The sequence below is a fragment of the Motacilla alba genome, chromosome 1A (genome assembly GCF_015832195.1).
Source record: "Motacilla alba alba isolate MOTALB_02 chromosome 1A, Motacilla_alba_V1.0_pri, whole genome shotgun sequence".
NCBI lineage: Eukaryota > Metazoa > Chordata > Aves > Passeriformes > Motacillidae > Motacilla > Motacilla alba.
In genome coordinates, this window is record NC_052031.1 from 26,269,753 (window position 1) to 27,423,185 (window position 1,153,433).

The 1,153,433-nt window shown below is 36.5% G+C and overlaps 4 protein-coding genes and 1 long non-coding RNA gene across 14 annotated transcripts; 3 read left to right on the forward strand and 2 right to left on the reverse strand.

Annotated features, from left to right (window-relative positions):
* Window positions 1-20,609: 20,609 nt before the first annotated feature.
* ZNF277 (zinc finger protein 277) lies at window positions 20,610-62,866 on the reverse strand. Of its 2 annotated transcripts, XM_038154592.1 has the most exons (13): window positions 62,807-62,866; window positions 44,858-45,056; window positions 41,729-41,817; window positions 39,949-40,031; window positions 35,221-35,312; window positions 33,741-33,851; window positions 31,760-31,892; window positions 30,330-30,410; window positions 25,914-25,981; window positions 24,642-24,738; window positions 24,090-24,132; window positions 21,751-21,925; window positions 20,610-20,953 (listed from the first exon to the last, which is right to left on the reverse strand). In XM_038154592.1, exons 1-13 carry the CDS (start codon window positions 62,847-62,849, stop codon window positions 20,761-20,763), a joined length of 1,407 nt encoding a protein of 468 aa, XP_038010520.1. In that variant the 5' UTR covers window positions 62,850-62,866; the 3' UTR covers window positions 20,610-20,760. The 2 variants fall into 2 exon arrangements, with proteins under 2 accessions (XP_038010520.1, XP_038010521.1); XM_038154593.1 differs by lacking the exon at window positions 30,330-30,410.
* Window positions 62,867-62,977: 111 nt separating this feature from the next.
* DOCK4 (dedicator of cytokinesis 4) lies at window positions 62,978-285,830 on the forward strand. 4 transcript variants are annotated; one of them, XM_038154588.1, is made up of 54 exons: window positions 62,978-63,238; window positions 142,192-142,275; window positions 143,297-143,337; window positions 145,652-145,707; window positions 147,358-147,454; window positions 149,110-149,258; window positions 150,599-150,683; window positions 152,355-152,506; window positions 173,100-173,181; window positions 173,784-173,844; window positions 175,755-175,887; window positions 177,400-177,488; window positions 189,976-190,101; window positions 203,052-203,176; window positions 204,499-204,661; window positions 205,181-205,287; window positions 205,870-206,026; window positions 211,624-211,721; window positions 211,821-211,904; window positions 212,003-212,103; window positions 213,751-213,832; window positions 214,633-214,803; window positions 216,149-216,341; window positions 219,634-219,761; window positions 221,948-222,082; window positions 226,076-226,174; window positions 232,321-232,415; window positions 239,672-239,747; window positions 241,299-241,399; window positions 242,011-242,069; window positions 244,184-244,332; window positions 245,911-245,996; window positions 251,173-251,199; window positions 251,366-251,461; window positions 252,665-252,725; window positions 254,422-254,515; window positions 258,187-258,335; window positions 259,361-259,447; window positions 261,120-261,224; window positions 263,037-263,178; window positions 263,788-263,954; window positions 265,177-265,263; window positions 266,690-266,866; window positions 268,824-268,907; window positions 270,655-270,774; window positions 271,152-271,273; window positions 271,535-271,655; window positions 272,175-272,256; window positions 272,475-272,584; window positions 273,749-273,916; window positions 276,055-276,127; window positions 278,599-278,712; window positions 279,622-279,683; window positions 282,726-285,830. In XM_038154588.1, exons 1-54 carry the CDS (start codon window positions 63,202-63,204, stop codon window positions 283,149-283,151), a joined length of 6,075 nt encoding a protein of 2,024 aa, XP_038010516.1. In that variant the 5' UTR covers window positions 62,978-63,201; the 3' UTR covers window positions 283,152-285,830. The 4 variants fall into 4 exon arrangements, with proteins under 4 accessions (XP_038010516.1, XP_038010518.1, XP_038010517.1 ...); XM_038154590.1 differs by lacking the exon at window positions 273,749-273,916; XM_038154589.1 differs by lacking the exon at window positions 251,173-251,199.
* Window positions 285,831-298,475: 12,645 nt separating this feature from the next.
* On the forward strand, window positions 298,476-709,268 carry IMMP2L (inner mitochondrial membrane peptidase subunit 2). Of its 5 annotated transcripts, XM_038153829.1 has the most exons (6): window positions 298,476-298,601; window positions 307,487-307,624; window positions 314,160-314,263; window positions 565,987-566,052; window positions 612,623-612,725; window positions 704,812-709,268. In XM_038153829.1, the coding sequence occupies exons 2-6, from the start codon at window positions 307,490-307,492 to the stop codon at window positions 704,929-704,931; spliced, it is 528 nt and encodes a 175-aa protein (XP_038009757.1). In that variant the 5' UTR covers window positions 298,476-298,601; window positions 307,487-307,489; the 3' UTR covers window positions 704,932-709,268. The 5 variants fall into 5 exon arrangements, with proteins under 5 accessions (XP_038009757.1, XP_038009758.1, XP_038009759.1 ...); XM_038153830.1 differs by lacking the exon at window positions 565,987-566,052; XM_038153831.1 differs by lacking the exons at window positions 565,987-566,052; window positions 612,623-612,725; window positions 704,812-709,268 and adding an exon at window positions 424,931-431,455.
* On the reverse strand, window positions 460,444-492,328 carry LRRN3 (leucine rich repeat neuronal 3). The gene is made up of 2 exons (XM_038153828.1): window positions 491,842-492,328; window positions 460,444-463,413 (listed from the first exon to the last, which is right to left on the reverse strand). The coding sequence occupies exon 2, from the start codon at window positions 463,060-463,062 to the stop codon at window positions 460,936-460,938; it is 2,127 nt and encodes a 708-aa protein (XP_038009756.1). The 5' UTR covers window positions 463,063-463,413; window positions 491,842-492,328; the 3' UTR covers window positions 460,444-460,935.
* A 180,514-nt stretch (window positions 709,269-889,782) lies between the features above and the next one.
* LOC119708423 lies at window positions 889,783-935,658 on the forward strand. 2 transcript variants are annotated; one of them, XR_005259075.1, is made up of 5 exons: window positions 889,783-890,117; window positions 890,936-890,989; window positions 909,465-909,590; window positions 911,712-911,836; window positions 926,525-935,658. It is a non-coding gene; the product is annotated as an uncharacterized LOC119708423 (long non-coding RNA). The 2 variants fall into 2 exon arrangements; XR_005259074.1 differs by lacking the exon at window positions 926,525-935,658 and having other exon boundaries at window positions 911,712-912,862.
* Window positions 935,659-1,153,433: the final 217,775 nt, after the last annotated feature.

A 1,153,433-nucleotide genomic window follows, 5' to 3' on the forward strand; every position in this document is an offset into this window, starting at 1 on the left:
TCATTCAGGCCAAGACTGATTAAAGAAAATGCCAGGCAGAACCAGGACCTCTCTGTACATGGGAGGATGGCCAGTAGCATGGGAGCAAGCAAGGACATGTCAACTGCTGGCTGATCTCTGCATTCCCTGGGAAGTCCCCTCCAAGAAGGTGGTGGCACAACACAGGTAACCTGTGGGAATGGATGAAGAGAGAACTGTTAAGACCAATGACATATGTGAAGCTACAGTCTTGTGTGAGCATTGAGTCAGTGGTTCAACAGGATGAGTTGATTTTGCAGGCTGCTTGGGCAAAGGCTGCCCGATGAGTGTGCACTGTTCCTTGGCTCAGCCATGAAACACTGCTAATGGCATAGGAGCATAGGACCAAATAATCAGCAGGGTGCACGGGCAAGGCTTCTCTGCAGAGGAGTGTCCTAACCAAGGATCTGCCTCTGAACCTCTCTGCCTGGCTTGATTTATAAGATGTATGTCCCTAATCCTGCTGTGTACTTCATGATGCATTGTGACTGCATATACATGCTGCCTCCTACGGCCTGCCAGACCCTTGGCACTTGTGTCCTTTGCCTTGGCCCCCTTCCAGTATGTTTGCTCTTCCTCCTCTGTTGGGAGGCCGCCTTGATGTCAGCTTTCTGAGATGGAAAGAGTTCAGTAGCCATGTACTCAGGAAATAAGGCTGAGTCAGGCACATCCTCCATTACCTTTTCTGGAATTTGAGTTTTGGCACCAAGTTCCCAAAATGTTATTGTCCTGAACTCACTCTTTTGTAGACATCTGAACCACGTGAGCCACACTTTTGAGTCACTCTTCTAATGATTTAAAACATCCTTCTTGCTTCCCTATAAGTAACATGAGAACCTGCTTTCTTTTTCCTCACTTGCTGATTATTTTTTGTTGCTTCCACACACTGACTAGTGAGAGAGAACACTTCAATCACAGCTGCTTTTCTAACACAACTTTTTCTTCTCACTTTTGTAGGTCACACTCTCTATGCCAGGATGAGTTTCTTTTTTTATCCCACCTGTCCCTATGTTGCATTTGGAACCAGCTTTCCTGAAATAAGGGTATAATATAAAAGAAATTGCCTTACATTGTACTGAGAATGCAATTGGGTTTTCATAACACCACAGACCAACAGGGTGCAGTACCACACTGCACGCTGATCCTCGCAGACACAGCACATACATTGGCTTATTATATGGGCAGAAAGTAATTTTCCAGTTACAAAACATGAAATTCACTTGGTTCTCCCCAGCTTAACAGCCATTTCTCAAGCACATGCTTGCATTCTTAGCTAAATGAATTTGAGTTGGGCATATGTAAGAGTGGGCAGATGAAAAAATGGCTTCTTTTGTAAAGGCACTTAAATACTTTTTACCCGTTCAGTCAAAACCCTCAGAGCAGCAATTACCCACAGTGTGTTTTCCTGGCTATACAGCCTCAGCAAATAGGCATGAGTCTTGACATACACATACTGACTGCAAAGGGGATTTAAAGTGATCTCTTATAAATACTTAATACAGGGTAAATGGAGTATAAAGAAAAAGAATTGCTAAGCAGGAGAAAGAGAATGGTGTCTTACTTATGCATGGCACTTGAAGTCAGCCACAGTACACTAATTTCACTCATGGCTTGCCATTTCAATCTTCCAGGTCGGCTAATACCTTGCTCCTCTAAAATTAGAGGAGCTGCAAGCCCATGTTTGCCATTTGCATCACAACATTCTGGGGAGCAGGGAATTGGGCTGCTGTGGAATGGCATGGGTCCACAGAAAAGCAGAGAAAACCTCTCTGGCAAGGCACTGCTCTCTGTTTATGGTCACGCCATAACCTGCTTGGCATGGCCAGATTCTTTAGTTTTCAGTCTGGAGGTATTTTAATTTCCCTTGACAATGAGAACAAAGAGCCCAACAAGCCAGTGTGTGAGCTATCTAGAAACTAACTCCCAGGATATTTTTTTTCCATCTTCCAAACTCTGAAGGCTAAAGCTATCTATAAATCCCCTGCAAGTATATACAGAAATACCATGTATTTGGTGGTTTCCCTTTCAAGGGGACCACTCCTTATTTCTGGGGCAAGCAGAGAGCCCTCCAGCAGCAGGAGCAGCAAGGCTGGCACACACTGGCTGCTGCCTCTGGGAGCAGAGCTCCTGGCTACAGATCCTGCATGGAGGAGCTCTTCCATCAGCAGCTGGTGCATTTGGGCTGTGCACACCTGCTGAAGTTCAGCCTCCCCTTGCACAGCCCACTCCTGTCTCTGCTCACACCCACAGAGAGGCTTGGGTAACAGCTTGGGTGCAGCCACGCAGGTACCTGCACAGCCAAAGCAAGCTGCAGGAACTGAGTCCTGAGCAAACTGTCCTGCGTCAGTGGCTTCCATCCTGCTTTTGGCAGAGCCTGAAATGCATCTCCTTTGTGTGGAGGCAGTCCTAGTTAAATGACTGCTCTGCAATGAGTACTTACTGCTAGTTTTAAACAACCACAAGAAATCAACCTTCCTCAGATATTTCTGTCATTTTCAGGTAGGGCTAAGCAGATATTTTTGAAAACCTCTTAATGAATAAGGAAAATGATGATTCCTACTAGCATTCTCAGATATTTGCAAATAACATTATCTCCCTAAAATTGTTTTGTTGTTTCCTTCCTGGCTTCCATGTGCCAACATTGGTAACAAGTAGAAAACAAAGGACGAGGAAGTGAGAGTTCAGTTGTTCAAATATGAGATCATCCCCAAGGAGAAACAGCCTTTATTTTTGTAATCTCCTTCCTTTTCTCCTCTAACTTATCTTCAGCTTCCCGTTTGTTCAGTCACAGTGCACTGCCTGAAGCAGAAAGAAGCTTTTTAGTGGAGTGACTGTTGTGTCCTTCTATCTCTTGGAGTTCCTGACCTTTCCCACCATTTTTTGCCCTACTGTTAACATAAACTACAGTCAGCAAAACTTGCTGTGGGACCAAAAGGGGAAATAAAAGCACTTTATAAAAAAAACCCAAACAACTGTTAGGCAGTTCCACATTGGCAGTATTAGGAAGTTTTAAAATAAAATTTTATAGTGTAGGTACAGGTAGCAGTGAGCATTGTCCAGGCAGATACCAAAGGGGAGAGAGAAGGAGTGGGGAGACCAAAACCTACTGGAAAAATTACTGGGAAATTCTAATGATTCAAAAAGCTAAGACAAAAAAAAAAACCAAGCCTGTTGCTCATACGTCTCTCCCCTGTTGAGCAAACCTCCAGGATTTGGCAGAGAATCTGCCCAAAGATGTGGGCAACACTGTGGTAGCTGTTGGAAGGAGAAGTGCCACAGAGCTCTCCCGAGAGCACCAGTGATGTCTTTGATGCTGAGGAAGTATTTAATTGAGGAAGATTGTCAGAATACCAAAGTAGGATTAAAAGGTTCTGAAAACCTTTTGAAAGCCTTTGTACTGTTTCTAAAAAATATTTTTTCTTTCTGTGCTGTCAAACCAACCTTTCAAAAGTCATAGTCATGGAGTAGAAGTAGACTAAAATGCTACTTAAAGTCCATTCTGTTTTCTGTTAACTTTTGCTTAATTTATGTCTTACTCAGGTGCATCCGTGTTATGTTTTTATGCTTTTGGTCCCTAACACAGAGTGTAAAGTTACCCTCACAAAAAAGAAGATTTTAATTGCAAAATGTGCCACATTGAGACATGAGCAGAATATTTTCAAAATTTGTTAAGGCAATGGAAGATTGTGTTGCTTTGTCCTTTAATATAATGCACTCCTGCCTACCCTTGTGTCAGCTCCCTTTTTGCCCATGGTGAGAGGGAAGGCCAGTGGCAGGGCCCAGCTCATACCATGCTTTGCTGTACCCATGTAAGACAGTATTTCCCCTGGCTTTTAACCCAGCACACAGAACAGTACCCCCAGAAAGACTCTGCCTTGCAACTTACTCATTTCTCCATAAACTGTGCACTGAATTTCACAACGAGACACAGAGGCTGGCAAATATAATTTTTAAGGTACAGTTACATTTTCTTCATTACCTGTGGTTTTTTTCATGCCTTGCAACCAGACACCAGCTTTTGTAAGTAGAGGGTAGCCCTGGCTTGCTGTACCCCCAGCAAGCCCTGCAGCATCCTAGTTGCTGATGACAAACCACTCTGATCTCCTCTTTTTGCAGGATTCTACTCAAAATCTGTAAAAATGTGATGGGGACTTTCAGGCCATCAATGGAAGAGAGTGACTGCAGTAGCGATACAAATGTTTAGGCAGGGTAGGCAAAAATTGGTGAGGTACCAAAAAGTACCAAGCTGCAATATTATATCTTTTCTGCTTCTTCTTCTTCTTCTTCTTCTTCTTCTTCTTCTTCTTCTTCTACTTCTACTTCTTCTTCTTCCTCTTCTCTTTGATGTAAACTTGGCTCCTGTCTAAACAGTGCCTGCAGCACTGACATCTCCAGCCTGAAGGATTGTAATTCAGAAACACATAATTCATGAAACACTGTGCTGTATTTGCTAAATCTTGCCTGTATCAAGGTATGTCACTCATGCTACATACCAAGTAACCTGGATAAAACATGGAAGCAGTGTCTTGAAAGATATTTCCATTGGAAATAAAATACATGAAACAAGGATGAGCTTGTCACAGCAGAGAGATAATAAATTCTGCAGTATTCTGGATTTCCTGTATGAATCATTTTGTGTGGCTGTGTGTTCCTCTTTGGATGATGATACGACAGAACAGAAGGAATGAGTTGCACATATTTAAAGCTGGTTTGAATTCTGCTCTGGGTTTCCATCAGCATTACAGTTTCTGCAGTTTAGTTATTCAAGTGACAGTGGTTTGCATGGAGGATTGGATTTTTTTCTTTGATTTTAAGCTTTCTCAAATGGCCTGTCCAGCATAAGGAAGTATTTGTGTCAGCAGAGAAATAGATAGATTGTGGTCTTTTGATTTATTCTAATGGTAATTTTAGTGGTAATGAAATGATGCTGCAGACATGAAAACCATGATCTGTCGTTTGTGTGACCCTGTCCATGACCAGGGTTAAACTACCTCATATTACAAAAAAATTGGACCACCTGAAAGGGCAGAACACACAGGAACTAGATTGTTAAAAATACCATAGCAGATTATTAGATCTGTCTTGTAATTGTTCACTCAAAGGGGAAATAATTTGGAACCACCTCTGCAGACACACAGACATCTTTTAAACCAGTTATCACTGTCCTGTCTTCTGAAGCTTGTACCAAGGAACAGAGATGATACCGGCTTCTCCCTTGTTACAGCCTGAGAAGACTTGGTTTAACATGCCTAAATCTGAGCTGTCTCTGATTCTCTGCAGTTATGATGTGTTTATTTCATTTCACTGTCTATGTGTTTTTGCTGCCTGTCATGGTTCGACGCTGGCCCAATGCCAGTGCCCCCATGAAAACCTATTCTTCCCTGGTGTCTGCTGTGAGATGCGATCAGAGACAGAGCAAAGCAGGCCTCCACTTGTAAACAAGACAGAAAAAACTTTATTATCATAGAACTACAATAAAATTAACACACAGAGCAGAATGGAAACCTTTTAAACATTTCTCCTCCCCCCACTCAATTTTCACAGAATGACACAAAACCTTAGATCTCTTCCCAGTCCATCACCCTTCAGATAATCAACTCAGTCCATCTCTACCCTTCCGACAATCACTTCTCATTTCATCGAGGAGAGAAGAGCCCCTCTTGTGCTACCACAGGCAAATCCCCATCACTCAGCAACTACACGTCGTGACTTCTTCCTTCCATGTTCAGTGCTCTCACCACTGCACATGGACCAGAGCTGCTTTTAGGATTTCCCCTTTCAAGGATGCCTTGCCCAGTTCCAGAAGAGAATGACAGTCTCTCACCTTTTCGGGACACCAGTCCCCCCCAATATTTCACCCCCTAGGGCCGAGGGGTCTCACCATCACTTCATCACCTGTTGTCTCCGCTCACATCACTCCTTTGGCACCGCCTCCCCCTAAAATGCAGTCTCTGTATTACAGGAAAGGTTCTGTCCATGGCTATACAAGAAAAGTCCAGCCAAAAGCCACTCCATCATCTCCTCCACTTAGGATTTTCTCAACATCTCTCAGTCGTTCTTCACTTGCACAGCTCTCATCACACTTGCACATTTCCTCTTATCCGTCTCTCTCCTCCCTCAGCTCCCGGAGGATCAGCATTTATAAGGTTTCCATCGTCCCACAGAAGGGTTAAAATCACAGTCTCTGCTCATTTCGAACTCCCACACTAGCTCACCGGGCACTCTTCCCTTGTCGGCCCCCCCTTCTCTTCCTCGGCCAGGCCGGTGCTTATCAAGTTTTAAGATAGCACTGGCACCTCTCTCTTTCTCTCTCTCTCCTGAGGAGGGGGGGGCTGCCCGCCACCTTTCTGAGTTCTTCCACCCTTCCATCTCTGTGGGGAACTCACTCTTATCTAAACCATCGCCTCCCATCCTCTGCCCAAGGCTCCGGCCCACCTCCCTCGGCCGCGTGGCTTTCCCCTCCCCCGCCCAGCCCGAAGCCGGGCAGGTGAGGTCTGAACTCCTCCATCCACCGGAACCAAGAGAGCGATCCCCTGGGAGCTCCTCGCTTTTAACCCCTGTGTTCTCAGAGGCGTATCCATATCCTCAGTGGTCAAACCAGGTGCCAATATCCACATCTGGGCACCTATTGGTTTGACCACTACCACCTCCCAAAAACTCATTTCCTCTCAAACCACGACACTGCCAAATTCCCAGAGATCTCCATGATACAGAGAAGTTTGCAGCAGCTTTGGTCCTGGAGCCTTGGTCAGGTTGCTTCATGCACTTGTGTGTGTGCAGCCTTCATCCTGAGATTCAGCTTTGAGCTGAGGAAGATGCTGGGGCAGTGGTCTCTGCTTGGCCATGAAGGACCATGTTCTCCTCCTCATCTTCTTCACAAAGCTCTTCCCCAGACATGACTTCCTGTGATTGCTGTGTTGGGAAATCTTCGTTTTGCACCTACCACTCATGGCAGTTGCAGGACCTTCCACTTTCCATGCAGTTTTCAACTCCTGAAAATGTGCTACAAAATACATACTAATTCCAAAGAAAGACACTTCTTTTGGTGTATAGTCTACTAAAGATGTATAGTCTTTTTTGAACATTAGATATCTGAAAACACAAGCATCTTAGCACACAGCCGTGGCTGCAGACAACCGGATTCAGATGGTGCATCTTCCACTCTGCTAGCTGGGGAGTGTCAGACTCTTCTTCTGGAGAAAACAAAGGAAAGCTCAAAGCTAGGCTTGGCTTTGGCACAGCCCTGGACGAGGCCTTTTGTACTCTGTGTGGAAAAGCCCATGACAGGGACTGGAAAGGTTCCCACCCTTTGGTGCTACAAGGAGGATGACCTGATGCAGGGAGCTGCTTGGGACAGCTGGCAGCGGCGGGTGGCTCTGTCTGGGCTGGCCAGTGGCACAGCGTGGTGCTCTCCAGAGGGGGAATTAGCTGAAGAAAGATTTTGATTTCTTTTTCTTTTCCTGGTGTGGATGTACAGCCTGAGACATGACAAGTTACTATTAAAAAAAAAAAAAAAAAAGTGCCTCCTTCTAACACTAATGTGGGCACTTGGCTGCTTTGGGCTGTAACTTGAAGCATGAATGGGCAAGGTTAGGCTGTGTAACAGGGCTGTACATCACAGTGTTTTTCCAACAGTTTACCTGATTGATATTTCAGATTTAAATTTCTGTAACTGCCTGTGGAGAATCTATTTTAGGCTTATCTATTCAACCAGCTCAGCAAGTGTTTCAGAGCTTTCTTAGGTGTTATCAAGCTTGGATCCTATTTTTTAAGGAAAAATGAGAACAATGTCTTTCCATCTTTTTAATGAAATTAGGTCCCAATTGTTACATAGGTTTCAAAGTAATTGCCTTCTCTTCCAGATATAGATGATGCCTCTAACACTCAAAGAAACTGGGAACTGGCAAACCCACTGCTGCCAGCAGGGACTGAGGTTGTAAGGGGTTTGAATATGTGTGAAGATTCAAAAGCAAATGAAGTAAGAGGCCTGAACTCTGGATTCTTGAGCTACAAATATGGTTGTTGGTGTTTTGGGTTTTTTTTGGTTTTTTTTTTTTTTGGTTGGTTTTTGGTTTTTTTTTCTTTGCTGGTGCTGGCATGGCTCTGCTTCCCCGTGAAGCAAGAACGCAATGTTCCAAGAAAAAAAAATCTTCAGAAGAGGTAGAGGTAGACAGTGGACTCAAATCTGAAATGGAAACATCATAGAAAAGAAGAAGCTGGCGTGGAGCCTATTTCCAACAGAAGGGTTTCACAAGCAGTCAGCCAGGCTGCCCCTTGCCTCATTTGTTTTCCTGACTTACTTCTAGCCTTGTAGAGCCTGATTTGCAAAACAGCCGTCTGCAAAAGGCTGTGCAGAGCCCCTAACTTGCATGTCTGATAGCTGGAAATGCCAGATTTTCAGGGCATTCACAGTAACTGAGGATTTAACTGAGCCCTGCTGTTGTACATGAACTTTTGAGTGCAGCCCTGGGCAGTTATCAGGGCTTTTTCTCATGTCTGGGGATAATTTTGTGTCTCCAACCATAGCAGACTGCTCAATGGGATTAGTATATGAATGATTCTTAAAAAGGACTTGACAAGTTAGGGTTTAACCTCTACCTCCCTGTCTGTAGGCAGAGATCAGAGGCAGTATTTCTGGAATGGCCCTTTCACACCCTCTTACTGTGAGTGAGGATTTAAAGCAAGGCTGTTTAGTCAGCACAAACTTCTAGCAGGCCTTATCTTGGCCTTTTCCTAACACAGACATCATTTAATGGCAGTCCCAGTTTTAATATGCACAATTTTTGTAACATGCAGGCACCATGAAACAATTGGCACAGCTTGAGGATTGTCTGCAAGGCATAATAGCATACCCAAAAGCTCTTATGTGGAGGTGGCGTGGTGTTTCTTTACTGAATTGCCTCATGCTGGACATGTACTCCCATGTGTTTTGAGTTGGAAAGGTTTCCAAATTAAACTCAAAGCAGACCCAGGTCAAGTCAGAAAAAAAATGTTTGGCTAAAGAGCCTAAAAATATAGCCATAGTTTCACAGCTCTCCTTGCAGAATAGCACAACTATTGTAAAGTAGCAAGGATTTTTCCTCCACAGATAATGGAAGATTCATATAAGACCCCATGTGTTTCAAAGGCATATAGAAATTGCAGAGGGAAGATTAGAAATGATTCCTCATTCCCACTGGGTAACTGGGTTTTCATTCAAATTCCTCTGCTCCTGTTGAGCAATACCTCTATTTGGAAGAGGCTATTCAGCACCTAGTTAGTAACAACTGCAGAGTATTATCCCATGTGAATGCAAATGAATGTGTATTGGAAATAGAAAAGGGTTTTCAGGATAATATCCTAAAATAATCGCTGCAAGCAGACACACAGTGGGCAAAGATGGAGAGCAGGTTCCACCTGATCCTGAAGGTGTGCCTGGGAGTCTTGCATGATAGTGCACAGTGTCTTTCCCTCTTGCCCAAAGCTTATTACCATATACCTATGGTGTGTATTGCTCTACTGTCACTATATTTGAGTATTTTAGCATATTTAATTCAAAGAGCTGAAGAAATGCAGTGTAATGCTTAGAAATGCTTTTCATCCTCACAACCAGCACTGTTGCCTCAGCTCTTAGATGGACCCAAGCACAAGTGCTGGAAACTGTGGGAACAATGATTGCCTCCCTCTCCAATTAACAGCCTTAATGACAAGTGCCTTTTTGACTTCCAAGTAATTCTGGAGAACAACTTTTCCTACAGGGGCATAAGTTTGCACTTGACCCCTGCATTTAAGGGTTACACCTTCATGTTACAGTTACAAAATTTGCTCTGCAAGAAAACATTCTTGGCAAATTGTTCCAATGCAGGAAGTACAGTCATAGTGATAAATGAAGACACTACAGTGGACGGGGAACTGAAGTCCAGCATCTTTCTGTAAACTGTCCAGAAAACACCACAATGTTTCTTAGGCTGCTTTTGCCCTCTTGTTTGCAATTTTATCTAATACAACTGCATTTCCGTCTCCCTTTTCCCCCCCCAGTTTTTCACTAAAAAAAGCCAAGTGCTAACACAGAAGTTTTGGGTAGCAAACTTCAAGGCTGGAATAAACTGCCTTTCTAATACAAAGGCACAAATATAATGAGAAATTTTCAATTCCCTTCAATTTCCCAGAAGAGCAAATGCAGCTGCTTGGCCTTGTATGCTCTTCTGAGATTGCCTGACCTACGTTAAATTGCATTGCACTCAAGCAAGTTGGAGAGAGACTGTCTGACATGTGTCCTCACAAAAATGAGCTGGAGCTGAGTGTTCCATGAGGCTGTTGAAGGAAAAAGAACTACCAGCAGATAATAATGTATGTGCTTGATTTGCTACACTGAGTACAAATACAAATATTTGCTAAAAGCATTCTCAAACCCTCAAACTGATTTCCTGTAAGAAAACCTTTTGGAACGTCAGAGAGGCTAGAATTTATTCCCAGGAAATTAATTGCAAAATATAAAAATGCTAGACACTTAGGGGAGCAGGGATGAGGGCACAAGCTCCAAACACCTCCCCCAGTAAGCCTACACTTGTGGTGAACCCCTACATACTCTCTCTGCATTTATTGCCTGTAGAAACCTTTGGGGTGGGGGTAGCTCATCACCTCCTGGATGTTAGCAGATCACTGAAAAGCAGTGAGTATGCACATGTTTAACATTTTGAAATTAATCTGCTGGAAGCCAGGAGATGCCTCCAGACCAACTGTCAGTTGTTACAAACTTTCAGCTCCTGAATGCAATTTAACTCCCTTTGAGCAAACAAGCAAAAGAGACAATCAATAATGCACAGAAAATAATGAATAAGAGATCATCAGATGTATCAGTGGTTCAAAATAATTTGAGCTCTTCTTTAGTATTACTGGGCTGAAGTGCTTGCAGAATGATTTGAGTTCAGTGACCCAGATTGGTATCTCTGAACATTTACTTCATTGAAGAAAGCAATGCAGCAGGAATGGTGAGATGAAGCACTGCACAGCTGGCTACAGGGGTTTCAGCCCCACAGCTCTTCCTGTCCTTTCACCTCTGCCATTTACCTATTGTAGTCTATAGGAAACTTTTATATGACTGAACATATTTTGGCACAAAACCTGCTAATTCTCATTAACCAGAAACTGGGACACACTCAGTCCTTTCATTTCTTCTGAGTTTTTCCTGCGGTTTCCAACCAGATGCTCCAGTGGCTGCTTCCAAAATGACTGGGAAGAGCAAATACATATCCTTCATGTAGGACTCTGTGTGTGCCACAAGTTTCTAAGCTGTCTGTGCCCCCTGAACAGGGTGGAATATTCCTGCTCTGTACTATTCCTGTCAGCCCAGGAAGCTGGCACATTTCAAGTTTTCTACTTCAGTGACAGTGGTTTTGCCTGTCTCAGGTAGAACTTGCCTTGCATGCTAAGCAATATTAGCTGTCAAAACATCACATCTGATTTTTTCAGAGGAAGTTTGTAGCATGTTGCATGGAAGCAGATGTTCCTACATTTCTCTCAATGTGTTAAGTGACAGTAATGGATGCAGAGCCTAAAGCGGTCAGCTTTCTAAAGGTGAGGTATGTGGAGGACCGACAGAGGTAGTTTGCAATCTGTCACTGGTGACAAAACCAATTTCAAGTAAGAACAGCAACGCTACACAGAAAAGGACAGGAGGGACCTTAGCAGCTTGTTAATCCAATAATGGCAAACTTGTGTCACTTTTTACTTATGCAGCAACTACCTGCAGGACCTGGAGAAGTTAAACAGCGCTGAAAAAAAATATGCCTTGAGCCCCAGACTGAGGCTTATGAACTCACCGTGTAGTGCCCCAGAGAGCCAGAGCAGGTGAGCCCTGGTCACTGCTCTGTGCCGCAGCGTCCCCACGCTGGCGCACCCTTCTTCCACTCTGCTCAGGTGCGGGGCTGCAGGGCCCTCACCAACAGCTCAGATGCTGTGCAGTAACTCTTAGGTACCTGCCTTTGCCACAAAATACAGAACTCCAGCTGCTACCTGCATTCCCTGCCCAGTCCGTGGCAACAAGCACACTAAAACAAAGCCCAAACCAGTCAGCAAAGGGAGCCAGCAGAAAAGATGTTTGCATCCACGGTCTCTAGCATATAGTTACCTGTATGAGGGCTGAAGAAATTCCATCTAGGTGAGATATGGAGCTCACAGTCTTCCCTGGAGGTTGTTTTCATCTGGTTTTAAATTATTGAAATGTGTTCTTTGCTTGCTTTCATGCTGTGGGAGGAATTGCTACGTAGGAGCCAAGGTAGTACAGATGCACAGGGAGTGGGGACTTGGTCTGGTACCTTCCTCTGCCTAAAAATGTTTAAAGGGTTTTTTGCAGAGGCAGCCTTATCTTAAACATTTTCAAGTCTCATGGATGTTTTGCCACAAAAGAGATGCAAGAAGAATATGGCACCAAAACAGGCACAGGTCTAAACCCCCATGCTGAGGGCAGTTGGCCTAGAGGGACAATTCCTGCTTCAGAGAATAGCATAAAATCCAGACAAACAGTCACTGGAGTAAAACCCAATAATTTGAACCTTGCTTAGCTCAGTTTTAAAGCACCCAAAACCTTACTTGGATATAACCATGAAATTCAGAGATTTCACTGAAAATAATCTGTGCATATGCATAAACTTCCGTATCAGCAGTCATTAGGCAAAAAAATATCAGTAAGTAGTGCTCTAGTTGTGTTTTTAGCTGGCATATTAGCTATTGCCCTCAAGAGAAAGGAGGGATTAAAGAAATCTGGAGCCTGACAGTGAACCATCTGCCTGCAACCCCCTACACCACCTGATGAGGCAGGGATAAAAATGTGTGTTCTGCCTCAAAACAGAGAAGGGCGACTATAAACAGTGTGCTCTTGGAAGAAGAAATCAGGAGGGTTTCTCATTCTTCTGGCTGTCCTTGGATGATGGGGAGGTCATTGCCTTCCACCACCACAGGAAAAGGTGCATTTTGGAGAAGGCAAGTTGCCAGTTGGCTGCAGAACAGGACAGAAATGGTGTTACTCCCCTGCTGGAGATGTGAGGGGAGAAAATTAGTGTCTTTCCCTTCCTTGGTGTCTTTGCAAGCACTTTGTCATATATACAGGTACTGCTCCCTAGAAAACTATCTTATAGTGTGACATATTGCAGTTCCTGGCTGCAGCAGTCTGCAAAGGGAGTGAATACACTGGGTGACTGAATGTGAGAGCTACTCCTGGCAACTCCCATTGAAACCATGGGAAACCAAGGGCCCTCAAAATCTTCAAAGGTTTAAGAGATCAGGACTAATTAGGAGGGTGGGAAGGGAAGGGAAGGGAAGGAAAATTTCTAGGAAGTATTCATGAGGTCCGGAAGGTTTTACTTCTGGTGGTCTGGCTATTCCTTGGTTCAAGTGTATAAACAAGCTACATCTACTTCCTAAATAGGCATGACAATAATTTCTGTATGCTAAGTATTCTCAATGTCTCACATTCCTGAGAATTAAAGTTTGATTTCAGAAAACAAAAACTTAATTTCAGATTTTTGCAAGACTTCTGGAAAAAAAAAAAAAAGCATTTATTGGCACGCCTTTGACTTCAGAAATCCTGCATCTCAAGCTGTACCACTATTACATGGCTTCTGCCTTTTTTAAATTTATATTTCCAGGTTCCAAGCCTCCTCTCTTCCACATTATGTGATACAAAAATAAAGTAAATGAAAAAATAATTAATAAAAAATTAATAAAATGAGAGGAGCTAAAGATAAAGGGTATTTTAATTCAGTCATTGAAAATGAGATTTACTGGACCCCTTTTTAAACAGATGGCTGCCTTATCACCATGTGTCTCATCAAGGACCACTTCAATTTCTATCAAAATTCAGAGGGGCAATCAGTGTTTACCCTAAATACCTGGACAAAAAGTTCAAATCTCTGGAATGGATATAGCCTTCTCAAAGGAAGACATAAAATACTATTTGATTCTTTGAAATTAGAAAAAAAACCCTAAAATCCAGATTTCTTTTCCTATTTGTAGTATATGCTCTCACCAGAGCATCAATTTACAGCCTGCACAACAGATGACACCAGTCATCTGCTTATATTATGCTCAAATATTTTGTCCAATAGATTAGTACATATTGTATCATTATTGATTTAATAAAAACCCTTTTGCAAGACAAGTAGTGTTAACTACTGCTTTTTACACAGATTATCCCATGCACATGCAGAAAACATGCTCTTGCCTTTTACTTCATGACTAGAGAACACCAAAATATTTAACCCATCAAACTTCCACTGCCTCTGCAAAGCCCTTAGTCTGCATAGGAGTCTTTCTGCACATGTATGAAGATCTAAACTAAATCCTTAGCTTGGAATACTACTGGAATAAGATTTAGTCTAGCTTTCAGAGGAAAGACTGCAAGGTAAACCTGACTGAGGAGTGGGAGGTAGCCAGTGGTAATGGGAGGGATGGTGGCAGAGGAAGAGATGAGGAATAGAACAGTAGAAACAAGAGAGGGCAGACTCTAGAACTGTACTATTTTTAATCAGAACAAAGGTCCAAAAATCTAGTAGATAGACACTGTTATATATATTAAGGAATATTATTTGTTGTTTTTTTTTTTTTTCCAGCCAGAAACAAAACTAAACAGCAGGAAATCTTTGCTTGACAGGATGCTAACATTCATTTTAGGTATTGATTGGAATCCTATCTAACTGGTTTCAAATCAGTCATTAGGGGCATTTAAACAACTTTCCCAGTGTTGCCAAAGTCTAGGAGGCAGAAGGAATAACGTCTCCTTCATCTTGAAAGATCCCTAGGGACAATCCAGCATCAATGGGAAAATGGTCCACACTGTTGCATTGAAACGTGCATCCCAGCATCAGTTCTTCCAGAGATTGCTAACTAGATATGTAACTATTTGTCTGAGTGGCTCAAGGCAAATTAAAAAACTCAAGCCTCTGGTAAAGATGACAATATGAACAAAAGTACCATTGCAGCAACTTCTGAGAAGAAAATATCCAAGTATCAGCTCTAATAGGGAAAAGAAGTCCTGTCTTAATCAGAGACTTTCCTGCAGTGAAGGAAAGGCAAGGCATATTGTTACATGCAATAACAAGCTTAAGTGAATCTGAGGAATCTTACCTACCTCACATGTATACTTTTTGAGAAAAATACTAAACCTTCACTTGAAACCCTCTTAAAGAGCTAGGATTTTAAATAGAGACTGCTCATAAAGCAATGGATCAATTAAATGAATCAAGGGATGCACAGCATTTTGCAATATATTTTCTTTCTTTAATCTCAGCAAACTCATGAGTTTATACCTTTTAAGGCCAGAGCAGACTAGCACGGACATCTTCTCTCATCTGTGCCAACCATGGGTACTCTACACTATGCAGTCATATTTTTCTAAGAGGAAAACAATTTTCCTTAGGATGCAATTGAACACTTGGAAGATCTGTAACATGAATAAAAGCAGAGGATCTTCTACAAAATACACATTATCTTCTTGAAAACCTCAGTTGAAGGCAAACCATAAATATTCTGAAAATCTGACTCAGAAGCTAACCCTTCTTTTAAAAAAATGTCATTTTCAAAATGTTCACCATGTGTTTCCTTATGGGAATGTAATCCCAATATTAAGTTTCTTCTTCTTGAATGAGTAAACCTTTTGACTGTGATCTAGTCACCTTCTGAACTAAATATTTCAAATTTGAAAGCCCAACTAATGCACATAAGCTGCATGCATACATTGGAATCCTATCTTCTATGTGTGGTTTTCTTCCTAAAAGTTGTTATCATATAATCACAATCTTGCTGTTTAGGAAACCGAGGCCATGGGACATAACAATATTTGTCAAAGAATGCATAGTAAATCACTGTTTGTAAAAATGCAGGAGACAAGCATTGTCACATGTTCACGATCCTTCTTCACAAATGTTAAGCTTCAGCCTTGCTTATCTGCTCCTCATTTCACCTAGAAACTAACAAAACCCAGTTCATTGCAACAGGTCAAATATTTGTGAAGATCCATAGCAATATTTCCACTAGTGGTGTAAAGACACAGATTTGCATCAGAAAGTAACAAAATTACCTCAGTACAACTGGAAGCCCAAATTTCAAACCACCTAAAGGTTAAAGCAGTGCTTGGCTCTGCAAAGCTGTACAATCACTTTACAAAGACAGACTCCCTAATGAGCAATTAGCAATTCCTGCATTATTTATTCCTAGATTGTGCTGCTATTTCCAGAAAGCATAGAAATAAAAAGTAAATCTCCTGACAGTCAATGAAGCTGTGGCTGGAGGTGATACCAAAGATCTGCCTGTGGTTATTCTGAGGGATTTCACTACACACTCATGAGATGTGATGTGATGGACAAATGCTTTGTATCACCCCCTCAAAATGTGAAATTTTGAAACATTTGTTTATACTGAGAATTACAACTGAAGCATATCAGTGTTCCAGCAGTAACACTAGAAATCTGCCACTGGCGCTGCTTTAGGGTGAGCTGAAGGATGCTAGGATCCACAGACTACATTTATTGATGATAATGCAAGGTTAGACATTAGACCCATATGTAATCTACACATAGCCAGCTTTTCATTCTCAAGATCATAAACCAGATAGAGGGAATTGTGTTCAAAGGTACATTTGTGGAAGAAAAACACTTTTATTTTTATCTAAATTTATGCAAACAAAACTGATATATTTTTTAGTTGTAAATATCCTTAATTCCCCTGCTCTTCTTATGGAGAGAGTGAATTTATCAGGGATTTAAAATATCAAAGGTGAATTCAACTAAAGGGTTACATGTTATTCACTGAAATAGTTACTTTGTCTGCATCTTCATGAGCAAGGGTTTGGCAAAAGATGTAAAATCCAATTCAAGAAGCAATGAAAAATTTCTTCCTGGTGGAAGAAGTCAAATTCAGAACAGCTTAGTAGGAGAAAACTTCCTACAGAAAGAAAAAAAAAAAAACCTGCACTCAGAAGAACAGCACATTGAATGCTCATGAAGGGATTAATTTTACATGCAACCACTGCTGCATCTATTTCTACAGCAAGTGATTTTAATGACCACCGCACGGAAGCAGTAATTCTGCTAGGGCTATAAATTACCTCTTGCATGTGACAATTGTTATCTAACCAAGTTGACATACCTGGCAGAAGTAGACGAGGACATAATTTGATAATTTGACCAACAGATGCTCCAGTTGTTGTATTGTTACTAAGCCTCAGAAAGCATCCTGACTTAACAAAACCTCCTGGGGAAACAAACTATTTTTCATGTTGCCAATGTGAAATACAGCTTTTCTCCAGGGATCTTTGATTCTCTTTGGCCTCTGTATACATCTAAGTAAAATGAAAATAATGCAAGACCATTTAATACAGCATCAAGTCATGAGCAAAGCCAGGAAATTTGCTGCTGTTCATTGGCAGTAGACAGTAGGCCTATGTCTACTATCTGCTCTGGACTTGAATTTGAGAATGGACACTGGTAACCCTGTTTACATCCAATCAAAGTTCAGTGTTCCATGTCAGATTTAGGTCAAATACTCGGTTAAATGGATGAAGGAGAGAGAGAGAGAGAGAGACTGTAACAAACACTGCAGTCACAAGTAGAGATCTGACTGGAATTCAGAGGCAGCGATGACCCTGAGAAAGGACAACAGCAGAGAGACTTTTCAGAGACTTAGTCTGGTGTTTCTCACATCAGGTACCATTTAGCCAGCTAAGAGAAGACACTGACAGCTCTCACAGGATGCCAGACAAATGTAAACAGAAACAGAAAACAGTGTCTTAAATGGAAGCCAACAACCATTACTCCTTAAGTCAGATTAAGTCTGCACAGACTTGTCAGACTAAACTGAGTGTGGAGAAACATCAAAGACATAATTAAGATATTTGTAAAAAGGGCAGAAAGGATTACCAATCACCTGGACACAAGCATTTTTCTTCCTTTAACTCAGGTCCTTTTAAACATGGCTTTAGACATAGAAAAGTGAGTGTGTATAAGGAGTCCAGGTCTAGGCTAGTAAGAATTATTGTAAGAAATGTTCACTGGAGTTAAACTAGTATAGATTTTTTAATACCGAGTAGAAGTACTCATTCTTGTGATCTGACTCTCTCAAGAGCATTTGCCAACCTGAACTCTGTCCACTCCAAGAATTAAGGCATTATTATATTATTTTTGTTGCAATGCTTCCAAAAATACTCTTTTTTTATAAGACCATATTTGCCTCTAATAACTGTATCAGTTATTACTGTGTCCTCTATTTGTGACAAAAAATAGCTTCAGTTTTGAAACAATAAGAGGACAAGAATGCCTAGGGAAAATTGTGGGCATTATATGAACAAATAAGTATGCTCCAGCAAAATGGCAAGCATCATTGTGCTAAAACAAAATGCTTGATTTTTACTCTAGAATCCATAAACAACCCTCTCTGTGAACCTACAAAAGACTTAAACCTACTTTGTTGCCTGTTCATAACTGAAGTATCAAGCTCAACCATAATCTGATTCCTCATGTTCCTGATATTTCCAATGAACAGTTACACACTGCTTATGAATTCTTTCTAAGTCCTTTTTCCTCTTTACTCAAAATAGACAACCAGTCTGTGTTATATATACAATTTCTCTCTAGATAGTCTCTTAATTCTACACTGAAACTTTGCTTTTTCAAATTTCTCTTAGAACCAGAAGAGCAGTCATTTCATACTGCTGACATCATTCTCATTTTGTAGGGATTTGAAGGACTCAGCACCACATTCCTTATGATTAGGAAATGTTTTGCAATTTCATTTTATTATATATCACTAAAATTTTATTATGTTTCCCTTAATGTGCCCTCTTGAGATGGGCTTGCCATAAAACTCATTCGTGTGCTGCTGCCATAGTTCTTTTGCTGATTTTTTCCATTGCTCAACACACATCACTAATGTAAGCCCCATTAACTCTTATTCCCTCAGCTAAGAATCTGACTAAAAAGCAAAGACTAAAATCAATTTCTAACTTAGGACGAAAATAACTGCTTGGAGAAAATTAGGGGGCAAAAAAAGCAGCAACAGCCATTGCAATTGCTGTATGAAATTAAGAATTTTACAAATGCAAGAAGTACAGATTATAGCTTATTTAACATGGTCAGGACATTTTAGTTCAAAAATATTGGGCTTGTGCTTGCTTCTCCTAGATTTTTGTACCAATGAAAACTTATGACTACAACTGTCCCCTTTTTCTGTGTGTATTCTCAGGACCTGCTGCACTTCTACCCCATTTCCTCTTGACAGAGTCAGATTCCTCTTCTGCCTCTGTTTCACCCTGCAGTTATGTGGCTGATCTGTCTTACTCAGTGCATTTTCAGTATCCTGTTGGTCTAATTTGTTTCCAGAACACCTGGGCCTAAGAAAAACATACGAAAGAGAAAGCAAAGAGAGGTGCTAGAGGATTATGTGTAATGGCAGGAGAAAAACAGTCCAATGCAAATGAACCTGCAAATTTGAAAAGAAAATGCAAAAAAAGATTGCAGGGTGAATTAGGGGGGACATAGAAGCTTAGCAGAACATGGCTGAAGATTTGCACTTTAGCCCCTGCTCCCAGGGAGTGCTTTATAATTCACTATCACCACATAAAGACAAACAACAACAACTCTTATTGATAGCAAGGAATTTCAGGTAATGAGGGCTGTGCAAAGGCAAAGCTGCAGCTTTGAATCTTCTCAGGCAGGGAAGGGCACTGAGCCAAGACTTCAATTCTTTCAGTCAGTGCTCTAACACTGACCTGAAGAAGAAAAAAGAATGTACTAACACTTTTGAAAGAGGTTATACATATTGTGGAAAGCTAAACCTGAGTTCTGGAACTACTTAACATTTCAGGAATACTTGGTTTGGATCATCCTAGCAGGACCTATGCTCTGAGCAGCTTTACCCTATCAAGATTGAGATTCTTTCTGGACATGCTGAAGACCTTCTGCCGCTTTGAGAACTGAAAAAGGAAATACGGCAACTTTTCTGGACTTGAGATTTTTAGGATTTAATTTGGATCATGTGTCTGCAATTCCCTAAGTCATTCTTTAACATCTCAGTTCATAACCATATGAGAAATATGCTTTAAATTATTTGGATTTTTGATGCAGCCAATATTGCAATTATTCCTATATTAATTAGACTTTAGATTGGCAACTTATCATGCAGTCAGATATTGATGGGGCAGGCAGAGCTTTACTGATGTTTCTGAGCTAGTTTCGAGAACAGACACCATATGTCTTAAATACTGATGATTAATGATAGAGATATACAGATTTATTTTTATTTTCCAAAAGTTCTAAGGTAAAAAATGAGCAAGGTTTCCTTCACACGCCAGACCAAGAATTAAATTTTCTGTCTGCTCTCTACCAGCAAGAACACACAGAAGATTTACTCACTGGCTTTACACATTGTCTCAGTTGTTCCCACCTTTTACAAGGTGGCCTTAACATAGAACTCATATTCTGATTCATTCAGGAAAAATTAAAAAAAGATGAAAAATTTGTAAGTAACACTAACACACTAAGGGTATTTGAAGATCCTAGCAGAAAATCAAGCATTCAATTTTAAAATTAAGCTAAAATTTAAAGGAAGATATACCAACAAAGTTAACATCTAATTTTTTATTTAGCATTCACTTTTTAATATTTGTCCCATGATGATAACATTTGTGACTTTAACTGTATTCCAATAATATTGATTTTTTTTTTTTTTTTGTCTTGCAGAAAAAGCACAAAGAACAGCCACTGTCCTTCCAGGTCAAAATTTCTCCTGACTCTTGTTCTCTTTACACAGAAGCTGGTTTAAAACACTACTCTGTTTGAGAGCTTTTAGAGTGGATATATCTTCACCTACAACAGGCACTTCTTCACTTTGATCCTCAGCTTTTGCATCTTCACTGTCTGACAGTGCACAAAGGAGTGTATCATTTTCATAGGTAGGAAAATAATACCTGAAAGCAACAAAACATGATTACTAGACAGTCGCATTTTGTTTGAGAGGCTGAGAAAAAAAATTTAAAAAGCAAACATGAGCAAGTCTGGTTGTTTGGAATGACAGTAAACAGCACACCCAAAAAATCAACTGCACAGTGCAGGTATGCACAGTGTAGAAGAATCATAGAGAAGAGCTGACAACAGATAAGCCCTTTCTCCTATTTCTTCAACCATATGATATTACAAAAGAGACTACAGATCCATATTTGTCCCTCAACAAAGGCTGAACTGAGGTGTTTGAGTCAGAACATTCCCTCTGCTCTACCACTTGGTAGAGAGCATCATTCCCTGGACCCTACAGCCTGCTTAGAGTCTGAACCAGTGTTTTGTTATACTGTCTCTCTATTTGCCATGGAAAAATCTATGGGTAAACAACCAACTTGTTTTGATGCCTAAAGTTAGGTAGACATCATGCATATATCTACATTAGACATGCAAAAGAAGGGGTTTGACTTGGTTCTAGAAAATTTTGGAACAACAAACTTCTCTAGGATAGTGACTTGAAAGTGCAGATCCCATGTACAGGAACACTGCATCCTGGATGCAACTAGAAGAGCAGTACCCTATGTTCATTTTATCTTCAGACTGCATAGAGATTTCTAGTTCTGAGACCATTTATTATTTTAGCTGGGCCACTAGAGTTAGGGAGCTCAGGGCACTGTTGCATTTGCAAATCCCAGAACTTTCAACTTACTGTTTCACAGAAATTATCAAGTAAAAGTATAAATGCTGGAAGGAAGGTATTTGCCCTTACTGTGGTTGATCCCATGTAGACCTGGGTGGCAGGAATGCAATGTGTTTGGTCTCTTCCATATGACTTATCAATCCTCCTTTGGATTCAAATTTCTCCTGGCAGTTGTAACAACGACAATGATGGATTTCTCTTCTGATGAAATTCACTAGCTTTACTTGCTGATAGAAGTTCAGACCTGGGAGAGATGGGAGTCAACAAGCACTTGGGCAACATAAATCTTAATTTAAAAATGCTTTCTTGGATTAAGCATAAAGAATGATAAGAGTTTACTGAAGACAGCACTGCATGCTGTACCTTAGCAAATCAACTGAATAAGTGTTTATTCCTAGCTGCTGGGAAACCAACCCTTCTTTTAGTGCAAAAACTGCAAACATTTTGCTTCCTCTCAGTCTGTCTTTAGGCTTAGTGACAGAGGTTCGGGAGGATGCAAGTAGGTTGAAGAATCTTGGGACATGAGAGAGAGGGACTGACTATTGGCATGGTACCCTGGCTTCCCTGGGACAGGCCCAGCAGGCAGACAGGATGCACAGGCTGGAGGATTCCCTGTCCTCCCTCTGCCTGCCTAAGCACAGTGACTTAAGGGACAGAGGCAGTCCCTTACAGCAGACCTGTCTCCTCTGGGACTGCCCCACTCTCCAGGTGTAACAGGCGTGAGCCCCTGCAAGTGGAACCCACAGCGACAGGGACAATGGTTCACCCAGCACAGAGGTGCCACTGGGGTTAAGTCAGCCTATGCCCTGCAAAAAAGCTGCTCCCATAAAGAAAAAAATACAGGTCATTGTCACAGAAAGTTCCCTGCTGGAGGGAATAAAGGCCAAAATGCCAACCAGACTCCCTTTTAGGGGAAGTCTGCTGCCTCCTTGGGGCTCAGGTTCAATGTGTGATGAGAAACCTTCCTGTCCTCATGGGTAATTTTCTGTTAGTGATTTTTCAGGAGGGCAGTGATGAAGTTGCAACAAGAAGTCCCAGGGCAGTCAAGAGAGACTACAGGGCCTTGAGAAGACTGGTTAAGGGATCAGGAGCACAAGCAGTGTTTTCCTCTGTCCTTCCAGTTGCAAGGAATAATGAGGGAAAAACAGGAAGAGCCAGCAGATCAATACCCGGTTCCAAGCCTGGTGTCACTGGAAGAATTTGGGGTATTTGGATCATGGGTGTGTCAACACGACCCCAGGCCTGCTGGTGACAGATGAGGTACACCTGTCTCAGAGGGGGAAAGGGATCCTTGCACAGGAATTAGCAGGGCTCCTGGAGACAGTTTCAACCTAGATTTGAAGGGGGTAAGGGATAAAACCTGTCTGAAGACCTTTAGAGATGAGCCTGGGTCAGGATGTCAATGTATTGTGTTTGACAAAGTGAACTGCTGGGTCCTGAAACTGGTCACACAGCCCATGCAGTGCTGCAGGCTGGGGGAAGCTGCACAGCAGAAAAGGACCTGGGCTGCTGGTGACAGCAGCTGAACATGAGCAGCTGTGCCCAGGGGGCCAAGAAGGCTAATGGCACCTGGCCTGGATCAGCAATAGTGTGGCCAGCAGGAGCAGAGCAGGGATTGCCCCCCTGTTTAGCCTGGAGAAAAGGGGGCTCTAGACTGACTTAATCGCTCTCTACAGCTACCGGAAAGGAGGCTGTGCCCAGGTAGGGATCAGTCTCTTCTTCCAGGTAAAAAGTGATAGGGGGAGACTGAAGTTGGATATTAAGAAAAAGTTCTTCACCAAAAGGCTTGTCAAGCCTTGGTACAGGCTGCTCAGAGAAGTAGAGTCACAATGCCTAGAGGTCTTTAAAATACGTGTAGATGTGGCATGCAGGGACATGGTTTAGTGGTGGACTTGGCAGTGCTGGGTTAATAGCTGGCCTCAAGGATCTTAAAGGTTTCCACAACCTAAATTATTCTATTTGATAGCAGAAAGCAAACATTGGCCAAACAAAGCTCCTAGCTTGCAAGCAAGCATAAACAGGCATAATAATAATAATAACTAGATATATATAGGTATATAACTGAATATATATAGATATATAACAACAAGAATAATAAAAATAATAATACTTCCAAGTCTCCAGCAGCCAGACCTTGAACTCATAGAGCAGGTATCTGTAGAAGCTACTCTGCAAAAGAATCCAGTGGGTCTAAAGAAAACAGCACGCATCCTTGGCAGTAACAACAGTTCCATAAAAATAAAGTGTTCTTGGCTTGCTTTTTTAAGCTGGCAGAAACAGTTTCCATTATGGAAAAGTTAGATGTATCTACAAAAATAAAACCAATAAACTTGTTTTCCACTATTCTTATGATGTGGTTTTCTCCACGCTAGTGGCAAATGCTGACAATTACTGCCCCTCTTACTCACCATGCTCTGACTTTATTTTAGGAAAGTGAAATCCATGTGATTTCTGGAGGAAAAAAAAAAGTAAGAAAAAAAATCTTATTTCCACTACTTCTACTATTCCAAGTTAAAAACAGCTCAGCTTTTCATGGGCTGACACAGACATACACATATAGACACACAAACATGAATGCATGAAACAAACTCCAGAAGTTTTGTTTCATCAGAAACTTTTGCATTCATATTTAATACTGTTAAATATTTTATTAAAACTGAAACACAGATGCTAACCATAAAATATATTAAATCATGAAACCACTGTGATATCAAGGATGCTGTTTCTTCACTGCCTGTAGCAGTGTGTACACTCACAAGTAATAGCTAGTCATACTCATTGTAAAGCTTGACTTCTCTGCATGTTTTAAAGAACAGATGCTGGAGGTGCATGCAGTGCTTCAGTTCAGTGCTGAAGAGGGCATTTTAATGCAGCACCTGATTTGAACTTAATAAAGACGTTACAAACACAAGTTTTAATTCCACAGTGATGAAAAAGCTGTTGTTTAAAAGAAGTCTTACCTGCATGTGAAGATACAGTTTTTCTGTGGTGTCTGCTTGTTGTTCACAAAACAGGCAAACTGCACATACAGGATGCTCTTCCCAGTCAGACCAATCTCTTATAAATAAAAGTCAAAGAGATTCATTTAGTTGTGGAAAGAGAAGAGACATTTTGAGAAAGGGCAATTCAGATTCTGCTTTCACAACACCAGAAATAAATGCAGAGAAACTGAATATTTTAAGGGGTGGAAAAGACAGTGTGGATTTATAGCTGGATACATGATTACAGTCTGGTGTAGAGTCTAAAAAATTAAAAATTTGAGAAAGACTGAGCAGTTAATATTGGGTAATTTCTATGCAGACAACCATTTAATCCTACTTGAAACTGTCTGCACTAATAAACAGAATCACTTTAATTTCTATCCAGTTTGGCAAGTCATTAAATATTGCTTTCAGTATTTATTTTTCTAAGGTCTTTTAAAATTCTTGTATACATTTCTAATCTTTCAATACACCAGACAAAGTCATAATCATCAGGCAGAGCTAACTCTAAGTGTTATTTACTTATGAAATATTAATTACTCACTTATGCTACATTTAGACAAGTACACAGAGAATACTTTACCAAAACATCCATTTAAATCCTAATCTTGCTGAGAGATAGAACAATTACTGCAACCAGGTAGAGTCAAGTAAAATTGACCTCAAGTCACAGAGAGAACCAGGAAGATCTGGGACCTTGATACCCATAAATTACTTCCTGCTTATTCAATTTTCTATAGCCAAGGAAATCACCTCTGCAGTGATCTGAGGGCCTGGACCACAGAAGAATGCAGAGGAGGTGGATGTTGCCCCCAATCAGCACTGCTGAGAAGCTTCCTTTGAAATCCTTCTTTTATCTCTAGTTATTAGCTTTTAATCAAATTTTTAAATACAATTTCTTCTTCATACTGACACTTTTGATGCTTACTTTGAATTTTTAAATTTGAGTAAAATCTGTTCGACTGTTTTCTGGTGCAAAACTAAACAATAATGCATTTTGTCTACATCATTACAAACCCAGAAGACTCTTGTTTGAGCTCTAGGGAAACAAAAAACAGGCTTGTGGTTGAAATATGAAGTTTACAGCTCTCATTGCTGAGAAGTGTTTTTAATGAGGACAATTTGGAGTTGATTTGATTGGCTTCAATGAATTTAAACTGGGTGCTAACTGTGCACAGCATTTTCCCTGCAACTACTTCAAAAAAGAATGGTCCTGCGAGTCTGTGTAATGGGTACATAAGTAACTCTTACTCTTCTAGGTTATCTAGTAATTCCCGGTCATCCTCTGACTGCACTTCCTCCCAGGACTTTCCAAATTCCTGGGGGGGAAAAAGAAAAGAAAAGAAAAAAACATTTCCTGATTCTCATCACACATTGTCACTGAACTGAATGAACATCTCAGAAGTCACAATCAATATCTTATTTTGGATCACTTCAGTATTGCTGAGAGTAAAAGGCAGTCATACAACACTGCTTTAGTAAGAATTTTTAAACTAAGAATTATTTTCATCTTTTAACAGGGTGCTTCCCACACTATAGCTGAGAGGAAGATGATTTGGCACAGGGTTCTCAAGAAAACCAGTGGTGCAACACTTCCAAAGTGTTCCTGGGGCAGGTATGCCACCACTACCTCAAGCCTGCCCTCACACTTGCTCAGTCCAGAGTGCCAGTGCTTTTCCAGCAGCAGGTGCTGCTCAGTGCAGCTGTCCCACTGAGGCTTTGCTGCACCCCTCAGTGCCTGTGCCTTGCTCAGGGCAGTGCCAGAAAACATGGGCTCAGCCGAGCTAGAGAGCTGCAGAAAGCACTGAGAGCCAGGCACACCTCCCAGACTCCACTTTGGCACATCTATTCATGGGGTTCTGTTCCTCCTTTTGCTTTTTGTGTTGTTTATTTATACCTTAAAGACCTTCAGCATGAAGTGTATCACAATACATTTGTGCAGCCTTCAGCACAATGGCAAGCACTCTCAACATGACTGAGATATAAATAACAGGCAATGAAAAGCTGAAGGGCTCCACTCAAATACCAGCAGTGATCTTCAGCTAGTGTTTTTCTTTCCTGGGATTCTTCTTGTCTTTAAAAATAAACCCAAGCAAACTAACTAGTAATCAGAATAGTATTTTTGAACCTGATGGCTGTGGAGGATTCACAAAGATTAGTTGATGATCTTGTCCCCATAAAAATAAATAGGATAGTTGATGAAAAGATAATTCTTTAGTTGATTTTATTAAAATATTCCTACTAATAAACATATTTAATAACATCCTTAATAACAAGTATGACTATTGCCTTTATGGGTGTGTGGAAAAAGAAGGAAAATATATCCATCATTTAACAATTTAATGAGAATTTTTAAAGTTGTTAGTGTCTATCAGGAAAATGATAAACAATTGTCCCTAGACAGCTCTAAACATAATGTCATCATATATTACAGAATGAAAATTCTGTAATTAATTCAGTGATACTACATGGCGGTGTGTAAGCTCTCTGAGTGAGAGGGGGGACTCATTAATGTCCCCATTACTGTGAGACATCATGAAGCCATTAACACCTCTCACCACATGTTCTCCCAGCTGCACACTGGGATGTCCGCTAATGTTAACACCTTAATGAGCAGATAGCGGCTCACAAGCACTGCAAAATGAAGAGGAATGCTCACCGTTTTCCCCTCACCAGCCCAAAGTCTATCAGCATAACAGAGTCTGTTCAAAACAGCAGTCTTAAGCTTCACCTTTTAATTGAAGGTGAAAGGGAAACACCATGCCTGAGCTTTGTTATTGCTGATGTCTTTTATGGTGTTTCTGTGAAGAAAGCAGAGAGGGAGCTTGTAAGATGTCTCTGCTTCCCTCATCTATTTATATTCAGAGGAAAAAGAAAAAAAAGGAAAAAGTGAAAAGCTAACCAGGTCTTGTATCACTGGAAAATTGCATGGTGAATGGATAACTAGGAACACTGTGATGAAAGTGCCAAGAGACTGAATTTGAGCAATTGGGTGGAAAAGAGTTCTTTGAAACATTCTTAAAAATCCTTCAGGTTTTTTCTATTTTTTTTAACACTTCTTCAGTTCTCCAGCTTGATGGGCATCTGGGACCAAGGGTGCCTTTGTTAAGTATTCAATTTTCTTTGCTTTTTCATCCAAGATGCAAGAGCTGCCAGGAATGATCTCTAGAGATTCCCAAGAAATTCTTAACAAAACCAGAGAAAAAATGAGACTTGACATTGTTAATAGTTCAAACACTAGAAAATGCATAATTAAAAAAACCCTGAAGGCCTTGCTATATATTCAAGAAAAAACCAACTTTTTCTTTTAAACACCTTCTGTGTACCTCACAGAGAGGATGATGCTGTAGAAAAATAAGAACATGCAAATGTGTGTGGTTTGATTATTTCCTCTTCCAAAATGTAGTCTAAATGCACAGGGATGAAATGCCTCACTGGCAATTTACCTTTGCAGCTTGTGTGCAGTTCTACAGAAGAAAGTCTGTGTGCCTCACTGAGGCAACACAGCCCAGCTTGAAAAAGGTGCAGAGATGGGAGAAACCAGAACCAGCAGCTGGTATCTCAAGCAGTGTTCCCTAAAGAGCAGCTCCCAAACCACATGCAAATGGAGATCCAGGCCTGTGCAGCTCACAAACTCCAAACATATGTTGATTTCCCCTGCAAATTTTCTCTTGCCCTTCTTCTCACCTGCCTTGCTGTGATCATCTGAGTTGTGCTGTCTGTTTTATATTGCTGCACAACTCAAGATGGTCCATGAGGAAGAAGAGATGGCCTTACCCCAATGTTAGCTAATCCACATTGGCTGAATTTCTATATGAAGCATTCCCCAGTTGGGGGATTTTATTAAATCCTGAATCGTCACCAACTTATGAAGGGTTTCCCTTTACTATTTTACAAAATACACAGTGTAAATCAAAAGAGGTTAAATATAAGAAGTGATTCCCATAATAAAATATTCTTCCCCTGCCCCGCAACAGATAATAGTGACGACCTAGAGCTTGGCAACAAGGAGAAAACATCTTTTTGTTTTTGAGGAAAATAAAGGCTTTATGAAACAAGTTTTCTAGTAAGTAGCAGGTACCATTTCTCAGCTGCCTAGTTTAGTTATAAGTGTATTAATTCACTGATGCTACATACTGTAGACACATGCCATTAGTCAATTTGAAAATAAACATCTGGGCTTCCTACAAAGGATAGAGCTAAAAGTGCTGCTGGTAACAAGCAGGTGGATACAGAAAGGAAGGCCCTGTCAGTCTGGGTTTGCCTCAGTTGCTTTGGGAATAAGACAGTTTTAATACTGCCTTCTGTTCTTTCGTGGCCTCCAGCAGGCACCACATTACAAAGTTCTCTCTCCATTTTTACTTGGCTTTTTGTGCAAGGTGTGCCATGGGACCACAGGATAATACACACAGAGAAACAAGGAAATTAGGGTTTTTTTGAAGAAAAGAAAAATAAGGAATTCTACATCTATATATCGTGGATACATTGTTGCTTGGTTCTTTGCAGTCCAGTACCAGTTCATCTCTCTGAATTAACACTTCAAGCCATTCTGTAGGATTGGTATATTCTTCCACAATTACACAATACAAACAAAAGACCTCCAAATCCTCTGGGGAATCATTTCAGATGTATGCCATGGTTGTGCCTTTGAAACTGTATAATCCCCTGGACATTTAGAGCAATGTGAAGTACAGACTTCTAACACTCATTGGTAAAAACGAGTAAATCTTGATAGTGCACATTAAAAAAAAAAATCCAGTAACTTGTGAGGTGTTAGGGGAGAGGAAGCGAAATCACTACATGGAGCCATTACAAAAAGCAGATCTTGTACAACATCTAGAATTTACTGAATATAGACTCAGCTTGAAAAAATCCATCCTATCACATTTATTATAATCTACCTGAGAGCATGCTTGTGCTCTACAAAATATTTCCTCCTTAAGATGTAAAGGCCAATCTACTGACCTCCTAGTGAAGAAACTGAGGTTCTTCCTTTTAGTCTTGTCTCTGTGTAGAAAAAAAGGGGTTGTCAAAGGCTGTTTGGAAAGCAAACACTTTCCATTATGTAGGAACATTCCAAAAAATTTCCCGTGTGCAAACATAGATTTTATAGTGAACTATGTCATAAGTGTTTAAGACAAGAGTTTTTAGTCTGTTTTAAATTTTAAAAAAAAAATTCTTTATTTAAAAGAAGAAATGTCAGAAATTCTGATGTGAGTATAGTTTGAAGGATCAGAAAGGCTGAGTAGAAACAATCCCCTAAGTAGACTGTAGTGTAGACAACTGAAAATGTGTGGAAAGATAACATGGCTGTAGCAGAGCATGTAGAGCCACACAAAGAATTGTGATCATTCAATATGTCCCAGGAGATGTACTGGCACAGATCTTGCATATCCACTACCCACTGCCCAATTTGAAACATTTTGGTGTCTGATGTAGCTTATCTGAGTTATATTTACTATTGTCTGTAATATAAGAACCTGGAGGAATACATGTCTGAGTGATGCTACTCAGTGACCATACCTGAGCTGGTTCAGGCTGGCCCATGAAGGCACCCTGCCAAGTCCTGGCAGAATCCCAGCTGCAGGCAGAGGGGACGAGGCAGTGATGGGAAACAGTTTGCATGGTCACAAAAGCAGGCACGCAACAGCACCACTCAGACCCCACCTGCACACGGGTCAGGAAGCACACAGACCACAGACCATTCCCAGGAGATAGCCATGGGCAAGGCCACCAGTTTTGGAGCAACTGGAGAAAAGAGGTTAGGTATGTGAATATTAGCCTTGCTGTTATATTTACATTGGCATATCCTGCTTATTAACATGACACAGCCATTGTGTCTGTATTCATGTCATGACCTCCCTGCATGTCTCTCCAATTTCTCAAGTAGTGCGTCATGGTTCTCAGAGATACTGGGTAGTCATCTAGCTTAATTTCCTGATCTAAGATGGAACAGATTAAAATGTGAACAATGAATGCAAATGAGAGACAAAATAAAATTTCAAAAGATGCCAAGATCTGAAAACATAATATTACATGCAGGACAAAAAGAGAAGAAATAAACTATTAAAATCACTTAAAACAATTACATGAAATTAAAATCTGTTAACTTCCAAAGGAGAAGTAAATGCCCAGTTCTGTTGAGGACCTAAGAACATCTACTCTACAGAGCTTCACAACTTTTTCCTCACTGTGCAGCAAATACAGGTCAGTTTTCAATACTGTGAAATTTGAATATCTAGGAAAGAAAACCCCAGGTCTCAGATCATTGATATTTGGAAGAAAAATATAAAATATCACCAAGGGAACTCATTCTATCTTGGGTAGAAGGGACTTGGCAGAGCATTAAACATACAAATTTTTGTTCTCAGTATTAAAGTAACACCCATGGAGAGAAATTGAAAGGAAAGAGTAGGAAAACAGTCATGAATGCCTATTTATAACCTGGATATTAGCACATGTAGAAGGCACAAAGACTACTTCAGGTGAACTATAGTTATTTCTGGGACAGAACATAGCAGCTTTTGAAGCAGCTCCTGTATTCATAAGTTGAAGGCAGCAAATGAAAATCTGTTACATACACATGCACACACTCTCAGAGGTCTGAGATAAAAAAATATTTAGCAGCATACACCTACCTGGAGGCTAAAAACTAACTGTTTTTCTTTCATCTTTATGTCTTTCGTTTTCCTCATCTTTGCATTTAATTTATCCTCTGAAGAGCACTTCCAGCTTAAGGTTTGTGGAAAACGAGCTCAAAGCCAACTTGCTGTATGTTAGAACTCCATTTACTTAATTGCCCTATCTCACCTTCCCTTCTGTTTTTAAAGCAGACTGAGCACTAATGACATGATGATTAGTGTCTCTTCAAGCTACACTCTAGCATCTCTCAAAATCAAACCTCAACAAAAAATGTTTTCTAGTGCTTAGTTTGACAATTATCCAGAATATCACACCATAAATGAGCATACTTCTTAAGAATCCTTCACTTGATTTTTGACCTTTATACTAATTGCTAGTTTGGATTTATTCACTTGTAACTAGATAATGTCTGTATGTCTTTAGTCAATTTGCTAATTATTCACAGAACTACTTACCAAGTAATTAATGATATAAAATTTGTCGTATTCTTTATTTTTAGCATTGATTCTGCGATGCTGCTTCTTTCTCATGTGATCTTTAAGTGTGTTTTTGTCTCTGAAGACTTTTTCACAGTATAAACACTGCAAGCTAAGATAAAAAGGTAAACAGGTCAGCATGTTAAACTGAAATTAGTACAAAATAATGAACTTAAATAAGCTGGAGTTATATATAGTAAGATTCACCTAAGCATGTCAGAGCAAACTAAAAGGAACAGAAAGCTTATTTGAAAAACAAAATTACAAGATAATGTTAGATCACAGTAAAGTCAATCAAACAGAAATAACAATGAAAAAAAAAGAAAATTATGGGTAACAAAAAATTTGACTGTTTGCCCCATATTTGCAAAGTGGGATTTTGGTCTGATTACCCAAAGTAGGCACAGAAAGGCTGCTGATTGTTCACTGTGTGAGCTCTGTAACTCAGCATGGACTTGCACTGACATCCAATCTATCTGTAATTGTTTCTTTGTAATTCAGATTGAAAAAAACAAAAAACAAAAAACAAACTGTGAACATACTACTTTTCTTTTGAAACAATTCAAATTAGCTAAACAGAAAGTTTTTATAGCTCTACCTCCACAGGGAGGGTAAATGAAAGTTTGCCAGAGTGGTCGATGGGTTTTGAAATCCTAAGAAGTAAAATGCTGTAAGTAAATTCATATCCACACACACAGAGAAGTATATATAATTCACAGATAGACATACATACACATAGGTACATGCATATATGTACATAGACAGAAAATATTATTTAGGTGTATATACACATTACTTGAGAAGGTGAAAACATTCATTAACAAATGAGAATTTTACCACAGTATGTCTTCCAGAGCAATTCAAACAAACAAAAGTATATGCATTGCCTTAAATCATCATCATATAACTGTTTTGGTTCCAGATTCCCCTCAGATGTTTTGTGTGGAGCAGGAATTCAGGATTCTCAGTATCATTCTGCCTTTCAAGACATTTAAGATGCTTGCAGACTTCAAATCAAGACTGCCTTGCTGGTGAATCACAGGTCTGATGCCAGAAGACATCTATGAATTTTAATATCTGCTTTGCTCCACCTGCTAACAGCAAAGTGTTTGCTCTACTTGAGAAAGGCATTCCCATGAAGAGTACAGAAGGCTTTCTGTCAGCATACATAATGTAGTCTTATTTGCCTGAAACCAGACTTTTCTCCTCTAGTAATTTATTCTCAGGTACTATTCTAGTAGCATAGCCATATGTCTATCCTGTCTGTCCATACAGTCTATCCTTAGCCATAAGGGAGTGGCCTTTCACTACTCTAGACACCATTTCAGCATGTGCATTAACTAGAGAGAGGATCAGCTTTGAGAAGCTTTCCCTCAACCTGAAAGCCTCAGGTGCTACTGATAAACAGCGGAGCTGCAAATTATCAGTGAGCAAATTATCACTGAATGGTAATTCAGTGCATCAGGCAACACCAGTGATAAAAGAAAAGGCATTCTTAATATGTCTGCTTTTCTGGGAAAGTTAACATGTATCTATCCCCTTCTGCTCTGGGTTTGCTCTGTAAGCAGTACAGAAGGGAGAGACCAAACATCCCACAGTAATGGTACACGGAGGCAAATGAGGACTGACACCAGGACTCTGTATTCAGCTATTAAAGAGATGTTGAGCAAAAATTTTGTCATGATGAGAAAGAACATTAATGCTAACAGTTATGGGAAAAAGGCATGTGGTACTACTGATGTCAAACTGAAACACAGCACTTGACTTCATACTATTAACTGTAAGGAATCAGCTTTCAATACGGCAACAAAAAGATTTCTAAGAGGACTCACAATAAACTTACATGCTCTCTTTGCTTCTTCTTAACTAGCCACAAATGTGGAATTCATTTTTACCTACTATTTCCAAGTTAAAAGAAATACAACCCAAGTTTATTGAAAACAAACAAAACTCTACTTACTTGTCAAGCTTCCCCTGTAATACAGCCAAAAACTCGTAGCAGTTCACAATGTTATCTGGCAGCCCAATGTTAAAGGCATGCTCTCTTGCCATATGATTGAGAAGAACAGATCTACAAAAGACATTCAAACAGAATGTTACATATTTTTGCATATATATAAGAATTATTCAATTGCTGATTTAAAATACACCAATGGCTCTAAAACTGCATAAAAGCCAATGTTAAATAAACAGTAATAGTCTTGCTGCTACTGCTAGGAAATAAAGAATGTAATTTTATTGAAACAGGAAGTTTTTAATTTTCAGCTCTGCTGAATGTTCAGTAACATTTCAACTGCTCCATCCACACGCATGAAATATAATCCTTCAAATGAAAATTACAGTACAGTTTATTTTGACCCTCACTGGTAGCAAAGCTTGTTCATTACCCTGTACAAGCAAATCACATTTCAAACAACCCTCTTGAGAAACATTCTAAAAAGCCCTTTGTCAGACTTCTCTCTGCTGGTTAGCAGAGCAGAAATTTTTGGATGCAATGTGCTTTTACATCAATATTGCTTCACACAGCACCAGCAACATGAATGGCACTCAAAAGTGTACACAAATGAACATAATGGATGTTCAAATAAGATATTCTTCTGACAGAGATATACTGGTGAATTCCTTAGGTGCCCAACCTCTCTACATGCCTCAGCTTCTGCTTTTGGGGACTAAAGAAATATCCAAATATTGACACTTGCTTTTGCCATTGTCCAGGCATGATTTTCAAACATGCACCCTGCCTGTCAGACTCAGGAGGAAGCAGAGGATGAAGTTCCTCTGCTGTCACAAGGCAGTAGAGAGGGACACTCACAGAACACTGGGATGACCTGCAGGAATATGACCCCTGGTGCTTCTGCCCTTCCAGATTACCAGAACTACCCATGCAAACAGACTCAGCCTCTCCAACTGAAACTGATTTACACTGAATAAACACAGTTTCTTTGGAGCATGCACTTCAGTGCAATTCCTGCTCACACTTGACTGATCTGTAAAGCCCTCTGCTCTCACCCTAATTTTCCTCTCCTCTTTTTCATTTGATATTCACATTCATACTAGTTAGGTGAGCTTTAAACAAGAAAATATACAACTGGATAAAAAACTTCTTTAACCATCACACTGGCTTACACAGCTGTCCTTGTCCCTAAAACAGTTGCCAAAAACCAGTGTCTCTTTAAACTGGTTTGTTCCCAACTCCAGCATACTGTGTAGTAGAAATAATTGCACTGGAATAAATAAAAAAGTTTGAGAAGTAGGACAGGCTCTATTCAAAATGCCACTTCAGTTGAAAGAAATACATAAACTTAAATACCTTAAAGTTAATTCTACCTTCTGAGTCCTACCATTATGCATTAACTGGTTCAATGACATTGAAAACATAAACAAAGATGCTGAGTAGGTATCAAAAAATAAAACAAAAGCAAACAGGGCAATAAACAAACCTGTTTCCTGTGAATTCTTGATCACAGAACATACACATACTATGAAAACTTGTGTCATATCTCTCTTGTTGTTGCTGTTCTAGAATTTCTCTCTATGAAAAGGAACAGATATAGTTATTCAGACAAAATCATAATCATAAAATTCCATCACGTAAGTTTATAATACATATTTATCCTTACCTGTAACAATGAACATATAAAATTCAAATGTGCTGCTGGCACAAACCAGCAGCATGTTAGTATGTTTTGAGTGTGGGTTCTCACAGAAATTGCAAGTTTTTCCAAAGACAGTATGTGTCTCAGTTAAGTTCCAGTAAAATTCCCTTAACTTTATATACATGGCACATGGAAAGAAATACAATCCACAGTGAGATCTTATCTTATGCAACTATTTAAGTAATTTTGTATAAAATGTATCAGTTTAATGTTTCTACCTCTGATTCATCTTTAGCTCTGGTGCCAATGAGCAAGTTCATGGGTAACCACCTAATGCCCATGGAGTAGCATTCTATCCTACATGGCTAATTGCAGACAACCTAGAGGGCTTTTTCCTAACATAGGACACAGCCCTGGCAGTTTCTTCTTACTGGGGACACAGCCCCCAGTAAGAAGCTGGGGCACATAGCACAAACACTTCTGATGCTGCATTACACTAAACTGGACTAACATCTCCATCCCTTCCAGCGTCTGTCTTCAACCTCCTGAACCTTGTCTCAGCTTAAGATTGTGACAAACTGGGGATCACACACACAGCTCTTCCTGGGAAGCTGGTACAGCTTGCAGTCTTGGTGAAGACTCCTCTCTGGGGTCTTTACTTACTGGGAGAAAGAGAAGCCCCTTCACCTAAAACTACCAGTCAGATGATGGGTGAATAGCTGTATGCATGACAGCCAGACAAGGTCAGTGCTGTTGTAGGAAGTACGTATTTTCAAAAAAATAGGTCTGGGGATGTTACTTTTTTATTTAAAGGAAACACCCAGGTGCTTTATACTGACACTGCCTCTCCATGTATCTCTAGTTTTGCTGCCAGGACTTCCTTGCCTGATAGTGCTTCAGAACTATGAAATCTTTGTCAAGGCTCTGTTTTTCCAAAAGACTGTATCTGTTTTGTACTTCACAGCCTTGTCAGCTATTTCAGCAAGCTGTGCTCTCTAACCTACTTCAGGCTTGTTCCTTGGCCTCTCTCAATACATCACAATCACCATTATGTCTCTGCATGACATCCACCTTGGCTAGCTCCCTGCTGCAATACAGCCTGAAATATTCCTAAACTGGAGTTTCAAAACTAGAGAATTAAATGCTTCAGGCAGCACATTTTAAAGACAGCATTTGTCCTTGTTTGGGCTTGCTGTTGGAGACAGCAGTTAGGATTCAAAAGATGCAGAAAAATCACCAAAAGTTGTATGGTTCTGGTCTTTATTCTACGCAACTCACATGAGCCCATTTGCCAGCTCACTCTTAATTGCTGGACTTGTCTGGAGGTAAAAGGCTTTACAAAGCAAAATATCTATTTAACTTGCAAGTCAACACTCAGATTGCAGCAAAAGGAAATGAAAAAATAAACAGACTTTTTTGCTGTAACTAAAGCAGTGACTCCATTAGCCCCAGCTACAGCTGCAACTCGATTTCACAAAATCCTTCTGTAAAAACTGAGGATACAATTCTGATATTCAAAACAGTGATAACTACAAACTATTTTGTACCATAATAAAAATGCATATTTCTTTCTTTCCTAATTAAATTATTCTGTAAACAAAACCAGCATTTGCTTTGGGTTAAATTCTCCACTCATTCCAGAGTTTGAGGAAATGTCTACTTGCAGAGCAGATGAGATTGCTCACCTGCCAACAGACTCCTCATGCCCTTGGCACTGCAGTGGAGAGAAGGCTTACTTGGTACAGAACTGCATAGTAAAAAACACCACAAAATCAGAAACAAATGCCCTTTAAAAACAAAAAAGTACAGTCCAATTTATAGCAGCCAGGAGGTATTATTTGTAATAAGATGGCTCTATGAAAACATCAGCTGCATGCTGCATCACAACCCTTTTTCCTCCCTCAAAGCCACAAACATGATATACACTTGGGAAACAGATATCACTATGCCACTGCATGCCCACATGCAAAATGCAAGGTGTCTTTCACAAACCCAAAAGGATTGCTGAAAACTGTAAAAGATACAGAGAAGTGCAGTAATGATGCACTGTGAAGAACCACCAAACAGCATTCCTCAACCTCAAATCACCTAATCATTTAGGTTGCAAAGGACCTATTGAGAGCAACAAGTCCACCCCCTGTGCCCAAGCAAGGTCACCTCTACCTGGCTACCCAGGAGTGTGCTGAGTTTTCTTTTGACTGTCTGCAGAGAGGAAGAGTTTACAGCCTCTCTGGGTAACTTGCTCTAGTGTTTGACCACCCTCACAGTAAAAAAATGTGTTTATTTGTTTTCAGGGGGAATTTCCTGATTTTAAATTCACGTCCATTACCTCTTATCCTGTTGGTGGGCTCAGCTGAGAAGAATCTGACTCCTTTTTCATTCATCAAGTATTTATATACATCACTAAGTTCCCTCATGAGCCTTGTCTTCCAGACTTAACAGCCCAAGCTGTCTCAGTCTCTCCTTGTATGTAGGATGTCACAGTCCCTTCAGCATCTTTGTGACCCTGCACCAAAGTTGCTCAAGGAAGTCCATATCTTACTTGTACTGGGGAGCCCTGAGCTGGACCCAGCACCCCAGATGTGCTCTCAGCAGTGCTGAGTAGAGGGAAGGACAATCTCCCTTGACCTGACTGCACCACTCTTCCTAAACCAGCCCGGGATGTTGTTTGCCATGAGTGTGCACTCCACCACAGGACTGATGAAAGGACAACGGAAGGCAGATAAATCAAGAGACAGATGATGAATGGCTTGGATAATAATAAAGACAAATTTTTCACTACTCTTCTAATACAAAAACCTGCCAGGTGTGACATGACAGGTTCAAAAGGACCAAATAGATGGCTCTCTCCCATTGTGTGGTCAAGCTGCACAACTCACTCCTGCAGGCAGTGGGGATCCTGGAAGTTTTTGTAGGTTCAGAGTTTTTTTGTAGGTTCAGAGGCTCATATTGCTGAATTCAGACATTTTTGAGCACCCAATCACAGGAGAATAAGTGAGTATTTTGGGAAAGGATCACCACTAGATCAGAAGACAGCAAATACCAGAGACACTTAGCTGCTGTCAAGGGTAAAATTCTGATCTAGACAAAACTTTTTTACTGATCCCAGATAGCTTTAGAAGGGAAGCATGTTAGGCACGAGTGTATCAGCTGTTTTTTTGAGTCCATGCCAATCCAGTGGGCCTATATAGGAAGGCAGGTTTCATCTCAGACAACTCTAACTCCATGGGAAATCCCCAGTGGAAGAACTACCACATTTCTCCTTTGCAGGAGCTGGGATCCTATGAAAAGCTGTGTAAGACTTGAACATATTCCTCTAATTCTGGGGATTCACTAGTCATGTACTTCCAGCTGAAGAATATTACTGTTGCCAGCAAACAGAAATAGCACTCACAGAGTAGCTAAACCAACTGGATTTTGCCTGCCAATCCCAATTTCCCTAGGACTCGAATTTGGGTTTTGTAAGGTTCTCCTTCATTCTGAATGGACATCACTTACTGTGTCTTTATTTGCATGCTGTGTATGTACAAACTTGTAATATAAACATACCAGAAGAAACAGCCCAACAAAGGGTTAAAAGGCCTGTGTTGACAATTCTCAGGACATGGCTGCCAACACTAAACTGAGGAATGTATTCATGTAAAGATCCCGAGGCCTGCACTCTAACATCTTACAGTACAGACACAGGGTACTCTGCATCTCCAGTGGAATTCCCTGCATCCTAACATGAGGAGATTGTCAACAAGGCTGCTAGGTACCAGGTAACATTCATTTCTAAATTAGCCCAACAGCAAAACCAGACTCCAGGTGTGTATTTCAAACAAGAAACCAGAAAAAAACCCACTGGCCAACAATCTGGACTAAGACTCCTGGGAGCTGGTCAGCATGAGTTGAACTTGAAGGACCATCCATTCAGAACTGACAATGCCTAAAAGTTCAGCAAGGTCCGTCCACAGTACCAGGCTGCCATCAGGCAAGAAGAACCAGAAGGGTTCATGTGGACCCAAGAGCTGGCATTTCATGTCCTTTGCATCTCACAGAAACAATACTGGCCAGTTACACACCACTAACATACTTCCTCCACTCACAGACCATGGTGCTTGTGAGTATGAGACTGAATTAATGGAATCTGGGAGAGGGAGTGAGGATGCACAAAACAGCTCGCTCACAGATTTTGTAGATAAGTATCACCCGCTCTGCTCACAGTATCACACACCGAGTTCTAGCTTGCTAACTTCCCTAGATGTGTATTATTACATGAAAGATAGTGTGTCAATGCATTGCAGATCCTTGCAAGCAGAAAAATGTTCAGCACACTCAACCTTTTTCAGTGTTGTGGGTGTATTCTCCACTTGTATGGAACACTGACACACAACCTGTACATTTATCCCAAGGAAAAATCTATAAACAGGGGTTTATAGATTTGTGTATGGTTGTGCAGCAGCTAGGGAAATGAGCTTAAAAAAAATTCAGAATTTTGCCATCTTGCAAAAAATGCTTTAACTTGAAAATGTCTGCTAAGTTACTATATATTATTCTATTGGAGTGTTTACCTTAAAAAAAAAATCTTACCAGTCTCTTTTGCTGAAGCTGTTCTCGAAGTAATCTGTCTTCTGGTAAAACATCACATAAAAGAAAATAATTGTCCTGTTCCTCTGTTAAGAGATTAAAAAGTCTGAGTAAGGAATGGGAAGTTGCAGCTGCTTTGAATATTACTGGCAGATAATTTGCTAAGACTTTAGAATATATTAACAATGTAAGAATGTGCTTTTTAACCTATAAAAGTCAGTTACTTTAATTTCATAATCTAATTAAACATGTTAAAATATTTGTGCATGTTTATATTGAAGTATGAAGGCAAGAGTCTTGCATAATTTTTCTTTACTACCAGCTTTATTCATTTTTGTGATGGTTCTACTGGACACATAAAACAATTAGCATTTACATTGGTTACAGATTAAAGTCAGCATGAAAGAAATATGAAATCACCTTCAATTTTATCTTACCAGTTATTTCCCCAAGTAACTGTTAGTTTTCAGTAGCTATCATAATTTGGTTTATCCTCTCCTTGCTCTGATCTATCACATCACCTTTTACCACCAAATGTTTTTCCACCAGTGGATATACACACTGTTAAGTACCGTACATTGAGACTTGCCTAATTTACATTTCTACTTATCTGTTTTACACATATTTTATCTTTAGTAACTTTTTCCTATGGTCATATCCAATTGAAGAAGGCAACAAATTTTATTCAGAGGAATTACAATTATTCAGCATGTAGGAAAATACTAAAGATAATGGGTTAAGATAAGAACAATTTTCTGGAGGGGGAGGGAGGGGTGATGAGGGAGGGAGCAGGAGAAAGAGAGAGAGAGGGAAGAGTCAGTGATATTTCATAATTCTGATCTTCAGGTGCTTGATTTGCAGTTTTCAAACTGAGTGGTAAGTGTTTGTAAGAGAAACAGAATTATGATTTTTGAATGATTTTCATCTTTTCCAGGGCTATTTTTCTTAAAATTGCTTTGAATAATTAAAAAAAAATTACTTTCATCCATTTTTACCCAGTTTTCACTTTCTAACCATCTCTGACACCAGCTGTATACATTGTTTCCCCTCTTTTAAGGTCTCTATTGAGAATCAAAGATGCAGAAAAGCCCTAAAGTTCTTATCTATTTTAGGCAAACCGTGTTTTTCTGTTAGAAAAGGAAAGCCAAAGTAATGCATCAGCTGCTTCTGAGAAAAACACTTCCTTCACACAGTCAGCACTGTCCCAGTGATGGACTGTGCCACCCCACCAATGCAGCAGAACAGTGAGCTGTGGTTTCAGACTTGTGTGGAGCCCAGAACTGTACGGCTCCTGTGCAGATGTCATCTCCTGACACTCCTGGGGCAGGGAGCATGTGGCAGGGGAAAGGAAGGGGCCTGTGGCCCTGATGTCCAAGAAGAATTAGCAGCACCAGTGCAGGTGGTGGGCAGGGTGAAGTCAGACAAGGCAGCTCACTGGGAATGTTTCTCATCATTTTGGAGGGACCATCACTGATTTTTTATGCAGTGGGTACCAACATCTCCCCAGGCAGGATGTGAGCAGCTCTGCTTCCAGGACTTGATTTGCAACAGGCCCCAGCTCACAGCACATTTAAGCTGTATTGATCTCATCCTCACTCAGCACAGTGCTGAAGTATGTGTTGTAATCCTTGGAAAAGGTAAGTTTAAATATGTGCTTAAGAGTTAAACATGACTTCTGTGGTTTTCTGACCTAGTGTCAGACACACGTGGCTGATCAGAGCAGTGGTATATGCCAGAAATTACCACATGATCTGCCCATCAGAGTGACAAGCAGCATACTTACCTAGTGGAGCTTTTGAATTTGTTCTTATCACGCTACAAAAGTCTGTGATAGGCTGTTCTGCAAACCTCCTCTTCCAGTACAGGATGTAGCTTTAAATATAAGGGGGAGATGATCAGTGAAAAACAAAACACTGAAAACCTTGTAATGAAAAATGGATTAGCTCTTGTTTTTTAACGCTCTAAATTCTTATGTGGTTTTGTTTCTTTTTTTTTTAACTCCTGTGTCCTTTTTTTCTTCCTTCATATTAGTTTTTAATTTTATGAAATTAATTCAGTTTCACTTAAACTGGGTTTAACCATGCTGTCAAAGTGAAGAACTCAATAAGCAGATTTGCACCAGGCTTTGCATAAACACTGTGACCTGTTCACATCTACAGACAGAAGTGCCACTCAGATGCATCTTTACTGAAAAGATATGTTACAGAGCATTCTTAAATTCCCAAAATATCGTGCTCTGTGTTCAGCAAGATGCAGTCAGGAAGCTGAAACTCAATAAAAACACCAACTTGACAGAAGTGAGGTTTTGGCAGGTCTCCTGTGGAGTTACAGTGAAAGCTGTAGCATGGCAGACAACGAGAAAGACAGAAAAATGAAGTCCCTGAACACCTGGGGGTAAGACTGCAGACAGAATGAAAGACCTAGACACATCTTGAAAGTTTAACCCATCAACTACAGTTGTTTAAAACCATTATGTACTACCTTTGTTGGTATTACAGCTGCATCAACAGAACACAACTGAGATTAGATTTCCACTGAATTAGGAAGATACTGTCTAACCAAGAAGAAATCATCACTTCATTTATATGATGAAGGGAACCCAGCAACTCATGTGCTAATTATTCAGAATTTTACTATAAAAAGTAATCTGAAAATGCTTAAGTGCTGGCTTAAATTTATACTTATGTGCGATATAAATCATGTGAGAGTTGGTAAGGTAAAGGCTATTCAATGATTTCTTCTTATTTTGTGCCACCAAATTAGGAAATGGATAATTAAAAAATTAGATATCATTATTATGAGAGCATTTTTAAGTATCTGCAGCTTTTAATACTTGTGCAATCTGTAAGTTTACTTGCCACAGCTATCACATCCCACAGTGGCTCACACTGCCTCTACCATTCTCACCTAATATATTTGAGGACTTCAACTGCAGCAGCCAAGGAATCAGCACATCTTTCTGCTAGCTCTGACATGGAGAGGACTAACCTTGGTGCAGCAGACAGCTGAGCACAGTGAAGCCAGCACACGTGGCTCAGGCTCATCCAGCAGCACCATCAGATGTCAGTAAGTGAGAGGTGAGCCTTTAGCTCTCCCCCTGCCTGCTCCACTGCTTGCAATGCTCATTGAATGAGTTGCTAAACAGAACTGTTTAGCAACTGAGAGAAATGAACACTGGTACAAACTCACCTGCCCGTAACTGTCTGTGTCACAGAAATTACAGTTAAGGGATCTCATATCACAAGACTTAACCCAAATAATCAATGACCAGATGAAATCAATGCCTTGTGATACTTCCAGGGAGACAGAAGGATGATCATGTTGAGTCATGAAGAAGAAGCTTATTTCCCTTATCTCTTCCCTCTGCCCTTATGGCAGCTTATCTTTATTCTTTAAAGTTAAAAAGAAAAGAAAAAAAATTTCCATTAGCATTGGTCTTTTCTGGATTATCCACTTCTTGCAGTTCTGTCAAGAAATGTATTCCTAAGACTGGCTGTAACTCATTGCTAAATATAAAAATAATACTATCTATACAGAGTTGATCCCTGTATTTTCTACAACTCAGTTCAACACTTCAGAATATATTCTCTTTTTTGTGCATAGTATTAGACTATTTTACCAATGCAGCAAATCAGAGAAAGCAGACTTCAGAGCAACAATTCCATCATTTCATGTCCTGGGGCCACTTTCTGTAAGATTTGGCTACCTTCCAATTGCATTAGCAGCAAAAAGAATCTAAATGGGCCCTTTTTGAAGGGGTGATTTTAAAATACACTTCTATTAATGCAAAATAATTCCCCCAAGCACGCTTAGACTGGTGGTCCATGACTGAGCAGCTCTGAATCCTTTACTTACCCAAAGATACTAGCACTATCTCCAAAGAACAGTACATTCCCCTTCTGCCTGCCTTCAGCAGAAAAGCAAACAAAAACTACCATCAGTTTTCAATTTTAAGCAACGTTAAGCTCATACATTTGATTAAGGATTTATATGGCTTACATTTATCTTCCTAAATTATATTGTATTATTTCTTTTCTTTTTTTGAGTCTTGATGGACCCAAGGTCTTGATTTTGACTTAGTAACTAGTGACAGAAGACCTACTAGAAAACTCATTTTAGTTGAGAATTTATCCATCTACACTTAAATACTACAGCAAAACTATCTAGAGACTGGCAGGTACTGTCTAGCCTTCCTCCTGGCCCATATCTTACTGTGGAAAGCAAAATGCCAAGCAAGTACCTTGTCTCTGAAGCTACAATCCAGCTGGGGCCATGCCAGCTACTGGAGGAAGTTAAGGGAGAGAAAGCCAAATGTGACCCTGGTGAGATGATCAATGACACAGCTGCAGAAGGAGTCACAGTTGTATGTAGATTACAGAACTGTAAAGCACAGTTAAGGATTAAATGTGATTTTGAAGGGGGAATACTGTCCTTAAAGTAGCACAAACAAATTTCATCCCAGAATGTGAGAGATCCTGTGCTGAGCAGCTTCTGTACAATACACAGCTTTACGACACTGTACAGGGATAGAAATTGTTTTGCCCTACACAAATAAAACCTCAAATTAGGAAAGCTGATTGTCTGGAATGAGCTTTGCTAAAAACCCGCTTTCTAGTTTGCACACAACTTGTGTGACAGGACCTAAGAAGACCCTAGGATGTATAAAAAAATGTCAAACACAGGAATTGCCATGTATTCTAAAACTGAGCTCCCTAGTCCCAGCAACATCTAGGCACTAGGGAGAGGGAAGGAAATAGGAAAACAACCTTACAGCCCAGCAGCAAATTGCTCATAAGAAAAGTTAGCAGAAATCCTCCCACTATGTCTTTTTAAAAAGATGATCTCTACTTTTCCAAAGCTTTCAATAACACCTGCACACACACACACTCATTTTAAATGACATAACTCTTACCTTCTAAAATCTGCCACCAGTTTCACATCTGCTATGACGAGCTTGTGTTCAATAATCATGTGCTTCAGGAGCTGGTTTTGTTCTGCTAAGACATAGCATTCTTTGCAGAAAATACAAGGCACATCGGGAGAACTTTCTACTGCATCAACACCACCTGGACTTTCTGGCAGAGACAGAGGCTCCAAAATACACTCAGTATCTAAAATAAGAATAAAAATAATAATGATTACTTTTGACTTAAGTAAATTAATGTGCATCTCCTGGAGTACTTCTAGGTAGTACATGCAAAACCTGTTTGAGTCTTGGTTTTGTTGCATGGATCACTTGAGAAGCAAGATCCTTGTAAGCAGGTTGACTGCATTGATTCTAAGAAGGACAGTGGGAGGTCAGCACAGGACAGTTCTCAGGTGTCTTTCTCAAATGAAACTCCCAGCTGACACCAAGTCAGTCACACACAAGTGCTCTGCTTACTACTAAAGAAATTTTATGATGGGAAACCTACTTTTCTTCTTCTCACTATCTAATCTGCCTGTTGATATAAATGAAACTACTCTCTTTGTGGCTCCCTGAGCCACATTGCTCAGAGTATCAGGAAGGATTTAGACTGTATAGCACAAACTGTTTTGCATATTAATTTTCCTAGTTATACTTTTATTTATTGCAGAATACTTCTATAATTTTCTGATTGACTCTTGAAGATACGCATTTGTCTTGCCTTTTTTTCCCATTAACATCTAATTTGCTGTTCTATGACAAAAGACTATCCTTGATGAAGATTACTGCCTCTGGATGGTCATGCCCACTGGAACACTTTCTAACTGTACAGGTGATGAGGAATGGGCAGCCATGCTCCATGTGGAAAGGTGAATGGGCCATGTTTGCACCATACTGTACCAGGCAGACACAGGTTCCCCAAGTGACACCACACAGACGTGAGTCACTGCCGCATGCTGTCCCGGGGTTACACACTAGTCTACATTCATAAGCTCTTCCGTTGGCATAAATTAGCATAATTCATTAAGAAACACTGACCAAGGGAGTTAAACAGTTGGCCCCATTAGCCTAACCAAATTCCAGCTGTCCAGAAGTAAACTGTGGTGTTCATTTTCCAAATTAATCCTAAATCAGTCTTGAGTTAGGGTTTATCCTGGAAGCAAATGCCAATTTCAATATGTATCTTCAATTTTAGATACGTCAATTTTGGATAGCAAACAGAAAAAAGCTCCCCACGTTCCTGCCCTCTTGAAACTGAAAACTGGAAACACGGGTGTTCTGGACTCCTGTATTATGAAGTTAGCTTGTGCAGCAGGAGAATAAACTCTGTGTCTCTGGACTACTGCAGTGACATGAACATCTCTGTAGAAAAATGAAATTTCACAAAATGACAGAATGGATGAGAGTGGAAGGGACCTCTGGAGGTCATCTGCTCAAGCAGGACTCTCACACAGGACCATATGCAAATGGCTTTGACTCCACAACCTCCCTGGGCAACCTGTGCCAATGTTCAGACACCCTTAGAGTGCAAAACCATCTCCTGATACTCTGAGGAAACATCCTGGGTTCAGTTTCTGAAGATATCTGAGGAATTAAGAAGAAGGCCTTCTCTCAAGTCTGTTATTCTGTCACACATGAATTTTAAAATACAAAAGGTTAAAGGAATCCTAATTCATATTTACCAGATAGAAGAAGCAACTTTCACCCTACAGAAATCACATATATATGTTATACATTGGCAAGTATACTAAATCTGACAGTCTGGTAACTTGCTCACATGGAAAATTTGAAAAATAATTTTAAAAATCACAATAATTCAGCTTTTTTTCCTAGAAGAATATATTAATGTATCAATGCTCTACCCCACCTTCTACCAAGACTCTGAAATAACCCAAGCAAGGCTGGAGAATCCCATTGAGAGGCAGACCTGGGAAGCCCCTATGAGTTGTGTGACAAATCTGTGTTCAGGCAGAGGAACAGGCACACAGAGCTCCACAGCAGCCACAGCACAGGCAATGGCTCCCTGGTGGGGGAGCCCCAGGGCACTGAGGGTAAGCTGCAGCTCCTGGGAGCCACAGGTGGTAAAGGGTATAAAACCATAGGAAACACAGCTTTATCAGCTCTATGCTGCTCCTGGAACAACATATATATGTCCTGTACAACTGTTGAGGCTTCTACTTTGGACTTCTGAAAAACAGAACTTCCTGGAAAGGCACTGCCTTGACTGAAGATGGATGGCTGGGTTACACTGAGTCCAGTTTATCACACAGAACCAAGCACTGTGGGACGATGGCAGCACACAGAGCATGGTATTACCTGGAGCAATGCAGCTGCTGTGCACAGTCTAACGCTTTTCTTCTCATAATTTTATCTACACTTCAGCTCATTCTCTTCCCTTAGAAATTTCTTTATTAAACTGGCATTGCAGAAATTGTTCCATTTTGTCCTATTTTAAGAACAGCAGTGACTACACCGTGTGCTAGAGCAATCCTCACCAAAGGGTCAAATCTCCCAAGCAAAACTGGTGGTACCTGCAAAAATCCAGCTTTGTCCATTCTTACAGTCAGTTCTGTTGCCTGAAGAAGCATAACACCACGTTTACTGAGAAAAGTAGAACTTAATTTCCTTTGCAATTGCTGATGCCAAGTGAACTAAGAAGATACTCTGTCAGCCAGTACAGCTTAACCCACAAAACAGCAACACTGCTTTTTGTTCATTTTTGGTATAGGTCTCTTGCAGTGACCTAGTTAAACCTTTAGAAATCCAAATAAATAAGCACCTATCTGCCTCAAGAAATCAACTTTCAACAGATAGGTGTGTGCAGCAGGAACTGGTACAAAACTTAGACAAGGAGCCTTGTTTAGTAAGGGTACTTGTGAATAGCAACCTCTTGGGCTGGAAAACCAGAACTGCTAAGTCTAACTGTAGTCATGAGTTGATGAAATGAATAAACTGGGGTGAAGGCTTTTTTTTCTGCCTAAACAGAGTAGCTAATACTGAAAGAGAATAACTTTAGGCTATCGGAGCAGTTTGGCAAATGCAGAAGCTTATGCAATTTCTTTCGAAGGCACTTAAAAGAAGAGGCAAAGGAAAAAGGAATCCATGTAAATATCTTTTTACTCATCTGCTACAAAAACCACTGAACAAGAGAATAAATGCACAGAGCTGAACAAATGCACAGCCTTTAGCATAGCCCTTACTGGACTAATGTAGCACAAGCCTCAAAACAGTACAAATAAATCCAAGCATAATATTGAAATCTCTGCAAAAGCAGCTAATTTTGTTTCTATATTTGGAGCAGAGTGGCTACAGGTACTGAATAAAAGCTGTTAACTATAGCACAGCTCAGGGCTAACAGGGAAGTAAAAACTCTCAGATGTATTCTCAGGCTCCAAGACTACTACATGCAGAGACATTTGAAAATGAGGGAAAAGTAGCAAACTTTTCTCTTAGAATCCACTGCAACAAGAATAACTTCACAGAGACTGATTAAACACCCCTCTGGTGCATGTGTCGTGGCTGGCAAAGGTGAGAAGCAATTACCTAGGAATGGTATAAAAATAGGGCAAACAAACAGTAATCATACAAATAGAATAGTCTTCCAGAAGTCTGAGTATGGAGAGTTTAAGTCAAAGACTATATGGGCCTCTCAGATAAGCAGATTTTATTTTTTTCTCCACTGACTTTTTTTTTTGCACTATTTGAAATTCTTGGTCTTTTAACACCTACAAAAACTTGCATCAACTTTTATTATTTTTGTAATGATTTTATGAAATTTTTCCCTTATTCCTTGATGTCCTGGTTCAACTCGAGGCTAGTTCTACTCTACCCTTCATGTGATGTGGTAAGAGGTAGCTTGAAAATATCCAAGAGTGGAAGGAAATATGTTTCAAAATCAGCACAGATGTTTTTCTTTTTCAATCTCTCTTCTATTTACTTTTTATTTCTGGTTTTTCACTTGCTTTTAGGATCATTGAATTAAGCACTGAATTCTCTTCAATGATTCAAAGTCTCCTAAGCTGTGAATCAGGTGTTAATGCACAAGACAGTGGTTATATTCTTTGTGTGTTCACTCCTGTGTATTACTCTGCATTTGTTAACATTGAATAGCACTTTTTTGGGTAAAATTTGCTCAAATAACTTGAGATTTCCTTCAATGCTTCAGCTGGCCCTCCTGCTTACCACTTAGGGAAAAAAAAAGTGTATTAACAGAAAATATATCACCTTTGCTTATTGTGTCTGTGATGAACAGCACAGGAGTCATGAGACTCCCTATGAGAAGAGAGCCTTATAAAACCCATCCATTAAATTTTGGATGAATCATGTTGTTGCCCCTGAGTTTTTCTTCTCTGCCTAATAGAAAAGCAGCATGACTGTTATGCAAAGAGACATCCCAAAGGCTTCACGGAAAGCCCTCTGAACTCAGAAAATAAGAAAATCCCTTTCTCAGTCACAGAACTGGCAACTGACACCATGGTGTTCAACCTTTAACAGGACAGATAAAACTATGGTCTTCAACAGCTAATTCAGAGCTAAAAAAGGTAGATTAGTAGAATGAAGAGAACAGAGGACTACGTTCTTTGAAAACAAAAACTAAGAAGAATACACCATTCTTCAGGGGAAAATAAAATAAATACTTTAAGGTATTTGAGAATGAGCTGGTATAGAAAACAATTCACCTTCAAAACTAGATTAAGCACTGTTTTTTTTATAAGCATCCACAGGATACCCAGTACAATGGATTTCTGATCCCTGCATAGGGACTGTACACACCATCACAACAGTGAGGAAAAAAAAGAGTAAATTAAAAAAGGCTGCCTGTTATAGAAATTATATGGCTTAATTTTATTTTAAGAATTCTTATAATATAGACTAGTTAATCTTCACAGCTAGTGAAGAAACAAGATGAATATGGATTTGTTTTTCTTACTGGAACATTTTTACTTTTGAATGCAATTATTCTAAGCTCCAAACCAATGTTCGTTGGCACAATTAATTAAACGTTGCACCCACACAGTTATAACACAGCCTACAGCAGAGCAGGCAATGCACTGCACCTGCACAATCACACTGCAACTATCACAAAGCAATACGCCATGCAATGCTACGGCCAGTACAACAGATATTATTATCAGGAAGAAAAGAAAGGAAAGATTTGGCTTTTGAATGGGAGTTTTGAAAGGCAAGGTCCCCAGAGATGGTCCCCAGTGTAACCACTTGCTGCCACCAAGAAGCACAGGGATGTCTCATTATCCTGACTTTCTCCACCTTATCTCACCACTACCATTGCCCTTTTCCTTGTGCTGGCTCCCAGGCTTGCCAAATCCTTTGATGAGTCAATCCAGCTCTTTACCATTAAGAACCATTCCTTCCTTTCTTTTTGCTCAAGAATGTTGAAGATGCTGACACAAGAGCCACCAAGGACAAGAGCAAACTAAGGAGTGCATGGTGAGAAGCAGTAAGGTGAAACAGAACCTTCCTCTCAGCCTCCTCTCTCCTCAGCTTTACAGCCTCAGCTGTCTCACACAATTTTAGCATTAGTCTGTCACAGTGTGCAAGGTTTCTTTAAAGGCATTACACACAGGAAAAGAAGCCACTAAGAGTTTATCACTGCTTCCTAACAAGGACACTCAGCACTCGTTTCAGTCAGCAGAATCCACTGTTGTCAGCATGGGTACACCTAACACACTGAATGCACACTAAGTGCAGTGTGCAGCTCTTGCACTCCATTCCACTTGGCTGCACAGCTGAACTATCTGCTCTGACTAGCTCTGGGGACAAACTGAACCCTGCTGCATGAATCACATCTCTGACGAGAAAGTGGAGGTACGTGGGCTCAGATAAATGAAGTAACCTCAGTGTTAGAACTCTTCAGTCACACAGCTTGGCCCTGAGGTGGGACCTGCAGCTGTGCCTCAAGTGCCAGAGCTCAGGGAGCAGCAGACTCTTGCAGCAGGCAAGCAGCAAGCTGAGGGAGGAGATCCATAAACTGGTCTGCAGGCAATGCTGAGGGCAGGGACACTCACATCCTTCTTTGTGAAGCTTTGCCACTAGATAAAAATGAATGAGAGTCACAAGACTAGAGGAAAAGGAGGTAAGTCCAAAGACAACGGGTTTTAACTAGGGAAAAAGAAATCAAACTATTTTAAAACAAATTAATTAACAAATTAAACAGATTTATTATTAAATGAAGTATACTTTGAAAATTCAAGGCATTGCAAAGTCTGAGAATTGAAATGATGAAAAAGGAATTAATACAATTTTGCTTAAGACATATTTATGGGTTTCCTGTCATTTTTTGTAGTCTATGGCACAGCAACAAGGCCTTAGGCTGAGGACTTTATGATGTAAATATCCCACTGTTGGTAACACAAGGATAATGAAACAAAATAAGAACATCTGCTGGAATGTTAAGTGTCTTTCTAATTAAATCCAATAGTTGAATGGATCAATTCATTACCAACAAATCTGGTTTATTATCTCATTAATACAGCTGGTTAATATTATGAGGAGATTAGCACAAGAACTTGAAATGATCCTACAACAAAAATGAACACAACAAAGACATACTGGTGAATACAGGAGCCCAAATAACGAGCAAAAGACAGGTTTTAATACACGTAAAGAACAAAGGGAAGAAAGAATGACAGGAAAACAAAGGACACCTAGCAAACCTGGCACTCCACACTAGCAGCCCAACAGATGCCAAATAAAAAAGGATGAGCACCCTCCCCCCCAGGCTCTCACTGATTACATGGCAAAACCATTTAGTTGCCAAAATGACCAAACCCCACTGGAGAGCAGATTGGGGAACCAACCTGTATTCCTATAGGTAATTCTGCACAAAAGAGTGCTGCATTTAAAATTCTTCAGGAAAAGAGCAGTTTTAAAGCTTTGTCTTGGAATCAATTGTTTTTGAGATGATGCAAGAGTATTGAGAAGGATTGGCTTGACACTCGAAATACATTCATGACAGCTGCCCTGTTTTGCAGCCTTGGCACTGCAGCATCTATTTGTTGGCACAGCAGCATTCCCTAATTTGTGGTCATATTCTTGGGAGCAATTTTACACTGATTACAGGATTTTTCCTTTGTTTTCCAGAGCAAAAAAGATGGATGACTAATGGCTTGCCAAATAAACAGTATTCAAAACCAAAACTCAGAATAATGAAAATAAAACACCCGTGTCATGGTCCTCACCAACACTACATGCAAATATGTTTCCTAGTGAAAGAAGGATCAATGTACATAATGATTTCCTACCTCAATATATTAAAGCCTTCAAGTACTTCTATTAAGTTGAATTAAGTCTGAGTTCATGAGGAATTATTTACCTATTACTTCTGCCTGTTAACACACTATGAATGATATTTAGTTAAAATGTCCACGTGCTCTAGGGGATAACACATCCTGTAGCTTCCTCCAAGATCAATCAGTCCCAACCCTGCCTGTTTTTTCATTGAATGCAAATGAGCACTTCAAAAGAACACTTAATCCTACAGCTAAAGCTTGTCAGTTTTACAGACACTGTACATATTCTGTAGCATTTGCTGTCTAGGAATATGAGAATTTGATTCCAGTTAAATGACAGCTTCAAAAAAAGCTGTAAGTTACCGAATCCTAATAACTCAGAACAGAGTTTCTATAGAGCAGGTGTCTGCTGGGAGCTGGAACTAACAGAAATACAACTGTGCCTAATAGCCATATTTAACAGGGCTGCTCTGTCGGGGAGCTTGGGATGTTGCAGTTTCATTAGCATTAACAAGTGTTGCTATGGGTACCGCAGCACAGGCATCAGAACTCAACTGAATAGGACTGCAAAAGTGATTAATAAAAATGTGAAGTGCTGGAATTTTAATAAAACAAAACCAATGCGCTTGCCAATAAGATCATGTTTAAATAATAGACTAGATTATTGCCCAGTTCAGCAGCAGATACATACCACTGCCTGTTGTCTTTCTGCTGGAGCCCAGACAAACCCCCACATCTGTAAAGACTAGAGCAAATCTACTGTTCTCACACAGAGGGACACACATGCCCACACACACTCTAATGAAAGTGACCCCAGTAAGTATTCATAACAATATTTAATGCTAATATTAATATGCAATTCATAAATATTTAACACACAGCAGTACTTAATATTTCAGGTTCTACTGCAAGCTCAGAGCTGTAAAAGGCCTCATCCCTGGGTAAATGACACAGACATACATAAGGGTAACTAAATTCAGGGTTTGATATTTTGGTCACAAATATGAAGCAATATTTATCTTCTTCAGCATTATACACTGAATAATTTTATTACACCTTTTAGAGCTTCTGTGGTTTCTTATGGCTATTGTTAAACAAAATTCCTGTTTACCTTTCCTTGTTTAGTGTGATCACATGACTTGGTAGACATGGAGATCTGAGATCCATATTATCTACTAAAATAAGGGATTAGAAGCAATGATTAAACCCTAGACTATTATCTGGAAAGATTAACAAAGTAATTATGTAGCCTGAAACTCAGAATGTTGAGTTACAAGGAAGAGGAAGAAAATATCCAACAGAAGAATCTGAAATGGAAGGACAAAAGGGACCATCTAGGTCCTTCTTTTGCACTTATCACCCAAATCTATCTAACAAAAATCAGAAGCTTTTTTTCTGTTAAACTTGCTATTTAGTAAAAAGGCATATGAAAGACATCATAATAAAGCATAAACAATACTGTTTAAATTTAAGGTATAAAGATTGAATTTCTGCTATTTTCATATGAAAACTCCCGGGGAAACAAAGAAGAAAAAAAAAAAAAGTGTACAATTTTGTGTCAAGGTGATCTAGACCATAATTTTTAAATGTTAAAAAAATACATACTGGAAGGCATCACAAGTAAAAAAAAATGTATATGCAAATGTAGTACTTGTGTATGTTACCACTGCCACTGTTCTTAACCCTCTGCAAAGAGCAGCAAGCTGGAAAAAGGAATGTCTTACTTTACATATTCTGTGTCTGTGACCTTAGCTCTCCCAGAAAGGAGGGTCTTAACAATGTGTTTAATATGGATAGTAATACTTCATTGCTATAATTTGTCTTTGCAGTGCCCCTAACAAATACTGTACTGAGCCTAGTGACTTCTATGCCAGCACTGCTATGTGAAGCAGGTTAATTACTTTACTCTCTGCTTTTTATCATGATCATTTAGTACTGATCAATAATGCTTTATTACAAGGATTTTCCTTTTCTTGTCACATGTTCTTTTCCTCCAACAGGATTCAATTTCCAAGCACATTTTATTCTTTTGATGTTAAAAGAATTGCCTCGTGGTCTTCTCAAACAATTGGTTTACTCTCTGTAACTCCAGGAAAGGCTGTGTGATTTGCCTTAAAAACATAAAGCCTGCTTTAGCAGCTCCTGACACCCCATATCGCTATGATGGGAATTTCTAGCATACTCCTAACTAAAACATTTGCATTGCAGGGCTTACAATTTTTCCACTGGTAGACTTCCCTTGAAAAAGGCAACTACGTGAAAAAAAACAACTGCAAATAGTGTGAAACTTTTATTTTAAATAGCACTTAAATTTTTTCAGACTCACACAAATTAGAACTAACCTCAAAATGCATCCTGAGAGGTCTTGTTTCTGGCATCCTTGTGTGTGTGGGTGTCACACTGACAGAACAGGCTGAAATCCTTTCAGATATTCTGTCTGAGCTTCCTGACACACAGAGAGCCTTCAAGGCTGAATTAAGTGAATTTTATACTTAATGAAAATCGGTATGAAAAAGAGCCCCAGTGATGTTAGAATCTCTGTGGTCTGTTGCTGCTTTCTCAGTGAACTGCAGCTTTTCCAGATGGAAAGTAGCAAAATAAGTTGTTTCTACTTTTAGAATCAAACCTCCATAAACTGGTATTCAAACTGGAAAAACAGTAGCTCAAAGGGAAAGTTCATTATATTGTGCAGTGATGTGAATCAACATACTTCAGCTGATATCATGATTCAGAAAAACAAAGCTTTGATTGTACTTCCAATAATCCACTATTTATACTCTTTACACATACATTCCTGAAAATTATTTTGAGAGGAAAGTATTTTTAAGTCAGGGCTCAAATAATTATGTCTCATAGATCCCCGAGACAGCTCCCAGCATGCTGTATGAAATTTCTATGAGCGTATTCTGACTTTGTACCAGAGTTTGAAATAAATGTTTTTGTGATACTGTCCTCTGTGCATTCATTAAACATATAACACAGATCTAGACTTCCTAAGTATGATATATGCTTACTGATACTACCAATGGAGCTCGTGGACATGGATGGTAAAATAATTGAAATTAATTTCATCAAGAAACAGAATTAGTATGTTTGAATTTACTATATATAAAAATACAAACACACAAGTTGTTTATATTTTTCAGTCAACATTTTGCTAACTGTATAAATACATGCAGGCTCCTGAACACTAAATCAGTACAGTAATAATAATAAAAATACAGCACAGACTGCATGTTTTCATTCAGTATAACACAAAATCAAATTAAAACCGCCAGCAGGATGGGTTTTTTACATACTGGTCTTTAGAGAAAAGGCTCTACCTCATTTATTCATGCATTATGGAGCCATAACAAAATTTGGTGCTGGCACACCGGTCAGGACAAATGCTAGCAAAACGCTCCTCTGCCAGCAGCATCACTTAGACCTGCACACATTTGTTTCACAACCATTGCTGTTTCTATACTGTGAGCCTTGTGAACTTCCACCATGGGACTCAGGCCTACCCTGGGGCCCATGACATGAACTTGGCAGGAGGTTCTGGATGGGAGGGTGCTGTGCCAAGCTTCCCTGTGCTGCCCACCAGCCCTGTCTCTCCTCCTGCACCTCAGCTCAGCTCTGACCCTCACAGGAGTCCTGCAGCCCCCAGTCACTCTCCAGATGCTTTGTGCATTGGCTACCAGTTTCAGAGCATGTGAGCAGGATTTGTTTGGAGCCCAGGTATATGAAAAACGCATCCCAACCCTTAACAGAAATGCCTGGGTCTAAACCAAGGGGCTGTTCAGTGTGGAACACTCACTTCATGTGAGCAGAAATACCAAACCATGCAGTACAGTTGCAGGGACTGTGACACCTTTATTTACTGTGCCTTATTATTTGTTCAGGTAACTGAGCCACAGCATACCACAAAAAATCATGAGGTTGAAACAGATGGCATGTCAAGTTATAGAGCTTCTAGACCAGAGGGATAAAGAGGAGGCATTTATCCTGCTACAACTACACAGGGCAAGTGGCTACTCCCTGGGTACAGAGTCTCCAAAGACAAATGAGAGGATGACATCTCAACGGGCAAGACTCAAACAAAAACAGCTGGGCCATTTCACACTGGTCACTCACTGCCTGTGAGTCTTAAAAATATCAGAGAAAAATACACAAAATTTTAAAAAAGATCAATTGGAAGATAGTGTCCAGTGAAAGGCCCAGTGAAAACAAGAGGCAAAAAAATCAAAAGGAAAGTTTCAAGAAACAACAATTGAAATGTACTACAAAGAACAGACAGGCACCTGTGGACCACTGCAGCTACTGACAAAACACCTGCCACTAATTTCTAACTTAAAGATTTACTACAGCAGAATATTAGGACAGAATGGCAAACAAGCATTGGTCATGGAAACACCTGCTGGAAAATCATGTCTTGGGATCAATGATTGGACTATATTGATATTGCAGCTATACCATTTCCTATGGAAACATTAGAAGTTAATGTACTGCTATTGTTTGGGTTTGAAGGGACCTAAAAGAGCACCTAGTTCCAACCTGCCTGCTGCCATAGGAAGAGATGCTGCAGCACAACTTCAGTCTGGTTATGTGGCTTTAGTGGTACTGACTAATGCATTATTTAATACAACAATCACCAGGTCATTGAACACTAGTCTTTTCCCATTCAAGTGACTGTGATTAAGTACTGTAGACAATAACCCTGCAAAGAACTCAAACTTACAAACACATTTCCCTGACTTCAGTGAGGCACTGGTCAGGATGATGTGCCTAGCTCTTCAGAGGCACAGACTGCTTTAAAGTTGTACAAAACTCGCCACATTTTTTTTCTCCCGCTTCTTGAATGTCATGTTCTTTCCTCCATTGTGTGAGGCTTTTATTGATGCAATATTTAAAGCTACTTTAAAAAGCCCACAGAAAGACATTTGAATGCTTTCAGGCTTTTCTCCCAGATTCAGCCTGCTGGGAGTTAGTGGATGAGAATGTGAAGCAAAAACCTCAGACAGAGACTGGGAACAACTGCAGTTTTAGGATATAAATGGTCACACAAAGTTGCAGAGTTCTAGCAGAGGTTTCAAGGCAGGACATGTTGGAAGGAAGCCCACAGGGCTGAGAAAGGTTATGAAGGCTGTTTGGATAGACAAATTCACCCTACACTGAAGTTAAAATACTTAATGCTTGTAATTTCATAACACTTAAGTTTTTTACTTCCTTTCATACTGTTCATATACACAACCATATGCTAGTTTAAACCCTATATCCCTTCATCAAGAAAGCTGGCTAAAGTCTCAAAGGGTGAACTCTAAGACCTGTTTATTTGACAGGCACACCCTGTGGCAGTCATCATTGCTGACAAGAATCTACAACTTCGGTGCTCTTCCAGAAAACCTGTACTCCCCAGTAAAAACAAAGCAGTGAACAAGGTGTTTCAAGAGGCATAACAAATTATCCTGGCATCTGTGTTACACTCAGAACATTCAAAACACTTGAAGTACCTCTCTGGCCTATACCTCTACCTCTAAGTAAAGCATGTCCATATCTATTATTTGTTCAAGTGATGAGAAACACTTTTTTGGGTAAGAATCAGATAGTTGCCAATACAGAAACAGTTTAAAGGTCTTCATCAGTCTGTGTGGTGTTACATTTTAGTTAAATGGTATGCTCTGTCTCACCCCTCAAAAAGGTACGGTTTATTCCAAGCTGTGATCCTCCCCTGCAGCATCATGTATCTCTAATCCCTTCGGCCCAAGTCTTATTCCGCGCCCACTTTGAATCTCCCTGTTAAGCTGTGCAAGAGAGACCAGACTCCCTCTTGGCCCTTTTTCTCCCTAGGCTCTCCCTCTCTCCCCTTCCCCCCTTCTCCCTCAGAAACCATGCTGCCCCCCGGGGTGGGACCCCCAATAAACCCTCATCTAATCAGCACCCTCAGAAGCCGTGTGGAGTCTCCTTGCCTGCCTGCTGCTACCAGCGAACATACAGCTTAGGGGGCCCCCGGGCACTCCCCAAACAAACTGCATCAGGTCTGAGGACTGATGAAACACCACTCATCCTTGCTCCACTGCAGGGAACATCAATACTGAGCAGAGGTTTCAAAGAACTTGAAGGTTTTTAGCACACAAACAAGTTGCCATGTTTGAGCCTTGTACCTCCTGACCAGGCAGTCTGCAGCAGCTCACTTCCAAACGAGCTCTGGTTAGAGAATAGAGGGGCTGATACCATGTAGTTTGCTCATGGATCAAAGCCTTTCCTTGCTACTGAGAGGGCAAGAAGTGGCTCAGTATACTGGAATGAAGCACAAAGATAAAGGCCATTCATCTTTGCTTTTAAGCCATGAAAGTTTTCTGAATTCAGAGAAAACCAAATAGCAAGCCTTTATTGGGTATTTTTGGGGAACACAACATATCCTGTGCCTTGTGCTAACAGAAATTAAGCATTCGTGCAGAGGTGTGGGGATGCCCCTTGTCTTCAGATAAAATACACTGCACATTTACAATACAATTATTTGTAAAATTATGGCAGGAATCATGGGCACTTCAGATCTCTATTACCAACCAATACAATCCATCACTTATTTTATTAAGCTATTATGACCTGTTTAATGAAATATTTAGTTTCACTTGTATATTCTTCCATCGTCAGTTATTTAAGAAATGTGATGTGAAGGCTAAAACCTCTAAAATATTACTGTAACAGGTACATGAAAGGATTCTGCCTTTTCAATTTTCAAACAGAGAAGCACATAAAAGGTGATTTTACAACAATAATTTAGTAATTTCCAGTCCTCCAAAAGATCCACTTGCTTATCAGGTCAATGCTTAAAATGACTCTGAGATTGGATTTTTAATTAAAAATCACAAAAAAGGCTCTTTAAACATTTTTAAATAATACTGCTTTAGGAGATCCATTCTGGTAATCATATTAAAATAAATTGTGTTGCACTTCCAGAATTAATTAGTGAACCTGTCCTCTAGGTGTAATTGCTAATTGTTCACAATGATTAATCTGCATCCTTTACAGAGCTTATAATGCCTACTAGTAAAAGGACTCTCTTCTCTCTCTGTCCAAAATTTGTAGCATGGTGGAAGCCTCGGGTTTTGAAATCCTCTACTGCACACAAACATTTAACCTGAGAAACAGATCACTGGTGGTATTCTGGATTCTTGAAGGTGCCCTGTAGGAAAACAACTGAGGATGCAAGCATATGTGTGATCATTTGGAACAGGTGGGGGTTTTTAAGGAAGGGTACTGAGAGGATCTCAACCTCTAAACCCATGAAACAGACACGGGCAGATACACGTGGGCTGCTCATCAGGCTGAGGTCTGAGGATCGCTGGAGAATGAGATGAGCAGAGGCAGCTGTGTGCTCGGGGCAGTGGCTGCCCTGTCACCTTGCTGGAGCTTTCACCCATGGACACAAGCAGCCAGCAGCTCCCCATTCACCACCATGCATGCTGTGGATATTTTAGAGAGGAAAGAAGCAAAGCACTCAGTCTGATCTCAATAGGAGTGGTAGTATAAGGAAGCAGGGGCTGGGAAGGCATCTAGTCCACCAGTAATTTGGTTAAGTACCATCCAATATAAAAGAAACAACAAATAACAAGGGAAATGGTAGCTTGCACACAAATGTTAATGAGCAGGTGAAAGCAGAGACAGTAAGTTGTCTTTGCCAATATGGGAACTAATGGCATTAAAGGAACTACTCACGTATACTTGAACAGGGTCAAGATGAACTTATGTTACTGATAGCAAAGGGGAAACACATGACTATCATATGTACTATGGTATTTTTGAGGGTGTTTATGCATGGGATCAGAAGGTGATAATGGAATTTTGTATACTTTGTGAAATGGACTTAAACAGACTTAAGAATCCACACTGATACACGAAGCGGCCTGTGAACATGGGAGTGCTTGTGAATCTAATGAGGAATGCATCCATTAACCTGTATGGAGAAATCTTTTGGGTCTGAGAGTACATGGGACTTTCAGTGACCAGGAAAGTCACTGCATTCCAGGAAAGGACCTGCATTCCAGAGCCCACTGTGTTGAGCAGCTCTAATAGCATCCTTAACAGAACTTAAAGAGTTGTGCAAAAGAAGTATGGCTGTACTATCAGGAACAAACCAGCTTTCACTGGAGTATCCTCTAGGTAGAAAAAAAAAAAAGTAGTCAAAAAAGTAGTCATGTGCAAGACCAGTCAAACTTTTGTTTTCCAGAGTAAACTGATTATTCTTGAAAACAGGGTATGAGAGACATGGAAGGAATCAGACATGTTGTGCTTGGACATGGTGCACCCCAGCAGCATGTGTTCAAAAGCACTTGAGCACAAGAAGACCTTGAGTAGGAAACTATAACTGTCAGACTACTGATGTAACAATGAAAGACACACTTCCAGAAAAAATACTCATTTTAAAATCCTTTGACAGATGCTGTAAGAAGTGTTGATATTCAGACTGAACAAACTGTACTGTGGACAGCGATGTATTTATTAAAAGCCACTTGGTGAATGCTGCTGGGAGGAATTAATTAGAAAGCAACACTGTCCTGGATTAGAATATAAAACTACAGGCTTTCCTGTAAATAGAACCAGCAAACCAGGAAATAGTATATTATTTAATTTTCCTATATGCTCCCTCCAAGTAAGTGGCACACCTCAGGTGCACATGCAAGTACAAGATGTTGCTAGAGAGAATAGTTTTGTAGAAGTTAAACCTCTGAATGGATAAAGATTTTGTTCAGAGGCAAGAAATAATAAATATTAGGGTGGGGTATTTATTTGCCCATAGAAAATGTGATTTATACTCTTAAGAACTCTTGACCCTAAGTAACTGTGTTGCAAACAAGTAATTTTGAAAAGGCTGCTTGAGCTATTGGACACTCCTGCCTTTGTCCAAGGGAAGATTGTTAATGCTGAAGTCAGTCATGGTTACCATGAGAGACAGCAGTTACAAGGCTGGGGCAAAATTTTATGACTCCCAGCCAGCATGCTGGCAGACCTGTCTTATGGGGAGATGATGTACACGGAAGTCTACAGGCTGACATAAAAGTTAATTTAGCCTGATATCTATTATTTTGATCTTCAACAGTGATTTTTACATATTTCATTACCTAGAGACTCCAAATGATCTGCTAGGAAATGCAAAGTGAGTTTGGGAGCAATGTCAGAGTAAGTCCACTGATCAATTCAATGAGTGTTTGTGCTCAGTAAAAGGAAAACAGCATAGGCCTCTGAATTTCCATTTTCCTCAAAAAAAAATTCCTTTTTTTTCTTGGAACTGGTGCCAGTATCTTTACAAGAGTTATCTGAAAAAACCTCAGGGTAACCTCATCCTCTCTAGTAGTCCACAGACCTATGTATACACATAAGAGTTGCACAGACTCAGGCACGCGCTCTTTCTAATAGTTAGAACAGCAGAGCTCTGCCTCTGGGTGCAATTACACCAGTGTGGAAATGCTCTAAAAGGGTCTGGCTTTTCACGGATGAGGTCCATGCCAACATACTGTGACAAAGAAATCAGGCAAGAGTGCTGCTCTAACTACTAGCATAAATTTATATTACTTTCATGAATAGAATAAGGGCACATACTAGACAAACAACACAAATGTCACTTAAAAGACCACTCACTATCAAAGGCCCAAACACAGAATAAAAGTGCTCTAACTCTAGGTTTGAAACCACCTGCTTGTACATGACTTCCTTTCATTGTGTCCTTCACACTATTAATGACTTGACAGTAGAAGTTAAAGTCAACCTAAACTGAAAGCAACTCTCTACTCTTAAATGTGAAAACATTAAACTATTTTTTTCATTTGGATCAAACTAAAGAAACCCATAAAATCTCTAGATACCACTTCAGAATATTGATTTCATTGGAGAACACTTTTCTAAAACCAGACATACTCAGAGAAAGCTTGTACCTGGTAAGGCCTGCAAAGCAGCATCATTATCATTGGTTTTCTCCCTTTATTCTGTTTGTGCCTTTCCACAGGACCAGAAGATATAACCTAGGCTGTTGCTCCTGCCTCAAAACACGCAGGTTTCTTTTAGAAGGACCAGTGTAGCCTGAGGATTTCTTGCAGTTTACCTACGGTGAGCTCTAGCTAAGCTCCTTCCAGGAGGGTGCAGACATACAGACCTCTCGACAAGGACACAAACCCTGCTGTTCTTGCTACTTACGGCACCTGGCTTATCCCTGCAGTAATTCCCCGCGGTCCATTTGTGCTCCTCGCTGTGCAGCGCCTGCTTTGCACTATCTCTGTGTATGCACGCGTTGACAAACAGATTTATGTGAGGAGCCAAAATGCTCTCCGGACCACCAGCCCCACGTCCCACCGCTGTGGCGCGCTGCCGGAATCAACTCACTCTCGACTCCGACTCGCTGTTGGAAACTCTCCCTGTCCCCGCAGCTCCGTGCGCCAAACGTGGAACGACTGGCACCAGCAGCACCAGAGCGACTCACGTCCCTGAGACCAGCGGGAGGAGGGCACGGGGCTGTCCGCGGCTCTCCGCGGAACCCCGCTCCGACGGGCGACAAGCGAGCCCCACCGCGCCGGGCCCCGGCGCTCCCGGCTGCCGCACACGTGTCCGCCGCTCCCCGTCCCAGGGACGGCCGCGCCAGCCCCGCGCCACCGTCCGAGCCGGGATCGCGGCACGGAGGGGAGTGGGAGAGCGCAGCGTGAGACCCGCCCGCCTCCCGCAGCGCACTCACCTCCCCGCGCCGCCGCTCCCGCGGCCCCGCGGGCCACGGCCATGCCACCGCCGCCGCTGCCGCTGCCGCTGCTGCTCCGCCCCGCTCCGCTCCGCCCCGCCAGGAGCGCAGCGCCAGACGGGGCTCGTAGTCTCTGCCGCGGCCGCGGGCGACGAGGGGCGCGGCCGCACCGAGGCACTACGTTCCCCGGCGTGCAGCGGGACGGGGAATATAAGTGGCTGGCGGCGAGCGCGCTTCAGTCAGTCCGCCCGCCCGCCCGAACAATGCCTTCGCCGCTGGGGCCGGGCAGCCGCGGCTGAGCGCGGCGGGAGCCCCGGGCAGCGGACGCGCTTGCCAGCCACCGCCGCTCCCGGCGGAGGGGCTGGCGGGGGAACGGGCGCTCGCACGCCGCGAGCATGTGGATACCCACGGAGCACGAGAAGTACGGCGTGGGTGAGTGAGAGAGAAGGCGAGCGGGGCAGCGTGGGGGCGAGGAGCGGCGCTGCCGGCGGGGAGCGCATCCCGGGCAGAGCGGGCTCGCCCCGCGGGGCGCTGCTGCCGTTTCCCGCTGGAGCGAAGGCAGCGCCCAGCGTGGGTGAGCGCTGCCCTGGGAGCCGAGGTCCCGTCGGGACACGGGGGAGCGGCCCCTTCCCCGGGGGCACAACAAAGGGCGGCCGATGCCCGAGCCGCGGCTCCGGCGTCTCCCGCTGCTGCCAGGGGATGGGGCAGGGGCCGGTCCCCAGTCTCCGAGTGGGCGCTCGGTTCTCCGCGCCGGGTGAAAAGGCTGGCGTTTCACGGGGAACAAAGCAGCCTAAAAACGTCGCTGGGAGCGGCGACCCGGTGGGAGACGCTGTCCGCCGGCGGCCCGGCGAGGAGCGGCACGGGGCCGCGGGCATTGTTCGCGCGTCGGGGGTTTTGTCGCTGCTTCTCTGGAAACCAGACAAAGTGTCGCTTGTGGGAGCCGCGCTGCCTCGTCTGTTTGTTCCCTCTGCCCGGTGCAGGGCTCTGGAGCCCGCGGGTTTGACTTGCGGAGCGATCGGAGAGACTCGCAGTGATTTTATTTTTCTTGGCACCGCCTACGCCAACACCCGGTGAGCGCCGGCCGCTCGTCCCGGACAATAGCCCCCTGTGACACGGGTGTAGCTGAACTGTTGGACAGACCTGCCGGCGTAGTAGGCAGCTCTCCGTGTGTTTACGTCGCATTTGAACGCGGAGTTGTTCATATCGGAGAAAAGCGGGAGGAGCGCGGAGCCCTCCTTTGTGTGTGTGTGTGTGTATGGCAGCGCTGTGGCGAGCCGAGAGCGCGGGGCCGCTCCGTCCCATCTGGAGTTGAGCCCAGATGTTGCCGCCTTCCCAATGCTAAATGACACAGATCATCGATGGGATGTTTTTTCTTGACTTCTTTATTTGTCAGGTCACAGCTGAGTTGCAAGATATTGATTAATCCTGCCACCCGCCTTTCTTTACAAGGGTGGGCAAGAGGCTTAAAAACTACTCTGGGACTCTCTGGAATGGCATGCTGGATATTAGCAGTCAAGTATTCCAAGCTGCAGCCCTCCTCTCCGTCTATTTGTTGTTTATTTTTATTTTTGATCCTAGTGTGCTATTTCGCAACTGGAAGCGTTCTCCCCCTACCCCCCATATACGAGCTAAAAATCACTATCTTTCTTATACTGAAAAAAAGCAGATTAAACTGTTCCTCCTATTTGAATAACTATCCCATCGTTGCTAAACAATTAAGAGATATCCCTTAAGTAAGCTTTTCTACGTTAGGTAACCCTTTTCATGTACTTAGAGGTGAATTGCTCTTCAGCTCTGCCTTGCTTACCAGAGCCAGTGTCGCTGAAATCTTACTCCTGCTAAAGAGATACAGTTGCAATTTCTCAATAGAGCGCTTCCTTTGGATCAACCAGAAAATGTGGTCCACTACAAAGATTGTCTTTATTTGTGCAAATATAATATAGTCACCAAAACGATGCGTATTCTTATTTAAATTCATTTCCTGGTTTTCTGTGATTTGGCTTCCAAAGGCTATTCAAGATAGTAACAAAAAGCCACTGTTCAAATTGGTTTCTCTGTATCCCTAGGAAGGGAATGATATTATAGTTCAATATGACTATTGCAAAATGTTGAAATACTAACCTAAAGTAATGTAATTTTTCTCTTGGACTGCTTCTTATGCTATGTGCTCACTCATCTGCATGAAGAGTGCTGTCTGCAAAATCTTCACACCCAATTACCCTGTAAGCCATTGTAGTACATAGCTGTGGAGGGGAGGCAGGAGAAAGGGTTGTATCTTGCTGTATAATTGTTTAAACTTTATATGAAGTGAACCTCATAAATCTAACTTGCATTTTGCACCATAGACCAACTTATGTGTTTTCTTTTTACTTTTTAGGATTATTCAATTTCCAAACAGCTATTTTAATACTTGTATGTTTGTCTGCTCTGGAAAAATGGGTGTGTTGGGAAACCACTTTGAGAATCCTGATTAGCTGTAGTTGTACCAAGCACATGTATCCTTTATGCGAAGAGCTCAGGACTTGCATCAACATCAGACCTCATCTGCATTTTCAGTCTGAATTCTGCAGCACATGCTGTGTGCTGCACATTTCTACTGTGGTGCCAAAATGGATGAATAAGCAGACAACAGCCACCTGGTTGCACTGAAGGGTTGCTGGTGACCAGGTGGCTGCTGCTCACTTACACAGCCTGACTGATCCCACTTTGAGGGGTAGGTAATACAAGTCAGTCTTCTCTTCTATACATTTTTTAACTTCTGCCTACTAGCTGTTGATGATATCTGGTTGATTTTTTTTGACTGAGCATGTTGCTTAACTCGGAGTTCACTTACTAACAGGCAGACACACTGCTTGTTCACCTCATGGTATACATTCATGCTGTTATGAGGAGAACACTACTGCATTTTTATGTGCCGCCTTTTGTACTACAGTTGGGTGTTTTTATTTCAAGGCTACAGATTTTGTCAGTTATGTTGTATTATCCATCAGGATCCTAGAAGTGAAATAGGAATAGTTCTCCAATATTGAGAACTTGCTTTGTCTGGGTTTTGATATCTGTATTTTCAGAACAGAAGTTTAAGCTTGTGTATTTCACTTTGAAATTGCATATGTTTTGAATCACACCTTCAGCTGTGGTGGCATTGTAGGAAGGATCCTGTGGTCAGTTATGTGGAGTATTTAGCACAAAGTATGCTGATGAAAGGGTAGGAGAGGTAAGATTATTTTTTGCTGTTAATAATGTTTAAATCTGGTAGCTCTCAAATAGAGTTGACTTATGTAAATATTGTGTGCTGATCTATGTGAATTCAGAACCCAAGAGAATGATAGATTCATTTAGGTTGGAAAATCCCTCCAACATCATAGAGTCCAGCCAATGACCAATATTGTTTAGAACAATAATCTAATGCTTTGTTAAAATGAATAATTTAAGATTGCCTAGCTTTGGATGCTCTGCAGGCAGCAAAGCAGTAAGTGTAGCTTTCAAAAGTGACTCTTACTGGTTAGTGTATACTGGAAAATTTTAGCTGGAATAAATAAATCATGGGACTAAATTACCTTGTAGCTGCTGTTTGGAGTAAAGATGGAAGTTCTGTTTCATCCTCTATATTCAGGATATCTGTTTTTCTTTTTGTCTCACCTCATCTGCGTATTGCCATATCATCTGATTTCTTTGATTTACCTGAATCTGTAAGGGTGCAGTTGTGTTTTCTGCAAAGTAGGTGAATTTATCCCTTTTCACTGAGCACCAAGTCTCTCAGCATTTCTCTGGAAGGCATTTTTTGGATTAGGTTGGAAAGATTAATTAAGGAGAATAATTAAAAACAGTTGCTGAATGTATCACCTGATTTATAAGCAGAATAGTATTCCAGATGCTGAAGTCATTCTGTACAGCAAAATATACCAATTTAACTCTGCCAAGCTGAAATAGTGATGGATAGTTTTAGTGTGGTTAAGCCATGAATGTGACTTTCTGAGGGGGCCATGAAGTTTGGGCATCTCCTAGTTTAAAATGGAGAAGTGTAAGGTTCAAATGGCTTTGTACTGTAAGCTGAGGTTCAAAGGAGGAAAGACAGGGACCTATTAGTTGATCACAGGAGCAGTATTGACTTGCACATAGACAAAAGCCACATCAATTGGCTTGTGTCCTGTTCTGAGTTGCAGCCAAACTAGTCTTGCTAGCAGTCCTGTTGGAAGATAGCAAAGATATCCTTATCTCCATGCTGCAATCCCCTTTTTGACTGCAACTAACTTTACTGTAAATGAACTTGGTTTGTTTAGCTCAACAGTAGCTCTGTCAGCAGTATGGTATAATGTGTTTTGTTAAACATAAACACTTCATTTGCTTTTCCTGTGTGCCCCTTCAAACAGTACAAATAAAGTCTTCAATCAAGCCTTATTTCCTCCATTCCCCTCCATTAATTTTGCCTCACATTTCTATGTGAAATTCACTTTGTATATTTTTGTCTTAGACTAATATAGTCACTGAAAATGAGCTTTTCCCAAAACTTCTATCAATCTGTCTAAATAACTATTGAGAGTTGAGGCAGGGAAAAATGTAATGTATTTGTGAGTTCATTTAACTAAGGGGCAGTTGAAAGATGATTTTTGCTTTCTAGTTACAGCTTGTAACTGTTTGTATGGCTGGTCACTTGAAAGCAAGTGGAGGTGAGGTGCCATGGGGCTCCAAGAATGAGGCTGACAGGATACCAGTGCTCCCTTTGCCTCACTGGGACAGTGGGAATCCATTATGAAATATCCCCCCAGTTCCAGCTATCTGAGATCACAAAGACCCACACATTTTCTATAGGAACATTTTTGACACATGACACATTTGTCATGGAGGCTTTTATATCAATTTAGTATGTCAGTCAAATAAAGGTGGTATTTTTTCTAGTCTTTTGTATAAGCAGAAACTTTCAATGTCATTTAAAAATGGAATTATCTCAACTTGCAGCTTTTGGACCAAAAAAAATGCTGACTGGTTGGAGTACAGAACTTGAGGTTGAGATTCTTAAGTAATTTTCGGTCATAAGAATAGTCTTAGACTAAACAAATTAGGTGGTGAAATAAGGCTAAATCAAGATTTTAAAACTAATTTTAAAAAGCTGCCTCCAAAAATCTGTCTACTTCCTTATGGGTTTGCAATGTTTTGAATGCCTTCACTATTTCCTAAGGACAGCTCAGAGCTGGCTGGCTTGTTAACCTATTATATAGTGGCCTTCAGAGACCCAATTTTTTTTCTATTCTCTAGATATCTGGAGCTACTGAGGAAAATTTCTGGTGGTTTTTTTCGTGGTTAGCTGTATACTGATGTCACTCTTTCTTCCTCTTTCGCTGTATCGAGGGCTTTTGACCACCATTCTTACTGTTGGACTTGTGAGGCTACTAGCTGGGCTGGATTTATCCAAAACCTGATTGAACAATGGTGAATCAAATGACATAAGCCATGAAGGTGAGAATGTGTTCTCCCTGTGGAAAAGGAGATTCTGTTTTTTTTTAATCTAACATAGGCTAATGTAGTCTGTGATTGTTTCTGCACGCTCAGGCAGCATGAGATGGAGTCACTAACTTCTCTGTCAAGGAAGCTATAATTGGTTACTGGACTCCTACCATGCAGATCTCAGCAGCTTTTTGCACTGCTGCAAGAGTGTCTGCCATTGACTCATCTCTCTGCTTCCCTAACCTGCACCCCAGAAAGGAAACTTGAGAATAGAATTTGGTTTCGTGCTTGCAGCCTGGTACAATGTTTTCTATGATGTTCCATAGTTCCCAGCTCATTTCTGAGTGTAATTCAGTATGTAGGTTTCGTTCTATAAAATTCTCTGTAGTTTGAGTTTTGGGATTGGGGAAAATCCTGAGGAGAGCTTTTGACTGCTTGGATCATTTGTGACACTTGAATGTGTTCAGCAACTGAGACTAGGCACTTTGAGCAGACAGTTTGCACCCTTGGGAAATGTGTTACTTCATTTCTTTAGTTTTTAGAGACTTTGTGTTGTGGGGAATTTTTTTTTTGTGGGTTTTTTTTTAAACTGGATTTGTTGGTTCTGTGAAGGTACAGGGGAACAAACTTGATAACCCATCAAAGCCTGGTTACTCACAGAAGGGTTGAAGTGGCAAAGTTTTGCTTCAATGTCATGGAATTTCTTTTATTACTGTGGGATTTTTTTGCATGTACCTGTACATCATTGAGTAACCTTTTATTTTGCTTTTCTTCATTTTCTTGCTATCTGTTTGTGAGGAGCTGGGCAGAATGACTTTGAGGTGACCATCATCCACTTCCCAGTGATTGGGAAGCCAGGTGGCTAACCTGGTGGGAAATGTCTGGTTTTTATTTATTTGTCACATGCATTTAATTTGTCTTAAATGTCTTTAGCATTATGTAATAGAGGATTGCCTATTAAATTTTCTTTTCCTAAAGATGATCAATAGAAATATAGAAAAAAGTTTAGGAAGAGTTTTGAGAGATTTAATCTGTACTGCTATCTCAAGACCAGGTTAACTCTAGCTGTCACTTATGAAGCATATTTGCCAATATGTTTTTTAAAATGCTGATAGCAGAGCATCTACAGCTTCTGTAGTCATTGCTCAGCAATTTCACTACCTAGTAAGTGTTGAGCACTGGACCAGTTTTCCTCTTGAAAGCATAATGATGTATATATGAAGGCTTGCCAGGACATTTCCTTGTACGAAGTAGCTCCAGTTACTTTATTCTGTCCTTGTAAATGATATGTTCTTATCTATGACCAGTTGATCCATGTTCAAAACTGGGTAGGGAAACTTTATCAGCTAAAGCATGAGCATCTTAGTGTGTGCTTCAGGTGATGTCTCTTGGCTGCCTGTCATTGCTGGTGTGCCATTTGTTCCTTTTGCAGTCGCCTTGCACTGACTCACGTTCAGTCGGGAACTGCTAATCAATCCCTCAGATCCTTTTCCGGAACAGGGCTGTCTAGACAGTCCTCCTTCCATCCTGTGTCTGTCAGCTGATGATTTCTGCTTGTGTGTCTTTACTGAATGGCACTTCGTTTTGATGCTATTTATTCCATTTGTCAGCCACACTGACTCCCAAATTTCCGTTTTCTGACGTGCTTGTTGGAAGCACCCTGTTTGACAGGTTTGAGAGATGAAATTTAGGAACTGTAGTCACTAGCAGAAGTAGATCTTTTTTTGAGAAGCAGGGCATGATAAGCAACCAAAGATGCTTGGATGCCACAATGATGTGCCATTAGTTTGCATTTGTATATTTAAAGGAATGTGTTTTTCAGATCTTTACAGTGACAAGAGATCAAAGTCAGCTGCTTGCAGTTTTTCTTCATAATGCATTTTCCTGGTTACTCAGAATTTATGTTCCCAGTTATACAGTTTAAAGATGATACAGTAACTTGTCAACTTTGCATTTTTGGGCACCTGAAATGTTTTGTTTAAAAATAATGCTGATCTAACTTCCAGATGCTCATGGGTGAATAGGAGAGCTGCAAACAGTGTAGCTGTGAAAGTCACCTCTGCTATATGGACAAAGAAACAAGTTTGGCTTTTGCAATCTGTCATGCATTGTGCTTGCTCTTTTTTGTTGTTTAGAGTAAGAAAGTAGGATAAAAATTAGATTTGCAGTATTAAAAAAAAAAATCAAAAGTCATATTGTAGGAAAAAAACCCCCCTTACTCATACTGATTGCACCTTTCACCTTTCTCCAGTTAAGGAACCAAGTCAACTTATTTTTTTGGAGACACATGCAATTATTTATCTACTTAAATAGTAACTACTGAAGTGCCTTCAACTAAGAGTGAGTAAGGCGTGTTTACTCAGTACAATGAATTTTGTTTTCTTGATAGTTCTTGTGTGGAAAACCACGCTAGTAGATGAAGTAATAAAACTGAAAATTGAGTTGTTAATTACCGAGACTCACTTAAGGTGTTTGAAGAATAGATTTATTTCAGTTCTGCTTTTTGCGTTACTGGATTTCAAGTGTGTGTTTTTGTGCTTTCAAGGCTCTGGAAGGAGGTGGTGGCTGGTCTAATGCAGTCAGTAGCTAAATCATGTGCTTGTTCAGTCCTTTCTGCAGCAGAGAAGAAATGTGCTGCCCTTTGAAAATTGTTGCTTGGGATTTCTTGATTTGAATTTTATTGTTGTTTGTACTGAAATTGATTTCTGAGTTTTATTTAGAAATGTAAAATGAGTCCTTAACTACAAGGGTGTATACTGATGCATTTTCATGAATACTTATCATGGAGTAAGTGAGAATCTACATACACTGTGGACAAGACATTATAACTGCATCATAGGGGCTCCTTCATGATAGAAATTATGGATTTCTCCGTTGTTGTTTTTAGAGCAAGGCATTTTCTTTTATTATCAAAAATCATTTACTACATAATAGGAAAATGTTTTAGTCTTTTGCCACTCTTAAATTACAGGTTACAGTGCAGAAATTAAATGATTACTCCATAAAGTCTTATTTTAACTTTTCTCCTGAGTAGTGTAGTGAGGTGAGTATGTACAAGATGTTGGGCAGGTTGGGACAGGATACACCAGTACTTCTGATGCTTTGTTTTATTTCATGGCCTGAGTGCAAATTTCCATTATTTCATTATTTTTTTTATAGAAACCTTATGGGTAACAGCTTGATCCTTGATCAAGCAGGAGTTATGTTATAGACTATATAACTGTGCAGTAGTTGTACTTTTATGAGGTGGCATTCACACTTCTGTAGGTGATGTTACCCATAAAATAAAGACTGTTACATTTTTTTTTCTGGGAAAAGCCCTGTGTGAATATGGCTATTGGGTTGGGTTTAAGTGCACTATCATATCTTTTGGAGAAAAATATAGCATGGGGTAGCTTAAATGTCAGCAGAAGTATCACTATGAACCACTGACTCCACAGTTACAACTATGAGGAGCACTCTCAGACTTCTAGGTGTAGCTCTGAGGCATGCTGCTTGAAACTAAGCAGGATAGAGATGGGCCACAGGCTGTAAATGCTATTTTTTGCGAAGTGATAGTGGTAATTTTTGTAAGAAATAAAGTTGGATAGTATTTTGTATCTTCAAGGAATGTGCCTCTTTTCCTAGGCTCTATGGTTCCTTTCTTCACATCTGTACTAGGCCTGTCAGTACATAGAGAGTACAGAGCTTGACATGCAGTACAGAGAATACTGAGTTTGATGTGCAGTTGGTGTCTTTGTGTGGGATTTAGAAGTGCTCCTTCTGGTGTTAGGATTGTTTCCTCTTACTCTAATAAAGGAGAAATATGAGTCTGTATTTCTGAAACAATTTCATGGACAACAGTTGGCAGAGCTGCTCTGTTATTCATGGTTAATAGAGGAAACTTCTTAAACCTTCTTTACTTATCTGTTTCTTCCCTATTCCTCTTCATTCACCCCCTGCCCCCAGCTTCCTTCCTTTTTTTTTGGTCTGTAAAACTTAGGACAAAAAAAGAGGAAATCCTAAGGTGGAAACCAGAAGATGCCTGTTCTTCTGCTTCAGCCTGAGGTTCACTATTGTGTTCCTAACCTCTATTCTCCCACCTACCCCTATCAGGAAAAAAAAAATTGCTAGCTGATTGTAAGTCAAGCCAAAATGATATTGATATCCTCTTTTCCATTTAGAGTAAGAAGACCTGAATGCTTTTTCCTGTTGGGCCATTAGTTCAAAGTTCTCAGCTGTGCTGAACAAATGGGCTTATTCCTATTGCTTGCCAGGTTAAATGGGTGAAGTAAGGGCAGACGTATCTGCCTGCACATATTTTGCCATTTTATTTGTCTTGGTGAAATACGCCAGTGGTAATAGTAAGCGTGTCAAATTACAGATTATCTGGTTGTTTCCATTACTGGAAAGCTCAATTAAATCACTTAAATTTTGATTATTTTTTTTCAGATTGAATTGGAATACAGAAGACTTGTATGTGAAAAAGACAAGAGACAAGTTAGGTTTTTCGTAATGATATAATTATCCAAAGACAGTTGCTTTTCACCAAATAATTAAAGAAGCATTGTAAGAGATGCTGAAAGTATGTAAAATACCAAAATAATATGTGTTTTTTCAGGCAAATGTGTGGTGTTCTTGCATGAGAGACAGCTGTTGGTTTTAGAGTTTAATCTTTGGAGATAGTGTTTGGAAATGTAACATGGTAAGCAATATTCTGAGGAATCTGAGGTGATGGATTCTCCAGCCTCAGACATGGTGACATGGAAATCACTTATTCCATAATTGCCTGCAGTGTTACTTCTTTTAAGCTGCTGTCAGTGGTTGCTTCTAGAAAACACTATTGTTTTATTGATTTCTTTTTTAAAAATATGAATAGTAGCTTTATCTCAACCTGAGAAATTATTATGTGCTTTAAGAAGCAATACATAAAACTTGTTCCTGGATGACAAGTCTTGGCTTCCTGGTGGCATGAAGGATGAGTGGTGCCAGTTGTGCTGCTCCTACCTCTCTGCTGCTCAGTGTTGGACTGAATCTATTGCTTTTGTATCTTCAAGCTTAAGTGTACTCTTGCTTGTTTACATTCAGAAAATTCCTGGGGAAGCCTTTAAGACTGAAAATTGTTGATCTTTAATGTGTTTGCATGCAAAGAAAAGTATTTCTTTGTTTCACTTCTGCAAAGACTCGGCTCTGCCAAATCGGCCGGGGCTTGAATAGCAGAGGCTCTAAAATGTGTATTTAATAGGTGTATCAAATGGCACCGGTTTTAATGGCTGAGATAAAGTGTATCTGTTAAGCAGGCACAAATTATGTTGGTCCCTGTTTTCCCAATCTAATCTGAAAAATGTAGCCTAGTAAATAGGAGAAGTGCAGCTCCAACATTAGAAAAATTGCATTGGTTTTCATCACGATTCTTACAAAGATATGTTGGGATTTATATTGATAAATATTGCCTCTAGCCCTTTTTGAGCGGCCAGTTAACAGCATCATAATTGGCATGCAAATATGGTTGTACAGATGATAGGAATCTGTGGTCTTTATCAGTGTGCTTTGCCTCTTTTTGAGTTCTCCAAAAAATAATGGCCAAGTAGAAAGGGACTGGACTGATGAGGAGGTGCTTCTTTCAGAGAGGCAAAGGTCCAGAATAAACCTATTTAGCTGATATGTACTGAATGGACTCTTAAACTAGCAAGTTAGGATCTTTTGGTTAGTCTGTGAAGCAGATTTATTGTTTGCAGAGCCATCATAAGTTTGGCTTGTTAATGACCTCTGTAAAATACCATTTATGTTTTTATGTGCCTTATGCAAAACCTTAAAAAAAAAGCACTCTGCAGGCTACAAATAGCAGGTTTGGTGTAGGATATGAATATGCACAGCTACCCTACCAAATGTTAAAGTAATGCAGGAGACTGAGAATAGCATTTTGTCTGGATTATGTGTGTGGTAAGACTTAGTTGAGCAGAATGTAATTGTCTGGGGAGCAGCATGACCATGGCCAGGCCAGCTCTGGGGCTCACCCAGCTCTGGCCATGTGCTTCCCCCTGTGCTTTTGTAGCAGCTTCTCTGATGAGCAATTGAGAGAGCTGGTCTGGCTGAGAACTAATCACTTTTTTTGGCAGGGAGGTATTTGCACTGCATCAGCACCTCGAGCTGGGTTTGGATTGCCTGCCAAAGTAAGTGTGCCAGTGCTGGGGGAGTGAGGGAGTGCAGAGGATGGCAGGACCCCAGCGCTCTGCTGGTGCCTGCAGGCACATCAGATGAGGTGTGACAGAAAGCTACAGCCTAAAGAGAAATTTAGTTGGCCTATCAAGAATATATGACGCTTTTCATGGGGCAGGAGCAAATAACAAACTGATAGATAAACTGTATATCATCTTAACCAGCTGTTAGGTCTGGATTAGTGTGTGTTTTGTTTGCACAATCTACTGTTAGTTATAAAATTCTTACACATTTTAAGTTAGTGCCAAGCACAGTAAGTGCTTTCTTATTCCAGAGCCTACTTTGTGAACAATTACCTCTTATTTCAATCCCAAATGTGGTCTTCCTTGCAACAAGCAGAACTGTCCAAGCACATGTTTTGGACATGAAGTTGAGATTGATTTTTTTGAGCCCTGAGCAGGCTGCTAAAATAGAGTTTTTATTTTCTGATCTTGTGAAACTAAAGATGTAATTTCAATTTTGTGGATGTAAAAGTAGTCAAATTATGGCATAGAGCAGAACTTATGGAAAAAGGTAGAAAGTGACAGAACTGAGAACTGGTGAGTGTGCATCAGGAGTCCTGTGAGATGTAAATAATACTGTAAAATAAGATGAGCACAGATATCATACTTTAACATAGTTATGAGAAGTCTTTGTCCTACTGCTGCATTCAGAACTTAAACAGGTAACCATAAGGTACTTTCAAAATCAAAATATGCAAAAGAAAAAATGAACAGTTCAGTTCTGCCTGATACACTAAAAATATTTTATATTTGACAACTTCACAATAGAATTTTTCATGTTATATTAATACTTTATAATAATTATTTTATAATGATGACATATAATAATGTGACTGTTATAAGAATTTGAATGAAAACTACTTCTCCAGAATGATGGCTCTTAAGCATTGCCATTGCCTCTTCAGTCAGCATAGATTGGGGAATAAATTTGAGGAAGGGCCTTGGCAGTTTCTCCTTCCAACTATCTCTACTAGTCTTGTCCCATTTCTTCTTTGCTGTGGCTATTTCTGTGTTAGCTCTCCTGGAAACCATCAGTGGAGTGCCTGAGCCACAGTCGTGTTCCCTTCTGGCTCTTATCTGCTGTCACTGAGCTCATTTGTCTCACTTCTGGCTGTCAGTTTTTTAGGCCTGAAAACGACGACTCAAGCTTAGAAAAACCACTCTTTAGTTAATTATGCATTGTTTGTTTTGTGCCAAAATAAGTTTTGGATACATAACAAGAACCTTCAGCACAGGAGGAATTGTTGGATTTGGCTATGATCTATGGGGTACCAGACTTTTCAGTGTCTGTGAAATACAAAACAGCATCCTTATGACTTTTCTAGTATGGTAGCTATAAAGCTGGGGCATCACATATGTAATGCCATACTGGAGGCATTTTCTTCAGTGTCTTCTCCCCTTCTAAATTAGTCTAGTTATGAACTGACTTCTACTGTGTTCAATGCATTTTTAAAATCTGAAACACCCTCTGGGAGTGGGTGTGTTTAATGTACAGAAATGTATGAGAATAGGAACTGGAATGCGATACACAAACTGTGGATATTTTTTTTCTCAGTTTCCTCAAATTGTCACTCCCCTTGCTTGTGATACTTGAATTACTAAGTGTGATTTTGACCAGTTGTAACACGAGGTTTTGAATTTGTGTGTCCCTGCTGTTCAGCCCTACCACAGTGAACTGGGAGGTGAGGAAGAGAAAAAAGGAGCTATCATATGTCTGATAATTGTTGTTTGGCTCATATCCAAGGTTCTGTTTATAAAGAGTTCTATAGTGTGATCTTAAAATATGTAACTTGTCTGAAAATGTCAATATTTACTGTTCTCTTGAAGTCTTGATTTGTTGAAGTACCTTTAAAATTTTAGGGCCAAATAGTTATCAGGCATCCGTGTTCCTTTTGCTTTTTGGAAAGAAAGTTTAGATAACCCTTAGCCTTTTCATCTGTATGCATGTTATTTTTTTTTTTTTTTTTTTTTTTTTTTTTTTTTTTAAACAACTCTGCCCCATCAGTTTGCAAAAGGAAGTGTTTGGTGGGTATCTAATCTTTATGGAAGATTAGATACAAAGATAACTTCATGATGAAATACAGAAGTGGCTTTGAAAGGAGTAGCTTGGTCTCCTCAGATCTATATTTAATAGGAAAGCTGTTTGGGCAGGTCTGGTTTGGCTTCTTTTTAGTTACAAAGGTTGGATACTGTGTAATTCCACGATGCAGTCATTTTTCTTCCTCTCTAGAGAACTTCACCTCCAGAAATTCATCAGTGCGTAGTTCAGCCATAAAATACTTCTACTTTTTCCTGGTATTAGTTATTTTGTATTAGCTACAAAGAAATTTGTGTTCTGTATGGATGTTGACTCAATGAACATATGAGGCATTCCTGCAGCCTGTGGTATGTCACGGGGCCCTGGGGAGATGAGAGGAATGCTGGGGCTTCAGACGCGGCACTGAAACGCTGACGCTGCTGCTGTGAAATGTTGCAGCACACAAACAGCGTGGCATACCTGATTTAAATACCTCGAATTCCCCAAGCTTAGAGATGGAGCAGAATTTCATAGAATTTGCTTTGTAATCTCATGTCAAGCTCTCTTCAAGGCAGCATTATACACTCGTGCGTGAGTGGGTGAATAGCACTTGGCAGGCTTTGCTGGCACTTGGCTCTTCTAACATCTCCTACAATAATGACTTAGAAGCAAAGCTTCTACCCTTCCCCCTGCTTCATTTACCCATGTGCTTCTCCCAAATATGTTTTTTGTACTTTCTGTACAATGTCAATTTCGGGCAAAGTTAGCTTAATCTTCTCATAACATGAAAAAGAAATTTACCTGCACAGCTGTGTGGAGATATAGACAAAGACCTAATGCTAATTGTTTTGTGTTTACTTGCAAACTGTGTTTTACCTAGAAACCTTTTGCATGTTAATCTTGCAAAGGTGGACTGCTATAATTCATGAAGTATGTGACCAGAAAACACTTATGTTAAGTATGTATTTTATTTGTATTTTTTGGGGGGGATTTTGGGTAAATATGGACACAGGTTATTGTAGCAGTATCAATTGGAAATGAAGGGAGACTCGGACACATGTGCCTACAAATTTAGGCTTGGCAGACCCAGAAGAAAATGGAAGGTACTGGGTTTCGGAAGAGACTGGATGAGAGATTATGGAGTGCAAGTGAAATGACAGGCAGGGGCAGAGAGGTCAGAACTGCCATGTGGTTTTATCAGGGTTCACTAATGAACTTAAAGGGAAAAAGCTGGTAGTCAGACACAGAGTAAGGAGGAGTTATAACTATAGTGAAAGGCAGAAAAATTTATTAAAGTGTGGCAAAGTTTGTAAGTTTGTTTTTTTATGTTCCACTGATGGCCTGTTTTGTGGCATCTGCTGCCTGCCTTTCCAGTAGGGAAGCTGTAATAAAGGTTTGCTGCAAAACTTGCAGAATAAAGACAGTGGGCAAAACAGATCTGGGAAGTGTTTCTGGATGATGTGCTTGTCAGGGATTATGGTTTGGAAACCATATACGTAAGATTACTTCTGGTGCTAACTGGATGCTACTAAAGTACACTTCAGAAACAAGACAATGTCAAGATTTTGCAGTACTTGATTCAGCTTGAATTTTCATGGAATCATGTTAGCTGTGTGGTTTTAGGTAGGGACCTCAGATTTGAGCTTTCTGTAATCAGTTGTCTTTATCTTAGTTTGTAGGTCATGCAGGTTTTAGTTTGCTAGATAACGACTCTGAGAGATTCTTGAATGTTGCTAATGAGCTTTGGGCTAATCAAAAGTCCTCGTCCTCTGGCTCAGGGCTCCCAGCTATCTGAACAAACTGTTCCTGAAAATACACAGTTTCCCATTTCCAGAAGGCTGCTTGGAAACTTGTGGCTCAATACTTAATTGTGACCAAAGAAGTGACTGAATTGAGAGCTGATGGGGTAATGCTGTTTGCTGTATTGTGTGCGCCAGCCACCGAGGTGCAAGTGAATTTGCTAGGAACAGGCAGCATTCAGCTGCAACTTGAGGATTCAGTCACTGTGTGACCTACAAATGACACAGGCAGTGGTAGATGTTGAAAGAATTAGACACTGCAGATCTTATCTGTAAGATGTTCATGCTTTTTTACCAAGGTAGTGGATTCTGTCAGTGTCCTGTGTCTGCTGGGAATCAAGTTTGAATTAATTTGTAAGTATGGTTTCACCACTTGGAAGTTATCTTGATTAAATGACATGTTCACTTGGCTTTAAAAGAAATGCTTTGTTTGCTGTATAATACACTAGCATTCCCTGTATTGTCACCTTACTTCACCTCAGTAAAATACAGACTAGTAGAACTTGTGTACTAAAAAACACTATTTATTAAATAGAATGAAGAGTATGTATTTGTTCAGAAGTGTAGGAAGTGATGAGTGACTGTTAGTTTAACTAAGGTTGACTGCAGGATTTGTTTTTTTCTTTCAAATAATTTTTTAAAATTTTAATAGGCTTCTGTGTAGAGTAAACCTTCAGCCTGCTGGCAGGCACTCTTAGTTAGAAAACACGGCAAACATGTGTGAGTACATGTGCACCAGTACTGCTCAAAATATCATCACAAAGGGCTGTGGCAGAGAGTGATAGGAGTTGAGTCTGTATCATCATGAACTGTGCAGCAGAAGTGTGATGAAAGCCTATAGTGTTTGTCTGATGGCCTTTTTGTTGAAAATAATACATGTTTTGTAATAAATTAATAATTGTAGTTGAATGTTTTAAATGTCTCTTCCTACATAGTTCACTTCTGAAATCCTAAATATGTGTTTGAAAGTACTTTCTGTTTTCTTATCACAAATATGGTTTAAATTTTCAAGTAATGCAGCTGTGTGTGTAGTGGAGGACACTGGTGACCTTACTGAAGACCGAATTCAGGCCATTCGGCTGCCATCCAAATGCTCTGCCAGCTTAGCTATTTGACCACCTGCCTCTGTTTTTCCAGTCCCTTTGCAAATGTAGGTTTTGTTCGTTTTCTGGCATCTCATCATTGCCTTTCATAATCAAATTGTGAGGATAAGGTCTGTACTGTAGACCACTTGGGTGTCTTTGTGACCCTTGTAGTCATTTGAGTTTTCATCAGCCATTCAAGCTTGGGCTTGTTGGAAAAGAGCAGAGGATGATGCCTTCTGCACCTCCAAGCTTGCTTTCCCCAGCCATGCTCCTACACTTTGGATTCAAGGCTCAGTGGCAGCTGGTGGCTGACCTCAGTGAAAACATCCAGGTAGTGTTGATGTGCTGTTGGAGTCTGTGGATATTCCTTTAACTGTCAAAACAGGCAGCTTTAATACTTTGTTCATGTCTTTTCAATATGTAAAACTGGAAAAAAGGAAACACTGGTCATAAATATATATTTGAGACTGAATGGTAAATGCTTTTGAGCATGAACCCCTTAATAGCCCTATGTAACTGGAGTGCTGAATGGGGGATCTTCAGGAGTGAGTTACGTTCCCACATATACTGATCTGCTCATTGGCTGCAGCCAAATTACATTACCTCAGTGCCTGGTTTGTAAAGCAGCACTCTGAAAAGCAGCTAGCACTGCTGACTGAAAGCTTGTGTACTTGTTTCATCTGACATAGCTGAGATAGTTCAGGAGTTACGTCTGTGGTTGGTTGATGAAAACTGAAGGAAAAATGGGTGGCTGTTCTGTGGCTTCTCATGCGTTAAATGCTGCTGTTGGTTTCTAAAGTTTTTGTCCCATTTTTGTCAAGACATATAACCATGATTTTTCAACTAGAAAACTCATAAATTACTTCTGGTTTCCATATAAATGCCAATGGATTGTTTTTATCTTGCACTTTAAAAATGCATCAGTCATGGAAACAAGTTGTCTCCTGCTTTTTTCTATTGCATCTGAAGGCTGCATTTGGTGTTCCCACAGGCTTGGTCTAGTGGAGTGGATAGAGTGAAATAGGAAGGTACTGCAGAAGCTGTGAAAATGCTTGATGAACTCTCACTTTTATTTTTGGTGTTTCCATTGCATTCTGTAACACCTGCAATAGATGTCGTTTTTCAAAAGGTGGCTTGAGTACCTGGGCTGTCTTTTGCTTGTGATTTAGGCAGGAGAAAAGAGTGAACTGAGCAGGCACTGGCTGTGAATCTGATCTAAGTATAGTCAGATATGCACATACTTGGAGCATTGTCTGAATGAGTGTGATTTTTGTAATCTGGCAGTATTACTTGTTAGACAGATTAGTCACCTGGCAATGCTGAAGTAGAATCTGTGGTCTGGGAGGCACAGAGCCTGGGTTGGAAAGTCTACATGTTCTACCATTTGAGAAGGTATTGGGTGTGTTAAGATGAGGGGATTTGGCATCAGGATGTGGTTGTGCAGACTCTCCTGTGAGATGTCAAGGATCTGCATGAGCTCTGTGTAGGTGTGGGGCTGGGACGTTTGCTGGATTGCCATTGTAGTGTCTGCAGGTCCCTCTTGACATCCTAGAGGATTGTCATGAGGTCCCATGACTCCCATAAGGTGAGTCAGTGTTGTCAAGAAACTTAACTTCCTCTAGGCTGTCATGCTACAGTGGCTCAACAGAAATATTAAGAATTCTTTGAGCATATCTTACTGGTTTTGATAATTTATTTAACCAAAGTAGAATAATTGAGCTCCCGCTCTTAAGCTTTCTACAGTAAATATTTATATTCTCTTTTGATTTTTATCCCTTGGGTACCAAAGATGAACTTCAGAGACAGTGTTCATTCATTTCTTTGCTTTCCTGTCTTTCTTTATAAAAGAATCTACCATGGAACAAGTAAAGCAACATGATAAAACTTTGTAAAAAAAACTAACAAACAAACAAAACCCAAACAAAAAACACCAAAAAACACCAAAAGCAAATCCAAACCAAAACTCCACAAAAGATTCCTACAACAAAATACAAACCAGTTTAACATTTACCAGTTAGTATCTAGTATTCTGCTTTCAGCATATTAGAAAGACAGACAGTGCAATTAAACAATACACATGGGAACAATTTTCTTCAGTTGCTTGTAAGCATTCAGAACCAAGGAGAACCAAGTATACTAATGCCTAGCTTGGTGTCATCTGATACAGGGGAAGATTTCTGTGCATCCTGTTAATAGAGTTTTTGCTGCAGCCCATGGAGGTCCGCGGTGGAGCAGAGATCCACCTGCAGCCCATGCTGGAACAGGGGAAGTGTGTGAGGGTCTTCTCCCTGAGGAGGAAGGACCAGCAGAGACGGCATGTGGTGAACTGACTGCAGCCTCCTTTCCCAGGCTTAGTAAGCTGCTGGGGGAATGGATAGAGAAAACTGGGAGTGAAATTGAGCCTGGGAAGAGTGGGGAGGAAGGTGTTTAAGATTTAGTTTTGTTTCTTGTTACTCTACTCTGATTTGATTTCTAATAAATTAAATGAATTTTTCTCCTAGTCAAGTCTGTTTTGCCTGTGATGGTAATTGATGAGTGATTTCTCCCTGTCCTTACTCTGACCTACAAACCTTTTGTTTTATTTTCTCTGCACTGTCCAGCTGAGAAGAGGAATGATGGAATGGCTTAGGTGGGCACTTGGCCTCCAGCCAGGGTTGACCCATCTCAGAGGGGAAGAGGGGCTGATATGTTTGGAAATATTATTACAAAAAAAAAAAAAAGAAGGACATGATGCTGTCAGGTCATTTATTTTGGGTCCATATTTAAGTTTCTATAACATGTGGACTTAGAAAGGTCTTGCTAACAAAGGCAGACTTCATGACAGACAGATCTGTAGTTCCTAAAAGGAACCAAGCTTTGATTACCCATTGCTATCAGTCAGACTAGAAGCTTGTCAGCTGCTGGGAGGGGAGCAAGCAGACAGTAAGGAAAAATGGACAAGGTCAAAATTGGAATTTCTTCAAAAATGTCCACTTATTCTAAGGTATATTTAAAATGTGTTTATATCCTAATGGTATTTCTGCTTGATATGAAGATTTTGATTGTATCAGTAATGCAGGATTGGGACTAACATTTCAGCAAGACCAGAGTTATTTCCTGACAACAATACTGCCATATATTTCTAGATTTGTTACGGTAATCGTAGAATCCTTTGTATGCTCAATGAGGTATATATCCCCTGCAGAAACACCTGCTTTTGCAAGAGTAATAGTTTACTTTAAATATTTTTTAAAATTGCATACTTTCCTTGGTTTTTTTTGGTTTTTTTTTTTTTTTTTTTAGGTACTAACACTATCCTGTGTTTCAGATAGCACTGAGATTGTGTCCTTAAGCGTTAATATGAAAAACCTGGTAGTTCTCCCATTTGACTTGGAAATTAGAGATTTTTCCCTGTAGTTACAGAACACACAAAGTCTGTTGGTTTTGAGCAACACTCAACAGTTATCTCTAACATGAAACAGTTGTTTCTGAAGGTGATAGATAAATGGAGCCCTTGAAGTCCAGCACTGTTGAAGCTCAGGTGTTTCACCTCCCTTGAGACTTTTTTTTTTAGCTACATCCATTACTTAGTCATACTCTGCACATATTTTGGACATACAAAACAGCAACAGACAGAAGATGAGAAATGGTGGAAGAAACCTGAATTTGGTAGGATGAAGCCAGAGCACAGACATGTAAGAATGGGAGCTTGAAACTGTCAGGGAAAGTATTTGAGAGAGAAGACCTGGGGGCCACAGAAGTAGGATTTGTGGGGAAGGACTGACTATAGGGAGCTTTCTGCTTTTGGCTGTTTTCTAACTCTGCCTAAGCCCAAGGATGTAGGAAGATAATTGAATTAGGAACGTCGCCTGTTTGTGGTTTATCAGAAGCCTTATTATTAGCTATTTTAAAGTAGGGGACAGTGGGGATGAGATTCTGTGCAGCTGGCACTGCCAGGCTGAGAATGTGGGTGCTCTGGTTTGTACTCTGTGCAGGCATGTTGTGTTCTGCTGATGTCCTGGATTGCCACTGCCTTTTGCAGCCTGAGCTAAGCAGGTGTGCTTAGCTCTTTTCTAACATCTTCCTCAGCTGATCCCCAACTTATGTCCTTGTTTCCAACTCTCCTCTTTAAGCTCTTCCTGCATGCCTTGCAGCAGGTTGCTGTGGGGAGAGCTGGTGACAAGAAGACAGTGAGACTGATTTGAGGAAGTCAAAGCTTGGAATGACAAAAAACAGAACCATCTTGGGCTGAAGCTTCAGGAGAGGAAGTGAGAACAGACTAATGGGCAGATGCCTGCCTATGACTCCTTGTTCTAACCTGTTTGGTTATTTTTCATCCACATACTCTCATCCCTCTGGTGCATGTACAGCAGCCCAGGTCTGATGGAGACAGACTACTGTTCCTTCTCTTAAGTTTCTGATTGCCTGGCAAGTGCTGAGGCATAGATGTACCTCTTGTCCCTCAGACCCTCTCAGTACCAGCTTGGAAGGTGGTGGAAAGCAGCTGCAAAGACAGTTTTTCCTAATACCTGCATGTACTAAGAAAAGCGTTTGCAATATCCTTTGATGCAAAAGTGGAGAAGGCTTCAAATTATTAAGTATAGCATATTATTTTCACGTCATAGTTTTTAGAGTTCTGACAGGACAATAGTGGTGGCTTAAAAACTCATGAAATACATTTAGTACCTAGCATGCTGAAGTACCAAGGACTTCAGGCTCCGTTATGATAGAAGTAATGGCCTTTATTGTGGTCTTGAGGTCTCCACTCCCATTCATACCCAGTTTTTATGCCTTAAAATGACCACACTTGTCTTCAGTATGAATTCCTTTTACCTGCAGTCACAACACATTAGTGGATTGGTGTAAAGTGTACTTTGAGAGCTATTTGAGCTCTGTTGAGCAGTGGATAGCCCGAGGCTGCACCAGGTAATTGCTGAGAATAAGTTCAGAAATGCAAACCTCCCAAGTCGTGATGTGAGCACTCTAGACTTGGACTTGAGAACGCTTTGAATATGCCATCAAAGCACTTTTATAAACCAAATAATTGATTCTAGATTAACATTTGCTGCATACTTGACTAGACAATGCCCATGTATATGAGCTGAGGTTTTTGTGCGTCATGCAGTGTAAAATTTTGGAAGACTGCTATCCTGGGCTAGTGGGGAGTTTAGTAGGTTAGTGCCTTTGTCAAGCCTCAAGGCTGTCTGGCACATGAGGACAGAAAAGCTTTCCAAGGGGCTGTCTCACTCTTGTGAGAAGTGGTGATCTTTCCATGTTTCACATAACACCAAAGACTGTGACAGTTTTCAGCTAGTCTCAATGCATTTGGGTGTGGAAGTGGTGGAGTGAATATTGTTCTTTAATGTCAGCCTGAAATAATACTAGTGAAGATACTTGACCTTACCTAAGCCAGAGTAAAAGAGGGAAGAACTTGTCTTTTTTCCATAGACACAATCCCAAGTACTTTTATTTTCATAAGCAATTGATTATTTTTAATAATTCATAGATGGAAATGTATAGTAACTGGATCCTTGGAAAAATTATTGGTGTAATTTCAAGTAGATATATTATTTTAACAAGTAGTTTTGATGAAGTGTTATAATTTAATTGGCAGCTTCTTGTAATTAGCAGACAATTTCATTCCTGCCTAAATAGATTTTTTTAATATATTAATGAATGTAATGTTAATCAAAAACACTTTAACTCATAAAAGCAAGCTAGTGAAAAGAAATAATTACTGCAAGCTACAAAGACTCAAGCTTCTCAGTTAATTTTAATGACTGCTTCTAAACATCCTGGAAGAGGAGTTTGGAGATTTTTTTTTATCATTAAACTGTCTCCATCTCTCTCCATACAGAGAATAAGCAGCTATGTGATAGTTTTCAAAACCAGTTGTAGTGAATTTTTTTCCAATGTGTCTAGCATTTCTTGCTGTGTCAATGTACATATAGTACAGCCATTGTTTTTGTACTGGACTTGTTTGTGCTCATGATGATTGAAATGATTGACAAAATGAAGTAGGGCCTTTGTATTTTAAGAAGAGGAATTGTGATAGATGAGACTTGTTAAAGATCTATCCTGTCTGGATTTATTAATCTGTGCCAATGTTTCTGTGAGATATCAGTGTGCCTTTATCTTACGGAGGAATAAATGCCAGTCTCTTTTTCTACAAGTTCTTTGCAGGGAAAATTGTTCTTTTAGAGTAGACAGTGCTTAATGTAATAATCTAAAACTCTTCTTATGAAGGGTGGAAGTGGTCTTAAATTTTTGATCTACTCTAGAAGCAAAGCGATATTTTCTTACCTTTTTTCCAGAATCATAGTAGAACTTAAATGTTTAAGGTATCCATTCACCTTAGCAAATATATTCTATATAATTGAAGAAAAATTGCTGCCTTGTACAGATTAAGAGAAGACAGAGCAGCCCAAAAGAGAGGCACTTGGGATTCTCATGGCTAAAAATCTCAGATGAGCTAGCAGTGTGTGCTCAGAGCCCAGAAGGCCAAATGCATCCTGGGCTGCATCAAAAGCATTGTGGGCAGCAGGTCAAGGGAGGGGATGCAGATGTTCTTCTCTGCTCTGCTGAGACCCCACCTGAAGTGCTGCAGCCAGCTTTGGGGTCTGCAGCCCCAGACAGACCTGTTAGAGTGGGTCCAGAGGAGGGCCATGAATATGGATAGAGGCTGGAGCACCTCTCCTGCAAAGACAGGTAGAGAGAGCTGGGGTTGTTCAGCCTGGAGAAGACGAGGCTTTGGGGTCACTTCCACTACCTAAAGGGGGCTTATTAAAATGAGGGAGTGACTTTTTACACAAGCAGATGTGGGGGAATGGCGTAAAGTGGTAAGAGGTTTAGATTAGATGTTTAAAATAATTTTTTTACTAAGAAAGTAGTGAGGCACTGGAACAGGTTGGGTAGTGAATTTGTGGATTCCCCATCCCTGGAAAGTGTCCAAGGCCCAGTTGGAGGGGACTTTGAGCAATCTGGTCTAGTGGGTGGCATGCCTACCTATGCTCTTGGAGTTGGAACTGTATGGTCTTTAAGGTCCCTTCCAACCCAAGGAAGCTGGGTTCTGCTTCTATTATCGTATATTTTCTCCCTGCCACTTTCTGCAAAGAAGTTCCAGCATAGGTTGGACTTCAGCAGACTTTCTCTTTTCTTTCCTTTATTACGTGTCATAAAAAGTTTTATGCTTAATGAATATTGACAAGCATGTAATTATGCAAAGTTGTTAAAACATGCAGTTACCACACCTTGCTTACTAGCATTTTGCAAGCAAGTTTTCTTCAACTCTGCATTGCAGCCCTTTCATCACCTTTGTGACCTTTTGTTGGTCAAATGTGTTCATGTCTGTTGCCCTGTGGAGCTCAGAAGTAGGTACAGTTCATTTGTTTCATGTGTTGCCACCCCCAGTGCTGAATAGAAGGGAAGATCATTGCTCTTGCTGGCAATATTTTGCAGCTCAGGGTACCACTGTGCCCACAAGGGCACACTGCTGGTGCATGTTCAGCTTGGTGTCCACTGAGACTCCCAGATACTTCTCTGCCAAGCTGCTTTCCAGGTAGTTGTCACCACTCCCTGAGTTTGCTCTCTCCCAGGTGCAGGGCTTTGCAATTCCCATGTCTGAGTTTCAGGATGTTCCCATCAGCCCATTTCTGCAGCCTGTTGAGCCTCCCTCCCCCCAGATGCACTCCCTGCAGTTTTGTGTCCTCAGCCACCTTGCTGGGAGTACAGGGTTGAACAGGGTTCTATGGAGTGTTGGCTCCTGGGATACACCTCTAGTTAGCAGCCGGCTTTGTGCCACTGGTCACCCCTGACCACAACCCCTGGGCCCGGCCACCCACACAGTTTTCATCCACCTTGCCATTGGCTCATCCTGCACTTCATCAGCTTCTCTGGGACAGTCTTACAAGACATAATATCAAAAGTCTTACTGAAGTCCAGGGGGACGATACCCACTGCTCTCCTCTTGACTACCAGGCCAGTCACTGGACTGTAGCAGGGTGTTGTGTAGGTTTGTGCCTGTAGACGTGTGTGTTTGTTTAACTTTTAGCTCTTGAAGCATTGCTCTTACTACGTTTGTTTCAGAATCTGTGCTGTATAGACCATAAATCACTTCCTGGGCTTCTGCACTTGAAGCTATTAACTCTACTAGCTAAGATAAATGACTAATGCTATGCTAAATGGGAATAAATATATTTTCTTAAATGTGGAGTGCCTTAATGATAAATGTTAAGCTTTGGAACATCTTCAACTGTTTAAAATTATTTTTTTAAGAAATCATGAGACGTACCTAAGGAGTGATCTGCCACAGCTATTCTTCCTTAGTCTTATCATACGTGATTAAGCTGATTTTAACAAGCCTTACACTGTTCAATTAAAATATAAAATTTTAAAAAGTTCTACCACAGATTTCTGCCTGAAGGCTTAATATTAGCAAATCTGAAATGAAACTGAATCTTGAGAACAGCATTATATTTTTTCCCATCTGTTAAAAACAAATAACCTCCCCCCCAAAGCATCCCACAGTTGCTATGTTGCCATGGAAACTAACTTCTTACTGTAGGGCTTCAGAAATGGATGTGTTTTATGTACACACTTGAACTGATTTACCTGCAGCAAAAGTAATGGTAAATAGACTGTATGAAGATAACCTTAAACCTCTTGCTTGCTTACTTTTTGTGTCAGTCTTTACAATAACAGAGTTTGTGCAATAATATTGTACATTATATGCATTGTATGCATTTCTGTTGTACTTGTCATAAAGAACAAGGGTTTCTGCTCTGGGGAATGGCTACCTGCTTTTTCTGAAGTTGTAGAAATTAATGACAGAAAGAAGTCATTGTAGGTGAGATTGCCCTTCTGTTTCTTCTGTGGCCCTTGACAGTGTTTGAAGCAATTAAGTCTCTTACAATCTCTTCCTTTGCTGTCATTTAGCTCAGTTTTGGTTTTTTTATCCAGTAGTGTTTTAACTGAATTTTTTGGGTAATTTGTTGTTATGGGCTTTATTTGAAGGCATTTGTGTGTTTCCTCACTGAATTTGCAGAATTTTAGTAAAACTAAAGAAAATTTTGTAAACTAAGTACTTTTAGTTTAAAGTATTTTAGGTAAGGTATCTTCACTTTGCCATGGTAGTGAGTTACTGAATTTATAAATAAATAGGAGTATGTCAGGCATGTCTGAAAGGCATGAGAAAATCTGGAATATTTGCATTACTGTGTAGAAATGAATGCCCTTTACAATTGTAGGGAGTTTGCCAAACTGCAATTCATGGTCTGTGGCACAGGGTTACATCTTCCACAGCAGAGATACAGAACCTTCCCTAAAGTCCTGCTTGTCTGCTCTTGGACCCTAGAGGTGGCCATCAGGCACATGGGCATGTCAGGTTGGGATACGTCTCCCCACACTGGCTTGTCCCCAAGCTTTGAGTGTGTCTGTGGAAGGTGATCACTGAATGTCTGATATTCCTGATTGCACACAAGGAAATAAAGACCAGATTTTTAATTCAGTCACTGATGAACTTCAATGCCTTTTTATCTGTTGGCACACTCAGCAAATAATACAGACTTAGTAGAGTAAAGAAGCTGTCCTTTGTAGCATCAGATTCAGAAGGCATCAAAAATTTTCCATATTTATAAACAGTGATGTAAAGGTTACTTTCATGTTGAAGTGGGGGAAGCATCTCTTTTTATCTTTGCCATAATGTCTTCAGTAGGTGCTGCAGCCCAGCAGTCGTGGTGCAGAAGATGTGCTGGGCCAGCTGCTTGCTTCAGTTCTGCTTTGGCTGATGTTGGCTGGCTTGCAGGAGAGCCCTGGACAGCTTGCTCCTTCCTGAGTGCTCACATCTGTGCTGGGTGATGGGCTGAGAGCATGACTTCACTATGTTTCATTCCCAGACCTCCTAAAAAACAGCTCTGAGGAAAGGCTTTGGACAGGACCCTGTCAGATGTTATTGTAGCTGAAACAAAGCTCCAGGAATGGTGAGGGCTGGTGTGTCTGTGTCTAATATTGGTACAATATTTAATGTGCAGGTTTTTCAGGGGATTGGAATATTTCCCCTCTACAAATGAAATGTTTGCATAGAATTGATTTGGGGGAGATTCTTAGAGTTGCTTTGGGACACCTGATAACTGTAGACCAAGTATAGAATAAGATTGTTTATGATTAATATTTAAACCTTCAAGTCTTTATCACAGGCTTCTTATTTCAGTATTTAATGGAGACAAAACCTCTAGTTGAGCTTTTCAATTTTGATAAAACCCAAACAAATTTCTTTAGGGATTGAAAAAGGTATTTTAAGGACTTCTACTGTGGGATTTGCATTGTTCATTTATGTCCTTTAATTACTGTCTGGCTGCTGTCAGCCACAAATTGCTTGCAGTATAGTTTTAGCCATAGTAATTATGCCATAATGTACAGGGCCTGGGGTGAGAATAAGGAAACTGTGTTCTATTTCTATCTGTTCCTCAGTTTGGTTTTATGACACACAGGATATCACCAGATCTCTTTGTATACTCATTTGTAAGCCTAGGAAAAAAATTCTATCCTTACATTTGTGAAATATTAAAAGTTACTTTAGTTAATTGATATATACTGTGTGTATTTTTTTACTCCTTCCAAATACCTGTTTCTATTAAATAAACTTTGTTTCAGAGGAAAGTAATAAATTAAACCCCTAATTTTTATGTTTTTGTTGAAAGGGGGTTTCTGGATGTCATGATTGACATAAATATACGTGGTATGGATAAATAATACATGGTATGGAGTTTTGAAATGCAATTGTGTGTAAAAGTACCTGCTTGCTAAATAATCAAAGCAGTAAACAACATTTGGTATATTTTAGTTGTGTTCTTCTTTTCCCTTTTTACGATGTATAAGTAGAAAAATTTTATCCCGGTATTAAGCTTGTGTAACTGTATACACTTACATCCATATTTTTGGAATGTCTAGAAACAACATGCCTCCAAATAAAAATGAAATGTGATAGCTTGTTAAATCATAATTAATAAAATATATATATATTTGACAAAATATGTTGTATTCCCAAGATCAGTTGTAATTATTTTGAGTCAAACTGCTAAATCTAGGGCTTTCTCTAATTTTTTATTAACTTTAGAGGATACTTGGGCCAAATGGAAGGAGGGAAAAAGAGTGATTCTTTGTTATTCAGTCCTATTTTAAGTGTACTTAGTCACTTTCAGTGCAAGGCTTTAATTGGGCTTTTGCTCGGAAGAAAGTGAATTATTTTGGTCAGAACAAGAGGAGAAGATTTGTGATGCCATGGAACCTGACTCACAGGGATGAGCTCCCTTCTGTCAGAAGTACTTCATCACTGCATAAGATAGACCATGTCAATGTTTACCCTGGGAGTCTATTATTTTGAAATGATTGCCATGAACAAACCCCAGCTGTGTGTGGATAGCAAGGAGCCATTGTATTTACATGGCAATTGTTTTTTCTGAAGGCTTATTTTGATATAGCAGAGTTAATGGAGGTCAACCGCTTGGCTGCTGTATACAGGCACAGTTCCATTAACTTGAGCTTCTCTTCTGGTAAACTTACCCTTGGATGATAAAAATTTATGGCCCTAAGGCTTTTTGTTTTTTAAAAGGATTGAGCAGTGACATTGACATATGCTTCTTTGCATAGAGCAAGGAATTTTCTTTCTTATTTGGAGCTGTTTGGCCGTTGTTTGATGAATGGAGTGGTGGGGAGAATTCTTAATGTGGTCGCTTACGTCACAGGTAGACGCATTTTAATTTATTAGCTGAGTACATTCTGCCTGACCTAGTCAGGCTTCACTGCCAGCCTCCATTTTTCTGTGGTGTACCCTTAAATGTGAAGAAGAATTAGACCATTTTCTCAGTGCTCAATAGCTTTTTTGTATTTCCTGAGTCCTCAACAAGAAGTAGGGTTGAGGAGATCTCTGAATTTGAACTAATAGTGCCTGTGGCTTGACTGAGTGGCAGATCTGTAGCTCCTCACAGGGTGGGCTGAGGCTGGGCAATACTTCCTTGGCTCCACAAAGAAAAAACAGCTATTTCAGTGGGGTGTTGGTGGCTAAGTCCTGAACAGTGGCTGAATGTTTATTCATGTTAAAACAAATACATTTTATGCAGAGTATGAAATCAGACATTTGTAGTAGAATAAAGCAGGGAGGGAGAAAAGAATAAATCTTGCATTTTTATTGAATGGTATGCCATTAAATGTTTAAAAATTTCACTAGATCTGATAAGTCAGCATGTAAAAGTTATAAATGTACTGTTTAAAGGTGTATCTCCACTCTCGATACCTGCTTCTGCTGGCAAAGGAAAATGAGATGAAGGACAGAATGATGGATTCTTTAAAATACTATATAACTTCAGGTGATAATATTTAAGCCATCTAGCAAACTTACCCATTCTATTTTTATTGTGCCTAGTTTTATTCTTTGAACAAAGCAATTGTTGAATCCTTTTGTAATGTTTTTTGGAAAAAAAGTTAGGGATTTTGACTAAATTTCAGTACTTGGGCTAGTCCTGTCTGAAAAGAACAGCAGGAACTGTCAAGTGATAAGAAAACTTATCACTTAATAAGTACAGGAAATATCACAATTACTTTTATCCATATTTAGCTGTGTTGGAAGCTATTTCCTTATTTCTGTAATGAATTTATTATATTCAGCAGAATTTTAGATTTTTTGAGTAAGTTTCAATAGGTCAGGATGTAAGTAGGTTGATATCAGTTGAATTCCTAGTACAGTTTCTGTCCCTGAATTTTTAATTAATTTAGAAAGAAGTACATGGCATTATTTTCCTTTACTTTGTACTTTAAAGGTTTTTATGTGCTACTTGGGTACAACTTAGGTGCCTTACCTAGCCATTTAGGTTTCATTTTGTCCTTTGAAAATGAGAAATGCCTTTTTCCTAAGAAGGCTTTAATTTCAAATGTGGAAATTAGCATTTAGATAAACTTACTTAGGTTTATAACATATGTAGAACATATGTTAGGTTTAGAACACACTTAAGAACATACTTAGACTTATAACTAATGTAGAACATTAAAACTTCCTTTAGAATTGTAATAATTGTGTGTTTTATGGTCTGGTCTTAAAGATCTGTTGTCTTCTTTGTAACATCAAATGTTTGGTGGTGATAATGAGTTGAAAATGGAGGGAGGGAAGTATTACTTCTTGGTTTTTCTTTTGTTGTTTTTTCTTTTAAGAATTGCTGTGGAAGATGTTCTTGGAAGGAAGATATTTTCGGGTTTTGTCACTGCGCAATTTTTGGGATATTGAGTAAGAGTAGAAGAAAACATTCGATCTTTTGGCGTGTTATAATGCAAAGAAAAACAATACCAGAATAGAAGAAAATACTGAAAGGAGATTTAAATATGTGATTTCATGCAAAGTGTGTGAACTAGGATGTGCTTTTTCAAAAGCTGCCAAACTTAATTATAAGAAGTAACTTGGTAGACTAAGGCCCTTTGGAAAGTTATCCACTGCTTTTTTTGTATGACTCTTCTGGGTGACACCTCACTCTTTTGTTCCCATTATACTTATGTTTCCATGATTAAGCAATCACTTTGCATACAACTTCTTTAATGTAGGTTTGCTTTTGCGTTCACACACTCTGCACGCAAGGAAAACAAAACAAATATCAAAGACTATAAACAGTAGCAGAAAGCTGAGGGGAATTACTGAAGTGTTGTTGCCATCTAGAACAGTGGCTCTCAAATTAAGTTTCAGAGGCCTTACTGTTCTACTTCTCTATCAATGCAGAGTCTGCATGTCAAACTGAACAAATTCAAACTCTGAATTCTGCAATAGTGAGATATTCTCAATGACACTACTTAAGGTGGCAAATTCTCTGAATCATTGGGTGATCTGGGAATAATGGAGCTGGTTTTACTGTTTGTCATAGAAACTATGGAGTTGGTGTCCATTAGGATGGCATTTTTGAGTAAGAGCAGAATTTTCTTTTTACTTCCTTTAGAGTTTTTCTTGAGTGTCTGTTTGTGAATGCAGCTCTTCTAGTATTTTTTTATTTTTCCTGACAATTGGTTGTGTTTAATGTATAAAAACAGACATTAAAAAAGCAGTTTGCAAGATGACAAGCCACACAATAAAAATATAAGGATTGAAATCTGTGGAGTGAATAGCTGGTATTATTCATGGTGTTTTGAGATATAGGAAGTGAAAAATTCATATTATGAATTCTGATGAAACTGATGGCCATGACAATGGTGGCTAATACAGACTAAACTGCAATATAATAAATGGTAAAACATATTGAGGAAGCAGTTTTCTGGGGGTTATTTCAAATTTTTGCCACTGAACAGTTTGAGTTGTGTCACTTGAGATACGGAATTCTTGGTTTTATGAAAACAATAACTTAGTGTAGTGCATAATAAATGAATCTCAGCACAAAGCTCTGCCAAAGTAATTTCTTCTTTAAACATTCCTGCTGCTCAATTGAATGTCTTTCAACTGTTCAGTTTTTCTGTTTGATACAAGGACCTTGACCTTACCATATGCAACAATCCCTTCCCCTGTGTTCCTGCAGCTCAGTGAAATGTTGTGTGTGATCACTTTGAACTGTTCCCCATACCTACTTTGTGTGCTGTTCTTGGGCTAGAGATTTGGCTATTGGAACAGCAGTAAATTGCTTTAAATTAACTGAAATCAGGAATGATCAAGTAGGGTGTAGTAGGAGCTCAGGAAAGTAATTTTCCATCAGAGTTTTACAGAGAGACTGCTTCACTTCTATATGTTAACATGTACAAAACTCAAAATGCTTCCATTTGTGACCTGAACATCAAGAGTATAAGGCTGAAAACTTAGAGGGATTGACTTGTTCAGCTGTGTTTATTCTCTTTTTCAGTCTCCCTGAAAGTTTGCAAGGCTATTGATGAAACCACATTGCAAGTTAAATTAATAAATTATATAGGTATGGCAGTGTTCACTTTTAATTAAATGAAGGTATATGGAATAGCCAGCAACTTTTCTTTTTATTGTGACCCCCACCACCAAAATAATAATCTATAATTAGAAAAAAATTGACTAAGCCACCACCAAAAATAAAACAAAATTCTCAACCTAGGTGCTGACAAGAAATGGAAATTGAAAAGTTGAGGTAGAATGTGTATATGACAAAATTCTTTATCATGGTTAATACCGTTATGGACTGGAAGAAAACGGCCTCTATTTCAGACATGCTAAAAACAAATGAGCTTTTTTCTTTTTTGCATACAAGAAAATTTTAATATGAAAAATTATTTCTTACAGATTGATCATGTAGACTTTCTTTTAAGTATACAGAAACTGCATTTTTAATTGAAAGAGTGTTTAATTTCCAATAAGCCAGGGTCTGTTTCAGTGGGAGGTGTGAAGAGAACTCCTTGGGAGGAGGCTCAGAACCTGCCAGTGGGGAAGGGCTCCTTGCTTGTTACAGGGTGATGGTTATCACCTAGAGCCTGGGGGTTTGTGTTCTTTCAAAATACTCCTCATTTTAAATATTACATCTTATGCTGTTGAGGATCCTTGCAAATATCCAATTTTTTGGGGGCGGTTTTACTAAGTGTTTGCCTTCTGTTTCTTGTAATTAGAATAATTATTGTATAAACAAGTATTTCTATAGGAAGAGGTTTTTTTTTTTTTTTCTGTTACCAGTATTAATTTAGTTGCATTGTCTACTTCTGATTTAATGAGAAATGTTGAATAGATGTTCCTGACCTACTTTTTCTGTGCTGTTTATTATACTGTATATCTGTACCATGCTGCATCTTTAGGGACTTTATTTTTCAATGGGAACAACTCCTTCTCTACCCCTTGATTGGAATACATTTCTACTGCTCTAATCTAAAATTTGCTTTGGCTAAACTCAGAAGCTGTGGTCTCCATATTGTCAGTCCTCAGAGAACATTATTTTCCCTTTTTGGCTACTGGTAAGAAAGCTTTTGCAAGGAGATATTTTCTCCAGGGAAATATACTCTTCTGCTTTTTTCATATTTCACTGATAAAACATGCTGCTGTTACGAGTGGGAATACCTTGCTGTAGGTGGATTCTCTTACTTCTAGATACTTTACCACTATTTCTCTTGCCCTCTGGCAAGATAAAGATTTTTTCCTGGATAGAGGAATGAGCTTTCCTGTATTTAGATTCTGAATTACATGTGTGCAATTTTCCTTCTGGCCTCAAGGTAAGATCAGTCATAGCTAAAAATCACAGCATGCTGTGACTTTATTACTATTTTCCTTATTTCACGAGTTCACTTCAGTAGAAGACTTGTGGACTTTTTTCTGCCTCTTCAGAGAGTTTGCTCTCAGCTAGGAAAGCTGGCACTCAGATTGGTCTAAGCAGTGGCTGGTGTTGAGTTTGGGGGCTCATCTGGAGTGACTATTTACTATGCTATTTCAGTGCTACTTCAGATCTCTAGGCAAACTCTTTTCTGGTAATGGCTTTCCTTTCCTGCTGATGCATCAGAATATATGGATTGTACTCATTCACTGACTCACTCTAACTCAAGGCACCGTTTCAGTGGATGTTTGGTTGGTATCTCAAATTCACATGACACATTTTTCTGCTGTCTCTTCTTTGTGATAGACAGTAGTTACTCTTTGCTACACATGGCATAGTGGGGGCTGGTATGGGCGATAATGCTTTAATGCCATAATCCCCACTGGCAGTGTGGGATTTCTTTTGGCTTTTGTGTAAATTCATTGTTCAGGACAAAACTTACTTATGGTCACAGGAATAGGCATGGATACAATTAGGAAATGGGACTTCTCTTTGTGTTTCTGTGTATTGGGAAACTAAACTAATCATGTGGGTAATCTTTGCCTGGTAATGGATTGGACCTGCTCATCTCCCAAAGTCTCAATATATGAGTTTATAGATGTTAGATTAGTTTAAAAATTCAAGAATGAAATTTAAATATAAAAGCAAGCTACATGCTTTTCAAAAGACAGTCTATAACAGGGAAAAATGGATTTAACTTCCTATTCAGAAAATATTTAGAAAAGAGAGGGAGCAAGATAGCCACTATACCTTAGTTTAACTCCTTAATTATTTTCTGGCTGGCTTCATGTGTGAGATAAAATCAAAATAGATGCTCAAGAAAATAGACCAAGAAATACTTCCAAAATACCATCTCTCTAGAGGTCCTTCTGGGAAGCCATGGAGAAATAGCTTCCTGTCAGTCATCAGGTAGTTTTACATTTCTAAAACCAAAGTCTAGGATCAAGAAGAATATTATGCTATTTAAAATTGCTGCCTGGAACAGATATTGTGAGATGGCAACATGTCTGTAAGCAGAGTGCAGCAGCTGCTGCATTACTTGGAAGTCATCAGGCCATGAGACAGGGCAGCACCACAGGGGCAGGAGCCCAGCAGTACTCACTGCATGTCTGTGTGTGTTAGTGTTGGCTGCCTGGCTTGGAGAGTCACAGCCATAGCTGTGGAGAGAAGTAGAGGGACCATAGGTCTCTTGTAACCTTTCCTGCCTGGTGGTGCTGCACTTGCATGTACGCAAAGATTGGCCTGGAAGCAGCTGATTGCACTTGCTTTAGCAGCACAGTAATTGCAAGCCCTGAAAAACTATCTTCCAAACAGCAATTACTGATGGCCTCTGAGTAGCAGCCATGTTCCTTGTCCCAGCTCATGTATGGGTCTGTGTGTTACCAGGTTCAGTGAAAAGTTTTGTGTCTTGGGCCCATGGCAAATGGTAATGGTGAGCATCTCACCCTGGGAGGACAGAGACACAATAGAACCCCATCATGGTATGAGAGACTGCAAGACAATGTAAGTTGCCCATAATCATGGTGGGAGCTCAGAAATGAGATGTCATATTGAAGAAATCTAGTTTGAAGTCAGGTGAAATGTGAATTTCAGCTGTAGAGAATGCATCTATAGGGCTGTCATTTCAATATAGTTCCATGGGAGAGCAGCGAAGTTGATGATGCAGCTCAGCCCCCAGCTGTAATGAGCTTCTGTAATGATTATGAAATACTTCTTCTGTCTTCCTACTCCCTCACAGGGAGTGATACTGACAGTGCTGGTTCCTTTTTTCCCATCATGGAACATTTTGAAACCAAAGTATTTTTAGAAACCATTTTTCTCTTGTTTTCTTCATCAATGTAGCCTGTCCCTTTTGGAACATGTAACCATGTTCATATGCACTGGAGTCCTTTGGTTTTTTTTTTGAAAGGGCTGTGGAAAATGAACTCTAAAGGGGGGGAAAGTAGAAAAAAAGTGGATTGCTTTAATTTTTGTAAACATTATTTTACTGTCTTCATTTTGTTTCCTGCAGAAGACAGGCTCTGAAATCTGAGAAAGCTGAAGCTGTTGGGACAGAACTCATTCTCCCACTACCAGGGTTGGTTTTTGCAATAAGGTTTATATGAATATACAATTCAGAATAAATGTGCATATGAAGAAGAAACAAGGCAAGATGTTAAGAGTGTGTAGATAAGCACTAAATCAGTCCACAGCTGAGTCAGTGGCTACAGTCTGAAGAAAATCTCAGAAAAATTATTTTGTTTACTCCTTCCATGCAGGTAACATGGAAGTACAGGAGATAACAAGGTTGTTCAAGTTCATTATGCCTATGATACTTCCTCTCTGTCCCCTTTAATGTTAATTTTCTCACTTAATATGGAGTTACTGTTACCACAGTGGTTATAGTATTCCCAAAACAAATGCTAGTGAAGCTTAAAATACAGAATGTCTGTGCACTTTCTCCATTGTCTGTCTAGAATCCACCAGTCTCATTCATGAAACATTTTTTTTCTGTATTTTCTGAGATATGTTGGTGATGAGCTGTGTATTTGAGCATCAGTGGCCTTGTTGATGTGCCAGTTGGTGAGCAGTCAACAATGTGTGCAGCTCAAAGCAGCTCTGAACATTGTGCAAGGGGCAACACTGACATAATTGAGAAATCTGGTTGAGTGTTCTCTGACATACTTGGTTTCAGTCTCAGAGTTTTGTTTGTTTTCTCCTTGAGTACTAATTTCATTTCATGGATTCCAGAACTTAGTTCCTTCTGACCAGTTTCTGCTTATTCAGGAATGGGGGAAAGGCCAAACTAATTATTAGCAAGTGCAAAATGAGTTAAAATTTCTAATGTGGCCAACTGGAGACATAAGACTTGGAGATGAACATATTAGTAAAAATTGCTCTTGAGAAGAATTACAGAAATTGATTCAAAGAATTGATGAGATATAGACAGAACTCTGGCTTGAAGTCAAGTATTTGTTACTACACTTCAGCTAAATATAAATGCAAAGGAGAGATACTTCATCTGATGTGGGAAGATAATTGAATAAAGATTTTGGAAAGAAAATGCCCCACAAACTTCTGGAATTACTGTTTTTTTTTCAAATATCAAAGTACTGAATGAAATGTGTGAGAAACATCTACTGTTTTTATGAAGAAATGTCAAAGTTATCAGTTATGCTCTAGAAATTAGAAGATGAGTTTATAAGGTTGAAAAATACCGGGAAGACTTTCCTTGGCTTGAAGCTTCATTTGAGAATTAGGATATGTGTTCCACACTACTGCACTCTTGATGACATCAAGTGTCAGGTGGAAGATACCCTAAACAGAAACTGCTCTGGTAGAAAAGGAGGAGCAAACAAAAAGACCAACTATGAAACAACACTTCCTATGATGCATACTTACTGCAATTCACTGTTTTTCAGTTGTTTCCAATTTTTCCAATGTGTTTCAGTTGTTTCCAGTGTTTCTAGAATCTTCCTTTAAAAATAGATTGTAGGACTTTATGCTGATCTTGCTCTCCTCCAAGCAGGCAAAGAATGTGTGTGCATCAGGAACAATCATAAATGCGCAGCTACTTCCAAAAGGTTATTAAGGAATTGCCTGAATATATTATTGTTTTGAATCAATTTCCTCAGTAAGTAGTGGGTATGATTCTCACTGGAACCTCTTTTAAATCTAAAATAGTGGTTTTGGAAATGAAAGCAGCCATTGGTGGAAAATGTCTACTTGGTTATAAAAGTGAAGTAAGTGTTGTTACACTTCATGTATGGCTATCCAAAAGCACCTCCTCTATTTTCTGTCACGGTATTAACATTATGAAAGGACTAAATACCTCTTGATGTGTTTATTGTAAACAAATTTCTTTTATTAAATCTTGAAAAGACCTTCTTCCTGCTCTCCAGCTAGATTGAGGAATAAGGTATTAGGAATGCATTGGAAGGAAGCTTGGCTTCAAAGAAAAAAATTTAAGAAATAAAGAAAACACTGAACCACACACTTTTTCTTCTGCAAATGTTACACTTTATATAGTGTTCTTCTGTCTTTTGCAGTTTGTCTCTCTAAATGAAACAATCTTCTGCACAAGTATTTTCTCTTGCTTGATGTGTGCGTGAATGCACATGTACCCAAAATCCCTGTTTCCCTGTCTCTTCTGCCTTTGTCTGAGAGTGTGGTTGTCTTGTGTGTCACAAGCACATGGGATGCTCAGGAGAAGATGCTGGCCAGATAAAGGCCAAAAAACTGCTTGATGTGAAGGATTACTGAGACATTGAAAATGGTAATTTCAGAGAAGAAATGAGTCTCTAACTATACTGGATGTGTGCGTGTGTATAAGAAAAGATTTGGTCTTTATCATAAAGTTCTGTACCAGTTTGAGCTAAAAGGATTTAAATGACTATTTAGTCATGGCTAACTTGGCTAAACTGACTGTTCAACATAATTTCCATAATGGAGAAATAATTCAAGAAAAGATCATTTGAGGTAAATAGCTTCTCTAAGTATTTTAGGTGTACATTAAGTTCTATAAAAAGGTTAAATGATGGGTGCGTTGAGTTGGATGCCCATTACAATTCAAAATTGTTACTCTGCAGTAGGAAAATATTAAGAAAATCTTTGTTCTATGTATATAGCAGATAAAAGCAGCTAAAAACCGGTTCAGGTAGGTCATACAGAGGAATTAGTATTTCAAGAAAACTGGTACTCATGATATATTGGTGTGGTGGATTGAGCATGGATGGGTGCTGGATCCTACCCAGCTGCTCTCACTCTTTCTCTCAGGCAGGCCCTGAGCAATGTCAGATGCAAAAGCTTTTGGGTGAAGGCAAAGGGGTCACTTCAGAATTACTGTTACAGGCACAACAGGGTTGACTTGGAGAAAGCTACTTTATTGCTTATTGAAAATAGACTATGATAATGAGAAGCAGAGGCAAAAGCTGTACCACCTCTTGGCAGTTGTCCCTCTTTCCTTCCTGGGCTCAGCTGCATTCCTTCCTTCCCAACTCCTGCATCTCCCCAAGCAGTGCAGGGCAGTTGCTAACTGAGTAAGTCCATAACAGCTCCTTCCACATTTTCTGTGTTCCATTACGGGTTCCCCCCCCAGGGTACAGTCCTTCAAGAACTGCTCCAGTGTGGCTCCTTGTCCCTGACTATGGACAACCTGCTCCTGTGTGGTTTCTGCATGGGTAGAAGCTTCATTCAGGACATGTCTGCCTGCTCCAGTGTGGGAATTCTCCATGGGCTGCAGAGGTACAGCCTGCCTTACCGTGGTCTTCTGCAGGCCAATGTCTGCCCTGGTGTCTGGAGCGCCTCCTTCACGGACTGGGGTGCTTCTTTCCTCCTCTTTACTTGCCCTCTCCTCTGTCCCTCAGGCATTTGGCCCTTTCTGTGATGGTTTCCCTGAGGCACCAGGACCTTGGCCACACCTTGCCCCGGTGTGTTGGAGCTATCCATGTCTGCGCAGCCCAGGCCTTTCCTGGCTGAGGCTGCCCAGCAGCCAGCCCTCACCTCGGGCACCCTTGGGGCTCTTGGATGTCTCAAAAACTGCAGATTGCTTGGAAAAAACACCAAATAAGCAACTATCTCTGGTATGTTTAGCAAAGCCTACAGATGCCCTGCTGGGGCTTTTTAGGACACCTTGCTGGGCAGATGGGGCAGCTCTGGATTAAGGAATAGTGAAAGCTGGGTATGGAACCTATCAGTGCATGTACTTAGATTTAAAACTCTAAGTGCTTAGTGTTCTTCATCTAGCTTTTTCAATTTTGATGAAAAAACCTCCTTAATGTGATTTAATAAGTAATAATTTTAGAGAGACCTTGCCTTGAAGAAGTGTGAAATATTTATGGCCATGTACTTGGTTTCATGAGGATATAAACTCTGAGCTTTTAACCCGCCTTTCCCTAGCAGACTGCAATTGTGTTGTATATTGAAACATGAGGAAGACAGAGAACACCAAAAGGAGTAGAATTCATCACCCTCTGTCACCAACTTAAAAACCTGTCAAATTCTTATCTTCACCCAAGATAGGATTTGGACTTTGGAGTCTGTGTAGAGAGTCATTAAATTTGGGCTCTTGCTGATCAAAAATGGCATTAATTCAGGGGCAGATTTTCTGTTAGGAAAAGGCCTGTGGACAGCCCACACAGAACACAATTATGAGCCAGTGCTTGGGCTTGAGTGACTCTGCTGAGTGTCTTTTGCAAAGCATGCAAGAAAAGGATTTTTTTAAAAAATCTTTTTAGAGTTAAATACGATTTGTGGTAGGTACTTTAAAATGCAGGGTCCTAAAAGAAAGACCATGCAATTGCAACTATTTACATTTCAATCTGAATCAGCTTTCCAGCGATGTAGGTACATGATGTCCCTTCCTCTTCTTTGAAATATTAACGTAGGACTTGGTGGATCTGTTAGCTTCAAATATTCTAGAGTGCTCTGTCTACCCTGGGAACTATCTCAAAAATGATTGCTATTTCTTGTTCCTCATATAAATATTTGGAACTATACAAGAAGCAGAAACTTATTGTGGAAAATCCACCTTTTTTTTTTTTTTTTTCTCAAAGCTGTTTCTCTCTATGCTTTCTGGAATCCAGTCTGTCGATTCTGTGTGGGTAACTGTTGAGCTGCTTAAATGCTTACTGTGTTGCAATGAATACTTCATTGTTACCTGGTAGTGTGTGTCTGCAGTAGACTGTTTCAATGGAAGAGCAAAAGTTATTGGAGAAATATTTCCCTGAATGCATATGTATTATTTCTCACTATTTGCATAATCATCTTCTTTGCTGATATGTGTAAATCTGGAGCAGATGTTGCAGTATGGTTATATAGATATAGACTAATGGAGACTAATTCTGCCTAGGCCCTTTGGACACTAATTCTTCTACATGCTCATGTCTACAGCTGATAGGAAAGGCTTGAAAAGGAAAACTTTTCTTAGACTTCTAATATATTGGATATGAAAAATCAAATCGTATTAATTTTCTTTCTAGCTGAAACTTTTAATTTGAATCTAACATGTCGTGATGAAGACATTTTCTCAGTGTCAGAAGTTGTTATTGAAGTGTATTGTAAATAACAATTTAAAAAAAAACCTCAAACCCAATGGTTTAATATGTTAAAGTATGTTAAAGATTGTTCCTTCACTTCATCTTTGAGGCAGGCCGGGTGTTGTAGCCCGTGACTATGGAAGGAAAGTTGCCCAACAGCTGCAATTGTTACATGTTGAGGGCAGGCTGTGAAATGAGGTGGGCTAATTAGCTGTGACTTCAGCTGAAAGATGCCACCTTCAGGAGGCTAACCCTGGACCTTGCCCTGAGATACTATTGTTCCTCCTTAGTGAAGTCTCCAGTCTGACCGTGTTTCTGTAGCTGTTTATTTCAACTGGCCTGTGTAAAATGGGTGCACCCCAAAGAAGCTGAGAAACTAGGGAGTGCTAGGAACCTAGTACAGAAACACTTCAGTGACTCTGCAATATTTGCCTCACGTTTAACAGGATTTATTCACCACCATTAACTACCCAGGACCTGAAGTGACTTTCAAACCAAACAAGTGCTGCTGCAGTGCTCAGGTTCTGCACGGGCGCTGCAGGGACAGCAGGGACCTGTCACAGTGCCCTGGCGAGCAAAGCTGTGCTGGAACTGGAGTGCCTGGGAGTTCACACGCCTTGGCTATGCTTGGGCAGACCTTGAGAACTCAGGCATTCTGCAGCCTGTAGCCCACAGCAGCTGCAATTCAAGGATTATGTTCTTAACACGCCTGAGCTGGTTCTGCATAAAACTAGCTCAGCCCTATAGTCCAAGTGGGTAGTAAATTTTCTAGATCCATGCTGGTACTAGAAGTGATACAGCTGTTAATCCAGGCCTGTGATCATTCTTCTCTCTGTCCCCCTTGCCATTTTTACTTTGTAACAGGGAAGCTAACTAGGATGCTTGAAAGCTGGCTGTGTCTTTGAAAATGTTCTCTAGGTCATCTATCAGCTTTCTTCTATAATTTAAGAAGAAAATGTTGAAATCATAAATGTCTCATCTTGCTGTTTAGTTGTTCATAGTGAATCCTATGTAATTCAGCCTTATTTTTTCTGGTTTGCTTTCTGATGCTTTTTCTTTAAAATAATTGTTCACACTTGTCTTAAAATCCGAGAGAATTAGAATTGCGTTCTCTAAATTCCATAAATGGCTGTTCTGCCACAAGAGCCTGTTAGAGCTTCCCACTATGTCCATGGAATTTGAACTTGAATTTAAAAGAGGAATCTTATTCTGTGCTAAATTAAGAGCAAAATACAAATTAAAACTTTAAACTGTCACTTGTGTCCTGTCATTTTCCATGTATTGAAACCTCAGTGATTAAAAAGCAGTCCTAATAAACAGCTATGGTAATACATTCAAATCAGGTATTAAACCCTCCCTTCAAACATCTATGCTTAGTGTTTAAAATAAAAATGGAGAGAACCCAGCCAAAACTAAGAGAAGACCTGTAAGAAGTAGTCACTGGCTGTACCTCTTTTCTTTCATGCCCACTGCTTCCCAGTTGCTGCCATTGTAAGGTAATTCTCTTCAGGATTTTCTACTTACTCCAGCAATTCATTATTCACTGCCTTTTTTTATTCTCTTTTTTTTTTTCTTCTTGTCTCTTTTCTCTGTGCTTTCCCATCCCACTCCTTGTTTTGTTCACAAAGTATTTAATTGTGTAGACTATCAGAAGCACTCATATTTTAGACCAAATTCTTCTTCCCTACAGGCTCAATCATATTTCATCAAATCTCAACATCTAAGGATGTGTGGTTTTTATGGTTAGTTATGCAAGTTGTGTGGATTGTACCCCTGACCTTTCATCTGTAATTGCAGCTTTTAGAGACATGATTTGGCACAGCATTTAAATAGTACTGGTACTCTTAAGGGCTTTGCTGAATTTTGGCATAAAACAGAAACCACAAACATGAGTGAATGAGGGACAAAAGCTGCAATTCCAACCTTGGAAACGTAGACAGATAACCTGGAAAACCCTAGTCTGGGTGTATTTTATGTTCCCTGCAAAAGGCTTTTTTTGGTGATGGAGTGCTTTGCAAGGATTTAGGTATTTATGATAGGGCTGTACTAGATGTGGTCTTCTTTTTCCACTTACCAGCTGGTTCTGTTTATTTTGAAGGTACACTTTTGACACTAAAAGATATTCTTTTTAAACATGTAAGAAGCTTAATGGAAGCAATCAGCCTGGATTGGAAGCAATAAAGCCACTTCTTCCATTATAGTTTACTTTTCAAAAGCTATCTAGTTTTCAGTACAGGTCTAAGTTAACAGGCTTTTCAGTTTCTTCTAAGACAAACTGGAGTCTTATCAATATGTATTTGCGTGTTTTCCCTTTCTCAGTTATGTGAGAGCTGTAGGACTGGCCTCTGCCATTGTCAGTTCTTTGTTAGAAACGAAGAAGCAGTTGATGTTGTATATTGGGTATAATTCCACCTTTTCTATGACAACACTTAAGCTACTGTGTTGATAGTAAAATATGTGGCTGTATTGCCATTATTTATATTTTGAGCAAAGGGACGAAGAAATACCATGTCAAATTTGTTCATTCTTTTAAGAATTGGTCTTGTTTTCTGTGATCACAGCTGTAGCTGCATCTCTGCATGTGATGATGCACATAAAAACAAATCTTGTGGCATACTATGAAACATTTAGAGAAAGTCATCTGGATCTCATTTGCTTGTTGAATTGCTGTTCCAGCCTGTGGTTCCTACTGTGAACTTCTCTACTGTGAAGATGGATAAGAAGCAAAACAAAACAGTAATTTGTATGTCATCCAGAAGGAACACTAAAAACAAATAGTTAAAGCATGCAATCTTTCACATGTGGCTGATGTAAAAATCCTGCTGAATTAGCTCTTTGTTACAGTTGGGAGTCTGGATATAGCAATTTGTTGTATTTCTGTGAAGACATACAGTGTTATCTGCAGTAGCTGATGCACTTAGTGTGTGTGTTTCATGTTCAGAAAAACTCATAGTAAATTATTTTATTGTTTTCTTCAGCAAATAGCAACTTAAGCCTCAATTAATTTCCTTTTTATGGCATTTCTTTATATCTGAATTTGTCCTTGATGCAGTTTCCAAGTCTTTAAAGATTGAAAGATTTATGTAAAACCACTAGATACTAAAATATCTAAATTCTTTAATAGTGCATTCAGGTCATGTTTTAATTCTATGAGAAGTTCTAGCAAGGCTGACAGCATAAACTGGACTGAAAGGGTCTAAGTTAAAGTTATAAAAGGAAGAAATGTTTGGTTCTATTTTACATCCATATTAAGATGGCTTGTACCAATAGTATGAAGAAATACAGACATCTGGCTTGATATATTATGCTTTCCTGGAATTGTATGTATTTTATTAAATAGCTCTACTGCTTTAGTTCAGTCTGGAGGATCGTAAGTAACATTAACAAAATTATTTCAAGTAAATGCAGTTTCGAAAGCTACTGCTATTAAGCAGTGGGTTTTTTTCTGGTCGTGGTTTTTATGTGCTGAAAACTTTTGAGCCACCATCTCAGTCTCTTATTTTGAGATCTGGGCAGGATGGTTTAAAATGTGACAAATCTGCTTTTAGCTGTTTCTTGAAGCATCTTTTACAAGTCTTGTGCAAGAGTTCTTAGGGAACAGAATTATTGGGTTACTTGTTAATGCAGCTGTGAATGTCTTGATGTCACACATTATTATGAGGTGAATGGTGATTAAATGTCATGTCTGGGACTAGTACTTACATAATAAATATCAGATGTTGATATAACTTCTTTGATGTTAAAACAATCATTATTGTTTATAGGATGTTGAGCTAGTAGAAGATTTTCTGAGTTAATAAAAGAGAGAGATTGCAGAGGAATTATAATCCATTTATTAGTGCAGCATTTTGAAGATTATCATAGAATGCTTTTAATAGCTGCCCACAGCTTTGCTTGGAATTGTTGTTAGAATTGCAATCAGCAGTTCCCAACATTGTTTTGTGTAGCTCTTGAGGTGTTCAAAGCCTGCTAATGAGAATTGAGACTACTGTTTTCCCTCTAATAATTTCAACTTTGGTTACATCAGTCTGAGGAAAAATGATCAGTTTTCCTTAAATATCAGGGCCTGCATTTGTGATAACATTTCATTCAAAGCACTTTTAAAAAATTTTGAGTTGTTTATGCCTACCAGTCTCTGTTAGTTATGCTCTACCCTCGGCTTTTACTGTTCTCATCTTCCTACTTGTCCCTTTCTGTTAAACCTCCAGAAATCATTCAAGTTCAATTCTCATGAAGTAAGGAGAATTTATTTTTTCTTCTCCATCTCCCTGCACAACCTGCCTTTATGAATTCCATTAATGCTTGATGTAACACTTCCAGATGTTTAAACTGAATAAAATGTTTCCAGTTTAATACAAAAAAAAAGGTTAAATTACAGTTGAGAGGTGGAACCTCAACTTTAAATTTGCTGATGGCTGCATTGCTCTTGTAAAGATCTTCTGTTTATGACTAACTTCAAGTCAGCTTCATTGGATGCAATGAGCAGCCCAGCTACTGGCTCGTTTAAGTTTTGTTTTCTTGATTGCCAGCGATAAGTAAACTTGTGCTTAGATGGGATTATAAGAAGGAACTACCAAAACATCTTTAAATGCTAGATAAAGCCTTTGTTTGAAAATGGATATAATAACTTTGATCTGGCTGCCATAAACACAAACATGCACCCATGGAATTTAAACAACTGGTGGGAGAGTGTTGAATTTATTCATGTTGGAACACCATCAGAACTGTTAAGACTTAATTATATCTGCCTGTAACTTAATTTCTACACCTTCGAAGACCGTTCTAACTGATTCATCCTGCTAAATCTTAATTTTTGGCATGCTGATATAAAGGAAGAAAAATGCAGAGAGAAATTAATGGGAAAAGGGTATTTCCTGCGAAGCAAAATATAGTAGTATAAATAATTCTGTTGCATTCTTTGAACTAGTCTTTAAACCCACCCTCACTTTTAATTGAACTAGTTCTCCCTGACTTCTTTAAAGGCTTTCATATGAATTTTTTTTTTGCTCCTGTAGGTTGCCAGTCTAATTGAAATCTCAACATTACTCTGTTTTGTTTTTCCTTACTCTGTTGTTGCAGAGGGAGCTGCAATCCTGAGCTGTGCTGGCACAGTAGATTAGCTGTAACACGACTGCTGTGCTGTCTTCTTGTCTCTCAGAGCAGCACAATCTTTGCCAGCTCCTCTCAGAAAGGCTTACCAAGAAAATGCTTTCATCTTGCTGACTTGTGTTCTTTCTGGTCATATTCATAGAGAGAAAATGTTGCTTGGGTCTGTCTCTTGGACCCAGACTGGGTGCAGCAAAACTGATCAACTCAGATCCTTGTGTCTAATCAATACTTGACTTCCCTTAGGAATCTCGAAGACAGTGTAGCCACATATAACAGTACTCTGCTTTAGCCCTGATGGAGGTTAAAGCTGGGATCATGGAAAATAAAACATGCTTGCTACTGTAGGAGACCTTTCAGCACAAAACAGTGTTAGAGAGTGCTGTGGTCCACTTTTGTAGTGGAGTGGTACAATGGTACAGCTTGTGGAATAAGGTTCTATTTTGTGTGATATTGTGGTGTAACAATATTTGTCATGGATATGTTGTTGTATGCTAAACTAAATTTTGTTTCAGCTTATAGTGTTAGAACATGCTGGTATGCCATGTAAGATATGTAGTGCCAGTAAGCAATAGATTATCAATAGAATGAGATGGTGCTTCCATCTATCCCAGGCTGAAATGTGGTATGGAATTGTACTCCTGCCTCTGTGGTTTGAGCGGGGCCAGGGGTCCAGAGCTGGATTGGACCCCAGAGGTGCAGAGATCAATCTTACACCTCTGGTCCATGGCAGTGAGAAGCAAATCAGTTCTGGATTGCTCTGCAGCATGTGGCTGCAGTCACTTTGGACACTTGGTACTTGTCTTTGGATGGCTTCTGGGCCAACAGTGGGACTCGCTGTTCCCTGTTTACTAGAGGTGGATCTTTATTCTGGAAAAACTTAGCATGTTGTTTTGGGATTTTTTTTTTTTTGTTCCTCTTCCTGTATTTTTAAAAACATCAGTAAGTTTATAAATCTGATTCAATATAATTTAATTTGCTGCAAATACTTGCAAAATAAATGTAGAGGGTTTTGGGCTTGGATGTTGTTGTTGCTTTTATGTTTGATGCTTTATTTTTTGAAAAGAGCTTTCCTTTTCTGCAGAAGAGAATTCTACATTTATAATTTTTCATCTCTAGCTTTCCTATTTACTATGACACTGGAACACACGTTGCTGCTGCTGTGTTTGAGAAGCTCTCTGGTGCTTTAAAATTTAGAATTAGAAGTTACTCTTATGTTAAATTTCTTTTGTGCATCCCAGACTAATTAAGAATCCATTAACTTGAACTGCTTTTGACCACGACCACTTTTTAGTGGTCATAGGCCTAGAGGTATAGAATAAAACCCTAAAAATGTATTTCACCTTCTAAATAGAGTCTTTAGGAAATAATAATTTCTGAAGTAATATTCCAATAATGGTAGTGCAGCACTTGGAGGTTGGGTAAACACACATTTCAATGTATTGTAAAAATGTCCGAACTCTGCATTAATGTGTTTACTTCTACTTTGACCCCATGCTCTGGGTGTTTATACTTGTATAAAGGCTTGTTCTTACTAGGTGTGGCTTTCACTTGTTCATTTTGCAGACATCTGGAAACAAAAGATTCTTGATGTTTTTGGTCCTCACTCAGTGTTGTAAAAGGAAGAAAAAAATCTGCAAGTTCCACATGGAAAATACCCGTAAATATAATCTAATTACTATATTCTGCAAGATATTAAAAATGTGCCTGTAACATAACCAGTTAGGGAAAATGGAAGTGATGTAGAAGGTGTGCTTTCTGCCCTTCTTACTGCATTATTACAGTAATGCTCAGCATTCCTTGATACAATGTACATGTAGGTAAAGAGCCCTGAGCCTTATGAGGCTTTTCAGTCAGTGTGGATTTGCATAGCAGTATAGATAGGGTGTTCCTTTAGCATCAGGCTGAAAATCCCATAAATCCTTGAAGAAAATAAATTACTTCCATTAATTTTTCAATTTTTGGACACTTAAGCAATTGAGATAGAGATCAGACATGAGATTAGTTTCAGAGAACTGATTGTTGTGTTAGACAATCAATGTATCATTTTGACAAGTATTTTACTTTATTTAAGCTGAAATCAGCTGAGTTCTTAGAGTTCTTGAAGCTTTTTAGTCAGATTTGAGGACAGGCTTTGTTCCTCCTGGATGCTTCCTGCTGTAGTAGAAGACATTCTTTTGTTAAATGCCAGAATTGCACTAACATACTGCAGCCATAAAGACTGGATGCTCTTTTGTAGCCGAACCTAACCTCACCCCCCACAAACAAAAAACCAAAAACCCCTCCCTCAGAAAAAAGGCCAACAAACCCCCACAAACCTGAAGTAATTTATTGCTTTAAAGAAGCTGAAGCAACATCTGCAATGTAGGAATCATTGAAGAAATGTTTAGATACACATAGTAAATTTAGTTTCTGGACATCATCCATTGATTGTAATTGAGCATAACGGACATACTTTCCAATGACCTTCTTGTCTCCTATTTTTAGATTACTTTCCATTAAGTGATCTACTTTTTTTCCTCACCTGAAGTGTATGTGTTTAATAAGTTGGTATTTCTCGTTTGAGATATTTGATAGTATTGTGTATGGGTTCAATATGGATTATGGATTGAAAGGTTCCCAGAGCTGTGGGGTCAAGGCAGGAGGTGATCAGGATGCCATGGCTCCCCAGCCAGACCCATCACAGTGAGTGGGAAAAGAGAGGATGCTCTGTTGTCCCTGGGGCACCTCAGTCCCTGCCTGAGGCTGCACAGTCAGGTGCTGTGGGCACCTTGTCCTGTGAAGCTCCTCCTGGAGTGAGCCCACTCTCTTTCACAGAACTTAGTGACACTTTTGCACTTGCCTAATATTTGATACTCCAACTCACCACAGATTTCTGGGTTTTTTTGCCAACTGAGCCAGACTTCTGTGGATGGGGGAGGAAACTTGAAAAGGGGGCTTGCATTGACCACATGGCCTGTGACTGGTCATTGTGCTTTGGAAATATGCAGTTTTTCAGAAGCTGATAGGTACTGTCAGCAGTATTGAGTGTCCCCTTTTTGTTACACTTATGGCTTCTTTTTCTTCAATAAAAACTCATGCCCATTGAAATTTATTGGACTCCACTACCCTCATTTTCCCTCCCCTTCCATTTGTTTGCACTACCTTTTCTCATTTTCATTCATTTGCTCCCTGGCTCTGCAGATTGTGCCTTACTTTGCCTTCCCAGTAGAGCTTTTCCTTTTATAGAGCAGGGTCTGGAGCAATCCTTGCTGCGGACTCCTGGGGGCAAAACCATAATGAACAGGATCATAAGCCTCCTGTTTGAAATGGGAATGAAGGGCTTTTCCCTCCTCTTACCCTTTCTGGAGGGAGAGGAGGGAAACAAAGAAAGGAGATGGCTGCCATGGCCCCAGCTGCTACTGCTGCTGTCATGATCATTTAATTGCTGCAGCCACTCTCACTGCGAGCACATGGGAGAAATTACCACTGATCAAAAAAGTGAAGTACACCCCATATCTCCATACACAAGGAGATGTGAAGTACACCCCATTTACATATCTCCATGCACAGGCAGTAAATCAAAATGAGAACTTGCTGCTCTTGGCTTAGTTCTTGGAATGACAAGCTTGGGTGGTTTTTTGTTTGTTTTCAAGCATTAATTGATAATTGAATGCATCATATATTGTATTACTACAGAAGTAAATTATTAATGTAAACAAAGCCCTCAGCTGCTTGTAAAGCATCTCTCATACAACTGCACTGCTGGCTCTAAAGGCCAGTGAAGATACACTAATTCTACAACAAATTACTCTAATTTATAGAACTGTTGAATGATATCAAAGATCCAGTCAGAAGCCATCATTGTTCTGTAGTCCAATGTTAATATATCTGTTTTTCCATTAAATGCGTAATGACTGTTAACTTGATCTACAACAGATCAATGGTAGTGAACTATGGAGTATGTTATTTCTATTGAGTAGTAAGTGAATGGGGTGTTTGAACTAGCTTAGTGTTCTGTTGAAAAGAACAGCAATTGATTGATGTGGAAAATATGAGAGTAGCACTACAGAACATGTGCAGTTTTTTTTAATGCCCTTTCTATGATTTTCTGAATTTTCATTAAAGCTATGGGTACCTGTAGGTCTCATGCAGAGGTCTGTGAAATCATCCCTGTCAATCTACAAAAATTAGATGCTGTTTGCTATTTTTTAAAAGTGTGACATTTCCTCTGCTCTACTCTTGTGACCAGCTCCTCCCTTGTCCTGTACAGAAAAAAAAATGTAATTATCTTCCTATGACTCAAAATGCCAAGTAGCAAGAAGTTAGCTGAAAAATCCATTTAATTGAACTGGAGCTTAGTTGTTTGAGCAGCCAGTTTACAGGTTTAGTTTCAGACCCTTAGAATTCTTTTTTTCCCTGTGATTCCTTTTCTTTTAGGTTTTCTAAGGAACCTTAGCACTAAAAATGCAAACAGTCTGAGATTAGGCATGGGATTTAAGGACTTTCCAAGAAAAGTTGCAGCTGATGTGTCCACTTCCTCCTTCTGTCAGAAGATAACTACTGCTTTGCACTTGAAAATTAAAAATTACTTTATAGCACATCATCACCTAGACTACATGTGGTACTTAATGTAATGGAGTTTTGAATGTCTTCCAACATCTGTGCTAAAGAATTTTTTGTTTTATTCTGTTAAAATACTGCTTTTTCTTCTTAAAGGGGGGGGGGGTTTAGAGAAATTTACTGAGATTCCTGATCTAGAGCTGCTGAGCAGGAGTTGGTGGTTAGGAGGGAGCAGGGAGCCTCTTCCACAAAGCCTGGGTGGAGTTCCTGTGATAGTGATGGTGTCTGTGAGGGAGCAGCTCCAGTGTACCTGGCTGGCCAGAGAGCAGCCCAGACTGCCAGCTGCTTTTTGGTGTGAAGCAGCAGTAAGGTACAACAGTTCAAGGGTTGAAAAATATCTGTGGCATCTTTATATCTAAACTTGACCTCTTCAGCTGCCAACAGAAATTTTGATAAAGGGAGGTACAAGAACACAATATGTGGGATTTTTGCAGGCAATCCCAATAAGGGAAGAGATGAGAATCTTGACTCCATGTTTCAGAAGGCTGATGTATTATTATATGATATATTTATATTAAAAATGCTATACTAAAACTGTACTAAAAGAATAGAGAGAAAGATGCATCAGAAGGCTAGGAAGGAATAGAAAGGAATGCTAACAAAAGCTCGTGACTGCTCAGAGCCTTGACACAGCTGGACCAATGATTGGTCATTAATTAGAAACAACCAGCATGGACCAATCAAAGATGCACCTGTCGCATTCCACAGCAACACAGCAGCAGATAATTATTGGTTTTCTTTTCCTCTGAGGCTCCTCAGCTTTTCAGGAGAAAAAATCCTGGCAAAGAGATTTTCATAAAATATCATGCTGACAACAACATTCTTTTGACTAGTGTTGCTACAGTAGTTGTTCGTCAATTTTGTCTTTCTTTTTTCAAGTGACTTGAACATTGAAGGAACACAAATGGTTACCAGTCTGAGAAAGTAGAAAGAATATGTAGGATATAGGCCATGACTGAAATATTTTGCTGTTTTGTTTTATAAAAGTTTTTACTAAATTTATAGAAATGTTTGTAGAAGACCTGATACTCTTTTAATATTTTTGAAATATGGATGTAATAGGAGTACAGAAGTCTTAGAGTATGCTTATTTTAGTAAGGTAATATTCTTTAAAACTGTCTGAAAGCCTGCATGCTTTGTTCTCAGAATTCACTGATTGTCAAATGTTATTGCTTTAAATTGGGCTCTTTTATAATTAAGAGGTTGATGTAAGACAAGCAGCCTTTATACTGTTAAGAAGGTTTTCAAGAATTCTGGAACTACTAATTGTCATTGGCTGTATAAGGAGCATCTGAAGTCTTGAGTAAGAATTGCTATCACTCATTGCTAAGCAGTGGAAGCTGGTGCTAGTAAGGCACTGAAAATGCAGGTGCATCACACTACAGTAATAGGATGCATTTAACAAATGATTTTGATGTTAACTTGAATTAAAAAATATTAAGCTCCCACTGGCTTCTAGTTACTTATTCAGCCTACTTGCTTTTGTCCTCCTTTGCCTTTCTGCCTTAATGTGGTGAGAGAGAGAATATAACAGCTTTCTGTGAAAAGCTTCTCAAAACAATAGGTTGGTTGATGCTTACAGTGTAGTAGGTTTGGAAAAGCCCCCATGATATCCCGTCCACAGTTAATGGAACATTGCCTTGCTATTTCTGACTTTGTTTTCTGTGGTTTTGAAACACTGAGCAGAGGCAGAACACTGCTGACCTTTTGTAACTGTACAAAAGGTGTAGGGAAAGGAGAGAATGAAGTTCATTGGTATTGTCACTAGACCCAGGAGCACTGATTAGTGGGGCTGGTAGGGGCAGCCTTCCAACTTATGTTTCAGATATCAAGCCCCTTCAGGACAGAAGAAAACTTGTAGGACTGTCTTGCTTTTTTTTTTGTGGCAGTATAGCTGAATTTGTGCTTATTCTGTGGTTAATCACTTAATCACAGGTTTCCTTGGTCAAGAAATGTTCTTACTAACTGAAACTGAGGCTGAACAGCTATTCTGTTTGTCTAAAAAGTATTCTTTCTTGAAAATAGGGTTTGTTCAAATTTTGAACCTGTGATAGCTGTACATTCTACTGTGGTTAGTACTTCAGGTTGATAGACCTTATGTCAACCGAAAGAGATCATCTTTCCCTAGCTAGGGCTCTGATTGTATCAAAAGAATGGTATCTTTAGGAGATACCATGCTGTGAATCCTGTAGCTTTGACTTGGATTCTTGTTATGCCATGATTAAATAAAATTGTAGCCTGCCATTTCCTTCCAATGTCTTATTGTTCATTGCACTCATAGCAAAGTCACTCACGTTTATCTGGTTTTTGTTTGGTTTTGAATGGTAAAAGGAGCCTGTCTGTACAGATGTGTACAGCTTTCTGACTCATAGCTGTGCTTTCTTCAAAGATCACAGAGTCACAGGAAAGCAAATGCTGGAAGACACCTGCAGATCATCTTGTCCAATTGCTCTGCTCAAAGGAGGCTCAGCTATGGCCTGCTGCTCAGGACTGCAGGCAGTTTGGTTTAAAAAGCATCAGTACTAGTTCAGATTGGGGTTTTTTTGTGAGCAGAATTGCAAATTGTATTTCAGTCATGGTGAGATTTGAAGATTGAGGGAAGGCAGTTCATTAATGCTTGTTGTTGCCAGTACCTGGTTTGGGGTAACACTTCACCAGCATTCCAGGAGCCGACAACTTTCTACTCTAGTAAAAGCTTTCTCTAATATAAAAAAAAAATTACAGATTTTAAAGTAATTTTCCCTTTTGTGTCCGATATACATTTATTGAAATGAATTATTAAACAATAAATGTGTTTTGTGCGACTCAATCTTTGCATTGGCATTGCATGTTACTACTCTTGCTTAGGAGGATGCTTCAAAATGCTGTTCAAGTATTCTCATAAAATGGTAGCAATATGAGTCATAGTATTAAAAATACTATTTTGATATAGGTAATTTCTATAACTTATGGAATTCTGTCTTGGCTTTTAAGCGCTGAAGACAGGTGAGGACCCTTTTGTGTGCCAAGCAGTCTCCCCAGAAGGGCCCAATGGTTTTGCTGACAGCTGAGCTAACCTACTTTAGCTGGAAAGTGGGACAGGGTTCAGTGGTGCAGATCGTTTCTCACACTGAGTTATTGACTGCATTCATCTCCTCTTCTCTGGGAGGTTTCACATGAAACAGAATCAAGTGTATATGCAGTGTCCAAAACCCAATAAAATCTGAAAAGTACCCGAGGTCTCAAAGTTTTGTTAAATATTGAGAAATAAAGTGGTAGCCAAATAATTTCAATACTAGATTTCCCATACTAATTTTGATTACCATTCCTCAACTGCAGGAAACAATCTAATATCCACTAGAAATAGTATGTTTAAATGTTAGTAATCAATGCATTTATTTGCAATGCTCTACCAGTTTATCTGTTTATTGTTTTCCTAGGTATTTTGGAAGTTTATTCCATTTCTGTTTTCTGGGGACTGAAATAAATGAACATTTTATTTCATTGTGCACAGGGCAAGTGAAATTGCTTTCTCTCTAATACAGGCCTTCATGATAGGCATGTCTTATGTGGGGAAGCTCCCTGGGAATACAGAGAGCTTACTTGATCTATATATATTTAATGGCTGGAAACAGAATTTCTTAGTGACACAAGCTCCCCCAAACATTGAAGAAGTCTGTGTTGCTAGGATTTTAATGTCATGGGGATAGAAAGGCATTCTCTGTTCAGAGAAGCACTGATTTATTTTTTTTTGACTTACTGTGACAGGAAATTTTTTTAGTAGACTTTATATTTCTTCCTAGGGAGAACTTTTTCCATCAAGTTTGTTCACATAAGGATGTGCCGTTAGAAGTAAGAATGGCTTTTCTTTTTATTTTGGGCCGGGTAGGCTAAGTAGTCCAGAAACAAATACTAGGGATGTCTTCTGCTTGTGGCATTTGTTCAGACAGGACCAAGAGGAAGAGAAGAGCTTTCATTACTTAGTGACTTGGGGACTATTAGCAGCTGAAGATTCAGGTTCCATTCAGCTAAATGCTGTAACAGTACACAGAAATATATAACTGCAGTTAAGTAATCCCTTTCCACTCCACACTCTCTTGTCTTTACTTTTTTATTTCTTTTCTATGAGATAATGTCTGGGAATGTTAGACTTGCAATTCTGTGAAGCAATTGTAATTGGTACATTGGGGCTTACTGCACAAGAAAAATGAAATAAAAATGATTTGCTGCACAGATATTAATGTTAGCTATGAAAACCCTCTCCACAGAAGTGTCTCTGAGGCGGGTGGCCATTAATAATGCTGAGTTTTGTGATGATTTGAAGAGAGCCTTTTCTCTGCCTGCCAGGGGAGACAGCATGAGGATTAAAGCATAAGTGCCAAATGTTTCATAGCTTTTCTCCCTCAGATTTTATGCAAATTCCATAATGGATCAATTTGCATGTTCCCAGGTAGTTTGCCTATCTTGTTTAAATGTGTGGGTTTGTTCTGAAAGTTAAGCTTGGTGAATTAGGTTTATTGTTTCAAAGTGAGATAGGGATTGGACAAGTCTATTACTCTGCTCATACCTCACCTTGATCCCAAGGACATGGGCTCTTTTTTGAGCAAGCTGACAATTTGGGCTTTCATTATCTGGTTTATTTTTTACAGTTCTGCTAAGCACTAGATGCTGCATGGAGTTTATGTGGTGGCAGTCATCTCTGAAATAATTTGCTTAGGAGGTGCCACCAAGCACACAAACGACATCAACACTACCACTCACAACACACTGATGTGTGTGGGCCTGAGTAAGTGTTCAGTTGAAAGAAGTGACACTGTAGCAATAAAAATGCAAGTTAAGAATGGAGATCCACCTTCCCTGTCAACTGAGTTCAAAGCAGAGTCTGCTGCAGGTCTGAAACTGTGGCTCAGCAGCTGCTTTTGGTTTATGGGGAAGAGCAGTCTGGTAGAAACTCAGCACAGCCACAGAAGCGTTGATGCACAGGTGATAAAATCCTGTGAGTCGAAGGTATGGAGAGGGTGTGGGTAGTATTTATCTGAGCTATGTTTACATGAGCCTTTTCAGGATTTATTATGAAGTTTGTAAACCCTGTTTTATTTTATCGTGAGTTTTGTTTGATTTTCTGTCTTGTCGCTGAGGGCTCCTGAGCTATTTGTTATCCCAGCTTTACATGCTGTTTTCTCCCCATAATTGCTTGTAACTGGTGTTACCAGTCTCCCCAAGATTCCTTAGTCCCATGAAATGATTGCCCCCAGAATCTTCCCTTGCATTCATTATCTGTATTGAATTGGTATTGGACAGAGCTGCTGTAGTGAAGTGGTGCATGAGCTGAGCAGCTTTTATCAGCCCTGCCTCAATATACATAGTGAGAGAAAAAAAATGGGATGAGGGAATTTCACCTGAGGGATTGTGCAGGTTGATGGAAGATGGCTGGCAGTGCAAAGCAGGAAGATACTACAAAGAACAAAAGTCACAGATGGAAATTTTCCCCTGTCACTGGTGACTAGAAATTAAATACACAATATTTGGATTAAAGAGCACAGCTTTTTCCGATGGGGTATATGCAATCAATCATCCCTGGAAAGTGCTATTGACTGGTGTCTAAATTAGATTGAATAAAACGTTGTGTACTGTAAGATACAATTTTTTCATTGGTAGAGGAATCCACTAGTGACCCCATAGATAACTTTTCTTCCTAACTATTGTTCACTTAAAATAGAGATGTAAAATGTAAATTCTTCATTGAGGAGTAATTTGGGTAGAAGAGAAAGTAAGATTTGCTTTTTTTCTCTCCCTCCAACTTGACTTGTGGGCAATGTAACAGCCCACTCTGTGTAGAACTGTAGGAATTTCAGATGTAAAGTTCAAACACGTTCATCTCCTCAATATCCAGCCTTTTGGGGAAATGTCTTGTTACTATCTTTGATTTTTGTTTGTATGCTTTCATTGATACAACTTGATGATTGTGTGGTGGTGGTGGTGGGGTTATTGGGAATTGGAGTGGTTTTTCATGTTTGGGTTTGGTTGTTCTAAAGGGAGTCAAACTTGAATGCAACGTGTTACTTAATGGGCCTAGTTTTCATCAGTCTCCTAGTGAATAATTTTGTTGTCTTACTGTCTCAGTTTTCCAGAGTCAGCCCATTACCAAAATTCTACATATATTTGTTTGTTGCTTATAAGTGCAAAAGTGAAGGACCTTCTGCTTTTCAGGCATTGTATATATTTGATACTTTGTTCTGTTGATGGATTTTGAGGGATAGGTGTTCTTTTAATGCACTTTCTCCCATCCTCCCCTTTGAGGTAATAGATGCAGTCTCTCCTTTTGTTACTTTTATTTTAGTACACTTTTAACTACAGTAAAGTGAGGTGAAAGGTGGTTCTGTTTGGTTGTCATGAAAAACTGAAATACAAAGTCCAGATGTCTGGTTCTAGCTGTACTTGTTGGAATTTGTCATTCACTGTTCTACTTTTAATATAGCAGTGATTTTATCCACTCCTCTGGTTTTTAGGGACTGCTTTTTTTCCACAATAGGACTGTGCTTCTGCTTGTTTTATGCTAATTCAGGATGTACCATACTTTCCAAAAATGTAGTTGTCACTATTTATTATTATAATTTTTATTTACACCTTCCTAATTTGGTGTTTAATGTATGTATATATATATTTTGCAGTATGTGCAGTAAAATGCAGATCCAAATAGCTTGTATGTTGTCTTTCACTCTTTCCCTCTGCAAACCATTTATATTTTGATTTTACATGGAGGGGAAGGTGTTGTGTATTGCTTTGGACATACCTTTAAGATTTCCGAGGTGGCCTTCAGTAGTTAGACTGTTGTTACATCTTTGTCATTTTGGATATCAATTCTCTTACTAACAGCAGTGTTTACAACTCAGATAGATGTGCAGGAGCAAGACCTGGGAGTGCTGTTGATTCTAGTAGTTCATCAGAAATTCCCCTTTCCCTCTTTGACAGCAGGGCTCAGGCAAACCACTGCTCTGAAGAGCTTCAGGCTTTATCTAGACAAGTTTGTCTTCTTTAAAGTACAAGTTATATTCACTGTAGTCTCATCTGAGCTGGGTACAAAATGTACAATAACATAGCTTTTAAAGGAAACAGGATTTTGTGGGAATACTGAATAACAGTTTTTTCTTCCTTTTTTTTGAAGATCAAGCAGATTACCCTTAATGTTGCTTCTGAACATGACAACAGGCTGGAAGGCTGTAATCATAGTAAAAGGGTTCTTCAGAATTTACTTGCTTGTTTGTTTCGGGTTTCTTTTATCCTGTTCATGCATGATTTAGAAATGTATTCACAAACTAAGCTTGGGAGCTCAGAATAAATTGCAGCATATTCAGGGTGGAAGGAACCTCAGAAAGTCTCTAGTCCCTGTTTCTGCTTGAAGCAGCATCAGTTGTGAGATGAGAGCAGGTTACTCAGCACGCTATCTCATTGGTACCCTTGAAAACTTACAGGATGGGAGACTGCACAACCTTCCTGAGCAGCCTCTTGCACTGCTGTACTGTCTTATTGTGACACTTTTTCCTTATATCCTTTCAAAAGCCTGATATAAAGATTTTAGAATTTCAAAAGGAGAAGGAATCTATCTCATGTTTCCTATCTCCATTCTTCTCCTTTGTAACCTTTCCCCTCTTTAGCTTCTATTTTAACCTCCCCTCTCCTGCTGTCACTGATGTGATATATCCATAACCTTTGAATTTCCCACAAGCACTACTTTTAAAAAGTTTGTAGAGATGATGACAAAAGTAACCAGAAAAGGAAACTAAGGCAAAGAATGCTTTAATGATTGCATTATGTATAAAACCATAAAGCTTCTTTGACACTCAAATCCTGGTACGAATGGAAAGCAAAGGAATATACAGTGGTTATTTTGTAGTTCTTTTCTGTTTAAGGATAGAATAACATGAGTTAAAAGTGTATTGGAAAGACTGTGCTGACTTCTTCAGCTCTTTTGAAAACAGGCAAAAATGTGGAAAATATATCCATTGACATGGTGATTTGCCTTCAGCCAGAGTAGTGTTGAATTCTAATGTCTCAACATAGACTGGAGCAGGGTTGATCAGTGGATTGGATCTGTTTTTTTGTCAGAAATCAAGTTAAAATGGTCGTTTATAATCTTATTATTGGACAATATGAAATGATAGATAAGCCAAGAACTAATTGGGAACTGAGAAGTAGTTTTGTTACCCAGATGTGTAGATGATGCTTCAGACAAGATGAAATTTGGACATTATCCAGAAATATTGAAAAAAATAAATTGGAAACCAGGTCATGTAATGTCATTCATCTCCAGGAATAATTTGAATTTCTTGTGAGAAGTGATTGGATAAATTAAAAAAGATTTTTAAAGTCCTTCAAAATAAATAAGCTGCCAGGTGAATTCATACAGTTTAATGCACTATAGAAATTATTGTAACTGGTCTTGTAAAAGGCAAATTTAGTAAGTAACCTGGAGTCTTCATCATAATGTAGTAAATTGTGAGCAAATCTGTTATATGAATATAATTTTTTCTTTTCTATTTTTTTCTTTCTTACCAATCTGTCCACATAAAGAATAGCTGCTTTCAAGCTTTTTATCCTGAGCAAAGGCCATTTCTAGGAATAAATGTGCTTTTCTTGATAAATGTGACCTACAGAAATTGGATGAGAGCTCTAGGCTTTGTTTTGAGGGTAACAGTATTTAATACAGATAAAAATCTTTCTGAGGGTGCATAGCTTATTAAAATTAGAGTAACCATACATTTTTTATAGATAAAAAGTACTGAACTCTAGAATAGGAAAAAGTTTTCATCAGAAAGCCAGAGTGTTAGTGGAAAAAATGCATGCAACCCTGCTTATCAACACCTGACATAGTTAATAAAATCAGAGTGGAGGTGTCAAGCTGTTTAAAAAAGAAATCTTTTGTTCTAAGCTGATACTTGTATGTTTGAGCTGCAGATAAACATTTGCTGATCTGTATTTCTAGTTTTGTAACAGATTGTGCTGTGTATGCAGTGAGTTCTGAGGTTTGAGCTAATGTGCTTATCCTCATTGCTATTTTGCAGAAGCCTTTAATAAATTTTAAGAAGTGAAGAAAGTCCCTTTGTACTTCCATGTACTTTTGTGTTTTAAATAGGCAATGTCTGCTTTTGTTCCTTTGTTAATTGTTTATAGTAATTGTACAGTCTGATCTTCTACTTTTGGAACTCTTGCTTTCTACCTCAGTGTTGTTTCTTTATTCCTGTGGGTGTGTTTGATAGGTGTTTGTACTGCTTGTTTGTGTAGGTCTTGTGATAATCAAGATCAGCATGTGGAATGGATTGTGTGGTTTACAGGATACATCATAGTTGCTGAATTTCATGCAATTATGATGTTTGTTAGTGACTCTTAATGGTGTTTTCTTGCCAGATCCCAAATCTCTGTATTTTGCTGGAGGACTTCAAGATCTCAAATCCTTAATACATTGAAATAGTCAGGTTTATATCCACGTTTGATTTCTTGGTACTTTGTTATGTAGTGGGTGAACTCTGTTTCATGAATAAGGTAGTTATTAAGTGAAGGATTCCCCATGTTTTTGGTCCTGAGAGCATTAAATGGATTGTTATCTCAATATTTGCAGCCTCATTTGCTAGTAACTAAAGGGGGTATAAGATATTTAAGTAGGAACTTGCCAGGAATACTAATGTCAGTTTAGTAAGGAAGGATAAAAAGAGGCTTAATTAAAGTTGTGTTTTATAGGAGCTTTACTTCTGCAACATGTGAGCAGCAGTGGCTGCAATGCCAAGCATGCCCCAGCTCTGTCCCTTCCCAAGTCCTTGTGCACTCCCAGCTTCAAGACCTTGATTCTGTGTAAGCTCTGCTCAGCAATTGCTAAAACATCCCTCTGTTACCCACACAGTTTCCAGCACTAATCCAAGACACTGCCCCATACGAGCTGCTATGAAGAAAATTAACTTTGTCCCAGTCAAAACCAGCGCAAGATATAAGCAAATAACTTGCTAACTTCTCTTTATTAGTGTGGAGGCTCACTTTCCATATTTCACTTGGATCTGCAGACTTGGAAGGTTGGTCCTGGACATGGTATAAATATTGAATTGAGTGACTAACAGTATGCCACAGCTGGAAATTAGGAAGCAAAATAACTTGTTTTGCCTATGGTCTCCTCATGTTTCTGTCTCTTGTATTAAATTATTTGGCAAACTCCCAGAATGTTTGTTTGAAAGTAATACAGCTGGGTGAAAAACTGTAGCCAAAACCATCATGTATACCTAAGCAGTAGTTATAAGAAAAAATACTGGTAAACTAATTCAGGAATACTAAATGCTTTATCAATTTGCCACTTGGTAGCTGGATCTCACTAAGGCTGCTTTGCCTGTGACATGTGACCATGCCTTCTGTTTGTTCCAGGTATGGTGACTCAGAACGATGCTTTGTTGCAGGTCTGTCAGGTGAATGAAACAATATTAATTTTAGAGACTCACAATTTTGACTAGCTGTTCAAACACTGAATTTTAGGATAAGCAAACACTTTGAGCTCAATTGAGGTTAATGAGCAGCCACTCCTGAGTTTGCTTCAAATTCCTGCTTTTCCTTCCTGAACTTTTAAAGCTGTCTCATAATTAATCTCTTTAATGTCTTTTAATTTATCTGTTTTATATCTTTTTAAAACAGAACCAATTCTCTCTGGACTCCTGTGCTATGCACATTGAGCTGTTGACTAGGGCCTTCTAGATGTTAGAACCATTTCTTTGGGCTTGTCTTAACTGAAGGCTTGTTGCATAATAAATACTTTTGTAAGTGTTAGTTGATGTCCTTTTGTACTTTAAAGTGAAGTAGTTAAATGTTTTGTAATTGCTACTTCAGATTTTGCTGGAATGTTTATTCTGGGATGTAGATATTTGCAATTCACTTTGGCATGTGTGTCCTGATCTCTAGGATAAACTGCAATTTTTTTTCAGTTTGGAAAAAAAAGCAGTTTGGAATTGCCTGACTTAGACAGCTATATTTATGGCAGTATAATTTGTTCAGTCATCTTGAGTTTAAAATATAGTGTAATGTGACAAACTTTTTTTAACACATGCTTATAAAAGGGTATGGGGGAGGTAATTGAAGAAATGAATTGTCATCCTTTAGGACTGAGATACTAATGCAAATCTTGTGGGAAGGGTTGTGTTGGTTGCTGGGGTTTGTGGGGATTTTTTTGTGTGTGTGTGTGTGTGTGTGTGTAGGTTTGGGTTGTTTGGGGGGGTTGTTGTTTTGTTTAGTTTTATTTTGTTGTTGTTATTACTTCCTTGTATCCTAAAACTGTGTAATGGCCTTTTAAATCACAGTTGCCTAGGCTGTCTTTCTGAAATACTTGATTTGCCTTGTTTTTTACTTGCCTGTTTTGAAAGGAGATGCTCAAGTGCCACCACCAGTGTTAAAGCAGGACCAAGAACCCTGCTGGAGATGAGGGCATGAGGTTCATCGTGGTGGGCTTAAGCCATCAGAGTGAAGCCTTGTCCTGCCTCTGGGCAGTTGTCCCGTGTGCTCAGAAAGCAGGAATTCACAGGGGTCAGCAAGTGCTTCCCTGCTCACGGAGAGGAGGACCTTAGCTGCAACTTTTCTTCACATTTCTCACGGTATTGCTTAGGTTTTCCTCCAAAAGAGCACTTCTGTTGCAGCTGTGCTGGGAAGATGGGTCTCTGGGGTTTGAGGATGCATCCTCGGTGGGGTTTGTGCCCGTAGCAGCACGCAGGGGCAGCGACGGGGCTGCAGTGCTGCTCTGCTCAGCCCTCTGCAGCGCTGCTGCTCGGCACACTGACCTAGAATGCTGCCCTAGATCTGCTGCAGAGCATTCCTTTCCTTTTCCCCTTCTAGCTTGTCAGAAACCCCCTCAGGATGGTAGGTAGCTGCAATAATAAATTAGCTGCTAATTAGTTTTCTTCTAGAAACACTATTCCTTACCTTTTAAACATTTTTTCTTCCCTTCACATCTTGACACTTTCACTGACACATCATAATGTTAATTAATCTCCTTAATTCATCTATTTGTGTAAATACAGATCCTTTAGGTTAGTTTGTTGCTCTCTATTAAATTTTAGCTTTGTACAACTGTAAGCCAACAAGTTCATTGCCTACTAGGAGTTTCAGGCTTTTGCAGTGTCCCTTCATCACTAATTTTTTGTTTATTGCAGAGCTTTTGTCGTGATAAATTGCAACACTGAGGCTTTCGTGCGCAGTAATTACTGTCAAATCTCTTCATACTGAAATCTGTCAAATATGAAATGGTGACTGTATTTTATTTTGGCCTCTGCCTAAATAAGAGACAATAAATAATGTTTTTTGTAATAGGAAGGGATGCTGGTGCCTAGTCAGAAGGGCCATTCACCTTTAAAATGGTCAATGTAATCCAGAAATCATAACAATCTGCTCCTTGTTTAATGGCTTACATGGAATGATTCTTCTGGTCTTAGTCCCATTCTCTGAGAACAAATGACAATATTATAAAAAAAACCAAAACAAGACCCCCCAAAACTCCCCAAACAGCATGAACACTTGCTGATTTTCACTGGGGCAAAAAGTCTGAGAAGCCAAAACCTAAATGCTTTTTTTTCAGCATTTCTGAATTCGGCACTCCTCTTTCTTTTCAGATTTAGGGTCCTTTGCAGTTTCCTTTATGGCAGCAGTTAACCTTCTGCCTGAATAAATACCAAAATCCAACTGTGTGAGAGCTGTAGGCTTGTGTTGACATTATTGGGTGTCACTTCAGAATGACAGCCTTAGATTTTCTGAGGTTACGGTAGATCCATCCAGTGTTCCAGCTGCACTTGCCTGGTGTGGGTTATCTGTATTCAACTTTTTCATGAAAGCAGGTCCTGGAGCCATCTCTGATTTGATGGAGCACTTGCATTCTCAGAAGAATTCTGTCCTGAGAAGATGCTGGTCTAACCATTCTGTTGGCACTGAATGTTCACAGTTGCCTCTCTAGGCAAATGTTCTATTGAAAGGATACTAACAATATTTAACAATATGTATGTTCCCAAAAGATTTCTCACATAATTTTTCCATTTCTCACAGGTGAAATATTTTAACATTTCCTCCCTGCCTCAGTTTTCTAACTTCTCTGATGCTGGCTTTCTTTGGCCTGCCTTGGAGTGTTTGAAAACCTCATGCCTACAAGCATCCATCATTCTCTCTCCTGCAGAACTTTTCTGCAACTTCTTCAGATTGCTCAATTCTTCCACTTCCTTTTGTGGCTTCTTCCAAATCTCTCCACCTTGGCTCACCTGAGGCCAAGATTTAGAAGAACTTGCATTAGTAATTTACAAAATTTAGTCTGTCTTGGTGTATTTTCTCTTTACAAGAGACATAGTCCGGTTTTGACAGAAGTCATTGAAGTTTAATGATTCTTGATTCCCATTGGCCACCCAAAGGTCAGTTTGCAGACACATGTCACCGACCTCTTAGCAACAGGGAAACTACCTGTGATATCACCTGGACAGGGATAGACAGATACTCTAAACTGTGGCAGTTGATTTACTGAATGTTTAAAGTCTCATTAAATGATTTTAGGAAGTTCTATTCCAGCTCCTTAAGTAAAATTTGGGTTTGAAAGATTTTCTTAAATACAACTACCTTGATTACAAAGCAGACATTTGAAAACATGACTGTATATTGACAATAAATGCAAGTATTGTACTGAGGTGCTTAAAATCTAGGAACAAAACTCAAATTTTAACACACATGGTTTCACCTGGTCACTGTATTGTATCCAGCATAATTTTCCCTACTACAACCACTTATGTTTTGTCTTTTTTCTGTCAAAACCCTTCAAGTGTAAAGTACTGAAAAAGTCTAAAGTCTAAAAATGTTTTTAAAACAGGGTGTAAAGAAATAAAGAAAAAAGCATTGTTGGCAGGGGTTAGATTATTTCTTGGGTATAATAATGTAAAATAAGATCGATATGCTGTGTTGAATGCAGAGTTGGTGCAGTAGCATTTCACTGTTAACTAAATAGATCATGAGTGCAATGCTTAATTCCCAGGGTGAAATCTGAAACTTGGAGCTGGAAACGAAATCTCTAGCTGCTAGTTGTCTGTCAGAATATGTCTTTCAGATTGAATAATGTGATTTTGGAGCTGCTTATAGGAATTTTACTTATAGTGGAGAAGTTTATTGTCAAGCATTGACCTTTCCTTGGACCAAAGAAACCTGTTTTGAGCTTCTGATATCCTAAATTTAGTTCAAGTTAACTTCTTGGACATAGGGAGGAGACAAATATCACTTAATTACTAAGTGTTACTAAGTGTTAAGCATATTAAGCGCCGAAAATAATGATTACAGAATGTAATGAAGCCAAACACTTCTTAGACATTTTTCATTCTTGTTTCATTTTTCTCTTGTTTTACCAAAAAATATAATTTTCAGGATGTGCTGAATGTTAAGATAAATTTGGTTGCACAATGTTTACTTAAAATTGTTGCTCTAAAAGAAATAACTGTTGTTTTCCTCTTCACTTTTCACCAGTACATAATTTAATTGAAGTTTTTTCTAACATACTTCTGTGCAAAAGTAAGACTAAATTCTCCTGAGTTGTGAGAGTAAAATTTTGTGGGGGGAAAAGAAAAGTTTTTAGAATTTTGTGTATATTTTCAGCTAGGATTTCTGTATCATGTGGCTGGTCTTATTAATACCTTCTAATCACAACATATAAGATAACACTGACTAGATGTAAATCAGTAATTAGGGAAAAATAATTACTGAAGGAATTCTATATCAATTAGACATGGTCTAAAAGCACATGATTTATCATTAGTACATGTTTTTAATGGTGTGTTCATAAATATTTTTCTGTTTTCAGAGACAATGGATCCTTTTGTATTTGAGGCTTTGTCAAAATCAAGGGGGGAGGGGGAAGAAATATCAACTTTGCAAAGAAGGTGATTTGCATACTATTACCCCTTATTCTTTGCTTTCTGTCAATTTTTAAGCTTGCTGTGACCTACTTTAGAGTCTTATGATGAGATTAGGAATTTCAGTGAATTCCCTGTTGCAGGATACAGTAGTTTCAGCACTTGTGTTTATGTTACCACTTTGTTTTACTGGCAATAATACACAGTTTGTCATCATGAGCCTCTGATGAATTCCTTGATACCTTTCCCTTGATTTTATTTTGATTTTCTTTGATTTTTTGATTCTCCTTAATTTTTTTGATTCTTGGTTTTTCATTTGTTTGTTGTTGTTTGAGGGTTGTTTTTTATAATTTTTTTATTGTTTATTATGTAAGAGAATACTGTCTTGTTTTCATGATTTTAGGATTCTAACTTCTATCAGACAAAATATAGCAGCTACAGTTTTTGTACTCTCCTCCCAGTGTCAGCCTTATGAATTCCTGGGCAAACTCAACTGGAAACATTTGTCCTGTGCCAAGATGCTGTAGGTGATTGCCAGAATATTATTCTTGTCACCACAGCTTTGTCAAAGTCTGGTAGCTGTTTTTTTTTTTTTTTGTCATCTTAGGTACACTGGAAAGATAAGAAGAGTAAAACCCACATACATGAGCCATAGCCACTCTGGCATTTGGATATTTGTGACTGTATGGAAGAGTGTAGTGTCTTGCAGAGACACCAAAATTACTCTGCAAGAACTTTCTTGATAACAAATTTAAGATTAGATACTTTTGTGTGATAAGTAGGTGGGAGTTAATGAGCCTGCTGAGAAATGGGTGCAGTACAGTGTGTATGGATGCATTGTAGTGTATTTTATGTTTGGACTCCATCCTAAGGGTCCCTTTCAAACTAAGTGATCCTGTGACTCTATTGGTGGCTGTTTTGCCACTGGTGCTGCTATTGCAAGCTACTTCAGTAGGAATCAGAATATTATGATTCTGCATGGGTCCTGTCTCGTAGTTTATGAATAATTCATAGTTTTGAAAAGCATAAATTATTTGTTCCTTTTCATTAGCAATTCTATAGTAAAAAAAAAAAAAAGTATGAAGTGCTAAATTGCAAAAGATAGGCTTCCAAAGGTGGAAAGCAGGGTTTTAATAAGGGGGGAGACAAAACTGGAGAGCTTTTTTCTCATTTACTACTACCCTAAATTAATGAGGGAAGAGATATAGCACATCTATCTGAACTGTTCCAGTTTTTGCTCTGCTATACTTTGGGTTAGCTTTTGTATTGCTAAAACCGGAGACCTTTTCTTTTTCAATAATTTTGGAACAAATTAGATATATTTTAAGATTTGCTGAAGGAGAAAAACCTACCCCAAACCAGAAAACTCAGAACACCCTTGATCTGTCACCCAATTCTACTTCCTAGTCCTAGACAGACAAGTTTTAAATAGTTTTTAAACTTTGATGAAACCAGGTCGGCTCTGAATATTTAATGTACATCCCTAGTCCTGATGGAGTATGTTCAAAAACGGAACGGTTTGGGCAAAGCAAGTTGGAAGGTTAAATGGTGAAGATGGTATTTTAGTCTTTGGCAGGTACTTGCCCTACATTACAATAATTCCATTGATCAGTTTATTATTTGTAGTGGTGATCAGTCTTCACACTTAAGGTCACATCCTTTCTGTGTCCCAGGTAGTACTGTGCTGCTTTTACAAAGGCACAAATTAAAGATGTCATCAATTTAATTTAATTCTAATTTGTACGTCACTACTTCATCACTCTATGTGCCAGTGCTGGTGGCTTTTTCAGTCCTTAAAATGACAAAGGAAGGGTAAGGAATTGAAACAGTAAAATAGAAATGATAGAGTTAAGATGAAAATAAACTTTCAGAAAAGGTGAAACATTGGTAGGGGTATTCTCAAATAATATTCATAGTGTTTGTTCTCACTTCTAATCCAGCTGAAAAGCAAAGGCTGCAAATTCCACAAGATGTACTTGAGCAAGAATATTCTGTTTTGGCTCACTTGACATCTGCTATCCTTTTTGGAGACTGAAAGTGTTAAATCATCTAATTTCCATGCATTTTAGAAAACAAGTATGAAAAGTCATAACACTTCATTGATTTTGCTCATATTTAATTTTCTTTCTGTGGCACCTCTGTGGTTTATATGCCAGCCTTCAAGGATTAGGTAGGATTATGCTGGTCACATAATGGTATCTCTTTCTGGCACAACAAGTAACCAAATCACCAATGACTGTAATTATCACAGCCATTAACATTACTGCTGGCTGGAAATAATGAATTTCAGTCCGAGCACAGCAGTGATTGTTGGCTAACCTTTCAAGCAATCCTAGTGAAGTGGAAGAGGGGTTTCTTTTAATTTGGATGTTAATTTTGAAGTTAATAAATAGCATATTTTTAATAAGTGAGTTGAAATTGTCTAAGGAAGTTAAAAGCAAATTGATGTGCCTCTTACTTTCCTTTTCCTCCTCAAGTTTTACTGTGTAGTGTGCTGCAAATCCCTTCCTGCTCTTTTTACTCCTATTTTCTTTCTGCAAGGAAAAATGACATTTTTCTTTCATTTGGTCCTTTCAGTTTGCATTTAGGAACAGTAAGCCCATTGCAGGCTAGGTCTGTTGTTGATTGTTTACACACCTGTAATTGTTTTAATTAGTGACTGAAATTATGATATGGATCAAATCCAACTCTTGAATCAAATCCAAACAGTGTTTGTTCATGTATGGTGCTCCAGGGATTCAATATTTCACAGAATCACAGAATGTTAAGGATTGGAATGGACTTTAAAGATCAGGACCCACAGATGAATGCCCTTGGGTCCCACGAACTTGTGCACAGTCTAGATGACTCTATCCATCTATCCATCTGTCTATCTCTTGACTAAAATTCAGAGTTCTTGGGCAAAAGATTTTTTGAGAGAGGGGAAGAGAATAATGCAGAAATACCAAATCATACAGTTGTTCTAAAGTCAGCTATGACTAAGTAAAGTTACTGTTTTTAAATGTTTGTGCTTAACCATATTCAGTTTCTCCATTTGATTTCCCTCTCAGCAAATCATTTTTTTCAGTGCCTTTGAAAGTCTTCTCTTTAAAAAGAAGAATTCTCTGTATAGTAGACATGCCACATAATGTTCATCTCATCAGTCCTAAGGGCTTGTTTCACTCCCTTTCAAAACCAGCCTTTCAGTAAACTGTCTAATTTACTAGTGTTCAAGACCTGTGTTTTGCTACTGAAGATGAGATCAGAAACTGCTTGGTGGAGTACAAACACTGAAAAACTATCAACCTGGATCAAGACACTAATGACTGCATGAATTTCATAGTCTTGTTTCAGAAGGTCTTTTCAAGCGTGGGAGAAAAATACAGTTCTGTCTTTTCATTACTTTAGCTCCTGGATAAATCCTATGAGGTCTGTGTTATTCTATTTGGAGGCTATTAATTGTAGGGAAAACCCCAGAGTATTTATGAAAATTCATGATTTAAAATCAACGTATTCATTCTGTCAGGTGTGTGTGATGTGGTGTGATGGCTCTCTGTGGCCCTGTGGCCAAGTGTAGCCCTGGGGCTGCAGTTTGTTTGTGTCCCTCCCTGGGAATGCTCCCTCCTAGGGAGCTCTGCTCTTCCTTGCTGAAGGGCTTGCCTTGACTTTTCATTTCCCTTCATTCCCTGCCTTCTCCATGCCACATTCAAAGAAGTTTGGCACTGGCTTTTTCTTTAACTCCATGAGTTTTGTAGCTTGATTCAGTGCAAAACAAGCACGAGGCATCTGGCTTTAATGGTGTGGACAGTGGCCAAGTGGATAGATTGCAAATCTCCTTAATTTGTGTTAGCTTATTTCAGCATTGTTCCTAACCTGCTGGCAGACACTGCATTGACACAAAAATCTTTTTACCTGTCTTTGCCAATTTTTCTTAGGTACAAAAGAGTTTTTGTGTTTAAGTTTCAGGAGAGAGTCCTGTATGTTCTTTCAGCTGGAGAAGGGTTGAAAAATACCTTAAAGACGAGAAGTCCCTGTGTCTGGTTTGCCTGGCACTGCCCAGTTTGTTGTCAAAACCATGATTAGTTTCACTCAGGAGGTATTTTATGGTTCCAGATGACAGTGTGTGTCTCACAGTACTAATTTCTTAGAACAACATCATTGTTTTTCATGTTTTTTTCTGCACTTGTGGTATCTGAATGTATTCCTAGGCTTCTGTGCCATGTCTAGAGAAGGTTAGAACTCTTACAGTGGCAGGGATTTTTAGTGACTCTTCCAAGGTGTTAAAAACCAAAGGAACTATCTTGAAAAAAAAAAAGGATAAAAGTTCAGATTAATCAACGAGTCACAATATAAACCTTTAAAAAGGACTGTTGGCTCATTAACTTCCTTCCCCCATGGCATCAAACAATCTCCCCCTTGTCAGCAATCTTCATTATCTTGATTGGTTGCATATACTTTTCAGATACATTTTTCTCATGCTCTTTTGTGCGTTTATAAACAGTTGCCAACTGAACCTAATTTCTCTTCACCCTTAATTTTGGAATAATAGGTACTATTCTTAAGCAAGAATGAGCAGAAAGTGAAGGTTCTGACTTTCCAAGAAGACACTACACTTGGATTTTTGAAAGTGCACCGTGCCACTGAAACACTGTTAAAATACATCCAGGTAGTGTTTTTGGAACTTTGAGTAAGGAAAAAAGTGTATGCACTTGTTATATTTCTATTTGGTCACACATTTTAAAATAATTGTAGGATTTCTTTAAATATCCCTGAAGTTTTAACTTTACAGAGATTATGGATTAGTGATGAAACCCTGCAGGGCTAAATACACTGAATTCTGCTGGCTCAGCTGTTGAAATCAGGCTGAAAAGTGCAGTGGTTATTTCCAACCATTAAACCTAATAAACCAGCTTAAAGCCAGAGTGGGATGTTTAAACTTACATTCAGCTGTCTCTGAGGATTTTCACAGGAGGAAGTAGTTTTGCTTTACTAGTCCTGATAGCTGTGTTCCTGTGTATTTGAAATGCCTCTCAATTACACTGGATCAAGAAAGTTCTGCCTCATTTAAGATAATAAAGCATATGCCAGGGTACTTGTAAGTGATTTGTAATCATCTTCCTTAGTTGCACTTAATTCCACACCTTGTGAAATTTTCCTTTCTTTAAGGAGATTTTCTGGTATTTTTATTGAAAAAAATTGGCTGATCTGTGGGACAGGCTACAGAAGCTCACAATTCCAGTTTATTTTTTGGGTTAGCTAAATTTCACAATTTGCATAGTGCTTAAGTTTGTAAGGTTTTTTGTTTCATTTCTGAAAATTACCATATTGCAATAACTTTTGAAGTGCAGCAAAAATCATATTTAATAAGTGTTCTTTGTCAGTAGCAATGTGGTTAAGGGTCATAGCTTAGAAAAGCAGAATAATTTATTTAGCTGTAAAATGCCATAGAGAACATTGCGTAAAGGCTAAAGTCAAAGTAAACAGAAGTCTTATTGGTAAAAAAAAAGTACTTGAAATACATTTATAATTATATGGTTGAATATCAGAGAAATATAGCTTAGCAGTAGGCTAAAACTCATATGAAATACAATACCAGACAAGCTGAAAAACAATGCCATTGAAAATTGCAGGCTGTGTTGATTTTTTGTATGTTTAGTGTTTGGTTTTGTGTGTTTGAGTTTTCTAGTGAGTTTGGTTTTGGTTTTATTTGTCTTCCACTGATGGCAGGTCAAATACAGAATTAAACCCTGCTCTTCCAAAGGAAATACAAGGCAGCATACAATACATGGAAAATGTTTAATCTCTATGGTCAATTGACAGACCCAACTTTGTTGTGGAGGAAGGGTGTGCTGTCTCTTGTATTAGTGAAGAAAATTTATGTTCTGTTTTTCTTGGCTTCCTGGAATGCTAGTTATTATGTGAATGGGAGCAAACAGTGCAATTTTGAGGGGAAGACAGTGTCATTTACCAAAGTCTTTGATAGCAAGCATGTGGGGTTTTTGAGCTACTGCACTGTTGTCTACCTGTATTCCTCTTGGGTGCCTCTCTGTTGGTGAAGAGTAATATTCTTGCAGCTTGCACAGTGGTTGACTTTTTTTTTTTTTTTTTTGTTGTCCATAAGATTACAGCTCTTTTGAGCTTGAGTTTGCATGGTGCTACCTAAAGTTTGTTCAGGGCTCTGAAATTATGTCCCCCAAGTTCAGAGAAGCATGTTGTGTTATAATGCTTTTGGGGAGGAAAGAGGAGAATAGAGAAATGTCTAGTTATTAGACTTTGGACCATACCCACTGCTCTGACATTATTATTCAGCATTCAATTGTAAGCACATACTCTTGTATTCAAGGCCTTCTTTGAAGTAATTGTCATCCTATTATTCTGGAAAAATTTAACTGTTTTCTGGAAGGTAACTCCTGTGTTTATAATCATGTGAGGCTTTCAATTTTCTGCTCCAGTTTCTGCTGGCTTTGTAGGGATATGACATGTAGCCAGCAAACCTTCTAGTAGATACACAATTACACCATAGATCTGTATTTGAAACAATGCACAACTTTGTGACTCTTAAGTTTTCGGAGGTTTTGGTGAGCTTTAATGAAGTACAAAATGTACTGAGGAGGTGCTGTGAGATCTGGCATTTGCAGCTTTGTTGGCTTTGGTCAGTCTCAGATGATGCACTTGTGCTGTGGATGCATCACAGAATCATTTTGGTTGGAAAAGATCTCTAAGATTATCAAGTCCAACCTTGGATCAATCACCCTCCTGTCGACTAGATCAGAGCAGTATGTGCTATGCCCAGTAGTCTCTTGAATACCTCTAGATATGGTGACTCCACCACCTCCCTGGGCAGTCATTTTCAATGTTTAACAACACTTTCTGTGAAGAAATTGCTCTTGAATTCTAACTTGAACCTCCCCTAATACAGCTTGTGGCTATGTTCTCTCAGCATCTCTTCTCTATCATACCTGACACTTACAGAATGTTAGAAAACCCCTTGCTGGTTTATCTGATTTTGCTCAGAAACTGTTTCCCCAGAGCTACGAATGAAACATAAATACTTTTCCAAGTAAATAGCTGTAACTCTTTTCCTTGGTCATGATATTAATAATTAAGGCAATTCCTTAACAAAGTTTAAAAGTTATTAGAACTTTGGAAGTACTTAGTCTTAATAAAAGACACCGTTATTTTTAGCCAAAAGAGGTGGTTGTTACAGATAATGTCATCTGAACATAACCTACTTTTTTCACTTCTTTCTACTAGCTGGATTTTTAAGTTGTTGATGTTTCCAAGTAAGAAAGGAAAATTCACATTTAATCCTTCCTGTTTAACATGGCAGTCTTAATGCATCTCTAGCTCTACAGTAAAGAATTAAAATGAGACCAACTGGTTGAAGTGGCTGCAGACTAATTCCTTTGTCATAATTTGATTAAATACATGAAGCCTACATCTGTTTGTATGGAGTCCACCTTGCCTTCTTCCATGATGTTTCTGGTGGGTTTTACATTGACATTCCTTCTCTGTGAAGGACATTCCTGACCAAGTTCATGGGAAGAATTGTGCCATTTATTCATAAACTCTTAAGTTGTACTAGATTTTCTGGACTTCTGAAGACTTTTTTGTTTTATTTTCTTTTTAATTTTAAATTCTGTGTTCCAGAACTAATGCATATCAAGAAAATGCTCTTAGCAGAGACAAGATGTAGACATAAAAATATATCAAGCAGAATTTCAAGGAATATAAAGGGCTTAACTAGATATTTGATAGAAGAAAATAATTAATGAAATCTCATACCTGCAAGGACAAGGACACTGGTGGTGCATGCTGAATTATTGCAGTTTTGGTGTTCTAGATGGACAGCGATTCTCAACAGCAAATAGGTATCATCATCCCTTGTTACTTTTAGTGCCCTGTTTTAATATATAGTCCTAATACCTAAGGTACCCAGAGCAAAGACTGAACAAAATCATTTGCAGATATTGGGAGAACCAATCAAGCTGTCATCAAAGAGATTATAACATTCCTGCCTGTAGCTGGGATGCAGGATGAGGAAAGCTTGACACCCATTCAGACATTCACACTAAACTGATTATCTGTGTTAGAATTGTCCTATGGTTTTTGGCAGCATTGTAATCAGGGATTTGAAAGTGATTACCTTGCTGAATTCAAATGTTGAGCCAGGCACAGGAGGGAATACAATCTGCTGCAGCTCCATGTCCTTTGTGTATTTCAGACTTGGTATTTGCCTCATCTGTACAGGCAGTAAGTGCTGTTAGCAGTAGGAATTCCAGAGTTTTGTTTTACAGGCAACTGAAGACTAGTTTTCTATAGCTATTCTGCTATATATAGTATTTTCAATGCTTGGACATTGATGCAAAGTTTTTTGATTATTTTTTATGTGCCTTATGTGACGTATTTTCATGAATAGCTGTTCAGTAAATATCCGTGTTAGGAAAATTCCGTGCAAGCTCTCATCCCTTTAAGAAAACTGACTGCTGCGTGTGAGCAGCACTTGAGATATTCAAAACTCACACTGAGCTGTCATTATCTGAACTATGCATTTGATCCTTTTAATTGTGGTGTACACACACAAGAGAACTCACAATCTTTTATTTCAGTAGAAATTTGAAAGTGTTTATCCTTGGTAATCTGCAAGAGATTTAAGGATCACTGCTGTTATTGAAACTAACATTTGTATACATTGTGTTTATTGAAAGGAGATTAGATCGATTCCGCACCCCGCTCCCTCTCTTTTCTGTCTCTGGCTGCATTAGCTGGTTGCTGGTTTGCAGGAGGCCTCCTGGGGTGGCTGTGGGCAGCACCATGCATTATGAACAGATGCCCGAGTTAACTCGTGTGTTAGAAGCATGAGCATGTAGCTGTGCTGTCGTTCTGCTCCATCCAGATCAATTCGTGTGTAGGCAGAGCTCCATGCACGTGATAGCCTTTTACAGTCAGCTCTGGCCATTTGGCATGAGGAAAGCTGCATGCCTCCATGTGTTTCTGCTGCTAGTAATCCTACCTGTTTTGAAACCTGAAAAGGTTCTTCAGCTTCTTTTGAGGAGGAAAAGGCTTCATCCTGAAAAAAGCATAGCAGAGGGAGGAGGAAAGAGATTTTGCCACAAGAACACGGGCACAGTAAATTGCACTGTGAAATGAAGGGAAGGCTTTTTGTTGCATGAGCATACTTAAACTGGAAAGCTTACTGTGAGTTTGTGGACACTGGTATTATGATGCATTTAAATTCTAGTTAGGAAAATTCATAGAAGAAAAAGGCATCCATGGTTGTTAAACACAGAAATACCATGTATGGCTCAGGAGACCCCTGTGCCACAAAATGCTGAGAGTTGTACTGCTGTTTGCCAGTGGCTAGCAGCTTCAGGCATGAACTTACAAACAGTATGCTCGGGAGAGTTGTTGTTGGCAGATTTTTATTCTTTTTGAATGATGGCTGTTGTGAAGATGATGTTGCACTTTCTGCAGCTGCTCACAGTGCCAGATGTCTGTTGTATTTACTATGCATAAGGCTGTATCAAAGGACAGTTTTACATTTCTGCAGAAAGACCACTGAATTAGAAGCTTCCTCAAAGGTAATATATACATGTCATTACTCATTAAAAAACTAAAAACCTGTATAAAAGCAAGTTCAGTTTTCCGTCATCAAGTCAAAATGCAATATTGACTGTTTTAACCAATATAATAACTTCATAATGTTAGAAATGTCCCAATTTCATTTGTTACAGACTTTTTTCTTTTCTTTTTTCAACTGTTGAACAGAAGCAAAACCCCTTGAAATAGTTGTTCCTGAAAGTCTCAATCTCTTAAGAGAGTGGCACTTTTAAGTCCAGAATAAAAACTTTAAAAATTGTTTTTGCTACCAAGAGGACCTGATTTCAATTATAGCAGATAATATCTGGAATCAATAATAGCTTCTGGCCATCTGTTAGGAGGAAAAGAGCAACAGTGTCTGCCTCATTAGTTCTTATATGCAGATCTCCAGTTATTTCAGGCATAAAAATTTTAAGAATATAACCCCAAGCAAAACTTTGAAGTGGGCCAACCACCCCTGTTGCCAGCTAATCAATTCCTTTTCTATCAGAGCATCTTGTTCCCTGTCAAAGCCAGTCCCTCTGATACAGTGTTCCCATCCTCCAAATCTGATCATCTAGTGTGTACTTACCACATTTCTGTGTGCTTTGTGTGCCTCTCTTAATTGGGGCATCATGACTTAGGGCATTGAACTAGAGTCTATTTTTTTATGCAAGTATTTTGCATGCAAATATGGCCAAGCAATAATTAATTATTAAAGTAATTTTTGGTCTTCTACCTCACATCTTTTCCCCACTCTCCTCTTCAGCTGAAGGACTGTTTTTTTATTATGTGAAACCCAAATATGCTTTTGTCATACAAGTGCTCATTTTTGAGCATCGAGCAGTTGCTGTAGATATGACTTCTTTTCATCCCTTTATACATGAGGGTGTATGTCCTGCTGCACAACCCAGAACTGAATGTAATGTGTGCCTCTTTTTGTGGTGTTGACCTTAATTCTAGCTTGCGAGGAGGTCATCTTGAGCACCATGTCATGTCTGCACCCTTTGTGGGGAGACATTTTCATCTTGTAAATATAAGTCAAGCCAGCCTTGAAACCAGCTTGCTCTGGGTGTCTCAAATCCTCTTTATCATGTTGACTTGCAGGTAAGGCTTTTATACACTAATTGCAAGCAGAAAAACATCTTGTTTCCGTTTTTAGAGCAGCAGTGCTATCAGCACTCTAAATGAGCAGAAGCTGCACCAAAACCCCCCACTTACTTTAGGCTTTAGTCAGGACCTTGGGCTTGGACAGATCTTTTCACACACCAGGCACTTTCATAGGTAAAACTGTCCAACAAGTGAGCACATTCAACCAGAGATTTTGAATGAGAGCACAAAGATGAATTTTGTTTTGGGAAGCTGAACTTAGGAGCAAACCAAAACTGAAGTTGCTTTAATATTGCATGTCACTATAGTTCTCACTGTATGATTTCACCTTCTGTATGTATTAGGTTTTTGTATCCTGTATTGTTGTCTTGTTTTCTTATTCTCTGAGCACCCTTTGGCAGCCAGAAAATATTTAATAATGCCAACTGGATGGAGTATTTGAACACAGTTTCTAAAATATTTCTGAGGACATAGCCTGCTACAAACTTTTATTGTGAAGTTCCAAGTTTCTCTTGTGGCCAAAACGTGATTGAAGAGGACATCAATCACTGTTCCTGTGCTTGAAAAGGACATTTAAATGACCTTCAGCTACTACAATGACAAAAAACATATCTAGATGTGGTTTTGATATATAGCTTCCTGGGGACATGGGTGTGACTGTCCATCTGCAAAGACTGCAGGTATTGGTAAATGATCTGTACTCAGAGTAGATTTTTCTTCTCCTGTCCATCTTCTTTTTCAAGGTCTGTGGTATATATTTGCAATGAAGAGAGAGAAAGTGATAGTCACAGCAGCTCTTGTTGTTAAAGCAATTTAAATGGGACGTATATGATGCATATGGGAGAGTGAATGCTCTGTCTAAAAGAGTCTGGTTCTTTGAGTATGATAAATATGTATTGCTCCTAAGTTAGGTTGAGAACACCTTGAGCCATGGTCACTGCAGAGTGATTAATTATATAATTACTGCTACTAGAAGAAAGAATTAAGGAGCATCTGCTTTTGCAGAACAATGTGGTCATTGGAGAAAAGAGTGAGACATTTAGGACATGAAATTTATATTATGGCTTGCTCAAGAAATCCGTGTCCTAGCTGAACCCTGGGATCTTATCTGGTGGAACTGCAGCTACCTCCTTCCATGCCTTAATTTTTGTCCTCCCTGTAGTCTACTTAGGTATCTACAGCACACATAAACTAAAAAGACGTGACTCATAGAACAGATGAATCTATAGATTCTCTAGAGTTCTATAGGACACCTTCGCTAAACCGAGTTGCTCAGAGCTCAACCCAAAACCTTGTCTTAAGTGTTCACAGGAATCCACATCCACAACTTCTCCGGGCAACCTGTTTCAGTGCCTCACCACCCTCAGTAAAGAATTTTTTTTCTATTATGAACTAAACCTACCCTGCTTCAGTTTGAAGCCATTCCCCATTGTCCTATGGCTGCCTGCTCTTGTATCTCATGTGTCTCCTGAGAGGCAGATGAGATACTCATCTCTTGTAGCTCATCGGTTGCTGTTTAAGACCAAGGCAAAAAAGTTTTTGGGTACTTGGGCCCTCATCTGTTGTTACCAGTTGTTGTAACAGCTGCTGTGATGGCCACCTCTGTCTGGGTCCCAGTTCAGTAGCATGATTTGGTTATTACAAAGTTATCCGAGTCAACATTTGTGAGGTAATTTTGTCTGTGGGTTCCTGTGTTTTTCATTAAATCCTCTGCGGCTCTGCAATGCCCTTTACTTTACTTTGATTGACACTGCTAAACACCACAGGCTACCTGTTTTGAGCCTGACCTTCCACCATGAGAATCCAGGGAGTGTTTTTCAAGTGTATCAGGTGAATGTGCTTAGAGGTAAAGATGATGCCCTCCTTTCTTTCTTTCTTTTTCTGGTACTCTGCAGGCCATCTTTCTAGAAGATATTTCAGGGTATAATTTTGTTCTTCTATACATGCTCTAAAATGATTTTTAGCTATTTTCTACACTGTGTCAGATTTCAATCTCGTTTGTCCTGAGAGTTTTTTTTAACTTAAAAAAGAGAAAAAGAAAAAGATCTTTAACATCTCTAGTAACTAAGTAATAAAAACTGAATGTCACAGAAAAGTCAAATCATAACAATGTGACAGGATATATTGGCTCATAAGGAGAAAATTACTGTCTTTTTTATTTCATGGAGTTTAAAAATAAGACATCTCACAACTGTAATAACAGATGAGGGTTTGGTTTGTTTTGCATACTTCTTCAGTTAATTCCCTAATTTTATTTTGGTTGCTGTACATGCTATTTTGGCAGGCTTCATATTTAAATTTTGAGTCTTTCAAACTAGAAAGGTGACCAGAATGACTTCTGTCATTCCAGTGCCACAGCTGAATTTGTATTACATTGCATTTATATTCAGGGAGTTTGCGTCTTATTTTTATTTCTTCATAGTTAATAAACTGTTTTAATTTTCAGATCTTTGTAAAAAAATTAATTGAAAAATTCTTGTTTTTTTTATCTCTTAGACAAATTTTCTCACTGTGCTAATGCTGTCTTGCTACTAAGCTGCTTTAAATATGGTGCACTTGAACATGGTGTGGAACCAAAGTAGCTTTTTATTTCCTGCTGCATATCTCTCAGTATTCAGTTCAGTGTAAAAAACTTGGAGAGTGGGAGTAGCACCAAGACAAATAGGGATTGATTCAATAGACATTCTTGAGGAGGAGCAATACTATAAATACTGGTCTCAAGTTGTATCAAACTTTTAGGGACTGTCCAGGGATATAATCTTGCAGGATTTTTTCAGGGATAAAGACTGTGGGTTAATCACAGTGATGATTTTCTCATGATTTTCTCATGAGTGAAATGATGAGGGAATATGATGAATTTTGAAGTCTTCAAATTCTGAAGAAGGATTTGGCAAAAAAGTACTTTTTGTGCATTTTTAAATGTGCCATCCTATACCATAAACCATATCCTGTAGGTTTATTCCTAAAATCTGGAACTTTCTTCTGAAGATTCACAAATAAATTTCAGTTTCTGTGGTTGCTGGCAGCTAACCTCTCCTGCTGCCTTTGATGAGCAGTGTGGCAGGCACAGATGGTGGATGACAGGTTATGTTGTGTTTGAGTGTAGTGTCTGCTTGTGGCAGGGTAGACCTCCAACAGCAGGCAAGAGCCTATATATGTCCTTGTATATATGCATACCCTCTTGGCTTTTATATGTGAAGTTTTCTTGTCATGCCTCTCAGTTAGTGGGGTTTGTTTTTTTGCTATGAGATTTGGGGTTTCCTGTCTTGATGGGTAGATATTTGACAGCAGTATGACTGCTCTTAGGCTGCAGTCTTTTTGTGCATCGTGCCCTGGTGGATAGGCTGTTTTCCTCTTCCACTTCAAAATTCAGCTCTGAAAGACGATTACAGTACAGAAAATCAAAAGCACTGTTGCTTGGTCTCATGGCCTGTATTAGGCAATATTTTAATTCAGCATTTCAAGTACAGAAAGAATAGGACTGAATAGCTGAATTGCTATCTAGCATGATAATGGATTTTTAGCATTTGTAGGAGTGAGCTCTTTGAGTGGCTTTTAGGTATTCTGTTTTGATTCAGAGCGAAAAAATAGCTGTCTATTGTTTTAGAATTACCAATATAAGAGTTAATATTTGGCCATTGTAAGTGTTTGGGAACATCACTGCTCTGGTGGATGTTTTGTTTCTGAAGCATGTTTTATCTCCAGCTCTATTTCTGTTGCTCTTGTCCCAGCCTGAGCTCGTGACCCCCCTTCAATGGCCTTGGTGAAGCTGCAGGGAGAGCTCAGTGTGCACTTGATGTATTGGAGTGAACAACATGCTTCAGTGGTCTCCACCCCCTAACCATTTCCTCACATTCGGGATTTTATGGAGTGCTGGGTCTATAGCATCCATTAAGCAAATGTGAAATAAGGTTTTCTTTTCATGGCGTTTGAGTGGTATGGATGGCAACAAAAATATTGGCACATATTGGCACTTTCAGCTCACAAAATTCTGAGTCTGATGCGTGTTAGTGTAAGCATTTGGAATAAAACACTTTCTGTCCTTCGGGGTACTTCTACTAGCTAGTCGTGTTCTCCAGTACAAGCTCTCCATTCATGTGTCATAAGGCTGTGTTTAGGTTTATTTCTGAGTCCTGTGTTTTGAATTTTCTGCTCATAAAAGTGGCTTAGTGATTCTTTCTTTTCACTTTTTTTCACAGCTTATTAAATTTGAGTAAGCCTGTTCATTCTAACATGTAACTTCTCATGGTAATATACTATTTTGTTAACAATAGGAATAATTTATATTTTAATGTTGTGAATAATTGCAGCATATTATATTTTTCAGTAATTGCTGGTTTTCGAGGGACAGTCCCACATGGCCTCTCACTGGAGATTGGAGACACCGTTCAAATATTAGAGAAATGCGATGGTGAGTTGACAGGTGATTCCAGTGATAATTCAGTTTTGTGTATTGGTGGTTTGAACCCCATTAATATTCATTTATTTTCTTAAGTAACACACTTTGAAGTCAATAATACAATATATTTTGGCCTCTTAATTTTTTTTCCACAGTTCCAATGAGCTCTAATCTCTATAATAATTAATTTGCAGTACATTAATTTTTATTTAATCTCTCTGTTTAATAAACATTTGCAGAGGATAGGAGTTATAACAGAAAGGAAGGCTCATGATTCTTCTGCTTTCTTGGTATTTCTGAGAGAAACCTGGCTGCCATAAAGACATTTTCAAATTAATTCAAAGTCACAACTTAAAATCTTAAAGCTGTGAAAGCATTCTCTGCTGCTTTGCATTAGAGAATGCAAATATAACTTTAGCAAATGTTTAGTAAATGTCTGTTGCTAGTGTCAGAGAAATAAAGTTGCATTTTCTTTTCATAATCTGCCTCCCTGACATCTGAAAATCAACACATTGATTTTTTTTTTTATCATTTAGGATCATATGGGGTTTGTTTTTTTGTTGGTTTTTTTTTGTAATATCGTAGCAGGATTATATATGGTTAACCATGTAAGAAATGTTCTTTTAGAAGGCATAGGATCTATTCTGTTGAATCAGGTATATTACGAGTTTTATATAGCTTTATGGTTGATAGATGTAGAACCTCAAGTCCAGAAATTATTTGTAAATGATTTGAGTTAGTAAGAAACTATTTCTGTTTTGACTGTTGTAGTGTCCAATGCAGAATTTACCTAGGTTACATTGTTAGAAACATTTAGGGTTAAAGAGTAATTCCTGAAATTGTGTGAATGAAGTCATCCAAATATGAACTGGTTTAAATGAAATACCTTTCACTGTATGGAAAATCTTTTAAATTAATATAGCCTGACAGCACTATGGAATTGTCATATCAGTCCAAAAGGGAAAGATGTAATCTGTTTTACATATGTAAATGATTTGCACTCTTTAAAAAGCAAAATGTGCTTTCTTCACAGGGTGGTACAGAGGATTTGCCTTAAAAAACCCCAATCTTAAGGTAAAGGTCAATTGCAGTTTTGCATTCTTGGGCAAAAATATATATTTACTTTTTAAAAGTTAACAATCTGCTTGTAAGTGTATGATATTTACTCTTAAAAGAAAACCATAGCTTAGTTAAAGTATATTATTGGTACTACTTTAATTAGATTTGGACATGGATTACCCTTTTGAAATGCTTCTATGTATTAGGATAATACACTTCACAAATCCAGCGCTGTGGTGAATTTTCTTTCATTTCCAAATTTTAGATTTTCCACTCAGAGGAAGCGGAGTTGAAGGGAAAAGACTACTGAGAATAATAATTGTAAAAACTGTTGGAAAAGTTGGTTAAACTGTGCCTGTTTTTCTGGAAGCTATGAATTAATTTAGAGCAGCCAGTGGAGACAGCTACTTTATAGGAGCCCCATGCAGAGTATCAATTGAATAAAACATATGTGCTGCCATGTAAAATATATGGTTCATTTTGGTTTTCTTTGATGTGTACTCTTTGGTTTCCATAGTAGCATAGTATTCTAAACCAGTCTTCACTGATTTATTTCTTCTGCATTCAGACATGAAAAATTATTGAAATTTATATTTCAGTTGTGTGTTCATGTTGTATGTTTAAGCTTTACTTGTCTTTTTTGACTTTCTATTTTCTTAACCTCTCCTGTTGTCTTGCCTCTGGGATTGTGCAAATTTTGTTTTTCATGGGAAAGAAAGATCTTAAATTATCTGTTCATTCTTCAACCTGCATTGTAAGCTTTGCTCTTCTTTTTTCTGTCCTCATTTCCAAGATTCTTCAGCTGCAAAAAGGCACATACACAATAATTTTGAAAAGTTTCTAGGGGCTCATATTAAGGCAATGGCCTTTGTGCCAAGGCTTGTGGTCTCTAATCACATACATTTCCTTCCTTTATAGGGATTCAAACAATAAATTTAGCCACAGAGTCTAATTTGATGTTTACTACTTTGACCTCATTGATGTATATTACAGTTTGATTTATAAGACATGACCAGTTGTGGTTTTTTATTGCATCTTCTGTGTCTTTTGTGGCAATTCTCACCACATGCTTGCTGTCAGTCTTGCTTTGTGGTCTGTCAAATGTGTGATGGAAGTTATGAATAGGTTTTCTAAAGATGACTTGATGTGTGAAGAGATGAGATATATATTCTCTGTTTTCCTAGTGAGAATGCAAACAGCTTTCTGATTTGGATTTTTGAAGGGAGTCTCTCCAAAAATAAAATCATAAGAGCACCTTGTACCTCCTCTTGTTATTGGTATTGCTCTGTCAAGAGTCTTCCCTTGTTATTCTGCAGCTTTGACACTGGAAGAAGCAATCTGTGGCAGCTGGTGTGCAGTGAGGGTGCATCTGCATCCTGACACCTTGTTGCACCTGCAGGGCTGTGTGTCCTACTGTCCTTGGGAGATGCTCCCTCAACTGCTTTGCATTACAGAGGAGTAGGAGCATTTTAAAGGGTAGTTGCCTCTACACAGTAGATTTGGTTTTGTTGAAGGTTTAATGGTTGTGTGGAAAGAAAATGGAACACCATCATCACAAAGGGAAGCTGCATGCAGCGGTGCTTATTATGAGGAGACCGTATATGTATTTGCTCTCCCTGCATGAGCTGCAGTGTATTATCTTCCCAGCCTGAGGCTTGGAGCTGACTTGCTTCATTTTGCTTGTTCCGATTTGTGCGGGCCAGTGCTGTAAGAGCAGTGGGACTGTTGCAGCAATGCTGAGTGCTCACCAGGATGGTGGGGAACCTTAAACAGCTGGCAAGGGCTGCTCCTGGCAGACACAGGCTCTGTGATGGGCATCCACCACAACTTCCCTGTGCACTGCAGGCAGAGTAGCCACCAAATCAGACTCTATTCTGATTTCTTTTGTTTACTTGACTTTATTGTTATTGAATATTGTTAACTTCATTTATTCTGCTTAATTTTAAAAATCCCTGTCTGAAAATCCTTATTTTAAAGATGTGGTTGATAAGACAGTATCCCCCACAGCTGGTCTGTTTCTTATCATGGTGGAAATAATGAATAAAACTGCCAGCCATAAGGCAGGTCTCAAACAATCTTCTGCATGTTCTATGTGAGTTTTTCTTCTAATTTTCTGAAGTGTTGAAGATTTTAAACTCTACTGAATATGGCATTTAATTTCTGTTAGAGCTGTACTGAGTATTTATTGCATTCTTTCCTTGTGTGTGTTTTTTGTTAACTGTTTGGAGGACTTTGAATTCAGCATGCGTTTACATATTGAATTATACTAAATGGAATGCCAAACTCGCGTAAGGGGACTTTTTACCTAAACTTATTTTTTATTTTTTAGGGCATATTTCCATCTAACTACATTCACTTGAAGAATGCATGTGTTAAGAACAAAGGGTATGTGTGAAATGTTCTGATTTCAAATATTTAAACATGGTCAGTTACTTGTACCAAAAATCTTTTGCTTATAAAGTAAATAATTTAGTAATGTTATGATATCTTCAGCTTACTGCCAGAGGACTTGAAATGGTTGTCTTTAGCTAACCTGATACTCCTGAATGCTCATAAAATTGGCATGTTGTATCCAGAAAAGACACTGAAGGCAGTTGGGAATATCATTCTGTATTGTCTAGAGAAAAGGGGAAACAATTATGGCAAGTTTGGCTTGAAAATGGCGTTGCCTTTATTTCAAGAAATTATTCTGTACCTAAGCTGTCTTTTAACTTGCTGTTTAAGATTAGCTGTTTTCTTTGAGGGCAGTAGCTCTACCAGTTGCCATTTTACAAAAAAAGCATTAAAAATGTATCAGTTCAATTGCAAAAAATTTTTCTAAACCTATAAAAGAATAGAGAAACGTTTTCCTTTTCTAAAGGTGATGGAGAGCCAGTATTTATTTTTGACAACAGCTGATGTTTTCTCCCATTTAGAAGAGTTGATAAAAACCAGAGCCATTGGTTAATATTAGGTTTTAGATTTTGTTTTGGAATTCAAGTTGTCTGACTTTAAAAAAACACTGATTTTATTTTTTTTTCTTATGTATAAAACTTGATACCTTGATGGTATCACTTTTAAAAATTTAAAACTTAACTTAAAAAATTGTCAGTGATCTTAACAGTTTTTTCACAGTTTTACTTAATTTTTAAGTGTTCATATTTTATCCTTTATTTGGATTTATTAGTAGAGAACTGATACAAAACAGTTTGAAAACTGTTTAAGTAAGGACATTTCTCACAATAGATGGATGCCTGAACATGAAGTGTTGTTTTGGGAGCATAAATGAGTGTGTTGGAGATCCATTATTCATGATGGGCAGAAATAACGATGAAGACTGTAATAACACTATAACAAGTTTCATTCTCACAGGTGAAAATGTCCCCACGTTACTGTTCAACTCCCTGTTGTCCACTATGAAGTTACAGCCACATGTGGTTTGTCATGCCCTAGGATCCTTTTTTACTTTTAAAGTTGTAGCTAAAACTGAAGGTTCAGTGAAATAAAATTGTAAGCCATCACAATAAAATAAAGTTTAAAGGCAGAATAATTTTTGTTAGTGAACACCATGACAGTATTTGCATGGATTTCAATCTTTGTTGCATCTATTTCCTTTGTTAGTTAGTTTCCCATTTAGGCCATGTTCTCTGCTGCACATCATGGCCAAGAGCTGTCACATTGTTATGTTAATTTAGTAAGAGAGACAAGATATCATGAAAAAGTAATCCAGGCATGAAAAGCTGAAGTGTCAAGATCCCTTTGGAAACTATGGGATTTATTCTGCTGTGAAAGTCAGTTTTATATATGCTTATCTCATAGTAAAAAAAACTCACCTTGTCTTCTTTAGGACCAAGATTTGCATGGGGATTAAAATATTTTCACCCAAGTTTTTCCATGGGGATTCAATAAATCTACAAATAAAAAGTGTCATGGTCTGAAGGAGCACTCATGTACGTTGACAGACATCACTGTTGGCAGTAGGAAGTCTACATATTAGTAACTGCAATGGGATTGGTAATGCTTGTGCAATATCATGTGTTCTTCTGCATGTTACAGACAATTTGAAATGGTTATTCCAACAGAAGATTCTGTTATTACAGAAATGACATCAACTCTAAGAGACTGGGGAACAATGTGGAAACAACTCTATGTGGTAAGTACCCTAAATAATATTGCTTTGACTTTGTCATCTCAAAAGGGGCCCTGCCGTTTAGATGGTCTGGTTTAGTTGAAGTATATATTTCAGAAAAAAACCCAAAACATTCAGTTTGTTTTTTAATTGTTTTACTAATATCTTGAAATTTTATTTTAGTGTTGTTAGTGTGTCCCTTGTAGTCACATGAATAATAATAATAAACTTCAGTGGAACTTCAGATACCAGGACCAAAGATGCACCTGAATTACTGTTTATTCAATTTGGTTTTTTAACTGCAGAAATGAAAGTTCTATATACTAGTGTCTGATGGAAAATTGTGGAAACGTACTGTCAGTATGGCTCTCTATAATGTTCCTACAAAGTCCTTTTTATCTCTTGTTTCTGATTCTATGACCTTTTTTCCCTTGGTTTTCTTTTACTTATAACGTTCATATTTCCCTCTTTTTGTTACTGTAGTTGTTTTTCTTTTTGGCAGCATTTTTCTTGACTGCTGTTGTTATTGCATGTTCAAAATTACCCTGCTTTTCTTCCTTTCCAGACAGAAAGCCAAGACAAACAATAAATTAATGCCCTTTTAGTGAGCTTATGAAGTGAATGAATGTGAAGTAAAAAGAGCAGATTTATCAAATTGCAATTTTTTAGAGTGCTTGGAATATAAAAGTTGTTGATGGAGAGTAATGGTACTTATAGGTGAATTTTAGGTTTAACTTATGCAGCAGAACTAGCTGAACTTTATTTTTATGCCTTTTATTCATAGGAAGAAGGAAAAGGGAAATGAACTTAGGGTATTTGGCGAGAAGAAATCTTAACAGAAGTGTTTTTTGAACTGTGCGTGATGAATCACTTAGATGAAGGTTGTAGTAATTTTCTCAAGCTAAAGGTTCTCAAGAAACCAATGTACAACTACTTAGAATTAGTGAAGGAAGAGTTAATAGATTTTTCCAGAACAGAGGTTCATTTATGGGAAATTGTTATGCCCATAGCTGGTATATAATTATGAGTAGGAGGATGTGGTTTCAAAGCAGTCATATTCACATAATTTCTCCTACTTCACAGTTAGATAAAGAAGAACTGTTTGCACAAGATTCTGTCTACATGGTACTATTTATTTATGATTAGGTGGTAGTATGTAAAGTTATATCAATGCAAGAGAAAGTTAAAACAATTTAACACTGTGGTTCAGAGTTTGAATGCTCAGAGCTATTGCTTTTTCTATCCCTTATGTGTATGAGTTCAAATAGTCTTGAAATACAGATTATATATTCAGTTTGGATGAGACAGCAGCACAGAGTGAACATACTCTTGGAATAAAACTGCTGTGTTGTGCAACACATGAACATTTTTTGAATTTTTGTCATACCTGTCATATAGATTATATTAGGTTAATGTGAGAGAGACAGAAGGAGTTGGACTGGAATGTTGGGATGGTTGTGGTGCCACAGACCTGTGGCAAGGTCTGATATTATTTTGTATGCACACACTCACATGCAGGTAAAATGGTCACAGTGTGATGGGGAATAAAAGACTAAGTAAGGAGAAAAATGGGTTTTCCTAATTTTCTCATCATGTATATATTTATCAGGATTATCAGTTTATAAGCTGATATCCTGATTATCAGGTGAGGCAGAGGCAATCATATTTTTGTCTGACAGAGGAATGAGGGGGATCTCTTTCACCGGCTGTGGCACATAATGAATGAAATCCTGGACCTGCGGAGGCAGGTCCTCGTTGGCCACCTCACCCACGACCGGATGAGGGACGTCAAGCGACACATCACTGCTCGTCTGGACTGGGGCAACGAGTAAGTCAATAGAAACCAGTCACATGTACTAAAACTGTAAAGCCAGCTCTTTAGGCTGACTGTAGGATGTTGAAATAAAGAACTAACTTCTTACAAGTGTTACCTTTCTTTCCAATGGACTTTCTCCCTCATTGTTTTTCTGCCCACAGTGAAAAGTGCCTTATTGTGTCATTCTGCTTTTTTATATCAGTATAATTATGTAGCAGTAGTACTGACTATAAGATAGTATTATTCCAATTGCATTGGAATATCTGAAGCAGCATTTTATATCTTTTTAGTACACATGATGCCTGGATGATGCATTTAGCATAGCTTTGTGTTCCAACTGAAGCTGTGTTGGTTGACATTGCTTCTTTTTTAACTTGGTCACACAATTTAATTCCTACTTGGGCATCTCTAACATACATCCAGCTACTGCACTCTGCATCTTTCTTTAATCTGAATAACTGAAACGAGCTTACAAAAATTGTATTATCTTACTTTTTTTTAAGTAAGAAAAGGGTTAAAGCACCCTCTGTTTCCAGTGTCTCTTCTTTAGCATATATTTATACAGATAAATGCTAAGTAAAGGAAGCAATGTTCAGTAGTAGAATTAACTGAATTTCCAGGGTTTCTACGCCTGTCTGAAAGCATAAATACCTAACAGCGTGAAAGGGTTGTGACTAAATCTGACCTGTCTGCTTAGAATTTTGCAGTAACTGAAAGGAATTAATTGTGAATGTTTTTGACATGGAGAGTTCCTGCTCTTTAAAACATATTTTTGAAAAACTTTATTATCTTTTGAATTTTCCTAAATTCAGCATGACTGCCTTCGTGTCCTTATGCATTCTTAAACACTATTGCTTGCTGCTGTGCTGGAAATAAATTGTATTCCTGTTGATTCAAGCTCATTTCCTTATTTTGTTCAGGGGATACAGGCAAGTGTCTTTGATACCATCCACTCCAAACTGAAAATAAGCTGATGTTTTGGCATTTGATGGATTTTCTTTTTATCTTCCTTTCCATGGTTGTTATTCAAATTGACAGTACTAGTGCATTCACACTGAAATGCTCACAGTAGTACGCAGGACAATGTCCATTGCACATTGTCCACTCTGTGAAACAGATTTACAAATTGTGGGAAAACATTGTATTAATGTTGCAAAGTGGAGAAAAGGGAATGAGTCAAATGTGAATGGTGATTACAGCCAAAATACATAAAAATAAAACCAAAGTCAACTAATTCTAGAGTACCAATTAACATGGGCATTGTTTATTGGAATAAACAACAAACACATGCAGAGCTAATTTGTTTCTTTTCAAAGTAGAAGCTACTTACTCTTATTCCATTTCTCATACAGACAACTGGGACTTGACTTAGTTCCAAGAAAAGAATATGCTATGGTGGATCCTGAAGAGATCAGCATTACAGAGCTCTACAGGCTGGTAGGTGAATGTAATATTGTACTTTTGCTATCAAATTACATACTGAGAGTTTCATGGCCATTCTTCTATTCAGCCAAAAGTACGTTTTTTGATCCAATAAATTGGCATTCCATGATGTAATGAGTTTTACTATAAGGAAAGAATTTTTTTGAACAGCTATGTCATCTCTACATCTGTATGAAATTCTTTGTTTTGATATCAAATTTGTCTGTACACACATGCTTAGCTTAATTGTTATTTGTTAAAAGTTTTGGTTTCTGATATACCTTTAATATTATGTTAATATGAATTTAATCATCAATAAAAGCTTATGGGACTTTTTATCATTAGAGCTTTACCTGGCTTATGAGCCTGTCTAGATAAGCTTTGTGGAAATATAATAATGGTACAATATTGTCACAATTAATCATACTGGGCTCTTGGTACTTTCTAATATATTAATGTAAATAGCAGTTAAATTGCATAAGAAAGCTTTCCTTTGGGTGTAAAAGCCCATCTTGATCTACTAAAACCAGCACTGATATTTCTTATTCTGATTAAATCTCCAGCGAGGTCTAAGAAAACTTGCCAATTCATTTATGTAGGCTTTAGCAGTATTGAAATACTGCAGCTGTTACAGATACACAGTTCTGAGCCTTATGTGCTTAAGACTAAGCTTGTATTTAAGCTGAATTTTATTTATTATAACTTTTGTATTTAAGTACAAGCCCCCCAAAACCATCATTGCTACAATTTTTTGTGGCTCTGAAATAATAATGTATTTTTGTAATAATTTTTAGGATGTATTTTACTTGTATTGTTGACTTGTAGTGTCAAGCCTAATAGTAAATTCTTAGTGCTAGAATCAGTATAACTTTGAGTAATTTCAAAGTAATATGTAATATTATGGAATCCTGTTGAAGCACTAGGTGAAATACAGTGAGGAACCATTAATTGTAAGGAGAAATATACAGAGGAAAAATAACTCAGAAAACTAGTAATGGCACTCATGGACTGTACTTTGAAAAATAAAAACGGGGGGAAAAGATAACCTCAGTATGAAGACTATGTAGCTTAGAAAGATTGCTGTTTAAAATTATTTTTGTTACAATGTAAGAGAGGGATATTACAACTTAATATTGTCCTTCTCTTAATGGGTGACTAAAATGCAGAAGGTATAAACTGTGATGTCAAATCAAGACAATTTATTAGCTTGTATAAAGCAGTTTGCCAGAGATCATAAATTGCGGGGATGATTGCTTTTCCCCAGTTGAAAATACTGGTATTTAGTCTTCTGTAAAAACATTTTTTTATGAGTTTGAATAGTGGAATATCAGATCACTACCGGTTTAAACCAGCTAAAAAATACTGTGGTGTTAAAGCAAAATGCTTTTAAGTGTCTTGACACTTTCAGAGTAAAAAAAACCAAAACTTCTAGAGATTACTGTTTTTCACCTAGATAACTATAATGAAGTGTAACACTAGGAAAGCAAAATCCCTGTGTCTTCTTTCTCAGATGCAAAAGAAAAAAAGAGAAAGGGAAAAATACAAGTTAGTATTAAATTACAAAAAAAATTTCTAAGTTACTAATTTGGAGTAAGAAAGTAGTTCTACATTACATATTTTACCTCTTTTTGTTTTGAGAATTTTGTAATTGACTCAAACTGGTCACTGTTTTTGTGGTATTTTTAGATGGAACATCGCCATCGAAAAAAAGACACACCAGTGCCAGCTAGCAGCCACCATCTTTTTGTTCAGATGAAGAGTTTAATGTGCTCCAATCTGGGAGAGGAACTGGAAGTAATCTTTTCACTCTTTGATAGTAAAGAAAATCGACCCATCAGGTACCATATGATTTCTATTTAAACACTGATTTTACAAAATTTTATAGTAAATACTGTGTATTTTGGTCCAGGTAACAAATTCCACATTTAGAAACAAGGGCAAGGTGTTATTGTTTCATGAGAATATCTTGCTTCCTTCTGAAATTTAGTTGTTACGTCTAATGATTTGTAGTGTCATTTAAGGTTTACAAAAATGTGTACATCTGTCTTGTTTATTTATTTAAACTTTCAGTTGTTTTTTTGTATAGAAGTATATATACATGTATGCATACAGAATGCTAATTTTTAATATCCCTATTTTCATCTCTCCTAGTCAGTGCACATTTAAAACTTCGAACTTTTGCTTTCTCTGTGATACTTATAAGAGGAATTCACCTTGGTGCATGAGATTGGAGGGCTGCCCTTAGCCAGTGACCTAAGCATATTTTTTATAAAAGTAGCCTTTGCTTCTATGAGAAAGTGCTGGCTCTTCAGTGAAACTGTCAAAATCAATCTGTCCTAGAGTTTAAATTCTGTGAGAGACCTGATAACCTTTGATTTTTAAAATATTCAGTAGCCACATCTATTTTCAGAATTCTGGCTGAGAGAGAGAACTTGGGAGTGACTAGTAGTGAAGCCACTGTGCATTTGATAAATATGAGCACAGGAGGAGAGTGCAGTTGGTGCAAGAGCCCAGTGAGTTCCGTTTGAGGAATGCGCCAGGAAGTCTGAAGCATTAAATGGCTGTGCAGTGGTGATGGGTGTGGTGGGTTGACCCTGGCCTCCAGCCAGCCACAGCCACCCTGTCACTCCCCTCCTCATCTGGACAGGGGACAGAAAATAGAACAAAAGGCTCACAGGTCAAGATAAGGACAGGGAGAAATCACTCACCAATTACCGTCACAAATAAAACAGACTTGACATGGGGAAAATTAATTTATTACCAATCGTATCATAGTAGGATTATGAGAAATAAACCCAAACCTTCAAACATCTTCCATCCCACTTCTCCCTTCTTCCTGTGCTCAGCTTCATTCCTGATTTTCTCTCCTACATCCACCCTGGCAGTACAGAGGACTAAAAATTGGAGCTGTGGTCAGTTGGTCACTCATTCTCTGCCACTCCCTCCTCCTCCTCACACTCTTCCTCTGCTCCAGCCTGGGGGCCCTCCCACAGGAGGCAATTTTCCATGAATTTCTCCAGCCTGAATCCTTTCCACAGCTGTTATCTTAAATATGACAATAGGAGTTTGTGGAAGAATGTGGAAGTTGGGCTGAATTTGACAAAATTATGTCTGTGCTTTGCAGTGCAGGCAAAATAAGTAACCAGTACTTTAAAGGAAGAGTATATTGAGTACATTAATTTTTACAGTTAGTGAGATCATGTATACACAGCTAGTGTTAACAGTGTTGGCTGTTAAATACTGACATTTCATTATGGCCTGCACTTCAGACAGTTGTCACGAAAATTCAGTTTCCTGTAGTTTCTGAGAATTAAAGTGCATCAGGACATGTTGTTTGTGTTCACTCCAATGAATGCCACAGCAGGTGATAGATTTACGAGAGAGCTGCAGACCTTGACAGAAAACAATTTGGGGTGATATGGATTGCTGAAAACAAGGTTAAGGCAGTGGTGGTGGTGTGAAAGCAAATGGATTTGGTTTCATGTTACATGAAAGCACAAATTCTAGAGTTGTTTCTCGCGTGCTTGCTGTGATCTGACCTTTAGCTATTGATTCCTGACTCCAGTGTCTGTTTTCAGCTGCTGTGAACTTCCTCATCCCATTACTGGCAATTCTTGAAGAAATGTGTTGTTACAAATCCAAACTGCCTTCTAGGGTATGGGGGAAATGACAGGATAAGCTTTGTGAAGGTAGTTTGCACCATCTGCAATTCAAACAAACATACCATACTGTAACAAAAAAACCCCAACAAACACAACAAAAAACCCTCCCAAGAAACAAACAAACTTCTCAACATCCTGGAAAAGCTAAACCTAAGGGAGCTTTCACAAGAACAAATTAAATGCATAGTAAATCTGTATCCCAGAATGAACTCTGGAATGCAGAGTTGTCCAAGATGGATCCTTATCTGGTCTGTCTGGACTGGATGTGGAAGTGACTTAAGTGGTTTATTACAGACTTAAACCAAAGCTGGCTGGTTGTGGTGCACAACAGTGTGGTACAATGTATATTTTTTATTCAATACAAATGGGTGGGATATTTCAGAGTTCTTTAGGCCCTTGCTGATGCACGCTTGATATGGACACTCTCCCTCAGAAGGATGATGATGAGGAGGAGGTAGAGTCCCCAGCCCCCACATTTCACGCCCTGCAGTGATGCCAAAGCCCATGGGCAGCAGGGGAGTTGAGGAGCTTGGATATGCAGACTCTTGTGCTCATTTCTAGCAACAGTGCTGGTCAAAAGCTGTGTGTACTGTAGTACAGATCCTTACACCTTAGGATGTAGGACCTCACACTCTGAAGCCAGTTGTGTCATCTGTCCATTGATTTCCCAAGTCATTGTTTTTGGTCCTGTGGAATAATGTAATGAGAAGAACCAATGAAACTTGTTACTAGCACAGGTAAAGATAGAAGTATATGAATATAAATGACTTAAAATGTATTTCTCTAAACCATTGCTTATGTTGTTAGAATTTTTTGGACTTTATTTCTTTGGACTTTGCTGCTTTATATGTTGAATTTGGCAAGCACTGTGTGTCTACCAAGCTTTCCTAGGTGGGTAATCCTGTTTATTTTAACGAGACTGTTAAAATGCATAATAGAGTGTTCATTGTCTAGCTCATACAAATTGATATAAAACAAGTCAGCTCTGTAGCATAGCTTCTTCTCAGGTGGGCCTGCAGTTGTAACATCTCTCTATATCAATATATCGGTCTCTAATAAATCTATTTTATTTTTTCTAATCTCAGGTATATGCAATTAAAATAGCAGCTTTAAAAGATGGTTGGAGGACTAGAAGCAACATTGTCTGTTTATTTCTTTAATTGATTGAATATCTTTTTCCCCAGCTTTTTTTTTTTGTTGTTTTTATGTTATCAGTATCATACATTCAACTGTTTGAACAGCAGTATTTGTTCAAATATCACAGTAAACAGAATAGCAATTGTAGATACTGAGGTGAGGAAAGTCTGTCTAAAAAGGAATAGTATTTCCAGTCCAGACTAGTGCAAGAAAAGTCCATGCTTTCCTGTGGAAAAGTCGATGCATTGGAAAGTAAGGTAAAAGGAATGTAATTCATAACATAGGGAATGTATGGTTAGATAGCTGAGCTTTGTATTATAGTGCAAGAATAGGGTTTTCACTAGCCCATTTTAAACTACAGTTTTCTTGTGCAATAATAAGAAATTATCAGACTTAGGAAAATATCCACTGAGCAATGAAAGATAGTGGAACTTTCTCTTGTTGCACAGTTATAGGTTCTCCCTGAAAAAAAGCATTCTGTAACGACTGAGGCAAACCGAGGTATGAGGAGAGAGGACAGTGTGTTAACAGTTCTTGCATTGGCTTAGTGGGACCAGGATTGAGTGTCTAATAAGGAAATATAGTATCATTGCATGCTAAGAACAGATTAAAAGAATACAGATATATAAAGTAGAAAAAAGACTAGATATCAAATTGAAAGCTATGCGCCTGAATGCCAGCACAAAACTTCTCTCTAATTCTTGTGACCCACATGTTTTGCCACTCACATTTAGTAAGTGTTTTTGGCAGAAGTGGATTCTAACATGATGCAATGTAGGTACTGTTTGTCTTTGTAGAGACAAGCAGATGAGGAAAAGTAGAACAGTAGTCATTTTAATTGCTTTTACACTTTATAAAATATATTAATGTAGATTGCTGTGGCTTAAGAGACAGTTCAGATTCTTTGGCAGATAGGATAAGTTTGAATATTCAAAGGCAGAGAGAGAAATTGGTCTTTTTTCTCTTAGAGAAAAAACCATACCTACTGATATAAATCTATTCTTCACCTACACTGCACTCTTGTTCCTCTTTATTTAAATATAAATTTTGGAGAATCCCCAAAGTGCTTTATATTTAAATTCAGAATTTGCTCCTCTTCATCATCTTTTGTTTCTCTGAGTAGTTGTGCCTCACTAGACATGAATTAGTCCTGAAATTAAGTACAAGTATGTCTTCAGGTGGATGGCAGGGGGAGGAGCAGACCACCAGCATCACCTCTGGAATCTGTGTAGATGGATGTATCTTTCTGCAGTCACAAGTAAGATGCCAATATTAAGACATAGACCAATGCTTTCCTTTTTGTCTGATTTCAGAAGGTTTCATGATGAATCAGTGGACTTCAGGATTGGAATCCAGATCCAAAGACATCTAAACTTAAGATCTTTGTGTGAATTGCAAGTCCAGTAACTAGTTGCTAGTTAAAGTCAGCAAAACCTAGAAAGCAATTCAGCTGGTGAATGTCTGCATCTTCTTTAGGGCATTTTGGATAGCTCCTTAGGATCCATAGATGGGATTGATTAAGGAGCTGCTCAGTGTACCCTGAAGTCATTTTGATCTGAATCTATCCTGTTTCTTTTTTGTTTTCTGCTTCACTACTTTAGAACTCAGTAAAATTTGAGGCTTCAAGTTCAGAAAGAGTTGATATTGAAATCATATAGGATATAAATTCTCAATATTAGTTCTCTGAGTTTTTGACATCCACCCTTAAGCGTGAAATCTATAGGAAAAAAACACTCTGAATTTGCTCTTAAATATTTGCTAAGGATTTAGGGTAGTCAGATCAAAATTACCTGATAAATAGATAAATGTACAAATTTACTGGTTTTCACTATGTGTTGATTTTTTTTTTTAGTTTAAATAGAGCAGATATGTTGTGGTAGGCAATGTATTGGTTAAGGAATATTCTCCTAATTAAACATAAACATTGGTGCTCTCATTGTGGGACCTACCAGTGCATTTTTAGGATAGCACCTTTTAAAATAAGTAAAGAGATGGAAACTAAAGCCATAAAATCATTTAACAATTATTCTGGTTTTGATAATGTATCTTAGTATTCCTGTAGTGTTTTGAATAGGACATCGTTAGATGATTTTTAAGGTGTGCTGCAACCCAAACCATTTTATGATTCTACGAATAAAAGAAAAATTAAGTATATTTATAGCTAGACTACTCTCAAATATTTTTTTTGTCTTTAACAGCATGTATAAATGCTCATAATTTTTCCGACATATACTAAGAATTAGATAATAGGTTTTTCATGAGATGTGAAAAACTGATTTTGAAAGGCATTAGTAACTTCCCCAGAGCAGAAATCTGGTATCAGATAGTGACAGAAAAAAATCAGTGATGCTTCAAGATTTTTTTGTTTTCACACTTTCTAACTAAAGATTTCTCTGGATTGGTAAGGGCTGTTATGCCTCGCTTACACCTAACTTAGTGAGATCAGCACCCACTTTGGGCAATAGGAATGGTTTTCTACCAACTTCACTAATCTAGAGGTAAATACTCTTTTGGGATAATTTTCCATTTGTTTGGGACAGGATGAGATTGTACTTTCCTCCAGAATGTTCTTTTGTTGTTGGAAATTGCTGTTAAAAATAACTGTTTCAAAATATGTTGGCATCCACAATAATGGCAGTCCTGTTGTATTAAGTTAGGGGTAATAATAAAATACAGGCTTATCTGTGACTTTATTGTTGCTGTTAATAAGCAATAATAATAAATATTATTTTCCAGACTGTGCCTATATAAAAATAATTGTCTAATATGTGCCTTCCCACTCTAAAAGGCTTTTTCTGAATGTGAATATTCTACTTCCAAGGAAGCACAAAAACTGTCAGTATTTAAGTCAAGTAGTTAAATCTGAGTCATGATAGGCTTATTCTTATTAAGGCTACAGTTGTAAGTCATTCATTTTCTACTTAATTGGTGCATGCTAATTTCACTTGCTCTGTATGCATATGTATATATCCATATTTTCTGACTAAACTAGCTGCTAGGAATAATTTTTGCTATCGCCTAAATTAACAATAAACAGCTGAAGTCAGCCCCTGATTGTTCCTGGAGTTTTCCCTGGTGTTTTTGCATTGTGTTCCATTTGTCTCCCCTTCCTTCTGCTTTGCAGTTTCCTTTCCTAGAACAGTAATAGCCCCTGAGTGGGGTAGAGCAAGTGTGAGTGGCAGTGCTTTAACATGATACAGCCATATGGCTTGTTCCAGTACAATTCTTTGGTTTATGTGCTCTTATGTCTTCTAACCGTATGTTTATGTTCCTCTTTTATTTCTGTTAAGGTCAGAAGCCCAGTTTGTGTGTTCCTTGGGTATTTTTGGTTCTTTAAGAAAATAAAATACTATAATGATGACACTTAAATTTTAGAACTAATTTCACTAGTATAGAATCCGAAAGGATGCCTTTTAGCATATGCAGTTGTAGAGAGGTGCTGTTACTGTAGCTGGAAAATGAAAGAGGTCCATGGTCACAACTCATGAGATTTGTTTGTCTTTTAGTTCAATCCTATTTTTCTGGCCGCTGCTGAGCTTTTACTGTCTACTTGGAGTTGTTCCTAAAGTGTATGAGCTCGAACACACTCTATCTCGATCTGTACTGGTATTTCACGTTGTTAAAGAAATGTTTTTATAAAATCTGTTCTGGAATCTGGCATGTTGCACAAATGTTTGAGAAAAGCAAAATCAGAAGGACTTACCAATTTGGTAAAGAGCCTTGAAGATTTGTTTCTATAAAATATAATTTTGTTGTCAGCAAATCAAGAGTTTGAAAGTCTAAGACTGCTGTTTACTTATGCAAGTAGTCCCAGCCAGCAGGAGTGGATTTGTAGAGCAGCAGCTCATGCTAGACCCAATGTTCATGTGTAAATGCTTTAAGGCTTTCACTGCGTGCTAAATCTGTGGCTGTGTGGACTGAGTGGCAGCAGCATATGTTCTAGTCTGGATTCATAGCTCTGGCTTGTGAATCAAAATGTGGAGATGATCAGAAGATTGTCTTCAAAAGTACCTAATTCAACTTGATCATGTAGATCATAAAATAGTCCATGTAAGATGGATATTACAGGATCATAGTTTGGATGGGAGAAAGTTCTGTAAAAAGAGTAACTCAGCTGTGCTTTGGGACATAATTGTTTCTACTACAATCACATTGCAAAAACAATTTCAGAGTTCAAAGGGATTATAGAACCCTGAGTGCAATTGATTTAATGTGGGAAACAGTAGGTAAGAGGCCCTTGTTACAGATCCAAACGAAATCTGGAAAGGTGTGTTTGCAACATTTCAGCACACTGCAGCAATCCTGTGTTCTGATGTTCTTTACTAGCTGCTTTATAAATCAGTTGTAATGGGTGGGGTTTTTTTGTAGTGTGTGAAGTTTTAGAAGTTCTTCTATTCCTTGGAATATGAAGGTGATTATATAGAGTCTCAGCATTTAGAGTGTGAGTGTGGTGATGATTGTTAGCTTTGAGGATATCTTTTTCTCTTACCCAAACAGAAGTTAGTGACACAAACTTTTCTTTCAGCAGTGAGATCACACTTAAAAAGCCAATGATAAGTACTTCATGGGGTTACACAGTTACAAATTTTGCATTGGCACTTTTTCAGAGAAATCAAAGATGATGATGGCAGTCTGTGCTTTCTGTTTACATGTACAAATATCAGCTACTCAATACAGCATTTTTTTCAACAGTGATGACCTTAGTATAGCCAGGGGGCATATTTACACTGGAGCTCTAAGAACACCAATCATTTAATCAAAAATATATTGGTTTTTTTTTCCTATCAGATCCTGGAAAGATCACACTTATTAGATTTAATAGAATCAGTTTAACAAGTGGCAAGGGACAAAATAAGAGCTTAGCTGTTTTCTAGGCAATGTACATTATTCACTGAGGCTATTAACTTTTTTTGTTGCTATATGAATATTCTGCTTCTATTAAAAAAAAAAAAAAAACAAAGCAAAAAAGTCCAAGGAAAACATTTGCCAGATGACTGTGTTCAAAAAATCAAGTTATCCCCATGTCCTCTGAAATTCCTACCTTTCCAGTGTAGATGCCATAAGACTGTATTAATATATGTAGCACATTACCATCTAGCGATCTCGCCTGGTTTTTTTTTTTCAGGAGAATTTTGAAAATACCAGCAACACTGGGTAGTGTATTACAAAAAAGGGAATGGAGGGTGTTAAGGCTGCTGCCTACATTTGTTCAGTTCAGACTGGGGCCCCTGTTCTTGGCATTGATGAGTGTGTATAAAAATGTTGCATTGTCTCCTGCTCAGAGTCCCATTGGCTTTGCATTTGTGTAGAGTTTGTGCCTCTATCTTATGCCAACATATTGCTGCAAAAATTCTTAAATCTGTAAAATGACCCATAGTTCTTGTGTAGCCTTCTAAACCATTTTCCTTTTCTCTAAGTAGCAGTGCTAGTAGTGGGAAAATTTCAAGGCAGCACTTCAGTAAGATGGAGCCTGTTGAGATTTTCTTTCATTGACACAGACACATTTTGTGTCTGTGTCAATATGATATGAACATCTTATCAGAAATGATTGATGCCTCTGGCCCCATCTGTGTGGGGAGCAGAGATAAGTTGGCATGCTAATCCTCCTTTTACTATCACCTTGAACAACCTTGTTTGTAACTATCATATTGCCCTCAAATGAGAAGAGATTCTTAAACAGCACAAAGAGAATAGGCTGTTTATCCAAGGCCAGTGAAAGCAAACTGCAATTTTTGTAAGCTTTTGATTATATCCTTAATGATTGTGTAAACTCCAGACCATACCAAAGGATAAGATTAACCTTCCTTTGTTGTACTCTCAATGTCACCTTTTAGCGGCATTCACATCAGCAATCTTTTTATTTCTTTCTTATTTCAGTTTTGTTATTCATTTAATTCAGTGAAATCAGTTGCCAAAAGCTGAAATCCACATTAATTAGTCAAAATATTCACTACTACTTGGTGTTTTAGTTTTTAAAACAACATAACACTACTGTTTTTAAAACAACATAACACTGCTGTTTTTTCAACAGTTTTTGAAAAAACATACTGTCAATTTTTCCCGCTTATTCTACAACAATGTTAAAAGGATTTTGGTATAGTAAGAGAATGTTTAAAGACATATTTTGCAACCTCCATCAGCATCTTCAAACCAGAGAACTGCTCATCTCAAAGAACCGTACTTTTAGCCATCACTCCAAGTAAAGTTTACTCAACTCACCCTTACTGTTAACAACAGCAAGGAAGGGCTTGGATTCCTCTAGAATCAAGCTAATAATACATTTTCTCTACCCTGAAGGTTCACTACTGACAACCCAAGATGTCTTTTTTCTAATATATCCCTATGGTCTCTCTTGTATTGGAGCTCAAAGACTCATATTATTTTAAGCACAGAAATGAGTTACACTTGACTTTCAATATCTAGTTTACTTAGAAGCAGTACTCCAGACATCAGCACTCTAAATGCAGGAGACTCAAATAAATTCTTCGTTGCTTCCAAGTCATGTTGAGCTCTAGACCATAAAGGAGATGGAGATTATATTTCTGAAGCTGTAGCCTTGCAACTTCAGTGCAAGTTGATAAAAAGGTGCAGTACTTTCAACCTTGACCCTCTGGCTCACAAGAAACATGTCACATGTTGTTGTGAGGGATAGTTCATTAATTATAGTCATTTGGAACTTCTGGGGAAGCAAGCAAGTGGCATAATGTTGCATCATGACAGTTACTAACTTTCAGAGGTGGAAGATGGAAGAGACTGTAAAAAATCATATTTCCATGAAGACCCAAGTGACCTTGCTGTCTGTCTGGGCTGCCTGTATGTGGTACTTACACATAAGCACAAAATCATGGAATGGTTGAGCTGATAAGAAAGTCCAGAAATCATCTGGTCTAACTACTCTAGAGCAGGTTCCCCAGAATCTTGTCCAGATGGCTCTTGAATATCTCCAAGGATGGAGATTTACAATCTCCCTGGGCAACCTGTGCCAGTGCTCAGACACCTCTGTCAGTAAAGAATTTGTTCCCTGGTGCTTAGTGGGAACCTCCTGTGCTTCAGTTTATGTCCATTGTCTCACTGGGAACGACTGAAATTTGCTTGACTGTCTTCTTTGCACCTTTTCTCCAGATATATTCCAATTTATTAATAAGATCCCCTCTGAGCTTTCCCTTCTCCAAGCTAAACAGTCCCAGCTGTAGAGCATTCTATCCAGTCCCTTAATCATGTCCAAGTGTGATATAACCAGTGCTGAGTAGAGAGGAAAAGGATCACTTCCCTTATCCTGCTGGCAATGCTCTGTCTAATGCATCCCAGGATATCATTGGCCTCCTGTACTGCAAGGGCACATTTCTAGTTTATGTTTGACTTGGTGTCTATCAGATGCCCAGGTCTACAATGTGTGAGTCTGTTATTACTTTCCATCTTCTTTTCTTACTCTTGTTTCTTTATTTTATTCTGACATGAGAGATGAAAACAAATTAGGTTTGGAAAATAATTCTGAGGACATTTTAAATCCAGATTTGGAAATAATTTCAAATGGTGCAATGTATCTCAAGTACAAAAGCTGGAGAGAGATGGTGAAAATAATTTTATATATGAGCATACGTGCATACACATTAGTTGGTATTAAGATTTTCTGCTTTGCATATGGTTTCTTTTTCTATATTTGATTGTTTGATATTTAAGTCCTGCGTAGATGCAGCACCATGTTGCGTCTCTGAATGTCATGGAAATTCAGGGCTCTATTAATAAATAACCCTGCATAAAGACAGGGGTTTGTTTCTAACATTATCTATGAGAATTAGTATCATTCTGGGGGGAAAAAAAGTGTATGTGGTATTTTTTTGTTTAAAGATGTGTTTTAACTGTGCCTCAGACGTAATGACCTGGTACCAATAGCACAGAATTTCTGGGAGGTGTGAGCAATGACTAAAGGCAGAGGTCAGACTGGACTTTGTTGTACTTTTTCAGCAATGTGAATTATTTATATTAGGAGCACAATCCAGGTGCTCCCTAGAATTTTTAATCTATTGTTAGGTGATAACCTACTCCACCTATTTCCCATAAAATACTATTTTTAGTGTGTTTAACCTTCACCTCACTGATACTGTTCCTTGGAAATTATTGCTCAGATACCTCCACATTATCCATGGATGCTTTTTGTCTTGAGGTACTCTTGAATCCTGACTTTTTCCATGCAGATGTGCCTGCTAAGCAGTGCAGGGATTTAAGATAAAGGAGCTAGAAACTGTTCTGATAAAGGGAACAACCCATGGGAACCTGAGCCATGAATTAGCTCAGGGCTACTTTTCTGTTACAGTATTTCCACAAAAGCATGATTGCACTCATAGTGGATCACAGCTTAGGGTAGTTCAGTGTTGTTTTCAATTTCCTGTGCTGTGTTCACAAAAATATCTAATCTTGCACAGTATTAAAACTGTGCTACAGTGAATTACACAAAATCAATGCATGTATCTGTTTTTATATATGTATGTATGCCTCATAGATGCAGGAGAGATGAAGCATCTTGGTTTTTCTGGCTAGCAGACGCTTAAAGGAGTCCTTCATTCTAGTTTAGTCAGTAACTGCCCTGTCACTTTGCTACTCCTTAGAAGCAAAAATTAAACAAAACCAGCCTAGCTTTATTTACGTCCTGTGAATTCAAGAGTTAGTCCTAATTTTAGCAGGAAGGTTGAAACACCTCAAGAAAACGTAAAGGTCACTTTGACAAGAGAGCAGCCACTACTCTTGTAGCAATCTTTTATGCATTTGGAATAAAAATACCTCTTTAGAGGGCTGACTTGGTATATACATTTCTGACTGTGGTTACTATTTTTTTAAATTATGTCATCCTATATATTGATATATGTTTATATACACACAGTATATAAACAGGCTTAATTATTTCATTGCTAGCTCTAAGATACATGCTAATTTTCACATCATTTTGGACAAGAAAATATTAGTACAGCTGTCATTTGGCTTACAAAAAGCACCTTAAAAAAGAAGCCTGAAGTTCCAGAAACTTAAAAAGCTTCCCCTTAAAAAATGTGCATAATTTTTTTCCAATTACTCATTGTGAGCAGTAAGATTCCTATGTGCAGGAATATAGTCAGGTCATATAGAGGCTCTTAGGCTGTTAGCCTTTTCTTGGGAGGAATAGTGCAGCAGTGAAAGTCTTTCTGCTTGGATCCTAAATGTGGAGATATTTTGGAGTGGGAGTTGTCAGTGGAGATCAGCTAAAAGAGTATTTCATGGTCCCAGTCAAACCAGGAAAGTGAAGGATGTGCCTCAATTGAATTCTGCTTCTTTGCTTGAGAATTGAACTTGAACTGCCTGCTGTGGGGTTCCTCCAGAGGCGAGAGCATGGGAGCACCGCCAAGTCAGTCAGTGTGCCCTCTTTAGTACATTGTCATTTGGTTTTTTACATGTTCTACATATTGTTTTACATGTTTACATTTGTTGTTTTACATGTTTTACAAAACAGTTACTTGCTGTAGCTATTATACTGACCTGTAATCTAATCAGCATTCCATAATCAAACACAGGACTTGAGCCTCTTAGGTATCCCATGGGTATTCAAGCTTGCTTGACTTTTCTGTTCTTTCCCTAAGTCTGATTTCAGGTTTCGACCTGAAATCTGTTTTGGATTTAGAAACTCTTCACAGGAATGTACCAGGACTAATGAGAAATTTCAAAATCAGTGCGTTGGTATGTTACAAATATTTCTACAGGTCTGTCCTGTCTCTCCTTTGTACTTATTGATATTTTAACTTTTTTAGTTTTCAGATACCATGCAATCATGGTTTGATTGGAAGGGTATCCAGAAGATTATCTAGTTCCATCCTCCCTGCCATGGGCAGGGATACCAATATCAGTAGCAAATATATATGCTATTTCTCCCTCAGAATTGACTAATTCTACTCATAGCTCAGTTTTACATATTCATCAACAACAAGAGTATAAACAGATAGGAGTCATCTAGTGGGAAGAAGGTGTCTGAAAGCATGTTTGACACAACTGTGTCCTCCGGCCTAATGTTTGGCTTTATGGTAGTTTCTGTAAGAAGATATTTTCTACAGATTAAGATTAGCCTTCATTGCTGGGTATTTTGGTTTTAGACAATTTAAGGAGGTGTACACTCTAAAATGAGTTAACTCCCCTGAGTTTCAACCAATCCCTTTCCACCAATAAGGAAGAAATGTGAGTAGGGATCAGTGAAAAAATGACAGTTTACTAACAAGTGGAACAGCAACAGGCAAAAAAAAAACAACCAGTAAATAATCACTAGTTACCAAATTGCTGAATCTCAGGAAGGGGGAATAATGGGGGAATGAACCCAAATTGGCAGGGTATCACCCTCTCCTGAGATGGTGGCCCCCACCAGTGACAATGTAGGGACACAAAGGTAAAATGCCATCTGAGGCTTTCCGAGATGGTGCCCAGCACAGGAATGCAATGATAGTTTGGGTTACCCACAGCACCAGGAGATCAAAACACTTCATCCTGCTTTGTAAGAGGTTCTAGTAGTTTCAGTAATACATCTGTTTTGTGCTGGTTTTGGCTGAAGTGGTGTTCATTGTCATTACAGTAGCTGGCATGGGGCTGTGCTTCGGATTGGTTCTGAGGACAGTGCTGGTAGCACAGGGATGTTTTACTATTCTCAACAGAATTTATACAGGGTTAGTCCTTTTCTGCTCCTCACCCTGCCAGTGAGGAGGCTGGGGGTGCACAAGGAGTTGGAAAGGGATACAATCAGGACAGCTGACCCCAACTGCCCCAACGCCAGGGATGGGTATCTCACACCATTGGACATCATGCTCAGTATAGAATGCTGGAGCAAGGAGAGAAGGAAAGGCAGGGGAGTAATGGCATTCATCTTCCTAACTCACTGTTACCTCTCATGGAGCCCTGTTTTTCTGGGAATGGCTGGACACTTGCCGGCTCATGGGAAGTGGTGAATGTCTGTGTGGCTTCTTCTTTGTGTAGACTCCCTTTACATTAACCCACAAGCTTTCTGACTTTTACCCTTCTGATTCTCTCCCCCACCCCACTGTGGGAGAGTGGGCTGGTGACTGAGCTACCAACTGGGGTTAAACCACAGCACTTTTACAAATCATTTATTTTGTCTGACTTTTTGCAATGCTTTATTATTAATGAGACAGTTTTGACGAATTGCCCTTTAAATACTGGCCATTCTTGAATTGCAAGAGAACTAACATTTTCATTCAGGCTAGTTCAAGTATTTTTTGAGGAATTGATGCTTCTTTGGCCTGATGGCTTAGACTGTCCTATTCAGCCTGTGTGTGGGAGCTGCTGGATGTGATTTTACAACAAGTTGCATTTGTGAATAAGTAAAATGAGGTAGATATGAGGAATGAGCTCCTAAAAAAAAAAGGGCACAATTGTAGTCTAGCAAGAAAATGCTTCTGAGAATGTTTGGGTTTGTATTTTAGGGTAGACAGAGCTTCATTTAATTTTACCTTTCATAAGCCCTCCCAGGAATGAGGGTGTGTTAGAAATTAGTTGTATTTCATGATGTAGTTCAGTTCCTCTCACAAAGAGCCATTTTCAGTGAAACAAATCCACCCTCTTATCCACTGTTTAAAGATTCTTCCTCAAATATCTTCTACTTGCTGTAGTTGGACTAAGGGTGCTAGCTTATATAGATCTTTGATCTGAGCTTGTATAGATGAACACGTTTTTAAAGTAGACAAACCAACCCAAGAGGAACCTGTGGTATCAATTATGCTGCTCATATGCCTTTACAAATAACCTTCTTACTGATTCTATTGTAAAAATTGAAAACTGACAGGAGAAATAACTGGTTTTAAATGTGATGGTGAAAACACTGGAAGAGGTGACCTGTCATGTGGCTGGTGGGGCTTACACAACATTCAGAAATAAATGCAGTGTTGGAGTAGGAGTATGTGAACCAGACATGACATGTATGCACCAGATTTAGGTGACTGTGGGCTATATTGAAGTGTGTGTATGTATATATGTGTGTATATATATATATATATATATATATATATAGTTGGTTTACAGATCATCTCATGAGAGCCATATTGCAGTCACACTGGCTACCAGCAAAAGGCATGTTAGGATTGACACAAAATACAGGCTTGCTGCTTGTAAACCTCCAAGGTTTAGGAGGCCAGGGGATGTTGGAGGAAGGGGAATTTTCTTAAATGCTATTGTTTCCCTTCACTCTACCAACTTCTCCTGCTCCCTTCAGGTTTAATCTTTGGGGGAAGATACTGCAAATCTGCTTGTATCCATGCTGTTAGCTCAGTCATTGACTAGGATAATAATCAAGACTGTAATTCAGCTTAAAGGATCTGTAGGTCTGTGTGCTGGTAATGCTGTGATGCAAAATGTTTATCCCTGGTAGCAGACTAAGATCAGTGAAGGCTTCAGCTTCTGGTCTATGTTTTTTCTTTAGTTGTAAATACATGCTGATAGATTCCTAAAAACAGTATTCTCTTTTTAAACTGTCATCTTCCTCTGGCTCTTGGTACGTCATGAAAAGTAATTTAAAATTAATGCTTTCTAGCTCTTTTAAGAAATGTATGATGCCATCTTTCATTTAAAATACAGGTGAAAATATCTAAAATAATATGGGTTATGTTCATAAAATCTGTAATAAAAACTGCTTTCTCTAGGCTATCTTCAGTTAATAAAGAGGTAAAAGAGGATGAGAGCAGGAGCTTGATTTAGCTATGTAAATCTGTTTTGCTTTTCCTCCAATCCCCTTTTCTGCTTTTTTTTTCCTTGTTGACTGTACAGCTAACCTAGGGAAATTTGGCTCCACTGCATAAATCTATGAACACTCTTTGAATGCTTTTTTTCTTCTTCCCTCATGTTGTCAGCATGGCTAGGGGACAGAAAGATAAGCTTCGATGTGCCATAATGAGATTGTTTTGTGGTTTTTTGTTAGTATTTTTGCTTTGATCTTTATCTGAAATTGGCTGACATTTTTATAGTACTCATTCTTCCTTTTCTGTCCCCCTTTGCTTATTGCCTTGTATTTTACAGTTAGAAAATTGGGACTGTTTTTTAAGTACATAACAGATGCAATCCAGGACCTGACTTACTGTGAATCAGCTAGTACTGTTAAGTCATGTTGGCACATTATCATTCAGTTATTCTCTGGTTAAAGATATACTTGAAGGCTTTTATGATCCTTCAGTAACTTATGATGTGTTGTTCAACACTCCTCTGTATTCCACCACTAAGTGTGAGGGTAACATTTTGTGTCTGATCTGGGTTTTACGAAACCACTGAGCCTTCAGCTGTAAATGAAGTCAATTCAGATTCAGGTTCCTACTGAACATCCATTGACAGTGTTCTGGAATGTAATAAACTTGAGGTGGTGAATTATGTGGCAGAATTCTCTTATTGCTCCTCATTGTTTGCTTTGGAAATCACTGTAACCTATTTTCAAGTAGAGAGCATTTATAAAGATGTCTGAAAGTGGAGCTGTACTGAGAATTATGACTATTAGATGTCATAGTTTTGCCACAAGAATATGCCATGTGGTATAAATCTGGCCAGATTTTTTTTTTTTTTTGATAGTGTGTTTATAAATCATAGAGCAAGCAATCTGTCTAGACTGGTACCATGTGACTGGTAATATTTTCCTGCTAATACTAAGGAAATAGGGGTCACATATGAAAATAGAACAGTTTTTAACCATGTTCCTTTAAAATGCATCTGTTAAGCCTGCAGATTTGGAACATGTTGTTACTCTGCTAATGCATGAGAAGTTACAGTACAAAAATCCCTTGTTGACCTTCTTAAATTAATCTCTCCAGCATTAGTTATTTCCTTATTTTCAGTAGGAAGCCAGCTGAGTTTAAATGTGTACGACGTGTTTAAGTGGCGAGATTGGTGCTCATGAAAAGTTTGTTGTAGTCTAAACTAAAATCAAGTTGTCTTAACACAAAGAAGAGGTATTTCTGCTTTGTGGTACTGCTGTGTATATTTGCTGTATCTATGTACGTGTAGCTGACTGCTGAGAAGACTGCTGTGCAGTAAGATACTAGCTCTAGGTTTAACCCTCTGAGATTTTTACTGCTGTTTGAAGCCAAACTTTCAGATCTTGGGAAGTCTGTCTTTATTTTGTTTTATGAAGGCTATTTACTTTCCCTAACACTTTTTCCAACCTGCTGGTCTCTACAGAAATCCTTTGAAATGGTATATAAATGCCCATGCTCTATGTATGTAGATATAACAATGCCATTTTGGTCTTGTAATCTCACAAGTCCAACTGCTTGCATTTGCTCCCTGGAAATGTTCAAAGATAACCATTTTAGTCTGAGGTGTAACTGGTTCTGTCATGTTTCTAGTGAAAAAAAAGGCTATCATAAAGCACCAAGCAAGGATAAAGATTTTTTTTGTTGTTGTTATTGTTTTTGGTTTGCTTTTTTCATTGCCACTGAGTCCTGTGCTTCAGTGAAAGAAAATTTCAAATGCAGATGAGGAAAGTAGATCTGCATAGCCATTACATATCTGTTGCAATCAGTATATTTCTTTGTGGCATCACAGAAGTCTTTGGCTTTTAGTTGTGTTGTGAATCGTAATCTCATGATCTGTGAGTTTAAGCAGAGCTTGAAAATTTCATATTGTAGTGGACAGTGAATAGGAAGCCTTCAAAAGATATGCCTTTGTTTGTGTGGAATATAAACTTAATTAAATACAGAATACACTTCCAATTTCCCAGTTAACAGGTAAACTATGAAGATATCTTATGAATGGTATTTTTCTTTGAACCAACATATCTAGCATTTGTATTAAAGACAAAAACATAGTGAGATGTGATGTGTATGTATGTAGGTATTGCTTTCAAATTGTTATACAGACTGAAGATAATGTGGTGAAGTTCAGAATCATCTTTACTGGCCAAATTTTTATTGACACATACCAAGTGCACAGAAGCTCTGTTACTTCTGGAACAGACTTTTTCATTTGTATCCAGTTTGGAGAGGTGCCACACATAATGTGGTCCTAAAACTTTAGCTACTTTGGTAATATAATAAATATAATATAAAATAATTCTTATTCAATGTACAGTAATTTTGTGTGAGACCTATAAACAAAGCTCTGCACTTTTTTTTACTGTATTTTCCAATATTGCAAATTAGCTCAATTCTAAATGAAAAGGCATAATTATTTTGAAACCAGTTGTAAATCAAACAGCAAAATACCAGCTTGTTTCTCTGTAAAAATACACTTACATAAACAGTCTTTAAAACTCAATTTTATTGTTCTTATGGAGACCTAAGCTGCAGAAGTTTGCTGTATCATAAAAAGTGAATGAGAAAAATAAAATAGCATTTTGTTGAAGAAATAACATTTTCATGTACTTTGACATGTGAGCTCCACTCTACTGTTACTTAGGTTCTGCCTTTTATGGTCTCTGATAAAAAAGCTGTACAGCTGAAGATTGCATGATTTTTTTCAAAGAATCTCATTAAGAAAGTCTTAAATATTTAGTTGTTCAGCCTGGAAAGCTGGCACATAAAAGCATAGAGCTTTCTCCAGAAATAGCTCTCAAGAAGTGTGCTCTAGAGTGTTACAGCATCCTGGGTTCTGTCAACAAGAATGCAGCCAGTTCCTTATGGGAAGTGATCGTCCCCTGCTCAGCACTGGTCACACCATGCCAGTTTTGGGTCCTTCAAGACCAATATCAATGAGCCAAAGTGAGTTCAGCAGATTGCCTCACATTGTTTGTGGACAGGTGCTCCTGCACTGGGAGGTCAGGTTGAATCAGTGGAGCTTGCTCAGACTGGAGAAGAAGCAGTTTTGAGGGGAGCTAAATCACATAATAATCACAGATGCGTAGAATGTTTTGGGTCAGAAGGGACCTTTAAAGTCATCTAATTCAGCCCCTCTGCAACGAGCTGAGGCATGGTCACAGAGTCATTAAGGTTGGAAAAGTCCTCCGGGATCATAGAGTCTTGGAGTCTTGCTGGTCAGAACCCTGTCCAACATGACTGAGTATTTCCATGGTGGGGCATCTATTGCCTCACTGAAAAACTTGTACCAGTGTTTTACCACTGCCATTGTAAAAAAATTCTTTCTTATTTCTAGTCTGAATCAATCGTCTTTTAGTTTATAGTCATTTTCCCTTGTCCTATGGCAACAGTCCCCAGTAAAAGTTTGTCCCCATTTACCTACAAGAAGATCAATGATATCAGTGGTGGAACAGTGAGAGACCAGGGACACAGACTGAAGCAAGATATGCATCTGGAGGTGAAGAAAAATTGAGGACAGTCAGACATTGGAATGGGTTTTTGAGAGAGAGCCTTTGTGGTTTCCATAGCTGAAGGTTTTCATGACCCAAGTGGCTAAAGCTCTGAGCAAGCTAATCTGACCTGATAGCTGACCCCACACTGAGCAGGAGTTTGGATATAGAGGCCCTTTGAGGTCCCTTTTAATGTGAATGACTGATTCTGTGAGTGATCAATGCAGATTTTCTACAAGGCAAATGCTGGTGCAATAAAGATTTAATTAGTCTCTATTGAGATGGATCTTATCCAACATATTCCTAGTGATTTTCCAGCTGCATTTTGAAAATCTATGCTTGATATTGAGCAGTGGTAAACCATGTTTAGCTTCTGGAATAAGGAGAAGATGTGGATACAGCTGAGAAAAAAAAAATAGGTGTACTTATGAAAGTTTATTTCTGATTGAGTATTACAGGACATCCAGACTCATGTGTCTGGCCAGCTGGGGCTGGGGGTGAGAGGGTGAAGGGAAATGTCTGTAACACTTATTTGCCTTTTCCATCTTCCACATCTTTCACTACAGAAATATGATTGTGACATTTCTTATGAGGCTGTGTCTCAGAGAAAATTATCCAAAGCATGGAAGGTTGGCTTGTTCATACTATTACCATGCAAGAATTGCCAGGTTTGCATAGAGTTTATCCATAAATACTACTATCTAATGGAAATACTTGAAAAAATAATTTCGCTTCCAGTGTATTCTTGTGCCCTCTTCCATTTGGAAATAAGAATTCTCTGCATCTCCCTACTATCAGTGTTAAAACTTGCATCAACTGTAGCACTTAACACCCCACAGTAGATTGCAAAACAGGATTTCAAAAATGAAATTTGCCCTGCTGGAACTTTCAAGACTCTTACAAAACTGCTAAACCAGTGTACTGTAGTAAGAGGTTTTAACGGAGTTGTGTAAGAAAAATGTCTTCTACAATCACCATCCTACGTATGAAAAAGAATATTGGTTGAATACAAACATGTTGATGTTGACATTTGTTTAGCAAGAATCAATACCAACTTACTACACATCTAATTTTAGTTCTAGGATAAATGGATTTTGTTGCTTGTGTTTCTCTGTGCACTAGGATGTACAATATCATTCTTTCAAACAACAATCAGTCATTTCTATTTTGTATTGAGTTTTTCGCAGTTTTCTTAGGTGATTAGGTTAATCACCACCCTTCACTAGCATCTCCCTTTTTTTTTATTCATACATCTGAGACTTTCAGAAAGAAATTATTTCATTTGTTTTTATCTTGAGAAAGGTTGCATCTGGAAATAAGATCAAAATGAGATCTACTTTTGCTGTAGTGTTGTTCAACATATCTGTCATACTTGTTTTCTTACAGTGAAAGATTTTTTTTAAGACTGAATAGAAATGGTTTGCCAAAATGTCCAGAAAAGCCTGAAAGACACTGTTCTCTCTTTGTGGTGAGTTCTTCCTAATCTCAATCTTTTTTTTTTTTTTGTGCTGAATGTTGAGAATAGAAGTTGGATTAAATTGTTGTTGTGTGGTTGACTCAGAGCTGCTCCCTAAGCTTGTACATTGCTATGAACATCAACTCAACAGGCTGGTTTGAGGGGCTGAAGGGTCTGGGTGAACCCCTAATTTGAATGGTTTATGGCAGTATGTGGACACTCATTGAACTTCCATGTAGTCATATGTACCAGTCATTCTCTCTGCAACAGAGACCAGTTATGTTTCCTCCTTGTACTTTTTACACCAAACAATTATTTGTGCAGCACTTTCTGGACTTCCAGAATATTTGGAATTGCACAAATGCATCACTGCTGCCTAAGGCACGCAGCAAGTCTGTGTGCCCTCCCACTGATTTTGCTCCATTACAGCAAATTCTAACCAGGATGTTTTAGGACACTCACTTGGAGTGCATGGCTGCCAATTTAGAGTGTTGAAGGGATTTGTCAATGTTGTATAAATGAACTCACTGGCAGTGAAAGCAGTGTGTACAGCTCTCTTTAAATGTTGCATTTTGATCGGGAGTCATAAATAATGAGGTTCTGATCTTGTGCAGGATTTGGGTAGCAGTGAACTCAGGAAGGACATCTATATCACTGTGCACATTATCCGAATTGGTAGGTATAATGTTTTATTTGTTAGACATTTGGCAGCAGATAAAAGAAAACTGCTTGGGGCTAGCTTTTGGATTTGCTATAATAGCTAGATTTTGGAATAAACTTTTCGAAAAGAAAATGCCTGGTTTTTGTTGGAAAAATTACTTGGATTTCTCAGCATTGTTTTGTGTTTTTTATCAAGTATACTGCTAACTGAGTTTAGATGCAGGATACTTTGTCACTATCACAAAACAAAATGAAAGTGTCCAAGATGAACTGTGTTAAGATGATGCAGTTGTCATTGGGGAGTCCATTCTTGTTCTGAAGTTGAATTTCAAGCATCCTTTGAACATAGAAAAGCTTGTATGGCCATTTAGTTTACCTCATTTGTATCTAATATCTGATGTAGGTTTGATATTGTTCAGATAAATTTTGTCTTCTTCCTGGCTCCTTTGAAAAGGAGGAGAAGTGAAAATAATGGACAATATTTCATAAAAATTTTAATCTCTGATGCTATAGACAGCTATCAAGTCCTCTAGAAAAAAAAAGTGGAGGAGAAGAAAAGTGTATGTTTGTGTACTTTTTTTCTCTGGGCTGTACTGATGTGAAACAATAATCTTTGGGTCGGCTTCTGACCTCTTTAGATGTATTGTTTTCTTTGTAAACTGCCTTTTGTTGCATCAGTGCAGTTCTAAATATAATTTTTCTTGCTATTTTTGAAAGGCATTTTGGTTTGAAGTGTAGTCACTGTAACTTATGCTGAGTTCAGAAACAATTTGTTACAAACTAACAAATTGTTACTGAATTGTTTCTTTATTTTACAGCCGTGAGAAATAATTTTCGGTGCATTTTTATACTAATTTGATGTTTCATCAAAATACAGTGTTGTGGTTTTTTGGCAAGATTTTAGAAAAGATATGATAAATTCTGATGTAAGTACAATTAGAAGAATAAATGTTTTAAAGATACTGAAGAGTAGGATTTTTCCAGTTGTATGAGTTTCAAATACATTCACAGTCAAGTTTATATGTGAACCACTGAAATATTAAAAAGCTAAAACAATATTTATCTGCTTTGTGGTGTAAAAATGAACAATTACTCTTCAAACTGCTGTGATGCATAGGGATATTTGGAGGAGATGTTGCCCTGTAGCAGCTGCAGCCATAGGTTTTTTTGGACAGAAATTAAGACTTGGTGGAAAAGATACATAACTGCTAGTGCACAATTGAATAAAACTGATAGAAAGAGGGCAATTTGAAATGTCAGGAACACAGTGGGAAGATTGATAAATTGTATTTAAATCAAATAGAAAAGGCTAGAAAAAATATTTTGTTTCAAATCTCTTTTCCTTGATTGCCTTCTTTCCTTCCTTACCATAAATTGTTCTTCTGCCCTGTGTCATCTTTTCTCCCTGTGTTTCATATCTTCTTTATTTCTCTGTAACTGGTCAATTATCCCCATGCTTTCCAGTTGCCTATAAGGAAATAGCATTTGATTACCAAATTGTAATGGTTCAATCACACCTCACATAAATGATGGGTCACAACAGCCACAGTAAAATTGTTCTTACCAGACAGCAATTGTTGAACACTCTGTCATGTCCGAACTCTAAATTTAATGTGATAGTGTCATGAGGATTGGGTGTTAGTTGGGATAGTGTCTGGACTGGGTGTTACAGAGTGGTGTTTGCTGAGTGAGGGTCACTAGAGGATGAGCAGAACTTCTGGTCTGAGACCTTTCAGGATCACCACATACTTAGTGGACTTGCTGTACCATCTGCTGTCTGAATGTAGCACAAAGATGGACCAGGTAGGCTCCCAGTGGGAGTGCACTTGGCGTTGTGTGAGCTGGATTGCTTGCTGCCTCCCTTCTGTGGTGTGGAGAGACACAGTTCCATGGATGATGCATCAAATGTGTGTTTTGTTTGGCAGGACGAATGGGAGCTGGAGAAAAGAAAAACGCCTGCAATGTGCAGTACAGACGGCCCTTTGGCTGTGCAGTGCTCAGCATTGCAGATTTGCTGGCAGGAGATTCAAAGGATGACCTTGTCTTAAAAGTCTACATGTAAGAAATTATTTTTTTTTCTTAATTTTTGAAAGTCCTTGGAGTCATTTGCATCAGAATCAGTGGTGTTAAATGCAGTGTGACTAAATAGCTGTATCTCCTTTCTTTTCCTAAAATGCACAGTAACTGAGTTTTTTGGCTTTTTTTATCACAGTGTGGAAATTTTGGCTAGTTCTACAGGTGTGTTTATAAAGTGGGGTAATATTAAAGGTAAAGGCCACATCCTTTGAGGGATTTGTGTATGTATCAGCATTTTTCACATTATTCTGGAGCTCTTATTATACAGCATAAAGTGCTTTTTGGACTTCAAGTGCCTTGTGCTGCCAAGGCACCTAGTGGAAGTACTTTGTAGCTACAGAAAAAAAAGCAGGCAGAGTATCTTTTTGTGAAATAAAGCAACTACATAATGGGAATAACAAAAATATAGAAGGCAGTTAGTGCTGGAGAATGAAAAATCAAAAGTAGGTTTAAAAATGAGTGCTTGATTAGATAGTGGATTTTGGCCGATAGCAATTGGCAGAAAGTTCAATTTTCTAGTAGCAATTCAATGCATGCAATTTCCTGCTGATCTTGGACGTTATAATAAGAACTGTTCTGTGGAGTGGTCTGGTCTAATTACATATACCTGGGACACATATTGTCATGTATATGATAAAGTTCTGCCCTTCCCAGGGGTAGCACTCAAACCTTGAAGGCATGGGTGTCTTTCCTGTCTCCATCTGTGGTGAATTAGAACTGCTGGAATCAGTGCTGCAGAAAAGCAGCTTAGTGTAACAGTGGGCAGGTGGGCTGGCTCTTATTTAAACTCCCAGGACATTAAAGTCAGATAAATGTTCACTCTTGGTTAACAAATTGTTAGTTTTGTCTACCTAGTATATTTTGGGTTTTTCAAAAAATTTGCCTGTTTAAGATAACAAATACAATGGAAGAAGGATCACTAGAAATCAGATTTAATACTCAGACTAATTCAAGTCTAGACTTTGAAAAGTGATCATTAGAGTCAGGTTTTCATCACAGTCAGGTTTTCCTTATGGAAAACCAGCTATTTTCTTAATGTATACTGAAATGTAATTTGCTCTTTCATTGACTACCTCCTGAAGACAACAACTTTTAAAGTAACTTTGAAGTGTACAGCACAGATTTTTCTGTTTACTAAGACCGGCTCTGAGTTCTGTGTCCTCTTTGGAGTGTCACAAGATAGATTTCTGTGTGGGTTAGCCCTGAAGGATAGATCTATACAGAAATGAACTTGGTCATGGCTGAGTTCCTCAGCATAGTTGTTCCTTTCTTTTTCCCATCCTTTGGCACACGAAGCAGGTGTTTCATGGTGCCTCTCTCAAATGGCAAGGGCACTGTTTCCATTGAGACAGGCAGTTTGATTGGGGCTTTGTTAGCTCCTATTGTGTTATTTGTTTCATGAGCCAAAGAGGATTTATTTAGGGATGTGTTGTGAAGTTGGTCTAATAAACTTGTGTTCCCATTTCAGAATTTAAAAAGTTATAATTTTTCTAGGTGCAACACAGAGAGTGACTGGTATCAGATCCATGAAAATATCATTAAAAAGCTGAATGCACGTTACAACTTGACAGGCTCCAATGCAGGTGAGTAATTTGCTGCCTTTCTGTTTACATTCTTAGGGGTTTCTTAGTTTGCAGATGAAGCAGCTCTATTGTAGAAAGACTAACATCTATGAAAGGAACATTTTTGCACATAGAGAAAAATAGTTCAGATGAAAATGTACAATACTGCTGTTCGTGTGCACATTTAAAAATAAAATAAAAAAAACACTAAATTTTTTTTCAAGGAACTATATATTATAAACTTTTATTCCGTGCTGAGGAGTTACAATTTGCTGAACTGATCAAATTATTGATTGATATTGCTTGACATTTCTGCTTCACATTTTCACCGGGAATATAAAATTTGCCATGGATTACTGTTGTGTTTTAGGATCGGTATTCCCTGGTTTAGTACTCACACTAATAAGAAAACCCTGAGCCGCTCTCCTGCCCCCTCTGGTGGGATATGCAAAAGGCAGAGATAAGAAAAAGAAACAGCAGCAATATTACTAACAAAAGTGTACAAAAGAGGGTGATTCACATGCAAATGCTCACTGAGGTCTTGGTGACAATCAGCAATGATGGATGAGTTTCCCCTCCCTCCAGGCTCTCTCTTGACCTGAAGCCCCACCTCTCCTTCCTGGAAGCCAGAGTTCCTCACTTCCACACCATCCATGCTGTAGCTGCTATGGAATAGCAACGTAGACAAGCCCACATGGCTCCAGACCTCACCCCTCATGGCCAAAACCAGAGCAATTATATAGTGCACTTCAGAAAAAAATGGAAGTACAATCTGCATTCCTGCTGGTAGCTTTGCATTCCAGCTGAGCAAGATGCAGAGTCGTAATTTCAGAACTTACCAATAGTCCTCACGGTCACCTGTATGTCCCTGGAACTGCCTGAGATAAATTTGTGTGTGAGACTTAAGGAATGGGACACAACTGACCTTTGTTATTATGAGATGGTGGTTTGACTCACAGAAGATGTTGAATTTGCATTTTTTGTTTTCTTTTTTTAATATCAACTTTCTAACTTTTTCTGAATTCTGTCATTCAAAGGGAGCATCAAACTTGAAATGAAACCTGAAATGGAGGCTTATGAGTCTGTTGTCCCTGTGTTCAAATGTTGGTTTTCCCTGTGAAATGTCAATTAGTTGAAATGTGACCATAGAAAAATCTCATTTTCAAGGTTCCAGTATATTGTATTTGTAATGCCTTTCATGTAGCAGACTTCATGCTTATTTAACTATATAGTACATTGCAGGCTTCTTCAACTTGGCTACAAGCACAATGTTTATCTTGAAAATGTATGTTTAACTATCTTTAGTGGATAACCAAGAAGCACATTAAAGATCATTTATCAAGACTGAAGTTATATATTTAACCATTTCTAATTTGATTATTTTCTCATATAGAATCTATAAGGTTTATTTCTTTAAATCTAATATTTAAGGTTTAGAATATCATGGATCTTATTGGGCAATAAGTATAAAAATCGTGGACTGAAAATAGAAAGATACATTACTGAGTAAGTTTAATGTTTGGCTTCTTAAATGCATCATATTCATCAAGAAAAACTTATTCTCGGTCGTTCTGACTGTCCATATAATATGTGCTTTCTCTGTGAAACGTTGCTAATCCTATTCTTCTCTCATGAAATAAAGTTCACAGTTAAATATGCAGTTCTTAGGAGACATTGGATAAATTTGGATACTCTTAATTATGTGAATATTCAACATGAAAGACGTGGCATATGAATTTTTTTACATGTTGCAGGAGGCTGGAAACTAAAGGCAGCAAATGGAAGAATAGCTGCTTGTGGAAAAGGATTGTCAGGTTTAGGGAGGGAAAGAGAGAAGAGCAGCACAGAATTCCAGCAGTGGATGTAAAGGCTGGAGAGAGAAAGAGGAAGTGAGCAATAATGCCACTTGGAGCACCAAGCTAGTGAAAAATCAACTATGGAAGGTTATTTATAGCACACACATGAAATTCATTCTCCTGTGACTCCTTAGCAGCCTCAAAAAGCACTTGCAGGGTTTTAGCAATATGTTCAGATACTTCTGCTGACACCTCATGGAAAATATTGCTGTTACACTACTTTTTATTTTTCATTTGCTGTCTTTTTCTGTGATAGTGTTCTGTGGCTGGTTCTGAAGCCTCATTAGCTTTGGCTGCCACCTTGTTGTTGTCAAAAAAGGGTAACTCCTTGCATTACAGGAGAGAGAAATCTTTTCTCTCCCTTAGGAACTGTTGTAGGTGTGAGCCAGATGTAGGAAAACTTGATTTTTTGGTTTATATCACACTTGCCCTTTTCAAATCACCTTGAATACTTAGAAAATACTTAGAAAGGAAGCATGGTAAGAACAACAGCAAAGATGTTTCAGACTATTGTCTGTTCTCTAAGCTTGTTCCCTCTTCATATTCCTGTACAGTTTCTTTCAAGTCAGGAGATTTTGCATGCTTTAGTTCCCACAAATTATTGTATCCCCCTGCTAAAATAGTTTATCAGATAGTTTATAATATTCTTCAAGAAAAAAAAATCTTCCTGTTTTTGTGGCAATCTAAAAAGTCTAAAAAGGAACTCTAAATGTACTTTGGGTGTCTTGCCTGTAAAATGCATAGTGACATACTATAGCATTTGTATTTGCCACTCATTCCCCCCCTGTCAAAAATTTACCTTTTCTGCTTCAACTCATGACAGTTCTTAAGTGCAGAATCCTCTTGCATCTTATTCTCAGCTTGTGTCTAAAAAGGATCAAATAAAGGCAAATGACTGTCATTGGTTTACAAAGCCCAGAAAGGAGCAGGGCACAGATGTTCATCCCCTTTCCTCTTCTCAGTGGTGCAGGAATGGAAGGAAGGATGTACTCTCATGGATAATTTAGTATACTTTGCTGAAGAGGGAACTGGAATGTGCTTTCTGTAAGGATTTCCAATCTAACAGAGTGGAGTAGCAGGTATGGATGCAATTCCCTTTCACCACTGGTCTTTGCAGCTGGTGTAAGGTATCAGGTTACTGGAAAACTCCTGGTTGTCTTGTGTAAGAGATCAATGGATATTGCAAAGGCCAAATTGTAGAACCTTTGCTGCATTTAGTAGCTTTGTTATTTCTTACATAGAGTTTCTGGTATTTGTGGAATGTCATTATTACACAAACCAGATTTCAGTAATATCTGGACAGAGTTGGCTGTAAAATCTATGTTTTGTATATTTTTTTTTTCTTAGAATTAGAAGCTGGTTACTTTGTTTTAAATGTTAAATGCAAAAAGCAGTGGAAAACCTTATATTCCTGCATAGACATCACACTTAATTGCATCAATTTTATGAGGAAAATAGCACATTTCTATTTTTGTATCTGTAGAATCAGAGATCTGATTTGGAAAAGGATTTTCTGTCAGTCTTGCATGTCCCAGATGAGCATGCTAATTGCTTGGCTTCTCCAACTTCCCTGCAGCAACTATTCAACTTGGTATATGATCTGAAAATATTCATGATACCATGGGGAAAGTGAAAGTGGCTCTAAAGCCTTCTGAGTAGCACATAATTTTCTTAAGTGGGATCTATATTCATGTCCTCTTACCAATTTCTCACAGGAGAGATGTAAGCCTGGATCTCATGATATATATGAATGTTCTCCCCAGTGAGTTACCTGATAAAAATCATATTTAAATGTCGATGAAATGCGCTACAAAATTCTTTTTCTTCACATTCCAGTGAAAAGAAAGACTGAGTGACTTACTTTTAAGGGGATGCAAGACATTCTGTTTTACTCTGCTTTTCCCTTTAGGCTCCTAATAGTCTCAAGTGTAAGCTTTTCTGTAAATGCTGATTAGGATTTCCTTATAACAAGTCTTGAATAGTTGCATGTGCCTCATGCAGTAATTCTTGGAAGCTGAGGAAGGGGTACCTGTGCTTTTCAGTTGTGACAGCAAAGGAGGTAAAAATCCTTTCATGTCCTATAGAGATTAAATTACTGATGTAAGAAATTATAAACACCTCTAGCTGGTCTGTAGCTTTGAACTCATGTGGAGTCCATGAAATAACTAATGTAGTGGGAAAGTCTTTCCCTGTGCCATTATCTTGGAATGTTCTAATGAACTAGACAAGAGTGATGTAACCTAATAGCATTTATACTGAGGGCACTGTGGTTTATTCTGTGGTACCAATGCCAAACTTACTTTGCACCTCCACTGGGAACACTGTTAATTATACATTGACTTTAATTGATGTGAGTGCTTGAAACTAGAACTCCTTGGTTGAAGCATGGAGGACTTGAAGCCCATGTGTTGACAGATGTTTGCTAACACTACCACCATGAGGAAGGACAATCTGTCATCTTAAGGAGGAAAGTTATTCATCAGACCACACAGTAAGCTGGGCTGGAAGGGTCCTCAGGAAGTGATGTTCTCCAACACCAGCGGGAAGAGGAACCCACCTCAAAGTGAGAGAGAACTTTTTTGAAGTTCAGTGAGGTTGCTCATTCAAAGGCAAATAATTTTGACTTTAATTCAACTGACCTAAAATAAGTTTCATAGACCATCCTTTGGTTTAGGGAACTATTTTGCCTCATGTGTGGGACTTTTTTTCCACAGTATACCTGTCACTTGCTGCTAAGTCTCAGTCTGGCTCAATGGTCATATAAGGCTTGGTCAGAGAAGACATGAGGTAGACCAGCCCACTGCATGAACTCATCTGGCAAGATGTAAGTTCTGGGACAGGTATGACAATGGAGACAGTTGGTTAGAAACAGTGATTTGTGCTTTGGGGCTTTCTCAGGCCTGTTTACCTGCATTCAGCAGCCCCTTGGCACTCTGATGGTATCCTTTCTCCATGGTTACTGTCAGACACTGAGAAATTTAAGGGAACAAATACTTTGTTTCATTTCCTCTTCCACAAAAAGTAAGCTTTGGCTTACAAATTCCTTGGTTTGGAGCAGGAAGCCTGTTAGAGTCATTATTTACCTTGCAGGGGAGAAACTGCAGAGGCCCCTTAATCAGGGAGCATCATTTTTTCACACTTGAAATGAAGAGCTGAAATGAAGAGCTACAAGAAAGCAAATGCAGCAGGGAATTGGTAGCTCAGTACAAGTCTACAATAAATAAATAAAAAATACATACAATGCATATAAAATAATATATATTTTTATTTATATAGATGTATAATTAAAATAAAATGCATATAAAATATAATCAATATATTTTTTTTAAAAAAGGGTAGAGCTGTGGTAACTTGGAGTATTTTCTGGACACCAGAAGGAACGTGACTGTGTTTACATGACACTACCCCAGCAGCTCACAGCGTTACCACACTCAGAGTTGTTGCAAGGAGAGCTTTTTCCTGTGAACCAGCACAAGAAATCTCAAAAGGGAAACTAAATGTTCACTCTCTGCTAGAAACAGCTCTGAGTTTTAGCTAAAAAGAAAGCAAAGGCTTACAGTGGAGAGTTGACTGGAGCAATGACTGGGGAACATTGAGGAGGAATAACAGCAGGAGAATGATAACATGAACTTCACTGAGAATGTAAAACAGAATGAAATATGTAACTTCTAGGTAACTCCTGGGCACATAATTAATCACAGAAAAGATTTCTGATGTTTGCATTTTATCAACAAGATTCTCAGGTGTGAGCGTTGCTTTGAAATGCATTTTCTATCTTCACATCACTAACATTTAAACAGCAAGTGCATTTGCTTAGTTACTCTAGTTCTAGGACAATTTATAAGTCTGTCATGTTTAATCTTTGTTTTGTGACAAGGAGATTATGTGTATTCCAGTTTGATGTGTTTAAGAATTAGTTGTCACTGAAGGCTGCTGTTTGGAATACATTTAAAATAAGAATACTGCTCTTATGTGCTTCACTAAGTGTACAATGAATTAAGGCATGCTTTTTTGTTCTCAAAAAATGCTAAAGCCAAAAGATTACCCATATAAAGAATTTTTCACATGAATTGTTGATCCAAGATTATTTGGCCCTGAAGAGATAAGGGTGTAATAGAATCAAATTCATGTTGTTCTCTTAAGTGTTCCTAAAAGTTTTGTTTTCAGAGAAGAATGAAAAATGTGCCATTGTGATACTGCCAGGGATATCTTCTATTCAGTAGAAACTATGATTTTTTGTTCAAGTCAGTACTGCAATGATAGAATCATAGGATTGTTTAGGCTGAGAAAGGCCTTTAAGATCATGGAGCCCAACCTTTAACCCAGGGCTGCCAAGTGGGTCTTTTTAATATCTCCAGGGGTAGTGAGCCAAGCATGCAGCTTGTAACCTGAGAATGGAGATGGACCCCATCTCAGTGCAGTCTCCTTTCTGGTAGCTCTGGTACAGAGCTCTGGTACAGAGGGATAAGGTCTCCCCTCATCTTCCTTTCCTCCAGATTAAACAGCCCCAGCTCCCCCAGCTGCTTCTCATAAAAATCGTGCTCCAAGATGCTTCACCAGCTCTGCTGCCCTTCTCTGGACATGCTTCAGCACCTTAGTTTCCTTCCTGTGGTGAAGACCTCAGAACTGAGCACAGGATTTGAGCTGTGGCCTCACCAGTGCTGGGGACAGGGGAACAAACATTGCCCTGGTCCTGCTGGACACGCTGCTGCTCCATGTGATTCAAGTGGCACTCAATTTAAACCCAGAAATTCCTACCAAAGGCTGCAGAATACCAATAGCTGGTTCATATTTCTATCTTGGAGTTGCATTATGTTTTTATAAGCCTTTTCCAAAAATTTGTTCTAATTGTTGGATAGTGTTGACTTCCTTCATTTCATCTACTAAAAGAATACAAAGTCTTAACACTATTTCAAATAATTAATGTAGAACACATACACATGATTTTAACTTCTTCAAAGAATATATTTATAAGTTCTTTACAATTGTTACCTAGGTTCTTATGTTGGTGGGGATTTGATTGTTAACATTTTATTCCAGTACCTATTAAACATCTGTTTCTTTTGAAATAAGACACATAATTGGAATGCGAATAGCTAAGTTTGGAATACAATTCTGTTTGCATGAAGAACTAGACTTCATGAAGGAGAAAATAACAAGTGTTTCCTTGGAACCTTTTGTCTGTTATTTGCACTAGAAGCAATAGAAACCACTTATAATTGCAGAACTGTGTATTTTGCACACTCGATAATATTCTAGCTAACCATCTAGTTTGTAAAAATGTAATTTAAAAAAGTTTTGTGCAAGATGGTTCACCTTTGCAGTATAACATTGTAGTGTGAAAATGGGTGCTGACATGCCCAGTGACTTGCTAACAGAAAAGAGCAGCAGTGGCCCTGCTAAGGCAAGAACTGCGGACATTATTTCTGAAATTTTTATTGTCTTTACATGGTAGTTAGACTAGATGCTCATAATAGTAACTTAGCCTTTTGGTCCTTTATCCTTCATCCTGTGGTAAGTCTGGCAAGAAATACTTGGGGTTCTATCATCTACCCTGTAAAGAAATTCCAAGCCAGTTTTCCTATGACAGCTAAAGCTCATTTGCATTTAAGTGTTTCTGTTCCATTTGAGGAAGAAAAACATTCCTGCTTTATACACTTGAGGCCATTTCTGACAAAAGTCTTGACGAAAGAGCTCCAGCAAAGCTGTCAAAGTGTTGCAATGGCATTCATGCATTCTTTTTTAGTGAACTAAACCCCAGAATTTAAAGCTGGGGAAAAGAGGAGTTTGGAGTTTAATTTGATAATTCAAATTAATCAGAATGAAGTCTTCAAAAAGGCCATCGAGGACTGAATCTACCTCTCCTTTTTTATCTCTCTATTCCCAGACTGTAATTTGTGGGATTTTCTACATACATTTTCTGTGGCCAAGATTTATACAACTGTTTGTCCCAGATCACATTAAATCCGTAAACCATATGTTTGTGCAAATCTGGTTTTACCATTACCTTTTTACCTTTGCACTTAAAAAACTACTGGAAATAGGAACACCTGTAAGCCCTCAGAAAGCTTTAACATCTTTAGGCAGCTTTATTTGGACAGATGCCTTATTTTATTACTTTTCTTATAATACAAACAGTGCTGAATAACATTCTGTCTGAGGTTTGTTTTTTTTTCTTCTATCAGTTTTCTGAGCAGCTGCTAGGCATTTTCTTCTTAATATGATCTAGGATTCTCTGCTGCCAGTAGACAGAAGCTGACTGTAAATTATTTCCCCTGCCCCCAGAAGCCCAAATGCAAATAAAGGGTCTGTAAGCATAATGAACAGATGCCTGTTGTCATAACTAAGTGCAGAAATCAATAATGCTGTACAAAAGCTGTTTGAAGGTAAAATGATAAATCTAACAAAAATCTGGGATGCTTATTCAGCAGATTAACAATTTTCTGCATTGTCTTTCATCTGAATAATAAAAATAATCTGTCTTGTTGAAATTTAGTACAAGTTAATAGTAAAAAATTTTGTGTGCTTGCAAAAGAAATAAAAGCATATCTATTTGTAGTTCCTTACAGAGTATTGTTGTAGTGGTTTCAAAACTGGGGTAAATAAAGAATAATAGCTAACAGAAGAGGTTTTAATTATCACTGGGGAGGTAATTGAAGCTTTTTTCTGAGGGGACAAAGCTAGACTACATACCTTATTAAAAAAATGTGCCAGTCCTTCAGAGACTGGATAATCATTTTTGTTGTTATGCTTTAGCTCCTAATGTTCTAGAAATGGAAAATGTAGAGTTATGAAGTTTTTGATGGCTCCCAGGTGCAATAAGTGGTGTAGTGGTCCTATCAGCCACAGTCAGATGGAGTGTATGGTGACATGCTGCAGATATCTATTTTGCTTTGTCTGTGACCAGCGGTCCCATCACAAAGTGCTCTATTTTTTTTCTAAAACTAATAATTTTGCTGTGTGCAGTCCCCTGCTGTTGGCAGGGATGCAACCCACTAGATCAGATTGCCCAGAGCTCAGTTTAACCTGGCCTAGAACACTTCCAGGAACGGGACATCCACAATTTCTCTAGGCATCTTTTTTTCAGAGACTCACCACCCTCGCCATAAGGAATTTCCTCCTAACATTTGGTCTCAAGCTCCTCTCATTCAGTTTAATGGTGATGTGTTTCAGCTTATGAGTTCCTCTTCAATCTACTTTGTTTGCAGTGTGCCTGAGGGAGTCCCTCTTAGGCTGGATCTGCACCCTTCTGAAAAGCTGAATGCAGTGTGTCAGTATGTTTTAAATTATGTTAGTTAATGCCTATTGATATTCCAGTAGCTCAATTTATAATAAGCATACAAACACTAGACCCTTGCAAAATGTGAATGATTCCATCTTTTAAATTACCTCTTCCCAATGATTTTTATTAATTTGCGTGGTTCCTCAGTCATGGTGGGTGTCTGCTTTATTTGGCAAGTGAATGGCATTTTTATAAACCCATGAATATGGGATTGCTGTGGCTTGCAGCTGGCCACAGGCTTTGTGTTTAGCTGGCAACAAGGTCCTCTTTACCTATCTGGCTTTGGCTGGCTGGACTTGTCTTACCCTGCATTGTTCTGACAGGAGATTTATTCTGAGTTGCAAAAGCAAATATTTAATGACAAAATAATAAACTTTATCTACCTTATTGTGGCTCTTGCTTAGTTTTGTGCAGTCATGTGGTGTATGTATGCTTTGTATTTAACAAATAGCTATGACATGTAGTACTCAGTGTAGAGTTAACTAGATAGAACCCTAGACTAAAATGGAACACAGAAGAGTAAAGACATGTGACCATAACACATCTTGAAAGCACTGGCATAGGATGGCACTACAGGCCTGTGAACAGCTCACCAGTGGCCAGTTGTTGGTCATCAAATAGTGTGAGCTTGAGAGCAGAGTGAAAGCAGTTCTAGGGGCAACCCTTTGCTATACAGTGTGTTCCTTTTGCCCATCTCAACATCCTGAATGGAACAAATCGTGCGGAATTCAGGCAACCCGTTCTGTAATGTGGGTATCACACCTTAGTAACAGAATGCCTCTCATGATTTTAGGCCCTTAATGGGGGGTAGCCTGGGTGTCTTGCAAAATTAGTGGAGCTTTGACAGAGCAATGTGAATGCTTACCTAGGAATTGTGTTCTTTTCATTGATTATGTAAAGCATGTGTGCTCCCAGCTTTAGCATTTCACCGGATTTATCAGTTCTACTTCTCGTCGATTCCCTTTTGTTTGACAGCTGGGTCCTCAGTGGCAAAACTGTTAACTTGAAGATTTGATTTTTGGAGGTCCTTCAGATTTGCTTCTCTGTGCATCATTGCTTTGTTTCCATTTTGGTTGACTTTCACTCTTTCCTATTTACTGGCCTCTTTACACCATTTAACATTTTAAAGTAACTTTGCTATCTGTAATCCAGTGTTCTTCATTTTTCTGAAAAGATGGGGATTGCATGCCGTTTATATTCCAAAGATGTATTTAAACTATTGGTGAAATGACTAACCTGTCTTTCAGGGGTGTTCACTGAGAGATTTCTTGATGCTTTTGGATGTATAAAGATGACTCTTCATTCTCTGACAATGAATGCCATGAAATACAGAGCTCTGTATCTTTCTTGCCTCGGATGAGCAAGTGCTTCAAATCCTTGACAGATAGCTTTTTTTCTCAAGTTAAAACTGTTTAGCCATTGATGAGGTTTTTTTTGACATCTGATTTTAAAGTTAAATAAAATTCTTCGAGGGAATCTGTGAAATTTGTACTGAAAGAAAATTGAATTTGGAGTCTTCAACCTTTGTTTGGAAAACACAATAACTTTACACCAGGTGGTGTACAATATCTGATTAATGCTGTTGTGGTTGATGTGATCTCTAACAATAGCAAATGGGTTTTTCAGGTTTCCAAGGCAACAGTGCAATGGGGGCTTATGAGGGCATTATTTTACATGTGTATGTATAATAATTTCTTAAAATATAAAAGTAGCAAGATTGGGGGTGGGCTAAATATCCATATTTATCAGGGGGCTATACCCATCCTCGCTCTTCCCATAGAGCAATGAAAAACCTTTCACCTGCTCTAACAGAGCCTGAGTTTTGCTTTGTACCAAGCTTCTGTACTGTCAGCTAGCTGTGGCGTGGTTTGTTTTCTCACCTGCCCAAACAATTATTGTCACTTCTTCCTAAAGGTCGTTCACTGTATAACCATAGAACAAATTCCCCTACAGAAATAATTAATATCTATGGTATTAAATACAGTCCTTTAAATAGAAAAGACTTCACTGAATGCTTTTCCTTGTAAGATTTGTTTATGTACCCAGTTGGAGATGTGTGGGCGAGCTGTTTTTCATGAGAAGGAAAGTTTGGTCAGAGTATCACATTCTCTGGAGTTGCCAAAATAAGAAAATGTAAGTGTAGGTAAGGGGAAAAATATAAAAGTTGTCATGATAATTATATATCTGATCTGCAGGAGCCTGGACTGGCAGTATATAGTACAGAGCTTTGAGCCCTGATTTTAGGAACTGCCAGACTTCAAGTGAATTTATTCAGTTAAACAGTAATATGGTTGTAGGGAAAATTTCTTTCAAAGCCGAAGGGACCGCTGACCTTGTTGTTCAGTCTGTGTTGTACATGTTATTTGCTTCAGCTCAATCTCAAGTTCATAATGACTCTTCTTCTGAGTTGTCTGTTTATCTCCAGTTGTTGAGTGCATACAAGGAGTTTGCTTTTATCTTCTCCTTGATCTGTGTGTTGACACAGGATGTGCTGTAGTAATGCTGAAGGTCAGGCAAGATTAATTTTTACAAGCTGTATCATTCTGACACTTGCCTCAGTGATTAACCAAAAGGCATGCCTGTTGCTTTTGTTAATCTCAACTGTAATGAAGTATTTTCTTTGCAATTTATTTGTATACTGCAGATGTAGTAGAAGTAGTTATGCTTCTTTGGTTCTAGAGCAATAAAAATTTGAAAATTATTATATGGCCACCCTTGCATTTTGCATGTCTTCTAGCAAACATAAGAAAAAGTGTGACTGATTAAATCTGATAAATGCTGAACAAAAATTGTAATTTCAGTAATTATGAAATTACTGTTCTAAGAATACCAATTATGCTACATTAGCTTACTAGCATTTTTTTCTTCAGATTTTGGCTTAATAAATTGTATAACTCTATATGAGGTGATATAAAATGTTACACTGTGATGAGACTTCTGTTTCACCCGTAGCTCAGGACCGCTGTACATGCACTTTTTCTTGCATGCCAATAAAGGCAGGATTGTGTTGAAGGAAGTGAAAAATTAAAATGGTAGCAAATAACTCCAATTGAAATTTCTCCAAATTGATCTCTTTCTAGTTTAAGCATTAGTCTGTCCCTACTGACATAATTTTCATTAATGTCATTGTGGTTCAATTACACCTCAGTAATAATTTGGTCATGTTTTCATAGGTAGTTTTCAAGTCTTTACTGATTTTTTTGATGTCGATACCCTTCACAAATACACTTCAGAATTGAAGTGGGTTGGCTTCCTCTGAATTTCGTGTTCTCAAGAATGCATATATACTTGCAAATATAAAAAAATTTTGAGTACTGGTAATAATCTGTTTGAATGTCTATTTTTTCATTGTTTTTCTCTTCTTTTTCAGGTCTGGCAGTTTCTCTTCAGTTGCTTCATGGAGACATAGAACAAATAAGGAGGGAGTATACATCCAGATTTACCCATGGAGTATCTATAACAAGGAAACTAGGTTTTTCCAATATTATAATGCCTGGTAAGTTAAAGAGAAAACTATCCTGATAAGCAGTAAAAGAAAGAACTTATGAGAAATTACTTGATTTTCAAACGAATACTGTATTCTGAAACTTCTTAAACAGTTCCCGAGACTTTTATATTACCTTTTTTTCCATAAAGATAGAAGAAAACTGTGTCCCAGTGGCCCCATTGCATTATACTGTACCGTTGCTATGCCAGTGTCAAAAGGCTTATGGCTATAGCAGCCTTTTTGGAGAGATGGAAACCCACTTTATAGAAGTAAAGATGACTGAATGCAAGACTGCTGAGCTCTATGCAGGTAGAAAGATAACAGCAGAACCAATGCATAGGAAATGGTAGCTTTTTAAATAAAGACTCACAGAATTTCACTAGTACTGTACAGCTTCTGCTTTCATGAGGTTTGTGTCTCCAATACTGGAAATGACTGGAAATTGATAACAATATAGATGTAGAGACTTCATTTTGTGTATATTATATGACAAAATAGGCAAATACTTAAACCAGTGCTAAGGAAGGTGGAAAGATTGTGTCAATGTGATTGTGAGGAAGCAAATATGGGAAGAAGATTGCAGAACAATTTATAGCTAGATCCCTGGAATGAAATTTTGTAAACATTCAGAAGGTTGCTGAAAATTAGGAAGCAAATGTCTATTTAAAGGAAAAGCATGCTTTCAAGCAGATCAGTTTGGCATGATTATGGTGTTATGTTGTTGCTGAGAAATGTTGCAGGGAGGAGCTCACCTCTTAGTTTCAGCTGAGTCCACGCACACAGTCTTGACTTTCTCAAATGTAAATCATCCCCATGACTTTCAGATTTCTAATAGGGACTATCTTCTTCATATAAAGATCTGTCTTTGCATTCCTGTGGACCTAAATCAGAAGTAAACTAGGGTTCTGAGGCAAGATTAAATAAACTTTCATACTTCACTAATCGAGGAGGTCTTAAACAGACATTTGAAACTCAGTAATGAGGCTCAGCTTTAGCTGTGGGCATGTATTTCTCTTGAACTTCTGCCTGGAACTTGACAACTGAGAATTCACTCTTGTGTGCTTACTGCCAATTAAACATCTGTCCTTCTGCATCCTTGATCAGCGCTATTGGTCACTTAAAACATGCACATAACACAAGTTAATAAAACAGCTTCAGCACTACAATGAAAATGGTATAACTGCAGTATTTAGGATAATGAAATGCATTAGTCAGGTGCCAGTTAAATTGAAGTTGGTTTATATATATATGCCTAATGGAAGCAATTCAATTGACATTTTATGGCTTATTAGCTAGGCTTTATTTGTTGTCTTACTGTTGGATTTGGAATTTGAATAAAATGGGTGTTGTAGATAGTCTGGCAGATAGCAGTGGAAGCAGTTTTACTGAGCACACTGTAACTCCCATTAGGAATCATTTCCCCAGTTATCTGTGATTTAGTGACCTGCTGCTCTGTGTTATCAAATTTGCTAAATTCTATAAATAGATCTCTTATCCCTTCATTTTCCACTTGAGAAATAATGCAATGTACTAAACTGCAAGAAACATGTTATAGCAGAGTACAGTGTGATCAGCTGCTGGGGGGGGAGTATCTTGACTCAGTTTCAAAGAATTATGCAGGTTCACTTTGTCACTGTTTTAGTTTAAAAAATAATAGATGGGTTCTGGTATACTGCTTTCTCAGTCCAATTGTATGCATGCATGAGTTTAAATAATTTACAACTTCTGTTTGCTGGCATAGAAGGGATTTCTCCTAAAGAGAAATAATCATCTCAGTCTTGCAATGATGAGTTTCAAGGACTAAACAGAGTAGTATGCCCTAGGCCCTGAAATGCCCTCAGCAATCTAGCCTTTGAAATGCTTTTTTAATTTAAAGCTCCCCTTTCATTCTATTTATCTTCTGGGTTTTTTTTTCCCACAGATAAATTAGAGAACTTCATCTTTTGCCACTAGAAATGGTCATTAATTAGATCTTATTTTATATTTTTGTTGAAAGGGTGTTGCTGTGGCTAATTAGCACTTAGTGTTGTGAATAAGAGTCTCTTGAATTATTCAATAAGAAATGCTTCATGCTGCTAAACTGCAGTATCTCTCTTAGAAATGCTGTATTTTAAGTCCCTCTCCTATTCTGGTGTATGTAAACTCTCTCTGACCTTTTTTTTTTTTTTTGTCATACCAATCCTTTTCTCTGTGGAGGTTTTGCTGTGAAAAGTAACTGGGATCAGCATACGTGCCAAACCAAAACTGACAATACTAGTGCATGTTTTTATAGAGTAATGCTTTTTTGTGTCAATGCAGTTTGACAGGCTGAAGCCACAAAATACACTATCCAGGACCCTTGGAATTTCTTAATGAAGAGCTCCAAGTGTTTTAGGAAATGAAGTAGATGGCTGGAAAAAAGTAGATGTCTATGATTCAAAAAGGCTGTGAAATAGGTAACTCACTTTATTCTTGCCAACAAAAGAAGGGCAGGCAGTGAAAGTGACAACTTGTGAAGATAATCAATATGCATTTTCTAGGTTTGACCTCGATTTCAGGGCAGACTCCACGCAAGCATTGGTAAATTCTATTCCAGCATTCTAGTGTGGTTGTCTGCAGATATACAGCCAATATTCTCAGGAAGCTTTGTACAACATTGAAGGACACGTGTGCTTGCACACTGAGTTTCTGTGTTCACCATTTCCTGACAACTGCATCATTACTTAGTATAGAAAATTCAGCATTTGATATTTACAAATGTAGTATACTTTTGAGGAGCACCTAAGTTAAATTTACGTACATGATAGGTAATGAAATGTGAAAGCCCTTTCTCTGTGCATACTTCTACCAGCTTTTTTGCTATTTTATGTAGTTCAGTATTATGGAATCTCTCTCCACATTTGACTTAGAGCACCTGTATCAGTGCATGCCTTCGGTGCTGTTCGTGCTCATGTGTTATACATGTGCATGTACATGCTCTTTGGCACCGCTCTGGAAAATATCTAATTCTGTAAATAAGCCTGATCACTCATATGTGTTGCCTGGATGTTATAGAATTGGAATAAACCCTAGCATAGCTTTTTGTCTAAATGAGGATTTTACTGACTTCACTAGATGCCCACTTTGCCTCTGAGTTGTAAACAGACTGAACTTTTGTTTGGTAAGCATTCATAAAGGTGCATGTGTTCCTTTGCTGTGCATTCCAGATCAGAACTGCATCTGCTTTACTTCACTGAAGCTACACTGTTCTTAACAGTGCTAAGTCTGTTGCTGGTAGTTTACTGGTAGTTGTTGTCTTAATTACTTGGTACATTCAAAGACAAAATCCATTCAGTGTGATACATAAGCACTTAAAATAATCTCATCATCTTCCTGTAGAATACTTTTTTCACTAAGCAATGCAGTGAGGTCCAAGCCTTCCTTATTGGGATTTTACCTACAAACTTCCTCTATGCAGCTTTGTCTATAGTAATATAACAAGATAATTCTGACTTAAAAGAGCTATGGATTTGATTTTGAAAGGTAGAGACAGCAGCTCAAAATGTCTTTATCCATGAAATATATTTTTTGGTGTGTAAACAATTGGCCTGTTGGCTGACATCTCAAAAGAATTTCTCAGGTGGATATCAGTTAGATATCCTTTTTTCAGCTTATGATCTGAACTGGTGCCATTACCACTGCTGCTAGCTGATCACAATGTGCTTTAATTTAAGGATAAGAGTTAATGTTTCTTCCTGTCCATCCAAATTATTAAACTGATATGATATTAGAAGAGATTGAAGAATTGGTGCATCCCTACAACAGTTCTGCATTGACCAGTGCTTACCTTGCATGCAAGCTTAGTGTGGTATCTGTACTAGTATCTAGATCTGGGCTAGTCAGTCCTGACTGGAGAAGTCTTGGCTTGTAATACTTAAAACTTTGGTCCTTTTCTATTTCTGCAATAAATATTGACAAATATCGTTGCTAAAAATTCTACATACAGCTGCACTATTAATTTTTGTAGAAGAATTTTCATTCTTTCAAACTTACTTGTCCAAGATTAAAAGCTGCATTTTGTTTCAACATTGTCTTTTTCTTTTTTGCAGTTTCTGCTCATTTAGCAGATAAAATGAGGTGCCCAGGATATTGCCGTGCTTTTGAGTTTCCTACCTTAAGCTTTCATATGCTCAATTTAGTAAAAGTAACTGAATTTCTTTACCATCACATCTGCATTGCTTTATGTTTGTCACCTTTTAACTTCATTAGATGTCCTTTTGCTGTCCAGTTAAATCTCATCAAATTCTGTCCTTCAAAGCTACTGAATGTACTAATCATGCTTTCATCTGGATTATTAAAAGGTCTTTTCATGTCCAAGTACACACTCACCAACCTTTCTTACTATTTTCAGAAGCTTTTTAAAATAAAACTAGATATAGAATCTTTGGCCTTTCATACAAATGGTCTCACAAAATGCTATCTTTGTGATAACATTCATTATCAATATTATGTGATTTTTGACTAGAGGCATTCATTCTTTCAAAGCATAGAAAAAGATTCTGCAGAAATGTAAAGGAAGCTATGGAATATGTTGTCCTCAGAATGGTAAGTGTCTGTATCTGCCAGCGAGCTTGGAGTTAGTAAAGAGCTGTTGATTCTAGGAGAAGAAATCTATGTCTGACACACTTCAACCTTTTTTCTCCCTTAAGAAGTGGAGTGAATTTTTCCAAACTTTTCTTTGTTCTATATGAAGTACAAACATTTTCAATTTGACTTCTGCCACTGGATGTATTAGTTACACAAAATATGTTTGAGCAATATGGTGGAGTAAAGACACACCCTGCATTTTGACCTTTCATGAAACTGTAGTACTCTAGGGGGAATATCGTCTGCATCCTATTTTAATGCTTTTTGAAAACTTTAATCTTATCTTTTGAAGGAATTAACATTTCTACAAGTCCTGGAGAAAAGAAGGATATGATGTATTTGGTTAGACAAGTGAAAGGAACTTGTGTATTGTTTTCCTTCTCCTTTCCATCTCCTCTGTCTTGTTGTTTTGGTTCATTAGAAACTGAAGGAAAAAAATAGAAGAAAACTATGGAAAGGGAAGACAAGCCAGAATTTAATTGTACTTCCCTTGATTTAAAATCTCTGGAAATGAAGAATAGGGAAAAGGGTCTTGTGCAGTTTATAGTATTTGAAGAATAAGCTGGCTTTCTACTGAGGATAGAATAAGTAGCAGTGATGAATGGGAGGTGTATGCAAGGATAGGTATGGCTTGGAAGTTTTTCTTTGATAAACCAGGTAAGGAACACTGGCAAACTAACAAATGAATGCTTTGGCTCTGTTAAAGCAAACAGTCTTTCAAAATTCTGTTGGAAATATTTTTTTTTTTTATTTTGAAGGTAGACAAAATCAACAGGTCAAAGTTTTCTGTTGAAAAAAGTTCACAAGTCTTTTATTCCTTGCTTGTTTAAAACAGCTTATTTTACATCTCACTGTTAGAAGGAAGAGAAAAAAGTCACAGAACAATTGGGTGTTACGTGGCAAATGTACAATCCATTTGAAATCTGAAAATATTTGTTTGAGAATTCCTTGTGAAGGGCATTTCATTTGCTTAATCAGATGTTTTCTGTTGAGTGTGTCTTAGAGCTCGTTGAATGTTTCTGCAGTAAAGGTGAAAATGCAGATAATTTTTTATTAGAAAAAGAAAGTAAAGTAACTGAGGAGAGTACTAAAAAATCAGTTTATTCATCTGTGATTTAAATGCCCAAGTCTGATTAATCCAATAATAAAAAGGCAGTGGTGTTTTCAAAGTGACCAATGCTCCCAAAATCGTAACATATGCAGAGTTGTTTTAATTAAATTTCCCATATATAAACAAGAATACCAGTTGTAATATGTAAAGTAGCTGCTAGTATATAAATAGTAGAAATTGCCTTAATTTTTTCTGCCTATCCCCTATAATATACTTAAATACAGGCACACAACCTGCCCCAAATAATTCTTTGTCAAGTGTGACCCAGAAGGTCTCAGTCTGAGTTTTTCTTTGTATGTGTATATTTAAGCACGAAATAAAGCAGTTTCTCATTCTTGAGTCATGTGCATATATTATTCAAAAATATTGTGAATGTGTGCAGAATTTGCTTGGTTGTTCTTTGCCTCAGTGATGGAAAAGGGAAGGTATGCTCTGTGGGGAAAAAGCACTGGACAGACAGCTGACTGGTGGTTGTCACAGTTGTTCACTGGCAGCTTCAAGCATGTCAATGAGATTTGCCCCCCTTTTTGAAAGTGCTGAATATATTCCCTGATAAGCAGTCAGTCAGTCTTTCAATATCTTCTAAAATGCAAAACAAAAAGGAAATTGTTTCAGTAATAGGATTTCATTTCCTACAGTGATGAAATTCTTTGTGAAATGCAGCATGCCTGTGTGTCTTCCTGAGCTGCTGTCCTTAAGAATGCTCTTCTCTCAGATAACATTCTTCTGTATTATAATTTTCACAAATGATCCTAGATTGCTCAACTTGAATTTTTAAAATTAATTTTTATTTTTAAATTAAATGTGTAAGAAATCAGGAAGGGAAGGCAAGAGAAAAGAATAGTTGAGTGAAGACATGCTGGTCAAACTAAAAGACAACAGGGAAATGCAGAAGCAGTGAAAGTACAAACAGGTATGCTGGGAAGAATATTGGGATGTTGCCCAGTTGTGTAGTGATGGGGTCAGGAAGGCTAAGACAAAGTTGGAGCTGAAATCAGCAATGGAATGCAAAGAAAAATAAGAACTTCTGTAGGTATTTCAGCCAGAAAAGAAAACCATTCTCCTTGTGATCAACATGACTGGTAAGCTAGTCTCAGCAGATGAGAGGAAAAGGCTGAGGTACTCAGCAATACTTTTGCCTCAGTCTTCACTGTAAGTCTCTCTTCTCAACCTCTCAGATCTGTGGATCTCAAGGCAGGGACTGAAGGGAGCACAGTTCCTCCCTCTGTAGGAAAACAGTAATCACCCGAGGAATCTGAGCATACTTAAGTCTGTGTGACCTGGCAAGATGCATCCCATGGTCCCTTGGCTGATGTAGTTGCCAAGCCACTCTCCATGATATTTGAAAAGTCATGGCAGTCACATGGAGTACCCAGTGACTGTAAAAAGGGAAACATTGCACCAGTTTTTTTAAAAAGGGTTGAAATGCCAACACAGGGTGCCCAGAGAGAGTGTAGATATCCTATCTCTGGCAACATTTAAGGACAAATTAGAGAGGGCTCTGAGCAGCCTGCTCTACTTGAAGATGTCCCAGTTCATTGCGTTGAAGTTGGACGATGAAATCATCAAAGTTCAACTGCCAGAAGGGGGTTAGCAAGACGGAAAGCTTTACTAAGCTTCCTTAGCACTCTCCTCAAGTTAAAAGTTAAAATCACCTTCTGCTGCTTTTTTTTTTATTAGATTTTTTTTTAATAGCCTCCCACTGGCAGTTGCTACCCAACTCTTTTCCCATTCTACAAAGTATTCTAAGGATCTTTTCTCTAGAATGTTTTCATCCACAAGGTTTTCATTCTGGGTTAATACCATTTTGTCTGTGCCACATCCAGAGATTTTCAGTGCCTACAACTGAAATTTTTTTAAGAGCTGTTCAAGAGAGCTCTTACAGTATAAAGCATCTCATTAGCTTGTATTTTATATAGATGTAGATGAACAGGAACTTCCTTTAAACAAAATTAGGTTTTTTTGCTCTTTTGCAATTCATGATTCTAAAGGTCCTACAGTTCTGAGCAAAGCTTTCAAAAAAAGCAGTTCCAAACAAAAGCTCCTAGTGAGGTCTGTATACTTACTTTTAAATTAGTGGCCACTGTCAGGACAGCAGTAACTATCAGAGATGCTTGTTCAAATATAGTCATGCTGTGTTTTGTTACCCTGCTAAACAATGAAATTGGAATTTATTTCACTAGAGAGCTTTTTGAGGATAACTGGCAAACTAAACTCCTGTTTCTAACAAAGATATTACCTTTGATCATTGACAGCTATCTTCTGCTTGAAAACCTGGTTTCATATTAATATGCTACAAGAGATTCTGAAGTTCTAAATACGTTAGAAATATGACAAAAGTCTTGTTATAATATACATTTTGCAGTTGCAACTCACAGCTTTGTCACTGGAAGTTTAAAAACAATTTTGTGATGAAAGATCATTGCTTTGATGCTTAGGTTAGGTGCAAATGTTTCTATAAAAATAACAGTACAAATGGTACATTTATACAAAGGCTCTCCTGAGGCTTGTACTGATCTGACCTTCTCCTTACTAGTGATTACCTGTGTTGTTCCTGTCACCTGAAGTTCAGTGGATGCAGTTAAGCCTCTCTGAGCTGGGGGCACTTTACACACAGCTCCAACTTGGAAGCAGCAGGAGACCAGTGCTTGTACACAGGTCCTAGATAGTGATGATGGAGCCTCCAAACTGTGAGGGAAAGGGAGCCTGCAGAGGCATCCCATAATAAAAGTCTGCAGTGGCATAGTAGGTCCTTGAGCGTACATTGTCGTCTCCAGCCTGGAAATTACTCCTGGCTCTTTTCTCTTTACTGCTTATTTAATATTTGTAGTTTATAGTTGGCAGGTTGAGGAGGGCTGACCCCCATTAACTGCATCCCCCAGCAGTCTTCTTGTGGTTGTTTTTGACTTTACTTGGCCTTTCCTCCTGTTCCTAATATTAGACTTTTGCATGTAATTGATGCTGATCAGATGTCTGTCCCTCGCCCCCATTCTGCCCTTGTACAGTTCATTGCGAGTTGCATTGAAGTCATGAAGCTTTTGCTTCTTTGTAGGTCACAGTTCTTGGGCTATGATGTATCTGGTAATGTGTCATGTCCCACCTACAGCTGGGACAGGAGGGGTTTGGAGTTTTTCCTCTCCTAGCCCATGGAGAGTGCTTTCAAGATAATTTTGCCAGCTCAAAGCTACAATGCATTGGCAAGACCGTACCATGAGGCAGGTACTGCCAGTGCTGTGCTGTACACATTTCTCTTTAGCAACTCAGACATTTCAATTCAACACCTTTCATTTACAATTAAATTCACATACCAGAGTGGCTGTCCATGCAGAATGTGCACTGAAAGCTTGTGCTACGTCAAAATGTCATGTCTGTATTCACACCCCTGCAGCTTGACTTTGTTGTTGTTGTTAAATTCCGTGGAATTTCAGTTTCCATATGGCTTTAACCCTCACTTAACATTAGAAACTCTTGCAGGAATTTGTCAGCCTGCTTTTGGTGAAAAGGTGAAATCATAGGGTGCTAACTAAGAAGTCCTAAAGTGTTGGGCTCATTGGGTCACTTGTGTAATTAGGACAGAATATAACCCTTTTCAACACATTCAATTGCATGATTGTCAGATGAACAAACAGCTTCCCTAGATACACTCTTTGATCCTCACAGTTCTGTTTTTTTTCCAAGAAACAGCTTATTACTTCCCACTCTCATAGGGACCAACACCATCTTTTTTATTTCTTCTTTGTTCTTTACCATCTCACACTCGATGTACAGCAATTCTGTCTTACCTATGCTGGTTGTAACATGTTGACCTCATTTTTTCTTGAAATAGTGTCTAGAAAGTAGCTTTACCAAGATAAACAGCTTTTTAAGCAGTGAAATCATTCAAATAACACAGAAATGCAACACAAGACTTCTTTAATTTGCTTTTCTCCAGCTTCTGTTGACTCAGCTCATAACCTACATGAAGTATCTTTGACTTCTAAGGAGACCCTGGGCTTCACAGAAAATGTTTAATGATTTTAAATGTGTGTGATTCACTATTTGATAGTCGTTTCTTTCCCAGAAAACTGACAGTCCTAGGCAAAGCTGATTTACAGTGGGATTTGACTCTGGCTAAGAATGTTACTAACTGGATGTTGCTCTCTGCATGTTCATTTCACAGTCTGGATGCCCTAAATTCAGAAAGGTGAAAGTGAGCTGTCATAACAGGGGCCAGGGAATGGAATGCTCCATGAGAGCAGGGAGAAATGAGCTGCCCTTTCTTTTGAAGCAAATGCTTTCAAGTGGTCTAGATCTTTCATACCACTCACTATCATTATAGGTGGAGGTAGGTTTGTCACTTCAAAAGCTGAGCACAATTTTTGGTATTGTTTTCAGTTGTTTATTCCTGTACCAAACTTCATGTTGAAAACAGCCACTGGATGTTTTCTCTGAAACAAGCTTGGAGAAGGAGACACTATTTCTCAACACAGAAATGGGCTGGAATTAGTGTGTTGCTTTTTTCATCTCATCTAAAGCCTCTTGTCTGATAGAGATTTAATTCTGTAGGTATTTTTCAGCCAGTAATTAAAATCTGATGTATTATGCTGCTTGAAATGTGCCCTTCCTATTTCTGTGCCGATTCCTCACATTTGGTGAAGTGTAACACTGTAAAGTCTCAGCACACATACACCTGTAAGATTTATTTGAGTAATGCTGAAGATTCCATTTGTACTCACCAAAGTCTGCCTCAGAGCTCAGACATTCAGCAGGACTTGGCCTTTCAGTGCTACTTATGGTTGTAATTGACTACCTCAGTGACAAGGAGTTCATTTAATCTGTCTAGTGTACTGGTGAAGGCAAAGATCCCACAGAAAAATGATCCATATTCTTATAATCAAATGTGTAGTTATATTTGCCATAAATAAGAAAGATCCTTAGAGGAATATAGATAGATTCAGCAATTTGCTGATGTTTGAATGCTTTATAGAGGTTTTCGAATGTTTTTTTTTATGGGAAGTGGTTTTTTATTCTTCACAAAAGAATGCCCTAACTTAATTTAAACAGATAATCTCAAATTTTGGAGTGAGAATTTCTGTTAAGGAAGATGGAGAAATGGCATTTTTATAAAAGCTGAGTCTGCACATAAGAGTATGGTAATTGCCCCCTGATGCTCTCCCAGCCTCCAGCTATTTTCAACTCAAGGGATTTCCTGAGTCCTTACGATTGCTGTTTTCATATCCTGTAGCTGATCTTTTTTCCACAATTTCTCCATCCTTTCCTTTTATCCTTTTACATTACTTACATTCACAACATCCTTTGGAAAGTTTTGGGATTGTGTTTGGGTTTTGTTTTGAGATTGCTTTTGTGTTTGGTTTTTGGTTTGTTTTTTTTTTTCTTACAAGTCCATCACATGAATAACCATCACCTTTTGATTATTTTCAACCTGTTTCCCACCGGGAAACTAGAGACTGATCTGGTGGTTGCTCTTACTTACTAGTAATTTAGCTCTCTCATCCTTGACTTCATGAATATTGTCTAGTGTTGGTTCTGTTGATTCTGTCCTGCTGTATTCTAGCCTCTGCCCATGATTGTTTCAGCAGGTAACTGATAATAAGTTAATACAATAGCAGATTTCCCCCCTTGTTATGGGCGTGGGTCTTGAGGGATTTGTGATATGGCAGTTTCTTCTTTAACTCTTTTTATCATTTAGATTGGGCTTCAGGGGAATAATTTAATTATTTTGCATGTAATAATGTAATAATATTATAAAAATATTAGATGACTATAGCAAGATCATGGTTTCTGTTACTTAAAAATCTCGGGAGAGTTGCATGCAGTAAAATGCAAGGAATGTGAAATATGAGAGTATTGTGGAAAGCTCAAGCAAGTCAAATTCTACTTGCAAATTAAAATGAAGCTAGAAATTGAAGATGCATGAATTATTTCTGTTACATATATTATAATTAGTTTTACCCACAATACAAGTACACATCCCATGGTTGCCTTCCAAGTCGCACACCTGTAAATATACTAAACAATCACACTTTCAGCAATGCTGAGTGAAAATCTGCCTTACTAAAAGATGATATTCCCTTTTCACTAAACTTGCATTTCTCTGGATGAAAACATATATTCTCAATTTCTGTTTCAACAAAGTCCAGAAATAAGAATTTTAGAAAATTTTCCTAATTATGATGCTATTCATCCTTCATTGTTCTGCCTTTCATAAGGAAAGTCCAACTGCTTCAAAAGTAGTTCTGGTAATGTTTGTCAAGAGCTGGATTAGTTTAGACTCTTCACAAATAGGTTCAGCATCTTTAAACAGAACAAGGGCTTCCCTACTAGGGCACTTCAGCCACCACCAGTACTGCTTTTCCCCCTGTCCTGTCCGCACTGCAACCACTCTTTCCCCTTTTCATCAAACTTGGCAATTTGTGTCAACTGAAACCAAAATAAAATTACTATTGATCTAGTCCACATGATCTGTTTATATTCTGACAGACTACTTAGTGTGATACTGCATGAACGTGCAAAGAATTTAAATTTAGATATGCTAGCAGTACTTGTACATACCATATGGTACTTGGGTAGTGTCTGTATTAGGTTTGTAGTTTAAATGTCCTGATGAAGAGTGTAATTTCTCAGAAGCCTTTCCAACAAGCTAAAAATAAGCTAACTAAGCAAACTTTTTCCTCAAAAGCTTTGGAACACCCTATTAATGTAAAATATATTGAGATTTTTTAGATTACAAATGGTAATGCTCACAATCTGGGATGACTGCCCTTCTAATGGAAAGAACACCAACCTCTTGGTTTTTCCTTTTGCAAAATAATACACTTCCTGTTAAGATTAAGCAGAAAAAAAGTTGTAATCAGTTAAACAGAGAACTATAACAATTACAGGTGAAAGGAAGCACATTACTATTGCCTTAGATTAGAAGAAGAATTAAAGGAGGTGGAGCTAGACCCTGGCTTCAGTATAGCTCAAGGGGCCAATGAAGAAACAAACAGACCCAACAGATGAGTAGAAGCCCGTAGAATTGGTTTAGTATGGCAAATAACCTTTGGATTTTGAGAGGTATGAAGATCTTTTGCTTTTCCTGGTTTATGAAACAATTATTGTTTAAAATCCAAAAATACTGATAAATTGTGGGTGTAGCACTAATCTTTGTAAGAGAAAATGAAAATCTACTGAAGTACTGAAAGCAAAAGTAAGCAAGTTGGACTGACTTTTGGACATATTGTTCTGTTTGTTTTTTTGATAGGTGAAATGAGGAATGATTTATATATCACTGTAGAAAGAGGAGAATTTGAGAAAGGAGGGAAAAGTGTGGCCAGAAATGTGGAAGTGACTATGCATGTGGTGGACAGCAGTGGTCAAATTTTAAAGGTATCTTTGTTTTATGTTTTTCCTTGCTGTAGTTAATTTTGATACACTTTTTCATATTTGAGTCTTCTTTTGTGGCACTGATTGAAGAATACAAAAATGCTTTGGAAAAGCCACGTTTTTCTTTTTCTGTTTTTAGGTATTCAAAGTGTTTCCACTTTGCTTAAAACATTTTTAAAATGTCTATATAAAACCTTAGTATATGTTTGTTTTATTTCTGTGATGAATTACATGATTGGGATAAACCCATAAAATTGCCAACCAAATAACTGATGATTCCATTAAGATGTTGGAAAATGTTGAAGTGAGATCAAGTTTCAGAAAATTTTTATTTCCTAAGAATTCTTCTTAGAAATATGCAATTTTTTTATGTTGCACAGAACAACTTTTCTTGATGATTGTGAATTTTGTGTCTGATTTTAATATATTAGGGATTCTTGCTGCAGAAGTCAGCACCATGTATCAGTAAAAAAAAAAAAAATAATGTTCCTTCTCATCTTCAAATTTTATTGTATGCTACTGGTGACAGCATACAAACAGGCAATGGTTTAAATTTTAATTATCAATAGATGACTGTTTCTCAAAAATTTTCTGTACCAAAAAGATTACTGTTCACATTCAAACTTTTCCTCACATATTTTTATATGGTTTTTGTTTTGTTTTAAATTTGAAAGTGGTATTTTCATAAGTGAAATTGTGCATATCGATCCATGGCATCCAATATAGATACACTTTATTTATATATGTATATATTTATTTATTTTTATATATATATAACCATAAGTATGTGTGTATATATTAAACAAAAACATGACATGGAGATTATAATTGCAAAAGCTACACTTTACTTTTCCCACAGAGGATTAATAGATATCCCCAAGTCAGGACTTTAGACAAAACCATTTGTCTACTTTGCTATGGGGAGTCCATCATGGGTATTGTAAAGGCAGCCAACACTTTGCTTCTTCCTGATCACAGAATCCACATTTATTTTCTAATGCTGGGACATACCACTAATAGTGCCAGGGTTACAGGCTTACTTCAGATGACTGAAGATCTGAGCCTGGGCTGTTCTGATCTCATTCCATTCTTTGTTGCTGGGGCATGAAATTGGCAGGGCCGTGTTGTGTCATGGGAATCCACAACATGCGTGTTGCTTAAGCCTCCCTGATCACCCAGTACCCCCTGATAAACACTTCTCTTCTAAATTATGTGAATGATTCTTGACATTTCTGATCTTCTAATTGCAAGTTTAAAAAAAAAAAAGTGCTGCTGTTTTTGAGGGTTATAAGATACTGTCCTTAATCATATTTTTTCTTCATTAGGATTTTATCTCATTTGGCTCCGGAGAGCCACCAGCCAGCGAGTACCATTCTTTTGTGCTTTATCACAACAATGGCCCCAGATGGGCTGAGCTGCTGAAACTTCCTATTCCTGTGGATAAGTTCAGAGGAGCTCACATCCGCTGTGAATTTCGGCACTGTTCCAGTGAGTGGTGCTCATGGCTTCTGCTAGTCCCCCCGTTGCAGCACACGAGTTTCCATAACACCCCAGAGAAAAGACAGCTGCATGACCTTTCTCTGTAATGCTTTTTTTACTTACAAAATTCTAAAATTTTTCAAATGTTATGAAACATTTTAGAGATGATTTTGAGGTAAAAATTTCTGACTGGTTCCACATTCTGTGTTCCCACAGAATGAGAGAGGCATGAGAGACAGGTTTCACAGAGGAGGATAGACTTCTCTATGTTGCTAAGATTGCATATTTGGTGGCTTACGTTATTTGTTGTTAATATATACTAAATTATTTCAGAATACTCCCTTCTGATTTAAAGTGAGAGAAAAAAGAACATTACAGGAGACAATGTGCAAATTGGAACAGCAATTCAAGATAATCTTTGACTAGCTGCAGCTCCAGTATACTTTCTTATGTTGCATTGTGTACATTTATTTTGTCTAAAAAGTATACTATTATCTTTAACTGCTGCTATTTATATATCCATTTCAGCAAAAGAAAAGGGTGAGAAGAAGTTGTTTGGCTTTTCTTTTGTGCCCCTGATGCAGGAAAATGGGAGGACTCTGCCAGATGGCACCCATGAACTAATTGTACACAAGGTAATTTGAATTAGCAGTCATTAGCAGTAATGATTCCACTGGAACTTACTTTAAATGCCCAGAGACATTAGGTTGAGAAAGTCTGTATTGATTATCAAATGAGTGATAATCTTGTCACCATTAAAATATCCATTGCTGATTGTTTAATACTCACCTTCCTAAAAGGTGAATATACCTATAAACTGCAATTGAATCTAGGCATGTGGTTCTGTGCATTGGTTTTCCTAAGTCTTGCTATTATATCACATTGTGTTATAATGGATTTCACAAAGGTAAGTAATTTTAACTTTGTAGAATTCTCTTTCCACATGTAACAGTTGTCACTTTGTTCAGAGGATTTTATGTGCTCCCAGATAAAGTTTCATTTTCGACGTGAAGATTTGTAGCTATTCATTTAATGCAGCCTGTGCAAATTTGTTAAACTTCAATGTCAATATATGGTGCTATGTTCTAAAACCAAAGTTGCAACAGGCATAGTGGAAATTCTTCAGTTTCTGACAGAGAAACAATGATTAATATAATTTAGAGATTTGGTCAATTGTTTTCTGCAGTACAGTTATTTTAACTGGTTTGTTTCCACAGTGTGAAGAAAATGCAAACCTTCAGGATTCTGGTCGCTACCTCAAACTCCCCTTTTCAAAGGGAATATCCCTAGGAAACAACAGCCAAGCAGTAAAAACCACTAAAGAGTCCTTTTGGATTACATCCTTTCTCTGCTCCACCAAACTCACACAAAATGGTAGGATATGTTGATTATTTAAAATATGATGAGCTGAAATGAGTGTGATAGCTAGTCTTTTCCATGCTAAGCAAGCATGGATGTACTCAAAACTAGCTTATGTTCCATCTATGTTGTGAACTGGTTTTCTTCATAATTTTTTTATATCCAGATGGGAACAAATGGATCATGATGAACCACTGTTTTTAAGTAGTTCAGGAATGCTTTTTAGATGACCGTGATATTGGAATCAAACGCAGCACTTCTGGAATCAACTATCAAAACCCAGCTGCTTTATAAAACCTCTTAATCTGTTTGTTGTAGATATTTATGAAATACTTATTGTCAGCCCTAGCAGTTTGTTTCTATTTAGGCATATATTGCTTTTTTGTTTCTCTTCAAACCAACAAACATTTATTACTACTTAAAACAGTTTATACACTGGCTATAAGGAGCAGCAGATTTAAATACATGTGTGTGCACTCTCTACCAGTGCTCTGTGTAAAGTTCTTAACCAGTGTTATGTAAAAAGTTCTTGAGGTTCTCATTTACCTGCCATAACTGAACTACCTGTAACTGAAACAAAAAACTGTGGAACAGTTTTCCAAAAATTTCTAAATACTGTGTATTTGCTTGGTAAAGTGTTTCTGACCATTCTTTGATAGAGCCACAATTTTATATTATTACTTTGATCTCTCTTTTGTGTGAATATCTGTGACTTTACCCATCTTCTGTGTATGATAAAATTGCTAACTGCTTGCAAATTGGTTATAGTTGTTTAACAAAAACTAGAGCAGCTTTTTAAGTTGAAATAGTGCTCTTAATTTTCACCCTTTGTTAGCAAGTGTGCAACATAGAACTGTGTGCAACCAGTAAGTGGCTTGTTTCCTTGCACACACCCATTTTGTATTTTCATAGCAATTACCTTAGTAATGAAAGATTTTCCCAAAGGTAGCTAATAGGGAATCAGAGACTAAATTTGCTTCAGTTAAAGGCCTTGATTTAGGAAATTAGAATAATCTACTGGTACTTACACATGCATAAAAGTGCTGCCTGGAACTTACAAGTGTCTCACTGATAAATAAAACTTAAAACTTAGAAGTGTCTCACTTGCCCTGTTGTCTGGGGTTCTAATACTAATTTTTATTTACAGTACAGGAGTTATTTTGTACTTATTGTAAATAGATGTGTGACATAGGGCATAAAATTTCCTCCTATTTTTAACCATATTCTGAGTAAGAGGGTGTAGAATATCTGAATAATATTGATCCCCTTTTCAGCTCTGAAAGAGTTAACAATTATTTCAGCAGTACTTCAGAGGGTGGAAATATTTTCAATAGACAGGCTCATATTTTCTCCAAGGATCTTCTTTGGGAAGTTCATCTTGGTGAGTTTCCAAATCCCCATTCTTTTAAACAAAAATTTGCCAAAATCTATTGCATGCTCAGAAAATGAACATAGAGCAAAGCATGTGGATATTTGGTCATGTGAGCATTACTTCAGTTATCCCTGAGAGAATGTAGCTTATGTATTAAAAAATACAGGATTAAAAAGATCTGTGTATTTAATTTCTTTAGTAAACATTTGTATTGGTATTTTTGAAAATTGCTGGTTATTTTTTAATTTGTTTTTAAGTTTGAAGATTTTTTCTGAATGTCTCAGAGATTCACCCGTTGTTTACAAACAACGATGTCCAGTCTGAAAAGGAATTAAAAATTACTTTGTTGTCTGGCTATGGGGTGGGCAAGGGCCCCAAACCAGACTTGTAAAGGGTGTGACTGAATTAGGCTGCAGCTTTGCTCACTTGCTGGGAAATTTTACTCAGCTGTCATTCTCTCATTGATTGTTCCCACGTGCCATCAGCTCTCATGCATATTAAAATTATGGGGACTGGGGGACGGAGGCTGACTCCTAGTTGTTTGGATCCATAACTTCCTTACCCTGCGTACTTTGGAGGGGTTATTAGGATTATTTCCAAACAATTTTTAGAGCCCTTCTAACCAGGGGAGTCTCTGCGTTCATCATGGCTGAGAACGCATCCTTATCTCATCTTTCTGCTATTTAGTTTTTCCTTCTCTTTTCCTTTTGATCCCGGATAGTTAGCAAAAACTGTACTAGCTTTTTTTCTATTATATTCTTAGATGGGTAGATATTTTTCATTACTCTATAAAACCCCAAAAGAGCAATTGAGAGCACAGTATTTTTCTACTGAGTAGTTACCAAAACAGTCTTCGTTTTTGACATATAGCAGGGATCACTGGCTGCAAGAGAGTCAGGATCCTGCCAGTAAGTCTGAATATTTTAGCTGTTGGCATCCACTCATTTCTCAGTACTGATTGGGGCATCCCTGGTCAGTAGCTGTTCAGTAGCACAGCAACACACCATACAGCATGGCAGAGGTGTAATCCTTCTAGCTGCATTAAAAAAAACCCACAGGGAATCAATAAAACAAAAGTAGCACTGGGCAGCTTTCCAAATAACTCTGCTTATGGAGGAAGTGTTGGTGACCACAGAGGCAGCCTGTTGGAAGAGACATGCTGACTGCCAGTTTGTAAATTCAATCTTTTTCTCCCGAAGTGTAGTAGTGTCATAACAAGTCAATTTCTGACATCTCAAGACTTATATGAGGGAGATGGAAAATCATCCCAAACCACTTCCTTAAACTCATGATTCTAAATTTTCTGTTAAACCGAGCTCTTTGGATTTAAATTGCATGCTTTGAGAAGGGACGTGTTTTGTTTGGTAGGGATAACAGGTCAGGTGCAGCCTATTTAAAATATACAGGCCTTGATTATTTTGAAGATAATGCACTGGAAATATTTTTATTCTTCAGCAAAATTACTCATCACCAGTGACTTTTTCCTTTTTCCAAAACTATGGTTTCCTAGTGGGCCTATTTCTGGGGACAATTTTTTATTCTCATGTCTCTTAACTACATGACCCACTGCTTTCTGTTCCCCTTGTGATTCACATGTCAGATTTTCTATTCATGTCATTTATGCTTGGGCTATTTGCTAATGTTATCTTAGAATGTCTTTCCTCCTTAGCACTTCCCTTGAAATAAGTCCTTTGAAGTGAGTGTCTTACATTTGCTTTCTTTTTCTTTTTAAATCCCCCAACAAATCCCTAATATTGAGTGTTAACTATTTTCTACCAAGTTCCTACAGCAAACCTGTAAAGAAGTGTTTTTCCTGCTCTGAACTTACAGCTTCAGCTAATCTTGCTACTTGTCAGCTTGAGCTGAGGCTTGAAGTGTGGAAGTACATTTAATTATCCAAAAGACAAATGTAGTTCACTGGATTTGTAAATCTTATTTCTTAAAAATTCCTGACAGAAAGAATAATAAGAGCTATAATTTGTCCTTGACCTTTGGGATGTGTCTCTGATGCATGTGTGGGACTCTTCATCACTCTTCATCAGTGCAGCTCAAGGATCTTTTTTTTCCATGCCAACACAGCTTGAAGCAAAACAAAAATGTAGCACATAAATGCATCAAAACAATCTGTGTCCATCAAAAGCAATTAAGGCAGCAAAATATTTGTGGAATCTTATATTGGTTTTTTTACCATTAACATCTGTGGCAAAATTTGAATATAGGTGGAGATTTATTTAGTGTTAATAAAGTAAAAAAGTAAATTACTTCATTTTTTTGTGGGATAGAGGAACTTCCCTGGAGCAAACCAGGAAAGAGATGACACAAAGATGGGTGTTGTTCAAGTATTACTTGAGTGTGAAAACAGTCTGTGGTTGAAAGCAGCCAAAAAGATGCTGAACCAGGAGGAAAACTTGCTATTAACTTCTTACTTTAATAACTACTGAGAGCACTTCAGAAGCCCCGGCTCCTTCTAACATAGAGCAGGGCAGTGATCAGCCAGACTGCAGTTTAGCTTAAACTGATGGAAGGGTTGGATGGTGATTAAGGTTTTCTGCTTCAGACCACTAGGCATTGAGAATTTCTGAAAAGCTGGTCAGTGAAGCGTGGCAGTAGTAAACTTGAATATAAAAGGGATTTGGAATTTATTTAATTTAACAGTCAAAAATATGTGTAGCTTTTACTGAATACAGCTTGAAAGGAGCTCTGCAGATGCAGAGGAAAAACTGCTGAAAAACCAAGCCAAGTTTGCAAAACTATTTTAGGATATTGAATGGTATGGAACAAGAAATTCTCAATCTTATAGCAAGGTGGGCTTTTTAGTACATCTGTGAAGCAATAACATGTGTTCAAAGACTATTAAATGTAGAACTTACATGTAAGATATATGGAAGGGCCATCTTGGGCCACATTCATTGGGCCATCTTTCCATGATGAATTTTATGGAAGTATTTACAAGAAATCATGGATGAAAAAGTCAACATGTAACTGATTCAGATGTGCTGTAAGATGAGTTTATCAAAGACAAATCATGCCAGAATAAGCTTCTTAATCTTTCTTTTCATTTTTTTTTAATTTACTATCAAGAGGAAATGCAGCAGTTCAGCAATGCGGCACATAAGAAAACATACAGATTAGAAATAAGAATTTTCAAATAGGCAAATAAAAGTTAAAATGGAAGTGGAAGGTTGCACTATAATGAAAGGAATTTCCTTCCTGAGGAGATGGAAAATACTACTAGATATGAAGAAATCTCTGGGATTGATCTCTGTTTTAAAGGACTGGGAGGGTGTGGAGATGAGAGTAACTTCCCCAAAATCTGAGACAATTTTCTGCTGATATGTTGTTGAAAGGTCTCATCAGTTGAGAGGGACAAAATCAAAATATGATACAGCAAAGCATTGTAACTTTGATTTAAATAATTAATAAGAAAGAATAGAAATTAGATTGACTTTAATGGTAGAAAAGGCAGGATATCCTAGTGAAGGTTCCTGGGGGTTCTTCTATATCCAGGGAGCTGAATAGTGTTAAACAGGAGAAGCATCATATTGGTGACATAAATATGTCTAAAAGACATTCAAGTTCTAGAACATAGATATCAGGTGTTTACAAGAGGTGCCTGAGCTTGCTAATGATGTAGAAAACTATGTAATGATGAAGAAAATCATGTAATCTTATCTGTAATGTAGTTATCATTTTGGTTAAGAAAGCTGAAGGACAAAGAATTAAAACAGGTGAAAGTTTGGACTTACTCAGGTATTTTTTAGCTCAGAATAGTTCATTTTCCAGAAGAGATTTTTTACTTGGTAATCAAGTGGGATCTTAGAGGCATCGTGTTGGATCTCTAAAAAGACATAGAAACATGAGTGCTTCAAATACATTCAAGCTAGCAATTAGGAGATTGTTTCTGGCTGTCAGAGAGTAACCTGGAAGGCATCCTTCAATGGCATGAGAGAGGGCAAATAATTGCTTTATTTAAGATAGTATCTGAATGAGATTGCATGATAGAGTGGCCCCAGGAGAGTGGCTTTAGTGACCCAGAACCATGTTCTTATGTTTGTATTGGTGGAACGATTACGGAATGGAATGAAAATGTGTTCTTGGGAAGATCATATTGTAGCAAATCTGAAGGTGTTTTCTTTTGTTTTAATGATGCCAAATTTTGCTGAGTGGACTGTAATAGTAAAATTGAAAATATGAAATGCTGCTTTGCTTCAAACTTTAATCTTGCATCTTGTTTTTGCAGGAGATATGCTTGACCTTCTGAAGTGGAGAACCCACCCAGACAAAATTGCAGGTTGCCTCTCAAAATTAAAAGAAATTGATGGTTCAGAAATAGTGAAGGTATATACCTTTTCATCCGTTTAGATGATATGAAGGAAATAATGTATTTCTATGTCACAGAAGTATCTTGTTAATAACACTCTTATTCTCTCCCAAAAGTTTCTTCAAGATACACTAGACACTTTATTTGGTATTTTAGATGAAAATTCTCAAAAATATGGATCAAAAGTATTTGATTGCTTGGTAAGTTTCATTTTGTGATCATGCTTAGCACTAGCTAAAAGCCAAGTAAAACAACAAAAAAAAGTGTTGGGTTTTTTTTCTTTTTCTCTCACATTTAGGTTCACATAATAAATTTGCTGCAGGACAGCAAGTTTCACCACTTTAAGCCAGTAATGGACACTTACATTGAAAGTCATTTTGCAGGAGCCCTTGCATACAGGTGAAGTCTGTACTTTTTCTATCTGACTTAATACTGACAGGTTTTACTATGCTAAAAGAATCAATCATTAGGTTAAGGAAATGGTGTATCCCTGTTAAAATCATTCTACTGCATATTTAATGCTGCTATTATTGGCCATTCATCAGAGATCTATTAGGTGCTCTTCAGCAGACTTAAAACTAAGTGTACTATTGAGTCTGCGGCGATCAGTAAAATCTAGCGTCCTGGTTTGAAAAGGAAATGAGTTCTTTGGGAGGCTGTGGTCAAACCAGTGGGTGCTCAGATGTGAATATTGGCACCTGGTGTGGCCACTGAGGACATGGATACGCCTCTGAGCACACAGGGGTTAAAGCAGAGGACTCCCAGAGGAAAGCTCTCTGGGTTCTGGTAGGTGAAGAGGTCAGACTCCCCTGCGGGCTGGCCGGAGCCTTGCACAGAGAAGGGGGGTGAAGGCCGCTGCAGGATGGAAGGGTGGACGAGCAATGAGAGGCATCGGGCAGCCCCCCCGGGGGAGAGAGAGAGAGACTGTGCCTGTGCTTTGGCCACCTTGAAATTTGATATCTTGTGCCAGCAGCACAGCCGAAGGAGCACAGCTGAAGGAGAAGGGGGGGGTGCGGCGAGAAGATGCCCGGCAGCCAGCAGCCATGGGAGTTCTGGGCAGACAGAGCCCGAGCTTCTAACCCTTAATAATGGAAACCTTACAAACACTGATCCTCCTGGATCTGAAGGGGAAAAGAGATAGAGATGAAATAGAGAAAGATAGGCAAGGGTGACAAAAGTTCATGCAAGTGAAGGATGTCAGAAGACCTTGAGAAGAATCCTAGGTGGGAGGAGATGATGGAGTGGCCTGTGGCTGGACTCTTTTCTTGTATAGTCATGGACAGACCCATTTTCTTCCTGTGACACGGAGACTGCATTTCAGGGGAGGCAATGGCTTGGAGCCAAGAGAGGGCAGTGAAGGAGTGGTGTGAACAGAGATGGAGAGGAAGATCTCTGTTCTCAAGACCCCTCGGCCCCAGGGGGTGAAATTGGGGGGGACTGGTGTCCCGAAACGGAGAGACTGTCACTTTTTTGGAACTGACCAAAGCATCCTTAAAAGAGGAACCCTAAAAGCAGTTCTGGTCCATGCACAGTGGTGAGAGCACTGGACATGGAAGGAAGAGGTCACGATATGGTACAAGAGGGACTCCTCTCACCTTGATGAAATGAGAGTTGATTACCTGAAGGGTGGTGATGGACTGAGAATTGAATATCTGAGAGGTGGTAACCTGACTGGAAGTCCAAGGTTTTCTCACTGTACTGTGTTGGGAATTTGAGTGGGGGGAGGAGAAATGTTTTGGAAGGTTTTCATTTTGAATTCTGTGTGTTCATTTTATTATAGTTGTAAGTTAATAAAGTTTTTTTTCCTTTATTCCTAAGCTAGAGCCTGCTTTGCTCTATTTCTGGTCACATCTCACAGCAGACACCAGGGAGAATACATTTTCATGGGGGCATTGGCATTGTGCCAGCGCCAAACCATGACATCTAGTGATCTATTTTTTATTTTGCCAGTGTATCTCATATGACAGCTATTGGTTTGCATTTTATGTGCAAAGTTAACCCTTCTCCCACTTCTGTGTTGTAATACTTTCTGATGTGCTGTTATAGAGATCTTATAAAAGTACTGAAGTGGCATATTGATCGAGTCACTGAGGTGGAGCTTCATGATCACATACAGGAAGTACTAAAGGTAATAAAAATTATTGAATTATATATTTGAATGATGTATTCATATAGTACACATGGGTTTAACTTAGGGAATGAAGCAGAATATATATAATTGATGGAACTGTAGAACTGATTCTAGGGAGCTGCAGACTTTCAGTGCAGTCAGTTTATTCCTTATTCCCTTTTGTCAATAAGTTGACCATTAGTCTGTGGAGCTCTATGTTCCTTACTGAATGAGGCAGAGGAATCAAATATAGATTACACTGGTGGAATTAACATCCATGACATGAATCTAAATGCTGACCTAGTGGTTCAGTCCTGACACCAGGGAATTCTATTGATTGTGGTGGTTGTGGTTGTTCTTGTTGCCCTGGTTTGTACCATCAGAAGAGCACAACATGCCATCAGGCTGAGTTATACAACACAATAATACCGTTTGTGACATGTGCTACAATTTGGAAATAAAATATCAGTGTGGTACCCTTGTGTGTTTTTCTATGCTGCTGTGAACTTTGGTGTCTTGCCACTAAGAGAGGACTGTGTTTTGAATTTTTCATTCCAACAGTTTTGCAACTTAATTTAAGCTTTTTTTTGGAGGGGGGGGTCTTGGGAGGAGAAAGTGCTATTGAGTTTTTGCTTGTTTGTTTTGTTTTGATTTTTTCTAAATTTTGTTGGTGTTCCAATAGAGAGATTTACCAAAATTAACTAATGGGCTCCTGTTTCAGACTCTTCTTTATTTGAATGATATAATCATTGCATGTGCTGTGTTTGGAGATAAGCATGTTCATTTTTGTGAGTTATCTCTGATTTGGGCATTTATAGGCACAAGAATATATCTTTAAATACATAGTTCAGTCTCGAAGATTATTCTCTATTGCTACTGGTGGACAAAATGAGGAGGAATTTCGCTGCTGTATTCAAGAGCTCCTTATGTCAGTACGCTTCTTCCTGTCCCAAGAGAGCAAAGGAACTAGTGCTTTATCCCAGCTACAAGTAAGTTTTGTGGCTTGTTGGCATTTTCCACATCCAGTATAAAAAATGTTCAGAATAAACAGGAACAGTATAAATGCCTGTTCAGAAAGGAAACACATTTTTGCTAGAGCAAAGTGGCATTTTCAACTTTCCATTCTACAGTGTGAAATTTTCATATCAGCACCTTCTAAATACGCTTGGAATAATCCTAAAGCTGGTATAATAATTATGTTGATGGATACAAATAAAACAATTTCTCTGGTTTGGTCTTTTTACTGCTTAGTTTAACCACACTGACACTGAAGAATTTGAGCCATACAAAAGACTACTCTCAGAGTTTTCATGCTTCACAGAAAAATTTTAAGTCTTGATGAACCATATGGTTTAATACTCAGATGATATCTTTATTTCATTTGAGACTACAAAAATGGGCTAGTGCTGAAGTGTAGAGGAAAAACACAGGAGACAGCACTCTATGTTAAATGTTCATAAATATACCATCCTCTTCCTATGTTTCTGTAAACAGAGATGGTTAAGATCCTGTTAAGAATTAATGTTTTCCAAATTTCTGTAGAAAACTGTTCCACCAAGAAAATGGCAAATCAGAGAGAACAGAGTTAGAAAGGTAGTTCTTCCATCTCATATCCTGTAAGCAGCTGGAGTCAAAAGACAGCAAAAGGAGGATACAAGCCACATTTAGAATTCTTTTTCAGTATTTTTAACTCATGTTAGCCTGTTCTGCCACCAATGTGAGTGTGTAAGTTTTCACAATCAGCAGGATTTAGAGAAGAAAAAGGGAATGTCAGTGTTAGCTTCTTTTCTCTGGTGTTGTTCTCCTTATTTTTACAGTGTTTTGTTTTCATATTCATCAATGACTTTCTAAGCCATTTTAAAGATTGTTGAAGGGAACCGAGACTACCAGTGCTGCCTCACTCCAAAATAAAAATATTCAGTATTTGAAAAATGGAAGATACAGAGGCTGTTACACTACTTACTTTAAACAAAGTAAACCGAACTACACAAATATTTTTTGTATCATATCAGCTAGATTCTGCCATCCTTTTAAAAATTTTGTCTCATAGAGGCATAAATGTATTTAAAGAATAAATATTTTTGTTCTGAGTTGAACTTTCACTTTGTCCTGGGAGAAAGTAACAATCATTTGATATTACTTGAAGGAAATAGTCACAAGTGTAAGTCTGTTAATGAATGTGAGTCTATTCATTCTGAAAATAAGACCATTTTTAAAGCTATTACTTACCTTGGAAGCCAGGCATTTCTCTAGAGTTACTTAAATTTCTATAGTTTATTAAATTCTATAAATGTCAAAACTGTTCTGACTGTCCATTTTTACCTGTTCCTCTAGGCTGTGTTTCTCAGCTCATTCCCATCAGTGTACTCAGAACTTCTGAAGCTCTTTGATGTGAGAGAAGTGGCAAATTTGGTTCACGATGCGTTGGGCAGCTTGCCAACAGTCATGCACGGGGATGAGTCCCTGCAAGCTGTTAAACTGCAGAGCATTGGGAAAACTGTGGAGAGTCACCTGTACACTAACCCAGGTAAGGTCACTCTGGGCTGCCTGCAGATGAGGAGCTCAGACTGTGCTTTCTACCTGGCCAGCAGGTGCTGAAGGGAATAGTGTTCAATTTTTCCAAGGAGACTGAAGCTTTGACCATCTGTTTAGATACAGTAATTGAAATTAATATCATTCTTCTGAAAGTAATCTTTAAAATATACTAGACTGAAGAAAGTATGTCTCTGCAGAGGCATTACCACTATATGGAAATTAGGGAGGAAAGATGTGCTGCGTATTAAATGTTAATGTTGCATAGGAAAGTCACAAGGATTGCCCAGAGTCTAAGATTGCCCTCTTTCTAATTATGCCAAGCACATACTTGAAAAACTCTGTGTCATGATATTTTTCTTGTCTTTCTGTATAATATTTGTAAAGGGCAAATATTAGCATTTAAAACAGTCAGCTAATTTGACTTCCTGCATAGGAGAAAAATTAGGACAGTGACTGATGGCTCAGAGTTCTGAATATTGCACCATTCCTTGCACTCATTAATTTTTCTATATCCAGTGGCGGGCACTGCAGCTGACAATTAGCAGGAAAAAGAGTAACCTCAGACAAATATTCTCCAAACTTTCTCACCTAGTCCTTGGTGAATCCAGGGGTGAATGAGCCAACTCTTTTTCTATAATACCACTACATCTCTCCACCTTAACAGATCAAGAGAGAGGGGTATTTAGATTCTGGGCTTGTAAGGAATATATCTAAAACTGTGATATATGTGGTGGTGGTTTGAATAACTGGCACTATTGCCTCCTGTATATAGTTGCATGTCATTGTAAGATGCTTTTTGGTAGTCCATTTGGTCTGGTCAAACAGAGTTTCTGATCATTTTATGAAGCTTTTGCAAAAATGGAATACTTGAAACAGTTGCATGAGGATACTTCGTTTTGCCTGAGATGCCTCAGGCCATGTTGTGTGTAAGAATTGGCTATTTACAAGTCGAGTGTTGCTACATGTAGATTTTTGGTCTTCAAAATGTAGTTCATGGTGCTGCACTCGTGTGTAAGCAGCACAAAGAGTAGATGGCACCTCAGGTGAGGTGCCAAATGCGGTGTGGGCTCATCAGGAAGCTATCTAGAGTTAACCAAGAAGAAACACCTTGGCACAGTGCTCCTGGTTTCTTCTGACCTTCTGGACTGAGGGATTTGAGTTGTAGCTGCAAGAGAGGACCTGTGGCCCAAACAATAATGCTCATACATGGAATGTGTGAAAGAGCTACTATTGCTGCTCTGTGATAGCTGTGGAGTTGAGTAGTGTTTGGATTGAGCTTTCTACCACCTGCTTGCCAGCATGTACCCCACCCACAGAATCACAGGCAGGTTTACACAGTGAACCCTTCATCTTGGCTCTTGATGATGGATTGCCAGATAGTCAAGAATTCAATACATGTAAGGCCTGAGACAATGCAGGGAAAAGGAGCCATCCCCTGTAATCAAGAGGCTAAGTCTTTTGTATACAAATAGAAAAGTCCTGCTCTTTTGCTTTAGCTAAAGGCATTAGCTCTGTTTTTTCATCCAGCAGGAATCAATAAGCAGATTTAGCAGTGGGGATCAGAAGGTGGCACTTTTCTAACCACAGGTCTGCACGTTGGCAATTTCCCTGCCCAATTACCCTTTGACCCTAGAAGCCTTGCAGTGGATGTGTCAGTGGCAGTTGTGCACACTTGACATCTCAGAACACGGGACAACCCTTGGCTAAGCCAGGCTCTGAGGCAGAGGAAGAGAATAAGCTGCCTTGGTTTCTTTGAGAAACTTCCCCCCATTTGAGGTGCTAGATAGGAACTCTCAGGGCAGGCCCGATGGAAACCTACTGAGGCACTTGTAGAATAAGCAGTCCCTGGAGAAAGGCTATTTATTGCCCAGAGTTGGGGTTCTGTACCACTGGTTTTAAACTGATTGATGGTCATTTGCCTACTGCCTTACAGCCTTTGTTTATTTTTTTCTTTAGTAGGAAGATACAGAGGTACACCTGAATAAATAACAAGCATGAAACGCCCATTTAGAAAGAGCAAGCAAGCTTTTATTTTAAAAATACGAATATACTTAAATAGTGTGTGCAAATGGGCTTGTCCATATGATTTGTCTTTTATTATACAGATGACTAGACAATGAAAACAAGGGGATAGTAAAGCATAAAAAGATTAGTGCTGTGTCTCAGTAAGCAAAAGAAACATTAAACAAATAAAATCTCAGAATAAATATATCTTACTCCTCATCGAAAAAGTAGAGGAAATAATTGAGGGGGGAAAGTGTTTCTAGAAAGTGTAATCCACAAACAATAGCTCCATGGCAAAATTGTTTTAAAAGAGTAATTTTCAAGCTAGAGAAATCAATTTTTAGCATATAATTGCATTAATGAACAAAGGGAGTAGATGAATATATTTCTCTAATGCAGCTTATAATCAAAGAAATTTTAATAGAAGAAATTATTCAAGTACATTTCTATGGGAATATAATTTCTCAATTATGGAAAAGATTTTAAAACAACAACAAAATGAAAACAGGTAATAGCCTTCCCATTTATCAAGTTGTGAATAGGTGTTTAAAGTGTTATCACAAGTGTAAGTATTAGGGTTCTTCCCATTTAATATTTTCTTTAATTGTAATAAAAAGAAGCAGAAAAAAGTAGCATGTTAATTATGTTCTTGCATAATTTTCAGCAAAACCAGGACTGCAAATAACACCAAAGAGCTGTGTTTAGAAAATGAAAGCGTGGAAAGGCAAATTATTTTATGTAGAAATCAATAGTCTAAGTTGCTCATACTGAGTAGGACTGAGGGATCTGAAAAAGTAAAAATCCTGAAAGATATCTGAAAATGCTGCTGCTGGCCTGTAAAGTAGAACTTTTTTGTACAATAACATAAGTTCCTGTCAGACCTTTGGCATATAAGTGGATGCTGTCACATGGCAGGAACACTAGAGCATAATTTCTCATTGTTATGAATACAGACATTACCGTTCTACTTTCTTTTTATTAATTGTGGATGACAGTTCAAGAAATACTTAAACTTTCTTTTATATGTAGCATATTCCACACAGTGGTGGTTTTATTCATCCATGGTATAACATAGTGACTTTCATCATGTTCCTTACTCTCCAAACATTTGCCCATGATTGTGGAATAAAAGCTTCTGCTTATCAAAAATTTTTGTTAAAGCTAGCAAAAGCTTCTGTTTATCAGAAATGGTTTTGGACTGAAGACATATTTTATAGATGTATTAAAATTAAATTACTCTACGAGAAGCTCCTACTCATTAAATTTTTCATTTTTTCCAGATTCTCGATGCATTCTTCTTCCAGTAGTTTTACATCATCTCCACATGCATTTACAAGAGCAGAAGGACCTTATAATGTGTGCCCGTATCCTCAGCAACATATTTTGCCTCATCAAGAAGAACAGCTCAGTGAGTAAACACCATGTCACATCCACTTGAACTTCTTTATATAGCTCAGTGACATTCAATGACACAAGCTGGACCTTGCCCAAGAGCATTTTAAGGAGTTCTCTGTGTAATGAATCTGTATAAACATGCCATTTTGATTTTTACATGACCCTTTTCTTTCCATGCATGACAATTTTAATTGCATCACATTGTGTTCTGACAAGCTTTTGCACTTCTTGAGCATTCTGTTGGAAAGAAAGAAATCACTACTTTCTTTTAGGGGCATTTTTTATTGTGGGCTGTGTATTCTTAGGGAACAAAGGGCTGATCTAGATCAAGAGATTGATATGAGTATTGCAGAGGGGATTGCACTTGGTTGCTAGTTGATAAACTTTGTGGCCAGTTTCTTATGTTTGTGAATTAATGTGTGAAAGCTGCATATGAGAGCTCTCTTAGACAGGTGTATTGCAAATGGGAAGATGATGATAGGTTCTGACAGACAACAGGATATAATTGAATTAAAACCAAGCCTTGCCTGCAATTAGTGCAATACATGCAGGTCAAGGCCAGCATACGTTACCTTGTAATGCATTAGTGAGAACTCCTTTATGTCCTTCATTTCATACCACTTTCAGCAATTAAAGTTGCTCAGTCAGTGATTTGATATGGATGTGGCTTGCACCTTTGGCACTGCAACAACGTATTCCTTCCAGCTGCTCCTGGATAAGTACAAAATCTCATCACAAGACAATGTGATAGATACTAAAGCAGAGCTGTGGTTTTGGCCTGGGAGAAAGCTTTACATATCTGGTCTGAATTTCAGGAGATCTTCCATGTGGAGTCACCAAGCCAGAGATGTACACAATTACAAGTGGATATCTACATAAAACTCTCCCAAATGTTCAGGATATGCAGAATACTATTTTTAGTATTCTTTGAGTAATTGAGACTATTAACAACTTGGTGACTTTGGCATGTTTTTCCTGGTACCTCAGTACAGAATTTCAGTCCTTCCATTATAACTAAGATGATTTGGAGATTGAGGGAACGAGTGAATTTGAAGTAAGGCAGCTTTAAAAATTAAGGCTGTTACTCATTCCAGAAGTAGTTTGTAGTAGTAAAGAGAAGGATCCTTGTGGTAGATGCAGTTCCTAAATACACTGTGTACTGTCTGTTTTCATAGAAGCCAGTTTAACATTCTTTGAGGCTAGATAAAGCGAGAGAGAGAACATGGCTTAACACTAGATTCAACTGAAGTCCAAAAAGGAATTTTGAGTTTTTTTACAAATCATATGCTTTAGGGTGTCTAGGAAGTAAAATGAAACAAAAGAAAAAACCCAAATCACTCCTCAATGTCAGCAAAGTTCATCTATTTGTTTGTCAGTTGAGCTTTAGCTTGGTCGGGTGCATTTGATTATCAAGTGTTTCTTTCTGTGAAGAAGGGCCATGTGAAACAATGGATAAAATTGCTCAGATTAAGATGGTGGTTTCTGCTGCAGTGGAGACTTACAGCAGTCTTGAAGCAAGGAAAACATATTTCCATCTGAATTAAAAAGGAGAAGTAACTACAACTTGACTTTATGCGGTGTTTTCATGCTGGTAACTGAGGTAGTCACGGTCTGTTTTGGCAGTGAGCACTTTGATTCCTTTGTTTTGATGCTGTGTACAAGCAGTTGTGGGCTCACATAAATGACTAATTTGTTTGTGCTGCTCAGCTGCTGGGAAGCAGTGTAGCTGGGCCTTGCTGATGAAGCATGTCCTGAAGGTTGAGCACCATCTGCTTATTTCTGGTGATAGTTTCAAAGTGTAAAACAGGATTTTGCTTTTTAGATTTTAAACCTTTCTTGGCAATTTCCCCAGAAGATATATGAGTGTTACCTATAAAAATCTTGCCTGAGAAGTTTTTGTATATTATTTACTGCTTTCTTCTAAACATCAAGTGAAAATAGAGCTATGGTAATTTGATGAACATTTACATATTCAAAGTCATCCCTGTAACTGTCCTCTGTGATGTAATTAATGGAAAACTGTTAGGAAAAAAATGAATAGAATTAAACAATATCTGAATTAGATAATAGTTCTTGTTTCTTTAATGTAGCATTCATAGTGAAAGTGTAATTGTTTTCTAAAACTGCATCAGAGGAATTATACTTGCAGTCAGTCATATTTCTGCTTTGAAATCTTTAATATTTTATTTATTATTTAAGGAAAAATCAGTCCTGGAAGAAATTGATGTGATTGTGAACAGTCTGCTAGATATTCTATTGAGGACCATACTAGAGATCACCAGCCGACCACAGCCATCAGGCTCTGCCATGCGCCTCCAGTTCCAGGACGTGACTGTAAGTTTCTTGCAGTGAAAGAGCTCACAATTGTCACTGATTGGACTACTAGACTTGTGAATATATTGTCTTTGTATTGTAATTCACAGTGTTAGATTTTGTGTATAAAAACAGGATGAGGAGGACAATGAAAACCTTTCATGCGTTCCACTAATTTTTAGTGGAAATAGTAATTTTTTTTCATTAAGTTTATTTATAGACTGGGACCAAAAAACCCAAAACAAAGCAAAAAAAAACCAAGCCAAAAATTTCATTTCTTTTGAGACTTTCAGGTTAGTAATGATTTCAATATATTCCTTTTGTTTGCAATATAATAGCTTTCTGAAACTCTCCTTCAGTTTGAATTCCTGAAAATGGAAGAGTATCAATCAATAATAGTTCCTAAATAACATATTTTTTCATGATGAAACAACTCTAAAGATGCCTGCAGAATCTGTGATAACTTGTACTAATCTAAATTTATTACTTGAGAGGCATTTTGTTGTCCTCTGGGCTGAGCATCTGAGCTTTGTTTTTGTCACATGAAGCTGAGCATGCAGGATAGATTTAGAAGATTAGCAAATGATGTTTTGGTGAACCTGCTGTAACAACTCATGGAAATTAGAAAGTTGAAATACAGGCATTTACAGAAAAGTCTGTGATGAGCGTTGATCAAATAAAATGAAGTGTTATTTTGCTTTGTTTGCAGAAAGGTTTTCACTTTGCTTTTTAAGAGCAAATTGGTTCTAATATAGCTGGGGATGTTACCTCAAGAAGATGTGACGGGTTAGCATTTAGTGCAGAAAATGTACTATGCTGAGTGATTTACCATCTCATTATACATTTATTAATTAATTGCTCAGTGTTTACACTGTAATAGTCTTTGTTAATGAATAGAGGGTTGCTTTTCAAACGAGAATTTCCTTTGAGATCAAACATTTCAAGAACATTTAATAGCTGCAGAAAAAAAACGTGTTGCCATGGGGTTTTTTTTTGCTTGTTTTCATTTTTACTTTAGCCCCATGAAGAACAAACTGTATATGGAGTATTTTATGGAGCTGACCAAGCTCTGTAATAAGATAACATTATTCTTAATCACTGTGGTTCAACAGCAATATGCATCTAAGAGTTTGGGAGTTTTTTTTCTTTAAATTACAAAATTGCAAATGTATGCCGTGTGGCATATCAGGCCACCACAAGAAAATCTAAGCAAAAGAAAGGGTGGTAGTGTTAGACTGTTACTGTAGCAAAGCTCTGATTTTATTGGCTTGTTATGAGATATCCCCTTGCTTGCAGATGAAGTTTTCATTAAACGCCATGACAGCCTAATTCTTTTACACCATCATAAAATTAGACTCTGAAAGTGCTTTCAAGTTGCAGAGTTTTCTTTTATGCATCAGAAAAGCCATGTTATTGTCACTGCAAGATCTCAAAGAATACTTAATGTGGAAGTGACTCACAGCACAGCATAAGGCAATTATATACATTTATGTAGAAATACCATGCAGTATGGGCTTCTGGCAGCACACGCAGCCAGATTCTTGGAACTATTTGTAGAGCACGTATGATAAAGTACTCGATGTGGGTACAGCAGTAGAGTCTGTTCCGGTGTGTTGCCATTATTTCAAACTGCATGTGTCATAAAATATTCTTTGTGAGACGTGCCATGGGAGCGCACTTAATAAAATTCTCTCATAGTTTTGAATGAGACATAGTCTTCCTTGTGGAAGTAGTCCCAAACCCATCTGAGTGTGGTCTCCTAGGCCCATGTGTCCCTGTTTTTATTCACCAAGAAACAGCATCAAATCAGGCAGCACTGGGCTTTGTGCTGCTGTGACTCCACCATTTCTGTCAAGCAGCTTTGCTAGCTGGATACCATTTATTTTTCAGTCAGCAGCCTTGTTCAATGGTAACCTGCAAGATGGGTGTGGCGCTTTAAACTGAGCATGAAGCAGACGCAGCTTCAGGGTGGCAGTGTTATGGATATGGCACTGGCAAATGTGGCATTTAATGCAATGGTGAAAGTGAAATTTCTGCTTTGGTCTGTCACTGAATTAGACCTTTGGACTTCCTTCAGAAAAATTGCATTTGCATATAAAGAATTGGCAGAAAGCAGTCCAATTAAAGTGAACTTTAATTGATTTTAGATCTTGAAAGTTCAGTCCGTCAGAACCTAAATGAGCTGCAATTTAATTGAAAGCTCCATGGTTTTTAATAATTGTTCTCCTGAAATAAGACATAAAAAATTACTTAAGGAATCTACCTAAGTGATTTTAGTATACTGCTTGGCTTGACTTTTGACATTGAAATTGGACCCAGAGTGTTTTTTAGCAAGGTTGTTATGTGTGTGGAATTTGCTTTTGTGCATGATTTGAAAGTTAATCTGTGGCCAACACTGTCAGAAATCCTACAACGTATATTTTTATGTTGAGTTCAACAAATGAGGCTGAATGTGCACTGCTATTTTAAAAACCAGCCTGTATAGCTACCTACATTCAAATTAAAAGCTCAGATTTAGAAGTCAGTTAACAATTAGCTTAAGTTGATACTTTTATAACACTAACCTGTCTGTCAACTATAATAGTACAGCTCTCTATAATAGGTTGTGATTTTTAATATACTACTATATAAGTTGAAACAAATGTGGGAACATAGAAGAAAGGTGACTAAAAAGGACTGCTTAAAATGCCTAGGCAGGGAAGGAATTTTGTAGCTGAAGCTAGCAATTGGATATACAGATTTTTACAAGACAGCAGCTGTAACCTTTATGTTTATGCCCAGAGCATGAATGTTAAGAGATTTTGTAGCCTTAGGATATTGTTTTGAGATTGTGATTCTATGTTTCTATGAATGCTATGTTTGCTGTAAAACAAGGGGAAGTAAGAAATTTTGAATCATTACTTCAGTGTAGAAATATCACCATGTTGCCAGTGAAAGTCATCACCTCACACATGATCAAGTGTACCAGGTATAATCACTAATGAATTAGGCCTTCCAATGTAAAATCTAGAACAGCCATTAGTGTGAAAACTTACTGCTTCTTTTTAATCTTCTTTTCTATTTTTAATGAAAGATGGAGGAAAATCTTCCCAAAATTTCACTTGGTAAATTAATGAAAGACAGAATTTTAAAGTACTGTTATCACCTGTCTGTTCTCTCAGTCTCATTCTCCATTCCTGGTAGAGCAAAAATATATTTCCCATTTTTTAGCAAGCTTGTGAAGTTTCAGAATTGTTCTTTCTTAGCATTAGGATGTAAACCAAACCTTTGACTCTTCCCTGTCCTCATCAATTCTGCAGTCAGACCTGACTGATACCACTCAGTGTTTCTTCTCAGTCCAAAACTGAATAAGCAGAGGAAAGGGTGAATGGAAGAACCTGTTCCTTCCTATAATATCTTGGTGGTTTGACTGCTCACGGGAGATTCCCAGTGCAGTTCTCTGCTCTTTCAATGAGAAATTCTTCTGTAAGCCCAAAGAAATTTGTGATCAAAACATTTTTGAAGTTTGTTCAGTCCTACAAATGAGTTTTCATTTTGACAAATCTTGGCATTTTGAGATGACAGAATGTTTTTAATGATTCCCAGCTAATTCCGTTCATTTCTTCCCTAAAGGAAAACAATAGCATTCTTCCCAGAATTCTTGCAAAATATGTTTGTTTATATTTGTTTCAAAGCTGAGTTGACTAAAGAGGTTGTAATTTTAGCAATCTAAGTAATTTGTTTAAAAACAAATACAAGGAAAACAAATAACAAATAAAAATTTTACTGGTTTAGCCCTGCTGGAACTAATTAAGATAGATTTTTCTAAGCAAATAAACTCCATTTAGGGAAAAATATTTCCTTAAATGGGAAGGAAGTGCAATAAATGTATTTTCACAAAATGTGGAGTTGAAGCCTAATTGTAGATTAATTTCCTTTGCATTTATTAATTATTTTCAAGTGCTCATAATATAAGAGTTTAAGCTCAAGTGCAGAAAACATCATAATATTTCTTCTCTTGGCTTATCTGAACAGGGGGAATTTGTCTCCTGTTTACTGTCACTGTTGCGACAAATGACTGATAGACATTATCAACAGCTTCTTGAGAGCTTCAACACAAAGGAAGATCTGAGGGTGAGTAACAGAATTGTGTGTCCACTTGCTTAGGCCTTTTTATTTCTCTTTTTGATTTATCTCCCTTTAAGATGTCCCTGTGCTTTGATGAATCACTTCAGTATTTAAATGCAATGTGTTTTACAGATTAGCTAACTATTGCACAGCTTTTCTTGGGAGCTTGAGTCCATTCCCACAGCAGGGCAAGGCTGTTACTGCTTCTACAATGACAGCAGAGAGAGTATGGATAGAGGGAACTATAAATTTTCTTTAAAGCCATGAACTTAGCCACTAAACCTCTTTTAAAGATTGTGTCTGTCTAAGGTTACACTGCTCTTGTTAGATTCTTTCAGGCAATTGGGGGATTTTATGTTTGGCTTATTATACTTGCTTATTTTTTTCATTCATTAAATTATGTATGGCAACAGCAAGCATGCAGCTTGAGAAATACATAATCAACTAACTCTTCCTTTTTCTTAGCTGTGCAGCATGTCCATTGGCAGGAGGATGTGTCAGACTTCCAATGTCTGTCTGCTCATTTCCATCATAGAAAACAGTAACTGTGGAGGTCTCTTAAGGCAACTTCTTCCAGTTTCATGAATTGAGTTACTGGGTTTGTGGAGACAAAACATTTTTAATTCCATTATGGATGAGGGGCAGGATTAAAAATTTTTTTCTTCAAGTTAAGATTTCCTGCATAAACATATACACTAAGATTTCTACTATACTGAACCCTGGAAAGTAATATAGTACCAAATTTGATCCACACAATCTTGACTAATCATTTATCTCATTATTCAGCCAGTTATCATTTCCGAATGTGATAATATATTTTAGGCATTACTCCTTAATTACCATTCAATATACTTAAGTGCTGCCCTGGAAAGGGGAGTCTAGTCATGGTGTAATTTCAGATTTACTTACATTGCTGATAGCTGCTCAGAGCTGAAGAGAGCATGTCATTTGTGAGGGCCTTTGAGTGAGGTGGTCATATAGAGCTTGACAGATAGAAAATGCTTCTAAGAAGTTACCAGAAATCAAGAGCACTACCTAGAAGGTGTATAGGGTGAATTATTTTTATATAAGCAATACAGCATCTGTTTTCACCTAGCATAGTTGCTATCCTTAGGCAATTTTTTAGTAAATATTGTGGAACCCAGGCATTTTTTAGTGGAAATATTTTATCTTTTGTGTGAGTTCAGAACCTCTAGGTATTCCTAGAGGTTTCAGGCTTTATTTCTGTTTGATATATCTGTGAAATACAGTGTTGAGTTTATTCAGACTTTTCTTCCTTTTAGAAAATGAAAAATCTGTGGAATTAATGCTTGAATGGTGTTTATTTGACACATTTAAATTCCCCCCACGCACATACCCTACTATTACGCAGAGATATGGAAAGCAGCTGTAGCTGGTGCCATCAGCTGTCACAACAGAGGCCTTAAGAACTCAAGTCCAGAGTTTGTTATTTCCATTCAGATCTCATTGAATCAGCATCAGCTCAACCAGTGATTCAGTGGCAGTAGTCTGATCACCATCAATGCAGCATTCCTTCTGCTCTGAATCTTAAATAATATATTGTTTTTTCCCCTCACTTGGAAATATCAAATATCACTGAGAGCAAGAGGGAAAGATGAGAGCTAGTGTGTGAGACCACCACTGCTGTTAATCATGAGGTGATTGTGTATGACTAAGCTATCAAAACCATCTTGCTACTTCCCTTTTTACTTTTCTGCTTTGATTGCCACGTGTGGAATTTTCTTTGCTTTGAGATATCTTAGGAAATGATATCAGTATGGATAAATGAAAATCCAAAAGGTGTTAATATCAGTGATAAGACATTTTTTTCCTTGAGATGCTTTAGAAGCTACAATCAGTTGATCTAGTGGCTAGTTGGGATTAAAACTTCAATGAAAACTACCATCAGCCTGCTGTATTTCTGACTACTCATTTTGTCCCTAGTCAGAAGTATAAAGTGAGTTGGGTCTTCCTGAACAAACATTATGAGTTACAATCTGATAGGAGGTTTCTAAGGAAAACTTAATCTTATTTACAAGGGAGTGTAACCTAGGCTTTTGAATTGCTTTGTGCTCTGCTTTTTGGCTTTAGCTGCCTCTGGTTATAATAACCATCTATACTGAATGGTTAGGCACTGGTACCATATGGCATTTCATCTTTCTTCCAGACTAGTTCTCAAGGTGACTATGTCAGTAATTGCATGAATGTATGTTTGCACAGCATTTGTGATACAGTTAATAAAAATAGCCCCACCAAATGACTCATGAAGGTACTTGCAAAGAAGGAAAGAAGGTTTTGCAGTTCTCTCTTTTTTTTTTTAGTAGTGTATACCAAACTTAAAGCAAAGTGGAGACTTTGAAGGAATGACATGTACACATATTTATATGGCGTGCATCTGAGTGATGCCTTAAACGAGTGGTTGCTTATGCAAATATTCTGTTTATTTTGTAAATATATTTATCTTAAGTAATTGACATGGTGTCTGTTTTTTTGAGTTTCTTAAGAGAGGTTTTTTCCACTCAAAGCAGAAGAAAGGGAATACATTTTATATTTGAAACCATGCAAATGAAGTACAAAAGAACTGACAGGGGTTTCATGACTGAGTGGTAGAACCAGGCACTGTACTTCACTCACTTTTTTGAAACCCTGACTTTACCAAGATAGCAATTTTAAATGCTTCCTTTTATCTTTCAATATTATTTTAAAGGTATGCTCTTTTTTCTTACCACAAAATGCTTTCTACTCCTAGTAAATATATTTTACAGTAATGTGTAGAACTGAGGCAACCTTCGAGGCAGATATTTGCTGCTGTGGAAAATCTCAAATATGATTTATGACAAAAGGTAACAGTGGGAGTTAGGAATAGGAAGAGCTCAGTGGGAAAGTGAATGCAAAAACTTATGTTAGCACAATGCAGCTTTGACCAAAGCAAAGTGGCTTTGATCATTATGTTTGGGGTTTTTAATTAATAGATTAAAAGAAGACAAAACAAGTAAGCACCTACCAGAAGGCCTAGTTTTTATTCATTGGCAGTGTACTCTACATAATGTGACAGACTAGAGATTTGATGAAGGAAAAGATAATATTTCATAGGGATGGGTGTAAATCTTACTAGTTCTGTCACCTCTCTCTTCCAGCTCCAGGGCCTGAACAGGGTAAGGTGGGTGCCATACCCCAACACCAAGTGGAGTTTATTCCACTGCTTTTTAATGGCCCCTGGGACACAGGCTGTGAGAGGTCCCTGGGCATGGGCAGTGTCTCTGGTGGAGAAGCTCTGTTCTAGCCACCATTCTTCCCCTGCTCTGCAGGGACATCCACTCACATATGGGACTTGTGAAAGGACGAGTTTTGGGGCAGAGGGGTAGTTCTAAAGCCACTCATTTAGGTGGCCTCTGATGTAGATTAAGAAAGCAGTGAGGCAAAGAAGATCTTGGAAAGGAACTGGCCAAGGGATGAATGAGTTACCCAGGAACTAACAGCTCACTGTGGAACCATCCTCTCTGTTATTAGCATTTGGCACTCTGGATGCTCTACAAAACCTTGATACCATGTAGCCTGGTAATCCTACAGCATGAATCAAAGCAGTGGAACATCATGCAATTAGCTTCAAAGTGGACTGTTGACTTTATAGGTGTCATATATAGGTATAATGCTTTATAGGTGTACCCCAAGAGATCCAATAAAGCCTCAGAGCTGGATGCAGCATTCCAGGTGGGGTCTCACCAGACAGGAGAAGGGGCAAAATCCCCTCCCTTGACCAGCTGGCCACGCTGCTCTTGATGCAGCCCAGGATACAATTGGCTTTCTGGGCTGGGAGGGCACTGTGCCTGCTCATGTGCAGCCTCTCATGCACCCCAAGTCCTTCGTGGCAGGGCTGCTCTGCATCTGTTCCTCCCCCAGCCTGTGGTGATACAGGGGTTGCCCTGACCCAGCTGCAGCACCTTGCCCTTGGTCCTGTTAAAACTCATGGCATTTCCACCAGCTCTCTTCTTGAACTTGTCCAGGTCCCTCTGGATGCCATCCCATCCTTCAGGTGTGAAGTTGTTTAAGTGGTGGGAATTAGTACTAAACCTTATAGTTTAGTACTACTAATAAGATAATATCTAGTATTATCTTACAAATAGGACTATGTGCACTAAGTAGAAATATTAAGAGATGGTATTTAGAGTATGTAAAAGACAAAATACTTCCTTTTTGTCTTTTAAGATAGAAGACATATGAGACATTAGTTCTATCTGTACTTAACCAACCAAATGTTAGCTCACTTATACTGCCGGCAAAAATGTTTTTTAAATGTTAAAATCTGTTACTAAATCTATGTTTTGCAGCTAATATTGCTACATTGATGACACAATTTTCTATTTTTTTCAGTGAAAATTAGAAATAATTAGCCTGGTATTAATGATTCAAAATGTAATGCCAGTGTCTACATTTGCTTTGTTTTAAAGTTGGCTTGGAATAGAAGATGTAGTCTGATTCTAGCCTAGTTACCCAATGAAATGAAGTGCATATGATCTTTCTGACTGTTATTCTATGTTACTTTTGAACAAACTATCTCAAAGGCACTATGTTTCCACCTCACACAGCCCTTGGGTTTTATAGCTTCATACCACTACATGGTTTTATGGTTTCCCAATAACAGCCATTTGACCTCTTCAGTTCAGCAGTCCACTGGTGAGATCCCTAATGGCAGAAGCATGTATTGTGTCTGGACAGGAGATAAAAAGAGAATATTGAAGAATCTGGGATGTTCTTGTGAGGTGATATGCAGCAACGTTCGAGGTATTGCCATACTGTTGGGATTATGGCACAGAGCTGTGGGATTACTCACAGGGGAGGGAGGTAACCTCTGCAAAATAAAAAGGCACTGAAGTATAAGGTGCAAACCTATAGAAAAATGGTCTGGCATAGCTGTGTTGTTTGTAAAGGTAGGTACTTGTTTATCTGTAAAGCTGGTCACCTGCATTCAAACAGTACGCTATCTGCAGGGAGTATTATTTATACTCCTTAATACAGATAATTTTTTGGCATCTTGCTCAGAAAACAGGTTGTCTCTTTTATGTAATCTTCTCTGATGGGTGGGTGTGGGGATCTCATCTGCCTTACCCAGTGCCTGTGTTCGTCCCCCTTTACAGTGATTCTCTAATGAAAGACATCTGTTGTGCAATGCCTGTCATCTACACTTTGATAAATGCACTTGAGAATATATTTTGGTGTTCAAAATTGTTTGTATCTTCATCTCATCTGTGTTTCGGGGTAACTCTCTACAAATGATGTGGGCAGAATGAATACCAAACATTTCAAGGTCAGGTACTGCACTGATTCTGTTGGATGTGTTTATATCACTTGCCTCATGCTCTTCATGTTGTCAACAGCTCGATTTTCATACTAAAAGAATACTGGCAGTACCATAGATAATCAAGATGGTCCCTTGTTGTTAGTTTTATTTGTGAAAATAAAAACTGAAAAAAAAACCATGTGCTGAGAGGAATAGTTTCGTTATTTATTAGTGAGTTACATGACACAGGAGGTGAAAATGCTAAAAGCTTTCAGTCAGTGCTTTCTACAATCAGAGTAGTTCACAGGTGTTGACTGTTTTTTTAGATCCAGCAAATGAAGCAGAAAGGTTAAGTGACCTGCACACAGCCAGCCAGCTGCACTACCCCTTATGGGGCCTGGGCATCTCTACTGGAGTCGCTGGTCTTTGTTAAGTCAATGACAAAATTGTCCTTACACTCTCTCTGCTGCTTTTAGAATGAATCTCGAAAGTGATGAAAACCTGACATGATTAAGGAGATATTCTGAACTCTCTGGTGTTTGTAAAGTGCTTTTTTGATTTGCAAATTGTTCTCAACATTGCATTTGTGGAAGTGTATGGGTGGAAACCAAATGCATCTTTGACATTTCTTTTATGCATTGCTGTCAATCAAATGGCACATTAGATTTTCATCATTTTAAGAAGAAAGGATTAAATCACTATTTGAAAATTTTTGGGAAGTAATAAAAAAAGCATTCAGAGGTTTATGGTGAAAATAAGTGAAATTCTGCTGTTTCTATAATGACTTTTTTTCCTCTCTGATTAAAATATTTTTAAAGCTCACTGCTCTTTTTAAAGCAGCAAAGACATATGACTACTTCTTTTCCTTCCAAAGGATTTCCTGCTGCAGATTTTCACAGTATTTCGGATACTAATACGACCAGAGATGTTTCCAAAAGACTGGACAGTGATGCGTTTGGTTGCAAACAAGTAAGGCATTTTTAATGTTATTAAAAAGTACTGGTAGTATTCACAGATCGTGATAAAAATAAAGTTATATGATGTATGTAATAAAAATTCAATGTATTTTTTGTAATGCTGGCTGCAGTTTTTCTTTCATTAATTTAAGATTTTAAATCTCTGCACTTCTTTTATACCACAAATTTATGATAATCTGTACCACTCTCTGTTCTGAATTTTAGTAAGCACATATAAATGGAAACTCAGAAACACTTTTACAGAATAAAGCTACAAAGCATCAACAGGTTTATTTTCCAAGTTACAAATGACAAGTCTCTAAGGAACTTCTTTTCAAATCTGTTTCTTGAAATTCTGAGTTGGTAAAGATCTGTTTGCTCTCAAGAAGAAATTATCAACTGTAATATTGTTAAAGATGCTTCTGCATGCTTTTTTTGTTTAGTGTTTGTCAGAAGAATCACAAATCAGGAAGTGAGGTACAGCACAAGGCAGCAGTCACGTAAGGCTCTAGGCACTGCTGAGTGAGGCTTTCAGATGAAACTGGCTCATCAGTCATTCTTTCTCTGCTCAAGCCTTATTTTTAAAGAAATAGGTTCCTTAGAAGTAGCATTTCTAAGAAGTTACTAAAACAGGTCTGAAACAATGTATTAAGTTTTATTTCACCTCTATCACCATCTGTCCTTTTTGCAGCCTTAGCTTTAGATCAGATAACCCAGCTGAGCAGTCAGCACAGTTACACAAGCATCAGTGTCAGCAGAGGAGGGGTGTTGTGTTGGGCAGACCTAGGAATCCAGAATGCAGGATTGACTTAAACTTTCATGACACATATTGCAATGCCTGATTGAAATTCAGTTTTAGTCTGCATTGTTCCTGCTAGCTTCAAGGACAATTTAAATTTGTGATGCTGTACATACTACTGGTAGCAATACAATTGGTACAATTAAATTTAAAAACACTTGGGTTTATGATCTGTATTTGTTATGTGTGTGTATGGATATTTAAGCATAATAGTACTTGTTCAAACTTTGTCATGACTTGAAACAATTTTTTGTTGATTTTTATTACCTCAGTGCTGCTAATCTTTTCAAGTTTGAATTCCAGAAAAAAATATTATTTAAAGAATGGATATGATCATTTGTTTCTGTGTATGATAATAAATAAGATGTGGTTGATACCGGCCTGCATTCGGTAATTATGCTTAAGAAATAAACAGTGAAGCACAAGAAAGAAGGAAAAAAAAATAGGAACTTTTATACAAAATAAATCTAAAAATTTTTTATATATTCCAGTAACAGCTGACATGTACAGAACTAAGGTTTAGGAACGACCTTGGCACGTGTTACGTGGCTGGTGATACTCAGATGATACCAAGTTCTGCAAAAGGAACAATTTTCTTCCCCAGTATTTTAGTAACCATCACACATCTCCCTTTATTTATGCATGTCATGTTGTTTCTGACAGTCTAGGAGGTGAGTCTCTGCCCAGTTCTGTCAGGCAAAGAAGACAGGCAGAAGCTGACAATAACTGCTGGTAGAAATTGGCCAAGAGGAGCTCATCAGCCCAGCTAACTGATCCTGATAACACAATTGCATAAGCACTTCTACCCACTATAGCAAGTGGGCTATAAGCACATCTTTACCAATTCAGCTTTCAATAATTGCTTGGCTAGGAGTTTGTTCCTCTGTGGAGGAAGTGCTAGTTTGCTGTTAAACAGGGGGTTGACCAGGTGTACTTAAATGTGTGGTGAAGCCTGAAGCCTCATTATTCCTGGGTTCCTATTCTGTTCCTTTTTGAGGCAGCCGAAAGGAAAATCTGCTTCTGTTCTCTCATCAGCTGCAGGGAAGTAGTTTTTCCAGAGCTGTTTCTGAATGGGAGCTTCTTCCTTTACCTCGTGTCCCTCACTGCAATGGCAGTGACTGCCTTCGTTCAGCTTCCTCAAGGTGTTCAAAAGCACAGGGTAGTAGCTTTGCTAGAATTGTTCCAGCCCAAAATCTTTAAGTGCAAACGAAAGAGCCTAAAGGCAGGATTTGAAATTAGGGCACTGCTTGCCCCACAGAGAGAAGTGAGCTGTTCTTCCTGAGTTTCACTTCATCAGCCAAGCACTTCCAGGGATCTGAGACTCTTCAGAACTGAAGGCAAAACTTCTCGAACTCTCTGCTCTACTCATGTCTAAAAGAAAAAGCCAGAAGGTCTAGCCCATCTTTTTAAGAGGAGAGTTAAGTGATCCAATAACAGTCTGGGTCTTCTCAAACTTCTGCTTCCCAGGAATAAATCAGGTGCTGTATTTCCTGTATCCCATGGTTGCCTTCTGATCTGCCTGGCCTTTCACTTGTGAGACTGTAGCTCACCTGAAGGCAGTGTGTGTGTGATCACATCACCCATCACTGCCATCCCATCAACAGCAGCACTGCTTTCCTCCCTGTCCATAGACTGATATAAGAATTCAAGCTGATATTGATATCTACAGGAAGAGAGACTTAGCCTGTCTGAGCCTAGGGAAGAAATAAACCTTAGCAAGGTTATAATCAAGGAATAATTTCTCCCTTTCCTGAGGGAGAAATTACTTTCTTTCTCTCTTACTTAGGTATGCAGAACTTGAATTACCCAAAATATTTCTAAGTATTAAAATGCCGTGATTCTTACAATATTTACATATGAAAATCTCACTGCCCCCTGGCTCCTAGAGTTGCTTTCCTAGTAGCTTTCTAGTTGCAATGTTTTCAGTAATTATGTAGCATCTGATACTCGGATGCTGTCTGGGAAATTTAAAAAACCCACCAAACTCAGAAGATACTATGAGCTCAAGAAGTCAAATCTGTACCTGTCCAGAAAAGAAGTGTTTCAAGATGACACATGTATGATGTACAGTTCTGAATGTTCTGATGCCCAGTGTGTGAAGGTATTAATGGCTAGCATTATAAACTGCCAATTGACTTCTAATATTTGAGAAATAAAGTAACATTTAAAAAGGCAAACTTAGCACTAAAGCAGAGAAATGGATTTTTTAAATTGTATTTTGTAATGGAAAGAGAACATGCAAAAGCATCCTTAGCTTCTAACAGTTGAGCAAAGAGACAGAAATAACTCTGTTTAAAGCTTCACAATTGTGTAATATCTGAGCTAATCAATATGCATGCAGGAAAGCAAAATAATTACTTATGGTCATTTAATATTTCTAAACGGATGTCACTACTGAGTGACAAATATAGCTTTATGTTTACTATGGTAGTAATTATTTTCTTTCATTCTAGAGGTAGAATTTCTTTCTACATCAACTAGGTAGTATCTAGCTTCTATTTGTAACTGCAGAGGAGCACCACATAATATAGGAAGATGTCTGAATCAGTTGCCTAGTGCCAGAGAGAAATACTACATTTTATAGCAAAAAATGCCTGACCAAAATTGAAGCTTCTGGAGAAGACCTTCACAGTTTCAACTGGAAATCACTGTGTAATGGTCACTGGCTTCAGTTACCTTAATGTTAGGAGAAAAATGACCTGTCTAATACTTTATTTGCTTGGCATCTTTTGAGAGCAGTTAACAGACTCAGCTGAACTTTTCAGGTATGTCACATTATTAACATTTGAGGAGGGACTTGGAGAGCAAAGGAGCTTCAACTACTTGCTGAGCAAATCTTTGATATTCATAATATACTATGCCTATGTATCATAGGCAAAGACACAAAGAACAAAGAACTAATTTTCTGCTTCTTGGTTTACAAGAAGCTTTAATTTTCAAGATCTCTGTGTAATTAACTATGTATAGCCTTTCAGCATTCTGCTTAATGGTAGAGATGCTAGGTCATCCAATCCTAAATTTGAGTATTATAAGCATACAAATAGATGTAAAAATAGTATTATTCATAGTAAAATAATTTATCTGTAAGTAAGGTTTACATAATATGTTGCTTACACTGAAATTTCAAATGTATCTACTGACAGTTGGGCATAAGTACTTTAAGCAGAGAATCATTTTGGTTATAAAATTCAGTAATGGCTGGAATACATTATTATTAATATTACTGTTGTTATAAAAGTAACTCAAATGGAAAACACAGTAAGGGAAAGTATCAAATCAGCATTAGTATCATCATAATGGCTGCTCTAAAGAATCCTGTTAGCTCCCATGGTGTGGGAGTCTGAGACTCCTACAATGAACAAAAATTCTTGCTTTTATGTAATACATAGTGTTGCTAACAAATTTTTGCTTTTATGTAATGCAAAATGTTGCTAGCAACTGAACCTGGCATTCAGTCCTTCACAAAAAACATATATACATAGGCATGCATATATAAATAAGCTCATAAACCCATAACAATAGATACATACACAAATATATGATTCAAGGTTTATTCCATTTCTTTATGAAATATGAAAGAATGTATTTTTTCTGTTTGAATACCTCTGTGCTTGGGATTATTTCACTCTGAAATAGTAAAGAATGGAATGAGAAGCTAATGGTATACATTTGTTCTGTATCAGCATGGAAAAGGAAAGCTTTCATTTTCTGCCACTGGCTGCCCAGGCAAAAGCCAAATTGTCAGAGCATTGCCCAGGCAGTAAACAGTTGTTGAACTTCTGGATTTTTCAAACAGCTTATTGCAGAAAGGTTTGCTCTGAAAATTTGATGGAAAAGCCATTCCATCAACAATGGCCTTACCAGACACTGGGTTAGCATCCTGTGTATGAGTCCAGAATAACTTAGTAGCTAAAAGTAGAGGGTTTTCTCCTGTAAAACAGGCATTCTGACAAAATATGTGGCAGGTGGTAAGAGAAAGAGAAGCAAGTCTCGGTAGTTTATAGTTTGATACTCAGATGGATTTCAAATGTTGTTGTTGTTTGGCAATCACTGGCTGGGAATCAACTTGGAATGTGAGCACTGTACCGAATCAGGCAGCTGTCTTCTGGCTGCTGCCTCTGCTTTGTGCATTTTTGCTTTTTTTGTATACGAGCATCCCTAGCCCTAGCTTGTTTTCTGCTCTACCTGATTTTAGACTGTTGTAGATTCAGAATAACAGACGGTAGGTCAAAAACAATGTCTTCAACTTTGTGTGTTGCATCTGGTGTTTTGAGGTTTTTTTTATCTACAACATATCCTCTCATGTTAGAGACCCACATTTTTTCAACTAATCCATATCATATCTTTGGCTTACCAAATAAATGAAACCTGAGCTAAGTTACCTGCAGGAAGAAATACTTGCATTGCAACTATTCTGTTATCTCAGGAAAATTCTTCCAAAAATACTCTAAAAGTTGCATTTGTCTACTTTATTCACCTCATAAGAATTGAAGCAGATCTTTCTCTTCAATTTCACCTGCCATGGGAGGAATGTAGCAAGAAAGGAATTGTCTCAGACATAAATAGGACTATGTAATGTAAACTTGCCAGTATGGTTATGGATCTTGTGGAATTTTCTCTTGAGTACTATTTTCAGGGATTTATTACCTTGGACTTAGGTGGAAATTTCATATAGCAAAAATTTTGATAAACTGACTTTTTCTACCAGAATGTCTTCCTGAAATACACAAACTATTTCCATTCTGTGAAGCATATGGACCTTGAATTAAATCATGCACACCAACAAGAATGACAAGGCTCTGTTCTTATCCATGCCTCGATTATTAACTTTGCTTATACTGCATTTTACTAACATTTCACTTTGTGTTCCATGCTGCAATAGCAAGTGCCGTGCACAGGCTGTAACTCTCTGTTGGTGAAAAAGTGGGGTTATCTTACTGATGAGTGCTAAGCATGGAAGACTGTTTGTTTGGATAGAAAAGTTACAGTGTAATGCTTGAGAAAGTAATATGTATGAAAATACACTTGAGCAATGAATAGGAATAAATGAAACTTGAGACTCTAGACCTGTTCTAAAAACAGTCTCAGACCTGGCTAGTGCAGGTGTTCAGGCACATCAAACATGAAGGTGAAGTTCGGCAGGGACAGTAATTTTAAAAGTAGAAGGATGAAAGTAAACATTTGAACTACTAATATGTTAAATTATAGATAGCCAGTTTTTATTTATAAACGTGAAAACTGTCCAAAGTGCTAGAAGAAAAATATAGTTTATATCCTAGGTGGGTTGGCTAACATTTAATTCTCTAGTGTTGCAAAAATGAAAAATATTGTAACCTTGAAATATATAGTGCTGTTATTATTCTTAAGTCTTTTTGTCTCGAATGCATTGCAAAAAATAGTTAAAAAATGAAATCCAAAATATAGAAAGGGAAACATATTTTAGCATTGTAACAACATGCAGGTCAAGAACTATGTTCAAAGAAGAACTAAACGTATTAATAATAGACAGATGGTAATTAAATGAAATGTGTAGATATAACCTTTTTTCTCAAATGATCTTTAAACTGTTGATCATTGCAAAATACATAACAGCAAAAAGATCATTCTGTGTTTATCTTTTTTTCTCTCCATAAGTATTAATTTCTGACTATTTTCAAATATAATGTTTTACATGGATTTCTAGTTTGACTAAATATGTTGGAAGACAAGAGTGCTGCAGAGGTTAGTTTAAGGTTTGAACCACTGAAATTAGGTGTATTTAAATAATCTCAAAGAATGTTCTATTTCTGTAGATTACCAGAGTTGGTTGCTACAATAAACAAAGCCATCATTGATCTCTGGGGACAACCTCTGTGAGAGGACCTTGGTCATATATAGTTATTTAAGATAGATTATTATAATTCATGTGGGTGTAAATGTAGGGTAATGTATGACTTTTTACAACATACAGCATAGAGATCTTTAGAAGCAGATCCTTCTCTCAGAGCTTACACAGTTTTGCATTTATCTGTTGTCATTAAAAAGACTTTTTGTCCATAGGGGTGTTAATGTTGAATATTGGCATTTTTTAGATATTTTATATTTATAAGCTATATGCACATATTTTCAATACCAAGAAAGCTGAAAGCAAATTGTACAACTGTGTGTATTAATGCTACTAAGATAAGGTATACAATAAATCTGAAATCATAATTATTTTCGGAACAAAGTTCATGATTGGTCTTGATCAAGTATGTTCTATATAGAATGTCTGTTTCAGTGCACCTTCTTTCAGCATTCATTATCTTAATGAGCATGTTTTCTGTCAATAGATGTTGTTAGGTATTTATATGGTATGTTGAAAATGTTGTATTTAATGCCACCAGACACGCTACATCTATTTCCTCACTGGAAATTGCCCAGTATTTGAGTATTAAATATGAATTTCCACATAATGAAAACTCCTGTCTTTTTCATTCTTTTCTTCCCAGTGTGATCATTACTACAGTCTTGTACCTTTCGGATGCCCTTCGTAAAAACTTCTTAAATGAAAACTTTGATTACAAGGTAAGCGATAGATGCAATAGCTGCTACATCATCTTGTGGCTTGGTGCTTATTACACTTAGCTCCTGCATCTAAATGGCTAGAATATGCACAAAATCAGCAATTTCAACTGCTTAGAGATGTTTTTTTCTTAAATACAGGACCATCTTATAAATGAGTGCTGTGAGGTTTTTTTAATTTCATATTATTTTTCATTTTGTTACTTGAGCCTCTTTGTTAGACTACTTATTTAGGTTTTTTGCATTGCAATTTTTTGGATCATAAAAACTAATTAAATTATTTAGCTGGGTCTTTCAGTTATTGCAGAAAGAGAAAGTATTTCAAATTTTTAATCAATGCAGATTTATATAAAATGCAGATTTTATATTTTTGTAATTTCTCTCAGACCAATTAGCATGCCACATAATTAAAACAAGAAAATTATGACACTGTGTGGTGAATGTAGTTAAAGATTTTAGTGCATACCTCATACAGTGAGATACTGCATGTATAATAAATTGTGAATTACAGATTATGCTTTTAGGATTCAGATGAGAAGATCTAGGAATGTGTCTGAAAAGATACATTTCCATGGAAACAAACCTGACTGAATATTCTGCCCAACCAAGGGATGTTAGTCCAACTGCTGCATCATGAAAAGTGCAGAATGTCCTTCCTAGAGAGACCTTGATCTCCTGTTGACTTCCAGCAGGGTTGTGGGTGCTTCTCTGAAAATCCAGACTCCTGTTAGATATATTTGCAGGAATGCAGATTTATCTACTTAACTCAACATGAGGAAGCTTATTCTTTATGAATTTATGTAAGTTCGGAGGCTAAAACTGATAAAAGAATTTCCTGTAGACAAGGCCTCTATGTTCCTTAGACTTTATTAGCAATTTTATTGCTGTCCTGCAAAAAAGGGTCTACAAAAGGGCTCTCTTTACATTTCCAGTCATGGAGCATCTATAATTGGGTTATAGTAATTAATATTTCATTTTATCTTTAATTTTATCTCTAACTCTTCTAAGTAGCATAGTCAACATCTATTTCATAAAGCACGAGCACAAAACAATCTGTATATTTGCAATATCTTAAGAAAACTTGGCTTTAGTTTTGTCCAGTGAATCTTGCAGCAAGTGAGGCTTGCAAATAGTATTATAAAATGTGATGGACGGAGAATGTCAGTCCTGTTATATGATAACTTTGGAGGTGTCAGAATTTTTTGGGTTTTAGACTTAAGGGCATATCTTTTGTAGTTTTCTATTTGAATATACCCAAAAGAAACTTTCCAAAAGTAAGGCTTTTTGATTTGGAGGGATGAAAAAACCCAATCTGTAACTTAGAAACTTTTGCATTTTGATATGTAGGATATGTAAACAGATGTATTTCTGCTGAACATCTTGGGGTTGGTGAAAAGTATATTTCGAGTCAAAGAAATTTAGTCTAAAGCAAGTTGAGTAATTTAGCAGTTGAGACTGAAACAAGGGCTGTGATTGGAAATTTTTTTTGCATTTTTGGTAATCATAGATTGTACAGAGAAAATGAAATAACCACATGCCATATGTTTATTGTAGATATGGGACTCCTACTTTTTTCTTGCTGTCATTTTTATAAACCAGTTATGTCTGCAACTGGAGATGTTCACACCTTCCAAGAAGAAAAAGGTTTTAGAAAAGTAAGTATTGCTATCATCTTGTAGAAAACTGTAATAGATGTAACATTTCTTAAAATGCAACACATTGGAGGTTGCAAAAGGACCCACCAAAAGCAAAACATAATGGTATGTCCACTGACTAGAACAAGAGTTGGTTCTGGCCCTTTGTACAGGTCTTGAGAGCCAGTAACCTTCATGAGTGCCTAAAGTGCTTCAGACACTGGGAGGAAAAGAGCCATCCATTGCCAGTGAAAGTACTCATCACTCAAACTTGTTCAGGTGTTTCTGCCATGCTATTGTCTGTATGAATTAATTGTATTTCTTTAAGCTAGAGCAAAACTATTTGCTCTCAGAGAGAGAGCTGGAGCATGTTACGGCAAAAATAGGTTTTGCTTCACAGCTGTGTTAGTGATGTGTAGCATTTTGACAATATTTCAAATAAACCTGGGTTTAGGAATCCAGCTGGGTACAATTAAAAGAGCAAAACACTTGGGAGAAACCCGCACTTTCAAAGGTTTTTTTTGTCAACTACAAATGAGACATTTCATTTAATAATGTCACAGAAGGGCATATGAACTTGATTTTCTTAAATTATCTTTCCCTTTCTTGCTTTATTTTTTAATACACTGCAGATACGGTGACATGCGGGTAACAATGGGATGTGAAATCTTCAGTATGTGGCAAAATTTAGGTAAGTGATTACATCATCAGTAACTCTTAAAATGAAAGCAAATCATTAGTTCTTTGCCTATTATATTTACTTCTCAGTGATAGATGAGTTGTTGATAATTACGTTCAAGACATGAAGTCTTGATTCAAGTTTAGGAAAAAGTTTTTCATTTGTAGTTCCCTTCTTCATAGCTAAACTCAGCTTTCTGTGCCTTGATACTGTAGCTGACCCATCCTCTTTTCTTCACTGACAACTGACAAAATAGCATCAGAGGAAATAAGGAAAGAAAGTATTACTCCTTTTGGGAAGAATTATTATGCCTTGAAATATACTTAAATTCTTATTTTTAGTCCTGTTGTCAAATTGTTTAAGGACAAGATATGTTTAATTCTGAAGGTCTCCTGAGATCCTGGATTTGCATCAAGTCTTCTCTGAAGTCTTGGTTGCACTAAAATATAAAGGCATAAACAAGTCAGTGACTAATGTATAAATGAGATTTGAACAACAGAAAAAATACATGCTTGAATATAAACTTAGGAACACATTTATATTTTTAAGCAATAATTAGGCAAAGTGTTTGAAATTATGAGTGTCAGAGAAATACAGTCAAATGTTGTTCGGGAAAAAAATAAAAAGTGAGTAGAAGATTTGGACACTACATTTGTCATCTTTATATTTCAGTTATTCAATATTCACTTCATCAGAGGTCTTATTAAAGATACAGTAACCATCATCAGTGATTTTTGAGATACTGTCATTTCAGTTCTATCAATCTTTTCCCCAGCAGGATATGAAGTTGCAAAAAACTGGCCTTTGAACCTGACCTGTACTAGAGAGACATGTTCAAAATATGAAATATTTTCTTATTAATATCTTGTTAATATCTGATAAGTGACATGTTTTACTTATTTACAATATTTGGTATTGCTGACTCACTAAGACATCCCTCTACATTACATGGACACAGGATGGGTATTTCAGAACTGGGGTATCAAGGTGCTATCTCCTTCCTGCATGTGCACCTTAGTGTGCATCACCTCCCCACTCATGCTGTTCTCTGCTCAGTAGAGCCTTGGGATGCAGGCAAATGATGCCTTTCAGCAGGGGTGAGTTTTGTGGGACGCAATAAGGAGCTCATCTGGTATATGTCCAACTAAATGCTAGGATATTTATTTCATTGGTGTTACGCTGGTCAGCATTTTACAGTTCTTGTAGCAGTCAGAGTCATCATATCCTAAGCCTTGATCCTGGTACAGTCACCTTGCTTTCATAGGGATAAACATTCTAGGATGTTTCCAGAAAAGGGTGTTCTTGTTTTCCTTTGCACAAACTCAGACACTGAACACAGCAGCAAGTAGGGGTGAATGCCCACTGGAATATCCAGAGGTAGGCTGGATGTAAATGAATTCCTAGCTTGGAAAAATCAGTGCATCCTGGTTCATAATCCCTTAGTTTCGAGGATATCAGAAGTCTTGTGGAAAACTGAAACTAAATGGTCAGTGTTTACTGTATGCCATTTCTGCCATTTCTAGCTTTTCTGACAAGAACTTAATTTTCTTTTAAGTGGAATGTGGTGAGATTATAGATGTTTTAGAACTGATTTGAAAGTGAGTTTTTTTGAGAACAGCTGTGTCATATTTTCATTTTCCTGCAATAGAAACACATATTTCCATTTCTGTACTTGCAAAACTAAAGATAGGTAAAAATCAAAGTATTTACCTCTTTTTGATGAGCACAGAATAGCAGACAGTTAACCATTTTGTAAACACAAGGATGTCGTGCTTAGAAACCAAATTATTCCCGTGAAATAGAAATGAAATGCAGAGAGACTGCTTTGTCTGTCTGTGTTATCTTGCTGGAGGATTAACTTCAGATACAGCTAACCCACTGTCACTTCTGAACTCAGTAGTGCATAATAAAATTTGATAAATTATGTTTGCTTTATATTCTTCATTTGTCTATAGCTTTCACTTTTTGGGCTTAAGAAATAGCCCATGCTGTGATAGATGTGTGATTAAAAAAAGCCTATAGGCATTTAAAATGCTATTTTTTCACTCTTCAGACAGCATTTGGATTGCTTGATAACTCACAGGACACCCAATTCACATTCAAGTTTATGTTCATTTTCATTTTAGGGGAACACAAGCTTCACTTTATTCCAGCATTGATTGGCCCTTTCCTGGAAGTGACCTTGATCCCTCAGCCAGACCTAAGGAATGTAATGATTCCTATTTTCCATGACATGATGGATTGGGAGCAAAGGCGAAGTGGCAACTTTAAACAGGTACTTTGTGTGAAGCTCTTGATAAAACAGGACTTATATAAAGCACTTCACAGAGTCCTAGCAGACTTGAACCTGGAGTTCCATTGGTGGTTCAGGGTGGAGAAGGTACCCACAACTCTGCCTGTTGGAGAGGGATTACAAGGGCTTTCCCTTTTTTCTCTTTGCAGGGCTAGTAAGATTCCCCAGTTAATACTATCATGTTAGTTATGTGAGATGAGGAATAAAATCCATGGCCTGCTGAAGTGAAGAACTTTTTTTTGAGCTGCTTTCAATGAGGTTGTTGTGCTGGTTTTTCACCTCTGCCTTACAGTGGTACAGACTGCTGGTTAGATAGGATTCAGTCAGCTTCCCTTTTGGTTACTATGGAAAAAGACCAGATGTTCTTCAGTAAAGATCCAAGTATGCTTGTTGCTCAAACACATTCTTAATGGGCTAGGAAGGAGCGACCAAGAATGCCATCTGCTCCCTCAGCTCCCACTCAGTTCTTTCAGACTGCCTCAAACCATTCTCAGTGCCCTCCTTCGTGCTGCTTCAAAATGAAGGAAAGTAAAAGTATTTTAATTACTCCCAAGCAGTCATAATGCTTAGGGTAGGAGCTGCGTCTAAAGCACAAACCAAACTATTAAAAACAAGAGTGGTGCAGGTGATGTAAGTAGGTAGCTTTTCACAATATATAAGCTTATTGTTAAAAATTACCACAGAAATGTTAACAAGGAGTGAGAACGAAGAAAATCCACTTGTTCTGCTACTCTGTCTTTTAAGCTTGGTTTTAAGTGTAAATTGTAATATATTTATTCCATAATAAAATACTTACAACAGCTTGAGTTCTCCCCTAGACTTGTGATTGTTAATATATTACTGATAAAAAGGAGGTTTGAAATATAAATACACAGAGTAGCATCAGCTCTATATTTTTTTTTTTATAATCAATGCACTTAAAAACATGCATTGGAGGAATCAATGGCCACCAGATTTTCTTAACCACCAAGTTTCTTTGATAGCTAATATGTAAGTACAGGAAATTTGCTTTCTAATGAAATACACTGGCAGGTAAGAGTGTTGGGAGAGTCTGAGCTCCCACGTATTCTGAACAGTGCAGACATTTATGTATATTAAATTATAAAGAATGGGATGCAGGTAGGAAAAGATAATATTTTTACTTCAGTCTAAGAAAATAGCTTGTGCTTACATCCTTGCAGTGAGAATTCAGGCAATTTATTTAGGCTGTGTGCTTTTCCTCTGACTCCATAAATAGCTAGCTGCCTTAGCAGCAGCAAATGCTACTCAGCCTGTAGTTTTAAAGTCACGTTGCTCAATTTAAATTAGCTCCCTCCCTCCAAAAAAAAAAAAAAAAACAACCAAAAAGCCACCACCACCAAAAAAAAAAAAAAGAAAGCCCTACAAACCTCGGGAATTATAACAGCTTCAAAGAGATGAACTGACTTATCACATGATTGACCAATAATTCTAAAATATGCATTTAGCAAAGTCTCTTACATAAAACCAGATCTTCCCTCCGTTTTCTCTAATCTCATTAAAGGAAAAAGAAGCTGTTTACACCACACTTATATGTTGCAGGTGGAAGCAAAGCTGATTGACAAACTGGACAGCCTAATGTCAGAAGGTAAAGGTGATGAAACATACCGAGAGCTCTTCAACAGTATGTGAGTAACATGTTTATCTTCTAATTCCTAGAGTTCAGTTGGTTGTATCAGATGCTAATGTCATTGTAGAGAAGTAATGCTTAAACCAGTTGTGATGCTAATTTTTTATTTTTCTTTTTTTGTTTCCTTAAAATCTGAAGAATAAAATGTTTCATGGTGTTGTATAGCATCTGTAAAGTCTGGCAGTACTTCTTGCATACAGCTATAATTGGGAAAGGCTAAATCTGTTATATCACAGAACATTCTCTTTCTCTACCTACTAATTTTAAAATCAGAAAAGCAAGAAATGCTTCATAATTGCATAGGGTGCAGGTAGAGCTCAGATGGAGCATTTTGAAAACAAGGGATGGCAATTCAACAAAGCATTTAATAAGTGATTTTTCTGTTGCTACGAACTTGTAGTCCTCTCAGTAATGTCACTTGTTGATTTCTTGTTTGATGTAAACAATTGTGTTTATTCTGATAAGATTATTTCTTTCTAATTTTTTTGATAAATTACTGGCTAAGCTTTTAGTGCTTTTTAATAAATGACATGTCACTTAAATCTAATAGGAAAAGATGATGATAATGCTGAAGTCCCTAAAGTTGTGCATAAATGGTTCCACTGACTGAAATAAATGATTGTCACTGAGTACAGGTGCAAAATAACTAACTGGGCTCTGTCTCTGTTGTTCCTCAGAGCTCAATTCCACCAATGTGAAAGATTTCACTTATTTCCGATATGTTTATTTTAGTAGGAGATGTATTGTTCCTCTTCAGGATTCCAAGCTGCTGTGTTTTCTTCAGCTCTACTAAATGCATGATTTTTTTCCCTGTTTATATGGTTTCTTAATCACTCTTTCTTCTTTAAGTATTATTTTTAGCTCTCTTGTCTTTGATTAAAGAACAAGAGTCAGGTTTTGGTGTCTGGAAATAGCAAACACTTATTAATCTGTAATTTTACTGAGTTAAAAAAATAGAGTTTTAAAATATTTATCATGTATAGAAGCAAAGGTGAAAATTAGGCAGAATAGCATGGAATTGAATGAATAATAGTGAACAGCAGTACAGTGTGCTTAAGCAGAACTTTCCTGTAATTATTCATGACATTTTCATAATCTGAGTAAAGATAATAAAAGGTAAGATGTTTTCAATATTTTAGTAATACAGTATTCTAACTGTAAAATTAAGTCATTTAAGGAAAAGCTCTAATTATAAAATGAAGCCTATATAAAATACATCTGTGTGTCTATCACTGAAATAGCTTAAAATTCTATAAGAAAGCACATGAGGATCAAATACATTTTATAATTTTTTCTGGTTTTGAGTTAGATTTCAACTGGGGAATGTTAAACATGATACAGTGAAAAATGCTGAGAGCCTTTTATAAATCTAAATGCTGAAAACATAGTCATGGTAATTTAAATTGCAAAATGTCTCACAGCATCAGTATACTTGTGGTTTCTGTCATGGTATAACAGAAGTTAAAACTAAACTCTGGGAAATTTCAGAGTAAGTGCTCAAGTTCACTCCCAGCTAATGAAAAAGGTAGTATTTATGATTAGAGTTTTGGTTTTGTTTTTTCCCCCTTTGGTTGTCTGTATGCATTACCACCTCTCAAGAGAAGAGCCTGTAGAAGATACTAATCTGAAATGGAGGATGACACATTGTTCTAGGGCATGTGAAGAAAAATGATGAAAATCAGAGGGACAGTTTGGGGAGTTGCCTGCAAAAGACAGAGTTGGTTAGCCTGGGATTTTGGGGTTTCTTTATTTATTCCATGGGTAATTTAAGCTAAGCAATATTAGGGTGTCTTTACACAGTGCAAGAAAACAGACTTGTTTAGGCTGAAGTGCAGAGATGTCGCAGGTACCCAAAAGCTGGAATAGTAGTACAGTTTTGCAGCAAGCAGTGGTTTCCTAGTCTTCAATGAAAGAAAATGCTACAATATTACCTGATCTTTCTGAAGATTAGGCGTGGTTACTTTTGATAGGTATCACTGGGAACCAAGGGGATGCACACACCGACTTTGAATACAGCCGGGGAACTGCAGTGGGTGGGAGGCTTGCAGGTTTGGCCATGCTGTTTATTTTGTCTGAATTGGAAAATGAATTTAAATCTCTTAACTCCCACATTAACTGCTTTTTTTTTTTTTTTTCCCGGAGACAATCACTGCATCTTTCCTTTGAACATCTATTTTCAAGGTTAAATTATAAGCATCTCTGGAGATAGCTGAGATATTATGTGCTTAGAATTTGTTGCCTACCATGGAATTATCTATATCAAATAACAAGACAGAGAAAGTAGGGGGAAGGTGACTGCTGTTTGTTTTGAATCAATGTCTTTCTAGGGACTTGAATGTGACCATTCACTGATTAGCTCCTGATGTCATTTGAAGGATCTGCAAAGCATGAAGTAGTGAACATTTTGTTATCATGAGAAACTAGATGTTGCATTTGCTATCCATTGTAATTATGGTATGAAAGCTGTTCTGATCTACATTTACACTGTAATACTGCAATTGAATTCCCGAATTAATTAGCACAGGGAAAAGAATGATTTTACTTTATTGAACAGTTGGTGGTTAAAATAAAATCCTCAGATGCCAAGGTATATACTCAAGTAGGTCTTTCTTCTGAATCAGATGGATGCTGGCAGTTTTTTACTTCTGTAGCTGTATTTCAGTTTGGCCTAAGACAAGGCATTTCAGATTTGGAAGTTAGGTGACCCCACCGAAGCACAAAACCTGGACTAATGACTTCTGCTGGGGGCCTGGCAATGAGGCTTCTCTTTGAAGAGATTGTAGCTGACATTCAGCTGAGCAGGCATTTATAACGGAGTTCTGCCAGTTTCTGGGTGATTTCTTCAACCATGAATCTATTATATAAAAAGTGATGGCTGCTACCTGTCCTCTGCTGTCTTCCGTCATCTTAATTTCTTCTCCAAATGCATGACTGAATTCATCACTGCCCAGTCCATTAGACTCTGTCCAGAGTGAGTCTTTTGAGAGCCTTTAGGACTCGTTCAGGGAACCTCTGGCTATAGTGAGGTCTTTGAACTCCAACAGAGGCATCCAGATGTTTTAAAGCGCCTCTAGGATTAGCTGCCTGTCAGCTAAAAGTCTGGCTAATGCTGTGCTTTAGACATACAAAATCCATTTACTACATGATTGAGTTAGCCTGAACATTGTTCTAAGCCTGCTGTTTGTCCCTGGAGAACTCTGGTCCTCTGGATCACTATTCTTGTACTCCTGGGGTACCCAAGATGAAAAATAATTAAATACACCCCCTTTTCTCCCCACCAAACAAAACAAAGCAATCCATAATTGTTCAGGTGACTTCAGGTGTTAGGCTATATTAGCATGGATAGACAGAAACATTTTTATAGTTTCCCTTTGTTGTTTAACCCCCTTAGTGCTTTGTATAAATAGTCAAGCGTCTTGGCTATGCTTTGGGATCTGTAAGAACAGGGATTCAATTCTCCCCTAGATTTAGCCAGAATATATTTGAGTAGCTTTTTCATTCTGACTGTTCTGTGCATTGTGCTGGAAATGTGTGGGGGGGAGAGGGAGGCATGTATCAGAAGGCAAGTCTTTCATTTTTGTAACCAACCGCATTGATGTCAGTTTGTATAAGTGCTTTGAATGTATCAGCTCAACTCATTATTAGAAATTATGTGTTTATAATGAATGTAACAATGCAATTTTAAAGGAAATGCATAAATCAAACACAGATAAGAACAATCTGTTTTGAAAGAGAAGTCATACTTCTGTTGTTTTTCTAGAGGAGCTATCAGTAATTATTTTGTTGAATCTAGGTTGAAATGTTCCTTTTTAACATAGGGTTAAAACAAAGTAGAAATGAAAAATCCCTGCGGTAATCAAGGTTCAATGATGGGACAGCCTCTACTCTTATTTCTTACTACATACAAGAACTTCCATTAGAAGGAAAATAAGGGGTTCTCAAGTGAATAAAGGTAGCCTGTATATTCTGTATGGAAAACAGAGGTGCCAGCTTAGTGCTTCAGCATTTTCTGGTTAAGGATAGCCTTATCATCTGTCTGCTAGCAATGAAAAAGAGTCAGCCTCTGATTGTGAGGGAAAGACATCTGACTGCCTTGTTAAGAGAAGAAGTGAGTTTAAGATTGGTATAAGGGTGCAGGATGAAGATCAGGATTTGCTCCTCAGTTCCAGCAGAGCACAGCTTCATTAAGATCAAATTTGCTTGGAGAATTGCATCTGTGACATGCCTGAGCCTGTAAGGAGCAGAGCTGGGGTGAATAGCTGTGCAGTTGGCATGTAGGAGTTCCTGAGCACTGCTACAGGTTTGAGATTTGATGTAGGAGGTTTTAGGGACTGAGCACGCTCAGGGTGGATGAAGGTCAGTGGAGCTGACAGACAGAAGGTTCAGAGGTGCTCTGAAAGCTCTAAGGATATGGATGTGGGAATTTTCAGAGCTTTCTAAATAAACCATAACTGAGTACATTTTCAGGGAGACTGCTGAAATATCTCCATGGACATGTCATCCACCTAAGCTCCTGCACCAAAGTATAAATGTAACACAGCTCTGTAGATAAATATTTCCTTGCTCACTCCTACAGAGAAAATGTGGAAATTCATGCCTAAGGGATAAATATTTGATAAACTTAAGCAATGAAAAACAGAGGCCTGTAGCAAAATTATATAAAGAATAATAATAATAAAGACAATTATATTGTACAGTTTTATTGACTTACATTAACATTTTGAAATCTTTCCACTTCAATGCATAGTATGCATTTACATTGGCACAACAGTTTTTAATAAAATAATCTTATGACACTTCAAGCTAGTGGAATTGCACATGTGCATGATAGTATGTTCTCAGAAAGAAATATTATTTGAAGAGGGGGAATCATCTTGTTAAAACCCCTCTTCTATTCTTAAATATCATGCTTACTGAAATATTAGAGAGAAGAAAAAGAAAGATATTTTTTAAAAATTAAGGTATATTGAGCTGATGAATATTCTTTTCTAGGAACACCTTTAAATTCCTCACTTTCTGGTGTATCAGCATGAAGTGAATATAAAAATTTTATGGAAGAGTTGTGTTAAGTCTTTGGGATATTAATATGTTCTGAAAATTAGGTACTTGACATATTTTTGATGTGATGCAGCTAATATAAAAATCGTTTGTTTTGTCAATGCTTCCTGGACTAGAATTCCACTTTTTGGTCCTTATCCTAGGTAAGACATTGTTTGCAAATTGCACTTCTTGGGAGGGTGTTTGTGAAAAAAAATGTAACTATCAAAGATGTTGCTAAGGTATTAAGGTACTGGTAAAAGCAGAGAGGTTGTCATAGTGACAGTTAAAAATAAACAGTGACATTTCTCTGGCTTGTTTTTTTTTCAGTCTGCTGAAGAAAATTGAGCGGGAAACATGGAGGGAAAGTGGTGTTTCATTAATTGCCACTGTGACTCGCCTCATGGAGAGGCTCCTGGACTACAGGTGAGTGGTTATCACAATTTAGAGGGAGGGTTGTCATCTTTGAAATATCAGGAAGCAAATACAGTTATCTTGCTCAAACGGTGACTGCACGTGGATGCATGGATACAGCAGCTGTAAGTGCTTAGGATCTCTGACAGCAGCTGCTTAGTCAACAGGAAAATGCAACTGGCAGGATGGAAACAACCAAGTAGGTTCCCCATGGTGTAAAAAAATCCAGTGGCGTGCTTGAGTTTGCTGTCAGGGAATGTAGTAACTTTTGGCAGTAGGTTGGTGACTCAAGTCTGTCTGAAGACACAGAGCTCAGTACTAATCACCTGACAGTTGTTTTACACAATATGTAAAACTCTTATTACTGTGTCAATCATGCTTAGTTGTGGTGTCAGCTGGCACAGTAAGTGTGTATACAAAGACATGATCTCTGGATGAACACCTCACATCTGACTGTACCGTGTGATCAAAGGAGAGAGAAATGAGAGGCATGTACTCTCTTTCAGGAGTGCAAGACTAAAAGCGATTTTCCCAGTCAATTGTGAGCCTGTGTAGAGGCTTCACATTGCAGCTTGGTCCTCCTTATTGCCACCAACTGTAGCACTGTCCAGAGCTTAATTGTAAGGTTTTCTCCCTCATTCCATTGGGACACATGGTGAGACCTAGTACTGTGCTTGCTGTCATCACTGATAGCTTGAAAAGAAAACTATTTCATCAACAAAGAGACTGAACTCTTAATTTCTAGAAGCATGGCACTGCTATTTCTCTTCAGGGACCAGCTGGATTACAACCTCTAGGACTCCTAGTCTTTCAAAACAGTGTTGTGCTGTTAGGTATGAGGGTATTTGGGGCAATTGTTTAGCTCATGTGTGCAAGAATGTTTTAAAGTTATGTTAAATTTCTTTTAGTGATTATGTGGTGATGTCTGCCTGTTATTCTTTTATTTCAGCATGGTTATATTGGCTACTTTTTTCCCTGTGTGATAAAAAAAGGTGACATAGTAATGACAGAGCCAGAAAGAAAACATTGACTTTCTTGACAATTGAGGTAGTACAAAAGGAGGAATGAAATCTCTTAGCTACTTGGGTCAGCTGTTCAGCTAAACGCCATGCTTTCAGTCAGCTTGCCAAGTGAAATATGTCTGTTTTCTGAGGTGTACTTCACTGTAAGAGGATAAACAGCATTCCTTTTGACTTTTATTACTTTCTGCTTTAGGGACTGCATGAAAATGGGAGAAGTGGATGGCAAAAAGATTGGCTGCACTGTTAGCCTTTTGGTTGGTATAATACTTTCTCTTTCCCTTTTCGATTTCAGTTGAGCAAGTACACATTTGAATACGACATACTTTGCTTCTTGTTGAAATTTGAGTGGAGTTTGACAGACTAACACTACACTTATGATCACTGGTTATTTTTTCCAGGCTAAGATCAGTATAGTAGGGAGATAGCCTTCCTTGGCATTTCATAGCTTGGTTCTGAAAGGTCTCCAAAACTGCATTATTCAGTTTCACGTCTTGTCCTAGTGGATAAACTTCACCAAAGTACTTTCCAAGTTTAATTAGTCTCTGAGTTTGTAGAAACAAACATGCCTTTCCTCCTCTCCGAAACCCAACAAAACCTATGTGATTTCTCTTGTTTCTTTTCTTCCAGTAACTGATGCAAGTTGGTTCTTGCAGCATATAGTATGGGATATCTTGTGAATACTGGAGGCTGACTATTCTCTCCCCAGTGGAAGAGACAGAAATGCTGCTCAAGACCTCCTGTTGTCATGCTATCATTATTACCACAAACCAACAGTGCTAAACCATAGTATGAAAAAGATGTCATTTTTGTTTACAAGATGCATTTTGATTCTAGGCCAGTTTCCACTGACAAGTTTGTTGACTTCTGTTAACCTTGGAAAGTTTCCATTTTCCTGGTGAATCTTTTGAAAAGCTGTATTTTTAGCCAGAGGGGGAAAAACCAAAATAAGCTGACTTGTAGTTCTGCATTTTTGACGTCAGTGAAACAATTTGGTATCACTTCTAAGTAGCAGTTATACATAAGAGAACAAAGGATTTCTTCACTAGGAAAATAGTGCTCTAAATAGGGATGATATTTACTATGAAGCCATAAAGCAGCTGGCTTGCTGTCAAAATATCTGGCATGATCTGAATTCTGTAAAGCACCTGGATTATTTTCATCCCTAAGAAGGTTTTAATCTATTATTAGCATAGCATCCAAGATTTGTATAAAAAGAAAATGAAAATATTTCAAAATCCCAAAACACCATATTACTTTTTAAGGGGATTTTCAATGACTGATACGGGCTAATTTGGATTTCATATCCTAATAATTTTCAAAGAAATTTTTAATACTCTTGCAAAACATAGAGACAATGAATGCTAAATTTTCTCAAATCAGTTAAAAATATTTTCTCTATAAAGTTGTTTTTTTTAATGTTTTCATAGTGTTCCTCCCACCTTTTTCCTTGATAATAACTCAATTTAGGAAACAGTGGCACAGAATATGAATGCTGTACATTAGAAGAAAAACTGCGTAGTTTAAAATAGCGATTTGAATAATAAAACAGAAATTGTTAATTGCTAATGAGAAGCAGTGCTTAGACTTTTCTAGCCTATAAATTTTTATTAACCAAAGCAGATTATCCTGACCATGAAGTATGTCTAGCAGGAGGATTTAAGCTGCATGTCCATTGTGAACGTGGCAGTGCTTGTAAACAGGCTTGCACTCCTCTTCCTGTAACTTTGTCATACTTTGCTTTAGGGCTTGTAAATAAAGAATGTTGTGAACTAAGAATTATGATATTGCAGTCCACATTTTATCCATGTAACAACAAATAGCAGTTTTATGTTCAGAGATGTAATCTATGCATGTATTTCTAGAAGATTATGTTTGAAATCTTTTATCTGCAACCATTATCATAAATTTATTAACTACTGTGTTTTATTACAAAATTCAATTTTATTTCAGAATTTTTACAAGACTGAACTGAACAAGGAAGAGATGTATATTCGCTATATTCATAAGCTCTATGACCTACATCTGAAAGCACAAAACTTCACAGGTAACTGAATACAAACTAGAAAAAGGTATTTAGGACTGGTCTGTGGTTTGCAGTCTTTTGCAACCCTGTAAGCTGTATCCTCAGTGCAGAACATACCAACCCAGACAACAGCTGAGTTTCCTTGCCTAATTGATGTCTCAAAATGCTGCCTTTTTCAGCCCCACAGCACTATTATTTGCTGAGCCATGGTTAATGTAAATTACTTCTGTTGATGCCCACTAGCAATAAATGTGTGATACAGTCATTTTTCACCCAAATGGAGTAAAGTTTGGAGGAAGTTTTTATGAGTTCATTTAGTGGTATCTGAGCCTATGCATTTTTTGTAGTGCTCCTGGCTATCTGTTTGGTGAAGTGTTTCAACACAGCTGTGTTTCAGAACCTCATTTTTGGTTTAAAAAAAGAAATAAAAGAAAGGAAGACCCATATAATGTACCCATGATGAGGTAGATATCCTAAAACCTGTGACAAGTATTGCAATTTCATGATGTCTTTCTAAACCATCACATACCACATTTGCAGTACTACTGTCCAAGATCTCTAATTTTGTGCCAAGGATGTTTATCTTTTACATGAAGAAATAAGAAGATATTGTGCATGGCTGTTTATACAGCTAAACACACACTTCATTTGGGGAACTACATGCCATCAGTAAGTGCTGGAGAAGATAAAATCACTATCCTTTTAAATCACACTATCTTTGCCAGAATATTTTACTGACCTTGTAATACCTCCAGCTTTTCCCCAGTCCTTGCAATTGCAAATTTCCAGATTTTGATTTTTCTTAGAAGCAGATTAGTTGGCTGGGGGTCTCCAGTAAATAGCTGACAGGTACCTGGTGTCACAGCAGCTTTCCTTACGCTTTACTGCTGTCCATAAGAAACATTGTTCACTTGGAATTTCCACACTCACTTTGCAGTTCGTGGATTTAAATGTGGACTAGATAGCAGGATATGTTAAGGAGAGATTTTAGTTTCCTCATGTGACCTGGCAATAGTGAGTCACAAGAGAATTTTCATTATCCAGAAGTCTCTTTGCCACAGCTGGCTTTTGTATAAAGCTATTATTTTGCATAGTAGATCTTAGTAACTCTTTGAGCAGTATTGAGTTCCCTTTTTGCACTGGGTACTATTATGTGTCCAGTTTACCTTCAACTGTGATATGAACCTAATTCTTTTAGGCAATTGGATGGCAATTGTTTTGCCATCCATTCTGATTTTAAACGGTATTTTGATCAAAATTTATTTCCAGAACTTTGTTGTATTTCCCATGTGTTTGTTATCAATCTGTGTGATTTTTGCATTCTTTGCTTTGGTAGATTTCACTGCTTCCTTGTTTTAAAATTTATTATTATTTTTAAGTTTTTGCTGTAAGAGCCTTTATAAGACTTGTCTCACACCCATAATTAGAAAACAGACTTGTGTAGTCCATTGCCTTGCCTTATTAGAGACAAAGCAGACTTTTGTAAATCAGCTGGCCTAGAGAATTTGGGATTAGGAAAATGAGTTTGATCCTTCAGCAGCATTCCTACATGTTGCAGCATTAGTTTGCTAATGGCATCGTTTCATCCTAGGGATGAAATGGTTTTTCTCTCCTTTCTGTAGTATGATTTACTGGACTGTTTCTAAAAATGCTGTGTTAAAAAAAAGAAAAGTAATTTTTATACAAAACATTACTTCAAATCTTTCTTTACACCGCACTCAGTTACAGCTATAAATATACCTCTCTTGAGGCTGAATCACATAAATGCACTGATTCCTTGTGTCCCCTCAGTCACCTGAGACCTGTAATGAGACTTTTTACCTATCCACCTTAGAAATATCTAGTGTTTTGAATATTTGCTGTATAAATTGAATTTTCCACATCATGAGTCAACTCTATTTATCTCTCCTTAGTGCTTTGATGCAAATCAGTAGTTACAGACCTCTCCCTGAGGTACCAGTATTTTATTTGTTGTGTTGGCCACTGCCAGACATAGGATGCTGGGTGGAGGAACCCTTCAGACTTGTAATCCAGTATGGTCATTCTTATTTTAGAAACCTTCTGTATAAATTTATTACAATTTAAGAAAGATACACTGTTATGGCAGACAAAATTTTGTTAAGGACTTAGATGCCAAGTTTAGAAAGGAAAGGTCACAGTGAGCTATCCTGAGCAACTACTTACGTTCTGCTATCTTTTGCTTCCTTACGATTTTGAATAATTTATTATCAGCTTCATGGATTTTCAAAATTGTCATATAGATGTGCTTCATGTCTTGAGTACAAAAATGTAGCTTGAAACAATGACAAAGGTGGTTACCAGTCAAGCAGCCTGAGAGCTGCTGAGTGTGATGCCAGGACTAAGGCTGTCTCTGGAACTGGAGCTGCTTTTCCTTGCATGGGTGTATCACAGCGCAGCACCAGTTTGTACCATGCTTAGCATTTGGCAACACTGGGGTTCAAGTCACTCTCTCACACAAACATCTGCTGCAGTGATTTTTTTTCATCCACAGGTTCTTAGTTGGATGTGTAGAGGAACACTACTGCTAGAAAAAAATACTGTAAAATTTGGCTTAAGTCGCCTGTCTTACGGGAGCTCATATGGCAGAAGTAGGATATGGTTGTCTGGGGCAAACTTAGCTCAGCACAAAAAGTACTTTAGTACTTTATTGCTATTTTTTTGCCTTATATACAACCTATAAAATCTGCAATAAAATAAGTCCAGTAGGGAACTTCTTTCTCCAATGAAGTACACCAGAACATGGCCCATCTTTGTGCTGACTCACTCATGCAAAGTGGTCCTGTGAGTGGCAACACAAACTGTGAATATTAGCTTCGAAATCAATAATACATATGCTCAGTTAGCCAAAGTGAATTGTTGTAGCCAGTAGTAATTCTGGTGTTTTGTAATTTCCCAAAGTCTGAGTTTCCAATAAAAAGAATAATTTTATATTATATTATTGTACTGTTTCTGAGGAGTTCCTGAAATCAAAGTAAAAAAAAAAAAAATTTTATACTCCCAGATAATTTATACTGATTAATGTAAAGATTACTACACAACTTTTTGAGTAGAGACCAACAACCGGTTTGATTCCTGCCAAACCAAAAACTAAATAAAATTTTTAAAATTAAAAAGAGAAAAACATTGCGCTTCTAAATTGCTTGTTATGGCCAGCTGGTAAGGCTCAGCTATCAGGAATTTATTTCTCTATGGAAGGAGTGGATTCTATTAAGCACACATCTGCCTCCCTGTTTTCCTCCTAGCCCTCTCTTTTGGACTGTGTCCACAGTCTTGTTGTCTTTCCTCTTTCACCAGTGATGTTCCTCATCCTCCAGTCCTTGTTCCTTTTTTCAGACAGCAGAGTCATTGAGGGTTTCTCCTTAGCAGTAGGCAAGACTGGGGCTAAGCAGGAAATGGTTACTTAATTTCTGTCTCCTTTGTATTTTCAGACTCCAGGAGAAGTGTCCCAGTGACTCCACTTTAAATAGTGTGTGAAAATTTTAAGCTCTTTTTGTTATAGCTGTAATAGTAACTCTGTCCAAACCACCACTACCATCTGCCTAATACTAAAAATAAATCAATTACCCATTAGAAAGGTGCCTCTCAGGAAAAGCATTCACTCTCTGTGTACTTTCTTTGTCTGTTTCATGTGTTTGGTGGTGGTGAGTGGCATGCTGTAATTTGCCTTGCAGAGGCTGCCTACACGCTGCTGCTGTACGACGAGCTGCTGGAGTGGTCCGATCGGCCGCTCAGGGAGTTTCTCACCTACCCCATGCAGACAGAGTGGCAGCGGAAGGAGTGTCTCCACCTGACCATCATTCAAAACTTTGATAGGGGAAAGGTAAAATCGTCCTGTTTTACTGAGTGGATCTGGGAAGGGTAGTTTATCCATTTTAGGATATTAGTTCCAGGGTTGCGCTCTCTTCTTGTATTGAGGCAAAGTGGTTGTCCTTGCTCAATTAAGCAGTTACTTAGCCATGCAGTACGTTTCTTCTAATCCCGTGGTGGTATCCTAGAAATCCCCCACTTACATATGAAAATATTTTTTCACCTGCATAGCAGTTGGCTTTGTAACTGTCAGATCACTTTATAAAAGGTGGTATCATTTTTCCCCATTTTAAAGGTGGTGAAAATGAGCCTTATAAAGCTAATGAAATTCACTTAGTGACCAAGTGAGGATTGTAAAGGCTATGTTTACACCTTACAATACCATGTTGTATCTCTTAAAAACTAAAAATGAATTTGTTTGGGGGATCACAGTTCACTGTCATTACTGCAAATGCCTGTTCTGAATTAAGCAAGTGTAATTATCCTGTAGTCTAAAATTTTATATATACATAGTGCTCTGATTCGTCTTACTGACAAACAAGCAATGCATTACAATTTTATGTAGCTAGTGTAAAATCCATGTAAGCATAATAAATGTAATCAAATGGATGTTGATCATGATGTTTTTCAAACAATTCTGTAATTTTATTATATAGTTTAACTTACATGGTGCAATGAAGTACTGTACAACCTAAAAAAATTAAGGAAGATGTAGTAAAAGTAAAATTTTAAAATGGAAAAATCATACTGTGTTGAATCTATCTCATGTAGCATCAAAAGAGTTTTCCGTCACTCTTGCAATGATTTACATTTTGTGCATGGTGTAAAAAGAATAATTAATTAAATTAGTCTCTAAATATATTTTTAATTCTTTAAAGAATTCATCGGTATTACTCAGGAGCTATCAGCATGTTTAGTGGACAGTGTGTTCAAATATTTTCAGTAAGAAGACTTAGAATAGATTGAACAGACCACTAATAAATCACAAATTGTCAAGCAGTTGCTTTGAATTACTGAACACCTTTTATTTGCTTGCAGTGTTGGGAAAATGGCATTATCTTATGCAGGAAAATTGCAGAACAATATGAGAGCTACTATGACTACAGAAACCTCAGCAAGATGAGGGTAATGTACTTGAATACTTTTCATCAATCTGGAATCCAAAAGCTTTTTAATGTAGGTTATAAAATATTAGTGAGGAAATTAAATTTACCACAGAATGGTCCTTAGGTTTGGTTTTCAAATTTTTTACCCTGAGGCATTTTTTCTACAAAAAGGATTATAAAAAAGGAGTGTGAGCTTTTTGAAGAAAAATGAGAAAATCCTAACTTCATAGAGCAGTTTGGGTTGGAAGCCTTAAAGATGATCTGGTTCCAGTCCCCCTGCTAGAAACCTTCCACTCGACGGGGTTGCTTTATTTTATTATAAAATTAATGTTCTTACAATATTTGTACCTGTACAGCGTCCTTTTTGTGTGCATGCCTATGCAGAAAAAACAACTCACTTTCATTAGTTTCCTACAGCTTATCCAGGAAATGTGTCATGTGCAGTCCTTCACTGGGAGCAGCAGCATGTCTTTGCAGTTGTAATTGCAAGCAAAGCCACAGGCAATGCACTCGTTTACACTTTTTTTAATTTACTTTTTAAAAATATGGTCTGTTTAATATTACATAGTAAGAATGAATCTTTCTTGGTGCTTCTCATTGTTTCTTTCATTTTAGAACTCTAAACATTGTTTCTCATTTATTCAAATAGTGTATTTTAAAAATTATTGAGTCTTCTTTTCTTTGCTGCTTCTGATGGATTCAATTTTATATTACAACTCGCCTTTTAAATTTCCTGTACATGCAGGATGCTTGCTGCTAGGACAGAGTGAAGTCCCTTTAATTCAGAGCTGCTTAACAACATTATGCAAAAATATGCAAGGTGGCAGGACTCTCTGTTATCTGCTTATTCCATATATATTTTGATATGTCAGTGGCAGAATCCTATAAGCAAAAGCAAACTGACTATCATCATGTGAATAAAATGATTAGTTTATGCATGTTTAATTAATTTTACTGAATGTATTTTGTGTTTGAAATATTCTTTTGCTGTATCTGTGCCACCAATGTTAATCCAAAAACGGAGGTGTGGGGATTTCTCATAGCAGTATAATTAGGCAGCTATTGATATCATATGCATACTAAGTAGCTGTCTGTGATACCTAAAATATGGCTAAGACTGTGTTTGGGTTTTTCCACAGTATTGAAAACTTTGCTGAAAATATCATCAGAAAAAGGGAATTTTGGTATTAAGATCCCCTTGTGTCAGTGTTATGAGTGAAATAAAAACCAGAGGTATTGATCAAAAATTATGCTAATTGCTATTGGGACTTTTAAAATGAGCTCATATTTGATGCTTAAATCATTGGAATCTGGTGTGATTTGGACACAACTGCCTTGAATATGGAAATCAGACTTTGCTGATTTAACTGACCACATCACTGCCATGTGTTTGGGTGATTAGCAGATTACTGGGTCATATGTTTCAAACTGTCTTTCTATTTTACCCTTTTAATATCAGTACTTCATATTTTAAAGGATTTATTTTTTAATTCTTGGAAACTTTCAGATCCCTAAGAGGTATAATTACTTAATCTGATGTATTCAGAAACTTCTGGATGTCCTAGTTGTTGCTCAGAGATATATTGTAGTTCCCTTACTCCAGAGGTGAAAAACGCTCCCTTTTGTGACAGCTTATGGTAAAAATACACTTTCAAAAAAGACTAATTGCATTTCTTCTCAATCTCACACAGATGATGGAAGCATCTCTGTATGACAAAATTATGGATCAACAGCGCTTGGAGCCAGAATTTTTCAGAGTCGGTTTCTATGGGAAAAAGTTCCCATTCTTCTTGAGGGTAAGTGAAATGAAAATAAACAGAATGAAGTAATGCTGTCATTAATAATCACTTTCAATGTGTTAAAATTTGTTCATACCATATGCAAGTTCTTATCCTGTGAGAAATTCTTTACCTTCATGTTTTGTGGTTAAGAAAAGGTCCTGACTAATAAAAAGACAAATTCTAGGCTTCTAGAGTCCCAGAGAAACACAATATTCATGTTTATATTGGAAACCGTGCACCTACACTGTTCCACAGACCAATGGTTCATGGTAGCTTGTTCCCTTTCTCCTGTTCTGCTCCTGCAGGTGGGTGCTCATGAAAGGCTGTCAGAAGGTAGTATCCATCGGTGGTGGGATAATCAGCAATTCAGCATTTAAGCAATTACATTCCCAAGTTACTTTCTTTTTTTTTTATGACTTAAAAATTCCACATGCTGAATTTCATTGATTATTAATGTACTAAAACTGACAAATAATAAGGTTATTACTCTTGATCATTAATCTGGAATTCTGAAGTTACTGAAGTGCCCTTGAAAATGTTGGTGGTGTCTACACTGTGTCCCTCTTCCACAGTCTGCAGTAGTTGAGCTGCATTGACTGTCACCTTGGGAAGAGGACAGAATTCATCTTATTCATGGAGCAGCTGCATTCATAATCCAGGTTCCTCTTCCTGTGGTAATTACAATAAGTGATGAAGGAGCTTCCTATGTGGTGGAGGCCTAAAAAGTCTGATTTGTCTTTGCCTTAGGGGTGGGGGAAAATGACTAGTTCTAACTAGTAAATATAGCATGAAACTCTCCCTTTTCAAAGTAATGCTCAAAAAGAGTCTGATGGGAAGATACTTCTTGAGATGACCTAATATTCATCTGAATATAACTTCTGTATAAACCAATTTGAAATATTAATCAGAAAGAGTTTAACTGATGGAGTAAAAGTAATGGAAGGAGTTGCACAACAGTGCAGTACTTTCAAACCTTAGGTCTTTCACTGCTTATGCATCTTCTTATGAATTTTTCAAGTTAAACATACACAGCATGTATTTATGCTTGCAACACCAACAAGGGCAGACATAATAAGTTTGATTTAAATTTTTTATGGCAAAGCAGTTTGTAAATCTGGCTGTGTTTGCTTTAGAAGAAATAAAGACTAAACTTCATAATAAAGCTACTGCATATTAATTTATAGTTGAAGAATAATATGGTTACAAGGGTTTTTCTGTAGCAATTCCCATGAAAGTCTTGATTCTCAGAATTCAATGCCAGGAGCATTCTTTTGCTTTGTGTTGTAAAAACTGGATCATTTTAATTTTCCAGCCAGATAATTGATCAACATTTACATGGTAAGGCAAATTGAATGCCTTTATAATTTTCTTACGCAATGTTTTTCTTCAGAATTATGTAACATCAGAACAGAGTTTCTTAGTTCCTCATGGAATTGACTTCGAACCCATTTCATTGTCTTAACTGTTCATTAGGTTATATTTCTGTTACATATTTTATACAGTCTGATATATCATGTTAATTGCATACTTTGATCCACTAAGAAAAATTTCTCCCTTCAGGTTTTTATTAAATTTTGAAGTGCAATTATTACATTTTTCCAGACTTTTGAATAAAACATAACTTATATGATAAAATGTCCTTCTTTTAAGTAACCTATTCTTTCTATATTCCTTGTTTTTATTCTTGTCTTTTGTTTCTTTTTTTCCCCCCCTTCTTTAAATGATGCAAAAGTTGCCTGGAAAATCTATATTTAAGTGTGTGTGTGTTTGGATCCCACTTATTTTCATGCAACTTGCTCTTGCTTTTTGTTTTCTTATTCCGCTCAGAATAAGGAATTTGTTTGCCGAGGACACGACTATGAACGGCTGGAGGCGTTCCAGCAGCGAATGTTGAATGAGTTCCCACATGCCATCGCTATGCAACATGCTAATCAGCCAGATGAGACCATCTTTCAGGCAGAAGCACAGTGTATCCACATAATCACAAAACCATGCTCTGCACTTACATTTTCTGTGCTTTTAAAACACGTAGGTACACCTATAGCCAATTTCCATCACACGGTGCCTCCGCTGAAATAAATGGTAGGTGAGAATTCCCCTGCATTTTGTCCCAGTTCACTCTATTATGTTTAGGAGTTCCTTGTGTAATTTTGGTTCTATTTAAGAATGCCTTGACTTGTTATTGACATTGTTTCTTTAGCTAAAAATACCTGTAGAACTATCACCACTGTGATAATGGTGTAGCAGTTCAAGGTACAGTAATTTAACTTCTTACAATGCGACATTATGTTAGCTTGGCATGACATATTGTGTAAGAATATATTTAATTAAAACCCTTTATGTACTATTCCATGTAAGTAGCTCTATTTCAAAAATAAAGATGAAGTTTTCAACAAAATAGAACAAAGAAATCTTAAACAATCAAAAAATATCTCTGGCTCCTTTCCCAAACCATTAATAGTATAAAAGCATTTCATGAGGCACACTTTTTAAAGAATTTTTCTTCTATAATGCTTCAGGAGTCAATATGCTTTGATTACTTGAATAAAGTGGGATAGCCTTAACTCTTTACATACAGATTTGCAGATTTATGCAGTGACACCAATTCCAGAAAACCAGGAAGTTTTGCAGAGAGATGGCATTCCTGATAATATCAAGAGCTTTTACAAAGTAAATCACATCTGGCGATTCCGATATGACAGACCATTTCACAAAGGGACCAAGGACAAGGAAAATGAATTCAAGGTAAAGAATCATGCCCCTTTCCTGATCTACTGAACTTATGGATATGTCTGTAACATCAACAAAAGCTGCCTTATTGAAATATCATCTGCATTTGCATTATTCAGCTGATTGTGGTCCATCACATTCTCTAGAGGAGATGGTATCTCAGGTTTGACTATTTCACTTCTTATTTTTAATAAAATAGTATCAGAATTTTTTTTTTTTTTTTATCTTGATATATAGAAGGCAGAACTGGACAGAGCAGACTCAGAAAAGTTTCTTAGGCAGATGGGAAAACATTTTTAAGGAGGTAGTCTGGAGTATGGATAGGATTGCCTAAAGCTATCTCTCTCTAAAGGGAGAGACAGTTTTGACTGAACTGCAGCATAATGACCTGTTTCTGCGATTTCAAGACTAAAAACTACCTCTGAACTTAGAGATTGTCTCAGAGAAAAGCAATAGTTCCTTCTCTAATAGGTAAATCCCTTCTGTTCCTTCTACTAAAAATATCACAGTGAAAATTCAACTTTTGGTGTAATTTTAATTTTTACCCACTAGAAGCACATCCTGATATTGAATACATTCTGGTATTCAGACAGACAAAAAGAGTTATCCCATAATAATTTTGTTATAGATTTAGAAGAAAAAACTACAAGGATAAAAAATTAGCTAAATTGAGTCACTGTTGTCTTCTGATGTATGTTTGAGCTTTGTTTTAACTGTACAGCTTACGTGTATTTTGTGCAAGCACTATCCTGTGTGTTGATTTGTCATTTTACAAACTTCTTGCACAAAGTGTTTACCAGTAGCATATTTGAGTATCCCATCAGCTATGCATTCTGGAATCATTGAATCTGGAATAGGGCTTCTCAAAGGAGACCTGATCATGCTCTCTGATCTGTAAGTTGTTCTGCTTCATAACTCTTGTTCTTCTCAGATGTTAGATCAGAAAAGAAATATTAAAATACCAACGCAGTTGTGAGTGACTTTTGGAGATTTAGGGACAACATATAATAAAGAGTGAAGAATCAGTAGAAATTACTGCTTAGTAGTAGGACCTAGGAAGTAAGGAGAAAAGTGAGTGTGATTGACTTATGGGATAGACATTTCAGTAGGAATTTGGATGTTAGTATTTCTTTAATGTATACTCTTACTTTAGTGAAGATGTTCATAAAGGAAACTGGTAATAATTAAGGAAGATACAAAGTCAAATAAGGAAATAAATTGCTTTTATATATTTTAGAGTCTATGGGTAGAGAGAACCACACTGATCTTGGTGCAGAGCTTACCTGGAATATCTCGTTGGTTTGAAGTAGAAAAACGTGAAGTGGTGAGTATGAGTATTATTACACATATGTAATTTCTTTGACCAGGGTCTCAAGGTGGCTACAACAAAATTATTTACAAAGTATATCAAGTTGGCTGATTTCTCTTGTCTTGGAAAGTATTTTTAAGAACCATCATTAGAATTCATTTAAACAGCTGAGGAAAAAAGTTGAGAACAATAATGGACACCCAAAGGCATCATTTAATGTCAGTAAATTACTTCCTTAAAACTCAGCAAATGTGCCAGTCTGTTACTGACACACTGGAATTTCCTCTCCTGGCTTGTTCTATTACTTAAAAAATCCTTAAATAGATTCTAGATGCATTTGGAGGAGTGCTCCTCCTAAAAAGATCTCTAAATAATTGGTCAATTGCTGAACCCTGGAGTATACATAGCATCTGTAATTCTCTTCATTCTTGTCAAAGCTAGTCTTACAATAATCCCATTAAATATAAGGATACCATAGCACAGTTGATTTTGTCTAAAACTCTGCTGTGTTTTTCTTTTATAAGAGAAGGAAAATATCACTGTCTTGATATTCTCCTTTGTAGAAAAACAAAGGTGGAGTTTAGTAAAATCAAAATGTGTGTGACATGAGAAATTTTGTTAGTTGATTCCTGCTGAATCCCTACTAGCTTAAGATAACCACTGATACAAAGACCTTCCATTTACTAGCATTTTACCATTACAGTCACCATTTCCAAAAGTAAACTGTAATTAATTTTCCGGGGCATGACATGGATTTTGCTTGTATATTTTGGTAAATTATAGCAGCTGCAAGCCTGGGATCTTCCCATCACTCAGCTTTTCGTTTTTCTGGCAGTTCACACTACCTGTCAAAGAACTTCCCCACCCTTGAGAGTTGAGAGGCACATCCTTCTCAAGGCTGCCTTTGACTATAACTTGATTATCATTTTAGCTCAAAGCTTGCATTCAAATTCCTGATCCATAAATTCTCGTTGTTGACTTCACTTTGGATGGGGAAACACATTCACAATACTTCAGCTCTGCTCTGTATCCTTAAACTGATGAAGCTCCCTAACCACAAGCCCATTTTTGGTAATTGCCAAGGTAATTACCAAGTACCAATTAATTGCCAAGGTAATTACCAAGTACCAATTAATTACAGTTAATCCTGAATTCTAAGATTCCTACCACTGGCTGAAAGTATGTTAATGTTTTGCAGCAAGGGCTGGGTCATGTCTCAAGGTCAGAAAATGAATCTACAAAAGAGTGATAGTTGTTTATTTTGATCATTGATTACATGAAAAATCAAATCAAATCTCTCCCGCAGCTGAGAAGTACTTTGTCTCTCAAACTACTCTAGAATAATATTGGTTTATGTTAAGAAATCAAAAATTACCTGCAATATATTTAATCTTCCAACTGAAGATTAAGTTGTTTGCAATGTTTCTCACTCATGTTTTAGGTGGAAATGAGTCCTCTTGAGAATGCTATTGAAGTTTTAGAAAATAAGAACCAGCAGTTAAGAACTCTGATTAGTCAGTGTCAAACTCGACAGATGCAGAACATTAACCCTCTCACAATGTGTCTGAACGGGGTCATTGATGCAGCAGTTAATGGTGGAGTTGCTAGATACCAAGAGGTAAGCAATTTACTTTGTGTTTATTAAAAATCCAATTTCTTTCCCTGTACAGATGCAGCTCCTCTGTATGAATTAAGGACACAAAGTGCTGTATGAATAATCATTTTAATTATACCTATATTGCAGTTTTGGGTTAGGTAATGTTAACGACCTGGTTTATTGAAATAACCATTTTGCTGCAGATAGTTCCATAAACTTACTCCAGTGATGACTCAATTCACAATTACCCTGCATTCTTCAGTGATTTGTTTGGAAGTTTTCAATTACCTGGTTAATTGTAAGTAAATTATTATAATACATTGCCAGTTCTGGGATAGGAGATACTTCTGGGTAACCAGCAAATTTACTTTTTTTGTGCTGACCTTCTAGTTTTTATATGCATGTATATATATCTTTTTATATCTTTTTATATATATATATACACACACACATAAATTCTTAACAAGAAGTTCATTATCTTAAAAAATCATAATTTTCTAGATTCTTCTTGTATTTCTTTTCCAAGTTTTAAGAAAAGATATTTTGGGGGGAGGGGAGAAAGGCATTTAAAAATTAATACATTTTAGAAATGTCTAACACTGGATTTGTTGCTAACAGTTGTTCCTCATTAATATCATTTCTGAATCACCTTAGGAAAACCTTAAATGTTTGGGATGCTGTATTTATACAAATTCTGTGGAATTACAAAACTTCAGTAAAAAGAAAGAGTTGGGGCTTTTTTGCAGCCCAACTTGATTTTTCTCTTTCTCCTAACAGTCTCATGAGATACTTGAGTCTGCTGGTTTTTCCTTTGAAAATGTCAATTTGAATAACATTCTGTCCACTTGTCTCAAAGGCTGAGAGATTCAGTGTTCACTCAACAGTGTTAAATTTGGTAAAACTGCATCTTAATTAAACTACAAGAAATTGAGTCCAGTATAGTTTTAGAATCTGTCATCAAAACTGCAGTGTTATGAAAATTGTGAGACTGAAGCAAAGCAGTAACATTTTTTGTTTCCTAACTGCCTTTAAACAACAAAACTGTTTAGCATAGTGAAGCACGATGAAGGGAGTCCCTGGAGAAATACAGTCATGTCAGAACTATGTCTGGTTTGAATTAGCAATGTCAGAGCTAACTCAGTGTCTCTGCACAGCTTCCATCCCTCACAAGCATATCAAAGATTCTAGCTTGCTCCTTTATTATTGTCCTTGGCTGCAATTCTTGATCTCTTAGACAGTGTTCATGTTTTGATTCCCTTCTGCCCTCTGTCTCTCACTGTATTAAAATAGGACTTTTCTACAATTCATTTTGTAAACATCAAAACTATTAGCAATAATTGTGAGACTTTTTTTTCTTCAATTTCTCTCTAATTCTTCTCTTTGCATGTCCATTTTTCAGTCTTTATATGTCTATCTGTTGTTTTGCTAGTTGTTATAGTCTACTTTTCCTGCTATCCTGTTTTCTGCAAATGCTTTTCTGTTTCACTTGCTTTTCCCTTCTGCCCTGTACAAAGCTCAAAGTTCAGTCACTCTTGGAGCATTTGGTCTTGAGTGACCATGTCTTTTACCATTATCTTCCTTCCCTACAGGTAACTTCCAAGTTTTAAGAAGCGTCCTTTGACCATCTGCTGTCTTCTTGATTCTGTCTTCCTTCTTCCCTCTTTTTCCTCTTTAAATTATTTCCTGTATTTTTTTTCTTTTCTGATGGGGAAGAAGCTATCTCTAATTATTCAGCACCTTCATATTTCAAGTGTTAAACCTATCCATTCACTAGTGGCTACATTTTTTTGCCTATGGTCTCCACCAATGACTATATGATTAATTACTTATTTAACATGTATTATCAATTTTTACAGTTCAAAGGAACTTAGAAAACATTTGAAAATGTTATTTAGAAACTTGTTTTTAAAAAAAGATAAATAAAAGTGGTGTGTTTTTACTCACTTTGTTTTACTTTTTGTAATTTTGTTCTGTTTAGGCATTCTTTGTCAAAGAATACATCTTGAACCATCCAGAAGATGGAGAGAAGATCACACGCTTAAGAGAACTTACGCTCGAGCAGGTAAAGTGGGGAAAGGACTGACAAGATGGCCTGTTCAGCTGTTCTAGCTAAAAATGTCCCCAGATAAAATTAAAAATATCAGAGGTTAATAATTGCCCTGTGGTCTTCAGTGTGTTCTGAGTTAGATTCCAAGGGGAGAGTAACTTTCTATACAAGCAGGTGTCTGGGCCATGCTAATATATTTTCCCGAGTCCTTTCCATCATCAACTTAGTCACTTCAAACTGGTTTATGTAAAATAAAGGTTGAGAGAGAGGCCTGTCTTGTCATGCTCATATACAAAAATTTGCACAAAATATTTTATCACTACAACAGAATAAACATTATTTCATTGAAACATTTGATGGCTTTGGCATATATTTGTATTTTACCAATATTACAGAAAGTATTTTCACTACAAGGTTTGCTATAAAAGCAAAAAAAGCATTCAAAATCTTATTTCAATGAAAGATATCTAGTAGTAATTGGCAAAGTAGGTAGGCAGTAAAATAAACACAAAGTGATCAAATTAAGCGTATGAGTATTCTATGCATTTTTTTTGCATTATTTCTCCATTCCTTTATAAACCAATGACCTACCAGCCTCAAATATGAAGTGTTTCCATTTGAAAATGCTGATTATTTTTAATCAAAGATCTTACTAATATTTCAGCTTTTTAACTGGCATTTATCTATTTTTGTTCTATGCAGCATGTTGAAGTTTCACATTTTATTGCCAGCTTAGACTGTGGCACGATGGAAATTCCATTTTTCATCAGCCTTGTGGGATCTTTTGGTCAGATCAGCCAAGTGACAGGTCCTCAGACTGTATAAATCAGAATAAATTCACTGAGCTCACTTTAATTTCACTGAGACAGTGTATAGTAATTGACATTATAATTTAATTTTTTCAAGCTATAGTTAATCTCACTGATGTTTACAATGTAAAACTGGAGTTAATAACTTCTTGTAACAAAAATGTAGGTTCCAAGCAATAGCAGCTGAACCCTCTGTGGCACCCACAGCTGATTGAACGCAGAGCATTTGGCAGAGCTGGCATGGCTGTGTGTGTGGATGGAGGTGCTGCAGTGCTGACCCCAGGTCAGGGATGCTGTACAGCTGCGTGCCTGATCGCAGGCTGCCTGGAAACATCAGCCAGGAGCTCTCATCCAAAGATATTACAGCACACCCTAGCTATTTTGTTTTTAAATCTGAGTTTATCCAATTCCTCCTGTAACCAATTCAATATTTTGAATGCATGTGACCAAATTTGAGCGAGATTAAAGTTTTAGCACTGTAATTCGGAAGCATGTCATGCCTTGTGTCAAGGATATACATCGGGCCACCACTTATGGAGATCTCTGGGGAGTGGAAATAAGATAGGGGACCGTGGACTTCATTGCCAATATATTACAGGGTCTCTGGTGGATTTGACCATTGCTGTTGTTTCATGCTTTTTATAACTGTTCTTGTAGAAAATGGCTTTTATTTAGGGTTTAGAACTGCTCCTTTCTAATGTTCCCATTAAGTCATTTTTCACTATGTTATCCATAGTGTTTTTTAATATTACAGTTGAATTTGCATAGGTGAAACCTTCAGGAAAGTTGAGCGGGAAGAGGCAGTAAATGCTTTTGGTCCTAGCCCTTTTTTGGTTACAGGTCTTTGGTCTTTTAGAGATTTAGATAGGTGTTGGATTTTTTTTTTTTGGTATCCTAATTGATGATGAGAGCTTAAAGAAAATGGATCAAAAATATTTTTTATTTTTCTGCAGGCCCAGATTCTAGAGTTTGGCTTGGCGGTGCACGAGAAGGTGGTGCCACAGGACATGAGGCCGTTGCACAAAAAGCTGGTGGATCAGTTCTTTGTGATGAAGTCAAGCTTGGGAATACAGGTACTCATGTGAGCAGGTGAAAGGATAGAACAGAAGACTGTTCAGCTGCATTAAGGGTTGGTGCATTTTCCCAAGCAACAAACAGTGACATCTTTTGGTTGTTTGTTCCCATTACAGCTTGTAGCCTTTTTGCAGTGCCACAAAGCAAAGAAAAACAAAAACTTCCCAACTTATGCAGAGAAAAGTAGTCATGTTTTACTAATAATAACGTTTTACTATCATTAGTGAAAAGTTAAAATATTTTTCTTATTAATGATGAAGCTGATCCAAAATACCATGTAACTACATTTATATGTAGTTATCTACATATCTGTATCTTATGAAATGCTTAAGATATTATGCTAATTTTAATTAATCTTCTTTTAATAACTCACCAGGAATTTTCTGCCTGTGTACAAGCTAGCCCTGTTCATTTCCCAAATGGAAGTCCTCGTGGATGCCGGAATTCCATACCTGTTTCCATGAGCCCTGATGCTGCCAGGGTAATACCACGACGCAGGCAAGTTAAATATTAGTAAAGACATATTTTTGCTACCCATGGAAGATGACCCATAAATATTTCTATTATGTGCATGCTTTCTTGTATGGTCTGGCTGAAGTGTGTTCAGCCTTGAATAGCTGGTTATATGTATTCTCTCTCCTTATTTCTCTTTCTTTTCCTCCCCCAATTAAAGATTAATAAACATGTGCTGTTCTCACATGAGAAATTATGACTGACAATTAGAGTTAACCATTTTATATTTAATTATTCTTATAATAGCCCCTTGAGTTACCCAGCTGTCAATCGGTATTCTTCCTCATCACTGTCATCCCAAGCTTCTGCTGAAGTCAGCAACATCACTGGGCAGTCAGAAAGCTCAGATGAAGTTTTTAACATGCAGGTATAATTTATTGTCATTCCTCAAATTGTACAGAATCTTTCTTACAAGGCTATTTACTAAATTAATTCTTCTATTATTTCATTCAGAAATCACATAACTATTGCTTATGTTTCTTTTGAAAAACAAATCTTTAAATGAGATGTTAAACTCATTCACTTAGAAATATTTTCTTATGTAACTGTTTTCGCTTGTTTAAATTAGAGCATTAATTTTTGCAAATGTAATAAGTAGCACTGAACTATGGTACAAAGTGATCTGACACTGCATAGACTTTTCTGTCCAGCTATCACATTGAGATAATTATTTTACTGTATTAATTACATTTCTATTTATTTAGTATTTGGTTACATCTTTGTGTAGCTAGATTAATGCTTTTTATACTGATTTGCTATTTTGAATTACTGATAAACTACTCTAAGAAGTTAAAGTTCTTTGTTCTAGTGCAAAGTATGCTATAAATTTTTGTTTTCTAAACCAGTAAATGTGATCTGGTAACAACAGCATCTCTTCTGTGCACAGCCTAGTCCATCTACCTCAAGCCTGAGTTCTACTCATTCTGCTTCACCTAACGTGACCAGTTCTGCTCCATCCAGTGCCAGAGGTCAGTGCTTCTCTGCTGTGGTAAACCATATTAAATGACTTTTGATATGTTACACAGCTGAATTTCTGCATGATGTCACTGGTCAGACATCATATTTAGCCAATTACTTGGGGAATCTGAATTATTAGAGACAGAGGATTTTTTTGTCATAAACAAAGAATTGAAATGTCTTGAGTTTCACGGCATGAATTTAATCACTAGGCACATTTATATTCTAGCTTCTCCTCTGTTATCTGACAAACATAAGCATTCCCGAGAGAACTCTTGCCTGTCTCCCAGAGAGAGGCCCTGCAGTGCCATCTACCCGACTCCTCTGGAAACTTCTCAGGTAAGAAGTTTGCTGGGAATCCTCGGAGCACAAATAGCTAAGAAGACAATAAAGGCATATGTTGAACTTTGAGCAGATTTGGTGCATGTTCACTGCTGTGATTTCTCAAGGGGTTTTTTATGGTTTTATAAGCAAATACTGTAAAATATCTTAGATGTAAGAGATGTGAATAGAGTACATAGTGCTTGGTCACATTTCTGCTTAATTTTTTTAGGTGTAGGTCTGTTTTGTTATGTTTACTTACTGAATTGAGAGAGAGATGCAGACACTTACCAGATGACACAGCCTGCTTGTGTGAAACAACAAGCATTTGTTCAATCTAGAGAAAAAGACAAAGGATGAAAAACTCTTACATTGAAAAACTCTTACGTGTCGGTTGTCCTTGCTGAGCTCCCCTTTCTTTCCTTCTGAGAAAGCTAATCCTAGCCACTGTGAGATAACCCATTCCATGTGGCAATTCCTATTTTCCAATGTAGTTTCCAAAAAATTATAGACATTTTGCTACATCAGAGAAAACAACGTATTGTGTTCTTGCCTTAAAATACTGTTTGACAAGTCTGTATGAAATGTGTATTTTTTGAGTATTCTGAAATTCAACATGAGCTTGGTAAGCTGGCCAATACTGAGTCCTTATTTCATCTTTTCTTCTTAATGGACCTATTTTCCCAAAGTGCTTTTCTTTAACACAGCTGCTGTTTTAATCCTTGCCATCATACAATGCACCTCTTGCTGAAGCTGAGAAAGATGAGAACATACATACAGTGTTAAAAGCTGTCCTTTCAACACTCTCATGTCTTTCAGAAGTTTTACTGCTGATAAAAGCCAGCTCCAGGATTCTTTATTTTAGAAATTATTTATTGATTTCTAACTAGCTCTTTTCTTGTCCCTTGTTTCTTAGGTTATTGAATTGGCTCTTGATTTAATCTTTAATCTCTTTTCTGTTTAAGTCCTCATGCTATTACCTGAGGGCTTAAGAAGTAATACTGAAGCTTAGCCAGACTTAAGGACAGTTCTCAGGAACTACTTAGAGCAGATAGATCTACTGGGCACTTCGTCAGTGCTAGTGGAGCCAAAACAACAGACAGGAAAGATCAGGAGATGCTCTTTAAATAAAGCGGTTTTACAGTTTGCCGCAAAGAAAAATTATCCCATTTTTGCTCCCAGACTACAAACTCTTGCTTTGCCAAGTGGAATGCGACTTCTGTCCCCCACTCTATCCGAGATTGCATAAGGGAGGCTGAGGAGCTCGTAGGCCCAGTCTCCGCTCTCCCTGAGACTCGCCCACCAGGAAAGTCTCCCAATCTGTCTCTACCCTCAGTGTCCCATGAGAGGGTAAGTAGAAAATTAACTTGCTCATATAGTGAAGTTTATTTCAAAGATGAGAAGGTCTGACGGTTTCTATCTGCCCTTATAACCGTAAATAAGGATCTATCTTTCTGGGGAAAGGTGAAATTTCTTTCTCTGCTGTTCCCTCAGCATTAAAAGTAGACTGTGATCAGAAACAAAATTCTGACTCTCTGTCTTCTGATCAAGAAAGGGAAAAGAATTCCTTAGGACAATTGTAAGGAGATACCTTAGAGATACCTACAACTCTCATTTAGATGTAGCTGCTCGCACTGTTCCTTGTCCTTTTTCCTTTCATTCTAACACCACTTCAACAGTGTTGGTTGGAGCTTCATACTGAGAGGGGAAGGACCGCCCATTTATGAATTTCTTTGTTACATACAGCTTGATGAAAGCAATTTTCACATTAGTGTTTTGGCTGGGAGAGGTGAGATTCACAGGCAAATTCCTGAACTTCAAGTCTTTCAAGCCATAGCTACCTTATTTAAGGAAGTTTGATGGACTTCACAGAACAAGACCACAGCAGTACTTCATCCGCTTCCTCATTGAAATTGATGCTCAAGGTTATGTACAGCTGTTTTTAGTCAACATCCATTTGTGCTTGCTTTGTGATCTCTGCCTGAATGGTTGTACAGTGTCTCTCCAGCTCTTCCCATACTCTGAAGAGGAATGGCTGCTGTCATTGATTGGTCAACAAGCCTCCTTAATTTTTTTGCGCTATTATTCTTCCTATTGAAGCTTTTTGAATTTCACATTTTTGGGGTTTTTATTTGTGTGTCATTAAACATCCTGTGATTGCTCTTGTTCTTCCATATGATTTTATATCTCATTCTTTTTAGTATGTCTTTGTTTCTCTGTATTTCATTCAGTTTTTGTCTCTTTATCTCCTCCAATTTCAGTTGCTTTTTCAGCCGTTGCTCTTTACCTTTGCAACAGAAAATGGACTTCAACACTTGTCCATCACATCCTGCTGCACTGCAGACTCACTAGGCAGTGAACACTCACTCCAGACCAGGCAGGAACATATGGTCACACTCTCTGTCACATCAGAGTACATACGTAGGTTTAACACCTCAGTTTAATGGTAACTCCAGGAAAACAGATATTACCTGACCCAGAATGACTCTCATATGACAGACAGCACACCTACTGTAGCTCAAAGTGTACCAAAAGCATTCTGTCTCTCAGATGTTTAAAGTGAAGTTGAATTGAGCTAAAGTATTTGTTCCTCACGTTGTAACACAAAGCTGCACCATGTTGGATCAATGATGATCGCTTTGCAGCTGGGTTTGCCATCCTGTAGAACCCCAGCATAGTGCTTCACCAACTTGGCTCAGTGCTCTGTGAACACTGAAAAGAGACACAATAAGTGGTTTTTATTTGGATTTCACTGATCATCTGATCTTGCTTTTAAAGGATAAAGAAAGTAAGAAAAAACCCCACATTTATCTGTTCCTATTTCCTCTGGAAAGTATGTCTGAATTACTTGTAGGATTAACTGTATACTGTTTATATATGTTTTCAAGACAAACTAGTGACACATGGATTATTTGAATGCCATCAAATTAAATAAATGGTAGAATTTTTTTTCATACATTTACTGTGATTTGTAAACAAAATGGATTTTAAGAAAATTAAATACAAACATGCTTTATGAGTCAGCTCTTATCCACAAGAGAAGTAAAAAGATTGCTACCAAAAAAGTCAGGGTTGGAAAACAATACACAATGCTTTTCTTAGGTAACAGCCATAACTTGAATATTATCTTGTTCAGATCCTGATTCTGTAATGAAATTATTGCAATTATTTTAAGTAATCTATTAAGATATCTCTTTAGGAATGAGCTTTTTTATGTTTTTTAAGGTGCTGGAAACTGTCAGAACTCAGTACATAATAATGCTTCCTCCAATTTCTGTGTGTACAATTTTCAGAAAACTAGTCTATTCCCTATCTGTATACACATAATTTTAATTAAACTGTTTATGTTCTAATGTGATGTTTATCACTCTTCCTCCTAAGCAGACTTGGGCATGAGGGGGGATAATAACAAAAATATATTTGTTTTGTTAGAGGCTACTGAAATACAACAGGAGCTGTGTGTAAACCATGCTATTCTCAATTTACAGAGAATGCTGTTTAATCACATTGGAGATGGTGCTTTGCCACGAAGTGATTCCAATCTGCCCGGCTCTGACAAAGGTAAGCTGACATGCTACAATATGCCAATCTCTGAAGAATGAAAACTTAATTACTCAATCATGTTCCAGCGGAATGCCAGTTCTTTTGAGTGCATGCTGTCATCTCCCAGTGTCAAAACATTTTAACTGACTAAATAAATTATGCTAACAAATCTAAGTGTCAAAACACTTTGCCAAAAAGGGGAGAACTGAATTTTGCACTAAAATAAGGCCCGGAAGTTTGCAGGAGGGGGTGATGGAGCAGCAGGTTTCATCAGACTGCCTGTGAGACTTGTCCTTTCTGCTTCTCAAGAGAGACATGTGTGGGGAAAAGCCAACTTCTGGAGAATGGGGCAAAGAGAAGGTAAAGAAATGGACAAAGTCCTAAAGTTTGGTACCTGCAAGTCCCGTTTATCAGCTATAACTCAGTGTGCTTCTGATGATATTTGGATTGAAAACACCAGTTTGTGTTTTCTTACATTTTGGTGGTTTTGTTTTTAATTAGCGTAAATGAGCAATGTATGTATTTCCATAGAAAAAATATTGCCTCCTATAATTTTGCATAGGGGGAAAACCAATATTGTTATCATAGTAATTGTTTACCATGATTTCATTATGTGCCTCCCATCAATAATATGCTCCATCATTTCATTTGGGTATCTTTGTGGTATGCTGAATAAAGGATACAGTAAAATAAATGTATAGAAACTATTTTAATAATATACTGTAATAAGTACTGACCAGGAATCAGATTTTTTTTAATAAAAGCTGTGTATTGTAGGTATTTTTGTGTTTACATTTTTATGAAAACACAGGTGGAATTTTTTCACCTGGCTGAAAAACATATGAAATAATTTAACATGGAAATGGCAAAACTTTCCCACTGGCCCATGCAGCCAAGTACATTACAGAATTGTTAAAATGAAGTAGTCTCTCCTGAAGGCTTTAGCCTTTAGTCCAAAAAACTGACTGCTTTGATGACTTAAAAGAAAAAAAATTGGCTTGTCAAGAGATTCAGGCATTTTAAGTACCTATGTCTGGTGCCAGGTGATTTTTAGGATGAAGGCAAAGCCATGCTGTTGGGTGAAAGCTTACAATAAAAAGCAAATACTGTATTGCATATTTTGGCAATAAAAAAGCAAAATGATCCTCTAGAAAACAGTTTATTCTGTTCATTGATCCCAGGGTCAACTAAAGTGTAATTATACTGTAATAATATTGTTTCAGATATGAGACCAGTGTTATTTTTACTGTACTCATTGTATTAAGTCTGGTGTGTAGTGGGGTTGCAGTCCTGAGAGCTCTCAGAGTTGCTACAATAGTGCTAATTGATGCCATCAGTGAGCAACAATACTTTGCTTTTTCATTTCATCTTTGTAAATAAACACAGGGTCCTTGCATGTGATTCTCTACTCACAATTGAAACAAGTAAACATGAAGGAAACTGTCATGGCAAAGCAAGAGGTTTGAGGCTTTTAAGGTGGGGGATTTTTTTGTGGAGTATTTGGGAAATGAATGGAAAGTTTGAAGTGGTTATTTTCAACTCCTTTTTTTTGTTTTTAAGAAGTGTAATGGGAGTAATATTTTTCAAATTAGCTTTTGTCCTGCCCATGTTAAATGCCCTCTCTTTCTGTCTGTCTGACTTCTTTCCAATATTGGTGACATCTTGATGACATGAGATAATCCAGTTCTGTCAAGGAAGATGTTCCAGACTTTATGGGATCATTCAGTTAAAATCATAGAATCTGATCAGGGTAACAGACAAAGAAAACAGCCACTTGTATGCATGTCAAGGTGGTAGTCAATTTACATAATCAAGCAGAGATCCTTGACCACAGATACGAAGTGTACAGAAATTTTCTAAGTCCGTAACAATTTCTTAATTTGATATTTTTTGCTGTCAGACACTTTTAATTTCTTCCAGTTTTTACTCCCTACATTTTGCACCCTTCTTTCCACCTTCTCTCAATTCTCGATTTGTAGTCTATGCAGGCAACAAAAGGAATGTTAGCACAGAAGGCTTTGTGAAGGAGGTCGATAGGAATTTGGAGAGTTCCTTTCTCTAGTCCCTTCTGTATATAAAATGAGTTAATGGGAACAGTTTATGAATAGTCTATTCCGTTCTGCCTGGAAACCTCTAACTAGGAGTCTGGTGCAAAGATAAACTGATTATAAGAAAAGGCTTCAAGCTTATCTCCCTTTGCACTGGATTTGCAGTGCACCAGAGTGCAATCTTAGCTGCGGCTCCTGCTGATGGCTGACACTGCTGGTCACAAACTGACCTGAGGGCCAGGTGCATCCATCAGGCATTCATGAGATTGGTGGCTGCTGTTTAAGAGCTTTGCAAGTGCAGATGTAATCACAAGAGCTTTTCAGACATGCTTATTAAGTTGTTAGGCATTTTCATTCTGTCTGTGTTTACACTCGTGGATAAAAGCAAGTCAGAGAACTGGAAGTGTTGATGCCTATGACAGTTTTTCCTTTCTCTTCCAGCTGTAAACACCACCCCCAGCAGCTGGAGCCTGGACAGTGGGAAGGAAGCCAGAAACACATCAGAAAGTGGAAAGCTTATATCTCCTCCTGTACCACCAAGACCTGCACAGACTGGTGAGTTAATGGACATCTCAGGTAAAGCTCCAGTACTTGAGGGCTTAGATTCTTTCCACTCTGATGTTTAACTTCTTGGGCAGTTTAACTTATTATTTGATTTCTTACATGAAAGACTGTAGAACTGCCTCTGTGGGTATTTTCATCTCGTTAATGTTCTCTGCAGTTTCCAATACTCTGCCCCTTCACTAATGAATGAGCAGTTTCAGACAGTTCATGTTAGTATGAGGAGGGATGATCAAATTTAGTCTTTTGATTTTATGATAATTGGAGGTTAGCGATCAGAAATGATCATTAACCACAAAGAATCTTACTGGCCAGAAAATGCCCAGCATTCATGAAGGTACATCAGTTCTGTTACTATAAGCATTTTGCCTTTCAAAAGGTTAATTTCCTTTTAAAGGAAAGGCTGTTCAAGTGATACTATAAATATAATTGCTCTCAAAGGAGTGAGTAAACATTTTGTTATTATACTTTGTCCAGTCATGTTTCTAAATATTTGGAGGTAAATGTTTGATATAAGTATATTATGTATTTTCTGTTTTCCTTATTTGACTTACAAATACAAAATATATTTCTTAAGAACAAAAAGGGGGAATTGTTACACTGACTCTTTTTTTAACTCGTTATCATTTCGTAGAATATAAATCAATTTAAAGTGATACAAAATTTGTCAGAAAAAGCAGATGCAGAAATTTTTTATACTTGGTTGCACTGCAAGATAATCCAGAGAACAAAGCAAAATAAACAAAATCTCTAAAACTATTTACAGCCATAGAGAACTATGGCCATCAGCCAAAAGAACTAGAGATAATGTTTATGTATCTAATTATCTCCTATCCACTTAAAAAGATTTCTTAGTGAAAATTGTAATGCCACAAGTGGACTGAAATCTTTCTGCCTTTACAGCATCACCAGCAAGACACATAGCCTCCATTTCCCCTTCTCCTGCTGGAAGATCACCAATGAAGGTACTGTCTTATTGCAGGGAATCGCCTTTGTGAGACAGATCTCATGTGTTGTGGGGTAGATGGTACATATTTAATGTGCATTATTTGGGATTATATTGTGTTTTGTTTTTCTTATCACATACTGTACAAAAACCAGTATTCTGTCTCCAGCATGGAAGAAGGGGAGGTGCCAGGAAAACCTGTTGTACAACCCATTTGTTTTATTCTTCCAGCATTCAGAGCTGTTAGATTAGAGGGTCCATTAGAGAGTATTTCCTGCTTTAATCATTTTAATACCCATTTACCTCTGCAGGATGATCCAGGGTGGTTGTAAGAAGATGTGAGTAGTTTGACACCTGCCAGTAGGACACATTAAGCATAGGCTGTGAATAAGCACTGGTTCTTCTCTGGTAGTGAAACATCCAAAGTAATTTAAGATCCAGGCTAAACTGAGCAGGTTTCATTTCTATTTCAAGATGTTTGTGTGTGTTGGTACGCACATACTGGTACCTGCTTTTTTTCTGGGAAACTTGATTGGGAAATCTGTGTTTTCTGCAGCATTGGAGCACACAAACATGCAGCCTGCTTATTCCAGGCAAACCCTGGTGCTGGCAGAGTGTGTGTCATTGGTCTTGGGGATAGCCTCTGCCACCTCACTGAAGCAGAGATGATTATGTAGGTAGAAATATAAGAGTCAACAACATGGAAGGAGAGCAGATAGAAAGGAGCATGACTGGTGTTTTGGTCACTCAGATGCAAGGAGAGAGGGAAGCAGCCCTGCCAAAGTAACCCCTCAGCAACCCAATGCCTTACTAATACTGCAGAGATACACATTGCTTGAGGAGAAGAACAGCACCCCAAAGTATTTCCTTTCCCCTTGAGGTCCCTAATTACAAGTCCACACTCATTATCCTGTTTGCCTTCCCTTAAGCCTGTAACATTACTACCTGTTTCTGAACAATGGTCCAAATTCATAACAAAGCATTTCTGCTGACCATTAGAGTGCCCCATAGTCCTATTACCACTCTGCTGAAGTGAGCACCAACCCCAAGTTTTGCCCTAATTGCTTACTAGGAAGCTCTTTAGAACATTAGGATCTTGTCCAAAGATGAGTGACCCTTCCTTTTCCTCCTTAATGGACACATACTGGCGTGACCACTAATGATTCTTAGGGATGTTTGAAGCTTGTCCTAACATTCTTCTTCTACAGGTCTGGACAGAATTTAAGCATTTTACAAAGTCTGGATTGCTGCTTGGAAGAGCAATGCTGGCCCAAAATACTTCTGAGAACTGCTGGATCTCGCTTTGAGCATCCATGAATTTCCAGACTGTTTTGGTGCCTAGACTGTTACTTGCTACTGGTAAAAGTAGTCTATGCTTTTTTACCGGAACCAAGTGGTTACCCGTGCAGGCTTTACATATTTGCCATAGTTCTAAATGACAAAAGCAAATGCCCTAAATCTTATATATGGTCACTTACTCCAAGTGTCCAGTGTTCTTGGAACTGGAGCCAAATAATTTATTTGAAAACCTTGACCGTGGGTGTTTGTGGGAGTAGGAGTGCAGTTGCAGCCTCCTCACATACAGAAGAATGGAACATGAAACAAGTAGTTAAACAGGCTCCTGAGAAAGTCTGAAATTTCTTCACCAGGTGTTGAGCTTTAAATAAAACTCACTTTGCTTTTCCACAGCCATATACAGGGCTCAGATTTTAGCCTTTCTTCTAACAGTGTGCTACCAGAGAAAACCATCTTAATACAAAACCCACTGATGTAAATGAAGATTTTTTTTTCCTCCATTGATTTCAGTGCTCTGTGGATGCAGTCCTAGATGGATAACTAAAATTGTCTCAACAGCATAAAGTCAGTGCAGCCAGCTCTGTACACCCCTGCCCCTCTCCTCCTCCACTCCCATCCTTTGTTGCATGGCTCCCACTCTCACGTCAAGCTGAGCAACTGAGCATCAACCAGTCTAACAAGAACGGGAAATTTGTCTTTATTTTGATTTCTCCATCCCTTTTTTAGCCTGAGGCTTGAGGCCAATAAATTGGGATTGTCTCAGATTACTCCAGTCATAATTAGATATGTTGCAAAAAAATTTTAACTGGGAAAGCGTGGGCTAACCTTTCACAGTTTTCAGTTGAAGTTGCTTCACTGGACTAGAACTGCTCAGTGGTTTTAGGTAGGCCTTTATTGTCCGTGCCTTTTATGTGTCATCAGCACTGTTGTTGCTGCTTGGGCCCTCAGCTCCTGGTCCCTCACCATCCCTCACTGACCTGTGAGGCTGCTGGTGCAGCCTCTGGCCACCCGTGTCCTCCATAGGGCCCTTGTCCCTGAGGCACACGTGGTGTGTTGTGTTTGTATGTCTAAGGAACACCTGGGAGATGGGGGAGAGGAAGGGTGGTGATGCTGTCATCTCCTGCCATTCTGCTGCTGCCCCAAATGGGAGCAGGAACAGCAGAGAAGGGGGCTGGCACCCAGCAGTGGCTCTTACCTTGACACCTGCTTTGTGCTACTCCCCCAACACTGGTTTTATGGTACACTCAGAAACGATGCCATGATATAAGTGCACTTTTCACTGCACGGCAATGCACTAAAAGCTGTGAGGAAAAGCTTTGAAAACTGAATTTGGAATATGAGAGCCTGCAGTAGCAGCAGTGGCTGGGCTTTGGCATTAGGGGGCAGGATACCCCCAGGTATGCCCTGGGCCCAGTGATGTATTCCACTTCCAGCTGGAAAAAGTAAGGGTGTATTCTAAAGACTTCCAGATTTTTCCAGGGTATTATGATAGTAAGATAACATTTAAAAGCAGTTTTATTTCCATTTATATGAATTACTGGCATATCCACTATCTAAGGTGTACTCAGGCACTACTGAAATTAGCTTTTTTTCAGTTTCTTACCAGGTCTTGGTTAAACAGGGACACAACCATTTCTGTTTATCAAAGCTCAGAATTATGTGCACTGTATCCACGTATGTTTTCAGTCTGAGCACAGAAACACTCTCTGTGGGACTCCCTTCTATATGCCAGGTGAATTGTCCTTCTGCCCTTTCTTTTGAGCAGGGCTCTGTGCAATCATTCACACCGTCTCCAGTGGAGTACCATTCCTCGGGGCTCATATCCAACTCCCCGGCGCTGTCAGGGAGTTACAGCAGCGGCATCTCCTCGCTCAGCCGATGTAGCACATCAGAAACATCAGGCTTTGAAAGCCAAGGCAGCGAACCAGCAGTGACTGTGCCAAGCTACAGCATTTCTGAGGAGCCTGTGAGGAAAGAAAGCAAAACCCCGCCACCTTACAGCGTGTACGAGCGGACTCTGAAACGCCCCGTTCCTCTACCTCACAGCCTGTCCATCCCGCCCGCCGCAGAGCCCCCGGCGCTGCCGCCCAAGCCGCAGCTGCCTCGGCCAAACCACCTGGAAAACAGCAGCAGGAGGACTGAGCAGGCTCCCCGGCCCAGGCCTCTGCCCCGCAAAGTCTCTCAGCTATGAGAAGCCACTTTTATATTTAATTGCAGCACATTCTTTACTCTTTAAGAAATAATATTTTTTAAAAATGGTAAAACTCATTTAGTTAGGCACTTTAATATTTTGTCCACCTTTTCTTTTGAGTAATTTCAAAATGCTTATTAATATTATGTTGCACATTTGAAATGAAATTACTAATTTAGGTTGCCAGATATTGCAGGAAGCATGAATGAGAGGATTTTTTTTAATTTCATGGTGGTGAATACTGATAAATGCTTTTATTTGTACTTTATTTTTATTTGAAAAATCTAAAACCCTACAACTCTCATCTGAGTTAGCTGAATGCTTCTTACAAAATGCAGAATATACTGACTGGATCTTTACTACTAGAGATAAATGCACGCTTTCTAACAAAGTAGTCCGTAGACTAGGATGTTTCTGCAAGTAGGCTGAAAGTTGTTTCTCTTACCTGATGAACAGGCTGGTCATTTCAAATGTATGTGGCAAAACTGAGACTAAATGCAAGTTATACAGCAGAGGACTGTTGTAAGAATGTGGTTTGGAATTTTTGAAACACACACTTGGCTTATGTTATTTTTAAGACGGAAAAATACCTGTATTTCATTCAGCGTACAGCACCATTCTGGTGAATCCTGGAAAGGTTTTGTGCCATTCGTGTATGTACCTGACACATCCTTTTTATTTTTGAGGTGCAATTTACTTTTATTCTTCCAGTTAATGTATTTTTTTTGTTTTAGTTTTGGGGTTTTTTTTTAAAGCTAGGAGTTTTCTAGTGAATGCTCTCTGCTGTTCTTGAAAGTTCACCATAAAATACAATCTGTGTATGAAATAGGTACAACTCAATTGTTCCTTTAACTTGTGTACAAGAGTCAGTACTATTATCAAGGCAATTCACTAAACGAGCCAATTTTTGGCTCACATGTAAACATACAAATGGCTGGTTTACAATCCGTATATTTCAAAAGCTAATTGCGCAGGTCATTAATAATTTTGTAAAAATCTAGCAAAAATTCTGAACAGTTCTTTGGATGTGTATGAGCCATTGGAGCCAAGCTTTTGATTTGCTTTGTAGCTTGAGTTCATCACCATCATCTTTATTGTTGAGAATGGTGTTCGGCCTTAGGTTGTATTTTAGTGACTGGCATCTGAAGAGCTCTGGAAAGCTAATGCCAAGACATAGGAATGTGGAGGAAAAAGAAGAAAAAAGCACCTTCTGTATGTATGTTTTGTATCCTCTTTCTTTTATTGACTGTTTAAATGTGCTTGGGAACAGATGCGTGAACTGCATTTTAAATCATATTGTTAAAAATATTCTCCCTCTTTTGTTGGGAAGCTCATGTTGATCTTAGCTGTGTTTGATTTGTTGATAGTTTAACTGGAAGAAAGTGACCACTTTTTTATATTCTCTCAATTAAACCTTCAGCAGTTACAAGCTGTTGACAGTAGTTATAGAAGTTTTCTATAATAAATGTTCAAGTATTTTTGTACATAATTGGTAAATTTTAATAAGGAGTGTACCATTATGTGAAAAAGAAGCAAACAGTTGTGTATGCAGTAAGATTGTTATAATTATGCCAAATACTTTATGTATGGAAAAAAGAATATTTGTAAATATGTGCTTTTAACAATAATTCTGCCATATTGACTTTACAATTTTGAATGTCAGAAAAAATAATATATGTTAAAATATTTATGTTTTAGTGAAAGTATTCATAACTTGAAAAGGAACATATGAATTTTAGCTTTGTATCTTGCTGATTTCAAAGTCTGGAATTCCTTGAACTAGCTCTTGCTTTCTACTATAACATTTTTATGTCTGTAACCACATCATAAAACCTGTAGAAGGCTACATATTTATGCTGATATAAAGAAGTAATGCCTGAAATTTAAATAAGGTGTCACAAGTAAGATAACAAAGCTGCTCTGGATTTTTTTCCCACCCATGTAATTTAATAGATTTTGTTGACCAGTGCTTGAGCACAGTACAGTATGGATCAGTGTTATTTGCTCCTGAAGCCTTTTTTTTATTTCTGGCAATAAGCAGAGTTGATGACTTTATCATTTTTGTGCATTACTGGTCAGCTTTGCAGCAAAACATTTCACAAAGTCTCTGTTTACCTAGACACTCATATTGGTTGCTGCATAATGTTAGTATGAAATAAAAGAACTTGCTTAATCTTTACAGTACAACTTGTTTTCTACAGAATGAGAGATTCTAATTCAGTGAGCCACAGAATGAAAGTTCTGACTCCTTGTCTTGCTAAATCTTTTTTTTTTTTTTTTTTTTTTTTTTATCTCCTGATCGAGTTTTCTCCCTATTTGGACTCGTAATTGCTTTGTGAGACAAGGTGGGGGGGAAGAGTATTGACATGCTCTTCTAAACAAGTGAAGAAGATAAAATTTACTAGAGAGTTCACTGTAAATTAACCTGCATGAGCATTCTGTTTTTATAACCAGGACATCAGAAATACTCTGAACGATAGAAGATGATGTAAAATTGACAGAGTACTCTTAAGCTGAGTTAACACATTTTCTGCTTAGCCAGTTTTGACAAATTGATTCTGTAGATCAGTTTTTCAACCTGTTTACCTATAAAAAAATGTAGTATGAAATTTTGTTATGTATGTTGCTACACCCACTGCTTGAAAACCTAATGTAAATAAAGGTCTTGTTTGAATTTTATGTAGTAGTCATAAATATAATTTTACCACTTTCTGGATGATGGTGAGTAATTCAGAAGCTCATACAGGAAGACCAATGGGAAGAAGTTCCTCTTACTTTTCAATAGGTTGAACGTTAGCCAATGTGTCCAAAATAGGTGACATAATCTTGTATTCAAATACCATATTTGAGATGCTGGAGTCTCTGGGATGCCAGAGAAACATCCTCAAACTCAGCTGGCTGGCTTTGAAATGACACAGTTCACACTGGTTCTCCTGATGGCATAACAGCTCTGTAGAGTGAGTGAACTCAGTTATGATGTCCCAGGTCAGATGCTGTGTCCGGCCAATTGCTGTGCCCTGAAAGAAGCACAAAAGCTGAAGTCATGCCTCTTAGTAAAGGTTTCAGGGCAGTGCAGTTTTGGCCCTGCTCACATGGAACAGGGTATAGTGAAAGTCTTCTATATGAAAGTGACACCTTGCCCACCTGCCTGACCATTCTTCCTGTTCACTGACGATCCAACAGCACCTGCAGAAAGAACAGTGACAGAGCAAAAACATACCAATAGGCAGGAGTCAGTGCCTGAGGTATAAATGATGAAAAGCATATTGTTTTGAATGTAACTGTGCTCAGTGAGGCATGTAGCAGCATTGTCTCAGTAAACCCAGGTGCTGACAGATTCAGATCTTTGCTCCAGAACTCTGCTGGTTGCGGGAATTTCTGATGATTAGGCAGAGCCCTGACATTTGCTGGCCAAAGGGCAAAGTCCTGTCTGGTGGGATATTGTGGAAGGATGCCACTGGATCCCTTGAGAGTCTGACCTTGAACTAGATTATGTGGGAGAAAGCCCTTTTTGTATTAATTTGTCTTTTCCTTCTCTTTGACATTTTAATTCAGCTTTTGACATATACTTCATAGAAGAAACTAGAATGATTAGTTTGGATAACATTAACAGAAAAAAAACCCAAAACATTGGGAATTAAACAGCTAAACTATTCAAATCTCAGGAATAGCAAAGGTGTAGAGCTGCATATCTTATGTGTGCAATAAGCACCAGGTTAGGGACTCTTCCTGGGTGGTAAAATAAGGCTGCTGAAAAAAGAACATTTTTTTTTTTTTTTTTAATGATTGCTCAGTAAGGAGCTTGGTGTGTCTGCTTTGACAGGCTGAAGGCTGTCAGATTTCAGTGGGGATGCAGCCTTCCAGGCACAGCTGGGCAAACTTAACTAGGTTAGAACTTGTGTTAAGGACACAGTTCAGATCTCCTCTTTAATTGAGAGATATTCATCCCAGGAAGACTGTTAGAAAAAGGGAAAAGAAAGTCAACAGTTGGAAAAAAAAAAAAAGTGCTAATAAAATTTAGGCAAAACCCTTGATGGCCTGACAAGTATCCAAGTGTGTTTTGACTCAGCCACTAGATGTGATGGGAGAAACTGACATGTTACCTGAAACGGAAGCACTGAGTACATGTCTTTAGGCTATTTTGTAGAGTGATGCTATATCAGCTTAACTACTGGTTGAGCTGAAGGGAATGGAAGGGAAGCTGGAAGTCCTGACAAAACAGAGGATGTTTTTATTTTGCAAAGGCCTTGTGGTGGGGGTTTTTCTCTTTTGCTGTGGCTAACCAGAGGATAGAGAAGACTGTCATGAGTTGCAAAAGCAAAGAGTTTCTAAATAGCAAAGCCTTACAAAATATTCAAATATCTCCCTGCTAAACAGTTACTTTCTTAACCCATGGTGTGTAACTGATGCAGTGCATTTTGCAATTAACATCTCAGTATTTTAGGGAGCAAATTAATGTCAAAATTTCATAGTAAATAGCTTCTCTGGTAGCTCATCAGCTGCTGAAATTTTGGTAAATATTTAAATGTTTTACATCATTGATTTGCTATGGGAACTACATCCACTTCTGTATTCCAATTTATTTTACTTCTGGAAAATTCTGCAGAAAAACTCTCTGCATCACATTCTTGTTTATTTGTGAGACTACTATTGCTGCTGGTTTTTGTTGACCTCACTGACTTCCCTTGAAGTGTTTCCTCTTGCTTTTCAAAAGAAAGACCATCAGCAAGGACCTACTTCTGACTTTCCTGTGGGGAACATTTCAAAAGCACAGCCTGAATGGGATGCAGCACAGCAACTGTTCCCAGGGGGGACTTATAAGCAAGGGCTTTGGGAACAAAAGCTGTGGGGGAAGTTTACCCATAAAGCTATTCCTGTAGGAGTTTGTGTTCACATATAGAGCAATAGCTCAAGGACAGGCACTAAATTAATTTACTAAAATAAGGAGGTGGGATGTAGGTAATGTCCAACAGGCTTTGCTAAAGGGGGAGGCTCAGTCCCAGCAGGTCCTATAAATGGGAATCCTTTGCCTTATTTCCTGATCTTTTCATGGAGAAAGTAATGCCAGGTAGACAGACAGGGTGGAGGGAGGGTGTAAGTTTTATTTTAGGGTTACTGAGCATGGGTAGGGGCAGGGAAGAAATACTGAATCTACACTTTAAGCCTAAGTTAATTTGAGAGATCATTCCTCTGGGTCTTTGGGCCACATTACATTCAAGGGATGTAACTTGTGCAATGATTTGCCCTTATATGTGGTTGTGTTCGAGGGTCCCCAGGATGAGGGAAGAGATGAGAATCTTGACTCCATGTTTCAGAAGGCTGATTTATTATATTATTATATATTTATATTAAAAATGCTGTACTAAACCCATACTAAATAATATAGAGAAAGGATTCATCAGAAGTCTGGAAAAGAATGGAATGAATAACAAAAGCTCGTGACTCTCAGAGCCTCGACACAGCTGGCCCAATGACTGGTCATCAAGTAGAAACAACTCACATGGACCAATCAAAGATGCACCTGTTGCATTCCACAGCAGCAGATAATTATTGTTTTTCTTTTCCTCTGAGGCTTCTCAGCTTTTCAGGAGAAAAAATCCTGGCAAAGAGATTTTCATAAAATATCATGGTGACGCTTATACTCTGAATGTGCCCTGGAAAGCCAGCTGTCCATCTGAACTCCCATGCCAGTCTCTTTTTGCCTTGTGTTGTGAGAGGAGGCCCTGCTTGCAGGTGTGCTGGAGCAGAGTCAGATGTGGCCTGATGTCTGTGCTTCTTTTTGAGATATTAAGTTCACCTTTGTAAGTACATGCTGTGGTAAATCCAAGGATGTGATACAACACCCAGTAGAATTAATCTAAAGATTCATACCAAGCTTTTAGAAATGGCATGTGTCCAGGAGGAGTTGGGTGAAAGCAGCTGGTACCTAATGAATTTGGTTCCATCTGAAAAAAAACAAAACCACCAACTTTCTAACATGAGCACAAAACACTTTACAAGGAAAAAAACATATCAATAAACTCAACTTTTTTTTTCAGCTAGTGTATTAGGAGTTGAAGCAACAAAATATTACTGTGCTGTGGTCTTCTCAGGCCATTAAGTTCAGCAAGGGAAGATTGTGCACACTGGACGGAGGCTTTTTATGTTGCCAAGGAGAGTTTTCCTGCATCTACAGTTCCCCCTCCAAGCTCTATCTCAGAACTAAAGCACATCATGTCAATGCCCCTGAAGCTATAATTCAGTGGACTTTTTATAGCTGTAAAACCTGAGCTGCATGATGATAAGCTAGCAAAATCAAAGCAAGTCATAACCTGCTACTTTGAACATGCAGACAGGGGCTACAGGGGAGCAAGCAGGGAGAAAAAAAAGAGAGAAAATTGGTTTTCAAGCCATAAAGATCAATTTTGACTTCTGGAATCTTTGCTGCATTTTGAGAAGTACTGTATTTTCACTGCATACTTTACTGGGTTTTTCCCTCTGTGTGAGATAATGCTGGGAAATGGTTTTCTCTGGTGTTTGTGTAGATTTGAATTACGGTATTTGTCTTGTACCCAAAGAAAATGGTTTTTAGGGTTTTGTTTTTCTTCAGTCCTGTGACAGGGTAGGACAGCAGAAATAAGACAAGAGTGGTCAGTGCATCACCAGAGGTGGTCATGGACAAGGAGCAATGGCGTCCAACTGAAAAAGAGTAGGTTTAGATTACATGTCAGGAAGAAATTCTTTACTGTGAGTGTGGTGAGGCACTAGAACAGATTTCTCAAAGAATTTGTGGATTCCCCACCCCTGGAAGTGTTCAAGGCCAGGTTGGATGGGGCTTAGAGAAACGTGACCTAGTGAAAGGTGTCCCTGCCCACATGGGAGGTTGTAACAAGGTGATTACGGTCCCTTTCAACCCAGGCCATTCTATGGTCCCATGTTCAGAGAATAACATTTATATTCTCCAGGTAGTTCTTGAACTCATACCTTCAAAGGCTGAAGTTCAGTTCACTGTGGGCCCCTCACACCCATGCACAAGAACAAAAAATGGGTGAGTTCCATCTTGCTGTGGGAAGTGTGATTCTGTGTGTGCCTCAGTCATGGTGAGGTATGGGCATGGATGGGCACCATGGAATGCCGCCCTCTCTTTGGTGTCCCTATTGCTGCAGCAGTGATGTACTTGTGCTACACTGAGTAACTAGCTGTCACAGTAGGGCTCACAGTTGTCTCACCTGCAACAGCCGTTTCTGTGTAAAATACACAGAAACAATCAAAATTGAAAGACAAAATTGCTATTTATCATTCTCACCCACTCAACACTTATTTATCTTGATAACTGGGAAACTTGGTGAATTTTGCAAATTCTCTCAGTGAGCCTTTTCTGGTTCAGTGCTATTTTTACTGAAGATAACACCAGCCCATCTTGCAAGTGAAGCTTTCAGCAGTCGTGCTATATGAAACCAGGCAAAGCATGAATGACAAATCTTCAACACTGTGTGGGCTCATTAGAAAGATTTGTATTCCATGCTGAGCTGAAGGAGAAGGAGTGACCTGGGAGACTCTGAGCAGGCACTAAACCATGGAAGCAGCAGCAGAAATGACAGCAGACGGCAGGGTCAGCTCATTAACTGCATTTATCTAATGGGAGACTTCCCATATATTGTCAAGCAACAATAAAAAAAAAAATCTGTCAGAAATTCCACCTGGTCATAATTGATCATTTTTAATAAATCTGTTCCAGAACAGGCTGCCAAAATCTCAGCTGTGATTGTGTAACTGAAACTAATCAGCAAATGATAATTGCTGAGGTGAGTTGCTTTGATTAGGTGACAAAAGGAGTCAAAGCTGTGCCTGCTGGCAAAATAGAAAGCTGCTCTGTGAAGGTAAGCTGGGCTGACAAAACATCTGGCAAGTCTGCTGTTTTGGTCTAGCTCTGTGTGTTGTGAAACATAGGATTGCAACTCTTTATTCTAGAAACACTGATTATACATAAATGAATAAATATTGCAGCTATATTAACACAAATTTGCCCTGTAAACCACAGGTTTATTCCTGATTTCTACCTTGATCTCTAAAAAAAAAAAAAAAAAAAAAAGTCAAGAGACAGGAGTCTACCTGAACTAGAGAAAAAAAACTTCATTTGAATCATATTATGAATTTATTGTTGACATAATGCTGACAAGTTTCAAACTATAACTTAAGCTGGTATGTAGTTATCCATGCAGCACTCCTGAAGGGAGGCTCAGGGTGGGCCCAGGTCCCAACCCGAGCAGGTGGGGGCCACTGGAAGTCTGATAATCACTCCAAGGCTGCTGTGCTGGACTTCCAGGGCAATTCCCCAGCTATTCTGTCTTGCCTCTTTGGAAGACCAGCCCCCTCACCCCCCCATGCCATCGGAACTGTTTGCACCTGCTACTATGCCAGATGCCAAAATGGACTTTCTGTTCTGCTGCTCCAGCAGTCAACCGGCAGCACAGAGCACAGTACAAGCATGCTTTAAAATACATCTCGTCCAGTTTGTCCCAGGTACCAGCACCACCGCCTCAGACAGGCCTGGTCGCTGCGGGCAGCCGTGCGGCACAGCCAGCCCTGGACCTTCTCACTGAGCCCCGAGGTGTTGTTGGTGGCAGCGCAGGGCTGCCCTGAAGGGCTGCTGCGGCACCTGGCAGGCTGCTGGGCCCTGGTGTGGGTGAGTGTGAGAACCAGGGCCAGGGCAAGAGAAACAAAGATGACGACAGGCGCTCGGCCTAACCCAAAGCTGAAGCTTTACCGTAAGCCTAACCCTGTCCCTCAGCCTAAACTTAATCCCAACAATAAACCCAAATAAACCCTAACTCTAACCCTAACCATAACCCTAAGTTTAACCCTAACCCTAAGCCTAAGCCTAAACCTAACCTTAACCCTAACCCTAAACCTAACTTAATCCTAAACCTAAGCCTACCTTAACCCTAACCCTAATCCTAGCCCTAACCCTAGCCCTAACCCTAGCCCTAACCCCAACCCTCACCCCTGTGCAGAGCTTACCCAGCATAAAGGTGCTTTCTCCTTCTCTGCCAATCCCATGCATGGGGAGGCTGTGGGTGGTGCACAAGGATTTGGGAGGGGACACAGCCAGGACACTTACCCCAGTTGATCCAAGGGATATTCTTTTCCATATGGTGTCATGCTCAGTACAAAGAGGTGGGGGAAGAAGAAAGAAGGAAGGACATCCAGAGGTACAGCATTTTGTCTGTCCAATTAACTGTCCCACATGATTGCTGCTTTCCTGGGAATGGCTGAACACCTGCCTGCCTATGGGAAGTGTCCTTGTTTTGTTTCGTTGGCATGTGCAGCTTTTGCTTTACCTTTTAAATTGTCTTCAGCTCAACCCACAGGTGTTCTCACTTTTTGTCTTCTGGTTCTCTCCCCCATCCCACCAAGTGATGACAAATGGGGACACTTAGCAAGCAGCTGCCTGGGGCTTAGCTGCCAGCTGGAGTTAAACCACAATAATTTTCCTGATGGCTCAGATCTGTCAGAAGGGGAAAGGGTGCTGGGTGCAATGAGGCACAGCTTGCTCCACAAGTGTGCCAGTGCTCCTTACAACTGCATAAACACATTTGTCTAGTTTCCTAAATATGGCTCTAGGTTTAGTACTGCAGTCAGTCTGCTGCAGAAGTTAAAGACATCTTCTGTGCCCTGGCAGGGCACCTCAGTTTCACACCCTTTTCTCTGGAGATGTAACTCCCATTCTCAAACTCTGGAAAAGACTGAGAGTTCCCACTGCACAGCTCTAGTCCCTAGGTCCCTTCCTCTTGCATTGTTCCTGCTGTAGCACACAGTCAATTAAGCCATCAGATTTCATAAGCAGGCACACAAGAGGGGTAATGTCAGTGACACATTTACTGCCTTCTTGCCTATTTTGTAGACAGTAAGCAGAGAACAGAAGCAATACACGTGTAAATGCCCAGGTAGTGCAGTTCCAGTTTTGCTTTACACACAAAAGGCAAGAAAGAGGATAGTGTGTCCACTATCCAGCCTGTTCCACCTCATTCTGGAATCCTGTGCTTGCTAAAGTGTGGAGAATTGCAAGGTTATGCAAGGGTGAAGTTGGTGGCCAAGTTCTTCATTTTCATGTGATTAGGCTGCCCTGAAAAAAGTTGTCTGAGCATGCTGAGAGTACCCCACAGAAGAAGGGGGTTTATTCATTTAAAGTCCTCTATGTTAATATTTGGCATTGAGTGCAGGGAAGAATGAAGTTTATTTAAGGGTAGTAGCAGGGACTATGGGAGGACTTCAGCGTAAAATAATAGACCACATCAACTTACTGCTTCACATTTCAGAAGGTGTAATGGCTTGAATGTGACCGAATTGAGCCTTTGACATAATATTCTCTTTGTCCACTTAAATTCATGGAAAGTCTAATAGTTCAATTTTATAGTTTGGTAGTTTTAAATTAAAATATACTTCAGGCTTTTGTTCAGTAACACTACCATAAAATCCTGGCAGCATTGCAAAATTAGCATCCACAGTAATTGGCAGCTTAAACCAACTAGTTAGAATGCCTTCTAACTAACTTTATAATATATAATAACTTCATAATAACTTCTAACTAACTAACTAACTAACTAACTAACTAACTAACTAACTAACTAACTAAGTTCTAACTAACTTCTAACTTCAGCATTACTGCTTCCTTCACATAAGATTATATTTTGAAGATTCTTTGCATAAAAAAAAGCATGACAGTCCCACTATCATCTTGCTCAGGTAGCAATGTTATTTCAAATACATTGTCAGTACTTTCTTCTCAAGAGAGAAATTGAAACTAATTGTAGTACTGAACCCAATCATAAATATCAAATGACCTAACCTGAAGACTTTTTTTTTGCATTTTGCAAGTACCTATTTTTGAAACTAAATAAAACCCCCAGTTATTTGTGGTTAAAAATATCTGATTACTATTAAACTGTTGAAACATTTTCATATTCAGCAGGTAATTTCCATTAAAAGTTTTAATTACATCGGGCAACTTAATATTTCAAGTTGATTTTGTAAGTCAAATCAGTGAGAATAGGTTTTGCTAATGCTAGATGAAAAAGTCTAGAATAAAGACCACTTCCCCATTGCTTTTAACTTTTATATCGATAAATATTACCTGTCCAGAGGGAAGGGAGGTGTCACTGGGCCTGGGATTTGTGTCTGTAGTTCTTTTTCCTGAGGGCAATAGATAGGAAGAGATTAACTTTAGCAAGTAATTATTGGAGTGCGAAGAATTGTAAGAGCTAAATTTGCATCATCTTATGACAAGGCCTAGCCTTTTCTCTCTTTAGATTGGAATTCCACAAGAATTGTGGAATTCGTTAATTATCTGAGATGTTTTAAAGAAAGCATAAAAGATTCTTCTAAGTTAAAATTCTTGATAATTTTCACAAAAGAAGCTGTAGAAGCACACATGTGCACATAAAACAATCAAACAAAACACCTAGAGACTGTAAGATCTACACCAAGATTCTGAAGGTTTTTCATCCAAGATTGGTCATAAAGAACATTTTCTTGGTCATGCTAGGATAAACCATAGCTCAACTAGACACCTGAGCTATGGTTTTAAAAGGCTTTAACTAAACTGAGGATGATCCAGACAGAAATAATTTCTGCTCATTAACAATTATATCCATAAATACTTACCTAGGATATAACGCTGGTAGAATCTAATTGTGTGGATGATAGAGACTCTTTCTGGCAAGATAGTGACAGTAAATGAGCATAAGATCATTTGATGTCATGCAACAAAGTTTTATTGCTGTTCTTAGCGCTCAAGAAGTTAATGATTCCATATGACATGGGTTCAGTTCCCAAATAAAAAGATGTCATTCCACATCAGAAAGTCCACAACAGCTGCAGTCTTGTTAGCCATATCTCACATATTTTATTACTCTTTCACACTTTCCATAAGACACAAAAATGACTGGTTTTACACATAATCCTGTGTCAGCTCTCTTGGTTTATTAGATGTCACCATTGTTGTTAAAAGCGTGCTGCAATTGTCACAGAGTCAGCCCAGCATTTCTCAGAGCTGGATGGGAAACATTCATCCTTTCCAGCTCCCAGCTCTGTGTGGCAGAATGCCAATACAACAGGGTCAGGGAAAGTCAGATGTATAAATCTGTGAGAAATGCTGCCTGGTTCCCTGAAATAGTTCTTTGAACTTAAAAAAAAGCTCTAGAATTTCAAAACTGATTGGCTGCAAGAAAATTTGGGGCTTGGCATGTCAGAATCAAGTCTTAAAACAATTTTTATATATAGATGTGTGTGAAAACATCACTTTCACTTTCCAAGGAGAGCTGCTACATCTTGCTCACTGCTATTGCACCTACCTGAGGTCAAGAAACTAACAAGCCACTGTCTAGAAAAACTGATAGTGTAGTTGAGGCAATATCAATGGAAGAGATATTGAAAAAATTATTGGGTCATGCCAATCTGTTAGTATGTGGAAGAAAACCAAAGCCGGACTTAGTCCCACATGACAAACATACCTCCAAAATTCCCTACAGTGGGGTCAGAAAAGCATATTGCATCTGCTGTGGACTGATTAGTCTGTGAATTAGAACTTCCAGTAGTGTGTTTGACACACAAATGTTAGGAGTGAAGAGGCAAATGAAAACAAACCCCTATTTTATTTCAGTGAAGGCACAATTCTGCGGGAGACAGTTTATATGAGAAGAGAATTGGAGAAACCATGAGCCCAGTGTTCTGGTGGCAACCAAAAATTATTTCATATCAGCCAAATTCAGTAGCATCATTAAAGCACGGATTCCAGGCATGTATTATTGCTTTTCATAAAACTGTTGAGATCCAATTTACCATGAATTTTAATGATCGTGCCTGCATGCACAAGGAAAAGTATCTCCCTTTGCAAATCTTAGCTACTCTTGCTCTTCATGGACTGTTCACAAATTCATGAATTTTATCTTTCTTAGCATTTAATTATATCTTACCATCTTTTTGCAACAGTAAGTACGGGTTATTTATCAGGCATCTTGGTTTGACATACTCCTGTGTGGCGACTCCACACTTCTTACATATTCCTCCAGAAAAAGTAAACTCTTTAAAATGGAAAAGAGATTTTAACTCTTAGGAGTGCGGAATGCAATACTATTCCAGAAAGGGCCAGGTGGTAATCACCACCAAAAACCATAAGACATCATCATGCTTTTCTCAAGTAAAGCAATGTATTATTCTGAAAATCAAAGGGAAGCTGGTTTCATTTAATATTTGCATAGGCAGGGCTACAATGGTATAAAGGAATACACGGGTTTAAGGAATACATCTAAACTCAATGTAGAAAACACAGATATTAAATTTATGTGCCTGAAAAGACAACATCAAAATGATTTGGCTTTAAATGTACACTGTATGATGTTCTTTGATTAGCCTAAACTTAACTTGAGGAAGCTTTATATTTCTCATCATTTTCTTGTATTAATTTTCCTAAGACAGTGACAGTATTTAATTGTAAGAATCTCAACATTAAAAAATCCCCAAACTATTTGCTGCCTGCCAAATGTGTTAATGTTTGCCCACCTTTTGAGCTTCTATCTTAAATCTGTTCTGGGACTGGTTATGAGTAAATATATTCTATGCTTGCACAAGTGGAGAAAATAGATTCCCTGATCTCTGACTTCTGTGATTAATTGATACCTTTAGGGAAAGTAAATATATTTATCACCTTTAGACTGCAAGACTCCTACGAGAAATTGTCGTACCATTATAACGGATCAGAGACTGTACACTTAGTACTCTGTGCTCTGATGTCAAAAACCATCAGGAAAAAGTAAGGGAGGGAAGATTAATCTAAGACTACCAGCTAAAGGAAGAGGAACAGCTAGAAGTACTGCACGCCTACCTGCTCACCTTAGTGGCACACTCTCACCATTCCCTTTTCCCAACAATATTTAGGAGGGTGTACCCTCCACCATTTGAATACCAACAGTGACAGCAAAAAAAACCCACTTATTTTCCAAAGTATTTCAGGGAAAAAATGAAAATCAAACACAAAAACCTTGATGTTTTAATAGGAGTCAAATTATAACTGACCAGAAGAAAATCTTTCTGTATGTACCCTTAATTAATGCAGTTAATTTATAGAAATTTCCAGCATTTGGAATTTTACCAACATTTAATATTCAAAAAACACCAAGGAAGATAAAGCCAGACAGATGTTTCACATACTTATCTAATAAAAAATAATTCTCTTACTTCAGCATTGCTAAGCTAATGACCATGTCATGTGTTTGATGTGTGAATGTACATATTACACAAGAACTCCTCTGACCCTACTTAGATATCTGAGGAGTAGATGTCTAAATGCATCACCTTATACCCTGCAATTTCCAGGAAAAAATAAAAAAAGTTAAATGTCCCCCACCTCCCAGGGCAATTTATTACATCTAAAATGCTTATCTAAGACAAGTCAGGTGGCTCGTCCTCCCAGGATATCCACATCTCTCCATTTGTTACAAGAGGAGTGTAGGATGACACATTAAGGCTTTTCACAGAGCTTTCAACAACCAAAGGTGACTGAGGTGAAATCCATTCTCAAAGCTTTGTACTACACACATTTTCCTTACAGCAACACAAATCTGAGAACAGGCATGCACTGGAATGCATTGATCCCGTGACTGGCAGCCATGCTTCCAGAACCACTTTCCATGGTCCTGCTCAGCTTCACACAACCAAGCATTTTAACAGCTGAATGGAAAACAGTTAAACTGTTATTTAGTGGAACAGGCTGTGATATAATGTCATCATAAAATGCTTTGCAGAAGGAAAAATCCTTATTTGTCTCTTGAATTTAAACAAATTTAACAACTAATCACTGAATGAAAACACAAGCCCTAGTGTATCCACCTGCACCAGCCAGGAAAACCCAGCCACCATCCATGAAGCCGGTACAATGCAGCCAGCTCTATATACAGCAAATGTGGCTGACATCGGTCCCGATCACATCTGGTGTGCTCTAGGGGAAGTCATCGGCTGGACAAAAATCCTGCACTTTTGTGTGGATTACACGATATGCAAGGCGTACTTTTGTGTAGGTTACACTATTTGCAAAGAACAGCTTTGTACTGAAATATTAACAACTCCCAATATTATATATGAATATCCAAAGAGATTGTTGTCCAATTGCCAAAAAAATGGCCACCAGAGTATACTCCTTGTATATGAGTACCTATCCTCACTGAAGGAAAACAGCCACTGCAATGCAGCATCCCCTTTTAGGGGACTCAAACTGTAACGACAGGGGCTGAAAAAGGATCAGGCCAAGCACCTCATTCCGTGCAGGGCCTGCCTTGCCCTGTGTGCGGCACCAGGCGATCCCGCCCGGCTGGGCCGGAGGCGCGGCGCAGCGCGGCCGCTCCGGGAGCACCGCGTGCCCCGCGCCTCACGTGACGCGGCCGGCTGCGGCCCGCCCCCCGCGGCACGGAGCAGAGGGTAAGCGCCGGGAGAGGCCGGGAGCCGGGCGGAGCCACGGGTGCCGGGCGGGCTCGGAGAGCCGGGGCGGGGAAGGGGCCGGGGAGCTCGCTGGTGGAGGAGGGAGCGGGGACGGGCGTGAGCAGAGGTGGGGGGGGCTCCAGCTGCGGCGGAAGGGACAGCCGGGACCCTCGCAGCGGGCCCGGCCGCCAGCTCGCGCCCGCAGCCGGTGCCGCCCCCGGCCCGCCCCGGCCCGCCCCGTCCCGTCCCCGGCCGGCGCCTCCCCCGGGGCGGGTCCCGGTGGGGCCGGCGGAAGCGCCGCTCGCGCATGGCTGCCGCCGCTGCTGCTCGCCGCTAGTCGCGAGTGCCGTTCCTCCCTTCTTCGCCCCGCAGATAACCGAGATAGCTATTTCCCGTGGGAGGGGATTGCATTAGACAGGACCGGCCGAGTCAGTAGCGGGAAGCACTGCGGCTCTGTGCGTTCTCCGCCTGGCAGAGGCGGTGCGGCAGGCGGTCGTGCCCTGCTGCCGGTGGAAGGCGGCGTGCTTGGGCGGGGGAATGGACTTGGAACCGACTCCGGGGTTTTGCTGTCGTTCCTTGGCATCATGTGTGCCGCTGGGACCTGTGCTGTGCACTGCGCTTAGTCCTGGACTAAATGCAGTTCTTACTTAACCTATTTTTCTGCTTTATTAAACTTCTATCACATCTTGTATTTGTCCTATGAGGGCTACTGTTAACGGCTGTTCCCCAGTATCCTGATAGAGTGGCTTTCCTGCTACCCTACAACCGGGACATCTCAAAGAGAAATTTTTGTTGTTGTTGTGTTTCTTGTTTGTTTGTTTATAATGATATAACTTGTCCTAAAGTGGCTGCTTTTCCACGTCTGATGCTTGTCCCGCAGTCTGTTCTTAGTTAAATGCTTCTGTGTATAAAGGCTGCAATGCTTGAAGCTGAAGAGATTCAGCCAGTTCCTAGACATGTCTCTCTGGTGTTTGTACTTTTATAAAGGCAAATCTTCTTGGAAGTTGGCAAAAACCTTAGATAGAAAAAGTGCAGCTGGAGAACAAGTAGACTCTAACCTTGTAAAATCTTTTAATTAGCCAGTATTCCATTGCAGAAGTTTTACATTTTTTTATGTATTACCATTCTGTTTCTGTTGAACTGGAATTCATTAAGCACACCAAGATGCTACAATAGGCAGAGCTGCTTTACATATCCCTCTAAATAACTTTCTTGTACCACTAAGTTTTTATTTTATTTTTCTCCCCTGAATGCATATGCCACACATACTTGTTCACTGTTCATCTAGGAAGAAAATTGAAATGGTCAGCAAAATATAGTAGGAAGACAGAACTTCTTGAGGATTTTCAGGTTAAATGAAATAATTCCTCTAGAAAACTTCAGAATTAGGCTTGCTTTTTCCAGTATGCAGCTTTGTAACTGAATACACATGCATTTTGTAAAAAAAAAAAACTTAACATTTTTAACTACTGTATTTGGAAGATTTTCCAGGGGTGTTTAATTTAATTTACTTTTAAAATTACATGTTCTTTTATTTAACTTATATGTTATTACCAAAATAAATTTTCTCCTGGAACTGGTGGTAAATGACTATACACATGGTATAGTAGGGGGTGATATCCAGATCCCTGAAAATAATATTTTAAGCATGCTAGCAATAATTTGAAGATTCAAATATTTCACAGTCACAGTTGTAATTTTGTGGTGAGATCTTTATAAGATGACTAGGGTGCCAGAGATTTCATCTGTTTCTGGAAATCCATATTCTTATGCTGGTTAAGCTGTTTTGCTTATTCTTGGGACCTGAGAACCTTACATGGCAGTTGAAGTTATCAAAAATCCCAGACTCAAAATCAATATGGTGGGGAGTGATGGAGTACACTAGGTCTGCTCTTAAAAACTCCCACAGTGACCTCTAGAGTTCAAGGATAAAAGATGAGTTGTTAAAATAAAGGCAATTATTTTTGAAGGCATCATTTTCTGTATTAGTTTATACATTTAGTTTATCGCTATCACCCAGACAGTAGATAGTAAGTAGTTGGTTCATTAAGTTTTACTGCTGGGTTTCATGGAATGTTCTGTCAAGGAGTCAGTCCCAATTTCCCTGCTTTGAACAAGGATACACAAAGCTGCTTTTACAGTAGTTGAGGGAAAACTAGTTATTTTTGTGAAGTATGCTGAAAATGGAAAATACCTTTCAAATAGTAAAAGAATTTTTTATTCTTTCTCTTGGCAACATATTTTCATACCATAATAAATATTATTTTCAGTCATTATTCTGTCCTCGTGTACGCAGTGCATACTGGCATGCTTTAAAGATTCATAGCTGAGAATAGCATTGTTTCCTCTCTTAATTTGTTTTTGTATTCATTTGACTTTCTGTTAGGCTAGAAGAAACTTCCGTGTTCCATATGAAACTTAGTTCTTTTTAATCCAAAAGCAAAACCTTTTAGAAGAATTTGTTTCTGATGATATTAGTGTCTGAAGCTGAGTGCTGTTATTCCTACTTTTAGGCTGTTCATTGAATGTTATCTGAATACTTAAAGTTATATATTTTGGTGAAAACGGAATATTTTCTTTTTTTGTTGTCTTTGTTTTTGCCTAAATTTGGTTCTGGATAACCACAACTAACATTACAGTTCAATGGTGCTTGAAAGAATCCAGAGAGTTGACTCGATGAATGCACAAATTCATTGACATTCAAAGGTTATGCTTTTGTTTACTGTAAATATAATTTACAAATTATATATATATATGTATATATATAATTTATATATTATATATACAAATTATATATATGTATCAGTAAGTTTCAAAGCAACTCCTCATTTATGCAGTCTACTTGAGAGCAAAACACAGCAGCAGCTGGTAGTTATTTGCATAGGACACTTTAATTTAAACAATTAACTTTGGTTGCAGGCATTGAATCCTTAGGCTGAAAGCAGCACAGAACTTTCAGTTGTAAGAAGCTGAACATGTGTTACATTGCTCTCTTAAGTGAGTTCTAAAAATCGATGTAATTTAGTACTTTCTTTTATCTACAGTATTTATTACTGATCTTTAGTTTCTTTGAAGGTGCAGGAACATGAATAAACCCAAATATTGTAACTTGTGTGTTAGAAGGACTGGTACTCTGCCAGTCGCCTGTGTGCTAGTACTTGGAAGATACTTCATTACATCTGAAGTTTTAAGTGCTGGGAACAAAATCTGATTTGTAACAATTACTAATGTTTTTAACTGTAATTCCTATCCTTGATGCTTGTGTGTATAAAATGGAATCCTGAATAACTTGTCAGAGCTGAGGGATGGCTGGTTACTTGTCATCTTAAGCTAGTTGTTAATTTGGTTGCTGAGAGTAACTTTGATCTACAGCTGTGCTTTCTTCAAGTTTTGCTTATATTTGAAGAGTAAAATGTTCTGTTTGGAAATACAAGATTGTCCATTAGGGTAAAATTTGTGTACTTGAAACACAAAATTAATTTCTAAGAATAAGCAATATGAATTTCTTTCCAGTTACAGGCAACACATCAACTAATCCTTTGTAGATGACATAGATCCCAGTGATGGGATATAGTAATATTATATTAAAAGAAGAATTAGTTCCACTTTAGACTGATTTTTTTCCCCCAGCAATAATTCTGTGACTTATTATGTTGATGATTGTTGTGTTTTAAGCTTTTCTATTTGGTTTGTGAGCTGAAAGCTCATTATGGTTGATCTGGTTTTGTCTGCATCTGGGAACTTCTCTGTATGTTACAGCACTGAGAAGATTAGAAAAATGGATTTTTGTTATTGTTTTTCTTTATTGTGGTATACTGGAAAAAAATTCTACATATTTCACAGGCCTGGGAGCTATTACATGGAAATTGTAATTGCTTGAATCCAAGCAAAGGCATAAGAAAATGGTAGGAAATGGAGTTGAAACTAAAAAAAATCTGCTGCTTTGTATTTGGAACAAGCAAAACATCTGAGTGTCAGAACAAAAAAGACTAATTTAGAGAAAAGAAAAAAGAACAGCAGAGCATAGTGTGCAGTTGCTGAAACTGCAGATTAGGTTATGATTTTCTTCTTCAGTGACACAACAATTGTTTCCATGACCTGAGATATTTCCAAACTCAAAATAGAGGGGTGTTCTTTCATGTCTGTATGCTAGGGGATAGAGAGAGAGTAGTATGATGGAGGAATAGGATGAGTAAAACCTGTGCAGAGTATAAATACATTAATTGAATAGACATGTTACCACTATAGTGGAATGATACCAGGATAGAGTTGGCTTTATTGAATGATACATGAGAGCTTCTTCTGGAACTAGATAGGGTTTTTAAATGAAAACTTCAATGCACTGATCTGTATCGATTATTTTAACCGAAAACGTATGGGCTAGTCTATTTTGATTCTTCTGTGGCATTCGTCACCATCATGTCCAACCCTGTACTTAGATAAATATATGTGAGCTAAATCAGCCTACTAAAAACTCTGCATACTTGTACCCTTACAGTAATCACTGTAATATAAAAGTTATGGAAATGTAAAACTAAAATGGGAAATTAGACTCAGGCTGCATGGCAGTATTTAGCTTTGGCCTTGTATCCTGAAAGATTGTAGAAAAAGAGTGTGTTAAAAAGATCACACAAATTCTTATACTGATCATTATCCTGTTAACCATGGTTGTTAAGCCAGGTATTGCCTCATCTTCAAGTTAGACTGGTCTTAAAACAAAAACTTTTGTCCTCAGTGTTATGTTTTATAGCACACAATAAAATTTGGCTTATTAATGTCTTGTGGAGTTTTTGTTATGAAAGTCTTCTTTATTTTGAAACCATATATCCTGAATTCTAGCATGGTGCCACTGATTTATAGAAAAATGCATATTTTGATTGACAGAGGAGCTGGTTGTTTCAATGGATTCTTGAACCACGTATCACATATTTACTAATTCCTGAACAAGATCAAATGGGTAATTTCACACTAATGTAGCAGTCTTGGTGGGGTAGTTGCTTTGCATATAGGTTGTAATTCCTGTTCCCTCACGTCTTCTTGTAGAAGCCCATCAGGGGCCATTCTATTTCCTTTGTGGATGACTGCTAATGCCTTGTTTTTACAGCTATTTTTCCTATCATACTTCTGTGGGTAATTTTTAAGTACCTAGGTTTGCAAATATATTGTAACCTGGGGCTTTCTGAATTACTTGATGATTTTCTGCAGGCTGTGTGATAAACAGTGTCTTCTAATGTGCAGGCAAGTGTAAGAAAAAATAAACATTTTATACATAGAGAGCTATCTAAATAGCATCTCTGCTCCATATGTTGTAGTACCCACGAGAGGCTCATTATAATCCCTGGACCTTTTGTGCACCAAATACTTCAGTCCGGATAATGCTGTGCTCCATCTGCCTTAATCTCTGAGCTGCACAATGTGAAATTCTTAATGCTTCGACCTGCTATGCTAGCATTTTTGATCTTGGATTTTTCTTGTCTGTGTTTCTGTTTCAAACAAGTTTTCAAGGTTGTTGGTTTGAAGTTTGTCAGTTCTACTGAGTTGTTCTGTGGGTTTGTTTCCCCTAAACCAACTGTAATTTACAGGTGCTAAAAAGCATATGCATCTCTAAAATATTTTATTCTGTTTTTTATTGTATTTTGTTTTGTTTCTTCTTTTTTTCCCCGTATCTTCTAAGTGTTGAAATTTGTTGATCTTACTCAAGGTGTCAAATTGGTCAGAGATCCAGAAATATATGTTAGGGAAATTATTTTTTTTCAGCAAACAATACTTGGCTTGCCTCACTGACATGCATTTAAACCTGTTATCATAAACCAGGCACTGTATTGTATTTCAGAATTTCACTCCAGAAATATGGTGATTTTAAAATCTACAGATGTTTTAGAAATCTCTAAGAGCAGAATATTATCTTCAGGAATGATGGCTATCTTATATTTTCTTTTTTTAAAAAAAACTCCAACAGAATTTTTTCTTTTAATGGCCATTTTTGTGTCTACCCTTTACCGCCCTAAATTCTCGCTTGTGACTGCAGTAAATGCTTACCATTACTTTTCCCCCTTCTTTTCCCCTATGACTATCAAAGTTTAAGAAAAGATAACACTGAACATTTTAATCCAGCAGTATTCATCAGTTGAGGATTACCCATTCACATATCCAGTTACTGGTAGAAGGTAATGCTGCAAACTGCCTTTCTGCTGCCTGTGTTCCAGCCTGTGGCAGTGCAACACAACTTGAAGCCCCTTGTATGGAAAGAGTGAGGAGAAACTTCCCATTTACTGGCAGTTGGGAGGTGAACTATTTTGTCTACAGTTGTATGGGAACTCTGCATGTGCATTTACTCATTTGTGCTTTTTCGAGGGGAAAGTTTATGAAGCAGACCTGGCAAAAATGTGTGCACTGTTAAGTCAGATACTGACATGAAGCAACCTAGCTATGTGTTGAAAATGTTTTGCTATATGAAAGGACTTAAGGTTATAGATGGATTGTTTTTAAATAGTTCTTCTCAAATTGTTTGAGATGTGTGTGCAAATGTTTGCTGTCTTTTGGGAAGAAAGGCTTCTGCTGAGCGGCTCAGTTTGTGTTATGGGGAAAAGCTGTCCTTTGCTGTGGGAGGTGGGGAACAAGGAAAACTTCAGAATGCAGCTCATCATTATAAATGAAGGACTCATCATTTTGGCATACAAGGAAGATGAAGCCAGTGGTTTGATCCATTACCAAGAGGAGAACAGAAAATTCAGGACAAGTAGAGAAGTCCTTGAGCGCATAAGCTGGTGTTGGTTTTGGTGGCTTTGCAAATTGATTGCTTGGAGGGGTGCTGCTGGTGCTTTTCCCCTCATGTTTTTTTATATTGTGCCATGTAATACTACATGTGTTCAAACCCACAAAAGTAAGACTTTAATTCCAAGTGTTGTCCACAGCTGCTTAATACTGCTGGTGTTGCCTTGTCCAAGTGGTGTACTGAGAATGAAGCATTTTGTCTTGGCAGTTTTAACCTGACTGCTAGATTCTCCGTCACTATTAATTAGCTTGTAGTTCTAGGAAGCATATGGTTGGTCTCCTGTGGATTGTCGTACCAATTACTTCTCTTCAGGTTCTGGATTTTTCTGTAGATACTAGCGTGGGGCTTCTGCACAAAGTTTATAACAATATCTGCCCATGGATTCAGTAGACAGAATGTGATGAATATTCACGTTTCATTATTGTTGTGGTGTGTTGTTTGGTTTTATGTATTGTTCATGTTCACCATGGTATGTTCTGTATTCCCCCTGCTGTTTTGGTTCTGCCCTGGTTCTCCCTTCCCGCCCAGAGACGTGTCAATCCCCCCATCTCCTCCCCGTTATTGTCCATTTTTGGTAAGTCACTCCCTTGATCCCTCCCTGGCTCCCTGTCCATCACTCGGCAGCCTCTCCCTTTCTTCTGGAACCTTCTGACCTTGCCGTCAAGTGATTGGTTCAGGAGTCAGGGTCCCTCCTCCCGGTTGACCCCATTGGTCCGTCCCCATGTCAGTCCCTCCCTTTTCCACACCCCCTGCTTTCCAATTGGCTCTCATGTCAGCTCCGCCCCAGTTCTCCTTCCCCTTTATAAACCCCTGCACTCCGTGTCTCTCGGCTTCGTCTGGTTGGCTCCCCTGGAGTTTGTTGGATGTGAGCTCTGCTCCTAGACAGAGTTGCCCTCTTTATTTTCTTGCTGCTGCTGCCGCTGATTGCTGTTCCAGCCAGGCGCCCTCTGGATACCACCGCGTTTCTGGAGAGTGCCCCCTGGTGCTGGCTGTGTTGGAGCTAGCCGCCGCCAATCCTGCTCCTCCGGCTAGGAGCAGAAGGACACAGCGCAGCATGTTATTAATGAAAAAGATGTATGACTCTGTGGAATTTTAAGATAAGTGAAGTTTCATTTCTGAATTTTTAAAAACTATTCTTAAATCAGCCATATGGTGATATTTGTGTTAGACAATGTTTTGCTGGTCTAGGTTACTCTATAGAACATGGTGAATATATTTGAATGTAAGGTCTCGAAATGTTGTGTAAATTAGGCTTGCATCTATGCAGCAGTACGTGGATATTCAGCTTGCTTTTTGGACGTATGACTAATACAAACAAACAGGTGATGTTTCATTGCACTTTGTAGGTATTTTCCAAGCATGTTCAGGGCTAAATGAAGGAGATGAGAGATAGTATAATACATGGAGTTGGAGTGGAGTCATCCCATGTGTCATTATGTAGCTGCCTAGTCTGCCAGCATGCTTTTAACTTTATGATGGAATGGTGAACAAGGAGTCATCATATTACGGTGTGTCCGTATGATACGTGTGACAATTTGAATTGATTTTATGTTTGCAGTTACCACCAGTGTTGAAATGACGTATTTGTGCATTTTCATTTGTGAAAATACTTAATAAAGAAAAGGTGATGTGTTGCAAATAGCTTTCATTTGCTTAGCACAGTCTGCCTTTGGGGGTGAAAAATGAGTAAATACCAGTGTGTGGAGAGAAAATTATTTGCATTGCTCCTTTTTTTCCAATATGCATTATTAAATTTTGTCTGCTTGCATCACCTTGCTTCTTGCTTACCTGCCACCTCAAATAATTTTTATCAAGTACTTCTGCTAGCACAGGATCATGAGAAATGTTCAAGTTAGCTAAAGGATAAATGTGAAGTATCAAGCTGTATTCTGTAGATCAGACATTTAAAATCTGATGAAGATTTCTGGTTTGTTGGTTTGGATTTTTTTCCATTCTCGTGTGCGCATTCTTTTTTTTTTTCACTCTGAATATTGTGAACCTCTAACAGATAATAAATTTATTCTTAATTATTCTGTGTTGAATTGCTACATGTTGATGTTACTTCACATTTTTTCTATAATGACTTTTTTCTTTCCTTCATGTTTTTCAGATTATGGCACAGGCTCAGGGTTTGGGGAGGAGATACATTAGAGCCTTTTTTAAAGGTTTCTTTGTTGCCGTTCCTGTAACTGTGACTTTTCTGGATAGAGTTGCCTGTGTCGCAAGGGTGGAAGGAGCATCAATGCAGGTAATGCTGGAAATATCTTTTGTCTGTCAGGAAATTAAAAGGTGGCTCTCCACTAATAATAGCAAGGTGAAAAAAATCTTTTTCTCAGTTGTTATTAGATGACATTCTAGTATGGAATAGTTTAATTTCAACTTTGTTAAATATTTTGTGATGTGAAAGAAAAGATTTTGAGAACAAAACTTCACAAAATTCTGTGTCAGTAAAAAGAAAATATATGGAGAAATAGTGATAGATTGTTTTGATATCTTTCTAGGCATTTAGAAATATTTGGAGCAATTATTAATTTTTAGTAGCTACATTATTGTAACTATGGTGAAACTGTTTCTTGCTGTGCTTGTTCTTACTATTGAACATATGTGGCACAATTGCAGGGAAGAACACTGAAAGTGGCATGAACCTACTATCATTGCTTATGTTTATTAGGAAACAGGTATCAGTTCGCTGTTTTTACTTTGATTATATTGAATGCTTATACAGCATAAATAAATAAATATAAATAGAATGTAACATTTAGATGTGAATTAAATACTCATGAATACTATTTTTTTCACAATTTATTTGGTGTTGAAAAAGCTATATTTTAATGTAGACAGAAAATTTCCATGTTCTTACTTTGCATTTTAAATCATATGCACTGCACATTGGTATGCATCACCACTGATAACTATGATGTATTTGGTTCCAATGTTGCAATGTTCCAATTAGTAGAGAGTAAGGATTTGATTTTTGGATGTCAAGCTCTCTTTTCTGATTGTCTTAATAAGAACCTTGAAGAGAGATTTCACAGCAATCAAGACCAGCTGCTGGTGTTTGAATTATGCAGAATTTACGCATGGGCTAGAAAACTTAGACTTGATCCTGCCCTTGGCTGATTTATGTTTAATGTTCTAAAAAGCATGTAGTGGGGAGGAGGGAATGGCAAGGTGGCATTGTGTCTTTTGTGGCAGTCTGTAATCTGATGTTTAAACTGTGTCAAGAAGCCTCAGCAGGCAGCTCTCACATCAAGAACAGAGATGAAAATAAAATCGTGTTACTCTAGTAATTCTACAATCCAAGCCCAAAAGCTAGGTGTAACAAGTTATTATTGACCTTTTCACTGATGTTTTTCTGAATATTGTTGATGACCAGTGAAAGTGAGGACAATCTGAGGGCTTGCAGTTGCAGAGCCAGAAATTAGCACTAAAAAGGAGAGGAAGGGAAAACTGTGAAAAAATCTGTTTTGTTATCTTTTTACTATCTTCAGGCAGGAGGACTTCAAATATATAGCACAGCATCTGGAGATGTACAAAATTAGCCAGATGAGTACAACTCCTCTGTTTTCCATCTTCCCATTTTTTACCTCTGTGGCAGGTCTAGTGCCACATGAAATGTTTTAAGATGCACATTCAGGTTGGATTTTCCGGTTTTGACTTTCTGCCTTTGTTTGTTTCTGTTTTTTTGTTTTTTTGTTGTTGTTTTTTTTTTTTTTTTTTTGCTATTGATGGATGTGACCTGAGCATTTAAATTTTGAGGTATTGGTTTTTTTAGCACACCACATTGCCATTTATTGTTTGATCTTTTTCTGCCTCTGCTGTAGTGTTCTGTTTGACATCCATTATTGCTCAATAGTTTTGCTTCAGTGGCTGGAAAGAAATTTCTTAGATTTCCCCCTCCACAAGTCTGTTGTGCCCCTCTGGTTAGTACCTCAGTTTTATGTTTTCTTTGAAGTCAGTTCCAAATGTTTGAGAGTGCTCTGGTATTGCTTTGGAGTGTTGCTTTGCTACTCACTTGAAGAGCACATAGTTGACTGTGGTTTATCCATGGAAGATTTGAAGAACACTACAGTCATTTGCTTAGATTTATTCAACCTGACAAAGGGAAAGCAATATATATTCACTGGTTGTTAAAATTGAAGCATTTCCCTTGCTGTATCTGTTAACTAAACTTTGCCTCTGTTGATTAAAAAATGGGTAGCCTGACAGCTGACATTTATAATTTTGACACCTCAGTGTTTGTAAAACTCTCTGGTTTTATTTTGAAACAGAACTGAAACAGAGGTTTGTTTTAAACTTCTATGCATATGGCCATTTTTCAGATTGAAAAAAAAAAATCCCAGTGTTTTTAATAAGATACTAATTTCCTTGCCAAGATTTATTAGACATCTAAGCAAGTCTGACAGGGACACAATTATAAGGAATATATCCCTCTCTTTAAGAGTAGCTTGAGGGGGTACTGGTCATGTTGCAATTCTGTCTGTTAACTGTGTTCTTTGGAGAGTGATCTATGTCAAATATATCTTAAAGCCATAAGTATGAGGAAGACTGAGGTTCAGTCAGTTTGAAGTCAGATTCTATCCTTCGATCACATGCTTCCAGTGATACCTTATTGTCTCAATTTGATATCATGATAAGATTCCCAAGAATCTGTTTGTAATAGACCTCTAAAATGTCTAGCTGGCTTTGTGTACTCATAATTCTGACTCCTCATGAGCCTGAAATTAGAAGTTTTTACAAGAAGCAAGAAATAAATTTCTCTGTGTCATGCTTGCTCTCCTACTCTTGTTCTCTGCTGTGCGCTTTCTCTCCCCCCCAGAACTTTAGTTCTGAACCAGCCTTACTGCTGCTTTATAGTTACTGATGATGGGAACACTTTTTGACACCCTGGCAAGTATATGAATTAAGCTTCTAATGAAAATAAAAATTTTCTGACCCAACCAATTAAGACAGACTTCATGCATTGTATTATCTCCAGCTGATTTTGTATTTTTCAGTGCTTTCATCTACCTGTCGTAATTTCACTTGTGCTGACTTCCATGCATATGCATATTAACTCTAACCTATAAGGAATAACTGTGAGTTATTGCAGTTTATAATTTTAACAGTTTTAATAGTTTCATTACTTTCTCTTTTATTTCCAAATTTGCTGGGTTTTTTTAATCACCACAAGGTAGTTTTGTTGCTTAGGATTTTAGATTGATGTGCTCATCTAGCATTCTACTAATAGTGTGTTTCTAGTGAGTTATAATCTGTTTACAACATTAAGTGTAAGTCAAAAAAATAACTGGTAGTAAGACTTCTTAATTGACTGTTGCGAATTTTTTTTTGTGTGACTTCTTGTAGTGTCTTTAAAATGTTTGTTGTCATAGGGACACATTGATATACGTTATTTTTTTATTGAGTTTCACTGATTGTCCAGTATTACAGACTCTTCATACATAAAGATGTGGAAAAGGAACCCCTCATGGATAAATAAATTTGTAAATTCATTGCATCAAATGGACTGTTTTCAAGTGGGATAGAGAATGACAGCATATGTGCAGATTTATGTGTGAGTTCTATTGCAAACAGTTCAATACCAAGGATTATAGGAAGTGGCCTGAGCAGTGATCTCTGATGAAGCACTCATGTTTCTGCAGCAAACATTATTGAATGTTTTATTCCATTATGCATAATAGCAGTTGTAATTATTCTGTGGCAGTTTCTCCTAACTTTATTATTAGGATTACTGTACCTAAGCCTGTAATCTCATGTGAATATTCTTTGTGTTCCCCAAGCTACAAGCAAATAAGTTGTGACCTTCACTAGCAGCATAACAACTATCAATTTAATCATTATTTATAGCAAAAGGGCATGTTTTCACCCTCCTACTTATGGAACCTCATGTCCTATGAGGCTTCATCATATGGCTGGGGATCTCAATTTGCATGCTTTTAGCATTAGATTAGTTAGTAATTAGAAAGAGTAATGTTTTGTGGCTTCTGCACCACAGTTTGAATTAAGACCTTTGTGCCTTATTTGTAGCAAGCTTTTATGTCAAAAACTTGAGTAAAGAAGTTATAATGCTTCAGACTGGAAGGAAGAATTCTCTGTGTCATTTTGTTTCTTATGAAAAGCCCTTGTTACCCTATTTGTTGACTCCTTTTGCAGAAGCTGTATTTTGATTTTACTAGACCTGAAGCCTTACTACTAGTTAAAATATCATGAGGAATGAGTTGCATTGTTTCTATACTTGTTTGTTGTGGAATCTCAATTAGTGTCATTTACAATAGAGGAAGGCCTGCTGAAGTATGTAGCCTTTTATTTTTTTAATAGACAACAGTGATGATGTAAATGAATAGTTATCTCCTAGTTTTCCTTCAGTTTCCTTTAACAAAGTAGTATTATTGTCTGCACGTTTGTCAGGTTTTTCTTGTGAGAGAGAGGAAAAAAGCCTACACCGTATTTTTCTCAAAAACAATTCTACTGTATAATGAGCTGAATATCCACTCTGTATGTCAAAATGAGGTCAGGTATTGTTAAAAATGCATTTAAAGTGCTTTAAGTTAAAAAAGCTTATACACTATGTAAATGTAAAGTCTAAGGTATTGCCTTTGTTTAAATGCAGAAAAAAATAGGAGTCAACTGGGATTGTGCAACTAGGGCGGTACTGTAACTACCTGGTGTATTTCTCTGTAAGATGTAGTTGATGTAAGTTTATGTGATACAAGAAGTTTGTGAAGATTTATTTAGGTATATTCAGAGTAACAGCTGTGAGGTACCTTATCTTTTGGAGCAATGGTTTTAAGGTTTCTATTAAAGGTTTCATCCTCCTCTTTTGGCTTTTTAAGGCAGATTCCTTTGAGTACTAAAGAGTTTACTTTGTGAGAATGTGTCATATGTATGATTCCTGCTTTGTAAGATTGGCCTCTGCCTTATACTTAGTAGTGTTGAAAGCTTCTGGCCCCTATGTGTCTGCATTTGGCAAAGTGAGTATGACTGATTTGTTTGTGAGTTTGTATGTAAGTCACTTGTATGTAAATATTTGATCCTTCAGTGGAAAATGCTGTAAAGGTGATAAATAAAAACCAGGAGCTAATTAGCAGTTATTTTATTAGTAGTTTTTAATCAAGATTTCTAGAATTATTTATCTGGTTCTTGCAGTGCATTGAGTCTAGTAAATAAAACAGCAATGAGTATTAATATAGTTATCACTTGGATTCAGACCATATCTCTATGGATGTTAAAGTGATCTGCTTTGGATCCCCTGATTTGCCTTACTGGAAATTTGCCTGTAGCCCAATATGTAACCAGCCTCGTTTGCTCTTTAACTAAACATGTGATATTGTGTCCCTCCCCCTCTCCCTACCATGTTTATTCTTTTGACCTAGCTTGTTGCTTACTGTTCATTTAATTACACCTACTAAGGACCCTGCCACATGACTTCCTCTTGCACCTTGAAAAACTAATTTTTCACAATCCCACTTGAAGTATGTCTTTTTCAACCAATCTATTTAGCAATGATGAATGAAGAAACTGCAATAAAGAGAAATTGCTTTTGAAGTTAAAAATAAATACTAAATAACCATTTTATTTGAGAGCAGTTTACTGAATAACGATAGAATGAAATTTGACACTGTGCAATTACTAGGGTTGAGAAGAGTTAAGTTCAGTTCTCCTGTTGGTTTACTCATCAAAGCTAATGTCAGTTTTAGAGGGGACTATCAGCAGTTGAAGTCCAGTGGTTTATGTGGTGGTTCAAGTTATGCTATAAGTGCCTTTTCTACAAAAACAACAACAGCAACAACAACAAAATTTTTAGCTAATATTGCAGTTACCATACAAAGGAGGGGTAGCTTACTTTCAACACTATGTGCTTTATTGCATATATCACCTAACTCTAGAATACACATTAGCAATTATCTCTTGGCCAACTTGGGAGATACTGTAATTTTGTTTGAAGGCCCTAAAAAGCTTTCTGAGAAATAAACTATTAGAAATCTTCAGTCTGGAATACTCTTAAATAATTTCTGTCTGGTAAAAGGAGTCTCTGTTTTAAAGTAAGCCTTGCAAAAATGAATAAAGTGATGGGCTTCTTCCTCTGCCCTTTCCCAAGAGTTAACTCAGAGGCAGCATTGATCAGGTACCCTAGTTTTGTATCATATCACACAAAATAATTTTGGGGGATTTGATATACCTCCTAATTATGCATTAATTAATTGGTTATTTTGATTCATGCCCTTTTGTGTCCTGTTGTGGAAGCCCACATTTATTGTCAGTGTTGGTGTGTGCTGTAGGTCTAGGGCTTGTTTTTCCCCTTTGCAAAGGATGCTGAGATTAGTATTGCTACAAGTACATATTTCATTTTTATTGCATGATGCTTTTATAAATAGTAAGATGCCTGCAAAAAGCTTGTTTGTTTTTTTTTTCCTTGGGAATTAGTGTACTTGGTTCTCCTTTGATTTTAATATTAAATGATAAGGAGTAACAGCAATCCCTTCTTTTCATCAGGTTTGCCATAAGTATGTAGCCTATGTAATCTGATTTGCATACAGTAGTGCATTGAAAGATATGAACTAGAGTTTGTCATAAATTAATAATATTTAATGTGTCATTTAATAAAGAAGTGTATTTCAAATGTATTTCCTATATACAACAGATTCTTGGCCTCTTACAATAAGTGGGTATGTTTTTAACCAGTTTTAATGGGTTTCACCTGTTGATGGAAGGATAATTAGGGGGAAGATTGATAAAGGAAATGTAGATCTAAATGTAGATCTGTTTTTCTCCCCTTCTCTCAGCCTTCTTTGAATCCTGGGGGAAGACAAGCATCTGATGTAGTACTCTTGAACCACTGGAGCATTAGAAATTACGATGTACAACGAGGGGACATTGTGTCACTTGTGTAAGTAATTTTGCATATATTTCAATACATGCTTATGTAGATGTTGAACTATGGGTGTTTTGTCGACAATAATGTAGCTATATACATGGGCAAGGAACCATTTTAAATAATGCATTATTGTTACTTCTATTGTCTGTATTCAAAGCTCAGATGTTCAAAGAATGCATTACCAGGTTTTTACTTGAAAGGAATGGAATGCAGGCTATCATGTGATACAGTGTGTATGTGTACCAAAACTGCCAAGAATAAAGAGTTGTGAGATAGAAAATAGATAAAACATTGTGTGGCCTAAAGGAGTATAGTTTTGAGTTGCTTGGTTATGTACTTATGAGGAAAATTTTCCTTATCGACTGGTACTGTATGTTTTTCTTCCTGGTGAAATATGTCTACTGAATAAAATTTTAGATAAGATCTCAAGGATTCAACCACCTCCATAAAGGACAAATGGAGCAAAATATAGAATTCTACATTTAAAATTGGGAAGTCTCTGTATCAAGCCAAAAGGTGGCAGTGTTTCATTGTTCAAAATACTCAAAACTAACAGAGGACAGAAACTCCATTTCAGCCTTAATATAATATAGAAATAGAATGTCAAAGTGCTCGTAACTGACGCAGGGATATAATACATACTCATATGCTTGGAGAGTTTAAGCTTAAGGTTTTAGTTTTGTAAGTAAAATGCACAATATGTAAATTGTAACAAAAATGTCTTTGGAAGCCATATTATCTAACTCACTTTTTGTCATATATCTTTTTTAATTGTCCCATTTTTTTGCCTTCCTCTTTACTGTAGTGCTAATTTGTTAGACAATTTTCTTCTTTTGCTAGCCATTAAAATTTGCACTGTGATCTGTCTCATTTTCTGTCATGTAAAATTTTCCGTAAATAGTCTAGTTACAGATATGACTTTATTCATAATTGCTACAGATAATATTGCAAAAGGGCTTCAATTTCAGGTCACTTAATGAGTGCTATAAAATGTGATTCTGCCTGTGTGTGCATCCTTCTGCCCAAGTCATGCTCTAGTGATTGTTTAAAAGAGTATAGTAATTAATAATTAGTAATTAATAGACTAGTAGTAGATTAGTAACTAATACACTGAACAGAAAATGAGCACGTTGTCTGATCAGTAAACAAAATTAATATTCTTTCTTATTATACCCCTTGAACGTTTGTGATTCTGTCTGAGCCATCTGACTTGGTTATTTTCACTTTGCTGTATGTTTGAGCAGGATAACTAGTATTTTAGATGCTGTGGAGGTTTTTGTATGTTTGGAAACTTTTCCCACATCTTTTATGTAGACCCACATAGAAGAAGTTGTATTTATGCACTGCATGGAAGCTTTTCTTAGTCTTTGGGAAGTTCACTGGATAATCAGATCAGAGTATTCCCAAAGCACTTTAAGATCAATACAAAGGAAGTTAAACAATGTAAAAATAATTTATTGGATAGTTTTAGTATAAAATATCATTCAATTTTTACATTTTCAGTAACAACTTTTAAGTGCCTCATGATGCGGGTTTGTTAGAAGCAGTTTTGGCCTGCTTCTTTATTGTATTGTTAAGTTTTTAACTGTGTGGCAAAGTCTTGCAGATATAGTATCTGGATGTGATTTTGTACTTGTCAGTTTGAGAATTTTCCTATACAATGCTTCTGTTGTGTAAATGGGTTAATACTTTTATCTTTTTCATTTTGATTGTTGACTTATGATTTCTATAACTCACATATATGCGTGAATGTTACTTGCTGGTCCTCAGGTCCTGATTTAGGTAAGGCATGAACAGGGAAGGCCGATGTCCCATCGGGTGCTACTTTACTGATCCTCTCAGAAATTCAGTTGAGAAAGTATTGTTGTGACTGAGATAGGCAAATGGGTGTGTACACCTTTTTTTTTTTATCCTTGTTGGCTGCTTTACATTTGTCCACTGTCTCCTCTTTGCCAAGTTGGAGCAGAAGATATTTTAGGGGTTCTGGAAGGGTGGTCATTTGTAAAACAAGAGCTGAGGAAGAATATTTCTTCATGGCAGCATGACCAGGGTCATTCAAACTCATCTCTTTGCTCCAAGTTTTGGCTGTTGACCTTCTACTTAAAACGTACTTTGCTAGCTGGGATTTTAACAATCCCTTTAGGAATTGAAACAGCAGCCATCCAGAATGACATGGCATCTCTGATGGTATGAACAGAGCGAAGAGGTGAGTCAGTCTTGGTGGTTCTGGATGCCCCAGAGGAGAATCAGTGAGCCTGTAGTCATGATTCTGATACTGCTTGCAGATCTAAAGGTTTTTCCTCTAGTGTCCAATCTAGTTCTTGATAAACATATATATACACATATACATATATATATTTATTTTATGACTGATTACAAATGAACACCCAAGTGCTCAAGTACTTGGTGGTGTTTATACATAGTAAAGATACTCAATGAAGACTGCTTGTCTCGCTGTGATCTTGGTCTCTGTATCTGATGTAGGTGAACCACTCATCTCAATCATAGATGTGAAATTAGCCACTGTATGCACACATGTGCATTTACCTTGTTTTTGACGAAATATTTAAAATAGCATTAGCCTTTAAAAATATTAATTTAGAGTCTGGTAAAACCAATGGAGATAATAAGTTGGTAGCAAAAAATTCTTTCTTCATTTGCAGTTTGGTGTTTTATAGATGGTTATATCTTACCTCAGCCTTTAGAATATTTTTTCCCTTTAGTTTGAACTCATTTTTATTGATAGCAGAATTAGGAGAGCTCAATGTTACACGCTATAACTTTTGAACTCACACTTTTAGGTTGATTCAGAAGGGAGCAAAATGTTACCGTTCTTGACTTGATCACTTGCTCGATGCCTAATTTAGGTACTGCTGTGTTACCGGGACTTAATACACTGAAAATCAAAAGAGGAATAATTTTTAAATAAGTGAAGTAATTTCAGTTATTCTGTGTTCCAGAATACTATCTTTCTATCTCTTAAATGGATTTTAAAAAATTTAAAAATGTGTTATATTTTTAGTTTGGAAAATGCATTTTTTTGTCTTCAAAGAGGAAAAATAGTCATGTAGCACAGGATGTCATCTTTCAAAGACAAATGCTTGTTTTGGCCAGGCACATCTTGATTTTTCAGTAACTTTTGTGTTGAAACAGGCATCTATTTTGTAAGAGCTTAGTTGAGGTAGATCTCAACAGTTGTGTAGAACTTTATTAGGTATTGCAGAATGAGTTACAAGATGTGTCGTGTTCCCTCAGCTGGTTTCACTCTGTAAAGTTGGAGTGCCAGCAGCATTGTAGCTGGAGCTGTATGTGTCACAGTGGGGGTTGTACAGTTCCCTGGGAATGCATGCTGCAGCTGCACTTCCCAGCACTTACAGAGATAGTGCTCTTCTGCTGCAGATTAAGGGATATTTTTGCCAACATTACTTGCATGTAATTTGTTTTTTACTGTTTACAAATGCAGACATCATTATAATAAGATGTTGCCCAAAGAGTGATTTCTTGGTCTGGAATTCATTTTGGTTGCCTTTATGGAAACCCTCCTGTCCTGATTTATACAATCACACTGTCTTTTTATTCCAAAATTCCTGTCTTAATGTTGAAAAAAGTTGGTGCTTAAATTTTCAAATGATGATAAGTTAAAGTTCTAAATATTCACAGACACTAATTTTAACCTTGAGGTCAAAAATTAGAGGTTAGTTTAAAGGTTGTGCTGTGTCTGTAACAAAGAGAACACCTACTCCAATATTTGTCTGACGGCAAGAACTTATTTGCTGGATAGGTTGCCAGGTGTCCCTCCATTGCTAATTTAGAATGTGTTCTTATGTGTGAAATAAAAATAGCTATGCTAAATTAATCTGAGGGAGAAAAAAAGGGAACCATGCTGTTTGTTCTGTACATCCTGAATGGTAACATGCTTTTAAAAGTATGAACTATAATAGCTAAATGGGCAGTATGTTTAAAAACATGTTTTAAAAGGTCACCTATAAAAATAAGGAAATAAGTGTTGTATATTTTGTCAGCTTCTTTTGATTTCTCATATAGGAGCATAATTGCTTTAAATACAAACCCAACTTTCTACACAGAAAATTCTTAGACATTAAAAAAACCCCAAATCATACTTCCTGTCCTTCTTATCCTTATGAGGGATATTGAGTGGCTTCTGTCACTTCTTCATCTGAGTCTAAGATTATAGTCAGACCTTTCAGTAAACTCCTTTATTTTGGGAAAACTGATGAGCATTTATATGAGCTTTATCTTCAAAAAAATCCTGTGCAGATCATCATTCTGGAGGAAGAATCAAAGTACTGCATTTGAGGTTGTTTCTACCGCTGTGTCCTTCACTGACATCTGTTCAGAAATGAGAACTGGAAAAGATAATTGCGGTGATGTTTTTATGTGATGGTTCAACAAGTTTCAGCCTTTACAACCAAATCTGAATAATGCAATTTTTGAAGGAATGTAGTCTTGTTTAGCTGATGAAAACAAAAGAGTTCTCAAATGGTGCAAACTGAATATGTGCTATTCATAGACGATCACTAATTGGAATTTCATTATTGAGACTTGCTTAGTAAAATAAATATCAGTAAGAAGGTACTTACTGAAGGAATTTGAATTGCTTACTGCCTTGAATTTGAATTAGTTGTAATTATGAAAAGATTTTTTACTAAATTCTGATAAATGTAAGGTGAATGGATATGTAATGGTTCTTGCATTACATTTAAGGAAGCTTCTTTCTGACTAAAATACTGGACAACCTTTTACAAACACCTCTGCTTGGCCTTCTTAAGTCTTCCAATTTCTGTTCTATTTTTGTTTGTACTTAGGTCTCTGTACCAAGTCATCTGTCTTCTGGCAGGTAGGACACTGTAAAGGAGGTTGTGCTGACACAGAAGCTAAATAATCACTTTAGTTTCTGTGCCTCAGTGACCTCAGAAAATCTTTTCCTATTCTGTTCTTTTAGCTGAGGAAAAAAAAAAAACCCAAATAAAACCTCTCATGTCTTTTCTTGATAAAAATCAAATATGTAGTTCTACTTTTACTGTCTGTGTTATGATCTGTTCTTAGTGTGGGTATCATACTATATATAAGTGTGTTAATACTGTCGGTGGAAGAAAGCCTTGCGTCTTCTATTTATAAAGTAAAATCCTTTTTCTAAGGAAACTTTTCAGATACTGTACATGGTCCTTGGTTGTATTATGAAGTGCTCAGGAGGGGTTTAATAGGCAGTGATTGCATTACTGTGGAAAATGAGCAGTTGTGGAGGAAAGAAGCTGTTGCAGTTAAAGGTATGGTTGTTGGACTTAAAGTCTGTGGATATGACTGGGAAGTTGACAAGACTAGATTGCAAGAATCACAGATGGAAAGAATTTGGCTAGACTCTTTAGGCCAAGAAGTCACATAAATGAATGCTGTAGCTTACAGATTGTTTAGTGATTTAATTGAAAGTTGGAGATTTAAAAATAACAATATTTATTTTTAAAAAGGTATTGATGGGGAAGTCAGATGGCCTTTGCTGTTTGTGAAAGAGGTGTTGATTGATTGAGAAGACTACTATAGTATTGTAAGTGGTGCTGTGCAAACTTCATATTCTGGTTGATTTTGATTTTATTGGACTTTCTATTGAATTAAGTATCTTGCTGTTGAATTAAGAAACAAATTGTTGCTTGCTGAACATTTATTAGAGTATCTATTAGAATACTTTATTGGAAGTTTACAAAATCCACTTCATTGATTACCCAGTTGTTTTAGGTTTTGGGTTTGGTTTCTTTGTTAGTTTGTTTTAGGTTTTCCTGCATATAATATAGTCTGTGTTTAATTTAAAATGCAGCATTCAGAGACTTGACAAAAATAACTAAAGTCAGATGCACAGTCTGTGGTATTGTCCTGGTTTGAAAAATACAGGTGTCTGCTAAGGAAGGCAGGAGCCTCCCCTGAAATGGAAAATGTAAACTCCCTCCCTCTGAATTGTTATAATTTTGAAATTAAGTGGGCTCTCAGGTAAAGATATGGGAGCAGGAATAACAGTTCTTTATTAAGGAAGAAAATTAAAAAAACCCCTCCAAAACAATGCAGTAATACAAAACAACACTGACAAGTCAGAATATGACCTGTGGGTCAGGTTGTTGGGGGCTGCAGCCCTCCTGGAGTGACAGGTGTGGTTCTGTTGAAACAATGATCCTGTAGAAGGGTGTAGTCATTCTCTGAAGATCCAGTGGTGATGTAGATGGGCCTGGGTTTCCTCTAGGGATCCAGTGGGAAAAGGTTGCTTCTCTGGGAATCCAGTGGAAAAGGCTGGCTGTGGTCTTCCAAATCTCTGATTATATGCAGTTAGGAATGCTTGGCTCCTCCCTCTGGGCAGAGCATCTCACAATGGGATAATATAATTTTATCAGCCATGCAGTGACACTCAATGGCCCATTAACAGAAGGCATCTCCCCAGGTGGAGGATTGGTTGTGGAAGAGAGAAAGAAAACTGCCCACTTAGCAGAAGATAACTGTCCCTTCAGATAGGAATAGAATACACACACCCATTTCCATCCTAAGACATTAAGACAGGTATTTGGTTGAATTTATTTCTGAGGTAAATAGCATAAAATTTCTTTAAGAACCATTGTAGTGAAAGTGGAGGGATAGTACAGTCTTGCCCACCTCAGAAGCAAAATACTTAAAAATACAGATCTGTAGATTATCCTGTGTAGAACAGCTTTAATTTAGATGAAACTGAATTGGTACTGTATGTACTGGTGAGTATATTGACTTATCTGTGTTTACACTGGAAGAACTGTGAGTTGAAGGAGTGTTGCAACTCAGCTAGATTAGGATATAAATAATAAAAACAAGTTAATTTGTAGTTACACAAAAATACATGACTGATTCTTTGGCAAGTGAGAAAGGTGTGAGGAAAAAATGGTTATGTTGTGATCTTCAGATTGTAGGATGATCAGGTGTTAGCAGCTAATTGTTACATAAAGAGGCCCTATATTCTGCTGTTGGATGAGTGTTAACAGTAATTTTCAATCTCAAAATTAACTGATTTATTAATTGAATTTAATTATTTTTACTTCACTTTTTAGTGACCAGGCAAATGAAGAAGAGGAAAAAACCTATTTTATCAAATGACACAATTTTTACCTTTTCAATAAAAATTAAAGAAAGTGGAACAGTATAGAATAGTTTTTTATACTCTTTTAGATGATGAGCAGTCACAGTGTGTTGGAGGTCCTAGGTCTAAGTTGCCAGCTGCCTGGAATGTTGCAGAAATTGCAGCAATGGTTTGGTTGGCTGGAAAGCTGTCTCTGACCCTGTAACTCTGTCTTGCAGAAGGATGGCTAACTGTCCTGTGAAGGTCATGGTGAGCAAAAGGAGCTTGAAGCCTGCCTTGGTTTAGAAAAATGTCACTTTTACCTTTTTAAATAGCTATAATTTAGATATTAGGAATGTGATTTGCTGTAGCAGAATCTGCTGCCATGTATGTACAGAAAGGTATCAGTATATGTTTCCTGAATGTTTTTTCCTTGAACCTTAAGAAACTTTGACAATGCTTATAGGAAAATATTTGATACCTTTTTTTCTCTGTACATTTCCAACTGCTGCAAAGTAATTGCTGGTTATTTATGACTGGCATTGCTTGTAGGTACTTGGAACTAGGAAAGGTTTTACAAGTCAGTGAAATAAGCTACACAATTTCATTGCTGGAAGTGGCAGGCAATATGATTGTTTCAGCAACTAATGTGAAATTCCAGTGCTCATTCTCTTCAGGGTATTCAGATTAGACACCTCCTTCTTATGTAAATTCAGGCTGAAAATCTGTCATGATATGGGATAAAAAAATTAATGGGTATTCATATGGTTTTTCTTGCACTTTAGATCAAGTGTATTTTTGATTATGATAAATATAGATGGACTATAATTTTTAAATATATGCTCTGAATACATACTCTGTTTAATCTGATGATCAGATACCTTGACACTTTAGAGGATTATTAAACTGATACTTTGTTGAAAGTAATTTCCTTCTCTTGAAAGTGAAGCCAATGTTCCGACTGATTCCTAGAGAAGATAACAAATCAAAGTACTTAATGTTAGGTTCCACTGCACTTGTGAAATGCTGAATGCTGAATTAATGAGATGCTAGATTCAGTTTAAGATAAACTCATTATTTTAAGTGTTTACCTTTCTATTTTTTTACTTGAATTGTGCACAGTACACATTTTGGACCTAAAGATGGTATATCCCCTATTATGAAGAAGTTGTTGCATACTTATGAGGAGATGGAGTAATGTATTTTTTTTTCCTAGAATAACTCTGGAAATCAGTTTACTCTCTCTTTTCCATATGAAACAATTATCTTTCAAAGAGATGTAGTTCCTTGGCATCAAGGCTTTCATATTCCAATACTAAGTTCTGCTATCTGCAGCAGTATGAAACCTCTAACAGAGAAATATATGTAGGATGGTACAGTATGATTCAGCAGTTCTTGAATCCTAGAATACAGTAATTTTTTCTTAAGAAATAAGCCTGATTATTTATTTTATAAATTCTGGATGTAAGCAATTAACCAAATGAAATTGGTTCTTTGTATGCAAAACGATACCCAAGTACATTTTATCCTTTTTTTTTTTTTGATAGTTAGCCTGTTTTCATTTTGTGTACAATTTGGGAAATACTGAGATGATATTTTGTTTTCCAGGATATTTCAAACATTGTGTTCTTGGACAAATTATAGATTAAATATTGCCACAGCTGACTTGGTATCTTTCAGTAATAACTTCCCTTAAGCCAGTTTAGTCAGTTGTATTATGAGCAACCATAAATATTAGCTACAGAATGTTTCTTCTAGGAATCTTTCAATTAACTACACATATGCTGACAAAGTGAATTTTGCTTACACATGAAAAATATTTATTTCCTATCTAATTGGTGAAGTTGGAAGAAAAACCATGGGTCTTGACCTTTGCTGAGTATATTGTGGACATTAATATTTTTGCATGTAATAGGCAGTCTTGGCCTTGTTTTCTGTTTTTTCAACCTGTTAGCAAAGACAAAGGCAAGGGAATGGCAAATTGTCAGGTTTAAAATGATAATTAACCTTATAATCACTGTATTTTCTAGGGAAATTATATTGATGAAAGTAACATTAGTTTTTATGCGCAATCGGCTGTTCCTGAAAAGTCCAATTGAACAGCATTTAGTTTTAAAAATAAGCATATGTATTTGTATTTGGGACTTATTGTTATTGCCAACTGTCTATCTGATGATTAGCTACGGAGAAAAGTCCTTCTCAGAGATGCACAGCAGAAGGACACAACAGGGGCCACAATTGCAGCAGGGGGCATTCTGACTATACACATGGGGAAAAAAAAAAGAAGGATTAGAATCACCTCATAGCCAGAGAGGCTATGAAACCTCCAGCCTTAGCTGAAACTGGACTAGCAAAAACCCAAGCATCCTCATCTGCCTTTCCAGTTGCATCCGTTTTGGCCATAAGCTGGAGTAGATAACTTCCAGAGGTTCTTTCCAATCTGAATTATTCTGTTTGTTTACATCAAATGGAATTTCAGCAGTGGAACTTTTAAGATGTGAGCCATAATAGCTGTACAATTTATAAAAAGCTATACAATAGCTTTACATTACTAATTAATGTTTACAATAAGCATTATGATGTTTTTAGTTTGTTTTATAGCATGGAAGTGGAGTTTCTAAAAACTTCCTTTTCTGTGTATGTAGTTGTGATATTTGTCTTATAACTGCTTCTACAAGACCCAGCCATGCATTGAAAACCTGTTTTGTTAATAGCTGAACCATACAGAGAATGGTCAGATTGCATTTAGGTTTTATAACTAGATTGTAAATTCTCTGAAGGAGAAACAACGTGTAGGTTCGGGCAGATGTGTGTGGTGTAGCAATCAGTGGGGTGGGTGGAAGGCTGCAAGCAGATGTCCGGAGACTGGGACATGTTTGAACATACTACAGTAAAGAGAAATGGTTTGACAATATGTGAGGGCAGTGGTTCCCAAGTGAGAAGTGGAGCCTGCTAAAGCAGTTGTCTGCTCACTTGTTAAATTTTCAGTGAAGTCTTACTGAGTTCATTCATAAAGGACTGAAAATCAGAGAAAAATGTGTCAGGAATGAAGTATAAAAGGCACCTAAAATGAAGGCGAAAAAGTTCATTTGATAGAACACTGGAAGAGAAGACAAGGGTTACCTACAAATTTTCATGTCATGTCTGTAATTTAATGACACTATGTAGGAAGAATTGAAAAAAATATTTTTCATTTATTTCATAAATAAAACTTAAATTGATTTGAACTTGACCTGTGTCTTCTGCCAGTATGGAGAACACCCTAGCCAGCCTATTCTCATTGCCACTGAGCTCTGATTTTCCCTGCTATTTTAGGTATCTTTTTTATTGCTATCTTTGTGAAATGTAAAAAATTAGTGTATAAAGAAAATTTTGGACTAGGGAAGGGAAAAGATAGGAGTAAAAACTTAAAATTATTGTTCTCATAAATCCATCATCTATAACATAATGTCATTTAGAGTTTCAGTAATTAATAGTGTGTATCTTAAGGCAAAAAAGAGAGAGCTAGTGAGCATATTTCTTGTGTTATGTATTGTTTTATATGTTTGCTTTAAGGGATAAATTAGTGGCATTCTCAGAACAATAACTTTTGATGTTTCCAGAACTAGGGCAACTGTAATGACAGAAGTGTGGTCTTGCCATATAAAGGGAAGTATGTTGTCAGCAAGCAAAGGATAATAGCATCCTGTACGCCCAGAAGGCCTGCTGTGATGTTTGCGTCTGCATAAGATCCCCTTCGCCCTCAGAACAGGCTATTTTTAAACTGGTGCTGAGTTTGACCTTAGTAAAGAAATACTGTTGTAAGATTTTTAAATGCGTCTTCATGCACAGTGTGTTCCTCAGTCATGTAGGACGCTGACGATAGTACTTTTTTCACAAAAAACTTCTTTTAGTTTCTACTTTGATTGAATTCAAAGGCTTACCTGTTTAACATTACCAGGGAAAATCTGATTACAAATTATTTTCTGTATCCTTAATTGATATAGCTTACCTGAGTCCATGAGACAGAATTAGAGATTTAAATTCATTGTTCTCTGCAGCTTATGATGAGATTGTCACATTTCTGATTAAAATCGAAATAGCTTTCCATAGACTGTGTTGTTAACTACATTTTCCTCACTATGAGTGGTGATGTCATTGTAAAACTTGTGAAGAATATTAATTGTTCCAGGTGAATACTACTACTACTATTTCATAGGAGTGTGCATACCTTTGATAACTGAAGGAGAGTGTTGGTATACTTGACATGCATTTATTGTAACATCTTTTAAATACCTTGCAATGCCAGGAAATTTTCATGGGCCTTCTAAGACCCTTATGTTATTGCATGATGTCTAGAGACAGATTTAAAACTGACAGTGATGGGAAAGTGCAATATTGGAGTGATTCCTTACTGGGAGAAATTTATGATGTGAGTATATGTTAACTAACATTAAGTTAAACCTGACTTAGCAAAACAAAGACCTTAAAGTGTGTGAACACAAATTTAGCAGAAAAAAGTGCATCTTAATATCTGAAACTTTTTCTAAATGCTTCTTAGTTTTTATAATTGAAACAGGTGAGCATGTTAATATAGAATATTTTCTCCTCTTTATTTCCCTCTTTGCCTGTCCTTTTTGAGAAATTATCGCAGTGATTATCTTTGAGAGAGTTTTGAGTAGCTGGCCTTCCCATTTTCCTTTTTTTCACTTCTCTTTTGTATCCTGTGGCCATTTGTGGTGTTGAAAAGACTACAGAGTTTGTGAATGCATAGAGTAGGTTGCGTTTATATAAGTATTTACAGTAAGTCTGTAAGTCTGCAGCTTTGGAGCTGTTTTCTCCCACTCTACTAAAGTCTGCTGCTGTTTTTTCAGCTAGTTCTAAGTTACACTTTTCTCCTTTAAAATACTTAGAAGTTTTTTGTGCATGTTTCTTATGTATGTTTTAATCAGTATGTTTTATGTTTTAAACCTGTGGTTTGTGAACAGCTATAGCATACTATAACTCTAATAGATGTGTGATTGAATTGATACATTTGAAAATACTTAAAGATTGCAAAGACTCTTTGTTGTATTTCACATTTCAGTGGTGTAACTACATGTGAGACAGCTCAGCGAGGTTTTCCACTTCACAAGATTTGCTAATGCAGCAGGAGTTAAGCACCAAGGGAAATTTAGATTTGAAGGGACTCTTCATGTCCTGGTTTGTAAAAGCCCTCCTGGGCTATTCTAGAAGTTTCTGCTAGCAACTACATTTAGCTCTTCTGTGTGACTTGTTTCAATTCCTGTGTGCAGCTGTATATACAATTTGCTGAAGCTCACGAGGTGTGACATGGCAGCCACAAGTACATTCTCTAGGTGATTGCAGCAGGGCTGGCAAACGTGTCAGCTCCTGGTGTACAGAGAACATGAGCAGAGCATTTGCTCTTATTAGCACAGAGCATTACTTCAGGCTATAATAATCAATCTTGGTGTATCTAATCTACCAGTTATACTCCTGCTTTATAATATATTAACAGTAATATGACTGATAATGGAATGGGCTGAATAAAGGTTTTATTATTTTGCTGTTTTTTCCCTTTGTCTCATATTTGCAGTTGATAAAGTGAACAAATAAAACACATCAATACTGCTTTTATCATGAGCTTCATCTGCAGGAAGCTAAAAGTTATACAGTATTTATTGTTATCTCATGAAGAACCCTTTTGAACACAACAGGGTTATGATGGCTGTATTCACATATTGCTGGTTGGTCTCCCATGTGTTTTCTAAGAATAAATGGATTTGGAGATTGCTATGGAAATTTGATCCAAGTACAAAAGGTGAGCTAACATAGACTCGTATGACTAGCTGATATTCAAAATGATCTTTGACTTAGGAAGAAAAGAAACCACACTCAGAATTTGAGAACTGTTATAGCAAGAATTTCAACAAATATGAATTGGTGAGATTATATATTTTAAAAAGTATCTCTGATAGACAAACTGGCAAATAAGGCTCTTGCATAATAATTCAATAATTATTATTATGTGTATGTAATACTTGTAGAACGATTTCAGATTACATGATTGATTTGGGAAGTATCCTTTATGGACACATAGAGGTCAAATTTTGAAGCAGTTGGCATGCAGTAGCAGAATGACCCCAGCATATTACTCACACACCCTGCAAAAGTTCTTAAATGTGTATGTGCTTTGTGAAAATCAGTAATTTTTCCTTTCCCCCAGCAACCTGGAACAAAAGCAATGGTTGGTGCTGCTGCGATCCCAGAATCGGAAAGGATTTGTAATTCTTTAGAGTGAATGATGTTCGTATTGCCTGTGAGAAGAGAGACTGTAATCCCTGTTTTGCTCTTGCAAGTCCAGAATATATTGACAACTTTTTCTCCTTAGGATCCAAACCCAGTATATATTTTAAAACAGTTCAGAAAATCAGAAGACTTAAAACAGAGCAAAAGGGAAAATTTTAAATGGATGTGTTTTACACCTTATTAAAAAATCAAATAGATAACATTGTATTTACATTCTTCTAATATATTAATTTATGGATGTGGTTATAGTCTATATAAATGTGTTAGATCCTAGATCTAACACAGTGTTTTATTTGAAAACAAAATCCATATTCATCAGTTTGTATGGAGTGTGTATGCAGCAGCTGAAGGTCCTCTCCCGAGAATGGTAATCCTCTAGTGGGACATAGGGATAATTCACCATCTCAGTCATGTATATAATATATCCATGTAGGGATTTGTTCTATTTAGGACCCATTAAAAAAAAACCAAAAAAAAAACCAATCAAATCCATTTTGACCTGTGTATTCCTGCCCATGGCAGAATGGACGGTCGTGTTGGACTACGTGACCTTTCAAGGTCTCCTTCAACCCAACCCCTTGCATGGCAATAAGATCCCTTCCTGAAGTTGTTTTCTTGCTGGTTTTGGGTTGTTATATTCAGGTTCGTACTTATAAGCTGAAGGGAATTTTTATCATCTCAGCCAATGTAACTGGGATTTAATGGAGGTTGTATGCTAAAGAAACACATGTTTAGGTTTGTCTCCAGGGGTTTTGATGCTTAGATTGCTATCTGTATCCGAGGTCACGCCCAAGCCATAGATAATATGCTACTGAAAAATGAACTGTTTTGCATCCCCCACTTCATTTGGGATGTCAATTGTGTCTCTTTCAACCAGTTGTAATAAATACATTCAGAGACATCAGAGAGCAAACAAGGAAGCTGAGGACAGGCCTGTGATGAAGGAGAAGTTATATGATTGACACTGTTATTTTCTGTTGTTGATCCTAGCTGCACTTTAGTGGAGTGTCCAATCAGTAGCAATTCTAGAGAGAAAATTGTGACAACTTTATTTTACTACTTGTTTGTTTTGCTTTATCATTGCAGACTTCCTTAAACAGATTACAACGGGCTAGTTCATCTGTTAAAGTTTGGCCAGTGAGCAAGCCTGTTTCTGTCCTTCAGAGCATCTTATGTTTTGTTTGTGTTTCAGAAGTCTCTAATGGAAGGCTTGAGGATGAAGCCTCTAACTTATTATTTTATTCTTATTTATATTGTCATGCATAGGGATGCTGATTTTTGACAAAAGCATCATTATTCATGAAAATCTACATAGATTTCTTTGTCGCCTCGAGGGAGGTTTCTGCATTAAACTTACTCCAATTATCTCTATTGTTGTAATAGTTAGATATCATAAATCAAGCCTACTCACCACAATTTCTCTCTAGTCAGTGGAGAAAAACGAGCACTTACAGAAATGAGTTTTATCAATTATCCATAGACATTTTATGTTAAATGATGGGCCAAATAAATGACATGTAATTTAATTAGAATAAAAACAAATTTCTATATAAATTTTCCACTTTTGTCCCTAATCTAGGTGATCAAATAGTAATGAAATTATTTTAGTATGTTTCACCATATAGTTTTAAGGATTATTTACATGCAATTTACTACTGCCCAGAAAAAAGTATTTTCCATGTTATATCTTAAATTTCAGGGTGACATTTCCTACTTTTCACTATACCTATTTGGACTCTCCTTTTGGGAGACTGTGATAGCTGACCAACAAGGGCCTTCAGTTTTACAGTCAAAGCTGAACAGTCAAAAGTTTTTCATCCTGTTGAGATTAAGCACCTGTTAAATGAAGTATAGGTGCAGATAACTAAATAATATTGGGGAGCTTCCATACTGTTCTTGTGTTTACAATATTATTTTCTTTGTTCCCTTCCTTCCTCTCTGTCGCTTAAGCCACACAGAAGAAATAAGGTCATAATTTAATGAATGACCCCTTGGATCACAGATGCTGACAAAATGAAGCCTGAACATTTTAAATTGGCTGGCTGCTGTTATCCTAACAGAGCCCATTAAAGCCACACAAGAGAGCATAACTTATTATGTAGTGAAACTGTGACTTTTTCATGGTTTCTTTGTAAATGTGACAAAATTTATGGATGGCATTAGTGATACTAAGTTGACAGAATTAAAACCACTGTTTATGGACACAGTTCAGTAACTTGATTTAATTAGATTCTCACTGCATTGATCTAAGAGGATTTTCAGGCAGTATTTTATGGTGAGGGTTTGAAAGAGAATGCTGAAGCTCTCACAAAAATGAAGAATTATAAGCAATATTTTCATTTAAATACATACATATTTAGCTAATTACTTAATTAGAGTCTTGCACTTTGAAACAGTGGACAGTGTTTTGTATAGGGGCTTCAGCCACCCCCTAGCCTGAAAATTCATCTTAAGCTAATGTTTACTGCACTAAGATTTGCTCAGTTGGATAGAGTATGATGCTGATAACACCAAGGTTGTGAGTTTGATCCCTGTGTGGGCCACTCACTTGATGATCCTTGTGGGTTGCTTACAACTCAGAAGATTCTGTGATTCTGTAAATATAAGGCTACTTACTGTAACTCTCTGACAAAGAAAACATTTACTTCACAATCTCTTTTCAAAACTGGCAAAAGAAGGTGTGAATTGTCAGTTGGATTCTCTCCCAATGTAGTTCAACAGCATTGAGAGATATCGGATATGTTTCTTTCCATTAAATAGTACCTGAATCTCTACAGCATCAATCTCTACAAATTCCAGGACAGTTGATCTGTAAACTGCTAAATATTACTTCCTCTACAACTTCTTGTGGCAACAAACAGCAAAAATTATCAGGTATTTTTTGTTCTTCATTTGTTCTTCATCCAGGGAATGTCAAACCCATACATCATTTTACTAATTTAATTTCAGATTTAGTTGAAAATAGTGCCAGTATTGCAACTCTCAGTAGCTCTTTATGTAAAATTCAGGATGGGTTGGATGGGAGTCTGAACAGAGTCTTCAGAGCATTTTTAGAAATGAAGAATCTCTTCAGCTTGACTTTTCTCTGTGTATTTCTTACTCATATTTCACCTTCCTTTGCATCAATATTGTAAAAAATGAAAAATACTGAAAGATGATCTCAGTTTCAGTACTTTATGTACTGTAGGAAGGTATCCATAGACCAGGTGTCCAGTCCTGACATTAACATCGCGTCTTCCATTATTATTACCTCAAAGCTAGTATTAAATTTGTATCATAGTGATGTCAAGATGCATATGAAGAAGTATTTCTGGAACAGGAAAATGAATGCCATCACAATTTTTCTTTATATCCATGATTATTTAGTGATGGCCATCTTAAAATGACATATGTTTATTTAACTTTTATTTACTGTACTTCTGCCATGTTTTTCATACTGCTAACTTGTATCTGTGAAATTCACTTGGATTGTGAAATTTGATGCAATATAAGAAGGCAGGGGAAAGGTTCACATAACTCCAAAATTAAACTTCACTGCTATATTATAGTGAGGAATATGCCTGTAGACAAATGCATTGGCTAGATGTAGGTTTTTTTCATGATAATTTCAAATTCCGCTATGAAACGTCAAAGTTTACTATGAAATCTTCACAAAATATCTTTTCCCAAAGGACAACAAAAACCAAAAAGAACATCACCTGTGCTCTTCTTTTATTTTTTTTTAAATTTTTTTAATTCTTTTTAATTTCTAATACTAATGATTCAGAATCTAATAGCTTTATTTGTTGTTTCAAAAAATGCTGCTTTGATACCTTCCTGATGTCTATTAAATTTAGCGGAAGCAGTAATGGTTCTGGGAAAAGACCAAGGTGTATTGAAGAAAATGGTAGTTTTTAAAGTTAAGTAAATCTGTTTTTTTATTTTTTATTGCACATTGGATTTCTCTTTTTACAGCTACTGGTTTAACTTTAGAAACTCTCAGCCTCTCAAATATTTTCCTTTTACTGAAAAAAGAGTGTCATGACAATAGTTAAGGCTGCTGAACAAGACGAACAAAGATTTTGTTTTGCTAAATATACCCAGCTGGCCAACATTGACATACTCACTTCACTGCTTTTTAGTTGAGTTGAAAAACAACCCAACTTCCTTCTTTGAAAGGATTATTCTAGGGAACATTTGCTATACAAAGAATAAAATATATTTGGTGTTACTACATTTGACAGAACACACGCACAATTCTTATCCTGTATTTACTATGATGTTCTTTCTTTATTACTAGAATTCAGAGATTATTTTCTTAGAATGATATAAACCTATTCCTTAAGGAATGTCATGGTAAATTTTAGAAATACTTTCTTTTTATAGTGTTCTTCATACTAAAATAATGGAATCTCTAAGGCATAATGGAAGGTGTATTGGAAGAACTGCTACTGCAATGAAAACCAGTGAAGTTTGAGGGGATTATACAGTAAAAAAGGCTAATTTAAGAAAACACAGCTATAATATTGCTGAATGTTTTTACTTTCATGCATTTTACAGAATGTTGATGTAGACAATAAAAGGGCAAATTCATCAAAATATTTAATTTAATTTAAACACCCCCCACCCCTCTCCACCCCACCACTCCCCAACTCAGTTTAAGCATACTCAGTTTAAGCATACTCAGATTAAGTACTCAGATTTGACATGATGGTGAAGAAAAGAACCCTTAGGACATGTAAAATTTATGAGGAGTCTTGAGATTTCATTTGTTATAATGACAGTATTCACAGCTTCTTTTCAAAATGGATTGGACCAAAAAAAAGGTGAGCAGACGTGGTTGAAAGACTTCTTCCCGTAGCGTGTGCTGAATTATGTGAGTTACTGCTGCTCGTGCGTTACCCCGGAGGACTGCTTAATGTGCTTGCTTATATAGAGCAGCAAATTTTTAGCTGTGGGCTGGTATCCATATTGAGCCATAAATTTATAGTTGATCTATTGCTTTCTGGGCAGACCAGTCATACTCACATGGAATTAGGGCAGTAATTGATTTCCTGCTAAATAAGACTCATATCAGGTTAAGATATAAAAAAGGAAAACTAGAGTCTCTATATGAAGCAAATATATATTCTAAATATTGCTTGTAGATATGAAAACCTTTTCATAATTATAAATTTGCATATAGATCTGTAAAGATGCCTTCTGAATGGAAAGCAGTATCTATAATTTTTTACTATTTGAATTTTGATTGACAAAAATATTTCTGCCAAGAAATCTTTTGCTGCTGTGGCTATATCTTTATCCTAACAATATACCATACTAACAGAATGTATTTTAGCTTGTTTTTAGCTTGTGTTAAGTATACCAAGGTGAATATTGCATGAGTTAGGGGTTTCATCTACTCATATGTACCATAACAAAAACTGCTTTATAGAAAAAAAAATTAAGTAGTGATTGCTTTTCAGCTGTGTCTTTGTGAAATTTAGAACGAGGCTGATTCAATGAGATGCAGAGCAAAATATTTATTAACTGAAGCTGTCTTTTTCTGATCAGCAATTAAGCTGCCAAGTAAGTCTGCTTAATTTCACTTCCATCCTGTGAAAATCAGCTGCTGTTTTCATAATACTGGTATAACAAGTAAGGGAGGAAAGAAATTACCTCCATTGACATAATAAGGAAAACTTTGCTGTGTTATTTCAATTTAATTTATATTTGGAATTGCATACTGCTTCAGAATTTAAAAAAACATCGGTCTCCCTTTCCCCCCTCTCTTCTCTCTCCATGTACTCTTTTTCTCTTTTTTTCTCTCTACTTTCTCTGCCTTGTTTTTGCAGCGAAGAATGTGCTGTGTAGAGTTGAATCAATTTGGATTGTTTCTCATCAGAGAGACATTTATCTTGGAGGATATCAGCCAACATTTTCCCTTTACTATAAACTTTTTCAGTTGACATGAAGTCATCTGTATCCTTTGTGAGGATAAAAGTTTTTCTTTAAATAATATTTCCCAATTGGAGTATAATTTTGTGTTGAAGCTGTTTTGCTATCTAAAAGAAAAACCTCTTCGATCTAGTTTTTATTTTCCAGGTGAGTTCTTTGTTTAATTAGTTTGTTGTTGTATACACATATGGAAGAAATTGCATATTAAATCTGAAGCAAAAGAAGCAGTGTCCACATTACAGTGTTTTGGCTACTTGGTTAAAGATAAATGCCCATTGTTTTTCTAGCAAATGCTAGAAAATGTATTTGGGCTTTTTGAGGAAGAATTTCCTTCACTATAGCTTTGAAAATTATTCCAGTTCTCCCCTTTTTCCTAGCCAGTGTTTCGTTTCTATGGGCAGATAAATAGTTTTTTCTTTGGCAGTTGAAGTTTAGGAGGAAGAAGCTTCCTCTTGTCTCTACTGGTTTTCTTTTCTAAAGCCTTGGTCCTTGTACCCTGACTGCTCCTTGTGCTAACCTGAGCCTGCTCTGGAAGAAGGAGGGGCTGTGTCTCTGCAGCTCTTGTGACTCATTGCTCAGGCCTTTCTCAGCTCTCGTATTTCCCAGAGCAACACTATGCATTGAGGATGATGCCTTGAGAAGTCTGCCCTAGAGCAGAGGCTAGGCAGAGTTAAAGAATAAAACATGTATTTATTAAAAGGCCTCCATGGATACACCTTGGGCAGTAAAAGAGCCCAGCCAGGGCCACACCCCAGATGAACTCAAAATGGTCACAAAATGGACAACCGGTCATGAGGGCTCTCACTTTTATAAGTTCTGGTCCATTTGCATATTGGAGTTAACTGTCCACTCATAGCTTCAGGTTATGAAGTTGCATTCTCTCTTCAATTCACCATTGTTTATGATCTTGGGCCTGAAATTTGGATCAGTTGTCCTTGGACCCCAGCTAGAGAAGGAATTGTTTCGTGTAGCTACTCTATGAAGAGAGCTTACCAACACTTAATACGAAGCTCAGAACTACACATTAAAGCACCACAGAATCTGAAAAATATAAAATCTAAAATTTAAGCCATCAGGGACAGCCCAGCCTGGGTTAATGGAAGAAGGAAGGACAATGGAAGAAGAGATTGTAGTTTCTACTCATAGTTGCATTCTATACATTGATTAAAATACTTAGAACATTACTCTTCTGGAAAGAGAAGACAGAATTGTTCTGAAGCTCTTCTCATAGCATTCAACTCATCTTGATACAATTAATTCCAGTTTACCCTCCCTTTCTTGAGCTGGAAGTAGTAGAGGGTGTAATACTTTTTTTGTGAGAGCATATTTTAGAAATAAAGGGTCATTATACTCTTGATATTTCAGTACAGTTTTCTACTTCTATATTTTTCTGTATTTTTATTAAACAAGATTTAAAACTTTCAGATTTCCGAAAGACTGTATTACTACTGTTGGTCATGACAGTTAAAAAAAGAAAAGAAAAACTTGTATAGTTTTGGTTTTGCCACCTTAGTTTGGAGTTATCTAAGACTTAAAATGGCTTGTTACTCTAAGCTCTCAATTTTAGTTGTCTTCTGTATCAAGCTTTGAGTCTACTAATTTTTAAAGCATTTTCCAGAAGTGACATTTTTCTAAGATTGTCTAAATTCAACTCTGAATTCACAAAGCTTTCTCTTTTTGAAGAGGTACCACTTTCCAGGTTGGATCTTATAAATGTGACCTCTAAGCAGGCTTGCAGTGCTGTGTCTCCTGCTTTTTAAACACACTCTACATCCATCTGCTTGCTAGATTTGACTTTTTTTCATTTTACTCTGAGTTGGCTGGTCTTGGCTGCATTGCCTGCAGTGTATGTTTAGCAAATACTGTGCATGGCACGTGCTCGTCTTATACTATTTCTAGCAGTATTTCTTTTGTAAGGGTTTTCCTAAACTTTTACTTTGTATTCTTTAATTTTTTTTATTTTATTCTGTCCCCAAAGTAAGTTTGTTTGTTTGTTTGTTTTCCCCTTCCTTTTCTTTTGGGCAGTTTAATTTTGTCCTGAGGGATTTCTGCAGCCTTCCATATCACATACAACTCTTCTCCAAGCTTTTGTTAGTTACTTGTGTCTTGCCCTCCACCCTGCAGCTTTGGCTGACTGAACTGAGCTAGTATCTGTCTGCTATAATGAAATCTGCCAACTGCCTTAATTATAGGTCTGACTCATTAGTTTAAAATTTTTAAAAGATTCTTCAAGGAATTCTTTCACATTTTTGAGTTTCATTTGCAATCTTTCAAAAGTGTCTCTTTTTTTCAGCATTACTGCAATTTCAGTTCAGAGCTTGCACTTTCAATCTTGCTCTCTAAACTGGTTTTCATCAGTAGGTGCAAGTTCAGCAAAAATAAAAATGTAGTTATTAGTAAAATTTATGTTTCACTTAATGTGGATTCTAGCTTTGCTCCTACAGATGTCAGATACTTACTTGATTTGCTTCTTACAATCCATAAGTGTAAGATTAATTTCAGCTTGTTAGTGGCTGTTAGTTCCTGCATAGCTGTTATTCCCTCTCTCTCATTCTTAGGTGTCTGTCTTTCTTATTTCTCTGATAATCATAAAGTAGTTTAGTTCCTAACTATGCATGTACAGCCTTACAACTTTGGAGTCCAAACACATGCCTAAAGTAGCGCTAATGTTAGATCAGGTTGTGAAGGCACTTATACAGGCATTTTGTGTATCTCCAGTGCTGAAGTCTTGTGTGAGTTCCAGTTCTGTATTACACAGCACTGAGGAGGACAAAAAGGTATAAAAAGAGCAAGTATTACTGAAGTTCAGGCACTATATTTGAGAGTCTGCAATGCAGGGAGATCCTAATTTTCTTGACGATTTGCGCAAGAAATTTTAGTACTTACTTCTGAAGGTGCTTACACTGATGTCACTATAGAGAACGTGACAGTAATTCTGATGGAACTCTGACTGTGGCTGATGAGTGAAACAAACTCTACAACCAGAACCTGACCATTAAGTAAAGAACATATTTAAAAAACCCAAAAAATGAAAACCAAAAGCAAACCAAATCAAAACAAACCACCAAACTCCCCACAAACTAATCCTGTGCAGGAACTTAATCTGTTTATATTATTTTTGTCTTACTATATTATTAGATTTCGCTTTAAATTCTTTGTTCTGTGATAGTGGCCATCGTGCTGTGTTTGCTTGTATATTAAAATATTTTCATGTTACTGAGAATGTAATTTTTCAGATTATCAGTCAGATGTTATTTATTTGACTGAAAGAATATTAGTGTTATGCAGAGATGTGTTGTGCAGTGGCAAAAGCTTCTAGTTTTAAAAGTTTATTGTAGTCCAGAAGAAACATGGAGAATAGTACCTGAGAGGGGAAGTTTTGTAGTTACTTGCTTGGGGAAGAAAATATTATATTTATCCAGTGCTGAGTATGGAGATTTAATAAATGCTCTGTAGAAATTGAAAATAATTCCTGTTCACTATTTGAAATATTTTTAGTACTATTTGGAAACAGAAACTATCCCTGAAGGACAGATGGCAATTAATTGCATGAGAAGCACATGCTGAACTGTTGTCTCAGATTCCATGAAAAAATAGGAAATTCAACAATATATACTGTATTATCCTTCAATGAATCATAATCACTTCTTGCAGTTTTCTTCTGTAGGTACTTCATGTTAAATAGGTAGTTCAGATGTAAACTATTGTGCTTTTGTAACAAAACTCAATGGTTCTTGTCTGTGTCATTTAAATGCTTGAGAGCAGCTTCATAAGCAGGATTTTGAAGTTAAAAGTAGAAACTTTTTTCCTTAAATTTGAGTAGTGACTACTCTGCTTCTATCTTCATGTGACTATAATATTTTGTTTTCTTTGTAAATGTTTAATATATTGAATATTCTATTATTTGAGTGTATTATAATAGTATGTGTATCTCATCCTCGCTTACAATATGCTGTTTTCATATACAGTGATATCTAAACCCTAATTTTGATAACTCTATCCCAATTTAACTCTCTGTTATTGATAAACCAAACTCATGTGCACTGTATAACATGCTTCCTGAAACAATGGGAATAAGTTGAAAAAAGCTGTTTCTAAAGACAGCTTGTACTTACTACAGCAAACTGTGGAAAATGATATGCAGCCCTGTGCAGGTTCATTTACACAAACCGTTCAGTGAACTGCTGCTCTGACATTTCACTGACATGTAAGATCAGAAGAGGGACTGCTGATATAATTAGATATTTAGCCTTTTTAGATGGGGCCTTCTCCCCTAAAGTCCTGCTTATGGTTGCAAATTTTCTTTATAGTGACTAAAAATGATCTGTGCAAGCACATCTAAGACCTACCATGACATAGTTTTCTGAAGATTTGCAAAATTTCCATAAGCTCTGAATGTCTCACCAGGTCAATAATGTAGCTGGCTGGGCATATACTGCCAAAAATTATTATTCCTTTTCTGTTTTAAATATTAACCACACTGCATGCAGATCCTTTTCATATATTCAGTTTTTCCTTGCTCTTATATTACAAACACTCACCAGAAGACACTAAGTTAGAAGAAGCAATTCAACAATATTTTTGTTTGCCTTTATAAAGCTTTGGCTCTCTAAATTAATTCAGAACTTCCCACATTGCCTACTGACAAATATTATGCATAAGAAACTCATATTATTGTAGGTCACTGAATTAATTTTTAAAATGCCAATTGACATGATTCCCTTAGGGACTTGTAAGTTGCTGCTATATATTATGTTCCCACACAAATGTAGAAATTCAGAGTTTTAGAAGGGGAACCATTTGTAGTACAGAAACAGCTTAACATTAATCAGGTAGTGCCTTTCTAACATTTAAATTCTAATAAATAGAAATAGACAGACTTTCTAGAGATTTTTCCATGTCATTGCATGTTTAGCTTTCCAGAAATTGAGATTGGTGTCCTTTCTTCTGGCACCAAACTTCACAACCTCACTGTATTTTGCATAACCAAAAATACGAGTTACAAGTGCAAATAATGGTTACAGCTGGGTTCAGTCCATAGGGATACCAAATGCTGGAAGTGAAATAACTAAAGAAAGATAAGCTAGCCAGAGCTATTTGACTGAGTGATTTTTGATTGAAAAAGGTCTTGGAGATTGTACTAGTATTTTTTATATCTTGCTGATGTATAATGTGTGTTCCGTTTTTGCCAAGAGTCAAAAATAGAATGCTGTAGATGAGAGATGGTAATGAACCAATAAAAAGTTTTTTCACTTAAATATAACATTGCTCACTAGCAGTGCTACACTAAATGGCTTGCCATCTGGTTTGGTGTTTCCCTTGTGCACTGAAATTTATAAACATGGTAATTTTGATTTTGTAGAATTCTGAAATGTGATATTCAGTATATGCCAGTGAAAGCAGGGTTGCTGCCTTTGGCCCATCTTCCATTACATAAACTCCCTATCACAATCCTGTCAATGTGAAAATTAAAAATTGTTTGGGACTAGTACAAATTGACCAGAATTTCTGAATCACTTACTATAAAAATACTGTAAGTTTCTACAAGCACATATATGCCAGCATATATTTCTCATCTTTTCAATATAAAGAATTTTTTTACCTTTAAGTCTGCTTTTCTGTTTACAGTAGGACTTTTTTTTCCACTTGAAATAGTAGTGATTTTGAACTTCTGAAATTTGTCAGTGATGATTTTGAGCCATGACTTTTGAATTGGAAATCCTCACCTTAATCATAGGAAAAACACTAAGAAAACATTTAATCTACTTTGAACTGTCTAGAATAAAATGATGGGTAGTACATGGTGTAGAACAATTTTTTTGGCAATGGGAAGAAAGGCTTAATGGGTAATTTTCCAGTTAATGTCTCTTGTATAATTGTGTCCTTGAATAAGTAGAATTCTTTTTGGTATTGTCCACTGAGCATGAACAGATATATTAACAGATGTATGTGTCTTTGACTTTAATTTTTCATTGTGTAAAAGAGATAATTCAATATTTTTAATAATTTTTTGGTTTCATAGCTTTCATTTTCATGCCAAGTTTTTAATGGCACCATAGCATGCCGAGATACCATAAACTACTTTATGCTGATCTTTAGCAAATGCTTTAGATTATTTTTTTGGGTTACATGGCTAATGAAGGGTTAAAACCTAACACCAGCTGAAGGAAGAAGAGGCAGGAGGAAAATGCTTTCTTTGTATTGTTAAGAGAGAACTGTGAATTTACATGAGAATTTTATCAGCATTCTTAGTGATATGCCTACTCTGAATGAATTCCCCACAGATGCTTTTTTTTTTGGACTGACTTCTTTATTCTATCTTTCTTCTTTTGAGATACTAGCTTAAAAGGATGTATCTGCCTTTTATGTCCAGAGAACGAAGCCTTGAGATTTACTTGCCATATACTTCAGACAGCCTGTCTAGTTGTTGGAAGTAAAGAGCAATTTTGCAAATAGGTTTGACTTGTACCAGGGGTGAGGTCAAAGCAAAGAATTAGGGAGGGCAGCCACTTCTTTGGCCATCATTTTTACTACAGTTAGTGGAAATTATTCAAAATCTTCTGCGCTTGGCTACCTGTGTATAAGAAATGTAAAAAATCTGGACATTTTTTATAGACAAGTGTACATGTCTTTGTTTCTTCACTAAACAGGGAGACATAGATCATAGGATCACAACCCTAATCATAGGGTAATTGAGGTTGTGACCTCAGGGGGTTCAATCTCTTACTCGAAGAGCCAGCTATGACGTCAGATCAGATTCTGCTAGGCTTTAACCCGTTGAGTCTTGAAGGCTTTCAAACACAGAGACTGTGTAACCTCTCAGGGCAGCTCTATGCAGTACTCCATTTATTGCTGGCTCCCAGGCAGAGAGCCATCCATGAACCAGTCAGTACCCTTTGAGCCTGATCATACAGCCTTTTTATTTTTCATGTTTGATTTTCCATCCATGTCCTGCAGTGTCCTGATACAGATACAAGAATATTGTGAGAGGCAGTGTTCCTTGTGAGAATCAAGAAAAAACGCATGATTATGATCAGCTGTCATTCTCCTTTTCCAAGTTGGAAAAAAATCAGTTAATATTATTGTAGTTAGACTTGCAGGTATAATGCAATAGCTGAACAAATTCTGTAGTGCAATAATTTAGCTCTCCTGTGTAGATTACTAAGTTCCAAGTCATTAATGTGAACTCAGTTAACTCAAATAGAGAAAAACTGCTGCTTTGACTCAGATACTTGTATTTGTTAATTTATTTTCATTATAGATCTTTGCTTAAATTTTCAACTCTTAGCCGAAGATTTTTAACGAGAATTTTTTAGAAAATTGATGCTTGCAGATCTGGCGAAAAGCAAAACTGAAAAATGTGTTTATTTAAAATGAGATTTAGATCAAGAAAGAAGACTTGAAAGACTGGTAATGGGTGCATAATGCAATAGTGTGGTGTTATTTGTTTTTCTAAATTGAGAACAGTTATCTATTCTACTTAAAAGTTGTTAATCAGTATCTATATGGATCTTCGCTGTTTTTGATGTGAGTAGAACACAGGACTCTCTACATAACTTTGACTAATTAGTGGCATGGGGTTTTTTCCCAGCATGTCAGAAAGACAGAATCAAATGATTGCATTAGGATGCAATGGCATGAATCTTATTTGGTGGTTTATTTTTTTTTTTTTTTGTGTTTTTGTTGGTGGGTTGTTTTGTTTTGTTTTGGTTTTAAGTTTTAGTTTTGTGGTTTTCTTCTTTTCTCCTTCAGATGGAACTACTGTAGGAGGTAGCATGATTTTGTGGCTTGATTAATTTTGTTCTTTTTGGAGGAAATGCTGAGGACTACATTAGGAGGTGTAGAAGTCATCTTGTATAATGTTATGAAATCTGAAGCCTGACATTTTTAAGGTATGAGGTTGATCAGCAAAATCTACAAAAAGAGTGATTCTGCTGGATGTAGCCTGGAATTTTATGCATTACCTAGTGCTTCACAAAAAAAAAAAAAAAAATCATGGTTTGCCAATCTAAGTGAAAAATGACTATTACTTGAAGTCAGCGGAGTGTCAGATAGCTCTTGCACTATTACATGGTACTTGGAGTTCTTAGGCTAGGGCATAGTAGTGAGAAGTATTGGGAAATTACATCTTTATTACGAAAAAGAGGCTGGTGTTTTCTTACTTCAAGTTTCAGCATCATGAGAATGACCTAGGGCTTCTCTCTGTTTTGATAAATTATAGAAGTTGCAACTTGGTACATTTTGTCTCTTTTTTTTTTGTTATAGAAATGGCACCAGAAGGGTGTCAAAATGACACCAGGAGGACTATTATGGGCAAGAACATCAAAATGAAAATGCTAAATAATTAATTATTTTAGGGTGTAGTTAGCATATGTTATCATGGGCCTAGAATATAACCTGCAGATTTGGGTCTTGAAGTTAGTTTTGATTGTGCATATCATATACAAAGAGATCTCCTATGGAAAGGTCCCCATGCTGGATCAGGGGAGAAGTGGGAGGAGTCCTCTCCCAGTGACAGAGACATCTGATGAACTGACCACAAGCCCCTTCCCTGTCCCTTGTGCCAGTGGGGAGGAGGTGGTAGAGAAAATCAGGAGGGAAGTTGAACACAGGAAGAAGGGAAGGGTGGGGAAAAAATGTGTTTTTAAGTTTGGGTTTATTTGTCATTATCCAGCTCAGCTCTTATTAGTAGTAAATTTATTTTATTTTTCCCCATGTTCAGTTTGCTTTGCTTGTGGCAGTAAGTGGTGAGTGTTCTCACCCTGTCCTTATCCCAACCCACAAATCTTTCATTCTGTTTTCTCTCCCTTGTCCAGCCAAGGAGGGGAATAATAGAGTGGCTTTGGGGGGCAGCTGGTGTTCAGCCAGGGTCAACCCTCCACAAGTGTGTTATAAGGAGTCTCATCAGTACAAAGTTTCATCCTTTTTTGAAGAATGTCATACCTGACAGATTGGGTTCAAGGCTGTTGGGTCTGAGTTTTGTAAACTTGTCCTGGGTTGAGTTCACTTTCTTTCCTCCTGTACTTCCTTCTTTACTTCTTCTAGAAATTATTAAAATAAAGGTTTATCACAGGCTAAAGGGAGATGTGATATCCAGATTTGATTATGATCATTAAAACCATAATCCTTCTCTCTTATGCTCTTTGACACTGACATATACATTGTTAAAATATTCAGTAGCTATTGAACATAAATTGTTACAGAAGATCACCTACTGATGCAATTAATTGGGTATTTTATATTTTTGCTTTGTCACTGTAACAAACAAGAAATGTAACATTTTGACATGCCTTTTGAAACACCTGCTTTTGTTTATGAAAATTAATATAAATTCCTTTGCTGGGCTTTGCATTTCTGCCTTTGTTCTTTGGATTCTGTCCTCTAACCAAGGCATCTTAAAAGTAGTCACTATTCTGCTTATTATAACAGGTTTAATTCCTTTTACTGTCTTTCCATACTTATGTTTAAAAAACACCAGCAAACATCTGTTTGCAATGGTAATGATGGCAACTCTTCTGTCAATATGTTGAAGAACAGTTAAAGAAATTACATTTCAGTAAACTCAAATTTAGAAAAGGGGGAAAAAGCTTATTTCAAGAATAGTTCACTCTTATTTTTTGTAACGGGATTCTTATTTAATTCTTTGACATATAATCCTGTCAAAGAATCATATCATGCTCTGGGTTGAAGAGACCTTAAAGATAATTTACTCCAACCCCCCTGTCATAGGTAGGGAACCTTCCACTAGACCAGGTTGCTCCGACCCCCATCCAACCTGACGCAGAACATGGATGGAGCATCTGTGTCCCTGGGCAACCTGTTCAAGTGCTTCACCACCCTCACAGTTAACAATTTCTTTCTAAAATCCAATCTAAACCTCCCCTCTTTCAGTGTAAAACCACTTTCTCTTGTCCCCTCTAAAAAGTACCTCCCCACATTTTTCTCAGGCCTCCTTTAGTTACTGGAAGGCTGCTCAAAGGTCTCCCCAGAGCCTTTTCTTCTTCACATTGAACAACCACAGCTCTCTCGGCTTGTCTTCATCAGAGAGATGCTTCTGCCTTCTCATTCTTTTCCCAGCCCTCTTGGGCAGGTCCATGTCTCTCTTGTGCTGGGAGCCCCAGAGCTGGATGCAATGCTTCAGGTGGGGTCTCACCAGAGTGGAGTAGAGGGGTAGAGTCGCCTCCCCTGACCTGCTGGCCATGATGCTTTTGATGCAGCCCAGGATACAGACAGCTTTCTGGACTGCCAGTGCCAGTTCCTAGCTATAATTCGGTTTTACATGCACCACCACCTTCAAGTCCTTCTCTGCCTGGCTTTTGCCCTCCAGTCATTGCCCAGCCTCTATTAATGTTTGGGATTTTCCCAACCCAGGTGCAGGACCTTGCACTTGGCTTTGTTGAATTTCCCAATGTTTGTACATCATTCAGTGGGAGCTCACCAAAATACCTTGGTTGCAGCCTGACACACAGTTACTCCTTAGCTGCAAAGACACATCAGAAACCAAGGGACTAACTTTCCTAACAGTTTATGTCATTCTTATGGTGTATTTATTAAGCATTCTATTCATTGCATGAACAACAAACCCTTTTACAGTTTAAAGTAATTTCAATTAGTATTTTGTATGAGGAGGCAATTTAGCTGACTTTTCAGAAAATTTTAATATTTTCTCTGATTTGTCCAATTCTTTGCTGCTTATACATTTTAGCCTGAAATTACAGTTTGGGATATGTTATGTAATTTTGTCAGTGGGGAACACATTTAAAGTTAGCATTTTATATCAATATTCATCCTTAAATCACTTGAATCCCTTGCGTTCTGCATGAAAGATGAAGTGTTGGGTTTGCTGAGTTGTATTTCATTCAGATTTCTAAGCAGATAGAGTTTTACAGTGTGACTGTTTCAGGTTCTCTATGTGAAACATTTCTTCTGGGTGCTGAACATTTGGAGTGGAATCCTTGGCAGCACATCCAAAATTTGCTCCCATTTTACTTAAAAAGAAACAGAAGAATGGCTGCAGATAAATACCTTACATGAGGAGAAAGCAATTTGCTAGAACTCTCACTGTCTCCCCTTTCCCTCTCCCTCTGTATTCAGCCATGATTAAGGAACCATACCTCATTCTCGATATGGTGTATCCATGGCTTAGGTTTTTGAGGAGACTTCTATGTCAATAAAACTGAGATAATGTCTACAGAGTAGAATGATGCAAGCTAAGGAGGGCAAAATAAGAGATGTGGGTTTTGGTTTTGAGATGAAAATAAGCAATAGCACCAGTTAGAAAACAGTAGCATGAAAAATCATACAAACCTAAAACAAAAAATGGGTTGTTTCCACACACCACTGAAAGATAGCCCTTTCCAATGTGAATGATAACACTTAAGACTCTCTGTGTCTTGACTGGATGGTGATAATACTAATGCTTACTTGCCTAAAAACTGATGGTCCATTTTGTGGGCATTAGGCAATAAATAGTTTTACATATCATATTTATTGTTCAATAAATGCTGTCTGCTAATGGTATTCTAAGATTTATTCTGTTTTCAGTGACCTTTTGCATATAGCTAATGATACTTTAAAAAAGTGACTCAAAGAAGGAGGGCTGCAAACCTTGCTAAAGAATTAAAATGAGTTTTTCTTCAAAATATGAACCTCTTTTTTGCAGCCAGTATTGTATGCCATCTGAGCTGACTGGGGAGTTTGTGTTCATAAAGCTTTCTATAAATCATTCTGCCAGTTTTAAAAATTTAATAAATTAGAGTTGTATAATTTACTATGCTTTTTTTTTCTCCTAGTGGTAATTTGCTGTCTATTATTGGGTAATGTATATTGTTCTAGTTTAGTCCCCATCTTGAAAACTGCTTTATTAGCCATTTCGTAAGCAATAGCGTACATTAAAGTGAAATTGAGTCATAATATTACTGCATTATCACGGTAATGTGATCATATTCTTTCTACAGTAGGAGGTAGACATAAATCTGTCAATAGCAAAACCTGAAAAATAAAAATCCACACCATTGTATTGATGTGTTTTTTAAGATCTCAGGTCTATCAACCATCTAGCCTGCATATATTGAACTTATCTTTGCTGCAGCAATGAAGAAATCAATTCTGTAGCTTTGCACATAAGTGTCATAAAAATCAGATCTAGGATGCATTGTGCTCATTTAGAAAGAACAGATTTATTATTTACATTGAACTTGAAAAAATATATGAATGTAAAAACCAGTTGAAGTCTTGAAGAAGATAATTCGGAATTCCACAAAGCCATGTGGACATGGTCCAGGACAACTGAGTGTAAGTTGCCCTGCTTGAGTAGGGTTGTTGTATCAGATGCCCTCCAGATGTCCCTTCCAAACATTCTGATTCTGTAAATGTAGACGAAACCAAGGTGCCTCCTATCATTACAAATGGAGAATTGATTTACTTTTTTATCATCCTTGCACGTGTTTTATTAAGGATGTGGGAAACTAATACTATGTAACATTGCTAGACTGAAGAGATTTTGGAGGAACAAAAGGAAAAACCATTTTTGTTTTTTAAACCATGTTTGTTTTTTTTTTAAAAAAGCCTTTTGAAGCAAGATAGAAACCCTGAGTTTAAGTGTCAAGGAAATAAAGAAGATGAGGAAAAAACATAGAATTCTTGATGTAAAGAGTAAATTAGATAAAGTTCTGCCAGGAATAAATCAAATATTATTGATTACACCTCAGTGCAAAAAGACTTGACTGTATCATTTCCCTCTTTTTCAGACCTGATTTTAACTCCTTGCCTTGCTCTTCTGTACAAAAGAAGTGCATCATTGTTAAAGATCAAAACTGATTTCTGACAATAGAGCCTTAAATCTTGCTCTTGTTAATGATAATAGTTCCCCTAAATTAATGTGGAGATTAGCAGCTGGGCACAAGTGCGTGTAGGTTGCCGCATTATAGGTTTCTGTCACTGCTGATATCTAGTATCAGTACATCTGTAATCTATTTCTGTGCTACTGATGTGACATATATTGTCTTACTACTGTCACTACTAATATGGAGCAGGGTGTCTCATAAAGTCATTGTGGCTGTATTTTCTTACTGAATCCTCCAAAGCATTCTACTTCCTGCTCAGTCTTTATTTTCCAGACAGAAATGTATATTGCTTAAAAAAAGCGATTTAATGATTAAATAAAAATAGTGATGCTAATTACACAGCAACAGTTTTCTTTCATTACAGATTTCTTTTGTTTTTCATCTTTAGTCTTAAATTTATTATTGCCAGAAGTGTTCTATCTTTTCATCACAGACTTGAGAGGAGGCAAGAAAAAGCAGTATTTGTGAGTTCAGTAGGCATAGCAGAACATAAGTTTATTACTGTTTTTTCTTGCTGTGTTTGCCTGATAAATATCAGGTTTAAATAAAACTTTTGTATTTGCTATTTTTGTTTGAACAGATTAGTTTCCTTTTAAAAGGCCTGAATATACTTATTATGATTTTTATTCTAAATACATTTGATAAGGACAAAGCTTCTAATGTATGGAAACACAAACAGGTGGTTAAACCAACATTGAAATCTGTTTTCCTTGCATTTACTTCAGAGTCAAAGTTTTGGGTTTTTACAGCCTGAGTTGTTTCAATTCCCAAGAAAATTTACTGTGCTGGTATTGGCCCACCACACAATCCAAACCCAAGGGATGATATTTGTGTGCAGGTCTAGAAATGCATTTTTTTTTCCCAGCACATACTGCTCTGTATGTATTTCTTAGAATACTCCTTAGCATTTGCTGTGAACTGCACTTCTGATTCTCACTTAAATAAGATTATAAACATGAATGCATAGAATAAGCACTAAAATCCAGCAGAATTCTTTTGCATGTCAGCAATCATACTTAGCTATGAAGTTTTTTAATATTCAGCTAACTAATATGTTTATTAAGTCATTTCTTAGCTTTCTCATAGTTGCATTCTAGGCAAACCTAATAATAATGGAATTTTGCCAGCGTAGCAGTGCACAGTCATTGTAGAAGAGCAGCAAACCAGCTAAAGGTGCTGTGCAGACACTTCTAGTCTGAATTCTGCTCTGTTGACAGCAAATACTGTTTTTTGGCCTAGTCTGTGTCATTCTGCAGAGGTGATGTAACTGTACTATCAGAAATGATCCTGTGGCCATGTCATGGCTGGATTATGGCTTATTTAAGTGTATCTGTCTCAAAATGAGATTTTTAACAGAGCATAGTCACTTAGACTTCCTTTATAATTTACTAGGCAAGCAGGCACCCCAAGAGAGCAGTATATCCCATTTTAAAAGACATCTGATATAGATGGAATGAATTGTCTTCTTTTCATGCTTGTCTCTTTGGATGAAATGGATAAAGGATCTGGGTGATTAGACTAGACAAACCTATGTTTCAGATTGGTGAAGTTAAGCATGATAAATTTGATGTGGAGAATGCCATACAAGCAGACAAACTTGCAGTGAATAGCTGCGAGTCGATCTGATGGATAATAATTGCACCACTAATAAATTTTTTAAAACAAAGTAATGAATTCAGTTATTAGTTAGAAAATAGGAGTGAGCTGTATGTAGGCAGTTGTATGCAAATTCCATGTAGACAGTTGCATGGAAAATAGATTAGGCATTTCAGAAAAAAATAATGAAAATGTAAGAATGACCTATCAACTTGAAGGGACTTGTTGATTTCTTTCATATTAAGGTATACAAGGAAGGAACATTTGAATTGCTGGTGTGTAGCAAAGAAAAAACAAGCATCTCTCCTGGATCATAGCTTCTAGTCATTTTTAGAACAGTAACTTTAAGTAGGCTTGACTGTTTTTAGGAATAATGTAACTATGTCGAATGTAAGTAATTAAATCTAATGAGGGATTATTAGTGGGAGAAGAGAATCAGAAATTCTTTAAGCCCTCATTTAATTTTAATGAGAAGGGATGAAAATTTTAAACAGAGCAGATGACCTCATCTGGCAGTATTACTACACCATGACCTTTTAGTCTGTTGTGATCAATTTTATTGTGCATTATGTTTGCACAGATTTGAGCTATATACCAGTTTACAAACAACTGTAATAGTGTACAGTTCATCTGTTTTTGTGTCACCTTTTAATGATTAAGTATTTAGTCTGCTTAGTACAAGGTGATTGAGTTAACAGGTTGGCAAAAATTTCTGTTTCAGAACAATCTTTAGTTGGTTTTGGTGATAGATTGGTTTGAGTTTCATGCAATGGGTCAGGTCTGTTCAATCTGTGGAACATATATAGAACAGATAAATGAGGAAAAGGAGCAGAGTTAGATGATTTTTTTTCTTGCTTAATCTCAAGCTTATATTATCATCCTAAAATCATAGAAAGTTTTGGACTGGAGGAGACTTGGAAGATTACCTAGTTCCAATTCCACTGCAATAGGCAAGGCCACCTTCCACTAGACCAGGTTGCTCAATGCCCCGTTCAACATGACCTTGAACACTCCCGGGGATGTTTTTTTATAGCTATTGATATTTGACTTCCTTATATAAGATCAAGAAATAATAGAATGCATTTCTGTAAAAGTTGATCCATTAATAATTTTGCAGCATTACTAGTCAATTCATTGGTATCTGTAGTCTTTATAAACCAAATAAATCCAAATAAAATAATAATAGGAAAAATGAAACTAGGCTACAGAGGTTCACTGTTGTGCTGACTTCTAGTTTTTGTCAATATTTCTGTGTTCATTCATATTTGTATTTTAAGCATTCTACTTCTACTGCAGTATTGATTTCTTTTGCCTGCTGGAATGGCTTAATATCTTTGTAGAGGTCTATAAGAAGATAGGTTTCTGCCTTGTGTTACTGCAAATGAGTAAGATGGAAAATTATGCAAGGAAAAGAAGAAGCAGATGGACAATAAAAATGGAAGGTGAGAAAGCATAGTAAAAGGGGAAAAAAAGAATAATGAAGCTGTATGGGAATAGAACGTGTATTGATGGTAAAAGGCAATGACTAAACCCTTCCCATTACACATATTGTTTCTTAGTGATAAATTGTGAGTAAGCCAAATGCAGTGTTTCTATTAAGGTTCATTGCTTACTGTAATGATTTTTTAAGGTGTAGGTAGGGAAGACTTGGTAATTAGTTCATAAGGCTATGCCTTGGCTGTATACAAAGGAATATTAAACAGGTGGGAGGAAAGTATACATGAGTCTCTAGATTTGTTATACACATATACTTTTCAAAAACCTTATTTGAATGAGAAGGGAGAAAATAGGTTAATAAAAGTTTATGCCCTGGAAATTCTTAGCCTACCCTTTCAGATACCTACTAATTTCTGTACTTTCACCTACTTATCATAGGTGAGGTATAGTACACCTCAAACTATTTAATGGAATAGTAATTTTTGTCTGCAGAGTATCCCACACTTAGAAAATTTTTCAGTGACACATCTAATGTGGGCTTGAAATTTGAGCGGATGAGAGCTGTCATACCTTTCATTATGTTTTACTAAACGTACTGTCTTCTTTTGTGTTTCACTACTGTTTTCTTATGTTGGTCCCACTGTACACAGTGGGGTCAGACACAGATTTAGGGTCAGACATCCTGCATGTTTTAACTGCTTCCTGCTTCATTTTTTCAGACAGTTTCAGAGGAAACAGCATAAAGAACAGAATGCTCTGCAGGTTGCATCCATTTTCAGTCTTTGACTCTACTTAGAGTCTTAAAACTTGAAAGTTGTCTACAGCTATTTTTGTGTTTTGTTTTCATGGTCTCTAATCTTGTTTCTTGAGTTTAAATTTATAAAACCTTTTCACCTCTCAATTTCATGTGCTCTGTTGCCTAAGATCTGTATTTCTCTAGCTCATTTATTCATATAGTGTCAGGGGAGGTTTGGTTTAGATATCAGGAAACCCAGAGGGTTGTTGGGCACTGGAACAGGCTCCCCGGGGAAGTGGTTGCAGCATCAGCCTGACAAGAGTTCAAGAAGCGTTTGGACAATGCCCTCAGGTACATGGTGTGATTGTTGTGGCTGTCCTGTACAGGGCCAGGAGTTGAACTTTGATGATCCTTGTGGGTCCCTTCTAACTCAGGATAATTCTATGATTATCAGACTGCAGCTTCCAAACATTTTGATATTTTCAAAGATGATATTTGCCTTTGTGAGTTTCCTCCTCCATTTTCTTCAAGAGTGTATAAATACATGTATCTATGCCTCATTTAAGAGGGGCTTAGGGGTGAGTTCTTGGTCTTGCTCAGATTTTTTTCACTTCCTTATTAGTTAAATAGTTTGACTCTTGACTTGTCTGTGTCAGAATGCTATAAAGATTAATATCTGCATTAACTTTGACCCTAATTGTCAGCTGTTTAAACTTTCTGTTGTCTTCTATTAACTTTAAGAGAAATTTTGTACAGCCTTCTTGGCAGATAACCCAGCACTTTGAATATTGTCAATATTAAACTTTTGTATTGGGTGAAAAGCCTAAAAATAGTTTCCTTGGTCTGAGAGGAAATACGTCTGAAATAAGACAGAGTTAGTAAAAATAAGGCTAGGAGTTAGCAAAACAGTTTGCTTATTTTCTTTTAAGTAGTAGATGTATTATTAGAGCAAGATATCTTGGAAGATATTTTTAGAACATAATTTCTTCATGAGAAAGCAAACATGGGCTTTAGTGAAATGATGCAGGAGCTTTCTAGCTTTCTGAGCTGAATATATGACAAAGATATTACAAGATACATTACAGTCATTTCATGCTTTTACATTGGCAACATCATTTTCATGTGGCACAAGTTTAAGGTGATAATTGAATTAATGGTACAGGAATGTGGGGAAGAAATGCAGGTAGTTTTCTGGAAGACTGGTTATAAAAAAGCATACTTAGGCAAAGTAGAGTACATAAAGGTAGAAGTGGCCTACCTTCATATAAAGCTTTCCTCAAATGTGGGTTGTTGTTTTTTTTTTTTTTTTTTTTTTTTAACATAGTCAGAGTCTACTTCACTATGAGGAGAATGTCAGCTTCTATAATTGCATGGGTTTGTTTCTTTATAGTCTGAATACTTGTTCCTGCAATATTGTTAATTGTATCTGCTGGTAAAATAAAATTGTTAGTGATGTTGTTTCTGGAACTGGTCTCCAGCCAGGCTTCTCTAATTTCCATGGTGAGTTGATTTAATCACTCAGATGAATTCACTGAAGTGGCTGTTATACTATGACAGTGACAATGAGAGTCAAGAGAACTAATTAAAGTGAGGAAAATCAGACATTTCTGGTAGTAGTCCATCTTTTACATCATAGAAAATTCCTAGACTAACTTCAAAGAAACTACCAAATATCTTTCTTGTCAGAATGTTATCTCAGAGTTACTACTGGTGCTGGCAATCATTTATAGTTTAGGCAAAACCTGGGTTTTTTTAATTCTGTAATTAAAGATTAGAATTCTGTTGAGAGGTTGATGGTTACGTTTAAGTGCCCACTTTGGGGGTATCTAGGATATCAGTTGTTTAAAGTCCTGTCATGTACAGCAGAGGTCTAGTTAAAATCATCAGTAGAGGCTGGAAAGCAAATGGATTCTTACATGTTAACAGCTGAAAATGGCTTTCTGAACTCAGCTGAAATGTCCTAGTCCTTCTCTCAAAAAATGCCTGTGCCAAATATCATTATTGTTTTGTTGAAAAGTCATGCAGTATGTAATTGAATTTGTCTTTGAGAGAGGATGTTGGACCTTCTTCTTGTATTACAGTACTGCCAAACTTGCTAACTTAAATGTATTCTGACAGCTGTGTTTCAAGAGAGATTGTCTGAGTTTTCTGTAACACTTCCTGTTTATGCAGCTGTAATCCAAAATGACTGGACAACAAGTTGAAGAGAGAATATCTGTGGTTACTTAAACAATTTTCATTTATATCAATAGAGCTCAAGAGCAACAAAAGGAATATTACTTCATAATGTGAAGTGCAAAGGAATGGAAATTATATCAAATGTAAGGACTGTTGAGTGATGGGGAAAATATGTATTTTTAATATTTTGTTTATCTTTGTGTACTAAACATGGTTCTAGGGTTGACCGGGATTTTATTTTCAGTGAGAGAGCTCATAGTACTCATAGTAAATTCTTTGTTTTTTTTTTTTTTTCCCCACTTTAATGTGTTGAGGGTGGAGAAAGCTACATAGCCTTCCATTTTCTTGTTTAATCTGCAAGGCCTCCATGCCATTTTGGAAAGTCATGTATTTACAACATCAATAAAACCAGCCTTCTTACTTTGCACTGTTCCAAGTATTTTTGTTTATAGATACGGGTATAATGTTTTTTTAATCCAAAACTATCTACATCATCTTTTTTCAGTTAAAATCCCCTAAAATTAATCCGCTTAGCTTCAAATAATTTTTATTCAGAATATTTTTTTTTTTCTGTTTCAAGAACTTTATATATTTATGTAGAAAGTGGTGAGTGAAGCAGGAACTGCTAGCACATGATACACTGCCATGCCATATCTGTGCAGTAGATAGTACTTTGCAGAAGAGTCAGCTCTGTGGCTTGTTACTCATAACGCTGCAGTTTCCCAAACATTCAACATTGCAGATGCAAGAGGCATCCATCCTCTGCTCACTGCACATGAAACGCACCCAGTAAATTATACTGAACTGGTTAACTGGTAGCCATTTGGAATGGTTTGTATTGTTTATTTTGTGTTCTTTGTTGGTTTTGTTTCTTCTCAGAGAGCATTGTAAACCAGATCATTTCAGGTTTTGGGGAGCTCTACAAATGCTCTGTCACAGTTGGAATGGGATGTTCAAGATATAAAGGTGAAGGCAAAGGGTTGCAGGATGAGAATACTGTCTTCATTTGATGCAGTGCTTGGTTATGTTAGGGTAGTTTGTTCTTGAAAGGACAGAACAAGTCAATGGATTTTGGCATTTAGCATTCATGTACACAAATGTGTGTGTGTTTGAAGGATTGGTGCTTGCAGAGAATCTGGAGTTTCCTGCACATACCTATTTCTGTTAAGGCTTTTCCAACACAGTAGGAAATTATTTTAATTTTGCAGTGAAATCTTCAGCTTGACATATTCTTTTGGGTTTGAATTTTACTCCATAGCTCTGCTAGACATTGGTATGTATAAGTCTACTAACAAAACGTATTGGTGTATATATATATATATATATGTGTGTGTGTGTGTGTGTGTTTATATATATGTGTATATCTATATATATGTGTGTGTGTGTATATATGTACTGGATTTCTTGCCTGAGATTTTTCGATATTAATTACAACAAATGCAATGGATTATCTTCTAGAAAATATTCCTCATTCTCTCTCTGTGATTAACTTGGATTAGCATTTAATCTTTCTTCTGGGGAATACATCCTGCAGTTTAAACATGGTTCACGTGACTCAGTATCTAAAAATTTCCACCTTGATTTATGTTGCCAGTAAAGTTTTTGAAAGTTTTTTCCTTTAAAAACATCATCTTACTGTATTTCCCAATTAGAAACCCTTTCCTCTTTGAGTTTTTGTAATTTACAGGGTATTAAATAACAAATGATAAGCTGTAGAAATTAATTTTCCCCTACTATTAACAGAGAGATGAGAAGTACACTAACAAAATACATACAGAATTGTTAATGCTTTTAGTAAAGTATTAATTTCAGGAAGGTTGGAAACTGTATCTCTGATATTTTGAACCTTACTATCTTATAGATTTTTTTCCCAGCTGAAGTATTTATTTTGCTGTTTTATCATCAATTTATAAGAAAAAATTGATCTTTTCCAGTGTATTTCTTCCAATGTAATGTCAAGGTTTCTGCTCTCACTGTAATTTTTACTTTAGACTTACTGAATTTGATTTCAATTTTTGTATCATGTTGCATTCAGTTTTTGAAACTTCTCTTGTCAGATAACCTGCTTTTTTTAACAGTTTTTTTGCCTTGGTTTTTTGGGGGTTTTTTTTGTCTTTTGTGAAGATAAATTTTTTTTTTTTTTTTTTTTTTTGAACATTCATGAACTGAAGAGCTGATATACTTAGCTCTTTTCCTTTTGGTTCATGATTAATTGCTCTGTCTCATGGCCAGTAACAATAATTAAAATTTCCTAGTGCCTGTGGTGGGTCCTTGGGAAAGAGGTGACATTTTACATGCTTTTTACTGTCATGGGTAGTACTCATTTTCATTAGGAATATTTCTGCTCTCTGTGTTAACATTACAGGAAAGTAAAAGGTAAAGGGATGATCTTGCTTAAAGACATCTGGAGAAATAGGAGTTGAAGAATAAAGTTATCTGGTGAAAAAAAAGGAGACAAAGTAGGTTATTTTTATAATCTCTGTGTGCAAGTAGGGGCCAAAAATTTCATGAGTTTCATTTCTCTCAAAAAATGTTTGGTTAGAGTACCCTGAATTAAACTGTTGATGATGAGCACAACAATACTAACTTAAGCTTTCATTTCTTTTATTTATTATGAAAGGTTAGGATAGACTATGTAACTTTATCAGGATTTATATTTTTGGGAGACATATATCAGAACATTTGAACAATCAGTAGTGAAATAAAACTAAGAATATATTAAAGTTCAAAATAGGACAAAGTGATGAAAGTATCTACAGTAATAATTGAATGGGATTTATGTGAGATTTCTCATGCTTTTTTCTGGACTGAGTGCTACTAATCACCCTGTGAGAAGGGATTCGAGCTGGGCAAGGCACAGCTACTTAAATGCTGGCTACAAGACACTCTGCACATGAAAAGTACAAGTCTTTGTACATTTAAGGTACATATTTACACTAAATAAATTTTAGCAGAACTGCTCCTATGCAGAAATGTGACTTTTTAAGCTGGATTTATGGTCATTCCTAATTCAGTGGAATAGTCAGAACACTAAATTTTATTTAGCACTATATGTTTGTTTTGCTCCTCACAATAGCTCAGGGGCATGCTAAAAGAAAACACATAATTCATCTTGGTGGCAAACACTTGGTAGGACTTGATTATGCAAATTGATTTAAATTTTGTAGTGCAAGTGTACAAATGAGCCTCTGGTACTAAACTGTTTAACTCTCTCACAGATAAAATGTATTTTAAAAACAAGTTTTGAGAAAATGGACTTAAATAGATAAGTTGTTTTTTTGTGTTGTTCTGTCTGAAGGGAATGCATTTTACTGTTCTAATGTTTCAATTAAACATGGTTAGAAGCTACATAAATTACCAAGTTTTTAATGGCACTTATGGTCATCACAGTTCAATATGGATGACTGAATTTTACTGTCAAATATGGAGACATAGTTCTGTATTGTTGTTTACTAGGAATTGATGCTTCATGCTGTGTCAGTTTTTGGTTTTTTCTGAAATAAATTAATAATTCCCTAAAAATACTATAAACAAATGGCAGAGCTTCTTCAAAGGAAATTGCCCAAGTAGTCTCTGTGCAGGACAGAGTTAAAAATTAGTCTGTTTTGCCAGAAATCAGTTTTTCAAAGAGTTTAAACACTTTTTGGTAATTTTCAGTGACATATCAAGGTAATATATGCTAAGTCTTAGAATTTATTCATTTTCTAATGTCTTTTTGCATTATTTAAATAAATGCAGGATGTGCTATACTTTTTGTTTTCCATTTCTGTTATTTTCTAGGTAGACATCTTACCCTTTATAGCCTGTTATTCAACCCCTTACTTTAATGCAGAAAACTTGAAAATACATTTCTCAAATGTGTATCGTATTATCTCTAGGTTCTATGCCAGGATTCAGTAAATTTGGCTTTCTTCTTCAAAAAGCATCTCTTCGCATTAGTGTGCTTACCACATATGTATGACCATACATGTTAGCTGAGTTTGCAGTAGCAATTCAAGCCTGAACTTTGCAGAATACATTATGTTGCTATTCCTCTGCATTTAAATTTGTCATAGCTCAATTACAGAAAGTCATCAGAATGTCGAGAATTACGGATTACTCTCTAAACTTACCTAAGAACAAATTTTTTTTTTTCTACTCACAGTAGTCACAATTACTGTTGTGACAGTTTTCTATTGGGGGTTGGTTGGTTGTTGGCTGTTTGGTGGTTTTTTTGGTGGGTTTTTGTTTGTTGATTTGTTTTGTTTCTTATTGCAGCAGAATTGTTAATTGTTTCTTTATCAAAAAGCCATATGTGGTGGTTGAAAAAGAAATCAATAGCAAATACAAAGAGCTATAAGGAGCCTTAGGTGAAGCTCAGAGTGCATAGATACTGTATTACCTCAGGGTAATAGGAGACAGAACAAAGTCCTTACTTAGAGGCTCTCCCAGGATAATCATCTGCTACAGATTTTGGAGATTAATTTATACACATTGACTGAGGGATAGCTCCAGGAATGGAATATTTATTAAGGGTTTGGGAGATTCATGAGCATTAAGAGAACTAGCTTTTCTCAAGAGAGGTGATATGGGATATGCCTACCTGAAAATACAGAAACAAGAAACAGCACAGTGAGTGATGTTGCCATCCATTCCATTATAGAAGTTCCATAAAATTGCATTCCATTCTAGTATGAGCAATTAATCCTTTTATATAAATGTTGGTCTTCTGTGGTTCCACTTAATATCCTGAAATGTTAGCAGCATTTTGAATACTGTGGAGATTTGTTAACAATTACCCATGATTGGCATTTCTCCTCAGATGAGAGTCAAAGGTCCCATTCGATATGACAATTCTGGTTGAACCAAAATCTCATAAAAGCCTTAGAAGGTTGGCTAAAAGCAATTCAGAAGGGCAGATTTAACCACCAGGTTGAAGCAATAGCTCACCCTTAGTCAGAAAATAAGTAAACAGCATTTTAATGTGTGCTCTTTAGTCTGTAAACAAGCTGCAAATTCTTAGTGGCTCTAAAACACAGGCTTGGGTGACAAAGAGAGTGAGCAGGTGAAGTGGTCCATATCTGATTTTTGGTTGTCTTGTTCCATGGAAATAATTAAAACAATTTTATTTATATCTCCTGAATACTTAGGAGAGGGCCAGGAGATGGCTTTATACAGACAGACATTTACATTGGCAGGAGGAGTAACAAGGAACAGGCACACGCCTGTCAGAACTGCCATTTTAGCTAACAAACTCCGTTCACATGCCTACAAAAATAATATTTCCATCCTCAACTACTATGAGTTATCCTTCATCTATTTGCTATAGTCATGCTGATATATTTGTATATGTTTTCAAAGGTTTTCAGTCTGCCACATTTAAATGAATTTATCTTGCCTCGAACAAGGCAGGACTCTCCTGTCTTGCCAGTGACTAAGGTGGACTGTGAACATCACTCCAAGATCAGAGATTCCCTTACTTTCTTACAAAACACAGTCTTTGCAGGACCTTTTTCCCATGTATTCCTGCTGAAAGACTTAATTTTCTTATTTATACTCCTCTTACATTTATTTCAATGTAACTCTATAGTCATAAAGTGAATTCCATGCTTAATTTACTTTTTTTTTCCTAAAGAAAATAACGATTTTAGAATAGCCAACATACATTGTTTTGCTTTTTACATAGCTAGTGGTCTACAATGCATAACAGTAAGACACACAGTGTAATACTTCCTTCTTGATATAGTTTTAGTCTGTAGCAAATATTGGGTATAGTTAAAGATGCATGGATAAAAATAGACTTTTGCATTATTTTCTGTGTGTTATCTCACACATTCTGTGTTTTGCCACTGTATTAAATTTGCTCATTAAGAACCAATGTCCTGTAAATCCCAGGAGGCAAATTTAATGTTATCCATAGCATAGGGTGTATTCAAACATCTGTTTATTGCAGAGCAGTGGACCACAGAATATGCTTCTGATGTCCAAATATAAAATGATCCTCACTAGGCTGAAACATGCTTCAGTCTGAACTTGACTTTAAATGAGCTGCAACCAAAATACTTTTATAGTTGGTCTCATCAGTGCTTTCTTTTTATGCCTGTGTATACAAATTATTTATGTTATGGTTACAATTACTGTCAGCTGTGCCAAGCTGTGATTAAATCCTGAGTATTCCTTAATTTTTGCATTTATTTTGATCAACTATTGAAAAATAGAACTGCTTCAGATTTTATTTTCAGATGGAAACTGCTAATTTTATGTCAAGTTAATGCTAAATAAAGCTGTTAATTCTTGCAATTAAAATCCTCACTCATTACACGAAAATTGCTGTTGAGAATATACAGAAACACCATCAGCAAATAACCTTTTTCATTTCACTGGTTGTTAGATTTAAGACAGAGAAAGTATTCCATCCTCTGAGATTGAGGATGAAGTCAAGTGTGACAAAACATCAGTGTGATGAAACACTAGACTTGGTTTGTATTTTACACTAAATGGAATTCTAGGAAAACAACACCAGGCTACAAATTTCATTGAGATAAAGAAATAGTTGGAGGCTGGGGAAATATGGGGTCAAGGGAGAAGGAAGCATGATACAGGCTTTTCCTGTCTTAAACACTTTTGAAGGCAGGTCTTTTTCTTACTGGTGTCAGAGATGAGATGCAAAGATAGATGAGATCTTTGATCAAATTCAGCATGACCATCCTTATGTTTTAAAGTATTTAGGAGAAAAAAAAGATTGTTTGAAGAATTCCTTCAAACAACAACACCTTCCTTGTTTTACTTATGTGCTAAAAAAGAGGTCTTATTTTGTGTATTTTAAAGATGCTGGACAACATGCACTGAAACAGTTACATTCCAGACAGGAAAATCGCTTATCTAATCTTGTGTTTAGGCAGTGTATCCTTGTACAACTTGTCTGTAGAATGGAGTTATTACTTCTAGTCAGGTATTGGGGGGGGAAGAAAAAAGTCTTATTGCCACTATTCAGTTCGTTACAGCATGGCAAGACAATGGGTTCAATGGGGTGCCCTTGTTTCAGTGGGTAATTCCTGTCAGAGGAAATGCAAATGAAAAGGGTCAGAAAATGGCTTGTATTCACTTCCTGATTTGAAATGTAAATGTACTGCTGAAAATCTACCACTGGAGACAGGAATCAAACAGCTTTATGAAGTGCAGGCTAACAGCACAAAGTATCTTTTGAGAGACTGATTTGTATACTGGAAATGCTGTTTGAGAGCAACAGGCAAATGCAGTCTGTCTTCTTTGGAACTGTATGGCATGGTGAGTCAGCTAAAAAGGGATCTACAAACTTGTAAAGAAGTGCAAAAGTTAAGGTTAAATATCATCTGTTATCTTAATCCTTTTTTCTTTTTGTTGTATTGGAAATATAAAAGTAGTGTTTTAAATCCACACCTGTTCTTTGTCACAGCCTTTTGAAAGCATGGATATGCCCTGGAATGGAGTTGGAGGGGTTGGAAATTAGTTAATTCAGTGAATAGGGATGTTACCACCTGGGAGTTCAGACTCTCTGCAAAGAGGGATAGAGCAAAATAGTTCCTATGGAAAGCCTGAAAGGAGAATGGGCAGTGTGGGTTGCTTCAGAACTGTAACAAATGCCAACCCATAAGCAAACTCCAGGATGGACTGTGCATTATGTTTCTTTCTTTTCTTTCAACCATTCATCTACAGAGTTTCAAACTAAAATTTAAAATAAATTATAATATAAAAACTTTGATCTTTTGCTGTAAACATACCTTAACATTATAGGTTTTAAAATTAATGTGGGAGTTGTCCAGAGATTTTTTAATAGCTCTTTAAAATGTAGTCTTATCAATACAATGCAGTAACATAGAAGATGTTCAGCACAACAAAATTCAACCAGAAGGTTTTGTAGCAAGTTATATGATTTGTGTGTAATCTGTACACTAGCATACAATATCTGTATACTTCTTTGAAAGGAGTATACACTACATGCTGTTTTAAAAGGTCAGCCATAAAGAGACAAGAAAATAAAGATGAATATCATGAATGTGGATACATGAGCCATTAGTCACTCTGACTGATAGAAACAGTGAAAAGATATTGTAATCTATAAATATAATTTATTTTCTTAATCTCTTTCAATTTTGTTATGGTACACCTGTACTGTAGTCATATTTATAATAACAGACTAAAATTTCTAACTACAAGTTCTCATCATCCTCACTCCTTAGGTTGGTGACTATGTATTGATTTGGGATTTGCCTTTCAAGGAACTGACAAATTTTGTCATTCCATCCTATGCCCCTTTTCTGAGTCCTTAGAATGTACTCACTATCTCTTGTCTCCTTACCCAGGTCATTCAACCCTGTGCTTTACCTTTCTGTAGATCTTTGATTTATCTGCAGTACACTGTTCCCCCTTTTAGCTTGTTCTTTTAGCTTGTTTTTCTAATTGGCATGTGCTATGAAGATGTGGGGCCTTTCAGGCTGATTAATGTAATTTTCACTAGTATATCCATTTATATAGGCCTTTTGTAATTCCTTTTTGTTATTTCCTTCCCCTCCCCTGTATTCCCATTTATTCTGCAGTCATGTCAGTATTAACATTTCTGTTACAAATCTCTGCAGCTCTGTGTTTTCCTAGGTGTGTGTTTACTTTAACTATTTTTATACCACTGTACCTGTAACTACCAGGATACTAAAATTTAGGAAATGAGATTGCAGCTGGGGGTGAATGGCTCAGCTGTTAATATAACTGAAATGCTGCCATAGTGGGTCAATCAATGTGATAGTTTCTCTAAGGCAAATATTTTGGGTCATCGGTACCTGTAAAATCAATGAAATTATGAAGAAAAAAAATAAGAGAAAATATTCCCATCTCCCAAAAAAGGTGTGTAATATAATGGCACATCAGTTTTAGAATGATACTAAAACAGTCCTATTTTTTTATCTGTAACAAACTTCCTTTTGATCCTTGATGAATCTTTGGGTCTTCATTAGGATGGAAAGATACTCTGAATCTCTGAATGTTTTTGTTTTTTCTCCACTTCTGCCAGTGTATGAAACTAGTCCTCCATGATAAGACTGTTGAAAAGATAAAATTTCTTTGGTTGTGAATTGCTCCAGGAACTGATAGGCTCATCCAGGGATTCCTGAATGGAATGGGTCTCAAAACCATGTCCCCCTCTTGGTGGGTGATGAATGTGTCCTTGCAGGAATAGCTGTGCTTTGAAGCATTGATTCATCATAATCTCATGCAGCTGGCTCTGCTGCTGGCAATACAGAAACAAGTGGTTAGGATAGAGGGCAAGGCAGGTGCTCTTTACTTGGAGTCCCTGGCTTTTCTGTTTGAAGGTGCAAAAACAGGCACGTGCTTAATCAGCGTAAAACCTTTTCAGCCTAACAGATGGGATGTGGAAAGGAGGAGTATGCCTTTTCAGTTACATTTTCATCTTTTAGACAAAATTAAGGTGGTTTCAATTTGGAACAGCAATTGCTGCCAATTTTTTTTCTTAGATAATACTCTGATTGACTTATTATTCTCTTTTGTAAAAGATACCATAGACTACTGAAAGTATTGAACTCATCTGCATTAGCAGATCTGTTTTAATAGTAAGCATATTACATACTTGTCATGTTTCTTAATTTTAAATAGAGGCAAGAAGAAGAAGAAATCTGGATTTTCATCTGGATTGAGCAGACTGCCTGACGAAAAGTCTGGATTAAAAAGTGCAGACTTCTGTGACTTGAACTTCAGTGGAGGGGTGACATTTTCCCCCAATTTCCACTCCACTAGTTGAATGTGTCCACAAAGAGCGACATTTTTTTGTTGTTGTTGTTTAGCTTCTAATCTTCAATTGCCTATCATCAGATCCTGGATTCTGTTTGCTGACCTACCTGCAACCACTCAACACACTGTAAACTAATAACCTTGAAAATAGTTGCATGGGTACAGGGGACATAAGCAATTTTATGTTACTGAACTGCAGCAAAGTAGATCTGTTTAAGGGAAGCTATTGAATTGGTGATTCAGAGTGCAGGAAGTTTTGAATTTAAGGATTGATTACTGCATGAACTGCTACCACTTTTTTAACTTCAAAGTATATCCAAGAAAAAAATTAGTTACTCAATATTATCCCTGTAAAGCACAGAATTGAGAGGCAATGTTAGAACCTCTGAATCAGTTCTTTGAAGCAGTAGTGTTATTTTCTTTCATAATTTACCCATGTGTAGCATTATGTAAAGCTATGCAATAAGAAGTATGCAATAAGAATGCAATAAGAGGTATTATATATATATATATATACATACATACATATATTTGTGAATATATAGCATATAATTATTCAGTTGTCTGGAAAGAAGCATTTTTATAACAGTTTTTTACCTCTTTTTCATCATTGTCATTGCCTGCTAAGAATGGATAAAGGTGGCAAATCTTCATAACTTCAAAGCTTTTACTTGACCAATCCAGAAGATGTTTTTCAGCTTGGAAACTATAAGATACCCTGTATTAATCTCAGAAATTTATACCACAGGGTTTTTTATAGTTTAGTGTTAATTTATCTCAAAAATTCACTGTTACATTTTAGAAAATATTGAATAGATTAATGTGAAGTGGTTGTGTACATTTCTTGCAGTTCATATTTTCCATAAAAAATAATACTAAATAACTTTTGCAATTATGTCATAGTAATAATTATTTGTTGAATTGTAAAATTCTTCTTTCAATATGCTCAGTTTCCAGAAAATACCTGCATTTCTAGAATTTTTTTTGCATAACTTATCAATATGTCCTTTCAGGTAATAAAGTAAACTAAAAATATAGCTATTTAGATGTTTCTGGAGTTAGGTATTTGCTTCATATAATCAACTGGTTCACAATTACGGATATGCATCAGTGAAGACATACACATAATGAAGATAAAGAATGGCTTTGAAGGCTTCCCAATCCTAATATGAAATAATTAATTAAATTAACCCAAATATAGGAAGCTCTGGCAGTTATTAAAAGGCTTGTAAATCTGAGCAGACTTTTGTATACTGATGGCCTCAAGGGGCTTGCAATTTTGTATGACATATTACAGCTGCTTTCAGATTTTTTACAGAAGGTTTGGATATACAATTCAGCAGATCAGCTGCTATCAATCAAATATATTGATGCATGTTTGAAGAAAATATTTTTCCTTCAACTTCCAGCCACAAGGAGGCTTTGTGAAGAAAGGCTACCCCATTGGTATATTAATAGATTTTTAGCAAAATATAACTGGGGAGACTGTGAGAGAAGATGTAATTAAGCTTTACTGACACTGTGAGTCCAAAGGACTCCTTATACATTGAGCTGTGTACACTGATGAGACATAATGGGTACTTATTCTTTATGAAAGAGAGATAGAAGAAAAAATAAGAATCTATGGACAGAGATTGCTCTAGAAGCTGTGGTGCCTGACGCAATATTGGAGAAAGGATCTGGAATGAAACTGGGGAGTAGAACTAGTAATTTCTCACTGGATGGTGTAGGGAGTGGCAAATGATATAAGGTCATAATGTGAAGTGATGAGATGGAACAATACAAGGTGATCTGACCTGGCCAGTGTTTATGCTGCTTTGTAAACTACTGTTTTAAATTACTTTGAAAAATTCACTATTTTGATGACCCCTTAGGTACCTAGGCATGCTGTTTCAAACCTTATTTCTTGCTACAAATATGGATTTTTTTGTTATTTTCTTGTCTGTTGTACACTGATGCCATTTCAGCCCATTGCCTTTAATCCTGTCTACAGTAGACACGAAGAACTGTTTATTGCCTTCCTCTTTACAGTTCCTTTGTGTTTATTTAAAGACTTCAAGAGTTTAAGTCTTCACTTCAATCATCTTGTTTTATTGTACAAAATCTACTGACTATATTTTTTCTGTAGACCTTTATATTTTCCCTGTATTTATGGACTGCTGTTTGTACTTTCTGCTCTTCTCTAGTCTTCTGGATCCTCTGCAGTTTGTAAATTTTTTCCAGAATATTAGCATCCTAAATAGGACAGAATATTTTACCTAAGAATAGTACTTGCTAGTGCTGAATACAATAGAAAAATTGCTTAATGCACTATAGAATTATTGAATGATTTGGCTGCTGGAAGGGACATGAAAGATAAACTACTTTCCAGAGTTTAAATGAGAATGGTACCTTCATTCTAACAAGCATGACACAATGTCTAACAAGAACGTTACAGCGTAGTGTATTCTGGAGAGGTTTCTTCACTTCTTTCTTTGATTGTCACTATCTTCCTTGACATTTCACATGGTTTACCCCTTTATTCAGGATGCCTGTCACTTTTGTAGGCAATTAGATCCCAGGATCTTGTTTTTCCCCAGTGTCTCAAAATATCCCTGTTAGGAGATCAAACATACTTCTTTTGAAAAATCACATTGCAGTGCTGACTCATGTTCAGTTCATAGATCTCTTTGCCACAAATACCTTTTTCCCATTGTGGAGAGGAAAAATATCTCTATTCAAATGGAATATCTCTAATCTCTGATGGTAGGCACCCACTCCTTTATAAGTGGAATTTCACATTTGTACAATAACATAATGAAGAAGAGATACAGATATCAAAGTATGATTCTTTCAGAAGGTATGGTCTGAAAGAAACAAAGACATAAACATATTTCTTACAATGTAAATTGTGTGTTTCCAGACATTATCAGGAGCACAAGTTAAATCGTTTTGTTATCCTATTTACCAAGTCTTTTTAGAGCAGGTCTTGCCAGTGGCAGTCAGTATTCAAATAATGAGAAGTTTGTCTTAGCTGATGTATTAGAGGCAATGGTATTCTGATCATAAAAGATGAGATCCATTGTGGCTTGCTCTAGACATGTAGACATGTTATCATGGCTCCTGTAATACTCAACAGGTAGAAAACACTATCTTCAGGGCTTGGTTCAACACTCTGTAAGATTGTTAAGTAAAACTTCATGAATAATTTCAAAGGTATTTTTCTTTTTCTTCACTGACTGAAGAGGGGATTTAGATCTCTAGCATAAACTATGCTTTGACTTCAAATGCTTAAGGTCAGTTGATGTAAATCCCCATGTGGTTTATAAATAGTTGTTTACAAAATATCCATGAAGCCAGAGTAACTATAGTATAAACATTTATATTGTGATGAAGTTTATATTAATTTCTTTTGTAAGAGAGATTATGCATTTATATGGATATAGTAATGTTAAATGCAAATAGAGTCTCTAAATATTTTTGTTTACTGATACCATTTAAGTGTAAACTTCCAAAGAATATGCATTTTTGTATGTGCATGTTTGAGGATAATTTCAATATCATCTCTATATATTTGGGAAGTATTCTGACCATGAATGTTTTGAGTATTTGTTCACAAAATTCTCCACAACTAAAGAATATTATTATATCCAGTTTTATACGTGCATCAGCTGATACTATTTTTTTCAGGAATTCATTGTGGTAAACAAGAAATTATAATGGATTTGAAATAAACTGTTCTTCAGATATGCTTCTAACAATTAAACCAGCAATCAGAAAAGAAAATAATAAAAGCATAAAAGAAAATTTCAGATAGGCTTATTCTGTAGCCAGTGCATGTTCATTCTAGAGAACTTCTTACACATAATGAGGAAGGAAAGAAATAGGAACTTGGACTCAAGGGAACTTAGGAGGAGGTGATTCTTGTTTACTATTGCTCCTACCATGATATCTTTTATCTTCTTCAGCTGCTTTGCTTGTCAGTAGGGAGTGATAATGAAGGCTGTTTTAAGTGCTTACTGCACACCTTGAAAAGTGTGAGGATAAAAGATTGCAGATAGAACCAGTACATTAGTCCTTCTGTAAATGCACTCTGCTTATTATCTTATGAGCATTATGAAATGGAAATCACTGAAAATTAAATTAGTCATAGCTAAACATTTACTAGAGCCAAGATGTGAATCAGTATGTTTTACAGTTCTATTTCTGGCCAACACACCAAATCCTTCCCATGGTTCTGTTTAAAATATCACCTGGGTTATAATTTTGACTAGATTTGTGCTGCTTCATAAGCAGGACATGAAACAAATTGTGCATCTCAAGTTAGTAGAAAAAAAATACAGATTTATTTTGTTTAAAAAAGAGACTGAAAATATAATGTGCCTTATTGCCGTAGGAAATGAAGGATTTTTGTACCTGCTGGCTTCCTTTCACAATAATCTCTATTTTAATGTTTGTAACACATTGGGTAATTTCTAAACTTCTTTCTGCTATCCAGTTGAGATATAGCCTGCTCTACCACTTGAAACACCTCTGAATCTGTCAGGCAGAATCAGTGGCTACATTTTTGTTCACCATTTTATTTCACTGTGGAGAGTTCATCTTGAATAAATATAGAAGTAAAACAAGTTGGAAAGGTATGCTGAAGATGCATATGAGACAGATGTGGGAATTTGTTGCAGTAATTTCTCCACTGTTTAATGATAAGCAGTTACACACATCACTTCCCAAACTATATATCTTGTTCTGGCCATTCAGTATTGTATACAAGTCATTCCCCACAGACATTAATTCTGTCCAAAATCGAAATATTACCTGATCCAAGAAGCAATGTACTTCTAATTTGTCTGTATCGATTCAAGTCACAGGTCATAGATACATGCAATATTGCTTGTAGTTTTATTTGGGTTTTTGTTTGCTTAGCATTTTAGGGATGGCTGGGGGTAGGGAAGACTTTGCCTTGTCCTCGAAGCCTTGAGTTTTGAATTACTTTTGAGACATGTAAATGCTTCAGCAATTTTCCTGCTTGAGATAGGAGGCTCAATCTGGGACTCCAACATGTCAGAAAAACCGTGAGGTATTACTTTCTGATTAGTATTTTAGGTTAATTATCTAGTCAGTGGTGTAAGGTGTAAAAATGTGCATTGTGATTAGACTCTATTTCAATAGAATATTTCAGATATATTTTTTAAAAGGCCAGAGGAGCATGCCAACAAAAAAAAGAGAATAGAATATATTTTCAAATCTGTATTGAGACCCTTTTGTCACATTCAGACAATGATAGAAGCATTATAATGTGCATTTAAGTTACAATATTTAGTTACCCTCTGCTAAGTGAAATTAGCTTTGCCTCTTTCATATACAGTGCATGTGAAGAAGGGCCAGGATTGAGATACAAAGTTCTGGCAGGGTAGTTAGGGTGTGAATTTAAATTTGTCAGTACTGGCTTTTAATTCCTGGGAATTCAGGTATCTAGTCCAAAACAACAAGGCAGTATCTAAAATGCTAAAATTCAGCCTCGGATTTTTTTTTAAAGTCCACCTTTCAAAAATGGAAGAAGGATGAGTAAAGAGGGAGTGAAGTAGTACATCTTTTCTTTTTCAGCAGTGGCCCCTGCCCTGGGGATCACCTTTCCCCTGCCAGAGGAAATTTGTCACCTAGGACCACACCATGACAGTGCTGACATAGGGTGTGCTGAGGTGAAGGTTTCTTTTTTTTAGCAAACTTTAGGTATGGAATTTAAGCACTGAGTCAACTGAGATGCCTGCTGGGCTTTGAGAACCTCAGAAATGTTTAAATATTGTATTTTAAATTATTGAGGTGCCTGGTCTTCTGTGTTCTTCCTTGAAATTTTCCCCCCTCTAAGTACACAAGGAAACATGAAATTACATACATATAAATTGCTGTTAGTTAAAAAACAATTGCATTTTTATATTGTTCCATTTTGATGTTCTTAGAAGTAATTAGTATATTACCTTTAATCTGTAGATTTTAGAACCTTAGTACTTGAACTAATTTTTCAGATCTGTATACTTACAGTGAAAATCTACCATTACAAATGCTATGTTGGAGTAAAGTCCCTTGTCATCTGTTCTGAGAACTGGTTATATGTCAAAAACTAAAGCTTGAAAACCTTAATAGATTTGTGTCAGACTGTCAGGTTATTCAAATCAGCCTATTATCACTGAAATTAATGGAGCTGTACTGCTTCATACAAGCTGTAGATTTGGTTTATTGCTTCCAGGTATATCAAGGATATGGTAAATTGTGTCCACAAATGCTCTCTTCCTCTTGTCCAAATTGCTGATGCACTAGGTAGTGCTCTTTGAACTATATTCCTGAATATGAATTTCCTTTTTAATTTGCTGAATGTTCTCTTTAAATTACATTTGGAGTCAGAAAGTCACAGGTAAAATATTTTAAGTTACACACACTGTTAAGATCCCTACTAGCTAGAAAAGGTTAGTGCTGCCATTGATTAGAGCAAAAGAGATCCTTTTGTCCTCTTGATTCTAGAAAACTAAGCTCTGTCTCAAGAACCTTTCATGATATGATAGTTTCTTGAAAATGATAGTTTCTTCATTTGCTTTCTCTTGCTTTATCCAGGAGTTACCAGAAAGAGGTGATCATGTTGAATCTTATGAAAAAAATTATCTAACAATTACTAACACTTAAAGAATTTGTCCTATAGTTTCTTCAAAACTTGTTATTCCTTTGTTTTTCTATTAGAAATAAGAATGTTTTCCTAATAAATATAACATACTAGGGAACAAAGAAAACTTAAAATATTTTATAATTTTTTAAATACAATGTTTTTAACATAAGACTTTTATTTTAGGTATAGCTTGGTTGAGATACAATTGTGTTGATATAGCTAAAGAAAGTGACTGAGAAATGAGAAATTCCAGCAGTTTTTGTCTTTGGAGGTACTGGAATGTAATTGAAAATGTCTACTCCTTTTGCTTGGTCTATATTCAGATGATGAAGAAAACACATTTAAGACTGAACTATTATCTTGCTTTGATTCTTGTTGAAAACTGCATGGATTTTCTATTTAAATATTTAATTTCCTGAGAAAAAATACTTTTTTAATCCACATACTTAAAAAAGCATTATAGAGCTTTGTTTGAAACTACCCATTATCTCTTAATGGGGTAATGCCATATATAATTAATCAAATCCATTAAAATTGTTTTTTAATTTGTAGACCACCTAAAAAGAAACCAAACCACATTCAAATTGTATGGTCCCTGATAGAAATTTAAACAAAACCTGTACTGTAACTAGTAGTCTTCAATAATGTATAAAATATGGTTAGAAAGTCTTAGGGAAATCAGCCTTTTTAAAACGGCAGCTTTGAAATACTGCTGCTGGAAGAATGTTTCTTTTGGAAAAGCAAATTGTTTTTTTACCCAGTAAGTATATTGTGACTAAGTACTAAGTGTTGCTGGATTTCAATTTTCAGCTTTCCTCTAATGGCTAAAAGCAGAAATTCAGATAAATATTTTTGATATTCTGCAAAATATTTGGAATGTCAGGATCATTGTTACCACAGCCTTGGATAGATCCTGGTATTATAATCTCTGTTCTTTTGACATATGCAAAACAACTGCTGATTATTTACAGAGGAGAAAAGGGCTGTGTGAAGGCTGTGTGAGGTACTGTGCTGGGTGTAATTTGAAGGGAAGGAGTAGGGAATTGTTGGAGAAGGACGGAGCCTTAGCTGCCCTTTGCAGCTGTGAGACTCTTTTGTAGCTCAGGATGATGTGAGGCTTCCAGAAGTGACTGTATATACCTTATGCCTCTTCTGTGCTAACTTTGGTGGACTCTGGGCTTAAACATAATTAGAAAATTACCTTGCATCTATTCTGTAAGTTTGTAATAGGAAAACCCAAACAACTTGAAAATCATGTGGTAGAGATCTCTTACATGAAAACCAGACAGTTTAGTAAGCTTGGTTTTTAATTGGTCCTGTCCTTGTAAACTATCGAATGAAAATTATTAATGTATAAAAAAAACATTGCTTGCTTGTATAATAAAATAAGTGTAGTGTGAGTTTAGTATCCCTATGCAAAACTACAAACATTATTAACAAGCTAATTTCATAGTTTTTTACCGTACTTGCTTACTAAGAGCTTGGCTTGCTGACTTAATGAAAGCAAGTACGGAAACCAGTAACAGATCACATTTCTAAAATGCAGTTCTCCTTCTAAAGGAACCACGGTAAGAGTTGCTTCCATACCTTTATAATGTGTAATTTACATACATATGTAAATTACAGCTAATAATTGCATAACTCTCAGTATACTTCCTGTGCTTGTTAAATGCTGGTTAACATAATTTTTATACTGCTGTACCCATAAGTTTCAGCACATTTAAAATTAAATTTGCAGCTGCATAAAAGGACGCTGCTTGAATTTTTTATAGGGTAAACCGCTGTTAAAACATTATTATGCTTAGTTTGAAAACATTCCAAATCTAATATTTAACTTACCACAAAAGTAATTGCTTTTGTTACTGCAGTAAGAGGCATGCATGCTTTCCCTTAAATTAAACTAGTAGATAATTATCTTAATTTTATGTGCAGCATAGAATAATTTTTCTGCTGTAGACAAAAGAACATTGTAATCAGGTTTCTTGAAGCTCTACATGGTTTGGCTTATTTATCTCTGTTAACATGAGCACTTGAAAGTCTTTATGTTAACAAAAATACTTTAATACACTCATAGCATTGTAATTGTGATTATTTAAGGAATAAAAGCTTTACAGATTTTGTAAGGAGATGGTAATATCCTAGAATTATTGCAATAATTGGAAAAAAATGCCTCCTTTTGACCATGTGAGCCTCTTAAAATCTGTAATAGCAGGAGAGGTCTCGAAGAACAATTGTAAATTGTTATGAGTTTGACCTGTTCACTTACCTGCATCATTTGAAAGAAAAAAATAGTGTACATCTGTGGAGTGGGGGCAGAGGAAGGAGAAAGGATGTTATCCGGAGAAGACACAGGAGAGTTATTAAGTCCTTTCAGGCACGGAGATAGAGATGAATTTGGAGTTTTTTGTTAGGGATGAGTGGAATTTTAAAGCATTAGAATCCTAGTGTTCTCTGTTGCATTGCTTAGCATCCTTTGAAGTTTATGTTTTAGCTCTCAGAATCATCTGGGTTTTCCTCAGAGTCAGAACTGAGAGGTTTAGAGGACTTGGGGAACATTTGATGGATTTCTGTAGAGTGGTGTGTTTATTTAGTTAAGGGTCTGAGATTGCTGAGCAGGGCATTGTGAGAGCATGATGCACAATGGATGTTAGTGGTGTCTGAGGGCTTTCTGTATATTACAGCTTTCTAGGGGTATTTCAAGAAGCATCTGCTTTATAATGATGTATATGATACTTTGCATGTTTTTCATGTATAGTAGTTTGCATGCTTTCTGTTTTATGTTGAGCAGAGTGGCTAATAATAGGATACTGCTGGAGGTGTATTTGAAATGCATTTTGATGTAGAAATAGTGATTATGAAATTTTACCATAGTAATTTGAGGGAGTCCAGAAGATAAGAATGTTATCTGTGCTTTTTACATGAATAGTAAAATTGTGCTGTATTTTGTATTTCATTTGTAACTTGCCATGCTGTAGGTCGGTCAGTACTGGCAGATAAGGTAGTTGTGAGTGAGAATGGAATCAATTTGGGTTTAGGCAGGAAATCTGAGTATTAGACTTGTTCTTACTGAAGGCAGACAGTGATTTGTGTTTTGAATTGGCCAAGGTGATGGTGGCTGTGGAAGAAATCCATTGCATTTCCCAGAAAATTAAACTCCTGAACAACTGGAGGCTAGATGGTTTTTCTAAATTCCACTGATTCTTCAGAGAGAGTACTCCCTAGCCTGTAGTATACATGTGGTAGGATTTTCTTCCTTTTGTTTTCTTTAATTTGCTTGGTCTGTGAGTGACAGAACAGATTGTACTTTATTTTTAGGAGGTAGTGAGGATGGGGTTTGCTGTCATTGAAAATATTTTGAAGCAGGATGCAGAGTCTCTTTTAAGGCCTGGTGCCAGCTGGGGTTAATTGATCATTACTGCAGCTTGTGGTATAATATCACGTATTTCTTTTGACTTAGACAGAAGAATGGATGATGGAAGTCATGAGCAAAAACAGCCATCACTACAACTTTTCTCCCACTGAAAAAAATCTATAAAGTCCTTGGCTGTGGTTCTTAAATCAGCAGAGAAAATATAAGCTTAGAAGAAGAGGGATCAAATATGAAGATGGACTTGTGTATTTGAAAGATTAGTTGTTCATCTCATAACATTATAAGATTCCAGCTGAGAGGGAAAGAAAGTGTGAGACTGAGCAAACTAAGTAATTAATGAGATTGATTTTATTTTCTTTCCTCATCCCTTTCCTTTCTGTGAAGAAGGATAACTTTTGAATTACATTTCAGAAAATTATAGAGGGAACTTTTACAAGCTGTGATACTTTAAATGAAAAGTATGTACAGATTATTGAAAGCAAAATTGGCTGGTGACTACAGAATGAGGACTAGAAGGGTTCTTGAGAAAGAGCTGACATTAAAGATCCTTCTACTTTTTCGTGAAATAACTCCATTTTGTGCAGCCTGTGCTTCACCTACCAGGTATCCCTGGTAGGTCAGTTTTGGAAACATAAGACAGCTAGGTGTGGCAGCAAGTCTACAGATGCCCCTTTCCGGAGTTAAAGCATCTTAGACTCACAGCAGTCAATACCCATCATGATTGCTCCTCTGTAAAGACTGCCGATATCTGCGCTCTTAACTCTGGCTGCTATTGACTATCAGTAGTTAGAGAGTGCAGAGCTAATGAACTGCTAGCCGGTGCTGTGAAAACAGTCAAATGTTCACACAATACTTGGGGAAGGTTTAGCAGATTTCTGTGCTTGAGTTATCATTTTAGCTGTGTGTTGACTGAGACGGGAATGCATGTGTTTATTTCTTTTCAGTAGAAAGCAATTTTTCAGCATATGGAGAATCATGCAATGCTTATGGAATTTCAGAGGCAGCAGATTTACAAGAACCATGATGAGTGGGTCTTTACATGGATTCCTGCAGTGACAAACAGAATTTTTCTGTGAGGCACGGCAGTACTATCACTATTCCTCTGAGCATTTCAAGAATTGATTCATTCCCCTTTTCTGGCCTATAAAATCTGTTGTTCCATCTTTGGACAGGAGGAAAAGAAAAGTTTAACCTGACATAGTAAAAAGGAAATGTTTCTCTCAAAGACCTGAATTTAGGAGGAGATATCCAATATGTAGGTTGAGTGTTGTTGAGGAATGTGTGTCTCCTGACAATTACTTACTATATTTTGCAAAACTTAGGATAGACAAATTACAGTTACAGACATGAACAGAAGGTTTCATCTCAGAACAACTGGAGGATATGATTCTAACATTACAGTTACTCAGGAGGAAAGAACAAAGTTATGTATTACATTCCTTTAATGCCAAGGTTAAGGCAAAACAGAGCCTCCTGCAGTAGTTCTTACTTTTTATAACTGACACCTTAATGCAGGTCTATGGGCATGTAATGGTTGCTTAATTTATATGTTTATTTAATATTAGGAAAAATACAGCAATTTTAAAAGTCTCTGCATGAAACAGGTAGCTTTCTAAATAACAAGTAGTTGGAAATGTTTTAGGAGGCAAAAAACAGATGATGTTTTAACTATAAAATATATCTCTTGAAAAAGACTAAAAAGAAAAAAGATTCCTTTAGTAAATCAGTGCAAAGAAACCTATGGAGATGTTATTTCCATAGAAGTGATATAAATAAATGAACTGTAGCCGTTCCATCTAAGAGACACTTATTTCTGTACATGCTTCTTTAGGTTATATCTTAATTTGTTTCTTTGCTAGTCAGATAAAGTAATTTCAGGGCTCTGATTTACAAAATCATGCCAATTCACAAAGTATAATTACCCAGTAATCAGTTATAATTAAAATAACAGGGACAACAAAATCTCTTGCAAGATGATACTGAAATCCTAATAGTGTATGAGCATGTTCACTGCAATGTGCCATTGAATCAGTGACCTTGGAGCAGACAGGTGTTCTGGTAGTCAGCAGAGCTGCAGGGGATGCTGACAGGAGCATCTGACAAGTGTGAAAGATTTGTTGCTGGTTGGGAATGTATTCTTCATTGTGTCATGTTTAAACAAATCTGATCAAATCGTCTCTTTCCCTGCCCCCAAATCCCCATTTCAAAGCATTCCCATTTCTTCATTCAAATGCTTGGTGATACATGAAAACTCGTTTTGTTTATGGATACATTTCTGTATGTGAAAGAGACTGAAATGTGTAGGGGTAAAACTGCACCATAGGCACTCCTAGATAAATACTTAGTATTTATGCCTTAGTAAAAAACATTTAAGCCACAGTAATGAAACAATCCTGTTGCTTAACAAAATTGTATTTTGCAAACTAATGAACTTGATAGTGCATCCCACCAGCAAATAGGTCATATCAAAACATTTAGAATCACACTGGGGGAAAACCCCACTTTACAATGCTGTCAATAATTGAAAATAAAACCTTTTAATATAAATATTTTTAACCTTCATATTTTTGTCCTTTTAAAATTAGTTCTTCATAACTGAGTAAATGTTTTGTTCTATCTTTTCTGTTGTACCTCCTCTTTTCTTTCTGAAGAATGTTAACATGTTATTTTCAATATTTTCTTGAGAAACATTTTGATAGTATCATGTTATTTGGATACCTGTTTTACATCTAGAAAACTAGAGGATATTAAGGCCAAGATTGTGCAAAGCATTTGCCTTATTTGCATCCAGATATTAAAGTGTTGAATGGTAAGGAATTTTATTATTTCTTTTTTTGCTGCTATTTTCCAAAACTTGGTATTGAAGCTTTAACCGTCAAGCTGGCCAATGTGTTGATAAACCTTCTTGTTCAGATTTGGATGTGATTTATTCCTTTTTTCTTCAACTTGAGTTCTATGCATCATAAAACCCTTGTATTAACAAGAAGAAGATTTGTATTTGTTTCAACAAAATAATTGTGAGCAATATTTACTTCACTGAGAACTCCAAAAGCTTTTTTCCCCCTCTTCCAGTAATTTGCTTTCATTGCTGTCCATAAATGTTTTAAAAGGAAATATCTAAGTGCCTTCTCTTTTTTTTTTGCACTGTAGGTTATATATCTTCACACAGGCAAAATGCCTGGTATGTATTATATAAATTAAACTCCAAGCCATTCATGTATAGTACTGCTCTGCACAAAATACTTTTAAAGCAAAATTCAATAAATGTAGAATTCTCCATGGAGTGGCAGTTGAAAACCTCATAAATTTAGATTACACAGTCATGTCAGTGGAGTCAAATTAATGAAATGGATTCCTACACAAGTACTACAGTAATTTACATATTAATTTCTGCTAATTTTTTATGGCTGTAACAGACTTGTACTAGTCACATTCTATAAAATACAACAGATTGTGAAACAACAAACAGTGAGCAGTTGGGCATGATTTATCTGTTGTTCCATTGGATCTTCATTTTCCCAGGAAAATGCTCTGTCTACATTATTAATGTCTGACAATTTTCTTGTATTCATGCCCTGAAGCAGAATATGTCTGTTAATTTTGTGTAATGGCTGCTTTCCTAACAAATAGTATTTGTTTTTCATATTATGACAATACTAATAAATAGAAAATAAAGCTAGCTTTGTGGAGTTGGGCACCAAATGTGTAACACAGTTCTGTGTGTACATGTGTTTATTTTCAGTTACAGAGATGTTAATATATTCTTGGATGGATTTTGTGTGCTTTCATTCTATACCATCATCCCTACTTTGATGTTGGATGTTTCCTTCTTCTCTCTTTTTTTTTTTTTTTTTTTTTTTTTTGATTGTGTCCTACACATGTGGGCAAAGTACTTGCTGTTGCAGAAAGTCCTAGCAAGAGTCTTCTCTCCAGAAGACTGCCTGTGCCAGGGCAGTTGGAGTGAACTTCTCCAGAACTCAGGTTTCTCATCCCAAGGTTTTCTTGTATTCACTGTCTTAACCTGCCCTCTGATTGTGTGGCAGTGTGGAGCAGGATACATTGTGGGTGAAGGGAGTACTGTTTTTGGAAATTTTAGCACTACACTGGCTATCTAGTGGGTAAAGTCACATACAAGGTCTCTAGAAAATCTCAAAATCTTCTACTAGATTGAAAAACTAAAACATGTCGTTAATTTAAATGGTATCTAAATATCAGGTAACTTAGAAATCAATCTTTCATTCCTTATATTATTAACATTACATAACTAGTCAAAGATATAATGAAATGTATTCCATTACTCTTGTAGCAAAGAGAAAATGCCTCAGGTGGTAGGGATTATGCATGTTAGCAATATCATAGCAGTAAATCAAATAATATTAATTGATAACATTTTACAGACTTCTGGCTAAGTGGTGGAGAGAGTTGCTAAGTGACCTGTTGTTTCTAAGACATTTCTTAGGAATATAGTTTGAATTACTATGCAATGGTAAAACTTACTTGCTTACCTTGTCAGTAGTTAAATAACAAATCTGTATTTAGTGATAGATTTTCTTAAAAATCAGGTTTTCAATTTGTCCATGAAGTAACCCATTTATGAGATAATATTAAAAAATGTTTTGAAAGAATTGTTTTAGTTGTCTCAAAGAACAATTTTCATAATGTCTATTCTTATAGAATCAATCGATGTTGAATAACAAAAGTGGGCAAGAAATTGGACCTTAGGGATCTGTAATGTCTGTCTTTCCTTGGATGTTGTAATCCAGAAACAGGTTGTTTTATGGGATGTTTAGAATTCTTTGAACCTTCATACCAGTGAAGTGTGTGGATAGTTGTTTTGACTATCAAAGTTATGCTGGTGATCCTAATATGAGATATTATAGATTCTCAGAAAAAATTAGAGGGGTTTTAATGACTGGAGGTATTCCTGCAGCTGTGCAAATGATTCACAACATATATTTGTACAAAGATTAGATTAGATTTACAGAATTGTCAGTAAACAGAGAACCTAATTTTATGCAAATGTATTAAAAAAATACATCCTTTAAATGTGTGCTTTCTAGTGTAATGTTTTGCTTGCTATTCTAATATGAATATTTGCTATTTGTTACTTGCAAGTTTTATCTAATGGCTTTTTCTTTGGGTGGATAAACTAAGCTTTTCAAAGTGGATGTGCACCTGAAAAATTTAAATAGTGCTTATATCTTTCTGACAACTAAGTGAAGCATTTCATAATCTGGGTTTTTTTTCCACAAAAATAGACAGAAGGAGGGAGAGAATGGGAGAAGAGGGAAAGGGGCAAAAGAAATAGAGAAAAAGAGAGTGGGGGCAAGAGACCAGAAAGCAAGAAGTCCTAGAAATATTTGAAATTCTCAGTTTTAGCTTTTTTTTTCCCCCTGGACTTTTTAAGCTTTTTTTCTTTTAAGATCTGTACAGTGGTTTACTGTGCAGTGTACATATTACCCCTTAATCAGTGCATCTGTATGTTTGTTATAATTTTCTGAGGGTCTTTTTTTCCTTTTTTTTTTTTTCTGCATAGGAACTGGAATTAGAGTAAAACCTTCCTTTTCTTTCAGTCTAGCACTGGTCAGCTGGATTTCTAGCCCTTCGCTCACAGAACATTTTCTCAGAGGATCCCTCTGTGTTATCAGGCTTGTTATTTGCCAAAACACTTTTCCAAAGAGACAAAACTCTTTTCTTTCACTTTCTTGTATTTATGAATCTTTTCCTTTTGCCTGTGGAAAAGGTAGAAGAGAGAAGGTAGAGTAATATCTTCTCCTCTTCCCTTATTCTTTGGATAAAACCTGAGAGACAGAAGTCTCTGGGGAAGTAAAACCTATGTATGAAGATAAACTATTTCTTCCAAGTTCATTCTTATCTATAAAATGTATTCTGGGGTGGGCTTGGTACTGCACGAACAATCAAAATGTGGTCCAGGACAAATGGGCCCTGACATGATACACTAGACCTCCCAGTAAAGCCCATGTTCTCAGAAAGTTTGAAATATGAGCATGGAGATCAGATAAGAGGCAGCATATAAATGTTGCTTTGTATGGATCAAGGAATATGGAATTATTGGTATGGAAGCTCATGCAAAGGCTATTCTGCAGCTTGAGGCAAAATTCTTTTTGAAGCTTTCAAGTTTTATGTACTTCGTAAAGTGTATTTTCATTTTTAATCTTAATGCAACATGGAAAAAGGACATACTTTTGTTTTTGGGAGAGTCAGTACAATTCTGTGCAGTTTCAAATCTGTCAGTGTTCATTTTACAAACTGTTTTTCTGATGCTAAAAATTCTATGTTGTCTTTACTAATTTATTCATATTTAAATACAAGCACTGATGTGCAATTATGATAGCAAATAATTACCAACTTCTGGATTTGGAACAAGACTTGACACGTATCAGTGATGTGTCTGGTGAGCTGTAGTGAGACAGATGGGGGAAAAAAAGACTCTCCTGTGTCTGTTATGAATTTTGTGGCTTTGAAGCATTAAGTGCAGGTTCTAACACACCACGTGAGTTAGTAGGTTGTGTTTATTTTATGTATGGTTGGCTAGGGCAGCGCATGACACCCCTGAACTTCAGCACAAAAGCATGTCTGTGATTATAAGTTTAATTCTCATTTGATAGTAATTTGCTGTCCCAGATAGCAAGAAACATTTTGAAACATTTCTGAAACATTACAAAATATACTGCTCTGAAGTTGCAGCATCTGTAAAAACCTTTTACAATTAAAATAGCAGCACCCTCTAGTGTGGATTCAGTTATACTGGTTAAAATCCTCCACTTAAGTGTAGGTTTTTGAAGGAACAATAAATCCCTATAGCACAAAGAATTTTATACTAGCATAAATATGTTGAAAGTAGAGGTTGTATTGTAGAAATGTAGCTCTGCTGAGAGAGATGTACAAACACCTGGTGGGTAGTCACATCTCAAACACATAAAGCTATTTGGAAAGTTGATCCTTGTCTTTGCCCTTCTAGAGATACTAAACTCTAGGTCAGAGAAAAAAAAACTGATTGATTTGAGTAATTTTAAAGTTAAGCAATTACATTAAGACAATGCAAAATGACACCATATTATGATTGAATTGAAAAGCTCTTTACTTTATTTACCGTGATTGTTTCTCATAAAAACGAATTTATTTTTCAAAAGGTTAAAGAAGGATGATAAATTGGCTTGCACTTTCCTGTGTCATTAAGCTGCACTTTTAAGCGAAAGAACATATGGACATTTATGAGAACTGATGGAGATCTGAAAGTAGTGCTGACAATTAGTGCTTCAATAAATGTTCATCCAAATGAATCCAGCAGGAAGGCCTATTCATTAAAAAGTATTTTGTGATATTTAAAGTTTATTGCAAAGCTTTTGAGTAAAAACTTTTATAAATTTTGAATATATTGTTGTCCTACAGTTGTGAGATAGTACTCAAAGCCTGTCACCTGGTTGAGGAATTGATCCAATTAATTCTGCATGTCTTGTGTGCCATCATGTTTATTTCCAACTGCTGTAATCCAAATCTTCATTCTTTAAATACAATAACAAAAACCAACAATTGTTCTACTTCTGAACAATTTTTTCAGCTTCCCAACCTTGTAAGGATCTCAACCTTGCCCTTGTAAGTGATCCGCTTATATTTTTTCTTAGGAGCTCCTGTGACCTTCACAAGCTTTTATTTAAATCCTGTGCTGGCCCCCAAAATGTCCATGGAATAATTATGTTTCTAGGAATAATTATGCTATTTGAATTTTCTCCTTGCTCCCAATTTAACATTTTTTGTGGTTTACATTTTTTCATTTTTTTTAATTTTAAAAAGTCTTTTTTTTTCTTTTTCCTTGAGCTACAGAACACCAGATTTGGACAAACAGAAAATAATTTTCTGAATTTTATTTTTTCCCCTTTCAAAAGGTTAACTTCTTTCTGTTAACTTTTTTTTTGGAAGTTTAATATTTATGCTTTTTGTGATGGAGGTGTTAATTCTGTACTTTTGGTAGGTACTGTTCTGCTAGACTTAGTATATTAGTATATTAGTTGTGTATATACAACTGTGTATATACTTAGTATATTAGTTGTGTATATATACACAGTGAATGTTACAAATTGGAAATATTTTTTAATATTTTCCTTGAATATTTTGGGGTTAAATTTAAGAGAATCTCATAAATAACCTTGGAATTACAATCTAAGATGATTTGCAGCTAGAACTAGAATCAGCTGTAAAATTAACAATGCACCCATTTATAATCAGTTAACTCAAGCATAAGGATTCCAGTTAGGGATTTCTGACTTGCTTTTCAAATGTATATTTAGAGAAGAGTGAGGGATTTTTCGGTTGGATATTAGGGAGGACAAACAATGACACGAGACAACCAATTTTGACAATAAGGTAAAAAGCACTGGTTTATATTGCCTAAAGAAGTTGCAGATCTTCAGACTTTGGTTGGTGCAAGGAAGATACCTGAAAAGCAACTAGTGTGCAGCAGAAGGACAAATTTGGAGACCCCTAGTTCTGTTCAAGAATTAGGCTTTCTCTGGAATGATGTTTCATAGTCCTTACAAAACAAATTAAGGATATATTTCATAAGAGTACTTTGTAGTAGTATTGAAGAACTCTGTAAAGTTCTTTTAAGAAATGATAATATGATGTGTGGTGTTAATGATGTTTTTTTCTCATGACTACTGAGTAATTTTCTCTCTTTGTGGGATGATATTATAAGAAGATTAGTTGGGAGAAATCAGAAGTTGTTCATTCATTCTCCATGCTGATGATGCATAGTATTAGGTTTTTGCACAGAGGATATGATCAAGACAGAGAATATTTCAAACTCTTTTCATGTGTTCTTTAACAAATCCTTTGCCTTTCTTTACAGTTAAACATAAAATTTTATCTTTTTTGCCTCTAGTGTTTAATTTTCTATAATGTTTGTTAGAATTCCATGTGTTGGAGTTTAGCTTGGGGAAAAAGAGGTTATAAGTGAAGTTTCATTCTCATAGAATTTATATTCATGAGTAATGAAATACTAAAAAAAAATATTTTTTTTAAATTTATTTTTTCATCTCAAAGGATCTTATTGTATGAAAAAATATTTGAAACAATTGACTGCAGAAGCTTCAAACTGCTTCCAATGAAAAGTGCACCATTCTGAAATGGTACTTTTGAGCCCTGTTACTGTCTTTTATTTCTGGCCAAACAGGAGAATGTAAGCTCAAAGAACATTGGTTATGTGAGAGACGAGGAGAGAATTTTGATTTTTATTGCTTTTTTTTCTTTTGCTTTCTCTACTAAAATTTTATCTGCTATATAGAGATTTTGCCAGGAGTTCTGGTGTTAAAAATCTGCAGAACTCCAGAATGCTCTGGGCCATGTTTCTGCCAAAAACATAATTAGATTCTGGAAAAATATATCTTCAAATTGAAAGAGAGTATAAATATAGAAGAGTTGACATTTGGATGCTAAAATTCAGATTCAGACATTTGGACTAAATTCAGATTTACAGAATTTTTGACCTATAAATCATTGGCTTTCCTTTTGTCTAAATTTGGAAGAGTATTTTGATTATTGTAAAACAGCAGTCAAGAATTTTGAACCTAAAGGTAAGTAATTTTTCTGTCTCCAGAGATGACATTGACCCTCCTATGTGGTAAGTTTGAGTTTGGTTCTTTTTTAATATGAGGCTTTGGAGTGCCAGCCATGCTACATTAGGTCTTATAAAACATCAAACACAAGTGATTCGCCTCTGTGTAAATTGTTCTTTGTGAGAAGCAATTTTTTTTTATGTGATTCTGTTTAGATGATAATCTTAGGAAACAGATGTCAAGTCTGCATGCTGCCCTACACCAACTGAATGATTAAGATGCTGTGATAATTTAAAAATTTTTTTTGTAGTCAATAACCAGTCTAGGTGTTGTCAGGGTATAAGTCCTTGAAGTTGATTTTTGCTATTACTTTACAATTCTAATTTTAAAAGTTAGGGAAATATTTTATTCAGCAAATGAAATAGAAGCATTTCAGAATGACATATTTCCTAATGTTTAAAGCTTTAAGAATTTATATTTACCTTTCAGATTTTAAAGCATTGTTTCATTTTGAGTCTTTGGTGTATGATGATGGATATGGACTCCCTGAATGAAATAAATAGACCTTATTTCTACATGCACTTCTTCCATAGGCTATATTTTTTTCTGTTTCCTCCAGGAAAAAAAATTCTACTTCTAGTGAATCTGGGTCTCTGATTTCACTTGGAATTTTCTTTTATATTTCTTAAATTAGAGAGTAAGTGATTTTATAGTCAACATTTCCAATGCCATTTTTAAACTTTCTTTTAAAAAAAGTTTTTTTACTTGAAAGTTTACTTTGTTGAAAAGTGCTTTTGATATTTTCATTTTTACTCATTCAAAATATGACATGTTTTTCTTGACTTATCCTGCTGAGATTTAGAATTGAAGGAGTTGTCTCTTAGTTTTCTGCTGGAAAGGATACAGTTAGTAAGACCACTTCAGCCAGTACCTTTCCATTATTACAAACTGTCACATCATATAATATTTTTTATAAGTTTCTGTACCCAATTTAATTGGAAGATTGTTTCAGCACATCTTATTGCAAGATCAAATACTAACATTTTCACAGACTTTACTGATGATTGGTTGAATATAATATATACATGCATAGAGTATGTTTATATTTTTTATTTTTTTGTTTTGCTGTTACTACTGTCTTTCACCTGAAATAGTTCTTCATTCTTTGTATATTCCTTCTTAATACATTTTAACATGCCGTGAAATCCTTCCCATTCTGCATTTGATGAGAACCAAAGGTCTTACAATTAACATGTAAGACTAACAATGTGATAGATTGCTGCATTTTGTTTTTTTAAATATCGTAGAAGTTGTAGGACAATGAGCAGTTGTCAGCAATATAGAAGCATCATTCCAGTTTCTGGGGATTAATGCCAATCTCAAATTTGGCTGAAGTCTGTAAAAATAAAAGATGTCTTTGTATCCTCACAAAGAAGAAACTGACTTTGTCTATGTTCTTTTAAAAAATAGTGTGGAGAAAATTAATTGTATGGTTCTTTATAATAACCTTCTTAAAAGGAAATAGTTGCAAGGAAAAACTTTGTTGAAGAGTTACTTTCCACTTCTTTGTTTGAGCTCAGTCATACACAGTTTTCTGCCTGACAGCTAAATCTGCATTTTGCCAGCTGCTTTGTCACATGAACTGTGGGGTTTTTCATTTATTGGAAAACTGAAGAAGCCACAGAAAGGTTTTGTGTTAATCTGGTCCCGCTGGATTCAATAACTTGTTAGGCTTTTTCTGCAGTGTGGTATTTAGTTTTAGTCTACATTTCCAAAATAATACTAATACAAAATTTAGTACCTGTTACTTAAAGCGTATTGATAAAATAATTCAGATTGAAATATCACAGCTTGTTGTTGTCAAATATTTCAAATTAATTTTTATATGCAGCATGTGTTTTGCAGAGGTATTGAAATACAGAAATGACCATGCTAATCACGTAGATATCAAAGTAAGAAATGCCCTTGTAAGAGGGGAAACACCTTAAACTGCCTTTGTGGTAGTTTGGATGAGAAGGATACAATTTACAGTAACTACTGCCCAAATTCATTGAAGTTGGTAGAAGAAAGCAATAAAATATGAAGATGCCTCCAGGGTGGTAGGCAGCTTTTCCTTTGCTGCTTTTTGCTATCTGAAATAAAACTTTGTCCTTTCAAGAATGATAATGAGCAGCAAGCTGGAATAGCCTCTCTGTATTTACATCCCTCATCTCCGTGTAGGTAGATAAAAACATGACACTTTATCTTGTCAGTTTCAAAATACCAAACTCTTTACACAGATTTAACTTCATGCCTTTCTATTAGGTCAATATTTGAAGATTATTCAAAACCAGGACTAGATTATTCCTTGCTTATTACTTTTATTGATGCTTTTGTAATTGGTATAGTGGTTTGAAATAGGGAAGCATTTTGAAATGGAAAAATAACCTGTGCATTATTCAGATCTTTCTTTTTAATTTAAAATACAATTCTATGAGATAGCTGTGATAATTTCTGTGTTCTATAACTTAATAAGATAAAGGCTATATTTCTTCTGCAGTTGCTTTCTCTTCATTTTTGAAATGAAGTACTGTCTCTTAAAGTCAGAAGCCAGGAGGGGATTTTCTAGGATGACATGCAGAAGTTCTGATTTTGAAACTGTATGTCTTTTTCTGGGAGAATTGATTGCCATAATATTTTTTTTCTTGAAAGACAATAATTTTTGAGCACAATAAACAATTACACAGCATATTAGATACACAGTCAAGAACTAAGTTCCTTTACTTGTAATTAAAATGGAAAAATTCACTCATTGGCTCCCTGGTGAGTAGAACTCCTTATTCAATAAATGCTACTTAAGAAATAAATAACTCCTTTTGCAATAATTTTTTTTTTCTTGTGAAGGATATCTACTGATATCTTCAGCTGATTTAACAGCTGATGTCGCTATTTTCTCTCTGCAAAGGTATTTTATAATGATGAAATTAAATAATTATTTAAAATATTATAAATATAACTGCGACAATGGCAATGTACTTCTAAAAGGTAACACTAAATATGTTGTCTTTATCAAACTACATTCATCAGCTTAACTTCGGTCATGTACAATCTTAAGTGAGGTCTATGATCTGAATCAACAGGTTATTTTTAGAAATGCTTGATCATCACAGGTCCCTCCATTCACTGGTGAATAGATTCTGCTTTTGCTTTGTGAGCTGTTTCTACTGCATATTTGTCTTGCTATGCATATTTTCAATTTTATGCAAAATGTCATGCTGTTACATAACAAAGATGTTACTCGCTCTGTGAGTGCTATATTTGCTCTATATTCATAGACAGGGGATGAGAACATTTCCCAGAATTAGGAAAGATTACAAGACAAATTGCCAAAAAGCATATTTCTTAGTTCTTAGGGATTTTCTTTATTTTGATTCTGATTTGATTTTGATAAAAACCAAACAATAAAACAACAACGAGAAGAGAAGCCAAAAAGCTGTTACCAATTTGCATCTTTTCCTTTTAGAGAAAATGAATAAAAAGTTTAAATTTATTTAAACTGAAGTCTTAAATGCAGCATTGAATTTGGTTCACCAGTGCTGCATTTGGTCATTCAGGAAAACAGGAGATGTAACAAAGAAGTTAAAAACCACACACATATAACCAAACCAAATGTTTAACTACAAAAAGAAATTACACAAAAAACCACTTGAGTCAAACACATTATCTTCAAGAATGAGTTTATTTTCAAAATTATTAAAGGACAGTGATCTAGGATCACTTGTTATTTTAAAACAAGTTACAAATAATTTTATGGATATGAAGAAGTGATTTTAGCTTTTGAAAATAATATGAAAGAAGATGATAGAGACAGTAGAAAAGTTAGATAGTTGGCTAGTAGTAATTACGTTCTTCTTACTCTTTTACAACAACAGAAAACACTGCAATATCCTGACTCAGTGTGGGACTAAATTCTCAAAAGTAGGATGCTTTTGGCCATATATGACAGAAGGTCTCAGTTTAAAAAGTGAAATTACTTTTTAATCTTACCATTTTTGTTCACTCTTATCCATAAACCTTGATCCTGCTATGTGCTTGGCAAACCTTCTAATTTGTTAATTTAATTATTACTCTTCTGCAGTGCTTCTCAGTATTAAAAGATATGCACATATTTCGCAAGCTACAACAATTCTATTTATCTCAGAGGAGCTACTCTATTGTATAATTAATACTGGCATATTCAAAGTAAGAATTTCTTTTGTATGTCACTAGAGCCCATTCCTACTCTACATGCTATAAAGGGACATGACTGCTTACAGAAACCAGGTCTGCAAAATAGTTCTGTTAGATTTTACTCATCTATTTGCTTGGTGCTAGAGCCAGGCACCCATCATGTTTTTTATAGTTAAATACACACTTTTTTAAAATAAATGAGAAAACCTCAGGGATTCAAAATATATTAAATTACAAAATCATTATATCATAAATGAAACTTTTGAAACAGTAAATTATTCTGAGTGATAAAGTGCCATGAGTGTATTGTATCTGAAAAACATATTGCCTCAGACTTTTTTTTTTCTTCTCTGTCTGCAAAATACTTCCTACCAGCTTCTTTATTTTAGTTGCATAGTTTCCATTTTGTTTTGTAACTTCTTTTTAGCAAAACCAAGCAGCCCTCAATACTTGCTCTTCTGAATGCCATAATTTTCTAGGCATTCATTCTCAAGGTTAGCATTTATTTATTAGTGCTAATGTTCCATATCTTACCTCCTACTCAATTGGACATTCCTTTCTCAGTCTATCTGCAAAGCATTTTTGTTCTGTACTTTAAATTCCTTTCTGTAAATTTTCTCCCACATATAAAAAAAATTACTAAATTGACACACGTGGGTATAAATTTTAGGTCCATTTGTGTGTCTGAATTGGCATGCCTTTGTATTCTTTCCTTCACTATGAATACTGTCTGTTATTAGGCTGGCAGATTTTAGGTATTTTTCAGCCAGTAAAATACCAGGTATACCAATGATATTTAAATAATAACTATTTCATAAGTCTTTGTGGAGAAATATTTTCTATGCCCACCACGATTTTTAAAAAAGGCAGCAAAGGGACCAGTTTTTCCTAATCTTCAGTCTTTGTTTAACAAGTACTTTTCATTCCTTCTAAACAACAGCCAGGAATCACATTCAGATGTGTGCCTCTAGTTTGTCAAAATTTCCAAAACTAAGCTTCTCTTCAGAACTATGCTCTTGTTTTGATCTTTTTTCCATATCAGTAAGACAAGATTTACAGAGAGTGATAGTGATTTTTATCCATTCAGAAGAAAAAACAAAAAAACCCCACATGTTTTTGGGAACACAGGCCCCATACAAGACCTTAATTGCAGGCAGTCCAGCTGTATGACTTAATTAAATAAAAGATAGTACTACTTCTTCCAAATCTTGACTTATCTCCTTAAATCCTCACAGCTATAACAACACTGTGGCTTTTGAGCCTACTGGCATTAATCTGGCCAACAGAGTAACCCCATATAGGCCACAGCACATGTGAGGATATTTATCAAATTCTCTTTTCAGCTCTGAAAAATTAAGATTCTGCTTGAGAGTGGTAATAAAGAATATGTTAGCAATGACTAATACTGCTTATGTAAAACCATGATGAGATTAGTCCTTGTCCTGGAGATGGTTACATTTATATTTCAATAGTTTACAAAGCATTCTTAAAAATATTCACCCTCTCCTTAAATTCTGGAACTGTAGGCAGATTCCAAATCTTCATGTCTTCTTTTGAACTTTTTTCCCAGTTTTAAACATGCATGCTGTATCTTAGTTAGTTAGTAGGAATCAGTCCAAGCAAGAGAATTTTTTTGCTATATGCAGGTTTGAGTGGTGAGAAAGACTTAACGCCTATTCCAAGAAAAATCAAGCTGTTCTGTAATAATTAAGGTGTCAATAGTATTTCTTATATTTACTGCTATAATAGGTGGAAAAATACCACAAAGAAAACATTAAATCTGTTCCAAAATAAACTGGAAAGAAGATGAGGAAATTTACCTGAAGCATATGTGTTGCTTTCATTTACTATTTTTCCAGCTTTTCTATAGAAAAGCCTAGGAAAAACAAAAGATATTAAAGAAGAAGGCAGGTTTCTCAAATGGAGTGTCTGACAGAAGGCAAATAGTCAGTATGTGTGTTCAGGTTTTATATTAATAGTGCAGTGTACTTCAGTTCTTTGCTAGGACTCATGTTAGCACTTAATGTGCTATTATTAGCTGGAAAATGGAAGATGAACAGAGAAGCAGCACATTTTGCAGAAGACACAACACTATTTCAGCAACTTAAATGGGGAGGATTGTGAAGTGCTCTAGCAGACTGACTTGGTGAGTTGAGTTGCGTTGCATGGCATGATTGCAATAGAATTTCATCCAGATAGCTGCAGGGCAAGACATCAGTGGCAATTATTAGAAATGTCTCTAAGTCCTAAAGTTACAACCACTCAAACAAAGTGTTTGACTCAGACTACACTCAGGAATGAGTACTAATACATGAAACTGGCTAGCTATAATTACACAATGTTGTATATCTTAATTCATGTTGTTGTAGTTTTTTTTTCCCTTCTGTGAGCCAATCTGTAGTTCTAAAAACAAACAAACAAAAAACCTAAAGAAAATGTAAGATATAACACTTACTGATATTGAACAATGAGAAACACTAGAGGAAATCAAAATTGGAACCACCACATGACATTAAATTAAAAATAACTTATCATAAGAAAGGCAGAGACTTTGGAAAGAGAGTGGCAGGAAATTACAGAAAGCTGATGAGTTTTGAAAATGTTGAGCAAGTTTACTTCATGTGGAGATCATTATCACTGGATGATATAACTTTATTTTGCAAAGACCATTAAATCTGTGATAATATGTAGCTGGAGGATTAGGTCATTTCTACTTCAGCATAGCAGGGTATTAATTTGTATAGTTGCCCTGGGGGCAAACTACTTTAGCCAAAGTGGCTTTGTGTAGTTCACCCCAGTGCTCTAAGCACCATTTTGAATCAAAGAATCCTTTTTCTGAGCTATGAAACTGCCATTGGGTGCTCAGTGCAAGATTGCTGCCTGCAGAATCAATCAAGCAATCTGCAGCTTTGTGTCCAGTGTGATGAGCAGAGGAATCAAAACTCCTTGTTCACTGGGTGTTTCCATTGGTCATACACACCCACACGTGCACACATACACATTAATGCATGTCTGCTGGATTTTGACTTCCTGTCTACAGTGATAGCCTCTTGCCCACGTGTCTCTCAGATGTTTCTCCACGTAAAATTAACACACTGTCAGGATTGGTTTAACCAATCCTTAAAAACTTCTAGTGATAGGGACTCTGTAGGCTCCCGGAGCAGTGTGTTTTCTTTTTGATGACTGTAATATGATATGGTATTTGTAAAAGTAGATAAATTTCAATATTTTGTTCTTGTAACAGTGGAAGCACTGGAATGCTCTGATTTGATCCTGCCATCATAGTATTGGCCAACATAAATTAATTTTCATCTCAAATTTCTGGAATACCACCAAATGAAGTGCCTCTGATATGAGCAGTAGTTGTTCCTACTCCGAGATCTGATTACTGTTTTCCTTGTAACAGGAAACAACCTCCCATCAATCAAAGCTGCAAGCTAGAAAGTGAGATAGTGTGATCTTTCCAAGATAGTAAAATCCCTTACAGGTGATGTGTGTACTTAGTTTTATGGCCGTGGATTAATCTTGACATGCCGTCATCCTATACAGATACATCCTGAGAACGTAGGTCCTGAAATAGCCTAGGAACAAATGTAAAGGGAAATGGTTACAGATGTGGGAAAACTTACTCAAGCAATGAAACTTCTGGGGCAGTGCTTTTTTCAGTAACCAAGGACTTCTGAATTGATGGAGAGATATAAGATATTATGAAAAGACATAAGTTTCAAATTGGTCTGGGGAAGAAACAAAGAAAGATGAATCCTGATCCAGAAACTGGCATTTTCGCAAAGATGGGTGCTGTCTAAGATTAAAATGAGCTGAATATGGTTAAGAAAGAGACTCAAAATAACAATACTTTCATTATTTAAGACACACATGAACAATACATTCTTCTAAAAGAATTATGTTAATATGATAGTTGTCTAAACAGAAAGTCCAATCAAATTGACATTAGTGTTTGAAATAATGGAAAGGTACTGTGGTGCTTTTATTTCATTTATTTTCAGACCACAGTTGAATATTAAGAAGAGCAAAATAACCATTGAAATTAAAGCTGACTTTTCTCACCAAAAAAAGTTACTGTTTATGAAAGAAATACTGAAAACCAAGAGGTATACACAAATATAAGCCTGTGTTTTAGTTGCTGTCTATTATTGTGTTAAAAGAATATCAAGCAACTCTAGTAGTTGCAAGCTAGTGTTGGGCTGTATAAGCAACAGTGTGGAAAGATGAGGCATTAACTTTGGTAGTGACTTTTGCTAGTAAGTGTTGTCATAGGACTAGTTTTCATACTTGGCAAACCCAAGTTGTGTCCTGAAAAAGAGTATGTGGACTTGTGAAGACAATTTTCTGTGTCTTTCCATGTTGTTTTTATGTTGTGTCCCCACCTTTGCCCCAGGTTATTATCTGGTCTTCTTCTGTCTCCAGCTCCCAGCAAGCTACTGTTACTTTCTCTGACTTTCCTAGGTGCCTTTGGTAAAGCAAAGGCAGGAGAGACGTTCCCCTTGATTTTGCTTCTCATGGTGAACCTCTGCATCATCAAATGCCTGGCATGGGGAGCAATTGCACAAACAAGATGGAATGCTTGATAGCCCTGAAGTGGATCATGATGCTAATAACCTAGCATGATACACATAGTCTTCAGTGTATTATTTACAGAAAATATTGGATCAAGAACTGGTTTCTGGCATGATTAGTCTAATTTGGAGAGTCAATAAAGCTGGTAAACATGCCCAGTTTTCCTTTGGGAGTAGAAGAACCATGCTGGCTCTACATGGGAATTGAATGTGTTCAATATAAACAAAGTTAGGGTAAAGTAGGTGATCTCAACAGAGTATAAGCAAAAAGCAGTCTGTAAAGGTTTGATACTTTGCAGGATATAAATAGGGTCTTGTGAGCTCAGAAGACATTATAAATTTATAGCAATTTAATCTCTGGACAGATTTGAACATCTGGTTCAAAAGAAAGGGTCATTTAAATTTCTCAGTGAAATCATTGTAAGAACATCATAGTATTGGCAGAATAATATATTCCACCTCTACCTGGTTTCCAATAATAGTTGAGCAATTTTAATTGGAAAGTTAAAGAAAAAATCAGCTTTTAATAGATGATCAGCCAGAAAATTCTAGTCTGAATAGCAGGCACTGTAAAAGCTGACTCTTACAACTAAGGTGTCACTGTACATGCTGTCTGTAATGATCCCAAGGAAAAAGTAATTTAGGTATCAAAACAGGAAAGAAATATCTTCAGATGACCTGTTTTTTGTAGAGGGTAATCAAACAAATTAAAACAATTTACAAGTTAATTATAGTCCTTTCACAGCAGCAAATTTTACTATGGTAGTGCTTCAGATAGCTCCTCTCATTAGTTTGGAGCAGGATATTTAAAAGAGACAGTGACAATTCTAAGTTGAACTAACTGTGGTTAATCACATGCCTGCTGGACTTGAGGATTATCAACCACACATACATTTGGAAAGAGTTTGGGACACAGTTCAAACAAATATTTGATTCATGTTAGTCTGCTTTATAGAATCAGGGCTGAAATACCTTCACTGATTCTGATTCACTTCAGAATTGCTGAATTGACTTCACTGATTGCTGAAGTCAACCAATTTGACTTCAGCATTTCAGGAAACTAGCACACGATATTTAAAGCCCCTTTAATTGAGAGTGCTTCTTACCAATCTAAATACTTCCTTTGTTTCTGTTATTCTCTAGATTTTGTTTGCAAAGAATAATATAATTTGCATTGTAAGCTCTCTGGGCAGAGACAGATCTGCCATTGTTTAGAGTTTTGCACAGTATCCATTTGGAGCCTGGTCCTGCTCATTATCATTATCCTTCTATTCGTGCAATTTGATATATTGAGAAAAGCTATCACAAATACATCAGGTCTATTTTACTCCCTTCTCTGGAAATGTAACATTATAAATCCTATGTAATACGAATTGACATTTGACCTTTATTTTATTAAATAGATTAATTTTTAAAACGGTTTAGAGTGAGTACTATTTCTAAATGAAATATTTTAAGTCATCATCCTTCTGAATTGCATTTGAATTTGCTGGCCAAATGGATAAAGACAGATGATGTGGAAGAGGATGTTTTACTGTGGCCTTGTCTATTGACCTATTTGATGTCTCTGAAATAGGTATAGGCCCAGTTTAGAAATATGCTATGCAACATTCATTTCATGAGTGTGGGTTAGAGAGTTTTGTTCAGGACAGTATGGTGCCTGTAAAACCTGCTTCAAATATGTCAGGGAGTGAGATCATAGTTTTTTATATGTCTGTATGCCTATGCAATGAAATATAAGACTTTCTTTTATAAAAAATAAAATTTTTAAGCCTGTTGATTGTAGTACAAGCTACTATTGCTATTTGAGAAGGAGAAATAGATGAATATAAATGTGGTGTTTGTGATTCCCTTACTTTCTATTGTGACTCATGTTGTCTTGTAATTAGAAAATTAAAGTGATAGAAAGTTTTAGAATTCATCAGAACCAAATATCAGAATAAGTATCAATTTTAGTAAACACAGAAACTTGTTTTTTGAACTAAAGTCAGTGATACTGATATGTACTTGTGTTTGTGTGATCTCTAAATGTGACTTAGGTATTATATCGTCCTGCTTTCTAATCTGCACCTGCTTGTGTTCACCCACCTGACTAGGTGCAAGGTGCTGAAATTTATGGCTGTACCAAATATAGCTGATGTTCAACACATGTTTGTGCCCTTCTGTGGGTCTCTGCTTAGTCATATTTTTCTACCATATGTCTTAGTCTTCAATGAAAAAGCACATTACCAGTTTGTTGATTTTTTTTTTAACAACTAATAGATTAAAACTTTGATAATGGTTACATGAAGAATGAACCTTCTTTCCCTGAGCTTTCCAGTTCCTGCTTATCTTTCAACTTATCTATATTAAATTTTCTGTTTCTCCTAATTTTATCATCTGTAACCACAATTTTTATAACCTCTGAATTTATATAATTAGAAGTGAGTCAAGACTTTTGAGAGAAAGAAATTTCAGTTTCCTAATCATTACCGTGTGCATTTTGGACAGGAGAAAGAGAGCTAGGAAGGATAATTTAAGGAGGTTCAGGGTACAAGAGAGGCTGTAGATTCTAAAGGTCTGGGAGTAGCCCTAATTTTTTCTGGCTTCCCGTCTTTCCTGCTGCTGAAATTAATTTGTCTTGCTCAGTCTTCATTCCTGGTCTGCGTCAGAAGAAGCATGACCAGCAGGTTGAGGGAGGTGATTTTGTCCCTCTCTTCTGCTCTGGTGAGACCTCACCCGAAGTGCTGCATCCAGCGCTGGTGCACCCCGTGTAAGATGGACGTGTAATTGTTGGAGTGAGCTCTGAGGAGGGCCTCAAAGATGATCAGATGGCTGGAGCTGTTCTCCTGTGAAGACAGTCTGAAAGAGTTCAGGTCAGAGCTTGGACAAAGCTCCTGGGAGACCTTATTGCAGCTTTTCAATACCTAAAGGGGATCTTTTAAGATGAGAACAAACCTTTTAGCAGAGCGTATTACAATAGGGTGAGATGTAACAATTTTTAACTCAAGGGTGTTGATTTAGATTAGACATAAGAAGGAAGTTTTTTTTTACAATGAGGCTGATGAAACACTTGCACAGGTTCAGAGGTGAACCTTATCACAGAGAGGTGATAAATGGTTAATCCCTGGAAACATTCAGGGTCAGTCTGGGTGGGCTCTGATCTGATCTGAAGATGTCCCTACTCATTGTGGGGCGATGGGACTGGAAGAACTTTTGGTCCCCTCCAACTCAAACTACTCTGTGATTCTATGATCTTTTTGGTGTTGAGAATCTTTGACACTCCCTGTGTTGTTTTCAGCAATATTCATTAAGTAATAGCATTTTATTGCTCGTTCCAAGGACATAGGTTGTTTTGCTAGTCTGCTGTAGTGGGTGATAAGGAGAAAGAAATGGAAAGGCCAAGTCATGTTCTTTCTCTGTAGAGTCACTTGGTCAAAGAAGCTACTGAGCTAATACAGTAGCCTGATTATCTTGTCCACTTTGTCAAGTGGGTGTTTTCAAAAGGAGAAAACCTGTCAGTTATGGCAGTGCAAGATTAAAGGTGACTGACTAAAGATGTACATAAAACTTCACTACTTCTACTGACCAAGTGCTCCTTTCTGCCTTTAATTACAAATATTTTTACCATAAATCTGATTATATTTGGCATGCTTTTGAGTGGATTCATTCGAGAGATTAATGTGAACAGATGGTAAGGTGAGCATCACAGCAAGTGCCTAAAATATGGACCATGGCTTCAAGGTCTCTTTTGTGCCAGTAAAGGACAATACTAGTTCTGGATAACTGTGATACAAAACACAATAGTATGCAGATTTCTTTAGAAAAGGAAAAATCCGGGTTTGTGCAGCTGTTTATAGTTGAATGGCTGTGTTGGAAATTAGTTTAATTTACATAATTATTTCATAGGCTAAAATATTAGCAGTCTTATAAATGACTGAAATGTCTGTTAATTATTGCAGACCATTTATGCAGTTGTTACAAATGTCTAACATAATCTTTAGACAGAAATACAGACAGAAGAAATTGTGTGTGAAAATAAAGCACTTTTTGATGTAACTGTGGTGTTTCTGTTATTCAAAGGAAAACATTCAATTGCCTCCATCATTTTGTGTAATTGATCATTGCAAAACAAAAACTCTTCATATTACCATCTAAATGCATTTGAAGTCATGATTTTTCCTTTTCATTATTGATTATTGAGTGGATAATAGAATTAATGAATGAATGGGTAAATATCATATGCTTTTGGACAAGCAAATGTGGCTGTTGTAAAAGGAAAATTTTCGTTTTGGATATATGGTGCTGCTTAGAGACAACTGGCTGTTATATGCATCCTGTTAACTAATACATTTGGCCAGAATTTATAAAATATATTAACTCTAGTACTTTACCAGATGTTATAAAAGAAAATAAATAGTTATTGTATTTAAGTTTGCAAGGATGAATACTTGATTAAAATGTATGCTGCTTTGATCAGTGAAGAATGGTTTCCCATGAAGTTTGCAGTGTCTTTCTTGAACATATGCTTTTGAATATACTAATAAATAATATGGAAAAAACCCAGTAAGCCGTGATATGTTTCAATTTGGTGTTGACTTCCTAGCTTACTCTGGGTAGGTAAGGTAGCACCAACATTGAAAATTTGCCAGGGGACTTTACTGAATCAAGTGTATGGCAAATAGAATGAAAATCGGTATAGTTAAATTTAAGGTGGTGCACATGGAAGAAAAAAAGGAATCCTGGCTCAGTATCTAAAATTATGGCTTTCAGTTGACAGTTCTCACATGGTAATGAAAGCATGATATTATGATGTGCAATTCTTTGAAAACTAGATGTTAACTAGTAAACAAAAAGAAAAGCAGCTGGTATGAATTCACAAGAAAATAAAAAAGTATAAATCAGAGTATATGATATTGTATGTATCTATATATATATATCCATATTCCTACACTTTGATAGATGCCTGTGGCTTTAGGCACTGTATTCAAAAGGTTGTGGTAAAATATCTAAAATGCTCATGTTGGGTTAGACTAGTGGCCAAAAGCATATCGGCATGAATTATGTTTCTCTTTTTCTTACAGTTTTGTATAAGCCCCTAAGGAAACAATGCTCCAGATACTTTTTTGGTGCTAGTCAAGCAATGTGAAGTGAGTGGGATCTGCCAAGAATACTTCAGGCTTAGGCTGTTAGCAAATTGTACCAATCAGGCAGTCTAAAAGGAGTGAAAGTTTATTGTAAATGCCTGTCACAGGATTTTAGTAGAAATCTGTTGAAAATTAAGGGAGAACTTTGGGAGTAAGACAGTCTTTTTTGACCACAAAAACTACTGCTTGTTTTACAAAGATTTTTATCTCTCTAGTGCCTAATACAGTTGTATGAAAGATCCAAATGTACATAGACTCATAGAATGGTTCAGATTTTAAGGGACCTTAAGGAAACTCAAGTTCCAATCCCCCTGCCATGGGAAGGGACACCAGGCTGCTCAAAACCCCATCCAGCCTGGCCTTGAAACTTCCAAACGTTCATAATTTCCCTGGACAACTTGTTCCAGTGTCTCACCATCCTCACAGTGAAAGACTTCCTCCTCGTAGTTGCTCTGATCTCTCAGTTTAAAGCCATTAACCCTTGTCCTGTCACTGCAGGCCTTCAGAAAAAGTTTCTCTCCAGCTTTCTGTAGGCCCCCCCAGGTACTGGAAAGCACAAGATCTCCCCCAAGTCTTCTCTTCTCCAAGGTGAACAACCTCTCAGCCTGTCCTCATAGGAGAGCTGCTGCAGATCTCTGGTCATCCTTGTAGCCCTTCTCTGGAACCGCTCCAACAGTGACAAAGGTACTTTGTACAGTACTGGCAACACTATTGTAAGTGCAGTAGTATGATTTAGATATTATAGCAAAGAATTTCTTGGCCAAATTTTATTGTAAACTTAGTTTCTGTCACATATAGAAATTTTTCCAAACTTCACAGTCTTGGGCTGTAAATCATAGTGCTTCAAAACAAAGTTTACTAACAGACAAATAGTTTATTCATTAGAATTGCATCTTTTAAGGAAATGATACTATGTGTGAATGTTTTTGTAAGAGGTTCTGAAAAAATTAAACACTTGGAAAATGAAACATTTAGATTTTTGTATCCAAACAATTTAGCTAAAATTACTCTAAGTGTAAAAACAAGTCCAAATTAAACCCATCAGCCAATCTTCACTTTCCTGCACTCTACAAATTACTCAGCTCTCTAGATGCCAGACATAAACATTCATGTTAATTCCTTCATTATTCTATTTTCTTTCCAAAGAAAAGAAATAATGGGTAGAAATCCTATTTCTAATTGTGAATAGTCTGAGCTCAACATTGCAGTAGATTTTTATCTGTTGATCTTGATGGGAGGCAATAAAAAGATTCATTCTAACCTTTTGCATCTTGCCAAATAATTTCAAATGAGACCAGAATCTCTTGATCTCTGATGGCTGTATTCCTGGAATATTCAGTTTGTCAAAAATACATAGTTAACAACACATGCCTAAAATACTTTGCTGTGTCATATTTGATTCTGAAGGATAAGGGGATGTGTTCTGTCAGTGTGAGTAATGACTAATTAGACACTCTTATAAGTGAGTAGAGTACAATTATAGTTAAAGATTGACAAGGTCTTTTAGTACTACATATGTTGGGTTTTGAGAAAATTAAGTTTATGCTTCTCATTAGGCACATTGCACTGTAGCCTGTAAATGTTCATAATGGTTTTTCCATCTTGACGAATTTTCCATAGCATAAGAAGCAATTAAATTATGAAGAAATGTAAAGAAATTCTCTAGAAAACTAGAGCATAGAACATCAAATTTTAGCTCATGTAGTCTAAATTCTTTTAGACTTCAAAAGTCTTTTACATTTTTTCTTCACAGGACAGTTGCATTGATTTTTCTTCAAAAGTCTTTTACATTTTTTGTTCACAGGACAGTTGCATTACGTAGATAAATGTGAGCTTTACTGCTTTTTGAATGTACTGCCTTCTCAGTGCTGGGACCATATTTACTTTTTGGAAGGTGCTTAGCAGGACTGTATAGGTACATGCAAGTGTCTGTTCCTTGGAAAATAAAAAGATAATGTAATGCTCCTTGATACTTTCGTATATACTGTGAGTCTTTGAAAGATCTGGCAGTTTTGGAACCAAAATCACCTTCATTAGTTTCTCAAGAAGGAATTGCAGAATAGGAAGTGCTGCATGCATGCTTTTCTTATGACTGCCAGTGGGTAAGTGGGCAGTTACAGCTTCCAATGCCTGCTTTATTTTTATGCCTGTAATTTACCAAGGGTTTGGCTAATGGATGTAGTAGTGCTCACATCCTCTTTTTCTGTCTCATCATTTCCATAGTCATCTGCCTGCAAACATGGTTGATTTTGGATGTGCCTCTTTCACCTTGCTTGCCTTCTTCATGCACAAAATGCCATCTTAAAGCCATTAAATGGCATTAAAGTAAAATATGTTTAAGTTCACTGAAATTTGTGAATGTTTTCCAAACAACTTTTTCAGGCAGGGAAGCCCTGTGATATTGCACAAGTGGTACTGAGATATGGGAGTGGAAAAAAATTCCTAGGTTACAAAAGAGGCAAGTTTGAGACAGCTCTCAAAGTCCACCTGGAATCCCAGCATAACTAGCACCCTTACTTATGGGCTCTAATTACCTAGTTTCAATGACAGATGAACTGTCATTGTATGAATGACCAAATTCTGTCTAACCTCTCATTGGAATATGCCTGAAAAGTTATATATATAAATCAGAATATTAGAGATTGGTAATGATGGTAGTTAAAGCTGCTGACATTATACTGGTGTGAATAGGTTATCACAGTCATTCTGTCAGGTTTATTTCTGCATGCAAGGATTATGTACCTTCTGGACCTGTACTGCTGAGTCTCTCTACAGGGAAGCTGAACTTTTTTTTCCAGGAAATCTGAGTGTTGTCTTTAATAAACTTCATGATAGGAACTTACCCATGAAGAAAATAATATAGTCCGTTCCTTCCACTTGCTGTCACTTTGTAGTCAAGTAAGGTAGCAGCAGAAATAATGTAGATAAAGTAGGTTTGAAATATAATGCTCTAAGTATGGAAAAAAGCTATCAGATGATTTGCTCCATACAACATGAAATCAATGCAGTTTGCTTATTATATCTGTGCAGGTAATGTAATTGTAAGTACTAAGTGTCTGATCTTCCAAAGGGGATTTGTCAAAGCATGTAAATGAAAAATATCAATGTCTTTGTTTGTGAGCTTCCTCAAAAAGTTTTCATATGCAGTCAGAAATATTTTTTGACCTTGGATAGTGAATTTTGTTGCTGACAAATAAGTTGGAGAGATAGCTTTGATTCTTGTGAGAATTACTGGGAGGCTAAAACCTGAGCAGATTTTCTCTAGTGCGACCAGATTCAAATAAACTGGAAGAATGCCAGGTTTATGTCTGATGTACCTCAAATTTAGAATATCAACACACAAGAAGAACAATTTTGTCACTTGGTTTTTGTGTATGAAACTAAAAGTCAAGCAAAGCTACAAATGATACAGTGCAAGTGGTTTATATATTGATGGAGTCTTTAATGTGTCTCTGAAGAATTAATACTTTAAACAATAAGTGGCTGTAGTGCTTCTTTTGGGAATCAAGAAAGAAAAACCTTTCTGTTTTGTTCCTAGGCCTTGAATTAAATATTTGTTTATTTTAAAACTGTGTTTTGACTCCAGTGTTTTTGAAGTATTGTTAAGTAAATGAGAGCTGTGGTGTACTTGAACAACCTCATCTTGGGTTACTGAGACATAGCTGTATCAGTGACTTATTTCTGTTTGTAAATTGCAACATAACAGCAGTTTTAATTAAAACTGCTTGTTTGTAACAATCTGTCAGTCCTTTGAGGGACAGTAGATTATCTGTGTCCTCCAAAGGGATTAGCAAATGCTATTCTGGGAATTAAATGATTGTTTTAGTGTAAATAAGTCCAAAAGAAACCTGTCAAAAATCCAAAATAGGTTAGAAATATGGAAATAAATCCAAAGCAGCTGCTTTTGGCTATTAGCTCTGCTCATCAACTCAGTGTTTAAAACTCAGAAGCTCATATGTAAAGGTTTTTAACATTTTTTGGAAGAAACATTATGTGAAGGACTTTTCCAGCTAAAGAGCACCAATATAAGAGAGAGTAAGCTCACTTAGAACCGAACTGTTGACACTTAACATCAAGAAGATTGCAAGAAAATTTTTAAATTGAGGAGCTGTAAGAAAGCTGTGAAGTATAGAAGACAGTGTGGTTTAACATGACATCCTTATGGTTGAAGACTGAAATTATCCTAAGCACAGTATAGCTCAGAGAATGAAAGTAATTAAAAAGGAAATAGAACCTAATGGGTTGCCCTTTAAAAAGGGCATCAAAAAAACCCCAGACCAACGCATGGAATCAATGGAACACCAACTTCCATACAAATTTAGGAAACTGAAAAAATGAGGGCAAACGGCTAGCTCTAGATCTACCCAAATTTTAGTGTAATCTAAGCTACATGGCGCTGTAATAACAGAATCAAAAACATACATACAAGAGAAAGCAAACCATGGCACTGTTGGAATAATGCTATCTTTTACAGAGTTCACAAGCAAATTGTCAGTGACTGGCTCAGGGAGTAGCACAGTGGAACTTTGTCAGGAAACAAGGTTTTATTATACAGGACTTAAAAGCAAAAGGCCCATTGGGCATGTGAAATAGAGATTGTATCTGGAAGGAATATAAGCCTGGGTTTCATCTGGCCAAATTAAGGTGTCTAAATTTAGGTTCATTGTTTAGACTTCTCTCCTTTTCAGTCAGTGGAGATAAATGAGCATTCTCAGTTGAGTAAACCATCTCATTTTGAAAGAGACATCTAAAATAAGTTACATAAATTGGGTACTAAAAGTGACCAGTTGCTCTCTATTTGCTATAGAACATAAGGGAACTAGCTGAGATGCAGACACCCCAAAATGGATGAGATGAATCCTTCCTGAAATGGCAGTGAAAGTAGGCCATGCAGATCTCAAAGTCTTCTTAAGTGCCAGGAGAAAACTAAGGACAAAACAAATTGACAGGAAACTAAGGACAAAACAAATTGACAGGAAACAAAAGCAAGTTTATTTTGCTTTTCAGGTCTTATTTTATTTTGTGTTGTGGGTTTTGGTGGGGTTTGTTTGTTTGTTTGTTTGTTTTGTTTCTTTGTTCATTTTCTTCTCTTTTAAGTTTAGAAAAAGTTATATGAGCAAATGAAGAATTTTTAAGAAACTGAAAACTGGGAAGTAGTTTCTGTTCCAGATTTTTAAAGGATTATTCTGTTCAGTCTTTTTTATTACTTGATGCATATTACAGCTGAAGCAGTCCATTCACTCACATTATTTTAAATATTTGAAGTTTTTTAATATGTTAGAAAAATTGAGGGAAAGTGCAGTTTCAATAACAGGAAGATGATCTTAAAAAACAAGTATTCATGCTTTTTTCCTTTTTTTTTCTTGCTGTATTAATTCAGTGTTTTGTGGAAATATTTAATACAGACTTGCATAAAAAGACATAAAGAGGTTTTAATTTAGATTGAAGTTAATCACTGGGCTGAAAAAGAGATACAAAGCTTGAAAGAATTTGCCTTACAGAAAAACTTGAGAATTGCTTCAGTAAAATCCCCAGTTGAACAAGCTTTTGTTGGACAAAAGATTGTGATTATATTAAAATTGAGTATTTCTTCACCCTTTGAAATCCATGCTGCTTGAACTATTGTTCAGTAAGGCACTAGCTTATTTAAATTGGCATTATTACATGTAGTGAGACACTGTGAAAGAGAAATGTGTAATTTACACATAACTTAAATCAGTCTATTTTGCAAAATGACAAGTCCTTTTTTTTTTCTTTACATGATAAGAATTTACTGCTTTTTATAGTGAGCAAATTCCTTTCACTTTATTTTGTTCAGTGAAAAAACTGCACGTCTCACTGAGTATTAGTTTGATTTATTAGGTCATGCTTGTGTAATCATGAGAAGAGTTTTTAAACCTTCCTGTCATTGCTGGAAACTTTTCTGATTACTGCAAAGTAATAGAACCGCTTTACAGTTAACAACAGCAGTTGATGTGAGAGCTCACATCAGCCTGAGCTTTCCTCGCTCACTGATGCCTTCTTTGTGTGTAGGCCACAGCTTTGGCCATAATGAGGCCATTTTCTTACACTACAACTACTTTTATCCGTTCTTGTCAATAAGATGAGCTGTTTAGAGAAGAGCTTTTTAAGTAAGTGGTAGTAGGAAAGACAGACATATTGACTAATTTTGAACTTTCATATCAAATTGAGGCATATTTCTTTTACAAAACTGTTGAAAAAAATGTCACTTCGATTATTTTTGCTTTTCATTGAATGGAAGGTGAATCTTCTTATTTGAAGAATCCACAACAAATTTCGAAAACACCAGATGAGATGAGAGCTCCTCATTGATACAGAACTAGGCAATTTCTAGAGAAGCATAGTGAGTGATTTGCGTGGTTGCAACACAGTGTCAATATGTGAGACTCATCCCTTATTTAGCCAGTAAGTTACTGTGTATTCTGACAGTCCTCCATAAAGACTTAGAGACAGATTTGTTTTACTTTGATACAATAAGTTGTTTCCATAACTGTTACTTCAGAGAAATTTGTCATGTAGTCATTTTTTCATGTACTTTTTGCTGTATATTTCCTGATTCAAACTGCATAGAAGACACAATTAATAAGACTATTAAAAACTGAATATGTGTATGAAGAAAAAATTAAAGTCTTATAAGTTGTGGTTTCCAAAAGAAGTATTTTCTATACTGTAGTACAATGTTCTGAGCCCTTTAAATGTTTTGACCTGAAAAGATGCTAAAAGCAGTCTATCAGAAAATTCAGTGAAACACTGTCGTAATATGACACAAAAAGATGACACGGACACTGCTGCTCTCCAGGTGAACAAAAAAAGGGACCTTTATTTTCTGACTCCAGCATTTATAGTTTTCCAAAAGTGACAGTGGATTGGAGGGTGACAGTGCCACCTCTCCAATGACACTGGACAGACCAAGAGTCCATCAATTCTCTCCTCCTCCATGAAAGAATGCAAAACATAAGTTGTTTACAGAACTGTGTGTGAGAAAGTTCGTTACAAGAATGCAAACATCAGAAGGCTTAGCAAAGTCTTAGAAAATCAGGGTGACAAAACACTGATTCTACAATATCCTGTTCAATGCTGTCCTGCAGTAAATTTCATCTGTACGTGCATTTGGTCTGCAGTAATGGGTGCAAATATGAACTAAAGAGAAAATATTTAGACTAACCTTTAAATCCCCTCTTCTCCCTGCTTTGTTAAATATTATTTCAGGGTAAAATATTTGTTGTTGATCTGACATAGCAGTCCTATGAGAAAAGATAACCTTATATAACCTCTACCTTAAAGGTAGAGGCAGGAGATAAAAACCCTAAATGTATTTAGTCATATACATCTACATGATTCCAGATCTGCTAACTACTACAAATTGTGGGATTTTTGTTAAAGCTATGGGGTTTTATGTACATGTTTTAATTTTTTTAAATTAGGGTTGCTGAAAGATGTTACATACTGCAAATTTTTATTTGTGATATAATTTTTATTCTTCTGTTGTATTATGTCAGCTGTATGAGTGCTACCAAAGCTAAAATAAATCCTGAGATTAGCAGTCCAGAGACTGACTTGAATCTGCACAGATAATGGCTAGAAATGAACTTTCTTGGGAAATAGCTCAGACCCAGCACATTTGATGCACCAAGAAAAAAACAAGGACAATGAATTAGGTGTGTCATAAATGCAGCTGAAGAACAAACAATCATGGTTAAAAGTAAATGAAAAGTGGAGTAAAAGGCTTTTGTGGGTTAGATGAACATGGATCAAAACCAGAATTGTTTGATTGTACCTTCATGCTATTTCCTTGGGTCCTGTCAGTGGTCAGGAAAAGTGACCAGTGAAAGGGAAAGAGAGTAAAAAGATTGGTACCTGCCTCCCCCCCTCTTACCTTTGAGGAAGTTGTAACTGCAGTGAGGTCTCCCCTCAGTCTCCTTTTCTCCAGGCTGAACAGACCAAGCCACTCCTCAAAAGGCTTCCCCTCAAGGTCCTTTACCATCTTGGTTGCCTCCTTTGGACACTCTCATAGCTTTATGTCTCCCTTAAATTGGAGCACCCAAACCAGCCCCCAGCACTGGAGGTGAGGCTGCCCCAGAGCAGAGCAGGACAATGCCCTCCCTTGCTGGGCTGGTGATGCTGTGCCTGATGCACCCCAGGACAGGGTTGGTGCTCCTGGCTGCCAGGGCACTGCTGACTCCCATCCAACTGGCCATCAGCCAGGACCCCAGGTCCCTTTCCACAGCACTGCTCTTCAGCTTGTTCCTCAGTGTGTTCATTCATCCAGGGTGGCCCCATCCTAGGAGAAGAATCTGGCACTTCCTCCTGTTGAATTTCGTATGGTTGGTGAGCTCCTTCCAGTTTTGTGTCATCTGTGAACTTGCTCAGTATCCCCTCCTGTACAATGTCCAAGTCGTGTATGAGGTTGTTGAAGAGCACAGGGCCAAGGATGGAGCCCTGTGGAGCCCCACTAGTGACAGGTCACCAGTCTGATGCCGCCCTATTCACTGTAATCCTTTGTGCCTGACCCATGAGCCCGCTGCTCACTCATCATGTAACACAGTTGTTCAGATGAGTACTGGGCATTTTCTCCAGAAGGAAGCAAGTTCTTCCAAGTATTAATCAATATGTATAGTAGGAAGATTCAAAACAATATACGCTAAGTTTCTACACATTTTAAAACAGAGCTTTTTTGAAAAGTGTCCTGTTTTAGCTAAATTCAAACCCTAAACAAGGTTTCGTTTCTTCAGTATTTATGTAAATTATATACTGTAGTGTATGACAACTTTAATTCTTTAACTGAAATCCTCCAGTGAGTCTCACATTACTTATTAGACATGTGTACATAAACCAATGGCAAATATACATTGTTTTGGCAAATATATTCCTCCATTTAATCTGTCCTGACACATCTGTTGACATTTTCACTGCAGCTAATATATATTGCTTATCAGTCTATAGTGTGTCTGGGAAATCCCATTTCATACATAATTTCTTACAATAATCACAGAGTCAAAAATTTTTGCATAATTGGTGAAATAAGAAATTCTTAAGTTAAACTATCTTCTGTAGTGTTACTAAAATTGGTCAGGTTCTTCTCCTTTACTTTTCTGACATTAGCTGCTCCAGTTTACATACTTTTGCACTTAGTTAAATTTAGTGGTGTTAGTACCGCTGATTTTATTTGCATAATATATAAAGCAGATATTTTTCAAAGCATCAAAGTAAAATATTAGGTGGCTATTTGAAAACATAGATATATGTTTCTCATATGCAACTTATGCCAGTCTTAGGATTTCCATCTCTCTCCTTTGGCTTCATTAAATGCATTCTTTCCACACAGTTTTCTGCGTTCAGAAGATGCTGTTTCATTAGCATGGAAAATTCCTTCCCTTTTGCATAGTTCAGTTATCTTTCTATGTCTTTTAAAATTTTGAAGTTCTCAATTAAAAATGCAATGCACGTCTTGTAATTCTCTTATAGAATTTTTTTTAATGCTTGATGTAGGCTCTTCTTTTTATCTTCAGTTTTTGGACAAGCAGTTTGGTTACTCCCTTTTAATGTTTTGTTTATGGTGGGTTTGTTTTGTAAATAATGCTGCACTATTCTTCAGTAGGTGCTCATTTATTCTATTTCAAATACACACTCTTTAAATTGTTTTGTTCTCTAGTCTTGGCCTTTTGCCTTCCTTCTGTTTGAGTGTTTACAATAGCTGTTGTCTCTTCTGCTTGGAAATACTGAATTATATTCTCTTGAATTATATTCTCAGTAGTTTTGGGGATTTTTTTTTTATTTAAGAAGTAATTTTTCAGTACCTGAAAAGCAAATGTAACTTTTCAAAAGCATTGTTGCTTTGCTATTTTTGTTAGTATTTTTTTAGAACCGGAATTTGCACGTTTGCTTTTAACTAGTGGACAATGGCTATTTTCTCTCCTCATTTTCTTTGGCCCTGTGGGGTTTTTCTGGAACCACTGGTTACTGTGTTTGAACAATTTCAGGTTTTTCCTACTCTAATTCCAAGTCTGAAGCAATGCCTCTCTTGTAATCTTGTCCAGTCTGTCCCTGAATATTTTTGTTCACTATTTGATATGCACTCATTTTTGTTGACTAGGTTCTTGCTTATATGATCTTTGCCTGGAGAAATTAAAAGTGTTGCTCTATATACAGACAAGACAAGGGGCAGAAATTGACCCAAAATTGTAATTAGTGACCAAAATTCCTTTCCAGGTTTTAATTTTCAGTGAACGTACTTAATGTTAATTTTTAATAAAATCAAGCCAAGTGATAACATATTGATTGATATGTTAGCCAATGTTACATGATTTTAATGTTTTCACAGTAAATCAAATTTAGAATGTAATAGACTGCTTTAAAATAACACACATAATAAAAGTTAAAAATGAATAATTAGAAAAGGACCTTTCCAGGGAGGTGCCTTGATACAAGAGCTGCCTCAGCTGCTCCCTGGATGCTTCCTGGCCAGAGATAGCAGGAAAAACCCTGGGCTACCAGGATCGATACCAGGCTTACCTGTAGAAGCCCCCACTGCTTCTGGTATCCTTGCCCACAGGAAGCTGCTAGGTCACACTGTGCTCTGGTACTTTAAAAAATTTAATCTTAGAGTGTGTTTTACTTTTATATAAAACAAGAATCATGCTAGTTCTCTGAGTTCAACAAAATTTGCAATTTAAACATGTGAAGTAAATTGTGGAACGGTAATATATAATGAGACAAAGTATGGATTCTAAGCCAACAAGTATATATTTATAAATCTGAAATAAAAAGTGCTCACTTTACAGATGTGATTTGAAGGCCTTCTCTCTCATAGAGTTCTCTGCTTTCAAAAATTGCTTTATCAATCATTTCTGTAAGTTAGCCTGTAAATCGGTGTGTAAATGAAGTGTGGTATCTGTTTCTCTCTTTTGTTTTCTTTTATATCCTGAATGAATCCTCTACAAGGCAGATTCATTTGTTGTTTAGTTGCAATGGAATGACTACAATTCCACAAACAAATTGGACCTTAGTTAGCTGCACTTTGTCATAAATAATCTCTGAGGAGATTGGATTCCTCTCCTTGCTGAGGTACTTCAGCTGTACATTAAGCTTAGAGCTTCTTAAAGGGACTGAGTTATTGCTCAGTTGAACACCCACCAAGGAGCCCACACTTGTCCTTATTCTCCTGTGTTGTAGCTGTCTCTATTTCCCTAAAGCATATTCAGGAAGGTTTATGGTAAAGAAACTGCTAGTCCATTTTTTTTGTTCTTTGTCCCATTTTTTTCTTATTCTACTCCATGATACACGGCTCTTTCAGTGTATATTTCTTCATGATCTGGAGAGAAAAGCCATTTCCTAGATTGGTTAAGGACATTTTCCATGCTCCGGTCACCTAATACTCATATTTCACATTCAGCACTAGGCTCTTTAAAATTTAACGTGATGTCTGTACCAGCTGCAGGAAATGTCCTTTACATTTTCGTTTATAAATTTTACAGTTATTTCTTTTGCTTTGTTGTAGTAATACCCTCTTGATTTCAGTGTAGGCTTTTCACTATTTTTTAAAAAACAGATTGAAGCTCTATGGTTCTGTGGTGGAGATTACTGAGGTACTGACGGCATGGTAATGTAATTTCTGCCTCTTCCCAAGCTACCTTCTGCAGGTTGTGTAGTGGGTTGAGCAACATCTGCAGAAGTATGGTAGTTTTGTTCTAGATCTGTGTCATTTCTGTACACAGCAAGTCATACTGAGCAGTCAGAACAAGACTGTATTTAGATGGGATTATATAACTATCCCAATGATAAAAATTGAACTGAATTATTCCCACAGTGTAGCAACCTCTAAATCTTTTCATATAAGTAGGGAATTGTGCATGTTTGATAGATAGCATGTTGATATTTTGAGTTGCTTTGTATTTGATCTATTTTTCATTGGGAAAAAATTCCAAACAATATATAGAAGGATAGGAGACAATAGTATGCAGTCTAATTCTTACAAAATATCATAGAGTAATGGAATAGCAGAACCCTCTGTTGATGAATGAGCTAATGTTTGGTGTATATAATGAGCGTGGGGATCATTTAGAAGACAGATGAGACTCCGTTCTTGTCTCAAATCTGATTAGGTGAACAGATGCAAGTGTGGGGACAATATCAAATATCTTCACAGCAGAACAGCATTTAGGAAAAAAGAATTGAGAAAGCCATTAATTTTTTTAAGCTGAGGATGAGTATCAGATGTAGCAGACAGAGTAGTATCTACTTAGACCAAATAGTCCTTTAAGCATGTTACCCAGTGATCATAGGCATTACTTATTAGCTGTACCCAGTTTATAATACAGTATTTCAGTAGTTCAGAAGCAATGAAATTCTGTCATGCATCATATAGGAACATGTTGAACATGGGTACAAGAGTGAACAAACACTATAATCCCTGCAAACTGTATGAATGTACTGTAAATGAGCTAAAAAGAGCAGTATCTATGAGTTTCTTTTTCTTTCTTCTGCCATATTGCTGTTCATATAGCTCAGGTTGCATTCCTGCTATAAACCAGGTCAGCAGCCATGTCAGATGGCACATGGGTGTGAGTAAGCAGAGCTGGATGTAATGCATATACTTTTCAGAATGAATCACCTGGCTGGTTTTATGAAGGTAGGTGTTAGCAGAAGAGGCCTTTGATGGAGGAGCTTAACAAAAGGGATTTGAAGAATATGTGGACAACCTATGGTGGACTGGATGGCGAGGAACTGGGCTCAGGAAAGCAGACTAAACACAGTGTTTTCAAAAATTTTATGACAGTGTTCTTAATCTAAATTTTGGAATGGCAGCAGAGAAAGTCTCACCATAAAGAGTCAAAGCCATGTGGTTTGAAAACAATGTCCTTGCATAAAAATTGTTACCAAGACAGGATTGGTGAGAGAACAGCTCAGGGCCAGAACAAGGCCCTATTAATAGAAGTGATGAGTTAGTGAATGTCAGTGCTAGCTGAAATGTGTATGGAAATAAAATGATAGGTACTAGGGAGATATTTTTGGATTACTAATGAGGGGAGAGAGAAGAAAAAATATAGTCTACAGTCTTGAAAGATTAATATAATAATAGTTGTAATAAAATAAGTAATAGTGAAGGGAAAAAGGGCAGAAAAATTGAAAGTGAAGATGGGAGACTCATGTGTTTAAAGTGACAGTGGCATGCCTAAGGAGAGATATGAGCCAGGTATAGGAGATCAGTTGGTGCCACAAGTAGGTTTTTGAGTCCTCAGTAGATAACTTTATAAGCTCTGTGTGCAGGAAAGTGTTTGCAGTCACTGCAAAGTGAGAAGAGCAAGGTTTAGGGACCAGGCTCTAATTTATCATCATCCTATCAGAAGAAAAAATATTTTTTGTAACAGAGTACCAATAACTTTTCTGTATTTATGGCTCCCTTACTGAAGCATGTGTCTTCTGGTTTGAAGCATGAGAGGAAACAGATGGGGATTTCTTTTATCTAAGCCCACATACGCTTCTCTTTCTTCAGTGGTAGTATAAGAAATGTTATAAATTAAGTTTCTTTCTTCTTAATTGAAGAGTGTCTTTTAAAGTTGCTCTTATTAGATGTTTGAATTGATCCAGAGCTCTACAAAATACAAAATTATTGAATTATTCCTTCCTGAAAAGTGGACCAAGAGTAATGATGAGTTCCAGTCAGGGTGCTTTAGAGAAATTAGCAAGCAGCCATAGCTTGTCTGGCAGTGGGATGTAAAATTTAAATAGAAAATATACAGTCCAATGTAGAGGATTTCAGAGGAATTGTGTCATGGATTTTTCATAGACTCACAGCATGCTCCTTTTTATTAATAAAGCAAATATGTCACATAGAGAAAAATCTATTATTGTGAATAAAGAAGTAGAATGTTTTTAAAAAACCTACTATGAACTTTTAAAATGAAATTGCTCTGTTATTCATGTGGTAAAAAAGGGGTTTTTCCTATTTAAATTACACATTGCAGATATTATTTTAATTTTAGTAGTTTTAATATCTTGCAAAATATTTATATGTGATTATGAATAATCATTATGTTTATTAACAAATCAGGAATTCATTCTGAATATTATATACTCCTATTTTATCCATGCAGTCTGTGATTTGCATGGTGCTCATTGAAGGTAACAATTATTTACTTTCTACTGAATATAACAGATACTAAATATCCATGATATTTAGGTATCAGACTTCTTATGTGCATGGTTTTAAAATGTATTTTTATATGCAGTAAAGGTATTTGTCTCTTATATGGCAAGATGAGATGGGCAGAATGATCTGGTGGAGCAGGGTTTGAGATGAGCAAGTTCTGAATGTTGGTTTTCCTTTCTTGCTTAATGTCATTATGAAACTCCATACACAACTCATATTTTTCTTCAGTTTTTTCACTGTGCAATATGGATAGTGACAGCTGAGTAAGAGCAACCTAATTTTAATAGGCCTTTGAATCTGTTGATGTGAAAAGTTTACTATCTTTTCTCAAATTTATATTATTATACTTTTTTAAGTTTCCTGATGTTAAAAAAAGGGCAGGGGCATACTGATTTCTCTTGCTGTGATATGGGACTTTGGTGTGATTACTGCTCTCTTTTATCATATGTATCTCTTTTAGAGAGTACTTGTTGACAGAAAAAAAAAAAAAAAGATTACCTGGGATCACTTCTGTAGATTTCTCCTATTTAATTAGTGAGAATGCAAAATTTAGTTCTGAAGTTTCTGACAGTGAATTCTTTAGGATTGTATTTTCTTTGTACCATGGAATATAACTTATATGTTGTCTAGCCACCCTAACTTTCTGCTCTATAGTTCTCTAGCAATTATATGTAAGATAAGTTCAAACATATTTGGAAAATTCTCAGTTCTTTTTCCATTATTTTAATTTTTCTTGGTTTTTTTTCCTAGACTCCTATAGGGAGTTAATATAAATTGACAGATGAAGAATTCACACTGTGTACATTTTTTAAAAATGCAGCTTCAGTCTTGTAATAATTTTGTAAGAATGTGAACAGTGGAGACCCATGGTTATTTAAGCATTAATGTTACTATAATGGTAGGATTTTTCTTCTCAGTACGGTTAAGTAAAGAAATATGGAAATAGTGGCAATAATTCTTTGACTATCTCACACAAAACTTGTGTTAGTGAATAGGTTTATGGTGACACTAATAGCATTCTTATATTTATTTATTGTCATAAATACATTCTTGAACTGTACCGTAATGTTACATATAATTCCACTATATTTGAGGCATGTTTATGTTTTTTACATGGGGATCTGTATTCTTTGCTTTAGTACAAATTTAAACTCAGATTTTTGAAATTGTCTGGTAACCACAGTGGGGCCACAATTATGGAAACTTCATCATCTGTCTAATTTTCTAAGCCCAGTTACAAAACCAGTCAGGCCTGGAAAGTTTCTAGAGAAATCACCATTATAAATGCTTCTCACTGCCCGTGTAACCTCTCAATACAGTGACTGGTGCTCATCAGCTAAACTCAACATCCAAGTGTTTCATCTTTTTAGCCATTTGGAGGCTTCCAAAGTGTGTAACACAGACCAAATTGAACTTTGGGAATGTCTTAGGCTCACACTTGGCCATTTAAGACTTTTCATGCCTATATCTGAATTAGGTACATGGCTACATTATGCAAATGTGCTGAATGTTTTAAAGAGCCGTTTCCTTAATTCCCTTAGTTATTGTGAAAATTTATTCAAGGTCATAATTATTAGACTTCTATAATCACAGCAAAAACTGATCCATGAGACCTCTTAATAGCTTGTTGACTATTTCTTGTCTCAGTTGATTCCCATGATACCTTATATTTTGTAGATAATATAAGTAATCTCCTGGATCCTATATTAGTAATATTTAAATATTGCACCAATAATACAGTGATATAGGTTACGAACCTGTCTGTGCAGCTTTCTGTCTGAGAGTCCACATAAGGTTTCTCCTTGTGTGTAACTTCAATTAGTGCTGATTTCTGTCCTCCATGGGGGACCAGTTTGAGGTTTTTTTTTTCATCTAGAGCTCTTACAGTTCACCATATGTGGTTTCTGTTTATAATAGAAAGTATTATATAATGTCAATGTCAGACATGCACAATTAGTTGAATTCATCTCTTTTGATGATATTATTAAAGCCATTGTTAAACAGAAAACAACTGAACAGGAGAGAATATATTTTGTTTGTGCCTGTAGTTGCATGGATTTCTGAATATTTTTTTTGATTTTATGTCTGTAAACTTTAGCATTTAAACTAAAATAAATAATAACATCATATGCTGGAACAACCATTGCAAAAATAGTACGTTCTCAGATAGAAAGATAATGAAATGTCTTAATCTTGAAGCATTTTTTTAATCTATATTATATTATTTTGGAAGAATAGCACTTTTACATAGTATAACCTTTTGGAGTTTCAATTTCAAAGTTTTGTCTTGACTTTTCATGCACCTTTTCCTTTTTAATAGTTTAGTTTTGATTTTTGCATATTAGGAAACATAACATGAATATATTTCAAGATAGAAAAAAATCCAAGAAACTTCTTTCTTTTCTGTGTTATTATCACTTTTAAAGAACAGGAGTGAACTGCTTTCTAGGCTTTACAAGCAGGTTGAATTTTCTCTGGTGTGTGGGTGTTATTCGTATTTTTAACAGTCTCAACAGTTACTAGAGTTGTTTTAATGCAACAGAACAAGGCTTGTTAGACTCCTACATTACTATGAAATAAGCTGTAAAAATGTCTGGATTACTTAGAAAAATTACAAGTGCATAGGCAGAGCTTAACATTTATTTGCCTGCAGTCTTTCTGGTTTTGATAAAATTTCCAGTATGATTTTTAATGTCTAAATTATGCAGATTCAAACTCTGATATTACTGTAGTACCAGGAAACATCTTATTTGGGAACATTCTCTAGCATTTCAGTTTCTGAAAACGAATTTTTGTTGAGTATTCCTTTATCTTGCCATGCTGCTTGTCATTGTGTGAGGAGGTGCTGCTGCAAGTTTGCTGCCTTCTGCTGTAACTTTAGTGTCTCCAAGGCAGTACCATTTGGCCTTTGTGTTCACTTTTAGAGTTCTTCCTGTTCTGCCACATCACCCATGTAGAGGCCAAATGCATTTGACTTTCTAATAAATCTGACTGGATTGCTTAAAACAGAAGGAGATGTGCTTCAGTGGCTATATAAGAAGCCTGGGATACACATGCAAAATGTATATAAAGTAGGTGGTGTGAATGATCCCCAGATTGAAATATTCAGTTTCCAAAGGTCAAACCCTTAGTATGTTGTCACATTCAATTAAAATACATACTGATGTGTTGAAACAACAGTAACACAGCATGCTATTGTTTTCAAAGATAAAATGTAGCAGTTTGTGGTTCTTTTAAGTTTTGAGTGAAACCACCAGTCCTTCATGAGTATTTTCTTTTGCAATGCACAGTAGGAGAATCTGTAGTTGTGTATCTGGAGAGACAAGTGAGATGTATGGCTCTGATTTTCAAGATTCTGCTGGAAATCAATTGCTGCTGATTTTCGTCTAGCATCTTGCCCTTGCCTCTCTCAAGGAGGTCCCAAATGATCCATCAGGACAATCCCAGATGATCCATCAGGACAATCCATCAGGAGAGTGTTTGTGGTGGTTGTCTGTTTGCAGTGGTGACACAAATAGCCCACAGCTTGTAGATAACCTCAGTGAGGTAGATAAGGACAATCTCTGTGAGATACAAAGTTTACAGAAGCACAAACAGCATGGAAAAAAGCTGTCAATTAGTTGTGACTGCTTTGACTAATAGGAGGGAGTGGGATAATTGGATATTTCATGTGGATTTAATGAAAATGGAGCAAATCACTGAATTACAATGGCAAGTTTTTATTAAAGACTTTGTACTGAAAGTGATAAGGGGAGAAAAATTGATAAAAATATTGGACAACTCCAACCATTTGTTTTGTGGTTTAATGAGTTGTAGGTTATATGGCAACCTCAAACATTGCTTGAACTTGGTTGTGGGGGTGCATATCCAGTATAACTCTAAACTGATGCATAAATGTAAACACGTGATGCATCCCACTGAAAATATATACTTTCTTTTGGTTAATGGTCAAAGTAGGCCACCTTAGCCATCTAAAGAGAGCCCCGTGGGGTGAGTTGGAAGCCATGAATGAGCTGCAGCCATCTCAAGGGCAGACAAGGGAGGACCCCCACTGCTGCAGGACCCATAGTGACACAGAGTCCATCAGAGCTGGCTGTGTCCATGGACGTGCTTCTGGAGGATCACACCCATATGAAGGAGATAGGGGTAGCAAGAACCTGTGAGTTTGCTTGAGGGGCCTTGTTGCTTGTCTGGCCTTTTAACAAAGATAGCTTACTTTTATCAGTAGCCAAATAATTCTGTCATATCCATTCCTTTTCCAGTCGAATATGTACTTTGGTCACCAAAGTAGTCTAGGAAAATCATCCTGGTTTGCTTTAAAAAGAGGCAGGATTCACTCAAAGGTCAGTTTATCTCATCCTGGAATAGATAGTTAACATAGGTGGTTTTAAAGCCACTGTGATGTACTGCCTTTCCCAGTTCAATTTGTCAAGAAGAAAACCATACATAGCTGTAAAAAGAGCTAGCTTTCAGTCACAGGATTCTCATCAGTCCAGGCAAAGCCACGATTAACTGTGGCATTTGTATTCTCTCCAGATGTTTCAGTTAACTGTAGTTTATCTTTAGGAACAAAATAATCTCTTAACTGCGCATTGCATAGACATTGTACAATGAGATTTGGAAAAATAATTCAGGAAATTTTATTTTTGTGTTCATATATCTTTTGAATACTTATTTAAAAGTATGAACTAAAAAAGACATTTCTTAATTTTCAATCTTCTGTCTCTCTCTATATGAACACAACTTAGAAAGTTAAATTAAAATAAACACATCTAATCTTGCATTCACATCTCATACAGCTAAGAAAGGACTTTAGTTTTCTGTTCCATGCACCCAGGCCAGCGAAATTTGAAAGTTTTCAGGCATTTATGGTAGAAGATTTTAACTCCAAATGAAATTGTTCAATTATAGTTTTTTCTCCTCCTTCATGAGTTGGAATGTGTATTGCAAGTCTAGCTGAATAGAGATACAGTGATTTGTTAATTGTTGTAGGATTTTGCAAAAAAACAAAGCTTTCCATTTTGTTTTCAAAAGGGAGTTACTTTTCAAGTTCTAATAACTATTGATGTGTTGATGGAAGAATCACCTCTCATTGTTTCCAGAAAATAGGAAGTTCCTTAGGAAATAGAGTGGAAACATAAGCCTTACAGATGCAGCCTCAACAGATCTGCATTCCTCTCTCATGAGGAATACATTTATTTTCATGAAGCACACTGACAGGTAGATGGATTGAATGTGGATGGATGTGCATATAAGAACTTCTGTCTCAGCTGGGCAATTAAAACATAAGACAGAATATTGGATTCTTTAAAATTCTTTATTAAAATAGAGAAGCGACAGAACATTGACGAATGTTTGCTTTTGATTGCTTTTGATTTCATTAAGAGATGAAACTGTGGAGACCAAAACTTTTGGAATACTTGGTTTGTTTCCTTATCTGGAGTAAATATCACTGAATTTTTTTTTTCTGGTGATACTGCCTACAACCAAGGCTCTTTAGAAAATGTAGTTCGCTACTGATTTTATTTTGTTTTTCTGTTTGAAAATCCAGAGACAGAATGTGTCAACAACTTGTTCCTGCTACATCCAAACAACCTCTTTTTGAAGATATTGTCAAATCAAGAAAAGACTTGTAAATTCATGGAATAGGTCCAGATTAGATTTTCAGGTGTTATGATAAATTGGTGAGGAAGTGTTTTTATTGATTGCTCTAATACTTTGAAATGCTCTGCATGTTTGCCCATCTTATTGCTTTAACTTAATATAAAAATTGCATAAGTAACATACAAGAATCATATTTCTTAAGTATCTTTTGTCATTTTGACTTGCTTTACTTGATTCTCAGTTGCAATTTACCAAAATTACTGGAGCTTTATACAAATAATAATGGCAGAAGATTGGACCCTTTTAAGGTAAAAATACATATATTTCTATTAAAATAACAAACCAGAAAATCGTATCACTTCATGGACTCCATATGTATTTTCAGATTTCCTTTTTAAGTATTTGGGTATCAGATGTTTCAATTAAGCCTTTTGAAGTTGAATTATCTTGTCCTCTGAGTAACTTTTTTCTGATATGCCTTTTTAAAATGTCAGATGTTCTTTGATTACGGTGAAATGTTTGCTTTCATTTATGTAGAATATATATAATGAGTAAAATTGAATTTGGTAGAGAAGGCATTTATAGTAAAGGTGTATTTTAGTGGTATTTTAAAATCAGCTACATTATAAGCTGTCTGTTCACAAGTCACAATTCTGTCTCTTACTTCTAGTGCTGTTACATATCAGCTAATAAAACTTGGATTATTTTTCTGTTCTCAGAGTTAAATTTCAGAAATATAGCATATAAGACATTATTAGGCAATAATTTTTTTGCTTATGGTCTTCCAAACCTGATAGTACTGAGATTTTTGGGATATGTCTTTTGGACCAGATGTTTCCTGGGGAGGGCCTTCTACTAGAACAGCCGGTAAAGAAAAAGTTCTTACTTAGTTCTGATTACCAGCATCTTGGAGTTGTAAGGTTTATCTGGTACCCTCTATAGTTCTTAAAATATGCTGTTAGCATCAAGGCACAAGAGTGGTGCAGGTATGAAATATAAAATGCAGACGAGGCAGTTTTATTGAAAAATAATGGAGATTTCAGAATCAAGAATGAAGTCTGTCAAAATTGTGGGAATGGGGAAGTAATGGTCATTAGGAGGATTTGATGAAAACCAAAGAAATAAGAAAAAAAGACAAATCTTTTGTGAGCAAAGTTCAAGTCTGATATGAGAGTGATCTGAGAAGAAAAAAAAAGTCTGTCCTAAAATATCTGTTACTTAGGAAGATTTGCCTAGTTTTATCTACCAGTTAAGAGAAAGTACTTTTTAAACCAAAGCTAATTCTCATTTGGATGACATTTTAATAAAAATAGTTATAGTGAATCTAATTATTAAACTTAAATAATAATATTTAAATGATTCAAGCCTCTATTGGTATCTCAGTTCCAACAATATTTAAAATTTATGAAAAAGCCCCCTAGAAATAGATTTAAAACAGAAAAATTATCATGCTGTGTAAAATTATAGGATCATAAAAATATTATTTGATGTACTCTTTAAAAAGAGAAATGGACTATTAAGCTACCTTTTTGAATATATTTGTTTGTTTTCTTGGTTTGAAACATATGCCAGCTGCATGTTAATCAACAGAAAACAATGTATGTACCTAAAATGTTAAGTCTCCATCAAGCTAAATGAGGCTATTTAAAACTTGACCTCTTAGGAGATGAGGTCCTATGAAGATCTGATTGCTGCACTGATGAACAAATTTTGTTTAGGCTTTCCTGGATCTGCTGAAAGTAGCAATATTAATAAAAACATGCTGGCACATGTTTTGGTTTTGGCCAGCATCCTTGCTGGGTACTGAGTCTGCAGCAGTCTTGCTGCTAATGTGTTCTGCATTTTCACTGCTGATACCCTTTGATGGCTCTTCTATCTCACACTGCAGCCCAGCAGTCTTTTGCCTGGGGAGATATACCAACAATTCTAAAAAACTGCTAAAAGTCTTTAAAAGAAGTGGTTTTGCTGAAGGACTGCTTCATTAAATATAAGACAAATCTCAAAAGACAAATCCATTCATTAACAGTTTTATAGCTCAGTCATTTACTGAAGAGGTGGTGTTATGCTAGGCTTTAAGAGTCAGGCGTAGACAGTGTAAATTGCATAAACTGAAAAAAAGAGCTATTTTAAAAATATCTAATTTAAATTGACAAGCTGGTTTATTTCTTTAAGCCTTATGAAGTCTTGAAAGAAAAACAGACTTAAAATTGTGGCATTCAGCATTCTGACATTTTCCGTTCACACTTATTCTTCAGTGCATAACAGTAACTTTATTTTCGTGCAGAGAGTATAAACTGAGGCATAGCCCCCAGTAGTAAGGCAATGAATGTTTACAGCATTTATGAATAAAACTACATCAAAGGGTAATTAGGTGATTATAATGGTACTTTCTTTTAGAGAGCTAATTTAAAAAACTCCATTGCTCCCAAACTTAATTATTTTAGTAATACTAACATGTTAGCAACTTCAAATTTGTTGCAGCCAGCTACGCCTAAAAAAAAAAAAAGTATGAAATTTGAGATTTCTATGTCACATCCAAAAGGAAGCTTTACTAAATTTTGTCTTAATAATTTTCTTTTTTATGTACTTTTTAGCTCATAATCAGATATTTTGATTTTTTAAAATGATTATCTGCTCTTGTGCCATATGTGAATGCCAGAGTATTTTGATGTGTTGTATGGCAGTTGCACAAGCTGCTGCTCACTGTTATTTATTTCAGAGGTGACAGGCAGTGATGTATCAGCTTCCATTGACAAACTCTGTTATAACTTCTGTATTTGTGAAGGCAGCTCTTATTTTTGTCTTTAGCTAGCCAGTCCATGGCCACCTCAGTGCTGCAGAAATAGAGGCATGCATGCAGTTGTTGAAAGTTGACATTTCTTTGTGACATCATCCCTTTAGTTATAACTAAATGAATAAAATAAGTTTTTGTTTATTTTTTTACAGCTGAAGGTTAAGCTCTTTGTAGACATTTCTTCATCTTAATATAAACACTTTCCTGTTATCAGGTCACTCTGATAAACAGGAAAGTGCAAGAGCAAAAAAAGTTTTCATGGTTACTATACCAGGACGGTTTTGTCATCTTTACCTCATCTAGATAAAAAGTAGAATTTTAGGTTGCCAATCTACTTTGGTCAATTTTTGTTGGTGTTGCCAGAATTTCATTACTTATTAAAGATTTCTCATGGTTCTATAAACACTGATCTTTTCTTGGTTTCCCAGTCACAGATAAAATTGGAGAAGAGCAAAGCACAGTTTTGTGATATCAGAGTATGTCTTTCCTGTCTGCTCTAAAACTGTGAAAAAAAAAAATAGACAGCATTTCAGGAATAAAATTTTAAATATCTCATGCTTCACTGTTTAAGCCATGGTGAAAAAAAAAAAAGCATAGAACAGAAGATTAATTTTTTTTTCCCCCTTGAAATCAGTATCAGCCTCTTGGATCACCTAACAGAAAAATGTTGATGTCCCATCTTTCCATTCTGTGATCTGATGCTAACACTCTCACTGATGTCAGTTAGGGCCATGATATTAATATGTAGAGAACATATGTGTATTATTTTTCCATGAAAATTCAAGGAGTAAGAGAAGCACTGAAATCAGTGTTTAACAGTATGTATTACTTAACTCAATGTGATCACTGATAACCATTTTATAATGCTTACATTCATCCATTCTCAAACATGCTGTCAGCTGTATCAGCCTAGAAAAGTGATTCTTTTTTTTATTTTCCTGTAATTTTCATAATCCTAGATTGTATATATCAGTGGAAAGGACTTAATATCTTTATTAAAACCTTTGTATCTGCATTATTTATAATGTTAGAAACATAACATTGAAACCTACAAGTTGTGAAGGATAAAAAGTCATGTTTAAATAGAAAAACTAAATTACTCCTTCGAAGAGCCAATAAAATTGAGAAACATTCACTGTAAAAGTAATAAAAACTTATGAGTCCCATTTTATTAAAACTACTATCCTCTTTCCTGATGGAACTGGATTACTTAAAGAATAGATTAGTGACATTTTATGTCTTGCAAGGGGTTTATGTCTAAAGTGAGTCTCCTGAAATTAATATAGTCATTAATACCACTAGCTGAATTAATCCATTGAATATTTTTAACTCTTTGAGTACTCACGTACCTTGACTGAGCTATAATGAAGATGTGTTGACAGACAAGGAAAGAAACAGGATATTGATGGGTAGGTGGACACTGATTTAGATGGAATGGAAAAGAGTCAACCATTGTTTACAAACTGCCCACTATTGTTATGAATGGAAGAAGGATGAGGTCCAGAGAACAAACGTTTCTCTTGGTTTGAAGGAGAGAAAAGCACAGGAAGTTAAGAATAAAAGTATGTGTCATCTGACACCAGTAAGAGTTCTTTTGTCAAAAACCAGTGATCAGACACCTACCACTGAATTGAGTTTGCATGAGCAGGTTTTGGTAGCAGGGGGCTACAGGGATAGCTTCTGAGAAAAGGTGCAAGAAGCTTCCCCCATGTCCAACAGGGCCAATGCCAGCTGACTCCAAGATGGGCCTGTTTGCTGGCAGGGGCTGAGCCCATCCATGGTGGTGATAGTGCTTCTGGGATAACAGGTTTAAGGGGAAAAAACTTCAGCTAGAGAAAGTTGCAAGATTGTGTGAGAGAAGCAACTTTGCAGACACCCAGTTAAGTGAAGAAGGAGGAGGTGCTCAGGGAGTCAGAGCAGAGGTTCCCCTGCAGCTCATGGTGCAGACCCTGGTGAGTCAGGCTGTTCCTCTGCAGCCCGTGGAAGTCCATGGTGGAGCAGAGATCCACCTGCAGCCCATGGAGGACCCCCCCACTGGAGCAGGTGTATGCCTGAAGGAGTCTTTGACCCTCTGGGAAGCCTGTGCTGGAGGAGGCTCCTGGTTAGATCCATGGAGAGGAGCCCATGCCAGATCAGGTGTTCTGGGAGGCCTTGTGACCCAGTGGGGTGCCCACAGTGGAGCAGTGTGTTCCTGAAGGACTACACCCCATGGAAGGGACACACAGTACTGCAGGGGAAGAGTATGAGGAGTCATCTCCCTGAAGAGCAAGGAGTGGCAGAGACAATGTCTGATAAACTGACTGCAGCCTCCTTTTGTGGTCCCCCTGCACCACTGGAGAGGAGTTGATAGCGAATACGGGCCCAGGAAGTTGATAGAGTGTCTAGGAAGATGGGAGAGGTAGGAGAAAGGTGTTTTAAGATTTGGTTTTACTTCTCATTATTCTACTTTGATTTGATTGGTAACAAAAGAAACTGATTTCCCCAGGCTGAGTCTGTTTTGCCTGTGATGGTATTTGGTCAGTGATCTCTCCCTGCCCTTATCTCAACCCCTGAGCCTTTTGTTGTGTTTTCTTTCCCCTGTTCAGCTGAGGAGGAGAGTGATAGGGTGGCTCTTGTGACCACCTGGCAATTTGGCCATGGTCAGCCCAACAAAACTGCTTGAGTAGTCAGAAGTCTTCTCTCTCAGGCATTCAAGTAATGTCATTGAAAACTACACATTATAAAATATTCTGGTGTATATAAAATGACCAAAGGAAAACTGCAAAATTCTTTTTGATCTTCTTGTGTACCACATAACATGAAAAGCAGAAAGGGTCCATTTTTCCAATGAATAGAACTGCATCACCGATTTTCCTTCAATGGGGCTTTATTCTTTGGCTTTGGTATTTATGATTGTAAAACATACAGGCACCTTCTTTTAAAAACTCTTGTTATCTGTAAATAGCAAAAAAGGGAGACAAACTCTAAGAAAACTGTGTTCTGAATGTGCAGTAACTACTCAGAAACTGGAAGTTTGGACTATTAGTTAGCCTATATTGAATTTCTTTGCTGTTCATTATGAAATCTAGTAAATAGCTGTCTATGATATACATATTGTTTTTGAATAAAATTGCTTTTCTTTTAATACAGCAAGAAAGCATACAAAAGAGAGGTATCATTTAAAAACAACCAGATGATGGCTTGAATTATGTAAAGGTGTTTTTTTTATTTGGGTAAAGGTGAAGAAAAATCTCATCAAAAATCTGGTAAATTGTTGAGTCTCTTATCATTGATTAGTACAGGATTCATTTTGTATTATCAGAAGATCTTAGAAGCTGTCTTCTGTGTCTTCTAACATGTAAAAACATGATGTCATGAAATTAATCTTTAGAATCAGTTGGTTTTCTGTCAGCCCAGTTTGTACAGGTGAGCAGTAGGAACTGTCAGATAAAAGTCAGAGTTCCAGAATGCAGCAGATATTCCATAGGTAATAATGAGATTTCAGTTCCTCCTGTCTGTATCACTTAAAATCACAGTAAATAAGCTCAGACAGTTGAAGGAAAAGCACCTTTGATATGCATGTCATAGCAAGTTTAAAATTTTGAATTATTTACTCTGTGTGTTTAAAAATATTTTAACCCATGAAAAATATTAAATGCTGTTTCGTTTTCAGAAGTATTGGCTAGGAAATTAGCATCTTTCTGATAAAAGAAAATGTATATTTAAATTATTTCAATACTCAAATACTCATGGTTCATTAAATAGGAAGCAAAGATATCTAAAATTTACCATCTGTATCTATTGAACCTCAAAAAATTTGTGACTAAAGTCAGATTTCTTTTCCTAATGTGGGTCATTAGATGTGTCATCATGAAATCTGTGATAATATTTAATGTTATTATGTAAAATTCACAAGCATTTTCATTAGCTGATATTCAAAATTTGAGAAATATTGGAACACACAGCTTTGTGATTACTACTAAAGTCCTTTAGGTATAATACTATGAATAGGTCAAAATACAACTTATGAGTACTTAAAAGCAAAATAAGTATCTCATTAGGTACAGAATATAATTTAAGAAGTGAGAAATTTGAGATAATGTTTTCATGTTATGAAGGATTATGGGCATGCTTCCCTATAAAAGCAGCATTTTCTGAAAATTGAGCACCTTTAAGGGGAGTCAGATTATAGTCTCAAAATTCTGGCTTTCTTGGCTTTTGGGTATATGCTGCTAATGGTAAAAACCCACCACAGTTTGAAGTGGTTCACAAAATTACATATTAAAAAGAACAGTGCAGTGACTTATGGCTTAATACTTTGTTTGTTCTCCTGATGAATTTAAAGATCAGTACAGGTTGGCATGAAAAGAAATAGCAGGCTGAAAACAATGGTCAAAATGTAAAAATCAAATGGAACAGTTAAGGCTACAAGGTATGGAATCAAATGTTGGTTAAGAAGCTACAGCAATAGTGACAGGGCTATGGATAGTATACCTACAGCATAGTATGAAGAGAAATTGAGACATTTGTAGAGCTGGAAAATATTGTATGTTGTTAGGGATTCTGTCCACATCTAAGGGACAAGACCTCCTATGGTAATGATAGCAAAGTTTGATTCTTTGTGTCTTAAGAGACAGGATGAATATCCTTTCTTCCAAGGTGCTTTTTCTAGTAATTGATTGTCTGTTTCTTATCCTGTTTTTTATGAATGCTCTAGAAAAAGCACCGTAACATGCATAACTTTCTGTTTGTCAAAGCAGGAGGTCTGTGCTCTCTTTTTTTCAGCTGTAAGCCTCTCATGCCTTTGACAAGCAATTCCCATCAAGGAGTTTCTATCCAAATTCTGAATTTTGGAGTGAACAACATTTTTTGCTTCTACTTCCACCTTGGGTTTCCCAGGTTCTCTATAGTACTGGAAGCTGGCAATGAATATGTCCCAGCATGTTCTGGCAGTATGTAGGAGCCACACAGTTTCCAGGAGTGGGCAGAAGAGCTCTGTAGGGCTACAGCTGTGTTTTATGCTGGGGAAGACAGGAAGCTGTTGAACAACATAATATGGGGGAAAATAGTCCTATTAGCTGGTATTTAAGGCTTTTGAGATTTCTTTGGTTATTCTGAAAATTTTCAGGAAGTAGGGCTAAAACTTGAACAATTTGCCTTTTAAATACTTTTTCATCTACTTAAATTTGTGGACCTTTTGGTCAAATACTAGAGGAATGTGTCTTTCAAACTGTCTTACTGTGTAGACCTGCCTTCTCCATTTTGCCGTTGCTACATTGTATTTTGCTGCCCTTCCCTTCTTTCAACACTGATTTCTTCTACTTTTCCACTTGGAACTAAATGGAAGATCTTTGGGGTTGTTTGCACTCAGATGTCGCACAGGGCTAGAAGCCAGGTTCCTGCTAAGTTACAATATACCCCTCTAGGCATCTCAGCTTCCTCCCTGGTTTCCCACATTATCCTTCTCCACGGTGGTATTCTAAATTTTTTTCTTTGCCATCTCCCACAGCAGCAACTCCATGTCTTTCCCTGGTTGCCACTGCTTGGTAACCACTATAATACTTCTAGTTTTCACCTAACACATTGTCTAATACCCACCACCATTCTGGGAGTTCCAGCCTAAGGGAAGGAGCTATGACATGGCTCCTCTGGCCCCTGCAAAATCCATGTGAAACATAGAATGATTCTAGTTATTCTATAGTCTTCTCCCATTAGGGTATTTAATTGCAGTGTCTCCACTGCTGCTGATTTTCCTACATTTGCAAAAGCTTAACACTGTGAAACTTAATACATTGACATTTCATACTCCTCTGCTAAATTAGGTGAAAATTGTTCAACAAATTAAAAAAAAAAATTTCAGACAGGTAGATCTCTGATGGTAGGCAATGCAGTCATATAAGAGTTGATTCCTTTTTTACTTCATTAGTCCAATGCTATCTATCTTCTATTGGTATGTCATTTTTGGCTTAGGTTTCTTCAGACTGAAAATTGCCCAAAGGTACAAAAACTTTTGAGGATAATTTGACTACACAGCTACCCTGTTACGCTTTTCAATAAACACTTTTGGCTGTTGTTGGGCAGGATGCTAGTTTAGGTGAACAATCCTTATTTGCTTAAGCTAAACTACAATGGAATTCCTAGGACATTTTTTTTCCTTACAAATCTGATAGGGGACTGGTGACAGATAGGGAAAAAATCATGTAATTGTGTGATAACTTACTCTCTTAGACCTGCACCCCAAATCAGCTGAATTAAAGAACTATTAGGAAGATACAAGGATAAGAGGGATGTAAAACAATCAGGACTGGAGCCAAAATCTACAGATAAATCATGAGGCTGACCACAAAACTAGAAGGTCTGGTCATCTGACCAGAGAGCCTTCAAAACTATTTTGTTATTTCAGTCTGTTAAAAGCATTTTAATAACTATAAATTTATAGGCAGCTGTTTTTCAATTTTGAGCATTTTGTGAACAATAAACACAGTTCGCAAAACTTTGGTATGATAGGTAAATTGTTCCCTTTTTTAGCACTTTGTACCATTAATGGAAATTATGGGGAAAAATTATTTGTCCTTCTAACTTATGGAGTAGAGAAGTATTCTTCAGAAGTAATTTTTAGAGCTTTTTTTTTATGGTTCTAGTTCTCAGTCGTTTCATCTGACAAAAACCATTTATTCTATCTGTGTTCATTCACTTTATTTTATTTTTTGACATTGGTCTCTGTTTTGATTCATGTGTGCATATTCTTAGATTTCCTTTGTGCCTAAATATAGTGATACTGCCTGTTCTTAACCTATTTTCCCAGGTTGTGCCCTTGTAGATTCACTTTGAAGATTCCTAGAGTAAACTCTTCCTTTAGAGCTAAGAAGTTGACCTGTACTCCTACTTTGCTCTAGTTATCCAGTGAACACAGACAGGTATACTTTATAGTACTTTTGAGGTGCTGTCATTTGCTGTATAATTTTCAGTGGTATGTGTAGGTGACTGTTGCCTCTCTCTTTGGCTTTCAAGTGGCATTTGTATTATGTCTTCTCCAGATGAATGCTGTCTTGTCTGGGAAGAGTAATCATAATCTTACTCATAGTAATAACTTTTTTATAATACTTCATTTGAATATAATAGAAATTTGGACGAATATATGTTATCTTTTCTTGTCATTCAGCTACAATCCAATCAATCAGATAGAGACATAATCTCTACTGGACAAATTCTGCACAAAGAGAAAATTTAATATAAACTGAAAGTCATGCTCCCTGGTAAGTAGCTGACACAAATATTAGGTATCAAATAAATTAAATAAGTCTTTTCTCATCTACCTCAATACTTATACAGACTGTAAAATTATATATTTTTCTAAATCCCTATATAAAGCACATCTCCATAAATTGTGTAAATCTATTAACTTTAAATCTACAAAAAGTATAAAAATATAATATTGAAATATTAATACAATGAGGTAAAATTGATGTAGAATTCTAGTGAGCACTTGTGCTTCCCTGAAGAGGCAAGAGCTTTGAAGAGAATCTGCCTTGACCTTCTCCTTATGAGGTGCTCCTGAAAAAGACCAAAAGGTTTTTAAACTCAGAAATCCAGCATATAGTGGGTAATTATTTTATTGATAGAGAAAAAAATAACCCGAACACACCACATAGCTAGCTTAGGCAAAACAATATAAACAAGGTCTCAATGTTACTCTTTCCACGTGGAGCAAGTAGGTCCTTCATTCATGGTTGGTTTCAATACTCCTTGACTTTCTGGGATTAAGAAAATTTTGAATCAATATCTCTGATGCTTACTAATTTTCTTTCTTCTCTGATGCCTGGTTGCATGTGCCCTGCTCTGCCTTGGGACCTTCTGTCCCTTAATGCTCACTCGGCCACTGTGGTGGCACACTCTTCTCCTAGCTCTGTATAATTTTATCTGGCTCACTCTACTTGAAGAGACAAAGTAGACAATTAAGAACGCACAATATATTAGGTTATAGCCATCACAGAAGCCATAATTTAAATGAAAAGTAATTTAAAAGTATGAACTTTATATTATATACCTGGAGTAAAGTCCTGAGAAACTCATCCCTATAGGTTTTCTTGGAACACAAAAAATATAGTTCCATAGACATTAAATAGATATATAGTTTAGCATAAAGTTGCTGATTCTAGTGTAATTATTTATTTTGGCATATTAGCAATAAGTGAGTTCAAATAAATTCAGTGGCAATTACAAGGAAAAAAAAATATCAGCACATACATCACTGAAAGTTGATATTTAGAAATGTCCATTATATGACCTAATGATTCATGCATATGACTTGACATATTGAGATTAATCTACCACAGCAGTTTATATCTCTGCAAAATTTGGGTTGAGAGCAGCAGCCTTTGATGTTTGAGTATAATTCTTTGAAACAATGTTACAACAGATGAAGAGCCCCAGTGCCTTTGGTGTCACAATATGTGGAACATTATTTACTGAATCTGTTACAAGGGAAAAAAGTCTTCTGCTAGCAGAATGCCCCTTTTATTTGTACCATATCACTAACTATCAGTGAAAACCCAACATAAAATAACCAGAAAGCATTGCAGATGTTGCATGGGGTTTACTTTTTTTTTTCCCCGCATATAAATGAATTTTAAGAAATAAGGAGATTTTTTTAACAGAATAAAGACATAAACAGTATTTAAGAACAAAAAAAAAAAAAAAAATCCACATCAATCTGCCCAACTGTAACATATGGAAGAAGCATCGTGTGTTTCTTCCCTTGGAGAATCTCACTTCCAAGAGACAGGCTTTCAGGGACTGAGTCACAAGTTACATTTGTATTGTTTTGTTTAATACCTCCAAATAATTCATTATCCACCCTCCAACAATTCTGGTGACCACTTTACTGCCTCTGAAGACTTTTGGTCTATAAAACATCCTGAGGCAATGAGCTTCTCCTGGTAATAACAGTTCTACTACTGATGTTGACAGTAGTTCAAAGTTGTTTTGAAGTGTAAGTTTGTAGCAGACATGTCTAAATTTAAATATTGTGAGTTTTTTTTTTCCCTTGACTTTGCTGGGTATTTGTATTTTCTGTCCTCTGGATCAGGTTGGTTTTAAATTTTATTTATTGGTTTAGTCAAATGTCTATGCAGCACAGTAGAAAAGCAATAAGCAGAACTCAGAAAATAGCTATGTTCTTTTTAGTAAGTGTTAGTGCAATTTTCCTTGTCCTTAGTGTTGAGCTAATTTCCTGTCTGGCAGGCACTAGCAATATTTCACTTTTTCATTAAAAATAGAGAGAAGGAGAGAGAGAGATATAAAAAAAAAAAAAGTAAGTGAGGGAGATGTAGTAGATGATATAGATTCGAATACTAATTGATGCAGTGTTGTAACATGCCACTGGGATAGTGTATAAAGCCTTCTACCTTGGAAAACTGCAGTTCAGCTACTGCTGTTTGGGCATATGAGCAGTGATAGAATTTACTTTTTTCATAAGTTATTTGATGGAATTAAGATGAGAGGAAAGGATCTTTCATGCTCACTGAAACTACGAAATGCCAGTATGTGATTCCTTCCTCGTGATTTTCCACTATAAAACTGGAAGCAAAATGAATTCTAGTCTTAGGTGGAAATCCATGATGCTCCTCCCAGTCCTACTCCCTTCCAGGAAGTCACATTTATAAATCATTCATCTCATATTAATTGCTATTCTCAAGTTTTTCCATCATGATGTTTTGGTTTTAGGAAGAGCTATTAATGAGGTGCATTTCTTCTTTTTGTGTTATGTGTTTGCATAAGTGTTTCTGAAGTAATTTTGTTTGAGGATTAAAATTTCATGTAAAGCCAGTGATTTTTCACATCTATGAAAATGAGATGTGCTCAGGAAGTGCATTTCATTGTGTAAATAAGTGTTGTAGTGGTCAAACCCCTATAACTGCTGGCCACTGCCTTCCTTCACCCTAACCACGCACTACTCTCTTTCAAATGCTTCAGTTCACATCAGATGCTGAATGAGCTCTTGCAGCACACTAAGGCATCAGGAAGCTAACCTGGTCACCCAAATAAAAGTGCCTTTGATAACTTAGTAGGCTGAAATTTCTCAGTAATGGGCCTGATGGGCATCAAAACCAGAAAAAGAGTAAGAGAGGCCATGACTAACCTCCAGCAAAGCTGGCTTTGAGGCTTATCTTTGATATGTATTTTCTATGTTCAGTTTAGATCTGCAGCCAAAATGCAGATCTTGGCCTCATCCAGGAGGTAGTACTATTAAAAAATCTTTTTACTGGCAATGGATAGCACTCTTAAAAAAAAAAAATCATTGATAAGGTATGACCTGCCTGAATCAGTTTATGGTAATGGGAAACCCAAGAGTTAGTTTGCCTCATCAGAAGAAAAAATGCGACTGAGAATGGATGACCCACAGCAAGCTTGTACCAAAAATCAGTGTTCATTTTTTGGAAGGATTTGGTCTTTTTTGAAGAAATTAATCTCATTTCTTGGTATTTATTTAAATTGCCTGGAAACTTCTCAGTACCTGGAACAGAAAAATCACTTAGAACTGGGATCAGAGTGCAAGATAGCCATCAGGTATGCTATTGCTTCGTGTTCCTGTCACTAAATTTAGATAATAGTGAATTTGGCATTATGAAATAACATTCTTTCACTTGAAAATTTATCAAGTATCAAGGGCTCACTGATCCTACTCATGTCTTTACCCATAGGTTGGCTATTCAGAAATGAAATAGAGATGAGGGACTTCCTACCAAAAGTTTTAAGACCTTCACTGTTTGGTGAAGCTGTCCTTGGCTGAAGTCCGGTGCCTGGCTTGGAAACTTGCTTGTGTGAGATACTGGTTAATGACAGTTGCCTCGTGCTGGCAGTTGTTAACCAGGACTTTACAGGTATCCATGTTGAGAATTTGAATTTTTCCACAATTTGATTTAAATAAATGTTACAAAAGATAAGTGGCAACTTGGAAATATACTGTATAAAATTTGTGTGTTTCCTTCATGCCAGATTGCTTTCATGACAGACTTTGGTCAGATAGCCATTCTGTTCCAAGTGCCTAAGTATCTTGAATACAGCCAGTTTTTGTAATTAATAATTCCTGTAAGTGTGTTTTCTTCTATCAGGAAAACCATATGTTTAGGGACAGTTTTGTAGTCTTGAAAACTGTACGTGTTCTCCAAGTGCTTCTGGACCCTGGGCATGATTATCGAAGCATTTATGTCTGGTGATAAGTTTTCTGTTGTCAACCCCTTTCTAGCTAACAGTTGTATATCAGTAAATGGGGGTAGTATTTGCATTATTCTACCTCTTTTGCTTCTACTTACTGAATTCAAGAAGTATAGATTTGAAAAGGTGAATTATAGGTGATTGCTTTTATGTATTAATGCTGCCTATGAAGGGTCTCATTAACACTCACAGCATGGAAAATTCCTGCAGCTACCCTACAGAGCACTGGAAAACATGACTGCTGAGCAGGCTTTATTGTTTATGCCTCATTTCTAATTTATTCTCTTAAAGAGTATTTTTGCAACCTCCATATGACAAATAAGATACCATATGGGAAAAAGAAGAGCTGGACAAAGGCAGCAGGAATACTTTTTCTTCTATTTATCACAGGGTTGTTTTTTTATGATTTATTTTGGGAGTGAGGGTTTCATTTTAATTGTATTCTTGTGAATATTTAATTTCCAAGCTGGCATTTGGTACATTATTAGAGCAGCAATCAGTGATAAAACATCTTGTTGCAAAACTTGCACTTGGGAAACTGAATTATATATGTGCAATGAATATATATATATATTGTTGCAGAATTGTTTTTTTTAAATTATAGTATGTTTTATACATGTTCTTGTGAAGTTATTAAACTAAATCTAATTCTACTACTTCTTTTGAAGTATTTGAGGGCAATTTTTAAAATTTAAACTACTTTAATTAAAAATTATTCCTTTTTAGAACAAGAAGGAAAAATACTTTTACACTAAAAAAAGGGCTTACTTCCTTCTCCTATCGGTAAGAAGCAGGATGTGCCCTGCAGTTCAGTGGTTCAGTGTGTATACATTAAGTGGCAAGGAAATGATTTTCTTCAGTACATATCAGTGCCTTGGATTGTTATCTGTGATAGTGTCTACCCCTTTCTGTCTTGCAATTGCACTCCTTGATGTTTACCTAGAAGAGCTAAATGGTTTTCTTGTGCTAGAAGTGGAACTTTTGTTGCCCTGTGAAACAGCCAGCTCGGTGGTACAGCAGTGTTTGGGCACACATTGCCCTGGAGGCATCAGAGCTCTGAGGCACTCCCAGTGCATCCCTTGGTGAACTGGGCAGCTGCAGCTGGCAGCTGAGCCTGTGGCTGGCATGCCATGCCATCAGCCACAGCTCTTTACCTAGGCTGCTGAAAAGCTCTGTGGTGTAACATACACTGACTTCAGCTGTAACCTTATATTTTATAAAGACTTACTACTAGAATATATTGGGACTTTTTGAGTAGGAGTTTATTTTTTTTTTGTAAGACAAGGGACAGCTATGTCCTTGGAGATGGTCATATTCCCTCTCCAGAAAACTGGAAAGTCTTGTGTTGACTCTTGCTTAAATCTTTCTTATTTTATTTTCATATTGGAATTTTCTGTTTTAAATTCTGATATTTGCATTTATACTTGTGTCTGTCTCAAAAACGTCCTCTTTTCCAGCTTGTGAAATATACCAGTTGTTTAACTCATTGCTTTTCCCTCCATGCATTTAATAAAACAACGTAACTAAATTGTTTGTGAATAGTTCCTTGTGAAGGTTGTGTATTCAGTGTTCAATATCATGATTGTGCAGATATATTGTTACTGGATAAAGTCACAGGACCTTTACTGATTGAATGCATGTGTGCTTCTGTAAATAATTATGTGTCTTCATACATTTACAGTTAATATCTTTACCTGTGATCTTTGCTTTGATTTTTTAAAATGCCACGTTGTTTGGCTTAAAAAAAAGTAAAATAACTCCTCTAATTTCATAGAAGTGAGAATTTGGAAACTAGATGTTGCCATCTGTTGTTGATACCATGAAAATGTATGTGAGGAGCCTTTTGATTCCAGGTATTCCCATTGCACTGACTCTTAATGTTCCATCTTGTATGTCTTGAATATTTTAAGGGAGAGGGCATATCAGAGAAAGATCTGCCAGAATTTTTAAATTCTGTAACTTCTGACTGTGGTACAATGAAGATGAGTCCATGGACTTAACATCCTCTGGGAAATTAAAACATCTGTCTCTGTCTGTTCAAGAACAGTACAAAACCAAAGGTTTTCTGTGCCCCAATCACAAAAAAAAAAAAAAAAAGAAAAAAAGAAAAAAACAACTCAGACGGGTTTCCTGAGTCCTCCAGTCCTCTTTGTTCTTACTATTTTACAGCTAGCAGCACTTGGAATGGATCATTGTGCTTGTCATAAGCCCTGTTTTCAGCAGAGAGCAATTAAAAGATAAGGTTCCATGGTCTCTAATGAAGAGAAGAGACTGGGAAAGATGTGACACTTGCAAATGATCCCTGTCATTGATCAGGACCTTCCAGGAATATTTTAAATATTCATTGCTTTAGGAAACAGGCATTTTGGTGCTTCTTATTTAGAAAAGACTTTCTTAAAGTCCTGTTTTGTGGTTAGAGAAAAGGTGTAAAGGAATTCTAAAGAAAAATTCTATCCCTTTCAAAAAGTGTATCATATATTTTATGGGTTTTTTAGTTTTTTGCTGGTTTTATTTTCTAGCCTATATTGGTATCCACAGAGCAATGACTGTAGTTTCTCTCTTTATATCTCGCTATATCTGATGTAAAACTAGCAAGCTATAAAGCCCAAAGCAATATACACTAAAATGAAGGTGGGTTGCTGCCCTAAATACCTAAAATACATTTGATTAATATATTTTTAATTGATTCTGCCATAATTGTTCCTTTATTGGTCTGATGCAATTAAACACCCTCTTATTTTGATTCTTGTGGAAATACTACTTTTTTGTAATCTAATTTACTGAATATATTTCTAATATTTGTGATAAATGCTGAGAATACCATACATCAAAAATATTTATTTCACTCACTTCAAACAGATGTTTACTGGTGTGAATTTAATGGAGATTTTATAGGTCTGTAATTATGCAGTGATACAAAGTATCACTAACCAAGTGTAGATAATGTGGTTTTTAAAAAATGCAGCAGTTTTCTTGACTTCATTAGTTTAGGTGGGCCACATCTTAGAGCTACTCAGCAGTGTTGGAAGAATTGAATTTTGCACCCTTGAGAGCAAAGATAAAATGCTTTCTTTTTTGCATTCATCTAATGAATTGTAAAATTTTGCTGAAGCAGAACAGCTGCTGCTCCCTGTCCTCCCTCCCCTACCCACTGGCACAATGGCCTCTTTTGTGTGAACTCACTGCCCCAGCAGCAAGCCAGCTGTGCTCGCCAGTATCCCAGCCTCTGCAAGTGTCAGATGTTTGTACCCCACACCTTTGCACAATGTGAGGACATTGATAAGAAAATAACATAACAGGTGCTTCACTTTGTCCCTGATCACCAGGCAACTCACTGGCTGCTCAGCATCTCTCTGCTGACTGTGGACAGACTAGAGGAAAACAGCTACAAAAGCCTGTGCCCATGGTGTGCCAGCCCATTTCATTACACAGCGCTGTGCTCTTGTCAGGGAGGGTGATGTTTCCATGCTCTCCTCCTCCACGTTTTGTTGGCTTTACTAGCCTGACTGTGCAAGTAATGGCCTTCTTTGATGATAGCTTAAAATCACTCTGGGAAAATATACAGCTCCACTTTGATTCCCTTAGAATTTATTGAAAACATAGCAAGTCTGGATCCTTATTTTTAATTTGAATTAAATTCCTCAGTTTTACATTTGCCAGGACAATGTTTTTCATGGCTATGTGGATAATTTACTACTACCTTAAGTTAGACAAATTTCACTCTTAGTAGACATATTCCTATTTTGCTTCTTTCATATTTAGATTTAGATCAGAATCAATTTTGTGATTTCTAATGAAGAAATAGTGTGTTTATTTTTTTTTTTTAATGATCTAAGGTTTGTGTGAGATCAGTTTTAAAATACAAATTTAGACTTATTTGGTGTGGTGTGGGTTGGCTCTTTTAGGAAGACGATGCCAGTTAGGGCTTGGAAGAGTGAGGTTGGAGAGTGTGAAGAATTGGCCTGGTTTGGGAAAAGAGATACAGTTTGGCAGTTTTGGCAGAGTAAGGCAAGTATTTCAGACATTTTTACTGATGGCTTGGCTAGGAGGCATGTCTAGCAGAGAATGGTAGCCAAAGGGGAATTGATCTTTGTGTAGAACTTGGGCTACCTAACCAGTGAACTGTATATTCCTCTAATGTTAATTTTTCAGGATGAAATGCTGTCCCACTGAAGTCACTGAAAAATGTTGACCTAGTAGAATTTTTTTTTTCTTACATATTGTTAAGATCTTCCATGGAAGACTGTGATCTCACCTGAGTGTACCTTTGATATTTTACTGTTTCTGTCTAGCTGCTTAGTTTCCAGCTGTGTGTCTTGGACTTCTTGAACCATGCAAGGATTAAATATACTGCTTGAATAGCAAAAGTGCATAGAGAGGACCCTGAATAAAATTGCATGCTATCCTTCTCATCAATAGTGAAAGACATTTCATCTTCTGTGGAATTCATGCTTCAGTCATATGTAAGTAACCCTGATTTTAGTGTAGTGAAGCACACACTCACCCATGTAGCTTATTTCTACCTGGGAGAGTCATTCCTTATTGATGTTTCCCAGCATTAGGTCTGAAAAATGAGTCGGAGAAATAAAGGCATATATTCCAAAATGTTAATTAAATTTAGAACTTCATTAAATATTTTTAGCAATTTACTTGGACTATTTTTTTTTTGAATGTGTGTTTTCATTCTTTATCCAGACAGTTTTAAAGGAACTATATCAATTCTTGGATTCATTAATCATTAATTACTTTGTAATTTTTGGGCAGTAAGTATGGTCTCTTAATTTTTTTCATATCTGCTAAATAAAAAAAAAAAAGACAAGATATTATAGGTGAAATAGTTCTAGAATTTGCATTTAACAGGACTTATGAAATGAATTGATTCTTGGAACATTCTGATTTGCAACCATAGCTACTAGTTCCGAGTGTGTCTCCCAGTATTAATGAACAAAAATAATATGATGCCATAAATACCAAAGGCTCTTGTTTCCTTCAACTAACTATATATGTCTTAAAAATACAACTTAAAAAATGAAGAAGTCTGAATTTCGGATAAGAATAGTGAATGCCTGAGAAAACCTTGGAGTACCTTCTTCCTGGAGCTTGAGATAAAAACCCAAGCCCTTCAGGTAGGCGAAATCTGTGAAGCCTAGTGGATGTGTGTATTAAAAATGTCTATGCTACACTGACAAGTTAAAAGAGCCTTTAATGGCATAGAAGTTTTACTTTTATCTTTATAGACTGAAGTCTTTCAGTGATGCAGAACTGGAAATGAAGTTTCATGTGATGTTGAGGTCTTGAGCATAGAAACCCAGGAGCATCAGTCAGTATTTAATGGCTGTACATTCTCTCTGCTACCCTTCTGCTTCCATTTGTTTACTAGAAAGATTAGATGCTTTTTAGAGATTCTTAACTAAGTTAGAAGCCTTTTAGGCTTTTATCTACTCTGTTTCCTCAGTGATGGTGCCACTCAGTCTGCTTTTATGTAGGCTGAAATCTACATGGCAACAGCTTTCAGAACCACTCAGTCCAAGCCAGCAGTGCTCGGTGAGGGTGGCAACTCTTGTAAAACAGCCTAATGCTTTCAGGCCAAAAGAGTTCTTTAAGCTATGTGATATCATTATTCTTTCATTCTCCCACCCCTTTTCCTGCATTTTCACTAAATATAAATTATCCACTGTAGGCTCAGCTATGAGAGGAAAAGGTTACATTTTTTAATTTAAAAAAATGTGAGAAAGAAAATGGCATCCTGTTGTCAGATCTCACATCTGTGCCTATTGCATATGATAGTACTGTTTGTTATGATATTCAGTGGTCCTCTGATCAACAAATTTAGTTACAGATATTCTGTAAAGAGAGCTTGAAATACCACCATTATCTTTTGAATCTGTGGCAGGCATTCTATACCTGCAGGCTGCTTGCTCATGTGAAAGCGAGCACATTTTACATTTAAAAGCACTTCAGCTTTTTGCCTGGAGTGAGTTTCTCTAGCAGCTGGCAAAGTCAGGAAGACCTCAAGGCTTTAGGAATAAATATGTTTGCAATGTTTTCATTTTACTAAGTATGGAAATTGATAAACATAAAAATTGTCTTCTAAAACTAAAACACCAAATATGCCCTGAAATGAAAACGACCACAGATTAAAAATAACTCCTGTCTGATACGCCATCTTTATAATATCATGTAGCATATATAATGTTTTAAAAATCTAATTTATGCTTATAAAACATGGTTGCAAGTCTCCAACTGTTAACTCAGCTTAATTTCTCTGTTTTTTAAGAGCTGTATTTATAAGCAAAAGCACTCTGGCGTGGGTTTATCCTCTCATGGATGCATGGCCAGCATTTGTTAGGTTAAGATTTTAATCTGGCCTGTTGTGAAGAGGACCAAGAAAAAATTTAACTGTTCAGTCAGCAGTGAGTGGTGTTTGTGTAGTGAAGTTTGCTACTTTGTTAGGCAGACACAGTAATCAAATCATTGTTTTTTCTTGATTTGATTATGATTGATGGAGGAAATGTCAAAAAATGTAATTAAGGAAGAGAAGCTGTTACATTCTTGAGAACATGAAGCACAGTGTTAATGTAGTTATCTTTTCCAACAAAAGAATGTGTATTATAGATTCTTTGTCTTTAAATTTCCATTAAATTTTTTGTAGCATCTTTATGAAGTTTTTAGAAGAGATAAGGTCATCAATGTAATTGTGTTGCATAAAACTTGTATTTCATTCAAATATTTTTAGTGTGTTGTTTTTGTTTGAATGCATTTTCAGTCTTCCTGTCTATTTTTTTAATAATAAATTGTGGCTTGATTAAAAGTGTGTAATGATTTTAAACTTTCACAAAGACCATTTTAGAAATCTGAGCTACATAGTAATTCAATTACTTCTGATATTGATTAGGTGAGTGTGTTTGACTGTTAGAAAGTTGTTTTTCCTCTAAATTCTACTGATTTAGGCAGCAAACCCTAGACAGTAGCAGTGGACTCCAGTTAGTGCTGCGACATGTAAAGATTCTCATGTATTATGCTTTATTAAATTATATTTTACTTATTAACCTTTTTATCTAGAAAAAATATTGGGTTTTATTTATATGAGTCTAAATCATATTCCTTCCTGTCTTCTTGGATTTGAAATGGGACTGCCTCTTTGAGACAACCTTCTTCTTTCTTTAGGTTCATATAGCTTATAAAAAATAATTTCTAAATATTCCACTATCTTCAAAAATATATTACAGCTAGTGGTCTGAAGTACATTATGCAGTGGCTGTGCTAACATGACTGTGCTATCTCAGCAACAGAGCACATTTAGAACTGTTTTAGGCACTGTCAGAAGAAAATTACTTGCAGAAAATAAATGTTACAGGTTTCGTTTATCCGTATTAAATATGTACCAAAAAAGTAGACTGTGTATCTACAGAAAGGAGTTAATTACTTATTCATTGCTATTGTTTTCAACAATTCATAGATTTCTCAGGCTATTCATGTTCTGATTAAATGGACTGCCTCAGTATAACTTCAAACTTCTGTTCATGAATTCATGTTTATGAATTTTTGTTTTGTTTTTGTTTGTCTGGTTTTCTTAATTCAGGAAAAGTAGAGACAAGAATATTAATGAAACAAGAAAGTGTCTCTGTGAACTTAAAAAAATTGTCAAGAAAATAGCCAAATTGATTGTTTAATATAATTTAGTCAGTTAAAAATATGAATTAACAAAACATTGGAGGTCAGGTTTAAGAAGATATTTCTGTGCCTAAATGCATGAATAGGAAAGCAACATCTGGTTCAGTTCTACACAGGCACCTGTCTTTTGTTTGCATATGAACTTTTTTCTGGTTCCACTTTGTCCAGGGATGACCTACTCCACGTCTAGGCTTAAGAGCAAAGCCTTCATCATTCCTGTAAGACATGAATTAATGCAAGCATGTTCCTGTGTCTGCTGTCAGGGAGAAGCAAGAGTGGAGCAGATTTTTGAGGGGGACAAGCTGAGAGCACCCCGTGCCCTCACTGAGAGGTTTGAACGTGGGGCAGAGCCAAGATCAGGTATCGTGGTCTGTTAACAGCACCAACACAGCAAGTGATGAGCCAGGGCCAGAGTCCATCAGAGTCCTGTCAGCAGCAAAAGCAAGCCAGGCTGCAGTGGGAGTGTCCACAGCCTGTGCTTTGGGAGGGCTTGGGACATGTGTCCCCTGCATGGCTGGGGCAGGGACTGCAGTAAAACGAGCCTGGGACTGAGTAAGGGGAAAACTTGGGAAGTCAGGCAGGGAAACAGAGACTGTTGTGTGGCCTCAGTGCCCAGATATTTGTCTACAAAAAAAAGGCAATTCACCACTAACAGTCTGATTGTTGTATTTTTTAAGTGTACATTTAGAGCCAAATGGCATCTTGCTTTTTTATCTCAACATGTAAATTAGGTTTCTTAACAAAATTCCCATGAAACTAGCAAATGTGAGATACCAGTTTTTGCCCTTCAGTGTAAAATTTTGCTAGTCATTCTGAGGCATATATACAGAATTTAGTAGTATCTAGTACCTAATCTTTGTCTTTTGAACACAAATTATAATGCCAAGTTTTTAAAAGCAGTTGAAAACAGGTTGTTATTCCCAGCAGGCTTTTTTTAAGCACTCAGGATTTTGGAAAAGGGGGGTTCTTTAATGAGCCCTTCTGGCATCTTTGTTTATGTACATAGATTAGATGGATTTAGAAATTTGCTTGAGTAGAATCAGAGAGAGATCATGAGCTATTCTGCTGATCTTGTTTCCAAAATAGCCCAAATAACACACAGAAATTGTAAAAGTAGAAGCGTATGTTTCCATCTTACTTGTTCAAGTCAAAACAGATATACACCAGAGATTTTAAATAATGCTGATAGCTTTGTCTGATAACATTTTTGTTCAGGAGTTGACAAGACAACTAGATAAATTCTAAACCTTCTTTCAAGACTATAGTAATGTTATTACAATCAATTTCTTTGCTTCAAATTTTTTGCACTTCTGGAGAAGTAAATGTATATGGAGAATTGTGTTAAGGCTGAAAAAACTGTGCAAGGACCATTAAATTTGGAAATACAGAAGATTATCTAGGGCTTAATTGGAAAAATGTCACTATTTTCCTTTCACCTGATAGTGAAGAGAAATCTGGCATTAGTGTTGCTGCTTAGATCTCTGTATCTTTGGCAGTGGTGATCTTTCAGCTTGTGCATTTCCATTTCTTATACCAAAATCCATTTTTCATTTTCTTGTACATGAAACATAAAGGTTGGGGATTATTTATGTAGTTGTGTTACCATAAAAGTGAAATTTTACTGCTAATGAAAGAATAAGTACATAGTAGCTCAGGAACTGATTGATATCACGAGTGTTCTGCTTTCTCAATGACTTTTTATCACTATTATTCATTCCAATAATATATATTTTAAAACAATCCCTGTGCCTATAAAATTCACAGAGGAAATGTTTTTATTTCGCTCTGCTTCACTTTCTTTGCATTGTGCAAGTGCATTGGTGCACTTCTTCAGCTCAGAAGTGCACCAATGTCAAACTACTAACTAAAGAGACCCAAACGTGTTCATCCCCAAGCTATGCATTTTTCTTGTGGATCTTCATTCATTTTGCAATTTCATTGTGCTGATTTCACTGCTGTGTTTCCAGCCTGTAAAAACAATGATATGAAAACGTTCTTGTTTTTGGGGTCGTGTTTATTTCGTAGAATCATAGATTCATAGAATGGTTTGGGTTGGAAGGGTCTTTAAAGATCATCAAGTTCCAACTGCCCCACCATAGGCAGGGAACTTTCCACTTCCATTTATTTCTGAACTTATTAACTGGAGCAGCAGGTCTTCCACAGGGTAATGCAGTGCGGTCACATCAGCAGGACTGTGCAGTTTGCTATTCTCAGCTAGAGTTCTGTGATTGAATTAATGTAAAGATCACACTGAAGGGCTTATATGCTCATTTTCAAGATAATGCTACATTACAGAAAAGATACAATACTTTAGTCAAAGACAAGGAACCTTCCTGAATCAGATAATATGATAGCTGGGTAGTTTTGTGTGAATAGTCTAGTTTTTCTTATAGTTGTTACAACAAAGAAAGGGAAAAAATACTGCTTCCTTAAGTTAAAGTTCTCTTTTATGTATATGTGCTCTTTGAATTTGTAAGATAAAGGTTTGTCCCATGGTAATTGTAGATCTCTAACATGGCTATGACCGTTATTTCTAAACATGGGATAAGATAGCATTAAAACATTAAATAAGTGGAGAATTTACCCTTCTAGTATATGGAAAAGTACTATCCTTGTCAATGCCTTTGATTTGGAAATACCCATTATTGAAAAGGTGTAGTATGAATGACTGCCTTCTCAGAGAAAAGAAAGAATATCAGTAGCAATGGTTGCAGTTTGCAAGACTAGTTTCTACTCTAATGATGTGAAGGTTTACAGTGTAGTGACCTATAAAACTGGCTCCCATCCAAACCTCCTGTTTCATAGTTGCTACTGGACTGTTTGCCTAGCAACATACTTAATGGACCCGTAGGGAATTTAGACTTACAGCTAAATGAGTGTAGAATGCTGAAGAGAAAGACCAATAGTTTAGGTATAGGAAAAAGGAAGAGAAGAAAGCATTTTGTCTGACAAAATCCTGAAACTGAGTAATTTTGTACAGAAACATCTCCTTTCTCTTGCTTTCTAGATATATATTAAAAAGTTTTTACTATAAGGGTAGGAAGGTAAGCATCTCTTAATTTTATTATCCTAAAGTCTTTATTTTATTTTTCTTATATTTTATTTTTTATCCCCCCTTATCCTCTGAAATTTAATGAAGTCTTGGATGAAAAGAACATTTGAAAGTAAAATGAGTGAGACAAAAAAGATTAATAAAGCCTGGCAGAAATAAGCAAGGATATTTCTGTTGATAATGGATGTCCTTGATTCTGTTTGTCAGTCTTTCAAGAAAACTGCTATCTAATAAAGGTTTTCTAGGAGCCTGACCACTATATTAAAAAGGAAGAAAAATGTCTTTAAATGTTTTATGTGGTGTCTTAGGTGATGTCTTAAGATACAAATCAAAATGAAAAGCAATTATTTATATGGGGAGGTAGTACTTTTAGACAGTTGAAATCTAAATTAAGTTTTAGTTAATCTTTTTTCTAAATCTCCCTCTTAGATACAAATCTCACTTTGTTTTTCAAAAGGCATGATCTCTAATTTTTTTTAAACTTATTACATGAGAGGTTTTGCAGAGTTTCAAGTGACAGATAGTGGCAGATGTTGTTTGGAGGTCATTTGCATTGTTGTTTTTTTATAACTTACATTATTCAGTAAAACTAAAAATACAACACCTATTTTATTGTGACCCTTTGACATGGCGTTAGAACATTGAAACAAAAGGTTCTCCATATTTTATTTTTAATTAAAAAACACTGTACTGTTTGAACTATATGCTGTAGTTCAATAGTAATTTGAGCTCAGGGACTGAAGCTGTGTGATTTGTAGGATGTGAGACTAGATTATGGCAGTAACTTAGTCTCACTTTGCAAATCTATTAGTACTGTTGCAAGATAATCATCAAGCTCATTCCATGCAGAAACAACTCAGACACAGAGCGATATTATTTTACATGCAGTGCTGAAAAAACATGTATGTAGTACTTCAAAGTTTTGCTTGGATCTGAAAATGTAATGCTTTCATTAGGCATGGAGGCAAAAGGTAAAAATGCCTACCCTTCTTGTATCTTAGTGTCCTCTCTACAGGTTCTATTCACTGCCGTTTTTAATACCTAGATTTTCTTATGTGGAAGCTGGAATGAATAAGTGGGGAATTTGAGCAGATTATCCAGATTAGATTATAGATTATCCAATTTTTCTTTTTTTTTTAATGGATAGTTGAGAACTGACTATGATTGAGAAAAGTTTGTTCCTCAAGAGTTATTCCCAGCACTTTTGGATCCTGGGTATCATAAATGTGAAATTTATCCCTTAGATTTGGCTTGTTTTATTTGTCCCCCTGCACCCTCTCACCAAAAGTTTGCCATGTTTGTTTCTATTGATTTGTCTTTACATGAAGCTAAAGTGGAGCTCATAAACACTCTCTTGGTTTCAGTATTTTAATTACTATTATCTGAGAAGGGTTACCTAATTTAGTATCAAGAATATACCTACTGTTGAATCTATTTAGCTAAAATGTCTTTCTAGACAGAAAACATTCCCTGAAATAGTAGAATCATTAACCTAGCACTGACAAGTTCATCACTAAACCATGACTCTAAGTGCAACATCCACGTGTTTTATGTGTTTTATGCATACCCTCAGGGATGCTGACTCAACCACCATTCTGGTTTCCAATGCTTGACAATCCTTTCAGTAAAAAAAATTTTTTCCCAGTACCCAATTTAAACCTTTCCTGGTGCTACTTGAGACCACTTCTTCTTTTCCTATCACTTGTTGTTTGGTAGAAGAAACCAACACCCACATTGCTGCAACCTCCTCTCAGAGCTGTAAAGTCTGTTCTGAGCCTCCTTTTTTGCGTGCTAAACAACTCTCAGCTGTTCTCATAAGACTTGAGCTCCAGACCATTCACCACTTTTACTGCCCTTCTCTGGACACGCTCCAGCACCTCAATGTCCTTCTTGCACTGAGGGGCCCAGAACTGGACACTGCACTGGAGTGTGGCCTCACCAGTGCTGAGTACAGGGGGACAATCCCTGCCCTGCTCCTGCTGGCCACACTACTCCTGATCCAGGCTAGGTGCCATTGGCCTCCTTGGCCCCCTGGGCACAGCTGGCTCATGTCCAGCTGCTGGCTCGTGCTGGCTGTCAAACAGCCCTCCCAGATCCTTTTCCATTGGGCAGCAATCCAGCCATCTGCCCCCAGCCTGTAGCACTGCCTGGCGTTGTTGTGACCCAAGGGCAGGACCCGGCATTTGGCCTTGTTGAACCTCATGCTATTGGCCTTGGTCCATCGATCCAGCCTGTCCAGATCCTCTGCAGGGCCTTCCTTCCAGCAGATCAATGCTCCCACCCAGCTTGGTGCTATCTGCAAACTCACTGAGGGTGCACTTGATCACCTTGTCCAGATCATTGATAAAGGTGGTGTTGAGAGATTCATTATTACAATACCTACGTTAATTTTCAGCATTTGATGACCTAAATAAATAAATAAATATTTCCTCTGCTCTTTTGAAAAGTTTGTCAATGCTTTCTGATATTTTTATATTGTCAGCATCACAGAGAAAAATCCTTTTTTGTTTTCTATAAACATTCGCAACTAGCAATATACTTTGGAAAAATGTACACTGAATTCTGAATTTTCTGATATTTGCAAACAGAAAGAGGTTTCATATCCATGTGCAGAAAAATGTGTTAGTGTGACTGACAGTTTAGTGTGTCTCTAATTGTTTTCCTCAGAACAATGTATGTTAAAGAATCAATTTGTAGGCTGGTACAATACAGAAAAGTGCCATGATTGATGGTCCAAGGTAGTCTGAATAATTTTTTAAAAATTATTAATTTATTGTGTTACATGTCCTTGAAATCTTTATGTCCATTTTTAGAGTTGTTCTCGGGAAGGCCAAGAGAAGCCTGGTCAAGCTATGAAGTTAATTAGAGCAGGATGATTCCACAAGTATCTACAAATCAAAATTATCCTGTGATTAATTTCCAGTAAGTTTATATTAAAAAAAAAAATATGGATTTTGTTTCTCTAAGGCAACATCCATTTTAGTGATTGAATTTATTTGTATTTAGGTTAATTTACCCGTACATAATTCCATAAGAAAAATAGGTCATTCATGAAAAATTTGCAGGAAATTAAGCTAGAAAATTTCTACAAGAGTTGGAATTTAGTAGCATGCAGAAAGGTTTTTTGCATATTTTGGCTCAACCAAAATGAGACAGATGTAAACTGGGATCACCTTTTGCTTCTGTTGTTGGTCGGTCTGCTTAGTAATAAAATACTTCATGGAAACAGATTGTTTTCTCACAAGAATTTCACATGTGATTTATTTCGTTCATCAGATGCCTTTTCTCATTTAGCTGTTCTATAAAATACAAGAGATATATAAATAAATTACCGTTCTAAAATTTATTGCTCTAATCATGACACTGGTGTATGACAATACATCATCTTATTTTGTATTATAAATTGCTGTGCCCAGGAGCTACAGAATAGAACCATAGTGATGGCTTTAGTTTATGATCTCAGCACTAATTTCATGTTACTGTTGCAGAATAGTTTTTGTCATAATTTCTTGTTTCTTTTTCATAAACTTTTCTTCTTTTGATATTCTAAATCTACTTTCTTGTTAAAAGGACCAAACAGGTTCTTTGAATAACTGCAGTAGTCGTTGGGACAGAAAAACAAGATTTGGCCTTTTGCCAGATGCAGCTAGGAGGCCAGCACAAATTGTACGAGTACAAACATTTCAAATATTTAAAATTATGACATTTTGAAGATTATGAGAACAGTTCAAATGAAGAAAAAATAATTAATGCAAATTTTATTATCACAGAAGAGTCAGAGAAGATCTAAATTTTTACATTATTTAAGAAAAAACCCATACTCATTGCTAGAGTAAGATTTTTCTCAAGACGAAGTGACACCTTAATTATTCCTAAGGAAATGTGACAGGCTCCATTAAAATTGCCTTATTGCTGTTGGTTTTGTACAGATGTTACACATATACTGGGATAGTAATTCTAAGATTAGACTGAAGATTTCAGATAAATGAATGAATAAGTTTGAGAGATCTTTTACTTAGCATTGAAATTCAGTATGTAAATTAATGACTTATTATAATGTCAGTTTGGGCTGTATAGGAATGACACTATTGAAGAAGAGAAAACATTTATATGTAATATAAAATTATTTTAATGAGAAGGTGTTGTGGAAGATGGAAGAACTCCAGAAAAACAGCCAAGCTGAATAAGCAGACTAATGGAATGTAAAAATTAATTAGTAACAGATGAATAAAGAAGTAGTAAGCTGAGTTACTCTATGACTTCCTAACTGAATTAGTTAAATTTATTATTGCCATATAGTCAGGTAGAATGATGAATACAGAGAGAGATTTTCTTGAGAAGAGAGATTAAAAAACTGCAACTATTTCATTTGGTCAGTAGATGAATAAAAATGTGCTCTGGAGAAGTGTTAAAAATAATGATGGTTACACAGAAGGTAATGGAATTGTGCTGCTTGTTACTTCTGGAAACACAAGAGGAAATATAACTTTGAGAAATTCAAAAGCCACAAAATTCTAAACTCCATAATTAATTAATTAATTTGTCTTTTCACATGTGTTCTTGACTTCTGGAATACAGGGCATCACTGATACTGAGGAGAATTACTCAAATATAAAGTACTATCTTTATTTGGTTATTCTACCTGCCTTCTGTTCCAGGACAAATTCTGTCAAGTGCAGATATACTGGCAACTGGAAATAAGTGGCATTTAGCAGACATGTTGTGCCTGTGTGGCTCCCTGGTCAATTTGAAGCTGTATCTGAGTCTGTGTGTGCTTAACCATACACAGGAGTAATTGATAAAAATACATTTAATACAGCATAAATGCCATTCCTTAGAGGAAAGCAAGAGCAAATAAAATGTGTATTAGGTGGTAAATATGGGGGTGTTTAGCATGTGCTGTTTATTAATATAACTACTTAACAATAGCTTTTGCTTTTAAAAAGTGATTTAAAATAAAATATTTTGATCTGATTGGATAGAAATTAGAATAATTTTCCTTGTACAAAAGGTAGTAATTTGATTTAATGGTAAGAGTAGTGTTTATGTAGTCATTCTGCACTAAAGTAGTAATTTTGTGAATGTAAATAAATTAAACACATGCTAAAGATGCAGAGGGATAATTAAGACCCATTCCAAAGATGAAAACCAAGTATTGCCATCTTTTTATGTCATTTTGATAATAGTGGACACCAGGGGTTTTGAAGTTTTCCTAAACCTCTGTTGTCTTATGTAGCATGTCACTTTATCAGAATAAGAGAGAAAAGATTGAGGGAGATTTATAAAACACTGCTGGGCTTGAGTCTCATTCTTTTTAAAGTAATATCTTCCTCTGGATTAGTTAATTTTAATTCATAGTCTGAAAAAGTTTCATGAAATTTCTAGTTCATTTTTTAATATGTCTGTGTTGCTTAGCTTGCATATTGATAGCTAAACTGATACCACTGAATTCATACCTTTGTGGAGTTAAATTTCAGTGAAATAATTTCCAAAGGGTAATTCCATTTTTGTAGCATCCTTGTAGGTGGTCTAGAGTGTAAAGCTTTTTGAGGCATCAATTTTAGGCTAGTAATTAAAGCAGTTATTACTGTAAGCCGTGTTACTAACCTTTTCACACTCTGTAATCTAAAAAAAATATCAATTCTTCAATGTAATTAAAGTTATTTGATTTCTAATATGGCCATTTTTACCTTTTCTGCTCTTTGTCTCTTGCTTGTAGAAAAATCTTCTGACATGCTACGATATTATTTCCTTGGGAAAAAAAAAAAGGTGTTGCATGGCAGCTTAACTGACTGTAAATCTAAGAGCTATTATTTTTTCAGTGCTAATATTGAATGTAGTGATCCATGTGGAATAAATACTTGCATATTGCCCAAAATGCTTTTCCAATCTGAGCATAGTTCATAAGACACTTCTAGCCAAAGTACATCAGTGTTTTTTGGTGAGTGTGAAATTTACCATTTCTTGATTTTTAGGAATAAGAAATGTATTTAGTAAGGTTTTCCATCAATAATGCTGCTTGTGCATTTATGTACTCAGAATCTTTTGAACACTTGACTCTTTCATGTTGAATGTAGTGGTGCTTGATTTCTGCTCTGAATAGAAGTTGATGGAGCAAATGATGCAGCCACCACAGCACTCCAGTTCTGAGTTTATAGGCACTTACATGCCCAAGTGTGTGCTAAATTTTAGTCTAGTATCTAGTCTTAAAGTCAGTGGTTGCTAGATTTAAAAAGTGTGAACATGTCCTTACATATATTAACCTTATAAGCATAATTTAAAGGTCGATCTTTGTTGATTTTGTTGTTTAAAATGAGGGAATCAAAACAGTAACTTCTATTGTTTGTAGTAGTTACTGGTTATTGTAAGTAACAATATGTATGCTACAGGAAATATGCATCTGTAATTTTTCATATGTAATAAGTAGGGACGAGTGAATAGGAATGACTCATTCTCCTATGAAATGATCAGGAATCAATCCTTTGGCTTTAACTAAAAAGGAAGAAAGACAAGTATGAGCTAACTAGTAGCTCATAAAAATTGAGAGAACTGTTTAGTGTAACATCTTGAGGCAATTAAAGAAATGAAATATCTAGTACACAAAATTTGAATGAGCAGTAGAAAATATGGATCTCTCTCTCCTGTTTTTAACTAGATACACTATATTGCGTTGCACCCAAGGGAAAAATATCCATCTACTTTATAAAGCAGTAATTCATGCTGAGTGGATATGAGCAGTCATTCAGTGAACAATTGATTTTACAGAAACTGGGTTGGAAACTTGGGCATTCATTGCACTATACACAATTAAGATTTGTATATAAAGTTCACATTAAAGTGGCTGTTTTATTAGGAAAATATTTTCAAAGTGACACTAGACCATCTTAACTGGGGAAGAGGTTCTTTTAACAGTATCTACAAATCAGTTGAAATGTGAAATCAGTGTAAGAGTGAAGTATATAGAAAAATAATTTTTAAAAATTACAAAATATTTTGACTTCCTGTGTTTACATAATTTGTTAAGAACTATGAAAAATATTTAAAAGCTTTGATATTTCCTAAAGTAATGTGAAACATTTTAAGAAGTATTCTTTATAGTTGTTATTTTGACCATAATATCAAAGTCTCAAGCTTTCATAGCGTTAAAAGAAAAATTTAGAAGAGTTTTGGTTTGAAGGGAGATTTAAAGGACATTAAGTTTAAACCCTCTGCAATGAGCAGGGACATCTTTAACTAGATTAGGCTGCTCAGAGCAATGAAATTACATTAAATAAGTTGAACTTACTGGTCTGACTAATATGGACCAGGAAGAGCCTGAATCTGCAAGAGAGTGGAGATTTCCTTGTCACTTACCTATCTGATACTTTATTGTGGAATCAAAAAGTAGATTCTGTGGAGGAGAATACACAAGTCAAAGGTTTGGAATAAACATGGACTTAAATATTACGAGTTCTTCCGTCATTAGCAATTTGACAAAAGGAAGGAATCATGCTGCTGTAGCATGATTCATTTGTTAGTTTGAGGAACAAGGAATAATGGAGACCTATATGACTCAAGATGCTCTAAATATAATTAAATCATTGCCTCTCATATTTTCCATTCAGTTTCTGAGGTATTTCTGAAGAAAATACCAGGAGCAGAGAGTTTAGACTGTCTGTAACTGTTTAAAATTTGGCAAGTGCTTTTGGAAAGAATGTCAAGATCATGGGCATCAGCTGTATATGTAGGCTACAGAAGCAGTCAAACAAACTTACTAAGTAACTGGCTTTTTGTGAGAGGAGGATACCAAACTAAAGTCAATGTGCTTAATTAGTTTCAAATGAAAAAGCATATTAATATCAGAAGGTAAAATGAAAATAGCTGCTATTTTAAAAAGCTAATTAAGGTGTGGCTCTCCTGAATTGGGTCCTTAGGACATTTTGATCCTGGGTGGTGCTGTCAACTTTAATGATTATTAGGATTAAAGGTAGAAGCACAGGTTGTTCACTTTAATGATAGTCAGTTCTTTTGCCTGTGGTCAAAAAGCAAATGATTTCAGTGATGTAGTGTGTTTGAAGTCCTAGAGAAAACTAGTTAAAGTGTTTGTCAGCATACATCAGATCCAATAATCCTACCCCTGATCAATTCTTATTGCCTGCAGTGGTGATGTTGTGGTGAGAGTTTATTTTGTGCTGTACAGGGGAAAAAATGTGAATAAGTTTGGGAAAGTTCTCTAATGAGATATTTTTAACTAGAAGCTATTTTCAAACTAGAAAAGCACTTATTTACATATGTAGTGACTGTTGGATTAAACCAGTCATCACCTCAGATATTGCTGCTTCATAGGATAACCTTAGAAATTGTGTCAGAGATGCTGGATCCTCTGAACTCTGTGTTGCTGGCAGGATTTTTTTATTTAGTCTGCTAGTACCAACTTTGGTGCATGTTTGACTCATGGAGGTTCCTGTCCTGATGCCATAAATGTTGCTGTGGTTCTGTCTGCCAGGGTCCAGCCAGTGGTTGATGCTAAGCATACATCCTGCACAGGCAGAAACACACACCATGCAGTACACACCTTTAACTGACCACACAGATCACACAGAGAGAAAACAGTTTCTGTATCAGCACCAGCATAAGCACAGAAACATGAACAGCATGGATAGCCAGCTGATGAGGGCTAGAGTTTGTTACTGCTCACATTCAGACTCATTCACAACATTTGGGTTTTATACAAATTATTCTACCCAGAATTGTGTCTCAGTGTCTTACAGTTACTGGCAGTAAGAGCTATGTGTCCCCCAGATCTGCAGTCCCTCTGGAATGTCTCATCCAACAGAGGCTTCAGTTCAGCCTGGTGTTCTGTAGTAGATTTTGCACACACACACACACACACACGCGCGCGCGCACACAGATTAGACAGCATACTTACACATAAAATAGTTGAGACTAGAGTTTAGTAAAACAGACAGATTGTGGTGGTCAGATACAACATTTTGCCAGGCAAATGTACTGACCAGCCACTGGCTTACATGTGAGTGGCTCCTTTTTTCCTCATGTTTTCCTTACTTAGAATCATAAAATGGTTCAAGTCAGAAGGGATATTTAGTTCAATTCCTGTGGTCAGGGTTTCACTAGATTAGGCTGCCCAAAGCACTATCCAACTTCACTTCATTTGTTTCCAAAGATGGACAATAGAGAACTTGTCCAGGCAACATTTTCCACATAACTTTTTGAGCCAGGTAAGGGACAGCCCTAGCAGAGGCAATGTGTTCCTGGATCTGATGGTCACCCACTAGCACAAGCTAAGTGGGACATGAAGGTTGGAGGCAGCCTGAGTGGCAGTGATTATGCATTGATATAGTAGTCAATTTGTAGTCCTGAGGGATATGGATCAGGTATACAGTACAGTTAGGCCCCTGAACTTTAGGAAAGCAAACTTCCAGCTCTTCAAGAAGATAGTCAATAGGATCCCCTGGGAGACTGACCTCTGGGACAGTGGGGCAGATCAGAGCTGGCAGGTCTTTAAGACAGTCTTCCATAGAGCACAAGAGGTAGAAATGCCCAGGAGCATGAAATAGGGAAGGAAGGCAAAACACTGGCATGGCTGAGTAGGGACCTGCTGTCAAACTAAAGGCAAAGAAGCAAATCCACAGGCAGTGGAAACAAGGACAGGTAGCCTGAGAAGAGCACAGAGGTTGAGGTCGCTTGTGCAGGGATGGGATGAGGAAGGCCAAGGAGAAGCTGGAACTGAACAAGGTACACAAAGAATAACAAGAAGGGTTCCTACAGGTATGTTAACCAGAAAAGGAAGGTCCAAGAAGGTGTAAACCCCCTGATAAACAGTGCTGATAAACTGGTAACAACAGAGCAAGAGAAGGCTGAGGTACTCAACAACTCAGTCTTCAATAACAGCCTGTCTTCCCATGCTTCTGGAGTGGATGGACAGTGGGCTGGGGAAGCAAAGTCGCTCTCTGTAAGTAACGAGCAGGTCCATGTCCACCTGAAGAACCTGAATGTGCATAAGTCTATAGGACCATATGAAATGCATCCCAGAGTCCTGAGGGAATTGGCTGATGTGGCTTGTGAAAGCCACAAAGGATTCTATGATGGTATGGAACAAAACCCCAAAGAAATGAAATTTCATAATTGACAGTGCATGAGGAAAGATTTTCTGTTTCATAAGTTTCATGCTTTTTTTGGAAGAGAGATTAGATTGATTGGTTAGAGCATGGTACTTGGAATGGTAAGGTCATGGTTTCAATTCCTGCATGCAACATTCAAGTTGGACTTGGTGATCCTTGTGGGTCCCATCCAACTCTGAATATTTTTTGGCTTTGTGAATTTGAATATTTTTCTCATGTTCATGGATTTATTCTAAATTTTTTGCATTTCAGAAAAATATATTCTAGTTATAGCTGGTTACTCATGTCTGTGTTGCTAAAAAAAGAAGGAAAAACTTATATATTCAGTTTCACCGTCTGCTGCTCTCCATTTATGCAAAATCATGCCATTTAGATATGTCAAAGAGCATCATAATGAAAATGGTAGAGCATGAGAAAAGGCATGTAAGAAATTCCTAAGGATTTTGTTCAAAAAAGTAGAGTGAATATATTTGAAATAAAGTATGGCTACATCTTGAAAGAGTATGGAAATAGCTGTCTGCATTAGGAATATGTTTTAAAATCTGGGCATTTAAGAGGCCTAAACACCTACTGAAATTGTAGCATCTCTTTAAGAACTCTTGGAATAATTTAAAAAACAGTGAGAGGATATTCCTGTGCAAACTTTGGAGTAATTTCAGCTAAATTTTTTTTTTGCTTTTCTGAAGAGGTTACATTGCATGTGTAGTCTCTGGGGATAAAGTTCCTCTGCAGAATGATTCAGCTTGGAAGATAAGTCATCTATTCAACATCATGCTCAAAACATGGTCAGTTATGAATCAGATAATTTTGCTTATAATTGTGTACTGTATCTCTGCAACCTATTTCCGAGATTTTTTTTCCTCATAATCAATTATTTTTGCTATATCTAGTTAAATCCCATTCCCCCTAACTTCCAGTTTAGGTGGTTGTCACTCATTTTGCTGCGATGCACCTCAGTAATGAGCCTGATTCTGTCTTCTCAGTAGCCACCTCTTACGTACGGGAAGGTTGCTACTTATTCATCTCAAACCTTCTTTTTTCCCAGGTTGAACAAGCCCAGATGCCTCAGAATTTCTTCTTGGAAGTAGAGCTCTGGCTCTTGACATCTTGAGAACCTCCTGCTAAGCTTGCTACAGTTGATCAATGTCTCATGTGGGGCTGGGCAATTAGGGATCCAAAATTAGACACAGTACTACAGAGGTAGTCTAACAAGTGCTGAATGAAGGGGCATTCTTTTCCTCACTCTTCTGTTAGTTTCATGTTAATACATCCCAGTATCCTGTTAGCCAGCTGTGCTTAGGGGCCCCAGGTCATTTTCAGGAGAGCTGCTGTCCAGTGGGGCAGTGACAAGTTGGTACTCATCCAGGTGTCACTCTAGGAGCAGGACTTTACATGTGTCCTTGCTGAATTTCACATCAGCTTGTTGGCCCAATTCTCCAGCATTTTTAGATTCCTCTAAACAGCAGCCCTAGGCTGCCACCAGCAGTGGTTAAATGTATTGACTGCATTCTCCAAATTAATATTGTCAGATTGATAAGGATTTTGTCTCCTCCTCCAGGTCATTAATAAGCAAGTTAAATCCCAGAGTAAAACCCTGAGGAAGACCACTTCCAACTGGTCTCAAACCAGTACAAATCATTGACCTGTACCGCTTGAGTGTGGAGTGGTGTTGTCCAGACTACCTTGGCTACTACTGTGTATTTTAGCACCTTTGTGTATACAGTCTACATGGGAGTGATATTAGTGTGCCTTTCTGTCAAACTAAAAATTCCTAATGCACTTGGAGCTGAGCTAGAAAACCCTTGAAGGGCTTCACAGCACTGTATGGACTTCATAATTCAAATCTCTCCAAATTGAATCAGAGAGGCAGCTTTACTTGTAAATATATCATCAGAGATACAGCAGATCAGCTCTGTTTTGGATACAGACACCTAGTTGGCTTATTCAGTCTCTCTTCCACAAATTCACTGATTTTTCAATTAGTTTGCCAAGAGTTATAAAAGGAGTCTTAAAAAATTCTTTTAAAAAATTTAGGTTTCTGTTACTGTATTCTTTTTGCATCAATCATTATTTTAGTATGCAACTTAAATATATTAACTTGACTTTTATAACCTAATTTTAAACAGTGTCATTCTTCTCTTCACTCTTTTCTACTGTTAATTTAATTGATTTTGTTTTCTTTGTTTTCCCCCCTACTCTTCCCCCCTTGCCCCCCTTGCCTTTTATTTTTCTTCAAGCTTTTATTCTATGTAACAATGATTGGCTTCTTTTTGCTGGAATGCGCTTGCTTTCAACATCATTTAAAACAAACTCAAATACCTTCTAGTGTCTTTAATTTTGCCTTTAAATGGATTTTGTAGTTAATCCTTCAGAATTAATTATTTTTAAATAACTTTGAGGCTTCTTAAAAGCAATATTTGATATTGCTTTGGCTCTGGTAATATTTAGAAAAATCACAAACCTTAATTGGTTATTAGTAGCATTATAATTGATACTGTTAAGCAGCTCCTGGACCTTGAGCTCTCTCTTTAATTAGAGGCAGTAGTGTCTCCTTCCCTCTGAGATTTCCTTATGAAAGTGTTTTGCTTAATAATACAGGGTTATCAGCTTCCAGTTGTCTTCTGAATGAAACCTCCCAAATGAGACTACCTGTCACTGCCTTCTGCATATTAGCCAGAATTCCCCAAAATGCTCTTTGTCATTGCTTAAGCACTTTTTTTCAATTTCGAATAAATATTTTTGCTCATGTTTTACAATTAGTATCGTAAATTTTCCCTTGACATATGATCATAAGGTGTGGAAGTTATAGTTTGTCTCCTTAGCATTGTTTCAGAATAATCTGAAATATATTTGAAAATAAAACAACAACAACAACAACAACAACAAAATTTAAAAAAAGCTAAATCTTCTTTACAGCTTTTTTGAGGTACTAAATATTTTTTTGGCCAAATCAAAAGCACATAGGCCTTCTGTATTATTTTTCTTCCCCATTTTTTTAGGTCTTGTCTTAATTTGAAACTTTTATATATATATTTCATGGTATCTTCAAGCTCACTTGTTTTCTTTGAGTCTTTCTTTATGTCCTTATTATTAATTTTTCCTAACTTCTGATAATCCTGTCTGATAATTCTTCTTGTTTAAAATTTGCTTGACTACTGACTAGTCTATTGCTACATTTAATTATTGTATTTCTATGATGGGCTGTTAGACACAGTGCCTTCACTTTTTCATTTTCTTTCTTACACCTTTTGTTCATCCTATTTTTCTCCTTCACTGTCTTTAAAACTACTTGTAGCACTTCTTTGTTCATTCAACTTATTTTTTCTCTTATTTATTGATTTGATCATGTTGCAAACTTGTTCTTTTAGCAGTTTTGGCCCCTTTGGCCAGAGTTTTACAGCTATTTTCTGGTTTATTCTAAAGTATTTGTTCCCTCTTATGTTACAATTGGTTTTAACTGTTCACTTAGCTCCCTTTGAGCATCTAAAGTTTCTGATTTTTTTCCTCACTTTTAACTGTAATACTTACATGGTCCGCACTTTATTTTTCAGCAACATATGAAGGTTTCTAATTTACTGGTTTTTGTTTTAAGTATTTTTTTCTTTCTTATATTTTGCCAATTTTCTGAATATTTTTGAGAAAGTTTTCACATGCTTGTTTAAGGTAAACCCCTACTAACCATATAGTCATCACATTATTCATAAAATTTATCATTTAAATGTAAGTATTCTAGCAAGAAGCATTTAAATTATTTATACACAACCGGGGTGATGGAATATAAATTTTGGCAAGAGAAAAGTAGAGTTCTTTGCTAGAATGATAAAAAAAGAAATGCTGATAGTGGGATCACAGTGTTGCATGACATACAAGGACAATTTTCATGTGTAAAATGCTTGAAGCAAAAAAAAAATTTCAAATTAAGGAGATAAAAGGAAGAAGAAGACAAGTTGGAGCCCAAGAAATTCTGTAGGATGAAAAGTTATAGTTATAGATGAATAGCAGGAGCAGACTCTTGAAAACCTTTTAGGTCAAGAGGAGTAAGAATCCCAGGTAAGCATATATATTGTTTGTATCTTAAAGTGCAGTCATTTAGAATATATTGTATGGCATATTATTTTGTTTGCACTAAATAATATCTGAACATATAGAGGATTTCTTTGCTGATGTTTAATTTTCCTCACTCTCCAGAATTCCTTTGATGGATATTGAATTATTTAATCCTAAAACAGATGCTCTCCACAAAATATTTTATTCTAACCATTTTAAATAAGTAATATTGTTCTTTTCCCATTTTGTAATAATTAAAAATATATGTAATGTTTTCAGTTAAATGAATGATGTATATTGCATTTATACTGTCTTTAGTAGAGCTGTGCAGATGAAAATTCTTGATGGCTCTCAGTCAGGTGGACAGGTTGATATGGCCAGGCTTTTGGTCATCCAGGAGCGTACTTTGTAATGCCCAAACTACCTTAACAGGTTGGAGACTAGTATCTGTTAAATTCAGTGGAAATTACACACCTAGATGCTTTGAATATATGAGGAAGTACTGGTGGGTAGTTGTCTACTTCTGAACATGGTAGAGAAAAGATTTATAACCCTTTGACAACACCTTTCTATTTCTTTTGTTCTAAACCTTTAGTTAATTGCAGAGGTCTTTAATCCTTGGTGTATGTGCTTTGGTGTGATGTGTTTATTGGAATATACTTATAAATTGTTGTATGCTTTTAAAAGGCTGGATGAATAATAAGATTATTCTCTTTCTGTTTTTTTTTTTTAATAGTCCAGATATGGCAAAAGCTACAAATAACTTCAAATTACTGTACCTGTAGTAGGCATTCTCCATTTTAGTCAGCTTTCCTAAGACCAAGGGGAAGAAAGGGAGCTTTAGCTGCCATAATACTATTAAAGCAGAGCTGGCTGCTGAAGTAGGTTGGGGAATAGACTGCAGAGTTTTCAGGATTACAATTTTCCTCTGGCTACACTTGAAATTTGCGTTCAAATCCATAGAGCAATTCAGCTTTTTTCTTATTGTTGTTTTTTGGAACTTTTTTCTCCCATGTCATTGAGAATTACAAAACGATAACAAATGTCATTGAGAAGAATACTCTAGAAGTAGTGTAGGAAGTAGGATATTCTGGAAGTAGTCTAGTTCATAGGAAGCTGGGAAAAATGAAGTATTAATGTAGTAGAAAATGGCTAAAAAGGAGGGCTGCTGTTGGTGTAATTTTATGTAAGCAAACAGTAGATGATTGCTGAGTGAAGGAATGAAATGTGAAGGTACAAGAGAGGTTGAATTTCTTGGAAGATAGAAAAGGAAGTAATTTTAAATTGGACTTCAACAGCCTGAAAGGCTGAATTGCACATGATAGATTTATAAGTGTTGTGACATTGGTCTGTATGATTGTGAACTTGTCAAACGAAAAGTCTGGAAGCCCTGGGGATACAGTTCATCCTAGTTGAGTAAAGAAATCTTTCTAAATTCCTGTAAAATAAATGGAATTGGGATAGTGGTGTGCACGTGCAATATATTTTAAGAATTGATAATTTAAATTGTGCAAGTGGGTATTTTAGGAGAAAGCATTATTTCATATTTTGGAATACGTGGTATAGCACATGAATATTCAGTATAGCCCTTAGTTTGCTAAAAATGGGCATGTACTTATCATGAATCCCTTCAGAGCATTTATGAAATAAATTATGTAAGAATTTAACATCCCCTTTTTATATTAATTGTTAAGGTAAGATTAATCTAAGAGGCTATAATTAATAGTAACAATTTAACTTAATCCTTTTATTACCTGGTACATAAAGAAAAACATAGGTGATTACTTCTAATTTAATTATGTTTGTTGCTTTACTATAGTGAGACTAACTCTAAATGGTTGAGATTTTTTATTTGGCATGGTTATTGGGCACTTTGCATTTAATTGAAAGTGATAATTCTGACTCTTTTTTTTAGCCCCTGTATATTCCATTTAAATGTTGGATATTTAGGAATAGATGATTTTCATAATCTCTTTCTGGGTCCTATGAAATCATTCCACCATTCTGTCTAAAGCATGTTTTAGCTGTCTTTAGTAGACTTCAGACAGTAACTCACTTTCTCTGGTGTTGTAAAGTATTCAGCTGTATGTTTTTAAGTTTAGCTGACATTCACACTAGAGATAAAAACAAAAAGAAGTTATTAACAGCACAGAGTAAAATTCCATAGAAAAAAATAAGAATGTATGACAAGATTCTGCCCTCAAAAGTTATTCTCAACAGCTGTCTCACGGACTCTGACTTGTGCTCACATGCTAAATGACAAAACTGTAAACAATTTGACCTGTGAAGTGTAGTATATGAATGCTGAAAGGCTTTTTTTTATAGAATCTAGGTATATGAATTCTGAAAGGCTTTCTTTATAGAATCTAGGTCTGGTCTGTAAGAAATGTGTATAGATGAAGACACCAGCACTGATTTTGATGTACTTTTGTGATTCACAAAAGCATTATGGCTAGTTGGAGCACAGTGTGAAATTGTCATTAACGTGGATAACAAACAATAGCTATGTAAGGGTGAGGCAGATGGGGTTGTTTTCCACTTATTTAAACTATAGTGTTAAAAAGAACATCAGCTATTTTAGGATCAGGAATAGGCCATCTGCCCAAATTGCGTGCCCTTCCAGCTTTATCTAACTCTCATATTAATATTTTCATTGGAATGTTGTTACATTATTTCTGCTTTTTGTTTCCTTGAGAGATGCTTAATCTGATTACCTGATCTGCTTTATAACTAGGTTTTTCTCTAAAAATGCCAGGTCTTTTATTAATAATTGTATTTCTCTATTAACATATTTTGCCTCCAACTATTATGTTTCATTGATAATTTTTTTAATAAGTCAGACAACATCTGTCCTTTCTGGGAAGTGTTGGAAATGATGTGACAGTCTGGCTACAGTAGTAGCATGAAATAAGCAAAGAACCCACAGGGAGCATGGAAGGGAACAGAGAATTTGCAACAAGGTAAAGAAAAGGGCTTTGGGAAAAAGGGTCTAAAAATAATTGAAGCTGAGAGACAGAAAGATAGGTGAGAGACATTTGTAAAAAGCATTTTTTAGCTGAAAGAGGAATTTAATTTGTAGTTTTCAGCTTTTTCTGAAGGAAGGAAGGAATGACTTAATAAAAGATTCTGTTGCTTTGAAGGTACTTCAATATATCTGCAGCTTTATATCTGTCTGAGAATATTGTAGTTGAGTAGGTAGATGTGCAACACATTTATTTAAAGTTTTTCTTGATTATTCAAAAGAACAAGTGTTATAAGCATGATGTCCAATTGGTTTAGCCTTCTATCCCTTTATAGTCACCCCAGCTGTAGAAATGAAACATTACTTAATATAGCCAGAAAAATAACATAACCATATTCAGTTGCACACCATAGGGTCTGTTTTCATTGTTCATTACCAGTTTTACTGTATGCCTGTGTTATTTACAAAGGCTGCTTGTACATTTTGTCTCAGAATACTGAAGTGCAGCTAAACATGGACAGAATATAGTTTGGTACTTCATTTTCACACTGCCCTATAATGGAAACATTGAAGAGGATGCAACTCCTTTAGAATTTTTATTGAAGGTGAAGTGAATAGCTCAAGTCTGAGTTTCAAAGCACAGTTCTGACTAGACAGGTTATGATTGTGTATTTTAACATTCCAATCATGCAAAGCCTGCCAAGTTTCAGTAATATATTGAATTTATCCATATAAATGAGTAATTGCAATTCTCTTGTTAGATATCTAACTTATCTAACGTATATAGTTGTCATATGAGGAAATGAAGTTTGGTGGTTTTTTTCCTTTAATTTTCACAAACTTTGTTATCTGTCTTAATTTTTGTTCTCTGTCTTGATTTCTTGTTTACTGAATGTTTAGATTATCTTTCTCTTGTTTTGATAATCCTTCTCTTTTTTGCTGTTGTTGTTTAGCATTTTCCCTGAGTATCTATGTAGTCTTTTCCTGAGAAAATTGGTTGTAATTATTTCCAATGATATTGAAGGAAAAGCTTTACAAATTACACATTTGGAACATCAGTCAACTTACCAAACAAAACACTAGGTTTGGAAGGTCAACCTGTATTCAGAAAGATGTGGGGGTTTTTTCCTACCTAGCAGGCAATACCAGATTTTTTTTACTCTGGATATATTTCTAGTCATCTGTTTTATGATTTCTACAAAAGATGCATATTTTTTCAAGTATGTTTTCAAATCTTTAGCATGAGATGAACTTTCAGTCTTTTTGGCTCTTTTGGGTTGTGTTCAATGGCTGTCTCCTCTATTCCATTTAGCTATTTCCTTCAAAATGTCTTCTGAAGTTTTAATAATGAACTTTTCATACTGACTCTATACTTCCTTCCATGTAAAATTTCTTTTTTTGTCAGTGCCACACATCCACGCTATTCAGTTCAATAATAAGATTTTTTTTTCCTTTTATCTGACACAGTGTTGCTTTTCAATTTTTTTTTTTTCTCGCAGCTCTTCTAGAATTGTCTGGTATGTGAACTTATTTTCTGTACGATATAGCAACATTTTTCAGACAAGTCTCTTCTGGCTCTAGATAAAAAAAAAGACATAAGATTTTTGTTGATCATTGTGTCTTACTGGCGAGAACAACATCATGGGAAGAATCCCAATTTCTATTTTAAGTTATCTTGAGGTCATTACTTCAGGATACACAAGCAGAATAAGTTTTATTAGAGAATTTCGGAATGGAAATTTCTTTTTACGATATAAATCATCATATTTTTCTCCAATCTCTTTTCTTGGTTTTTTGGGTACTTTTTGGAGTTATGATTTCACAGCATTTTAGCTAAACTTGAAACTGAAATGTTCCTATATAAGATAGCATGTGACTTTGTTAGCCAATGAAATATTGCAATTTATTTTTTTTAAATGGCAGCAAATTTTTTACCAAGAAGTAAATGCTTCATCTTTTTATGAATAAAACATTATCTTTCAGTCTAGTAACGGATAGAAAAAAGTAATATAAATTAATTATTTTTTCAGTATTGTATTGTGGGTGTTTCCTAGCCAGATATTTCAAATATTTATGTTTGCCTTCTCTCTTTTATTAGTGGTACATTTCAGAATCAGGTTTGCTGTCAAATGCCAAGGAAAAATTAATGTATTTCTGCTCTTCTGGTTTGAATAGCCAGTAACTGCTTTTAATGCTTTAAAGCATTTTAATGCATCCCTGAAAGAAAACTGTGAAATAAATGGAAGCACAAGTGTGTAACAATACTTTTCTGTTTCTGAGGAAATTAAATATGGTTCCTTATCAGTTTCTTCCTCCATTAAAGAGAGCAGACATCCCAATTAATGAAATACTTGAAAATTTTAGCCCTATGCCTTTTGTAGAAAAAACAACCTTCGTATAAATGAGGAGATTATGAAAAAGCATACTTCAGCACAACTAAGTTATTTCTATGATTTTTAACAGATTTTACTTTGCTGAAAAAACTGCTGTTACTTTTCCCTTTTTTTTTGCATGTTTGTGCAAAAATGCAAGTTAATATGTATTATGCTATTAAAGCTACAAGGTGAATTTATTACTTTCTAAGGACTTCTGGATATCTGTGGAAGGAAGAGCTGTCTATTTTTATATACAGCTACAAAAGAATTCCACTGCTCACCTGTTGCTTCTGTGGGGATTTTTACATAAAGAATGTCTTTGGTCATGGATAATGCCTCATACCATGGAGATGTTTCTGTGTAGGGATTAAAGGTGTTATGTTTCTGGATGGTGGTTGACAGTACTGCCATGGAAAACATTGCCATGTATTCTAGAAGAGACTACTTACGTGTAATAAAAAAATGATGTAATACAGATATAATGAAATAAAGATCTGCAGGCTCACATGTTACTAAGAGTACAGAAGTATTTCAGACAGATACATAAAAGTTTATAAAGTAAAAGGATCAAAGAACTATTAATTAACCAATATCCTTGCTGAAATCTAATTTGAGTGGGTTTAAGTGGCCTCATCTCCAACGTCCCTTTTGCCTTTATAATGTTCTTAGAGTAAATAAAATTTGATAAAAAAACTATCACTAAACTTAGTGATATGAGTTTAGACTCACAGATTTATGAAAGTCTAAACTTTCATAGAAAAATATGTAAAGAGATATTTTATCAGACTTTGGATTGTGTTTGTTTATTGTCAGACAAGAACTCCCAGAAGGGTGAGGTGTTTTCTTTAGAAACAAACAAGACAAAAAGTATTTTGATTTTAATCAAAAATGTATTTTCTCATTAAAAAAAATTCACATACTCACTGTGTCTATTCTACAGAATTTGTCCATTTCATTACACCATATGTCAATCCTAGTATATCTGTTCACTGCAAAAACTCGTGGCTATTTTGTGTAATACAGCACAGGAGGAGGTATTGCTCAGTTCCACTACTCTTATATAATAATTTAAAAAAAAATACAGAAAATGTTCTTGGCTACTTCCACTGTATTCCAGACTTAAAAGTCCCATGAAAGTTCTAGAATATGAAGTTAATTTTATTTGGTTGGTAGAATACCCTTAGAAGCCAGTTAATTAAAATTCTTCTGTCGTACTGAGTCATATATATTCCATTTGTTGGCAGCAATAAAGTCCTGGCATCTAGTTCCTAAGAGAAATATGCTTTTCTTGTTGCCTTTTTATTCAGCACAAAAACAGTCATGTGCTTTTTATTTCAGAAAGTAAGTGATACACTGACATATTTATGACATATTTGTTGGTACACCTATTACAGTTGCTTTTACTTCCATTGCTGTGCTTTTTTCTTTGCCCATGTCCCAAAGAGTGATTAGAGGAGGATAAAGTTCATTGAGTGAAAAGGATTGTTTCTTCAGGTAATTCCTTAGATAGCTGTGTCCAATGCCATAGTTCATATCTTGAGAGATGCAGCTGTAGAGATATATCACAGATATGATTCCCAAAAGAGCACCAAGGCTGGCAAGGAATCCTATTATGTTGTTCTTTTCATAGCCTTTCACTTCCAAGTCTAGTCCTTTTGTGGTTACATTGATACATTGTTTCCTCTTCTGAGAATAGATAGTAGGAATGTCTATACAAATTTTGTATTCAGTTGATGGATTTAGATGTGTAAGGTTATATACTTTTATATCAGATGGTATTCGAGCACTCAGTGCAGCCCGAGAGTCTTCGGCTTTCGGAAAGGCTGTCCATCTAACACTGGACTTCAGAATTTTAGAACTTGCTTTCCATGAAACCAAAACAGAATTAGATTTTATGTCTTTTATTTTAATATTTAAAGATCCATTGTGTTCCTGAGGGAAAGAGCCATCCACTTTAATCATGACTGACTTTAGGTCTGCCCCAACTAAATTCGTTGCTATACATGTGTATAAGCCGCTTTCTCTTTGTGTTACATCACTTATGTCTAGCGTTCCTTCGGAATGAATGTAGTACTTATCAGAGATAGTATTAGGCAAAAGCTTGTGTCCTGATGGTGTTATCCAGTAGATTTCAGGTTCTGGTTCTGCTGTTGCTCTGCAGTGCAAAGAAATATGGCTGCCAGCTTTTAAATCCAATGTGGATGGAAAACTTTCAGGAGCTATCAGAGGAAGACAGATTTCCATCATTTCCCGAAAGTGTACCTGTCTCACATTCTGACCTTGGAATTCAGGAGGGTCTACACAAAACAGGGACTCCGGCTCCATGAAGCGGATGTTTGTTTTATTCATGTTGATCCAGCGGATGACACAGTCACACCTGATGGGGTTGCTGTGTATGCTGACTTCCCTGAGGCTGGGCAGGGATTCCACTGTGCTGCGGTACAGCGCACTCAGCGCGTTGCTGTTGAGCATGAGCGATTCCAGCTTGGGAAGTCTGTAGAATGCATTGGGGTGAATGTATGATAATCTGGGGTTGTTGGTTGCTTCTATTTTTCTTAAATCTGGCAAATTATCAACAGCAAGACTATCTATAGAAATCAGTTCAGGCATGTTATTAATTCCTAACTCTTTTAGGTGCAGCATATTGCTAAAATCTCCTCGTCGTATTCTGTTAATGGGATTCTTATTTAGATCTAGAAATTTAAGATTTGTAGCCTTTTGAAGAGCGATGTGGGGCACTCTAACAAACCTGTTGTCATAAAAGGAAATGCTTTCTAAGTTGTCAAGGCCAGCCAAAGCATTATCTGGTATTTCAGTGAGATTTATACCTGCTAAAACTAGGCTGCGCAGATTGCTAAGAGGCTTGAAGTTCATGTCTTCAATTCTGATTATTGGATTTTCTCCAATCATGAGAATTTCAAGATTAGGAGTAGCTTCAAACCACTTTCTGTTGATCACTTGCAGACCATTTGAATTGAGATGAAGTCTGAGAAGATTATTGAGGCCTATGAAAGCTCCTGGTGCAATCACAGAAAGCAGATTATGATTAATATAAAGCTCTTGTAAATTGGTAAGTCCAGAGAGACATTCTTCAGGGAGCTCAGTAAGTTTATTTTCTTCAAGGTACACTGACAGTAACTGTGGTATCTTTCTAAGATTAATACTGGTCACTGAGGATAAATTGTTCTGAGATAAATCTAGACCAGTTAAATTCACTGGGAAGTCTACTGGGTGTTCAATTTTTGCAATATTATTAGTTTGTAGAAGTAGAACTTGTGTGTCAGCAGGCAGCGTGGCTGGAAAATGAAAAAGGCCTAAATCATTACAGTCCACTGTTGGAGCTTCCATGTAGACAGACCTGGGGGTGAACCATGGTCTGATTTCACATATACATGACTCCGGGCAGTCTGCTTTTCTTCCTACGGCTTGTAGTAGAACAGTGGTAACTAGACCAAACAGTAAATTAATTTTGAGTTGCAGGTCCTTCATCTTAGCCCAAATGTTCAGGAAAGGGACAGACCCTTTAGTATTCCACAATTACGGTCTTGGAATTCAGTATGACCTGGTCAATTAATACAGCACAATCTTGCATTTATCAAATGACGATCGTAAAGGACCTCCTTCCTGAGGATAAGTGATAAATTTGTAACCAGCTTGTCCAGTAGTAAGAAGCATTTTGTGGAAATGAAGGTCACTTTGTCCTTGATGACATAAAATTGATGAGCTTTGTGAAGATGAAGTATGTATAGATGGTCATAGGAGATTAAATAATTCATTTATTTAGTAGTATTAACTTCAAATCCCATGATTGATTAGTGTTTGCAGGAATGACAAGATGACCTAAAATACAAGAAGAGGAAATAATTAGTATAAGAAGCTATAAAGTTATAAATTAATTTAGCCATCTTTGCTCTCCACTCTTAATTATTGCAAGTAAGAAAGGAAAATGATTGTGGTGTCTGGAGTATTATAGTGGTATCCAGATAGCATAAATTAAGTTAATATAGTAATATGTCTTTAGACTTTTAGCTTGTCATATATCCAGGAGAGCATTGTTCTACAGAAAGATGAAGATCCACAGAGTATAAAGTAAAATATATCAGTGAGATTTTTCTATGTATTTTATCCTGCTTTAAAATATTTTCTTTTCTCTTTCAGTTATCTTAAAAGCAGACTAATTTCTGTTGGCTTTGAAAATGTAAGCACTGAGAAAATGTAAACACAGAGCAGGAATATTTAACTTTTTTACATAAAGTTTGTAACTATAAAAAATGTAATTTATCTATAATGAAAAGGAAATTGAATGGTTGGATTAATACACATTCCTAATGACATTCTTAGGCAAGCCTGTGAGATATTTATACAGAAATATATGAAACTGAAAATCCACAGGTTTTATAATTTTAATACTTTTTGTAGCTGCTGTCTAGATAGAAAACTTTTTTTTTCTTTTCTTTAAAATGTTATTTAGAAGGAAATATGTACCTTATAATAAATAGCTTGTCAACTTGGCAAATTCTTGGCTAATCACTGACTTTCTTATTCTGACTTCAATAACCTCAATTGCAAGGAATATTAACAAAAAAGTGTCTTCAGAATGATAAGTGAAAAAAAAAATTTACACTAGCAATAGCTTCTTTGTCCTGTAGCTCTGCAAGAATCTGAAGCCTGTAGACTGCCTTCAGGTCCCAAGTTATAGTAAGGACTGAAACCTTGTGGCATCAATGCCACTTGAGGCATCAAATGTGTGCTTTCCAGATTTTGGTATGTACTTTCTTTTTGTGGAGTAAAACAAATCTGACTTTGAGTGTACATTTTGTTCCAACGCGTGTAATACAAAAGCATCTGTGTTTTCTTCTATAAAGTAGTACACATTCACTGCTTAATTTACTTCAGAATATAGACTTTACACTTAAGTTCACCCAGACTTTGTTTCTGAAGATTGTTGTGCAATACACATTTATACCCTTTCTCCCCTTGCCTTTAGTGTTAAAATTCACATTGACATGGTTTACAAACCTTAAGATCAATGCTTAATTGACATTGATAAATAACTTTGAAGGGGTTGGTGCTATAGATAGACAGAATTGCAAAAGGTAAGTGTCAGGCATTTGAATTTATGTGTCCTTTCCAGGCCCAGGAGGGTTTTGCATAGTGACCACCCATGCATTCCATAACAGCGTGGAGGAAAGGTGTTGGACTGTGTAAAGTAATATGAGCATTGGGACAATTAGAAGTACATTTGGCAAGACTTTGAGGCTGTTCTTTGTGTTATATGCATTTAAGGACATTTAATATTTTATTTCAACATGTAAGTTTATTAATAGAGTGAACAGACAATGTGTGAGATAAACATACAGAAAACATTCTGCTGTTTTGAGGATCACTAGTATGTTTTTATGCACATGGCCCAGTTTATACTAAAATACTAAGACATACTGACTGAAATAGTAAAAATATAATCTGTTCCTTTGTTCTGGGAAATGAGATGAACTTGAGGCTTGCAGAAAAATAAAGGTTTGTGTTGAAAAGTTAATGCCTGCAACTTAATTTTGCTACCAGGAGGCAAGGCGATATCCCTATGTGGAGTACTGTCACATTTACTAAAGATCTTAGTAGAAATCCTTCTATGCCAAATGCACAGATGTAACTTCCTGTGTAAGGGGAAAAGAGGATGGCCATGCGGTGTAGAATTTTTTAGTCATATTCTTTATACATACTCTTGTAACACATTTCGTGCTGACTGTTGTATTTTCATTTGGATTGTGTATTAAAAATGTATTTCTAGCATGACAAATACAAAATGTATGTTTCAAATAATTGAAAGATCATTGAAAATCTCACCTGAATTGTAAATTAACTGAGATTCAACAGAATGCTACTGCTGATGTCTTATCTCAGCCTTTTGATCCCACTGTGATGTTCAGGGACTTCTGCTCAGTAGAGGTACTTGTGAAAGCATTCTGGGGAAGCATAACAATCAGCTGACCTGATTTTCTGTCCCTCCCTGGAAATTTGCTATTGGCCACTATGGAACATAAAATATGGGCCAAGATGGAGTTTTCATGAGTGTCCCAGGCACCTGAGAGGCTGTACCATTTAAAGTACATGAACTACATTTTTGTATTCTTTTGAGCCAATATGCTTCTGTATTTGCATTTATACACCTGATTTTATATGCTAGTATCTATGGGATTCTCAAACCCAAAGTAAGGGCACCAGTGGATATTTCCATGTCATATATGTTAGGGTTTCTGCAAAAGGCAGCAGAAAAAAAGAAGGGCTGAGATACAGGTTGAAATTCTGTTTCGTTATGATTTAATCTGATGTCCTTTCTCTTTCTGGTGAATGCTTTAGCTAATAAGTCACCAGCCCAAACTCATATGGTGTTCCAGCATAAATCTTTCTTATTTCTTTGGTTAAAGTGCTTCTGTCTTGTGTAAAATATTCACTGAGGTTGAGAGGCTTGAATAACAGATTGTAGAATAATTTTGACACTTCCAGCCTGCAGTCATCATTACAAAATACACTGTTTCAATTGAGAAAGATTTTTTGTTTAAATAGTGGCATATCTATGTATTGTTTTATATTAAAATTATTTGGTTTTAACTGTCATTCAAGATGTGGAATAAAATAATGTTTCTGGAGTAGGATGGACATCCATGGTGGCTTATGAGATCATACAATCATAGAGTAGAATATGTCAAGCTGAAAGGGACCCATAAGGATCCCCTGCTTCTGGCAGGACAACCTAAAACTAAATCCTATGACAGTGGTACTCTTCACACGATAGAATACACCAAAAAGTGATACTTACAACAGCAAAAATTTTATATAATGCTTTGAGTGGAAAATTTTTTTGGGTCTTTTTTTATAGCAGTATTATAATGTGACTCCAATATACATCTTGACTAAGAGTATGAAAAAACATGGATTGCTGATGTAAGTTTTACAATCCCACTTGAAGTGATCAAGTTAAACTGCCTAACTGGTTGCATTGATTATGGAGGGTGTCTGTGTGTATGTAACTAATTTCCTACCTCGAGATGCCTTCAAATCATTTTGAAGTGAAAAGTGAGCTGTCATTCACTGTAACAAAATAAACCTCATGTAAATTGCACTCAGCAACATAAACTGTATCTGAAGTTCAGTTTCCTTGAAGAATGTGGTGTCACAGAGATAAATGTTTGTATTAGAAAAAAAAAAGCATTTAACTTCATGTTACTTTCCACTCTGGAGCACATTGATTCCTTTTCTTCATTAATGTACTAGTAATAGTAAATACTAAATAAAATTGAATGTAAGTACTCTTATTAGCTGTGATTTTCAGAGTTTTTTAAAATGTGTTCTGGTGCTTTAAAGCTGAGTGCTTTGTACAACTTACAGTTTTATGTGAAAGTTTTGTAATTTGAATGTCCAGTTTTAAAGATTCTATTATATGAAGGGCACAGAGAACCTGAAAGTTATTTGTTCTGTTTCTTTGAGTAGTATTTAATGTAACTGAGGTTTACATATATAAAAGTTTTGGTGCCAAGAAACCATTTTCTTGTTTGAAAAATGAAGTTTTTTCAAATAATCCAAGTATGTCAGCATTAACTCTTTGTTAGTGGATTTTGGTGACCTCTCAAGATTATTGATGTGATGTTCTAAGCAATTCTTAGAATTGTACTATTCTTAGGACTTTCTCACAGCAGAGAAGCTTGTACAGGTAAGGCTCCACAGCAGATTACCACCAGTAAGCTGAGGTGCAGGATAGATGTTTCCACACAAGCAGCAAGAACTGTGCATCATAGTTTTGGAGTCTTTGATGTAATTCTTTACCCCGCTGCACTTATGAATCTTTGTGGGTAATTTGATTGCACTTGTATTTCCTCATCCAGATGAAATAGTGTGCTTCCTAATGTCTGCAAATAGAAGGGCTAAATATTTTATATCTAACAAATTAGTATTCCTTTGGTGCTTTAGGATTTTTGTTATTGTTTTGTGCACTAGAACTTGTGTACTAAAACTGCTTAAATCTTTGTGAACTGATTATCTGTTTTTTTTGTTTTTTTTTTTTTTTCTGGAGATCCATCCCTGTTGCAGCCCATACTTGGTGTCTTAGTAAATGTGCTGTGTCTCTTCCTTTTTAAGGGATTGTCTCTTGCTTTTAGAAAAATGTACCCTGATGTGTGTGATTTTTGCAGCCTAATTATTTCTTGTGGAAACAATGATTGTTATGTCTTAATTAGGTTTCTCTGATTTACCACTATTGACAGCTGGAAACTTGATTTACAGGAGGATATCACCGTTATTTGAGCTGGAAAAGACATTCAGTGCATGAATAAACTGAGCAACATTTGTCATCACTGGAGCAACAGACAGCTAAGAACCAAGTCAGAGTGGGCAGAAAGGAAAAGAAACACGTCAGATTTTGGCAATCATTCTTTTCCACTTCAGCAGTTAGAGAGACAGCGATAAAAACTAAAAATGCAGCAGTTACAGTGCAATGTGCCCTGCTGGCAATAAGGCAAACAGTGCACTTCACAAGGACCAATTTAGAGGTGGCAAGCATTTTGAAAACACAGCTGTTCATACAAAGCTACCTTTCAAACACATCAACTCAGAGAGCACTTCTCAGTTCTTGTTATTATAACCACTTAGAGCAGTTCTATGGACAGAAATCTGGAAATGTCACTAACCAAATATTGGGTGTGAGATATTCCATAATTTACGTGATTTTAGTTATGGAACACAGGGATTTTTTGGGTTTTGTAAATGTTGATTATGAAAACATACAGACTGAAGTTTGAACATTTAATATCTTTCTGATGATTTTGTAAGGATTTTTTCCTTGTTTGTTTCATGGTCAAAACAAAAAAAAAATGCTTCCTTGGGGACTTTGTTATTACACTACAATTAATATTAAAGATGCAACTTATATATTTGGCATATTTCATTAAAGCACAAAAAGTTAGTGTAGTAGATATAATAGATTTTCATAACAGAATTGGTCTTGAAATAATATGTATAGCAGTAAGCTATACTAGCTGACCTGAGAGGATTCCTGAAAATTATATAGGCAGTGTAAAAATGGAAAGCATTTCTGCTAGCCTATGCAGTCTTGCTTTCATTCCACTCTCTGGAGCAAAGTGTTTCATTCTGTTTCTCTTTACAGAAGAGAATATGCTCACTGTAATATGCTCTTAATAATTTATATTCCTACATGTAGCTAAGATATAGCCTCATGTTGAAAGACAAATGAAGGTTTTCTAGAAATTTTGTATTTCTGAGGTGTTCAACTTGGGCAGCTGAGAGTGTCAAATGTCTTAAGTTGAACATCTCAGAGGTGAGTGCCTGAAATATCTGGACATCTGTGAAAAATTTGGGTAGGATTCTGTTGAGACCTTGACCAGTTTTGGAAATCCACTTTTTTTCCTAATGTTTGATTTCTAGAACTTCAGACTGGCCCTGAACAGCATTACATGCAAGATGTAAAAGAAATGGCAAAGCTGGTATTCAACCCTAGAAGCAATTGGAACTATCTGAATAACCATTTCAGCATATGTGTTTATATTTATTTTGTGAACTTGTTAGAACTCCTTTTAATTTTTCTCCTTAAGTGGAATATATTTGCCTGAGGGAAAACCACAATCTTGGAATGTTTAATATGCTTGTAAAGCAGGACATGTTCTCATACCTTAGACCATTGCAAGAATGACAACGTTTTATAAATAATGAAATTTTTTTTATATCAATGGACACTCTGTGATTTGAGGTGAATTTAATCTACAAATACGGATAGGGTCAGAAAAACATTATTATCAGCTATATTTACATGATATTTAACCTTTGTCTCTCACTAATTGAGTCTGGCTTACTATTCTTTTGTTCTTGTTTATGGTCTCTTAGTGGAGTTTAGCAGATATAAGAAGAATTATCACCACATACAATTCATTAAGATCTTACTATAGTTCTCATTCCTGTATCAATCAAAAATTACATTTCAGTATTTTGAAAAATATTGCAATATATTGAATCTTACAGCTTAGAAAATACAGTATTCAAAGTAGATGTAATGAAAGCAAAAGGTTAAATGAAATCCAAAGGAATATGTATATATATTAATTTATTGTATATGCTATTCTAGAATAACTTTTCAATGGATTTAAATGAACATTTACTAAAATATTTTTTTTAAAAATGGAAGATAGAAAAATATTAGGATGTTTACTAGCCTGTTTTAAATGGGATTACCATCACTGACCATGGGATGGCAGACAACTTTGGGAGTACCTGTATGTGCAATAAGATATTTGTCAATCAAATTCAAATTTGTATTTTTGTTACTATTGTTAGTATGGTGTCAACACCATCATTGTGCATTGGAGCTAAAGCAGTGGACCAGGATCATCACTTTGTGTTTTCACTTGCTGCTAAACAAAACCCTGATCTTTACTCCATGGAGGTTAAAAATGAAATGCAAAATAAGGAACAACTGATAATACAGATGGGTAGGGAAAAAAAGTCACTGTGGCAATTTCTGAATATCCTTGGGTATATTCTTCTCCTTTAGCTGTAGTCTACTAGTTTACTATCATGATCCTGCATTACTTTTCTAGTCTTTAATTTTAGATTTTCCTTCTATTGTTCTGTCTCTCACATGCTTTTAACTTTTAATCATACACTACCTAGCCATAGAATACATCTCTCCTTTCCACAAATGTCACAGCAAAAGGTGATGAAAAGTTACTTTGATCTCACAAAAGAATTAATCATTTCAGTAATTACAGTTACCACCTGTTTTTTACCTCTCTTAATTTAAAGTGCACAAAATAATTTTTTTTGGTGAGCAGAGTTTTTAGAAAATTGTATTTATATGACAAGAGAATGAATTTCAATGGGAGCCACACATTTCTTCACCATTTGCATTTTAACTTATCATTTATGTTCTAATTTGTTTAATATGGCTTTAGAAATCCTCTTGCAATATAGTTAATGTTTGTCCATTAAACTATGCATAATTTTATTTACTTGGATCAAGAAAAAGCAACTAAAAAGAACCTGAACTGGTTTTAATTTTATTTCTTCTTCCTGAATCAGATATTGCATGTGTAATTCTGATGTTTTTTATATAGAGATGTAACACATTGAGAGTATTACATATATATTTTCTAGTTGTCAGAGAAAACAGACTAAAATGTTACCAAAACTCTTCAAAATACTTAGATCCTTGGTATCCTTGCTGTAATTGTTAGCCTTAGACAGATTTCACTGTGTGACTTATTTATCATTGCCATTATTGAGCAATTATGTACAAAAATGATGGCTGTAACTTAGGAAAGTAATGTGTTATTTTAATTTAGATTTATTGGTACATGTTCAGCTTCCTTTTGGCAGTTGTCATGCTAGCAGTGGAGAAGCACAGATTGACAGTTACCTAGGCACATAGTTGGCAAGAGAGCAGTCACGTTCTGGATGTGGGTGCCTGTACCCAGCTACCAGATGCTTCTAGCAGATGGCCAGAACTAAAGATTTCAGACCACTTTTGGCTTGATTTTCTAGAAAGCTACCATACAGATTCTGCAAGTCTGTAGTACATTTGACTAGTAAAAAAGCCTAGCCAAAATCCAGCAAAGCTACTGGCAAAATCTGCATATGTTTTCCCTCTGGGGCTCTTAAAATGTAAATATTAAATATGCCTAAACCATAGAAATAGGTGTGTTCAGATATCTGTAATAAAGGCAGAAGCAGGTAATGGCTGTACTTAGCATATGATATTTTCCTTGGGAATTGATTTGTCTTTTTTTTTTTTTTTTAAATCTTTTTTTTTTATCATAGGGAAAAAGATCATTGTAATAAATTAGCATAACGATAAACATGATAACTTTAGGAGTTACAATTTCTATTCTATAATTTGTCAATAACAGAAATTCAGGCTTGGAAGACCTGGAAGACCTAAATTACTTTAAACTGTCAGTCTTTATTGGCAGCCTCTGAATATTTAGTGAATTCACCTATTCACCTTTTAGTTCATTGATATATTTACGGTTTGTTTGGGACATAGTCACATCAAGGTAAATGCTCTAATAATAATAGTAATAATAATAATAATAGTAATAATAATAATAATAAATATCCACTGTGCATTGCATTGACTATCAACTGTAATAATCCAAAAATTTAAATGGGTTTAATGAATGCACCTATATCAGCAACCGTCTGCTACAATCACAGCCAGTAATTGATGTATATTTAGAACATATTACATGAATTTTGGTTTGAGATACATGATGGAAAAGCATTCATTGCTTATCATTATAGTAAACAAAAACTAAAAACCAAAAAATGGTTTATTTTTGAGCAGCCACTAGTGGATGAGATATTTATTATGTCATGAATATTCCTATCAAATTAGGCTGACTTGCTTTTTTATAATTGTGACTACATTGGGTGATTACTTTCATTCAGAGCCACCTGGGGAACCAGGTTCACAATGTATTGTTCAATAAAAATTGATACTTTTTTTGTGATTTTTGGTAATTTTTGGTAGTTTTTTTAGTAATATTTTGTAATTTTCTTGTAATTTTTTTGTAATTTTTTTTGCTTGAGGCAGTTTGTAGAAATGGATTGCTAAGAAATAATACTTCAGGATGCAAGAAGTGACAGTGCATAAGCCAGGATATTATTGTAAAGATCAGAAAATAAAAATTCTCTTTTCTGCTGTGTTTTATAACAGTTGGAGTAATTTAGGCATACTCATAACTCATAGAGATACTGTCATGTACTGTTTTGATTGCAGAAAGTATTTGGGTTTTTATTTAGTTTTAATTACAGTTTTTGCTCAACTGAGCATGTAATTATTAATATTACATGTTAAGTTTTTTTTATGTGATTCTTAAAACTAGTGTTATATTTAGACCTAAAATTATGGGGGTTTTTGGCTTTTATAACCTATTTGTTTGCTCTAATCCACACTATATGTTTACCATGGTTCACTTTTTATTTCCCCAGAAATACATACATAAAAATGATGATATAATCTTCTCAAGATTTTCTTATTAAAGTAAGACCAGAAGAAAGATGATAAACAGCAATACTTACAGTTAAGTATCATATTCCTTCTACAGTGTGTGTCACTACAGCAAAAAAAACCTTATAGTTCCTGGAACAGTAACTGAATTCTCTTTCAAGTGTTTTTGATTTCCTTTCAAAATTGGAAGTTCATTTAGACCTTTTCAGCATGTGTAGATACAATACCCACCAATCTCACTCTGTTATTTCCCAATGTAGAACTCTTCAGGTGTTTTACTGTTATTTAAAAATATTCTTTTAAATTTTGTCTGAAGTGAAAGAATGACTCCATTCCTTAATGTTAGATGATTTGGCTCATTAGCATTGAACAGGATTACTTCAATTATGAAACTTACATTATATAGCCACAGCTTGATTTTGTATTTCTTTCTTAGCTTTCCAGAATCTATCATCTTTGCATCCCCTTTCTAAATTTTGGATGCCAAATTTGACATCAGCACAAAATCTGAATTTTGACCAGTATTTATTGTTCAAGAATTCATACCAATCACCCAGATTGCAATCACTGTAATCAAAAGTTTGCATTAGATTTTCCTTGACATGCATTTTTTCTCTTGCATTTTTTTTGTGCTTGCTACTCATGGTTCCAAGACTTTGGACAGACATATCTGCTGTAGGTGCTTATGTAGAGGCATGTAGGAACACTACCTCATGCATCATGATCAGAATGATGGAGTTGCACAGATAAAATTGTGCAATGAAATGCCTCTTGCTATGGAAAAACTGCTCTTCAGCCTGAAGAAAAGGCAAGTTTGAATTAAGATACTGAAAAGATGCTATTAGTGGTGATTATGGAACAGCTTTTTTATCACACATATTAAAGTGGGACAGATAAACCATTTCAAACTATCCTTCCAATTTTTCCTTCCAAAGATTGGATTGGATTCCAAAGAAGGCATAATTTTGTAATGACGGTTTGCAAAGCAACCTGCATCTTTATTCTAAGACATGTTTTTAAGCCTGACATTAGCCTTTGTGCTTTCAGATAATGGCATGGTACTCTTTTTCAGCAGTAAATCAACTTGAATAAGTAAAGATGGATCTTACAATAGTGTGATATTTCAACAATGGTGTGATATTTCAACAATGTAATGTAAAATGACAAGTTATGCTTTCAGGGTCTAGTAGTAATTTCTGATTCAAAGCTGGAAGTCATCAGAGTGATTACCAGAAGTAAGGAGAAAGACATGTTATGCTTCCTTACTCATAGGGGGACCACTGGCACCAGAATGCCTGTGAAACAAAAATGATGAATCCAGCAGATGCCAAAAATCATGTTAGCTTATTGGCTACAGGTAAGAACCCTCACAAAATGCTGTATATGGTGCTGATCATTGAGGTTCAATACAACAAATTGGAATTAGGGCAGAATCAGTTGGTATGAGGAAAATTATAATAAATTTTTTGAAAGAGGATGAAGGTTTCTTCTTCTGTAAAATAGTTTTAGTTTTGTTTACAACAGAGGAGAAAGAGTTGTTAGCTCTTTGTACAAAATTTAGTACAGTGACAAATCATTTACAGCTAGATAAGGAGTAGTTATATTTATTGAATAAATGTGGAGTCGTTTTTCTCCCAGTATGTGCATTATAATTCTAGAAAAATATGTTAGCAATGAAGGGCCATATGAAGATTAGTTGCTGGTGGTCTTTGTTGAATTAATAAATGGTTCTCCCCAGTTAACTAGGAGTATATACGGAAACTAACTGGAGCTAATTGAATATACATACTGCCATGTATGGAAAATAATTAGGAGTATATATAGAGAAAACATCAAGGGCAAACATAATGGAAGAGTACTTAGTGTCCTAGGTAAATTGTTTAAAAGCATTGAACATACATAGGAAATCTCTGGATGCATGCTGAAGGTGATGACTTAGGTATTGGTTTTGAATCCTACATGCAATATGCAGTATTTATATATGCTGCTATTGTTGAGAAGAAAAATACGCATATACCGTGGAAGAGTTGAAGAGAGTGAACACAGATATTTGGAAGGGTTTATTGACTTAACTTGTCCATCCTTAGCTAGTATGTTAAAACCAGGCAGACCATCTGAAACGAGATTAAGATGTGAAGGTGTTTCTCTAAAAATATTAATTGGTCTTCTGTGTTGCAGCAGTGCATAACAGGTAGTGCACATACTTTGAAAATAATTCACTTGATGGAGTTAGCTGATGCAGTACACAAACCAACAGCAATAAAAGGGAATTGAGGGTTAATATGGTTAATCACAACATAAACAAGTAAATGAGGATAATTCAGCTTTGGTGTGTGACTTTGTTCTGCTAGTTCTTATACATGTGAACTAAATATATAGTTTAAGTTCTCTTGTAGTGTAATTATCCTTCCTTCAGGCAATAGTTGTCACCTTGTTTGATATTATAATGATGGAAATTATAAACCACCTGTCTGTCTCCTTGAAAATGACTTTGTGTCCTCTATTAATGAGCTAGGAAATGTCACCTCAAGTTGCTTTAACATTCCCAATACAAAGAAAATAAAACATGGAAAGGATTTTAAGATCAAAATCCATAGCGGTCCTTAGGTTTGTTTACGTATACTTCAAACTGTCCTTATCATCCCATCCTGTTGTATGTGGGGAATGCAAATTTTGAAAGTAAATCCAGATTTGGAAAATCGAGTGCAGAACACTGACTTTTCTAATTCCTATATTTTCAAACCTTGACCAATCAGGTTCACTTTCCACTTCTGGTTGTGGGGAATGATCCCAATGCGTTTCTGAAATTTCAGTTCTCAATCTCTGGGAATCCAGTAACCTTATTAAAGGTTGAGATTATTCTGTGATTAAATGAATAGGCAAAGCATCACATCTGAATGGCTAAGAACTTGAAAAGTCCTGAAAACATTCCCTTGAAGATGAAGAATGTTTTTTCTGTCTCTTGGTATTCATGAGCAATGATGTGAGCAACATCCAGGGAAGATGAAATAGCATTTGAAACTTACAGAAGTAATGAGTAGAAAGTTGAGTAGTTATGAGGTGGAATAGCTTTGTTTGGCAGTCCTTCAGGAGCAGGCTTTTAGGACTTGCATTTCAAGCAGTAAGGAAAATACCCTAAAGGCCGTAAAAATGTTTGGCTTCAAATTTGGGTTTTAGTTTCATTATAATTCCCAGGTTGCTGTCAAAAATTAGATTTGAATGTAAATTGATAAGATACAAAGAATTTTGCTGCTTAGTTGCCTTTTTTTCTACAAATACTTATTTTTCAAGCATCAGTTTTAAAAACATTTTAAATATTTTTTGTTATTAATAGAAGCCTATTTCAGAACAAAAATACTGAAGATTTATTGAGATGTGTTCTCTCCAAAGGCAGGATGTCTCAATCCTTTTTAATCTACTTGTAGTTTATAGTCATCTGATATTCACTAGCCTAATGTTTTAATGAAAGATCGCATTTCTACTGCAGGTGGAGACATGGATACTTAGTAACAAACAAACCCCTGTAATTATCTTGAAAGAAATAAAAATGGAAGACTACAGTTACATGTTGACAAAGATAAGGCAAAACTTAGTATTCCTTTGAACATTGTTGTGTAGCAATCTGCACCAGTCCAAAAAATTTAAGCAGGTCATGTTCTTAGTAGCTTGATCTATTACCAAACCCTTTTTTTATCAAGGGAACTCATGCTTTGAAGTAAATTTTTGTTTTGTTGACAGTTAGCAAAACATCTGAATGTTTCTCCAGAAGGATTAGATATCCTTTTCCTTATCGTGACTGTCCAGGATGATAACCTAATAAATAAGATGGTACCAAGGATGTTTTGTTTATAGCTAATGCTCAGTGTTTGTGAATCAAAAGGCTAACTATTAGCTATGCTTAATTGATAAGCATTCATAGTTGTTTTTTTTTCTTACGCTGAATAATCTCATTTTAATGCTGTGTAGCTACCAAACCAATAACTAAGGAAATGGTAAAATGAAGAAGTCTTGATAAGCTTCATTTTTTTCTTTCTGGTCTTTCTGGTTTTCCAGAAGCTATTTTTAGGGTTTTAATTCTTTCAGGAATTGCTATTAGACTTCCCCTATGTCAGAGAAGTAAGAATTCTATTCTGTTAAAGCAGAAATGCTGCTATTAATGTCCCCAAATACTTCCCTATACATAAACTCAATTTCTAGAACTGTTTAGGGGAAGGAGCAACATTTCTCTCCAATAAATTTGTAATAGAATGTAAAAGAAACTTGGAGCAAACTATTTTTGATGAATGGGAAAGTTTTTCTTTATTTATTTTGTTTTACTCTATAAATAAAGTAGTAGATTATACACAACTGTGATCCTTGAAATCCAATGGAAAGATAAATCAGCACATTCTGTGAAAAAAATCTTTCTGGTTCATTTGCTTAATTGTGAAATAACATACTTTTCAAGCTGTTATTAAGGTTTAAAATTATTAGCCTTCATTAGTTTGGTAATTAGTTTAGGCAGATTGTTTTGGAACAAGTTCATTCCTATCTTACTGCTATTGAGTCCGTCATACTTTTGTAGTGAAAGTCGCTCTTGGTGAATTTTTCACCATGGTTTTAATTGCTTTCTCTTTTAAAAATAATAATAGCTAAGCAGCATGAAAGAGAATTTGTTTCACTGGAAGAAAAATCCTTAGTTCCAGAGGCTACGCGTGCTAGTTTGATATTTTAATGTTTACAAGTGTTAGCTTTTCATTCTGTGTGTTAGAGAAAGAACTTGCCAGGGTTACAAAACAATACCAGACAGGTACAGGTAATTCTTTGGGTCTAGCAGGCAACATATGTCTAATGCAACAGCTCCAATAGTCTTTATTATATATCCTTTTTAAATTTACATATTCAAAATTGTTAGCATCAGATTTCAGTGACTTCTGTCTGATGTGACAGTATTCATGGGGGCATTGACACTTGCTGCAAAACTGCATCTATTCCTTCATAAAGTAGGCACTGTCAGTTGAGTTAAAAATAAAATTTCAATGTCTGGCTGCAGGAAAGGAGGATACAGACAGAGCTTTCTGCAGTATGGGCATGTGTCAGAATCCAGCTGAGGTTAATTGTGGTCTCATTTAATTTTGTACCTGCAAAATATTCGTAATACTTATTGACTGGAAATCAACTTAAAGTAGCTCCATGCCTTTCACATCCTGATTTGTGAGATGCTGCTATGCACCATTCATTATATTCACAGTCTTCTTGCCTGCCAGGTTCAGAGTTTAAAAGAAATACATTTGGTAAAAAAGTTTGTCAAAGTATTCAGAATGACTATGATTTTCTTTAATATATTTTTTTTAATTTGATCATCCCAGTTGCACCTTATGTTTGTAAATGATTACATTTAATTGTTGATTTATGCTGAAAGGATTAGGTAGAAACAGGTTTTGTCTGCTAGAGGCAGATGGGAGAGTAAGATGAGGACAAGGAGAAGTGTTGGGTTTTTTTCCTACTTTCCATTATCTTAGTCTTTGGAAGCTAACTGAGTTAGAAGTGAAACCAAATTGATGTTAAGTTAATTCTAATTCTGCTCGATGCAGTGATTGCTAGCACTTCTCATAAAAAGAAAAAAAAAATTTCAACAATCATTGCTTTGTCCTTTGAGGGCTTTTTTTCCACTCAGACCAAGGCTCTCTTCCTGATGGCTGTTTGGGGACCCATGTGGCAAGAATTAGACTTCTCAGTCCTTTAGGCCTAAAAGAGATGAATGAAACCAGCATTCACAATTCCATCACCTGTTATGAGAGCTCAGTGTTTATCACATATAATCTGAAAAGTCTCAAGTTCTAGGCCAAGCTCCATGTCTGTTTGGATTATTGGTGTTTCCTACCTTCTGCAGTGTGCTGTCATGTGTACTAGATTTCATGTACCAGTTCTTGATTACAGTAGTTAACTCTGTGATTTTTTAACACTTTTTCTTTTTTTCCATGTAACCAGTCTGAAAAAGACACAATAATTCATATTTGTTATTTGATATTCTGAGTTTACTGTAACCTCTGTGTAATACTTTATGTTGAGGTACTTTCAAAGCAAATGACTCACTTTTCATAAACTGTTGCTTATGAACTTTGTTGAATCCAAGCCAGAATATGCTTTACAGCTGAACAATTTCAAGTAATAGACTCAGAATTCATTTTGCACAGCTTTTTGTGTGAACACAGATTTATTCCTGCAAACAAATTTGAAAAGCAGAAAAAAAAACAAGCATGATTCAGAATGTCTGGATTCTGAATGCAATGTCACTTTTGCAAAAATGCTTCGCAATTTTTTAGATGTTTTATTTCTGTGTTATAGACATAAGTTCTAAATATACCAAGAATACTTCTGGAACTACTTGTAAACTATTTACTGAGTTCTTAAATACAAGGAATTTGAACAGAATGATCCAGTGCATAGTGTTTTCTTTCTGCTGAGGGATGCTTTTTATGCCACTTAGGAAAGTCCATTAATTCCTGAGGGCTCAATTGTGTCTGGTTAGGCATAGATTGTAGAATTGTGTGGTGATGAGCTTCGTTTTCTAAGATAACCACATGGACATAGAGTGCCTCTGGGGCTTAGGCTTGTACAGTCACAAAAACCTTATCTTTCTGAGATAACCACATTGACCTGCAATGCCTCTGGCTGTGGAAATGGTGGATTTGAGGACAGGAACTTCAAAAAGGAGGTCTCAAACCTCATTAATGGTATGAAAGGCAAAAATCATCAGAAGCCACTTTTTTCCATCAATGCAATAAGATTTCTGACTGCTCTCTCCTCTCTGCCTTCTGTCAGAGATCTAGTCAACAACCAGGTCAAATTTGCATCAGTTTTGTTTCTAGTGTTAAAAATAAAAATGAATTTCTATTAAACCAAAGCATATTATAATAAAGAGCCTACTCTGTGATGTTTCATTGATAAGAAAAGTATTGCACAGACAAATCATCAGGAGGGTTCATTATAGACACAAAATAGTTGCTCTCTCATCTTGAAACAACAAGCCTGTGGCCCTGACATTTAATCAGAGGAAGAATGGCATTTATTGAATCTCACATTCACTGAATCTTGAATTAAGATGACTTACTTATTAAGGCAAATAAAGTGCAAAATACTATTTTTTTATATAATTTTCTTTTATTAGTTTCTTTGCTTGTGCTTTCACACGAAGGTGTGCTTTGGGACTTTAACTGTAGAGTGACTTTAAAAAAAATTATTTCTGTCCCTTTATCGCATATATTTAAAATACTTATTTTATCTGTTTATCTACCTAGACCAGTATAAGACAAACCAAATGCAGGATTTTGTTTAAAAATAAAGAGAGTTATTTTTAGACTTATACCATTAATAACTTAGTACTTGTTTCTCTTGAAAGTGTCCTTAGAGCAGGTATTGTTTATATAAGACGTAAAGTAAGTAACAGATGGAGAGGTAGCACTGACTCAAATGCTTACATACAGATGTGATGTTGAGTGGCTTTGCATATCTCTACCCAGTGTTCCTAAATGTGATGAAGTGTTTGTAAGTTCTCATAAGTTGATGGAAGATTTGATGCATTCAGAAAACTAATCTGAATATTTCTTGGTAGAAATTAAATTTTATCTAGTATTTTGACTCTACTTTTACTTGTAATAGAGGTATAGATTACAGTTTATTGGTATTTACATCCTTGATAATTGTTTTGCATCTCACTATAAAAAACAAGGTTGAATACATGCATAACATATTAGAATTGCCATTAAGCAAATTATTCCGAATTAATGTTTTGCCTCTCTCTGCTATGCAAAACGAATTTCCCCCAATTAATTTACAATTGATTACACTATAGTATGTCCCAAGGGAATGCAAAAAAAGGTCTGTTTATATGTTCCCTGCTATTGTGTTTCTGTAGTTTGATTAACCCAAACATCACAAGAATCCAAAGGGAAGCATATGCTCATAGCAGTAATGTCTGAGGCACTTTTAGTTTGAATGCTTCCCAAAGCCTAAATACAGAATTAGCCTCTCTTAGTTTACCCTTCCAATCCAAGAGGATGCTGCCAGATCTGTTCAAAACTTCTAACCTGTTCAGGAGTTATACATGTGCTCTTGTTTTGCTTGTCAATCTAAGGCTATAATTTGTAGTTTTAGCTACATGCCAAAATCCTCATCCCTGATAACCATAGGAAAAATGTACCTGGGCTTATTTTCTTCTGCTAAGATGTTCCTTAGCTTTTTTATTCTTTCCAGGTATGCGATGATATAGAAGTCAGCGGAGATAAGTAAAACAGACAGAGCAGCATTTACTTGTTAGAGCTTGTGAAAATAGCTCGCAGGAAGAATATTCAAACATACAAATGCTTATGTAAATCCAAAGACTTTTTAATTTTTGATTATTCTGTTTCAAGTACAAATTTAGAAGTATTTTTAGTATCTTAATGGGCAAAGTTGTGTATTTGGAATGAGAAGTGAGAATGTAACCGAGTGTTTTCCTCTAGTCTAGTGTAAAATATTTTTGTGTGAAAACCAGAAAAAAAATCACTGGAAGATGGGAAAAAATGCTTAACATTGACCTATAAACTCTAAATTATGAGTCGTGGCTTGGTTCCTGTGCAGACTGCTTAGATAAAGGCCTGTCTCTGGGACCAGAGGCTATGGATCTCCCGTGGACACAGAGACTCCTTTCCAGGTTTCAAAAGTAAAAGGGTGACAGAGTTTTCCTTAAGATATGTTCATTAGTGGCTAACTTCAGTTGACTCCCTTTTTATTATTCTGATTATTTTGTACTACATTGCACGACATCTCCTCATAAATTATATAGGGCCTAGACATGTAACAAAGAGTTCTGCATTTTGGGGAGGGAGGGCATATAATTAATGAGCAACTGCAAAATCTTTTAATTCTTACTTAACTAAATCTTAACCTTTAACAGGTTATGAGAATTTGAGATCTTCATAATGATTGTCATAGAGTTATCACAGAATCTTAGAATAATTTGGGTTTAAAGGTACATTAAAGATCATCTTATTTCCGATCCCTCCCACCATGGGCAGAGACACCTTCCACCATACCAGGTTGCTCAGGTCCCTATTAGACTTTGGAAGATGATATCCTATAAATCATTTAAGAAGTTTAGAAGTCTTTACTTATTTGTTATAGATGTCTACTAAAATTGTACTAAAAAAAGTATGCAGAAAAAAACTGTCAGGTTGGACAGAGTATACATTTTTCTCCATATATCTCCTAATCTTTGTTTTTAATTTGCACATAAACCATAAAGGAATGAGTTAAAAAAAAAAAACATACAATACTCTTTCTTTAATATGCTTTCTTTAAACTTTCAGAAGATACATGGACATGCTGGCACATGAAGTTCTGAATTCTCTGTGGTGCTGAGAGATCCTAATAAAAGTGCACAATATTATTCTTTTATAGGCTGCTCTGTACCTCAGAAATAAACTGAGTAACATGTGGCAGTTGCTAGGGTAACCATTTTTTGCATTTTGCAGAAAAAGTCCAAGAATAAAACACATGTAAATTGGAAGTATGGAAAGCAGTATCATGTACCATCTCATATTCTCGATTTGTTCTTTATGGTTTTCCTCTATACTATTTACATAACAATGAATTAGATCTTCTTCATCTTTTACTTTGAATCTCCCATACACTCGTATTTTGCATGGCTATGAAAGGCATTTAAGCTTTCAACTGCCAAGCTTAAACTGGTTTTTGCCCTGTCAAACTATCTAGATTTACTGTCAATAAGATATAGCTGTGGTTGCTGTAAGTGCTGATCGTGTTTGCTGTATGTGATTATCAGGGCATGTAAACAGATATTAAACTGAATTTTAAAAGTTGTCCTTTGCACTTAAATATGATTTCCTTAATTGTTCAAATTAATCAAATTCCATTAAACATCTCTCTTGACTATGAGAGTCTGAGTTAAAAGCCAGCAGGCATTTAGAAAGACAAGATTTTCTTGTTCTCACAAGAGTCCTAGTTAGGACTGAACTTGAATTCCTTTTAAACCTTTCTGTGCTTGTTTTGGGAAATGTTTGTCAATAAATTCTGCAAATTACTGCATAATGAGAAATGCATCCTTGTTACAAGAAGAAATTATTTTGTAATGAATCATTAACATTTTGATTTGAGTTACATTCAAATACTTAACCCTAGTAAATGCCAATGAGCAGACTTTGTCTGGCAGATGTAAGGGTCGTAGATAAACACAGACTATGTAGCCTATTATTTTGTTGAAATTCTTCTTCTAAAACTTTTTTATTTTTCATACTTTTGAGTTTAGAGTATTCCAGTGCTAGAATATTTACTTAGGGAGTTGCTACAATACCAGAGATAAATATCAGCAAGATAATTTACTTTTTTTCAGAAATATTTTTCTTTAAAAACATTTTCAATTATAGCTTTTACCTATGCTAAAGAATAGAAATGCAATCTGTCTGCATGGGATGGTTCTAACAGAAGAAAAATGCTTTAAAGGCCTTCCCAACCCTCCCTTTAAACTTAGTACTAAGTAAATCTCATGACAGTGGTTTTATGCACATGCATTTTATGCAGAACTAAGAAGAGAAGGGACTGTCTTATGTTATCTACTGGTAAGATTAGAGCAAAGGCTGGAATTTAGTGCTGCAGCTTATTTCTGTCCTGCTTTACACTCCATGGCTTCTATGAGGTTACAGGTATTAGTATTGCATGGTTGTAGTTGTCCTTTCCACATTGCTCTTTTCAAAATTAAGACTTAACGTGGTGTCCATTTAATCATCTGTAAGAGGGTACTCAAATTTTAGGCAAATAAAATTAAACAATTTGTGTTTCTTAAATTACTCTGGTAGAGTATCTTGATTATCTTGATATTTGAGTAAGTAATCTTGATATTGGCGATAACTATGGAAACTCAGCATAAATAACACCTTCAAACTGACAGGTTTTCTCAGCAGAACCACTTCTAATGAAACTCATTGCGGGTTTATAACATGTAAAGAGTGAAACAGTTTAAGTATATTCACTACAAGAGGTAAAATACCATGCTAGGAAGTTAAAGCCAAAGTTTAGCACTTAATATGAAGTGGTTATTATGCTAACTCTAATTCATGATTGCTAAAGCTGTATTTTTGAAGCTGTGTATAAAACTTTAGTGTATTCAGTCCCAGATCGGCGGAAAACACCGAACACCTGGCTGAGCAGAAATACAGAGATTACAAATTAAGATGGTAATGTTTCAGGGAATCATGCTTCTCTCTTCCTAGAAAATAGTTGCTTTCTGTTAACTGAATAAATATAGTGTGTTATTTTAATTTTTTTAAACAAGTTAGTAGGCCATTTTAACCATTTTTAATGTCCTGCTGGGATTTCATTGAATTACTCTTCTTAGCTGTTACCTACTCTTGTAGGTCACAGCAAAGCAAATATTGCCTCATGACCAAATGAGGTTTTATTTCCTTTAGCAGTCCAGCAGACTGTCTGCCTTTTCAGTATTTTCAGCTCTATACAACTCTACAACTCGCTCAGAGACAGATTGAGCAGTGCCCTTCACCTCTAGTAACATCTAAATTGCTCTCATGTGATGCAGTTGCACCGAGTCATCTGAGCAGGCTCCAGTGCCAGCGGTGCTGTGTCGTTACCCACGGCAGTGGTGGCACAGAAGCAGGCCTTTCTGTTGAGAGGATCTTCATGGCAGAGTCAAGTGGAAGGGACCTCAGGAGCTTGTTAGTCATCCTCCCACTCAAAGCAAAGTCTGCTCTTATGCCAGACGAGCTCAAGGAAGGTAAAAATCAAACTGGAGTTTCTTACTACTCGCAAATCTTGTTCTTTAACCATTCCATTGCAAACAGATCATGGTGGATTCAATATTGTACTTGGACATGCCAAACAAAATTTATTTCAAAGCAATGCTAACGCAAATTTAATTTTCATGGAATTGAACATTTTCCTCAGCCCTGAGCATTGATTACTCTTTATTGAAAAAATAAATATCTACATTGTAATTAATGATGGAGTAGATGGCTATAACAGAATTTGTTTAGACTTTCTGAAAGTTTGGCTAACCTCTATGTGAGAGATTAAATAGTAGTGTAGTGGATTTATGCCACACCTTTTAATGTGCTTATAGTAACATTAAATCCATTTACTACTGATATAGTAGTTGTAAATGGGTAGTCTACAATCTCAACTTAAGCATTATAGTTTTCCTGACATATTTGTATCAGATATTGTGTGTTTATTTAAACTTTTTATAATTTTTTCTTAATTTTTAATGTTTTCTATGCTTGTTGCTAGGATTGGCATAATGGCATGCCAACACAAGATGCTTTTTGAAGAACTAATATATAAACCAAATTTAAAACAAAGTAAAGTTTACAAATACTTAATCCACATCCATGTAAGATAAATGGAGATTTTTTTACTCTTTTTTGTGAATTTGTGTGTACTTTTTTTATTTTTTTTTGTGAATTTTTAGTAAACCTCAGAAGCTGTCAGAGAATAACATTTGAAAATCAGCAAGTTTATGGATTTTTCAACCCTTAAAAGGGTAAAGGGTATTTCAGCATGGAGCAGAAGGCCAGGACCTCCAAGTGTGCAAATTCCAGCTATGTGGATCTATATACTTTGCTTGAGCTGAAATGACCAAAGACCCTAAATGTACTTGACAATTTTGACAATTCATAGGTAATTTAAGATTTCAGCATTTAAATCTTTGAAATTGTATATAATTTTAGTTATCTATTCCTGTTACAGTTTACTGTTAAATGATACCTGCTGAAGGCAATATTTAAATGCCTAATAAAGGCACTTGCATCTGCATTGCCTTGAGTGGCCTCATTAAAATGACTCTATGCACTAATATCCAAGGTGATTTCTTCCCATCAGAGGGAGTGTGGGGTTTGTATAATGTGTGCCCAAACATGCATATTATCCTTGGGAGGAAGTGAGAAATGCAGAAATATTTCTGGGTAGTTCTTTAGATTGACTGGCTCTTCTTTCTGCCCAGGAGAGAGCTCAGCACTTTGGCTGCTGCTGTTGGAAGACAGAGTGCTTTTCCTTATTTTCTGGAGCTTAGAGTTTGGAGTCTAACCCTGGAATAGTATGCTGAATATCCTCTTAGTCTCTTATTTTACAATAAAAATAAAGTGACTGAAATTGTGTTTGTCTGACAAAATATTGATGACTGGATAATCTATATCAAAGCAACATTCAGAAGAATATGTTACATGAATTATACATGCTGGGTGAAATTGCTATTCGGACAAACATTTCTAGCTTAACAGATCATTATATTTGCAATTACCTCATTTTGTCTTCTCTCACCTCATAAGGATACCTCTATAAACTGGTATAATCATTATTAATCATTCCATTTCTCTCAAGTGCTGTTGAGTTTTAGCTTTGTATTGGGCTTACCAGCAAGTAACTGCCCAAAATCAAAAAGTAAAATTACTGCATTGTGAGCGTGTGATGAAATAGTGGCTCTACAGTCTCAGCTGTTATTTCAGAAAATTAACATAGTGCATCTTGTGTAAAAAAAAGAAGTATATGTTCAAAATGGTGTAACACACACCATATATCTGGGATAACCTTTTAGTCTTATACTTAGGAGGATAACCTAAGTGACTATGTTTTGTTATAAAATAGTATGAAATGGGAGTTGTGCAGATAATGTCCCTCAAGCTACAGTGGTAATGAAGTACCACTTGGCTGTAATTATAATTTTCATACTGAAAGGCTTTTTTTTTATTTGTTTAGAATTTGACAAGAGAAAATACTGTACTTCATAAATTGATTGAGTTGCTTCAGAACATTCTTTTGCAGTGCAGAGGGAAGAAGAATTTTTACAGCACTGCCATCTGTATGGAACACACAAAAGAGAGCAGTTTAGTATTTTGCAGTGGGTTTGGTGCTGTTGTTACACAGAAGAGAGTTTTTTTCTGGAATATTCAGCTCCCATGGGAGCCTTGAGCAGTGTGGGCTCTCCTGTCTCTCAGCTCCTTCCATGGGTGCACATGGAGCCAGCTGGGGTGGGAGCTCAGCAGGTAACTCTGCACTTTGGTGGAAACGCTGCACTGCACTGCATTGCACTGGGGTGAATTAGCTCACTGTTAAGTGTCATCTGCAAAAACTGCTGATGCTTGACATGACCTCTAGAGAAAGCTGCTTTCCAGAGGGGAGAGGAAGTTCAGTGACTTGAGAGAACTTGGCAACAGGAATGAGCTTGGGGTGAAGAAACAAATGTGTCTCTCTAGTCTTTCTATTTAAAGCTACTGTGACACTAGCTAAAATCTTTGAGAAAAGTTTTTGTTTTCACATAAAAACTATTCTTGTCAAGATGAAAAATTTTATTAGGTCTTTAGGAACTGAATAAATCACATAAATATGATATAAATAATGACACATATATATCTGCTTTCAGCAGAGATATGCTACTATTGTAAAGTAGGAGACATTTGTATTTATCCTTATTCCGGGAACAAGTCCCATAACTGCACTTATTTCAATGCCTCCCAAATCTGGTATATATTTCTCATTCTATTTCAAAAAAGAATAACTTTTTGTTTTAGCACCATGACAAAACTAACCAACCCAGTTTCCTTTAACCTCTCAACACCACACTAGAAGAGCCCTAGTAATGTCTGACCATCATGTTGCCTTTTTAGAGACAATTTGAGAGCCATCTTTTCTTATCCAGGATGATGGTATGGCGTAGAATACTATGGCGATTTAAAAAAATGTCTCAATGCAAAAATTTGCTCTTCATTGTGTGTTCTATTACACCACAGTTTTTTTTTTTTGGTTTATTATTCCATAATTTATTAAATAGGTAATTTCTTCAATTGTCTGATCCCTAGACATATAATGTATAAAATATTTTTTCTTGTTTTTTCCATACTAGTAGCTGGATGCCCAGGGATTTTTGGTGCCGCTAAACTTATGACTTGTACCTTTTTTATACCAAATGTTATAGAGAATTTTTCCTGGCAGACTTGTTGCTATTTGCATAACAAGAAATGTTTATTAAAAGAGTCTTGGGGTAATACTAATAATCAGTAGACATTTTGAAAAAATATTCCCTGTAGCATTTTATTTTGCTTTGCAGTGTTTACCTCTAAATACAGATGCTTATTCAGGAAAGAGTAAGCTAAATGATTTCTTTTGTGCCAGTGTTGTCAAAAAGCATTTCCCAGTTTGGCTGAGACTGTGGGAGCTGGGAGCACAAAGGAGGAAAAATTCTTTTCTACTCTAATACAGAGGTCAGTAGAGTTAAACTACCATTAAATTTGGGGCAGATATTTTAATGATTTCCAGAAGTACAACAACTGAATAGAAACAATGTGAATACAGAGATATTATTTCTTATTTCCTTTCAATTAGACCAGTGCTGCTTGTGGCCAAGCTGAAAGAGACTTGAGGTAAATCTTTTGTGAAAAAGCAGTATTTCTAATTGAAAGGTAGTGGTTTCGCAGATATGCTGTAAAATTTGTGTTTATAAAATGAAACTTCCCCTTTGTTTTAATGTATGCATTTGTTTTTGCTTTGAAGAAAAGTAAGCTGTTTGGTAAATGCTAGGGGTGAGAGCATGCCTGTAGCTTGTATTATGGTTGGTATCTGGAATCCTGTTGGGAGAGAATTGGATGAAGCAAGATTGTGAAAGTAGTTTGTATTTGGCCCTCATGAAAATACAACTTTTCATAAGGTGTCACATTCAGCTACTCCATGAAGAACCCAATGTGAAATAATCTTATTAACATCCATACTGGATCTTTCTCTAGTGCAGATGAATATAGCTCCATGTGCTGTGCTAATAAACATTTATCATCAGTTCAGTTGAGGATATGACTTTATTGAGGAAAAATTGGTGAAATCATTTATAGGTTTTGTGTATAACACTGAAGGTCATATTGTTTATTTAAATAAGTTCTTTATGAACTATACCATTTCACAATAATGGCTTTTAACAGTTTGTGGACTGGTCAGTTGAATAGGTAAAAGGCACAGTAATTCCTTTTTACAGTTACATTACAGTTTTAATGAGATGCATTGATTTTTCTCTTAATACTAATGTGTTTAATGACCTTTCTAATGACATCTGTCACTACTGTTTCTTCTCAAATTTTACTGGCATTTTCTTTCAGTGAAGGAAAGGATTTTAATTGTTTCTTGTGTTGTTAGAATGAATTATTAGGATTCTTTTAAAGTAGTATGAAGGCTTGTAGAAGTCATATTCTGTTAAAAAAAATAATTAGAAGCTGTCTGATTTTTGATCTTCAGAAAAATTTTAGAAACTCTCCATTCCTTTGTCTTCACAAAATAGTTACTTGAGTGCTACATGTGAAATTGGTTTTTCACTGCCAGATTTTGCTTCTTGATATTAAGTTGAGTTTGTGGAATTTGACATGGAAGAGTATGTTAAGGTAGTTTCTGATAATGTCTCTCTCAAGAGTTTTGTTTTCCTTCAGCTTTTAATGGTACTATCTGAAGAAAGGACATATGAATTAACTAAAATAGTAATGTACCATGAAACACTAAAACTATCTATATATAGTTCAAAAAAGGTATAATTTTTCTCTCTGTGGTAACTTTTCTTTCAACTGAGGTTAGAACTTGTCTTGAAAAAGTCTTTTGTTTTCTACTGCTTATCTTCTATTGTTTTAATACTCTAAAACGTGGCTATTAAATACCAGTTTAACTTTAGTTAAGAGTGATTGTTAGCAAGCAGCAAAGCTTTTGGCTTGCTTTTAATTGTTAATGCAATAAAGGTTATGGGTGAGAGTCAAAGAGAGTGGCTCCAACACTCCTAAAGGGTTTGCTCTCTCTTGCAAATACTTTTGTTTTCTAGTGACAAAGGACAAGTGATTACAAGTGAAAAGCAGGATGTGAATATTTTCATAAGCTGCTCAATCTTGATCATTTAACAAAGGTTATATATTATCTTTTTGATCTGCATTACAGGTAGCAATGTTGCTTGGTTGATCTGGTCAAATTCAGGTGCAGAAATGAGGCACTTACCCACTTCAGGGTACTCCAAGCAGGCATTCTCTGATGTCATGCTCAGAGCTACCACCCTAAAAGATGGGACTTGGGGGTTACCATAACAACACCAGCCAGTGTGGCTGACACTACAACATCATTGCAGGAGATTTGAGGGAGCATTAACCAAAATACAGTCACCACACATTGTGCCTGCTTTGCTGGTTAAGAATGTCTGTGCTGTGTAGAGAAGCTTCATCTACAGCATATGTTTTCTGTACATGTATCATTGAAATGGCCACATTTTTCTGAAGCTCTTTGGCATGTCTATATAGTATTTTGAAGTAGCACATTAGAGTATATGTGGCAAAACCCAAGATGCATTTCTGTAAAGTTACTCATATTTACTTATTTTCTACATTAAAAATGAATGAGGATAAACATTCAGAAGACCTGAGAAGCTACTGAGGCATGTAGAAAAAGTTTCCTCTGAGTAGTCCTTTGCAGATAGCATGAAGAGATCAGAATCAGGTTTTCTCTACTTATTTTATAGCACATTTTGTAGAAATCCAAACCAGGAGCTGGACATGCTTGTTGTGCTCATGCAGTGTGAATGAAAACAGGATATTTAATTAATTAGACCAGAGATTGTGTTTCATATAATAAAATAAGTCAGCTTGCTTTTAACAGGTTTCACAGACCACCTAATATAGAGGAATCAAGCTTGCCAATAGCAGGAGCTAATGCTTCAGTACCTTTCATTTTGTACTCTGAAAAGAAAACCTCCTCTTAAGCTCATTCATTTTCCAGAGGGAATGTCGAATGCCGTGGCATACTGTCAGAGCTGCTTTATTGTCACCATTTACAAAGGTCACCTGAATTAATTGACTTCTTACCATACGTATTGTTAAGCTACCCATTTCCTGACATTTTTGGAAAGGTGACAGACTCAAAGCCAGTGGCTATCTGTTGATGGTTCTTTCACAGTTTGTTTCTCAAAACACAGTAGCTCTAAAATTACAAGCAAATAATTACATTGGTGCAAAGGAACAGAATCTTTATGATGTTCTCCAGAGTTCACAGGAGTGAGGGGGCTGAAGGGAGAAAAAGGGGGAGGAGAAATAATCAAAATGCTGAGATGTTTTTAATACAGATGTAGTACTTTAAAAAGCCAACAAAAGCATATGGGAAGATGCAGATTGTATTTTTTTTTCACTTTGAAGCACATGCATTAGAGGGCTAACCTGTCTTTTTCATGGTGTAAAGTAAAATCTATCTCTGTCTTTCATTGATGCATGAATCACAGATCCGTGCTGATGCACTTTACGAAATGTGTTTTCATCTAAAGGATCCTGAGGTACTCTGATACTGCATGGAGAAGATGACATACACATGCATAAGCACAAGCATATTAGACAACTGTAGTGCTGAATTAAATTGGTTAAATAGAAAAATCACTGATATTTTTCTAGCCCCCTGCATTTGCTGCCTTTTCCTTCCCCCTGTGTTGGGTTCCCTTTCTCATCAGCAGTGCTGGGCAAAAACTCCAGCTAGACATGTGAAAACAAAGACATGGAAAGCAAAGACAAACAGTTCTGAGCCTTGCTGTACTAAAACAGGCAAGGCTTTTACAGTGATGGATTTAAACACTCTCCTTCCATGTAAATAGAGGCACCCTGCTGAGATCGTGTTAATTACCAAAGAAGATTAGAACTCCGCTTAATGTGATCCTTTTTACCTAACGTGTCAGTTCCAGCTGCATCAGTAATCAGGCATTCACAGTGTCCCTTCTGACTGGAAAGGGGATATTTTTAAGCGAAGTCATTTGCCACAATCCTTAAGATGTAGCCTGGCAGAAATTCAATAACTGTTTGTGATATGCTCATTCAGCCTCATTGCTCAGTGGTTTTTAGGTCTTGACATAAACAGCATTTCCCTTAATCCTAGCGCTGGAGAGAAGAAAGGAGGCTGTCCTGTATTTTGTTTTATTGGTTTCAAAACACGGAGCAAGTGTTTAATTTAATATTGCCTCTGAAACATCAGTGGAAACGTTCTTCTTTTATATTTTTTTTACCCTTTGATGTTCTTTCAAGCTAACAAATGCACAGATCTGATACTATTGCAAGCATGTTTCGATTATCTCTGGCATAAAAAGCATATTGCATTTGCATTTCTGTTCAGAAAGTAATATGTGAAAATACACTCATAAAATAACTTTACAAAAAGAAGAAAGGGGAAAGAGTCTAGAAGTTAGATAAAAGTCAAGATAAAATTGAAAATAAAGAGGAACTTACCCTATAATAAGAGTAGTTTCAGAGCTGGAGGAGTTCTTGCATCTCAGTAATTTTGAATCCTTAGTTCAGGCAGCGACATACTTGTATTAAAGCCAGAGTCCATCCATACAGACGAGCACACACGTACGTGTGGGTGTGAGTCGGTGTGCATGCGTGTGTCTAACAGTCTATGATACAGAGATGTATCTACTGATATCCTACAACATCAGAGACTCTCTGTGCTGCCGCCTGAGCTCCCCTGCGTTTGCCAGGCGCTGCTGCTGCCTGGCTGTCTGAGGCTCGCAATCCAGCGGAGAGGGAGAGGCGGGGAGAGAGCAGCTCGCTAGCTGCTGCTATTCCTCCTCGTTTCCATGGTGGTTAGCGGTGCATCGCTGGGTTGTCACACCGGCACGGCGCTGCTGCTGAGCGGTCATTAACAGCGGAGCCCCTGCGCTCCCCGGGAGGAGCCGGGGCCTCGGCGCGCCCAGATGCGCCCAGATGCGCCCAGATGCGCCCAGACCCGCGCGGTGCGCGGCTGCGTGGCGTGGGAGGATGTCTGGTGCGTGACACTGCTGCTGCTCGGGGACGGGAACACGAAACCAGCCTGTGAACGCGCCCAGATAGTTCTTCCGATCCGTGGGAGCTACGGGCATGCTTTCTGTCTCTGCAGAACAGATTGGGAGGTCCACATTTTCTACCCCCACCCCCCATTTTGTTTTTTTTTTTATCCTTTAAGGGCTGTTATCTGTACTCTGAACAACTTATTAGAGATCACTGAAGTTCTGCAAAGGCTGCTGTAGTTCAGAGGATACTGTATGATGAAACCATTCACAAAAAATGTGTTGTGCCTTCCCCCCGGTTTTGGCACTTTTTTTTTTTTTTTTTTTTTTAAGCTTAAGACAGGAAAAGATTTCACATATTCTTCCTCTTCCAAATTTTGTCAAATATTACATTTTACTACCTGTGCTCATGAGTAGAAAGTAAGAATAGTAATACATCTTCCTGAGAAATAAAATTTCAAAATGAACTCTGAAAGGGGTTGGTTAAATAAGAACTCAGTTTCTCTCAATCTCTCTCTGCTTGAGTCTGTCTTTTATGGCCATCCAATTACATAAACAATAGGATGCCCAGATTTTTTCTTCCCTTTCTTTCTTCTTTCTCCCTTTATGCCATGCTCTTTGGTGAATGATTTATTTTTTCCCCTGTTTATTCTGTGTCCATGACCAAAGGACATACAAACTATGAAGGTTTTAAAAACTGTAGAATAATTTGTGATTATCATCACCACATCTCCTAGATATACAGAACAATAAAAGAGATAGATGCTGTTAGGAAAAGGTTTTTTATCATATATGCTGTTTATATAAAAGAAATTACTTTATAATAGGAGATGATTAATAATGAAGCACAAAGAATTGGTTATCAACAGGTCAAAAAGAAGAAAATGTTGGATCTCTTGAGTGAATTCAGTCCCACAGCCCTGAGCAAGTCAGGCCACCCTCTAGTGGACTGAAGTGAGACATGGTTTTCATTTCACATTCATCTGCTATGAAGAAAGGCTCGCGATTTTGTCTAATAAGAGTATGAAAATTTTCTGAAGATTAGTAAATTATATGAATTAGCGTAGTTTTTGCAACAGCAATAGCACCAAAATTTTACAATAAAATGGTTTCTCTCTTATGAATACTGAGTCTCATCTCTATTCACTTTGGATCAGATCTTGGACTGCATTATTTTTGTTTTTATTTGGTAAGAAAATAGTTCATAAAATCACTTATTATGAAGAGTGAATTAAATGAATGCCACCATTCTGAGTAAATTTAAGGTTTTTCTAATTGGTTAGGGCAAATTTTACAAAACTACTCCTGTTAGGCTCACCGGTACATACACTGTGGCTGTATTAAAGCAGTAGTCTTTTCCTTCTGCCTCAAATTTTTAAATACTGCACTTAAGCTAGCTACAGTGAACAAAGAGTTAAATATTTTCAAAGATGTGTGCTGTTCATTTTTCACTCATCCAACTGAGTGGGACTGTTTCATAGATGGATAATAGCATTTATGGGACTGATTAAATGTGAATAAGTGAGATACTCTAGGCCAGGGAAAGGCCAAGTGGTCTTTCTATTTTCTCTCATTCTTTGTGTTATGGATATTCAAATTTTTTCTAATGTGAGCTAAAGAATTATAACAATAAAGTTGGGGCAAACCCATCTTTAGTTACCTTTCAGGTCTTCTTGCCTGAGGTTGGGACAGGGAAAACTAAGATCAGAAAGATGTCACATCATCTTTCTGTAGCCCCAGGGCTCACTGGTGAAATCTTGTTTCTCCTTTGCCCCCACGAGGTGGCTCTTGGAGCCTCTAATGTGTGTAATGTTCACCTCCATGAACTGCAAATGCAAGCCATTTTAAACTTCAAAGTCAACCTATAAGCTTTCCCTGCTGCACAACATAGTGGCCTGTGTTGGATGGGATAATGCTCAGGATGTTTTAAGTAAGCACAACCCAAAGCCAGAAGAGTAAGACCTCTTGTATTGCAGCTCCCACAAGAAAAATGGAAATCCTTCCTGATCTCAGCCCTCTCCTGCCTCGCCTCTGCAAATTACCCTGTGCTAGAGGAGTGGGATTGTGGGGGCAGTAAAAGACAAGAATATTTCAAAAAGTTTGGACAGAGTTGGAAATGTTCTTTTAAAGACAACTCAAAACTGCTAGATCTCATCCAGTGGAGAAACAGATGATCTGGGGAAGGTAAATAGATAGGGACTAGCATTGACCTGTGTGAAATATTTCTTGGGTTTTGCCCCTAGCCTCCTCATGAACTCACTGTCATTCATTCAAAATTTGGCTTTCTAATTAATATGAGAATCATGCAAAAACATATTCAGTGATTTGACATGTGAAATTAAGATTAGAGAAGTGCTTCATTTTGGTTGATTGGTATGGACTGTGTAATTAGAGGGCTAGATAATTAAATCAACTAAAGTATACTTGCATAAAGAAAGTGAGTTCTTATGATAGACTATATATGCAATTAAAGTACTTCCTTGATAGGCATACATTTACATATTAGTTAAAATGTTATTAAATCATACTAAAGTTCTGTTTTGTAAAAAAAAGTGAAGTAAATTGAATTTTATTATTTAGGTAATGCTAAAGAGTATTTTTTTAAGCTATCTGCAGGAGAAAAGTATCTTTTATAACCAAAACAATTATTATTATTAAAGTTCATTAAGTTATTTTTCTGCTGATTTCACTGTGATGCTTGGTGGTTTTAAAATAGCAATGTAATCAATTTTATGAAAATCATATATATAGCTTAATAGGTTACAGGATAGAAAAAAATTCTCTCAGACTGATAGAGAGACAATGAAATTAATACAGACTAACTCCAGCAATTTATTGAGCATACATTTTATCTGATTACTGAGTGCACATTAAATAAACTAAGTTATTATTTGTTTTTAATGGACAATAAACACAATCCATAAATCCCTTAGTTCTTTAAATATAATGATTCTGTGTCTGCATTCTTTTCAAAATTGGAAGATGATTTCAAAACTTTTCCCCCTTTTACATTATGTAGAAAGGCAGAGCATCCTTGGGCCTCCATGTCCTTTTTTGTGATTCAGGATTACCCATTTCTAGTGTTTTCAGTCTGTAAGAACACAGCTCTGTTTAGAATACAGCAAGCGTAGTTCAAAACTGTAATAAATACTATGCAGTTACAGTAAAAATACCACAACTATTTGATTTAAATTCTAAGATGGCACACTTTATATCAGAAATTGGAAATCATTATTTTTTTAAGTGTGAATTCATACAGATTATGTCCACGTGTAAAAGAGACAACACTTTTGGAACAGCTCTATCAGTCATGACTACATGTGCTCCTGTCCTGGCTTCTGAGGCACCATGACTACAAGGAGGAGGCTTACTTGTGTTTTTCCTCACTTACTTTCTTCTTGTAGCCCATTGAGTAAAAAAAGAGGTGAGCTGGTGAGTTTTTTTTGACAGATTAATTCTAACCAGTTCTGCAAAACGTGCCTTTTTGTCTCTTCTATGTGGATTGTGGGGAGGTATTTCTTTCTGAGTAAAGGTCAGTTTCAAAGAAATCTGTGATGTAGTGTCATCAGGTAATTTATTAATTGACTTATTAATTATAGCTGGTTGTCATGGTGTGATTTGCCTGGAATAGAGAAAAAAGAGCCACCACTTCATGTAACCCTGTTCTGCCAGCATTTTCAGTGCAATGTTATCAACCTGACATTGTCATGTGCATTTGACAACCCTGAATTGTCATGGCAGGACTATTGATGTTTTCCTAAAAGGGCTATGCTCCCATACAGCCTAATTTTTATTAACATGCATCTTTCCAAAATTGAATATTTTTTTCAGTGATAAACAAAAGAAACATTTCTGGCTCTTGTTCTTTGTCTTTTTTGAAGATGAAAGGCTTGTTGCCAACAATGAATTCAAATTTCTAGAGTTGCACTTCATAATGAAAAATGCTGTATCAAATTACTTAACCTGCTATGAAATTTCTTTTATCAGATCTGAGAGTTAGTGTTGATACAATAGAGCAAAACCAGATGGAAAAAAAATCTGTAAAGAATTTCACATAAGGAAAAATTCACATATACACAAAGCCCCCGTTACTTCTTTAAATGCTATGTAGGTAGTAGGTGCTATATGACTTGACAAAATCTGGGACTGCATAGTAAAGAGCCTTATAGTACAGGCAAATTCAGTCATGTGTGATGGGGTTGAATGAAAGCAGGGGTGAGGAGCTGATTTTGCTGATCAAGGAGATATTTCCTATTCCAGAAAACCTGCCTATTCATGTAGCATTTTTTTTCTATGAAACAAAAAGTATGAGATCCCAGGCAAAAGCTCTTTCCTCATTATAGGTCCCAGAACCGTAGTCAGCCTTCTGCAGGAGTGGCTTGAGGTCTGAAAAATCTTAACAAGTTTTATCCCTACTGGGTCCAACACAGGGGGATATCTCAGTTCTTCTAATTTTCATCCTTGACCCTATTCTAACAGGCAAGAATCCCTGGCATACCAGTATCTGCAGAAGCCTGGAAGTGAGTCACACATGGCAACCACAACCTTGCTGCGTCACACAGGATCCTTAATGAAGACAGAGTAGTGAAAAGCAGCTAGAGAATCTTTATATGCAGCTGGATAAGGCTGATGTAATATCTGTAAAGCAATTTTCAAGCTCAGCATATATGTTTAAAAATTGATTTCAGCTCAGTAAGTTTATGTCTTATGGTGACATCTCAGGTTTTGTATCCTTTGTTAATTGGATATAACTTATTGGGATCTTCTCTATGGTGGATCTTTAAAACTGAGATACCCGTGTAGATTTCTGAAGGATCTGCTTGTTTGTGACCCTTGTTTGTGGGGCCCAGAATGTGCATGGAACACAGCAGTCAGTGTCATAGCTCTTGGGGCTAGTCTGTATCTAAGGCAGAGGAAGAAAATAGTGGCAGTAATCACTTGAATGTAAGGCCTAGAATTTCCATCCTGGTGTCAATTTGTTGTAATTGGATGGTGATAGGTCTTGAAATTTCTGTCCTTATAGAGAAGCCATTTTCCTTTTCTTTGCTCATATCTTTTTGCCTTTCTATGGAACATTGACTGATATTTTATCTGAAACGGGTTTGTACTTTTTCTGTTGACACTGTGTGGTGTGGAAAATAGTATGTGATCAGTGAAAGGGAACCTCCCTCTCCCAGTAAAAAATTTATTTTAAATTTAGCCACCTTCCCAGATAATGCCACATTTGTGGCAATAAATGTGATACTTATAGTGTGTGTTTCTTAAGGGCAGATCTTCAGACTTGAATTTCTTAACTTTTTTGATGAAACTAAACTAACTATTCTTGTTGCATGTTATTGTGGTTTAATATTAAAATGGGTGTATAACAATAGAAATTCTAAATTATTTTCTTTTCATAACTATTTGCACAAAAGCTGTATTGGTGATTTAGAAAACTTTAGAGTCACTAAGCTAAATATTAGAACAAGAATGGCATTTTGCTTTTAGTCACTTTGAGACTGAGAGAGGTATCAGTTATTTTCCCATGCCATCAACAGCATGAATTTGTCATGGTGATGACAAGAAACAGCACGAGTAAGTGCAGTGTGTGCTCAGAATATGGTTACCTAATGTTAGTTTGAATAAAGTACACTAAACTGTAGGAGTGTAATGGGTGCCTCAGTGAAGTCCTTAGAGTTTAGTTATACAATTTCATTTTTTTCAACTTGCAGAGCTAGAAAATTAATTAAAAGGTCACTGGAACATACAACATCCATACTGATTAAAACCCAAACAATGTAACTAGGAATGCAGTAAACATCTTTCCTCTCATCTCTAGTTTCACTTCCAAAAACTGTACAGGTTAAATATTTTTATTTCAATGTAAAGCTATCTTTAAATCAATAAGCTGGGGGTAGAAAGGATCATGTACACCATGACTTACTGGAGGAGGAGTTGTTTCAGAGGCTTTCACATAGTTTCCATTACTAAGGAAACCACTTATTTTGTCTGTGCATGTTTTGAATAGATCTCTCATTTGAAGTCTGGTGCTCAGACACAGGATTGCATTATAGCACTGAGAAAGAGGTAAAGGAAACAAAAGAGGCATAAAACCACTCCATCTTTAAGGAATATAGCATATTGTATTACATGCTTATGAAAGTGTACATATCTATATATATTTGAGAGATCTGTCTAGATATGTATGCATTTTGATTATTTTGTTCCTACTAAAAACAATGTGAAAATATTAATAAAATAGGCAGGGAAAGCAGATCATCTTCCTTTACTTTGCATGCCTCTATTGAAAGGACATTTGAAAAATCTGGTGTACCAGTTAGGTAGCAACAAATATAAGTCCTGATTTTCATTTCCTGAAACAAAACATAATGTGAGATCGAAGTAGAAAGAAATTCCTATCCATGGTTTTGGATAAAAAAGGCTACAAGGATGGCTCTGCATTCAACAGCTGATCAAACCTTTGCTTGGAAAGTGAGTCTGTTTTGGCAAAATTCTTAATGAAATGCAAGACCTGACTGCAAATACACACCCAGCTATATTTATACATATGTTATAGCTGGGTCAGCACATTTTCACCACATGAATAGCACATATACCCTGTGCTGACCAAACACTTGTATTAACAAACAATTGAATTACTTACCCCTCTATTACCAATTATGTATGCTCAGCTGATATGCTCAGAAACAAAAAGGTTGCCTTAGTACAGCCAGATGCATCTGGTTTGATATGTTTAAAGTATAAGTATTTAAGTAACTTGAAACTGTTTCAAAGTATCCTCAAAGTTGAGAATTGTTCACAAATAATTTCAGTGTCAGAGAAATGTAGAAATCCAGAAGATTTCCAGAAATCTGTAGGGAAATGAAATTTCTGGCTAATAAATATTCTTATTCATCATCTTCTACTATGTAAATTAGTCTATCAGTTAATTTTTTTGCCAAACAGGCTAGAAAATTGAAAACAAATATGGAAATTCCTATTTTCAAGGGCTACAAAGCCCTGGGCTCTGTAGGATCATGTGACAACAAAACTTGTACTGTAGAAAATTAATTTCCCCTATGTTTTGTGTGTTAATGCCATATTTTGAAATTAAGAAACTTAAGTCATCAGTTATTGCTATCTGATATGTCTGATGAATAATTATTTGTAATATATGTTGCATATTTCATGAGCCATTTTGAGTGACAGAAGTTTACTTTTAAAGCTAACATGCCTCAAAGGGATTTATGTGTGTGTTTGTGTGCACAGTTAATAATCAGCCTGTCCCTATATTTTTTTTGCAGTAACTCCTTGACTGTTAAAAGCATGGGAAAATGACAGCTGTGGTAAAGCTGACATGTCCTTGTCTTGACTTAGTTGAGTACTTTTGGGTGAAGCAAAATAATTAGATTACATAGAGATATCAGGACTCATCTTTCTTGGCTAAGAAATATCAATTTTTAATATTTCAGAATATTTGTGTTATTTCAGTACTATAGAGGCTATGTTTACTTTATACTGTTGAATTGTAAGAATTCACAACACATCTCAAGGAGCACTAAAAGCATTGCTATTCATTATCCTTTAGTTTATCCTTTAGTCTACAGCAAGAAATAAAATCTTCAGTGTTTGATAATACTGACCATTTCCTTTATGGTGTAACTGGTGTGTTTCCAAGAGAGTGCATTCAGCCTCTAACTCCCATCAGTATTATCATAAAAGAGATGAAATAAATAAATTTTAAATAAAATAACAGGGATAGGTACTTTCAGAGAAAGTTAACATCTGCTTTTTTAAAAGATTATTACCTGGTGTGGACCAGGACCATTTGATACTGAGAAATAATTAAGAGTTAATAATTTAATTGGGAATTCTAATTACCACAGAAGAGGAACTAAAATTTTGTAGTCATTTAACTATTTGGTAATTGTGTAAAAGTATCATATAAAATTCAGTAGATAATATAACTTACGGTTTAGTGCCAAGTAAATCTTTTGATGCCATCACTGTGACGAGAAGGCAAATCCCAGGTTGAATGGGAGAAGGAGGGTGCTTTTCCCACAATAAGCAGCTCAGAGGGACATAGGAGTATCATTCAGAAAGGCTGCTCAGACTTTAATAATAGAAATGGGATTACACTCTGAGTAGTTGACGATGGAAGGTCATTTGGAACCAATAAAATGAAATTCTGCTTTAAACTGTGAGCTTATTAGAAATAACTGGCAGGAAGAACATATCTCTGTATTACTGGTTGACCAAGAGCTAAGAGCTCACAGCTCTGAGCACAGCTGTGAAAAAAAGCAAATAATAGAGGATGCAGCAGGATTGTTGTTCAGAGTTGTTCCAGGAGCAGTAAGTACCTGGCCACTTCACGTAGGATAATTAATTCAGTTATGATTTTTTTGTGCTTGAGAATCATATGAACTCAAAGTGGAACACACACAATTAAATACTATTCAGGTGACAACAGAGCCCACATTACAGAGGGGTTTATAAAACCTTGTCTTGTGTAGTGTACGAGAATCAGGGGAAAACAAGATTCCTGCTGATAAATACATCCTGCTGGTACTTGATGAGGAAAAGGTAGCAGAAGAACAAAATTTGTGTGTGACTGTGATTAAATTTAAGTCTGGGCTTTTTTCCCCCCCCCCCGTGAGTCATCACATCCTGGGATAAATTTCCAGTGGAAACAGTTTGGGTAGAAAATCAAAGCAAGAGCAATTCAAACCAACCACGACTCGGGTGAAATAAATCACTAGCAAAAAAAAAAAAAAAAAAAACCAACAAAAAAAAAAAAAAAACCAAAAAAACAAAAAAACCCAAAACAAACAAACAAACAAACAAAAAAATCACCACCACCACCAAAAACAAACCAAAAAAACCAAAAAAAACCCCTCTTCAGAAATACTGATTGGCCTATTTATAAAAGAGGTGTGTTTGCAAGTAGCTGACTTCATGCCTACAGAAGAAGCAGCTCAATTTAACATTTTGGAAGATCTTTCCAGTCCTTTTTTGTTTATCAAAGATTAAGCCTACTTATGAGATTTCTATATAAATCCAGTCCTCATCTGTGTGTTCTAAAATCTATTAAACTCTTTTTGATGATTTTTATTTTTGTGACAATGGGAATTTCTGACTTCTCAACTGGTGGGAATACTCATTTTTCAATGTTAAAACAGCTTTTTTCAATATTTACTCAGGTAAGTATAAATGAAGCAAATACGAACTTAGTGTTTTACATTTATTTGCAACTATATAGTATTGGTTTACCTGTCTCTGCATGAAAACAGTTCAGTGACACTACAGAAAGTTCAGAAGAAAAAAAGGAAACTAATATCCATATTTGAGTCTTTTATTTTCACTTTTCTAGATAGTTCTGAAAACAATAATCCTTTAGATAATACTCTCTAAAACAAATTGTCAGGCTTTTTAATTATTCAAATTATTCAAAATTTCGTTCCAATCTGCCACTTTGATTACTAAATAGAAGCCTCACTCATCTGGTCAAGTACTCTCATAAGTTTCTTCCTCTGGTTTTTTGTTTGTTTGTTTGGGTTTTTTATTGTGACAGATAATCTTATTTCAGCTACAAAGAAGTAGCAAAAAAGCCTTATATGCACAAAAAAATTCATATAGGCCTGACTATTTTGTATGCAAAATCCTATAGCCCCGAAATTGTCTAACTTTTTTAGTGTGGTCTTTTAGCACTCCTAATTTTGCTGACATCTACTTTTTCTTTGAGTACTGTAAGAAATAGCTGCAATAAATCCACTTTTTAGATACAGCTGTATTTCTTCCTTGGGCCTTAGGTTGAATTTTTCTTTAGCTAATCGGCCATTCTTACCTTCAGCCATCTCCTGAAGTGGCTTTAACAGGCAGGTGCATTAACTCATTTCATATTTTTCTACAGAGAGAGATTCATCAAGGTAACAAACTTGATGATGGAAGAGAGTATTCCTCTCATTACTGCTAATTTGAGTGTTATGCCAAATAGGCTTTCAGGAACCAGAACACAGATAGTTATGGCCTTAATGAAATAGTAATAATATTCAAACTGGAACCCCAAGAAGTTAAAATGCATGGGTCAAGGAGGGAGAAATCAAACTGCTGATACATATTTCCTAACTGTACTCTCAGGACACATATTTTTGTCGTGGCTTCTGTTATGTCACATGGAGGATATTGAACTAAACATAAAGGAGACTCAATATTGCTGTTTAAAAATGTGCCTCAGGAGTAACCTAAATGGGGAATAATTTGGTACATCAGGCAGGAGCACTAACTTTTGACCAGGAGAGGAAATTCTAGTAATTCCATTAATTTCACTAATCTCTCCTGAGACTGTCCTGGTTCTGGGTATGAGTGCAACTACTTTTGGAGAGAAGCCAAACTTCATTGCTGCCTACACTGCATTTAAAAGCCTTTAATTGAATATTCCTAACTGAGCTAATTATAAACCACCTTAGGCTTTGAATCTCACTTTCCACAGATTCATCTTTCCCATGGCCAGTTTTTTCCTTCTCTTTGTGATTGTGCAAAGAACATGCAATTACTTTCTCACACCCTGCCCCTAATTTTTAGAAAAAACAGTTCACCCTTCTTTTCTCTGAAGTCATCCCTACTGATTCTGGTCTTTGTCTTTGCTAGCTTCTGTCCAGAGGGATGCAGAGGATGCAGAATCCTCTGCTTCCTCTTTCAAGATGTCTTATGCATCACACACTTTCAAGGATGTCAGAGGCAGATCTGTAATCTATTTCTTCCTTTGGCTGTGGCAGAAAGACTCCTGTAATCTTGGCTTAAACACTGGCCTGAGGTGGTCTGCCTTAGTGGGGCTCAACTCATGGCTAGTCTGACCCTAGGACATTGCTGTCAGCCCAAGACCTGCTTAATAGGCTCTGTTTCTGTGGATTTCCCTTCCTTGAAATAAAGTATGTGCATGGGACAAGCATGAGAAGCACTTATGGATAAGTGCTGCCTAAGCAATGGCTGCCCCTCACTCTCCTGCAGTCAGCTGCTACTCCCCCATTTCTCAGTTTCAGTCATGGAAAGGTAAAATTGTGGATGCAGTCCATTCTTCTTCCTTTTGGTGGAAAATAGTTGAAGCAAGGTATGTAAATTTTTCATGAGTGAATGTTTTGGAAGCTTGTAAGGCAAATAAATTGAAATGTCTGCACTCTGGCTTGAATGAGGAGAAGAACTTTTACTTGGCATATACCAACATGGCTTTTTCTTTGCCCATGATAAGCACAACTGTACTCCGAGGGATCTAGGGCACTGATGGCACCAAATATTCATTGCCACTCTAGAGAAGCCTTGACCAAGTCTTTGCCTTGACTAAATTTTTGTTCTACCGAGCTTGAAGGCCTATGTTCATAATTTAGTACAAACCATTTTAATATTTATTTAAAAGTGATCTGACATCTTCAGTATATTTATGACCGACACCTATTTCTGTGCTTTAAATAAATGTTCTGCACCTTGCTTTTTTAAAGAAAAGTGGATCTAAAGTTTTTCATAAGGAGGATATGAATTGACTAAGGAGGGATATGAATTATTATCTCTATTCTTTCGTTTTTATGGTTCTTCTGTGTCAACCTTAGTGGCAAAGGATTTTAAAAGCAAATCAAATAACAATTTTTTTTTTCCCCTCTTCATATACAGGAGAGTTAAGATATGCTAATTAAGTGGGTTCAATACCAGAAATGGGCCGGGTCCAAAAAGGTCCAGAATTTAAAACAAGTGTCCCAACACATAACCTGTCTCTTGCACAGGTTTGTAACTGAGAATTACTAGCTTTGCCTGCATTAGTTTGGGCATAAATGTGTTACACTCTTTAAATAGTATGATTAATCAACCCTTTCAGAAAAGCTCTAGTATTCAAGAGCTCTACAATACACAGAAAATCTTTTTGTTCTGAGAACCATCCTTCTATTATTTTACCTCTGTGAAATTCCTGTGAATATTAAAATTTTCATAGACTTTTAAAAGGGTTTAAAGAAAGAGAGGAACTGCTTTTAAACAATGAAATACTATAGGTCTTTTTTTTTTTGAAAGCAGTCAATAGGCCCTATAAACACATACCTCACCTTTAATACCATGTAATTCTGTATTTCAGTATATCAGTGGAATAATGCACTGGCTCTCTGAAGAGCTTGTGGAAGTGAAACATTTAGCATCAGCATCATGGAGCTTAATTGGAAGTTCACCTGCAGTTATTTGTTGATAACATCTCAAGGAATCATAGAATCATTCTCACTTTCATTGACAAATCATTCCCAAACATACTTGTAGGGAATGAGATAGATGTTGTAGTAAAATGTTTTACATCATTGGGTTCAGAAGTAAAATTGTAGAAAGAGACATTTACTACTGGTTTACTTGAAGCCATGAAAAATCTGAAATGGAGGCTTTCAGGGTAACAGTTACTGCATATGCTGTGGTCACTTTTCCAAGGCCTACTGTAAAATCTATTTATATTCTTGGAAACCAAATTGCCCATAAGCTAAAAAACCAAACCAAACCAAACCAAACCAAACTAAAAAAAAAACAAAAAAAAAACCAAAACCCAAAAAAACCCCAATACAACAACAACAACAACGACAAAAAAAAAAAGTAAGGTACAAGTAAAACTGGGGGACATCTATAAGTAAAAGGCCAGGCAAACTGTTGGTTTTGTTGAAGAGAATTTGTGAATTACTGATTTTAGTGTGATCAGAAATTCACCCATAGGTTTAAGAAATATTTATACAAAGGTGTTTTAGAAAGAGGGACAGGAGAAATAAGTTGAGATCTACAACTCATTAACACTTAATTTTCTGCATATCCTACTGAATGGCATTTACTGTAATCCTGTTTCTGTCCTGCTTTGTTTTATATGTGTGCATCCATGTGTGTGTGTGTGTGTGATTTGAATTTCTACTGAGCTTTGTTTTAGATAATATAAGTGTATCTGCAGATGACATGATACCAGTACTTAGCTAGAGTGTTAAATCAGCAAAATCTCTGAAAATTATATTTTAAATTGCAATGGAAGAACAGCAACATTTTGATGAGTAAAACTGCCCTTGATTACTATTTGTACAACCACCTGCAACAGCAGTAATAGGGTGCGTGCCATTAAAATAGAAATAAAAGTGTATATTTTCATAAGGATAGAAGGTGGCTTAGGAAGAAATAAATTTGTTAAGTCTTAATCCTGGAATTCATTTCACACATTCACAACAATACTTCACCTGTAACAGGAGACGATTAAGAGCAGAATAAATTTATCTGCCAGGTACTGTTACCTTGTTATGCTTAGAAGTTTTGTCCTTTACCTTCCCCTTTATTACTGCTTCATTTGTTGTATCCTATGTTAGTATTTGGCATGTATTGCCTGTTTTTTTTTTTTTTATTCCAAACAAAGAAAATTGACATCAAGACTAAGAATATGTTCTGGTACCTCTAGTACTTCTTTTGAAAACAGAAGTTAATTGTAACTGCTCCTTGTGTGTTCATCAGTTTTGAAGTAGTGCTGAATTTGAGTGTGTTTGTGAGTTGTACAAATTTTTGCCTTCAAGAAAACACCACTTAGTCTTTTTAATAACTTTTCTGTATTTCCAAAAGGTTAATTGTGTGAGAACCTGTTTTCCATTCTCAAGTCATGTAATAACAGTGGGACATTTTCTCAGTTGCTACCTTGGAGATGGAGTTTGTTTCACAAGTCTCACTCTACTGCCTTCTGCCCTCATTAAAATTTCATGATTTTTTAAAGCAGAAGTTTTTCTTTGTACGAGTAAGTAATTAAGTCATAAATATTTGGACAAGAAATTTTACTGAATGATATATTTCTATATCAGCAAGTATGCCTGCACTCCAATGTGACAAGATGGTCAATGCTTATTTCAGTGCTGCAGAGTGGTGTTGCAGTATATTTCTTCTCTTCTTCTGAAGGAAAGACATATTTTTTCTCTGAACTTTCCTAATTGACCCACCGGGCAATCACAATTACCATAAGCTCATATTGTGGAGTCTGGCTGAGTGAATAACTTAGATCTTCCCAACTCCTAAATGCCTTTTAGACAATTAAAGTGGTATATTGTTTTTAACCCTGAGTAGCAGGGACTTGGTATATGAAAAGCAACTCACATTTGTTGCTTAGTTGTTCATTATTGATACTACTTATTCTTACTTATTTTTATTCTTGTTTGTGTTACAATCCATTGATAAAACAACTGAAAGGAGAGGAGATGGAAAAGAAAAGAGCTGCATGGTTCTGCCTCTGTGTCTCTCCCCCTGCTGAGTGTTCCTGTTGCAGTGCATACATGCATGCAGTCACTCCCAGTGTCTCAGGGAGTCCTTGGCTCTGAGCTGGGTGCAGGTGGCAGTTCACAGAGGGACTGAGCAATGCCCAGAGCAGGAGTGCATTGCTGGAAGCAGGGAAGAGGAACAGTAATAACACAGAAAGGAAAAAGGTGAAAATGATCCGGTCCTTTGAGAGCAGCAAGCTCTTACCAGTCTGGTACTGAGCTGTAAAACAACCTTTGCAGATTAACTTCCTGGTTGCAGTTTTTCCAACCCACTGCCATCAGCAGCTGCGTTCCCACCCTCTCCACAGGCTTTTCTGTCTGACCCTTTGCTTAGCCCTGTCAGGATCGTGGCAACAGGTGAATGATGATTTGCGCTCTTAGCATCCTGAAGCAGTGCAAGGAGTGAAGGATCGAACAAGTGCTGCAGCAGGAGAAGATAAAGGCTAATAGCAAAGAGAAGATTATGGTGGGCAGCTGTTAGACAGGCTGAGGCTGGTGAAGGACTCCTGGGTAATGCCTCTGGAGCAGGCTGATGTGTCTGTGTGTTGAAAGAAGCACATCCTCCCTTCTGGGCTTGTTTTCACCCTCATGTTCACTGTTGGCAGAACTTGTGTGATAAGCTGCATAGGGAATCTAATACAGAGCCACACTTTTTTCCACTCTTAGAGTAGTTTAATTCAGATCAGTACTACTGAAATTCAAATAGAACTGTGGCTTAGTTTGGAGGCAATAGGAACTATTTCTCTGAGTGCAAAAAAAAAAAAAGGCTGGAAAACTGGCTGATAGAAAATGATGTGAAAGTCAGATTAAAAAGTCAGAGAAGGAAGGGTGAGTGAAACGAAAAGTGTAGTACAAAGTCTAATTAGGAACTAATATGATTTTTCTGTTGTAAGCTGGGAGTTATAATTGAAAGTGTCAGAGGAAGAGAGAAATCTGGCTTTATAAGTCTCAGGGTGACTAAAGCCATAAGTGTGACATGGCAATGAAAAAAGACAAGTGTAAAGACATATCAGGATGTATTACAGCATTTTTAGAAGTGGAAAGAAAATATTAAAGGCAATGTACATGGTACCGGTGGGATTTCATCTGAAATTCTGTTTGTAGTTTGGGTCACATATGATTGAAACGAATTCTAAAAGGAAGTGCAAGATGGGTAGCTAGAGTTGAGAAAATAGAGATTCTGTCTTAGGTATTATTAGGAATTATTATGTCCCCTTGTGGAATAAAGAAATTCACTCTCTTTTTATTCTACTCAAAGAGAAATGCACTGGCAAAGCGAGAATGGGTTTGAGCTGTAGAACAATGTTAGCAGAAGAGCAAATGTGTATTTTCTGGCAATGATGTCTTGTTTTGTAGAAATGAGGGACAATAAGCATCTGGGAGTAAAAATTCTAGATTGATCAGTAAGTGTGCTGGGTAGCTTCTTTCTACTAGTACTGTGAAACAGCTTGATATTTTTATCATGTGGAATGTATAAAATACAAAATTCTGAAAAAGCTGGAAATTAGACAGAAAACAAAGGCTCTTGCTGACTTAAAAAAAAATTAATCTCCCCCCACTGTATACTAGAAATGTTAGAGAGTAGAGATGAATTGGGAGGAGCTAGGAACATGCCTCTTTCATGAAGGAAAGAAATTGGATATAATTACTAATATTTAGTGAGGCTGAGGTTTATTTCCTAAGACATAAAGGACAGATTTTTTGAGTGAAAGTTGTGTATTGCAGCGATTCCTCCCTGAAGCCTTCAAAGCCCCAAAAATCAGGCTGAGAGGATATTTATAATGAGAAATGCAGTTTGCTTTAAGGGCTGTAAAATAAAAAGATCCAATTTGTTCAGTAGTTCATAGCATTTATACAACTTATAACACAAACAATACATGTGTTTTCTTTAATAATTAATAACACTAAGTAATAAATTGCACTGAAAATAGATGGAAGAGCATATTCCTTTGGATATCTTCTGCTTTTTTGATTTGGTTACACCTCTATACACAAAATAAAGTATTTTCTATAGATATTTTTCTAGAAATATTTTTTACTGTTGGTGATAGAGGTATTGGCATTTTTCTTTTAGAAGAAAGGTGACATAGTAGTGTTCACTAAATGGCTTCCTCCCATAGGTATGTGGACTGTTGCTTTCAGAGAAATTACCAGCTTAAAGAATATATATATCTAAAATACATAAACTCCTCTAAAAATTTCCTGAAAAAAATAAAGATGCTTTGCATGCTTTTCTAAATTTCAAAGTTTCAGCCAAAGCATACATACCCTAATGTTTACTTTATAATAAAAATAAACTTCTCACATTCATTTTTGTAACTATACACACATTCCAGTAAACCTCATTGTGTCATTATCACTCCAGCTTTGCAGAGAAAAGTGTATAAAATACGTTTATAGTCAGCTTCAGATATGACTGTCAATACACATGAAAATTGCATATTTCCATAGTTGTTAATCACATTCTGTTTTGTTTCTGTCACATAGCAAGGGAGTTGAATGCATCAGTTCTCTGAGCACTCTGTAATTGAATAGTTTTGTGCACAAGAAAGGAATAATGCCTGTTTTTATCTGGCCCTAACTCCACAAGGCCCTTAGGCTCAATTCAAGAAGGTATTGTAGCCAAGAGAGCCCTTTAGCACCATCCTTAAATGCTTTGCTGAAGCATGGCCAGTTAGAGCAGCTTGCTAACATGTCCTGTCATGGGCAATAGCCCACTCTCACACTCCTCTGCTTTCTCTGCAGCTGATGGGTTTGCTTAATGCAGTTACTGCTACACATCTAGATGCATTTAGGAGTCTTTTGCAAAGCACATCCTTTATCTCACAGCCTTTCATGCTTGAAAGGTTCTTGATTCAGGGGCCCCAGTTTTCCTTCTGGACCTCAGTGGTTACAGAGTAATAACCATCCATTACATGGTAGTAATTCAAAGTAAGAGTGTGTAGGTATAATGGAGCTGGGTGACCAAGGTTTTAATTTTTTTCCTCTTGCTAATTTAGTGCATTTAAATTTATAAAACTAGAATTTCAGTAAAGCTGTCTTTCTGTATTCAAAATATATCTGGGCAGCACAGTGAAGTTAGTTTATGATGAGCATCAGTTTATATTAAGCATTCAAAACCTTTGAGCTAATAGTTTAATTAAACATCAATGCTGGCAATTATTGAGTCTCTGGAGGTTAGACAGAGAGGTGAGTCCATTCTAGAGTGAGGTCTTAACTCTCCTTTCCATAGTGAGGATAAAAAATGATATTGATTATAATGTTTGTGTATAGTACAATAAACCCTTTGTATGTATTTTAAGGGTTTTTGTATAAGCAAAGAAGTGATAATATAACTCTCTGTGGACAGAGACTTGAGGTCTGGTCTTGGGAAAAATTTAACCTGAATAATTGTGTAGTGTTGAGCCTTTGTTTTGTAAATGTTGTCAGTGTTGTGCCTGTCACTATTGATTGTTAAAGAAATTTTGGTTCATTAGATTAAAAAGGTAAAACTGTGTTATGCCACAAATGCAATTAAAAGTTTGATAATAGCATTTTTTTTTAATCCTGTTTTTCACTTGTGAACATTCTCTTGCTTGTTTCTCTTATAAAGAATATTATGCTGAAATAGGTGAGAAAGTGAATGTTCACAGTGGTTTTCTTGCCTTTTAAACTTTCTGTCTGTGGTCACAAATTTTGTATGATGTCTAAGTGGCATTTAATTGTAACTGTAGTATTTTCATTAATATTAAGTAAGGAGTAAAGGTAGTTATATGGATTTCAATACAGTGGAAGAGATAAGGGCTTTATTAGAACCAGTGGATTCAGTCTCTTGACGATGGACTTTCTTGCCATGTTCTTTGTCCTTTTCCTTTTTGTCCTCATCTGTTGCAACACTGTAGACATAAGTGTAGACTTTGGCTGTAGCAATAAAATAATTAAATGTTGTCATTATTTTCTAATATAAAATCTTATGATTTTACTAATTTTCCCTCTTCGAGTATTTCTAGTGCTCTTCAGATTGAGAAATTTTCATTCTCAGTCTCTGAAAGGCCCTTTTGGCCACCACATTAACCCATTTACTTTATTCCATAAATTCATCTGATGCTTTGAATATGATACACTTCCATAAAGTGTTCTGCTTGTACTGATCATCCCTATTAGTAAAAGTAAAGCCTCAATGATTTGGCTCGTCCTTCGGTGTTACACTGTAAATTAATTTTGTGTTTGTGTCATTATAACCCCAGAGGCCAGCTCAGCCCCACACAAATGCTTGCTCACTTGCCTTGCAGTGGGATGAGGGAGAGAATTAGTTGGGTAAAGCTGAGAAAAAGCATGAGGTGAGATAAAGACAGTTTTACAGGTAAAGGGAAAACCATGCACGCAAGCAAAAAAACCAAGGGATCACATCACCACTACTCATTGGTGGGCAGGGGTTCAGGCATCCCCAGGAAAGCAGAGCTCCAACATGCATGACAGTGACTGGGGAAGACAAACACCATCACTCTGAACGTTCCCCTCTTCCTTCTCCTTCCCCAGCTCGATGTGCTGAGCACAACACCACATGGTCTGGGAAACCTCTGTAGTCAACTGGGGTCAGCTGTCCTGGCTGTGTCCCCTCCATGGGCACTCCCAGCCTCCTCACTGTTGGGGTGGGGTGAGAGGCAGAAAAAGCCTTGACTTTCACCAGGAGGCAAGCTCTGCTCAGCAGCAGCTGGAATATCCTGTATTATCAGCACTGTTTCCAGCATAAATCCAGAACACAGCTCCATACCAGCTACTGTGGAGAAAGTTAACTCCATCCCAGGCAAAACCAGCAGAGTATTTGAGAAAGCAATATTCTAATAGAAGGACAAGCTCTCAGCTTGTGTCATAACAACTGCTTATTTTATTGGAAGTGAAGTTTGATTTAGCTTCAGGAATGCTGGCCTATATATCTGTGTCCATTGCTATAGGAAAGAGGTCTCAAATGAATACTAATTTTTTGTAGAATGTCTGCACAACCTCCCCATGTAAAATTTTTTGTGGTACTTTCATTAGTCGTGTTTTCTTTGAAAGTAAAACTACTGAAAATTGCTTGTGGCTGGGGTGACATCATGAATTAGAAAGGACATGAATTTAATCTTTTGTAGAGACAGCTGTGTCTGGTATTTTAATATGGTTTTGAAGAGAAACAAAGGAAGGCTAATTAATGTGTTTATGTAAATTCTACAGATGACAGTGTTTAGCCGCAGTCAGTTCTTTACCATGGAAGCAAACGATGGTTGTCCTGTCCATGTCTGTTGCAATGATTTAGGGCCTACCCAAACATATAATTTAAAAACTGAATGCTGTAGTTGTTAAAGACAAAAGCAATTAAACAAGAGACTGATGAGAAGAGGCTTTGGACAAAATAATTTTATACTAAACAAAGAAAGAGAGATTTCTGTTCGGATGGTACTAAGTAATTGAATTGCAAAACACAGTGCTACATTATTATGACCATAAAACAATAAATTTTGTTCTATGGCAACTGAACAAAATTCTTAGGTTTGAAAACACTGATAAATACAAATGTACCACTGAGAAGCATACTTTGCTTTGTGGAAGGGGTGAAAAGCCTTGTCTACTTTTTCAAAGGTCTTACCATACTATTTTGATTTCATATTTGTAGCAGGGGTAGTAACAGAAGCTGAGCCAGGGGGAGTAAGAACTCAGTGTCCACCTGCATTATTGGTGCCATGCTCAGCAGACTCAGAGCATTAGCCAAAGTTCTTTATACTCACTGTGTGATGTGCCAGCTATTGTTCATGTCTTAATTAATTTGTACCCTTAAATTTTGAATCTGTAACACAGAAATATTAATTTCTTCCAGTTTGCTCTGCAAATTGGTTCTAAGACACCTATAATTTTAAGCATTCCTAATTATATTATTAATTTTCTAGCTTTTATAAAAATCAATGCCAAATTATTTGTCATAAGGAATTATAAGGTGGGAGAAAAAGATGAAATCTGATGTGAAATCTAATATGAAATCTAAAATATGAAATCTAGGTAGGTTCACCTTTCACTAGGATTCAAATGGAAACAAGGTTTTTTCCACAGAAACTCAGTAAAGGCAAGCAAATGCTCAAAAAATTGAGTTTCACAAAGATAGTAAGAGAAATTATATTATGGATTTCTTGACAGAATATTTATACCATAAAAATAATTATATAAAAGATTGAGATAGAGGCAATAATTTTAACACACATAGTTTGGGACAAGTATGATAAAATTCAAACCAATTAAATATTTTTCATATTTTTCTAATGTCTAAATTTCATTGCAAAGCAGCTTGATTTGAAAATACCAAAGTGAGATCAGTGACTCTCCATGTCTCTTGCAATAGAGGCAGAGATCACTAGGACTTGTTTTGTTCCTAGATGTACCCTCCATTTAAGAAATCTTTCTGAGAATGATCTCAACTACTTATATTTAGTTGTGGGATGTCTTGCATCTCAAGGCATCATGTGTGAATTTATTGCAGTTATTTGGTTTCTTTGCAGATGCTCCAGATTTAATATCCTATTTTTGCTTTCTTATCCTATTTTACATTCCAAAATTCTTCAAAACAGATAGAATAATTCATTATTGTTTAAGATAAGAATCAGCTTTTCCATCTGGATGAGTTTTGATTTTTTCCTTGAAAATTGAAAAACATTGTTGTTAAACTGGTGTGGGGAACTCTTGACTTAAAGATGTTTTCCTCTAGGCCAGTGAAGCTATCCACTGTACATAGTTAAATGTGCATTTAGGCTGACTTTGTGTTGCTACAAGTAGGAGTTTTGCTGTTAGGTTTTTCTTGTGACAGTGACGTGGCAGCTGCAATGCATTACTTTTTCTGGATAGAGGGATCAGTGACATTGGGACAGCCTTGGTGAAGCACTCTGGTTGCCAGTTGAAATTAGGCCAAAGAAAGAAACAAATACGAAAACTTGCAAAGAGATGAAATTTTCTTTTGCAGAGTGTTACATTTTTATGAAGTGAAAAATCAATATGTAGAGGAACATTAATTTTATTGCATGCTAAAACTTTAAGGGAGTGAGAGAGCTTGGCTTAATGCAGCCTTTGTTGGCATAAAGACAGTCGGGATGAGTCTGCTCTAGTCCTCAGAGCTGCTCCTTTCCCAGGTGTGCCATATTTAGGTTTTGCCTATTACTGCAAATTGCCACTTCATTGATTCTTGCTGATTCTAAAGATCTATAGATGACATCTCATTTCACTGTAAAATTGAAATGCCTTTAGATCACTTTACATCAGAAGCTGTAAAGATAAATTTTGGATAGTAAATGTGACATTATAAAGTAGAATTTAAGGGTTTTAAATGTCTTTAGATTTTTATAATGTAATTGTACACTTTCCTTATTGCTTGAAATCCAAAATTCTTTAGCTAGGTATAAGATCTGTCATATAGTGAATCAATGTAAGGTAATTGTCATATTTGAGTAAACCATGTGTTTTCTACCTGCTAGACTGTGTTGCTTAGACCTGGCTTTGTAACAGATGATTTGCAATTTATCTGCTGTACAGGGTGTGGTCCATAGGTTATTGCTGCTGTGCATTTTTCATTCCTATGTGCGATGAGAGACCTCTAGAATTCCGCACAAGATTAGAAATGTTTCTGATACCTTTAGCAGCTTGAGCTAGTAAACAGAACAGCGAAATGGCAATTTTAAGACTTCAGTTGACAAAGAAGATTGATAAAATATTTAAACAAAAAAGATATGCTAATTTGGCCTTATGTGTCCAACAGTATATTCTTCTTTAAGAGGAAAAAATAGTAGTTAAATTATTAATTGTGTCTAAGAATTCTCACCTCCTGTTTTTGTATGAATTCACCTAATTTGAGTTTCCTTAGATAAGTAGTAAAAGTATATAGAAACTGCGTAAAAGGTTTGTCCTTGTGTTGTTTCCAAAACAAATATTCCTGTGGAATATCAGATGTCCATTTGTATGTATAGATGAGAAATATAGATCTTGATTTCTACAGTTGTATGTCTAGTAATTCTATATTTATTCTTTAAAATGGCATGTATATACTTGCTAATACATAGCAAAACTAAGTCATCAACTTTTTAATGATTCAGGATTAATTGCTACAGTTGTTATAATTTCATTAAATGAACCATAGAAAACAGGACTGCCTGACATCTGAGTTGCTTCTAACATAGCTACCTCTCATCAATGAAGAATCAGCTTTATCTAAATTATATCTGACAGTTTTCTGCCTAACCCAGACTTAATAACATCCAGTTACTGAGTGGTTTAAGCTAGAACATATTTCCTGAATTAACTTTTGTGATAGCTCAGGAGTCAGTAGCAAAAGTCTAATGTCATTAAGTTGTGGAAATTTTTTTTACTATTTTTTTAAACCATGCTATCTCTTTTCAAACTATACTACTGACATTTAGGAGTAAGATTGCACTTTTTCAGTAATAAGACTTAAAGCAAAAAAAATTTTTTTCTTACAAAATCTGTTATGATTACAGACTACTATATAAGGGAGATAGTTTATAACTTAGTACTTTTTAGATGCATCATTGTTATATAGATCCATTAGACACAAACTTTCTCTCTTGTGTGGTAGAAACAAAGACATTTCTTACCAGACTCTAGATGCAATACCATCCAAACATACATAAATAAATATCCCAAAATGTTGTTGAAGATGATTCTATGATGAGCAAAATTGAGGATAATGGAAGTTTTGCTTTAAGAGGGAAACATTAAATAGATGTTTATATTATACATATATATGCTTTTCTATGTGCGTTTATGTATTGTGTATATATATATATATATATATACACACATATATATAATTCAAATTATGTGTTCAAATTATACCTATGGCCAAGTTATAGTTCACTGGGTTTTAAAAAAATAAATGTTTATATATAAACTAACAGATTAGAAAAGGATTAATGAAATGTCTGAAGTATTTTGTAGGTATTAAGACCAAAGACAGGAAGGAATATGTAGGGTGTCCCCCACACAGGATATTGTATGGTAAAATTAAATGAGAAAATATGGATAGAATCTTGAAGAAAACATTTTTAGAAATATATATTAGGTGGAAATTTTCTCCAAGATGAATGATAAAAGTCATGTTGTTTAGCACATTAAAAATTTCACCAGTGGAATACTAGAAAATGTACCATGGAGATCAATGTTGCTGTAGTGCATAGAGAGCATAGGTGGCCTACTAGGCAATTTTATCTGTAATACATATGATTCTATTTTTTCTGTTCACATTTCAAGCACCTCTTTTAAAAAGTGCCTGTTCTGTAGGCACTATTCTGAAAGGGTATACTGGGGAAAGCAAGAGGTGTGGAAAAAAGACAGCACTCATTTCATGTGCATTAATCAAATATGCACCCAGTATGCTAGTACTTTCCCAACAATGAAAAACACTGCTGCCTCCCTCCACAGAGGCAGAGGTTATAAAATTTGGAATAGGAAGAACACGATTTATGTACTGAATACATTGCTTTGCTTTAAATGGAGTGAGATCCTTAGGAAAAATTTTCATGTAGGTTTTATACAGCTATTTTAATATGAGCTAACGGAAGCCACCAAGACTGCACATAAAAATAAAAGAGACTAAAGGAGGTGTGTAAAAATATCTTGTTTGAAATTTTGATTTGTTAAGAGATTAAACCAATTTGTCTACCCTTAAGCCCATGACCATTTAAATTGACTTCAGTAGGTCAATAAATTGTTGATGTAAGGCAGGTAATTGGGTATGTTGTGGCCCACTGGCTTTTGTTGAGTTCGAGTAAGATGTTTACCTAACAGCATAACACACTACTGGTACCTTCTTTATATTTGGGGAAGATGCAAAAATGTGTTTGCAGCAGGTATCTTCTTTGTCAGAAGACTGTCTTCATAGTTATTTGTAAGAGGAGTAGGATTCCTCTTTGTTGCACTTACCCAATTCAACCTTTGCCTTTCAGTTTTCTTTTTAGATCTTAAGTACCCAGCTGTACTATCTGGTACATTATAAGTAGAGGAAAAAATGAAGATTGAAGTCAGAGTACAGGTTGTTTGAAAAAAAAGTATATTCCACTTATGCTTGCTACATAATTTGATTGAGCCATTTGATCAAATAATTCAATCTCTGTAGAGAATGATTTCATGACATATTTTAGAATGTCTGGTCAGTGAGAACTGCCTTGAAAAATTGAATAAGAATCACACTGGGAAAGTTTAGCTGTCTGTTGCTCTTAATAGAATTCCATGAGAGTAAGGTTCAGCTTCTGAAACTCAGAGGGTGTAAGCTCTTTAAGCTGGTCAACGGAGTTGATTCTGTGTCTACTGCAGAGTTTCAAGTAGAATTACACTTGTTAAAATTTGGTTTGTTTGGCAGGTGGTCCACCTTAATTCAACAATAATATTCAATCAAATCTTCGTTGAGAAATCACAAAGGCGCTGTTAAAAGTGGATCTCTAAGTTGAAGAATTTATCTGTTTTTTAAAATTGTTTTATATTACCCTACAAACAACTACAGCTGAATTAACATAATTAGTAGTCAACCATAGACTAGGAACTCAAAATAAAAGTTACCACCTTTCTTCTACATAAATAGAAAGACAAGGAAATTAGCATATTCTTTTCTGTTTAGTGTCTGCTCTGTCACTGATGAGTTGCTTTTCTTTTTGCATTATGCTTCTGTTATTCTTAAGCATAAGTGGTTTAACAAGAGCACATCTGAGCCCTCAAATGTTAACAATTGTAAATGCAGCTATCCTGATTCAAAAATTTATTTGATTAGCATCAATTCCACATAAGCACACATGACTATTCATGCCAGTGCTGCCTTTGGATTGTTCCCTAAGCTTACAGGGAAAACTTGTAGGGAAAACTTTGCTGGAAATTGCATGTGTTTTTCTATAGTCAAGTGAAATGACTTGAAGAATTCCAGAGCAAAAATGAAGATTAATTTCCAGGCATGCATAGCAAGGTGATCTTGAGATCAAAACATTAAAAAATAAGAACATAGTGCTCCTGATAACAGGGATTTTTCTAAAGATAATGGATGAATTCTATTAAAAATATAATTTAAACTATGAAAAGTTTTTTCTATTATTTAGGTATTTATGAAGGAGTGGATATTTCTACATACAAATTGAAACTGGACTAGAGTAGAAATTTCATTAAAAATCTACGTGAAAACATTGGAAAAATATTACAAGACAGTGATATAGTAAATCACCACAAAGAGAACTAAAAAGATTGAAGAGTCTTTAGGGTGGCATTAAAATATACGTGGACTATTTTAAAGGAAGACATAAGCATCTCTATGGACACATGCAGAAAACAGGAAACCGGAATTATTATTTCAAAGTTTGGTATTATGTTTGGAGATAATAAAGATTTCAGACCAAGAGTATGCTAATAATGTGATCCAGATTAGCCACAATACTCTTGAAGTGTAGGTGGTGATTACATGTGGAATATAATTAGAGTTGTTTATAATAATTCTTTCCTTGGGTGAAAAACTGATTATGTATAGTTCTTTATATCTTAAAGAACAATTGTGAAATTGTATAAATATTATGTGACTGAAGAAATTTAAATACTGTTAGTCACAGATACTCAAGTCTATGGGAAATTTAATTAAAATCTAGACATATTTACCATTATTGCTAGTCTTGGGATTGAAACACAATAGCTGATCTACATACTGCAGTGTTATGCCTACAATGGAAGTTTTGAGCTGCCTCTTTGTTCTTCTTTACCATACTAATGGTAATATATCAACTAAGTCGTGTGTTCTCAGTACTTTATTTTTACTTTTCTCACTTGATAGTAACCGTCTCTCAACTGTAAAATAAAGGTAGTCTGTGTTCCATTCGTTGTAAGTACTTATGGTAACAGTAAAATGTATTTACCCTCATTCCTACAATCTGCTATTCTTACAGTATACAAATCTGTTCCTTAGTCAGTGGAGGTTTGGCACTGAGGGTGAGGTGTGAACAAATCTATGAGTAAAGATGAGGTTACTTGGATTCAGAATATTCAGTTCAGCCAACTCATGTTGCTCAAAGTTGCAGTGGGTAAGTTTGAACTGACAGCTGCTGCAACTTTACATTTCATTTCATGTTTATGTATTTTCCTGAGAGTATTTTTGGTAGCATGTAAATAAAAGTGTTAGGTTGTTTCTTGCTAAGCACATTCAGAGCTGTGAAGCTGCTGGTGTAAAGTGTTGTGTCCCAGCACATATTCATGCATTAATAGGTAATCTTTTGAGAGAGGTGTTGCACATACTTGGCTAAGACCTTAAAATAAAAACAATAGAGTATGCTTTATGCATTGAGGTTTTCCTCAAAGTTTCCAGGAAGTGGAATCTGTGTGAAATACCTGGGATCAGTATCCTAGGTCAGACTAATGGGACTGTAGCTGGAGGGGGATGGAGCCTCACTGATCCTAAGCCATTACAGTACACACTGATTTCTGTCATTATCATAATATGACAAATTTGGGAGATTTTCCAAAACCCTTTGTATTGTCTTCAGGTGACTTGCAAATTTACAGGCAGGAACTTGAGAGTCTTAGGATAAAAGTGACAGTTTCATTCTCCTTTAGTGTGAGTAAATATTGTATCATCAACTCAATTTCATAAAAATCTCTGAGGGTAATGCACAATCTAGTCATAGTGAGAGTATCATCAACACACACTTATGATTTTTTCTGAGTAAATGCTGGTTTAGTTGAACTTAGTATCTTTGAGTTCCTCAGGATCTTTGCATGTTTTAAACACTAAAGCATTTGTGCTTACCAAAACCCTCTTTGTGAATCACTTAGTACTAGTTACATGTTAAGTTGAAGCTACTTGCCTGATTTTTGGAGACACTACTCTTCTGCAGGTACCAGGCTGTTTTTCTGTTGACAGTAGATCCTCTGAAGGTTGCAAGAAGTATAAATTCCTTTTCGAGTCATTTGCACTGTAATAGAAACACCCACCATTTTCCACTTTATTGCTTTGAATTACAACAATATTTTGCTCTAGGAAAAGGTTTCCAATAATAAGAAAAAATGTAATGGGTTTATAGCAAACAATTTCACTTTTGGTCAAGAGCTTTGAACCCCTGAAACTATTACATCATCACAGCCCTTTAAAAAGTTCATTTCATAATTAGGACAAAATTTAGCAGTGGCAGCATGGCAGCAGATTTACCCACAGTACCATCTTCACATAAATATTTTGCAGCTAAGAAAAAGAAATTGAAGATTCATCATAGTTCCTGCAAAAAAAAAAAGTCTCTGTAATTTCTAAATGCATTAAAGAGAGGACATCAGAATATATTTATGCTGTTAATGCTATTTCACAGTTCAATCAGTTATCTTGCTGTGTAATAAAAGACCCTGAAATTAAAATGACCCCTCTTTTCAGAGTGTAACTGTAGAATTTTACTATAAGGCTGCCTTGATTTGATCTTACTCTTACTGAAACGGAAAATGATATCCAGCTAATGCATCTGAAGTGGGTTGTTATACCATCCAAAGCTCTCTCGTGAAATTAATGGCTTCTGCTTCTTGCCTCGATTTCATCTCATAATTCTTCAATTTCTTATGGCTTTTCTCTTTTCTTTCTTTTCTTTTCTTTTCTTTTCTTTTCTTTTCTTTTCTTTTCTTTTCTTTTCTTTTCTTTTCTTTTCTTTTCTTTTCTTTTCTTTTCTTTTCTTTTCTTTTCCCTTCCCTTCCCTTCCCTTCCCTTCCCTTCCCTTCCCTTCCCTTCCCTTCCCTTCCCTTCCCTTCCCTTCCCTTCCTCCTTCCCTTTCCCTTCCCTTCCCTTCCCTTCCCTTCCCTTCCCTTCCCTTCCCTTCCCTTCCCTTCCCTTCCCTTCCCTTCCCTTCCCTTCCCTTCCCTTCCCTTCCCTTCCCTTCCCTTCCCTTCCCTTCCCTTCCCTTCCCTTCCCTTCCCTTCCCTTCCCTTCCTTCCCTTCCCTTCCCTTCCCTTCCCTTCCCTTCCCTTCCCTTCCCTTCCCTTCCCTTCCCTTCCCTTCCCTTCCCTTCCCTTCCCTTCCCTTCCCTTCCCCTTCCCTTCCCTTCCCTTCCCTTCCCTTCCCTTCCTTCCCTTCCCTTCCCTTCCCTTCCCTTCCCTTCCCTTCCCCCTTCCCTTCCCTTCCCTTCCCGCAACCTTCCCTTCCCTTCCCTTCCCTTCCCTTTCCTTTCCTTTCCTTTCCTTTCCTTTCCTTTCCTTTCCTTTCCTTTCCTTTCCTTTCCTTTCCTTTCCTTTCCTTTCCTTTCCTCTCCTCTCCTCTCCTCTCCTCTCCTCTCCTCTCCTCTCCTCTCCTCTCCTCTCCTCTCCTCTCCTCTCCTCTCCTCTCCTCTCCTCTCCTCTCCTCTTTTTTCATCTTTTTAGTGATATTCTAAGTCAGTCTGAATCACATGCTTCAGATACAGTACAGATTTACAAAACAAAACAAACACACCCAGATTTTAAAATTCCAGGAATATTATTTATGTTCTGTAAAGATCTTGGTCTTTTAAAGCAACTGACAACTTGATTAAGAGAACCAACAGCAGAACAGCATAATGGTTGTAAAATATTAATTAATTCTTCCACTGTTAACTCCCTACATTTTGAGTCTGATCAACCTGACAGCAGTGTTCATATATGGAAGCTATATGTCTTCTTCCTACCTGTAAGTAGTCATTAATGGTACCTCTTACTAGTCTACATGTGTACTTTTTCCTCTGCAAAACAGTGTCATACAAATAAAATTTAAAAATAGGTATTTCTTTCTGGCTACAAAACCCACACTTGTATTAAAATGTAACTAATGTATAATGCAGACTATTTGTTTATATATAGTAAATGCATAATGAGTTTCTTTTTGACCTTTATTCTTTATAAAATTTATGAAAATATGTTCTATTTCTCCTAATGTAAAACTTGCTGCTTTTAATAATTTAAAAAAAAAGAGGGCAATATTTACAGTGTAATTTCAGTCACTAAACAAACACAAAGTCTGCAGTTGCCAACATAATAGATTTCTGATTATGACCTTGTAACAGAAAATCCTTTTATATTTAAGAATTCCTTGCAATTCTTGTGTGTGTAATGTTCATATTCACAGCCCCTTCCTGAGGAGACTGAGCTCTTGTCTTGAAGTTAGAGTATTTAGGCTTTATTGTTCTGTCAGATTTCAGAGTCAGGTCTAAACTCTTGTGTTTAGTTGGGTGTATTTACCTCCAGAGTCTTTTCCTTCATGCTGCTAGAAGTACTGCTTGTTCATTGGATCCCATGATCCCAGGTGTCTTAGGATTGATTTCATTTTGTCTAGACTAAGTCAGTTGTGCTATAATGTATATATGGACATCCTGCGATGAAGAACCAGGAAAAAAACAAGGAAAAAAATTGTGGTAAAAATTTAATAGTGAAACCAAATAATTGTTCCATAGAGAATTTTTCTGCTTACACTATTTGATTTGAGGTAGGTAAATAATATTTTTTCTTTCATTATAGCATCTGCTGGCTTTTAATGAGAAGAAACATAATAATTGTATTTCAGTTGTGAGTTAGATGAATCCAATTTTGCTCAATTGACAGCTTCTGTAATAGCGAAAATGTTTCTTGTGAACTGCTGCTCATCACTGAAGTTTTAGAATAGTTCAACTCTGCTTCAGTGCCCTATTTTTGGTTTGGACACTGGTCCGTTATTAATTACTACATAAACCAAAAAATACTTCTCCCCAAGTGCTCATCGTTGAATCCCTACTGCACTGCCCATTCAATGCTTTCTTTCATATTTGCTAATGGTTTTTATGTCCCTAACCTTCCTTTTTTAGTTGGGTGATTGCAAAGATTGGCATGGCAGTCATAATTCTAGCCCATATCTTCAGATCAGCTTAATCAGAGCTAAGAGCTGAGCTCTCCTTGGTTGAAAACAGGCTGGCCATTTGCTTGCAAATGAGTGGTTTAGTGACAATTGGTGGAAAAGATTATCAAATCCCTTTGGCCCCTTCTCTGCACTCTGTCAATATCCTTGCCTCTCTTTGGAATGGCAGGTAAATATTTTATTTTTGGTTCTTTCACTGCCAGTGTATTTATAGGTGTTTTTGTTAATATTAATCTTGTTATTTTCTTATTTTTATTCCATAATGTGTGGTGGTTTTTCTTATTTTTCACTATGTGTTTTTGTGCTTGTTGTACTTTATGCTTGTTGAAAATCTGTGAAATATCTGATTTTGTGCAATTCTCACCTTTGTCCCCAGTGGAAAAATTTACTCTTTTAACTTATTTTTGCTGTCATTTCACTGATTCATCTGAATTTGTTTGCCTTCTTGAAGTTAGTTGTTTTATTTTGCTGTTTATTTCTTCCATTTTAAAGGAATGTGAACTCTGTAAATTATTCATCGGTGTCACCCAAGTTGCCTTCCACCCACTGTGACGTTCTCGACCAGCTAGTTCCTTGGGGTTAATATCCACCTCTGGAGCAGCCATTCCTCCATTTTTTCTTTCTAGCTCTTGTTCAACTGTAAATATAAAATATATATGAAACTGTATAACCTTTAAAAAATTACAATATTTTTAAAGACTGATTTTTGGAGACTGCTGGCCATTGTACCTTTTCCCGTATTTCTTTCATTTTTGTTAGGATACTATTTTCCCACCAAAACTTGTGCTTTGCTTGGTTTGGCTAGCTGCTGTCTGGCAAAAATATTCATAAGCTTCATCCCATCATTGCTAAGATTCATTTATTTTTAAATGTTTATTATCATGACCTTTTAAAATTGTTCTGCTGTATACTGAGAGCAGGGCAATTCATTTGCCTGTCAAGGATTCTCTTAATGAGGTATATAGTGCCATTGAATATTACAGCAGTTAACAGTCTTAGTAGCAAGGGTGGTAGCAACAGCTGTCAGGTGGTGCTGGATCATGAATCCTGTTTCATGAAACTCTGGCCAGTATAACTTGTTTAGAAACTGCCAGAAATGCTCTTTCAAGAATTTTGGTAGTAGCGGAAAAGTTATTTTCTGTGGTATATATAACATATTTTATAGAGGTGTTTCTAGTACCTCTCAGGGACATATTTTAGTGTCAAGATCAGTAGACAATTTTGTGAAAATTCTTATGTATGAAAATGAACTGCTTTCTCCTGTAATTTGAATGTGAAGGTTGTTGTCTGTTATCGCAACCAGTGACTGACATTGACACAGAGATATCACAACAATGTTGTCTTTGGTGGCAGTTCATGTGTCTATTCTGTATTCCAGTAACATCTCTTAACTCTTAGGTGTTTTGAGAAAGGCAGACTTTTTCATTCTTTTTGGCTCTACTGCCAAGGTCACTGATTACCTTGGGTATTGCTTCTTATGGGTCCTCTGGGAACCAGGGAAAAGTGAGTCAAGTGCTCGTTCCATATGCGGCACCAGGCAGCCATCAGATGGCCTGGGAGAATCTCCATTACTCATTTCAGCAGCTGTTTCATACCTGCTCGAACATTTATAGATGGTCCTTGTACCATTAGCCAGTGGTTGGTTTTTGAACATGATGGAAACCACTTGGCCCGCGCTGCGATTTCCTGGCAATGCTGTGAGAAATGAAAGCGGTGAGTTTTATCACCAACGTCCCTCATGAGCCTTTAACCAACAAATCTGACATCTGAGTATGCAAGCAGTGGATCGTTGCCTAAAAGAGGAATGATCTGAGCCCGGTGCCAGGCTCTGACCTAAAGCTGAAGAGCACAGCATGCCATTATCTTCCCCTGGAGCGATGTAGTCCTGCTCAAGAATTTACTCTGACATTTGTCCTGTCTCTATAGATTAAGCAGTTTGCAGTTTGCTGCAGTCTCACTATCAGAGAGTAATGTGCTTTGTTGTTTTTTTCTTTTTTCTTCTTTGCTTTCAACCTTTATTGCTATCTAGTAATGTAGCAATAATTTATTTACAATATATTTCCTCATGTGCTTTATATATCTCATAATATAAACACAATTGAAAATATACTTTAAATGATTGGTGTTGCAGTGCAAATAGAAAAATAAAATGGCTTTGGTCTCAAAAAGTAATGAAGTAGTTGATTTAATACAGTGTAAGTCTTCAGTGGGATTATATGGTATGGTAAGCCTTGTAGTATCAAAGAAAACAATAAAAGCCATTATAAATATATAAACTCCACAACTATTGTAGGTGTTCAAGTGTTAAAAATAAAGACACTGCAATTTGGTTTATTTCCTTGATAAATAATGTTTATGTGGGTGCAAAATCATAGCTTCAAAACAGTAGTCTCACCTGTGAATTAAGGTGTTTTCACAGTATGATTAACACCTTTATTTTAGAATTGTAGTGCCAATATTGACATTTACTATATCAGTGTTTTTTTAAAACCATATATTCATTGCACATGGACTCTTTCTCACATCTGAGTTAAAAGAAAAAAAAAGTCTGGGCTAGACCATGGAATTCTCAGTTGTGATATGGTATCTCCATAACATCATACCCTACTTTCTGTTTTTAGCCGTTTCATTATCACCTGTTGAATATATTTACATATAATTCTTTCCTGGTAAAACATGTACAGCAGAAACAGTCTTTAGATCCATAGAGTATATATAGAATGGGGAAAGAAGGGAGACAAGTGTTTCTTCCTTTTGAGCAGGTTGCTATTTCAGTAGAATCTGAGAGTCTTCATGAAGGTCTTCATTATCTATCATAAGATTTTTTTTAAGTGTCCCACATGTTCTTTCTCAGGTCAAGAGAAAAATACATGAAAAGCTTTGATTTTTCTCCCTCCTTCCCCACCTCAACCCAAAATTAGTTTTCACTGAGTCAGGCTATTGTCACTGACATCCCATTTTAGACCATTCTTTGTCTTTCATGTTGGACATTCCTTTTACAACCTTTGTATGCACAGCTTTTGCCACAGCAGTGTGTCATATAACAGGTGCAGTTCAAAACTAAAGAAAAAGAAATATTTTTAAATTGAGAAAAGGAAAGTATTACATTACTGATATATATAATTTTGCCATCTTTCCCTTAAAATGAAGAACCTGAGGAAAATTTTCTAAGAGGATGAGATGCATGTGGGAAATTTGAGATAATTATTTAATGCTGATTTCCTTTTAGAAGAACCTCTGTTCAGTCAGTAGTTACAGCCATGCTTGCAGAATATGCCAGCTTTATATTGCAAAGCTCCCTTTCTATGTGGATTTTATGGTTAATTTCTTCTGTTGGTTTGTGTACTCTTTGGAGGATAGTTATTAAGCAGATTCAAAGGTGGTGGCAGCTGCATTGCCTCTCTGCTGATTGCAAGAGCTAGTTTGTGAAATTTGCAGACCAAATATGTCCTGAAAATATTGTTTGCTTGCTGCAATATAACTTGCTGCTAGTATTTGTTATTTGGAACTGTATGCAAAGTAGGGAGTGTCTAGAAAGCAACTATTATAATAGTAGAAATACCACATGTATTATAGCTGGCAAAGCATTCTTTAATGTGTATAAGATGTAGGTAAGAGTCATATTCAGAGATTTATTATCCAACGATATTCAACATTATTTTTTTCCCTTTGTATTTGTCCAATCCTGAATGAAAGAAGATTATAGGAGATTAGAGAGTGACTGAACAGAATACTTTGTCAGGTATTTGCTATTTCATACTAGTAGCTATTTTTTATTTGTCATATGATTTGACAAAGTTTTAAAATTCCTGATCTTTCAATTTTTCTCAATTTAAATTTCATTAGCTATTAAAGAAGATGTCTTCAACCATTCCATTGACTGAAGTGCTCTCTATACTTCCCCTATTTGTTACAGGTCAGCTATGTGAACTGACATTTCATGTAATCTAAATAAGCATTCTCAATTCTTTCAAAAAAATATAATCCATTTAATTCATTTCATATTGGGACAAAAAAAAAGGCTGATAAAATCAGAAGCTGCATTTGAAAATCTTTTTTGCAGTTTCAGTCTCTGAAATTACTAGCTTGTATTTGGGGTTTTGTCATTTGGTAATAGTGCAAGTACTTACCAATCCTTTTATCTGACTAGGTATTTGAAGTTAGGGGAAGGAAAAAGAGCATAGATGTTCTGTTCTTTGCTGTTTCTTTTGAATTTGCTTCTTGTACTTGGTCAGTGGAAGAAAGCCTATGACCTTAGTCTTGCTGTAGTAATATAGTTCTGTAAAAGAAGTGCAAAATTGCCCTCTTTGTCTGGAAATCCCTGTTGGACACTTTTCTTACACTACTTTTTTGTGATTGAAAGTTTTGTATCTGTGGGACAACCTGGGTAAAATTTTCCCTAAAAAGGCTGAGACTCAAGTGGTCTAATTAAAGCCAGGATTTATTAAAAGCACAGAAGCTGCTCAAGATTAGAAGAAAAGAAATGTTTTGCATAGCATATGTAGCCTGACACTCTGCGAAGTTCATCTCAATAGATCTCCCTAGAGTTTACTTACAATGAATAAAAATACTTTACATTTATAGAAAAATCTTTTTTCTTTTACTTCTCAGACTTTTTTTTTTTTTGTTTTTTTTTATTTTTTTTTTTTTAAGGCAGCTTAGTTGCAGAAATCTTTCCTTTCAAGGGACTCAGCCTTTCTTTTTCTTCCTTATATTCTGCTCATTTGCATTTGTGATCTCTTCTGTTGTTATTCTTTTTCAAATTGTTGTATCAAGTCACTATGGATGTATTTATGCCTTCCAAAGAGAGGTCATTCTCTTCCTAATGACAGAATTCAGCATCCTTTAGAGACTCTTGTTCAAAGCAATTGAGCAACAGCTATGAGCTGGCATCTGGTCATGTCTGAAGTTAGGGCTGTCTCTGACAATGCAGTGGTCTTGATCAGGGAGTGAAGAATCATGTAGCAGAGTCAACTGTGGATCAAACCCTTGTTGCCAAATGACAGCATTTTTAATCCCATTATTCACTATTGCCAGTAGGACTACTTTTCTTTGGCAGCACGAGGTCACTGAAAAAAACCACGTCCATAAGAATTATTGCTATTTTATGCATTACAAAATTGGTTAAAGGAATCCAGATATAGCAGGATGTTTCAAGACCCATTTTTTCCCCTATTTCAACCACAACGGCTTCAGGAAAACTATGAAGTGATGCTGTTTGACTAAAAGCTGTGGTATAATTACCAGATGTATGAAACTGGAGAGCAGGATATGTTGGTTTGTTTGGCTTTTTTTTTGTCCAAATTCACTCACTTTGAAAACATTTTTCTTCCTGGCTTTTTGGAGAAATTTTCAATCTGATTGTTCATAGAACATATGCCCAAAATGCTTTTTCTTTTTCTCAGGACTATTTTTATAGGAAAGAAGTATTATTTCTTAAATCACAAATCTCAGAACTCAGCAGACAAAACGAAAATCACAATTTGTATCTTGAAAAATTAGTCCAGCTTAAATAAAATTAAAAAAAAATATGCAAAGAGCAATACCATAATGGCAGCATTAGTGTTTTATTTCTGATTGAGATGAGTATCTTTGAATATTTTTTCATATATAAAGCAAGGTATCATATCTTAGCCCTTTCTCACATAGCACTGTTAAATATACATACATTTACATACAGTACATGGGAGCTCAGTAGTTTATAATTGGTGGTGGGTTCATCTTAATGGCATGGAATAAATCCATAGAACAGTGTGGATTCCACATATATAAATACTGCTGGATCTACCCTGTGCATTGTACTCCTTGTATAGTTCCTTGGGATCAACAGGAACCAAGAGGAACCAAGGCAGCAGCAGGAACTGTCAAGAAAAGGAAAAAAGCTGATCCTGGTGAGGTTCAGATTATTGCCATCTTTCTCAAGAGAATATACAAAAAGTTAGGGACCACTGATTTAACTCGTAGCTATCCAACTGACTGAGCCCTGGGCTATAATTAAAGTATTCCTAGGCAGAAGGAGAGATGCAGTGTGTTCAACCTATGTTCTCAGTATTGTTCTCTAGATAAGAATGATTGTCTGACATTAGAACTGAACTTTTTTAAAAAAACAACATTTGAATCGAAAGTGGGATGTTCATGGTAGTGGAGCTCTGATTGTTGTAGGAGTTATTTAAAAAAAAGATCCATGGTTCTTTCTTTTCACTTTATGATGACTTTCCAACTATCTTTTGTTTCTTACATGTGTGGCTGTGGTAATCACTTTACTAAGCACTGAGCTGCACCTAAGCCTCGTTTTACTGAAATTTTAATTTTATGTCTTAAGGTAGATCTTATTTTGAAATTTCTTGGCTATTTTTAAACAAGTAAGTACCTTTTCTGTAATTGTCAGTACAGTAGTCTGCTTTCAGCCCTGTAATCTAGTCTAGGTTGCAACTTTATTTTTTTTTTACATGAACCACTCATAACGGCATCTGGGGGTAAACAGTTTGATACACCTGTCAGCATTACTTTCTTATATAATTATAGATTAGAAAAGAAACTTTGTTTTGAGGACTAGACACAGCTGTTTTTTAAAAGCATACAGTGATAGACATGGCACAACAACTGAACCGGGAGCAGAAAATAATAAGTGCAAAGGTAAAAAAAGTGGCTTTAAATAGTTTTCTTCAAATAGGCATGGGAAGAGAAAAGAAAGATAAGTGGAATTTATTTGAGCTGAGAGACTAAGAACAGGGGAGTGTACATCAGGCAGATAAGTAACTTCAGAATGTAATATTTTTTTTATTTAATTCTTAAAGGCATATTTTCCACCACAGAATTAATTCAGAACTGTTAAGAGTCAGTGGACAGTTTCGACCACTTTGAATGAGTCAAACAAAACCTAAGGTTATCTGTTCTGCTACCAACAGGAAAGTCATATGTTCCATCCAGAGAATTCCAATATTGAATGGAAAGAAATGCCTAACTAAGACTCTTCCTGAAAAAGAAGTGATACTGATCTAAGTTACATTGATATTTAAATCAATTTAGTTTGATTGGTGCAAGTTTCTCCATGTATACATTTGAATCTATTGCAACTGATCTAGAGGAAATAAGTTTACAATGCAGTCGCTTGCCTATTTCATGTCATTTATTTATAAACATCACAATGTGATTTTGTATGTACAGTGAGGAAGTGATAGACAAGTCTATTGTATTCCTCTAGGAAGAGGCTGTAGGAGGCATGAAAAATTATTTTCAGAGGGTAGATTCAAGTTGTCTTATTGGTCATGTCTGTAACTCTCACTTAGAAGTGTTACTGGATTTGGTGCTTTTCAGTGTCCTAAGAGGAGGGAGTGCTGGATTGAGGGAGCAGCCCTGAGAGCAGTCTGCAAAAATCAGCAGCAAGGAAGAGGCTGGGGAGGAGGGAGCACAAGGCTTATGAAGACTGAGGGATTTGGGGTTGTTTAGCCTGGGGAAAAGGCAGAAACCTGATTGAGCTCTACAATCACCTGAAAGGAGGCTGTAGTGAGGTGGGGGTCAGTCTCTTCCCCAGGTAGCAAGTGACAGAACAAGAGGAAATGGCCTCAAGTTGCATCAGGGAGCTTTAGATTAGATATTGGAAAAAATTTCTTTATTGAAAAGATTTTCCAGCACTGGAGCAGGCTGCTTAGGGAAGTGATAGAGCCACCACCCCTGGAAGTGTTCAAAAATCATGTGGATAGGGCACTTGGGGACATGGTTTAATGTTGAATGTGGTGGTGATACTACATTGATGGTTGGACTTGATGATTTTAAAGGTCTTTTCCAACCTTAACTATTCTGTGATTCTATGTATATGCCATAACAGGGTGGGACCAGCATATAATTCCTAATAGTGGAGCCGTAGTTACATTTTGAAATGTGGGAAAGTTGAATTTTTTACAGAGTATTGAGAGTGCTCTTGGACAAAAAAGCAGGGAGAGAATGGGAAAGTTTTTGAAGAATGATTGCCTGAAGGTTAAAGAGAAGGATGATACCAAGTGCCCGTGCATGTAGATTAATGTGTGTTGAGGTTAACTTATTAGGAGCTTGTAACTTTGATATTGCATGTTGACTTTACATCCTGTTAAGACACAATAGAGTTTCCTGCAGGGGGTTATTCAGAACTTGGAAGCTAGATATTGAAGAATCTGACAGTGAGATAGTATCTCTGAAGGTCTAGATGTCACATATCAAAAAGTGATACAAAATGTCTCATCTGATGTTCATTGTCATTCATGCAATTTTGATGAACTCTTTCATGAACTCTTGCATATCTAGTGAATGTTCATGTAATGTGGTCAGTGGAGAAGTGTGAAGTATTCGTGAATATACATGCATATTTAATAACTACTCCCAAAGGTATCTTCCTCTTCTGGGAATTTGTACATTCTAGCTCCCATACTTGTGAAACAAATTGTGTAAGATTTGGCAGTCAGAGAGACTTGCACAGCAGACAGTTCTGGAGGCTGGATAGGATACTTTATGTTTGCAACGCACAAACATACACGCTCCACTCTGAATAATGCACAGCCAAAATTTCTTTAGACTCATCCATGGGAAATTTTTCTTTTCTGTTATCAAAATACCTTCTGCTCTTTTTCCCACAGACACCTTCTTAGTTAGATCCTGTGGAGTAATTGTTTTGTGCCAAACACCTGTACAGAGGGGCCCTAAAGCTAGTTAATCAGTCCAAAAGGATCTCTTTTAGGTCAATAAGTGATTTGCCCATGCTACAAAGTCAAATCTGTTGCCCTGAAATTGTCACTATTTTTTTTGTTTAATAAGAAAGTAATGCCATCGAGAAGAGTAGAAAATGCTCTTTGACACTATTTTTCAAGTTCAGATACTTTTGTTGTATAAAATAAATTAAAGCTGCATGGGCTGATGAAGAGAATGCAAAGCTAATTTTGTGCATTTCAGTTTTCTCACATTTTAGCTTGCCCTTTCCATAAGAAATTATGGAAAGTGTAAGCTTATATACAGGTTATTGTGGTGGTATTATTATAAGGATCTATCAAAATCACTTGTCTCAAAGATGTGTCATTATAGCAGCAGTTCACATGCAACTATTTGCCAAAACAAACTTGAAAACATTATTCTGACTAGGAAAATTTGGTTCATTTTAGCAGCAGTTGGAGGCATTTTCTGTAATTACTTCTCCTCCAATGATGTTTAGGTTCCAAAGGGAGACTTGCAGTGCTTGATAAACCTTAAAGAGAAATGACAACATGGTTTCAAATGGTATCTTGAGGAAAAAACTGCTAGAACATGTCTTAGGAACATGGATCAGAAATCTTTTATTTTCCTTCACCGTGTTACTTAAGATGGCTAGAAAGTGGATAAACAAACCTTACAGAATTCTATTGATTGTGTTAAATGTTTGGGATGTTTAAGCACAAAAATGTATTTTAAAATTTCAGAAGCAGGATTCTGCATTGAACACTTGATATTTAATGATTTTGGTTTTTTTCTGTCAAGTTTGTACATGACAGAGACAGAGAGAAATGGAACTAAGATTTTTCATTTTGTATGATGTGCTCATTTACTAGGACAAATCCTCTTTTCTCTATAGATGCACATATGGCAGAAGGAAGCAAAATAAATCTGGTTCCTCTTTGTAGAATGGAACAGGATGTGGAAAGCTTATGGTAGAGTGTAAGAGGACTGAGCCTTTCACATTAGGGACATATGCTTGAAGGGGATCCATCTGTGCTCCGTGCAGACACGTTATCAGGGCTCTGTGACTGCACTGGGCAGGAGCCAAGGCTGCTGCTGCTGCTGCTGCTGCTGTCAGGGGATCCAACCTCCTCCCAGCAGAGGCTTGGGGGGTCAGGGAGGCTTCTGCACCCCCTTGAGGCCTCCTTTGTCAGACCATCCTTCTTCAAATCCATGTTTAGTTCACTCTGTGTTTTCAGAAAATGATTTTTTAAAAATTTGTCCTCAGATACTTGCTGTGAAAAAAAAAATCAAAATACCCATTCTTGACATGAGATCAAATGCCTCCTAGAAATATATTTTCATGGGTGAATTTTGAACCTCTTCATAGTAGAGAATTTTAATGGAAACTAGGAACAGTTTAGTGTGCAGTTGTAATGTGTTTTCTGAGCTGAATAGCACGCACAATGCAGAGCTTTAAACTTAAGTGACAGGTAAATAAGAAAACAGGAACATTTTTTACTCTTGAACTTCTCTGTCCTTAAGCCTTTACTTAGCATGATGTTATTAACACTTTATTTAATGGAGAATTGTTGGACTCTGGGTGAATAGAAAGGTGATTCAAATTCAAACATTCTAAATTGCATAAAATAGCTACCATTCGCTGACTGTAAATGTCTTTGGTCAAGGGTCTTTTGAGGTAGTTTGAATCAAATTCAAAGCACACAGTTGCTGATTAAATATAATCTTTTCATTATGGGGAAAAGGAATATTTCTTGTTTCTTGTTACTAGGTCATCTTGCCTTTATTTCATTTCCTTTCGTTTTGCTTGCCCATGTTGTCATTGTCAGACCCAAGCAATTGCTGTAGCAGAGCAGTTATAATAACACAGGAAAAGAAATTCAATCATATTTGTATGTAAACTGCAGAACTGACATGGTTTATTTTGACTAGCTGCTTCCCTGCTGCTTTCTGGGCATTGATAATACACTTCCATGTATTATCAGAACTGCCACAGCTGAGGTCAGTATGGATTAAACTTCACTACAGTATAGTAATAGTATGAGATTGCTCTTTCAGTGCACTGAAATAAATGTTTTCATTACTTCCTTAAAATAAATGCATTTGGTGCCTTGAAGGTAAGCAAACCCATAAAACTATTGTTAGAAGTCTTCACTGCAAGTAAATATTTTCTTCTTCCTAGCGAAATGTTTTACTCTTTTATTTGCCAGTTTCTGTCCTACGCTACTCTTAATGCCAATAAGCACAATTTTTCTCAGGGCCAAAATCATATTTCAAAATCAATTTCTTGCTGTAGACTCAACAGCTCCCTATTTGTGTAGCCACAAACTGTCCTACTTTCCACGTGCTGTGCTCCCAGCCCAGCCTTGTTCTTTGACTAGAGTTATGGGGACTGTCTCCCACTGTGGAACACAGACAGACACATTCCAGCCACATCCCCATTCTGCTCTAGTCCTAATTGCCCCAGAAGGGAAACCTGGGTGCCTGTGCCAGAGAAGACATCTGCATGTCACCAACTGTAGATGCTCAGGAGAGCAGAACTTCAGGACCATTGCAGAGGCCACCTCTGCTGTTCTAGGTGTGGTGGTCAGGTTGTTCCAGTCTTAATCAGAATATGAGAAGGCATAATGAGCACACCAAATACCTCTCTGTGTCTGATAATAAACCAGTTAATACTAAACTCTTCTAATACTGACTAGAAATAGGATACATATGGATCTACATCTGTAGTGTAGGCTTAGAAGGTTGTTTCCCTACCTGATCTTAGGAAAAAAGAAAGCAGATTATTATACTCAAAGATGCTCTCGATTCCTTCTTCCAGCATTGTCTGGAATTCTGTATTGTAGTAGGCATAGCTACTCTACTTGAGGCAGAAAGCATTTTCCCAGTGGTTTCTTTAAGTAAAAAGTATCCTGTCCTTTTTCTGTGTTTCTGGCGCAAAAAAAAAAATAAATTTGGTTTTGCAGTATTCACAAGAAATGCGTGTGTCTGTGTTTGTGTGGTGGTGGTGTTAGTCATTATTCAATTTTCTTTCCATGTCCTGCACAGTCAAGTCACTCTAGTCAGAGACTATAAGCCCTTCAGGCAGGTAAAAGCCTTTGTTTTCTGTGTTGACTGGTTTATACAGTGTTGGCAAATATTGCAAATAAGGACTAACTAAGTACATTATAAAAAGCAAATGGATTTTTGTGGTAATTTAATTTTACATTGGCAATACAGAAGTGGCTAACTGGGTGTAAGTCAGTCCAGTAGAGAAGAGGTATACAAGGTATATCAGAATAAAAATAGTGAAGTTATTTTTTCTTTAGAATAATACTAAAGAAGATAAGATATAAATGTAGTTTAAAGATTACAAAGTGATAAACCAAGAAGTGATAGAAACTAAATCTTAATAACTTATTTTCAAGTTCTTTGGTGAATAATATTTTGTCTATTTTAGTCCTATGAAGTCTTTAATATATCTTGGGAACCCTGCAATTACAGTTGAACAAAACATTAAGTCACTATCTGACTCTTATTATATATCATTACTAGGAGTTTAGTACCTAACTCTTATTCATAGTGATGATGAGAGGAAAAATGCCCACCAGTTTTGGTCTTGTGATTTGCAAGGAATTGTAATTTGTTTGGCTGAACACTTCCATGAGCTGGCCTTCACGAATCATCAGCTTTTCAGTCTGTTTGCAGGGCTGCAGCAAATTCCTGATTTTCCTTTGTACCTTTTTTTCCTTATTTCCTTTTTCTATTCCTTGCCCTTGCCCTTATCCTTTTCTTGTCACATGAGATGAAAAAGCATCTTTTAAGTTTATTTTCTTTTACATGCAAACTATTGAGTTTAGCCTTAAATTTAATAGGAGCTTTATATGATCTTGAGAAGGTTCTACTTTCCTATACAAGTTTGCCATCTCAAAAGGAATTCAAACATAAACTGAAATGCAATTGTCTTTATATCTGTATCTCTATATTTATTAAACTAATGTAATGTGTACATATATATGTAATGTGATATGGCATTCACACATTTGCTGAACATTTCTAGGAATAGTGGAATATATCTCTCAGGTCACCCTGTGGGTTTTCACAGTGCAGCCTACAGCTGCCTAAACAGAACAGCTGAGATTTTGCCTGGGTCAGGGATCTTTTCCAGAGAGATGAGGCCAGTATCATTATTTCCTTTCCCTTAACAAAGGGTATCTGTTAAGAGCTGACTAGAGAGTACCAACATGCTGGGTTTATTTGCTAATCTAAAGGCCCACTTAAAAATCTCTGTGGGTTATAGAAGCAGATTGGTTGACCTCTCGGTGAGGTAAATGAATCCATGACTTCCTGAATGTTTAGAGAAAAGGAGAATGTGACAGAGAGACATTGATTTAGGTATCGATAGGTATTGAGTCTATCGTGTTAAATAAAATATCCTGCAAGTCATCTACAAGATCTGTTTATAAATAGAGGAATGGTTCTGGAAAACACTCAAATGCTGTCACTGCTGGAATATATTTACCTCAGTATTTCAAGCTACTAAAGTTGTTGTAGCGCTATAATGATGCAGTGGGGTAATATCCTTATTTTCCGAAGCTTTGGGAAGAGTAGTTAACATGCAGATAGAAGAGTCGAGTTCTTTATTGCCCTTTATTTTAAATCTAGCAAAAATTAAATAAATTTGAATGAGGTTTTTTATCTTACACAGACATTCACTTAGAAATACATAACAAGTTATCTCAAGAAAAGCACTTAGTATTCCTTATTGGTATGAATATAATTATTAGAACTAAGCAAGTGAAAAAAATGACATTTCAATAACTGTCCAATGCACCATGGATTTACTAGTCTTTTATTTGCAGCTATTTTGATCAAACTTGGATCTGACACAGCATAAAAATAAATTAGGTCTATAAGTAGGAATGGGTATTATTTTATATTTGGATGCAAAATAGTCTTGTAATAATTCCAGTCACTTAGAATTGTGGACGTATAGAATATCCTGAGCTGGAAGGGACCCACAAGTATCATCAAATCCAGCTCCTGGTTCTGCACAAGACACCTCAGGAGTCACACCATGTGCCTGAGGGCCTTGCCCTAACACTTCTTGAGTTCCGTCAGGCTGGTGCTGTAACCACTTCCCTGGGGAGCCTGTTCCAGTGCCCAACAACCCTCTGGGTGAAAATCATTTTCTTAATATCCAACTTGAGCCTTCCCTGACACAACTCCAGGCCATTCCCTTGGGTCGTGTCACTGTCATCACAGAGCAGAGATCAGTGCCTGTCCCTCCTCTTCCCCTCAAGAGGAAGCTGTAACTGCAATGAGGTCTCCCCTAAGTCTTCCCTTCCTTCTGCAGACTGAACAGAACAAGTGACCTCAGCTGCTGCTCTTACAGCTTACCCTCAGGGCCCTTCATTGTCTTTGTAGCCCTCCTCTGGATTCTCCAATAGCTTAATATCTTATATTGTGGCTCCCAAAACTGCAAACAGGATTCAAGGAGGGGGCTACACCACAGCAGAGTACAGTGGGACAAAGAAAAACATTTTTGTATGTTGAGGTTGGCTATGCTTTTAATTTGTTGTATTAATCTAGTTGAATGGTGCAACTTGTATTTTACCATTTAACTATTTATACATTCTTTTTTTCATCATTTCTGTGTGTATGTAAATGTAATATTTTGAAAGGAATACTGATGTCACTGGAGGCTGTATTTATTTATTCACAGCATCACCAGTGTTAGATTGTGTGTATGTTTGCCTTGATCCATTGGGTGCATCTTTGAGAGTGGTTTAATTTGTGCAAGTGCTTTATTAGTAGCCTCTCTGATAAAGCAAAGAGCCCAAATATTGCTTGATCTTGATGAGGAACCATATGCATTAATAACAACTTTATGCCATTATGCAATCAGTGGGCGTCTTTCAGTTAGTAACTACTTGCCAAAGAGAACATAATGGCAGAGGTTGAGTTCATTTTTCCATGTGTCATCCCACTGTTATTGTGAGATTTAAGCTTTTGTAACCCTTGTGTGGTGCTGGCCAAGGAGGAAAATTGTTGTCAGTCTTGCATGTCACATTAATTTGTGATAGACTGAATTAAAATAGCTGACCCATGGTAGCACATGTGTAACTCCTTACAATACATGCTACATTTTCCTAATCCTGGAAATAGAATTATGTTAATTGAGCTATGCACATAGAAAAAGAACAGGGATGTAATAAACAGGTAGCTGGAGTAGGGTTAAAGACGGTAAAAAATATCCACACTGACAAGTGTGAGCATATCAATAGGTGATGTTGATTAGAATAAACAATGTGCACTGTGAGATTGATGTCTGCATATATTGCATCTGTATAATTCATGTCCATTTCCTTCAGATTGAAAACTGAAATGGCACATGGTGAAATATGGACATTTCAACATTAATATTGAACATTAGAATCTTTAATATCCAGTCAAATCACATTGAAGATAGTATCAAAAAGAAAACTGTTTAGATCAATGTAATTTTAGAAATTATCTCTGCTAGGTCACTAAAAACATTATTTTAGATAGTGTTACTGGTTTCCTTTAGAAGAGTCATAATCATAAATGCTTACTGGTCAAGAAATAAGGAGAAATTGTGACTTTCCTTGACAAACTCCAAAGGGTTTGATTGAAACTCACTGATTTAAAAATGACTGATTGTGAGACGAAATGGTCACTAATGAAAGTAGTGGGTTAAGAGTCTGTTTTCACAGTAGATATATGACTATATACTATTTTTTTCCTAGAAGTCTAAGTTCAAAGTCAGGACCAGAAGAGCACCCCTGCTGTCACACACCATACTATTTTTTCTTCAATTGATGTTAATTAAAATAAAATTTAAAAAGGCAAAAACATTAGAGGTTCAGTGAAAATTATTATATTGCTGTTTATTTGTTTGCTTGAAAGCACAGGACAGGTTAGTACTGCTTTTACAGGACCATGTTAAGATGTACAGTGTTTATACTACTGGTGAGTGCTCATTCTCAGCAGAGATTGATTTCCCTGTGCAGACAAGTATAACTGCTCATCAGTGATGATAAAGGTTTTGTAGTTTGCCAATGTGATTAGATTACAGGAAGATACTGCAGCTACCTCTGTGACTTGCAGTATGTAAAAGTCTAAAAATACATGTGAAGTGTACAGTGGTGACTCAGGAGCGACAGTTGTATCTAGTTCATTATTTGTGTGTTTGCTACATGAGATGCCAGCTGTATAAAACTCACTTCCACTTCTCAAAATGGAGAATATTTCAGCTGATTTTCTCTTATCTGAGCATCTAGCAGATGAACTACTATTTGATGAAATAACCAGATATTCTTCCTTAAGTTCCTGTCTGAATAGAGCATTTAGAGAAGCTGAAACTGTGCTCATCAAATAGCACTGTCTGCATTTCCGAGGAAGTGATGAGAATGAATACAATTTGGTGCTATCACAAAGTGTGTTGATCAGTCATGTTCTGGCATTTCTGGGGCAATAGTACAAAGATTGCTCCCCACACATGTAGGGAAAGGAAGCTAAATAAACCCTTTGCTTCAAAAAATCTGTCTCTGGCTATGTCTAGGATCAACATCATATACTTCAAAAATTCTCAAGTTTGCTCCTGTGATAGGTTAGGTTTTTGGGGGTTTTTGTCTTTTTGTATATGAGGCCTCTTCTTTGGAAATTAATGTGATGTTTGTCTAATCCCAGGCTAAATATCTTTTGTGTAATTTCTAACATTTTCTATCCTCACAGTGCTAAAATAAAGCAATAAACACTTTCCACTTTTTGCTTCAATTTCTGCCCCCTAGTGTATATAATGTCATATAGTCTTCTGCTTTTGCTTTGTCAGACAAATCTAATTCCCTCAGTTGTTTTTTGTGAAATTAGTGTAACTTTCAGTCTCACTACTATTTTCCTTGTCATATGTTCTGAATTGCCTCAGAATGGATGGCTGGATGCGTGTGTGGTATCAAAGTGGTTTCTGTTCTTTATTGCAAATAGGTTACACAGGTGTCTTTCACAGCTGCAACACAGTGATGACTTGTAGTCACCTTGACAATTATGCCACATTTTATTCTGCTGCTATTTTGTTCTTTTGGGATGTATGTTCATCTTGCATAGGTGTGAAATGAAGAATTTATTTTTTGCTGTGTTTTTTAGGACAAGAGTGCAAACGTGTACTTTATAAACTGTAATAAAAAAGCCTGGTACGTCTTTAAGTGCAAACAAGCTGGTGATTACTGATGAGGTTTTAAACCAAACTATTTTAATAATTTGTATAATATTTTTAAGGACATCTATTTTAGCAATGTGGACTTTTAGCAGTAGTAATTTTTCTATTGAAAAATTCTAAAGCGCACACGTGTACCTTTCTTTATTGAAAAAACACTTCTGATAGGCTCTTGTTTCTATATTAATTATTTTATATTGTACTGGATCCAGCCTTCCTCAAAAGTACATATAGTTTTTTTCTTTGCCACTCACATCTGTGGAAAATGTCTTGAATACTCATCTACAGAAGCTAGAGCACTTAAATCTATAATTGACCAATTAGAGATAAATTGCCAGTCAGTCTATGGCTAGGTTGGCTTAATAAAGGGCATGATGATACAGAGCTTTTATTTCTTAATTTTCTAAAAAAGTAAAATAATATTTTTAAAAATAAGTACTGCCTTAAAGTAGTAACACAGTACACAAATGTAGTCCAGAACTTACTTTTAATATCTCTTCAGTGCCTGTTGACTTGCACAAAAACAACGTAATTTTCAGTTTGCACTGAGAGTGCTATATGTATGTAGAACAGATTTTCCTTAACATTTTTTTGAGGTTTTCCTGACTTTAACTGTACAATGCTATTTTCCTTCAAATGCTTGCTTGGACCCTGCCAACTGCAACCGGAACACTTCGATGTCGCACAAAGACTGAAACCCATGACTCATCTTAGAATTGGTTAGCTCAGTAACTTCCTGCTTTTTAAAAATGTGAAAACCTTTTACAATTTTCTGATGACATGCAGGTGCTGGAATAGTGCTTCCCGTCTATTGAAAATAGTCTTGCATTTCACTGTCACCTTGTGCAGGCTCCTCAAAATAACCTGCAGCCCTGACTCCTCTCCCTCTCAGTTCCTGCACCCCTGCTGCTGCCCCAGCTGAGCCCCAAGGTTTAATAAGTGACTTGCACGTGCCCTCTGTATCTTTAAAAGTTTTCATCTCTTATTGTTTGTATCTGAGATCTGTGTGTTAGAGAGGGCGGCTGCAGGAAGGACCCCATCCAGGATTTCAGAAGTTTCTCTTCCTGGCATATCAGTTGTTTTTAGGGAGGGAAATCTTTGAGTTTCAGGGAATTCAAACTGAGTCAGCATGCAGCCACCCAGGTCACATAACTCAGAAGGTTTTCCCTTCCTGTCCAGCAATACCCCTGCAAACATGCTAACCTGATGGTTCTTGTATCTATTTAGAGGACCTATAAAATGTAGAGCAGTAGTCTGCTCGCTGCAATATAGCAGGGACAGAATTGACATGATCTAAGTGACAAAGTAGGACAATCATTTTTGGAGCAACATTCTGAGTGGGTATGAGAGGAACAAGATTGCATTTGCTAAGGGCAGAGAAACTGATGCTGCAGCAAATGAGACATGCGATGCTGAGTCTGCAGTTGGGAGTTTTAAATGTGTGAATTTCCAGAGATAACAGAACTAAAGAACAGAATATCTCAAAAGGAGAAGTTGTTTTGGAGAAAATACCCAAACTTTATCCCACGTGAGGGTGAAGGAGGTAATAGACAAGGGCTGTATGATCTTGTGTTGAAACAAGCAAACAGGGCACAGCAGCATAACTGGAGAAGCAAGGGTGTCTTGAGAAGATCAAGTCTGTTAAACATTTTTGGGAAAGTGGTGGATTTGGAGAAGAGCTGCAGTGTGGGTCAGCAAGGAAATGACAAATACGTGAGGAGATTAGGAAGTAGATTATTCACTTAACATAGAAATTAAAGGCAATAGAAGAAGAGTATATAGAAACAAGAACTGAAAAGAGAGCTGATAGTGAACAGTTGAACATAAGTACATGGGCATAAGTACATGGAAGAGACAGGAAAAAGAAAGTTACTGCTCTGCCATTCCAGAAGAAGAGATAATGGGTACAAGAAGTGATTTAGAGAAGGAGAAGATCAACATATCTTCCTCACCATCTGTTCTGACAGGGGTAAGGCAAGTAAAGAAGTTATATCTCACTGTAAGATCTGTGTCTTTATAACTGATAAGGATTTGGAAAAAATAAAATATATAAATGCTCTGGATAGCTGTCAGGTAACAAACTGCAGCAGAGGCGTTATTCAGAGGTATGGTATCAGGAATAAGTTGGGTGAAGAAAGGCATATTTAGAGGAAGTATTACTGGAGTTTGAAGGAGAATGAGAGATCTAGATGTCTTCTGAAGGAGGATTAAGAGAATGGATGATAGTGTCATGGTGGAAAAGTGGTGGAAACCATGGACATGTGAGGGTGCTTTAGGGAAACAGAAGTTCAGTGGGTAGAAAGAAGAATATAAAGGACTAGAAAGCAGAATATAGAGTGAGTCTCAGTAAAGGCATGTGATTTGTGCTTTTTGCTGAGTGGTTATATGTTTTGCTGAGCAAGAAACTTGTACATACTTTGAAGTTTCCAAAAAACTGTGACATTTCATCGTATTTGCATACATGATTTAACATAATAATATAATAAGAATGATTTAACATAATAATATGTAAAACAATATGTAAAATGAGCACTATACATTGATTGGTTTTAATAATGTCAGCCTTGTCTACTGCCCTATGAAAATGTGGAATTTGATATATGCTACCTTTATTTTGTGCCCTCAGAGTAGTTTTTTGCTTAAAAAAAAGATATTACTTCAAACTTGCTTGGGAACTTTGGTTAAGAAGTCAGTTGAGTTTTCAAAAATTAAAAATAAAATATATTTTCTTCATTTTAAGCAAATCTAATTGCAATATTTCTGGTTGTATATTTGCATTGTTACCTTTGGTCAGTATTATGTGTTTGTCTTTTGCATTCATTCATTCATTCATTCATTCATTCATTCATTCATTCATGTTGCCTTTGCAAAATCCTGCAAGAAAAATACCTTTAACATATTTGTGTGTCAAAATATTTATGAATGTCACCACCTTTCAATTTTCATCCTTTAAACAAATACATATCCTGAGAGATATGTAGCAATCAGGATATGGTGGAAAAAAAGGATGGAAGATTTTCCTTCCTGTGTTAGCAAGACAAGAAGAATTTTTTAGTTTTTTATCAACAGAAAAATAGATGTTTCATTAGAATGTGGGGTTTCTGTTGAGCTATATACACAAATGTGGGGGCTTGTGTGTGGTAGGTTAGTGTAATCTAACTTCTGGCCCCCCTCTGAGAGAGAGTCTCAAGGGTACTCAGGCTATCTCCTAGCCTGGCAAATGACAAGGGAAAGTTGGTTATCTGTATCCACAAAAGGTACCTCTTCACTCACATAAGAAGTCAGAATGAAGAGTTAGACAAAAGGATTTTAGATACCAGAATAAAATGGAGTTCCTATGTAAATAAACAGACTGGTGAATCAGTAACACGTGAAGCCAAACTGACTGAACCCAAATTAAATGTGGCCAACTCAATTTCCTTTATTAACCATCAGAGAATTTAACAAAAAGTGGATTTAAACCTGTAATAATCTCTAAATGACAGTCAGAGTTATACTTGGAAAATGTTAAAACCAGAAAATTTTTATAAATAGTAGTACTAATATTTAGTACATTTAGACTCCTCTTATGAAGGCTACATCTGAAATAGCACTACTAGAATCACTTTGTAAACTGTATGATCTCCACTTCTGAGTGCCCACTAATTTGAAAGTTCTATTATATGAAATATGTAGTATTAGATTATATGTATCGCAATTGGAACAGGTAAATGCTGCTTGTGGACTGATGTACTTACTAAATGTGATGAGCAGTTCAGGTAATAAGTGGCATTGTTATGGCTAATACGGTATTAACAGTGAATATTCCTAAAGAATCACGTGGAAGGAAAAGTAGTAAATGAGGCAAATTAGATAAAAAGACAATAATACTCCCTTTACAAACCTATAATAATGATAAATGCTGAGCCTCAAGCCAAGCAGATTTTTTGTTAGAAATGTTTATGACAGACTAATTTTTTATGGCATCTTAGAATATCCTGAGTCAGAAGGGACCCTCAAGAATCATCAAAGGCCAACTCATTTGTTCCCTTGAACATCACAGTATCACAAGTGTGGGTTTTCTGATTAAAATGTTAGTGTTTTGGTATTTAGGAATTAATCCTTATCTCTTCTTTTACAAGGCAAAGAGATCAAGATGCTGAGAAAGGGAAGAATAGTACTTAGATGTAATTACTCAAGAAAATTAATTTAAATTGTGTAGGAGGTAATCCTTGAGTCATCACTGTCTTGTTTTGATAAAGATGTTGGTTCTGTGCATAGATACCACTTCTATTTTTTTCACTTATTTTTACTATATTAAATACAAACCTTTGAAAACATCCAGAAATATAATACACTGTGGTAAAAAATTTGGAATTTTTTTTCTTTATTTGTAACCTTTAAGTGTTTATTCCCTAATCACCAGTATGAATAATAGAGACTTACATTAAATTCATTGTCAGGAATTAGATGAGTAAACTGAAGAAGTCATATGTTTTCCTAAATCCTTCAGAAGTATACACTGTTATTAAAATAATAAAAAAATAAACCAACACAATGAACAATTCACAAATAGTAGCTTTAAAGGATAAAGGGATATGTGTAGAGTTTTAGTCTGCTAAAGGTGATATTTTAAAGTTGGTGAAATGGTGAAAACACCAGTGATGTTTCTTAGTTGTAGCAGTCCTTACATTTCTTTCACCAGAATAGTACTGCATGTAAAAGTAACCAGAGATTTTCAGGAAAAAAATTGTTTTTGAACCCTTTGTTTAGGAAGCTTAAATATAGGAAAAATTGATAGCATTCTCTTTCTTTGGGTTGTGTTTTGTAGGAGGCCTGAATCCAAAGCAGCTCACATTTAATATGTTGCAGGTATCAAGTGTCTTACCAGTAGTGGTGATGGTATTCCATCAGACCCTTTAATGCAATTTTGTCTGAAACAGACACTGTATTTGGCATTCTTGTATTCAAAATTCTAGCCTCTGCAATGTACCCAATCTCAAGGGTATCCAAAGAACAAATAAGAAGTTACATTTCCTTTGCTTCTCTGTCTGAATGTCACTAATATTTGTTCTTTTCAGTAAATTCACACAATTATACATTTCAAGGATTTGAATTAAGTACAGAGTGGGCTAAGAGATCTTACTGTTGCTTTCCTTGGTCACTATTATATATATTATGCATTTAACTGACAAAATATTTACTGAAAACCTTTTTGGTTTTCCTCGGAGTTTATGAGACACTGTTTCTTGCCACTTTCTTCTTTCTGGTCACAGTGTTTTCACCTTGTTTTTTGATTGTTTTAAAAAATATTTCAATGATTTTTCATTGATTTAATCTTAAAAATTTGCTTACAACCTTTAGTGGGTGTGGCCTGCAAGCTATGAATCATTTGTTTTTTTTGTCATTTTATGTATGTATTAATTGCAATTAGTGCAGTGATTATTACCTGTGAATAGAAAAAAAGAAGTAATTTTTGGATAACACCAAGGTTAGGTTAAAGCTCAAGTAGCAACAGGTTTCCTATAATTATCTTTAGTTTTTTTTTTCCTTTCAGATCTGTTGAATATTCACCAAGAGAGTGATAATTTAAACTATGTGATATGTAGCTGGATGTTTGCCAAATTAGTTTAACTCTGGGTATTGTATACAAGTGACATACAAGGACAATACCAATATATTCACTGTGAAATTGGTAATCTGAATAAATATAAAAAATAGTAGTAAGCCTGAATGTATGACTTAATCATAAGTCTCTTGATATTGTCATAGAATTTTGTTGCTTTTGGATGAACTTTTCATATAAACAAATGCATGACTGATTTTATTAGATCTGCCTAATGAATCTGCTGTTTTCTATGAAGTTCTTGCCAAGACATTTAGAAATTCAATTAACTAATAGAAAGGTGTAATGACAGAAGTTATTTTGCAGAAGAAGAATATATTTGTTTTATTCAAATTTATTCTTTAAGGCATGGGTTAAAACAGGTTTTCTTTAAGATGTTTTACTTGATATTTTGTTGGACGACAATAAAACATCCACACCACACTTACTGTAATAGTGAAGAAATAATTCCTCCACTTACTACTAACATGCAAGTCTGTAGTTTCAAATCCTACAACATATTGCTGTATTTCAACTATGTTTCAAAAATTAATCAGTTATCATTTGCTCATCCATGGATTTTTCAGGTAGATCCCCACAAGGTCTAAAACTCTTTTCTTTGGAACAGACAGCATTTAAAAGTATCCCTATGTCCTTTCATGGAAGTCTGCATCAGAACTGATAAGATTTATTTTTCTCAAAATTTGTCTAGAAAGACGCCTTTCAGTTTCTGAATATAAAGGTAAACATCATAGGAAAAAAAAATCCCTATACCATAATCTTTAAAATTCATGAGTTGGTTGGTCTAACTTCGAATCTTGAGCCGCATTTGAAGACAAGACTGTAGGTTATAGTTCAATAGTTACTTAAAGTTTTTCTTGTTGCAGTCATTAAAATTTCAAATGAGAACTACAGGCTTAGTTTTGGCTTGGCTTAATGAGTGGAAGTTTTTCCAACATTTATTTCCATGGGAGCTAAACCAAGTACTGTAACTTATTTTGTATTAACTTGCTCTGTCCTAGAAAAGAATACCATCTTAGTTTGATTTTTTTGTAGAAGCAAGCAAATTGTCCTTGATATGTAGCATTAAGAGTAAAAACCTGCTTATTTGAAATTGAGTAGCCAAAGTTCACAATAAGTAAGGAGTCTGTAATTTCATGCTGTTTGACTTTTGGGTTTTTTTTTAAGAGTAGCTAATTTCTCGGGAATAGAAGCAAAATTCCCATTGATCCCTTTATAATCAATAAAACAGAAGTCATTATTTTTCTTTTTATTATTGCTAATTATGTTTTTTTCTGTGCATTCTGGTAATTTTATATGCTGTTGAAAACATTTTCAAGTTGAAAATTCAGTTTTGATTATTTTCAGTATTACAAAATAATTTTTGGTGTCTGTTAATTTCTAGTGTGTCCTTTTGTTTCCCATTCTACCTAACAGAATCTCATTGTACCTCAAAATTAGAAAAAAAGCTAAATTGAATGTAGGTTCTCAGTAAATTGCATCTTTGCGAAGAGGAAAAATAAAGGCAGTTGCCAGTATGTGGAAAAAAAGAAATAGACTTACCACAGTGAAGCTAGAGAAACAAAAAATTACATTGAAAAAGAAAAATATTTTTTCAGAAGCATTGTAATAAGCCTTAGTGAGAAAGGAGAGGTGATATGACTTCTTTGGAGATATCACTTCACCCTCTTCCCTTAAAGACTTACTTGGTTAGAATTCAGTAATTTCCTCACTCCAGAGAGGAATGGGCTGGTGTGCTGGTACTCCCAGCTTCATGCTTGCTTTGGGGATCACGTAGGTAATTCCCAGCAAGACAATTGGCAGGACAGGGTATAATCTGCTCTTGAATAGGGAGATCATTCCTCAGCCTTAGATGTCAGTGGGCCTGTTTACATGATTGCACCTTTTCTGGAAGAGAGACAGAGTTATTAGCACTTGCACAGTTGAACACGTTGTGAAAATGTCTGTAATATCTGGTCTATAATACCTGGCAAGTCACTTTGACAAGTGAGCTCCTGGGTAAATAGTGATTAATTGCAGACATGTCTGACATTTCCATTTCAATGATACATAATTTTTAAATGAGGCAATTACTTTCTTTAAGTATTTAAATATAGCTTGTATTTTACAAGAACTTGAAAACACTAAATATCTTTATGTGATTTTTCAACTTTCAAAAAATCCATTGTGAACTTACTTGTGTAAACAACAGGTTTGTGCAGTAGGATACTGTATATATGTTATCTGTCAAAACTGTTTTTTCCTGCAGGATTTTATTTCAGCAACTATAATTCAAAGTGAGAAAATGCATTTAGAAGTGTCTCATTGCCTTCTGTAATCTGCTAAATCACCTGTGGCCACACTAGCCATTTAGTGGTGCAGTAAATACTGTAAAAATATTCCCTCTCCTACTTATAAGGGCAGATGGAACCCAATCTGAATGTCTGCTCAAGTTAAAGAAAACATTAATTACTCTTCCTCTTAGGAAAAAAAGTGAATCACAATGGAGCTGCTTTGGAAATGTGAGAGTAAGATTCTGCAGACTTGTATTAATTACAGAGCGGAAAAAAAGAGTGTAACTACTTCTCAACTGTGGCCTGCAATCAGAGTCCTTTTAAGGTTTAATGAAGCAAGAGTACTTGAAAATAGCAGGTATGTAGCTGAGGGAGTGAGTGGGTTGGTGATCTGAGACAGAGTGTTGTTAAGCTCTACCCATATGACAACTCAGAAGCATTGGTGCAGGAGGCTATCAGGACCCACTCCTTCCCCTGCTGTTACCAAAATTATCATGCCTTGTGATGACCATGTAGGAAATTACATTTGGTGTGCAATTTCAGGCTCGTGGTTCTAGTAAAGTTTTTCACTTTTAACTTTGCTCACCAACTGAAGTAAACCAAACCTCAGAATTGCTTAAACTGATTTAACCAAAGACTGTGTTTGTCTCAGTGTAATCAGAAAGATTTGAGGATTTGACTTCTAGCAATTAAAAAAAAATGACTATCACTCTACCGGAGTTGCTGCTCTCAGCATTAATTAAAGACAAAACAAAACACTAATGTCAAAACACATCACAACCTACCCTTACCCCCTAGAATCTTTGTTACTAGTTTTGTGAGTGCTGTTAGTTACTGATTTCCAGCCTAAGCTTGTAAATTCTCCCAGAAGTTTGGTGACTTCATAAGCCATCCCCGTTGTAATTGTCTAGCCATGCCACTGCCAATTTCTGCAGTATAAAACTATTTCTGCCCTTCAGTTCTGCTCATCATCCATCCAGTCCATCCCACAGTTTTGTGAAGCTTAGTCTCCTGCTCACTGACAGTTAAATTTTAGCATGTGGTTGCTCATTGCCCCGAAGAGATGTCAAGAACTGTGAAACTTCCTCTTTCTGCTCAAAGTAGCAATTTTCTTTCTTGCCCTGAGCTGCTCATCTAGTTTTTGGAATGATATTACGGAAGCAATTGTTTTACTCAACACATGGAAGCTTTCATTTTTTTTGCCATCCTCAAGGGATGGCAAAGAAGAAGAATCAAGAACATGAATGGAAATGAACTGGATCTTTGTTTAACTGGTTTAAACTCATCTGCATTGGGGAATTTGCATTTGTTTAATTAAAGTAATTAAAAATTTATTTCAGTTATGTTGCAGCCACTTTGTCGTTGCTAATCAGGTCCTTGTAGTGCTTTAGAGATATATGAATTAAGACAAAGGCATTCTGGCTTAGTGGGTGGCCTGACAGCATGGAGCTGGATCTGCAAACCCTTAGGGCAACAGAAACAGGCAAGAACAGAAGGGGCACAGGGAGCAGTGGACAGCTGGGTGGCAGTGCAGTCCCTCAGACCTTGGGGACAGGCCTGCAGCCCCTGCAAAAAATATTTTATGTTGCAGCTGCTCCTTTTGAAAGGGTGTGTAAGGCCCTTCTCTGTCCCCTCAAATAAATGTATAAATTTCTTGTACAGGAATTTGTAGTGCTGTGAGCTGAGGAGCTGTGGGTTCTCTCTGGGGTAGGGAGGCGTCGCAGAGACATCTGGATAGCCAGGGAGCAAGGCGGTAACTCACTGCCAGATTTGCCACCTGGGATGAGTAATCCTGGTATTTGTGCAAACGAGAAGCTGGAGAGAAGCATACAGAAAGAGATCTGTGGGTCCTGGTGAGTGGCAAATTGGATGCCAGCAGTGCCCTGGCATCCAGAAGAGCCACCCCTGTCCTGGGGTGCATCAGGCACAGCATCACCAGCCCAGCAAGGGAGGGCATTGTCCTGCTCTGCTGTGCTCTGGGGCAGCCTCATCTCGAGTGCTGGGGGCTGGTTTGGGTGCCCCAATTTAAGGGAGATACAGAGCTATGAGAGTGTCCAAAGAAGGGCAACCAAGGTGGTGAAGGGCCATGAGGGGGAGCTGTATGAGGAATGGCTGAGGTCGCTTGGTCTATTCAGCCTGCAGACGGGAACAGGGAAGGCAGAGGGGAGTCACTGCAGTCTACAACTTCCTCAAGGTGGGCAGCAGAAGGGCTTGTGCTGATCTGTCTGGTGACCTGTGATAGGACACAAGGATACGAAATGGAGCTGTATCAGGGAAAGTTCAGATTGAGCATTAGGAAAAGGTTTTTCACTCAGAGGGTGCTTGGGCACTGGAACAGGCTCCCTAGGGAAGTGGTCATAGCACCAAGCCTGACAGAGTTCAAGGAGCATCAGGGCAGTACTCTTAGTCATATAACTTGGTTTTAGATATTCCTGCAAGGAGCGAAGGAGCGGGGATTTGGACTAGATGATCCTTATGGGTCCCTTCCAACTTGAAATTCTATGAAAAGCAGTGTGGGACAAGGCCAGAGATGTGGTTGGGGCAGTTGGTTGTCCAGCCTGCCAGTCAAGTCTTCAGACATGAAGCCTGAAGGTCCTATAAGGTCAAGCCAGGGAGTCAAATTTGTGGATCAGGACTAGCAACGTCCTATAAGAAAATAATGGTTTTGCCTGTTAAATATTACAACAAGGTTCTACTTTTTGTAGAGGGCAAAAGTGATGGTACCTCTGGGTAATTGGAGGTCTAATAATTATCTCATCCTTGTTTTGATGTTGAATGCTCAAATTCACAGATCATGCCAATTCACCAATGCAAGACTGAGTGACATAGGCTCCTCCAAGTTATGTATAACTCACCGTTAGTGATCCTTCAGATACAGACCAGTTGACAAAATAATTTTTTTCTATATATCTTATGATTTTTGGACCCACTTTAAAGCAAGTAGAAGGAGCTCTTAAGCAAAAAATAACAAGGCCCTCAGGCATCTCAAGTTGGGCATCTAGTACACTGCTCGTTTTATAGCATTTCAACTATGAACTATGCTAGTACTTTCTAATTTCTGTATGATTATAAACTGATCAATTGAGTAGAGCACTGCATTTCCACACATGATAAAAACCATTAAATACACAGTGCACATTACTGTTTATATGGCTAATTTTCTTTCCAAAATTTATTATGCATTTAAAGGCTTGTTATATTCAAATGGAGAAGGTTTTCTAATTTGATTCGTACATTTTCTGCTCCACTACATGAGTGATGAAATTGTTATTCAACAGTTGGGGAGAAGACTGCATCTGTTTCATTAAGATACTTGCAGTCTAAAATTTTTCTGGAATGTATGCAATCTCATTGAACTGCTGCAAGCAATATACAACGCATTCACAAATGAACTTAGTGTTAAAAATTCTGGTTTACACAAGTTTTTATTCTCTCTTTTCGCCTTATCTCCAAAGCCTATGTCTTGATATCATTAATTTTTTAAGAAAAGAAATAATTCATTTTTGTTCAGAATATGATTAGGAGCTGTTACTGTAGCTTACAAAATTGTTTTTGAAGGAACTGTTAAATGTAATCCATAAACTTTCTACTTCTTTATATTTAGAGTTTTTTGAAGGTAGGTTGTGACTTTCCATAAGATCTGAAATATTTTTTTGCCTTTTTGAGTATAATTACAATTCTATTGACTTTTGCAAACACTAGACTACAGATCATCCAGCCAAAGTTGAGAGTGTGTTTAAAAGACACAATGTGATCTCAGATCTGGCAAACAAGAATGTTGCAGATATTTATTTACTCGATCCAGCTGTCTGCTGGATGGACCAGAACTCAGCTGTTAGGGGTCTAAAAACTATTTTTACACATCTCCTTTCATGTGACTGCTCAAATGAGACAAATAATAGTTTTCTCTTAATGCTTGTTTACTGTTTATTTGGGTCATATGCTGTTAGTCAGATTTCCTATTAGTCTGACATTTTAAAATTTTTTTGCTTATATATCCACGTTCTTAATTCAAACAAGTTAACCATTTCAATGCACCAAAACATGAAAGTCAAGAAGGGAGAAATCTGTAAGTTATTCCTCAATTTCCCACTCTCACTAACACAAACAGAAGCTACACCATTCTTTTAGGTTACACTGTGATTTGTTTTTTGCACTTTTAAATTTTTTTTTTTTTTTGAATGCGGTTTTCCTTTGGCTTCATTCTTTCTAGTTCAACCAAGGTTTGCACCAGCTAATGTAAGCCAGCGGAGCAGAAGTGGGGACAATGTTTAAAGAAATGAAGATGAATGACTACGGGAAATAATGTGAGGGGACTGCAAGGTTTATTTTCTCCTGTTTAATTGTTTTCAAACAGGCAGCATTAAATTATTCATAAAGAAGTAATGGCAAAAGCAGAGTAAGTTTATAAAAGAAAAAAGATGTTGCATCTGTCTTTGAATTGGCTAACGACTCTCAGGATGTAAAATAGTTTTAAATGTTTCTCATCTGTGTCTTGAGAGAGAGAAGCTCTTCTAAAATTGTACAGAGTTTGTCATGCATAAAGATGGGCATTGGAAGTTTTTCTGTTTGACCCTATTCTGTACATTAAACTTAATTTTGAGAAAAAATTTAAAGGGTGTTGGACAACTTCAAATGTGAAAATATTATTAACACTGAAAGGATAATTGTGGTTAACCAGAGGAAGAAAAATACAATAGAAAGTGACCATTTATCAGAATCTTCAAATGAAAGTAGGATGCCAAATTGGGTTTTAATCAATCACAAGTTATTAGGCTCAATAGCAAGTTAAATGAGTGAAATCTCATGACCTGAAATCTCAGGCCTACATATACATTATCAACATGCCTCTTTCATGGTGGCTACCCATGTTTTCCTTCTTAGCTCCTAACAGAGAAAAAATAATTTGATCCTTCTTTTACTGGAAGTTAGAGTGACTTTGTCTTATAGTTGGTGCTGACTAGTAGCAATTCTAAGGATAATTGCCATCAACCAGATAACAGACTTTTGTACATATCCAATTTTTGTGAGGATGTAAGAAGAAGCTTCATGTGATGGGGGCATTGCTGGCATGTACATACTAACCCTGCACATGGAAGAAGTCAGGCTCAAGGGTTTTTTTCCTTCCTTATTGACCCTAAAGTATATAGAACAAAGAAAGAACAAACTCTGGTGAATTAGCTGTGGAGTCACCCCTTTGAGCCAAGATGATGCCATATGTATTATAATGTTGAATTTTAGCCGCTAACAGCTTCCTTGCATTACAGAAGTTCAGCCCAGGCTATGTCAGGTTTCTTTGAGGTGCCTATCCATAAATCTGCTTTAGATCTTGCCTTCAGATTCAGGACAGGTATTCATGGTATATTTTGTGTCATTGTGGATGCCACATGATAATCCTGAAATGATGCAGAGTTTTCTTTCTAAAGCATAGGAACTGAAAAAGAGCACAAGTTAGCCACATCATTCTCCATATTTTTTCATCCAACAGTGACTTTGTTGCAGTCACAGTTAATATATTATCTAATTATCAATAGGTTAAAGAGGTCTGTATAGAATGTTGTGTAATGTAGATTCCTCTCTCAATTAAAGACAACATAAAATGATGAAGGGGAGGTATTTCAACTATTTCTTTTATGTATAATTCCCCATACTTTCTGTATGAAACAGAAGTGTAATAAAATTAGTTCAAAAAAATATTTTTTATTTCAGTGATTGCATTGACTGGAGTGACCCCCCTTTGTGGAAACGTGTGTGAGCAGTACAGAATCCCCCATGCCCCTGAATGAATTGGCTTGTCTTTGTGGGAGATCAAGGGCATTTGCTCCTCACTACATTCAAAGAGTTAATGCTGCCTAATCCTAGCACAGACACACTTGTGAACATCTAATGGAAGAACAAATTTCATTTTTTTCTCTCCTCCAAGCTGATAAACAGGCAGGAATTTGAGGGATTCCCATTATGTTTTACATGACAGATTTGTACCACAAACATCCTTGCCTGCTGAGAACTCCTTGCCTGTCACTAGTTGTTTTGCTGCTGGTGACTCATCTTGACAACTTGAACTGATCACAAAGCATAGAAACATCTAGTGTTTCAAATGTGACAACTATTTTTAATAACATTTTGATTATGTTCCAATTAATCATTTGTAAAGCTTAGTTCCGTTGCATACTGTCTGCACAGCAAACTTGAACAGCATAGATGAGTACCCTGGTAGCTTTTTATCAAACACCATAAATCATGAATGTCAGTCAGTGCTTTGAATGTACAGAGAGTTACATAAGTAGGAAGTCTTGGTATTGCTATTCAGTTAAAAAGAAACTTAACCAAATCTAATTGTTTTTGAATTATATAAATCCTTCAAACAAATCTCAGAGATGCTTTTTTATACTCTTGCACAGCTTCTTTCAGAGAAGTAAGGTTATACTTCTAACATTATGGCTCTGACAGCCTTACCATTATCCTACTTTCTAAACATATTGCCAGCTTGAATTTTAAGCAAGTGTGTTAGTAACCATTTCTGTAGTGATGCGTCATTTGAAGCACATATGCAAAAGCTATCTTTAGATTTTGAGCCAGAGGTATACAGCTAGTGTCTCAAAACACTACATCATACAGCTTAAATACATTCCAGTATATATTTTATGCTTTTTTTACTGCAACAAATACTGATCAGGAATGTGTGGTAGAATAACCTTTGGAGAATCAAAATTATAATGTTAGGCTGTTCTAAATAATTAATTTTGTGATGCAATAGTCACCAGTGTTGAAAAGAACTATGATTTCCCAATTTTTACTTTTACTTTTTGGCTGTTTGTAACCCAAATAATTTGTATTGTTGTTCTTGCTTTCTTACAATAAGAAGCTTCTCTCAACCCCAGATGCATGAAAGTCTGTGTTTCAAACTTGTTATGGATATACATCTTTTATGAAAATGCAAAAGCTTAAATTTACAATGGCAAAGGCAACAATGCCAAGTTTGAATTGGCTGAATTAACCTTTTTGTGTTTCTAATTGATATTCTCTGTCAACAGAGACAGTTAACACATTTAAGAATTTGTCAAGACTGTCTGAAATACACAGAATAATATGTAAACTACATATTTAAAATATTCTGGTGGTAGAACCAGTAGAATTTCTGGAAAGTTTTGTTAATCCCAGGCCATAACTTTGTGTTTTTTCCTCCCAAGTTTTCATGCTGCTAATACTGTCAATACTTCCAGTCACTAAAAAGTAAATAATTATTCTTCCACACTAGTTTCTCATACAAGCTTGTGTCATTAGTCCTTCTGGCTTGCATGTTACTTTGCTACCTTTCTGACTGATTTCTGTGAGAAGACTTTCTCCTTTTGTTTGTTCTACAAAACTTTCGGAAATAAGAAATTTCCTTTAAAAAACTCCAAACCAGTGGATCAGTGGGTTAAAAGAAACTTAAGACTGGCACAAAAATTTCTAATTTTAGTAAAACTGGAATTCACTTTGTTCTTCATGTATCCAGTTTAGAAAGGTGAAGATAAAAAAATTATAAATTATTTGAACTTTAGTCGCATGAATAGAGGGTGAAGAAGATTTAGTCCTCAGAATGTGAAAAGAGTGTCTGCAAAATTTAGTCTATTCTTTCCCCCTCCCTTCTTATCTCTTCTGCCAGTCTCTCCCTTATCTAGCAATATTCTGAGCAGCATGTTAATTCCTTAGAGAAAATGGTGACAGGGACCTTCTGTGGGAAACTGCCACATAGGTTTGGGTTTGACAGGCTGGAGGGGGCTGGATGGGGTTTGCTGCTGCCTGAGACTGAGGAATTCGTGTTGGGTGGAATAACCAGAGTGGATGGAAGCGTGGGAAGAGCTGGAAAGCAAGTGTGCAGACCAAACCCGGGGGCTGTGTGCACAGCTGGGGCAGAGAGAGAGCAGATTGGCCTTCCCAGCAAAGGGGAGCACTGTCTGAAAAGCTTGTAAACTGCTGTGGATGAAGGGAAAAAAGCATCTGTAGATAAATATTATAAATATAATTTTTTACATTAGAAATATAAATATTTTACTCATTTATGCTGTTCACTGTTGATGATAGTCCTTATCTCTTTAATCTTCCTTTCTTAATATTTTAAATAAATATATTTGCCACCATACAAGAGAAGAAATGTCTTACAGCTCAGAATCCTAAAAATCTCACAGCAAAAATCAACATGGGGCACTGTTTTCTCCTTGACAAACTCCTCAAAGTTCTTTATGCATGCTCAAGTGATCAGAGTCTCTTAAAACAATATCCTTAGTTATTGTGAAGGGTCCCTTCTTTCTGTGGAAGCACTTAAGTAGAGGATAATGCAATTAGTACCAAATAGAGCAAAATGCTTGATGACCTGCTGACACAGAAGATCACGTTTTGGGACAGAATATAACGTGGAAAAACACTCCCTATTCAATTTGCCATTGCCTCTTTTTGCTGAATCCTCATAAGCAGATCATAAATTCTATTACTACAAGGATTTCTGTCACAGCAGCCAATCTAAGGTTAATTCAGCTTGATGTCACCTGCAGCATGGACACCTGCAGTTAATTCTGTTTCTAACATAAAAGTGGAAGCTGTGAAGCAAAAAAATCCAACTTTAGGTTGGTTTCTTCTTATTGTGAGAGGTTTTAGCTGTGTCCAGTAATCTTATGACTGTTTTTTTTTTTTAAACATGTCTTGTTATTTCTGCAAATGACATTTTATAATTGTGGTTGTGTTTTGCTAATGCCGGTTCTCACTTTTTTTTCTGTATTCTATTACAAAAAAATACTGAATTTTCAGCTATATAAATCAGTTAACCTTAGCAGCACTCTCTATTTCTGAAATGTTATTTTATGATATAATTGTATACAAGTTCCAGTGAAGTTAACATTGCACAAACTGAATAATAATTTATATATATGTGTGCTTAGTGAGAACATAGAGATATTTAGTATTCTATCTTATGGACAGGTCTTTTTAATGACCATGAATAGAGATACAAAACTTTTTCTTAGTTAAACTTGCATCTTTACATTTTACTAGTTGGAGGATAATTGACTTTCATTTTGTTTGTCATAAATATGGAGAAAAAAAGTATTTGTATTGCCTGCAGCACTATTTAAATAAAGAAAAAAAGAATAAATTATCCTGAAGTCAGGACTTGTATTTACCTCTTTAGGGAACTTTAAATTGGTGGGGTTTTTTTGGTTTTCTGTGAATTGACATTGACATGTCTCTACTCTTAAACTATTTTTTACTAAGAAGGTATATTAAAACTATATAAAAAGTGTACATTATGTTGTTATTAGTCTTTCCTTTACCTCACTGTTAATTTCTTGCTTTCTTGTGTTATTTGAAAAACAAAATCTGCTACAGATACTTATAAGGTAGATGAAACAATATTTTTAAGCAGTTTATCTTTAATCATTACAGTCAAGATGGCTAGACTGAGCTGATGTCTGTCTTCTTTTGTAGTCAGTGAGGAGAGAGATACTCCTCCAAAGACTGATCCATCCCACTTTAATTGTTACACTTGGCGCACTGACTATAACAGACTTAACTCACCTGAAAGGCTTAGTTTCTTGACTGTAGCTGAGATTACATTTGAGAAAATATATCCAGCTACTTAGAATTATCAAGAAAGAGATTTTCACAACAGGTGCTTGAAACAGCATTAGAAAAATTTAAAAAGCTGTGTGCTGATGGAGTTAAGGTGATTTCAAAATAGATAAAAACTTTGGCTTCTTTAGAGTAATAATTTTTTAAACTAAATATAATGTTAATCCTATCTGATGTGCTAAAATTAGTCTCCCGGAGAGACAATATGAAGACCAGACTTCTTAATGTTTATTATCTCAAAAGAAATAATGTTTTGGTTCCTATGTCACTGATGTTTTTAACACCTAAATGTGCATCTAGTACATTTTTCAGTAGTTGTGGTGGTGTTCTATAACTAGAGAAGTTTTCTGGCACCCCATTAGAAAGGAATAATGATTGAAAATTGCTGCACAATGTGTGGTGTATGGACACAATTTCCATTTTAGGGTGAGCAACTGATTACTTGATTTTGTATGCATGGAAGAGTTCTAAAACCAGAACGGAAGAAGGTATCGAAGTGCATATCACAGCATAATTTTTGATAATTTTAATAGGTTATGTGTAGATTATTTAGGTTATTTCTATCTAATATCCAACATGGCAATGCAAGAATTATTTACAAGCAATTGGTTACATTTTGCAGTTTTCCGTGCATTTCCCTCTGTTGTCTGTTGCAATGGAAGTAAGTAATATTTTATTTCCATTACAAAGTAGAATGTTTGGGCAGCTGTGGTAAAGTTGAAATGTAGCTACTACATTACAGCATAGTGGTTAATGAAACAGTGCATATATTACAGTTTTTTCTTAAGCATAGAAACCAAGGTATTCTCCTTCCTAGATCAGGCTAACTTCCTATTTGGTAGATAAATATTTTTATGTATCCTTCCCAGTCAAAGGTTAAGTTCGAGTTACTCAACCCTTTTGAAAAAGGTGAAGATAAGGTGAAATGGCCAGTTAAAACAGCAAGTAATTAATTGAGTCTCTCTGTTAACAGGAAGAAGGTCAAGTGCATATAACTATTGTGATTACACAGCCTGCATTACAAGCAGCTGAGTCATTTAACCCGAAAGTGGTTAGATTGGAAGGCTGAGAAACAATTAAATGTGATTTTAATTCAAAATAGTAGCTATACTTCCAAGTTACTGTAGTATTTTGAGATTTTTTTCAGAGTCCCTCGTCATGTTGTTTTGCAGTAGCAGTTAGTTTTATTGCTGTGAAGTATTTTATTTAGTTTTCAATTGTCCTTTTTTTTCTCCTTGCCTTACTGTAGCTAACTAGATGTAATTTAAAAACAGTAATTTCTAATGGAGGTGTATTTTATTTTTTTAATATTATTGTTTTTACTTTCTCTTTTAAATAATTCTGAACGTTTTTCAGATACAAAATTTTAATTGCCTGATCAAAAGTCTAGAAAAGATTGCTTAATTTTGTCATGTAGGAATCATACATCTAGTTAATACTGGGGAGAATCCATAGTTATCTGCTGATGAAGATTAAATTATTTGTGATATCCTTCCAACACCTATGAAAAACTGTGAAAAGCTGATGTTGCTGATGTCTCATCATACAGTGAGGTTGCAGTTCCATAGCATGCTGTAGATAGACCAGGGAAAACTCAGTTGTTTTGAAATCGTGCCAACCTTTAAAAATTTCCCTCCAACTCCATCCTTGGTAGGAGATCTCTGCTAAATAATGTCTGGTACTGGGAGATAACATTATGGATGGGTATTTCCATGGAAGCCACTTTTTCACTTTAGAGAGTTACTTCCTGCTCTGCTTGAAAGCTCAAGACTTAATCAGAATGCAGAGAGATGGGAAGGAATGGAAGCCCATTAGGAAGGGAAAGGAGCAATAAGCATGCAAAGATCATAGAAACATCAAGACTGGAAAGGATCTCCAAGAGCATTGAGTCCAACCCTTGACTGAGCACCACTTTACTGACTGGGCCATAGCACTAAGTGCCACATCCACTTGTTTCTTGAACCCTTCTAAGTGCAGAGCTTGAGAGAATAGTTTACTTGCTCTAACTATGGCAACAAAGTGTATGACTCCTGTTCTGAGGCTTCATGCAGGTGTTCTATTCAGATTGTTACTTTTGTTTAGACGTTGCTCAGAATTCACCAAGAAATTTCAAGGAAGCATTGTTCTAGGTTATACAGAAATAGATTTAAATGTAAGAAAAATAAAACACTGCCTTTGCACCAGTGCGTGCTTGGAATCTATAATTTTTATAAGAAACTAGTTTCAGTAAAAACAAAATTGTTTTTTGGCAGTGAATGATTTTGCTTTAACAGAGGTTTGACTAAGAAGTGTTAATATAGTATGGAGTTAGGAATTACAGAATGTTCCTAGAAGCAGTTTTTCTCATATTTTTAATTATGTTTTTGTACATGTTTTGCATTGGAGATGCTGAGCAAATCAAGCATTACCAGAACTTATGCCTAACCATTTGGTGCGGCTGCTGTCTTTAAATACCTTGTAAATAATGAGTGAAAAATTGTGAATATTCAAAATGTTTCACTAAACTATTTATTAAGTCCGGGCCTGCTTCCTCAAATTTAGCCCAAAGGAAGTCCAGGAGAATTTGAGGAACTGTTTTTGATGCTCCCGTTACCTGCTAATATTCTCAAAATTCCATATAAGTTCTGCATAATATTTCTGTTTGAAAAAATTGCTAACCCAGTCTATTTCACTTCCTCTGAAACTATAACACATTTTTAGACCAGAAAGGGGTTCAAACATTGATACTGATAGGAAAGAATGGTCTCAAACAGTTTTGTAGTATGGAACACCATTTGAAAAATGCCTCTTTTGAAGAGGCTGAAAGACAAAGGAGAAAATGCAAATGACTTCATGACCTGCAATAATTTTCCAGAATTCAAACAAAGAGAAGGCCCTTGGAAATGTCTTCTCTGAGCAAAATAATCACATGGTTTATTTCTCCTTCTATTAGTAGAAGCTAAAATACACTAAAAGGCACTAATTCAGGAATAGGTTTTGTCAAGCAAACCGGTAATGTTTTATCAGTAAAAATATAAAACAGCTAAATAAATATAATTTTGATATAGGCTATAATATATATATTTAGTTTCTTCAAGCATTCTTTTTACTGCCACATTATATTTTGATCAAGAAATTTTCCTTTTGTGGAGTTAATGGGGGACATGAGGCAGATTACAAACAGGCTCTGTTCAGCTGTGAAGGTGTAGAGATGGCTGGAGGCACATTTGTGAACAGTTCAATTTCCAGCAGATTGCTGTGCCATCCAAAGGCAGGTGCAGGTTTTGTCATTTGTCTTTGTAATCATTGGCCAAGTGTGCAAGCAGTGCAGGGAAAGTCATGGTAGCATGATGTGAACCACATGGTTGGTGTTCACAAACATGCTCTATAGAATGTGAAGTGCAAGTAGTGATCTAAAATTTATTAATTGTTTCAGCAAGCAGTTTACTCAGAGCAGGTTTAATTATCACTTTTCAACACCAGCTCCTGGGATGGAAAGGATGAGCTTTTTGCCTGACTATACAAAAATAAATGGAATGTTAAGAAACAGGAAAGAAATTTTTTGATTGAGCCAGCAAATAAGGCCATGTTGCTCTACTTAATTGATTACTAAGCATAATAATAATCCAAGGTGAATAATGCTAGATTCCCATATGTGCTAAGAAGAAAATGAAAATGTTGGAGGAGTTTGAAAAATAGTAACAAAAAGCAGTCCCAAAACTGGAAAACAGTGTGCTAAGAATTTTAGGCAATTCCAGCTGATGAATCCAAGAGAAAATTAAGAACTGGTGTACCCAAATCTTTTTTCATGAAGGAGAAATAAGATGTTGAGGGGTTTTCTGCCTTGAAAGAGAAGGCATGAAATTGGAGTTGAACTAGGATAAATTCAATTTTGAATGCAGATGCAATTTCCTAATAGCAAGGATAATTAAACTGTGGAGTAATTTCTCTGGATGTTAGTCTCATTGCAGCTCAGAATGTTGAGACATAATATCACAATGTTCTTTAAAAATGCTTTCTAATAGAATTAGGTACTACAAGAAAAACAACAACAAAAAAATCATCTGTGGGCTACAGCAGATAAATAAAAGGATCAGTGTGGTCTCTTCTAGCTTTAGAGCTTGCATCTGTGATAAGCAGATACAAAATATTTTGTATTTTAAGATATTACATCCTGATTCTTCATACACTTGAATAAGACTAAAGGCTGTAGAAGTGAAAAGTAATTTCTGTCTTAAGGCACCTCTAGTGACTGTCTAATCTTACCAACCACTTAAGGCAGGTTGGATTCTGAATTTGGGACAGACTGCCCATACCTGTGTCCCATTGAGCTCTAAGTATGCCTGTGGTTCTCAGCCTGTCAGGTCAAACTGCACCACTGGAATTTCCCTTGCTGCAACTCATGTTGTTTGCTGTTCTCTTTTGCTGCATACCTTTCCAAAAATTCTGATTTTATAATCAACAATTAGATAGATGACAATAGCAATTGAACCCTTTGCCTAATTTCTGATCTGCATAAACCCGATTTCCTGAGGCACTGTGTTACACTGCTCTTCTGTTACAGTTATTTTGGTGTCACTTTTTCCAGCTGTGAATACCTTTCTTTTACTGGTGGGTCCAAACTGAACACAGATGCTAAACCTGGTACTGGATACATTTACTGCAGTAATTCTGTACAAGAGATATTGATAACAAGAATGAAAAAAAACAAACAAACCAAACCAGCAATAATAAAACATGTGAACATTTTTTTCCTTCACTGTTACACTGCATGTTATTCGCCACAGTATAAAAATTGTGTCACGAACTATGATGTAATTAGATATTACTTTTTTTAATGAAATTCTCTATCTGCATAAAGAAGCATGGAATTTAGATGAAAGTTATGGACTGGTTAAAAAGTTAAAGAAGCAGATTAAAAATATTTTTATTTGGAAAGTATGTGCATATATTAAATAAATTTCCATTCTTATGCAGTATTTACAATTGTCTGTGTTGGATCTGTTCTATCATAGCTATGGGGCTAGGAGGAATGAAAGAATGGATACATATTTACTTCTGTGTAGAATTTGAGCATCAGCCACTGTGCTGGCAACAGGAAGCAAGGATGAGCAACAGAAAATAAGAATGAGGTGTCTCCACTGCTTCTGTTTTCTCTTCCTTCAAGCATGTTTTAAAGTAAAGCCACCAAAACCATACTGTGAGGTTCTCAGTTATATTAATGCCACTTATTCTGTACTCCATCTACATTTTAGTTACTCCTCTAGCTATTTATTGGATCCCCAGATAGGTTGAGAAGGAGACAAACAGCGTATTTTTCCTCCTGCATCAATCCTGGAACTTCCCAGGAGCATAGACTCCAGCTATGCTAGAATTTTTGGTGAGAGAGGAAATGGTTGTGAGAAATGAAGAGCTCATTGAGTGAATGGCTTTGGATCACAATCTTAGGCTGAGATCTCAAAAATTATCTCTTATCCTTTTTTATGAAGTTAGGTCCATTTATGTATCTGTCCTTAACAGCATAAAGAGAAGGAGAAATTTTAATTTTGAAGAAGATGGTCTTCATTATTTCAGTCTGTTTATACTACAACAAAACAGTCCTAATTTCTTCCTCTGCCACCATGTAAATGATGATCAAGTCCCATAAAACTCAATTTGAAGTAAACTGAGAATAATCTGGAGACAAACTTCGAGGCTGCTGCCTGAACATCTTGCTTCTATCTCATAAAAATTTAAGCAGTTTTCTAACAGTAATATACATACTTATGCATATACATAGATAAATAGATATAGACATATAAAAAATTGAAAACTTTAGGCATTTTTCTCTGCAACTTTTTAATAAATGCCTGCTATTTGTTCTGTTCTAGAAGATGCTCAGTTGGTATAAAAATTCTGACAATTTTCAAAGAGTGAAGCATAGAATTTTTCCAGGTTGTCTGGGATATTAGATGGGTAACATTAAACACATGTAGATCATTAAAGTATCTAAGTGAAGCTATCCCTTTGAAATATATTGTCTGCTTTTTCATTGAGTTCGCAGAATCAGGTCTTTTTCTAATGCAGGTACCAAAAAACTGAGTGTTAATTCAATGAAAAAAAGTATTATTGTATGTTGCAGTATTTATTTAGTTAGTGCTTCTGTTATTTTGCTAGGATCTTAGGTCATTTTCTAAAAACTTTCTCTCTAGAAAACCCAACAGAAATAGAAGTTGAGGATGATTTACTGTGGAGGCTCTTGAGAAGAATGTACTTAAAAAATTCAAAGAATGAAAGAAGACTCAAATGACACATACAAAACCAAGAAATGTTATGAAAATTTTTGTTTGATCAAATTTTAATTAACTCATGGATCAATTATTTAAAATTAGGCAGTATCCACTAGAATAAATAAATAATCCAAGTGATTGAAAGGGAGATGTTAGGAGTAATATTGACTGAAGTACTCAATTGCTAAATATGTAAAGAGAAAGCTTTCAGGGAATTGTCACCATTTCTATCTGACAGTCACTTGCTAAAAAGTGGATTTTTCTGGCTAGATAATATTTTCCTGTTTTTCCTGGGAAATGGGCTTTGTGGCTGTGTGATCCCACACTGTTCTCTGCAGGATTGAACGTAGAAGACAGAAATGGCTTGTATGTTTTTGTGATTTCAATAATCAGTGAAATCCCAGTGTTATGCTATACACCATTCAGGAAGGCATTGACATCCACACTTCAGAACCAGTCTCTCTTACCTCCTGGTTGCACACTAGCTCTTGAAAAAAAACCCATTCTCAGCTCTTGAAAATCCTTGGTCTAAAAGTGCCTGTGTTATTGGCCACCTTGAGCCTGCTAATCTGTCTTTTACCAGTCCTTTGCCATTTTAATGAATTATAATCAGAATGTTAGTATGAAGTTTTTTTCAAAAAATATTCTGTCTTCCAATATTAAAAATATTACTATTTCATAATAATATCTGCAAGAAATTCCTTGAAGTTTTTCTGATAAATTATGTGTTTAGTTTAAATGTATCATTGCTAGCAAAAAAGTGACTACTCTTAGAATAAATACCCATAACTCAAATTTAGAGAGATGTTTTTCCAAGGTCAGTAAAAATTTTTGCACAAGAAAGAAAATTAAGGGAGTGGTCAATAGATGCATTACAATATATATATATTCTAATCAAGAGGAGATGCCTGCTGGGAAATTGCTGAGAACCTGACTTTGAAAGTTAGGTGTCAAACCAGAACAGAATTTTGAAAGAGCAAACATAAACTTTGTTTTCATTCAGTCTTTAAGAAATGCACATTTCATCACATACATTATGTATTATCATTTCCATTACTTAAATTTTACATGAAAATATTACAGCCTGAGCTTTAATAGATTCAAATTTAAATCAATTAGCAGTAACTTAAAAAAATATTTGAAATTTATAACAGCTTATAATAAGGTTTTCATAGACTGTGCTTTGGTTGAGACTAGGACATGGTCAATGCTCAAATGAGTGCTCAGTGAAGTAAGTGTTGCTTGCAAGGAGCAGCATGAGAAAGTGCTGTGGATATTCCATATACTTAAATCATAGGTGCACCTAAAACTTGAGTAATTCCTCCCAAGACTGACACATAAAATATGATGAAACTGTGTGCTCCTACCTTGAGAAGGAACATGAAATGCAAGGCTGAGCTGAAATATACAACTATTAATGTAAAATTAATGCTAAATAAAATATTACTGTAAATTACATAATGACTTGGAAATTTGAGTGATGACTAGGGAATAAATATATGGTCTTTATTCATGTTCAGTGTTCCTCATTGCTTGTTGAAAATAGGTTTCCAGGCTTGATAAACTGTAAAGGGAAGCTATTGGATATTTTGAAATTCACAATTAGGCTTCTTGAATTTTATTTCATTACTTTGAAAAAGAAATTTATTTCAAGTGTATTGACATGCACACACAAGAAAAAATATTAAAACCTCAAACTAAATTTAAAATATTTGGATTTTTTAAAATTATATTGAAAAACTTAAACAAGTAAGTCTGAATCTATTTTTCATTTTAGCTATTGGAGCTGGAAGTGAACCTCAAATGCCTTTAGTCATGCGACAGTGTGGGCAAGCTTTTCCTCCAGACTTAGCTCAGCTTTGCTTTTTAAAGAAGTGCAGTCTTACCATTTGACCAGAGATGAGCTCAAAGATGGTTTTAGCCATGAAAACTGTAATATACACCTCTGTCAGTGGTGCGTCTAGCAGATTGTACTTGAAACCGTTATAGGGAGAACCCAAGCATCAACAGAAAATAAAAAGTTTGTTCCTTACATGACTTTTCTCTGTACAAGCAGCAAATAAAAAGAATTGGTTTTTAATAACATGAAGATATTCTTCTAAGTTTGCATAGTTAGATAATTAAAAGTGAAGAGTGAAAGAAAAAAGTAAAGTATAAAGAAAATGAAAATTTGTGGTGAATATATATCTACATTAACCTGTCAAAACTACAGTAGAATAACACTTTTAATAGTCTATCTAATAATATGCATCCAGGAAGTTGGAGTATTCAGGCTGAACATGCAAGTTCATCTTTGCTTTCTCATATTATGTAATGTATAATCAAAATCTACTAAATTAAAGATGCTATGGGAAAATAAGTGAAAAACAATACATTCAGAAGCTGCAACTTTCAGCAACTTCTGCAACTTTTTTTTTAAACTTGCAAAATTCCCTAGGCGAGGCTTACCTAAATTAGTGATAGAAGTTAATATAACATAGGAAGATTTTTTTTTGTCCCAAAGTGATTGAATAACATAAATGCTTAACACATTTTCCCAACAAATGATGGGAGATTCAGGTTAACCTATTTGCAAAGGTACCTTCCTCATTGGTTCGTGGGATGCTTTCCTTTTAGTGTTGTGGAGTGTGTTTTTCATGGTAAAATTTTTGTTGATTATTGTGCTGTTTGTAAACAGGTCATCACTGCTTTCAGGGATGGTTTGCAGTGACAAGGGTTGCAGCAGCTTCACTTCCCCTTGGAACATTGTGACTGATGCTAACTCAAGGAGAACATGGGATCTTCTAACGACTTCCATAGTGGCTATTTCTTTCATTTGCTTAGAATGGGAATGGTACTGATTGTGTAACATTATCTCCTGTCTCAGGTCTCCCAGAAATCCTGAACAGAAGATCATCAAACGAGTGATTGCTCTTGAAGGAGACATTATTAAGTAAGTATTTTAAGCCTTAGTCTCAGAGTCTTTATAGGAATAGTGCAGCTTTTTAATGTATTTTAAATCAGTATCCTAGACAACGAGTAATTTCTAGCATTTTCTGTCTGTTATTAACAAGGATGTCAGCATTGTTCCTGTCTGTTTTTTAATGAAAGGAGAAATGTTACACAAAACTACTCACTCTCTCGTGAAATGAACATGGGTACAAATAAAGCTTGTTTCTGAGAATATCTCTGCTACAAATCAAGGCAGGTAATTGTACCGCAATTTTCAATGAGATTATAGGGCTGTGATTTTTCATTTAGAAACTCCAGCTGCTGTTTTGCACTGGGGTGGGCAAGTAGGTTGTTTTTAGGCTTTTGTTTATTTGTTTTTTTTTGTTTCAGGATCTCATCTTTGATATTTTATTTTATTTTATTTTATTTTATTTTATTTTATTTTATTTTAGAGAAAAAAGAACCCTCATAGATTACTGTCTTCATTGCAATTTGTAGGCATCTTTAGGGAATATGGTGCAACTGATTTTGAGTAAATTATTCTATCAGAAAAAAAATTGTAGCAAGAGTAGAGTACTTCAGGACTTGGTTTGCTCTGACAGATAGAGCTTCCTACTGGGGCTGGGTGGAAATAAATTACCACTAGATGTAAATAAAAAGTTTTTGTGGGAACAGTATTACTTTGAAGAAAATGCTTGCTTGAAAAGGTTTCTTTTTCCCAGGTACAGGCCTACAAGTGGGAGGGTAAATCCCTGGTTTCCCATACTAAGATGTGACTGATCCTGGGAGATCTCAGACAACAGGGAAGACTGTGAATTTATTTAGATAATGATTCTTGCTCTGGTGTAGTGACTGCTTGAGAAGTACTTGACAGCTGCAATTCAAATCAAGGATTTGAATTTGATCTCAGTGGGCCCTAGTTAACAGGATGGGCACTATGAAATATGTCTATGTATTTTTTTTCTCTTGCAGTCAATACCATTCCTGTCTTATTGAAAAATTCTGAATTATCTCAGTTTGAGAAACCAAAATGAATTGTTGGGTCTCTGTTGAAGCATAATATCTAGAACAAAGGAGATAATTTGATGTCCAAAAACTACAGACATCTACAGCTAAAACTAGCTATCACTTTCAGGAGCTAAAGACAGAGGAGTAGTGTGTGTACTGTCTTTTATTGACCTGTGTCCTTAAGAAGGTACTTGTATTGCTGATATTAGTGCTGTAAGTCATATAAGTGATAAGAATGTTATTCATGCTTCAGTATCCCTCATTCATTTCTGTGGCCGTATCAGAAAGAGATTGCAATATAAGGTAACTTCAAGGGTTACTTTATATTGTTCTATGTTATTGACATATTTGCTCTAATTTTTGAAATTGAGTGTAGATTTTGATAAAAAAAGAATATTTAATAACATAAATTCTAGCTTTAGGAAAATAACTCTGCTATACATTGAAACTCTTTAAGACTTGGAACTTTTCATTAAGATTTATGGGTGTTGCTGGCCAAATGGACAAAGGTGTGTGGCTCAGGTGTGTCCAAAATACTGATGAGTCTGCAGGTTAGTGAATCACTCATGGACACAGAAGACTGTTTACAATGATCCTCAGTTGTCTGTGGTAAACCTGGTTAGAGTACTTTTTTGATATAAATACTAAAAGAAATCTCAGTAATTCAGACATGCTTTTTTTTAAAATTTTATTTGAAGATGTGGCAATTGTCCCAGAGCTTTTTGCTGTGTGTCTTGGTCTTGGCTGGGATAGAGTTAATTTGCTTCCTGTAGCTGGTACATTGCTGTGGTTTTTTGCTTTAGAATGAGAATTTTGTTGGTAAAAAAGTGATGCTTCAGTTTTTGCTGAACAGTGCTTACCCTAAGTCAAGGACTTTCCTGTTTCTCATGCTTTGCCAGTGAGAAGGAGCACAACAATTCAGGAAGGAGCATGGCCAGGACAGCTGACCCAACTGGCCACAGGGGTATTCCATACTCTAGAATGTCACACTCGGTGTGTAAACTGCAGGGAGCTGGCTGGAGGGCACTCATCACTGCTTGGGGATGTGTGGTGAGCAGTTTTATTGTGCATCACTAGCCGTTCTGGAGTTTTATTTCTCTCTCTTTTCAGTAATAACAACAAAACAATAACAATAACAAAGATAGTAGAGTGAGTATTATTGTATTAATTTCTGTTATTGTTATTAGCATTATATTTTATTTCCTCTCCGTTATTAAACTGTTTGTTCTCAGCCCATGAAGTTTACCTTTTCTTTCTAATTCCCCTCCCTGCCCCTGGCAGGGAAGGTTGGAGTGAGCAAGTGGCTGCGTGGTATTTCCTTTCCAGCTGCAATTAAATCAGGCAAGCAGTATTGCCATGGGTTGAGATAAGAGTGATAGGCAATATGTTCTGTGATCCTGTGGTTGTGCTTTCATAGCTAAATGAATTATCTTTATTTGATGCATTTGAAGCATGATTAGGGATAATACTAGAAAGCTGCCTTTTCTCATGTTATCAATTAAAGTAAGTTAATTAGCATTTTACTGTTTGTTAATTACTGAAAGTAATGAAAGATCAAATAGGCAGAGCCATAAGTGCTATAGGAAAGGTCCCTTATATTTTGACTTGAGTTCAGGAGTTGACTCCATGGCAGAAAAATCGTGTTTTTCAAATCCCAATTCTAAAAGTATTTAATGGAATGAAAATTGTGACATTTTAAAAGTAACAATGACTGACTTAGAGTTTTTGAAAAGGTGTGTGGGTGAAGAATCTATAATAGGTCCATTTTCACCTTTTATTTTCTATTTTCCAGGTAGTCAGACATTATACTACATAATAATTTACCCTTTTGAAATATGATTTGAGGCATTGCAAAATGCTACAAATGCACTGAAATAAAAACATTGTCATTACAGTTTTCTGTTCTTGTTTCCAGTCTAGTTGCTAGTGCAGGTGAAGTGAGTTTGGTAGTGTCTTGTAAATCACTAGAATAATACAGTACATGCCACAAACCTGTAAAAGATAATTTAATTTAGATAAGTTGGTACAACTTCCTCTTCAAAAGAATTCAAAGAGTGGATAATAAAAATCCTCAGTTAGTCCTTGCGAATGAGTCGATAGGTCAGCTTGTATACAGGCAATATTCCAAAGTGTAGCTCCCATAGATCAGAATTTGTTTTGTTTTCCATAGATTCACAGGAGAATTAACTTTAAGTACAAAATCTGTTCCTGAAGGTTGTTTAAATGATAAGTCTTCCAAAGGAGGCCTTATTTTAAAAGTCAATATAATCTAATTTGTTAAAAATTAATGTTGGTATTATAAAACACTTGGAATAACTTGAAATTAAACTTATTTATCTTAAATGCATTACTGGTAATTCAAAAATCTATAGTAATCTTTCACAGATGACTTATGGTATGTTTTCAGTAACAAAAATAAATGACGGTTTATGCGAAGGAAATCAAAATTGGTATTAAGCTAGTAAAATTTGAAATTAAGTCTATTCAGTACCTTGCTGAACTAATTTGTTTTCCTCCTGTCTGTCACAGTTCCACAGGTCGGCAGGAGCCTGATGTGCCTGTTATGTTTTCTTCATCTATCTATTTGCTTCTTAATACTGTACCTGAGTTAAGAATGATTAGTGAGCCTCAAGAAGAGTAATTTTTTTAAAAAAAGGTTATGTCTGGCAATATTGTTAGGCTCTTCAGGAGTTAGTGTTCTGAGCTGAATGCTTCAGGGAAATGTTGTGTGTTTACATGTTACATCTTGCAAAATTGCTCTGAAGATGTGAAAAAGGAAATACTCCTTGTTTCTCAAAGCATGACAATGCAGACATAGATCATTGCATTATTAAACTGTAGGTCTAAACCAGCTTTTCAACAGAAACTTTTCAACCTTTATTACAAGGTTTATCATTAAGTTGTAGAAACTATCGCCACAGAAAGTTAGGAAGAAAAGAGGTATAATTGGATTTGAAAAAGGGTAGAGAATTATTAGAAATAAAGCCCATCCATCAGTAGCTATTAAATGCAGCAATCACTTTTATTAATTTTATGTACTCCTGTTGTCAAGTTCATTCAGGCTGTTATATTTTTTCCAGTCAAAGATCCCATACTTCCTTAAATTGTAAGCAAAATGTGGTCATTCTGTCCACTTATTAGAGAAAGCTTTCAGCTTCAAACTGTCATTACTCCATGCAGGTGTTTGGTTGCTTTTTTTTAATTCTCAGAGAGTTGGTGTCAGTAGCATACAGTATCCCTTTAGTGTGAAAAAGACAATCATTAAGGGCTTTTTATTGTTTTTGGGCTTTTTTTGTTTTACTGAATCAACTCAATTTTGTCAGTTTTTTGGTTGCCATTTTTTTTTCACTGAGGTCCAGAAATGATTTTCCCACAAAATAGCTGTCTTCACACATACTGCTGGATAACAGCTTGTATTAGATTATACCAAAAAATCTGTGCCTGCCTCTAGAAAGCAGAGCAGACTTCAAAAACTCAGACTTTGCTAGTTTGGAGCCCAAGAATGTCTCTGTACATACCATTTTCAGGGCAATCACCTGGCAGGAATTACATACAAACCTTTGCTATTTCATCATACAGAAGCAATCTACATTCACTGGTGCTGTAGCAAGACTCAATTTGTTCCCTCTTTGCTTACTGCCCCCAGCACATAGGCCCTGGTGACTGTTCTGAGGGACTGCTTATGTGGTAAGGTACTGCTTGCAATGGCTAATAGTTAGAATAAGAAAATGGATTATCAGTACAGCCCATTAAAATCTAGAAATCACAGTAGATGATGACACACAGGGTATGTTTATGGCTGTGTTCTATTCTCTTTGTCAAAGTCTGCTTTGTCTGTCTTTGGGTTGTGAATATAAATCTGTGAGTGGTCAGATCCACATTGACAGGAGTGGTAGATCTGCAGAAGTGAGAACGGGTTGGACTCTACAGGGACACAGCAACATCCTCATAATTACAATTTTTGCAATATCTTTTATATTGACTGTCTTCTTCATATTGTTCTGTCTTGGTTCTTTATGTATCTAAAGGACACAGTAGCAGTCAAATTACCTTAGATGAAATCTCTCCATTCTCTAAAATATTCTTATTTTGTGTCTATGTGCACAGAATATATATCTCACCAGTTTATATATCTCTGCAGTTTATTTGGTAGTACTTGCTGTTAGGTACTGATGGGATTTTTTTAGCCAGTGAAAGTTTTCTTTTAGGTTCAGCTGTACTGCTCTGTTATGACTCTTTATCATGGATGGTATTCTTGCAAGTCTTCTAAATAGAGTTTCCATTGATTTTTATTCTATTTCCATACACAGAGTCTTTGCATGACTGGACTCCATTTCTGTAAATGCAAATGATGGGAATGTATATTGGTGCAGCATCTTTAACCCAGAAAAACAAATTGAGAAATGCACGATGAAGATTTTCTGTATCCATAATGAATTTTTAAGGTTTTGTCAATCCTTAGGCCCAGTAGTAAAGGTACAAAAAGCTGGATTTCTGAAATTTGGCATTATGACCAGGGCTGTAATACACACAAGTGTTTTAGGAAAAGAAAAATAACATTGTGTCCTGGACCACACATAGATTTCAGTGTGAATTTGGGGCAGAAAGACAAAAGTAATACATAACAAGCACAGCAGAGAGCCCCATGCCCTCAAACTCAGTGTGGGCAGCAGCAGTTGCCCTGCCAGGAGTTGGTGGCCCAATGGAGCTTATTCAGCCTGGAGAAGAGAAATCTTTGGGGTGACCTAACAGAAAGCCCCCAGTATCCATGGGGAGGTTAGCAAGAAGGTAGAGCTAGGCCTAGTGGTGCCCTGGCCATAAAAGTTCAGACCAGGTTAAAAACCCTTCTCTTTGAGGATGGTCAGGCAATGGGGCTGTTGCCACAGGATCTGTGGCCTCCATCCTTGGAGGTGTGCAAGGCTGACTGAATAATGCCCTCAATAATGGACCTCACAGCCCACCCTGGTTTTGGCAGGAGTTTGGACTGATGATCTCCTGATGAGCCCTGCAACCTGCTATGATTCTGGGATAGCAAATACCAATTTTCAAATATATGACTTTAATGTTTTCTCTGTTGGAAGCTTAAAAAACTGCAGTGTAGTCATCTCATTTAAGACAGCATGTCTTTCATAGGTATTTCTCTTTAAAGAAACACATTTGGTTTCTGTTTCACTGAAAGTTGATTTGCTGCCAAGGTATCAGATGGTTAGAAAAGGCATTCATACAACCAGAATCATCCCAATGGGAAGCTCAATAGGTTGTCTTTATAAAGATTTTTAAAAAGTGAGCAGTGAGAGACTAAAATGCATTAACACTTTAAAAATCCAGCGGTTAATAAAATGCCATCATGTATTTCAACTTAAAAAAACTACTTTGTTTTTGCAACCTATGGATACAAATGTCAGTGGTCATCTGAAATTTGGCCTTGAAATCCATACTTAGACATCAGAATAAAGGGTGTGTTTAGTAAAAATGTTCTTTGTTCTGAACAGCTTAGAAGTGCGTCTTCTCAGTGTTTAGATGTCTGGTTAAGCAGTTTGTGGATATAAGCTTAGCTCCATTTCAACTCTGGTGCTCATCTACGTGTATTGCATTAAAAGCTTACTGTGACAAGAACAAAGATGAGGGTAGGAGGAAGGAAAGAGTATTAAACCCATTTTATAGATGAGAAAGTCAGGATGAAAGATGTTGTTGTAGGCTTATGCTTATATAAGAAGCTTGTGGAACAGATATTAACTGAGCTCCCTGGGCTCCTCATCTCAGAAAATGAACAATAAGTTCATGTATTTGTCAGCACAGATTTTTCTAGGTGTACTGGAAGGCAAACAGGTTCAAAACCTGGAAATTCATGCACTTTCCTCCTGTAAATTGAAGCTACAATTTTTATTAACTCAAGCAGTATTAGGACCAGACATATTCTTATGTTTGCAATTTGAGGAGAAAATGCTGAAACAAAATACTCTGCTCTAAATAACATAAATAAATCTTACTGGTTATTTCATTTTAAAGCAGTGCAAAAATCCTCTTTCTGTGTTACTTGAGTATATTTTTTGTGCTGAACTCAGCCCGTGACACTGTGAAAGAGTTGTATCCACATACTGTAATGAGTAGAAAACTGTCTTGCAAGGTAGTCTCAGTATGAGGTTGTTTTATTATCTGCATCCTTATTCTGGCTTTAAGAGTCCCAAAGGATGACTTTTTTGGTGTGTGTGTTGGGGGGGGGAGTTTCCATCTGAATTTCTTTGTCTCCTTTGAAGAAAGATTTAAGCAGACTTTCTGTTCACTTCAAATTGAGTAATGGTCAGGTTGCTGCAAATGACTGGTGTTTTCTAAAAGTTTTTCTTGATCCCCTTACCATTTCTGCACACAGACACACAAGCCCACTCTTCCCTCCTGCCTTCCATCCCCCAGAACTGGAGATACTACTAGCTCATGTGATTGATTTAAGCTGATCATGTGCATGATACTACTCCAGTTTAATGATAAAATTAATTTCCATCTCCACATGTGCAAGAAAACAACAGCAGCTGCATCACTTTTGATGCTGTATATAGAAAAAGAGTAAAAGCTTGCCTCCAGTGTTCTTCCTAAATGCTCATATTTCCAGTGCTTTCACCTGGGCTCCCTTTTGGAGCTGCTGAAAGCAGCTTAAGTGAACACCATGTACTTGTCATTGCAATGAGCTGACAGGGACCACATGTCTGCTTACCAACTCCAGCTGCAGCACAGTAACTTCTCAAAATGCACCAACACTGCTGTGGGGATCATCTGAGCAGACTCATCAGATCAGAGCCTCAGCTGCTCTCACCACTCTCAGCTCTGCTAATGTTAAGAGAAATAGGCCAATCTAGTCTAAATGAAAATCTGGTTAAAACATTTTTTTAGGGATAAGAGCATATGTGAAGAAAACATTTTTTTTGGGGGGGGATTAAACTATGTGTAAAGAATACAAAAAAAATGCCATCTCTTCAAAGTTGATTTTATGCATTTCATATTTTTCCATTAAGTGGAGTAATAATATACAATTCTACAGAGAATGAACTGATGATGCTTTAGATGTTATTTTTTTAACTTAGAAAAATAGTGTGAATTTTCCCCTTTGTTTGTTTCATTTCTTCATGAGATTTATATCTTGACAGTTTTTTAGTGCTCCTGCCTATTTTACTGCACTATTTGCCTGCCATATGAAATAATTTGCCATATTTTAATTTGAAAATTTTGACATAGTGTTTTTGATTATGCAAAATTTACAAATATATGCTGGCAGAAATATTAATTGTAAATTGTTAATTTAAAAAGATTGCCTCTATAGTTTTGTACTGCAAACTGATCTGATGTCCTGAATAGTTCACAACAGCAGAACTAATAAGGTTTTGAAATTGATCACCACAGTGGTTATGAGATTCAAATGAGAACAGGAGGGAAAATGACTATTATCTTTTCAAATTATTTTAGAACTGACTGTTGTTGACATTCTGCTTCTGTGGAGTAAATTGTGTGATGAAACTCTAGTGTATTTTGGGTATAATGGGTGACAAGTCATTAACTGGAGTCTCCAGCATCCGTGCAGAGGGAGACAAGAAATATTTTTTGCTTTGCTGTAGTCTGTAGGCAGTGATTGCACAAATAATTGTTCACTGACAATTATGTCACAAGGTTTTTAATATGCAGGCAAAAAGAAGTTACGATCAACTGTGTCATGCACTTCTAGAACTTCAGATAGATCCCAGCTAGCAAGTAATGACTATCATTCAATTTTGTATGTATAGCAATGTCACCAACATATTTTATGAAAATCCTTTTGCCAGGATTTTCTTCTCCTGAAAAGCTTCCAGAGAAGCTGAGGGGCCTCAGGAACAAATGTAAACAATGACTATCTGCTGCTGTGGAATGAAACAGGTGGAGCTGTGATTGGTCTCATGTGGTTGTTTCTAATTAATAACCAATCACAGTCCAGCTGTCCAGACTGTCTTGGTCAGTCACAAGATTTTGTTATTCATTCCATTCTATTCCTGTCTCGCCTCCTGATGATTCCTTTCTCTTTATTCTTTTATTATAGTTTTAATATAGCATTTTTAACATAATATATATCATATTATAATAAATCAGACTTCTGAAACATGGAGTCAAGATTCTCGTCTCTTCCCTCATCCTGGCTGCCCTGCAAAGTCACATAGCAAAATTAAATTAATATTTAATATGTCATTTATAATAGCATCAATGAGAGGAAGTGATAAATGCTGGAAAAGACTGTGTAGGATTTGCTGTAGTTGAAAACCAAAATAGATTCACCTGCTAGTAGAAGTGGAAGTCTAATAAGTGATGGACCTATAAAAGAGATAAAATTGAATAATGGATGAGGAAATCACTGAAATAGGCTAGAAATGGGTATATGCCAAAAAGAGGAAGGTGAGTTTTAATGGATTTTGGAGAACTGACTTGTTGATTGGCTAAATTAATCACAATCCAACTGCTTGTGCAAAACCCCCAAAATTGCCGGGGTGCAGCATAGTGGAAATAAAGGGCACATACAATGAAAAGGACCGGCATTGTGTTTATACACAGGAGTATTATGGAGCATGTCTTATCATATTCTGATATAATATCTGTAGACATGATCATATTTAAAAGAAGGATTTAGGCTTATAGTAATAAAAGTCACTGTACTGTTTCTAAAACTTATGCAGTAGTTAAAACTTTAATTAAACAGGTTTTCAAGAATGGGGAGTAGAGGCTGAGTTCATAAACCAGACAGATATGCTTTGTAAATGAAGAAGAGAGCTAATTAAGCCAAGCATAGCAGCATAATATTAATTTTTAAAAACACTTCAAGTATATTTGTAGTAAATCTTTCCACAGCTACTGCATATTTCCTGATGAATTATTCTACAGTTTAGATTCATTGTTTATGCTGCCAATACTCCATGGCCAGGTAAAAAAATTGTATCCTTAGGCATTGCGCTAATGTTTATTTCAGCACAATTAACTCTTTGAGCTGAATTTATGGAAAGGTCAAAAATGACATAAGGAATCTTTAAGCACCAGAGTATTTTTAATCTGTGTAAGTTTTATTCAGCTGATAGAAATTCTAGTTTCTTTGCTGAGGAGGCAGAGGTGAATATGGAGTTCTTACTGATCTCTATCAAGAGCACTGTCACATGGGATAGAAGAGGCCTCAGTTTGTTATAAGTATGGTAGGCAATTAGAGGAGTTAGTGAGCAGCTACATTTCCTTCCATATGAAAAAAGTATTTTTCATATGGAAAAATAAAACACTCTGTGCTTATACATTGTCAGATAGTGAAGTTGAAAGCACTTGCTGCTGTTTGGTTGCAGTTTGTGTTTCTGTGTTACCTCAAACTATTTGTCTAAAAACCTTGAACATTTTCAATTATTTGAAAGATGTAATATATCCCATTATTATGTTAATTCTTTGGTTGAGTTTCTGTATTACTTTAAAGGAGACTTTAGTTTCCTGGTGGATTGCAGAGAGGTCCTTAATTTTTTCTTCTTCTGCTGGGAACTAATGATGTTGGAACAGGTGCAGTTAGATCAGCTTTAGATATGTTCTTTTGAGATCTCTAGTATGTAGAATATGAAAATTTGGGTTAGTTTCTGAAGCAGTAATAAACGCCTGAGGACTTTTTAACCAAATTATTTCCCTCTGTCAATTCAAATTCAAATACTCTAAATTCTCTCTTTTGTTTTTGTTTTTGTTTTTTGTTCTAGAGAGTATTAGAGGTTTACTTAATATTGAAGATTTTATAATTACTTTCCATCTTTCTAGGCCACATGGACTTAAACTGTTTCACCATTTTAATTAGTAACACCCTTATCCCTTTTACCACTCACTATTCATGCTTGAGAATACCCAAACATGGGCAAAAATAGCAGACATACCAGGAATGCTACATATATGTCTACTGAGTTTTGTAGAAAGTTTCTTAAAATCTGGAGTATTCTCTGTGTTTCTGAGTATTCACTGACTGCTGAGTAGACAGGCTTTCCTGGGAGCTCCCTAAGTGATGGTATGTGCAGTCTTAATGAAGAAAACCCAAACTTTATTGAAAATAAATTTTTAAATATTTTTTTAAAAGAACATGCGACAGAAAGAAATGATGAAAGCTACACCCACAGCTGACTGGGAGGGAAGAGACTGGAATATCACCAGTCTCTTTCCCATCATTTTCTCCAGCACCACAGACATTCCATTGAACACTTCCCACCATGATTATTCGGTTCAGGATCAGCTTGGTCCCAGCTGGCTTCCTTTACATTCTAGTGCTGAAATTTCTGGCTGCAGCAACTGGTCAGGTACAGATGTTGCACACATTTAACTGTTTGTGAGGTTCTGTGCATGTAAATTTCTGGAAGTTTTAAAGGGATTATTTATTGTGATAAATAACCCATTAAAAAAACCCAAAACCATAATTATCTACTTAAGTTGTCTACTGAGCTCTGCATGTTCCTGACCATAAAGCTATAAACCTCAAGCTAGAAAATAAAAGGTGAAAGAAGGGTGGAAGGAGAAAGGATGAGTTAAAAATCAGTCATATTATTCCTGTGAGAAAATCCACATCAGAGACCTAGCAAAATCTTGCAGTTCAATGACACGACACCAAGAGGGCAAGAGCATTTGGGAGTAAGAAGTAAAAGTATTGCCACAGCAAGACAACAAAGTCAGAAGCAGACTTCAGTTCTACAAGTGAAATGTTACAGGTCTGTAAAGGGAAAGCCCCTCGTGTTACAGACCTTAAAGCACAGGGCAACTTCCTCACCTTTCATTTCTCTTTGGATAGTGGGATTTTTTATGATTCTGAAGAACAAGAGAAGTCAGGCCATTTTGTAGATAATTTGACCCTTGTTATTTAATGTAGAGACTTAAAAATTCTGCCTGGACAGAAATAACCATTTACTGTAGAAATATTTGCATCAACAGTTAATCAGCTGATGGAGTGCAGTGTAGTTTAACTCATCCTATACCCCCCCCCCCTTTTCTTTTAATTTTTGGGGAATGTGTAGGAGATCATATTTCTGTTCTCCCTGCCCTGTCCTCAACATCATGCTCATGTATTCCCCATGTATCTCTGTACCAGTGCTAAAGTCAGTCTGTAAAACCCTTTGCAGAGGTAATTAATTCTGTTCCTTTGTATCCTTTAATGTACATAACAGAGTTTAGAAGTTTTAGAAATATTTGCACATCTCTTTACACTATGCAGGCATGTAAAAATAATTTTGAACACACCGAGGTATGTTGGAGATCTACTTTTTGACCCAGAGCTGTCTTTTACAAGAGCTTAAGATTTTTATGGCAAGTTTCACCTTTTACCAGCTCAGTTTTTCTCTGCTGTACTTAACTGTTAGATGCTGACTTGCTGCCAGAAGAAGGGCAAGAGATCAGCATATGTTGATGAAGAATGTTTTTTCCTTAGTGTCTTCGTGATTACCTCCTTAGGTGTCTTTTCTGCTATGAGCACTTTCTGTGTTGTATATTCAGTGCTGAAAGATCATCCAATTCATATTTGAAATTGTTGCATCAAAGGTTAATATAATTAACTGTTAAAAACTGAGTGATGAATTTAAAAAGTCTTTTGGTACAACTGTTAATTTCCAAAGAAAAACTCTTGAGTTTCACAGGCTTAATGGGTGGGATCCAGTTGCTTTAGACATACCTGTCCAGTGCCTTTTTAGATGTCTTAGTTATCCTGTCTGGTTTTATAAACTACAGTTTCAGAAAGGCACAATTCTCTTGAACATTGTGTTATCACTGCCCTTGTCATGAGATGTCTCAGCAGACTACCTAAAATAGCACCAGTCATTTATGTGTAGGCATACAAGTCACTCTTCATAACAAATTAAATGGTTCATGAAAAGCAATTAAAAATATCATGCTGAAGTTTTGGCAAACACTCAGCAACCTTTTGGGCTTAAATATTTGACTCATTTACTGTATGAAAATTTTTCTTTGAAATGTCTTACATGTACATAAAGTTATCTTAGGGATGGTGGGCCCCTTTGTGGTGTAAGTAGACACCTTTTACAGCAATGAATGAAAACTATTCAACTTTGGCCCTTGTTTGTCTCCCAAGTATACACACAGGTTGATATTTGGAGGATGATCAATAATAGAAGAGTATCCCTGATGTTAAGGTGTGTGACAAGCTTCCAGTGTGATTGTTTTGTAGTCATTATTGAGTGTAGTCATTATTGAGTGTGTGATTACTGAGACAGCGGTTTTTCTCATTCTGGAGAAGAAATTCTGACTATGTTGTATTACAGTGACAGCCTACTGTAATTCATATTTATAATACAGTAATTTATAATCCTAAATTTAAACAAGCCCTTCTAAATATTTCATATCATGTACTTGGATTTTCAACCTGATTATATATAAATACATTTTATAAATATGTATATGTGATGTATACATGAATGAGAAACAGGCCTGCCAAATTTTTTAGGAATTAAAACGTATATGATAGGTCTGCTGAAAAGAGAACTGAAAAATGGATTGAAATGAAACATGATTCAGCTTTTCAAACCTTGTTTCTATGTTTTCTGACAGAAATTTTCAGTCTAAATAGAACCTAAATGTATAATATATGCTTAAACACCCTGTCTTTAATTACGAGAAATTCAAAACATCCTTACTCACTGGAGACAAATTCTGCTTAGAATAAATAGAAGCAGATTGGAGGAATAAACCTCATGTCTCTTATAGCGAGGAGAGATTGCTAAACTGGTGTTCTCAAGTACCTGAAATGCTATGACAGTGACTGTGGCTGGCAATAAATGTAAATTTGAAAACAAATGAAATTGCTTTTCCTTTTGTTGGGCTTTGCTTGCTAAAATATTCCTTGAACAGGACATCTCTGAAAACAGGGTTTGCATCCCTGTAGATCTGCAGGGAGAATAAAATGTTTCACTTATTCTGAAAATGAAAAATTTACCAAAAATTGCCCTTTAAAATCAGATTAAATTGCATAGAGTTGTTTTATTTTTAACTTTTACTTCAGTTTTAAAGTACTGCAGAGATACAAGTGTGATTTGCTACAATAGTTATTTCTAATGTCAGACATGTAAACATCATCAATTGTGATCACCCTGCTAGGTTCTGTGCAGAGAGATTGCTGGATAGGTGAGCAGTTGAGAGAAAATCAGAATCATTAGTCATGTTTATTCCCTGTCAGCTTTTCAGATACTGTAATTAAGTTAGGGCTAAAGATCTTATTACTGAATGGAGTTTGTAGTCCCCAGTGGAAGATGCATTACAGGGTGAATCTCAAATTCCAAACTAAAACCTGTGATTCAAATTAGAGCTTCACAAAAGAAATCTTGTTTACAAAAGAATGGAGTTCCAGTTTCATACAGATGTGTCACTGCTCTAGCTCAGCCATATTCTGATTAAACCTGTCTGCTGATATTTAAAATAAAATGAGTCTCAATTTCTGACCAAATCACCATCAGGTACTTTTAATGTTGTTTTAAAAGTTTCTGTAGATCTTGACTACATAAGTCTCCAAGCCATATTCACATCAGCATAATATCAAAATCCCATTAGTTTCACATTATTTGCTACAGCAGATCAAGTCCCTGGGTAAATTTAAAACCAGATGATTTCGGACACACAAAATCCAGTTATGAACTACTTTATCATGAAACTGGGTCTGGCTGTGCTGCAGCACAGACCTTCAGACTGTCAAAAGGAAGAAGGCAAGCCATTAACAAAAACTAAAGAAAGACAAATGTATATAGCAGGAAAATATTTTTAAGTAGCAGTATTTAATGAGTATTAAAGCTAATGGGAATTCCTGAGAACACTGGGTGATAGAAAATTAATAACCTTGTGTTTTGTAATTTTCTCCAAGCTTGTTTAGTAGTTAAATGTCACAGTGATTTTTAATGAAAACATAATGTTGATTATTTATTTATTTATTTAAAAACCTTCAGTGGATTTCTGATCATCTGATAGGAACTGGTTATAACAAGTACTCTGACCTAGAAAGTTATGGAAGCAAATAATCTGTCTAGTTTAGCAAGAGATAGTTTCTCCTTATTTCAGCAGTGAAATAATTAATTCCTTCTTTACTGCATCCAGTCACTATGGCCTAAGTGAGCAAACTGTATGGTTGCTATCTGAGTCCCGTGGCAGTCACAGATTCATCTCTGCTCTCAGGAACAGTGCTTGTCATTTTGTCCTTGTGAAAATGGAAAAGCTCAACAACGATGACAGTATGAGGAACTGAAAACCTGACACATTTCCACAACTCGCTAAAAATGATCGGAGCAGATGTCATTTTTTCTTTGCACATCTCTGGAAGTGACTCTGGAGGTCTGTCACAGTGTGGAACATCTCCACAACCACTGTGTTACAACTTTTAGGCAATGCCTGTAGCAGAAGCAATAGCAAGGTTTCTCATGATTGTTGGCAACATGCTTTGATTTATATAGATATTATGAAACAGGATTAATAATATTCAGAATTTGAATATTCATAATATATTTGAATATTTCATAATATTCAGGTTTCAGGATTTTGATATGTTATTGGATACATGATTGTATAATATACAGCTAATATGGCTGTAAGTAAGTCTAATAACTCCAAGTCTAACCTTAACCCTAATCCTAATCCTTCTGTTTTATGTGGCCATTGTTTCAAAAAAAAAGTGGAACATTATTCTTGAAAAATAAAATCTGTAAAAATTTTAAATCTTCAAATACATCATAGATTTTTTCCTAGTGTAATATTCAAGTTATTTTTTACATGACTTGTCCACTTTATTACAGTAAAACTTCACAAAAATAAATTAAAGCAGAGAGTTCTAGAATTTCTAGCCCAGGAAAAATCTATGTTAAGTATCTAATTTGTGTTTGTTTCAGTTCATTTAGAGCTATTGTCTAAAAGAAATATCCAGATGCAAGATTTTGCTCTGGTAGACTTGATTCCCAAACTGGGGGATTTCTTGTCAGTTAGATAATGAATATATGACACTTTATCAGTATGAGATAGAACTTGCTTTCCCTTGCAATGCATGTCTGTTATCAGTAATCCTCTTAGAATTGGAGGTGCTAAATTCAATGTAATACCTGTGTGTTGGTATTCAAAGCACATCAAAATATAATAGTATCTACCAATACAAAAAGTAGGAATATGATTTTTTCCCCCAGTCAGTAGCATGCAATGCAGCAAAATTTTTCTCCATGGAACTTCCATTACAAAAAAATAGCAGTCAAAGAATTAATCTTCTCTTAAAGCAAGTAAATAAATAAATAAAAATTTGTACTAGACCATATCTTTCCTGTACTGATGCATCAGTATAGGCAGCCTGATGGAGGTGATAAAGTAGTTTGTCACATGCTTTTTACTTAAAAAGCAGCATCATTCTTGTCATCACATTTATCATGAAAATTGCAAGGTGGGAGACATTTGCTGGATATTTGAGATATTTGCTCATTTATCTCATATAAATGAGATTGGAGTGGGGAGGATTTCTGCATCATAAAGTGAATGAAAAGCAAGAATATGCTAGTTCTGCAGAAGCTAAATTTAATTACTTAACAGAAACATAATTTTAAGATGTAGTAGATAATTATTCTATTCAGTATGGAAATGGAGAAGCTTTAATAGCAACTGCAGGTTGATTTTTGAGTGCACCTAAAAGTTGCACACAGTGCAGGTATATGAGGGAATGCTGAAGGAATAGGAAGATTCAGAAATAGAAGATTGATAGAGGAGAGCTAATAAAAAATTTCAATATGTAAAAGTTTCCTACATGATTGATATGATTAACTACTCCCTATAGCTTTAGAAAACATACAATATTATAACTACTGTTTGGCTTAAAGTGTTAAGAGCTATACATTAAATAATATGAATAATTTTATAACTAAAGGATTTTATGTATTAGATAATTTTTTATGTAGAAATTTTTAGCATTTCTGTCACTAGAAGGTTTTAATTCCAGGTTAAACTAACTTTTGAAGAGATGGTTAAATTTCCTTAGACTTTTTTTGTTAAATTATGTGTGAATGTCCATAGCATGGTTAGTCAGTGTGAAGGGATTAGTCCCATCCTGTAATTTTAGGATGAGAAAGTGAAGGTGAATGTATTGCTTGTGACAGACTTTTCAAGACTACTTGACCTAAAATTTTTTTCACTAGAGTGAAACCCATGACTGCATTAGAATCATCAGAGCTCTGGAAATTATATGAATAGAGTTAGAAAAGCAATGGTGTCTAATCTACATGGCATTTATTTACCATAATGCACCCGTTGTCTTTGCTTCTGTGTAGCTCATGCTGTGTCCCTTTTCCAGCCTCTATACTTGTTTTTCCTTTCCAAGGGAAGAAGGGAAGGAGAAAATAGGATGTGTTTGGGGGCCTCGTACAAACATAGGGCCAGGGTTGGTCTGGAAAGCCAGGAAGTATCCCTGAGCCCTGCAGTTTAGTGGTAGGCTGAGTGTCTTAATTTTAATAGACTGAAGGGCTACTTAGAAGCCAAGAAGTTTAAATACTGTGCACCACAGGAGAAACAGACTGAATCAGTTATAGGCTCTCACAGTAAGACAATAAAATGAAAACAGAATGTATAAGGTAACTTCTTCCACAGTCACAGCTTTTCAAAGAGGCATGGTTTTGAAGAAATTTTCATCCACTTTCAGTGATTGCAGCTGGCAATGCAGGGAGAGCCAGTTGAAGAGGATCTGGATCTAAACTTGGGAAGTATGCTACTAACTTAAAATCCAGTTTCCCCTATTTGTTTTGTCCTCAAAACATACAGAGATTTTGTGGTATAAAAGAATATATATGTACTCAGAAATATATATTCAGTGTGTAAAGATAAAATTATAATATGCAATATTATTAGATGTGCTTTTATATGTATGTTATACATATATTAAATTTTATGTTTATATTGTGTTCCCAGTTATCTGGTGGTACCTGTGGCTAGAACAGCAGGGTTCTCTACTGTTATCACTGCCATTTTAAAGAGTTCAAAAAGAGTCCAGTCTCACTGCAGACAAAGATGCAGCAACAACTGCAGTCAAAATTATGAGACATAATGGAATTAAAGTCTGTTGCAGACATTAAGTTTTATCTTACTACCTGGGAGGAGGAGGGAGCATAGCTATTTAGAAGCCTTTTGGTGGTTTTACATGCATATATGAAAAACACTTCTCCAGGGAAGACAGAGAAGAGAAAAAATTGAGCTATTTGGATATATTCTGAACATGCCTCTCTCTTACCTTTCCTGTTTCCCTAGAGATTTTGTGTACCAGTTGTTTCTTTTGGCACTGCCCTTTTTCTTCCTTAGTCATGGGTGCTATTGGAGGAAGTCAAATTCCTTTTGGACAAAAATTATTGAAATAAGTAATAGTGTTAATGGGAAAGGGCACATTGTGCATTGGAAGGAAGGTCTGGTTAAGCATGCTTTTCATCATGTCTCTTTATGCAGTAGCATCTTTTTGTGCATTGGAAGGAAGGTCTGGTTAAGCATGCTTTTCATCGTGTCTCTTTATGCAGTAGCATCTTTTTTTTTATTGTGCTGCTAGTAACTTCTAGCACTCTACCCTCCCATTTTTCACACCACTTTTAAAAGAGATGATGATAAACCGTTGGAAGACAACTGTATTTCAAGTCTATGCCATTATTAAAGCTTTCAGCAAATAAAACATAAACATTTCAAAAATTCTACAGATGGGCATGAATCTTCTCTCTAGAAGTTTTTATGAAAAAACAGTGATTTCCATTGGATAAAGGCAATTCCTGGTTACTTCCTTCTCCGTCTTATTATTCCTCACTCTTTTTCTGGAACTTTGTCTCCTTCTTTCTTCTATCACAGATGCAATAGATTTTTTGACTTTATTTTTCTGTCTTTGTGCTGTTTAGTGAATTTTTATACTTCCTCCTGTTTTACATAGTCCTTCAAATTTTTAATAGTTCCTTTATCTGTTACCTACAGCTTATATTTTACTTGCATTCAAAACTTATATCTAGTATTAAAACCAAATTTTTTTGTTTGGTTGGTTGTTCATTTTTTCTCCATCACTGAATCAGATTTATGTTGTGACCCTATACTTTGCACAAATAATTTTCTTGAATCCAGGGTTTTCACTATGTATTGTGCTCTCACAGAATCTGCTTCCAACTGTCCAAAGTTAAATCTTGTACTGCCACCCTGACTGTTTCTTGTAGATCTGCCATCAACAGCTCCTGTTTGTCTATTCCAGGACTCTTATTTTCTCTACATCCAGGCTGGTCTTGCTGATTTTTTCTCAGCGTGTGTCATGCTGTCTTTGCCTGTGTTTCAGCTCACTTGAGGAACTGTGCCAAAATCCACTGTATGATTTTGTCAGTCCGAGTATCAGGCTCGAATTGCACCTCCTATCTTCTCATCATAAAGAATATTTCATAGTTCTAAAATGTGAGTGGGTTCCTGTTTCTCTTCAGAAGTAAATGCAAAAGGCTGAGTATGTTTAGACTTCAATATTGTAACTGACTTCTCTGGTCTAGTGACTATTGGGGGACTTTGGGACTTTTCTTCCTCATAGCTTTGTCTTAATCTTACCCCCTGAATTTTTGGGTCCATCCATAAATCGTTGAGTAAATTGTCATTCTTGACACTCAGCTTTTCATTTGTTTTCCACCCTTTATCATTTGAACTTGACTCCTGCCTCTTCTCAGCCTGAGGAAGGGCTTTGCAAACACCATCTAGTTTCTTTGGTGTTTCTGACCAAAAGAAAAAAAGAAAAAAGTTCCTTCATTTAACTGTTTATAAAAAAACTGTTTATTATAAATGCTTTTAATATTTGTGACTTTACAGAAAATAGTTTTGTAGTTTTGCATTTCTTTTTTTTATGATGATCTCGTTGTTTCCTTGTATGCCTGTATAAATATCCTGATTTGGATCCAGTGAAACTTCTATACCTCTTGGGACACAATGATAAAAAGCTGTCATATTAATTCCTAATCAGTATGGCACAAATTAGAAACACCAATAAATAAAGGCTTTATTAGGTCACAATTCCCTGTTTGCAGGGGGTTTACAATGTGATTCTGACCTGTGTAATTTATATTCTGTTCATATAAAAAGCTTAAAGAGTCTTTTAACACATAGCTGTTAGGATGTGGATATATTGAAGATGTGTATTGAAATAGTTAAAATAGCTTCAGACTGAAAAAAGTTGGTCTCTGAAATTCTAGATAGCAGTAGTGGTGTATTGCCCTATAGTGCTTTCTTTTACTAATGCCCTTCTTAATTGTATGTGTTTGTCTCTTTTTGTTTTTGAAAATCAAATCTGTGCTGTGGTAATGTGACAAAGGAAGGAAATGAAGAATAAAGTACTACAAATGAAGTGCTTTTAAACAAACTAATTAATTACATGTACAAATGCATTGACTAAGTTTGGGTTTTCAATTAGGTAACTAATTATGTTGAAAATGGCATAGCATATTTAAATAGATGCTAGTGCCTCTGGCTCATCCAGTTCTCTCTAGGCTGTTATTTAAGTACACAGCTAATTCACTTGCTTTTTGGTATCACCTGTTATAATTTAAAAGCATGGTTGCATGCCTAATTAAACATATAATCTTGATATTTACATAGGCAAAATAGAATTTCTTTGTATTCATTCAAGGTGCATTTTTCTACTTCACAGAAAAGCTGTCCATAAAATGATGTGCAAAATACCTGTTTATTACTGCAGCATTCTTTAGAAAACCCCCAAAATTTTTTACTATAAAGTACAGAATTCAAACTGGGTTTGCTTGTATAATGTCTTGTAGCTATCTAGTAATTACTTTGTAATTATTCTTTTGATTAGCTGCTTAAATCTAGTTCCAGCCTCACATGAACTTTCAATGTATTTGTTTATACCAAAAATTTTGACCTTCTCATATTAAGAAAACTTAGAGGTTTTCTAAGAAAGAGCATAGACAATTGTCTCTGAGAAATAACGTAAATCCAACCTAATTGCCAAAGGTAAAATGAGATGATTCATGTCACCAGCGTATATTTATGAACCATGCCACCAGTTTTTTAGACCTTTTTCAAATGACTAGGTACATTTTGCACGGGATCATAACATTACTGTTTTTTAAAAAATTTCATTGTTGACTTCTAAGACAAGATGACCATATTTCTGGTAAAGAATGTCAGAGCTGTCAGATCAGAATCAAAGGTAGATTCAGGGACTTTTTTAGCAGAATTTTTGTATATTAGTGGCCAGATAAACTGGATTCTAAATAATAAATATCCCTTTTTGTAGCCAGTTATTTGAGGAGTCTTCCAAAAGAAAATTCAGCTTGCTTACATTCACACTAGCAGGAGATACTTGTAGCATTCAGTTAAAGTAACCCATTCATGATACTGCATACACATGCACATGTGGGAATTATTTTATCAAAATACACAGTATTGATTGCATGTGCAGTAGATGGTATTTTTAAAATTGTTTTAAAATGAAGACAGGTACTCATTTAACATTGGGGTTTTTTTAGCATTATATTTAGGAGAGAGGCTGAGGACAATATTTGGATTTTAAAGTGGTTCTAGAATTACATAGGAACACCTTCTATATGAAAAGCATAAGAATGTTTAAAAAACTATCATTACCTTTATCAATTCACAGATGGTGCTGAAAGAGGAGGCATCTGGTGCAGATTCCTGTCTGTAAAACCCGGCCTTTTTTTGTGAAATCTCTTTGCTTTCACATTTACCAATCTTGGGAATATCAAAAATTAGTGAAGATAACATTGGGCAGAACACACACCTTTCAGTAAAAATGAATTGCATCATAGTATTTCAAAGAAGATGCAGTTAAAATTTACTAATATTTAAGATAGTTTTGGTAAATGCAGCCTTAGAGTTTTAATGCAGTGCTCATTCTGTTTGCAATTTTGCCCCTAGAGAATAGTTCCAGAGCAGCTCTTTTGTTTGTTGGTGAACAGCACAAAGCAAACAAAGTTCATAAATCATACTGACTGAAAACATCAGTCCTGGCTGCTGCTTAATGAGGCTTTAATCCGTTTTGAACAGTTGAGTTTTTGTTGCTTTTCGGATTTCTTTTGTTTAATATAATTTCCCTTTTCTGAAATTCCTAGGGGAGGGAAAGAGGGAATATGGTTAGAACACTAGCATGTCTTCTATCTAGTTTTTAGGGGAAGTAGACATTAAGGCATTTTTTTTCCAAAAGATTCTTCAAATATTGATTTATTTTTAATAAACCTTTTCTGAGCTCCTTCATGATCTCATAGAGCTGGACAATCACAGAATCACAATGAAGGTTGAGGTCAGAAGTGACCTCTAGAAATCGAGTCCAGCTTCCCTGCCCAAACAGTGCCAGCTACAGCAGGCTGCCCATCCCCATAAGCAAAGAAATATTTGTGGAGCAGCCATGGTATCGTGTGAGAACGAACAATTCTGTGAAGTCTCTGTAAAAGTTAACCAGGAACTGGCACAGTCCAATTCCACAGGATTACGAAATAAGAAGTAAAAATCCCATGGTGGGGTGTGTTGGGGGGGATGGTAGCCCCAGAAAATGCTCAGGTAGCTGGCTTTAAGTAATTGCTGTCCAGAAAAATGCTATTTTTTTAATCAGGTATTACATTTGTTGAATATTTATTGTGTTACGCAAGGCACTAGCAAAGAAAAGTCATCATCTTCCTATGTCCTTTTCAGACAAATTTCATGAGACGGTTATGACTCTGTAAACTGTGTAAACCAGAGATTATAAGGACACTTCTCCTCCCACAACAACTTCAATGTTTAGTACTACACTTTATTTTATTATTTTGTGGGTTTTTACACATGCATACATACATACATACATACATATATATTCCCCTGAAAATATTATCTTCATAGGATAAAACCACTGTGATGGTGATGTATTGAATTCAAAAAATGGTTAACCAAAACTTTTTTTTTGATTACTGTTTTCTGCAGGATATTTTTTTCAGTAGAATTTTCAGAAAAATTTTCGTTAACTCTCTCAATTTACTAGAAGTCTTCTCTTAACTCCTCTTTAGAGCAAAAGCAATTACCTTCCTTTTCTTCCTCCTTTCCACATCTTTTTGTAACAATCTGCACAGAAAATAATACATAACTTAGGCCTTCTTGATAGATTTTAGTATGTAAAAATATTGCTGCTCAAGATCCACTGTCAGTTATCCGTGATGAGTTTTCTAGAGATGCTACAATTGCATTTGTACAGGAAAAAACAAATCACATAAACATCAGTATTTTATAACGAAATTTCCTTTAAAAAACCTAGATTGGCTTGGCTTCATGAATGCATCTCTCATGGTTGACTGGCTTAATATTCATTGTGTCAGCTGCAATTTGAAGGTTATTAAGCCTGACCTAGATTTCATTGCTGAATAGGTTAATCTGCTCTGTTATCTTTTTGTGTATTTGTGTGTTTTAGCTCACTCCAATTTCTACTTTCAAGTTAGTGATTTGGAAACTCTAAGACCGACACAGTCATGATAAGGAAGACAATTACTCTTTGTAAAATTTAGTTTCATACCTTTTTGTCCTTTGTGTTGCATCCTATTTGAAAACAGTTATCCAAGGATAAACAGGGTAAAAATAGTGATATAACTTATGTATCCTGGCATCATGCTTGACTAGTTTGCTACAGAAGCAGTCACCACAGGAAGTCAGATCTTTATCTCTCATCCCACCCCATGCAGAGAAGACAAACTGAGATGAAGAGGGTAAATAAAGAAAGTAAATAGACAAAAAATTAAGATAACAGTCAGATGACAGGAGGATGTTGTTGAAAATGCATCTATTCCCACTCTGTAAAGTAAACAATCCTTTTTCTGGAGGGACCTCACCCTGCCTTCTGTTTTGAAGCTTTATTCTAAATAAAATGGAAGATTTTATTGTTACCATCTTTATGAACAAAACTGGTATTAGTTTTCTCTCATTGAAAGTTTAGTTTGGATTAATTTTAAAAAATGCTTTCACATTAAACTTTTTGGCGTTTTGAGTTATTTTCAACTGAAAAGCACTGCCTGGGTAGCCCTAGGGTCTGAACTATGCTATATTTATCCACAAAACTGACTTTGTACATGATTATACTGGAATTTATGTATGGGCTAATTCTCCCTTTATTCAAGAGATGACCCTTCTGCTGAAATCCATCTACTGAGGCTCAGTTCCAAGCTCACATCTAATTTTCAATCATGCAGGCTTTCTCCCTCTTTGTATCTAGCAGATTTGAAATGATAAAATAGTGCCAGAACATTTTTATTCTGAGACATTCAGTTCTGTTCACCACATCGTTCGAAAGAATGAAGTAACAGATGTGTTGTCTCTAACCTTAATTTAATTAATTTACTTTATAACTTTTTAAGGGGGCACATTTTATTGAAGTACAGATTCATTTTTTGTCTTTTCTTTTGGAAATTGTAGCCATAAAATACAAATGAAGCTGGAAGAATGGGCTAGTCGGTTCTCTGGCAAAGAAGAAAGATCAAGTATATTCTCACAAATGTTTGTCTGTCTTATTCTTTTAAATCTTGTAGAAAGTTATTCTACAACTTCCACAGAAATACAATTCTAGTGCTTTGCTATCTATGTAGCCAGAATATTTTTCATAGTAATTCATAATAGTAAATTATGTTAGTGAAAATTAAGCAATTATTTTCTTTTGTGTCCAAAGTTATTGAAAAAATTTATCATTGTCCCTTCTAAAGAATTTCATACAGCACTATAGTTTATATGAGCTGCTTCTTGCATATAGTCTAATTTTTCCAGGAATAAGAGAATATAAAGGCTTTCTATTTTTCCTGACAGATCTTATTTTTCCCAGAATAACCCTGCTTCTTCAGAGGGGAATTTGAAGAGAAGGCAGGTGCACAGGGACACTTTTCCATGATATCATCCTGGCTTTGAGCAGCATCCTGACTTGGGGCTAATGATATCTTTGAATAAACTTTTCATTAGACTCTTCCCCCATGGGTTTTGTCATGTTTCAAGCCTTTTGAAATCTGTATCATCTAAAGCATTGGGTGTGCTGTGTCACATCTTTGTCAGTGACATGGACAGTGGCACCCAGTGCACCTCAGCAGGTTTGCTGGTGACACCAAGCTGTGTGATGTGGTCAACATGCTGGAGGGAAGACTTGACACCCAGAGGGACCTACACAGAATTGAGGGGTGGGGAGGATCTGTGCAAACCTCATGAAGTTCCACGAGACCAAGTGCAGGGTCTGCAGCTCAGTCATAGTACTCCAAAGCTGCAGACAATATTCAAGATGAGACACAGCACAGCTTTTTAGAATAACAAAAGGGCGGTTTCTGGGATTTTTTTTTCTGCCATTTTTTACTATAAATGACAACAGATTTGACTGCTAATAGACATTAAGGTAACAGTTGTTAAAACTGGCAATAATTATCCCAATTATACCTTTACTGTGTGGTAACAATTAGATCAGAGCCCATCCCTGTGTGCATAAAATTAGGACATGGCTTTATTTAACTTTTCCCAGAAGCATTGTTTTACCTGCACTGAGATCTCCATCTTTTTTAGGATATCCCTTTTTTGCTCTAACCTGGATTGCGTGCATTAGATTTTGCTTTTTCTTAAGTTGTGGTACTCTAGCTGGACCTCAGCAACTGATAGAAGATCAAATGAATTGTCCATTTCCTTCATGTTTTATATAAAACACATCTCTTAATACATCTCTGTATTACATCTCTCAAGTTTACTTGTCTTTCTGTTTCATCAACATTCTCTTATATTTTGTTTTTGATCAGGTGTAATGCTGAAATCTTTACTGCAAAATGATTGCAGAAATGTTCAGTTCCTTACTATTTAACATTCTTGCATACATTAAGAATTTATCATATATAGCACATTCCCTCTTTATTCTGGTTTGTGATCCTAGCCCATCATTAAAATTCTTTTACTTGTGTTTGATCATGATTTTTTTTTCTGAATTCTGAGGCTAATAAAATATTGAGACCTTCAGCCTTATGTCTGCCCTGTGAACAAAAAAGCATAGCTTACTGGGCAGTGTAAATACAATGACTATTGAGTAACTGAAGTACACTTTTTACTGTGTTACTGTCACAGCCATGGATTGAGGACTTTGAATTTCTTGTTCCAATTACCTTTCCCACTGAGTGTTTCTTCTAAAAATCACTAGTCTACCTCCTACTTTTGATATGTAAAATTATATTGCATAAAATAGATTGCTAAGATAGATGCAATGAATGATAATTCATCTGAATGTGTTTCCTTTGATAATAATGAATTTAAAGTAGATTTGTAACTTTTAAATTTAGCTAAGTGTAATCCAATTAATAGGTTTGATACAATATCTAACAATGGGACTCAAATCTCAATTGCTGCTTTTAGCATCTTGGAGAACAAGAATCACAGTGGAATCAAATTATTTTGGGTGTGATGACCCTTCTAAGACATTACCTAAAATGATATTTGTAATAATCAAAGGGATTTTTTTGAGAATATTTACATAAATGTTTAAAAATAAACCTATAAGGCTATGATCTTTATCAAACACACAGCAATGGAAAAAGATTCTGTTGGTGTTTGATCTACTGGTTAGCAATTGATGCTGCTACTAATACAATGAACAAATGAATGAAATAACACTGACAAAATACTGAACAATTAAAAAAATATTGATTAGAGATTTTGATTAAATAAAATGCACATCAAACACCATAGTGTGATGGAAATAAATCTTTTGTATTTATCGTATATGTATTTGTATATTGTATATGCCTATTTTGTATATGCCTAATATATACTATTCACATTTTAGTCAGTTTCAACCAAAATATGAATTGTGGTAATGTTTAAGGAAGAGTCAGGCATGTGCTGAAAATATATGTATATACAGGTGCAATGTGACAAGATGAGTTGGGCTGTAACAGATTAAATTGTCTCAGCAGAAGCATACATCTGCAGCCACACTTCACCACTTATCTACCACTTTCCAAGACTAGATATAAATTCTGAGGAGGTCATTATTTTGAAAAAATCTTGAATGCAGACAGATATCACCAGTGCACTTTCTTATAGCAAACTGCAGAAAACAGTAGTCTAAATACATGCAGAATTTCTAAGGGTTGTATAAACAATGTTACACAGTTAAGCATTGACTTTCTAATTGTGAGAAAACTTTCTTATTCAAAACAAATCATGCAAACATGTATTTTTATTAAAGGCTGTACTATGGCCTTCAACCCAATGGTTCATATACTGGTTTAGGAACCCAGCTCTTCCTGCAGTAGAGGGAGCTCTTCCAGCCTCCCTTCCAATAAAGGCAAGAGGAGATCTAACATAATATTCAACTGGGACTGTGCTAAAGCTGTGTGTGACCACTTTATTGAGTGTACAGTAGAAAACTACAGACACTGAGGTTTTAAAATACCCATATGACATATGTTAAATAATGTAGTCTTGTCAGCTTTTTTGAACCATTGATGTGTTTCCCTGCTCTCTTCAAACAGCTTTTTAATGGTTGTGAGTTATGTATACAAGCGGATATTTGAGGCTGGAGAGATTATTATTTTCAGGAGCAACAAAGTTTGAAAAGAGTTGACTTTCATTATGGATTGCATAGCTGGGTTCATTTTTAGCATTTCAGTATTTCTAATCTATGTTTTGTTTTTTAAAGACTTTATGCATTATAAACATTACGGAAGAATAAAATCAATTTCATATATAAAGTTATTTCCTTGAAACCACTTCATTTTACTTATATTTCTGTGCTGTATGCATTTCACTCATTTTTCCAAAAACATAAAAATATATCCCTTTTTCAAGTTGCTACTCAACTGTTTGTTGAAGATTTTACCGAACAGTCTACCACCTAAGGTAAACTGAGGTGTTTTACTATGTGTTTTGCAGGCTCACTGGTATTCTAGTAGGGTGTTTACTGAAATACTATTTCTTATGAGTGTCAGATAAGTCTGAGGGAGTAGGAGTTTTATCATTCACATTTATCCATTTATTTAACCCCATCACTCATCTTCCTCCTCTTAAAAGATATATAAATACCAAATAAATGGAAAAGAAACCTGACATTTGGAGATTGACACAGTCTTCAGCTTTCAAAGATGATGAATATCTGGAGCCTCTGCTGACTGTGAACAGAGTTCAGTTTTCTAAGAGTCACTCAATGGAATTTACAAAATAAATACTCTTATCAATTCATGGGAAAAGTCACTGTTTTTTAAAAATGCATACCAAAATCTGAAACTTCTGCCTTATTACTTACTATGTAGGGAACTTTCTGTTAGCTGGGGACCAGGACAGCCAAGGAATACATGGTTCCTGTGCATCACACAGGAGTGTGTGTATAGAAGTACACACACACACACACACACACACACACACACACACACACACACATTTGTAGGGCTAGATAATTTCTGTAAGAGCTGAGTGGGTCTTCAGGAAGCTACAGCACATCTCCATTTGTATAGCTCTAACAGGTAACTGGAAGATGATTAAGCCCCTTAAAATGCTCAACAAGTGCAGAAATGCCATGTCAGAGTTTGTAAATGGCAGAGTAAAGCAGAGAGGCTCATAAATTTTGATGTCAAAGTATTGCTATAAATGCTTCCTCTTTGGACACTATTTCCTCTAGATAGGCCCAGCTATCCCAGCGTATCAGAATTTATGATTAGAGCTGTAATAAATGTCTGACTTCATATTTAAAAAGAACAGACAAGAGGTCATTGACAGAAACCACACTAGTTAGTTCTTGAGACATAAGAACTGTTCTGATTATATTACATTTGGATTTATACTGTTAAGCTGAATGATGAGAAAATTGCCAAAGAAATCATATAAAGTATATAAATCTGACATGGAACAGAAGGCCTGCTTGGTTTCTTGATTTCTTGCTTTGTGACTTTGTCTTGCTTTCTTGTTTTGTTTTGCTTTCTTGCACTCATGCTTTTTCTGTTTTTCTCTCTCTCTCCTTTTCTGTTCTGCATAAGTGAAACCAGAATCATATCTTCAGGCCATATTCCTAAGCAAATGCATTTGGAGCAGAGGCCTGGGATGAAATGATGCCCCCCTACTGAACCTCTCAGTAGAACTCCCACTTACTTTAAAAAGAGCAAAAATTCAACTGGGAGGGCAGTCTACCTCTTGTAGGAATGTAGTGCATTGAAGACTGATGGAGAAAATTTGTTACTAAACAGTACATGAAAGCAACATTATAGCTGAGAACATGCGTGCAAAACTCACAAAATTTAATATTATTGTTCCCATAGCAGCAATCTGTGCCACGCTGCATACTTCTAAGAAGGTGTAATTTCTACAATAGCATGTAGTATAATAAAAAAGTATTTGATGTGCAATGTATGAGAATAAGGAGCTATATGATCTATAAAATTGAGTTTCTTTATGTTGGTGTATTTAAATCCTTAGGTATTTTTTCAATAGATTGAGTAATTGCTTTATAGTTTAATTTTTATATCCCATATCACATAACCATTAGTGCCCTGAAGATAAGACAACAATCTGAACAATGTTTTAGACTTTGTGTATGTTCTGATTTTGGTAGCTGATGAGACATTTGATTGAGTACATACCATGGCAGTAGCTTTTCTGGGGGGAAAAAATATCAAAAAATATTTTCTGATCTGTAGGTGAGATTTAAATTTTGAAACTCAAGAGAAATTTGAACCAGTGACTCCATGGCAGGGGATTGGAACTAGATGATCTTTAAAGTTCCTTCCAACTCAATCCATTATATGATTTTTAAATTAGAAAGTTCTCTATTCTGAGCTATCTAGCTTTTCAAGGAAGGTATAGTATTGTAAAAGATTCAAGCCCTTTGAGGTAATAGCACCATGGTTCACAGGAATGCACCTGTTGGGACTCCTACCTGTAAAACCAGTATATCAGAAAATAGCTTGCTTGTTTGCTTGCTGTCTTATAAGGAGTGGGGGTAAGTAGTTCCCAAGTGTTTCCTGGTTGTTGTGAAACAAATTGTTTTCCTGTTCTTTTAATTCCACATTTTTGAAAGATAAAGTAATGTTTAGTATTCATTCCATATGTTGTATTTTCTGAATAGGGACTGAAAACTTTTACGTGATTCATCTTTCAAACATGCAGCAGTCAAACTCTCAGACTCTCTCAGGCTGAGCACTGAGTTTCATAATTGCCATAAATGCTTCAAATTGAAATATGAGACTGAAGTGATTCATTATATTAAGAAAACTTGGTGTCATGGAAATCTACAGGAAACTAAGAATTGTAATTGTACCTCTTGTATCAGCTGCATATCCACTGAATACAAATGGTCTGTACATCAGAGCATTATGTACTTGTCCATTCCTATTACTGACCCATCTATAAAATATCCTGTCTCTTACAATTAAGCTGGAGATAGGTTTCACTCTAAAGTATTTAGTTTTCTTTGCTGCTGTCTCTCTTCCTTAGTTTTTGTATGTTCTTTTTCTTGGTGTGGTATAGCGGTGGTAATAAATGCTAATGCTAATGTTATGGATGCAGGAAATGCTCCTTTACTGGTTGCTATTGCTTTAATTACCCATTCCACATGTTTAATAGTGTTTTCATTATTTTTTTCAGTGTGTTCAAAAGTTGCTATCCACGTCTTTGTATTTGAAGTCTATTTATGGTATATGTACTATTCACACATACATATTGTTTCCTAATTATCTCTAACCACAGAATTATCAAGCAAGTCTGGAGTTGTACTTTCCTGCATGGAAAAAAAAAGTATTAATTTTCCTTATATCTTCAGCCTGAAAAATCTGATACTTTCACAAATTTAGTGCCTTATCACCTACCTTTTACTGGATTGGTGCTTGCATTAATGTGCTCTCAGAGGATGTTTTTTATCACAAAGGTTGTCATTCTTGAGAAGCAAGTATGGACCACAGCAGAGCTGTGTTGACAGAGGAATTTGCAGATAAAGGATATGCTTTAAAGTGCTTTTCACAAAGCTATGCTTTGCAACCCAGTTTATGAAATGGCTGCATCTTGGAGGTGTGGAGGAATCTTGCTGGCTGTTGTGAGTAAATGAGAGCCCATGAAGAGAGTAGAGAACACAGAATCACAGAATTAACTAGGCTGGAAAGGCATTTGAGATCAAGTCCAACCTATGACCTTACACCACTTTATGAACTAAACCTGGCATTAAGTGCCACATTCAATTTTTAAACCTGAAGGGACAGTGACTCCACCACCCCCCGGGGAAGCTTAAGAGCCCAGCTCTACAGAAGGGCTGTATCACAGTGAAACAGTGCTCAAGGTTTTGTGGTGTGTTCAATTGGAAAGGACACTTAGAATTTATTGGACAGACCCATCAACCCTTGCTAGGTGCATCTGTCAGTTGTTGCTTGGGTTCTTAGGGTTGTTGCTTGTTTTTAGGATTGTTGAGAAAAGTTGTGGAACCGGTCTAATATATGTTAGCCTTTCCCTTGAGGAAGCATAAGGGGAGAGGGAGGTGTATAAAAGACAGTATAAAGGCCTGTAGAAATATAAGAAGAAAAAGAACAACAAAAAAGAAAAAATCTAAAACTACAAAAGTCTGAAACAGAAGTTAGTGTTTTGACTGCTGTGAATCTAGTCTTTTTTATTTTCAGGTTTCCTCATAGCTGTCTTTAAGCTGTTATTGGTGTAACTGGGAAGTCGCTTAACACTGGCAGTGTGAAAGACTGGGTTAGAAATCCTGCTTACTACTTCCTTCTCAGTGTCTCTCCTGGTGGGTAGTTTTGATGCTGCTAATACTTTTTCTTAGTGCAGCAAGCACTGTAGTATTTCCACAGGCAGATTTTTAGATATGAGGATTATTTCAGATCTACCAGCTGTTTTGCTGGTTATTGCTTTCTACTGACTTTCCATTCTGGGGTACTTGTTGAAACTCACCAGCTCAGAAGCTGAAAAATGAACTGGTTGTGCACTGGAGGAAAGCACATATTGTACTTTTATGTCTTAGGAATTTTGCCAATAGAACATAACAAAGTATGATTGTCCCTCTTCTAAACTAGATGTTAACTAATTCATTGAATAGGAAGAGCTGGGAATTGCCTGGCAATGACTCTTGCTTTCCTATGCAACATTTCCCTACTTGCTCTCTCTCAAGGCCTGGTGAAATAAAATAGAGCTCTAAAGGCATCCTCTCAAGAAATTCATGTGTGAGTTTTTTGCTTTGAATCAAATGTTTGAAGGGTCTTTTGAGCTGTCACATGTCTGTCAGATTATTTCTCTTTCTGTTGTAAAGATTCTCTGCTATGACAGAAAGAACGACTTGCTGAGGATTATACAGTACCTCTTCCTTGCATAGCTGGGCATGAGGAATTAATTACAATCTTAATGCTCAGGAGAAGTGACAGATTATGACTGATGGGGAATTGTGCTGGAGCAGCTCATCTGAAAGAAAGGCAGGGAAAGTTGGCTCCCTTGGCTCCCCTTGCACAGTTGGGAAGTATGTGCGTTTTAAAGCATGGCAACTGCGGTAGGAGTCTCTTCAGCCCAGCTCTACGCTCCAGCCAACCTTTGATTGCTTCTCTGCTATGTGCCAGTACTTTATCCTTCCAGACACACTCCCAGTGGCCACAATGCGTCTGTGTGGCCACTGAAGAGGTGAGCAGGGTTACAACATCTGAGATAGCAGCTCTTGCTGCTGGTAGTTGTGACTGACTTGGCGTGTGTGGCACCAAAACCATGTTATTTATTCCTACCTTCTTTTCTGTCGTGATGCACCTTTATTCCTGTGGGGGAAACCCTTGCAAATCCACTCATCTATGGACTTGAAGGAAGAAGCCGGCAGAAACATGCTAATATCAATATTTTTGCTTTTCTCTTTGTGGCCCATTGCCCCTGGTTCAGAAAAAATGTTTTTTTTTTCTAGTGTTGAAAAACAAACATGAGGAGATGGGACTGGGTCATGTATGCCTAAGTTATTGGAACAATGCACACAAATTATTTTCTCTTAATGTGCTAGAGTAGGCACAATTGCTGGGAAAAAAATCAAGACAATAATTGCAGTTAAAACCAACCCTTACAAATAAAGCCACACAAGTGGTCAAATAATGAAGATTAGGGTCCTGTCTGTCTCTTACGAAGTCTGAGTTTTGTTGAAGAGCCTCGCACAAACCTATTAATCTTCATTACAAATGATTCTAATAAATATGGATAGTCATGCTAAATCTTCTCTGCCTTTTACTGGCTTCTCTATAAGTGTAGTAAAGTCTTGTATGTGGAAGTTATATATAGCTATACTATGTTCTTTCAAGAACCAAATGACAAGCATGTGAGGCGCTTTGTTTTGGTTAGGACAACATTGCAAAATTCTGTGAAAATATGCAAACAATTTCTGCTGGTTTCAGTCACCAGACTTTGAAAATTGATTTAATAGTCTGGAATAGAAATGTTAATCTTTAAGTAGTTTAACTCTATAAGACATTAGACTGAAGTCTTATTCTTGATCCTCTTGCTTTTCATGATACCTGTAAAATTTCAACTTTAAAATGTATACTGACAAAAGGCAATGAAAATTTTCAGAGTAAGATTCAAGTAGTGATAGATTTCATGTTTATAATTTTTTCTTCTTTCTCACACCTCAGATTCAGCTTTTGGCTGAATAACTGAGCCTTCCACTTTGCTAAAGCAGGTGGAGCCTGATATTCATTATTTCAAAATACATTTATCAACATATACATTGTTGTGTTTTGATCCTAAATTTATAATTTTTTTCTGGCTATTATTAGCAGAAATTTTTTTTACTTTTATTGATTCTTTTTCTTCTGTTGTTTATAAATAAGAATTTGGAGTTTGTGTCTGTCTCAGACTATTTTGACTAGGAGGCTTCCTATCATTGTACTCTCACTTATTTAGCACCATCTGATCATGCTGATAACACTTTTATTTCTAGAAATACCAGCATGCTGGGATTTTCTGTTGCTATACAAAAATATCTATTTTTTTCCTAGTCTCATGATGTGAGATTGTAAAGCAAAGTCAGAAATGCTTCCTTTGTAGCACTTTGTGTCTTAAAAGAAGAAATACAAAAATTCCCTTCCTGACAAGTATTTCTTAGCACTACAAGACTCAGTAGACTGTTCAGCATGCTTGTCTTCCTGCTAACACAAGGGAATAACAAGGAAGTTACTATTACGGCCAGATGCAGAATTAGATTTTCTGTTGATATTTAAAATGATCAAAGAATAATTCTGAGGGCTTTTCAAGAATCACTATTGAATGAACATTTTCTTGGTTCAGTAACATTAAATGAGAAAACACGTTTGAGAAGGAGGATGTGAGAAATACAGCAATTTAATGAATTATCAATTGACTCAGTGATGTGAGGTTATTGAATGCAGTGGAAGTATTAATGAGGGCAGTGCCCTTTTCTTTTGCAGGTAATTCAGATTTTATTTTTGATGATCTTTGATTTGAAAATTTTACTGCTATGCAGGCTTTTCTTTTTAACAAAACAATATGAAATTTCATTGGTTTGCGAAAAAAGAAAACTGGTATTAACATCTACTCCTAAGAGCAAAGATCACCTATATAAATCTTTCTAGGCTCCATGAGGCATTTCTTTACTATTTTTCAGCACTGGGCTGCTGAAAACTGAGCTCTTCCAGAAAACAAATGTTTATACATTAACTCATGTGGCAAAAAAAAGGCTGCTCTGAAAAGTATTAGACTTTTCCTAAATTAATTGTTTCTCTTTATTAGATTTCCACTGATCTAAATGTGTAGTTCCAAAGCTGAAAATCTAAGGAAATTTTCAAAATATAGAGCTGCCTTAACAGTGTAGGAGGATAATACCCCTAAATGTTGCAGTCAGTTCTTGCTTCTTGAGACGTGATTTCAAAGATGAACATAGAAAGAGGTTAAAAACAACAAAAACAATGCAATGGACCAGCTGAACTATTCATCAAATCCCACTGTACAGAAGGACGGGCATTAGTGGGAAATGGTCTATACAAGACGGAAGAAAGTCTTTGTGCAGCAGATAGTTAACTTCTGGAATTTTTTGCCCCAGGATGCTTTGAAGGCAGACAGTATAACAGATCAGCAAGCAGATACTGAAACAAATGGACAACAATGTACAATCAAACCTCTGTGATAGATTAAATCACAATGCTCATGAAGGGTAGTCAAGCTAATGCGTTTTACCTGGGCACTGTCTGCTTTTCCAATTGTCTGGAGACAGACTATTGCCCTACATGGACTGCTCAGACACAGAAATAAGGCATTTCTTATAATCTTCATAAAAGATTAATGATAAGTAATGATTTTTGGATAAACCATAACATTATTTTATACACCAAGAAAAAATAGCATCTATGTGTAGATTTGAATCTAATAACACAAAAATGATTTTTTTTGCTGCTTCCTTCAAATTGCAGTTGTTTATTTCTGTAATTTGAAAGTTCAGTCTGAAAGACCACCACCAGTTCAAAAGTAGGTATCTGCAGTCTTCTACATTTATATGCTCATATCTTGTATCAGAAGACATATGAAACCTATTACTTTTTAGGATTTTTTATTTAATTGAAATATTTTTGAGTTTTTAAACTCATAACTTGTATAGTAAAAATAGTAATTCACTTATGCATACATGGTTAATATTTTTTATTACTTACTTGTAAGCTTTTCAATTATCTTTTTGATAGTAGCTTTCTTTAAAAAAGAAAGAACACTTCTAAAGGAAAAGTAATAAAAGGCATTTTTTAAATAATATCCCCTAACAAACATAAATAGAAGGAGATGTGAAGTTTCAGGCTTCCATTGTAAAAAAGAATAACAACTCTCCCCCTTCCATAAATTAAAAAAAATCAAAACAAAACAAAACAAACCACCTTGAAAACACTTATTACACTATGGGTTCCTCATTTTGCATAGTCTGCTTAAAGCAGATTAGAAAATTTTAATACCTTTGGTTTGTCCTAGGCAATAAAGAAAGTATAGCAATTAGCTCCTTTGTGAGAGGTGTGTGGCTGGGGAATTGTTTCTAACCATTGGACCTAGGCAGAGGTAGTGCCAGACTCTTTTAGCAGTCACAGGTTTTCAAGAATTTAGCCCAGTAAGCTGTAACAGTGATGAGGAGGCAATGCCGCTATGACCATCTCTGTCAGCACTTTTTGAAAATAACAGCATTATTCCTCCTTCAGAATTTCCTTAGGAGAGGAACAGGCCAACAGGGTTGTCCAAGGTGGTAGATGGTGTGATATTCCCCTCTGGCATACAAAAATTTTAAAACCTTTTGTTTTCTCCTCTGCTCCTGTGCACCTCTGCCTCCTCTCACAGAGCCTGCTTGTTGGAAGACTGGCCTGGCCAGCAACCTCCACTCTGAGGCTGAGTAAACAACAGAGTAGGGAACCAAAGGTCAGCCTGCAGCCTCTCAGTGAGAGTTTCTGTCACAAAAGTAATGGCAGAAGAACTGCTAAGGGAGAGGTTTGGGTGAGTAGAAAAAGTGATTTCAAAGAGGAAGAATTTTATAGAGAGCTGTGTTTAGTAATTGTGGATTCTGCAGGCTAGAGTTTTGCTACTGAGTCAAATTTTAAAATCCACCACTTAAAATCTGGAAAAAAGTTTGATCATCTCTTTTCTTCAGCTGGCAAAGGCATTACTGAGAGGAGCATTTCTACATGTATTGCAGAAAGGGGGAAAATAGAAACCATTATGTAGCAGGTGAAATTTTCATCTTAGTAATACCATAAATCTTAACATTTGAAATTCACTTCAAAACCATTGTCTTTGACTCCTTAAAATGTGCTTAAAACTAGAATGTTCTCAGTTATTCAGTATTAATAAAAAGAGGGTGTAGGGTGCAGGAATTAATATTTTTGATTGCAATATCTCTTTGGGCTGTATGTGTCCTCCCATTACTACAGGTATAGTTTCCAATTTGACAATGATGTCAGTGTTTGGTAATTCACTTAGATTACCCAGAACAGCTAGTAAGTTTTTACTTTGGTAAAATGATGAAGCTAATGATAATGAATCTAACAAATTATTCCTATCTAATATATGATATAATATGATACTGCTAATATCTGTTAATGATATTAGCAAAAACCTGTCATGTTAATTATCAATATAATCTAGTAGAGAAATGTGAGAAGGTAATGAAATTATACACTTATGTGGTTAATGGGATTTTTATCAAAAGAACCAAAGTGAAAAATTATCATAATGTTAACTTGAAAGGGCACAGTGTTGCCAGTTGGAATCAGACAAATTTACAAGTGAAAGATTTGTAGAGAAAAATGAGATATTGTATGTTTTCTTTCTCCTGAATCAATAAACTGGTTAGCCATCTAAATGCCAGTTATGCAAGCAATAAGGATTGCTCTGTTTTCAACACAAAATTACTGGTTTGTATTTCTTGCAAATTTTATCCTGAAAAGGATTATAGTTCTTCTGATTAAGAGAATATGGCAAGCAAAAGACTGAAGTAGTTTCAGTGTTCCAAATGGGAGTGACAGATTTGTGTGAAAGTGTGTAGTAATTTCTATTCGCATACATCTAGTATCTTCATCACATCTATACTATCTTGAGATAGTATCCACTGTTGAATAAATTGAGAAATACATATTGATTTTACATATAGAATTTTCTAATACTCATTTTAAATAATAATGCTCTCAATATTGTTGGAGATAGTGATGTAAGTTATATATGGACCTTGTAAAGAATATGGTCATTGAACAGATTTTCCACAGTACCACCTTTGCAGTATTTTGCTTTCGATTTAATCAATCTGGGAAAAAAGCCCAAACAAAACAAAACAAAACCCCAAACCAACCAACCAACAACAACCCTCCCCCTCCAAAAAAGAAAAACCAAACAAAACTCCCCAAACCCAACCCAGATTCTAGACTTACCTCTATTATTTCAAAAACAGGTTTGCAGAAGTCATCCATAGCTTCATTAAAATTCAACAAAATTGTATTTTCCTGAATGGGTTGAGAAGATCTGCTGTGGAAAGGATCATAAAATAAGAATGTTGTTAGAGCTAGAACAGACGAAACACATGCAGGGAAAAGAAAGGGGCACAATATAGAGGGTATAGGGTAGAAGGCCCCAGTAAAAAACTATTCACAGGTGTTTTAGGAAAATTACAAAAGTTGTCTCTGTGAGGAAAGCTGCTGTTGATCTTTCTTAGCAGTGGGAGCAAATTAGTTCTGGTTTGCTGGGACAAACAAAATTAAATGCTCATGCCTCCTGACTAGGTAAGAAAGACTCTCAGGAACAGAGGGAAATTCCTGTGCTGCTGAGTGTTATGTGCATGGGGATGTGCAATGGCCTTTTACAGTTCCTGAAGGGAGGTAGTATGAATTAACAAAAAATACAGAAAAACAGTGTGAGGCTGGAAATGGGAATCATAAAAAATGACTGCAAATTAATGAAAAGAAATTTTACCCGAGGAGAAATTATTTCCTTAAAATCTAGATCCCCTGGCATTGCTGGTGAGTACTGCCTCTAGAACTCTACAGTTCACAAGATGTAGAAAAGAGCTTCTGTCAGCTGTAGTTTTTTTGAATCAGCTTACAGAATGCTTGCCAGCGCCAGGGTAACAGACCTTTGTGATACAAATGTCTACATATTGGTAAAAGTTTCAAGAGGGGCAAAACCTAGACCCTAGATATACACCATATCTTTAAAGCACAGGAAAATAAATTCTAGAAATGCTATCAATTAATGTCATTATCCAAAATCAAATTAAATTATAGCTTTGGGAAACATTCTTAGTGAATGGCGGAAATCATGAAACTCTTCTCCAGAAAGAGATATAGGAAAGTAAAGAGCATTGAGGTAAATGATTTATTTTGTCATGTGTATTGGTCAGACAGAACAGCAGCAGCTCCAAAGCTGCTTCCTCATTAAAAGCATAAGAGTATTTTGAGGATATTTTGAAAATTCAGGAAAGAAGGAAGAAAGAAACAACAGAAAAATTAATTGCATTGACATATGCCTTGAACATAAACTGTAGCAATTATCTGGGAAATTATGTGATATTAAAGGAGTTAAGAGACATTAATTGCTCCTTCTAAGTCTTTGGTATATTTTGGTCAAATATATCTGGATTCAGAAGTATGATTAGCATTCTTTTCTGGTAAATTGATCTATGAAAGATACTTTTGCTCATAGCAATGATGCCATAAATTTTGTGAATCTCACAATCAATGATCTCACATCTTTTCACTCTTATAATTATTTCTAGTCTCTTTCTTGTTACATTGTCCTCTCTCATACAAATGGGGTGTTAACAAGGGAATGTCAGGCTTGAAATGAGTCTAATCTCTGTAGTAGATGAGCTGGCTTATTCTTTGTCCTTTCAATCATAATATTTTAGATAAATATGCACAAATCCAGTAATTTTCCTGAATACCATGTGTTTTAAAAGTTGTTGACTGCATTATGCTGATGCTGGTGAAGCGAGGGTAAATCACTATGTTTTTTAAGAGTGATATGCTTTGTGAGAAATTATCTCATTAATGAAGCAGAACTACAAATATCTCCTGTACTTTCCATATCAGATTTCTACTTATTTGTAGCACTGTTGAGTTACAGGAACCTGCACTGGTGCACTTTGGTAGGAATGCTTTAGCTGGGAAAAAAGAAATATCCTTCGTAGGTCAGCTTGCTTTAACTGCTTTGTGTAAAGGGGGTGTTTTTGTAATCATAATTCTCTTCCAAATGAGGAAACCATTTTTCATTCATTTTTTCCTGAGACTTCAAAATATTTAATGGCAAAAAGTAAAACAGACTCTATATAATCAAAAATTTGCCCAATTGTAGGCAGAGGGAATCAATACCTCCATAATGGCTATTCCTGATATCCCTGAGTGGGATTCTTTTGTTTCAGATTATGTCATCTCTGTCATTTACACGTATCTTCCTTTGTGGGTTCCCTTCTCAATATAGCAGGTCTGGCAATGCTTATGAAGCAGTACCTGAAGCATTAGGAATCCTCCAGCACTTTCCAGGTTCTGAGTTTGGATGCATTTTTTATAATCAGGCCTGTCAAAAGCTGGTGGATGTGTAGGTTATATAGAAAACATTTCAGTTCTGAGGCAAAATTTAATAGCTGCACACAAGTGAAGAATATTCCCTAACCTATTTGCTTAATCTCATGCATAGTGTGTAGGTGTCCTTCAGAAAAAAAAAAATTAGTTGCTTCACATATATAACACTGCCTTTATTTCTTTATGTATGTGTAAGGGAAGAGTTAAAGTAGGAAGGCACAGATGGCTGTATGTGTGTGTTGGAAGTGAAAAAGGACATTTCTTAGGAGCTGGAAGGTGTTTAGTGTCATGTGTAAGATTCCCTGCAGTGATACTAATAAAACTTACATGTTATATTGCAGTGAGGTTCATGTTTTGGGATCTGGGTGTCACTTGAAGTTGAATATCTTAGCATTTGTTCATTCTGTGGATTTGATTAAGATGGATGCACGTGGAAAAAGTTCCACATTATGGTGTGTTGGCCCTGGCTGAATGCCAGTGCCCACCAGAGTACCTTATCACTCTCCTCCTCAGCTGGACGTGAGAGAAAAAGTGGAACAAAAGTCCTGTGGGTGGGGATAAGGGCAAGCAGAGATCACTCACCAGTTACCATTTTGGGCAAAATGGACTCAGCTTGGGGAAATTAGTATATTTTATTACCAAGCAAATCAGGGTAGGATAATGAGAAATGAACCCAAATCTTTAAAACACCTACTTCCATAATTCCCTTCTTCCTTGACTCAACTTTACTTTCAATTTTTTTCTCCCTCTTCCCTTGCAGTGGTACAGGGGAACATGGAATGGGTGTTGTAATCATTTCATCACATCTTTGCTGCTCCTTTCCCCTCAGGGAGAGGATTTCTCACACTCTTTTTCTGCTTGATCTTGATGTTTCTCTGATGGGACAGTTCCCAACATGAACTTTTCCAGTGACTCCTCCTCACACTTGGCAGTTCATGAACCCCAGCATGGGTTCCTTCCATTCAGTGCAGTCCTTCAGGAGCAGACTGCTCTAGCGTAGGTCCTCTGTGAGGAAACAAGTCCTGCAGGAAAACCTGCATGGACTCCTCTTTCCATGGGGCCACATGACTGCCAGGGCCCTGCTCCAGAGTGGGCTTCCCTTGGGATCACAGTGTCCTTCAAGCATCCACCTGCTCCAGTGTGGGGTCCTCTGTGAGCTACAGGTGGATCTCTGCTCCACCATGGACCTCCGTGGGCTGCAGAGGGACAGCCTGACTCACCAGGGTCTGCACCAGGATCTGAAAGGAATTTCTGCTCTGGTACCTGGAGCACCTCCTCCTCCTTCGTCACTGACCCTGGTGTGTGCAGAGCTAAAATACATGATCACTCTCTTGGTAAATTACCATTGTACAGCAACTTTTCCCCCTTTACTCCATTATCCCACAGGCCCTATCACTACTGCAGAGGGGCTTGGCCATGGCCAGCAGTGAGTCCATCCTGGAGCTGGCCAGCATTGGCCTGTTTGGACATGGAAGAATCTTGTGACAGCTTCTCACAGAACCACTCCTGTAGACCTCATGCTAAAGTGAAAGACCTCATGCTAAAGTTTTGGCCACCAAAACCTGGCCACGCAAACCCAATAAACATGTACAGCAATTCATGTTGCTTGGAGAAAGTTTTTCTTAAGTATGATAGAGACTACCTATTTTACAAAAAGGGTTTGTATTTTTATCTCCTCTGAAAACAGGACATTATCTACAGTGTTTGTTCCCTGTTGATACCCAAAGATATGCAGATTGCTGAGACCTTTGGATTTCTCAAGGTCAAATCAAACTGAAGGGAATCATTCCTCATCCAGCTTAGCTGAGCCAAGTTGCTTGCTTTGGCACTGCTGCCGCATCCTAAAAAAGCAGATTTTTCTTGCTTGTGGGCAGGTGGTTAGAATACCATATAGAGCTCATTTTTGACTGTCAAGATTGAAATTATTTCTCAGCCAAGGATAGCTATAAGTACATCTGTTAGCTATTAAATTGTGGAGAAAAAAAAACTTTGAAAAGGTTCAAAATGTACCTCATATCTAGGAAAAAAGTAAATCAGAATTTCAGACCAACTTCGGTAAAAATGTCTAAAAAGATAAATGCAATTCCATTATGTTCTGAACAAGAAAATAACTGCAGCTCTGGTGGACCCTGTTCTTAAACCAATGAGACTTCAACTACAGTTTGAGCAACAGCAGCACAGATGATTATTACTAATGTGTTGAAGACTTCGATAAAACCTGAAATTAATTTTTTTGCTCACACCAGTATGGTTTTTAACAGATGTTTGGATTCCATATATCAAAATCTGGGTAATTTGATGTCTCTCCCCGTAGTATTGCTAAAACAAACTATTTAAATGGGAAGAATAAGAGGTGTGAATTTTTTTGTTCTTTTTTATTATAAGATAGTAAATTTAAGAAAATTAAAGACTACTCTTCATTAGTAGAGGCTTTGTGAAGTTTAAGAGATTGTTCAGTAATTATAACTCTTGGTAATGAACTAGATATGAAATTAACAAATACTAAGTTAATTATTACTTACAGCAATTTTTCTCTTAAGAATTCATCCAGATATCTTCTAAATTTAATTAAAAACTTCATGTGTGAGAGCTAACAGAGGTCATGTCAGCTACAGTCAGTCAGAGAAACGAGTCTAAGGATGCTCAACTAAGAAAGAAAAATAGAAGTTTGTAATGCTTTCAAAATATTATATTGACTGCAATTCCTTTGTAGCAAAGACCTCTGACAAGGAATTTGTGTAAAATTCCTGATGAGCTAGTAGTGCTTTTAAATTGATATTTGCTTTGAGGATTTTTAGTTTTGCAGCCATTGTTAGAGAGTGCTAGAAGCATTCCTAAGTATTTTTTCACTTTGAATTGTTATTCATTTTTCACTGAACTATTGATCATTACACTTAAAACTGTTATTCATTTACACAGATCTAAACACCCAATGTGACAGCAGTCTTCATGGCTATCCTTAAGAAAAAGGGGGGAGTCAACACTTTTCTAAAATGCTGGTGTTAGTGAATTGGCCTTGTACGATTGCACGAAGTGATGGACAAGAGTTTTATTTCAGCATGCCCAGCCAAAATGTTTAACTAGTGAAACAAATAAATGGTAGTTTGTACATTTAGATCGGGAGCCATATTGCCACTGCAGCACACTCGTGTGGTCTTTTCCTTGCAATTTTGGTCAGAGATTAAAATTTCTGCAGGATTCATGGAAGAGAGGACAATGACTAATTCTGACTATGAATCAATTTGGATTCTCTTCTTAGGAAAGAAAACCAAGTTTGTATTTTTTTATTTAAAAAATGTCAATATAGTCTCTGCAAGAGTAGTTAAAAATAACCTACCATTGTGAACCAAACATGGCTTTCTAAAGCCTGTAGCCTGGTTTATTTGCAGCAATATTTTATTGCTCTATTCTGGAGTAACTCAAAAATGAAATTATTTTAAAAATTGAAACCAGAATCAAGAAACAGGTGATCCAGCTCCCTGTACCATGAGCCTTTGCTGTGGTTTGTTATTAATGCATGCAGTAAAAGTCTCAAATAGAAGTTTGTTTTCAAATTTCAGAGTGTTCCACAGGACAGGACAGTGTTTGCAGTAGTATTGCTAGAAAGAATACCAAGTCCCCAGATAACTGCCCTGTGCAAATACTACAGTAACATTTTGAAACAATTGCTTTAGGAAAATTGATTTTCTTGCCTCTCTTCTGTTCACAGGTATGTGGGCACTTATTTTTTACAATTTTTTTTTTTTTTTGAGCCTACACGTGGGCAAAATTTGATGATTTATATAACCCATACATGAAATGGCAGAAGGTTTTACATTTAGCTGCTAAGTTTAAGGGATTTATTCATGAAGCATCACACTATCTACTAAAGTAGACAATTAGAACTGCCGTTTTTGTTTCTTTTCCATTTCTTTTTTTTCTCCCCTATTCCCTTAATATGTTTATTAACATTGTAATTTTAATTCTATTTCCTCTAAGTAAAAACTACTTTTATGCAATAATCCGCTTTTTCAGTATGAGAATTTGTATATAATTCCTCTTTAATCACTACAAGAGACTTTATTTTTGCATAATTGTAGAAAAATATTCTGGTTTATGATGCTTATCTCAAGAGTAGAAAAAAAAATAAATGTATTTACCATGTTTTAGAAATAATAAAAAGAACCAATTATAGTTACTGCACTCTGCAATCTTTCTCTTTTTGCCTTAGGCCTTAAAGAACACACCATACACCTGTTTTAAACCCTTAGATTTTCACAGGGTCTCTGAAAACCTTTGCAAGACCTATCCACGCAGACCAGTTTTTTCCCTCCAATTTTGTTTCTAAGTACTTATTACAAAACTTTTTTTTTCCTTCTTCGTAGTGATTTCCCAATCATAATAAAGGAGGAGATTATTTAGGGATAATAGATTGTGTCAGGTCTGAAACTGAGTCACTGACTGGCCTCTGCCATATTATTTTCCTGACGTTTGTGAGGTAAACATGCCAGCAGAATTAACTTTCAGATCCTTTCACCCTTCTGAGTGAAATTCAGTCCTGTACATGAAGTCTGTAAGGGTAAAAAACTTTATCACAATATGCTCTTGTGTATTCAGGAAGATGAATGGGAGAGAAAATTAAATATTTTTTGAGCTATTGTTTGCCTTTATCACTGATGAGAGAGACCCATTTAATAATTTTAAGAAGTGTCTAATCAAACAGCCGAATTAATTAACAACTCTCAGCCTATACTTTAAAACATTTTCTAGTAAAGTATATGATGCTTTGTAAAAGAAACTATCAATGAGAGGGAGCATTATGAAATCTAAAAACATAAATAATTTTATTGTCCAAACTGTATGCCATATCTCTTGGGAAAAAAAAAGGATTTGCATAGTAATAAATGGCTTTTTTAGCATAATTGAATTATTATAGCGTAGTCACTGTATTTAGGAAATCATATATTTACCAACTAGGACAGTTTTACATTTTTGTTTTGAATGGTTTAGAAATTTAGTCTTGAATAATGTGTAATATGGAACTGTTCTAGAAAAAATGAAGATCAGTCTTTTTCTTTTCTGCAAATAGGCTATTATTTCTTCAGCTTTCAATGAAAGTAGAATTCCATGAGACTATAGTACTGGAATGCTCATCCTTTTAGCTGCCAAAAAAATAGCCATTTGAAAGGGATTAGTCAGATTTTGTGACTTGTAAATAAAGTAATTATTATTTTTATTTGACTAATGTAGTCAAAGTCAATAAAATATACTTTTGAGGGTTTCTTATTCATCTAATATTTCATGGCCTCCAGGTTATTGATTAGCTTATCCTTTTAACACATTTACCCCAACCAAAAGAAGCCTCCCCAAACCCAATATTTTTCATTTTGACTTGTGAATATCCTGATTAGTGCTGTTGCACAGTTCAGCACATTCTCCTGGTGAAGATGGTTTTCTGTCTCCAGCTGAATTTTTTTAGTTTTAGAGTGCGCTCCTTCTGCCTTGTGCTCTGAGGGCATGTCTCCCAGACAGTAAAAAACAATAAGCAGCTAGAGGCAACAAACTAGATCAAAAGTCTGTGTCTGTCAATGGACAGATTTGTTTATTCAAAACTAAATAAGAGGTATCACTGTTCATAGTCCCATCTGTAAATACTTTATCCTGGTAATAATTCAGCGTGCATGACAATTGCTGTCTGGGGTTAAAGCACACAACTTCTCTGCATGAATGATTGCAGAATAACAGGTCCCATCTGAAAGAAAGCAGGAGTGTGTGGTAGAAAGCAGACTGGCATTGTGAAAATGACAGCTACTTGGGGAACTAAATACAGGAATTTTGCATCCTCTGCCCCTCAGCTTTAGTGCTAATCTGTAGTTTGTCATTTTGTAATACTGGGACATGCTGCAGCAGTATGATTTTCTGCAGAGGATGGCATCAATGTCATTTTTCTTCATCGCTTGGCCTTCTCTTAAAGGTTTTTTTAAAGTTTATCCTGTTTAGCCTGTTACAGCTGAACGAATCCTACACCCAGGACAGAATAATTGCAGGAATCTATGCTCTGAATCTGAGGGCTCTTAAGATACAACAGCATTCTTTGATGAAGAAAAACAGTCTTAAACTGTATCATTATGTGACTGCAACATATGAATGTTCACTGTTATTTACCTGAGATAAAATCTGATGGTTTAAAATTTTGTTACTACAGAGGTGAAGTTAAAAATCTGTTAATTATATTTAACTGAAAAGTCTCTTCCTTTCTTGTGTTGTGATTTCTGACAAAACAATGTACTAAACAGCTGATCGTACAATCAGCTCATACAAAATTTTTATATATTTGACTTGAGTAACACTCTTGAAATCCAAAGGACTTCAGTGCAGGCAGTTTTAAGCTAATGCTGAGTTGTATGCAAGGTCAAATTCCAAACCTGGAAATATGTGAATTTTTCCTAACAAAACATTATTGGGGTTGGGTTGTTTTTGGTTTTTTTTTTTGTGATTTGGTTTTTGGGGAGTTGTTTGTTTGTTTATAAATCTTTTAAACTAACCATTTATTCTTATTCTGCTTAGAACCATTGGTTACAAGAAGAAGTATGTGAAAGTTCCACACGGTCATATTTGGGTGGAAGGGGATCACCACGGGCACAGCTTTGACAGCAACGCTTTTGGTCCTGTAAGTCAGTTCTCTGTATGTCACAATTTGCAACTGAAAAACTGTGCATATGTGAAACACAGTGAGTATGAATTGATTGGGAGTGCAGTTTTTATTATTTTTGTGAGAATTATGACAATTTATAAAATATCTTGGTCAGCAGATATTGAGTTTTTTCTTAGCTATTATAAAAAGAATAAGGACTTTGAATTCCCCACATGGAAGGAGATGTGGTAGAGATTTTAAATTTGGAGGGATATGCTGGAGTTGTAGCCAGAGGGTGAGCCAGCTCCCTGTAGCTGACAGATGCTCCCTGAGGACATTTTGCCAGCTGATACAATTTGGAATGATTCCCTCCTGGGAGCTTTGCCTTGCTTCAGTGCCAGTGGTAGGATAAAGAACTGGGGAACTGTAACCATGCTTAACAAGTGTTAACTGGTAAATTGGTCAGTGGACAATAGTAAAGATATTTCAAAACTCTTTCCAAAGTAAATATTTAAAATTTCTTTGCATATTGAATGAAAAGAAAATGTAACCTGTGAAGTCTGTTTCTTGATGGGTATAAGTGTGCATCTTTTCGTCAGGAGGACAGTCAATTCTTTCTCTGAGCTCTAGTCTGGCTTTGGTTTTGGCTTAGTTAGACTTTGTATAGATTCTTGTTCTTGTTTTAACTTAATCTAGCATGCAGGAAATAATTGCATAAACTGTGCATCCTGCTGTGGAAATACAAACTCTTTTAGCCCTATTCTACATGCAGCATTTTTGTCTCTTTTTAAGAGAGAATATTCCTCTACTGTTATTTAAAAAACCCACTGTTTGTCACAGGGAAGCTGTCAAGATTGGATTTTTCCACTCTTATGCATTTCATATCTATTTCATACAGAAGTCATCCCACTGACTAATTGAATTAATGAAAAGAAGGACCTTATGGCTTCTTGAATTTTAGCCCAATTATTAAATTGAAATAATTTGTTTTCAGGAAATAATACAAAATAGGCCCACTGTCTGATTTGGAGTATGTAATGGTGATGCCTTCTTTTAGTTTGTCTCACTTTTTGTGTGCTTGTATTTCCTGCTGTTTTTCATTGTTGTTTTTCTTCTACTATCTTGTAAGATTTCTAACATCTAGTTTTAGTGGTTCTTTCCAACAGAATTAAGTCAGTCTATCCTGTGCAGGTTTCTCTTTCCTCCCTTAGTAAGCTTTTCTCTGTCACTCTGTGTTCCCTACATAAATCTTAGTCATAAAGCCACTAATCTTCTTTTCACTTACAAATATATTGCCAATGTAGGCTCAGAGCATAAAGAACCTTTAGCAGTTGGACATTGGTTTCAGATTTACAGCAGCTCACACAGAAATTCATACGAGGTAAAATCCTCAAGGTAGCCACCATGCAGCTTTTGTGCAAGATAGAATGTTGGGGTAAATCTAAATACCCTCAGATTTTTGCTCAATTCACTGATGTTTATAAATATTAGTAAATCCCCTTCACTAGTCTTTGACCTCACATTAATCATCAATTGTTAGCTAACATCAGATAGTATATCACTTTTCTTACAGCAATGGCATTTTTGAGAGCTAGCAGGACAGGCTTTGACAGTGAATTCTTTATCTTCCTGCAGGAAGAATGACCTTTGTATTGCTTTGATGAATACATTATGGGCAAGTCAGTTGTAAATAGGTATTTTCCTCTCAAATTAAATTAGAACAGCAATCACTGAATGCAAGCAGAAGGCACAGAAGAGATCACAGGGTTTCAAGCTAGCTTCAGAATACTAAAATATAGAATTTTTCTGTCTGTAGAAGAAAGTGGAAAGTGCATTTAGAAGGACACACTCCGCTCTAGGTTCTTTTCATCCTGCACATGTAAGATTTTAGGTTACTGGGACATTTTCTACTGCTCTTCTGTACTCTGGAGATTATTTGCACAAGTGAATTAAAATATTAAAATCACTCTTTCAAGGCATTCAGAAGGTATGTACTTTTTGAAAAAAAAAATCTCTCCTAAGACTACAGCAGTGGTAAGGAACAGACATGGTAAGACATGGAAATGTTTTTCTCCCTTTGTTCGTATACAGGTCACTTAAGATAGTGGGTTAAATGTGTGTCACATTAGGACATGTGTGTCCCAATTCTGACTTTCAAAATGGTGTTTTCTTTGACCAAAAGATGCAGTAGAAATAGTGGAGGGCTTAAGTGGACTGTGTTGTAGGCTACCATTGCTTCTACTTTCATGTGATCTATAGGAGAAAGGCATTTATAGTGCAGATAGACTCAGTAATGTTTTAGAGATGAACTTAATGAGTTACATGGGGCATAAAAGGAAATTATAGAAAAACAGATTGAGAACAGATGTCAGAATATTTTTTTCTCTTGGAGAATAACTCTGTGTAATGGCCTAATGGGTTAGGCTGATAAAGCATGAACCCTGATACCAATCAAGTTCTAATTTAGAGGCACTTTTGGAGAGATACTAATTTCTAAACTGCAAAACTTGGCCTGATTAAATTGTGTTTATTTAGTTCATAAAAATGTTATAAAATTAATAATATCTTGGTATTGCATGGTTTTACAAGACTAAAATTGGATTTTTAAAGAATATACACAGATTTTCCTGAAGTGTGTAAGTAAAATGAAAATGTTTAAGCTAAGATTCTTAAAGGTTTACTATTTCCATTCTGCTTAATTTTGTCTTCGAATAAAATTAATACCTTAACTGATAGTAGAAAAATAACAGGGTATCTATGGTTAGTGCTGAATTAGAAATGCTATTTGCTTTGTATCTGATCAAAATTTAGATATTAATTACCTTTTCTTACTATGGGACTAAATTAATTAATTCTTGGCTACTGTACATTGTCTTTAAAAAAATGCTTTGTGTAATACTGAATAGCAGGTGATACATAATTCTATTTCTTTAATACTGATGTGTTTCAGGTTTGGAAATCTGCCAGCCATTCATAACAGTGAAAATAGCTGTTTTGAATAGAAGCCAATAAACATCAAGAGAACCTGCATATTTTTACTATTATTTAAGGGGTAAAAAAATTACATATTACCAGATTTTTGTTCAGTTACCTGGGCTAGGATAGAGATTACTGTTGAATTGGCTGTTGCTGTTTCTAAATTCTGAGTGAAGTTTTATAATATTAGGTTAGCATTCCTTATTTGGCATACTACAGAAATGTGATAATGAATATCTAATATAATTAAGATACCATGTTTTGAAGTTTCTTTTTTTTTTGTTTTCAGTTCTGGTAATTTTCCTGTTTGATGACCTTTTTACTATGGGTTGTCGTTCAACAGCACAGGAAATATAAAAGTAATGTTCCTGGTAATGCTTCTGCTTTCTTAGATCAGAAATGCAGAAGATATTATAAAGAATTGATGAAGTATTAGACTCCTTTGCTGCTTCAAATTTCTTAAAAATTTTAAAGGGTTAACTTTATGCCAGATCAGGTATTGTCTTTGCTTGCATAGTCAGGATAATATCAGCACAAAAGCAAAGTGACAATTTATATTCTGTGTCCAATATTCTGGGTAGCTCAAGGGAAAAGTCATTATAAACTGTACTTTGTGTAGATGAAATGTTTAGAGCTGGCAGCCAGCAGTGCAGAGATGGTTATCCAAACAATGTGTGAGGGTATCTAAGAAATGGTTATTAATAAGTGCATGGAATAACTGATATGTTCCTGGATGTACACATGTGCAGTGAGAAGCTCTCTCATAAATTTAAAAGTAAAATAGGCAAATTTTATCCTATCATGCTCTTATTTACACATTTACATGTTTCCAAATGCCTCCAACCTGGGGATATGAAAGACCTTTATAAAATTAGGCCTTGCAATCAATGGCAGTCTTTCATCTGTCATGTATAAGACCTGAACAAAGCTCATTAAAATCAATGAGAGCTTTCTATTGGCTTTAATGGCTTTGGAAAAAGTTCTTTATAAATTAACCTTCACAATCCAATGTAAGGGAAAAAAAGCTATTATCCTCCTTGTCTTCCTTGGAGACTTGTGACACAGGTAGGTTCAGTACCTTGTCAAAAGTATCTCTTTTTGCCCATCCAGGTCCCTATCCCAGCCCTTTTCCTAAAAATATATCTTCAATGTGTTTATTTTCAAAACTAAATCTTGCTGAACCTGATCCTAAATTTTTTGTTTGACAGAAGTTTTACATTTCTAAGCTTCAAATTAGTAAATCACTTTCAGTTGGCATTACTGTAGAGGCCAATTTTTATGATTGCCTATTCCATACTGTAAATTCATGGAATGATTGCCTATTCCATACTGTAAATTCATGGAATAAAATATCTGAAAAAACTTTCTATCTGTTTAACCACATTTTCATTTAACAGCACTAACCTGTAGACTGTGGCTAGGAAACTATAAACTAGGATGACACTGAAGAGAATATGCTGGTTTTATTAGGTATTTTGATTTGATTTTCAAAGGCAATCATCATCCCTTTCAGCTATAAGATAGGAGTGGTTGAACTGTTAACCCTCAACAGGCAAATTAAATTACTTACAGTAGTAGAAATGTGGCCTCTTACGATTTTTTTTTAGGCTGATCTAGTCTTTCTCTCTGTAATTATTGTTAGTGAATACAAGAAGTCAAAGGCAGAAAATAAGAAAATTACATTAGAGAGTAAGATGAATGGAAATATGACACTTCTAGTGGAGTGCAGAGGTTACTGCTGGTATAGGAAATATTTAAACCAAGATGTCTGCAGCCAGTGAGAGTACCTCAGCTTCATTTGTTCTATCGTCTTCTGGGGGAGGTTCAGTGGACAATTGAAGGAGGAAGCAGATTTCTTTCTACAGTTTTGAATTACTTACATAACAGCAAACAAAGGATGCCACATGTCCTAAGAGTGCACATCATCTTGGTGATGATCTTGCCATCTGGAGAAACTTTCATATGTGAGTTGTCAGCTATTGCAGGGATTACAGATCTCCCTGAAATGGAGCAGCCTCTAAGACAAGAGGTGGGAAGAGTTTAACAGCTCCCAGCAGTGCACTGAGCATCTCTGCATTAAATTGCACAATAAGGCACATAGCTAGGGCACACTGCCCACAGAGAGCTCTGCCAGGACTGGAAATACCTGCTGACTCCGAAATGCCATTCAAAGCAGCTTAAGACAGATATGTCAATGGCAGAGCACCAAACCCTGTTTTTCTTAGTTTAGAACAGTCAAGAAGAGCTAGTCAAGGGTGGCAATACAAAAGTATGATTTTAACAAGAAAACACTTATCTGTGCTTACACTCCTCAAGTTAATGTAGGTGAGGAGAAGAGTGATGACAAAGGAGTCAATGGAGGCTGGGAATGACCTGCTGGGGACTTGTCTGCACTAACTTGCTAGCAGATGTTTCAGATCCTTCTATTCACTTTTTGCTACCACTGCCACCCGTGCTCCTTCATTCTGCTGTATAGATGTAGCCTTGGAGAGTGGCGTGACTCTTATGGGGTCAGTGAAATTTTTCATTCTCTCTTGGGTATTAAAGAAGAAATGAAGCCTGTGTTTAAACAGGATGTGTAATGCAAATATGCAATCACTGCCATTCCATATTATTTGTCTCTGGCTACTGGCAAAAATGAAACAGGTGAAACTGTTTACAATCAGAAAAAAGACTTTGCATATGGAGCATGAAGTTACCAGTATTAAATGGCACGGATGCACAGCTTGAACTTGTAAAAAACCTATGTGAATAAAACAGATAGGACATTATGTGTTATGACTGATGATAAATAAAGCTCGAAGGGTAAATATGCTTGTCCCTTTGAGAGAATACTGTATGTGAGATGCAAATTGGGATGGTGGCTTTTCTGTGAAGAATGACAATTCACTCCAGGAGCTGCTGAAGGGGAGCCTTGCTAATAAGATTGTGTGGCCTGACTGTCCATTAAATTATCATGACTAACTGAATTTGCACTATAGGGAATAAAAAGTCCCCTATAGCTGTCCTAATTATTTTGAAAAGTAAAATATTTAGCTTGACTATTTTAAACCAATGCATATGGCTATTATCATGTGACTAAACCCTCTCAGTTAAGGCTACTCTATTTCTTAGCAATAGAAAATTTGCTTTTTGTCTTAGTTATGTCAAATCTTATTTTATGCATTCTACCTAATTTTCTCTATTACTTGTAAAGGTAATTTATTTAGCATTGATAAAGCTTCAGTCATTCTGCTTATGGAGCAGGATTTATGTAACAAATTCAAGCAAATGAATTATTAATGCAAATATTTAGTATTTCTGAATGCAAGAACCTTGAAAGAATTTTTCAACCACATTGGAAAGAATGGTAGTCTGAGCCACCTTTTGGCATCACTTATATTGAAATAAACTAGGAAAAATGTTGAAACAGTATTGGATCTATTTAATGAAATATTAGAAGAGATCAGAGAGCTGTCAGAATCATGCAATCATTTTTAATTATCTAATTTGAACAGCTCTGCATTCAAATATAATCATTTGTGAAACCCTGTGTACTCCTTCATCAGTTTCCTTACAATTCTATTTCTCTCAAGTTACTGCTGAAATACCCTTATATTTGACAATCTTTCTGCAGGATTTGTAACATCATAATGTCTATATGGAATTTTAAAAATTACTTGTTTTAATGCATATGAGGCACAAAGGAATCTTTGCTGAATTCTGTATAGTTTAACTGTGTAGGGAATTTTGATTCATGCTGGCATTCATATTAAGATTTGCCAGGACATAATTGAAAAAAAACACTTAATGTATTTATTTCTTTATAATTTTACCTCCTTGGACATGGATTATTGTCAAAGGTCAGACAGTGATTACTAAAAAAAGGTTCTAAATTTTTTTGCAGAAATGTAGGAAATTTTTATTTACCCGATTCCATTTTTGGATACGATAAATGCTTTGGTGTAATAAGTACTCATGTCATTAAAGGTCCCAATCCTGAAATAAGACTATTTTACTCTAGCACCTTATTTACATGATTGCACATCATATTGGAAGGTTAAAAATGTGTGTTTGTATGGCCATGAATGTGCAAAACAATGTGTGTGTATTTATTTACGAGTGTATGTTTTTTTCATTTAGAAGCAAAGCATTGTTGAAACATGATGAACAGTATACCAGTACTTCTATGAATTATTTTTTCATTTATAAGCAAAGCATTGTTGAAACATGATGAACAGTATACCAGTACTTCTATGAATTATTTGAGGAAGTGATGTTTTCCATGCACTCAGTGCAGTCAGGACAGTGTGCTTTGGGGATTCCCTGCAGAAGCGTTGGTGAATAAGCCAAGCGTTGGTGAAAGGCCCCTGTGACAGACCTGTAGCACACCATGCAGAGCTTCAAGAGCAGACTTTGCTCAGCCTTGGTGGGAAGGCTGCAAGGAGAGGTCAGAGCTGTCCCCATCTGCTGCACAGCGCATGGGGAAGGCAGGGCCAGACTCCTCTGAGGCGCAGAGTCGCGGGACAAGAGACAACAGGCACAGCACCCAGAGTTCGGAACAGACATTAAGTTATTTAAACTTGGGGTTTTTTTCTTTATGGCAAAGTCATGCACTGGTTGCTGAAAAAGTTAGGAAGATCTCAATTTTTGGAGATAGTAAAAGGTCTGCCTGGAGGGCCCTGAGCAACCTGAGTTGGCCGAGTCCTCCCATGTAGGAGGTTGGACAAGGTAATCTCCAGATGCCCCTTCCAACCTGTATGTCTGTGCATATAGGAAAATGATTTTTATTTTGTCAGTACTCTTTTATTCAGCATTTTGACAGTAAACTGACAAAAGTTATATGTTAACACTGATGGAATCGCATTAATCAAGAGAGAGAAAATAGTAAATTTGCTTTTCTATTGCCGCAGTCTCTCAGAGGATTATCAAGAGCATCAAATTGCATTTTAGACTGTACAAACCATTCTTCATTATTTGTATTCCTTCTGTTCTAAAATGAATAGTTTGAAAAATATACTAGATATCATGAATTTTCCAACCTGGCCGTGTTTAAACTCCAGCCTGGGCAGAGAAGAAAAAATTTCCTTAACAGATATTAACAGCAAACACTTTTTTTTTTTTTTGTTTTAAGAAGTACTTCAGACTTTATAGGTATGCTATGAGCAAATAACATTATTTAATTTTAGCTAAATCTGATTTGGGCTAGGATCCTGATCTTTCAAACATTTGTTTTTATATATTTTATGTCTATAGGATATTGTTAATAAAGTCCAGGGCCTGCATGTTTCAGACTGATTCTCTTGTTTATGCTGTGTCTTTTATCCATCTCTTATTTTGAAAGACTTAATAAATAAAGCACCGTAGTTCAAACTAAATCATTTTGCTGATTCTGGTGATGACAGCTAATTCAGTGAAAACTTAAATTTTTAATTAAGCAGAACTTTTGCTGTTAAGTAATTTAAGTCCTGATTGCTATCCAAGCAAACAAATCATTTTCCAAACTGTGTGGGCTTTTTTTGAAAAGTACAATTGTAATGGACATATTTATTTATTCATTTATTAAATTTCAGAATATAGAAGTATAGAAATAGTTTTTGATGAACATAATCATGGTCTTGTCAGAGAAACTTTCAGATTGATAGCAGAATTTTCAAGTTATTATTTCTCTCTTTCACTGCAGAAGAGGCAAGTAAGAATAATTCTTCAGAGGTAATTCCCATAGAATGTTACATTTGGTGAGAGGGATAATGCCTACTTACAGAGTAGCAAATAGGTTTGCAAAACAAATCATAACATACATTCCTCTTCCCTTGATTGGTATTTGAGATAATGTTACTTAATTAAAGTTGGGTATAGTTCTTTTAGTTTACTTGTTCTGAGGATTTGGGCACTGTAGATTAGCATTTATTGAGGTTTAAAATTTTATGTAGATTTTAATTAAGAGCTCCTGCAACTCAGTGTCAGATTCAGGAACCAGCAGTTTTTGTTTTTTCTCTTGTCAGTCTGGAGATTTAGAAAAGAGTTTTGTATAATAGGAAAACTGGTATTTCTTTTTTCATATATGCACCATTTATGTAGCTATAATGTTTGTCCTGATGGGATCACTGAAAATGGGTTTAATTGCATTTGATACAAACCTGAAATCTCCTGTCATGTGATCACCAGCCCTCTGTGGTCATGAAGACAAGTCCCATGTAAAATTTTGATTGTGAACCCTGATAACAATGTCTGCAAGCTGCAAGATCTGTTACTCAATATCACATTTTCTAATTGCAAAATTTTATTTTTACCCCAGGTAATCTATCCCAATATAATTTTAAGGAGTGCTATTCTGAAATATGTATGTATTAGAGCTTATACCAATGCAGTCTCTTCTTCCATGCAATGAATCTTCTTGAATCTGGGAGACCAGATAACAAGCTTTGGGGGTTGTTAACTTGTACACCTCGTATTTGTGAGATACCACTTTTTGCAATGGGAGCAGAAGGAGTTAACAGTAGTAGTTAACATGATGTGATGACAAGATCTGATATTTCTTTCCTAGCAAAGGTATAAATCTGAAGACGATGAACAATTTTCACTCTAAATCATGGGTCATTGATTCATAATTGATCAATTATTAGAAAGAATGAGGAAGAAAGAAGGAAAAGACAAATCTACAACTCTGCAAAATAACACTTCCACTTCTGGTGGAAGTAATACAATTTTAGTAACAAAAATCTATGCAGAATCAGTTAAACTAATAAGACAAAAAGTCTCTCATTACTCTGTGATGGTAAAATGAATTATCAGGTATTTTCTGGACGGGTCACTTCATGATCCTTCTTGGGAGCATAGTAAATGGTCCCCACAATGACTGCTTTGCAGCCATTGGATTAATGTAAATGAAGGGGTACTTAAACAAAGGGGTTAAACTTATTAAAAACTTTAGTCAACACTGCCAGAGTTATTATTTGTAGAATATAGCTTTGACTTGGTACACAATCAAAATAGGAAAGCAAAGAGCTACAAACCCTCCCAATTTTTCTTTTGGATCACCTTAGCAGGACTCAGGTTTTTTGTAGTTTAGCCAGTCAGAAATTTTAAAGCCAAAAGCTCGTCTTCCTTCCACTAAAAATGCACAAAAGAAATAACAGAAAGTTTAAGAGTACTATCATTTTAGCAGTTTAGTATTTTCAATTCTGTATTATGCCCAATCATATTCACATATTTTCATATTATGAAAATTGAAATTCGGGTTTAATTTGCAACTTATTAAAAACCAGGATTTTTATCATTTAGATGCCAAAATAACAGACTCTGGATTACTCTGTAACAGATGTGAAACTGGTATCCAACACTGAATTTTGGCCATTACACACTGCCTCTAATGAAAGCCAGGGGAGGCCTATGACCAAAACAAGATGTAATACACTGAAAAAGGAGAGGGATCAGAAGAAGTGACTACCTACAAAATTCTCCATGACTGCTCCTTGGCAGGTTATAGCTCCACGTAATGTAATGCTCACCTTCACATTTCAGAGGCTTTGGCTGGTAGAAAGAGCTCACCAGATGATTTTTTTTTACAATTTTAGAGATTAGACACAGGCATTCCAGGACTCATTTTTTTTCAAGACTTTTATAATTCTGTCACAACCATGAGACACTAATTGAAATTTGTTCTTTAAAATGCTGCTAATGCAGGTTTCCACACACAGGATAATTCAGAAATACCTGTGTAACACAGAAATACCTGTGTTACTCTTCCAAATTGACTAGTAAAAAAATGAACATGCACTTTGGAGTGAAATTAGGCATGCCCTCCCAAAAATTCTTGTATTGCTGCAACTGCCATGTTCTCTGTATTTTCAAGCTGTGAAGAGGTCTAACACTCCTCTTTGATAAGCTCAGTATAGTTTTCTCTGAGGTGTGTATTGTCTTCTGGTAAGTCCTGTAATACAGGACTTAAGAACTACTGCTACAGAACTTTTGAAACTGTTTCATATTCATGATATCTATACTTAAATATGCTGTTAAGTCTTATGTATTGTCAGAGGAATTTTTGAGGCCCTCAGAGTTCTGCATGCATCAATGAAAGCATAAGGTCTCAATTCAAAACATTCCTTAGTTAATGTAGGATCTGATTATACTTAGTGAGTGGAGCCATATAAAGAATGAATCTAATTTTCACAGTTATTAAAAAGATTGTAATATCAGAGTGATTTTTTGTTCACATAAATTTTCAAAGAAACCATTGTATTTTCAATTAAAGAGTTGGATAGTATTAAAAAGCAATTAGCTTTTAAATGAAAAATATTTAGGTTGAATCAGACAAAAATACTCACGAAGAATAAAGTCGTCATGTTTATACTTAATGATGTGAGTTAGGAAGAAATGTCCTTTAGTCACTTTAGATCCCATTTGGAACTCTCTTACATCTTCCTACTCTTAGGTTCTCTGAGAGAGTTTTCCTGTAAATCTTTTATAAGTACTTTTCTGTTGTCACAGCATCTCAGTTTCAAGAAGCAGAATGGTAAATGCATTTGTTTAAAATCTACAGTTCATTGTTTCCTTATACTGCTGAGTGCTCTACTAGCCCCACTAGCTATGCACACACCAGTGCAAAACAGGTAAGTCTGTACAATGGAAGCTTGTTCAAGAAAAGGATTTTAGTACAGAAGTTAGAAACAAAGTTTGTATCAAAAAGCTCAAATGTCTTCCCTTCTCTAATATTCACTCTTCCCCTTCCAAATTTGTTCAAAACTGTTTACTTTGCATTGTGCATAAAAAAAGATGCAAATCACATAACAGTAGAAGAAAATCTTGTATTTCTGTTATAGCATTCATCTCATGTTTGAACTATATTCTTAAAAAAGAAAATAATAAAGATACTGTCTTGATCATTTATATTTGCATTTGCATGCAGTGTGGTTTGTATGGAAGGCTTATTTTACATCTACGTTTTAGTTTGAAGTTTCAAGAAGTACTGCAGCCTGAAGTAAGTCATGCACTAAAATAGAAGATTATAATGGGATATCTTTCTTCCCTGGTTTGCTTTTAGAGTTCTCTCCTGGCACATTTTACACAAATTAATTTGACAGTAACAAAAACTAAAAAGGTATTTGGATTACTTCAGCAGTAAACTAGCTACAGAGCCATGTCATTTCAATTTATCACTTGTCTTTAAGTGTGTGAAACCTTGGTGCTTCATCACATTCAAATAGATTGCTTATATATAGAAAAAAGCTGCAGACTTCACAAAGAGGAAAAAAAATTATCAACTGCCAGCTGAGCTTTCACATTCTCTCTGACTTGCAATTTTTTTTTAGTGAATCTTACACTACCTGAAGTAGAACAGCATAGTAACCTTAGTTTTACCCCTGTTACTATGTCTCAGGCAATTAGGGGTTTATCCATCAAAAAGAGCTCTGGCCCTAACAACACACTGGGCCTTTGAAATTATAACCTTAGAGGCAAATCCTGTGAAACCAAACTTAACCTCTACAGTCAGCTTTTATCCTACTAGCGTAAATCTGTGTTTCTTGGTACACTGAAGACATCTACTATATCCCCAGGTTTATACAGGGAAAGAGAACATGCACTTACTCAATGATGCTTGCACAAACATATTGAAAACAAAAGGGAAAAAAAATAAAATAGAAATTGGTATCTTTTCCTGTGATAAATTCTACAGAGACTGAAAAGTGAAGATTGGCTAGACAGATGATGCATTGTAAAGTAATTGTTAACAAAAGCATGAATATTTTTTGAGTAATCTTACCTCCAGGTATCTCATGTTTGTAAGCTCAGAAAGAAAGAAATGCAATTTCTTCTAGTATTTAAAATCTGAAGTTTTTCCTTTTTTGGGTCAAAAAAGTGAGGCCAGAGCCGACATACTATTTTCACAGAATCCAAAATTTAAAATGAATGACTGATCTGTTGAAAATCCAATGTGATTTATCATGCATAATTACAGAACTAGCACACTTATAATCTAAAAAGCCTCAGTGAACGAATTCTTCCAGCTCAATTATAAATATCTATGTAAAATGAACTTAGTAAACAACATCAGTATAATCTCTATTTCAAACTATATTCCTTTTTTCAATGGGGCTTAATAATATTCTGCTGCATGTGCTAGTTTTATTATGGATTATTATGGTCTTGTGCTCTTGATAGTGTCTTGCTGCAGAAACCAAGACTAGTGAAACAAAAAGTAGTAATAGTACAAAACCTTTAGTTTCAACAAAGTATCAATACAGTGGATAAAAATAAGGTTTGATTATTCTTCAGAGGCTTTTTCCTTGTCAGAATACCTGTGTCCTTTCTCTGAAAAGTAAACTGTATAATCTAAGGAGAAATGGCTCTGTTTACCAGAAGTAGACAAATTAGCAGATACCAGTAACACCTGGAAAAGATTCAGTTACCTTGGGAATAAAAACATTAACTTTATTCTTCTTTCTGAATTCCACTTTAAAACCTTTATTCTTAGCTCTCTAGAGAAAGTCCCAATTGCCACTTAAATGCATTTATTTTTAAATGAGATTCATAAGGAACTAAATCTATCAAAGTTTCCTATGAAAAAAAAAATTATTAGAGAGATGCTTCTTATAGGTTTTGAGGTAAAGAATTAAATTTTATCTTGAAAATGGGGCCAGCTTTCTTGGAGACTAATTTAAACTTTTCATAGAATAAGCATTACATAGCATTAAGACAGGTAGCTTTAGATTTCATGCCTTCTCCTCAACAAAGGGTAACATATTTTTTCATTGCATTTAGAACAGGAAAAAAGATACGTCATCTTTTCATCATTTTGAAATTTCAGTAAAAGTGCAAATTAGGCTCCAGTATTAACAGGGCTTTCAGTGACAGCACAGCGATGACATTAAGCAATCTCTTAGAGAATATTGCCTTCATTTTTCTGTTCTATATTGATATAAAACACATTCCACTTTCAAAAATAATTACATGCCTCCTTGAGGTCTGGGGCATTTGTAATAGCTTTATTACCTAAGTCAGGTAAAAAAATCCACAAACCTTTTGTAAGGTGGAGTAGGTTTATCTTGTATCTGGTTTGTACAGTATGTTAAAGTATTTAAAAAATACTTGGGAAAAATCTTCTCTCTGGGAGCTTTGCCAGGGTCAGTGATGTCAGGACTTCATCCCCCAGCAGGATGTTCCTGGTGATGCTGTGCTGCAGACGTGTGGCCACAGACTGTCCCCAGCAAGGGACAGCACGTGGCTGTCCCAGCAGTGCCTTGCTCCAGCCCCCGCCATGCTCCATCTGCCCAAGGCTGGCCACGCTTGCAGAGAAAGGGATCATACCTTTGTCACACAACCATGCGTCAGAAGGTTCTTATTCTGTGTCATATTTAGAGATCTCTTGTGTTCTGATGTTGTTTTGTGGCACATAAATGCTAAATACACATAGCAGAGCTAATATTTCTATTTTTAAGAACCAACTGTCCTTCAAACCACCATAGTCAGAGGTAGCACTTTGCCAGTGAGGAACATCTCCCAGTATGTGGGAAGATGGGACTACTGGGATTAGTGGGTTAGCGGGGCTAATTCTAAAATTCATAATTGATCTCCTGCTTTAACACTAAGAAAAGGATTGCATACCATAAATGGAATACCTTTTTTCTCAGTTGTATGTATGAAAAATGCTTGTAGTTTCTGAACTGTTTCTTATAATTTACAGCCTCTGTGTATCACAAGCTAAAATTGAAAATAGTCAGCAAATTGCAAATACATTTGCTAAATAGGTACAGTTTGAAGTATGAAACAATAAACTGGGAAGTCTCTTGGGGTTTTGGGTAATTCACCAGAAATACACTTAGTGTGGCATTGCTAATCCAGTTATATAAAGAGGAAAAGTAATTGCTAAATGTAACAGCTTTTATTAGGCTACCTGAATAAAATGCAGAGACCCTCTTAGGAAGAACGGTTTTGCTTTTGTTTGGTTTTTTTTTTATTAAAACATTTTAATTGTAAAAAAAAAATCCTTTTTGTTCTTGTTTTTGTTCTTGTTATATTTTCACTCCAAATTTGTCCTATAAGTAGACACTTTTTCAGACTTAGTCATAGACTGGAGTGAGGTTTGATTGGTATTAAGTAAAAAAAAAGTCTTTCAGGCATGTAGAATCTCATCTATTTTAATATTTTACTCATCCTAACTTTTTTTTAAAATGTATGAATACTCATGGCCACATATTTTCTTGATCATCTGAACAATCCTAGATGCATTTGAAAGGATTACTCTCATGGTGGGTCTCCTGAATTGCATTTCATCTGTCATGCAGCAGCCTTTGTGAGTTCACAGCAGAAGACAGTATAGATTTCTGTTTACATGGATAAAATAGAAAAGAGTTTGCTTTTCTATAATACCTTCTCTATCTCAAGGTATTTCAAAGCACTTGAAAGAACATCCTGACTGAGTTCAATGGTGCTGCAGTGTGTGAGTAGGAAGTTGCAGCCCTTCAGGACTGTGTATTTAGTAACAGCACAAAGCCAGACATTTCAGATAGCAGAAGGAAAGAAGGTATGTTGAAAGGACGGTGAAAATGAGTGCAAGGGATTTCACTGCGGGAAAACAAGCAATCTGACAAAACCATCACAAAACTATGTGAGAGGCATAGCGTGTTTTAAAACATTTTCCTCATATATAAAAGATGTAAAAGATAATATGATTGCAAGATGTTTCATGCTGAAGATATATTCTTGTTTAATAATCTCTGTTCTCTGATCTGAGTTCACATAAAACTTTAAAAATCATCAAAAATATAAAACTGGCATCATGTTGTGCTTTAAGCCTTCTCTGCAGAAAATACAAAGAAGCAAAGCACTGCAAATATTATATTTCATTACTGAATGTAGCAATTCCTGTGTGCTCTAGAGAGTGTAAACTTTCTGTAGAATTGGCATTGCTAATGTGTGTTCTCTACCATTTTGTGGAGCTGAGACTTGGCAACTCTCAAATTAGCACCTTTCCTCCACATTAATCTTGCAGTAAATATATGGTACCTATATTTGTAATGATTTCAGTCTTTGTTGTTCTGATACATTTGTCAAATTCCCAGTGTTTGCTTTCAAGTGCAGGCTAATAGAGCGTCCCAAGACAAGCATCTGAAATGTTTATGTGCTATTTTTGTAGCAGAGAAGAAAATATTGATAAACTAAAAATGCTGGAAAAGGCCTAACCAAAAGATCAAAATATTCTGTTCCAAAAAATATTGTGCAAAATTTTTTTTTTGTTAATAATGGAAGTATAAGGTAAGATGTGCATTTAAGTCTGTAATTTCAAAATGTCACTTAATGGGAGGCCTAGCTTTCTGTAATATGCTGCATATATGATTCTATCTGTTCATGAATCTTTCAAAGAAGATTATGATATTTATTGAAGTCAGGTGAACTTTGAGTGTAAACCCTCTCTCAAGACCTGCATTTATGAAAAAATACCTAACCCACTTTTTACTTTTTCACCTGTGTTTCTTTTTCCTTCTCTTCCCTATTTTTATCTGTCCTTTTTTTCCCATAACAAAAGAAGATGCCTTTTTAGTTTGGTTTTTTTTTTTTTTTTACAGTGAACATCATGCATTGCTGAAATAGAAGCACAGACAGTTTTCAGTCTCATATCTTTAAGCACAGAAATTCTCAACCTCAGTTGTCTAACTGTGTTTTGAGGAACAGTTCTTATCTTCCTAATGGAAGTAGCAGTTCTCAGACCTAGGATTAGGAATTCACTATGGGTTTTAGAAGCTGGGGGGGCCTGTGGGCTAACTTTCAAATGCTGACTATGGTTCTCAGTTTATTCCACTAAATTCTGCCTGAATACTCACTATTTGTCTGTACATTATGACTTCACACTACAGATATCTATACTACTTTTAAATTTCCTCTTTACTGTATCATTTACATTTGATTCCCTGAGTGTGAGTCAGTCTGTGAGATGTTATGAACAGAGAGTGTATGTCATACATCTGCTAAAGCTTCAAACACCTTGGGCACTCTGTAGGAATTAAGAAAATAAGTTTTCTAAAATGATGAAACATGACATTAATATATAAAATGTCAGTCACTTGTTATATTTTGTCAGATAAATATTATTTGCTGTGGCAGAGTTCAATGCTTAATAATACATTGTTCTTGTCAGTACTGTTTAAAGTGCACATGATTCATACTAAACCTTTATCTTAGCTGATAGTGAAAGTAGGCACTTAGCATTTTCCAAAACCAAATCTCAGTTCAGAAGTTTAATACACTTCCATATTTCCTGCAGTAGGAAAGAATATTCTGCCTTCTCCAGAGATTTATTTATCTCAGTAGTATAAAAGAGGTTTTATGGTGCCAGTGCTGTAGTTTTACAAGATCTACTGAAACAGTACTTAACAATGCACAGTTTGATAATGCAGGATTTCCATATATTGGAAAATGTTTCCTATTGAAATTTAGTTTAGAATTAAAAAGTATGCTTCCTAGCAGAATGAAAATGAGAGGCAACGTTGCTTGGTAAAAAAAATTAAGAAGCTTTGCAAAAAATCTGTCATTAGAAGATAAGTAGTCACAACATTTTAGAAAAATATAAAGTGCTATATTTCCAGCTTTTTATTTTTTGTTTGTGTTCTAAAATTTTTAAAAGAAAGATAACAGTTTTTAAATTTTATTGCAATATTGCTAAATTTCATTTATTTATCTCTAAACATAAGAGTGAGGATGTTCTGATAGAAAAGACATTTTATCTAGGACTGTGTGAATACCTGGATATGTTTTTCAGATTTGACCAAACTCAATTATGTTTGCAAATGTTTGCAGATAACCAGTTTTTCCCTGATTTGCTTTCACCTTTCAGTAATATGAGGTTGCAAGGGAGAAGTATAACTTTTAGTCTTCTCTATTCTATTTAGCAAACTTCTAAACAGTCTTATTTGTACACAAATAATGGATGTGAGGGAACAGCTTAAAGTTGCACCAGGTGAAGGTTACACTTGGTATTAGGAAATGACTCCTCATTGAGAGGGTGGTCAGTTGCTGGAACCTGCAGCCAAGAAAAAGGGGCTGTGGCCACTTTAAGCCTTTAGGTGTTCAGCCATTTGGACAACGCTCTTGGTTTATGTGGTTTAACTTTGAGGTGGTCCTGTGTGGAGTCAGGAAAGATATCCTGATGGGTACCTTCCAAATGAAAATGTTGTCTGGGCCTATGGTTAATTTTGTCATAGAATGAAATTTTGTGCACTGATCTAATCTGGCTGCTGTAGAAAAATTATGAACGTAAGGAAGGTCTCATGTCTTAGACCATGAGTTTTAAAGGTTTTTGAATACTTAAAGTTATATATTGATATTAAAAAATATCAAATCTTTTAGTAAGATAATCTTGCTGCAATTTTGCTGTCAAGAACTGCTGCAACTTAATATGTGTCCACATTAAAATACAGATAAGTATGTTGATATTTTCCAGAGAATTGGAGATTGTTGTATTTTAAAGGCTGACACATCAGTATAGTTTCAAACATTAAACAAAAATGTTACTAAACTCATTCATTAACAGCACACTTCATGCTAATGAATTTAATTTTACATGTTATTAAGCAGCAGCAACAAGTATACAAAACAGTTAGTGTTTATACTTATTTAATGGCCTTTTCTTCCTGCTTCTCCATATTTCCTCCTCGTGCTTGATGCTTTTATGCTATTTGAGAGTTACATCTGTCAGTATTTAAGAGACATTTGTAGAGCCCTCTCAATAATGTTTGGTCAGCCATGAGGTGGTCAGGCAATAGGACTAGACAGTTGTTGTAGGTCCCTTCCAACTGAAATATTCTTTCTATTCTATTCTACTATTCTATTCTATTCTATTCTATTCTATTCTATTCTATTCTATTCTATTCTATTCTATTCTATTCTATTTTCAATCTTGATTTTAATTCAGATGATGTTGCACAACACTCTATTATTCCCAGTAAATATTATGACTAGTTTTAATCATATTCCTCAATCTTATTGTCCTTGATATCTCTGATTTCTGATATCCACTGTTAGCACCTTTGGTAGTCATGTTGCTGACATACTTATGTGAAATGCATGGACACTGTGTCTGGCTACACATTCTTAGAACCACCAAAGACATACTGTTGCTGGTTACACTTTTTAGTTGAATTACTCTTGGTTTGCAGGCAAAGCATGATAATTATATCTTGGTTTATATTTTATAATTTATGAGTGTCACATACTTCTGCTTTGGCTACACTGTGTTGCTTTCCCTGCCATGCTAAGTTCAACTAAACATCTGCAATCATTTTTTTTTTTTACCTATAACACCTCTAGGAGGTGATTTATCCCTTTGAAAAACAGGGATTTTAGATAGCTGGATGAATAATCCTCCAAAAGTGCCTAGAAGAATCCAGGACGCTGAGTGACTAATATAGGTTAAGCGGAGCCCATCAGATGAGAGGAATTACACCTCTATGGCACTGACAGCCTTTCCAGTGACAAGCTGTTCATACATGCAGGAAGTTTTCCAGCATTACTTGTACTGGTGCTAAGTAGGAAAGATCTATCTCTGTTAAGTGTGGCAAAGGTAGATGTTTATGGACACATAAGAATTGTAAAATTGAGAAATTGTATTGCCATTGTTGCAGTTCAAGTATAATTTACTGACAGAAGTGAATTCTAGATTATTTTCTAGATTAACACTTTCATAGTTATTCTCAGAAAGTATTTTTATCTGTTTTCAGAGGAAATGTGACACACTTTTAAGGTTAGATTCACTCTTTTTTTGTACTAGGCTTATTTTACTAGATTAGTCAGGGCTCTGAACTTGCAAAACTTAGCTGAACTAATTCAGGTAATATTGTTTGCAGCCTAAGCCATGGTTAACCTTTTTTGTAATACCAAAGGTCAAAGGTCAGGAAAAAATATCCTATCCTGAGTCTGGTTAAAACACTGCTTTGGTTTGACAAATATTACAAAACAATGAAAAAGCCCACATCATACAGAATGAATACTCTTGATGTCCACTTGTCCATATTTTTTCCCTTTGTCAAGTCAGAGCTCCTCAACTTTCAGTGCAAAAAAAAAACCTCTGTAGCATCTCTGCTCTTGCTGCATGTCACTGAGCTGTAGCTACTTCTGCTTTTCACAGTCATGCAGCTCCACTTTTTGGTTTTGCTCCTCCCCCTTTACTGCTTTGCCTTTATTTCTGTCTTGGGAACTCTTGTGTCTCTGAAAAATCTTTGACTTGTCTGTTCAGATACCTCATCAAAGCATTTTACTTTGTGCTCAGCCTCACAAAAATTACATCTTTTTTTTTGTTTGTTTTAGGGAACAATAAAATACAAAACAAAGAAATAAGTTGATGCCTTCTTTTATAAGTTCTACACATCTTCTATGCATTATAAAACTTATAATAGCTGATGTTAGGCATAAATTCTAATAGTGATGTGTAGTTTGGATCACAAAATTTTAATTAATGTCTTCTGCTATGTTTTATAAGCAGTGACCACACTTGAATTCTTGATAATCAATAAGACACAAAGAAGTTTCAGAGTTGATTTTAATCATGACTCTTCAGGCTTTTAGCTGTGCTGTGACCTGAGGCTGTAGCTGGAATTTGAGTACTCCCAGTCTCCCAGTTCCCAGTGGAAGTGTTGCAGTTTCCTTGAGGTCTATATACCCATGGCCATAAGAATGGGCTTTTGAATATCTTACACCTCCCTTGAAAAAACAGCCTGGAAGGTGCCCAGATCACCTTGCTGATACACAGACTCAAAATTTACTTTCGTTCCCCTAGTTCTTCCTTGTCATTTGGCATGGGATTGATATTAATAGTTAGTATACAGAAGCAGCTACTTCTTAGCTAACTAGGATTCATTAGTAACAATTTCTCAGTTTTTACTATTAGTGCTACAGCTGCCAAAATGCTTGGGGTTTCTCAGTAATTTTTAAGTGTTCTTCATCTCTCTACTGTACACAGATGCTTTTTTCAGCCTATGCTTGTCAGTTGTAGCTGACAGATTCCCCTTTTCTCTTTGAAGGGCAGACCTTTTAAAAGATCAGATGTCCTTTGATCTTGGGTTTGATAATTTTCCATCAGCAGTCAGTTGAGAGGCTCTTCCTTGATTAGAGTCTTAGCTGCTATTTTGAAGGAAAGTTCTAATCTGGGACATGGTTTATTTTTGACAAATAATTATTGTTATTGTTTATGAAGGAATTATTATCAAAGTGCATAAATGATATCCGAACAAGCAATTATGGATGGCTTTATAACTAATGAAGGATTGTAAATGTAAATACAATGGCAATCAGTGTTTGTACAAGGTAGAGATTCTCTTCTCCACACAAATTTTGCCGAAGTTCCCATCAGTAAAAGCCTGAGAAGCATCCCACAGAAACCCCCTTCGTTCCTTTAGCAACATTTCCCACTGGGGTATGCTGACATCTAATAAAACAGTTTGTCTGTGATTTTTTAGACAGCTTTCAAGTCATGTTTTCAAGAAAATCTGAAATAGTTTTAGTGTGATGCTTTGCAAACATCTTACATCTCTCTCTTTTCCACCCACTTTTAATTCTGCGAGAAGGAATTGCTGTACTATGTCCTGTGAAAAGATAAAGAAAATCATGGTCCCTTAAATAAACTTTCAGTTTAATCAATCATAAAAGAAGTAAATTTATGTATATAGGGATAAATTTATCCAAATCTCCATAAATAACTATCCATAATTTCAGAAAACTTACCATCATTGATATATTCTGCTGGGCAGTGTCCACATACTCTGATTACTTTGGCCACCCTTATTCTTTAGAAATTAGTCCATTCATATGTATTACACAATAAAGATGTACTAATTAGTGGTCATCTTTTCTTGGGCTTCTATTGTCAACAGTGGACTTTTTTTTCAAATATTTCTGTGACAGTGTATTTCCAGTGGAGAAACCTTTTATTCTTTGATTACAGTTCCTTGAAAATTGCTTGAAGAAGCTGACCTCCCTGTTTGGAAAGAGAAATACTGTGACAGTCCCATCAGTTCTCATGAGAAAAATAAACAACGTATTAGCAACAACTATTTAACAGGAAAGGGACTTTAATATTTTCTATATAATGCATTTTGAAAGGTTATTGTTGGAGGAGAAGGGTAGATGGGTGGTTGGATGGATAGTCACTTGTATCTTTTTTATAAACAGGCAATCTCCAAAGAACAAAAAAATATCTTCTGCAAGATCATCTTAAGAAAGCAATAAGTATATACTGAGTAGAATGCTTTAAAAATAATGAAAAGGGGATTTGTATTCAGGAGCAGAATTTTGCAACCCTTGCTGGTGTAGGACTGAGAGCATTTTTTCACACTTTCCCTTAGTGGTTTCTGAAGTGTAGCTGGGAATAAAAGCGTATGGGTTGGAAGACTCCGTGTGTGTTGAATAGCCATCTGTTACAGTATCCCTTGGGGATAATACATCAAAGGAGGTTTCAAAATGGAAATACTATATGACCATTGCAGTGATGTCTTAGTTCCCAGAAAGTCTTAAATCATGACATGAGAAAGTGTGAATTGCTTCTGCTCTTCTTTTAGGTGTTAGTCTTGTAGCCCAGCGTTCACAGATTAAATGTCAACGCTGTGAGCTATCATCCTGCTTATCAAAGTACCAATATTTCCAAAATGTGTGTATCCCCAAACCCCAAGCAGTCTCGTTTGCCAGATCCCTAATGCTCTCTGCTCAGCTCCAAAGCCATTTCTTTTACAGTGTCCTGCTGTGTCTTTGATATGAAAACCTTACCACCCTGGAAACTGAGCTACAGTCAAATTAATTTAATAAAATAAATAATGTAAATAGTACAGAACTGATTGCATTAGCCAGTTTCATATTTAATTCATAAAACTTTCCATGTTTTAATTTACTTGCTGCTGCTACTGCAAAATTTACATTCTTCTTCACCACAGGTTTGCTGGAGAAAAAATGATAGAATCATTTTCAGTGATAGAATACAAAATAGTAGGAATAGATAAAGGAGTAAATGTGGAAGTGAGTTAAATTGTATGACTGTGTGAAAAACAGATGAAGTACTGCTGCTTGTTAGCAAAACTTAGTTCTCTAGAAGGTTTTTGTAGTTTTGTGATGGTTTTTGTGATAAAATGAAGATTGGCCTTATCTGTATTTCTATTAGTAGTATTGTTGCTATTGTTCTTCTGATGATTACACCACTGATGTAACAAACCCTTCACAGACAGACAGAGCAAGGCCACAGTTTGGCCCCAGCTTGGGACAGGTGCCCCTCCATTCTGGTGGTGTGCAGTATACCTGTAGGTCAGGACTCAAAGGTGCACACTCCATCAACTCTGAGGGAACACTACAATTAAGCCTGGGCAAGGAGCTTTGCTGACTTTCTCTTCAGGATTTTTGCAGCTCATTGCACTGCATGTTTTTTCAAACTGATATTTTTGGATCATATTGATAAGAAGTCCTTTGATATCTCTTTTTCTATTTGTTTTAAAGGACTTGCAGTGACTTGGAACAATAGCTTTGCTTGTTTCCATCTGTGATTAAAATTATATTTAAGTGAAGAGGCATATATAAATCCTATGCTGGTCTTTATACTTCTGTTTTTTCTGCTCTCTCAGTGCACTTTCTGGCCCAGAGCATCCTCTCCATGACAGCCCAGCCAGGTGCTGCCTTCCTCAGCTTCCAGCTCTCTTGCCCTTTAGAAGCAGCTGGCCTCTCTGTTCCCTCATGGAGCTTTTGTCCTTTCTTAAAGAAGCAGTTTTAGTCCTACCTGCCTTAAAAAGTCACATGCAACTTACAGAAATATAAAAATGGTAGAAGGATTTTCAGAGAAATTTTCAATCTAACTCAGTCCTCCTGATTTAGATCTTGTAATTTCTGGCTGCAGAATGAAGTTAAGACATCTTAAGCTCAATGTCCTGCTTAGGCCAGGAATTTTAATTTGCAGGACAAGTACATTGATTTTCCATTATAGTTTCTTCCCTCACCACCTCAGGTAGAGCTGCCTTCCCTCAAGCACTGCACAAAGGCTCAGCTACAAGGATGCATAATGAAATGTCTCACAGAGTTCTTTTGTTTTGAAAAGCATAATACATAGTTGTTAATGAACAAATATGCAGAGAAATCTATTCTCTTCTGTTGAGCTCTGCTAGTTTAGCAGAAATTTTGCATCTTTCCTTTTGTGTGTGTGTGTGTTTTATTTGGTTTTCTGTACCTCTAGGTGAGCACTCCTTCATGCAGCTGTTCTCTTTGTTGTCCACAGTAGCAGCAGAGAGGCTAAGCAGGCAGAGGATGGGGGGAAGCAAAGGGATGAAAACAAGAGTGAGAAAAGAACTGAACCACGTGAGCTGGGTGCAGTTAGACTGATCTCTTCTTTTACTGCATGCCTTTGCTTTTGTCTCCTACCCCACTGCCTTCCTTATACTAAAAATCTTACTATGAGAGAGGCAGGAATCATATCTTGTTTAGGAATAGCCTGGCAATCTTCCCTCTCTACCCCTGGGGGCTCCCTGTATCCTTTCATCATTGCTGTTCCATGGCCTGTGAACCTGAACTCAGATTTCCCAGTTGGTGAGATAGCATGATGTTTCTTACCATCTGGCAAGTCAGTATTTTCATGCAAAAAAGTTTTGGATTAGTACTACAAAGGAAGTAATTATGTTCAGTGAGTGTTTCATGGCATGCAATTATGCCCAAACAAACATGAGATTAATTGTGGAAATGTTTTCTCCAGCAAGTCCCTACTCAACTGATGCAAAGATAAAACAATGTGCATAAAGAAACAGTGGTTTGAAAAGCAATGAAAATGCTATTTAACACCTACACCATAATGTATTTCTCTATATGTCCTGAATTGCAATTCTTTTGGGGTTATATATTGGCAAGTATACCTTGGGTATAGTTCATTTACAGAGAATTCCACAGCAAGTCCTTTAGCATTGTCCTGTGGCAGTAAAAGTTTTACTTTTTACTCTGCGGTTTCATAGTCAGTTTCCCAGGCAAAAGAGTTCATTTGCTATTTTTATAAAACCTTATATAAATGCTTGTTTGCTATCTAAATTTTATTTTTCATTCATTTCAAACTGAACTACAAAAGGATAATGTGTATTTTTAGAAAATATGCAGGTAAAATTGAATACTACAAAATAGCATTTGTCATGAGTCAAAGTTTTATAATTCCTTGAGCTGAAGTTTTTTTTTTTCGTTACCATTTATGGTATTTTATTTCTGGTAAGTTCCTACTTCTTTTTTCTTCTGAATAAATATGTAGTTCTCTTCTAAAAAGTTGTAATGTAGGTATATATTTCTGCTTTAAATTTGTGATATCAAAGAATTACTGAAGAATTACTGAAGAAATTATCATTTGTGGTCATCTACTCTGTATTTCTTTCACAAATGTTGTGAATCTTTCTTAGTATCACACGTAACCATAGCACTTCTGTGGGGAAAGCCTCGTCAATGCTGCAGAGAGGAAAATTACTGGCTTCTGTGTGTCATGAAAAATTCCATTTTTAAAACAGACAAGAACAAGATTTGCTGTTTTGCAAGTGTTACAGTGTAGACTCGTCACTGACTGCCACCCTCAGACCCTTTCCTGAGGATTTTAATGGTTTTCTTTTTCATGGCAAACTTTAATGTACATGTCTTAGGTAAATTAAAGACTTTTCTTCAAGTTCAGATTATGCGGGAAAGTTCAGACTATGCAGGAAAGATTCCTGATGATTATGAAGGAAATAATTGTAAGGCAGATGAATATACAGTGTTTTCCTATTTTTACTGATATTTGCATTTGCTACATCTGGAGTGCATGAGACTAATCTACTATTTATTCTAAATTATCAAAGTGCAAGAGAAGCTGAAATGTTCTGTATATTTGGTATTTATTTTAAACAAATTTTCACTACTTAAGATAAACCTGATAACCTGGTGTTAAACCTTGTTCTTGTTAATTTTTTTGTCAAATTTTTCTTGCCAAATGTTCTTGTCCAATTGTTTCCACTGTCAGAGCCTTGCATGTGCTATTATTCCTCCTCTGTTTTCAAACAACTGTGGGAAAAGCTAATGCACCCCATGTTTTCTTTAAGTATGGTGAGAAATATTTGTAAACAAGTAGCAAACAATATTATTTTTAATAATTAAGATTGTTGAAACATATAGATAACAGCTGTGACCTACTGATATTTAAGCCAAGCCTACTGTCCTTCTTTTTGACTTCTAAGCAATACTCACAGAGTGATTCCACACTGAAGGAAGCAGGAGAGTCCTTTGTGCTGGGCTCTTGATGGGGGGAGAAGACAGGGCTGGCAGGAGTCTGATCATGACTGCCTGAGACCCAGCCCAATCCAGCATAAGCTGAAGTGGCTGAACAGCTACCTCAGTGTACAATACTGATCCTAAATGATTTTCAGTGTATAGTAGCAAAGTAAGTATCTGATTACTGCAGGAAGATCTGTAGCAGAATGGGGAGCCATGAGAACATAACATACCTCTATTTTTTATAGTCTGACCTTTGTACAATAATTCAGGATCAAGAGCTCTAATACAAGTGGTAGACTGTAACTGCTCACACACACTGTACTCTGTGAACAGTCCAGTGGCAAGGGATTCCAACAAATAGCAGATATTAATTTGCAAGTTTGTATTTAGAAAGATGACACTGGAATTTGCAATATATTTGAATAAACTCTAATGGAAGAAAGTGCTACTTCTACTTGAAACTGCAGCAAAACACAGAGAATCTTAGAGTCTTCCTGATTTCTGCAGCCAGCTGTTGGATGTGTACGTTTTCTCCGGGCATGGGATCTACCTGTAGTTTTCACCAGAGGACAACACCAGAGAAGAAAGAGGGCAGCAACAATGCCCTGAAGCTGGGGAATTTGTCTTGTGGTAGCACATTCCCTGCCAGGCTCCAGTGCCTAAACCCTCTCCTGCCATACACTTTGGCATAGTTGGGACATATTGCTGTGCCAGGCGATGTGTGGATGTGTCTGCTGTGGGCCCACATAAGCAAGGCATCTTCTGTGAGGCCTGAGCAGGACAAAAACATGACAGAAGAAACCATAAACAAATTTGACCCACCTTACTGTGCTAATTTGTAGGAAGTAACAAGTCTTAGCATTCAGTTTCTCAGACTGCCAAAGCACAATGATGTCTTAAATGGAAGTTCTTATACTCTGTGGAACAGAACAGCCAAAATTAGTGAGCCCAGAACATCTATGAGTTTCTGTTGCAGTCCTAAGAAGTATGAAAAGGCAAAGGATTCATGAATCAATTATAATTTATGTTTCTAGGTGTGTACAGGTATATATGACTGTTTGGAAATCTGCCATTGTAAGATAAAATAGGTCATCTCTTTTTTCTCTTTTTGTTTATTCTAAAAATACTTTTTTGCTGCAGGAATGTCTTGTATTCACTGTTGCAAGCAAGAAGTCAGTGCTATATATTCTTTAATACAGGAGGATTTATGTATCATATTAGCTTGGAGATATATTTTAAGAAATCACAAAAGTAGAATCTCCAGCATGGACTTCACAGTTAAAAATGGCTGAGGAAGAGATGAAATATAATGTAGTGATAGTACAATACTTGGTCTCGAAAGTACAATCAGAATATTTTTTTGTTTAAAAATCTCTGCAGCCCTGCTGAAGTCTGTGCTGCTTCACATTTATCTCATATTTACCTCTATCTGAATTAAGAATTTCTGTTTAAGTACGCAAAAATATCCAGATTTTTTAGAATGTTGCATCTTTTAAAAAAAGGAGGGAATTATTTGACATGAAGGAGAAAAACATCTTGGAATTTGCTAGTTTTGTTGGTGTGTTTCCAGAGGGGCACGAGGTTGATCAGGGAGATTGTGATGTTGCCATTCCTGGATATATTATGAACTCATTTGGACATGGTCCTTTGAAGATGGGTCTAGGTGGCCCTGCTTCAGCAAGGGGATTGAACCTCTAGATGGCCTCCAGTGGTCCCTTCCAACCTCAGCCATTCTCTGATTCTGTGATCTTCAAAGGAAACATCTTTGGACCATTACTGTCAAGAGATGCAATATTTAGCATATCAACTTCAGGTATCCTGCCTCAACAGTAACCCTGAAAGAATGTTGCTGTTTCCTTACAAACCCATTATTGTTTCAGCTTCAAAGATGGGTCAGGATTTGGAATGCAGTCTGTTGTCAGCTGAACTATTTTGCTGTGCTGAACTTTTCTAGTTATATCCAGCAAGGCCTCATTTTTGCCATAGCTCTCATTAGCATGAGACAGTGAGTATTCCATATTGCAGGCATAATGTGATTTTTAAAGCAGAACACAACTTTCTCCAGGCTGAACAGTTCCAGATCTCTCACCCTTTCCTCTTAGGAGAGATTCTTCAATCTCTTAATTACCCTGATAGAATTCCCATGGACTCCAGTATGTCCATGTGCCTTGTACTCAGGAGGAGCCCATCACTGCAGGTGTCCCTCCAGGTGCTGAGCACAGGGAAAGGATCTCCTCTTGTCACCTCCTGGGACATGCTGGCAGGGCTTTGTCTAATGCAGCCCAGTACCAATGGATGACTTGAATGAACTGAACCCACTATGATGTAATGAAGTAAACACAATAAAAACTGAAATAGCTACTAAGTTAAAAAGAGTACTGAGATACTCTCTGAAGGATATTATCAGAAATATTAACTTTGTGTGATAGAAATGCAAAATTCATTCTTCTGTTGTTCAATTTTGCCTTTCTCAAGTTTAGGAAATTTTAGCTGTGTGTCCAAACTGATTTGAAGTGCAAAGTCTTTGTTGGCAGATAGCCTAATCAACTTATTTTGGTTTTATATGATGACATGCCTGCACTTTATTATCAATGAATTCCTGAAAATAAATGTGATCATATCACAAAAGAAGGCAAGTGAATCACTCAGTTCTGTTAAATTTTAGTCCTGTGAACACTCCCAGTAGCATACACTGGCCACACTACTATAATTCAGATGCTAGAGCAGAGCCTCAAAAAGTATTTCTTCATATTTACAATATTTATATATTGTAAATAGTGTACAATGCTCTGAATATGTCTTTTAAAATAAAGAAAGTTTTGGCACATTTTGCCTAAAATACGCAAAGGTGAAATGAATTCTTTTTTGGTTTAGATTGAAAATTTATCAGAGGAGTAAGCTAGGTTTCATTCTCTGCTTTTGACATGTGATTGGCTAGTTCCATAAACATTCTAGTGTTTAGAAAAACACTTAAAATAAATAATGAAAAAGGAGGCAAAATATAAAGTATGAAAGCCTTTGCTTCTTTAAACAGAATTTATTATGTTCAAAGTTACAGCTTGATAAAAGGCAAGCATAACTTGAATTAAAATATTAATCCATCCATGCCATTTAGTTCTTTGAAATATTCATAGCTTTTTTTTAGTGGTCATGCTTTGTGTGGAGGGGGCAGTAAAGTGGGGGAGGCTTTGATGAAAAAAAGCTTTCATCGAAACCAACACAGTCAAACTGATAGGAATGTGAATGAATTTAGAAAATCGGTCCAGTCGGGAGTTATGTTATTGTAGAAAATCCTCTTTAAACTTCATAGTTCATATTCATAAAACACTTAGAACACCATCAATATCTTCCTGCAAAATCCATTTCCTTCTCTCTGTTTCTAATACAGACTTCCAGCTTGGTCTTATTTACTCCCCCATTTGTTCTTGTTTCCAAGTACTATCAGTACTATTCAGCTGCCAAAAAAATATGTCTCATATTTTCCCTGTGTGTTTAATTCTTATTTTGTCTGCTTTTCCCCCTCATCCTGCTTTGTTGTTTTTTTTTTTCTTTTCTATTTCTCACTGTATGATCTTCAAGGCAGAAATCCTGTATTTTAAATTTTTTGCATTTATGAAGCACTACATTGACTCTTCTCAGATGAAAAAGGGACCACTGACAGGCTGATTTTATTTATGGCAGTGTAAGTTCATGCAGGATGGATAGGAGAACAAAATATGCACCAATACTGCCTTGCAATTACATGATTTGGTTATATCTTCTTTTATAACAATTCTAGCTTTTTAAGTCTGCCTATAAAATATACCTTGTATCCTATTTCAAGGTTCTTTTTTTTAAAATATGCATACATTTTAAAAATGGAAATTCAGAGGTAGAAAAAAAGAAATGTGAGCAACAGATGTCTGAGGAAGATAACTAAGAGAGAAGAGTGATGAGTACCCTGAGCTGGGCATGTGAAAAGCAAGTCACAGGCAAGAAGTCAAAATAGGTGAATAGAGGAGGGAAAGAAAAGTAATGGAGGGTGACATGAGGTTAATTGTACAGATGAATTAATCTGTGGCCAAAGAGAAACAGTCAGGAGTTTGTGACTGGAAGCACAAGTGGAGTGCCTCCAGATTCTGCTTGCCCTTTTATACTATATCCTAATTATTATATTCCCTCACTGAGTCATTCGTACTCTTTTCTAATACGCAAAGGTAACACAAGAGGCAAAGGAAAGATCTGTAAGATATGTTACAGAAGAGAATGCACTGAGCCCTTGGCCTCTTAAAATAGGAAGCTTGATTTTTTTTAAAGCAACAAATGTGTTGGAAACAGTTGATTTAGAGGCATTTGTGGAATTCACCCCAAATGTATGGTTTTGTCTTTGTGTGACTACTGCTAAATGAAGAATGAAGAACACTTTTTCTTCCTCTTCTTGTGTTTGCTGGGGAGAGGATGTGAGAAATACATAGCAGTCTAGGTAAAATTGTCAACCAAAATAACTGTAAGGAAACCCAACAATAAAAATAAAAACTAAATTACTATAATAAAGATAAAACTAAATAACTATAATAACAATAACTAAAAAAAAAGGTTAAAAGTACTGTTCCTGTAGGCATACTAAAAAGCCCTTTAGATAAGTGTCAGTTTAGTTCAAGGCCACAAGAGTATCAGGCTTATCTTTCATAGAGCTTGTTGGGTTGAGCTTTGTTCCTCGTGCATAAAAATAAAGCCACATTTTTTTCTCAGTGGTTTCCTTTTTAAACTGTAAAAGGAAATATTTTCCAGAGTTCACACAATAATTAGATAGTACAGACATTTCCACTAACATTTTAGCTGGAGTTCTTTAAGTAACCTTTTCAAGTTGTAGAAACAGCACCCAATTTATATTTCTAAGATTCTAGAGAATATGGGGCTTCTTATGTAGACGTTTTATAAAGTAACCTCCATTGGAAAGAAAAGGAATTAATTATATTTTTAATAATTTGTTGTAAACACTCATAGGGCATTACATTCTTTACCATTACCTTTCAAATAATGTGGTATATTCACAATATTGTTTTGGAAAAGGAAAACTTCCTTACCTTCATTGTACTTTGAAACTGATTTGCTGTGACATCATACAAATTTTGTCTGACTACTACTTCAATTGTAGGAAATCCAACCCTATAATTAATTAGAAAACTGTCATGTAGAAAGAATTTGCAAGAAATATCCTTATATTGAATTTTAATTAGTTGTGGTCAAAATTGAAAGGAAACAGAATATTCTAATTGCTGACATTCCTATATAATCATAACATCTGGACTTCATGTTTATTCCATAAATTCTCTTGTTTCATAATTATATAAAGGAATTAACTTCTGGGCATTCCTCCCTAGCAATCTGTGCAAACGTGACAGGCTGTAAAAGTACCTGCATGTAGAGTTCAAGATGAGCTATTTCAAAACAACTAGGTCTTCCCTTCTCTGGTGCTTTCTATGAGAAACAAAGACAACTGCAAATGTATTCGTCACTGATATTCTGAAAGACTTCAGAGTTCGAGGCTTTATACAAGGTGATAATGTAATTGTTGTAGCCTTTTCACACTGTTTGAAAACAGATGATATAAAGTCCTGAAAAATTATTGCAGTCACAGTTAAGGATGGAACCATGGACTACTGTCCTGTACTCAGGTCAGGAGTACATTTTGCTGGTACCTTGGCACTCTGTTAAGGTGAGATTAAGATTCTTTCCCCCATGTCTTCTATAGAAAAAACCCAAAGCATGCACAAAAACCAGGATTTGTGCTGTTCCTCGAGAATAGATTTCATGATCTGAACAACTGGGATACCAAATCAGGCCACAGCACTTCTGTGCAGGTAGTTGTGTGAATTGTAATGCAATGCTTACTAAAAATACAGCAGCAAATAGGAAACTACAAACATTGCAGTTATACACTAGTAGACAAGACAAACAAAGTCAAGTGTTGCAATAAACAGTAAAAATTCTGGTATAAAATTTCTATGCATTCTAGGACAGTTGAAAAAGCAAAAAGCTGTTTCTTACAATTTTCTACTCTCATTTAAATTTATTAATGAATTACTCTTTATCACTTTTCTCGCAAAAAAAAAAAATAATGGTCTGCAATTTAACCCTGTAGATCTAAGTTCCAGGTTTTTCTGGAACAGTCTCTATTAGCCATAAAAGCCATGCAAATATTTGCAAATTGAGCATTGGTGTTTATAGAGCATTATTGCACTTGAAGATAGTCCAGGAAGGATTTCTAGTACTTTCCTCTGTATTTTGAAAATACCATAATTCACATACCTGAAATGGGTAATTTTAGTAATTATGTCATGCTATGAAGTTCATTTTCCCTGTTCCTAGTTGTTAACAGGATATAAAGATGTTCCATGTTCAAAAAAAGAAGAATATTGCTTGAATGGAAATGTGAAAGGGAAACATGTAGATAGACTATAAAGGTCTTGATAATTTAAAATAATTTAGGGACTGGAAGAAAAAAACCTGAAAAATTCTTTCCTTTTTTATTTTATTTTTTTTTTCTAGACCACACTTCCTAGGTGTTTATACAATGTGAAGTAATAGAAGCAAAAGGGCTACATGGATTATTATCTGATGTAATATATAGTATGGACACACCTGAAATCTGCCAAAGCCCTGCCTTTGGGAAGATATTTCAGATAGAAAGAACTCTTCAACATCACCCCTGACCCTGAGTATGTTTGAAGGCCATTTTCTACCTGTACAGGAAAGTCAGTGTTGGGCCTTTTAACTTTGCTTTACAGAATGATTCATTCTTAGTCTGTGGTACTTCAGGAGTCCCTCTGGTGTCAGGCAATCTTGTGCAGATGTATAGAGTGTATGAACCTGGTTTAGCCTCCTTCAGGGCAGCTGAAAGTACAACCACGATAGAACAGAGAGGAAAATAAATTCTCTTTAGTATAGGGCTGAGGTAGGTCACATCTGCATTTATGCTGGAAGTGAGGAGGCCTTAAAGAGTTTGCCTTTTTTTGATCTACTCCAAGACAGGATGGCTGCAAGGTCCCTTTTATTCAAGGCTTTTTCAATTATACTGGCTCTTGTTCTTAGTTTCATTGGATTTTATCAATATGTCTCAAAAGAAACACTTTTTCATGATTGAAATCTATTTACAAGTTTATCTGGCAAATTTTACATTTTTCTTTTTCTGTAAATTTATAGGGAAAAATTTTCCACCATGCTCTGTGGGCTCAAAGCTGTATTTTTAAGAAGACAGAAAATGCACTGTGAATTTTTTAGCATTTGTTTACATAACATGTTCCGTATTATGTAAACAAACACTATCATAATTATCACATATTTTGATAATATACATAATATGTCATAATAATCTTCAGATTTTCTTGTGCTCCAAGCACTGTCTGCAAGGAAAAGGCAGAAAGCCTTTTGTGCAACTTGTGCAAAGCCTTTAAGAAAAAGCAGCAGCAAAACCCAGTCTGTTGTCTTTCAAAGCACCAGCAAAGTGCTAGCACTGCTCAAGAAGTGAATGATCATTAATTCCCCTGAAAGAAATTATCCCCATTCAACTTACTCTGGATTTGTAACTCCCTGTGAGCAACAGAATCCCTAAAGAAATTAAAGCTTCCCTGTTTCCGTGGCTAAAAGACTAAATATTTTGAGATAGTTCATGTGCGCAAGATGCATCCTTTTGCTGGCAAAAGAAGGAAAAATACATCAGATGACTCTACAAAAGTATAGTAGTCTTAAGGAAACCCAAAACTATTTAACTAACAATCCTTTAATTTATTAAGAGAGAGTGGAATTTTTTACTTCAAGAGAAATAATTTACATTTTGTATAACAACATGATTTGATTTCTTCTGAACACTGAAAAAGTCAAGGTCAAGGAAGGGTTAAATTGGAAATGTTGAAAAGCATTGTAGGATAACTGATGGCCATGCCTGTGTAATGTTATAGATGCTCACTTGCCAGAAGCATGGAGCTGCATTTGTTTGCTGATGCTGTCACATCATATAAGTACGGTTTGAATGAGAAATTCTGAGTAAATTGTGGTTCCGTAGTCCATTCTTTCTGACAGCCAGAGTGAGCTGAGTGAACTTTGGATCAGTTTTTTGTTGTAAGTGGATGCTTATGACTTGATGTCATTGTACTTTAAAAGCTTTGAAGGGTTATGAGAAGTCAGAAGATGTGGCATCCCATTGCACCCTCCAGTGCCTCCATGTGCTGCTTTTGTGTCACACTATCACACCAAGTTAAATGTCTGGAACTGATTGAGCTTCACTTTGTTCTGCATAACCTAGGAAATCCTTTTACTGGTATGCAGAAGTGTGTGTTCCTTGCATTCCCCATCCTGCAGAGGTTTCCATCAGTCTTGCCTTTTTTATTAATCATGGTTAAGAATGTAAATATGTAATTATGTGTACTTTCAAAATAATTATTTTCAGTGTTTTCCTGAGTATAGCTTTGTAGTTTCTTCATCTTTTAAAGTCTCGTAAGCATCCAGTTAGTTTGAATGTGTTTATTTGATAAATGCAGGGGCTTTTAGACTCAGTTGTTTATTACGCTTTCAAACATTTTGAGTATCTGTTTAGTATTCAGTGAAATAGTGTAGGAAAAAAACATCTGTACTGCAGCTGCAATGACACCACCTTTATGTCTGATCTTCAGGGAATCCAGTGTATTGGTGTATGTATATTTTTCTGGGATTTTAGTGGTTTAGGGCTTCAGAAATAATAAAAAAAGTGCAGAAATTGTAAACTTTTAACCATATTTATGTGAAGCAGCTCAATAACATAAGTGCTGTACTCACTTTAGTCTCCTCATCTGCCCTCTTGAGTGCACCTCAAAAGTTTGAGTTGTAAGAAAACACTTAAAAAATTTATTATTCTTTTATTTTCCTTTCTTTTTTTGTCTTCCTCACAAGTACTAATCCACAGGAAAAGTACTCAAATTATCTCAGGTGTTTCCAGTGTCTTTAATGAGGATTCTTAACATAGAAAATACCTTTAGTAATGATCTGTTAATTAAGAATTGCCACTGCACAGAGTTTTTTCACCATGTTAAGTGATTGAAATAGACAGAACATTGTATGATCTAGTTAAACCTGTTTTAAGAAAGTATTTATTTTTATGTACTCTATAAATAATAATGAAATCTTTCCCACAAGGCTTCAATCTCTCATTTATGTTTAGATTGGAGAAGCGTTCTAGTTCATCAAAATATTTTCTAAGGTGTATATAGAGAAATGCAAACCCAAAAATTATCCATCTTAAAATTGTTCCTGATAAATTTTCATCATAATCACTAAAGTTAGGTCAGGAACAAATGTAGCCTCTTGACCTTAAATTCTAAAAATGAGTTTATCTGTAATGCTTCAGAAGAAAATGAAATTTTACTTTAATTTATGCAAGAAAACTGAACCTCATTGGAGCTGCCATTTTGGTGGTTTGAAATTTATTTTTTCAAACTTGTTTTTTCTTGAATGAGGTTTCTTATAAAACATTTTCTATCTGGTCTTGTTCTTAAAAGACATTAATTAGCATGCAAGTGGGATTTTTGTTTGTTTTTTTCCTTAACACAAAGTACATATTTTTTTATGTAGTTAAAGTCTGAGGGCAGAACCTGAATATTAATATTTTCATGCACAAACTCTGATACCGAATTTGTTGAAGCTATTCTTAGCAAGAGTGGCTAGTAGATTCACAGTGTTCTGCAACTGCCTGAAATAATTATGAGACATCTACCCCATAAGAGCTGAATATCTAGAGCAAGCCTTGAAGAGAAAAGGCAAAGGAGGTTTTCCAGCAGAATGATGCATTTTAAAATGTTCTTATTCTCAATTCTGGTCTTGATAAAAAAATAAAAATATTCTACCCAAAGAGCAACCATACCCATTTTAGTTCAGAAGGTTCCCAGTGAAATTCAGGAACTTGGAAAGGAAACTTAGAGGAAAATTCTTATTTCTCTCAATTTAGAATGGTTTAGAAGTGCAGGAGGCCAAAAGAGAATGAAAATCCTATTTATTGTGGATATAGCTATGCCATTTCTATAGTTTATAGTTAGAAAGGAGAAATTTTGAAAGGGGAGGTCTGATCATGAAGCCAAAGACTGAGCTGTCCTTGGTAGGAAGGGTATCTTAAGAAAGATGAGGTTGCTGAAATCCCACTTTCTTATAAACATACAAAGAAGTAGAAATGAGTTTTAGTGGATGATTTCATAATTCCCATCACATATGAATTTTCCATTTCCTATTCCCTGTGCTCCTCACTGACTGAACAGTAAATAAAATCTCAGTTGGCATTTCTGCACTGATCTCTTTCTTGAGACTATATTTTAATATGAGCACCTCATCCATCTGCTTGCTCTCAAATTTACTCTTGGGCTTAGAACACAGGTGCTACTGAAAGAGAATTTGTTGAATATTTGATAAAGTTTGCCTTATGTTTACAAGTAAGGAAAGGTCAGCACCTTTGTTTATTGTGGTTGCAGCTATCCTGTGCTGACTGCATGGAACTATTGATCTAAAAGGTATCAAGCAAATAGGTGAGCACAACCTTTAAGGTAAAAGCCAACAGTATTTAAAGACATAATTTACTGCAGTACACCTTTAGTAATATAAAACCACAAGCATTTATTGGTTGCAATAGGATCAAGAGCTGTACTGCAGTGAATGGTCTTAGTCTTGAACGTGAATGTCTTAGTCTTGAAGACTAAGAGCATTCCTGGAGTGAACCCAGTCCATGGGTCTGAACAGGCTCTATTTCACAAAACATTTCAGAATATCATTTCACATTATTTGCTTTCTATTCCAATAAAGAGATTGCTATGTCTATTCAATATTGCAAGTAGTTAGCCCTTTTAGGACAGACACAACTGAGTAGTATGAAGCAGGATTTCCTTTCCATTAGCCCCTTTATGTGACATGCCCAGTTTCACCTGAATTTATGAATATCCTTTGATTCTGTGTTATTGCAATGAAGGATAGTGAAGATCCAGACAAAAAGAATACTCTACTGTAAATCTTACTAAATCGATGAGCACAGCATTACTTGGTATTTAACTAAAACAGAATATTTGATATTGCCTTTGGCTTAACCTCTAAAGGTTTGTAAATTGTTAAAGTGAAAATGTACAGCTGCATCTGAGCAAATGACAAATTGAAAATTAAAATTTTAGACAGCTATGGTTAGCACAGGGAGGATTCTTTTCACTTTAGAAAACAAATCTTATTTATGAAATAGGTGGTTCTCTTAAAATAGTCAGTAGGAATATTGTCAAATACCGAGTAGCTGTGCTTCTTTTGAGTATTTAAAAATCCGTTATGTGTTTCTTCCAGGATTTCTTGCAGTGTAATTTTAGGATCAGTTCCTGCAATTTTTCTTTAAAAGTAAAAGCTTCAATGCAAGCCACATTAATGCTATTTTGATTTCAAGAAAACTGAAATTTTATCTTGGTCTGAGATCTGGTGTTAAGATCTTCTGAAAGTAGATCCATTTACCAATACAGTAATGCAGAGAAAAGCTCATAATTTGTGTCTTTGGCATTGTAGAGTTAATTGCCTTGCACACACTAAATGTTCCTTTAACCTTAGCCTCAATGAACTGAAAAAGAAAACACAGCTTCTTTTTTGTATGTCAGTCACAACTAAACATGAAATTAATGATTTTAGTTAAAAGCCTGCTTTCAGCATGAATCTTGCTGCTGTGTTCTGCATGTTTTATGCTCTTCCTATCCAGCAACGGGCCAGTTTTCCAGATCATCATTGAATTGTAGCTTATAATTCCTTTTCCTGAGCAAAGTAGAGTTTAAGAGGCTTTGCTGAGAAAATGGAACAGGGGTCAAAAGAGCTGAGTACATTTCAATCAGCACTTTAGGTGGAATAGCCAAAGTTATGTATTGTAGCAAGCCTGATATACTTTTTATCTCACAGCATCATCTTCGTTTCCATGAAAGGCTTTTAAAGGTGTGAATGTTTTTATTTTAGGTTTGATAGAAGAAATTTTATTAGATTTCAAGGGAAGATGGTTTTCTATTCTCTGCAATTTCTTTATGCTAAGAAAAAGGGGACCCTTGAAAGAGTCTTAATAAAGATCTGTTTCAGGTACAAAATGATGGCAATTTTCTTCCATGCTGCAACAGGCAATAATCTTCTCAAGAGTTTTCCATCTGCTGAGTTGCAGGACTAGCATTCTATCCTAAAGTTTTTCAGCCAACTTATGGAAGAAGCCAGCTGATGGATACCTATGGATGGTGATATGGCAGCTTTTATTACCACTTTTGATGAATGAAGGAATCAATGTCTGCCTGAATCAGATGTAGGACTTGAAAGAAGATTTAGATAGCTTTACATTACATTTTTCTATTATCTCAGTGACAATTGCAAGGATATATATGAACTATATAAAATAGTTCCCTCAGCATGGCAGACACTTAACTAGAAGTATGATCACTATCCTGCTGGCAGGAACCTGCCAGCTAAAAACAGCTCCTCTCTAGTTTTTTGCAATTGACCTAAGATCACATGCCACCAGAGTGAGGTAACTGCATCTGGGACTATTTGCTTTATCTGAGATAAAAAGAAAGTGATTGAAATCTGTATGTCTTCTTACAGTGTGTCTTCTGTGTGGGGACTTCATCCCAGTAAATGACCCAGTTAGGACACTGAAAGAATCTATCTTCTCAACTACTGCATCAGTGGTGATATCTCTGAAACAAGCCAAGAATACCTAAAATAGCTGTAGGTGCCAGGAGGACAGGCTAATTCAATATGCCATGCAGCTATATGCACACACATCTTGAAAGTGTCAGGCATCTAACCTGAGATGTAATCCTCATGCTTTTGCTGAAGTCTTCATTGTAGGTCCTGCAAATGCATCTAGTAAACTTGCAAGGGGTACAATTAATCATCTACTCCTTGTAGGTTCATTAACTAATAGAGACTAAGGAGCTAATATATCATATCCAAGAAAAATATTACTCAGTATTCTTTTCACTCAGTGTTACTGAATAGTACATAGCACACCAGATCTTTTCTATTCAAATATTGGCAGCAGCCTGTGCCCTATTATTGGGAAAGTAGTTTCATATGGGCCAAATGGAGTCTTTGTCAGTAAATTATAAAACTCATTTATCACAAAATACTGAAGCCCAAATTTAGTATTCCAAAGAGGGTCAGGAGCAATTTCCTAGATATGCTCCATTTTTTATTTTAAGAATTTTTTTCTTAGTCCTATTGATCAAGAAGGATATTCTTTAATCTAATGTATCCTTATTCATCCACTGGGGATTGACACTGGCACATTTCTTAAAGATGGAATGGTATATAATTTGGCTAACAGTGATTCTTTCTCATGATGAGGTCTAGATTATTGTCCTTTCTTTTACTGGTGGTGTTCTCTCAGGACTCTCAGGTTCATGACATGTAGCAACCTCATCTCTTATACCTTTTTTAGAGGATGATGATGGCTTCACAAAGCCCATATTTACCATTCACGTTCTCAAGCTTTTGCTATCCTGATTGTCTTGTTTTCACTTCTTTATTGGTATTAGGCTACCAAAAATTCAAGGAATTTTAGAACAGAAAAAACCTACTTATTCTGATTTTTAATTAGGAAATTAAAAATCCAGGTTTCTTTACACATATCAGTTCATGAAATTGTTCTGCATCCCACCTGACCTGATCATGACTGTTTTAACCTGACTGAGTATATATATTTCAAAGCTGAGCCGTTCAAGGTACCTGTATGTTAAATTGTGTGGGTGACAGTAGCAGACTAAGATAGAGGGGTAGTGTTGTGCTGTAAAATTATGCAAATGTCAGGCTTGGATCTGCTGGACACATGCCTTCATTCCTTGTAACTCAATTTTTATAATAAATGGAATAATTTCTTCAGATTTTTTTAGTAAATTCTACAGCTTTCCTGCCAACCATTCCTATGAGACAAGATTTAGTATCTGACTTGACATGATCCTGCATTTCATCTTTCAGTTGTGCTCTGAATCAGTGTATGGACCATTCACAGGTTTCTAACTTCAGGCAAGTTAATTTTGAAGTAAATATCTAGGAAGATTGAAGTTTAAAAATGTGGAGCAGCTATTGAGAATATGGTGATCCCAATTGCTTATGAACTTCATTGCTGAGTCAATAAATCCTACTGTGACACAACCTTTCATGTTCCAGATATTTTATGCCCATCACTTTTTTATAGTTACCAAAATTCAAAGTATTGTCTAACAGAAAATAGTGAATTGTAGCAACAAATGGAAAAAAATGTATGAGTGTCATAAAGGGAAACTTCTTAAATGAACATGAATCACAAATAATAAATTTCAAAAGATATAGTCAATATAACAATTCTGATTTTTAACAGTTGGCTTGCACGTTTAAAATAATACCTATTAATTAATCTTAATGTTGCAATTTAATTTGTTTCCATGGGCATGAGAATTGGCCTTTGAAGCACTTGCTAAAGAGACCTGTACTTGAATATAAGAACATTCTGAGACCACATTAGAATTAAAAATTGGAAACAGTCCACAGTTACAGGGCATTTAGAAAGATTTACTGAAAGGATTTGCTGATACCATTTTACTGTGTAGAATACACATAAACATATGAAGTGAATGGTAAATTACATAGAATTGAAAAGGAAAGATAAGCTTTCATTAATTTGGTTTCCTTTTCAAATAAATGAAATGTGTAGACACAATGCTAATGTAAGGTCCCAATTGCAAGTGTGCTGCTTCTGTTATCTGCCTACAAATGCAACTTGGTAAATGTTCACTGTGGACAAGTGTTTTGGTAAGGTTTGGGTATGACTGGTTGATTCATGCTCAGATTCACTTAAGAAGAAATACTTAGTCTTAAGATTTCTCTTTCGCAACTCATTTCAAATTTTCCAAGTTTAGTTAGGAATCTAGTTCTGTAGAGTGAGAACTGGAAGAATAGAGTGAGAACTGGAACCAAATGAAACTTCATCCAGATGAGATATAAAATTTAAAGGAATCTTTTGTGCATTCCAAAAGCATTTGGCCACATTCATGTTAAGTTTTCTTTACATTTTCTGATTCACAGACTCAGATTTGACTAGTTCTAAAAGTTCTAGAGTCCTGCATGAGGCTGTTCTCAGTTTTTATTGCTGTACTGCAACAAGCCAACTCATACAGCTTTCACAAGATATGTATCCCTGTGAGATTTCCACTCCAGAATTAGGTTCCATAGACCCATGTGCTGTAAAGTTTCAGGGAGGCATTGAAGTTTTGTACACATCCAATTCTATCCAAATCTCTAAAATTGGAAATTTCCTTATCTCAAATTCTTTCTTATATTACACCCTGCTGAACTAAGTGGAATATATTTTTTATGCCACAGTTAGGTTGTCCAGGCCCAGCTGAGGATCCTTTGCTTATATTTATATGTCTGCAGGAGAACACTGCATACAAATGCTCCTGCAATATTGACTGATAAATTGTGTTTAAGTTAATAATCTGTAAAATCTTTGTTATTATTGCTGTTGTCATTGTTCTCTATTAGAGTACACTCTACTTAACAGGTAACTAACAAGCTTTATGTTTTAATAGCAATTAAAGAGGTATGGCATCTTATGCTCCTGTTATAGCTCATGGTATATATATATAAAGGACAGATTTTTTTGCTTGAAAGAGAGCTAGTTAGCTATATGGAAGTATTTTCCCAATCAAAGAGATTATAAGGAAAACAAAGTTTGAAAAATGCATAAACAGGAGTTGCAAGTGCAGAAGTGTGATTAAACTTGAAAAAATTAGAAAATATAAAGCTAGTCCATATTAGTGCATAGTAACTTTGCAAGTCTTCAACTTTTATAACTGCATATTTGGCAAGCTTGCATTCGTTAGATGAAAGATCTGCCTTACTCTAGAATCCACAGAAGCCATGTATTATCTCTGGGGATTTGGCAGTGTAGTAGCTTGGGGATTTTGCAAGTGAACTGTGGACAGTATAATATCCTTTGCTCTATTAGAAAACAATACCAAGAAAAAAAACAAACAAACAAAAACCAAACCAACCAACCTACGAAACCCACATAAAACCCTCCTAAACAAACAAAAAAAACCAACAAAAAAAGAAACATACAAGAAAACCACCCAAAAAAGGTAAATTAAAAACACTGAATGAGAAAAATGTTCTTTAATATTTCTTTATTTTAAACCTAGCCCAGAGACAGAAAATTTGTTTAGATAAGATTTGATAAAAAGTATGTGTAAAACATGTTATCTGTATTCAGAATGTTTTGCTTGGATGTGCAGATTTTTTTAAACATGTCAGAAGTAGCTGTGAGACAAAAAAAATTATATGCTACTATTTTCCCATCTTCTCATGTTGTTTTTGTTTGCTTGTTTGTTTGTTTTTTCAAATTTCTTTACAATTGATAGGTCATTTTGTTCATCTTGTGGGAATTTTTTCGTTCTCGGCAACGATATCATTATGTATCTATCCTCATTTTAACCTGAATTTCTGAATAAAACTACAGATCTCCCAGTAGATTATCACTGTGCTATTTTTTAAAACCTTTAGGCACTTTGGAAGCCTTTTATAACATCATTGTAATGAAATGGAAATGGTGGCTACTTGGTAAGGAGACCAGAGAGGAGATGACACCATTCTGTGAAATTCACCTTTTTATTGTGCAATTACTTTTGCACCTATAACATTTTGGCACTGATTAGCTAATACTTGAGCTAAGAACAGATTTTTTGGTGTTGATATGGACGTGTAAAATTATGTCTCCCATGCTTGGTACTGTATAGTGATTTTGAAACCAAATAAATTCATCCATAACATTAAAAACTTGGTTTATTTTTAAGTACAGTGACTGAAATGATTCTCTGAGCACATACAGGCTTGTTTGCTTCTATTTTCTTGTCAGTACTTAAGAGTTCAACAGGTCAATATTTTTACTTTTTATTACATTACAATTGTGTTGTCTTTTCCGTGACTAATTACAGTTATTAGATCTAGGCACTATTTGTAAGTAGTTTGCATTGTTCCTTTGAATAGATGACACTACACCTGTGTCAAAATTGAATTTTAGCTGTTGTCATGTTTCCTGTTCACCTACCTTTATTAGATTCCTCTGGGTTTTTCCCCCTCGTTATCAGTTTCCCTCATTTCAATCATTATCAGTTTCCATAGTTATGAAGCAGCTCAGTAGAATTAGCACCAGCATGACATCATTCCTGTTGCCACTGGCACTGTAAGCGCCACGTGAGAAAGATGTAATGTGCACAGGTTTGGACTACAGAAGGGCTGAATTCTGGCAGCCACTTAATGTGTGTGCATGCCAGCTATTTCCAGATCATAGGGTTGGGCACATGCCCAGCTGCACTGAAGCAGGATGTTCAGATGAGACTTGCATGTACACCATCCTCAGCCCTCCTGCCCCATCTTCTGTTGACAAAACGTGTGGCAATTGGATTAGTAAGAGCCCGTGTTCTTCTCAAAATCCCAGTATGCTCTGTCACTGTGAAACCTGGGATTTCCAAATGTCCACAGTGCTCCTATTCTGAAATGTCTTCAGTGTCTGGTTAGCACCAGTGCCTGCACTGTGGCTGCTAGGAAAGCAGCAGCAAAGTTGCCAACGGGGACCAACAGTATTTGGGGAAAAACCTCTCACTGTGAGTGCAGTCTAGAGATATATGTCCTCCCAGCATATTTCAAAAGGAGTTTTACTTCATAATCAAATACTTAATTAAAGCTCTGTGTATGAAATACATGCATATGGATTACATGTCCTTGAAGAAAACAAAAGATTTCTTTGTGTATGAGAAATTGCCTGCATGAAACAGGAAGGTAGAAATTTGTATTGTAGAACTAGAAGGCCCAACACAAAATAGACGGCTTCAGGTAATTACAAATTGTGATACATTTCACATTCCCTGGTACCAGGTTACTTTGAGGTCCTTGATCCTGGGAAGACCTGTCTCACTGATGGTGTCTCTCCTACCTGCTTGTCTTATTGCAGCTCTTGTGACATATGTGCTTTCACTCTCAGCTCCATGATCTCTTTGAGAGATATTTTGCCTCCTTCTCTTGGCTGGATAAATTTCTCCTTTAGAACAGGCACTTTAAGTACTTTAAACTTGTATAGATTACTTAAATGAAGGTAAGCGCTGACTCCTTATTTGCATGAACATTTTAAATTAAGCCTTTAGTTCCTAAAAATCAATAATTTCTCTTTAAATTTTAACCCCCCAATTTTCAAGCACAACTTTCTCCTAGAGGCTACTAATCATTAATTAATGAACTTAGTATATTCACAACAATGCAGTTACTTCAGATGTTGGTGTTTCATTTAGGCTCATGAATGGATACATATTTTAAAAAAACCTGACCATTTGTGTTCATAGGTCTGTATCTATGAATAGGGAAATAAAAGTTAAGGAAATGAATTGTTCTTCGACTTAGAAAAAAATAAGCCTTAACAGGGTATCTGAATGTGTACTTTAGCTATAATTATCTCTGTGGTTTTTAGTAGTTAAAATGTTTTTAGTGCATTAGTGTGTTTAGGCCTAATCTTATATAGAACACATAAGACAGAAAATAGGTAAACCGTGGTGTACAGAAATATTTGTTATCAAAGTTTGTAGTTTATCTGAAATGATATTATTTTTTTCTGTGAAGTCTGAAAATATTCTACCCTACTTATTTGCAGTTTCTAGATGCTCCTAAGGAAAACTCAGGCTATAAAAATTAGGTATAAGAAAGGTAGGAAATCTGGCTATACATGCCAGCAGAACACTCTCTCACAGATTTTCCAATGCTTTATCAGCCCACATGTTTGAAACTGCAATACATGATGAAACTGATAACCAGGAATGATACTATATAATAATATATTAGTTTTAAAACCTCTACTGGAATACAATGGATCAGAATACAGCTCATCATTATCCAGAGGTCTGTAGAGATTCTCCATTTCCTGCCCTGAAGTGAAAAATTCAGAATGTACTCTGCCTTCAGTACAGCTGATAAAATTGAATTTGACAGTGACTGCAGAACATTTCATACAAAAAATGATTAATTGCATTTCTTTTCTTAATATCAACATGCAATTCTTTTGATGAAATATTATTTTGCACAAAGAATGACACATGATGTTGATGAAGATTGAAATTAGGTGAGACATTGAAGTTTGGTTGCTGTTTTTATGGTCTTTAAGAAAAAAAGAGCTTACAGGCCCTAAATATTTCACCTTTTTTAAACAGAGTTTTAGTCTAAAGTGTTGAAGATACTTCTTAGTATGTGAAATTCAGGGGGAGAACAGCTTCAATATTTAAATTTTTAAGTTGTGAAGCTGGTTGCAATAATTTCATATAATTTCATCTTTTTATAATTTCTTTCAAAGAAAGGTAGATTCTAAGATGAAAGGTAAGAAGTGGGAAAATGAGACAAGTAACAAACACTTAAGTTAGGTGAAAGAAAGCTCCAAAACACACTTTGGAAGAGCTGCACTCAATGTCCTGATCTGCTTTAGATTTTCCATTTGACCTTTGGAAGGTAAGTTAATGGGTATACATGTCCATTTTTCATATGTCTTCTCTACAAGTATATTTAAAATATTGAAATGCTTTAAACTCTACTGAAAGGTCCATTTAAATACCTTCTACTATTAGAAACAGCAGGTACTGAAAAGGCCTTCATATATTATTGACAAGTGCAGGATAAAACAGAATGGACTGGAACTTTTTGAAATTTGAAAAACCACTAATATATCATTTATTTGTTGTTGTCATCATTTATCCTTTATGTGGCATGTATCATGTTTTCTTTTGAAGCAAGCACTATGAAATTGCTGCAAAGCAATAATTCTAAACTGCTAGGTAATATATTATGTGCTGTGGGTATTAACTGTGGCAAAGTGATGAGAACAGTAAACAATTTTTAGGTACCCCCTGAAGGAGCTATTCATTTTTTCTAACACATAAAGTAGAATTTCAGCCCTTAGGTTAAAAATAAGAAGTGCCTGACCCTGAATTATGATTTATCAGTTTTCAACTCTCTCACCTCTTCAAACCTAATACCATTTTTTTTTGTAATTTCACTATTTGACTTCCCTGAGCTTTGCTTGCCTCTTGTGACTGTAGATCAGCTCTGTGCAATGCACCAGCATTCTAATGCTTTGGCAGTGGTTGTTAAGGGGGAATGTAGTCAGTCCACATGCAACCTCTCAAAAGAGCATGCAAGTTTTGCTTAATGATAAAATGTCTTTACTGGTACAAGATCTTAAATTATTCTTAATCACAAATGTTCTACAAGTTTAGTAGTACTTCAGTGCTTATTCTTTTATCTCTGGCAGCATCTGTCCCCTTGACAAACTGAATGCTAAAACCATTTACAATGGTGAGCATTAGGCTTTTCCTGAGGATATTTAGTGGATACCACCAATATTCAATGTGTTTAGATGCTGGAAGAGTGGAGGGGGAACTGTTTGGATGCCTAAGATGCTACTGGTGCCTGTTTTTTCATGTAAAATCTTCCTTGGATACATATAGATGTGCTTCTTTTGTCCAAGTCTCTAAGTATTCAGTTTCCTGATTTTTGAAATGTTCACGCATGTGTAGGAGAAACATTTATCAATGGTTTCAAGGCTTTCTTCAGCCTGAATAGATTTGAATACCTCACTTCCACATCTTATATGAGTATCTTAATTGCTGAGCTATGTACTGATCAGCTCTGTCCCTCTTGTTAGAACTGGGTCTCTGCCCACAGAGAAAAGTAGAAGTTGGCATTAAAGTGAGCTAAAACTGAGCTTTAAAACAGGAATTCTGGCATGGAGTCTTAAATGTGTGACATGGCACGCCTGACACCATTCAGAGCTTCCATCAATCCTTCTTTTCTTTTCCTGCATGTGATTTAGACAGTCAGTGCTCAACACTGAGCTTTGGGAACTACAGTCTAGGAATCCAGCTACCTTCAGGAGGAACTTGAGTGACTTCTGTCACTCACTGAAATTTGCTAGGAGAACCCTATGTATTTAAGCCACATCTATGAATGACTGCATAAACATAAAGAGTAATTCCTATGCTTTTGGAGTGGGATCGCTAAGTAATATTGTTTGACCCAATTTTACTTTTGCTTTTGTTTTATTACAAATAAAATTTTATGAAGAAGCTCTGAGATATCCAGAGTCTAGTCTTTTATTACTTTTTGGTTGCATAGCAGCAAAAGAAATGATCACTCCTATATACCTATCTGAGCAGTATGTCTAACTATGGAAATACTCAGATAAGGTAATCTTCCAGGGCATCTAAATGATCTTTTTTAAGATTCTCTGACTCTGTCTAGTACAAACTGTCTTGGGGAAAACAGTCATTGACTTCAGCAAGAATTTTATCAGGAGACTATGCCAAGGTAAAAAAAAACACTTTTAATGCAGGAATTTGAAAACAGTATGTGTAGGGGTACGTTGTGTAGGGATACAAATGTAGGGAACTCAGCATTCACAGAGGAAATTGTGTTTTCATTCAGGAAAAGAGGAAGGTTGTATTCCCATTCAAAATCCTCAGCAGGTGATTGGTGAAATCCTCACCAACAGAAGAGTGTGATGTTCATGACGAAAAAGGCTGTGGGCTTATCAGAAACAAATACTGTCAACATGAACAAATATGAGACATAAAACCTGGACTGTGTGCTGTTGAAACATACAGCAGCATTCCTGTTAAACTTGAGAGGTTGTTTGGATGAGGAGCTTTAGCAGAGCAAATGACTTTGTTGTAGCTGTTAAAGTATTTGTAGCCACTTCAGCAAGGAGAACCAGACATAAACAGGCTTTGACGGGTTGCTGCAAAACATCACCATGGCTTTTCTTGCCAGTAATCATAAACTGAAAGAGTTGTTATCTTGCTATTTTCTATCATGCAAAGTGCTTGTAGGATGATTTTTCCTTTGCTAAGGCAGTTCTATATATGATGATAAACAGTTTGACAAACTATCAAATGTGACACTAAGGACATAGAAGAAAATGTATGACAGTGTACTGGATCTTACCTTTTTATTAGCAGTTTATTAGGGGAAAAGTGAACCCTCAAGTGCAAAGATAACAAAAGTATCCCTCAAAACCTGCCTTATGCACTGTTGCCCAAAGCTACCTTTCCTCTGCACTTGTATGGACAAGTTCATATCTGCTTTTTAAACAGTATGGTTTTTTAGCTCTTAAAATGTCTTTCCTCTTTTGCTGATGTCCTTACTGTCTCGCATTTTAGAAAGGGAAAGTTTGCATATAGGCCTTGAACTTAAACCCAGCTAAAATGAGAGAAGCCTTCATTTATAAATGTTTGCTTATCTTCACTGTCCTTGTCAGAATGAAGTGTGGGTATTTATCTGCATGTCTGCTTGAAGTGATTGGTGAGCCACCCTGCAACTAAAGGAAAATAGTAAAGAAAAAAATTAATTAAGTCAGACATCGCAATGAGGGTTTGAAATTAAATTGCAGACATATACTATGGTGCTTTTCATCCCACGAGATTGTGGGCTTCTAATGTTATGGAAGAATGCCTGATTAAAGAAAAGGTTGAAAGTTAATACACAACATGCTATTTGGCAGCTTTTTCATTTCACTTATAGGTAAGAGCAGGTGGTGTCATTTAAAATTAAGTACTTCATGTCTACGTTGGCAGGAAAGCAGCATTTAGAGATGAAATATCCCTGAAACTAATATCGTTAATTGTTCTCCAATTTTATTAATATTTGCATACAAATGCATGCAAGTACAATGAAGCACGATCTACTTAAATTGCACATAACATGGAGTTTAACCATAGGCAGTAAAGGGACAATAATAATTTCAGAAACAAAAATCTTCTAGAGATCCTGTGTCCTTCTTACACTGAAAAGAGAAAGCAATATTTACTGTTTCTTTAAGATGAGATTTAAAGGAAAGATTTTTAAAGCTTCATATTTTTTGTATTATTTTACAACCAGTTTGCTTGTGTTGTAGTGTTTATCTGAAAATGTATATACATACAATGTAGCTGATTCCCATTATACTGGATAAAAAGATAATTATGTTGGATTTATGTGCTGAAAGTTGATTTCAGTATTGCACTATGGGTATGGTTACTGGATAGTCCTGTGGCAAAAAAAAAAATCCCAAAAAACCCATGAAAAATCATTAAATGAAATTGGACAGGTAAAGACTATTTAAGAAAAGAAATAATACCAAGGACAGGCAGAAGGGGCAGAATGTACTTTGTTTTAAAAGATATAGCAAGTCAAGTTATCGGATCTCTTCTCTAGATCCTGTTCTAGACCTTCAAGTGGTGCTGCAATATTTTCATTTGGAGTAGTTTAGACCAATCTTATCACTTCAACCAGTTGTCTTTGACATCTCTGGTAACTAGATTTTTTCCATCTGTTGCTGTCTCAGCTGGATTTACCTCATAAACCTTCATTATGTTACTCAAAGAAAATTTCTGTGTTCTGTAAAAGCAATTAGCTTAAAGACTGCCTTAGTACCCTTATTTCCTAAACAAATGTGTTGCATAATGAGACTTAAATTAGGCTGAGCAGCTCAGAGTCTCTGGACATGACAACTACAGCTTGGAAAAGTTTCTCTCTTACATTTTCTTCTTCAGAATAACTAAGTAACAAAATGCTCAGGAAATACCTACCAGTTACTGTTCACCTCCAGCTACCTGCTAAATGAAAACCATTTCATGTGCATAAGAGATGCTCTTTCACTGTTGCTTTCCACAGCTTTAAATTTCATGTTACACAGACTTCTGCAAGAGAATAAAGCTGACCTCAATCTGGTAACATTTTAATACCATTGCATGATTTTAATACTGACAGACACAATGATTGTAATAATTAATGTTATCATAATGACTTTCCTGTTATTATTATTGTGATCCATTTTTTCATTATCAGCCAATATTAGGATCTAATTTAACTTACAAGATACATATCAAGCAATTAATGTTGAACTAAAAACAGCCTTACAGTTTCATTAAAACTTATCAGCGTTATAGTTAAATAAACTGAACAACCTAGCGAATTTAAGAAAAATCTATTACATATTTTATTTATTTAATAGCTGTTTTTGGAAGAGAAATATTGACATATAAGAGCAGAGATGTATTTTTTTAAAGAAAAACTCATTTATATTATATTATATTATATTATATTATATTATATTATATTATATTATATTATATTATATTATATTATATTATATTATATTATATTATATTATATTATATTATATTATATTATATTATATTATATTTTTATGTAGTCTTCAGACTGCATTCCAGGAAGTAATTGAGTTTTGGTATTTCTGGTTTTGATAACCCAACTGAATAATATAAAGGAATTGTAGCTCAAAGGTGTGTGTTTACTTGAATGCCGTTCCCCATAAATAGTTGTATTGGTATTTTGTTCAGCAGTTCAGAACTGAAGCACCTAAAATCATTGTTGTGTTTATGAATGTAGCCTAATGCACACACTCTCTTCTTTGATACTTGAGATATATACTTTGAAGATTATTTGCCAAATTTCTTTTCAAGCAATAAAACTGTGAAATAATTTGATTGAGAGTCATCTAGAATTTCTTTCTGAAACCTTTTCAAATCCAGCCCTTTGATTGTCATAAAGATTTTTACATTATCATGCCCCATTTTTTCCTTCATACATGCCATCCTTTTAAGCACTACATTAAAAAAAGACAGCAATGCCAAAGCTTTCCAGAGTTTTGCTCAGAGCTACCTGTTTCTTACTCTTAATCTGTGTGAGAAAATGTCAGCTTTAGGTGGACAGAATGGCAGAGAGACACCTGCTGTTGACAGGTAGTAAACTGACTGAGAGGTGGAACAGTGGCTCCTACTGTCTGGCCTGAATGAAGTAAGTGCAATTTAGAACTGAAACTGTCTGTGAGTTCAAGGGCAGGAACGGCTAGCCTAGAATAAAGAACATAATAAAAAGCTGAAAAGAAAAATAATTAAAATGGTGGTCAAAGGTGTATCAAATAAAAGGTACTTGGTGAACTATTTTATGTCGTGATTTTAAATCATAAATTTACTTGCCATCGAGTTGTACGATTTACTTTTGTTCTACTCAAACTCTGGGATTGAGAGGTATTACTGTGTTCTACAGAGCACCTGTATCAATGTCTGAAACACCTGCACATGCTTGCTTCACCAATCTGAATCCAGCACACTTCCCACGCAACAGGCTTTCAATTTCCAAATCCCCTTTATTCTGTTCTCCAAAAAGATTGTCTCCCTAAGCTCTGTGCTGGCTGTATTCATGCTTCACATATCCATTTGCTTGCTTGGTCTTACTCCTTAATTCCTTACTGTTTCATGGGTGGAAACTCACACAGTGTTAATTCTTATCTCAACCTGCTAGTTCTGTGAACTGATTCTGCTAGTTTAAACTGAACCTCTCTCTTATAAATTAATCTTTCCAGCTTCACTAAGAATTTTGTTGATTCCTTTGGTCTTCTGTTCTGTGTGTTTTAGATAAAAAGAGGCAGAAGGAGGGGTCAGATGAAAGGAAGGTGTAGTACAGAAACAGAAAAATTTTAGGAAAAAATGCCATGAAGAGAAAAGCAAAGGAGGAAGAAGCAAAGAAAGAAAAAACTGGGAAACCTGAAAGCAGCATTTGAATGACATGTAAAGCAATCATTCTTATGAAAACTGGATTATAGGTGCATCTTGACCAGCTTTTACTTGCTCGAGAGAGAGGTGTGTTTACTGTCAGCATTGAGCATTGCCTCCACAGATCATTGTTGTGAGATTGCAATTACACACCTATGAACTTCCTGTTATTACTTGCCATTAATGTGAAAATGAGCCTCCAAGGATGCTGATTGCATGCACCTCTCTGCCCATTTAAAGGGTTCAATGAACTTCTGAGTGGTGTGAGGAGTGTTGTTACTCCCTCTCATTCTCATTATTTGATTGAGCAATACATAAAATGGTACACTTCAAGTAAAAGCCTCTGTAAGTCTTCTCCTTTTAATTTTAAGCATACATTATTGAGAAACAAATTTATATTCAAGCAAATCAGTTTTGAATCCTGATTTCCAATATAGCAAATGAATCTGCTCTACCAACCCTATTTTTCGCTTTTCCATTAAAAAAGCCAGAGTTGTCATTAAATTAATATGTATAAGTAGGGTGTTTGCAAGAAGTTCCTTTTGAAAAAGCAGTATTAAATATAAATGACCTTTAATGCACATAGCCTCACTGAATTAGTTTTGCATTTCTTATCTTATTCTCAAACCAGTCTCAAAGGTAAAAATCAATATTAATATGTTCAGAATTTGTAGTGTGCAGTAGAGAGTAAGCTTTTATATTCTCTGAAAGACCTGGTAAGGAACATATTTTGCATCTGCAATTTAAGAATACTTAAACATTGAAGAAATCTATACTTGAAAATGCAGAGATTTTCACCCACTTTGAAACTTCAAGTGAATATAGAAGTTGTATGCTCTTAGAAAAAGGTGTCCTTAAATGTTTTCTACAACTGTCGAGTTAATAAATGTATTACTTGAATGCATTAGGAATATAAAATCAAATGCATTAATGAGGAAAAACCCAACCTTTATGGTTTATTCTTATTAATGTTACAGATACTTAAATGTATACAGTTTTCTATAAAGAGATGCAAAACTGCAAATACTAAGAGGGACTTGAAACCCACGTTTTAAAAAAATTATTGTGTAAATAAATACATAAATATATGTAAGCTGATAAAATTTTGGACACCATCATCATGCATGGTTATTGTAGGGATGGTGTTCACAATGTACTTCTTTTTCTTTAGACCTAAATAGTTAGAGTTATAGATTAGTGTAAGGAAAGAAGAAAAAAAAAGTAAGATCTTATGTTAGGTGTCATCTTATCTAAAAATTAGACATGTATGTCTGAGTTATGACTCAAGGCTGTCTGTTCAAACAGTGAGGAAGGGAAGCATCCCAGATGAAAGTTCATAATGAATGAAATGACAAAACTCAGGATAAAGTAACTTTTGGTTGGGCTAAATAGCTCTAACAGAATCCAGGATTATGTGTCTCCATCCTTTAAGTCCAGTTTTTAATAACTAAAACATAGGTTGGATGTATAAAACCATTAAGAATAACTGTAAGCTTCCAACTCAGTTTGATGAAGTCCTCAGATTTCCTAAATTTTACCAAATTCCCAATGTTGGGCTAAAAAATCATGCATAGAAATTCTGTCCCTTTTCTTCCCAATACTTCTCTGTGGTCTATGATTTTATTCTTGGTTTCACTGGAAAACTATATCAATCTCTTTTTGTTAATTTTAGCATCAAATGAAATAAATATATTAAAAAACCTAATTTAAAAAAGCAAGAGCAGCACTACCCACTGCACCTTGCTAATTCCATTAAACCTAGTCCCATCAGCTTAACTTTGAAAAAAGAATGGAATAGCTGTGTAAGAGCTTGGTAAATAAAACTTAACTAGTCTGCTTGAACCAGTGTAAATCAGCTAGGAATTATACAAAATATAATAGATTTTACAGAATCAAAATGTTCTAAAGAACTTCCAAGTACAACTGTAAGAATAACTGATTTTTAGTTAAGATGATGAACTAAAAAGCATATAGGAAAAGGGAATAGAATTGATTTTTTTATATTTGCTTTATTATACCAAAATACTGAAATGTACTTTAAAACAACATGAAACTGATAAGAAACTAAAGTTTTTATTTGGGACATACAAAGCCCCCAAGCATTTATTTTAATGAAGTCTTGCAGTTGTGCAGGTTGGCTCCCCATGCTCAGAATGCCCTCTGTCACTCTGTGCTCCCAAACAACCCTTTCAAGGCTGAGGCCACAGAGGTGATCTGAATCACTGCTGTGCTCCTCTCCAGCAGCTTAGGTCCTGGGTCTTTTCCATTCCCATTGATCAATGAAGAAATCTGAATCCATTCTGCTGAAAATTATTTTTCAGGAAAAAATGGAAAAGAAACTATTGGAACATTTTAATTACAAAGATGTCAAAATTGGAGCTGAGTGTATTCTAAAATGATGCATCTACATAATCAGAAACTTTCAGAACTATTTTCAGCTGTACCAAGATTTCCATGGCAAGGTCTCCCAGGTCTGAGAAACGATTGATGCTTGGTTAGATCTTATCTTACAAAGGAATCAGGAGGCAATCAAGTGCACAGCTTTCATCTCAAAAGAAACCATGATGCATCTTTGGGTTTAGAAATAGACATAGCCTAAATCCTCTTAAAAACTGATGTTTTTTCAAGGTAGCAGTGATTTCACTTGAGAAAATTAGGTTTTACTGATTTTTTTAAAATGATCTAAACAGTTGATCAAGTTGGATGCAGCTGGATTTTTTGAAAGATTATGTAATTTGACTATGATTATGTACCATAACATAATACTTAGTGCCATTTTTTAGACAAGACTGAACAGTAAATTTTGTCTTCCTTTTATAAAGCAGTATGTCACTTGGAATTTTGATTATCTCTATTGTGTAAGAAGTATTAAGAAGTATTTTGATAATAAAATAATGTTTTTTAAAAAAATATTAATTCACTTGTTAAATATTTTATCAATATTATTTTCAGTTACAAGAAAAACCCAAACTACCCAAATGTCTTCAATGGCACCAACATTCATAGGAATATTTTCATATGCAGTAATAAGTGACACTACACTGAGAGACAGATTGCACTTAGAAGAATGTGTTTGTGCAGGCATGAATTTACATAAATTCACGTGCCCTCTCATTTGGCAAATCAGAAAACACTGATTTTTCATAATTGTATCCATAAATATGTGCATGTGTATGACAATAGTATTTTTTACATTTGTGTGGAATAGGGGTCCACATACCCCTACACATACCTTTGGAAGTCCAGGCAATATGCACCTGTTAATAATTGCTAGAATTCTGAAAAATAAACGAGAGTTTTTGAGGTTTAGAAGGGAAATATTTTGACCTGCCAACTTTTCAGGAGAGATTCTGCAGTCCTGCAGATAAGCTGGGTGGGTGAATAATGTCAGTCAGGCTCTGCATGGTCCTCGAGGCATGGTTATGGGGTCTTGTGGGCTCTTCCCTGTTCCCTGGTGATTTTGGATGCTTCCGCAGGGTCATGAAGTTTCTCCCCCAGAAGCCTTTACAGAAACTGTAGACAAACTGCAACATTCCCCAACTAAGTTACAGGATTGGGTTGAGAACAACTTGTTGATGGCTAGTCTGTTCAAAATGTGATTTTTTTGCTTATTTACTGGCATTTCTGGCAGTGCTCACAGTTTGAACATTTCATTCATGCTTTTGTACTTCCTCATGGTCAGCAAATTGTTGGCATAGTTTGTCTCTGTGCTTAATTGAGCACACAAAACCTATTTAAGATGTGGGCTGTTATTTGGGACAGGTGATTGATCACATTTTGTCTGTTTTTATTTATACAAAACATTTCCTAAACTCTGTTACTTTTTTTGGCAGGAGAAGCTGGCTTTAGCTCACGTGGTTGTGCTGACAGCTATGCTAACCAGGCACAACTCATGCTAATTGCTGTGCTCAGATATGCTGGAAAAATACTATGGCAATGCCAGCTCTTCTCTTCGTTGTTGGACTCTTTGTCTCTTTTTTTTTTTCTCCAAAGTGGGTGCATCATCTATTTCTCGTAGGGTTGCAGATGGTGACAGTACAGTGAGGGGTCACAGTGATGTGATCCTCTGAATAAAGGTTTTTACTTAAAAATTTTTATCACTCAGCTTTGAAACCTTCAATTCTATTAAGCTTTTTACTTTAAAAAAAGGCAAAAAAGGTAAGCAAGCAATGTCAGGTTCTTTTCATAGTCCATTGTTCAGTGAAGATGGGTGTTTGAATTTCAGGAGAGACTGTAAGTTTCCTTCAGTGGGGCAACTGTGATATAATGTAAAGGTGGGAAAAAAGTGAATGAAAAATAAGATGAAAGCTAAAATAAAGCTTCCTTACAAGTAATACTTCATTTAAACTGCTGTGACTTCAGAATCAAAAACCTAGCAGAGAAACAACAGTTTTGGCTTCTCCCTGATAAGAGATGTGGTGACCTTTCCACATTTGCACTGCTGATTCCCAGATTTGAGGCTTTTGGTGGTAATTGACATAACATGTCAAACAAGTGGGATACCGTTCTGTTTTGAATAATAAAATATAAAAGTCAATGCCTTTGAAGTATTCAAAATAACCAGCTGTCTCCAGGAAAAATACACTTTTATGTACTCAACTGTACAAAACCTGAAAGAACTTTGTGTTATAGCTTCAAAATCTTAGATAGCACAAGAACCATGCTGAGCTGCTGGAGTCTTTCTGCTCTGTCTTCCTGTCACTCCATCAGTGAAAGTGTAATCCTGGTGATGGGTCAAAGGACAAAAAGACTGGATTTACATTGCAGTATGGGCTAATTGGCCAATGTGAATATTAACAAAATACATTTTAATTAATCTTTCAAAAATGAAAGTAGGTTAGCTCCAAAGGGTATCAATATGATTTCAAAGGTTATTTTCCATTTTTAAGAGAACTAAGAGTTAAGACAGGCAACATTACTGCTGAACATAGTAAGTCCCTTACCACATATGTATATAAATCTGGAAACAAAACAAAATTTTAAGTAGAAGTTTTAGAGGTTTACATACAATGTCAATTATGGTGGAATTAGTGACTTCAGAAAGTTGTGTGTACCAACAGAAGTGGATCTGAACAATGATAAAGAAAGCCCTAATGAGCTGTCAATCATATGATACACAGTACAGTGTTTTTTTTCTTGGAATTAGCCCTAGTGGGATCCCACAGACCATGTGCAAATGTAGAACTTTAAGTACATATTACAGTTCAGTTTCATTATTTCTGGAAGTAATTGCATGGCCATTTTCTGGATTTATTTATTTGCACATCCTTAAATGTGTGCAAGGAGATCCTGCAAGCAGAATATAGACAAATATACATGTGTGTAAAGCACATAGACATATATGCCTGTATACAGGTTCATAGTGTATAAAACAAAGTAGAAGGAAAAAAATCTATATAAAGGAATGAGCTATTTCAATCACCAGAATCACCAGAGAGCTAGTGGGTGAATAGTGACTTGAATTTATGACTTTGTTTTTAAGAAGGATATGTTAACTTGTAATTTTCAGAAATACACCAGGTATGACTAGTGTTTCCCTTGTAGGAGGAGTTTGAGAAATTACTGTCTAATAACAAAATATTGGTATGTGATCTCATTGAACAGTACGACTGTGGTAGGTGCTTATTTAGAATATATTTTTATTTACAGATTTTTGACAAAAGGAAGGGTTTAAGAAACGCGGCTTAATTGGACTAAATGATTGGAATCTGAATTTGGGATAATTAAAATAATAAGTAAATAAAATGAATAATGATGAAGGGTAGTAACCTCCAGGACAGTTTGCCTGAGAGTACTGGATTTGTATCACTTGCAGTCTTAAAATCTATATTTTCTCTTAGTAAGGATTTTTTTTTATACCTCATTAAGTTAAAGTTTTGATAAGTGCTTACTCTAGAAGTTCATAGCAAATTAACATAATGATCTTTAAAATATGTGGCTCTGTTAAAGGGTATTTAATGTATACACTTGCACTCATTAAGGTCTTGTAGTTTCTGTAAGTTTCATGGAGGCTAGAAGGGATCCTTATGATGGGATGATTTAGATTGATCTCTGGAATAATGAAGTCCATAGAATTTTGCCCAAGGACCTTTTGCTTCCAGACAGGTTATTTGCTAGCTCAGAAATGCTTTTTAGAGAGAAGAAAAAATATTTCGGTATATGGAAAATTTGACCTGTGCATAATGCAGTCCATGGTAATGTGTTTACTGTTTTTTGAACCCAGCACAATTTCTCTAAGATTACCACTGAAAATATACCTATAATTTTAGAAGAAATTGCTTTTTTTGGTAATTAGAGAATTTAAATCAATGCAGTGCTGCCCCTCAACCTTTGATGCATGTTTAGGATGATGTGAAAAAGGCTAAAAGCATCACTCACTGAGGGAGCTCAGAACAAGCTAAAATGGAAATCTAGTTACACACAGTACAGGAAGCTCTCGCTGTTTGTTACTTTCACTATTTGTCTCAATAAGCTTAAAAGCTCCACAGACACACTTGCATGGAAGTAATGAGCATGCTGTGTGGAAATTTAGCTGAAGGACTTTCACAAGTAATGCAAATAAACTACTTCTTGCAACTGTGCATCTTTCAAACTGCTTCTATTCCTAGCAGGCTCCAGCAAAAAAAATGCCGTGTAGGTGTGCTGTCTGCACTTTGGTCAGTGATTACATACTTCTGGGTCTGTGTGGAAATAGATAGAGCAGGAACAAAATAGCAGATATTTAGACACAAACCTGTTCAGTGACAAAGTGGCCAGAGAGAAATGTATCTTCCCCTAGCCAGTCCCTTTTATTTGTAAATAAATAAAACACTGAACTGCAGCTGGGGTCGGAATTTATGACATGTAACTTTAGGCTTTGTAAAATTAGCTGGTTATGTTGGCTTCCTCTGCCACCATTGCAGAGAAATATTCACTCCTGAAGGTAAATCATCTTTGCCTTGGACACATCCTGGCATGGTAGGAATGGTTAGGTATTTAGACTCAACTTCCCACTCAGCCTGCATAAAATATAATAATGTAATAATTATGTATTTTAATATTTCTTTCCTAAAAGTCAATTAAACCGGGAAAATGCTTAGGTTCTTGCTGCAAATTCATCTTGCAGCAAACACATCTAAATAATTATTTTTGTTATTCTTGTAATCTGTGTTCTGCAAAAGCAAGGGCACTAGATATCCCTGCTCAAACCAGTCCATAACTGTAATTAAGGAAATGTCTGATCAGATTCTTTCCCTTGCTCAGGCATGCTCACAAAGCTAAGTGGATTGAGGTACCTCTGCTACTTTCTTTTGTATGACTGTACTTGAGATCAAAAATACAATATGCAGAACACTTTAGAAGCATGCATGCTGTAAGCTAAGTGCTGCCCCTTAAGAGTATAAATAGTCCCACAGACAATTTGACTTCAATGGAAATATTATTTGCAAGACTTTACTCATAGTGAGCCATAAGTAAGGTTAAAATAATACGATAAAATATAATAAATAAAGAATTTTAAAAATAATATGATAAAAATACCTATCTATCTATCTATCTATCTGTCTATCTGTCATCTATATTTTTTCCTAGTATAAATATATAAACTAATTAATATACTATTAGTTGAAATTTGGAGATTGCAGCATTGGTCATTCCAGTCCTTTAGTGTCATTGCTGAAATCCTAAGGAAATGGAAGTATTTGAGACTGGAATTTCCTAATGGTCAATTGCCTCCTTTTCTAAATAGTGATCATAATACCGTGCTTATGTTTTATAATCTGTTACCATGGAGATATTACCATACACACAGGATGGTTGCTCCATTGTATACAATCAAGTAGGATAAGAGAGTTGAATAAAATGGTTACAAAAATCTTCCTAACTGTCATAAAATATTCCTTGCTTTGTCTGTTTCTCACTATAAAGGACAGTCAAGATAAACAACAAATCTTGAAAGAACTGAGTTCAGTTTCCTACTTAAATTATTATTTAATGCTTTTGACTATTCCAGTAGTTTCTTAGAATTCTTTTCACCTTTCATCCAATGTTGGCATGTACTAAACTTCTCATGACTGTGAGTCAGACGTTGTGAGCCGTCATAAAGAATGCAAAGTCAGGAAATGATCCATGCCCGTATTGCAGGAGATCAGAGAGTGCAGAATTATCAGTGAGAGAAGGACACGTGGCTGTTCTTGATAGAAACCAAAAGAAAGACATAAGATTGCTAGAAGGATGATGTGTGTATGTAGACAGTCCTTATATCTGTTGTATCTGTTGTTGATAAAATACTTATTGCTTGAATCCTTCATATGTCCTGGGGGAAAAAAAAAGAAGCCATTTTGCCAGGAATTCTCCATCTTTATTTTAGATGTTTGCAGTAAGAATGTTTGAGTAACTGTTATGAGTCTTAGGACTTAAATAATGGCATAAATAGTATATACTGGATGCCCTTCATTTACTCCTTTGAGGAAACCCAGTTTGTGGAGGCATATGTTGTGCAAACTGAGCCCACATCCTTTGGTAGCAATATATACCATCCAAATCTGTCAGCAAATCACAACAAAACTGTGTGTATCTAACTAACATGCTGACAAGAATACCAATAGACACAAACAGGAGGCAAAATTCTCACTTGTGTTTAAGCTCCATTAATTACATTATGGACAGCTTTTCAGCCTTTTGTTTGGATGGAGTAAAATACTACAACTGTGATGCATTTGTTTGTGTTCTATCTGTAAATCAAATTTCCTTCCTTAATGGTAGTTTGTTTTCTAATACTACTGAAAAATGAGAGGTTTACATCTTCTATAATGTTTAAAATTTTCATTTGTATTTGTAAATACATACTGTCTGTACTGAAAATGGAAGTGTACCCACTGGAGTCTGCAAAAATGTAGGATGCTGTTAAATTAACTGATTGATTTTCTTTGTTACTATAAAGAGTTTTAGAGGAAAAAGGTCTGTATAGCCTATTTGAATAAAATTAGTTTTTTTTAATTACATATCTTAACCTACTCAATACAAATGGCATTCATAAACTACCTTTATAGGTACAATTTGATCAAGGACAGTCATTGTGATATTCACTAAAGAATAGAAATTATTAGTGTCCTACTAGTATTACTAGTATTCTACTTTAAATATTATAGAAATATTTCACACAGGTATTTCTATTCACTGTCTGTGCCTGCAAATCACATTGATGGTTGTCTCAGCATTTTTAGAAGCATTTATTTCCTTTATCTAATTGAACTTTAAAGTAGCTTTTCTGAAGACTGGTGTGAGAATCTAGAAGTGGTTGTTGCTATGGCAGATTCAGAAAGCAGATGATAACCTTGATGTTTGCGCCAGCATTACTTTTCACAGGAAAATAGGCTTGGATGCAAAAAGGTGGAAATGTTTGAAATTTTATTGGGTGTGTTTCAGTTTAGAATTTTTTGTTTGTGTGCCCCTGTCTACTGATACTAATGGGATTACTCTGCTCTTCACAGTGACATGTTCTGGAGAAAGTAATATAGAATATTAAACCATCTTTAACATTGATTATGAATCAGTGCTGAATACACTGAAAAAAGGCACTTGGAAGATAAATATTTAGATAATGAAACTACTGGTTTTGAGCTACTAGTTTGTCTATCTTTATCTTTTTCTTTACAGACTACCCCAAATTTGATAGCCTTAAAATAAATGTCTGAAAAGCCCCCAGATGACCTTCTTTATCATATTCACAACATGTTTCCTTGATATAAAACTCAAGTTGACAGCATTGTGAATAGAAAAGTTAGCTGTAGATTCTGTGTGATTCACATGTTACCTTGCAAATATGCTCACATTAGATTCCAGAAATAGACATTAGTATATAATGAGATAGACCCTAGTGGGCAACAAATCAGATGAGTTTACCAAGTGTTTGAAAAGAAGAGCTTACACTTTAAAATGCAACAAACTTTGTGACGAGCAAGGGAAAATCTCCAGATTGTCTCAAAATTGAGCATTTTGTTGCCACTTGGCTGAGTGGGCGTTTGAAAGGTGTTGGAAAAATTCAAACACTATAGGGTGCAAAAAGCAGAAATCTCCAGCTAAAAGCCAGAGTGGTTTGAAGGGTGGTTTGGCTTTCTAATACCCTTCTGGCCTGAAAGTATTGGATGAGTTTAGGTAGACCATTTTCCCCAAAATTGTAAGAATGGTTGTGGGCTATTAAGCCCCTTTCGTGTACCAACTTGGGAGTGGATAGACGAGAGAAAGAGAGAAAGAGAAAAAAGGAAAGAGAGAGAAGCAGAGGGGAAGGAAGGAAGGAAGGAAGGAAGGAAGGAAGGAAGGAAGGAAGGAAGGAAGGAAGGAAGGAAGGAAGGAAGGAAGGAAGGAAGGAAGGAAGGAAGGAAGGAAGGAAGGAAGGAAGGAAGGAAGGAAGGAAGGAAGTGGCGGAAGGAAGTGGCGGAAGGAAGTGGCGGAAGGAAGTGGCGGAAGGAAGTGGCGGAAGGAAGTGGCGGAAGGAAGTGGCGGAAGGAAGGAAGTGGCGGAAGGAAGTGGCGGAAGGAAGTGGCGGAAGGAAGTGGCGGAAGGAAGTGGCGGAAGGAAGTGGCGGAAGGAAGTGGCGGAAGGAAGTGGCGGAAGGAAGTGGCGGAAGGAAGGAAGGAAGGAAGGAAGGAAGGAAGGAAGGAAGGAAGGAAGGAAGGAAGGAAGGAAGGAAGGAAGGAAGGAAGGAAGGAAGGAAGGAAGGAAGGAAGGAAGGAAGGAAGGAAGGAAGGAAGGAAGGAAGGACTCTTGTAGCTCTTGTTAAGTGCAATCAAAGGTTCAGGAAAACCCTGTGGAAGGAAGAGCTGCTTTTACTTCAGATCTTTCAATTAGTTATAAGTTCATTGCTTAATCCTGAGATATTTTTTATGAAAATTATCCTTATCCTTGAAAGTGCTTTGTATCCACTTGAAATCAAACAGGTTTTCACGGGTTTATGGTTTTCTTTTTTTCCATCAATTCCACCTTTAAATTTCAGTCACACGTATTGCTACTAAACTTGGGGTCAAAGAGGAAGGGATGGGTGGAATCTGTTTGTGACTGCACTCTCAGTATACCATGTGTTTCAAAACTAAAGGTAGAAATATATTTAAAATGTAAACTGCATTCATGTCTATAACACTGCTGGAAGTAATTTCCACACCATGGGGACCTCTTCTGAGGGAAGCAGGGTGCAGCTGCAGCAGGGTTTCCTTGCAGCTGTGTACTCAGTAAGAATTTTCCTTCTAGGGAATGTGCAATTTATAATTATGAGAGAATCCTTATTTGGAATAGGAATGGCAAACTCATCTGCTTGTTAATAAAAGCATTTATTGTCCACATTATGATATGGTGTGTATTGCAGAAGAACTGTCTAAAATCATTATGCAAACTTCATTAATAGCTCTCTATAGTCTGGAAATGAAATATCTTCCTTAAAATGCTAACCTTAGTCTGTATTTAAGATTAGCAGAAAAAAAATAGCTTGTTTTCTTCCACTTTTCTATGTTTGTGCTTATGTTTGCAGTTTGTAAGTAATTAGTGAATCTGTTAGATCATGGCCTGTAATTTACTCTAAGTGAAAGGATAACTGCCCCTATGGAAAGCCCTACTGGTATTGGTGGGGATCTGCACAAATCACACTTTTGTTCCCTGGTTTTAGATAATAAAGTAATTTTTTCCTCCTGCTGATAATTTTATTGGGAAAATTAAATTACTGCGTATTTATCAGATTCATAACAAGCATAAAATGTATTTACTCATTGCAATCCTAGGAAAGATCCCTAAGGTGGAAATTCAATGACCTTCAGGCATCTAAATTTGAAGTTTTAATATAAACTCCACTGACTAATGCTTACCTAACTCTCAAAATCCTAAGCTTTTAAGGTGTCTTCCCACCTCAGACCAAAATTCCTTAGTTTCCTGTAGTGCGCCATATGTGTGATTCTGTGAGTACTATGCTTTAGGAAGTGCCTCCATACACCCTGTCTTCCTGGAATCCAGAAAACAGACTAAGGTTATGACCTGTTAGGCATGTTTTGCAGGGCCAGACTCCCAAAAACTCATGTGGAGGGGCATGTGGATATTTGTATCTTTGTGCCTGGATAGAACCTGTTAACTCAGAGTTCCCATGCATGTGCTGCATAATCCTGGCTGCTGCTCCCTGCTTTCTGTGTTATTTCTGCTTTGTGTAGCCAGTTTTTGGTTACTGTCTCCTCTTCAGAGGTTCATGAGGCTGCCTTCCTGTGGGCATGGGAAATTTGTGTCTTTCTACGGTGCTATGCACTTTCAGTGGGTTATCACAGTGCAGTAGCAGCCCATTGGAGAAGAAATGCCTTGAGAAGTGCTTGATACAGCTTGAATCTCCTCTAACTGCATGAAGGCATCTTCCCAGGCTTGTACTCTCAACACATCCAAAGCATGTCTACTTGGCTCTTTTCATCTCTTTCGAGATATCTTTATGACATCACGTGTTGAAGTTTTTCCCCGTGTATGAAGGTCCCTAATAAACATGGGTTGCAGCGTTTCCTGGGCTTAGCATTTTTTTAGGCTATCTTTATTTGCTGCCTATTCTGAGAAGGGAATCTGGTCCTTTGAAATATTAATGAGATTATTTTCTTAATAACATTCACTATGCAGTCCTTCAATTCTACTTTGAGTTATATATGTATGCAGTGGGGTAGTCAAATGCACTCCTTATATATGTAAAAACCCTTCAGGTGTTCATGGCAGTTCTGGAATTTTAATATTCAAGTGAGTGGGAGTTCAGTAAGAAGGCACTGAGCAATCAATTTTTCTGCTCTCTCATATCAGAAGAGACTAATTTGGAGCCAATCTTTTCTATATGGCAGTACAACAGTTAGAGTAATTTGTGCTAAGTAAAGGTCAGTCAGAGCCACAGCTGAGGGGCTGCAAATACTTAACAAAGCTCAGAAGCTTTTGCTGAGATACTTTTTGATCAGAATAACTTTGCAATCGTGGAAAAAGGTGAACTCTTATGGGTCCTTGTCCTCACTTTTCATGTTCCTTAAATGGGTAGTGTCAATTGCTTTACCCCTTCTAAAACTGGCTGATGCCATACAAGTTAACAAGACTCTTTACATTGTCACAGTCCAGTCAAAATGATTGCCTCCTTTGAACCTTAACAAAACCCTGGCCTTACTGAAATTGCTCAGCTTTTCCATAGATACCACTGGAAAAAGGATTGACACTTTTGTGCTGTTAATTCTGAGAAGCTTTCTCTAACTGGTTTTCTTTATGATAAAGATCTGATTGTATATTACTTGTATATATTTATACATAAATACAAATATAATACATTGTATACAAATACATTTATAAAGCATTGTAACGTGTTAGGAATATTTTAGTAACATCAAATAGTATACAGAGTATACAGAGATGAGTTTTGTAATCATATATTTGCTAAGAGTATTAGATTCTCTGCTTCCAAGAATCTGCTTTTAATTTTCTGGATACCTTGTCTTCTTTCCTCAAGGTCCCCCAATCTTGTGTGACAATGGAATTTGAGGAAAGGAGTTGGTCTGTTAGAGAGCTTAGTCAGGAGGGACTAAAGCCAAATATGTATTAAAAAAAATCATAGATATGCCCTTTTTCCTGCTCTTGTGAGGACAGACCATGAGAATTTCATAAGTTCTTTTAACAATAAATAGTAAAAAGTGAAAATACCAGTCTATTTTTTTTTTGTCCATGCTTATGTGACATTTCAAAGCAATTTAGGAAAAGTTATCTTTTCCTTAGGCAAGTATAGCCCTCAGCACACAGAATTTTAGGTTCAGGCATCAAAGGTCTAAAAGGTTCACCAACAGAGAGCTATCATTGTTATAATGAATTTGTTCTCCAGCTGCCCTTAAGCTGAAAGTCATAAATGAAGAGACAATTTGGTCTGAAGACAAACCAGTGTGACAAATTACCAGACATGGTCTCTATAGAACAGCCAGTGTTTTCTGATCATTAGTTGTATTTGCTTAAAGCTCAGGAGAGTCCTGTTGTGCTTATTTCCACACCTCTGATGGGAGCCTAATGGTACCATATTATGAAGTTTGCTGTGACTCACTGAGGAAAAGCTCTATAAAAATGTTGGACTAATCAGTATATTTCAATATATTCTGCAACAGAATGCCCATTTGTTGTTTGAGAAATGGCCTGTATTTGGAAAGAGGCCAGTATTAAAGCTTATCATTTTCTTCCTGCTGTTGTATTCAGAGTAGCTCTAGATTCTGTTTGCATGTTGAACCTCAAGCCTGAAACAATTTTAGATTTCAAAGTGATGAGGTTTCTGAGTTGCTTAACAGTCTGTGAGAACTTTTTGGTTTTGTTTGCATAGTTTTGGTTAAAATAACCCTTCTATACAGTTATAGAAGAGTTTGTGAAGTAATCCAACTGAGACATCAGTTCTCTCATGGTCTGAGATAGTTTTGCTTGACAAACATGCTCTTGCAAATGGTTGTGATAAGCTGAATATGTTGATGTTCTCCTCAGTGCACACAGATCAGTAGGCAGCAGCTGTAACTGCGACTTCATTTTTTTTAAAGTGTGAAGCATGTATGTGTTATAGAGGGAAATATGCCTGAAAATCATAACTGTCATTTCAGATTTGATATCACCCTCAGAGTCCTAAATGAAGTGGTCCCTGAAAAGTTTGAATACTGAACACTTTTATTTTAGAGGTGTACATGTGCTTCTGCGATTAAAAGCATGCCAGACTTACTCAGAATGTCTGTTCGTCAAAAGGAATTTGGATGTTATGAAATTTTTCTGAGCTGAAATATGGCATAAAATGTTATTTCAGAAGCAATTTATTATAAAATTGAATTTAATGTATTTTTGTCATTTTCTTGTAGGAATTTAGATTACATTTCTGTGCTGCTAGAACAAGATCACATAAAAATATATATAGATATTTTAGTAGTATATCTAGTATAAATATTTTTTACAAATCATTATTCCACTTTTTGTTTTTGCGCACTATGTCACTATTGCCCATCATGAGGCACTAGGATGGATACATTTATTTAAGCTTTAATGCCCAGTGTTACACTGAAAATTTGTACAAAAAGAGTTGTAAGAGAAAAGAAACACTTAGGGGTCTTTGCAGCTTAGCATGTTCCTTTGATGATTTTTCGATTATATTTACTGACCTAAAGCATGAATATCATGTTTTTGATGATAGAGATATTGCATTGCCCAAATCTTGTCTGCAACAAATAGGAATAAGAATGTAATGGCAAGGGTTCATTTAATTTAATAGACCTTCCCAGCTTGTCTCTGAAATGTCTCAATGATGTGTACCAACAAGTAAGGCAGTTCATTTGATGCAACCTTAACACGATCAGGAGGTATTTTGTATTAATTTGCACTGCCATGACAAAGCCTAGATGAAGCCATTCTGGTGACAAATCTGTTCTAGTCTCACAACTGTTAACACAGGTAGAACTGCAAAAGTGGTGGGAAGTTTTAGGCTTGTGTTTACAGATACAGAGATGCCTTTGCATGTAATAATGAAGTTGCCTGTCTGGCTTTTATTTATTTAAACCAAGTGTTTTAGCTTTTGAGACAGATGGTAAAATCATCAATGAATTGCAACAGTTGTGAGAAATATAGGAAGAGGCAGCAGCTAAAATTGCTGCGTCCCAAGATTGTTTCTAGGTTTATGAGTTCTAACCCACACTTTTAGCTACAAACAGGTCTGATTTACTTACTACTGGTTATCTAGTTCCTTGTGATCACAGTCATTGTTTAGGAATATTTCAGGTAGTTTTTGATCCTATCTTTCAACAATATATATTTTTGTCTTCCTACGTTTGCGTAGCAATGTGTAGGAACACCTGAACCTCTGTCTGTGGTTACTCGCTCAGGAAATAGACTAAAAAAAATGGCATTGCTTTGTATTCCCAAAAGCTGACTTTAGGATGATCTCTTTCGGGTGCATCTATGTCAATGCAAAACCAGAAAGATAAATTAATTCTCCAGAAAGTGGTTCAGCAGGGTCTTAACATCTGTCACCATTAAGAGTAAAGAAAGTGAACACTAAGTAGTTAGTGCCTAGATTTAGCTACAACACACATATGCTTTCCTGCATATGTTTTTGTCAAGTTATGAAACTGTATTACTGGATGCTTTATTGGAATTAGGCTGTTGTTCCAGGTTGCACAGCTTACTCTTTGTTCTGATGCTGCTAATATAAAATACCAACTATTCAACCTTGTTAATTAAGTGCAGCATGTCATTGAGGAAAAGGCTCTAAATTTGGTTTCTGATGATTAACCTTGTATAATTTTAATCACATAAAAGTTCCAATTATTCACATTTTAAATAACTTTCAAGATTTTTTAGTATTTTGAATTGAATCTGCTCTCTAGGATATACAGGACTTATTTCCAAATTGAGCAGGACAAGAAAGTATCATCCCAAATAGGAGAAACAATTATTGTCTTGCCGTGCAGATGCCCTAGCTTTAAAGAATCTTGAAAACCTAAATCTGTGTCACACTAAACCTGGTAATGTTGCTTTTCTTTAGAGCATGTGTGACAACACAAAAATTTGTGGAATTTATTATGAAGAATGAGAAAAGGGAGGAATGTCTGACAGTAAGTGGGTTTGTTCATAAGCTCAAAGATGTTAAGATCTTTTTCCTCAAGGCACAAATGGTAACAGCAGAAAATGTCTCCTTAGAAGTAATATTATTTATTTGCTGTATGCTATGGGGAATAAAACAAATAAATGAAGGAAGGAATGTGCTTGCCCATTCACAGCCATAAATTACTCATTGTTCAAAATAATTTGAGTTGTCAAGTGTGCAGGATTGCATACTGTTACTTGAGAAATTATCTTCTTTCATATGTTACTGTATTCTCCTTTGTTCATGCTCTTTTGCTGGTTGATCTAGTTTATTATTTTCACTGGTTCATGCAGAGAAAAATATGTTCTTCCTATTTTATTACACCATGGACACTTCTGCACACATATTAGAAGTCTCTAAATGGGGACCATATAAACCTCTCATAGTCTTGCTTACGTGTATGATCTGGTATTGATTTATCATAGAGTCATAGAACCATAGAATGGCCTGGGTTGGAAGAGTCCTTAAAGATCATCCAGTTCCAACCCTCTGCCATGGGCAGTGACACCTTCTGCTAGAACAGGTTGCTGGCCATCCAGCCTGGCCTTGAACACCTCCAGGATGGGGCATCCACAATGTCTCTAAGCAACCTCTTCTTTTGTCTCAGCATCCTCACACTGAAGGATTTGTGAAAGATATCTAATTTAAATCAACCTTTTTTTTTTTTAGTTCAAGGTCATTACTCTTTGTCCCATCACTACTCTTTGTCCCCCGTAAACAATCCCTCACCAGCTTTCTTCTGGGCCCCTTTATGTGCTGGGTGACTGCGCTGAGGTCTCCTCAGAGCCTTCTCTTCTTCAGCCTGAACAACCACAGCTCTCCCAGCCTCCCTTTCACAGGACAGGTGCTCCAGTCCTGTGCTCAATTTAGTGTCTCTCTTTGAACTCCCTCTAGTCATCTCCATGACTTTTTCATGCTGAGAGTCTACTGCATGGCTTTCTGGGTTTGTTTGTTTTTGGTTATTTTGTTATTATTAGTGTAAATAACATGTAAATACCTTATCCTGTAAATTTATCCAAATTACTTTTTTTCCCCATGTGGCTTCTATGAAAATAATTCAGTAAACTGAAGAAGGTTTTGATCAGTCCTTATTAGGCATATTGCAACTGGCTTCATATCAGCAGTGAGAAGGCCACCAGTTGTGTGTAAACCAGCAACACCAGAATTGGGATTGCAGTAGTGCATTGCTATTTAAAAGAGCTTTGCTTTAAGCAGAGAAAGGATTCTCTCTTGCAGTTTAAGAAAAAAAAAGGAGGAGCTTTCAACTTTGCATGATAGTTTAAAATAAAAAAATTGAAATATTAATGGTTGCTATAGTTCTTAATATAGTGCATTTCATAATACTTTATGACTTACCCAGTGAAAAGCTACTTTTTCCTGCCTCAGGTAAAGCCATGAGAGATGTAATATTCTAGGTATTTTAAATACACATTTCTAGTGGAACATCTTTTTACACATAGAACATCCTTATCATCTTACCATAAAGATGTTGAATTTGAATTTAGCAAACCTGCTGAAACAGTGCCTTATTTATAAAACTTAAAATTGGCTTGGAAAGGTACATAGTGCAATGACTCAAATAAAAGCAATTTTATTGAGAGAATTCAATTTTTTTTTCTAATCCTAGCTTTAGTTTATATCTTAAGGAGTGACATCACTAATGCCTTGTCATTGTTTACTAGAAATTAATTACTTTTTTTTTTACTAGTGTTTCTGAGACATTCAGCATTTCCATGAAACTGAAGGTCAGTTTAATACAGTTACACAAAATTTTCCAGGGTTCTTCTTGGAGAAGTGATATGTAAAGATGTTTAACCACATTTTTCACTTAACAGCAGATTACTTCCACTTTCATTTTTAATATTCATGCAATGATTTATGCATTCATGTGCTCTGTAATTTGTTGTTAAATTTTCCTGCCTATAAGAGCAAAGCTGTGTTGCCAGTGAAGATACAAGCTGGGACAACATGTAAATGGGAGATATGGATTTACACAGAAAATTATAGAGTTCACAGTCACACATTTTGTTAAGTTGGGGTTTGTTGAGTCTAGAGATGTCAGTCATTTTTACCCTGAGTAATTGGACTTTATAGACTGATTATTACAGTGTATTAAAAAGGATCAAAAATTTAAATGGCCAGGCACAACAAGAAAGCTGTGGATTACATGCCTCTTGCAGCAAAATTAACATTAAATAGAAAGAGAAAAAGTGAAGGTGACTTCTACTCAGTTCTTGGTGTTTGTGAGATATGAAGTACAATTTAATTCACAGACAGAACAGCATTTCTAAAGTATCCTAAAATTAGTGTCTCCTTGAAGAGATGGATAACACTGTTAAACACAGTACTCCCTGATGCATGAGCAGTGAGAGATGCCTTGCTGTGCAGTCTAATCTAAGTCTAATCTTTGCAAAAAGCTGCAGCTTCTACAGCTGAGAAACTCTGAGGACCTGCACTGGATCCTCTGAACAGTGCCAGCAGTGCCAGCCTGTCTACAGGCTTTTATGTCTTAGTTCTCAGGACTTTTCAAAAAATGTTACAGTTTCTGTAGATATCAAAGTTTGTGATTTATTAGATGGATTTTTCTTTTAATTTTAGTTTTGGGAAGTGGGGTCTGAATTTTAAGGTATGTTATTGAGTTAGTACAGAGAGAGTAAACCCATGGCATTCCTTGTTCTTCAGTTGGAAAGGCTACATTATTCCAGGAACTACATAATTTGTTCCAGTTATCTGTAAAAGTCTCAATTGTTGATCTGCTTGATCATTGTTATTTTCATAGAAATAGTGACCTCATTATTTTTAACCTGCTGTATCTCTTAAAATAATTTTCATGTTGACTTTCCTTTTTACTTTGGGCAAGTCTATGATGGCACCAAGTGACTGCTTGGATGATTCAATTTTTCTTACTTCAGTCTGCTTCTAAAAAGAATAGTGACTCTTGCAAAATAACATAGGCAGCCAGTGTGGATTCTTGTACAATTCATAGAACAGTATAAAATGCAAGAAAATTATCTCAGAGATAATATTCATCAACTACCTGCAAAAACAAAGCTTCAGCATAAATCCTTCAGTATATCTTTTTTTCTTTAATTTCCTTTTTTTTTCCTATTTCAGACTAAAAATAAATAATAAAAAATAAATAAACCTCAAGTTGATTTAAACCTGGCAAAAAATGGGAAAAATTAAACCTATAATCCCTATTATCTTAATAGAAACTTGCATAATATTTATAACCATAAATGACTACAAGCATTGCATGTTAATTAGACGGGTGAAACTAGGCTCAGTTGTCATCTAGGAACTGGACAGTGACTTTATCTTGTATGTAAAATTGAAATAAAAATAGATCATTATTAGCCCTATCTTTTTTGTTGAAACTCAGCTATTTTTATGTTGGAACAGTTCTTGATGAGTTTTGTATATGATACTTCTTTTACTATCAATGCACTCTGGACAGTAAAGTGAGTATGTAGGCTGGATACACAGAATCGTCTAAAAGCAGACAAAACCAAATTTTCACTAGCACACCATCTTCTGATATTTTCCAGCAATTATTTCTTCATCTCATGATTGCATCTCTGGCAGTGAGTCCTCAATATATTTTTATTCCTCACTGGCTGCAGATTGCTCAGGCTTCACACAAAAGATTCAATCTAAAGGTACTTTTGGATGAAGTTCTTTCGACTGTGAGTAGTGCAGAGTGACTGATTAATTTCAGATGTAGTCCCATAGAGAAAACATGCCATATCTACTGCCCTGGAAGTGGAATCTAAAAAATAAAACCTGGAACTGAGGTTAAATTGAGAGTTTTTAAAAAGAAAAATTGTGTGATTAAATGCTAGCCAGGAATCTTTGGGTTATGCTTTAATTCTAAAATGAATATTTTTATTCTAGTTTTGCATTTTTAATTATTTTTAATTATTTTTTTGTGTCAATGTGTTGCCATGGTTAGAACAGAGACAGTATACAACAATGCCTCTATGATGGCTGAGATGAGGCGATTTCTTCCTCTGAGCTTAGCAGCTTCCTGAACAAACCATTTTAAAGCAACAAAACTAGATATAACAAATGTGTTATTTATACAGGTATTGCTGCATTTTATCAGGCTGCCCCAAGGGACTTTGGCTCTACTGTTCTCTTATTCCCTGACTCCCAGAGTTGTCATGTAACATAATGGTATTTAACAAATTTCATTTGGAACCTGATTCCACTCAAGGTCACTAAGATTTCAAACCTTGTAACCTATGCTCAGTAATTGACCTGCAGTTATTACTGCTCTCCTTTAGCAGTGCAGTATAAATAGAAGGACTTCTGAGAATTTTCTGAGGAAGGAAAAACCTCACAAATTATTTGTTAAACTGGGAAATGCAGCATCAGTTAGTGTAGGCAGGTTCTGGGCCAGTGAAGGGAGCTTTGCTGTCGTCCTCTCTAAATTTAGTACCAAGTAATTTAGAAAGCTAATTTAACATCAGATGATGTCTTGCATTTGTCTCAAGGATACCTTTTGAACAGAAAGATTTTAATGGAGAGCATTACATGATTTTTTAAGTCAGTCCAGATTCTTTTAATCTAATCATGAGCCCTGAGCAGAGACACCCAAATTAATAGCACAGTTGCCTAGCTTCCCTCTAAAGTCAAGGGAGAGAAATGGGGAAAATTAACACAACTTACTACTGATCTACATCACAGTGTCGAGGTCTTCTCTTTCCACTGGTTGTGTACAGACCTTAGCATGATTTTCATTTTAGGCTATTGATTTAGATCAATAGAGAATCCAAGTTTGCTGGATATCTCATGGGATATCTCATGTGATTTCAGGAGAATGTTGAGAGAAGGTTTAGTAAACAAACAATTCAATCAGTCTTAATTTAACCTCAGGTCTTAGATCTAAATGTTTTCTCAAACTCAATTTTATAACTTTAAATTTCTAACTTTCATATGCATTTTAAAATTTTCCAAATAAGTTTAATACCTCAGCAGTAATCACTGCTTTCTCTGTTTGGAAATCAGAGCATTTCAGCAAAAAGTATTGATTACCAGCTTGATTCAATCTTTTTCTGATGTCTCATTCTAGCACATGTAGTTAATTTAGAGCTATCAAAACACCTAAGGTATTTCATTTATTATTCCTCCTGCATGCAATAATGTCTTTTTGGGCCAGAGAGATGTTTGTGTAGGATATCTCTAAAGAAAGCAAGATTGCAACATGTATTCCAAACACAGAGGAACTGAGATCATTCTCTGGTGATGGCTAGGGAACTTAGCCTATTTAAAGACAAGTATCCTTGAATTAGGAAAAAAGGCAACAGTGTAAGCCAAGGGTAATAGTGCTAAAAATCTTTGAATCTATAACTTCATCCACTCAAAGCGCTCTGAATAAGGGTCTGCATATGATTCCTTTGGTGGGTATTTGTCTATATGCTTCAGCAGACATTGGAACATACCAATGAGGTTAAATACAATGTCTATTGAATCAAATACAATTATATCCCTTAAATCTAATCAGCTCTGTGTCAGTCTTGTAAATTTTACAGTAGTCTGCACTATATTCTAATAGCTGTCTGAGTGTAATGCCTGGGAGGCAATTCACTGCTCACTGTTCGTATCTTGTCTTCGTAAATGGACAGGAGATTCAGAAATTTTGGAAGGAGGAAGCATTCCTCCTTGTTTTCATAAGGCTTTTTTCTGTTAGATAAACAAGTTCTCTAAACAAGTTCTTTAGGTCAGTGGCACTTTTTAATGCTGAAAATAATTTTTTTTAGTAGCATTCACACTTCTGTAACAGAAAACAAAATATTTGAGGTTTGGTTTGGGTTTTTTTCCCTTGGAAAATATAGAATTTCTCTAAATATTTTTCCCCCTTATGAATAGAAGCAGGTTTATAAAAACACTTCAGTAAGTACCATGAAAAACAATGCCTGTGTAATAGTGACATTCATAAATCTATGTATTTCTTGCATGCTTTCATGTTTTTCAGATAAGTCATGACAAGCTGTGGCATTGTTGCATATTACGACTGTTGGAAATAATAGTCCTCATCAAAAGCAAAATGCAGTGCAATTGACTAGAGTGTCATCTACCTATAGTAGAATAATAATACCTTTAAACCTTGTTGCTCACATTGTTCTATAAATTAATATTTGAAACCTGTAAGATTCAAGAGGTGAAGTTTGAGATACATGTTTTACCATCTTCTATAAATCTGTTGTTGCTTTCTTTCCTTTTTTTTTAAATCTTTCATTTTGCAGAGGAAATTAAATAAATCTTAGGGTCAGACTCAGGTGTCCTTAAATATGAGCAATAGCCCTGGTTTACAGGAATAGTCCTCTAAAATTATGGCAGCAAGCTTTCAAGTAAGTTACTAATCAGTTTGAGGACAGGTTCCAGGCTCCAGTCAATGTTCAAATTATACCTGAAAATAAGACATTAAGAAATTTGCAGTTGACTGTGGCTTTTTATATGCAACATGTATCATAATTTAAAAAGAAAATAAATATACACACGCATACACACATTTATATACCTAATTAGTCCTGGGCAGCTTTGTTTTCTGTAGGAAACACCAATGAACTAAGAACTAATCTCTTAAAAAGCCTTAAACATTATTATCACAATCAAGAAATTACGAAAAAAAAATCTAGGTTTTACTTCTACCACTGACCCTGGTTTGTTGAAAAAGATACTCTTATTTTTAATTTGACTTTTAATTTATTTTATTGTCATCTAACTGGCTTTCTATAGAATAGCAAAGAAATACTGTTAGCAAAAATGATTTTGATGTTTTTGTTGGCCAGCACATTTTCAAACACTCTGCACTTCAAGAGGCTTATTTATGAAAAATAAAGGCACTTCATATTTAAGAATATCTTCTTTAAGACAGTTTTTATACTGCACTTTGAAGGCTGAGAAGTTTTCAGAATCTTTACTCTAAGCCTTGCCAAACTCTTAAAGTAGCAGAAGAAAACAAAAGCTCACACCCAAGCTTTCCCTATGGGTGCAATGTCATGAGCAAAATGTTGACTCCTGAGTGATAGAATGTGACACACTCCAAATCCAAAAAGGATTTTACACAAAAATGCCATAGCTCATCATGTTAGTGTCTTTGTCAAACAGAAAAATTACATTTTCATGAGCAGCTGGTTACCTTTTCTGTTCAATTTATTTCTCTCTCACATTGTAACAGTGGCATTTGATAGCAGAAAAATTGGAGGACACAGACTAAGTAATTAATGATTTTCTAGTGTTCAGCAAGATAATGTCAATGACTTAGGTACCATGAAGTAGGAGGGAAAGGGAAGGAAAAAGTAATTGTGATATTTTAACTTAATTTTTTTTCTAGAGTATAATAAAATGTTTACTATTTAGTGATCAACAGGGCTCATGTATCAAGCATAAATTTATGTGACAAGCTGTCATCTGAGCACTATTTCTGACATGGCTTTAGGATCCAATCGCAAGTTATTTAAAAGCTATCATTTTTAATTACTTACAAATAGTTCTAATGAGCATATTTCAGAATTTTGCTATTTTAAACACTTTTCAAAAACCTCATTAAATAATAATTAATTTTGACATATTTCTAAGTAAGAAATCTAAAATTATAATCTTCAAATAGGCTCAACCTTGTTTCTGTAGGAGCAATAAATTTTGTTAAAGTAAGATGCAATTTGATTTAATAAAGGTTCTGATATCTTTTTCTTAGTAGCTTCATGTCTATGGTTCTCCAGAAAAGGAGTATTTTTCATGTGTTTTGTCATTATGTAAATGAGTACTAAAGAATGGTAAGTAGAGACTCAACTTTTTGATTGTCTCACCTTTGAGAAAGTTGTTGATTTGAAAGAGACTGTCTCAATTTCTGTGTATGAATATTTTGAAGAACAAACTGTCTAGCATTTTCTTTGGCTTGAGGGCTTGGTTTAGAATTTTCAGAAATGACTATTCGGGATTAAAAAGTGTTGATAGCAGTGCCATGATACATGCTAGCAAAAACTTTAAATAAACATAGAGTGTATTCCCATAGAGGGAATGGATTTTACTTAAAAGATCTTGAATGTCTTATAACTGCAGCATTTGAAAGCCAAAAAGGTATTGAAATTTTTTAATAGCTAAACCTAAAAACTGAGGCCAGCTGAAATATTATCTCTGTGAATATACTGCTTTTATTATTTTCTATTTCTGCTATGTTTTCTGAATAGCAGCTATAGCATACAAAAAATATACTGTACAAATTTCATGTTTATTTTACCTTTCTTAAGAGGAGAATCTCAAGTTCTCTTTGAAAAGGCTAAGTCTTTGTGATTTAAAAGATGACCATAACAATTTGCTTTGATTGCAATCAGACAGGTGAGATGGCTTCCCTGATTCTAGATGAGGTTTAAAAAAACAAGAGAGATAGGCTATGCCCCATTAATCTCAATTAAGGCTTAATCTAAGGTGATGTTCTGTAGTCAGAGAATTAAGTATTTGTTCAGACGCCGTGGGATTTAGCATTTCAGTTCTAGCATTCTGAAGAACTTCTGTTTCTAGCATTCTGAAGAATTTACCTTTTGGCTGAACTTGGAAATGAATTTGTCTTAGAAATTGTTTCTGTATTCCTTGTTCCTTGTCATCCACATTCTGCTTGTGATCATGCCTTGCTCTCCAGCCCTCCTCTTAAAACAGCATTTGGGGATTCCTGGTGGAGTCCCTTGCCCTTGTGTAAGGGAGAGGGGCAGCAGAGGGTCTGGGAGCTGGAGCTGGGTCCTGCTGGCACAGCAGTGGGTGGAGGTGGCTGGTTCCTCGTGCCTGGGGAATGCTACCAGCCAGCAACCAGGAGGCCTTGCAGATAAATAATTGAGTCCAGCTGGCACACACATGGGAAAGATAACAAGCCTGCCAGAATGACACTGTAGGAGAGGTCACTCAGGAGTTGTGGCTGGATTTAAGTGGGAGGAAAGTATCAGGATTCTATCTAGATACAATCTGTATGTAAAAGTTCCCTTACATAAATGTGTACTAAAGGGCTTTGGACTATCTGGGAATTAATTTCAGCTGAGTTCTTGCTGAAAGAAAATTATATAAGGTAGTATTTTGAGACTGAAGAGAAAGCTGCCTTGCTGCAGAACACAGCAGGTGCTGTACTGGACTCTGCTGTTGCCATAGATGCTCAAGGTTAATCTTGTCTGGTATAAGTTTGAAGCTCTTGATTTCTTATTTAATGTGTTAGTATTAGCTGGGAATGTTTTGCAGTTGCAGCAAATACTGGTTTTATATAATTTCTGATGTTTGGGAAGGAAGTATTCTAATTTCAGGATGTAGGTTGTTCAAGCATCTCTAAACTCCTATTAAAAGGCTCTAGATGCTATTGACATATTCCTTTTTTTAATCCAGCTCCCTTAAGAATCTAGCCCTGCATTTGTCCACATTTGATACGAACTACACTTTACCTCATCATTAGCTACTAATTTTCATCTTTTTACTTTTTACATTTAGAGAAACATGATTTTGACCAATGTATTTCACTCATGTAGAATCACATCCTCCAGTCTACAAGCACACAGTGTGGCTGACTCCAGTTAAAGACTGATTCTCTCTTTAAATGTGCTAATGGTGCCAGGCTCCTGAGGTCAAGGCAGCTTCTGATTCACTTCTGCCTTTGTGTGGCTTCAGACAGCATGAAAACTTAGGTCACTGTGAGAAAGTTGGAGTGAAGCAAACATGGGAGCCTTTTTTTGGTTCTTTTTGTAGGTTTAGTGGTTTGCCTGTTCAAGAAAAACATGCATTAGATTCATTGAACAAGAAAATACACAAAATGCTTTGGAAATGAGAATTTAGAGTCCTTACCAAGCTCAGACTGGGTTGCTTAAGCTGTGCAGTCATGGGAGAACAAACATGCTGAGGGGAGGTTGCCAGAATCCATGGCAGAGCAATCGTAATAGCCATCTTCACATCGCCTTTGCCCAGAGCTGATGGAAATTCAGTACTCTAGCAAGCGAGAAGATGAACTATTAATAATGATCTCATTAAAATATGGAGCATTTTTTAATCTGCTTTGAATGCTAAGATCCTAAAGCAGAAAAAATAGCTCAGTAAACATACAGGAATATATTTTCTCTGCAGCAGACTGATGAAAATGTATCAGATTGTGCTGTCTGCAATTTCACTGCTGCTGTCTCCTCAGCTAATTTGAGAATCTTGAATCTTCAGGCATTGTAGCAATGGTGATGGCTACACAGTCTGTTGCTAACAAAAATGTGATTTTTTGTCCCCAAAACATTGAAATACAAAATAAGTATTGGATTTCTAGCATATTTTGTATGTGATTTTGTTATAAAGGTAAGCACTTAAAAGGAATTTTAATCACATTGATTTTCTTACTGGAAGTGAAAGAGCTCCATGTAAAAAATTAGTTTTAATGGTGTTAAGTTTTAATGTGTATATCTTTGAAATCCTAAATGTGCTAATCCTTTTCCTGTACTGATGACCTGGCAGTCCTGTGTGGTTATATCTTGCTAAAATAGCTTAATAGCTACATATAATCTGATAAATGGAGTCATTTAAAGAGTTAATATATCTAGATCATCCGGTCCCTGGAAATTTATTCATTTTATTTTATTTTACTTAATTTTAATAATGTGCTCAAGTGCATTATTTGAATATTTAAAGTTCAGCACATGCTTTGCTGAACTATGGCTTGATTATGACTATAAGAGAATTTTTTATTACATATGCAGAGACCTGAATTCATTAGTCTTCACTACTTTCTTTCTTATCATGTAGAGCTTAGGAAAAGTTTTAGTTTCTCCTTGAGATAAATATGAATCTTGACAGTAAAGCTGTGGATTAAACCTTCTCTGTTGGGTTTGTGTGGCCAGGTTTTGCTGACACTGGGGGGAAGGGATAGGGCTCTGGCTTCTGTGGAAAACTGTGTGTGCTAGAAGCTTTCCCTACTTCCAGCAGAGCCAATGCCACTCCAAAATGGACCTGTCTCACATTGGAGAAGTTCATGGAAGATTGTCTTCCATGGGAGGGACTGCACACAGCAGTAAGAATGTGAGCAGCTTTCCCCTTGAGCAGGAAGGAGCAGCAGAGACAGTGGGGGATGAACTGACCATGGCCCCATTGCCAGTCCTGTGTGGGCTGCCAGGGGAGGAGAGAGAGAATTCAGGAGTGAAGCTGAACCAGGCAAGAAGGGAGGGCTGGAGGAAAGGTGCTTTCAAGTTTTGGTTTTATTTTTCAATTCCCTGATTTGATTTGAAATAAAATAATTTCCTCAAGTCAAGTCTGTTTTGCTCATCATGGTAACTGGTGAGTGGTATCTCCTTGTCCTTATTCTCAACCACGAGCCTCTTGTTACATTTTCTTTCCTCTGTCCAACTAAGTAAGAGAGTGATAGAGCAGCTTTGGTGGGTACCTGGCCTCCAGCCCCATCTAGTTACTGTATTTGGCTAAAGATGAAGGTACCTTTTTTATATTGAAATGGTGCAGCCTGTGACTAAGTTATTTGGTTTAATATCCTGTCTTGTAATGCAAGGACACATCAAAGATGGCTAGAGATCAAGGGTAAAAGAGAAAAGAGTAATTGGTGAGTGTGTGTCACGAAGAGTACCAAAGCTCTTGAAGAGAGCTGTGGGAGAACTCTATCTGTCTACAAAGCTCTTTTTCCTATGTCTTAGTGAATCTTACACGAATTTTATGTGCCTTTTGAAGGTGTAGCACAGGACTTTGAAGAAGCCTCTGCCCTTCTGTGGCCAGTAGAGGTTTCCTGGTGCATCTCAAATGGCAGAAGGCAGTACCTCTCTTTAGGCCAATTAACTGAATCTCAAATATAATGGTCGAGAAACTCATATGTGGGCTTCTCCCATTCTTTGTTTTCCTGATGTCCCCATAACTAAAGGGAGCTGACTGCTGGTTCCCTGCCCCTCCTCTTGTTGAGTCTGCTGGAGCTGCTGGTGCCCAAGCCAGGCCTGGGGACATGATCTGTCATGTCACTGCTCTATAAAACTGGCTTCTCCCTAAGGACTATTGTTGCCTCACTGAGGGACTCTTCTGTGGAGAACTAAACAGTCATCTCACACGTAAGATGTGCAGTCCTTATAGACTCAGGACTGTGAGAAAGAGCTGCAACAATATATGATAACGATTTATGTCTTGATAAGGATGTGTATCTTATATTTCTGCTATATTTTTGTGAAACTTTTTGTTTTCTCTGTAAAACCTCTTATGCCATTGTCCTAAGCTAATCAGAAGTGAACTAAAGAAAAAAAATAATTGGAGAGGATTAGTTAGGTAGGCTGGAGAAAATATATTCATAAGTATATAGTGTCAATTATTTAATCATAAATTCTGTTATGAAGTGGAAGGATAGCTATATGATTTAAATTATACAAAGAAGCCTTCTATTTTGACAAATGTCACAGTATTATATAAACATAGAATGCTAAATAATAGTAAGACTGAATAAGAAAATAATAATGTTTTCAAGATTTTTTTTCCAAGTAAAGACTGGGTTTAGTAAATTTAATCATTGTCCCTACCATTTTAGCAAAAATATAGAATTAAACAGATAAAGAAAAGAGAGAAAGTATTTAATATTCTTAAATTCATAGCTATTATTATAGCTTTAAGGAAGAGAAAAATATTTATACATATTTGAAGTATTTCTCTGGGGTTTTTTTCCAGTACATCAGCTAGGGGAGATTACGTATACAGAACTCTCTTGATGAAATTTACCAATTTAGATGAGCTCTAGCTGTCCTCACACAAAGAGGTCTATTAAAAAGTCTTTTATAATTTTAATAACGTATCATGCAGCTATTTAATGACATTTTGATATCCTAAATGCTCATTGAATATTTACTCCCCATTGCTGTTCATAGCTTGTGTTACCAACAGCATGTTTTCTGTAAGTCAAACTGTTTTTGTCACCATTTTGAAAGAAAATACAGGCAAGTCTCACAGTAGGATATTTTGAAATACTTAGTTAAGTGGAATAGTCTATTGAACAGTTGTCTTTTTAAGATAAGAGAAAATAAAAATTATTTTGTGAAGAGTATTGCAACAAATTCATTTGTATCAGACTAAATCTAAAAGATGTAATAAAAACCACAAATACTCTGAGCCAGCTGACAGATGTGTTTGATGTACATACCAGGTACTGTTGCTGAAAATCTCTGACAAATCTAGCTTTAGAAAAGGCTTGCTTTGCCCAGTAACAGTTGTAATATCATAAGGTCTTGTACCATTTTGGTTTAATTAAGAGGTAATTTTTCACTCATTCCCTTAAATTAATATTTCTGGCTACTGCTGGCCTTTTTTTTTTTTTTTCCTTCCCTCAGCATTTGATAATTACTGTAACACATCTGCCAAGGAAAATTTACAATGATGAATTTTCCCAAATACCCACAATGCTGTCCCATCACAGCGATGGGTCTGTTCAGGCTGCAGCTACTCCTACAGACAGAAAAGACATCAGTGGGTTGAGATGTTCTCCATGGCATTCTTTAATTTTGGTACTTCTTTAAGTTCAGAAATCACCCTGATTTTTGACCCATGAGATCAGGTACTTTTCTGAGCTTTTAGGAAATATATGACGAATAGAAATCAGCTGCAACTAGCGTGTGGGGGGTTTTCACATCACTTGTCGTGAAGAAGAATTTGAGTATATCTAGAGATTAAAGCCTACTGCTTCCTTCTACAGTAGGACTCCTTCCCTTCTTTTTAGTTCTCCTGAATGAGTCTGAAATGTCATCTCTTCCAGCCTGCAGGCATATGATCCCTGGCACAGATGTGCGTTTCCACAGAAGTTTGATGGAATTTCACCTGTCATCTTAGCTTGTTCGCTCAGCTTTGAATACTAGCCGCTCATCATTAGTGCCAGATTTATCTGTGAGTGTGCAGTTGCAGCAGAGCAGGAGCCCACCAGGGCTCTCAGCCATGTTGCACAGAGCATCATGGTAAATCTCCGTGGCCAGAGCAGTGCCAGGATGCAGAATTTGGTTCTCCTGGAAGCACAGAGGACTGCAGAGGGCATGGTCCTCTGTTTGAGGGCCACCCTGTGGGGATGAGTTGTGTCTGTGGAGGAGCAGCACAGAGGAGTTGAGTCCCTGGGCAGTATGTGAGCTCTAGGGGCCCCTCAGTCCCTCCTGTGCTTGCATGCCTTGCACTGTGCCACTGTGTTTGCCAAAGTTTCAGGCGAAAACTGAGTTAATGACATACAATGGCACCAAACTGGAAATCAACTCAACTTGTAATGTACAGCAGTTGTAAGTTGTAATGTATCAGTGTTGTGAGCTGAAAAATATCACTAAGGCTGACATTGCTCTGACTGGTGGCACTGATACAATACGTTCCTGAGCAGGAATTCACATTGAAGTTTTTTATGTATTACTAAATAATTAATATGCATAGATTTTGGGATTAGTTAATACTTCCTAGGTGAAGATAATAAATGTGTTTTAGTAATTCTTCTCTTCCTGCCGCTTGATTTATCAATTCTTAAAATATTGAATTGCAAATATATTATGGCTTTTTTATATGTGTCTCTTTCAAGAGACCTGCTAGTACATTTTGTTTTTCAGTAAAGTTACATGACTTAGTGACCATCCTTTTTAGTCAGGAACTTTGTGCATCATCCAGTAAAATATTAAAAGGTTTTAACTATTAAATGATTTTTATGTATATGCAGCATGCAAAGCACATCATACTGTGCACTAAGCAAATTCCTTTACCATTTTTATTGCTAGAAATCTAAAAAAAAAAATAGATTAGTTTATAGATCCTTTTGTAGACCTATTTATCACAATGGCTCTGTTAATCATAAACAAGAAAGAGTATTTGCTAAGTCTGCTATACTTAGTAAAGAAAAAAGAAAAGTAGTTCTGTGTTATATGATAACCTCTATTTGAAAAATAGGTCTCTAGAGAACAGAAAACACAGAAAAATATTTAGCTATAGTGGCCTTTTCAATAATATATCCATGACAATTCCAAAAGAAGGCATTGAAATGGAATTCAGTTCATTGAATTCTTGTACTAAGCCTGTTACTGTACTTAATGTAGGCAATGGCAGTGACAGTTGATTTCTTCAAGAGATGAATAAGTGATGCACTACTTTATACTGAATTTCTTTAAATCTACACTGCTTTGAATTTAAATTATGGTTCAATGTTCGCTAGTTTTTTTCTGCACATTTAACTGTAAAGAAATCTCATATGTGAAATATATTCTGTTTTCAGTGACCTTATCCTTCCTTTTCCTCTTTGGTAACTTTGGGGTTATATAAGCATGTAGACATGATAGAAAAATGAGGGTGCAATCCAGTCATTTTGATAATTTTAGTACACTTAGTTTGATAATTTAGTACATTTTTTAAATTCAATCAATAACCTGAGTTATCAGTACAATGCAGTGCTCACCTCTTCTTTTGTGAATAGCTTAAACTGCAAAACTGTGTTGGATGGGTACAATCATAATTGTTATTGTAATGTCACACAGCTATTCCGTGCTAAAATTGTACTTATTCTGGGAATTTTATTAATTGTGGGAAGGGAATCAACCATTGCATTTGAAATATATCTCTCTCTTGTATATGATTTTTTGTGGGTTTTTTTCTGTGCATATATGTGATATATGCATCATTTTAAAGTGTATATTTTCACTGTTTAAGACTTTCTTAAAATAAAATAATTGTGATTTATATTTTTCAGATTTTAAAAATATATTTTAAATATATTATATATCTATCTAAATGAGCACTTCTAAATTTGATAACTAATACAGACCTTGACTGATTATGTGCTAGCTCTGTGAAAGAAAACACATATGGGATGTTTTATCTATATCTGGAGCTGCTGTTTCAGCTATCAAAGAATGGAACTGTAATGGAACACTTAGGAACAAAATTAATGGGCTGCATTCTTTTCTTTGTCACTCGATCTGTGTGGCTCCATTAGGTCTGATTTCTTCAGATACAAGAAGAAAGAACAATGAATATGCTGGCACCTCACTATGTGTTAGAAAGGAATCTATCACTTTTTGTATTCATGAGCTAATTGGCACCTTGTTACCTCAAACTGGGGTGAGCTGATATAAGTTAAAGAACAGCTATTCTGGTATTGGTTTATTTACAAAATAATTTATTGATTCTATAATTTGTGTTATTCTTGGATTCATAAAAGAAGAAGGTGAAGGATTTTTTTTTTTTTCTGTCACTGTTCATTATTGAAGATATTTCTACTAGAGGAAGTGGTTTCTCTGGGATTTCACTGTAATCCACAGGATTTTATTTTTATTGTGCTCTTTTCCTACTACTGCACTTGATAGTACTTGTTTCAAGGTTCAACCATGTACAAAAGATGAAATGTAATAGAAATCATGTTTTCTTTCTATTAAAGTATGGATTTTTTTGAGAGATTAATTTACTGGGACAATTCTCTGTGAGACCATTTTACAGCTACCATCTAATATCAAAACCCAGTGCCACAACCTTTCTAAAAGACATGCAATCTAATTTGACACAGATAGCTGTTCCAGGCTTTATATTTTTGTTAGGGTTATAGCTGAAGTGCTGGGTAGTAGCAAAGGTGTTTCTATCTTATGGATTTCTTTGGATTTTGAGGGCTGAAATATTTTTGAACTTCTTCTCACCTTTTTTATTAGCCTAGTCCCTTTACACAGTTTTCAACATTGGCACAAATTTGCCATTCCCAGTCTTTAAAGATATCAGTATTATCAAACTACAGCTAATTGGCTGATGGAATATGGGTGGTAGGTCAATGAAATCATGGATCTGGAAAAATTTATTGAAACTCTATGCCTGCTTGAATGGAGCCATCTCTAAATCATTCAGGGTTTTGCCATATTAGAGGATTTTTCATTTTATGTGTATTGGCATATTTCAGAGCCTCTCTCTGAACTGACAAGCATCGAGACAGCAAAATATAATCTGAATAGACCTCTGCTGCTCCAGAATTACTCCTGACCACCCCCAATGAGTTTGTGTCATGAAACAAAATTTGAGAAGAAAATTTTGTACATGGCTGATGTTCCATAGTGCCATGGGAAAGTCTATTATAAAACTTCTTAGCTAACCTGCATGTGAAGTAAAAAAATATGAGGCTATATTACATCAGAGAATAGAAAACACAATTTGAAACAATCTGATTGTTTCTGTTTCTTTATTTTCTTTTGATTTGAGAAAATGTTAGTTTTTTTCTGATTGAATGTTTATGACATTTGAGAGGCCTGTGCAATATTGCTAGAATATAAAAGACTAAAGCAAAAGTGACTACAAAACCAGACACTGGCCTTTTAAATTGTAGTTTTGTCACTGTTGATGAAATTTCTCAAGTACACAGGTAGTGTGGCACTTGTAGTTTAGTTCTATTTCTAGTTTTTCAGGTAGCTATTACTATTCTCTTTCAGTGGTATCTTAGGGGATTTGCACAATTTAGACATTTATTAATGAAACCAGAAGGCAGGAGTGTTGACTGTTTGCTAGGCTCAAATATGATGAAACAAGATCATCTTTCTTCTTCAGAAGTATATTCATACCCAAGTACTTTTCCTAGTACAGCCTCAGAGAGGATTTTTGTGTTAACTCAATGTTAAGTGCTGTGCTTTATTATTTTCTTCATATTACCTTTGTTTATTATCTTCTGTGACTGATCTAGATATTCCAAGATTTCTAATTTTGCACTTTGTAATGTGATTATTACATCATCTGTTACAAAGATGTAAGTGCTTTGTGCATATTTAATGTTTTTATTGAAGTAACTAAAGTTTCAGTCACAATCCTCCTAAGTCAAAATACATTGTGAGGAAATCATGAAACAGTCCATTTAATTTTCTAATTTTGATTGTTTTGGAGGTTTTTTTAATGAAAGAAATAGTGAAATGTGTTTATAAACATTTCATCAAAATCACCATTTTGGTTTCAGAAAAGCATGAAAAGAAATACCAAGTGAGGAAAAGAAAGATAGCTTTTCTTTAATGTGCAACACTTAATGAGAATTTCTGTAGCCTTAGAAAAAAAAATTAAAAGTAACATAATGTTACAGTCAAAACTTTGTTGTAAGCAATCCAGGAAAATTCCATGACAGGAGAAGCCACTGAGTCACAGCTGCAATAAAATCACACTTTTCAGCATTTTACTGACTGTTAATAGGGTTAATTCAGAGAATGATAGTACCCTTTGCACTACAAATTATCAAATTAATACACAAGTCTCATCAAAACAGTTTCAAAATCTCACGCAACCACTTTCAAGTGTCTGTCTTTATCTTAGTGGTTATACTGCCCCTTTGGCTCCCAAGGTTGGCAGTATCCATGCTCCTCAAAAAGACATGAAAAGGGTGCTTTCATGAGCTGCTGGCACCCTGAATTCTTCACCAGGAGAATTGTGATGTCAATATTTCCTCTTTCTCAGTTTCCACTAATTTAGCACTTTTAAAACTTTTTTCCCTTCTACTTTATTGGTTTTCAATTTGTGTCTCTATTTATTTATGTATTTTATTTTGTGCTAGTGTATTCCTTGTTATTCTCCATTGTTTTTTCTCTTTGTGCACCTTAAAACCTTTTTGACAGTCAGTTGTTTGATTTAATGACCATTGCTAGGTTTTTTCAGTCTGTTTTTATTATCCTATGCCTATCCTGTATACCTCATTATTATTTGCAAATCACAAATATTTCATCCTGTACAGAATATTTACTCTTTAGTGTAGATATAAAAACTCTGATTATACCACAAAATTATGCAAATAAAAGCAAATATAAGTGTTATAAGCAAAACTGTAACAAATTAGTCAATAGTCACCAGATGATTAGAAAATTTTTTGCAGCTAAACAAGCTGAATCAAAACTCCAGCCAGGGGAGGTAAATTCAGACAAATCCTGAGAAATTAATCTTGAGGCCTTGTAGAGCCAATACAAGGTCTACAGCTTGTTACTGGCAGTGGCTGTACTAAATTGCAGGGCTGTGATACAACTGAAGTCACATCCTTGCATTTTTGTTTTGTCTCTTTGTCTTATTACATGTCTGGAATTATTCAAAATGCGTGTGAATGTGAACATGGGGACATGGTCTAGTGGTGAAGAGTGACTTAATGGTTGGAGTAAATGGTCTTAGAGGTCTTTGTCAGTCTAAATGGTCTTTAGTTCTATGATTCTATGGTTATTACTTCCGAATAGAAAACTGACAAGTTAGAAAGTCTAACTTTTTCTAAAGTCTTAAAGGTTTGGATTTTTTGATTCTGCAGTGCTGTTTCTCAGGATATATTTAGTGGAGTTGTTCTCTGGTTTTTCAGAGTTGTTGCAGAATTTGAAATCTTGGCTGTTTAAGGTACAACAAAATAAAGAAGGCTTAAGGAAAAAAAGAAGTAAGGGAAAATCTGTGGGGAATGTTCCTAAGCCAAAGTGAACTAATGACTAGGAGCTACAGTACTTGAATTTAGCTGTTTGGGTAGACTTTACATTCTTTGGGAAAGTTGATAATACCCTTGTTAGGGTGTGGTGGCTTCACACCAGCCAGCAGCCCACTCTCCCACCAGCAGAGTCTGGGAGAGACTTGGAAGGGTAAAAGCCAGAAAAGTTGTGGATTGAGATAAAGACAGTTTAATAGCAGAAGTAAAAGCCATGCACACAAGTAAAGCCAAACAAGGAATTAATTCACTGCTTCCCTCTTCCATCTCAGGGAGAGCAGAGCCCCATCACACGTAATGGTGACTTGGAAACTCAAACTCCATCCTTCCAAACCTTCCCTTCTTCCTACTATTCCCAACTTTACATGCTGAGCGTGATGTCATATGGTCTGGAATACACCTTTGTTCAGTAGGGGGGACCTGTCCTGGCTGTGTCTCCTTCCAACATCTCAGGCATTCCCAGTCTCCTTGCCTGTAGCAGTGGCAGTACAAAAAACATAAAAGGCCTTGGGTCTCTGTAAACCCTGCTCAACAGTAACAAAAACATCTCTATTTTATCAATCCTGTGTTCAGCACAAGTCCAAAACATAGTCTAGTACCAGCCAAGGTGAAGAGAATTTACTCTACCCCAGCCAAAACCAGCACATAGGATCACACCGTATTTGGACTTTCCTTTTCTTGAGATCCAAACTGAGTACCTCTCTGTTTCCACAGAAATTTTGATCTGCTCCACTGTATGTTACATGTATACAGACTCTTGCACAGTCTGAATAGTGCTTTTCCCATTTTCATGATGTATTTTAGAACCAGAGGATGTGATATTATTGTAAGACTTCATACTAATAAAGGTGGTTTATCCAAGTCTATTAGGACAAAATGAGCAAGACTGTTGTAAGTACCACTGCAGATAACACTATCAGTCTTAGGCTTATCTTTTCCTTATGCAGTGCCAAAACTAATCAGTTTTCCTACAACTAACATACTCACAACAAGCAGACACTGAGGAAATATGCTTTTAGCACAGTAGCAGTGTCAAAACAGTATTATTAATTCAAAACTTACTTTGCAGATAAAATTGCTGTGTTAATGAAGTGTCTTCTTAGTTCTTCAACTTAATATTCAAAGATTTAAAAATAGTTTAAGCAGCTCAGCTTAGGCACAATAATATAGATTCAATTCAATATAGTGGCAGTTGTTGCCACAGCAAGAACAAATAGGTCATAATGTAGAAATAACCCCCAAAAATATAATTGCTGGCATCTCTGTGGTGGGAAGGGAACACTTTCCTCAAAGAATTTATGTCTGTAAAGCACTGATTTTTTTTATAGTTAAGTCAGTATTTCAAGGGAATAAACTTATTTTCTTATTATGTAAAGGGAGAAAATAATATCTATAAGTGAAGAGATTAATTAAAAGATTATCTCTGTATTTCACTGTTAAAACAGAAAGTGTAGCCTTTTAGTTCACTCTTCTGAGTTCATTCATATCTAACCTTGATGAGGGTAAATCCATTAGCAAGGGCAGGTTATTCTCTGCGAACAATTCTGTTCTTCCTCAGTGAAATTCATGGCTGCTATGGTAAGTACAGAATAATAATAGGCAATGGAAAAAAGTTATAATGGTTGTTTGCAGAAGTCAAACATCAAGGTGCTTTTAAAGTGAACCTTTAAGTTATTATCAAAGAAGTCCTGTGGCATCAGTGTAATTTGTTATTTAGCAAAGGCTTCCATCACCCAACAATATCTGATTTTCCTTTTTAACTCTAGTCATGTTGTAAATCATGTTTATAGGAAGGAGACTTCTTTATTAGTTTCAAGGCAGATGATGGTCAGTAGAAATAATCCTCTGGGTAAATTATTCCCAACCTCAGCTTAAAACATGTTTTGATTCATTTATTATATTCTCAGTCTGCTTGCAGACCTCCTGCTGACATCAGTAACAAGCAATGCACTGAGAAAAACACAGAGCTTTGAAAATGAGATGTTATTTGTGTTTCAAAAGAGTATTCTAACATTTTTTCTCTGTACTCACGCTGTCACATTTTATATGCAGCTGTGGGATTTGCTGTGGTTTTATATTTTGGCACCAGCCTGTAATGTGTGTGCTATCAGGCTGTATGCTCAGGGAAAAAAAACCCGACATGGTAATACTACATTTGCAGCCCACTTTATGGGCTAATTTAGATAAAGGATGTTGTGATTTCCATAAATATCAACCAACTGCACAAAAGTGTGTCAAGACAATAAAAAATGTTGCTCAATGCTATTTAAAAAGAGTTGTCACTTAGCAGCCTGTCCTTTGCTTAAATGTAAGAAAAAAACCTGCTATGGATCTAGGAAAAAAGTGGTCTGTGCAAGGGATCAAGCAAGTGAAATATAATACTAGACTTCAATTCAGTGATCCACTTCAGAATCTTTTATATATCATGGGTTATTAAGTAACCAAATTATATTCAAGTAATTCAGCACCTGCTTCATCAAGCTACAGAATATGGAATTAGATATATACCACTTCAGCTTCACTGATTTGATTATGTAGTAGAGAGAGACTGGTGAATATATATTAATCCTATGAAATTAAATCAAGAAAATTAGCTGAAGATATTCCTAGGGGCCTATTTGGTGTCTGTTTGCATGAAATGCTGAATTACCTGCTTACTAAAATCACTTTTTTTTTTTTAATAAGAAATGGAATGGAACTGAGTTTACATAGGAATTTAAGCAGCAAAGTACAAGTTCAAACGAGAAATCCATTTAATTCCTGTCTCTTACAACAGCCAATACCAGATCATTGAAATATAGGAATAAAGCAAGCATACATTTTTTCCCTTTGGTGGTTCCTAATGTGGAGTATAGGGACCGCACTGTTTGTTTATGTTCAATCACCTGTGTTGGGCTTCATTCCCATCATTATTTTTTGAAAAAGTTTTCTATTTTTTTTTCTGGTGACTTCTGTATCCTGTATAATGTATGCAAGTATGTTGTGATGCTGTACATACTGAAAAGCATTTCCTTTTTATTGGTTGAAAAAATTCTTTAGGATAATATCATTGATGTTTCTTTGTTCTTATGAGAAATAATCACATAGGAGTCAAATAAAGCCTATGCATTTTTAAATCCATGCCATTGCTAATTCTCTTGCCAGTGTAACCATTGTAACACTCTTGTCTGTTTAGGAGTCTGAATTATTCAATCTTTTCACAGACACAGACATTCCAGTATTTCTAACCATGATTTTGTCCTGTTTATAACTTCTGTTGGTGCTGAATGCTTATTACATGCTATTTTCTCTACAAGTCTAAACAAATAACTTAAGATGCAGAAGTTTATGCTGCAGGCTTTTCAAATTAACTGAGATTAACTCCATACAAAATGACTTAATTTCAGTGTTAAGTATGGACTGTCTTATCTCAGTCTGAAATTGTGACTGTTCTATTCTTGCTCTTAGTCTAGCTATTTATATATGAAAAGGGTCTTGTTTATCATTTACTTAAGATTTTCTACACAATTCTGTTTATCATTTACTTAAGATTTTCTAGTCAATTCTGTTTTATGTACTGTGTTATCTCTGATTCATTTATAAGCAATATCAGAATTGAATTTTATTTTGATTTAGTGAAGTAAAATATTAGTGAAGAAAAATTACTGAAGTAAACAATAATAAATAATAAGATGGTAAAACATGTTTCCAAAAGATATTAATCAGGTTTAAGTAGTCCTAGCACTTCAAAAGTTTTTAATCTGTAAAGAAATACATTTTCATCCTCAGGGAAGTCTCTACAATACACAGCAATTTTCACTTTTGGTCGAAGACAAAATGGAGTTTTGAAGGAGAGTGATAAATAGTAAACACAACATGTTTAGAAAAGCCACTGTCCTGGTGTGGTTAATACACAGGGCTCAAATCCAAGACACAGATTCTGTTGAACTTATTCAAAATAGATACTTCAGATTTGTTCTCTAGACCTTGAATAGTTAATAACCAAAAAGCTTTATGTGGATTATAGAATGCCTCACCTATTTTGAGTGGCTTTTTTTCTTGAAAATGAAAAAAGACATTCCTAGTTCTGTATTACAGACAGTGCACTTCAGCAAGCTGTTTTGAGTTCCAAAAAATGTTTTATCAAAAAAAAAAAAAATCGTTACTAAAGATGTTTTCTTCTCCCCTCATTACATGCATGAGAGAGTACTCACTCTTCTGCTTTGTATTCTTCCAATGCTCTAACAAATCATCATGTGCTTTGTATTTTTCACACACTGATTTATTTGCAGTATGTAACAACACCTCTGGTTTCTGTTTTGGTTGCAGGTTTCTCTTGGCCTTCTGCATGCCCGAGCCACTCATATTCTGTGGCCTCCACAGCGCTGGCAGAAGCTAGAGCCGGTGCTTCCTGCGGAGCGCAAACCGCTGCACAGGGAGCAGGAGTGATCTGAGCGTCCAGGCAGGAAACCACTGACGTGAGCTTCAGCCAGAAAGGGCTCCAGTGGTTGTACCATCACCTGGAAGAGCTCTGCCCTGTCCTCTGATATCAGTGCCATGTCAGCAAATACATGTGACATCTGAATGTACCATGCCACCAGAAATTCTTCGTTTTCTTTTGCTTGTTTGTTCTATTGTTTGGTGGGTTTTAAAATTTTCCAGCATTAGGGCATTGTATATTAATTCAGTTGGAAATAATTGGTTGTAGAAGAACTGAATGGTCTTTTTTTTTTTTTTTTCTGGAAGCAGTAACATGCTTGGCTTATGTCTGTTCCTGTGCTTCTCCGGACAAGAAACCATTAAAACCTTCAATCAACTATTTGGGTCTTTTACATTCACCTTGTTTCTTTTGTAACTGCATGGAAATTATTAATATTGATTTCATATGAAAAAAGAGAAAAAACACTCAAAACATACATTCTTTGGATTGTCCTATCATTACTAGTAATGAGGAATCAGTACTTCTGTAGGTGAAAAGTTTTTAATGCAGCTTATTTCTATTATTAGACTGAGTGCGTATTACTTATTTCTATTTTCTTTTTCAGGATAAAAATTGTTTTATATAAATATTCCCTGTATATCTTTCTGAATTAGATATTCAGTCAAATTGTACAAATGATATTACCTTATCTGAAGGCAGTGTTTAATTAATTTTTCTAGTAGAGTAAATCTTCATTAGATTGCCACATTTGTTTGAAACTATGTAGTTAGATAAGAAATATGTGATTAATATTCCAGTATATAGTTAATATTATAAATATACTCTGTGAATAGGCAGTAAAGCTGCACACATTATAAGTGAAAAGAACTTGGGATATTACATATTTTCAATGACAAACCAATATGAGCCAGCCTTTGTTCATATCTATTGAATTTTACTTCACATAGGCTAGTACTAAAAAAAAAATAACAAACCACACAAAAGACCTTTAAAGATTCTCAGCTAAAAACATGCAATTATCAGAACTTCAGGCAAGATTAATGTAAGTCTGCAGCTCTTTGAACACACAGACACAGACACACACACACACATACACACACACACATATCTACCTTGTGAGTTAGATGATAGCTTCAATCACTATGAAAATTATCTATTACTATCTAACTTTCTTCTTAAGTGCTCCAGCTCTTAAGAGTAGACTCTCTGAATACTTTATGTGTCAGGATCTTTCTTTGTTCCAAAAAGATGTTCTACAGGTCTCTAAAGTCTCTTAGCTAAACTAATGCAGTTTGTTTGGGTGTTACTGCAGTAACTCAGAATTATTCAGGGACAGAAGGAGAATCCCAGGGAACTACATGCCTGGGAGCCTGCCCTCGTGCTGGGGAGCATTATGGAAGAGATTACCTTGAATGTGATCACATGGCCAGCCAGGGGGTCAGCTCAGCCAGCATGGGTTTAGGAACAGCAGGTCCTGTTTGACCAACCTGATCTCATTTTATGACCAGGTGACCTTCTTATTGGATGACAGAAAAATTGTGGATATCTACATGGACTTCAATAAAATCTTTGACACTGCGTCCCACAGCATTCTTATGGGCCACCTGGCAGCCCACAGCTTGGACAAAGTGCTCTCTTCACTTGGTTAAAAATTGTGTTCTTCTGCCTATAATTTTCCATACTTGATCTTCCCCGAACCATCCCCATTTCACTGACTTTGATCCCCTAAACACCTCAGTACTGAAATGCTCTGCCCTGCACTCCACAGCAAAACTTGTACCTATGGGCAAGTCTGCCAGGCAAGCCAGCCAGCCTCCCCTCTGTTTCCTGGTGTTAGTTGTACCCAGTGGGCTGGGTCCAGGGGCCTCAGGGCTCCTTCATGGCTGTAAGGTGGGAATTTCACAGTTTGGTGACTTCTGTAACAGACACAAAGGAGTTAAAGAAGGAGTTAAACCGTGGTCCAATTTGGGTTTCCACAGCTTCCATTTTTCTTTTGGGCTCCCTTGTCTGTGTGAAGACCAGCTCATTATCATGTAACTTTTACAGGCTATGAAAATTTCAACTCCCAAGTATTTAACTGTGACCTGCCTCAAGGAATGTTTATTCATCTGTATTTGCATACATATATCTATAAATATTCACGCATTTATATAAAGATGTATGTAAGATATACATGATGAAATGATGGAATAGAGAATATGCCTATTAAGTCTGGAGATGCTTGTAAAGACTGATGTAACTTTGGAGAATGGTATTAGAGCACAGTGAAGTAAATTTGATAACAATGAGCAGAGAGTCTGGTGCAATAATTACCCAAAAACATGCTGGATTATGTTGAAATAAAATTTGGATACTATAGTGGATTGTAGTTGAGCATGAGGCAACAATATGCTGAACAAGGAAAATACTTTGTAAGGAGCAGTACAGTCTGTAAACATAGCAAACAATATTCCTTTTACATTCATGTAGGGTATAATTTTAGGTGCCAGATACCTAAGACAAAAGAAGACAACTGAAATAAGAAGACAACTGTAATATTTATAAAGACACAACAAAAATAGAGAAGAACCAAAAAAAATATCACCTATGAGAGATGTTGGAAGGACTCGGGTTTATCATTTAGTCTTCAGAGTCTGAGACAGTCTTCAAAATTAAAAAATTGCATGAAATGCAAGACAATAATTGGTTTTCCAAGTTCATAATGTGTGGGAGCAGAACTAATAAACTTATAATGCAACATCTGGACTGTTAGATTAGACATAAAAAATATTTTAATTATAAAAAATAATGAAACACTTGAATAGATTATTTTTATTGCAAGACTTTATTTTTTTTTATCAGGCCTGTTGGAGACAGAAGGATGGATGAACTAGACCTGAGGTCCACATCAGCTATTTTATACATTCTCAGATTAGGTCTTCTGTACTTGGTAAACTTGGTGGTGCCTTTGATGCTGGCAGGCAGTTGCATCAGTATCTAATTCCTTTAGACCAATAACTATGATTCTTTAGATTAGATTGTTAAGCCTAACAGTATTACAGTACCCATTTTCCTCTAATAAGCATCTAAGGAACCAGTTTCCTGTAAAAGAAGCTATTTTCTTCATACTGTCATCATATTAATGTGCATGACATTTTACATTATCATGTAGGTTGGTGAATAGAAATAGCTCAATGAAATCATAACAGATAATTCAGTATCCAGAGCATGAAGGCCAAACCTTTCCTTTCAAAGCAGAAGGGACCAAGATTGGCACAGGTGAGCACGTATTTAAATGTGTTGTTATTTAATTGATACATTTGGGTTTCAACCTTCATATGTGAAACACATAATGAGAAGCCTGTTCTGGAAGTAATGAAATCAGTAACAAAATTCTCATGGCCATCATGATTAGCTTTCTAAGGCCTCTTCACAGGCCTTCTGGTTTTTGGTGCTGGCTTATATCTGTAATGCAATAAGGTATGATTTGATGGGAGTTAAATAAGAGTGAGCACAAGTAAGGAATAGGACACTAAGAAATGAAAGGATGATTTTTTTTTTTTTTAGTGTTTTAGGCATCCCATAAATACCTTCCTATAGCCCAAGAGAGGGAGACTAGACTGCCAGACTGCACTTGTAGAGCAAGGAGAGACATTGCAAAAAGGTCAGGAATTGGTACTCTTAGCAGACATACACAACTACCCCTGAAAGAGTGACAGAGCAAAGCTGTGTATCTCAGCAGCACAGCCTCATACAGAAAACCAAAACACCAACTGAGAAAGTGGAAAGCTGCAAGTAAAGAATGATCATCTAATGAATCTAAGGATCTTCAATTAGGTTGTCAGGATTTCCCATGACAAGGGAACATCATAGCATAGACGATGTGCTGAGCTTCACTTCTTCCATCTATTCATCCTTTAGGATAACATACCTAGACGATGCAACATGAATACTGGCAATCTGTCATTGCATGCACAAAGCACTAGCTGTTCAGTTCTGAAGCACTTGCAAAATGGATAATTTAGTGCAGAACTACCCAAGGAGAAAAAGGTAAAGCCAAGAAAATAGATTGTTCTTTAGTAAACAGTTTACACTGCCTAGATCCTCAAGTATTAACACTGATGTAATAAAACACCAGACGTTACAAGCACAACTAAGACATATGAACTCAAAGTACACAGTATAGTCAAGTGGTGACAGATATGAGCTCTTCCTATGGAGAATTTCTTTTTCACATATCTTTTTCATTCCTTTAGATTTGTTTACCATGCAAATCAGACAGAGCTCTGAACAATTCCAGCATATTACAAGTAAGCCAGCTGTCAGAAGTATCTTTCTGTTGTATTGCTCATGTGTCTAGCAGCTGCTCCTGTGTGACTTTGGTTATCCTTTTTTATAGTATTTTACTATAGTGTGAAATAATCCTCTCACTTTGGAATATTTTAATATCACTACTATTATGATCAAGAGAATTATTACTTTCTTCCTTTCCATGTCAACATGGTCTATTTTCACCATGGTCTATTTAGCATCTTATCCAAGATCAAAAGATACATAGGATAGATTTGGAAAAAAATCCCAGAATTTCTTAGATCACAGTCTACCTGTTTATTGTCTGTCACTTACTGTCAGTCATTACCTTGCACAGTTAATGAAAAAATGTACAACTTGTGATATAAAATACAAATCTTAATGAATTTAAAAGATCAGTGAAAACTAAAATTCTGAGTAGACAGCTTAGCCTTCCACAATTGTATGGTGAGAGGAAAAGATGAGTCTTAAGAGCTAAAGTTTCCTGCAGCATTATAGGCTCGTAGAATATATAATGTGGCCATAACAGTGGCAAATATCTTAGGATATGTCCTTCCAAAAATATCCAGTTTCACCCCAAACCAGTGGATTTGTGCAAATAGCATGCAGCAACCCTTTCTCACCATCCTATAGAAGCTACACTTTTGTGCAAAAATAAATTGAAGTTATTGAAAGAAACTATAGGACAAAGGGTGCAAGAAACCCCATGGCAGTGGCTTAAGGGATGGACTGGGAATCCCAGAGGTAGCAGAGCTGAAATTCTCATCACTATATCTGTACTCCTTTTCAGTGACTCCTTTGTGTGAATTAAATGCTCAGACTATTAAATCTGGTACCACAACTACAAATTTAATTTCAGCTAGTGTTTTCAAGTGTTTTTTAATTAAAAAAAATGTTGTGCATCCTATTGTGGAAGTTTTAGCAGTACGCCTTATGACCCTGAATGCTGTGGGGTTATTTGTTTTGGTTTTAGTTTGTGAAATAAAAGATAAACCAGAAGCTGATTTATGCAACTGCACCTCAAGAGACTTTTAGGCAGAACATTACACAGAAAAGATTGCCAATGCTTAAACTATGTCATCATCCAAATATTTTCTTGATTGAAATTCATTAATTGTGTTATTGGATGAGGGGTTCACCTTTGGAAGATTTAGTAGTTAACACTCCAAAGGTGTAGACTAGTTTAAAAATGCAGCAGCTGTATCTGAATAGCAGGTTACCCCAAACATACAGTGAGAAAAGGTTTAATTTAAAAAATATTTAATTTGTGATAACTTATTGGAACTATATCAACCTAACATATTATGTACTATCTTCCTCTTCCATCCCACTCACAAATGTCTCAGCATTTTATTTAACATCTAACCTTTTCTCATATCCTCCTATTAAATGTCAAAATTGAATTTTACATCCTCTGGGAGCTGAACATACCATACCCATATTTTTTTCTCACATGCATTTCAATTAATAAATGAAACATAGAGCAACATTTTTTTTTAGCAATCCCCACAATTTCATCCATTTGATTACAAGTATTAATCACACAAATGGTCCTGTTTTCTTTAGGACTTGATTGCCTCAGGATCTAAGATCAGGCTATAGTACTTAACTTTCTAACCTGCTTTTGATGAGCCTGTAATTAAAGAAATACATTTCCTTTATTCTCCTTACTTCCCTCATTATGAATGGATGGTTTCTAAATCTGACATGAGATATCTTAAGGATTTAGATAAGTAGTGCATTTGTCCAGTAACCTGTTCCTGACAGAGGTTAGTAAGTTATACTTGCTATAATGAAGAGTTTGGAATAACCTGCCAAAAGGGAAATTATGTTTCAGCCCCAGGCAGTTAGTGTTATGCCCTGGGGCATGAAAGTTCAAATTTCTTACTTATCTTATATCCTTTCTAATGTAACAGAACGTTCCACTATCTATATAAATGTTTGGTGCTCTCTTTAATAGCAACATCTGAAAAGTCTCTTTGTAAACAGAAACCAGCTGAGTAAAGTCTGAAAGTTTTTTCTTTAACTTCTGTTTACTTGTGCTATCCCCTATGTTAAATTGGGAGCAATTATTGTTCTTGTCGTTGCAACCATATGACAATGGGAGCAACTAAACATAAAAATCAATTATATAAGCAAGTGAAGTATTTTTATAATATGGGCTAAACACAGTAGAACCTAGCAAGTTCAACAAGAGTAGTGGTTAGAGGTTTTTGTTCTCTTTCTACAGTTGGTTAAATTTATTTGGGTCACTGACTGGCACAATTCCAAATCTTACATTGAGTCTTCAATAACCAGATGCCAAAAGTCAAAATGACCATTCTTCAGTGGTTTACTTTTTAAATAATTTTGAAAATCAGTTGGTTTTCATTTTAAGTCATCTGAAATGAAATGCCTGACTTGCAAAATCAGCAGTCACTATTGAAAATCAGCACAAGTTTGAATATATTTGCTCTTTTGATAACTGACTAACAAGAAGAAAATTATCTCCTCCACCTTTTCTCTATTAATAACTTGTATTTTAAACAGACCCTTCTCAGTAACAAGACAGAACAAAATTTTTAAAGACACAGAAAACCTCTGATGGGATTTTCTAAAAATACTTAAAATACTTTATGGCATAAGTAGATACATCGCCTTGATTGAAAGGTAATTTTTATGCTAAATAATTTTGTGGTAAATTCATAGAAGGATTTAGTCATCTAACAGTCAACACAAGTTCTTTTAGCCTATCACGTAGGCGTGGTGAGTCTAATCTCTGTTGCATTTTTGTTTCTCTCTCTTTGTCTCTGTCTCACACACACACACACACACACATACCCATAATCCTGTACATGTCTAAGGAATGAAACACTGTGCTCACAAAAAGTTTTAAGTGCTACAATACTTTTAATTAATTAGTATCTTCAATATGAATACCCAATTTCCCTATTTAGCATAAGAAAAATTAGCCATGGAAGAATGAGATTTTCAAAGTGCACTGAACAGGGCAATGTCCAAATTGTTCAAAGGTTAGTTAGAATCTAAGATTGCATTGGTCCTAGTTAATTAAAACTGCCTGGGAAGAGTCTCTGGAAAATTAGTACTTTTTCAAAAAGCAATGAAGGGTTGGAAGTAGTTCTCAATTCAGGTGACACTTAATTTTTCTTCCGATGACACAAATTATATTGTGAAAACTGGCAGGGAAAGAGTTTGTAGAAGTGTGCCAGGAAGCAAAAGTGTCATGAGAGTTGCTACTGTTATGAGTGATTCATCTAAGTTTGCTTGGAATACATAGCTCCAATAATTCAACCACCTATTTGGAAAGAAAACAATATGGTTATTCAATCAGCAAATGCTTTTCAATAACTTAAAGCTTTTGAACTTCTTACACTCATATTTAGCTTTAGTTTTATTTTAGTAATCTTTCTGTTAGTTTTTTCTTTCTTCTAGTCACAGTCCATAATTCTTATTTTCATGCTACTGACCAGTTTGATGATCATAAACTTTCCTTCTCACTGGCAATGGTGAAAAATCCTCTTTTTTAAAGAATTTTCTTCTCGCTTTTCTTAGTTTTTACTCTGTTGCTTAGCTACTCACCTAGAGTATTTCCTTTTTCATATGTGCTCCTTTTCTTCATAGCCTTCAAAACATTTATTTTGATGTTTCCAAAAGCTCCATTATGCAATTCAACTTTGTTGAAATAATAATTTTCCTTATATATAACATAATATAAATAACAATCCTTAACAAAATAAAAATAGAAACCATTGTTTTGGGGTATTTTTCTCACAATATCTTTGAATACTGCATTATGAAATTTAATTCTTGTGTATCCATGTAAGAAAACATAATTATCTAGCTACATGATGGATCTAAACTGACATTCTTCGTCTCACTATTGATGTATCATAAAAGAAAATGTTGCAAAGTTGAAATCCATATGGTGCATGCAGCAAATCAAGCTGAGATTTAAAGCACAGTTGGAACATAATGGGAGATAAAAAGGCCATTGATGAATACCTTGCTTAAACAAGGTGGCCCTTGTCTTCAAGTGTATCTACTATTTCAGCTCAAGATTCCTTGTCTTATTGTTTATATGTCACTATTTCTTGCCTTTACCTGTACAAAAAGATTCAGAGAAGTGCAACAGGTTTGGTTGGTTTTTCTAAAGGCAAATTATCTTGTTTGACAGATTTTGCTTTTCATGGTTGGAATTAGTGACCAGTTGGAATGTCATAAAGTCATTTAAATTCTGAGAGAAAGAGAACAGGGTAGTCAGACATGCAGAGTGTGTAACAGTGGCTAGGTCAAAAGCAAAATATTCTCTGGATGTGGTTAAATAGGACATTGACCTGTAAGTCAGTCTATAAACATATTGTTGATATATAGAACATTTGAACTCTAACAAGAAGTTTGAATTAACTGAAGAGTCAGCTGGGTACATTTTTGAGGAAGGAATTAATTGGAGGGCAGACTGAGACAAGGGTCAAGAGAGGTCTTGTATGGATTGGTTTGATTTTTTCTAGATGAAAATAAATTAAGTTAAAAACCCCAACCAGAACGATAAAAAGATTTAAGACTCCGTGTATAACAGGGTTTCATGCCTTATGTATTCCTATGCTGTGGTCCTAATCAATCTCAGTTTTACTGACAGAGCTGTAAGTGCCTCTAAAGCAAATCAGATACTGTAGGTAGAATGGAAATTATTCAACGTGACCAAGTAGTTTCTTTGAAAAATATGTATCCCTGGGCTACAAGTGCTCAAAATCAATGCTCAATGCTCTATTATGGATGGCAGACAATATTGAGTGGCATATAAAAAATATTCATGATGTTAACTTCCTTTGTCACTGGAATGTCACTGGGTTGTCAAAATGAATAAATGAAAATGTATGTATTTAGTTTAAAAATCTTTCTATGGAGAAATGATATCTGGTATATTAAACAATGATATTCCTGTATGAATTAGTGTATTTTAAGAAAGAAATAATAAATGAAATATTCATATATGGAATAAATATTGTATGGGTTAAGAATTCTAATGAAAAATATTAATTGAATTTTTTTTTTAATTCTTTGTGATTGTGTCCATGAAATAAGCTTAGAGGAGAAAAAAACAAACCATCACTAAATTAGTGATATGCAACTCTTTATAGGTAAAAAAGTCATGAGAAGAGTTATGTTCAAGAGGCCACTCTCTGTGGGGCTTTCTGATAAACACAATGATGAGAAAGATTTCTAATATAGTAACTCAGAGAAGTGGAATTGGAGATTAATGAATAAGCAATGTATCTTGTTCTGGGAGACATTGTTGGTGTCTGAATTCCTATTTGTAAGTGTGTAGCCACTGGTGTCTTTACAAGAAAATTGTGTTCTTGTAAGTAGCATTACCCAAATTTCTGGATAGAAGAAACTGTATGATCAGTAAAAGACTTTGCACCATACTTTGATTGCTGGCTAAACTCTGTTCCCAAGTCATAATTTACCCACTGAGGCTAAGTCAGATAGAAATGTTTTGCTTTGATTTCTGAAAGAGGATTACTTGAGTGCTGTTTCTTGCCATTTCTGTTCCAGGACTTGTGTAAAAGGGTTACACATGAAAAAACACTGAAATCCTGTCAGTATTTTTTCTTTATTGGGAATTTGACCTGCAAGATGTTGAACATCTGTTACTAGTGTTTATCTGGGATTTAGAGTTGGATGGTGAGTTAATATACGAATAGACAAGTACAATTAAATATAAAATGTTGGGAAGATTGAGAAACACAAGCAAATTGCTTGTGTATCACTGTTTTTTCTTTTCTGCATCTCTCTGCTTTATAGCACCTTGAATATCATTGGTCAGATAAAACTGAAATGATAAATAAATATCATTTATATATTATATATATTTTATGTCTATATCTATCTATATCTATCTATATCTATCTATATCTATCTATATCTATCTGTATCTATATACCTATATCTATCTATCTATCTATCTATATATATATCTATATATATATATAGATATAAAATTTTTCTTGCCAAGTATGTGTGCCAGAGCTTCTGTTTCCTCCTACAATGTGCCACTTTACCTATCTCCTTACACTGACAAGACTGCCCTATGGTACTGCTTTTAGAAACAGAACTATAAGCTTGTTATTTTCATAATTTTGCATTAATTATGTTGAACTCTTTGCTCTACTGTGAGATTAAAATGGAAAAAAACCCAGTTATTAATAACAAATTTATTTTAAAGTGAAATGTGTTTTTATAAGCTTTCTGAAAGCACTCCATTATACAATGAAGTTTTATTTTGAACACAAAAATATAAGTCCACAGCCCAACTGACATTCATGCGCGGGAAGAAAAAAACATTATGTTGAAAATGGGATTAAGGCATCAAGGTGATTTCACTCTCAACATTTTTTTGTCCTATTTCAGTGGGACAGGAAATGATTCTTTTATTTCTAGTGCATGAATTCCTTAGGATAAAGCTCAATCAGAAACATATAATCATCTGAGACAGAAGGCTTGCAAACAATATCTTTGCAAATATCCCTTTACTGTAGAGGAAATCTGAATACTGATATATATATATATATATATATATATATATATATATATGAGATTAGATTTTTATCCCAATGCAAATATGGTAGATTAATGGCACTGTACACTATAGGATAGATGACTCAAGTCTGAGGGCTGTGTGACTCTGAACAAAGGATCTAGACCTTGTATGCACACCAGGTCATCACATGTTTTGAAACACTGGTAGCAAAAAAAAAGTCACTTTTGACAGAAATTAAACTGGATTAGTTTGGAATGACTAAGCAGATACTCCCTCTGTCACCTTCCCTGGCCTTGCCAAAAAATGTCCAATCTGACTGGTTAGCTCATGAAAGAGGGAGATTTTCAGTTTCAGATGAATGATAGAATTCAGCAGCTGTTGGAATGGTGCATGCCAACTCTGTTAAATTGTTTTCTTAGTGAAATTGCAGAGGTGAAAAACATGTAGAACTTAACATGGATTCCATTCTGACTATGCCATGACTGTCTGGTTTTGCTACCTGGATTTTGCTACCTAGGTTCTGCTACCTAGCCAAATTTTTTTACCTGATCTTGCATAATTCTGCTAAAGTCGGATTCTATTAATAGCTCTCCTTTGTGAACAGTTGTTGTTTTCTGCCCTGATTAGTAAATTAGCAATATCGTGTGCCATTTATATAAGAATGAAGGCTTTGTCTCATCAGTCAAATACGTTTGCTGAAGTTAAGTTAAACTAAGTTCATAATGGCCCTAGCAGTGTGAGTCGATGGACAAATTTAAGGCCAGCAAGTGTTATTCCGTACACTTGAAACCTGTAAATGCAAAAAAATCTGCAGATATCCCGTTGGCCACTGATCGCCTTTCTATAACACACAGTGATCTCACTGTCCATGGAAAAAGCCCAAGGCCCAGAAATTGTGCATCCCACCAGTCTGACTAACTTTGTAAAAGTCCCCCATAGTGTCCACTGATAATATGTGATACAGGATGCCAGCAAGTTTTGTTATCTTGGTAATGAAATGTGGTGATTGCTGATGATATCACAAAGTGTATCAACTTGGCTAGCAACATTTTGGTAAATTATGGTTCCAGCCACTGAGTTCAAAATTGTTTTTTGAATGGGAATATTATGCTGCTGTTGTCATAGTTTTATGGCTTCAAGATTTGGACAAATTGCTATGTAAATGCCTCATTCATTTTCACCTATGCTGTTTTCAGCAAATTCCTGATGTCAAGTGGCAAAATAAATAGAACTGAAGCTGTGCAGTTTGTAAAAGCTTTGACATTGACACTCTAATCATATCTCAGATGAGAAAGCAATGTCATGGAGTTCGTGTGCCTGAGGGAAGCATCCCATTGTTTTGATAGAATGAAAGGTGCAGAACTGGGTGGCTGAAACATTGGGAAGATTATCTCAAGGATAATCTTAAAGTATGTGAAGTAAACATAGTTAAAGACAAACTTTGATGGCATCAAGTTCTGTAATTCTAACGACCTTGAGGAACATATTGCTGCTCATACACTGAGCTGAAAAGTCTTCAATGTGGAGCAGCAGAAGAAAATATGAACACCATTTTTAAAATAAGATCAGAAAACCCACAATTCACAAATGCCTCCAGGCTGTCCCAGGTTTTGCCTGTGACACATCCACAGGGTACTAAGCCTTCCAATTGGTCTCTTATCCCAAAATTCAGGAGTGAACTTTGGAAAGCAGGTGCAGTTTCATGTGTTGATGACAAGGGAAAGTTTGTTTCCCCTGCAATAGTGTGAAATGGGATGTTCACAAGTCCCTCTTGGATGACTCTTAACTAACTACTCCAGAGGGTTTATTGTCTGCTATTTCTCTATTGCCTGCTTACTTTGAGTATGAAAGTTGGAAAGGTCAGATTTACTTCTGAAGCACAATTCTCATGAGTGAGCTTTTAATGAGAGGGGGTTAGTATTTAAAGAAATTTTACTTGAGTATTGTGTTATTTGGGAGCTTTTCATATTCAAAGGCAAGAACAAAACCAGAAATTTAAACTCTATAAGACTAGATATAAAATGCATACCTACAACACACTTTAATGCAAACTTTCTATAATTAAAAAGATGAGTTGCTGTCTTTTCATGTAATAGAAATGTTCAAGTGCCCTACAATATAATTACAATTTGAAGTGTTGCTTAGTCTTGAACCAATGAGGAAAAAAAATAATCAAGACATAAAGATTTCACCTTTCCTTGGATTTTTATCTCATATTAAAGAAAATATAATTGCAGTTTAAATTATAAAACTACATTCTCGACACAGTGCTGTACCACTGAAACTATTAAACTTATTCATGTTAAAACAGAGAACAATTTATTCAGCATAATCTGGTGCAAAGATAAGCATCTTGTGACTTAAAGGGGTCATAAGAGTTTCCCCTCTGCCCACAAGAAGCCTATTGTAGGACCTCAGAGATAGCTGAAAAATTTAGATATATTAATCTAGCCATTTGAAGGTTAAATTAAGAGAATGAAACATGTTCAGGTTAAGTGATGCTACTAATGCTATGATTTCACATGCAGACTTCCTAAAGCATTAATGCATGATCACATAGTTACACATGCTTTCATATCCCTTTGACTGCTACCTCAGTTATATGCAGCAAAATTTGTAGCAAATGGAACATATACCTTTGAAACAATGCATAAATATAATAAACAGATATCTTTTCTCCTGTGTCTAATCCTGGAGGCTAGAGGTGTGATATTTTGAGTTGCTCTCTTCATTCTCTCCCTCCATCCCTCAGCATTTCAGGGGGACAGGGAATAAGGGCTGCGGTCAGTTCACCACGTGTTGTTTCTGTCATTCCTTCCTCCTCAGGGGGAGGACTCCTTACACTCCCTTCCATGAAGTGCAGCCCTTCAGAAACAGCCCCTTCCAGTGTGGCTCCTCTGCAAGGTCACAGGTCTTGGAGCAAGCTGCCCAGCCTGAGCTCCTCTCTCTGTGGTGGGACAGGTCCTGCCAGGAGCCTCCTCCAGCAAGGAGTTCCCATGGGATCACAGCTTCCTTCAGGCATCCCCCTGCTCTGGCATGGAGTCCTCCTCAGGCTGCAGGTGGATCTCTGCTGCCCCAAGGATTTCCATGGGATGCAGAAGGAAACCCTTCCTCACCAGGGTCTTCACCAGGGGCAGAAGGGGAGTTCAGCTCTGGCTCCTCCTCCCCCTCCTTTTTCTCTGACCCTGGGGTCTTCAGGGCTGCTCCTCTCACATATTTTCACCCCTCTCTCCCAGCTGCTGCAGCCCAGTGTTTTTTTTCCCTTCTTAATCCTGTCATGGCAGAGGCCCTATCCCTGTTGCTGATGGGCTCAGCTTTGGACAGTGGTGGGTCTTTCTGGAAGCTGTCTGGAATTGACTCCATCAGACATGTGGTAGCTTCTCACAGATGCCGCCTTTGTAGGCCCCCTAATGTACCAAAACATTACCAAGAATACCCAATACACATTCTTGTATTCAGAATAGAGGAAGGGAGGTTAAGTGGGCTAAAAGTCTGTACCTCTCAGTAGAGTTCAGAAAGTCTTTCATTTGCTTTGAGTGATGTGTTTCTGATTTTTATAGGTAGGGATATCATGCAGCTGGTGCAGCTGGTTTTTTTCCCATTCTGTTCTTTGTAGATAGAAGAGGTCTTTAAAGATTCAGAAGTTAACACTGACATAGGAGATAACACAACTTGTTGTCTTTTGCTTATATCCGAAAATAGACCTTCTTTAATCCACCAACACGCTAATATTTTTTTTTCTTTTTTCTCTTTTTTTTATTTTGGGGAGTGGGCATGACAGTTGTTTAATCTTCAACAGAGTAACATTCAGCAGATGGATTAGAATTCTTATCTTGCTAAAACCAGCAACATCAGAAATCAATATATGAGCGACTTTCTGAAGTAATATTTCAAAGCAAAGCAGTTTTCATAGGTTTATAGAAATAATTCTAACTCTTGAAGATGTATCTGTGAGGTGATACAGAAAAAATTAATACAGTTCAGGCTTACATAAAGTCATGAGGGGTGAAAATTTCAGCCCAGGCACCTCTGCAAATAGCCTTTTGCTTACAAACTTTGACTGCCATAACTAGATTTCATTTTGACAAATGGGTTGTTATCTTTTTTTCTTTCTTTTATTCTATATCAGGCACAATAATTAAATGCAATTAACACCTTCTTCAATAATCAGGGTGTTCTAGATGGAAGAGATACATGGGTAAATAACAACATCTCTTCTATAACAAATTTCCATATAAATACTAAAATGCCTCTTGTAGACAAACTTAGGCCCCTTGCATGCAGGGAGCCCAGCTCCTGGAAGTATTTAACGGAATGAGAGTGCATATATAGAGAAGCTGAGACACAAAAGCTCAGTAAGTGAGTATTCTTGGGTATAGTTGAACCTGACCTGTGTCTGTTGTAGCTCCACTGACATAAAGGGAACTTAAACAATTTATACAGGGTGAGAATGCAATCCATGTGTTTATTGAGCGTTTCTTCTACTCTAGAAACAACAAGGCACCCAACAGGTAAATCAGTGTAGTTTCACTGAAATCTGTGGAGACATGATGATTTTTAGCAAAGACCTGGTCTTCATACCTCTCCCAAACGAATGCTCTCTTTTTGTTGCCATTGTCTTAATCTATTCATGAAGTACTTATATTTGAAATTTGCTTTTCTCTCTTTGTCTTTCTGCAGTAACAGCCTTAAAATGTGAGCATCTCCACACTCTCTGACTGTCACCACTACAGCACTGCTAAGGCTGCCAACTTCCAGCTACATGCTTCTTCCATTTCTTCCAGTGGACACTTTCCACCATTGCCACAGAGCTGCTGGCAGCACTGCTGATAGTTCTGAGCTTGACTGCATTGTGAACACAACATCAGATCTGGCATGAACTGCATGTTGAGGCCCTCTATCTTTGTCAGGTGTAGCAGAGGACTCTCAGTCAAGAGAGTGCATGGCAAAAAACATTCAAAGCCTTATTAGAAGGCTACTATTACAAAGCCTTGCACTGAAACAATAAAGATGTGTTAATCACCACAGACCTTCGAAGGCACTTATAGTTAGCCTGCAAGGTTGTACTGAGAAAAGCCTCAGTATCTTTGAGTTTGTTTGTGAAGCACCTCATTTTTAAGGGCCTGTTTGCAGCCATTTTCTTAACAATCTGCACTGCTCCATCTTTGGGACATGGAGTGGATGGAGAATAAAAAAAAAGCTAAAGAGGCCTTTTGATTTTGCAAGCAAAGGATCACTTTACTTTCTGTTGCAGGTGCTCTTCACTGCAGTAGAGGAAAGGGATGGAGAAGGGATGGCTCTTCCCAGGGTTTCTGCTGAGCTTGTCAGTCATGTTCTCAATCCCTTGTGAAGGCACAGGCACAGATCCTGACCGTGCATGTGCTAATGTGGAGGAATAAGGTGTCTGTGGGGGTGAACTGCTGCTGCCTAGAGCAGAGACTTACAGCGGGTTATGTGCTGAGAGAAAGCAGAACACTTGAAAAGCTGGACCCTAGCTACTGATCCCTTCCAGGCTCTGTTGGCGGTGGTAAAGTCATGGGTGAAGAACTAGCCATCTTGGATCTGGAAGGAGAGAAAGCTGGATCCAGAGACATTTGAGACAGTCTCTGTCTTCTCCTTCTTGGACCTCACTGATAGAGATTATTCCATCCCACCAAATTCCTCAGTCCTGATTTTGCTCTGATGATATTCCTGCTCTGTGTTTTGTGTCTAAAGAATACTCACATTCTCCTTTGTAACAGAGTTCCCATGCTCTGAAGTTGCTGAAGGGGATACTCTACTGAAACTAATATTTGTTTTGCTTCTAAGTCTCAAAACCCATTGCGCTGAAGAGGATGCATGTGCATAGAGAATGGAACTGAAAAGCTGTGTGCCATGGCTTGTACAGTCCTCTGGGCTGGTTAGAGAATTAAAAACAATTTTTACATTTGCCTCTGTCTCTTATCAATTTGCATATGGTTGAAAGGGAGCAAACTCAAGGGTTATTAAATTTTAAAGGTGCAGAATGAGCAAAGAAAAATATTGACCAATAGGACTGCTAGCTTTATTTTTTTTCACCTTCAGTTTCTATGAATCTATTCTTTGTGAACAGAAAATGAAGAATATGTATTGCCATAAAAAGTACCTTTAACATGAGCAACTGTCACAGCAGCATACAACTCGAGAACTTGCTGACCTTGCAAGCTTGTACAAGACGTTGGGAATTGAGTTGTTTTATCTCACCTTGGAATTTAAAGCTTGAGAGAGTGCTTCTGGCTCCATCTCCTAAGAATGCCTGTGGGATGAACATGATATATACACAGCAACTTTATATGTATCAGAAATAGAAATATCAGGAAGGTCTGCAGACACAGACCACTCTGGAACACTTTCCTTCTACCAGCTGCTGAGCATTGCATAGAGATGGAGTCTGTTTTGCTTTTATTAAATCCTACACAAAGCTCTCAGCAGACATTATGCAGTAGATTATTCTCCTTAAAAAGTGGGGAAATTCTTGTTCACTATAAGAAATCCCAATGTTGAAAAGTTTGTATACAGTTAGATCAGGAATTTAAAGGTCTCTTTTATGCTATGGTATGTATTTTTTTCACACAGCTTCAGGAAATATCTATATCTCAGACATATTAATCCTCAGCTAAAGCCTTATCAACTGGAAAGCTCTGAAGCAATCTAATTTATCATAATTGCTTCATGAAGTGAGGTAGGTGGGAGTGTCCTCTCAGTATAAGGCAGATTTAAGCAGTAAACTGTTTACAAACCAACAGCTCTTCAGAGAGAGAAATCTTTTGTAAAAGACAAGAAATCTTTTTATTTTCCCCCTACAGGTATTTCAATAATATTTCACATGCAAAATGTCAAAATCCCAGGTTTTTTTGTCACAAGTTAAGGATTTTAGATGTCTACAAGACAAACATAAATGGCATAGTAATTTAAGAGTCCCAGGCAGCAAGATGACTCTGGTAATAAAATCCAAAATAATGATGACATATATACATATGTGCCTAAAGCTAACAGGAGCAGTAAAAGTATGTCATGGAAACTGGGCTGTAGTGGCTTAGCTGAAAGCAATGTCGGCTTATACACAGACTCAAAAGGGCTCAGATGGAAGATTCAATCATCCATTTGATAGCTGTGAATGAGCATTGTACTTTTAGGTCAGTACTGGACCTCATACTGTACCTCATATGTCTTCATTGATGACCAGATTGATGAAGAGGAGTGCAACATCAGCAAATTTGCAGGTGGTTCTAAATGAGAGAGAGATTTATTGACACAGAAAATAGCTCCAGTTTGAAGGTGTCTCCATAAGCCTGGGGGCATCTGACAGCAGTGCCAGGAAAGACAGCATGGAGAAATGCAGAACTCAGCATCTGGAGCAGAAAGTCTGCACTGTGTGGTGGTATAGATGGGGAGCAGGTGACTGAACATCATTTACAGCTCCCATCACCTGGATATCCTGCCATCATGGGACAGCTGAACAGCCAGGTGCTCTATCCTCATGAACCTTGCTTAGTTACACATTTTGCCTGTTGAGGGCCTGGTGCAATTAGCCTAAGTCATGTAGACAGAGTACTGAGTTGATTTAACCAGCATTGTGGAAGAAAAAGTTATACTTTTAATCCTTTTTTTTTTAGTACTATAACATGTTTTGTTTTGTTTAGATATGTAGTGAATGTTCTGCATAAAAATTCATGACCCTTCTGGCTTCCTCAATATGTCCAGTTTATATCCATGGCTTCTAGGCCCCAGTAGATGCCAGCAAGACTCATTATTTGGTTTTGAAGTGGAATAAGTCAGTAAGTAGAAATGCTTTTGTTATCAAACCATGGTAGACTTATCTGTTGTCTGTGGCACAGAAAAACAGCCACAAAAAGGACTGAGTTGGCATACTGATGTGTACAGAAAATTCTAAAGTATTCAACACGTCCTCTGGTTCAATTTCAGCATTCAGGATTTCATCCTAGTATCAAAGATCACTGCTAGAAAAGCTCAGTTGCTCAGTAGTTTGTTTTTTTTTTCTCAACACATTTTAATTTTTTAATAAGATTCTGTGCTAAGGTTAGAACCAAGTGTTGTGTCATATGAAGTCAAATTTTCATTAGGAATTATTTTCAGCAGAAGAAATAACCTTCTCTGGTTATGTAGCTACATTTTTGCTGTCAATTGTTTTCCATGATGTATACTTTGAATAACTCATATTAGCAATAAATAGCTCCAGGTGAATACAGTAATATTCTCATTCCTACCTACTCTTTTTTTATTCTCTCATAATTCCTGGAATATTATTTCTAAATTTTTACATGTTATACTAATAAATCTAAAGTTTTCTAGTATAGTCACATTCTCCTTGCAACACTTTTATTTCTAAAAATGTTTCAAAAATGGTAGCATTTTAATACATTTCTGTAGTGATATACATATATACTTACACTTATTACAAAATATGTTGTTCATTAGAAGACATATTAGAAATACAGTAAAAAAAACCCAAAACAAATGGAATCTTATATACTTTAAAGTACAAGAATTTTCCAGTCTCTCTTTCATAACTGCAGCTATAATGTAATACAGCAGCAGAAAAATAAATTACACACAAAAAATCCATTTCCATGCTAATGGAGTGTGTTGTATAAGACTGTTAGCATGCTTTCAGAGAGCAAATAGATGTTATTTAAGAAACTCACTTTTTAGAATAAAGGTGTACATTAAAATTGCTGTATGAAAGATTCTAGTCAGCTAAAAAAATCTATTTCTCCTTAATGAAAGCATTTATTCTTAAGTAGAAAATGCCGATGAGAGTAATGACTAGATAAAAAGCAGTGAAGAACTGTAAAGCCTGGGATTTTCCATTTCAAAGTCCTTTAACTGGTTTCACAATAACGGTTTAAAAATGAATAATGTAACATCAGGAAATTCTGTGGCTGTCAAATGACAAAGGTTTCTTCCAGTTTTCAGCCTGTACAAATGAAATTCCTCCTAAAAAGACTTTAACTGAAAAAAAAAAAAAAGGAAAAAACCCAAACTGCAGAGAATGTAGCTGATAACTGTCATAATCAAAGCTGAACAAAGAAAGAAATGCTCTGTGTGTGTGCATGTGCATTTGCATGTGTATTTGACTGATTGAGACTGAGAAAGAGAAGGAAATTGTGTGTATACACTAGCACTTCTCTGCTTACATTTTTTCATGTTACATAAAAAGATTAGCAGACTTCAAAGCAGACAGGTAAATGACACAGTCATGGCTGCCTGTTGATAAGTTCTGCCCTCCAGTAGTTCTACTCAATCAGTCCTCCTGCATTATGGTATACAGTCTGTAATATTTTTTTTGTTAGAAGAGAAAGAACCCTGATGTCTGTAAAAGCCAAAGTGGAAGAGGGCCAGAAAATGCAGAAGCAGAGTGATTTCTTCCACATGCAAGCTGGTAATTTGCTTTGCTGGAGGTGTTGTTCACCACCATTTTTATTGCAATCATTTAGGGAGATAAATGCGTGCTCCAACAAATGTTCAAAGAGAGCAAAGCTGTAAAAAAAATTGGGAGTGTTTCTATTTGAAGTGCTTGCAAAACTACTTTAAAAATCTATGTTTTATCTTTCACACACAGTACTAGCAGCTGCATATATTTGTTGAGCATATTTTTTTCCTTGTAGCTTGAGTGTTGTGAAATCCAGAAGATCCAGTGCAATTCCTTGCTCGTTTTGATTTTTATCAATGGTTAGACTCAAATTTTCTATCTAAATAGTGAGTAGATGAAACATATTTGTATGCATCTTTGTTGCAGTTCTGCTTCACACGTGCATATTAAATACTATTTGGAGAAGGTGGGAAGCCTTTCTCTTTCAGCCAAATCCCAATGTTTACTTTGTATATGAATGAGTTTCCTTCACCCCATAACATATTTTTATAGCTACCAGATAAGGCCTACAGACTTAAAAGTGGAAGAAATTAAAAAATCTAGGCCCGTGGAAGGTCATTTCAAGTAAGCTAGATATCTAACCTGTAAATGATAAATAGGCGAATGGGCAACAGCAGAAATTACATAGTCAACACAGGAATGTAGGCAACCATCAAGTCATTATATGCAAAAGATATTTTGCCAAGGCCTTGAATATTGGTCTTTGAGAGGACAAGTGTTTAAGCTTGTGAATTTTCTGTGTATGTTCATCTTAACTTGCTTGTGAGTTAGGAAGCAGATGTTGATATTTGTTTCCCTTCGTTCCCATTCCAATCTCATGGGTGGAACTATGGGGTTTTTTCCAGTCTCTGCAAGGCAGGATATGTTCTGTAATCCTCTTGCTGGATACTCCTGATAGTCACTCAAAAGTCTGACTATCCCATGGAAGAGAAAAAAATATACTCAGTGTGGTGTCTCCCTGGGAGATGTTCAATATATCAGCACTTCTCACCTAGACAGCATTGGTTGGTTACGCCTTGTCTTGACTGCAACAGCCGCAGTAGACCATGGCGAGTATGTCTATACTTGGCAGAAGGATGGATTTATGCCAGTTACAGTGACTGTGCATAGACATTGAGTTTAGTGAAGGAATTGGCTGTCTTAAAGGCAATGTTCTATTTTTATATTGCTCAGACACCCACAAAATGGTGTGGCAACAAGGCAACAAGTGGCAGGAGAACAGATGCATCAGAGAAAAGAGTTAAGCGTGTATTTTTAGGGTGGGACACTCTTTCAACAATCAGATTTCAAGCTGTTTAAAGCGACCTTATGTACCCCAAAACCAGATTGGAGCGACTGCTTTTTTTTTTTTTTTTTCTGAGCTGAAAACTTAGGAAAGACTGCAAATCTATTTTCAATTTTAACCTAGCATTTAGGACTTGCAGAAAGGTTGTGGGATCAAATTCTAATTCCAAATCCCTTAAATCAGAAGTTTTGAGCTTGCTCTTTTCCCAAATTAGTTCTCCAAGCATTGGGTAAATGGTTATCTAAAAGGATTTGTCTTTCTTTTGCTTTGTCTTGTTTAAGAAAAAAAAGAATAAGAGTAATTGGTTTGGGATAATTTTATACCAAAGGGAAGAAAATGTGCAAAGCCAATGCCAATGGAACTAGCTGCTGAAGTTGAAACAATATATGCATGTGAAGGCAATGTGGCACCTGAGCCACTTAATTGTACTTAAAAGCAGGGTTTTCAAGCTTTCATTGGCTGCTGCTTTAATTGTTCAGGAAGCTCTTGAGACTAAAGCTGTTATCTCTGCATAACATTGCTCTCCACCATATATTCATGCCAGCTTGACTTGAACTAGCTCAAGGGTCTTGACAACATATTTTACTTCATGGAATTCACACCCTATTTGATTCCTCTCTCAAAATTGTGGAGTGTTACTAGAGGGGATGTTTAAATCTTTGCCTTGGAGTTAGAAATCCTCGACCTAACTTTCCTCTTGGCATTTCCTGCTATCTTGTAGCAGCCTACAAGAAGTGGAAGTAGGCTGAGATAGCTCATGTAGAGATACTGCACAAGTGAAAAGGGATGGAGTTAAGAAAGCCAAAGCTCATCTGGAATTTAATGTGATGAGGGCCATAAAGAAGGATAAGAAGGGCTTCTCCAGGCATATAAGAAGAAAATGAAGGCTAGGGGAAACGAGACCACAGTGCTGATGGGATTGGGTGACAAAAGACATGGAAAAGGCTGAGGTACCCAGTGCTCTTCTTCTACTCTTACTAGAATGATTTGTTTTCAGGAACTGCAGACCCCTAAGACTAGATGGAAGGCCTGGAGAAAGGAAGCTGGAGATGGAAAGGCCCAGGCTGTGGAATGTTTAAAGAACCTGGGCGTGTACAAGTCCATGTGCAATTCCTGATTCTTAGGAAAATACAGTTTTGGCAGTCCTTTCTGAATTCACAGGTGCTACTAAATATGGTATAATAAGATACACATTTTCCTTTTCTTGCAATAGTTACCTAATTTGAAGACACCTCCTAGCCGTGTTCTTATAATTGTGTACTCTTTTACACAGTCTGACCTGGTGGTCAACTGACATCCGAAAAGCAAAGAATAAAGAGAATTGCATTCACTATTATTTATAATGTTTAAAATTTGGTGTGCATTATATTTCTTCTGTCTTTTTATCTTCACTTCTTTCTGGCCAACCTTTGAAATTGGTAACAGCTCCTGAGTATTAAATCTGCCTGTTAAAACCCATTGTCTGGGGCTGTTGTTACTGTTTACGCTAGTGGAAAAAATTCTGATAAATGATTTTTCACTGTTTCTTGTTTATAAAATGCTAACAATGTTAATTATTCTACTCCTAGAAATTTTACATATGAATTATGTCAGCAATAGAGTGAACTTTTTGTTATTACTTGATATCTTGTTTGCTGATGTGAAAATGATTATTATCTAAATTAGAAATCATGAGGTATTTTCCTAATCCAGTGGAAAACTGTTTTATAGAAATAACATACACACTGTCTACTCTCTCCCTAGAACCAAATGGACTTGGATTTTGGTTGTATTTTCTCCCTTGCTGAGGTACGTTATTACATGCTAGAATGACAAGGATATAAAAAAACCACATTGAGAGTATAATAATCTGTCCCAAAATTTGTTATCACATTCTTTTTGAAAGTCAAGGTGACATTAACATTGTTAACAGTCATCTAATTCACGCTGATTTCTTTCAGCTTTCACTGAGATCTATCCTCTCAAATTAGACTTTATTCTCTTCTTGCACTTTGTTGATTTTCACCTAGCTTTAGGTGAAAAACCTCAAACTTTCAAAAGATTGTTTAGTAACTTCCATATTGCTGAATGAAGCTGTCAATTCCAATGTTATTATCTCCAGAAACTTTTGTGCTGTCTCAAAATTTTTGTGAAAATTCCCTTCCTAGTTCATTTACTCCAATGCAGTGTGTCATGCAAATGCATTGAAATAACTAGTAAGCGTTATAAAACATACAATTCAAATTGCAAAAGTCATAAAATCTTTTTATCTTTATAAGGTGCTTTCACAGTTGCTTTGAGGAAAAATATTGAGTCACGTGACTGTCATTTATCAATCCTGAAGTAGTACACCTGCCTTGAGTGAAGGTGATGTCCGCTGCAGTTTAATCTATGGTAGACTTACATAAATTTATATCAGGCGTACAAAAAATTTATTTTAATTTTTTGTTTATTTGTTTGGGTTTTTTTGAGCTTTCCCCTCTTTAATTTTAATATATTTATGCATTAAATGATCTGCTGAATAATGTAAATTCATTCAGATACATATGGAAAAACCTTCTCATCTGTAATGGATAGAAAGTTTTGGAAGGTCATCACACATATTTTACAAGCACAAAACATGAAAAAATTACATTCATTTTCTTGAGGAGCCAGCAGAAATTCTTGGATGAATGGTGAAGCTACATTTTCTATACATGTAATAGAATTGTCTGTGTCTGGGTTTAAAACTAGTCAGTAAAAATGATGGCATTAATTGGCACTTATTGTTATCTAAGAAGATGACGTATTCAATTCTGATCATTATAAAATTTCTTGAAAAAATACTGTTACTTCCATTATTATTTGGAATTACCATACTTTTGAGATTTTTTCCTGAAGTGATTCAGTGTTACATAATGGCACTCTTAATTCTATTATTTGAAACACAGGTGAAAAGCAAAGGCCTCCCATACAACAAACAAAATTCATTGTGGGGGGGTTTTTTAACCTAAGGAAGAAAGAGCAACAATATTTGCTGGTGTTTTTAGTGTAGTGTCTATCTATCACTCTTACCGTGTTTTCAAAAACTCACTCCATTTTAAACCTCTATTGAAGGTAATAGATTCATAGGATTATAGACAAGCCTGGGTTGGAAGAGACCTTAAAAGACCACCTGATCCAACATTTTGTTAGGAAAAGGAGACTAAATAAGATTATCTACCATCCTGTTCAATCACATCCTGAAAACCTCCAGTGATGAGGACTCTACCATGTGCCAGGGGAGGCTGTTCCAGGGAATGGTTGTTCTTATGTATTTCTTATTTGAGATGAAAGCTCTCCTGTAACCCCTTGTCTTCTCCATGTAGGTCTTGTGAAGGGAGAGCCTCTGTCCTCCTTCTAATTGTCCTTTAAGGACTGGAATACAGTGATGAGGGTCCCCAAGACTTCTCTTCTCCTGGCAAAACAGACTTTACTTTTTCAGTCTTTCTTCACATAGCAGGTTCTCCAGCCCTTCAATCTTCTATTACACTTAGAAATTGCAACATATACTTATGGATTAAAAATGGTTAATAAATGGGAAATTTGAAGTAATGCCCCACAGTTAGAGTGAGGGCTGTTGAACATGAGCACAGCCTTGACAGAGGTCTCAGTTGAAACTGAAGGGGTGTAAGAGTGGCAATAAGATCACTTTACATGATTACTCTTTTCACATTATAATCATGGATAATTTGAATAAAGTAAATGTATGAAATGGAAAGGGTTAGGACAACATCAACAGAGAGCACTTCATCAGATAGACACAGATAAGGGAATAATTTAAAGGAAAAGCTATTCTTGATACTTCTTCTGCTGTAGTAATTGTGATCTGATGGAAATAGGTTTCTTGTAGTGTGTCTTTTTCCTTTACCCGGTAGTGTAGTCTTTGCAGTAAGCCTAAGGGTGCTGAAAACTCATTCTGCATGGAGTTAAAACAGTTAAAGCAGTTAAAGCTGGCCATGGAATGTTATCTGTGAACTCTTGGGATCTTTTCCCATCTTTTATTGATGTTTCTTTCTGATGGCATAATTATGAGCAGCATGAAGTGATACATAGGTATGTAAGTAAAGCTGTCTTTCAGGAATTTTATCCTAGCTGCAAATGCTGAACACACAAGGTTCTCAGGACTTGTTTCCTCACCTGCTCTCTTTTTCTTTCTTTGCGTAGCATCCTATGCAGTGTCCCCTTTGAATGCAAAGAGAGATTGTCACCAGAAAAAAATTCCTATATATTTTATTTATCTATTTATTATAAGTCTTTAATAAGGCCTCTGAAGTAGATTTATTTTCTCTGCTACCTGGATGTTGTTGTCAAAGACAAGTGCTATGACTGTCTTCATCTTGTCAAGCTCTATTATGTTGTTTCATTGTCACTAACACATCTGAAATCTGCTACATTTTAGTCTACCATAAATGATGTTTTTATGGCATGTTTAATGCTTTAATGTTTCTCCTAGATAGAAATGGAGTTTTGGTGCTTAAAAATAATTCCGTATCTAAAATACTGAGAAAAAGGAATTTATTACTGAGGAACAAAGAAAACTTGACTTTTCATAAATTTGACTAAATTTTAACATGACTTATATGTTAACTTCAAAGCATCATTTCAGGTTGATCAAGGTGCTGAGCTGGTAGACAGACAGCAGTTTTGTCTTCCAAGGCTTTATATTGCTATTTCCTGGTATTAATATTCTCCCATATCAGTTCAGACCACTTAGATGCTCTTATTTAAATGGAAAGAAAATTACAAAGATCACCTTAGTCAAGCACTATCCTGCTCCTTAACAGAATGGGAAGCTGCAAATATCAATGCTGCCAATGGAAGAAAATTATTGTTCTAAGTTCACTCAAAATAATAAAGCAATAAATACATATTCTACAGGTCATGCCCTTAAGGATCCCCAAAGGTTTAATGATTTCATTGGTATTGCAAGCATGTCAGGGCAGTCTGGGTAGCAGCTAAGCACACAGACTTTTCTGCCACTTTCATCTGAATGACATAGCCCAGTGTAAGATCCATGACTGCCAAGCTTGTTTGAGGGCTTCAGAGAACTGAATGCTCCTCAGCTTGGAAGCTCAGTAGGCAGAAATCATCACAGTATGAGTGAGATTCCAACTATTGAATCCCTTTTGTGCTTATTTAATTGAATTCTGTATCTTTTGCATCACAAAACATGACAATTTCAGTTCAGTCGTGATATGCAAAACTAGGAAAATACAAAAGAGATTTGGTTTTGCCTTTTTTTAAATACATCCTCCCTCTGGCAAGATCAGAAAGACAGATCTTACACACAGCCTTTTTCATGATGTTTTCCCTTCCTATTCTCCACTCCCAGAGAGGAAAAGGCTATGTGAAAGCAATTTGAGTAACATTCTTGTGTATGAGATTAAGTTCTTCTGAAGATCTACATGTCTCACAGAAGAATGGCTTGATTCAATCCAGGGACTAGGCAAAAATGTTTGTTATGTCCTTCATTACTCAAAGTAATTAAAACTGTAATTGGAAATGGCTTTGAGTAGGCTTAACAGGGAGAATCAACTAATCTCCCTTCCAATGAGGTCATCTCTTTCTGCTGGTGTATCTGGCTTCTGCAGTGCCACAGCTTCCCCTCAACGCAAACTGGGAGAGCCAGATCTGCTTGCCTCAGGTTGTTCTCCTGCCTAATGTAGTTAGAAAGGTTCAAGTTGTACCAATTTGCAATGACACTTATTGGCTTAGACAAAGTTAGGCTTTCATTATTCATCTTTTCCTTATTCTTGCCAAGGCAAAGGAGGAGCCATGTCAATGTTCCAAAAATCTCTCTTTTTCATGCATGTACGATTTTTTTAAGAAGGAAACAGCCCCAAGGTAAGTTAAGCTGCCTATTGTTTTGCACTTTATACATTTACCTCAAAACTATCCTATGTCTTCTGAAAATGCAGGACATGATTTGGTGCTTCCTCATACAATTCTTCTTTAGGAATTAATTCTTCTTTTAAAGAGACAAAAACAGAAAGAGTAACTTCTGTCTCAGCTCTCAGACAGCTTCCATGTCTTCAAATCAACTTTGTTAACCATGGAAAACATTGTGAACTGGCAGGCAAAACACAAAATTGAACTTTTAGTCTTGGGACATCTCCTCTGGGTTGTCATTTCTAGACTCTTTCAATTATAAACCAGCAGGCAACATTATTTTTATAAGCTACAAGTACTCCATTTCAGAAGCATTCTTTACAATAGAAACTGCACCCTTTACAACTTCATAAACATTTTTATTGTCAAAGAAAGAGATTAAAACTGGTAAGTGACATATTTAGCATGGTAATATACAAAACAACCCACCTTCTTCAAAAATAACAGATTTTTTACTGTGCAATTATGCAGATCCATAGGAAATTCATTAGGACCTTACACAAGACAAGGCTTTAACCAGGGCTTGCTAAATCCTTGTGAACCTTTTGGTGGTCATCCTTTCCTAAGACATGGCTTCTAGAAATGGTCACCCTGACCTGGCTTTTCCTTCACTTCAATTTCCCATCCCCAGCTTTCAGCATGTTTTATTGATAGTGGCACTTTCCATAGAGCTCAACTTTGTGATGAAAAGGCAGAAGTGACCATTTGAACTTTTCACTGGGAAGGTTGCAGTCCGGGAACCAACCAAATTTTTGAAAGCCTTTGACCATTTCTTCTACTTAATTCACCAAATCCATCTGGAGGAAGTACATTAAAAACTACAGAGGATTTGCTCAGTTTTGGAGTGCACTGTACCTTTCATGTCTGCAGTGTGGGTTTAGTTGACATGTTTAATTGTTCCCAGAGTCAGCAATTCTCATTACTTTGCATTTAGTGGTGTGTCTTTTATGGATGGTAGATTATTTGACATGACTTGCTATTGCAGAAATAGCTATTTCCAAGCTGCTGCCAAGAGACTGCAAATTATTTTCATCTAACACTCACAAGTTTATACTTTCAAGTTCTTGTGCCCAATCCTAATGAACCTGACTTAAAAAGCAAAATTTAGGAAATGACTATCTCCTCATTGTTATTTCACACATATTATCTCAAACAAATGGGAATGTCTTGAGACTAGCGCAGCGCAGATGCCAGGGAATGCCCAAATGCTCATTGATTACATTAACAGTTTTGGTCACGGATGGTGTAATTTTCCCCTGTGACAGTTCCTAACATAGAAATATAAAAGGGTTGGTTATTGGATTGTTTACATCGAATGTAGAAATACTTTGCTGTTAGACCAGGTGAATTTCAACATTCTGGGAATGATGCTGTTCCTATCTCTGATAGCCACCAGTAAGATAGGAACCAGTATGTGTTTTTGTGGTATAATTATAAATAGCAACAATTATTTTGCTTCAACAATAGCTTACCTATAGACTGAGTTAAGCTTGCTTCATGTCGAGTTTATGTTCCTATCATTCATTGTAATACATTCAGAATCCCTTTAAGGTTAGGATGAATTTTAATTTATTTGTTTATTTACTTTTTACAGACATCCAATACTAACCTGTGTCCTGTCTCATGTTTCTATACTATTTCTAGAATTGTGTACTCTCTCTATAAAAGAACCTTCTATAGAAAGGTGAAAATTGCATCCTACACAGGCTGTGTGGATACAAAGCTGATTTCTTGGCTGCCTTTCATTCTAAATTCTTTCTTCCGAGTTACATTCAGGTAGCTACTCCTTCCTTGAGCAACGTCTGTAGCTGAATTTTCTGGGACTAATGCCTGAATTGATGGGGCAAGAACTGATTAGTAAAAATGGTGTCATCGGAATATGGTCTTTATAAAGAGCTCAGATTTTCATATTTACTGAAAAACTTACTGTTAATTCCTAAAACTGACTGTTTGAGTTAAAGCCCCTGATTTCACCCTGGCTTTTGACTTGCCTTTGCTCTGCAGTTGTCCTTGATTTAATTTCTACTGCCCTGATTTCTAGTTATATTATACACCCAGGATTAATCTTTCATCATTTGCTTTGTGTAAGTGGTTTGGTTGCATATCTATCTTGCAGTCTATAAATTTCAATTTTCTTCTGCAGTTGATGTCTAAACCAAATACTTGAGAAATATGCCTGAAGTTTCCCAGTTGGTTCTCAGCTTAAAATCCATGAAGATTTTTCAGGAATCACTAAACATAGATTGGAAATGTAGTCCTGCCTATAAAAATTATATCTGCCTTAGTTGTTTCAGTACCAAGTTGTGATTTAAGGATGTTGGAGAGTTTTATGATGTCTAAACAGTTGTGCATTTCATGCTGTTCAAAATACACGTTCAACAAATTCATGGCCTGTAGTTATGACTTTTGGCTTGCTCTGTGCATATAGGTTTACATTAAGTATGAAATGTTTGCTCAGCTAAGTGTCAGCTCCTACAACACTGATTAAGTCTATCTTGCATTCCCAGCTCATCCACAAATAATCTGGCAGTAGGAAGTAACTGCCGTTAGCATTGGATCCTGAATTCTAGAGTATGCACTGTTTTAATGGATGAAGCAGCTCACATCAAAGTCTTGTTGTGTTGTTTGGGGCCTTCTGGAGAGATGTACAGCTACTGTATCATATGGATTAAGCTTGTCTCCTGTCTCTAAGCTACAGGACTGCTTTCTGGAAAGCGTCTGGATTTTGGTTTGCAGTGTGGTCTCTGCTCAAAGCACTTTTCTCTGGCTTACCTTCTCATTGTATCACTGTAGGCCGAGCTAGAGAATTCAAAACTGGCCTTTGCTTTTTTATATGATGGATGTGTACACTATGGAAAAGTTATTCCCATAAATTGTTAAATCTTATTTATTTGTTATGATGTGTCTCAAATTTCAGCCTTTCTGTTTCCCTAGGTGTCAATTTAATCAAAACAGAATAGTTCAAGTGTCTTCAGTTTCAGCTTGCCAGCATGCAGCCATTACTAAAACCTGCTAGGTTGTCGTTTCAAGTTGGTGCTGTGGATCTGGATTGTTGTTTTCCTTGACTTTTATTTCTATTACAACAAAAAATGCCATCAGAAATTTTATTCCTGGGAAATCCTCACTGCTTGGTTCTAACAGCCACATTTTTGGCCACAAATTTATCTGACTCTACCATTCAAAAAGACCTTGGAATTTGAAGTAATTAATGCCTTTGCTCTGAATAAATATAGTCTGATTTTCTTAGTATGGTTTGTGTATAGTGAAAATGCATCATGTCTAGACTCCCATTCATCTTTGGTCTTGTATTACAGTTATAGTTGGGTACCTTGCAGTCTCCTTCAATGTATCTCATAGGAAACCTTGGATTTTCTTAACTCACTCTTGACATTCGCTTCACTGCATCTCCAGTGATGACAGATATTTCTGCTTTTAAATCTTTCATCGTAACATAGCACAAGAATTGTTATCAGACTGTATTTGGTGATGAGCTAATACAGCTGCATACCTGTGGGGTTTCACCCCCGGATTGGGGTGACCCCAAAAGATGGAAAAGTCCCTCCTCCAACCCGTGCCTTTGAAGAAAGACTCAGTAGTCTTCTGTTGTCTGTTCTCAAGGTAGTTTATTGTTGGTTATCTACAAGATTCTTCTCCTGAACTGCTGTGGCCCGTTCAGCAGCTCAGACAAAGGCACACTGCCCTCCCAGGGGGCTGGTGCTATCTTTTATATCATATATTACGTACTACATGTTTATACTTTTTCCCCAATACCTACTATCTATATTGAATGGTGACTTTCTACTCTAGACCAATCTGTGAGTGCCAACATCACCAAAGACATGGAGGCTAGGAAGGAGAAAGAAAGAGGACAGGGCACACCCAAATCCCTCCATCTTAGAACTCCTGACCCCCATGTACAGAACTTGGACCCCTGCGTACAAGGCTTAAACCCCCCCTGTACAGCACTCCAAAATCCTTCCTTTCACTTCGTGACTACTTCTACTATGCTATCTAAACTTGTGTGTGTGGCTTGTAATTCTTCATACAGAGTTAGTAATTTGCTCCACGGGCTAAGATCAAAACCCCACGTGTGTCTTTGGCTGCATGCCAGGGTCTCAGAGCCCCCTGCCAGTGGCTCTGGCCATCCAGGACACCCAGAGGGATGTTCTGGATTCCGACACATACCGTATTGCCAAACCTTGAGTGTTGGTCTGGAGATGAATTCACTGGTAATAGCAGAGAAGACACAATTTCTGGCATGACATTAATCTGCACTTGAAGATTGCATCAACCCTTTAACTGCTTTAGTTGCTTCTGTGAACTTCAGTTAACCACAGGGCCAAGTCAAAGTCAGGCGGAAAAAATGACTGTAACTTTTTTCAGAGGATTCCAAACTTTATAAGCTACTTCACAAAAAATGCCCTGACATTAGTTTTTATATGTCACTTTCAGGCAGCCTGAACTCAGTGTGAGCTCAGATTGCTGACAAGAGAATTATGACTGTATAGATCCATGTTTATTGTGAAGGGATGGCCAAAGTTTTGCAGTGTACCTTCTCCAAGATGTCATTCATACACCATTGGTGTATGAATTTGTTCTTGGCATGCTATAGCCAAATATCTGTCTACAGCTAAATAAATTTTTTTTTCAAAAATTCATATTAAAAAAAATTGTGGCCAGTCTATAACATGGAAACATCCATGTCTCTGGAGTTAAACAGAAACTCATACTTGCAGTCTACACCCCCCCTGCCCCCAAGGAGCATCCAGCCACCTGTCAGCTCTGGCTCAAAGCTCAGTGACCTTGGCATTGCTGTGGCAGGATGGATGTATGGCAGGGTAGTCTTTCAGAAATCTGAGTGGGACAGTCAGATTTATTGACTTGTATGCATACAATAAGTATTGTAGTATCTCTTTAAGTTTCTGTAACTATGTCCCATAACTATGGTTGATGCTTGTTACAGGAATAAATGAATGCTTGTAATGAGTAACTAAACCTGTATCATATTAGTGATGTCAGACATAAAATGTAGCAGTTAAAGTCTTTTTAAAAATCTAAATGTATCAGAAACATCCATTGTTGTAATATAAAGGGAACACTTTAGCATTTTATTGAGAAACTTTGCTGGATAAAATTAATTGCATTTAGCATAATATATTTAATCAACATAAAAATTTATGAACAAATTTTTTTTGAATTCACTTCACCATTTTTTTCTCATTCAAGTTTTATTTTAAATATTCTTTACTATAATGTTGCATTTTAAAATTATGATCGTCAAAGTGCTAAACCAAATAAGTGCTTTATTAAATTGTAACATTTTGGATATTGACTGTTTTTTTTTAAAAGACTAATTTTGGAAGAGAAAATTTGCTCAACATAAAATACAGTCTTTGAAAAAAATTCTCTGTTTTACAATTTAAAAGTAGCAGGGTAAGTCTTTGATTCCTGTTTTGTTTTTTGTTTTTTTTATTTCTGGAGTGTCAAGAAGACTATCAGTGAAAATTTTCTAAAAGTTCATTGTATTATACTATGAACTTTGAAGTATTGTATGTATTATTTTTCAATTTTCAATGTATTCTAAAGAAAAAAAATCATATTGCAAGCTTTTTAATGTTTCTAGACCTATGGAACATTTAACCTTAAATAATTTCATGAGGACAAATGAAACCTGAAAAAGAAGAAAAGGATGGGAACATTGCTTCGGTGCTGGTGGCTAGTCCATGACAACTGTTGAGAAAGGATCATAAGGCAGGTTCTAGGATCACACCTGTTTCACTGTAAAACTGGCACAGAGAAGAAAAAGCAGTGGAGAGATGAAATATGTGTTTCCTTGGATGAAATGGGTACTTGGGATAGGCAAAGAACAAAAGCCACTATTTCCACTCAGCTAAAAAGAGAGATAAATTTGATTATTTTATTTACTGCAGTTTGGGCTCTTTTGCCCTTTCAGATTTCTAACATTACCCTCCCCAAAGTCTGCAGTTTTTCACCACTCTTATCTCCAGGGTCATTACCAAAGATGTAAAGAGACAGTGTCCTGTGGGTCTGCTGTGGTGCATCTTGGCCCTGGTTTTTGTCTCAGTGATCTCTTCAGGACTGATTGGCTAAGTGGAGGTTGAGCCCTTCATAATGCTAAATATAGTAGCTAGGCCTCCCTCCAAAATGAGGGTGTTAAGAATTTGGTCTCCTTTACAGTAAGGATAGAAAAACTAGGTCTTTGGGTCTACAGTGTGCGTAGAGAATCCTCAACAACTGTCATGTTGAGAGGTGTTAACAGGTTGGAAGTGACAAGGAAAATGATGACTTTTATCACATAGGGATATGCAGCCAGCTGGCATTTTAGAGTCACATCTAGCATATTCAGCAAAGCAACGACTTAAACTTAGGTTTTCTCTTCATAGCAATGCTAATACCACCAGGATATGAAATAACTTTCTCATGAGATCTTGTATTTTGATGTATCCTTCTTGTAAGGTGAATAATACACAGCAGGAATGAAAGAGTCCCACTTGTTCAGGTCACCCAGTTGCTGATGAGGCAATGTCTTGGAGTGGGAGTTCAAACTACTTTTGACAGGGGTGATTTGGACACATGCATGATGAATGTTATAACCCTTAAATTCATGGATTAAATGAGGCTGGAACATCATAAGCACCACAGCCAACTCCACCTTTCCAGCTATATTTTCTAGTGATTTCTGCCAGAAGGTAATGTGAATAAATGAAGCACTCTTGCATACTGCATAAGGTTAGACAGAAGACAAGTGTTAACAGGTAAGTGCAGTAGAGATAATGATGTAAAGTTCACCTCTGAGCCTAAAAGTTTTGTGGGAATTTTCAGTTGAAAGAATATCTATAAAATTGGGCAGGGAGTTTGAGAATATCACTGATGCCAAAAATAGCTGGTGTGATTATAAATTTCCATACCATGATTTCATCATTAATGACATAAATAACAAATGCAAGGTTTTTATCTGAGTTATCTCTTGTTTTGTTGCACAGCCTTATGATCATGTACTTTGAGAATAGGTTAAAAATAAAGACTTTGGTAGATTTTGAACCTAACAAATGGAGAACTTCAATTTTTAGGAACCTGCTAGTCATTGCATCTGAAAGAATTTTATGAAATATGATTAAACCTAGCTTCAAGATACATTCTAAAAGAGATATCTTAGTATTTGTATTTACTATCCAATCATACACCTGACATTTTACCAGTTCTTGCTATAAAAAAAAGAAGCCGTAAGTGAAAACCAAAAGAATATACAAAACAAATCATGTCTCTGAATGCAAAAGAGTTGCAATTGGCTTTGAATGCTGTTTCACAGTGCTAATGTTTTCCTAGAATTGTTGAAAATTTAGAACTTTTTATTCTGTAGAGAGATAATCATACTTGTAGACTGCCAATCAGTCAATGTAGTGATGGTTTGTGTTTTAGTTTAGATTGCTTTTGTGGCACTGTACCATAACTCATATAGATTGAGCTTAAAAAACTCATATACTGAAGGTGGATCTCTGGCAATCTTCAGCCGAAATGCTGCATCTGTACCCTTGGTTAAAAATACCCAACACAGAAAAATGAAACTTCCTTAATTCAGAGGAGACCATTTTGGTATCTTTCAGCTGTGTGTCTTCGAATATATGTTTGTGCATATGTATAGTGTTAAAAAGTAACCCCTCTACATTTCCCTGGTAAACCAGTGCCTGATTAGTTTACAGACTCACCATTTCTGGCCTTCTAATTAACCCTCTTACCTTTAGTCAATTAAGAGAGTTGTTTGTTTGTTTACTCTTCAATTATATAAAACTGAACACATAATGCTGTGAAACTTAATGCTTTAAATTTAATATACTGCAGCTAGATATTGAATAAGTAATCAACTAGTTGAGTAGCTGAAAAACAGTTTCTTTTTTTTTCCAAGTCTCCCAAGGCACCCACTTCTCTTCACAAGTGCTGTAGATTTTTTTTTTTTGCATACGTGTTTTACTTTCTATTTATATCTTATGACAGGGGAGGCAAAAGCCTAATTAAACTCCAGCTATGGTTTGCCAAAGTTGGAACAATCTTTTTAGTGCTATAAACAAACATGATAGCATAATGAAAAATAAAGAATGGTGTGATAATGCACCTTAATAAGAGTATGGTCCCAAAACCAAGTCTTAGGTGAGCCAACTTCTGATACCTCCTTCCTTGAAATGCATCTGAACGTCAGAGGTCTAAAAAAATTATTCAGAATTAAGTTTTTTAGTAATGAAAACAATGAACAGAAAATATGTAGCATCACAGCACCATTCCCACCACCCTTAAAAAAATACAAAACAAAAAAAAAGGATGGAAATATTCAGATTGTTTTCTTTTGTATGAACTGAATAGAAGAATATTCTAACTGACCAACAAATTCTTGATTATTGACTGAGACTGCTAGTAATTTTAAAATTATATAAAAGAGGCTTTATGAGGATATAACTCTGTATTCGGAAGTTTAGTGTAATCTTCCCTATTAGCAAGAATTCCATATTACAGGTGCTTTGAAACAACAAAAAAGAAAAATAAAAAGAAACAACAACAACAACAACAACAACAAAACTACCAAAAACCAAAACCAAAACATACAAAACCCTCCAATCTCAAACAAACCACCAAAAAACCAAGACAAAGCCACAGAACCCAAACTTCCTAGATTTACATATTAAAAGAAAAATGGTTCAGGTAGTTCAATGTTTGAAGTTAAATGTTAGAAACTTAAACCCCCCCCTAGTTTTAAAACAATTTAAACTATCCTATGGAATCACTGAATTTGTTTTCATACACATTTCAATAATATGTGAAATGATTAACTGCATGACCTCACATAGCTATATCTCTGCTCAATAGCATTTGAATGTTAGTCTTTGCTTTTTTGTCTCTTTGATAGCTTTTTGGTAATGTACTGAATTAAGAGGTCTTCTTATCGATGGGAACCTCTTCTACTCTGCAGCAGAGCATGTCACACAATAACACACTGGAACCATGAGATTTGATAGCATTTTAAAGTTTGCCTCCTTCACTATCTCTTACTGCATACAAAACCCCACAAAACTGTGGCTGTAAACTAGAGATATATTTTTTAAACTGTCCTGCTGGAAAAAGTCTACTTTGGAAATGCCTGCATTTTTCAGCACAGATTATTGGATTCAGATTTAATTCTTTCTAATTATAGCTGAAGTGTAGTGTTAATCTGTTACTGAATTTGTAAGAGGATAAGATTTTTATACATGTGTGAAAAACTTAATTCTTAAACTGACATAAGAATATGTTTTCATTTAGAGTTGATGCAGAGAAAAATCCTGAAGGAGAAGATGGTGTGGGAAAAACTACGTCAAAACCAATCTTTATTTTTTAGAATACTGACCTGGATTTTAATAGACAGATGAATATTCAACTATATTCAATAGTGATAATGCAAAATTACAAGGGAAGGAGAAATTGTCCAATATTTCTATGTAGGTGTTAATTTGCATTCTGGCAGCCAGCCAGTATGAGATGACTAGTATATGACAGGTTTACAGAAAACAAAGCACTGGTGTTAAAGCCTAGCAAAGTATCAAAATAAATTTAGTAACACTAGAAGTCTAAGGGATAATTTTTCCATTCATGGAGATCAAAATTCTGAGCCTTACCATTAACTTATATCAGTTTATATTAATGAATATTCTATGTAACATCAATCTTTAAGTTCATATTTGTCTTGTTACTATTATGGGGAATTGTCTAATATTTCTTTGTAGGTGTTAATTTCCATTTTGGCATCTGGCCTTCAGTAAAAATTTGAGTGTTCTTCCATTCGATACGACTTTGACATTTATTCTTAGAAAGGTAAATAGTGTTCTAATGTCTTTCATTTTTTAGAGTATACTTACAAAAAGAAAGATGAAGCAGACGCAGAAGTGATTTGACCTTTCAAAAAATATTTTCAGCAACTTGTTGCTCTGTTAAACTGCTTTGCATAATTCAAAACATTATCACCTCTATATTTAAATCAGTGTTCACTGAAAACTTACAAAATCTTGTCACAAACATTTTTTAACAATTTCAAGATGACGCAGGGTACATGTGGCTGTGAAAGGAGACTGCTGATATAGCATAGCATAGAAATTTATGATATAGCATAGAAATTTACTGAAGTGAACAATACTACATGTTTACTTACTTTACTTGTATCATAGGTGAGTGTAGAAATGAGGCTGTTTTACAGATAATTTCAGTAAATAACATGTCTTTTTCCTTTACAAAAATATATTGGCAGCTAACTCAGAGCACTGTTTCCATGACCTGGTGAGAATTTCATAGTTTCAGTTCAGTGACTTTAATTTATTTGAGTATCACAATATTTTCATAAAACCATAGAGATGTTCAGTATCAGGAGGGTCATGGATTCCAACTCATTCCATCCAGGATGACCTAAAACTGAACCATACGAAAAAAAGCATCATCTAGATGATCCTTGAACGCTGGCAGGCTTCTTGCCATTATCATTTCCTCGGGGAGCCTGTCCTGTGCCGTAACACCCTCTCAAGTTAAGAGAGGACATTTGCCTAATGTCCAGTCTGAAACTCACCTGATGCAGCTTCATTCTGTTTCCTTGAGTCCTGTCACTGGTCACCAGAGAGGAGAGATCTGTGCCTGCCACTCTGCTGCCCACCTTGAGGAAGTTGTAGATAGCAGTGAGGCCTTCCCCCAGACTCTGAACAAATCAAGTGACCTCAGATGATACTGGTTTGTCTTGCCCTCAAGGCCTTTCACAGTCTTGATAAACCTCCTCTGGATATATTTATAATTTTATGTCCTTCTTATATTAAAATGCCCAAAATTGCACACTGTATTCATGGTAAGGTTGCACCTGCATAGATTTGAGAAGGACAACCACATCTCCAGTGATACCATGCCTGATGGGTCTCTGGTTCCAGGGCACACTGCAGACTCATGTTCAACCAGAATCCCCAGATATTCTTCCACAGAGCCCTTCTCCAACTTCTCATTCCTCAATTTGTATGTATAAACAGAATGTTTTATTTCAATTGCAGTTACTTCATCTTACTGAACCAGACTGTGGATATTTTTACTGGGGTTTCTTTGAAGTTTGTTTGTTTGCTTGCTTGCTTATTTGTTTGGTTGGGGTTTTTTTGGGAGGGGGCTGAATTTGGGGCACTTTTAAAAGTGATTTTTGTTTGTTTCATTTTTTTTATTGCATGGTTGATCCAAAAGAAGGAGTGACCCACAGCAGTCAACCTCTGCCCAAACTTTATTGAGTAAAAAAGCTGAAACAACAAAAACACCAACACATTTTTCCATAAGAACACATTATAGTCATCTGCAGAACTCAGACCAAGGAAGTCTGACCATACACTGTCATCAGACACAGAGTAATATTTGGAGGTTTTGTAAAATTGAAGTATTTAAAAAATTATCTCTTCTACAAAGAAAGAAAATATTCTTAACTGTTTGATTAGTGCCTGGTACTTGAAGCATGGGGGCGGCCTGTGAAAATTAGAGTTTATGTATGTCTCATTTTATTTTAATGAAAATAAAATGTCTTTATGCATGCCTATAATTTGAGAAGCAATAGGCATTTCTACTGTCTAGAAATTCACAGTTTAAGAAAGAAAAGCTTAGAAAATTAATCCTATTGTGACACAAAGAATTCAAACAAGAAGAGTTTTCTCCTTTTCCTTTGGAAATAATAGAATGGAGCTCTTGCACACCGGAAGATAAAAAAAACTTGCAAGAGGTATGAAGAATATCTTTATCCAGCACAGGTCAAATTAATGTAAAATCCCTCCCTGTGGGGTTTTATTAACCCTTAATATTAGTCTCCACTGTTGCTGTTATATGTATTTGAAAGAATGACACCACTGAGGTACGCTCCACATAGCTAAGAGTTAAGAATAACCTTTTTTTTTTTAATATTTAGTTGATGTAGTTAATGTGTAATGTGTACTGCACTTTGTGGGGGTTATTCAGACATACAAGAAGTGTTATTCATAATGCCTCTTTTTACTGGAAAATGTATGCTTACTAACTTAGTTTCAAATGCTGCTAAAAGAAAATCTGCAGACAGAGCAAAAGGGCAAAAGGGTGACATCTGGCATAGCAGACTTTCTTAGATCGTTTTGGCACACAGCCTGCATTAAATGGCAGACACTGAGAAAAAAAAGGAATCAAAAGAAAAGAGAATGCAATGAAAAATTTATTTCTAATCTTCAGCTATTGAAAACCACTCAAAACTAGTCAAAGCACTTTAGTTTATTGTCTGCATACCTTGCACTGGGCCATTCTGTGATCTCTAAATTACTCAAAACCAGGTCTGAGGCATGACATTTTATCAGCCTGATTACAACTACTCTCCCAAGTGTTTTCTAATCACTATACACTTGATTTCACCTTTCCAATTTTCACCTGAATGAGTGATACACAAAAACATCCTCACCATTACCAGACCCTCATGCACTTCATTTTTCAGAATGGCAGAAAGATGATACACATGCCATGCTGTTTGTAGTGCGGCAATATGCATTTTATACCTTAAACAAACATTGCTGTGGAAACTATGAGATGCATGTCCTTGGAGAAAAACAGTCCATGCATTTTATCTACACTGGGAAAGAACATAAAAAGAAATGTGTAGATGTTACAACTATTAAACCTACCTTGAAGCAGGGACATTTTTAGAGACCATGTCTGACTGAGCAAAAAAAATACAGAATTAGTGATCTCATTGTCTCTTTTTATTTCACTGAGTTCCTCCCTGGACTACTTTGTTTCAGAAGTAACAAAGAAGGAGTGGAAAGGAGGGTATTTATTTTGAGTGATCAATAACATATTGCTTTACAATTCAAAGAATTAATTCTGCCAAATCTCTGAGTTACTGGTTCTTTCTGCATAGAGTCTTTTGTGCACCTGAGAGTCTTTGTTGCCTTTCAAAGCAATACACACACATACACATTACGGAGGTGCTCCTCTGCTTTCTGTGCTGTAGTTGAGAAGCCACACTGCAAATTAGCTTTCAGAAATGCGTTTGCATTTATGTATGTGCTAACCTGAAACCATAGTGCCTCCCTGTTTTTTTGATCTGTCGGTTCCTGTCACCTTAAATGAATGTGGAAATGCAACACTACACAAAATGTAATATAATAATAGTTATATGATAGCTAATATACATAATAGATTAATAATAACAATAACAACAACAACAACAACAACAACAACAATAATAATAATAATAATAATAATAATAATAATAATAAAAAACACTTTTGCATGGCTTTGGGCTTTTTTTAGCTATTTTTCTCGGGTGGTTTGCTGGAGCCTTTGCTTCACCATCTCCATTCCTCTATTTTGGCAGGCAAAAAAATTATTAAGGTTTTTTGACCTCTACATTTGGAATCAGCTTGGACTGATTGGGCACTTGGGGAGTGAGTACTCGTTTTATGGTGACTGGTATACTGTGAATTTAACTAGATGCCATGGAAGTAGTATTCATAGGTCAGAGGATTTTATATTTTTTGCTAACAAAAATTTGATTCTGAGCTCCTCCGGTAGATTTAAAACAGTTTCCTAAAATGCAGCAAAAGGCATGGAGCAACACAAGCAGTGCATTTGGATAAAACTTAACAAGCAAACAAGCAATCAACAAATGTAGTACATTCCCTTTTCACAGAGGCGGTGAAGAAAGCTGGAAAAGCAAGTTCATTTTTCCAGCTCTGTGATAAGCTGTCAGAAAAACATGTATACATGCTAGATATTTATCTTAGTCCAAATTTCTTTACTCAGTTCTTGACGACATGAGTCATCACTGAGATAAATTTTGTACTCCTATATTAAAGCATCACCATGAAGTGTCATATTTTATAACATTGAAAGGGAAACATTATCGATTGGACTGTTGCAGTGAGCCATTGTTTTGGGGAAAAAATGAGAATGAAATTAATTCTCCATTGAAATAAAGCTTGAAGTCTCAACTTATTTTCCCAAGGACATCTGCCTTTCATCTGATATAAACATAAGATTTGGCAGAGTTTACTCATCCTTGCTCAGATGAAGCCAAGAACCAAAATAAACATGAAGAATAATTCAGTGTTGAATGCTGATGGCAGAGATTTGGGCATAAATTTTACAGCGATTTTAGCTAGTGCTATTAATTCTTCATGTTTAACAGAATAACATGAGCTGAGGAAAAACTAATACAAAATAGCATTTGAAAAATACATTCTTTTTTGGAATCCACCCTTGTAGTTCAGAAAGTTTCTAAAAAACTTCTTCCTTCCTCTAAATAGAATATAGGTATCTAAATGAATTTTTCAATTTTTTTCCATAGATATTATTTTCACCTATATTTACCTTGAAAGAATATTAGTTCATAAACTGGTTCCTAGACCTTCTTGAACAGAGTCACAGCTACATAGAAATATAAAAAGTGGCTGAAAGTTAATACAGTTTCTTCCTTTTTTTCCTTCAGTAAATTATAACTACATAAAAGTAATTCCAATAAGGTATGTCTGGGAAAGAAACAAAGAAGAGGATTTTTGAAATCACTTCAAATTGCTTTATATCTGGCTAGGGATGGATTTTTATCCTCCTCCCATGCTACAAGAAACTACTACAAGTAAAGCATACAGTAATATGGAAGAAATTTCTGAACATAAATGTATTTAATTTGAGTTATTTAAAAAATGTACTTTGTATTAGTCTATAAATTGTTCTGAATTGGTACTGAGATATAATTGTCTAGAATGAAAGGCAGGCAAAACTTCTCTATGCACATGAAAGAAGGATGTATTTCAGGAATACAGAATGCATTTTCCATGGGCTTTCTCACCACTTATTAGTGTTCATAAAAGCATCCATTTTCAATCTTGCATCAACTGTTCTGTCAAGAATTATGTTTGATGGAGGGAAATTATATACCTGTAGCATACTTGCTGTGCTAGTGGAAGTATGAAGCTAATTTTTTCCAATCTCAACTGCAACAAATCAATCTTTTGAAAATTCTTCAGCTTTATTATCCTTCTAGCTATGATATAAAATCTGCCTGATACTGGCTAATAGAACATGTTGTAAGGACAGGTTCCTAGGTGAAAAGATGTGGGGGAACATTGCTTGCCAGTTTGAATTCAGACACTCTCTTTGCTGAAGAAGGAAATTGCTTGTGTTGTGCAGGAAACAAAGGCTATACAAGACAAAATTCTTTGTCTAAAAGAAGATGGCACAAATGTCAGTGTGCATCAACACTGTCATAGGAATATGCCATAGGTTTAGTGTATTCATTTGGATTACATTTCAGGTTACTTCCCCTTCTTTATTCAGCTTATTATAAGAAAGAGACAATCCCAAGATCAATTCATTGACCCAAATACTGCAAAACTTGGGCAATGTCTCCATTATCTAGTGATCCAGTGCAGTTCACTGGATATATATAATGAATTTGTTGATGCCGAAGACCACATTTTCTTCATATTTGATTTGGGTGTTGTGCTCCTCTTAGGCTTGGGTTGGCCTCATGAACTGGCATCCTCACTGCACTTATGCATCATTTTTTGTCACCTTGTGTCATGGTTTAAGCCAAATCAGCCTCTCAGCTCCATGCTGCTACTCAGTCACTCTCCCCCAGCCTCTTTCTCCCATCTTGGTTGGATGGAACGAGAGAATTGGAAAGGTGAAAAGTGAGAAAAGTTGGAGGTTGAGATAAAGGCAGTATATCAGGCAAAGCAAAAGCTGTCCATACAAGCAATGCAAGAAAAAGGAATTAATTCACCACTTCCCAGAGGCAGGCAGGTGTGCTACCATCCCCCAGAAGAGAAGGGCTCCATCACAGGTGAGTGGGGAAGAGAAACACCATCCCTCCAAACATCCCCCTCTTCCTTCTCCTTCCCCAGCTCTATGTGCTGAGCACAACACCACATGGTCTGGGATATCCCTGTGGTCAGCTGGGGTCAGCTGTCCTGGCTGTGTCCCCTCCATGGGCACCCCCAGCCTCCTCACTGGTGGGGTGAAAGGTGGAAAAGGCCTTGACTCTGGCTAAACTCTGCCCAGCAACAGCTGAAATATCCCTGTGTTTTCAACAATGTTTCCAGCATAAATCTAAAACACAGCCCCATGCCAGCTACTGTGAAGAAAATTCTGTTTAGCCTAGAAAAAGCCAGCGCACCTTGCCATTCAATCCAAGCTGTCCGAAGGTCATAATTTTTTATTTGGAATACTTATGTTTCCATCAGGAGTTTTAAAGTATTTAGTGTATTTCAGGACTCTAGTTTAGAGTCCACCGAAAAGGAATCCAGGCCACGCACTCCAGAACCATGCTTCAAAGTGAATCTGCTCACAGGGAGTGAATGCAGAGTTTATTCACAAGAACCACTAGTGCTCCAAGACAGTGATAAGGACTCAGGCTTTAATAATTCCAGTTGCATTCAAAACATTGCATAGACATTGGTGGGCCCTAAAAAAGTCATAAACACTGCTTTCTTTTCCTCCAAATTGACATATTTAGCAAATAGCAAACAGCAAACAACTGTGGGTTTGGGTTCTTGCCACTGGTTGTATAGGGAAAGTTGCTTGCTTTATATCCAGCTAGCAGGGAATATGGTTTCACCTCTAAGTTACATTAAACCCACAGGATTTTCCTCTCCAAATTGAGCTGGCTGTGTATTGCCACCATTCCTTGAGGTTGGTGTGTGCTGAAGTTGGAAACCGGACTGAAATCTACAGACTTGATTGCAGTCTGTAAATAAGGATACACTAATTTGATTAACTTTGGAAGTTGTTTTCTTTTTTTTCTTGTTGTTATTCACCTAATTAAAGTAATTGTAGTTAATTGAAAAGGCATGATTGCCTTAATTAGATCTGAAGATGCAACAAGAAAATCACTAACGATGAAGATGGAATTGATTTGATGGAAAACTACTCCAAACAAAAGTGTGGTCTGAGTGTGGTCTGATCTCTTTAGAGAAAAGCATTCAAGAAACATAGTCATTTTTTTTCTTTGCAGAAGCAATGAACAGATGTAGGACTGCTGTACTGAAAATAAGTTGAAATAGTGTTGATTTGATAAATCTGTCCAGCTTTGCCATCTCATATAATGAGTCTCATCTTTCTATTTGTATTGCCAGCTGCTTTTGTTTTCAAGAGATGGTGGGGATTGGAATTTTATATTGTTTAGGGAAGTAGGCTGTACCCAACACTGGTCATTAGGAGGATTAGGGTATATTGAGGGAAAGCTCAAACTACATTAAAACTCACTGGATTTTTAGATAGCATGGTGCCCCTTGATTTGATAAGGTACCTTTATAATAAATTTATATAGAGAAAAAGAGTGAATTAAAATATTCTGCTTGTGTCCCACAGGAAATTAGGCAAAAGGGCTTTGATCTTTGGTACCCATCAGAAAAAGGTCCAGACTGCCTCCATGGGGCTCATGGAAGGAGCCTTTGAAGACTTTTGTAGGAGAAGCAGCAATGAAATTAGCATAATTATTACTCAGACAAATTAATCAAGAATCATATTGTCTAAGAAAACATTTTAGCAGCATGACTTTGAAAGTGCGTGGCTTTGCTGAAGAGTCAGTTTTATGATTAAGGATCTGCATACAATCTGTTTCTGAGGGATTAAAGACATTTCTCAGTGGAAATGAAATAAAAATGCAGATGTTAGCCAATGTCCACTCCAAATAATGTTACAAACTATACAGGGTCTGGTTTGTGCAAACTCTCACAGGAACACAAAAGAAAAATGGGAATAATTGTCACAAGATTATAGTAAAAACTTCATTTTTTATTAAAAAATTCAATGTAATGGGTGCCAACAAAAATATTTTTTCATTGGCTGAAAACGATGTTGGTTCTCTCTAGTTGACTGAACCAAAAAAAACCACAAAACACTGTGATAAAAAAAAAAAAATTTAAGTGTAAGAATTTTTATGATAGTGCTGAAAAACATAGGTTAAAAAATAAAAAGGAATATTGCCTAGCTGTAGTTAAAAAAGAGGCTTTAGGACCATGAAATTTAAGTTTTGAACTACCTGGAGAAATAATGAAGACATTTATTAGTTGCAATTAAAAGCCTGCAAAGCAGAAATGAAATTGAGGGAAGTGCCTGACCATACTAAATAGAGCATTACAGGTGGAAACTGATGCAGTTCCTTTGAATCAATGAAGTCATACCGTTTACATCAGCTGAGCAATAATTAATTCTTACAGAAGGAATATTTTCTCTTCTTGCCTACTTGGAAATTGCATCAGTAATGACATTATTCCGAGACAATATTTCAAAATTAAAAAAAAAAAAACCTCCAAAAATAAATTTGAACACAGATGGCTTTTGGAAGGATTGAGAAAGACCTGTTCTTCTTCAAAAGACCTCTTTGGGAATGAGGAACATAGTGCTCTGAGGAGAGCTTATTGGCTATGGCTGATCTGTGCTGTGCTGGCTCATGTCCACGAAACATGGACCTCTTCTCACAACAGTTTCATGGGCATTTTACTGTGTTATCTTGAACCAGTCTGCACTCCTGCCTTTTGATAGGAGCTGTCCTCAAGAAAGGTGAAAAAAATTGCCTTTGAAATGGCTCATTTTTATTTGCTTGACTGGAGGGATCAATCTTGTGTCTCTGCTGTGTTCCTTGGAAGGACTGTGGTGTAAAGGATTCTTGCTTGGTTTGTTCTACAAACTTACTATTATTTATTACTAAACCAATTATTAATATATTCATTTTATAACAATGTGTAATTGAGGGATAATAAGAGAATGTGATTCAAAATAGGCATCTCCTTTAGGAAAAAATATATTTAGAGAAAGATGGGAATTTTGAATCAACACATTCCTTTACTGAAAAATAACAGCCACAACTAATAGCAAGTAGCAAGAAGCAGAAAATGTTAGTTTTATTTTAGGTAAAATAAAATATATTGATAAGATAAAATAAAATATATTGATATCTTCAGTATTTAGCATCTGCACACAAAGCCTACAAAAAAGTCAGAAATTTAACCTATAAAAGCTGAATTCCCATCTTTAGGGCAATAATGTCAAAGAACCTCATCAAAGTGCAAATACAGAAAAACTGCAAAAATAAAAAAATGTCTTTAGGTCAGTGGATTATAGAACCTGCTAATTTGTCTCACAGATCAATCTCTGACACTTTCCTCCTCCAGTAAGTTCCAACATGAAAATTTTAAAAATACATTTAGGGTGGAGGGAATTTGAGAAAGTGAAATGAGTTAAATGTAAGGGCCTGAATTTCAGCATGACATTTTATACTAGTGAGCATAATTTTTTCTACTTATAGGTCAAAATTGATGTTCTAGATTCCAAAGATTCGCAGCTGGTAGTAGAGTTGCTAAATACTCTGAATAATGTGGGGTTACTGTACGAGGGTTACTGTACTGGGGTTACTGAGAATAATTTTTGCACTGTAAAAATGTATAGCAGCACATGATTTCTAGGAATAATTACTTTTTAATTATGATAATATAGCACCTTGCCTGGTGTGAGGTTCATGGACTGTGGGTGCATTTTTGAGTTACAAAGTCACACTGATGTCAGTTTTTTATAATAGCAATATATTTTGTGTGACAACTCCTAAAAGTGTCTCCAGACTGAAATCTCCAGTTCATTTGGATAGCTGGATCCTGATAAGTTGATGTTGAACAGTTCAAGGTTGTCACTTTTTCTGAGGTTCACAAGATTCCTACTGAACTTCAACTTGGAATATAATTGCAACAATGTACTTGAGAAATGAAAACAGAGTGAGATACCATACCATACTATTTTTTCTACAAAATAAAATTGCTTTTTCACACATGGTAATTACTACCTGATAACTATACATAAGCCATTTTAATGCCACAACACCATATCTTAACAACATGATAAAAATGTTCAGTCCTGGTTTTGTCTCATAGCAACAAGAAATTTAAGTAGTATCACATTTTTTTTTCCTTTATTGAGAGAACAAACATTTCTGAAGAGACTTTAAAACTGCATGACTGTATGTACATACCCAAATGTAGTTATGTACTTTAAAACAAAGAGAAAGAAAATACAAGGTGATGTGAAAAAGGTTTTACTGACCTTCAGTCATAGATACAATATTCCCAGTGGCAATATTTCCTCTGCTTTTTTATGGAAAACACAGGTCACTAGCAGCTAGACCAGGAAAGGTCTCATACATAAGGACCAAGCTCACAGGTCATTATTGGTGTTTTTTCAACTGTGCTATCTATGATTTTTCTCTTCCATGGGCAACTGTCCAAGAAAATGTTACTAACATTTTCACAAATGCTAAAACGCACAAGAAGTTTAGAAGTTGCCAAATATCTGGGCCACTGCTTGTCTTAGAAAGGATCAAACACGAGATACTTACTAAAGTTCCCATGACAATCTGAACTAAACAAACAAGTGAAAAACAGGTGACCAAATTTCTGTACACAGCAGCCTGAGGCATCATCTTGTCTTCTTCCCAAATCCCCTGAAAGAATAAGTTTCCTTCCTTAATAATTCCTTAATAATAATCAAGAATTGATAGAATAAGGCATTCCTTAGTGAGCAGGTTCCTTGGATCAGACCTTAGAGGGAGGGAAAGCTTATTGAATTTCTCCCCTGTCTAGAGTGGTAGTAGTATGAAAATAGGTGTGCACTGTATGTGTGTGTGTGTATATATAAATATATATATACATATATATATATATATATATATATATATTTATATATATATATATGTATATATATATATATATATATATATGTATACACACTTATGCTTCTTAAAAAATACTCTTCCATACACATTTCAAACTTTTGAAAGAAAACCAAGGGGTTTTTAGTAAATATTTAGTACTGTTCTGTTCCCAAAGCTGAAATTCAGCTCATTCTAGTACATAAATCTCCAGCAGTGGTGTTAGAAATCTCTAAAAGATGTGTCTGTCACCTTCAGCTGGCACAGTCAAAGTCACAGATAAATCTAATGGCATAGGTTACTCCTTAAAATTAGTGACAATATGTGCAATCACTTGCTTGTTCCTAATAGGAAACACTGAACAGTGTAATGCACATCATGTCAGTAGACATGTAGTAGCATGCCAGGAACTTATTTCATCACATGGTGAATAAATAAAAATTCTTTTCAGTAACTCGATGTCTCTGTGTTTGACCTTAACCAAAACAAGGCAAAAATCAAAACTTTAAATTAACTGATGTTTTAATACTTTTTTAAATTACCCATTTAGTCTGAATTGTGATCAAAGACTTTATAGAGCTTTTCATAATCCTGCGTGATTTATGGAAGGCTTTGCAGTTAAGCCACTCTGCCTTAAAAACAGTTAGTTCATTAATGTTTGAGAAATGATCTGACACACCAGAGATGCAGGTGTATAAAGAAGGCTTACAACTGTGATTTGGTTGGAACAAATTCCTGCAATGTTCTGTCCAAATCAAGATCTCATCAGAGGGTTATAAATTTATTTATGCAGGAACTCCACATTTGCACATGTAAGAAGCTCTTAAATATGTATATAATGCCATCCCAAACAAGGTGATAAACTAGAGATCACTGATAGTCATGAACAGAAGTACTCTATATAATTTTATTTCTTATGACCATTTGAATTTTACTTTAATCTAAAATATTTGGGATCAACAAATTGTCTCAAATTTAATACCTTTATGTGTTCTCTTAGATATATCTTCTATAGCCATGCAGAACTTCTCCTCCCAATCTATCTTGTTTCATTTCTTTATTTCTTATAGGTGAAAATGTCAATGACAGCTTTATGAATGGACATGGAACTGTGATGAGTTTTCTGTGCTCCATTGCTCTCTGTGTCCAATCTCTATGTTTTCCACAGTAAGGGTGAGATCCAGGGACTTAGCTGTGTTTAGTAAGGATAGTGTGGCTGTGGTTCACAGCTTACAGGAGGCTGCTAGGGACCCTGTGTTGGAATAGCACAGAACCGTTCAGCGTGTGACAGTGCAAAAAGCAGATAATTGCTACCCTCAATGAGACAATAGAGACGATTGAGGTAGCAGGCTTAAAGTCTAAGAAGCAGTGGAAAAAAACAGGGTAAAATTTTAATAAGAGTTTTACTGTGGCAAAGCTGGGACTTCTGAAAACATCTACAATGAGATTAGGATTTGAGTGCAAAACAAATGAAAGTCTCAGAGGAGAATGCCAGTAACTAAGATTCAATATTAGACAGGGATTATTAGATGCATTGAGGTAAACTAGTTAGTTACTGAAGTGAGCTGAATAGAGGATGGGAGAGCCTGTTTGTTTAAGGAACAACAACTTTGTAAAGAAGGTATGCAGAACCTAGAGAAGAGAACATTTCCTCGAGGATGAAGACAGGAAGGGAGTCCTGCAATGGAAAGGTTTCATGTTGGTGAAAGCAGTGTCTGGGCTCTAGCAAACAATAAAATCCCAGCACCAAAAAAGTCAGAAAAAAACAGTTCAATATGCTATCATGCTAAAAGAAAATGGCATATAATGATTCTTCTGGATTTAACTCTGGGTTCCTACCACCTTTAGATGGAGGAGGTCTTGGATGAAGTAACAGAATCCTCCATCTGACTGCAGTTGTGCATATAAAGGAATCATCCAAATCTCAGGAGTTCTTTGGGTCTATATATCACTGATGTCTGACAGTATTCTTGTAGGCTGATTTTGTCCACTTGCTGAATCAGCCTAACGCTTTGGATAACAAAAAGGATTTTTTCTAGGAGATACTTCATCTGTGAAATGACTGGTGGTACTAGCTAATGACAGGATTACAGAATTGCTGCCTCCTATCACAGAGAAAATTCAGTGGTGATTCTAGTGTATCTGAAGAGGTTTTCCCAGGAGAAGAATTGACAGAATGACATTTTAAAGGCCTGCATGAGGTTTCAAATGTAATATCATGTTCCATTTTTGTCAACATACTACAGAAAAATGAACTGAAATCATGTCTGAAGGTGTAGAGTTTTCTAAGGAGGTGAAGAACCTTAATCTCAGGATAAGAGACTAATCCTGAAAAAATTAAATATGAGGGAAGATATTACTGTATATGAGTATGCCATGGTGGCAAGCATACAAGAGAGAAATGTTTTTAAAGATAAAAGATCTGACTGCCGTGGGAACAGGTGACTATCAACCCCTATGAGTAAGCTGAAGTTGGAATGAGAAGACAGGTTCTAACTCCCAGAGCACAGTTCTGGGCCAATCTTCCAGGCACAAGTACTGAGGGCAATTCACCCCCAAAATGCTTTAAAGAAAGATCTTGGAGGGTTTATGAAAGTGGTTTCAATTTGATTTGTCTGCAGGGAGCTGACCCAAGAGGTCTCTGGCAGCCCCGTGAACAGACCATATACCTTTATCTCTTCCTTCAAACCCTTTTGGAGAACTCGTTTATTCTAGGCAATCTTCCCTGTAATACTTGCCACTATTCTCTCTCTGCAGTTTCCCATGTGTCCCATGTTTTTTCTTTGTTTCCTTTCTGTGGCGTGTTATTATGAACTCCACAGCACATTGAAGTTATTTTTCATACAATGCCACTTATGCTTGTAGTACTATACAGATGATTGATTAATTAATTAATAGTACCATCTGGAGTATCAAGCAGTAACAGCTATCAGACTTTCACAAAATATTCTTACTTGTAAGGGATCCATGAGGCTCATTGAGTCCAGCTCTAAAAAGAATGGTCCATACAGGGATCAAACCAACAACCTTGGGGTTGCTATCCCCATGGTCTAACAATATAGCTAATGCTCCTTTCGTTTTGGTCTTGTAGACAGGTACTCAATTAACTCTAAGTTTTCAAAATATAATTAAATTTTAAAAATTTCTTCAAAGAAAATATGCATACTGAATAGAATGAAAATCTTAAACTACTTCTGTATATTAATTATTATAATGCATAAATAAATGTTGATATGTAATGCAAATTAAATATACATATAAAATAAATATTAGGTGAAAAAATCCAAAGTAATTGAAATAATGGGACATGATGAATTTAGTATACTCTATTACTCTATATCATTAATGAAAAGAACCTTATGAAAATTTGGTTATAGCGGGTTCACCCTGCCTGGATTCCAGGCACCCACCAAAGCCACTGTATCACTCCCCTCAGCAATTGGAAAGGGGAAAGAAAATATACCAAAAGGTTCATGACTTGAGATAAGGACTGTGAGAGATTGCCCACCAAATTCTGTCATGGGCAAAACAGGCTGGAATTAGAGACATTACTTGAATTTACTATGAGTGGAATCAGAGCAGGATAATGATAGATGAAATGAAATGAAAACAAGACCCTAGAAACACATTTCCCCCATCCCTTCCTCCTTCCCAGCTCCATCTCTTCCCCCCAGGAATGGGGGTTACAGTCATCACAGGTTGTTTCTGCCTCTGCTCAGGAGGAGGAGTCCTGCCCCTGCTCCACTGTGGGGTCCCACCTATGAGAGATAGTTCTCCATGAACTTCTCCAACATGAGCCCATCCCACAGGCAGCAGTCCTCCAGAAACTGCTGCAATGTGCGTCACTCTTCCACGGGGGGCTGTCTTCAAAGATGAGTTGCTCCAATTTAGTTTCCCCCATGGGGTGACAAATACTACTGGGAAACCTGCTGCAACATGGGCTCCTCTCTCCTGGATCTGCAGGTCTCTGCCAGGAGCCTGTTTCAGCACAGGCCTCCCACAGATTCACAGCCTCCTCTCGGGCATCCATCTGCTCTGGCATGAGTCTCCTTCAGGAGCTGCAGGTTTCTGCATCCCCGTGGGTCTCCGTCGGCTGCAGGGGACAGCCTGACTCACCATTGTCTTTACCACAGGGCGCAGGGGAATCTCAGCTCTGGTGCCTGGAGCTCCTTCTTTCTCTCTCTTGTTGACCTTGGTGTCTGCAGACTTGTTCTTCTCATGTGTTCTCACCCTTCTCTTCTATGGCCACAATTACATCTGCACAATAATTTTCTTTCCTTCTTCTTCATAAATATGTTGCTACAGAGGTATTACTGTAACTTCAGATTGGCCCAGCCTTGGCCAGTGGCACATCCATCTTGGAGCCACCTGACATTGGCTCTACAGGACATGGAGGAAACTTCTGGCAGCTTGTCACAGAAGCCACCCCTGTATCCCCTCTGCTACCAAAACCTGGCAACCCAAACCCAATATATTGGTTTAGAATGGAAGTGCTCACAGTTAATTTAATTTGGAACTGTTATGATTATGCCAAAGCAAATGACCTTCAGAGGAAATCAAACAGGTTATAATCCAGAAGTGCACACTAATGCCTGTCATACTAACAAGAAAACACCAGTTTCTGTTATTGTTTATAGTGCCAAGTGGGATTGATCTGACTTTCATTTTCATTGTCTGCATATTACTTATCCTGGATCTGTTGTCTAATAGTGAAGGGCAAACACAATTCTGCTGTCTCTGCAGATAGGTGTATTGGCCTGGTTTTCCCTGTCCTTCTGTATCACTTCCTTCCCTAATGGTGAGTACTTTAAGCAGTATTGACTAGGCAGCAGTGCTGTAAAGTGCTACTCATGCCCAAGAGCCCCAAAAGCAATTTTCCACAGAACCTCTAAAAAGCAGCAAGAGTTGAATGAAAAACCTAAAAATCAGACTTCTTGGCACATTAATAGTAGTCATTCATTGCAGCAAATTGAATTGCTTCATGCAAATTAGTTTTAAAGAGGGTAAGGGTGGCTACGTATCACCTCTATTTGTCACAGTAGTCACACTGATGAGCTACACATACTGTTCCCCTGACCTCTCTGTAGTTTATGTGATCATAACGATTAGAGAGATGCTAAACTAAAACTTAGTTTCTTCAAAGAGAGTTTATGAACAAATTTCAATGAATGTTAATGGCAGAAAGACTAAACATAAAGTTTATTCCATTTCTATGATCATTTGGGACAAAATCAAGACTGACACTGTTGCCAAAATTCTTAAATGTTCTGAGTTTTATAACTGATTTTAAATAATAAACTAATTGATGTGCATGCTTTTAAATTAAAAAAAAAATGTAGTAGGGATATGTAGTAGCATACCTGATATGGTTTCTGCCTAAGAAAGGGTGCATTTTTGCTCTATATAACAGACATATTTGACTGACCTGACAACATTTGGGATTGAAAATCTTGTCGCACAGTAGTATGAATTACAAGATGGCACATCCTCTTGCAAAGGAAATTTTCCTGATTGAAAGCTATTTAAAAGTCATCACTTGAACCATGATGTATAATGTTGCCACTAAATAATTTATTGAGTATTTCAGAATAATTTTCTCTGCAATGTTATAATAGGTATAATTTATGCAGAAGCCTACTTCTAGGAATCATTATTAATCTGATGCTTATAAATATTATCTTAGTTTAAGGAATGATAATGGAAAAGGTACTTTATAAATTGCTGTTGAGCAGCACCTTTTGCATTTATTGATGAAGTAGCTTTGTTTCATAGAAAAATTTTCTACAGTTCTCGAAAAGTTTTCCTGTCAAAGACATTGAGAAAAAGATCAGCTCTGCTGCCAGTTTCATGCAACATATTTTTGTACAACTTAGCTTACACTTTTCAGAAGAAACAGAAACTCATCAGGTAGCTGTACTGATAAAACTGGAGGATAAAGGAGAAAAACCTGTCTATATATCACACTAACTGGACAGAATATTTCTTTGTGCTTTACAGAAACACTTGATGAAGTGATTATTGTGTTTCTTTTCAGTTTCTATTATTTTTGACATTTACTACACCCTTGTATGCTGCTGTATAGTTGAATATATGTTCTTCAGTCTCTTTTAGACGAACCCTAGGGCTCACACAAGCACCAGAAACATCGGGTCAGGCTTATCGCTTTCCTTCAGCAGTACAAAAGCAGCAAACCTGCCAGAACTTGACACAAACTAGATTTTGTCTGTCTATTATCAATGCAGATGATTTCAGAGTAACTTTGTGTCACTGCAGAAACGAGAAAAAATCAAAACATGCCAGTCACTTTATCTTCTGATTACAAATTAAACTTAAAAAAAAGGTGGAGAGAGACTGCTAGCTTTACCCCTATGGTCCATGCACTGAAGCCTGAGCATTTGACATTGATTTTAATGTCTGAGAGAAAGCTGATGCCAGGTTGTAGCTAAAACAAGTAGACATTTCAGACCTAATAGGAATCCATTCCACTAACAATTTTCTCCATGGACCAAGGTTTTGGAGCCCTCTATTCTCTGAAAATGGGTATATGAATCATATTTCATTCAAACCAAGTAAAGTGATACATTCAAGTTTTTCCCAATGATCTCAGTTTCCTATGTTAGGGAGTTCACCACCCTCTTCCTCAGCTCAGAACTTAGTGAAAACTTGACATTTCGCTTTACAACTTAGACTTACAATTTTAGATCCTAGAGTGATTTACAAGTGTGAATTTACTGCTTACACATCCTAGCAGTAGATATAATTTATGACTATATACCCAGTAGCAATTTTTATAATGTTACCAGTATGATACTGGGTTAAATTCAAACTGATTTTCACCTTCCAATGTCCTATCTAAGCAAAGATAAAGGTGATCTTTACCCCTTTATTTGGGTATTTTTTCAAAATATATTTCCAAAACAAAGAAATAGTGTCCTTCATTTCTTAGCTTTATATCTCTAATGTGATTTAGGCACAGACAGTCTAGTGGTGAAAACTATGAACTGAAGAATTTTGTGCAGTATTTCCAGCAGTGCACGAAACAACACCTGTCTAGTAATAGTTTCTGTAGAAGGGACTCTTGTGCTGATCTCTGTGGCTCTTCTGATGAGAAAACCTCTCCTGTTTATTAAACAGGAGGGACTTATATCCTTTGATTTCTTTTGGAACAGGATCTGACCCATCTATCACTTTCAAAAATAGCCATAGCAAAATGAAAAGCCCAGCTTGCCTGTCCATATTTAACACCTTCCCTTGCATATGTTCTCTGCCAGGTCCTCCAGATGAGTATTTTGGGTTGCCTATGTTACTACTGTCAAAAAATATGCAGCCAAGGCACTCAATCTGCCATACTAAATATCATGAAAAATGAAAATAGTTGTATTTATGACCAGGCAGAGCCCTTGGGATATTTTCCTGGTCAAAACCTGTATTATTTGCTGATATTGTTTGTAACATTTTATTTATAATGAATTTGCTGTTTCCTTTTTTCAAGGAAAATTCTATTATTCTTTATATTAAGTTTATATTTACACATCTTGACATAGGCCCTCTAAAATTCTTCCATTTATCAAATCTTTGCTCTGTGGTGGGGAAATTCTCAGTTGCTTGATGAATGGCATTAGGTATAGAAATTTAAAGGTGATGTTACTTACACTACTCTTGCCAATATTGGACAAGGAAGAATTTAGGTTTCCTGACATTACCATGCTGATCATATTACTTTTTTTCTTTAATATTATTTTTTTTTCGTCTGCAAAGGAAGTATTTTTTCTTTTTAATCCTTCTACACTATTTTCAAGATACCTCACTTTTTTGTCTTTTAATAAATCCTTGAAAACAAACAATATTTTTTATGGATATAAATTTACAAGAGAGGAAAGGGCAGCTGTCAATCTACACCTGTACTGTCAGGATGGCAGGTCCTGCATATCACTTTGTGGTAAAAATGCTGGTTTTTAATACAGCCATATTATTTCCATATTAGGGCCTGAGTCCAGTGTAGGCAATGGAACTCCACTGACCTACTAAAAATCTAATGGAATACATTTAATCTACAAGAGAAATTTGTTCCTCATTTTAGAGGTTTATTAGTTCTGTACTTTTCTATTTAAATATATAGTTTTATTAATTAACTCCCATGTCCTTCCTATACCCTATCCAAAAGTTAATCCATAGAAGTTGCTCTTATTTAGTTTATGTGTGGAAAGAACAGTATTTAGTTTTGTTTTCCCTATCCTTGTGGACTTACAACTCTTGAGTTGACTGACTCACATTATGCAATGGCTTTACTTGCTCTGCTTGTTTTAAAGATCTGCACATACTTCTGTTTATGCTACCATATCTGCATTTGAAATCGCTGCCATCTGCCTTTTGACTTTTGCTTAATCTCATTGATTTCTATGCTGCTTTCTGACACTTAGATTTTATGAGTATTAATAAAGATTTTACTCTTTCTATCTATTCCTGAAATATGTTCTGATTTTTTCATTACACATGTTCTGTACAATAGTTGACTGCAATCATCTTTCTTGAGCTCATTACATATTCTCTGCAAATGTGCCTTTTAAATTTTAATATCTTCAGCTCCTGTCTTTTCCAGATAAAGTCTGATGATGAACTATGCAATGGTATGAGTGCTACACAGGATAACTCAGAATGCATTTTCAATACTGCTTCCTCAGGTAGATCACACAGCATTCTCATTTCATTAGAACATCAATGTGTTTTATTTTCTCCAATAATTTCATTGCTGCATGGGATGAAAAGCCATGACTATATTCCCGAACAGACATTCAGTCACACTTAGCAAATGAAAAAAATACTCTTTTCAAATGCCAAGGCATTATTTTACAACAATATAGTATATTACACATAAACATCCTAAAAATAATACCAAAGCATGTATTGCATGTGCTGTTTCTGTGGAGAGAACATTTTAGAGATAGAAATGCACACAATTTACCTTTAAATCAGACCCTCTGGGAGTAATACTCTAAAATACAAAACTAATTTCTTCATTGAAACTTCTAACACAACTTTGATAACCAAAAAACCCGTTACAGCTTAATGAGAGGTCTGGGCTCCAAGAAGTCTTTGAGACAGTAGAATATGTCTCCATATACCTTGAGTAGAAGTTAAGTAATGGTCCTTTTATATTTTCTCCACATCATACATATGATGCATCTTAGATGCATCTCCATCTCAGGAGCCCACAAAACACACAAACATGCCTGTAAATGCATTTTAACCAGTAGTACATTTTGTTTCACCTTTTTGAAATGATACCTTTCTTTTTGTTCAACCATTTTTGTTTGATTTGCACTGCCAGGCATGACTGCTAGGCTGCCAAATCTTTTTAACAGCCTACAGGAGGGACTTTTCAGTTCTTCTAGAAGCACATCCAATACTGAGTGATACTGAAATTAGTGACTCAATCAATCCAGAAGGTGATACTTATGTCCCTGATCAGGGTTTGAACTCTGCTCTTGTTCCATTTCAATGGCATTGCATTTTTTCATGTATCTTCCATTATTCTCAAAGTTCCATAACTGAATATAAAGCAGACCAAAGAGGATCCATATCAAAATATTGTTAGAAAATCATTCAGTATATTTATGGCTTCTTTTACTTTTTTTTTCCCAAGTAACTCCTGTCTCACCTTAAAGCTATGTTGCTAGCATAATTTTACTTTTCTTTGCAGTATTATCTTTCACATACAAAACTCCATTATGTGCATATTCATGACAACTTCAAGTAGTTTATCCCTCACATATAATACTTATTTGCACCTCAAAATTTTCTGATTTAGGCTAAGTCTCAGTTGTATCCTTATATACTTTTATTGATTCTTGTGGTTTTGCAGCAAAGTATCAGTAACACCATAAGCTCAACAAACCACATATTATCATAGAGCAAATGACAAAGTAGAGCACGAAGAAATAAAATATAGAAATAAAAATCCAGATGATAAAATCTTTCAGTATCCATGGCCCATATATGCCTATTGGTTATTATATGACTCTAGATATCAAATAATATATTACTCAATATAAAGTAGACCTTAACTCTTGTCTCATTTGTAGCAATAGTGGGAACTTGCATGACTCATCTAAAACATTGGTCAGTTAATGTAAAAGATATATCATTATAGATTTTAGGTCTTATTTGATGGTGTTTATCATTGAAGGAGACAAATGATAGTAGATAAAGTTTACCTTTAGCTGTATATCTTTCCACACCATCAAAACAAAGCCATTATGTGGTAGCTAAATCCTCCTATATGTTTGGCAATAGTTACTTAGGTATCAGCTCACAATATCAATGCCTTGATCTTGTTTTCCATACACAGAAGTAGGAGCAACTCTGCATTTGACGCTAGAGAATTAGTCTAAACCCCAATGTGACACAGTGGAGCACTAGCATGACAGTTGCTGGGCTAAAATACTTTTTTCATTCATTGAGGATGGATTCAAACTGTTGCTATCATCTAGTTAGAGCCAGCCACAGGGAAAAGAAAACAACTTTAGATCTCCCAGTGACCAATGAAAGATATATATACATATATATATATATATATATATATATATATATATATATATATAATTTAATTTCCTCAGAAAAAATTCATTTGCTCACAGATAAGAATTTTGTGCCATTTTTGGTACACTTGAAAATTTTATCTGGTCTTTATTTGCCATAGTGTCTCCTGTAAACACCATGTTATATAAGCATATAGTGGGTTTAGATGTCTCTGTCAGGGTGGAAGGAGATGAAGAAATAAGGGATTTTTTAATAAGCATATAGTGGGTTTAGATGTCTCTGTCTGGGTGGAAGGAGATGAAGAAATAAGGGATCTACACACAAACTAGAAGAAAAATTAATTTGGCTAAGCAGATACTTGGGATCCTATGTTGACTGAAAGAACTGCTTTGGATTATCAGATACACTAATGGATACATGGGTAACAAAAGATGCTTCTAGAGGCATAACTGTAAGCCAAGTGGAGTCACCAAAAGAAATCAACTTGGCTGTGTGTTTAGAGAATTAAATTCTACCTCGGCTGTCTCCCTTTCAGTGCTAGTGAGCAGTGCTCTGAAATTGTTGTTGCTTAGGCAAAAGAGCTTAGTGTAATCTGAGATACTTGTTAATCTGAGCTCTTTTTTTTTCATTTTTACAATCTTTCATGAGAAAATTTCAAGTTACTGTACAGGAGCTTGTGGCATCAGGTATACATTTGTCATTTTTTCTCAAGGGGAAAGGCCAGACTTATGACTTGTCCATCACTGTAAAATATTGAAGCTAAGAAGATTATTAAGGGACTGGAACAACTTCTGTACAATGACATCCTGAGAGAGCTGGAATTTTTTAGCCTGTGTACAGAAAGCGCAGAGAGGGGCAGCAGTTCTTTTCCAAATGTATTTTATGTATTACATCATGAGAGGATGTGAAGAAGAGGGAGCCAGACTTGCCCCAGGAATGCTCACCAACAGGACAAGAGGTAATGGCACAAACAGGAAAACATTAAACTCTGTCTGAAAACACAGAACACTTTTTTTTTTTTTTTTTTCATTTTGGAAGTCATCCAATGCTGTAAGAGATTTCCTGATAGGCTATGGTGCCTCCATCTGTGGAGCTATTCAAAGTCCAGCTGGATATGGTCCTTGGTAGCTGACCCTACCTGAAGAGGGACTTAATGTTCTCAACCTGTTCCTTCCAAATTCAAATGTTCTGTCATTTTGTGACGTCTGCCGTGCTCAGTCATCACAGTGCCATCTGTAGATTGTCAGCAGTGAATCAAATTACAGTACAGTCTATGTTTGGGCCACAGAATACAGTGGCCACTAAAGAACAATCCCTAGAAAACAGATAGATCCTATAAGCCAGGGAGGTTGGGCTCAAGTGACTAAATGCTCCTGTCAGGCAGGATTCTAGGTCTTTAGCTTCCGTCATGATGGCTCAGGGCATCCTGCCTGCCCAACAGCTGCTGTGCCAGAGGGATGTGCATATCCTGCAGAGCCTCCGTCATGACTGGCAGAGTCATGGGGGTGCTTCAGTTCTGTTAGGGCACCTCAGAGAGCACTACAAGCACCTTCTACACCTATGGACAGCTTAGCAGGACCTGAATCTACCTCTTGGCTCTACTAAGTGTAATGACTAGACCATCACTGATTATTATGGGTTCTTAAACCTCTCTCATCTCTCCTGTCTCTCTAAGACATCTAACAGGGATATTTAAATTTAGATCTCCTATTACGAACACACCCTCTTCCTGTTCTCTACATTGGTATGCTGATGTTGTCGAGCTCTCTAATTTCCTAGAAGACTGTAAAAAAAAGTGCAATTAAAGCCATAGTTTATGAAAATCTGCAGCTGGAAAGAGAGCAGAAACTGGAGAGTTCATCTGGGAAACAAGGTATATGATGAGCATTTAATAGTAGACTTGAATTTATTTGCTCAGGGAAAATATTTTTTTTTCCTTTTATTTTTAGAAGAAGTACAAGTGATTCTTGATAGGTGCAGATAACTGGGAACCCTCCAATACTAACACTTTTTTGTTGAAATTGAAAGCCATAATGAATAATAATAATTAATAATAATAATTGCTACAATAACAACAGCAATCATCATTATCATCAATATCTGTAAAGAAATAAAATATGCCAACACAAGCTGATGGAAAATAAAAGGAGCAACTCTTGAATGTACCTCACCGTTTTAAATAAATGTGTTTAGAATTTTTAAATGCATGCTGTATAAAATATAACTTAGGATAACTGTTATGCTGGCCTATGAAATTACTGACATTATCAGATCACACTCCTGCAGATATTAAAAAATTATGGTAAATTAACAAAGAAGGTCATTGGCCATTGGTTAAAATTTTCTACCATTTAGAAGTTGATAACAGAAATGCTGTTATTTATTTCAAAGCAAACAAAGCAATTAGATTAAATACGAAGTAATTAATAAGGATATGTCAGCATCCATTTCAGTTTGAATATGGGTACATGGAAATTTCCACATGAAATGTTTAGTACTAAAATTTCAATATAAAAAAGTAGCTTGAGTAAAAAGGTCTATTATTATATAGTCTTCATAGTAACAGTAGTTGACGTCCTTCATTATAACCAAAAGCACCAGTACGGCCTTCTCACCCAGATTTTCAGTCTTCACCTTTGACAGTACATTGGTTAAGCTGAAAAACACTGGTTTACCATAATTTAGAAAGAGCCTTCTCTATCCTAGCCCAAACAGTTTTCTTCCAGTTACTCTTGTCCATCAAAGAGCCTCTGTTTCCACTTCAGACTTACACAATTAAGGTTAAAGATACTTTGAATAACTAACAAAAGCCAAGTTATCAATGTCTATAAATTAATCTCAGCCATCATTATTCACTAGTTATCTGGTTGACTGTGCTTTCAAGACACAGCTACACATTTTACCTTACACTAGACAATGAAAACTGTACAACATTGGGCTGCTCAAGATAACATAAAATTTTAGCAAGATGACTATTAAATAAAGGATTATTCTCTGAATGGAGATACAGTGCAAGCAATAGAATTCTAAACCTGTTGGGTGAATAATAGTTCAGACTTCCAAAATTAGCTTGATACTATTGATTAAAAACTTAAGAAAAAGATAAAAATATGTTACTGCATATACACATGCACAGGAAAAATAAAGTGCTTTTTATTGATTAAAAAATAATGTTTGCTGTGAATTATTTTGAAGATGGTAACAAGCATTTAACTAAAATTTGCTAAAAATAGTTAATGTCACGTCTGTTTCAATACTGCAAGATACTCAAACATTCTTTCTTGGAAAATTTCTAATCGGTTTTACAGGATTACTGCATGTTTTATACTTAGTAGAAATAATGGTCATATTTTTCAATTAGAAACTTTAAATAATAAATAAATTTAAATATGGGAACTATTTAAATAAATAGTTCACATATTATAACTTTAATTTTTTTGGATGACATCATTGCCAGTATCATAGCAGGTGCCTATGCCTAGAAAAGACAATTACCTTAATTAAAGTGATTTGAAACAGAAGGAAATGATTGTTTTCTTTTTTATCAATTTTTTTCCTATCACACAGAGAAAACCAAAGAAGGGATTTTTAAGATTTAAAGAGAAGCCTTCTTTGAGATTTTGTGGATTTGTGATTTTTCAAATGACAGAACAAGCCTGCTGAAAAGCACAGCTTTCTGTGATGAAGCAGGGGACTTTGTGGAACGTAAGTGCTGTTTACTTTGCTTTTAGCAAGACACCCAACCTGTCCTCAGGACTATACAGAATAAATATTTACTGGGTGACTAGGTGGAAAACAGGTTGGATTTCTGGGATCAAAACTGTGAGATAGGGGAACCAAATCCTTGCCTGATATTTGCTCATGAGCGGTGCCCTTTAGGGACTGATATCATATTTGATGATATGATATGTAACAGGTTTTTGAGTGGCCTGGACCATGGGATTGGGTGTTAACAATTTGTATGTTATACCAGTGAAGAGCAGGTCTTCTATGTATTGAAAGACTTCTACAGGCTGGAGAAATAGCCTGGCAGGTATCTCAGAAAGTTCATCAAAGGCCAAGTCCTGCATCCTGCTTTCAGCTGGGAGTCGATGGAACAGAAAGCAACTGCAGGAAGTCCTTGTGGAGTGCTGATGGCAAACAACCTTTGTCAGCAGGGTGCCCCTGAGGTGAAGGAGGCCAGCTGCACACTGGGCTGCATGGACAAGAGGACCATAGGACCTTTGGCACATGGAGAGATGAGCTCACAGCAGAGCAGGTTTTCTGAAGGATTTGTGACCCTGCAGGGGACCCACACTGGGGCAATGTGCTCCTGAAGAACTTCACCCCATGGAAGGGATCCACAGCCAAGCATTTTGTGAAAACTGCAGCCCGTGGGAAGGACTCAGGTTGGAGAGGCTTGTGGAAGATTCTCTCCTGTGGGACTGACCTCATGCTGGAGCAGAGGAAAAGTGTGAGGAGTCCTCCTGAGGAGGAAGGAGCAGCAGAGACAATGTGCAATGTGCAAAACCTGACTGCAGACCCAATTTCTGTACCCCTGAGCCTCTGGGAGGGAGGAGGGAGAGAATTCAAAATTAAAATTGAGTCCAGGAAGAAGGGAAAGGTGAAGGAAAGATGCTTTTTGAGATTTGGCTTTATATATCATTATCCTTCCCTGATTTGGTGGTCATTAAACTAATTTCCCCAAGTTGAGTCTGTTTTGCCTGTGATGGTGACAGGTGTGATCTCTCCCTGTCCTTATCCCAGCCCATGAGACTTTCACTCTATTTTCTCTCCCCTGTCCAGTCAACAGGGCAAGTGATAAAACAGTTTTGGCGGGCATTGGCATCCAGCCAGGGTAAATACACCACAAACATCCTTAAGCATCCTTCTCTGTCTGGAACTGCTCTGAAAATGAGATTGGACTGGACAGACATCCCTTCTAACCTTCATGAGCCTATGCTTCTATGGAAGCTATTTCCAGCTTGCATACAATTTGGACGACGCAAGTATGACAAAACCTGTAGAATTTAAGTTATATGCATGAAAACAATCTATCTGTGTATCAGCTGCTTTAGGTTATTAATTCATTGTGTGATTCATGATCTCCCCAACTAGTCTGTTGGCAGGCAGACTGTGGTGTTTAGTTGCCTACTGGAATCAACCCACAACAATTAGATTTTCAGCTTTCAACAAACTCTGTGTGTCTGTGCACCACAATTTCCCATCCTATATGTAAAGACAAATGGAAACACAATCAAAAGAAGAAAAACATTAAGATTATGCATTGTAGGAGGATATTTCTATTACTGAATTTTCCCAAGGGATTATAACATGAAGCATAAAATTACACTTCAAATTGTCCAAGTGCTTTAAGTTATTTGTCGGCTTTTTTTTTGATTCTAAAAGGAAAGGGCTTAGAGAGTAATTAGGTGGCATGGGTAAGGTGAACTGACTTCCTAACACAAGTAACATCTGTGAGCATTTAGAAATGGAAGAAATTGGAGTGACGTTTCAATTTTTTTTTCTCACTTTCACTATTTCCCTTTAGGTTGTGAACTTATTCAAGTGAGTTTACAAGCACTTTATTGTTCTCCAGAGTTCAGATAGCTGCTAAAATGCTCACTGCAGCTTTACATTTAAAACAGGTGTTATAACTCCCTACAGAGTAGTAAAACATTGTGCCTTTCCCCCACTTGAGCATACAGAAGAATTCTTTTAACACCTTTGTTATTGCTGCTATTCAAACTAATACATTTACCAGTCAAAACCAATTGCAGTCACTCTGTAATTAGAAAATAGTGGGGAAAAGAAAGCCCTCCATAACAAATGGGTGTTATGATTTTCTTCCTTGTGTGAATATGCACAAAGGGCAACTCTGCACAAAAAAAAATTTACAAATTGACTCAGAAATATTCAAAGAATTACATGCTTATGACCCAGCAAAACCACTAGTGCTACTTTACAGAGGTTGAAGAGCTCTGGATTCCAATAATACTTCAAAAGTTAGTTTCATGTCCAGTCAATTGGAAAGCCATAAGCACTTCACACTACTCTGATTTCTACAAAAATCTTCTTGTAAGGACAAGCCAAGCACACAGACACAATGCATGAATGAGGAAATTACAAGGAAAAAAATATACTAGCTGGGGGAATAAACAATGTTAGCTTAAAAAAATCACTGCCATTAATCTGAAATAATTGAGTGTTCTAAACTAATTTTCTGTTTCTGTACCTAACATATACAATGAAGTTAAAAGAAAAGCTTGCAGTGTTTACAGTCTAGCTTGTGACACTTACATTGAAAACACAATGAGAATTTAACTTAAGTAAAAGTTAACACATGTTCTGACTAAAGAAGAATGTTCTGAATTCATTATTCCAACCACAAGAAAACATAGAAAGATATTGCTTGCAATAAGAATTACAGAATGACAATACATTTTGGTAAGAGAAAGCAGTGACAAAAGCCTCTTTGGTCAAAGTCATGATCAATGAATTTGTCTCTGCATTGAGAGTGAAAAAAGAGATGATGTGAAGGGTAGAAGCTGGCTACTCTTGCAAAAAGCAAATTCCATACTACACGAGACACATTTATGTCACAGGAAAGTACATTAAGAAATCCGTCAGACATTATTAAATGCTATGTATGTTTTCTTCTTCTGTATGTCTGTCAAAGTTGAATGCTTCAAAACTCCCATAAAGCAAGACTCAACACACACATAAACTTCACCAGTTTGGGTGATTAATTTAAATTATTTGTCTAAGCTTATTATTCAGGTAGTGAAAGTGATAAGCACCTCTAGAAGGCAACTTTTTCTTTCATAGTTTTTGGGACAATAGTATTCAAGTCTAGCAGATTATCTTATTAAAAAGTAGTTGGGCAACTAGAATATTTTGGCATTAATGTTATGCACACAATGGATAAAATTTAGATTGCAATTTTAAGAATGTCAAAGACATCTGAGGGAAGTTTATATTAAAGACTGAACCATAATATACTAAAAGGAAAGAATGTACATTTGTGGGCATTTAATAGACACGATTTCTCATAGCTGGGAATTTTTACTATCCCACTGAAATAAATGGGAAGTCTAGTTACATTGGATCTGAATCAATCCCTTTGAAAACCTTCATACCTCAATAAGTCATGTAGATGCTCTTGTCATATAGGGGATTTTTTTGCTCAGTGATCTCCTATACATGCCTAAATTTGAATAGAAATAACCTGGTCCATAATTTTCATGATTTTACATCAAAGTACACCAGTATCTCTTTGTAAAAAAATGTTCTGGCTATTTTGGGAGCATAATTCATGAATAATTTTCTGTATTATATTTAGGACCTTGAGTGGATGGACAGTCAAAAACATTTGGTCAGGTCTGAACTTCACTGAGTGGCATTTTACTTGCAGGTTTTTCTCCTTGAAACCAGTGTGACTACTCAATGAGTAAGGAATGGCTACTCAGCATGTGCAGTGAAATGGAATCTGACCTGTGATATATCATTTCTGATGAAAAAACAGGATATTAAACAAGGTGTATTAGATGACAGTAATACCCAGAATGCTCTTTTAAAATTAGCTTTCTTGAGTGACAGATTATTCTCTGTTGCAGACTCCAAGATAAAAAGATCATTTGAAATATATTATAAATTCCTGCTTATGTTTCCTGTTACCTTCATATTTTCATATTCATCTTGTTATAATCCCCTGCTTTACAATACAGAATATAAAAAGTAATCTTATTTATTCATCTTTCCTGCAAACTGCTGTTTCATTTCCCTTTTTTTTTCCCCTTCTCCTTGCTCCTGCATTCCTATTCTTTCCTAGTTGCTAGTCTCACTTAATTAAAATATAAAAATGTCACTCACTTCTTTACAACATCAAACTAATTTAATCTACCTCATTCTCATACTGGCTGCAGGCAAATTCCTTGTCTAAATACCAGTTGAACATTGCATATAAATCTGTGTTACCCTCCCCAGTTGCAGTCTTCTGCTCTTTGAAGCTGCAATGTTAAGAGATTGAAGGAGCCTGGAAGGACAGATGGGGCAAGGTTCTGGGGATAACTGACCGAAGGCAAAATGTAAGGATTAAAAGAAAAGGATAGCTTTGCAGCTGGAAAAATGGCATTTGCATGGTGTTGGATAAAATAAAGTGGTTTAACCAGCAGAATCTATTTATTCACAATTTTTTTTTCTTTAGAGAGGGGAAGTATGCAATTACCGGAGAAAAGAAAGAAAGAAAGGTTATTTTGTAAAGAAATTGCTTTGTAAAACCCTCCCCCTTGTTACAGACATTTGTTTGGAGAATGCAATGCAACCTTTCTACCCCAAGAAGCAAATCACTGAAGATGTTTTGCCTTAAGCAAGCATTGCTACTTCCCCAGCTTGTGACCTGGAAGCAGAGTCAGTGGGCCCCTACTAACAACACATGCCCAGTACAACACATGCAGTACATAATCTCTGCATGAACAGGACTGCTGGTCACCTGCTGATGCAAAAGGGGAAGGGCAGTGCTCACTTGTAGTAGTGCAATGCCAGTAAAAGCAAAGCAGTTCAGGTATTCAGTGAGTGCAGAATGTGTATAGGGTGACACGGTCTCTATGACAAGAGTCATTGAGAGGGTAGTCATTGGGAGGATTTTTTCATTTTGTTTACTTCTATTTTAAATTTACCTTTATCTTAGAAAGAATTAAAGGCTCTTGTTTTCTTCTCTGTCCCCATTGACCCACTTTCATCTGTTTGCTTCATTTAACTACAGTGTCTTTGTGTAACAGTCAATAAAGACATGCTTCATCTCACCTAAATTCAGATATCTAAAAGCTAGAGGCAGGTAATTTCCTTAGGCTACCAGTATAATTGTTTCAGAGGAATGGATACCACAAACTGAGTTTGAGCTGCTCTTTGTCAGATACCCACCACAGCCAAGAAAACAGTTTTCAGATAATTCCTGTTTCTTTCCTTAACAACATGTTCCTAGCTGGTATCCAGTTGTACCTTTACATAGTGACATTAGAGCAATAAATCCTACCTCATTTCCATATTCTCATTTGTTCTATTTTAGCTACTTCACATAAGAAAAAAACATATCACTTGCATAGGAATTGAACCTTGGATTTTCAGATGAGAAGCAGATCAGATAGAAATAATTTATTCTGATAATTTTGGATTTCCAGAAAATTGTATGAGATCTGAGAGCAAATGTTCATGTGAAATTGAGAATTGTGATGGCTCTGAGTGGATTGTGCTGTAAAATGACACATGAACAGACACATGAACATATGTAAAACCCCTTTTGCTTAGAAGGATGATATGCTCCTTTCAATTTCTAATTAGGGCATAATTTACTGCTTATAGCACAGCTGGTTCAAGGAAAATAAGATTTTAAACTTAAAAAGTGTTTGGAGACCAATTTCCAATATCAGACTGCTTGTTAAAACATATAATAAAGAACAGGATAAATAAAATCATGGGAAAAATATTCCACAATATGGAACAGGTGATTTGGAAGGAGGATGCCCTGCTCAGGTGTAAGGGAGGAATCAGAGAACAACTCATTCATATGAGGTACCTGGGTTAGAAAAAACCTCAAAAAGCATTAAAGGGAAGAGAGGTCCTCTTATAAGTATTAAGAAACAACTGAAGAGTATGAACCATAAGATGGAGGTTGGTGTACAGATTTCCTACTGGTAGAAAAGTTATGCCCATGATTTTGTGCCTAGTTTTTTGCAGTCCCATACCTCAAAAAACCATAAGGATGTAGAATAACAAAGTGAAAATTCTCATATCCAATTCATAAAAGCTGCTGAAGAAAACTTTCAAGGCATTTGCATGGGCCAGTCAGAGCACCAGTGTGGAAAACCAACCTGATTACCAATAGTTACAGGAAATACTAATCACCCTCATTATCACTCTCCCTCCCCACATCCCATCCAATCCCAGCTCGCTCCACTCCAGGTGTGACTCCTCTAACTGCTTTAAGTAGATGAGGGTGTGCACACCCTTTTAGGCTTTGAATACTCAGAAGGTTATCCTGGGAATCTGAGTTCTGTCATGGGCATCCTAGGAAACTGTATTCTTTCCACTTTTGGGTGAGGAATGTGTAATTGTTAAAACATATCATTTGTGTTTCATGTACCATATACAACTCCATAGTAAGTAAAATGCAGAATAAATTATTTTTCTTAGAACATGCAAAAGAGGCAAAACAGCTACAGAAGTTTAAAGAGGGTGGGTGGTGAGAGTAAAACTCTGCTTAACCTGCTTAAGATGAGAAAGAACAATCTTTGTCTTCCTTTATCTCACGTTTAGGTGATTTGTCGTAAGTTGTCCAGGCAAGGTGATTGTCAGGGGTTTTCTATTTTTGCTTATCATGCTGCTCATGTTGCATTACTAGAGAGCACCCTGTCTTAGTGATGCATGTTAGCTTTTATAGCCAATCTCTCCTTTGAAATCCTCCAAGGTTCCAGACATATAATCTTACCTCAAAAAATTTATGTCTTCTGCAAAAGATAGACAGTTAGTCATGTTTCTTAAACCAAATAAGTAGATTAACACAAATCCTTGGAAATGTTAATGTGTCTTTGCTAAATAAAATCTACTTTGCTGGCTAATAAACTTTTGACTTATCAAGAAGTAAATTATGCCTCTTCATCCCAGCTCTCTTAACTCATTGTATACATTTCATTAAAAATATAATTAGAATTAAAATGTATATTTTAAATAAATCCTAATTTTATATCAGCCTGCCTATAAAGATACACCTAAAGATATAAAGTAGATAAATATATGTACTTTCCCATTGGTTCTTGAATACAGGTCAGAAAAGACAACTATTTTTTCTCACATGACAACAGGTCTGCATGATTTACTACTGTTAGCAGCCTCTGAAACAATATTCTTATATAGAAACTCCAACTGGTTGCCTAGAGAGACAGGACAGTTTCACAATACTAAGTTATTAGGTGAAAAAACGACAATGAAATTCAGTGTAGGTAAGTGAGAAGCAATGCACATGGAGAAAAATATATCCATAATGATAGACTTGAAATTACTTAAAATAACTCAGGAAAAATCAGGATCTTAGTTTCCTGAAAAGCTTATCACATGCTTCACAATGGTCAGAAAAGCAAATATACCATTTAAGATCATTTCAAAAGGAATGAGAAACAAATGGAGCAATCATTACACCACTGAGAGTCCATAATGTGCCTTTAACTTAAAAACTTCTTCAAGTTGTCGTCTTCCTTTATCAAAAAGAAGCAATGAACTCGGGCCCAGGGAAGTATAACAGAGCTTATTAAGGGTTTGAAGCAACCTCCCATTAAAAAGTGAAGACTACTCATAAAATGAATCAGACTTCTTCAGATTAGAAAGACTTAAGGAAGATAACTAATAGTTTGTACCATTGTAGATAATGTGGGACTTTATTTTCCTCATTTATTTAACTCTAGAATTCATTGCCACAGGGTGTTGTAAAAGCAGAAGTGTAAAGACAGACAAAACAGTCTACAACATTCAGAATGGAAAGAGAGATGAAGGGAAAGACAATGGAAGTTCATAAAAGCATATATTGTGTGGAGAAGGTAAACAGGGAACAGTTTTCATTGTGTCTCCATTATTAAACTCTAGATCTCGTTGCCACAAGTCTCATGGAGGTCAAAGTATAAGCAGGTTCAAGAAGAAATTCATAAAGTTGAGCTCCACCAGAGAACATTTAACATTATGGTTCAACTACCACCTCTGGTTAGCTGTACTAAATTGCACTTTTCCAGAAATTATCACTCTGTACAGGCCGAGCTTCTTGTACTCTTCCCCAAGAATAGCTGTGAGAGGGAGAACATTGAGACAGACTGACATTTTTTTCTTGTGCTCCTATGATTGTTTTAACTAATATTAGAACTTTGGGAGCTGCTGTCTCACACAGTTATTCCCAGATCAGGGAAGTATGTGAGACCTGCATAGACTGTTTTTCTGTTGATATTCTTTGCCATTGTTAATGGTCCTCTTATTAAAATTATTGGATATGCCTCTGCCCAAATTAAGGTGCAAACTAGACCATATACCAAAATCAATAGCATTGATTTTATTTGATAGTAAATATGATAGAGAGAGAGAAATAGAAAAGAGGTGGGGAGACAGAAAGATAGTGACAGAGACAGATTAAAGAAAATATCACCACTGTGGATCCCACTGGTGTCCCAATGATCCTCTCCACCTGGTCTTCTTGATGTGAGGGTGCCCCCAAAAAACATAGAATCCAGCGGATTAATATGTGTTCGGGCTAGGTGGGAATGTCCAGGTACCTCCCTTGCAGGGGGAGTTTGACACAGCAGACTCTGGATCTATTGCATCGCTTTGCATCATGCGCAGTCCTGTGATGCAAGGCCTCAGGGAGCGCTTTGGGGGGTCTTTGAGGGATTGTGGCATTTCCTCAGCTGCTTCTCACGTGACTGTCCCATGGGTGTGGGGTGGGGGGTTCCACAGCTGAGCTGGTTTGTGTGGGGAGATGTAGGGGTGCTCAATGCCTCTGCCCAGAGGTCATGCCACACGTCCGAAACCTCCTCCTCCCCTGGGAGGGGGAGTCTATTTTAGCCTGGCTTCTGTAGGCTGCGGTCTACCCCAGCCCAAGCCCAGCCAGGGATGATTCTGTGGTGCATTTGGCTTTCTTGTGGATTAAGAGCTTTTCCCTCAGCCTTGTTTGTTTCTCCCTAGACCTGAGATGATTGAGCAATAGTGTCCACTAGTCTCCTCCACACAGGTTAACTCACAGTCCAAAGTTCCACTCAGACCTCTTCAGGGAGGCGTGGCCTATGATATTGTAACTTCTTCATACAGTTTTTGCTATAATGGGCAAAACTCCTCAATAACAATGTTTAAGGCATGAACCATTTCAGTCTCTGACAGCCATTAAGCAGAGCTGGAATAAGCAATCAGACCTTTTCTCCCCGATGACTTGCATGGATCATGTTACACGTAATAAAAGGAACAGCTTGGCTTACTCTGAAAACTTTGTGGTTTTTCTTATACTGAAATGCTTGTATTTGGGAAGTTTAGATAATGAAACGTTTTTACTTAGCTACAACTTTTATAAATGAAACCTGTGATTTGATGATCTTTTCCCTCCTTCTTCCCCCCCTTTTATTTTGGAAATAGGGAAAAGGCAGAAAATGTCCTTAGGGAAGAGATTATTTCATTTCAAGGCATGAACCTGTTACTGGATACAGCTTTGAAGTATAGTCATTGCTACTTTGCCTCAAAAATATTTGTTTAAGAAAAGCATCACTGGGGCAGGATACAAGCTGGGAAGGTGTCAAAACAGGTGAAGTAAATTAAATGCTCCACATCTACAATGTTAAAAAAAGATAAAATTAAAAAGTGATAATTATTATTATTAACATAGGGTGCTTTATTTCAGGGTCTAATACGCCATACAGTCCTTAAGTATGCAATTTAAGGCAGAAGATACGTGCCTCTCAACAAAGGGCGATGCTTTTGCCGTGTAATGAGTGTTGACCATAATGCAGAAATCTCTACAAAGTTAAAATGGTGAGGCAAGTTCTTGCAACAGTATCATAAAATGCAATGAAGTTGCAGGTCACAGTGAAATAGCAAAATGTTTCTGCTATCCATCTCCTCTGTTGTTAGGCTAATAATACTTTAACTGCTGATATTCACAGTATTTATAATTTAGACGTAATTTAAATAGATAAAGTGCCAGAAAAATCCATGATGTGTTGCAGATCATGATTGATATGATGCTCTTTTCATTTGAATACATTTGTATGTGAACAGTCATCCAAATGTATCTATTATAACTCCAGCAGTATGACAGAATCATCATTTCTTAAAATCTCTATTACTAGACTGTAAGTGGACTGTTAAACTTTGGCTCAAGGGCACAATAACCCTCACATCAGCATAATTTAATCATAAGTTAATGGAAAGTTAAATTCAATGTTCAAGACAGTGTAATTCTTTCCTGTTTCATATATTCCACGCCTATAGATTTTCCAAAATGGATAAGATTTTTATATTGAAATGCATTTCCAGACATAAATACTTTAATGCATTTTTATTCTGTTATTTTTTGACGGAAAGGAAATTAACTTATTTCCTGTCTATCTGCCTTAAGAATGATGTTTTCATTATTCTGGAAAATATTTTCTGATGCACAACTTTCAAGAAATTGAAGTATAAATTCATCTGTACTGGTACTCTGACAATAGTTCCCTTTAACTGACAAAAGCTTTTTCTGGGATGCTGTTGACAACTGTATAAAATATGCTAGTTGGCCTACAAAAGATTATGGACATTTATTTATGAGGGGAAGTGACCTAACAGAAGTTCATAAATATCTTCTTGCTTGATGTATGAATCTGCCCCAAAGATTTTCTCTGACATGTTATCTCCAAGGGGCACAGAGTAAAACAAGGACGTGTCACATGGGAAGACAGAGCAAAGACTTGTACATCATCCTGATAGTGTAGATTGAGGTGGATCACAGCTGCTCCACACATTTTAGGACATGGCTGATGAACACTGAAACATTGCCCCATTTTCTGGGGTCAACTGAAGCATAAAGAAGCTTCCCTGGCACATCTTCCTTCCTGTTTTTATTCTCTATGTCAGCAATATCAAAGTAGCTGTGTACAGGGGATAAACAGCCTCCACCTGTGGCTGAATAGATTGTGCCAGGCAGGTGAGCACTAGAATGCTTTGCTGCACTAACCTGACATAAACCAAGCTAAATGAAGAGGGTGGTTGGGACCAATATCTCTGTGACACTCAGTGGGTTTGATATGAAGAAATATTGATGGTTTTGTTGCAGTGACCCCACTAAATGATTTTTTATGTTACTTGAAAAGCGACTTAATTTCTTCAAGTTGTAGCACAGTGTAAACTGACCCTATTCTTTCAAAAATTCTCTCACTCTAAAATTCCCTCTTCTGCGTCCATCAATGATGTTACCATAGCTTTCATCATAGGCTCTAAGTTCATGAATACTCAATATATGTCCATTCAGTAAAAAGGTAAACCACAGATTCTGATCTTTAGTACATTTTTCAGGCTCTTCTAAATTTTCCTTTTCATGAGTGATTGCTTGGCCTCTTGTGATTTTCTTTTATCCTTAAAACCAGCTGTGTATTCCACACTGATGAAGTAGCCTTGCATGAGTCTGATTTAGATTCTGCGCATGAGTGTGGAAATGAAATATAATTTAATGGAGTTAGACCCCTAAAAATATCTGGTTAAATAAGAAGTCAAGCTATCTAAACTCTTTGCAATTATTTTTCTCCCTTAAAGAATGCAGTTTATTAATTTACATATATTACATGATAATCCAAATGCAGCTCCAAAGTTTAAAAGATCTAGGCAATCCTAGAGTATTTGGATGGAATGCTGTGACCATGTTGCCTTGTGAAAGCATTTATCAGTGAATCTTTCCATTTATACCTAATATCATCTTGTTATGTATTGATCATATTTATTACTACAGTTGATATGAAAAAGAAACAATCTTTTTGGCACACTACAAATGGATTTTTATCACAAATGTAGTCAATTTTATTGGCTTTTTTTGTTATATATTCAGATCTTATGAGTTTTGGGGTTATCTTTTAAATCTTATGACAGAAGGGTTCTGAATGACTGAGAAAGATAAAGTCACATTGACTAAAATGCTTGGAGTTTAGCTAACACCTATTTACTTCTAGCAGTCTATACCTTTGCCTAACATAAAACCTTTGTCAAAATGTCAACAATGGAGCATCTTCAGCTAAAGAATGATCCTGAACATTTTTAGGAGGTTTAATATGATATTCTCACAAGGCCTAAGAAGAAAAACTTTACTTCCTTATCATTTATAAATAGGGAAAAGAAAGCAGAAATAATGTCTTCATGAAAAAAAAACAACACAAAAACCAAAAAATCCAAACAAAAACCCAACTTATTGTCACCAGATATGTCCATGAAGAACATCACTTCATTAGTTTTGTGTCATAGTGTGGCAGACAACAAAACAGGTATTGAAAGGGTAATTCATTAAAGCAATGCATAATGGAAACTGAGTTAAGAGCAATTGGATTCCCAGGTTAGAAGTGCCAAATTAGTCTTCTATACTTCTTTATAAAGCACCTAATCTTGTAGGATTAAAAGAAAATTAATAAATATATCTGTGCAATATTGTGGAAATATTGTTAAATTAGGGTTGATGGTTGTTTATCAAAATTGCTGAATGAACTTATGTGAAACTTATTAAAGATTAGAAGGTAGCTGGTTTTCAAGAAAAGAGAATGTAAAGCAGGGGGATGGAAGTACTGCATTCCCCAGCTCACGTTGGTGGCAGGAAAACTGTTTTGCATTACTGACATTTGACAAAGACTGAAGTTCAAGGACATTTTCAAGGAGTAAGATATGGAGTGAGAAAAGTTAGATGTTGTTGATCTAATAGAACTGAGCAAAAAATAATCAAGAAAAATTACAATCACTGATTTTTTGTATCTAGCTATTAGATCACTAAGCAGAAGAAACATGGAGTACACTACATAGCCCCAAATACTTTAGCACAACCCATACACTTTAATACTGAAAGAGTTAATTCATCAGAAGTTGCTTTAGCAATGATATCCTAACACATGTGAGGATCATAATAATTCCTTTAAAAGACCCCATTGAAACTTCACTGGTAATAATGTCCACCTTGCACATGTGTCCCAGGCTTTGGAATGCAGATGTGAAGAATGTGTATTAGCTGTATCAGAGAAGGGAATCTTGCTTCTTCCTTCCAGTGGTGAAGGTAAGCTAACTCGCTCTACCTCCATGAAAGGTAACTGGGCTTTTCTTACCCCACATGCCAAGAGGCCACTCACTGCATCACTCATGGGGTCTGCCCACATGTAGGGTCTCTCTCTGGCATAACAAGAAAAAGTGAGGCAGCTTCTAAATCAGTGGAACAGGGGTTAGCTGCCTCTTGCTTACTGCCGGGCATTTCAGTGACCTCTGCACAGAGGACAGCAGAGCTGCAGTTTACCATGGCAGGATGAATCCCTAATGGGCAAATCTAAAAGAACCCCTGGATACTGCATCCCTAATGGATGCAAAAATGTCATGTTGCATATAGATAACTCTAGTATATGGCATGACATAATTGCCTGCAGCAGTAAATGACTGGACTGAATGATCCAAGAGGTTCATATTCATATATATTACATGTGCCTTTAAAGTGCAGTATTTATTGTAGGATTTAGGGTGTCAAACATTTGAAACTGTGCAACACCCAACTCTTCCTATTCTGAACTAAATTCAGTCTTTTTATAGAATAAACTTTTTTGAATATCTCCTGCCTGTTGTTGTTGCCAAGGATTTTTGAAAATTTTGAAGGACAGGATGACTCTGTGGCTAAATTTTACACATAGTGAACAGTTGCACAGAAAATATAAGTTATTTTTAAATATTAAAGGTCAAGATTTTGTAGTCAAAAAGGACTGTAACATTGCTATTCAGTTCAGAGAACAACTTGCAATATTTGTTTCCTGTGGTCATAAGCACAATGTCATTCTTTAGGCAAGCTTCTTGTATAGAGGTTATGTACACTGAGGCCTACTGGAATAGAAACTGATCTCAGTAGGAGCTTAAAGAAATTACATGCCTTAGACAACAAATTATACTTGAATGTATGAATGTTCACCAGCACATTTAAATAGGGTCTTGTGAGTAAAATACAGGCTATGAGGTGCTGAAATGAGATTAGAGTTGTCAGGGAGCCTATTACAGAACTCATTCCTCTAGTTCATTCATTTCTTTCAGATGAAAACTAATGATGAGGACCACCCAGCCCTCCTCCATGTCAGAGACCATATATATGCAAGTGCTAAGTGACTTAAGCAAAGCAGGAAGAAGCCCAGTCAGAAAACAGCTGTTCTGACTGTGAAAACAAATGGCAAGTATCAGAGAATGAGCACCATCTTTTCCTCTGACAAAACCAGGGAAAAAAAATTTTAATGCAGCCTGTTCAGAAGTGACAAAATTAATAAACATTCTATGGAATATCAGAACAAAAGTGAAAGAAATCAAATTAACTTCATCTCAGAAGGCAAACAAATACTTTTGGTAGACTACTTATTAGTGAGTTTCACAGATAAACGATGATTGTGCCTTGACACTCTTTCTGTTTAAAGTTTTCAGTACTTTCACTTAAATGAATGACTTAGAAAATCACCTTGTTGAAGAGTATTTCTGTAGTGATTAATGAGATTAATTTAAAGGTAGCCTATGGGTAAGGATAAAAGGGCAGACTAGTAAGGGTGACACAGCTGTGGGTGTTTGTTACAGGCTACCTGCCCAGAAGGAGGAAAGGGAGAACTGCTGAAAGCAGCCTCAAAGTCACAGGTGCTGGCTCCTGTGTGGAACATTAACTACTCTGACACCTCCTGGAGAAGCAACACAGGGGAGCACAAACAGTCCAAACAGTGATTATTTGGTCAGCCTTTGTTCTTATTCTCCATTCATTGCTTTTGATTCAAAAGTTTTTGTTTTTCAGGGTTCTTTTTCCCCCACAGGTTAGCAGCAATCTGATATTTTGGATGAGTAATAAAAAGGCTTCATTCGTGATTTCCCTTTTCCACTGGAATTTTTATTTCAATTGCACAGGAGAAAGTATCACTCTTAGAATAGTAGTTTCCCAGAGAAGTACTGAATGTATTTGAGATTCCTGCCTGTAAAATAACATTAATTCCCTGGGGAATGAGCAGATTCTAAGAGAACAGATGAGTTATAGCCTATTATTCCTGTGAACAGCATACTCTATACATCACCAAATGTTTGACCCAGTTTTTTTGAAAAGTAAGCACAGACAGGTTATGTTCCATTCCTCTAAATGTAAAAATAAATTCAAGCAAGTAAGTGGATATGATGGAGTAATTTCCTAGACAGAATGAACTACTGATAATGCTTTGTGCTGATGAAATATGATGATAAAGGGAAATTCATCTTTCCCCTCTATGGTCATTTCACAGTGTCAAGCAAGTTTTAGACTCAACAACATTACCAGTATTACAATACTACCATTGCTGAGCACAGAAAGATGTGGTACTTTTTCCTGCCTCTATCTCTTAGGCTTAGCTTACCTTGGAGCTGATATAACTAGAATAATTGAGAACCTCCCTCAGGCAAAAAGCTGCCTTGAAAGTGTGAAATCAGATACTACATGGATGTTCCTATAAAGTTGTAGTGTCTTGACTGTTGAGATATGAAAAAAATAATTTAAAATGCATTAAAATTCTTGTAATTTTCACACAAGGCAATTTCTGTTTTACAAAGGAAATGTATCCCTTCATGTTTGGTTTTGGTGGACACACTTTCTGGTGCCTCAGAAGTATATTTTTTGTGATTAGAGCTTCTGTAGTTTCAAAACACTGTGCCAGACAAACACTACAACTTCAGAACTCCATAAGGAGCAGGAGGGCCAACTGGAATAAGAACTATTCTGTCTGATAAATGCTTTCAAAATAAAGATAACTCTACACAGATGTAACATATATTTATAGGCATATGGGCACATGGCACCACAGATTTTCTTTTTTTAATAGGTCTAAAAAGTGTACTGCCTTATGTTAGTTGCATGTGAGGGTCTCTCTCCTCTCTTGAAGAATTAATCTGTTCTGTATTCCTGAATATGAGTGGGTTTGTTTGCTGTAGGTGAAGCATCTCTTCACTAAACATTAAGCGCTGGTGCTTAAGCAATAAATTTCACAACAGATATATCGTGTGCTACTGTTTCTTCATGCCAGGCTCTGGGTATGAAAGTCACAAGTCAGCATGAAATATGTGATTATCCAGAACAAATGCAGTTGTCCAGAGGGTGCTTGCATCCATCCTTATGCTGAAAAAGTAAACATTGATCTAGCAGGAAATTGTTTTCTTACATCTGACAACACTTCAGAACTAAAGAAGTTTTCACTTCCTATGTACCTTATCTGTGTCTTGGAATTCGAACGATCCCACACAGATTTCTGTCCTCAGCAATGTGGTCTTTGTTGTCACGCCAGCATAGCTGGTTTCAGACTGTGCCTAGTAGATTATCAGAAGATTTAGGACTAGTGTGTAATCAGAAATTAAACAAGTGAGGCACTCAAAAGCTGCTGAACCACTCCATGCAGGTGAGCCTGGGCACACACAATAAGAAATACAATGAGTTTTCAAATAAAAATGTAGACCCATTGGAGTCTGAGTCATCTGCATAAATATGTATGCATACCAAGCAGACTTCTCATGGTCAATGAGTGGGTACTTCTATGGTATAATCTCATCCTAATATTAATGGCTAAAATAGAACTGAAATATACCTTTGAATTTGTGGTCATTCATTACAATGAGCTTTGAATGACCAGCTCAGACATAAATGTTTACTTGAACTGTAGGTTCAAGATATGTGAGAGGAAATTCTCATGGACTTTGTAGATATCTAGGTATCTAGGCCATTAATCCCATATGGCTACTGAACATTTAAATAGTTTTTAAGTTAAACAGTATTCTTACAGATTGTTCTTTTGGATGTGGATTACTAAATTTTGCTTAAAACATGATGTAGATACTGATTTTTTTTTAATAGCCTGGCTTAATATAGGGAACCTTATAGAGGGACTAGAGGGGAATTGTATTGCAATTTCTCCTAAGAAATTGTACACTAAAAATGGAGACCTAGGACACTATCCATGTTCTGATTTAAGTTTCACTGTCCTCTTTATACTAAGAAAAGGAATTGAAATATATTCTGTTGGAGATGAAGAAAAGTATATGTTACAAATCTCACTGAAAGTAAAGCTTGGTTCATAAAGTGTCTATCACTTCGCTCATATTCTTCAAAAGAGGTTAATCATGAAATAAGAGTACCTGATGACGGTGGTATTCCTGGTTAAAATGTAGCATTTTAAAATTTTGAATATTGCCTATATTCAAGAGAAGTTTTAGGTGGCTAGATCTGATTAGAGAGATGGCTCTGCCGATGCAAGCAAGACCACATGCCAAAGTTAATAGCACAGATTTTATTTAACAGCAAATGGGAGGTGGAGAGATAGAAAGAAAATGGAAGGGCAGAGGGAGTGGGGGGTGGAGGGAGGAAACAGAGAGCATGAGAGAGAGGAAAATTAAGCAAAAGACGTTACCACCATCTGGGCCCCTGAGGCATCCCACTGGTCCTTCTCCACCCTGGTTTTCAGTGGTAGGGATCCCAGAGTCATTCTCCTGAGGAACTACTTTTATAAAGTCCAGGCCTTGGGTATCCATGGGGCACAGATGCTGTTGCCACAGCTTGGACTGGCTTCTGTATCCTTTCACACAGTTTTGCCATTGTGCTACTTTTTGTGTCCAGATAAGTGTTGTCCTAAATTCCCACAGTCTGCACAGCAGAATTTTGTCTGTTGTTCTAATTCCAAATCATCACCTTCATTAGGCCTGGGATTTCTGGTTTGTCATCTGTTCTTATTCCTGTTGTGGTGGCTTATTTTATGGGAACTTCCTTCTCTGATCCATGTTCTGGGACATGCAACAACATTCTCTAAATCCTCACAGGTGGTAAAAGATTTTTTTAATATTTCTAGAAGTCAAGTGACACCTCTATATCTAAATCTTTTCCTGTCTAAAGCACTTTACCCCATTTAAGTGCTGAACTTACCACTTTTTCTTTAAATTTATATGGTTTTAATCTGCCTTTTGATCTAGAGCTTTCTTCCTGTCCTGGATTTAACAATTCCAGAAAGCAACCTAAGACTACAGAATTTCCTCATTCGTATTACTTTGCTGGCAGTCAGATGCACCATTTCCAAAGAAACAAGAGGAAGGTATACTACATAAAGAAGCATACTGACCTTCTGGAGCTATGTATTCTCTGCTCTAATTTGTTTTTAAGTGCAAGGCTCTCTCTCCAGCTCATCATTCCATCAGCACAGGGGGCTGGCTGCAGTGTCTGTACACAAGATCAGTGTGACTCAGAAAAGACTACCTGAAGCCTGCATATAATTCATATTGGCTTCATTGCATTTATGTAGATGTCAAAATTTTTAAATGAAATTTTTTTCATAAAGTGACTCTGGATAACACGTAATACCTTGCACTGGACCAGAATCTGAACTAATTTAGTGATGCATATGTTGGAAACTGAAGAAAGAGACAATAGAGTTTGCTGTAAAAGAAAAGAGAGCAAAAAGGTTTTGTTTGGTTTGTTGGGTTTTTTTTGTAATTCTCCAGTCATTAGAGCATTCTGTGCATGATCATTTCCCAGAGTAAGTTGCTGATGTTGTTAATGTCATTATCTATATTGGCATCAGTCCTGCTCATGGGCTAGTAAGACACTGTATTAGAAAGTAATAACAACAATAACAAAATGTCTCTTCTGCAGACAATCAACATTCTAAACATAAGGGATGAAACATCAGATAGACATAAGCACTGCAAAAAGACCATGCACATCAATATGACAGGTAGTAGCACTGTTACTGTATCTGTTCCTTGATTTTTCATTATTTTTCCCCTAGGAAATTTAATAAAAAATAGTTTACTTGAAAAGGATAAAGACGAACACAATTATGTACAAGGAGCTCCTCTTAAGTGGCAAAGAGGAGTGTTAAGCATGCAGGTGTTTGGTTGAAAATTTTTCCAAGTGGAAAAATTTTTTTTCCCAGATGGAAAGAGAATATTTCCAAGGTGACAGAGAAAATAATTTTGGTCCTGTCAAGGAATAATTACTGCCAAGACTGGATACAAACTGGATACAGAGAAGGGAACTATAATTAACAAAGTACAGAGGGGGCAGGCAGAGGGAGAAGAGAGAATGAGATGGGTAATGGCTAAAATTTGATGGTGTAGAAGCAAAATCTTTGTAGCAGCACCTCTATGGTTATTTCTTAGCAGGAATGTCCTCCCCAGTCTGAAATTAAAAAGAAATCCTTTCAGCTGTTGGGATGCAAGGTGGTGAAAGTTTTATCTGTGTGAATTGACAGGATAGGCTGTCTCTTAGATGTGTCACTCAGGCTACATGTCTTAAGAAAATCCTTTATATGGAATGAGGAATGTTTTTAGCCAAAGATTAAATACAGGATGAAGATGAAATACAGAGTGAAGATGAAATACAGGGTGAAGATGCTGACCTGCACTTCTTGATAAAAGAGCAAGCAAGAAACATTATTCAATAGAAATGAAATAAGGCAATTTAGCTATAATACTTAGACATTCCTAAAATAAAGTTGGAGAAATCACTAATATTTTGGATTGGATGAAAAAGCAACAGTGGAAAAATTAATAGTGCCCTTAATAATGCACACCCAAAAATTCTACCTTATGGAAGCAGTATTCAGACACATTACAGAAGATGACGTCAGTATAGATGAATGTTTCAGGATTTTTATGCTGACTTTTAGCAATTAAACCCCCCCTATGTTTTGTGTAAAAATTTTGGGTTTGTATTGTCATACCAGATTTAGAATAGAATCTTTAAGTGATCACTTTACAAAAGAATACCAAAACTCTGCACCAAGAATCCTGACAAATAAAATCTGAATAAAGAAACAAGATTTTATGCATTTATCCCTGAAATCCATAACGGCCATTTCCATAGATATTGGTTGATAATAAAAATTGAATTATGTCTGAAGAAAAATTTATTGAGAAACAATACTTGCGTTCATTGTAATTTTTTGTTGAAGTGTTCACTCATACATATTTTTCTGGAAAAAAAGGATCTGCTAGTAGAAATGTATTTTGTTCTTTGTTTAGGAAACATAGAATTTTTCAAAAGACAATCAATTAAGCTCCACTAAGACGAGTTGCTAAGTATGAGCCACCTGTATACAGTGACCTAGAGCTTGCCATTGCATGAATAATAGAGGCTGAAGTGGAAGAAATTACTGAAGTGGAAGAAAAGAGCAAATTACATTTTAATTTATCTGTACTTTGAGTAGATATGCTTGAAGAATTTTTGAGCTTAGGATAAAATGAAAATTCATTCACTTATCTACTTTGTTCTACTTCTCTGCATGGCAGCAATCAGATCTGTTGAGACTGGTTAAAACTAACAAAAAATGTATTTGACAGAGACAAATCATCTGTGCTATGTAATAACCTGCAAATAATTATGTTGTCTGAAAAAAACCTTTTAAAATTCAGGTTAATTACTTAGGATGTTGATGTCTGGTATTATAATAGTCAAATTAATTTTGGGGTTTACTAAACACTGCAGTTTTAAATTGTATAGCAGCATAAACAGATTTTATTTTCCAAGCTGTACTGGGTAGGACTTAAGGAAAATGGAGATACTTACTTGAAAGATTAACTTCACCTTATGTTGTTAATTTATCATAAAGCAGCAAGGACTAGTAGTGGGACAGGGACAGGATTTACACAGATAAGCCTTGATTGGGAAAATCTGTGAAAACGTGACAGATGACTGACCAAAATAAACCGATGGAAATATATGGAATATATCACGAGAACTGCAGGGAAAACTTACTGCATCAAATGAAATCTGACAGTACCAAGGTACACAGGTACTTTTGCAAGACAGGGAACCACAGGGAGCAATATTCTGGATATAAATGTGTGTGCTGTGCTCTAGAAGGAAGTACGTGTTAGAGCTCTGCAACCAGGGGCAACACAGGGCTTGTATCAAGATGCTGTGAAACACACACACATAGATGAGGCTGACAGCGCTGGAGTGCAGGGAGCTGGCCAGGAGATCAGAGTGGAGATGGGAAACAGATCAGGCTACGAGCAGATATAGGCATGGCCTGACTGCTTCTCCCCGTCACTTGGCATGCACAGGTGGAGGGGGTTCTGTGACTGATTTACAGCAGCACCCCCTGAGCAGTACTAAGAGGCACTGCAAGACAAAAGCAAGTGAGAGAGGTATGAAGGAAGCAGAGCTGGTACAACAGACACTTGCCTACTACATCTTGGATGCTCATAAAAAGATGACTGTTCAGAAGTATTTCTAAAATTGATTCACAGGTGGCCTTTATGGTCCAGAAAAAAATTCTGAAATTGCCACTGGAACATAACTTGGGAAACATTCGTTGTGTGTGTGTGTGTGTGTGTGTGTGTGTGTGTGTGTGCACATGCATCTCAAGACTGGTTGGTAAAAATGGCTCTGATGGGTTAAGCATCTCATTTGGTGACTTATACAGGAAACTAAATTGGTGAGATTACAAGTGTGAACTAACAAACAGCATTCAGTTCTGTGCCATATTTAAAGTAGAGGAATGGAATTAAATAAATGTATTTTATTTTTTAAATAAGTACTGTGGAGGCTGATGTGTTGACAGTTTTAACAATTTCAAGATGTAATTTAACAGAGAACTTGAGTTTGATTTTTTTTTTTAAATAAAAAGTAGACTGTCCAAACAAGGCCATAACACCCAAGGACTGTGCCTGAGATCTCACATCCAGGTCCCACAGAATGGATAAAGACTTGCTTGTAGGATGTTGGCCATGCACAGTCCTGGCAAGGGCAGTGCCCAGTACCCAGCCCTGGAGTAAATGATATCCTGCTCTTGTGCACACACACACACACACACACACACATACACTTTGCTGTACACCGATTCCTCTGGGAGTTTGATGGATCCTCAACACTTTTTCAGAGCAGGGACAAGCCCTGGTGAGGACACCTTAACACACTGTACTGCTTAACCTTTTAGGAAACTAAGATTTCTGTTCCTTGTATTCCGTCAATGAAACATTAAATTTAATAAATGCTTTTTAAATAACACTAGACTTAATAAATGCTCTGAAGCAATGCAATCCACATTAAAAGACTCTTACAACATCTAAAGATGCTACAGGGCATAAGAAGGATCATCTATGAAGTGTTACTTTTGTAAATTAATTCCCAGCAGTAAAAAAACTTGGATACGCAGCTAATGAAAAAATTATACTTAGGCTATAAACCTCAAGGCTGTTATTTACTGAAGTCTAAAAAATAACACATTAAAGAATACATTTTCAGCAGTTGTTGGAGTTATATAGCTAAATGTCCATAAGAACCTCTGTGAAAATATAAATGAAAGACCATACACAAACAAGTATTTAATAACTTTTTAAATAAGATTGTAATTAATTTAACAGTCATTTCATTTAAGTTCCAGGTTTATTTTACTGGAATCAAAACTTATTTTTCTTCCCAAGAGGTAACCTGCCAATAGACAAATGGGGCTTTTTTAAGGAAAAAAATATCTGGGTACCTTTTGAAACACTGGCTATGAAACTATTTAAATGACTCAGAGTTAACAGTTAATAAATAACATCAGACAATCACTGTGCTTGTGACCTTGATTCTACAAAATAGACTTACAAATTTTAATGATCAAAATGACATGACTATATCATTAAACCCAATGTTATTCCTGCATAATTACTGAAACTAGTGGAAGTATTGTCACAAGAAAACTTGTCACTTCACCATGATGAGACTATTTCTTTATGATTTCATCATTAATTTATGCTATGAATCATTTTAGTTAGCTCTGAATAATGTCTTGCATCAACTTAATGTGTTGAAAATAATAGCAGATCTATCTACACATATATATACAATTTTTCATAGTTTAATGATTTCACATTGTTAACAAGAAACTTTTGCTGAAATTCTGACATTTCCAAAGAAATACTTCCCTAGAACTGTATCATAGAAAATGTTGACATTTGGATTTTTCATTTTAATCATAATAAGAGCAGATTCCAAAATGTCAGATTTTCCTACAGAATGGTAATTCTCTTTTTGACCACCTCTAATATGTCTACCAAAAAAATCTGGTAGTGGTTCAGTGGGTAATTTTGACTTATTTTGCTGAGCTGCCATGCCAAATTGGTACCTTATGTTTGTTCTCCTGTACTATTTTAAACCCTCTCTTTCTCCTTGTATTACATTATTACCATTATTACTGAAAGCTCACCAGATTTTTTTTTATATAATCTTTTTTAATATAGCCTTCCACACTGAAGCCTTCATCTACAGCTGTTGTGTCTGAGTCAATTAATGGTGACCAGAGTTGTGTCTTCTTCGGACACCAAATTCCCTTTTTAGTATAAGATGTCACTGCTGGTCAGTGACCTCTGTTTGAAGCCAGGAACATCATCTTCCCAAGACAGGGGCACCCAGTCACAATCTATTGTTGAATGTACTCTGCAGACTTCTGGCATGAGCATTGTGGTACTGGTGGCAATTATTGACTGGTTTATCTCTAGAAGGACATGTGGGTGGTGAATAAAATGGGCAACAAATGTTGTGAAGGGCAATATAAAAGGTAGACACAAATTTATGATGTATTTTCCTATGATCTTGTTCACCAGGAACAAGGTTAAAATTAAAAGTCCCTTACAAGAACTAAGGAACAAAGGATAGATGCCAGTCTGATATCCAAAGACATGCACTACCAGACCCTTTGACACTCCCCAGCTCCATAGTGTCAGTGCATTTCTGTGATGTGCAGAAGATTCCATGTGATCAGGAATTTCCATGTTCAGTTCTCTTGCTGTTTTCTTCTCACTCTAATGTAGAACTGGTGAACATTGTCGGTGACTCAGAACTTACCTTGATCTTGTACAACATGAGATAATAACACCTGAAGAGAACAAGAGCAGGAACTTAAAAAGAGGTCATAAAAGAAAAGACCTTTGAATTACCCAGAGCAGTTTTAGATCTCTAGTACAAAAAGATAAGCCATTCTTAATATGCAGAGCACTTCTTTACAGTATTATCTTGATAAAATCTGGATAGTTGGATACTTGCAGAAATGTTAGTCTTCAATCATGCTCAATTTGACCTACTTCTGTGAAATATGTAATTTGGAAGGATATTGAATATCTGTAGAAAATGTTCTCTGTGATCACAGAGCTATAATGAGTCATCATATAATAATGACTTTTTCTGCCCGTGATGGTAGGGTGAATGTACATGGGACCAGAATAAATCATTGGGCCTCTCTGAAGTACTTAGTACAATAGTTCATTATTTCAGGCAACAGTACCATTTGATCCCATCTTCACATTCAGTGCCTTGTATCTTCTTTCAAAGCTAAATGGTAAATTAACAAAGCAGATTTAAAACAGACATCAAAGAAAAAATATCCCAGGTAATTGAACAATGGAGTCATTTGGTGTTGACCATGAACACACATGATGGTAAACAAAATTTTATTTATATCTGATAAAATATCCCTTGGTGCAACTGGTTATGTGTTTTATTCTGGCTGGTTGAAAGGATATATGTCTCCTGGAATGCTACCTCGTACCTTTTAAAGTCAGGCAAAACAACTGGTTGAATTATTATTATGCCTATAGAAATCACAGACATAGATGAATCATATAGATGTAGTACAGAAAACAATCACTTGAAAGAAAAGTGATAACTGCTTATTTTATAGCAGAAACTGTTGTAAAACAAATAATTCCAAGACAATGTGACTGAGACCAGCAGTATGAGGTTCAACAAAGCTAAGTGTTGGGTTTTGCCCTTGGGTGAGACAATCCCATGCAGCAGTACAGGCTGGGGGAGGGGTGGCTAGAAAGCTGCCCAGTGGAAAAGGACCTGGGGGTGCTGTTTGGCATCTGGCTGAGCCCAGGTGGCCAAAAAGACCAATGGCATCTTAACTTGTATCAGAAATAGTTTTGCCAGCAGACCCAGGGGAGTTTTAGATTTTTTCCTCTGTACTCGGCACTGGTAAGGCCACACCTTGAGTTGTCTGTCCCGTTCTGGGTCCCTCAGTCCAGGAAGTACATTGAGGTGCTGGAGCATGTCCAGAAAAAGGCAATGAAGCTAGTGAAGGATCTGCAGAGTGAGTCATATAAGGAGTGGCTGAGGGAGCTGGAGTTGTTCAGCCTGAAAAAAAGGAGAATCAGGGGAGATTTTATTATTACTCTCTGCAACTACCTGAAAGGAGGTTGTGGCCAGGCAGGGGGTTGGCCTCTTTTCCCAGACAACTAATGACAGGATGAGAGGATTTAACCTCAAGCTGCACCTGGCTCCACATCGGACTGCTTGGAGCTCGCTAGGGCTAATTGGCATCAGTGTTGGTACCAGCCCTACCAGAGCCAGGCTTGAGGTGTCGCCGTGCTCTGCGTGTTTCTCCAGTGGCTAAACAATTGCAGCAGTTTGTCTCCTTTTACCATGCCATCAGTCATTCCTAGCCCTGCACCCTCAGCAGCCTGTAAAGCTGGTGCTGTAAGCTGGCCCATGGGAAAGAGAGAAACAAACAGGAATTGCTTAATAACCTCAAAAGCGTGTTATTATTTTTTAATACTGATGGTTTCATTAGTCTGGCTCACAGCATGAATGCACATGTAGAGTTGAATCAGCTTAACTGAGTAGGTAGTAAAATGTGCTATGGAGGAAGTTTCAAATAGTTAGAAAGAAGGTAGTTCAGGGACCTCAACTAACCAACTTTGCTATTGCACATAGGGAAACTTGAAGATCTTCTCTGAGCAACTCATCTCAGATACAAAATTTGACTTGACTTGTCAGAGCTCTTCACAGAGCAGGGTTACCTTTGACTTTGTCACAGTTGTGAGAGCTGAGTATTTTGAATCTCTTTTTCGAGTAAAATCTCTTGAAAAGGAGACTCAGTATTTACTATGTAGCTGGTAAAAGTTTAACAAGAACTATTCAGTTTCCCTAATCATGGAGAGATATTTTCTATTGCTGCAGTACAGGTCCTTGTACAGTTATCACTTTGTGTAGATAAATAGTTATCACATTGTGCAGATAAACACTTATCACATTAATGCAGATAAATATCTCAAAGCTGGGTGCCAAGAGGATGGTGTCAGACTCTTTCCAGTGGTGCCCAGTGACAGGAAGACAGGCACACAAGAAGTTCCCCCTCAAGATGAGGAAGAACTTTACAGTGGCAGAGCACTGGCACAGGCTGCCCAGGGAGATCATGGATTCTCCCTTCTGGGGACATTCTACCCCCACCTTGACACATTCCTGTGCCACCTGTTCCAGGCGACCCTGCCTTGGCAGGGAGTTGGATTGGAGGATTACCAAAGGTCCCTTCCAAACCAAACTGTTCTGTGATCCTGTGATAAACAGGATTCATCCCTAGAGATTTTTCTCTTATTTCAGAAAAACAAGACAGGCAAGTAACTCACCATAGTATTCTACATATCTTTACATCTGTAAAGTATTTGCCTTTGTAATCTTAATAACATTATTTCAGTACCTTTCTCTGTGTAACTGTGTGGGTAGAGTGTGGGGCAATAGGTATTATATTATTGTCATCAAGATGGGGACCCAACACCTCCTTAGTTTCTGTGACTCTTTGCCATGCTATCCAAGGATCTGTTTTCTTCTTCTGTGCATATATATATGCATATTCATTTAAAAGTCTAAAATCTAAAATCTCATGGATACATATTTTTCAGTTTTTATGTTCAGTACATTCTTGTGTTGTGGGGACAAATTACTAATGCTACTATAATAATTTCAAAAATAACTTTAAATCTGTTTTTTCCCCCGTCACAATACAGTGTATCAATGAAGACAATGAGAGGAATTATGTTGTATTAAGTAAGTAGCATAAAATGATACATTACATTCTGTCTAATTAGTCATACAATTTTAAATTCAGCAAACAAAGACTTGGGGATAAAAAAAATTACAATTACAAAACCCAAACCTTTTCTATTGTTATTTCTCTAAGGTATTTTCTTCTGAAATTACTTATTATATGCAGAAAATTCTTACAATTTTTCCTCCTATTCTTTACAAAGTATCCTCATTTCAGGATCACTTTACTGTCTGTGTAAGTTTGGAAACATGATATGATTATATTATGAATAGGCTGGAACAGCAATTGTATTTGATGCCACCCCCAAAAGAGCCAGTTCATGGGAGAAAAAAAAATTCTACCAATGTCTTCTCATGTAAACATACAGGGCAACAAACATACAAGCTTGGACGCAGTAAGTCCCTAAGATTTAAATTGTTGAAAATGAGGACTGTGCACTGGAACTGTCATTTGTTTATGCTGTTTTCATACTTATTTTGCAAAAGCAGCCATCATTTGTCTTTTAGTAAAAATTTGAGTTGACCAGATTTTTAGTCTGTCCCAGCATGGCTGTTGTGTTATTTTGGTAAGTGCATTGTATTGCCATATAATGTCTTTTTTTTTTTTTCAGGGCAAGGTAGTAAATAAAGAATTATTTGATATTTTCAAGAATGTTTTTATTCTTTTCTTTCAGTGAAGTCTGTTTTTCTGAAATATGTTTTCTTAAAATGATTGCTACATTAGAACATTAGCTTGTTTTCTTTATCATGATAGGAATGCAATTGACTTGTGTGCCATACTAACAGTAGCACCAGTGGACAAATACATATTTCAGTACAAATAAAAAACTCTCAGTAGCCCCTATATTCTATCCTGAATTTTCTTTCAGCTGATGCAATAAAAGCAATAAAACATAAAACAGGATTACAAACAAGTTTACTGATGACACAAAGCTGAGAGGAGTGGATGATACCCGAGGGCTGTGAGCCCTTCAGGAGGACCTGGAGAGGTTGGAGAGATGAGCAGAGAAAAACCATCTGAAATTCAACAAAGTCAGTGCAGGATCCTGCATCTGGGGAAGAATAACCCCCAGCTGAAGAATAACTGTGCCAGCAAAGGCTGGAGGCTGACCTGCTGGAAAGCAGCTCTGTGGAGAGGAACCTGGGGCATCCTGGTGGACAACAAGCTGTCCCTGGGCCAGCTGTGCTCTGGGGGCCAAGGGGTCAATGGTGCCCTGGAGAGCTTTAGGAAGAGCATTGGCAGTAGGACAAGGGTGGGGATCCTTCCCTCTACTCAGCTCCATGATCTAGAACTCTGTGTCCATTTCTGGGCTCCTGGAGAGGGTCCAGTGGAGGGCAACAAAGAGGAGTAGGAGGCTGGAGCATCTCTCTCATAAAGAACAGCTGAGGGGACTGGGCGTGTTCAGCCCTGAGAAGTGACAGCTGAGGGGGAACCTCATCGATGAATGTCAGTATCTGAAGGGAGGGTGTCAAAAGGATGGAGCCAGGCTTTTCTTGGAGGTGCCAGGCAATGGGACAAGTGGCAATAGGCAGAAACTGATGCACAGAAAGTTCCACCTGAATATGAGGAAGATCTTCTCTACTGTGCAGGTGACTGAGCACTGGAACAGACTGCACAGAGAGGTTGTGGATCCTCCCTAACTGGAAATATTCAAGAACCATCTAGATACAATCCTGTGCCATGTGCTCAGGGATGACCCTGCACGTGGGAGGTTGGACCAGAGGATCCACTGTGGGCCCTTCCAACTTTATCCATTCTGTGATACTGTGGAGTTCAGTGGTCTACACAAGAGAGTAGTTTGATACCCTCTGCAGACAGAAATGCATTGTGCAGTATATGTATACACAACACAACAGAGATTTTTTATTTTCACAGGTAATTATTTTAAATATCTGCAAATAAATAATTAGGCCACTAATTGGGCCTAGTGGCTGTGATAACACAGTGGGACGGAGAAGATCACTGGACACTATGTGAGAAACCACTGGCTGCAGCAGTGTCACAGCAAAGAGCTGAAAAACATACAGGTAGTGTCATGAGGCTGTCTGTGTCAACAGGTGTTTAACCAAGTTTGCAGATAAGGGGGAGTCCAGTGGGATTTTGGGGATTAAAATCCTCAAGGGTCAGCAATGCCTTCTGCAAAGGTACCAGTGCTAACACATAAGGCAGGGAGTGCCTAGGTAAAGGCATAGTGAAACTGGAACTGAGGGTGGTAAAGTATCAGCAGGCTGTTCCTCTGGGATTGGGGATCAAAAAAGGGAAGTACAAAGGTGGTGAAAAAGAGGGTCAAAATCCAAAAAAGAAGAAAACAAAGTTTTCATATCACACAGTTGTTACTGCTGTCAGGGTCACATGAACATTGAACCTATTTCTGCAATCAGAAGGATGGGAATGGTGGCCCTGGCTTGTGAGGTTAAAACCTGAACTTGATGGATCATGGCATCTGATGCCATTGCTTCAGGACTTGTTTGAGCCTGGTGGCATCAGTATCTCCCCAATAATTGCCTAATAGAAGCAAATGAAAAGTATTCTACCTCTTTGGAGCCAGTGGGAAGTGGAAAGTAGAGGCAACAATGTCTGCTTCCACTTGCTAAATAAATGACCATGCTAAATTACCTTTTTATTTACCACTTGCTTAATGGTGCCTTCAGTTCATTTTTGTAGCATTGCTTTCCACAGAAATTCATTACAGTAAATAACGTTGTGAGTTTTTTTCAGGTTCTAAATTATAGCCCAGGTTGCTTTCTAAAAGTCACATCTTATAAATTAAACTCAGATAAAATAGTATGCTCATATATACACAATTTTCATATGCACCCAGAAAACTATCATATTCAGTAGTTCTTGAAAAGTTTCTCAAAACTGAGACTTACAGTATCTTGTGCCTACATATAGTGATGTGAATAAATATAGATTTGTCCATGTATACCAGGTTATTTTAATATATTATTAAAATAATCTACAATCCAATCCCTTCCCTGTTCTCAAAGTAAGAGAGAAGCACATGCATTTCTCCACCATTGTCTGGACTCCCACTATTTTCCTGATTCATCATTCCCATAACAAAATCAGTATTTCAAACTTTCAGAGTTCAAAAGCTACATGGAAACCACCACTTGAAAGACTACTAAAATATAAGCATAACTCTACTCAGTATTTGCTAGTTTATGTCAATTAACAAATAAAGATTACAGGTATTTCCATAAGAAAATAGGGTAGGGTCACAGACTTGTGCTACTGAACAGTCAAACTCTAAAATGCATCAGTACACGTGTATGCCTTTTTCCACAGGCTTTTCTTCTCTGATTTAATTGAAAAGGCTTGGAGAAAGTTTGTTATGCATGTAAATTGTGATGGTAGTGATAGAATATCAGTGACATTTTTACACTGAGCATGGCAGTGATTTTTCACTGACCAGCTGCAAGGCATTTTTTTCTCCAGGCGCTGCAGAGCGCCTGCAAAGCACAGCTGATAGCCTTTTCAGCTCCATCTGGAGTCTGTTCTGATACTACTTGCTTTGTCGCACTTTGGGGGCTTTTCACAGCAAAACTATGGCCCAAAATGGTCTTACTGTTGTTCAGTGCCTCTTATAAGGTTCTGTTTCTCCTCTTCCTGCCTTCAGTCTTTACCACAGAAATACTTGACATCCTTTCTGCAGTTGCTCTTTTTTGCCAACAGAGCAAATAGATTTGGCAGGTAGTTTGGCATATCCAAGCAGTAATTGAATTTTGTTTGCTCTCATAATGGAAGAGCCAACACCATGTGATCCGTTCTGTGATGATGTGCACCAAATTAGGTTACTCATTTCTTTGTTCATGCTACAATCCACATACCTGGATATGAAACTGTACAAGTTGCATAGCTTGGAAAAGGAGAGAAAAGGAAAAGACTGAAGGCAGTGTGGCTTGGTGCAGTCACATTAAAGAGACTGGAGCTGTCACATCCTCTCCCAAGAAAATACATTGTGCTTTCATTTCAGACAAGGATTTTTGTTCATTTCACATTATCAACTCCACAATTTTTCAAGGCAATAATTCCAGATTACTATCTGGGGAAACTCTCTGCAATATTTATTTATCAGTGGGCCAGATAATCCACTTTGGCAACTGTGTCAAACACCAGCTGGGGCTTGGGTTCAGTTTTTCATAATTACAAACCCTGTAATTGGCTGTGTATGTAACACAAGAGACGATTTTGTGTCTGTTACAATACAACCCTTACCACCAAGATTTTGATATGCTATTTACTGACACTTCTTTCCGATGTGAGTAAGAGTAAAATAAGGAGACTGGCAGTCCTGTTCCCTCACCCTCAGTCTCTAAAGTACACTAAATCTCTGCTGGTGTGTTAATTGTTTTAATAAATTAACAGCTATTATCAGAGACAAGCTGGAGGGAGGAGAACAGACTGAAGTCAGCACACACATTCATGTGCCATTAAGTGGATGTGAGCAGGCCCTATCAACACCCCTGTGTGAGAACAGAGCAGCCTGAAGACGGAAGTACATGATGAGAGGAAAGGTGAAAATCTCCCAAATGCTGACAGATCAAAAACTTGTCATCCTGTGGTATCTTCAAGAAATGACACCCAGAGCCCGTGGCAGGTGTGTGAGGCCCCCAGGCCGTGTCAGTGCCAGCGAGGGGCTGTGCAGCTCAGTCCCCGTGCCAGGTGTCCCTGGAGCTGGGCACCCACAGAGACACCGGCTCTGCCCGTGCTGCTGGGGCACCTGCGAGGGACCCTGTGCACACCTGCCCAGGGCCACTGTCACACCAGAGCAGCTCCTGGGAGCCAACAGCCGGGCTGGCTGCACACGGGTCACTGGGAGTGACGGTGTGTGTGACAGGGTGTGGGTGACAGAGTCTGTGTGACAGTGTGTGTGACAGGGTGTGGGTGACAGAGTCTGTGTGACAGTGTGTGTGACAGGTCTGTGTGATAATGTGTGTGTGTGACAGGGTGTGTGTGTGACAGTGTGTGTGTGACTGTGTGTGTGTGTTACAGGGTCTGTGTGACAGTGTCTGTGTGATAGTGTGCACGTGTGGGGGTGGGAGCAGTGGCACGAGTCAAGCAAATGTATCATGCAAGTATCTGCTTTTAATAATGCACAATAATGCTGTCTTACTTCCTATAATAGCAACAGTCTGATGAAATATATTTCAATAAACATTATTGTGATCTATATCTCCCCCCAACACATTTCCCTATCAAAGAAGGGGAAATTTGAAACATACGTGCTCTGTATGTGTACAAAGGCCAAGAGTTATTTGTTACTATAGGCTCGACTGCCAGAAAAGAATTTAGGAGTTTTTGGAGAGTTTTCCAATGCTTTGTAGAAGCAATTACAGTATTGAATGGAAAAGTCTCAGATTAGCATTATACCTGACTTAATATTGTGACTTAGAATTTAATTGACTTCATCAAGATTCATTTAGGACAAGAATTGCTGGACAAGAGTACAATTGCTGGAAAATTAGGACAAGAATAATGGATACATTACAAGCTGGTTTCCATGTATTTTACTGAAGAAGTTGTAAAAGAAATGCCATTTCAGAGTAGACATTTTGCATTTGGACAAAATCAAGAGGCTATCCTATGTTTTCTTCTAACACATCAGCACCTGATCACTTTTGAAATTATTTGGCCTTTGTAGCTGCCAGTAGCAGAACAAAAAGGGCAGCTACTAGTGAGTAAAGCAGAGGGCTTGTTTTGGAAGGTACCATATGCCAAATCTTTCTTTTCAAAGAAAATTATTTATTTATGTTTGAACATGAAACTGTGACTTCTGTGTGATAGCACAGGATTAAAGAGTGCTGTTTTACTTTTTCTTATTATCTTCAGTCTACAGGGTTCCTAAACTGTGGGTGAGAATGAAGTTGACTTGTGAGGCCAATCTACCAATCTGTCAATTCAAGGAAACCTCTGAGAAAAACTTGAAAAATATTGGTAATCTTGATTCTCTTTGAGACACAGAAGAGAGAAAGTCCTCAAAAAACCAGAAAATCCATTTTGTGTTTTCAATCTGTAAGGCCAGTAAATTTACCAGAACCCTGGAGAAAATTGGTGCAAAATTAAAATCCATGAATTTATGAGAATTTGCCAAAAATGCTCCAGATGAATCAGATCCCCTTTTGACTGTAGAAACATGTGTATTGTTTGTGAAGTTTTGTAAAATATGCAAAGCATTTTATGAATTTATTTTGTCTTGCTCCTTTCTCTCTTTAAGTTTTCTCTCTCTCTCTTTTTTTTTTTTTTCTTAAACAAACTGTATTTGATCTTATTCTGGAGAGAGTCAGAGGCACTCACATATTCCGTTGAATTCTGCTGCACTGGCAGCTCTGGAGGAAGGGAAATATTCCAGATTTTTTCTGAAAAGTAAACATAAATGTCAGATGATGAAATCACCCCTAGAACTTGAAACTAACATACAGAACAATTGAGAGTAGGTAGGAATACAGTACCTCAAAAACCTGTAGATCTAAGATGCTCTTACTGGAGGGTAATGGAAATTTATGGGGGAAAAGCCACAGTTGATCCTGATATTCTTTCCATTCAGATTAGTCCAATACACTGATACAACTCTTATCTTCCTGTTGCCTGAGATGGGATCTTCTCTCATGGGAGTATCTTCTCATCCTTCTCCTGAGTTCTTCCCATTTCTCTGCTCAGCAGTAGCTGCTGGCCTGATCTCCATGGTCCAGTTTTCTGTCCTTCTGTGTCCCTGGTGCTGTGCAGCTAGTCAGCTCCTGGGTAACATTCCTCCTTTGTTTGCTTTAGCTATTTTTTTAATTAGGCAAAATTGGTTCATCTGATAATGATTTCTGACACACTGCTACCAAAGTAGGGAACATATTTTGTATTTCAACAAAACCACACCATTCTGCCTATTGGAAAGTCTTATTGTGTAAGAACTCATGGAAAAGCTGTGCTGTGACCCTGTGCATATCACTCCATCTCTCCTCTCCAGGTGTTGGAGAAAGCAATAGTAGCAGATAACTGCTGCAGAAGGCATGAAAGCATGGCTATACTGAGATGTGGTAAATATGAATGCTTTGTATAATTTAATGCAAACATATCAGTGAATCTAAACAGGAATGGAAAATCGTACAGTGCAAAATGGCTAATATTTTCTAGTTCTCAATGCATTTCTGTTAGATGAGCAAGGCATTACTTATTATTAACGTGGTATTCTGTTGAATGTGTCAAAAATACCTTGGACCTGGATCTACAGATGAAGCTCTGACTGATTTCAGAAGGAATTATGTATCTCAGTACCTCTGAGGAGCTGGGCTGGAATGCTTGTTCAGATTAAATATAATAAAACAGAATAAAAATAAAATTAGTAATTTTTTCAACCTCTTAGAAACCATTCTAATTATGGTAGATTGAAAAGGGTTAAATTCTAATTCAGGAAAAGCAGATAGACTTGTAAATAAGGAATGGCTATCTTTACTTAGCTCTGAAATTTGTTTTGGTTTTTTTGTATTTTCATAAATTTGATTTTTCTCTCTTTACAAAATTATACTCAAATTTTTCTGAGAGGTAGAGAGATGTACTATTTTAAACATGAGGAACTGAGGAGTGTAGAAATAAAGAGGTAGATCTAAGTATTTTAGCTGCAATGTTTTAACACCTTGCCTTTATGATACAGCGCTAGTTTCTCATCCTCAGCACTACATTCAGCATCTTTGTTGCCTGTATGCAGTTAGCTTGGCACTGAACAATAAACGCCTATGACATTTGCATATTGAACAGAAAAACCACTTAAACTGGCCAGTAGAAACACTAAAATTAGATTTTAATGTTCACAATTCAGCTGGCTGTAGCTAAACATCCTGTGGTAGTCAATGGAGGGAAATGGGAACTTAAAAAATATCACAGTAGAAGATGTCTTCTGTCTGTTTCTTGCCAGTCATTGTAAAGGGTTCTGAGAATGACTAGCTAAGATGTGGACAATTTCTTTGCAAATACCACTGTGAAGCCTGTCAAAGTGCACACCAGTTAAGCTGGGATGCTCAGCTTATCAGAGTTTGAACTGATGGGTCTGCAGGGAAAGATAGACAGAGTTTGGGCACCTGTATAGTTTTGTGAATTTACCCCAACTGTATTGCCTAAAGAACTCAGAGCATGGAGCTGAGAAGGCTTTATGACTCGATTTCCTCAGGTTTTGCTGAATAGCAAGTTTGAGGCTGCATATTTTCTACAGTGATTAAGGGAGATATGGTCAGTTAAGCAAAATGTAATCGATTGGACTGGGTTGGATTAAGTCCCTTGTGAGTCCTTAGTCTTGGTTTCAGTCTCCAACAAGCAACAGGCTGGGATTTTCTTCCTTCGTCTTGGCTCTGGGCCTCTGTTCACTAAGGGTCAAAAGAAGGTTTCTTAAGTCCTTTGTGGGCTGAGTCACTGCCTCAGGAGATGTAGATCTCGTCTCTGTTTTACTTGCTCATCAGCCATTACACACTTTTCTGGATGTGTGGAGAGATCGGCGTGGTGGCTGCTCAAGCAGATCACTGCACTCCCTGACACACAACATAAAGTTGATTTTCTTGGCAGGACAAATGAAGCCTGTGGCCAGCGAAGCCTGTCCTTCAAACACAGACCTCACACAAATCACAGCTCAGCCCTGCTCATCCAGCCAGTTCAGATGACCCCGGGGAATGGAAAGCTCATCGTGCTCATTGCTCAGATCCTATATCCAGCAATTCCTCTTCCCAGCCTGCAGCTTCCACGTGGTATTGCAGATCAGAGTATGGTGATCCTTCTGGGGGGAAGCACTATTTATTGCTTTCTGAGTTTGGTTTTACCTTATCATCCAGCTCCCAATGGATTTAGGTAGACAGCCCAAGCTGGGGACATGCAGTGAAGTCTCCTTTGTCCAGGTGGGTAGGTTTTTGGTTGCTGTTGCAGAGACTCACTCCGAGCTTGGGTGATGGTTGCAGTTTTTCAGACAAAAAAAAAAAATCTGTAGGTGGGTCCATCATTAGTGAATTTTTTGAGTGTTTTGCTTTAACAAAATTTAGTACAGTCTGTCCACGAGGTTTATATAGATAGAATAATTTAGACTGATTGGCATAATAATAAAAGAGAAAGTTCTAGATTTCCTCTCTGACTGTGCAGAATTACAAAATGCTTCTTCTAATAGAATCCTGAAAGTCTTCCCATGAATATTCCATCCAGTATAATGTATTTATTCAGGCCTTGAATAGAAAACATACATAGATCCACAAAGAACTTCTACAGCAAAATTCATAGCTAGAATACTAATGGAAAGCAGGGTGGTAAAAGATATGAAACTATGTGGATTAATTTAAAAAATCAATTAATGTTCAGAGATAGTATCTTGCAATACATAATTGTCGGAACCCAGGACACCCCTCTGGGTGCCCTGGATGGCCAGAGCCGCTGGCAGGGGGCTCTGAGACCCTGGCATGCAGCCAAAGACACACGTGGTGTTTCAATCTTAGCCCATGGAGCAAATTACCAATTCTGTATGAAGAATTACAAGCCACACAAGTTTAGATAGCATAGTAGAGATAGTCACAAGGTGAAGGGAAGAGTTTTTGAGTGTTGTACAGGGGGGGTTTTGACCTCTGTACAGTGGGGTTTGGATTTTGTACATGGGGCTACAAAGGGTATGTGGGTTTTGTACTGAGGCTCCAAGATGGAGGAATCAGGGCATGCCTTGTCCTTCTTCTTTCTTCTTCCTAGCCTCCATGATTTGGGTGATGTTGGCACTTCTAGATTGGTTTAGAATAGAAGCTGACTGTCTAACATAGGTGATAGCTATTGGAATGGAATTGTAAATACGGTACACGTAGTTTTTAGTATAAAAGATAGCACCAGCCTTGGGGGCAGAGAGTGTGCCTCTGGCTGACCTGCTGAGCAGACCTCGGCAGCCCAGAAGAAAATTTTTTAGATAACTTACAATAAACAACCTTGAGATCGGACAACTGAAAACTATTGAGTCTTTCTTTGAAGGCACGGGTTGGAGCAGAGACTTTTCCACCTTTTGGGGTCACCCTGAGCTGAAGGAGACTCCGACACATAATGAACCTTATTTCTGACTTAGTAACAGTTCCTGTATTCCCTTTTGCCATGCAAATTGACATAATATGGTATTAAACTTATGTTTACAATAATTCTCTTAATTTTGGTTTACAATCATTATTTCTTTGCTAGATACAGTGATTGATTTGAAATATACAAAGGCAAATTAATGAATATCATCAAGCAGTAGGATGTCATTTTTATTGGAATTCGGGCAACCTTTTCTTGAATCCTGATTAAACTCCCTAATACCAGTGTAGATTAAAATAAAAAAAGGGATTGTATCAGATCTATGTAAGATATACTCAGAAATAAAACTTACACAAGAGTGCAAATCAACTTCAACCAAACACATCTTTACCTCTTGTAAGCTCACAAATTACCATTAAGAAAGGCTAATTTTTTCTATCATTAGAAAAAAATTTCAGAGATCAGAAGTTGTGAACAGAGGTCCCTGCAATGCCTGGCTTGTAATTTACCTTCAGAAACAATTCCACTGTTGTGGCAAGGTCTGTACTGTAGCTGTCAGTCTGGGAGAAGCTTCTATTAACAGAAAATGCATTTCAAGAGCAGATGGATAATAATGACATCATCTCTGTCTGTGTGATAGGTGTAGAGGCTCTTATCACTGTGTATGCTCTTATGCATGAGTGCACATGCTTATGTATTTACATGAAAGCAATCATTAAATTGGTGGCTTGCTGGTTTTGTTCCTCTCTTTTTCTTCTTACACAGAAGAGGTGATATCCCGCTTAGATGTTGACAGGATAAAAGATGCACAGAAGCATACTTTAGGAGGGGTAATTTTAATTTTTGACAGTTTGATTTAACTTCAGTTTTGCCTATCACAAATGAAGCAATATAACATTTATTTCTTGTGCCTCCCTGCACACACTACATATTAACAGATTTATTTTTGTCCAGCTTCACTTCAGATAGCCTTTTTTAAAATATAAGTTATTTCTGTAGAATGGTTTAGAGTACTTCTTTATAATAGAAGATTGCCTAAGTGTGAAAATTATGGTTTCTCATACACATTGTAAAGATCTAAGGTTGGAACAGAAACTCCAGTCATGTGGTATGATAAAGCCTAAATGTTCTTGCCACGTTGAATAATACACATTTATGTGAATTCTTGAGAGGAAAACAGTATATATATAGGTAGATATAGATATATATAACCAGTAGATATATATTTGTCTATATATACAGATAAAAATAACATTGAAAACAGGGATGGAGCAGCCAGTGGTTCACACAGCAGCCATTCTTGTCAGTTTCTGGGGAAAGTGGAGCCATCACCTGGTTTCTCATTCGAAACCACTTCCTGTAGAAAAACAGTCATGGAAGAAAGGAAAAAGCATCTGTGCCAAAGAGAAATGATAAGAAAAGCTGTGATGTGTGCTCTGCCTAAGTTCTGCATTAAGCATCTCATGTTTCCTCTGCTTCCACCAGCAGAAATAACCACCTTCAGCAGTGGTGACTGAGGAAGCCCCAGTCACACTTACAAGTATTCATGTGGGAGTGCTGAAGACTGAAATATGTTAAGTCTTAAAAAACCCAGAAATTGCATTTCCCCGAAGTATTGCAGTAAACTCAAACTAATTATTTAAAATAGTTCATCAAACACCAGAAACATCTTTTTTGTCTTTATGGAAGTCAAAAGCAAAATCTGCTCTCATTTTGAAAACAAAACAGGGCTATGTGAAGCAGAGCTTTGTTTTCTAGATTCTTTGGAATGAAGAAACTTGAGGAAGAAAATTATTTTCACTGCCAAAGATTTATAGACGGGTAGGATTTAAACCATGCAATTATTCTCAGCATTGTGATGTGTCACTGTAAGGGTCAGGACTGGGTAATAAGTGACATAGACTTTCGAGGCATTCACAGAAGGCTAATGCTACTTTATCAAAAACCCATTGCTTTTCATACCCTGGTTTGCTACAGGTGGACTTGATTGGTCCTTTAATTAAAACACCATCACCATTGGCTGATTAAGAAACCAGCCTTTTGGTAAACATATCTCCATAACACATTCCACATCTGTTTTCCATAACACATTCCAACACTAGGTGCAGCAAGTTAAGATAAGAATTGTTTATAATTCTTCTCTCTCATAACCTTCCCCAGAACAATGCCTGGGAAAGTTGCCCGTTTCTCTCTGTGACCAGAGAGCTGCTACCACAGCAATGTGCTAGTTTGGACTCTTGAACTCAAGCTACAGGTCTTTTAGAACCCTGTTCTGAGATACACTTGTTGCTCCACTGTAACACTTAGATCCTAAAACTTCAGGGCTGAACTCTGAACATTAGAACATAGATATATATCTGGACAGTTGGGATTGTCAGGACATAAACTGAAGGAGTAGAAGAGAAGAACGGGACAGACTGGAGAGACATAGTTGAAGGTTAACAAATAGAATAAGGGAAACAGAGGTAAGAGAAAAGATAAAAACAAATAAGAGCCCCTTTACTTGAAAGATAAACAAACTCTTGCATTCCTAATAGCTATGAAAACATGTAGGCTTGAAGGACTGAGTATGAAATTTCTCTTGTTTGCCATTACAAAAGCAATTTTCTCTTTTGTTTTGTTTGTTTTTGAGGTTTTTAAAATTTGTTGTTGTTGCTGTTTTTTGTTGGGTTTAGTTGGGTTGGGGGTTCTTTTGGGTGGGCCAGGGTACACACAACCTGTGTTTGTGTTTGGTTAATTTGTCTTTCCCCTCATTACTATCTGTTCCATAAAATTTTGGCTACTGAGTGACTCCAGTACATCTTAGAAACTTATATGGGCTCAGACTCTTGGCTATTTTCTCTCTTTTCAGGTGAACCTAGGCTGCATCAGCATTTCTGTTCCCTCATTATTTATGTTCAGACTGCAAGGAGAATGAAAATTGAAGGTGGAAACACCTCTAGTTCATATTATGAATTTCCAATGTGCCTGGGGAGGTGGCAGCAGGAAGAGAGAGTGGAACAAAAAAAAAAAAAAAAAAAAAAAAAAAAAAAGTAAGAAAATCTTTAAGAGGTGATGTGGTCTCTTGCCTAAAAGTAAGAATTTGGTTTCCCATAGGAGCAAAATCTTTGGAATTTCAGTCCTTGGGAGCTGGAAAATACAGGAAAGGGATTGGTACAGTCGCCAGCACTGGCAGGAATGTGAGTCCTGGCTGTTGGTCTGTGCTTTGTGGATGTGTGGAAATCTGCTGCATTTCTGCTAATTGTGATGATCTGCTAAGTGGTGGTGTGAGCAGAACTACAAAGGAGTTGATGATTGCTGGAACAACTGGCAGTGCCCAAAGAATTGTCTCCATTTGGGACCCAAAAGGAGATGCAAATGCTGTACACAGCGTGTGAAAGGCTCAGTTGAAATTTCCCTGATACTGACAAGTATCTATTTAGACTGCAGAGCTCCTCTCCTGTGCAAGGTCATGGACTAAGATCCTCTTCAAGCAGGGCACAGTCATGCACTGGCAGTGTAGGACAACAAATAAAACAGAGCCTCCTTCACTTGTAGAAGAAATTACTGACTCATTTTTCCTGCAGCAAATTTGCTGCAGTTTTGTTGGTGTTCTTTTAGATGTTCTTTCTGTAAACTTCAGATGGGTTTTTCACCTTTAGAACAAAGTTTCAAGCTTCAGTAATTTTCACTTTTTTTTGAGGTCTGAGACAGAGGCAAGAGGTCTATATTCTTAAATAATATGGTTGGTAATGCAGTTTTATATTTTTTTCCTGGGTTTTTGTTGCTTAACAAAGAAAATCAGTAATGTTCTTAGTATATTTCTTGTAGTCTCATTTGTGAATATCAACTTTCAGCTACTGCTGTATCTCTCAGGCAACACCTAGATTCACATTATTTTGAGTGAAGGAGCAGGGAAACATTGGAGTCCATAATAGCAAAGTCCCAAATTAAAGACATCACAGAAATTTTTTATGTGTGCAAGCTATTATATTCTTAAACAAACTAAAAAACATTTTGCTGATGTAAATATGTACAATATCCCCCATGTTGCAATTCAATGAAATACTTACTGGAAAATATTTCTTCAATAGAAATACTTCTATTGATATACTTCATCAAGTGGCAAATGGCAAGACCCAGTAAACTACAGCCTGTAAAGTCTTGAAGGACTTAAATATGTTGCATTATGAGGCAAATAGAAGCTTTAAAAAGTTTTGTGTTTCATTTTTTTGTACAGTATGTCATGGGCCACCCTCGATTTCCAATTGCCACTCTTATCCTAAGTGGTGTTCTTTGATTATATAATGTCTGAATATGTTATTATATACAATTAGCTTGTTTCTTTTTTCTACTGAAAAGAAAATAATTTACCAAAGGTTAAATTATTTACCAAAACAAATTACTGTTTTCATAGTTCTGTAAAAGCACACTCTAGGGTAAATGGACCCATTAGGAGGAGGATGAAAAATTCTTTTGTAGTATAATTCCACATGAATTCAACCAGAAAGAGTCAAAGATGTTTTATATCTCCCAGCTATAGGGAAAAGTCTAAAGCTGTGCCGTCCTTTCTAGCCCATCATGCAAGATGGAGTTTAAGATTCTGTTGTCCTTCTAAAAACTACAAATATTTTCTTCTGTTTTAGTTCATACATATTTTTGTATCTTCAGCTTCAATCTTTGCAAAAACCCCACGTTCTTGAGGTTTTTTTTTTTTATTCCATTGAATCTATTAGACTTTGGCACCGATTTGAATGATTGTAAAGAGAGGCCTCCAACTGGGAACATTTTATGCCTATTTAGAAGGCAGTTTCACACTGTTAGAACAGTGATCATTAAGGGACCTAAGCAAGACAGCACACAATGCTCCTAAGCTTGGCATGAAATAACAGGACAGCCAACATTTAAATCCTAGCAAGTCCCTTACAGGCATTTACCCTTATAATCTTTGATTTCAATTGTATGATAATTATGATAAGTACTCCCTGCAGTGTAGGCACATTAAATGCAGAAAAAGATAAGTTTCAAAACAGAATTATCAGTATAAAACAGAGAACAATAAAGGGGCAATGAGTTAAGCCTGGGAAATCTAGGCTTGTGTTGGTTTAAAGACTGGAATTGCCTCCACCTGGGATTGAAAATCTGCAACATCTGTATTCAAAAAACAGAAGAGCATAAAAAAGATACCTTTGGATGCCTGAGATGCTTCAGGAATTTAATTTTGAAAGATTATCAATCATTTAAAAATTATTAATTGTATAACTTTTAATTTACTAATTCATTTAATTGATCCATATAGGGTGATACTGGTTCCCCCTTGTCTAATTAAGGAGACAGCTTAAGATATGATTTCTACTAAACAAACCTTTCCCTTGTGCTCTTCTGCTTAGCAATAACCAGAAATATCTCTCTCCTGCTTTACTGCAAATCTGAGTCTCACGTAAGCCTGATTATCCCTTAAGGCTCATCTCTTCTAGCCAGTAGAAATGTACATTTCCTGGGAGAATTTTAAAGAAAAGCAAAAACCCCCCAGTTTGCACGTGCTTCCACTTAAAAATTATTGATTGTCTGATTTGCTATATTTTCCTCTGTCTTTACTAATTGCTGTGTTAAGTCTTCTAATGAAAAATTTTTAAGGACTTTTGCTTTTCCTTGCTATAAGAAAATTATTCATCTCCCACTGCCTGTACTAACAAGTTGTGATTGGTGATACATGGACAATTATGTACCATTTGCACTTTAAATGTTTGTCTCTTAAAAAGAAATGTTTGTCTTTATTTGACAAAATTTTGAGTAACTGGAATTGCTTGTTGTTTCTTAAAAAATGCCATAAAATCTAAAATTTGCCAGGCAGAGATGTATTGGCTGAGCAGGGGCAGAGGTGATGTAGCCATGTCCATTATTACTGATTACATGCTCATCTTGCCTGACCTGCTGGCTGAGCAGCTCCCCAGTGTCACCAGGACTATTTTATCCGCAGCAGTGATGGTGCCAGGTAGGCTTTCTGTCTACAGTGAGTGCAGCTCTTTGCATTGTGACTTCTTCCACTCTGCAAAACACATTTTCTTTTGGGGGCAGAGGATTAAATCAGGATTGACAAAAGCAGTCTTCTAGTATTAGAGGCCTTTTAACTACTCATAATCTCCACTTTAAATATGAGTTGTTTTTTGTTTTAGTTTTGGTTTAGTTTTTTGTTGGTTTTGGTGTTTTTTGGTTTTTTGTTGGTTTTTATTTGGTGAGGGTTTGTTTGTTTGTTTTGTTGTTGCTGTTTTGGTATGTGTTTTGATCCTGTTGTTATTACCATTAGGTTGTATCAGAAGAAGATCTCTGATGTTTAGAGCCTTTCTTTTGCATTGCATATGGTCATTCTGTTCCCAGCCTCCTGCAGGGTTGTTTAATTTACATGGTGATCACACTCTATAAGATGTATAACATACTTTATGTATCCCCATATTTGGCTAAGTTAAAAAAAAAAAATCCGTTGCTTTCCTTCCCTCAGAGGGCCTTTTGGTCCCTTGATCATTCTAATAACTATTTCTCTTCCAGCTTGGATTTCTCTTTCTAAAGAGTTTTACATAGGTTTCATTGAGACAACTGACACCCCTTAGCTGCTGCGCAGGTGGAATTATTGGGTTGAACCGCAGACCTCAAAAAGGAACACAAAAAGAGAGAGACAGAGGCTCCCTCCAAACACTACCTTTTCAAATTCTGTGGTTGTGCTAGAGGGAAAGAATGGACGACTGTCTTCAAGATTTGATCTTTATGAATCTAACTAGTCAGTCTGCTCCCTCCTCCCTTCTTTAAGATCATTTACATGTTCAAAGAAGCAGAATGGCAATATGGGCTCTGTGCAATGTCCTTCATGTAGATCAAGGAACCTATGTGGAAAAACTCTTCTGGAGCTCCCCTCCCTGTGTGTTTGCAGTAGCAGGACCTGGTTAAAGTTCAACCCTGTAAAAAAATAGTAATACAAGTGAATTCCTCAGTTTTACACTTCATTGTGGAGTTTGATGCTGACCATTGATAAGCTCTGAAACAAAACCAAACCTTTTATAGTTGAAACATTTCAGCCTTTCCACTCCTTTGAGAAGGACTGAAAAGAACAGCAGTAATTTCAATGTTTTCTGTTCTCTAATTACAGATTTTAGACACAGTTCTGTCCTCTTTGTTTTGAAGATTTTATTTGTTTCTTTAATTTAATATTACCATACTATGCACTAGTATTTGTATACCAATAAATTTAACAAAGAGGTTCTAGCCTTTTTTTCTCTAAAAGCTCAACATCTTCATCACATATTTGTGTCAGCAAAAAGTGATAGAACATTTTATCTGTCTAAAATGCATCTGTAATTTAGATGCAAAATTTAAGATTCAAGGCACAAAGAACTTTAGGCCTAATCAAGAAATTACTATGATGGCATGTGAATGAAGCTTGCCGGGAAGCAGCTAGTACAAGAACTGAGAAGTCTGAACATCTTTTCCATTAAAATCATTGCATTATCTCAGTATTGTACAAACCCAACAAAAGAAGTTACTCAGCAATTCTAAGGAAGGAGAGCCATGATCCAGCGCTTTACTAAGTTCCTGTATAAAACTTGTCTGTAAAGCTCTGTTAAATTGCCTCCTTTTTCCTTTCATTCCTTTGGCAGAAGCACATTGACTTAAAACCAAAGTAGGAATATTGCCAGCAAATCTTTTAAGGTGAAATGAGCTTGAGACTTAAAGCTAAAATTATTAGAAGTGTGGAGCCTAATGCAAATTATACACATTAGTTTAAATGTCTGATGAACCACTAAATGTTTTACATAATAATTTTGTTACACCTGTACCATTTAATTACCACTTTCTTATCAATAGTTTGCTCAGGGTATATGTTTAGCTGCTTGTCAGACAAGGTCCTTCCATACAGAAAGACTTTAAGACAAAGGTTTCCAGATGTGCCCAAGGGAACAAGATATCTGGCTTCAAATGATCATGAATCTTAAAGAACTAAAATGTTTCTGTAAAGGACTGCAGAATCCGCTTTCATTTTTATTCTAGTAGTGCTTAGAAACCTCATTTTTGCTGGCTGTTAAGTACATAAGAATGATACTAAAAAGCCTTAACTACAACTGCAATTAAATGCCTTTTTTTTTTCTTTTTAATAAAGAAATATATGACAAGACTGTCCCTCTAGTTCAGGTGTGGTTTAATCTCTTGGGTAAGAGCAGAGTATCTTGGTGAACCACAGCTGGCCATGCATGCAGTACAGAGCAAGACAAAGGCTATACTAAGGCAGGGAGAGACTAATGGAGGAGGTGAAGGAGAAAGTGGTAAGAAAGCAGTGAGAGGAAATTAATTTCTTCATTGGCAGCTGTGGAGGGAGCATAGGATACCACATGAGACCTGAGCACTCCTGCTGCTCCTGCTAGTTCCAGCTACTGTTGGAGAACACTTCCAACCCCTAAATGCTGACTTCTGCCTCTCCATGCATGTTTCTGGGGGAAAGTCTTAAAGGGGAAATTTTTATCCTTTTTTACCCTACTGTCTTCTGAAGAGGAAGCTTGTTTAACCCCTGGGAGTCAATTTACACCAGAAGAAACTGCCATTTCTTACAGGTCATATTAATTGTTTTAGTATAGTTATGAATAATGAAATAAAGATCTTGCAATTTAGAAGACAGAAACCAGAGACAGAAAGGATTTATGCATATTGTGAGTTCTACACCTTGGGTAAAATGATGTCTTCTATAAATTCAATATGTATTTTCAATTAAGAAAAAAAATTTAATTATTTATCTTAAAAGTATTTGTAATCTCAAATATATTATGTAAAGTTAATTTTTTAGCGTTTAAAAAGTGCCCATGAAAGACTAGTATTTTCAAACCAACGTAGATAAAATTGTGTGATGTAGAAGCAATTTACACTTCTTAATAACTGCATTGTTCTTGTAGAAAGAGATTGTCATATTCCCTGACAGCCAATTTTCTAGTGATGAATTGTCTAAAACCCATTCGTTCTGATATTTTTAGTAAGTAGATGAATAAGTAGTAAGCCAAATTTTCTGCTTTTCTTTACAGATCAAAGCATTATTTTAATTATATTTCACACTAGTGTTACAGATAAGCATATGACTGCCAGAAACAATAGCCATGTTATACTGTTAGAACAGTAAATCTGTCTCTTGTTGTTTAGAGTGATCACTCTCTATTTGTTTAATTCTGTTATTTGTTCATCCAAGGCATGGACCAATGGCCATAGAGATCTGTGAGAAAATCCCTGCCAATTTCATAGATTTTGTAACAAAACATAATGCCAAGACTTTTTTCCCTATGTATAAGTACTTTGGGTTTTTTGTTAACTTTAAAATACTTTTTGTTCTGCTCTGCCCCAAGGATAAGGCGTCCCTTGTTACAGGGAAATGGTTTCTTTCACAAGAAAATCTTAATCTATGGATGTTGTTTCGCTGCTGATACATTCTGTTCCTGTTGACTCCTTTTTCAGTCAAGTCCTGTTAAGTAAACTAACAGCCAAATTTATACAGAAGGAGTAACAAGTCTATATGACACTGCCTTTGTCCTGAGACATTTAAATTGCAAAGGGAAAACTTATGTTGTTTTGTTTTCCTATTTTTTTTCTCCCAGAGGTACAACAATTATGAATGCAAGAAACCAAACACAATCCTTGCCTGTTGAAAGTATTGAGTGGCCTTTTCTCAGCATCTGCGTACTTGCAGACCTGCAGAGAGCTGAAGTATATACCTGCTCCATGACTCTCCCTGAAACACTTTGGTTAATTGTGGACCCACAGGTGTGACAGTCACCTGCTGAGGAGCACTGGACATAATCTCTGCTGTTCCTTTTCTTTCAGGCTCTTCCGGGCAAGATGGGGAGCCCCTTTTTTTCCTTCCTGCTTCAGGTGGTGTGATGAAAGTAAGCTGTATGCCATGGGCAAAAAAAGAGAGAATTGGGTGACAAGCCTGACTCCATTACCTGCTGCTTTTGAAACATATTATCACTTTCTGGCAGTCTTGGACGTTTCTGAGCAATAGGGCCCTGGAAGGATGGAAACTATAGCTAGTTTGTAAGGTGGAGCAGTAACTGGAAAGTGAATATGACACCTGCATGTCCCCTCAGGATTTAATAAAACAGAATCTGGGGGCACACTGCAGCTGGGAGGTTCTCATGCTCGTAGCATAAATAGAGTGATTTGGGTTTTGTAGGAGTCCTATCTTTATTCCAAATGTTCCCTTTTGATTCTGGCCAGTGTGGCTTCAGACAAGCCTGTGCAAAACTGTGACTATATAGGAAAACAATGATAGAGATTCTGTCCCCTTTTTTATTTCTCCTCTGTCAGTGAAATTTGATATCAGTTAATTAAAGGACACCTGTGTTGAAAAATGAGGCAATCTACCTGATTAGAGTATGGCCAGCTACATTTAGCACAGCATCATAATATAGAAAACTATAAGCAGCTATTGAATGGTAACATTAGGATTCTATTCATAGGCATTATGGCACAGTATTAGGAGCATTTCTTTAAACAGCAGACTGTCTACATGCCTAAAATTTTTTAAGGGACATGTTGAGAAAATTCAACCAACTTCATCTCACAATATGTAAATATTGTAATATCTATGTACAGGCTACCAGATCATACATTCTGATTTACAGCCAAGACATAGACCTCAAATTTAGGTGTCATCCAAAAGCCTGACAACAACACATATTTTTGTCTCATGAAACCACCAAAACACCCTCATTAAAGACATCTTATGTATCAGTGTCATTCTGTGGGTAACAAGGAGCTATTTGTAGGGATTAAACTTCAAAGTCTCCGTTTCACAAAGAAATCTGCCCATAAATAAATTTTATACCTGCATCAGAGCACCTCGGGGGTATTACAACACTCTCCTGCACCGTGAAGTTTGTTTATATTTCAAATATAGTGGGGTTTTTAAAAGATGTTTATTTAGATTGTTCCTGTTTATTTGGAGCGTTATAACATTCATTGGCCAAAAGATCCGTATGTGGCTTTGAAACAGGTCTATCAAAAGCTTGTTTGTAGGAAACACCAGATAGGCAGAATTTGCTGCATGAAAAGCAACACTAGTAATCTACCACTGTTCCAAGCAAAGAGAAACCAGGGGCACTTGCAAATTTTTCACCTATTCTGGCATCCTAATTTTTTACTTGAACTTAATATTCCTGACTGCAGTTGACGGGAAAAGTTGCACCTTCTTGTAATCAGCCTCTGCTCTCCTGCATGCTGAACATCACAGTATTTGCTCTACCAGTGCCTGGTAATTACATTTATATTGCCTTTGACTGCTGTGTGTCGGACTAAGCCAATGACTGTTGGAGTCAGCCACTCAAAAAATATTGAAGATCTCAATCGTGATGATGGATCTACATGTGAAAGGAAAATGCATAACTATTTTGCCAAATGGAGATAAAAAAATATATATGTATGATTACTGCTGCCACCTAATTGCTCTGGAAAACATTGATTTGAAGAGCTTCCCATGGCTCTACATCCAGCCATCGGTCAATGCAATCTGTCAGTGGAATAGTAATATGTCACATTACCAGTATACTGTGGACTTTTGAGGAATGTAACACACCGCACACATATCAATTAATTAATCCCTCAAACCACACTCTCAAGTACTATGCCCTGGGACCCAACCATTATTCTCCTGGTTTAAGGTTAAATAAACTGAACAAAAGCAAACAGCATCTCATGCAAAGTCAGGGAGCAAGCCAGGAACTGAGGCTTAAAATCTAGATTTTTAATCATACCTTACTAATCAAAACACAGTAATGCCAGTTATTGGTCTTAATTATCAGTGTGTTTAATTAGTTACTTACATTTTCAGAAACACAGAGTTAACAAACCATGTGTAGATGATTATCAAACACCTCTTAGAGCATAAACACTTTTCAGTTATATTTCTTTTTACTGCTGCATAATGTATAGTGTACTCTAGAGCTTTGCTTCAATCTGTAATCACTGGGAATTTTCAGACTTCTACTGTATTGCCCAGTACCTTGTATTTGTAGACCGTATTTCAGCTAAGAACATAATTTAAACTATTTTAGAACATTCATGTTTAGTAAGAATTGATAAGCAGTAGTGTTTGGAGTTTATGACTGAGCCCTTAATGTAAGCAGTGATGCCATATAGTTCTTAAAATAAAAGAAATGATGCACACACTGAAGACAATTTTTACATAGTCTCTGAAACAAAACAATACCAAGGGAAGCAAAATAATTAAAATAAAATAAAATCGAAAAATATTAATAAAATAAAATAAAATAGTTACTGAAGTTATTGGCACATGTATAAATTTTTTAAAGTCTTTTACAAGTGAGAGACATTTTTATCTTTCATCATTAGATCCAAGCTTATGTTTCCTCCAACCATGTCTTATCTTCTGGGCCTTATCCAAAGCCTACAGTGGTTTATGAGAGTGTAGAAGTTTGGACAATTGAAGTAAGGTATGGAAATTTGGGGAATCAGAAAAACGGAAATTTGTTTTCCGTTTATGCAGTCCAGTTGATATTATGAAAACGCTGAAGATGCTGAAGTCAGCTGAACACTGCTCAGCCAATCTGAGATAGACAGGAAGAAGCAGGGAAAGCTATGTCCAAAAACCTCAGTTTTGTAAAAGCTAGGCTTTGTATCTGAGCATTAGAAATCTGTGATGATTGGGAAGCAATCAGCTTTTTCACAGAACATTTCCTCCCTAAAGACAGGGGGAAAAAACATAGTCTGAAGACACATTCATAACTTCATATTTAATACAGAGGGATAGCAAACCACCTAGCTTTCATGACATACCATGTCAAGACTCCTAAGTGGAGGAGATGAGTTGATTAGTCTTTTCATTGTCTTCAAAAAAAACTTTGACGTTCCAAAATAAAACCAAGTAAATGGTAAAAGAAGAATTTTTCTTAGTTTTGGTCCCAAGACTCAAACTCTGGATCCTCAAAATGTTTGTAATAGCATAAAATAACATAAAACTAAATGCCTACATGTTTTTATGAAAGACTGTGTTGTTTCTATCACACTCAAAACTGAAATAGGCATTCTTTTACTGTGATTTAATCTCTGACTGAATATATGACTGTTAAAGAGATATTTAGAAATTTTCCCATTCACAGGAAGAGGACTTTGGCCGGTCACAGAAATAGATCATGGAAACCAAAAGCTATGTTTTCACTAGCAGACAAAAAACCTTAAGGCTCTGCCACCAAGAGGGAAGATTTTGCATCTCTTCCCTTCAAAAGCCATACCTTCCTGCATCCCAACAAGTCCCATTCATGCTGTCCTGTTAGCTTCCTGAAACCAACTTTGAAAAGTGTTACAAGCCTCAATGATATTCATCTCTCCACTTCCTTTTCTCTTTTTCAATAGATTTGCTCTTAGGGGAGATGCACGAGGTTCACAAAATAAGACTAGGGGAGTGGAACAAAAAGAAGAGAGAGGAGAAAAGAGAGGAATAAAATCTACTTCAGGTAGTTGCAAACTCTTAAACCAGCTTGCTATCCAAGTGCTGGTGCTGGTAACCATGGATTGTTACTTCTATATGAAATAGCTCTGAATGTAAAAAAGATAAGAGGAATATGCTTACAGAGTACTGGGGAGACTTCTAATTTGAAAAATCAACTTTTTATATAATAAGATGACAGAACTTTATTTTAAACACAATGTGAAGTATTTGTCATACTGAGTTGGGAAAAGCCCAAACTTTACTAGTAAAAATGAATAAAGTTAGCAGAAGTGATATGAATTCCAGGCTAACACTTTAAAGGCATTTCTCTTTTCAGCATTATGACACTATTTGACCAGGGGCAATAACACTCAAACTGTTTTCAATCTCTGGTTGTGCTTTAATATGACTGTTGCAGTCAGTGAACACTTCAAAGAGCTTTACAGGCATTAAAAGCCTAATTCTGCTCCTGTAATTGTATTCTGTGATCACTTCCTTATGCTGGGGGTCAGGGCAGCAAAATCGCAGCCTGGGTCCACTGCCATTGTTCACACTGCGCAGCCCCTTTCTCCACCTTTTGACTTCTGCACTACCACTAGGAAGTGGGCACAAGGTAGTAGAAGAGTTTTGATCTATTTCCTTATACTGTTCTATTGTGATGTTGAAGATGATTTACAGGCATTTTCTCTACAAGAAATTATCAGAATTCAGAAATGGGTTTGATCTTTCTGGAGTGCAACTAACAAATAATGGCAGGAGCTTTTAGCTGCTCACCTTATTGGCAGTGCAATTAAAGAAATTTATTCAATGCTTTCTACAATTCAGAACAGTGTGTAAAAAACCACCAGTATAACCCCCACAACTATTCTCTCTAAAGCTTATGATAGATTGCTAGATTTATACTTCAGTACTATTCTAACATCCAATTTATAATGTTCAAAGTAAATTAAATTAAACTTTTTGCTCTCATCACCTTATGCTTATAATCAGTATATTTTATTCCCAACCAAATATATGAGTTTCCTGTCTCAAGCCCAGCTTGTATTATCTAGCTGAGGGATTTACTCAAAAGCAAGAGTTTGGGGAGACAGTGAGATAAGTGCATTATCTTTAGAAATCATATATTACAACCTAATAACCGCAGAAAAGCATTTTTAGAGTTCACATATCTTTTTTCTATTCATATTTGTTAAAGGAGTTATTTATTTATTTAGCAGGTATTTATGTAGTCTGCTGCTGCAAATAGGATGAAGTTTGGTTTCTTATCTATGATTGCATTTTTGTGTGTTGAGTTAGCAAGCTACAAGGTAATATCTGCTGCCTTATCACTAATATTTTTTTTGTTATTGAAATTAAGGATATTATCAAACCTGTTAAAAATTTCATACACATGTAAATAGTTGACAGAGGTAAAATAATTCATTTGAAGGAAATATGTAACCTGAAAAAGAGCATAAAAGGAAGAGAATTCTTAGTCCAATGCTATGCCATATATTTTGAATTTTAGAATGAGAAAAGACACCAAATTCTGTGCATCAGTTTTCCTCTATTGTCTGATTTTAGAGAGAAAAAAATGAAGGTATCTGTTTAAATATAGTGAGAGAGAAAAGAACTTCACCACTGTAGTCTTACATGCTTATCATTAAAATTGCCATGGAAAAATCTAAGAAGAAAGTAGATTTGCTCAACTGACCAAAAGATATTATGAAAGCAGAACCATTAACTTGGCAAGGCAGAGGCACAAGAAAACTATAATTTATTGTCTTGAGTTGTAGACGATACCATATTTTTTTTAATTTTTTTTGGTAATGAAGAGGTTCCAGAAAGGCTCCAAACTTTTTATATGTGGCCTAGTCAATATTTATCTTGAAAGTACCTGAGGCTTTCCCACTAACTTAACTAAAATATGCAGACTATCACAATAATTACTACTTGTTGTGAGTAGAAATTTGACTAAAAATGCATTAGGGAGAAATAGAAAACAAGTTTCTAGTTCCCATCCTCATTTTTTCTCAAACCCTCAGGTATCTGGATTTCACAGGAAGAAAAGCCAGATCTCGTTACATCTAGTTTTGATATTTTGTCATCCAGTGAGGGGAATAAACATGTACCCTGGATTAAGCAAGGACCATCAATGTAGTGTGTAGGTGGAACTGTTAATTCCCCTGTGGCTTCCCTTACAGCAGTACTTAGCAGTGGCACATCACTTCACTAAGCAGCTTTAGGTTTGTGTACTCAGCAAAGCCAAGGCATATTACTCTGAAATGCTGAAGAAGTACTTTTACTCAGTAAGTCCAAGTATCCCTTTGTCTTATAACTACAGCAGGAATGTGCCTTGCTTTGTAGGAGCTGATTTTTATTTCTTCATGCTCACCTGTAGCAGGTTTAGTTCACAGCAGTTATACACCCATCTCTTTGAGCTCTGGGACAGCTGTGCCCACAGTGGGAAAGCTTACCAGGAGCAGTTTACATATAGCTCTCTTGCTTTCTTTGCTGATACAAACATTGAAGATGTATAAGCACTACATCTTCCAAGGAAATCTGAACCCCTTCTTTTTATTAGAGCCTCAACACCTTCAGTACTCTAGAACTAAAGCAAGAAGGATATATTTCCCCCAGAATGTTAAAGATACAATTCTTGTTCTCTGTTGATGGCTCCCTGTACATTTCACTGGGTTTCACATCTCTCTGAACATTATAGCAATACCTTTCTCCACATATTGTTCTCACTATTGGCTCTTAGTGAGATGGGTGCAACCCCTGCTTGATCAGTTGAATAGCATACAGCTGATGCTCTGATAGAGCCCACTGCAAACAGCACTAAATTGCTAGCTTGGCACATGTTCAGTATTCAAAGGATCAAATTCTCACCATCTCAGCAGTTGCCAAAAGAAAAATAGGTCATATAGAGGTGTCTGATGAAGAGGTAAATTGTTTTAAAATACATCTAGACAGCATATTTACACAAATGTACACACAGAATTAAATGTACTATTAGTACACAATGAATCAGCAGAACCCAGAATTGATTATACTTTTTAATGCAGGATTTCTGAATTAAATGGCCTTATTTGGCTTGACAGTTTTAGCTAGGGATAGGTCTGTAGTTCACACAGGTTGATTCATCAATATTTATGTTAAAAGGGGAAAGGGGTAAAATTAGAAAGTTACCTAGAGTATTTGAGAAAAATTGACTGCATCATTCAGTATGAAGCAGATACATTACCTAGATGTATTATTAGAAAATGGGAAGAATTTATTTGTTGCCACAGAGACAAAAATAATCTGCTTGATATAAAAGCTCTCTTCAATCTCTTCTGAAGAGGTATCTGACTCCCATGCATCCGATTTATTAAATATATATAAATCATAGAACATCATAGGAAATTTGAGAATGAAATGAATGAGACGTGTTGACGGTTTTCTAACAGAAAGATTCAATAGAGAGGAAATCATGGAAGTAAAGATTAAAGCATTAAAAACCCACATAAATCTCTATAAAAGAAATCTCTATGCCTAGCTTATAACACTAGTATCAGAGTTAAAAAAAAATACAGGGAAACAATGCATAGGGAAAAGTTATGACATAGCCTGACAAATGATTGTCTATTCTGACCAATTTTTAGAGCACTTACCAGGAATTAGAACAGCAGTTTTGGCATACCTTAGTGCTAGAACATGATATAATTTTAGTAAGTCTGTGATACACAGCCTGCCGTGAGAATACCATGCTCTCCTTTGATCTGGTTCACCATCCAGCAGAAAACTAGCAGAAGACAGTTTTTTCATAATAGGTACTGAAATTGCTGGTTTCTTTGTAGGACCCCCTAAAAAATTTTAATATGCTATCTAGCATAGCTGTGCAAAGCTTGAGTCATTTTCCTTCTCAGAAAGATACTGTACAAATTAATTTCTCAAATCTTCCTTCTAATGGGCCAGGCGATAGCTTTTATATCTTCAAGTGTCCCAGACAAAGTTGGAGTTTGCCTAGCTACCGTTTGGATTGCTGGGGCTTTTGGATTGTTTTGGGAGAGGGTTTGTTTTGATGGAAGCAAACACTGAAATAGATCATGAGTTTAAAGGATTTTAATTCAGACACAGACTCTAGGGACAGTGAAAAATTTCTGGTGTTGTCTGGCTGAATTTCCCAGGAAGTATTCCAAGAGTAGATGAAGCCTGTACTTACAGTTTCATCATGGCATTTAATCTTAATATATTGTGCTGGGGACAGTACCGCCCAACAAACTATAGTACAGTAAGGTTATGCTAATTAAGTGGAAGTGGATTTCTTGTTTGATTAGACTGTGTCTGGTTGGTCTGTGATGGGGATGACAGCAACAGTAATCTAATTTCATCCACCAACCCATCTGGTATTTCTAATGTGTTTATTGTGCTGTTGTATATACATCATCAATCATGGATGTAAAATATGTAAATACTGCAAACATAAATAAGGGATGACATATTAATTGAGCAACATGCAAATTGCTACATTTACAGTGCTGGGAAGTGGGTGCTCTAGGGAACTTCTCATTACAGATCAGCTGCTGATACACAGCTATTAACACCCAGCTGCTTCACCTTCTTTGTGGTGATACCAACTGCTGCTCAGCACTGCACAAGAAATGGCTTAGCACTGCACAGTGACTGCAATGGAACAATCTTTGCTGAACACTTAAATGTGGTTCTGGAAAACAGTTGCAAGAAGAGGGATGAAACAGTATCCAGCACTATTTCATATGCATTAAACTAATTTACTCTCTTGAAACTTGGTTTTGCAGAGAACTCTCAGTTACAAAGCTGGTCGATGCATCACTACCTTCTGTTGCTTTATTCTTTGCCACTGCCTGCTTTGGGGCATCTGCATACTCACTCAGTCTTTCTCTTCAGATTATTAGTCTTCCAAATAAGCGCTGTACTGTCCCTCGGGCTTTAACCATTAAAGTCTCCTTACTGCTCTTCAGTCTTATCACCATGTCTTATTTAGCTTTCTGTACTTATCTCCCTGCTTCAGCCTTATCAGGCAATTCTTTTGTGACAAGAATTCAGGGACAGTTCTATTGTAGTTGCATTATTTTCAGCCTCTATATAATGTTATCAGCTAATGAAATCAGATGTTTGCTAGAATGGTGATCTGGATTCCTTTTTCAGGTGCTTAGCTATTTTGCATACACTCTCATTTCTTCAACTTCCTAATTAAAGTATTTGTTTTATATCTTGCTTCAACTTACATCTTTATTTTCTGTGCATTTCATTCCCTGTCAAACACTATGACATGACCAGAAGATATTTTTTGTACTTCCTTCATATTTTAAAACTTAACTTTAAACCAGCAGGTTAAAACTGTCTGAGCATGAAAATGAGAATTGCTTTAATTTATGTTTTCTTTTTATGATAAAAGTGTCTTAATAACATGAAAGGTTTTTTTGACATTAAAAGATAGAATGCCCTTTAAATGAACAGAAGTCTTAAAAAAATGTACATTCTAGAATAAAAATATCTCAATATGCAAAACATTATATTTAATTAGATTATTTAAAAGCACTGTATGTGTAAAAATAATTAAGAGATATTCTGAAAGAAGCATTACTTAAGTATTTCTTAAAACATGTCAGAAGCACATTTTACCTGCTCTGCACATCAGTAGAAACAGAGCCTTTGCTTTGGTGATCTGGTAGTGATCAGGGAAAATTATAGTACCATGGGGAATTTTTATGAAATATTCATTCAATTAAGTTTTCAAAACCCTCTGAGCTATTCAGCTACTGATTCAAAATGAGAATATTATAGGAGCAGAGACATTGTTTTTATGATGATGCATGCAAATAGATTTCTTAAACAAATGCACTTTTTGACTCAGAGATTGACCTAACAACAATGTGATGATATAAGCTTATTCCTCAGCCAGGAATTCCACAAATCTTTCTGCTGCCTCTGCTGCTATAAATGCAATTCACTTTTCCCTCAGTAAAGTTTGTAAGATGTTACACGGCCAGAGCTACTGCTCTGAATTAGAGTGCTATGGTTTGCTGGGTGCTCAAACTTGTGTTGCAATGCACAACCTTCCAATCTGGCCATTTCTCACTCTACTTAGCATACTTTTAAATTTTTTAAACTGAGTTTAGTACCATTGTGAGGCTCTATACTGAGGCTTTTACCTGCTTTCTTTCCTTTTCTTGATTCCAATGAAATATAGAGACACAGCTTTTCTTCTGGAGCAGGTTTCAAGGCTGTATTAAGACCTTTTCCCCATATTGACATGATACGGCTCTCAGATTCAAAAGACACCATTATGGGCCTGGTTAAAAGTCCACTTAGTCTGATTTTTCTGTATGCAAGTAAGGACATTTACAAATACTTCAGACAAGAAAGGAAGAAATAGAGGACATAGAGATCACTTTTCTTTAAGATCTCATTTTATCTGTTAATAATTTTATTCTAAAAGTACATTTTATCTTAACATTTATTGTGTAGCCTTTTGCTTTTATTTGCTTCTCAAAGAAATTTTGACATGCTTTATTAATTCATTTGCACTAGTTTGCACATAAATTTTTATTTTTTTCATTTGAATGTGAAAGGGTTTTTAGGTTGGTTTTGGATTTCTTTTTTAACCAGTAAAATCTGTTGCACATTTTACTCTATTTATTCTTGACCATGCTGGATTTTTCTGCTGAACCTTTGTAAATCTTTGTGAATTTTTAGATCTTCATACCTGTCCTCCAACTTGAAATGTGTCCTTCCTCTTGAAATACGTAAACAGTCTCTCTGTTGACATTTACACTATGATTACTCTATTAGAAAGTGGCTATTCGGGAAGCATGAAATGTGACCTAGTGACAACTAAGTATTTTTTTTCTTTTTGGACATCTCCACTTACTCTGAGAATGAAGGTGAAAATGTTAAACGTCAGAGAAACCAATATTAAATATTGAGACAAATACCTTAATGCTAAATTATGTATATATCTCTATTTGAAAAATTAACAATAAATCCATCAGTATTTATACTTCACAACAGGGAAACAAGAGGTCTTGCAGTTGATTCAGTGCATACATTCAGTGCTAGTGATGCATTTGACTTTGAAGAAAAAGAGCTGGTGCTTGATTTCTGTGCTCCAGTGTGATTCCAGGAGCATGGGTGTACATTGCACATTTGCTAACAGGGAAGCTCACATCTCTGGCTGGCTCCAAGCATTGATGCATCTGACTTTGAAGAGAAAGAGCTGGTGTTTGATTTCTGTGTGATTCCAGGACCATGGGTGTACACTGCACATTTGCTAGCAAGGAAGCTCACATCTCTGGCAGGCTCTGAACATTCCCTCCCCATGCTCTGGGGGTGACTGCAGAGAGCCTGACCCAGGGGCTGTGCCTGGGGCTGCCTCAGTGCCTCCTCAGTGTGGGATTCCCACCATGGGCCTGCCAGGAGTTAACAATTTCTGAGAGCACCAGTGCTGGCCCTGTATGTGCACTGCTGTCCCAATCTGGATTGATCAGGACAAGCCACAAACTACCTGCAAAAGTTCAAAATGGCTTTAGCAAAGATAGCAGTCTTCTGTTGCTTGTCCAACCATCTGTACTTCTCTCAGCAACTTCCCTCAGGTGCAAAGGTTCTTCATTGTTCATTCTGCCATTGCATTGCAACTGCTACATTTTTATAATATTTTATGCCTGACTAGTTCAATATTTTTTATTATAAAACTATTTTTTTCTGAGCAAACTGTTTTACAAAGCTATTCAAGCTGTATACAGAATTTGTCCTGAAGACGTTATTTTTGTCATATTTTGACCCTTATTTAAAGAGAATATCTGTTAAATGCAACAAAGGATAGTAATGAGAAATATAGTGACATAAATTTCTTGTGTATCATCTAAACACTGACCATCTGACTGTAAAAGTATTAACATCACTGGCACAGAAATCTTATTTACATATGATCCTAGCTCTTTTTGTTTGGTTTTTTTTTTTTTTTTTTTTTTTTTTTTTTTTGTACTTTGACTAGGGTAGAAGTTTAAAAAATACTTTAAAATGGCAAAAATTAACAAAATACTTTGGACAGCTGGAATTACTATCTGTATTTGCTTCTTATCTATCTAAAATTTGTCTTAGCCCTGGATTCATGCCACATAAACTTACATAATCAACCATAGTGACTGAATTAAGAACATATTCTATCTAGTGTCTTTACACAGTCAACAAAACAGGCTTATCACCTTCAGAAGTGTATTTGAAGAACTTGCTGATTTCCTTACAAGTTGGCTCTTGGTAACTATTGATCACTGAGGAAACTGTGACTTCCAGAAAAGGCCATTCTGTAGTCAGGCAGCACAGGATAATGTCTGTTCCTAAATAGGAAGAATGGAACTATAAATTCTAAAATAATATGGAAAGGCTTGTCACTAAACTTATTTTTTTTAAATGGCTTTGAACAATTTACTTACATTTCTCCAATGCAGTATATTTCCACTCTGATTATTTCAGAGATCCAAAAGTGATTCAATCATGGTATTAGTCCTAATGTAAGGGTATTCATACCCAAAATCCTTATAGGAGAGAACAGCCTTTACTATATCCTCAAACTGTAGAAAATGAAAATGACACAAAATGAGGACGGCACTGAGGAGAAAACTGAAAGCATAAGTTGAATTTCTAACATATAAGCACTGGAAACTGTTTTAAATAAGAGTAATATTAGCAAACAGAAATCATCAAAGGAAAAAGTCACCAAAAGGGAAAAATAAACAGTCAGGATGATTAAATGTCTCAGTAAAAAAAGGTGAATAGAGGCAAAAAGATACCCTTCAACAAATGGAAATTGTGTTCAAACAAAGAAAACACAATAGACAAGGTATTCTGGAAAAGTAACCATAAAACTAGTTCAATAAAAATTATGATTAAAAAATATTCGCAGAAAATAATTTTAAATGTTGAAAAAAAATATATATATTATATATCTGACTGCAGTAAATGCAGGGAGACAGGCGCCTCTGAAGAACAATCCAGAAAAGACACATCTTCAGTGTGATTTGAGAATGAGGGAGAAGAGTAGTATCCTTCTCTGGGACTGACTGTCTGTGATGAAAGACAGCAAGGAGTCAATCACCTTCGAGATGGCAGCCGGCAGAGCGTTCCTCTGTCAGGAATGGAAGAGGGTTTTGCTTTTACTCCTTTCTGAGTAATTAGTCATGATTATTGCAGCTTCTTAGAACATGAGGTTTGAACTTAAATGCTTTTCCAGACTGCAGACTGAAATCCATAGCGGGTTTTCTCTCCTGGCTTGTAGTCAGGCTTTGAAGATCAGGGGAGAGACAGTGGTTTCTGGCAACTCTCCTGGGTGTCTCCTGCCTCTCAACTTCTCTACTTCCAGAACCCCATTTGCCATCCTGGGACTCAGAGCCACCTACACCTTCCCTCAGGGCAGTGAGAAGGAAAGGAGAAGGGAAGAAGTGTGACATGGGGGAAGAAGTGGAAGATCCTTTGAGAGATGAAGGCTTTCTGGTGATGCAGCTGTTAGGGTAAGATTGAAGAGGTAGATCACATTTTCTGCTCCTGAGATAGATGCAAACTGCACAGCATGAAGGTCCTGTCTCCTGGTTGTAGCAACTGGAACAGACATTGGGTAACCAAAATAAGTGATCTTATAATCATTTATAAGATAATAATTCACCATAATTCTTTGAAACATAATTCCTTGCTGCTATATATGTTTATGTACTGTCTGCAGTAAGTGCCCAGTGGAGATCAGTTGCTGCCTTTTCTTGGCTGTCAACCAAAAATTCACACATTCACAAATGTATAATTTTTTTCATCTCATGTATAGTAAATTTATATTCAAATTCTTGCTAGAATAGAGTTTGAAGTTTCTCAGTGATTGGATTATTCTGACAATATTTTTTGGACTGGTATCAGTGACTCCTGTATTAAAGCTAAAAGTGGATGGCCTAACAATGTTTCAAACAGCTCAGCTAGCAGATTGTAGTTGCAATAGCTTTATAATTATTATAATGTAAATCTCACAATTAATGTAATTTACATCCTTATTACAAATAGAATATTGCACTGCACATATCTCAAAGGACTTAGATATCAAACATGGAGGTGGGTACTTCCACTGTAATGATTTGATTTTTCATTTTTTTTTCTCCTGACACTCAAATGTCTATTTTAACTTCCTTTTTTTCCCCCTCATGCTTGAAAGCACGAATGATTCTTCTTTGATGTTCTTGTTTCTATATTTAGGAATATTAATTTCTGAGAAGTTATTGGAAGTTACAGAAATTAATCTTTCTCATGGTATCACTGTCTCTTTGAGCCTACATCCATTCATCCATTCAAAGAAATAAGAAATAACTTTTTTAATATAATGTGTCATTACATTTTTATTATCTCCTTTCTATTGAGCTTGAAATTTGCAGTATTTTTCTTTTTTGTGAAATTGGGCTGAAAAGCGCCACTCAGCTACTACAGAAATTAAAGTCACTAGGTATGCATGTGCAACCTGACTAAACTTTGCTTCAGGTAATGGGTGCACTACTAATAAAAACAGGAGACATTTAGAAAAACAGGCTTGCCGCATCCATACACTCCAAGAATTAAAAGTTTACAATTTCTGGGTCATATTTTTCTACTTTTCTCACTTAAGGTAGTCCTAGGAAAGGCAAGGCTTTATCTGAAGAATCAATGTCTCTTCAGCTCTAAATGTGACTTATGATATAATATCAGACTCTATCTGAGCATTATTTAAATGACTTCTCCTCCCCATCCAGGCTTGATGACTGTTATCCACTGTTATGTCTGTTTCTTCCAGGATAACCTTATGTATGGAAGAGACATCGTGACTTGTTGAAATGCAACAGTGCCAGAGTTGCAGTGCCAGAGTTGATTTTAAGCATCCTCAAGGTGTAACGGAAGATATTTTCTGTTCTCCTAGTAATTGTCACAGTTGTAAGAAAAGTCACAGTATTTTCTGTTCTAATTGTCACAGTTGTAAGAAAAGTGTCCAGGACAATGATTAGGACAAGGCCTGAGACTAAGATAATTGAAAAGGATGTGAAAAACTACTGGGGTGATTTAGAGGAGGTTGTATGACAAGTACCTGAACTTCATGGATGACTGAAAGGAAATGGTACATTTTTTTGAAAAGCTAAGTCTTCCAAATCCAACTCAGTCTAGATAACAGTATCAGTGATGTCAACTTGGGGAGCATCATTACTGAGAACAGAAATGTCAAAGTTTGGAACAGATGTAAACCCAGAAACCGATACTGAGAAGAAAGGAAGGGTGGAAAGCAGGGTCATATCAAAAACATGTGGCAGGGGCTCTTTGGAAAATCTGCTAGACTGCCCTGAATCTGCTGATCACGGAAGCCTAAATGGGAGAAAACTGTCCAGTTGTTCTGCAGTCAAGAAGACTGGGGTGGTGGGATGCTGGCATTCTGGACAGATGGACTGAGCACCTGGTATCACCAGCTTGTAGGCCTGCTGGCATCAGCACTTTCTGATAGTAACTAAGTCAGACTTTGGGTTTCTTTGTAATCCTTTGTTTAATTTTGTTTTGTTTTAATTTCACATTCCTACTAGCCATTCCCAATCTTTTTTCCCCCCCATTTTGTTCGCATGAGTCCTTTATTAATTGTATGTTATCTGATACATAGATGATAAGCTTTCTAGTATTTGCCTAATATTTCTTATTCAATCACATCTTGATTTAGATTCAGCTGTGCAACAAAACCAGTCCATACAATCCCAGGTCAGACTGATTCATTCACATTTCTTTCATGTAGGAAAGAATGAAATATCGCTATGTTTCTTTTCTGATCCGTGAAACAAGTGATATTTTACATATTTTGCTTTTTTAAGGATTTTAAGATCACTGTGCTACTGTGAATAAGTACTGTAATAATAGCTATAAGTAAAGAATACTGCATTGTTTAAGGAGAAATGGCAAATAATTTAAGAAAAATATTTGAAATGTACAGCTATCAGCACTTGACAACAATGCATGTAAGTCTATACTGAGATAACTACACCTAATACTTTTAGAAAATGCTTCTAATTGTTTGTGAAATGTAAAAGTTGTATAAACACAAAAGTTAAAACTGAATGTGTAATTTTGCTCTAATGTTTCTTTCTCCATAAGAATTATATTAGTTTCTGAATTTTTAATATATCCAGATAAAATAATTTTATATTTTAAAAGAAATATATTTCGATTGAAATATTGCTGAGATTCTTTATGGCCAAAAGAATATCAGTATTTAATATTGCTTGTTCTCAGAGAAAAGTCTGAAGAGTCAGCTGCTGGCCAGGTTTTCAGAATGTCTCAATCATTTTAGCTCTCTTTTGTTTTGCAGAGTTATACTGAATCACACCGGATGAAGATGCAGCAAAGTATCATACGGTTTAACTGTGCTAGTTCAGAGTGCAGAGCTCAAATTTCTACATTTCCTTAAAAGGGAAAAGTGTGAATTAGATGTACAATTACAATGAGATGAAATAGCGTTGCAGCGTGTCCCTGGCCGGGTAATATGTTACATAGACTCCATGCATTACAGGAGGCTGATAAATATCCTTTATTAAAAAACCCGTTGCTCTTTTATAGACAGTTATGATACAGGTGGACTTGCTTGGTCCTCCAGTCCAAACACCATCACCATTGGCTAATAAAGAAACCACCCTTTGGTAAACAAATCTCCATAGCACATTCCACATGTGCACAATACCAGGTGCAGCAAGCTAAGATAAGAATTGTTTCTCATTCTTTTCTCTGTTCTTCTCACAGACTGTTCCCAGAATGATGCCTGGGTAAGTTATGTTTCTCTCCGTGGCCAGAGAGCTGCTGCCACAAGGAAATATAAATCTAATTGTAGGAAATGAGAAGATTTTGAGGACAAAGGGCAGTGGCAGATAGTACACATGAATGGTATGCATTGAATGCTGTAAAGCGTTTATCTGGCCAATTCCCATTAGGCTGCAAGCTAAAAATTTGTCATATAAAGATACAACAGTTCTGTAGATCCGTTGTACATTATGCTTCACGCTGACACAGTCAGTTGTGCCTCTACACAGGCACCAGGTTAAAGGCAGAGCAAATTGTCATTTGTATTGCAAGTATGAAGTTCAGCTCTTTTAAGGCAAGACTCCTAGAAGACAGATGTTTCCTGTGAATAAGCAGAAATCTGATGATGAGGCTTGTGTTGTTGAATCTGGGCATTCTAGCCTAACATTTATCCTTGTACAGGCTTTCTCTATAGTCAGTGAGACAATGGCCAGGGAAATGGTCCCCCTGAGGAGGCAAACCATCTTCTCTGCAGAGATGGAGTTAGCACAAGGGTCTCTCAGAGGGCACACTTTCTCTTCCTGTCTTTATAGCTGCATATGCAGAAGTTGCATGTCTATGCAACTGCCTATAGTTATGTAGTAGTAGCATGTATACCTTATGTATAAGATAAGATACAGGATATATAAAGCATAGCGTTTGTGAATTTTTATTTGTATATCTCTTAAGCCTTATAAAAATGGATAACTAATTACATTAAATTACAGTCTATTTTCTTCTTCTTTCCTCCAGTTACAGCAGATAGAGCTTTTTTGATTACTTAGATTAGATGCCTAGTTACATGACTGAGGTTATGTGAAGGAACTCCAGCAAAATCTACACCTATTATCTTGAACAGGACAAGAGTACATTAAATAAAGGGGAAAAATCTCTTGTATGTCCTATATATAAATAATGAGCATACATGTTTAGATTAAAATTATTTTCATAATCTTTATTACTAATAAATAATTAAAATAATATATTATCTCATTTTTTTTCTAAATCACAAGATAAAGACATAACATATTCATGCGCTGAATAACTGCTACATAAAATCAGAGCACATAGCATACGGGAAAAGTGGTCATATGAAAGTTTATCCACAATGTGCACTTTATTTACATATTTGGCTTAATATCATTATTTAAATAGATGTATGGGACTTCAGTGGTTGCTCTGGCAGATAAACATTGTAATAACAAATGCATTCTTTCCTCCTTCTTTCTCTGAAGAGTGGTTGCTCTGGCAGATAAACATTGTAAAAACAAATGCATCCTTTCCTTCTCCCTTCTCTGAACTTTTACGGGTGAGGAGGCATCATACAGTATGGAATAACCATTTGGTCAGTTTGGATCAGATGTCTTTGCTATGTCCTCTGCCAAGATCTTGCCCACCACCAGCCAATTGGTGTGTGTGTGGAGATGTGGAAGACAGAACATTTCCAGCTGCAAGTGCAAAACACAACACTGTGAACACTGCTATGGGAAAACTGAACTCTATCTCAGCCAGACCCCATATATACCTCATGTAGCAGAAAATTCTCCTATAGGTTGCCTATGAATTAAGGAGAAAAGACCATGTTTCAGGCATTAAAGTAGCATATCTATCATTGAGGTGGGCAAGAACAGAGATCATAGTGCTGCCAGGAGCTATCAGATTCATTAGGTCCAGTTTCCCTGTCATCACAAGCAATCAGGTTACATAGTACCACTGATATGTGTATGAAGCTTCTCTCCATCTCCTGTATTGTACTGGAAGAAAGCTGCATCATCAATAAAAAGAAAATGTATAAACCCAGCTTGTAGAAAAATTTTATTTAAACACTCAGAAAGTGAAATGTAAGACAAATGGCTTGCTTGGGTACATGAATGAAAATAACTCTGACGCACAATTTCATTCCTGACAAGACTAGTGTGATAACAGGTATGTGTATGGAAGTGGTGAAACTGCAAGAAAACTTCTGCCATTCACTCAGTTTCAGGAAAACAGCATGTTGTCCCTTCTAATTTTTGCTTATTTCACGGACAATCTCATAGCTGTTTTCTAACGGAACATTGTATCAGTAATTGCTCCTCCACACCATTTCAGAAGCAGAAAGGAAGTCTCAAGCTCCCTGCAGTTGACACTTATGAAAACAAAGGAGTAAAAAATAATATAACTCATTATACCTCTGTTAAGATGTAGTAGAACCTGGTGGAATTCAGTTTCTTGAGGTAGATCTACCTGTGATTTCTTGAAATGATCAACCTAAAACCATGAAAAGCATGTTTGATCTCTAATTGTAAATTTTAGTATAACATAAAAAATGGGGCGGGGGGGGAGGGGGAAGGGTTTAAAGAGAAAAATTCAGGTTTGGTAAGTAAGAGATTAAAAGAAGCAATATATTTTTTTCCAATCCACAGAGCTCTTGCTGGTCATTTTGCTTTTCTATACAGCAACTTTCAGTGACTCCTTGAGTTGTTATAGTTGCTGTAGATTAGCAATTTCACCAGACAATTTGGGCTGGAAATGGTCTCAGAAGGCCTCAGATCCAACTTGCCGCTCAAAACAGGGTTAGTTACCATATCTGTCAAAGTTTTCTCCAGTCAGGTTCTTGGCAGTCTCCAAGGACACGTGTTCACACTCAACTGTGTGAACAATTTAGGCAGCACACTCCATCACCTAACAGTCTTCACGTGGAAACAGTTTCTCTTTCCATTCAGTCAGAACCTCTTTTGTTTCAAAATATGTCCCTTGCCCCTTGTCATCCTGCCATGCTCCAATCCCCTGATTTCTTATGGGGTGGTTGGCAAGAATTATCTGATTCTTGCCAACGTCCCCTTAGGTTCTAGAAAGGCAGCTGCCAGGTCACCCCTCCCAAAGTCACCCCTTTTCCAAGCCCAGCTCCCTCAGCATCTCCTCAACAGGCAGGTGCCCCTTCTGCACTGGCAGCCCTCTACTGAACTCACTCCAAGTTATCAATGCCTTTCACGTCCTAGAGGATAGAAAACTGGACATAGAACTCTAGATGCATTTCAACAAGTTCAAAGTCAGAGTGTCATCCTCTCCCCCACTCCAGAAGCTCAACCTCTCTGCTGCTGGGGCTCTCTGCTGGCTTTGTTGCTCATCAGGATGTCCAGGTTCTTTTCACAAGAGCTGCTGTACAGTTATTCAGTCTATCCCCATTCTGTACTGTAGTGGGTGATCAGTCCATATTTGTTGCAGGACTTTGAATTTGTCTTTGCTGATTTTGAAACGGGTCTCTTGGGTAATCCCTACAGCTCTGAATACCCGCCCCTGCCCTCAAGCAAATTAATTGCACTCCGCAGTTGGTTGCCATCTCTAGACCTGAGGAGTGTGCACACTCTTATCTCCCCCAGATCATTAACAAAGACATTAAACAGGGCAGGTTCCATGTAGACTCTTGCAGTACCCTGCCTCTGGGTAGATTAGACTTCATTAATCAGCGACTTCTGAGCTCAAGCACTTACCCACTTTTTCATCCATCTACTTTTCTGTCCACCTATACTGTAACCCTCCAACTTGAATGCAAGGATATAAGCATACCGTTGTGTCAAAAGCCTTGCTAAAATAAAAAATGTCAAATATTCTCTACCTTTGTCAATCCTCAAATCCCATCAAGACAATCAGGCTGGTCAGGTGTGATTTGCCCATTGTAAATTTGTGCTATGCCATTGCTCAGGGACTGGATGGACATCAGTCTGTTGGTGGGAGGTGATGAGTGATTGCCTTTCAATCTCTTTGTTTGCTTTCTTTCTCCTTAACACATGAAACTGTCTTTTTCTCAACCCATGAGTTTTCTTGCTGTTGTCCTTCCAATTCCCCCCTATCCCACTAAGGAAAAGTGAGCAAGTGACAAAGCAGGGGCTTAGCTACCAGCCAGGGTCAGCCCATCACACTCCATCCATCACACAAAATTCACAGGAAGCATCATGTTGCACTAATTACTTGTCATGGCCTGTATTGTCATTCTCATTCAGACTGATGGAGTTTATAATCTACAAGTTATCTAAATTTTGCTGTTTCCTGGCCAATGTGTGCTTAATTACTCTGCTTTAGGGATATTCATTAAAAGTGTGTATTTGAGCACATGCTGACTTTAAAATAATTTTTAAAGAGATGTCTCTCTGTGGTTTTGTGTTTAATACATTTACTGATGGATATGCAATAATGATCAAAATCTTTCAAGAATTTAATTATTTGAGAGATCTTATATTTCAGAGTTTATACCATTGACTTTTATGTATATATATTATTTGAGAGATTATATATTTCAGAGTTTATACCATTGACATTGAGAACATTTGCAAAGCAGTTGTGCATTGTTCCTTGCATCTCTGTTGTGCTAATCTGGGCATGGTATCTACTACTTAAGGTGGAGTAGGAGAAGGAGAGAATCTTAGCATGCAGCAAAGCGCTGCCAGGCACTGCTGTTATTAGTAATTTCAGTGAGAGTACAGAGTTTAGCACAATTGATACCTTGTTAGAAATATGGGTCTCTAGGTGCTGAAGCAATACAGCCATAAGAGGATGTTTCTCTGTACAGATGTGCAGACAAAGAAGAAAAACAAATTGATTTAAGCATCCTGCTAAAGAACACAAAGCTCTCTCTGTGGTGTCTTCTGTCAGTCTTTGGAACTTTTGTCCCATTTTTCGTTGTATTAACATACCAAACAGACAAATATTCCCTGAATGCAACCTGTGCTTATAAATACTGTCAGCTTTATTGACATCTCACCACTTTCAACCTTTCCTGAAAAAAATGAGTTTGTACACCAAATTCTATCCTAGGAAACTAAGTTAACAGATTCCAGGCTGCTCCAGAGCTTTACAGGCCATACATTCACCCAGAATGCCTGATCAAGGGCACAGGTGAGTTATGCAGACCTGTTGTTCAGCCCCTAGGGATCTGTTCAATAGCAGCCAGCAGCACAGTGGTATTCTTAGATCACAGAGCTGTTTTCTCTAGCTGAGCCAACCTAGCAGAAGTTTGAACTCCTTTCTGACCACATCCCTGATTCAATTACGGAAAGAAAAAAAAAAAAAAAAGGAATTGTATGCCAATAATTTCAAATAGAAGATAATTCAAAGCAAATTTTATTCAGTAGGGCAATGAATTGGAGCAAGCCTGAAGCAGCCAAACTGCAGGTACTGCATATGGCAGGCCCATCAGCAATTTCTAAGCCACCAGAACAGCTGCCTGAGGAACCTGCCAAGAGGCCAGATGCCACTTTTGGAAAGCTACATAACACAGCTTGAAGTGTGAATCCTTTGATGGCAAACCATTTTCACCGGGTCACATTCTGATCTCATTTACATTGTTTCAAAGCTGAGATTTCAAACAAAATAAATGAAAACAGAATTTCTTAAATGAAAATATAAATGGCAACTTAACTGAATTTCTTAAAAGAGAATTAGTGAGACAGAAAAAGTGTTTAAAATTAGATTCCAAATTTGCACGAATATAACTTTCCAATAAAAACAAACATCAATATGTTTAATTGAAATAATGAAAGCAATAAAAGTAATTAAAATTACTGCACATATTTTCCTAACGGGGTTTTTAAAAATCTTATTGCAGATCCATGTAAATTACCTTTTATTACATTTGATGCTAGCAAATAGGTGTGTTACTAAAAATCTAATGAGTATGAAATGCTTAGCCTGAATACTTCTTAAGTAATTTTTTAAATACTTTGTTTATGAAAAAGCTGTCAAGTTCCAACTAAAGGGGAAGTATAAAGGAATAGGCCTAGTAAAAACAAATTCAGACTCCAGCAGCAAAGTTTAACCCAAGTATGTGGGCCTGGTGATTTATGTCTCTCACACATGTACAATAAACCATGCAGTAAATGTATAAAATTTCATGACACATAGGCATCATTACAACAAGACTCCACACCTATGGAAGACTTAATGAGAGAAATCATGATGTTTGATTTCTAGGAAGGTAAAGGACCTGTAAAATTTTAAATTTTATTTTAAAATTATTTTTTACAGAAATTAAGCTTCTTTTCCAGAGATAGTTTCTAATTAAAAATCTTCCTATAGGAGATTATTTCTTTTATTTTTGTCTGGTTTGTGTGGAAACATGAACAGCCCTGCAATGCTGCCTTAACCTCCCCGATGTGCTCTGTGATAACAAAAACACATTATCTTTGTCATTCCAAGCACCACTTTGCCTATAGAAACTCATCAGGCTTCAAAGCTTGCATGAAGAGCACCACAGCCCAGCTTTGATTACACAGCACTGACAGGTTTTGCTTCTATGCCTCTCTCCATGTCTGCCAACCAAAGGCCCCTAACAAAATGATATGATGTTTTCTGGATGACAAGACCCAGAGAGCATGGGAAAGATTCTCTGGTGCTTATTAACACTATTTTCTTCAAGAGGAAAACCTGTTATGCACTGGGATTTTTTAAGATCAGTGGATCTATACTATTGCCAAATCTATGTTATGGGAGCTAGAACCAATTCCTTCCTGGATAAATGAAAAATAGAGGATTTTTGTTGCTTAGCCAGATACTTTAATGTTTTTGTTTTTTCTACACTTACTAAGACAAAAAAAAAATTACATTCATTACACTATTGCCAAATGTCTGTGCAAAATTCATTATTATAATTCAATAAACATTATTTTAATGGCATATGTTAGAATTCACTATATATATTGAGTGTAAAACCCGTAGTTTAGTATTAAAAAACATGAGGGAAGAAAAAGAGGTTCCAGTGTCATATATACTGTTAAGTAATTAAGAATATGCAACCTCAGATAAATAAAAATTGTTATTGCAAACCCATATACAGGAAATACAAGCTGAATTTGTTATTTTTCACATGTAAAATTGATCCTTTATTTCCATCAGCTTTTGGTGGCAATTTAAAGGACTACTTTTAATTTGATAACAACTCTTTTTTTATTAAATAGAAGTTTATTTGAAATTCCATGCTTTTAAAGATAATTTTTAAAACAAAATATTGATGGAAAAACTAGAACAGAATCTAATTTCTGTTGAAAATACTTTTTGAAATTATTTTTGCCAACTGATTATAAATTCATATTTCAAGCAGGTTATTTTCTGTAGAACAGAAAACCAGATGGTTTTCCAAAAAAAATCTAATTTTCATTTATATTTTATGATTTTGTTTAAAATATGGTCTTTTATGTGCCATTTACATGATTTTGCTTCTCTTAATATCTTAGTTTTCTTAACCACATTCTGGTAAACAGGTTATTTATAGTCTAGTTAAGAAATTGCAGTAAAGAGAACATGCTTGAAATTTTGACAATAGGAGGAATCATACAGGTCATGACTCTGTTTCACGATGCTTGAAAGGGCTTCAAAGCAGCTCATCCATCTACTCTGATCCTCTGCTCACAAGCAATTTCACCCTAACTTGGGCTATTCCTAGCAAACATTTATCCAAAAAGACTTCATTTTCCAGCTAAAGATATGACTGAGGGAAGACGTTTGAGAGGCCTGAGTGGCATCAGGACAGCAAACAGGGAAATACACTTAATTTCCTCTTTCAGGAGAAGAAGCCATGGGCACGGAAAGGAGGTGCCAGACAGATGGCTTAAAACGATCATGAGGACATGGTTCACATAAGGCTGTGAAAAGTGTTTGCACTGGATGCTGTGCAAGCTAAAAATGTTAAATGGGTTCATGAGAAAAATTCAGAGAAAAAAACCTGAGACTATTAAGCACAAATAAAATGGTCCTGGTTTATTGTTATTCCAGTCAAAAATTTCTGGAGGTTCAGTGAGTGTTATAGAGGAGGCACTAATATCCACTGTCACAAGCTCACTTACCCCCACCCCTCCAGGACTGCATGAAATATTGTCCCATCCACTCTGGAGTAACCCACTTCAGCTATTCTTATATCCCTTAAATGTCTGCTAAAAATCTCCAAGGAAATAAATTTCCAAAATTTCCCCTGGATTGAAAATTTCAGTTTTTGTCACAGTATTAGAATGTTTCTTTTTGTGACATCCAGAAATATCTTTTTACTGCTAATCAAATAGATTACACTTTTGTAATCTAGTAGATTTAGTAGACTTGCAAAACACTTGATTGTTACCTATAAAAATCCAAAAGGCAATTATCAGGTCCTCTTACCCAGTCTCCTATTTTAGTATTTAAGAATCTGTACAAAACAAATCTTAGATCATATCTCCTAAATGTCTTTTTCTGCTGTACACTGCATCTGGTCTTTCTGAGTCAGTGTCCCTCCCAAAACTGGATACATTATTTCAGATGAAGCTTTCCCATTACTTAGGGCAAGAATTTCTTGACTTTTACAAAGAATACTTCTTGGAGAACCACTCTGAAATTGTATGATAGCCTTGAGTTCAATTAGCTTAGTCTTAGAGAACCTTTGTGTCCATATGACAGCCTATAGCCAGGTTGTCTCTATGCTGCATTGATGACAGATTTCTTTCTTCCTGGGAATGGGGCTTTGCAGTTTTCTGGATTGAATTGCCTCCTGCTGATTTTTTGCTATAGCTCCAATTTGCAAAGATTGTCCTGAAGTCTGGTCCTCTAGCCAAGGATATTTTTTTCTCCTCTTTTGAGGTGCACATATTCTCTTATTTAAGTCAGTGGGAATATGGTATAAAATCACACTGAAACAGCCCCATATAAGAGTCCTTTTGGATTCATCTGCTTTTAGATAAAGAATTGCCAACACGTCCTTTTTTTTCCTCAGAAAAATAGTTTATTTTAATTTGAGCTGTATTTTCCTCACTTTCTTATAAGAATATTCTATATAATCTATTTGTAAGAAATGCAATAATCATAAAGTATTTTCCATTGTCCACTAAAGCATCCATTCTCATAAATAAGGAAATTACACCATTATTGACATAAGGATGCTGTCTATTTTTTTCAGATCTTATAATGTCCTAAGAATTTACAAAATGTTTGCTTTAAAAAGAAAATTAGACCTTTTCTATGTACTGAAATCAGACCGATACCTATAACTTTCTGCTTCTTCTTTCACCTTCCTGTTAAGAATAAATAGTGTGTTTGGCCTTCTTCAATACCCTGGGACTTTTCTCATGCTCAGTAGTTTGTCTAAGGGAATGACTAATGATTACAAGATTGTATTAGCTAGTTCCTTAAGTACCGTGGGGAGAATTTTATCTGAGCCTGTGGATTTGAATGCATCTGATCTATGTACACTTTTAAAGCTATTTTTTACACATTCTGCCTGTGTCTGTCTCTATGTTAAAATTAATTTTCCTTAGAGTATGGTCATAATTAATCTTGGTTTTTCTTTTTTATCTTTTTGGGAAGAGTGAAGTGAGGCAGCATTGACTACTTCAGCTTTCCCTGCAACATCCATTATGTTTATTTTTCTCTCAAATAAATAATAAGACTAAGCTGTCTTCTTCTTAGCTCTAATGTGTATGTGGAACCAGATTTGTTGCTTTGTTTGATGTCATGGTAGTTTTAACATGTTTTCATTCCTGGACTCTTTTCATACTGTCTTTTCAAACTGTACTATTTTTTAATGTATTCATACTCTTTTCTAATGTATTTGCTACTTAGCTAACTTTTATATGACTACTTGCAGATTTAAAAGCCTTTCAAGACTCTGGAGGTCATCCATAGGACACAGTTCTAGGTGGATTTTTTCTGTCTTTATATTACACATATTCACAGTGGGATATGTACATGTATTTATATTTCTTTGCCAAATATTTATTCTAAACGTACTTAGCTGTTTCTACTAGATGTAGTGGAGACTTAGATCACTGAACTGTACATTTCAAATGCTTCATCCTTGATGTTCACTCTTATTGAAAACTGTGCACGCGCTGGAGACCATTATGTAGGATAAAGACCAGCCCCTGCAGCGATATAAACAAATGTTTATTTCATTATCACCCATTGTGTGGGTGTTAATGCCAGAAAACAGAGGCAACAACCCAATATGCACAAATATGCTTTTATGATAGGAGCTGATGTAATCCATTAGACTGTGATTTTCTTTGAATTCCTCATAAAAAGTTCTTTAAAGTTTCTTGGAATAAAAAATTGTTTGCTGTCACCTTAATTGTTTGACTCACACCCCCAGCATACCAAAATTACACTTGAACATAACTTTAGAAGGAAAAGAAGGTGAGATGGCTAACATTTTGACTCTAGCAGTGAGAACATGCCTGTGCTCTGAAGAAAAAAACCTCTGAAAGAGGTACCTACAAAATGATCTTCCAGAAAGATGGTTAGAAAATCCCCTGATTTTGCTAAAATATCACTGAGAAAAGAAATTGAGGAAGATGATGCTGCATTTGAAATGCAATTAAATGTGTATTTGGACAAGTGACTGGACTCAAAATTTTTTTGCCCACACTTTTAGCAAAAAAAAAATCTTAAATTCTTGAATTCAGCAGGTTTGGACAAAGGTTTCTGGCATGAAAACCCTCTCCTTTTTTTTTTTTTTCTCTCATGAATATTAGCTGAAAGAAGGTGGTCTTACTCACTACAAATAGATGTGTTTTACAGTATTCTAATACTCATTGTTTATTTACTCAATGCAGGTTAACTTAATAATTTCACAATTTCCATGTAGAATTACCTGCTTGGATATGAATTAACACATCTCTGTAAATTATATTAGCTGGAGATATTTTAATTCTGAGAAAACATTTTTAAAAGCCCCTAGAAATGCTATATATCATTGTTTTCTAGGTTTTTCTTTCCATTCCTTTTCTTAGGGACATGCACTTTATTTTCTTTTTGTCAGTCATGCACATAATCAAGTTGCAAACCACTGATGGGACCCTGCCTGTTACAGGCTTTCATGTATAATAAAACAATTGCCTACTATATTGTAATAAATTACTTAAAGGAGTGACAACTTCATTATCAAGACAGAGCAATGGGCTAGAATTGAAATACCTCATACCTATGGATAATGACACAGTTAATCTTATCAGAATAGTATCTGGAAGACAGCAGTCTGATTTTTGACACCCAAATTAATCACCCAACATATCTACCTGAAAATGCAAACAAATGTTGATATACCATTAAGAATGCGGGTACATGGCCACAAGCAGGAACAACCATATGGTTGTAGCATAGCAGATACAGTGTAAAACTAAGAACAAAGAAAGTTATAAATGATATCTTAATATAGGCTTTATGGACTCAGCTCCCTCTCTTTTTTTTATCCAATGCCCTCCTACATCATATCTGACTTTCTTGGAAATAATTTTTCTATTGAATCCACTGAAATTTCCATAGAATGAAAACCATTAAGATTGAGACATCATTGCATACATAATATATACGAGAAAAAAATAGTTGTCTTGTGTCTGCATTGACACAGGGTTTTCCAAGGCAGTGACAGAACAAATATTGTTTAATCTCCCTATAACCATATCTCCCTATAAGGGTGTCCTTGGGCTTCAAACTCCTATCTGCTAACACCTGAAATTTGAACTAGGGATTTGAGATAACATTGTTTACATGTGTGTTTTGCTTAAATGACTAAGGCATGTACTGTACCTTCTCTCTGTCATTCTTATTCTGAAGCAGCCATTAGAAGAGATGTATTGCTCAGATCAAGCTCAGACCATCATCATGGATTTGATATTGTGGGCCAACTGGTGTGAGACAGTGTAAGGCAAAGACATAACTGATGCTATGAAAAATGAGTCAAAGGCACGGCAGATGGAAAATTTCTTGAGTAAGAAGTTAAAAAGTAAACAGTTACTAGGTTTATTCAGGCTACTGTTTGATAGCACATTTAAACACAGTCAATTTCATGTAAAAGGTAGCCTACTCTGATTAGGTAACACACTGTTGGTGGGTTGAAAATGGAATACTTCAGCATCTTCAAAGACTTTCAGATTAACATATTTCAGGTTCAGAATCAAGTACTTTACTTTCCCAGTTTATAACTAAATAAAATTTGTTTTGTTTTCCAGATTATACTTTCTTGAATAACACACACCATATGCCCTAATGCCAGATTTTTTGTCTTTGGAGTCTTATCAGTTTAAGGACTATTATGTAAAAAATATCAAATCCTGATTTAAAAACTCAGAGGACAGGAGTATACTGAAAGTGGTAGCAGAAGTGTCAAGGTAATGGGAAATTCTGTGGGTAGGTCTTTACTTATCTGTAATTTAGTGATATCTGTTACACTAAGCCATCAGGAATTGCGGGAGAATGTTACTCCATTTAATTTTTAGTTGTTGCTTTTTAAGCACTAACTAACTATCAGTAATATGAGCTGCTAAAAACTATTTTTATTGTAGATAGACTGTTTTCATAAAATGGTAAAATATATTTCTATTTCTATTTCTATTTATATATTTTATATTCATTGACTATACTATAGAATGACATTTTGAAAGACAGGAGCATGAGATAAAAGAACACCTTATATTTCTTAATCTGATGTTCTGGATGGAATAGCATGATTCTAAAGTCTTATTCTAATACATTGAAGCAGTTGCATATTACTTTTCCATTGAAGTAATTTGAGCCAGCCCATTTGAAAACTTTTGTTGCTAACATTACAATTAATTGCATTAATAGTCTTAGATTGTTGCAGAGTACATGTTAATGTTTAATAATTATGTCTTATTATTTAATTCTGTCTGAACAAGTTAAAACAACCTTAGAATAGTTCTGCAATTTGGGAGGGATATTTTAGGAAGATAAAATAACCTTAGAATATTAAATTGAAATTTCACAGCATGAATGATCAGAAGAAAAACCCTAGATTTTTCGAGGAAAAAAACAACTACAAAAGAAAATTTTTTGCCACACTTTGGAAAGTCCAAAACAACATTTGATTTATGCTGACTATGAGTATGATGAAGCAAGTTGTTAAACCTAGTTTCTCTGTAGCAAGTTACAGTCATTACCTGTCACATCACTAATTAAACAAAATATTATTGTGGTATAAATTTATGACAACTGTATTTTGTTACAAAACTCCCAGCCTATTAACAAGAGATCCGTTCTCACAGAGATACAGTACCTGGTAGAGATGTGAACATTACAGGCTACTTGTGATTATACCCTACTGCATTGATTAATTCATGTCTTTCAGAACAGAATCAGATCCAGACAGGGATTTTTCTTTTAGTTTAGCAATGAAGGCACATGTCGTACGGAACTACCATTGAAGAAATATCAAAAGCTCCTTTAAATTATCCCAAGCCCTATGATTCCATTTTTCAGAGAAAAGCTTTTGAGTCTTGGCTAAACTGCATAGTTCAGATATCCAGTAATTATTCTAGCTACCACAGTTATTTCTGCCAGCTGGGCAAATAATTTCCTGTGAATATTCACTGTTAAATGAATCCTTTCACTTGTACTGACGGCTTTATGTTCGCCTTCTTGTGAATATTCTAGCAAATGGGTTGTTGGAAGGAAGATGTGCCAATGAGAATAATTTTCTATAGCAATGGCAGATTATTCAAATAAAATGAATAGTTAATTGAACAACTTAAATATTTATACTTTCAATTCTGGGCTTCTCAGGCCCTGGAAATTACTTGTGTTTCAGAGAATTCCTAGTGTGTCCCAATTGCTTCAGTTGTTTTGTCTTCTGCTCATTGATGCAAGAGGAATTCTTTTTCCTATGAATTTGTACCCACAGAAATTAGAACAGAATTGTAATTTTATCTTTAAAATACATTCACAATCCTTATTTTGTGAACATGTTATTCACCACTCACTCCAGAAAATAGTCTTTGAATAATTACTATATTTGAGAAATATGGTTGTGAATAATTCATAGAGAGGAAGGAAAATAAATTGGCCCACGTCTAATACAAATAATTAATACCTGACTCTGAGTTTTCTGCCTGATTAAAAAAAAGATTGAAGACAGCATGATGGTAACCATTGGTCAATGAGAACCATACAAGGAGATTCACAGTTGGTCTGAACTCTGTGGCTGTATTTGCATATATAAATGTTAATGTTTTTATTATTATCCCAACTCTTCTAAATGAATTAATGCATTTTTTACCATTATCTTTAGGTTTTCTCCTTTTTGAGCATTTTTATTTAGAACTGAGTTTTTCTTTGTTTACAGGGACACTCATAATAATAAACTGACGATTGTTAGGTTGAGTTTAGGAAAAATGTTAATTACTTATTAAGGTCACCTTTTTGAATAATTTCTCGTGGTGATTACAAGATTAAAGAAAGAAAATAAATATGCAGGGATATGTAAATTAAATTTACATTAGCTACATTTCTCTGCATGACAAGGACTAATGATATTATTTTAAAATGAGACAGTTACTCTTGAACTAGTGTTTCACAGCTGACTTTAATATTTGTGATAATTTCATAATGAAACTTAATAATGTTATATTCACAATATCAGCATGTCTTTCAGGCATGAGTGCAAAAATAATTTGCTATTAGTCTCATGACTGTGTTACTTTTTCTATATACAACAAACAAGAAAACAGAAAACAAGAAGCCCTTTTTTTTCTTCAGAAACCAGATATAAACAGAGGCACTTTGTAGAAAAGAGTTTTTAAAATGTTGCATCCTGTCTTTGTTAGAGTCTTGTACATTTTTTCTCACTCGCACTTGCAATAAGGATATCACAAAACCCTACCTCAAAATAATGCAAAATTATCTGATTTGTCCTTTATTTCTTCTGATTTGAGTAATGGCATGGCCAAAATTAGAAAAAAAATCATGGTACTGGACATATATAAAACCAATTTTAAAGAAATTTACCGATCAAATATAAAGTCTTAATTTAGATGCAACCTCCATAGAACAGAAAGTCTACTTTTAAAGCCTATGGACATAAGTGGTTTTGTATCCCCTACAAATGAAACAGCACTGTCTGAGCATAACAAAGCGTATATGCTGGATGATAAAGAAGTCTTGTGGAAAGTAAACCTTCTGCACTTCTCCCTCATTTAAACTAAGATGTTCACAGATGTTGAGCCAGCCATTTGTGACTGTACATGTAAGATTTTTACCTTAAATTTTAACACAAACTCTGATATTTGCAGTTTTTGCAATAAAAGAGATTTTAGTTGGTTTTTTGGTGCTATTTACGCATGAAAACACCAGTTAGTACTGGAAAACTAGTCCTTTAATTCAGGTGGGCAACTATGATGGCTCTTTAGAAAGTTAACCCTTAAACTATTTGTGAAAAAAAAAGGACATCACAAAAGGTTAAAAAAGTTATATATTCAAATAATCTCCCCCTCACTTAAATCATAAACATATATAAATACAAACTGTTCATGTAAGCCAAAGCTTTCTATAACTTTAAATGTAAAGTTGGTCTTTAAACTAGTTATTTTTTTTCTCTTAAACATTGTATTCTTAATTTTGCTGAATGGATGTAATTGGCAGGCATGCTAAATGTCGTCAAATTGATGCATCAAGTTTAAAGTCATCCACAACTCCCTCTGTTTTGATTAACCTGATCTTTAAAGATGTTCCAGTGAAAACCTCATACACATAAGATTTCATTATGATAAAAAATATTGGAGAGATTATTTTTCTTTCTTTAATTTACGTCTCCTACTTCTGCTTCCAGCCCTTAGGCTCAGGGAACATCTCTTTAAAAAGATGATGAAGTTATCGTATTCATGTTCCCTTTTCACAGAAATGTCTTGTTTAAACAACCTGAGAACTTACTAAATAAAATGAATCTGTTCACAATAAGAGATGAATTTAGACTGAACATTTGAGACTACCTTCTCTGCAAGAGAAACTGCTGGCAGCAACACCCTTCTCACTTACAGCTGTGCATCCTCCTGTGATCATAGGAAATAAATAGGATTGCAAAACTACATTAATTTTCAGAGCCAATTTCAGCAGAAAAAGATAAGCAAGCTTCAAGGATATCAAAGTTCCTCAGTCTAGTCATCTATGAAAGAATCCACTTGAAGCAAAACAAAACCATCTCCAAAATCCCTTAACATGACCAACCTACATACTCATGCAGTCACTGATGCAATTTACCACTTGTGTGGACAAAGAGAACATAAAAATTATCACTGTAGGCACACATGGGAATCAGTGTCTAGAGAGATATAATAAATCCTAGATTCTATTTCTGAGAAGACTTGCTCCTTAAAAACATTCATTGATTATGGACGATTCCCAGTCTTCTGTTTAATCCATTTTCACAGTTTTCAGGTTGATACAGATACTAACTGTCATGCAGCAGCAAGAACAGCATTGCTCTACCCATGGGAACAAGCCACAAGGATGACCCCAGCCTAGTGGCAGCCTCATCAAAAAGCACAATTCCCTGGGTCAGAACCTTGTGGCAGTAAAGGAGCCCACTAAAATCCAAAGCCACTGCAATGGATGGAGCTGGCTCTAGCACAGACTTCCAATGGGGTCACACTCTCCTTCAGTCTCCACCTGCTTGGCATGGAGGTCTCTAGGAGCTGCAGGTGGATCTGTTTTCCATGGGCTGCAGAGGGACTGCCATCTCATCATGGGCTTCAGGGGAATCTCTGCTCCAGTGCGTGGAGCACCTCCTCCCTCTCCTTCTTCACTGACCTGGGTGTCTGCACAGTTGTTCCTTTCAAATATTCTCACTCCTCTCTGAGTTGCAGCTGCTGTTGTGAAGCAATTTTTCTCCTTCCTAAATCTGTTATGCCAGAGGCACTACTACTGTTACTGATGGGCTTGGCCTTGACCAGTGGTGGGCCTGGCATGAGGTTGGTTGGCACGGGCTCTGTTGGACATGGGGGAATCTTTGGGCAAGCTTCTCACAGAAGCCACCCCTAAACCTTCCCTGGACCAAAACTGTTCATGCAAACTTGGCACAGAAGGCTGGACTTCTGGTAAAACTTTCTGACTTTTTTTTTTTTTTGTTTTTATCTTTTGTATAACTGAAATATACTGTGTTACAGAGTTTCAAATTTATTTTTACTTTAAGGTTCCTTCAGGAACTTATTTCAATCTCGTTTTCTAAACTCTTATGGTACTTTATTTTTCTCAATATATTTCCTACATAGTGTACTAGGTTTATTCTGATTCCATGCATCTCTTGGGCCTCTTTCAATTTCCTCTTCTATCTGAGAGGTCTTTAAGCCTTTCAGGGGTTTAATCATGTCCAAGGAAGACATAAGACCTTTTCATTGCTTTTACAGACTAAGGAGTCAGCTTGAATTTGCTTTTGGCCATAGCATACAAAATAAGCCTAGGCATCTCTCTACCTGCTATGTAAATACATGTCTAGGACAAAAATTGGCAGCCATCAGCATAACATTTAAGGGCCTTTGAACCGGTAATGAGTTTACTATTAAATACAAGTAGAAACAAAATGTGAGTTTTACAGGGAACTGCATTACTTACTCAGGGACTGTGGCCAAATTTGTATGAAGGTTTTTAAAATTGGAATATATGAGAAAATGATTTTATAATATCCTGAAATCAAAATTTATGTAATCAAAAGATTACTAATTGAACTAAATACCATAATATATTCCCCTAAGATATCCCAGCTCAAAGAAAATTGAACTTTGATCTCGACAACAACCTCACAAAGCTCTAGAATCATCTGCAACCTCATAATCCCAAATGCAAGTAAGAGAACAGTCTTTGCAAGAGGAGAAAAAGTCTCAGGATCTATAAGGTTTTCTCTGCACTTCCTTAACCCACTTGGAGAATGACCAGATGGCCATTAGATGTTTAGCTTAGCTGTAAATCATCACCTCATGCCCAGCGGTGTGCAGTGATGCCTTCTGTTGTCATAGTTTTGATATATTTACGTAAGTAACGGATTGTTGCAGTCTAACCCCTGTCAGTTGTTCAGCCTTGTGCAGCAACTTAGTTCTCTGGGGGACAGGAAAGACAATTAAAGGCGTAAAAGTGAGAAAACTTGTGGTTGAGATAAACACAGTTTAACAGGTAAAGTCATGCACGCAAGCAAAGCAAGACAAGGGGGTTGTACACTATTTCCCATGGGCAGGTCAGTGTTACCCAGGAAAGCAGTGCTTTGTCACAGGTAAGGGTGAATTAGGAAAAAAATGCTATCTCTCCCAAATGTCTTCCCCTTTTCCTTCTTCTTCCCCCACTTTACATGCTGAGCACGATGCCAGATGGTCTGGGATATCGCTGTGGTCAGCTGGGGTCAGCTGTCCTGGCTGTGTCCCCTCCCAACACCTTTGTGCACCCCCAGCCTCCTCACTGGTGGGGTGAGAGGTGGAAAAGGCCTTGAGTCTGGGTAAGCTCTGCTGAGCAACAGCTGAAATATCCCTGTGTTATCAGCACTGTTTCTGTCACAAGTCCTAAACACAGGTCCACACCAGCTACTGTGGAGAATGGTAACTCTATTGCAGCCAAAACCAGCACATACCTAAAACCAACTTGTAGCTATGGCGTGCATCAGAACAAGCTGTCTATGATACTAGAAAAGGATTGCAGCATAGCTGAGTGGAGCCAAGGGTAATCACAGGAGCTTTCAAAGATCACACCCAGATTCTCAAATGGTCTGCAGATGATAAAACCAGCTGTAGGATATCAAAGACAATAAAGAAATATTCAACATACAATAAATAATGATTACATAATATAATTGAGGACATATCAATAACGAGAAAGTAATCTGATGGTGTTGGCAAGCATATAAAAATAGTCTCATGTAGATGCAAAAGCAAGTTGGCAGCCAAATTTACCAGTACCATCATACCATTTTTGGATCTGTGATACTGATATCTGGCTTTATCAACACACTTGTAGAGTGAGAATAAAATAAACTAGGACGATTAACTGTATTATTAGTGTGAATTAGCTGTAATTAATGTATAATTTGGCATATTAGTATTAGCACTAGATTAACTGAACTAATAATAATTTTGATTAAATTATCAATAATTTCTTCACTCTTCCTTGTAGAGTCTGTCAACTGCAAGTGTGTAGAGCAATATACCAAAGAAGTATCTTTAAAAAAACCAAAACCCCAATCCTGTGGAAAAAGAAGGGAACATAAATTAAGTACCATACAAATGCATTAAAAAGAAAACAAAGAGGTATGAGAATAAATCTGCTTCCAAATATATAATTGTGATACTCCGGCTCAGGACTATAGGAAGTGGGTAAAATGGACTTAATAGAATTTAATAAATATAACTGCCATCAAAGACATAAAAACTACTACATGTATAGATGCACATATGTGAAAGTTTCAGGTGAGAGAAAATCTCAACTAAGTAACATAAAAATAATACGGTAAGCCAAATTACAGCTTTGACTGAATATTGAGTTAGAAATCTATTATGATTATCCTTTACATTAAAAAAAAGAGAGAATGTAGATTTTAAATAGAAAAGCATTAGGGAAGTAATCTTTTGGCAGAGAACTTAAATATATAGATAAAACTATGTTTATTAGCATTTACTCAACTTCCCTAGACCTCAATGATAGTCTTTGTTCTTAAAATTTGGCTGATTTAATTGGCATTATCTGATTATACGTGGTTTCATCAGAAAAATTCCAAGCATATACATCTAAATAGAATAAATCCTGAAATAAGTGCATTGTAATCTTTGAGGAAAAAGAAGTAGTGCCATTTAATAAACACAATGAAAATGCCTGCTTAATGTACAAAAGAAAAAGGACAATATGTAGATTTAAAGAGAAACTAATAGAAAACAATGACGGCAATATTATATTGCCATTGTGAAAAATAAAAGGCAGATTTTGCTTTTTAACCTTCCCAGACAGCATGTGTGCATACATCTTTTCTAACCTTAATAAGTTTAAGAAGAGTAGATCACAATAATACTACAAATGAATACAATGCATTTTATGTATGTGTTAGATTGGGCACTCCCTTTTAGCACCACCAGCTCTGGTATAGGTGGTCTGAATAATAAGTGAAAACATTTTTTTATCATTTCTATTTCTGTAATTTTTCAAGCCTGTAACACAGCAAACCTCATCTCCAGTCTCCTATGGCATAAAAATGAAAGTGTATAGCTGTTTACATTTAAAAAATTTTAAGAAACAGTAAATGGTGGAATACATTTCCACCAAGCTGTTCACAGACTTCTACAGTGCCTCAGCCTGTTTTGGTTCTGCAGCAATGTCTGAGTACCACAGGCCTGAGAAGCTGCAGCATTATCTACCCAGGTGTAATCCTGTCTTACTGGGCTGCCTTATGCCAAAACCACTCTTCTCAAAGAACAGACGAAGCAGGTTTCATCCTTTCTGGTAAAACCAACAGCTGAGGCATATACTCTCATTATCCTTAGTAAATTTCTCATTTTCATTGATGTCAGAGTAACTACTCACTGTCACTGCTCCTTCTCAAAAGATTAATATCATATGAATTTTCCACTTGTCCAGGCTTAACACAATTTAACTTGAATTTACATAATTATTTAAAAAAAAACTCTTCATGTTTTTCAGTCTTTAAGCAAGTTATTGTAAAGGATTTGATACTTGGTCCATGCTCAAAGTTGTTCCTGCCCTGCAGCTTTATTGGATTCAGATTCTACAGAGCTTGGGGGTTTTTTTTTGTGCATGTTTTCTTTAGCACAGAAAAAGAAAATTCCCAGCCTTCTATCCAGAAAACATGGAAATTTTAGCTTAAAGTATTTTCTGGTATTTTAACACAAAAATGTTGATTTCCTTGATCAGATGTGGCATTAGACACTATCAAGACTAGCAACAAACCTTCCCCTCAGTCAGTTTTATGAAAATGCTTCCTATACTCAATTTATCTGCTTTTGCTTCCAAATATTCATAAAAATAAATCCAAGAGCTTTCCAGGACTTTTGAAGTGACACAATAAAAGAAACTTTTAAGGTGAGACAAGTTGGAAGTTGGTGTAACTGATAAGAAAAGCAGCAGCCAAGTAAGGGTTACTGCCTTGTCATTCACAGTGACAGTGCATTTTGCTAATAGTTCCCTCTTTATCTGTGGCAAAGCAATATTATCAGAAGAAAAATCATGGTTGTCAGGGCATGGAATAATGGAATAGCCTTTCAACCAAAAAGTTTAATTGAGGTAACTAGCTGATTTTTAAGTGGGTCTTGACAAAGAGATGCAGGCTACTAAAATGCTATAACTTCATGTAAGGCCTGGCCAAGGAGATCTTGTCCAGTTCTTTGTCCCTTGAAGCATTTTTGGACAAGTGTAGTATCATCAGTAATTTTAAAAATGAGGAAAACTTAATCTCATATAAGCAGTTTATTTGTGGTTGTAAATGTGGTTGTATTAAATTTTGGAGTATGAATCACAAGAATTTTTAGTGGTTTTTACATTCTTCCATCATTCAGGCATTTGGTGAAAGTCTCTACAAGATTTGCAAGACACTTATACCTTGTCTATAAATTAACATTGATGGTCAGATTGTAAATATCTGTCTCTTTCTTCTGCTCTGCAATGAACCAACACGGAGAACTAAGTTTTCATAAAGACTCCCTCAAACGAAACACAAACCATTTCCCTTGCAGTGGGAACAACTGGACTGAAACACGTTCTAAGAAAAATTCAGGGTCAAGACCCTCTATAATGTATCAGAGCAGAAATTGAATTGAATTGCCTTTTTCCACAAAATCATGCAAGTCAAAGACTAATGTTCTGGGATAAGAATTACCAGTCAGAGTTGTTGAAATACTTTATTATTTGTTTACTAAATAAATACTCTCTGTGTGTGTGTCCCCTTGCTAAATAAACACTAAAAAATGCTGCTATTAAGTAACTCAGAATAATTTCATCTTTTTCAGCCTGAAAAGGAAAAGATAATTCTCTGATAACTAGGTAGCTATGGCAATCAGCTGATAAGTAGCATATTTTGAACCCCCTCTCTTCTCCACAATACATGAAATAATTTTAAAAAGAACAAATGTAATAGGAAAGCAAATCACCTCTGCAGTCCCTGAAGCATAGGGAATTCTCTTGGGAAGTGAGATAATTTGCTATTCCCTAACAAGATTAGATGGGAGGGGAAGTAGGACAGGTTGGGGAAGAAGGAAAAAAGATAAATAGAAAAAGAAAAAAAACAAAGTACTTACTACAGGTATTTTTTAGTTTAAATATTTTCTGATTTTTTTAAAGCATTTTTACATTATTTTCCAAGAGTTCAATTTCAGTGAATGCACTACTAAGTGTAAATAGGACTATTGAAGAAAAATTGCTACTTCTCATGATTAGAACTTATGCATTTAAACCTGAGAGGAGCTGAGCTCCACTGAGAGGAACAACAAAATTACAAATTAAATATTATAAGTGCATGTGAACTTTGCCTGAGTACTTTTAAATTGGTTAGCATAAAGTTAAAAACATAAAACAGTCATAATACTTTTCAAATATTCACTCCTTAAACTGTAAAAAGAGTATTGTCTTGCTATAAAATATTTTTCCCATATTATTTTGATATTATTAAAAATCAGGACTTGATTTCATTACCAGTTATGATAATCACTCTTACCTTAAAAATCAGCAGCATCAGAACAATGGACTGCATTCTGCTCTGGAGTTGCAATTCTGAACACAGCCAGTAATTTCTGGTTGTCAGAGTCTAATAACAGATATTTTAATTAAGAGGCAGTATAAGTTAAATATATCAATTATCCAATACAGATGGGAGTACACTTGGGATAGAAATTATATAAATATATTCGGAGTAGCCTAATTTCCTGTGAATATAATTTTTCCTCAATAGTAATCAATAATAAGAACATCACTGAAGACCATATTTTCCTCCTTTTTCTCCCTTTTTTTAATGTATAAACTCTATATCTTTCAGATCTATTACACTTTTCATGTATTATGGGTATATAGGATTGAGATCTTCCAGGGACTATGTATGGCATATGGCTTGGCATATGGCTATAGTCTGTATTTCCCCATTTTTTCTCTATAATTTCTTAAAGATTTTTTAGAACAAAGTCTTTGATTTTTCTGTGAGCCAATGACTTGCCCCATAGGGATAAAGGCTAGCTTTTCATTGCCAGCGTTATCAAGAATATTTAGCATAATTTTTATACAACATATGCATCTTCTTTTATTTGAAAAATCTATGTATTAAAGTAATTTACAAACAGTTCATCTACATGTATTCTACAAAAGCTTCAAATTATCCTGCTTAAATTCTAAAGAGAATTAACTTTAGTCTTCTAATATATTGGTTCTCAACCAACTGTGAGCTCTGCATCTGTGTCAATTGCTCATTTGACTTTATATGAGTAACCAAGCAGTCAATTTGTACTGTAACTCAAAAGTAACTCCCTGAGAAGGCTGCAATTCTTTTTCCTGAGAAGAGGTTTTTGATATCATTGAAATCTATTCTGAGTTTATCAGCTAATTTTTTATGCAGTAAAATTAATAAACTATTCAACCACCGAGATACTAGCTTACTTGTAAATATAGACATACCTAAGATGGTATGGTGCTTCCTGTTACACTTCAAAATTCTGAATCATAAATCAGTAAAAACACAAACTTCAAACTTGGTTTTGGGGTTTTTTAATGAAAGATTTCTGCTGGGTGAATTTTATGTGCAAATGCTCAAAGAAGTACTATATTTCTTGGTACTGCCTCACACTCTGTTATGCCTTAGACTTTCAGAAAACTTGATTTACTGGTTAATAGCATATCAGATATTCTGATTTAGGGTACCTTTTTGTAAACAAGCATTAGGGTGGAATAACATGAATGAGTGATTACTACAAACCTGGTCAAACTTGTATGTTTGCCATTTCAGCTGGTGTCCCTGGTTTCAGAATGGAGTAAGTGATACTGTAAGATTATCATAAGTCCTCTTCTTTTGCACCTATCATTCCTTCTTCTTCTTCCATGCTGCCATCCTAAGGTACTTTAGTCTGCTCAGTTATATACCTCATTAACCATATTTTCATATCTATTCATGATGGCAATTCCATCACTCTTGGCATATTTCATTTTCTAATATGTCGTATACATTTGATTGCAGACATGCAGGACTCTCTCTGTCAGCTGGCATCTGTTAAGCTAAGGATGGAACAAAATGGTGGAGAAGGTCTTGTCCTGTCACTGCAGAGCCCATATATTCAGTTGGTCATATTTATGCTCGGCAGTGCTCCAAAATCCAAAGCTGTGCTTTCAGTTATACTTAATCCTTGATCACAACTTTGTGAGCAGTGTGTTCTCTCCTTCCTCCTACTATATTATCCAGACTTCTGTGACTAATACATGAAACCATAGTGTTTTAGTCTGTACCATCTTACCTTGCTTCACTGTTGTAATGACTGAGGGACTTTATAGGATTTCACTAGTGTGTAATACTGTTGCTCAGCAGATGCAATAAGATATAGATACAGAAAAATGTAACTGTAGGACATCTAAACCTGAGAATAACTATATTGACTGGATATAATTACTGTTGCCACTTGAGAACTTTCAGGGCATCATATCTGGGGTCATATCACCTTCTATAGAAGAGTATAGACCATTTTTAGGTAATTTGTTCTATCTGAAGGAAAAAAAAATATATTACATCTGAAGTTGTATTAGATAATGTAAATTACCAATATCTAGGTAACTTAAATTACCTATACCTATATCTAGGTAACTTAACTATGTTGTAGGTGTCAACATCTGAGTTAATGTCTAAATTTCCATAACGATCAATGTTTTTTTGAATATAGACCTCCAGAGATACCTGCATAAAGTTGGCAGATAGGAAACAGGACTAGAAGGAGTCTTGTGGTTTTCTGAAGTAGCCGACGACCAAGAAGAATCTGTTATGTCATCTTAAACATCTATCTGAGACAACCAAATTGCTTCCTTAGTCTATTAAATCAATTCAGCTAGGAAGATTTGCCTCATCCTAAAGAAAACATCTGGTGATCAATCAACTCAGCATTTCTCTCTCTGTGGTTCCCTGACAGAACTGTGTGTCTCCTCACTGACTGTTATGAGAGTCCTTAGATTGTGATGTCATCTAACTTACTGCTGCATACTAGAGAGGAAATGAGAGTTTACATGTCAGAATCTTAAACAGAATCACAGCATGCATTAATGTCCTAGATACTGGAAACCTTTTAAACCAGGATTTAGAACTATATATGCAATATTTTTATATTTGAGAATGTGCTGTGGATTTGAACATCTGCGAGTTTAATGCTGTGACAGGAAATGCACTTTATCTGTTTCAAGGCAGAATTAATATTAGTTAGGAATGGATGACCTCTACAGGGACAGACGCAGAAAGGTACTGGACCTTTTGTCATAACAGTATCTAACTTGTGCTCCTTGTGATGCAGTGCATAAAACCAGAACAAAACAAAACACTTAGCACATCTTCAGCTCTTTGTGACTAGAAATTTCACTCTGAACCAACTTAACACTGTTTATCCTGATACAAAGTTAATATTTTCCCACTATATGAGCCTTATGCTACATTGTGCACTATAAGGCTACTAACTGCTTCAACATCTCCCTAAATTTATGCACATGAGTGATCTAAGCCTAACTCCAACTGACTGCACTTATATGCAAAATCAAGCATGTCAGTTTTAGGTTCATTTCACCTAATTTCCCCATTCCAATATCTGTAGCAGCTCCAGAAGGGCCCCAAATCAGTAAACCAGCATGGCCACAACTCCTCTCACCAGACGGTGACATGTACTAGTTGTCTACGTTTGATCTACTTATGCTACTGAATGAGGACTATCTAATAAATATAAAGCAACAACTTCAGCTTCTGTACTGAGTAATTACATGCCCAACAATGCAACAATACTACTAGTTTGATAATATTCTAAAATATAAATCAGCATTTCTACAATAGCTAAAATACGTCATATCACTGTAATAAATAAAATATTTCCTGCCAGTATCTACACAACTAAGCATTGGTTTCACATAAATAAACTTTAAACTGTGTTAATGTAATTCACCTTGACATTTTTTCATAGGAGTGTTTGAACACACAAACCTGCATTCACGGAAAGCAAATGAATACTTGGGTTACTTATTTCAGTGGAATGAAAACAGACTTTACCCATCACAGTATTTGACTGGGACAGTCAAATACAGAAAGAGCTTGCATATGGTGGGGGACCCAGAATAAGAATGCCACTACAGATTGTAAACTCCAAAAGAGTAAATCAGAACTAAAATATAAGTAGCTGATTTTATCAAGCTCATAATACAAAAATAAGATGCTGTGTAACTAAAATTTATTATTTCATGCTTCATGTTACTATTAAGACAGACTCTGAAAGCAAAGGTGTGCTAATTTATTATGCTACAATACAGTAAAGGGTGTTCTCATGGAGGAGCCTGAAATGGTGTCTTAGGAAGCAGTTACCATTCATGGAATGGTAGAGAATAAAAAAATAAGGAGACTTGAGACTTATAGAAAATATGCTATCCATAAATATGTATATATTAGTCTATTTCCACTATTCATATCATATATTTATGTGAAGAAACTAGTAAAAGATATATGCCACTTCCCCCTTAGACATTCTAATTACCTACAGGGCATTGTAGCAGGCAACATATTGCTAACCAAATAATTTCTGTAAATGAAAATAGCCAGCCAGTTGGTACTTGAGACCCTGCCTCTTAGAAAATAAATTCAGCAGCATCTGAATATAGCATAACAGAAAAATGATGGAATGAGACCTGTGGGGCATACGTCTACTCAAGGTCCAATGGGATTATCACTTCCTAGGTTGCTTGTGGATATAAAGGTGCAGAATATCTCAAGGCATCTCATGATTTAGTTTTGGAGACACCAATTTATCCACATTGCTGGGCAATGAACCAGAAAATATCTTAGAGCATCCTTCTGATTCAAATTCCAGGGTATTTTGTGCTTGGAATTGACAACATTTCAACATAAAGGGCATCCTTAGAGCAACATAATATGGCATTTTAAACCAATTGATTATATTCTTTATCCTCCTCTGCTTTTCCCCAACAGACATAACAAAGTTTATGCTGGTACATTATTTCAAAGTGTGTGGCCAATTGTAACAGAAAAAAAAAGCAAAAAAGAATATTTTTCTCACATCTTTCTATATATCATCTTGTTTCTACTGTATTAAATCTTGTTTTAGTTACAGACATCCATGAGAGACTTTCTAGGGATTTTTGCTGAGTTTAGATAAGACTGGACATGATTAATGTCACTCTTCAGCTGGATACTCAGTGTAGGGGTATACTGTCTGCATCAGATTCCCACACAAAGAATTTTCCTCCAGTTTTCTTTGCTGTAATCCAAGAAGATAAAGAACTACTCTATCAACTCCCTCCCTGATAGCTAATAAGATCTTTTGCTTGCCTAAGGAATTAAAAAATGCATCTCAAGGAGTGAAAACAGAAAACAAGACCTGAATATCTAAGTGTTTCCACTGGATCTGATCGGGGCTGCATCTAACTCTGTGTTCTGACAAATGAGCAGACAAGCACTAACACCTCAAGGAAAGGGACAAAAAAGCAGCCATTTTGTAGTTAAAAATTGACTAAAATTATGAGTGATATCCTTGTATCAAAAATACCATTGAATACTAAGGAAGTTTTGTTGGCTTTCTTTCATTATTTTAAGTTCTTTTTTTTTAAAGACTATCTTTGTTACCACCTTCTATGACCTCTGGTACATGAATCTCAGGTATTTAGTGCCATTTCTAATACCCTGGTATGCTGGAGACAAACATTTGTGGCAGAGATCCACAAAAGGGTGACCCTTCCCTTATTTTTTAGACATCAGTTGATCTCCTCAGAAATTTCTCCATTATTCATGGAAAATTCCATGTTATATATATGTCATACAACATTTTATATATTTCATACATATAAAAGTGCCATGATTCATGTTAAAATATTGCCTGTATCTTTTTCTATCCTATTTCTTGGTCACTCTACTTTGCCTTCTGGCCACAGCTGTGTGGAGGATGTTTACACTGTGCCTAAGAATAACTATATAAATGTTTCAATGAATGTATTATTGCTGTTGATCCCAGTAGTAAACATAAATGTTAAGATCACTACCTAAGACAAGCCCAGGTACCTGTTTTACATATTTTCAAGGAATTCAAGTGACTGTGTTAACAACTACGTTGATTATTTTTTCTAAGGTTATTACTCGATATTTTTAAACCATAAGACTCAAAATGTTTTCTTTAACAATCCTGCTGCTGCTTTTGAATGCTACACAAAGCTCCCGAGAATAAGTGAGCATGTATAATTCAAAGAAAAATAAGTACATCATTCTTTAGTATGAGGTAAAACTATCACAGTGAAAAGTGACATTCTTTGCATGAAAATTGGTCATGCAAGTTGGTCAATACAATAATAGCTCATTCAGCAGATATTTCAAATGTAACCCAACGTTTAGGTCAAAACGAGTAGTAGATAAGCAATGCAGTCTTTCCAGATTTTCCAGCAACTTTTCCAGTATAATGCAGAACCTAATGATACACGATTCCAAAGTAAGCTGCATATCCCCCAAACATAATTAGACAATCCAGTGAAAATTTGCAATGACTTATGACACTGAAAATATTCAATATACATGAACTTTTATTTCCATTGAATACAATCACAGAAGGTGGAGATTTTAGCAAAGAAGGACTTAGAACAACATAGTAAAAAAAAAATAAATGATGCAGCTGCATGGTATTGTATCACACTTGTGAGAAGGAGCTGTAGGAGGCACAGGCTCCCTACCTCTGCTCAGGAGCTGTCTTGAATCCTAGTCCTTCTATAAGTTATGACATAGCCATGTGTGTGCCTAGACCTGTACCTTCAGGTCTGTGGATTTGACTTGCCAGCATAGCCCCAGACCTGCCAGGAAATCCCTGGGCTGGCTGTGCTCTGCTGCTCTGTGCTGTGTGGCTGCACCTGGCCATGCAGGCATTGCCTCTGACACATGTGCTCACTGAGGAGGGCTGTAAGCAGCAGCTTTCCCTTGCTTCTCCCTGACACAATATCAATGCAACAGGATTTTTTAGTTATGATTATTTTTATTTGGGAGATGAAGAAAATTAAATTTTGAGGACACACTGACATTTTCAAGGTGAAAGAAACCACCACAGCTAAAATAAGCCTTTAAAGCTTATGACTTTTAAAAGATTAAACTGAAGTCTGCAAACCATGCATTTACTACTAGTATTGTTTGCTGAAGACTTCAGGTAAATTTTGTCACAAGAAAAATGAAGTTCGCTGAGAAATCTCAACTGTGAGGTTCAAAAAGGACAATGCTAACAATGGATAACATGGATTGGAAAGAAAAGGTTTTGCTAAGTCTTTTGGGTTTGTCCTACTTGGGTATGAAGCAAGCAGGAAGGCAATACAGAATATGAGAGAGAAAAACATGTTTGTTGTTTTATCATTTTTGTTGGGGGTTTGTTTTGGTTTGGTTTTTTTTTCTTGGAACCTGGACAGAAGAAAGGTAATTGTGCAATTAATTTTGATTTGTGTTATAAAGCTCTTTCGGTTTTATAGACTGCAAATAAAAGGCCATAAAGATATTTATGCTCTTGGTATTTGCATGCGATGGGTTTGGCAATGACTACATTCCTGGACAATATTTTAGCTCATAAAGTTTGCAGTGTGCTGAGCTGACCAGCCACTGTATGTAATAATCAGCTAGGATTGACCATGGCATTTGGATCTGGAATTTGAATAGCCATGCAGGTGTTCAGAGCCTTTCTTGATTAATTTCCTAATTAAACGTAGAGACTGCTTCCCAGTTCTGAAAGTAGTTCAGGGTTTCAATTTTTAATTATTTGATTTCTCTTAAGGTTTGGTCTTATTCATTTTCTTATTTATACTTATCTCACCATTCACTGAGGAATACAGTGTGAAAACTGTACCATAATTCTGGTCTTCACGTATTTAAAAACCAAGTTTTTGTGGCGGATCCAAAGAGCTCATTCTGGGACATAATGAGGTGAACAGAGAAAACAACCATTTGGTGTGAGCAGCAGTTTGGCCTTTGTGGACTTTTCATTTGTCTGCCTCTTACCGAGGTTATGGGGAGGAATGTAGAGAGAATAAACCTGCAAGCTTCAAAAACTACATTAATATTCAAGAGGGAAACCCTTTTGTCACTAATGCCCAGGCTAATCAACTGTGAGGTGAAGTTCTGAAAGTACTAGTTGTGATTTTTTAAATTTTTTTTCTTTACCTGTAAATGAGACTCAAGACTGAAAGAAAGAAGTCTTTTTTTCTACCCATCTCACTTCCCTAATCAGCAAATTTCTGAATACACTGGATACAAAAGTTAAACTTCATGTACCTGTGTATTTGTTTCAAATCTCACAATAATTCTGATGCATAATTCTTCCTTGTTATTCCTGGTGCATGCTTCTAAAAACACCTTTGTGGTAAAAAGAGATTAAGAGAAAGAATATATACAAATTCTAAGACTTGTATATAGCTCGGTGAAAGACTAAATGAGGATGACAAGTGTCTTTATCCTATTTTTCCCTTTATTTAATTTGACAGAACAGTACCTGCAGCACCCTGCTACACCTTAAACAGCCTCAGAGCAAACCACAGAAAATAGTCTGAATCCACTAAGCATTACAAAGAAGTCGCCTGGCTAATCCACTTGCCATGAGGATCGCATTACTTGTTTTACCACATAATGTTATGTATCTGGTCCCCAGGGCTCACTTTTGGGGCCAGTTCTGTTTCATACCTTCAACAATGATCTGCACAAGGTTATCAAGTGCATCCCTGGTGAGTTTGCAGAAAACACCAAGCTGGGTTGGAGTGTCAATCTGCTGGAGGGTAGGAAGGCTCTGCAGAACATTTTGGACAGACCAATTGCATGAGGGTCAACAAGAAGCACTGAGTCCTGCTCTTTGGTCACAACCACATGCAGCATTACAGACTGAAGCAAAAGTGTCTGGAAAGTTGTGTGACAGAAAAGGATGTGTTTGGCAGACAGCTGAACATGAGCCATCAGTGTGCCCAGGTGTACAAGAAGACCAATGACATCATGGTCTATATCAGCAATAGCATGGCCAGCAGGACCAGGGCAGTGATTGTCCCTCTGTACTTAAGGATGTACCTTGACTCCTGTGTTTAGTTCTGGGCCCCTTACTACAAGCATTGAAGTAAGGAGGCATTGAGGTGCTGGAGGGTGTCCACAGAAGGGTAACACAGCTGGGGAGGGGTCTGGAGCACAAGTGGAGGAGTGGCCAAGGGAGCTGGGGTTGTTTAGCCTGGAGAAAAGCAGGCTGAGGGGAAACCTTATTGCACTTACAACTACTTGAAAGGAGGCTGTGAAGTGGTGAAGGTTGGTCTCTTCCCTGGCGTAGTTAAGACAAGAAAAAGCAGCCTCCAGGTTTACCAGTGGAGGTCTAGATTGTATATTAGGAAAAATTTCCTCACCACAAGGGTTGTCAAGTATTGGCACAGGCTGCCAGGGAAGTGGATGAGTCACCATCCCCAGAGGTGTTTAAAAGATGTGGACTTGGAGACAGTTTAGTGGTGGATTTGGCAGTGCTAGGTCAATGGCTGGACTCGATGAACTTCAGGGACTTTTCCAACCTATTCTATGATTCTACACTCAGGAATTTTATCTGGGAAGTCTTACTAGGTCTTCTTGCCTAGGTAGCTTTGGCACTGATAAGATTAGCCCTTATGATGAAATAGTTGCACTATCAGGAGGTCAAATTTTTTAAAAATAGGTCTGCACTGTCCATTTTATGTCTCATTACTAACTCATGATATAACTCCTACAACTGTGCTTCTTTCAGAAGTCCCCATTTTGATTGCATTTGGTATATGAACCAGAAATAAAAATGCTAAATGCTTCTGGCATGTGCAAGTTAAATTTTAATGAGATCTAAATGCTTCCAGTCTTTAAAGATAATTTGGTAATAATCAGTGAATTCTTGAGGCAGGCCCTACCTGTGGGGTGGGCAAGGAAGGTCCTCCTTGGCCAAACCTGGCAGGTGGTAGAAAAGTGAGGATCTGCCCTGTTCACCCCCAGCCTGGGACTGATGGGGGTGAAATGGGGTTTTGGGCCATGGACAAATGGAGGAGAGAGGCTCCAGCAGAGCTAAGAGACAAATCTTTCAAAAATCCTGTGAATTCTAAAACAGCGTTAGATTTACTCCTACTTGTGACTTGTTTGTTTAGTGTTCCAGGTCACGTTGAAGAAGTGTGATCAAGTTTTTTTAACTTACTTCTGTATGTAATTGAATTATGGCAATAAATGCTTTGTTCCTTTATCTTAATGGGTGATTTCTTTGTTTGGTTTGATTTTTTTCCCTTTTTTTTAACATGAGTTGCACTGCAGTGAGATGAAAACTAACATCATAAATGTCACCATATAAATGAAGTATGGATTACAATTCTAGGATATATTAGAAAATTGGATTATCCAGATTCTTTCTTGTAAGAGACAGACAATATTTATATTTTCAGTCTTAACAGCAGAAAAAAAGAAATTATACTGTAGCTTAAATGAACACTGGCCTCAGGCCTGTTTTAAAATTTTGAAGGAGAATATTAAAACAAAAGGATTTTTTTCCTTGCTAAATTGATATTAGAAAGTCAAACCCACCAGATTTAAGATTTTATCTTATTTTATGTACAGAAAGAGACACAGGCAGAATAATTTGTCAAGCTAAGGTTGAGATGGCTGTATAAAGTTGAAATCATAAATATATTTTGCTGACAAAAAGTGACTGTAATTTTCTTTCTCCACTTTGTTTCTGAAAAAGTAAAAATATGAACCTTCACACTGCAATCTAGACTGATGCTTGTCATTGCACAGCAGCCTGTGCTAAAAAACAATTGCAATAATAAATCATGAAATCTATCAACCCTTGGTAGGGAAAAAAGTTAATGGATGCTGGACTGTTTCAGGAAATAAAAAAAAAATTGAATGAAACTTGGAAAGAAAACTTCCAAGAAAAGTAAGCTGCCACATTTTATTCAATTTATTAGGACATTGTTTGACCTCAGAAGTACTAGACTTTTAAAATAGTTGCTTTTTGATGTCCAGTAAATTGTTAAAAAGCACATTAACTAACATATATTATCTGCGCTGGCTCTAATTTTCCTCTGATCTTAGTCAAGGTCACATTAGGACAGAAACCTTTCTGAAAGCATTGTTTCCATGGTATAGAGTAGCATAAGATGAATATTAGAATACATGCCAGACAGTGTACAGCAAAATATCATGACACTTCTAAGAGGACATACAGTTCACATATACAATTTAATAAAATATACATATACAATTTACAATGATTTACAATTACATAGGAACTGTGAAGGATGGTTGCTATACATGCTTACTGCTGTGTGCAAAAGTTAATTCACAGTGTGTTCAAATGAAAACATATGGACGAAGGTTTCTTCTGGATAAAATTAGAACAAAGCCTTTTATTCCATTTGACATGCAGCATAGCTCATTCCTGTTGTTCAAGGACAGTTCTGAGGAAGTTGTTACACTTTAGAATAGAAAATGCTTGAAAGACTTTGCAGGGTACTTTATTTATCTTATTTTACTTTATATTAAAACCTCACTTTATATTAAAATTGCTGAAAGTATGAGACATCCATAACTGAAAATTGAATTCCTGTATTAAGAGATGTTTTTTCCTCATGACAGTTTGGATTTTTCTTGGAAATATTAACTGCTGCTTTGAATCTTCAGCCAGACGACCCATTAATTCCATAAAATTTATTACTATTTTATTTTATTTTTGGTATCCTATTTTTTTGGCAGATTGAAAATTCAGTTTGGAGGAGTTTGGAAGCCTATTTAAATGTGTGATAAAACTTAAGAGAAAGGAGATTACATTTTCCCTCTTATAGCTAAAGAAATAGTTTAGCATCAGACACTTTTGAAAGAAAATTGAAAGACTCAGATTTCTCAGATCCAACTAGTAAAACAAGTTTAAATAGCCCACCTGTCATGATGCACTTGCCATCAAATTAGAGGGTCCCCAACAGAGAGTCTTACAAACTGTAGGATTCTGCCTGTGCATGAGTCAGCTACCACTGCCTTCCACACAACCACTGCCACAGATGGTAAGGGTTGAGGTGACAGAGCACAGAGAAAATGTGCGTGAGTAGAGCAGGTTACAGAATAAGAATCTTGATGATCCTTTAGGAAACATTAACATATAGAAGAGTGCATTTAGATCACCATAGACTGGATTGGAGACAGACAATGCCAGAAACCTCACCCTCTACCACAATTAAAGAAAATATGCTTTGGATAAACTAGACATTTTAAATTACTGAAAGGTGTTGGATTATTATTATTTAAAATAAAGTATTATTGCTTCATTGTAATTTATTATAGTATTAGTTTTCTTCCTCAATTTTCCTGAAGGAGGAGTTAAAGGCAGAAAAGATGAAGAATTAATTCCTCATCTAGAGGAATATTAGGGTACTGGAGAAGGGAAAAGGAAAGAAAAAAGAACTGTTCAAATAATCGACAAGGTCATTACTAAAAGGGAGTGCTCTAATGATATAGCTAAAGAGAACAAGGACAAAAAGGTAACTAGGTGCTCCAGTTGCCAGATGTTCAGTAGTAAGGCTGGCTGGATGTAGCAGAATGAAAGAGCTGAACCATTCCACTGTCTGACAGAGCTACAAATAGGATGAAGTGTGTACAGTACCACATCTTTTCCTTTACTCTGGAAATGTCAGACACTGCTAAGGTATTGGCTAACAAAAGCACACTGTATGGAGAACATGCGAATTCACAGTGTTGCAATGGGGAAGAAACAAGTGAAGGTGCATGGGGAAGAAAAAAAGCACTTTTAGATGTTTCCTCAATCTCTAGATCCAGACCCACTTCATTGGCAAGTACTTGTGGGTCTTTTCAGTTACTTAGGAGATTCAGATTTGATAAACATGCCTGTTGTGATAAATGTTTGTAGAGTTGGACAGGATCCTCATACACATATTCCAAGAATGAATATGTTAGAAGACCTTCTGTTAAAAAGTGTGACTGGGTGGCTTGAGGATCTGCCTGTGGGGCTGTTGGCTCACTCCAGGAACAGGAGCTGGAGCTTTTCAGGCCTGAGTGTGTCGTTGTCATCCACTGGCAGAAGCCGTGGGACACCAAGGCAAGAGTGAGCAGAGGAGAGCAGCGGCTTTGAGCTCAAGAGTGGAATGGTGAGGCAAGAGTGAGCCAGAAGAGCAGCAGCTTGGAGCTGTAGAGGGGATGCGAGAGGCTCTCTGGGCAAAGTGTATTGCTGGCAGGGTACCTTCTCAGTGCCGCAGCTGGCTTTGTGCTGGGTGACTGCCCTGTAAGCAGGGCTGGATCTTCGCTGTCATTGGCATTTTACCCTTGTGCTCTTTGGTTACCCAGAGAGAAGGAGCAACCCTGTAAGGAGGGTGAGAGCCTCAGTCTTCACACCTGAGGGGGGAAATGGAGCTGTCCTGGCTGCTAGCCCAGCCTGTAAGCAGGCTAGGGCTTTTTCCCAGCCCAGTGACTTTCTGCCTGCTGCTGGCCACTGGGCAGCATGATCCCCTGTAGGGGCCTTTGTCCCTGTGCCCCCCCTGGAGCGCCTCAGTCTGTGGAGGCCCCTGTGTCCTTCCTGCAGTGCAGGGGCAGGTCTGAGGCTTTCCTCTGCAACTCAGCAGTAGGGATGGCTCCCCAGCACATTGGCTGCTCCCTCTTCTGGGACTGAGTTCCCCTCCCCTGTGTTCCCCTTAGTTGGTGTGAGTGTGCAAGTGACTTTATGCATTAGGCCTCCTTTAGAAATAGAGCAATGTATCTTAGACATCCCAGGAGGGAAAGAGGAGCTCTGTGCAGCCACAGGGAGGTCCCCAAAAATGCATGGGTGGAGAACCTGTCCAGCCTTGGCCCTGCTTTCTGATGATGAAGCAAAGCTGTTCAGTTGTCGTGTGGGCACCATGACCTGCCTGTAGCTGAGGCCTGCGGCTCTGCCCATGTTGCGTGGCTGCCAGTGCTGCTAGTGACCTGACAGCATGGGGGCCCTGTACTCAGGGCAGGTGCCATGACTTTGTGGAGCCCTTTGTCCCCAGGAACAGGCCCAAGTCCATGTAAACCGGGCCGAGGAGGCTTCTTTAGCCGGGTGACAGGAATGAGCACTCCCTGGCCCTTCCGAGCGTGAAGGTTGAAGATGTGCTATGCTGCAGGGCACAGTCCCATCTTTGGCATTGCTTTGGGCTGCGTGACCACCCTGGTGCTGTGTCTGAGGAGGCTCTCAGGGCTCCTGCAGATGGATGTGTTGCTGTGCTGAGCTGAGCTGGGGCCAGGCTCCGGCTGGCCTATACGTGGGGCGCAGGCCAGAGCCTGTGCTCCTTGACACTTGCTAGGAGTGTTGAGCTGTGGGGGCGGCCCTGTGAGTGGGGTTGTGTGCATCCCCTGCCCTTGGCGGGTGGTTGGATTACTCCCTGTAACCAGGCAGTGTCCCTGGCCTTGGCCTTTCAGAGGCATGGGGGCAGGAGTTGGAGGGCTGGGCGGGTGCCCTCCCTGTCCTCAGGGCTGCCCCGGCCCCTTGGCCTTAGACCATGAGCTGGAGCTCCTGGCTGTTGAGTCTTGTTCCTGTTGCTGTGGGGGAAGGCTGAGCGCTGTGGCTCCCTGGGTGTGGACTGGCCTGTGAGCAGGCAGCAGGGCTGGGAGCCTTTTTGCTCCCTCAGCTGGCAGCCTACATGGGGTGACCACCCCGTTAGTGGGGTGTGCCCTGGAACTGGAGAGAAGGAGCCTCCATAGGCTTTGGGGACCAGGGCCACCCTGTAAGTCAGGGCCAGTGCACTGGAATCCCGGGCACTTCACAGTTTAGGGAAATCAATTTTTCTTACACTATTTTACATTTTACGGAAAAAGGTGCCTTCATATTTATTGGTTACAGATTAGATAACGATTTATTAATTAATACTCAAACTCATATTTTCTAGTTTTCTCTCTCATCTGTCATACTAATTAGTCTGCATGAGCAGTTCTTTCTTTTGTGTCTGGAGTTCCTTCTGAATAGGTAGTGAATGAGTTGATGATCATTATCTCCCACTGCTGATACTATGTTTCCTGAATTTATCTCAGTGTTTCTGACTACAGTCCTGGTGGCTATCCAAAGAACCCGTATTTCTTGGGATTGTCTTCCTTTTTCTTCATAATAGATTAGCCAAGCATCCTGTGCTCACTGTGCAGTTGTGACTTATAAAGAAATTTAGACTTATAAAGAAATTTAAAAGTTTAATTCTTAGAACTTCAGGTGATCAGACCTTGAGGGGATTGATATCACTCATATATGATCAGTAATAAACCTATTTCCCCACATTTGGTCTTTTTTGCTGGTGATACAATTAATGAGTGATCTCACCCTGTCTGTGTCCCGACCCATAAGCCTTGTATTTTATCTCTGCTGTCCAGCTAGAGAGAGGCTTTGGTGAACACCCGAGTTCTAGCCAGGGTCAGCCCAGGACATCCTCTGTTAGAAGAGTTGTAGTTTGTCATTCAGTTGTATACAAACACTGATAAATTGGGGTTTTAGTCTTTTTGTTACATAATCATTCTTTTTAAAAAATAGAGACTGAGAGAGAGAGAATTGGATCGTGAACTTCTGACAATTTTTTACCATAATAAAGTAATGAGAAAATAGTTAGTAAGATCTATATTAAGAAAGAGGAAGTTAAATCTATATTAAGTTAAGAGGAAGTTAAAGTATAATAAAGTAATAAACTGTAAACTGTAACTAGTTAAACTGTATAATAAAGCCCCGTGCTTTTTTTCACAGGGGTCTATCCCAGAAAATTCCCAGGAACTCTGAAGCTACAGGTAAGGAAGGTTTTAATATATTGTGGATGCACCTAGCAACTCACATGGCCATGCGTCCAACAAATGGGTTGCTGCACAACATGCAAGAGAAGCAACTTTTCTATTCATTAGAAGAATGAAAAGAGTTACACATTGAATGATTCTACTAATATTTTAGAAGTTTAATGGCAGACATAAGTTGAAATCAGTGTTCTATATTTCTCTATGGCACAAACTCCACACTGCAGATTTCTTGTATGTATGTATACTGACACCATTTGATGGTAATTGATTTTTCTAAATTTGAAAAATCATCTCTGACGGGAAATAAAAAGTATTTCTTCTTCTATCACCTTAAGTTTCATAGTGCTGCAAGTTCCAACATTATTATGATTTTTTCAGAAGAGTTTATGTTCTTTTAATTACAAGTTGCAGACTTCTAATTGAATTGTACTGATCAACACTGATTAGCATCATAGCAAAATACAGTGTAAAACTCATAAAATTTCCTTTTTTCCTACAACCCTTGTAGATTAATTGTCTAAAAGAAGAAAGGATGATGTAATGTAGGTCAACAGATTCAAGGGTTACTTCTCAAAATATTTTGATTTAGTGGCCCATTATTACGTTAATTATTTATTCTTTTGAATTAAATGATTATTAGAAAAGGCATGTTGTTAATTTCATTAGCTATTTACACACTGCTATATTCATTTGACGTTATCACAGCATTCTGTATTTTTCCTAGGCATTTGAGAAACTTCTCTGTCTTTTTTCAAAAACCCAATCATATTTCACCATATAGCTTCAGGCAGACCAGTAGAAGCATCCTCCTAGAGAATAGTCACTTTTACCTCAGTTTTGTTCCAGTATGGAGGTAATGAATTACAGACAACTGATATAAAAATCTGGGCTTTTTGTAAATAAGCAAGTCTAAAATATTACTTTATGATGTAATTTACATCCAAATGAAATTTTTATTAATGGAAAAACAGCTGATAAAAAATTGCTTTTCAAGATTATTGGGGATTTTTTCTTCTAGTAGAGAACTCTATCATCTGTAAGAGAAAGCTGTTTAAATGGTGAAGTCAGGAGAGACTGGGAGAATTTTGCAATCATGTGATGTAAAATGCCTTAGCATTTAGAAAGGAACTTAGCAAGTTTCCTTCTTGCAAAAATTACTTTGGAGTGTAATGATTGGTCTCTACTTATCTGCATGTGACATTTATATCAAAGCTCCACTCACACTTTTAAAAATTAAATGTTTTACTCTTTCTGAATAAAAAGGTTTTACAACCCCTTACCTTTTCAACTCTAGACAGGTAGAGCTTTTGATGATATTTTAAACTAACATTCTAATACCCATATGATTTAAATATTATAATTTCTTATACAATCACACTTCACTTTTTTTTTTAAACTGCATGATTTTATATTTTTAATTTCCTCTTCCTCTCCTTTGCAAGAGAGTGTTCTGTGATGTAAGATGCCTGAGGATAGAAAGTACAATTTCAGAGAATTTAAAGCCTACTTTAAACTTCAAGTTTTGAGCCAAATGCAAATGAGAGATTACAAGGAAACCTCTCTTCCAATAAACCAGGTGTTCAATTAAAAAGAGGGTTACCAAGATAAATGTGCATTCCTGTGTGTCTCTGTATATATGTATCAGCACCTATACATATATATATTTTAGTATTTGAAAGCCAGTATTTGACTATTAATAGGGCTGCTTTACAGTTTTGTAACACTAACTGGAATTCAAAGCCAGAAAACATTTTAGGAGTATCTAAGCCTTGTGAGGAAGCCAAATATTTTTCTGGTGCTTTGGTCACCCTAATGAACTGGAAGTTACTGAGGCTTATTTTAATCATTTGTGACCTGCAACTGCGGTTATTAACCAGAATAAAGTGTGCATGATGTGAGTTTCAAGGGATTGAGGCTGTCTGAAATGGAAAGGAAATTTTGTTACTTAAAACTTTGGCTCAGTGATGTTTAAAATGTATTTATCTCTGCACACAGATATTAAATGGCCCATGAATAAAGTTGGATTTTTATATGGAAGGTGGAGGAGGATCTTGCTGTGCTAGTCATGCATTCCACACTATCTTGTATTGCCTGAGGAGATAGGTGTCAGTTGCATACACATTCTTGAATATCCAGCTATGAATCACTTAAATGATCAAAAAGATAAACCCCAATATTTAAATGTCTAATGGCTCAAGACGTTTTTAAAGCCAGTAAGTGTTTAAAATACTTTCACAAAGGGGCTGTCTCATTCTTTAACAGATCCTGAAAACAGCAGGTGGACTGGTAAATGTGAAAGCAGTTTGTATTTGCCAGGATGGTAACAAAACTCAGTTTTCTAAAGGAACTGTAAGGTGTGGTCATGCGACAGCAGTTCTAAGGTATTAAGGAGCCCAACACAGTACCTGTTAAAGAGCAACCTTCTCCAATACTTGCAACTCAATGCTCAGGAAAACAAATAACCAAGGTTTGATGAAAAGGGGCAGTATAGAAGAGCTGGAAGGAAGATGGGTTTGACACTAATTACTTGGCTTTGTACTTGACCTTAAGTCTGGGATGCTGTGTCCAGTTTTGGGCTTCACAATTGAAGAAAGACAGCTACAAACTGGTGCCATTTCAGTGGAGGGCCCCAAGCTGCTTGGAGCACTCACCAGAGAGGCTGAGATTCTAGTCTTGTTCAGCAAGAACAGAGGCAGAAAAGAGGTAGCTTTAGGGATCCATAACACAGTCTGCTGTATTATTAAACATAGCAGTCTGCTAGTACACAGGTGGATGTTATTAAGAAGAGAGGATCAGAAACCACAAGCCTATTGAAGCAGGAAAACATGACACTGGTCATAAATTACAACAACAAAGGTACTAATGGATATTAAAAAAAAAAAAAAAGAAATCACTATCATGATAATTAAGCATTCTGACAGAGTGCTCTGGGAGATTGTTCTTGGAGTTTACAAAAACTGATTAGAGAAAGTCCTACACAGTCTGGTCTGAATTCAAGGTTGGTTCTTCTTTGATTAAGTGGATGTACTGGAGAGCCCCCATGCTGCCTTCCAAAATAATGACTGTGATTTCATAATTGAAGATCTGTAACCTAAAGGTAACCCAAGAAATGGGTGACAGATTTCAAAAGTCATTTATAAAATCAGCAGATTAAGTTCCTTGTAAATCATCACCTGTTAATCCATGTCCGTACTTCTGCTAATGACATTCTGCACTGCTTTTGTCTGTGTTATCTTGGCTTGTGCTTTGAAAAAAGGAATCGAGATTAGCATCCTAATGCTAACAGGCATGCACTCCAAACAGATATATTCATTAAACTGAGAGCACTTGGCCACCTATAACATGAAATTAGGAGCAGGAAAGATCATTTTAATACTGTTCATTTTCTTATACACTATAATCCATATGGTGTCATACCTCAGTTTTTCTAAATTAAGAAGGGAGAAGAGTTTAGTTTGTCTTCGCTCACTTCCTGAAATTTTCTTTCTTGAGGGAAAAAGAAAAAAAAATAGGGCATAAAAAGAGCCACTTATTTTTCTTCTGCCCTTACAGAATATGATGATCTCATTCCTTTATTTGTGGGGAGGGTTGAGAGAGAATTGAGACCTTATCTTGACTGGGATAGTGATTTTGAGCACAGTAGGAATTAGCCAGTATTTTGAACAGATATAATGTTTCAATATATAATTAAAACAAACTTTCAGCTACAGTAGAGTATAAATGGGAGTTTTAATTATATTGTTTGTTTCTTGTGGGGTGTTGTTTTGTGTTTGGTTTGTTGTTTGGATTTTTTTTTAGTTTAGTTCTGTTCATTTGTTAGTTGCTTGTGTATTTAAAGCTCCTGGTACTATTTTTGCTTTAATTTCAAGTTCATACAAAATTAACATGCTGGGTGTACAGTGCTGCATCCAAACACTTTAATTTGGGCTAGAATTAAACTTTTTGAATGTAAAGACAAAAGTATATTTGCCTAAGAACTGTCACACTTCAGACTTGTTCACACAACAACAATTATAGGAACTTTGTCATATTTCAAAGAATTACTTATGACTATGTGGTCAGATGCTGCTGATGTGTTAATCAAAACTAATTACTCCTCAAATGTAAGGAACTTATCTTTAAGTAGCATGATAGGCCAAACAAAACTTGATGAATAATAAGGTGAATTCCAACACTGACACAAGATCAGCAAATACCAGTGCTGTTATCCTGTGTGGTAAACGGTCAGAATTGTACAGTGTTGCTTCTAGATGATGAAAAATTGATGAGACTGGTTGAGAAAAACATGAGATATGCCTTGTGTTGGTAGATAATGAGATGTTCGGCTCTTGCAATTATGGGATAACTATTGTGTGAATATTAAGAAAAGCTTTAGTGATCTATAGTTATGTTATTGTAGTTTAGATGTCCTTTAGAACATCCTTTAGATGTTCTCCCCATAGTTCCCTGTTCCATCCCCCCCCAGTACTGTTACCATCAGACAACCTGTTACCAGTTGTCTCGGACAGGTAAAAAGAAGGTGTGCACATATGTCCCTTACCTGGAGCAGTTGGGAATGGAAAAGCTTGTTCCTTAGGGGATGCGGCATGGCAACACCTGATCTCCAACCAAGTTACAAGAAAGCAGTTTCTGCCGATAAATGGCAAAGAAGAGCTGACTGACAGGCTTTGGGAGGGGCCTAGGCTGGCTCGTGCAATCCCCAGGGGTGTAAAAGACTGAGCATCCATCTTGGAGACAAACTGGTCACTTGGTATCCACAAGGGTAGTTCCCAACACTGCGAATTTTTCCTTATGTAGTCCTTTTTTGTATTTTTGTCAAGGTTTAATAAACCTTTTTAAATTTTTAAAGTTAGCAGTATCTTCTCACACACCTCTTCCTTATATTGCATCTGGCTGGATTAGGGCCTAACAACTGACTGTTGTCTGGAGTGAAGTGGAGCCTGGCAGCTTGGTGCTGTTTCAGTGAGGCACAGAATTGCACCTGGCCTCTGCACCAGCTAATAGCCACATTTACTTCACTGAGAAAAACAAGCCTTGTTATGAATCTGCTTCATTAAGGAGATAAGGATGAACTCAAAGAAGCTCTGATGAAGGCCTAACAGCCTTTACTGCTGCCTCAGTAGTGAAGGGCCAAAGTGTTTATTCTACCTTTTCTGTCAACTATAAATTCTGACCCAAAGTAACTGATATCCTCATTAAGCTTCTTTAACATCTTCACTTACACGCTCTTCAGGATGCAAATGAAGGAGAATATGGATGTGTAATGCATGTATGACCAAGGTCACCAAACTCCACTTATAACATGAAATCGTTCCACTCCCTCGGGAGAGGCCAGAATTTGTAGTATGAAAGAGGAGTTTCAGGGTGGAAAAGGTGGGTGGGGAAAAACCCCTCTGGAGGGGGAAAACATCTCTGCCTGCTCAGTATGTGTCAATAGGCAGTGTCTTTCCTGAGGGAACACCTGTTGGTGAGCTTTGTGCCTGCAAGGGCATTGGAACACACACCAGAATTCATTTATATGGCTATGGAGCTATTAGAATCTCTCTTGGCTATACTTGCTGTTGTAACACACATTACCACTCTGTACTTAGTGTATTTATCACCAGCAAATGAACCTGCTTTCCTGTCATTTCAATAAGCCGTACTAGTCGTGAATCTAGATCATGGAAAGTCCTTGTTGAGTGTGATCATATGTACAGTACAGGACTAGTAAACTGCACTGGTTGTGCATCTGTGCTCATGCAAGTTTTTCTTTTGAACTCAACCAGATTTACAGTGCTTAAATTGGCCATAACCAGAAATTAAGTTCAGCAGCATCCAATTCCTTTGACCTCTGAGGATCAGCTGGAGTGCAAGGGAGTTTTTTTTCTGCTAAATTCTTATACCCATAATGAAACACCCTGAAACTTTTAATCTCCCTTATCAGAAACTGTTGAACACATTATTCAATGTGCTAAAATTTATCAGCATCCTTAAAAATGACAAAAGCTTTTCAAACCTTTCAAATTTCATACATCTTTTAAATATGACAGTCTGAGAAGTGATAATTGTTCTCATTTCCTTCAGACACCAGATGTGAATATCACACTTTAAAAAGATTTACCTATATCTTACCTTCATTCTTATGTGACTACTCCTTGTTGAGTTTTAGTTTATTATCTGTTGTTGCTCTTGATATTCCAATGACCAGATTGTGTAATATGTGTATTTCCCAGTTTCTGTGTTTAACTTGAGCCTTTTTTTGAGTGTACTGGTATTAATGCATTCCCTGTTCATTTTTCATTAAGTAAACCACCCCTTATTCTTATGATTTCTTTTTTAAAATGTGTTTATGCTTTCAAAACATATACACACTGTGTCTTTAAAACTTAAATTTTACATTTGTATTTATTTTCATGTCCCTTTTTTAACATTTTGCAGTTGGGTGAAAAAAAAAAATTCTCCAGGAAGTCTCATTCTTTTTCAAATTAATCACCAAGTGCTGTTTTCTGTCACAGTGCAGTGCAAACCAAAATAAACAGCAGGAGCACATAACTCTTTTTTTTCTAGTTCTGTGATGTTAGCAGTTGCTCTTTGAAGTGTTTTTCCTTGTTTATAAAATCTGTGACACTAATAAAGCATTGCACTACATATGAGTGTACTGTGAACTATGAATCCCACTGAAACAGAGGGATAAAAGCCACAGGAGGACATTTAAACATGAACATATCTGAATATTTCTAAAAATTACTTTAAGTGTGTTTGAGACAGAAACATGGTGACTCAATTTATTCTTTAAAATAAAGGCAGACTCCCAAGCATGTTCTGCTGTAAATTGTTGCCCAGAATTGTTGAAGCCAGACATGATGCTTCTTTTTTGTCTTTTCTCACATTCAGGATGAAGAGAGGGAAAAAAGTAGTAATGTTAGGTATTAAATGCTAATCTTTGTGGTGATTTAATGGGAGGAAGAGCTTTCAGAAGAGATTTAAGAGAGGTGTATTTGTGGGTTGGCAAATACCCAAAGTGTCACAAGGAGACACTAGGCAATCATGTACCACTGATGTGGAATTTCTTTTACAGTCTGACTCCAGGGTAATTTTGCTCCCTCTGTTACCCTTAAAAAGTCTAGCTATATACCAGTATCTCCTCTAAAATTATTGTGGTATTTTCTTTCCAGTTAGTTCAAAGATATTCTTTCCTTAATAACATATATTTCTAACTATATTTTGAGTTTCCAACATACAACCAAAAGACCAATTTTGCTAGCCAGGTTTGCCCCTCTGTCAAATCTTGTTTCCAAGCATAAATAGAGGTTTGTTTTTTTGTTTTTTTTAACTAGGTGCCAAGATTCTCTAGTTTTAATTTAGCTATTATAAAAGAATTTTTAATTATGTGCAATTTTACTTGTCTCATAATATCCATACATTTATACCAGCATACCTAAACAGTAATAAAGCTGAAACTATATTATAGACAATGTGTTAAAATTAGTTAGCTTATAAATAGTATTTGTTTTAAAATATTGTTTAACCATTGCTCAGAGGATTGCATTTCCACAATATCTCAGAGGCAACATTATGTGAACACTGTACTCATATCCCAAACAGACAAAATAATCTCCCAATGACAACGCCTGCTTTGAAGTCCCATTGACGTTATTGTCCCACTTCGACCAGGAGACATTATAAAAAATCAAACCAAATAAACAGAAGACTACTCACAAACAATAAAATAAATAACATATGTTATTAGCCAATTGATATATAAAATGTGTGCAGATGTGTTCCTGTAGTGGTGTGTTCACATTACCAAGTTCTGCTGGAGAGGTGGGTTCTTTTTAGATAAAAGTTCATTTTCCCTCCAGGAGTCACTATCTGATCCAGCTCTGAGAAACTGCACATAGAAGGAAATTCTAAAAAAAATTATTTTTTTCTTGCAAAAGTTTCATACAACATACAGATTTTATGACATTTCAAATAAAAGCTTATACTTTTTTTAAAAGTTGAAAATATTTTTGAAGTAGAAAATACGTCCAAAGTAATAAAAATTTTTAATCATTCAAGAACTGTATTTTTCATTACCACGCAAATAATTGTAAAATTAAGATATCTTTTAATGAATTTTCATAAATTTTGCTTTTAATATTTAAATGGTAGTTTAGCAGTTTTCGCAGCTGTTTCTCTGAAGTGCATAATAAGTCTCATAAGAGACAGAAGTGCCTTGGTGATAACTGGGAGACTCAACATTTTTAAACTGATTTGTGTTTCTTTATTCATGGGGTGATTCCAGCATGTACAATGTCTGATTCACTGGTGTTTCTTACCTCCATGTCAGAAATCAGTTTTCAACAGAGCTGACTTCAAATTTTCACTTTTGCAAACCACATACATAGTGAAACCTCAGTTCACTGCCAAGACAATGCCAATTTTTTTTCAGAAACAGTTGCTCTAAAAAGGTGTATTGATTTCAGAGGTATTTAAGAGGCATAGAACATTTATCCTTGATCAAACCAGTAGCTTAAATTTAATTACTGTCTTCCTGCTGAAAATGTGAAGCCTAAAAGTTAAATACCCAATTCTCCTCTTTTCTTTTTTTGTTAAATGTGCTCAATACCATTGAACCTATCTTCTGCATGTTTGATCTATAAACAGATGAATATAAAATTGACCTAATAAATCACTAGTGACAGGTTCAAGAGACCCCAGCAATTTTTATTAACTGAATGCTAAATTAAAATGGTTAAATGCATAAAAGGAATTTGTTAATGAGGTTATAACCTTGTAACCTTTGCCATTCTCTTGTAAATTTTAATAAAAATGTAGCACTGGCTGTGTCACGTTAAAGTCAAAACAATCAAACTGTAGTCAGTTTACCTCTTTTTGCTGGTGTTTACCTGTTTTTGTACATGATTCTTTTTTTCTTAACTCAAGGGAAGACAAACATCAAAACTTATGTGTTTCTTTTGAGACACAGCAACTTCTGCTTCTGCAAACAGGCAGAATGGGATTTAGCCTCAGTTTTAATTACCTGAAGTTGGCATATCCTACAGGGTAAAATACCCAAGTTCCCATTTCACTAACTGGAGATCTAGACTCCACTCAGTCACACAGGTCCAGCCTCAATCTTTCCATCATGGTGCGGGTCTTTTGTTCATCCTGTCTTTTTTCGTCCTGTTCTGTGCAAATGTCTCAAATATCATGAGGGCATTTCACAAACCTTTTGATGACAGCATTTAGGCAAACATCTCAACCTAATGTAAAGAGAGTTTGAGCATGGGGCAAATGTGCAATCATCCTCACACAGATATCTTGATTTTTTGTCATTCATATGAACTGATTATCCCTTCTTGAGGTCAAACCTGTTTTGCCTTGGATATCTGTTTTTAAAGCCCAGGATGTGCTTTATCATGAGGTCTATCAACTGATAACAACTTATAAAAATTATAGAAAATATTTTTGGGCCAAAATTTCTGTTCAAATAAATAAACAGTGGCAGGTAAAGATCATCGTGCCCAAAGGTCTATTCCTTTTCAACATTTGTAGGTTTTTTTCAAATTTCAAAAGCTGGAAAAAATAATCTGTGTTTTTTCAGGTATCATTTAAATCCTAATTGATTCTATTTTTCTTCTCCTGTTTGGAGTATGGGCAAGTAGGATAGGAGAGAGCAAGTAAATCCTTGATTAGAAAAATGACTCCACAAACAACACATTCATCAAACAGGCACCTGCACTTCCACCTCTGAAGAGTGTTCCAATGATAGGGCATCAAGTGGGAAAGTAAAATTTATTGTGATTAATGTCCATGAAATCTTCTTAAAGGCAGAGATATTCTCACTGAACTTTCTTATCAATGCATTAACCTTCTTTTAAAACTTAATTATTTCTTATTTTTAACACACTGTGCTCCTGGGTAGTTCCAAGGAGGGTTCTTTGGCTAATGTTGAAAAGTGTTTCAGCATTGGACAAAATCTCTGCAAGTTGAATTCACATTCTTCTGTATTATCTGCCTCATATTTTCCTTTTTCTGACTAGAACTTTACTTTAAACAAGTCTCATACAAACATTTCTTTATTGACATTAAGTCACAACAAGCTATTTAAGAAGTTATTGCAGTTATAGGATTAAACCATGTTGCACATATCCAGAAAGATGCCTCTTTTTCTAAACACTGAAAGTTGACAAAAAGCTTCTCATATGTGACTTCCCTGTATTACAGGGGGAAAATAGCCTTTGAAAACTGAAGAAGTTTTTCAATAGAGGCAGTAATGAAGCATGTCTTTTCTGACTGTCCATTTCATATCTGAATTGTGATGTCACATTGTCCTCTGTCAAGTTTCTTATATTCATCTATTACAGCATTTTAAGCTATCTTCTGTATTCCTTTCTGGGATTCTGCCAGTTTTGTATGCAGTAATTTGGCCAGTTAATAAGAAGTGCTGATTGCCTGTCTGTCCTCTGCTCTTGGCCTCTGTGTAAACTCCACAAAACACTTCACCTTGCAGCAGCTGATAAGTCAAGCCAATGACTGTGACCCTGTACAAGCTCTGTGGAAATTCAATATTTTACAGATGTTCTTCTCTGACCAATCTTGTAAATGTTCAGTAGCTTTCCAGATTTTGAGGGGGAGAAAAGGAATGGAGCAAATGGATAACAATGTAAGAATGTATCTTTATATTCTGATACATAATAATTATGCTGCATACATTTTATTTTCTTTGAATTGAAGACCTAATCTTACAAAGTTAAATTTCAAAAAAAAACCCAAAAAATGTAGTAAAACATTTAAAAATCTTACTCTATATTGGGCCAGCTCATAGCTCTGAGGAAATTTATTTTCCTTCTTTCACTTTTCTAGAGGCTCCATTTAGCTGCTCAGCTTTCAGTTTTAGTTATGAATATACTTACCTCTTTCAGATTACTTAAAAATGAGTAAGCATCCTAACCAAATCTGCATGTAGTCCAGTATTCTTTTACTATGACTTTGACACATAAAAAACTGATGTAAAATGCCAGAAATCAGAATCTTAGTACTGGAGACTAAATTTGCTTTTTTTTTTTTTTTTTTACTCAATTAGATGTCTTCTTGACTCATCAGTGGGGAAAAAGGTATTCATGTGTCTTGCAACATGCATGTATTTGTCTTTCAGCAATTTGCATCAACCTGTTGAATATTTGAAAGCAGCAGAAGAACACATTAATATAGATTGAAACATCTATACCACCTTCTTTACATCATACCACCTTCTTCAGAATAATTTGTTGAATTAGGAAGCAGGGACAATTCCATGAGACTCACGTGACTGTGAATTAACAGTAAATGGCTGAAGCAAACATTTGGCAAGCACTCGTATGATAAAAGGCAGAAATGTTCAGTTGGGGTAGACTTTTGCAGTTAGGGTACTGCAAGAAAGCAATATGACAGAAAGCAATATTATGCCAATGGATGCAATGCTAATTAACTATCTTTTGGAACAATTTCCAAACCAAAATGGTCACACTTTCAGCATTCATTAGGTGAGGTGTCTGTTCTTGCACAGAAAACTCAGCTTTAATTTCTAGCTAACTGTTGGTGTTGGGTACAATTTGAATAAATAAAAATTAACAGAAAAATTATTTATATAATTCTCAGTTCCTGGAAAAAAATGAATTATTTTCACCAGCAATAATTAGTTTCACTAGCAATATATCTGAAAATTTACTTTTCTCACTAGTATCAGTTGCAGATATTTAATAGTTATTTGGGTTTTACATAATGAAATAGGGTAAGTAATTATTTAATAATTATTCAACCTACTGGAGATGACACTGCTGAAATATTCAGTCAGCACAGTGTTAAAATGGGGGACAAATTTATTGTAAACTCCAAATCTGTTATTTTGCTGTGTGACTAAAGGACCCATAGATTGAAGACATAATAGTAGTAAAGACTTTGATGAATGTGCTTTGGGGAAAGGGAAAATTATTCCTTTTAAGGGAAGGTTGTTTGCTCAGAGAATATGTCAACTATTATGAACAAAGAGAAAGGTGGCAATTACCTATCTTAGCCTTTTATAAAGTTTTGCATTACTCTCACATTTCAGAGATTAAATCAGCAGCAAAGTCACTGAAAGTCTTTAGAAAGTTTCTAATACTCTTGGTTTGAGGAAGGAGCGGGAAAGCCAAGAACTTTTCCTAGACCACTGTCACCTCATTTCTAAAAAAATGAGAATATTTTGTTCCAATTCTTTCTCCTACAATCCCTTTTACTGTGTCCTAAACTACAAAAATAACATTAAAACTTTTGCAAATTTCAACAAAACTGAATGGAGGAACAGAAAAGAGCAGGTGTGACTGATAGAATGGTCAAAGGAAGATCTCATACCCTCTTCTGCACAACAATCCATACAGAGGGTAAATTTTTCAGCAACAGGTAAACCTCCTATCCTAGGCACAAGCCTGTGCCAGTCAATCTCAATCCACAGCACTACTGGAAATCAAGTTAGTTTCCGAAATGCTGCATTTTCTGGTTTATGCCTCTTACAAAGCAAACTCCTTTCCCTTTTCTGAATTAATAATTAAATGTCTGAAATTCGAAACAGAAAGGGAAAAACGGTTATGAGCCTGTTCTCTTTTTCAATTTTTCTAGAAGCTGCATATATTTAAGTGCAACATTTAGACTGCCCTTCAAAAAGTCCATATGCTGGTGTGTCTGTGACATCTATTCTTACATAAATTACTCTTAGTGCTTTAAAATTAATTTTCCAAGCTTGAATTCATCCAAGTTCATCTTTCAAGTGTTGGAGATTCTTATGTCTTTGTCGGCAGTTCTGAGCACTCCCACTATCAGATCTCTTTTACTTGAATGAGGATCTGCACTCCGATTAAATCACCTTTAACCTTCTCTGCAGATGTGCTAAATTGATTGAATTATTTAAGCCTCAGATAATAAGACTTTTTCTGACTCCCAAAGCCCTTTTATGTCCATTCTTTGAACTAGCTTCAGTATTTTCATATTTGTCTGGATGTAGACACTGGCAGCAGACACATCCTGGCAGAAGTCTGTTTCTTGCATACTAAGTCAAAATTATTCCCTTACTTTAACTTGACAGTCTTCTCTCACATGGACAATGTTAGGCCTTTTGCACCAGTATGAGACTAAAATGTCACATTAAGGAGGTTCTCTGATGATTTCAAGTAGCTTTCTGAATAATTACTTTCTGAGGTAGTGTCCTCTTCTGTAGGTATAGATGTAGTCACTTGTTTCCTTTGTTACTACCCATAATGAAGTGTGTTAAAATACATTTTGGTAGGTTGTGACCATTTGGTTTCAGAGTGTCTCAGGTCACTTGTCCTCCTCATTAGTTGCAATTCTACACCTAAGTATGTCTACCATGCAGTTCAAAACAGGACTTAATATAGACACTTCAGAAAAATTTCTATGTGTGGAATACCAGTCAAAACAGCTCCTCTTACTGATCCCTACACACTTAGAAATACTAGATTTAACCAGCCTTTATGGTGGTTTTAAGATATTTATGTGCTATCTTTATTTTCTACAAGTTTTTAATCAAGATTCAATGACAAAGATCACTTTATTAAAGCAGAAATTTCTGACTGAGCTGCATTTCTTATAATAAATACATAACTTACACAGGCATTGCTATGAAACTGAATCCAATGTAATTTGTTGCATGTTTGATCTACTTTAAGTTACCAGTATGAATACTTCGCCTCATATTTCTCTGATCTCTTTGTTGGTAAAAGGATAATTTTATCCAACTGAATTTAACAGGGAAAAAAAGGTTACTAGTTTTATTGGAAGAATTTCCCTGATGCCTTGTAAATTTATTTGTCCAGGTAGTCAAACTTGAATCTCTAGTGGATCTAGTGCAGTGCCATTATCACACAGGCTGGGGAAGAAAAGGCCAACAGCAGCATCTCTTACAGGGGAAAGCAGGCTGGAGGAACAGGCAAGGCAGCTTGGCAGTTCAGGAAGTGTATAAATTAGCCCCATAGAAGCTCAAGCTCTGAGGGACTGTAAGCATAAATGCCTCCTGGAGTTTTAGGTGCCAAACTATTTGTGACTAGATGTTAAAAAATAGCCCACATCATGTCAAAACAAGATCAGCCTACTCTTCATAAAGTAATCCTACACACACAAACATGCAAATACCCAAACACCCACAACCTGCTGGAGGGTTTCTGAACAAAGCAATGCCCATAAGCACATGTAGATAATGTGGTCATCCCAGGTTTTCTCTTGGCCTGAGCCTTGTTTACTGTCTGAGCTAGAGGCATAGGGATCAAATATGTAGGTTCCAGTTACTTGTTCTCTGTCTATTCAGGATGTGACTTTCAAGTATTATATAGCAGATAATGAAAAGGCAGAAGGATTTAACTCACTTGAGTAATCCTATTTCCTAGCATTCATTATCAGTAACTTCACAGCTGCTGTATGGCTTACTTATTAAAATAAAAATTAGGAGGAGAAATCTGTTGATGTCAGATTTATTCTGAGCGGCAAGACTTACCACCTAGCATATTTAAGTAATTAGAGGGGACCTTTAACAGAAGGTTAGAACTCAAATATTATACAGAGTTTATTGCTTGTCATGCTGAATGGAGTCTTGGCCAGTGAAAGGAATTTTCTCAGTAGTATTCTGCACCGATATTATGCAGAGATGTTTGAATAGTTTCTCTCTTTGGAGTTCTCTTTTTTCCTCCAGGTAATTATCTTCCTTTATTCTGTCTGTCCCTGAAATGCCAGTTCAGTGATTGATCCTTAACTAAGAATAAATACATGAATGATTGGACAGAACCACACTTTTTTTCAGGGGAAGCATGCAGGTGAGCACAAATTTCTGAGTAGGGATTATTTCTAACATATATATTTTACTGATTTGGAAGTAGCATCATCAGTTCTGTATTTATTTTCTTTTGTTATTCTGTTGTTCCATTTTCTGAGAAAAAATGGCTTTAAAAAAAATATACACTCTTTAGACCTATCTAGTTGTCCTTCTGGAAAGAAAAAGAAATCTGAATTAATTCAGCATAAGCTTCTTTGCTGTGTATTACTCACTCTTCTGAGAGTTAAGAGGAATACAGGTCTTCAAGGTCCTTCAGTCTTATACAGACATAGTAACAATAGTAACATATGGGCGGAACGAACAAAGTACTTGCAGGAAGAACAATCTCCAGTCATTCTAGAGGAGCTATCTTGTCTAAACACAGTCCTATGCATGGCTTTGTGGAAAGACTATTAGGCCTCAAGCGTTTGTCACTGGTCTTTGCATTAGCACAGAAAACATTAAAGTGGGTACAACAGAACCTCCTTCAACTCCCACCCCCACCCCGTGGTGCCACGTTAACATTTTAGTCTTATCTGACAGGCAGATGCCATTCTATCTGTTTATATTCAACTACGTCACTTGCTGATGTTTACAAAATAAAGTGTATACATGACAAGAAGAACATCTTTTTTTATTTAGGTAATCAGAAACCTGCATAATAATGCTTTCAAGCTGATTTCCTTCCTCCAGGACAGCAGAACATTTGTCACCAGCAAGATTGAGACAGGTTTTTAATAAAAAAATACAAAACTTACAATTTAATCGTCTTTCTTCAGTAAGCATCTAATTCCTACTGCAAAAGAGAAGAAAATTATAAACCAGCAAAATACTTTGTTGTTTTCCTGGAGGGAACAGTATAATAAAGTGGACTGGGTATGGTAATAGACTTTTCCCCAGTATATAACTCTAGCATGTCCCCTGTGGTTCTATAAAAACATTCTAAAGAATGTTTCAGTAAACAAAATAAGAGAGTGATAATGAAAACTGAATTAGCAATCATTTGGACAGCCAGCTGTTTTGGGTTAATGTGCATGCCAGGTTTTGGAGATATTCCTTCTGGTTTATTTGAACATACTTAGTTTGCCATCCTGTCAGAGATTTGCAGTCTAGCATACAACAAAAACCAGCAGAATGCTGTGAGTATTTTTAGGCTGCAGTTCAGCATCCTCACAGCTGACCCACAGAACGCAATATCTGATAATGACTGATTTGTCTTAAATGTGTTCATTAAAAGGAAGGAATTTATCTCTTATTAGCCTCTTCATTGACACTGCTGTTTGGCAAAAGGAAATTTAGTGTTGGATTATCAAGGTTTGGGGTAGTGAACTGTTGGGAATAATGCTTCTTTGGTATTAATCTTCTGGTCAGGTTAACTTGGGCTTGTTTTCAAATCGCATAAACAAAAGTTACATGGAAATATTTCTTAACATGACATTTTTTCTGATCCAAACAGAAATGTGTAGCATCTGTCACAGCAGAGAAAAAAACCTGATGTTGAAGAGGCATTGTGGTTTTTTTAACTGTAAATGTTCAGGACTTTTACAGGTGCATTTAGTACTTTCCATGTAAGAAAGTGCTTTTAATTTGGAAACAGCGATATAGTTCCTTACATGAAGTAAGGGGTACAAAAATAAAAATTTGAATGATAGGCCAAAGAGGGACAGCATTTCACTAGTAATTTCCCTTTCCACTCCACACAGTATGTCAGAAACTACACATGATCTCACAAAATAGACATGCAAAAAAAAAAAAATCAATAAACACACCTTTTATGCATTCAGACCCATTAACATTAAGGATCAGGTTGGTTGCAAAATAGTAAAGTTGGATAGGTTCACGTTCAGTGGTATCCTTTATTATTAGTGGCAGAGGAGTTGAGTTTTCAAGTATAATGCAAGTATATTCCAGAGCTGAACTACATAACTGCCAATAAAGAAATATGAACTTAAACTCTGCTCTGTGTTGTCCTGGTTAAGATGTCCAACTCCTAGAGTTCCCAAACACTGTATGTATATTCATGTTCTCTCCACAAAGATAGAAATTGGATTCTTCTTTTTGTACTTTGTGATATTCATTAAAGGAGCTCCTTCTTATTTCATGATGATCTGTGGTTTAGAGATAATATGTGCCCCTGCAAAGGAAACAGGACATTTTTCTATAGCAACAGAGAGAATATTACACAAGATGGTCCACTATGCACCAACACAGGAGAACATAGTACAAACTACAACACGAAGAGTATCTCTAAACCTTAATTAATCAGTGAATCAAAAGAGATGATGGATTGGAAGTATCATCAATTCCACATCTCTAATGTCTTTCCAGTATATATATATTTTTTAATTTAAGTAAGGCTTATACACCCTACAACATTAAACTTATACATTAGAGCAGAGATTTAACAATGATAGAGGAGCATAAAAGGTGAACAAAAAGGTATTAAAAATGTCTTCCTAATTAGGAAGGATAGACTGACTTCAGGAAAAAGCAAAATCCAACCCAAAATAGCCCAAATAATTAGAGAGTTATGTTCTATGAGAAAGGGAAACTTGGAAATAATTCTTGTCAGTAACATTTAAATTTATATGAAATTAAGCTTTATTATTTACTGTAAAATTTCAAGTACAATAATAAAATCCACAATGCAAAATTAACTTCTGCAAGTTGTTGCATTATTTTCCAGAAGAAAAGGCAATGATTCCTTTTCTAATTTTGACTGGAACAGTGAAGCTATTTGTGGGCTTGTCATTAACACAGCAATGAAGTGTATAACATTACCTGAATTACCAAATACTGGTACCTGTGCCAGCAAACAGACTTCACAGTGATCTGTGTTGAGCAATGAGCATATACTCATGGGTCATTGGAGAGAAGTCACCGCAGAACTGCCTTTCTGGGCCATGGCCATGAAACGGGATGTATTGATATGTGATGTTTGGAGGGAGAAGTTTGCCCTTCCTGTTAATCTATACTTGTAGGAATATAAAAAGTTAAAAGACTTTGGAAAGTGCAAAAAGGCCTCAGAAAGTAGACACAAAGCTAAGAAAAGCTGGGAAATTTCTAAACCTTCTCATGAGAAGCTAGGAAGTTAAGAACCAAGCGAATACATTTATATTTATCATAAGGAACAAGAAAGAACAAGATCCTATTGATAGTTCAAGATGTGATAAGCCCTAGATATATGCTTTGCAAAGATAGAGGAGGTTTCAATCTTAAATAATGAATTATTGTGTATTGTTTGAGGTTTATAGAAGTCCTTTTGTTAATGTTAAACCCGTGGGTCCTTTTCTTATTGGTTAGAGTATAATGACTTTACGCTTTTTCTTTTATGCTATTGGTTCAAAGAATATGTAGAAAAAGGCTTTGCATAAGCTGCCATCTTGTCTTTGATCTGGATTTGCATGGATGTTATTATTGTCCTGTGTCTCTTGCTTTTTGCTTGTATGATACAGAAAAATAATAAATCCTAAGTCTGCAACCAGTCAGAGTCCCATCCTGTTTGTGAGATTCTGACCGATCCCGCACATACCCACCTGTTAGCTCACTCACTATCTGCAGCAAATGGAAGACACAGCTGACAAAGCCACTTTGGAATCTTGTTCCAGACAAGGAGAACATCTTTCAGCAGGCTCTTTATTGGCCACTTTGAAATTCTTAGGATGATCCCTAGCATTGCTTTGAATCAGGCCAAATCACATGTTTTCTGAGCAGTTCCTCAGCACCAATCAGGAATTACAACTGATCAGGCTATTTTGCACATGACTGCTCTCTGCTGAAGCTTGTGAAATGTCAATGGTACAAACACAGGCCATGTGCTGCTACTTGTTCCATTGTCAAAGACTGTCAAAGGCTTCAGGGCTGCTTGGGATCACTAACGTGTCCCGAACCAAGGTGCATATGTCCTGATATCAAGTAAGAATTTGGTAATTTCTACTTGAGTCTGATGCTGCTTTCTTATATACCATTTTATGTGGCTTCAAGTGAAGTCAGTAGGGACTGACAAGCAAGCAGAGATCTGTCTAACCTGAGACAGGAATGTCTTTAGGCAAGAAAATGAAATAGAGAAGAAGAATTCTTCCATAATCCCATTTATTGGGCATCATGGAGGCCCAAAACTGGTGAATTCCCAAGCTGTCAGACAGACACTGATATTTACTGCCCAGTGGCTAGATTACACTCCATTTCTGTTGGGGATTATTTCATTCCACATGGTTCCCTGGAACACACACTCTCACTCATATGCTCTTGCAGAGTGAAAGTGGTAGCCAGATGAAAGGGGAAGCTCCCAGGGCCCTTGCCACCTGCTACCCTCTCCCAAATTTAGCCTCTTTTTTCAACTGTAATAATTAACTAGTCAGGGACATTTCAGTGCCTTTTCATCTCAAAGGTGTTTATATCTATCTTATACTACTAAGTAATTCTATATTGAGAAGCAAACTGAGAAGCAAATAAATAAAAAATTTTCTGCGATATGTTATACTGCTATCCAAGGGATTTGGTTCAGAACAGATTTCACAATACAGTAATGCTCATGTGGATTTTAAATCTGAGTGTTTTGGAGACGACCAGATACTGCATCTTACTGTAGGCTAAGGATATAAGCATCATATAATCAAAAATAGTCTGGCCACAAATCTTATAATTTGAAGGTGTTTTACTTAAGTATTTCAGAGAAACAAGCAACAGAAATTAGTATTTCAGGATCCCAGAGTTAGGGCAAGAGTGCCTCTTGCAGGTGGGTGAGCAGGGACTTTGGAAGGATGAGGATGTGGGTGTGGGTCTCCAAGGGAGGCTGATTAGGATCACTGGGGCCTCTTGTTCTAATGTTTCCTACCTCAATGTATATAGGGAATTTCTGTAACATATATAAAAATAAAGAGGAGACTTTCACCTCTGGTATACTGGAGCAAGACTCAATATAGAAACACTTATGGGCAAACTTTCAGTGCTTTTGAGATTTAAGGAAAAATTGAAGTAAATTAAAAATAGGTCTCACAAAGCAATTAATTCAACTCCAGGGTTTAAGAACAAATTTCTGCTTTCTGTACTTTCTTATGTAACAGAACACATCAGTTTTGGTACACACTACTAAATCTCTTTACTTCTGATAGATGTGTTATAGTTGCCTCTCCATCCTCCACAAGCTGCCTTGTATACGATGGTGGGATTCAATCAGTGTGTATACAACTACTTGAAAATAGGTTTCTAGTTTTGGGCAGCCCACTAGGCTCTCCTTATATGAGGACTGATCATAGAACCAAAAAATAGTTTGTGTTGGAAGGGACCTTTAAAAGTCGTCTCATCCAACTCTCCCTTCAATAAGCAGGAACATCTTCAACTGGATCAGGTTGCTGAAAGTTCTGTCCAGCCTTGAAAGTTTCCATGGTTGGAGCATGAATTTCTTATATAAAGAGTGAGACTTTCCATGTAAACTTATTCTAAGGGAGATGTTTATAAGAAACAGAAAAATGCAGTCTAATTCTACCTTTGCCTCACTTTTGCAGCCACTCAAAGAACACACTAACTAGCTTTTTAGATCACTAAAGTTATCTGCCAAAAGCCCTTTGTCAGTAAGGAGAATGCTCTCTCAGATTGCTCAGTAAACATTACTGCTTGTCAACAGTTTATTACATGAGGGACAATCTTTCCCCTCAAACATAGTATTATACTTTCAACATGTCTCAATCACCATGAATGTTTTAAAAGAGGTATATTTTTCTTTTACCTTAGACCAGTCACTTTTAAAATATTTTTACACCATAAATTTGTACTGGAAACAATAAAAAAAAGTTTCTTATCATTTTAGTAGTGAGGACCTATCTATAATAGTCAAAATACAAATTAGAAGCAGAACAAGTGTAGATATTTATATCAAAAGTATTACATGGTATGGTTGTATTTGATGGGAAATAACTGGATTGACAATCCAGGAGGGCCTGAGTCACTTCTAATTTTATGAATACATGGTATTAGGAGAGGTATTTATACTGACTATATTTACTATACTGTACCACTAGGTAGAGCATGTCTTAGGCTAGGTTTATTGTCTTACAGAATAAAATATCTCCCAGAGGAACCTGTTTCATGATCTCAGAACACTCCTTTGCAACAAGATTCCCTTTTTTAATACAAATATAAGCAAATCAGTCCATAGTTACTGTACAATGTAAAACCTCACAATCAGGTGGTATGGAATCCTCACTAAAAATAATGATTCTCTACTTTTCACAGAGTCTGATACGAAAACAAGAAGCTGATAGGAGCATCATGGTTCCTGTGAGATGATAGAGCAAACAAACTTTCAAATTGACTGAGGTGTCCTGTGAGACTCAGGTTCATGAAATGCTGGTCTGTAGGAAACTAACTTTATTACTTCTTTGAAGTTTAAGGAGTTTCAACTTCTTACTTTTTTTTCCTGATTTTCTCTCCTGGCCTTCTCCCAGTAAACAATTTTAATATGCTATTAGACTGATGATCAAGTCAGATTTACTCATAGGCTTCTTAATCCTATTTAATCCCATGGAATTGTTTTCTTATAATAAAGAAAAGACCGTGTTTTTCCAAGCATGTCATGGTTTTAAATGCAGATGTGATTTGCCCAGTAGTGAAGATATGATAAAGTGACATTTTCTGCCATTGTATTTAAGAATCTACTATGTAGTTTGACTTTAGTATTCTGTTTTATTATTTGGACTAATCTTTTGTTAGCTTGCTTACAAATTTTTGCTTCTACAGAGAGGCTAGTAGGGCTGCAGTGTCTTTTCCTTAATTACAGCACTGAATTTTTTCATTGGATAGTTTATGAAGTCATTATCAGGCCAATGAACTCATTCAAAGCAAACAGGATTAAAGTTCCACTGTGCCTCAGCAATAAGTTCCCAACCTCCCTTCAGAACCCACAGTTTTGCCTATCTTCACTGGGATTTTGCAAATTAAATTCTGATTCTGACCTTGCATAAGACCAACATTTCCTCTAGGAAAGTTTCGACAAATCCATCTCAACATTTCAGCTCTGACCTTCTCTCTCAGTGGAAGAAAGAACATTTCAAAAAATGTTAAGCAAATACCATGTGAAAATATGGGTGGTTTTTTAGCTTCAAATCAGGCAGAAAGTTGGAGCTTTGACTTTATGGGATGACTTTCTCTAGGACAGATAATGAAACTCAGATAAGGCTCTCCAGCTGCTTGAAATACAAAGGTAAGAATTTTAAACTTTTTTTTTTTTGCTTGACAACATGCTTATAAAGCAGGAAAAAAACCCCGTTTGCTCTCTATCCAAGCTCAAAAGCACTGTTGTCAGGATCTTATTACAGGTACTAAACCACATGATTGTAGTCATGATGAGTGTACTCTTCTAACAGAAAAGACCAATGGACATGATAGTGTTGGAAAAAATATTCTGCCAAAGGAATTAAAGAGGGAAATAAAACCCTAAACATTTTGTTTTTGAAAAGTGACATGATGAATCTCAGTAAAACATGCTTTTATTTCTCATGATTTTAATTTGGAGATTTAAATTTTTTTAGACTTGAAGATTTAACAACTTACTTTACCAACTCAGATGACTACTGTCACATTTAAATGCCACTGATTTTCAGCATACTGTCAGAGATTACTATATCTAGAGGATCAGAATCTATTTTACCTGTGATGTCAGTCCTCTTTCATTTAGACATGAGTTAAAAGATTTTCTTGCTACTGAACAAACAGTCCAAGTTCACTGTAATTGCAAAGAAGATGAGAGAGTCTGTGTTTGGGAGGAGAGTTAAAACTATTGCAGCTTTTCATGCCAAAAAAAAAATCTCTCTGTGTGTGAATTCAGTGTTGTTGGCAAAAACCCAGTCTGAAATAGGATTTTTTACTCACTTAACATATTCTTCTGGTGTGAAGGAATAATTTCCAACTAAACATCTTACAGAATGCTGCCTGCTGATTTTGCTAAGCACACTTACTGAAAATTAGTTCTTCTAATTGCCAAAAATACTTCTTTTCCAAATGTTTCCACCTTGATTCTAGCCAGCAGGCAAGACATACACTGATGGGTAGAAGAGGTATGAATCAAACCATGAGGTGAGTTACAACCTTTTATATTGCTTCTGAAATGAATAGATCCTCACAGGTATCAAATAAAATTAAAAATACAGTTCTGTATATATAATCTGTTAATGAGATTTCTGTTTCTGTTAATTTCCATCAGAATGGAATGTAATGACGAGGTGAAAACTAGTTACATTATACATGTAGACTTGCACTTCTGGTTGCACCTCAATTTATTGTGTTAGTACTGTACAGAATACATGCTTAAAAATTAGTGTTTCAAAAGCAGAACTCACCTGAACTATGTCATGCTTGAGTTCCAATGCTCCTGAGAGTTATTGAAAAGAGTAATACCTCATAACTATATTCTATCGTCTTCTGTTGGAACTATTTTCTTTTTATAAGTGTATGACATTTTTCTCAGATTTTATTAATATCTTTGTAACTACTAGAAGGGAAAAGAGTAGCTGAGATTACAGTGCCTCTGACAACTTAAGTTCTTCTCCCCAGAAAAGCTTTATACCTGTTAAAATCATGTTACACTTATGTAACTGGGAAAAAAAAAAGAAAAGGCATTCTCTGTTTTTACTCTGCTTTCTTTCTTACGGTGTTGTGGATATGTGGTAACACTTCAGCAGGTGAAGGATCAATGAAAACATACGCTTTGATTGTGACAGGCTTGGGATCCAGCCCTATGTACATGATTGATTTTATTACCCAATTAGTCTACTCCTCCTCTTTGAAAACAATGGCATCCCAAACATAGATTTGGTTTAAAGAAATAAAAACAATGATTAAATCTCAAAACTCAGTAAGTACAATATTTTTGGTAATTTCCCTTTTCCCCCTCTTTTATACTTAACATTAAGGAGATAAATTTTATAATGGATCTCAAGTGTTAGCTAAAGTCTATGAATATATATATATATATATATATATATATATATATATATATATATATATATATATATGAATAGGTGTGTATGAATACATATATATATATATATATATATACACAAATATTTAATTTTTATTGAACTTCATTTTGTGATGCTATGCTACATTGTTAAAAGTTTGCTTTTCAATCAGCTCTGCCAATACTAAAAGGACTATTTTACGTAGCACAGAGATGAATTATAGATTTTCCATGGCCAGACTGTGTATTAGTTAGCATTTAGATAAAAGCTGATGTTTGCTGGACTTTTGATTTTGAGATGTAATTGTCATGTTTCACGGAAATTAATATTAAAGAAAAAACATGGTTAAAGATCTCAAGCTAAATTAAGCTTTGTTAAGATGGTTAAACTAAAATGTATATACAGAAAAAATAAGAATGCAGCCCTGAAAGTTGTTGTGTGAAACCTCTTCCAGTGACTGCACTCAAATTATATGTCAGAATTACTGGATTAGAACTCTATAGGTGAAGAAATTCTCTCATTGTTTGTTTGTTTGCTTGGTGGTTGTTGAATGCAACAACCAAGCAAACTTTTCATGCAACCTTTGAATTTGCATAAATATTTCAATCCAAAACATTTGGGTAAACTACCAAATACCTTTAATTTCCCAATGCTTTCTAAACATCTTTGTTGATGCCCTGACCAGCTACATTAATGAAGTTTGAATATGTGCCTGATTACTGTTACCACTCATTTTGATGAATAATATGGCTACAAGCAATAAAATTTTTTCATATAAAAAGGAGTTGGCTTAGAATTTCAACTTTCAAATGCCTACCAACCAAGTTAAGAAGAAAATTTCTTCTTTAGTACTACAGTATGGTTATACAGGTATGTGAAATTTTGTAAAAAGTACTGTAAAAAGGGAGTTAGATGACAGTTTTTCCAATTATTTTCTTTCCTCTTCAGAGGTGTCTGCTAGAAAGGGAAGGTGATGATGCTCACAGACCGTACTGGCAGTTACCTAAGGAAGGAGAAAAAGCAACAGAAATAAATTCTTATAAAAACCAGCCCAACTTGGGAGTCTTTATTCAGAGAGCACATACAGATTTCTTGTATTTTCAGTATCATCTGGCAGAGGTTAGCAAAGTAAAGATTCAGGAAGTAAAGAGGCAGGTATGCTGGTTTGGACTCGGGTAAATTTTCTTCCCAGTGGCTCGTATGGGGCTGTGTTTTTAAAGAGATGGTTGCTTTATTGCTGAGCAGGGCTTACACAGAGCCAAGGCCTTTTCTGCTTTTCATACTGCCACACTGGGAGGATACTGGGGGCTCACAGGAGGCTTGAGAGGAGACACAGTCTGGACAGGTGACCTGAGGTGACCTAAGGGATATTCTGCATGACATCATGCTCAGTATATAAAGTGGGGGGAAGAAGGAGGAAGTGGGGAGACAGTCAGAGTGAAGACATTTGTCTTCCCCAGTAACCATTACATGTGACAGGAATCTGCTTTCCTGGGGTGGCTGAACACCTGCCTGCCCATGGGAAGTGAATTAATTTCTTGTTTTGTTTTGCTTGTGTGCATGGCTTTGTTCTTCCTGTTAAGCTGTCTTTGTCTCAACCCAAGTTTTCTACCTTTTACCCTTATGATTAAATTCTCTCCTAGATGCTGATGGTTGTATGAGTGGCTGCATGGTACTTAGCTCCTGTCTGGCATTAAACCATAACAGAAGGTAAAAAGGAGTGTGGAACACATTGACATTTAAAGATATAAAGGATACAAGGGTGCAGAATAATACCTAGAGTGCAGATTAATTAATAATTAACTAATTATTGAGCTCCACACAGACAGAAAACAGCAGATATTTGTGACCATGAAAGAAGAAAATCAAAAGGCATGTTGCCAAAGCATATTCAGGAAACAGAGAGGTTTTGATATCTGTCAGGTGGTATCTGAGAATGGTTCAGTTAAAACAAAATGTCTCACAGGCAAGTTTGCCTCTTATAAAGCTTTGGTTCAACTGCTTAATATATAGTTTACATCCGTATTAATGTCTCTGGCAGATTTCTGTTGAAAGAGGTGAAAAGAATGAAGTTCATGTGTTCAAATGGAAAAATACAGTAAAATGGATTATGCATAGAGGCCTACACCATAGATTTTTAGCAAGTTGGTGCAGTACATGCCAGTGAAATCAATTCTACAAACATACAAAAAACTTGCAGAATTTCAGATGGTCATGCACTGACTTTATGGATCTCTGGAAAAAACTGCTGAAGTCACCAAGGATTAATAGCAATTCATGCACAAAGGAACTGGTCTCACATGGAGGGCTTTATGATAGGAATATTGGGTGGCATCCATAGAAAAGGAACTTCTCAAAAGACAGAGACAAATATCATAGCACCCAGCTTCAGGATTATATGGATTATGTGTTGTTCATAGATGAGAAGAATTCTAAACTAAGTAATTATATAAAATTGTATGAAGTCATGTAGAATCTGATGGTGATTCCCCAGGTGCTTTTGCTTTCCTCCTACTTCTCATTACCTTTAAGTTTTGCCTCCTGCTGGAGGCAAACAGGGTAAGAGTAATCAGCCACTAATCAAATCCAGAATGGCAAACAGCCATATTCCTACTACAGAACTTTTTACTAAAGAAGGTAACAGATTTACTCAAGTTGCCACATAAAATATAAGAGTTGATTATGTATTTTCTTCTTTTAAATGTTCACTACAAAAAGGATCATAACAAATGTTTGTAAGCTGAATGATCTGCACCTCATCTTTCATTTTAAGATTTAACAACCTTGTACAGTTGAATCCATCCAACCAACAAATAAACAAGGCTGTTAACAAAATCTGTTTCTTTTAAAGTGTGCTTTCAAGTTTTCTATTATCACTTGGACACTGAAATAAAACCAACAGTTTTAGGGCTAGTTATTTCCCCCCCACCTAAAAAAACCCACAGCACAATTATTTTGTGGACTATATGGGATATTGAAATATTTCTGAATGCTAATTGAATAATACTACAATGAATGCTACAATGATTTGTCTAAATTCTGTTTTTCCTTTAGACAATATTGAAGACTTCTATGAGTTTGAACAGAAAGATACAGAGAGCAGTTTGCAAGGCTTAATCTTAGTGCACAGAATTTTGCTTCAATGAGCCTTCTAAAATTGAGAAAATATTTAACATAACGATTCTTAGAGTAGTATACACAGAGAAAGATATCCAAAAGAACGTACTTCTGATGAAGGTGACAGGTATTCTAATGAGCTTCCTTAGAAAGAAAAGAAAGTCCTTCAGGGGTGACTGAACCAGCCTATACTTAGATATTTTCTAAGCTCATTCTGAAAGAGGCTTTGTTTCTGTGTAGAGTGTAAAGAAAACGCAGTGGGAGAAACAAACCAAGAAAACCAGCCTCTGTGACTAATCTCCTTTGAGTTAAAACATATTGATTCAAAACTTTGTGGTGCAGTGCTTGTTCACTGGTCAAAGCCTGATATGAGTACCAGGGCAATTCAGCTACAGAATACACATGACTTTGATTAACCATCAGGCTAACAGAGAGAACAATCCCATCCCCTCTAGAGAAGGGGAAAAGAAAACAATTTCTAGAACCTTTCAAATCAGGCAGCTAGTCTTTTCTGTCCTCTAGCTAATAAGCTGCTCTCTGCATGAATCCTCTTTTTGACTGGAAGCCTTTTAAATCTGCCAGCTGGAAAACAGGCTTCCATGTGGCTTCTCATCTCTGGCACCTATTTGTCTTGACAAACAGGGCCAGCTGCACTTCTGGGTCTTTAAAGAACTATGTGGCCTCATATATTTGCCCCGTGTATATCACTGCAGTTAATGAAGATGTTTTAACACCCCAGCAGAGGATTCACCTCGTACAGAAACTACACTGTACTTGCACAGGCCTTTCTGTAGATTTACCTTAAACTTTCAAACCTGTAGACATTCGGCTCATTCAAAAAGATAGTTACAACACACCATCTGTTCTCAGTCAAAGCAAAATCTAAACAGAATAAAAATAACTTTAAAATCATCTTACTGCTCCTTCTGACATCTCTTGAGGTTGAGCACAGAATTAGGCCTCCATGTTATTTATACAGCCTTCTGAGGCATGCTGGATGCTTTGTAGATCAAATGCAATGACATTTTCTCAGCCTTTAGAAGATAGTTTAATTTTAAACTAACGACAAGTTATAAAAACTGAATAAGGGAGGAGTGGAAGAGGAAAAATGTTACACTAATATTTAAAAAAATTAAAAAGTGCTTTGTAATCTTCCTGTAATAATTCTGCTCACAATTTTTGTTGTAGTTTATTTTTAACATACTCTCTTCTAGGCTGAAGGTTAAAAAATTGCCCCCTATATTATCTCCGTCCATGATTTTGTGGCATCCTGAATTGGCATTTCCGTCCCTTTTTATTTAATTACCCATAACAGAAGCCTATCAGTCCCTACTTATATAGCTTTACAAAGCAGACCACTCAAAAACCAATCTGTGGTGTGCATATAGAGATATAAAAAGGGAGAAACATGCCATGTGGGGAAACATACTCACTGTTTCCATTAGGTTGAGTTTCTTAGTAAATGGCAAGACCAGTTTAATAAGAAATCCATGCTGGAAACACATACAAAGCCATAAAGATTCAGATTGTTCTATTTTTAATTAGTATTTTCTATGATTTACTGTATTCATAAGAAATGCTACAACAGGCATCATCACCCTACCAGAGAAAAAGCTTGACAAATGGGGCTAGATATGGACTTTTTTCTTAATCTGTTACAAAAACTTAGAAAATAAAGAAAAAAAAGTTTGAGTGTAATCCATTACACTCAGCATTCAACAAACTTAGCTGCCAAAGTAAAGTAGTCAGTCTAAGTCACTGGGCAACTCCTTTTTTGATAGCTGAGGTGGTGCAATGCAGAGGATCAGCTCACTAGCTCTCTCTGGCAGAGGCTTGTCTTTGCTGCTTCTTGGTCTATATATCTGGTTATTTGCTTTCTTCAGGGATCTATAGTTTTAATTTGTTCATACCATTTGGGTATGAGTCTTACGTTTCATGGGGCAGAGGCATTTTACTTGCATAAACATTGTCTCTAATGCACATTGGAATTACATAGTTTGTATATATTTGCATACAGTTATGAATAATAATAGGGATTTGTTGAGGTAATTGAAACAATGAAAGTGCCTACTTTCTACTGAGTATTTTTTTTCTACTGTTAAAATGTTATACCGCTGTACAACGAGTGCTACTTCAATATGTAATCTGTATTCAAAATCTCAACATATGCTCACATTAGAGCTCACAAGATTTAACATCATGTGTGTTGATCTTTATACCACATCAGCAGCTCCTATTCCTCTTTTGACTCTTGGCTGGCAATAAGGATTCGATCCATCAGACATTTCAAAGTGTGCAACAACTGAGAAAACAGATTGGCTGTGGAGGACTGGCTGCCAATAAGAAGGACATGACCACCATGAAGCTCTGGTTGATTTTTTATGCTGGTAGATATACACCCCAGTGCTTGCAGCTTGATCAAATTCCTATCCGGGAAGAAAGTGTAGGACTGCCGCACAATTGCAATAATGTGTGTGAAAGGATGTGTGAGTCATGAACCAGAGTCTTGAGTCTTACAATATGTATGACACCTGGCACATCTGTAGTGTTACAGTGCACGTTAATAGCAAGTGATGGAAGACTTGCTCTATGGATTGCCAAAAGACCAACCATGCATACATGATATACCAATCTTCAATATAGCAATAATTTCTAATAACCTAGATTTCCTTATATCTTCTGCATAATTGGAGAGCAGTTGATCACATGACAATAAAACAGTTGTGATACTTGTAAAATGGGAACTCATTGAACATTTCTAAAGCAGTTTTACAGATTGTGGTGAGAAAGTACCTCTTCAATATTGTTTTCTCCATAGCTTGGTTCAAAATCTCAGTTAACAGAATATTCTTGACTTGGACAAAAGCTTCTTCAAGAATTAAGCACTTCTAAGAAGTTGTAAAAATTCCATAATAAATATACCAGCAATCCTATGGCATAGACTCCTCTTTTCCTAAAATACCTTAATATATGCCAAAGAAAGAACATTAAAAGGCAAAATATGGTCTTGTTTCTGCATTTGCATCACACTTAGTGTATAAGCCAGTTGGAAAATTTCACTTCCCACATTTTCATATCTTAAAAATGTCTTTTTTCTTCCACATGGCCCCATCCGCTACACCACCACCACCACAATCCCCCACCTTGGCCTGGGGAAGGATTTCCAAGTCTTTTACAAAGAACTGAAAACTTAAATACTTTGATCTAGAAATTCCACAGCTGTGTTCTCTGGAACTTTTAGTTAGTTTGAATGTTTTAATTTCCATTTTAGTCCCTTGGTCAAGCTACTGTCTATAATGCTATTATGTGTTTTCATTGAGTGTAACAGGTGACATGACCTTACCTATATCACAGGAAAGGAAATCTGGTGGAGAAGTAGAATGTATGTACAATCACTAATATTTAAAGGTTCCCTTGTCCCCCATCATGGCTCTAAACATATTTCACGACTCAGCTGAAGAAAAAAGAAGGAAAAGTGAGTGAGACACTTTACCTTAGTATAGATTTACCTTTAAAAAATTGACACTAAAATAAAGAAAGGAAAACTCTTCCTTTACTATGAGATTAAGCTATTAGAAGAGAATTCGTTAATTTTTTTCTTTAACCTCTCAATGCATTTCAGCTAACAGAAAAGTTTAATCTTTCCAGTCTTCTTTCTAACATAGACATAATTTTTATGAATCTTGAAGGTTACAATGGCCTTTGACCATAGAACTATCATAAAATAAGTGACTAATCAGCATTCATTCAACTTTGTTATACTTACTCATTGTTATGGTGCTACTTGCTGTTTCAGTAGTGATAGTCATGCAATGCAATTTACAAGTTATTTCTTTCACACAGTGTTTGCAGCATTACCCAGAACACAGTGACTTTAATTGAACTGTTTCAAATGTCACCATTTACTAAGGACGTGTCAAGCGATAAAGGTGAACGTATGATAGATGAGCAGATATAAAGGTGATAATTTCCTATCAAACTGCACTAAAAAGTCCATACAAGTCTCTTCTACCCACTCACCACTTCTGTCTCAATTTACAGAAATTATAAAGATCTACCTCTTCATTCAAAAATGTATAGTCTCTTTTTTCCAATTTCCTTTTGTTCCTCTGTTTGATATTCACTTTGTTAAAAAAAGACAGGTATCAACCTTTTGAGGAAAGGTCTTGACACAAGTCAAAGATGTAAGTCAAAGATGTTTAAAAATGGAAAACATTCTTTGGGCAAGAAAGACACTAATTTATACCAGTTTTACTGCAGTGAGACAAGACAAATTTTATGAAGTTCATATTTCCTATGAACTTAGAAATCTAACATGTAACTCCAAGCACTTTTCTTGGAACAAAAACAAGATATACTTGAACTGCAGGCAACATCCCCTTAACACTTAGCGTAATAGAATTTTGGAATTTTCTAAGTATTGTAATACCAAAAGAATCAGCTTGTTCTCAAATAGAAAAATATATTCCTAGGTAAAGGAAACATGTCCTTATTTTTTTGTAGGATTACAGTTGTTTTTTTAACTGGAGAAAAAAGTTTTGCTAATTGCAGTGAAATATAACAATCAAACTGACAATATATTGCTTTCCATGATCTCCTCACAGATAATATTTCTGTTTGAACACATTTGATATTTGAAGTTACTCACCAACTGAAATCCCAATTTAAATCTTCATTGTCATAATTTGTATTTTAATCCCATAATGTAGTAAACATATTTGCATGGAAATAACTTTTTAAAAAATTTAAAATTTCCACCATTTAAAAAAAAGGGTTTTTAACTGAAAACTCCATTAGAAATCACAATCCCCAATGTGAGGGAAGGAGTAATTTGCTCCATGTGTTGGTCTGTGACATATCAGTTCAGTTCCTCAGGAATGAGTCAAGTTGTCCAACTTATCAAGAAAAAATTACATATGTAGGTTTCTATGTAATCACCTAATAATTATTAAAAATACAAGAAAATGTGCTGTGCTTTTTATTTTCCTCATGATATTGCTACAGATTGCAAGAATCTGTACAGGCAAACAGTAAAGGCCGGTTCAAGTCCTAAAGAGCTCTCAGTCAAACACTACTCTTTTGTGACAGCAAAAGAAAGTTCTGTCTGAAGCCATTTAGTTCCTCAGCTTTAGTTAGATGAGAAGGTAAGCATTAGTCTATTTTCTGGTGTGGTAAATTTAGGTAAGAAGGAGAAATGGAGTGACTTCATGAGGCTGAGGAAAGTTGATGAAATTAAGTGGGAACATATAGTTAATTTGGCTTAACAAAGTGGTCAGTGCTGCAAACATAATTCTGTACATCCATTGTACAGAACTGAGTTAGTGGGAGTATTTTGTATCTGAAGTTCATACTGCTTTAGTCAGACAAGAAGCTTTTATTTGAGAGGTTTCTCTTTCTGATTAAATGAACACAAACTACATTACAAGTAATTGCCATTAAGAATTTTGAAGAAGAACACTTCTATGTGTTTTCTTTAACATTTGCAGAAAATATTATTTTTCTTTCTGTCAACACTTCTAGTAGTGTATTCAGCTGACAGAATATCCATTAACATGAACTAATGGAGGTGAGAACACAGCTTTCAAATTCATTTTAATCTTGAGACTCCCTCTCTGAGTACTTGGTTAGAGTGAAACTTTGATTGTAATATTTTAGATTATTGTAATATTTTAGCTTTTTGCTCTTGGAAAATATTAGTGACACACAAAGACATACCTTTTTGTGGCTTACAGCTTCACATATATGAGCATTGCTACAATGTGTTTGATCTGTTCGCATTATTTTAGCTAAACAGTGGAAGAACATTTAAATTCCAAGTGATAAAAACAGGAACACTGATCAAATATACGCTAAAGCATGTCCATTTCTGCATGAGAATAAGGCTTGCAAGTTGCTACTCAAAATTTGTCTTTTGCCCATGGTGTAATTTGAATGCAGGTCATATGTATCCTGTAAATTTGTCAGTATTTTCATGGGTGCACATTGTAACAATATGGCAACTAAATGGTTAAATACATGTCAGCTACAAATTTTTAATTGGATACAAATAAGGGAAAAAAATCCCTCTCTATGTCTAGCTCTTTGGTGTAACTAGGATCCAGTGGTAGATGAAGCTACAAGAGGAATAGAAAACTTTCAGGGTTTCCAAAAATAAGTTCCTATGAACACCCATTCTTCTGCAAAAGTAAGAAAGATTAGAAGTCACAAGCAAACAAAATCCAGTGATTAGACAGAAAGAAAACAGCCATTAGTAGTACCTTTTGGGAAAAGGTGTATGGCATCTTGGACAGATTTTAGTGTTGAATGACTTCAGGGAAAGTAATGTTCATTTCTATTCAGTTCTGTATTTAAAAGCTGTGGTTTGATGCTTGCCAGTAATCCATACATTTATGTCCATGGTACTGTATGAACGAATTGGCCCTGGCAATTTAACTTCTTTGGTTCATGTAGTCATAAACTTTAAAATAGATACTAAAGATAGTTTATACTTAAAATATTACATACTTGCTAGAGATTTTAAGAAGGGGTCTTGTTTAAACTGGATAATTATCATACAATCATAGTTTGGAAGGGAGAGTACCTTAAAAAGATTGCCTTGTTCCAATCCCCCTGTCATGGGCAGAGACACCTTCCATTAGACAGGTTGCCCAGAGACCCAGCCAAACTGATCTTGAACATTTCCAGGGATGGAGTATCTGCAGCTTCTCTGGGAAACTTGTTTCAGTGCCTCACCACCCTCACAGTCAAGAATTTCTTCCCTAACACCTAATCTAAACATACTCTCTCTTGGTTTGAAGCCATGCCCCCTTATCCTATTACTGCACGCCCTTATGAAAAGCCCCTCTCCAGCTTTCTCATAGGCCTCCTTCAGGTTCTGGAAGGCTGCTCAAGAGCCTTCTCTCCTCCAGACTGAATATTCCAACTCTCAGACTGATTTCATAGGAGAGGTGGTCCAGCCCTCTACCATCTTGGTGCCTCTCCTCCTGACTCGCTCCAGCAGGTTCTTGTCCTCGTGTTGGAGGCCCCAAAGCTGGATGCAGGTGGGCTCTCTCCAGAGCAGAGCAGAGCAGAGGAGCAGAATCACATCCCTCAACTTGTTGGTCACAGCTCTTCTGATGCACCTGAGGACATATTTGGCTCTCTGGGCTGTGAGTGCACATTGCTGGGTCATATTGAGCATCTTGTCAACCAACACCCCCAAGTCTCTTCCCTCAGAGCTTCTTTCAATCCATTCTTAATTCCCATAATTATATGGGAAACAATTTAGCCTAATACCCTTCTAAGACTATTCATAATGAATTAATTGGGAATGGAATTCAAGAGATGAATATGCTTTGAGATTTGCCAAAAGTGAATTTTAATCCAAAATGTGTGGGTGTTACTTTTCTTTGATTGTTTAAATCCCCCATCACATGCCACTGCATAACATTATTACGGCTTCTTGCTTCTTAGTAGCAGCTTGATGCCATCCAATTCTCCAAGAGAATTTTAAATATTTAGAATACTGTCCAAGTATGAACTCATCTGGAACACCAAGAACTACAATTAAACTAATTAAACTCTTGCAATCTGGCATTTCAATTTATTGCAAATAGGTAGAAATCTTTAGCTGAATGACAAAGTCTGTAACACACTGCATTCCCTTTTGTTAATTGCAGTTTATATTGTCAAGATTTTAATGAGCTGATAAACTTGTTCTCCAGCACTATTCAACAAATTATGTTGTTTTTGTAAGTCCATAAATTAGTATATTGAGTAAGAAAAAAGCCATTAAATTCATTGCATACTTTTCTTCTACATGTATTGCATGCAAATAAGACCAGCTAGAGGGGATTCTTTTGAGCAGTCATATCTACTGGGGCAAAATTATAATTCTTTTTCTCTCTTCCATATCTCCCTAAAGTCATATATGTAGGAAAAGTATTGAGATGCTAGATTGTTATTTAGGACTTGAATAAACAGGAGCTAATTTTTAATGGTTAGAAAGTAAAAGAATGCAAGAGACAGACAAGTCAAAATCCAAGACAATACCAGTCATACATAGCACCAGTACGGGATCAGGCCCTTTGTCACTCAGCTTTATACTCTGTGTCAAAGTCATCCAATATTTATCTCTATTATCTTAATTTTTTCCTCCTGAAAATGGTCACCAATACTATCTCACTTGCACCCAATACATTCACATCTCATAGCTGAACAGGCTTATTGCTATCAGTTTCTGAGTACTTTGAAAGTGTGAACTGTTTAGCGAGGCATAAGTGGTGTGCCAAGAGCCTGAAGCATCAGCTCTGAAAGCACAGGCTGCTTCACTGATCGCCTGCAGAGTCCCAGATGCTGGCTCTATGTTACTGTGTAGAGCAGCCCTCAGGGTAGCCTCAAGGCCAGAAGAGCTTGCCATCTTCCTTGATTGCTTGTTCAGTCATCCCAAAGGCGAGCTCTGGGGCAAACCTGCTGATACTCCTGGATGGCACTGGGGATTGGTGATGTACCCAACCCATCAGCAGCAGTATTTGCACGTATCCTTTGGATATTCTATTTGCCATTTCATTGACATCAAGTAGGGAAAAAAAGAAAATAGTCTGGGGATTATTCCTTGAAGATACCCTTAGGTTCTTCCCAAAAGGACTCAAAATATTTGCTCTCATAAGGGCAACAGGGACTTTAGGCAACCTTAGTTTGTACTGCAGATAAAAGATATAATGAATGCAAAACCTCTTATTTACAGGAAACCTGAAGTCTTCACTTTAGCTACAGGATGAAGATATCCGCAGAACAGATGAGTCTGAAATAATGAAATTATTCTATATAATTAAAAAATGTTAACTTTCTGAAAAGCATGGGGCCATGATTCAAAGAGAGTAATTCTCAACCCATTGATGATGCATGTATTCCTGGCCTGATAAAGCATAGTTCATAAGTTAATGTCAACCTTTAACTACTGATGAGGATGACATGGTGAAGGTACTCTAAGCTTACACATTTTATTTCATATGTAATATAAGATAGGGACAGTCATGGACAACTACTGCAGCTCATACAGTTCACTTAAGTCTAGCAACATCCTTTTATTGCCTGCTCAGATGTGAATTTACCAGAGCAAGGAACCTGCAGTAGTTGGGCTTTGGTTTTGCCTCTCTGTGCCCTGAAGTTATACCCTTGTAGTTCCTTTTCTTGCTGTCTCCCCCTGTATCTTCTTTCACAGATAAAAGCAATGGGATTAGTGTACATTTTTTCCTCTGGAATCAGATGAGGTCAGAAATGCACATGAGCTTGAAACAAAAAAAAAAAAAAAAAAAACAACCAAAAAAAAAAAAAAAGGAACCACACACACACAAAAAAACCCAATCAAAAAAAGGGAGCTGGAAGTGTGTCGGAACTCAGAATGTCCCACAGACATTCTCGGATGTTCCAGACCTAGATTCAAAGCTACAATCCTAACTGTAATAAAGTTCGTATCTCTAAAAAAGAAGTTTGTTATATTTGAAGAATCCCTATCATGTTATCTCATAGTGTAAAAGATTTCTAATCCTAAAGTTTCTTATTCATAACTGTTGTTTTTAAGAATTTTGTTTTAGAATGTGTTAAATAATACTCACCAATTAGAGTTCGAACTATGACCAAGCTTTAACTCTACTTAGTAAAGTAATTGACAATCAACCCAAAAGTTTTCTACATCAAAAAGTATTCAAGTCCTTTTAACTTAGCAATTTAACCATATATGACAGCTAAGCTAATTTTAAAAAGAAGCTTGAAGAAACATAAATCCAGACATAATTTCTTCAATCTTCTGTTGTTTTAAGATTCCTCAGCTATTGCAAACTCTAAAATAACAGTCTAATGTTATAATACTTAATAATTGTGTGATTTCACACATATTATTAATAGTCTATATTATTTAGTTGATTTCTAATTACTATTATATTACATTTCTCTATGCAATTTTACAAAACAGAACAAATCAAGATTTCATTTTCACATCAAAACCTATTCTTCATTTTTAAGATTTTGAGAAAATCCTCCAGTCCCTGTGGGGACGTGGATTTATTTATGTTTTAACAGATACAAAGTACAAGTAAATTTCAGTAAAAAATGTGAAACTGTATCGATCAGTGCGCTCCGACACAAATAATGGCAGTGATGCAAAGTCAGCAGGGCAAATCATCGGGGAACAGCAAACAGAACCACTCAGCAGAGCAACCCCACAGAAGTGCAGTCTATGTACCTATGCCACTAGAGGCAACAGCAAATTCAAAAAAACAATTCATTAAGTTGATCACTGCACTGGTTCCATTGGTTCCATTCCCACCTTTGTCCTACCCTATGATAAGACTCATGCTAGAAGAGGGTTCTGGAATCAAACAAAGCATAACTCCAATAGATAGTCTTCAGGTTGGACCTTTTGGGAAAATAAAAAATCCAGACCTCAAGCCCAATAATTTATAACCAGAATAAGAAGGTAATATTTTTTAATGAAAGATGATTTAGGAGCACCCATTACTGCCAATGAGAATATTCTGTGGTTAGTTTGTATTATGAGACAATAACAAGCTACTTCCTTTCTTTTTTTTTTCACTTTTACTAAATGCTATTATTGTGGTGCATAATATTTTGTCATCTCTAGGGTATCTGACTGGACAAAATGGCACTTGATTTAAACTCAGAATATTTGAAATTAGGACGGTATAAATAATACATCTCAAAAATTACTTACTAGAGGATCCAAAGCTTTAAGTGTTGCAAAGGAACTCTTCATAAGGACTTCTAGTTAAGTGTCCTCTACTATATTCAATAAATCCTCTTTACAAATGACTTCGGCAATGCTACTAAAATCTTTGTGGTTAAATGTACAGATGACAGTTTGCAGGTTCAATGGATAGTGAGGTTCACCACAGCTGCAATAGTGATTGAAGCTCTTGAAGACATGGTTACTTCATTTCTGTTAGAAAGTGTGCTGTGACATGGCATCTGGTAGCATATTAATGAGTCTATATTTACAAAACTGAATGTTTAGCCTTTTAAAGGAATAAGTTGAATTATTTGATGATTATCTTAGATGATTATCTCATGTACTCTTAATGTAATGCTTGGTGAAATTTACCACAGAAAATCTTACAAAAGTTGAATTATTTTGCTCTATTGTTACAGTAAGCAAGTCTTGTGGTGGAATGCCACTTATTCTTATGATAACCACTATTCAACAAATCATTAGCAAAAATTCAAATTAATTCCAAAATTATCCAGAAAGCTTGAGAAAGACTTTGGCTGTATAGCTTCATAAACTAATGCAGCAATCTATGAGAAAAGAGATTACGAAATTAACTGGATCAAAGACTGTGGGTGCTTAAATATGAAGCAAATATTTAAATGGAAGGAGAAAGGCTTTCAACATTAATAAAAAAGGAATTAAAAGTCAATAGTTGGAAAGGAATTTTAGAAAATTCAACTCTAAAGTCAAAAATTTCTAATGGTAATGATACAGCTTATTACTGAAGATTGTATTTCAGTATTACTTGGACTCTCTAAAGCAGAACTTGAGACCCTCTAATGCAAGTTTGAGAGGCATTCTTCAGCCCACAAAGCAGAAGCAGTGCTCTTTTTTTAGCTGTGAAGGGCTGTAAATATGAGCATTGCTTCTCATTCTTCTTCTTCAGCCGCAGTTTATATTCTGAGTGATTTCTCCAAGTACATTTAGTTGATGGTGTTTCATCACCATTTGTAAGGCAAATGGCTTTAATCAAATTTCTTGCTTTATGCTTGTTCTGGTTGTATATTTTGGCTTCTGATTTTATGAGGGTTTTTATTTGGGTGAATTTTAATATCATAGAAGGTGTCCTGTTTGTACATGACCAGACAAGCCTCTATTTAGCTCATTTAATTGTCTCTTTGTTGGCCTCACTAATCAGATCTGACTACTTTTACAAGCAGTCTGTGTCCAAGAAGCAACCAATGCTATTTCATTTACTTGTGCATAATTTTTTTTTGTCATCCTCACATCAGTGAAATCATATCTGCACAGCTGGTGTTAGCTGGATCTGTTCTGGTCACTTTTCTGTCTTGTTTTTCAATGAACCCAGACACCCGCTGATATCCTGAAAATCTCATGTCCCTTTCTCTGGAAAAAGGTGTTCTATTCCCATTGTTTTATACTGCCAGAATCTCTACACAGATCTTCAGATTTAAAATCTTATTTGCTTTGAACTCAAGGACAACAATTTATTTCCTTAATTGGCCTCATGCAAGTAAAATTCAGAAATATTCTACTAAGGTGTATAGCTAGAAGACATGCATCACATAAGCATGAACACATTAGATGTTCAGACATTTTAACTAGATATGTTTGCAGCTACACTTGCATTTGCATATGTTCTGACATTTTGCTTGTATTTACCACTCAAACATGGTTTCCCTCAAGGTTTGGAGACAACCAGGACTGACTTTCAAACAAAATTGTATGTGTAGGCCTGATAGACATATAGCATTAATAAAGGGATTATTTTGCTGTAAAAGAAATTTATACAGTAGGCTAAGTCCTTAAGCCAGTCCTTATCTTACTATGTCATTAATATATAATGTGACAGGGCCAATATCAAATATAAAATTAATTATGCATGCAGATGAACTTTTAATTTAGTTACCCTGGAATACAGCAAGGTTAACAGAATTACAATGAAGCTATTACAACTGAAATGAAAATAAGATGTATTTTCATGTTGCTGGTTTAGAGACCTGGATTTAGCAGTATTCAAATCCTGCTCCAACTTGATTCATTCACAGAAAATGAGTTCAAAGTAACACCATAAAATGTGTTTGCACTCTCTCTGAGCTTTATACAGCTGCTTTATGGTTTGTTTTAATAACAAACATTTTTACTGTTGTGGTGTGTAATAAGTATGAAAGACCACATCCTAAAGCCTGCAGGGTATGAGGATGAAGAGTCTCTCTATCAACTGAGGAGATGAGGTAGCCTGTGTAAGACTAGAACTCTGGGGCCCATTTGTCTTCATATATAGCTTATTTCTGTGTGACAATCAATAGATAATTTGCTTTGCGGGCAAATATTCCTTTAAAAACAATTGCCAAGCTTTTATCATGGGATTCATCTCACCTGATTAATTTCTTTTCCAGTGCTAACAGAATTCTATTACTTTGGTAAAATCAGATACATCTGTGTACATTTGTGGCCTACATCATGACAAAAGCTGAATTTTTCTTCCTACAAGGACATCAGAGGAAGATATAGGTTAGGATAAATATATGAGCCATACTATGAAAATTATTATTTTCTTAACTGGTGTGTTGAAGATCCTTAATATAAAGCAGACCCCCATTTCTACATAGGGATTTAAGCAAACAGAGCATATTGCCTTTGCATGACAAAGTCTTGGCAGAAGGGCAGATTTCAGGGTAGCTTCTGTGAGAAGACTCCAGAAGGCGTCCCTGTGTTGGAAGAGGTCCATTCCAATAGGCTCCGAGATGAGGAGGTAAAAGAGTTAAGAACTGAGTTGAGCCCAGGAAGAAAGGAGGGGTGAGGGAAAGAAGTTTTTAGTTTAATTATTTTTTATCCTACTCTGTTTACCAATAATTGGCAATAAATTGAATTCATCTCCCCAAGCCAAATTTATTTCGCCTGTGAAATTAATGGATATTTCAACTCACTAGCTTATCACTGCATTTTCTCCCTCTGTCTTGTTGATGGAAGAGGAGTGAGAGTGTCACTTGGTAGGTATCTGATGTCCAGTCAAGAACAATCTACCACAGAAAGGTCTCTCACTCTCCTTTAGAAATCTCTCATCCCTTCATTACTGATTACATATACATCCAGTGAGTGAGGCAGACTTGGCTTTAACACCCTTCATACCCTAAAGAAAGTTCAGTTCACATTTATCTTCCTAGAAGAATGTGTTGTGTACAAGTATACAAAAAAATTGATTTCCAAATTTCCAATTTTATCACTTTCCAGTGACATCAGGATTCCAGAACAGAAATTGGAATTCACTGAGTTAGAGAAAAAATAAAAAAAAGAGAACATGTTATAACCCAATAAGTGAAGAACTTAACTGGCTTCTGTCTACTCCATCTTAAAGACATTTGGAGATTAGAAGTCAGAATCTTTTTTGCAAGGTGAAGGTCATATTCCTTGAAATGTTTCATAAAACATTTGAGATCCCTAAATATACTTTATCTTTTCTAGAGGAAATTTAGAGGTTTTAGATTCCATTCCAAAATACAAGACTGACATTCAACAAACCAGTTAAGCAGAGCTTAACAGCCTAGGTCTAGACTGATTTGAGAAAATACTAGCTAACCTACCATGTAGCCTGAGATACTTTGGATGCTTGAAATAGGATTTATTTGCCTGTCTATTTGTATTTGGTGCCAATTTAGATATGCTAAAGTGTCCCATTTGGTTTCTGTTTGCTTTTCTAAAACTGTGTTGAATCCTTGTATCTGATACTATGTATCATATTTGCCAGTCCTAAGAGACCAACTTGTACAACTGGACAGCTGAAAATGGGAGATGAATAAACTGAATCCAGCTTTTAGGACCCAGGAGAGAAATTTCTCTGAGCACATGTAGTTCTGTTTGTAGGATCCTAAAGGTAAGTATTGGGTCATTTGGTTTATAATTATCCAAGGATCTAAGCCCAAAGAAACAGACTTCCTTAAATCATGCCTACCTTACTAACACTTAAATTGAGTGCAAATTTTCAGCAGGTTTCTGCTAAAGTATTTCACATATTAGAAAGTCTAGCTTTAATATTCACGTTCAGCCAGTTTATAGATGAAAATAAAATGTCAAGGAGAGGCTCAAACTTTTGGACTGCTGTTCAGAGGAATCTTTACAAGCTGAGGAAAGGGGACAAGACAAACCCCATGAAGCTGACGAAAGAAAAGTTTTAAGTCCTGTATCTGAAGAGGAATAAATCCACACACCAGTAAACAGTGGAGGATGATCATCTGCAAAAGAGCTTTGCAAAAAAAATCTAGTGTTCCTAGTGGACCATGAATTGACTGTGAATCACAAGTGTCCCATGAATGGAAAAAAAGGGCTGCAGCATCCTAAGCAGGAAAAGCATTTCTAGCAGACAGAAAGAGGAGATACTTTTCCCCTGCTCTGCACTATTGAGCATGTCCATCTGTGGGCTTTCTGGCAGAAGAGTCATGTACATGCTGGGGACAGTCTAGAGCAGGACCACAAAGACACTTATGAGACTGGAACACCTTTCATGCAAGGAGAGCTGAGACATGTAGGACAGCTCACTTTGCAGAAGAGGGCTTGGGGGCCCAGCAAGGGGCTGGTGCAGGTCTTCCCAATGTTTATAAATATTTGATGGGAGTGAATGAAGAAGTGGGAGCCAGATCCTTCTCATTGGGAGTACAAAAGGCAAGAGATAGAAATTGAAAAGCAGTAAAATTTCATATTATCATAAGAGTAAACAAGTCCAGTGCTGGAAGAGGTTGTCCAGAGATGCGGTGCAGTTTGCATCCCTCAAGGTATTCAAAACCTGAGAGGACAGAGACCTGGGCACCCTTCTGTAGTTGATAGTACTCTATGCAAGGGTGTTAGACTCCATGGTGTCCAAAGACCCATTAGGACCTCAACGATTCTGTGATCCTATTAATCAGATACTTAACAGTGGACTTATTGAACTGAGCCAAATGAAGCCTTAATGGAGAATGTACATTCTCTTGTCACCAGCTGAACTACCATAGATTAGTGAATATGCCCTGCTGTTTGATCAGTCATCTGTGTTTTAAAACTGTTCCTGTGGGAATGAAAGCAATATTTCAAGAACTTTCATCAATTAAATTGCTCAGGAAAAAAAAAATACTGTAGAGAACAATCTTTCATTGGCAGGTGTTAGACTTTGCGACTTATGAAATAATTTCTAAGCCAAATTTATTATTATATCAACAAAAAAACCCCCAAAAGAAGCCAAACTTGCTCTAGTAATTTGTTATGCCATGCAGTGGGTCTCTTTAATATTGAAAAATTGTATAAGTAATAACATCTTGTATTAATATTAGATCTGCATTTATAGTACAATTGATGTTACTGCTGTTATGTTTTATATTATACTTGTCTATGAAAGTTGGGAGATGTTAATCAACTGAACAATGGTGGTTAAGCAGACATGAGGTAATAAAAGGACAGGTTGATAACAATCATTACTTTAGAACTAATAAAATCTGTTGTGTGTAATTTACCTATAAAAGTTAAAGCTCACTGTAATTGGTCTGTCATTTTTTATTACTGCAAAATATGCTCCTGTTCATATTATAAGAGTTGTTGCAAGGCAGTTTGTAGGTGCCATGGTCTGGCTCAGTTTGACTCCTTAGAAAAATTATAGATGTCATCTCTAGGAGAAGAAAACCAGAATGGGTGGTATATGCTCTTTGTGCAATGTCTTCCGGAGGCACACATTATTAGTAGAGAGGATATCAGCCCAAAGTTTCTTAGCTGTGAAAAAGGTTTAGGCAGCTTCATTGCATATCATTAAAGACTAAGCTGAATTGTTAATATATGAAGGTTTTAAAGCTAGTTCTTGAGGAACATATGACAGATGGTTATGGTAAGATGAAGGTAATGATGTGAAGTACATCCTTGGACAATTTTTCCATTGTATTTCATGGCTGAGAGATATTACCATTATGTCCTTATCCTTTTCATTTTTCTCACTTCTGCCTGTGATTTTTGGAAACCACTTCCTTTCTTTTAGTGCTCTACTGGATAAAAGAAGTCAGAAGAAGCTTCCAGGAGGATGAAGTCAAGGCTAGTTATGTGCTGGAAAGAGTGCCACCATAACTAACAAAATAATACAAGGTCTACTGTTAATAAAATGAGGTCAGTTCAACTGAGGTCAAGACTCACAGTTGAATTGGATTGCAGCTTCATCACACTCTGGTCAGTTTAAGATGTAGTTGTGAAATAAGAAAATAATTGTTGCACTAAAATGAAAACACAAGGAAGGAAGTAAAAGAAATTGCCTTTGGACTCAGAGAAGTTATTAAAAAATAGGAAAACAAAATACTACTTTGTAAGTGTTGCAAATATTTTTTTTCTATCTCGGGATTATTAAACTCCAGCACTGACTGCTTGTGACAGTTCAGTAATCATCTGACCTTTGACAAAAATGATAAAAAGATTAAAACATTCCTGTTTTTCTACAAAAAAGGTGGCTGATAGACCAAGAAAAAAAAAGGGAACATAATTAGCTGCATGGATCAGATGCTACATCTCTTATTTTATGAAGCAGCACACTGCTTCAATTATCTAGTGTTTATGCTTTTAATCCAGTCAGTACAAGACAAGCAAGTTTTGAAAAAAAGATAGACATATTTCATATGACTGTTATTACTGTCATAAAGAATTGATCATAGAATCCTAGAATCATTCCAGTTGGAAAAGACATTTGAGATTATTGAGTCCACCTGCTACCTAATACTGCTGTGTCTACCACTAAACCATGTATAAGTACTGCATTTACACATCTTTAAAATACCTCCAGGATTGGGGACTCAACAAGTTCCCTGTGCAAAAGGTTTAAATTGCAGAAAAAAAATTGCTTTCTCACAACTCAGAATTTAACTGTGGAATTTCTTCACACAGAAAAAAAAAAGCTAGAACAAATTCATAAAATAAAAAACAGCTGAGTCTAATTTGAATTATCAATGTATATTTGAAGGGGTTTTTGTCCAAGTATGACATCCAAGCAATTCCTACAGTGGTTGCTGACAAAAACTAGAAAGTAAAATTGACTTATGCACAACCTTTCCCTCATGCTTCTACTCCTGGCATGCAAGTAAGTTTTGAAGAAAAGTACTAGAGGAAGCAGAGGTTCTTTTTGGTCCAGCAAGGTCTTTGTTAATTGTACAGTGATCTGGGAATGTAGGAATTTTATTCTTACCTTTGGATTATGAACTATTTTATTCTATTTTTTACCATAGTTTTTAGACTAAATACAAGTTGCTTTTTAACTTTGATTTTTATTTATAGAATGAAAAATATTTACTAATTACTTAATAGAATTTTTTACTTCTTTATTATAAGCTTTTCCTTTTCCATATAATCACAAGACTCAATATTAAATATGAAATTTTCTTACGCCATTTTGCACATCACTTTTGTTCTTCCTCAGTTTTAGTTCAATTTCATGTTACACATTTCAGCTGTACTTCAGGTATTGATACCTAGTAGTCTTTTTCAGTTTCCATTCTTTTGAGGCTTTAATAGTAAGTGTGTATCTATCTGCTTGAAGCCAAAGTGGCATTACCCCATTATTGTTTATTGAACATGTTATATAGAAAACAGCAAATATAATTTTCATTTCTGTGAACTCTGTAAGTGAATGTTAGGGATCCAAGGGCCTAGTAAAATTCTTACATGAAGCAATGACTTGAGGTTACTTTGGAGAAAAAGCTCTTTTTTCAACCTAAATAATTCTATCATTCACTGATTTACAGTAACACCAAACAGTTTTTCTGCCTTCTTGGCTGCTCTCAGAAATCTTTTACCCTTCCTAAATGACACCAAATAACAGCAAATATTTCTACATCAGTTGCAGTGAAATGAAATTCTTTATTATGTGTGTAGACTTAGGAGCAGTGCTCTTCTCCCATCCTTTCTACTCTCTGCAGGTACAGATTTTCATTTTTGGATTTGGTACCATTTCTGTAGGGTGCCTTGATAGAAAACCTTATTAAGCCCCAGTAAATATATGCACTTCTAACAATTAGATCTTTGTTATTCTTAAAGTTTAGGGTTGTATTAATACCAACATATTTAATGTGTTTACAACTGTTCTCTGACACTTGAGCTCAGAAAAGGGCACAGTTTTTATTTTATATTCTCCAAAACATGTGGCTTCATGTTGAGAATGCTCTTTGGGGATTATGTAAGCTCTTAAGTTGTAAACAGGACAGTGACAGTTGGCATGAGCCAGTAGCCTTCCATAGAGTATTCTAACAGTTTATTGGTAAATAGAATCAACTCCACTGCCTAGGAATGTTCCCAGAGTAGCCACTGACTTTTTTTGAGTATTGTATTGATTTTAGATGGAAAGTATGCTCTCTATAGAATCTCCATTGATTCTTTTCCCTTTTCCATCTCCCTCTCTGTCTGTCTCCTCTCTCTCTCTCTTCTTTCCCCCCCTCCACTGCCCCTGTCAGTCTTAGAGTTCCAATCTTTACAGTTTGCCTGAAGTTAAATCAGATTTGTCAGTTCATTTTCCTGGTTCTCTCCTTGAGTCTTTTAAAATTGATGTCCTATTTGATCCTTTCCATCCTTCTGATTTTAACTGGAAGTTAGAAATTTCATATTTGATTACCTTTAATGTTCCTGGCTGAATATCATCTCTTCGTGTCAATGTCTTATTAATTTTTTTATTGGTTTATCTTAATAGTCATTTGCCGACATTTTAATTTGAAACACTTCTTAAAGTGTTCCCTGATTAAAAAAAGAGAAAACCACTATGGAGACACATTAGGGGACCAAATACACTACATATTTAGCTGTTCTGCTATACACATTTCTTCCTTGAGTGTTTCTTTAGCACTTGTATCATCTTTTGAACCTCATTAAATCTTTGACAGTGTTCCTGTGCTGAAAAATCCTCTATTGGAAATTTTCATGATGTTAGTAAGTCCCTCCTAAACACTTCAAAATGGCAACATTTAGCTCAGCATCATATATTCTCTTTTCTCCTGCTTTCCTCATTCAGACTCAAATTTTATCTTTTGAATAATTTCTGGGGGTTATTCTTTGGTTGTTTGATTTTGTGTATTTTTGGTGAGTGTATTTTTGTGTATCATTGGTTTTGGATGTTATTTTTAAAATATTTCTAACAATCCCCTATGTTTAGCTGTTTACTAGCACCTTTTAGCCTTTTAAATCAGTATTCATAGAGTTTACTTTGTATAAGGTTTTTAATTTTCTATACTGTCTGTCTGAGAGAATTTAGACATTGACTCACCTCAGTCTCTTTCTGACTTTAATTGTAACTATTTTATTTTCATATGTAGCTTTTTTTTTTCTGAAGTGTGAAATTACAGTGGTAGCTTTCTGTTCCATTTTATCATGCAAAGCTGTTTAATTCTTATATTTTTCAAAGGTGACCTATTTAGTTCTTTGCTGGACCCTTTGCACAAGTAAGTAAAGCACTGTAACACCTCAGTCTTAGGAGCCCAGCAGGGATATTACACAGGAGTTTAGAATCACAATTCAATGCTTGACTTCTTTTACAACAGCTCGAGAGCTAAACATCTCAGAAAATGAATGCTAAAGCTCCCATGATCAAAATAGGTAATTAAAAATTCCAAACAAACCAAACTAGAGAAAAAGGCTTAATATGGTTACCTGGCTTAACTTCCCATTTTCTCTTTGCCTGCAGGAGGAATGTGAAGATCTTTCAGCCTACTGAGGTTCCTTTATATTATGTCCTAATACCAGGGAAAGACTAATATTCGTGGATAGACTTTATCAGCACCAACCCTTTGGGCTTAAAATAGTGATAAAGTAAGTGGTAAAGTCTGTAAAGGAGTTTGGCATCCAGGCAGACTTCAGCTCTTGGCTTTTATCCTGTGAGATTTCAAAAATGCATGAAGTCAGTTGAATATCTTCATCATGAAGTTAACACAGTGCATTCTACTCTATGTGTCAGAGAGGAGCATGTAAAAAACTACTAGGGCTGGACAAGCAAAAAAAAGCATGTGTATCTGTAGAGGAGAGAGGCCACTGTGAGTCAGGAGTTCTGCTTCTTCTTCTGTTTATACATTTAGGTGCTGCAAGTTAGAACCATATAAGGAATTCTTTATATAGCTAAAAATTCTCGCTGCTTCTGACCCACTGCAGGGATTTCTGATGTCTGAAACACAGAAACAGATAACAACAGTAGCTGTTAACTCTCTTTGAAGCAGCAGCAGAAAAGGAGGTTCTTTGAAACAGACTGTTGACAGTAAAAGATAAAAGATTTAAATAAGACATAATGGTGAGATGATTCCTTTTTTTTTTTCTGTCCTCTGCACCCCCACTCCAAGCACAGTTCTTTCTGGCCTACCAGCTGAGTGACTGTCCCAGTTCCTACTTTCATGTTCATCCCTCCAGAGGAGCCTGGTTCTTTGCACAGATTCATTACAAGGCAGTCTTCTGTGTCACACCATCTTGTTCAAATAGTATAATAATTTCTTTATCTATATTCTTGGCCCAACTTTCCAGAAGCCATTGTGGAATCAGTGTTTGTTTGTAAGTGTAATTAAAACATTTTTTTTTAAATGCAAAACAACTTCTATTTCAGGGAATTTGATTGTACTTGTCAGTTGTTGGTTTTCTCAAGAGGACAACAACTATATGTTGGCTCCTTTCTTGCTTAAATGTCAAGTTCATTATGGATTATGAGCTAATACGTAAATAAGGAAAGAAATAAGCATGGCTTTCAATTTAGAAACAGCTTTTTACTTTGGTAGGTGTCAACTTTCGACATAGTCATCATCCCATTGTTTCAAGAAGTTTTGGGGTCATGTCATAAACTCCATGCAAGTTTGTTACTAAACCAGTTCAAGACATCCAGCTGTAGAATAAAACCAAACATTGAGACTGAGCAAAAAAAATTCTGATTTGCTTCAAACCTCTTCTTCCACTATAAAATTTATGTAAACTCAACTTACCCTGCTACCATGAAACATGAATCAAAACTCTGTATCAGGTGAAGGACAGAGGAAGGTTGGAGCTTTAGTATATCAGTTAGTGGGATAATACAATGATGTTTTTTATATATGAACAATTTTTATGAGTCTTGAGAAACATAAAGTTTGTGCTTCAACTACACCAAACATCTCTAAAAATAAAGAGCAAATATACAGCAATGAAGTGTTCAGTGTGTTAAGCAATAATTTCGTGATGCCATTCTGAAGCACAAATTGGTCATTTTTTTTTTGTTGCTTCCAAATGTTATTAGGACAAATGCTTTTTTATTGATGTTTATGAATAGTAACTGACATTTCAAACTAAACCTTAACTCTACAGATTGTTCTTTGTTAGATTTGTACATGACTGAAGGCACACAAAAATGTCCTGTAATGAAAGCATTTTACAGTGGTTGAATATCAATGTGCAGTATGCAAAGTTCATTATAATGCTGAGCCTACTAGGAAATGTGTCAATTTGTAATGTTTATGGCTGATAATGTCATCAGAATAAGTTCTGATTTATTCCCACATACACAGCAAGAAAAGATGACACTTAAATAAAATTAGAGTTTTCATATTTCTTTTTGCAGGTTTGCTACATAGCAGAAACAAACACTTATCATTAAGAAGGCTGAATTAAAATTTAATGCAATAACCATGAAAGTATTGTCATTCACAGCATACCTGTAATGTAATACATCCTGTGCAGTATGACTCTCTGGAGAAATTCTCCTTATCTTCTTTTGTTCATTCATGTATATTTCAGACTGCACTCTATTCCAATATCTTTATTTAGGACAATAGCATGGCTACCAACTCCAGCTGCATTTTGAGAATGACTCAGAGAACTTTAGAATCTTAGATGTTCAAAACAGATATCCCTACTGAGTAGCTACCCAGAAAAGCATTAAGAAATTTGACAACATGTTGGAGTGCAAGAAGTTATTATAATTGATATGTGGGAAAGGAGATAAGAAACAACTCTAGCAACAGGCAAAGAGACTCAGCTGCTAAAAGAAAATGTCAAAATCACAGGTCAATGCTACTTTGCTTTGTGGCAGATAGACATAATTTGCTTCTTTTCCAGAGAAGAAAGGAATGCCTTTGTTAGCCTTTACTCAAATCAAACTTGAAGTATATCCAAGGTACGTCTATGAATTTTTGGTAACAGAAAAGAACCCAAAATTTTTATAGTTTAAAAGTTTTCCCATTACTGTCATAACCAAGCTGCATTTTCAAAACTAGCTTCAGTAGTTTTGAAGTATTTTCTTTCTGTACAGAAGTAAAGTTTAAAAATATGGTCTATATGTTGGGGCTTTGTATAATCACACTCACCATCCTAAAGCTGTGATTCCTATCCTTTACTCCCTGTTTTCAGGTAACAAAACACAAGAATGATTTTTGGAAACTAATTGGGATATGCTTCTGCATTACAAAAAAAAATACTGATGAAAATAGCAAGGTTTGACATGATGAAAACAGCATTAGTTTTGAAGAATAATCTAAAGAGTACATTCTCAAGACCATACTGAAACTAGCATCTTAGGTCTGAGTCCCATGTTAAGGTTTCTGATTGTCATTATCCACTTCAGCTTAATTTATCCTTTCAGGAAAGTTTTTAGAGCTTCTGCTTATGTGCAGAGATGGCCTTGCCAAGACAAGAGCTTAACAAGAGCTTAATTCTCAGCTGCTGCTCTCACAATTTAGAGTTAGGTTCAGGTATATTTAATAGAAGGGTCTCTTCTGAGATGCTTGACATACAGAAGTTCCCAAATACAGGGTTAAGAATTGTTCAAACCCCCGATGTTGTAGCTGTAGGGTTTTGCTACTTGGTCACCCTCGAAGAGGGTTTTGCTGCTTGGTCACCACAAAGGGACAGAGCTGACTTCAACTCTGTAAAGCTGGAGAAATAACCTCTCTGTCAGTGACACTTTTCCTGTGCTATCCATTACATTACAAAGAAAAGTAGAAAGGATCAGGGTAAATGCGAAAAATTTTTACTGAAAACTTTTTTCCCTTGTTTATTTTTTTTTTGGAAAGAAAGACATATCTGGAAATAGCAGGAAATTCATATGTTAGTGATTAATAACAATTACTAATTAACATCAATTCTTAAAATGAAGAAAAATCTAAAGCACTTCTTTGAAAAAAACAAGACTCTATCAACACATCATGGGATATAGGTTCCTCCATCATTGTGGCCCTAAAGTTGAAAGGATTGATGAGTTTTTTTCTGCCCAAGGAGATGGTTCCTGCAGATTTGAAGACCTGCCCTGGGATATACTTGTAAGATATTGCTCATCCTTAGCCCTGTTAATAATTATGATGGGGTTAAAATATTCTGTCTCCTAGTTCTACAAAGAGATGTAGATAATCTGTCTTGAATGAGGGGTATGTTATACATTACTCTCTTCCTTAGAGTCTGGAAATAAAGGAACAAAGGATGTAAGTACTTTTGTCTCTCTCAAGGCTGAAAGACAAAGAAGCATCCTCAGACACTGAAAACCCAACTACTTGGTGAACAGTGTCTACTATATGTTTTATTTACTCCTTATCAATTTCTTAAGAACCAAAAATTAATGAGAGCTAAAGCTTGCTGCTCTCAAATCCTCTGTGGCCAGAGAGCAAGTTCATTTTTCAGGCTGCAGCAATGGTACAGGACTGTTCATGTAGGTAACAGCTGTCCAAGGGTAGAGAAAGAAGTCTGCAGGAGGATTTCTGATCTGCTAGCTCAGGTTGCTTGCCAGCACATTTGTTTCAGTTCTTGATTACTTCTGGCATACAGTGCTTGGGGGTAAACTGAGCAGGGAAATCTCATGAAATCTAAAATAGTCTTGATCAAAATAAGTAGGTTGTTTTGGACTGCTTACTTTAAATGCCTAAGAAACAGTTCAGTATATATCTACAACCTCCTTCCTTCTCTGAAATTTAATCTGACTCAGGTATTCTACATGATCAGTCCTTCCTCTCAGATATCCAGAAGAGATTTGTTGTTGTGTGTGCCTGGGGCAGGAAGGTGCATCTATTTTGCTTTGAGCAGAGTGAGCTCCTGTGTATGCAGCAAATAACCCTCAGTGTGCTTTCTGGCAAGGGTTAGCACTACAGGACTATGCTGTCCAGGATTTTGTTTTCCTAGATGAGAAATGTTGGAGCAAGGCAATGTGATTTAACCTATCTGCTCAGAGCAAAGGCAATTATTTCTTTCTCTCCCTCTCAATCCTTCATGGCTGTGGAAAATCTATTAAAGTAAACTTTACCTTTGCTGTTGCCACCTGCCCTTCTCCCACAGGAATCCTGTCTTCTTCTATTTCTATCTTCACTGTCAGGGAATTCTAATATATTTGGCTACTTGCACTGTTTTCAAGAACACAGAAAATAATATCAAAGGTCAAGTGAGGAAGAAGAAGGACTGGATCAGAAAAAGTCAAACCTACCCAGAAGACCAACTGTTCCCACACTGTGGTATTTTTGGCAATACGTAGCAGGGGCAGGTTTGCAATGTTATTTCAGCAACAGCTGCGGTTTTAAAGAATTACCAACCATGTCTGGTAAACACATGTGCTCTGGCAAAATTCATCCATCACAGAAGCTTCAGCTGTGAACCTTTCCTAGCAAACTGTCCTGTAAACCAAAGTTATTCCTCTGAATGGGAGAAATATTTGTTGACCTGGAGGCATCTGCTTAGAGAAAAACTGTGATGGCTGTTCTGGGAAGTGTGTCTTACAAATGTTAAACTCAAAACTTTGACCTTTAAGACACTTGCAGTAGATGGTGTAATTTCTTCAGGCTAAAACTATCTAGATGTGTAAAGCTAAAATAAGCCAGTTAAAGCAAGTTAAACTCTAGTCACCTAACTACTGTCCAGTTTCCTACTTCAACCAAGATTAGCTACAATAAGACCAGACAAGTCTAGACAAGTCCAAGCAAATGCTTAGGCCTCTCACAACTTATTTCAAAATAAATCATATTCAATAAATCAACTGCTAAATCATAGCAGTTGTGTATAAGAGAAATAATTTTAAACATTCTAGAATAATGAATGTGTTCATTTGTGTTTTTCATCAACAAAGTCACATAACAGGGTTTAGAGGCTTAGTTGGTAAATATTTTTTACAAAACAGAAGTGTTATTTTCATGCCACTAACAGGCTTAGCTAAAGACTGTACACCATTTATAACACCTTAACCACAAAGCTTGTGTTTTCATGAACTGTGTTAATTTAAAATAAATCCTCTGCTGAGCTGATTAAGAAGGTGTATTAATCCCAAATAATTCCATGTTGAGCTCACTTCTTAGATGAAGGGCCTAAATTCCCATTGTTCTGAATCTTTTGTGCTTGTTTATATGATAATGATGGAAATACTACTAAAAAGATTACACCAAAAGTTGCTGTGATTATTAACACGTGTCATATTATGGAGCTAGATTCTTTTTCCAAATCCTCAATATTTGGTTATGTGTATGTAGTAGATGCTGTATACACAACGCTGGTTCTATACCTCAAAAGAGAGGGGTCGGGGATAGTAATGCTCCTGAACAATACCCTGAGGAAAGTCAAGTTACTTATTTTTGATCAGAAATATGCAATTTATGAAATCTTAAATAAAAAAACCCTCTCTATTTACAAGAAACACTGAAGAAATTCTCTCTAGGATAAAAGAAAACTAGAGGACTTCAGTAATGTAAATATTATTATTATAATGCATTTCTGTTTTATTAGAACTCCTCTGTAATGCCACTAAAAAAAAAAAAGTTAATGTCAGTGCCAGCTATGTGTTCTACGTAGCCTGGTTGTTTTACTGTTATCAGTATCTGTTGATACTGATATTTCCTCCTAGAGGTGATTGAGAAATAAGGAAAGTGGAAACTTCCTATAAATGCATAATGCCTGAATGTCATGTCAGATATGTTAGTCTAAACCTGAAATGCTCAATTATTTTCTCATACAAAATTTTTCCAGACAACCTAAAAGATACAAAACAGTAGCAGGACATAAATGCTAAGTCATGGTCTGAAAAAAAACTATTCCTCTCCCTGAAGAGGAACCCTGATTTTCATGTCAGGTCATAAATGCTTTTCCAGCCTCATACGGCTAAACAAAACATAATTCCAACTGAATCAAGCTTTACAATGTCACTTTCCAGTGTTGTTGACATGATCACTATTAACTGCTTCCCTCAAGGTGGCCATTTACTATGTAGAAACACAACTTTTCTGAAAGCTCCCCAGCTGGCTCAGGGCCCTTCTGTTTGACCTGGGAGTCTATCACACATGGCTCTGAAAGAAACAGAGGCTTCTATCTTTAGCATTCCAGCTAATCAAGTCAGATTGTCCATAGGGAAAGGCAGTTGAATATCTGTTTACTGTAGTTCATTCACATGAATTTGTCATCAATTCAAGCGCCAATAGCTGGTGTTCTCATGGCAGTCCCTCCTTTCATAAGCAGTTTCATTCCAGACACCCTCCCTGCCTGACCTTCCAAGAATTTTGAGTACTCAGAATTCAACTCCAAATCTAGGATTAACAAAGTAATCCAACTCCAGTTGAATATTCTGAGACTAATTTTCCCCTCAGACAAACAGCATGAAGACAATATATACCAAAAAGTTTCTTAAAAAGAAAGCATAACAAAAAAGTTTTTATGACTATATGTGCAATCATATTTGTTTGCAAATAAGAACTATAAGATTTTAATCCTATTGTACTTCTTTGAAGTATGTAGAAAATTCTTTAGCTTTTTTAATTTTTTTGGCTTTCAATTGCTGACATACCACTGTAATGTGTAATTGCCAGTATAGAAAGGCACAGTGCTGCACTTAGGCCATATAGTACTGCCTTAGAGGAGTTCCAAAGAAGTGTATACACCATTTGACCCTACCCATAGTACCTATAGAATCCCAGGGACAGATTTTCTAAGTACCACTTAGACTTCCGCTTCTACAAATCAAATCAAAAATCAATTCATACAGGCAGCTGTCACAATCAAGTCTTTTTGTGCTACAGGTGTGCGTCCACTGACAAGAACACCTGATATAATACCAAATCTTCAGCAGCCAGGATACCAGATCATATTTTAAGTTGAGTTTTCAAATATGCAAAAACAATGCTAGCAGAACCAACATGGTAAATTAGTTAAAGCCTCACTTTAGCATTGTCTTATGCATCCCTTTTGTGCATGCATGCATCTTCCTTGTCGTTTTTTGGATATGTGTCAAAAATTACCTTAGGAGCAAAAGCAAGCTTTAGACAACTGTTACAAGACCAACAGTTTAAAACCACTGCATTCTGGGCACACTATTCTAAATTTTGCTAACAGAGGTTGAGCAAATTTAGGGCAAGAATTGAGCATTTATCATCTATTAATCAAAATATTATTAAGCCATGCAGTGTCTTTACCGGTAAGGGAGGAAAACACTTATAAATATCATTTGAAGTTTAATCACTATAATGAGTTTTTGGCACATTTTTCAAAACACCTGCTAGCAATACTGCAACATCCTTTCTAAGAAAGTGGATTGCTACTAATTCAGATCTGATTTTGTGGATAATATAGGATTTTCAATAGGCTTGAACTCCTTAGGGTGCAATAGTTTTGCCATCATCATGTCTAGACTACTTTATAATTTGTAAGAATGGAATAGCTTCTGAAGCAATATCATCAGCAAGTAAATATGAAGGGTCCTGATGTACAAGTGATCCATGGGACTGTCATGGTCAGGCTACATACAGCAGTCTTCTTATTTCGGCATTCAAATGCTGTAGCAAATTGTCATTTCTGCAACAATAAGAAACATAGTTATAATGTGGAGGCTTGACTATGATCCGCGTCCTAAAGATCATTTTCTGCCATGAAATCTAAAAATTCTGTCGTTTTACATGTCATTGCCTTCTAGCCAAAGAAACTTTTGTTAAACTGGAAGGAACTCTTTCTCTTCCATATCTTTTCAGTAACTTTATTCTTTGTTGCCTTCTCCAAGCATTCCCAGAGAAAGCAAAATAAGTAAAGCAAAAATGTAAATTGCATGTCAGGAGTTATTAGGAGAGAATTGAAGTACAAAATATAGAAAACTACTGTGCCATGGAATAAGTTTATGTTTCACCTGCTACTTAAATCCTGGTTCCTTATCCCAGGGATATAAGGAGAGGTGGAAAGGTCAGATTCAAGAAGGTCTCTACTTTAATCACAATATTGGGCCTTCTTGCATTCAAGAAACAACTAAATAAACTAGGACTATCAAGCAATCAAGGGAGATATGATACAGGTCTACAAAGTCAAAGTGGTTATAAGACAGTGATTCAAATATATTATCAGAAATTAAGTAATGATGATAATAACAATAGCAGTAAAGGTCATAATTCCTCCTATAATATCCACTCTGGAAAGATGAAAGTTTAAACTAGTTGAAGGGCAGACTAGATGTGTGTAACGAAGAGAAATCTAATGATACACAGAAGTGAGACATGGCTTAGAAAGCTTCCAAAATGGTTATGGATTTAAAATGCAGAAAATCTACCATACATGCTAAATTTAGTTTCCTATCTTTGTAGTTTTTAACTGCTAATATAGGCAAGGTATTAAATCTGTGACCTAAGCCAGTAGAGCTGGTTTTACATGCTCTGTGACTTTTCCTGCCATTTCTTTCAGTGCCTCTGAAGCCTTTCAAACAGGCCTACAACCTCTTTATCTGCTGTCACTATTCTGGTTTTGCTACAGCTTTTCAGAGCAGATGTGTGCAACTGGGAGCTGCCACAGGTAGAAGAAGTGGAGATCATTCACCAGGGCAGTAGAGGAAAATGCACTGCATTACTATAAGGTTATCATTAAGCTAAAACTAGCTTGATTATAGTTTTATGCAGTTCATGCTCTGCAAATGCTGACACTGAAAATCATTCCATCAGTTCATTGTCAGTTATTTGATTCAAGTACAAGAATCTGACAATGATGATAAAGAAACAAGCTAGTTTAACATGCTGGCTTATATTGATCAGATCATGACCAGTATTTTCCCTTCAGTGCAATGGGATTTTGGCCTCACGGTTCTATATAGACCATTCCTTTGTAGAGGACTATTTCACTAAGTTCTTTTTTTTCTTATAAGCAAGTTATTATTCCATCCAACACTAGTTAATTTCTCAAATCATTCATATTAAAATCAAATGTAACCATATCACTGCTGATATAATTTGGAAAATACTCCTCAAGATAATATAAAATATTTTTGAAAGGCATTCTAGCTTCAAGAGGTTACTTTCAAGATTCTGTGTTTTCCCTGTGCCTGCTTTTCCTTTTCCTCAGGTTTTAACTTTCCACTGTTCTAACTGGTACTTTTTTGTTATTACTCAGGTTATTATACATGACTGGTCAACACTGTCTTATATTGCCTTAAATAATTACTTTACTTACAGATAATCACTGTATGTGTAAATACACCATATATGTAAATAACTGGTGTTTCTGAGCCCTGAGCAAAATTTGAGAGTGTATATTGCTATCAAACATTGCCTGTTCCATTACCGGTTAAAATGTTTTATTAAAAATTCTGTGTTTATATTAAATTTTTAATCAATGTATGTGCAAGTCTTATTTATCTACTTTTAAATATGGAATAGGTGAAGTAAAACAAAAAAAAAATGTTTAATGTTTTCACAGAATGGGTCAGGTTGGAAGGGACCACAGAGTGTCGTCTGCTCAAAGCTCCCTGCGCAAGCAGGGCCATCCCTGAGCACATGGCACAGAATTGTGTCCAGATGGTTCTTGGATATCTCCAGAGGGGGAAACTCTCCACAACATCTCTGAACAATCTGATCCAGTGCTCAGTCATCCGCACAATGAAGAAGTTCTTTCCTATACTCAGGTGGAACTTTTCTGGTCCATTGCCCCTTGTCCTATTGCTTGGGACCACTGAAAAGAGCCTGCTCCATCCTTTTGACACACTGCCTTCAGATACCTACATAAATATCTATATAATTTTTCAATGGTATTTGGCCTGCAAGACTTAAAGCAGTTTTCCTTGCTAAAATAGGTACTGTGATCATTTGTATTTAACTCAGAAGTTTTAGGCCTCAGTGGAAATATGACTTTTCTACAAAGCATATGTAGATAACAATGATGTTATTATAACAATAATAACAAAAGATAACAACAGTGAAGATGTAGAATATGTAGATAATAATAGCAGTAAAGTAAATGACCATTTACCCAATGTCACTAACTGATCTTGTAGCAGTAACAGATATAACAGTTCCATCCAAGAAAACAATTTTGTTTTAGTAACAGGCTGCCTAAAGGCATCTACACCAACAACCCCAAAAAAATAGTATCTTCGGTGCACAATACTGCTTTATCACTAAGGTACTACCAAGCAGTTAGTCACCATATTGTAGATTGGGAGGTACTTTATGTGCCTTTTATTACTGCATAGAAATACTGCTAAGGACTTGAGTTTGAGACTGCATACCCACTTCAAAACTTACATTCTTTATCTTGTTCTTTGAGAGAAACAATCTTAGCTCATTTGTTAAACTAGTTGATCTGCAAGCTGCCACATCTTCAGAATGACTGGTAGGAAACACAACAACCTCTTCTCTACTAGCAGTAAAGCATCCCTAAGATTGCTTTTTCCTGTAATTATATTTTTAGCTTTGTCCTTTCCAGGTGACTCTTGGCAAGACTCTAGAAGCAGCTATTTGAAGATTAAATGTTTCAGCTCCTTGAGAAATTATTCCTGATTTGTGCTTCAATCACAGATTTTCTACAGAGACACAATTTTACAAGCATTTTGGCTTAGCAATCAAGGAGTGGAAAATGATTGGAAATAACCAGCACCCTTTTACTTTTTTCTTTTTCCAGAGACAGTATTTCAGTAGTCCATGAAAGTGCTCATGGAATTCCAGAAGTGTCATTACCCAAAAGCCAAAGTTGTGGGAACATAGTGACATAAATGTGATGAAACTGATGTCATCCAATACCAGTGGAAATTAATTGGACCTGCACAGCCAATTCAGTCCCCAGTGACAATAGAACACAATGATATGAGACTTCTTAGGATGAGCAAAAAAAAAAGGGATATAAATATTCCAGGAAAAATTTGTAGAGAAATAAATGTCACTGCAAAAACCATTATCTGTTTTGTACAGAAGAAAAATAGCTGCTATTGAAGGAGTGACTATACAGAAGCTCTACTTACAATTCCTGGCCTTCAGAAAAAGTTTTCTTTGATTTATTTTTGTATCTGTTTCAACTTATAATCATACCTGTTTGTACTGAACAACTCAGCCTGCTGCTCAGTTACCGGAAAGAGTATTTTTGGGTTTTATGTAGTTGTTGAAATAAAGAGAAATAATATTTTGACGGAAACATCCAGATCTTATGACATTGTCGGCTGAAGGTTACTAAATTGAATGAGTGAAATAGATTCTCTGGGTTAAAAAGGCTTGAAAATTTAGAAGCACAAAAATTTATCAACTCCCACCAGAGCTTTCTAAATTGGACAATAATATTCTTGTAAAAGACTGGTTAACTAACAGCAAGAATTTTGAAGTTTAGATTATTTTATTTGATAATGCCATGGATCTTATAATACAAGATTTAATCTTTAGATAAGATTAAAGCTAATTATAAAGCTCCGAATACAAAAAGCTTACATTTCAGGTTGTTCTAAAACTGTTCTGCATAATGTATCTGAAAAAAAAACCTCCTTGAATGTAGATGTGTGGTTGAAAGCCTGGTATTATAGCAGACCGCTTATTTTCTACTGCAAAGCTAGATTAAAAAGTAGAATTCAGTAACTATTATAATAATCTCCAACTGGAAACACACATTTTTTGTGACAATTAAATGCTTGGCTTTTATGAACATTATTAAATATTATTTGAAAGACTTGTTAAATACATCTATAGAGTTGGGTTTAAATAATAGCATCTCATCAGCTTCTTCAGACACAGAGTGGGAAGGACTTACCACAGCTCTCCAGAAGTATTCATTCAGACACAACAAGACCTATATGGATGAGTCTTCTCATGGACTTCCATTAATATGTGCAACAGGTGCACTTTATATTCCTGTGTGATTATGGAAAGTAGGTTTGGGAGCACTGAGTTTTGCACTGCAATCTGATGAAATGTCAAAAGAGGTCTGAAATTAATAAAACTTCAAATTTCCCCCAGACTTATCAAATCATACAGAGAAACTTCTGCATAAAAACATGTTAGTCAAACAAAGAACTGGGACTGACTGAGAGTGCAACCAAAAATCTGTGGTGTCCTTTCTTTAATTTCCCATTTTCATTTCTTGACCAAGTCCTGCACATTCATTTTAAATATTTTTTCCTTAAATAAAGACATATAACTTAGATATATATCTCTAGAATTTTGCTTACAAAAGCAGTTAATGATAATTGAAATAAACATAGAACTTTGAAAGGTATTTCAAGAAAGCTCATCCCGTAGAATTTGAGCTAAATTTTATGATCACTTCTTTATTGATCAGAGATTATTTTAAAATAGGCTAATGAGAGATTAAAAAACATTCAGCAACTATAGTCTTCCAAGACAATACAAAAATGCTGGGGAGAAGATCCTGGTCAAGGATAATATCATAAACAATATAATTTGTGTGATTTTAGTCAGTTGCTTGCAACCCACATAGACCCTGCCTCTGATGGAGGCTGTGACAGCATTGATGCTGAAGGTGGAGGAACTTCCTGGAAAAAGTAGAAGAATTTTTTTTGCATGGCTCAGTAATATGAGAAATAGGTATCATGAGTGTAGTTTCTGTCAGATGTAAACCAACATGTGAATAGGTAGAATTATTAAAATAATTCTAGCATAGCTTCTGAGAACAAAATTAGTAAATTATATTTTTAAAAACCATCAAAGTACAAAAAAAAAGGCAAATTTGTGCTAGTGAAAGGAAGAATAGCAATGTCACCCATAGACATCCAAGTGGATCACTTAACTATGAATTTATGGTCTAAAACCTACCTATTGCTGAAATAATACATCTTGACATGACTAGACTATCATGTATTGCCAACGATTTATTAGCTCTTAGTTGAAATGGTCATCTTTTTAGACTAAGGCTTGATCAAAAGACTGTAATTTTCTCTGTAGTCACTCCTGCCTTAAATACATGGAAATATCAGAATATTTTTAAGTTTCTTAAATCACCAGCCATTTGGAACAGTAATAGTCCATTCTTGTCTTGATGTCTTTCAAGGCAGTAATGAAGCATCACTGGAACTCTGTCAGAACATTGATAAAATCTTATTATTGGTAAATGATAACTCTACTGCTAAATTTGGGAGACATAATTCTATCCAAAAATTAATGGTAAATGAGAATAAATACCTGTTCAGTTAACAATTCCATTCATACATTACATAATGTTGAAAAGTAAGCTTTAAAAAACTTTCTTTTTAAAAAGCTGTTAAAAGTAATTTAATCTTCCAGGCACAAGTCGCTAATCATTGTTATCCATTTCTCAAAAAGTTTTAGAATTATAGGAGATATATAATTTGTCAGATGTGAATACATGGAAGTTATCAGGCAAGGCCCTATGGAATAGCTACCTCATATTCTCCACTTGCAAGGTTTTAAAAATATTAAGCTATAGAAATTACTCTTTTTTTTTTTTTTTTACTAATAACAATTGCATAGTTTCTCCTTTTTGTGAAAAGTATGATAAATTTAGGAAAGTTGGAGTCATCCTCATTTTTACCAAAGGCAAAGAGTTTTTATGGTATAGTCTTTACAGCTATCTGATTTTTTTTATGTTAATTGTGACACGGTGCATTAGTATGTGTTAAAACACAAAGACATTGCTACAATTCTTTGGCATAAATTTGCACCATGGCAAACAGAATAAGCAAAAAGGAATTTCATTTTGTGAAATGCGCTACATTTCAAATCCCTGAATCTATATTTTGATGTACTCTAAGTGAAGCAACTAAACTTACTGAGTTATGTTTGTTTAAAAAAAATGGGAAATGGCAGCCGTTTCTGAGAATAGCTACAGATTAGTTAGAAATTTTAACCGAACCATGCACACTCACTCACACAGGAGTTATGTATTAGGTCTAAAAATACATCTCGAAACGTTATTTTTCTTAATTTCTCAAAAAAGCTGTAGAACATTTAATGCTTGCTTCCATTTTAGAAACAGCATCAATATTAGTCACTGTGAAGAAAATTAACTCTATCCTAATCAAACCAGCAACATCATACCCCCCTGCAGAAACTGTTGGGACTTTCCCCTCAGGCAATACTCCCTGTTGTGAATTTGGCTACTTGGGCTCTGCAGGCTGTATTTCTACATTTCTCAGTAATTACTTTCCTGTAACTAACTTAGTTTCAAATGAAGGTTGGAGAGGAAGACTTAATGTGTATTCTGCATATACTGAAACATCTGAATCAACATTTAAATGAGGTCACATCCTGGTTCTGGCATAAATAATGTGTTTTGTCTCATTTGAATCTTTCTGGCTCTCCACCACGTTCTGCCCTTATTATGAAATGTGTGTGTTTTGTGACTGCACTTTTAAACAGAACCAAGTGCATAAATCTACTCAATGCATAAAATTTTACCGTTTCTGACCAACAGATGGAAGCCCTCGATTAAAATGTAGTCACTTTTTAATATTAATTGGGCTGAGAATCACACATGCAATAGACTTTGGCTTTAAAAAGGCTTCCTATTGAAGCAGGTTTTGGACACTGCCTTTTGCATTTACTGTATGATTGAATCTATAAATTAACTGTCTCAAAATACACAACAATTCCAAAAGAGCATTTCTAAAATCTTATACTCAAAAACTGTGAGGATGAAACAGGTGCTTATCACATCTTTCTAAAACTTTTTTTGGTTCATTTCTCATTTTAGTCGTGGAGGAATGAGATGGATTAAACAGAAAATATTTTGTTTGTATGTACTTTCACATTCTACCACTGTGCACTTTCATCTGAGCTTTCATTCAGTTAAGATACATTTATCCTTGCCTATTTACAAAAAAAGTTCTGATAAACAATTTTTGGATTAAAAAATAGTGATTGTGGGAATACTAAACTATGAACTATGATTATCAAAAATATAGTATCAGTTCATGATACTATAGTTTAAACATGTCAAAAATCAGAGGAATTATTGAGGGGCCAAGGGAGCTCTGAAATTCAAATACTAACCTGTTGATTCTTTTTTTTAAGAAAGGAAATATGGTATAATTTCTTTGCAGCATATAACATTTTTCTCAGGTTTAAGTTTTAAGGAATTTTAATGCTGTAGATGAAAAATTGATATAGGAAAATTTATTTGCTAGTTCTGAATGGAAAAATTGTCTACATGAACTTCATTATGCCTTCTTCCCTCTAAGATGATATCATTCTTAACAGACGCAAAAGACGAAACTTTAGCTTGTGACCTAGCATAATATTATTAAAGAAGATTTTTATTAGATTCTGTCCTCAAATAACCTGGTACAGTGTAACTTTTTCTGTAATTAAACTTTCACTTTCCATTTACACTCATTAGATAAAAGGAATTAATTTCTTAAGGTGGTGGCCATCTTGAACACCTGGACAACTGAGTGACTTAGACTACAAAACCTGTAAAATCACAAATGTTGGGCAATAATCCTACTTCTTGATGTTTAACTGTGAAAGCGTGAAATGGAGATCTTAGGGAAAATTTATAATAAGTGTGCCTGAAAACTTAAAAGAAATCTTGTGCATAGAGCAACCAATTCAGAACTACAACCAAAATAATTTTTCTTTAATTCTACTGCCCTTCATGGATTTACATTGATTTGTACCATTTCCAAAGACAAAAGTCTTGAGAAACTGAGGGATTTACTCAAACTGTGGTGGTTGGCAAAGTAGATTAAATGTTCTACACTATGAAAAATATCTTCAAGTTCCCAAAAGAAAGACTTGAAAATGTTTCACTACAAGTATAAATAAACTCTACACAGCCAGGAATCTCACCTTAATGGTACTATGTCCTTAACCATACCATAAAAATCAGCAGTTTTGAATACAAGGAAAAAGAAAACCCAATGAATTCTATTTTACTGTACAGAAAAACTATTCATCATTATTACCAAATGCTAATGGACAATTTAAATCAGAGAAATGCAATCTATTTTTTTAACTTTACTGCAGATATTTAAAAATTGCAATTTGATGAAAAATTATCATGACTTTTTTCACACACAATGTTGTGCTTCACGTCATATCAAACATATTAAATTATATTTTTTTCTGGGGTCTCAGAGAAATAGGAAAATAAAAAGAAAAAAGGCAATGAAACTAATATAATAATTAGTTCAAAAATTTTTATGTAGAGCTTCTTATCCGAACCAGCATATCAATGAGACAGCAAGTTAACTGAGAGAATTGCAAAATAAACTGGTTTTGAGGTGGTTATTGGATAAAAGGCACCTACAACTCTAATTATAAATCTGTGTGTGTAACTCCAAACATAAAAGTATAAAATAATATTTAGGGCCTGATGTTTAGAAGTCATCAAACTTTCTCTAGACATTTTGTGCAAAAGTACTTTGGCATCATAGAAAACTTTTAAACATTTGAACAGAAGTTCAGGAAAATTCCCTTATGTCAACTTTTAGCTCACTTGAGAGACAAGCAACCATGATTCAAAAACATTTTCTGAATTATTTTAATATATGTAAAGAACAGTCTGATGAGGAGAAACACTATAGAGTGGGGAAACACCATAGAGTAACCATAGATTTAAAAGTTCATTCAAATGGATTGTAAAATATTTATATTCTGCATTAAAGAGGGGAAAAGCTTATTCTTTGTTCTTTTGTATTCTGGAGGAATATCAGAACCATTGCCTTGTCAACTTTTGATCAAATTCTAGCCTGAAAACTTATTATTATGTTTATTTATCTGTATGAAAAATATTATATGTATATGTAAACATACTGTCACACAAATATCCATTTTGTTAAAAAAAAAAAAAAAGATTCTGTGAATCCTGCCTTATTTTTTTAACTGAAATTGATATTACGCTTAAAAAGATTTTCTGAGGAATATAGAAATCCTGCCATCCTCCTTGTTTCCTTGGTCCTTCCTTGGTCCTGGGCTCTTTGTATCTCGAAAAATAACTGTAGAGTATAAGTTTGCTTCCAGGCAGTTTACAATGATTGAGGTTTGAACAATGTTGAGCAACCTCTTGTACCAGTACTCTTGATACCTAAATTGTTAATGTGTAAAAAAATCAATAATGAAAGTAGTCTGAAATAAGCAGCATAATTGCATATCATATGAAATTTGATTTAAATCTTTGGTGAAAGGAGAATTTGAGATGTTTAAATTAGTCATGGATTTTTGTGTGTGTTGAAAATTGCATCAAATATTCAAGTTGAATGGAACACCTGGGGCCAAGTCTACCGAAAAACAGCAGTGTCATGGTACTGAGCAATGCAGCCAGTGTTTAAGCTAAATACAGTGCACTTTATAAAATGTTTGGGGACAGTCACATAAACAAGCAACATCAAAGATGGTATTGAATGGATAGATTATAAAATATGCCAGGTGGTGGAATTTGGCTCAACCCCTTGTTGATGTGAATGACTCACTGTACAGAGCATCATCTTGGAGAGAGAGAGGTGAAGTTCCCCGTAAAAAGAAGACTTAGCACGAGGACAGTAGGTCAATGCTCTAGAATTACTGCAGATGTGCTGTGTCACCATGACATTTTTCTGAAAAATCCCTTTGCCAGGATTTTTTCTCCTGAGAAGCTGAGAAGCCTCAGAGGAAAAGAAAAACAATAATTATCTGCTGCTGTGGAATGCAACAGGTGCATCTTTGATTGATCCATGCTGGTTGTTTCTAGTTAATGACCAGTCAAAGATGCAGCTGGGTCAGACTCTCGGAGAGTAACGAGCTTTTATTATCATTCCTTTCTATTCCTGTCCAGACTTCTGATGAATCCTTTCTCTCTATTTTTTGGTATAGTTTTAATGCAGCATTTTTAATATAATATACATCATAATATAATAAATCAGCCGTCTGAAAAATGGTGTCAAGATTCTCATCTCTTCCCTTGTCCTGAGACCCCTTGAACACAGTCACAGTGCTGCTCAGTGACACTGCCTGCTCAGAACAGCCTCATCACGGAGTTCTGTCTTCAGATGTAGAAAAGAGTTGCTCTACAAATAACTTTTAATGGCTTGAGAAGAAACAGTTGTGTGTAATCAAGATGCAAAAATCCAAACTCTCTTCTTTCTTTAGCCACATGTGTTTCAATAGGTTCAGGTTAAGGAGGAAGGAAAGGAGAGACAGGGGATATGGGGATAACCGGCTCTTCTGTCTGCAAAGATTTGAAATCACGTCCCTTCTGTGAATATTTTATTATTGCACTCCAAGGTATTCTGAAGACCCTCCTGGAGGTAATATAGCATGAAGTAGTTCAACACTCACTGGTCCAGAGAATATGAACATGACTTTAGACTACATTTAGGAAAATCACATGGGAATCAGTCTGGTTCTACGTCTGGCCCTGGCTCCATTAAACACTTCAGATAAAAATATAGGTCTTTAGCATCAGGAATGGAATTCAGATTTACCTGTCTTAGGCAAGTGCTCTGGTGACTATGCAAAACAATGAATGTGGGGTTTTGGCCTGTTGAATCAATATGCATATACTACCATAGCTAAAAAGAGTAAATCAAATGCTTCAGGGAAAATAGGAAACTGAAAAAAGGTGCCCCTAAATCCTAAATCAATGTTGTAGCCGTTGAAGTGCTGGTTAATTAAACTTCCTCCTCCATAAAAATGATTACCCCTTCTCTGATTTAGAATAAAAATAATTAATTGTTTGAACCTAACAGAAAGACAATAAAGGAGGTTGAAAACACATGCGGTTTTTTTAGCATTCCTTAGTTTCTAGCTTAAGGTACTGAGCTATGCAATGGCGTTTTGGCTGCCATTCCTAAGCTTGCTGTGTGGTTTATAAAGAAGCTACTGCCTACTATGGCAGTTGTAAAAGTCAGGCGCTGCAGAACTTGGTGCTGTGATGTCTCCATTCCCTTTATGAACCTACAAGAAAAATGGATCTACTTGTAGAGAAGGACAGTATCCTAATCCATCTGGATCTAAAGAGTGGCTGAACCGGATGGCAGACATTCACATTCTCCTGCTCCTCTCAAAGAGAAAACTAATTCCAGGCTCACATGACCTACATGAAGGCCTATTTACCCAAGCTTTGGATTATAAGGGACTTTATTGTCTTTTGCTGTTGTGTTCTTTTGAAGATCTATTTAAGTGCTTATTTGAATCTCTGTATTCTTTAAAAAAAAAAAAATCAACCCACAGCTTTTTACAGTCTTGAAGATTTAATTCTTAAGTTATGGAAAAGCGAAACAGACTAACTTGCACAACATAACATTTTGTTCAGCATAAATAAATTGCTAAACTGGGCACCGAATAGGTAAATGTGATATAATGGCCTACCAATTCAGTTAAATAAAGAGTACAAAATGCCATCAGAATAATTTAAGAAATAACTGTGTCACACATTTTGCAATGTGACATTTTTAAATTGTAAAGAATTGGGGGAAGGAAAACTGAGGGAATTGGGAAGTCAGAATCAAAAGTGAATATTTAGTGACTAAAAGAATGCTTTAAGCTGGGTTAAAAGTTGACAGAAGTTAAAAGAGCCTAATTCTATAAAATACTGGAGCTTCTTGTGTATTTCTTTATGGAGCTGAGCTGGCAGAAGTGAGATCAATTATTTCAATAGGGTTTCAATCAGGGCATGGATAGTTTTAAAATAAATTATTTGAATGAATTACTCCTGAAATATTTATTTATAATTTATTCCTTTTCTGGAGTGGATAAGGGAACTTAATATGTATGGTTTCTTTAAAGTTTGGGGATAATATATTCTTGAATAATTTTTCCATTATTCACATTCTTCTACCAGTACAACTTGAAATTTATCATACTGACTGCACAAAGGACTTCCGCACAATTTCTCTGACTTCAAGAGTTAGTAAATGAATGACTTAAATTTCTTTGGAAAAAAATAATTCTGAAGTACAATGGATTTCTACTACGCTTCTGAAGAAAAAAAAAAAAGAATGGCTTTTTTCTTGAGTGGCAATGACAGCATATGGGAGAGTAAGATTTTACAGAGGAACAATAAAGAGAATATCCTACAGAATGCTTTTTAAAATGAAAATTATATAAAATTGCCTTTTACAACTGCTGAATTTCACTATTCTACTATAATAAATTGTATATATGGTACAAAATGTAAGAACATGTGGGCTATGGGTCAAAGTTGGCTCTGTTCAAGAGAAACTGGCTATATCCCCAAGCTAAACTGAATGGAGGTTAGAACTACATCAATAAAAAAGACTTGAAAAATTGTTAGTTTCAGTAAGCAAGAGTACAGACTGAGTATCAGTTGAAATACCCAAAATATTTCTGGATTTCTTATTTTTTTGTATTTTCAAACTGGCATGTTTGATATGGAAAAGTTATTAGCAAGCACAGAGCACATACACCCTGATAAGTAAGTCTTGTGAAGATCATTCAGTCCCCATAAACCAAGATATTGAGACACTCCAGTATTTCAAGTCTGGAGAAAAAAAGTTTTATTCATTGGACTGAAATAGTTTGTGATAATACATTCAAACAAGGATTGTTAATAAAAAATCCACAAAATAATAGCAATAGAGAAATGCAGAGATGACACGATTAATTTTGCCTTTTGCCTGCATGTGGGTCGGTCACTCTTGATATGATACAAATTTTCAGTCACTGCATCATAAAATAAGTCCTGGTGTAGTCAGCACTTACCTATTGCTGCCCCTAACAAAGTGCCAACAGCTTTTGGAGAAGCATTTATGCTGAAACTTTTCCCCCTCCCTTCATGGAGTCCTGTGAGGTAAGTAGGAAAATCACACGTTTGTCTGTTTTCTGTGTATTTTCTGTCTTCTTCGGCCAGTTCTACTGTGTCTTTGATATTCAGGCTGCTCCTTGGTACAAATCCTTATCGATGGAGGGGTTGCAGTGCTGTCCATTGGCATTGTACGTGTCACTGAAAATTCAACACGAAACTCTGATTCCAAGAAAAAGTTACACAGCATATTCTCTGCCAGGAGCCTGATGCACTAACACAGTGCGCCACAGGACATAGCGCACTTCAGTACATACAGATCCTGTGATCTCTGCATGCAAACACTGCACTGGACCTCTCCCCCTTCATTTGGCCTCATTAGATTAATGATGTGTGCAATATCGTGCACCTTTATTCTCATGTTTTTACTGATCTGTGCACGAACAACACTCTATTGCACTATGTTTGTACTCTTGAATGCTGTTTTAAAGTAAAAATGGTATTCCTTCTACTAATTCCTTACATTTAACTTTGGATCTATAAATATTTTGGCCATTTTTGTGCCTGTTTTCATAAGGTATGAATCTCGTACTTTTTCTTCTTTTCAGGTGCTGTTTTGAGGCATCATACATCACTTTCCTAGCCAGTCATTTTCTATTTATGCTTTATCTCCTCACACTAGGCCATTATGATGCACTGAGTTGTCATGTTGGTGTGTGTTATTATACAAATATAACCAGATGTGACATAACGCAATGCTAAAGGGCAGCTAGAATTACTCCCATTTCCAGACCAGGAAATTATTGTCACTGGGAATATCCATCCATGGAGGATGCTTCTGAGCTGCAATGAATGCCCACTCTTGTGTTTATTCTGTCTTACATAAGGATAAAGAGGACAGACAAAAATGCAATTACATATGTATCATCCTCAGATTAGAATTCACCTCCTCATCATTCCAGATCATAGAAAGAATGATAACTCTTTCTACAATTTATATTGATAACAATTTTGCAGTTTAGAAGGAAGTGGAGTAAATCAGTATGACTGTTGGTTTGCAAATTCCCAAGTGTGAAGAATTATTAAGAACATGAAGAACGAAGAATGAGGAACCAATGCAGAAGTAGGGGCCCAAATTACTTCAGCAGTGACCCACTGAAGATATCAAATGAAACCTAGGCATGCTTAAATGTGATGGACTTAATTTCATTTTATTCTGCCCATCAACACTACTGTTAAGGGAGTAATTGCAGCAATTACAACATTTTTGTTTTATCAGATTTAATAGGGGCACCTTATCTGTCTGGACCCAGACGAACTTTGATGGATGTGGGGACAAAAAAACCCAAAAAACACAAAAGAGACATCATTGACATTCAGCTCTCAGAGACAAAAGAAAGCACACTCTGCTCTTTGACCATGCACAGAGAACAATCTTTCTTGCTACCACCAAAATTCCTATGACATTTTTGGATGGGGTGCCAGTAACAAAGAATATCCTTCTTGGTGGCTCTCAGCATGTGCCTTTGAACGGCTCCTCTAAGTGCATGGGCAGGAGCTCTCAATCTGGTGAGCACTCATGATTCCACTATAGCTTGTAAGGATAGAACAGTGCAGAGAATTGATTGAAGGCATTCCTACAATTCTTGTTTTAAGTATAGTCATATGGACCAGGAAGCATGAATGTGTCTTTCCAAACACACCTGGGAAGCTCACACTGCTATTATCTGTGTGCTACCTAGATTGTGGATAAATGGTGGAAGAGACACTTTCCCAGTGCATTTTACAGTGCTTACTTATGAGGTAAGTTCATCAAAAAAGTGTGTTGTCTGATTCACAAGCAGAAAGGCAGCATTATTTCATGGCCGTCTGATGAAAAAGCCTGCCATAAAAAACTATCTTTACCAGCTTGTCAGCACATTTATTTGAATGATGTTATCATTAGAGTGAAGTGTAATTTACTGCCTGAGATATGCTTAAATGCATAATGCAATAGCTTTTGTGTCTTAAAAGAGTATGTGTATATATGCTAAAAGGAAAACATATTGAGGTAGTTTGATAACATTATCTTCTACCTTTCCAAGGCAAATCTTTATTAAAAATCATCTTCAAGGTGTTTCTCTTTTCCTCTATTGCTGGAAGTGAAAGTCGCACATATTCCTGTCTGGGATAAAGTCGGATTGCTCCAAAGTTCCACTTTGAAAGCTCAAGGCAAATAAACCCCTAGGTGAAATCTTGGCATTATTCAAAGAGACATTTAGGGCATTCTAACTCACAACATTAGAGCATCTGTCAGGAAAGGTGCTGTCATTTGCCACCTGATCTAATTACTTCTGACAACAGATGTGAGTTAACTGCAAAAACTCAACATCCTTAATAAGCTGATCAAATTTCATTAACAAAGCATGAATGCTAACAAGATTATAAAATATAGTGCAGTTTATGCTCAATGTATAAGTAAGAGTGAAATTACGTTTAATAGGTGAAAGGGCAGGTTAATTGGAGGTAAAAGTTACCTTGTTGCTCATCCATGTATTTAGTTTAATTACCAGGAAATTAACTGTTTATTAACAATCGATAATTGCATAGCATCTATGGTGGTTAGTACTCCTAAAACAGTAAAATTCCCCCTATCTTCTAACGGAATTTCCCAGCCTATTTGCTTTTCTTCAGAGTTATTTTGGTTTGAATTTTGAACACAACTTTTACTAAAGGTTTTATGGAATGTTTCTTCAGGACACAGAATCTCAGACTTACAAAACGGAGATATTCTGGTTAATTTTTCAGATTGTAATACCAGGGTCGGTTGAGGAAAAACAACAAATACCCGGAAATAAAAATGTTTATTCTTTACCTACCCCTACCATGTTTAGCTCTATTTCATTAAATCAAGCCTTCAGTTCTCCAAGCATTAAAAACACTACAACCCCTTCAGTTAAAAAAAAAAAAAAAAATCCCTTCATAAATCCTAAAAATTATTATACTGAAAAAATGTTTTTGCAGTAGGCATATTGATATACAGCCACTGAACTGTATTTATTGCCACCACCACTGAGTGATAAAATTTATTATAAGTTTCTGGTTCTAGGAAAAAGTCTATGAGAAATCTCACACTGCATCCATCCTTTATAAAATTATTAACTTCTTAGTTGCTGTTTTTCCAAGTGTTTGACTATAGTTTACATTCTTAAGTATTAAATGCTTTTCAGGAAAGATATCAGTATGTTTGACTCAGTCATTAAAATTTTATTACGGTTCACTCTGTTTTTAAAATAGCTTAATGATATATGCTTCCATATTTCTATACCTGTAAGCTTAATTGTTGTGCACCATATACACAATTAAAGCTTTCATTGTAAACTGCCTCAACTATTACCACTGTAATAAACATTTTAGATTAATTGAGAATAAGTATTGTGTCACCTTTTGGGTTGTTTTCAGTTACATCAACCAGGTATGCCACAAAACTGTTCTGTACTTGCTTAATGTCATTAAATTAATGTATCCACCACAATTTGATCTACAAAATTTAAGTCTGTTTAAAAAAGTTAGTGGGTTTTTGTGAGAAGAATTGCATAAATAAGACGTACATCAGGCCCAAACTTAAAATATGTACTGTGTGATCTTACAAATTGCCTTAAGAAAACCACATCCAGAAAATTCTGAGTATCAGATACTGAGAATCTCACAGGAATATGTTAAATTTTTCTGATGGCAATAAATTTAATAAGCCTCCTCAATATTTTAAGAAAGGCTTCTCTGGTCCCCTTTGCTTTGTGATTCTGTTCCTCAAAGATTTTTTTTTAAAAAGACTGAATATTTAAAAGTGGGTATGGACAAGGACAAATTCAAAATGAGATCAGCGTTTTTGAGGGTATATGTGGTGTTGAAGGCATCTTATTTGCACTGCATAAGTTGCAGCCATAAATTAAAACCAAGCAAATACCTCTACTTGGACATGAATGCATAACTTCAGATCTGATCCAAATTCTTCTTTAGCAGAAGAGCTGATTTTTCACCACTTCCTAGTCAGTAAATTGAAAGAACAAACATTGACACAAAGATTAATAATGATGACAGCTGCAGAAGCTTGTTCTACATTAGGATTGCCTCCGGTAGAATTAAATATAAAATATTTTATAATCCTGTTTTCGTGAAATTAATTTAGAGAAGCTTTTTTTTTAATTTTGTGTTAATCTCTCTGAAGAATGTAGTGACTTTTTTTTTTTTTTTTACTAGGAAACTTGAGTTAAAAGTGATAATTTAAATCCCATGGATTTTGTGAGATTGTAGAGCATGGCTAATAGATTTTCCAAATAAACCATTCCGGAAATGATACAAAACAGTACAGTATAAGAACAAGCAAGTAATTTTGGGAATTTTAGCTACTGTTAATCTCTATTTGCACCCTCCTCAACTTCAGCTCTATTCTTGCCTTTGTCCTCTTATGCTTAGTCTTGTGTTCACAGCAGCCCCACGCCACCTAACCTCCTCTTTGCTATAGGTAGGAGTTAGGATCCTGTGGTCAGAAAAATAGCTGTGAGATGGAGTTTATATGTGCAGTAAAATCAGAAAGTTGAAGTAGCTTTTTAAGTTTTCTAAATACACTTGGCTTTGGTATGGTTTCTCTGTTTTCTGCTGAACTACTGAGGTACAAAATTAATTGCATTTTCTTCAGAGGGAGGAGCTCAAACACCTTTGTTTCTGTCAAATGCAGACTTTTCACTGTCTGGTCTTCACTGACAGGTGCAAAATTCATATGTCTCATACAAACTGCATACAGATATAATTTGAGAACTTCTTATCTCTATTTGTCAGAGAGAGCCGCAGTTGATCTCCATAGAGTTTAAGATCAGATTGAGGTATGTAAAAAGACCTCCTTAGGAGTGAAGCTGGGGCTGTTTTTTCCTCAAAGGATAACTAATGCTAAATCACAAATTATTAAAAGCAGACAAGTGCCTTGAATGTTAAAATCAGTATCCTGGCTGAGAGTGAGAGCTCTCCTCCACACAATCACAGAGGTATTTATAAAAAAATTGCCTTGCAATTCCTTGTTTTTCCTGATTCTCATTATATCAGTATGAAAATGGAATCAGATAAAAAATGATTTTGTGGTTTATCACAAAGACATGTTTTTCTAAAGTGTCTTTTTCATTTGTTTGTTTGTTTCAGGAATCAATAGTTGATATAATAAACTTGCCAATCAGTCATAGGAATTTTCACTTCTTTTTTCAGTACAAATACTCATGCACTGTTGGTCATGGATTTCATCTGAGAAAAGCAAAATGTTTCTATATCTTTGGGAAACCTGCAATAGCCTGGAAAATTATGATGTTATCTGTGCACCCACTCTACTCTTCTGCTGTGCATATGCAGCAGTAAGTTTCCCTCATAAAATTCTCAGCACATAGGATACGCTGAGTATAACCAGTAAAATGCAGTTGCATTTGAGGCTAGCAAGACTTTTCTTTTCTTGAAGGCGCCTTTGACCTCCCTCATTCTCAAGTTTTTGTCTACTGCATATGTTGAACAATATAAGCATGTTTTGTGACTCCTTATTCCTTGTGTGTTCAACTGGTGTTTCTGTAGATATTGATATTTAAGAGATGTCTTGCAATGACAGTCTTTGACTAAAAATTACCTAGGGTTTTCTGTTTGCCTTCCATTATCAAGCCTCTTAATTTGAATTAGTCAGTCAGCTTCTTACTTGTGTCAGTGATGTCACACAGTGGTAATTGGTGTGAAGGTTTGATTAGTTCCTTCCTTCATGTTTTGCATTCTTATTATTTATGATTACTAGTATTTATTATTCTTGATATTGATCATAATTCCTTCAGAACACCAGCCAGTTGGATAAGGCTATGGAAAATATTAATATCACAAAACTAACAGTGAAATGCTTCAGTGAAGAACTTAAGACTAAGTCAAATATGAAATAAAAATTCATTTTAATAATTTCTGCAAATAGTTTGAGGCATGAAATATACTTGGTGTAAATGAATCTTTATATGGCAGTGGGAAAAATGATGCAGAGAAGAAATGAAATGTGATCTGGAGAAATATGACTGCTAGGACAGAAAATCCTTCATCTTAACAAAGCTCAGTTTCAGAGATGCTCCTTGAAATTCATCTTAAATTTTACCTCTTCTGAATTACTCCAGTTCAATTTACCTATATCCCATTTTACTAAACTGAATTAATTTCTCTAGTTGTAATTATTTATTGCCCACTATTATAGGAGGAGCCTTGCAAAAAGCAGCTCAACTCCACAGCAAGTTCCTTGCCCAGTTCCAGTGAAAATTCAGGCAGTGCAACTCTTACATTAGTGCTTTGGTTGACTGAGACATGGGTTGTAGGCAGGGAATATTCTGCTCTCTCAGTTCTCTTGTATTGGTGTGGTCTTCAAACTTTAAAGAATTTCTGTATTTTACAACTAAGTGGTAGGGGGTAAGGTGGCTGATTTAAGATGATGGTACCATTCCACACAAAGGGAAAGATCAATGTTTGTGGAGCAACAAAGTCTACTCAGATTATCATTATGTACTCTTCTACTTCCTCTATCTTTTATTATTTCTTCCCCTAAATTTTATGTTAAGGCTCATGTTTTATTTTCTTTGTGCATTTATAAAATACTTTATCTGGATGTATAAAAAATCCAAAAGCTATTCTAACAACAACAACAACAACAACAACAACAACAACAATTTATATAATTTTTAACGAACAAAATGTTGATGCTACTGAAATCTAAAATTTGGTCATGCATATAGGTGAAATGCCTTGCTATGAACAGAAAGATTAAAAAAGAGATACAAGAACCATCATGTAAAATCATAATCTGTCTCACATTTCTTTCCTTATGTGTTTTTTCTTTACTCTTTTGTTTCATCTTGTTGTCAGAAAACAGTGGTTTCTTGCTAATAAGTCAATTTTAATTGCCTGTTTGAAGAGGAAGAGTGAGGGATTATGACAGATGATTTTCTCCTAGAAACATGGCTTTTCTTATTAGAATTCTAAACAGTTTAAAAAACATTCAAAAGTTTCTGAGACATATGAATATATGTGTTTTTCCTAAATATTATTGGTTACCTGTGATTTTTATCAAGAGTTTGATACTATTTTTATATAAATCAGCTTTATGCTTCTGTTTGAGAATCTATGATTTAACAGGGCATAAGTAGGAAAAATATGGTATACATCAGGTCTTTATACTCAACACTGCCTTTGAATAAAATTATATCTAGATCTCGGAAAAAAGTTCAATAAAATAGGGCTGTAAAAAATAGGAAGTGCCTTTAAAAATAAAATGTTTGCTCTTAACCATCAAATATATTTCATTTTAACTCAACGTTAAATAGACAAGGTTTCAAGAAAATAATATCTTTATGCAGCATATTTATATGAAAAAATTACAGAGCCACCAATAATGAAAACCAATTTATTGATGTTGTTTCAATGGTTAAATATAAATATGGACATTTTCTAACAGGAAAAATAATATAGCTACATTAAACATTTGTTTGTCCCTCTAATAAAAAATATACACAACAGCTGCACTACTATCCTTAAGAAGTAAACACCAGCACATTTGCCATCAGGTTTAGTGACATTTTACAATGGTTGAGAGTTGTCATACTCTGGTGACTCCAGATTTGCCGTTTGAAGTTGATGTTACACCTCTGATTTCATTATCTATGCTGTAGAAAAAGCTGGCCAACTTTTCAAAGTCATTGCTTCAACAGTTATCAAGAAAGAGCTACAACTAGATTGTGCCACTGGGCTCGGCAATGCATTTTGTATCTCCTTTTTCTGCTGCTCATTGCTGGTATCCAGCTATGTGCCACTAAGAAAGTCATAAGAAAAGCACTGCTATGAGTATTATCCAAATAAGCACCAGGCTAAGCAGGCCTCGAAGCCAATTTCATCTCAACATGAGAAAGGTTTGCCTCACTTTTGTCACTGGGATTCCAAGAGACTGAAAAAGAGACCTGAATCTCTGCATGCCTGGGAGTCCTCAAATTGCCAACCTTATGTGGCACTGAAAAGGCTGGCCAAATGGCCATACTTTAGGAAATTAAACTGAGGATTTCTGAAGTTAATTCGTGTCTACCTGAAATAGAGTTTGGTGTTCATATTGGAGATATATGTTCAGTAAGTTCAAAGCCATTAATGTCAGAGTCCCTGCCTTTCCATTCCCTAAGTATCTTTCATATCTTCTGCTGCGCTCACAGTGTGCCTTATGCTTTTATTTTTAATAGTGATTCCATTGCCAAGTACATGCTGTAGCTTCTGGGAAACCATTCATAATTAGAGCAGTTTAATAACCAGAATGAATATTTATAGTATAAATTATTTGATGGATAATCTTAGTCATAAAATTATTTTCTTCATGCATTTTTGACTAGCTTTAGTGAGAGAAGCACCAATATATTCATGAAATATAATATGCTATAAATCAGCATGTTACACTGACCTGTATACTTCTCAGAGACATGGTCTCTCTCTTCATTGTAAGAAACAATATTTCAAAGAAAAACAGGAAATTGCTCTATGCCATAAATTAGTTTTTTATTTCTAACAGACATATGCTATTTTCACTCATAATCAAAACTGTTTTATTAAGCAAGATTTTCCTAAAGACAAAAAGGACCACAATGTTGTGGCAGTATTTTCATGTTGGTATTTTGTCCATATTATTTATTAATATACTTCAAGTTTTTCATTTATTGGATATGTGTGAAATGGTCTACCTGGCTCACCACCATCAATTTGAAATATTAATGCATCTTGCTTCTTTTAACTTCTTTTTAAAACATAGTTTTTTTTCCTTTAAGTGAAATATTCCATTTTGGGGTCGAATTCAAAATGGTAATATTGTTATTTCTGTTCTGTTCTGCTTGCTTCTTTCTGATGAAGTACTTCATACAATGTCATTTAACATTTCAAATATATAGTTATAGCCATTAGTTGCCTTGGTGATGAATGTGTTGTGTACCTGAGGGACAGTTGCATGTACTTTTCTGATGTATTGATGTAGATTATAATTTGACAGGAACATTCTATGTATCAGAATTTTACTGGCAAGAAAATGCCAATAATGAATTTTATGAGACTTATTAAAAATATAATTCAAAAACCATTTCTTTTATGTTTGTATTACACATTAATTTTTTCCAAGACAATTCATTAAAAGGCGTGCTACAGTCTTGTAATGGAAGTCTGCATCTTTTGGTCATCCTAAAATTTCTTTAACAAACCTTAGCAAGACAAGCTCACTGTAAAGATGAAGGCACAAACACATTAATCAGAACAAAGCTAGGATTTACAGCAGAAGCCCCAGAAGATTAAAACCCAAATAGTTGGCTGTGCTGCTCATATCAAGCTCCTTGGCAAGGAACCACATAAAGGAGGCTTACACGTCCATCATGCATATGTCAAAGGAAAATCCCTAAGCCATTCCCAGGTCTCTGACAGATAGTCCAGACCTCTGAGCTCCCGTTTCGAAGTGGAGTGGAAACAATCAGGTGGGTAAGGCTAAAGGGAAGCATTTCAGACATAGCCTTCTATGTAGCATTTCTCTCTAGATTGGCTGCTCAACATATGTTTTTAAGTGATTTTATGAACTGTTAAATTCTTCCAATTTCCAAACAGAAAGAAGAGGAACCTTACTTTTTGCTCTGCATTATGAGTCAGATCTAAAGTAGTTTAAACATTGTATTGAAACATACTTAATTTTTATTAGAATGAAATGCCTATTTTTATTATCAAAAATATTTTTCAGCTAACTGAAGGAATTCAACAACAGTATCCCATAAATATACACAACCATTTCTTTAATGGCCATATTGTGATGTCCATGTTCGTATCAGGAAACAGTTATTTCATGACTATGCTATACATGCTTTCAGCCTGGCCCTGAAAGAGGAGTATGATAGCAAAAAGTTAGACTTTCCAATCAGTATATCAGAATTTAGTATATCTACCTTTTAAAGAATTGCCTTGGGACATGCTTCTATATTACAGATCCTTTGTTCTCAAGAAGCTTTAGATTTTGTAGTGATAGCTTTGATAGTACTAATAGACATATAATAGATGAAGACAGTAATTTACTAAGAAATAAGTATGAAGAGGAAAGCATTGTGTAGAAATGCACTCTCATTGTGTAACTGACGTGAGGTATCTTTCATGAGCTGAGGCAGCTGTTGTGCAGGGGTTTTGCCAGAGCTCTTCTCTGATGGGTCACGTCAAGCAAACTCACCACAGCATCACCCTCCATGTTTTGTGGCCCTGGTCTGGAAATTCCTTTAATGTCATGTCCAACCAATTTTTTAATTATCTTAAATAATTCTCCAAGTTTCTGCTGCATTTTCACTAGGCTCTCAACACCTGCCACCATCAGTATGCTCGACCTTTTAATTCTTCTTGTAAATTAGGTGCCAGATCAGCAGCTCGTATTCTAACCCATTGACTGCCAGGAGAGTTGCAAGTCTGAGAATTTTCTCACAATGAACTTAAGACTAATCACTATCACAGAACTGGCAACATCAGTACTGCCACTCCCTCAGCTTTGTATTTTCTTAGGCAGTGACTGTTGCAGCCATTTCTGCCAATTTGGGAAATTGTGATGGCATATTTTCCCCTTGTTTACACAAAAATATGGTTTATTACCTTCTTGTTTTCTTTGTTTTGGAACATTTTTTCCTCATACTTTATGTCTAAATTATTGCTGAATATTAGCTTTTCCTGGATAGATCAGCAGCTTATGTGCAAATTGAACGATAATGCTCTTGCTTCAGAAACCCTTGATAGGAGGAACCATAGCCTGCTAATGAGCACTGAGGGACCATTTGTAGCCTCCCAAGAAATTCAGGGCACTGTACTATTTAAACTTGTGAGTATTATCTTCATAAAGGGTTATGAGCTGTTGCATGTATTATGGCAAATTAAACCCTAAAATAATCTTTTTTAATTCACTGGACTTATCCAATGGATGCCTGTAGTCTATTGTGTATGATTTAGGCGATTCCCCACTTAAAAGGACTATTTTACTGTAATTGATTTGAATTTCATTGAATTCACAGCACAAATATGGAAAAGGGAAAGGGATTTAAGACCTTTATTCTTTTTCTCCCTATCACATGGTTTAGTATACAGATCCTTCATAGCACAGAATCACAGAATGGACAAAGATTTCAGGGACCGCAGTGGATCATCTGGTCCAACCTTCCTGCTAAAGCAGGGTCATCCTGGAGCATATTGCAGAGGATTTCTTCCAAATATTTCTTGAATATCACCAGCAACAACATATCTGAGCAACCTGTTCCAGAAAACATAAAGCAATTATTTATTGGCTTTCACAGACAATATAGGTCTAAAATTCAAGAAGCTATCAGCCTAAGGATTAGAATCTTTATTCTTCTGCTAAGGAACCTGGAAAAAAATTGAAACAATCAGGCCAATAGGTGAATGATTTTCCAAGGGAACTTCAGGCTGTTGTGCTGGATATGGGAGACAAAAGCTGCAGAAAAATAAACAAGGATAAAACTCACCCAAGAAAATTTTGCCTAAAAAGGTAAATACATTATATAACCACAAAAAAATCTGCTGAACTCCATCAGGAAAAAATCTCACCACACACCCCTCAGTGCATTGTCTGAAAGCTGAAGAATAGAAATCAGAAAGAACTGCTGAAAACCCTTCTCCTTCCACAACCAAAATTTGGTTATTTTGCATTATTTAAGACAAAATTTGGTTTTGAATTTCATGAGCTGAGGCAGCTGTTATGCAGAGGTTTTGCCAGAGGTCATCTCTGATGGGTCAGGTCAAGCATACTCACCACAGCATCACTCTCCATGTTTTGTGGCCCTGGTCTGGAAATTCCTTTAATGTCATGTCCAACCAAATTTTTTAATTATCTTAAATAATTCACAAAGTTGCTTGTGGAACCAGGCCTCCACCAGGACCTCTCCTGTTGCTTGGTATTCATTCAGGGCCAACTCCCTACCAGTGCTCTGGCTTTGCTGCAATGCTGCTGCCCCTGCCTGCCATGCTGAGACTCCTGACACAGGCTCTTTGTCCATTCTGTGGGCTGAATACACAACCTGTTGAGTCAAAAACTGGAGTAGAAAACAATAAGTGAGCTGCTTTCTAATTGTCTAAATAAGAATATCTTATTTTTGTGTACTTGTATGTGGTGGTGTTCGAGGGTCCCCAGGACGAGGGAAGAGACGAGAATCTTGACTCCATGTTTCAGAAGGCTGATTTGATATGATATGATGTTATATTATATTAAAAATGCTATACTAAACTATAGAGAGAAAGGATACATCAGAGAGCTAGCAAGGAATAGAATGGAATGATAATAAAAACCCGTGACTGCTCACAGCCTTGACACAGCTGGCTGTCATTGGTCATTAAGTAAAAACAATTCACATGAGACCAATCAAAGATGCACCTGTTGGTAAACCATCTCCAGACCACATTCCACAGGTATCAGATAGTTATTGTTTACATTTCTTTTCTGAGGCTTCTCAGGAGAAAAAATCCTGGCAAAGGGGTTTTCATAAAATACGACAGCGACACTTGTATGCAATAAAAGGGAAGGTAAAAAAATCAATGCAGACTTTCCCTTCAACATAATGTATAAGAGCATTCCACTGATTTCTTCCTTTTTCTGTCTATTAGTTAGGAAAATCAGATGAAGAAGAATTATGTGTGGCCCTATGTGTGCTCAGGGGAACAAAATGAGTTTTCTGTTGCTTTCTGTTAAGATGCACTGACTCTCAGAAAATACAAAGTGAGACTATCATCTCACTTGGAAGGAGGTGCAGGTGGAAGCCAGCCATACTAACACAGCTGTATATTCCTTCCCTGGCTGCAGACCCAAAGCCATCTAAGCTCTTTTTAACTGCTGGCCAGTCAGGATAGTTCTGGAAGAAGGGAAGAGTCAGTGCAGATCAGGCTTAGTACTGAAAAAGATTGGCCCTTAATGCATTTTCCAAATTTTCTCAGAAAAGGGAGAGAAGAGGCAGTTATGTACATAATCATGCAACATACTCCTAGAGCTGTAACTCTTTAACAAAAATTGCATGTGGATTGCAAAGCCGCCTATGGATTATGACCACCTTGAATAACTAATTTCCTTACCTGAGCCTCAAAAATTCTGGTAATTAACTTCATTCTGAACTGGGGTTAGCAGTGAGGTTTTAACACTCCCTTTGCCTCTCTTTGCACAAGTTAAGAATATCACCCACAGCGAATGTAATTGAATCCTTCTGTGTTTTACTTATCATTTTGCATCCTGGATTTTTTGTAAAGATAATTGAAATTAATTGCTTAGAAATTTCATAATTAAAATATTCTTTTTTGCTTGCAGAGTGTTAGATGATAAAGGAAATCATATTAAAATTATTTTAAGAAGTAAGTATTATTTCAATATCTATTATTTCAATATCTATTTTTGCTGCAAAATGGAGTGGTTAGCCCCAGGCAAAAATAAATTCAGTAGGACCTTTTCAATTATATCATGTGATTTCAGATCATCTGCCAAACCTGACGCTATGAATCTATCCCAAATTTCAGAGCCTCCTTCAGGTTACCTGTATGTTCCATGATGTGAATGGCAAACTGATCCAATACTCCAAAACAATACATCAGGTTTAGCTCTGTTCCAGGAACAGCAATAATTATATTAAGAAATTTTAAAGATAACCAAAGAAGACTGTCTTTTTTTCTGACACAAACAGTTTTGTGACTAACAAAAAGGAATAAAAAATTATGCAATTCTCAAAATTTCACATTTTATGTGAGAATATTTAATGAATTATTTTTGTTAAATGAAAGTAAATATGAAGTTTCTACCTGAAAAATAGTATTTAAAAGATTTTTATTAATAAAATAAAATATCAACTAAAAGGACTTTTTAGCATTAAGTCGTGTTAATGCTTACTATTAAGACACCTTAGTGTCTTCTAGCTAATTTTCTTTTTAAAATATAGTGTAAGACAGTCATAATTAGGGCTCCTACAAAAATCCTGTGATGGTTGTTTTTTACCATTTGTTTTTTCCCCATTTTTATCAACTTGATTTATAGAGAAAATATACAATTCTTCAAGGTCTAGAGTGGCAAATCCTACAAAGTGAGAAAGGATGTCCCCTGGTACAAACTTTTTGAAGAGTTTAAGGGAATTGTGAGAAAGCACATCATATTTTAGTTCTGTTAAGAACATATTGAATTTTCCTTTACTTAACAAAACTATAATACATTCGTACAGTCTTTTCTCATAACTGGGATCCCCAGCATAGCAGTGCATAGTTTAATTTATTCTGATTCCTGTAATATCTTCAAGCTCAGTCTACACTCACATAATGCAACCCACACAAGTATGAAATTAAATGAGTGTACATGAAAAAGTATGAAATTAAATCAGTGTACATGAGAATGTATTTTATTCAAATATTTTGAATTAAATAAGACTAAAATTTTCAACCACTTTTTTGAAATATTTTTTGAAGATTTCATTTTCTGTTTTCTTTCTTAAGGTGTTATACCAAATAGAAATAATAATGTATATTATAGAGATGCACATTATATTTTTGTTTATTGTTTCAGTAGAAAGAACATATTTACTGAGTTAAAATTTTCACTTTGAGATTAGTTTGTCAGACTTTTTTTTTTCCCAGAAGTTTCCCATGAAAATACCATTTTCAACAACAAATTTTTCAATGCAAAATAATCCAGGAAAATCTTCATGATTCTTTACTGAAAAACAGGGATAAGCAGCTTACTGTGGCTGACTAGGGTCTGTTTGCCAGTATTACTCTTTTAACCAGCAAGGAGGAAAGTGCAGACTAAACTATACTAACTTTTTAATTCTCTCTGGTGAGGTATTTTTCAATCACTGCAGACATATTTTTTTCTTTATAAAATAAGTAAAATGGAAGGGTTAACTGCCACAGTATTGAGAGGCTTTGATTGCATTAGCTGTTGTCAGGAGGATAATATTTTTAATTAACACAAAATCATCTCACTGATTGACAGAACACACATACAGTAAAGTAAAATGTAAGAAAAAGTCAAAGTATTTCTTGAGATGAAATAACAGTCAAGCAAGCTAAAAGAATAAAAGAAACAGTCCCAATTAGAAGGCTAAAAAGCAAACATTTAGAAAAGTGTTATGGAACATATTTTAATGTGATTTTTTTTCATCCTTTTCAGTCTTTTCACTTACAGTATCAGAGCCATCCCATAGACTTTCTTCCTCAGGAGAAAAGAAATACAATATTTTAGTTTGTATCAGTTTGTCCCACTTTGTCCTAACGGAAGGCAATGGGTACTAACTACATGACCAATGGTTTATAATCTTTGTTTCAGAAAGAGGTTTATTTTCAATGTAGTTCTGAAAGACATGTATTGTGTTCATGCGTCTGAAAGACAAGTATTTTTTCAGATCCACAAAACTAGGAGTCTCCTTTGAAATTATATTGTGCACAAGTAATTTTTCTTTTCTTGTTTACTATTTGTTCAGTGTCTAAATCTGAAATCTGGAAAGTATTTGTGAAGGAAAGCAAAACTAAAACATTATTATGATCACACATTTGTAGGTCATAAACAAAATGTCAGGCACCATCAGACCAATGAAAACTGCAAGAGTTAAAAGTTCTGATGTAAAGCGGCCAAAGGACTAAAATATTTTGTCATTTTTAATCAAGAAAATCTCCCTCTGTGAACTGTATGCTTAAGCCTTCCTTCAGTCGCTAGTACAGCAATCCAAAGGCCATTCACATGTGTCTCTGAGCAATAAATGCTGAAGCTTCATTTCTATTCACAGCACTGAAGTTTACATTCAGGATGATCATCTCAGCAGAGTGAGAGCAGTGCAGTCTGTAACACCTTAGGAAAGACTGTATCTGTGCTTTTCCTTAGTTCTTCTTGTTCTCTGCACATACTTCAGTTCACAGACCAGGACTGAGGTCCTACAAGGGGACTCGTTCAGGTAACTTCACAAACAACATAGGAATAGAGGTTATTTAGGGGAACACATTTGTTTACTGAGGGTAATATGATTTGTTTACCTTTTTTGTTGATCTTTTGACCTCATTTACAGTAACAGAGGATGTTATACATTGACATAAAATGGAATACGCAGGTCAGATTCAAACAGTTTGGTATGGAGAAATGACATTGTACAGTACTGTGAGGAGATCCTGACTCAGGCCATGAATGCTTTGTGACTGAGGGATTACAGAGGCCCACACCAACTCATTACTTTAAAGTCATTTTTTGGCTTCTAGTTTTGCAGCTGGCGAAAATAAGGCTCCCAGGCCAGTGGAGACAAAAACAGAGTATAGTCTTAAACCAGGGAGAATATTTTCGATGTTTTTATAATAACCAACTGGACAGGAGATTGCCAGTACAAGCTAGCAGTTGAGTTTTTGTGCCAATGCAGATTGGCACAAAATGATGTGCTAATGATCTCTGATGATGATTCTCTGATCAAGAACAAGGAGAATTTCTTTGCCTCTAGTGTCTGAGGGACTCTGACCTTGAGGAAGTCATGAAACTTGACATTTCAAGAGACTGTTCCATTTATATAATTCCTACTTGTCCTAGGTAAGTCATACCACCTGTTCAGATGCTTTTGGAAAGGCCAAGAATGACTAGGAACTGTAAAAAAGGCTCAACTCATTCTTGTAAATCAATATCAACAATTTGGTAAAGAGCAAGGAGAGTTCCCATTAGGTCACTGAAACTTTGCTGGTGTTTTTGGAATTTAAGCAGTTTCAAGAAAGCTGTTGGATAAAAGAAAGCAGCATTATTGGTACTGCTTGTGTGACCCTTCATGGCCATGAATGGAGAAACAGGATTAAGATTGTTCCCATACTTTGTCACCTTTAAAATAAATGGGAACATTTCAACAAATTGATTTGGGGTTGCCAATAATTCTCTGTAGTCCATTCTATTTTTGCAGCAATATGTGTTTGAGAAAGATCTTTTCAGCACAGGTTTTGTTCTGACTTTATCCTCCTTGATCCTTCCACACACTGTATTGATTTGCATGGCTTCTGCAGCCTCTGCTTTACACTGCTGTTTGTATGCATCTTCTTATCTTAGCATATCTCTTCAACACTACTCTAAATTAGTTTATCTCCTGCATTTTACTTTGTATCCAGAAAGTTATAATTTACCTTATGATTAGTTTTGGACACACTGTTCAGAGGACTACATTGACTCAAAAAAACCCTGACAGTTTTCTTACTTTAGATCCTGCATTTCCTTATTTACGATCTTATTTTAAAGTATTTTCAGAAGTTAATGATTTTTTTCATATTCTCTCTTGATTCACAGAGCATTTGGCACAACTGGATGCAAAAAAGAAACCCATTTAACTTTCGAAGTTTCCAAAAGAAATTCTACATGACTTTTTACTTTATGTAATGAGAATATACAAATTTTTTTGGAAACACTTTTTATGTACGTGCTTTCAAAATTTGTTGCTATCTTTATTGTTGTTTTTCATAAATGATTCTGATGTTTCTGCTTTCTTAACCATCTTTGACTGCCTTACTAGACTGAAAGACACTTGAAACCTTTACTTGAAGGTGTGGATATTCTTGGTGGGCACCATTTCCAGGCATGGGAGGAGCAAGATTAGTTTTCAGATTGTGATACCCATGTATGTGTTGAATCGTGAGCACGGCATCAAATGTTGCCATATACTATCTTGATCAATTGTGCTATGGCAAAAGAAAAAACTATAACACATAGCCAGCAGTCACCTGGGGTGTGGGAGGGTCTCCCAGAGCAGGTTGTTGTGCTAGTTGCACTCCATTATTTCCCATAGAATCTGTAGGGTGTGATTCTTTGATATATATCTTTGCTTGAATTTGTTTTGCATTACTTGATTTTATTTTGTATCAAGGGTTGTATTTGAATTTGCTTGTTAGCAGCTCATACTACACTAACAGAGGTTATGAGACATTGCTTTTCATGAATACATCTTCTATTAGAAAAAAACAGTCTATTCGCTATTTCTGCAATTTCACCTCATACGCCACCATTTCTGTGAGTAAACTGGTAATAGAGTAATATCTGTGTATGCATGCTACGCAAGTTTCTGTCTTCAGCATCCTCATCGGTTACTCATTTTCATTTAGGAGCTGAACACTTCACTGCTGATAGGTGGACCACCTTCTACTCCTTTTAACTCAATTTTTTCTCTCCTTTTTGATTATGAATTGAAACTAAAATTGCCGTCTTTTCTATCCGTATTTTCATTCCTCTGATACTGATACTGGATACCATTATTTTCGTATTACTTCAAGGAAGCTGTATGTCATTTTTGACCTTTATGGTTTTGGGTTGGATTAGGGATTTTTTGGACAGATTTTTTTAATGAGACACAAAGAATTAAAATAAATGTTTACTGTAATAACAATATTAAAATTTCAAATCCAGTGACCAGAGAATTTTCCTAAAAGATGTGGTACTGTAGCTAGGATTTCGATTAACTCTTCTGTTTTTAATTCCTCTGCCTCCATATTTTTGAAAAATAATGTACAGGGTTCTGTTGGCTCTCCCCACAGGTTCCATAAACACTCTGTCCATGAGAAAATCATTCTCAGCTTGATTTTCATCTCTTTTTTTGTTTATCCCTCAGAATCAAGCTTCATTCACAACAGAATGGCAGATAGAGTACGTGGCAGGCAGCTAATGACTCATAATGACAGATTCATAAACAAGCTAATGCATGGTAGGGAGGGTTATTTTTTCTTTCAGAATGCCCAGCCAGTGGCATGCCCTTCCTTGTCCCTTTTGTTTTATTTTGGTTATGTGCAGAAAGTACAGGAAAGGCGCTTTCACAAGTACTTCGTTTTTGAAACATGTCTTTTAATTTGAAATGAGCATGATACCTGGTGTATTTGATCCAGAAAACAAAACTGTACTTTTGAGGTGTGAAGCCTCCCCTCCATCTGGAGGTTTGGTTGGTGGTGGAATAAAGCAGCAGGAGAAATGGATCTCAGCCCTGCACAGGCAGTGCAGTGACAGCCACAGGCTCCATTTGAGTCTCTTCTGGAAGGAAGAGCTTAGCTGCCAGAGCACCTCACAGCTGTTGCACAAATATACATTATAGAATGAACTGTGGATAACAAGTCCCAGTAATTCATGGACTTACAGATGCGCTGAACCAGCGCTGTTCTGCATAGTTGATGCAAGAACTTTTGAATATATTTGTTTTCCCTTATTGACTGTATTATTGTTAATCATGCAGCACTAATACTTTGTGGCTGAGCAGCAGGAAACCTGCCTGTTTGCTTTAATCTGCCTGCTGCAATCTGAAGTTGTCAGGAAAAGGAAATATTGCACCACCCTTGGGTGGGATCCCTTTGGTAAAATATGAACCAGCAATTGAAAACAGCACCAGAGGAACATTATGGCAAGCCAGGTAGAATCATTATCAAAAGAGATTTTTTTAAATCTCTCTCCTAAGCAGAAATTATTGTTCTGTCTTTAAAACCTTACTTTATTCTTTTGTATTTTTCTGCTAGTAAAACATAAATTTAGATATTGAGAACACAATTGTGGTAGTTTTAGTGTGTTCACTTTAATGAAAAACTGTGGGTATATCCACCTCAAAGCCTTGGTTCATTCAAGGTCCTCTCAAAGCAAGTTGTCGGGATGCAAGCAGGGAAGGTTTTAATCAGTGACAGAGGGACTTATTTTGTTTCTGATAAAGGAAAGTGTTAGACACTGATAATTGGATCATCAGGCTTTCTTGGCATGTAGTTTCCTTCAGGAGAGCTAATATCTGTAGCCATCATTCAGATGAACAGATGGAAATTTGAAGATGACTTCTGCAAATAAAACCCTCACTAAATTAATTATGCTGAGACTTAACATCAAGTAACATAAATTAATGAGATTTGAGGCAAAAACATCCATGCTCATACAAAAACATGACACAATAAAGAGACTTAAGTGGCACAAATGATTAATATAACTGAGCCCAAATACCTTTTTATTCCTTTGAACAGGAGCTATTATACGGTTCACAGCCAGGTTTCCAATGCTTTATGTGTGGAGTATACAAGGGAGAGGCAGATGCTATATCACGTTCTTTTGCTGAGAGCCAAAACTTTACCAACTTAAACATTAAATGCCACGAAAATAACCTTTGAGCTACTTTTTTTTCACCATCAGAATGATGCAGCTGATCCTGCCTAAGTACTGTCAGTTCTGTCTTCCTTCCTTGAAAGGAAGCTGAAAAGTTAAAAAGTTGAAAATTTGCTAAGCTTGTCAACAAACCCCCACAATTTGGAAGAATAAGGGAAATTGAATCAGAGCTACAGTCAAGGGAAAGAAAGAATGTTGTTTCTGACTAAGCATGCAAGCAAGTCAGGTTCATTGGAGACGAATGGGAAGACAGTGGAGGAAGGGGAAGGAGCTATATGGAGGATAGAGCATTGTAATAGAAATGAGAGAGAAAACAATTATGCAAACTGCTTTCAGCTGAGATGGAATGTGTGGGCAGAAATGGAAAATGGAAAAACAGAAAAAATATGAGACAAATATCTCAAAATCTACACCTAAAACTTCGATTCAGACCTATAGTATGAGAAAAAGTGTAGGTTAAGTAAACAACAGCCACTGAAGAAGCAAGCAAAGGTACAAAAATATTTGGAGGCTAAAAGACAGGAGGGAGCAAGCCACAATGTGGTGATATTAGGCATGTGATGGTCATTTCTAGACACATGAAGCAAGAAGAAGGAGAGGAAGGACACAGAGGTGGGAAAGAGGTTCTGAGCTGTGATGGGAGGGAGGAGACAATGTGATGTGTTAGATGATGCACAAGATGGGGAAAGGAAAGAGCATCTCAATTGCAACAGATATCACCAGAAGATGTCAGACATGTAAATGGAAGTGGAAATGTGTGTGCATGGCAGGGGAAGAAACAGGATAGATCTGAGAAATGAAGAAAGCAAATCTGGAAACAGTCCAATATAAAATAGGAAAGAGTTAGGCATTAAGAAGGTAGGAAGTATAAGGATATAATGCAGAAAAGCATTGTGGGGAGTGGCAAGGGGTATAGGACAGAAAACCAAAGGAAATATCTGAAAAGCACAGTGAAAATGATCTACACCACTTCACCACACAAGCTTGCACTCTGTCAGCCTGACACAGATGGAGAAAAGATGTTAAGTTGAAGAACACTTGCAGGAAGTGCCCTGCTGCTCTCTTTACCACTGTGGTAACAGAGACGCGGATATACAACCTGGGACACAAACCCACCATCATCTTGATCAATATTATTCCTTCCAGAGGACATTTCATGGTTAAATGGCCTGATTTGCTTTAAAAAAGCCAATATAGAAGTCAACAAATACAGGGAGACCTTTTGTGTCAGAAGATGGGCATTTTTTCTTAGTGTCACTTAGTGTTTGTAAAAGAATAGGAGAAATTAAGTCTGTGTCTACTTGTTCTTCTGTAAAGACAAAAATAATGTGCTTGAACAGGACATGTTAGAACACCACACATTTGAACTCCCATCTGTGTTTTGAAGTAAGCATTTACAATCCTCAGACTTCCACCTTTCCTGCCTGTGTCACTTTCTGCTCCATCATATTAGCATTTAAACAATGTACATTGGCATTTGGAAAAATGCAGCTTTCATGTTGCTCTTTCATTTACACAAAACAGACAATGTCAGGCATTAAATTCCAGCAATAATTTCAGAGTTTTCTTTCCTATAAGACAGTCTACATTTGCATGAAAATAATATAAATCAAACCTCCAAGAAACCAGAAAGCTGTCCTTGAAATTGGTAGTAGTATTATCTCTCAGGGTTTACTTGATTAGTTCCAATGTCTGGGTATATCTGGGTATGCCTAATGAAAAGCGCATATATCATAGCTTCTATGTGTAGGATTTCTTTAAGTCAGAAAAATTTGCACCAAATAGTGTGCTTAAATATAAAATATTAACCCTTCACCATCACCTTATTTTAAAAAGTCATTTTGCACAGTGGCTCAGGTGAACCACAATGTAAAATCAGACCATAAGCAGCCTATGTTCAGCATGTAGACAGACTGGAGCCACCCACATTACCCTAGTGAAATCATGAATAAAAAAATCCTTTACATTATTGAGCTAAACACACAATATTAAATAAATACAGGAGAAAAATGTAGACATGTTCAGAAACTCAAGTCCTGTGTTCATTTGCCCTGAAAATCTTTGTTATTACCTGCTAGGAAACAGTCCTGCAGTTTTTCATTTAGAAACATAAACATACTTTAGAAAACTGGTTGCTTATTGGGAATTTGAGGCTGCTGAGGCAGCAGGGGCTTGTGCACCTGAGGGGCAGTTCTGAGGGGTATTAGCCAAGTCAGTTAGTACCTGTGATAGTAGCACTATGTGCAGTGAGGCAGGGAGGCTGCCTTGTCTCTACTTTTGGTGTATGTGTCCATACAGCTAGCAGAGACAAGAGAAACCTGCTTTCTCCCATAGAATGATAGGAATTCAAGAAAATACAGGACAAAAGATTCTAAGGAACAGCAAGTTCATGCACTGTAGTCCTGTTTTCCTTGTGAACATGCAGCACATGCTGACATTCTCTACCTGTATGTACGGGTGAATGACCCATCCAGAGACTGTTTCAGATATGGAAGCATCTGGGTTTCCTTAGTTCAATCTAATCATCTATTAGCAAGTCCTAAAGCAAATAATTTGTGAGCTTGTGCACAGTCACTTCATAAGTACTATTAATGCCATAATCACTAAGTTATACAACCAAAGATGAAAAAAGCCACACACACTCAAAAGAACAAACAGGACCCTCTCAGTGGATACAGATTATCTCCTCAGAAACAATTGAAGCCTTTCAACTGAGTCTCAGGAATTGAAGCTTGATATTCCTATACCATTTGGGGCCAAATTTTGTCTAGTTCAAGGATAAAAGAGCTCATCAGAACACATGGAAGTTTTCCACTTGTTTTAATTGGCTTTGGATTGGGTCCAAGGAATGAATTTTGTTGTCCCATGTTATTCATGTGCAGCTGTTCACAAATGTTAAATTCAGTTTAAAAAGCTATGCATAAACAAGGTTATTATGGAATCCAGCTCAATGCCAAGACTCATCCAATTCCTTTGTCTGTTTTTCTCTCCATAACTGTCACTGGTCATGGTGTCTTAGATGTAATTCTGTTACTCTTTCACATCTTAATGACTCTATTTTTGTAACAGGGCTCAGGCAAAACAGGTGCAGTCCATTTTAGAAATGAGGTTTCAGCATTTGTTTTCATTCTACACTACAGCAAAAGACTTCTGGACCTTTTGAAATTTTTCATGGGAAGGGAGATCAAGTCTGTCTTAGATGGCTACTAACTTTGTAGCTAGGGAAACATTTTGCTGTCTCACTTTTTGTTGGTAAACCACTAATTAAATGGACATTTCAGTAGATTTTGGTTTTGATCAGAAGATCAGGTGTTCTTGATTGTCTTTGACTTCAGGAGCCTGATGTCAAGATGAAAGAATCTATCAATAAAACTTAAGTTTTCCAAGAAATGTTCCCATTTCAATCAACTGTAATGTCCATTTTCATCTAGTATGGGAAAGAAAAAAAAGAGTTTTTCTACAGGATGCAGTACAAATGCAAAGAGGGCTTTGCTAAAAGTAAAATCAAAGAAGTATTCCATTAAGTAGGTTTTACTTTCATTTTTGAAGTCCAAAATCTGACCAGTAAAACTCTTAATTATTTTAATAGTTCTCCATACTTCAAGAAAATGAGACTTTTAAAGAATATGAAAAGTTACTTTATATTCTTCATTTGGTCTTCTAAGAAAATCTAAAGTTGAAAAGCAAGATATTTCAGTTTCAAAATACTTGCTTAATTTTTTTTGAGTTTTCTACTCATGCAATTCCAATGAGACCATTCTTGTTGTCTTATTGCTTTGCTTTTAGAAGCCTCCACCTCTACAATTTAGTTTTGCTTTTCTGTAATTCAGCCCCACAACTCTTGCTCACAGGTGTGCTTGTTCTTAATTATACCTCCATCAGTTTTAAACTGTTTTCCCTTAAGGATAAAATTTTAGGTTCTAAATATTTCCTCTTTATATATTAACTTTTTAGATAACCCTGATCTTTAAACAGCTTTTATCTCTAACTCTGTTTCTGCTCTTCTGGCTTGCCTATTTTATCATTATCTTTTCACTGTGTAGAGCTTTTACCCTGGATGGTATTTGAGAGGTGCCTTAGCAGTGCTGAAAGTAGATGTCTTCAAACACATTTAATCTCACAGTCAGTACTATTCTTTAATTTATTCTTCTTGATATTATTTTATGCTAAACCCCCAAGGACCAAATCCTTAGCTGTTGCAAAGTGCAGGTTGAAATGATTGTAGCTTTAGGAATTACACTAACCACCGTACCATCCCTGTGACACTGATATTTTCCTGAAAAGTTAAAAGTCCAGTACTCATAACTAATAAAAACCCCCTGAATCTAAGCACATAAGCTTAGTCAAAGGATAATGATATCATCAATAATTCTTGTCTTCTGAGAGGCTGACCCTTAGCTAACAGAAAGTGTGCTTGCAGATGATTTTGGGTTTTCACATGATTGTTCATTGAAAGTTTATATCTGTGAAGTGTCCTGAGTAAAGGGGACACCTTGATGGGTCATAATGAGATGCTGATTAGTAACTCTGCTGTATGAATTTAACTGAAGAAGCTGCAAATCTTCACAATTTCCAGAATCAAGATAGATAGAATTACAGCTCAAAGGCATATTCTGCTCAGTAGGAAAATGACAAAAGCATGAAGTAAAGATTTTTTGCAGCTTTTGTGCTAGAAACAGGCTACAAAGTGACTGAATTTCCAGAAATTTAAAGCTGCTCCAGAATAAGTTATATTCTGTGCTGAGTCTTTCACTGCCTACGTATTGTGGCCTTACAAAGGGCAGAAGCTAAAAGGAATACAATTCAAGAACATTCATTTCTCTTGTCACAGCTGCAGCACTATCAACAAGAAATAGTGTGGGTGATAGAGGCAAGAAATTAATACCATTTTTAGGGCATGAATGCTCACTCTCCTGCACTGTTTCTCTCTGTCTCTCTTATGCCTGATGATAAAAATCTCTTTAATATCTCACCTATTGAGCTTCATAACTATGCAGAAATTGTCAGCAAAAATGTCAACATTTTCATGTGGTATCCTAAAATTAAAATAAAGGGAAAATACAAAGGAAAATGCTTCATATTTTCTTTGAATTGTTGACATTGTGTTACAACATGCAATCATTGCAGCCAAATTCATGATTCTGAGAAAAATTTTAATATTAGAATCTTATATATTCCAAAAACTGTAATTCAATGTAAAAATAAGAAAAACCTGAGCTCAGTCCCTGTGGAATTATTATCAATATTGTTTTCCTCTCTAGAGTTTTTTTTTTTTTAATCTAAAACTTTTTAACTATCAAAGAATGAAAAGCTCCAAATTGGAAGTTTGGTTATCCTTAGGGTTTGCTTATCCATGGTGGGACATAAAGTTCCCTTTCCAACAAAATCCACAATAACACTCCCAGACCACTAGAAGTAGTTTTGTATCTGTAGAACTCACTATTCTTGTCCTCAAAGGATATGGAATATGGTGGCAAAATTTCAGGTTGTAGGTGCACAGCCACTGTAAATACCATGCCATTATTCCATGAAACGTCTCAGAATGTTGCAAGACTTTGAGACTTTTAAAACCTCTGGGTTTTTTTAACTATAGTAGTGTGTGTGCCCTTCTATTTTCCATGGGTTCTTTTGAGCTGTGCCTGGGTCATTAAGCATCCTGGGGAAAAGAAAGAGAATCAGAGAAAAAAAGCTCCCCCCCAGATGAAGATGAAATGCAGGGTCCCTGGCATTATGGATCTGTAGCATGTAAATGAAGGTACACAAAGAAACAAGATGGTCCAAGGTATAAAAGAATTAATGGGCCTGCAGAATAGGAATTATTTTTGAACTCTTGTAATACTTCACACTTAAAGAAATCACAGTGTTTAGAAACATCCACACGGGATCACAGAGTATTCTGAGTTGGAAGGGACCCAAAAGGATCCAGTCCATCTTGAGTGAATGGCTCACATGGATTTTAAACACACAGCCTTGGCACTATTAGCACCATGCTCTAACCAACTGAGCTAACACATTGTCTGAGAAATTATTGGACCTGAGTAGAACACAAGTTTTAGAAAGCAAAGTTTTAGAAAGAACTATCTGATCATCTTTTAAATCCTTCAGGTATTCTTGGTCCCACAACTCTTTCCCCAAGGGATAGGCAACATTTCAATACTTGATTTTGGAAAATAAATGAGAGGGAGATTCTAATCAAAAACAAGCTGAACTATACCTATTTAAAATTCATTTTTAGTTTTAGACCTGACTTTCACATTCATCAAGTCAGTGGAAAGTGACTATGTTAAGAAGGTATGAATCATGCTCCACATTTAGCTATCCATCTCTTGAACTGGGTCTAGAGCCAAGATACTCTCTCTAGTTTGCATGGGATGTCTAAATTTTAGACAAGCTAAAATTAAGTGACATGAATCAAATCCATAAATTACTCCAGGCTTTAAACCAAATCTGAAATTGAGCTCTGTCCCACAGGCATAAAAATGTTTCTTAAACATAAGACCGTATTTCTTCCTAACATTATATGTAAGAATACTGTTGTCTCTGGCACTACTTGAAGTTTAAAAGCTTAGCCTGAAGTTAACATCTATCTTACCATATGTGTTGCAGAGGGTTTTGCAGTTTTGTTTGGTTTGGGATTTTTTAAAGTCAGAAAAAAGGATGACCAAACATAAAAAGATGGAGCTGTACTCCCCAGGATCTGAAGCTCTGCTAGCTCTTTCAGCTCCTACAGGAGAATGATCCTTACAAGGGGGTCCATTCTTTCAAGTTCCTAACAAAGTGTGATGGTAACCATCCCTAAGCCTTTGTAGAATAGAGAAATTCGTGTGTCTTTTTGCACTACTAACCTGAGAAAGACCACACACTGTATATGATAACCTTTCCTGTGATTGCCTCAAATATGTTATGTCCTATTTATTATGGTTTTAACTATTCATTATGTTTTTTCTATACCTGTGGGAAAAAATTATTTAAAAACTTATCTTGTGCCAGTTTCCTACCTCAGAATGTACTTGAGACAAATCTTACACATGCAAGTCCTTTATTTTTTTGAGTCCAAGGAATTCTATATTTCCAGAGGAGAGAAACCTCCTTCAAAAATTTACAAGGACATGTATGCTAGACAATTAAACAGAACCTTCTTCATTTTTGACATGTTATCTTTCTATGTAAAACTGAAAAATGGGAACTCTCTGTTGTTTTTTGGGCAGTTTAAGAGTTTTTGCTCCTATCTATGTTACATGTTTTTCTGTCCACTTCTACATAAAAAATATGGAGAAATATTTTTCATTATCTTTCTGCAAGAAATTTCTTGCATCTACCATATGCTTAAAATCAAGCAGATTTTTTTCAAAGAATTTTCAATTTTTTACCCTAAATTAAATTAATCTTCAAAAGCAAATAAATAATTTTTGTCAGAGAAAACATCTTTAATGATGCAACTTGGAATGTGTTATAACTGTTAAATTAATTTAAAGCAGAAAGAGATACACTGTTTTGGCTACAGCTTTCAGTCTTTTCTGCTATACGACAATTAACAATTGCCAAACTTTTCCTGAAGAAAGGTAAATTTCTTTATTTGTTTCTTAGATTCAAAGAGGAAAGTCCAAAGATGAACAGTAATTTTTGCACAGTTAGGAAAAATAGTAAAATATTACAGAGCTATACCATTGGACTATCCTAAAAAGGTAATCACTGGACTATCCTAAAAAGGAAATTATTGTAAGCAGTAATATTAATTGTTCCTCTGAACAACATTTGAATATTGGAAAAGAAGTCATTTCCAGAATGTAGGGGCAATAGAGGCATTATGGAAAGGACATTGTGTCACAGGTTTTTGACTCCCCTCGAGACTGTGGTTCTGTGCAGTCGTAGCTGAGTGTCCATCTGACTGTGCTCCTGAGCTCAGATGGGCCAGAATTTATTTGATTTACAACCAATCAACAACTCTTCCTGTGATAGCTGAAATTTTAAGAGAAAAATGTGCTTTCAGCATCTTCAGTTCTAACCCAAAGAGGTTGTAATGAATCTTTCTCTATACTTTGCAGAAGGGAAAAGTGGGGAATTTGGATATTATTTAACCTCAGATATGTGGCATGGATCTATAATTTTCACTTAGCATTTGTACACTCATTTTTGAATTTCATTTGCTTTGGAAGTAAAAAAAAAAAATAAATTCTGGAATATAGAATATAGAGACCAAAAGTTCTCTGTAATGCTTCTGCCTCTGCTTAGACTTCAGCTTTCTGATGAATAAGCTTACCTGCAACCTGACAGTTCAGTAAAATTTATTGAAAAAAACCAAGTCTATTGAAAGCTCTCATGTGATCACCCCAGTGTATTTGAGACCTAATTGGATAAATCCCTTTGGAACTAAATCTGTTAGCATTAGTTTATTGGGTTGATCCCTGTCATCACCAATACTGGTGATGAATCCCTCACAGGTAAGGTAAACCAGAAACAATTGTGTTTGCGTTTTTCAAGTAACTAAATATTAGGGCATGCTAAGGGAATAAAACAGGCTTTCTTTTTTCATTAAAAACCTTTGAACTTTTAAAAAAAACCCTTTTGCTTGAATTTTTTTTTTTTTTACTCATTGATTCATAGAATTTTCTTTACATCTTAGAAGCAATTCTACCGCGGCAGGATACTTTGTGAATGAGCAGCAGAAGATACATTTGTCTCAAATGAGTCATCTGCCTTGTTCTGCTGAGTTCAGCAGCAGGCTGCTCTGCCTTGATTTGCTCTGTACTAGGACTTGCTCTTTCCCTTCATTCCTCAGTAAGAAAAGGTGCATGACAATCAGACCTACAGAGTCATGTCATCCTGTGGACGGGCAATCATTTATAGGGAGGTTTTGTTCTTTTTCTGCCCTGATAGCTGTATATATTTGGTTTTCATTTAATATAGATATACTAGCGCAAAATACTGCTAGAATTCACTGAATGTTTCTCATTTTTAATTCTCAGAGAAAACTTGAATGCCTAAAAAACTCCATAATCTTTTAGTTCCAGGGGAAACCAAACCTCTGTCTTACATTCACAGCATTCATTAGGAGACAACCATTAAATCTGCTGCACAGAGAATGACTTTTCTCTGTCTCCTTTGTAAGGATCCTGGTCGTGATCTTTTATTTCCTCATTAAAATGATACCATCTTCTTTCCTGTATGTGACCTGCTTCAATCTTGCAAATGTTGCTAGTATTGATCTATACCTGACTTGGAGATAATAAAGCTTTTCAACCAAACCTGTGGGATTCTGAAAGCTGCCTGCAATGTCTGATCTTCAGCTTCAGTTAAGTGGGCTCTGCCTGTGCTTCTGTTTCCTCCAAGTGCTTTCGTCAGTTGCTGCTTTAAGGTATATTCAGTGCTTTTAAGGAGTGCCTTTAGTTTATTGGTACTTTATTCCTAATTATATGACCAAGCTATATACCTTTGCTTTTAAAGCACATTTATTGGCATCCTGTCAGGCAGTACATTGATATTTATGCTTAAATTGTTTGGTTTAATGTATGACTTGGCCTTGACTCCTGTTATCTAGAAGAAGTATCGATTCTTTCTGAACCCAGTTGGCTCTGCAGTCTTCAGATACAAGCTTGTTAACTGACCCATATCTTAGATCAACAACTTTGACAGAGTTTGCCTTAGGGGAAAAAGGAGGGTGTTACAAACCCCATGCGTTGAATATTGTGCCTTTGTGGCTTAGAGAAGCCTTGGTGGTAGAACTACCAGGTTCTGATTTGCTACAAAAATAGTTCAGTTCACTGATTTAAAATTAGTTATATTTAAACAAAAAACAACAAAGCAAATCTCTACATTGCTTTGGATAATTGCGGTATGTTTCCTTGTATTGTTACTGCATTACTAGTTGAGGAGCATACCTATAATCCAACAATACCAGATCAAGTAGCTCAGTACTTCTGTCTTTTATTACAGGTTTTGCACTACTCACTCTATTTGAGTTCCCCCAGTAGAGCTGACCCTGAGATTAGCCCACTTGGTTACTGCATGGTGGTCAAGGGTCCAATCCCCATAAAGGCCATTCACTTTAGAGATGGATCAGATGATCTTTCTGGGTCCCTTCCAACTCACACTATCCTGTGAATGGAAAATCTGTATTTCCTTTGGTAAGACTATCTGATTGAGGACTTTTTCTATGCAAATGCAGATAATAAAGGGCATAAGAAACAAAGAAACATAGACATGTAGACCTGACACACAAAAGTAAGACCAGGACATAATTAAAGCCTTATCAGTCACATTAAATTGCTGATGGGTGATCAAGAACCCACAGCCAAACTGAGGACTTCTGACCAGAAAGGTCAAGAATTTGAGGTCTGGGGTGCTGGAGGTTGGAGGGTGATGTTCAGTGGGAATATGAAAACTAATGAAGAACTGAAACTCATGAAGGGTCCTACACCTGGACAATGGCAATCCCAGACATGGCTGGAGGCTGGATGCAGAATGAGAGCAGCCCTGCAGGAGAAGGACTTGGGGGTGACCGTTGGTGTAAAGCTCAACACAAGCCAGCAATGAACAAGGAGGAACATGAGAAACCAGGAACAAGGGTAGACTATTGAACTGACTGGCATTAGAACACCAAACCAGTGTTTAAGCTATTCCTCTTTTACTGTTCTGTTTTAGAAAAAAAAGTAGATAGTTGCCACTAGAGGACAATATGAAAAATTTATGCTAGGCATCCATACTAAAAGTAACATTCATTTCGGTGAAATAAATTTTACTTGGGAATTTAAATTTGGCATTTTAAAGTTATATCTTTATGCATTTTTAAAGGTTAAATACTAAGGCTGGGGACTGGGACAGTTGTGGAAAATCCCCACAGAAATTTCTAGGTATAGTAAGCCAACAGAGACAATGGAGAGAAACCATATATGTTACAAATGCGGTTGTGACCATACAGAATTGGGAAGGAATTCTTTGGTACTTGGGAAAAGTCAGATTTATCTCTGTATGAATTGCAAGACCCATGGAAAGAGATTGTCATAAGAATGAAAATAGTCTTGTCCACTCTGAAAATATGTGGGAAATTCAAAAGTTCTGTCAGATTCAGAACCCTCTAGCCAGCAAAGTTACGCACCTGCAGAGGCAAGCTGCACTTTTGTTCTGCCAGCAGATTGTTTGATGGGGTTTCCAAACTTCCAGGTTAAGTAAATATAAGATTACCTGGATCCTGTCCAACTTTCCATCACATTTATTTATAATCGAATTTCATAAATCATCTTCAGAAGTCTTGTTCAGCATTCAAACATATAGATTGCAACACATACAGAATTTTGAACACATTTAAATAAAATTATACACTTGTTAAAGGTCTTCAGGTGTTGTGTGCCATATCAGTGTGATAACAGTTTGATACAGTATGGAAACTTGGGAATGTATGTAAGAATTTGAAGCAGATAAAGTGTCAGAACATGATAGCAAGACAGCAATTATCTTGTGAAGACTGGTTGGCAGGATTAAGCAGGAAAACTGGGTAAATGAAAAGGGGTGGATAAAGTAGTATGCTTCTAGATGTGAGAAAACACTGGTGGCAGCCTGGTATGTGAAAATACAACACAAGTTATTTCTGAAATGCCTCTGGGATTACAGACAAAGAGGGCATTATCTTAGAAATATCATAACATTATGTTATGATGAGGTAAAATATTTAAGAGAAGACTAAGTAATTAGGCTCATATAGCTAAGTTTAGAATAAAATTCCAGCTTTCATTTTTAGCAAGAAAATATCAAGAAAATTACTGTTGCATTATTTTACACAATCCTGTAATATCCCAACCTCTAACTTTTATCTCACTTCTCCAAAATAGTTCTTGTTGTAAGTAAACGTTCCATAAGAGTTTGCATACACCTTTATTTGAAGCTTATCTTTGTGTTAGGGGATGATTTTTTTTAGAAAATGGGATCACTGGGCTTAAAGAACTAGTGCACAATGGCAGTATAACCTACAAAATATAAGCACAAATTCACTATGTGAGCCAAAAATGATGGAGTCTTTCCCCTATTTACATTCTGCACAACATGATTCTGAAACACATGGCAAGACTGCAGTCATGTACTAAGAATAAAATTACACATGTTCACAACAAGGCTTTTGTAGCAGGCACAGGCCCTGCAAGCCTCCCCTGGCGTTTGACAGCCTAAGATAGGAAATGGTGAGTCACGATGACTGGACCTTAGGAGCCCCTCTCTCCTGCTCTCGGACCCTTGCTTATTCCTCTGTAAGACTATAGGTCACTTTCCTTTAACCCTTACCATTGGACAATTCTCAATCCCTCTATACCCTATATAAACCACTGTTTCTGCCCGGTTCATTAGAAGAACCGTCCCTGAACCCCTTCGCAGAAGAGTTCTTGAGAAGACCAATAAAGACATCTCTGTGGAATTTCATACGCCTCTCCTCCTCTCTTTCCCGCGTCAGCCGAACGCCTGCTGCCTGACCAGCTGAGCCTAGCAAGCTAAGAGTTGAAATCACTAATGAGCTGAGTATCACAAAAGAGCTGTTATCACCAAAAGCTTGCTAAGGTGCCCCAGCAGCCAGGCTCTGCTTGGAGCTCGGACAGGCAGTTCTGCTCCGAACTGAGCTATCTGGGCTCTAATGCAGCCATCTGGGGACACCCCGTAACCCAGCAAGCGGCATTAGGCTTTCATCGGTGGAAGCTATGCTTGGTGGAAGGTTTTCTCATATGGATTGGATTTTGGCTATCAGGTTGTGCAAGGACTTTGTTTCCTTATTAGCTATGTATGTAGAAGGAGAAACCTCACAGAATGAACTAACTCAAAACTAGCTATGTCTGTAATTGGGGCTACTAACTGTGCTGTTGATGTTGGGTGTGTCACAACAAGGTATTGTCTTCCTTTCTGTAAATCTTGATGCTGGCAGAAAGGAAACTGGAAGCCTAGCATCATGATTCCGAAAAGAAGAATATGAAAAAAAATCTGTTTCTACCTGTCCAAGTCATGGGATCTTCCTCCAATGCATTGCTCAAGAAAGTTTGTGAGCTGGTAAGTAGCTCTTGGCATAGAAGGGACACCCCCCCACAACAGGAATTATAAAACAGTGTAAGCAATGTCATATTATCTATGACATTCAGATCACAAGCATTATGCAGTTGAGATATATGCTTAGAATTTTTGCCTGTTTCTGCTTTGGGTTGTTCCTTTCTGCTAGCTAAAGAAAGAATATGTTACTGGTATTTTAAAAAAATGTGTCAGATCTCAGAGTTTTTATTATTCATACTTATTGTTAAAATATATTTTATGGGAGTTTGAGCCTAAACTATCCCTTACTGAGTAAGTAATGGTGAATTGCACATAAAAAAGATGCCTGTAAAAATGAGGAGGGAAGGGTTGTCTTCTGAATAAATTGTTATTAAAAAACCCAAAAAAAACCCCAACAAACCAAAACAAACATTAAGCACTGCTTGATGCCCAGAAAGTTTGTAATACTGCAGAGATTAGAAATATCAGATGATACACTTGAAGTTTCTGTAAAGAAACAGCTAAGCTGAATTTCTCTACTACAAAAACTTGATGAAAATTTGATATGAGAAGTTGAGACCTAAACTTCATACTAAAAAGCAAGTTTATAGTTTTTAAATCTCTCTCCTATTTTGTAGTATAAACCTGTGTCTTGACCTTTGTTATTTCAGCAAAGCCAGTTTAAAATCATCTTGTTTGAAAAAGAGATTAAGGGTACTGATTTGATTTTGAATATATGTTTTAATAAAATACAAAAAGAGCAGAGGTCAGACATTAGTGGTAAGGGCAAATTCTAAAAAGTAATAACCATATTCCTATTGATTTTAGTGATGCAGAATCAACCACAGTTGACCAACATGACATTATTTAATTTTTATTTTCACCTACTTTTAGATTTAAAACAATCTTTTACATCTGTATCTGGAAATAAAAGAATGAAGTATGTCAAGAATATACTGACATATTTTGTGCAGAATGAAGTGTTAATCTACAGAAGGAAGCTTGTCAACACTCTACAAAAGCAATGCAGGTCAAGTCACTCCCTCTCCAGGTAGGTACCTAGCACTTTCATGCAGGAAAATTGTTTTGACTCCCTTTGTTTATATTGCAGATAAAGTGGGAAAATATTAAGTAAGAATATGAGGAATTTTCTTTTTCTGCAAAATGTAGTAAAATGTGATCTTGAGAGGAAAAAAAAAAGCATTTTGTAAAGACTGAAGAGCTAAACTCCATTGAAGATTTGCTGCTAAAGGTGAAGAGTAATCAAAACGACCTTTGATGGAATGGGAGAACAATCGTATCAGCGAGAATGGATCATTTCTTAAGATAATTTGAGCTAGTAACTGAATTTCTGGTCCCAATCAAAAAATTACTGATTCACTTTAGCCCAAATTTCATCCAGTGGTATTCCACTCAAGTATTTGTAAATTTTCTGTCTCTCAGGCAAAGACAAGATCTTTACCCTCTAGACTGAGTAATTATTTTGGGATGTGGTACTGCTCTATTTTTAGACTATGGAAAGGGGGAAAGATGTAACTGTCTTTGGGCAATTACTGGCACAGTTACAGACATTCTGCCACTGCAGACTCAAGGCTAGCTATGACAGAGTTTTCAATTCCCTTTAAGTTCCTTCTCATCCTGGCAAGTTTTCATGTACAGAGATATTGCAGGTGTGCTATAGAATCTTATAATAAGGCACATTAGAGCTTTGTGTATGCTAACTAAAAAGGAAACTGCTATATACTAAAATTCTTTGAACACTTTTTCTCTGAAATTTAGAAGTACCTTTTTGCCACTGTGCTATCAATTACCCAGATGAGTAGATAAAATTGCTATGAACTGTTCAAATACTTAAATTTAATTGATAAGACAGACTATCAGTGAGAGGAAATATAATAAATGTAGGGAAATAGAATGTATTTTTATTACTTAACCTTGTACGGTCATTTAATTGAGGCATAAAAAAGTTTGTGGGACAAGTAATGACAATAACATTTTGAAACAAGACATTTTCAAGATGAGAGAAAATAAAAGGTGTCATCAAAAAAGGGGAAACAAAACAATGACATATAAAATGTGGAAAGAAAATTTTGGGAAACTGACAATAAGAAATAAGAAATTATAAAGAGAAGATGTGAAGTATAGGATTGCTTGGTATTTCACACTTACTGATTGCTTCTATGTCTAATTTTCACATTTGAATTCCAGGTGATACAGTTTTCCCCCAACCCAGAGCTGATCTATATATCATATGTCTCATTACTTATAGTCTTATTTTTTCCCACATTCTCAGCCCTTCCAGAGCTTGTTTAATATAATTCAGGGCAAACATTAAACAAATGATAGTGTTACTGCCTGCAGAGCATCGTTCATACAAAATGGTATTGAAGTACCCTCCAAACTGGTTTACAGGTTTGAAATTACAGTACAGTTAATCTTCTGGGGTTGGTGAGAAGGGATGGGTGAGTTTAATCAGGAGGAACTCTGCATTTCCCTTACAGCCAGGTATCCTCATGATTTGCTCACCTTTACACTTATAGGAAAATTTGGATGTGTGCCAGGCAGTGTGCAGTGGTGTGTAGGAAGCCTCCCAGGAACTGGTCTCTTAAGCCGTACAGAATGAACAGGTAGCTCTGGTAAGATATTCCAGCTTCTGTGGGCAGATGTCTTTATTGTGTCCTGACATGGTGCAGATGATGTCCAGGCCAGCTGAATAAACAGGTGCTTATTCACACCTTGCTCAGCCATGAGGGCTTTGATTTTGAAGTTAAATAGAGGGATTACTCTGTGTTTCTGATACCATAAAACAATTCACAAGAAAAGAGGAGAAATACAGCTCCTGAAATATTAGCTACTGTATCTCAGCACAGCCTGTGTCGTGGAGAAACTGCCCAAATAGATCCTAAATTCTTTTTTTTTTTTTAGACAAGACATTTATAGCTGATCTACAAAACAATTAAAATATGAACTGACAATATCTGTTGACACTAAGATATTCAGCATAGTATAAATGAAGGGTCACTGCAAAGAGTTGTGGATAGGTCACACAAACAATCAAATGACATCTACAAATAAATATAAATAAATGGGATAAAAAAGATTTGAAAAAGCTTTACTGCTATGATGTACATAGTAGTGGGCAAGTCAAATGCTAGGAATGACTAACAAAATAAAAGAAACTAGACAAATCATTAATGGAAATCATTAATGGAAAACGTACAAAGAAGAGCAGGAAGAACATCTGTAACTGTAGGGATGAATGGTCTTCAGTCTGCAGAAGAGATGATGGAGAGGATCACAGGTAACAGTTTTTAGAAACAGAAGGAGTTTGAAGAAATCAGCCTCAGCTGATTATTGTCTTGTGCAGTACATAATAAGGAGCTCCACTAGAACTAGCATGTTACAGACAGAACACAAACTTCCTTTGTAGCTAAGTTGGAATTTCTTTACCACGCGATGCTGCAGAGGCCATGTGATTCCATGACATCAAAAAGAACACAGTAGAATTGTGTCAGAAACACCCCACTGATGGTTATTAACTACCTCCAATCCCTCTGTGGCCCAAAAAGCAGCAGAACATTAAATCATGGTAAGTGAAGTGAGTATCTTGGGGACTGTAGTATTGCACTGCTCATATTTGCTTCTCCAAGTGTTTTATTACTAGCACATGCTGGAATAGGTTGACCTTTGATTTGACCCATTATGGCCCCATTATGGTCTCTATTACTTTTATCAACTGGAGATCAAGGTATTTCCATAATAACAGAGAAACAGTAAGGGTTTGATCAGTAAGGAGAGCTCAGGCTGTACTGTGACAAATTGAAATCACATCAGAAGAAATTAAATTTTGTTGTTCTATTTGTAAACAGTCCTTAAGCATAAACCTCTCATACTCTGCAAAGCCCAATCTAATTCAGACAAAAAAGTCTTTTTTACTCTTCCTGAATTTCTGTAGTTATTAAAACTTGAATAGACTGGCATATTAAAAAAAAGTCCACATGTCAGTATGCTTTCAAAAAACAATTCCTTATGGATAGTTTAATGGCCAACAGTATAGGAAGAATTGAATACATTATGATGCAATGAACTAAACATTAAGAAGGCAAAGAGCAGATCCTGTCTCAGTCCAGTACAGCTACTGAGCTGGTTGTCTGTCTGTCGCCTGTGCAGGACCAGGCTCCTGGTAGCAGCTGTGGCTCACAGGTGACGCACATTGGAGCAGTCTGTTCCTAAAGGAATGACCCCATGGGAAGGACCCAAGCTAGAGCAGGGGACCAGCATGAGCTGGAACAGAATAACCACACTTTGGGAAATTCATTCTTTATTTCCCAGGATGAAATTACTTGGATCACATTTCTTTACTTCTAAATAAAATCTATACAGCTATCAGAGCCACTCTAGTGTGATTTTCACTCCACTTTTCATAGGATCATGTTAAGTTTTTGCAAGAAATCCCTAGTTAAATACTTGAAGCTCTGAGAAGCTGTAAGAAGGAAATATCACTCTGGAAATAAGTGTGAAAATGCCAAACTTTCCATTATTTCCATTGTATAAGGTGCCCATGTGACTTAATAATTTAATTCCTGCTATCCTGTGAAGACAGCTAAGAAGCATGTGAGCATGTAGGTGTGCGCTGTATCCCAGCCAGGCTGATTCATCTAAAACAGTCAAAAGAGAGTTATGAGCTTTTGGTCTGCATCTTTGCCAAGAGAGCTAATTAAAATGAAGAATTACATGGATGCTGAGGCAGGAGCTGGACTCATCCAGCACACAATTCTGCATGCTCAGCAGTTAAATGTGGGTGCAAAGAACTTCTCTACTACTGATTGTATGTGGATGTATTTTTACCTTCCTGCTGAAATAATAAAATATTTAAGTAACTTGAGCTGTTAATGATGCTACAACTAACAACACAACATAAAATGAAATACTGAAATTAAACATTTCTTTTTGTGTTACTGATTATTTCCACATGCAAGTATTGGTTAAAAATGCAGACCAGACAATATTTTCATTTTAATTATTCAGACATAGATTGCAAAAAAATTTAGACATTATCTAGAAACACTGAGATGGATTTTTAGTGATTGTATTAGTCAATGTACAGTGGGTATCAAGAAAGTAGTGATTACAAAGCATGAAAAAATTACAGTGGTATGAAACAACATATAGGGGTTTTAAAAACAGCGAGATATTATAGCATGCCCCATTGTACTTTGCACATTATTTTTCTATAGTAGGTATGTTGATTAAATAATTGGCTGGAAAGAGAAAAGAAATACATCCGACACTGTCTTGAAACATTCCTTACAGACAGCTATGCAGGATGACCTATCCTTTAATATTACTCCATTCAGCAGCTATGAAAAGGTTGAGCAGAAAGTAACAGTGCTAGAAAAATCTATAAATGTAAGGATGAGTTGAAAATTATGCCAAGGAAAAGACTGCTCTGGGAGGTTACAAAAGAAAGGTAGACTTCCCAATACAAGTGTTTGAAGAATTGATATTTTATCGAATGGTGCCACTTGACCTAGTCAAAATGGTGCCTGTTTTGGAGATAAGCAATACTAAGTCATAGAGCAGGCCTTCTGTGTGTGAAAAAGGTTTTTACAGCATTGCCAAAACTGCTCAATGAAATAAAGTTTTTTCCTTTTCCTAGAGCCATGGAAATATGTGTGTTGATGAAACTCATCTCTCAGGATCATACAAAATTTTGTTTGCAATCTTAAGAAAGGAATATAAGCCTGACCAGGAACAGGGCCATTGTATATCTGAAATGTGGTATATTGTTCTGAGGATGCTTTGGCTCTCTCAGTCATTCTGTGTGTTGAAGGGAAGGGAGGGATGTGACACCTGGGAGGGATGTGACACCTGGAAGTGCCTACTCCAAGTTGCTTAACTAGAAACTGCAGCATCACAGGACAGGACACTAAAGAATTCAGCAGATTAAAGCAACAAAGGGTTATGAATGCTTTCTCTGACTATTAGCATTAAGTGATGCTGCATCTCCAATGAGTTTATTATTTGTGACACTGTTTAAGACTTGCCAAACTACAGGAGGAATAAGTATATAAAATATTTTAACAAAAAGAACTAGAATTCCTGGAATGTTTCCCTTACTTAGAGAATGACCCAAAATTATAAAGCATTGAAATTTTATTCCAGCAATATTACTGTAAATGATTCAGTACTAAGATTTTTTTCTACAATGGTATAAACATGCAAAATTCCTCTTCTTGAAGTAAGTGACCAGTTTTGCAGTATTACAATGACATATGGAAAATGCTTTTATCAGCAAATCAATCCTCCTGTCTTTTTCCATACAGTGCAAATATTTTATGTTCATAGAATTTTTGTTTAAGTAACATAGGGTTGCGCTGCATTTCATTGACTGTTTTATGCAAAAAGAAGTTAAAGAGATGTTAAATAGTGATACAAAGAGAAATCTTCTAAGACATGTCTGTAACTGACTGAAGAAATTGATCAATGCAATCTTAACTGAATATCAAATATTGTATAGATTTACTAGTAATATTAAATTAACAATGCACAAAACAAGTTCAAAATTAGTTTGCTGATGACTGTAATTCATTTTCATGTACATCGTGTAACATCTTCTATATTATTTATTGCACATAATGTAATTATTCCCTTATTACAGAAAAAAAATTTAACAGACTTTTTTTTCTGATATACCACTACCAGATCAATTTGTACTGAGTACAGCATCTAGTTTGTCAATCTTTTTGTTTCTAGTGATAAATTATTTAGTTCAAGAAAAACATTGACAACATTCACACTTGAAATTAGGGCATAAACTACAACAAGAGATCTTAGAAAACCATTATAAATCACCATATTATTTGTATAAACCTCCACTAATGATCTGATATATAAAGAAAGTCGGTCATTCATACAGTTTAGAAATAAAACTGAATTCATTCAAGGGCTTATAAAATGAGTAATCATTATTTATAGTATCAATGTCATTATAGTGGTATTTCATCTATGCATTTTTAGAATACAGCTTCACTGTATTCTAAAATGTAAAGCAAAATATAAGTAAATTCTTACACAATGAGTTAATATTAACATTTTTTAACTCTTTATTATTCAATTTGTTATTCATTATTTCTCTGATTAGAAAGAAAGTGCTCAATGAATTATTTAACTATGTACTTATTTGGAAGCTGTTATACCTCAGGAGTGACTAAAATTGGTGCAGGTGATATCTGTAAGAACTGAAGAAAAAATGTTAAGCACTACAAAGCAGAAAACATTGACAAGGAAGGGAGAGGAAAAATCAATGGATCTGTCTCTGCTCTGATTTACATCCTTGGCAAACTCACAATGGTGGATTTCAATACTTGTAAATCACTACATCTCTTCCAGAACTGATGGAAAGATCCATGTTTAGCCCATCAGAAATTCCATCCAGTATCTGGAAGTACATGTTGCCAAGAGCTAAGGAACAAAGATGAATTTGGCCCTGTTCGATCTACTGAGGGCCTTGGATTTTAATGACAGCATTGGCTAAAAAAAGTCTGTGTTTATTTTTACTCCTTTTCACTGATGACTGTCAGTGAATGTACATGTAAGGCCTGTCTTTTTCTCTCACTCAGTTAATATTACCTTGTTTGTAATCTCTAGAACAGTCAGTGAAAGTAGACATATCTATTAATTGCTTTATTCCGTTTGCTGACAGACAATGCTATTTCTGCTCTGTCAGCACTGTCCCTCATTCAATACATACCCGCCAGTGCACGCCAGCCCCTTCCTTAAAAACTGGAAGGACTACAAATAAAAGGAAAAAAATGTTTTTACAATGGGATGGTAATTCAGAAGTGTTCTTATCGATAATAGACATGGTCTCTTGGAGTCATTGTTATATTTACTTTCTCTTACTTTGCAATGAAAGTTGATCAAAACCCAGTAAGTAGCATTTCTTGGTGAGAATAGCATTTTATGTTCTGATGCCCTATTCTAAAGACAAGTATTTGTCTAGGGCAGATTAAAGGTGAGATAAACAAGCAGACTCTATGGGCTGTCACTTGATTTGGAGTATCCAGAAAAAAAAAGTCCTGTACTGCACTAAGAAGGGAACAGCAAGAGAAAATACAGGTGTAACAAATAGCAAAGGAGTAGATGTAAAAGAGTACTGCAACTGGCCAAGCCTTACTAAACTAAGATGGCAACAACATGAGAAATGGCAGAAATGAAAAACTATGTATAAAAAGAGGCATTACCTTACAGAACTGCTGACCAAGGTGGAATTTTCCAGGGCAACCGCATCATGAATAACAAGAAGGTGTAAAAAGTCAGCAAAACTGAGATCCCTGGGGAAAGAGTAAATAGGAATAGCTGATGGTAAAGATGAAGAAACTGGACTGTGAAAAGAGCTGTAGAAAAAGGTAGTAAATCATGTAGTTGGGGAGTGATCAGGAACATGTCACTCAGCCCGGTGCTTCATCACCAGAATTTAGAGCAGGACCACTCATTCCACTGTAATTAGGTGCAACTTACCTCCAAGACCATGAGAGATATGAGTCAACTCTCCCTATCATCAGTGAGGGAACATCAGGACATTATTCCTAATATAAACCAGCAGATGCCTGGAGAGTATAACTTATCAAGGCCTTTTCCTCTCTTTAACATCTGAATGAATGTCACATTACAATGCTTTTTTACAGCTTAATATATATTTATAGAATATATATTATATAAATAAAAATATAAATATTTAAACAATAGCTTAAACTGTAGAGCTGAAGAATCCCACTCTTTCTACCATTTTTTGGGCTGCTTTTACTTTGGGGATGGTGTTCATCACTAATGCAAGAGTAGTAATTCAAACCTTTTAATAAGCATAAGATCTTGATGGTTACAAGGTTTTTCTTTCAAAGGTCTCTGTATTTTGTGATGAAAATGGCAGGGATAAATGATCTGGGTTCCACTTAAAGCCCTTCCCAACAATTTCTAAACAATGACAGAGACATTTTGAATATGTTGTATTGTCTTGTCCTCTAATGGAGATTATTTACATTTAGTTTTAGCTAACGTATTATTTATTATCAGCAATAGGTGAGGACTGAACCCACTCTTTTTGCTCTTGCTGATGGAACCATATGTTTCAAGCAGTGTAGTTGAAGAGGAAATACTGGAGAAAAATAAAGCAAACTGCATTTTAAAAGGGTGTAATGATGTAGGATTAAGAATTTTGGTAGTTCAGTAAAACAGTTTAACTTGCAATGTGTACGGGTAATAGTTGAATTTTATTTTTTTTAACCTGTCACTTTAAAATATGCTTGCTCACACTCTGACATGTTGCAGCATCCAGAAGAGCTGGGCATATTTTAGATTAACAGTATGCATCTTTAATTATGTTCTCTGCAGTTAACAGTTTTGAGAACTCTGCAGTATTAAAGAGCTTTAGCCTTTCAAAAAGGTTTTCCAAGCTTCTCTGACTCATAGCCAACACCAGTGTCACACCAGTCCCCAGGGGATTCTCAGATGCATACACCCTAAATTTCTTCCCACAGAGTTAAAAAAAATTACTGCTTAGTGCTTACACTCAAGCTTTGTTCTCCATGTGAAATCTTCAGCTCTGTACTGCTCTTTGTGATTGCACATCAGTTGATAGCCAGCAGGACTAGGTTTTCAGATTAAATAGTCTTGATATAGTATCATAAAAAATATATAATAGTAAAATAAAATATTAATATATTAATATAATATAGATATATAATATATAATACACACAATAGTATAATTTAAATTATTAAAATAATAATTGAAATTTATTTAAAGAAATAGTATCCAAATGCAGAAATTGCTATCCAAGTTGAGCTACAAATAAACAAGTCTGTATAACTACCTGTTGTGCGTACTATGATAACCATATTTTATTGCTGCAGCTCTCTAGTATCAAGTAATAACATGTGTATAATATACAAAAAAGAGACGATTTCTAGTTGCACATCAGACAACAGACTCATTTACATTTTCCTAACAGTTCTAGGCACAAGAAGCTCAGAAGTGGCATAAAACACATTGGTTCAAATCTGCTGTTCTGAACATTTTTTGATATACCCACATACCTTCAGAGACTTTAAGAATAAGTATTTTCTCACTAGGTACATACATGGAGGAATGGGCAAATCTCACAAGTACCAGGTGCTGTACTGAGTTTGCTAATTGTCGTTGAACTCAATTAGGGAGTTGAATTAGTTGAACTCAAGGGATCTCAGCCTTCAAGAATGAGCTTGGCAAACCAGAACAGATATGAGATAAAGGATTACATTTGTTTTATTTTCTGGAGTGGAAGGAATTTCTAAAGTACTCCAACTCTAACACAGGCTGAAAGCAGGTCAAACTCGAAGCTAGATCAGGCAGATCAGGATATGACTTAATGAATTTTTTAAATCTTCAGTGATGCAGATTCTGTAATCTTTATGGGTATATTTTTCCAAGGCCTCTATTGTTTACAATTATTAAGACTTTTTTTTTTTCAACTTAATACATTGCTAAAAATTCTGTTCCATCCTTTTGATATGCAACTTTGATATGCAGGTAGGGTCTCACCAAACTGGAGTAGATGGAGAGAATCCCCTCCTTTGACCGGCTGGCCACGCTGCTCTTGATGCAGCCCAGGATGCAATTGGCTTTCTGGGCTGGGAGGGCACTTTGCCTTCTCATGTGCAGCCTCTCATGCACCCCAAGTCCTTCTTGGCAGGGCTGCTCTGCATCTGTTCCTCCCCCAGTCTATGGTGATAAAGGAGTTACCCTGACCCAGCTGCAGCACCTTGCCCTTGGTCCTGTTAAAACTCATGGCATTGCCACCAGCTCTCTTCTTGAGCTTATCCAGGTCCATCTGGGTGCCATCCCATCCTTCAGGTGTGTAAACTGCCCCTCTCAGCTTGGTGTCATCTGCAAATTTGCTGAGGCATCCTTTTGCCTGTGTCAATGATGAAGGAATTAAATAACACTTGTCCCAGTAAAGACCCCCGAGGGACACCACCTGTCTGTCATGTCCATTGGGATCCCTAGTTATTGACAACTACCCTCTGCATGCAACTACCCAAAGATCCCTGGTGGTGGATCCCTGCCACACCAGAGGTGTTGAAACTAGATGATCTTTGAGGATCTCTTTCACATTGTAAGATTCTATGAAATAGAAAATATAGAATTAGAATAAAAGTTTGAATGAAAATGAAAGCTGCCATAAAACTGTTGTTTTTATTTCCACAATCCCTCATTGTCTGCCATTTATTTACAGTCTTCTGACATAAACTCATTAAAGCTTTAGATTGACAAAAAGAAAAAGACAATTTTCTCTGCACTGAGAGTTGGTGTAATCATTGCAGAAAAGATTACTAATGCAGTTTTATACCTGTAGATATGAATTCAGATTGAGAAAATAGTTATTTTCGTGTATAGCTTTGTATTGTTAGCATGAAAATTCTTAAAATAAATTAACTATTACTTTTGGGTTTTACTTTTTTTTAGTGTTTCTGTCACTAAGTGAAGTTGTCTATAAGAAATAAAGAAAAAAAACAAAGAATTAACAGAAAATAGTGAAGATTCAGGATATTAGTAAGTGCTGCAAAAACTTTGGAAATGGTTCAAATTTCCTCTTATTTTTTTTCCAAGCTAGATACTCATCATATACGTATCAGACATATAGATTTCTGAGAAATTCCATTATTTGTCCCATAATATAATTTCATTGTCTAGTCACAGTCTATTAACTATTCAAACATGTTTAATCTATTACATGTCTAGCAAAAATTTAAAGCCAAAATAAAATCACTTCTAGATGTGGACACACAGAGATCATTTCTGTCACTAGGGTTATTTCTACTGCCTTCCATTCATTTCTTCCATTTGCAGTGGAATAAAAACTAAACTCTAGAAACTAAATAATTTCTAGAGGTTTCTAAACCTTCTTCAGTCAAATGACAAGACGCAGCTCTATAGTATATTGTTAAGAAAAAGAAAGAACATCATTAAGACCTGAGGGGCTTCCTAAGGAAAAATTGAATTAAGGAAAATTATGGGGTTTGTTCCCAGAATTATAAAAAATTGGGGTGAATTCACCAGCTACTTTTGACAAGGGGAAAAATCAATATAATTCTGGGAAGAGCCATTGGTAGAAGGTGGCATCCAGGGTAGCTGGAACTATGTGTGGCATCACAGCATTAAAAGTCTGTACTTGAAAACAGAATGCAGTCTAGTAAATTCAGAAAATAGATCAAAGTCTCTGCTGCCAGAAAAGACAGTTATGTTAATTCTTCCCTTTGGGGGGTGAGTGTTTTAGGCACTGTGAGACAAGAGTAGAGACCTTTTATTCAGGCTTAGCAAAGACCTTTTCTTTGGGCCTTTGTGATCAGCCCTCACTTAGACCCTTCCCTGAGCCTTTTCCCACTCCTGCCCATAGCCCAAGAACCCATTTCAGCTCAGTTTGCGGCCATCAGTCCCCACCTGCTCAATGGACAGCTCCTGCAACTCCCAGAGCCCAGCCCATAAGGACTGAGCAGGGATCCACCAGCCCTTCCTGTGCCCTGATACGCCCTGTCAGTATTCCAGCCAGCAATCTTGCCAGTTTAGGAATTCAAGTGAAGGACGAATCACATGAAATTAATTAAAACTTAGCCTGTCAGGTTTTCTGAAAAACTGGGAGAGAAGTTATTTTATCAGTCTTTACTTAGGCTTCAACAATTAAAATAAATGGATTTTAAGGGGATATATGGACATGCCAGTTGGACAGTAGGGAGCTGAGAAAGTAAGGACATTTAATTTAATGATATGAGTTTAGTTTTAACTCATGCAGATATAGATTGCATCATTCAAAGGTATGTCTCTATAAGGTACATATATCACTTATATATCACTATATAAGGTATATCACTAAAGAAATAACAATGCTGTAGTTACCATTCATATTTTCCAAGGTAAATAATTTCTTTCCTAGCAAGACATGGGAATGAGTGGATAAAGTCACATTCCCTAGTTTCATGGCTCTTGACACCAGCTTTATACTCAATTGTTTTAGTTTTATTCTTGAAATCTTCCTGCTGTCATTTAGCATCACTTTAGAAAAGCTTGAAGAATGTTGATAAAGATCAACTGTTAATGAACTGTTTTATTTGTATTATATATGTTTCATATTATCCAATCCAGGAAAAATAACACTGAAGTTAGATTTTTTAGAGTAAAGAAATGACACAGAAATTAATACAATCAGAGGAGGAAAAACTAAGTCTTATCTATCAGAGTTTGCCAAATAATCTTGGAAAATATCTCACTGCAGTGTTTTAGACTGACATGAATCAGGTGGTGACTTGACTTGAATCAGGTGGTGACTGTCTAACATGAAAATATTTGGGTTTTTGGAAAAATGTATTTTCTTTGGTTTTCATGGAGTGTTAGGAACTATGAAATTATGTTTTCCACTATCTTGCTGCACATAAAAATTACTACACAGTAAAATTTCAATTACTTTGTCCCATGACTTGGTAAAGTTAAATGAAGCAAGGGCAGAACTGTGACAGACCTTTATATCTTTGTCCTCATACAGTAGCAGCTGAAAGCTAATAATGAGTGTTAAATACCCAATACCATGTGTAGACTTGACAGCTGACATGCTAAACATCAAATTCCTGGATCTGTTTCTTCTACTAGAAATGCTTTCTCTTAATGAATCCCAGGTCTAAGAACAGGTGGCTGCCAGGCTGCCCAAATTATTCTATGCACAAAATTCACAAAGGACAAAACAAACACTGGAGTTTTCTGTGTTTGAGAGGTCAGCTCTAAATCTTGTGACTAAATTCCTGCCATTCAGGTATACTTTTCCAAATACCTTTTCATAAAGTAACCATTTTACATGCACCATGTAAATGCCACGTGCACATTTGTGAATTAACACACATAAATGTATAGTGCACTGCTCTGTTCTGAGAAGCACAGCTGAAGAGGCTGCATAGCGCCAGTGAGGTGGTCTGGGCATACACAAGACCTTTGTGAGGCTTCTGACATTGAAATGCCCACCTATTGTCATCAACTAAAGAGCATATGAGGAACTATGTGTGTGTCTTGTGATGGGATGAACTCAAAACCTCTCAATCATTAAGCAGAAGGTGATTTAAATAGCTGCTCTCTTGTGGTCTAGTCTGTTAAATGGCTTTCTTTAGACCTGGAGTCTGATGTACTAAATTCACAGCAAGTTTTCTTGGGGACTCGGAAAAGCTCAAAATAGTTTGACATGGAAATATGATCAGGTTAAGCAGTGCTAATTTTTCAGGAATACCAAAATTGACTATTGACAGCTGTGTAGTGTAGTGAGCAAGAGATCTTAAGAGATCTTTGGAACCTATGAGTATGAATCAATATAGAAAAAGACAGCACAAGATGAAAAATAGAACAGTCATCATCAGGTGAAGATGAAAAACATAATGGAAATTTTCATGGGAAAAAGTCCAGTGAAAATGGCTGGAGTATGGACAGCTAGACTGAGATAAGGTTGTCCTGACTATAGTGGCAGAAAAAATACATAGGCTAGAAAAATCAAACAACTATTTCGATTTGTTTTTGAAGAGCTCTGCTTTAACACATTTTGGGGGACACCTTGCAAAAAATCAAATACCAATCAATCAAATATCAAAAATCACTGAAAAGGAAGCCTTAAGTGTGTTTGAATAACAGATGGGTTGTCTCAGGAACATCCTAAGTTTACTCAGAATTGCCAGTGTAATAGATTACAACAGCACATCAAGGAACACGGAAGAGAATTTACCTGGCACAGAAACAAGCTTTCACTACAACAGAGTTATTTGTTATGAAAAACAGCCATCTCTATTGACAGTATGAAATTACACTCTCTTCTGAATCCTACAAGAAAATAATGTTTGGTATTACATTATCAGCATTCTTTCTGATATTTCCCTTTGTTTATTATTTATCATGGCACCTATGGACCTTCCTCATAATCAGGTCTTGCAGAGAACACCATGCAAGCACAAAACATCAAAAACTAATGTTCCACAGAAGTAGTAGATTGTCTAACTCATCTAAGTGGAAGGAGAGAAGCTCTTATCCTCTTGTCCTCTTTGCACAGTAAGACAGGACATGAAAAGGGTGGCCTCACTTTTTTGCTGTGCCTTAATCTTCCATCCAAAACTGCTGAGCAGTTTTGGCTTTCTAGTCAAACTCCAGTTCATTCCACTTGCTGCAGTCCTGACTCATGTCTCCCACACCAGTCATGTCATAATCCTATTGATATAAAACATTAATGAGCTATAGAAAGCATGGATTACTTTTTATTTAGCCTTTAATTTCTCCATATCTATTACAAACATACTTACCATCTTCATACGACATGTTTTTTTTCTTTGCAAAAAACCCCATATATAAACCATAAACCATCCATATAGCTAAAATCTTCCTGTATTTTTCAGGTACCTCTGGTAGCTGTTATTCTCATCCAGAGGCACAGTTCCTGGATGGAAGTTAACTAACAAAGCACTTGGCCACACTGACTGTCTGCCACATCTGGGACCTGCAGCTCCTAGGGGTATAATTTGAAGCCAGAAATAACTGATTTTTAGCATTTGCCATTTTTGGCAGAGTATTCACAAAGTGCCTGGCTAACTAATCTAATTGGTTGCAACAGATCCCTTATTGTTGATGAACAGAACCTTGGACGTGTGTATTTGTGTCCCCCAAAGTCCATACAGGCCTGCGTGAGCTTGAGTCTGGCGGTTTTGGTCTGCCCTATATCTCTTCCACCCTTTCTAGCATATCTCCTCCTCCCCTCCTTGACTTTCATATGTCTCCTTTCTACTCGCAATATTCACACAATGAAATCCACTAAGGATATTTTGCTGAATTAAAATTCACTTCTCATTAATGTGAATAAAGCTTAAATGAATCATTTATCCTGCAGTATTTACTGACTTACAGATAATAATCTTGCATTACAACTAATAGGTAAAGGTCAGCTTGCATGATTCACTGTTAATTTGTTTTCATTTAAACTAATTTACTTAGAATTTGTACAGCCTTGGCTCCCTAGGGGAATGCAGCAAAAACTATGACCTAATGACAAGTAGAACCATTAAATTATAACAGAATTATTAATAAAAGAGTCTTTTTATAATTTGTTTAAAATCTTGGGAGATATTAGCAACTTATTTATGTAAGATATGGAAAGTACGTCTGTAATATAATTGCATATAAATTAAAAATTTGCCCAGGGAGACTGTACAGTGGTCATAGTTTTAAAATGATTGGCAGATACATTAACATTGAATGCCCGAGGAGAAAGATAATGAATTCTGGGGTTTGATATTTTTTCTGATTTCCAAGGAGAATGTTAGTGTGTTCTTTTGTTTGTGATAGTTGACATTGTCATAACTAGTTGACTTAAAAAAAGGAAGTCACTTACAATGCTGGTCTTGTTAATAGCTAACTGGATTATTTTGACTTTCATTTAGCTTAGGAGACAGAGCTAGAAAAAAGAATTAATAACAGTCTCAAGAAATATAAGAAAATTGCTTCAAGTACATTCAGATAAGATATTTTAGGTGTCATTGAATCCTTTATTAGGATATAGCTTCTTCACTTGTTGACAGGAAAACCAAAGATATGCTTTATTATGCTTTCCAAATTAGATGCCGTAGCTCTTTGGTTTATTTATTGTGACTTGAGAAGTAATGTATTAATTAAAAAATCTTGCCAGCCTAGATCTGACCTAGGTGATCTGACTTAGATCAGGCTGTAACCACCTGAAGTCTATAACTGATTTATAGACTTCTGCATGACTGTAGGATGGCAACTCCAGATGCCTACATATAGGCAGAAGTGGTAGCTCAAAACACTCTTTTTTCCCATTAACAGACACTGACATGTTTGCACTCTGCTCACTCATCAAACTTCTTCACTTTGTTAAAATATTTTTCTTTGTTAAAAAAGTAATATTTGGACATATTCTTAGATGTCACATCAGATGACAGTGACAGCTTATGCTCATCTCTAGTTAAAAATATAGCTACTGATGAACACTGTTCTTAGTAATACACAACAGGATGCTCTGAATGTAGTGGGAAGAGCAGAAAAAGAACATTTAGAAGACCTGACATCCAATTTCTTGGAACTGACACATGCTGAATGTGCCCTTTATACCTTTTCAAACATGATATACCTGATATTCTACTTTATCACATGCTTATGGAAACCAGTTTAAATTTTCTTTCAAAAGCTCTCCTCCAAATTGTACTGTAGGAAATGAGAAGCCTTATTAATCTCTAAATGCTTATCTTCTCCATTTTGTCATATAAACCCATTATTGATACATCCTAAATTTTATTCTAAAATGCCATAATACCTAAAGTAATCTACCAACCTTTTAAATAATATTTAAAAATCTAAATATTTGGAAGATTCCATTAAAATTGCTTATTTAATAAACAGATAATTAAACATAATTAAACATCTACTCTCTGTTTAACTCAATATCTCATTTCCTTTGAGGAGTAATAGAAAATGCTCAGAGACAAATGCTTACTCATCTGCACCCAAAATCAGTAGTGGCACTCTGGCAAATTAGGTCCCGCTGAATTTTTTGTCTTAATCAAATTTATATTTAATTTGATATCTGAAGTAGATATGGTATTAGGTGATATGACTCTGGAAAGTCTCAATATAATTATAAGCTTTTAATATCCTTATAATCTTTTCCATCTCATGTCTTTCACCTTCTTCCTGAACAATGAATTTCACAGTTTTAATATATTCACTGGAAAGATCAATACTTTAATTTTATGTCATTAGGTATACAGAAATTTCTACTTTATTATTTTTAATGTCCTTAAGGACTGAATTTTCCAGAGAGGAAACATTTTAAAGATTGCAAACAATAAAATTAGACAAATAGGTTTCATGGAACTACAATTGCAGATACTAATTTTCTGTCAACTCTGCACAGCCATCTACAGCAGACAGTTTTATGTTTACAGGAAAGACCTACAACAGATAATACATATGCAATAAATAATTCAGTACTGGAAATATTGCTTCCTTTGCTATCTTCTAAATAATTCTGGTTTGATTTTTATCACTTAATTAGTATTCACATTTAATCAACAATTAAAAGTTTTTGTATCTCTAAAATTGTTTTAAAATTAGAGACTGGATAAAGAAATTATTTTATAGAATGAGTTTAGAGTTCACATTCTCTATTTTTATCATTTTGGGTATAAAACTATGGTAATTTTTATTATGTTCCACTTTTCAAATTTACTCTTCATCACTGATGAAAAGTAAATCTTGCTGATCAAAGCAAAAAGAGGGATTTTACTCTGTCTAACAGAGCAAAGCCAGGAGAACTTCTGTCATGATTTTGTGGATACCTTTAACAATCTGTATATCTCCATTGCCTTGGATCTGGGTACAGATCACCAGTTTTCATAAATAAAGCCATATCATAGAAAATTTAGTTATAGAACTCTGAAATAAATGAAGTAAAATGACAACAAACTCCTAGAGAACTAATTGTAAAGAAGTCAGGCTGGTTCAGTAAATTACAGTACATCCCCAGAGACTCATATCAACCGAAAGAGCAGTGCAAGGAGAGAATAAACACCCAACTGAATAACATTTCTAAATGAAATGCAGATTTCAGTCAGTGAAAACTAAAAAGTGTCTATTTATGCAATTTTCAACAGGTTTCTTGGTTAAATTAAGGAATTTACAAAAGTATTCTGCAGCTCTGTAGTAGTAATGGGCTTCAGAAAAAACATGTTCAATATGTTCCATGCAGTTTTTAAGACTATAAAAATAAAATTTTAGGAGTTGATATTTAAGAATGTGCTATAATTAGTTGTTATATTTAGGTGAGAGGGTACTGAAAAAACATGTACCCTTTAGCACACACAAGTACCAAGAATCCTTCCTTAATCTGTCACTTCATGAGAAGGTTGGAGGCTACTTCAGGGCTAAGGAAGACTCTGACACCTTGAATCGAATTGGAGATGACTCTTAAAACCTTCTGAATTGTTTGTTGTCTCATACACGGCACTGTGACTGTCATCGCTGTATTTTCCTGAAGCAAGGAGCTTATGTGTCAGCTCTGAAACACTGAGGTGCCTTCCTGAGTGGTCCTGAAGATGAAGCCATGAAGGTATGGCCACAGTGAAGTGTGAGCAGCAGCTCTGCAGAGCAAGAATAGGTCAACAGACTTCCATGCCACTGGTTAGAGGGAAAGATCTATTGCCAAAATAAAAAGGATTGATGGACTTTTTTTCTCAGAATTATTTGCATTGAAGTATTTACTCTTCTGGATGTTCACTAATGATTATTTTGCCTAATTGCACAGCAAGCAGCCTAAAAAATAAAAAGCATTTTACATATTCAATTAATGAATTTTCAAGAATATGATTTTCTTGTTTTCTGTGACTAGTAATGGAGTCATCTTGAATTAATTTTTAAAATTAAAAATGAAAAAATATCAGTAAGTATCAGCTAAAATAAAAGTAAAGTTAAGACTGCACAAAATTGGTTCTGAAAGCTGAGAAATACATTGATACTATTGAATTGTGTTTGAAAGATGACCCAAGAGTTAAGAACACATACCAGCTTTGAAAAAGTACCCTGGAATAATTGTTTAGATCTTTATTACAGCATTTTTACAGGACTCATAAATGCCTTTCCAAATACCTTACACCATATGTTTGCTTCATATTGCCTATAAAGCTCAAGTAATTTATAAGTCTGCCACTTCTCCGTAAATTGATGTTATGAGTGGCTTAAATTTGTCTGATGCTGTGGGAAAAAGCCATTGAATTTTATGTTCTCTATTTTCTGGATGAGCACATCTGCCAAAATAGGTTGCTCCAATGAGTTAATAGAGCTTAATGTAGTTTATAGGTTGCCATTGAACACTTCTAATTTTGAGATGGGCTTCACTCAAAAATCAAGGCTACTGAAGAGGAAATGGTTCAAGTAATTTAAATGCTCCTGCAACCTTCAACATTCTCTGATAAGTATTTCTAAGGTAGTCTATTACGGGAGAAAAATTGAATACAGCCAAATGTGTACAATAAATACAGAGAAAAAATATGTAATTCCACTGAAATCAGGTGGCTCCTGGGCTGTGAACTACTCATCAATGCTCAATTAACCAGTAACAAAAAGTGCAACACCAGGAGCTGAGGAAAACCAGTTCTGGATGTAACAGAGAATGAAGAACAAATATGCAAGTGCAAAACATTACATATGGTGATTGTGGATGTGAATTTTGAGGTACTGTGCACTTGCAGGTCAGTAAGTAAAGCATGAGAATAAATATAATGTAGGGCAGAGGGATTAGAAAGAAGGGAGATTAGAAAGAAGCTGTCAACACAATATCATCCTCATCCCTATGTCCATGAAGAACATGAATGCCAAAGATGGTCATAGCCCTCCCACACATCCTGGAAACATTGATGAATTCTAGAAATTTTGAGTACATATATCAACTTTCCTATATAAAATAAGTGTTAATGTAATGATAACTGGTCTAAAACAATTATTTTATTAGATTATTAAGGATTAGACCAAAATTAAACTCTTCCTTTGCATTCACAGTCTGCTCCTTTGGATCACAACAAGAGTCTCACTGGTAGGAATTCAGGCAACCCATTCTCTAACTTGATTTCAGCAAACTCACAGTGTATTATTACAACTGTGAGTATTGTTATTAGTTTGGACTAGAGAAAGCTCACAATAATAGTTATTTTGTGTGTGTGCACAAAATAACTATTATTTTGAATGTCCAGAGAGCCACAGAGCACCACCTGGAAGCTAGGAAAGATTTGAGACAGGTGCCTTGTATTTGTAATGCACCCTCCACCTGTGGCAGAGCGGGCCCAGGCCCTGCTGCATTCCTTGGCCTGGGAACCAGGACTCCACCCCTGGATGGATGCAGGGAGAGCATGCACGTACACACAGGGATGGAATCCAAGCTGCCAGCCCTGAAACCGTAGCAGAACCCACCTATGTTCAGATCCAGATCTTTGTGAATTAATCCACTCTCTATCCTGCCTTCTGACTATTCCAATTTTAGGTGCACCAGAGAACAGCCTGCACTGCAATATCCTTGGCACTGAGGGATTTTGATAGGGATTGAAACCTCTGAACACTACTGACACATAAGCAAATAATGACAATGGAAAATGACACTCATGAAATCAAATAAAGCAGGTAACATTGGGAATTCCACAGCCACATATAAAAATACAAAAATTATGGTTCAAATATATTTTTCAACATGGTATTTTCATTGTAAAACATTAAATTTGTAAGGAAGTTGTATGGAATCTGGAAAAAACCCCAACAAACCAACCCAGAAATAAAGATCAGGCTTCAGTGTTGTGATTCAGCTTCTTGGCATCCTTTTGAGTTTTGTCATAGGAGTGGAATAGATTCCTTTAAAAAAAAAACAAAAAACAAAACACCCTGACTTCTCCAAGGCTTTAAAGAAATCCTATAAAACGCAGGGACTTTGTCAGTGTTACTGAATATTTTTTTCATGTATTTTCATACCCTTTTTTTATTTCCCATTTAAGAAATCTTGTAAATCCAAAACTATTGCTTTCTTCCATGTTCATTCCATATTTTATGCATTTTAATTTTTCCAACTGGTTCTTGCTATTTCATGTATCTGAAGAATTTTCTATGCATATAAAAATTATAGTACACGTGTAATGTAGACTGACTCACTTTCCATTTAAACAAATTGTCCATTCCATTGACAAATATGTTATGCCCATGAATTTATAGAAAAAGTGTAAATTTTTGTAAGCAATATTTTTAGGGAACATTTTTTTAAAACAACTGCTGTCTAGCTTGTTATACAGGGCAACTAACAATTTTCATTTTCTTTCAGCTTTCCAAGTGTTTTTGGTTTTGACAATTGCTTGAAACACAGAGATTTAGATGATCATTATAATGCTATTGTAATTGGTCCAAGTCATTCTCTCTTGTGATGAAAACTTGAAAGGAGGAAATCTTTATAAATACTTCTTCAGTTAATATCTCCATCATCATTTTTTCACAGGGAGCGGGGTGTAGCTCATTCAAGACACATGAGCTGCAGGCTTTTAAGTCTTTATGAAGGTCTCTACCATGTACTTACTGGAGCTGCACTGCAAAATGCCCCCATTTTACATAATTTCTTTAAGGATCCCAGGGAAAAGAGAAAGGGAAAAATAATACAATTGATTGTAGTTATCCATATTTACTCAAATATCTGGGATATTTGCAAATATTTGTCAAGGAAGAAACCCTTCTTAATTAACTGCTAAAAAGTTAGGGAGATAAGAGGTCATTAATGAACATTATTTGTGCTTTAGGTAAGAGTCCAAAATGGAGAGACAATAATGGAAGCAGGGAAGATTATGAGAGAAAAAAGGGGTAAAGTTGTTAAAGTATACCAGAGATAATCTTATTCTATTGTAGGAATGAATGGATGAAAAACTTCAGAAGAACCACGATGAAAAAACCAAGAATATACTAAGTTGTTGAAATAATAAAAAATTTCCAGGAATTGTATAAAAAATATCAAACATATAATTAGATTCTGAAGACAGCTAACCATGATAACTTTTGTTGTCAGAAGGCAAAAAATAGAAGCATCCTTTGACAGCACATCAGGGTTTAGTGTTGAGGCCTGCTTCTTCCAGTAATTCTGGGGATGAGTTCTTCTCCTTCTTGGCCACTGAAGCCCTTCTGGAGGCACCTGAGGTCTCTATGCCAGACTGGTCAGCCCTTTTCTGTTTAAAGGTTCAACTTGTTTGCTGAGAGCATTTATCAAACACACGCATACACACACACAGAGATGCACAGACACAGAGAAGACAATGACAGCATGTGCAACACAGCCAGGCACACATTTAACTGCATCCACATACAGGACTGATAAAACATCAGTACAGACAGCAAATCCTCCTCTTCAGCTGCTCTGGACTGAAGGTCACTCATGAAACATTTTCCAGATTCACAAACACAGTCACGGATCCTCCAATTATGGTATGTCCCTTTGGGATTTGCAGGGGTCCCAGGAGGAGGGAAGAGATGAGAATCTTGTCTCCATGTTTCAGAAGGCTGATGTATCATATTATGATATATATTATCTTAAAAATGCTATATTAAAACTATACTAAAAGAATAGAGAGAAAGGATTCATCAGAAGGCTGGACAGGAATAGAATGGAAAGGAATGAATAACAAAGGCTCATTCGTGACTGACCAGAGAGTCTGACCCAGCTGCATCCTTGATTGGTTATTAAGTAGAAACACCTGACATGGACCAATCAAAGAAGCACCTGTTGCATTCCACAGCAGTAGATAGTTGTTGTTTACATTTCTTTCCTGAGACTCCTCAGCTTCTCAGGAGAAGAAAATCCTAGCAAAGGATTTTCATAAAAATATCATGATGACATATCCCTTCTACCTGTCCACCTCACCTGCCCAGATCCTGTCTCTCTTACCTGCCCCATGGGTCCCCTACCCACTGGCCAGCTAACATACAGACTTCCATAATCACAGATCTCCCCGAGTGCCAGACTGCCTGATACCCGTGCAAACCCAGGACATCCTGCTTGTCCCTGGTCCAGCTTGAGGTTTTTGTGTCAACCAAACACAGCTCAGGCTCACATCAGGTTTGGAGAAGATACAGAAGCTTACACAACCAGCATCTGGCCCATGGGCTGAGGCAAATGGTCCGTCTCCAGCTGCCAGGGCAGAGCCCCTCACTCACCTCACTCTACCCTGGTTCCTGCAGCAGATGACACGGGGAACATACCCTATTCCAAACCCAGTGGCTGGGTCAAGACCCCCACCTACTGCAGTCTTTAGCACTGAGACTTTGCTGCCTCCACTTGATGACAGGAGCTCACACCTTGAATATCCTAATTCCTCATCTTCTTCTTGTTTCCCCTTCTTATCAATTACAAAGTCCAGATTGTTCACGTCCAGAGCTGTACCTGGAGTCTCTAGACGGCTCCTCTACTTGTAACTGGGGACATTCTGTCTTTGGCTTAACCTCTATCATTCCTCATCTATTAGGGATGTTCCTACCTACAAGTTTTTCTTTTGCTTCCCCCTTTAATGTCCTCTTTGCAGTGAAAAGGCCTTTCCTTGGATAATCGTAATGAGACATCTTCCTCTGAGCTTCTGAACCATACCACTTCATACCATGAGCTTCATATCATTATTTTTAAAAGGTGACTGTAAATATATAGATTATCAAAATTACATATAATACTTCATGTACAGAGTTTGTTTTTTATTTGGTAATGGAAAGAAATCATATGTAAAGAAGCATGACAACTCTTGTAATAAATCCTCAAAAATGGGAGGAAAAGATGGAACTTGCATATTTTTATAGTATTACTGACTGTTAAGACCTGTCCCATTAACACAAATGATCTTCACTAGAGAAAACACTGTTCACAATTTTTTTTTTCTTTGTGCTGTAAAGCATGTGGAAAGAAAGGGGTTAAAAGCTCTAATAGTTATATACATAAAAGGTATGGGAGACTCTTGCTTCCACAAATGTCATCTGAAATGGAAAGAAAATGACACACAACTTCAGTAACATGCTAGGGGTGAAATATCTTTTATTAAGCTGTCTACAGAATGAAGCATCAGTGAAATGTTTGACAGGGAAGAATATGTGCTAAGCAATGTTGTCTGATTTTTAAGACAAAATGAAAATCCTTTTTTCCTGAGAAAGCTGATGGGAAAGTGTTCTCATAAACAAGGATTAGGCCGTGACATTTTATTGTCCTCCTTTTTCTCCTCCACTTCTTTCCATACAGTACAATTATCTTTCTAGAGAAGAATTTTTGAGATTCAGCTTTTCTCTAATTCAAAATAAAGTCTTGCAAAGTAATATATACTGGCAGGACATCTACAGTAAGAGTAGTACAAAGATAGCTACTTAAGAGAAAGGAGAACATAATTAGACCATGAGATAATAAAATGGAACTAGTTTGTGAAGATGTCTAAAATTGCACCTCACATTTAAAAAAAATCTCTTTCTTCTGGTGGTACATCTACTTTTCGCCTCTTTTCTAAAAAACACGTTTTTCAATGCTCAGAAGAAGTTGTGATGGTGCTTTAATTAAGTTATAGTCACATTTTAGAATTTGTCATGGTGTAAGGACTTCACTACCATCTTATTTTAATAATTTTTGTCCCTCATTTAATACTGGTGCATTTTCTATTTTTAATCTCTTGGGGGTTTTTGTCTGAAACCCTCCTGTCAATTATGAAGTTCAGTAGAAGTAGTAAACTTTCTGGAAAATTTTCAAGATTTGATATTATGAAGTTCAGTAGAAGTAGTAAACTTTCTGGAAAATTTTCAAGATTTGATATTATGAAGTTCAGTAGAAGTAGTAAACTTTCTGGAAAATTTTCAAGATTTGATATTAGATTTGATATTTCTTTACAATACTGAAGTGTGATTTTTGGAGATGTGGTTTCTGAGTGAACCAGCTTGTGTTAGGAAATGCTTGGAGGTTTGCTCCACAATATCATCCATGCAGCTGGATAGGCAGTATGAACAAAGGGACATGAGGAGGTCAGACTACATAGAAGTCTGAAACAATGCAGTGGATATTGTGCCTGAGATAAAACATTATATAGATGCAGCTGCATTGACTCTGTTTTTCTGCCCCCTGATTATGATGCAGCCATATCCACAACTAATAAATGAAGTTCTTCTTTTTTCTACTTTAGATTCCCTCCTTGATGTTATATTAAACTGTGTTCATTTTCACTGAAGCTTTTTTGAAGGTACATGTCTCTAAAATCAATATTCAGCCATAGTGAATGGTTGCATGAAGGTCAGTAGCTGTGAGCACTAAGCCCTGATACAAAGGCAAAAGCAATTTTAGCAGGATTCCATTTAACAATGAAATCCATTTGCTTATTTCAAACCTACTGTTATGTAGTCCATAGGCAATTTTATTCATGCATTCCCATTGCGTTGTTATCCCAAAGACACTGCATGATAACACAAACTATGTGAAAAAAAATGCTGATGAAAGTCAAGAGAAAATCAAGATAAATTACCTATGACCCACTCGTATTTCTGGTTCTTATTAGACACAGCACACAAAACTCACCAATACTCCAGAGGCAAGTAGGGCATTACTCAGGGTTTTTGCTATAGGAGAAAGAATCTATTCTCGATAGCAAAGCCATCAGAAATATATTTATTTTGTTGTTCACATCAGTATGTTTTACTCTTTTTAAGTTTTTAAATTGTGGCTCTTTGTAATAAATTTAGTATTTTGAATATCAAGGAAAAGTTTCATGTATGTTCTTTAGAGTCTAAAGCTACTTCCAGTGTCAATGATGTGTTATAGAAATACTGGTAAAGAGATGGAGATAAGTGGGTGGCAGCTAGGAGAAATAAGTACAAGTCACTCATGCTTGTGAGATTCCTCAAAAGTCTGTTCCATGAGCCTCACGTATTTCCTCATCCTCACCAGAACACCAAAGTGGTTCAGACGTTAATAGGAGTTGTGGGTAGTTATGTGCCAAACAAATTGTGAATAATGCAAGTAGAAAGATGTTGTCATCCTCAAGCTTTCTCTGTTCATTGGTCTTTTTCCCCCACCTGTTTTCTCACATAGTGAAATCCTTAGATTAGTATAATTAAATATAAAAGTAAAAGATGTGCTTAATGAGTCTTTTGGTGGCTAATATTTTTTTACTTAATCTATTAATCTGGAGAGCAAGTATCTAATCTAAACTATACATGCTAAAGTTACTGGAAAAACATCAGAAAAAAGCTTTCGTTAGCTAATTTAAATTATATTGTCCATTTTAATCTGGGAAGAGTAAATTCATGCTTTTTCTTTGTGTTAATGAGATCAACACTACTCAAGTAGTGTCTGGGCATGTATTTTCTCTACAGTGAAACCCACAAAAAGTACAAAATCTAAGCATAGTACAATCACACACAATAGCTTTATTGATTGCCCTGTTTTGTCTAGATTTTTGATGGGAATGCAGTCATACATGCACAATAATAGAAATCAAAATATTTTTTATGTCATATACAAAAAAATCAGGGCAATTCAACTTGCAATTTTGTGGTTTTGTTGTTTGTTTTTATTCTTTTGTCTTCTTTTCATTTTTACCAGTTATCTACTTTTCAATATCCACTGGCAGTTTATGTGTTCATGTGTTATGTGTTTATTGTTGTCATTTTAGCATGCACAAAGACACAAAAATTACAAAAAAACATTCAAGGGCAAATCATATCACATTTTTTTAAGAAAGAGCACAGAATTTAAATAGTTATTTGAGTATTTCTGTCTTTTGATACAGTGTAGTGTAGTTACAACCTTTAAAGCTCTGTTCCATCTTCAAAAACATAATACCTTGCTGCTATCACACCTTTAAGAAATATAGAGCAAGACAGTAAGAGTCATGTTATTTGTATGCGTGCCAATGATCAATACATTATTGATGTTCAAGGTGTCTTTTGTTCAAGTTTTCTAGGAGCTTGTTCTACCAACACTTTCTCTGATTAAAATTAAATACAAGGAAGCCAAATCGGAACCTTTCCTGTTTTCTAGCATTTATCAAGTTAGAAGATGCAAAGACAAGTGAGCAGTTCATGTCAGACTGCAATATTGCTACAATATTACTAGAGATTAAATAGTCTGTCATTATTGTAGCATGAAAGGAATTCCGAGATTCATGCATAGTATCTGGGATTTTTTTCTCAAACCCCATATGTACTAATCTCTCTATGCCATATTTTGGTGTATTATTCATTCAATAAGACATTTTAATTTTTTTCCAATGTTTTTTTAAAACTTCAAAGATATTTTCGCCGTTAGTGGGCCTATTTGTCTGTTATCTCAAATTACGTAGTCACTAATTCACAAGGCCAGTCAGGAAAAGACATAAAACCAAAATATTTTAAAAAGTCTGGAAAAAGGACCTGAGAAGAAAAGACTTGTAACCAAATATATATGAAATTCTACACATTATATTTACATCTATTCTATGATAATAAATTAATGAAGTTCAAGGTGAACAGTACTTTTCATTCTTAGGCTTAATGCTGAAAAGTAGAACTCTAAGTAGAATTTTATTGAGCTGGAAAATAAATATTGAACTGCAGATTACTCAAACTTTCTGCGTTGGAAAGATGCTTTTCCTGCTGCCTGTCATCTGATTTACCGGCTGTGCAGTCTCCATTCAAGGTCTATGAGCCTTAGTGCAGCAATGCCAGGAGCCAAGTAAAGTTTTGATTTTAGATTGTGTCAGGTCAGGACAGCCAACTGCTCACTTACACGTGTGTAACCATCCTTCCCACTCTGATTGTCATCTTTCCAGTTATCATCTCTGCTTGTTGTATTCCAAGAAATTCCAATTATATTCTTTCAAAATAGAGCCACTGATAGAACATAAGTTCACACAATAAGGAATGGGGTTTGATTTAGGGGTCTGTTTGCTTCTTTTAGCTCATTGCATGGAGACAGAAAGGGAAATGTTTTCACCTGTAATATATCTATGTTCAGCATCAGTCTTTCATGTTTATTCTTCTAGCCATCCTTTTGAAGTCAGTCTGTTGGGGATTCTTTAGTTAGGTGCTTTGTTTTAATATTACCATCCTGAAAATGACACGAAGACCATAATGAAGGCAGTGTTTCTCCAAGAACAAGTAAACAGGTTCAATTGTATTCTATCCACATTGACAATAAAGTATTTTTACCAGGACAATATAGAAAAAGGGAAAGGTGACTTCTTTGATGCAGCTGCAATAGCTGACAGAAAGTAGGTCAGAAGAGGACAGAAAAACATACTGCTTGATTAAAAATAAAATTAAGGGAAACCCAGCTAATATGTCAGGGTACTTGGACTGTATATGGGCATTTAGCCAAGGACTTGAGTAATGGATGATATCAAAGGAGAAAAATATAGCTCCAAATCACAATTCATTTTTGTTCCCAAATTATGTGGGCAGAAAAATACCAATCAAGTTCAAAAACAAGAAGCAATTTTTTCATGGCACCCTACATTCAGTGTAGTGTGTTTCCACCTGAGGTCAAAAAAGAAACACCAGTGTCCAATATGACGAAGAAAGAAAGGGAAAGCTTTGTCGCTGATCTGTTCATCTTACTGACAACACGAAAAGTAATTACAGTGACACTGGGTAACCTGTGCAAAGGGCTACGTGGAAGCATTTCAAACAAGTGTGAGAAAGAGGATGCAGAAATTGAATTTACATAGCATACACATTGTTACATAATGTAACATTATTCCATCACAGATTATAAGTGAGAAACTTTAGAAAGATGGCACTATGACTATATTTACACATAGTAGTAGACCTCCTCTCCCCAGGCTTAGATAACACTGCTCCTGATTATGGAAAAGAACATCACCAAAAGCACATCAACTTTTATTAAAAGACTTTATTCCTAACTCATGGCAGTGCCACCATTTAGAAAAACATCACAGTAGTATAACATTTCTAAGAACTAACTTTCCTAGTGGTAAAAGTGATCTGAGGCTTTAGGATATGTATTTTAATTTCCCCCATGTCACATTACTTGATTCATTCACAGATAACTGTCATGGGCAGGTGCATTTGCAAGCCTTTGGGGGCTGATATGATGCAAGACTACTTCACTGGACTCAAAGTAGCTTTGAACACACTTGCTCTAAAATGGCAGCTCCATATCACTTACTGAATTCGTAAACAGGTGAATTAGTCAAGGCAAAACATAGCCAAAAGTGGTTTTGCTTTTGTTACTTTATTCAACTAGCACTTTTACTTCATCCAGAGCTCTCCACAACTCTGTATTTTGCTTTTTGAAAATATGTCACTTCCTCTCATGTTGCTGGAAAAACTTTTTCTTTCTTTTCCCCTCCTGTGTTGGGTAACATTCTGGACTTCCACCCAGGATATATAAACAAAACATTGGTGAAAGCATGACACACTTGAACATAACATCAACATGGTCACAGTTTAACCCCAGCTGGCAGCTTAGCACACAGCCATTTGCTCACTTTCCCCTTGTTGCATGTGAGACAGGATCAGAAGGGTACAAAGGAAAGGACTCTTGGCTTGAGATAAAGACAGTTTAACAGGTAAAGCAGAAGCTGTGCATGCAAGCAAAGCAAAGCAAGGGATTCATTCACCACTTCCCATAGGCAGGCAGGTGTTCAGCCGTGCCCAGGAAAGCAGAGCTCCATCACAGGTAATGGTGGCTGGAGCAGACAACCACCATCCCTCCAAACATTCTCCTCTTCCTTCTCCTCCCCAGCTCTATATGCTGAGCACAACCCCACATGGTCTGGGTTATCCCTGTGGTCAGCTGGGGTCAGCTGTCCTGGCTGTGTCCCCTCCATGGGCACCCCCAGCATCCTCACTGGTAGGGTGAGAGGTGGAAAAGGCCTTGACTCTGGCTAAACTCTGCTCAGCAACAGCTAAAACTTCCTTGTGTTATCAACACTGTTTCTGTCACAAATTCAAAACACATCTTCATACCAGCTACTGTGAAGGAAATTAACTCCTAGAAGTGATTTTATATGACTACATGGAGATTGGCATATTTCTGAAATTACTGTCCAGAGGCTTTCCTAGTTGTGATAGGATCAGTTTTTTGTTTCAGATCTTAAGTAGAACATAGTAAAAAAGGGGCTAGACCCTCAGCCTGTGTAAACTGGCATAGTATCATAGAAATCCATTACAATTGTACTGGCTTTGATAAGCAGATAGTGCAAACTTTACTAACACACTGTTTTCTGGACAAAAATTGTGAAACAAACAACAAAATTATTTTGGACCATGATAATATTCTAGAAAATAAAAAAAATCAGGTGAAATTAAGCAATGTAAATAATTTTATTCCATGTAAAAGAGATTTTTAAATGAAAGCAAAACATGTAAACCATAAACAATACAAAAGAAATAATTCAAGCACAAAATCACCTTAACAGAAAAAAATACATGCCAAAAATCCTGATATGCAACTTGTACACTATATTTGTGAAGTAAGGTTCAAGTTAATAAGAAGAATATCACAGTTCTGAGAAAACCTTTCAGGTCTTACACTTCCTCATTGGATCTGAATAAAACAGCTATCTAGTACTGGGACAATTCTCTTTGTAGCAATGTTCCTCACCCCTGAAGGACCTCTGCAGGTCCCAGGGCTGATGGCTCCACTGAAGGCTCCCTATTTCTGTTGAGTGTTTAGTTCTAAGAGACACATAATTCCTTAAGGAATTTGCCTTAAGGCAAATCTTTGCCTCAGAGATTGTATCCCTAAGGAAACGAAGACAATTTGAAATAATTTTTTGTTTCAAAAAAAACTCCACCATAAAAGCAAAATGATCTTTTTGTGCTGAAATTAGAAGTTAAAGAAACAGAAAGGGGTTTAAAATAAATAAAAAAATTGTGCACCTTATAGCTGCACCTACTCTCACTTGAATTGAAGGTAATCAGTTTATTTCTGGAAGCAAAATCAGCTAATTCCCAGGAGCATTGTCATAATCCATAGTCACAATTCCAGGCCTTCAGACCAAAGCCATTCTTTAACTATTTCTCCACAAACAGGGTCATTACTTACCTGCCCTTCTCTCAAATTCTGCCATGGCAAAATACCCTCTTAGCAGCTTTCTGCTACTTTCTAACCTGAGGAATGATTCTGTGCATTCAACTCAACATACACAGCTGTCTTTGGCACAGCCCTGGCTGCTGGGCAGACTCAGCTAGAACCAACTTCTACCTGGATTCAGGAAATCACTCACTGGATAGAATTGAAACAGACTCAGGATTTGGCTGGAATGGTAAAGAAACAATTTACTTACAATGAGCAAAGTCTCCTTTCTTCCTAGGAAGAGAGTATCTGTTTCCTGGAATGACTAAAGTGATCTTTTATCCACTGAAATTCATATCATGTGCAGTCACAACATGGTATTTTCCTTCATAGAAAGATTGCAGCAATGAAAATAGGGTAGAACTAACCTTCAGTAGAAACTAGGTGTTACAACAGTTTGGAGTAAGAGTTATTCCAAGTCCCAGCTGCCTTCCTCCTAGTTTCATGTACAGCATCAAAATTTTTCACTATGTTTAGTGCCTTCTGCATTGCTGTTTTGAATTCCAAGGTCCGCTGCCTTCAGATGTCCTGAGGAGAGGGAAGAGCAAAAAAAAACCAAGAAATGAACAAACAAAACCCCTACAAAAACAAGCAAGCAAACAAGTACAGTGAGATAGATGGAAGAGGAGGGGTCAAAGGCTTGGGAGCCTACTGTTCCTGACTACATTATATGGATATTAATGTAGATGGCATAAATGAGCTCCTGACCAGAACCTATCTCCTGTGCCAGGTCTACAAACAACAAGTTATCAGGCAAAAGGTGGTTACCACTCTTCACTGTGTCCTTATCCACAAAAGTTAGTTTAGTATCAAAGTCAGAGAATAAACTGTAGGTTGTGAAATTGTTTCACATAAATTTTAGGTAAGAAAGGAAGTGACTGTAGTGATAAAAAAGGCAAGATTTGAGATAATCCCATTTGTGAGTTTGTCTCAGATATCCTCCTGCCTCTCTTCTCCTAAAACATGGGCATGATCTCCTTCACCACTCTATAGAGAACTCGCTTAAAGAAAATTACTATATCTATTCAGAGACTCTGTGTTAAATGCTTCTTTTTTTTTCTTGATTTTGGATAATTCTCTTAGAAGGTAGATGTCACATTAATCTGATATAACCCTGGGGTAAATGGACATTGCATGTTAATCCTATGCCACTTTGACTATGTGGTGAAACTTTCTTCAAGAGTGAAACTTGCATCCACTTCACTGTACCATAGCCCCATAAAATATTTTCTGGAGGAGAACACCAGCTGGTCTTGCTGAGTTCCCAAAAAGACAGCATCCCTTGCAATGAAACAGTGATGTAACCAAGAGAGCTGTTTGCCATTCAGTTTAAAAACATGAACAAACAGCCTTCAATTCCTCCTTCATGTTGCTCAAAATGTGTGTTTTGTGACACTTGCAATTAAACTGTCTCCAGTGTACCTTTTAGAGTAGGAAAATATCAGAAATGGCACATCATGTCACAATATCATTATACCTAAAAGCTGCAGAGAAAGGACAGTCTTGTTCTAACACAGATACAGGAATAGTAATTATCAAGTCAAGTCTTTTATTAGCTGTCCAGGGCTACTTCACTGTAATTATTGTATCTTCTTTTTTGAAGACCACTATAATGCAGCCCTCTGGCAGTCAGCTCATTAAACTTGTGCCTATTATTTCTCAGAATACAATATTGCACTGCACTAATTTTGTTATTTACACAAAAGAAAATTATATATATGACAATGTGGAATGAGAAACAAAATTTAAGAATTCCTGAGTCACTCGCTTTGTATTCCAAAAGCAATACTTTCTAAAATGCATTGTATTTTTGCCACAGCATCTAGGAGCTGTGTATTTTGTAACAGATCTGCATATATGTGTATTGCTCTCCAAATAACACAAACCAAACCAAACAAACAAACAAAATCCCAAGACAAAACAAAACCAACAAAACCCAAACAAAAGAAAGACACCCTGAACTTAAAACTATAAAAGGACAGTTCCACTTCTGTATTTTCCTATGTTCCATATGAGCCTGACACAGTAAGGTAGTGAACTTTCAGGAATTCACAGCACATCATGAAAAAGAACTGAGTCCCTAATAACTTTTAAAGATCATTATCTGCTATGCAAGAAACAGTCTGAAAGTGAAATCCAACTCTCTGAAATAAGGATGCTGATGGGAGGATTATTGCTAAATTAGTTTCGCGGTGATATTTTTCTGTAAACTATACTGTATTGCTTACAGCCCCTTCCCATCCTCCAGAAGAAGGAAATCTTGACAGAAACAACAAGGAAGCAAATGAGATTTCTAGAACTCATCCACTTCCTGCCTAATTGATGAATTTCAACTGGGGAGAGTTATCACAAGTGCTGATCTATCTTCTCTCAGGCCTGAAACTTGTAACATTTTGACCAGTGTAACTTAAAGATTTTTATGACAGCTTTTGCCATGCACTGAGATAATTCCCACTACCTCAAATAACGAGCGCTGTGAGCAATATGTGACATCCTTTAAACTTTTACAGACTCCAGAAAGAAAGCAATAGATCACACTGTTCTGATCCCAGCCCCAGAAGTGGCTATTGTTGGTCCATAATGAAAACTACCACTTTTCTCCTCTATTTGACTCAGTGTATATCTAGTTTAATTCACATCTCAGCGGATCAGTTCAGATAATAGTGTAAGAATGCAAGGGTGAATGTTAAAGAGCAATATTTTTAGGACACCTTGCAGAGAGGAAGTGTCCCAAAGAATAACCCTTATGAGTCTGCTTGTTGAGAGGCAGAGAGCAAAGGATAAGGAACCATCCCATTGTGTGAATTTCTCATATTCGGAGTCACAAATAAATAATGTCAAGCTCTGGTTTTAGCTATATTAATAGCAAATCTTAATCACTAAATAGGGAATTGGGAGAAAGGTTTTTCCTTGCACAGAAAACCACTGAAAAAAACTTGCCATAGAATAATAGTAATGTTAATGTGAATTCATCCAAATTTGAATAGATATTGCATCTCAAAGAACAGAGAGAATTTTTATCAGTAGCTGAGCACACAGAAATTTGAGAAGCAAGACTGATAACACAGTGAATATTAGCATCAAAAAACAACCACAGCTTTACTATGTGAAACATTTTTAGAGCTATAAAGCTAAAACTGAAAAAAATACTACGCGTAGTGCTGGTATTACGAATTTTCCTGCATGTTAAGGGTGCCACACAATCAACTTTTTCAACTGTTCAAGATGAAAATTACTTTTCACATGTTTCTCAGATAAATGCGTGCAAATTTCACAGCTCATCCTAGACTGTTAATAAATAGATATTCTAAATATTCAAATGTGTTACTTACAGAACTCAGAAATAAAGCATATTGTCTCATTTCCTCCATGTTGGAATACTTAGGTAAAAAATGAATGTTGAGAAAGTGTTGGGTTTCTCCTTTTTCCTATTCTTACATTAAAGATGCACTTTTAGCTTCAAAAAACCTTTGGGATTTGGTTATAGAAGGAAAACCACGTATCTCCTAATGTGTTTTGTTGTTTTAATGTATCAACTTCAATAGAAAATTAATAACACCTATTCATTAAAAAAAACACACATAGAAATAATCTATTCAAATTGTTATATTTATATGCTTTTGAATCTGTAGGAAAATAGAATATGAAGGAAAAAAGTGAATTTTTAAGGATGTGTGGTCCATCAAAGATTAACATTTACTGAATGAAATAATTGACAAATATTCAAGTTGGCCACTGAGGAAATGGGCTTCTAGATAAGGACAATGTATTCTTTGTGACTGCACAAAAGCCCTGTTCTGAAGGAAATGAATATTTTTTCTTGAATTTAAAAATTCATTAAATAAGTATTTAAATACACTGTAAAATTATTTCAAGTTATTTGAATTTAGCACAAAGGTGTTGATAAATGGCATTTTAAAATTTCCATTATAAACCCCCATTTTTTGTTTCCTTCATTCTCTTGGAGAAATTATTAAATTCATTATGATTTAAAACATGCTGAAACCTTAGCATGGTATCAAACATACCTTTAGTCCAATAACAATATTATGAGAAATCCTCTGTAATTTATAAACTTGAAAACACCTAATAGCTAATATTTTGCTTGCATCTCATTTATATAGTAGAGCTTGAATTGAATGTGTAAATGGTCTACAATGACATCAACATTACTCCTAGATGTTAAATGCCTTGGTGAAGAAAAGCTGAAAAGGTGGAAAATACCTGCTTATGGGATCCATTCTGGCAGTGAGCACATGCCACTGTTCTGCATGCACAGCAGTGAGATTTGTTTAGTCACATTTTAAGGCTTAGAATCCCTTCTTAAGTGATTAAAACAAGCCTGTGGATGTCTTAACATTATTCCTATAATAGATGCAAATATTCTGCAGCCTGCATTAATGCAGTGCAGAATGAGGAAGGAGAAACAAGGAGATCCCATTAGAGAAATTGCCATAGAACTGTGAAACATGCACAGAGCAAGCCAGGGAGACAGGCTGATCAAGTTTACATACAAATTCCAGGAGCTATTGCACAAACAATGCATAGCTTCCCCGCTGTGCTCCAAAATCTCAGTCCAGGCTCACTTTCTTCTGATAGAATGGAAATGGAATTTTGAAGCCTGCATGACAGCATAAGTATTTCTATTTTCCAAAATTGTTTTCCTTTGATCCTTTGTTATACAAGTTTAGAATATTCTTCATTTTTGTTATAAACCTTTTAAAACTTCCCCCTCCTTCTTTTAAAATGTCTCATTTTGGAAGTTTCATTGTTTTCAGAATAATTTTAGTGTAATATGTGTGTGTTTGTGTGTTAATATTGAGATCTTGGTAGGAAAGATGGACCCTGTTGGCACCTTTTGCCCTGGCTCAAGTTTTCCTTGCCACTTTCAAGATTATGAAACTCAGAAAGATGTGCTGCAAAAACAGCATCTGATGGTTTTCCTACCTGCCCAAAATCTGGTCAAATCCTGCTGTTCAAAATCAACCTGGCTGGAACTTTTAACCATCAGAGGTTCATTCAGAGGGCTGCTCCTGGAGATCTAGAGATGGTTTTTGTGGTGGTCCAGGGATCCCAGCCTGTGTATGGAAAATACAGAACTCATACAAAATTCAGGAATGTGTTCCCAAATGTTTCAGTACACAAGGAATTGAATGATGCATTGATTTTTTTTTTTTTGTAAATTGCTTTATACTCATATACTAATACACATATCAGTAATAAAAGTAAGAAAAATTATAATTGTGGATTACTGTGGTTTTCTATATTACTAGTAGCTTGAGCAACATGAGAAACTAAGCATATTGGTAGTTTCAATTTTAGTGATGTGTTTACAGTTAAAGTCTGATCAATATCTGAAGATAAATATCAAAACACCAAGAGTAAAAGTAATCTTGCTGAAAGCTGTGTGCTGGACCTGAATAACCTTTTGTTCTGCATCTGTTTCTGATATTGATAACCCTTTATGTATGAAGTCTGAGAATATATTTTTGATGACATCAAAACAACAACAAAAAAAGTCTCAGACAATCCAATTTTTTTAGACAAACTATGTGTGTGGGAATTACAGATAGGAAAGAAGCACACAATAAATTGTGTGTATGTCAGGATTTTAACTTCTGTCCTTACTAAAATACTATCTATGTTTAAATATCTTGATATTTTTAAGTCATTTAGTCCTTTGCCACTCCTTTTTCAGTACAGATTTCTTATAACTATTGTCAGAGTTCACATTATTTTTCATGGATTCCCTCTTATTTGTTTTTTTTTAGCATATACCAATAAAAATAGAAAACTAAGTCATGAGTCTGAATTTTAGGGCACCAAATTTCCTACTAGTAAATGGCTAATTTCAGCTGCCGAGCAACTTTTCAGGAGCATTATAGCAAGGAAGAAATTAAAGAAATTGCTCTGAAATAAAAATCAGCCACAATATAAATAAGTTTCAAGTAACGGTAAAGTGCATTTGTTAGTGGATTTATTGATTTAAGAGCTACATCTACACAAAATGGGGACGGTGTAGCTGGACAGTGCTCAGGTGGAAAGGGACCTGGGGGTGCTGGTTGACAGTCGGCTGAACATGAGCCAGCAGTGTACCCAGGTGGCCAAGAAGGCCAATGGCATCCTGGCCAGTATCAGGAATAGTGTGGCCAGCAGGAGCAGGGAGGTCATTCTTCCCCTGTACTCGGCACTGGTGAGGCCACACCTTGAGTATTGTGTCCAGTTCTGGGCCCCTCAGTTTAGGAGAGATGTTGAGATGCTTGAGCGTGTCCAAAGGAGAGCAACGAGGCTGGTGAGGGGCTTGGAACACAAGCCATATGAAGAACGACTGAGGGAGCTGGGGTTGTATGGCCTGGAGAAAAGGAGACTCAGAGGTGGCCTTATCACTCTCTTCAACTTCCTGAAGGCTGGCTGTGGTGAGCTGGGGGTCGGTCTCTTTCTCCGGGCAACAACAGACAGAACAAGAGGACAAGTCTCAAGCTGTGCCAAGGGAGATACAGGCTAGAATTCAGGAGGAAGTTTTTCACAGAAAGAGTGGTCAAATACTGGAATCATCTGCCCAGGGAGGTGGTGGAGTCACCATCCCTGGATGTATTTAAAAAAAGACTGGATGTGGCACTTGGTGCCATGATTTAGTTGAGGTGTTAGAACATGGGTTGGACTCGATGATGTCAAAGGTCTCTTCCAACCTAGAAATTCTGTGATTCTGTGATTCTGTGAAAATATTCAAGGTCTACAGCTCAGCTGGCGTCTTGCTATCCTGTGGGTTAAGTACTTTCCCCCCAAAACTGAGGCACCATCCAGAGCTCAGCCTGAGCTAGTGACATTCCTCAAAAGACTAACCTCTTCTGGGTAATAAGGGAATTTCATAGGATAAACCTACACGAGACTATGACAGTTGGCTTAAGGATAAAAAGAAGTATCCTAGCACTACTCAGTTCACAGGCATAAAAGAAGTCACAGGGTTACAGATTTCTTTGCATATCGTTTGCTTCTCTTTTAGTGCCACAAACTTTCCCTAGACTCGGGAGGAGAAAGCTGATTGATTAAAAAATAATCAAATGTATCTGAAACCTCTGTATGTATCTTGATGTTTTGCATCTTCTGCTTCCTATCTGTCTCTTGTTGATGTAATCTTCCTTATGTTTATTTGTCCAAAGTAATCTCTTATCACTTCTTCATAATCTGCTAATTTAAATTTCTTATCTATTTTCCTATTTTTTTGTTTTCCTTCTCCTTTACTAACTTCTCAATATATTATATAATTTTATTGGAGGACACATAGCGGATCATTGAAGCATATACAAACATTTAAAAGACAGACTAACATATTGAAAAATTGAAATTATCACAGTACAAAACCCACAATGTGCTCTACATACCTGGCATTCCATAGATATTTTATGAATTTTAGGGACTAAATGACAGTTGATTTTTGTCCACCAATTTCTCAAGAATACTTTCCATTCCTTACATATACACACTTTTCTTATTTTTAGAAGGAAAAGTACCTAGCTTCATCAAGAACCCATCATTCAGAATTCTTGTCAGGATATCACTAATAGCTTTTTAATACTGGAATTTTAATTAACATATGCAGCACTTATATTAATTCCAGTAGTTCCTTTCCTATATGTAGTAATCTATGGGGTTTTGAGTAAAAATGCTGGATATGCCAATTGGATATATCTAGTTCAAGAAATAACTGAAGATTCAGGACAGAATGGCTTATAATGCTGCATGTACACTTTGATATTTAATACATAGAAAAGATAGAATTACAGGTTTGCCAAGGAAAACAATTAACACACTGCTGGATATCTTTGAAGTAATATTTCAGAAGACATATAACTGCTAATACTGTCTGTGATTTTCCCCCCACACATTTTAGCTTTTTTGAGTATTTTCATTTTACAAAGTCTGGGGCCTGGAATAGGGATCCAGATGTCATTCCCAGACACAGTGATTGCTATTCTGTTATCTTCAGCAGAGATAGTCCTAATTTACATTAGGACTGGAAGTGACTGGCTAGAAGAAGGACAAAGTAAAATGAAATAACAGAGCATGAAAAAAATTTGGTGGAAAAGAGTCAATGCTGTAAACATTTTAATTTCAGATTTATGTTTGAATATAAACTTGTGATATCCCTTTTAAGGTGTTGAATAATTTTTAAATATTGCTCTCCAGGTTAATTTGTTTCACTAATTTTAGTAAGAAGTATTTGACAAAGAAGTTCAGCATTGAGTCTCTGACCTTAGAATCATAAATCAGCTCTTATTAGTCATAGCATTCAGTCTATTTACAGTAAATCTATAGCAAGTATTTGGCGTTTGTCCTGTAACATATAAAAGTTTAGTAAAACCTATGTAATGTTTTTTTCAATATACAACACAATAGGCAAAGATGAGAATGTACCAGATTACTGTGAGCTTCATAGAAGACCTTGTATTCAAGGAGCAAGGGAATTTAAATAGGCCAGGTATAATCTATTGAATCATGTCCATTTGAGCTTGGAAATCCCCTGTGGCTTCTATAACCTGCAATGATAATATCTTTGGAAAGGTGGACTGTACCCTGATGAAGGGGGTGGGATGTAGTGATTCTGTCAGGTTGACAACTGAGCATTTCACTGTGCTGTGTTGTGTCCAGCCTGGCCCTCAGGCTGCCTCACGCTGCACAACTCCTCAGCTGCAGGACAAGGTCAGGAAGTTCACTTGAACAGAGGAGCCCAAAATCATCACCCACTTGGAAGCTGCATTGTGCTGCCTCTGTGGCCTTGTCTATGTGACAGCGCAGCAAGTTCTTAGGTTTATTTTTTGACACATAAATTATTGATAAACTTGTTTTATTGTAATAAAATCATGTAATAGATCAAATAACCAGGAAGGAGGAACTTTGCTCTCCATGCAGGTCTACCATGGGAAGATCTGTCTAGGCCCTATCTGACAACGCATGAAAGCAGAGTTCCTGTCATCTGAAGGAATGTAAAATTAACCTGTTATTTGTCTTACTCTTTGTCGTACCTTTTTATGATAACTATTTAATTTGGCCATTTGTTGGGTTTTTCTTATTCAGATCCAGAAAGAAGTCTGTACCTCCCATTCTTGTTCAAAACAACCTCCAAATAAATTAAATCAAGTGTGGAAAAAAATGTTTTGACCTACAGGAAGTGATCTAAACACAATATTGTATAAATGTTGCTGTTACTGCTTTTTTGGTAACAAGGAAAGAGAAAAATAAAGCATTAATCAGCTTCATGGCATGGGGTTTTTTTATTTTTTTATTTTCACTCGGGTACTCCTATACAGGGTACAATATGTCTGTGAAATTTTCCCATTCAAATATTTTCATTATGTGAGTTTTTCCTCACCTACACTAATTCTTCTAGTACTTGTCCTAAAATTATTTTTCTATATATCTTGTGTCTTAATTTTGCAGACATTAATAAAAATATATGTATTAAATAAAGCAATGGCTTATTACAACAGAGTAGTACACTTCAGGTAGAAATTGAAGTGACAGGTGGAAAAAAAAAAGAATACAATGCTAAATATAAATGTTTTTCTGAACTGGCAAAAAAAATTATGAAAAAGCAGCTTCCTCTTCAAAATAATGAAAAATATCTCCTAATTCCTTTATGTAATTACACTGCAGAAACTCTAATAGCAAAATAGTTACATGACAAGATCAACTAGCTGTAAGAGTCATGGGAAATCAGTTTACATCTGGACGAAAGGGCAGTTTTGTCTCAAACTTACTAAATATTTTCTCAGTTTGACAGTCAGCCAAGCTGGAGATAACTTACCTCTGTAGGACTCAAACATATAGGAAGATTCACAGTCTGGAAGCTCTGTCTCCAGTGAGATAAATTACTAACATTCAAAAAAAACCTTCACACCTTGATAATCAGATAAGAACTCAGCTGGCAAAGTTCAGGCTTGAGCACTTCAATAGCAGAAGCAAACTGGGATAGTGATAGTCTTGCCAATGACATAGAATATCTGATAAGGAAATGGAGATCAAGTAAAACCTGACATCATGCTCCCTTAAAGAGATTTGTGACATTATTGGATATTTGTCTAGAAGAAGAAAGCTCTGAATAGAATTACAGAATATATTTAACAAAATAATATATATTGAAGAAAAAGCTATCCCAGTGTATACCTAATGATACATGGAACGTAGCTCAGTAAAAGTATGTTGTCATTTTTTTCCTGTGAAATGCTGACAGATTTGGCTATAGTGTTTCCAGAATAAAAAAAACTAGTCCGATCTACATGGTTGCATTAGTAAGGCTTAGACCTGGAACTCAGCTCTTTCTGACCTTCAGGGTATCTCATTTACTACAGTATTTACTGCATGATATAGAAATATGGGAGTCCTTGAATAAATGGGAGACAAAGGAGCCCCTGTGGGCATTTCAGAGCTCTGAAATGTTTGCAGTATGGAATGAATTTGTTTTACTTGTCAAGGCTTGCCTTTGTGTTATTGAATCTTCTATCTTGTTACCAAGCTTTAAATTACTAAGGAATACAGCATGTCAATGTATGAATCCAATAAAATAATTTTTCTGTGTTATTATATTCAAACATACTGAGGGCTTTTTAAACAAGAATTCTCTTTATACAATGGGTAGAGACAGAAAAACAAGTTTGCCCTGTGTAAAACATTATGCATTTATTGACAAAATTTTATCACTACATGCTCAATATTTTACCTGCCAAAAGCACTCCCAGGAAAGAAACAGAGCTGATTACAGGCTAGAAGTTAGTAAGTACTCTCTTTGCTGTGTCTCAAGACAAACATTCTATCATTACAAAATTCAATGTATTCAATTTATGGATCACTACACTTTTTCAATAAATTGCAGTTCTTGAATGTAGCAATAAAATTTCTAAACAGATGAAGGAGATGTTTTTCCAAATGAAGTGTATGTAAGCACATAGTTGAACTCGCCTGAGGAAAGAGTTCTTAAATGTTACTCTAGTCTTGATTTTCATAAGTTCAAAATCATGAATATACTGTTGGCTTTGCATGACTGCACAAAATAGAGGACCATTAATACTAGTCTAACCAGTGGCCTTTGGGTGCTTGCTGCTCAGAAACACAGCACTACCATTGGCGTGGATGCAGCCACTCAATCATTTCTGCACCAGCAGGAAAGGGATGAAGATAAGAGATCTATGGCTAGTCTATATACTACAAATAGGACCTAAAATATTCAGCTGAACTGAACGCTATCTGTTTTATTTCTATTCAACTGATGCTTTGTGCCAGGCTCTAAACAAGCCCAAGTAAAGGAATCCTTGAACATGCACAGTCCAAACCCCAGCTCCAGTGCCAGTGTGATCCACCATGTGATCCACAGTGTGATCCACAGAGTGATCCACCATGTGATCCACAGTGTGATCCACAGTGTGATCTACAGTGGGATCCACATTGGGATCTACAGTGTGATCCACAGTGGGATCCACAGTGTGATCTACCATGTGATCCGCCCTGGGATCCACAGTGTGATCCGCCATGTGAATCCTGGGATCCACAGTGGGAGCACTCCAGCAAGGTGCTCAGGCGGTGCACAGGGGGTTTTGCAAACCAAACTCTGTGATGTAAGGTCACTGTTACAGGTGATGCAGCAATTTGGCCCCAGCTAAAACAGGCCTGATAAAGCAGAAACAGGAGCAACTGGAAAAGGCTTTTACATTTTCTCCCTGGATACTCTGAAGACACCACAAAAGAACCTTTGAGCTATATTTAAGTAGTTTTTAGTGGTTTTTTTCCCCTCAAAAGACTTCCACATTTCTTTCATTTACACAGATCTTAGATATAAACAGAAGTTAATGCTGGTTGTGCAAATGCCTGTGGTTACATGCAGTATATTAGTTTTAATTAAAACATTGGCAATGCAAATAAATAACTACTGTAACTAGTCAAGAGGTGGCATTTCTTTGTTTACATAATAATTACTGCTTAGAACAATATATCTGTTTAGCATACTATTGTTTAATCAAAGCTGGAAATTAATTCATTACTTTTTTATGAATGGCTAAAGGTAAAAAGGAGTTTATGCATTTTCATAAATTACATCAAATCTCAAAATCAAATCTCAAAATCAAATCTCAAAAACATAGAGAACTGAGACATTGTTTTAGAAATCTTCAGTTTGTACATCTCAGTTTTCCTGCAAGGATATATCATTATTTGTAAAACTATATTATTTTTCAAAACATAGGTACCTATTAAAAATTCATGTTGCATCTATATTTTTCAGCTTTTTGAAGGTCACATTTTCTCCCATTTAAAGTCAGTATTTTCTATAAGCTAATTGCCAAGTTCAAAATTATATAGCATTTCTTACAGTAATTTTGGTGAGTAGAACATAAAAATCCACTTTAAAGAGTTTTTTCAACTAATGGAGAATATGGGTTACTCTTTGAGTTTTGGAACTACCTAAACCATGCCATTCCTTGTATGTATATGTTCATTGGTAAATTGTGGTATAGAGGTCTTCTGGCTACAGAGATAAGGAATGGGTAAATAGAGAACTTATTTTAAGAATTTAAATCACATTCTTAATATTTGAATTTCACGGGTTCTAGAGATTAATATTTCTTTAAAGTTTTGTTAGTTTACTGAAGAATTTCTTTAGAGAAGCAAATCATGGAACTTTCTTTACAGCCTATAACAAACTTTGTGTATTTAAGAATGTATTTATAAACACTGAAAGCCAGAGCTCAGATTTCTAGTTCCAGCACAGCTGTTTTGTGAAGCTGATGGCAGACCTAGAAGATGACAATTTTAGACTTAGACACTGCCCGTCCTCGGAGACCTGTCAAACTTGAAAATGAAAAGGTGGCATTTCTGAAGCAGGAAGTGTGCTTTATTTTGAAGGTCATGTAAATTTAATGCTTACAAACATAAAAGGTATACAACAACAATTGAATTTGTAGGAAATTAATGAAAGAATTATTTGCTTTCCTGCCTGATTCCATTTGTCAATACACACGCTTGGTATCTTTGTACTCCCACCTAGGCCTGTATTTCATTATTTTCAATGCTACAGCCAAAGTCAGCAATTACAATAAGCTGCTACTATGAAAATCTCCACATGTAAGGGAAATGTTCACATTTCTAGGAGCAAAATGGTACAGAAATGTGATCTGTATGCATAAAATTTGCTTGGTATATAAAAATAAACCAAGATTCCTTTTTAAAAAAAGTATTGCACATTTATTCTAGTGGTATCTCCACTTGGAAGTGTTGTTAATTGCAATTTAAGGTTGAAAAGCTTTATTTTATTTTATTTTTTTTATCCTTGGGGAAGGTTATTGATTAGTTACTACACATCAGCCAAACAAGACCTATCGAACCAAGGCTTGGGTTTTCTGGATCCTACCTTTCAGATTAGTTGTTTCATGACTTGCTCATCATTTCACTGAGTCATCTTGCAGCTGCCTTGGGGAAGACTACTACTACTACTACTACTACTACTACTACTACTACTACTACTTCTACTTCAGGGAAGACTTCAATAGAAATAGTCAGACTAATATTCCTATGCCTATTAGGGTCATGAATGTCAAGTGATTACAAGTATGATTACATTAAATATAGATTAAAAATATCCTATGATCAGTTCACTTAGTATTTTTGGGAGGTTTTTTTCTGTTTTGTTTCTGAGTTCCTTAAAATGGCTTTTGAGTTGAATTGAAAACATAGAGCTCATCTCTCTTTTCCATGAAATGTTTTGCCCTGGTGATGTTTCTTCTCTTGCTCTGTGGTTACATCAGATATACAATCAAGATCATAGGTTTTACTGAGTTGCAATACGTTAGCAGTTTGTCTGAACATTAAAGCTTCATCTCTACAGAGATGGTTCTATCAATTACAAAGTCTAGTTCTGCAGAGACACAAAATAATGGCTTGAAAGAAAATAGGTATAGACATGGTTATGATGATCATCCTATGGACTTGTAGAAAAGTTGATGGGTACATTTCCTTTTTTAATCTTCCCTGTATACTCGGTTTTATACACATTGTACACTTCTTTCTGTTTACCAAAGTGGTGCCATGAGGGAACAGCAATGAAGAGTAGCTGTATGAAATCAAGATATTAAGAGAAACAGTTTAGGCAATATTTAGGCAATATGCAATGTTTTCACTTGCATATCTATTAGAGCAGATATATTGCTATTCAATTTCTCAGTACTCAACAACAGTCCCTGTGAAGTCATACATGTAATTTTCCCTGTAAGACCTTTACAGATTCTTCAGATAATTGAGTAACAATATGTAATGTAATCCAGGTTGTAAAAAAATGACAGGAATTGACAACTTTCCTAACCTTTTAACTTTATTTTTATTAGCAACCCAATAGAAATTTTGAAAAGTTGAGACTTACACTAGGAAATCTTTGCAAAGGCCAAAAGCAGGATTTAAGCAGAGGAAATGAAACATCATTATATACCTCCAGAATCTGAGGAGCCTGTCAGTTCTCTTGGTAGACAAGCCGACCTCTTGCAGATCATCTACTGGAAGAATTCAAAATCTAAGCTCACTATACATAAGAAAAACGATAAAATGTTCATCTGCAACAGGCTTCAGAACCAGTACTCTGTATTTAACTACCCTTTGTATTGCAGTGCCTATAAAAACCAAAAGAGTTAATGGCTGACTCATATCTCTAACTCCTATTTTGAATCTTTTAAAGGTATCACAGGCACAGGATTGGTTTGGCCCACATTTCTAGGACTATTTCAGAACCTGTATCCGAAATACCTATATCTGTGCCTATATGTTTGTGAGAGGCAGAACAGTTTGGGGAGCCCTGGCTGTGAAAAAGTGTATGCTGTTGGATGTAAGCTAAAGCCTAGAGAGAGGCAAAATATACCAGCATCATAGATAATTTAAGGAGCAAGCCATTAATGGATGTATTGATTACTGATGTACACTCAATACGGCCACAGAAATAAAATTGCAGATATAGTAGACATCACTAGCAAGACACAACTAATAGAAGTTAATCCTTTGGCTAATTTTTCAAAGTATGACCTATGTTAATTAATTAAGCTAATGGAATACATATTTCTCTTTACAGTTCAAAGTTCACCGATATCACTCAATCTTCTGACTGTTAAAGTATCAGTTGTACATGCTAAGGCCCCTTCCACTGGTTCAGGTAATGCTTGTGAGTTTGTATTTAGGATAACATTAGGATAAAGCTTCAGGCAGTAGAGACACTTGCACTTTGTATTGCCATGTAACTATTCTGTCTGGTGTAAGATATTTTTTACTGGGTAAATATGAGCAACTTACAACACCATTTGATTCCTCTATAAATGCAAGACTTGTAACTTTCTCTACACAGCAAATACAAGAAAGTAAGAATGACATCTGTCTGTATATTAGAGTTTGTATTGTGAATGCAAACTGACTCAGACTGTATAGAATTATTCAGCGTTCCCCACTGTGTAGAACCACTAAAGTCAAAAGAAAATGCATGTGCATATGTGTATGTGTCCTGCTTCTGGGCTGTGTAACTATTTTAAAAATAAATCTTTTGCAATTTTGTGAAGATTCTCAGAAACCATGAAAATGTTTGTATTTACGAAGAACTGCTCCAAGGCTGCTAGGAATATTATTATGAGTCCAAACTTTATTCTCCATGCTCATTATAATTTGAAATAAATATACTTGTTAAATTTTCATAAATTCCATCTTCTGCCTGTTGTTTTCCTGATTCTGGTTTTTTTGTCCCATCAGCTTTGAAGGCTGCATTTGATTTCTTCTTCAGAAGATGGAGATTTTTCAAGCATTTTCACAGCATTTTCCCTGATCAGAGACGAGCTCTAGCTGAAATGTATGGCTTTATTTATCCCATCAGGTTCTTATTATATCTGCCTGAAAAACTGACAGAGCCACTTAACAGAGACTGCAGCTGCCACAATATCAAATGTGAAGAATGAACAAAAGATGCATCTTTAGATTTGTTTATCAATGAACAAAAATACAGAGGTGATCCAAGACAAACACGACAATCACTTTGGCATTAGGTAACAATTAGGAAACAAGAACAATGAACTATTAAATGTGTGTATCAGCTTTATGTACAGACAAAGATATACCGATAGGCACAAGAATAGTGTAGACTCATTACAAAATCTGCCACTCAGTAAAAATCTCAAATGTGTTCATGGTACAATGGTGAGTTCCAGAAAACGTCATTAATTTTTTGTAAGCTTGAACTAATTTAGGCACACCTTAATACATGTAACATGCTTTTCTAATCATCTTAATATTTAACAGAGATTATTCACAAAGGTCTGGTTAGTACTTCATGGACACATGGGTGATAAGAACAAAGTTCCTCGTAAAACAGAACTGTTTGCCTGTTTATGTGAAGAGGAACGGACTACAGGCTTTCTTTTGGACATATGTAGTCATGCAAGTCACTACATCTGACTGCATGGTGGTTTAACAGCAAATGAGTTAAAAAAACCCCCAGATTTTTCTTGGACTCTTTGACCTTTCTCTTATTTTGGCATTTAACTCCACCAGTACAAACAGATGTGTAAGTCTTTGGCAGAGCAATACCTTTTCCCTTACCGAGAGCCAGAAAAACACTCCTGTTTAATCATTGAGGTGCAGCTCATCATATAAACTGCCGTGGATCGGTTGGGCAGAGCAGTGTGCTTGTAATACCAAGCACATTGTGACTTCAATCCCAGTATGGGCCTTACAGTTCCGAGTTGGGCGTGAAGATCCTCGTGGGCCTCTTCCAACTCAGAATATTCTATGATTGGGGTTTTATTATTTTGTGCTCTGATAATACCTCTGACAATAACTCTACATAACAGGGTGATATTTCCACCCCTTTTGGTAATTTTATTTTATTCAGATTAGAGAGGATGGCTAATGGAATTGCGTGGTGCTACTGTGTCCTATTCTGCCATAAAAAGAGAGGTCACAAGGAGGTAAAGATTAAACCACTTCAAAGACTTTTCTGTGCTGCCCTATTAGTGATCCTCATCTATGATCTTTATGTTAGGAAAAAAAGATAGAAACTGCAATTTAACCAGAAAAGTAACATCTACTGAACATTTGTTTTCAGTTTCTATAAACAGCACAGTACTATTATAAAAATACTGCTTGTACCTAATTGCTTTGTTGCCTGAAGTTGTCTCATCTCTCCACAGAGTTTCATATGGATCTTCAAGGGCCTGTTTTTCATGGATTAGGAAATATATTGGCTTGCATTTTGACTGACAATAAAGTTGAAGTTTTCACATTGACTGGATCCATTACAACAATAAAAAAAAATTTTGAGAAGTCTCAAGTCTTTTCATGGAAACTCTCATCCAAACTCGTTGAAAGAAACCTTCCCATTCGTATCTTGGTTAATCAGAATGATTGCAAATGCATACTCAGGTGTAGTTATTAAGGGCATTCATCTCTTTGGCCATCACTCCTACTTTAACTCTTAAGCTTGTGAACAGGAGGGATCATAGAATCAGACCAACTACTTAAGGTTACCTCCCACTGGAGACCAGTTTAATGGAACCGGAAGCCAGAACTCTCTGAGGAACACCTAATTTTGCCTAGCTACAGTTTTTTTTTTTTCATGGAGGAATTGAATTTTTATCCTCTCTTCTCTTGGAATTCCTATGTTTGCTTCAACTATATCATCACATCTTTCTGTAATTTCTTTAAAATTACACTGCCAAATTTAATCTGAGATTTTGTTTTTCCTTTTCCTTTTTTTTTTTTTTTTCAGAAAAGGGAGATGATAACTGGGAATCTTAGTCCTTGTTGGTTTTTTGTTGTTTTGGGTTTTTTTCCCTAGAGAAATTCAGAAAAATATCTTGTTTTTTCCTTCTCAATCTAAAAATTTTGGACAATCATTTGGAAGCACAGAAACTGCCAAGAAAAACTTGTTGACTTTAATTCCCTTATTATTGTAGAACCTGAGATATGGATAATTTTCCATACTACAGCACACATCTTCAGCTATATTTATATAAATAACTTTGTATAAAATTGATGGGCTTAGTATTCCTTCCATTTATGACTGACATGTAATTTGCCACTTTCTTTCTGTTGCAGATCTGCATCTGCTTTCCATCAAAACTTGTTTTTTGAGAAAAAGGAAGGGAAATAGCATATTAAAAAAATCTTTAAAGTGTCAGTCCATGTAGTCAGAGAAATATTCACTCTCCACAATTATCTTGTATGAGCTTAATGGAGGGTCACAGTTCTGTATTTAAGTGTTTTCTTAAAATGTTTGATCATTTTAATCTTTTACAGGCACAAATAAATAACTTTTTTTAACTTTTTTCTCTGTTTTTTTCTTTTTGAACAATGCTGATTTAGGGATGCAGAAACATGGGCTTTTTTTTTTTTTTTTTGTAACCATGAAGGAAAAAAGCAAAGCCAGAGGATTAAAAACCTGCTCATCATTTCTTCTAAGATAATTGATGTTATGCTAGCTGCTGTTAAACACTTAAATCAATGATGCTATTAAAAATGTAGAATGAAGAGGGTTCAAAAGCGCTAAAAAATAAGGGAGATTTTTCACCTCCCATTTTTGTTTTGCAGCAAAACCCACCCACAATAAGCGAGGACACCTTCAACTAGACCTAGCTGTTGAGAGTCCCATCCAATGTGACCTATTTTCAGGGACTGGGCACCTACACCCTATCTGGGCAACCTGGGCCAGTGTATCACCATCTTGATCATAAAAATTTCTTCCTCATATCTAGTCTGAATCTACTCTCTTTTAATTTAAAATTGTTACCCCTTGTTCTATCAGCATAGGTACTGCTACAGAGAAAAGGAGCAGGGAGTGTGCCTCTATTCTGGTCAGTGGGAACCTGTGTTTGTGCATATGCATGTGCTTCTGTGACTGTGAATTGACACCTGCAGGGTGCTCATGGATTTTTTTTGTGCTCTTTCCCATCCGTTCCCTCACCACTTCCCAAAAAGTTTTTTCTAGGCTTCCTTACCAGCAGGAGATCAAAAACTAACACCAGCAGCTGGAGAGAGGATATGGCTGGGTCCAATGCATCTGTTTATCTGTAAACATTCCCTAAGCCTGTCTTGCCTGAAGGAGTTGACTTAGTTCTTTGCAATCAGCTGGGAAATGATGAAGTCACTGGTGGGATAATTTATACATGTGGATTCTAATAGTACATAGTAATAGAGAGCAACTCTTCGAAGGATTCATTTGCGTTTATGGGCTAGGTGGTAATCATCTCTTGGTTGCAAAATTAAAACACTATGTCCAGAGATTCATCTCCCAACAAATAATTTTATTTTAGTCAACGTACATAGTGCTTTTCTCAAAAGAATTTACACTTAGGATTAGTTAAACATGCTAGGCAGAAGGAGACTATTACCCAGATAACAGGTAGCTATATTTCCACTCCTCTATGAAACTCCTCAGATAAATCTTGGACTGGAAATATCAGTATTAGTCCAAGTATGTCTTACTTCACTGGAAATGACCAAAAGAAAAGAGAAAATCGCTGCAACCATTATAAGGATCCAATTTTCTGCATGCACTGAAAGTCTGGTAATTATGATGGCTCCTTAATAGTTAATCTTTTGAAATCAGTCTAGTGAGAAGCACTTTTCCCCCTATCTAAGCTTTTGCAATTTGATATAAGGTAGAATGTCCTTCTTAGTAGTAAATACTGGTTGTCAAGGTCAGAGTCATTCTCAAGGGTGGTACCACTGGCTTGTAACTGTAAATAGCTGCCTGTTCCAGATGCTGCAGGAAGATGTCTCCTCATTCTCCTACACCTCTTATACAGGTGTGAAAGTCGGTCTTATGAAGCATGTGCAGTATGCCACAGCAAACCATCCCATGATGAAGAGCTGGTTTGCAAAATTTCAACAGGTACATAAAGTTGATTTTCCTTCTTTTATTTCTACTCTTTATCTCTTTATTTGAACCATTCTGGTTTGACCTTTATATTGCATATTCCTTTTTTCTCAGTTTGGTACTAGGCTTTGGTATAGATGAATAGCTCAGGAATCCTAGTTCACAACATATTTGAAGGACATCCTTATGATGTAACTATTTTCACAAGAAGAAACATTTGATATGTTTCATGTTTGCATATAGCTCTCCTGATAAATAATTCTATAATTTTAGAGCTGGAAAAGAGCTGCTGATAATTGCCGAGCTGAAAAATAATGGCTGTTATTTTCTTTAATACATACTATAAAAATCAGAAAAATCTTGCCAAGAAGTATTCCAAGGTAATCTCAGTCACTTGCCTTTATCAGTTTCAGATGAGTACATAATTCAGTTTAACAAATTTGTTGCTTTTCTTGGCACCACATTTGAGTTTCATTGCCAACTCAGCTCTGATAAACATCCTTTACCCATTTTTCTGTCCTTCACACTTCTTGATTTGATTGACCTTGTTTTAGCTGAGGAAGAAGATGACAGCGCAGAGAGGGGCTTTTAGAGCAGGCAAGCTAAAATTTATATCAATTCATATGAAGTGTTCTGTTTCTATAGATAAAGCAACAGGGATCCTTCTAACATTGGAAAAGCCAAATGTCAGAAGGCCAATATCTCCTCTGTCTGATGGTCCTAATAGTCCTGTTCATTCCTCCATGTTTTTAAACCACAACAATTGTGCTTGTGTGTTTAGATTGGGTGTATATCAACAAAAAATCCACTTCACCTGCCATCTTCCTCGACCCTCATTATGCGCATGATTCTTACAGAAAAAATTGCTTTTATGGTGTTGCATTTGTCATGAACGTGATGCATAGCTGAGTATGGCCGTAGTAAAAGTTAATCTGTTGTCATATACTGAAAGAGTTAAACCATATTTGACCAAGAAGCCATTAAGGACATAAACAGATAAGTTGTTTTTTTTTTTTAATTTTGCATTTTGTACTAGTGCATTTTGTACTCTGATACTTTATGGATAAATAAATGAATGCTCCAGTCTTCTTAAAGTGTCCAGTCTAGTTTTATTCATCTGCTTTCCACTGCAGCAATCTAGTTGTAGCCCATTCATTTTCATTTCTGGTGCTGCTGTGACACCAGTATGACTAAGGATTTGCTTTTCCTTTAGCTACTTTTCAGCATGTATAAATGCACTTAGAGACCAACTAAAATCCTCTGTCATGAAACACAGAAGGAATTTGTTTCTGTATCGAAGTAATAATAAAGAAAAATGGTACAGAATGAATACCAAATGCATCTTGGATGATTATTGATTGAATTTTGTATGAGAAATGCATCAGGTACTAAGAAATCAAACCAAACACACTGATTGCCTAAATATTTTTTCTGTGGAAATTGGAAAAAAATACTGCAGAATATTTGCTTTATAATATATCTTCAATGAAAAGAAAATTCAGCCAGTCTTTGCAATAGACCTACATTAGCAAATTACTGACTAGTATTTTAAAGGGAACAAAAGGAAATCATCTTCACTCTGGTAGTGTATTAAGGCTATTTGCCCAACTCTGTCCCCTACATTTTCCTTTTTAAACAGATAATAGGTAACAATAAACTCCAAAAAAAAAAAAAAAAAAAAAAAAAAAGGAAAGGAGAACAACAAACCCTCTGCAGTTTAGATCTTTGCATTTTCATTATCCCATTCTAAAGCCATTTCCCACAGCCATTCCAAAGCCATTTCCCATAGCATATAGCAGTCACATCACACAGTCAAGCACATCTAAGTTTTTATTTTACCAGAATCCTCTGCAAACTGTGATGGATCCCACAGTACTTTAAACTGACTAGACCAGACAGGAGCAATAGTGTCCAGAGTACAAAAGTTGGGTTGATGTTCTAATTAGGAAGGCTCAGAGATGACTTGTAGTTGCTATCTGAGGCAATTTTTTATGTCATTAAAAAACCACAAAAGACAGGTTATTGAGAAATAAATTAACAGTACAAACTGCACAACAGGAATCTGCTTACTGGCTTTCTTAAAAAATCTTGTATGCCTAGGAGTTACTAAAAGCTACATAATATCAGTGTATGTCAGTCTGCTTTTAAAAAGATGCTTCATATACCAAATTGTTAAAACACCAATATTTTGGTTCATAAAGACATTGTGTGGACTGAAAATGCATTCAAAATGATCTATCAACACTGATGTTAAATGCAGTTATATAACAAGATCCTCAAGCATCCTCAATTACTTGGTTCAGATCTCATAGCTATTTCCTTTTCCCCTGACAGGCAGGAAAAAAATCACAGGCTGGAGAAGAAACAAATACAAACTGAATAACACTCATCAAAGAAAAGTTTGACATGTGTTGGTTTTTCATTAATTTGAGAAACATTTATGAGGCATGCAGATTGGCTGTTAGCATCCTTAGAATTCATAAGTATTTTCTGAATGCTCTGAATGTGTTATACAGATATGACAGACTGCTTACATTGGCTGTGCAGTTCAACTGATCTTATGCTGTTTCTGTTCTTTTACTGCCTGACAAATTTATTAGCAAGAGAATAGTGAGTGAAAAAATGGCGAAAAATACAAACTACTAACAAAATACTAACAAAAATACTAACAAAATATATGGATCCAAAAAACCTCTGCTCAAAGCCTAATGAGCAATACTCAGTTACCCAGTATTCACAGGAAAAATATCTAGTCTGTTGAATTAAAAAAAAAAAGAAAAAAGGAAGAAAAGAGTGAAGAATTCAAACAGTATCCTCTCAGCACTGAATCACCTTGTCGTTCAAGCAGAGCCTATGACCTGGCAAAATGCAGAGCTTAAGGTCCTGTTTGTAAAACCCAGATGTGTATTTGCAGTATGAGGGCAATTGCATGTATCTTAACATATTTTTGCATTAACCATGCCAGTTTCTTGAATGTTTTGGTTCTTCAGAAAAGCACACTTTGGATAAATATTTTTCTCAAGAACATTCTGTATTGTACAAAACAAATTGGTGCAAACATAAATTAGCTTGGAGGAGGTTTTTCTCAGAATTGAATAAAAAGACTTCACAGAGAGAGTAACAGCATTTCTGGAATAAAAGGGGTGTTCAGGCACTTCAGTACTAGGCAAGATATTTATCCTCAATTCTCTTCTGCAGCATGTCACCAATGCCTGAATATAAAGGCGAACACGAAACTTGAAAAGCTGAAAGTGTTGCAAACGAATTAGAAAATCTCTCAAAAGAAAGATAATAGAAGCAAGTCTAACACATAAGTTTTCACCGTTAAGAGAGATACAGAAAGTACAAAATATCAAAGGTTTTGCCCAAGAGAGTGATTTAATCAATGTCAGTCTAACCAAGTATCTACATTGCCAACTGGCATAAGTACAAGGAAATACTGCCTGTGTGGCAATTTTCTTTTCTTTGTTTCTTCTTATTCTGGAAACACCTGCTGAGCTGTTTGACTTTTGTACATCTGAATGACAGTTAAAAATAGAAGTAGACACGTTGGGATTTTGTCCTTAAACTTTCTGTAGTGAAGACAAGGTTAAGTGCATATCAGACACTGTACCAATTTCTTAACTGGTAAACCTGCTCCTGGAGTCTAATTTGCACACAAACAAACAGAATGATACCCTTTTCCTTGAAGAATTCTACTGGCATGGCAGATATACTGAATATCTTGTAGAAAATTTTAGGACTCAATGAAATGCATGAGGCTACATGAGCATTGCATTGCATTTATCAGCTGTGCTCCTCAATGTTTCTTCCACAGAACTATCAACTTCTTTGCACCAAGTATCAATTTTTACTAGAATATTTTGCCACCTACTTGTAACAATCACTGCTCTTTCATGTCTAGATATAAATAATAAATTGTAAAACCCAGCCTTTGGTGTTATCAGAATTGTGATTCTGTCTGCTCCAAGAAAGAGGGCAGGCTTGCTGCATTTGTCTTCCAGTACCAGAGGTCACTGTTTCTACTGCCACTATTTTCCTCACTCCATTATTGCTCTGTTCCTGGAGGAAATTGTTGAACTGCTAGTCTCCTGACTAAGATTCTATTGATTGCTCTATTTCAGCAAATCAGGCTTAAGTCACAAACAAAAGAAGACTGACTAAATGGGAGCCACTGGAGTGCCTTTCTGTCTCTTGCCCTGTGGCCACATTCTTTGTTCTTGTGTTGTTAATCAACATTTGTGTGATATCACTTTCCTTTATGTTCTGTCAAACCAAACTAGCTCAGAATAAGTGCAGAGTAAAACCAGTGGTGACACCAGGGTGGAGAAGACTGCGTGTTAGGATCCAGAGGAGGGGCACAAGTGAGGTTGGTTTAGGATGACTCAGACTGTCATGGCCCAGCACTGACACAGCTGATTCTGACTGAAATGAATCACAAGAAGAGTTCCTTCAGCAGATCTGTAGTGGCCACCTTGGTTGGGAGTAACAAACTGCCAAAGAAGCTGGACCTGGAAAGGGCAGCAATATATTGAGAGAAAAAAACAGCAGCAAGAGTTAAACTGTTTTAGAAGACCACATCTGTTGACAGACTTAGGCTTCAGTATGTATTTCCCAGGTCATTCTCTCCTTCTTTTGTTCTCTGCTTTGAATGAAATATGCCAAAACTTTTGATATGCTCTATACCACAGAACAAGTTGTGATGTTCTGTCATTTTCTAAATGGTCATGAATGCCACAAACTTTTATTGATCCATGCACACTCTGAATTTGATGAAGTCTGTCTGATTGTATGATTTGGTAACTTGACTACACCCAGATGTGTGAAGCTCACTCTGTGTTCCTAGAGTGCAGTCTTTATGTGGCTGTGCAATATATCATAAAACCCTAAAAAATAAGCCCTCTGCAGAAAATTCTCTTTTGGACAAACAAAATCTTTTTTGTTTGGTTATGTTTTGCATTGTATCTTAGGACCAAGTGTGGTTTTTCTTCTAAACAAATGGACTTGATAAGGGTTGGGAATATGTTCACAAATGTCACAAACACAACACGGAGAATTGATAACAAAGGCAGTTGTCTGTGAAACAGAAAGTAGAATTGATGCTCTTGAAATGAGAAAATCCATCCAACCCTAATCTCTGCCAACAGTTAGATAGATATTTTTGTCAGACCTAACTCTGAAAGCTTAAAATAAAAAAAAAAACAACTACAAAAACAACAACAAAAAAAATCCAAGAGAAAAAAAAACGCTTTACGACCATTCTCGCTAGTTGTATCTATTGCTCAAAATTCCCATTATGAATAATCCAGTAGTAAGGATGTGTGTTGAATATCAGGAACTATTGTAAAGAGCAGTAAAAAGTCCTGAACTTTCTCAAGAAGGCAGTGGTCAGATTAATATGAAGGTTTATTTTGTTTACAATGGAGTTTGTCACTTATATAAGCAGATGCTCCTGTGCTAGCTCCCACTCAGCAAGCAGCTCTTTGGGCCTACATCTAGGATAATAAATACTCCATTTGAAGAGGATTATCTCCTCATTCCCCTCTTCTACTTTGCCAGAACAAAGCAGAAGGTAGAGAGAAGGAGGGGGAGATAATCCGTTTAGCATGCAATGCTTCACACCTGCCAGGTAAGTAATAAATGCTGCATTCCAGGGGGATTAGCACAGTAGCTCTTGTTTGGACTGAAATAAAATATTTTCAGACACTGGACTGAGCCCTTGGGACTGAAGTCCAGATAGGGCTGTGTTATTTAATTATTTCTTATACATCTGCTGCATTTGTATGTTTTCTGAGTAAGACAATACAGAGGTAGAATGGAAAATCAAAAACTGAGCTTCTGGGGGATTTTTTGTACATGCAATGTGAGAAATGCTAAATATGTGGATAAGAGCCAGTAATAATGAAATAACATTTTGTTATTTAAAGCTATACATTCCACAAGAGGAAAGGAAGAGGCAAAGGAATCTTCACCAAGCTTGCATGCCATACAATAAATGGTCCCTGAACTCAAGATATCTTAAAAAAAATTCCTTGTGACAGTTGCTTCACATTTCAACTCAGCAACCTGTAACTTACTCAAATGGTTATGTTTACTTTTTCTGATGTTCCCGCTGTATTTCCCTCCATAGACTATAATATTTTTTCTATTGTACATAGTATAACAGCAGATATATATATGTTGATAACATATCTAGTCATATAACAGATCTAGTTGAAGTTGTCACTGCTCATTACAGAGGATTTGGACTAGATGACCATTAAAAGGACTCTTCCAACTCAAACTGTTTATACTGGGCCTAATCTGAACAAAAGCAGGGCAAAGACATCCTAGAAGTTCCAAACAATGGCAGGAACATGGGTTTTTATGCTCTACTGTCTTTTCAGATTTTCTGTTGCCTTGTTTCATGTTACTTGAAAATGGCATTAGAGTTTGATTATGTTACTCATGCCTTTCCCCATACCTGTTAGTGCTACTTAAACACAGACATCAGATAGAGGACAGACAGGAAACCACACAGCATCTCAAGTGGCAGCAGATGCCTGAGTTTATCTATATGAATCATACTCTACACTGGTTATATATAATAGGTTTCAGATTGAATATCTAGTTCAGCTCTGGCTTCTAATATGGGGAAATAAATAAGAAATCCCTTCTTCTCGAGACATCAAAGATGTCACAGCCAAAACAGTTATCTATTGCTTTTCTTCTACCTATGGTGAATAGAATTTCTCTCTCCTTAGTCTGAGGTGTAGTGGGGAAGTCAATACTCTCTTCAGGCTTGGTGGCAGTCTGTGATACAGGAAAGCTGAGAGACTCCTCTCACTGGTGAGGTCTCAGGTAGCCTTTTTATGACTCACTTCAGCACAAAGCTATCTCAGAAGCAGGTAAATTTGAAGTAACGAGGTTTTACTCTTAGAACTGTAGAATCTTAAAATTATTTGAGTTGCAAGGGAACATAAAAAGTCTTTTATTTTCAACCACCTGCAATGAGCAGAGCTCTCTTCAACTGCACCAGGTTGCTCAAAGCCCTATACAATTTGACCTTGAATGTTTCTAAGGCTGGGCCATCTGCAATCTCTTTGGGTAACTTCTGCCAGTGTTTCATTACACTCATTGTAAAAAAATTTAGTTTAAAACTCATGCCTCTCATGTTATCACTACAGTTCCTATTAAAAACTCTACCCCCATCTTTCTTATAAGCCCTCTTTAAGTACTGAAATCCTGCAATAAAATCTCCCCGAATACTTCATGCTAGGTCTCTCAGAAAGACCCAACTCTCTCAACAGTCACTATTTGGAGATAGCTAAGCAGTTGTTTATGTACAGACTCAACAAAATGTCATGACTAATTAAGCACAAATTGAGTTTATTACTGATGGATGATAGAATAAAAGTCCAGTCAAGGTGTCATATAAAGACCTGAAAGGGATTTTGGAATCCAACTCCTCCAAGTCAAAAGATCTGACAGAAGTTCACCATAAGTAAAAGGCTCACTAATTGATCTTTTTTTAAAATGAAACTAAACATTTCCCAGTGGCAGAGTCATTAGACTCACATACTTAGAAATACTAGAGCATGTGGGTGGAATTTAAAATGTATTAAGTGCCTAGTGCACAAGCCATTGCTGCGGACAGTGATAAATTCTAGTTAAAAAACCACAAAAAATACCAAAGTAAACACCTCACCCTTCCAAAAAAACAATGGAAGAAAATAAATTTTAATATATAGATGATAAAATTAATGTGAAGAAATTGCAAAAAGCAAGAAATTTGGCATAATAATTGCTTTCATTTATTTGTAGAACTTTTAACTAGTTCATTTTCATTAGTGCCTCTCAGGTTGTGGTCATATATTTATTTCTCCTGTTTCTCTGAGAGATTCTATGATAAAACTCCTCTATGATTAAAATACACAAATCCCAAAGCTTTGACAATCTTCTTCCAGTGAGATTGTGTTAAAATATGTTACATTTTGCCATCTCTCTCAAGAAAAAGTTATCTTTTTTGATGAGCTAGAAACAGCACAGAAATAAGTGGAAAAGAATTATACATACATGCTCAGTTTCATATATGAATACATTCATACATACACATAAACACACTTTTAGTCAGTTGCTAATTTTCCTGACAGTGTTTACCCTGAATTTGTTCAATCTATGCTTTAAACAGATCAAGTAAAACGTCTTCTGTTTTTTACCCAGGGACTCAAGAGTCCACATAAGTGAAAATTTTCAAAAACCTTATTGTACTGTATTTGGAAATGCTACCCTTAGACTGTATTTGTGAAGCAGTTGCTATTGCATAGGGTATATTTACAGAGACAGGTTATTATCTTTTATGGTAGAAGGTAATGGAGATTTCTGTGGTTCATATCAAACACTTGGCATGTGTATTAAGTGATCTCCTGCCCCAGTGCAAAGATTCACTTATTTGTTGAACAAGAGCTTGCAAAGTTTTCTTGCAAAGAGCACAATGAAACAAGTCCTTAATAGGCCACTTACAAATAATTTTATCCCATAGTTTTATCCTCACCACCACCAGAAACACATACTTTCACATGATTATCTTTTTTTCTCTTTATTTAATCAAAGTTTAAAGTGACAGGATGTTAAATTATATCTCCTTGCATCTCCTTCACATGCTGTTAATTCTCCATGAGAAAAAATAAAAAAGAACATACTAAAAAAAAACTCGTAGAAATTGGTATTGTTTCATCAAAAAGTTGATTTTATTACTCTTCTGTATTGACTTCAATTAGTATAGTGCACCTGTGTAGAGAAATATTAGGTCACACACAAAAAAACTTGGTCTTCCAAACTAGAAGTCCAGCATAACCAGTAACATAACTAAGAGTATTTTTTGCAAAAAACACCGCTGTCTCAAAGCATTTTTTGGACCCAATTTAAGGTCTGAGCATAAGACAGACAAAAATACTTAAATGGAATTTAACCCATTTTTTGAGGCTGTTTCTCTGACCAGAGAAATTCAGACCAAATTATAAAAAACACTCTGTGATTGGAATGTAATATCTGTGGGGAGGACAGGGAAAGCTGCCAAGGAAAGAATATTTACCTAAAAGAGGAGAATATATTGCATTAAATTTAAATCATCCTAACTACTAGAAAAATTGTAAACTCTTATGGAATAAAAAAATAACCCAGGACTGAAGAAAGAGAAATAACAAGCAAAGAATCATAGAAACATAGAATAGTTTGAGTTGGAAGAAACCTTAAAGACCATCTAGTTCCAGCCTTCCGTACTGTGGGCAGGGACACCTTCCACTAGACTGGGTTGTTCCAGGGCCCATCCAGCCTGGCCTTGAACACTTGTTGGGATAGGGTATCCACAAGTTTTCTTGGGCAACCTGTGCCAGTGCCTCACCACCTCACAGTAAAATAGTTCTTCATCATGTCTAATACAAACCCACTCTCTTTCAGTTTGAAGACATTCCTCCTTGTCCTATCACTATGTGCTCTTGCAAACAGTCTCTCTCCCATCTTTCTTGTAAATTCCCTTCAGGGGCTGGAAGGCCACAATTAGGTCACTCAGCAGCTTTCTCTTTTCCAGGCTGAACAACCCTAATTCTCTCAGCCTTTCCTTGGTAGGCTCCAGGTGGGGTCTTACCAGAATGGAGCAATGGGGAAGAATCCCCTTCCTTGCCCTACCGACAACTGCTTTTGATGCAGCCTGGGATACAATTGGATATCTGGGCTGGTGTCGGAACCCAGGACATTCCTCTGACCGTTCAGGATGGCTCGAGCCCCTGGCAGGGGGCTCTGAGACCCTGGCATGCAGCCAAAGGCACCTGTGACTTTGATTTTGACCCATGGAACAAATTACCAACTTTGTATGAAGAATTGCAAGTCACAAAAGTTTAAGGAGCATAATAGTAGTAGTCACAGGGTGAAAAATATAATTTTGGGATTTTAGAATGGGGGTTTGCGGTCCCAAGATGGAGGAATTTGGGCGTGCCCTGTTCTTCTTCTTTCTCCTTCCTAACCTCCATGATTTGGGTGATGTTGGCACTTTTGGATTGGTTTAGAGTAGAGACTGACTGTCTAACATAGGTGATAGGTATTGGAAAATAATTGTAAATACAGTCTACGTAGTTTTTAGTATAAAAAGACAACACAAGCCCGGGGCCGGGCAGTGTGCCTCGGACTGACCTGCTGAACAGACCTCAGCAGGCCAGGGAAAGAATGTAAGAGATAAGAGAAAAATAAGCAACCTTGAAAACTACAGCCAAAGAGTCCTGACTCCTTCTCCGATTGCTGGGTTGGGAAAGAGACTTTTAATGCCTCTTGGAGTAATCCTTATCAGAAGAGATTCCAAGAAGCTGGGAGGGCACTGTGCCTGTTCACGTCCAGCCTCTCATGCACCCCAAGTCCTTCTCAGCAGATCTGCTCTGGATGTGCCCCCAGCCTGTGTTAGTACAGGGATTGCTCCAACTCAAGTGCAGGACCTTGCACTTGGTCATATTAAACAACATGAGATCCCCATGGGCCCTCTTCTCGAGCTTGTCCAGGTCCCTCTGGATGGCATCCCATCCACCACTTTGGGCAACAGCACCATTTCCTGAGGGTGCACTTGATCACTTCTTCTGCATCATTAATGAAGACAGTAGATAGCACTGGTCCCCTGAGGGACACCACTTGTCAGCAACGGGATTCAAGACTGACATGTTGAGAATACAGGAGGAAGAAGTGAGCTCAAGTTGTAGGGAAAAAACGTCCTAGAGAGTGAGGGAACAAGGTGTTGAGGTGGGATGGGCAGAGAAGCAGGGCAACACAGGGCAGCTGGAATTAGTGTGGTGGGAAGGGAGTAGGCACAGGAGGAATGCTGGCTAGTACCTGGTGGGCAGGAGAGAAAAATAGAGAAATATATATACTGATCTCAAGAGTACGGCAGTGTAGGGGAATGTGAGAAGTAAATAATTCAGCTAAACAGAATGCATAGCAGAAGTAAAAGGTAAGTGATATGTTTTGGAAGGCCATCAGCAAAGAGCATAAATCATCAGGGATGGGAATGGGATGTGGTAGCACAATTAGTAGGGCAGTAAGTGAGGAGGGATAAAAACAGTATGCTTTGGTGCCAGTGTTCTGTACTTGCCTGTGTTCAGTCTTTTTTACCCAATAAAATTATTTTGTTGTCCTTCATACTCAAAAAGCAATTTTTTTTCCAGTCTCTTTTACTTCTTGGACTTCTTAAAGAAGAGAGTGAACCTGAGAGACAGAAGTCCTATGATTTTATGTGACTAGGAAAGGTGATTGATCTGATCTACTATACTAGAAAATTAGAGCTAGCACCACTTAAATATATGTGATCTGTATAAAAACTATTTTCTACTTTATTTTCTAGTGAGCACATCCTTGTCATGTGACCTTGCTATTAAATACTGATATAAATATGCAGCACTGCTGCTTGGAATATTTATGTGATGATACAAAACCATTGTAATCACGCTCTTCACCTCCTCAAATAATTACTATCTCAGCAGGAGGGGATAGCACTTAAAGTAACATTAAAACAGAAAAAAAAAATCTAAATTTCCACTTCACGTGTAAGGCAAAGTAATCATTCAAAGTATAAAATTTGAAATAGACGTTAAAACATTTCAGGCAAAGAGAGTCTAATAAACTCATAGATTGCTTGTGTTTGCATTAAAATTCAAATTATTTTCTCTGGTTCTTGAAATGCAGTAATATTAAAAACAAGTTTAGGCTGAATGGAAACAATCTATGTCAATATTTGAATATTTCTTATATCGTAGCAATGCTTTCATGTACATTCATTTTCATTTCTGTGACAGTGAATACAGAGGAAACAAATGTTAGGCCAAAGCTCCATCTTTCTGAACACTTCCAATATCTTTGATGCATTTAAGTATATTTACTAGTTACAAAGTTCTCAAGACACAGGCATTAAAAATTAATTGTTTTGCAAATTAATGCAAAATTAAGTTGTTTATTCTTCTTTAAGTAAAACCAAGGATTTTAAAAAAAATTCGAGCTCAGCTTCATCCATTTTAAAGATTTTTTTTCAAATATTGGCAAGGACGAAAGTCACAGTTTTCAATTCTGTATGTAAACAACGGAATCTTGCTGCTATGCAACTAAACCTTCATTTTCATGTTTCTTTGTAGGTGAAATTAAACACTGTAACTAAAATAATAACTTTCATGGTGCAAAATAAACTTATGAAATCATATTTTACCTTACTCAATGTAAGTCTATATTATTTGGGATATTTTGTGGGGGTCAATAATTTTGTTTATATGTCCGTGCACTCAGTGCAACTTTTGTTGACCCTGTGTGATTCCATTTGCATGAAATAACAGTCCTGAGTACCATGTTACTACATGCAAAATACTTGGACTGTTTTTCAGCTCTGCATAGGATTGCCAACTCATCTTTGGAGTTCAACTAGATACAGTATTCCTTCATATAACCAAGAGTTGTGTGAAATTGTATCACAAGGTGTCAGAACAAAAGAAGAAGAATCCTTCAATTAATTACAACTATTTCATTCCTTTTCTATTCAGCTGGAATGAAATTAATGAATTCATAAATAAATAAATAACTTCTAAGCCTCATTCAGCTTTTTCTATGCACAGCCAAAATCAGCACCTGTGACTAGAACAGCTTGAAGCCCTAAGGTAATAAAGATTAAAAATTAGGCAGCAGCTTAAATACTTTCTTCAACATGACATTCAGTGAACGTCCCTCACTATCAAATTAAGTGCACTCCATTGTTGAATCCCTTGGACTTCTGTTTTGGAGTAAAAAAAAAAAAAAAAAAAAAAAGCAGCATGACAAAAAAAAGGTTTCCCTCCAACTGAAAGTGAGCAGAAGACTGCAGCTGAAGCTCCTGCTATGGCAAACTAACATTTGATGGTATCTTATATTAATAGCTACAAATTCTGCATTAAAGCTACAGTAATCTCTTTATTAATGTGATTAATCTAATTCAAAAGGAGCCGGTGGAAACCTTCTATCTCTATGCTTCAGACAGATGTGTTAGGTATTTCTTCACCTGTAAGAATCATCATAGGTGGTTATATGTGGAGACCCTGGGAGGCATTCCCTGGTTTAGGGAGACATAAGAAGTTTCCCTCAAAAAGCTCTTATGACCCCATTGTCTCCTTCCCTTGCTCTTGTGTCCCTGAGCCACTCCCCCCCTATTCCCTGATTGACCCTTATCTCTGTACTGCCCCCAGACCAGAGTTACGCCCAGGGCCCCTCAGCAGAGAGAAATGTGGACCCTGCATGTGTGTGTGCCTGGGACCTGAACTTCTTACCAGACAGCTGAACAAAACATCAGTGGATACCATGCAAAGGCCCTTTTTGCCTCCTTACCCTGGACTTGACTAGCAGCAATTCTGGCTGCAACAGCTGTGCTTCTTCCCTTGGGCTGATCCCTATTTATCTGCATTTTTTGGTCTTGATATTCTAAGTCCATTATGGGACTAGCCCCCCTACCAGATCAGTCACTCTCCTTTCATGTTATTTTCCGTTATAGAGATATACCCATGTTGTTGGGACAATGAAATTTCCAGTAATTAGAAGGCTTCTCACAGATAGAATTTAAATTAACTGGTCTTGAACTGCTGGATTTGCTTTTAGGAAGAGATAACCACAGACTCTAGTGTCCAGAAAAAAAAAAAAAAAGGTCAGAACTCATCTTCACAGTTATTTTCCTTTCTGCATAATGTTTTGTGAAGCAATCAAATATCTCTCTGTGTTTAAAGTACAAATAATGATTTAAAACCTCTACTACTGTTGCACAGAATCTCTCTTTGAGTGCCATACAGTGCTTGCGGTAGAATGATGAGAGCTTCATCACTAACAGCCCACATCCATGCTCTGATTAAAAGTCTGCCTTTTGTCTCCATTTTCAGGACCTTTTCTTTACAATAAACTGCTATTCTAAGAAATAGCTCTTTACTGGAATTCCCTTTAGAATTGTAAGAGCTGTATTATGTCATCCATTAGCCAATTGTTGGAATAAAGTAAAATTCACAACAGTCATTAGTAGATGATGTAGAGCCTCATCACTCTTCTGAAACTCGAATCCCTTTGAAAGCAACTGTTTACTGTGCCTTCTGTCAGGACCAGGGGAATGTGTTCAGATGGATTACTGCAAATCACTGTTTTCAGTGGTGTGTGAAAACAATGCACACTCTTCTGATGATACACAGTGTTGGTGTCTACTCTGCTTTCTCTTCATTTAGCTTCACAGCATTCACCCTGTCTCAATGGCAGGTGTAACAAGCTCAGTCTACGTACCAAATGTAAAAGTTTAATGAGAATTTCTGTGTTAGGTAATGGAGTGGCTCAATGGGTATAAATACAGTGTGGGGATGTCCTGGAAGGATCTTGCCAAGGATATGGTGAGGACATTTAAGAATACTCTGTCTTGCACAGTTTAGATATCATTGGGGCAACCTGCAGATGGCAGAGCTGGTTATTGCACTGAAAATGAAAGCCTATGTTACCTGTTTTCCCCATGAATTGCTGAATCTATACTTGAACAGCTATTCCACAGGAACTGGCTCTAGATCAGTATGGTAGGCAGTTCAGCTGGATTACAGAAACAGGCCTTAACGTGAAGCCAGGAATATATGGTTAGTCCAGTTGTGGACATGAGGGTTTAATCAATGAATTATTATTAGCAGAGTTTCACTAACAATAACACTCATAAGCCAAATTATCCAATCATTACAACTCATTCCCTACAAAAACTGATACATGCAAATTTCACTCTTTCACTGCTCCTTTCGGTACTACACTTGTCCACCCAAGGTCATGTTTGCTACTGTATGGAAAGGTGAGGCCTGAGCAATAGAGTCTGAATATCTCTGCTGGGGGGAGTACACTGTTGATGTTGGAAGGGGTGTGTTGCTGGGAGCCATCAGGGAGCGACAAGAACTGGAGCTGTGCCAAGGTATCTAGGAGAGTGAAAGAACTGGTTCATGTCAGGCAAAAAAGTGCTTAGTACTGATCAAATTTTTTCAGTTCCTTATTCTGCAAGAAATGCCTGCCTAGACAAGTGTTGTTTAGCAAACAAAACACATATTTGTCATGCTTAGACACTTGCCAGCTTCATTCTGCTAAGGAAGGGCTGGATGATTAGGTCAAAAGAAAGAACAGACTTATGTGTTTAGAAGTTGGCATTTTGCATCCCCTAGTTTCCCTTTATGGGTTCCAACCACTCAAGTTATCTATTTGAGACTGCTTGATTTTGATGCATGCAGCAGTCTTGTGCTGCAGACAGCATCTGGACAGAAAGCCGCATTGGTGGCTCACAGGGAGACAGGCAAATCAGTGACTGTGTGCTCTGGGCAGTCATTTCAGATCCAAGACCTGCAAGGACCTATCTCCAACCTTTTTCATTTGAGTCAGTGCTAGTTCACAGTTAGAATGACACCTCTTACGAATACTGCAGAGATAGTGAATGCACAGAAAGTTTCCTGAATACTAAGTAACAATTTTTATGTTCTTTGCAAATGTTCAGAAGGAGTTGAGTCATCTTGCTTTGGCTATACATATATATATATATATATATATATATATATATATATATATATAAAAGCATCTAAAAAACCTGATAGGACAGAAACATGTTAGCCAGGGAAGAAGAAGGCTGTTTCATAGGTCACAAGCCGTGGCCTTTCATGGTAACCAGCCAGTGCTGAGCAAGGCATGACTACTGAGAAAGTGCATAGCTGGCTATATAGCTTTGAAAGACTGCAGACAGATTAAATAGAATAAGTCTGTAAGAATTATAGCTGTATTACCAATATTTATACAAGTTATACTATGCCTACTAATTATTGGTGCAGGTGTAGAATTGTGTAACGAATCTATTCCCTACATGTGAGTTTCCTCATTCAAGAAGACATCTGGTAAGCACCAAGTCAAAATCCAAACGTATCCAAACATGTAGAGAGTGTTGTTGTGGTGGGGGCAAAGGGACAAGATGCAAATACAAAATTAGGAGTAGAATAAATGACAATGTAAATATAGTCTGCGCAATCACAATCTGTTGTATTTCCAGCAATGCTCCGACGAAGGCAGGAATGATGCATCTGACTCCATGTTTTCAGAAGCTAATTTATTACTTTATAATACTATATCAGATTAAAGAATACTATACTGTACTATACTATACTAAAGAATACAGAAAAGATACTTACTGAATGCTAACAAGATAATAATGAAAACTCATGACTCTTTCCAGAGCCCTGACACAGCTTGGCCCTGATTGGCCAATGAGTCAAAACAACTCACACCAGAGTCCAATGAAACAATATCTCCAAACACATTCCACATGAACAATACACAGGAGAAGGAAATGAGATAAGAACTGTTTTCTTTTTCTATGAGGCCTCTCAACTTCCCAGGAGAAAAATCTTGGGCAAAGGGATTTTTTCAGAGAATGTCGATGCCACAACAGTCTCCTTCCAACTGACTGTAAGGAAATATGTTTCATCGTATCAAAAATAATCTCATTTCATTGTGATATGTGACAACAGGAATTTTTCAAAGGCTTCTGATTCTGTTCAGGCCTTCTAATTTCAGCATCTGGTTGCTGGTGAGATCAGAGGACTGAATTTTTGATGTACTGTCCTAGTTTAGGGCAAATTTGGGAGAAAATCTACAAAAGGAGGCCCCTCCAGAAAGCAAACCCACACAGCCCCTCCCTCCAACCAGTTTGGGAAGGATTCCTCGGAGAGAAGTGGAAAGAACCTGTTTATTTAACAGGCACAGCACCCCCAGCACACAGAATGAACAATACCAGATGATAACACTCCTTCACCACTCTGAAAAGGATGACAAATTCAGAAAGTCTCTCTTGGGGGGTGGTTGCTCTGTTGTCAGTCCCTCCGGCGCTGGAGATGGCTGCTACAAGCCACGAGGTGCAAGCTCTCGGTGTTTCCAGGTCCCAGTCCAGAGCAGGTTCAAGTAGTTCCAAAAAGGGGAGGAAAAAAAGGGAAAAAGGAAAAAAAAAAAGGAAAAAGAAAAAAAACAGTCCAGGGAAAAAAAAATTGGACTGCTTAGCTAAACTAGCTAATGAGCAGAAGCAAAAGCAAAAGCAAGAGCGAAGCAGGAGCAAGCAGAAGCCAGAGCAAGAGCAAAGCAAAAAGCCCAGCAAAAAGCAAAAGCCGCACTATGTACTCCCTGTCCCTGTGTCCCGCCGGCCGTGGGGGAGCGGGCAGATAACAAAACCCAAAACAAAACATTCACTCTTCAGAGCCAGTCTTGAAGGCACAGAACATAATATCCAGCATAAACAGAACACACAAATGGGGATACAAGCATCATAACGTCACCCTGGGACATGTACAGACCACTCAGAAAAGAGTGCACAAAGCATTTCTCACTTCTAAGTTTTCCTTTCTTCACACTCTGTTGGAAGGGCTATGACTACAAATTGCGTCAGTGAAAGTTTCCATTGGACTGAGCTCATATTGTTCCTCCTTAGAGCAACCGTTCCATGAAATTAATCTAAAGGTAAAATGGCTTGGTAAGATGTCTCCATATTTAAAGCCAATTTTGATATTTGTTATATAACTTTTTTTAAGGCGCTCTCGCACTCCTCTGTTGCCCCAGGAGCCACTGGTTGAAAAGGGGTTGGATTTATTCCCATACAATTTTTAGTTACAGAAATCAGGGCAAAGATTTTTGCTGTAAGCAATAGCCCAAGTGTGTTCTACTCGAGTTGAGCTTCACTTCCTTCAGAAAAGCATGCAAAGAAAAACTGGAAAAAAAGCTGAGATCTAAGGACATGATAGCGTGGCTGAGGAAAACACTAATTAAAGTGCTTGATATTTCTTCTTAAGGACTGTTTTAAGTGCCCAAAAAGCAAGTGCTGAGAGTTAAACCATGTTTCCAAGAAAGAACAGTGATTAAGTTCTGCCTTTTTTTGTGTGACCTGCATCTGTGGTTTTTATCTTCATCTGCATGGAAGGCAGCTGATTACAGCATTCCTCCCTCTGCTGCCTGAGGACAGTCAGACCTCAACTCACTGAGACTCTTTTGGATATTTTGGTCTGTTTGCAGCTCTGCAGGCAAAAAACACCTTACAAACCTCTTGCTCTAAAAAGTCCAAAATAATGGAGAACCAGCTGATAGTTTTGTAGACTTTTAACCTACTGCAGCCTCCCTGAAGCCTCTCTGAATGTCTCCTGAATCTTGTAAGACGTAATAAAACAAGAATCGAACTTGCCTAGGAAGCAGAAAAAGAAAATAGGGGCTAATGTTTGATTTTCATCAGGAGAAAAGATCACAAGAAGTACGTTAGTAAGTTCTTTGATAAAGAACTTGTTTTTTTGTATTTATTAAATATCTTTAAAATGAAGTGATTAGAGAAACAGACACTCTCACAGAGCAATGAATCGGCTTGGATTCGTCTGGAACCAGAGACAACTGGGGAATCTGAGATATCTACATAAGATTTGTGCGAAGGTACAGGGTAACAACGGACTCCAAGTATCTCTCACCACAGGGAAATAAAAATAAAATAAATAAAAATATAAAGGGCTTGTATGCTTTAAAAAATGATGTTACCAGTCACTCTTCAGAGAGGATCTGGGAAAATGCAAAAAAATCTGCCTTCTGCTCCATGTGCAACTGGTAGGTAAAATGCAAACCAAGTCATGTTCAGAGTGAAGTATTATTGTGCTATCAGAAACCAACAGCACTGCCTCATTTGCATTGCAATTGTGCATTAAGCATTCATCAGAAGTATGTCAGCATGAAAGAAATGTTTCTGAGAAGGGTGACAAGGCCATGAAAAAACTTACCTCTAAGTGGGTATAGCAGTTCTGATTTTTCTTTTTCTCTAGAAAAGAGATATCTATAAGAATGCATGAAAATAATTTTAAACACTGTAAAAAATACTGTAATAAAATATGGACTAGCTAGCTCAGGAGTATTAGTCACCACATTTCCTGAAGAAAGCTCTATTTTCTTTTAGTTCCCATGCCCATATCCCATGTCCTGTTATGTTCTAGACTCTATTCCAGGTGGAGCTTGATGATTCACATATCTTAGGAGTGCTCCATGGGTCAACTCAAGGAAATTTCCATTTTCCCCATCACAACTTCATCGAATAAATGAAACACATTGCAGCATTTAACTGAACAGTGAAATATATGATTACAGAGAGTGTCTAAGATGAAGACTTCAAAGAACACCAGATAAGATCAGTATTAAAATTTGCCATTAATTATAATAAACCTCATGGAAGAGGTATATTAAAATTCATGGTTTAAGGTATAAATTATTATCTATACAGTACCCATGGGAAGATGTTTGCTTGATGCAGCAGTCTTCCTTCTTATCTGAACACTTATGCTAGTGATGATCTGCAAGATACAGGTTTATGCTGTTGTCTTACTGCTGACAGGTTACAAGACTAACATTTATCCAAATCTGATTTCAAGTGACACTGATATATTCTTGTCTTTCGTGTTACCTATCTTCATTCTTCTCAACCAGATCTTTCAGGGAGATGAAAATAATGACTAAAACCCACTCAGTTTCCTGTGTTCAAACTGATTTTTTACAGCTGAACAGTCAAAGCGTACATATGGGAAAAATTATTAAAGACATTCTTTGAAAAATCTTCAAAAATTCACAACAGGGTTGTCAATAAAATTACCAGAATTTCTCATCACAATTAATTTTTGTTGCAAGAAAGTTAGAAGAAAAAAAATTAATCATTTTCCATAACTCCTTATGATTTGAAAGCTGGACATTATCTTAACAACAAAGACTGATAAGAATTTCATTTGTTTCTCCACTGAGAAACAGGACAGGCTGCATCTCTCAGATTTGCATCAGAGACTGAATCCGTATTGGGATATTCAATATTCCATATTTCTTGAGTATCTCAAAGGTAACCTGGCTTACTGTAGAAACACAGGACACAGGTGAAGGAAAGGAAGGATTCCCTTTGACAGCACATTTTGCTTAGAGTGTTACAGGAGCAGAAAATTTCTGATACCCAATTTCCCCCAGTCAGGCTGATAATGTTGATGTGCAAATAGACACAGAGATCACCACAGTGCAGCATAAAGTCCACTCTGAGTTTGAAACACCTACCAGTACCCTGGCTGTCTATTTACAGACACCTGCTGCTGCTCACCTAAAACTTCAGAAACTGAAAACCTGAAATTCAGGTTAAAATACTTATCAAATACAAAATTTTATTTTCTCTACAATAAAAGGGTAAACAAATGATGGCTTTTCAAGAACATTCTTAGATTTACAAAAAAAATGTATTTTGGTTGGCAGTTCTCAGTGACTTTCATGTTATATACAGTAACTGTTTCTTATTTACTAAGATGTTTTAGCTTTTTTCAAAGGTATGAAATTGGCTGTATTTCTGTTTTGCTGATGCAAAAGCCAAGAAGTTTTCTCATTAACGTTATCTTTTGCTTCAGCTTCTCATTTTATTTTACATCCCAGAGTAGCTAAGCTTGTTAGGGAGTTTCAGCCAAACCAGCCAGATGCTCCTAACTCCCATAATATTTTGTGAAGTCCTCATGTGGAGCCTTGAACAATGTGCAGTGTTCCAATAAAACCAAACTGAACCTGAAACACCAAACAGATGATAAACAAAAGACAAACAGGGGAAGGGAGGGAATATTTGGCGCCTGAGTCATGACAATCCACATACATTATTCCTCACATTTTTGTTTCTACTACTGGCATCCAAACGTCAGTTTGATTACATGAGTTTTTATGCAATATTTAATTCTGTGAAATCGTATGGTTAAGGCAAAATTTGTAGCCTATAGTAACTGGTATTCAAATGCTTTTAAAATAAAATATATCTTCAACAAGAGTCTCTAACAAGAATTTTTACTTAAGAAGGTGAGATAGGAATAGCTCTTAATATAGGAGAGCTGTGTAACCACCAGTGGACCCAGCTATATCCCAGCCCATCTGCAACAAATTCAGGATACCATCTTGCTCTAACCTTGTTCATGAAAAGGAACAATTTAAAGAAGGAGTGCATTGAAAGAGTCAAGAAGCACTGCTGCAGACCAGGGAGAGTTGTGTCTCTGGTGAGCCAGGTCCACCCATGAGTGTGATGGGAGCTCTGCATATGTATGTTGTACAAGATACATTTTAATGACCACCTATCGATCAGATTGAGGAAATGCAGTGGAAAATTTTAAAGGCATTATGCTAAATAGGCAGCTAGTAGGTCTGGGTGCCAAATTTATTTTTCCTGTTTCACTTCCATTCCCTAAGGTGCACGGAAAGTGCTGCTGTCTGTCAATGTGATTAGAATTATTTGTTAATACTTCAACTGGCTTCTGCCAGCATGACAGGATTTACATCTAATATGATTTTATGTTGATTTAAATTGTTTCATAATCAAACAGAAGAGAAAAATGCCCACACAGAGGTTCAACTTGATGAGGATGTTAAAAAAATGATACTAAGTACCATCAATGAATGCTTTACTGAAATGTGATTGTGCAGCCTCAAAAGCTGTGTTTCCATTGCTAGTAGCAGGCCCTAAGTGTTGCGCTAAGATGGAGAGGCCTTGAGACTGGAGTTTGTCAGGGTTGCTCTGTCTGAAGTTTTCTAATCTGTAACTTGGCTTATCTGTGACAGTGCTTCCTCTAACTGGCCAGGTGTCTGTGGTTAATTTGTGTTACTTTTATTTACTTGTGCATGGTACAATGCTTTCTACACCTAACAGGAACTAGCAGTTATTTTAGGCAGCATGAGATATTTATGAGTCTTATTACAATGACCATGTAGAGAAAAGCAGTCCTTGTAGGACAACAGAGGACTTGAGGAGCAGAGACGTGGTGCAGAGATGTTCACATGGGATGGCAGGTGAGCGGTGCCAGTTTGCACTGCAGACCCCATAAACAGTTCACCTGCTGTCTGTAGCGGAAATACTGACCTGCAGCTGGACAAAAGTACTTCTGGGGGTAGCAGAGAAAGTAAAGAAATAATATTTCACATAAGTAAACTGTAACATATACAGCAAATTAAGATGTCCCCTCTATGTTAGAGACGAAGATAAAGCAAAGGTGTAAAAGGGTGCTGGCTAGAAAGAGGATTGACACCAAGTGGATTACAGAGTGAGGAACAATCAACATTATCATCACATTCCTCCAGTGAAGTGGGCCAGGTGTTGACCACCATGCCACCGCAGCCACAGCAATGAAGATAGAAACCTTTGAGAGACAATGGCCTCAAAAGGTTGAATACGACACTGGGAAAAGGAATAGGAACCACATCTGTGTAAAACAACTTAGATTTCATTGTTCTTTTTTTACTCTAATGTCGGAGTCTCCCCCACGTCAGGGTGACCCCAAAAGGTGGAAAAGTCTTTGCTCTAACCTGTGCCTTCAAAGAAAGACTCAGTAGTTATCAGTTGTCCGGTCTCAAGGTTGTTTATTGTGTGTTATCTAAAAGATTTTCTTCCTGAGCTGCCGAGGTCCACTCAGCAGGTCAGCCAGAGGCACACTCTCTGCCCCCGAGGCTGGTGCTATCTTTTATACTAAAACTACGTGTACTGTATTTACAGTTCCATTCCAATAGCTATCACCTATGTTGGACAGTCAGTTTCTATTCTAAACCAATCTAAAAGTGCCAACATCACCCAAATTATGGAGGCTAGGAAGAAGAAAGAAGACAAGGCATGCCCTGATTCCTCCATCTTGGAGCCTCAGACCCCCATGTACAAAATCCAAACCCCACTGTACAGAGGTCAAAATCCCCCTGTACAACACTCAAAAACTCTTCCCTTCACTTTGTGACAATCTCTACCATGCTATCTAAACTTGTGTGGCTTGTAATTCTTCATACAGAGTTGGTAATTTGCTTCATGGGCTAAGATCGAAACCCCACGTGTGTCCTTGGCTGCATGCCAGGGTCTCAGAGCCCCCTGCCAGCGGCTCTGGCCATCCAGGGCACCCAGAGGGATGTCCTGGATTCCGACACTCTAACAATTGCTTTCTTTTTCTTTAGATCTTTTGATCTAAACTCTGAATTATTAGATATTAACATTTCAGTTATATTAATAAATTATTTTGTTTAATTATATACAAGGTGTGTTTCTTCTTTGCCCTTAATAAGGTTGTAGTATATCTGTGTTAAAACATTACTTTATAAAACAAATTCTGAAAAATAGAAAGTAAAAATCAAGCATTACATAGGTGAAAACATATATAGTTGCTGAACCTAAAATTGGAAAACCAAACAAGATTATGAGATGAACACCAAAAAAATGCAACTGTTCCATACTTATCAACCAAAACAGCATGTATGAAAGATTTACTTGAAGAAATCACATAGAAACTGCTTCTTATCCATTCCAAGTTTGTCTGTTCACACATTTCTTTTCCCCAGTACTCTCTATCTGTTAAAGATTTGTTCAACTCCTAAAGGACCAGACCATTTAAGAGACTGGCAGATGTGGAAATGCTAAAACATTTGTTCACACTTACACTCCAATTTTCAGGAAAACTCATTTTAATATTTAATATTTGGCTCTTTCTGCAAAACTGTCTATGCTTTTCTCTAATGTTTATTACAGCCAAATGTTTAAATATGAGGATTTTTTCACAAAATAAATATTGAAAATAAATATTAAACATTTCAGTTAGTTTCTCTAAAAATTGTCTCAATCAAAGAGAAATCAGGCTACATGGAAGTAATAAACATTTTCAGTCTTTTTCAACCAATTTTATATTGCACAACATGAGAACAAGGATATATTTGGCTTTGTATTTTGTGCCCTTATAGGAAGCATGTGATGGTAAGTACAACTCTAAAATGTCGGCACTGGGAAAAAACATTTGAAACACACAAATCAGGAATTAATGAAGGCTAAAAATTTAATGAAATTTAGATGATGCTGTTTAAATTGTTCATAACTCTATCAAAAGTGTTTAAGTTGTTACATTTAGATTTGATTCATTGATTGAATTAACTTACATGCAACAAAGTAACCCTAAATAAAATGTTGTAATTTAAGACCACGGATTGAAAGAAGAGTTGCAAGTTGCCTTTTCTCTTTTAAGTCCTTTGGAAGAAAATTGAAAGCAAAGCACCATCATGAATTTAAGACTACAGATTTTTACCACAAATAGATTTTATTCTGGGGATTCAGAATGCCACATTATCATAGTCTGGCTAATTTTATCTGATTTTCACTCATTCATTCTGACAATACACTCAGGGGCATCAGCTGAGGGGGAAGGAGAATCAAACAGAAGGTAAATGACCAGCTCTGAGAAATGCAGATTGTCCTAAGGACCTGGATTAATCTGGATTCATTCTGTAGGTTTTCCTGGATTCATCTGGAATCATTAGATAGCTTTAAATGTTTAAACTGAGAAGTAAGGAGTTAAGTGAGGAGTTCTGGTTATAGTTTTTACACTAGTTAATTACAGTTATCATAAACATAACAAATCTTGCAGCCCTGGGTAGTAACAGGCCACAGCCTAAATACCATGCTGTAAGGATTTGCAACTGAATTTTGCCAAGTTTGTTCCTTCTGAACTCCTCCCAACCTGTTCAGAGACTGACTTTACTTGGTTTAGCTCTAGTTGGAGGGGGACTATGGCTATTGTTTTCTATTTTCCTAGGGATTTATGGTAGCACCACAGTTTCAAACTTGAAGTCTTATGACCTTAAAAACCTTTTGACCATAGGGTGCACATAACATCAGAACAAGGGCTGGAAAATGATTGTGAGTAATAATTGTAATCATTTTGGTATTTTTGTTATTCTATTTTATCATTAAACCTCTTCTGCATATAGACATTCATTCTTTTCTTCTATAATAAAAATTCTTTAATCAGACTATTAATTTTCAGTAGTACTAAAACTAACACCTGTTTCTTCATTGGCCAAAAAAAGAGTTTAGCAGCAACAATGCTATATAGTAAAATAGTTAACCAGATTAATTTAATGCATCTACTTTGAAAACAAAATGTAATGGATAAAGGAGTAGCTCACATACCTCTGATGCCTGAAAGATTTCATGCTATTTTCCATGTTATATTTGGTAAAATTTATGGTTCATATAAGTTATGTTTATTCAAATTTATGGTCATCAAACTATTATGTTTTAACATAGAAATATAAGCAAAAACTCATTCTGAAACTCAAAATTTGTGTCTCAATCTTAGAAATATTAGGGAACCTAGTTACTCAAGTCAGCTGGACTTAAAAGCCCACATGGAAACTTATTTTCTGCCTTTTTTTGTATGTGAAAGGATAGAAGACAACAAAAAATATGTGCCAACAAGAAAAATTGCTAAAATTAGTAATAAAAAATGAAAATATCAGACTAGAAGAAGAGAGCAGAATTTCTCAAGGTCTCTTCTAGCAGACCTTTAATATTTATGTTAATGAATTTGGCACAAAAACAAAGCCTTGATGAAAAATGTTTATCATACAAAATTAAGAGGCAAGTAAATATGAAGAACAATTTTCATATAATGCAGGAAGTGTATTACAATCTTGACAACTACAGGAATAAAAATGGTTTGGAATTTTACTAAAACAAGTAACCTTATGAAGGGGAACTAATAATAATATTTTTCACCATTATCTGGAAACATATAAATTGGCAATTACTTAGAAATAGAAAAGTCTGAAATAGTAGCAGCTTCCTTTGATATTAAAAACTGATATTATGATGGACTTATAAAAAAGTAGATGTGATTTTAGGTGCTTTATGTGGGAAACTGTGTGCTGGACAAAACACTACTTAGAGAATTTTGGCTACAATATCCTCTACCAAATTGATCATCTGTATTATGCCAAAATATACTGAAATAGAGAGAGTTGTGAAGTAAAATGGGCACATAATCCAGGTAATGAAGACTGATTGAGAGAAGGCTTACAAGGTTTTTCTATACTAAGCAATTCAAAGTCCTAAGGATACAACTGGAAGAGGAAGAGGAATCACAAATCATTTGAATAAAATGGACATCTGCAGGCCAGGAACAGAAAGTTTCTCTGTGTTGGAAAGTTTTCAAGCATCAGAGAAGTGACGCTGTGGACTTGATTCCTATCATGAGTCATTTTCTTGAAGGTCTGACTAGTTTAAGGTACACCATAGTATTTTATTAAAGTGATTTTCTGATATTGCTTCATATGTTGAATGATCTGCTATTTTACTTTTGCTTGTAGTTTCTTACTTTTTTTCAGGTTTCCCTGTTTGTAGCATTAAAAGGAAATTTGATCTAACAGAAGAAATATGTCACTCATCCACATCCCTCCCCCGCCAGTAATATGGCATATATTGGTAGTGTTAGGTGCATAGGCATTATTAAGGATGATAAGGGTTTTTCTCCATATTTTCCACATCCATTGCAAGTTCAAACCTGTAATCTTTGTACCACTGCTGAAGATCAGACTAGGATCAATTCCTTCTAAGCATTTTATGTGGAAATTTTTGCTCCTTTAAACCATGCCTCCAGAATATGTTTGGAGTGTCTCTTAGTACCATGGCCCTCCTTGCATGTGCAGCTAGTCACCTCAGTATTTCCTTATTGCAGTGAAGAAGGACAATGTGAAAATTCATGGATGACTAAGAAACATTCTTAGATCTAGTAACCTTTGTTTTATGTGTCCTTGGGAGCTGCAATTTGCGTTATCTTACAAGTTTTACCTCTTCTGTAAACTATATCTTCTTTCTGATGCTTATAGGGACCCCATTATTTTATCAACAGACTTTAAGGGTTTATGCTAATAAAATCATTTAAGGACCCATGCACTTTTCACAGGTATAAAAGAGATTCACTACCAGATATCATATAAAGATTGGTATAAATTTCTTCTTTCAGCACCTCTCTAGATCTAAAGTCAACATGCATATCACCTTTTAAGTAAGTTTGCTCATTTAAAAATATTTGTCTTGCTTTCAGGACAACTGCTGCTATCACAGAAACTCATCTTACCCTGTCTAGAAGTGATCTCACAGTTCTCTGTCAGAAAAGGCAGACACTTCTATGAATACAAAAAATTTAAATAAAATTTATTAATGCTCCTGTTAAAACTGAACTAAGCTATGCAAGTATGAAAGTGTGGTTAGTAAAGACCTACGCAAAAAAAAAAGATGTTGCACTCAGAGCTGTTAAAATTTAATTTTCAGATCATCAGGACAGTTATACCTTAAAAATTTTTTACTTCATTTCATTTATAATTTTTTTCAATTTATGTCAAAAAAGGACCTTCCTTAGGTTGGTTGTTGTTGTTAACATTAGTAATAATTATTTTAAGACATTATTGATAATAATTTATTTAGATATTTTGGATAATGTTTAAAGTATTTAACATAATTTTCATTCATAAAATGCAATATTGTTTAATTCCATTACTTTTCACTATCACATTATAAAGATTTAAATGGAATAATTTTTTGATCAGCCAGTGCTGCTTGTTTTCTCTTGGAAAAATTTCCTGAGAAAAATCTGTTTAGTAGCTGTGCTCTGGAAAAAAATCCAAAGGCCTCTCTAAAATGAGGCGAATTAAAGAGTTAGGATATGACTCAGATTTGGTTCTGCTAGTCAGCAAGGGAAACTAAAGGCACAAAATACATACAAACTTCAAGATTCCTCTCCTCTGTCATTCCTGGCTACTGACTGCAGCTATTAAGATCATTTAATGTTTTCTACCTGTGCTAGTGACCCGGAGCCTCATCCTTCTCCAAGAACTGAAAAAGCGTAGAAGTCCTTTCCCAGAAGTATCTTAACTTGATTTTTGTACCTAAAATTTGCTGCTGCTTTATCTGCTTTTTGCAGAAATCAATCTTGTGCATTTCAGGCTCAACTCTAACTATAGGACTGCAGTTATGATATTTTATGAAAATCTTTGTGTCAGGATTTTCTTCTCCTGAGAAGCTGAGGGCCTCAGCTTTAAGATGTAAACAATTATTATCTGCTAGCGTGGAATGGAACAGGTGCTTCCTTGATTGGTCAATGTGAGGCATTTCTACTTAATGACCAATCAAGGAGGCAGCTGGTTCAGACTCTCTGGGAGTCACAAGCCTTTGTTATTTATTCCTTTATATTCCTGTCTCACTTTCTGATACATCACTTTCTCTGTTCTTTTAGTATAGTTTTACTGTGGCATTTTTAATATAATATATATCATAATATAATAAACCAGCCCTCTGGAACATGGAGTCAAGATTTCTCCATCTCTCACCCCTTATCCTAACTGTCCTGAAGACCACATCTGGTGGACCCTGGACATGTGGCATAGGACTACATAAAAATTGGCTGCAGAAGGCCAGGAAGCCAAAATACTGTGTGATGTGCTGCTGCCTTCTTATCTTTCAGACCTGTATACTGCATGGTTGAATGATTTAAAGTCAAGCTTGAGAGATATGAATGCAAACATACCTAGATCCTAATCTAGTCTCCATATAAAGTTTCCACCATTTCCTACGGTCCTCCAGCTACAGAGTGAATTTTATGGTTTTGGGAGAGACATGAAGGCAATGAAATTCAAAGCTTGAAGTTTAAATTTAGAAAAGGTTGGCCCAGGTAGCTTAAGGGCTTAAGGGAAAAGCACTAATTTTATTATCTGATTTTTTTGTTGTTGTTGTTATTGCATTTTAAAGAAACAGGAGGCCTGTAGTTGGGAAAAGTATGGAAAATGTTTCATTTTTTTCATCCTTTTCTTAACATGATCATTCTCTAATCCATTTTTTGCTGAACTTTACAACCTGCCTTACATTTTTGTCTTGTTCTTATTGATTTTGTCCTGTATTATCTAAGCTGCTGAGTTACTGCATTTGGAATGGATTATGGTTTGGCTCTATCTGATTTATTTCACATAAAATGTGTTGGATAACAGACAGATCAATTTTTAATTTGCTGTGTAAGATTCAGATCATGTCTTCAAAGCACTTTCTCTTACATACATCTACAAATGCATGTAGTGCCTCAAAGCAGAGAAACTTGAATGGATGAGATCCACTCTAAAAAATTTCTCTTACAACTTGATGGTAAGTAAGATTGGGTAAACTAGCATAAATAAGGAAGAAACTAAGTCTTTATGCAACATACTGCAGCAGAAGTGCATTTCCAAGAGGAATAGTTAAGTATGCCCAAGAATTATTCTTCATCTGTTTTTATGGAAAACATAAACAAACATAAAATTCTGAGTCTAGAAAAGTTAATGGAAGAAGTCCAAATCTCTTTCAAAGAGCAGGATTTTATCTAGAGGGTCACAAGGCCTTCCTCCAGATAGGCAGACCCATGTAAGCCTATTTAAGCCAATGTAAAGCACAGAGCTATGCAGTCTGGCTCTCCATGGACTTTGATCTTAGGAACATATATCAGCTAAAATGTAGATTAAGATCGCAGTCACACTATGATGCTTCTGTAGTCAGTAAAGCAAGAAAGGGAGAGACTTATCTTCAGAGAATAATTCTTATTTTCCCTATAGAGTATCTGTTTCTTTCCATTGACCACAGCAGAAAATGTAAGCAATTATTTTATTAATATATCATATGCACTTCAGTACCTAAAGATAGAAAAATCAACACTTCTGACCACAGATCACATGTTCTATTTTGCTTTGTCTGCTAGGATAAAGAAAAGCTCTCTCTAATCAGTTTTGTAAGTTTAGGTACACTTGTCCAGGCAACATGACACCATTTTAAATGACTAAAAAACCTAAATGTTTTAAACCGAATGCTTGAATTTAGAAAGGCTTTCAAAAATGTTTACAATTTTGATGGAGATATTTATTAATGGATAATATAATGGAAAGATCCTGAACATATGATTTCATTTTATATCCACTGGCTCAAGTTATAATAGTAACTGGGCTTTCATTTTGGAATTTTGGTACAACTGCTGCCTGGAATAAATGTCAAATTAGTTGCAGCAGATGGTCTCTGCCTATTCCTGGTGGGTGGATTTCTCTCTCATATATTTTCCAGAAAAATAACTCTAGGAAAGAAGCATGTCATAATAACCAACAGCCATCAAGTGGGAGCAAAATAGCTGCTGCACTCCACTCTGGGATAACTGTGCTTCAGAATTATAGCACTGGGAAAGCTTGGCTGTATTTATAAAGCACAGTAAGAGCCTGGAATGAGAGACTCTAATAAATGTTACATTTCTACATACCCAGTCATAGTAGTAAAATACTCATTGTGGGCTGGCAGTTACCATTGCATTTCATTCTGGTCTCTGATTTTAAAAATAATGCTCCTTTGTAGGGCACACTAACAATAGCACTGTTACATACTCCCAGAAAGAAGAAACGGATTATGTAAGGAACTCAATTCATAGTAACAACACTGACTGGACAAGAAAAAGATGTGATTTCTAAACAAAATGGGTAGCATCCATCTCCAGCCATCAATGTACATTCATAATCTCAATTTAATTTCTTTTTTTTTCAGAAATGCCCCTATCCCACAAAAGACATGCTTTTGGGTTCAAAATGCATGATTTCAAAATCAAAATGTGTCAATAAATGCTGATACTATTTGGTAATCTGCTTATAAAACATGTTTTTACTTTACATGGTATATTCCCACAGTCCAGATTATTTGCTACAAATAATTGTTTCCAATTTGAGTTGGGAAGAACATGCTACCTTGGATAAACTTCTACCACTGAGATTTTAAAACAACCCCTAAAAAAAGAGTACTTGTTTGGTATTTATGAATTAGTCATGCAAGTTCTGTTAGAAAGGCACCATTGACCTTTAAATATATAAACAGATGGAAAACTGCCATAATGATTGAAGAACGTGACAAATGCCTTGTTCACAATAAGGATGGAGCATCTCACCTACAAGGAGTGTCTGAGAGAACTGTGATTGTTGAGCCTGGAGAAGAGAAGGCTTTAGCGTGACCTAATTGCAACCTCCTGGAACCTAATGGGAGCCTACAAGAAAGAGGAAGAGACTATTAACAAGGCCATGTAGGGACAGGGTAAGGGGGAATGGCTTCAGACTGGAAAAGAATAAGTTTGGATCAGAGATGAGGAAGAAAGTCATTACTTTGAGGGTGGTATGACAGTAAAACAAGTTGCTTAGAGAAGTTGTGGTTGCTCCATCCATCCCTGGGAGTGTTCAAGGCCAGGTTGGATGGGACTGGCAGGAGCCTGGTCTAGTAGAAGGAGTCCCTGTCCATGGCAGGGGATTGAAACCAGACGACCTTTAAGGATTCTTCCAACCCAAACCATTCTATGATTCTATGATACAGATAAGAGATGTGTATATATATAACTCTTTACATGTCCATAAGAAGTTTATTCCTTTCATCTGTGATTGGCAAATTAATATCTGACAATATGTAACACTGATTCACATCTCTGTTTTGAAACTTTATTAAAATGGGCCTAATACAATGGCTCTTTACTTTCACTGTGATTCAAAGATCCCAGTTTATGCTATTTTATTAGCTTATTGCAGCAGTTGCATGAATGTGTAAATGTGTTTTGAATATTTAACATACCTGGTTATTTAAAGATTTTAACTAGTCCAAAAACTGTTTAACAAGATCTGAACAGAAGTCTAATCTCTCACCAGTTGACTCAATGAGAGGAGTGACTGAAGGCTTTCATTCATCTCAAACTGCATTCTGGGAAATGTTTAGGTTTTATATCCAGCTCATTTTGGCACACGTGTACACATGTGAACCAATGGTTCAATTTGAATCTGGCCATCAGTTGCATCCAGTATGAACACCCTCTTTTTTCAAAGTAGCAAATGCACTGTTTACAATTCACAGAAATCTGCCGCATACCATTCAACCTCCTGTCCACATTTACGTAAAATTACTTCTAGAGGCTATTTGACTCATCTACGTAGTTTCTCTTCACAAAGATATAGAATTTATTGAGCTTTCCATTGCAAATTTTCAGTTCAATTGAACATACTTTTAATTACAAATTAGTTATTTCTGTCCACAATACTGAATAACTGAATAATTCTTATGGTAATATTTTATTCATAGTAAAGATGAACAAGCAATTAAGGCTTTGGAATTTGAGACTCAAAGCTAATATTTTCTAATGTTCAAGCATAGTTAAATAAGATAGCGGGCATAAAATGACAGTGTAGGCAAAGATATAGATGACTTGGAGCTGATAACCCTGAAGACTTTAAGTAGTTCTGTGGCAGTTTCTCTGTGCTGTACAGCTGTCTGAAAATAACAAAGGTAATCCTATTAGTGCATGGGAAATAAACACAGACAGCACATGACAGATAGTATAACTCACTTTTTGCATAAGGGGGAAGCAAATCATTGTGAATTACACAGTCATCACAAACTCTGACATATTTCAAAACAACTGTCAGTCATTCTGGAGAATGTTATGTGACTCCGGGGACAGGGTAAATTCAGGCTGGGGCAACAGTTCATAAGCAAATAATCAGAGTTACCTAGAAAAGATTTCTACTTATTCGTTAACATCTTGGTTTTTTTCCACATCATTAGACTAGTTTTAAGGATTTTTTTGAGAACAAAATTCTCAGGTTTTTCCTGCAACACCACAGTAATCACCAGGGAATCAAAGTGATATTTAGTTTTTATAATTCCCACATTATTTTTGGCTTTTCATATGACAGTATATTGTCCAGAAATATCATTTAGTATTCTAGACTAATATTTTCATCTTCTTTCATGCAGTCATTTGCACCTTTAGTTTTATAAATTATCCTTGCAGAATAATAAACTTTTGGGGTGGAACAGGATCAAAGGTGAAGCAAAGTCTACTTAAAAACTTAAGTTTTGACTATTATCATACTGTATACACAGTTCTAAAGGGATAGTAATAATTAAAATAGAGCAGAAAAATGTCAGAAATATAATTCTTTGAATTAATTTTTAATTGCTGTCTTTCTAACCTAGTTAAGGCTTTCACAGTCATACATAGTAATAAACTCAAATTCTGTTGCTCTTTTCTGTTCTGCTTCCTGAATTAAGTTTTTTACAATATGAAGACCTTTAAGAGTCACTTAAGATTCACTTTGTAGTTCACTACAAATATTACTTTTTCCTCAGCTGATTGCAGTTTGTTGCATTTCTCATTATCTTTGTCCCAAGAAACTTAGGAAAAAGTAAACACAGCTATTCTGGAATATCTGGTTTCTCAGCTTTTTACATTGACCTAATAATGGCCTTTCCCACCAATTTCAGAATTTTCAGGGTTCTCAGAATCATCCCCTTTTTTTTCTCTTATCCCTATTTTGCTTTTATCTGGACACGATCTATGTTTTTTAAGATAGACTTACTAGGCTTTTAACAGTCACTGTCCAGAAACCAGTCATTCATGAGGTCTTTGAGCCAACAAAATACTCAAGTGCAAGATCATCATTAACTGAGAATACTGTTGTATTCATGGAGTCTATCCCAGAACTCAAATGCTGCTGTCTGTAGTAGTACTTTCCTGAAATTCTGATTTCTATCCATGTCTTTTACAAGCCAGGGTTAAAACACTGAGATTTTGCATTACCTGCTATTATTCTGGAGGGAAGACTTTACAAGCATTTAGTTGATCTAAAGTGTTCCCATTTATTAGAGGAAAAAGTTTCCTGGTTTTTATTTTGCTTTGTGATATAAGGTGCTACAATTTCTTGACAGGATGAATGAGCAAGAGGAGCTAATAAGTGCTCCTGCCCTTCTGTCCTGACCAAGACATGACAAGTGGTATAGCTGCTGGGTGAGTTCAGGAAGGAAAACAATTTCTTTTTCTTTTTGTTTTACTTTACTGCATTTTTAGTCATTAAAAAAACAAAACAAACAAAAAACAACAACAACAACAACAAACAACAAAAAACCAAAAACCTCTCACAACTCCAGTTTATAAAGAAAAAATATATTAGGAACTTTATTGCCATTATTCTTCAACCATTATTCAAGCAGAAATGACTTACAGCCTTGGTGGAACTTGATACAGGTGAAGTCCAAAGGACCCTGGCTGTTTAGCCCCAACTCTTTACACTTTTAATGCTTTGCGCTATATCTGCTTCTTTCTTCAGATCAGTTTCTGCTTACTCTGATCAATCAAATCAACACAAAAATGTCAGCACTCTGCACTCCAGCTGGCTCACTCCCATCCATGTTCAATGCTAAGTAAAAGGCCTGTCTTTAAGCACTTAACCAGTTCAGTTAAAATCAAAACTTCTTCTCATAAATTTGAAGCCACAGATAGCAGATGACCAATCAAACTCACTTTTTTTTTTTCCTGTTCTGGACATGTTTTAGTTTTTCTTTTCTCTCACGTGCAAGTAGGGAAAAAACTCAAACAGTAATATAGCAAAATATACTAATTTTCCATGTGGTCACATTTTGCTGGTACTTAACAATTCAAAAGAATAAAATGTTCATCTTTTTCAAGCCACAGCTTCCATTCAGTGCTCCCAAGTTCACTGCCAACTTCATTATCTCTGTGCAGTATGCCCTCTAGTAACCAGAAAGTAGAATATATTATGGTATGCTATGATTCAAAGAGATAAAAATGTCAATTATCACAACTGGTAAAACAGATTCAGCTACCCACCTTCCCCTGCTTGTTTAAGTGCATATACAATTGCTCTTGTTTTGGCTTCAGTATAAGCATCAGCCAGACATTTAGGTATTGAAATAACCAGGTAATTTCCCTTAAACAAGTGCTGAAACAAAACTGTGCCTTAAACAGTCTGCAGTTATGATTTTTCTATCACGAAACGAGCAAGGAAAAAGACGGTTTTAAAAAACCTGTCTGGTGCCACACATGCATGAATATTCAGAACCAAGGACAACACATCCTTTATACTTTGTCTATGATTACAGCTTGTAAGCAGTAACTTCATCTACAGCACAAATATTCTGGTAACACCTTTCATTTGAATTTCAACTGTAATGATTTTTTTTTTTTTTTAGATCATGTTCAGTTGGGAGCAGTTCTCTGTCAGAAGAAAATGTTTCATTGGTTAAATTGCTTGAAATAAAGAGCTGGAGCATCTGAGTGGTTAGCACCACCAATCTTTTCAAGCTGTTTCAATTTCTTTGCCTTTTATTTACTTTTTTACATGTTTTCTTTCATTTAAGAGACACATTGTATTTGATTACACCCTGGAATGTTGAAAGGAACTGTGTTGATTATGAAATATTTTTCAAGTGAAAGGTTCCATGCAAGCAAGTGCAATGTGAAGAGGAATAGACACTGTAAACATGCATTGAAATAAATCTGTTAATAACATAACAATTTAAAATTAACACAATATTCACTGAAGCAAGATTCCCAAGAGTGATTATGGATATGTGTGCTTTGCTCTGCTTGTTTTACTCCCTTGGCACCAAATGGAGCTTTCAGATAAGGATATGTTTGGGTGCATTTAATTCAATGAACCTCTGTGATGTACATACAGAAAGCAAGGATGTAACACAATTGTTAAAGCTGTTACAGATGAACTTCAAATAGCAAGAATATGGAGAAAAAGCCGTGGAAAACTTAGCACACCATTGGGGTTTTTTTCAGAATCTGGCCTGATGTCTTCAGCAGTTTTGTTTTCCCTTACAGATAGTACAGCACATTGGTCTAGACTGTCCTGCTGCAGTACATTTCAGGCTGGCTACACATAGGATACATCTGTTTTCCTGTCTGCTTTTACTCCGAGCCAGTACTGCAGCACAGAAAAACAGAAAATCTTTCTTTCCTGATCAAACAAACAAAAAAAATCTCTTTCATCATTTCTCTGTGATGTGCACACACATAACGGCCATCTCAGTAGGAAGGAAAAACAATCTGAACTAAAATAAAGGACAAGAAAATTAGGAGTAGATTATGCAACAGCTTATGCAACTAGATCAAATTGGTTTGCTTTTGTTTTCTTTTTTTTTTTTTTTCTGGTTTACAATCATAGTTTTTAATCAAACTCTATATATCAATGTGTGTAAAATGTTATTTTTGTGTAGATTGCAAACACTTATACCTGCTGTTGAACTACTTGCTGCAAAACACACCAAATTAATTGTTTGTATTTCTAGAATGACAATTCTTTTTCATTCCTTGTACAACTCCTTTTCAGAGTAATGATTTGACAGGATTGACCAGAGCTATCTCCTGATATCTTTTGAGAATGAAACATCCCTAAACAAATGTTTTGTTGTGTACATGTACAGTGCACCATTTTCTAGCAGAACTGCATCCCGGGAGAGATAGCCTGCCTCTGGAGGCTGCTCTAACCAAACTGGTTCCTGCTTGAGGGATTCTTTTATTTTTCTGTTAAGTGTAACGGGAAGTAATTTATTTTTAAGAGATATTTTGAAAAGGCTGCATATTGGGCCGCAGCCAAAGCTGTTGTTGCACAGAGAGCATTGGTCTGCAGAGGCAAAGGGAGGCTGCCTTGGCACCCAGGAGTTGAACCAAGGCTGAAAGGTCTGCAAAGCTGCTTGACATTCCCTCATGGACTAGAGCTGCAAGGTGGCATGCTAGAATTGCTCTGGGGTAGAGTTTATGATGATCTGTTTGTCAGACACTCACGCTGACACACAAAGCCCTCTCATCTTTTTAAGACCTTCAAAGTTCCTAGACACATTGTCTCAAATAGGTTTTCTACAGACAAGATTTCTTGTGTTTCATTTTGGAGCAGCTCATCAGACTAGGGGCAGCAAACCTTGTCAGAAAATTTACTCTGCTTCTTATCTTTATTTGATAAAACCTCCATGCAAATGCAATTAAAGATTTATTCAGATTTGAAAACATAGCACATCAGTGCCCAGACCAGGAGAAATCTGTGGGCATAGAAATGTTATTCATAAAGTTTTTTCAGTGTATTTTCAGTTTAAGTTAGCTGAATCTCATTTTAAAATTAGAAGAATGATTCTATGAACATATTGTCTTCTTTCAAGGTCTTTTCATTATTCCACTGTTTCTAGATGACAAATATTCAGCAAAAAAGTTCTTTCCAGACTGCTATCAGAACCCAATTAAGGTATTTTTCAGCATGTCCAGGTGTGTCTTTATTGTAATTACATTATTTTTATAACTGTACTCTAAGAATATATGTATATTTTTTCCAGTTTTCCCTGGCACATATGAATATATACACTAGGAGACATATATGCCTATATATATATATATATATATATATATATGTATGTATATATTTTTTTCCCTGGGTATCAGTGATCACAAATGGATCAGATAATCTGTATTTTCAGCTTCTGGTCCTCCTTTTGTGCAATTCTTGCTTTTCTACAATCCTGTAATGACAGAACATCATCTGCCTTCTGCCTGTAGCTTGCTAATTCTTTGTTGTCTGCAGTTCTGCTGTACTATATCTCAATGTACACTTTTGTTCATGTCCTACATTTCCTTCACCTTTTTTTTTTTTTTTTTGTCCTTGCCTTTTTCTATTTTTATCTTCTATTTTTAATCCCACTTCATGTTTCCTTCGGAGATTTTCAAAATGTTACACTGACTTATCAGAAAATCCCTGCAGGGTTTCATTTTCTCACAACAGCTTGGGAAACTCTTCATGCTGAATTCATGTCACTTGAGAATTTCTGGATAAATAGACAAGATGTTGAAGGACTAAATGTAGAAAAATTGCAGGTAATGACTAATTTTAGTCTGACTCTGTCAGATACTGTCTAATTATACACTAATGGATAAGAACAGAACCCCCAGCATGAAATCCCCAACATCTTTCAGATAAATGAGGAGGCTCTGGTTGCAGACAACTCACATATCTACACTACTGAAACTGACATGAAGCGATCTATTATTTTTCTTCAGGGAATTTCTTTGGGACCGTCATCTCCCTATGCTATTTCCCACAGAAAATTCAAAAGTCTGACATTGTAACAGCCATCCTCTCTGACAGAGGAATTGTGCATTGCTCCATCAGGAATACAAGGAACATCACCTTGAATTACACATACAGAGTGGCTAGGTGGAAGTTCTTCCTTCCTATAACAACAATCTGTTGTGTTTCTTCAGAGCTCTAGGTTTTCCTGTGAGTGTTTGGTTCAAGGTTGCTTTTTAGAAAATATCTAGAAAGATCCATGTGTATAAAACCACCTATCTATGTGTGTAAGAAATTAAGAGTTTAATTTTCTCTTGGAGCCACCTTATGACTGTGTGTACAAATACAGCTGAAAATAGCCTAAGGGACAAAAGAGAGTTATAGCAGAGATGAAGGATGTCACAAAGGATGGCATGTCATAAAAACTGCAATTTTATTTGTTCTCTCAAAAATACATACATAGTTTTTTTTCAAATGTTTGCAACCTCAAAGTAACAATTTGACTGTATCAAAGGAGTCTGAGGAGTTCTGGAGAGAAACATCTTTCTCACTTGGAAGTGAAATCTGCAAACTCTTAGAATATGAGCTTCAGCATTAGGCTGAATATTCTGGATAAGGTTTTTACACAACAAATGATCAATAACTATCATTCATGAGCTCCCATGATTTGCTTCCTGAATACCCTTTTATCTGACATCTAAGCAGTGATTTATTTCACTGACAAGTAATGTGGCAAGCAAAATTTTGTGCATGTATTTTTCATTGTGATTATAGGGTTTTTTCTTACCATTAACAATAGAGTTAAAATTTTCCTTATAACTTCTGGTTATGTATTTCATTAAGGTTATGAAACTATGGGTTTGAAACTTACTCCTTTATTTCAGTCCACAGTCTAAAGGTGTATTTTTGAAAAACTCTCAGACAGTTAATTCAGATTTTCCTGAGTAATAGAATAAAAGCATGTAATGATTAGAATCTCAAAATACTAATGAGCAGTAATAACAGAGCAGAAAAACAACTGAGGTGAAAAGGGGATTAAACTTTTTGCATACGAAAAGTTATTACTTTTACTCAACTGACCTGAGCTAAGTTATAGATTTGGTCTCATATAACAATATGTGAGGATTTGAGGAAAAATTAAATCCACCTTAAAGCTATGAAAAAGACTGTTAAGAAGTTTCTTTGAAATAGAAATTTTCTAAAGGCTATATGCTATGCAAGAATAACAGCAGTTAAAAGGACAAAAATTGGAAGGGTTTTGCCAATTCTTTTGACTAAACAGAATCACAGAATCACAGAATAAGCTGAGTTGGTATGGACCTGTCAGTATCATCGAGTCCAACTCCTGGCCCTGTACAGGATCATCCCCAAGAGTCACACTATGTGCCTGAGAGCATTGTCCAAACACTTCTTGAGCTCTCTTAGGCTTGGTCCTGTGACCACTTCTCTGGGAAGTCTGTTCCAGTGCTCAACAGCCCTTTGAGTGAAGAACCTTTTCCTAATATCCAATCTAAGCCTCCCCGGACACAACTTCAGGCGATTCCCTCAGGTCCTGTCACTGGTCACCACAGAGATCAGCGTCTGCCTTTCCTCTTCCCATGACAAGGAAGTTGTAACTGCAATGAGGTCTCCCCTCAGTCTCCTCTTGTCCAGGCTGAACAGACCAAGTGACCTCAGCCACTCCTCAAAAGGCTTCCCCTCAAGGCCCTTCACCATCTTCATTGCCCTCCTTTGGACTCTTTCATAGCTTTATATCTTTCTTATATTGTGGCACCCAAACCAGCCCCCAGCAGTGGAGGTGAGGCTGCCCCAGTGCAGAGCACAGCAGGACAATCCCCTCCCTTGCCCGGCTGGTGATGCTGTGCTTGATGCCCCCTAGAACACAGGTGATCCTCCTGGCTGCCAGGGCACTGCTGACTCACATTCAACCTGCCACTGATCAGGATTCTCAGATCCCTTTCTGTGTTGCAACTCTCCAGCCTCTCATCCCCCAGTCTATACATCCAGGGTTGCCTCATCCCAGGTGCAGAATCTGGCACTTGCCTTTTTAAAATTCACAGAGCTGGTGATTGCCCAGCCCTCTAGTTTGTTAAGGTCTCTGTGCAGGGCCTTCCTGTGTAGCAAGGATGCGGTGGGAAAGAGGGGATCTCAGAAACACGTGGTTACACCATTTTGAGAAGGAACACCTGGAACAGCATGGCCAGGTGCTTGATTTTCAAGCAGGGAATGGGGGATGTGGAAAGAGATGGGAGTGAAAGAGAACACAGGGCGGCAAGAGGACAGTAGCACTCCCATGTCAGCTCTGGATGGTTTCCAACCTTGTCCTGCTTCAGGGAAAAGGCGGATGGGATGGCAGGTGGAGCAGAAAGTGATGGAGAAGATGGTAGCAACTCTGAGCCATCCTGGCAGTTTTCACTCTTTGCCATGCTCTTAGGAATAAAGGGTAAGGAAAGATACAGACAGCTTCACAGAAACTGAAAAATGTGGGGGTTCACATGAGGGAGGACCACTGATTTAGGACACTGAGACTCTGCATGCAAATCTTCCATAACCATCCATAAATAGCCACTCGGGCTTTACTATCCATAACTGCAGCAGACGTGTCAGTAGGGTTGGTAAGAGCCCCGAGCATGGTCCTTCTGCAGGCAGACCAGCTGCTTGTAGCTCAATCTGTGCGTGACTCACAGGGGTGCCGGTCAGCTTGTCCCCACCAGTTGCCTGCATTCTTCACCAGTTGTAGCAGAGAAAGAGGACACTGACCTGGGGCCGGGGTTTTATCAGGCATCCCATGGGAGGAGTCTTAAGCTCAGATTATCAGATTACAGCCTCCTCAGAACACAAATGCTCAACAATTCCTCCTTTTATAAATTGGTTAAAACAAGGGGATTCTCGGTAATACGACTTAATGGTTTACCAAACTAAAATGAACATTATTAAGCTGAGTTAACAGTAATAGAAAAGCATTTGAGAATTAATTACAGAGGATAAAGTAACAGAAATGATGATGCTGAATTAAATGAATACATTTTTCTTTAGTGGGTTAATAGTTCATTCTCCTTTGTCTTTTGATCTTCTTACCAGAAGGGGTATTGTTCTTGGTCTCCTCTTTCACAAGGGGCAGAGTCTTTAGTGTTTGATCTTGGCTTTAGTACTGGTGTTGCAGGTGCTTCTCTATTGGATTCTGATGATGATGACTGTGAAGCAAGGAGGATGAAAGCAGCAGTGGGACAGCTTGTAGCACATAGCAGGGCTACATCCCTGCCCTCACAGGAGTCAACTGTTCCTCCCAGCTTTGTATCATTTGTGAACTTGCTCTGTATCCCTTCCTGTACAACGCCCCAGTTCTCTATGAGGATGTTGAAGAGCATAGGGCCAAGGATGAAGCCCTGTGGAGCCCCACTAGTGACAGGTCACCAGTCTGATGTCACCCCATTCACTGTAACCCTTTGTGCCTGACCTGTGAGCCAGCTGTTCACCCATTGCACAAACTGTTTATCCAGCTGAGTGCTGAATATTTTGTCCAGAAGGATCCTGTGAGAGGCAGCACCAGAAGCTTTACTGAAATCCAAAAAGATTGCATCAACTGGGTTCCCTTGGTCAGCTGGGGGAGTTATCTTGTCGTAAAAAGAAATCAGGTATGAATAAAAAACTAGATCAAAACCACTATCATTCTGACAGCAGATATGGATATCTATGTTGTAAATACGTGGTTTGCATACACATTGTGTGGATGTAAGTCAACTGAGATGATGTGGAGAGCACTGGGTTTGGGGGATTCTCAGCTGGTGAGGGGCTCACCATTCCTGGCACAGTGATCTTGTGGCATTTGCTGCCTTTGCTGCAATGTGATGTGATTACCCCAGCTGCCCTGATAATTACATTTTTACATTGCTAAGATAATTTGAATTGTAGGTAAGCCAATTTCATCTGGCTTACCTTACCTGCTTGACATCTGTAGTCAGAGATTAAAATATTGTGAGGTGGACAGTTTCTTGTAGTAAGCTACAACTACTCTGCACTTGGACATTGGCCAAAGTCTTTAATCAAATGGATGTATGGGATCTCATACATTCATATATGAGATTCATCAGAGAAAGGCAGGCACCTAATGATGGTAGTCATCTACACTGAAAGAGTCATCCTCCACTCCCTTCAGAGCTAGAGAGAAATAGCCACTTACCAGGACACAGTGACTCACCCTAAAGTGAATGTCTAAAAGAGACCTGATAAATCACTCTTCAAAAATGCTCAGTCCTCTCCCAGATGTGAGAAGAGCTCAGCTTGGTAATAAAACTTCTAAAGTTAAGTAAAATGTATCCTACCTCTGGCATCCAATTTATTACAGTCTTTTTTTTTATGAGATATGGTAATATTAAAGAGTTACCAAATACTTCCTGAGGGATTTTTTTATTACTTTACACATGTTATTTATACCTCTTAGCAAAGAACAAGCCTACTCTTACTTACAGAAGACCATGACAGGCCTTTTCCCATCAGCAGCAAAGAGCAGAAGCATTTAAAAGCACTCAGTAGATGCTAGCTAGTATTTTCTAATTTGCAAGAACTTGTAGATAAATGCCAGAGCCATGAGTTATAGTAAATTTCAGTTCTATAAAGTAGTATAAATCAAACTTTTACATTATTCTTCATATTGTCTTTTCCCAGCTAAATGTATTCCAGGTTTTTTGCCTACATACAGAAGCCAAAAAGAAACTGAGGATAAGAACAAACAAACACATTATGCACGACTTAAATGAAAGGTCACAAAACAATTCTGAGCTTTATTGTCTACAGAATATTCAAATTCACTAATATTTATACTTTGACTTTTGACAGCTGAGAAATTTTCTGGCAGGAAGTTCTGCTTGCATAGAGACAAGACTATTATCACAGGAATCAGAAGAGAAGGTTGGAATTAGTTTTACGTATAAACTCTCCTTCAAAAATTAAAGGTTTGAGTTTTATTTTAAGTCTGTGGCAACACAGAGTTTAGTGATTCAGATGCTAAAAAGAGAAAGCCTCAAGAGAAGACCTAGGATGTATTTATCTCAGCATTTTAATTAATACTTCTCAGAAAGAACAAATCACAAAGCAAAACAGGTAACAATTCTGGGTTATTCTGCAAGGATAAAATCTCTTTTCATAAAACCAGAAATTTGTTTATTGTATTCAAAGCTTGTAACAGTGACCTGAACCTGAGACAACTTTCTGCCCCTACATCAAGTACAAAGTTAGATCCAATGGTTGCACCTATGTCTTTGAAGAGAAAAACAAACACTGGGGGTTTCGGAAAAGATCCAAACCACAGAGGGGTTTTTTAGGTGACATGCTTACAGATCAGGAGTGGAATACACCAAAGTTGTACCTCTCATGCTAGTGTGGCAAAGGTTTATCCTCTACCTTTCATTTTCTAGAAAGCTAGATTCTTTTTTAAAGAAAGGAATGTCAATAACCTAAATTACGTTAAGAGTTTTGTTACAGTTTTTTCCTTAAATTTTGCAAACTTTTAAAAACATTTTTTGGTTACCTCTAAGACTGATGTCTCAGTAACAGAGAATCAAGTTGATCTTTCCTGACTCCCAGTGACTGCATCAGAGTTTCTCCAGCTAAGCAACACCTTTAAGTGTTATTGGTTTTACACATTTTATGTTTATGTTTTCTGAGCAGTCCTGCTTGTAAAAAAATAAGTCAAACATTTCCTCTTTGGCTCTAATAAAAATGACATTAAGTGATGAAATACACTGAAGTACATCCAGTCTCTGAATCTGAAATGTAATTCACAATATGTCAGTTGCTGCAGTTACTATCCATACAGGTTACTTTAAAATAACTCTATAAACATATCCAGAGCTATAATGACATACACAACAAAGGAAAACTGTTTACAAATTCACACAAATTCAATATGTTTTGCTTCTAAGTGTTTGAAGTACCATTCATGTTCTTTTTGCAGAAAATAATTTCTCCATTTATTCTTGATATCCTTTACAACTGTATTCCAGATTCATATATTCTCAGATATTAAGAAATACAGTTCAACTAATGACAAAACATTCAATATTTTCCACTAATATACTTCCAGACACTGTTTAATGCTGCTAAAACCTGTTCTAAGCTTTGTCCAAGATCATGACTTGTAGGTCTTTAGACATTGACACCCTTCTGAACATGGATCTCATTGTCTTTGTGGAGACAGTAGAAAGCATTTATAGAAGTCTCTGTGAGGTGCAGGGTCTGGATTGTTTGAAATGGGAGAGATTGGTAAAATAAGGATGAGAAAATTGATTCCAAGATATCCCTACCTTAAGGAGCTGTCAAGAACAGCTTGTGTACTTTCTAGGTATCTCTGTGTTTTGTGGGAGAAGGTTTTTTCTTTATAAAGTGTTGTGGTGAGCTAGGAAAATTTATTTTGCATCTTCTTCTCTCTCAGAAGATGCACAAGACTTTTCCCAGCCTAACTGTTCAGTGCCTTTTCTCCTAAAATATTTTAAGGCTTTTCAAAACAAGAGAAGCAGAAAAAAACCCTGCAGTTGTTTGGGGCTGAAATTTGGGGCTGAAATTGAATTATAGGATAGTGATTTTGATAAATCAGTAATCAGCAGAGATTCTCTTACTGGTCCAGACACAGGCAAGAAATATTTGGAAAGTTGAATATATGTGTTTAATGAGATCTTTCATTATTACTTAGGAGAAAATATGGGCAAGCTTCAGGCACACATTTTCTAAACTGGACAATTATCAATTGCTCCTACTGCTCTTTAATAGCACAAACAGAAGTGTGTTCATGGAAAGATGCCACTATTTGCATGTTAAAAGGACTACTGGAATAAAATGAGCTGTTCTCTACACTTCATTAATTTCTCAATAAAATGGGAAGTACAGTCTTTGAATGGCTGGTTGATTCAAAAGAGCATGCAATTATTTTAAAAAATAAGAGTCCATAGAGAGAATGTAGCAGCACAATCTAACCAAACAGGACAATGTGCTGTTGATTTTTGACCTTCTAATGTTCCAGGTTGTCAGAAATTTTTGAAGTGACCTTTTACGCAGCAATATATTTGCCATTTTTTGTGTCAGCCTCTGATTTTCCTTACCGTGTGAGTCACACAACTGCTGCTAATGTAAACTTTTCACCTGAGCAATTGATTTATGTATGTGCCTGCAAACACACACAGAGTAGCAATGCTTTGCCAGTATTGAGAGAATGAGAAGTGTATTGTGTTACAGATTACAAGTCTCTGCTCCTCCTCATCATTCAAACCCACCTTTGAAAAATATTTTGCATTCTAGACAAAAATAGAAAACATTCTATAAAGTTCAAAAACAAGACACTAATATTTCCCTACTATGTTTTTAATGTACTTAGAAGACATGCGTTTCCTTTTCAAATTGAATAAAATCTTATGGTAAATGTACAGTTGTCTCTAGAAATGTGTATTATTTACCTTGACTTCTTCACTATACAAATAAAAATTTCAGCCTTTCAATTTCTGGCTTCTAAAGATTTTTCAATCATTAATAAACTGCTTTCAGAGGCCTATCACATTAATTCTTTGAGGGAAAAGAGATTGGAAGGGTATGGGATAAAGAATTTAAATTAGGCCTCTGACAGATTTGCAGAGGCAATTTAAAACCAAATTGTGAGGCTCCAGCTTCACATGTCCTCTCCTGTGAGAGGTATTCAATCCAACTGAACTAGGCTGAAAGTATTCCAAATTCATGGAAGATCTTATTTTGCTATGTAAGAGCCTAGAGTCTTCCCCTAACCCCTTCTCTATGTAAACTTCCCTTCTCCACAGAGGTTTAGCTGCTTGAGACCAAAGGTTCAAAGCCCAAACTGATATGATTCAGTTGAATAACTTTGGCTTGGACTGATGAGGAATTTGCAAAGTTGTGAGATGTTGTTCCAGAAAGATCACTGGAGTCATGCAAGGTCAGAACTGTACAATTATAAAAAAAAGTCACATCAGAGATAAGTTCATTTTCATTCCTCGTGCCCATGTTTTACTGGCATTATCCAGGAAAAAATAAGATCCTTTCAGAGGTGGTTGCCAAGTAAGAAATCCTGTAAAGGCTGTGTTAATTCCAAATTTAGACTGCAAGGATGTGATGAACTGCTATCCATGAATATGTAAACTGCTGCACAACCTCTCCTTGCCTGCTCGGCTGTATGCACCAAGATCTTGGTGTTTTTATTCTGTAAATATGGTCCTTTTTGGAAAACAACACCTATTCCTCAAATCCTATTTATACTTCATGAAAATATGTTTACTGAGGAAGACGTTTGCTGCAAAGAAGAAGAATGGGACTGGTGGACTGCTCAGTGCTGCCCCAAGACTCAAGACAGAACACATAGTGGAATCACAAAGGAATTCTGGATTTCTGAGTCCACAGTGATAGAGGTGAGAGACAGAAGAGCTGAGGAAAACAAAACTGTCCCCATCCTAGATGGCAAAACTGGGAAAGCAGGTCTCTTCAGTCAACTAATCTGGCTGTGGCAGAAATCAGAGCCTTGGGGCAGGGTTAGGGGAGGGGGAAGGTGGGGGGGTGGGAATAGAGAGGGATGTGCCAGGACCTGAATATAACTGAAAGGATTGGGGGAAACTGAGGCAAAAGGTCAGAATAAATCAAGGAATATTTTACATTTGGTTGAAGAAATATTGAATTCCTGGTTAGAGAGATCATGGATGTGCTAACATCCAGCCAATGCTGGGCTTCCATACATGGGTCAAACTTAATGATCCCTTAATCCTTTCAAAAGCTTTTTCTATATATCTGAGACAAAATGGAAAGGTCTATCCAGACAGTGTTTGTTCCTGCTATAAATGTCTCAATGATGGAGGCTGAGAGCACCTCTGTTTCACACAAACACAAGAATTCACCAAATACAACACCAGCAACTAAACATAAAAAGCCAAGGTAACCCAGGCACTATACATTAACTATTTTCTGCTAAAAATTTTATATTCCAATTTTTAGCTCTAAAAAATCTTCACATCTGTCTGGCATAAATTCTACAGAAAGAGAAAAGCAACATGAAAGACTCATTATAACAACACCTGTAACTCTCGAAGAGGGTTCATGAGTCAAGGACAGTGTCACAGGACAGTGTATATTATATGACACTGGAACTGAAGCTAGAAAAAGTTATGAATAACAGTTATATAAAAAGGCCAGAGAATTTGATTTCAATTATGCATTGTTGCTAGCTGTGCTGAGAGACGTGTTTGTGCATATGCCACTGGACAAAGTGAAAAATACAGAAGTCCCAATGGGTGGTTTAAATATATGTCCCCTTCCACAGAAAAGTTACAGGAAGACTTCAGTCAGTTAGTTATTTAGTTAGTTAGCTAGTTAGTTCTAGACAAAATCTGGATCAGTGCTCCACAAGCCATTTCTGATGGGAGGTGAATATTCAAGTTGTTCCTAAAAATATCAGTTTCTACATTTTCTTGCATTTATCATATTCTATTCCAGAAGGTTTTCCAGATGTCTGCTATAAATCTCACTTGCTACAAATGAAACCCTTTACTTTCACAGCTGGATTTTCACTTTTACCACACAGCTCTTTTCTACAAGTTGAAACTTGAGCCACCAGTGTCTTCTCTCTAAATTAGAACTTCTTCAGTCTGTCATGTAGGGCAGACCAGTGTTGCTTCTTCTTGTCTTTTCCATTCTCTCTCAGTGGCTTATTTCTTGCTTAGAGCACAACACCAAAATCTGTACAAAATATTCTTAGTGAAGCCTTATCTGTCAGTAGTGCCTCGAGCAGAAAGGCTCCTTGACACATTGACAGTACCTCTGTGCCTGTTTACCACACTGTAACACTCTTCAGTCATGATCAGTTTGGATCTGTTTTAATCTCCAGACCTGCTTTTACAGAATTTTTTTGCCCAGATGTGTAATTCTTCTGTTTCACTATTGGACTTGGTTATTCCTACATGTGGGTAAATCCTGGTATTTCTCCTTGATAAAATACTTTTTTCTTCCTCGTGCAGATCTGAAGTTCCTTCCAGTCAGATGCCAGCTTAGATTTAAGAAGCAATGTTTTCTTCCTGGTGTGTGTATGTATTTTTTTTTTTTTGCCTATATATGTAATAGTGTGTATCAGTTAAGGGCTCATTTATCTTAATTATGTATAGAATTACAATGTTTAATGTATTACCTAGGAATCTAATCAAGCACTCTGACTGTCACAACGGAAAACCCAACTGAAAAGTAGTTACATGTACATCGTGCATCACTGCCTAATCCAGAAAAAATTAAATGAACTGTTTGTATGAGTAAGGACTACCTAAACAAGGATTCTGTCAAATGAGGACTTTGATTTGGGTATCTTTTAATTTCAAATTCCTCAAAATCTTTCATCCTTATTTTAGAGAGCAGAGGCAAGATACTACATACATTACTGATTTACAATACTACTTTCCCAAGATTATTTCATTTTATTTGGGATTAAACCATCCATGCATTTCAAACCACAGGAGTTTACAAAGTATCAGAATGTTTCAGCTGTAATGAAGGTAAGAAAAATTATATGTGTTTATGGGTTATCATTAATTTGTAAATTATCCAGGAGCTGGCTCTGAACATGCATATTGAAAGAATAGAATAATTTTTTATCATGGATCTGCTGTACCTGTAAGGAATTTTTTCTCCTCAGCTACAGGCCTAGCAGGCATTTCCAGATAAGAACTCCTTGCAATATTTACAAATTAGAACATGACTAATTGAAAGTGTTTGGACGTGACTATTCATTGGAGAAATGGTATAGAACTTATTCAATCATCAGCAGTGAAATATAAGTATATTTCCTTCATGTGCTGCATAAATATTTGATTAACCACTGTGCAAAACATTAGTAAAGCATCTGCTCAGCATGAGACTGAAACCTGCTTGACACCAGTAAACAGAAGGAATAAACTCTGCCTGGTGGGAAATGCTCAAAAATTTCAGTCTTTGATATTCTGATCTATTGAGTTGAAAAGAATGATGAAATAAGTATTTAGGATGATGGAACTGAAAAAAGGTGTAGGCACCACAGTCACACGTTAAGGCGATGTGTGAAGTCTGGTGTTTGGTCGCAGTATTGTTACTCTGAAATTCACATCTCCTTGTCAAGTTCCCGAATCATCCCAAAGTTTACCTGAAAAACCCAATTTAAACAACTCAACAAAACAAATCAAAACAAAACTCTACAACAAAAGAAACAAATAAACAAAACCAGCCCTATATTGTTTGTAGAGGAGATATGGGTAGTCTCTATTAACATGTACTGTTGATAAAGGCCTTTAAGTGGCCATGGTATTTCTTAAAGTATGGGTTGCTTCTCTTACTTACCCATACTTTAAGTATGGGTAATTTTATAGGTACATAGGGGGAAAAGTTGTCAAACCTTTGACCATTTCTAATACTGAAGTAAAAGCTTCATTTTTGGGGTAAAAAAGTGCAAAGTGACTCCAGGTTTTTCAGTTTAATTTCCAGAAATAAGAAACATTAAGGTTAGTTTGGAAAAATATGCTTCACTGTTATCTGTGGAAAAAAAAACTGAAATGGAAAAAACCAGCAAAGTTATCTCTGAGAGACTTTCCAATATTTCCAGAATAAAGATTCTGAGAGATGGCGTGGCTCCAGAAAATTGTGACGGTCTGAAAAAACAAAGCAATACTGTGAGCACATTGGCATTTCCTGCTGATCATTGTCACAGCTTTGAGAGTCCTGTTATCTCCATGCTGTTCCACTATAAACCCAGAAGGACCCAAAATATTTGTCAAAATGGAGCTCCTGAACTTGGAAACACAGGACAACAGAGGGGAGCAATTTTTCTGCTAAAAGCAATTCTTTAAGAAGTACACAGCATTCAAATGATTGCTATTAGGATTTTGGTGATTAATAGATATGGCAAGATTATGGCACTATGTATGTGCCAGTGGGACATCCCATTATTGAGACATTCTTTCTTGTTGCACTCTAACTCAAATCAATGTGCAAAGCTCATATAAAATACATCTTGAAATGTTCCTTCTCCCTATATTAAAAGGAAAATTTAAAGAAAGCCAATTTCGCCTAATGCTAACTCAGTTCTTTGTCATATGAAATTTCACCTCTTCATGAAACTGGCAAAGTAAAAGCTCATAATTTTTTCCTTATTTGTCCTTTTTCTGAGCTATATTCACTTAATTATCTAATGGAGCACAATCCAATTGAATGCAGTGTTTAATATATTTTGTTACATTGCCAAAAATATCAAATATATGGAATTAAACCAGTTGAATTACCTCATTTGTTTTAAGAAGAGGTTATATGTTTGAATATGGTATTCTGTTTAATTTATTACACTGAATTCTTTACTCATCAATTAAATCACAGTAAAAGCAGAAATGAGAATCAAAGGGTGGAAGAAGACAACATTATCTTCCCAAGGTTTTTCTGCAGTGTTTATAGAGTGCCGAAAGAGCTGAGAATGAGGAATTAGGGCTGAAGCAAGGAGACTCTCCTTTCTGATTTTTGCTCAAACAAAGCACGATTATTTGGTAATCCTATTCCAATTGTGTTTTGTGTTTATTAGCCCAAGTGGTCCTAGTGTATTTGCTTAATGCAGGATTGCACATCTAACTTGATGTCATATTGATAAATACTAAAATACCTAGGATAGTAAAAATTTAAAGACTTTTAGACTATGTTCAGCTATGAAATCTCTCTTTATATTTATGTGATATATTAAATAAGAAGTGGTTTTCTACAGCTTCTAGCCCATTAAAAGCTCATGAGAACAATGTATGATATAATTAAAGACCCAAAAATATTTTGAAAACCTCTGTTTTGCAGTCAGCACCTAAGAAACACTGTAATAGAGATTCTGTACCATAGACTTCTTGACTGGATGTCTCAGTTTCCACAAAACATTACCAAGTGTGACATATTCAAACACTTGCTGACAGACACACCCAGGGGTGTACGTGCACACACCTGCTCTGAGAAAGGTGAATCTGAGAATATTCTGTTATTGTATTTGGCATAATAAAATAGATGGTCTTGCACTGTTTAGCCAGTAATATCTCCACTTCTCAGCCACATTAAGTTTGTCTCAAGCATTGTGTCATATCTTCACATGTTCCCCCAGGGAACAGTAAACTGAAGAAAAGTAACAAAAGAGAAACCTAAGTGTCCTGTCTGTCTTGTTTTATTTAATATTTTACAAATAATATAATCTTTACTACTCATAAAGATCCTGAGCACTTGCCTAATTTTCTTTTCCAGTGTATTATATTGTGATATCAAACAAAAGAAATCTTCAAAAAGGAAGTAAAGCAAGCATAATGTCAAGAAATCTTATGTCCAGAATAAAAGCTAGCTTTAACTACTGCAAAATGAAACATAAATTAGAAACTACACAGATACAACTTAGTAGAAAAAACATAGACATGACTTGTGAACAAAACTGTATTAAGATGAGGGTATTTTAAAAGCAATATTTTGAAGAAATTAAGGTGTGGTGTTTTTAAATGCAATAATTTCCTAATCTATTTTGAAATCCTATTTTCTACTAAAATGTTTAGATTTTGTCCCCCAAAATACATTTGTAAATACCTCTCATATATATATAGTTCAAACATTCTGCCTTTTATTTCAAAATTAAAAGGAAAAACTTACCCTATAATTTTAATTTTAAAAAATTCTGAATTTTAAGTAGCTTATCTGGTACATAAATCCATGTGGTCTTTTTGGTAGTATTTTGGCAGCATAATTGAATTTGCTGAGTTATTCAATCACTTTTATACTTTCTTGTTTTTAATTCGACTCATGTATTTTATTTGTTTTTTCTTTCAGTACATGATTTTCTGTGTCTTCCACTCATTTCAAATCTCCCTGACCATGTTCTCACTTATGACAGTCTCTTTCCCCTTTCTGTACAATAGCAAAAAAACACTGACATTCAGGTTTCTAAAGCTGGCAAATTTAGGTTCCACATCAGAGAGTATAAGCACCACTGTACCATAGGCACCAATGTTGCAAGTCTGGGAAATGTGAGTTGGCATGTAAAAGAGGCTGCAACCAAAAATGTGGCAAAATGCTTATGGGAACCTGAATAGCTGATCAAAGCATAAATGGGTTTTATGGTAGCAGATAAGCATTGTTGGAAAACTGCCTGTGTTTTTCCATGGGTTTCCCTGCCTTCATCATCCCTCCCTCCCCTCCCCAGGTTCTCACTGCTTATGTGGCTGAGGGTTTCTGGTCCACTGCTCAACAGGCTCTGTCTACTCTCCTTTATCTTCCACTGTTATCTATTGCTATGACTGTGCAATGCACCCAGCAGAGTTTCTGCAATTGCTTTCCTGAGAAAGCTTCTCTTCGTTTTTAGCCTTTGAAACTCTCATTTCACTAATTTTCATTCCTAGCACCTCAGGTGGTCTTGATGTAACTTTCCCACCTGCTTGCACATCATTCCCCACACTCTAATATCACCTCACTTTGCCATGTTATTTTACCTATATGGCAGAATTACAGCTGACTTCAGTGCCTGGATTTCTCCTTTCCTTTGCTACTTGCTTTAATCCATGTAATAGCAATACTAAAAGGAAAAAAAATTATCATAATTCAAAAAACTTTACAGATGTATTGGAAAGCACATAAATGAATAAACAACATTCAGTCTACCTCAAATACATTCCTCCTCAACAGATAAAATAATAAATTCCCCTATTATGAAACTCCTTAATGTAGACATATTTAATATTACATTTTGCAATTATAGGTCTTCTATAATACTTACAGAAGCAGATGAACAATCAACCCTCAATTAAAATCTGGAAAGTACAGCACCTGTAAAAATATTACCAGGAAGCGCAACATTGTACAGATGCACAAAACAGAGCTCAAAGTCGATATTTTTTGTGTGTGCACTATAAAAAGTACTGTATTTAATGATTCAGTCCTCTGCTGTGTGGAGTGCCTCCTGCGGGGTGCCAAGTGCCTTCAACTCTTAAGTCTATCTCTCTCCAGAAGCATTGGAAAATTGAGCTATAAAGCAGTAAGGTACTTCTTTATAAAATAATGCTCTCCATTTGACTTGAAAAGAAATCTTTCACAGAAGGAATGAAAGCTACCGCTGAGACCTTCTTGACAGAAAAGCAAGTTGATTCAAGTCACCAGTTCTTATGTTTTTGCGATAACAATTCATCAAATCTTGGTGATCAAAAATGATGGAAAAGGAAATAAGAGGCAAAAATACATGGCAGCTAAATGGAGCTTTAAGCCAACCCCAGACTTTGTGAAGTTTGACAAGATGCAAAAGTTTGAGGTTTCAAAGTTCTTAAAAATATATTTCTTTATATACTGAGAGGTGCTCTTTCTATAAAGTCAATTTTATGGAAGACCATTTCTTTTCTTGGTCTTCAGGTAACATTCCATGGTGATCTATCATTCCCAATTTGATCTTTCATGTCATGTTATGTTATCTTTCAAATTACAAAATAGAAAGAGTTGAACAGGAAATAACAGGGAGAACTTCAAGCAAAAACCTTCCGGCACGTTAGGGACTGGGTCTCTGACACAGTGAAGGCACTTGCCACTCACCTCCTGGTAGCCCCTACTCTGTCATGCCATTGACTCTCCAAAGAATTGGAAAACAAGGTCTGATCCAAGACAAAAGTTATACTGATGTCCACCACCACCACCACATCAACTCTGTGTGCAGGAGACTGGAACAGAGGAGAAAGGGGATAAGCAGAGAGAATGCACTGCTTAGGACAGTCCAATGTGTCCAAAGTCCTACACACCACAGTGCCCTTTAGGGCATTTTATATACACACATTTTTTCACAGACATCAAAATCCTAGCTGCAAATCCTTACTCCTCAAAGTTGAGCCATTTATTTTTCTTCTTACATGACATCTCCACCCAAACACTTGTAATCCAGAGAGTAGAGAAGGAGCAGCATTTCATCAAGAAACTTGAAAAACAATTCCCAGAATCCCAAAAAAAGAAGAAACTTCCCAGTGTACTTTGAAAGTGACAGTCTCTTGCTGAAAATGCCTGTCTTTGAAAAGTATGGAAAGTGAAAAGCTCAACTAATGCATAAACACTGCTTTGTTCTGGGATAATTTGTTTTGCTGGATCTAGCTGTGTTCGACTTCTGGAAATTCTTATCTTATTTGATTACTTTCTGACCTGTAAAATATTACTTTCTTTGTTTCTTTGTCATGCATAGTATTTTTTCCAATTTTTTTCTCTTTTTTTCTCTCTCTCTCTTTCTTTTTTTTTTTTTTTTTTTTTTCTCTGTGTGTGTGTGTGTGTGTGTATGTGTATGGCTTAATCCTAGCATAATTTTAACATGAATAAGCATGAGAATGTTTCTGTGGAATTTACATCACCGTCCTACTCAGGTCTGGGTGTAGGTTCCAGATAATATTGTGTCTTCAGCTTCACAGGCATTTGGAAAATTAGGACAGTTCAAAATTTCCCACTACTCCAAGGGATATTTAGTGTCAATTACATAAAAATTATTTCAATCAATTGTGAATGCATTGCATATAAGAATTGAGTTATAGATTTCAGCTACTTTGAGGTAGACCATCCTTAATTATCCACTGTGATTTTTAATGTAATCAATTTCTTCTTATCAAGGATATCATTTAAATCTCTAGCATAACCCAGGGTGGAGATCTTACAAGACGATTTTGATGGATGGTAGGATTCAAGTCAGAAGGCACAACACAAAGAGAGAATTTAGTTAGGCACAGCTCTATTCCAATTATTTTTTTAAAAAAAGAAAAAATATTACTATAACTGACAGGGACCTTATTCTGCATAAAAATAAGATCTACAGGACGTTTTTTCATAATTTCTGTTTTTGTCTTCTTCCTATTCATGTCGGCATTAGAAAAACTTTATTGAATACGACATCTCATTTATAAGTATTCTCTTTTTCCAGATACTTTTGGCCAACATACTATATTCTGTACTAAACTTCAGTCAGTTGTCTAGATCTGGTTTTCTGGTATATATCCTTTTCTAAATGGTCACTACCACACTTTTAGTCCCAGCAAGAGCCTGAAAATTTTGAAAAACTAATGGCATGTTAAGCAGTTGACTAAAATTTCTTTGTGGAAAATGTGATTCGTATTTTAACAAACCATATTTAAAACATATATATAGTTTTGGAAAAGAAGATGAATACGATGCTGAACGTTTTTAATTCTCACTGAGAGGAAGGCACAAGGGGATCCCTTGGCAACTTACATTAGGTTTCAGGCTATGGTTTCGTATCTGGAGTGGGTAGTGGATGTGGGCATTATTTAAATGGAAACTTCCTATTGGCACACCAAATTTGCAACTAGTTTCTTAGAAAGTACACATAGTGGAGATTAACTGTTTTAAGACCATCAATCTTTATTCCACAAGAAATCACAATTAAATAATAGGTCACTTAAAATAGGTCACTGGGACAACTCATAATAAAAGAATTTTAATATACGATTGGCTGAGATAGCTAAATATTTCAAATTCAGAAAATATATTATCCAAAGCTGCTTTCTTCAGAAGTACTTTGAGTATGTTTACCTTGATAAATTATAAAATAGCCTAAATTAGGGTTGAAAATAACAAACCCATTTTCATATAAGAAGATTCATATATTGAAGATAAATCATTCCTAATGATTTTCTAATATATGTCACTTCTATTTTTCTAATAAGGAAAAGCAACATATTAATATATGCTAAAATTTTGATTTGCATTTGCAATTAGCATGAGAAAGTAGTATGTAATATACCATGATTGTCTAAGGACTTATAGATCAAAAAACATTCTAGAAAAAATTGTTGAGTGTTGCCAACTACTAACTGAATAAATAATCCATAATCCAAGGAATTTGCAGAATTTAAGTCTCAAAGAGAAGGGATTATGAACAAAACATAGTGCATAAAACTAAATGTTTGAGGATTCTATTTCTTTCTCTTTTAACCAAATCCAGATCTTGTGTATTTCTCTGCATTCAAACAAAAATTCTGATTATAAAAGGAGAAATTTTAGAAAGGGATTTGAAAGATACAAAAAAAAGGAAGTAATAATCAGAAGCCAAAATATGCTTGTAGGTATTCCACATTTTATTGATAGCCAACCTGCCTCCGTAGAAGGAATTACTAGGATTGTTCAGGCTAAGATGATGGAAAGAAGGTATGATAGAGATCAATAAAATCACTGTCCCTTTCATTTCTGGCCCAGGGTCTTTCTGCGCCGCACATCACAGAAGGTTCAGAGACAATTCTGTGGGGCAAAGATCTCTCTTTGCCATTTGATCTCCACTGAGCATGTCCTGCTGGCCATGTCAGTGACTGGAGGCTGCATTGACCATCTGACCACTATGTGTCAGATGAGGGCATATTTTGTGAGATTTAAAGCATTCTACAGATGCTTATTTAAAGACATAGGAGCACCAGTATATTGTGTATTAAAAATCACAGCAGGAATATAACCTCCAAGTTATGAATCTCAGCTGTGGAGGAATAGCATGGGAAGGGAGGCAATGTATCATATAACTAATTCTTCATCTGTAGTGAATCCTTCAATAAAAAGCTTTTACTCTTTTCCTCAGGTCCCTTAGCATTTTATGTACAATCTTCTTTATTACCAGTACATCTATGAATTTAAAATGTCTAGTTTTCCTCTGAAGAATCTGTGAAGAATAAATATGAATAAATCGTACTTACTAAAAATCATCATCATGTCCTATCCATACCCATCTGGTGTATAGATGCATATACCCTCATGGTGGCTGGACACAATAACTTATTTGGTATATTAAAAACCGTAGTCCATACCAAAACAGTCTACTCCTACCCAGAAAGAACAGATGGCTGTAAGGAGTTATGACTGGTCACACACTGCTTTGTGTGACATTAACCAATAAGATTGGTATTCCTCATAATGACTAAGATGCTTCCAAATTTGCTTGCTCATCACCATCTGCCAGGTTGAGGGTTGACCAAGTAAGTGCAAAACAATAAGAAATTTAGTGCAGCTTTTCTTATAAGTCCAGTTACAGGTACATACAATATCTATATCTATTGCCTCATGTAGGCAACAAATCCAACAAATCACCACTGATCATCATTGGTGAAGTTTCCCTCCTTAAATCAAACCATTTTTTTCTGATATCTCTTCTTTTTAATTGGTTCAAGAAAGATGATTTTTGGGATCATGAAAGGCTCTCTAATGCCCTGGGTCACCAGTTCAAACTATCAGGGAAAATATATGTGAACAGCTGGTATTTCAGTGTTATTATGTGACCCCTTTCTTTCCCAAGCATGGTTAAGATTTTTTTTAGAAAATTAATCAATGAAGTGTGGCGCAGTAGAATACGTAGAGAAATCTCTCATGTCAAAATCTGTTTTGAAGCGACAGTTAAAGTGCATTGTCTTCTTATATCAGATAATAATACAACACCTCATAGAATATTTTGCAAATGGAGCTAAAAAAAAAGTGGTTTTTTTTCCCAAACCAGGCAGGCATTCTTCTTATTCAGAGCTTTAGAATTCCTTGAAAGTGGGTGTTGTAGAAAAGAGGGAAAAAAAAAAATAAACAGAAGAAATCACAGAGATGTTAATTTCAAATGTATGTAATTTTCTTTTTCAAACATCTGGCTTTAATTTCCAACTCCACAAAGTGCTTTAGTCTTGAAATCAGCATGACTTGTAGGACAATGAGAGCAAAATAAATATGAAAATAATGTGCTCCTAGAAATGACTGCACGGTATAATAGATTTCAGTGTTTAGGAATTTATCTCAATATTCAGACAAAATTTTCTTACCCTTCTTTTCATCCTGTTACTCTGATCAAGAATTCAACTTATATAACTACAGATGATCTTGTACATAACAAAATTACTCAGCTCTGAAAAATGTTTCCCAGATTTTTTGCCTCCAGGAAGAAGTAATGGATGGTCAAGCTTTTTTAAAGATTATAATTATTAGTAATTTTTTTGTTCATTATTAGTCATTAGTTTGCAGGTGTGAAATGTCATCTTTTTCTGCACAAGAATTTTACATTTAAGAGGTTTTCTTCAATTGCATTAGTTACCTTTGGCAGCATTTTTAACGAATTGCATTTTTGGTGGAGAAAAAAAAGGGTGAAAATATTAGAAGGAAATACTTGAATGGGCCCATGCTGTTAATAAATTATTAATCAGAAGCTGATGGAGCAACTTTCTGATATAAATCTCCACAACGGGGCTTCTGTTCCATAAAGAGTAACTTTGTCTTTTATTACTTTGGGCCTACCAATGTCATGATACTGTCCCTACAGTTAGGATAAATCTGTTCTAATGAAGATGGTGAAGTGTTAAGCAAAAAGCTCTTTTTGTTCAAAAATATTGCTCATTTTCCTTATTAGCTATTGTCAGTATTCATGGTGTTGCAAGAAATCAACACTGACAGCAGTTATGATCAACATCCGACATCTGGTCAAGTTTTTTTTCATCATTTTTAAGGCTCAGTTGAAAAGCTGAGCAACCAAATGTGCCAATTTTTGGCATAGCTGAAACTTATAGCAGAACTCCCATGCTCATCTCCACCCTCTGACAAGCCTCCTCTTAGGTCATAGGTCTACCCCATTACTTCCTAATTTTGAATGTCTAGTATTATATTCTTGTCAGTATGCCCTAGACTAATGGGGATATGCTGCATTTTCCTTTATTTTTTCCTTTTTTTTTTTTTTTTTTTTTTGTTAAGAGCAAACTGAATATACTTGCTTTTTGTGAGAACCAGGGTCTACTTTAGATTTATGCATTCTACAACCCTGAAAATATTTTCATATTACACTGAAATCAAGCATTAATTACTGAGTCATTTCAAAAAGGAAAATCTCTATTTCCTCTATTTCCAAACTTCATCCCATTTCCTATACATTCACTTTATATTAAGACCATGATCATACATTAGTTTATGCCTGCAGCCCTCATGAATATGAAAAAATAATGCCCAGCTATTACCATTAAGGTGTTGCCATTGCAGAATATTTTTGCTGACAAAGGTAAAATATTTTGTAATGCCACTGAATAAATTCTGCTTTACCATAGTAGCAGGTGTCTTTGATCAATTATCTAAATGAGCTGGCATTTTGTTCCACTGCCTTATGGCTGATCCTTAAATTTTGTGGGATTGAAACATTTGTTTACACAATAATTGTACACTGGAGAAATTCTGCTCTATGCTTTTATAGAACTCCTTAGAATTGAAACACTTTATAAATAATATTATTACTGGATCATAAAACTCTATAACTTCAGGCATTTAAATTCCTAATTGTATGCCAAAACGTCATGATAAGGCTTAAGGTAACTGAAGTCCATGGGGATGTAAATTTCCAACATTAAATTTCCTTAGGTGCATAGAGACCTCCTGGTTACTTCTAAATCTGTTTCAGACAGGTCTGGTTTGAGTACTTTGACAAGTACACTAAGTACTTGTCTGCAGAGCTTAAGCAAAACATCCACCAAGAACATCCTGCAGATTAGATCACAGAGAGAACAAAATTAAACAACTGAGAAAGATGCCTTAACAGCCTTTCAGCTAACAAGTAAACAGTGTTTTCAGAGTACAGAATATATTTTTTTTCCTGTCTCATTCTGTGATTTTATGATATTTCATTGAGAAATGCAAAATAGTAAGAACTTGTAGCTTGTAGCTAGTAATATGATAAAAATTCGGGAATTCCCATTTTACTTTTTCTTCTGAAGCATTCCACTTACATGGTGTAATTAAATATTGACTCAGCCAAAGACCATAGGAAAATGATTATATAACTGGTCAATTTACATGCAGAAGTGAAGAGAAACATGGATTTTCCTTTCCAATACAAATTAATAAAACATTAGTGAAGGAAGGAACTGAAACCCTGATTCTCTCCTCAAGAATGAATACTCTAGTAAGTGCAATTACATCAATCTGTTTGGAAGATATATATTTTCTTAGGCAAAGTGGAACGATACCAAGCAGGCAGACTGAGGGTCCCTCAGCTCATCTACCTGATGATTAAAAGACCCCTCTGGGAGTGGCTTCCAATCTCCATGGAGGGATGAAACATTTAGCAGGAGTCTCCCTGGGCTGAAAGGAATTTAATTACAAATTTGTGCTTAGAAGTTCAGTCTTAAAGGTGGGCTGCTACTTAAACTGTAGGGAAGTAAATTATTTATTTCCCTTTCCTCAGTACTCTAAATTATCTTAAACAATCCTTTAGTCAACATGCTTGATTTTGTGAACTTGACAGAGGGCTATGAATCCCTGCTTTCAGTTCAAAATAAAATTTGATTTCTAGACTTAGACATAAAAGATTTGCACACTCACACAGCCAGTAAACGATCAGGTACTCATCATCCACACTGATGATTCTTCAGTTACTGTCCTTATGTCAAGGCTGTCTTTCATTTTGCTCTCTCCATGAAAGATGAAAGTAACACAGATGTGAAAGTCTAGGCAGAATTCTTCATATTTAAGGAAAAAAGATCGAGATCCCAATCCATGTTTATTTGACTTTGAATGGTTCTAAGCAATTTCCCTCTAACACAGAATGTGTTGATATATTTTCAGTGGTATGAAACTGAAATCCACTTAAAATTATCTTTACAGGATAAGTGGGTGAGAAAAAGAGAATGTAGTGCCAGTGTTTTCTTAAATATCATACTAAATTTATAGTACACCACATTCTTTCATCTAAAAAGGAAACCACTGTTTCTTGATTCTTGCATAAATAAACTGTTAGGAAAGTTCTTCCATTTCCTATATATTTCATTGGTTTGACAAAAAGATAACCTGTTCACTTTTGATAGCCAGGCAAAAGGCATGCTTTTTTTTTCTTGTTTTTAATATACAAATGAATTTCCTTCTGTCTCTAAAACACCTCTTTAGATTGCCTAGGACACAAGTCTGCAGCCCCTGAAGCAGTCTGCTTCATTGGTCCGAAGAGTCATGGGTTTAACAGCAAAGTTTTTAACTTTTGTTTCCTTGCTTTTCTTAATTCATTCTGAGCTTCAAAAATATCTTCATAAGATTGAATCAAATATACCTATTATTGTAAAATAACAGCCCTGAGTTGCTTAGTGTGAGAGACTGGGTATTATATTGAATCAATGAGTATAGTAGTTACTTTCACCCAAAAAAATAATGGCCATGAAGTCATAGAAATCTGTGGGAACCCAGAACATCCCTCTGGGTGCCCTGGATGGCCAGAGCCGCTGGCAGGGGGCTCTGAGACCCTGGCATGCAGCCAAAGACACACGTGGGGTTTTGATCTTAGCCCATGGAGCAAATTACCAACTCTGTATGAAGAATTACAAGCCACACACACAAGTTAGGTAGTATAGTAGACATAATCACGAAGTGAAAGGAAGGATTTTTGAGTGCTGTACAGGGGGGTTTTAAGCCTTGTACGCAGGGGTCCAAGTTTTGTACATGGGGGTCAGGAGATCTAAGATGGAGGGATCTGGGTGTGCCCTGTCCTCTTTCTTTCTTCTTCCTAGCCTCCATGTCTTTGGTGATGTTGGCACTCACAGATTGGTTTAGAGTAGAAAGTCACCATTCAATATAGATAGTAGGTATTGGGGAAAAAGTATAAACATGTAGTACGTAATATATGATATAAAAGATGGCACCAGCCCCCTGGGAGGGCAGTGTGCCTTTGTCTGAGCTGCTGAACGGGCCACAGCAGTTCAGGGAAAAGAATCTTGTAGATAACCAACAATAAACAACCTTGAGAACAGACAACAGAGGGCTACTGAGTCTTTCTTTGAAGGCACGGGTTGGAGGAGGGACTTTTCCATCTTTTGGGGTCACCCTAATCCGGGGCTGGAAACCCAACAGAAATGAATATATAGGTTTATTGCAAATAGTAAGCTTGGGATGGAGAAAAAACCAAGGAACAGCTATTTTCAAAATATTATTGTACTTTGCCTTTCTATCCCCCCACCTGCTCCATCTGCAAGCCCACCTTTCCCCCAGTGACAAGCACATTGCACAACATAAAGTTTATATTTCAGCAATGAACTTTTGGAAAGTACAAAACTCTTGGAGATCCCAAGGCTTTTAAAATATTTAGCTTTGTTCCCTTGTACCATATTATTTTTAAAACCAGTTATAAAAATGTCAGTGTTTCTAAATAAGCAATGATTTTAATACAATTTGTATTTAAGTAATAAAGAATTCTGCTCTAAAGAAGAAATATTCTGGAGGTTAAAGATTTCTTTTGAGTGAACTTGTCAGTTTGCTTAATTTTGGATTTAAAGGCAATAATCCAAGGTACATTAGAGCTGCTGTACTTCAAGATTAGGGTCACACTAAAATTAGCCGAAAGTCTTTGAGGCAAAGGAAAATACTAACCAAAAATATTTTGAAATAGTGGCAATGGTGCATATTTCTAAAATTGTTATTTCACATCTTGAATAATTAAGGACTAAGAGGCTGACAAAGGTAAAAAAATCAAAGGGAAAAGTAAATGAGAGTATGAATACAAATAAATTGAGAGCATGGTGAAGACTAGGACCCAAAACTGTAATTGAACGCATGACTACAACAAATCAATTTTATTTGAAATACAAAGAATAGTGCTCAAAGAAGAAATACACTGTACCTAGACTTTGTCAATTCTCCTGATACAATTTTTATGATCTGGTATAAGTCTGAGCATTCTTCTTCTGCTCAGCTTCTGAACCTTTAAGTCTGCACTGAAATTGCATGTTGGTGTAAGAGAGATGGGATACTGGATGAAGGCCATTATTTGGGTGAAATTGAATATAGCACCCGTACCAGTCGTAATCAGAATAAGTCTGACTACCTTATTTCAGGTATGGTTTCTTGCTTGCTTGAATCTTGCCTTAAACCCTTTAAATAATGTCTAATTTTTTTCAGAAAAAAAAGGAAGAAGAAATGTTGCCAAATACTCTCATAGTATAATTCTCTCAAAATCTAGAGTTTCATGTATTAGTGTTTCAAAGTATAATGATTGCCCAAATGAGCATAAATTTGTATACCCAGATAAATATTTGAAATTTCTCTGCTAAATATTTTTAAAATAATTTGTTTAGATCAGCAGAAATATTTGTTTTAAAATTTTAAAATATTCATTAATTATACACGAAATACAGAGAGTAGGTTTTTTAATGAAAAAAATATTGAAGAACTTAATTTCTTCCTCAGAAGAATTTCTACTGAGTTGTCATATTTCTATGTAATGTTTTGATGTGTTCCAGATACTTGGCCTGAAACATTTATAGTAAGTCTTTAAATATTTAGTGTCTTTTTCAAGCCCCAGTTCTTCAAATTCTTTAATCAGCTGTAAATTTTAGCTACAAAAAAGAGAAGCATCACACTCTTACTGTTGTGAAATAAATTTTAGTTCTGTGATCAAATTTCACCCTGAAGGACAAAAATCCAGAAGAACAAATACAACATTCTCATTAATGATCTGGATCTTTATAAGTCAAATTTGACGGCAAATAATCACATTTTTGTGGGTCAGCTTTTCACAGGGTTGGAAACCATGGAATAATTCTGTGGAAGCAAAGTTCCCCATGAGTAGCCCAGAGCATGGAGCAGGTGCCCCATCCACAAGGGTGGTGGGGAACAGGGAAGGTCTCACAGAAGCTTGGTAGGAAAACCCAAGTGGAGCTTTATCTGTGAGAAAGGAGCAAGAAATCTCCTTTTGAGCTCATTGAATAAGGTGGGGTGTGTGAATGGTGCGGTGCCCTTGTTTGTCTAATCTGTGCAGCCCTAGCTTTGAGGAGCTGAAAGAGGAAGAGTATGTTGCAAAAATGTTAAGAACTTTTGAGTTTGCACCTGTCTGATGTAAAGAGATTGAAATTTTGGAAGCAGTGTCACTGCAGGGGGTGTTTTGGATGTTACACATTATGTTCATGATGAATTTCTTACACAAGAATCACTAAAGCTGAATTGAACTTGAAATAAGGATTTTTTTTAGAGTTGAATATACTTGAGTCTGAAAGGAAATAAATATTCAATATTATAGGGTGTCCTACTTTCTAAATAAATTATTGGCAATGAAACTGAACCTGAAAGCTGACTAATTCAAGTGATTCCTGCTCTCTAGTTGTATCAGCTGAATATCATTATTATAATTTAAAATTACTTTAAACATTATTTTCTTCCCCTGACAATGGTGTTTACATCTGTGTTTATTATATGTAACAAATTTAAACTTGCAGTAATAGTATATTTTCTTTTACATATAAACAGTATACAAAAAATGTGAGTTTAAAAACAATTTAAAACACTTAAAGGCTGTCAGTGTGATATACTTAAAGCATCAGCTGAATCTGCAGGGGGTAAATTGTCCTTGAAAGACACAAAGACAGTTTAAAGGGGAATTTATAATCTCTCTCTTGGGTTTGACAATATTAATTTGTCTCAACTATTTCAGAAGTGCCCCAGCCATGGTGACACTTTTCTAGGTGCATTCTAATAAGGTAATACTGTGTCAAAAATGAGATGGCATTCAGCAGAGAACAGTAACTCAAAAGTAATTGTCACGGAATATAAGGTGATCTGTTACTAATAAATGACAATTCCATGTACTTTATGAAATCAGAATAATTATTATGCAAACAAACCACAACACATTTGTGTGTAGAGGCAATGCCACTTTTTAAACTGATATATAGAGCTGTACAGCATTGTTTTCTCAGCTAGATTAGTGTTTTTTCACTATCAGTGAAGTGCTGAGCTCTCATGACTGTCATCAGACATCCAATGTTGTGGCTGTTTGGTGCTGCTCTTACCTGTAGGACAGTATTTCCAGAGTGGCTATTGTCATATTCCCAGGGTAAATCATTTTAGGAATCATTGCTATTGTTTTCTAAAGGTGTGTATCGCTTAAACAGATCTTGGCAGCAAGCAGATTCTTTATTTGGGGTGCTGAAGAAAATTAATTCCTAAGTTGGCCAAGGGTTTCAGATATTAAGCAGAAAGATCAAAAAAGCACAACTTATTATCTACCCATATGGTAGAAAGAAACAAAAGCAACCAATAGACACACTTTGCATCAAAGTGAAAGGAGGCCTGAGTATTTTGGTGACAGTTATTTTTTTGTTCAGCAAGGTGAGTAGCTGCCACATATTGAGAATATTTTTTTCATTTGTTGGCTGCCATAATGCCAGTGTTCATATCTTCATGTATTAAGGTTTTCTCAAAGCTATTTCTATGGGATCGTTTCAGGCTTAGGTTAAGTGACAGAATTTATTGCACAGAAAATAATTCATTAGAAAATAGCCAAGCTTCTGGCTATATAGGTTATCCATGTATTTTTTTTAGAAACCCAATAGTGCTTCCACTGGACTGGCTCCTGACCAATGCATTTCTGGTAAGATATTTATATTTATTAGACCACTTTTACTCTAGCATAAGATTGACAGTTCAATGGCGGTTATTCTTACTTAGGCTGTGCTACTGCAAGGAAAAAGGCAATTACTGCCAGCTGGATAAAAGAAATTTTGGAGCAGTATTTAAGGCTGTAATTATTTTAAATGTTTTAAACTACTAAAGTCATTCAGATACAATACTCTTTTTTCTGAATTTTACATTAGATCAAACTGACCATGTAGAGGTGCTAAAGAACCCACAAAACTTTTTTGTATCACCGAACCAGACCTGCCCCGTCCAAGAGCTGTGAAGCATCCTATGTCCTATATTAGTGATTCCATGATAGCAGAAAACTTCACATGCATTGTGCTCATAAGATGTGAAATACATATAAATTATGGTAACCATACATATTTCAACCCATTGAAACCCAAGATATTAAAACTTTTATTTTACTTTTATTTTATTTTGAAAGTCGACAACAGGCAATGACAGTGAATGACAGCAGATTAACTAGAACACTATTAGAATTGATCTAACAATATTAAGGTGGGTAATTCTGTTTTGGGTACAGAACAGGTAGCAGTTCATGCAGGAAAGAAAAGAATTTGTATCTCCTATGTAGCTGCAGGGAGTTCAGGACACCTGCAGCAGGCAAAGATACAGATGTGGAGTTCACAGATGTGTCCTTACTCCACTTGAAAGGAACAAACCTACCATTTTGGTCTCTTCTCTTCAGCAGTCACTCCCGTTCAAATGCTCCTACTTGAAAACTGCCAGTGATCTGAATTATGGCAGCACAGTCTGTGAAGAAAGAATTTCTTTTAGGAAATCAAAATCACTTTGGCACTTCTGGGTCAAAAGCCAAGTGTTAGTTTCTATTGGAAAAGTTATCAGAAGTTCACACACTACTTGCAATATCAGTGTCAGAGACCTCTCACCAAGAAGCTAGATTCACTCCACACTTACCTGAAATTCCAAAAAATTTTAGCTTTTGTGGTATGAACACAACCTGTTTCTGTATAAGGTATGAATAAATTTTAAATATTAAAGGTAAACATTGTTTCTGTAAATCATGATGCTATAGTAATTCCTATTTTAGCAAGAATAGCTGAGATCGAATAAAATTCTTCCTTTCAAAACACATTCTGTTTTAATTTCTATATTTTCTTTCTAGTAGAGACTGCTGTATACACTTTCAGAAAGTTGCTTCTTTTTTAAAGTCTGAATGTGTCTTCTAACTTGATAGGATGCATCCGTGGTGAGGGAGCTGGTGTATGTCATTGGTAGGTCACTCAATTTCTTTGAAAGTTCATGGGAGTTGAAGAAGGTTCCTGAGGACGTGAAGACTTCTGTCTTCAAAAAGGGCAAGAAAAGAGACCTGGGGAAATACAGTGCTGTCAGCCTTGATCCCTTGAAAGGTGATGGGGCAGGTAATCCTGGAAGATATTTCCAAATCTGTTAAAAAGGTTTGACCACCAAGCCACAAGGAGTGACTGTGAACAGTCAGCATGGACTGTTGTGAGCAGCCTGATAGGTCAGCCACTGCTGGTATGCTCCAGGGGCTCATTCCAGGAAAGTACTGACTGACCTCATCATTAATGACCTGGACAATGAGGCTGACTGCACTCTCAGCGGGAGTGATGATACACTCTTGGGAGGAATGGCTGATACACCCAATGGGTGTTCTCCCACTCAGAGGAGCTTCAGCAGGCTGGAGAGATGAGCTGACAGGGAACTCGTGGAGGTCAGCAAAACAAAACACCAAGTCCTACACCTATGTAGGAATAGCCTGGTGCATTAATACGCACAGTACAGGCTAACCAGTTGGAAAGCCACTTTACAGAAAAGATCCTGGGAATCCCTGTAGACAAAAAGCTAGTCAGAAGCCAGCTATGTCACCCTGGGGAAAAGAAGGTTCCTGACAGGTGTTAGGAAGAGTGTCACCAGTATTTTGAGGGAGGCAACCCTTCCCCTCTGCTCAACACCAGTAAGATACATCCCAGTGCAAGAGTCATGGACACTGAGCTCAGAGGCAATGAGGGGCTTGGAGCATCTGACATACAAGGTACAGCAGAGAGAGCTTGCAGTGTTCAGCTGAGAAGTGAGTGTTCAAGGAGCTCTTATCCATGTGTATAAATATCTGATGGGGAACTCAATGGATGGAGACAAGCTCCTCTCTGTGGTGCCCACTGAGGCAGCAGGCACCAACTGAAAAAAAAGGAAATTATACTTAAATATCAGAAATACCAGTTTCCAGTCTTGAAGATATTAAAACTCCCACTGTATACCTTCCTAATCAATCTGTTCTAGCTGTCTGTGCTGTGACCACAGGAGTTAGACTAGGGGATATCCAGGGTGCCTTCCCACCTCAGCAGCTCTATAATCCACTGATTTGGTCACTTATCATCAGCCATTGTTGCAGACTTGTTTCTTTAGTTTACTTGGGCTTAAAGTTTCTACTTTTCAAATTCTACTTTTACGTGATAAAATCATCCTCATTCTTTTGCAAGGGAAGTCTGAGTAAAGTCGTTATTTCCCATATAGATAGTTAAATGCAACCTCATCGCACAGCAATGATGACATTAGTTCTGTTCCTGTTCAGCACAATAGGAATATGTTAACAATGAGGAAAACATTTGAAAATGAAAAACATGAACCATAAATTAAATTTCTTTCTATTTCTAAATTTATTTTGGCTAATTCTTAGGTAAGCTGGAATCAGATTTAATATAGAATGGAAAAAAAATGTTGTGGTTGAAAAACTATATATTTATGCTGCCAGCGCACAATGCTGGAACTGTAAGTCATATAGCAACCAGTGAGACACCATTCTTAAAACAAACATGACATTGCCATTGCTTCTTCAAATTGATTTTTGTGAATAGAAAAAAATTATACCAAACACAAAACACCTTACCCACTGATATGGTGAGTAACAGAGCTAAAAAAGAGAAATAAGAATTTGGGAAGAAACTGATCATATTTCTCTTTCTCTGATGAGTCTGCTCCCACAGATTGCTTCTTGCACAATCATTTCTGGCTTCAATTATGAAGAGCTTTTAGCTCTGGAACCTCAAGATCTTTATAATGTATATTTTTCACTTGTTCCTAGTAGCTAGGAACATAAAACAAGTCTTGAAAATATCCCTATATTATTATGGGCTGACTTTATTTAGACCTGAGTCTTTTATTTACAGTATGACTGGGTAAAAGGATGCAAACCAGCTCTAAGCCATCAGCTAGATGTGTTTTTGGCCAAAGCAAGTCAGCCACAATAACAATAATGCAGCTGCATGGCTTCTGATTCAATACCTGTCAACTGAGGTCCTGCACAGCTGCATAGCTGACTCCTACCTGGCCATCCAGGTACACCTTTCTGCAACAGACCAAGTAGATCTAGTGCTCCCTGGGCAATTATAGGCAGTAAAAGACAAATGATATAGCACACAATTGCTGCACAGCAGCAATGTCTAGGGAAACAAGATCGCATTGTGTTTGCAAAATATAGTGAACTTTAATATGGCCCAAAGCACTCACATGGAAACACCAAAGAGCTGCTGCAAAATACTGCCATTTATTTTTGTATCTTTCAGATGGTGCCACCTGCAATATAGCTAGGGTGGGAGATGAAACTCCCTGCAGTAGTTTGTTTATGTCAAGCAGATCTCCTACTGTGCCCTGTGGATAGCAGCAGGTGACAAAGGGCAGAGTCTTTGGTCCAGGAGGGTATTTGTTGCATTGTAAGACAGTTAAGGAAAGAGTTTGAGCTGATGCATGTTCCCTGTGAGCACAAGCCCCCCAAAAAAGTCAGGAGATCAGCATAAACCTGGAGGATATAGGAAAGGATCCAGTGCATGAAGCAGAAATAGATCCCATTTCCCACCACATGAAACTCCAGTAAGATAGTAAAAGTATTGAGGAGAGAAAGGAAAATTTAGGCAAATAAGTCACTAGACAAGCCTTCCCCAAAGTATATGGCTTGGTGCAAGCCACAGTGAGACTGTGCTGCTTATAGGAAGTCAGGGTTTCAACCAGGGGTTGGGCTGCTCAGAAAGCATGGAAGTGATGTGCTACAGACACACAATTTCAAAAACAAAACCTTAAATTATTAAAAGATCTATACAGAAAGGTAGTAATTGAACTGGCAAATTCTTAATAAAGAAATTTAGCACAAAGATTTGTATCTTTTTGTGTGCTTTTTTACACTTTATCTAAATATCAATGCTCAGATGGTTCAGAGAATTTTTGAATGACCCACACAGTCTGTAAGTGTCGTATTAGTACATTTATGCCGCAAGAAATTGTTGTGGCTCAAGCTGAAACACATCTTTTCAGAAACTCTAGAAACCCTCCAGCTTTAACTCTTATTGTTACTAACCTATTAAACAAAATCATTTTGCTGCTCTTCGGGGAGCACAAAGAAATTGAAAACAATATGCATGCTTTATTTGGTGCATAAATTGTCATAAACTACAGCACAGCTCTGAGCACTATGATAATGGATTCTGTATTTACTGACATGATAAAATAGACTAACATATTCAGCTCTAAATGGCCACCTATTTTGTTAAAATGAGTACAAGTGCCCTGTACATAATATCACATCTGAATAATTATAAACATGCCTAATTCACAAGTTCTCTGTGAATGCTGGGGGTGACAAAATGCTCGGGATGCTTGTTTTCAGAGCTAGAAGGCAAACTTATTTTAAAAAAAACTCCCATAGCTCTAAATATTAAATTTACTTGTTTAATGACTTATCTGGGTATCCACCTTAATTTTCAGACAATAGAAAAGAGGTCTGTATTTTGGCTGGTTTGGGGCAGCAGGAACATTAACATTTCTGACTTCTGAACTTCCAGCTCTTCTGGGAAAAAAGTGAGCGACATTACTGAGGCATGACATTCAATACCAGCATATGTTATTTTCAACTTGACCCCAGCTGACTGATCAATGGCAAAGAATTCCTGACTCCATAAATAAGTATAAATTACAGAGTCAAAAAGAGATGTTTCTACTCAGGGGCTATTATATTTTAGACCGAGAGTCATGCAAACACTCCCTTTCAGTGCACACCCGTTTCTCAGGCATCCTTTATTCCCTTTCCCTAAATTGCTTTTCTCACAAACACCCCTTGTCTAGAACCCATTTTTAGTTAGAATGAGGAGAACTGGAAAGAAGCAAAGGACAGATAGTAAGCCAGATGGGACAGGATGCCCAGAAACAGACATAAAATATTGCAGAGTATTTCAACACTGGTGAAAATACTTTATTATTGAAGAAACTACATGGAATATTTCTCTGATAGTATATAACATATATGTCTTTATGTCATTATATATGTAATTTTAAAAAAATGAACGGATGTCTTAAGTAAGACTGAAACAGTTTATGGTTGCTAATATGACAGCACAAAAAACATTTAAATAATTCCTATGAAACTGAGCAGCATCATTAGGTACAACAACAAGATACAATAAGTCTCTCAATAACTCCTGTTTTTTGCAAAGTATTTCCAATCTCTTTAGTGTTTAAAACATTCTGCTCATGCTCTGGTCACTTTCAGACCATGGAAGCATTTCCATTCTAAAGATGTTAAGTATAATTTTTGAAAACTCTAAATCATTTGGCCAGCACTGACATACTAGCTTCATTGTTAAATTGAAAGAAAAAAAAAACAAACAACTTGAAAGAACATTGAGATATAATGAGGAATGTTCTTGGGTGTTATGTAAAGGAAATAAATATTCAAAAGAGAGAATGTTCATTAAATTCATCATTTATCAGCATTAAGCAGTAGGTACAATAAAATGGTATTTAACACTGTCTATTTTTCCATTGTGTATAAGGAAAAACCTCCTCTGAGGTAAACTATCTGTAGCCACTGTCTGTTTTATGGAAATCTTTATATAAAGAGAGGCTATATGTAACAGCATGAGGTGCACAGGGGAGAAAAGAGAACCAGCCATGCCCCAGATGAAGGATCTGTCTGTTCTATTTTCCTGCCTCTGACGGTGCCCTACCTCTGACAGAAAACACCTTGGAAAGAGGTTAAAGAAAGGATAAGCATGCAGTCTCACAGGATTTGATACAGTCACTGTGGTCATGGAAGTGCTGGAAGGCTGGCCAGAGGATGGTATGAAAGGCTGAAACACATTAGATGACAATTAATCCCAGCTGCCTTTTATTTCTGCAGTACTAGTATCCTCAAAATCCTCATGGAACTTTTGCTTGACCCCATAGGCATGCAGTTCTACTCTTTAGTGGTTCTAGCAACCAGTTATAGATCTAAATCCAGCAGAGCCCTAGCAAGAATTCAGGTTCCAGAAACACGTACCATGAGTGTCCCATCAAGGCACTGCTCTGTAAGGAAAAACTATGGGCCTTTTAGGCTTGATGTGCTATAGGCAGAGTTTACACAGTAGTTTTATGATTGAAATTATATTCCATTAAAATGATCTGCAATTGCTGGAAAGGAGAGTTAACAAGAATTCAAACCAGATACTGCAAGCTTGCAATTTCCCAGTGTATGGATGACATTTACTGTAGTGTGTCTTTAATTCACTTATAGAAAGGAAAGTAAATAATTTTTTAAATTTTTTTTTCCTGTGAATACATGGATTTGTTGGGCCTCATCTTTGTTGCCATAACTGAGTTCATTGGAACTGAACAGATACTTTTTTTAAATGAGTCTGTCTGCATCATCAGCATTAATATCTTAAACTGAGACATCCTAAGCTGCATGGGTCCTTAACTAAATGCCTTGCCACAAGGGGCTTTCATTAGTATTCTGTATTTCAAAAGCCCTTAATGAGGCCTATGTGGCAGAAGGTGTCCTTAAAATTGTATCCTTGACAAACATCTTCTTAATGTTAATTGCATTAGGAGACAGTAGTAGAATGGAAAGAAATCTAAAATGGCAGCAATGAAAATGATGTACTAAAGTATGTTCCAAATCATGTAAAACAACTAACGTTTACTAAGCATTAACGACCAACATTGTCTTCAGCTAAGTCATTAGCAATACCATTTTTAATGGAAAAGAGAGCAGTTTCACCCCTGCAGATTCAGTAATACTATTGAAATATAGGCATGAAGTTTTTAGCTTAGACACATTTGAACACTTACTGACTACTTTCATTGCATGATTTAGAAAAGTATAATTTATTTCATGCATCAGAACACCTACCTTCCAAACAGTTTCGCATAAGAATTTAAACAGAGACATTAAGAAGGGAAAAGTTTTCTATAACCAACAAAAAGGGAGGAGGAGGGGGTGGTGATGGAGGAAGAGAGTTAAGTATTAGATCTAGTTAAATTTTAAAGTGTTTTTGGTTTGCATTTAACTGTCTAGGTTTGTAATACCCTATTCAACACACAAGAGCATTTAAACTTAAGGGACCGGAGCAAGAATATAAACCACAATGGCAACACAAGTCTAAAATGTCCTTTGAAAGACTAGAAGGAAAACATTTTCATTTGAACAGAATACACAGAAATGTAAAATGCATGAATGCTGTAATAAATGGCTGGAAAGGGAATAGATGAATTAGATTGCTCTGAGGATGATGCATTTACAGTGTCATTACTGAGCTTAGCTGCTTAAATTGCCACTGAGGTGATGCCTAGAAGTGTAATTTATTTTGTGGTTTTAGGCACTGCAATGTAAAGTTTACTGTGTATGAAGATAAAATTTTATCTTTCTTTGCCAATAAAGTTCAACTGGAATGAATCTTTGACTGACAGTAGGCAGCGTTCTACCTCCAGTCTCTTTTAAGTATTATTCTAGGAAACAGCAACTTGGATTACATACAGAACTCTTGACAACTCGCTCTTAGTGGCTACTATGCAAGATAAATTTACCAATGCCTAATTTACCTGTATTTATTCTTACCCTTCTATGCAATTCCAAGATACAGCTTTCTAATTTGGGGACAAAAATATTCTTTTGTATAGGTGTAGTGAGTACAGGCATTCAGTAAACAGGTCATTATGTTAAAAGTTGCTCTGAAGAAGGACTAGAGGGTAACATTGCTCTTCAACATTATTTTCTTTAGTTCAGAATCCTCCTTCAGAAAGAGTGAGAACTCTGTTCAGAAAGAGTGAGCACTGTTTGTAGGCTTTGAGACTGGAAAACTGGGCTTAACACTGCATTGCGATGAGATTTATTGCTAAGTAACAAGCAGATAAAATGAGGTGAAAATAGGTGATTCTAATAAGTGAAAGGAAAGATAAACCTATCATGCAAGACAAAAGGTTTTTCTAGAGCTCGCCAATGCTCTAAACAATATTGGTTTCTGATGAGAGAAAAAGAACAAAATATAAGGCAGATTTATTTTATTTTTCTTACCACTATGTTGCAAGAGGTGTTCCTGTCAGTGCTGTAATATGCCTCAGTTAGTAATTCAGTGCAGAAGAAAAAAAATTATGCAATTTTCATATAATGAATGTGACCCATTTTTTTCATTGCAGGAAAAACCCTACTAGTGACATCAAAAAAATGGAAAACAAAGCACATTACCTATCCAGTTCTTTTTAAGTGACTGTGAATTCTCAGAAACAAAAAGAAGTGGTATTTATACATATTTCCTTGCTGAAAATCCTTCTTTCTTCAAAGCTTGTGACCTTGTAATGCCACTTACAATTATTGCAAGAGAACATATATGTCTACACATGTATAAACTGGTTTATTTATGCCTGCCTGTGCCTAAAGCATAAATATTTCTTTTTAAGCAATACACTAAGAAAAGAAAGTAATAGGCAATAAAAATAGCTTGGATTTTCATGTGTTCTTATTTCAGTGATGTCAACATGCATATATATTCAACTTGCAGTTGACAATTGAAGAAATATAAAAGCTATTAGAAAACCAGTAGGAAGCAGAACTACGAAGAGTAGGGCAGTGGTAAATAATATTCTTCATGCTGTAACACAATATACACTGACAACTCAACGTTATGTATATATTTTAAGATGGTTACTGTGATATAAACAATTATTCAAGATGAGTTAAGAAATTTATTCATTTTGAAATATTTCAAGAAAATCTAGTGGAACGAAGAAGTTGCAGCAGATTATGCTTCTTGTGGGTGGAATATGCTCAACACTCTTAAAAAAGCACAAGGCATATACGAATGCTTAGAAATTTTGATGCTGCTTTTAGCTAGCAGTAACAGACATGAGGAGCGAAACATGAAGCATTTGGTGTTTTGTGACCATTTTAGACCATAGATAGGCCTGCAACATCATCCAGCACCAGAGAACTCTGGTCTCTGGTCAAGAATTTTGATGTCGGAGTTCTTGTCCAGGTGAAGGAAAAGCCCACCCAAATGTTACTAAATAAAGGTGCGGGAAACATAGGTCCATATCTGGCAACCCTGGTTTTTATAATATATTAAGATCTCAAACTTTGAGTTTAAAGGAAAAAATACTGCTTTATAGATTTTGAAATAAAGTATGAAGATTCAACCCTGCTGTATCTTGCGCAGCAAGAACAGATTACAGTGTCTGAACCTACAGACACTGTAATCACTGCAGAGAAGTTTCAGCAGCATCAGCTCTCTCCCAAGGTGCCACAGCAGAGGTTCAAAGTTTCAAGAGGATCCTCAGTGCCCCTGTAGCAACTATGGAATAGTGCCTGAAAGGAAGCAGTGCTGTAGATCCACCTGACTTTACTTAGGTAACAGTTTTAAGTACAGGGAGGTCTTGCTGACATTCCTTTTCATTTCTTCCTTTCCTCTTTCTAAGGAGCCTCTATGGATACTCAGAATAGAGGAGTCAGGACATTCATCCTGTTCTCCCCACCAGAGGATGAGAAGGGGATGTCACTACCATGTGTCCAAGCTGATAGAGTGAGCCTGAGAGGAAACCCACACAATGCCATGTTTATGCTTAAAGACAGAATTAACCCTTCCTCCTTCTGAATCCTTTCCTGGAACTCTGGAAACATTCACAGAAAAAATGTTTATAGAAGACAATCTGATGAGCTGCCCTATTGTCTAGTGTCTCTCTGCTGTCTATCAGCAGCAACTATTCAATAACATTTGCCATCACATTATGATTTAAATGATCAAAAAGTTGCCTTTTGCTTTTATTTCCTTATAAATGAGGTTGCAATAGACAGGTCTAGTGTAAGTAAGTCTGTTAATTTTACAGTCACCTCAGTAGCCAAAATTATTAAAATCATTCAAGCACTGTATTTGTAACCATACTGAGAGAGTTAACTTCAATTTTTAAAGACATGACTGATATTGACTGTATTTTGAGAGTCAGCACAAATACTTTGCTTTTTGAGATTCAGGATTATGAAAGGACATTAGAAAAGTCAACTGCCTAGAGTTTTGGAAGATTTTTTATGAGATTCAGTCTGTAAGGAAGAGACAAGGTGCAAGTTCTGAGCAGTAGGAGAACTTGGCAGTACAATTGGGTCAAACTAACTGATACACAGCAGTTGAGGAAGAAGTTTCTTACTCTCATCACATGTATCATGAAAGCCATTCATCTTCCAGGCACTTTATATAACAACTTGAAAGCATTCAAAAAAATTGAAAGTCGTTCTTTAAGAATTCCAGGTCTGTTTGTTACTAACAAAACTGCTGAGCAGTTAAAATTTTTTGGTTGGAGCAGGAATGCACCATCCGTCCCACAACAAAAATCAGCTTCCCTGGGCCTCTACAATGCAGAATATCTACAGGGGGCTGACAGCTAAAAATTGGTCTTAGGGAGTTTTGCATCTCTCGTGTGCTAGCAGTAGACCAAAATTATATATTATATTATATTATATTATATTATATTATATTATATTATATTATATTATATTATATTATATTATATTATATTATATTATATTACATTATATTACATTATATTACATTATATTACATTATATTACATTATATTATATTATATTATATTCATGGGTTTAGAACATTGGCACCCTGCTCCATGACACCCTGCACTTTACCCAGCATCAGGATGAATAAATAACCCCAGCATTATGTCTCTGACAGTCCCCCAGAGCTATGGCATCACTTACAGCCCCACGATTGCTGTCAGTGATCAGGTAAGTCACAGGGTGGGCGCACTGTTCCTCATTTTTCTCACTGCCTTAATAAAGTTTCAATTATAATGTGTTGTTAAACAACATTACCTTTCAAACCACATCACCCTTCCTGTGACAGTGCCCATGAAGCCACATCCAACCTCATAACAATGCATGTTCCTCTAGTATGACCAAACAAGTTGCTAAGGCTCAACTCTCTATGGAACTGGTTGTGTCAGGGGAGAACAACCTGGAGGATTTTTTTTTTTTTCTCATGAGGACTTTCACATAAGAGGAATCTGACTACAGACTCTCTTGCTCTCTGAAGAATGTGGGAATTTTTACTAGCTCTGCAGGGTCAAACACCCAAGTTACTATCCTCAGAACAGGATCTTTTCATAGCCTGCTGTTTCAACTGTGCTTCCAGCCTGCTACCACAACTTTTTTCCCTGTAATGTAACACATTACAGAGATAATTTTTGTTTTTAAAGCTTTTTGTATTCACCTTTATAAAATCTTTACTGGTTATTTCCCCATTCATGGACCATCGTATTCATTAATTTATAATGCAAAACAGGAATAACCCTTTGACTTGCTTTCTAAATAAAACTGACTACAGAATAAATCTAAGAATACTAGCCAGTGAATTAATTTTTGGAGATCAGCCATATTTGGAACCATATGCAGCTAGAAATTTTTTCTCCACAAATATCATAAGACCCTAGAACTATTTATTAATCCTGATGTTTACTTTAGATGTAACAGCAAGTTGCTTGACCAAAATCTTTCTTCTGGTTCAAGAACACACACAGTTTTTTATCCATGCCTCCTAACTTAACATGTCCCCCCCATTCCTCAAACCACTTTCAGCAATAGCACATAGTCATGTTTGAAGCCTCTGTGAGTTGCAGAAGCAAAAAGTGCTCCAAAATTCATGGGATATTAATCTCATAAAATGACATTCCAATATTAAAGTTCCTTAGCTGTTTTCTCCCCTAAGCTTCTGAGAAGGTGTTACTGTATGAATTTGCAAAGTACTAAAGCCACAGCCAATAAAGTTGTGTGTAAAGTGCCTTCCCTTTTGGCATAATGTTGATATTAACACATTAAAGTCTCTGCCTTTGTCACTCTCTCACTGAAGGGAGATGGGCAGAAGAGAAGTGGCTTACTTGGGGTTTGATTCAGGGCAAAGTGACTGAAAGTGATCAGGACCATACTTTGTTGCTAATATTTAGGCTGGAATCCAGACAAATTTGCAGCTGGGTGTGCAAATCCCACAAATGTCCTTATGTTTAGCATTTCAGTCTCTGGATAACCACTAATAAGCCCAGAGCCACTGAGATGGCCTTGAAATCATCAGTTCTTTGATCCATCAACTGAGCAGTCATTTTAAAACTCATTTTAAATCACTTTTTTTTTCTCCCTGCATTGTCCCTCATATACTACTTATGCAATGTTCAGATATATTTATGCAAACTAAGTTTTGTTGCATAAAATATAGTGATTCAGAGTTTCCTCTTGGCATTCTGGAGTGAATATTTTCTTTGAATTAATTCTTTTAATTCAGTCAGCATAATCAAATTCAATTGAATATCGTAATTTATTTTAAGGATTATTCTGTCTAATATATTCCTTACCACAGCAAGTAACCCTTGTGGGTAGGTCTTAAAAGTTTCAAATGTCAGAAGACTTTTAAATTTTCTAAGACACTACTTTGAAAGCTTAACAACAATCCAGAAATTCCCTCTGCTCTTATGCAGACTTCTAAACGCCAGAGGGATTTTTTTAAGATTCTCCAAATGTTTTACCACAGAATTGTTTAATTAACTTTCAGACTTGTTGCTCAGATACTTTCGCTCCAGAAAATACTTTATTTAAATAAAATTAACAAACTTTTTATATTTGTCTTTCAGTTCTATTTCGAAAAGTCTACAGAAATGTCTCTTTAAAGAAAAATATTATTGGCAAAGGACTCTTCAAAGAAATCACTTCAGAAGCAAAACAAAAAAAAAACCCCAACAACCTTATATTTCAACCTTTGTTTTAAATATAGTTGATTTTGCCAACTTTTAAATACACTGTGAGGAAGTGACTGTCTGTAGCTAGGAAGATAAAATTATTCTATTAGCAGGACAGAAAACTGTGAGAAAAAATTGTAATTTAATAGTTTTTATTAGTAAAATTAGAAATTCTAGGTGTGGTATTAAGCCTACTTAAAATATTTGCATCCAAAAAATTAATTAAAATATGTTTTTGAATCACTGCAGCTATAGGAACAGATGAGCTTTCTTCTAGACCTTTAGGAAAACTATTCCATGTATTGGCAAATTCTTGTATATGGCAGGACTCAATAGAAGAGATTTATTGCAGCTTCTGTGAGTCTAGATCTACTTCTCCAATGTCTACTCTTAAAAGATTCAAGATTCTCCTGAGTCTCACAGTTTAGAATAGTCCCATTAGAAAATTGAACTAACGTACAGGTCACCAACTTTATGGAAATGAGGTCCAAAATGTTTTATTTTTGTTAAGAGTTAAGAATAAGAGTCATAACATCATATAAGAGTTAAGAATCTTTCTAATTAATTCTTACCTGTGGGTATGGAAGGCAGCCTTTTCTCTTTGCCATAGATAAGAGGCAAGATTAGGGACCAAGACATTTCCAAGAATTCCTGGAAGTATCAGATAAACACATGACTAAAAAGCAACATGCTGGACAGACTCCCACTTGTAAACAGGTGAAGGACACTCAAGTGGGAACACTGAGGAAAGACTAAGATGATGTGCTGGAAGAAGAGACAACAAGTTGAACAGTGTGGCAGATTCCAGTCTATTACCTTTAGGGTTTGTATTTTTCTTCAAATATGTTAAAGAAATCCCTCAGTCCAGCAGTGTTTTGCTGTCAGTAACCTCTTCTGAACTCCTGATTTCATCTCTCCCTTCCTCAGACTGGTCTCTGTGGCCAAGCCACTAATGAGACTAGCCCTCATATAAACCATATATATGGTTTATACCTGTCATTGGACTGTGTAAGGAATCATTATGATGCCACAAACATGTACTTTTTAATTTTATTTTAAACTTACGACCTCATAAATTAGGTTACTTATGCTACTGAAAAGGTGTTACTTTTATAGCTGAAAAAATATTTCTGTTATAAAGTCAGATGCTCATCAGTCAAGAAATTCTGAATTCAATGACCAGAGGTGAATATTTGGAGGATTTTTCTCTTTTCTGGCAAAATTTGCTCCTCACATGTCAGATAATCACAGTTTGCAGCAAATCCTTTAAGACTGTGGGAGATGGGATAGTATGTCTGTCTTCAAAGAAGGAGAATCTTTAAGTCATATATAATGAATGAGAGATGCTTCCATCTGGCCTTATTATTCCCAAATGCTGAGACTTTTTGTAAACTTTTGTAGACAGTGTACAATATGTCAGACTAGTAGTTAATGGCTGTTTTTTCTTGCCTTAGTCAGAAAATCTTTTGAAATACTCCTTTCAAAAATTCTACAGTGATTCTCCAGGGTCTGTGAGTTCTCTGCTGAGAATTTACAAGGTAGGAATCAAATTTACACTGATACAAAAGTACAGAATGTATTTTGCATGTGCTCCTTTTGGAAGCATTATTATACCATTATAGCTAGATTTAAGTGAGCTTTTACCCCTCTGAATAGCTAGAAGGACATAACTACCACAGTGAAAATTTTTAGATAAATAAATAATGGAATTTAGATTTCAGACCAATGTAAATTAATGTAATATAATTTTAAATTTCCATTGACCATTTATTTGAATATTACTTTCACTGAAGTATCCTCAGTATTTCCAGCTGGCACTGTCAATGTATCCTACCAAACACAGCAAAGAGTAAGTCAAAATTGTCCCTGGAAAGTTAATCACACACACAAAATCCTGACTGGTTTTTTCATATTACGTAAAGCTCTATTTTCAGGTGAGAACTTTGGAAAAATTTTTGACAGCTTTGAAATGTAGAAAGTAATTGAGAGATTGAGGTATTTGTCATTTGTAATCCCTAAACCACTGTCAAAATTAGTGGTGGGCAGTTCTTCAGCTTGTTTTCTCAGGGACAAGAAGTTTAATCAACTAAATTGTGTCTTTTCATCTGCATATTCCTCTTAATTTCTTAAAAATTTTTGCCTGTCTTCATCTCTCTCAACAAAGGAACAGAGTTTTCAAAAAATGTTATGTTCCTGCAAGTTTCACCACTTTTGGTAAAGCAGAGCCTTCTGTAGCATAGGCAAAGGAGCAGTTCACATCTGTTTAGGTTATTTTGCACTAGGCAGAGCACTTCTTGTCCCAGATTCAGCAGTAATTGCTAGGAGCAGGAAGGAAATGAAGTCTGATTTTTTTCTTCTGCTCCCTGTCTTGTTAACCCACTTCTTGGAGAGCAAAGGCGGGCAAACCAAATGGAAGGAATCAGTGAAGATGTCGAACCCCTAGACCACAGATCTAGATCAAATAAGAGAAGAAAAAGAAAGAAGCTACTCATGAAGACAATCATAATTACCTTCCCCACAGCATTGTTGTAAAGATAACTGATGTATGAAGATTACATTAGAAAATAATTAGTGGAGTTCTCTGCTGAATCTGTCCAGTAGATGTAGCCAGGTCAAGCCACATGGGAATTGTTTTGCGGATACCCAGCAGTGGAACAGCTTAATGAAAGGTTAACCCATATCCTAGATGATTCCAAACAAAATAAATAATAAAGCAACTGATTTCTGTTGTTGACTAATCCAGAACTAGAGTCACTAAACCATAATGAAAAATTTGGCTCAGTGAATTCAGACAACATTTAAATAGCCATTATTTTACTCTCTTAAGCAAATCACTTTTTGACTTGTAGACCGTTTCCTGTCACATATGGTATTCTCTTTCTGCTTTTGCATTCTTAAGTTCTTTATTTAACATATGTAAGAAGCATTTTTAGAGATCCTACAATTATTTATACATTTTCTGTAGATATTGAATATTAATACGTTAATTGGCCTATGCAGTAAATTATAAATTAGCATCTTTGTATATAACTGCTGCAACATATTGGAAACACAGCTAAAGCATTTCTACCCCATTTGATTAAAATTAATTTTGAGTCCACTAACAGTATAATAAAATTTAGTGTCAATCATTTTAAAAGTATTCTGTGTCATAGGGGATGGAAGCTATTATCAAGTCTAAGAATTAGTGGAAGTGTAAAGCAAAAAAAAATAGCTTGTCACACTGCTGCTAATACTGATTAAGATCTAAACCTCCTTGCGCTTTCACATACAATTTTACAGCAGATAGGAGCTGAATTGTGTGCATTTGGGACCAATGAAAGCTGCAGTCTTTGATGCCAAAGGATCATGCAATTGGATTCTGTATTTGTATCCTTTCATTCTGCCCCATTTTTTGCCTTATCTCTCCACCATATTGTCGTGTATCCTGTCTTCTCTCTAGTAAGTTCATAGAGGTAGTCCTTCTGCTTTATGTTCCAGGTTCAAGTATGTTCTCCTAAAGACATAAATATCTCAACAAGCTGTTCTCTCCTCCACTTTATGAACACCTCATGAAGGCATTGTTATCTTGAACATTTTCTGGCTACTGCTCCTTTCCTCTTTGCCTATGCAGAACCTGAGCCAGTTTCCTTACACTCATATGTTTCTCTCTTTGCCATGACATCTGTGTTGCAGCACAGTCTGGCTGCTGGGACAATAAAAGGCTGAGTTTCTGCACACCCGAGTACTGGCAGCCTTCCAAAACAATCTCAAACCCTTTTTAAAATGATCTTTGGATATTTCTTGTGAGGCTTTTGGAGACAGTGGGCAATTACTGAAACAGATATCTGTGAATCTTATGAGGAATACAGTTTTTCATGTGGTTCCTACTCACCTGTAAAAACTTGGCCTTGATAATATGTAGGGGTTTTTTGCCACACACCATAGTCCCCTTTCTCCTATGCGTCTTATCCAAGATGCAGCAGAAACAAAACATCTTTAGAGATTTTTCTTGTTCATTTACACTAGATTCATTCTCATTACTTTTTACCAAATATTATTTTGTTATGGAGGAACACGGTGGTAGTGGTGTGTGTGTACGTGTGTGTGTATATATATGAATCCAGCATGAAGAAAATTATGATAAGAAAATGACATTTCTTATCACAATGAACAGGCTTATACAAGACTAGATATACAAGAAAAACATACCTCACAATAAACAAATGCAGTTCAAACAAATGCAGTTCTTTTATCACAAATCCTGCTCCATCATAGCCTTTTTCTTCTCTCTGGAGACTAAGATGCTAGACCTAAACACCCAGGAGAAATCTTTTAATTCAAATTTTCCAAAGCAAGACTTATTTAAAGATTTATTTTAATATAAAGATTAAAGAGTTAAACCACTAACCATATTAAGAAGAAACCTTTACTGTGAGGGTGGTGAGACACTGGCACAGGTAGCCCAGAGAAGTTGTGGACTCCCCATCCCTGAAAGTGTTCAAAACCAAATTGGATGGGGCTCTGAGGAAACTGGTTCCCTGTCTATGGTAGGGCTGTTGTAACTAGATGATCCTGAAGTTCTTTCCAACCCAAACCATTCTATGATTCTATAACTTAGTTGAAAAATTTTAAAAATAAATTATATAAGGATCTTAATAGAATTTTTTTTTTCTGTCCTATTTTAAAAGAAATTTTAAGGCTGTTAATTTTAGTATGATTCAATCTTCTCTTTCATGGTTAAAGTTCAATTTGATTTTAAGTCCATGAAGTTTTAATTCTATTTTATATTTAAAAAAGAGAGAAACTGCTCACTGTGATTCCCACACATACAATCTGATGTTACCAGGGTTACTTCTAATGCTGGATCATTGTTGCTTGTTCATTTCTGAATACAATATTTATCATGGACATATATCTCTGGTATAAATGGTGCTCCTATGTACCTACTACTTTGCTTTGTGTGCTTTGTAGAACATTTTTTCCATCTTTATTCTCCCCTTCCTTCCTTCCTCTCCCACAATACATCAGTGGTGTTGAAATATTCAGAAACAGAAGTTGTTTTCATTAAAAACCCACATTTTGATGCCTTTTTAAAAAACTTTGTGATTTTCAAGAATATCTGGTTCCAAAAGAGGTCAAGTGAATAAATCCCATTGAAATTCAATAGATTTGGGCACTTTATTCTCCTTCTTTAAAAACTCCAGTTTTAGGTAATAGGAATTCCAAATATCAATGAATTAAAACATGTATTATTATTGCCCAAATGATAATTATAAAAGCCATCAGTACACCCTGCCTCAAACAGCTCTTTGAAAATGATCTCATATTCTGTTCGTATTGAGATTCTGCCATTACATTTAAACATCCTAACATTGTTTATTCATCAAGCTTTCCACTGAGAGAACTCTCTCTACATTGCATCCTCACCATTTTGCAGCACAGAAAACCAGAAAAAAACCCACTAAAACCAAGCAAACAACAAATTCCCATCTTCATTAAAAGAGATCTTTCTCTTTGCATTTCTTTCTCTTAATCCAAAGGAAAAGCTATACATCTCTTCTTCCCTGGAGCTACACTCTGATACTGTTAGAAGAGCTGGCCCTGAGTGATCTTTTTTACTATTTTCACTGAATTTCGACACCAAAATGAGGAAGGTTTTCAGCAGCGGTCAGCCTTATCTCTGAACCTGTAATAAATGCAGAGAGGTTATACAGAGTTTGTAGAAGAAGGAAGGAATTCTGAGTCAAGGTGTAAAAATAACAGCTGGTATCAGTCCAGCCCAACTGAAGCACGTGTGTCACAAGTGTGAAGATCAGCAGCCTCAGTGTTAAAACCCACCAGGCAAGAGGTTGATCAGGGTGAGGATCACTCAGCAGTGGGAAGAAGGTGAGCCAAGGCTGATATTTGACAAAAAAAGTAGAAGCTATAAAGTGAGCATTAAATGTCAGTTGCATTTCAAAGTAGAGGAATCGGTTAGAAAATCTCATTTATCTCTTCCTAGTCGATAAAAGCACAAAGGTAAGAAGTTAATACATGGAATTTAAGTATGTACATTGCTTCGGTGTCAAGGTGCTCCTGTGAACATTGGGCCAAGCTATTAATCCAGAGTTATAAAAGTGATCAGAATAAAAAGTCAACCAACACTGTACATCACAAAGAACAGGTTATTCTGTATTCTTTGAAGAAAGAACATTCACAGGAGGTGGACTGAAACATGTCGTAGACAACCATTGAGCTTAACAATGAAATGAGGACTAAGGACACTTCTCAGTGAGATCAGCAAGGGATTTCTTGCTGAAAGACACTAAAAAAGAGTGTCTCTTACCTGTCAAAGAAAGAAGCAAGAAGGATGGAGCTAGCACTGCACTAGCTCATTGGAGATGATTTTTTATCAGGCAATAAATGTGGCTATTTAAAACATCTGGAACACTCTTTAGTTTTATGTTTGTTGGACTGAATTGTTTGGGTAAAGAAATTTATACAAGGAAAAATTTTTGTGATGACACAGAACTAAATGAATGGCAGAAGTTATGATACACCAGATTATGATGAACAAACAAATGCAGAGCAAAAGTGTGTTGCTTGATTCAATAATTTAAAAAATCAAAGGATACTGAGGAAATATTTTCTGTGGCACATTGTCACTTGCCTTAATCATCCTGCCTTTCCACCATAATCCTAAAGTCATCATGGCATCATAACCATCAACATCTGAGCAGACATGCTCAGCCTTCCTTTAGCTGATGAAATAGCATAAGTACTTCAAAAGAACAAATATATTGATTTATTTGATAGTCTACATTAGGTTGAGATGAAATCTGAAAGTTGCCTATTTCAATTGATAACACAGGTAAAATTGTCTAAGCTTACTATAATCTTCTCTAAGTCTTTATAGCGTCTCAGGTCATGGAGGCAACTCTTCCATTTTGTGTAACATCATTTGTACCCTTCCAGTGACCAGAACTGTGTTCATTTGACAATATGCTTTGATGCACCGTTTAAAATTGGTTATTTTTATATTTAGAAGTTTCTTTTTTTAATAAATAGTTTATTGATTTGACATTCATAAATATCCATTTCAGAAGTTATTAAGCCTTACAGTATTATAAAATAATGCACACAAATGGATATATCTTTTTTTGTGTGTGTACATAGCACATATTTTGTAAAGAAAACTAGGTATCTCTATGTGGAAGAGAACATATGCTTGCATATCCATTCCCATTAACTGTTATCAAGTTTATATGCAAAAATTGGCTCTGGATTATATGGAAGTGGGTGAATTAATTGAAGCATAAAAATTCACCCTCAGAGACTTCTAGCAGAATTTAAATCCACTTAAAATATATTTATTGGACTGATTTAAACTTCAATTCCTTTCACTTTCTTTATGTTTTAATTGTCCATGTGAATAGTGAGTTGAAGTTGTAATTGATTACTTATATAGACTAACCACTTAAAGAACTATAAAATAGGAAAAGGGTTTTGTAATTACAAGGTTTCAACTGCAGGTATTAGTATTCAAGAAGTGTGAAATTTCAAGGGAAGATCAAGTCTCACAACCATGAATTAGGAGTCTTTCTCAGTATAACTGACAATGTAACTGTCAGGACCAGTCTTGAAAACCACATCACCTGTGAAATGCCCTAGTTGCAACAGCGGTTAGTGCCTCTCAATTGTTCTGTGGCTATATGTAGCTTTAGTTCTATATGATGTTTATTTTGTGTTAGAAAAGCATTACAAATCTTGACAGTTATAAGGTGCAAATTTACTTATTTCCATTTATTTCTTAACCTTCTGAGGTAGAAACCAATTTCTTTCAACATGCTTGAATAGCACCTTTTAAAGAGGACCTAGATCATCCCTGGAAACATTTTATATTATGTCTAAAGAAATTAACTGCAACTATAATGTTGCTATTGTATTTAATTTCCTATGACCCTTTGACATATTTTGGATATTGTACCTGAAAGCTTGAAACAGGAAATGTAAACAGACTTTAATCCCAGGATGAAAGCTATGGACACAAAGACGCAGTGTGCAGATACAGAGAGATGATCAGTATGTCCATGACCTCTAAAACTACAACCATTTGCAATTCTCCATATGAATACTGCTGCAGAAGCTGTTCAAAGGCACCCACCCATGACAATGTTGAGACTTGGCTAAAGTAGAGGGCAGAGGGAAGAGATATTTTTCAGTAATCAGAGTCACCCCAGAAAGGTTTTTTCTATGAGTACTTGAAAAGCAGAATATGAGAAAGAAACAATACACTCTCTAATAAACCTGTACACCCTGACAGGATTTCATAACAAAAGAGTAAGGCCAAAACAATCATCTGCAAGCACACTAGTGGAAAACTGCAAGCATGAGACATTATATGTGGCATTATCATCTGATCCCACTTTGCTTACCTAGACCAAACTTGGGAAAGCCACATGCACAAATTTGTGATCTTAGAAAGTTTTTCTGAAGCCAGCAAAGAAATATAAAAGGAAAATAGTTCTGCTTATATAGAGCGTTTTATTCTGAACTTGTAAATTCTTTTTTCCCCGGGCACAGCCTCTGAGCAACTGAATGTCCCATACTGTAGCTATCAGCTTGGCTTTTCAGCCTGAATCATCTTTCTTTCAGGAGAGCTCATAATTTTCTTTCTTGGTTGGTCTCCTAAAAATTGAGACAGCCTTCTGATTCACTATTGGCCTTGTACACAAAAGATCTACGGGAAAAACAGGACATGCTCCATAAATCACAAAGTAATGGTATAAGATCTTGTTCCCCCGTGTACACAAACAATTACAATAAAATTGAAAGATCAAATTCTCAGCTCCTTCTCTGCTTGTTTTGCCTTTTGGTGTCTAAAAGAAAATTTTATTTTGTTTTGGTATACTAGTATTCCAGTGACTTTCTGCTGAAAATACATTACTCTGGAATGGCTGCTGCCTTTGTCATTTATTAGTTTAAAGGTGTTCTGACACAGAAATTGGGTATTCAATCTCCTCAGTTTGTCCATGATGCTCTGCCACATTACAGGAAGATGTCAAGTTTATATTCAACAACATTTCTTTTCTTCCTTTCTGTTTCCACATCTGCAGTTTTTCAGAGGTTTGGGGTTTTGCAGGTTTTGGTGGGTTTTGTTTGCTTGCTTGCTTGCCCACTTGTTTGTTTGTTTGTTTACTGCACTATGGTTTAGTTCAGTTTCACATTCCTATGAGCACAATTCACAATTCTTTCTTCTGAAAAGCAATTTGGGAAGTTAAATTCTCTGAACAAAATCCGGTTATTCTCAGAGATGAAAAGGCCATGAGGTTTGCCTCAATTCCAGTAATCAAAGGAGGTTAAGAGGTTCCTTTTAACTCTGGAAGGAGAGTCTAACTGGCTGCTGTGCTGCAGCATTGAATTAGTTCTGCTCTTGATAAAGCTTTCATATAAGCTCTCAAGCAAAATACTTCCTTGATTTTCACCTATGTGATCATTAACATACAGAACCACACACTCTATCAGCACTGAGACACAACATAAAATGTAATGCAGATAGTCCTGAAAGATATTTGAAGACAATAAAAAATCTGGCTTATTTTTGGCTTATAATGGACAGTAATGGGGAAATAGACTTTTCTTATTTCAGTCCAATACTATGTGGTATGTGTCCATACTTTCATTATTAATGTACACGAAAGCACCACTGTTTTTGCAGACAGGTACTTTCATTGTATGAACTGTTCTCTCAGACATATATCTTAACAAGAAATCACTGTTCCATTAATATTCCAAATGGATAAAATTCAGTCAACTTTGTAATTAGAATCAACACATGTATGAATTTTAACTTGAGGCAGTTGAAATTTTTCTTAAAGCTAATCTGACAATGTTTGATACAAATTTATAAGACATTCTGTAACACAGAACAGTTGGGGTTGAAAGGGGCCTTTGGGGATCACTCAAGCAGGGCCACTTAAAGCAGGTTGCCCAGGACCATGTCCAGATGTCTTTTCAATATCTCCAATGATGGAGACTCTACAGCCTTCCTGGGCAACCTGTGCCACTGTTTCTTCATGATGAAATGGAACATTTTGTTTTTCAGTCTGTGCCCATTGCCTCTTGATAATGTGTTTAAAGTCAAAGTATGTTTAAAGTCCTTGTGTCATTTGAACTTGAAGTTCAAAATAAACATAAAATTTTAAATAAATAACCTCAAACAATAAAACAGAAGAAAAATATTACCTATGAAACTCACCAAGGTATCTATCAGTTTACAGCATTCACCAAGGTATCTGTCAGTTTACAGCATTCAGATTTTGTTTTAAGTTTCCTAAAATGCAGATGATATAAAACCTGGTCTTTTGCACAAAGGCTCAAACCCAACTAATTATGTCTGTGCTCATTCTTATGACAAATTTTTAGTGGTACTAGGGATTAAGAGAACACTTGTGATAATGGAGGAAATAACAATCTGGTATATATTAAAAGTGTGCCAACAACTATATACAAAATAAAACAGCTTTATACAAGTGCCATTCCCCAAGCAATCAGACCTTTCTGAAAACAGAGGTTATAAAGTTAGCAGACTGACAATTGCTCAGCATGTACATCCTTTGCTTGACTATTTTTCTCAGATATGACTTAAGTAGAAATATGTCATGCTAAATAAGAGGATTTTTAATTTTGTACATCTAAGATATTTAGCCAGAAGTATAAAATATAAGAAATGGCTAAATTTTATTATTTCCAGAAATCAAGACATCTATTTTCCTCCTCAGAAAGGGACTTGCAGGATTTTGGACTTCCTTGAATGAGTGAGAGAATTAGATGAAGCAGGCAAAGCACTGATAAGTTGTACTTTAAGCTTGTCAGGAATCAGATCTTAATATGAAGTCATGGAAAAAATATTTAAGTTTTTTTATGGAGATTAAAAATCTAAATTTAGATATCCATTTTTTAAAAATATGTGCCTCTGAAAGAAACTTACATGATTAGCAGTGTTTACAAAATATCAAAGCAGTTTCTAAATCCCCTAAAAAACTACCAAAAACTGTCACATTTCAAAGCAAATCAAGAAAAAGTGATTGAGTAACATTAAAAGCATACAAAATTAATAATATATCTTTTCATTAAGGAAGTATGAAACAAAACCACGATTGAAAGCAACTGTTTCCATGGCTTATTTATAAAAATTAGCATGTAATCAAGAAAAGCTCTAGCCATTCTTCTCATTAAATATGCTTTCTGAAATTAGTTTCTCATGGAGATCTTCAGATTATATTCCCTGAAATTCAAGTGTATGTTAATATGAAAGTGTATGAATGCCTTCTGACAGGTCTGGTAACCATGGAAATTTAGTTGCATACTTTGATTGGGTCTCTTTAAATGAGGGACTAAAAATGAGATGGAATGAACAGACCTATAGCAGATGTATGTTTTCTGCAGATTAATTTTCCCTATTTACTGATTTGAAAACAAACTCCAAAGTTAATTTAAAACAATTATTTCCACTGACAAGCAACTACCACAAATCTTTAGCCAAGAGAGCCAGCTGCAGGAAAATCAATTTATTCAAATATGTGGGCAGATTTGTGTGATAAAAAGGATAAACCCAATACTACAATTTCAACAGTAGATTTTTCCTGAGGACAATTTGGCTACTGCCAACTGTTAACAGAAGTATCTACTAGGTACTGTAGATTTCAGCCTATTTTTCAGTGATTAAACCCACAGTGTGGTATATGGAAGTAAACCTCTAAGTCTTTCCGGATTCCCAATCAGGTCCAAGAGAGCTCAAATATGCAAGCACCTTCTCCTGTGCTGATCACAATGGAGTTTGTGCAGGCACAGGGCTGCAGTCCCAGGTCTCACCCTCCAGGTCAGGCTGGTCCTACTGTGACATCTCTGAACCTACTCCAGACTGAAATAAAATTTGTCTTCCGGGACATTTCAGAAAATGGATGTAACAGAGACAAGAAATATGCTGCTGGGGGGATGATCCATGAACATGCAGAGGCTCACTCCCTATAGAAAGGGAGAGCACAATCATGCCCAGGAAATTAGGGTCAATGAGGTATGAGAAAGAACATTCAGGAGGTTTCTGCCCTCTGTATTGTACTTCTCATACAGCAAGTTTTCTGTGCTTTGTGCTGAAAACTTTGGCTTAGGGAAGACAGTTTCAGCAGCAGTCAATGGTTTTTGAGGTTTTTTTGTTGTTCATTTTCATCACAGCTAGATACTAGACGTGGCTTTCAGCAGAGATATGTGGGATTATCATCACTTTGATTTATCAGAAAGGTAAGTTTTATGATATAAATGTAGTAGGAATAGTAAAGGGATTAATAACTTGGTGTATTTTTGCAATGACTGCACTTCATTCTCCCTAACAAAACCATCTTTAGCTGAGAGTGCAGGACTAAAATAAATCTGTGAGTGAACATTAAGCACAGCACGTACTCAAGGATGAACTGGCAGTGTGATCCAGTGTGTAAAGGGTGTTTTTCAATTTTCTGCTTGATTAAAGTATCTTTTCTCTGGCTTTACTCTCCTGCCACTCTATGATCATTACACTAATGTAGCAGCTCAGATTCTGAGTCAGTGTTGCTCCACTGTAGATGCTAGATGCTTTTGGTGTCAGCAATTTCCAGAAACCAGTTCATAATTTATTGGTGTAAATTAGTTCCGACAAAAATTTAATAATTAATTTTTTCTATGACTAGAATATATCCTACGATCAGGGTAGCATCTAAAATCTCCTAATGGTTATATAGTTATGTTAATAAAGTTATTTATTTTCCTATTTATTAATCTTCATATCTTTTTAAGTTTAATCATTAGCTCAGAGACTTAACTTCATCTGCAAAAATATCCTTTCTAAAAATAAATTTATACTGAATATTTAGAAACATACTCAGAAAACAGCTAAATGCAAATCATGTCTTTTAGAGTAAGGACTGAAAATTACTGAAAAATGCAACTAATAGTACACTTTGAAGAAAGAATTTTACAATAAATTTAAAGATGAACCCCAGTCCTCACATCAGGATAGTCGCAGTACAAATTTATTGTCTAACTCAGAGGTAGTTTCACCATTTAGATTAATAAATTCTCATAGATTTTAACATTACTAGACCTCATACCCACTGCAGTTGAACATGACATTGTAAAATGGAACAGTGTTGCAGACTGTAAGTGTGTAATTGGGCCTTCTGACAGTTCTGGTCAAAGCAAACAGGATAATCTCAAATGAAAATGGTGCCCTGATTTTCATCTGCATCTCCAGGGGCACCCACAGCTGTCATTCACTTGTTCTATTACAAACCCTTTGGTGCCACCAATGTAGGTACAGAAACTCAGAGTTTGGGGATACCACAAGTACTCTGTTTTGCTACACTTTCTGAAACTCATCTCGAGTCTCCTCTGGAGACACAATCCCTGCACCTCCTGAAATTATTCACATAAGACAGCTTTCTCCTTTACAGATGGAATCTACAGTCAGTGTTAGAAGTATCAATGATAACATTTCCTCTTTTCATATATCTTTAATTCAAGGATCCTGCAATAATCAATTAAACATTAAATTCTTTTGTTGAAATAGAGTATATCTTCCTTAATTTGCTGAAGTAGGCATTTTGCTCAAGAGAATTAACCTCTTCAGTTCCCTGACTAAAAAACAAAGAGTCTGAACTTCTAAAGTGAATTCTTCTTCAATTCCTTATCATAATTCTAAGTTTGTCAAAAGTAATTTTTTCCTCAATTGAATCTGCTGAGGTTTGGATCTGGAATACTCTCTTTGTATCCAGGCAGGTACATTCAACTTTCATCTGTGACCAAATATCTAAGTAAGAGAGACTTTACACCTCATACAATAGTTTTTAAAAACCATTATCTCTTCTCTAGTCCTTCATCCAGTTAGATGGATCCGACCTTGGCATATCAGTGAAGGTATTTTGAATAACAGGAACAGGTAGCAGTTTCTAAGTCCATATTGTCCAGTGAGTCCAGCAAGGTGTCACTCTTCATTCTGCCAGTGAGTTTTCCTTTAAAAGGCAGAAAAGATTTATGATTGACAGATGATACATCCAAGTTACAAAATATTATTTTGTCATTGCAAGCCACATAATGGGTCTACTGGAAAGCAAAGAAATGAAAAGAAACACAATAAAAATGCCCAGTCTAGTCCAGTTAATAACACATCATTATAGATTAGAAAAAGTCATCTATTACTCTTTTATTCCCCTACAACAATGTTTTTATCAGCAATATCATTAATTCTCTAATTTGCATATGTATATCATTAGTGTACATAGATATCCTAATAAGACAGGGAAGACTACCCCCTATTTCCATAAGTTGTTGGACTGCAAACCTTGGCTAGGAGGCATTACCAGAAAGGTGGGAAATCAAGGGATATTTTTCACCTAATCACTTAGCTAAGCATAGGTTGGAAGCAGAGTCAGTTTACAGGGAAAAATAAAATTATATTCTCAAGTAAGGTGCCAGCATTATTCTCAATGATTATAATATCTGGGCTTTGGAGATAAAGTCCTTAATTAATTCATTTAAAAGATATCTTGAAAAAAAATCTTAATTAGATTAAATCATTATTTCAGGAAGCAATATGCCAAATTACACAAAACTCATTAGTGTAGTGAAGAAATCAGCCTATCCACTGATTTACAGGCAATGTGGGCAGTCTTTTATCTGTAACTGTCTCTGCCAGCATGAACAGCATCTTTGTGGAATTTATCAGAGACTCTGACAAAAAACAAGAATAGTCTCCCTAGAATAGTGAGAGCTGTTGATTTACAACAGGAAATAATTAAAAAATACTTACTAAATATTTAAGGCATAGTGGCATCTCAAAAAAATAAGTTTTATTTGAAATATCAGTTTGCCCTTTTAACGCAGGGACAAGACTAAAGACATGGTCTTTGTCCTATTAAATATGATTTTAACACTAATGGTAGTCATTAGCTTGGAAGACAGGATGGAATGTTTTCAAATTCTGATTTATTTGCACATATTTTAACAACTTAAATTTAATTTTCTGAATTTTAACTTTTCAGTAAACTAGAACTGTTCTTTTAAAAGAACAGCACCAGTTCATCATTAAACAATAATAGGTTGTGTCTCATCAGAAGTCATGTTGTTAAATGAAATTTACTAATGTACTTTCATTTCATTTGTAAAACACCAAAGCAAAAACAGCTTCTCACCAGACATTAAAAATTAGTTAAACATTTCAAAAACACACAGACATTGACAGTATGTTGCCCACAACTCTGTGATGATGGTCTCATAACAAGTAATTCACAAATCATCAACTTGAGAAGCTTGACAAATGTAATATTTGTTACTCAGCAATGAGCTGAAAAAAACTACCCTTCTGGAAGAGAACAATATATGGAGCTTATTTCTTGTGGGTTAACCCTGGGGAGTAGCTAAGCTCCACAGGGGTTCTCACCCATTTTCCCCAGCTGGGATGGGGAGTTGACACAAAGGCAGCTTAATAGGTGAAGCAAAAGTAAAATAAATTATTAATTTTACTGTTTCTTATCAGCTGGATGATGTCTAGCCATTTCTGGGCAAACAGGGTTTCATCATAAATTACAGTTACTGAGGAAGACAAATTTAGCGACTCCAAACATCTCCCCTTTTTCCTTCTTCCTCAGCTTTATGCTCACTTGAGGTCAGCAGTGTGAGAAGGCAAAAACACCTTGATGTGAGCACTGCACAGCAGTACCTAAAACACCCCTTTGTTATCAACAGTTACAAATCCAAAACATTTTCTGGTTCAGTAAGGTTATAGTTTGCATTGCTCTAATGGTAGTACTAAATCAGATAAATCATTAAGGCAAAAAAGCTCTTATTGGGCATTTTACAGGTATTTAGGCACAGAAAAAAATAATTTTGCAATATAATTTGAATATTTGTAATCACTTCTAAAAAAGACAAGAAAACCAAGACTTAAGCATCAAAGTCCATGAAAACTTGTCACTATTATTCTTCCCAAGCTGTGCCTGGGTCATCAGTCAAGCAGTTTTTCTATGCCCTTTGTGTCTCTACGCCGTTTACATGACGGTAGATGTCAACTGACTTACCATTTTAATATCATAATTTTCAGTCAGTGGCACTCACGCTCATTTGGTTGCTAGCTGTTTAGTATGGTGGCTGAACTTCCCTGGAACTTTCTTCAAACCTTCCCTTATAAACCCCATGAGCTGCTTAAGAAAAACGTGCAGCAACCCTAGACAGTTGATACTTCACTAAAGTGCATTCAGGTGCAATATAGAATCAGCAGAATCTCACTGATTACTGACATGTAGCAAGGGATGAATCATTTCTAGTGTGGGAATGTGCTTGCCAGAAATCACACCAATCTAGGAGATAAGGCAGCTGAAGTGGATATGAATCTTGGGCAGTTTGGAGTCTCTTGAAAAAAACACCTTTCAGTCCAAAGAGAGATTGCATTTCACGTGTTTTATCTTTCAACTAGAGCAATTAAAACAATGGCATAATTTATAGAAACTTAAATATCCATTGACTACTGTATATGTACTGGTATCTGAACCTCAGTTTGTACAATCATTAATGATCATTAATGAAGAAAGAAATGTGAAACAGTAAAATTGGATATGGCCAACAAACCAGAAGGTTTGCATGCACTCATGAGTTATAAAAGATACAGCAACGATAAAACAGGTATGCAGCATGCACTGGGCCTTCTAGAGTGAACAAAAACCTTGCATGATTACCCATTGATAGGTATGCATTGTGTCTGTAAAATGTTATGGCTGTTAATGATATAGTTACCTCACTGTGTATCAGTTAAAAGATGGCCATATGAAATGAGCTTAAAAACAAAGACTCCTAATTAAGGATGACACTTACTGTATTTATAATACTTTCATCTCTCCTGTGTTTATACTTGATTTTTTTTCAAAAAATAACACGGTCAAGGTGGTCTCTAGTTTTTTTCTTTCCTTTACTTGTAAGTATAATGAATCTGTGTAGCTAACCAAATGAGTTTGGCCTTCCAATTACATATCACAGCAATAGGTGTGACCTGCCCAATGGAGTTGATTAATACATAGTTCTTTTCCCATGGGCACTCTTCCATGAATAGCAAATTCTTACAATGTCATTTCATAAAGTTCAGTTACTGGCAGCAGGTGTCAGTTGTCTTTTCTAAACATTACCACTGCATTTTATATCAGCCTACAAGGTAGCTGGTATGAAATGGGGCTTAAATTCAGTCTGGTGGTCAGCAAAACCTAGCCATGAGCATCATGAACATTGACAGATAAATTCCACTCATAGACTCAAGGGTAGAACACAAAGTCCCTGCTTTTCAAGAGCTAAGTAAAATCTGCAAAACTGAGGAAATTTCTTCCATCAAGTGTTGATTTTCATGAAGTGGGTGATTTCTGGGAAAGGCTTGATATGATCTATCAAGCATTCCCCAATTGATCATTCTTCCAACCAGCTTTACTATTTTTTATGCCGGGGTGAAGGAACTCAACTGCTAATGCAAGTGCATATGCCTAAATGAGTGCAGTCAAAACTGTCTGGTTGTTTATCTGTTCTTCAGCCCATTCTAGCTGTCCTAGATCAAGCATTAGAGGCCCACAATCAAGAACACTGAAAAACTACATTGCAACAATCTGGTTAATACTGTTTTTTCTCATTATTGTTCTGACACATTTACTCTCCCACTCTTCGATTCTCCCACCTAGTTGTCTCAAGTAGATTATTTCTCTGTGTGTTCATTCCATAAGTTATGTTAAATAAGACCTCCAGAGACAGTTTTATAGAGGGAGGAAGGGCTGACCATTAATTATATCAATTATGGGACACTTCAGCATGGTCAGTATTCTCAGACTTCTGGAGACATCTAGTGAATATTTAGATAGAGTGTGTTCACTATTGGCATTAGCACTACCACAACAGCAATTCTGCATTTGTCTAACACAGTCAGACTTGATGCCTACCCTGTTAGAACCATAATTTTGAAGATACGTGCAGGTGATGAAGAAGACATGCATGTCTCAACCTACTTGGTCTGTTCTGGTAAGCAGTCACTAATCAGAAGTCATACCAAATTCTTTCCCTGTGCCATGGGACTCCCATAATTCAGTACACTGAGCACTAACTAGAGAGTCTAGGAACCCAGGTTTCTCACTACTGTTTCGTTTTTACCACATTTGACCTTGAATCTTTTACCCTTATTTAGTACTTTGAGATTAGCAAAGAAATAGCACCCACTAAGCACTGTTATAAATTAAAAATTCAAAGGATAATCAATGTTTTGTTGAGGTTTTCAATGGAGAAGTGCACATTTAACCAATTTTTCATATGCAGTAGTGTTTTAGTACTCCCACCAGCTCCTTTGTTGGAGTGCATTATAACATTAAATATAATTTCAGAGAATTGAAGTTATCCTATGTGTAATTGACTCCAGGATAAAAAATTAATCATTTCACAGTCCATGTTCATTTTATTTCTCTCTCTCTCATGAGTATAATTATGTCTTTATACTGGATAGACATGAGATCTACGAATGAAATTAAGAGATTAATTACTTTCCCTGATTTCTTTGAGATCAGATATGGCACTTGCCATAGGACAACCTAATAAGATCAGGGCAGATAATTATGTATAGTTTGCTGGTTTCACTTTTAGATTATCAGTAGACAGAGATTTGTGTCATAAGTTTTGGAAAAAATCAGAGCTCCACATTAAGGAGCATCTTTGGTCAGTGTCAACCATATCCTGTACTCTGGAATGTACCATACACTTGGTTCCAGGCAAGAGATAAGTGACAGATGACAGGACAAAATCTCATGAAGTATTAAGATCTCTGACTGTGTGCATAAACAGATTATTATGTTAATATGGAAAACATTTTTTTTTCTAAATGTTTATAACTTTTCAAATATATTCTGTTAGTAATATTTTAACCTAATTGCAATATTGATGCAAGTTTTTTTCATTAACCCCAGACTTAAAGCAGCTGTTTGACACAAGAAGATATTTGGGATGCTCTGTATTGTAGCAGCCATTAATTCAGTCCAGAATTTTTTGGTTTAAGTTAAAAATGTTCATTTAAGGAATGTGTGTGTGTCTCCTTGCAATGCTAATCCAAACAGGCTAGAGAACTCTTACTTCTCTTGGTATGGAACAGTGCCACAAAATTTGGAGGAAAGAAAAAAATAAAAAAGAAAAAGGTGAATACACCTTATTCCCCCAAAAAAAGGTAATTCAAAGAAAAGAGAAGTGTGGACAGGAAATTCTACATGCTCTACCTTGCTTTTCAAGCCCTCACCCTCCAGGCTGCTACAAATACAAGCAATTCTACATGCTCTACCTTGCTTTTCAAGCCCTCACCCTCCAGGCTGCTACAAATACATAAGCAAGTCACCTTAGTTCTCAGTGCCTCCAGAATTTTCTTATTCAGTAGAGCAGAAATAAGCTGTTTTACAAGATGTCTGAATATACAGTTTATGAATAAAAATGAAAAAGTAGCTAATATAATTTACTTTTCTGAAAAGTGAAAGTGACAGTGGTGCTCATTTGGGATGAACACCTTTATCGCACTTTGTATCTGCAGGTCAATGAGAATCCATTTGTGAGATTGTGAATCCAGACTTTTATGAATTCAGAATAATTCAGAAACTGTTCTTCCAGATGAATTTGATAAATATGAAAACAGCTGCACCAGTCTTCAGAATGTTATTGGATGATTACTGGGCAGCTATTAAACATTACATTATACAGTAACAACACTAATTTCCCCACAGCTTTGAAATAGATCTGCCACAGTTTGCTTGTGTCTTCAAATCTAAAGTGAAGCCTGAAGAAATACTTTGTTTCAAAAGATCTAATTTGTTTTATTTCTGAGGTCTTCAAAATAGGATACCAGGAAGTGGCCAGTGAGATGACTGACTTCAAAGAACCCACTGCTCTCAAAGCAAACCAACTGTAAGTCTACTTGGTGTCTATTTTTGTTCAAGTTGGGTTGCTTCCTGTGAAGCTCCAACACCTCTCTTGATTGAGACCTCTGCTTCCATTTTATTCCTGTTTATCATCACTACAGCAGTTCAGCTCAGTTCAGGGTTATACTGTGGTTTGTTTTGCACTTCAGATTCAACAGAAATGAAATCCAAAATTAAGGGACAATGTTGATGATGCTTCAGACTTTTTTGTCTAGCTGAAATATTGTCCAGCACCAGAGTGTTTGATATTGGGTTGTGTGAAATGTAAAATGAAGAAGGTAGGATATGCAACATATAGTGTTTATAAAATGCAGCAATTTTACCAGATTTCATAGTACCTGGAGTTAATATTTCATATCCATCTCTCTGTGAGCCTCTGTTATGTATGTCTGAAGAGTCCAATATCCATCAGAGTAATTACAAATGCCTTAAGCACTCAGAAAATCTCTGCTGTTTTGACTTTCAAAATTATTCAAATTACTTGAAAAACATTTTGAACAGAAACTGTAAGTACTTTCTGAACATAGAAACTCCTTATCAAAATAGAATCAAAGAAATAACTGCTGGAGAAGGAAAAAACCTTGGTCGCCTTTAGCATCAGAAGAAACTTGTTCTACTTCAGGCTGCCTTATACTGACAGGGGTTCTGTGACAGTGGTTCAAAACAAACCAAAAGAAAAGCCTCATTCCTCTGCATAATGTGGCTAGTGAACTGTTAAATTTATTTTAGCACGTAGAATTCCTTTGAAGACAAATGTAGCTATTTAATAAAAATCTTCTGCTTGTAGACAGCCCTGTCTATTTCAATATATAATATACCTTTAATTTTATTTCTGGTGCCAGAAAAATAATAAAATCTTGACAGAAAAATTTAAAGCCAGCATTCTATTTCTTAAAAATATATAGCTCAGTTGCAAGTTGGTGTAAGGATTGGGGTTGGGCTTTAATTTGGGGAGTGTTTTTAGGATTTCCAGGCAGAGATATTTGTGTCATTTACTTCCTATTTTATTGTATGACTTTTGGTTTAAGCAGGAGCGATATTTTTTTCTCTTCTTAAAACATAAAGAAAAAAGATTTTCTAAAACATCACAATAGTGAAACTGTTTATGGAGAGCTTTTCTTGTATCTGCTTTGGTGACATGAGAATGTAGGCCAGTTTAATAGCTCAATAGAACAGCTTAATAGGAATTGTAGACAACTTAACAATTGTGTGCAGATAGAAATTGTCTAATTTTTCCATGATAGGAAATAAAGGCTTCACTGCAGGAACCAAGCCAATTAAAAAAAAAATCTTTGGAAACAAGAGAGATTATGACCATTTTGAACAAAAAGAAAACCAATGCAGACAGGCAAAACATTCCCAAGAGCAATAGTATCTTGTCTGAAATTGAGTATCTGAGAAATATGGTAATGGAACAGATCCTTCTAGAAGCTATCGATGCCAAATGATGCCCTAAGTCACATGGAAGATGGGGACATGATTCAAGACAACCAGCACTTTAAGAGGATTCATCAAGGGCAGGTCCTGCCCAAGCAAGCAACTGACCTTCTGCAGCAGAGTGACATCAGTGGGCAAGGGAAGAGCCACAGGCATCAGCTGTTTAAATTTCTGTAGGGGCCTTCATATGGTGGCCCCCACAACTGGAGAGGTCTGGATTTGATGGATGGACTGTATGGTGGATAAGGAATTGCTTACATGTTTGCAGCCAGAGGGAGGTGGTCAATGGCTCAGCAGCCAAGCAGAGATTAGTGAAGAGTGGTGTCCCTCAGGAGTCCATTTTGGGATCAGTGCTAGTCAATGTCTTTATCAAAGACAAAGGCATCAGGGGCAGACTCAGCAACTTTGCAGGTGACACCAAGCTGAGGTTGCAGCTGTCAAGCCTGAGGGACAGGATGCCATCCAGAGGGATCCAGACAAGCTCAAGAAGGAACCCATGGGAACTCCACGAGGCTCAATAAGGGCAAGGTGCTGCAGCTGGGTCAGAGCAGCCCCATGTAGCAACACAGGCTGAGGGATGAACAGACCCAGAGGGGCCCTTTCAAGAAGGAATAGGGATGCATGAGAGGCCTCACATGAGCAGGCAAAGTGCCCTCCCAGCCCAGAAAGCCAATTGTATCCTGGGCTGCATCAAGAGCAGCGTGGCCAGCTGGTCAAGGGAGGAGATTCTGCTCCTTCTCCAGTCTGGTGATTCCCACCTGGAATGCTGCATCCAGTCTGGGACCCCATCACAGGAAGGACAGGGACCAGTTGGAGCAGGTCCAGAGAAGGTCCAAGAAGATGATCAGAAGAATGGAACTCCTCTGCTGTGAGGAAAGGCTGATAGAGCTGGATTTGTTCAGCCTGGAGAAAAGAAGGCTCCAGGAACACCTTAGGGTGGCTTTTCAAAACTTAAAGGGAATTTATAAGGAAGATGGGGACAGACTTTTTAGTAAAGCCTGTTGCAAAAAGGCAAAAGTAATATTTTCAAATTAAAGGAGGGTAGATTTAGATTAGATTTAAGGAAGATACTCAGGGCTTATTGGAAGAGGGCTGGACTAGATGATCTTTACAGGTCCCATCCAACACGATTCTATAATTCTATGATTTTCAGCATTTTACCTTGACTGGTAAGCTGAAGCATGAACTCTGTGCTGCACATCAGGTAGGCAGGAGAGGATTTTGCTCACCTGCACCAGCAGAGACTCTGACCCACCTGCTTTGTGCAAGAACTGATGGCCCCTGGCTAGGGTGAAATAGGAAACACTGAGCCATGGGGCAGGAGTAGGGGGACGCCCTGATAAAAATTGTTTATAGCTATAAATAATAGTTTCATTTCGGACCCTGTCACTTAAGGGTGAATTTTGTTTGCCTTCTTTCTACACCTGTAACCATGACCCACAGTGGTCTGAGTACAAATGGCCTGTGAAGTGATTAGCAATCTCTGGGTTTTGGTCAACAATAGAAATAGAAATAGAAATACTGCATGAGCAGCTCCAACTGACTTCAGGTGGATGTCAGAACCTGACAATTGGTTATTCAGTAGCAACTGGAAGCTGATATTTTCATGTTGAAGTACTAGTGGCTTTTCTTTTAGCTAAAAGTAATCACTATTTAAGTTCCTCTATTAGGTTATGTTAAGAGTTTCCTTTCTCATTATTCTCATGCTTTTTTCCCCTGTTGAACATGTGCTCCTTTTCTGTGTTTTTGAAGCCTATTTCCTATGCATTCTAAAGGAATGTACTCTATCTGTTCACAAAGAGGTCTTAGTTTTATCATTTTTATAATAATAACTAGTTTACATGTGCTATTTAGTTACTTTTTTGTTCATTGGGTGTTTAGGTCAGCAATTTGTCAGTCAGTGATGGCCTAGTGAAGAACTCATGTTTCATATTCACTCCACAGTCAAATATGCCTCAAATTTTCTTTTCAAGTTTCTTCATTTTTATTTGCATTAACTTAATTTCTGAATAGCTAAAAGCCTCAGCATATATAAATATATCATTTGACATCAACAGCATGGGGAAGTCTATTAAGGCAACATGAATAATGAGTCACGACTCAGTCAATTGTGAAAAAGTGGCCTTTGCAGTTTATCATACTACAAGAATAGCAGTGATGTGATTATTCCTGGGACCACAAAAGAGAATTCTCTTCCTTCCAAACACCACTTGCCAGGTCATCTTTAAAGCTGTATTTGAAGGTAGATGATTTTCTCCCTGAATCTAGCAGAAATTGCTTTGCTCTCTGTTAATGATGTAGAGCAGACTTCAGCTGTGACAGATGACTAAAAGGGTTGGATCCTGAAGCATGTCCTCACATTGCCTAAAACTTGCCAAGCATTCTCTCCTTTTGGGGCTTGGAACCCTCTGCTCAAATATCAGTTGCTGAAATACCCTGCAGCAGCAGTGTTTCCACTGATTGTGTCATTTCCTTGTGATAGGCAAAAACAGCCTTGTGAAAGATGCAAGGAGGCATGGGGTAAAATTGTAAAGTTAATATTTTTTAGCAGATAAATATAAATGAAGAGGCTAAAATTTGTTAAATTTTATTTCTTTGATGGTGATCTTGCTGAGCACAGAATACTTAATTCTGAAAATCTGCTGATGGAATATGATATGCAATACACGAGAGACCAATTTGGCCTTTAAAGGAATGATTTAAACTAAGTGCATTGAGCTCAGGAGAGCACAGAGGCATTGGTCTATGCTATTGCTGAAAGCATGTGCTAACAGAAGAAGAGGGTGTAGGAAGCCCGGGAAAACTGCTGGGAGAACTGCTTCAGGTCTTAGATAAGTTCCCTTGCTGAAGATGAAGAGTGGTAAATTCCAAATTTGAAAGGGGTGCATTTTTCACTCAGGTTTCTCTTGAGGAAATGCCAAGTGCTGAGTGGCATTCAGTGCTGAGTGGCATTACTGGTTGCAGTAAGTTTCTAGGCTTATTGTCAATACCAATGGGATTTTGGATTGTAGTGGGTTGACCTTGGCTGGATTCCAGGTACCCGTCCAAGCCTCTCTATCACTCCCCTCTACAGCTGGACAGGGGAGAAAATATATAACAAAGGATTCATAACTTGAGAGATTGCTCACCAAATACTGTCACAGGCAAAACAGGCTCTAATTAGAGATATTACTTGAATTTGCTACTAGCAGAATCGGAGCAGGATAATGAAAAGTAAAATAAGACCCTAAAAACACATTGCCCCCATTCTTCCCTCCTTTTCAGCTCTATCTCCTCCCCTCCCCCAGCAGCGCAGGGATACAGGGAATGGGGGTTACGCTCAGATCATCACCCATTGTTCCTGCCTCTACTCAGGGAGAGGAGTCCTTCCCCTGCTCCAAGATGGGATCCTTCCAACAGGAGATAGTTCTCCATGAATCCAACATGAGTACATCTCACAGCAACAGTTCTCCACAAACTGCTCCACTGTAGGTCACTTTTCCCCAGGGTGCAATCCTTCAGGCACAGCCTGTTCCAGTGTAGGTCCTCCACCAGGTCAAGTCCTACCAGGAAACCTGCTCCAGCAAGGGCTCCTCTCTCATGGGCCTGCAGGTCTCTGCCAGGAGCCTGTGTTCCAGCACAGGCCTCCCACAGATTCACAGCCTCCTCTCAGGCATCCACCTGCTCTGCTCCGGGTCCACCACAGTCTGCAGGTGGAGCTGTGCATGCCTGTGCACCTCCATGGGCTGCAGGGAAACAGCTGCTTCACCATGGGCTTCACTACACAGCAAACAGCCTCAGCGCCTCCCCCTCCTTCTCCACTGACCTTGGTGTCTGCAGAGTTTTTCCACTCACATATTCTCACCCTTTCTTTGTCTTCTTAAGCATGGATCACAGAGGTGTTACAGCAATTCCTAATTGGCCCAGCCATGGCCAGTGGCAGGGCTGGCGTGGAGTCACCTGCCGTTGACCCTGCTGGACACGGATCGGCTGGAACCAGCCGGAACCAGTTGGAACCGGTTTGAACTGGTTTGAACCGGTCGGAACCAGTCAGATCCTGTACCCTCCCTGTACCATGCCAATCGCAGCCAAGGATACCAACACTGCTCCAGTGGATCCATTTACAGTCAGAGCCCTTTCCCAGCCTGCATTCCAAGCAGTGCCAGTTGCAGTCACATGTCGGTTTCAGACCTGCTTGTGGCCCTCAAGGCTGGGCAGGAAGCCGCTGGGCCTGGCTGCAGCCTGTCTGTGTGCGGGCCGTGTAGCCATTGCAGGTGCGTGTTCAAAGGTTAGCACTCCGCTTTTCCTGTTTGCACACAGCTTTTCTTTCTCTCACATCCTGAGTCAGACATTTCCTTTCTTTACCAATGCCAGGGGATGCTGATTTGTTTCAGAGACAGCATGACAGGACAGAACTGATGTGTTGGAAAGACAGCATGAAGCACAGACAGGTGCAGCAATTCTTCTTCTAATTACTGCTTCTGCCCATGATCTGTAGTTATCACTGAGGAAGCCAATGCCTTTGAAGTCTCAAGTGATAGACAAATATATAATCATCATTTGTATGCAGCCGTACCTCCAAAATGGATCTCAGCTCAGTGATCCAGGACTGTCATTCCGCTGAGTCACAGTTGCTTTACTAAGATTCTGTCAAGTCACAAAGTTTCAGCTCAGGGATAATACTGCTGCTTGTTCTTCAGGAGGTTATTTCACTGGTACTCCACAGTTTCTGCTTCTGCTACGATTACTGCAAACATCCAAAATACATTACATTTAGAAGAAGAACCAAGAATAGATTAATGACTAATAAGACAGTGACTGAGGCAGATATTTACAATTCTTCTGCACAAAATTAATGATAACTAGGGCACATTGGGGTTGACTTGTATTTTAAGTATCGAACAAATTCCAAACAATCATATATTCTTTTTCTTCTTAACCAAGACAATGATGTATTTTCAAATACAGTTCAATAGCTTCAACTTACTGTTACTTGGAAGCCCGCAGCAGCACGCCTCTCTGTGCCCTGGTGAATTTCCTAGATGTGTAGCGCTGCATTTCAGACTGCACTCATGGTCATGCAGCTGTTACTGAACTGCAGAAATGCTCTGCTTTGCAACAATGTCTGCATCTCTCCCTTCGGCCTTATTGTTGAGGAGGGGAGCAAAGCCCATGTGGATATTGGATAGTCTGACAAGTTTCAATAGTCAGTTAATCAAAGTTTCTGTTTGACTCTTCTTTGCTATCTTCAGTAATGAAATAGCAGGTGACAGTCAAGAGGGAAATAACATATTCAGAGTGTGATCATGTCACAGCAAACACTGCCTGTGATTGAGCACTCAAGTAATTGCAGGGTGTAGCACAATTTGCACTGGCGATCCAACAGCCTGATTATCTCAGCACAATCCTGCTGATGTGCTTGTTGCTTAAATAATTTCAGAAGTAACCTAAAATGATGTTTATTTATACAAAAATCATAGAGGGATGAAAGAGACGAATACACTATTATGGAACAGAAGTGAAAACAGATACAATGAAACAAAATAAAACAAACCCCTATCAGTCCTTAATTTGGATACAGAGTCAAAGCAGAAGTACAAAATATAAAGAAATTTATTAAAAATTTGTAGAAAAAGAAAGCTTGCCATCTAGCATTAACAAAACTGCTTCTATTAATAAATTTGATCCCATAGACACCATGTTCTTTTGGAGAACCTGGGCCTTTTTTTAGCCTTTTCTAGACCTAAATGAGTCTCTTTCTTAGGATGTGTTTTGGGAAAGTTAAGCTTAAATCATTCAAACACAGATCACAAATAAAATAAAATATACGACAAGATCTTCCACCTCAAATTCAAAGCCCTTTATCCTGCTATGTAACCTATAAGGCATTTAGCACGATAGAGGGACAACAAAGTAGTTTGCATTGGAGGTGGTTCTTCTGAAACAGAATTCCCAATTTATTCCTAATTCCACAGAGGGAAGATGGTGGCCTAATGGATCAGCACGGGTACTTCATTTGTCACATGCACATGGAACACGGTGGCTAGTTTTTGTATTTAGGATGGACACACGAACAGTAGAGAGGAATGTGCCTTTCTCTTAGGAAAAAAAAAAACAAAACAAAACCAAAAAAAAAAAAAAACCCAAAAAATCCAAATAATTAAGCAAGATATTTGGGTAGTGCAGATTTTCTTTTCAGAGTTTCAGGAGAACTGAACAATTGACCTAGAAACCTGTCACAAATGCAGCATCAAACTACAGTTTGCAGTGTCAAAATTACAGTCTTTCCATTCCTTCTTTGATACTTGATACCAAAACTTTTTATGTCTGGCTAGTCATTTTCTCAAATAAATGAATTCCTACTGTCTTTTTCTGAGCTATTTTTGCTTCTCAATAGACTCAGATTTTTAACTGTTTAATCAAGATTTTACCAATTGATAAAGTTTCATACTTTTCCTCTTACACTGGGGAATGTTACTTTTCTATCAAAGATGGGCATACCAGTTGTTTCCACTCTGCAGAAGTGTGATCGTTCTGCTTTTGGGAAAAAATGCCTGAAAACATGGGAATCATTCTCTAAAATACAAACAAGTCCATCAGCAGCCCTGGAAAGGTAAAAATGTTTAGGTAACACCCTTTCGATGAAATTCTGTGTGTTTGAGGACATGGATAGAAATAGTACAGAAAAATTTTGATCACAGTTTTTAAATGTGGGGAAACTTTAGGCTGAGTGATAACAGTTAAAATAGGAGTCTGGGGTATCAAACATTTTTTATGTCTACAAGTGAGATTTCATAGTTTTGAAAATAAGTAGGACTGTAGCATTACCCCGATTTAAATTCTATTTCTCTCAAAGGGAAAGAGCCTCCAGTAGAAAAAAAAAAAAAGGGAAAAAAGTGACCAAATTGTTTTAGTGGCTCTTGGGTGGTGTTCAAGGAAGGCTCTAGATTGACATAATACCAAATTGAATGAGAAGATCCTTATGGTAATTACTTATTCTTAATGAAAAGCCAAAAGTCAAAGGCATTTTGGCAATAGCATTTTAGCCTCATATAAATCACAGGGAAATTATGAATGTGAACACATGGCCAGTAGCATTCACATTCTTGCAGGTTTGTAATTTATCACTTCAGATAACAGAAACTGAATAGAATATTTTGCAATCACAGATTTACAACTGTGACCTGATCAACAATTCTCTAGTCCAACCTGAAATAAAAGTTCCAGTTTAGCACAACTATTATCTGAAATTTTTAAATCATCTTTTCCACAAAGCTCCTGCGGAAAGTGTAGAGACCTCCATCGTCAGGCAGGAGAACTGACTGTGTTCCCAACCTTTGCTTCTAGTTACATATCCACTACAGTGACTATGCATATGTGATAGCTGAAGTTTTTTCATTGTAAACTCACACATTATTGTTAATAGGAAATTAAGAAGTGTTCTGATACCATAAGTATACAGGCTTTATAATTCAACTATATTTCTTCCCCTGCCTTTGTTTCCATTAACAGTTCATTCCCTTCCACAAAGAGAAAGGCACAAATTGAAAAGGGTGGAATTACAATAGGGTTTAAATCACTAGTTTGATTACAACACCTTTATAACAGAGGTGAGCTTTAAACAGCCCATCTTCCCCATGGATCACATCCATATAATACTGGTATTCTAATTCCCAGTGTTGATAACATTCATTAGTTGTTAGAAGTTATTTCCCGGAATGAATCTCTTTGTTGTGTTTTAGCTTTTTGCTTAGTTAAATGCTTGATAATGCTTTTAAAAATTGATCCTTTAGGATTGCTTTGGATCACAAAAAGAACATTAGTTCATTTTTATCTCTTCTTGGCTATGTAGGGCAATTAGCACAAAGTCTTGGCAGACAGTTCTTCCATTCAGAGTGATTGTTAAAAAGGTATCATGGGAATATAACCAAGCTTTTACAATACACATATGATGCAAGAAAAAGGCAATTCACCACATACAGCAGCAAAAAAAGCATTTATCACCAAAGCTGTCTGGAATATGTTCAACAGCCATCTGCCAATTAAAGAATAACCTACTGCTCATCTGCAGCAGACAACACCTATTTAGCTGGCAAGCAGGCATAGAGCAGAGGTAGCTGAAAGGTGCTTTGGTAGTTAAGAGGGCAGTTAGCTCATCTGGGAATCTGAAAGAGGCCCAGAAACTCTGTCCTTTACAGCATGGGACTATATGACTGTGGTGGTGACAAGCCACATGTCCACATGACTGGCTGGAAGAACCTTTCCCAGGGAGTCAGAGCCTTTGGCCATGGCCACTCCACAGGAGGGAGGCAGCCATGCATGGCTGGGACCTGGTTCTGCTCCTTGGGGATGGAGCTGCTGGGGGCCTCACTGCAGGAGCTGTGCTGTGGCTGAGGCACTAAGTGACCAGGTACTGGAGCCGTGGAACTGGACAGCATAGGGAAAGAAGGTTCTTCTCTGCCCTCAGATGTGATTTGCATAGTCAGTAATAGCCAAAGAAGGGGAACTAGTTCCCTGGGGACAATTCAAAGTCATCTGAGCCTGGAACACCCATTAACACCTAGGCCAAATGATGGAGGTTACCATCTGCCAGGCAGAAAGGTGTTGGTCAGAGTTGCTGTCACGGCATCCTTATCACTTGCTGTCAGACATTGCAGAGAGGCTCCCAATGCCTACACCCCAAATAGCTCGCTCTCACTGTTCATGGGTGTAAACACAGAAGACCGCAAACAGAGACATGGAACAAAGTCAACAGGGGACTGCAGATTTCTGTGACAAAGGTGGAAGACATGAGAGCCCAAATGCTGTTCCTCTCAATTGTACAGGTGTCTGAGAAGGGTTTGGGTAGGAGCTGCAAGTTAACAGCTGGCTGCATAACTGTTGCTGTTGTTGATGCCTTGGCTTTTAGAACTACAGTCACCTCAATGGGAGGCGTTAGCAAAGATAGGATTCCAGGAATAGAAGCACAGAGATTTTTCTGGACAAATTTCTGATCAAATTCCACCTCAAAACTCCAGACCGCAGAAGAGCTTGGCCCATACAGTACTTTTCATCATGCCCTGTGATACATAGAATGCCCAGTTTCAAATCACTCCTGCACCATCTCACATATCTACATTCTCTAAAAGTGTCTCTGGATGCAGAGTTAGCATCTGCTCCCGCAGTATTATTTGTTATTTTTACAAAAAAGAACAATTTAAGTTGGAGAAATCAAGAAAGCAACAAATACTGAATATAATCTTGTGGTTACTTTCCACACCCAGGACAACAGGGAACAGTTCTTAGGACAACAATTATTTATATGAAATGGAGCAGCTCAAACAGGAACATTTGAAAAATACTGGATGTTTTGTATTCCCACCCTTTCTCTGAATATTAGAATATTATTCCTCCTTTATCCTTAGCCTATTTCCTTTTTTTTTCCCCTAAATTATATAGCTGCCCCAAATGTTTCAGATCTTACAAATGTAACTCAGGGGAATTTTGGGCATTTAAAGCAATTTCCATCTCAGAAGTTTCTCGCAGCATTCCTTATATAGCCTGATATAACTAAAAAACAACATGTAGAATTCTCTCTTATATTATAAAATATGGAAATATGAGTGATGAGGTCAACTATGAAAACATAGAAAGTCTTAGAAAATGACAAATGCAGATCTAGGTAATTGGATGCAAACACTAAAATGCCTTCTGCAAAGCACAGGTGAAAACAAGCGTAGGTAATTATTATATTTTGGTTCCCATCCCTGTAGCTATAAAATATATGCCGTCAGGATCATCAAATTGGAAAACAAACTTATGTTCTAAATCAAAGAAACAGGCCTTGGTCTGAACTCCACAATTTAGAAGACATGGTATCACAAACAATGTTTATGTTCTTTGACAATGTTCACAAGCATTAGAAAATTGAAGTCATAATGAAACTGCAGCTCACTCACAATCTCTGGCCCTAGGATGTACATTGTTGATGTGTGTGTTTTGGAAGCCCCATCTGTTACGAGCTAGGCTTTATATACTGAATAATTGCTAAATTCCAAGGAGACCAGGTGGCAAGGCAAATTAATTTGGAAAGAAATAGAAAAGTCATGGGGGAGGGAGCCGAAAATTGTAGGAGAAAGTTAATTCAGCATTTTCTGAATGTACTGAATGAGGACAAGTGTAAAGAGAGAAAGAAAATACACAACAAAACATAGAAAGGAAGGGGAAAGGCAAGAAAAGAAGGGACATTTTCAGACCAAGACATGTTTACAGACATATTTTTTGGACCCTAAGAAATGAGAATGTAAGGGCATGAAAAACCCTGAGGATTTTGCCATGAAAGTTTCTCTTCAAGCCTATTTATGCTCTATGGTTATTCATATATTTGAAACATCAATCCACAAAGCCATGTGTAAACCAAAACAAGTTTAGTCTTCCTTTTTGTGAATGATTGAAAACAGTTCTAATGTGGAAAGAAGAGAGGAGAGTAAAGGAAGAAAGATCTATTTTAGGTTCTCAGTCTGAGTGGCACATTTCCAGTTTCTCATGTGAGAAGCACTCACAGAAAACTAACCAGATAGATACAAACAACCAAATTGCAACTATAAACACAGGGAGCCCTCTGTGCAAGAGATCTCTGGCAAGAACACAGGGAATCATAAAGCTGGATTAGGTCGCTTTAAAGAGCAGCTGGTGTCAAGTACAGTTCTGTTGTCCTAGCCCTCATTTGCTCCTATAACCAGCAGTCGATGAGACAGAGTTAGGTTAAATTGATTTATTAAATTCTGATTATTGTACTAGTGTTTTGGATCCATATAAAATCTAAATCTAAATGTAGATGCCTAAGTACAGAAGTAAATCTCTAACTTGGCAGTAAAGTCAGTGCAGAGGCCTATGACACTTGTAAATTACACATACACTACTCAGATTAGAACTATTATTATCTTGCTTTGAATCCAAACATAGTCATTTAAAAAACTATGCAATCAACCACAGCACAAAAGAATTTATTAGCACTGTGATAGCATAGCAAAATGCAACATATACTTAGGTCATATTATTTTACAGAGGTGTGTGCTCAAAGTGACCACCGAAAGGGCAAGGTGGTATGAGGCAACACTTAAGAGAAAGTTACCAAGCCAGAAGCAGGATAATCACTGAAGTAAAACTGACTCCAGGTAGAGATGACATGCTGCTGAATGCAAAAGGTTTATTGACAACATCCAAACACTCGAGAAAAATGAAACCAAAAAATCCCCAAATATCAAATAGAGCAGGAATACATGTGCACTGTTTTGACTAAAGGTTCAGTTTCTCTTCAGATGTGAAATGCTGTGTTCTCATATGCAGACCAGCTCAGAAATAAAGATATCAAATGGCAAATAAGTATCTGATTTGTAAGGTGTAACTGGAAGTAGATAAATATACATGAAAGACTGCACTAATTCAAATCAGGGGCCTATCTAGCTCATTATTCTGTCTCCAGCAGTGGCTGCAAGTGGACCCTAGGGAAGAAAAAAAGAGAAAGCCTAAACACATAAGTATAATTTTCCTAGATTTTACTATTTTCAGCTCATATTTCCTGAGTGTCTTCTGGTCCATTCACTAGGATGAATGGACCCGAAGATGCCTTTTCCAAGCGCTAGTCCCTAAAGATGCCTTTTCCAAGTGCTAGTCAGGTCTGCCCCTGAACACAAATATACTCTAAGCATAGGCAACATCCTTTAAAAAGCCATTTCACAGAATTTGTGCTAATGTTACGAAAAACTGCCTAATTTTTTTTTAGGAGGGTCCTAAGGCCCTGCTTTCTATTTTAGAAAGGACAGTGAATAATCAGACCTCCATTAGTGTTATGTTTTCATGCACAGGAATCCCAAGCTGCTTGGTTGCTCTGCCTATTTCTCATCAGCCATGTTGCCCATTCTGAACTCTTTGCAGGTCTCTTATATCTTTTTTGAAACTGAGGATCCAGAACTAAATACTGTACTCAGGGGGAGGGGGAAACATGGATTTTATATGACGACACATGTATCTTTTGTGTGTTGTCTTCTTCTGTCTTCCCACTAAGTCTTAAGAATAAATTCTTCACATGTGTTATCTTTAAGGAGGGAAATAACACAAAGAGAGAAGAAAGGATTGTAGTAGAATATCCAAGCCATGCTACACTATAGCATAAATCAAGTAAACCCTCTGTACTTCAGGTATTTTTTAATGTCAACAGTTCATAATTAACCATTGATATTTATGTATTTCTCCAGTGCCCAAACTATCCCATCCAGTTCTTTGGGCTCATTTTGCATCTTTGGCAAATGTCTCTGGAACTGGTAACCTGATATTAGATACTAGAATAGATGGACAGCAAGTCAATTAAGATGTGACATCTCAGAAATGGATATTCAAGTGCTGCAGGATGATACATTTACTTATGCCTTCAGCATCTTCAGTTAATTAAAAGGACTTTAAAAAAATCTGTACTAACCAAACTTTGCATTCCTTCACCTCAAAGTTAATTTCCATCTGCAAAGTATTTTATATCACTTTTATTCAAAGTTGATGGAATATGTAAAAAATATCTTAGAAAATATGGAAAATAACCTACTGTTGAAGGTTAATTTATGTCACAGTTCTGGGTAGCTTTCCTATCACTGCCTGAAGACTAGTCAAATTAAATTTTTAAGGATGGAATAAGAATGATTTTATGGGGCAGAATTTGAAGCACATTTTATCTTCCAGGAAAAAATGAAAAGCTGATGATCAAAGAAACAACCAATGGAGAAGTATACAAAGATAATTGTTTCAACTTATGTTTTCAGCAAAACTTCTGAAAACAGTTATGACATTACTGACCAGATATTCCTCCTCTGACATCAAGAATCTCAGCAATATTGGCGCTACTTAAAGTTCCCTGCTTTGTTGGCTAACATTAGTATTGCCACACTTAGATGTTGGAGTTAACATCAAGAACTGCAGTCCTTCAAACTTCCGTACTTATCTGAACTCTGCTTGCCTTTTTGAGGCAAAACCAGACTTGCAATTGAAGTTCAAGATATATTTATCATACTTTTACTGGGAGACTTACTCATAGGCAACAATAAAAAAAAAAAAAAAGATAGGGCTTCTAAAGTGGTACAAATTCTAACTGACCATGTAGCAAAGCAGAGTGTTTATAAATTTTCTGATTTAGTTTCATCTGACTGGTGCCTATTCTTGTAAATCACAGTCTGTATTCAACTTAAGGATTCTACAAAGGGCCTGACTCAGCTTTTACTAAAACAAATCTGAAAATATTATTTTTCATAACAGTCAAAACTATGTTACCCACAGAACAAAGATTTCTGAGATGGGAAATATACACTGAAGAAAACAAAGAATATAGTATAATCATTTAAGAATTTTCCTTACCAAGATAAGAATTTTAAAGGAAAAAAAATCTTAGACAAAACTGAAGCAATTAAGTACCTTTTCAAAATTAAGAACTAAAAAATATTTCCTCTGAGTTTCAAGTAATTCCAGTTTTAGAAAGCAATCCACATTTTTATATAGCTATACATTTTATGTGTGTATACAGGTATTTAGGCATGTATATGGCCCACACAGACATATATTTCAAAAACAGATCGAACACCAATTCAGGCTCTTGCTGACAAATGACTGCTATATCAATTTTTGCTATACATCATATTCCCTTTGGCCATGAGTACTGAATATCTTTTCATTAAAGGAGGTGACTATCTGTTAAAGCATTTTCTGTAGCAGTATTCCTGAAACAGTACTGAGTTTTCATGTTTTGTCATAGGAAAATTTTTCCATAATATTTGCAATGTTTCAATTGAAACATTCATCCAGTGGAAAAAAAAAATAAAAAAATAATGTGAACATGTCTACAAGGTCCTTACTGATTCAAGACCAAAGCATTCAGAACAAATATTCTTATCCTTTTGACTGAAAGAAGCATGAAAGTGCTGAGGAAATTTTAAGAAGGTATTTCTCATAACAATGGTAGTAAAAGTGTAACAAAGAAAGGAATAATAAAGAGGAGATTGTATTTGTGTTTGAAACAAAATCAATGTCTCTTATTCCTACTATTATTTCACATACTCAAAAGCACCAAGAATTCAGACACAAAAATGTGTATACCAAGGTGATCAAAGAGCATTCCAGGTTTTTAGCATGCCTATTTGTTTTGGGTGCCCTGAGAAGCACTGAGCAGATTTGTTGTGATCTTCACAACCTGTTAATCTGGATGCCAACACCTGCCATTCTTACAGCCCTTCTGCCTTTCATACTGCTATTGTGACAGAATGACAGATTGTTCAGGGTGTCATTCAGTGTCCTGACATTCATACCACTCTGAACATTTCACTGTATATTATCTGTGACAAAAGCATCTCCAATGGCTATCCAGGAAATCTAGCCCACAGCTCTAGAATGGCAGCTCCGTTTGCCCAGGTATTAGAGCATGGATGCATAAAGCTAACAGAGACCCATGCATTAGTTTCATACTGACACTGCCTAACTACATAAGTGGATTATGGATTATACATTGAAGCAAGATCCCTGGTGGCCAGAGTTTTGAAATTGATGTGCCTAGACTTTTGTCTTCTAAGAACACATTTCAAAAGGTCAGGGGGATTTAAAAGTCAACAGAGCAAAGTTGTGTTATAATAGAAACTGGCATATTTAGTATTTCACATAGAAAAATCTCAAAGCAATTTGGTAAAAAAGAGTGGCACCAAGGACATGAATTCCTCTCCTTCAGCATGCTCTCTCCTTGCAGGAAGATGCTTGATAATAGTCCAGTGGCTCTCTGAGTCACCACTAACAACGTACACTCTGTTCAGCTCCTGCAAAGGTTTCTTCTGCCTCATACAGCCACGTTCCCTATTCCCTACTCCTCTCCACGGACTCACGGGGTAAGCCTGATCTGCAGGATCTCATGTCATTACTCTTGCTCTCACTTTCTGCCTGCCTTTTCTAACTCATATGCTTGGAACCTTTCCCTTAGGCTGTGTCACAAGCGAAGGAGGCCTCCACAGGATTCAGTTGATCCAGGGAGGAGATGTGCAAACTAAAAAAACAAATAAAACAGATACCCTCTGTCACAAGATCCAATTTCAACTGTACTACTTACCTAAAGAAATGCATGTCTCCAAAGGACTGGCATTAAGTGCAACCTCTGCTTCATAAGTCACAGCTGGCTTCAGATGAAGGCTGAATTGTGGTAATCAGGTCTGGGACTACAAAAACACGGTAAAGAGCAGCAAGACCAGATCTCCCACTATCTCCATGGCTGAGCAGCTCAGAGAGAAGCTTAATTACAGAGACAAGTAAAGACACACACATCTCTTACCGTTCATTTGATTTTACCCACCGTGCAGCTTTCTCCCACTATGCCTGGCCCCAAGGAACCTTACTTTAAAACATAGGCTTGAAAGCTGTAACCTCCAGGAGCAGCAGAGAGAGGGAAGGCAAGGGCAGAGGAGGAGAGATGACCAGAGAGAAAAAAGATCAGTTTGGCAATTTAAGTGCCAGTATTTTTCCATACAAATTAAGTATGGAAAGCTGATTACCAAATGGAGTTATCTCTGTATAAAGCATAAGGTGACATGTTCATTGATAATAATGAGGATATTTAGACCATCACATGCAATATTTGTAAACATTTATGCAGAAATCTTTTATGACTGACTATAGTGCTGATGAAAAAAAAAATGAGCAGTTTTCATGATTTTAACCTATCAGGAAAAAAAAAGGTATATATTCACAGCCCTCTCTTTGTGACAGTATTACTTGTGTTCAAGCATTACTGGCAAAATATTTCACACGTATGATTTCAGTCCTGTATCTGCCATCACAATCAATTATTTTAAATCTTCCTCATGGCTGGAACGACTTCAGAATGATTCTTTCCTCCACCTGGTAGATGAGAGCTGCTATTGCAGAGTAAGGTGAGAATTACAAAAGCACAATATCTTGTCACCATGGTTTGTAACCCTTTTGCAAGACCCAGTACAGGAAAGAGGTCAGAGCAGAGCTAAAAATGAAAGAGGGACATTGTACTGTATAGGCTTCTAGAGAAGCCCCAAATTCAAAAGCAGAGAGGCAGTAAAAATCCTTTTATTTTTTTTCCCCTCCCAACCAGAATGAGTTTCCTACATCATGCCTACAAGTTCAACAAAGAAATGGGATCAGGGATTTCTTTTCACATCTTAGCTTCCTGTGTGTAGCTGCAATGAACAAAGCTAAGGAATGCTGAAAACCTACTCAGTCTACAGTCAGCTTATTTCAGAAGGACAAAGAAATAGGATTGACTAGAAATTTAGCTTTTAAAAAGTGCACAAAACTCTTCATTTTAAGACTCCACATATGAATCATCTTGGTGCAACAAGAACAGTGAAAAAACTAATAATAATTCAACAGTCTAAAGATTAATACTGACCTGAACAATTCTCATTAATGGATCTACTTTTATTGCTCTTTTAGCATCACACCTTATTGGGTTCTCAACATTATTTTGTAAGCTTGCATATTTACAGTTTGTGATAAGATGATGATCCTCTAACAGTGGTTTGAGAAAATTTGGCTTGTATATTACTACAAATTGCCAATCAAGTCAAAAGCTCTTGTTCTCTACAGCTCATAAATATAGATGCCACTCCAGGATATAATAGAAAATGTGCTCTCCACACTGTCATTGGATTAGTTCAACTTCACATTTTTTATGTTTTTGCAAAGTACAAATATTAACCTGAACACACAAATTAATGCTCAAAGTAATATTTAGCAACCTGTTTTACTTAGAGGAAATTTATAATACATTGATGTGTATCCGAATTATTCAACATATTCTAAGACACAGAATGAAACAAAACACAAATATAAATTTCATAATGTTGGAAAAGATGCTGAAATTATGAGATAAAACAAGAGAAGTAAAAAACCAAGATAGATAAATGGGAGCTGAAATGTGAAGTGATTCACTTATTCTGAATACAAGTGTATTAAGCTTCTGAAGTACTTTAGCAATCCAAAAGAGCAAGAAAAATACTGTGAGAAAAATCAGAATATTTTTGACAATATGAAAAAAAAAGTTCACTTTTTTGCCTTGTGAATTCTAGGGGTTTTATTTAGTAAGGAACTTGAACTACTTAAAAGTTATCTCATTTTTCTCTATTACAGAAACACTGGTTATAAAATTGCTGGTAAAAAAATTGCTGTTATCATAATTTGGTATGACACAATCCTTGGTCATTCCAAAATGTTAGGGTGTGTTGGAAAACAATGAGAAGAAATTATGAAATATTTAATTATTAAATACTTCCTCTCCTTACTCTGCCTTGGTTTTGTCAATAAAAGTCCTGTGCTGTTCTCACTGCAGGTCCCTCTAAGCTTGATATTCAGCTTTTGAAACATCAGGAATAAGGACCTGGACCATTCAGAATTGATTAAACAGAACTGACCACAATGGCCAGCAGCACATTGTGATTGTAACACTGTAATTCATCAAGAATCAGTTTTCTTAACCTCTGATTACAATCAATTTTTTATCTACTGATGACCTGTATATTTTAGAGCAACTCTGAAGTTCCCCCACAGTTTTCTTAATTGCCCTCCTGCTTTGTATATAATATCTCTCATAATCAAAATGCTAGACTTTTTAATTAGTCAAAATTTAACATATATATTTGGCACAAATGAAGACAGAAAGACCCTCTCAAATAGGTTAACAACTGTAATTTACTTCTTTCTTATATTCAGCCTGCAGTCTAGATGCAGTAATTTCTAGCTGACCAGACTTTTTTTTAATTCCAGCCCAGTGTATTACAGCTTTTAATTATGCTGTAAGAACAGTCTTTATGAACAACAGGATTTAGAGCACCAGATGCAATTTCTGCCTTTTCTGTTATTAGCATGCAAATCAATCTAAAAAAGAGCCAGCAATTTATTTTTTGCATTTTCTATATCATTGAACATCAGGCTGCTTACTGCTTGAAAAGATGGAGGGAAGAACACTGTGATCTGTATCACTACATAAATGAGCTAGGTAAAAACACTGTACTCCACACCATGAAATTATAATTCTCAAAACTCCTGTCATACTATCCACAACTTATCCTTGGATAGACTCCCCAAAACCTGTTCAACTTAATTGAAAACAGAAGGAAAACCTACTGGATATCTCTACCTTAATTTCAGGCTTTCATTACTTTCACACATAATATGAACCTAACCTTTATCAGTGCATGAGTGTTAAATTGCTAGAGGCTTGTTCTCACCTTAAGTCAGGGGAACAGACATGCCTAGACAGAGAAAATGTTGTAGGATATGTGGCATGTTTCTGGAATAAAGATCATTATGCCGCAAAAATTAATTCCTTACAATTAATGGAAAGAAATTGGTGTTCACAGGACAAGATTAACTTGACCAAATATAAAGAGCTACAGCTGGTCAGATTCATACAACCTCTGTATCTATACAAGCCAAGAAATTCTTGCAATAATAGTGTTATTGATTTAAATTTTAGTCTGGATGTTCTGCAATTCTATTTAATTATCTTCTGGCTAATTTTGCCTTGTTTCTGCTGTTAAACCTGAACATTTTTAATTACCAGGAATGGCTCCTGCTAAATATTTGTTTTCTTTTACTCGTTAAGACTCCAAAATACATGTAATCAATTAGCATTTAAAATTTCTCCTGAGTAACACAAATCAAACCAATTCACAACATTTATCTATACTTCCTAGTTCAAAAACCATCTGCAGTTTGAGAAAATACCCATAGTTCCTCAACATTGTTGCATTGCACAAAAAATTCAAACAGAAATGTGATAGCAGGAATGTGAAAAGTGGACCAAAAGTAATCCATTATATGAATATTTGGTTTTGTGACCAGCAGCATGCAAATAGTTTAATTCAATCATTTTGCCACTGGGACTTTTCTTCTAGATCCTAAATTTCCAACCTTTATCAAGAGGAAGACTAACACATTTATTGCCATCAATATTTGAAAGTTATGTTTAAAAAACAAAGATAGACATTTCTGTGTTTTCAGTTTCATTTGCTAAATCCTAAATAACTAGTGTTGTATATTAACACAGCAATATCCATTACAGCTGAAACTAAAGAGCTGCATAGCCCGATATCGAATCTCTGAAAACTGACAGAAGCAGACACTTAAGGAAAATATGTAGTAACACTTACTGCTTTCTAGTCCTTTGGCAAGTTGAGTAATATATCACATAGCTAATATTTGCTAATCTTCTATCTGATTTCCTTCAGAAATCCTTTGCGAATACCATCTGGCTTCAGACATTGTTGTAATCTGGTTTTGGCAATTGTTTATATCCATTTTATTAATTTTCTTAGGAATGTTTTGTTCTGACACTTTTATATGACATGTTTTCTCCAACTTGTCCAGATGAAAGAAATCCTCTGTTCTGGAAAATTCCCAGTAACACACTGTGGTGGATGGACTTTAATCTTCTGTGTGTGCTTCCTCAGTAACAACCCTGTTAGCCATGAACCCTGCATAGTCTCCACCTTTCTTCTGTGTCTCTTGTGCTCAAAGAGCCTTATAGTTTTAACATCTCTGGCAAATCATATTGAAATGATTCCTGGATGGTTTGTTATGACTATAAGTTGCCACAGTTTGCATTCTTTCCTATTTTATTCACTTTTTCACACAAATGCTGCTATGTACACATGTATAATATAATAGAAATATATTCTTAGAACAATGCTGGTAGTCCTGCTGAAGAAATATAATGTTTTAATTTTTTTAACATGTTTTTAATCCAAGAATAGAACATTCCTCTTGAGTTTGAAACAAACCATGCTTCAATTTCTTCTGTAATTTCTATGTTTCTTTAGTGGAAACAGAATCCCTACTCTAAGCCACAAATTTTACCCTTTTCTTTTGCAATTTTTGATTATGTCTTTGGGAAAATACATGTAATGGAAAGTGCATCCGAATTCATGCTATCCACTGGTTTGAAAGGAAATGCCTTTCTGTGAAAAGAAGTGGTTTTAAAGATAGATAATCAAACGGTAAATGGAAGCCAGATAGTATACCAGGGATACAAAAAGATATGGAAAAATACTGTGCAAAGAAGTGATTACACCAAGAATTAATTAATTCTATCTCATTTTCCCTAATAAAATCAGGGCTTGTTTTTGTTTGTGTCAGGACCAAGCACACGTTATCAATTACAACACACTATAATTTCATTTGTGAATATCTCATAGCAGACCTGGCAAGTTTTCATCATCCATGATCCTGTGCTGGAATCTTCACTTGAGGAGTTCATTGCTTTTCCTCCACCTGTTGGATGTATGCATATATTCTGACTTAATCTAACAATAAAATCTTTCTGCTTCATTGAATTCTGTAAATGCTGCACTAATTTCAGTTCAAGAATGCTGTTCTTGTTTTGTTCGAGTTATGCTTTATGCTTTTTGAAGCTCATTTCCCTACTGTAACTGGAAAGGGCAACCAACCCTTTCAACACTCACTAAGCCTCTGTCTTGCTCATCGTTAGCAACAGTGGCATAGAACTCCTCATTAGGGCAGGAAGCATTCAATGCATCATGCTGGACTTTCATTTGCAGTGATCTTTGCTGAAAAAAAGATCAGTTATTATTTGGCTACAGTTCATCTTTGCATCGCAACAGGAGGACTACTGCCACTGTAAAGATAACTTCAAAAATTTTGTCCTCACTTTGTTAGATCCTCCCATCTCCCACTGCTCTCCTAAAAGATAAATTTGGCTGGTGATTAGCAGACTTGCTTAAAGAGCAAGAAACCCAAGCATAGCTCATAGTTCATCTGTATATTTACTGTGTAACCCAATCTGTTCTTCTATCTATAAAAATCATAATAATAGTACCCACTCCTGTAAAGAACTTTAAAGCTTCAGATAAAAAATGCTGTAAAAGCTAAATGCTATTATTAAATCTTTCTCAATAAGCTGAGTATCAGCCAGAGGAACAGAAGGCTAGACACAATCCTTTGCCATCAGAAAGACTACACTAGAATGGAGGTTACTGTAAATGACAAAACATCTCAATTCTCACACAAACTTTTAACAGATTCTATCACTGCTTTGACATGCATGTCGTGGTATTTTTTATAAATAGATATTGTCAGAATCTGTCAGTCCTCAGAGAGACTTCTATTTTGGAAAAGAAAACTTTATTCAATACATCTCCAGAGTTTGTAGAAGTCTTCCTGGACACCAGCACCTCAGTTTATGAGTAGAATATCCTTGTGAAGTATACTACAGGCTATACATTAAAAGCTCAGTTGTTGGTATTGAAAGCTACAGAGTTGGCAACCTTATAAAGGCTTTACATTACTTAAACTGTGACCAGCTGAATCCCCCAGATCAGCCTAAAAGGAAGCTGAACTTTTCTCCAGAGTATAATGTACTGCACTCTGGGAGAGCTCGGGGCTGGTATCTGAGGGCTTGCCTACTAAATGCTCACAGCACTGTGATGACTTTCCCTTTGCAAAACTTAAAGGAGAATGGGCAGCTCTTTAACATGACAGAATACACTTAGAAAATGGGTGACCTGAATTCAAGGAAAGCAAAAAGAAGTAACTGTTTACATGGTGCATGGTTATGCTGCAGCACTACTTGCCATACATTCTGAATGACAAAAGGTTTCCTAAAGGAAAGGGGAATTTGGATGGTTGAACATAAAACAATGTGCTGAGGCTTACTAAGCATGCAGAAATCACCATTGAAACATAAAACCCCTGTACTGCAAACTGCTGGAAGCTGACAGAATGTTTAAGGGATATACCCCAATATGTCTCTGCATTAGCCATCCATTAATAATTGTTGTTGAAGATAGGCCACTGAACTTCACATACCCTCATACCTTCACTTTTGGCTACAGCTCTACTCGTGAGTTGTGTGCTGAATCTCCTGGAAAGAGTCTGGATTTTATAATAATTATTGCTCAAGTTTTTTCCCCCATGCGAGGCAGAGCATCCTGCTACCCACAGGTAAAATACTTCAAAATTCTTTTTGTTTAACTTCAGGTAATGCTTGTTGATCCAGTCTTTCAACCTTCTGACTTCTGTTCATAAGGCATTTCTTCATTCCGTAGAATCAACCTCTCCTTCCAGGATGGCATGATCTGAAAACTTGATGAGTATACATTTAATCCCATCATGAAGACTTTTTGTGAAGATTTCAGATAATATCAGAGCTAGTGAGGAACTTAACTTGTGATTGTTGAAGCCTTCTGACCCCAGATATAAAGATATTTCATGGGAAATGCAAAACACTGTGAAATAGTTCTAAATCTTGCTGCATGTCCACACTGGCAGGAGAGACAGAAAGAATGGGAACAAATAAGAAAGGGGAATAATTAACAAGGGAAAGGGTGACAGTAACATCTGTGGAGTTAGTATTTACCATTGTGGTGTTGGTGTTTTGTCCTTGAGGGTGTTCAACAGTGTGATCGCTGTTCTTGGTGCCATGCCAGGAATAGGGGTGATAGCTGGGGACAAAGAGGTCCTTGACTCCTTAATCTCAGTCAGTCCTTGAGTTGTAGCATTCCTTTATGGGAAATACTTGCTGTCCAGGTGTGATTTTCTGAGACCTCATGATATGTGAGAGTCAGACATAGATCAAATATCTGGGCATTCTAGTTCATTGGAAAAGATCAGTGTCTATTATGGTGAGTGAGTGATTGGCTAGACAAGGCCTATGTAGGCTAGGGAAATATTGAAATTGGTATGTTTTGAAAGCACTTGCATGCCATTGCCAGCCCTTGTCATACTGAAGAAAACCAGACCACAAAGGATGAAGAACCTTTCTAAATAATTTAAAGCCACAGATATACATATATGCATATATATATGTATATATTAAATTGACAGTCTGACCTAGAGGAGTTATAGATCAAAAACATTCATCAAAATTACTGCAGAACCATTTGAGTGCAGTTTATCTAAAATCAAGGCAAAAAGAAGAAGAAATGAAAATACAAGACCTTTGTGGCTTTTTTATTCTCTATTTATTTTGAGTAAGGCTTATCTTTTACCTCAGACTCAGTTTTGATTAAAATTAGCATTCTCAAATTGCCTATAGTTTAATTTAATGAGACAGTACTTGACCTATGAAGGTCTTATTGTGTTAAAATTTTGTAGAAAAATGTAGCAAATTATGACCACTGCTGGCAAAATCTTTTCACCTAGAACAGGAATGGAAAAATTGCCTGAAAACTGGTACAGATTAGTTTCTGATGACTGAAGTGTAGTGGAGTGTTTAAAGCTGTGGGGTAGATTTAGGATGGGCAATTTACTAGGGAGGGTTAAACAGTTGCACAATTACCAGGAACCCAGGAACACTTAGTCAAGTGCCTTTCTGCAACAGAGAGAGATGCTTCAAGCATTGACAGCCTCCTAAAACATCCATTAGTGTCTGCAAGCTCAAAATTATGTATGTGTCAATATGACATTTCTTCACATGATATTTATATGAAATTTCTAAAATACATGCCAGAATTTGTGTCTTCAGTACCAGTGAAACAAAAGAGACTCTATATGGGTCAAAAATATTTAAATGACACCGTGCAGAAAGGCAGCTGTCCCTAGAAGACCAATGGTAAAAAAACTAGGAAGGAACAAGTGATAGTCCTTAAGTCTTCCAGGGATAATGGAGAGCTGAATCTAAAAACACCAGTCTTTAATCCAAGAACTCATAAAGACTTTCAAAACAGATGGTGACTTTCTGTCTATCATGTTACACAGATACACAAAGTTAGAGGAAAAGATGTCTCAGTGTGGTTTACGTTAATATTTTCCTGGGTATGTCTAACTTATCAGGAATTAGGCTTTCATTTAAAATCATCTTTTCCCCTGCTAGTGAACAGACTTTATAGAGCCAAAAAGGAATCACACTTCCAAAAAAAAGGATGACTGGAGTCCAGAATGATAAGCAGCAACTAGAATTAATAACCTATCAATCTACAACTTACCTTGTTTCTGTGGGCAGTACATAAAGGGTGAGACAAATTTAACAGTCCAGGTATCATGAGCTGATCCCTTTTGACTGACCAGATAGGCAGTTTTAGTTCATGGCAAAAGTAATAATGTAGGGCAAATCAGTGACAAATCTTGATGTTTAACACATGTTAGCTCAAATTTGCAATGAGCTTTCATGGCTCAGATGATTTGTGGTATTTACTATGTTTTGGTTGTTTCATCACATTATTGAAACATTTTTCATCAATATTTGGAAGGAAGAAGTGCTAGTTCTACATATAATTCCGTACTAAGATGAAAGAAGACAAAATAACAATAGTTTTCTTAAGAAGTCTTTGTATTCTACTGATCCAGAATCCATGAAAGGTTTGACTTTCTCATTTTTTAAAGATGACTGACAAATTTTGTTAGAGTTTAGAGCTCAGAGCACTGAAAAAAAATTACTGGGGGAATAATAATAATAATAATAATAATAATAATATATTACAATAGAAAATGAGTATAGAAATTACTTTGGAGGGGGACTCTACATATTTTTGATATATAAAAAAGTCTACCTCAGTAGCAGTGGTGAAATTCTGTGGTATTAATCAGACTTGGTTTTGACATGTTTCTCAGTGTTTTTTTAGAGCATTTTCTTTCTTACCTGTGTATTTCACAAGAGAGATTATTTTAGATACAGGTAATAAGCTTTATAATCTCCATACTATCCTTGTCAAGTAATGTAATGAGATGTAGTTTTATGCAGCCTCTGACTCTCAATTATGCTTTAGTCCTTTTACACCAAACTCAAGCAACCATGAATGCATCACATGATATTGATCCTCCAGCTGATTGTGCATAAGTTGTCTACAGTACTCATCCAGAAACCATTTTCAATTATAGCATCAAATCAAATATCCTGCAAGAAGGATTTTGGTTTGTATGATGAAAGAAATTGAAAAAAAAAAAAGCTTGACACTTTGCACTATGATTTAGACATTAGGATAAAAAGATTTACATTAAAGTGGAAGGAATTTACCAGTCAAATAAAAATAATTTTGGGTTTCTCACCAGAGGTATATAGATACTTATATCCTATAAAATAGATCATCTTAGAGTAGCGCTTTAAGACATGCAGATTACCACATCCTATGTCTCTACTCATTATATTTTTGTATCCTGCTGGGAGGAAAATTCTGTACAGACATCACTCCTTCATTACTCTTTTCAAACTGCACTGAAAAATCTTCAGGAAAACTATGCAAAAAGCTTTGATTGAGTTGCTACTAAATTCAGTAATTATATTCAAAAATTACCTTTTACAACCACCATCCATTTTTAATTTTTACATGGATTCATTCACTAGTTCTAACATGACCATGATATTCTGAGTGGTTGCTAAACCATGGTTATGTAAACTCCAGACCTCTTGATAAAAATATTTAGGTATTATAGAGGAAAGGGCAAGTCTTCATTTATGTACCTCTCAGAAATGTTTAGTGCCACTTGTAATATCAAAATTAGTTGATAAGCACAAGTTGGGAAATTTTTGTTTAATAAACAAGGGGAAAAAAGCAGTTAAAATGCGAATAGTTGAAACAGTTCTGCACTGTTTTATGGCAGAAGTGGCTTTCCATTCTAATTAAATGTAAACATAATTAAATCATGTGAGGTGGATTAGATAAACTGGATTTAGATAATATCTAAAAATTAATCATTAGCAAGTACTGCTGTCGTCTTTTCATTCACCATGGAAACTTTTCCTTCTTTAATCTCTCATTCACCTGAGGTATGCTGGTATCCTACAAATAGGCTACTGTAACTTTTTATTCCTTTTGACATTGACAAAGGGATTATGGAAAGAGAGAGGATCAATGTATGCCAATAGTTTTTCATTTTTCTTTTATTGGAGCCAAAGGGTAGGTTAGGCTAAAATATTCAATTGACTGAAATGGAAGTGTAAGAGAGGTGAGGCAGGCTAGAAAAATCAAACATGAACATAAAGAATTGTATTCCTTAGCAGAGAGTTAGCAGAAGAGTGATTCCATTCTATTATCTGTAAAGTATTTGGTTCTGCTGAAATCCTTACCTGTATAGCCATAACTTAGAGCAAATGTTAACTTTGAGAAAGTTACCCAGGAGAAGCTGTGTTATTTCAGAGAGGAGGAAGTTCCCTGTAATTCCCTGCCATTCTCACATAACACATGAACATGGGCTAATTAGAAAATAACATTCTAACTTTATAAACATGAACATAACTATATATTTTATTCTGAAGCTCACACAGTTAAGCTGAAGAGTCTGATACACACAGAGCTCACTGAAGCTCACTGAAGTATCACTGAAGAGATACCATATTTCACTGGCTTTGCCAACTACAGGCTTATCATGTTGCACTGTTTCACTACCAATTGCATTAAAAAAAGAATCAGAGCTGTCTGTTTTCCCTCACAATTTATACTCTTGATGTCCTGCAATGTTAAGCAGATCTAATGTCCATTTTACAAATTTCAAGATGCATCTGTGGTAGGAACTTCATTTTGTATTTTTTGCTAACACCTAACTTGCACTGGATAGTTTATTGAATTGCATTTCAGACAGCTGTTCTGACCAATGAAATTGTTTAAAACTTCAATAAAAACTACTGTTGAGAAATGGTCAGTGCTACAGTCAAGGACAATTGGCTGTTTATCTTTCAGGTACTTGTGTATTTCCATGAAGCAAAAAATTGTTGGCTCAAAGAGACTTTGCAGAGAAAGGGGCAAACTTGCCACATGAAAGAAAGGGACTAAAAAGTAGGAAACAATTTTGAATGTGTATTGCTACCATGAAAGGCACAAATATGCATAGAAGACAACAAAATAGTCATATCTGGCAGGAAGGATGAGGACAGTTTGATCTGTCCAGCCATGACATGTTAAACCACATCCAATTTACAAAAGGCGAAACCAGAATGGGCAGGGAACACACCACAGAAAGCCCGACATTTGGTGGTGAATTCCTAACTTCTGAGGATAAAATACCATAGAGTAAGCATTGTAAGAACATTGCTAGGCATATTTCTACACACCACCATCCTTCCCTTCCCCCCAGAAAATACTCAGTGGAGAGTTTAAATTAGAAGATCAGATCACCAGCAGGCTTATCTGAAGCATGATGGTGAAGTGACCATGGCAGTCTGGCCTTTCAGGCATTGAACTCAAGACATAGAGCAGCTGGAAGGCAGCGTGCATGTACAAAGCCCTCACCACCTGGGCTGAACCACAGGAACACCCCCCAGAGCATAAAAGCAGACTGTGTGCAGCACTTTATGTTAGCAACATGTAATACCTAACATTTGGGGTCCTGCAAAAGAAAGGTGGGCTGTGCAGGGAGAGGCCTTGTCAAGTGGGAACTAAACAGTGCAAAACTCCAAAGCCTAAGGCTGCGTAATATCTTCTACTCTGACACAGACTGATACCCCAAGAAGTTACCTTGCAAAAAACCTTTCTTAGGGGGAAATTTTATTTAAGGTTAAGTATTTATCTAAATATCTTAACCTATTTTCTTCTGTTGAAAAAATGAGAAAGATGGAAAGATTTTTTATAGATGAAATATTGTTATACTCACTTATTCAGACAAGTGACACCTTTCTTTCTCTTCATATTTAAAAATCAACAGTGAATTGCAATTTAAGGAACCTAGCAAAACTTTCATAGGGCAAGTTGTTGCTTCAATAGAGTATTTATTGTAATATCCATCTGGTATTCAATCAAACTATTTGAACATAATATGTCAGTGCAAATATTATAAAGCTGGAATTATCTACAAGAAGAACAGGCTTGTAATATAACTGCCTTTAGCCCACAGTTCCTTACAGGTTTAAAACCAATGCCTGTAACTAAGCTTGGTCTTAAGTCCCACTTAAAGGAAGAGTATTCTAACACATATCTTCAGAGATATAAACAACTTTGTTGTAAATAAAGCTGTGTGCTGAGGCTACTCTGTGCCTTGTTTTATCAGACTTTAATTGTAATCATAGTAGATATAAAGGCTTTGATGTTCCTGGTTGAAAAGATGAACATGATCCATAATGTGCTTTTAAAGTATAGACAGTGAACATCTGGAAGAGTTAAGATGGAATCAGGTAGCTGACTATGATGAATCTTCTGATTTATGATGATCATTTCTGCCAGAGAGTCTGGCACTCTAGGTGCTACATATAGGTAAAATGAAAAAATGCTAACCCCCATGCTATGTGAATACATCAATTTGTGCATAATTTTTCACTTTTATTACTCTTTAGGTTAACTTCCAGATTTAAGGAGTTCTCCATTTACTTTGATAAACTCAAAAAATTGTTGGAATAAATAAACATATCACATTCAGCAATATTTTGTCCCTAATACATTATTTGAACTACATTTATTGTTCTAATGCATCTTTCACAGGGCCTTAAATTTTATCATACTCCCTGCGTAGCAGCAAAGCCATTTCCATTGCAAACTTGTAACAGTAATGGATAGCAGCCTTCGGGGGATAGACTTCTGAGAAATTTATTTCTCCTCATGTTGCTCAGCCACCCAACGAATGAATTTGTTTCCATGACAGATAAGGATTACGGAGATCACTTTTAAAATTATCATGGTACACCACGAAACAGCAGTAGAGAAAAAAAAAGAACATGCAGGACCTTGCTATTTTTAAAATTTCCTTTAATACTCCCAGTTCATGATGTAGAAGTATGAAATGTGTTATTTTTCAGTAGCAGTCATTAAGAAACCTGAGAAATACAGACTAGATAACCTTTTAGTTCTCCATAGTCTGAGTGGATCTCTATTTATTATTTTTAAGATGCAAGTTGAGCCTGTTCTTGTAGCTGATATACACTGAAATCAATAAACCTGGATTTCTGCAAAATATATTTCAACATCAATGTTGTTATTGGAGAAAGAGTTACAACTCATAGCCTGATTTGAGTGCATACACCTCTACTGCAAAGATTTACAAAATAGGTTTATTTTAACACAATATGACCATCTATTGACTGGAATGGTCTACCCAGAATGCATGAGATGAAGTATGGGTGTACACTTAGCTTCATGTTTACACTATATACAGGTTGTATCATTAATACAAATACAAAAGACCACAAAGATGAAAACATCTCTATACCTGCAGAGGCTGTCAATTGGTTTGCCTACATTAAGAGAATTTTACACAGATATGGCTTTCCTAACACAGTATGTGGGCCTTTTCTGTCTTTCTGAGTTGGTGGTTGTGCTTCAAAGCCCATTTTGTCAGCTACATCTTAATGGCTTTCTGATGCTGTGTTGAATCATTGATCCTGCAAAGTGTGCAAGCTCTGTGACAATGAAAAAGGCATCATGTCGCTTCTTTCACACTTTCTCTTTTAAAAAGCAGAGTTAAAAATCTTTAAGAAAATATTTTCAGTATTTTTCATTGAAGTACTTTTGAAAAGAAACCTTGAAAATAGCCCCAGAAAGCACTGGAGAGGTGAAAATCATTCCCTAAATTGCATATTACTATTGACATTTAAGATATTTTTAACATCTACATTCCAAAATGCATGTGCATTAATTTAAACTGGAGTTTATAATTATTATAGCAATCATCAACTTCAGAGGAAACAGTGCAAGGTGATGTAAAGAAGCTGTTTGTTATTAATACGTGGATCCAAGAGAAAGGAAGAGTAGATTCTGTCTAAATTTGAGTAATGAATGAATCACACCAGCCGCTGTCTTCAGTTACCTGGTGAATGGGTCAGCAGGAAGGATTCGCTCCCCACAGTCAATCTGAACACTGGCTCCAAATGAGCAGCAGTAAAAAATCTCCTGATGTTGATTCCTAACACAAAACCAAAGACACAAGAACAGAGGTATCATGCAGGTAAGCTTTAACACCATCTAGCTTGACCCATTTCTAGCCCAAGAAAATTTTTCCACAGTCTACAATGACAGTGTGTATGTGCATGTGTGTGACAGAGAAAAATATAATCTTCATTCCTTCAGCTGTTCAGGTGCTGCAGGCCTACTCTGGTATTGCTCTGAATGATTAGCCTTAGCTGTTCTAAAACATTGCTAGTAGCACAGAAAATCCTTGGCTTAAATAAAAAGCTGGACTCCATTCTAGTGTTTGTATATTTGCAGGCCACTTCAGTGATACCAGTGAAACAGGATTTGCTTATCCATACCTAGACAAGCAGTGCCCAAAATCTCTCATGATTTTTCCTCCCATCAATCATACTTTGTAGCATAATTTCCAAAATAACAAGATTGTGTTAAACATTATTTTTGTATGATTGTATGGTGCTTACCCTAATGAACTCCTTGCAAATTTGAAAGCATGGGGGAATTAAACTTATAGATCTTCAGGACAAGAATGACTTTCACGTGGGAAATAGTGGAAGAAGGAACACCTGCCACATCCAGGGCTCTCTCACAAAATCACATCCAGGGCTCTGCTTGGACAAAAACAAGGGCAGAAGCCTCTTGAGCTCCAGTCCCAGCTTTAATTTACAGACTGACCTTTGATTTTGAATCAGCATCACTTTATAGGCTTTCAAAAGGATTATTCCATTCTATTTTCTAATATTTAATTGTGCCCAAAAAAAATGCATTTTCAACACTTTTTTTTCAAGACAGAAATAGTTCCCTTGAATAATTTCTCGTAACCTGAACTACCTGCACTTCTGCATATGCAACATGGAAGAGGTGTGCATTTCACAATAAGGAAATAGAAAATTTTGTATTTCACAATACGGAAATAGAAAATAACATTAATTAGTTGCAAAGGCAACTAAGAAGTTTTTCAGCATAATATCCTGAGAATGGGTTTGCAATGGTGAAAGCCATGCAGTGCATTCCTGTGACAGTGAAATCACTCCTTGTCAGCTGGGCTGCAGAAATTGCCTTTGCATTTAAATAGAGTCCTTTGCAGAAATGAAGCACAATGCATTCAGCTCTGTAAACTACTGTGGTTCTTATTCTCTGCCATGGCTAACAGCATTTGAAGTTACTTCATAGCCTTCATTAAGACTGATCAGTTCAGGCTGTTATTTGAATCTTAAACCAAAGTTTAACTGTAATGCTAATGTCTTTCCTTTGCAGACCTGGCACTGTCTCAGCTCTTGCCAGATATTCAAGGAGTTTCTTCCCACTTAGTACATTTATCTTCAATACTGGCTCTTTTTCTGCAGCTTTCCACCGCTTTGCTCCATTAAAAGTCTATTATATGATATTCATCTATTCTAATATTCACTGTTTCCCAATTTTCTGAAAACTGCCAGCGTATGTAAAACCCTTTTCTTCTTCAAGAAATCCAAGTGAATTATTTAGATGGGAGATGGCACAATGACTACAGCATTGTTCTGTAGTTTCTTAATGTACCTGATCATTAAGCATTGTTCTACATCTTCTCAATTTTGCCAAGAGAATTCTAAAGTACTCGTAGTTATTAGGTTTGGAATGCCTGATTTTTTAAACCTCTCTTCACCCAGCTATACTTCCATGAAATGGTGTTTATTCTTGTCAGATTCTGGTTGAAATTGTAAACACCAGCATCAGCAAGACTTGGGATCACTTTTGGTAAGTTCTATTACAAAATGCTGATATAAAATTCATAAAATTCTGATACAAAATTAATATCTCAGCTTTAGCAAATATCTTTGCCATTTTAGGTATCACGTCTTCAAAACTTTGTGGAGGCCAAGACAATTATGCCAACACTTATACTCTGCAGACACATTTTCATACCATTTTTCCCTCACTGTGCAGTTGCAGTTTCTCCTGTGACCTTACCTTAACCCCTATACTCACTCTTCGTTTGCAGTGATCTTCTTCACCCTACATACTCCATGTAATTTAATTTAGGACCAATTATTCTGTGAATTTCTATTCTAATACAGTTATCAGGTTTTTAAGCCCTTTAAGCTGCTTTTCTTTTCCTTTCAGTAAGGACAGAATCTAAATTCTCAAGACTTAGATGACAAGCCTTTATCAGAGAAATGTGAAAAACACACTGGATTTAGAGATTCTCCACACATTTTGAAATAAAAAGATGTTAATATCTCCTGTTTATCAAAATATTTCCATAAAATACATACTAAATTATATTTTCAGCAAAGTGTGTCTTACTGGTTGTTTTGAATGGACTCGAAATTATATGATTCAGGACTCTGTGAACAGTGTGACATTGCTGGAATTTGTCCTGGTTTAGTTTATTGCCTCTTGAAATATTTATAATCTTATCTTATTCTCTGTGTGATCATGTATTCAATTTTTTTTTTCTACAGATTCAAAATACTAGACTTTTTTTTTTTTCTATAAATGGCAATGATTTTCATAGATGCAGGGAATTTTCCACCAAAAAAAAACCCCTCAATTCTAAGCTTCTCAACCTCAGTTAAAGATTGTATTTATTGTTTTAGGTAAATGCCACTCCTGCACAAAAATTTCTCTTGGTATCAGAACTTAGTCTTTCTAGGGTCTATGACTTCTATAAGACCATGAGCATTATTAACATTGATTTTGCATGACCAGCACCTTAGCATGTGGAAACATCATCCTCATCATCAAAGCAAATTCAGTTTATATTTTTCTAAATTCACATCTAAATTAGCTCAAGACAGACCGGAAATAAAGGATTGT

Bases quoted from the DNA above. Each gene is read 5' to 3' on its own strand.
- DOCK4 (XM_038154588.1), top strand. From the start codon at position 63,202: ATGTGGATACCCACGGAGCACGAGAAGTACGGCGTGG. The intron at 212,104-213,750 runs GTGAAGTCTGTA...GTGCTGTTATAG, and splicing joins GCAGGAGCCCTTGCATACAG to AGATCTTATAAAAGTACTGA. The intron at 245,997-251,172 runs GTGAGTAACATG...TTCCTGGACTAG, and splicing joins CGAGAGCTCTTCAACAGTAT to AATTCCACTTTTTGGTCCTT.
- IMMP2L (XM_038153829.1), top strand. From the start codon at position 307,490: ATGGCACAGGCTCAGGGTTTGGGGAGGAGATACATTAGAGCCTTTTTT. The intron at 314,264-565,986 runs GTAAGTAATTTT...CTCCTGTCTCAG, and splicing joins GGGGACATTGTGTCACTTGT to GTCTCCCAGAAATCCTGAAC. The intron at 612,726-704,811 runs GTAAGTCAGTTC...TTTTGGTTGCAG, and splicing joins ACAGCAACGCTTTTGGTCCT to GTTTCTCTTGGCCTTCTGCA.
- LRRN3 (XM_038153828.1), bottom strand. From the start codon at position 463,062: ATGAAGGACCTGCAACTCAAAATTAATTTACTGTTTGGTCTAGTTACC.
- ZNF277 (XM_038154592.1), bottom strand. From the start codon at position 62,849: ATGGCCGTGGCCCGCGGGGCCGCGGGAGCGGCGGCGCGGGGAG. The intron at 40,032-41,728 runs GTAAGTATGCTG...ATCTCTTAACAG, and splicing joins AAATTCAAAAGCTCCACTAG to AGGAACAGGACAATTATTTT. The intron at 24,739-25,913 runs GTAAGAGTTACT...TTTATTTATAAG, and splicing joins TTACTAGATAACCTAGAAGA to AGATTGGTCTGACTGGGAAG.